The sequence below is a fragment of the Marmota flaviventris genome, chromosome 4 (genome assembly GCF_047511675.1).
Source record: "Marmota flaviventris isolate mMarFla1 chromosome 4, mMarFla1.hap1, whole genome shotgun sequence".
NCBI lineage: Eukaryota > Metazoa > Chordata > Mammalia > Rodentia > Sciuridae > Marmota > Marmota flaviventris.
In genome coordinates this window covers 153,130,588-154,152,316 of record NC_092501.1, presented here as the reverse complement: position 1 = coordinate 154,152,316, position 1,021,729 = coordinate 153,130,588, and the positions used below count along the sequence as shown (strand labels likewise).

General features: G+C 39.1%; 2 protein-coding genes across 2 annotated transcripts; one reads left to right on the top strand and one right to left on the bottom strand.

Moving 5' to 3' along the window:
- The first annotated feature begins 205,165 nt into the window (after positions 1–205,165).
- On the top strand, positions 205,166–206,179 carry Oxgr1 (oxoglutarate receptor 1). The gene has a single exon (XM_027938947.2). The coding sequence runs from the start codon at positions 205,166–205,168 to the stop codon at positions 206,177–206,179; it is 1,014 nt and encodes a 337-aa protein (XP_027794748.2).
- A 117,961-nt stretch (positions 206,180–324,140) lies between these two features.
- Hs6st3 (heparan sulfate 6-O-sulfotransferase 3) lies at positions 324,141–970,776 on the bottom strand. Its single transcript, XM_027938930.2, has 2 exons — positions 970,061–970,776; positions 324,141–324,849 (listed from the first exon to the last, which is right to left on the bottom strand). The coding sequence occupies exons 1-2, from the start codon at positions 970,762–970,764 to the stop codon at positions 324,141–324,143; spliced, it is 1,413 nt and encodes a 470-aa protein (XP_027794731.2). The 5' UTR covers positions 970,765–970,776.
- Positions 970,777–1,021,729: the final 50,953 nt, after the last annotated feature.

Below are 1,021,729 nucleotides of genomic sequence, written 5' to 3'. Positions count from 1 at the left end.
AGAAGGGAAGGGAGAGGTAACCTAAAAGCTGAGAGCGAGGTACAGTTTTGAGATCTTCTCCGCAGTGGGCATACAAAGGTCAGCAAGCTTCCAGGCGAGGGAATCTTTGATGATGTTTAAATGGTGGGGCTTTCCAGAGAAACAAAGTCTCCCTTTGAGTGGAAAAGGAGAGGGATCTCAGAACAGATGGGAGTGTTTGACTTAGCAGAGGAGATGTCTAGGAAGGAGAAGGTTGTTTATAGCAAGGGAGACACGAGACGGGCAGGCAAGATGCAGATGGCCCGATCTGGGACGTTTCAGTCTTAGGGCTCCTTCCTCTCTCAATGTTATATTCTAGCTCATGCCCCCTCCTTAGTCCTTGAGTATAGACTATTTTTTATTTTCAAGTATAAACCAGACTGTAAGCCCCTTGAGGGAAGAGGTCTTTCTGTACCCTAGCTTTGCTAGTTCTGCTGAGTCAATTGTGGTTGATTGATTTCTATTTAGGATGCTGAAGAAAATTTACATACCTTAGAAGAGATTGGTATGTGTTTAATGTGTGGGTTGTTGAAATGCAGCAGGGAATAGAAAATTCGTTTTCTAATTGTCAGAAAAATTTATAAAGTTTTCTGTCAAATTTAAGAGAAGAAATGCTAACAGATTTCTAAATTTTCTCGAATAGTTTCAGGGGCAGAAGACTTTAGGGAAAATTAAGACTAATGTTTTCTGGGTTAAGGAAAGTAGAATGAAGTAAATGACAGAAAGCATGTCCCTGAAGTCATGTCTGAGGAACCCCCTGCCCAGAAGGGGGCACACAGTAGGGCTCAGTGCACATTAGCTTCGACCACCCCTCCTACTGTGGTTGTAGTCCACGTCGCCATTACCCTTGGGTTTTAGAGTCCTAGTGAGATTCCACCGAAGAGGAATTAGTGTGTGTTTGAAAAGAGGTAATGAACCAAGGTAGAGATTTTCTAACTTTCTTAGTTCACAGCTCTCTTGTAATTTTTTCATTGTATTCTCGGGCTAAAAGTAATATCTAACTATTCCCTTTACTAAACACTTCCGTGTTTATGTTTTAACAACTTAGTAGCTATTTGAAAAGCTAATACAAAATATTTTAAAGAAATAATTTAATTTCATCTTTAACCTCAATTAGCCATTAATGGATGGTGCCTGCCTATTGAACACCACATACAAAGCTCGAAGCTAGAAATCTGATTAGAACCACTACTCTCATTTCCTGTTCCATGCTGACTCTTTTTTTTTTTGCATGGTACTTGCTTTTCATCTTAGCAACTGCTGAAATATAGCTTTGCAAAGATACCAAATATCATCAGAAAGAAGGCAATATGATTCTAACACAGAAATTGCAAGTTATCTTGAGCTCGTAGTTTGCACAGTGTCTGATAGATGTCAAGTATTGCCTTATTTCCCTCGAAAATGTAAAATATCCCATGGAAGCCCCGTCAGTTCATTGCAGCTTTCCAGAGTGCCTGATAGCACGATTTGGCAAATGTGGAACTGAGGCAAGAGCCCCTTTGGGTTGGGCAATGTCAGAGCTATGGTTGCATCATGCCTCTTGTCCTCAGGCCCAAGGGCATCTGAAGTTGCAGATCCTCAAATGCTCCAGTGGGTGCAGATAAAAAAGCCAGGCTAGAGGTCACTGGACATGTCAAACCTGAAGCTGAGATCACTTAAAGTCTTACAAGCCTTTGGGATAAGGGTAAAACCTATAGTTCTTCAGAATTGCAAATGCCTGTGAGCCTAAGAAACAGCAAAATCAGGCAAGGAGCACGCTGGTCTTGCCAGCTATTATGGCCAAGGGAACTTGCTAGTGATCATTCACCTTTCAACATGGTGAATTACGATAATAAGTGCAGAAAGGAGGCATCAAGGAGTATGTTTCCTACGCTTCCTCGTCAATAGGACCACATACATATTTCTTTGTAGCTCATCCCTGCTGTACTCTTAGGCTGTTTGAGGATCACCATGAATGGTTGGTTCACTTATTTTTCGGACCCTTGCCCTACGATATAGAATCAGACCTCCATCTCCATCCTCAAATGCTCCAGTGGGTGGAATGATTTCCCTCCTGGTGGATTACTGGAAGGATTGCTCCATCCATAACGTTTTGCTCATCTTCTCAGCAGAGGACCTGCTCAGCAGGGGTCCTGCAGCATCTGGATGGAAAGAGAACCACTCTCCTCGCTCTTCTGTAACACTTCCCAAAATGTGTAATCTACTTGGAACTTGTCTGTTTCCTACATAAGAGTGTAAGCAGCCCACGGGCGGGAATCTTCATGTTTTATTTGTGGGTGCATCACAGTACCAGACACATACACTGGCTATCGTGATTTTTTTTTAAATAAGCAAATCAAATGTGGGAGCACCAAAATATGATGCAGGAGGAGTAGGAGATTGCATTTGAGACACAAGGACAAGAATCAAAGCTGGAGGAACAGTCCCCAAGGGGCTTCCGAGGTTCAATAGAGCCAAGTGTTTGAAAATCAGAAAAGAGTCAAAAAGTCAAACTAGAGGGCAGCTTCGGTGTCACCAAACTGGGTGTTATTTCAGAGTCAGGTTTTTATGTTCCTTTGATGTTGGATGAACAGCCCAGATTCTTCGAAAGTGTCTTTAATAGGATAGGAATAACTTCTCTTCAAAAGGATCAGAAGTGAGTGGGTTGGAGGGGAAAAAAAAAACCTTAGTGAGATTATATATGGGCCCCTGTGGAGGTGAGAATATTGGCTGGAGGAGACCTTGTCATCTTGGAGTGGGAGTGGAGACATGAGAGAGACATAAAATGTGGCATGTGTCATCACAGCTGTGATAGCCAGTTTGCATTTTAAAAAGTGAATGTAGTGTTAGCCTGGCAGATGTGAGACCTTGGGTTTGATCCACAGCACTCCAAAAAAAAAAAGGCAAACACAACTGATTTTGATTTTCTACAATATAATACTCCTTACTGAGCTTTGTCAACACTCTTTTTGTCAATTTATTTTTATTCTAATTTGTTATACATGACAGCAGAATACATTTCAATTCATAGTACACCTAGAGAGCACAAATGTTCATGTCTCTGGTTATACTCAAAGTAGAGTCACACCATTTGTGTCTTCATACATATACTTAGGGTAATGATGACCATCACATTCCACCATCTTTCCTACCCCCCTTCCCCTCCCTCCCCTTTGCCCTATCTAGAGTTCCTCCATTTCTCCAATGCTCCCTCCCCATCCCCATTATGGATCAGCATCCTCAGATCAGAGAAAACATTTAGTATTTGTTTTTTGGGGGGATTGGCTAACTTCACTTAGCATAATATTCTACAACTCTATCCATTTACCTGCAAATGCCATGATTTTATTCTCTTTTAATCTGAGTAATATTCCATTGTGTATGTATATCGCAGTTTCTTTATCCATTCATCTACTGAAGGGCATCTAGGTTGGCTCCACAGTTTAGCTATTATGAATTGTGCTGTGTCCCTGTAGTATGCTGTTTTTAAGTCCTTTGGGTATAGTCTGAGGAGAGGGACAGGGTCAAATGGTGGTTCCATTCCCAGATTTCCAAGGAAACTCTGTACTGTTTTCCATATTGGCTGCACCAGTTTGTAGATCCACCAGCAATGTATGAGCGTACCTTTTTCCCCACATCCTCGCCAACACTTATTGTATTTTGTCTTCATAATAGCTGCCATTCTGACTGGAGTGAGATGATATCTTAAAGTAGTTTTGATTTGCATTTCTTTAATTGCTAGAGATGATGAACATTTTTTTCATATATTTGTTGACTGATTGTATATCCTCCTCTGAGAAGTGTCTGTTCAGTTCCTCGGTCCATTTATTGATTGGGTTCTTTTTTGTTGTTTTTGTCTTCTTTTTTTGGTGTTAAGATTTTTGAGTCCTTCATACACCCTGAAGATCAGTGCTCTATCTGATGTGCATCCTCTGTCAACACCCTTGTTCTCGTTTCCATCTCTTTCTGTTCTTTGAGGACTGCTACCCTAACCTCAACCCACTTGCCTTCGATCAGGATTTGTCCTATGCTCACAATATATTGCTCCCATCTGAGACCATCGAGATGATCTATCAAGGTAAGTGAGACACAGACCTGACCCCACAGAGCTCTTTGTATTACACAATGATCCCTGAAGGAAGATCTATGGGTGCTTGTCTCAAAGTGTTCCTGAAGGAAAGGATCCATGGTAAGTAAGTTCGGAAATTAGAAATAAATTAATGTGTTTTTACTGAAGGACTTCTCAGACCTTTGATCCTAGGAACGAGCATCCTGAATCTCCAGGAGAGGGTGTGTAGCTCATGGTGTTGGAGGATTTACGAGGCCTGAGACTCTTTGGTTCATCTAACTAGTAGGGTGTACTGGTGGATAGTTTGGGGATGCCCTGGTCCAGATACATCATTCTTTTCTCTCTCTTTTTTTTTTCTTTCCTTTTTATTGGGCCACATTCATACTGGCTAACCTCATTCAACTCAACATCTTTCTATTTGACACCATATTTCCTTACTTCACTGTGGTCCTCAGTGTTGACAGGAACTTGTGAGGCAGCTGCCACGACTCAACGTCTCTCTCTTCACTTCTTAGACTCCCAGTCATCCTGGAAGTCGCTGGGGCTCTGGCATATCTTGGCTGGACCAATCTTCCCAGTCCTTCTCAGGCCCATCTTGGAGACCAGTTGCCCAGGCTTTCCTGACCAGCAGAGGGCTCCTGGTGGCTGGATAGTGACCTACACGTGCAATTACCCTGGCAAATCTTAACCCGGCCTAAATCCTGTATTCCAAAGAAAACATCCACTTGTGGAAAATGTGTCCCTCCTCTTCTCCCTCCACCCAATTCTACACATGATGAGTGCTTCCAGGAAGCTCCCCACAGGACTGGGAACAGGGGGAGCAATCTACTCATTAAACATTTGTGGATCACTGTGTGGAGCACGGTATTGTCAGATGCATGGTGCTATTATTATCCTAATTTCACATGCGAGAAAAGTGGTCTGAGTAATGACCTAGCTTTACTCAACGTGGTCAGTGGGGAAGCCAGTTGTCCCAGGCTGGCTGGCTTTGGAGTCCATACTCTTGATATGGACTAGCTCTAACTAGAATAAACAAATTATATGACAAATTAGAAAGGGTGAGGTGTTCAGAAAAAAACAGAAAGAACATGTAGGACACAGGAAGTGACATTAAGTATCCCAAGCAGAGTTGGGAGGGAAGAGGGTGCTTGAATAGAGTGCCCTTCAGCAGAGATTTCCGGGGCCCAGGGCATGCTCTGGGGATCTCTGGAGGAGCATGCTCTAAGCAGAAGACATAAAGCCCAGGAGCAGCCCTGGGAGACACTCCTGTGTGAGTGACCTTGGCCTCTAACTGTGTCACCAAGTGCCACCTCTTGTTCCTTACTGTTGCTGCTGGGTGCTGGCTGTAGTGATGGCAGAATCCATCCTTCAGAGCCATAAGGTGGTGGCTTCTGTCCTTCTTCCTTCACACCCAGGTCTCCTTATGCTGCCTTTTCTCTGCCAGTGACATAAGGTTCCAGATCTTTCTTCTTTACCATCACATATTTTCCTATCTGCCTTCTCACTATATTCAAAAACAGTTAGCTTTTATCAGGTCCATCCATGAAATGATCTCATCCCGATATCCATTTAGATCCTTGCATATATTCTTGACAAATTAGAATTTCAAACTTACACAAAATGTTCTGAATATTCTCCCAAGGACATGTGTTATGTTTTGTAATAAAATTTTTATCTTTGTTTTTAAAATAATTTGTGCAAAGAGAAAGCATCTGGCTCTGTTGTATCTGCTTCAGGAAAAGGGATCGTGTCATGGATATGTTCTTTACCAGAAATGGGCAATTACTGGAGAGAAAAACAGGTTCACCTTAGCAACAGCATCCTGATGCCGATGTCACCACCTTACATCATCTTGGTCTCGTGTCATTGCGTTCTTTCTCTCAAATCTCCAACCACAGCTTTATAGACCTCTGCATCTAAAAGGCTTAACGAAAAGGAAGAAGTAACCATATTTAAATATTCACTGACTCATTTTCATCTTGAGCTCCATTAGCAGGGCCGGGTTCTACAGCAGCACAAAATGGGAATTGTTCTTTTTCTACTTTCTCCAGCGTGTGCTCTAGTTGTGCTTGGGCTCCGTCTCTCCGGAGCTGTTGCCCACACACCCCTGGGATTGGCAGCCCCTCCAACAAGCCTGATCACTTACAAATGCAATGATTTTATTTTGCAGAGTAGTCCAATCCTGAGACGATTACAGGAGAGATTACAATCACGGATCCTAGGGCTGGAAGGAATCTTTCTTTTTTATCTAGTTTCTAGCCCCCCACCCCTTTTATTTGAGGGCGAGGAAAGGGCAACATAATACTTAGCTTTTAGGAAAGACAGAAAAGATTGGGACTCCCTGGAAGTTTGTGGTTCCTGGGGACTTCAGTGAGGACTCTACAGGGTGTCAGATCATGTGCCAATGTCCTGTCCTCCCATTCCCTGCCACTCCTCCTGCCCCCACTTCTGCTTCACCTGCAGCCCAAGACCTCAGAACACTGCAGCCAGAAATCCACCCCACAGCAGGAACTGGGCCACCCCTCCCCCCATGTAGAAGTTTAAAAGTTTTCATATTGGCATTGGCTTGAAAATAAATAACATTTAAACATTCACTGTGTAGAATCATTTTAGTTGTGTTTGTTTATAGTCATAAACATTTGTACCTATTGACTGGAAGATTTTCTATCAATGAATAGGAAAACTACCCACATACATATTACAGTTTGGCAAAATCAGACTCTGGGCTTTCAAGCCACAAGCTACTCTGCAAAGACAATGGCTGCCCTGGGAGTCCTCATTACATGCTCTCCACCAGGCCCCCAAAGTAATTTTAAAAGTTCTCAATTTACTGGATCCCTGTCTAAGAAACACGGATGATATTTTAAATCTATTTAAATCTTAAAAGTTATTTTTAACATAATTAAGCATTTATAACTTTGCTTTCTACATACACGCTTTGAGTTATGTAACATCGCTGAGCTAATACTTTGGACTGTGCTTCAAAAAATTTACTGTAATCGGGATTTCACGTTTAAATATAAGAAAGGTTCCTTTTGGTTAGAAATAAATGAGCTTTTTTTTAAAAAATGTTGAAATTAGCCAATGATAGGATTGCCAAATTTGTAATAAAACCAAACAAAAAAACCCATACATTTGAGCTGAGGTGTAGCTCAGTGGTAAAGTGCTTACCTACTATGTGTAAGGCACTGGGTTCGATTCTCAGCACCACATATAAATAAATAAAATAAAGGTCCATTGACAACTAAAAAAAATTTTTTTAAAAACATGTATTTTAGGAGATGGTCAATTAGTATACTTTTTTCCACGCTGAATCAACTAACAAGTATTTATTGCCTTAATTAGACTAACTGACACCCAAATAAGGATTCTGACACTGTCCTCAAGAGAGACGAAAGGACTGCCTACTTTATCTTTATGTCTGCAATATTGGAAGGATTATTAAGCATTCATTGTGCTCCCTTTTGCAAAGCACTTAATAGTGATTTATCACTTCATTCTCTGTCTGGGAGGCCACTTGCTTTGTCTTCATTGTACAAGTACAGAAACTGAGGCAGCCGAGCAGTCACGGTCCTGGGTCCCCGCAGAACCTAGTGGCTGAAGTGACATGGCCGAATTCTGAAACCTGAGAACCCATCAGACTCGGTTCACAGGCCTGGGCAGGAATCTGGCAAGTGGAATTCTGGGGGACTCCCTTGTTCACATGGAGGAAATAAAAAGAAAGGGGAGGGGTTTTCTTGGACACAGAAATACAGAGAACTTCCCGAAATTGTCTAAGGGAAATAGTCTAAAATTCCTGAAATAGTCTAAAAAAGATTTCCATTATCTAAATCATGTCTTTCAGGGATTTGAATTCATTTCTTGTGTCTTTTTAGGTGGTAGGGTGGTCAGTTTGGCTTTTTGTATTTATTTATTAATAAATAAATTAAATAAATTTATTTATTTATTAATAAATAAATTAAATAAATTTATTTATTTATTAAAATAAATCTGTTTGAAGGAAAAACGAGTTACAGTTTGACCAAGACAATACTTTGTCAGAAGCCATTCTTAGTTTATTCAGTTGCTTGGAGTTGATGTTCAAACCCAGTATGCTATGGCCATGTAGGTTGTGTATCCATATTCCCTGGAAGTTATTGAGGTCCTAGTCAACATCCTTGGAGTGTGTGCATCTCTGGAGTTGGGCAGTACACAACCTGCTCACCTATACATATCTACTTAGTAGTTTCAGATGAGGTTGGGACCAGTAGGTACTCTTAAGTGCTGGTCACAGACTTATCACTCTTGGATATTCTTTGTGTTTCTCCCCTAATTCTTTTCTAATTCTCCCTTTATTTTCTTATATCTTTCACAAGTTCCTGATCTACATGAATCTACTACAGAGACTTCTCAACGCTGCCTGTAATAGGGTAAGAACCAATGACTAGGGTTTCTATGTCCTATGAAATTGATAAATCCATGGATTAGCTTTTATATCTAGTACAAAAACAATCCAGTCCTATTGTACTATCTGGGCCAGGCTGCAGTCCCTCAGAAGGTTCACATTCTCTGCAAAAGGATCTGAAATGAGCTGCTCCACTCTCCAAGTCACAGGAGCCATACTGGGTCATTGAATCCTGCATTCATTAACTGGTACTTCCCAAGTCCAAAACTTCCCCGTAGTTTTTCCTGCTGGATACTGGTCCCATGGGACAATCTGGGGGAGATAATAAAGCATTCCCCTCTGGGTTTGCTTGGGAAATACTGTGTTGTCCACTTGGAGACTTGCAATGCACAGTAGTATATTAAAGGGTCTGAGAAATCCTCCAAGAAATACCTTTCTAATATTATTTATCCCCAAACATTTTTTTTTGGTTACTCCTGTTAATGTGAAAAATGTACCTTCAGAAATGCTGGTCTACAGAAAACCAGGTCAACACACAGCCATTCTCTCAGGAGGTAAGTGCACCCTCTGCCCTCCCTCTGATTGGCAGGTGTTAGGAACCACCTGGAGAACACAGCAAACCCACCGGAGGTTCCACTGTCTCTTCAGCTGTACGATGAGTTGGGTTTGCACGAGGTCTGCACACAGCGGAGGACAGGGGGGTCCAAGGGTCTAGAGAGAAGGCATGGAGCAGAGGGCAAAGGGACACAGCAGAGGGACAGAGGGCCCAAGGAAAGCAGGCCTGCCCCCACTCTTGTTTTATGCAGCCCACTTTACATACGAGGGAACTGAGGCCCGTAGAGTTTCAATAACTTGTTCCAGTCCCACTACCAGTTTGGAGCACAGCTTTAACCCAAACCCATATTACCAACCACAAACCCCACCCTTTCCCCGGCTCCTTCCACTTGATCACACTGTCATTAACGTTACCATTGCCACAGAGCCATCTTTGCACTGGAGTTGAGCAGACTGCAACCCACCCTCATGTTCAAGTCCCATCTCTCCCACGTTAGCATGCAAAGTTGCCCAGGCTCCCAGTCCCTAGAAGCCTTCGTGTCTGTAGTGGAGAAATAGCCATCCCCACAAGATTTTTTTTTTTTTTGATAGAATTAAAGGACCCAGTGTTGAGAAAATAATAAATGCTCAATAAATATTGCCAATTGTTTTTATTACAACAATTTATGGGTTAATTCTCCTATTTTACAAGTTTTACAGGCAAGGCCCTGCTTATTAACTGTCAGGCACTACTAGAGCCAAATGTAAAATATCCATCCCCTCCCTCTCCACTCCCATAGAGCTGAAGGATGGCTCGGGGAACTTCACGTGTGAAACACGAATCACACACTCACCAAGTGGACCCTGACACCCGCAGCAGCTGTGTGGTGAGCACACAGAGAAAGAATCGGGCACAGATGTGGAAAAGAGAAAATTCCCAAGTTTCTTTCTTCACTCTGCTCTGAATATAGAAGCATGCAGACCGTGGATTTTGCTGGGTCAAATGCTTTCTTGCTGATTCACTACTGTGGATACAATTGCTAGAGACAAAGGATGTTTCCTGAGCTCCACGGCCCTTCTCTAGCTACTCATCGGCTTCTATGTTGACTGATTTAATAGCTTTGATTCCTAGTCTCAGAAATAACTTTGTGCCTGTGTTTCATAGGAGTGGACCTATTAGTACTTTCCTGATGAGATTGATTGAATTCTTTACCTGAATTAGAAAACAAAGGAAAGTTAAAGTACAATATTCCCCAAATAGTTCCAATATTTCTCCCTTTGCGTTCTGTCTTTTGTCTTAACAAATTTGATTAAATTTAAAATTAAAATTTAATGATGGTAATGCACTGAATACATCAATATATTTTGATGGCATTACCGCAGCGCGGTGTTGAATTTTGTATTCTATCTGGGTCAGCTATGTAAATCGACAACATTAATGAGCTTTTATTAAATCATCTTAGTAAAAGCTCCACTGTCTTAACTGTTTACTTAATTCTACAGCCAACAAAAAACAGCTGTCACCTTCTGACAGATCTTATTCAGAATGAGAGTCTTCTTCTTACAGGGGGGAAAAATTTGATGTAAGCTGTAATCCAACAGTGATGTCATATTTAGAGTCCACAAAATGGACACTGTTATAAAATTCAGGCCTTATAGATCCCACTTTGCTGTTAGAGAAACAGGAATGAGGGGAAGAAGTTCAAGGGGAATGCTGTGCTTCTGTCATTTGTTTTATATACAGAGCGTTACTCTGCAGAGAGCACGGAATTACTTATAGACATCTGCACTGACTTGGGGGATCTAACCCCTGAGAAAATTTTGAGCCAGACTGACATAGCTAGGCAGCAACCCACTTCCTGCTCCTGAACAAGAAATGTTCCCTAGGTAAGTTGATATATCACTTAATGGCTACATAATTAATACATTTTTCAACATTGTTAAGATAGCATAGGTTTTTTTCCACCCCTAAACAGTAAGTTTAAACAGCATATTCAAATAAAGTCTGGCACACACACACACACACAAAATAAACTCCTGTATTCAAGAAACAAGACCAGGAGTTCCTCGTATCGGTATACTTTGCTAACTGCTTGGTTTATTTATATGCACTTAGCTGAATAAAATTATCTTCTTTTGAAATTACTATGTAAATATTTATTTATTTTATAATGCTTTCTTTTATTGCTTCCTCAATTTTGCAGTGCAGGGATAGAACCAGCTCCTTGCTCATGCTGGGGAAGTGCTCTACCACTGAGCTCTATCCCCACTCTGATTTTGCAAATATTTTAAATGGAGGTTTAAAAAAATATAACAAAATTAACTTAAATAGTTGTTTTAATATTTGAGATAAGCCTTTCCCTAAGCCATTTAATAACTGACCAAGGTACCAAATCCAAGGCTAGACCCTGAAACTCTAAACGCTATGGACAAACTCCGAGGGCCCTGACAAACACCAGCCCTCATCCCACCTGTGTGTCTTTTGTGTGAAAGTGGGACTTACTGCATTGCCAAGGTGACCTTCTGATTGGGGGCTACAGAAGAAGGGCACGTGGCAATTTCTACCATATGGCGTATGCATCATTGTGGCTAACATCTGAGATAAATCAGACCCTTAGCCAGATGGCTAGAACTCAGGAGACAGACCCAGGTGGCCAGGAGAGGGACCGGCCTTGGCAGGTAAGACCCAGCGAGCTGTTTGGGTTACTATAGCTCTGTAGCATGTTTTCAAGTCAGGTGTGGGGACACCTCCAGATTTGTTCTTTTCTCAGAATTTCTTTGGCTTTGGGACATATTTTGTGGTTCCATATGCATTTTATGTTTTTTGTTTCTTTGTTTACTTTTGTGAAGAAGTCCATTGGATGTTTTATAGTGATTGAATTTGTAGATCACTTTGGGTAAAAAAGGAATATTTTAATATTTACTCTTCTAATCTATGAATGAAGAATGTCTTTCCCTTGTTTGGTATCATCTTCAATAGCTTATATCAGAGTTTGATAATTTTAATTGTAGGTATATTTTATCTCCTTGATTAAATTTATCCCTAGATCTTTTGCTTTTTGGAAATTATTATAAATGAGATTTCTATCTTGATTTCTTTTTTGGCTGGTGCATTATTGGTATCTGGAAATGCTACTAATTTTTGTATGTTGATCTTGTAGCCTGCAGCTTTACTGAATCTGTTTATCATTCTAATGGGGTGTTGGTTTTGGCAGAGTATTTATGTTTTTCTACGTATAAGATTGTGTTATCTACAAACAGGAATAATTTGAGTTCTTCCTTTCCAACTTGGATGCTCTTTATTTCTCTCTATTGCCTAGTTGCTCTGGCTAGGACTTCTAGAACTATGTTGAATAAAAGTGGTAAAAGTGTAATTCTTTATCTTGCTCCATATTTTAGAGAAAATGCTTTCAACTTTACCCCATTTCATATGAGGTTGTCTGTGTGTTTGTCATGTATAGTCTTCATGATGATGTACATGTTCTTTCTATACCTAATATTTTAAGAGTGTTTATCAAAAAGGGATATTGAAAAATATGAATGATCTACATCTGGTAATTATAAGTTTTGTACTTTTGCACTTTTTTTTTCATGTGGGTTCCTTCATTCACTCATCCGTCATTCAATCATACAGATATTTATCTAATACCAACTATGTACCAGGCAGTGTTCTGGGCATTGGGGATCTATTAAATAATAAAACAGACACAAATACATATCTTTATGCAGGAGGAGGAGATTGATAATTAACTAAGTGACTAAATAAGATAAATGGTGGTTAAAACATGATGAAAATCAGAAGGCCAGGCACGGTGGTGCATGCCTGTAATCCCAGCAGCTCAGGAGGATCATGGGTTCAAAGCCAACCTCAGCAATTTAACAAGGCGCTAAGCAACTCAGTGAGACCCTGTCTCTAAATAAAATATTTTAAAAAGGGGTGGGGATTGGCTTAGTGGTTAAGCGCCTCTGGGCTCAATCCTTGGCACACACACACACAAAATTAATGTAGAAGAGTAAAGCAGAGAAAAAGGATAATGAATGAAGGGTCAGTTATGGCACCAATCCGTTGTCGGGGGATGATGCTACAAAAAGATTGAATCTACCAAACATGAAGAAGAAGTAAGGAAGCAAGTCTCCAAAGGACCTGAGGGAACAGTTTTTTGGATGGAGGAAATGGCAAGATCTTGAGGTAGAGGAGTTCTTATTCTTACCTGAGCATGAAAGGGTGGAGGTGGAAGTGGTAGGAGAAGAAGTCAGACAAGTAAATGATAGAGATGGCCAGTGGTGTTCCAAGCAGTGCACAGACCCAGGTAGTTTAGACTTTGGTCTCTGTTTCAGGGTTGTTAATCTGTATACATTTAACAACCAGTACGTGAATTAGCAATGCCAGGATCTGTTTCCACATCCATACATTCATCAGTATTTAAAATGGACACTGGAAAAATTCTGAGGAGCCCCCCAAATGTCTTCTGCAAAGCAATGGGTCTCCACCTTTGAATTTGCAAGTGGTGGATACTATGAATCCAGTGTTAGAGCTTCAATTCTGGCTGAAGGCCTACTTTCCTATCTCCAGCATAGCCCTGTAGACAGGTACTTCAGTTCTATCCATCACTCTAACTGCATCACTTAACCATGGAGCAAGGACAAGAAGCTCAGGGGTGGAAGCCAAAGTGCAGAGTCGGAAGAGGAGTCAGAGAGGGTTGGTAGGAGCCATTTCTTTGGCAATGAGTAAAACCTACTGGCTGTGTCAGATGACCCATGGTCCAGCCTGAGTCAGCTCCACTGATGATGCTTGCTTCTCTGCTGAGTGTGGGACACCATGTTGCTTTGATTTGGTAACAGTTTGTCTTTATAATCAACAGCACTCACTGCCTTTCTTTTCCACTCTGCCGTTGAACTCTGACTTCCTCGTTCATGCTGTCTGAAGACTTCAGTGAGCACTCTTTCTAGCTCCAAATCTACAATAATGGCATTCACTTCTTTTACTTATTTAATAATTTTGTCTTCAACATTGCAATAGGAGTGGGGAGGACCAGAATGCCTTAGGGTTGTGGCACCTTTTCAGATGACAATAACAAGTAAATTTGATTACAGAAGTATCAAGGGCTGTTTTGAGGACTTTACATGTATTATTGAATTTAATTTTTACCATGATACAAGGAGGTATTTTACAGCTGTCATATCCATAAAGAGCTAGTAAGTGGCAGATGTGATTCAAATCCCTGACTCAAATCTCATTCACAGCCAGGTGTCTGTAATTCCAGTGGCTCAGGAGGTTGAAGCAGGAGGATCTCAAATTCAAAGCCAGCCTCAGCAACTTAGCAAGGCCCTAAGCAACTTAGTGAGACCCTGTGTCAGAAATAAAAATAAATAAAAGGGTTGGGGATGTGGCTCAGTGGTTAAACGTTTCTGGGTTCAATCCCTGGTACAAAACAAATAAACAACTCACACTTATACCACCACCTAGTTCTCTCCAGTGGCAGTGTTTTTTAAAGTTAACTTTTTGTTATGGAAAATGCTGAATATACAGAAGTAGTAAGAATAGAATAATAAGTTCTTTTCTATGTATCACCCAGTCTCAATAATTTATCACATAAGGCTAGTCCTGCTTCATCTATTTCCCTCCCAGCACAACAGCACTATTTTGAAGTAAATGCAAGATATCAGATCACATCATTTGTAAACATCTCAGTGTGTGTTTCTAAAAGAGAACTTGAACAAAAAATACAATCACAATGTCATTATCTCATCTAAAAGTATTAACAATAATTCATTAAAAGGCTCCAGCGTTGACTATCCAGTCTTAAGTTGTGGTTTAACTACAAGGCCATAATCTTGTAGGCACATATGATTTTTTACAGATGAAAAAATAAATCTAGCAACCCACTAATCACATCATTTGTATTCCAGCGTTACACTTCAATCATGCTCGTTTTGATCAATTGAGACAATTTTGCATGCAAGTTGGCCTTATACTTCTCCATGTGGCATAGTAGGAGTGACAGTGTTCAGAAAGGCCAGGTTCCAGTTTTGGATCCTGTGCTTCAGTGGATCACTCAAACCCTTAACAGCCTTTGGTTTCCTTTATATATGAAGGGGTTTGAATTATCAATAATTTATCATTGAAAATTTTCAAATTCTAGAACTTTCTGAAGATAGCAATTTCAATATCTTCTCCTAAAGCCTAAAGTTATTTTCTTTAATAAGTAAAACTTCTTTAGTGGACAAACCTTTCTAGATTTGTAGAGGTAAAAGTGTGGATTTAAAAAGGAATAAGAGGCAAATGTTTTCAAAACAGCCCCTTCCTCCTGGATGCGTTATCTGTCCATCCTCCAACCCCCAGTCCATTTATCCGTTCACGCATCTGTGTGCCTACCTGTACCTCCGTATCACGATGCAGGTCTAAAGATAAAGAAATGATTATTTCTCACAGAACACACAACAGCCAAGCACGTAAAGCATAACCCTATAAGTATGATTGATTTGCCATGCAATAAGAGGGAAAGAAGAAAAAGAATTAATTGCAAGCTCAGATGAGAATCAGACAGGAGGCCTTGTGTGTGTCTGAAGATAAGATGGTCTTTGAAGTTCCACTTTTCTTCTCGTGTGCAGATGACTGACCCCCAGCCTCATTTCACCAAGAAGAAAGTGGTAGATCATTAAAAGCTCATCACTCAAGGACTTCAAGGAAGAAGGGCTTTCGAGGAAAGGTCTCCCCCACCCCCACTTTCTAGTCCATTAGCCTAATGAGCGAGAGAAGAGAAATAATCTCAGACAGAAGAGTCTGAGGTCATAAGTAGGGAAGAAAGGATAAGGGTGGATGATGGATAATGAACTTTCATAAACAAAGGAGAAGCTTTAAAGGAAATAAGTAAGAACTCAGTACAGCAGGGCTCTGGGTGGAAGGTCAGGCAGCCCAGGATCTCCGAGGAGGTATTTAGTCCACCTCCTTCAGGCGCCTGAATTTGCCTCCAGGAACAGAGGGCAGGGCAACATGCTTCCTGAGCAATTCTGCAGTGCAACTGGCTATTTAGTTGAAAACACTCCACAATAGCGCCATTCATCTTTTGGTGGTGTCTGTGGGTGCTAGGATATTAAATAAGATACTCGAATGCAAGCAATGTTTGAGGGATTAAGTAAATGGCAAGTTTTAAAGAGATACAGCTCTTAGAAATCGTTTGCAGTCAAATCATGAATAAATGTAGCTCAGAATTTTCTGTGGTCTAATGTTGATTGGTATTCTCTACAGAGCAATGAGTTATACAATGCAAATATTATGAGTAGGAATTTTTACAACAGTGGTGTATCAATTTGAGGAAGCTGGTACTATGTCTCACCAGGTTCCTTTTCTTGTACGATTCTAGGTTAGCTGGCCACAAGAGGCATTTGACATGAGGTATGGAACGGACCATCTGTCCTATACTCTGAAGGTCGGTGCAGAGCTCCAGGCACGGTGGCAGATTGTGAGCATCATGGCTGATCTGCTGGCTGGCTCCTTGCTGTGAGTCAGCATTCCAACTCATCTCTCCTCCAGCTCCCACAAGATCTGCTTCTTCAGCTTCTCGAAGGCCCTGCGCAGGTATGTGTGAAACTCTGTGCCCAAAGGTACCAGATTCTGCAGCATACCCCATAGCACTGGGGCTGTAAGTACTGAGAGACGGATGCAGACTCCAGTTTGTCTTTCAGGTTCCAGTTGACCCTGTAGAACCCTTGTTTGTCAATGTAGCTTCCACTTGCCCTTGACTCAGCCACATCCAGCTTTCTTCTCCATTACCCATGTGGCAGACACAAAGTCTCCACACTTCAGGCCCACAGTAGGCACAGAGCCAACAGCCTGCAGAGGTTCCCCTCCCAGCTCCCAGGATTGCATAAACGTCTTACGCCTATGACTCCCTTAGATTATATCAGACAGCAGTTCTGCTTCTTGATCAAGCTTTGATGGAGATAACAATCTTATGACATAGAAAATGTATTCAGAACTGAAATTCATTCAATGCATGAGGGAAAAATATCCTCCAAATTCACATAAATGGTCCCCAAGTTGGCAAATGGTTTGAATACTGAATGTAAAATTGTACTCAAAGTTTGTACTTAAAATTTCTCAGTGCACCAAGATAACTATTAATTTATATTCTTTCCATGAAAAGATCAAGAATAAAATAATTCTAGAGGCTCTTAAGTTTTTTTGACCATTACTGAGCTGGAAGATAAACATAGATTTGGAACTTGGTTGTGTATTTTTATCTTACCAACCATAAATAAAGTTTCAAAATGAAAAGAAACAAAGTCAGGAAGAAATGTACAGAAACCGTTCATTAAGAGTTTAGCCAACAATTCCAGGCACTTGCATTGCCTTGACAACTTGAATTTTTGTAGGCTTCCCCTTGGTGCCATGCCTGAAATCCACATCCGCATTTCCACACGTCTGGTAGATGAATGCCGCTGAATATTCCATCCAAGTCTCAACCACAAGCTCAGCTTTTTAACATTCCCTCACCTTTGAGTAAATATGTCCTTTCCCTTGCTTTTCCAATGTCTGTGAACAGAAGAAATGGTTGTGCATCATTATCTGTGGCCTCTACGCATCAAATACCCTTCTCATGTCTGGAAGTGACATCCCACCTCAGGAGACTTCCCTGGTCTTGCAGCTCTGATGAAGGCTTGACCTAGGTCATTCCCATCAGTTGAACTGGGCAAGATTTCCACTTAGAGGACACTAATGGACCAGAGGAGGTACCGTTCAGAACTCACTTTCTGGCAAATGTGGCAGTTGAATGCTTTCTGCCTACAGGAAGCCATGGTAGAGGTTCTGGCTTCCGCTGCCTGGTTGGGAGGTATGAATTATGTCTCTTCTCCATGGCAACAGATGGGGCCTTGCAGTCGGCTCTGCATTGCTCCTACTACCAAGTCTGCAAACCTGACTCTCTTGGCATTCTGCAGTGTTGATGAGGTAGGTAGATAGAGTTAATAGCTTAATCCAGATAGTAAAGACTCTCGTACTTGTAATTAAAAACATCGACTGACTGAAGGTATGCAGGAAAAATATATTAACATTTTCTTCAATTCTAAGTAATTGCAAGATCTGAGTCCTATTGCACTGCCACATCTATGTGCAAAATGACCCGAGAACTTGTCTTCTTCTTTCTATCCCAGTGTCACTATCATAGGGAGGCTCAGAAAATAGCTGAAAGGGAGCTTTCTATATGTCAGAACAGCCTGAGCTTTTTATATGTAACAGCTAATTTAATCTTGACAGGAACTCTGTGATGGAGGTACCAGTCTTAACTCCAGGCAGCAGATGAGAGGAGTGGGGTCTTGAAGAGATGTCACACAACTTGCTAGATTCTTGCAGACCTGGGGCTGGAGCAGATTTTTTAAATTTTAAATCCAGGGTGGAGCATGTACAGGACTGCTTAACCCTTCCTTCAAACAGACTGATGTTTGTCAAATATTCCCATCCTGTCACCCATGTCACACTCCTGCTTGATACCTTCAATGACTTGTTAGTGCCTTTGGATAAAGACCACACCTGTGGCCACCACTGAAGGTCCTCAAGGGTCTGGCCACACTATCTCCATTTCATCCTTTGCCTTATGTCCCTTCTGTGTGGCCACAAAAGTAAAAAGATCAGGCCATTCTGCCCTTCACAGGGGCATCCCGTGTTTCCCCACCTCTGGGGACTGACTTCCTTGGGTCTCTACACCCACAGGAGCTCCCCAGCTTTTGCTTATTGAACAACATCTACCTTGTGTCAAGTTTGCCTCAGGCGCCAGGCTCCAGGGGAACAGGACACCAACCATCCCCTCCAAGCCACCCGTTAACCCCAGGAAACAGGCCTCCACTCAGGAAAATGGAGTCTCCAACAGGAATTCTGCGTTCAGCGATGGTCTCCTAGGCACAGCTGTCTTCGTTCATTCCACAAATATTTCCTAAGTGTTTTAGTTAACTTTTTCATTGCTGGGACCTAAAGATCTGACAAGAACAATACAGAGGAGGAACAGTTCATTTTGACTCATGGTTTCCGAGGTTCAGTCTGTGGTTGGTCGACTCCATAGCTCTGGGCCCAAGGTAAGGCAGAGCATCATGGCAGAAGGGTGTGGTACAGGGCGGCAGCTCAGGACATGGCCACCAGAAACAGAGAGAGAGAAAGCGAGAGGGGTGGTGGACACACACACACACACACACAGAGGAGGGGATTGAGAGAGGGGGCTGGGAGGGAGCTTGGCTCACCAGGGACAAAATATAAACCCGACAGGCATGTCCCTGGTGACCTGTCTTCTCCATCACACTGTACCTGCCTGCAGTTACCCCCCAGGTCTTTATCAGTGAGTCCAGTGATCAGGTTACAACTCTATGAATGTAATCAGTTTTCCTCCGAGCCTTCCTGCATTGCTCACACGTGAAATTTTGGAGGCCACCTCATATCCAAACTGTAACGCTCAGCAGCGCCTCTGTGCCAGGCGTGGACCTTGACGCTGGAGACTCAGCAAGAAGCACACAGGTGCAGCCTCTGTCCTCAGGGAGGCCACATTCTAGTGGCGGAGGAATCAGAGGGCAGTACAGGCGGCGACATGTGGTGTGGCCAGAGCAGCCGTGGAGGAAACAGATAGTCAGGAACGGCCCCCTTTTCAAAAGGGGGGGGGGTGGGCTTTCTGACAAGGTGGTCCTTGAGTAGAGACATGAAAGAAGTAAGGGGCCTGGTAACTGGGTCTCTGGAGGGTGGGAACCCAGGAAGAGAGAATGGCATATGCCAAGGCCGGCGGCAGAGGAGGCCAGGCTCACCCCAGGCACAGCCAGGAACCAGGGGCCAGAGCACTCGGGCCTGGGGAGGGGAGAAGTGGCTGAGGTCAGAGAGGCGGCAGGCAGACCCCCCGGAGCCCCACCAGCAGCCTGCAAGCTCCCTTCCTGGGAAGCCACTGGAGGCTTGGAAGCAGAAGAATGTCTGACCTGACACTCACCTTAACAGAAGATGGGAAGCAACTGGCAGGTGATTGTAGCAGTGGCCCCAGGACAGGTGACTTGGGCCAGTGGAAGAGCAGGGGAGATGGCAGAAAAAGTGGAGGGTCTGCGTATATTTTGGAGATAGATCCAACAGATCTTTCTGAAGGGTTGTTGTGGGATTGAGAGAAAGAGGGAAGCCAGGGGTGGTTCCCACGATTTGGGCCTGAATACTTGGAAGGACGGAGCTGCCATTTACCGACTTGGGAAGGACCATGGGAGAAGACTAGCAGAGGGGCGCGGACGGGTCAAGTATGAAGGTTAAAATCACCGCAGGGTCTCGGGTGCTGTATTAGGGTTGTCCAGGGAATCAGAACTAACAGGGGGCGTGCGCATGCGAGGGTGTATAGACTGGTTATCAGGCATTGGCTCACATGATTGTGGAGGCTGAGAAGCCCCAAGATCTGCTGTCTGAGCTCTGAGTTGAAGGCCCAGGAGAGCCCATAGTATAGTTCCTGTCTGAATGTCAGCAGACCTGAGACCCAGGAAGAGTTGATGTTTTAGTTCAAGTATGAAGGCAGGAAAAAAAATCAACATTATTGTTTGAAGAGCATCGGTCAGGAGCATTTCCTCTGTCTTGGGTAGGTCAGCCATTTGTTCTATTTGTTCCTTCAACTGATTGGATGAGGCCCACCCACATTATGGAGAGCTATTGGCTCTACTAAGACTTCTGAGTTACATAGTAATCACATCCCGAAAACTCTGCACAGCAATAATTAGAATGAGGATTGCCCAAATATCTGTGCAGTTTATGGTTCAGTCAAGAGGATACATAAAATTAACTATCCCAGGCAACCTAATATGCGTCTGAAGTTCAGCAGAGATACCATTCTGCAAGTCTCCTTTACACTAAAACCTTCCTGATATGAGGATCTGAATTTTCTAAGGACTTGTATCTAACATAGAATTAAGAACTCCATACACAACCACAAAAAGGGTGGGAAAAAACCTAAGGATAAAAATCAGGCAAATGTTTAAGTAGTTAATAGCCTTAACTAGTATAATTGGATCCCAAATATCCAATAATATTATTCTCTAGAGAAACATTACATTACCGAAATCAAAATTAGGGGAGTTGTAAATACTTCAAATAAAGTAGTAGTGCATTTGTAGATCAAAGAACACAAACACACCGTCCATGTGATTTTTATCAAGAGAATTAAATGCTAGAAAGAAAACATAGAAAATGAGCACAACTGGCGGAAAAATTAACTAATGAAAAACCGCTTGAACAAATGGAAAACTCTCTGGGGCAAATTAAAGAAAAACAGTTGTGGCAGAAAACTTTCGAGAGATTATCAATATTGTTCCAGGAAAATGAATAAACATAAAGCCGAACTCGAAACACTAATGGAATAAACATAGAAGCTCAATAACTAGGAAATAGAAATCATCTTTTAACCAGGGATGTGTAATGAATAATCTCACTCTAAAAATAAGAAATATATTGTAGAGATTATGAATTTATTTCTCAGTTTGTTTTGACTTCATGTAGCATATAAGGCAGAGTAATTGTACATGCAAAGAACGATAATAATTTTTGAATAAAAATAGAAATACGATATCAAGACAATTCATCTACCTAAGAAATACAGTATATCTGTTCCTCAAACTAGAGAAAAACCTTTAGCTGAGTTTACAAATAGGAGAGTTAATATGGAAGGCATCTGACCTGCCTCGTCAAGTAGCAGACTGGGTAATCAGTGTCTTTTGAGGTTCTGTGACTCTGCTTTTTAATTTGCAGTATCACAGAAAGCAATTTCCTGGCATTCCACAGTCTAGCTCTAGGGTCAAAGTAATTGGTGACCCTTGGTCTTTGTAAACAATCTGAATAACAAAGATCACAAAAGAGACTTTAGAGGGACGGTCAATTTAAATTGCATCTTTCTAAGCTGCTGATTCTCAAAGATGGGTCTTCAGAACAGTATGATGGCAAAAAGATGTCTTGGAAATGGAGAAGATTTGGGAAAAACTGTGGAGGGGCGTCATGGTCACTGGAACTGTGGCTGTAGGCTGGCTAATGTCCTTTTGTCTCCCCCTCGCCCCTACATTTCTGTGCCCAGTTTGTCCTCTATGGGCTAAATCACCTGGGCAGCCAGGTTTCCTCTTCCTTTTTGAGTCTCATTTCTGGAAGTCACTGTGACCCTCCATAGCTCTAGCTGTCACCATGGGCCTTTCTACCATGATTCCAGTGCAGCTTCATCCCTCCCCTCTTTAGACCTAAAGCTTCCTACTGTGGCTAATTTCTAGGTGCCGAGAGATCTCTTAAAGGTTGGCTTTACCCTGTTTACCCCTCTGTAGTACCTTCCGTAAAGTCTTCAGAACCAGCTCAAGTGGACTCCGCTTCCCTGAGTGACACAAGAGTGTGAAATAATTTTTAAATGGCCGAGAAAAAATTGAAGGGTATGGACTGTGTAGTGTCATCATCCACAGAATACCTTTGATGGTGCTCCAAATGTAGCCCAATCTTAATATCTCTGCACGGAAATTATAGGTTGTGGGTAAAGGTATTGATTTCCTCTATCAGTGAACCCGCCTCTCCCTTGATATAGTAATTCCTCAGTCCCGGAGGTTTTCTTCATGCCCACAGAAGACAGGAGAGGAGCAGGGTTCCAACCTTGCAGGGTGCAAAAAGGTGGTTTGTTATTGTTTTATGCAACAGATACGGAACACGGCAAGGGAAAGATTAAGGTTGAAATTATTTAAAAAACTAATGTTCTCTAGGCCAAAACAGATGCAGCTACTTGTACACATTTATCTTGTTGGGCTCTAGGAGTCCTTGGGGATTATTCTCCAGTTACCTTTTACTGAAGCCATCCAGTATAATGAATGTATGAAAGTACATACACTGACTGTGCCTTAGAGGAAAAAGAACGTGGTGAAAATAGGAAGCTCTCACAGCTGAAATGGACCATCACTAAGCTCCATGTCAACTGGCAATATTAAAATGTCCAAGATTACCAGGAATCAACCATTAGTGAAAATGCACCTAAAACCTTTTAAAGTCACTTATCACATCTAATTATCTGATACCAGGTATAATTATGCTATTATGTATAATTTTAGTACCATGGCTTACATCATACTAATTCACCCTGTATGCCATATTGAATTTCTAGCCTAAAATTATCAACATATTGATTGCAGGAAGACGAAAAAATGAGTAGTCTAAAACCGTTATTGTAACGGTCTTATGGAGAGTTGTATTTATTTATTCATTCATTTGACAAAAATTTCCCAGCACCGATTATGCTCTATATAAGGTGCTAGATTCTGGTGATATAGTGACAAATAATATCTTCTTGAGGCACACAGAGTCCACAGGACAGCAAAATTGGGGAGAGAGAAATAATTTCAAGTAGGGAACCAGGCCATGCTGAAGTTAATATGAGGGTGTATGCAGGTGTGAGCTGGCACCCCCAGGTGGGCTGGGTGCTGGCTGAACTCCAGGATGAGTTAATGCCTAGTTCTCAGGGAGGATGAGCATAGGTGGAATGTTCCAAATAGCAATAATACACCAAGAGAGGATGTTCCATCTAGAGGTTTCCTAGGAATTGATGCAGTCGTAGCACCAGGATTAACCAGACATATGTTGGAGAAGGGACTGAATGGGTGGGCAAAGACATTGTACGTTACCAGATTTGACTAGTGCTGGTTAATCTCTGGAGACTCCTGAAGCTTTCGATAAATTTGATTCATTTGGCCACTTAATAAGGCTTTAAGGAAGCCACCTGTGTACCAGGTACTGTGGCAGGCATTGAGGATATAAGAGTAGAACCGATGGAAGGGCCCCTAGCCTCATGGAAATTAGGTTCCATCTAATGGAAATCCAAGGTGCAACTTTGATTCTGTTGGGGTGGACATTTAAAGTGAAGCCATTTTCATGAATTAAATGAGTGCATGTTGTTATTAGTGCTATGAAGGAGAAATGGTGTTGGCATTGAGAACTGTCAGTCACAGGAATGGAGCTAGGGTGGGATGTTCCGACAACACCTCTCTAAGGAAGTGTCATTAGAAGAAAGACCTGAAGGTCAAGAAAGATTCACTCAAACACAAAGTGGGGTGAAGAATGATCTAGAAGGTTATCCCAAGTAACATTATGTCCTGAAATGAGTGAAGAACTTGACCTGCTCCAGGACAAGGATCAGTGAGGCTGGAGATAGCAAGAAGGAAGAAGAGTGATCTCTGGTGCCTTGGAGCGGTCATAAGGAGTCAGATCGTGGGAGGCTACAAAGTCCGGGATGGAAGGGTTGAGGTTCGTTAAAGTTGCTCTAGGAAGACATGTAAAGGTGTGCTTACAAAGTGAGGTGACATGACATAACCCTGGCATTAGGTAGGAAATGGATTGCAGGTGGGCAGGAATGGAAGCAGAGGGCAGGAAGGAGTCACAGTGGCTGAGACTCTGAGTACTGGAGAAAGGTGGAAAGGAGCAGGTATACTTTGGAGGTCGTAGCATTCTGTGCCCTGAAACCTGGGTGTGGGTTGTGGGGGAAGCATTTAATCTAAGGTGATGCCTAGCGTGGTGGCCTGGGCAACTTGGTTAATCATAAAGACATTTACTCAGATGTGGACAGCTAGGGGTGGAGATGGCACAGGAAATGTCATTCACCTGTAAGAAATAAAATCTTGGCTTGTGATGTGGTGGATTTACTCAGCTTTGAGGATGTGCAGGAGGTGGGGAAGGCCAGGGACCCTTCCAGAGACTGGGAAGGTTTCCATTCTGAGGTGAAGGAGGCTACCATGACACATCCGGGGGGCGGGGGAAAGCCGCAATAGGGCGAACTCAGGTGGGAACTGAGAACCTGGAGTGAAAGCAATGGAGTGGGGAGGGGGGATGGGCGTGAGAAGGTCCCAGACACACTGAGGAGGCTGAGGGCTTGTGGAGTGAAGGAGCCGCTGAACCCATAGAGTGGGCAGCAGAGGGAAAGAGGCCAAGGGCGGAGCGGGCCAGCCCCAGGGTGGCAGGAGCCACACTCACAGCATGTGCGCAGGCCAAGAGCAGGGAGTCAACGGCCAGAGAGCACTCGAGAAGAGGAAGGGCGGATTAACAGAGAAAGGACTGAGAGGACAAGGACAAGCTCCTGAATGCAGCAACAGCCATCATAAGGAGCCTCTACTGGTAACCGTCCCTCACTTCATCCCATTTAATCCCCACCACGAAACACGAGGCAAATGCTATAATTATGTGCATCTTACTGATCAAATAATCGAGGTTCAGTGTTTTGCCTGTGGTCACTCGAGCCAGGAAGTGATAACACCAGAGGCAAGCCCAGTCCAGCTGCGGAGCCCACACGCTTCACCACTCTGTGAAACTTCCACCCACCTCTCAGTTTAACTCCCAGGAGAAGCTGGCAATTCTGCACACACCTGCCACCCAGGGCCCAGCAGCCTTTCCACTGTGGCCGCATCTTGCCCTCAGGCCCCACCAACCTGGAAGACCCAAGTGCAGCTGGAAGAGTGTGTCTTTAGCCCAAGGTCGTGATGCCCAGGAGCAGAATACATAGCCCCCTGAGAGGGTGGTGCAGCTGCTGCCTCCTCACTTGCTGGGATTCTCTTTCCTTCTTTTCCAACCTTCTCCTGGCAATCCACGTCCAGCCCAACCCTCCACACCACATCACGGAATGCCATCTCCCCAGACAGTTGCTGTCCCCCATGAAACCACTCAGCTAGAAGAATGGCAGGACTCTTCAGACCTGGGTGGCAAAATGGGCAGAGCCAAACATTGTGTGCACATACAGATGTCTAACAACCAATCCATCAGTATGTGCAACTATAAGGCACCAATAAAAAATGCGGGAAGAGTAAAAAACAACAACAAAACAAGTACCCACCAAGTTGCTTTTGGTTAAATGGTCTTCAACCAAAGCCTGGCCCTGTAAGTTAGTTTCAGTTCTTCATCTGAAACCTCCTTGACTGGTCCTAACCTTCAGTGAAGGTGTGAGTTCTGCCTGGGCCTCCACGCACCACACTTTGACTTGGCTTCCTCTGCATTGGAACGATTCCTCTGAAGGCTTTGCAGCTGGCCCACCTGTTTGGGGGTGACATCTGGTCCTATGGTTCAATGCACTCTTTTTCAAAGTGTGACCTGCAGGTTGTTTAACCCACTGCACACCAGTTGAGTCAGGATCTCTGCAGGCAAGTCCTTGGCTAGTTCTAACCTTTGGTATGTATAAGGCTTTTTCCAGCTTCTTTGCAGAATCCTGGGCTTCTTGATTGCCAAACCATGGACAGAAAATAGGGCACCCACAAAACTCAGCAGTTCTTGGGCACCCTGCTCATACCAAGAAGCTCAACTGTCCCTCTGCTTTCCAACTGGCCTCTCTAGTGGAGTATTAATAATTTCCTTAAGCTCTGGGGTAGCCCAGCCTTCTGCCTGACTGCATGTGACACCTGCCAGGTGGACTGAGTCTGTTCTTATCTCCTCTAGTGATGGATTAGTTCCAGCCCAAGGTCACATCCATCCTAGTAGCAAAGACAACATTGGAAAGGTGGGGTTGTGGTCAGATCAAAGATAAACAGCCCGTGTGTTTTTGTGAAAGCATGAACAATGAAGACTTTTTTTTTTCTATTTATCCTGATTTTTTTTCTGAATGAATAGCCTTTAATATCATTTCATCCTCACTTTCTGAAGATGATATCTTCTTCAACCATTTTCTTCTAATTGAGGATTTGAATGCTAATCTATAAAGGCCAATCGAGCTGCCATAGGAACAGGGTTGATGATCATCCTGGTTTAGGTTATTTCTGTGTATTAGATCTTATAATTGAAGACTGTTTGTGTCTTAATTCCTATAGCAAGGAATAAAGATTAGGAAATCAGTTGTCCCCTGACCTACAAACACCTGAATTAGGAGTGTCCTACATAAGGGAATGTACCGCTCTGAGCACTGATGCATGGGTGGATTTTTCTTTTCTTTGCAAGTCTGTGGCAGATGCAGGGAAGGTGATCCCTTCTGGTCATGTGCCAACAGAATGGAGCAGCTGCACGGGGGTCTCCCTTCCTCAGCCTCTTCTCATTGGCAGGGTGGCATCTTCACCAGCTGTCCTGAAAATGAGAATGTCTGATTTCGGCATCTTGTGTGACTAAACGTGATTACATTTGCCCATAGGATCAGTGAATTAATAATGGTGCCAGCCCACAAAGATCCTTTTAGTACAAAACACAGCAGAATTATTACCCTTACATTTTTGCCCTCACTGTGATTATGTAGTCATGTGGAGGTTGGCTTAACGAGATAACTGGTTTGTCTGTATAACTTGGCTTATAAACTTCAAATAACCAACCTATAAGTGATTTTTTTGAAACATAACCTTTATGTAAATTGAAAAGCACTCTGCCAGGTGTGCTGGCGACAACTCTTGTATCAGAGTTAATCATTTCCTTTTGCAAACATGACAGCATGGTTTTATTACAGGTGTGGACTTCCAAACAAAACGTTTTTCAATTTCATTTGACTTACTTTTTGATGAAAGTGCCCATCTCTCATTAAAACTTGTGTTATTGTCTCTAATCAAAGCAAAAGGAGCTATTTTAGCTAACAGATGATAAGTTACAATAAAAAATTAAATCAGGTCCTGATGTAGGAGCATGTAACCGGCCTTTGTTTCCATAGGATCTTGGAGCTGAGGTCAAGTTCAGCTCAGGCTGATCCATCCTTGAAGAACAGAAGTTGAGAAGATGATAACCAAACTCCACAGTGGAGACATCCCTTTCAGAGGCCAGCCCTAACTCTTGGTGCTGTAGCAGTGCAAAAGCCTGGCCAGGGGAAGGCAGGTGTTTCCATTTCACCCATGAGAATATGAGGTGCAGAAGGAGTAGAGAACTGTCCAGGGGTTGTCTAGATACACATGGACAGGCTTAAGATCTTTTGCTTCTAAGGCCCTGTTTTTCTACTACACTGCACTTTGGTTTCAGAATGTCTGATCTGTGATAAACCTGGCCTTTCAAGTCTTCTCGGGGATAATTCTGGGAAATTCACTTTATCTCTCCAATCTCATTATCTTCATTTTTCAAAAATACAAAAGCAACAGTATAAACTGTCCTTCATCCTCTGTTGTGAAGGAGAGCGAACTAAATGCTACACGAGAAACGCTGAACACACTGAGAAGTGCCATCCAGAGGGAAGGCCGGGTGACCAGGCTGGCCTTGAGCAAGTGCTTTCATATCATGGCTGGTGGTTGCTTTTTTTTTTTTTTTAACAAATTTATTTACACAGAACAAGGGAACTGGAAAATTTATTCGGAACAATGTCAGCATCAGCAAGGGCATGGGTCGCTTTCAGGAAGGGCTGAGCGTTAGCTCCTGTCACCTACTGTGGCCAGTTGGAGTTTGTTTTCCATCATGCTAACAGAGCACATGGACACTACGCCAGGGACCCGCTGCGGCAGGTGGCCAGAGCCCCATGCATCTTACATGCTGCTGACACCCATGGTTTGCACTCCTTTGCTCAAACACAGACTGAATGATAAAATACATATCAGGTGGAGCAGTCTGGTATTTTTCTCCCTCATCTTGGTAATCAAGCATGATTGAAAAAGCGCTAGGTAGCAGGTGGCCCACACAGCGTCACCAGCTGCACATGCTGGGCATGTGGTTCCGAGAGTAAACATCAATAACCATTGGCTGAAAATTAGTTAAAAGTCCTTATCCGTCCCTTTAAGTTGTGATCATATTAATTTTATTTGTGTATAGCGTGGGTTCTGCAGATAAGCTGATAAAGGAGCCAAGAAGATGAGGAACACGTAGATATGTTTGTATGCACATACAAACATAAATATATACACACGTGTAGTTGTATAGAAACACAACATATACATATATGTATGCATATCCCTACACATATGCAAACATGTGTACGTGGTGCACGCACACATGCACAAACACCATTTAACAAATGCAGACACACACATGCAATATGCACACATTTGTATAGATCTACACACACATGTATATATATGTACATGTGTGCACACACACTCATTTCTTTCCCCACGGAAACAAGGGACTATTTTTGTTCTTCTCCCTCTAAAGCATCAGATTCATCTTAGCAAAGCTAAAATGTACGGCTCCCACCTTTAAACTCCATCCTCCTCCCCTCTCTTCTTTGTGGCAGGCATCTTCTGAGTTCCACCATGTGCCCAGTCCCTGTGGAAGAGTGTGGAAGGCTCTGTCCCTTGCTCCACCAACGAGGGACTCTGGCCACTGAACTCACCTGTAGAGTTCAGCAGACAGGTGTATTGGTGGAAACACCCATAGCCCACCTTGGAGTGACTCTGAATCAGGGGATGAGTGAGTCGTTTAAGGATCATGTGGTGTTAGTGGGGTAGAAGAATCCCAGAGGAAGAGGTGGGTGCATGTGGCCCAAGTGTGGAGGTCAGAGAAAGCATGGCTCTTTCGGAAATTTCAGGTGACTTTGGCTGAGATCAAAGGAGGTGCTGAGACCTGGGTTGGGGGAAAGGAGGAAGGGGACCGGTGGGAAAGGAGCAGAAGGGATGCTGGGGATTGGGCAGGGAGAACACTGGACATCAGGGAGGAGCGTAGACTTGGCGTTTGAGGGAGCATCGGCCCCTTGCCTGCAGGAAGTTGGGTGGCTTAGAGAAAAACCAAGCTTTGCAGATGGGCATGCTCTTTGCCTCTCTAGTCTCTTCTTCGGGCTGGGTTTGCACGTGCGCTGGCATCCTGGGGAAATTAGACGACTGTCAGTCCTGTGCAGATGTTTGATTCACTCAGCTGGTTGATTCAAAAGCTATGAAAAAAAAAAAAAAAAAAAACAAGGGGAGTTCAGGTTACATAATTTCAGAATGTGTGTGGCAGATGTGGGCTCTGTGATCCGAGCAGAAATGCAGGGGGAGAGATATGTGTGTCCCCACCATCCTGAGATGACACTTATGGTTCCAGGAGTCATGGTAATTCCTCATGTCAGTGCACAGCTGTACTATCTAGGGGTGCCCTCATCCCCACGTATAGAGCACGATTGGGGGGAGCATCCTGGGAGGTGTCTTGCAGGGATTACTAGCTCCGCTATGCAGAGGAGGGAGCCGAGGTCTGGTGAGGAGACCCCCCAAGCTCCTGCCTCCCAGGTAATGGCTGCGGCTGAGCCATTTGTCAGCCCAAGTGCCTCCTAAGGATCTTCTCACCTTTTGTAGCTTCATTTTAAGGACAATTACTCTGTGGGTGAATTTAGGGAAAATATTCCCTGTGAAAGTTAAAACAGCCTTGCTCCAAGCATGAATCTGTCGGTGGTGGCGATGAGAAACCAAATGTTCCCCAGAAGAATTTTCTAGTAAATCCAGGGCCACATCAATTCTCCCTGGGCTGAAGTCTCATATCTGGGTCCTCTGTGCATTCAGAAATGATATTGTACTGGTTTCATTTTTTTTTCTTTTAGCTGCAATAGTGAGGGTTCCCAATGGCAGAGGGAAATAGATAGGTTTGGCTTCCTAATTACATTAGGGAGTATTATGTGTGGCCCTAGGCTCTGATTCCTTACATTTGCTGCCACAGAACAAATAGCAAATTGCTTTTCCCATTTTTGAACCTTTTAGCTTCCTTGTTTCTTTTTTTGCCTCCTCTGGCACAAAGCAAAACCTCCTTAACTTACTTGCTACTTAGAAAAAATCATGGAAGAATATAAACCAAATGTAAACAGTGACTAACTCTCAGTGGTGGGCTTAAGATAATATTTGTTGCATATCTTTATTAGCTTATATTTGTCTTTATTTTTATTTTTTTGGTAATGAGAATATGTATTTTGAATAAGAGAAGAAGAGTAAGGCTTGATCCTCTTTGGAAAAATAAAAAGTTGTATACTTTCTAATCTACCCCACTACCCCCAAAGGATCACACTGTGTGTTTTCATACTGTCTGTACTTTCCTAAGAATTCATCTATTGTAAGACTCAAGTGGGAATTCTGAGAGTGTCATCTGGTGTATGACAAAATACACAGGAGAGGAAATCCTCTGGTCACTGCTGTAACGGAGGGTGGGAAGGTCACTGGAAGCCAGTGGGTCTCTGAAAAAAAGGAGTCATTGGGTGTTCACTTGGGGAGCCCCTGGGATCCAATTTCAATATATTACCTCGACCTGGGAAGACCTTTGGAGCACTGGAGGTGACAAGTGTGAAGTGCCACCCCATCTTTCTGGCATATGATCAAAATATTAATGTTACAGAGTGATCATTTCTGATGTTCATCAGAGTCACATGGGAACAGGAACAGCCCCTTTCTGTAACACTAGCCTGATATTAAAAGGATGACTTGCTGGGATCCCCAGAAGAATTTGAAAGTCCCCATGCTTGGAGAGGGAAGAGCCTGTGATTAGATCAATGATGGCTGAGGGCAATTTTTCCAGTTAGGATGAAGAACACCATTACAAGTCTCAGCATTTATGCATTGAATAACACCCTGGCCTCTTTGACAAATCAACAAAACACTTTTTTAAGTACTATATTTACTGGTATATAATATTATATGTAGTTTTTATTGAAAGTGAATGACTTCACAGATCAGCAGAACTAATGTTAAAATGGTCATATTACCAAAAGCAAACGATAGATTCAGGGTGATCAAAATACCAAAGACATTCTCCATAGAACTACAAAAAACAACCGTAAAACTTATACTGCAGCAAAAAAGACCCCCAAATAGCCAAAATAATCCTGAGCAAACCAAGAAAAGCTGGAGTCTAGGGATGCGGCTCAGGGACAGACTACTTGCCTAACATGTTTTCTATCCCCAGAGCTGAAGAACATAAAATAAAAAGAGCCATCCTGGAGGTATCATAATACCAATTTCAAAACATGCTAGAGTTATAGTAACAAAAATAGCACAGTACTGGCATATAAACAAACAGACTAATGGAATAGAACAGAGGACCCAGAGGAAAACCAACGCAGCTATAGCCACTGACTCTTCACAAACTGTCAAAAACACACCGCGGAGAAATGACAGCCTCTCCAACAAACAGTGCTGAAAAAACTGGAGATCCATATGTAGAAGATGGAAACTAGACCCCTGTCTCTCGCCCTGCACAAGAATCAGCTCAAAATGGATCAAAGACCTAAATGTTAGACCTGAAACTTGGAAACAGCTGAAAGAAAACACTGGGGACACTGGGGAGACACTTCAAGACCTAGGTGCAGCTAATGACTTCCTGAATAGGGCTCCACCAGCTCTGGAAATAATAGTGAGAATTGACAAGTGGAATTGCATCAAATTTATTATTATTATTATTATTATTATTATTATTATTATTATTATTTGGCAAAGAAAACAACAGAGTGAAGAGACAGCTTTCAGAATGGGAGAAAATTTTTGCCAGGTCCTCTTCTGAGAGAGGATTAATATCCTGAATATATAAAGAACACAAAGTACTTAACACCAGAAAACAAATAACCCAGTCAATAAATGTGCAAATGAATGGAGCAGATAATTTTCAAAAGAAGTTCAGATGGCCAATGGTTATATGAAAAATGTTCAACATCTCTAGCCATCAGGGAAATGCAAATCAAAGCTACACTGAGATTTCATCTCACCCCAGTCAAAAAGGCAATCATTGTTTCTGTTGGGGTTAGGGTTAGGGTTTATTTTGGATTTCAAACATCACTGTATATGAAGGAATGAACATTCTATTGAATACTCTGCAACAATTAAAGCCACAGAAAATATTCAGGATCTCCAAAAATAACTGAAATAACATATATAAAATATGAAACTAGACCAAAAGGAAATACATCAAATGAATAATGATTATTTTATTAGAAACATGGGAATATGTGCCACACTTTGGTCTGATGCTAATTCCCGAGCATTCTATGTTTTCCTTCTCATATTTTTTGGTGCATTATATTTGTACTTAATGGTGATATTTGTTGTTACAGATTCAAACATACACACAATATTACAATATAATTTGGCCAATATCATTCCCCAGTATTTCCCTTCTCCTTCATCTCCTTCCTCCCCTGGCCCTTTCCTTTACTCCACTGACCTCCCTTGGATTTCAAGCCTTCTATAATTTTTTAAAATAAATGTTTTTAAAAAGTGAGATATCAAAGAAATGTTAAGTGCTGGCTCAGGGAAGAGATGGAGGAACAAGCCATTTGTGCCAAGCACAGGATGGAGATGAAAACCAAGGAGTCCTGGGGTTGGAAATCCAGACCCACCTGTGATTGGCGGTGGAGGAGGTGGAGATTCCCTCCCCTCTCAGATGAGGCAGGAACTCAGGCAAAATGCTGGAGGCCATGGAACAGCAGGAGGAGCGAAGAGGAAACCAGACACCCAGGGAGCCAGGGAGCCAGGTTCTAAGTGCAGTGATTTTTGTTTGTTTGCTTCTTATTATTTTTGTTTGTATTTTTTTTTAAGAGAAGAGAGATTATTTTCAAGTCTTTCCACAACATTAGGCCAATCTGTATTACGTGATCTGGGCTGTTTTGAATACACACTTTAAATTTTCCTAAGATAACACCCTGTATCTTGTAGGAAAGAGAAGCTGGGCCTCACGGTGGCGTGAGCGTGAGAACAGCCCCCTTTCTCCCTAACTGGCTGTGGCAAGGATGCTTCCCTCTGACGCGCCTCCGTCTTCTCATTTTCAAAATGTGTGGTTTGGATCAGAAGGCTTCTAATGATCACTTAAGCAGTAATATTTTATATTCATCTCTGAAACCTCCGGCTCCATTTTAAAAGTCTTAGTTTCACTCTCTCATCAGAATGAGCAGACCAAAGCGTAATGGGGAAGAAAAGAGACTGGGGATTTTGTTGCCTGTCCAAATGTCTCATTCCTCTACAGGCTGAGTAATTAGCGCCCTTGCCTGGAAGCACGTTTCTATGAGCAATTCAACCACTGAGTGGCAATTGGTAATGCTGGAGAGGATAGAACGATGAATTCCTCCTCTTACTGACACAAGAAGGCAGGTAGATGTATACCATCCACCCAGGCAAAGGACTGGACATTACCATTGAGAGAAAAATTAAGGAGAGGAAGTGACTCACTGAGGAATGCACATATTTTTTTCCCTTTGCAGACAGAACTGGCCAGGTGAACCTCTCCTTTCCGGGGCGAACCCAACTGTGGGAGTGAAATTGTCAAACAGTAAAACACAGGTGTTTGCCACTATGTGCTCAGGAGGAAGGTGAGTGGCTATCTGGGCAGAGAGATGATTGTGTGGGATATTTGGCAGAAAGTGATGGCAGATTGGAGAGAGATCAGAGAAGGGAGAGAGAGAGAGAGAGAGAACAGTGGGGAGAGGAGAAGGCATTTGCCAAATTGCATCTCTCAAATAGAAAGACTCCAGTCTTTGACATTATAAAGGGAAGGATTTTTTGGGTATAATGGAAACAGAGGGAATCTTCTCAAGTTCTGTGTAGTTAAGAATAGGGGTAACTAGAGCTTGAGAAATATGGCTGCTGAATTTTGAGTAATTACCATAAGAGATACAATTTGCTGCAGTTCCTGTTAAATTTTATGATAGAAGGACTGAATTAGTTGAGACAAAGAGATCAGTGGTACTGAACAATGGAAATGAAAAACCAAATTGGAGAACTATCCCATAGCCACGTCTTTATAAAATTTCCTCAATTTCTCAATGAAAAGATACCAGAGCCTTCCTCTGTAACATTTGATTGTGACACTTCCTTCATGTTTGCTATAACTACGTAATAACTGCACAGCACACTTCTTTCTACCATAGTGAAATCAGACATTTCTATTGACATTATAAAATCTTAAGCTTATTATCTTCAAATGTAGCCACAGATGTATCTCTACTTGGTATAGCTTACAAGTTACCTTTGTGCTTTCTTTTGGCCAGCTGATGTTCTTCTTTGCAAGATCCATTCAGTTTCCTTGCCAAGACCAAATACAGAATGGAGGAGAGTAATTCCCAAGAACGTCTTGGAAAGGTGGTGGGGTTGTCCAACGGCAACAAGCTCCTGCGTAAAGTTGACCTCTTGGTTGTTGCTTAAATTCCACCACATCTTTATTCCCATCTTGACGGTTCAAAAAATGTCCCAAACTGACTAATACAAGTTATATCTCTGGTCGCATCAAAAGTGGGCTAAGCTTTTCTCTCAAAAGGAAAATAACTCAAAGTCTTGCCAGTTACTCCACCCACCTCCAAGCATCAATTATTGGAGTGATGTCCACTCCTCTTTTCCCATTGTGACCTCCCATCAGTAGTCTTCTATTTATGATCTGAATGAAATAAATGGCCAGGCACAGTGGCACATGCCTGTAATCCCAGTGACTCTGTCAGCTGAGTCAGAAGGACTGCCTCTTCAAAGCCAGCCTCAGCAACTTAGCAAGACCTTAAGCAATTTACTGAGAGCTTGTTTTAAAATAAAAACTAGAAAGGACTGGGGATGTGGCTCAGTGGTTAAGCACCCCTGGTTTCAGTCCCAGGTACAAATAAGTACATAAATGTCACCGATATTCACTATGTCAGAGTGCAAGAAGAGGGAAGAAAGAGAAGGCAAATGAAATCAAACATGTAATATATGCATAGCAAAGGAGGAAAAATGAGTAATAGCTGCAATAATTATTTCTGTAACTTGTCACTAGGTGCTAACTGAGTATTTATGACTTCCTTCTTCCGCCCCTACTTTGATTTCCCTTTGATGGGTTCCATACCAGGCACCTATTTCTAAGTGGATCTATCTGCTTAGAGTGCAGGAGTCACCCAGTGGACTTGGTAGTCTGCCTGGGCTCTATAAACATATCTTCCTTCTAGGTCTGTGAAGCAGCACCCTATTATCCCTTCACAGTCAGGGTCAAGTGCACTAGCCTAAACACGAACCTTTTTTGCTTGATTGTCCAATAGTGTGAAGAGGTGGAACCAACCCCATTATAAGGAACTGTCACTCTCTGGGAACTAGTCTGTATCCTCTGGTTTGTCATGCCCTGGGGTATTACCCCTGCCAACTAGAAAATCTCATCATTTCAAGTGCAGGAAAGAAAATTTTCATGAATAATTCATTGGACGTAATCATGAGATATATCACCTTCATGGTGGGTTTGATACCAGGCTATGGTACAGTCCAATGCTGGTACCTGAGTGAGAAGACCAGGAAAAGTGCTGTCCTTATGAGTGGGTTTTAATCAAGATTGGTATGTCCTAATTTGTAGCTCACCAAATTTATAGTTGGAACATCTCCAGGAATAAAGCTGGATAGATTCTCTATCTATCAGGCTTCAGGAATAAGTTCTCTTCCTAAACTTGTTTTAAAAGGGATCTTTCCTTTAAGGGAAAAAGTACCCCAAACAATTTGAATTTCAGCAGTGCTATAAATCCCATCCTTTCCCTTGGCTTCTCTGTGATGCTTCCCTATCTTTCTGAATTGGATTAGGTCAGCTTAAGGGAAAACAACATGTTGTTAAAATACCTCATTTCTTTTTAAAAACATATGTTCAGTAAACATTTATGGAATTGTGTCTCCAGAAGAATGGTTCCACCAGAGGTGGCTACATTCTAATCAGGGAACTTGTGAAACTATTACCTGACATGGTAAAAGGAACTCCGCAGATAGGTTAGATGAAGGATCTTGGGGTGAGGGATTATCCTGGGTTATCCAGATGGGCCTCATGTAGCCACAAAGATCCTTATAAGAAAGAAGTCAGAAAGTGAAGTGAGGGTCTCATGGGGGGCTGGGGAGTGGTGATGGTAGAAGCAAAAGTCAGAGAGAGAAAGAGAGGTGGGTGAGAGGTCAGAGGGAGGCAGGGAGGGAGGGAAAGTAAATATCTACAAGTTGTGTCTCTATGAGAGAGAGAGAGAGAGAGAGAGAGAGAGAGAGAGAGAGAGAGAGAGAGCTGAGTTCTAGAAGCTGGGTAAAGCAAGAGAACATACCCTCCCTCAGAGCTTCTAGAAGGAATGCAGCTCTGCCAACACCTCCATGTTAGCCAAGTGAAACCCATATTGGATGTCTAACCTCTAGAACTGTTGGGTAACAGATCCACATTTTTTCTTTTTTTTAATTGATTTTTTTTAAATAAATGACAGCAGAATGCATTACAATTCTTGTTACACATATAGAGTACAATTTTTCATATCTCTGATTGTATACAATATGTTCACACCAATTCATGTCTTCATACATGTACTTTGGATAATAATGTCCATCACACTCCACCATCCTTGCTAACCCCCTGCCCCCTCCCTTCCCCTCCTACCCCTCTGTCCTATCTAGAGTTTGTCTACTCCTCACATGCTCCCTACCCACAATGAGTCAATCACCTTATATCAAATAAAACATTCAGCATTTGTTTTGGTTTTTTTTTTTTGGAATTGGCTAACTTCACTTAGCATTATCTTCTCCAATGCCATCTATCTACCTGCAAATGCCATGATTTTATTCTCTTTTATTGCTGAGTAATATTCTATTGTGTATATATACCACATTTTCTTTATGCATTCATCTACTGACGGGCATCTAGGTTGGTTCCACAGTTTAGCTATTGTGAATTGTGCTGCTATAAACATTGATGTGGCTGTGTCCCTGTAGTATGCTGTTTTTAAGTCTTTTGGGTATAGACCAAAGAGAGGGATATCTGGGTCAAGTAGTGGTTCCATTCCCAGTTTTCCAAGGAATCTCCATCCTGCTTTCCATATTGGCTGCACCAATATGCAGTCCCACCAACCATGTATGAATGTGCCTTTTCCCCCACATCCTCTTGGATAGGCAGAATTAATATTATCAAAATGACCATTCTACCAAAAGCACTATACAGATTCAGTGCAATTCCGATCAAAATCCCAATGGCATTCCTCATAGAAATAGAAAAGCAATCCTGAAATTCATCTGGAAACATAAGATCCACATTGTTTTAAGCCACTAACAGATAGATTCTGATAACAAGCAGGGATAGGAAACTTGTGCACCTGTGACCACATCATTTTTATCTATAAACACAGACCATTCTTCTATGCTCCAGAATGGTATATCCAGCTGACTTCTTGAAAGCTGTCACTCAGCTGTCTCTAACACATCTCAAGCTCAAAAACTTGAGACTTCTCCTTCAGGGGTGGTCCTCCAGCAGCACCCAGTTCTCTATGATTGGCACCATCGGCTTCTCAATTATTTAAGTCAGAAACCTGAAGTTCACCTTTTCTGCCTCTCTCACTCATCATCCCTAACCAAGTCATCGCCAAGTTGTATTGACTTCATCCCTAAAGCTCTTGGTTTCAAAAGTATCCTCATTGCTACCGTCACACCTCAATCCAATGGCTGCTACATTTCTCTTGTGCCGTTCTGAGCAGGTTTTTCTCTCATCTTAATATATTCTCTGCAGTGCATTCAAAAGATTTTCATCCTTTATGGAAATTTGATCATAACTCGTCCATACTCCAAACAAACCTGTGATTTCCTACAGGTCTTCAAGGCAAAAATACGTAAGCAGATGAAATTTCAGTCACTCTGGTCTTCTTCTCAGCTGTGTCACGTGGCCCTGGCCCATCTTCCAGTGTCACCTTAAGTCACTGTCCTCCAGCTCTCTCTTCTGTAGCGTCCCTGGACTTCTTTGACTGTCCCCTTGACGGGCCATGCTTCTTTTCTACCCAGGGCCATTGCACATGCTGGTTTTTGTTTGTTTTTTTTTTTTTTTTCTGATTTGGTTTCCCTCCCTCCCCAGGACCAGGAGTAAACCGATTCTCAGTCCCAGGAGTGCTCTCAGGTGATGGGACTGGACAGAAAAAATAAACCAAAGGCCCAGACATTCAGGGCATAGTTCAAGCCAACCTGGTGAGCTTTTCTTAGATGAGAGCAGTTAGGAAAGCAAGCATATCTGGAAGTTAAATCCAAGGGAGAAGAGGAAGTTACTTTGGTAAGGATCAGCTCAGAGCACAGAGGGGAACCTGGATTAGTAAAATGGAATGGGAAGATCCCCTCTCCTGCCACTGAGGAGATGTGTTTGCTATAGCCTGAGCACATTTATATGGCAAATAGAAAAGGCAGAACCTTTGGAGGGGGTGTGAGCAGATGAGAAGGAGTGACAAGACGGGAACAGAAAATTGTGGTCGGCAAACCACAAGGGAAGTCTCCTTAACCTTGTCAATAAGGGAGGAAAATTCACTGGATCTAACAGCAGAGAGTCAGTAACAATGGCAGGTGAATAAATAAGTGGCTAGTGGAAAAGGGAACAATGAGCACTCAACACAGAAGAAGAGCAGGTGGCGTGGTCAAGAGGCCTGTGAAGGCCTGAGGTGGGGTGACTCTACTACAGGCTAAGCTTGTGAGCTGCTCCTTGTTCTCACCTGTTGCACAAGTGATTGGGTCTTCAATTATTTATTTTTAGGAAAGCATTACATGCACTAAATTTCCAAAACTCAAACAGATAAAGATTCGTAAGAATAATTGTCATTCCCTGCTCAGCTGTCCATCTCCAAGACCCACTTCCCAGAAACACATTAAACTTTTTTTTTAAACCTTATTTATTTATTTATTATGTGGTGCTGAGGATCAAACCCAGTTCCTCACACATGCAGGGCAAGTGCTTTACCACTGAGCTAAAACCTTAGCTCCACATTAAACTTTTAAGTGACTTTGATACCTACCATTGAATTTCTGCATAATGTTTATTTTAGACATTTCTATTTACTCCTTACCATGAAAGATGCGGCTGAAGAACTTTTGGAGAATTTCTTTGGTCCCGCACCCATATTTTTCCCTCTATTTCCGCAAAACAGTTGCATCACTATTTTTTACTTAAATAATACTCAGTGTTCACTAATAATTATTATTCATGTTGAACCATAGCATGCACTATTATTGCTTTTTCTTTCTTGTATAGCTTATTTGTTTTTTCATTAAATTTCTCTGTGCTGATCATTAATTATTCCACAAACTCTCCAACAGAATTGAATATTCCTCTCAGTAGCCATCAACACAGAAATAAATCAGTTTCTTTTCACAATCAGTAATGTTGAAGCCTGCGCTTCCACAGGCTTAGGTGAGGATTGCATCCTCTCAGCCCCAAAGAGGTCAGTCCTCAAAAAGGAGTTCAGGCCCCAGGTGGTGAATCTTCTCCAGCAACCGGCTCAGCCTTCTATGACTTCTTCTACCATTTTCTAGGGAGATCCAGGCATATCTGCTTTATAGACCAAGCATATTTGGCAGGGAGTTTGGCCCTGGGCAGAAAATTTAATCCTGTATTCCAAGAAAGAGAACACATGTCTATATGTTCTTACTTATCTCTTTTTATATTCTGGTATCCTCAATTAAATCACCCTCAAAAATCCAATCTCAGGGGCTGGCTCCTCCCAACGAATGCCTGCTAATTCTTTTGGATTCTTTGGTGAGTAATCTCTTCCTTCTCTCATCAGGCCTAGCAGGTCCCCAGTAAGATTATGCTGAGATTTAACTTGAGTTATCTGCCTGGCAGACAGGAAGGAGGGAGGCACTTGCCTTGCTAAGGAAAAGGCTCCATGCATCTTCCAGCATCAGAAGAAATGCTTTCACTGGGAATGGGGAAGCTGACTTAGAATGCTTCAGTATTCAGAGCCAAAATCCTTGGGGGGAATCCATCCAGATTTCAGGTTTCAGGGTTCTGGATTTTCCTAACCAGGACCCTGACCTTGGCATAAGAAACTTTCCTTGGCTCTGTTCTGAGACATCCCTGGAAGTCTGCTCTTTGGCTATTTCCATCCTTCAGTTGCGGCAAGAAAATGGCCTCCGGCTCTCACACTCAGCCTTTGATTGTGTGTTCGCTGCTCTAGTTTCTCAGCATCCCTCTGCGGGTGTCCGTACAAATGAGTAATCACCACTGATGTGAGCATTGTTCTTCTCTCCGTTTTTAACGCCTGATTACCTGGAACCATAGTACCAGCAAAGGGTATTCACTTTCCCCGGAACATTTGGTTACCACCACTGAAATCTTCAGTAACGAGGCCACTACTTCATGCCACCAGCTACCCGTGCTCCATGCTCCATCCTGAGGACTCAGAATGGAGTCCTCTTTGTCGGCCAAGTGGTAAGTGAGCTAATCCCCAAATCTCAATTTAGCACTTATTGTCTCAGATCCCTCTATGCACCACTGGGTCAGCTCAGATCCTCTAAGAAGACCTCGATTCAGGATTGGATGTGTAGGAGGTTCATTGTAGAGACGCCTGTGGAAAATAATGGAAGAGATAGCAAAAGTAGACAGGGACAGCCTTCAGACAGCTGGCAATTCTGACCTGTGACAGGAGGGGGGAAGGAAGGAATTGGGTAGGAGGAGCCCAACATTGCAGAGAAGTTTGGGAAATGTCGTGGCTAGATTGTTGGGAAGATCCTGAGCAAAGTTTGCCTGTTGGAAAAGCCTGTGCTGGGTTTAGTCCCCTGAGACGTTCAGTCATGTAGCCGAGGGACAAGTGGCCTCAGCAGGACTGTGATGTCTGCAGGAGATTCTCCTGAAGGAAACCCAAGGCACACATTCATGGCTGCTACGAGGTGGTGATTTCTCAACTGAAGAACCCTGGGGCTGGAGGTGGAGCTCAGTGGCAGAGCCCCTGCCTAGCAGGCACGAAGATGTGGCCTCAACTCCGAGCTCTGCACCAATAAAAATAAAATGAAATAATGACAGATCCTACAGTCTCTGTCCTAGGACCCAGGTCTGGCTTAGCCTTCTGTGAACTGAGTGGGACAAGGGACTGAGGGTTATCCAAAGGACTTAAAATTAGCATACTGCAGTGATACAGTCACATCAATGTTTATAGCAGCTCAATTCACAATAGCTAAACTATGGGACCAACCTAGGAGCCATTCAATAGATGAATGGATAAAGAAAATATGGTATATATATTCAATGGAATATTACTAAGTTTTAAAAAGAATAAAATTATGGCATTTGCCAGTAAATGGATGGAGTTGGAAAATATCATGCTAAGCGCAATAAACCAATCCCAAAAAACCAAAGGGTGAATGTTATCTCTAATATGTGGATGCTAATTCACAATAAGGGGGGGGGCACTAGGGAAGAATAGAGTTACCTTAGATTAGGTAGAGGGCAGTGAGGGAGGTGAGAGGAGGGGATGTGGAGACAGGAAGGATAGTGGAATGAAATAGACATTATTACCTTATGTACATATATGACTTCATGACAGATGTGATTCTACATCATGTATGATTAGAAAAATGACAAATTATATCCCATCTATGTGTGATATACCAAAGTGCATGAATGCCTTTTACTGTCATGTATAACTAATTAAAACAAATTTAAAAACTTGAAAAAAAAAAAAAAAGAAGGGACTGAGGGTGCCGCTGCCCTGCGAGCACTTCCCAGGATGCCTTGGTTCCAGAGCAGTGCCTCTCTCCCCTGGTCTCCATGTTTGAGTCTAGAACATTCCCAGCTTCGCTTCTAGGAAAAAGAAACCTTCTGATGCTGAGTTAAGGGAGGCCATCCATTGGCTGTGAAGGGGGAAGATGAGATCTCAGAGTCTGCGTTTCCTGCAGCCAACCCTGCTTTCCCCCATCCATAAGCCCACCTTCTGGGGCACCTCTTGCTGCCAGTCCTGCAGTCTGCACTGGGGTCTGCAGCACGAACTGATTTCCTTCTTGTTACATTTTCCTCTGCCTATACCCAGTTTGGGGCCATTGCCTCTGCTAGGTCTAAGTTCATTTATCGATATTTCTTCTGTCTTCCAAGTAAGACTGATATTTCCCACCTGCTCTAGACTTCTTCCCTGTTTTTCTCTGTCCTAGGGAGTCTGTGCCATTTTTGCTATCTTTATTATTATGGGTTTGGGGGACAGAGTCTAAGACAAATAATGTACACAAACCTAGTCAAGAAAAGGGCCAGCTCCTTGATGGACCAGAAAGAAGTTGTGAAGAACTGGGTACAGACACTGATAGGGAGGGGGCTGTGGAGTGGCATTCCCTCCTGAACACCCTCCACCATTTTTCCTTTTGTCACCATCCTCTCACACCCACCTGACACCCACCATGTCATTAAAGAAGCAGATGCCATTAATGATGACATTTTTCACTCTATCTAAAAGAAACCTCTCTTTCTTTGTATTTTCCTTAATAGAGAAAAGCAACTTTAAAAACTACAACTATCTTATATTTGATAAAGGGGCTAAAAGCATGCAATGGAGGAAGGATAGCATCTTCAACAAATGGTGCTGGGAAAACTGGAAATCCATATGCAACAAAATGAAACTGAATCCCTTTCTCTCGCCATGCACAAAAGTTAATTCAAAATGGACCAAGGAGCTTGATATCAAATCAGAGACACGCCGTCTGATAGAAGAAAAAGTTGGCTACGATCTACATACTGTGGGGTCGGGCTCCAAATTCCTCAATAGGACACCCATAGCACAAGAGTTAATAACTAGAATCAACAAATGGGACTTACTCAAACTAAAAAGTTTTTTCTCAGCAAAAGAAACAATAAGAGAGGTAAATAGGGACCCTACATCCTGGGAACAAATCTTTACTCCTCACACTTCAGATAGAGCCCTAATATCCAGAGTATACAAAGAACTCAAAAAATTAGACAATAAGATAACAAATAACCCAATCAACAAATGGGCCAAGGACCTGAACAGACACTTCTCAGAGGAGGACATACAGTCAATCAACAAGTACATGAAAAAATGCTCACCATCTCTAGCAGTCAGAGAAATGCAAATCAAAACCACCCTAAGATACCATCTCACTCCAGTAAGATTGGCAGCCATTACGAAGACAAACAACAACAAGTGCTGGCGAGGATGTGGGGAAAAGGGTACACTTGTACATTGCTGGTGGGACTGCAAATTGGTGCAGCCAATTTGGAAAGCAGTATGGAGATTTCTTGGAAAGCTGGGAATGGAGCCACCATTTGACCCAGCTATTCCCCTTCTCGGTCTATTCCCTAAAGACCTAAAAAGAGCATGCTACAGGGACACTGCTACATCGATGTTCATAGCAGCACAATTCACAATAGCAAGACTGTGGAACCAGCCTAGATGCTCTTCAATAGACGAATGGATAAAAAAAAATGTGGCATTTATACACAATGGAGTATTACTCTGCATTAAAAAATGACAAAATCATAGAATTTGCAGGAAAATGGATGGCATTAGAGCAGATTATGCTAAGTGAAGCTAGCCCATCCCTAAAAAACAAATGCCAAACGTCTTCTTTGATATAAGGAGAGTAACTAAGAACAGAGTAGGGACGAAGAGCATGAGAAGAAGATTAACATTAAACAGGGATGAGAGGTGGGAGGGAAAGGGAGAGAGAAGGGAAATTGCATGGAAATGGAAGGAGACCCTCAGGGTTATACAAAATTACATACAAGAGGAAGTGAGGGGAAAGGGAAAAATAATACAGGGGGGAGAAATGAATGACAGTAGAGGGGGTAGAGAGAGAAGAGGGGAGGGGAGGGGAGGGGGGATAGTAGAGGATAGGAAAGGCAGCAGAATACAACAGACACTAGTATGGCAACATGTAAATGAATGGATGTGTAACTGATGTGATTCTGCAATCTGTATACGGGGTAAAAATGGGAGTTCATAACCCACTTGAATCAAAGTGTGAAATATGATATATCAAGAACTATGTAATGTTTTGAACAACCAACAATAAAAAATTTAAAAAAAAAGAAAAGAAAGAAAAAAATAAAAATAAAAAATGCAATTTATTATAAGCACTATGTATGAGGTGTAAAACAGGGTAGTATTTGCCTATTGCCTTTAAAGAACCTAGAAAATAGTCAGAGAGATTTCAGATAGATTATTTTAATGTAATGTGGTAATCTTAAGGCATAGGAATTCAGCGAATTCTGTGGAAATGCTGAAGAAAGTCCCAGCATCAACCTGGGAACCAGGCAAGATGTTTGGAAGAACTGAGCTCTCAAGCAAGTGCTGCAGGATGCTGCGGTTCCATTAGCCAGGCAAAGTTGGGAGGGGCAGATATTCCAGAAAGAGATGGTAGAATAACCAAGCTCGGGAGGTGAGAAATGTCCTGCTGCCTGGGGGACCAAGAGTCGGGAAAAGGGCAAAGACAGGACCATCAGATCCTCTCTTAGCCCTTAGAGGAAGAAGAGGAGGGGCATGTCTGATTTGGAAAAGAGAAAACTGTCTCAGGCTAAAAGGAGTAAACAGAGGGTAGGGGACACTGTCAAGGGACAATGAGGGCCTGTACCAAGTTGGTGATAGCAGGAGTTGCATAGAATCAAGAGCAGCCACTGAAGCCAAAATCTAGGCTGGAATCACTCCTCTGCTACTGATCGGTAGATAGTTCACTCCACCTCCTTCCTGCTCAGTGGGAACCACAGTCTCTGCCTTTGTTAGTTCCGTGTATTGGAGAGGAAAGTCACCTCCTCTTCATATGCCTGACAGCTCCAGGTACTTAACCATAGTTTCATTCTGTTTCCCTTTCTCCATGTTTCTAAGCAATTTTGAGTTTCCCCAATGTCTTTACCTTTGATTGAGGATTATCTTAGGGAGATTGGACTCATGATTCAACAGTGGACCGTCTTGTCTTAGATTCATATGCACGACCATCATACATCCATCATTCCCTTATTTTATAAAAGCTTGAATGCAAGTGCCCTTGTACACACACACACACACACACACACACACACCTTTACTTCTTTACTTTTCAACCACATTCACCCATTTACCTCACCAACGATCCCAAGGGGTTTGGATGATAGCCAAATACTTAGGACAAATTAAGGATTTCATGAAACTCGTCTATTCATTCAACTTATTTTTTTCCCCAAGGATCTGCTCTATGGCAAGCATCCTTTGAGTATCAGAGAAGAACCACCACCAGCCACCCACTGCCCCCATGGAGCTTTGCAGTAGGTGGAGGAGAAGAACAGCTCCTAGGCACACCCTGACCTTCTCTGTCCTTTGGAGTCCTCCTGTCCTGGGGCCCTTAACTGATTGTGGTGTGCTACCTGAGGGGTGTGAGAGGTTTCCTTTCATTTTTGTCAAAGGAATACTGTGGCCATTCAATTTTTCAATCTTATAGTTATAACTCTGTTTCCAAGTGACAACCAAATCACATTTAACCATGTTGTCTAAATGTACACAAGCCTTTCCTGATGGCTAAAGAGTATGAGCTCCTGAGCCAGCTCCAGTGGAAAATTTGGTTATTTTTTTCTAGGATTAGATGCAGATCCAAGAATCCATCTTTCTAGAGTGGGACAAGACTTGTCACAAATAGCCTGGATTTATGGGTGCTCCTCTGCTGCAGAAATCATTTCACCTTTTGAGGTGACCTTTACAGAATCATAAAATCAATCAATTTTATTCGACATCCAAATCAGAGCTCTTCCCTGAATAGATTGCTACAATTTTACCTCCTCGAGAGGAGATAGAGGTGTGTCTGGGGCTAGGTGGGAGAGGGCCCTGGAACAAGAGCAGGACTATTTAGAGTTTGCACTCTTGAGCAGCATCAGGCAGGGACCTGAGTACTCTGCGCGTTGGGTCACCCCATTTCCCACCCACTCCACTGTCCACGATGCTGGAATATACCCTCCAAATAAACTTTTTGCTCTCACCCTGCACTGGACCAAAGAAAATGAAATGACAGATGGAGAATGAATTGCAAACACATTGGTTCTTTAGATCCTGTTTGATTTGGTGATGGAAATTCAGAGGAAACTCTAGATGTACTCTGTGGGCAGGAGGGATATATTTGGTTTGGTAAGTTTCAAAACAAAAAATGATTCCTATGATGAAGGTACCAAGAAAAATGTTGAAATATGAAAATGTATGTGTGTTTGTGTGTGTGTGTATGTGTGTAGCACACCATATGTACACGTGAATGTAGGTAGTTTCAAAGAAAAATTTTCTAGCTCTGGTGGTTTGGCAAAACTCTCTTCAAAGGTATTGGATAAGCTGAGAAGCCAATGAAACAGGGATGGCCCACAAAGCCTTCGGCACTAGGCTGCCTGATTTCAAATTTCAATTCCATGACTTATAAGCCAGGTGACTTTGAAAAATATCCTTCCACTCTATGCCTCAGTTTCCTCAACTGTACTAACGGCATCTACCTTATTTATGAATAGTAAACTAGACACTTGCTGCCTACACCCCACGCAGACAGCTTAACTAGAGGTGGCTCGAGTGAACTCCCCAAGGCATCAAATAAAACACAGACACAATTCACCTTTAAATCAAGCCCCAGATGGCTCCTCTGCCCCCGGCCTCAAGCTCCCCAAGTGGGAGAGGAGAGCAAGGAATATCACGAGAGGCTGGCGAGAGAGAGAGAGCACGATTCAGGGTGGACTTTTATTGGGGGGACTCTAGATTCTTTAGAAATTTCCATCCAATGAAGGTTAAGGGGAGCAGGGTTACAAGGACAGGTGAGGTAACTCGATCCCTGGGGATGTGGGAAGGCACGCCCATGCACGAAGACACATTTGCGTTTTCTCTACCCTCAAGATCAGGGCTACCGACTTAGGCTACTTAAAAGCAACCCGATATCGGGGTGACCGACAGTGCCTCAGTCGACCAGGAGGGGAAGCAAATGCTGGTCACATGCTATGAAGGCTTCCCACAGATACTGTATAAACACTGACAGTGTCGGGCTCATAGTGACTGCTCTGAATTAACTACTGTTATAATTAAGTTGACACATTTGAACTCTGGAGAAAGTCCTAGGAGTGGAGCGAGAGTCCACGTAAACCTTGGAATCTGCCAATCCTACCTTTGGATCTTAGCACGTCCACTGTGTAATCCTGGGCAAATTACTTGATCTGGGGAATAATTATGTCCCATTACTCTTACCAGGAGTTTTAAATGAAATAGCACGTGTGAAGCACACAGCATAATGACCACTTCATAGATGGTATTCGATAAATGGGAGTGATAATTATCAGTATCATTTACATATTCACATATAAACCACATAAATATCATCATAAACATACAGATAGCTCTTAGCTTTCTCCAGCACATAGGGTGTAGGATGCACTTAGGTAAGTAAGGATATTAGCATCCTAGTCACAGACAAGTATCCCAAATGAAAAGGGTCAGGATAACCATGAGATGTGCACTGTCAGGTTGACCAGAACAACAATTTAAAATTAAGAGAACTTCAGCCTCAACTTTGCAATGCATTAAGGTAGCGGTTGTTAGGTTGTGGTTGCAATGTAAGTAAAGGATGACCAGATTCTGTATTATTACCAGTTGGACTTCTTTTGCAGAATGCATTAAACTGAAGTCAGCTCATTGAAATTAAAGTCATGAAATTGAATGCGCCATTGTGAGTTCCTTGCTCCAATTTCCTGTTGAAATTTCCTGAGTGTGCTGGCATTTACAGGTGATGACTGCTGGGAAGTGATTCCGTTATGAAGGCTCCACCCTTGTAAAATGGCGGCAGGACTTAGCATAGTCCAAATTTGCTTCTCTGTTTTCTGCCATGTGAGAAGGACACATGAGTAGATTCTATCAATGTATATTAAACCTACTGGTGCCTTGAACTTGTACTGCCAGGCTCCATACCTGTAGAAAATACATTTCTGTTCTTCATGAATCTCCAAGTCTCAAGTATTTTGTTATAGTAGCACAAATAGACTGAGATATGCTGAAGGGCCACATCACACAACTGGGCAGTGTTGCATGGAAAAAAATTCTCCCAGAAAACCAGATCATCAGTAGCCAGTAAAATAGGAGTGCTCCTTCTAGGCGTGCATTGCCGCAGTCCGGCTGCAGCAAAAATAACCGGGGGGTGACGAACAACTTGTGTAGATTGATACAGCAGGAGTGGAGCCGTTTATTGTAGGACAACAGAGGTATTTATACATTTCACATAGCTTATCTAATTAACATAAACTCAATACAGCAGTCAACCAATAAGGAATCTCCACACTTAATGGCTCGCTGGTGTTACTTCACAAACCACTCCCCCTGGCAAAATGCCAGGCGCCATCCAGACTTGTTTACAGACTCTAACAATGCATATTAGACAGAGTTTGGAAAAACTGGCCCCAATTTTTGGTATCTCAATGGGCAGGCAGCCAAAGTAGTGTGTTCTTCCTAACTTCACTACCTCATAAATACAATTGCAAACCCCAGAAAGACAATGATCTTTAAATGCAAAAACCAATTACATGATCGTTTTGAATTCATGATACCATTTGGGGATATAAAAAGCTTTCAAAAGACAGTAAAACATTTGGCTTTGGCCAGGTTAAATTTTCCCAGAAAACTACAAAGGCAGAAATCTTGTTTTAAAGAAATTTCCAAGGTGATTTACCTCTGGTTGAAGACAATTGAGACAGAGCCCAAACATCCATAGGTAGAAACGAAAACGTTGTTTTTTCCTTACCTTTCTTTTTCACCATTGTATTCCCAGCATTCAGCAAAGTATGGGGCACACTTCTGTATTATTCTGTTTTTAATCAGCTGTTGGGGATATGAATGAAAGATGAAATAACCTGAAATAATTAGGCTTCTGTTTCATTTTGCAAAGTCATGTCTAACAAGAACACTAAGAACAAGGTATTCAAGCAAATTATCCCAGGTTATGGGGCATCCAGCAACCTCACCTGGATACATTTATGATAAGAAGTTACTGGACCCTGAAATGCCCCTTCTCAGGGATGCCGCATAGAGAGCAGCCTGCGGGAACCTGCAAGGAGGCCGGACCTGAGACGCCCCGTCGCTGAAGGAGAGCAGATACGGGCATCATATTTCTAGTCTCTTCTGTTTACGTAATATCTGTTTCTTCATTGTTCTTCATTTCTTGACAATTCTGGAGAGCCCCAGGGGACCTGGAAGTTAATTTGGGGATTAATTGGGTTTGTTGAGTTTTGAAGCTGGTCTTTTAAAACTTCTGGACCGCATTTTTCTTTTTAAAACTAAACTATATGCCAACTTAAGAAAAAAAATAGAGCTTTCTCTCTCTCTCTCTTTTTTTTTTCCTACCATAATGTCGCTAATGTGAAAAGAAATTAGTCAATTTTAAGTATGACAAATATGTAGGCTAAGGGATAAATAATACAGACCCTTTGTGAGGCATAGTAGAATGCACTCATTCCTCTGACCTCATTTTCTGTTTTCAAAATTGCCTCTACTCAGGGGGCACAGGGAAGCTGAAGGACAGGAAGAGTACTACTGTGCTACCAAGACACTGTCTAGGAGCCATACAGAAGGATGCCCACATAAATACTCAGCTTCATGATTAAATGCAAAATTCAGACATAACCTGTCTATATGTGTGAAAAAGCTGATTTTTTTAAAAAAGAAGATACAGTATAAGAGTCCAATGTTAGGTTAATTCTTCTTTTGGGGGTGGGGCGGGAAATCTAGATTTGGATAAAAAAAGGGAACTCATTCCTATAGAATTTTTTCTTTTTTTTTATTAGTTGCTCAAGACAATACAATGATCTTGACATATCATACATTTGATTCAAATAGGGTATGAATTCTCATTTTTCCACGTGTACAGATTTTAATGCTTTGTCTTCTATACATTTTAGGCTTTCCTATAGGAATTTAACTTTCTGGTTTCTATTCTTCAGATCTATTGTTTTTCTTAAAAAATGCATCATTAGCTGATCCTCCCATGATTGACAATGACAATGGCAATATTGTGGAACATGGAAATGAATTCTCCAATCAAGAACTAATTCTGACGGTGAGTCAACTTACTCTCTCCTTACACTGAAGGTACTTTCCAAAATATGTTCTGTTTGATTTGCTTTGTGATGTTAGTTATTAGGGTTCGGTTCCTGAGGTTTCAAATTGAACATTCTTTGCTATTTTCTTCTATTATTTAGGATTCTTAATATAGACAGGTAGCTGACTGACATTTTAGTATTCATCTATTCATTGTTCAGCAAATACTATTGGGCTCTTATTCCATGTTGGATAACACTGAAGGCAGTTCCTTATTCTCAGCTTTGGTCCTGGGAGCAGAGTCCAGCAGGCAGAATCATTGGAGTCAACCTTGGTGTTGTTGGGTTTTCCCTTCCACGTGTCGCAGATTCAGAATGACCCAGCAGAGGAAAGGACTGCTTTAGCTGACTCAGCAAACATCCTGTGCCTCATCTGCCATCTCATTCACATTGATACTAAGGCAAAGATGACGATGTCAGGGAGCCACTACGTACATGAATATGTTCACAGACTCTCTTAAAAATATTGATTGACTTCATATGATTTGTGGACTATCTGATAATTTGTTTAATTCAGAAGCAAACATCTGAAACAACACATCGCCTGAGTTGAAAAAATGATCACCAGGTTTTCCCTTAACATTGTCTTTAACCAACGTGGAACATCATGTTGCTATTCCAACACTTTGGGATGTTTTTCCATTCCTGCTAGGTCTCTAATAAACATTATGACTTGGTACTTTGTATTTACATAGCAACTATTCCCCACAATCAGAAAGCATGTCTACTGTCTATGGCCAGACCACCCTGAACGCGCCCGATCTCGTCTGATCTTGGAAGCTAAGCAGGGTCCGGCCTGGTTAGTACTTGGATGGGAGAAAGCCTGTCTACTCACTTATCTGAGAACACCAGTAAACAGTAGCTGTAGAGGAAGCAAGTCCAATTTCAGTGGTGGAGAATGTCTCCTCAAAGTAACAGGTACAGCTCCTGGGTTTGGGTATAGACTTCCCAAGAGATGAATTTTATGTGTCATGGCCAGTATGAATTACATACAGAGAAAGTGAGAAGATGAGATAGGATGGGGGTATAGTTGTTTTGTTTTGTTTTGTTTTTAATCACATGCCTCATTTCCATAATACATCACGGTGGTGTTCAAGTTCAAGATTCAGATAAATGGTATTTTTCCTGGGGATTTCTAGGGAGTTGCTGATGTTCAGAAGATACCTTTGTTTTGTATCCCTATCAATAAGGACTTGCTACTCTTTACTTTCTGTAAATCATGTAGTGAAAATTTGATCATCTGTCAATCTGTACCACCGTCCTGGATAGGCTTTTCAAACTACACGTGCTCCAGACCGGTTATAGTTTGGATCTAGAAAGTCCCCAAAGTCTGGTGTTGAAAGCATGAAGTTCAGAGGTGGGGCTTTAAGTAATGATGGGATCACAGGGGCTCTGACTTCATTAGTGGATTAATCCATCCATAGCCCAGTGGACTCTGGGAGCTGGGACCTGGCTGGGGGAAGTATTCCCCTGGGGGTGTGCCCTGGAAGAGCTTGTCCCCCTGCCCCACTCTCTGCTTCCCAGCTGCCAGGAAGTGAGCAGCTTTCCCCTCCGGTGCCTTTCACCAGACACACTGCCTCCTCTGAGCATGGATGGAATCCTTGGAAACTTTGAGCCCCCATTCAATCTTTCCTCCTCTAAGTTGTTCTCGACACAAATTTTGGTCACAGCCACAAGCTAGTACACCTTACAACTGAAATTCTGACCCCCTCTCCCTTCCTCTGAATAATTAATTCAGAATCAAAAGACTCACAAAAGGCACTGGAAAATTATGTCAGGAAGATTTTTTTTTTTTTTTTTTTTTTTAGAAAAAGTAGCTCATCTTGGGTCAGTGGTTTAGATAATAGAGTTTAACTGTGTCACAGATAGAGAAGAAATGTAATAGCAAAGCCCCAATTAAATTAAGGTGACATTTCCCCTTTCAAGGGACTATTATAAAAACATTCATTTCTCCTCATTTCCCTCAGGCTATATTTTTGCATAGACCCTTAAAGTTTATTTTGCAAACAGAGCGTGTTTTCTTTTTCTAAGTGAGGGAACATAATGACAGCTGCCCAATTTTGTCCCCCGGAGGCTTCTACCAGATCTTTTTATTTGGTCAAGGAGACCAGGTCATTGACAGGTACCAGATGAGGGATAAAATCAGAGCTGGGTTTCCCTAGAACTAAGAGATAGTCTTCATCTTCTGGCATTATTTAGAAAGAGGGAACATTAATCCCCAAAATGGTAATATTTCATCTAAATTTAATTCTCTCTAAAAGAAGGAGAATATAGAAATTCATACAGTACATTATTTTTTTTTTGAAAGTTCCTGTTAGGCTACAGCACAATAAGGGTATTTATACTGTGCAGTTTAGAAACCTCCCTTCCCTAACTGAACCCGTAATTTAGCATTTGCAAAATGCTTTTACATGATGATTCTCAATTATTCATTCATCCATGTGCCCATTCTGTATTTATGAAGCTTCCCTGTGTGTCAGATACCATGCTAAGAATCACCAGTTAATATGGCAGAGTAAAAGCACTCACAAAAATCACAAGTTAGATCCCCAGCACCACAAATAAAAAAAGAAAGAAAGAAAGAAAAGAAAAAAAGAGAAAAGAATCACAAGTTAGAAGCTCCCAAAATGCAGAAATCCTAAGGATGCCGATGTGATTAGTACCTTAATAAAACACACCCAAGGGACTGTGGTAAGTTGTTTTGAGAATGGTTGGTGTGTTAGTTTGCTAGGGCTGGCCTAACAAAATGCCACCAAGTGGGTGGCTTAAACAAGAGAAAGTTGTTCTCACAACTTCAGAAGCTAGAAAGGAAGGTACCCGCAGGGCTGAGTTCCCTCTAAAGTCTCTAGAGGGAAATCCTTCCTCGCATAGTCCATCTCTGAGTAGCCTCAGGCATCGCTGGGCTTGTGGGTGAACCACTCAAATTTCCATCTTTGTCATCACCAGGACCTCTTCTCCCTGTGTCTCTGCTTGTGTCCAAATTTCTTCTTAGAAAAATCCACTTCAGATTGGGTGAGGGCCCCGTATCTTCCATCGTAACATCATCTAAAGTTAGATGGATATATCTGCCATTGCTCTATTTGCAGATGAGGTCCCTTCGGAGGCTGTGGGGTGTAGGTCTTCAATAGTTGCTTTCTTTATGAAGAGGGTAATAATATAATGGACACAGGTCACAGAATCTGGCTCCTGTTGGATGTAAGGGAATTGAGATGAGTGTGTGTGTGTGCGCGCGCGCACGTGCATGCACAGTGGAGGTGGTGCTTTCCAGGCTTTCCAGCATTGGGCAGTACCATCAGCAGTTGCTTGCAGTGTCCCTCATTGAGACTAGAGGGCCATCTTAAACCTGAGCCACAAGACATAGCTCTGGTATCTCCCACTTTAGTGTCCCTGCATATCCGGAACTCTGTGGCATCATGGATTTTTGCCCTGGGTCACAGAAGAGACTGTTTACATGTGTGGTGTGACCAGTCAAGCAAATTGAGAATTACCCCAGATGGACAACAGCACCAAACTGGGTCTTCCAGGTCAGAGGGCCTTCCCAGGGCGTGGTGGCTGAGACTGTGCAGGGAGGTTTGTTCTATCGGTGACAATAGAATCCATGATCATCTGGAGTATGCTGTTTTGTGATAAATGTGTATTTTAGACACTTCCAAGGTGATGGATAGAAACATTCATTCCAGCTACAGTAGTGATTTTAAAAAAAGCTCAGATTCGTTTGTACAAATTTTGCCTAAAACTATTTGAGGGTTAATGTAGAAGTCACCAAGAACCTTCCAACATGCTCTAGGAAGTTTAGACCTAAAGCCTGACATTGGCAAGGAGCCTGCTCAAGCTCCTTACTCTCCACAGTGAGGCACAATTTAGCAGCAAAAGGACTTTAGATGATTATGGTGGACACACCCCAAAGCCTCTAGAGGTGAGTGGGCAAAAGAAGATGGTGAGTTCTTAGAAGCCCAAAAGTAAGAAGTTCACCAGGATTAATTTTTCTTATCAATTAGTGCTAAATGCCATTAGAAATTGCATTGGCTTCAGTGAAGGACAATATCCAAATCAATGCCTCTCAAACTTTCCTATGCATATGAGTCTCCTGGAGATTTTGCAGAAGGAAGGAAAGAAGGGAGGGAGGGAGGGAGGCAGGGAAGGATGGACGGACAGATGGACGAGCTTTAGTATGTCTCAGGCAGAGCTTGAGATTCCCCATTCTGCAAGCTCCCAGGTGATCCAGGTGTGCATTCATTGTGCTCCCACCTGCAGACCACAACTTGAGCAGCAGGGATCAACAAACATCTTGAGCAAACCTTGGAAAATCCCTTCCTCAGCCTTAGAGCTTTGCTTGCCCTCATCCACTTCAATTGAAAAACTGAGAACTAACTCTCTCACTTTTGCCTAAATTATGATATTAGAAAAAAAATGGGTTTAAAGAAAACTAAAAGGATCACTTTGGTTGAGTGAAATGAAAGAAATTCCCTTCAGCGGTCTATAAAGCCAGCAGATTCTGACTGCACAGTGCTAAGAAGAACAGGTTTTGAAAGCTGAGATTCCCGATTCTCATTCCAAGGAGTTTATCCTTAGGAATGAAAAGCCAGGCCAATAAATATGGCTAACTCAGCCCTAACAAAGCAGAGGGACAGCCACCCAGGCTGCAGAGAGAGCCGCAGGCTGATGGACGGTGGCCAGCCAGTGCGGCACAGGTTGCCAGCTCCCATTGAGGCATGCCCTGAGAGCAAGCGCCAGAGCACATCCACACTCAGAGGACAAATGGGGCCCGAGAGCATTGTTATGACCTCAAAAAATTCTGTTCTGTGAATATCATGGTCTCAAGGCTGCCTTGCACTCCCTACCTGTGAAGCCAACAAGGTTAAAGCCAGGGATCCAAAGTAAAATTATAAATGCAATGTCTTTAAGTTTCAAACAATGCCTTTAGAGTTGACCATGTGCTTATATGCAAATTTATGGGGCTCACCTGCCTAATTGTGTGTGTGTGTGTGTGTGTGTGTACAGGTGGTATTTAGGTGTATCACAATTAACTATCTTCATTTAGTGCTACTTCATTTTCCACACTTGAGTTTTCAAAGGGTTAAGTGCAAACTAAATGCAGTTAGACAGGAACAAAGGAATTAGGCCGCGTCTGCTCTTGATTCCTAGGAAGCAGGAGGCCTCCTGTTCTGGTAGACCTACATTCATTCTTATCTTGAAGCAATGATTGCTTTCAATGAAAGCATCCTCTGATTTATTAGTAGGGTCTATTCTTGTCTTCTCCAGTGAGTGTGGAAGCAACCCATTCAGCAAGGTGAACTGAATGTCGCCTGGCATAACTCAGCTTAGCTCATACAACTGGGTGGAGAGACAGCCATTTATTTTCAGAAGGCCCAGTCACCCTAAGGTAAAGTTACGACAAACTTTTTTTTTTTTCCCTAATAGCAAAAGTGTCTTTTAAACATAAGAAATTAACTTCTTTACTCCAAAATATGATGACTTTGGAATTAGACAAAGGTGAGAATGAGTGGAACAGGACTTGATGTTAAACAGAAAAATTATTTAAAACCTGGATTTAAAAATACATATCAACCATTGGTAAAGAGAACAACCTGGAATGAGATAATGGAAAATGTGTTTCCAACTCAAATAAAAATAGCTTTAAAAAAAGAAGTCCCAAAGTTCATGTGTGTAATTAATTCTCTGATTCCATGGAATCTAAACTAAGGAAACAAAGGGCTCTAAAATGAGCCTCTTTTTTGGGGTGGGGGAAGCATGACCCCTTGGGAGCCTGGGCTCATCTAGAAATTGTACTTATGGCAGCTGAACAGCCTGTTACTCATGTTCTGGGCTACAGGAGTCACATAGGCAAATCTATCCAAAGGATTCCTCTTTTTGGAATAAAAAAGATTCCTAATACTATTATAACTCTTTCCTCAATACTATTTACACGGTCCCTAAAACTTGTCCTTCTAATTTTTGAAACACTTCCTTTAGTAAAGGCAAATTTCAGTTGAATGAGCTTGCCTTCCTTCCTTCCTTCCTTCCTTCCTTCCTTCCTTCCTTCCTTCCTTCCTTCCTTCCATCTGTCTGTGAACATATAGTTCCAACCTTGTGCCAGGTACTCTGATATGTATGAGAGATAAAAGCAGATCAAGACCCGGTTCTTGTCTATGTCACCATCCCTGTTATACCCAGACAAATTTAATCACTCCCTTTTCTGCCAGTACGGCTGATGCTAACCCACATGCTTAAAAGAATCAACAGGGTAAAAATTGGGTTAAATCCTTTGTAAAAACTAAAACTCTTATTCAAGATTTCTAGAATTAGAAGTCAGTCCATCTCCAGTCTAATATTTTCCCTTTTCTAATTCCCTTTCTGTTTTCCGTTTTTCCCCTATCATGACTCTAAGGTTGTGGAGGAAGAAACTCTGCCTGTTTCACTAAACACATTTCCTGAGTTTCTAGACTCTCTAGATGAATACATGCTGAATGAATGATGTCAAAGAATGGAGAACTCAATGAACGCCACTTATTCCTGAGCATACTGCACTGTCTGGCACAGAGTATTTGTCCTAAAGAAAATCTACTACATTCTACCACATGAAACTAAATTTACAGAATTAAAATGTTGAGGAAGGATAGACTTAGAAATTGATCACTAGAAGGGAGTTTGGCAAGTCTCTCCTTGCCAATATGTCAAAGGGTAAGGGTGAAGTGTGGGAGAAATCTATAGGCATGACTTACCCTGAGGCCAGCACATGGACAAATTGTCCCAATTTTAAGAATCTTATGATAAGGTGGACATTGTCAAGTTGTTGCCTACTATGTTCCCTCCCCTTTGAGAATAGGCACCAGACCATAAGGTAGGGCTTAGGACTTTATGCTTCTGCCACAAGTATAAACTGTCCTCTGTTTCCCTCATTTCAGGGAATATCCAGGCATCCATAGAAATAGCCTTGTGACTTAGTTGGTTTTGTGCTGCTATAACAGAGTCCCTGAGTGTGGGCAGTTCATGAGAAAGAGATTTATTTCTTACAGTCTTGCAGGTTGGGAAGTTGAGAATTTAGGGCTCCCATCTGATGAGAGTGGTCTTGCTGTGTTAGTACATGGCAGATGAGATAAAGAAGGACAAAATGGTGCACACACTTGTGTGCATGAGGTGGGGGCAAATTGGCAAACTCCTTCTTTCATCAGGAACCCACTTGTGGGATAAGCACCCCACACCTTTGATAAGGGTGTTGATCCACTTATGAGGGCAGAGCCCTCAGGACTTCTCAGTACTGCTGCATTGGGGATTATGTTTTTAACACAAGAACTTTAGGGAAAACATTCAAAACATGGCAACTTGTTAAAGGTTTTCTATTTTTTCTCCTAAATATAATATTTTTATTTCTTATTGTATATTTACTTTTAAATCAAAATTATGTATACTCATGATTTGAAATGAACATTAATGTACAAGGTTCATTTAAAATATATCCACAACATATCTATAGCAGCACAATTCACAATAGCTAAACTGTGGAACCAAACTAGATGCCCTTCAATAGATGAATGGATTTAAAAAAGTAGCATATGTACACAATGGAATATTACTCAGCAATAAAAGAGAATAAAACCATGGCATTTGCAGGTAAATGGATGGAGTTAGAGAAGATAATGTTAGGTGAAGTTAGCCAATCCCCAAAAAACAAATGCCAAATGTTTTCTCTGATATAAGGAAGCTGATTTGTAGTGGGGTAGGGAGAGGGAACATGGGAGGAATAGACAAACTCTAGACAAATAGGGCATGGGGTTAGAAATGATGGTGGAATGTGATGGTCATTATTATCCAAAGTACAGGTATGAAGACACAAATGGTGTGAATATACTTTGTATACAACCAGAGATATGAAAAATTGTGTTCAATATGTGTAACAAGAATTGTAACACATTCTGCTGTTGTATATAAATTTTAAAAAAAATGAAAAAAGAATAAAAGGTCAATAAAACAGTTCCAAGAAAAAAAAATAAAATATATCCCAACATCTCTTCTCACCTGCCACCAACTGCTTTAACTTTTTATTATTTCTTTGAATTATAGTTATGCTTCTCTAAATAATTTGCTCATGCTGTTTCTTATTAATTTTCAATTGTTTAGAGAAGACTAGAATCTAAGTCTTATGCGTCTTTCTCTTCATATAACACACACAACCACACACACACACACACACACTCACTATGCACACATATTCCCCACATTTTTCCATGTAGTGAACTATTGTTGCCTTTCCTTTCTATTATTATTATTATTTAATTGTCATTTGCACTGCTGGGAATTGAGCCCAGGGCCTTGCACATGCTAGGCAAATACTCTACATCCCAGCCATCTTATACTACAATTGTATGTCTCTGGAGTGAGTAATCATTTCCTTTTTACAATTAATTTGGAGGGAGGTTGCTTAGTTTTTTTGTGTACTGATTACTAACTAATCCTTAAACTCTTTACTATATATGTACATCTCCTCACAACAAAAATATTCTCTTTTGATCGGCTACTGATTTTTTTTAAAGGTATCCCTTTAGAGCCCTCGCCTTCCTGCTCCAACCTGGAGTTAATATTGTTTAGATTTACTGCTGAGATGTCTTGGAATCTCTCTTCATCATCATCTTGGGGAATTCTCTTGGCTGCTCTTTGTATTTGATTACTTGTTTTCTGGATCCAATTTTTAAAAAATTGATATACTTCCATGCTTTAGGGGCTCTTCTTTTCCCAGTTATTTCCTGAGAATAGGTACAAAGGGGAAAATTTTTGGACCTCAAATGTCCGACAACATCTCTGCAAATCTTCTCAAGTAACTGATGGTGTGATTGGATATAGAATACAGGACTGGGAATCAGATGCCTCTGAGAATTTTGAAGACAAGCATTGATCATTTATCTCTACTTTCTAGTTTGAGGAATCCAATGCTACTCTGAATCTTGATTTTTGATTTTAATTTCTGAAAGATTTATGATGATTTTTGTCTTTGTCCCTAATATTTTGAAATTTAAGAATGATGTTCTTGGATTGGGGTTTTTTCTATCCACTGTGTTAACAAGTTCGTGGTATTTTTAATGTGGAAACTCATGCTCTTCAGTTCTGAAAGTCTTATTTACAGCATTTAGGAGATATTTTTCTCTGCTTTTTAAAATGACATCCCTATCTTTTGAGCTTGAAACATCTGAATTAATACTCTATTTTAAAAGATACTGTTGTCTCACTGATAATTTATTTGTTTTTCTCCATTCTTGAGTGTTTCCTGAACTTTATCTTTTGATTCATATATTGACATTTTTCTTTTGCCTAACTTTTAAAAATTTCCCAAGATTCCTTCCTACTTTGCAAATGTTCCTTTTAAGAAGCTTCCTTTTCTTGTTTCATAAATTTAATAATAGCTCTCGATTTTCTTGTGTTCTTTTCTCTGCATTGCCTTTTATTCAGTTCTAAGTTCCATTTTTTTTCTGTTTTCATTTTTGACTTTCAAGTTGTCAGATTTCCAAAATTTACTGCTCCTCTTTGGATTTTTGTTTACATGGGTTTATAAAGCATCATTAGAAAATATTATGAGGGTGGGCTTGTTGTTGCATAAAATCCACTGTAGAGCCATGATTATTCATGACTATAAATATTTCTAGTTCCCATCTTCTTTCAACCTGTCAGATCTTTCCAAGAAAACCTTCCAATGAAAGGTATTATTATGGCTGCCTAAATATGGGCATCAGATAGAGATGAGGGATAAAGATGGTGGTCGTCTCATGGTTCACTGTGTTAACATCCTCTTAAATTCTCTATTTTCAACATACTGAAAACCTGCTCCCCCCATTCCACAAAAAGCTAATTGTGGGCATCTCTTCCCAACTCCATGAATAGAGATTTCATGTAGTTATCTCAAAATCAACTCTGGTGGGAGTGTTTATACCACTGCAATTGGCAGTGATGACAAGTTAGACCCTCCCCTCCCCTTCTCTGTTCCAAGCTGACTGTTAAACATAACCAGCACACATTCGACACAGGGCATCTGGTGTTTCCCCGTGCCAGGATGCCTTCTTTTTAACCTTCCAAGAAATAAATTTTTAGTCTTCTGCCAGGGTGGGCATAAGGGAATGTGACCCCAAGATTGCGCAGAGTGGGAGAAGGAATCTAGGGTTTGACCAACTCTTAAGCAGACTATCAAGGAAGTCTTCTTTTTTTCAATCCTCTCTTTAGCCCCACTTTGGAAAGATCCTGGTGCCATCATTCCGGTTTTCTGAGGCATGATTCAGGTTGCTTCTTGGCTTCAACTGCTGTTTGTGACCACACTGGACCATCCACTTCCCTACCTGAAAAATCAGGTTTCTATTGCCTCTATAGGAACAGAAGACTTTTTAAAAATTTTTATTGAGGACTATCTTTTTTTTTTTTTTTTAAAACTTTTATAGTCCTTTTAGTGCTTGAGGGAGGAGCAATGTAAACACAAGCTCGCTCTGTCTTTTTTATCCTAAAGTCTAACTGAAGAGTATATTCCATTAAGGGAAACCCCACAGCCAGGGTCGCCTTTCTTGGTCTGCAGTTAATGATTTGCACCTTTGATAGGGCAGGCAAATAAAGAGCCTAGTTATTGATCAAGATTTCCTTGTAGACAGGGTCAGAAAGACGAAAAGTGAGAATGGAGTCATTATGTATTGCTAAGCAGCTGCCTGACTGCATCCACGGCTTGGCCAACAACCACAAACATGGTAACTCTCTGGCTTCCTGAGGATTCGGGCCTATCAGTCTTTGTAAACTACATATATTTTTTTCTCTTGGAAAAGTTTCCAAGTATCGGAGCAACCTGAAGAGATCGTGTGGATTTGAGCCATTGCCTGTAGGTCTATAAATTGGTTAGAATGTATTTGGCAATTGAGAAATAGCTAATCTTTCTCCTACTTCATGCAGCCTCACTGTTCTTACCACTCATCTTGTTAAATTCAGCTTTTCAACTCAAAAGGTAAGGAGTCTTCACAGCATGAGTAACTCCGAAGAACAAATGGCAGACCACTTAACACAAATGTACGCTGGGCAAGTCAAAGCCTCGCTGATTCCTTTCATTCTGGGCCCTGCGTACCTCCTAGCCGAGCGTGTAGGAGGGCTGATTACTGCGGATTGGAAAAGTTCTCCACTTTTGGTTATGAGATTGGCAACAATTTCCAAGATAGAAAAAAAAAAAAAAATTCCCACTGCAGCAGGGAGCCACACAGTTCCAAAGAACAAGAAGGAAAGAGCTCTACGTTTTGGGCCCAGACTCTCAGGTGACTTTGTTCCTGGTGAGCCCATAGGTGACATGGAGGTATACTGCAGGCCATCACTCAACGCATTTCCTACTTTCACCTCTAGGAGAACAGCTATCCTGCAGAGGCAGGAGGGAAAGCCATCCATCCTCTTAGGAAGTCACTTTCAGGTGGGAGCCATGGAGATGAACCGTGTCATTAAGCTACAGTAGTGTCTTTAGGCGTAGAAGAGTGAGCTGTCCCCTTCTGTAAGCATATGGACTGGGAGTGAGACATGCAGGCCTGACTTCTGACACACCAGCTTGTGTTTTGTTTATCTTTGCCCTCTCAGATTCAACTCCTCCCTCTGCAGAATGGAGATGCTGATGAGAACTACTGGAAAAGTCACTGCATGGAGTGGATAAAGAGTGAGGCAGAGCTCTGGGTCCTGGGGTTGATAAGGGAGCTCCTGGAGAGCTTGCGGTGATCGCTGCTCCTGTGGAGGGCCTGTCTGTCTGCAGTCTGCCCAGAGTCACACCAAGGAGGCTCCTGGAGAGGCTGAAGCTCAGGAGGCGGGTTTCCCTTCTGGGGAAGGATCAGGGCTGCTCCCTGAGAAAGCAGAGGACGGCTTAGTGAACCTGCGGCAGATGCAGAGTCGACATTAAATATTTACTAAGCTTGCACAGCGTTCGAGGAAGCAGATGGATTCATCCACAGGAGCACTTCACTTAAGAAGAGGCGGTCGGCATCCATGGGAGCACACACGGGCCTTCAGCCAATCGCCGAGGAGAGGGCGCCTCAGGAGGCAAGAGCGGTGTTCCCATGATGCCTGCCAGGGCGGGATCTTTCCTGTCACTTCCTCTCCCCTCAGTTTCACACCCACACAGCTCCCTGGCAGAGCTCTGCGTCGTCTCCAAGATAAACAGCCACAGTGACAGTGGATCTTGGCTCCAGTGCAGGCCTGTTTCATCAAATCCACACACAGCAAGCATATTGCGTGGAGAGTCCCCAAGTTCAGAGTCGGTTTGGAGCCTTTGCTCCTGTCTAGGCGTTTTTGATTTGTTGTTGAATGGGGAATGTTCTTAGGAGTGTGTCTGTGTGTGTACAAGTGTATGTTAATGCATACACAAGTGCACATGTATTCATTCTAAGAATAGAATTAATTAACCCACTTTTATTTTTAATAATAGTAATTATGACTACAAAACGTCATTTTGCATTCCACCGCATCCCCTGAAGGAAATTCACTAACTCTGTAAGTACAAGGTATACCTCAGCGTGCAATCCCCCAAATTTTCATGGAAATAGTAATTTTCATCCATCTTTGATGCTGCCTCTTCATTTGTATGATCATGATTTGTCTTCTTTCCTTTTAAGTAAGTTTTACCTTTTAGAGCACTTTTAGGATTGCAGCATAATGGAGCCAGAGGCACAGGATTCCCCACAGGCCTCCTGCCCCTCCACACGCACAGCCTCCCCACACCCTCCACCAGGGCGGGATGTTCGTTGCAGCTGATGTAGCTGCATTGCCAGGGCAGCGCCACCCCAGTCTCTAGTTGACGTTAGGCATTGCACTTCCTGTGGGTTTGGACAAATGTGTAATGGCATGTGACCATGGGCTGTTTGAATAGTTCTTTGGGCCCTACAGAATCAAAATAATAGGATACCAGTAGAGGTATGTTTCCTCCCAGGTTCCACATCTTCTCCACTCAGAAACAGAGAGCTAACTCTCTGCTCAGAGTGTTTTCTAGGGATGGAACCAGGCGCCAACTTTCTTTAAAATTTTCTTCTCAGGGTCTCAACTGAACATTGTCAATACATGAATGTATTTTTCAGGAAACAAACCTGCATTGTTATCCTGTTACATAACCAGTTGTTCAGCCTGCTCTTTCTCAACCGTTTACCTTCAATCGGGAGAACTGCTAAGCTCTCCAAAGTCCAGCCTGTGTGTGTAGATGTTTGGGCTGAACAGAGCCATGGTCTGTGCCTGACTCTGCTGTTATTCCTAGTTCCCTCCCTTCACTGCCAGAGCAGGGGTGCTCAGCTCTCCTGGTCCCCTCCCTTCCTGCTCCCACACTACGTTCTTTTTCATTGTTGTTGTTCTTATTGCCTCTTGACTCCTGAAGCCACTCGCTCATCTCTTCATTCACCATCCACATCTCCCTTGTCTTCAAACCATGAATTTCTTCTTTGGTTCTCATGAAAACAAGTCCTGGATGTCCGATGAACCAAGACCTGTATTGCTGATGCTAGCTCCGTGCCATCCTTCCCTGGGTACTGAGACGGAGGGTGGCTGCCACGCCATGCATTTTCTCTCTGCATATCAAGGGCAGAAAATGCTCTTGTTTCCATTGACCCCGTGGAGTTTTTTCAGCACATGAGAAATGGATGTGAAATGGATTATTTCATTTGCAAGATGAAGAATCAGGTAAATATGAGGATTTCTTTATTTAGTTAGTAGGGAATAAAATCATTTGGGGAAAAAAAATATCATTCCAGACTGTCAAAGTGGAACCGTTCCCAGCCATGGTGGACTAGTGCTTTACACCAAGCCAATGCTACAGAGCTGGGCGGGGAGGAACAGTTATGGAAATAGAGTTAGGGACAAGTGCCAACATGAACATGCATTCTATAAGCACAGCTCAAATTATCTTCATACATTCTGAATTTAGAGATTTCACCAATTCGCAGATGGAAAACATTCCTCTCTGCATCTAAGGCCAGGATACCAGAAAGTGAACGGGCAGTGTACTCAGCACCACAGGTAATGTAGGGACTTCCCATGCTTTGTGCAATGTGCCTGCTTCTCCGTAACCAAAGGAGAAAGAGGGCTGACCACAGTAGTTAACTTTTCAAGTTTTCAGCTGTTCTTATCACTGCCTCTGTTTGCATAACCACCATTACATTCTCCTTCTAATACAACCTGGTGTTCAACACTATCTGGCCTGATGTTCTTTACCTTGGCCATACCAAAGTATCCAAAGGAAATAGTGATCTGCCATGGCCTATAGCAAATCAGTAGCCCCACATTCTATTTGCAACCAGACACAGTGGGAGCTGTTTTCCAACTAAGTGACAGTGCGGAATTTTTTGAGAAATAGAGAGAGTCAAGCCAGAAGTAGCCTGCAAGGTGCCATTTCAATCTTGTCCACCTAATCCTCAGATGTCAACAACCCTGTGATCATGGGGTGACTGGCCACGGGCCATTCTGGGCATCCCAGGCAGCTGCTCCTGGCTTTGAGTGGGAAGGAAGATTGGTCATGTATCTTATTACAAAGACAATGATAGAATATGCCTTTGGGTTTGGAACAGGGGAAGGCTTCCAAGAAAAGTCAGAGCTTCAACAATTGTCCTGCCCCAAACTATCATTGAATAATGTGGCTGGATTGTCCTGGGTTTGAGCACCATCCAATGCCCATATCTTTTAAATTTATTTCCAGGTAAAAATAATACTGACTTCAGATATACAGTTTGAGACATAACCCATAGAATGCTAGCTAACAGCTATTTATGAAATAGTTCAAAGTACACAATTAATATCAAGGCTCAGGAACTCACTTCATATGACCAATCGTCACTTCAGATATTCTAAACAACCACACCCCTGATCCTCAGCTCTTTCCCCTTTGATATGTTTTCTTTTCACCACGCTGTGCTTTCTCTTCTCTCTTATATTCCCTTTCGCTTCCTCCTTTTCTCCATATCCTCCTTGACTTCTTTTCCTTTCTTCATCTTTAATTATTTTGCTTTCTTTCTTACCATGATTGATTTCAGCCTCTTCTTGGCTTCTACCTGCTCCTTCAGTATCAGTCCGGCTTTGGCCAAATTACACCGAAATACCATCCCCCAAATCTCAAGTGCTTAAAGCAATAAAGTTTATTTCTCAATCATTTCACATGTCCGTCAATGGTTGCTCATTGTAGTCACTAAGGGATCCAGTTTGATGGAGCAGACATTTTCTCAAACAGAGCAACAAGCCAGAGCAAGAAGAAATTTGGGGAAGCATACATTATTTCTTGAAGCTTCCACCTACACATGAGATATGCATCACTTCCCCCATACTTCATTGTTAAAGCAAGTTACACAGATGCACTTCACGTTGGTGGGGGAAGAACAATTCTACCATGTGCATGTAAGGTCGGAGAGTTCAAACACAGAGTTCTATTGAGCACCACAGTTACTAAGTCAACTCTGCACCTCTATCTCAGAATCCTTCCCAAGATTCTGCTATGAGTTTCCTTTCCCTTCAGCCCTGTCCCTTGCGGTCTTGAGTCCCTTGCTGTCCCTATTTGAGATCTTCTCCATTTCTTCCTCATTCGAAGCCTACCATGGAGTAGCAGGATTAAGAGTAATCATAAGGAATGTCCCTTGATGGCAGAGGCAGGAACTTGGTGAGTTTTAATTCATGATCTCTGGTATAATGTAGTGACAGTCTCTAGGCAGGGAGAAGACAGTGTCAGGACCCTACAGTTATCTGGCCTTAGTTCAGGTGCCTCCTTCACTGAAGGACATGGTCTTGGCAGACACTGCTGTTTCCTGGGTGTTAGTGTGAAGGCCAGGATACGCAGGGCTCACTTCCACACTCCCTGTCCCACTCTGTCAGGGTCCTTATTAATGATGACTTCCACTCTCCTCCCTGATCGCCCTCACTGAGATGCCCCCAAACAAGTCAGGTTATAACAATTCTCACTGTACTTTATAAATGCAGAGTACACAAACAAAGCCAAAATATGAAGGGGGTTACTTAGTTATCAATTATAGTGAGAATAAATCCCAGGAAAATCCTAGGAAATCCCTAGGCTAACACCAAATCTCAGCTAACAATAAAACATGATCTGGGAGTTGAAGAAAGGCGAGTACGTTTATTTGCACACAAATGCTGTTCCTTTCATTTGTACCAGGGACCAGGAAGCCAGAAGCCCATATACCTGCCACACCTGCCTCTTCTCCACTTGGATGAAGACCCAGGTGCACTTTGGCATGGGTGGAATTCAGTGGCACAAGTGGAGTAAGGAATTGGGAGTCCTCGATGGCAGGAAGGTCCTTCAACAAATTCTGTCATATTCGTGTGGTGCTGAGATCCAGATCAGCCAGTGGCTATGTGGTATGACCAGACACACAAGGGTCTAATGTCAGAATTGGGTCTATGTAAATGCTGTTTATATGAGATCATAAAGGACTTGAGAAAACTTCTCAAATGTCTCCCTGGATGCTGACTATATTGACACAATTTGACAACTAGTGAATTGTTTCTTTGGGAACAAGTTTTTTTTTTTTTTTTTTTTTTTTAATTTTCGAGGAGTCTATAAAAAAACTACTATAATATGGGGGGAAGACACAACACTAATTTTTAAGCTATCACAGACTAACACCAAATTTCAGATTTACTGGCAGCATAATTTTGGGCCAGGTAGTTGGGTGGAAAGTAAAGAGTCCCTGATCCTCTTAGGAGGATTGGTGCATCTTTGGGGGAAAAAAAAAAAAAAAAAGACAAGATTTGCTAGCTTTGCATTTTTCTAGAGGAATATTTCTGATTTTTTTCAAGGCAAATTAGAAAAATTCCTATGATGGAGAAAACCAAGTTTTTCAAGCTGCTTGTTGGCCCTGTTCCTTGGGCATCTAGATGGATTCCAGATTTTCCCTTAGGGCAAGTGGACAGGTTACAATTTCCTGGGGAGTGTCCCTAGGAGTCCTCGGTTTGAGATGAAAGACAAGACGCAGAAGGAGAGGCCAGGTCAAGAAGAGATGCTTATGAAAGCTGGGGTGCCGCAGTCTGGCTGGGCACAAATCACGAGCCACTGAAGCAGGAACAAACTTTATTTTTAAACTGCAGGAAAACACTTCACACAGCTCCCGGGGAATCCTCCCGACCGCGCCACGAGGCTTGTCCAGGAACCCCCAGCCGGAAATATATCTCCCGGAAATCCCTCCTCCTGCACTTCCCCAACCAATGGGAACTCTCGGGGAATCCCCGGAAATCCCCACGAGAACTCCAAAATAGTGCGAGAACTCAAAAGTTGCGGCAGAGGCGGACAGGCAGAGGCGCCTGTCAATCAATACTGTTGGCAAAATGCCAGGGGCCATACAGACTCAGCCGTAGCTCTCAGCACTGGGGTACAGAGGAAATGCAGGTAGAGGGTATGTGTGCCTCCTGGTGAGCCAACCACTGACTTCTGGAGACCACTTTCCAGGGGACTTGTGCAGGAAAGTGGGAGTGAGAGCTGAACTTCACAGGGAGGGTGGAGGGAAGTCCAGCTTCCTCAGCTTTTGAGCAAATAAGACCTAAGAACTGTTGAGCCTCTGTAGTAGTTTCCACCACTTTAAAAAATACAACTCGGGTGGGAATTGTTTAGACAAGATCCTTGCACTCAGCATTTTGATGGTTCTATCTATTTACACTGAGAAATCAGGGGTGAATACATTATCTCAATAAGAGAAGATCAGTTCCATTTTTTTTTCCAGGAAATCAAGATTAAGGAGTGAAAAATGCAGTATTACCAATCCTTTATTTTACTAAACTTTCCTATTAAATCCACCACTTTCTACTGTTTTATTTGCAACTGACAATAAATATACACAGTTAGAATACATGTGAATTCTCATTAAATCATAAAGCTAACCTCCCTTGGGTTTTTGCCACTTTCATTTTCCTCCCCTCTATTCATCTTCCACCTAGAATTGCTAGTGGACTTTTTCTCCCTTTGTTTTGCAAATTAACCTCCTTTCTCATTCAATCCTCAGGTAAAAATACTAGTAGGGCTTCATTTTAGGGAGCCCAGAGCTGGAGGCAAGAAGGTGAGGGAGGGCTGGCCAGCTTCCGCTGGAGTCCTCAGCCAAGGTTCCGAAGCAGTCGCCCTCCATCTGCCTCCCCAGCAAACAAACAGCCCTGCGAGATGTAGTAGCTCACAACTCCAGCTCTGCACGGGAGTGACTCGCGTCACAGAGAACGTGAGTCATTCTGTGCTCCAGGGAAGTGTACACTCAGGGCTTAGCAAGATCGTTCCTTTCCCAGACCCTCCCTCTCCCCCTTAGAGCTTTGAAGACTTTGAAAGACATTAAATGATCCTATAGAATGAAAGAAGGTAGTGACAGGTGTATGCAAATTGTAGTGGTCACAGATGCTCCAAACAAATTCTAGCCATAATATATGTACATTTCAAGACAGGAGGGAGAAAATATGGGTGCTACTTCTAAATGAAGAATATTCAGCATGGAAAGCAATAGAAAGAATTCTAACACGTATTATCTTCTCTAAATAAGTCCTACTTCCTCAAAAGAAACTGGCACAGTTGGCTTTGGGGGGCATTTTTGTATTCACATAAAGACGTTTTAAAATTGATTTGCATTTCAGATGGTTTTTTGTTGTTGAATTACTGAACATACGTCACGTCTTATCAAATGCCATCCTTCATTAAGATCCTAGAAGCGCCCTCAGGAGACTCTGCCGCTAGAGCTTGTATCTAAAGGGCAGAGGTAGGGCAGGTGTGAAGGACGATTTGGAGAAGTGTGGACCAGGATGATTATCTTTGGATTCTTCTCCTATAATTGTCTCTTCTCAGCTTGTAGCTTTTCCATTTGCTCAAAATAGAGCATATTATTTTTTTTTTGTAAGAGGCAAAAACCAAGCTTTTATCTTCTAAGGATGTTAAAGTATAACCCATATATATTATTAGAAGCAAATATGTTCTTTTATAAAAGACAATGCAAAATTCTTTCTAGACATTATTTTTGTCACTCTCCCAGAAAGAGAGAGAAAGAGAGTGAAAGAGAGATGGGCACATGGAGTATTTCTCAGAAGCCAAACTAACAAGAAAAATCTTAGGAGAGATAAACATTATGTCATGTTTCTGAAACTTCCTGATTATACTTAAAGCCGACCATCTGTCCCCAATGACAGAGCTCACTGGATGAGACCTTGAGGAATGTAACTCTTTGTAAAATTTCTGAAACATTGAATTTGTTCCCCGGTAGTCCAACTTCATAGCAAATCTGTTACCCAGATGCAAATTTAGCAGCACCAGAGTTCTTGGCTCCCTGAAGGAAGAATTTCAATTTAGAAGAGGCATTATAGACTCCAACAGGAGAAGAATGGCTCAAAACCTAAATTACCCCAAACAAACCCGGATGCAACATAAGGGAAGTAAATGGAGGATTCAGCAATAGGGGAAGGTGAACTGGAGCTGCTTCTGCCACCAGGAGGGACATACAAAATTAAAGCTCACCAACAAGATCCAAGTGCTAAATATACGGTCAGGTGTCGAAGAAATGCATTTTATCAAGCATGTTCCTGAGCATCATTCAGGCCATGAGCAAATTCAAGATGGACATGCCGTTACCAAAGTGGTGTGTGTGTGTGTGTGTGTGTGTGTATAGATGTAGGTATATCATCAGTCCTCTACAAGGAGGCAGGTGGTACTAGGAAAAGAAAGTTGTCAAACAGAGAATGGCAGTAATAAATCATGATAAAATTTTTAAGTATAGTAAAAATGGGATAAGGGAAGGAGAACATCCTATGAGAATTCAACCAGAAAAATTTGACAAAAGGATTGTTAAAATGGTAGACAACGTCAGGAAGGGGAGCAAGCCAGGGGAACTTAAGAGGGGGAAGTTCTGAGGGGCAGAGTCCATGTAACTGTAAGAGTAGCAATAAAATGATGGTAGCCTCGATGTAAGAAAGTAGAAGAATAAGTTTACAGGTGCTTTGAAAAACCAGAAGGATGAGAGGGTCTTAGGAGGGCACAAAAAACAGAGGGGACATTGCATGGTCCCTACCCTTTGTGTCTGCTGCCACTCCTTGATTGGACAGAACTGAATGTCAGCTGTTGAATAGGCTGGATGGCCTTCTGAGTCTTCCCAGTGGAGGCCACTGGTCGTGACTGTCCTCAGGGTCTCAGACAATGTGCCCTCCCTCCATGTCCTTCCAAAGCTGGACCATGCCACACAAGAAGATTCTTCCCATGCCAATATGACGGCCCTCTGAATGCACTTGAACATAGTGGTTTGGGAATCAAAAGGACTGACCAAAATGAATCTGACATATTCACAATATGCCTAACAGCCATTGTACATGTGGCAATTATCCCTAAATAGGTCTTATAAATCACTACATTGCTTTTACGCTGCCAGACCAAGGCTGTAATTTTCCATTTCATTAGCTTTATCATTGTCACGATAGTATGGCATAATGAATGCCATATACACCATTGTCTGGAATTTTAAAATGTTAACATTTTGCCACACATACTTCATTATTTTTTTATGTAGTGTTTAAAGTAGATTTCAGAAGTTGTGACATTTTACTCCTGAAAACTTTAGTAGCATCTCCAAAGACCAACATTCACCTACATAATCAATACACTGAGTATACCTAGCATAATTAGTACCTCTATATGATATGATCCCTGTTAAATATTCAGATTTCCCCAGTTGTCCCCCAGATGTTTTATGACTCATTTCTTCAAAGCAAGATCCAATCAATATGTTCACAAATTGCGTCGCTTGTTCTATTTCGCCCTTCTCTCTTAGCGTTGGTTTGTGTGTTGGTGATAGGCCTTGCACGTACTGTGCGAATGCTCTGCCACTGAGCTATATCTCCAGACCCTGCTCTTTTAATCTCAAACAACCCCTCCACACTTCTTTTTCCTACTTTCTTTGGGGGGAGGTGGGGGGTGGACAGGGTCGGCTAAGTTGCTTAGGACCTAACCAAGTTGCTGAGGTTGACCTCTGTCTCCTGAGTCTCTAGGATTTTAGGTGTGTGCCACTACACCCAGCTCCCCCGCATTTTAATTTTCTTGTTTGGGGCTAGTAGAAGAGACTAGCTAAAACTCAGGCCAAGTCTCTCTCATTTCATTCTGTCTGTGCTTCCTGCCCTCTGTTTCCTGGGGCCAACCCCACCAGCTGAAACCAAAGAACTCTTAGTCTGTTTTCCATGCTTGCCACGAGATTGGTAGAAATGAAGGAGAGCTATAAGTTTTAACAGACTTCTAGTACATAGAGTGTCAAAGGACAGATATATTTAAGAGGAAACTACTTAATGTCAGCTAATCTTTGGTTTGGTGGGAGGGCAGAGGATGCTACAGAACATCTGTGTTCCCCCAAAGTGTAAATCCCCAATATGATGGAATTTAGAGATCAGGACTTTGGGGGATCAAGAGGGCCCCAGAGAGCTCCCTTGCTTCTTCTGTCATATGAAGACACGGAGAAGATGGCTTTAGTGTTCCCACTCTCAGGTACCATTTTTCAGACTCAGAGTGATAGGGAATGGTACCTGAAAGTGAAATTCTGAAATCAGAGCCTGGTGCCCACACACCAGCTCTCTTGTTTTCTGGCTGCACACTCTTGGTTACAGAACTGAGCATCACTGAGTCTTACTTCTTCATCAGTAACTGTGGGCAATCAGGATGTTTCCCTGATATGGCTCCTTGGCAAATCAATGTGTATGAAGTGCTTAGAGAACTTCCGGGAACACAGGGGAAGGCCGATGTGGAGACCAACATGCTATACAGAACTATTCCAGAGTCTTGCAAGCCACCAAGGAATCAATGGCTTGTCCCTGTTTTCTCATGATGTTCTCACAAGAGACTTCTGGAGAAAGCCTGGGGTGAAGGAAACATCGGAGGAGTACTTGTCTGGGGTTAGCAGTATAGTCTAAAGTTACTCCAAATCCCACCTGCCCCACGATGGGTCAGAGAGGAGTGGGCAGAGCAGCTACCATGGACGCTGTGGCTGGGGTCTTCCCAATGCAGAGTTGCCTCTTGCTCTTCTCTGCCACATGGATTCCAGGGGCTTGAAACTCTCCACCTCTAAGCTCCTTGGGGACACTTATGGAATCTGGCAGACCTCAGGGTTTAAAGGGTGGTTTATGGTACAGACTGAAATCAATGCAGCTGATTAATAATCCCAGAAAAGGGCAGAGAGACAGACCTGACCAGCTGCCTGAGAATAGGGCTGCAGCATCTACCACGGGATGGAGCTGTCTGTGATAATCAGCACTAGACACCTTGGTTCACGGGCACCTCTTGAAAATAAATCTACTTTCTTTTTGAGACCTTCATAATACAGTATTTCATTTAGTAATCAAGGCACTCTGTATTCTGCAAAAGGGAAAACCAATGAATTCAACCCCTTCCAATTTTACTCTGATAGAATTACTGTTGAAGGTTTCCCATTTTTATTGAACTTCCCACAAAAGGACTGGAGAAAGTCCTAAATTACTCCAAAAGCACACATTCAAGCACGACGACCTGATAAACATTTCCACTTCAGCTTCAAGATAAATTTCCCAAGTTCCACTTTTAACATCTAGTAAAGCAGGGTCTTGTCAGGACAGCTGTCTTCCCACCGGAGCAGGTTCTGGAGTTTAGGGATCAGCTGGTAAGAGATGGGGACCCTCAACCTAGCGGGTCAGGCACTTACTACCAGCCCGACCTTCATTCCCGGCCTCAGGTGAGTGTCCCCTGGACAGGGGAGGAGCCGGAATCATAAGACATTTCCCGCAATCTCCAACAAGCATGAAGAATGTGCACAGGGCAGGACAGAGAGCTTGAAGGTCATCGCCACGAGAATGGGAAGGCATCTATCTGCGTCTCCTTAACACCTGGACACCACCTGGTCACCTGTTCATGGGGCAGCCCCCATTCCCATTGTTTGTTAACAGGACTGCATGAGACAGATGAGAGCAGGAAGAAAACAAAAACAAAAATCAAAACCAAAACCAGGTCCTCTAATCATGAACGTTAATGAATACAATGGGTATTCACTATGGAAAAAGAGTGCTTCTTATTTTAGTGTTTAATGAAATCATGGTGAGTGGATTATCAATGATTTAAAAACCAATTGCTATCTAGTTTGGTGTCTTTTAGGTCTTCTGCCACCCAACCTCCAGACTCGTTGAAGCCATAGTGCAGCTAGAGTCTGTAGGACCATTTCATTTTCTGATCCCTCTCTATCATCTACACATAGGACCAGACTCACCGAGAGTGCTCTACTCTTTCTTGCTGTGTTAAACAGAAACGGCCATCTATGTGCAATGGCGGACTCTATGATATCCTCTATTAATTGAACATTTACTATGTGCCAGGCACATATATACACACTATTATGTTATTTTGCTGACTTCCCCTCAATAAGGGGCGATTATTATCCTCATTTAAGCATAAGAAATATGACCATCACAGAGATTTCCACAGGTAGAAAGCAACAGGTACAACACTTAAATGTAGATTTGTCTAGCCCCAAAGTCTGAATGTTAATATCATGAAAAGAAAAGGAGAAAGGGAGGAAGAGAGAAAGAAAAGAATTGGGAAAAAACACAAATGTGGCTTTTATGTATGTATAATCTCACTAGAGAATCTGATGTGATTAAATAACCATGTAACACAGAACGCCATGCATTGCCTAAATGGGCTCTCAGGGTCATCAGTAACCACAGGGGAGGCCAAAGCTAGGGACAGTTGATTCTTGTCTGGGTGTGGTCGGGGTCAGAAGGAGTGGGACTTCAGAGATAGCTTGCTTTTTGTGGAGGGTAGGATAACAGGGGCTGTGGTGGGCAGGAGGACAGGAGAAGCACATGGCAGGTATGTGGCAACTGGCCCCACTCAGGGGTACACGCCTGGCTCAGCAGGTGTCCTGCAGCAGTGGGAAGTTACCCTGTGTCAGGGAGGAGGGGTCGCGGGGCATGCCACACAGCTGTAGACCTTAGAGGGAAGGCCAGGTGTGGGAGCCTCAGGCAGGAGTGCAGCGCGTCCCAGCCGAGGCAGAGGGTGGTGAAGGCAGAGCTCCCCGGACACTTTTCAGGTGGGAGTGGGCAGGATGACCCCAGGCGGGCACCTAAAGAGCTTCCTAGCACTTAGGTCCCTAGAGGATTGAAGGAGAGCTAAATGTCCCCTCCTCTTAGCCGTCCCCGGGCGGTATGGGTAGCTAACTCCATGGAGAAGGCACAGACATTTGCCAAGGCTGAGACGAGAGTTAGATATGGGTAAATATTTGCTTTGCCTCAGCTGGAGAAGATAGATTTTTAATAAAGAGGCAGCATGACTCATGTCACAGAGTGTACCAACAATTCAGGAAAAAAGCTACTCCGGAAATTGCCAGAATGGCAGGCAGTAAAGTCTCCTGATGAGCTCCCTGGAAGGACCCCCTTCAACACTGGACATGCACACATGGACTCACAGACAGACACAAACGCACCATCATCTATCCCCATCCATACCATGCGCACCTCTCTCTCTCTCTCTCTCTCTCTCAGTCTCTCTCTCTCTCTCTCTCTCACACACACACACACACACACACACACACACACACAGGCACCAATCGTATATACTCACACACACACATATGCCCTCTCTCTCACACACTTACACATAAACACACACTTTCTCCTCCCACTGTGCCTGCGTCATTCTGGGCTTTGGTGTCGCTGCTGGCTTGACAGGGCCACCTGAGGACACTTCGATCAGCTCCCACAGTCATTCCAGAGCCCTTGCAGACCCGGCTCTCCTGAAAACAGTGCAGTGTTGACCCATTATTAGACAAGACTGAGTACCAACCAGTCTATGCTCTATGACACGCTTACAACGAAACCCATGGTGGCATCTGCATAGGGCAGAATTCTAAGATGTCCCATGATCTCCATCTCCTGTTGTCTTGCCCTGTGTGATTTCCCCTGGGTGGGATGTGGATGTACTTCCAACCCGTAGAATATGGCACAGGTGATGGGTTACCAGTCCTATAACTGTGTCCAGGAATGAATGAATGAACACAACACACACACACACACACACACACGACTACATGGCTAGCTAGCTGACAGATGGAGAGACATCTCTTCTGGCTTTGAAGAAGTCAGATAGAAGTCAGATGCCATGTGAGGAGAGGATCTGTGGAAGGGAAGATGGCATCTACCACGAGTGGCCTCCAGTTCCTGAGTGTAACCCCTAGCCAAAAGTAAGTAAGAAAATGGTGCCATAAAGTGACAGATTTCACCAGCAACCTAAATGAGCTTGAAAGTGAATTCTGAGCTTCCAGACAGGAGCTCAGCCCAGCTGACACCTTGATTTAGTCCTGTGAGACCCTGAGCCAAAGACCCAGCTATCTCCTAACTTCTGACTTGGAGAAGTTATGAGATAATAGATGTCTGTTGTTTTATGCTGCTGAGTTGGTTGTAGTTAGCTGTGCAGTGAGATATGACTAGCACAGCTTCACCTGCCTGACTCCCATAGAAAGCCCAATAAAGCTGAGTTGAAATTTGTGGATCCAGAAACTTCTCCAAAACAAGCTGGAACTGAAGGAGCAGGGGTAGAGCAACTGATGCTGTAGAGTCCAAAGACTGTCACTAATTGACCGTGTTAACTTGGCCAAGTCATTTTCAATCTCCAGGGCCTGACTCTCTCTTCTTTAATTTGCTATAATGAGGTGAGAAGGTCTCTTAAGTTTTCTTCCCACTCTAATAGATTCTGATTTGCAAAATTGGTGGATGAGTAAATTTAATGTTTGTTGAGCATCTACTGATGGGGCATGCAAAATATTACTACCCTAAACTTCATCTAAACTTCAAGTTATCTTGCTCAGGTTTTATTAGATTTGCTTATAATGTTGAACAAACTACCGTTTAGAGAAATTTAATAATTTGCACAAGACCTCATGGAAGAGTAGGGAATCAGATTTAGTATCTTTTTACTGCACTACTGCAGGACAGGAGCTCAGCAAAAAGTCTCTTCAACTGTTTAACTAGAAGCAATCAGGGAAACAGAGACAGAAACCTGAAAAAGGAGTTTGGAGTTGGTATAATCAAGAGGAGGGCCATGTAAGTGGTAATTCAATCTGACAGCCAAGACCGATGAGATTCCCAGCGATGTCTTTGAAAAAGTTAAATTATCAGGAGAGTTCATCAGAGGTCATTTGAGAGTGGAGAAAAGGGGAAAAAATAGGAAATGCAGGAGAATATCTTCTACGAGGCCCTAAACACTGATGGTTTGAAATTGCTTTTTGTGGCTCAGACCTATCCTCTCAGCTCCAGATTCTCTCTGAACCTGTCCTGATAGTCCCAATTTCCAAGGCAATACATCTCCAAACCAGACTCATTGTCCTTGTCCCTAAAGTCACCTTCACCCTGGGTTTCCTATCTTGGAAAATGATTTATCATTCACCTGAAGGGCTTCAAATCCAAGCAACTTCCTTTCTTTATCTCTTATGTCAGTGTTGTCATCTAGATTATGAACTTCATCTCTGTCATTTCTTGGATTAATGTGCACCTCATCACCCTAACTTGTATTTCTGTCTCTTCTCTAGTGGGTGATTTCAGCAGCCTCCTAACTAACCTAATCTCCTAGTTCCCTAGCCAACCCCTCTACCCTTTACCCATACAAGTCTATTTCCCACATTGATTCCAAAGTGAACTTTTAAAACTAAAAGGCTTGCAAGACTCTCCAGCACTAACAGGACACATTTCCAATTCCTCAGGAGGGCAGGGAGGACACTTCCTGTCTGGCTTCTGCTTCCTGTAGACTCATCTCCATTCACACTTCCTCTTGTCCTCTGAGCTCTAGCCTTACTTGTTAGTCACCCTCTGTTTTTATCCTTTTGCCTGGGTTACTCTCTGCAACTTCTTCCCCGTTTTTTTTTTTTTTTTTAACCTACTCCTTGTTTCAAGGCTCAACTCAAGTGTTTCATTCTCTAGGAATTTCTTTTCTCCTCCCAGAGCCACCATGTTGCAAATTCCCAAAGTAGTTCCCACTGTTCCTTAAGGGCTGCCCGTCCCACAGACAATCATGCTTGTGACCCCTCTGGAGGTGTGCAGCAGCGCAGCCATGCACACCATCCTGAGTGAACTTGGTTTCTCCCCCACTATGACTGCAATCTGATAAGATATTTGTCTCCTTCTCTAGACATTGAGGAAAACTCTGAATACAAAAGACGTGGCTTGTTCATCTTTGAATTCTTAATGCCCAACATAGTGTCCCACATATCGTTCAGCTCAGAATTAATCTTTGCTGAATATCTGACTGAATAAAGAATTGGATGAAGTCTTCAGGAGTCTGCCTGTGAAAGGACAAGAACACAAACCACAAAGTACACATTCATAGTCAGAGTCCAGAGTAAGGGACAGGCTTCTTGGGCCACTTCAGTTGAGCCCTTCTGGCTATACATAGCCAAGAGAACAATGCCAGCTGATTGACTGGAACGCCATTAGTCCGATGATATCAGTGAAGAAAAAAAATAACTCAGTTCTTTCCAACTGTTTTTGATATACACACAAAGTATTTTTGTTCTTGGTAAAAATCTCAGTAGGCCTGAATCCAGCTACATAGAATGGAGGTTTAATTTTTTGTCAATTAAGGAGAAACTTGGCTATTTCAGCACAATCTACAACATGTCTGTGGAAGATAAATCAGTGTCTTAGTTGCTTTCTGGAGAAACACAGGTAAAAACTTAGTGGGAGCTAAAATATGCAAGTCTAGGACTATAGGGAAACTTTATTTTATTTATATGCTAAGAAATTAAGCTTCCCATTCAGCAGTACTTCTTTCTGCTGAACAGCTGAGGGCATGGGTTTTAGACTTTAGTAGTGTCTGAGACTCTCTGAGGGAATTTCGGTTTGGCCAAATAACCAGAAGCACAGACATCTAAATATTGGGAATTGATTATAGAATTTATAGCCCTTCCTAGTTATTTATGGATCATTTTGAGGTATGTGTATGTGTGTGTGTGTGTGTGTGTGTGTGTGTGTGTGTGTTTATTCCAAGATCCCAAAAATGGTCCGACCTACAAATTCTATGTTCTCTGGTTCAAAGAAGACCTACTGTCTGGGAAGGATAGCTTCATAGTTGCAGGGTATGTTCAACTTCTTCATTTCAGAACCGTTGACTCCAATAAGACCTCTCCAAGGTCTCATTTCCAGACTCACTAGGATTAGAAATGGAATTCACTGAACAGCTCCAGTCTGGAGCATTGGACTAACCAGGCAATTAATACATGGCCTTTACCCTCAAGGAACATACCCTAAAATATTGGGAAACTATTTTCTTCTAATATATCTAATATATGTTCTAATATATATTTCTTCTGACATATCTCCACTACTCCCAGTTTTCCCAGGATAGAGATTTAGAATCCTCAGCAATAGCCTAAGTTCCAGCCCCATCCATGAGTGTATACCTGAGAAGGACACACCAATCTTGCAGCTTCTGCAGGTAAAAGTTTTCAGGTCAGAAGAATTTCTAGGAAAGGAAATCTCCATAAGGAAAATATTGTCTTACATAATAGGTATGTCCCTTGCCTCAGGACTTAGAAGACAGGATAGTTACATCTTGCTTCAGAAGTCCCAAGATCCCCTTATATCTTTGCAAAAGCTGACAGTGATAATCTAACTGGAGCAGACAGATCATACAGACTTGACATTTGGACCAACCCACTTGGGTTCTTTGGGAGAGATCACAATAATTGTTTTTAAATACAAGCTAAACCCATTTACAGATGTGGCCAGTGGCTTTGGATACATGGTGAAGAGCACTGTATATTGAAACAAATCATTGTTCAAACTTCTGAGAGCCATCAGACTAAAGTAAGACAAATTAGCCTGATAGTTATTATTATCTGAGGAGAAGTTGATAGTTTTTTGGGGGGGTATGTGAGCTGTTATTGAATGCAAAGAGAATCCAAGATGGATATAAAGATAATATTCAAAAGAGGCAAGGTAATTTCCCAATGAAGCAATGATGTCCACATGTGCTGTAGGTATAATGGTGAATGCTGACTGTGCTATCTACGAACAACACCACATTGGGAAATTCCAGTCACTTAAACACATATTAAAAAAGGGCTGAGCTCATAAATTCTTATATGTTGCATAGTCATCAGAAATATGTTCATATACTGGGAGGTGTTTAGGGCTGGAATATGGAAAGAGCCAGACTTTAACCTAGTTCTATCACTAATTAGGTAAGATTATTTGGGCAAGTCATTTAAATTCTCTGGGTCTCATGTGTTCTTACCCATATACCAAAGTTTTTGTGCAGATGTTCTCTGAGATATCAGCTTTAAATTCATCTATTGGCTGATTTTCTTTCTCCATACTCTGTATTCATTAGTGCTTACATCAATAGAGACTGAACATTACTGTTACAAGCCCTGTAAGAGCAGTATGGAAAGGTTAATAGTTGACCCATGTTTAAGGCAAGCTCCTTGAGGGTAAGGTCTGTGTTGTAATTATCTTTTCATTCTGAATTTTCAGCACAGTGCTGTACATGTGGTAGAAGCCTGAAAAATTTAGAACATGGAAAAACAATTTCTACTTAGAATTGTGGTTGGAAGTAGTTGTATAACCAAGGACCATATTTCCTAGCTCCTTTTGCATCTGGGTAGGGCCATAGGACTAGTTTTTCCCCAACTGAATAGGAACTCTAATGACTTGTTTTTTTCCAAAATAAATGGATATACCTTCCCTACCCTCAGAACCATCTATTAAAATGACCCAGTTCCTGGATCTGTGAATGTCCATGTGGAGCAGAACATTCCATTCTTCACTTTAAACAAACTTACAAGAATGAGAGACGAATTTCTACTGTATCAAACTACTGAAGTTTGGTGTTGGTTTATTATGGAAGTTGTTTTACTTTGATGAGTATATGCAGAGAATATCAATTGCCTAAAAGCCAAAGCACATTAGATGTGCAAAAGATACTGGGGGATAGTTTTAATGACAACACAAACTTCATCCAGAAGCCAAGGTTGCTCCCATATTCTGAAGTCTAAGAGAAGTAAATTGGGATGTTTTGAGATTTTTTTAAAAATTCAATTAATTTTAATTGCTACATAAAAACATAAAAATTATGCCTATTAATGGAGTGCTGCTATAATTGGGATCTGAAATATCCCCCAAATGTTCATGTGTTGAAGATTTGGTTCTCAAAGCAGCCATGTTCAGAGATGGGCTTTTGGGAAATGATTGGACCATGAAGGCCCTGCCCTCTTCAATGGGTTAATCCACTTATGAATTCATAAATTAATGGGCTATTGGGAAATGGTGGAACTTCAGGATATGGCCTTGTTGGAGGAAGAGGTTACTGGGGTATGCTCTTGAGGGGTGTATTTGAACCCTGGAAACTTCATCTCCCTCTCTGCTTCCCAGCTACCATGAGATGAGTAGCTTTGCTCTATTACACATTCCCCACCATGATGTCTGTCTCACTACAGGCTCAGAAACTGTGGAGCCAGCTGGCCATGGGCTGAAACCATTGAAACCTTTTACATTGTTTATCTCAGGTAGTTTATCACAGTCATAGCAGAAAATTAACACAGGTACATGATGTTTTGTTACATGTATGTTATGTAATACTTAAATAAGGTTAAACATATTGTTATGGTTTGAATCTGGAATGTCCCCCCAAAGCTAATGGGTTGAAACCATGGCTTCCAATGCAGCAAGGTTCAGAGGTAGGGCTATTTTCAATGAATGACGGCTCTGACCTTATCAATGAATTAATTCATTAAATGGACAGCTAGCTGGACTATCGGAAGGGTCCTGGTTGGAGAAAGTAGGTCACCATAGGAGTTGTCCAGGAAGGGTTGCCTTCTCCCTAGCCCTGTCCTCTCTCTCTGCTTCTTGGCTGCCATGAGTTGAGTAGTTTCCCTCTGCCATGGTGGTCTGCCTCGCCTCAGGCCCAAGGCAGTGTAGCTGTCCAGTCATGGACTGAGACCTCTGAAACTGTGAGACAAAGGAAACCTCTCCTCCTCTAAGTTGTTCCTATCGGGCATTTTGGTCAGAGTGACTCACACACATGTCTATCCAAACATTTGTCATCTCTTTTGGGTGAAAACACTCCCAGCCCTTCCTTCCAGCTGTTTGAAGTATATGGTACATTACTGTTATCTCCAGCTGTCTACTATTCAGTAGCACACAGAACTGATGGAGTATTCAGAAGTTTAAGACTTCCGATTTCTACTGTAATGGCAAGGGAACTGAGCTGGAGAGAAATAATTTATCCCAGAAACAGAACAAATAAGTGGCATTGATGATACCTGAACCCAGTTTGGGTTTAAGCTTGTCTGCATTTCCTTGCTGTGACAAAATGCCTGTGAAATACAACTTAATGGATGAAATACCTATGTTGGCTTATGGTTTCAGAGATTTCAAGCCAGAGTCAGCTATTTTCATTGTTTCCAGGTCTGTGGTGAGGCAGAACATCATGGTGGAAGGGTGTGTGCAAAGCTGCTCATCTCATGGTGTCTGGGAACGCAGAATGAGATGGGGAGCACATGCAAGGGGCAGGGTACAAACCATAGTCTTAAGGGCACTCCCCAAGGACCTGTGTCCTCCAACTAGGTCCTCCTGAAGTATCCATCACCCTCTAATAGTGCTACTAGCTGGTGGATAAGCCTTCAACCTACAAGCCTTTGGGGAACATTCCAGATCCAAGCCATAGCAAGTTGGTCCCTCCCCCATACACAGTGCTTCCTGGCTTCAGTCTCTCTGCAATATAGTAGAATTAGAAACTTTTCACCTGTCAGACCCTTGCCTTCCTCAGCAATGGGGACTCCTTCACACCCATCCACAGCTCCATGTGGAAGAGAAGACCTGTTCACTATGTCCAGAACAGATCTCAAACCTGCCTTCTGCCTCCAGGACACGGGATCTTGTAGATTTCCCACTGGACCCAAAGCCTGCAGGACCCAGGTTAATGCCATGGAAAATACTACCCTCAGCACCTAGGGCCTGTGAGGGTGACCTTCCAGGCCCATTTGAAAACAGGATTTCAGTTAAAACCAGGAAAGTCCCAGGAAAATGAGGACAAGTCAATCACACCACTTTTCCCCCATGGAAAGGCCAGGATAGGTGGAGGGAAGAGCAGAGACCCTGGGGGTTACACAGACAGAAGGGGTCCCTCCTCTGTGGCCAGGGCTTGGAGCTCTTCTTGTTAAGTGTAGAGTTACATAATGGCATGAAGATGGATATGACTCATCGTCCCCATGAGTGGAGGAACACACTCACACCTAAATTTAATTTACAAGTGGCTCTTCTTGGTGGTATTGCACAACGGAATTAGCTTCTTAAAAAAAAAAAAAAGACACCCACTTTAAAGCACAACAGATGATCTGTACTTATGCTCCAAAACATAGAAGTTTGCTCTGGTGGCAGAAATAGCTGAGACAAACAGGACAGAATTTGGATTTAGTTCTGAAAGGATTGCACTTGTCACCGTCCACCGCCCCGGACAATGTCCAAGATCAAAGTCCTGATCCAGCCTCATATGTGAAGAGCTCAGCTTCACATGACCACTTACTGGAAAATGCACTAAGAACACCCAACCCCCCAGCCCCCTCCCACCAACAGAGGATTGATAATAACTAGCAGGATTGGGGGAGTGGGCAGAGTTTGTGAAAGCTTGCATCTGGACAGGGAGAGATCCAACTGTATTTCAGAATGATTGATTCCTCCTGGGAACAGCAGGCTCACAGAGGAGGACTGTAACCATCAAGGGTACTGAAGTTTCAAACACCTCAAACTGGCGACAGGGCCTGGCTCTGTAGGCTCCCGGAGAGCTACCCTGCTGAGTTTATTTTGGAAGTCTGTTTTGAATTTACAGCCTTGCCTCTTTAGGAGGGTATTTTAAGATGCTCTGCCAACCCGCAAGGGCTCCAAGTAGCTTTTGTTTCTGTACTCACACAGATGAGGAGCTAAACTAATTGAGAGAGTGACCCAAATTTGTGAGTATCACAGAGTATCACAATTGGCCTGAATTTCTGCAGCCTTTGCATGGATCTATATTCATGTCCAGTTGGAAGTTGTTCCTGGAATCCTTGCAAACATTTTCCTCACCCATGTAGAAATCGGTCAATAAATTATCAGTTCCCCCTCCAAAGTGGCAATGTCACAAGATCCAATGAAGAAGAATTTCAGGCACTAAATTCTTCCAGGGGCTTTGTTCATATAAACACAGCTTAGTAGAACAAAGCTGAGCAAAACAATTACTGGGTTTTTTTTTTTTTTGAAACAACAGCACAGTGCAGCCTGTGCTGATATCTTCCTTTAATTGAAATAATTTGGGTGTCCTAGCGGTGATCTACCCAAGGTTGTAAGGGAACAACCTTGGAATGTTTTCATTTTTAATTCCTCCAAGAATAGTTTTATAGCCAAGCACTTCAAACCAATGTCAGCATTCATGGAAGAAAATACAAGGGGGAAAAGTCCCTCTGCTCCCCTGCCTCACCCTGTACCCAAGTCAAGGGAAGGGGTGGGGTAGGGGGGCAGAGGCTACGGGGGGACCTGTCAGAGAATCTTCATTTCAAATGGGCATTTTCCATTTAGTATGTAAGTCTCTTTCTCCCTTTCCTATTCCAGCTTTCAATCTCCTTCATGATTAATAGATACGCCAGAAAGCTTCTTATTCTCTCTTTGGGAATTATGTTTATAATAAAGAGTAATTTGTGCAAAAAAAAAAAAAAATCAAGTTGCTGTGAGAGGGTGGGCGATTGACTCTCAGGAGAGTGTGAGGAAGAGCCGGGGAGGCCTGTGGGTGGCCTGCCAAGCAGTAGGTGGTTGGGACAACAGTCTGCAGAGGGATATGCCCAGGTCCAGGCCACCGGGGGCACATTTGCCAGTTCTGTGTCAGACTGTGGGCTGCAGAGTAGCATTTGCCCAGAGTCCCCCTTTGGGTCAACCTGGCTGCTGAACAAACCGTGGTGCTTCACCTAGACCTCTGTGGCTTCTTCTGAGCATAAGTCAAATCAGGGCTCCGGATGGTGTGTGATTACATTACATTGGGGAGTTGGGCACTGAATCAACCACTAAATGGAAACTTGGAAGGAAATGTAAGAAGAAAATAAAAAGAAATAAAGAATATCAAACTTCCTAAAGACTTGCTATTCAAAGCCCCCCCCCCCCGCCCCCGGCCAGCAGCATTGACATCTGCTAGGAGTTACCTAGAAATGTGTGACATCAGGTCTCACTTCATGGGATGAAAAGAAATCTGTACCTTGTCAAGACTCCTAGTGATTCCTACACACCCGAGAAAAGATGAGAAGTGCTGACCTAGGACCACCCAGGGGCTGTTAGATGGACCTCTAGCTATTTCCCAGCGGCAGCGTTTCTGGCCAGCTGGTCTGTGTTTGGGTACAGGCCTCAATACTTCTAAGGGCTCCTCAGAGGGTTGAGTGGGAATCTGGAGCAGTGTTTCTCAAAGTGTGGTCTTCAGGCCAGCAGCATCCTCATTACCTGGGAACCTGCTATAAATGCACCTAGACCTATGGAGTCAAAACTCCAGGGTCAAGAGCTAGAAATCCATATTTTAACAAACTCTCCAGGTACTTGTCCAGGTTGGAGACCTGCTATTATTGAAGGATCCAAAGCAAGTATAAGAACCACAAATACATTCAATTTCTGCTACCCAAATCTCAAAACTTCCAGAAAATATCCATGACTTATGACAAGGAGTGCAGACTTTCCCATGAATCACTTCCAGCAGGACTTTCTCAGCGTGGCTCCTATAATTCCCTAGAACATGCACTGTAAAAATGGATCCATTGGATTCTGGGGTCCCTCCAGCCAGAAAACTTAGGGATTCTGTGCTTCCAAAACTATAACTTGACTCAAACCCACTGTTGTCTTGAGCATAGACATGTAGGTCCTTAAATGTATTTGCATACACAAGTCTCTCTTTCTCCCCACCTTCCCAGGTGAGATGCTGCTCAGACTTCAAGACCAGGTATAAAGGTTATCTTATCCATTAATTTGTTTCCTTGGCCAAAATCCTCTGTCTCTGTATTTCTTGTGTCACTTGCTCAGTGCATTCGCTTCTTTGTTTTCTATTAGTCACTTGCCGGATGCCTTGGCTGTCAGCCATATTTACTATTCCTTGAAGCAGAGCAGTGTTCTCTTCTTCCTCAACTACTCTGCCTCCCAGCATCTAGCACCACCCTCTGCACACAGAAAGTGACACATAAATATTGATTGCATTGAAATGAATGGGGTTGAGGGCTCTCAAGACAATTGGGACAATGAGAGGAATCATGAATGCTTTTCAGTAGAGCAAACAACCACAGAATACCCAACTGGCCAACAAGAGCACAAATATGGTATAATAAGCCAATCATTTTCTCTCCAAATAAGTCTAGGTCACTGTTCAACTGAAATGCATAAAGAGAAATGGTATTAAATTTTACACTGGTTGGTACATATTGGTTACCTAATAATTATATTAAAGGATGAATAGATATTGATAGAAAACTTTCTCAAAAAAAGTTCTAGGGGCTGGGGTTGTGGCTCAGCAGTAGAGTACTTGCCTAACATGTTCAAGGCCTTGGGTTCAATCCTCAGTACCACATAAAAAATAAATACATAAAATAAAGGTATTGTGTCCAACTACAACTGAGAAATAAATATTTTTAAAAAAGAAATATCTAGAAAACTAAAAATGTCTCCATTGTTTTTCACCAGTGCATATTAATGATAACCTTTATTGAATACCAATTTGGTCCAGACTTATTACAAATTTTATCTCATCATCTTTACAACCCTAACAGGGAGGTATTTTTTATTTCCTTTTTTTTCCTACATAAATTCAGGTTCCAAGAGGTTAAATAACTTATTCAAGGGCATCTATCTAGAGGAGAGGCAAAATAAGGGCCCATGATCAGGTCATGCAAATTCTAGAACCTGTGCTTTCTCCAACATAAAAATACATATCATAGATACAGTGTTTCAAGTAGTTAAAATATCTGTTCATCCTGTTACCATGTAGACTACACGTCTGTTCCTCCTTTTTCTATGTATGTCACTAACTGTTTCCTTTTCTATGTATGTCACTAACTGTATACAACTGGGTGGTGGAGCTACCAACAGAATCTCCTGGGAATGGTTACTAATAGGGCTTTTGGGGAAGAGACGAGAGTGGAGAGGGGGAAGGAACCAAGACGTGTCCTAAGTAATAAGTACTGCACGATGCGTTTGCCCTCATGTGTCTGCTGTTCCTCCAAGAATACTGCACACAAGGATTTAAATTGCACCTGGTGACACACAGCACATAGGCAGTCAGCAACCTGCCAGCACACGCCAAGGACAAAATGTGGGAGACTCCAGTGGTCATTGGCAGGGACTGTGGCCAGCAAGTTAAAGAAATCTGCTACCTATGTGATTTTGCCTCCTGTCTTCTTTAACCAACAGCAGCTCCAACTCACACAAAGGGCTGTCTTGGGTCCTAAGGCTCTAGGATCTTTGACTTGAGAACATCTCCCTGAAGAATCCTCTGCTCTTCTGCCTCTGAGTTTTAGACATTTAAATGCTGACCTTCCCGCCCCTTCTCTTTCCTCCCCCTTTGCTTTCTCAAGACTGTCAATTTGTTGTTTGTTGATAGTCATTTGACACTACTGATAAACAGTCCAATGATAAACTGATAAACAGTCCAATGATAAACTGATAAACTGAATGACTGATAAACAGTCCAATCAGAAGGATGCAACTGAAAAAAAATGACAGGTATGATTAAATTTTTAAAAAATGATAATGAGTTTTCAATGGGTTAAATACATAGGATAGTTTCAAAAGATGGACCCTGTGTGTAGACATCTATTGCAAAAGGAGGGTGGATTTCCCTTCTTCCTTATTTAAACCTTGTTTTCCAGGCAAGAAAATTTATGGCCATCACTTGTAGAAGACAGGAGACTCGTGATCTGACTCAGCACTCCAGGACAGGGTAGGGCTTCAAACCATGACTTGAATTCTGATTCTCCCTGGTTGATCCAAGGACAAAATTCAATATGGAAATTGAGTCCAGAGGGGCTGGGATCAAAGTTAAGCACAATTTAAGAACAAGGAGGTTGGAAAGGGAACCAGGAATGTTAGGTCTGACATAGAAAGAAGAGCTCAGTGCCACGCAGGGGAGGTGAGGCCCAGAGATGGAGTCAACACTACCACAAATGGAAGTTGTCATGGAAACCCTCATTGGAAAGCAAGCAACTGGATTTGGGGAGCTGACTGAAGCAAGTCTGGATGGCAACGGAGAGGGAGAAAGGATGAAGCCCTACGATGAAGTCAGACTGAGGGGCATGAAGTCATCACACTGCCACTGTGCCAGCCAGAGTGCACATCATTGTTACAAGACAGAGCACGACAGATCTGAAGGGCCGATCTGTCCAGCCAGCAGGTCTATGAGCAAATGTGCTAGAATCTGCCTTTTGTGGCATTACAGCACTCGTGACTCATCCTGCAGAACAATGTGATAGGTGGGTGGAATCTCTTTTAAAATATTTCCAAGAAGAATAGGTAGTGAGTCCATATCTCATTTTTAGCAGAAATTACTTCTCTGCTCAAATATTAAAAGTAGAGGCAAGCAAAATGATTGCTGCCATGACTTTTCTGCATGAAGTAGGCCATTCCGGATGTGGACATGAAGATTGTGCAGGCACACCAAAGATTGATTTCCCTGTCTTCTGGCTGAAACAGATCCTGAAATTATATGATTACATGGACTTCCAACACTGGCACTCAGAAGGCACATGGATTGGTTTTCCATAAATTACCTCTTAAAGAAGAGCCTGTAGTACTAAATGTACACGTGTGGTCACAAGAATTTTCCAGAGAGAAAAATCAGGGAGAGTGCCAAAGGAAAAAAAGAACTCTTTCAGCATCACAGAGAAACTACGGGGGATGGATATGAAAGCGGGGTGTATGTAGCTGGGGCTCTGAGACACAGAACAGGAGGGTCTCCAGCACAGCATATGTGCTCTGGGAAATATAACATATGACGAAAAAGGAGAACAGGTTACTGTGCTATAGTATGCATGAGAAAGGGGCAGATGACTTCAGGAATTGAAAGATCCGTTATGCATAGTTCTGACCAAAGGGATGCATCTATGTTAAACCATATGACATCTGTGCTTCATGACCCCAGTGACTTCCATTTTTAAACAAGTTATACCCAGAGCGAAGCTCTGGTTGCATGGTCTTGAAGTGAAAGGAAAACTCTTTGCCTGTAAGAAGTTGCTGTGTTATTAGCTCAAAGCTATAACCATTCTGAACTCAACGGGGCTGTGTGTGCTGGGACTTCAAGTTTAGATTAACCTGGAAGGAAAGAGAGCAGGTCATAATCAGATGAGTCAGGATTGAGGACATGGCAGCAAACTTGGTCTATGATTTGCCACCTGAAGACACGGGGCAAGAATTCAATGGTTAACCAACACTGGTTGATAATAAGTAAAGAATGAAAAGTTTCTAGGTAGTAGTGAAAATCAAGGCTGGGTGGCTGTAGCTCTTTGGCAGGTTGTACAATTCATAGCACAACTTCAAAAGGCATAGAGATCAAGAAGCAAGAGTTAAGTTTCCAGTATGACAGGCCAGCAAAATTCATGTAAGATTTCAAGGTCTTGTCCGAGAGGACTGGGATCCATCACAAGGGTTTATTTCTTGCAAAAGCTTCAGAATCCAACTCAGGAACTGAAGGAGAAATGGAGTGCTATAGATTTATACAACCACAGATGGAAGAAAAAGGCTGGATGGCAGTGAGCTCAATGCTGAGGCTTGGCTTAAACTCCTTTCCAAATCATCAGTTACCTGACTTAGTAAAATAGAAATGACTGTGTATGTTTCCAGCAGAAAAATATTTAGTGCAGGGAGTTCAATGCCTAGCCTCCAAAGGTTAGGGAAATAAAGATCAGTCAGAATTGCTTTTAAAATTTAGGAATCCTTGCAATAATGACTTATTGCCTTATAAACAAAAAAATTAAAATTAGGAAAAAGAACTTGGGACTTGACCAGTGATCTCAGTTGCCAGAAGCAGCAATACAGGAAATCTGCTGCAGGCATGCTGAAAGCCACGGTCAGATCACACTCAGGCCTTCTGCAAAAGCCTCTGACCTGCCTATTGCTGCAACAAGAACAATGATGCTGTCTATTTCTACCCGCAACTCTCACTTGAGAGTTTCTCATTGGCAGAATCTAAGCAGGAAATTTCTGGCACGGTTTCTGGGAAGTGTAGTTTTCAGGCTTTGCAGGCCCCGTGATCCAAGGCAGAACACAGAAGGGGGAAAGAAGCAATCTGGCATCAGGCCTAAGTGAGAAAGCACCAACAATATCCTAGTTGCAGGTAGAGCTGGGACTCCAAGTGATTTCCTGAAATGGGTCAGATTGAAACAGGAACTTGGAGGGAAATAGGAGTCTGGGTGGGAAGGATGCTGGGGAAGCAAAGTACACCAGAATGTGTGGAGGCAGCAGAATGCTCTACAGCACTAGGGTAGGATGAAGAGAGTGGGACACGGAGGGAAAGGCTTACCAGGAAGGGTGATAGGGCCGTCCAGTGTCATGACCTCCAAGAGCAACAGGATCCACTTTATGTTTTAGAGCTTGCAGGGGGGTATGGAGTATAAATGGAGGCGAGAAAGCATAATGGATGTGGGCAGGAGGGAAGGCCTACTAGAAAGATTCCATACTAACCCAATCTTTCAACTGAATGGTATTGAAAAGCGTTTAATGAATAAAACATTCTTCCAGACTAGGCAAAATCTAAAATAGCCTTCATTAGGGTAATAGTGTTGAAAGTGGAAAGAAAAAGTTAGAAATATAAAAGGAAATTGGAAAAGAAGTTGATAGGATTTGACAGCTAAAAGACTAGCCGGCGTAGGGAAGAGGACAAACAGGAGTCTTTGATTTGGGGTCTGGGCAACCTCATGAACGGCACTACTCACTAAAATATGGAGCATAGAGTACGGGGTGAACTTGAGTAGTTCTGTTTTGGACATGTCCAGTGTGAAGCCCATTAAGAAGTCTACTTGGAATTAGATTGTTGGCTATCCAACAATCATGAGGATAGGTGGCCTTCCCATTCCCACCAGGTCCCATAGGTCTTATACACAAATGGAAGTAACAATTCTCTACCTGTGTAATTTTGGAAGCACTGAGAAGGACCAACCATCTAACAAAGATGTTCCCAGTCCCTTTTCTAACAAGTTTGATGTCTGAAGTCCAATAATTAGCACTTTACACCATTAGCCCTTGAGTACCTCTCAACAGTGTGGGGGACTGGTATCCCCATTTCTCTCACCCTTAACCTGAAGACAGGTCTAAGCAGTTATACACCTGGTTACTGTTCTCAGAGCTAATGGAATGGCCATGAAGAATTGAAACTCAGAAAACCTTTGGGTTTTACAAAAGGTCAGAGAGATATGGAGGGCTCAGAAACTGGGAGAACTTCCCTGTGACTCTTGTGTCTTCCTGGGCTCCTTTCCTGTTTTATAATTTTTGTTTTATTTCTTTATTAACAGCTTGATTGCTGAAATCCTAGGATATCCTAAGCCTATTTCTTGCATCAAAATGAAAGGAACTTATCAGATGAAATCATGAGTCCATTAAGATGGAATGGTGCATCTCCATTAAGCCATGATTTGCATTGTAAAACAGATTAATAAAAATGGAAACACTCTGTTGGAGAGGAAATATATAAAAGAAATCTTTTAGGGCTATCTGAATTCACATGAAATAACACTGTACCCAGCTCAGAGAGAAAGAGAACCAGAGACGGAGAAAGGTATTGACTGAGAAAGAAGCAGGACTGAGACCTTGCAGCCAGTTAAGTGGTGTGACTCAGCTCCCAGCTTTGGTAGACAGCTGAAGCCAGAGAACATTCAGAGCTATAGACAAACACTTAAATTAGGCATCCTGGTGGAAAAAGGGCTCTCACGGCAACGGCTGGCCCTACAGTGGGAAGAGGACATTATTGGTCTGTTGGTTAATAGAGCGCCTTAGAGTCCCTTCTAGCTGAAAGCATGGATTTACAAATGGTTCCAAGTGGACAAAAATACTGCTCATTTCAACTTTTTTCAGTGAGTTCAAGAAACAATCTCATGTCAAGAATTATGCCATAGAGCCCATAGAATTCCAGATTTGAAGTTGATGCAGTCAGGAGTAAAACCCTAAAGTAATGATTCCTACAGTGCACAGCTCTAGGAGAGTGGGGGACCCCAAATGTTCTGCACTGTCAACCAGTCTGGGGTTGCCTTCAGACACTTCATATAAAGATTAAGGCCTGCCGGGCGCAGTGGTGCCCACCTGTCATCCCAGCGCCTCGGGAGGCTGAGGCAGGAGGATCACGAATTCAAAGCCAGCCTCAGCAACTCAGCAAAGGTCCTGAGCAACTTAACTAGACCCCATTTCAAAATAAAAAATAAAAAGGGCTGACAACGTGGCTCGGTGTTTTAAGCAAACCTGCGTTCAGTTCCTAGTACGGAAAGAAAACATATTAAGACCTTTGGTCCAAAATGAGTTGGGAAACTCCTGACTTAGAGGATTGATATGCCTGATGGAATCAGATGCTAGATGGAAATAAGATGCAGTAGAGAACATAAAAACCAGCATGGGTCATCTTCCCCTGGAGAAGGAGTGACTTCAGTGGCATACTAGAGCAGCTCATACCAGTTCCTAGGAATCAACGGTTCCCATCTCTTCTCAACTCTGCACAGTGACCTTATGTGGATGATCTGAACTTTTCATGGTGACACAAATCAGAGCTTTTCTGATCCTTGTCTTTTTTCTTTTCTTTTTTGTGAGGGGGGTCCTCTAGCGAGACTGTTATTTGGCAAACCTCTGGAGCTTGATCCAACAAAACAGCCAAAGTCCTGTGAAGCTCTGACCAATAGCCGTCTGGGAAGTCAAGTTAGAAACTACAGAAATTTGTGGAGTCTGGAAAGTGGGGAGAAATGCTTGCGAAACACACCTTGGCTATAGACACGGCTCCAGGTGAGATCACTGGAAGTCACAATGCTGAGGACCACGTGGTAGGTGCTACTCAGCTTGTGGGGGCTCTTTGACACCTGACCAGGGCGGCTGAAGGAAGAAGTGGGAAGATCCAAGGAAGGTGGGACGCAGAAGGATCGATTGGGAGGTGTTCTGGCAGCTGTCCACTATTTCCAGTGGAGTCCAGACAAAAGAAAATTGGGCTTTAACAATGCATTGCTTCCGGGCTAGGGGGTGCACGCCTGTAATCCCAGCGGCTTGGGAGGCTGAGGCAGGAGGATCTTGAGTTCAAAGCCAGCTTGGCAATTTAGCAGGGCACTTAGCAACTCAGCAAGACCAAGACCCTGACTCTAAATTAAAACAAAACAAAACAAAAAAGTAAAACAGGCTGGGGATGTGGTTCGATGCCTGGTACCAAACCAAACCAAACCAAACCAAACAAAGACAATGCATTGCTTTGGTGTCACAGAGAACTTTCCCAAAGCAAGGATCCGCAAGCCCTTGCTGAGGTGGGTGACAGAGTGATGTGGGAGAACACAGCTTCCTGAGACCTGCTGGATGGACACCATCTATCTGTGTGTCTGAACCCCTGCCAAAGCAATGACTGAGACATCTCTTCTGCTCCCTTCCTGGGCTCTAGGACTCTTCGGTCAAGACATGTTCTTAACCCTGAAGTGGCTCCTGCCAAGGTAGGAAAGTGTCAGACACAGAATAAGAAGGCCCTGGAAGACTCAGGACAAAAGTTTCATTACACCTTGAGGGAGAAGTTGACTTGTTTGCCTTTGCCCGAGAAGCCTAAGCCCTGTGTGTTGAAGACGTAGGGAATCAGCTCAGGGGGATCAGCACACAGCACCGGGGCGCGGCAGAACGCGCTTCCTATTTTAACCAGCTGCCTGGCAATGGTATGTCATTGTCACGGGCTAGCCAAGCGTGAGAGTGCGGGTGACAGGGCCTGTTCATCTCAATCCTGCAACCCAAGCTCAAAGGGGGCGTCTTCCCAGAGCAGGCTGCGCACAGGCATGTCTTCCTAGAGGGGGGCGGCACGCTGATGGCTTGATCTGGAAGAGTAAATTTACTTCCTCAGGAAACATGGCTTAATTTTTGTCTTTGGGAAAATGTTTGGGGGACACGAGGTGTAAGAGGTGATGTTCAGAACAATTTGCAAAAGTATGGCAGGAGCACAGATCAACCAGAATGCCTCAACCACTCCAGGGCTGGACTGTGGGGAGCCTTGGAGGGTCCTCTAGAGGGGACGTGGGGGCTGACAGCAGGAGCACCCTCTGGGAGCCAGGAGCAGCATCAACCACAAAACCCCACAACATTAACAAGGGGTCAAGCCACACTCATGCCTCCTGGCCCTGGAAACTGGACCTGCAGACCACACAGGTCAAAGCGGGGTCACCCCCAGCCCCGTGTTTTAGCCTATGTTCCTGGTGACCAGTGCCTGACCTTGTGAGCACTGAGCTGATGAAGAGGAGTCAGGATTTCTATTTCTGAAACACACCTTCGATTTCATGGGTTCTTTATTTTCATCTCTGTCTTCATCCTTTCCATTTCTGAAGAGCACCCTTTGATGTCACTGTGGTGACGTCTATTTATTATCTTCCTCAAACCTCCTGTGGCAGGAGCACCTTTGTCACAATACTCGGTGCCCTATGTTTAGCAACTCCCAAGAAGGATCGGAGTCTACATTTAGCCCTGAATAGCTACAAATACCGGAGTGGCAGCAGCATCCCTTCAAAAGTCTTTGGGATGCATTGTGCCAGGGGTGGTGTGTCACGTGAGGAGCCACAGGTGACAACAGCCACGGCGGCATGGGAAGATGAGGTACTGAACGATGACAGAGACCAAGGTGTGTACTCTAGAGCGTTCCCTTCCTTGAGATGGGTTGTAAGGAAACATTTCAGCATGTTTATCCGTCTGCCCAACCCTATTTAGCGAAAAATGATTGCTCTTTGCTTCTTGTTACCATGCTCAAATGATACTATGGCAACCAGGCAGCATAAAAGGGGAGGGGGCAGACGCTGCTTAGCAACTTGAAGATTTTTAAAAGGCAAGTACTCATTTTAACAGCAACAGTTTTTAAAATGCCAGTTTTGAGGAGAGAGAGAGAGAGAGAGAGAGAGAGAGAGAGAGAGAGAATTAGAGGAAGCAAATAGGAATGACAGCGTAGAAGAATTAAAGACGCAAGCACACACACGTCTGTATGACACATCTCAGAGCATTTACGTACGCCCTCACAGGCTCATGGGAGTTTGGCTGGGTCTCTGTCTGCTGGTGGAAAAACCAAGGCCCTCTAGGGGACTTGGGGTAAGTGGTGTTCCCAAGGTTGGACAGCTAGTGGGGGTAAGACTGGACCAGCAAGCAGACAGCCTGATCCCAAATCCTCCCCTATTTTTATGACATCCCACTTTAAAAAAAAAAAATAGTCACCTGGAAAGCTGGAAGAAAATACAACCCCATGGAACTGTCAGCAAAGTGATAAAAGGTGGACATCTGTTATTTAGGTAGAAACTCAATAAGAACAAAAAATTCATTTGAATGTTATTTCCAGAATTAAGTTAAATAAGGAAGCATTCCCTATATTATCCATTCATTAATGTCAAAAAGGTGACATGCAGATAGCACATAGTCCAGAGTCCTTTGCTTAAGCAGGAAGTGCTGTTTCTGGAACACTTGGAACCTGGGGAATTCCTGGGCACTAGAAGGATCCAGTGTAAAGGAGGCATGGGGACAGGGGTGGGCAGAGGGCAGACGAAAGTTCTTGCCCTGACTCAGGAAGAAACTATCCCAGTGGGAAAGTAGATGACCACTTTGTTTCAACCCAGACATTGTAGCCAAAGGCAGCCCAGTTCAACCCCGCTCCTCGCTGGCTGCTATGGCATTTCCCAGCCCCCTGTCCCCGCAGGCCTTCTACCCTTGGAAACTAAAGGGCAGAGAGCTTAAGCAGAGCTCGAAGGTGGACCGGTTGACTGGAATGTCCAGTTACAGGGAACTACGACAACAGAAAGGAATCCTGCTCGCAGTGTTCCCCGAGATGGTACTTGACAGAACAGGCTTCTGTCTATTCTGCACTTTTCTTAACTCCATATTTAAGGGGTGCCATTCAAATCAGACCCGCGGTTTAAGCTAGAGCCAAACCATCCCTAGCTAGCCATGCTTTGCCTGTTGGGGTGCTCTATAGGACAAGTAGGTACACGTAGGTATAAGCACCATGGCTGAGTTTCCTGCTTTTTCGCTTGGTTCACTCCATGAACACAATGAGAGGACCTACTGTGTACTAGACGCTGAGCAGGGCCTCCCACGCCGGCCTCTGTGTTGTCCGGGCTTTATGCTTCCCCTCTGTCTGGTCCTGGTGCCCGCCTCCCAAGAGAGGCCACCAATTCTTTCCTGATAATAACATGGTACTGACAAGACGAGTGCTGTTTTGGGCTCCAGTGGTCACAGCCGAGCTCCTCATACACTCTTCTCATTGTTTCCGCTTGTGGCTAATTGTGTGGATGGAGTGAGAATCAGTAAACAGACTGCCCTCCTCTGGAGTGGCCCCCACTCCAAGGCGCCATGGTGTTGGTGAAGCTCTGAGCTAACCAGTCACCACTTAGCATCAGTCCTGAAGAGCCCGGATTTCAAAGGGTGGGGGCGATGGAGACTCTGGTCTTAATTGTAATACAATAAAATGAATCGAGTCGACTTTGGAGTCCGAGTTCACTGGCCCTCTCCTCTGGCTTTCCACCCTCCCCTGTACGCTCCAACCATGCTGAATGTCTCCCGAGCCTCTGACACATTCCCTGCCTCCATGCATGCCCCTCCTCAGTGTGTATGAAGTGCTCACTGCCTTATGGGGTAGGCACTCCATCCTGGACCCCTGGTGTTGTTGATGGCTACAACTGATGTTTGCATTGTGTTCTAGAATTTTCAAATTCATTCTCTCACTGGATGGAAAAAAAGTCAGCAATCACTGCCCAGCAGGGGTTAGATAATCACATCTCCACTTAAGTAACAGGAATCTGAAAGAAGTGGTGTAGCTGAGCCCTCCAGCTTGGACTCACCTGCTGACCAGTAAGGCGCTGGGATAAGGTCCCACTCCGAATCCTTGGTTCTTTATAGAATATTGTAGAAACTTCCTTCTCGAGGCTTATATTAAACCTACACCTTTCTTTTAGAGCAGAACCAAACAAATACACTTACTCTTCCAAATACTGGTCCTCAGAATATTTGAAAGCAGCTACTGGGAGCCCTCTGTGGCTGTTTCTCACCATGCAAACCACACAGAAACCATCTGGGGGGCTTGTGAAACTGGGGGTTCAGATTCCACAGTTTCTGGGGTACAGTTTTAACACTTCCACTTCCTCCCAAATCAGTTGTTCAGAGGAGGAAAAAAAAATGTGCATTGTCTTTAAAATTAAGGGGAAACCTTCCCGCATCCTCCTTAGCCTCCTGTTGGTCAACATCCACCAAGCATTTAATAAATCATGTTGAATTTGTGTGCGCAGAAGAGAGGCAGAGGGACAATCCAATAAAACACCTCTCCCTTCTTCATCCCAGCCCCAGCCTTGGTTTAGAAAAAGCCTCTGCCTCCTACAGTGACTCATCCTCTGGAGCCTCTGGACATTGGAACAGAAATGAACACTTGAGGGATGAACTGGGGTAACAAACGGAAGGTAAGGATCTGCTCAACCAATGTCGTTATTGCCCCTCAAAACCGAACCAAACAAAGCTAAAAAAAAAAAAAAAAAGTATGTGGGCACACATTAGTTGCCAAAACACCGCGTTCCCACTTAAATGAGACAGGGAAAATGCTTCCAGGGAACAGCACCACGCAGGAAGAGCGACTTGGCCCTTCCCCAAGGGCCCGCGGTGGCTCGCGACTCAGGAGGGCCGCCCGGCGGGCTCTGCTGCCCTCTGGCGGACGGAACGCCCGGCCCGCGCCAGCCGGTCTGGTCTCTCCAGGGACCCGCGGTCCCTGCAGGTTATGCAACATCAGACTGCAAGCAGAACAGGTTTCAGAAAAGGAAATCACCGACTTCACGGCGCTTCCATTAAACCTGCGATGAGAGGAAAGGGAGGCAAGAAAATAGCACGTGCCTTTCCAACGTGGGAGGCGCAGGCAATGCCAATGCGTTTAGTCTGTATGGGAACCCTAAAAACGAAGGGGCCTCAGGCTGTTTTGCTAAGGAAACTGAGGCTCAGGGGAGATTAGGTGAATGACCGAGGGAAAAGAGCTAGTAAGCCACCCAGCCAGGATTTGGATTGGGGCCCTTTGGACTTCAGGTGCCAGGTGTTTATACCTGTTTCGGCCACTCTTCAGCTGTGGGGACTGGACCAAGGTCTTGGTGGGTCTGGGTGTGCTTCACTCGCAGAACCAGAGGTTGACTGAGGCGGACAGTCAAGTTCCTTTCTGCCCTCAAAGTAGAAGTTAAGCCATTTTCACTAAGAGCTGCTGTTGTGTAGAATTAGTAATCACTATTAGTAGCTATTGGGTAATGTCCCTGGGGTGCGACCATGCATATCCCCTCAAGCCCAGCTACCTTGAGGGAGGGTTGAGTGGGGCCAACCCTCCTGTAACCCTCATCTCCACCGTGTAGCCCCTGCTTCCATCTCCTTCAAAATTATGTAAAAGCTTAGGGTTGTGGTCTCTGAACCAAACTTCAAGTTTTAAAAAATCTGACCATTTTTTAAAAAAAAATCTGAGGAACTAGCCTTTCCTGCCAAGAAGCACAGTTTGTTTCAGAGAGAAAAAAAGAAAAAAAAATATATGTATGTATATATACACATACATATATATATATAGAAATATATATATTGAAATTATATATATACATTTTTTTTAACTGAGCACATTCATCCCAAGCCCATCAGGGGTCCAGGAGAGATGTACTTTTTTTTTTTTTTTTTTGGTACCTCCAGGGTAAGTTGAGGAGATCCTAACGAATGAACTGGTGGGACCATTTATTGTTGGTCTTGGGCAAACTTGCTCTCAATCTGAATCAACCCTCGGGGAGTTTTAATTTTGTTCTTTTCTGGAATGAAGAGGGTGGACATTTCACTCTCATCTAGTCTGGATATGGATTTACGTCATTCTTTTAATTCATTGGAATCTTCAGCCCATAAAATATTTTAAGACAACATCCCCCTGTAGGGCTATGGAGCATCTCTGCCTCTCAGATAATTAAACGGGAAATTTCAAAATTCACATGCACCTTAGAGATGATAAGATCTCATTCTCTTATTTTATGGATGATGATCTGGGCTATTTGTCCTAACAAGGATAGATCTCTGGACACAGAAAGAAAATGACTGCGCATCTCTTTCCAGACTTCAGATGGTACCTTTCACTCACTGGCACGAAGCCACGAGGAAAGCTGCATCAGCATAGAACCAGAAAGTTAGGATTCAGCCTGATTCTCTTATTCGCCAGCTAAAAAAAGTCCAGTCTAGGGCCAAAGATACACTAGCACCTTTTCCAGCGCTGTCCCTCTGGATGAGCCTGGTGCTGGAGAGCTAGTGTATGGAAATATAGTCCTCACTTAGCTAAGAAAGCCCAAATGATGTCCATCCCTGAACCGATGACAAAACACCATCAGACCTCCCCGGTCAGGGACAGCAAAGTTGCAGAGACTCTACCTGGCAGAGCTTCCAGACTCCTAGTCTCTGCCAGGCGTAATGGATGGGAGTAGGATAAACAGGATGGACCACTGGCAGGCGGAGCCTTCAAGACCAGGTTTCCCAGCTGTTCTGGAGACAGTGAGGTTCCGGGAGGCCCAGCTGCATGCCCCGAGGCCCTCATGCTGGCTTAGGAAAACTCCTACCCCTCTGTCCTTAAGAATTCATTCATTTATTTATTTTTGTCCTGTCCACTATTTTTCTTATTAACATGAACTTCTAAGGCTCATCTTTTATTTCACACATCCAGGGCAGTGAAGAAGCTAAACAAGAATCGAGTTTGGCCAACCACAGCCATCCTTATTTAGCTGGGGAATGTGCAGCCTCAGGGTGCTTGGAAGTGAGGGGGCAGGGGTGCCAGGAAGTCCCAGGATGAACTTTGCCTGTGTTCTAGGAACATATTTATAACTCGCAGTTTGGGGGGTGGGTGGAAAGGGAAGAGCTGACAACACAAATATTATGGAGTAGCAAGTAAATTCTACATGGATTTTTAAGATAAAGCACAAGACTTTAAATTTTAAGAATTTTTGTTTACATTTTTAAAATTTTTGTCCAATTTTAAACAGGATTCCGTGTGTGCTTCCAGCTCTTGAGCTTTGGGAGCACACATATGACGAATATTATGTATTTCATCCCATACAACTTTTTGCCTTGGAAATATGGTTAGGACTGTTAGTACCACCACTTGTGCTGCTGCTGATTTCCCTGTTACTACTCTGAGTGTTACTATGAGAAAACATGGTCCTGGTTTCTTTTATAAAGGTTGGAGAAAGCCCAAGGCTCCAGGGTGATAGGTCTGCCACTGCAATCTGCAGAGCCTGAAATACAAGCTTCCTTTGACTTTCCACCCAAAGACACGTCTAGTTGAGGACTGACCGTGGCTGAAAATAATAACGAGTCATGAGACTCCAGGCCAAGTCTGCCACCGAGGGGCCACCCGAGCTTGCAGGCTTGTTCAAACCCCCCTTCCTTACCCTGCTGTCGTTTCCATGACACATCAGGGTGAATGGAGCAGGCTGCTCACAGCCAGTGGCCTGGGGCAAGAGAGGTCACCTCCTCTTGCCTCCTCCACCACTCAGAGACTAAAGGAAACCATATCATACCTGTGACCTACCTGTGCCACATCAGGGGCAAGATTTAATGTAGATGATGCTTGGCAGTAAACAATTCTAAGTTTTTCATTCAAAAAACCAGAATCTTCCTCTTTCAGCTCTGTGATCACAGAGGTGAAGGAGGTTTGAATGGGACAGCAGTGATGCGAGTTGTGTTTTTCTCTCCCTCCCTCCCTCCCTCCCTCCCTCTTTCCTTCCTTCCTTCCTTCCTTTCTTTTCTCTCTCTCTCTCTCTCTCTCTCTCTCTCTCTCTCTCTCTCTCTCTCTCTCTCTCTCTCTCTGTGATATTGCTTGCTGCTGTTTCCAGAAGGTCAATGCTCAGTCTGGTCTGACTGCAGACAATGGTTATTCAACAGATCCAGGTGCTGACGCCCTGCCATGTGCCATGGCTCTGCTAGGCACCGGATGCCATGATGAAGAATCATCCCCATATTCTGTCCCCCGGGGAGCTGCCCACGGAGGGGAGGAATCGGGTGCACCAGCAGACGCAGCGCAGCAGAGCTGAAGAAACAGTGGTGTCCAGGCCCTCGGAGCAGACCCCAGGCCAGACCTTGGGGACTGGAAAATTCTCTAAAAGAAAGCGACATGTCCATGGCTGAGAGCTGAGTAGACAGAGAGGCCAGATGGGGAGATGGAGAGGAGGTCGCAGGCAAAGACTGCAGGAGACCACTGGGTGAGTCTGACGGTGAAATCCCAAGGAAGGAGAGGGAAGGGTGGAGGATACCATGGGAGATACCAGGAGACGCTCCCCAGTTCCTGGCACAGCGCTTCTGAAGCCTTGTGATTCCCTGTGTGTTAGGGGTGAGAGGGTTTTCTGTTGTTATTCATAACAGGCACTTTCCACCATCCCTGAGTGAAGGATGAAGAGGTGACTGGTGGCTGGGAGTCCCTAGTGAGCTTCAGGAGGGGCTTGGGGGCTGAGGAACCAACCATGTGATCAGAGAGTTGGAATGTTCAGCCTGACCTCCTGGAGGGGAGGGGAGCTAAGGATTGAGCTAATCACTGATGGCCGATGACTCCATCAGTCGTGCCTGTGTAATGGAACCTCTGTAAAAACCTTAAACACCAAGGAGTCTGGGAGGGTGGTGTGCCCAGAGAGGACATGCAAGCTCTTTGCCCACACCTGGCTTCATGCATGGCTTTCATCGGGTGGCTCCCGAGTTGCATCTTTTTTTACTGAACCAGTGAACACAAGTGTTACTCTTGAGATTTTCGTGAGGTGGTCTAGCAAATTATGGATCGTGAGGAGGAGTTGTGGGATCTTCTGACTTCATTCTTGATTGGTCATTAGTCTGTGTGGGCTGGACCTGCACTTGGTGTTTGCACGGGGCAGGTGGTCTCCTGGGACTAAGCCCTTGGTCCCTGGGTCTGCACTAACTCCAGATGATGAGTGACAGACGGAATCCAATTGCAGGACACACAGATGGTATCTGGAGAGTTGGAAAGTTGATTGGTGTGAGAAAAAACCCCACACATTTGGTGTCAGAAATGTTGTGAATGCAAGCAGCATAGAGCGGGGAACTAGAATCTGCATTCTCAGTGATGTCCCAGGCCAGAGGAGCCAGGCCACCACCTATCAGGGTCGGTCTTCCTTGCTCTGGGCTGGGCAGGTCAGCCCCTGCTCTCCACTGTCACCCAGACACACTCAGCTTCTGGGAGGGAGTCTTTGTGTGAAAACACACAAGGCTGCTGGTACCTGGATGGATACCAGTCACTTTTCCCACCATACTGAGGTGGAAAGGTGAGGCTGGTCTCCCAGCGCTCACCCAGGCTAGGCCACGGGGAGGGAGGCGAGTCTGTCCTCCAAGCTGGGAACACACCACAAGGGAAGAAATGCACATGGGTATAGATAAGTCGCTCCCATTTTTGCTTTCTGAAATGCACGATGATCTTTTTTAAAAAATCATTCTTATTTGTTCTTTTTAGTTATCATGACACTAGAATGTATTTTGACATATCACACATACTTGGAATGTAACTTCCCATTCTTGTGGTTGTACATGGTGTGGTTGTACATGTACTGGTTGTATATTCATATATGAACATAGGAAAAGTCATGTCCAATTCATTCTACTATGCCTGTAATCCCAGCAACTCAGAAGGCTGAGGCAGGAGGATTGCCAGTTCAAAGCCAGCCTCAGCAACTTAGTGAGGTTCTAAGTAACTCAGTGAGACCCTGTCTCTAAATAAAATACAAAAAGGGCTGGGGATGTGACTTAGTGGTTAAGTGTCCCTGTGTTCAATCCCCAGTACCAAAAAACAAACAAGCAAAGAAAATCCCCAAAATGTAGAGAATGTGCTTCTCAAACTATCAAGCAGCAGCACACTGAGCAGGAAAATATGGAGCCCTTGCTGCTAAAGTCAAGAGACATGAGTCCACTCAGCACAGCGAGTTAACAGGGTTCTGGAAGATGCAGCCCATTTGATTAATAGTCGTTATACTCAGCTATCAACTGAAAAGAGGAAAAAGGTATGATTATGTTCAGGAAATTATCCAAGATAAAATGTGGATGCTTTTTTAGACTGGATAGGACAGAGTGCAAAGTGAATGTATACGAAACCCACGTTTTAAGATGCATTTTTTCGCACTGAAGTTATGGCTTAGAGGTAGCACACTCCCCTACCATGTGTGAGGCACTGGGTTCCATCCTCAGAAACACATGAAAATAAAATAAAGACATTGTATCCACTTATAAGTAAAAAATAAAGATTTTTTTAAAAGATGCATTTTTTCACATACATCACCAAGAAGTTAAGATGCGAGGAATAAAATTCTATCCGTAGTGTCAACAAAATCATGATCTATGTAGAAATAATATTATTTCAGAAACATAGAAGACCTATATGAAGATGTGATGGAAAGGCTTATGTGAATGCAGAAGCTGACCATATTTCTGATTGGAAAGATTCAATATTGTAAAGGTTTGAAGAATGTTAACAAAACCCAATTTAAAACCCCAAGAATTTTCTTTTCAATCTATCCAAATAATCCCAGAGTATATGGAAAAATAAGTGATGAAAATAGCTACAAAAAATTGGAAAAGGAATTAATGACCTTAGACTACTTACTCCCCTGCTCTGGCCCCGCCATAAAAGCATACCATGAATTCTAAGTTGACTGTCACCAGTGAAAAATATACAGATAAATGAAGCAGAGCACTAGCTTATAGGTGCATTGTATATAATATATAAATAAAAGACAAAGCAATGGGAAAGGCAATCCTATGCATGCATTGTTAAAGCAGCTGAAATTAGAAAAATTAGTGTCACAAGCCACTTGTGGCACCTCAATGTCTAGTCCCACCTTCCTCCTTAGCAGCAGAGACTCAGTTTAGGTAGGAGTGGTAATGGGCCCAGCTGTGGGATTACAGGCCCAGCCCTCCTAGTCCAGCTGGGGCCAGGAGAGTGACTTCATACAATGACACAGGGCTGGAAAGGCTGTGGGGTGTCGAGGAAGATTGTCACCAAGGGAGCTGCCTGAACCAGGAGTGGACTCTTGTTTTCCTCTTCCTCTTTCCTCCACGGAAATAGGTGAATGAAAGCTGAGCTTTAATATTTATGCAAGCCACAGAGGGCCTTAAAAAATGAACTGCTAACTGCCACACACACATACACACACGGAAAAATTAATTATTATCTAGAATGTACCAAAAAAAACCTCATATGAATCCATGAGAAAAACAATGAGATATAAAATAGGCAAAAAGAATTATCACAGGGAAAACCTAAATATCCAATTAAAATATAAAAAGATTTCAGCCTTTCTAGTAATCATATGGAGGTTAATTAAAACCGTACTGAGCCCTCTTTTCATACACTGGTATGTATCAACATGCTTCTCAATTCCAAGCATGGCGAGGATGGCAGACTGACAGCAGTGTAATGGCACGAGCCATCTGAGACATTTTGGCATTATCTGGACATTTGGAGACATACAGCACATAAAATTCAGCCATTTCCCTGTGACATAGGAGAGGGAAGAAAAGCTCTTAAACTGCATCACGGGGACACATACAAATAGTTGCAGAAGCCTGATTGGCAGTAGGCAACAGCAGCAGAATGAAGAAACATGATATATTCTTACAGTGGAGTATTAAATGGCAGACAAAACCAACTATGGCAACAAGCACCATGTTGTTGTTTTTTTGTTTGTTTATAAAATATAAACAAGAATATGTACAGTACAATCTATTCATATAAAGATTAAAAATAGGCAAACTCAAACAATTTATAATCTATACGTAGGCGGTAATAGTATACAGAGTAGCAAAGTAATTGCATCCTCTTTTGACTTGTTTTGTATTGTTTTTCCTAAAAAGAGCATCATTACTTGTGCCATGGCACCATAGAGGGCTTGGTATTACTTAAGCCCTCTATTCCCAAGGGACACCTTTCCTGCCCCTCGCCCTGGAGTCTGGGCTCCTGACTTCCCCTTACTTTCCCCTTTACTTGAAATTTATTTCTTTGGGCCACCCCCTGAGGCCTGGGGACCTGGGAAGTCTTACTACCTACCTGGGAGGGAATGAGGGCCACAAGGAGTGTGCCGTGATTTGGGGAAAGGCACGGGGCTGGGCAAGTGGGTACATTCCTGGCATAGAATACTAGTATCTGCCGAGGTGGAATTTAGGGGAACATGGAATGCTCTCTGGAGTGCAATATTCGAATTACAAGAGGCTTCATTTAAAATGAAGGGACTGCTGGGCACGGTGGTGCACATCTGGAATCCCAGTGGCTCAGGAGGTGAGGCAGGAAGATCACGAGTTCAAAGCCAGCCTCAGCACTGAGGCCCTAAGCAACTCAGTGAGACACTGTCTCTAAATAAAATATAAAACAGGGCTGGGATGTGGCTCAGTGTTCAATCTGTTACCAAAAAAGAAAGGACTTCTTGATCTTCCAACTGTCCTTTCCATTTTTTTTTTTTTTCTGTTTATGATGATATCAGAGCTTCTTTTGCATGGAAAAGCTTGTCCTGTTGCTTTAGGGGCAGGAACTCTAAGAAGCTTAAGCTAATCTTTCTGTGAATCTCAGCAGTCTGTGTCTTTCCTTACCCTGATACAAATCTGCTTCCCTGTTCTGTAGGTTGCTGGGTTTATATGAAGCTGGAATGCTTCCCCTTCTCTTACATCTTTGATCTTGATATAGTTCTTGAGTGTTATTCAAATATTTAAATAAATTTATTTTTAGTTATTTTAAGTACATCTTAAGGAGTTCCTTCAATGTTGTTTGAAATTTTTATAATGGCTGAGGTTAAAATTGAAGACATTGGCAAATGTTTAGCCAGAGGTTCTCCACTGGGGTGATTTTGCAGCCAGGGGAGATATTTTGGGTGGATGGAGGGCATCTAGTGAGGGGCGGCCAGGGATGCTGCTCCCCATTCTGCAATGCACAAGACAGCCCCCCACGACAAAGACCTATGCAGCCCCAAATGTCGGGAGGGCTAAATAAAATATAAAAAAGGGCTGGGGATGTGGCTTAGGACAACGGGAATCCCTGGCCTACATTTGGAGAGCAGACAAAGCTCATTGGCCAGCCTGCCTCTCTCTCTCTGAGTGCTAAACGTAGACCAGGCACATCACCATCATTACATTCCTTCCTGAGACAACAGCCCTTTTTCAGTATTGCAGCTGCAAATGGGTCAAAGCTATGTATGCTTCTCGGCAGTCCAAGGGCTGCTCTTCCTGGTGGAAAACCTCCTGTGAGAACTTGTACTTTGTCCTACACAACTTCATCCGTTGGCTTAGCTGGTGATTAGCTTTAATTGCATCACTCTTGCGGTGTCACAGAGATAACTGTGTGTCATTTGACATCACCCATGAAATGGAAAGCAAGGACAGAGTCTGTATCCGGGTCACGGCAATGAAGGCTTTCAAGTTTTCCTTCAAAATCTCAACATTTTCGTTTTCTGAAGCAGTCTCGTTGCTAATTTGGGATAATGAATGAAAAAAAACTTCTCATTTAAAATAGTCAAAAACGCATGTCAGTGTTGGTCCTCACACTATGAGGAGCTGATCAAAGACCACAGGGGCTTCAGAGAGAGTGTTGCACTCAACTTAGCCTAAAAACCAGTTTTGTTTGTTTGTTTGTTTGTTGGTACCAGGGATTGAAATCAGGGGCACTTGACCACTGAGCCACATGCTCAGCCCCATTTTGTAGTTTATTTAGAGACAGAGTCTCAACTGAGTTGCTTAGCACCTCACTGTTGCTGAGGCTGTCTTTGAACTCATGATTCTCCAGAGCTGCTGGGATTACAGGAGTGCGCCACCACACCCAGCAAAACCAGTTATCTTAATTAACTATTTCAAGTGGTCCACCAGAACATGTCCAAGAAAGAGCTGAGTCCTGCAGATATGAAAAATAGAAGGTGCTGGGTGGGATGGTGCACACCTGGAATCCCAGTGGCTCGGGAGGCTGAGGCAGGAAGATCAAGAGTTCAAAGCCAGACTCAGCAATTTAGTGAGGCCCTAAGCAACTCAGTGAGACCCTGTCTCTAAATAAAATACAAAAAAAAGGCTGGGGATGTGGCTTAGTGACTAAGTGCCCCTGAGTTCAATTCCCAGTAAAAAAAAAAAGGAAAGAAAAAGAAAAAAAAGAAGGAAATTCATATTCCATCCCACAAAGGGGTTTCCACCTATGACCTCTGACTGAACAATCATAATTTAAAATTATTATGGAAAAGATTTGTTGGACAGCTTTTATGAACAGTGCCAACTCCCAAGCTTTGCCTTTGGAGACTATGATTTGGAGGTCCCTGGTGGAGACCCAGAATATAGAACAGGTACCTCTCATGACCTTATGCAGGTTGAGAAATCCTCATGTGGGACAGCCTGCTTCTACTTCTCAGCAGTAAACTATTAAAGGAATTTCCCTTTCATGCCTGTGCTTTAGTGAAGAGATAAATAACAATGGTGTAAAAGAAGTAACCTTGATGAACCACTGCTGTGCACATGTTTGGCCTCAGCACCATCTCTTTTGCCAAGGCAAAACCCAAATTAGATGTTACCTGTGCAAATGCTTTCTAAATTGTAAAGAGGAAAATAAGCCTGTTTTCATGTACTCAGCCAATAGCTTTTATATTCCTTCTCACAACACACAGCGCCTGGTGGCGTGACTAAGCAGAGAAAAGCTACTGAAAATCAGAATGTGACTTTGCATTGTTTGCTCTCTTTTAAAGCTTAGAAAAACAAAGACAGATCCATAGGCACTGACCCCCAAAGCCCAACAGGATGAAAAGAGCTTCAGTTTCAAAGAAATTTTGTGTCCTGGTGGACTATCAAAGCAGGGAGGATCACAGATGAAGCTCCGCAGCAATACAGAACCCTGCTGGAGTGTGTGGGCAGAAGGGTCCAGGAAGACTCCCACATTTGGATTTAGAATCAGGAAGCTCAGGGGTCTCGGGTGGCTGCTTACCAGCTCAGTTCCACTCAAAACTTCACTGTGTGCCTGACCTTGATGAAGACCCATGAAGACTCCAAAACTATTTCCTCCTTTGTGCAATGAGAACCATTTTCTTTATCTCGGATAATGAAGATTTAGAGGAAGAACATGTGAAAAAGAAATGACTACACAATAGAGCACCTGTTTCCTTCTGCTTGAGCACTGCGAGGTACCTGCTCACCAAATGGGAAAGTGCCCCAGACAGGCCAAGCAGGACCTCTAATCCAATTCATTGTTATACACCAAAGCAGCCAGATGTGGCGGGAGTTTCATGGATGGGTATGGGATATGTGCAGTGCTAAAAGTCTAGATGTGGGTGTTGGGAGTCTTATTTAATCAAGGTGGCCCATCCCTCTGAATTTTCCTGCTCTATGGTTGAACCAAAACATACACATGCCCGCACATGTGTGTGCACACTTGTGTGGGATGGGTGGTTTGTTAGGGAGGGGACAGGGAGAGGCAGCTTCCAGCTCCTTCTCCCAAGCAAGGACAGCTCTGCATTGGCAGTAGCGATCATTCGACCTCTGATGTCCTGATTACATCTTTTGCCATCTTTTAATGTTGTCAGAACTCTGCCTCCTAAAACTTGCTGATAGGAATCTGAGTAGGAGCTGAGCCCGTGGTCAGCGCCCACCCATCCATCAAGTCCTAAGAAAGCACATTCCTTCCAGGGCAGCCAGAAATGTGCTTTATTAGGAGTTGGAACCCACAGGTGTATCTTCCTAAGGGTGTGGTTTCTTGGAGGATGGGAAGAAGTGAAGGAGACACACAGCAGCTAACAGGGCCAAGAGAGAGTCCTACAGAGAGCTGCCTTTGCCAATTAGGATTTATTGTGGGGCTCAATTCTTGCCTAGGACCCCATTGAGTATTCTGCTACATCAAAGATATCCTCTTATTTTTCCAAATGAATTTCATGACTGCTTTTTCTATTTCTATGAAGAATATCAGCTTAACATTAATATGAATTACATTAAATCTGTATAGTGATTTTGGTAGCATGGCCATTTTGACAACATTAACTCTTTTTATCCAAAAACCTGGGAGATCTTTCCATGTTTTAAGGTCTTATTCAATTTGTCTTAGTGTTATGTAGTTTTCATTATAGAGGTCATTAACCTTTTTTGTTAGATTGATTCTCAAATATTTTATTTTCTTTGAGGCTACTGTGAATGGGGTAGTTTTCCTAATTTCTCTTTTAGTTGATTCATTTAGTTGTTAATTTTATATCCTGGCACTTGGCTGAATCCATTTATGAGTTCTAGAAGTTTTCTGGTGGAGTTTATTGGGTCTCCTAAATACAAAATCATGTCATCTGCAAATAGGGATAGTTTGAATTTTTTTTTCCTATTTATATCTCTTTAATTTCCTTCTTCTCTCTAATTGCTCTGGTTAGCATTTCCAGGACTATGTTGAATAGAATTGGTGAAAAAGGGCATCCCTGTCTTATTCCAGTTTTTAGAGGGAAAGCTTCCAATTTTTCTCCATTTAGAATGCATTGGCCTTGGGTTTAGAATAGATAACTTTTACTATGTTCTTACCATCCTTAGTTTTTCTAGTGTTTTGAACATGAATGAATGCCATATTTTGTCAAATGCCTTTTCTGCATCTATTGAGATGATCATGTGATTCTTGTCTTTAAGTCTATTGATGTGATGACTTACATTTATTGATTTCTGTATATTGACCATCCTTGCATCCCTGGAATGAACCCCCACTTGATCATGTAGCATTATCTTTTTAATATGTTTTTGTATGTGATTTGCAAGTATTTTATCAAGAATTTTTGCATCTATGTTCATCAGGGATATTGGTCTGAGGTTTTATGTCCTTGATGTGTATTTTTTTGGTTTTGGTATCAGAGTGATATTAGCCTCATGGAATGAGTTTGGAAGAGTTTCCTGCTTTTCTATGTCATGGAATAATTTGAGGAGTACTGGTGTAAGTTCTTCTTTGAAAGTCTTACAGAACTCAGCTGAGAATCCATCTGGTCCTGGGCTTTTTTTTTTTTTGGTGGTAGGCTTCTAATGGCATCTTCAATTTCATTGCTTAAAATTGATATGTTTAAATTTTCTGTGTCTCTTTGATTAAACTTAGGTAGAGTTTATGACTCTGTGTCTCTTTATGCTGTTGATGTCTTCAAGGTTTTCTATCTTATTGGAGTATAGATTTTCAAGGTCTGTATTTCAGTGGCATCCATGGTGATATTTCCTTTTTCATCACAAATTTTAGTAATTTGGGTTTCCTGTCTTTGTCTTTGCCAGCTTGTCTAAGGGTTTATAAAATTTGCTTATTTTTTCAAAGAACCAACTTTTTGTTTTGTCTATTTTTTGAAAAGTTTTTTCTCAGCTAAGGAAACAATAAGAGAAGTAAATAGAGAGCCTACATCCTGGGAACAAATCTTTACTCCTCACACTTCAGATAGAGCCCTAATATCCAGAGTATACAAAGAACTCCAAAAATTAGACAATAAGATAACAAACAACCCAATCAACAAATGGGCCAAGGACCTGAACAGACACTTCTCAGAGGAGGACATACAATCAATCAACAAGTACATGAAAAAATGCTCACCATCTCTAGCAGTCAGAGAAATGCAAATCAAAACCACCCTAAGATACCATCTCACTCTAGTAAGATTGGCAGCCATTATGAAGTCAAACAACAACAAGTGCTGGCGAGGATGTGGGGAAAAGGGTACACTTGTACATTGCTGGTGGGACTGCAAATTGGTGCAGCCAATTTGGAAAGCAGTATGGAGATTTCTTGGAAAGCTGGGAATGGAGCCACCATTTGACCCAGCTATTCCCCTTCTTGGTCTATTCCCTAAAGACCTAAAAAGACCATGCTACAGGGACACTGCTACATCGATGTTCATAGCAGCTCAATTCACAATTGCAAGACTGTGGAACCAACCCAGATGCCCTTCAATAGACGAATGGATTAAAAAAATGTGGCATTTATACACAATGGAGTATTACTCTGCATTAAAAAATGACAAAATCATAGAATTTGCAGGGAAATGGATGGCACTAGAGCAGATTATGCTAAGTGAAGCTAGCCAATCCCTAAAAAACAAATGCCAAATGTCTTCTTTGATATAAGGAGAGTAACTAAGAACAGAGTAGGGATGAAGAGCATGAGAAGAAGATTAACATTAAACAGAGATGAGAGGTGGGAGGGAAAGGGAGAGAAAAGGGAAATTGCATGGAGATGGAAGGAGACCCTCAGGGTTATACAAAAGAACATACAAGAGGAAATGAGGGGAAAGGGAAAAATAATACAAGGGGGAGAAATGAAGGTCAGTAGAGGGGGTAGAGAGAGAAGAGGGGAGGGGAGGGGAGGGGAGGGGGGATAGTAGAGGATAGGAAAGGTAGCAGAACACGACAGTCACTAGTATGGCAATATGTAAATCAATGGATGTGTAATTGATGTGATTCTGCAATCTGTATATGGGCTAAAAATGGGAGTTCATAACCCACTTGAAGCAAAGTGTGAAAGATGATATATCAAGAACTATGTAATGTTTTGAACAACCAACAATAAAAAAAAAATAAATAAAAAAAAAACAAAAAAAAAGAATTTTTTGTTCTAATTTCATTAATTTCATCTCTGATTTTTATTATTTCTTTTGTGCCTTTGTGTGGGTCTGTTGTGATTTTGTATATTTGGGGTCCTTGTAAGCCTCCTACATTTGAATTTTCATTTCATTCTTTAAGTTTGAGAAATTTTCTGGTATTGTTTCATTGAAAATATTGTGCATTCCTTTGGTTTGTGTCTCTGAGGCGCTTCATCTTGCCCAATAAATCTTAAATTTGGTCTTTTCAGGTTGGAAGTTCTGTTCATGGTCTTTCAACATCTTTTCTCTACAGTCAACTTTTTTTTATATATTATAAAGATTATATATTTTGTCTTCATTGTCTGAAATTCTGGTCTTCCAAGTGATCTAGTTTATCGGTGATGATTTTAATTGAATTTTTAATTTGGTTTATTGGTTCCTTCATTTCAAGGATTTCTGCTTGTTTTTCTTCTGAGTCACTTTATTGATGTGATAGAGACTCATGTATTTTCTCTCATTTCACTTCATATTTTTCTCTCATTTAACTCCTGATACCATCCTTTACTTCACAGATCAGTTTATGTACATTCTAAACTCTTTCTCTGCCATTTCTTTCACTGTGATGTTGATGGATTCTGTTATTGGAGTATCTTGATTTGCTTAGGTTGATATGTTTTCTTGCTTTTTCATGTTGATTGTGTGTCTGCCCATCCAGTATGGATCTGAAAGCAGTAGAGTTTCTACCCTGTAGACTTATAATGTCCCTGAAGATTTCCAGTAATTCACTGTTTTAGAAGGGAGACAAATAAGAACAATGACCAATGCAAACAATATACAGCATTAAACCAAATAATTCCTACTATGATGTCCACAATGTTAATTATCACAATAAACAGAAATGATATGATCAGTTATTACCTACAATAATAATAGCAAGTTTGCAAAAGGGTTTATAATTTCAAATGATGGACAGGGAAAGAACAGAAATGATATAGGATATGATGATTATGAGGAGGAGGAAAGAAGATAGAAGTAAAAATTTAAAGGGAGAGTAAAAAAACAATTGAATTTGGCTGTTAACAGAAGAGAAGAGGGAAAGAGTTGAGAGACATAGGCAAGAGAAAATATATATAAAGTAAAAGTTAAAAAAATAAAAGAATAGAAAACAAAACTAAAATATACTAATCAAATATCCTAATCCTCAAAAAACTGATCCATGAAAAATAAGTGGCTTCAAAAATACTAGAAATGAGGAAAAACCAAATATGAGTATTTATAAATGTCGGTGTACCATTAAGGTCACAATTAAGCTGAGAAAAGAAAAAAAAAATCTTCATGAAAAGTTGAAGAATTCTTTCCATTAGAGTTCAAAAGATTCTCAGTTTCTCCTCTAAGTAGTTTTAGGTGGGGTCATCTAGAGCACAATTCTCCATCTTCCAAGTTGCTAGAATGGGAAATGTAATCCCCTAGGTGGAATTCCTGGAGACAGGGGTTAGGCTGAGGTGGGCTCCAGGCTTTTCAATGAATGCTAATTGCTCTGGAGATTTTAAATCAGTGCACATCCAGGGCCAAGTAAGTGCAAGTCCATGCTGAAAGACTATACCCCAGGGATCTCCCCTGGGTTTTACTTGTGTGGTGCAGAAGCCAATTCTTAGCCTTCTAAGTCACATGTAGACCACGTATTTCCTGTTCTTGGGTTCAGTTTCAGTCTCTCTATCCCCCACCCTTCCAAATTCCTGGGCAGATATATCTCTCCCAGCCAGTCCTGCAAGCAGCTGGATTGGAGGGGCAGATGTAGAGCCAGGTGGGTTTCCACAATTAGTTGTCCCCTCTGTAAACCTCTCTGCACATTTGACTTTCTCCTGATCCTTTAAGCACACTCTATGTCATGTAGTTTGTGTTTACTGGTTTTCCAGGAATCAGCTCCTTTCAGTTGTTGGACCCTGTGCCATAACTGCAAAATGGTTCCTTCCTTTGTCCTCTGCATGCCACCTGGAAAGATGGCGGCTTCTTTCCTACAGTAGGATATTGTGCAACATGCCTTTCAGCTTAGTTGGGTAATGTCCCTGATCTCTAAATGCTCCATACCCAGACACACCTCAGGCCTCCTAAAAATACAAGTTTCTTTAATTCCCTTATCTCTCCACTGTGCTTGTGGCGGGACCACTCAGGTTGGTGCATCCAGCCCAGCTATAGGAACGGCTGTGCCACTGGGGAGTTTTTCCTTATTTTATTATATCCAACCTCCTGAATCCCTGATTAGCTTTGAATGTCCAGTTTTAAATTCCGATGAAGTCCTCTCACACACACCTTGTATTTTGTTCACCCACCTTGCTGAGAAGCTGCCTGTCTGCTCTCTTGGTTTTACACCATAGAGCATCCAGGAAGGCAACCTCCTGTATTCTGCCATCTTGAAAACCTCCCTTGTCCACTCTTTAAAGTGTTGTTTTCTTATTTTTCGTTATTACCAGTACAAATTCTTTATCAGCTATATATTTTTCAATTATTTTCTCCCAGTCTTTAGCTTGCTATAAATTTGCCTCTGAGCACGGCTTTACCTATGACTCAAATATTTTGAAATGTTGTGCTTTCCTTTACTAAGGAAAATTCATCACATTTCTAATTTATGTCAGAACTTTGTCTTTGGATTATTTAAAAATTATATTTTTTGATTCCAAAGTATTTAGGATTATCCAGATATGTTTTCACTACTGATTTATAGGCGTAATTCCTCCTTTTTATTTGTCCTGTTGTTTGGTCTATTGTCACTTTTAAGTTTTACATGTTATAAACTATATAGTATATTGTTACTATTTTTTATTTATATCATCAATTATATTTTAATGTGAAAAAAGAAAAGAATGTCTTTTATAGTTACATTTGATTATAACTTTTCTGGTATTTTTCATGTCTTAACAGATCCCATGTCTTCACCTTTCATTTTTTTAATGTCCCTCTTATCTTTGTCCCAAAGTTCAATCACTTCCAAAACATCTGTGCCACCCAGGAGGATTCCTTCGAGTCTTTTGCTCTGCCATCTGTCTTCTTGTGAGCATCTTGTGGAGGGACATAGAAATGAGACTGCAATTGTGTGTGAATTAGTTAGGCATCTAAGCCACTATTTACCTACCATTGGCCTTTAAAATGTTTAAGTTTAGCTTGCTTCTTATACCCACTTGTCTCCATATCTTCCTCCCAAGCTCTGACAAAGCAAAAATAGATCATGTGTCTCATCTAAACTTAGAGGGTCTTGTCACTCATTGGAACTCAAATTAATTGATTGTTATGCCACCTGAACTCTCTGGTGGGTTTCAAAGCAGTTCTAATTATGCACACTTTAAAATACTTATTATTGGGTTGCAAACAACATTCTTTCACAGTTTTGACATCCTATGAAGGTTTAAAACTATGGTCAGGGTTTTGTACCTCTTTTTCAACCATTCATGGTAGTACCAGCTTCACCCATATCAATCCCCTGATATGACTCTAAATTCCTACTTACAAGCCACATTCACATTCACAGGATTAAGATTTATAATCTGTGAATATACTAAAAGAATGTATCACAGACTCTCAATGTCCTGAAAAGAAACACTGGATGTATTTGTTCATCTAGTTAATTGCTTTGAAATGTAACACTCCTTTGGAAGAGATTTTGATCTGCTTATTTAAAGGAGTCAGTTACATACACTTTCCATTCCCAAAACAATCATAGTAATAGATCTTCAAATGCATAGTCTCTAGAATTTTTTGAGCAGCAAATAGGCATCAAGTATCTTGTAAGGACTGTGTGAGATGAATTCAAGCATTGCAAGGATAGTACAACATAAATTCTTTTTTAAAATTTATTTATTTATTCTAATTATGTATATATGACAGCAGGATGCATTTTGATTTATGTTGTTTGGGCTATTGTTACTTTTTCAGTTTTAGATGTTATAAACTATATGGTATATTGCTACTATTTTTTTTGCTTTATATTATCAATCATATTTTTAAAAAATATTTATTTTTTGGTGTAGATGGACACAACACAATGCCTTTATTTATTTATTTTTTAATATGGTGCTGAGGATCAAACCCGGGTCCCGCCCATGCTAGGCGAGCGCCCTACCGCTGAGCCACAATCCCAGCCCTCAATCATATTTTAATGTGAAAAAAAATTGCACACAATTGTAGCACAGCTTTTCATGTCTCAGGTTGTACTAACTTTTTCATTCCCAGAGAATAAGTCAGTTTAATATCGGATGGTGTTGATCACGAATGTGGATCCAAAAAAATAAGAACAGAGCACTAGATAGTTACGAGTGTCATGCCTGTTATGAGTGCACAGAAATTCCATGAAGGGGAAGAGTGTGCCCTGGAGAGGTAGAGAAGATTCAGGAAGGAGTTGAGATAGGCCTGGAAAGTTGAATTGAATTAATGTCAAAAGGAAAGAGGAGGGAAAGCCACAAAAACATGGAGGAAGAGGCTTGTCCCTTGGCAGCTGTGTGTTTTCACATCAGGGATAGTGAGAAATTAAGACAGGTTTGAGTCAAATTTAGAGCAACTTTTAAGGTGAGGACAGAAATTCAGACATGCAATACCTTAGGGAAGAAGTCATTGCAAATTTGAGAACAGAAGAAACGCCACAATAAAATACACATTTTAGGAAAATTAAATGACACCTGACACCTGGGGACTTGCGGGCAGGAACTAGAAGTCTATTTTAGTAATGTAGGCATGAAATATCTAGAGTAGAATAACACAGATTTTTCTAAGATTCTATATTTCTATATTGATCTCACTTTTGTCAGTTTCTGTAATATTTGTCTCTGCCACTTATTTGTTGGCTATTTACTCCCTGAGTGGTAACCATCCTTTCCTGGCATCTCACTTACTTCTTTTGCTAGATAGCATCCTGGGAGCATGCTGTAATTTATACTTCCTAAAGCACCAAATATCTCCAAAATTGTTTGCCAACATTTATAAAAGGAGTGAGCAAAATTATTTACATTAACTAGATTAGATAATTAACAAGAAAAAGTCATGGGAGAAGCTAGAGATACCAATGGTTTTGCCCAAATTTCAACCTTGGGAGATGAAAATATTAATGGTGTACACAGAGAATCAATTTTCATAGGTCACAGGGAAACTTGATGAGGTACGTTTTAACTGTTAGATTTTAAAATATCCAACTAGAAACATCATATCATAATTTGGAAACGAAGAATACAGGTGAGATATCATTCACTCTATTACCTATCACTTATCCCAGTCTCTTCTTGTGACATTATTCTGTTATGAGATCATTGATTACTGTGTTCCATGCAAATATTTTATCTCTGTAAATGTGGCAAATACAGGATCCATATCTATTCTCTCTTTGATAAATGCTTAGCATAGTGAGTTATATATGGTAGGTTATCAATATACATTTGCTAAACAGAGGGAAGACTGGAAAACATGTGTCAAGCTTTCTCTATCTCAGCAGCACTGACATTTGGACTGAAGAATTCTTTGTTGTGTGGGAAGTCCTGGGTATTGAAGGATGTTCAGCACCATCTCCAGCCTCTACTAACTAGATACTAGTAGTAGTCTCACTCTCTAAGTTGTGACAACTAAAATGTATCCAGAGATTGCCAATTGTCTCTTGGGAGAGACACAAAATCAACCCTGGTTAGAGAGCCATTAATAGATGAAGAATTGGAGATGTCAAGTTAGGAGTTCTGTATTTATTGATTACATATTAAACTTTGTCTCCAAAAGGAAATGAAACATTGAGAAGAAGTAGCTGATGGCCGAGAATAAATTTGAACAACCAGTGTAAAATTTCAAGGTGGGGTGGGAGGACCAACAAGGGGGTTTCCAAACTAGTTCCTAATTTCATAATTCTCTATTCCTTGTACATAGCATCAGCTAAACAATATGTGCTAGAAATCTGTGAACCACAAATGGAACTTTATATTTCCTAGTGGTCACATGAAAAAGTAAAAAGAAATAATATGATATATTATTTAATACCATATGACCCAAATATTACCCTCTGAACATGCATCAATAATCAATATAAATCGTTTATGAGATATTTTTGTTCTTTTTCTGTATGAAGTTCTTGAAATTAGTGTGTACTTCACACTTAGAGCATGTCGCCTTTTGGCCTATTCATTTCAACTAACCATGGCCACATGTGACTATTGGCTATCATATTGGTAGAACAGGACAATTCAGTCAATCGGATTGATTTTTTTTATCCCCTTCTTTTTTGTTTCACTTTATTTATAATTTTATTGGTATATTATAATAATACATAACAGTGGGATTCATTATTACATATTTGTGCATATTCACACTATAACAATATAATTTGGTCAGTTTTGTTCCCCAGTATCTTGTCCCTTTATTTCACATTATAATCCTTTTCATAAAAGGGGCTACAAGGGCTATTGACATGCCTAAATTTTTTTATAAATTTACTTTATGAAAAGCAAAAATAATAGAGTTCTTTGACTTTAATTAATGCATCATTTAACTGCCACCATGATCAGGATGTAGAAAATTCTCCCTCCGCCCAACCCCCCCAAATTCCTTTGTGTTGGTCCTTTGTAGTCAAGCTCTCTCCCACACCTAGCTCCGTTTTTTTTTTTTTTAAATTTTTAAATTTTAGAAGCAGGATTCTCCTGTATACCGAAAATAAAAATAAATTTAATGAGGAAAACATAGATGGAAAACAGAAAGTTAAGGAAGATGCAACCTGACGTTTGGGAACATATTCTTTTCAAAAGCTCATTTGCAATTATAGCTCCGTTTGACATGAAGTCACACAAGCCCACTCAGAGAGGGGACATGTGCTTTCCCTTCCCCCACATTCATCTGTCATTCCTCTGCAGGTTACAAGAATAGGAAGGCCTCTCCCGGAATACTCCACACAACAGATGGTAGAGTTGCACCAGGAGAGACCCAGCAGAGGAACCCAGCAAGGGCGCCACAGGTAGGAGCCTTTCCCCATGCGAGGACCACAGGGGCCGCCATCGGACACGAGGTATTCCTGCACTTCTATCTCTGGACACTCACATGCCTCTTTTTTGGTCCTCTTTTGCTTTGTGAAGGAGGAAACCCTGGAGCAATACCCTTTTACTGCATGTGTAGACCCTGTGGTCAATGGGCCTGGACGGCTGCTCTCTTCAAAGTGCCCATGGCCTGCATTGTGCCAAACACCACGAGAGCAGGTGCCTTTGGGCCAACTGACAGCAGTGGCTCTGGCTTTGTCCTGACTCTCGGCATTTCCATTCTGTTCTGAAGCCCAGGAAGCAGATGGGAAGAAGCATGTGGAAGCTCCTCCCTCACATATATGTCATTTTCGGCACCCAGGTGGAGAAGAGGAAGGTCGCCTGTTCGCTTGATGCTGTTCCAGGAGCACATTCCTACTGTGCTGCCCTTAGAATTAGGTTCTGGAAATAGAGTTTGGCAAGTTGCTCAGACACCCACCACACACAGCCACACACTGCACCCGTGCAAGCTCCTACTCTTTGTTCACCATGTCGAAACCTGACACTACAATTGCAGCAACACAATGGTGCTCCTTAGGATGTCTGTCCTGAGACTTCTGCTGAGTGTCATCCAGGCTTCATATACTTTCCCTAATTTATCTCCTTTTATTCCCACTTTGCTTTACATAAACAAAGCTTTGGAAAACACCAGGAGATTGCGGTAACGTAAAGGAAGACGCTGACTTAGAGACACAGACATTAAATTGGCCAAATACTTTGAGTAACTATGTTGTCAAATTAAAGTAGAAAAGCAGTTATATCAGAGCAAGAAACTTCTCTGAATCTCATTTCTCATTCCTCCCCAAAGCTCCCAACCAACTTTTTATGCTGGATGATCTGGGACCCCCTAAATACCTGCAGGTCTGCCATAGATGACTATGTTTAACAACTAGTTCTCTGGGGAAAAGCATATGCATATACATAAATATATAAGTTCATTATTAATTTTACCCATCTTAAAATATGCAGCATGTGATAGAAATGACAATAAAATATGCAGGATTTTCACTATACATTTTATGTAGCCAATTATTCTCACAGAATACTTTCATTGATTTTTGTTAAACTCTTGAATCCATAGCCAACTTGTTGTTGCAATGCAGCCTTGATTTAACAAAATGAGTGGTATCCTCATCTGCAAACTCCTTTTCCTAACACATTGATTGTCATTAAGTCTGCTATCTGGTCTCCTGTTAAACTATTTCTCACCCTTAAATAAATTATATTAATTAAACTCCACTCCTTTGTCAATTTACAAGAGAAGTTTTTGCTGGGTTGGATAGTCATTTTTGAATACTGATAAAATATTTTCTCAAATTTTTGTGCCAGTCACAAGGTAAGAGCCTTGCAGCGATGCCTATTGTAATGTCTAACTTTTGTCGTTAATGTTTTCTCCATAGGTTCTCAGACTAGATGAGGGCTTGGTAAAGGTTTTCTGTAAAGTGCAAAATATGAAGTATTTTAGGGTTTGGGGTCTCTCTTGCCACTCGTCAGCTGGTTGTAGTTGGCCAAACTTTGCCTAGAAAATCTGCAAGACAACAAATCCAGTCTCAGTCTGTGGGGTTTGCCAACTTGTGTGGTGTAAAAACTCTAATTGTGACCAATTTCGTATTATCCATGCAATGTCACTTAACACAGAGTTAAGACGAAGTGCTCAATAATGAACAAGAATGCACAGCATTATGTAATATTCCCACAATACAGATGCAACAGAAATAACCCAAGAGCCCAGGGAACCAAAATGTGTTGAGAGCCATACACGGGCTGTGTGCGTGAGCTATGCACATTGGAATACATGAGGGGACTGGACGGACATTGCTGCCTGTTTGGGCTGTGCGATGTATGTGTGCCTTTTAGCTCGCTCTACCTGTGATCCCCACACAGCACCTGAGATGGGTGTGACTTTCCAAGATGTCGGTCAAACTGCTGACCAAGGCATCACCAAGCAAGACTTCACCCTCCTAAACCCGACCCCTTGCCTTGTTTGAGTGGAATAGTCTATAAATGGCTTCTACCCAATAAATAGGAGGGTCTCAGGCATGCTCTCTCTTCCACCTGCCTGTCTTGCCTCCTTTGTGGGAGCTGAGGTCAAGGAGCAGTCACTGAACCCCAAAAAAGCTAAATTTTTTTTGTCTCTGTGTGGTCATTTAGTAGCCAGTCTAATTCACCTGGAGTGACCCTGATTCAGTCACGTGTCTTGGCAAAAATGTAATAAGACAATTAGGAAGTGACATCGAGTATTTTTCATCTTAGTTTTTTTAAATGTAATTGAATTGTAAGACTATATAATTTATTTTTAATAATGTCTACATTAAACAAAATGCACACATAATTCATGAAAACTTATTAATCAGGTTTCACAAGACAGTATGAGCTTATCCCAGCACATCACCTAATCCTGGGCAGTTTCTCTTCTCCTTGGATATTACATCAGAGTAGGGGCATAGCTCTTGTTGATTCATTTTCTCCTGAGGCCCATTTAGAGTTGTTGCAGACTAAATAATATTAAATCAGTTATTTTGCTTAAAAGGTGTTTGTCAGTATGTAAAATGCAAAGCATTCATCAGTTCTTTTTTTTTTTTTTTTGGTACTGGGGATTGAACCCAGAGATGCTTTACCACTGAGCCCCATCCCCAGCCATTTTTTATTTGTGAGACAGGGTCTTGCTAAGTTGCTTAGGGCCTTGCTAAGTTGCTGAGGTTGGCCTCAAACTTGTAATCCTCCTGCCTCAGCCTCCTGAATCTCTGGGATTATAGGCATGCACCACCACACCCAGCTGTGCATCAGTGCTCAATCACATGTTCAGAGTTATTGCAGATTCATGGTATATTTTAAAGGGAAACATGCTAAATTTTTTCCCTTAAACATAGTGTGACTTTAACTCATCTTTATTAAAAGTAGGTATGATGTTATAAAGTTGTGAAAAATTCTTATGTGCAGCCTTTTTAAAAATGCTTTTTACATGTCTATCCAAGTTTACATAATTAAAGACTAAAACATAAATATATGGCAGCAAAAGGAATCATTCCACACAAAAAATAATGCCCATGTGTGAAGTGACATGGTTTAATGAAAACAATGCAAACTTTAGAATCAGGTCCAAATCTGTGCTTTGATGGATGCCCACTTACCTATTTGAGTCTCAGTTTCTTATTCTGTGAAAGGGGTGAGAAGGTTGTTATGAGGCTTCAATGAAAAAAATGTGTGAAGTGCTTCTCACAATGTTTAACTCATATGATACATTCATTAAATTAATGATATTTGCTGAGAAATTCACATTACAGCGTTGGGAGTGGTGAGTGGATCTTGGGTCTTAAACTGTCCTGTGACAGATGATGCCTCTCTTGGCAACTCTCGGTGTGAAGGCAGGGATTTGAGACTGTCTGTTGCTATGGTGACACCCTGTTCAATAGGAGGTTCTGTGCCAGCCACTGAGCTATTTGGTTCTTGACGTTGAGGTTCAGACACCAGCTGCTCAGGGGTAGAAATTTATAGGTGCAAGCTGATAATCATAATGCGGCTGCTCATACTCATGACCTTGGTTCTGATGACTTAGAAAAAACTTTCTTACAATAAATCCTTTTGATGTTTATGCCTATATAATAAACATGCTGAGCTTGTTGGGTGACACTACCTTCCTACCAGGGTTGTAGTCAACCACCAAGACCCAGCTTTATCTCTATTTGTGTGTCTGTCTGTCTTTTCTTCATCCCTCACTGCCCGGTCTGGGAACCTGAATTAACTTCTCTGCAGGTCACAGCATTACTGCATTAATATTTAATTTTCTAATCATGATGTTGGTGATTATAGCAGTGATGTAAGCATCAATGATTATTCACCCTGCTAATAGTTTCACACATGGATTGGGGGCCTCGTATTTTGATACCTATGTCCTCTATGTCCTGCCTTGGGTGTCAGTGGCTATACTGAATAAACACAAGGGCTCAGATCATTCATGTTAAATGAGTAGTTACCAGTTGTCCACATGTTAAACTAAACTTCTACATATCTGTCAAATTGATACAAGGAACCAAACATGGCATGCTACCACTATCAAGTAACCCAGTGGCCTATTGTCTTAATGACTTGACCACCTACTGGGCAGATCTCTCCAGGATGGCCTGCCAAAGCTCACTGGCACTCAGTTTCTAGTTGGCTTCACCTCTTCTTGCTCTGTCTCAGTGATGGACATAAATGCTAGTTTGATTTTAATATCTATTGCGCCTTGCACTTCATGAGGGCATCCTACCCCACCTATGCAGAGGCTCAAACTATTCTTTAGGATTGTTTCTCTTATTAACTTCAATATTAAATGAAATAAATGCTGTCACATACATTGGGGAGTTCTAACCTATTACTTCAAGAGCACCTGGGCATATACTGGTCTTACCACACTCTGTCTTTTCCCAGTGATCTCTTTATCTTCTACAGGTCTTAGTGGTGATGGCACAGTCACATTAAAAGTTGATCTGCTGTTGTGTTTTGAGTCTTTCCAAATGCCCATTGAAATGATAAAATATAATTTTTGTTAACATTAAACCGTAACAGACAACCACAGCAATAAATAAAACTCATGTTCCTAACCACTTAAGAGTTGTTCATGACATCAAGCCTAGGCCACAACTGATGAGGAGTAAATCTGATGAAAGTATTTATTTCATCACACTTAGCATGCACAGTTATAAAATGACAATGAGCTGGAGACAGTGGCACATGTTTGTAATCCGTGATTCAGAGGCCAAGGCAGAAGGACTACAAATTTGAGGCCAGCCTCCACATATTAGGGGAGACCATGTCTTAAAAAAATTAAATGAAAAGGGCTGGGGGTGTGGCTCAGTGGTTAAGTGTTTAACTTCTAGTCCCCTGCCTCCACCCAAAGGAGGAACTATGTGCTCTTTGCTTTGATTTGTTCAAATAAACTAAATAAATTAATTAATTTTCAGGCCCAATATTGGTCAGGAAGCTTCCTAAAAGAATGAAATAAGTGACTTTCTTTTTGTTCCTGTTATTTTCTCTTTTCTTTCAAGGAACGTGTACTTAAACGTGGCCTCTATATTTTGATAATCAGATAGCCTACAGCAAGCTACCTTTCTTGAGCTAATAAATTGAATTATGCTCTCTTTATATTTTAACTCTCCAATTTCAAGCACAGAGCAAAGCCCTTAAAATTATAGACCTGACAACAAAATCCCACCACTCTTCCTGCCTCTTGAGAAAGCTCAACACATGGAAGAGATTATGTTGGGCTTCCCAGAGGGGAACAGGAGAGAGGGGAGCACTTGGAGTGAGTGAGAGAGGAGAAGAAAGAAAAACATTCTTTCTGGCAGTGCCCCCCCCCCCCCCCCCCCGTGAGACATTGGCAGGAATGTTCCATGTGAGCAAAACCTGCATCGGAGGTTCACGGGGAGAATTGGGCTTCTTTACCCCAAAGAGCAGGATGACAGGGGCTCAGAGCTGCGGGGGCTCCTAATGAGGACCGGGCAGTGTTGTGACAGACAGGAGATGAAACTCCTCCCCAGGTGGAGAACTCTCTCCTCCACAGCTCTTCCCCTACCTTGTAGGTGGATGAAGTTCTACCTGGGAGAAGGAAGGAAGGAAGGAAGGAAGGAAGGAAGGAAGGAAGGAAGGAAGGAAGGAAGGGAGGGAGGGAGGGAGGAAAGAAGATCGACACAGGTAGACAGACAGACATTTTCCTTCTCTTGTCAGGATAAAAATGGTTAATGTTTAAATCTATTCTCTCTCTTCTCTTTCTCTCTCCCTTCCCTCCCCTCCCGCTCCCAAGATAATTTATTTGAGTTTTTCACATACTATATGCACGCAAGCATCCGGAAGGATAAGAAAAGAAAAATATTATACAAGAAAAAAGAATCCTGTAGTTCAAGCAATGTGGGTGCACCTGAGCCACCAGAGGAAGCCGCTGTGATGACACTGATCATGAGCCACATGGGCTCCAAGAGAAACCTGTCTTTCAAACCAAGTTTATATTCTCCATGGAGTCCATAAGATATTATATAAACGAAAAAGGAACAATTTTGAGCACAGGGAAGATTTCTTTCAGGGAGAAACTGTTATACTAAAAATGACAAATCAAAGGGAAGTCCTAAAGAATAGAATGAACAGTAAATCAAGAAATTAGATAAAACAGCTTGCGCCATCCCCCTGAGCTCAGAGTGAAATAAAATGAGTAATGGCTACAAGAAAAATGTAAAGGGCGAAGAATAGATTCAAGAGATATTAAATAAATAAAATAGGACAGTTCTTTTCATACAGTTTCCCACAGGAAAAAAAAACGGTAACAGAAAACAAGATATTTATATGTAGCTGTGTGTCTACAGTGGGGAGAAGAGGGTTGGCAGGAAATTACGTAAGGCTGACCACTGGAATATCAAGCCATCCCCCAACAAATAGAAAATGAATCCCAAGGTTCTAGTTTATTCCTAGAAATATTGAAAATTTAAATTTTGTTCTCCAACATACCCAAGTTTGTTTATTTAATATCATGGGAGGAAAGGACATATTTCATGGAGCTTTCTGGTACTTGCATTAGTGGCTGAAAAGAGTTAAGAAGATGGGGTAACATTTTTAAAATAGATTATTAAAAGTTCTAAGTAAATAATATATAAATGACCACCTACAAAGCTAAGGAAGCATGAAAGTGACTTTCACCTGGAGGGTTGGCAACTCCAATGTGTTGGAATCTTATAGTTGATGGTCTCCTCTGTGGACAGACAGAAAAGCAGACCCACGGCCCACACAAGGAGGGCAGCCTCAAAGAAACTCTGTGATCCAGCTCCCTGCAGCCCCTTCTCAAAAACTGTAACTCTCAGACTGTAAACAGACACACACTCAAAGGTGAGGGCAAAGTAAAATAGCAAAGCTAAAGGGGAAATTCTTGATGGTTTTAAATTCTTTGGTTACACAGGTACATCAAAGTCTTGGGTCTCATTTAAAATGGTTGTGGAATTATAGGGTCCACAGGTGCCTTAGAGAAGCACAGTTAATTGTTTCTGGAGGGAAGTACCATTACAGAAATTCTCAAGCAGTTTCTGGAAAAAAAACTCACATTCAATGTACCACACAGCCAAAGATAAGAGAACTCCCAAGGAAATTATTATTCACGAGCAAACTCAGCAAAATCAAGTAAAACAAAATACAAGGCTTCAAATATTGGCACCATGAGACAGAAACTGTAAAACAACTGAGTTACTATAAGAAAACTAGTGCTGAACCCTAAAGGTATCTGCAGAGACAGAAAAATTAAAAAAAGCAACATTGCACATTTGAAAAATAACCAGATAAAAGATCTAGAAATTGAAAAAGAAATGAGCCTATTTTTAAAAAACCAGAAAACAAAACAAAACAAAACAAACAAAAAAAAAAAAAAAAAACGTGGCAACCATAGCAAATTAGACGCATCAAGAGAGAGAATTACTCAACTGGAAAATAAATTAGAATAAATTATTGAAGATGCAGCACAAAGAAACAAAACTAGTGATAATGTAGAGAAGACAATAAAAGTCACAGAAGATACAGTGAGAAATTTTAGTATCTATGAAACTAGAATTCAAGGAGAAAAAAGCAAAACAAATAACAGAGCAGTAGGTGTGAAAGAATCATTTCAAAGCAGATTAGACAGAGTGAAGACAGAATTGTAAGTTAACAGTATTTCAATAGAGATACCTACAGTGAAGTCATAAAGAGTTACTATAACAAAGAGATGAAAGAATTGAAATTACATGATGATTGGGGTAATTATAGAGCATTAATGATTGGGGTACGAACAAATATGAAATGTGATAAGAAATGTGTAATCACAGTCATAGGAGGAGAGGACAGAAGAAATTAGACAAAATCAATATTTAAAAACATGAAGCCAACAGTTTCCCAGAGATGATAAATGGGACCAGTATATAGATCTCAGAAACCTAATGAACCCCAAACAGGATATATGAAAAGACATCCACACCTAGAAAAAATTACAAAGAACTGCAGGCAATCAAATTCAGAGAAAATCTTTACTTTTATGTGGTGCTGAGGATCGAACCCAGCGCCCCGCGCATGCCAGGGGAGCGTGCTACCACTTGAGCCACATCCTCAGCCCTAGAGAAAGTCTTAATAACAGACTAAGGATAGATTGTCCTCAAAGAAGCTGTAATTGCCCTGAGAGTTGACTTTTCAACATGGGATCCAGGGGCTTGTGTGTAACTCAGTGACAGAGACCTTGGCTAACATAGGCAAGACCCCTGGTTACATCCCCAGCACTAGAAAAAGAAAATTAAAGAAAGAAAGAAGAAATAACCTAGAGTTCTGTAGAATGATATCTTCAATATACATAAAGAAAATAAATTGCAAACTGGAATTTTGCAAAGTATCTTGTATGACTAAGGTGAAATAAAGAAAACTTTAGTCAAATTAAAATTGAGAGTCTTCACCATTAGCATTGCACTAAAAGAAATTTTAAAACATGTTACTTTAGGTAGACAAAATGATTCCAGATGGGAGATCTGAATTGTAAAAGAGATATAACACAGAGGAAGTGAGAAATATGTGGGTAACTTCAAATGGATTTGACTGTCAAAACAAAAAAGCAATGATTTTGGCTATTTAAAAATGTGTAATTAAAATCTTGAAAAAGCGACAAATGAGGAAGGCAAATTGTTAATATTTTAGCGATCTCTGTGTTGTGCAATATGAGAATAGAAATATTAATATTAGACTTTGATAGGTTAATCTACAGTTCAATTTCAAAGATGAAAGAATAAAAACAGAACATATAATTTCAAAACACATAGAAGAAAAGCATGAAATGCCAAATATAATCAGCCCAAAATAAGTCAAGAAAGGAGAAGGAAAAAGTCCCAAGGAGGCAAGACCATAGAAAACAAAATAAGAGGGTGGATTTGACTGCAAAATATTAATGGTTGTTCATTTACATGGACAATGGATTATTTGATTGACTATTGAAAAGACTAGTTGACTATTTTCAGTGTGGAGTAGAACAAAACAAATGAAAATCCAACCTTTTGTCTGTTTGTCTTTATAAAAGACATGTTTAAACAAAAAAAGTACCAGAAAGATTGAAAGGGATGCTGCAAAAGCATCACTTGGAGAAATTCTTATTCCTGAAATAAATGTCTCAGAAATGAAGAAAACCCTCAAATTCATAACTTAGCATTCATCTCAAAAGTTGTAAAATAAAAGTTGAATAAACCCACAAGGGTGGAGGGAAGTCAATAATACAGTTAGGAGCAGAAATTAATAAAAATAAAAAACAAATGCACAGCAGAAAGGAGTAATGAAACCCACCCCTAAATGCCTAATAACATTGATACATTTGAAAAGGAAAATCCAGAGAAAGCACATCTAAATGACATCACAGCAGATCTCTTGGATGTGATCATGAAAGCATGTGTAAAAAGAACGAATTAAAAAATTAAAAAAAAAAAGAAATAGGAAACCTAAACAGCCCTGTAATCATGGAAGAAATTATATTAGTAAGAACAATTTTATAAAAATAGTCCTCCTGGTTCTGGCGACCACTGTGTCAGGTTAATGCAAATGTACCCACGAGGAAGGCTCCTCCAACCCCCCTTTTTCTGAAGTTTTAAGTGGGAGGCCACATGTTCCAGGGCGGCACAAGATGGAATAAGACAGTCTGGCTCACCTCAGATTTTGAGGCATCAAGACGCGTCTGTTCAAGCCCTTGAGATTCCGTCTGGGGGTCTGTCTGTGGCAGTGGGTCCGGTGTCATCACTCACGCTCAGGTGCGCTGAAAGAAGCCTGAACTCCTGTACCCACAAATAATGACTGAATGATTGGCTGAATGATGGCCTTACGGAGAGATTTTCGTCTTCCTTGATTTTAGCTGTTACATGGGTTTTAAAAACTCCATTTGAATGACTTTGCCTTAAAGTTTTGAGATTAAAATAATATGCATGTTCACCGGTGTTTTAGAATTTTCCTAACCAAATACAAGCAGGAGTCCTACCAGCTTCATAGGGTTCAAATGCTACTTACCGTTAAGTTGAAAGCCAGTGCATCAGAGGGAGCTGCTCTGAGGGCCAAGACCAGCTGAGATGGCTGCAAAGACTCCCACCGAAACTCCAACCAAGTTGCACTCAGATGCCGTCTGAAAGAAGTCAGGAACAACCATCTAATTTCTGTCCCCAGACAAAAGTGTCTCCCACTGTTCTAGTTGGTTAGATGGGCACCAAGAATAGGTTAGGAGCAGGGGTGGAGAGATGGATATCAAGTCTATTCCCATATTCAGGACTTCCTTCTTTAATAACTATTTTTCTTCATCTTGTTTATTTTGGGGATTTTTTATTTGTTTGTTTGTTGTTTGTTTGCAGTGCTGAGGACTGAAACCAGGGTCTCATGCACACCCTCTACGATGACATCCCCAGCCCAGTTTCAAGAGGGCCATCAGGGAAATTCAGTTATGAGAAATTAGCAAGAATGAAAACATGGACTGTTGGCCATATTTTGACTCTTTCAGCAATTCTGCAACTACACAGCCCTCCATTGTGCTTTACAGATTCTCAGGAGAAGCCTCGCCCTTTGCTGACTGAATGAATCCCCACTGCCCCCGAGCTGTGGCCTGAAACGCCCTGAGAAGGAGCTGCCCCTATGAAGCACCATCTCCATGCATGGCTTTGGTTTGAGGCTCCTGTCTGGAGACATTAACTACCATTCCTCTGACTGTCGCATCTCTGAATAGCCTGGACTGGCCTGAGCCAGTATCAATGCTCTGGAGAAGAGCTGTCGGTCTCTCTGAGAAGCTCCACCCCAGCCCCCAAATGCAACAGAGTGAATTTTGAATATGTTTCATGATTTTAAATTAAATCATCCCACTTGTATCTCTGATTTTCACAAAATCTGAGATCAGGAAAAAAAATGCATTTATGGAGATATTTTTCCATTAAACATGTTTCTCCATTAAACATTTTGACAATACTAATAGGAAATTTAGGGTAATTTATGAGTGATAAAATTATATAATAGCTACTTTTAAATTTAAGAGTTTTTGAAATTTGGATTACTTTAGCAATATTAGACAAGATTGAATAAATAAAACAGCAACCTGATTATTTCACAGAAATTTTTCTTTTATTAATACAATTTAATTATGATTACATTTTATATATGTGCCTACACACAAAAATGACTCTGTGCGTGTATATATGCACATGAATCTATACACCTACACATGTGTGTATGTATACATATAAATCTATATCTGTATGTGTGTGTATACACATAAGTCTCTGTACCTACACGTGGGTTTATATATGCATATACGTAGGCATATAAACTCTTATAGCTGTAAGGACCTTAAAAAGTAATCTTCCCTCCTTCACAAAATCTAAAATTATCTATGTGGCCTGTGGTCATTTTTAAACCTACTTATGTTTTAATTTTCATATTAATCAGCTGAATTGCCTGGAATAACAGAGAAGGAAAGAGTCGTTGGATCTTAGAGCCAGAGGAAGCTTAGACCCAATTCAGCCCCCTGCCAGGAAAATGATTAATTTATAATCATGATAAGAGCCGACTAAGGAAATCAAGTCCAATTTTGTTAACAGGTGTCTCCTGGGAGTGATTATGTCTGAGCCAGAAGCCAATTTCAAGATCCCTCTCCTCTAAGTGGTTCCATGTTCAGTCCTGTGCTGTGTTTACACAGTCCTGCAACCAGCCTGGCAACTGAGCCACTTTAGTGAACATGTTAAAAAAATTTCATGTAGTTGGTCAACATAATACTAAACCGGTAAAATTAATAGATCTTTGCCCTAAATTGAGCAGATGTTTTGGTGTCTGTAGGCACAGTCTTTCTTGTTCACCTTCAGCTGTCTTACCCTCCAGAGTATTACCCACGAGAGATTTGAGTCATACACACCTCACTCAAAAATCCCTGAGTCAGTCTGAGTTAGATTGAAGACTGAGTTAACCATGAAAAATAAAACAATTGAGCTTGGGAGAATATTTTCATGATCTTGAAATAGGTTAAGGTTTCTTTACAGGACAAAAAGCCTGCAGAGATAAAGAAAAAGATCAATACATTGAAAACTTCTCTTCATCTAACGATGTCATTTTGAGGCTAAGAAGACAAGTCACAACAAGAAGATAAAGGCAGCATTTTCAATGAAAAGGAAATTATATTAAAAAATATTTAAACCTAACCTACATAGTAATAAGAAATACACAGACAACCCAAACAAAACCTGGCAACAAGATTTGAACACGTACATCACTAACACACACACACACACACACACACACGCGCACGCGCGCGCACAGGAAATCCAAACATATGAAAAGTTATTCATCAGAAAAAAAGGAATTTAAAAGTAAAATTAGCTGGATGTGGTGGCACATGCCTGTAATCCCAGTGGCTCAGGAAGCTAGGCAGGAGGATCAAGAGTTCAGAGCCAGAGAAGGGGCCCAGCAGCCCACCGGCGTGGTAGACAAACCACCCCAATTGGAGGAGGGGCCCAGCTGCCGCCTGCGCCTGCACAGTAGGCAGATCACAAGACCTGGAGAAGGGGTCCAGTGGCCCGCCGGTGTGGTAGACAGACCACCCCAGTTGGAGGAGCCCAGCCTCCCGCCTGCACGGTAGGCAGACCACGTGACCCGGAGAAGGGGCTCAGCGGCCTGCCTGCGAGGTAGACTGACCTCCCCAGTTGGAGGATCCCAGCCTCCCGCCTGTGCGGTAGACAGACCACCCCAACTGGAGGAGGGGCCCTGCCGCCCGCCCGTGCGGTCACCTGACCGAGCTCTTGACAAACATAAGGTTTCCCCAACACCCCCACCTCATCAAACACCTTATGAGAAAAACTGATGGAACTCATCTTGGAAAAATCCCACCAACCCTTAAAACCCACCAACCAGTTGGCGTGGCTACCAGCGCGGTTCTGCCTCGGATCAGGCACCTGGTTTACATCTCAGAGAATAAGAGTAGAGAGGCCACAGGTGGAAGCTCAAGTCCTCTCACACTGACTACCACCACCATCATGAACCCAGAGACTCAAGCTAGGAATAGACAACGCCACCAACTGGAAGAAATGAAAACAGAGTTCTGAGAGACATTTTTTTTTCTTTCTTTTTTTCTCTTCTCTCTCTCTTTTCATCCATTCATCCAGTCTCCTCTACCCTTCCCCTTCTGGTCCTTGCAACCTCAACATATGTGAAACCAAAACTGTGCATGAAAAAGTCTTTAACAACTGAATCACCAGAATAATATACTATAGAGGAATTACATATGCCCCACCTCCCTCCCCCTTTTTATTTCTTTTCTTTTTTCTCTTATTTTCTTTTTCCCACTCTCTTTTTTCTCTTCCTTTCCTTGTTATTTGTTTTCCTCCCTCTTACTCCCTCTATCCCACTTGCAACCCCCTAAATTTTACTATTCATAAGTAGGGTAATCTTATAAATACAGATAGGAATTTGAATCTATACATTCTTCCATAAATTACGCATCTAATGGTTAGAGCTCTCCAAAGTTACTAAGTTAGATTAACCCCATACCCTCACTCCTTTTCCCCTAAACATAACATCCTACACCTGAAATTCAGTTTTCTTCAAGCTACCAGAAATGGTATGCCTTTCATGAAACTAATGACTATATTTGTAAACGATAATCGAAACCAACATTTGTAGACATAGAGTCTAGCTATAAATGTAGTAATAAGGAAAATGTGTGCTTAGATGATGTACTATTGATATTGAGAACTGTTAACATTGTCTTTCTCCACAAAAGGGAGACTTTGCAACTATACAAGAGCAATATAAATATATAGGGGGGAAAATTCAATAGCACAACAGATTCACAAAGCAGAAAGAAATGTGAGAAGTATGAAAAGACAAGGAAAGAAAGGACCACAAGCAATGCAGGTCAACTCAACTTTAGAAGAGGTAATATCTGCAGCAGATGGAATGTCAGATAAAGAATTCAGGATATACATGCTTCAGATGATCTGGTGTCTCAAGGAAGACATTAGACAGCAAAATCAGACAATGAAAGATCACTTTGACAATGAATTACATAAACAAATCCAAGAAGAAAAAGATCAACTATACAGGGAGATAGAGGTTATAAAAAACAAACAAACAGAAATCCTAGAAATGCAAGAAGCAATAAACCAAATTAAAAACTCAAATGAGAGTACTATCAGCAGAATAGAACACTTAGAAGATAGAACATCAGTCAATGAAGACAAAGTATTTCAACTTGAAAAGAACACAGACAGCTCAGCGAGACTGTTAAGAAACCATGAGCAGAACATCCAAGAAATATGGGATAACATCAAGAGACCAAACTTAAGAGTTATTGGGATACAGGAAGGTATAGAGGTTCAAACCAAAGGAATGAGCAATCTGTTCAACGAAATAATACGAGAAAACTTCCCAGACTTGAAGAATGAGACAGAATCCCAAATCTTAGAAGCCTACAGGACGCCAAATGTGCAAAATCATAAGAGATCCACACCTATACACATCATGATGAAGATGCCCAACATACAGAATAAGGAGAGAATTTTAAAAGCTACAAGAGAAAGGAAGCAGATTACATTTAGGGGTAAGCCAATCAGGATAACAGCTGAACTTTCAACACAGACTCTGAAAGCTAGAAGATCCTGGAACAACATATTTCAAACGCTGAAAGAAAATGGGTTCCAACCAAGAATTGTGTATCCAGTGAAATTAAGCTTCAGGATGGGAAATGAAATTAAAACCTTCCACGATAAACAAAAGTTAAAAGAATTTACAGCTAGAAAACCATCTCTTCAAAACATCCTTGGCAAAACATTACAGGAAGAGGAAATGGAGAATAACAATGAAAACCAACAGCAGGAGGTAGTACAGTAAAGGGAAAAAATAATCAAAGAGGAAAAACAAACTATGTTAAGTAACATAAATAAACAAATATGGCTGGAAGTACAATCCATATCTCAATAATAACCCTAAATGTTAATGGCTTAAACTCACCAATCAAGAGACACAGGCTAGTAGAATGGATCAAAAAAAAAAAAGATCCAACAATATGCTGCCTACAGGAGACACATTTGATAGGAAAAGACATACATAGACTGAAGGTGAAAGGTTGGGAAAAATCATCTCTCTCATATGGACCTTGGAAACAAGCAGGAGTGTCCATACTCACATCAAATAAAATAGACTTCAAGCCAAAGTTAATCAAAAGGGATAAAGAAGGACACTACATACTGCTCAAGGGAACCATACACCAACAAGACATAACAATCATAAATATATATGCCCCAAACAATGGTGCAGCTATGTTCATCAAACAAACTCTTCTCAAGTTCAAGAGTCTAATAGTCCACCATACAATAATTATGGGAGACTTCAACACACCTCTCTCACCACTAGACAGATCTTCCAAACAAAAGTTGAATAAGGAAACTATAGAACTCAATAACACAATTAATAACCTAGACTTAATTGACATATATAGAATATACCACCCAACATCAAGCAGTTACACTTTTTTCTCAGCAGCATATGGATCCTTCTCAAAAATAGATCATATATTATGTCACAGGGCAACTCTTAGAAATTATAAAGGAGTAGAGATAATACCATGCATCCTATCTGATCATAATGGAGTGAAACTGGAAATCAACGATAAAAGAAGGAAGGAAAAATCATGCATCACTTGGAGAATGAAAAATAGGTTACTGAATGATCAATGGGTTACAGAAGACATCAAGGAGGAAATTAAAAAATTCTTAGAGATAAATGAAAACACAGACACAACATATCGGAATCTATGGGACACAATGAAAGCAGTTCTAAGAAGAAAATTTATTGCTTGGAATTCATTCCTTAAAAAAAGAAAAAACCAACAAATAAATTATCTCACACTTCATCTCAAAACCCCAGAAAAAGAAGAGCAAAACAACAGCAAAAGTAGTAGAAGGCAAGAAATAATTAAAATCAGAGCTGAAATCAATGAAATCAAAACAAAAGAAACAATTGAAAAAATTGACAAAACTAAAAGTTGGTTCTTTGAAAAATTAAATAAGATCAACAGACCCTTAGCCATGCTAATGAAGAGAAGAAGAGAGAGAACTCAAATTACTAGCATACGGGATGAAAAAGGCAATATCACAACAGACACTTCAGAAATACAGAAGATAATTAGAAATTATTTTGAATCCTTATACTCCAATAAAATAGAAGATAGTGAAGGCATCAATAAATTTCTTAAGTCATATGATCTGCCCAGATTGAGTCAGGAGGATATACACAACCTAAACAGACCAATATCAATTGAGGAAATAGAAGAAGCCATCAAAAGACTACCAACTAAGAAAAGCCCAGGACCGGATGGGTATACAGCAGAGTTTTACAAAACCTTTAAAGAAGAACTAATACCAATACTTTTCAAGCTATTTCAGGAAATAGAAAAAGAGGGAGAACTTCCAAATTCATTCTACGAGGCCAACATCACCCTGATTACTAAACCAGACGAAGACACTTCAAAGAAAGAAAACTACAGACCAATATCTCTAATGAACATAGATGCAAAAATCCTCAATAAAATTCTGGTGAATCGGATACAAAAACATATCAAAAAAATTGTGCACCATGATCAAGTAGGATTCATCCCTGGGATGCAAGGCTGGTTCAATATATGGAAATCAATAAATGTTATTCACCACATCAATAGACTTAAAGATAAGAACCATATGATCATCTCGATAGATGCAGAAAAAGCATTCGACAAAGTACAGCATCCCTTTATGTTCAAAACTCTAGAAAAACTAGGGATAACAGGAACTTACCTCAATATTGTAAAAGCTATCTATGCTAAGCCTCAGGCTAGCATCATTCTGAATGGAGAAAAATTGAAGGCATTCCCTCTAAAATCTGGAAGAAGACAGGGATGCCCTCTCTCACCACTTCTGTTCAACATAGTTCTCGAAACACTGGCCAGAGCAATTAGACAGACGAAAGAAATTAAAGGCATAAAAATAGGAAAAGAAGAACTTAAATTATCACTATTTGCAGATGACATGATTCTATACCTAGAAGACCCAAAAGGGTCTACAAAAAAACTATTAGAGCTAATAAATGGATTCAGCAAAGTGGCAGGATATAAAATGAACATGCATAAATCAAAGGCATTTCTGTATATCAGCGACAAATCTTCTGAAATGGAAATAAGGACAACCACCCCATTCACAATACCCTCAAAAAAAATAAAATACTTGGGAATCAACCTAACAAAAGAGGTGAAAGACTTATACAATGAAAACTACAGAACCCTAAAGAGAGAAATAGAAGAAGATCTTAGAAGATGGAAAAATATACCCTGTTCATGGATAGACAGAACTAACATCATCAAAATGGCAATATTACCAAAAGTTCTCTATAGGTTTAATGCAATGCCAATCAAAATCCCAACGGCATTTCTTGTAGAAATAGAGAAAGCAATCATGAAATTCATATGAAAAAATAAAAGACCCAGAATAGCAAAAACAACTCTAAGCAGGAAAGGTGAATCAGGCGGTATAGCGATACCAGACTTCAAGCTATACTACAGAGCAATAGTAACAAAAACAGCATGGTACTGGTACCAAAACAGGCGGGTGGACCAATGGTACAGAATAGAGGACACAGAGACCAATCCACAAAATTACAACTATCTTATATTTGATAAAGGGGCTAAAAGCATGCAATGGAGGAAGGATAGCATCTTCAACAAATAGTGCTGGGAAAACTGGGAAATCCATATGCAACAAAATGAAACTGAATCCCTTTCTCTTGCCATGCACAAAAGTTAACTCAAAATGGATCAAAGAGCTTGATATCAAATCAGAGACCCTGCGTCTCATAGAAGAAAAAGTTGGCTCCGATCTACATATTGTGGGGTCCGGCTCCAAATTCCTTAATAGGACACCCATAGCACAAGAGTTAATAACTAGAATCAACAAATGGGACTTACTTAAACTAAAAAGTTTTTTTCTCAGCAAGAGAAACAATAAGAGAGGTAAATAGGGAGACTACATCCTGGGAACAAATTTTTACTCCTCACACTTCAGATAGAGCCCTAATATCCAGAGTATATAAAGAACTCAAAAAATTAAACAATAAGAAAACAAATAACCCAATCAACAAATAGGCCAAGGACCTGAACAGACACTTCTCAGAGGAGGACATACAATCAATCAACAAGTACATGAAAAAATGCTCACCATCTCTAGCAGTCAGAGAAATGCAAATCAAAACCACCCTAAGATACCATCTCACTCCAGTAAGAATGGCAGCCATTATGAAGTCAAACAACAACCAGTGCTGGCGAGGATGTGGGGAAAAGGGTACACTTGTACATTGTTGGTGGGACTGCAAATTGGTGCGGCCAATTTGGAAAGCAGTATGGAGATTTCTTGGAAAGCTTGGAATGGAACCACCATTTAACCCAGCTATTCCCCTTCTCGGTCTATTCCCTAAAGACCTAAAAAGAGCATACTACAGGGATACTGCTACATCCATGTTCATAGCAGCACAATTCACAATAGCTAGACTGTGGAACCAACCTAGATGCCCTTCAATAGATGAATGGATAAAAATGTGGCATTTATACACAATGAAGTATTACTCTGCACTAAAAAATGACAAAAATCATGGAATTTGCAGGGAAATGGATGGCATTAGAGCAGATTATGCTAAGTGAAGCTAGCCTATCCCTAAAAAAATGCCAAATGTCTTCTTTGATATAAGGAGAACCACTAAGAACAGAGCAGGGAGGAAGAGCATGAGAAGAAGATTAACATTAAACAGAGACAAGAGGTGGCAGGGGAATGGAGAGAGAAGGGAAATTGCATGGAAATGGAAGGAGACCCTCATTGTTATACAAAATTACATATAAGAGGAAGTGAGGGGAAAGGGGAAAAAACAAGGGGGAGAAGTGAATTACAGTAGTTGGGGTAGAGAGGTAGAGAGAGAAGATGGGAGGGGAGGGGAGGGGAGGGGGTATAGTCAAGGATAGGAAAGGCAGCAGAACACATCAGACACTAGTATGGCAATATGTAAAACACTGGATGTTTAACCGATGTGATTCTGTAATCTGTATACGGGGTAAAAATGGGAGTTCATAACCCACTTGAATCAAATGTATGAAATATGATATGTCAAGAATTACGTAATGTTTTGAACAACCAATAATAAAAATTAAAAAAAAAAAAGAGTTCAGAGCCAGCCTCAGTAACTTAGCTTGTGGCTCAAGTGCCCCTGGGTTCAATCCGCAGCACCAAAAAAAAAAAAAAAGGGAAAATAAGATTCCACTATACACCTAGCAGAACTACAGTTGGATAACCTGCCTGACCTTGCCAATTTTTGTTAAGAATGTGGAGCAATAGTAATTCTTGTTCACTGCCATGGGAGTATAAATTGATATAGTGGTTTTTAGTAGAACCTATAAAAGATAAATATAGGTGTACTCTATGCCTCAGCAATTCTGCTCCTATATATGCTTATGTAAATATAAAAAAGGAAATTTACAGAAGTCTTCATATTAACTGTATTTATAGTCATCCCAAACTATAAACAACTCAAACGTCCACAAGAAATAAAATGAACAGTATATTTTGGATGTAAAGTTTTTTGAGCCCTTTATATATTCCAGATATGAATCCTCTGACAGAAGAGTAGCTGGCAAAGATTTTCTCTCATTCTGTAAGTTCTCTCTTCACATTCCTAATTGTTTCCTTTGCTGTGCAGAAGTTTTTAACTTGATCCCAATCCCATTTAGTAATTCTTGGCATTATTTCCTGAGCTTTAGGGGTCCCATTGAGATAGTCATTGCCTGTGTTTATATGTTGGAGTGTTGACCCTACATTTTCTTCTAGGAATTGTATAGTTTCTCATCTAATTATGAGATCTTTGATCCATTGTGAGTAGATTTTTTTTGGTGCAGGGTGAGAGATAAGGATATAGTTTTATTCTTCCACATATGGATAATCAGTTTTTCCCGCACCATTTGCTAAAAAGAGCTCTTTTTTTATGTTTTTTGGCACCTGTGTCAAGGATCAGATGATTGTAGATGTGTGGGTTTGTCTCTGTGTCTTCTATTCTCTACCACTGGTGTGTGGGTCTGGTTTTATGCCACGACCATGTTGTTTTTGTTATTAAAGCTTTGTAGTGTAATTTGAAGTCAGGTATTGTGATGCCTCCAGAATTGATGTTTTGGCTAAAAATTGCTTTGATATTTTGGGTCTTTTATTTTTCCAAATAAATTTTACGACTCTTCTTTTCTAGTTCTGTGAAGGATGTTACTGGTATTTTGATGGGAATTTCATTGAACCTGTATATTGCTTTGGTGTTATGGCCATTTTAACAATATTAATTCTACCTGTCCATGAATATGGGAAGTCTTTCCATCTTCTGAGGTCTTCTTCAACTTCTTTCTTCAATGTTCTATAGTTTTCATTGTAGAGGTCTTTCACCTCCTTGGTTAGATCTATTCCTTGGTATTTTTTTAAAGGCCATTGTGAATGGAATTGTTTTCCTGATTTCTTTCTCAGCATATTCATTATAGGTATACTGGAAAGCTATTGGTTTTTGTATGTTGATTTTGTAACCTGCTACTTTGCCAAATTTCTGTTTTAGCTCTAGCAGTCTTTTGAAGGAGTCATTTGGATCTCCTAGGTATAGGATCATATCTTTTGCAAACAGTGATAACTTGGCTTCTTTCTTTCCTATTTTTATCCATTTTTTCCTGCTCTTACCTAATTGTTCTGCCTAGAATTTATAGCAGTACATTAAATAAGAGTGGTGAGAGTGGACATCCTTGTCTTTTTCCAGATTTTAAAGGTAATGTTTTTTCAGTTTTTCCCCATTTACTATGAGGTTGGCTTTGGACTTTTTATATATAGCCTTTATGATATTGAGGTAGGTTCCTTATATCCCTCTTTTCTTCAGTGTTTTTATCATAAATGGGTGCTGAATTTTGTCAAAGGCTTTCTCTTCATCTATTGAGATGACTAAGTGACTTTTGTTCTTAATTATGTTTATGTGATGAATTGCATTTATTAATTCGCATGTATTAAACCATCCTTGTATCTCTAGAATAAAACCAATCTGGTCATTGTTTTAGACAGCATTTTTGCTCTTGTGACTAAAATATCTGACCAGAACAATTTTAGGGGAAAAGTTTATTTGGAGACTCATTGTTTCAGAGGTCTTAGTCCACAGAAAGCCAGCTGCATTCCTTGGGGCTCAAGGTGAGGCAGAACATCATGGTGGAAGAGTGCGGGGAGGGAAGCAACTCCTATGATGATCAGGGCAGAGAGACTCCATTTGCCAGATTCAAATATATACTCCGTAGCCATGCCCCCAGTGAGCCAATTCCTCCAGCCACACCCCACCTGCCTCCAGTCACCACTCAGTTAATCCCACCAGGAATCAACCCACTGATTAGGTCAAGGCTGTAGCCAAATCACTTCTCCTTCAAACCTTCTTGCATTGTCTCACATATGAGCTTTTGGGGGACACTTCACATCCAAACCATAACAGTCATGGTGTACAATCTTATTAATATGTGGTTGAACATGATTTGCTAATTCTTCGTTAAGTGATTTTGCATCTAAGTTTATCAGGGATGTTGGCCTGCAGTTCCTTTGCTTGATGTGTCCTTATCTGGTTTTAGTATGAATGTGATCCTGGCTTAGCAGAATGAATTTGGAAGTTGTCCATCCCTTTTTATTTCATGAAAAAACTTGAGGAGAATTGGCATTAGTTATTCTTTAAAAATTTGATAGAATTCAGCTGAGAATCCATCTGGTCTTGAGCTTTTTTTTTTTTTTTTGAGGTTTTTTATTACTGCTTGTATCTCATCATATTATTGGTCTATTTAGATTTTCTATGTCCTCTTAATTCAGTTTTGGCAGATTGTATTTGTCTAGAAATGTATCCATTTCTTCTCAGTTTTCCAATTTATTGAAGTGTAATTTTCTGACATAGTCCCTAATGATCTGTTGGATATTTGAGATGTGTGTGGTGATTTCTTCTTTTTCACCTGTAATTTTATTAGTTTGGGTTTCCTCCCCCTTTTCTTTTGATTTTTTTTGGCTAAGGACTTATCAGTCTTGTTTTACTGTTCAAAGAACCAATTATTTGTTTTGTTGATCCTTTGTATTTTTTTTTTGTTGTTGTTCTCCAGTTTGTTGATTTTGGCTCTGATATTAATTGGGCAAATGAATTACAAGCATTTCTCAAAAGAAGAGACACAAATGGCTAAGACATTAAAAAATGTTCAACATCATTAACAATTAGGAAAATACAAATCAAAATTGCACGGAGATTTCTTCTCATACCAGCCAGAATGGCAGTCAAAAAGAATACAAATAATAATAAACTTTGGAGAGGATATAGAGAAAAAGGAACTTTTACATTGTTGGTGGGATTGTCAATTAGTACAACCACTACGAAAATCAATATGGAGGTTCCTCAAAAGACTAGGCATGGAACCACCATAGTACCCAGCTATGTCACTCTGAGATATTTATCCTGAAGAACTAAAGTCCTCTTACTACAGTGGTCCGTGGATAACTATGTTTACAACAGCCAAACTATGGAACCAGCTTAAGTGTCTGTCAGTGGATGAGTGGATAAAGAAAATGCAGTATAAATACACAATAGAATTTTTTATTTTTTATTTTATTTTATTAGTCTTTTTAGTTATACATAACAGTAGAATACATTTGGATATAATTATACAAGCATGGAATACATCTTACTCTAATTAGGATCTTAGTCTTGTGGATATACACACTGGCGAGATTCACTGGGGTTCATTCACATATCCACCTAGGAAAGTTAAGTCAGATTCAATGCATTCCCTTTCCTTTTCCTCTCAGCCCTCCTTCTGTTCATCCCCCTTTGTCTAATCCACTGAACTTCTATCCGCCCTGCCCTCCTCCCATTGTGCATTAGCTTCCACATATCAGAGAAGACATTCCTTTGTTTTTGGGGGTGGAGATTGGCGTATTTCACTTAGCATGAGAGTCTCCAGATTCATCCATTTACTGGCAAGTGTCATAAAGTCATTCTTTATGGCTGAGTAATGCTTCATACAATGGAATTTTTTCAGTCATAAAGAAAAATAAAATTTTGTCATTTGCAGAAAAATAGATGGAACTAGAAACCATCATGTTAAGCGAAATAGGCCAAACTCAGAAGGTCAAGGCTTGTATGTTTTCTCTCATATGTGGAAGCTAGAGAGAAAAGGGGGAAAGAAATGTGGGGGTGGATCTCCTTAAACATCAAAGGGAGATCAGTAAAGGAAGGGCACCGAGGGGTGAGAGTTGGTGAGGGAGGGGGGAAATGCTGGGGAGTGATATTGGCCACATTATATAGTTCTAGTGTGTGTATGTACAGATAGGTAACAGCAGACCCCATCAGCATGTACAACTATAATGCACCAATTAAAAATGTGGGAAAAATGGACAGGTCAATGTGGTGTGTCCATATGATGGTCCACTAGAAGGCAATGAATGAGTGAACTACCATTGCACCAAGGCCTGAATAAATTTCACAAACACGTTGAGAAACATCAACCAAAACCAAAACCAAATACACTATGGTTCCATTTATATAAAGTCCAAAAATAAGCAAAACTAATCTATGATGATTGAAAACGGATGGGAAGCTTCCCTTTTGGGGCAAGGTTAGTGAGCATGAGAAGCTTCTAGTATGCAAGCTAGTGATGGTCTGTTTCTTGATATTTAGCTGGTTACCTGTGTATGTTCACAATATTAAAAAATCATTGGATTTGTACACCTGTGAGTGGCACATCTATTCCCACATCATACCTGAATAAAAAAACAAAAAAGAAAACATTTGCAAAGGAAATATAACCATGTGAACTATATCTTTGCCACAGTATCAACCACCTATAAGCCTGATTCTCTAAAAATAAATAACTTGCACATAACGTAGATTTATATAACCTATTAATGAGAGAACCAGTGGAAAGATAAAACTGATTCAAACAAATAGTAGAGGAACAGGGGACATAAAATCCATCAGAAAAGACATACTAAAATTATTTTCTGAGCTAAAGACAGAACAATTTAATGTCCTACAGGGCATTAAAAACTAATTTTTGTGATGAACCGTGCTATCAGACTGAAATATGCTTGTGTGACATTGAAAGCCCAGAGCCATCCTTTGTGGGTATCAGTGCTATTAGCATTCAGTTGATCATCTTGAAGGATTCAGCATGTGAGAGGAAGTGGGTTGTAAGGACTAAATAAACAAATATTTAAATACTTGGAACCACTTTAGGTTGTCAATGAGATTCTTACAGTCGAAAACTTGTATGCTTGTCTTCACATTCCAGTTTTCTGTGATTCCTATGGACCTTCTGCCAGGGTTTCTGAACTGATGATTCCTTTAAAAACTAAATAAGTGAGTAGAGAAGAATATTATCTGCAAAAGTACAGTCCCATTGATGTTCAGCATTTTTAGATGAATGACGGAAGCTTAAGCTCAGCATAAGCAACTCTGAAGGTATCGACCTGCTTTCGGGGGTTGTATTGTGGAAACAAACCTGGAGTCCGAAGGCTGAGATTGCTACAAAGCTATGTCGCTGGTAACTAATCCCATCACATAGTTCCCTCACCTCTTCACATCCATGGTCATCTTTGTGAAATGTCTGATCATATTATGTCTTTTAAACTTCTTTAAAATTACAAAAATCACCTCTTTCTATGTGGTCACTAGCCACAGCCCATTTGGTATTGAGCAGACCAGTACAGAGTCCATTCAATGTGGTAGGTGCTGTTTCAGATGCTAGATGACAGGAGTCAATGTGTGGCTATGGAAATGAGGACTGAGAGATGGCAGAGGGCGTAGTCAGTGGAGAAGGGGAGGTGACAGGCAGTTGGGGAGATCATTTATGTTGCATCTCCTAGAACTATTCCAGGACTCAAGTAGTGGGCTAGATATGATCATTTCTACCAAAATGAGGAGGTTGCTGGGTTCCTTGAGCAAGTAGACTTTCTCCAGGCCGAGTACCTGGTGGTGGAGTCCAGGGCTTGCACTTTAAAGGGGAGGATATTCTGAAAGCAGGAGTAAGGTGCCAGAGTCAGGGCCAGGAGGGGTGAGGAGGAGGAAAGTCTCCCCACTGGAGAGGGGGGGCTGTGCTTACCGCAAACGACATCTCCTGTCTATTGAAGGCACTGTGGACTTTGCATCTTGAGTTGCCTATTCAGGAAGCAGAAAGGGATGTAGGTGGTCTGTGTTAGACTCAGGTTAGGGAGCCCTTGGCACCGGAGATGTTTGTTGAAGAAGGACATGGCGGTCTTTGGAAGCCTGTGGTGCTTTAAGCATGATGGGATTCATGCCGAGGCTGAGGACAGAGAGGAGGGCAGGCAAAGAAGGGCCGCGGCTCCTGCTCCTTCCCACCAAGGCAGGCCTGGTGGCTACGGGATCTGGATGGATCGATGGCTTTCGAGAAAGATATTTCCTGAATGCCAAGCTCCTGTCCTCACTGCCTCCAAGAGAAGGAAGAAGAGACCTTTGTGGAAGTGAGTGATAAGAGCTGGGAAATTGGAAGAAGAGATATCTTTAAAAAAAATAAAAAAAAAACCTCCTTCCATCATTATTTTACCACGTTATCACTAACATTTCTAGGTCAGATGGAAGTTTGACCAACAGGAAGCACAAGTCTATGCTGTTACTGATGAGAATGGCTGCTGGGAGGGAAGAGTGGCATGACCCCCCCTTTCTGCAAGGGGCTGTGGCGAGGGTGGGGTTTTAACATTTCCTTCCCTGTGTGCACGAAAAGCTCTGGTTCCTGGCAAATTCTACCCTGGACACTGATGGTTGGTCAAGGGAAGTCCACTGGCAAATGGACACCACCTGTTGGGTGTCCAACTCATCAGGAACCACGTGGAGAGGCAATATCCTGCTTATCTGGGAGCGAGGGAGTTGTTATGGACAACAAAGAGGAAATACGGCCAAGTTCAGATGTTCCCAAGGTGGCGGCGGCGGCGGCTGCTAGAAAAACAGCCCTAATGGAAGGGGAGAATGAAAATGAGCCCAGAATAGAAGACTGCACTTTAAACGGATAATGGATAAGGAAATCCCTGATGTGCTAGGACGCTCCTTTTCAAAAAGTCACCTTTTAAGTGATTTAATTTCACCCCCAAACCGTTTACGGTTAAGATAAGTACTCAATTAGGGCACAGGAAGAGTGGCATTTGAATAGATTAATGCTTCAGGCTTTTAGATCCCAGGCAAGAGAAAAAAAAGAACCAGGAATCTATTTCTTTCACCTGCCAGAAGGATGCTCCCTTCCTTCACCTCACTGCTGCTGGGAGAGTCCGGTCTTGAATTAGTATCCAATCCAGACGGCTTCCTCTAAAAGCTGATCACTTGGAGGCCAGGAAAGGGCAGCTTTGGAGAACAACTGAAATGGCATCAGAGCATTTCCTTACAGAGGTGGCACACTTTGACCCAGAAAACTCAGAGGGTAATTTGTCTGTATCCTCCTTGGCTGGCTGGACATCTTGGTTCTCAAGCCTGAGGTTAGGTTCCCTAGGGCCCTGGCATCTCATCTCTGGGAAGCAAGGTCTGTTTTAATGGGGGAAATTAGTATGAAGGAGAGAGAATGAGCTTCAAGGTGAAGGGCAGTCGCTGTTTAATAGCCACGGTGTTTACATGGCTCTGATTGCTATGTAGCTCTCCCTGCTCATGCTGAAAGTGTGCAGGAAGAAGTTTCATCGTGGGGGGAATCCAAAGGCAGGGCTGCAAGACAAGTGTGGACGTTAAAAATCTCACTCAAACTCTGGACACATCCTCTTCTCCATTGTGCCAGGTGCAGCCACTCTCGGGGAAAACCCGGATGTGGAAGGTCCCAAAGAACCACCAGTTGCAGTGGCTTTCCTAATACTCCACCCTTACCCAGCAGAAAGATCAAAACTGAACACAAGAGAGGCTGTTCCCCACCCACTGGGAGACAGAGGAATGAGCCAGACAATCACCTATTGCCAAAATGAAGGTGGTCCTGAGCAGACAGGTGATTGATTGCTGTGGAAAGCCAAAGGGATCAGGCCACAGGAGATCAGTGGCTAAATGATTTCCTAATGGCCTGAAAGAGTCTCAGGGCCTCCCTCCAGGGTGCCCTTGGAGTAGCCAGACAATCTAGGTCTTTAACCCTAGCTGCATGGTACTTAGGATGAGAGGAAAGAGAGTAGAAGCCAACAGAAAATGCAGAAAGTTCGGGAGTTGTTTTTTTTTTTTTTTTTTTTTTTATTGAAAGGGATGTATCATCAATGTACATTTGTAATTTCTTGATCTGGAACATCTTCTTGGAAGTTTTGGACTTTTACACTCCACAGAATGTGTGAATGTGTGTGTACATGTGCACAGGCGTGCACACACACAAGCAGATTTTATATGCACTGGCAGAGAGTTTGTGTATTCCTAAGGTCTACCCATGAAACCCATTTTAGGAAGTCTTATCCAGTGTAGAATGGGAGGGAAATGCTTCATCTAATAACAAAATCTCCTTTCAAAAATATTTTTATTCAGCCAGGTAGGGGAAGGGTGACCACCGACAGAAAAGGCCCAGTGGCCCGCGGCGGGACAGAGCTTCCAATCACTCCTGCAAGGTAGGTGGGCCTGTGACCCACCGGCAGAAGAGGAGCAGCCGCCTGCTGAGAGGCTGAGCCGCCCCCTCCCCCTGCGCCGGCATAGTAGAGGGAACTGGGACCAAACACAGAGCAGGCCCAGCGGCCTGCTGAGGGGCAGAGCCGCCCCCCACCCCCCTCGCCTGCCAGGTAGGGGAAGGGTGACCACCGACAGAAAAGGCCCAGTGGCCCGCGGCAGGACAGAGCTTCCAATCACTCCTGCAAGGTAGGCGGGCCTGCGACCCACCAGCAGAAGAGGAGCAGCCGCCTGCTGAGAGGCTGAGCCGCCCCCTCCCCCTGCGCCGGCATAGTAGAGGGAACTGGGACCAAACACAGAGCAGGCCCAGCGGCCTGCTGAGGGGCAGAGCCGCCCCCCACCCCCCTCGCCTGCCAGGTAGGGGAAGGGTGACCACCGACAGAAAAGGCCCAGTGGCCCGCGGCGGGACAGAGCTTCCAATCACTCCTGCAAGGTAGGCGGGCCTGCGACCCACCAGCAGAAGAGGAGCAGCCGCCTGCTGAGAGGCTGAGCCGCCCCCTCCCCCTGCGCCGGCATAGTAGAGGGAACTGGGACCAAACACAGAGCAGGCCCAGCGGCCTGCTGAGGGGCAGAGCCGCCCCCACCCCCCGCGCCTCCCAGGTAGGGGAACTGTGACCACCGACAGAAAAGGCCCAGTGGCCCGCGGCGGGACAGAGCTTCCAATCACTCCTGCAAGGTAGGCGGGCCTGCGACCCACCGGCAGAAGAGGAGCAGCGGCCTGCTGAGAGGCAGAGCTGCCCACTCCCCCCCGCGCCTGCAAGGTAGTCGGAACTGAGACCACCATCAGAACAGGTCAGACCTGCAACCGAGAGACAGAACAGGCCCAGTGGCCTGAGGAAGGGTAGAGCCGCCCCCCCCCCCACGCCTGCAAAGTAGGCGGACCTGCGACCCACTGGCACTACAGCCCCAGAGGCCTGCAGAGGGGCAGTGCCGCTGCCTGCGCCTGCAAAGTAGGCAGAACTGCGACCACCGACAGAACAAGCCTAGCGGCCCGCAGAGGGACAGAGCCGCCGCCAGCGCCTGCAAGGTCGGTGGACCTGCTACCGACTGGCAGAGCAGGCCCAGCGGCCTGCCGGCGTGGTAGGCACATTGCCCCAATTGGAGGAGGGGCAGAGCCGCCGCCCGCACCTGCGAGGGAGACTTTGCAACTATACAAGACCAATATAAATATATAGGGGGAAAATTCAATAGCACAACAGTTTCACCAAGAAGAAAGGAACGCGAACAGTATGAAGAGACAAGGAAAGAAAGGACCACAAGCATTGCAGGTCAACTCAACGTTAGAAGAGGTAATAGCTGCAGCTGATGGAATGTCAGATAAAGAATTCAGGATATACATGCTTCAGATGATCTGGAGTCTCAAGGAAGACATCAGACAGCAAAATCAGACAATGAAAGATCACTTCAACAATGAATTACATAAACAAATCCAAGAAGCAAAAGATCAACTATACAGGGAAATAGAGGTTATAAAAAACAAACAAACAGAAATCCTAGAAATGCAGGAAGCAATAAGCCAACTTAAAAACTCAATTGAGAATACTACCAGCAGAGTAGAACACTTAGAAGACAGAACATCAGACAATGAAGATAAAGTATTTCAACTTGAAAAGAACATAGACACCTCAGCAAGACTGTTAAGAAACCATGAGCAGAACATCCAAGAAATATGGGATAACATCAAGAGACCAAATTTAAGAGTCATTGGGATACAGGAAGGAACAGAGTTTCAAACCAAAGGAATGAGCAATCTATTCAATGAAATAATTCGAGAAAACTTCCCAGACTTGAAGAATGAGACAGAACCCCAAATCCTAGAAGCCTACAGGACGCCGAATGTGCAAAATCATAAGAGACCCACACCTAGACACATTATAATGAAGATGCCCAACATACAGAATAAGGAGAGAATTTTAAAAGCTACAAGAGAAAGGAAGCAGATCACATTTAGGGGTAAGCCAATCAGGATAACAGCTGATCTTTCAACACAGACTCTGAAAGCTAGAAGATCCTGGAATAACATATTTCAAACACTGAAAGAAAATGGGTTCCAACCAAGAATTGTGTTTCCAGCGAAATTAAGCTTCAGGATGGAAGATGAAATTAAAACCTTCCATGATAAACAAAAGTTAAAAGAATTTGCAGCTAGAAAACCATCTCTTCAAAACATCCTTGGCAAAACATTACAGGAAGAGGAAATGGAAAATAACAATGAAAACCAACAGTGGGAGGTAGGACACTAAAGGGGGGAAAATAATCAAAGTGGAAAACAAACCATGTTTAGTAACATAAATAAACAAATATGGCTGGAAGAACAACCCATATCTCAATAATAACCCTAAATGTTAATGGCTTAAACTCACCAATCAAGAGACACAGGCTAGTAGAATGGATCACAAAACAAGACCCAACAATATGCTGCCTACAGGAGACGCATTTGATAGGAAAAGACATACATAGGCTGAAGGTGAAAGGTTGGGAAAAATCATATCACTCATATGGACTTCGGAAACAAGCAGGAGTGTCCATACTCATATCAAATAAAATAGATTTCAAGCCAAAGTTAATCAAAAGGGATAAAGAGGGACACTACATACTGCTCAAGGGAACCATACACCAACAAGACATAACAATCATAAATATATATGCCCCAAACAATGGTGCAGCTATGTTCATCAAACAAACTCTTCTCAAGTTCAAGAGTCTAATAGACCACCATACAATAATCATGGGAGACTTCAACACACCTCTATCACCACTGGACAGATCTTCCAAACAAAAGTTGAATAAGGAAACTATAGAACTCAATAACACAATTAATAACCTAGACCTAATTGACATATATAGAATATACCACCCAACATCAAGCAGTTACACTTTTTTCTCAGCAGCACATGGATCCTTCTCAAAAATAGATCATATATTATGTCACAGGGAAACTCTTAGACAATACAAAGGAGTAGAGATAATACCATGCATCCTATCTGATCATAATGGAATGGAACTGAAAATCAACGATAAAAGAAGGAAGGAAAAAGAATACATCACTTGGAGAATGAACAATAGGTTACTGAATGATCAATGGGTTATAGAAGACATCAAGGAGGAAATTAAAAACTTCTTAGAGATTAATGAAAACACAGACACAACATATCGGAATCTATGGGACACATTGAAAGCAGTTCTAAGAGGAAAATTCATTGCTTGGAGTTCATTCCTTAAAAAAAGAAAAAACCAACAAATAAATGATCTCATACTTCATCTCAAAATCCTAGAAAAAGAAGAGCAAAACAACAGCAAAAGAAGTAGAAGGCAAGAAATAATTAAAATCAGAGCTGAAATTAATGAAATCGAAACAAAAGAAACAATTGAAAAAATTGACAAAACTAAAAGTTGGTTCTTTGAAAAAATAAACAAAATCGACAGACCCTTAGCCATGCTAGCGAAGAGAAGAAGAGAGAGAACTCAAATCACTAACATACGGGATGAAAGAGGCAATATCACAACAGACACTTCAGAAATACAGAAGATAATCAAAAATTATTTTGAATCCTTATACTCCAATAAATTAGAAGATAGTGAAGGCATAGATAAATTTCTTAAGTCATATGATCTGCCCAGATTGAGTCAGGAGGATATAGACAACCTAAACAGACCAATATCAATTGAGGAAATAGAAGAAACCATCAAAAGACTACCAACTAAGAAAAGCCCAGGACCGGATGGGTATACAGCAGAGTTTTACAAAACCTTTAAAGAGGAACTAATACCAATACTTTTCAAGCTACTTCGGGAAATAGAAAAAGAGGGAGAACTTCCAAATTCATTCTACGAGGCCAACATCACCCTGATACCTAAACCAGACAAAGACACTTCAAAGAAAGAAAACTACAGACCAATATCTCTAATGAACCTAGATGCAAAAATCCTCAATAAAATTCTGGCGAATCGGATACAAAAACATATCAAAAAAATTGTGCACCATGATCAAGTAGGATTCATCCCTGGGATGCAAGGCTGGTTCAATATACGGAAATCAATAAATGTTATTCACCACATCAATAGACTTAAAAATAAGAACCAAATGATCATCTCGATAGATGCGGAAAAAGCATTCGACAAAGTACAGCATCCCTTTAGGTTCAAAACTCTAGAAAAACTAGGGATAACAGGAACATACCTCAATATTGTAAAAGCAATCTATGCTAAGCCTCAGGCTAGCATCATTCTGAATGGAGAAAAATCGAAGGCATTCCCTCTAAAATCTGGAACAAGACAGGGATGCCCTCTCTCACCACTTCTGTTCAACATAGTTCTCGAAACACTGGCCAGAGCAATTAGACAGACGAAAGAAATTAAAGGCATAAAAATAGGAAAAGAAGAACTTAAATTATCACTATTTGCAGATGATATGATTCTATACCTAGCAGACCCAAAAGGCTCTACAAAGAAACTATTAGAGCTAATAAATGAATTCAGCAAAGTGGCAGGATATAAAATCAACACGCATAAATCAAAGGCATTCCTGTATATCAGCGACAAATCCTCTGAAATGGAAATGAGGACAACCACTCCATTCACAATATCTTCAAAAAAAATAAAATACTTGGGAATCAACCTAACAAAAGAGGTGAAAGACTTATACAATGAAAACTACAGAACCCTAAAGAGAGAAATAGAAGAAGATCTTAGAAGATGGAAAAATATACCCTGTTCATGGATAGGCAGAACTAACATCATCAAAATGGCGATATTACCAAAAGTTCTCTATAGGTTTAATGCAATGCCAATCAAAATCCCAACGGCATTTCTTGTAGAAATAGAGAAAGCAATCATGAAATTCATATGGAAAAATAAAAGACCCAGAATAGCAAAAACAATGCTAAGCAGGAAATGTGAATCAGGCGGTATAGCGATACCAGACTTCAAACTATATTACAGAGCAATAGTAACAAAAACAGCATGGTACTGGTACCAAAACAGGCGGGTGGACCAATGGTACAGAATAGAGGACACAGAAACCAATCCACAAAACTACAACTATCTTATATTTGATAAAGGGTCTAAAAGCATGCAATGGAGGAAGGATAGCATCTTCAACAAATGGTGCTGGGAAAACTGGAAATCCATATGCAACAAAATGAAACTGAATCCCTTTCTCTCGCCATGCACAAAAGTTAATTCAAAATGGATCAAGGAGCTTGATATCAAATCAGAGACACGCCGTCTGATAGAAGAAAAAGTTGGCTACGATCTACATACGGTGGGGTCGGGCTCCAAATTCCTCAATAGGACACCCATAGCACAAAAGTTAATAACTAGAATCAACAAATGGGACTTACTCAAACTAAAAAGTTTTTTCTCAGCAAAAGAGACAATAAGAGAGGTAAATAGGGACCCTACATCCTGGGAACAAATCTTTACTCCTCACACTTCAGATAGAGCCCTAATATCCAGAGTATACAAAGAACTCAAAAAATTAGACAATAAGAGAACAAACAACCCAATCAACAAATGGGCCAAGGACCTGAACAGACACTTCTCAGAGGAGGACATACAATCAATCAACAAGTACATGAAAAAATGCTCACCATCTCTAGCAGTCAGAGAAATGCAAATCAAAACCACCCTAAGATACCATCTCACTCCAGTTAGATTGGCAGCCATTATGAAGTCAAACAACAACAAGTGCTGGCGAGGATGTGGGGAAAAGGGTACACTTGTACATTGCTGGTGGGACTGCAAATTGGTGCAGCCAATTTGGAAAGCAGTATGGACATTTCTTGGAAAGCTGGGAATGGAGCCACCATTTGACCCAGCTATTCCCCTTCTCGGTCTATTCCCTAAAGACCTAAAAAGAGCATGCTACAGGGACACTGCTACATCGATGTTCATAGCAGCACAATTCACAATAGCTAGACTGTGGAACCAACCTAGATGCCCTTCAATGGATGAATGGATAAAAAAAATGTGGCATTTATACACAATGGAGTATTACTCTGCATTAAAAAATGACAAAATCATAGAATTTACAGGGAAATGGATGGCATTAGAGCAGATTATGCTAAGTGAAGCTAGCCAATCCCTAAAAAACAAATGCCAAATGTCTTCTTTGATATAAGGAGAGTAACTAAGAACAGAGTAGGGTCGAAGAGCATGAGAAGAAGATTAACATTAAACAGGGATGAGAGGTGGGAGGGAAAGGGAGAGAGAAGGGAAAAAGCATGGAAACGGAAGGAGACTCTCAGAGTTATACAAAATACATACAAGAGGAAGTGAGGGGAAGGGGAAAAATAATACAAGGGGGACAAATGAATGTCAGTAGAGGGGGCAGAGAGAGAAGAGGGGAGGGGAGGGGAGGGGAGGGGTGATAGTAGAGGATAGGAAAGGCAGCAGAATACAACAGACACTAGTATGGCAATATGTAAATCAATGGATGTGTAACTGATGTGATTCTGCAATCTGTATATGGGGTAAAAATGGGAGCTCATAACCCACTTGAATCAAATTGTGAAATATGATATATCAAGAACTATGTAATGTTTTGAACAGCCAACAATAAAAAATTAAAAAAAAAATATTTTTATTAAGGTGGGCAGGGATTTCTCATTGGAATAATTGTGTAGATATGTTTCCCCCCACCCCTCCTATTAAAGTAAATTCCCGAATGTCTGCCTCTGGATTCTCTTTTAGGCTTCCCTTGTCAATTTGTCACCTACAGAATTAGATATGGGTAAAACTGAGTCATCTATTAACAAAATATGTATTTAGCATTTACAAAGTGCAAACAAATATGCTAACAACCCTGCCAAGAATTCAGAGATAAACAATGCATACTCTAGATGCTCAAAAAGATTCTGAACTCACTGCAAAAACAAGATTCTTGGCAAAAGTAGCTCTCATATGACATAGAATGTGGCATTAGAAAGGAACCAAAGAGGGTCAGAAGAGGAGAGCTCATTTCTGGGTGAAAAAATCTGGAATGGTTTCATGAATGATATGCAATATAAACAGATCCTAAATCAATGTTTTTCTGACTTGTCTATTCCTGTACCCTCAGTGGAAAAATGCATTTTGTGTCACAGTGTAGAGCACATATTCAGATAGATCTGAAATAAAAATTTCACAAAATAGTAATCAAAGCTCCCTTCTCAGCTCTGCTGGTATTCCGGGTGCTTCTTTGGTGATTGACAGGGTTCCATGTCACCCAGAGTCTGATGATTCCCGCCTAAACATTTCCTCTGTAACTACTCCCCTGAGAGACAAACTCACCTCTCCAATTACCAACCAGCATTTCCCTGGGACCATCTCATAGGTGCTCCAATTTCAGCATGTCCAAGAGAGGACTTTTGGGTTTTATTCTTTCCTACTCCAACTCTATGGATATTCATTTTGGTAAATAGCACCAAGCTTCCTTCTGGTCCCAAACCTGAGGATCACCATCAATTTCTCCGAAACCCTCACCTCCTACATCCAACCATAGGAAAAACCACTTTGCCTTGATTTCCAAAAGCATTATCTGCACAGCCATGTGTTTCGCACTGCTGGAATATGCTTCTAGACTTCGACGATCTTCTTCCCACCTCACCTTTGTCCTCCTCCGTGGTATTGTCGGTATATCACCAAGTGATAGAGGAAAAGGAAACCAAGCCCAAATCAGACCATGATGCTCACAGACTTCCTTATGTCCTCCAAATATAGCCAGCTTATTTCTTAGCATTTACACTTTCCTTTACCTGGAAAACACTGAGCTCAATTTTACCGTGACCTTCCCCTTCATATCATTTTCCAATGTTTTCTTCTGTGAGGCCTACCGGATTACACGTTTGAGATCCTCCATCCCATCATTCCCTACCTTTCCTTCCATCTCCCCCTGGTCCTTGGCATTAGCTGAAATGACATTACCTTCATGTACCTGACTACTTTCTCTCCCTGCAGAACACAGGCCAGGAGAACCTAGGTGGTGTTTTGTTTATAGTACGCAAGCCTTGACCTTCAAAAGTGCCTGGTAAGGGGTAAGCACTCAGTGGCCATAAGTCAACTGAATAAACAGCCGTGAGTAAATGACTAACTGTGGGTTATTACAACAAGTGTGTAGAGTGCCGACAGAATACCACACAATCCAAGAAATAAGTGGATGTGGACAGAGCACCTGCACAGAAGAGAATGTGATGGGCCTTACAAATATATAGGGCTGCAAGAGAATGCATCTATTGCTTTCTCTCTCTCTCTCTCTCTCTCTATATATATATATATATATATATATATATATATATATATATATATATATTAAAGATCAATGACATTAGTAGTGACAAAAACACATTAAAATTCTCAAGCAGCATGTCTATTCCCAAGATTGGTTCCAATTAGAAATTACTTACAATCCTCACCATAGAAGGAAATTTGAAAAATGGTCATCATTTTACACTGCTGGGGAAAGTCTTGGTTGCTACTGGAGTAATCTGGTCATAAATATTAATGTGAAGACTGTATACTCTTAGCAATATTCTTAGAGGAAATCTATAATATAGAATTAAAATCACATAGAAAAACCTGTACTGCTGAGTTGCATGTAGAATTCAAAAATATAAATTCTAAGGCCCTTCGATAGTAGAAAGATTTTATGATTTGTCCACAGAATAGCAGAAGAATAAAGAAAATCTGTATATACCATTTGAAGGGATGTCCAATTACCTAATAAGGAAAACTGGAAGTGGAAGACTAAGGCAAATAGTGTGTCCACTTTTTATTTTAAAAAGAGCCAACAAGAAGAATTTGCATGTGTGTACAAGCTTGCAGAAGAGGGTTGAAGCACAATAGATCAGGTTGCTAGCATCACTTCAGGGCAAGTGGAGGGCAGAATGACAGAGGGGCACTGAATTTTTCTTTATGCAAATTGTATTTTTTTGCATGAAGTATAACATAAGCATATTGACTAATCCCTTCATAACATGTTTTATAAAATTTAAGTTGAAATTATTATGAAGGAATAAAAGTGACATGGGCTCTCTGGTTACACAGGAAAATGTGCAAGTAATTAAACTAAGTATTACATTTTTAAATTAAATGGGAATTAGAATAAAACAATGCTACTAGATTTGGAAGTCTGAATCAAATTCTGTTCTATAAAGTATATAAGTTATCACAATGAGAAAAAAAAAACAGAAAACCTGTAAAAATAATAGCTATTTAAAAATGAAAAGTTATCAAAAGAATTACTATTTCAAAGTCCAAGCCCTGATGAGTTTAGCAGTAAATGCCTTTAAACAGTTGATTTTAGTGCTATAAAAAGAGGCAAGGGAAGGAAAAACCTATAAAGCTTTTTTATTCATGCCACTGAAATGGAAATGTGTGTGTGTGTTCATACATAGTCAAGTACCTTCACACACACACACACACACACACACACAACACACACACACACACACACACTCTCTATGGGAAAGAAGGTATCTATTGCTTTACTGGGAAACAAGTGTGAAACTGGAGAACCAGAAACTGAGAAATATTTGGAAGAAAAAGCAGACTGAGTCAGAAGGGTGGAGAAACTAGAGAAAGAAAAATATTGCACCAAGAAAGGAAATGTGCAGACCCAAACCACACTTTTCCCTATTGGAGCTTTGGGCCGCTTAAGTTTGGCAGAGCTCATGCACTTGATTGAGCAGAAGAAATTGCTTCTGAGCTCCAACCTGAAAAATAGAACTGCTTTAATCCTGTGGGCATTGAATCGCATATCTTAATAAACATAAAATAACTTCTAAATGGCAGAAATATAAAGAGAAATTAAAGGATCTGTTATACAGAGGGAAAGTTTTTTACCTCTCAAGCAATTAACTGGTAGACCAGAAAGACAAAAAAAAAAAAAATCAGACAAGATGAACAAGATTTGAAAAACACAAATAGTAAGTGTAATCTAATGACTATTATTAAAAATAGTTGCCGACATATCTGTCAGGCAGGAGTCAAGAAAGGAAAAAGAAACAACTTCAATGAATTCAAACAAGAGATGGGGAGAATTACAGTGTAAGAAATTGGTTCCACGTGTGGAGAAAGCACGGCAAGACAGATGTCTATTGTTGAGACAGGAGCTCAGCAACAGCAGGAAGCCACGCCACCCCAAAGCTGGGATGGGTGATCACGTCCCAGGCAACCTTTTCAAGGAATTTTACCATAAATTAGCCTAAGAGGGACTTGGGGTCAGGTTTTTGTTTTGCTTTTTAAGGGATCTCTTTCCCTGCTCTGGAGGAAGAAGTTCTGAGCCTCCCTTCTCTGCGGCTGGTGGAGGATTGAGGTCCAAGGGGGAGAGACCGGCTTAATAAAGAACACATGGGGACCCAGGGCTGCCTCTTTCCTGACTTAAAAAAAAAAAAAGCACTTAAGTGCATTTTACAAAAATGATTCCCTGAAATAAGTCTGCAGATTGAGGCAGGAATATACTGGGTTCCAAAAACCTGTAATGTAGGAATCCGGACATAGAGACATGGTTCCGTGGTTACCCTCCAAAGATGAAGGAGGCTTTCTTCAGACATCCAGACAGCAATGTCAGATAACTCAAGAAGGGAATGACATCAGCCTAGCCTCCAACATGCCTCTGGTGATACGCAGAGCCCTGAGAGAGCACTGCTGTGTTCTGAAGGAAAGAACCAGGGACATCCTGAGGGTCCAACAAACATCTTCCAATCCAAACCAGCTATGTGAAGAGGAGCCTCTGGTTAAAAATAACTCGAGAATGCCAAGAGAGTTATGTCAGAAGAGTAACCCAAGCACAGGTGCGGTGCAGGTCTCTGTACCTCTGCACAGGTTGCACACTAGCAAAGTTGGCCCAGCACAAGCCTCTTCAGCAAATTACTAGATGATACAAATCCAGAGATGAAGGAAAATAAGGGACTTCAAAGTGTAAACGCCGCCCCGGTGGTGAGCAATACATGGATCTCTATATAAAACGAATGCTAAAGAACAGTGGGAATCCTGGTTACAGAGTCTAAATGAAACAGGAGGAATGAGATTGCTAATGTGTTTATGGAGCCCTGCAGGTAATCAGCTGGCCCTGTCTAAAGCTATATTGTGCGTTTGTTGAGACATAGTGACTCCACATTCTCAATGCTTTCTTTAGTATCTTTCCTTCGCTTTTGAGGGAACTTTTGTTGGAAAATCCCTCATGGCGTGAAGGAACATTTATGTGGAACTTAAATGATCTCACTGATTTTACTGCTGTTTATTTCTCTTCCCTTAAATTCAGACAAATTACATTTAGTACTTTTTATTGAAAAATATATGATTCTGTTTTTATGAAAGACCACATGTTTCTGCACAGGTAATGGAATCTGAGTATTTTGCTTTCATCTTTGCTTTTCTTATATTAATTGGATTCTTTATTAGTGACATGTGTAGTTTTTCCAAAAGCTAAATTTATTTTTATGAAAAAATTTAGTAAAATATTACCCCACCAAGAGGCGCCAGTCTAGAGGACTTTATTGGTGAGGTCTCTTCAACTTCTAGGTACTGAGTTTCTGTTCTGAGAGTGTTTGGAGGAACATAGAGCCAGAAAATTTCTAATTTGTTCTACGTATCACCGATACTCAAACAACACAGTGCATCACAAAAACGATCGTACACTGATCACTTTGAACACAGACATGACAATAGTAAGCAAAGCATTCCCAGCTGGTCAGCCCCCTCTGATCCCACCCTGAGCGAGTGCACAGGTGCAATCAAGGGAGCTGGCACATCAGCAATGACCTCGCCCCTCTAACATGCACAGGAGGGAGGTGTCTCTTCTCACAGTCCAGCACCCTGGAGAGGCTCTTCTGAGTGAGGGGAGTACAGGGACATGGCCACCAGAGGACCAGGGATGGGCAGGAGTAGCTTGGACTTCATGGGTTCAGCCGTGGTCTCCATGATAGGGGAGCAGATGAGGGAAGCCACCAATGTCCTCATGGGCAGCAGAGACTAGAGTATGGGAAAGACAAGAGTCTTCTCTGCAGGGTGGAGTGATGGCCAGGAGAGCCTGAACAGAGCAGGAGCCTGCAGAGGGACCGTTGAGGCCGAATGCTGAGTTCTGCTGTGTAGGAAACCAGGAAAGGTCCAAAGAACCGCTGAGGAGCTTCACGTTGGACAAGTCTGAGAACTCAGAGGATGACAGACTTCGAGCTGCAACCAGCCAGAGTGGAAGACTTGGAGCCCAGCCAGAGTGTCCCACAGATAGGCCAGAGTCCAATATTGGTAGTGAGACCAAGCTATCCTAGTGTAAAGGATTCGCTAAACCCACTGAACAAAACGTAAAATTGACCTCAAAATCATCAAGTGGTCCATGAGTAACTAGGTACCTTCCTAAAGTCCAATATTCTTTGCAGAAAGATAACAAAACCCAGAACAACACCACAAAGAGCACACTGTACAGCACCCAGCACAAGAGGACTTTGTAACCACAGTCCTTCCCACAGAAGGATATCAGAATCGGATGAGTCCAGTTCAATTCTAACAGTCTTTTGTGGAAGAAATCAAACCAATTCTTCACAAATGCTTCAGCAAAAAGCACCCACTTCATGAGGACAGCATATTGTCAGGAAAGCCAAACAACTTCTAAGAAAAGGAAGCCACAGAGCAATTCTTGTGAAAATAGCCACAACACCCTTAGCAAAGCACTAGAAAATAAGAGTGTTAATTTAGCAGTTGTAGTAATGTGTCACTACTACATTAGTGGTAATGTATTAAATTAGCAAGACAAATATGCGTTCATTGTGTGTATCGATATGCACACACATCTACATAAATACACGCATACATACACACCAATATTTATGTGTCAAATTTTTACATATTAATTGAACTGTACATTTAAGATGCATGCCCGTCTTTAAATATGTCCTTTCTCATTTACAATTAGAAAAAAAAATGAATAGAACAAAATCATAGAGAAAAACATTTGCAAAATACCCTGATAAGGATTTGTATCTAGAATAAATAGAATAAATAACTCAGAATAAAAACGACAAACTGATTAAAAATGGCTGAGTGTCCGCACAGCTGTTTCTCCACATGGATATACCAGTGACTAATAAGCACGTGAAAAGAGGCTCAACAGTGGTTATTATTGAAATACAAATCAAAACCATATTAAGATATCATACCAATAAGTTGGAGATGATCAAAAATTTCTAGAATAAGGATGTGGCAAAAGAGAACCCTTACAAACCGCTTGTAGGAGTGTATACTGATGTAGACACTTTGGAAAACAGCCTGCCAGTTCTCCAAAATTAAATGCAAAGTTCTCATTTGACCCACCAACTTCATTCCTGGATATATACCCAAGAAAATGTATGTTCACACAGAATCTTGTACATGAACATTCATAGCAGCTTTACTCATTAAAGCCAAGAAAGTAGAAATGAGCCAACAAGATACCAACTGAAAAATAAATAAATAGAATGTGGCAGAACCAAGACAACGGAACATTATTTGACAGTAAAAAGGATCAAAAGTGCTGCCAACAGGTGACAGACAACGTGGGCAAACCTTGAGAATGTCACGCTGAGTGAAAGATGTCAGTCACAAAAGACCATGTCTACAGAATGTCTAGACTGGGCAAACCCACACAGAGAGGAAGTGGGCTCTGGTGGCCTCGGGGTCACGGGTGGGGAGGTTGGGGATGACAGTTGGAAGGATGTGGACTTTTTGGTGGTGATAATAAAAATGTTTGAAGTTGGTTATGGAGACATCTGCCCAACTATGTGGATAGGCTGAAAAATACTCAATGGTCTTGATCATGTGTATGTGGATTATAAACCAAGAAAGCCATCATAAACAAATACCAAAAACCAAATCGAGTGGCTAAGAACATAGGGGTAAAATTGAAGTTCCAGACACTGTGGATGAGTCTATTAAGGTGCGGCTGTGGTTTGCAGTTTCCTGGTACAGAGTAAAATGAAAAGACACAAACTCTAGACCCAGAAATGCCGTTTTGATGCATGTGATCTTCGGAGTCCGTGCTTGGCCTGCCCCAGAATCTGAGCCCACCCGTCACTTCCTTCCTTGAGGAAGCCTTACTGGGACATGACAGGTGACTCGGCCAATATCATTCCCAGTCTTTCTCCTTTCCCTCCACCCTGCTGCCTCCTGGTCAAATTATGTCATCGTAGTGTGCACACACACAGATACGTAACGAGAAGTCCCACTGTTATGACAACTCTAAGGTCCCAGTAAAATGTGGAAAAAAGAAAAGAAATGTCAGGTGAACCAAAAATCGTGCCCTGTGACATGGCTGACTCTTTCCAGTCGCTGATCTTTTATGTCGCCATGGACTGTAAAAATTTGCAGGTGAACAGCCAGTGTGTGGACCACCCTCCAAGAAGCACAGGTCGAGGACGACTTGATGATGGCAACAAAGAGACATCATAAACCACTGAGGCAGGGTGCCAGGGGGAAAAACTAGAAGCAATCTAACAGCTCATCAATAAGTGCATGAATGAATTATATGATGTAAATTTAATGGAATATCAGATATTGAATAAAAGGAATCATATATGGATTGCAAAATATAATTCTGAATGTAAAAGAGAAAACAATTTTTTTTCTTTACGTTAATAAAATCATACAAATCAATACTCTTTTATGCAAATATATATGTACAATTTCCTTTGACACACATAGAATTCCTGACAAAGGCTACCTCGGTGGAGGGAAGGATAGATTCAGACTGGGAACAGAGAAGGAGAAAGGGTTTCAGCTTTATCCAGAATGTTTCATCGTATTCACTTTCCAAAAACATATTTAAATGAAACGTGGCAAAATGTTAACAACTTTCAATGCTGGGTGGTAAATAGGTTCATGGATATTTGGTGTGTTGTTTGCTCTTGACAGTATTTTTAAATTTCTTAAGAACAACACAATAAGGTGACTGTACTTTTCGTAAAATGTGGCTGCATGATGCCCAGATATCTGCTCCAGCTATATGAGAACCTGGAAGTGTGAAACTCCACCATCTGTTAAAGGAATCTTGACATCCACAGTTAGCACAGAAACACCCAGGGCTGATGTGATGGCCACGTGACCCAGCAAAGCTTCTTGGCAATGTCCCAGGGACTGTCAAGCAACCAGTCCTAGAAACAAAAACCAGATTTTGCTCAAGAGTATGGAGAGCTTCAAGGTGAAGTTCTCAATGGCATTGATTCCTATTTCATGACTTTCCATTGATTTTTCTGCTGTGCGGGAATCAGAAACTTTCTAGCTGAATCAAACTTGTTAAAAGTGCAAGCTGTTCCCAGGAATCCTGGTGTGTATCCCAGGCTGTTTTTACAGGGTGGGGGTGCCTTTGAAAGTGTGGGAGGAGCACCGCTCTTAAAGCATCTCTGCTTCCCAGGCCGTCCCTCCCTGGAACTAAGTGCTCTTCTGACTCATCCTTTGTGGAGACCAAATTTATCGAAAAGCACTTGCTGGCCATGAGGTTCTTCCCTTGCTGACCCTTTGTGCTGCAGACCCACTGAGGACAGACTATGGGGAACATTTCTGAAAGTAGGTCCTCGCCGGGTAAGTACTTTTCTTTGTAAATAATGCCCCAGTTGATAGGTAATTGTGCAATCATGTAGTTATTTTTTCCCCCTCATTAAAAAATCATTGATGGATTTATGCTCCAATTCCAGTCATCCGTTTAAAGGAGACAAATCCACAAACTATATCACAATACTCTTTGATCTACATGAGCTCGTAGACATGAGAACTTTTAGAGAAAATATAGTTTTGAATTTTTATTTTAGTTCAACCAACATTTATTTAGTCTTTACCAAGTGCCAGATACTTCCTAAGGTACTGAAAATATAAAAATAGAAATTTCATTTCCCACCTTTTAGCTGCCTGTCAAACAGCAAGGAAAACAGATAAGTAAAAGATATTTATAGTTCAAGTTGATGTGAAAAGATAATATAACTATGCACAATTGTAAGGTCTATGCAACAGGACCACATTTTCCTTCTTAACAACTATGTCTCAGAAATTAGCCTCATGCCTATAGTATTGGATATTTTGAATAAATATTTAGTTTGTTGTCTCAGCCCATTTGGGCTGCTGTAACAAAACGTGCTAAGTTGCTTTGCTTATAAACAGCAGATGTTTATGTCTGACACTTCTACAAGTGGGTACCAGCAGATGTGGCGTCTGATGAGGGCTCTCTGCTTCAAAGACGGTGCTTTCTCGCGTGTCCTCACAGCTCAGAAAGGTGAACAGACTCCTGCAGACCTCTTTAGGCCTCTAATCCCAGCGTGATAGAAGAGTCCCCCATAACCTACTCATCTCTGAATGTCCCATCTCCGAGTACCCCCATGTTGGGGATTAGGTTTCAAAATATGGGTTTGGCAGGAGAGGCACAAACATTCAGACCACAGAAGGGCGAGGGATTGAAAGTCGGAGCCCTATTTTGAAATCAGCACAGACAACTGGTTGATCAAAAGGTTTGGTTGAAGTGGGTAGTCAAAGAAAAAAACATACAAACGTTGAAACTTTTTTTTTTTAATTTCTGTCAATCCTTAGAGAAAGCATCAATGTTTTTGCATGTCTAAAATCATAGATGCAAAACTAAGATCTCTTTCTTTTATAAATCACAGGTACAAACTCTTTTCTATTTCTTGTTTTAATGTATTTACAAATCAGTGAACCCGAAAGACACTTATAAAGCATCAGCATTTCCTAACCCTCTAGGTCTTACATTGTTTTTCTGAAATTTCAAATCTCTTTTGCCTATTTAGTTTTTGTAGTGTGTGTGTGTGTGTAGACTTAACCTTATTGAGTTTTCTCAAAAGGGCATTTAAATTAGTGTTCAAAGAAATACATCTTTTGCCTGTACACATTTTCCTGCTTTGTGTAAGATTTAATTGAATGGCATGATTACAACAACATAAACCATGGGAACAAGTAGCTTGAAGTGACTCTTAATGAATACACATTGATTTGAAGGGACAGCAGGCATAAAACCGGAGAACATCCTCATGGAAGCTTGCGTGAGATGAGCTGAGGCATTTTATAGAGCAGAGAAGAAGAGGGTCAGGCAGTGACAACTGTTAACAGAGATCATCAAAAGTCATAAGAGCTGATTCAAAACCAAGTTTAAAAGATGGTTAAGATTTGCTAGGTAAGCCGGGCGCGGTAGCACACACCTGTAATTCCAGTAGCTCCTGAGGCTAAGGCAGGAGGATTGCAAGTTCAAGGCCAGACTCAGCAACTTAGCAAGACCCTGTCTCAAAATAAAAACTATAAAGGGTTGGCAATGTGGCTCAGTGGTTAAGTGCCCCTGGGTTCAATCTCTAGTACAAAAATTTTTTTTTTCTTTTGCTCAGTAGATCAGAAAGAATACACCTAGACAAGAGAACAATTCTAACAAAGAGATAAATGTTTGAAGCAGGATTATAATTAGGGTGAAACTGGCTTATTTTGATACATCCTTATAAGAGTTCTTTTAAACAAGTAATTTTGCTTTTTTCCAAGAGAGAAAACAAAACCAGGATTCTCAACCCTGTCATTAAAGTGATTGCATCGGTCAGCTTTGTGTTACTACAAGAAGATACCTGAGACAGCTCGTAGAAAAGAAAAGATTCGTTTAGCTCACAGTTTGGGGGATTCAAAATTCAAGATCAAGTGGTCCTTAGTTTGGCCTGTTGTGAGAAATGCAGGTGGCAATACATCATGCAGGAGCACGTGTAGCAACAAAACAGTCACCTCTGGAACCTGAGTAGAGAAAGAAAGGAATACCAGGTACAGCAATCTGTAAGGACATGCCCCCAATGACCTAAGGACCTTCACTTGGCTTCACCTCCTAAACGTTCCCCCACCACCCCCTAGTGCCACCCTGGGGACCAAGCCTTTAACATGTGGACCCTGGGGAGATACAACCTCTAAACCACAGCAGTGATTAACTGAGACAATCGATACAGCTGCTGTTTCCATGAACTCATCAGTGAACACACTCTCTATAGAGTTAGATTTTGGGTAGGGATAAAAGGAAGGAAGATGAGAAGGGGGAAGGGAAGGAGGGACCATTTATAAATTGATTCCAAGCGAAAGCTTTCTGTAAGAATCGTCCTGACTCCCATCATGTCACCGCCCTGGTAACTTCACCTAGGGATTTTCCACCCCATTAAAATGGAAAACCACAACAATTTTAGAAATTATTTTGCTCATCAATGTATATATTCATCACAGACAGATTTAATCCCTTTTAACACATGACTTTATAACATGAACACTAGGCGAATCACAGTTATCATGGCAATATCATTGATATTGTAAAGAATACAGATTACTGTTATAGTCTAATAATGGACTTAAATTTCTAAAAGCCCCTCCCTAGAAATAAAATGGCATTTGATAAGATGATTCATAGGATTTATAGAATTATTATTATTAAAAAAGATATAAAAGAGTGAAGATTGCCACAAAGCATTTACTTCTTAATAATTGAGAGGCTATAATTTTGCATTCCAAGGGAGGAATGTTCTGGATGTGACTGAAAGCTCACTGTACAGATGGATAATTTTTAAAATAATTTTTCCCAATAAATTCTTCTTTATGATGCTTAAATTCCCCTGGCAGAAAGCTTCCTCGTGTTTCAGACCACCTAACATTTATGGTGGGGTGTAGCAGGCCCATTTAGGACTGCACAGAAATATCTGCTAAAAACTATGGAAACAAACAGAACACCAGACCCTGGAAACAAGTCTTCATAAAGAGTCATTTTTGCTCTCAGAGTTCCTTTACTGCAACCAAAAAGAGGTTTTTCTCAATTACTTGTGGATAAATATTTTAGTATAATTTGTATCAAAGTAAAACACGTTCTTCCTTGCCTATGCGATTTATAAGGGAATAAAAGCCAACATCCTCTGTCCTGTCTGCTTTTATCCCTTACTTTAAAATCGTTTTGCTGTGTTTCAGGTACTTACTTCATGTTTTCATATAAACAGTTCATATGCTAGCTCTTCGTTTTTAAAGTTTAGATATCCATGAATTTCTACTATGATGGAAGAGAGTTTAGTTTTTTTCCATTTTCCCACCTATTTTCCAAAACATGTGTATCACAATTCTTCATTGTCCACATTGTGACTTTGACCATTACTCACAAGTGAGCCACATTGTGTAATTATTATAATCCTTTGCCTAGATGTCTGTTTCCCTGCAGTTAAGAAGTACTTATTTTAATTTTTCTCCACTGAGTCAGCCATGTCTGTCCCATGCTGCATTTTTCTTTAAACATTCCATGAGACTAGGAGAACTCCTCTTGCCAGACACCACTTCTTTTCTTTCTGGGGACAGCCCTTCCAGGGTCATCTACTTTTCTGCTCTCAAGTGGAAGAGTTGCTCTCTACCTGCTGAATTTTGTTCTACCTCTACTCTTGTCTCTTAGGTTGGCTGAGTATGAAATTCAAAGAGGAACAGTTTCCTGTGGAGGTCGGAGTCATGCCCCCCTATTCTCACTTCTGGGCTGATGGGAAGAAGTCAAATGCTATGATGATTCCTCACGTTTCACTTATGACTAACTTTTTTCTTCTCTTTGTTAACTTTTAGATTTAAGAAAACATACAGTTGATGTTCTGAAATTGCCAGTGATGCCCTGTGCGGAGGTTTAGTTCTTTTTATTTCTTTGGGTGCTCAATGACCCTTTCAATGTTCAAATGCCTGTCATTTGAATTTCTTTCTAATGATTTCTCTTCTGTTTTCTCTTTGCCTTTATAATTCTCATTAGTCAGATGTTGGGTAATCAGAATGCATTCACAACTCATGATCTGACATCTATCAACACAAACACACACAAACATCCCTTATTTATATCTACATAACTATTCATATGTGAAGATGAGTTGATCTTTTATACTTACATGTAGATAAATTCATCTGTAAGAAATGTTGATACAAACTTCTGTAATTGTTGATATAAGCTTCTGTAAGAATTGAGTCCATGCTTAAATATAGACTTCACATATTTGAGATAGACATAGTTATATATCTGTAGCTTATCTGTATATAGATATTTCATGGATATAACACTTATGTATTGATATTCTAAAAGGCTACAACAGGTGTCAGTACATTCAAATGATTAACTCTGGGAAGCTATAAAGGTACAATAAAAATTGTTATATTAGGAAATGCTTCAATTCAACATTCTGAAGAATTCTTAGATTAAACACAAACATAAAAGGTGATAAATTTATGAAAAGTAAAGTAGGAAGAGAGGAAGACTGGAAAAACATCTGATACAACTCAGTCAGATACCACTAGAAAGCAGACCCAAACCTCCATACCTGTGTACCAGGTCTCCCTCAGAATGCAGTGACCCTGGGATTCTCCAGTAGCTTATAGGGTAATAGGTAAGCAAGCTTGGGTTGTTATATTGTGCAAATTATTTTTCAAAACAACTGTTGTGAATATATATATATATATATATATATATATATATATATATATATATACACATACATATTCTTTCTGCCAAGTACATTTTCTGTTTTGGATATAGGGTCAAAGTTACCATTACATTCTATGAGAAATCAGGGTAAACCTTTTATGCATGTTGAGTTGCCTTAATTTAAAATCTGACTTTCTTTCTTCAGTTTTTTTGCTGGTCACCAGCATGAGATGAAGATTAGGTTACATCCCCATCTTGTGGCCATGATTTATCCAGCAAAAAGAGTTATCATACAGTCCATACTGGAAATCTACATATTTTCATTGTCTTAACTTCAGATTTGTTATCTAAATTATTCCCTTCCATAGACCCCTCAAACACAAACATAAAAGATGATAAATTTATGAAAAATAGAGAAGGAAGAGAGGAAGACTGGATTACTAATAATACTAATGGATTACTAATAATTACTAATGTCCTCACCTATCATAGCTTTTCCAGTTTTCAGTGGGCTAAAATACATGTTTTAACCAGATTGCAATTTGGAAAGTAAAAGTAAAATGTTACCTTAAGTAATAACTCTTCTTCACAATTGTTTTTACTCACTGCCCCCACAATAAGATATCTTTCTTTTTCTTTTCTTTTTTGAATGCTCAGTATTTAACTAGTCAAATCTTAAGAGTACTTGAAACTTTCACTTTCTCAAAACCCGATACCCTGAATCTGTGAAAGTTTTTGCGTGCGTAAGCATGTGTAATCAAATAAATTTCAATTTCCAACTCTGAACACTTACTAGCTACTGTGCATGTCAGGTACTCCTTGAATGTTCTCCCTCATGAGCCTCCCCATTCCTGACTCCAACCCGGGATGGCGATGGAGGCAGCACAAGTGTCAGGTCTCATGAGGAAGACAAGTAATAAAGTCTGTAGTCAGAATGTGCCATGGCCATTGGTCAGTGTATTAGACAGTAATCCTGGGCAATGAACTATGTCTCTTTAAGAGAGATGTCAGAGATGCAAATCACTCACGGTACCTAAGAATGAACATATGTCTCACTTGGAATCCTCTCTGGTACCTTCTGAGACCAGCAAGTTTGAAGATGTCTGTGCTATTGAAGCCAGAATTTCAATGAGCTTCAACGGGTGATACGCCTTGGGTTGTGCTGGGGTGGGGCAAGTCAAGGGCAGGCAAGGTGATATTCAACACGGTTTCTTTATTTAAAAACAAAATTGGGCTTATTGTTTTGTCACACAAAATATTCAGGATAAAGCTTAAAGAAATTCTCCCTGGATGGTGACTGTGACTGTCTAGGAGAGGAGAACATACCATGATTTTCTGCTTATCAAAATGAGCCAAGGATCACACTATCATGAAACACTTATCAAAACAATGGGGGCCACTATGCCTGCTTTTTAATCCCTGCTTTAAAATCCCCGTTTGGCCATATATCAGAAAGTAGGTTGGTAACAGGTGTAGAGAATAGTGGACAATAAGAACGATCCCTTATCCATATTTCCAACCGTTCAGGAATCATTTAATGTTTTACATCATCTGTTTTGTTATGAATTATGACATTATTTTCAGGTGTAAGGACTCCTTTGTTACTCTAGTTTCATAGGACAGACTCTTACCTTTCTAAAGGCTTTACCTGTTGCAAAAGGTATTTTTAGAAATATTTTCCATTTTTTCACCATGAAGATAATCAATATTTAGTATCAAAATGCAAACATTGACAAAAAGGAAAGTGAGAGGTTTTCTTTAACACAGAGTGCACATTAAAGATTGGAGAAGGATCAGGATCGTGGCTTCGTGATTAAAATGATCTGGAAAAAGGGGTTTTGTCACAGCTCCATCAAAAGCCTGTGTCAAAATACTTGGCTTCTGTGAGAATCACCGAATCTGCCACTAGAGGGCAGACAAACCTAATTTTGTGACTTCAGCCTTCTGGAAATCAAATTGAGGCTTCAAGTGTGTTTTTGCAGACCTGAGAAGGAAAAAAACAAACTCTCAAAGAACAAAAATAACTCCACAACCTTCCTCCTCCATAGTGGGGTTCACTGTTAAATATTCATACATTCACACAATACAATAATATAATTCCATTAATTTATTTCCCCAGAACCTCCCTTTTCCCTTTCTTTATTCATTCATCCATTGATGGTCATCTAGGCTAATTCCACCGTTTGGTTATTGTGAAGTGGGCTGCTATAAACATGGATATGCATGTAGTGCTATAGTGTGATGATTTTAATTCTCTGGGATTATAGAGGAGTTGTATAGGTGGGTCATGGGGTGGTTTCAGGCAATCTCTTAAATAAAAAGAGGGAAGGAAAGAAAAGCAGAAATGTGTGGCTTTGTTCAATTCAATTGAAAATATTGGACAGCTAGACATTTCTATCTGAATGCAGGTGAGCAAACATATTAGAGAAATATTCCCTATCACTTGAAATCCTAGCAGAAAATGAAACAGTAGAAGCACTTTTAAGGACCTCCCAAAGGCCAAGTAATCAAGCAGGTGGGTAGTCAATATAGAAAGATATGTTGCCACTCTCCCATCCATAAATTTAGTAGGCCTGTGCAGACTGAGATGTTTCCATGCATGCATGCAATCCATAGGTATAACAGGACCTTAGCTCTCTCTCCATTCTCATGTAGCCACTCTCTCCTGAGCTTCTGTCTCTCAGTTACATGGGCATCTGACTTAGGCCTTCATGCATAAAGTTGTGCAGATTATATTTAATACAGATTGTATTTAAGTATATAGGTGCTCATTGACTTACAATGTGTTACATCCCAATAAACAAGTATAAATTGCAAACACCATAAATCAAAATGCATTAAATACACCTAATCTACCACATGTCCTAGCTTAGCAACACAGAACACAGTAGAGTATCCACTATTTCCTCCTTGTGATTGAGGGATTGACTGGGGGCTGGGCTTGCTGCCTCTACCCAGTCTTGCTAGAGAGTAACCTGTCACACATCACTAGCTTGAGGAAAGATTAAAATTCAAAATTCAAAGTCTAGTTTTTATTGGATGTGAATTGCTTTTGCATCATTGTAAAATTAAAAAAAAATAACCAGCTGAATCATTGTTAGGATATTTTACTTTAATAGCATTTAACAATTATTTGTTGATCATCTACTCTGTGTGCCAAAAAAGTTCAACATCTATTTGTTAATAGACTATACGGGTCTCTAGGGCTTACAATCAGACAGAATAGAAGGAGTTTTAAAATCATGTATATATATATATATATATATATATATATACATATATACTTACCTTTATATAAATATGTACATCTATAATTCAGGTTAGAACTGTGAACCAAATGAGCAAGATTCTGTGGTAAAGAGTCATAGAAGGAAAGACACATGTAAAGGGCATGCTGGGAAGCAGGGCACGACTGTATGCATGAAGGCCTAAGTCGTAAGGTAAGCTCATGTAACTGAGAGACGGAAGCTCAGAAGAGAGTGGCCACATGAGAATGGAGAGAGAATTGAGGTCCTGTTGGGGAATACCTGGCCATCCACTGTCACCCACAGATGCTGAGATCCTCAGGTATTCCTCTTTCCTGCTACATGGATACCCTTATAAGTGTCAGTAGGCTCCTTTGGGAAAGGACAGGGTGATATTGGTACCCGGGGGCAGGAAGCATCATCATGACCTCTGATAGAGAGAGGACATGTGGGGCTCACAGGCAGCACTCAGTGGGTCCATGGACAATTCCCTCAGTTTCCAGATGTGTAACTGGAGCAGACATAGGTAGGCTGAAAGATAAAGTACAGGAAAAGTTGTGCTGTGCAAAACTAAGGATCTGCAAGCCGGTGTGAGTGAGGATTTCCATGCCAGACCAAGAAATCTACAAGACAAAGCATACTGTGAGAAACGCACAGCAGCATGTCACAGGATGAACATTTAATCAGGCTACACTAACAGACATAAGCTTATATGCCTCAAGAAGAGAGCTTCAAATATATGAAGCAAAAATTGACAAGACTAACAGAAGTGTAGGCAATATATAACAAAAAATTTAAGTGCTAACATCACTTCCTCAGAATTTCACAGAATCAAACAAAGTATCAGTAAGATAATTGAAAAGTGTAAAGGTTTTCCCAAGTTTGCCTTCTGCTCACAGTGACAGAATACTCAATAATTTCAAGAGACATAAATATTCACCAAAATAGCCTATGTTGCTCCATTAAATACACTGATTCATTTCAAAAGATTCCATGATATGTTCTTGCTGAGGGCCATAGCCGCATGGCATTTTTGGTTGAAAGGTGACACCAGCAAGCCATTGAGATGATAATGATTGTGTTAAGATGTGCATTCAATTGGAGATTAGACCCCTGCTGTCCCCCTTGGCCTGCTACTTTGGAGCTCTCCCTGGGACTCCCGGAGAGTTCCCATTGGTTGGGGAAGTGCGGTAGGAGGGAATTCTGGAGGAGGGATTGCCTGTTGGTGTGGTGTGTCCTGGTAGAAGGCCACATGCGTGGCATTTGTGGGAGTTTTGGAAATAAAGTTTGTTCCTGCTTGAGTGGCTCATGATTTTGTGCCCAGCCAGACTGTGGCATGTTCTCTGACCACAATGCAACAAAATAAAATAATAATGATGATGATATATTTTAAAATCCCCAAATATGTGAAATCTATTGTTCAAAGAGGAAATATCAAGAAAAATAGAAAACATTTTAAGCTGAAAAATTTTTAAAAAGCAACATGTAAAAATTTAGGAATATAGCTGAAGCCGTGCTAAGTGGTAAATGCTTACAGTAGGAAAGGGAATCAGTCAAGTACATCTTACAAAGCTAGAAATAGAGGAGCACATTAAACCTAAAGTAAGTGTTAGAAATTAAATAATAAGGGTAAGAGTAGAAATTAAGAAGGCAAAAAAGATAACAGAGAAAATGATTCTTCAAAAAGGTAAAAAGTTAAAAAAGACTTACTGAGCAAAAAGAAAAAAAAATAGATATCAAGATTGAAAGAGCAGATCACTGCAGTGATGAAAAAGAAAATAAGGGAATCATGTAAGTATCGTTATGCCAATAAATTTGAAAACATTGATGAAAAATGAAACCTCCCAAGTCTTGTTCAGAGGAAACAGAAATTTTTGTTAAGGAAATTGAATTTTCTTGCAAGATTGTTCCTACAAGGAAAACTTCAAGTCAAGAAAGAACATTTTCAACTCATTTTATGAGGCCTGAATCATATAGGTAAAAGAAAGAAAGGAGGGGAGGAAAGAAGGAAGGAAGGAAGGGAGGGAGGAAGGAAAGAAGGAAGGAAGGAAGGGAGGGAGGAAAGAAGAAAAGAAGAGGTTAAAAGAAGAAAACTATGTGTTCATAACCCTCAAGAACATACAAGAAAAAAAAATCTTTAACAAAATGTTAACGAGTTGAATCAAGCAGTGTAAAAGAAAATACTACATCACAGGGTTTACCTGAGGAAAGAAAGTTTGGAATAACATCAGAAGATTAATGCAATTTACCACATTAACAGAATAAAAGAAAAATAATATGACTCTGTCTTCAATGATACAGGAGGAAGCCTTTGACAAATGCTGCTACCCATCTGAAAAATCCCATCTTCTTTTAGGCTTCTACTGAGATGGCTGAGGGTATACAGGAGGCACTCATGATATTTTAAAAGAGCTCTTGGTGTAACAATATGCTGAGGCATTTGGATCCTTTTGAGGCAACACTAAAAAGTTCTCCAGTTGAATTCTTGGTTTCCTTTTTAGAGCACTCTTTATATCAGTGAATCTCTTAATTTTAGCATCTTTTGCAATCTGCATCAGCTAAGAATTTCCCAAATCATTGTGTTGGTTTTATTTTGCTTACCAGTTCTTTGCTCAATTTATCTCTTTCCTTTTGCATTTGACTATAAATAGGAAGTAGAAACCAGGTCACATTTTTAGCATTTTTAGATCCCTTCAGCTAACTATGCAAGTTCATCTCTTACAAGTTCTGCTTTCCATGCAACTGTGGGAAAAAAAATTCTACTAAGCTTTCTATCACTCTCTAGGAAGGATCTCTCCTTTCCTCTGGTCTCCTACAACATGATTCTTATGTCCTTTTGAGTTTCCAATAGCATTCATTACTTTTAATGTTCAAGTTTCTATCAGCAATCTGTTCATTATTGGGGATATTTTTTTAAAGATAATATAGGAGCCTCCACACTACTTTCTGGACGCTCACCAGCAGAATTTTTAACATCCAAATCTCTTCTAATAGTCCATTCAAGGCAATCTCATACTTTTTTATACCATTCCGTGCAAAATTATCCCATTTTTCCTCATTATCCATTCTAACATCTTTGGTATTTGTTGAAGCAGTATTCCATTCTAGGTATGAAAATCCATATTTGTTTCCTATTATTGCTATAATAAATTACCACAAACTTTTTGGCTTAAGACAAAACAAACCAATCTAGAAGTCAGAAGTGAAGTCAGTTTCAATGAGTTAAAAATCAAGGAATCAGCAGGGCCATATTCCTTCTTGAGTTTAGGAGAGAATTCATTTTTTCCCTTTTTCAAATTTTATACACTGCAAACATGCAAGCATTCCGTGGTTCATGTCCCACAACACATACTCTTATTTTCTTGACATCAACATTTTTTTAAATTACAGGTCCTGGGGCAGGGGCAGGGAGGATTTACAGCAAGTTCAGAGGGCACACAGAAGTCAGAGAGAAATGGACAGGACCCATGGGGTAATGCCTTCACTGGGACCATAGTGTTGTACAAACAGGTTGTCCACGGGGAGTTTTAATTGATGGCTTGAAAGCAAGCAGGCATGAGTTTTAAAAGGTCACAATTGAATGCCCTGTATCACTTTGAACTCTGCTTCTGTTATCATATCTTCTTGCTCTGACCCAGCATCTCTTTCCTATAACATTGAGTATATTTACATGACACTATTTTTTAAAAAAAAATATAAATAACTTGCATAAAGATTAGTAAAATATAGGGAGGGGAGCGGTTGGGGGGAGAGCTGGGGGTTGGGGGAAGTGCTGGGAACTAAATTAGAGAAAACTGTATTTCATGCTTTTGTGATTATGTCAGAATGTATCCTGATGCTATATCGAACTAAAAAGAATCCATAAAAATTTAATAAAGAACACTTATTATCTCATTGGACTCACCCACATAATCCAGAATTATATCCACTATCTCTGTATTCTTAACCACATCTGCAAAGTCTTTATTGACATTAAAGTGTTTTCTCTAATATGCAGAGACTAATTAATAATAAGGAGGTGGCTAGGGAAAAAAAGAGGTACTTTGGATTAGGCAGAGGGGGGTGAAGGGAGGGGAGGGGGCCTGGGAATCAGAAAGATAGTAGAATGAATTGGACATTATTACCCTATGTACATATATGATTACTCGACCCATGTTCTACATCATGTACAATCAGAAGAATGAGTTTTACTCCATTTATGAATAATGTGTCAAAAAGCATTCTACTGTCATGTATAACTAATTTGCACAAATTTAAAAAGTAATGCATTCACAGATTTCCAGGATTAAGACAGGGACAACTTTGGGGAGGACATTATATCCACTTGCCCCAAATTCTTTTATCAAGAATCATATTTTACCTGCTATAATATTTCTATATTTACTTGATTTAACTAATTTTCTTATACAAATACCTTTATTCATTTATTCTCGTCTTCCCTGTATCATTTTGTCCCAAGTATGTCCTTTGCATATCGGTCTTTTAAAATTATTCTTTTAGAAAATTAATTGGAAATTTCTTTCTCTGAATAGATAAACTTAATAAATTTCCCCAGATTTATTAATTTTTTTAAAGAGAGAGGAGAGAGAATTTTTTTTTAATATTTATTTTTCAGTTTTTGGCGGACACAACATCTTTGTTTGTATGTGGTGCTGAGGATCGAACCCAGGCCGCACGCATGCCAGGCGAGCGCACTACCACTTGAGCCACATCCCCAGCCCAAGATTTATTAATTTTTAAAAGTCACTGTATGGAGACACCCTTTGCTCTTTAGACAGGTTTCTCTATTATCATCTTGATTCTCCTGGGCAGTTTTTCTTTTCTTATGGGGTTCAGGGAAATGTTCAAGGAAGAGAACATTATAATCTGTAAATTTTTTATCCACCTTTTCAAAAAGGATTTCCGGGTTTGATGGTTACCTGGAAATATGACTCATCTTTCAGACATCTGACTGGGTTTTTAGTTGAGTATTAGATCTGTCTTCTTGACTTGAGTTTTGAAGTCTTAGATTTAAAATCCACAAGGATTGTGAAAAACATGCATCTACTGGAACAAGGAGTAAAAGGCTTAAATAAGACAAATCCCAAATAGCAGAGTCACATAACAAGCCATGTGAACTGATGATTTATAACCATAAGGTAATGTCTTATTGCAGCACTGACCGTGGCCAGCTGGAGCAGCCCTGGACAAGTTGATTTCTTGCCTTCAGAAGTTTTTCTTCTCTGGATATAGCAGAAGACACATCTGTAGGACTTCTGCAGCCAAGATTGATCCCATGCTGCTCTGACAGGCTGGACTCTCCTTCTTACCTCCATTATGAGTCTCTGAATTGAGTGGCATGGTACAAAAGCTCTACGTCCCTTTATGTTATTATTGTACCCAATTACATCTTTATACATTATGTGTTCATCAAAACATCTGTGCTTATTAGTTATACCGTTTCCTTCTAAATAAAATAGGAGAAAAGCTTACAAACAAAAATTACACACTTATGCTTCCTTTTGCATTTATTTTTGTAAATTCGTGAGTATTGACTGGCTAATTTTATTTCTCCTGAGTCAGAATAATGGGTGTGATAATTCTAAGCATGATAGATGTTTTTTTGAACTTCATCAATATATTTGCAGTTAGGTAAATAATTAAATCACTGATAAGCAGTGAAGGTGCCATTTGGAAGGATTATGCATTGGCTGATGCTACAAATAGATTGAGTATTGATCAGGTACTGGGTTGAGTATTGGGTACTGGCAGATGTAGTAAGTGATGCATTCTCACCGGAATGTGAGCTGACCCTGTAGGGGAGGAGAAAATCGAGTCATCAGGCAATTTTATGGCAGTGTTTTAAGTGCAATACTTACAGGTCTGTACAGTGTAGCATGGGGACATCTCAGACCCAGCCTTGAGCAATCAGGGAGACTTCCAGGAGTGATTCGAGAAGGAAGGCTGGAAGAGAGAGGAAGTTGACTAGACAAGCAGACTTTTCATTTAAATTTAAGATCACTTTGGCCACAATGTGGGAACTAGTATGCAAAGAGTCCAGCACAGAAGAGGTAAAAGCCAGGTAGGAGGCTGTTAGCACACTGTCCCTGAGAAATGAGAGGGAGAGGTAGGGCGGTGGTGGAGATATAAGTGGACTCTTGAGACACTTAAGAACGTGAAGTAACTGGAGAGGATGATTGTCTGGAAGTGACAGTGGAGGTGGCCGGAAACCAACACCAGTCAGATGCCTGTCTTGGGCAAGGCAAGAGGAGTAGCCTATTGAGAGAACCCAGGAGGAGGAGTAGGTTGAGAGGCTGAGAGCAGCGGTAATGCTGCAGAAGAGGGTTGGAGTTTGAGAAGACCACAAGTGAACTGCTGTGGGGCAACCACATACGGCTATCCAGTAAGGCACACTCCATCAACTTCTCTGTGCCAGACACCGCTGCTGGGCACTGGGAACACTAATGGTGCAATAAGATAAGTATGCCTCTTCTCCCTGTGGAAAGGAGGAAAGCATCTACAATGTAACGTGATAAAGGACAGTAAAATAAAATGACAGCATTAAATTCCAGGAACTTGGGGTGCTCCTGGGCAGTGCTCTGAAAGAAACCGAGTTTTAGGGAAGAATTTCCACAGTAAGCAATGTCTAAATTTCAGTTCAGGTGACGTGTAGGTACAAGGCAGGTGTGTAGGGTATAGACCTGGGGAGGTAGCAGGGTGACCATGGGGGAGTCAGAGGATGCGTCCTTTCAGAGAGGGAAAACAATGAAATAAATGCAAAGGGCTGGAGACACAAAAGATCAAAGGTACTTTTATAAATGCGCCAAGAGTTCCTATTACTGGAAGGAATACTGACTACAAATGGGCAAGAAACAGGAGATGCCATTACAAACGTGATTAGGTGGCAGGAGAGGCATGGAGAGTCTTATAAACCAAATCTGAAGAATGTGAACTTCATCTTGAAGAGAGCAACCAACGATCCTCATTTTCCCGGGACTGAGTTTCCCTGGATGTAGGATTTTCAGAGCTGAATTGGAACATCCTAGGTAAATGGGGACAACCAGTCGCCCTAGAGAGCCATGATGGTTTTAGGTTGGGAAGACCAGCGTGGCTTAGGATTGGAGGAAGAAGTACACCAATGTGATAATGAAGACAAGATACGGTGTGGTCACGCTCGGGGAGGGGGTTTAATAGAAATAGAGAAAACTGGAAGAATTAAATTTTAAGAGATATTACAATTTAACAGATACCCAACTATTTAATGAATGATAGATTTGAAAGGGGAAAAAGGCAAATGAGTGTATATTGGTGCCATATCTTCATTCTGAAGATAAAGAAAATAGCTTGGGAGCCTGAGATAGGAGAATCACAAGTTCAAAGCCAGCCTGAGCAATTTAGCAAGGCCCTAAGCAACCCAGAAAGACTCTGTTTCTAAATAAAATATTTAAAAAGTGGGCAAAAAAGATAGAGGAAATAGTGCAGTAATCTTGTTTGATCAGATGAAAACTTTGCTTTTGGACATGTTATTTATAGGGTTTCCAGAAAAAATATAGGACATCCAGTTAAATTTAAATTTCGAACAATGAATAATTTTCACTTTAGCTATGTTCCAAATAGTATTTTTTGCAATATGCATACTTGTACTAAAATTATTCTTTGTTTATCTGTAATTCAATTTTAAATGGACATTCTGTATTTCTAGTTGATATAGCTGCTAACCTCATGAGTTTAGAATATGTGGAGACATCCAGATGGAACTTTGGATGTTTTTTAAGCACTTGGAATATAAGTTTGAAACTCAGGAGAAATATCTGGCCCAGAGAATGGGGCAGGATAATCACAGCAATTTTTTTTTAATTTACTACAGAATTCCACAAAGCATGGCTATTCACTTTCACAGTGTTTGTGGCCAGGAATTAATGTATCTCATGACATACGGTTTTAGTGTATATTAGTGTCAATTGAAGGGGCCCCTTTGTTCCCTCACAGCATAGAGACTCGTTCTCCAGCTGCCTCCTCACTGCCAACCAATTTGACCAAAAGATAGTCTGCACCATCCAGAAGCAAGACTCCACATCCTGTCCTTCTGCCAAATGAATTTCCAAAATCATAAGACCAAGTCAGAAGAGTATATTGATTGATTTTAGAAAAGTTTTCCATAATGATCCCTGAAACAACTTCAAGTTTAAGTGCACTATATTTCCTGGCAACCCTAGGTAACAGAATTTACCAGTAGATAAGTAAACATTTTAGAGTGGCAGATATTTTAAACTCCAAATAATGGACACGTCTGTAGGCAACATAACAGACGTTCTATCACTTGATCATGGAGGCATTCAGGTAACTGAAGACTTCATCCTAACTTTATTAAAAGCAACCGTATCAATTTTTCAGAGACCTGCCAGTGTTTTAGATCTATTTTCAAGAAGTGGTAGGATACTTGGGATGTGTGGAGGGGGGAATGTGTAGAAATTCCACAGCCCCATTTCTCTGATTTCCCAGAGGCGCTAGCACGTTCCTACTGCCTCCAGGGTGAGCACAGGTCCAGGGCTGTGTCAGGTTCGCTTCACATTCACAGAGTGCAGCAGCAGGGATGCTCCGTGCCTCTGGGGGTCTCGTTCCTACTGCTCTTGGTCCCTTCAGGCTCTGCCAATCCTGCCCCAGCAATTGCTAGAACTTCCTAGACGATGCCTGGCTCACACTGGTAAGCAAGTTCACTACCACCCTGAGGCCACAGCTTTCTCTTTTCTAGCCTTCATGGTCTGGTGAGTCCCGCCGGCCAGGTGGAATGAGAAGGGATCTATGCTGACCCTGGAGCTCTTTTCACATTTCCTCACTTTGCTCTAAGTGCTGCTGCCTCTGGGGTAGAGAGGGGCACTGAGTGGTCCAAAATCCACTGTGTGTTTCTTGTAGAAGTAAGGACACAGGTTATTCCCCCAGCAATGACTTTTCGTATTCATACACATCAAGCGATGTGTGTACCCAATGTCTACAGAGTTCCTAGTAAAATTCCTCTCCTGTCCTCCAGCATCTTTGTACTTCAGCCCACACTAAACCTAATACAGTACTGAGGCAATGGTACCATCTAGCAAAGGGAAGCTCTTTCAGCCAATAATGATTTCCAGAGTATGAAACTCTAGTAAGGTCAAAACCACATTGACTAATAAGACTAGGCCTAATTCCAGAGTGGCAAGAATTGCCTTATTTTTACAGTGTTGCAGTGTATATTATTACTGCTGAATGGATGTTATTTACTATTTGAATAACATATATATGAGATTTTTGACCAAAATAGGTGAGCAGGTCAGGTCAGGGGACCCCCTCGAGGACACCATATTTCTGAGATTTTATTTTATGTTTTTGAAATTCAAAAATACTAGTTCTCCAGTTCTTGTGATATTATGGAGAACAAGTTTCAAACTTTCAAAGTTTCAGAGGCACAAAACAAACCAATGAACAACCAACGTGTTTCACACTCCGCCATGATGGTGTAGCCTGGTTATTAGACAGGCAGATTGTATGGTAAAGATCTAGGTTATAATCTCACCTGTGTCACTTAGCAGTCATAATCCTGGGAAAGCAATAGAGTTTCTCTGTGTTTCAGTTTTCTTACTGAAATAGATAGTAGTACCTACTTAGGGGGTTCTCATGAGGATTAAATGAGCTAAAAATAGAACAGTACTTAGCATGGTGCTTGGCTCAGAGTAAGCACTTTATGGGTGGTGTTACTTATATTTAATTGTTACTTTCATTATTTTATTATATACCCATTATATATGATATATAATATTAATTATATATAATATTTATTATGTATATAGTATGTATATATCTTAGTTGTACAAAGTATATATATATATATATATATATATATATATATATATATATATATTTATCTTAGTTGTAGGTGGACACAATACCTTTATTTAATTTTTATGTGGCTGAGTATAGAACCCAATGCCCCACATGTGCCACGCGAGTGCTCTACCACTGAGCCACAGCCCCAGTGCCTCATTATTTTATTATTATACTGTATTTAAGTATTATTTTTTTATAGTGTTATGAAATGTTTCATATTAATCCTGAAGGATGATCTGGAGAAAGAGAGGGAGAAAAACAAACAAAAAAAAACTTAAAAATACCAGATATTTCATCACTGTCAACTCCATAGCAAAACAAATCTGCCTGGCAACCCTCAAGTTCTACAAACCTCCTTTCTGAATTTAAAAATAGAAAAGATTGCTTTCTTTAAAGCATTATAAATTGTCCTACTTCTACTAGCAATTGAATATATTAGGAAATCCAAAGGAAGAAAATAGAAAGACTTTTTTTTTTTTTTTGCATGAAGATAGAGTCCTTTTAGGATTCCAAATGAATGGTTTTGTTTTACAATTTTAAAATAGCTGTATATTTTCTCCACACTGTGTTCAGCCAGAGGAATGAGAAATTATACTCCACCTATGTATGAGTATCACAGTGCATTCTACAGTCATGTATAGCTAATTGGAACAAATAAAAAAATAGCTCTATGTTTTAAATAGTAAAAGGTATTAAATGTTATATTAGATATAAGCAGATTCTGAAAACCAGTATGTGTTAAATGGAGTCATTTAAATAGCATTAATCGAAACTTCACCAGACACAAACAACCACAAGGATGTTCCTTGATGAGGTGTGTATCTTACCCCTATATTAAGAGATAGAAAGCAATGATGACAACAGTAACCCCCATAATATCAGAATGAAATGCCCTATTGTCGATACAGATTCAGGTTAGATCTTGTTGTTGTTTTGAAAGGGAGATTTGAACTCCATAGACCATTGTGTCAGGTACTGATGCACAAGGCAGCAGAGCTGGACCCTGTCAAGAGCAGGACCCTGTTAGTATTTTTTTTTAATATTTATTTTTTAGTTTTTTAAGTGCACAATATCTTTATTTTACATTTATGTGGTGCTGAGGATCGAACTCGTGCCTTAAGCATGCTAGGTGAGCCCCCTACCACTGAGCTACAACCTCAGCCCCAGCATTTTTTTTTTAATTAGTGACAAAGGGGATTTTTTTTTTTTTTGGTATTCTTAAATTTTGATTAAATCTGTACACTAGAAAAATTAGCAAATTTTAGTTGTCCAAGTGGATAGAGTAAACCAAGTCAAGTTCAGAATCACACTGAAATATGAAATTCGTATCTAAAACTGATAAAATTAGTACATAATTGTTTTCAAATCTGTTTTAGGTGAAAAAGAGGCAGACTTTCAAAAAATGCTTTCCCTGCCAAAAAACTTAAAACATTTGAATATTCCCCAAGCACGTAATACTTGAACGACTGATAAGCTGAAACCAGACCAATTTTTGCCATGCTTTATTTATTTATCTGCTTTACTTTAAATATGAAACAACAGCAATAAATTTGTAAAGAATATCATGGTAAAATACCAAAAAGTGTGTTAATCTGTGGTTTGTTTTTCACTAAACTTATTTTCATATGGGAGAAGACGGAAGGAGATAACTACAGATGGGGGCCCATTTAAGATACAAACATTGCATTGAAATATTTCAGTTCATTACTGTTTCATCTAACAAAAAAATCCCATGAAATTTTTCTGCATATTCAAGGGATAATAAAATTAGAATAATCTGTGAAAACTTTCATAATATAAATATTAATAATATTTTATATAAATTTTATTTTTAATATCAATTATTGATATCAATATTAATTAAACAAAGAAAAAATATCCCTGGCTGAGTTTCCTTGCATATACAGTCCAGCTCTGAAAATGCTAGAAGAGAGATGAAGACTGACAGAAGATCCAAATACTCCAATGCTGTATTAAAAAGAGAGAAATAACAAAAAACTAACAAAGATTCTAAAAGTTTGTGTGTGTGTGTGTTTGTGCATGTGTCATACAACTAAATCACCATACATGAAAACCTAGGTGAAAGAGATACATCTCTAGGGAAATTGATTGAAAAACAATTGAAATGGAAAACACAAATGAACCAAAAGCTATGTGGAAAAATTGGCACTGTAATAACAAGAAGCCCCAGACCAAGAATGAACAGGTGCATTTCACTGTTTTCTACAAATAGAAGGCAAGTGTTCTTAGTACTGTGCCGTGCAGACATCTTTGAATCCCTGCTAGAAATAACAAACAATACAAATTTATAACTCACGTGGAAGGATCATTCCAATTGCCCCACCATTGCTCTCTTAGAGTCTCACACAGCTGGATCTGAGAGCACAACATCAGCTTGGGCTGATGTTTCCCGCTGGACTATGAGTCCTTGGCCATGTCCTGGATTCACCCCTGACCCCATCAAAACAAGCAGGTGAGAATGCAATATTCTGTCCATGCCAGGTTTTATTCAGGTCCAGTTATTGATATGCAAATAGAGATGCTGATAACTTTCTTAGAAGAGGGTTTTAGACAATCCTAAACATTTCAATAAACTTTACTTGGGTGCAGTACCAGCTCAACCTGACTTTCAAGATGTATGGAGGCAGGAGTTGTTTGTCCACCTTGTAGGCTGGGTTCTTGCTAATTCAGAGGTAGATCAATACAGACAATTTTCAAGTGGTCTTTCCTATGAAACATGCTCATTAGTTAAACCTGATTACAGATATATCCCATAAAATATATTCTAAATTGTCTGAATGAGGCAATTATCTTATTATAAAATTGTCCTTGGATCTAATGCATGTAGAGATATGAGATAATACTTGATATTAGTGTCCATTAAGATGCTTTTGAAGTAAGACACATTTACTCATTCACTCCAGCCTTTCCACAGCCAGCTACACATTAGATAGAGCTCAAGATGCCAGGGAGAAATGGTGAACAGTACAGGCAAGGTCCTTTCTCTTATGAAATTCATGTTCTAGTAGAAGAAGGCAAATAAACGCGTAACAGATATTATATTTCCAGAGGATGTATCAAGTGTAGAAGAGAAAGAGGGTGATAAAATAGTGATTTAATGGAGGTAGAAGGGAAAGTCAGAGTGTTGTGGGACTTGTTGGAGGAGGTGACATTTGTGCCAAAACCAAATATTGAGTAGGTGGGAGTTGTGGGAAGAACCAACAGACCTGTACACTCAGAAAAATGAGAAATTATATCCCATCTGATTCAAATATATGATATGTCAAGATCAGTGTACTACCATGTGTAACTAATTAAAACAAATAAAAAAAGAAAATGTTAAAAAAAAAAAAGAACCAAAGAGCAATCAGCAAGCCTACAGGCCCTAACTTTGAAATAACTTTGCTATATTCCAGAAACATCAACAAGGCCAGAGTTCCTGGAGATAGTGAATAAGAAAACAGGCCACAGGAAAAGATTTCAGAGAGGTAGATGTTGATCCAAAGACATAGGGCCCTGGGAGCCCTGGTGAGGAGTACCATGACAGAATGCTATTCTATTTTGTGTCTTAATGCTAAAGTGTCTTACAAAGTTTTATTACTTAAAAATCATTATAAGGAAAAAAATCCTTCTTAGATGTGTTCCTAGTTTTAAAAGAATCTGCAAAGTCCTTTTGTATGCGTTAGTTTCATTAGAAATAGACAAGGAAGGTCAGAAAGAAGGAATTACTATGAGATTGGTAGGTAAAAATCAATCTCCAACAACAAACTTAATTAACCACTTCAGGTGAACAAACATGGTTTTGTATAACAAAACACTCTTACCAATGTGATTTCCTCTGCTAGACATTTTTAGTCTCGATGATACATTTCAATGGTTCCTGGAATTTATAAAAATACTTCCCAAATTGCAAAGGTCAAAGAGCTAGTCTGTGAGTCGAGGAAATTCACTCAATGATGACAAAAGCAAAGATTTCACTATATTTGTGGGTAACTAATATGCTTATACTATTTATATTTTCCTTTTTTAAAATCTAATACAAAGTAATCCTAGTTGAGCTTTTTGTTTTCTCAGACACTCACATTCATATTCTTCCATTATTCCAATATTTCTTACTAAACTCTGAAAGGCGGTCTATAGCTTCTTCTTCAGTTCCATTTTCAGAATTAAAACATGGACAGCATAATTTACTCTTTCCACAGAGGTCTTATTTTATTCTGTGTGCAGTAGAAAGCCTTGTAGTTTTAAAAATGAGAATAGTAGGAGGTAATTCATATTTTAAAAGAAGACTGTTCCTGCTCTCTGGTAACCGGCAGTCTAAGAGAGAAGTAGAGACCTAGTTAGAGGCTTTGGAAGTTTACCACATGACAGATGTGGTGCCTCTGATGCAAGAGAGGAGGGAGATGGGAGAAGCAGTGATAGGTGATCAAATTTGGGAAATTCTTTGGAATTCAAGCCGTCTGGGCTTACTTTTGGAGTAAATGGGAAGTTGGACAGTTGGGTGAAGAGTGGAATCAAGAACGACTTCTAGGTTTGCAGTTTGAGCAGCTGGATGGACACTGGTGTGGCTATATATGAGATGCAGAAGGTTTTGCAAAATAACACTCCTGTTAGGTATCTGTAATGGAAGTGTTCAGTGACACACCATGATGGAGATGATTGAGAGGTAGTTCATTCTATGTGTTTGGTCATTAAGGGAGATTATGGTGGATATATATTGACTTCTAGGAATCAAATGAGACTTTTTTTGGAAGAAAGCATAAAGGAAAAGAAATAAAGATTGAGCCCTGGGTCCTTTCAGCATTTACAGAACAGAATGGCAGAAGGATCCAGAAAAGATTCAGAAGAGGAGAAGCTCATGAGGGTAAAGGGATAGCCAGAAACACCATCCTGGAAATCAAGTGAATAAGCTATTAAGACTGTGGGAGGGGAGGGACTGCCCTGCACATGGGAGTCTGTGTGGATGCATAAGGACAGGCTTCCATATGCTGCTGAAACAAATGGGCCGACAAACATTTATTTTTCCGATATCACACGTACAGCGCAGATGTGCACTGTAGCCTCTGGGCTGGCGGACATCCTGTTTAGATGTATGCTCTCATTCTTTTCAGGACGGGGAAGTGTCCATGGCGTGTCATATACTAGCTCTTAAGGTTCTGCTGAGAATGACACAGGCCACTTCTGTTCCCACTTCATTGGTCAAAGGAAGTAATGACAGGTAACGTCAGAAGAGGCAGCAAGGGCAGCTGAGGGAGATGGAAGGGGAGCCTGTAAACACCAGAGGGATGGTAAGTAGAGAAGATGGTCTCTCCAGCTGGGTGGCCGTGGAGACCAGAGAAAATCTTAAAGAAGCTTCTTTATTCACCTTTTTTTTCCCCTAGGCTTCAAAACTAGCAAAGAAGAACAACTTTCCTCCCCATTATTTCACAATGCCTATAGAAAAGTTGTTTCAATGTTTTCTCCTATCACATAGCTCAGATGCTTAAGCACATCACCAGGCAGACTTATGAATTCCCAGTCCAACATCCATGTGCAGTTGGTCCAGTGTTGCAGGTTTTTAAAGTTTTCTTGCCTAAGATTTAATTAATTTAAAGAAATATCACAAAAAAATACAAAAAGACTATAGGCAGACAATGGATATTGAGATTTATTTTTTTTATATATGACAAGGAAGAAAAATAAGGCATTTTATCTACTACTACAGTTTAATTACAAGACACAGTAGTCAACACTTTCTGAATATTGCCACCCCCCCAAAAAAAAAATCTGTTGGCCTCCCTTACCTTCTTTTGAAATTCTAGGCAATCAATGTCTTGATAGAGAGGATTTAGTGGAAAGAATCATTGGTGACTAAATGACAGGAGAACTTTGAGCATTAACAGGGCCACCTGTTGCAGGGGAAGGGGAAACGGGGCTCATGGAGTCCTTATTGACTGCACTTGGTAAGTCAACAAGGAGCGCACGCACAGGCCATAGAGTGACAACTGTGCCACCTGTTTGGCCAACTGGGCATGTCTCTGATGCTCCGTTTCCTCACGTATAAAACAGGGAGAACAGTTCTATGGTGTCTCATAGAGGAGCTGTGAAAACAAACAAGAGCCTGCCCCCACTTGGCGTGGTTTTGTTCCTGTGGAAAGGAAACGCTTGCTAGGATGTCTCTTCGTACTATAAGTAATTTCAACATGAGTTAAAACCAGAGGAAAAGTTTCCTGACCCTCTGTATTGGTCAGTTTTTCTGTTCCTGTGCCAAAATACTCTCCAAGAACAACTTTGAGGAGGAAAAGTTTATTTGAGGCTCACGGTTTCAGAGTCTCAGGCTATGGACAGCTGACCCCACATGCTCTGGGCCCAAGGTGAGGCAGTGCATCATGGGGAAAGGACGTCACAGAGAACAGCTGCTCAGCTCATAGCAGGGTCAGGAAGCAGAGTGGGGGGGGGCAGGGGAAGAGTCACAGGGAAGATGCACCCTTCCAGGGCAAGCCCCCAATGACCCTCCTACACCCACCTGCCTACCCTCTCAGACCATTAATCTAGGATGGACTGATTAGGTTACAGCTTTCACAGTGCAATCATTTCACCTCTGGACACTTCTGCATGAATACAGGAGTTTGGGGGACACCTTACATCTGAACCATAGCACCCATTGAGGAAATTTATAGTGTGTTCATTCTTCTTTGGGGAAAATAGCAGCATAAATAAATTCTGGCTTTAAAGACCTTGCATCCAGACACGGGAGGGGAAGCAGGTACAAAACACAAACCCATCTAGCTGGAAGACCCCACAGATTTGAATGACCCCACCATCCCACAAAAATCCAAATTCACATAAATCCTTCATTCTTTCAGAATCTTTAGTACCAAATTGAATTTGAGAGCAGAGCATCCAATTTTGAAAGAGTGTTATAAAACAGTGTTATATAACAAGTATCAACAAGGCCAACACCCAAAACACTGGACTACTACCGTTCGGCAAGAACATGTTCTCTACTGCCCCTAACTTTCCTGGGTTGGAATTTTTATTGCCCTCTAGACACACAGCATGTTTCCCACAAAGCTAAGAGTCAGGGGGGAATTTATTTCATTTATGTAGCTAGCCTTTAAGATGAGGAAAAAACAAATTGGGACTCGCTGTAGAAGATGGCCAGAGGAAGTGTGTGCTGGAAATCAACCTTAAGGAGGCTACAGAAATGCAGCCCTACTGCACTTTCTTTAAGGACCCACATCCTCTGGATCCATCAGTTAACCCCAGGGAAAGAAACAGCACGAACATTTTGAGGTCAGCTAAGGGAGTATTGATATCTATCATAGGGCAATTGCTGGGTCCTGATGGTACCTAACCAGGTCTGACCCTCCCAGACATCCATTCCTTCCCTGAACTAGCTACTCTACCGTGTGGTATGGCTATCATGCACCAAGTCCTGAGCCAGGCATAGGGAAAAGAGAGAGAACAAGAGAGACTTACAGGGAGGAGGACAAACCCTGACCCCAATAATATATGACATGGTCCACTGTATCTCGCCGTATTTAGAACTTCCTGAAAACTCAGGCATCCAAGTCATCCAGAGACTGGCCTGCGGTTCCTTATTAGATCCTGAAAGGGCTCATCTTACTCCAGAGTTGTTCTCGGGGAGGCATCACATGGCCTCTCTGACTTGGGCTGGCCACCCTGAGTTCTTTAGCCAAATCCCTGGCTGGATGCCAGATGACAACTCACTCCATGTTTATTAGAAATTCACTGGAGAAAGTGCTCTGAAATTGTCTGATTTTGAGTCACTGCACTTTGATATCTGGTTCTAATATCAAATACAAAGCCTCCAAGAGGAGAGGGAACCATGAAGTAGTCACCTTAGCATAAGGAGAGTGGTACTGAGGGACCATAAGGTGTCTTGAGAGCCTGCCTGCACAAAACAGTCTTCAAAACATTAAATGAAAGCTCATGGAAAAAAAAACTCATAAAGGCATTCAGAGAAAAATACTCCCTTTTCTACTATGAAGAGGAGTCTATGGGGTTTGGGCACTACTCACCAATGTCCTTAGAATATTGTCTTGGTGTTTTGTTGTGCTGAAATGAACACAATATAGTCATCAACAGAGCCAGAAACAGGGGCAGGGATATCAGGATTCTGTTTTAGAAAAAGTCACCAAAGACATAAATGAAGTTTTGTTATATCCTGCTCTTCTTTTTGTGATTTTGCTGTTGCTTGGTATGTTCACATCACTCCTTATTCTCTGAAATAATCAGACCCCAACAGCCAGAAAGACCACTGGATTCTCTTTCATGCAAATACAGCATGGGACCAATATGGCTTCACAGGAGCTATGTAATAACTGGCACCTTTGAGCAAGAAGCATGATGAAAAGGGTTCTTATAAGATATACTAGTGCTTATGTTGTCCGTTGGCAGAACCCGCTGCATGTGGCAAAGCTATTGGCATCTATGGGAGGTGTCAAGGCTTCCTTGAAGATGTCATTTCCACTTGTGTGGAGCCTCCCGTCTTCAGGCTGAAAAACTCTGCATTGTAAACAGGCTGACAGATGCTGAGAACTTGCAGGGCGACACACTAGTTTTAATATGTAGACGATTACTAAGGTTTGTCCTATAGCTAGAATAAGACTCTGAGGCCAAGATACTCAGGTTCCTTGAGAGGATTCCCATGTTGATCTCTTCATAACTAAGCCCACTGGCTTATGATCTATAGTGCACCTTTAGTACCAACAGAAGGAGATGGCAGGGTGTCATATAATTATGAATTTCATATTTTGGATCAGTCACTTTTCTATACCTGTTTGACTTTTGAGAGTTTAAAGGTAAAGCGTTATTTGTCATCCATACATAATATGTAGATATACAATAACATCTTGTCATATGTAGAGTCTTTCTTCCCAACTAGATTGTGAATTTATTTCAGATAAGCATGAAATCTTGGATATTTTCAGTTCACACTGCCTGGCATGGCAGTAGGCACGTGATTGTTACCTCTGATGTTGCAATCGCCCTTGACAGTTTCCCTGATGGCATGTATTACATGTGCAGATTTAAAGTTGTCCAATCTTTCTATGAAACATCAAGGAAGCATTTTTCTTGAGAACGTTCAAGCCTCCAGAATTAAACAACCTAAGTTCATCCCATTAGAAATACCCAGAGCCCAACTCTGCACTATGGTGATTGTCATTTCCAACTGAATGGCTGCCTGCTCATGTCACTGGGCTATTCTTTAGTAGGCTCCCCCTTAATATCTGTGGCACATTTTGATTGATGGGAACAGTAGTCATGGAGAACGTGAGGGGGCTGGGGCGTTCCCCAGAAGGACTAGAGAGACAGTGAGGAGATGGAAATGGTGTTCTTCTACAGACTCAGCCCTGCCGACTAGCTTCAAGTGTGATGTCCTGGGTACCTTGCTATGTGCAGAGCACCAACCACTTGTGTGCAGTCTCTTTGACCTCAAAGAGACTCAGGGCAACAGTAGAGGCAGGTCTAAACTGGCTTTTGTTTATCCTTTTACATGTGCATGGTTGGGGTCAGTGCACAGGGGCAAGGAGGGGAAGGGTGGTCATAGGACTCCCACCTCAGAACCCAGCACACTGAACTCCCGAGTGCAACCTTCTCTCATTCCTTGCTTCAAGGAAAACAGTTGAGGGGCAAGAATTTGTTTCCTAAGCTTTCCAGGGTACACAAGGAGAACGATGTGGCTGGAATGCCACTAACTTGAGAAACATGGGCATATTTCCTCTGATGATTTCTATTGATATGTAACGGGAACATTCTCTGAAGCAGGTTAAAGCAGTAACAAGTCCTTGGCAACTGTTCTGTTAGGTCTGAGGACAGGGTATTTGCAAAGTATTTGTATTTGCAGAGTATTTGTAATATCCTCCTTGTCTCCAGTAATTTAATTTTTACAAAGCTTGTGCATAGAGAAAGCTTTAAAAACATGAAGTACAAACAGATTGCTGGCTATCACAAAGTCCTTCAGGAAGAAAACCATGTCATTGCCTTCTCCTCTCCATCCACCCTTCTCCCAGCCACCCTCACCCCTGCATATTGTACACAATGCAGTGGTTCCTTTGGGGCAAATTTTCAAAGGTCTCCACTGTTACTCTTATGTCTCTTAAGACACAATTACTTACATGTTAACCCCCGATGGATGGAGCGTGATCCCTGCAGAAAGAGCCCACCTGGGATGAAGGCATCTCATAAATCACTTGTGTGCAAGCATCATATCCAAAGGACATCATGAGCTAGAGTGACTCAGAATGAAGAAACTATCTCAGCTTTGCAAGCTGGGAGGGAAGGCATTAATAAGCTTTTGTGGACATGATCACTGAGAGATACGGCGGTACCAGAAGCTAGAGATAATTCGGCTCATTCAGCTTGGAAAAATCACACTGCAGCATGAAACCAGAGGTGATAGAAGCCATCCCCTCCACCTCAATCAAAGATAATCAGGTTTTGATATATTGTATAGTCCACAATCATCAGAAATAACGACTGAAATGCTTTCTGCTAACTGACATTTCTTAAAAAGTTTTTAACTTTGGTAATTTTCCTAGGGTTGCACGGGAGTCCGTCACACAACTGGTTTCCTAACTGAAGGCCAGGGTTGACTGCATGGGCTCACAATAGCCAAGTGTCCCATACTTGAAAGGATTCTTTGGTTTAATGCTGTGCCATCACTTTTTTGAAATCCTTAATGATGCAATCTTTGAACTTCTACATGTAAGCAAAATATCATGGGATAATGAAGCAGGTGTGTGAGCAGACAGGAAAGGTGCAAAATGTACTCCCACTGCCCAGTCCCTACACCCCTGTTTACAAACAGCATTCACAGTGCCCATTGACAAAGAATTCTGGTGGACAAACATGGCATTAGAGTTCAGTGGTACTCTGAGAACCGGTGAGTGTATTCCATCTGTGGCTGGGCCAAAAAGGCTTTGTTTCCTGGTTGAACTAGAACTTGCTTTGAACAATGAAGGCAAGGACCCTATCGCATCCTATCTTGTGTGTTACAGCTGAACACTTGCACTATACTGATGACATAGAGAAGAGGGAAAGATAGGGTGACCCATAGTTCCTTTTGATTTCAGTTTTTCTTCGCTCATCAGTAAACTAGGGATAGTGGTAAGAGAGGATGTAGATATGAGAAAGCAAAAGAATGGCTGAGTTAGTTTTGTGCATCATTTCCTTTGTTCTGGTAAAACCAAAACACACCTGGGTGAATTTTGAAATATGGCTTGTGTAATTTTGAGAATGCTTCATATAAGTTTAAATGCTCCCATATCTGTATTTAAATGTGGCATGGCATCTCATAAAGATAGATAGCCAATTTTAATGTTAATACTTCAGAATTTTAATTTCTCTTTAGAATGATGTCAAATAATAAGTTAAAAACTCTGTGATGGATTGAGAGATTGTAGAAGAAAGAGAAAAGTTTTGTATTTTAATGCCTTTAAAGGAAAATTTCTCTGCTTTTAAAACTACGAGATCTGGATTTTCATTTTGCACAGGGTCCTGTAAATAACATAGCTAGCCCTGCTCAAGCAGTAAGTGAGTGCATGGATTCATGGTGTAGAGACAGTGTCCAGTCCAGGTGTTAATGTCAGGAGAGAATGTGGCCAGACCTCTGCTCTTTCACAGAGACAGTGACTAATGGCACTGGGTACAGAACCTGATAAAAACCCAGGCCCCCTGAGCTGTTCTTTTATCATAATTGGTCTGGAAGGTCAGTTATTCAGAGAACAGACCTGCAACACTCCCTTCCATCCTTACACACTCTCACACTCACGGGTAGCTACCCGCTGGGACTCACTGTGACAACCGCAGAGACCAAAGAAAACCAGGCTTTAAAGGAGTTTTGAGGGAACAGAGTACTGGTATACCTTTTTTCAAATAAATAGATAATAAAACAACCAAATATGGGTATAAAACACTTTGAGATGGCAGTGACCTATTTGCCCCTAGTTAAAAATAAAATAAAACAGAGAGCTAGGATATAAAGACTCAAAAAGTTTCTAAAACCACTGGGCTGGTGATCAGTCTGATTTGACATGGATGAAAGGATCAGGGAGGTTTGCACAGGCCAGGAATAAAGCACCTCTGAAGACGAAGGACCTACAAGGGAGCCACTCTGTTCTCCAAGCGCGGATTAGCCAAACGGAGCGTACACCACGCCTTCCACGATCACTAGACAGTTGTGAGAATTTAACCAAGGTCTGGATACAGTTATACTCACAATTTGGATTAAAGTAGGATTTACAATTTAAAAGGATTTTTTAAAATTCCAGTTTAATGAAATATCAATCTGGTATAATGAGGAAGGGAGGAACAAATAAACAGCTTAACGATTTCAACTAACGATCATATATCAGCATACAAAGCAGAAAAGGGCAGACTCCTGAGGATTGCCTACAAGAAGCTGGGAAAGGAATAAATAGCTAACATAATTAAATTACCAGTGTTTTTATTGTTCCTAAAAGCGAGGGCTCAGGCGAGATGCCTTAAGATTAAACCCGATGCTATCTTTACATTTCGGTTCTATCAAGTTCCATTTCAATCTCCTCTTTTTCACATCAGTTGGTCCACATCCAGACCCCGTCCATCAAAGAGATGAACTTGTCCGGTTTATTGTTCATAAACCCCAGGCTAGTTGAAAACTATTTTGGGTTTCTTACTCAAATCAGATTTCAACTTCGATTTTTCAAAGGTTAATAGGTTAGTACAGTGGACCTGTTGTGTCAACAGAGCCTTAGAAAAAAATTAATCATGAAAACCATACAAAAGGTCAGAAGGAAGAAATTGGAAATGCTACAACAAAGAAATCACAGAGCCTATTATGTGTGTTTCTAAGGCATTTCGATTCAAATGCAGACGCATGACAAAGAAAATATGATATTGCCCAGTTGTGGTTGCTGAAAGGGAAAAGTGACATAAGATATTAGCAGGGAAAAGAGACACCTTTCAGCAGCTCATGATGACACAATGGTCTCTAGAAAAGCTCAAGAAACAGGAGAAGTCCTAATGGAGGAAGGAAAGGGATCTCACAGTGTATTTTTTAATGTTAGGTGACGTTCATATAGTCAGTATTGGCTATTACAGAAAACGCAAACAATCATTATCTCAGAACCGAAGAATTTGAATCTCTGAGCTTCCAAAAGCCTGAGATTAATATTTTGTTCACATGAGGATACAACAAGGTAGGGTTCAGAAGTTGAGGGCATTGCTAGAACAATTTTTTTTTCCTATTCGCTTCTCCCTCAATCACCTTGTGCTGGTCATTAATGATGCCACTTGGGGCTCACAAAAGTCCCAAGCTGCATTATGGACACCTTGGAAAGGGGAAGAACATGGGGGTAGTTTTACATGGTAGGGATCTGCACGCATGTGTGTGTGAAAAGGAGGGTCTTAAAGAGAAAGACAATGTTAGTGTGGCAAACTGGTATCAGTAAAGCTTCCTCACGCTGGTAATTGACTTTGCATTGAATCCTGACTCTCTTTGTCTTCCACTAAGTAAGCAGAGAGCTTTGGGAACCCGTACAATTCTTGTCCGAAGTTCTTATTATTGTTTCGAATGTCCAAACAAAGAGAACAAAGAAACAAAACCTCAACCACAAAAGTAAACACTGGAAGATGAAAACCCGAACAAATGACCCAAATACAATATGTAATTCACGTCACCCCACATATAAATAATAGAAGAAATAAGAAAGATTAATCCTTAAGATAAAACAACAACAAATATTTTCTTTCTGACATTTCCTAAGATCTTCTTGTTTCTTAGTGGAAACTTGCTAATAAAATATCTGAACCAAAAACCTGCCCAACAGAAAACCTAGTGGACAATAAAGTGCTAAACACTTTTGACAGCTTTTATTACACTGGCCTGCTCAAATCCTTCCAATGGGTCCCCAGGGCCTGTGTAATTAGATACTAAGACAAAATCCGTCATAGTTATCTATTTTGTATAACAAATTACCAGCAACCTGGTAGCTTAAAACAACACACATTTATTATCTTCCTGTTTCTGTGAGTCCAAGGTTAGGAGTCCAAGCACAGCTTAGCTACTCCTCTGCTCAGGGTCTCACCAGGCTGCAACCAGGCTGCTGGGCAGGACTGGGTTCCTATCAGAGGCTCATTGTGGAGAGATCTGCTTCAAAACTCCTTCAGGTTGTTGGCAGAAATCATTTCCTTACAGACTGAAGGATTCATGGCAGCCAGGTTCTTGCGGCCAGGATTGGAGAGAGAGCACTTACCCTCTTCACAACAGGCCCCCATTCTATGGTTTAGAATTATCCATCTCTACTATTTTCTCAGACAATTTTTGGGTGGAGGAGCAAACTGGACTTCATGCGATTACCTAAGCATTTCTTTCAATTCTCAGCCTCCTGTTTTGGCATAAGCTGACTCCCCTTCTGAAATTCCTTCTTAACAATGTCTCCATTTTCCTAAAGCCTACCCCAGATCCCGCTCAAACGTATGCTACATTTCTCTTGGAAATGTGGCATTTTGCTAATGTTATATACGTCTCATGAAAAGGGTCAGACCTGCCCATCTATTTTTGTTGTTCATTTCAGAATTTTCATCTTTAGCAAGCACTGGCTACTGCCCAAAGACACATCCCCAAGGATCACTGGTCCACGGATGGACACCCAGACCCCAGGCTGGTTCCTCGCCTCGTTACTCCTCTCCTGCCCTGGGATTTCCCAGGCTTGTCTTCACAGGGCAGCTGCGCGGGCTCCCCTGCTTTGATGCAGACACCTGTCTATGCTGGTCTTCAGGTGACTGATTTTCCAAATACTGTCTCTACTCCAAGTTAGAGCTGCCCTCGCCTGCTATGAATTGCCCTCCTTTGACCCCTCTTCCCTCCGTTGGCACTCTGTCTCACCCTCATGTGGTCCCTTTATTCAGGACACCCTCCAACTGCAGAATATGGAAATCAACTGGAGGAAATTCACAATGTGCAAACCCCTGGGCTTCATTCTTGACATGTGTATCAGTAGCTCTGATGTGGCCCCTTAGCATGCACACTCAAGGACCATAGAAAGTGTGACACAGGCAATCCATGGCCACATCCTGAGAAACAAGAGTCGTACCTATTTAATCTCATCTGCTAATTTCAAACCTTTATCAGTTTTCCCAGGTTTCTTTCTTCTCTGTGATCTCCCTCACTCCCAGCAGATGATTTAGCCCAGTGGTTTTCAAACATTCCTTAATATTACAGTCACCTGGCAGGCTTATGGAAACCCCAATACACAATCCACTTCCCATATACCAATTAAACCAGATCTTTTTTTAGGAGTTAATTAATTTTGAATCAAGATATAATTACATACAGTAAATGCACAAATATAAAATATCCAGTTCAGTGAGTATTAACAAATGTCCTTGAGTCACCAGTACTACTTGTAATCAAGATGTAGGACAGTTACATCACCCCAAAAGTTTTCTCTTGTCCTTTATGGTCACCATGATGCTTAAATTTCTTCTATTCTAAAAAAAACAATACTTTAAAAGCCTTCCTTTAAACATGTCCACCATCAAGCTACATCCTTATTTCTTTTTTCCTATCATTACTAACAAATTGTAGCTTCCCATTTTTACCCTACACCATTTTGCATAAACTAGCTCAACCATATGACCGACGGTTCCAAGGTCATCAATAATTTCTTACCCGATTCAACCTTTCCAGTTTAGTTTTCATTTTGCTAATTTCTTGCCCACACTTTTGCCATATTTCCTTCCAGAAGTTCAACTTACTGGAGAGAGACCAGTGACCTTAGTCTTCACTAGTAACTAAAAAATCTTAAGAACTCAGTATTAATTATCATAAATGAGGAATAAGACTCTTAGTTCTAGTAACTGCCTGATACTGTAGGTAATCATCGTTGCCTTCCATGTGATGTACCTATTTAAGGAGCTGTGTGATACCCAGAGAGGAGAATATGTACAGCTTTCTCTGGAGGTGTGGGCCATTCTGTTCAACATCAAGACTCAAGTCTATAAGACTACTGTAACTTTTTAAAATCATTTAAGAACTTAAAATGAATAAATGAAATATTGTATGGTACAGACAACAAGTAAAGTATGAATTCAGAGGAGAAGCAAGTATTTCTGGGCAAATAGAGTATTTAATAGATCTTAAAGAAATTATCAGATTCAAATCAGGATAATCCAAGCAGGGACTTGCACCAGCAAAGATGAAGACGTCAATTTCTTGAGGAATCCCTCTTCTCTGGCTCCTTTAGACTACTTTTCTATACTGCATTTCCTTCAGTCTTTCCTGCCTCCAGTGGTCATCACTTGTCACCCTCTGGTGGCTCTGAGCAGACAGGCCCTCCCGTCTTTAACTGCTGTCCTCCTGTCGGGCTTTTTATGTGCTTCTGGAAGACCTTAATGCTGTCCCTGAAACCACACTCCAGGTAGATCTCAATAGCCAATCTAACCAACGTCTTCCTCAGTAGCTTCTAAACTGTCCAGAAGAACCCTTTTCAAAGTGTCCACGATGACACATCTTTTTGAAAATATATTTAAAAGCAACAGATGATGGTCACATAAAAGCACAGAAAGTGACTCACACTGGCCCAACATTAAATACTCATTTTTAAAAGAAATAAACAATTCTTGAAGTTTCTCCTAGATTTTTACAACAAAAAAATCCCTTGAATCTGGAATTGCCCTGGCTTTTCCTCAGTGGTCTCAAAGATGCCTGAAAGGGAATTTCCTTTTCCCTCTAATTGAGTTGCTTTCAAAATTAAAATTTGGACCTGACACTTTAGTACCTCTCCTTCCACCGTGCCGTAAGTCTTCCTGGTCATCAAGGAAATATTGTAGGGATCTGGAAAACACTACACTGATTCAAGGTGTGGCCTAGTAGAGTGTAGATCAAAACCTGACTTGATTTCATCAGTCCACCTTCACTGAGAAATCCATCTTAAGGGCATTAGAGACTAAGTTAACCTTTGTTCCAAAACATCAAGGCATCTCATGAAAATGATACCATGAGATTCAATATTATATTCTGATACAAACATATCATATTATAACCAAAAAAAAAAAAGTAGGACAAGGCTATAAAGGGCCAGGAATGGCAAAGTCAGCTGTAGCTAGAACTCTAGAAATGGGCTTCATGATTATCCAAAGTTTGGGTAATGATGACCAAGGGAGAGGGGAACAAAATGGCCCATACTCAGACTATTTGTTCTCTTCTCAATAAAACTCTGAATGAGAGCTAACATCTTATTTCTCCCCTCTTCCCCCTGCCAACCAACTTAATGGCTTTGGGGAGAATGCTAACTGATGTTGCCTTCTGTGCAGTATTTTTTTTTTTTTTTTTTTGCAGGAAACTCTAAGGTGTCAGTGCCTCCTAATTAGAGAGGTTTTGAGTCTATTGATCATCATGAAGATAAGCCCCATCCCTTGCTTCAAAGGCACAATTGCAGCACATGACAGGTGACACCTGTGCTGCTTGAGTAGTTGTGAATTTCAGTGCCAGGATCCCGCTCCATTGGGTGCTCATTTTGAAGAAGAAAGTGCACTTCTGCATCTGGCCAAGAGACCAATTTTACAGTTACATAAGTTCTTCACTTCAAGTTGATGAAGGATAACCTCAAGGTCCCCAATTTGAAGTTTAGTGGATAGTCTAAAAGAGTTACATCACTTTCTAATGCAAGTTGATTTAAAGACATATTTTCTTTCTGTAGAGACTTTAATATCTACATTGGGAGTTACACTCCATATATATTTAATATGTCAAAAAGGAGAAAAAATATATTGGGGAGTATTTTTTTAAATCTGCAATGCCTTACAGCATTGGCAGGGATTTTGAATCATAATAAGCAATGTTTACAAGCAAAATATAAAATATTTAAAAGGCCATTAGTTCTTAGTAATCACGTTGGTGGAGCAATTTAGTGTACTGGATTATGGCAAATTCTGGTCTGATAAATGGTTTCCCTCGAGTGGCCCAGCTACTTCCAGAATGCGGAAGGTAGGGAGAACAGAGGGCTTGGTGCCTTGGCTTTACACAGGCCTGACCTTAGGCTTGTCACTTGGGCTTCTCTTAATTCTCAAAATCTTTTGTAAAGCTAGGACCAGAAGACTGCATTCAGAAAAAACAGCTTTTTAAAAATTGTGGTAAAAAACAACAAACATAAAATTTAATATCTTAATCATGCAATGACATTAAGTATATCCACACTGCTGTGTAAACATCACTACCACTTCCAATCCACAGAACGTTTCATCTTGTAGACCTGAAACTCCATACTATTAACCAATTACTCCCCATAGCCCCTCTTTTCCGGTAGCTGGCAACCTCCACTCTACTTCTATCTCTATGTATCTGACAACTCTGGGAACCTTGTACAAGCAGAATCATGCAGTATGTCTTTTGGGACTGTTATGTTATTTTGTTATGTTATTTTGTTCAGCATCATGTCCTCCAGATTCATTCATGGTCCACCACGTGTCGGAATTGCTTTTCTTTGTTAAGGCTGACTAGTATTTCATTGTCTGTATGCATCACATTTGGTTTATCCATTCATCCATTGATAGATGCTTGTTGCTTCCTCCTTCTGTCTATTGTGAATAATGTTGCCATGAACTTGGGTATGCAAATATCCCTCTGAATCCCTGTTATCAATTCTTTACTTAAAAAGTGGAAGGGCTGGATCATAATTCCATTTTTAATATTTAGAGGAACCACTGTACTATTTCTACAGTATTTGTACCATTTTGCATTTCCAGGAATTGTCATTTAAAAATGTCCCTTCCACATCTAAAATTCCAGGACCCAATACTTGTTTTTAAATAACCTAATTTTTAGGCTATTTCCTCTTTTCCTGAAAATTCTACTCACTATGGAAAAATGTCTAAATGAGGTTTACTCCAGAGAAGCTTTTCTGACCACTCTTTCCTCTACATAAGTTCTGGCCCTTGTCGCATCCTTATTTGCCAGTGTCAAACCTTAATCGCATTTTTAATTTGTTAATTTTTCTCTAGGATATTAGTTTTTGAAAGGAAAAGACTTTGTGTTATTCTTCACTATCCCTTCAATACTTGACATAGTATAATTATGTAGCAATGTCGGATGGATGAATGTATAGAATGGGACAAAATAGGGTCAAAAGTGATGTTCACTTCGAACTATCTGATTAAAAACAGTAAAACTGAGAATAATTTGTCCAAATATGCAAAATATTTCCCAGAGGGGCTGACGCAAAAATAATCATAAGGGTGATAATAATAATAACGATAATATCCAATACAGGATTATGCCAATCATCTCACCTGGGCGATGGGATGCCTGGCTTAGCATCCTTGCTCCTGCTGATGGCTTTATCAGAGGGTGGACTCTTTATTTTAATCTTTAGAGGAGCTGTTCACTGTTTTCCCCTGGCACTTGCACCGTTTTGCATTTCCAAGAATAGATATTTTAAAATATCCCTTCCATATCTAAAATTCTAGGACCTGATACTTGTTTCTAAGTAAGCTGATCTTTAAGACCATTTCCACGTTGCCTGGACTCTTTGAGGCTATTTACTGTCCATCAACAAGGAACCCCAGAAGGTACATTCAACACTCTTCCAGGACGCAGCAGAGAGCCGGTGTTCTCTGCAGGTGGAAGACCTTCGAAGTCACCGGCTTGGGTCCTGTTGTGTTGGATGCTGCAGTTGAGTTTCAGAGAAGGGAAGGTGCTGTCCCCAAGTCACATGGGGACAGCATTACTTCCTAGATCTGGAGAATGCAGACGAAAGAATGGGACAACATAGGGTCAAAAGTGATGTTCACTTTGAACTATTTGATTAAAAACAGTAAAACTGAGAATAATTTGTCCAAAAATAATTTGTCCCACACTGACAGAAAGTATCTGAAACCACCTTGAGCGGTGGAGGGCAGGACTGTAGATGGACGCCCTGAAAGGACAACCCTTAGTAAGTTACTTCCACTAGGTGCTAAATAAGAGGCCCAGAACCGCAACCCTTCTGGGACGAGCACCCTCCTGCCAGGCTGTTTGCACCTCTGCAAACACTTCCTTTGGGCCAGTTTCACGCCAAGTGGGACAGAGGCTGTCCTGAGATCCTAGGAGTGGAAGCTGCCATCCCCAGTGCCCTGGAAAAGCAGCGGGGGAGGATGCTGCCCGCCACTCTGCTGGGTGGGGTCAGAGCGCGCACCTGTTTGCAGGGCCAGGCGTGGTGGGAGGGGCCGGGGCGGCGCGCGGGTCTGCTGGGACGCCTCTGCCCGCCCTGTAGCAGCCAGAGTGCGACCGCCACGCGGGGCATCGGCGGACCCCAGGGTACCAGGTGAGCCCAGCGCTACCGGGAAGAGCTATCTGGGAGCCGGGCGGCAAGCGGAGGGAGCAGGTGCTTGGGGACCCTGCATAGTCCGGAGCTGGCCCGTGCCCGGGTGTCCCGATGCAGGACAGCGGGCTGGGCAGAGCAGCGCCTCCTCCCCACTGTGTCTACTCTTGGAGGCAGCAGGAGCACCCTGGATCCTGGAGGGAGGGAGGGAGAGAGAGAGAGAGAGAGAGAGAGAGAGAGAGAGAGAGAGAGAGAGAGAGAAGGTCCGCATTGTCTAGCACAGTTCGAATTGTTTCAACACGAAGTGTGGGGTCTTTGGGGTTGGCTACTTTGGGGAAGGAGCAGTCTTCATCTTTTGAATTGATCGTGGCCCTTCCGTATGGAGATAAGAGCCTAGGACACCTAGAAGGGGTGAGGAGAGGGGGAATCGTATTCACCCAGTCACAAATTTTCTAGGTTAAGAATTGCTGTTTCCCCCCCTCTGGAATGAAAGTCTCTGCCTGGTGACGCAAAGCGACCTCAGCAGATGAGCTTCCAAGGACTGGAGAAGTGAAGGATGTGCACTCAGTGTGTTCCTCCTAGTCCATTGGCAGCTTGGGATAAGGGGAGAGAGCCAGCTGTGAAGGGCCAGCAGCATGGGAAATGCCCAGGGTGAGAGGGGAGAAGGAGGCGGAGCTCGCAGAGGGGGTGTTGGTTGGATGATGGTTTACTGCAAAGCTGACAGACACCCTAGAACCATCTCATGTCAGTAACTCCACTGAATGGGCAGGCGGACTCTGTGAAGGTGGAGTGGTACATGCCAATCCCCAGGTAGATACCGCTTCTGACTCTGCCTTCTTTACCCAGCACCTGGGATTCTCAGTCTGTGAAGTTCAGGGGTGAGCGGGCATTAAGACAGGGGGTCCCAAACACTGACAGTCTATAGCTAGCCTCAAAGGATCATAACCTCTCCTCAACTTCAATGGAAAAGACACGAGATTTAAATTATATTTTTTTCTTCAAAAAGCCCCAAACCTTTGGTGCTTGCTTTTATTCACAGGGCATAGAGTTTGGTTAACACTCACATATTGGGTAACATGGAAGCTCAGGACATCCATATTTTCAGTATATAAAGAGCCCATTAGTCCGGGGTGGTCTGTAATCTCAAGTCCCAGAACCTCTATTGTGGCAAAAGACAGGGAATTCCCCTGGGGCTTTGGCACATTATTATTTAATGTCCTCAAAGTTTAACTGTTTTGTTTGTGGACTGGGCATTCTGGATCACTGCGCGAATTATGGGACCCTGGAATGAGGGAGAAGAGAAACTGCTTCACCCTACCTTCCCACTGCACAGGCTGGTTTTTGTGTTTTGTTCTTAATATCACACATATTTTGTAAACTCAGACCACACCTTTGGTGAGGTTATGCAAGACAGCTTAAGTTTCTCAGTCAATCCCTTTTGCCTTCCAATTGGTTACTCAGTCTCCATTAAATTCCAAGTTGAACTGTTGCTTTTTAAAACAATAAGGTGGTTCTTTCTACCTACAACCTGCCTTTGCCTGATGTGATTATTGTTAAAAATGTCCTCAGATCAAGGCCAGGGATTTATTTGGCAATGACAAGAGTAGTAATTTTGATCCTTACTCTAAGACGTTATGGAAACAAGCTCTGGTTTTTGTTTTGTCATTGAATTATAGGTACGGCTTCCTTGGCCCTTCAGCACAGAATACCATTTGCTGATGCTACCGACTGTTCTTTAATGCATTCAGTAATATTTATTGAGCCCCTTCTGAGTATCGTCCCCTGGGTAGTATGGGGTGTCTTGTGTTTCTGCTTTCATGGAACTGAAAGCATGCTGGACTGGAGTTCTCGCCCCTTCTCTCCCTCTCACGTCTCCTTAAGCCAAGTTCCAATTAGAATGAGATATTCTGGAAGACTCCTTTGGTTGTTACCAAAACAATCTTTACATCTTTGCTTCAGAAACACAAGTGAGTGAGTGGCCTCTGGACATCCTCAGAACTGACTTTGTGAGATGGGGGCTCCAGGGATTCCTGACTGTGACCCTTTCCTTTCAGGGTTATGTTACTGCCTGTGCTCGGTGCAGGATCCCATGTAAGGGATTTGGCCAAGGGAGAGGCTGTCCCATGTGGGTTCCTGGCCTCAGAGCACCTTGCTGCGCAGGGTCGGGGGGTTGGGGGGTGGGGGTGGGGGTTCTGACTCCTGTCACCTCCAGGGCTGTGAAGGTGCTAGTTCTGTGCATAGTGCTTCCAATTAGAGTAGGTTAACTCAACCAGAAGCCCACCCATTCAGCACTGCATGGTCCCAGAGATCCTCTCCCCTGAGCATCCTAACAGTGACAGAGGCAAGCCCCATATCCCTGACCCATTCTTTCCCCAGTTCATACAGAATAAGAGTAATGACCAGATATGCATTCCATCCTGCACCCTAAGTGAGGTCTGGAGGAGTCTACTGAAGGCCAGTCAATGGGACAGGAAATGGTTTCATCATTTCATCATCAGATGCTCTTTAGTGATGGCCCAGGAGCTGGACTGGGCATTAGAGAGAGGATAGGGGAAAGCCAGAGAGCTGCCCAGGTTCCTAGTGGACCTCTGAATGTGACTTCAGGCTGTACAGTAAATGTGGATGGGCGAGTAGGGGTCCTCCAGTCAAATAGCTTATTTCATGTAGAACAGAAAGACCAGGAGAGGACAGTTCAGAAGGTGGTGGTTAAAAGGCACCATCATGCAGGGAAGTTCATGTTCAGAGCCGACAGCTTGCCTCTTGCCTACCAATTTCAGATTCATTAGTTTGGGCCAGTCTGAACTATGTCTCAATACTACTCTGAGGAAATGCTTGATAGTGTAGATTTAATATCAGATAATAGCAATAATAACAGGAAATACTGAGAGAGCACAAGCCAGGAGCCAGGCACCCTTCTCAACTCCGTGTTTAAATTATTTAAATCATTTAATCTCTCTCAACCCAAAGAAGTAGGTATTATTGGCATTTAGCCCTGGGTCACCGTTGCAGCATGTGATTTATTGAGCTCTCCTGGGACAACATCCAACTCATCTTCATTACCGTGGGGCACTGTTGCCTCCTCACTGTGAGAGGCAGCCTGTCCTGCAGGCAGATGGCTCAGCTGCAGCCAGCACTGGGACCCTGGGCACACTGCCTCTTCACGCCTCTGTAAGATGGGGACAAGCACAGTCCTACCTCATCTGTTGGGAGGATTAGATGAATTTGAATTAGAGGAGTGCTTTCTGCAAAGGAGGCACTGTTATTTTTCTCATTAGTTATTTTTTTCTTTTCCATCTTCATCTCCCAGTGCCCCTTAACAGAGCAGCCATGCTGGCTAGTAAGGTCCCGGACCTCCCTGTCCCTGTCATCTCTTGGTGCCTTTGCACAAGCTGCTGTCCCCTTTGCATAGAATACCTTTCCCATCCTTGATTCCAAAAATCCTTCCTCTTGCTAAATTCAGCTTAAATGTTCCCTCTCAGTGACTTTCCTTTAGTGCTCTTTCTTGTTCTCCAGGTAACTGTGTGTGTGTGTGTGTGTGTGTGTGTGTGTGTGTGTGTGTGTGTGGTCTCAGTATCCTCGGGTCATTTTTCTATCAAATGGCTTAATGATTAACAGCCACCTAACTTTTATTGAGCTTATTATGTGCCTGGGAGTGTGCCAAGTGTTTTTCTTGCTATTTTACAAAATATGTTTACAGCTCCATGAGATAAGGTTATATTTTGTTAAAATAAATTTCTGTGTCTATCTCCCCCAGTACATCTCTGTGGTTATTCATTCGTTATCTCTGGGACCTGGCAGAGTGCCTAATTAATACACAGTGGGGGCCTCACCAGTGTATAAGGGGATGTATTTTACCAACAGCTATTTGAATCCATTATAATTAAGTAACTCTTTTTAAACAGTCTTTGTGCTTTAGTCATTGCAAAAACTCACTGTCAAAATGTTAGAAGAAACTGAGAATCCAGATGAAGGAAGTTAAAACTGCACTTCCTCTAGCCCTAAAATGTATAAGCAACCTGCTCAAGGACCCAGAGCTATTAAATGGCTAAACCAGCATCAAGATCATTCCCCCTGCCCCCACAGCCCAAGCTCCTAACTGCTGCACTGCACAGCTGATCCCACCCTACACACACACACACACACACACACACACACGAATAGATTAGAGCTGCTGTTAAAACAGATTAGAAGAGCGGAAATTTGCAATTGAATCTTTCACACACAGAACGTTGCAATGCATTAAAAATCCAGATTTAAGAAACTCACAGTATTCAGTCTTTTCACGTTTTCACACTTCCTGTTCCCTTAGTTATTGAGGATAATCCTGGCTGTCTTAGTCAGCTTTTTTACTCCTGTGACTAAAAGATCTGACCAGAACAATTTTAGAGGAGGAAAAGTTTTGAGGGCTCATGGTTCAGAGGTCTCAGTCCATAGAAGGCTGGCTTCATTCCTCGGGGCTCAAGGTGGGGCAGAACATCATGGCAGAAGAGTGTGGCAGAGGGAAGCAGCTCACATGAAGAGCAGGAAATAGAGAGAGAGACTCCAATCCCCAGGAACAAAATATATACCCCAAAGGCATGATCCCAATGACCACCTCCTCCAGCCACACCCTACCTGCCTTCAGCTACCACCCAGTTAATCCCATCAGGGGAATTAATTCACTGATTGGGTTAAGACTCTCATAACTCAATTATTTCTCCTTTAAACCATTTTATATTGTTTCACATGTAAGCTCTTGGGGTACATCTCACATCCAAACCATAACACTGTTGAAAAATCAATAAAATATAGATTGAGAGTTCAGAGAGGTAAGTTAGAGAACAGCTTTGAAATCAGAAGAACATGGGGCTGGATCCCTTGCTAAGCCACCAGGTGTGTTACCAGGGACAGGTTGCAAAACCTCTCTTGGTCTTAGTGTCTTCTGTAAAAGAGAGACAATAAGAAACATTTTGCAACATTTCATGAACTTAGACTTAATATGTCAGAGATGTGCCTTGGCCTTGTTGCCGGGTCTCCAATGATGATAGCGATGACTTGCCAAACAGTCACCTTGACAAATTGTTTTCCACCGCCACGTGCGGTTTCTTTCCCAATCCTTCACTTTAATTCTCATGGCAATTTAACTTTTATATTATTATTAGATGCCTTTAGTAACTTGCCTCACAGTCAGTTTCTGAGAAATTCAATCTCTTCTCCACAGGGTCTCTTTTGAGATTAAAGAGAAAAAAAAAAGTGGCAAATTTAGGGTGTTAAGAGCAATTTTCATTTAAAAGTCGATCATTGTTTTCATTCCCTTCTCATTAATGGTTTCTGTTTTCCTTTCCCAGCCAGTTACTCCTTACTTCATTCATGTTGCTAAAGTGAACCCTCTTGTTTCCTTGCAAGATGAAAGGAGACAACCATGAATGAGCCACTGGATGGTTTAGCAAACGCTTCTGATTTCCCCGATTATGCAGCTGCTTTTGGAAATTGCACTGATGAAAAAATCTCCCTCAAGATGCACTACCTCCCTGTTATCTATGGCATCATCTTTCTCGTGGGCTTCCCGGGGAATGCAGTAGCCATCTCCACTTACATTTTCAAAATGCGGCCCTGGAGAAGCAGCACCATCATCATGCTGAACCTGGCCTGCACTGACCTGCTGTACCTAACCAGCCTCCCTTTCCTCATCCACTACTACGCCAGCGGGGAAAACTGGATCTTTGGGGAGTTCATGTGCAAGTTCATCCGCTTCGGCTTCCATTTCAACCTGTACAGCAGCATCCTCTTGCTCACCTGTTTCAGCATCTTCCGCTACATCGTGATCATCCACCCAATGAGCTGCTTTTCCATCCACAAGACTCGGTGGACGGTGGTAGCCTGTGCGGTGGTGTGGATCATTTCGCTGGTGGCGGTCATGCCCATGACCTTCCTGATTACATCAACTAACATGACCAATCGATCCACCTGTCTTGACCTCACCAGTTCAGATGACCTCACCACTATCAAATGGTACAATCTAATTTTGACTGCCACCACCTTCTGCCTCCCCTTGGTGATCGTGACACTTTGCTATACGACGATTATCAGTACCCTAACTCACGGACCTCAGACTCAGAGCTGCCTTAAACAGAAAGCTCGCAGGCTGACCATACTGCTCCTGCTCGTATTTTATATATGTTTTTTACCATTCCATGTCTTGAGGGTCATTCGGATTGAATCCCGCCTGCTTTCCATCAGCTGCTCCATCGAGAATCAGATCCACGAAGCTTACATCGTTTCTAGACCCTTGGCTGCTCTGAACACATTTGGTAACCTGTTACTCTACGTGGTGGTCAGCAACAACTTCCAGCAGGCCATCTGCTCAATAGTGAGGTGCAAAGAAAGCGGGGACCTTGAGCAAGCAAAGAAAGTCAGTTGTTCAAACAACCCTTGAGATACTTCATATACTCAACCAAAAATAAAATCCTATTGATAATTTACTTACACTTCTGAGAAGTCCAGAATATCTCCTTCAATGAATGCCCAGTCGATACTGTGTATTCAGGTAATTATGGCTAAAGTCAAGGGCTGGGCACTAGAGTTCTCTACAATCTGCTTGTTGGGATCTTCCTGTAGGTAGAAATAAGAGATGTATGCTCACCAGTAAAGCAATCAAGCAGAATTATAGATGACTGGTCTGAGAGGCATCTCAGGGAATCTCTCATTCTATCAGCTTGTTAGATATATGTGGGAACTGAAGTTTATATGAGTTTCCTGGATCTTAAATTAGTGCCAAGTTAGGAAAAGAAAACAAACAATCTCTTTGCTCCCAGTTTCATGTCCTTCAAACTTTGCTGTGAGATCATTGAACTGGGTCTGATCACTGGGTTTGGTCAGTTCTATAAATTGAAGCAAGCCAACAAGATTCATTATACAAGATGTCAATGCAAATAGTACCTGCAAGATATTGAGGGTGCTATATCTTTATTGTTGTAGAGCATCATAAAAGTTGTTAACTGAATTTATGAGACTGATTAGCATTTATAATTATCAATATGACCTGGGGAAGGAGGTCACACATTTGAGGAACAGAAGTACTTTCTAACAGCATGCATGCATTGGGTGTTAAGTCAGATCTAATAATGTTTTGATTTCTATGGGGAAACACTCCAGGAAATATTAATTATCTTTAAATATTTTGTTCTTTTGTGACTATAAACAAAATATATCATTGAAACTGCTGAATTTATTCTTTGAATTGTGTCTGTGTGTGCTCGATTATCAGTGAGCGGGAATATTTGAGAAAATATCTGGTGTAGATATTTAAATCCCTAGTAGGTGTGTTGATACAATTAATAAACTTACTTTAATTAATTGTATATCATCTTCTGAGAAGTGTCTGTTCAGGTCCTTGGCCCATTTATCAATTGGGTTATTTGTTTTTTTGGTGCTTAGCTTTTGGGTTCTTTTTATACCCTAGAGATAGTGCTCTATCTGCTGTGTGAGGAGTAAAGATTTGCTCCCAAAATGTAGGCTCTCTGTTCACCTCACAGCTTGTTTCTTTTGCTGAGAAGAAACTTTTTAGTTTGAATCCTTGATTTTAATTCTTGCACCAAAAGAGTCTTATTAAGGAAGTTGGAGCCTAATCCCACATGATGGAGATTAGAGCATGCTTTTTCTTCTATTAGATACAGGATCTCTGGTTTTATTCCTAGGTCCATGATTCAATTTGAGTTGAGTTTTTTGCATGGTGAGAGATAGGGTTTTAATTTCATTTTGATGCATATGGATTTCCGGTTTTCCCAGCACTGTTGGTTGAAGAGGCTATCTTTTCTCCAATGAATGTTTTTGGCACCTTTGTCTAATATAAGATAATTGTAGTTTTGTGGGTTAGTCTTTGTGTCCTCTATTCTGTACCATTGGTCTATCAGTCTGTTTGGGTGCCAATATCATGCTGTTTTGTTACTATTGCTCTATAATATAGTTTAAGGTCTGGTATAGTGAATCCACCTGCTTCACTCCTCCTGCTAAGGATTACTTTAGCTATTCTGGATCTCTTATTTTTCCAGATGGATTTCATGATTGCTTTTTCTATTTCTATGAGGAATATCATTGGTATTTTGATTGGAATTACATTAAATTTGTATAGTGCTTTTGGTAGTATGGTCATTTTGATAATACTAATTCTGCCTATCCAAGAGCAAGGTCTTCTAAGGTCTTCTTTGATTTCTTTTTTTAGGGTTCTGTAATTTTTATTATATAGATCTTTCACCTCTTTTGTTAAGTTTATTCCCAAGTATTTTTTTTGAGGCTATTGTAAATGGGGTAATTACCCTTTCTGAGGATTTGTCATTGATATACAGAAATGTATTTGATTTATGGGTGTTGATTTTATATCCTGCTACATTTCTGTATTCATTTACTAGTTATAAAAGTTTTCTGGTGGAACTTTTTGGGTCTTCTGGATACAGAGTCATATTATCAGCAAATAGTATCAATTTGAGTTCTTCTTTTCCTATGTGTATCCCTTTAATTTCTTTCACCTGTCCAATTGCTCTGACCAGTTTTTCAAGAACTATGTTAAATAGAAGTGGTGAAAGAGGGCATCCCTGTCTCGTTCCAGTTTTTAGAGGGAATGCCTTCAATTTTTCTCCATTTAGAATGATGTTGGGCTGGGCTTAGCATAGATAGCCTTTATGATGTTGAGATATGTTCCTTTTATTCCTAATTTTTCTAGTGTTTGAACATGAAAGGGTGCTGTATTTTGTCAAATGCTTTTTATGCATCTATATGATTCTTATCTTTAAATCTATTGATGTGATGAGTTACATTTATTGATTTCTGTATGTTGGACCAACTTGCATCCCTGGGATGAATCCCACTTGATCAAAGATGATATACAATCAATCAACGAATATAATAAAAAGTGATTCATCATCACTAGCAATTAGAGAAATGAAAAATCCAAACTACTCTAAGATTTCATCTCACTCCAGTCAGAATGCTAGCTATTATGAAGACAAACAACAATAAGTGTTGGCGACAATGTAGGGAAAAAAGGTACACTCATACACTGCTGGTAGGACTGCAAATTGGTGCAATCTAGGCTCAGGGTTAGGATAACACTAGTGGAAAGCAGTATGGAGTTTCCTTGGAAATCTGGGAATGGAACCACCATTTGACCCAGCTATCCCTCTCTTTGGTCTATACCCAAAGGACTTAAAAACAGCATACTACAGGGACACAGCCACATTAATGTTTATAGCAGCACAATTCACAATAGCTAAACTGTGGAACCAACCTAGATGCCCTTCAATAGATGAATGGTTTAAAAAAAAGTGGCATTTATACACAATGGAATATTACTCAGCAATAAAACAGAATAAAATCATAGCATTGGCAAGTAAATGGTGGAGTTAGAGAAGATAATGCTAAGTGAAGTTAGCCAATCCCCCCAAAACAAATGCCAAATGTTTTCTCTGATATAAGGTAACTGACTCATAGTTGGGTAGGGAGGGGGATCATGGGAGGAACAGAGGAACTCTAGATAGGGCAGAGGGGTGGGAGGGTAAGGGAGGGGGGATGGGGTTAGAAATGATGGTGGAATGTGATGGACATTATTATCCAAAGTACATGTATAAAGACATGAATTGGTGTGAATATACTTTGTATACAACCAGAGATATGAAAAATTGTGCTCTAGGTGTGTAATAAGAATTGTAATGCATTCTGCTGTCATATATAAATTTTAAAAATTAATAAAATAAAAAAAGAAAAAATAAATAAACTTACTTTAAAATATAGGCTGCCCATATTTTCTCTGTGTGTGAAAATGCAGCCTTCTCATTATTACATTGACATGACACTTATTTTCTCCATGGTGAGAGAACAAAGATAAGCTTACACATCTGTTGTAGAATGGGCTGTAAAAACATGACTTAAGCAGAGGAGAGGGTAGCATAGGAATGCTCCACGCCCTCCAGGGTTGTTTAGGGTGTTGCCTCTGATTTAGATCTAAGCCAGCTTGTTCACCAGGGACCTTGGCCAGGCAGGCAGTGGGGTGTGGGAGAGAGAGGCAAGCTGATGGCTCTGAACATGAACTTCCCTGCAGGATGGAGCCCTTTAACCACCACCTTCTGAACTGTCCTCTCCTGGTCTTTCTGTACCACATGAAATGAGCTATTTGACTGGAGGACCCCTACTCGCCCATCCACATTTACTGTACAGCCTGAAGTCACATTCAGAGGTCCACTAGGAACCTGGGCAGCTCTCTGGCTTTCCCCTATCCTCTCTCTAATGCCCAGTCCCACTCCTGGGCCATCACTGAAGAGCACCCGATGAGTCTTTATACCATTGGTGTTATTCTAGCCCTGAGCCTAAGCCCTTTCCTTTCTCTCCTTCTCTATTCCTTCGGACTTCAAAAAATCCCTCTCACCAGAGAAATGCTACCTCCGCCTCCTTCATGTCCATCTTACCTTGTCTCTGTAGTTTCTTTTGCTGTTTCTTTTTCTCCCCACCAATGTACAGAAAAATAAATCCCCTCTCTTTCTGAAATGAATTCTTCAGCTGTATCCGTGATCCTTATTTTGCTCTCTTTGGGACCTGGCTTTAATGCTTAATCCCACTTTCTCAAGTTTTTAACATTTTTTATTACCCTGGATCATTGACCTTAGCTTGGGAGCATGCATAATTTCCCATTATCCTCAAAAAACCTTCCCTCAAAGATTCAGCTTTTCTGTCCCGGTGTTACCTGACCTGCTTCCCACAGTTGTGGGTTAGGTGCAGATGACAGCCGGCCCTCCAGGGCTCTGCCGATTGAACTTGACCACCAAGATCTGAGCTAAATTGAATTCAAAGGGTCAATTTTATTTTCCAAAGTAAAGAGATCTGGGCTAATTTTGCTCGAGGTTGCAGTTTGAACTGAGGCCAAAAAAGGGATTGATGACACTTCCCAGGCTTGAATGGGACCCGTGTGACCTTGCCTCACACAAACAGCCAAAAAAGAGAAAGTATGAGAACAAAAGAACAGGGCTCAGACTGACTCAGCCAGAGGGAGCTACGTGGGTGGGTGTGCTGGCAGTTTAAGGACTGGCTCGGGTCAGGCTCCCTGCCCCAGAGTCCAGGAACGCCAGGGAATCCTGTCCCCAGCCTGTGAGGCACAGTAGCACCTCCCGTTTGGTTTGAACATTATACCAGAAATTTTCAGGCACAAAACTAGAGAAAGAAGTAAATTACCTCACACACCTCTGTCTGAATTTCACCATTTAGTCACTATCCTAACATTCTTGCTTTATCCATCTCTTTCCATGTTTGGCGGCTACAATATTTAAAGGCAAGTTCTAGCCAATATAAAGTTTCATCAATAACTGCTTCAATATTGATCTCCTTTGAAACACACCAAACCAAACCAAAGTAAGAATTATTCTTTAATATTATTGAATAGTAATCTGCTTTTCCTTTCTCTTTCTGCCTCAAAAATGTCTTTTTTATATATAGTTTTTGCCCAAAATCAGGATACAAATAAGCCCCATGCCTTGCATTTCATTGATATAACTCCAGCCCTCCTCCTGATCTATCAGAGCGTCTCCTTCCTTTATTGCCATTTCTGTCATGAAGAAACCAAGTGGTTTATCTTGTAGAACTTTCTACATTGTAGGTCTGGCCGTTTTTAATTTCATTTTGTTATTTATTGTGTCTCTCCAAGCCTCAGATCCGCTCATTTCTTTTCCATCTTATGACCCTCTTTCTTTCTGATCTATTTTAAGTTCTCTTTTGTTATCTCCAATTTACCATCAAGCTTATTCAGTGAGTTTTTTATTTCCATTATTTTACTTTTGGAATCTATACTTTCTATTTCTCTTCTCAACTTTCCTCGTTCACTTAGTAAATTATATTTCCTTCAACTCTTTAAACATATTTAAATGGCTGCTTTTTTTCTTCATAATTTTCAAAGCAGATCTAGGGTGGGACTTTCTCTAGGACGTGGCCTTTGCTGCTGTTCTACAGTTTTGTACTGTACTGACCCCTCTAGTCGGGTCAGGACTCTAATGTGTCCCGGTACCACGTGGCCACTGGTATCTCTGTTTGCACAACAACTTCTTTCTGAGGAGACTCAATAATCTCCCTGTACAAACAGCCCTTGACCCAGGGATCTACTCATATGAATCAGCTTTTTTGAAGCTGTAACCAAAATAAATACCTGACAAGAACAACTAGAGAAGGAAAAGGTTTTGGTTTTTGTTTTTTTGGCTCACAGTTCCAGAGGTTTAGACTTTTGTTCTGAGCCCAAGGTGAGACAAAACATCATGGTGGAGGAGTGCTGTCCCATTCATGGTGGCCAGGAAACAGAGAGAGAAAGGGCCTTCATGGAAGATGAACCCTTCCAAGACATTGCCCCAGTGTCCCATCTCCTCTAGCCATGCTCCACCAGCCTGTGGTTAATACCCGTTGGTCCATTCAAACTAGTCGGACTGATGAGGTTGCAGCTCTCACAATTCAATCATTATACTTCTGACTATTCTTACATTAACACAGGAGCCTCAGGGGGCCCCCCTCATACCCAAACCATAACATTCCTTCTGAGTTGACTCCTCCAATGATTCCCTCTGCTTTGGTGTCCAGTTCCAGATACGGAAGACATTTCGGTTATGTCAAAGTTTGACCTCTACCTCCTCAGTTCAAAGGGACTATTGTGTTCTGTGGAACTCCAGTGCACTGCACCATAGCCAGGAAAGAGGCAGGGGCTTGGGGGCGTGTGAGACTCATGCTATCGCTCTGTCTATTGTCCCATGCCTAAAATTTTGGCTTAATACATTTTGTCCACTTTTATTGTTGTTAACAGTGAGAAAACCCCTCTCTTCTATTCCGTACGACCCATCCTAGGTGAGGGAGTGGACCCACACAGAATGCTTCCTGGGCATCCCACTGAAGCTTTTTACTATTTCCCCTCTAAGGTGTTTGTGTTAGCTAGCTTTTCATTGCTGTGACCACAATATCTGACAAGAACAACTTAGAGAGGGGAAAGTCTATTTTGACTCACATTTCAGAGGTTCAATCCATGAACAGGACTCCTCCATTGGTCTGGGCCCTAGGTTAGGAGGTGTATCATATTGGAATGGTATGATGCATGTATTGCTCCACTTACTGTGGCCAGAAAGTGTGGACGTGGGAGGGCTGGCCACAGGGAAGGTAAATATTTCTAGGGCACTCCCCAAGTGACCCACCTCTTCCAATCACATCCCACCTGCCTGAATGCTGTACAGCCTTGTAATTTTCTCCACCAGATTAATTAGTCCACCACCTGAATTAAGTTCAGCCTCTCACAAAGTCTCAGGATATGGGCCAAATGTAGGCAAGTTCTTTGTGAAAACATAATATGACTGGTCTCTAGTCCAATATCCAGGGGAGTACATGTTCGCCTCTGAAACCTTATGAGCACGGTCTTGACTGTCCACATTTATATTGGCATTCTGGTCTTTTCAGCTCCCACCAGAAACATCCATTAAGATCCGAGTACAACATTCTAAGACTTCTCCAACCAAACTTTTGCAAACTGCTCCCCGAAACCAGTTCTAAACTCTTCTGAGTCACACAGATTAGTCACAGACAGAACCACTTCCCAGTACCAACTTTTTATATTAGTAATTTTTTCATCACGGTGACAAAAACAAACAAACAAAATTGACAAGAACAACTTAGAGGATGAAAATAGTTTATTTTGGCCCATGTTTCAGAGGTTCCGTCCATGGAGGACTGGCTGAATTGCTCTAGGTAACAGGAGAGGTGGAGCATCACAGCCAAGGGGCAAGGCAGAGGAGTGCTGCTCATCATGGTGGGCAGGAAGCAGAGAGAGAAAGAAGTGGTCATAGGGAAGGTGAACCCTTTCAGGGCATGATCCCAGGGACACACCTCCTCCAACCACACCTTGCCTTTGAACATTTCTGCATTAACATAGGAACTTTGTGCGGACACCTCATACCCAAACCATAACAGTGTTAGAGTGTCTTCAATTTAAAAACGGTGGCTTAGACATAAGCCTCCTCCCTTAAAATTACATAAAAATAACAATGGGATTAGACCTGTACATATATTTTAATTTTTGGAAACTGAGTGCTTATAAATGAATAATGAAACCAAATGGATCCCAATCTTATAGCAGAGAGAATCAAAGGCAGGTTGCATTCTGCTTAAATCCAAACTACTCAGGAATTAGAGCTGCCAGTTCCCTCTGCAAGAGAATTACAAGAGTTACAAAAGAAAATTTGATTTAAACTTGAATAAGAAACAATTATACATTATACCCCTAGATACTTTCCCTTGTCTTGTGCAAAGCAAAGATTATCCATTTTCTACACCAGGAGAATTCTAGATTTTTCATTCTGGAAAGAATGAAGCAGAAAGACTCTTGACCTGAGGTCAATTTTCTTTTTTTTTTTTTTTTTCATTTTTATTATTGGTTGTTCAAAACATTACGTAGTTCTTGACATATCATATTCATACATTTGATTCAAAGTGGGTTATGAACTCCCATTTTTACCCCGTATACAGATTGCAGAATCACATCGGTTACACATCCACTGTTTTACATATTGCCATACTAGTGTCTGATGTGTTCTGCTGCCCTTTCTCTCGCCATGCACAAAAGTTAACTCAAAATGGATCAAGGAGCTTGATATCAAATCAGAGACTCTGCGTCTGATAGAAGAAAAAGTTGGCTACGATCTACATACTGTGGGGTCGGGCTTCAAATTCCTTAATAGGACACCCATAGCACAAGAGTTAATAACAAGAATCAACAAATGGGACTTACTCAAACTAAAAAGTTTTTTCTCAGCAAGAGAAACAATAAGAGAGGTAAATAGGGAGCCTACATCCTGGGAACAAACCTTACTCCTCACACTTCAGATAGAGCCCTAATATCCAGAGTATACAAAGAACTCAAAAAATTAAACAATAAGAAAACAAATAACCCAATCAACAAATGGGCCAAGGACCTGAACAGACACTTCTCAGAGGAGGACATACAATCAATCAACAAGAACATGAAAAAATGCTCACCATCTCTAGCAGTCAGAGAAATGCAAATCAAAACCACCCTAAGATACCATCTCACTCCATAAGATTGGCAGACATTAGGAAGTCAAACAACAAGTGCTGGCGAGGATGTGGGGAAAAGGGTACACTTGTACATTGCTGGTGGGACGGCAAATTGGTGTGGCCAATTTGGAAAGCAGTATGGAGATTCCTTGGAAAGCTGGGAATGGAACCACCATTTGACCCAGCTATTCCCCTTCTCAGTCTATTCCCTAAAGACCTAAAAAGAGCATACTACAGGGATACTGCTACATCGATGTTCATAGCAGCACAATTCACAATAGCTAGACTGTGGAACCAACCTAGATGCTCTTCAATAGATGAATGGATAAAAAAATGTGGCATTTATACACAATGGAGTATTACTCTGCACTAAAAAATGACAAAATCATGGAATTTGCAGGGAAATGGATGGCATTAGAGCAGATTATGCTAAGTGAAGCTAGCCAATCCCTAAAAAAACAAATGACAAATGTCTTCTTTGATATAAGGAGAGCAACTAAGAACAGAGCAGGAGAAAGAGCATGAGAAGAAGATTAACATTAAACAGGGACGAGAGGTGGGAGGGAAAGGGAGAGAGAAGGGAAATTGCATGGAAATGGAAGGAGACCCTCGTCGTTATACAAAATTACATATAAGAGGAAGTGAGGGGAAAGGGAAAAAAAAACCAAGGGGGAGAAATGAATTACAGTAGATGGGGTAGAGAGAAAAGATGGGAGGGGGGATAGTAGAGGATAGGAAAGGCTGAGGTCAATTTTCATACACTAGTCCCTTTATCCACGGGGATAGGTTCCAAGACTCCAGTTGATACTGGAAACTACAAATAATACAAATCCCATATAAACTATTTTTTCTTTACATGTGTGTTTATTATAATGTTTAGTTTATAAATTAAGCATAGTAAGAGATTGATGATAACTAATAAAATAGAAAAATTATAACAATATACTCTATTAAAATTCCCTGCATCACTACACTTGCACTTTGGGGCCACTGTTAAGTAAAAGAAGGATTACTTGGGCACAAGTGCAGTGATAGAACCATCGATCTCATAACTGAGACAGCTGTTAAGTGACTGATGGGAAGGTGGCATATATGGCTTGGATACACCAGATGATTCGTGTCCTGGGTGGGATAAAGCAGGATGGCATGAGATGTCATCATGCTACTCAGAATGATGTGCAATTTAAAACTTGTGAATTCTGGAATTTTCCATGCAATATTTTGGGACCACAGTTGACCACAAGTAACCAAAACTACACAAAATAAAAATGTACTAAAGCACAGTAAAAGTGAAGTCCCAAATATTGAGTAGAAGTACTGATATCACTGGCAGCTCAGGCTTCCAATTCCCAGCGAAATCTTGGCGAAGTCTCTACAATAATGAAAAATGTAGCATTAATACATGCAACTTGTATAGCATTAGTCATGTGCTGAACTTTGTTTTAACTGCCTGCTTCATGAACACAGGCAGGCTGACTCCAGAGCCAGTGGGTAGAAGAAGCACACCACACGTGTTTCCTTGCACCAAAGGAGAGACCATTCTAGAGCCAACAGGAGAGGAGCTGCTCTAGGTGATCACCCAGTTATGGACTTGCTCACTCACAAGGGGAACTGCCTTAGGGCCTTCCTCTTCAGGATGAGTGGGCAGCCATAAATAACGAGGCAGCTCAAGCAGGCCAGTAATGGGAATTAGAGATTCCAAAATAAAAACAAAGAAAAAAGAAGTCCTCAGAAAACAAACACCGCAGACAGCATAAGAGAAAAAAAAAAAAAAAAAAACTTCAAAAAAGCAGTAATTAATATACTCAGAGACATCCTTGAAACAGAAATGAACGTTTGAAGAACAAAAAGAGCTCTTGGTTACTAAGCTAGGGAGATTAGGGGGTTATTCCAAATGCCCTCCACTAACTGCTAAGATCTGGTATGTGCTTTGTTCCTGGGAGCCCAGGGTAGGGAGGGGGGGGTGGAATCCTGGCATCTTCTCTCCATTGATCCTGTGAGAAGAGAGTCTTAGGGGCCGGTAGTGCGACGGCAGAGTTATTTCCAGATTTGCAGGAAAAGCACTCGGATTCTTGTTATTTTGTATGCATTTTGGAGGTTTTAGAGGAGCAGGCTTTCTAAAACCTGCTCTTTAATCAATAAGTTTCTTAGAGTTGCTCTATTTGCTTATACTTATCCTACCTTGGAGATTACATATTATATGGTATGTGAATATATATTATGGATAACAACATAAAATTTGTTTTCCATGATTTAAAAATATGTCTGTAGCCTAAGCATACTGTTTTTCTTTTGAAAATGCTCATTTACACTATATTAATACTGCTAAATATTTGTTTTTGATTAATCATAATAGCTTCTACAAACATCTAAAAAATAAAGCAAAGAAGCATAAAATATTCTTTATTTATGTCTTGGATTATAAAAGCAAGGACTTATAGAACAGAAGCATGCGTGACTTGCAGGTGTATTTGTTTTAACTGCACTTCAGGTAAGTGAACACCAGCATCTTTTGAGCCCCTACTGTGTGCAAGGTATCATGGCATACCCTAGATTAAAACCTGCATAAGAAAACAGTTTTAATTTCAAAGATAGAACATTCTTGCAAACTAGCCACATTAGTCGTGTGTACCTTTTAGTTTGAGTGATTGGTATGGTGCACTTGCTTATCAAAAGTCAACAAAATATTTACCCAACTCTTTTAGCAACTATAGGGAACCATGATTCTAGCTATATTCTGAGCTCATAAGGGATACATTTTTAAAAAATATCTATCTAAATCCCTCTCACTAATAACCCTAAAGTGTGTCCCAAATACATACAGAGATCCTTGGTTGCTAGTTGTGTATGGTCAAATGCCCTAATTAGCTATTTGAAGCATGCAGGAGAAGAACAAGACAGTTTTTATTGTTACAAACTTGCTATTATCACATCATTGAAGGAAACATTGTAAATATCTGAATCCTACACTGATAAAATGGAGAATAAATCCTACACACTCACCATAAGCAGTGCTCAAGCAACAACTTATCTCCTTTTTATAAAATGTTTTCCAATTCATATAGAACATCTAAAAGGTTAAATAGTGGAGCTGATGTTTTTCCTTTAAATTTAAGGACAGATGGAGACAGTATTCATATTAAAGAACTAAAACAAGGCCATTGTAAACATCTTTATTCAAATCTCAACTATTCATGAAAATAGTGCTAAAATTCAGCTTTTGTGAATCTTTCTCCAACTATCTAGTTCAGAGTAAGTGGCTCCACATCTTTTATTTGTTGGTTTGTTTCTGAAGCATTTGGGGCATTTTCTCCTACAGGACCTGGGCTCCAGTCTTCTGCGTCCCTGTGATTTCTCTCTCCCCAATGCTATCAACTTCTTCAATGCACAGTCACATTTCTGTGTGTTCCTGGCACATAGCAATATCCTAGGAGGTATCATATATAGAACCATGACAAAACTAAGCCTCTTTTAGAAACAGAAATAACCTGCTTTGAATCCTAATTCCTACTTGGCCAATTGCTTGAAGTAGAAGATTCCTGCTTTAATTGAATCTTTGTGTTGCCTTTCACAAGGGACTGACTTCAGTCTTCGCTAACATTCTGGATTCAATCTACTGCATACCCTTCTGGTTGAAAACCATAAAAACAGATAAATAAAATATTTTTATAAATATCTATAAAAGTGCTTGCTGCCAGGTGTGATGGTGCATGCTTGTATCCCTACAGCTCCGGAGGCTGAGGCAGGAAGATCGATGGTTCAAGGCCAGCCTCAGCAAAAACAAGCAATTCAGTGAGACCCTGTCTCTAAATAAAATACCAAAAAAGGCTGGGGATGTGGCTCAGTGATTGAGTGCCTTTCAGTTCAATCCCCAGTAGAATCTTGCCATCACCCAAAAATGTTGAGCTGATAAGAAACTAAAGAATCCCATAAGGGAAAAAGTAAAGTTGGGGACTTAGAAGTTGGCAAATAACAAGAGCAGCAATTTTCTCAACAGTATCTGGAACATCCTGGTAGCTTTTTAGACTAAATTTTGAGATATGTAGGTTGATCATACATCCTGGGTTCTCCAGGATCATACTAGTTAATGCCACTTTCCCCAGTACAATCATTAACAGCACCTACCTTTATTCTTCAAAGTTTCTGGAATGATGTGTGATCAGGCTGAGCATGACAGCTAGGACCTAAGGATGCATCTCCACCAAGGTGTGGATTCTAACAGTAGGGTTCTACAAAAATCTGCCTATCAATGGGCTGCACTCTCCTCATTAAGGTGAAAGACAAATAAACTACAGAGTAGAAAGGGACTATGTAAAATAGCCTTATTGACTTTGACACTGGATAGAGGAAAAATGAATTTGCCCCCGAGAAATCAAAGTCAGCATCCAGCTTACATGTAAATGTGTTGTTTACCTGCATGTTAAAATTTGAAGTTCAAGTGGAGAATTGATTTTAAAGGGATTTCCAGATGGGTAGTACCACCAGGTAATTGTAGCAGCATATGCTAAACCTGTTTAAGGGAACACAAGTTTAACCCCATTCTCCAAAAATTCCCGTTGGCATAGTTTCCAAGGATAATGAGAAACGCATTAAAAAAGAAATCGTAAGAAATGCCAACACAGAGGCTCGGTGTGAAAAATACATTAGGGTTAGAGGGTAGAAGAGTCAGACCCTTGAATGTTTCAAAGGTGGAAATATAAGAAATACATGAGATTAGAAGTTAGAAGGCTCAGACCCTCAAAGATTTCATATCTGAGAAATATCAGATGCTGGTTGTAAAATAGTATGTAGACTGCATTTGAAACAATAAAGGAGACCGTTGGAGAAATAAACAAAGAAAATGAATCTTTGGAAATGAATCAGTAAAGTTGAAAAAAAAAATGACTTCTAGAAAAACAAAAGTAATAAATTGAAATAAAAATGATAGATTAGATACAGCAAGCAGAGAATTATGTACTGGAAGTGAGATCAGGAAAAAAATTAGCTGAAATGCAACCCAAAGAAGCAAGAAAATGAAATTTAGGAACAAACTTGATCTGGACTAGTACAAGAATGTTTGGCATATAACTGAAAAGATTTTCAGAAGAAAATTAAAGAGAAAACAGTGAAGGAAAATAAAACAAACAAACAAAAAACCAAACAAAAGCATTTGAAAAGATTAGGGCTGATAGATTTCTAGAATTATTGAAAACTCCCAGGCTCTCTTGTTGGAAGGCCCCCAAATCAGGAGGGGAAGTGTAAATCAAAACAAATTGATAACTGAACACATCAGATAAAGTACAGACCATCAAAGTCAGCCAGAGAGAAATGATAAATATCTTGCAGAGGAGTGTCTGTAAGACTGAAGACTGACTTTTAACTGCAAAATTATAAGTCACAAGACTATGAAAAGTCTCCAGTATGTCCAAAAAAAAAAAACTATGCATTAATAGAGAATTTTGTATTCAGAAACAGTACCATTTGAGAAGCAAAGCATTTTAAAATGTAACATTACAAGTAAAGAAGAGTTAGAAAGTTTACCATCCACAGACTCACCAAAGAAAATTCCAAGGAATGTCGTTCTGGAAAAAGGACAGACATGTCAACATCTTAGTGACAAAAAGAAATGGTGTGTTCAAGAATGTTTGCAATAGTCTAGGTAAATGTAAATGAGCATTGTCTTATACAACAGTAATGATAGTGCATTATTTGTGGGTCTAAAACACAAGGTGAAACTAAAACATTGAGAACTATTAGTATTTACTTTGGGAGAAGAGATACTGTAAGGAGTGCAAGAAGATATTTGTACTGTTGAGGAGGAAAGTAAATTTGCTGAATGTCTTTAGGGTGTGTTACATTTCAGTGTGAAAACATCAAGGACTTAAAAACCTCTGAAAGAACAAACTTAAAGAATTTAAATATATGATAATTCAGCAGAAAGATAAGGAGAAAGCAAAACAGGAGGAGTAGCAGAGAGCACACCGTGAGTTAGCTGCTGTTGATACTGCTGCTTAGTTGTGTCATTAGATCATGAGTGTTAATTGTAATAAGAAACAAGCCAACAGACAATTAGGCAAAGGAAGACTTTTCATACATCAATGGTGAGCGTCTCTCATGGAACAAAGAGGATTATGATTAATCTAATTCCACCTAAGAATTATAAAGAATTATTTCATATGCTTAAATAAATATCAATTAGACCAAATGAAATCAAGAAGTAAGGGGAGAAAAGAAACAAAAATGGGACAATCAGAAACCATAAAATAAGGTGGAAGCGTAGATGCAAAAAATGACAGTGATCACAATAAACATAAAAGGCTTGAAAATGAGATTCAGACTACATGTCAGAGTAGTTTAATCTGTCTTTTTTTTTAAGAAACAAATGTAGATTTTAGACACTTTTATGGATTTCACTTATGGATTTTAGACACATCAAAAATATAAACCAAGCTTACTAACCTATGAAGAATAAAAAATGGAATAGATCTATAATAATGAAAAAAATAGAATTATGAATTTCAAATAGTCCACTAAAGAAACACCAAGTCCAAATGAACAGGCAAGCAACTTCGATCAAGCATTCAAAAAGCATATTCACAAAATATTATGCCTGGAAAACAGAGAATAGTCTAGCTTGGATTTACAAAGAAAGAAAGAAAAGTGAAAGTATTGTAAAAGAAAGAAAAACAGGGTTTGAACTCACTCGTAGACACAAATGTTAAAAGCCCTCCTGGCGCCTGCTAACAAAAAACAAAACTAGTTTAATAATGTATTTTTTAAAGAAATAATGCAACATAAATGGATGAGTTAATTCCAAGAATGCAACATTGATTTAATATTTTAAAATAGATTTGTATGCAGTCAGTTTTTCCACACTGTGATCAAAAATGCCTGATAAGAACAACTTGGAGGAGGGGAAATCAATTTTAGTTCAGGGTTTGGGAAGTTTGACTCCATAGTTGTGTGTTCCATTGCTCTGGGTCTGAGGTGGAGAAGGGTGTGGTGGAGGAAAGCTGCTCTGCTCCTGCTGCGGAGACAGAGGATTAAACACTTTCAGGGCAGACCCCAGGGACCTAACTCCTCCACCCAGCTCCCACCTCCCTGTAGTCCATCAACTGATTTGATCTACTGCTGAGGTCAGGCTCTCTTGATCTTGCCTAAACTCCACCTCTGAACAGTGCTGCTCTGGGGACCAATTTTCAACACGTGAGCTATCAGATCCAGATCCAAACCATGATTCACTTTATTTAAAGAAGTAAACAGGAAAATAATATGATCTTTTCAATAAATACAGAAACATTCAGTAAATTCAATTCCATTTATGATACAAATTCTTAGCAAACTAAAAATAAAAGCAAACTTTCTTACCCTACCTATCTAATGAGGAACCTATAACAAATATAATAATGGTGAAATGTCCAATGTCTTTCCTAGTAAGGAAAAGCAAATTGATGGTGCCACCATGATGGTTTTCACTCAATGCTGAACTGAATTTCCTAACTCAAGAGTCTACAAACCAACTGCGACCTATTAACCAAATATAGTCTCTGTTTTTGTATGACCCATTGGCTATTTTATTTTTATTTTTCATTTTTAAACAGTTGAAAAAAATCAAAAGAATATTTTTGATGCATGAGAAGTATATGAAATTCAGATTTTAGTGTCATCAATGAAGTCGTCAATGTTTATGTATCATCTGTGGCTGCTTTGAAGTTATCGTGGCTGAGTTGTACACTTAACAACAGAAACTGTATGGACTGTAAGGCCTTTCAGGTCCCTGACAGGAAACACTTGCTGACTTCCGTGTTAGCTGACAGAAAGACAAAATATTAATTAATTAGTTAATTAATGAAATGTATGAGTGTTTTGGTCAGCATTCTTAAGATATAATTCACACACAATAGAATCCATCAAATTTATAGGTAAAATTCATTGCATTTTGAAAAATTTGCACAGTAGTGCAGGACACTTTTATCATGCCAAAAATTTCTCACATATTCCTTGTCTACGTTCTCTTCCCGCACCTCCAAGCTCTAGAGACTTCTGTTGTACTTTACTGATTTTTGAAAATTTCATATCAATAGAATGCACACTCTTACATCTTTTTGTTACTTCTTTCAATTAACATTATACTTTTGAGATTTATCAACATTTGTGCTGAATCACTATTGTTCTTTTTGTTGATAATTGATAGTCGATTTGTGCAGAAGTGCCATAATTTATTTGTTCATTTAACAATATGAAAGACTCTTGAATGATTTCTGGTATTTTTGACTATTGCATAAAAGGTTTCAGTACAAATATGTGTATGTTTTATTTTACATGGGATAAATACCTAGAAGGTGATTTATATGGTAAAGAAGTGTTTAATTTTATTAGGAAATTTTCCAAAGTGGCATTCATTCTAGTTGCTCCATATATTTGCCAGCACTTGTTATGGTAAGTTTTTTTAAAAGTTTAGCCCTTCTAAAGGGTGGGTAGTGGTATCAACCTGTTGTAATGTGCATTTCCCTGATGAATAATAATGTTGCACCTCTTTTAAGTATATATCAGCAACATTTTTAAAAATAAAATATGCCTGTTCTGAATGCTGTATCTGTCTTTTAATATTGAGTTGAAAGTGTTCTTTATATATTCTGGATACAAGTCCCTTCTTAGACATATAGTTTGCAAGTATTTCCTCCCAGTTGGTTTGTAACTTGACCCTTCCTTTGCTTAAAAAGCATTTTTTGAAGAGCAAAATATTTTAATTTTGATTCAGTCCAATTGATAGATATGTTTTCTGCATTCTGCATTCTATAAGATATCTTTGCCTTAATTAATAAAAGATGTTTTCCTTGAGAATGTTTAATGATTCAGCTCAATCATTTAATTGCTTAATTAGCTTTTACATTTAATGATCCCTTTCAAGTTAATTTTTTATATATTGTGTGAGGTCATGGTCAAGTTTCCTTATTTGGCATATGAATATCAAATCGTTACTGAAAAAATTAATGAATACACTGCCTGTTCCTCACTTAGTTATCTAGTCATTTTGTTAAAAATTTTCCATATGGATCTAGTTCTCAAGTGTCTATTCTGTTCCATTGTCTAATAAACAATATTTCATCCCACATCACACTGCCACATTAGAATAGCTTTGAGTCATGAAAGTAGTAAAAGTCTTCCCATTTGGTTCTTCTAAGTATTTTTTTTTTTTTTTTTTTTGAGTCCTGGAGCCCTTGGCTCTCCATGTAAACTTTAGAATGATCTTACTGATTTTTCCAGGATTTTTTGCTAGTATTTTGACTGAGGGTACACTTAATCAATGGATCAGGTGAGCAAGATCAACCCCCTAACAATATTGAGTCTTCTGATCCATAAACATGGTATATATTTCCATGTTTAAATGTTTTTTTAAAGTTATTTCAGAAACTTTTTTGTAATATGCATGTCTGTTACTGTATCCTGGCCAGAAATGGAAGTGACAATGTATAAATTTGAAAAGCAGAAACAGAGCAAAACTTCAAAAGATTGAAATGGCCAGGAGAGGCCTGAAGAACATAACCAGGCGAGGATGGTTAAGCTCTGTGAGTGCAGTGCTCAGTGTTGGTGCAGCGAGAGGAAACACAACACAGAACCCAGTAGAATACCCAGAGGCAGAACCTCACGCAATTCAAAATTTGATTTATTATAGAGCAGTCACTAGAGGTATATGTGGGAAAGACTGATTGAACTGTAACTAGTGCTGGGAAAGTTGAAGAATCGTATGGAAAGATTCTCATGTCACAACTCCTTTTGCAAAATTAATTTTAGGAGGACTGATAACCTAAACTGGTCAACGATTTGGGAACTAGCTTGGTACGACATTACTGTTGAAAATATGAACTCTAAAATGTCATTGTCTCAACACAATAAATACTTCTTATTCATTTAAAAAATCATTGTAGGTGTTCCTGGTCAGAAGTTAGCTTCTATCCACACAGAGATTAAAGAACCCAGACTCCTTTCAACTCCTGCTTCCTCCATTGGGTTTTTGGAGTCTTCTTTTCGGTCACCCTCTTCTTTATCACCTTTCCCCTATTCATTGGAGATTGCTGGTCACTTTTGTCTCAATTGGGTCTAGTTGTAGATGCTCATTATCTGCCTGTTTAGGAACTAAAAGGTGTTATCTGGCTTCAGTTCTCGAACACAATACATAAAGTCAGAGCAGATTAGAGATAAATTCAGTTTAAAATGTGACCAAGTTCAGGAATTTCTGAACCCTGCCAGTAGGCATTATGAACCCTGTGCCTTGGCTGTACAGGAAGTTCATGATTAGACTTGTTTTTTTCTTTAGGAGAAACTTATTTTCCACAGTTGCCTACTTTCTGGTAGGCTCTTACTTTTCTTTCTCCTCTAAGGTAGTAGCTTCGAGCTTTAGCAAACGCCTGGCATCACTGGGAAGGCTTATTTCAATAGATGGCTGAGGCCACCTCTGGCATTTCTGTTCAGTCAATCTGGGTAATTTGCGTTTCTAACAAGTGAGCTGGTTTGGGGACTGCACTTTGAGAGCCCGCTGCCTAAGTGTCCATCCAAAATGGGCCTTGAGGAGTCTGCCTTCCTCGAGGACAAGATTTTCTCCATCATATTCTTGCAAAGCCCCATTTGGAGGGATGAGAGCTATTTTATATCACGAGCTTTTTGAAGTCATATTGCAGTTTAATTAGCAACACAGTTCCCACAGAAACTTGGTGGACTTCTCATCTGTTTGCTTCTGGTAAATTCCAGGTGTGAATAATCTGTCAATTCTTCCCCAGACCTAACTCTCACCTGATTCACATCTTTACTCTCTGCTCCCCACATCCCACTATTGCCTCTCTTGATGTAAGTACCCAGAGGCTATCTCATAAAATAATCCTGACTTGGAAAGAAATAACCTTGCTACCATCTTGGTCTCAGGGCCTTGTACTTCTGTGTAACTCAGAATTCCTAGTGGCCCTTTGTTGCTCTAAGTATTTTTTTCTTTCTAACTTCTTAATCCTGGTTTAGGGTATAGAAATAGGTTTGCTAAACCCCAAACCTCTAAATTTCTGGACTCTCTCTTTTCCTTTCATCTCTGTCTCAAGACAACCACTTCTTGCTTGGACACTGCGCTTGCTCTCTCTCTCTCTCTCTCTCTCTCTCTCTCTCTCTCTCTCTCTCTCTCTCTCTCTCTTGATACCTTGATATAATAAGTGAATAGAAACAGGCACACAACAACAATATTTCTAGTACTTTCCAATTACTTCCTGCAGAGCTACCCTTCTACTAGGTACGTGGTCTGCTTTCAAGACTATAGAAGGCAACATTGGTTCACACTACCGCTCTCCATATTTCTGTCTTGCTGTTTCTCCTTGCTGCCCGTCACATGTCCACCATGTGTGCCATACTATGTTAATGGCACATATTTTAGAATTTGTTCAGGTCGACTCCCACTTCAAGATACCAATTTCCATATTGCCATAGGTGATGAAACAAAATAACCCAAAACTGAAATGGCAACAGCCTTAGAAGACTGTTTGCAGTCACGGTGGGCAGGTGTCTTAGTCCATTCAGGTGGGTTTAACGGCTGTCATAGAGGTAGTGTTCATACAAAGCAGAAATATGCTGTCACAGTCCTGGAGCTGGAAGGCTGAGGTCAGGGTGGCTGCACTGTTGCTTTCTGTGAGGGCCGACTTCCTGGCTCACAAATGGCTATCTTCTGGCTGTACCTTCGTGGGGTCTGCTCTTCAGCCTAATAACCTTTTAAACACCCCTATCTCCAATACCGCTACATGGAGAGTTAAGATTTAATACCTGAATGTGTTACGTTCCATCTGTGCCAGTAGGCGCTTTACCTACCTGTAGTGGTCCCAGCATCTGTGTTCCTTCGACTTGTGGCCCCACTGGCCAAATAAACTCTCATGGGTATCTCTGCCTGGTCTTCAACTTTTCATTTCTCCCTCGCCCATCTTATCCCAACTCTGTTGGAAATGAGAGTGGCACAAGCACTTGGCAGACAGTTGGCCTTCATTAACCACAAAGAGAAAACGTAGTACAATAACAGTTCAGAAGACATAGGAGACTATCCTTAAGAATCCGAGAAGGAAAGTGTCTTTAAAATAAACCTCAATATATAAATAAACAAACTGTGTGTGTGTGTGTGTGTGTGTGTGTGTTAGATTCAGTACATAAAAATATGAAGAATTTGTATTCATCCAAATATACCAGAAAGAGAGCAAAACAGTAAGTTTCATACTGGGAGAAGATGCTTGCAATGTAAACAGCTGACACCACACATCCAGAATATATGAAGATTTCTTACACAAGCAGTTGGGTAGAAACAATAGGTGAAAATAGGTATATGAAAAAAGCTGCTTAAACTCATTAAAATTCAAGGAAATGCAAAACCAACTACAGGGAGCTGCCATTTCACATCTATGAGACGGGTCAATGTTGAAGAGTGATGGTACAGAGTGTTGGTAAAGGGGTGTGTCATGATGAATGCTATGAAGAAAGGTCATTTACAGACAAATCCGGTGTTGCCTTGTAAAGGGAGTGGGTACAGGTATTTGTATTCTTATTATTCTTCGCACACACACACACACACACACACATTCTGTTCCACAATATAACTATTTAAGACAATAATCTTTTGAAAACATGATATAAGAATTGTAGAAAAGCTGATCTTGGGGATCTCCTATACATACACTAGAAACAATTCCTGATGCCTAATGCTGCTCCTCTGTTAAGGTTTGCATATGAGATGTTCTTCAAAAGCTCCTGTGTTAAAGAAGGAATGTTCAGAGTCGAAACAATTCGATTGTGAGAACTGTGAACTAATCAGTGGATTAATCCGTTTGATCTATTAATAATTAGAATGGACTCGCTGGGTGATAACTGTGGGCCTGTGGAGTGTGACTGGAGGAAGTAGGTCATTGTGGGTGTGTGCTTGGGGATTATATATTCTGTCACCAATGTTTCACACACTCTCTGCTTCCTGGCTGCCGTGAGCTGAGAAACTCTTCTCCACCATGATGCTCTTCCTCACCTCAGGCTTCTAACAATGGAGTCAGCTGCCCATGGATTGAACCTCTGAAACTGGGAGCCTCAAATTAACTTTTCCTCTTAAGTTGCTCTGGTTGGGTATTTTGATCACAGCCATGGAGGGTGGACTGATCCATGCCATCCTGCCATCCTTTGTAGCATTGCTTCTTTCTTCTATCACCACATAAGCAATGGATACCATAACTTGGATCAATACGAAGTCGCAGTTCTGAACAAATCCACTTCATCATCTTGCTCTTTTGAGGGTTGCTGACTCAGGCGGTGGGGATGCAGAGCCAGGAGATCTCCTCTACTCCAACCCCCCAAGCCCTCTGGAGGAAGCACACCTTCTGTTTGTGTCAGAGGGGTTAATTAACAGGAGTTGGTGTCAATTCCAATAATTACTAGGAATCACAATTTACAGAAGGCACAACCAGGGCCTGGCAGCTGTATCAAAATAAATCTGTCTCTGACCAAGCAGCTGCAGCTGTTATAACCTCAAAATGTATTTTTCAAAGCTTTTCGCAAATCACCTTGGCTTTCTGGAAGCCTGAGCTTGAGAATCATCTGATTCCTATGAGTTTGTGGGACTTAAAACCTGAAAGAAGGGCTCCACAAAACTGCACTCAGATCTCGCTGCTGGCCCTCCTAACAGCTAAGACTCCTTTTTCATTTCTCTGAGAAGTGCATTTTCAAACCTCGTTTCCTGGGGGGTCAGAATTTAGGGACAAAATAAAGTTTCCACTGTTGACTTTCAGATGAAATAATCAGTTCTTAGAATAAACTATAGAACGCAGGCTGAAGGAATTGAAATTCAAACAGACCTGTGCTGGGGAGCACTATTTTCAAAAAGGCTGTTTTCAAAAATTTTTCATCCATAAAAATCCTTTGTAAAAAGTAGCACAGTGGCTACTTTTAGGCTTCACAATACTGACCCTTTCCTAATTTGCTTTACTTAGAAGAGAGGTTGGAGAAATAAATGAAGCTTTGAACCTGTCTTTGTGGGACACGAGGCGGGGTCATCCCAGAATCCCCCTCCATCCTTAAAGGCTCTCCAGAAATCCCTTCAAATCCTGCAGGAGACCACTACAAGCCTCCCCTTTCTTCCCTTAGGCAAAATTCCCTCCTTAATTGTACATCACCTTGACTCAAATGTCAGAAACTAAACAACCACTAGAGGGCACAGAAAACCTTATTAGTTATAAAACCGCCTCAGAAAAAAACCCATCAGTCCCGGGAAGAATGCAAAGCCTGAAATGTTGTCTTAGCCAAACACAGCTGGGAAAGGCGACAAGATGTCTTTCTATGAAATGCCAATCTCCACCCGGAATCCAAATCAAACTGGCCAAGTTCGTCGATGTACCCTTTGCCCATTGATGTCCACCAATTCCTCGTCCATGCTACATTGGATATTAGTTCACAGGCATCAGGCTGTTTTCAAATTTTTTTCATCCATAAAAATCCTTTGTAAAAAGTAGCACAGTGGCTACTTTTAGGCTTCACAACACTAACTCTTTCCTAATTTGCTTTACTTAGGGAAGATCCAAGGGAGCTCTGAAGCAGAGGAGATGGTGGAGTGGAAAGTGGGGAGATTGCACTTGAGACATGGCATGAATTCTGTTGTGCCCTGGGCTTGTTGGGATATAAGGTGAGCTCGGTGGGACTAGCTAGCTAATCCTTCCACTGGTCACTTGCCTCTGCACCCACACAGGAGTTGCTGTTGATGGTGGTATTCACCTTGGCTCAGTGTGTATCTTTCTCTCCAGGATGAAAGGGAAGCACAACAGCTTTGGGTTCCTGCTTCATGACAAAAAACAAATTGCTAGGTTGTGCTACGACTTTCTTTGCCAACAACTTTCCCTCTGTGTCTGGTGAAGCATGAAATATCTCCATATGACCAGAATCACTGTAAGCTACAAGCTAACTCTAATAAGCATTGATGCATAAGGAAAAAAATAACCTACCCTGAGGCTGCACCTGCCTGGTAAAGATGGAGCAGAGTTTGCAGGCTGGAGAGGAGGTGCTGAGGGACATCCTTGTTTATTCGAACCCACAGTCATTAGTCTCAAATCCACAGGAAGACTGGAAGTCAAAAGAAAAATTGTCAGGAAAGAATAAAAAGTATCTGCGAGTAACTCGATTAAATGGAGTTTGTGGCAAATTAGAAGGGAAAATGAGAAAGAAAAATGAACCAAAGGGGACAGCCCATTAGGGTAGAGTGTGTGTAGAGATAATTTCAACATGGAAATGGCTCTTATCGTTGGTCTCTGGGAACAGGAACATGGATGGAGTCCAAGTGAAAGCCACAAGTACAGTTTCTAGACCAAAAGATCCAGTGACTGTTATCTAAAATTCCCTCGGGTGTCAAAGGAATCCTAAGTGGGCAGAAATCTCAAGGATTAAGTTTGCTGCTAAAAAAAAAAAAAAAAAGGCTGTGTGCTTCCTTCTTTGCTGTGTGCTGCCTTAGAATGACCCACAGTGAAGACAAATATTTTAAATGAGAATTAAGTCAGAGGAGCCATAATACCATAGGGTATGAGGTTGGTGACGCCAATGGTGGTGGTGACTATGACAACAGACTCTTTATGGTGCTTGTTATAAGCATTTTATATCTATCATCTCATTTAATCCTTATGAGGACCCTATGTATTAGAAACTATTATCATGATCCTATTTTTTAGGTGGAACTAAAGCACAGAGGGATTAGGGGACTTGCTCAGGATCACACATGCAAAAAGTGGTGCAATGGAGTTGAGCTCAAGACTTGCTTCAGGGTCTGTTATTTTAATTGCTGGTTGAGCTGCTTTTCTAAACCAACAATATGCTTCGTTAGTGTTTTTCTTGCTCTAGTCCTTTAGCGCTCATTGGTGTATGAATAAAATGTGTTCATTTGGAAATCTCTTTCAGGTGTCCCAGACCTGCTGACATGGATCCCTGCACTGGTGAAGAATACCCCCCATGGAGCCAACCCTTAAAAGATATTGGCTCTTGTTATCAGCACACATCACCCTCCATCTTGAGATATTCAGAAGTACCTCCGATGCTTGAATTTAAGAAAAGAGATTCCATTATAACAGTGTTCTTTTGGGTTCAAAGAAAATCCTTCTTAACAGTGCAGACTCTGATCTCCCAGAAGGAGTCACAAGTGCCACAGTCTGGCTGCAGCAAAATAACCGGGGAGTGACGAGCGACTTGTGTAGATTCATACAGCAGGAGTGGAAGCCGTTTATTGTAGGACAGGAGGGGTATATATACATTCCACACAGCTTATCTTAATTAGCATAAACTAGATACAGCAGTCAACCAATAAGGAATCTCCACACTTAATGGCTCGCTGGCGTTACTTCACAAACCACTCCCTCTGGCAAAATGCCAGGCGCCATCCAGACTTGTTTACACACTCTAACATTTGCCAGGCGCCATCCTGACTTGTTTACAGACTCTAACACATAAGGAGCAAGAAGGGAAGGACAGTTCAGCTGTTGGTGTCACAGCTCCCCCCATCTCCTTTATCATCTCCTCTGTGTTCTCTCCTCTTCCTCTCACTTTTCTAGAACATTCCTCACACTAGATGATTGTCTACAATTTGTTCTCACCAAGAAGTTCAGAAACTTTAGTACGACGGAGGTCATGCTGTGCTGGGTCTTTCTCTGAAGCTACACTCTCCTCCCATTAATCATTTCTAAATAGAGCTTAAATGAAAACTTGACTCAAACCTAAGGAAACTCCCCCACCAGAGGGGGACCCAGGCAGCGCTGTTGACATCCACGTAATTGGCTCTTACTGTTCCCACCTCTAAGATTAAACACTTTAAAACATAGGTTTTAATCACATCATATGCATCCAGGAATTTTGCTTTCCAGGGTTATCTTAGCATCAGCCTGAAACGTTTTAATCATTTCTTTCAAATAATCCTTCAAGCTCTGGCTCTCCACTGTGATCTGCAGGCCTCTGGAAGTCCTTGAGATCCCTTCAGGGGGCCCAGGAGGTCAAAACTATTTTCTTGACTCTACATCTTCTGCCCTTTTCACTACCTTACTGCTGCAAATGTAATGGTGGGCCGAATGGTGTGTGCCTTAGCACAAAACAAGACAGTGGCAACAAACTGTACAGAGAATCCTCCCAATCTTCATCTCCTCCTACTTGCAGGAGAAAGGAAAATTCCAGTCTCATGCAAGACTGTTCTTCATTAAGTAACACAATTTATCATTATTATTACTTTTTTAAAAAACTTAACTCTGAAATGCATATCTTTTTAACATTATGTGGTCAAAATTGGGTGCATAAATAAATTCTGTGTTCTGACCTCCACAGATGTCTTTTGCAGGAGCACATGAGCAGCTGTGTGGGTTGTGATCTGAACTAGCTACGTTGTTTCCTGTGATACCCTTTTTACCTCAAAGAAGAACTGACAGGAAAATCAGGATTATTCAGACTTCAGGATATTACAACCAAGAAATACTTTTTGTTTCTTTCCTATTTAATACCTTCCCTAAATCTCTCCTTGTGGAAAAAATATTCTGGAAAAACATCAATTGAATTCATAGAGTGTTTGTTTTGTCCCAGGCATGGCTGCCTATATTTTATCGGAATTAATTCATTTAATCCCCACAGTTACCCTACGAGTTACAAGCTAAAATATGTAAACATATATATTTTGAAATGTTTAAAATACATAAACATTTTATACGTTTAAAATACATTTGTATTTTTACATATGAATGAGCTGAAACACAAATAATAACTAATAATAACTAATGATCATGCAACAACAAGAGGTATTGAAGGAACCAAGATTTGAACCCAGGCTGGAATTTTATACAGGACCCCACTGGCTCAGTGTGCACCCATGTAATGCAGGAGTGATAGAAAATTGGCTTGATCACCTCAATATCTGCTGATTTTAGAAATCACAACCATTTCCCCTTTCCCTTTGCCTCAGTCTTTGCTGCAAGATAGACAGGTCTGCTGTCACTTCAACGGGTGAACCCAACCCACCCACTGCCGCCTGTCCTCCCAAGTGGCAGCTCTTCTTAACTGGAGTTACTTAAACACAAGCCAATAATTACTGCTGCCAGATAAACAGAAAAACACTTAACATTTTGCTTCCAAATAATTGCACTTTAACCAATTGGTTGGACCAATCATCAATTGTTACCTGACAGCTTATAATGAGTATCTTTAAATTACCAAGTTTGAAGAGAATGGGAAGGTGATATTTTTTGCTTATATCGACATATTTGCATCCAGAGATACTGGAACTGGTTCTTTAATAACATAATTACATAAATGTCCAACACACATTGTGTGTAGACTGAGTAGTAATCTCAAAACATCATAATTTTCAGAACAGATGCTGCAAAACTGCCAAAGGAATCCAAACAAGTCATTGTTGGGTGCCAGGAGAATACTTCTCTTAATTTACTTTTTCTTCTTCTTCTTTTTTTCTGACCCAGGTGTTAAATGACTGTCATTATTTGTGTCATCTCCTGTGCATAATTAAGTTAATTCACATCACCCAGAGTCTTTCTACAATAAGACATAACTTGTATTATTTTCCCCCAGCTCGTGAAAAGCTTAGATTCATAGAATATCAATGCAAAAGGAGCCCTGAGGGACCATTCAGTTAGCCCTCTAATTTTACAGGTGGGGATATTACTGGTAAATGGTTCACAGCAGGAAGTGGAGACAGGAATCTAGGATGAAAGAGAGATGGTATTTCTTTTTCTAAATTTCTTTGTCAACTGACTCTGGTGACCCACTTTCTTTGGAATTCTGTGTCTCCACTCTGTGCTTTCTTTCATTCTGTTGCTTTGTCTCACAAAAATGTGAGACACAGACTTTTCCCCTTCATACCCAAATGTCCCTGCTCCTATGATGCCACCACAAGGGGCCGGCTTTCCCTGTAGATAAGCTGGAGACACAGCAGGGATTGCATATGGCAACCACGCAGGAGATGACTTCACATTAGATGTTAAATTTCTCCTTTAGTGAAAGTTTCCTAAATAACTAATAATAACTAAATAACTAATAATAACTAACAATCATGCAACAACAAGAGGTATGGAACTAAGATTTGAATCCAGGCTGGAATTTTGTACAGGACCCCACTGGCTCAGTGTGCATCCACGTGATGCAGGAGTGATAGAAAATTGGCTTGATCACCTCAATATATGCTCATTTTAGAAATCACAACCATTTCTGGTGGATTCTGGAGACTTCTGCTTTCTGGCGATAGCCACCATGTTCTCTCCAAGTCTTCAGCCCCTTCCCAACCTCTGGCCCTGTTTTCCCCCCAGTGCCACATTGCCCCATACTGACTTTTGGGGGACAGTTCTTTAAGCTTCCTGCTCACCCATCCTTGATTTCTGTTAGCATCAGCTTTCCAGTGTATGTTCCTAAATGAAAACAGTTCTTTCTAACATGAACTCTCATGTCAACAACAAAATAATGCATTTTTTAAAGCCATATTCATGATAATTGAGATACATTTAGTGGGCTTTTGAACAACTAGTGAAAGTGCTTAACTCTCCAGGAGAAGACGTCTTAGTCAGTTTGGGTTGCTATGAGAAAAATACCAGAAGCTGGGTGGTCTAAACACTGTACATTTATTTGGCACGGTTCTGGGGGCTCAGATGTCTAAGATAGAGTCACCGGCTGATCCCCTGTCTGATGAGGGTCACATCCTGGTTTGTACAGGGCTGTTTCCTCACTGTATCCTCATGTGCCCTGGAGACAGATGGATTCTTTCCAGTCTCTTCTCATAAGGAGACTAATCCTTTTCATTGGGACTCCATTTTTATGACCTCAGTCTCTCAAAGCCCCTCTTCCAAACTCCATCACAGTGAGGATTAGGCTTCAACATCCGAATCTGGACAGGTAGGGACCTACAAACAACCAGGCCATAGCAGTCAAGTAAAGCAACATTTTTTTTTTCTGGAAAATAAAGGAGGCTGAGGAGGAAAAATATATCAAGAAACAGAACCATATACAGGGGAACAAGTGGTAAACTGTAGTCGGTAAAGGGCCTAAAGTTCAGGTTCCTACAGCCCATGGCAGAAGATGATTGGCAGGTAAAAATATGGGAGCAGACAGCGGGGGTCCTTTTATATGACAGTCAGTGATTTTGGTGGTTAACACAAGGTACCAGATTTTGTTCTCTTGTTCTTTTTTTTTTTTTTTTTTTTAATCTTTTTTGTTTAGAGAGAGATGGGGGGAGAGAGAGAGAGAGAGAGAGAATTTCAATATTTATTTTTTAGTTTTCGGCAGACACAACATCTTTGTTTGTATGTGGTGCTGAGGATCGAACCCGGGCCACACGCATGCCAGGCGAGCGTGCTACCGCTTGAGCCACATCCCCAGCCCCCGTTCTCTTGTTCTTTAACCCGTATTGTAATCAGACTGACTCTTCATCCACTCGGGTTCTTCCCTAGTTGAGCTATCACATCTTTTCTTTGACTGTTACATTGTTTTAAGGCCCAGAGACAAAGAACAGGATATATCAGGAAAGAAGACTGTTAGATCAAAGTAGTTATTGTAAAAACGTGCGGAATGGTAAGAGATGAGCCGAAGGGATAATCAGGGGCCAAGAGTCTGTCAAAGTTGCATAGCCCTTTGCTTTTGAACTTCAGCTAACTGATGATCTACCCAAATTTATTTATTCAAACTCCAGGAGTGACACATTCACACAATAAAGCCTTTATTCCCACTCCCCTCTGAAAGAAACATGAGCAATTTGTAGTTCCAGCAAATTTCCAGTGCAGCTTGAAGTTTATTACAAAAAATGAATATCAAAATAACAATATTTTATTGATAGAGACCAGAGAAACTGGTGGAGAAGCTCCACATTTACAAAAGCTGGTTGTAATAACATTTAGTTATTCCAGACCATCTGTGCGCACATGGAAATAGTCTCATTATATGTAAACACATAATAATAGTAGTTATTAAAATTTGATTCTCTTTGTACCATACTCAAACAAAGGGGGAAGCAGAGACGCTAAAGTATGTTTTTATGAATGTGGAATCAGAAAAACAATTAGGTGTAAAAAAAGAAACTGTTGAATTTGAAAATTATTTCTGGAATATCTAAAATTTTTATCCAAAAATCCAAGTTGCTCTGGAGATCAACCAAGCCATCGGCCTAACCTTAATCACCCAGCACTGCCTGTGCCCTGCAGGAGGACGTTCAGAGACATTGCAATCAGTGAGCTGGCTTTGCAAGTGCTCTCTGCCACAACTTGCCTCGTCATTGTACTGATTGGATGAGATTGTGTCTGTCAATGTCCCAGAGATCTACTAAACCCTTAATAAATGGTCGTGTCCTGGCCTTGATTGGGTGGATAAAGGGTTCTACCATCACCCTTGTATTTTTCGTTTTGCGAGTTCCGTTTTGATTCTTTCCTGATCTTATTCTAGTCGTATAAAATACTGCAACAGTCTTCTGGGGCCCTACCATCTGCCAGGCACTGTGCACAATACTTGCATCCTGTAAATATATGTGCATATGTTTTCTCAGCAAAGTGGCTGCTACCACCTCCGTTTTACAGGTGAGGACAACCCTCAGCTATCAGGTGAGCATTCAAGACTGTAGAATAATTAAATGGAGCTAGTTCAGGATCTTGGTCTTGCACAGCTAGTCCCTTTCTCCTGGCACCTTTTGTCTCCTCCTGGCATCTGCTTTTCCCCGTGGGAGTTGTGACCAGTCAAAGCCTTTCCTTCAATGTTCATTGCAAAAAGGTAGCAACACTTCAAATATAAATCAGGGCTCCATAGTTGAAGTACATTCACTCCTCGCTTCATTGGCTTTTGAAACTCTTTTGGATATGAATTGTCCTCAGATGTACAGATGTAAAGCGAAACAAGAAAAGTGACTTTAGTAACCAGTGGGAGAGGTTCTGATTGTCCTGTGACCTTTGAATATTTTTGTATAAATACTTAATACTCTTAATGATGGTGGAATGTGATGGACATCATTATCCAAAGTACACGTATGAAGACACGAATTGGCTGAATATACTTTGTATACAACCAGAAAAAAAAAAGTGTCACATGCACAATTTATTTAGAGAAGATAGAATGTGCTGTTTTATAAAATGGGAATATAATCTTAAAAGAGAACGGTTTGTCCAAATGCTACATCTCTTGGGACATTTAAAAAAATACTTAATACTCTATTGTCAGTTGCAAAAATATACAGACATGATGAAGATAGTAAAACTGCCTTGCGTTTAATAGAGAATGATTAAAACATTAAAAACACTGAGAAGGAAAGTGGACAATCAATGAATAACTTTCTTGTCGTCATAGAACTTGCAACCTGGAGCGAGCACCTTTTCTACGCCTTGTTCTACTGTCATGCTCCTTCCTTCTCCTGGGTCAGCGTTCAATCCTGTATCCTTTGAGTCTTCAGGATTGTGCAACGTGTCTCAGAATTCCTATAATGTGAACTTTTTTGTTGTTGTTTTCATTTTTTGCCCACTTTGCCCTCCTCCTTTCTTCTCATTCTCCTCATTCATTTTGGCACATTCGGCTTCACCACGTTCCTCTGACTGGACCCTGTAGGTCTCAGACAGCAGGAGCATCAGCATTCCCCTGGCTGGCTACTGCTTCTTCACCTGCATTTGGTTGAAATTTGAACGTTTGGTTCAAATTTCACATCCAGTTTCCTCAATTTCCATTTCTTGGTTGGACCATGTTGTTGGAACTTGTTTGGCCAGTCCGCTCCTTGATTTCTTATTTTTGTAAAATGTCATGTGGGTTTATCACTGAGAGACATGGAGGAAACACAACCGCTAGCTTTGCTGTCTGGGTGGGAAGTGACCCCTCTGTGGAGCACTGTGAAGGAGGTGGTCAGGTTGGCTATCTGCTATTCACACGATGGCTTATGGAATGAAGAGCTTGCAGCAAAATGTGCGCTTCATGCAATTATTCACAGTTACGATTCCGTGGGGACTGAAATTTAAATAGTTGTTGGGACACTGGTGTTATTTAACTAAACCATGTTGACTAAAACTCGTGTATGTTGGCACCATGCATAGTAACACTAGCTGTCTACACATGATCAGTTTCTTAAGAAAGAGGAATTGGGTTAGTCTCAGATAGACTCCACTATTTTTTTTTTTCATATTGATTACTTTTCTTGGTTATACTCTGACTTCACATGCAGTAGAGGATGATGGTTTTGCTGATCTTGGAGTTGGATTGCCTATGTTTGCAGACTGGTTCTGTGTGATGGCAACATGCCTGCTTTTCCACTGTTCCTTTATTTTCTCATCTAGCAAAATTGTAATACTAAGCATCCCTATCTTATGGAGTTTTGTGAGCATCAAATGAAAGAATCTGTGTAAAGCCCTCAGAGTGTATCAGTCACAGAGTAAGAGCCTGGTAAACCCTTTCTATATTAAAGGCATTATTATTCATGGTAGGGGGTTCTGAGAAGTTATTTATTTGATAAATATTTATTGATTTTCTGCTGTGTGTCAGGTGTAAGAAATAGAAGTGAGAAGTTTTTCCCCAAGAAACATTATATTCTAGTGAGGCATAAAAGATAGAAGCATAATTATGATTTCCCATTTAAAAATTAAAATTAATAGAAAGATAGAAATACAATTATGAAAAGAGAAAAATATAAAACTGACAAAAATAACAATGTCAGATAAATCATGCCAAGTGCCTTTGACAGTGAGGTTGTAAAATTGCTATGTGCAGAAGAGAAAAGGTGAGTTTCCTGGGATACCCTCAGATCAGAGTTCTGCCCCTGCTTTGGATATCTATGGAAAGAGTCCCTTTTAGTCTTTCCTGACACAAATCCATAAATCTGCTCTGTGGAGTATTCTTTATATGATTGTGTATTTGCCCAGTTCTTGAAGTCAAAGAAAAAAAACTGCTTTCACTAATATTTACTCACTGCTGTTAACAGATCTAAATGTTGAACAGCAGTTGGCAACCTCAGCCCCCACTGGGAGCTTTTATCTTCTTTTAGAGTTGAGTTTGTTTGACTATGTTATCCCAGACTTTCTTTATGATAAGGCAAGGTATTTGCTCATATAAATATTTCAGGAAGCAATACAAGGGACCTCACAAAGAACACTTGGAGAGGAGACAGATTTATGTCCACATTCTCCTCCTACAACACTTAAATTTGTTCTTCCTGTTCTTTACGGGGTGGGGAGGGGCAGATTCTAAAAATACTTCATCAATGCAATCTTTCCAGATCAAAAGTGTCTCTTAGAGAGGCCTAACAAGGGCCCAAGCAGGGTTGACAGATAGCTGCCCTCTTTGGATTGGGCTTGGGAGTGTGCCTGTCACTCACCATGCTGCAGGGCCGTGTGGTGATAGAGTGGGGGCGGAAGCACTCAAAACGAATATCTTGGTATTTTGAAGAACCTGAATTATGGTAAAAGTGGTAATTTGATAATTTTTTTTCTTTAACAACACAGAGGAAAGGAAGCTTGGGGCTCCAATGACTTCTTTCCTTGATTACTCTAAAGGTTCTCTGCATGTGGGAAGTGTTCTTGCCCAGCATTCAGGGGGAAGGGGGGGGTTCTGAGCTCCTGGAGGTGGCTCAGCCACAAGGATGTGTGCTAACAAAAGGAACCATGGGATCAAGTCCCACAGTGGTGATTGTTAGGTTTATGCTTTCAAATTCTCCCAAGCTTGGAAGAGATGGAGCATGGAGCCCTGCTGTCTGTCAAACAAATGACAATGGTTCCAGCTGTGTCCTCTCCTTCCCCACCCACTTACTCCTTCAAAGAACCCAGAATAGAAGGAGTCAAATTTCAGATGCAAACCACATTTCCTAGTTGGTGGATCAGGTGGGCATTTTGGCGAGAAGTGGGGTATGTTGCCTTTTGAAATGAAATTCTACTGCAAGCTTGAATTTTTTGTTTGGCAAATGGAAATGAGATCATCTGCAGAGAAGTTACTTTTTAAATAATTCTCTAAAACACTAAAAATAAGAATTTTCAATGTAAAGAGTATCAGTAATGAAGCTATTAGAAGGTTAATGTCAAAACCAGGGATTAATTGAATTGATTCAACATGTATTTAAGGAGAAAATACTCTGTGGCAGGCAGGGTTGCCAGGTATGATGGTACAGTGTCATGACTGCACAAAAGCACTTGGCTTCTCACAAAGAAACTGTGTGGGCTAGAGGAGGCCGTAGGATCTGATGAGACTTTTGTTCTAGGAATAAAATGATGAACAAGCTCGATAGTCCCTCTCCTGGCAGAGGAGCATGTCAGTGGAGGAGGTAGACATGTTGGTAGGCACATGTGCAGCAGTGTGTTGGATGTTCTGGTGTGGAGAGTCCGGGGTGCGGGAAAGAGGACTCTGATCCAGATGGAGTCTTCCTGGAGGGAGAGCACACCACAGCCTCTGTGGGCTGATGCTGGAAGGATGAGCAGCATTTGGTCAGATTCCCAGACAGAAGACGGCCATTGGAATGTTTCAGACAAAGAGAAAGGAACTCAGAAAAGTTCCAAAGTTCTGCTGAGTTTGGTAATTTCAAGTCTGAATGAATTAAATTTCAGCAGGGACATCCAGAGGAAGGGTGGATAGTGGAGAGGAAATGCAGGCAGGGTTTGCCCATGCAGAGCCCAGGTGGCCATGTTTAAGTATTTGGAGCAGTGAGCAGAGGGTTGAGGGGACAGGACCTGCAATCTGGAAAGGCCACTGAAAATGACTTGAAGGGAACAAGAAGCTGGGGAGAGGGGATAACCACGCCACCAAGGCTTTTGCGAAGATAAAAATACTCAGTGCAGATTTTGCTTTGGACCTCGGTGCAGAGTTAATTTAAACAACATTTACATAAATTAAAAAGTAACTGCTTAGAGTCAAAAGTAAAATTAAATGAATGACCATAGCTATATGTTCATTTGGTGACGAAACCACACAGAAAAGAGTTATTCCAAGCATCACACACACACAAAAAAAGAAAACCATAAATGGTCTCTCAACCCTGGTGGGATTTACCCTAAGGAGGGGAAAATCACTGCCAAAAAATAAAAATCTTTAAGAACTATTTCAGTAATCAAACTATTGGGGGAATGTTGATGTAACAATGTCAATATTACATAAAGCCATGAAATAGGAATTGTAATTTCAAAGGCTCCTGTTGTTCTTGTATTACAGATTGTGGAAACTGTAGTAAAAGATTGAATTTTCTTAGACAAACATGTTAATGTAAAAAATTTAATTTTCTTAGATAAATAGGTAAGGCCCAAGGGAAAGGGGAAAATAGGGACAGTCAGAAGTGGGAAAATAGGGACAAAATGAGCAAAAGCACTTTAACATTCAATATTAAAAATTCTCAGTTTTCTCTTAGCAGCTCAACAAAGAAAGAGATTTGAGGAAGGCTAAAGAGAAGAGGCCAAAGGAAGATGGAGGTCATGGGAGAGACAAGCAACATGGCGGCCAGCTGGGGCCTGTGGAAGAAAAACATCCATAGGATCATGCCTCCCACAGGGAGTGGTGGAAAACCAGAGTGCCGTGAGGTAGGGGATCCCATTAGAGGTTGCCCAACATCTACACCATGTTCTCCCGTGTGCACAAATTCATAAGCACACTGTTACGGTTAGGATATGTCGTGTCCCCCAAAAGCTCATGTGTGAGCTTAACAAGAAAGATCAGAGGTGAAATGATTGGGCTATGAGAGCCTTAACCCAATCAGTGCATTAAGCCCCTGATAGGGATTAGCCCCATGGTGACCATAGGCAGGTAGGGCATGACTGGAAGAGGCATATATTTTGTCCCTGGGGAATGGAGCGCTCTCTCTGTTTCCTGCTTGTCATGTCCTGAGCTGCTTTTCTCTTCTGTACCTGTCCTCCATGATGGCTGACTCCCAGAGCAATGGAGTCAGCCACCTGTGGACTAAGAGCTCAGAAACTGAGACCTCAGAAACGGTGAGCCCCAAATAAACTTTTCCTTCTCTACATTGTTCTTGTCATGTCTTTTGGTCTCAGCAACAAAAAAGCTGATAGATACACATGCACTTTCACTGAGCTTCTCTCTTATGCCAAGCACTATTATAAGCATTGACATTATCCTAAAACCGTCACAGAAAGTTTGTGACCTTTATGTGTGCGGAGTCGGTGTTTGGAAGAAGGAGGGGGAGTAAGGCTGTGTGTGCTCACATTTTGGAGCCCAGCATTCCGGAGTCCAGCTGAGTAGGCATGGCAAGCTCGTGACTAGATGGCAGAAGCTGAAAAGGAGCAGCTGGAAACAAGAGTCAAAGAAAGGAAGAGGGGGAAGTGAGAGAGAGGAGAAGGGCTGGAAGACTTGATCTAAAATTAAGCAAAGTGTGGTCTTGGAGAAATGTGGCCATAAGTCACTTTCCCTCTGAGAAGGCAGAGAGTTAGTCTTGGTATTATGTAGTATCAGGTACTCATAATAGCCCTGGAGTCATACCTGTGGATTTAATCCTGACTGTGTTTACTCCCAAAATTGAGAATTGGGCATGTTATCTAATTCCCAGGGTCACTGCAATTTCTTACTCTGTAAACCTCCTTTTATTTTTTTCCCCTTATTTCTCCATGGCACTGGCTGGTCCCATCTGCTCCCAGCCCCCATATGCCCAACAGAGTGACAACATACAACTGCATGCACCCTGAGGTGGCCAGTGCCCTCCACCAGTGGTTTCCAAACAGAGTAGGCAAAAGAGATTGGTGCTGGGAGCCAGGGAGTCAAAGTAGGTCATAAGAATTCTAGTCTCTAAACCCCAGATAGAGCCTCTTTTATTGACCTTCCTTATCCCCAGTAACATGCTGGCACCATTTTGCATGAGATGTGCTATTTGGGGCAGATGGTATTTCTCCAAACCTCTCATTTGCCTGGCCAGCCCAAGGGAATATCCTTGACCTGCTGTCACCTTGTCCTGCTCAGCTGGGTGTTGCCTGGTGGTGACCGCTGCCTGGGCCATTCTTCCACTTCCTATTGACAAGTTCCAGGCAGGGAAGTGGGCTGAATCACAACCCGGAGAGGTGCTCTAAAAATCTGGGGGCACACAGAATTACCAATCAGCTTGAGAATCACTGACCAAATGACCAAGAGTCCTTGGAGAGCCATACAGTCAGTCCCTGAAAACAGGATTAGACCTCAGACTTGAGCAATATAACACATATCCATGGCAGTTCTGTTTTGCAATGCTTAAAAATCCCATTTGGGATGGTATGGGGCTGAGAAAAAAAAGGCCCATTATTTCTTAAAGTAATCGGTCTCATTCACCAATGCAATGCTACCTTTCCCATTATAGATGGAACTACAGCTCTGTTTGGGCTGCTACCCAAAATTTTCTAAGGAACATCCATCACACAAATGAGATTTCCTAATCGTTTAAGCACAAGGATTTTCCAGCATTCTAAAGAAATTGATTCCTCTCAGTTTAAATAAGAAAATGTGTCTTTCTTTTAAAATCTAAACAGTGACAGCTACAGAAGAACTATATCAAACACAGAAGGGAATTTCTTCCATTAAATAATTTCCAGAGAGTGCCATTTTCTTAAAGAGAACCACCACCACAAAAAAAGGCTAATACCAATTTTAGCTGAGTGGAAAAAATCTCAAATTTTGCTAACTTGTCACCATTGTTTTCTTTTCTGTTAAAAATGGCAGCAAAAAAATAAAACGATCAAGCTCTACAAGGTAAAATAAAATCACTGTGGACACTTCCCTGCATTCGATCATTTTTATTTTATTTTTAAATGCAAGTAGAGCAAAATCAACTTGAAGTTACCATGAGATAGTAAGTTCAGATAGGAACAGTTTCTTTGAATTTTATTGTTGACCTTACTTTCTTATAGTAATGCATTTAATAAAGATGTGTTAACAGTAACAGACAAAAATATTCCATGTAAGTTTGGTTGGCAAACTTAAGTAGTGACCCAATTTGTATCCAGAGCTCTACCAGACGTCTCCCATTAGCCTTTGCTCTCTCTGCTTCAGGAGAGAGGGGACTGCTTGCAACTTAAACAGAAAAAGGACATCAACTTGCATTCTCACTGCTCTTAATTAGTGTCTCCTACAAATCAATAAGCAAAAGCAAATAAATAGAAAAATATGTGCAAGGGATGTGAACATGCAGTTCAAAGAAGAGGGAAGCTACATGAAGATATACTCAAGCTTGCTTACGAAGAAAGGAAGATTAAACAGCAATGGGAAGCCATTTCACTCCTGCCCAACAGACCAGCCAGAAATCAGAGGTCTGACCAGCCCAGACTGGATGAGGACTGGAGTTGGGCTCCCCACTCATGGCTTGTGGGATACATCAGGATATGAATTTTGAAGGACAATTTGTCATCATCCTGAAAAGCTGATTTTTTTTCCTGTTTTATACTATGAAATATAGACAGAGAGAAAATATAACAAACATCTGTGTATCTTCTGTCTAGTGTGAAAAATGCACACTGAAAAGCGCCTGTATATCTCTCCTCATTCCCTGTCTCCCTTCCCAGAGGAAACCACTCTCTTGAATTTGATATTTGCCATTCCGATGCTTATTTCGCTATTTATGAACACATCTATACACCGAGTTTTTGACCTTTATGCAAATGGTATTATTATATTGCATATTCCTTCCTGCAACTTGTTTTTTTTTTTCCGCTTTGTTTAAGTTCAACAGTATCTTTTGGGAAATTACTCATATATCCATTAATCTGTATATCCATGATATATGTGGCTGCACCTTGTTAATTTTAACTTTGTATAGTGTTCCTTTGGTAAACACATTAACTTATTTTTCAGTTCCCTATAGATGATCAATTAGTTTTATTCTTCTAGTTTTTTTTTTTTTCCTATTATAAACCTTACTGAAATAAGCATTCTTGGGCAGATATTTCCTGTGAAAATGTGAATGAGATTTTTGGGTTCTACATTGCGTTATAATATCTGCCTTTGAACTTTCTTAAAATGCAGATTCTGATTCAGTAGGTGTGGGGTTGGAATAGAAATTCTTCCCTTCCAACAAGGTCCAAGGTGACACCAACATTGATGGTCCATGGGCCACCTACGGGAGTACAAGACCATACAGCTGTCTTTTTTTGTTGTTGTTGCTGTTTTGTTTTTTTTCTGGGGGTGGGGGCAGCTTCTCAGGACCCTCCATGTCCAGTCATCAGCCTGCCCTGGTGTCCTCATCCACATCACAAATGAAGTTTCCCTGGTTAACTCTTTAATACACGACGCACCACTTATCACCATATATTTTCCCAATCAACCAGACAAATATACCATAGAAGGGCTTTCAAGAGATGCAACAGAGTTTCTTTACAAAGTCCTGAAGCTGCCATAAAACCCACCTGGGATTTTACACAGAGGTCAAGTTACACGTAAGCACTGGCCAGCTGCCGTCTCTGAGCTTCACCAAGCCCTGTGCTGGAGAAAGGGTTTGGAAGGCACCTGCCAAGGAAGCAGAAGGCTATGTTCCTTTTCTTCTACTTTCTTAACTGATTAAGTGAGATTTTGTTTGTTTGGGGATTTTGTTTTATTTTGATATGTGTGTGTTTTAATAAAAATGTAAAATGTTTATGTGGCCAATAGTACTAATAAGAGTGGAAAAGTCACAGCCTTTACCCCTGTACTCTGGCCCCTCTCTTCACGGGTGGCTGCTGTTGTAGGTGTCTTAGGTCCTGTGACAGGACCTGAGGGTGGCCCCATGATTCTCACCTCCTGGTCTCCTGCCCTGGATTTCTCGGCCCCATGAAGCAGGAAGTACCTGCTCCTCGCTTCTGACCAAAAGGATGGGGCAAAGGTGAGGATATAAATGTGACTACCTATACGTGTGACCAAGTCATGGGGAAGACACTAGCTTTAGTCTTTGAGTTTCTTGCTCCCTTGCTGGTTTTAAGGAAGCAGACGGCCATACTAGGAACCCCATGCGACAAGGAATTGCAGGAGTGGGCAGCCTCTTGGAGGTGACAGTGACCTTGCACCCACAGACAGCCATGACAAATTGAAGCCTTTAGTCCTATAACTGCAAAGAGCTGAATTCTGCTAACAGCCATGTGAGCCTGAAAGAAGCTATTCTCCAGTGAAACTTCTAAGGAGGACACAGGTGGCCACCAGCTTAATCAGGGTATTGCAGAGTAGCCGTCAGGACCAGAAACGGTGACATAACGTGTGCTGCCCTAAGCACTAAGTTTGAGGTGGCTTATTACATAGCAATAGAAAAAAAAAATCCAGTACCCTTCCAACAATTATATATATGCACAAAAGATTCTATGTGAATTTTTTGGTTCCAATCTTAGAAATTATTTGACATAGTCATTTGTACATTTGCCCCCTAATTTTTATAGCTGTTTAATATTCCAGTGAATGAGGGTCCAACTTTCATTTAATCAGTCCTCACTTAATGGAGTTTTTAGGTTGCTTTCCTCAACCTTCAAAACTTCCTATTTTGTCATCAGAAAACTATGAAAGTGGCGTCAAATACCTAGGCACTGTGGGGTATTTCTGAACCAGCTTCTGCTTCCGTTCTGCTTAGCTGTTCTCTTTGTCCCCTCTCCTCTTCTTCCAGCTGAAGTTTTAGTGGGTTATTAACCACCCCAGTTTGCCCAGGGCTGGGGGTTTTCTGGGATGCAGGACTTTCAGGGCCAGTCCAGGGGGGGAAATGGCAGAGCTGATCACGGTTTGACCCCTTTAAAAGGTCAAATAAAAGGACAAGAGAAGAAATTCCAACAATTGCAGGTGACTTTCTCAAATCTCGACCACCAGAGAAGAAAGGGCACTTCAGGCCTGCTGGCAGAGGTCTGCTCCTCCTGGCCTGGGGTTCCCTTTGAGGCCTCTGTTAACAGTAAATATACAAGTGTCTTTATCTCATGCAAGAATGAAAGGAAGACTTTGGGGTTTCAGAACATTAATCTACCTCCTATTTCAAAGGGATAAACCACTCCACCTGAAAGAATGGTTATCCACATAGGGCTTGGATTATCACCCCATAAAGCAGCAGGGTTCTTCTATTATCACCTAAAGAAAGCCTCCATCAAGCTGGAACAAACAGGTCAGGCAAAGAGAGTCTCCAAGAAGACAGAGGCTGTGAATTCAAAGGCTTTAGAAACATGCAGAAGAGCAGATGAGGCTGGGGTTTGAGCCAGGCATGCTGGGGACTGTGAGCAAAATACTTCATGTCTCTGAATTTGCTTTCTCACCTGTAGGCAGGGCCATGGTAAGTGTCCCAACCCCTCCTTCTCCTACTGCAGGACATGCTGGATTGACAGAGGGGGATGTGCATTCCAAGAGGGGCAGACAAGCACAATCTAACTTGATGTCTTCCAAAATATTAAGTGCCCTGGGCGAGGGACACTGAGGGTAACCCAGAGGGAGAGTGTGGCCCTGCCTCTGTCTCTCAGAGGAACAATGCTTACTGAACCCATGTTTACTATATCCAGAGACAGTGACCTGGCAAATTTGCTCAGCAGCACATTCGAGTGATTCCTTAAGGAATCATGGTTAGGAGATGCTGTCTGTGCCCAATCGAAAGATCTCCTGCTTCAAGTTTATCACTTCACATTTTATGGTATGCATTAAAAGCTATCATTCTCCTTAGAAGGAGAAAAATACACTTTCACATACTCGAAGACTATAAATTAAAGCACCTTTTAGCCTTCTCCTTCCTGGGCTCAAAAAAACCCCCCAAAAACTCAATTCACGTACCATTTCCTTGGGAACAGCAAATGCATTTGTGTGGCAGCTTTGGGCCCTCCAACCACAGCTGTCATCACACAGTCACGGTGCGCAGAGACTCTTTGAGAAAGCTGTTACCTGTGCTTGCCAGTTCAGTAGGCAGGCTAAGTGGAATGAAGAGGGGCCCCAGGCAGTGGGCACCCTCTGCTCACTTGTGATACTTCTAAATAGAGAGGCAGGTGCCTGTGGTGTTTGCGATCTTCATTTTGAAGTGTCCTGCTAGCAGAAGGACATTTTTCTATAAAGCATATTCTAGAAGGAAAATAAAATAATCAAATGAGAGTAATTAAATGCCATGATGATTACAGAAGGGTGTTATAGAATTTTAGAATCTGTAGGAAGCTGGAGTCTCACCTTTTTCACACCAAAATATATTGCCAGAAAGACAGCAGTGGTTAAGCCACTGTCCCTGAGTCAAGGGGACAAGAAGGGGATCCAGAGCACCTGGCAGGGGTCACAGATGGACTTCCCTGGGAAATCAGACAGTGGAAGGAAACTCAAGGTTGCGGTGGCCCCTTTCAATTCCTTCTGGGCAGCATGTTCTCTAAGTTCCCTCAGTCCTCACTCCCACACACTGCTCTGTGCTCAGACAGCCAGGTCATAGGACTTCTGACCCTCCCAGCCTATAATTTACATAGCCACCTTCGGAAGAAGCCCAGATTGTCTCCCTAAAAATGTCATTCAAGCTTTTTGCAGGGATCATTTTGGTCTCCTTGGTTACCTCAGCCCAGATGAGGTCTGCGTCTTTCACAAGTACATCTGAGAGGGGGCAGTTGAGAACTCCAAGCTTCAGGCAACACGAAGCAGATTACCCACATTTTAGTAATAGCTGGAGAAAAGACAAACTTACACAGTGAGCGATCACTCAATCGTGATGCATGTTCCCTTTCTGAGTTCTTCACTGTCCTGAATAATTTATTCCTTTACCAGATATTTATTCTGCCCCAGCCACCAGCCCCCCTTGTATTCTCACTTTCTTTGCAAATACTTTTAATTCTCTTGCTCCTCTGTACCAAGCTGGCCATCACCAATACTGGATGAAACCAATACCCACTGGTTCCATTCCTGCAGCTGAGCCAAACGTCGGCTTAGCAAAGCACACAACTGTGTGTGTTTGCTTCACGTTAGTGCATGTCATACATTTCAAATGGGCGTGCAACTTTGCTGGCTAATCTTCTTATGGATTCCTAGGAGAGTGGTTGTCTCATTCTCTAAGGTGACTTTTTAACATCTTGCCCTTTCTACTCATACCTCCTATTTCCCCTTCTCCCCCCTCCCTCTCAACAGATAACCATGCCTTAAAGTTCTAAGAACACTTGGAAGCAGCACAAGGGCAATGAATGCCTTCCCCTTCTTCCATGGAATTAACCTATCTGCAGAATATAACCCTGAACTCACTTCCTTCAGGTACAGGAAATGGGCTCTGCCTGCTTCTTTCCACCAAGGAACCATCCTCTCCTTTCTTCTGTTATTATCTAGGGGTTCCTTGTCTCTGTTCAGCAAAGAATTGAACAGGACACAGAGATAGTAAGCAAGAAGTAGGTTAATTGCAAAAGCAGCAAAGATAAAGACTTCTCCAAAGAGAGGGGGCCCCAGAGCTGGGAATCTGGTGGGTGAGTTTTGGCCTGTTCTTTTCATGGTCTCTGGCATTTTCTCCTTTCCTTACTTCCTCCCTTTCCATGTGCTCCTCACTATTATTGATTAGTGCCTCCCCCCCCCCCACCCCCGTTCAAGAGTCTGTTTCAGTTTTTCTATTGGACTTCCGGCTTAGGAGCATGAGTATGAAAGTGTCTGTTTGATTGGGTCCCCTGCTTGTGTCCACAGGTGCATTTGTCAACCAGGAAGTTGATCTCATTTGTCCTGGCCCTGCCTGGGACCTTCTCACTAGCCATCTTGTCCTGGCTGCCTAAGCCCTTCCTCATCTTTCTCACTTCCCAATAAGGTTACTTAGGCAAACATCCCTTCTCTGTCCTGCAGTGTTAGTTTGCTCTAATAAAAACAAAAGTGGGAAACAAAAGTGCCTCCAATATTTAAGACAAGCTAAACCAGAGCCACAAACACCTCTCCTGGTACGTCCCCCTGTAGCTGCCAATCCATTGTTCTGCCTCCGCTTCCCAAGAAACATTGTTGAAAGAGTTGCCCAGAGTTTGTCTTCTCTCCCCCTCCAGCATCCTACTAAACTGCTCATCAAATTCTCAATGACCTTCACTTTGCCAGTTCCTTCTCTACTCTTACCTCACCCGATTTCTCAGCAGTGTTAGATGAAAATGGACATCCCAGCTTCTGCACAGCCTCTCCCCTCCTGGCTTCCATGATATCATGCTCTCCTGGTTTTTCCTCTTACTTCACCGTGGGCACTCCGTATGAGCCACTCATTCTGAGTCTCCTTTATCGAATCTTGCTCTTCGGCTTGACTCTTGAAGAGCCACAGGAGATGCCCTGCAAGTCCTTCCTTTCCCAACCTATTCTCTTTCTAGGTAGTTCTACAGGTACCTTTTAAGTGTCATTTGTAGGATGATAAACCTCGCACTTGGGAATATGGAGTTGTTTTCAATGCCAGGCTCTTAAATCAGTCAGATTAACACCTGTCCCAGTCTTTCCCACTCAGTGGCACTGGAACCCAAGGTCCACAATAAGGTGAAGACCCTCTCAATATATCACTCATGTCTACCATATTAGGAGGTTCAGAGGTGGAGGCCTCTGGAACACATTTGAGTCATTCTCTTTCTCCCCATTTCTAATGCCTCCCCCTACCCCTGAGCCATCATCATTACTTATCCAGATTGTTCCCTTTTTCTACCACTTGTTATTCTGCCCCCTTATTTTACAAACAGAGAAATTCAAACTTGAAGGGCTCAAATGACTTCATTAACTTAAAAATAATTTTGAGCAACAGACTTATCTCCAGATGCTTGCCTAAATTGTACAGTACATAAACAGCAGTGCCAGATCTCTCAGGGACCAGATCCCTGCTCTCAAGTCCCCTGCGTCATAGTACTTTCAGGAATGATCCAGAACATTCCCTCTAGTGTGCTCACTTGTGATACTTCTAAATAGAGATGCAGGCGCCTCCTCTAGTGTGGAGAGGAGTGCATAGATAATAATCCCAGTATAATCTATAAATATATCACATGCTTCTAAAGAACAAAACAAGCTAACAGTCTGACAGTTTGGGGGAGTTTCCTCAAGGGAGACAAACTGATATTTGGAAATCTCTCTCAAGGAGCATCTTTCCTTTGCCTATGTGGCCCCTTACCTGGATACCTCTCAATCACATGACTAGCTAATGGCTACTCAGCTCTGCAAAAGCATCATCTGTCTTGAGTACTTCCTTGTTCTCTCCATGCAATGAACTCTCCCTCTAGGCTCTCCGGTTGTCTGAGCTTACTTTTATAGGGATACCTACTATGCTGTGTTGCAATCATCAAATGTTTTAAAATTATTTGGTACAATTGACAAATCTAGATGTAGATACCATATGAAGAATTCTGGATATGAAGAATTCTCGATGTTTAATTTTCCTTTCCAAAACTTGACACTCATTATCATGTTTTCCTTCACCAGCCTAAACTTCCTAAAAACAAAAGTTATAAATGTTTATTGCAAATATGGTGAATGGAGATGAAGTTACTACGCCATCATGGAAAACAAATACAGTCACTTCCTTTTGATTTTTTTTTTCTAGCTAAGCACTTAAACCTCGTTTATCCTTGTTAGCAAAACACCTGGTGTCTCTTCTACATCTCCTCATGTCCATGTTCTATTGCTAAGAATCTTGGGGGTTGGGGGTTACTCAGTCCAGACAGGACAATAACTGCTTCCAAATGTGAGGAAGAGACAGTCCTGGAAAGTCAATTTTTGAATTCAAATAAATGGCTTTGTGGCCTAGATCCCAATGAGCAACCACAGTAGCAGTGCCCGGGCCTTCATCATGCTGACTGTGTTCTGAGGAATTCCAGAGACAGCTGCCCCATCCCAAAGCCCTGGGGGTGGTGAGATAGGCCCTAGGCTTGATCCTCCTTCCTTTTTGGAGAATTCTTTAAATCCCAGTGAGCAGTGAGTACAGCCTCAGTCCTTTCCCTTCTAGAAAGCCTGAACTCTGTAGGCAAATGGCTCCACCCAATTCCAGATTCACGTTTCTAACGGTGCTCTGAGAGGCAACTTTCGCCACACGGCAGATGTTCTCCTGAAACCTCACACACAACAGCGGGTGCCTGAGTGCGCCTTGCGTTTAACTAAGAAATGCTACGTAGCTGATCCTTCCCATAAAAATAAACATGTGCCTTCAACTGCAGACATAGAAATATCTGGCATAATTTAGAGGGTAACTTTGCCTCCCCTGGCCATCAGAACTGCCTTAGGCCTGGTCAAGAAGGCCCCGAATTCTACATGACACAGAAGTATTCACTGAATGAAAATGTTGTAGTTTCTGCTGTCACTAGAGATCCAGGGCTCAGGGTGAGCATAACCCAAAGCACCCAAATTCAAAACTGCTCAGGGAAGATGCTTGGAGGATTGTGGAGATGTCTGCTGTGTGAGTGCTCAGGAAGGTCCTGGGCTCAGAGGCACATGCACTCTGCAGGGCAGGGAGTCCAGGGGTGAGAAGCACTCCAGACAAAGACAAGTGAATAGACACGCCAATCTTCCTCTCATAGAGCACAAGTGCAGGAAGTTCTGGAATAATGAAGTTCTGGTTTTTTTCTTCACTGGTGCTAAGTGTTCACCTCCTTGAGTCTCTAGGTGTTCCAATTTGTGATTCCACAGATACTCATGAATTCATGAGATATTTCTACAGTTGCACATGGGTGGTTGAAGGACGTTTTGCAGTAGTAATAATTCATATTACTGTTAAATTTGTAGAAATGGGGGCCTAAATGCAATATACATGAAGAGCCATGCTAATTTCATGTATAAATGACTAGAATTGTGAACGCTAGGTTAAATAGTATTTTAAGTTTTTATTTAAAATATAGTGAGACTAATATCAATTTTTAAACTATTTTGAAATTTAAATTTTATTTCAAATTTTTAAATATAAAAATTTGATATTCATTATAATTTTACTTCACCTTTCAGCTTTAGAAGTCATTTTTTAAAATATTTTAAAGAAAAAAATTACTGAAGAGATGAAAAGAAAAGAATTGGCTTTAAACTTTTTATATTTGATTTGTACTTTCAATAGAAATATATTAAAATTTAAAGTAATTTAATGTAATTACATATGTCTCATTTACTTAGAAATTTATTTTCAAAATGGGAATATAGATTATGTGAAAATATTAATTATAATAACACAATTTTGATGAAATAAAGGCAAGAAAAATGAATTTTAGGAAATGTGGATAAACTAAATTATGTGTTCTTTTTGTCTTAAGTTGATTACTGACCTAAATATTGCCAGTACATCCAGAATGTGCACACTTGCATAATAATAATTGAATTCAATTACTTTGATATTTTATTGATTTATATTGATATGATTCAATATAAATCTATTTTGTATCTTACTTACAGAATGGAATATAGGTAGATGATAGGTAGGCAGGTAGATAGGATGACAAAACACGTTTTGCCTAGCAGATTTGGGTATAATGTAATAACTTCTAAAATGGAAGGTTCTAAGTGGCACTTGGGCTCCTCTGGGGCTCTTGCCCAGGCTCCATGACCTGCATGGGTGTGGCCGACACTGCTGAGCAGGTGACAGCGACAGAGAGGAACAGGCCTTCTGGAAAGGGAGCAAGAATGGGCACAGTTCAAGTGCCAGCAGTTACATGTACGAAGGCAAGTGGCGTGACCAAGGGGGACTGTTTCCCAACTAGAATGTGTGAGGACGAACCCTGGGAGGTACGTCCAGAAGGATGACCGGGATCCAAGCTTGTGAGGCTCTCCCAGCTTGGTTGTTCACTTCCACCCGGAGACAGAAGGGACGGTCACCCCCTGAGGGTTTTGGGTTAGTAGAGCCACATTGGCCATCTTATTGATTTAGAAAAATCTCTTGAACCAAAGCTGACTTGGAGCGGATTAAGGCTGGAAGCATGGAGGGTAGTTGGGGCGTTGTTATAATCATTCAGGAGAGAGGAGACTGGAGCATGCTATGACTTGAATGTGTCCCTCAAAATTCAAGTGTTAGAAACAGTCTCCAGATTCATACATTGATAGAATTTGAAGGTGTTGCCTTTGGGGAGAAGTGAAGATTAGATACAATCATGTGGCAGGGCCTCCTATGATGGCCTTAGTGACTTTATAAGAGAGAAGAGAGACCTGGGCTAGCACACTTGCCCTATCTTGCCGTTTAATGCCATCTGCCATGCTATGGTATAGCACAAGGGCCCCAGCAGATGTTCAGCTGGTGTTGGCACCATGCTTTTCAACTTCCTGGCCTCCAGAACCATGAACCAAAAAAACCTCTTATTCTTTATGAATTATCCAGTCTCAGGTATTTTGTTATGGCAATGGAAAATGGGACTAAGAAAGAACCCCAAATAAAGTAAGCAACTCAGCAGAGGCAATGGGGATGGACGGGACAGCAGATTTAGATAGCATTTCTACATAGCTTAGAAATAATTCAGTGACAAGTTCAGACCTTGGTCCTACAGAATCACATTAGAGGGAATATTAATATTCCACTTCTGAAAATTCAGTTTGATCTTAAGCTTTTCCATTACAGCATAGAATTCATTGTGGAAGATGGTGACAGGGCAATATGGTGACATTCTGTGGGGCAAAACAAAAACCTAAAACAAACTTTCCCTCTCCTTTAGGAAATGGAGGCCCTGTAATTAAGTTTCTGAGGACTGATCACTGCAACCTCAAATGAAGTGGAAAGTAAATATTTCGTTTTCATATATATGTGCAATTTTTTATTTCAAATGACAGGTTTAGTTTTAGTGGCTATTGAGACTCTTCAGTCTAGGGTCTTTATCAAAGGGCCATACCTGTGTTCAAGCAAGATTAGCTTTGTAAGTGCTCACGACAGCAGGAGAGACCACACACCCAGAGAATCTACAAGAGGGTGCTAGGAGGACTTCATTATAGAATTTGAGCTTGTGCAAGGTGCTTTTGTGGAGAGTCCAGGACTATGCCCCGGGTGTGACACTATGAAAAAGCAGAGGCAATCTATGATGAGTTTTATCTAGAAGCAAAAAGATATGGAATGAGGTTAGAACTTCAGTTGGTAAAGAAGATGTGGACACTCCAGTTCTCTGGGAGGGAGGATGTTTGTGCAGGTTAGTGGTCTGCAAGGCGTCCCTGTATTTGGTCTGTTCCGACTTGATCACAGTCCAGTGTTAGTTTTATTTCTTCGTCGCCTTGTCTGAAGGTGACTTCTGTGGGATTGTTTATACCCAACTGGAGAACGCTGAGGATGCCTGGGTGCTGCTCCTGATGTTGGCCACTGGGCTGCTTTTCTTTTTCTCTTGGGCCTTTTGTGAGATACGACAGGGGAGACAAGGGTTTTTATATTGGATGAGGGGGGACAGAATGGGAAGGCTAAAGTGAGAAGAGAGGAGAAACTTGCACCACAGGTTCAAGTGTGGTCCCCATGGGGCCACGGCCTGGACAGCTGGAAGGGCCTTGCTCAAGTTCCCAGCAGCTGCTGTAACCGTCCTTGCCAGTGATCACACAGCGGCCACCAATCAGGCACTGAATACAATACACTGAGCAGCCGGCTTTTCAGGGAAGGGAAACAGGCCACCATTGGCCTTTGGTTTGTGCGCCCCAGACTCTGCAGCCAGACTTCCTGGGTTTGAATCCCATGTCTACCACTTACTGGCTACCTTTGCCCATCCACGCTGTTTCCTCCTCTAGCAAAAGTGTATACTTGTAAGATTACCGTAAGGATCAAGGAGTCCAAACCTGGGAAGTCCCTAACTCAGTGCCTGGAACATTGTTACCTGTGTTAGCAGCTTTGCAATTGTTACCTTCTCCACCAACCCCTCCTCCAACCCCAACCACATGCACACTGTCCCAGAATCCCTGGGTTCCCCGCAGGATGGGGAGGAGGGACCCCTCCCATTCTTAAACTTGATTAGGCAAATCCAGTTAGAGCTCCTGGGACAGGGTATGGTGAGCTCCCTAGAGAAGGTTCTGGATCTGGGGCGAGCCATCCAAATTGGTCCTTCCCATTCTCCAGGCACTACATGTGCCCTCCTAGAGAGGGCCACCAGGCCATGTGCAGATAAATATGCTGCTGAGTATGTGGGCCGGAAGTGCCATTTCCCCAAGCCTCTTTCTTTCAAATGAGCACTTTCACACACAATAGATCCCAAATAAAGTCTATAAAAGTACCACAATTTTCCCATTTTAAGAAGGGTCAGCTTCCAATTACTGGGAGGGGCTGCGCACAGTGAGTGTTAATGCTGTAAATCACAGGATGGGCTCCACATGCAGCAAGCCCCTCGCTTAGGAGCGTTTAATGTCTTCCTCCATCCTGCGGAATATGCTATTTGCTCTCTGCCAGAGCTTTAGTTTCTGCCCTTCTACTAGCCATAAAAATAATAGCCGATGTTTGCGCAAAATGACAAATCAGACAAGGCAAATATTATACCTGTGGAGTACAAATCCACCTGAAGTCCTTTTGATCCCTTATCACAAGGTTATTTGGATGTGTCAGAGTAAGAGGATTTAGTTCTGTTTCCTTATCAGGGCAAATCTTACAAGCAAGCAGGAGAAGAGGTAAATACAAAGTTTGATTTCAGGGGAGCAGGGAAGAGTCTCTGTCCAGCCCCTTATCCTCCACAAAATCTCCCTCTCTCATTGGTCTGTGGCATGATTTCAAAGTTGACCCTTTGGGTGCATTTGCATTTTGAGGCATGACAGACATGTAAAGTTGAAGGAACAAATCTCTTGTTGCATAATTTGTTATCAGTTTGTCCGTGATAGAGGTCCAGCCATCCCTCAATATCATAGTGTATTGGTTCCAGGACCCTCTGAGATGTGAAAATCCATGAATTCTCAAGTTCACTATGTGAAATGGTAAAGTATTTGTGAATAAAATACATAATCACCCCATATACTTCAAATTATATCTAGATTTCTTATAATACCTAATAAAATGTAAATAACTACATAAATAGTTTTAAAATTATATTTTTTAGGGAACAAGAGAAAAAAAGTCTGTATATGTTCAATATGAATTTTTTCAAAAAATTTCTCTCTGTGGTTGGTTGACTGCAAGTTTGCAGAACCTGCAGACCTGGACAGCTGACTGTATTTGCTCAGCAGGCAGATGGAGGTCCAAGGGTATTGGGTGACAATTTACTATGCATGTCAAAGTAGGTAAGCACCTACTTGGATCCTACTGATGTTGACATTTCCTTTCATACCATGTGTCCCACCCTGGCCACTATATTCTGCCTTGGCTCAATTGTCTGCTTATGATGCTATAATTATGAGCAAAATATTGCCAACATGGAGCTTGATGAAAAGAACGTAATTAGCTGCTCAATGAAAGGTCACTGATCTAGCATTCCACCTCCGAGGAACGTGTGCTAGTTCCTAGGAGGAAATCAGCAATTTGGCAGAAGCTCTAAGGAGCCTGGAAATGGCTTTTCTAGGACTATATTCTAAGGGAGCCTGTGGGAAAAGAAAGCTTAGATTAATGTTAACTGGTAATCACTGTTCAATCGTCACGGAGACAAGAGAATAGAACAAGGCACAACCTAGAAAAATGGAGTTGAACAGACTTGACTCAAGGTCAGGATATTCTAGAGCTTTCTCTGACATCTGAAATCTACCTTACATAATTTATCTTAAATAATATTTGTGAATGTTGAGTAAAGTACAACTTTAAGTCTACATGCAATTGATAGTTTTGCTCAAGAGTGCATAGTTTGTATTCTGACTGGGATGAGATGAAACCTTAGAGTACTTTAGATTTGCATTTCTCCAATTGTTAAAGATGTTGAACATGTATTTCATATATTTGTTGATCGATTGTATTTCTTCTTCTGCGAACTGTCTGTTCAGTTCCTTAGCCAATTTATTGATTGAGGTTTTTTTTTTTTTTAAGTGTTAAGGTTTTTGAATTCTTTATATATTCTGGAGATTACTGCTCTATCTGAGGTGCATGTGGTAAAGATTTTCTCCCATTCTGTAGGCTCTCTCTTCACATTATTTATTGTTTCCTTTGCTGATAAGAAGCTTTTTAGTTTGAATACATTCCATTTATTGATTCTTGATTTTACTTCTTTGTGTTTTAGGCGTCTTGTTAAGGAAGTCAGATCCTAGTTTGAGATGGTGAAGATTTGGGCCTACTTTTTCTTCTATTAGTGCAGGATTTCTGTTCTAGTGCCTAAGTTGTTGATCTTCTTTGAGTTGAATTTCAGCAAGGATGGGGGTGGGGGAAGAGGTACACTCATTCATTGTGGTGGGAATGCAAACTGGTGCAACCATTATGGAAAGCAATGTGGAAACTTGAAATGGAAACACCATTTGACCCAGCTATCCCTCTCCTTGGTTTGTACCCAAAGGACTTAAAATCAGCATACTACAGTGACACAGCCACATCAATATTTATAGCAGCTCAACTCACAATAGCTAAACCATGGAACCAACCTAGGTGCCCTTCAATTGATGAATGGAGAAAAAAATGTATGATACACACACACACACACACACACACACACATTACTCAGCCTTAAAGAAGAATGAAATTATGGCATTTTCCAGAAATGGATGGAGCTGAAAAATATCATGCTAAACAAAATAAGCCAATCTCACAATAAGAGGGGGCACTAGGAGTACTAGAGTTGCATTAGACTGGGTAGAGGGGAGTGAAGGGAGGGGCGGGGATGGGATACGGGGATAGGAAGGATAGTAGAATGACTTACACATTATTACCCTATGTAATATATGTGTATATTATATATATTACATAGGGTAATAATATACAACCAGTGTGATTCTAAATTATGTACATCCAGAAGAATGAGAAACTACACTCCATCTATATATGATGTATGAAAGTGCATTCTACTGTCATGTATAACTAATTAGAACAATTAATAAGTAAAAAAAAAAAGAGTTCATAGTCGGGAGCAAGTTGGATGGTCTTACACTGGAATGTGACACATTCAGAGGCAGCTGTACATATAACACTGGGAGCCAAATCTCCATCATCCCACACTGTGTTAATTAGTACAGTGAGTGTTAGAAATGGGTTTTTATTGGTGAAAAATATTGATTTGTTGACTAGCATGAGGACTGTTAGAAATGGGATCAATGGTCTTTACTGGTGAAATTCAAGGTTTTCAAGACATGTCCCTGAGCCAAAATATTTTAGAGACACCTTCCCTACCCTTCACATCTTGCACAAGCTGAGTGTTTTATAAACACTCAGCAAGGTCTGCAGCCTACATGCGTATGCATGACACTGAGATCCTTAATGTCACTGGAACCAACCTAGGTTGGTTGTGGTTGTGTGTGTGTGTGTGTGTGTGTGTATCACATTTTTTTTCCTCCATTCATCAAATTGAAGGGCACCTAGGTTGTTTGTCCACCTTTGGGTTGCCTGATGCTGTAGGGTTCAGAATACTGTCTCAGGCTCAAGACAACCTTTCATGCAAAGTAAGGCTGGAATTCTGAAAAGGCCTGAGAGCTGGAGCTTCGTCGAACTTACAGAATACTTTGTTTGAAATATTGCACAATTACCCCTACTAGCTTAATGTTTATTTAATAAATGTCTCGCACGGGGACCAACATTGATGACATAGTCTATCTATCAGATAGTGAGACTCTGGATGAGTAGCTATCCCTTACTGCCTTAATCATTTTTTAGCTACTATTCTCCACCAAACAAATCTGAAAGAGGTCTGTGTGACCATCCTTTTACCTATGGAGGATATAATTTGAAATTGCTTTAGAGAAGTGGCATTGCATTATGTGATATGCTAACACCTTTCCAACTATAAGACTCTGTGGAAACACGTTTCTAGGGCTGTGAGGCAGGCAAAATATTCCTGGATGGGGGAAACAGCGGCTCTGGGGCCTTGAAGTGGAGATGACATTGAAAGTGAAAAGCACTGGAGGGAGGCAGAGAAACCAATTTTTGCCTTGGCTCTGTAACCAAATAACTGTGATTGGGTTTTCCTCTTGGGCTTCATTATTCTCAGCTATAAAGTAAGGGAGATGAATAGCAAAACCTCAAAGTTTCCCTCTTGTTCTCAAGTTCAATGGCTCTCATTTCCAGAGACCCCAAAGGACAGAAGCAAACAGACCTCCCCACTTCTTTGGCATGTCACCAGCAAACCCATTCTGTCCCAACAGAGTCATCCTGTGCCTGAAATTTAGCTAACTGGGTCTACTCTTGGATTAACAACCTCTTTGATACAAAACTGCTGAAGAAGAGTGAAATATTTTCCTCTCCATGTCTTAGTAAGTATAGAGACTTAATTTGTTTAATTTATTTGTAATTAACAAAAATATTGTATGTACTTGTGGATTAAAGGTGATGTTTTCATGCGATATTTGTATACATTGAGGAATATTAAATCAAGCTCATTAACATATTCATTGCCTCACAAGCCTGTTGTTTTTTGGTAATAAAAACTACTGTCCTAGAAATTTTTAAATTCAAAATTTATTCAGTATTATTAACTATAGCAAATGTTGTGCAACTCCTCTCAAAATATTTTCATCCTGTCCAATAATCTGTACCTTTTGACCCACATTTGCCCACTTCCCATGTTTCTCCTTTTACCACTGGTAGCCATCATTCTTTTTTCAACTTCTATGAGTTTGTTCAGATTCCACGTGCGAGTGAGATCATGCACTATTTGTCTTTCTGTAAAACCTGGCTTGCTTCATTTAACATAATGAATACTCTCCAGGTCTTTTGAGGATGGTATACGGGTCTGTTTTTCATTACTATAACAAAACACTTGAAGCTGGATACTTTATGAAGAAAAGCGGTTTATTTGGTTTATAGTTCTGGAGATTCAAGGACAAATCACCAGCGTTGGTTCGCTATGATGAGGACCTCATGGTGACTGGCATCACAATGGCAGAAACACTTGTGGAAAAAAAGATCCCATAACCAAACAGGAAGCCATAGAGTGATTCCAGGGTCAGGCCTGCTCTTATAATAATTTGCCCTTGTGAGAGGTCAGAGGTCTTAATCCCCCTGAAGGCAGCTCCCCCAAGGACCTCCCCCTGTGTCCCACCTCCTAACCCTTCCATGCCTCTCTCATGATCACTTCATGAACCCTAGGGGGACGCACTTAAACCATATCCAGCCCCCAGTAAGGGGAGTCAATCATTCACCGCTTAGTGGGGGTGGGTTGGATTGGGTTTCTTGCTTTATGACAGTGGATGCTAATTCATGAAGAAGATGGTTGTTTTTCTCTGAGGAGTGGGGAGTGAACCCTGCCGAGGGGCACGGGGTGCCTGGGAGTGCGAAAGGGCATGGGTCAAAGTCTGGAATCCAGTATTCAGGAAAGAGGGGGCAGCAGGGCACTGGTGACTGCTTAGAAGATTTTTTAAGGGGTGAGCTGCTTTCCTCAGGCCCAGAGTCATTGCAAAAGCCACTACGGAGGCCTGGCCCTGGACTGCTTAGACTTGGGAGTAGCAGAAAGCCCCACCTAGAAGGAGAGAAGGGGCCCCTGTCCTGTCGGGATCCATTTTCACAAGGAAATATAACCTTTTTTTTTTTTTTTGGCTTTGGTCCTCCTTTTGGGTGTTAAGATCTGAAATTCAGCTGCTGCAGTGTGGGGAGTGCCCAAGCTGTTTCAGCCACAGGAAGTTCAGTATTTAGTACAGAAACTCCAAGTTGGCGCTATCTTCCATTGGGTAGTGGGCAGCAGCAGGTACGTGCCAGAAACAACTGGCTCCTGGGGTCAGGGAGACCGGGAGACAGCATGGACGGAGATGGGCTGGTGTTCTGAGAATTACCAAGATTCAATTAAGAACCCTTCTGGCTCTAGGGACTCCATAGTTACAGAAAAAGTGTTGGGAAGACCCTGGTCTCCCTGACTGCGAGGACTCTTTCTGTGTTTTGAGTCTGTCCAGTGGGAAATCTGGTTTCATCAGGTAAATCATGAAGGAGATGGCTTGACAGTCCTTGAGAATCTCATCCGTTCCTTAATTTTACTCCAGAGAGAGAGACTTATTAATTCCATCCAGACCAAATATTTCCATCAGGATAATAATGTTCAGATCTTATAGCTAGTTTATCACTCTTCTGGGAATTTATTCTAAGGAAATAATTCTAGAAAAGAAAATATAATTTTACCTGTTCTTTGCAGCAAAATTATTTATAATTGCAGGATCATTAAGACCAACCTGAATGCCACCCAAAGGGAAATGGCATATAAACTGTGCTACTTTCTTGATGGATCATTAAAATAATAACTATTAAAACTATGAAAAAGTAAGAAAAGAGATTTATAGTTAAGTACTAGGGAGAAAGCAAGAAGAGAAAATATTACCTGTACGTGATTTTGAATTTTTAAAAAAAAAACATATTTTATTGACCAGGATGAGAAAAGAATGCAAAAACCAAACAACACAAAGCAAACTCTCAGCAGCTTCCAGTGCAAGTTGAGTTGGTCTCTTTTTGTGTTTATTCTTCCTGCTCTGGATACCGTGCCGTCTAATTCTGAAACAGCTGGCCTGCAGGGCTGCACTTGGGAATCCCTATTCTCTGACAATATTTCCTTAGTGTGTTTCATGGTACACTAGTTGGTTCTTGGAGGTGAAGGCATTCCATGAAAACAAAATAGAGCAAAACAGAAAAGGATTTTTGGACCAAATGAATGTTAAATCCATTTGATCTCAAAATCGCCACTGTAGGGTTCCTCGGAGCCCTCTGCATGCTGGTGTAGAATGTGAATCTCTCACAAGGGAAATCAGTTTGCAGCCTTTCAGAGACATCAGGCCACGGAACCACATCTCTAACCCCCTTACCCTACTCAGGGCCCTAAGCCTGGCGTCCTGCCCAGCAAGTGGCAGGTCATCTCTGGTTCTAACTCATGCCGTCACCTTGTTCCGTCAGAACTAAACAAACACTTCTCCAGGGCCCACAGTCAACAAGGTGGCAATTTCTTTTCATCCTTAAGGGTCTCACCAATATGGTATCCTCCGGGAATCTTCCCAGTCCCCGGCGGATCTGATCCTCACTCCCACTCCCTTCTCCCTCCACTCTGGCTTTAGTTAAGGTCACTCTCTGACAATTATTCACGTCTGCCCAAAAGCCAGAGCAGCACTTTCAATCTTCCCTGTGCTTCAGCATCAGAGCTCAAGTACCATACAGATGCCGGCGCCAGCCTCAGAGAGCCAGTCTCATTAGGTCTGGGGCAAGACTGGCACAGCCTGTTTGAGGACCAAGGGGCTAAGTATCCCTTCAAGACCAGGGCTGTATTACCAGTGCCTACCACTAGTGGGCAGGCACAAACTTGTACTAAATGAATGTGCCATAGGTGGAAAAAAAATGTTCCTTTAAAATCATGTTGTCTAATCCCTCTTAGTTGATAGCATATTCGGGCTAGCTAAATTCCCTAATTTGCTATTTTGATCATGGGGAAAAAAAGAGAGCTACCAAACTATTCAAGAGCTGAGGGAGAAAGAAGAACATAAAAGGTCAGCAACCTGTGAGAGGCTGCCAGGAGGAGAGGTCTTCTTGGGCAAGATATCGGTATCCATTGGTAAGCTTTCTCTTTTGCTTCTATACAATCCCTTCCCATTGCAAGTTCCAGGGCACATGGAACTCGTCCATTAATCACTTCAATTCAACTTGTCAAGCCCCAAGTCCTGCTGGCCCTCCAGTGACTGCCCCAAAGGAAGACTGTTCAGAGCACAGACTGACTAGGGAGATGAGCATGGTATTCACCTTGGCACCCAAAACAAACAAACAAACAAAACCCCCCCAAACAAAACAAAACCCTCAGTAATCAAGATAAATAATGCACGATGCAATATTTTAAAAATCAAGATTAAAGGAAAAAAATCATCATCAACAAACATCAACATTTTAAATAAAGACAGGATTAGTCACAGTGGTATGTTCAGCCAAACTGGAGCCTGAGGCAAAAAGGAAAACCAGAAATACTGATTCTGTATTTATTTAAAGTTTTTATTATGTTCATCATGCAAAGATAAAGTTTTATTATGCTCATCATGGATTCTTGCATTTGTTTAGATAGTTTAATATATTGCACTAAATATAATTTATTTTAAAATGTTATTTATTATCTTGATTACTGAGGTGTTCAGCGCTCTGATCAATCCTGCTCCTGAAACATGTGCCTTGTTGTCTGACCCTAGTCCCAACCCTGAGATGGACACTTGGAAACTTCCCTGAAATTGGCCTTCCCACTTTGCAGAGGATGCTCTTTGATAACACCAATAGCCCACGTAGTTCCAAAGAAAGAAGCTGGCCAGCAAATCTTTTCAATCTAACAGTATAAAGCAACATCTGTACACACAGAATTTCCTGCAGAAGATAAAATATTATTTCTGAAAACAAAAAGTTTCAAGCTGATTGGAATTGGATCCCTGGTACACCAGATTGCTTGATACAGACTGCATGCAACCCCCAAACTTGAGATTGTCTTAGAGTGGCAGCAATTAAAGAAGAGGATATTGAAACAAGGCAAGAAATACACCAAGCCTATTCTCTAACATGAGCACATCTCTGAGACAGAAAAGCAAGGGGCCCTTATACTGAGAATCCATGTCTTGGACTTCTCATGCCTCAGTGCAATGAGACTTTTGCCCCAGAGCCCATGAATATTTGTTTGGGTGAGCTACAGTCAGGCCCACCTCCTGGAGAAGTTATTGCAAAGGGTCAAACAGAACCAGAACAAAGGATTCCTGCAACTACTTTATTATGAAACCCTTTGGGAAAAAATGAACCAAGGTGGCATGAGAGATTTATAGGAATTCCTGAAGCATCTTTGCCAGAGAAGTTAAATTAGGATGAGAGTGTCTGGGAGGCAGAATTGGCTGCTTTAAGGAAAGATCCAGAACAGCAGAGTCAGCACCAGAAGTCCAAAGCAGACACAGGAACTGGGAGTTGCCTCTGAGTTGTCAGTGATAGGAGATCCTGTCCCTGACACTGAGGTTCTATGCCACCCTTTATTCCCAGTCAGGATGTTCTCTGCTACAGCCCGAGGCACAGGACCAAAATAGGAGACCTGTAACTAACTGAAAAGTTAATTAATTAATATCTTAATATCTCTCTCCCTCCTTCCCTCCCCTGCTTCTCTCTCTCTCTCTCTCTCTCTCTCTCTCTCTCTCTCTCTCTCTCTCTCCAGAGATTGAACCCAGGGGCACTTAACCCCTGAGAAACATCCCCAGCATTTTTTTTTTGAGACAGGTCTTGCTAATTTGCTTAGGGCCTTGCTAAGTTGCTGAGCCTGGCTTTGAAATTATTATCCTTCTGCCCCAACCACCTGAGCTGCTGGGATGACAGGCATGTGCCACCACATTCGGCTGGAAAATCATTTTCTTGTACTTAGAAACCCAGAATTTGTTTGGAGTAAAAAAAGGTACAGGAGAGTCGGAACATGGCTACTCAGGAATTGGGGATTCAGCAGTGTCCCAGAACTGGCTGGTTAGAAATCTGGGCATAGAAAAAAGTAGCAGAACGCTGAATGAGAAATGCTGCGTGCACAGAGCACCCAAAGTAGGTGCATTGTCCTCCTGCTCTGAATGGGGACGCTGGAAGGAGAGCTTTGTGCACAGGAAGAGCCCACCAGGCTCTGTATGAGGAGTGTTCTTGGCTCTAAGCCCTGCCACCCTAGGGATGCTGAATACCCACCCTTCCTTCACAGAAAACCTACTAGAAACTGCAATGCAGGTTCCCTAAGAAAGAAAGAGAAAATAAGAGCTGTAATGGTAGAAATCCTGCATGGAGGGTGTGAGAAATTCACTTCATAGCTATGCTTTAACGCCCTGCTCGGAGGGACCAAATGTGGATGGTGTGCATGCTTCATTGGTGCATGTGAATCATTTCATCTTGAGGACCAGCTTGAACGATTGTTCAGGTTCCCCAAATGAAGGATGCGTTTCTTTCTTTCTTTTTAAAAAATACACGACAGCAGTGGAAAGCAGTACAATTCTTATTACACATATAGGGCACAATTTTTCGTATCTCTGTATATAAAGTATGTTCACACCAATTTATGCCTTTATACATGTACTTTTTTGCATTAAAATTCTTAATACACATATATACCACAATTTTTCATATCTCTGTTTGTGGATGCATTTCTTTCTTTCCTCCACCCCCACATGTCATTTGGGGTAAAAATTCAAGAGCTAGATGTCCTTTGTAGAGAATGCCAAGTGTTTGCTGAGAAAAGAATACAGCAGGAAAATAACAAGAGCAAAAACAACTAGGGATGATCTATTAGCTGGTGGCAGGATTCCTTCCTACTGAGTTCAGCAATGTTTTTTGGATGGGTCATTTTGTTCCAAATGAGCGAGCACCTAGGTGTGGCCCACTTAGGCAGGGCAAACCAGAGGGAATCACGGTGACACTGTTGAGTTTCAGGAAGTCACCATGATGGATGGGATGGCCGGTTGGAGAATGGAGATGAAAGGGGACACTTGCAGGGAAGGTTGAAGAGGGTGTCAGGACCTTCAGGCCTTGGGGAGCACAATCCGCCAGGCAGAAACTCTGAGGATAGGATGGTCCATACTCTATTAAAGTTATCTGCCATAGTTGGCTAAGTTGTCACTTCCAGCCTCACATTCACTCACATGACCTTCAAGGTAGTCAATGAAAATATCTCTAATCACAAATGACTTTCATGAATTGGGGTTTTGAAGGAAAAAATAAAACAAAGTCAAAAAGGATCAGTACTCTTGTGTTTGGGTCGATAGTCAGGTGAGGTGAAATGAAGAGTCACAAAATGTGAGCTTCGGGGGACATTGAGAATGCAACTGAAATAAAACACAGGAACAAAGCAAGAGGAGGAGGACCCAAAGCCCTTGAAGCTCCCTGGCCCTATGGACGATGCAGGGACGGAGGAATCAGGAGTGGTGTTCTCCAGGCACATGAGAGTGGAACTCCAGGCACCATCCTTCACTGTTACAGTAAAAGGTGACCTCATAAGCAGGCAGAGATGAGGACTTTGAGGTGACTGACATAGAAATGAGGGCTTAAATGCCATCACGTGCCTCATAATGGCAATAATAGAGTTTCTTTTCCCAGAGTAATAATAATGCACTTGAGAAAAGGCTTTTATATGAGTAAAGAGAACATTATTTCTGAATATTTAATGCAAAATTGCCATAGAATAAAATGATCATTAAATATGTAAATGCTATTTACACGTGCTTATTACTCCAATAACTCATCTCTTATATAATACATTCTCCGTGCCCTAATTTGTCACTTGGTCATGAGCTCCACAAATCAAAATCTGGGGCAGCTTCTCATAAAGAAGCAAGTTGATGAAATGCTCACACGAAAAAAAAAAATCTCCTTTCCCTGCTAACAGTAGGTTTCTGCATTTGGCCTCCTAGCTCCTGACAGAGGGAGGGAAATGGAAATTAGCACCCTACCAAGAATGGATGCAATGCCAGGTGGCAAAGGGTCATTTGGATCAAAGATAAGTCCAAAACCTCAGTCTCGATAGAGATTAGTGGTTGCCATAGTCTCCTTTAATGTGGACCTAAGCAAAAGATCAGGAAATTTAAAAAACTCGCCCTTTATTCATCACAAATGAGCCAATTTTCTGCTGTCTCTTGAGGCCTGTTTAGGTGATATTTATTATTTTAAAAAGAAAATAAAATGCAGCTGACAAGAGCTCCCTTCTTGCTCCAATGCTTATTGATGCACCTTTCCCTCCCATTTTCCTTAAAGGGACAAATCCTGCTACTCCAAGTGTGTTCTGGGGATCAGGAACATTGGCACCTCCACAGCTTGTTAGAAATGCAGAAATGCGTACTGTCCAGTCCCAGCCAGAACTGCAGAATCAGATCTGCATTTGAATAGATCTCCAGGAAGATCATATCCACATCTGTGGCTGTTATACAAGCATCAGCCTGGCAAGTTGGAACCACCTTTCCCAGAGCACCCTCCCAATAGGATCCCAAATTAGAAACAGCCAAAAGGAAATTTGCAAGAGCTGTCCAAGGTAGAAGTGAAGCAGCCTCCCTTGTTCTCTAAGGGCCCTCATAGTTTCAGAGACACAAATGCGTGCCCCAGAGTTCCAGCTTTTCCTAGCTCTCTCCCTGACCTATCCAGGACCCAACCCTTGGCTGCAGAAAGTGATGCTGTTGTGGTCCAGGCCAAGGTGGTAGGCCCAGGCCCCACCCCTAGCAGCTGCAATTGGAGAGTCTCTCCCTGAAGCCTGAAGTCCTGGCGACTAGTTATGGGCAGGCACAACCCACCCGGCCACTAGAACGAAACACTTAGGTGCCTACTTCAGGCTCTATCTTACACTTTGAAATTATCTGCACTAGGTTTCTAGAAAGCAACTATAAGAAGACACCATAGTTTCTAAATTTCAACTGCATTAAATGTTCATTGTTGAAATTTTAGCAAGTGTGGGAAAGAATGCTAAAGAAAAAAAAATCACAGTAATCCCACCACCAAGAGAAAATCATTGTAATCATGCAGGTGTAAACTTTTCTGAAGTAATTTTCTAAAGAGTGTTTTCCATATCATTAAATACACTTCTATATGTGCCTTTCAATTCTTATATAGTTTTCCATTGTATCACGCTGCACCACATAACCAGTCCTGTATGGATAGGCCTTTTCATTGTTCCTAAATTATGAACACTGCGTTGAAAATACTTACAGATAAATCTTTGTGATCATGTATAATAGTTTGCACAGGATAAATGCCAAGGAGTGCGCTTGCTGGGTTAAAAGGCATGCACGGTTTCCAGATTTTCAACATATTGCCATCCATAAATGGATCAGTTTATTCTTTCATCGTATGTACATTTTGTTGCTTCCTTAACAATGATTATAAAAAGTCTATTTTATGCTTGCAAATTGGATAAGCAAAAACAGTGTCATTGTTTTCCTTTATTTTATTTTGTGAGAGCACTTATGGGACTACTTATGTGCTTACATCTTTTTTTGTGTGAATTACTTCTTCAGGTCATTTGCCCTTTTTTAAAGCTCTTTTTTTTTGTTCTTTGCATACTGAGGACATTAATCCTTCATAATACATGTTACAAATATTTCCCCAGTTTGTTTAAATTATTTTTTAAATTGAAATTCCTATTTTCCTTAACAGTCTTTTCACTTACTTAATGTTGCCTTCAGCATCATTCTTAAAATACTTCTTTCACTCCACTGAAAGGGAAAAAAATAGATGAAACAACAGAAATTCCAGAGACTCTTCCAGGTATTCTATGCTGCTGGATGGTTAATGATTGACGTTAGTTAGCTGCCAACATGAATTTCAGCGATCATACTGCTGACCCTCCCCATGAAAGCAAATGTGGTAGTAACTTCTGATTTTAAATAATTTCACTTGGATTTTATTTCCCACATGAATTTGTGTCTCTTTGCATTTGGATATCCCATTTCTGTTAATATGTGTGTCTATTCTGGTCTCAGAAACACATTGTATAGTAACTGTTGCTTGGTAGTATATTTTATTTTTAAGCAAGTCCAAGTCATATCTTATTATTTTGATTATTCCAAATTGGACTATTATTTTATCATAATTTTTGGATACTCTGTAGAATAATTGTCAAGCTAAACAAGGCCTTCTGAGATTTTCACTGGAATTGTTGAAATGAATAAGGTAATTTATACAATAAAGTATTTCTCTCCATCCAGTAGAATTCTTGTATCCTGTTTCCCCTTCCCCCTTAAAAGATCACCACCACCTCAACTGAATATGTCTCAAGCTCTTTTTTTTAAATTTTTTTTAATTTTAAAATTTGTTCTAATTAGTTGTACATGACAGTGGAATGCATTTAGACACATTGTACACAAATGGAGCACAATGTCTCCTTCCTCTGGCTGAACATGATGCAGAGTCACACCGGTTTAAAGGAGCTTGGAGCTTTCTATTGAATTTAAAGAAAGCCCTTTCAAACTAGGGAGTCCCTTTCCTTCACATCCAGAAGTCCCAGGCTTGCAGCTGACAATGGTGACATGGAGCCTCTTTCTTCCTCCCAGGGATCTGATCATCTCCTGTGGCATTGCCAAGGCTTTCCACAGAGGTCTGGGGAACTCTCTGTAAAAGTCTTCCTGGCCAAGTTAGATGTGACCTTGGGATTTCCACCCCACCAAGAGTTAGAGAGGAACTGATAGGCCCCCTCCCGCGGTCTTTCTTTTAAAGAAAAGAAGACAATTTGCAGACACAATCCAAGCCCGCTCTTTGAGGAAAGCTGGCCTGAACGGAACTCACAGTGGCAGAACTGGTCATTTTCTCCCACCTCAGAGCGAATTCTCCTAGAGCAGCAGGAAATGAAGTGGTATTCACACTATCAATTACGCCAGCTGTTTGCCTAATGAACTCAGCTGCAGAGACAGTCATGTTCGAGACCAAAAGAATGTAATAAGCCCATGGTAACCCTGCAGTAACAAGCACCTTGGCACACTCGAGGTCTGAATTCGTGCGATTACAGTCTTGCTGCCAGGAAGGTGCCATCCCATTATTGACTTATAATGCCATGTTATTTATTGGGATAATTATGCTGTTCTACCCCTCAGGGGCTCCAAATCAGAGAAAGTAAGCAATGTATTCTTATTCATTCAGCATGTGAGCAAATTTCAAGTCAGAATAGATCTCTCCAAGATCTATTATACTGTGTGGGGGGCACCCTGCAGGTTTTGGTCCCTACCCTCCAAAATTACAGGGGCTTAGAGGGCATTGTATGAGTCAGTGGGAAGCTGGTTCTTCTAAGTTCAGTGAAACAAATTTCCGTTTTGTCGGAGCAGTTAGGCCTGGAACTCTTACTCACTGCCCCCAAATGTGAGCATCTCGCTGCTGCTCACAGACCTTCTTTATAGTATAGTATGCACTAAAATGGGATTTTTCTGTATCATTGTGTGCATTCTATATAACTCTGCAAAGAAGTGATTACTGCAAATGAGGAAATGGAGGCTCAGAGTAGCCAAATGACTCCTTTGGTTAATAGTTCTCTTTTCACTGAAAATCAATAATTCTCTTGTTTACTAATTTAATTTCCTACTGAACTTCTAAATCCACGAAATTTGACACTTTCTAGTGAGATCTTTACTGCTCTGGCCTCTGGTATAGGTCCTGAAATATAATGAGAGTTCAGTGGCTGTCTGCTGGGTATTAGAAAACATTAGACTAAAGTCAGTGATACTGAGATCCAGTCTCATGTCTAACGTAACAAGCCTCGTGAGCTTGGGCCTACCATTCTTCTCAGACCTGAACTTTCCTCTTTTCTAAAATGTAGATAAAAATGACAAATAATATGAAACTTCTCTTTTCTCATAGTTTTTTTTTTAAATAAGGATTAAATGAAATTCAATTTAGGAAAGGGTTTTGAAATCAATTATGAAATATAGAAAAAAATGAAATCCATCTTCTAAAACATGTTAATAGAAACTGACTATATTTAAAAAGACTATTATACAAAAGTCACCCATATCAGAACAGTTGTCTCAAAGCCAGAGAGTCCCGAGTCTACTTTAGTAGTCCCTTCTTTGTGATTGCTCATCTCTGGATTTCGGACCTTTGGCGCGGTGTAGTAGAAAGATCTTTGAATATAGAATCAGAATATCCTCGTTTCACGTTAGCCTCCATCAAGAAACCATGTGCTCGAGCTATATAAATCTTAGTCTTCAGTGTTTCTTTTCTTTTCTAGAAAACAATGATGGCAATAGTGGTTGTGATGGTCTATTCAGAGGGAGGGGTGGGCAAGATCTATTATACTGGGTGGGGGGCACCCTGCAGGTTTTGGTCCCTACCCTCCAAAATTACAGGGGCTTAGAGGGCATTGTATGAGTCAGTGGGAAGCTGGTTCTTCTAAGTTCAGTGAAACAAATTTCCATTTTGTTGGAGCAGTTAGAGTGAGGTGGGGCAAGGACTAGATTATCTCAAAAATTACATTGTAGCTTTATTATTATTTGATTCCAGGTCCACTTATTTTATTCTATATTTTTGTAGTTGTAGATGGATATATCTTTATGTGGTGCTGGGGATGGAACCCAGGGCCTCACACGTACTAGGCAAGCGCTCTACCACTGAGCTACAATCCCAGGCTCCAGGTGCACTTTTGAGGTTGGATCATCAAAATGAAACTAGGGGTTGGAGAGAGTGGTGGGAGTAGGTTGGATGCTAAGAGTTTTAAGATGTCTGTCTAAGCACACTGAGTCACTGGTAAAGAATGAGAATCCAGGAATGAATCTCCCCCTCAAGAAAGCATTATGTGAGTGGCGGTGGTGAGTAAATGAATCCCTGGCAGGCTTGGACGTACTTCCACCAGGGTTGGAGTTGGACTCTATTCTGTCGCTAAGTACCTTCTGATTGCTTGGCTTCCTCTCTAAGGAGCCATTGGACCTTGGACAGCTGACTTCAGCTGTTGACTTCTTCAGGGGGTCAGGAATTCGTGGGAATGTTATCACAGGCATCCCGTGTGACCATCTCAAGCCAGCACAACCCCTTGTCCCTGTCCAGTTCTGACCACTGCTTTTCTCTGTGTCCTTCCTGCAGTCTTCCTGGACATTACTCTGACTTCCATTTCCTGCCCAGAAAATGACTCCTGCTCAGAAGACGCCATCTCCTGCAAAATCTCTGAGAAATGCATCACGCTTTGCATTTTGCAGCACCCTCAGAGGTCAGAATCTAAAATAAAACGGGCTCACCGAGCAGTGAGAAAAATTCAAATTTCATAAATATCCATGTGCTGTTCTCTCTGTGTGTTTCACCTACGTTTTATGAGATTTGCACGAGTCACCATGATTTATCCCAACCAATCCGTGCTTCATGTGGGGGAAAAAATGCACTTTTGCAAGGTTTTCAAAGGAAGCTTCCCTACAACAGCCATGTTACTGCACTTTTTAGGACCAGTTAGTCACAGACCCTGCTGAGGCTTGATTCATATTCATCGTGAGAGAAAACAAGCCTCTTAAGACATCCTTGAACTTAAGGGCAAAGAAAAATGCCTTGCGGAGGTGTTTCAGTGCCAGAGTACAGCTCAGAGCCACCAAATCTGTGAGAAAGCTGATGATGAAAGACAAAAACATATTTTAGTCATGGATTTTATAAGCTAAACCCTGGGGATTAGTTCTTGGTGGTGGAAGGAGACGAGAGGCACACTGGCAAACAGCCCGCTGAATAATTTTAATGACCTTTCCTATGAATAAAATAGTTTTATTGCTTTGTACCTTTGCTAAGGACGAGGGTCTAAGAAAAGGCAGGCAGGGCAGAAAAAGAAAGTTGGCTTTCACGCCAGTGGTGGAAAATAAATTCCCCAAATAATTGTACTTAGGCAATGCACTCTCACTAGAAGGATTCTTAAAAAACAAAACAACAGCAGTAACAACAACAACAACAACAACAACAAACGTGCACACTGTAAATTATTGAGTTCTAAATTCAAATGGGGCCTGAGAACTGCCCAGGTGACTGGGGTCTTCCGTTGTTCAGAATGGCTATTTTCTGTCTTCTTATCTTTGAACACCGCATCCCAACTTCCCCACCTGCTCCCCACAGATGACATCAAGTCCAAGTTCCTGATAAAAATAGCACCATTAGATCAGATCTCCCCTAATGTCTTGTCACTAAAGATGAAAACTTACTTTCATTGGTACTGTATTAGTTTGCTAGGACTGCTATAACAAAATACTGTAACAAAGCACAGTATCGCCTCACTTATTTGGGGGAAGAAACTGCAATAACCATTTCCAAAACTTTTCATCATTTTAGTTGTCTGTGGTCCACCATGTCTGGACATATTAAATGGAAAATTGTAGAAATAAAGAATTCATCAGTTTTAAATTGAAGGCCATTCTAAATATCATCATGAAATATCTAACTCTTCTTTCATTTATCCCAGGACATGAATCATCCCTTTGTCTACACTGTATACACGACCTGCCCATTAGTTATTTAGTAGCCTCTGAGTTATCAGACCCACTGTCCCAGGATCACAGTGCTTATATATAGGGTTCAGTACTCTATGGTTTCAGGCATCTCCTGGGGCTCTTGAAACATATCCCTTGCAGATAAATGTGACTACTGTATTGTGCGGCTTAAACAACACAAATTTGTTGCCTCACAGTGCGAGAAACAGGAGGTTGAGATTAAGATTGGTTCCCTCTCTTGATGGATCTGTTCCGTGTCTCCTAGCTTCTGGTAGTTTGCTGGCAAACTTAGGTGTTCCCTGGCTTCCTCTGCACCACCCTGATCTCTGTCTTTGCCACCTGGTGTTTTCCCTGTGTGCATTTGTAGAAAAATCCCCCTTTCTTAAGGATATCAGACATCCTGGATTAGGGGCTCAATCTGACCTCCAGTATGACCTCATCCTAACATAACTAATTGCATCTGCAATAATCCTGTTTCCATATAAATTCACATCCTGAGGTACTGGAGATTGGGATTTTCATGTGTAAGTTTTAGGGGCCACAATTCAGTCCATAGGGGTATCCATCTTTACCCACGCCTGATCTTTTCGGAAGTACTTTTCCTTTGAGGGTTTTGGAGTCCAACCATTCCTGTGTCCTCAGAAACACTGTTCAGCCACCAACTCTTTTCAGTGAGTACAACTATTCCTATTTTACTGACTCTTCTAATCAGCATTTAAATAAATTCACCCATCTCCCCTTGCAGGCAACAACCACACCAGTAAAAGCTTTCCATGTGCCTCAAGACCCACTTCAGCTTTGGTGGGGCTCCTTTTCCTTTGCACCCCTCCTTGGCTCTGCTCACCTGCTTGCCTCCTACCTGCCGGATGCCCCACAACCCTGGTGAGCACTTCACTGAAGTTGTTCTTGTTAAGAACAGTGGATGACTTGTGTTTTGCTAGATGCAATGGCCTCTGCAGGCTTCTTCTTACCTGAATCTTCATCCCAGTTCATGCTGTTGACCTATCTCCACTTCTGGAAGTACTTGGCTCGTTCATCTCCACGTTCTCCTCCATGTTGTCCTGGTTTTCTTTCTACCTCACTGGCTTCTACATAACAGTCTCCTTGGCTGGCTTCTCTCTCTCTCTCTCTCTCTCTCTCTCTCTCTCTCTCTCTCTCTCTCTCGTCAATCCCTTAATATGTCATTGTTTCTCAATCACTGTGCTCAATCCTCTAGACTCTCTCCCCTGTGACCTCTTTCACCCCAACACTCTGGCTACCACCTGTACACTCTGACCCTCAAATACAGTTAAAACTAGAATGGCTCTCCTGAGCTTCCAGAACTCCATGAATAATTATCAGTGGACAGTGTCAGATAGGTGTCCACAGACAGCTGAAACTCAGCTTGTTCTGACTGAATTTATCACAAGTCACCCAAATCTATGTCTCTGTCTCCACTGGATATCTCAATCAATGGTCCTTCTGTTTTATCCGTATCTCAGCCAGGAAATTTGGATTTTTTTCTTTATTGTTTTCTTCCCCAGAAGCCACATTCAATCACATCTATTCTTTAGATTCTCTTTGTTATTTTCTGAAATTCTCCAATTCTATTTCTGGCAGGAGCTTATTTCAGGCTATTAACATCATTCTTCCAGACTCTTGTGGCAGCCCACTAAGAGGTCTCCTCGTCTCTGATCTTGCTGTACTCTGATGCATTCTCCACACTGCAGAGTGGCCTTTCCCAGTGTAAGACAAGACTCCTGCTTGAAGAGATTGTCAATGGTTCCCACTGCTCTGAAGTTAAGATACAAACTCCATAGCATGGAGTTTCGCAGTCCGTCCTGTGCTTGACTCCTTGGGATCATTGTGTGATATCCTGATGGATGGCTCCAGCCCTTCTGAAGTACTCTTAGGTCCACAATGCATCTTGATTTCCCTCACCCTGTGGCCTTTATGCACATTGCTGCCACCACAAACGCCCATCTTCCCTCCTTCTCTCTATGCCACCAACTCTTCAGCTGGGATACTCACATTTCCAAAGTTGGCACAGAAAGTCCTCCTAAAATTTACCATATGAGCACATTCCCACCAGCTATCCTGATGTTTACCACATTACATATTTTGTGTTTCATGGTTATTAGTGTTTTCCTTGAGGACAAGGAGTTTGTAGTGTAAGGGTAAGAAATGAAGCCCAGGGCAAATTTATGTTGCTTGAAGGAGCACATGAATGGCTGGTCGGCACTGTCTTCAGAGGAAGCCTCTGGACTCTGCCTCAGGATTTTAGCTTAGTGTAATAGAATCGGATGAAGAATATGATTTCCACTTCTTATGTTTCTAGTATTACAAGGTGGTATGGAGCCCTGGCTGAAGAGAGAGAGGGAGGAAAGCTTGTCTAAGGTCTTATAATAACAAATTCTGTCAACTCTGCCATCAGAATACACCCTAATCCCAGCCATTTTCTACTACTTCTTCTGTTCCCCTTTGGCTCGAATCATAATTATTTCTTATCTGAATTATCTCAAGGGCCTTCTAACATCTTTTTGTTGTTTCTTCATTTTTTTTTTCTGTGCTTAACTAAATTGCTCAGGGTATCCTGCTAAAGAAAAAGTAAGAACATTTCATTCCTCTGGAATTTAGAATAAAATCCAAAATGCTTATAATGGGTTTCAAGATGTTGCAAGGTCAGCCTCCCCTGCACCAGACTCTGTCTTTGTCCATCAGTCCTTCCCTCACTCCATTTTCTGCACACTGGCCACTTGGTTGTCCATTAAACACTGAAGGCAAGGATTTTGCCTCAGACCTTCTGCACTTCCTGTTCCCCCAGCCTGGAGCATTACCCTCAAATAGCTTCAGGCTTTACTTATTTGCTTTCTCCAGATCTCTGCTCTAGTTACTTCACTTCTGTGGCATCTTCCCATCCACTCATTTTAAACTGCAATCCCTTCTCACTAACACACATTTACCTTTTCTGCCTTAATTGGCTTCTTAGCACCTGGTTCCCTCTGACATCTCATATATTGACTGTGTTTGTTTCTTTGTCACCTGATTTTTCATGTTAGGAAATCTTTAGGGTTATGATCTGCTATTATTGTTCAATGAAGCATCTTCCATGTTAACACAAATGTTGCATTACCAGTAAGTATGTTTTAAATAAGAATATAAAATCAAATTCAAAGACTTTCACTTACACCCTAATGGTGGAAAAATGACCAGATTAATCTTTCCACTTAAAATATTTTTTAACTTTAAAAGTACTTTTAAAGTTTAAAACTGACAAACCATATGAAAGGAACACTGTTTTCCACACATTGAGCAAGTATAGCACAGCATAGTAATTACTGAGAGAAGGGCAAGAAATAAAGTGCCAAGAGTGTCTCAGGTAAGTGCCCTGAGAAAGTTCACTAGGTGTAATGCAGGAAGGGACTCGGCAGTATCCCTCAGTTGAGAGGACCGTTCGGAGAGTACCAGGTGGCTAGAAGTCTCAGGGAAGAGAAATGGAGTGGAGAGATGAACGCAGAGGGAAAGCTATGGAAAGCTATAGAAAGTTCCTTCTGAATCTATAGCTGGGTACTCATCAGCACGTGCACATGAGGAACCGGCCTTCGACTGAACGCACAGCTGCAAGCTGTTTCATAATTGACATTAACCAATTCGTGAGCACCTCAACAGGTAAAGAATAGCATTTGAGGGGCTGGGGTTGTAGCTCAGTCATAGAGAGCTTGCCTTGCATGCTTGAGGCACTGGGTTTGATCCCCAGCACCACATAAAAATAAATAAATAAAATAAAGATGTTGTGTCCACCAACAACTTAAAAAATTTTTTTTAAAAAGAAGAGCATTTGACAAAATTCAATACCTATGATAATTACAATGAATCAAATGTATGATATGTCAAGATCATTGTATTGTCATGAGCAACTAATAAAAAAAAGAATAGCATTTGACAAAATTCAATACCTATGATAATTACAAGAAAAAATTCTCCCCAAATTAGGTATAGACAAAACTTCCCCCAAATGAAAGAGATCTACAAAACCATAGATACAATAAACTCAGTGAAAACTTGCTGGGTAAAAGGCAAGGGTATCTACTCCCAATGCTTCTATTTAATATTATACTAGTGCTCCTAGTCTGTGTAACACATTGAGACAAAGAAACAAAAACAAGAACACTGAACAAGAATAATCAAAACTATCCTTTTTTTTTTTACAGACAGCATGATGATTGTACGTGTATCTCAAGAAATAAAGAAAATAAGTACTAAATTTGTCTAGTGAATTTAGCAAGAAAGCAGAATACAAAAGTCAATTTTATCTGCATATTTAGATTATATTCTATACCTGTTTGGTACATAATAATCTATTTTTACATAGTAGCAGTGAATAATTGAAAAATGGTACTTAAATAAAATTTATTAAAAATTCAAAAGATGCTTGGGGATAAAATTGACAAAAGATGTATAAAATCTCTGCACTGAAAACTAAAATATTGCAAAGAAAAATTAAAGAATACCTAAAGATATAGAGATGAACCATTCAGATGCATTTGTCAAAACTCAATATATTAAGATGTCAAGTCTTTCCACTTGATTCAATACTATCACAAAGTCCCCACAAACATTGCTGTAGAAATTGACAAGAGGATTCTAAAATATATATGAAAATGCAAACACTGTGCAATATCCAAAACAATTTTGACAAAGAAGAACAAGGTTAGAGGTATACATTACCTCATTTCAAGACTTACTGTAAAGCTACATTAATCAAGACAGCATGGTATTGGCATAAGGATAGAAATAGATTCAATGGAACAGAATAGAGAATAAAGAAATAGATCTACATGCAATCAATTGTTTCACAGCAAATTCATCAAGGTAATTCAATGGAAAAGGGAGAGTCTTTTTAACAGATTTACTTGGATAAGTTATATTACATTTGGAAAAAATAAAAGAGCCTCAATCACTACCTCACAATATTCACAGAGTGAATTTAATATCTGAAGTAAGCCTCAACATATAGAGCTTCTAAGAGAAAATATGGAAGAAAGAAAGACAACAAAGAATTCTCTTTAAAAATCCACAGTTAGATAACAAATCCAGAAAACACTGAACTGTAAAAGAAAAAAATTGATGATTGGAATTTATTAAACAGAAAATTCTGCTCATTAAAAGGCTCAATGAGGAAAACTTTGGCTTCCTGGTTACCAAGTACTGAGCTGCTTTCCTCTGCCTTGTTTGGCCTCATCTTGGGCCTAGAGCTATGGAGTCAGCCCACCGTGGACTGAATTTCTGAAGCCTTGAAACAGAATTAACACTTCCTCCTCTAAATTGTCTTTTCTTTAGGTCTTTTGGTCACAGTGAGCAAAGGCTGCCTCAAAACAGAAGTGGATACTGAGAAGTGGAGTTGTTGCTGTGGTTCAGTAGCTTTTGGAGTAGCTTTTTGAGGGAATGTTTTGAAAGATTTTAGAGATAAGGCTGGAAAACCTTTAGAATGTTTAAGTGGGGTGTAATGAGTGATGCTCTGGGAGAGGCTCCAAAGATCAGATTTCCAATAGGACCAGAGATGGTGAAGACTGGGCTCCTGAGGTGTCAGAGGAGAAGGAGGACTTTATTGGAGGTTGGACCAGAGGCTGTTCATTCTGGCAAAGAAGCCCTCTACATTCTGCCCATGTCCTGAGACTTCCTGTGATGCCGAATTTAAAGGTGGTGGACTAATGAATCTGACAGAGAAAATTTCAAGGCAACACAGCATTTGGGCTGGGGCATGGATATTGCTGGAAACTTTAAGCCAAGTACAGAGGAGCAAAAAGCCAAGCATAAAGATTTGAAAAACTTGCAGTTTGGCCAGAAAGGTGTGAGTACATCTGGAGCAAAGGAAGTTATGGTTGTTAGAGATTATAGCCACTAAAGAAACATTAATCACTTTACCCAGAAACAATAGGAAAGATGGCTTAAGGGCATCTTAGGGACTGGCAAGACCACAGCCATTTCAGATGCAAAGGTGTAAAAGTAAAAATTCCTTTGAGAAGACCTTGTGGTGGCACCCTGCTTACACAAGAGGGCCTAGGGATTCATGTCATGTGCTCAGTCACCCAGATGCTCAGAGATTTCTGTGGCTAGGGACCCAGGACACTTGGCCACAGATTGAGATGGCATCAGACCTTGGCATCAACCATGTGGTGCTGATTCTGCAGGATGCTGAGGGTCCATGGAGATTTCCACTGAGATTTCAAAGGAAGGCCTGGGAGGCCAGGCAAAGAGTAGCAGGGCTGGGATTTCTCCAGGTGACCCCTGAGAGGGTGATGCAAGAAGATGAGAGAAGGAAGCTGAGGTCCAGTGGAGAACCTCAGCATAAGAGATTCCAGCAGTTTGGAATATCTGCTGAGGAAACTGCAGAAATTGAGCAGAGTGGAGCCGAGAGAGTGGACTGCAATCGGCAAGGCCACAGGAGCAGAGCTGCACAAGCCCTATAGAGAGAACCTCATGAGGCCACTGCCCCAGATGCCGGGCATGCAGCCTCAGCCCTTGTTTGCCCAGCTGGATTTTGGCTTTGCTTTGGTCCCATTCCTTCTTTCTATGTCCCTCTTTCTCCCTTTTGGGATGGAAATTTTTACTTTGTGCCATTATGTATTGCCGGTATGTAACTTGGTTGTTTTTTTTTTTTTTTTTTAAGAATATTTTTTAGTTGTCAATGGACCATTTATTTTTTATTTGTATGCAGTGCTAAGAATCCAACCCAGGGCCTCGCACATGCTAGGGAAGCCCTCTACCACTAAGCCCCAACCCCAGCCCCTGCAACTTAGTTTGATCTTGGCTTATAGCTAGGAGTTTGCTTTTGAGTCTCAGATGAAATTTTGGACTTGGACTTTGAGCAATGCTGTAACTGTTAAGACTGGGGAGACTCTTAGGCTAAATGTATTTTGCATTGACAGATGGACATGTGCTTTTGGGGGCCTGGGGTGGAATTTTGTGGTTTAGATATGAGGTTCCCCCCAAAACTAAGTGTGAGACAATATAAGAATGTTTAGAGGTGAAATGATTAGATTTTGAGAGCTTTAATGTAAGCAATGTATTGATCACTGATGTGGTAATGGTAGGCAAGCAGGGTGTGGCTGAAGGAAGGAGATCACTGCCTTTGAGGTTTATTTTTTGTCTCTGGGAGCAGAGGTTGCCAGTCCTTCTGCCATGATGCTCTGCCTTACCTCAGGTCAGAGCGATGGAGTTGGCAAATCATGGACTGAATCTCTGAAACCATGAGCCAAAATAAAGTTTTCCTCCACCCCATTCCCCCAAAAAAATCTTAATGAGGGAAATGAACACATACAAGACATATTTGGAGAATATATTTATGATATAAATATCTGACAAAGGACATTTGTTCGGATTCTATAGGAAGCTCTTACAACTAAATAATAAAGTGACAATAATCCCATTTTGAAAACATGTGCAGAAGACTTGAACAGGGAATTCAAAGGAAAATAGAGAAATGGCCATAAGCAAATGAAAAGGTGCTGAACACTTTAGTCATCAGGGAAATGCAAATTAAAAACAAAATAAAGATTTTATCTCACACTCAGAATGAATCCTCTGTAGTTCTGCAACTCTCTTCTCTCACTCTGCTTTACGCCTCTCCCATCTTGACGTGACTTCTGATCAACAAATTCTTAATTTGAAAGTAGTCCTTGGGCTGGGGTGTAGCTCAGTGGTAGAACATCGACCTGGCATTTGCAAGACCCTGGGTTCCATCCATAGAGTCCTATTTATCAGTCTTTTCTTTATGGTTGGTGCTTTGTATGCTGTTTATGTCCTGATGAAAACATACGACCATAAGATGCCATAAAAAGGAAAAGCCAGAAACAATCCAGAGATCTAACAACAATTCACTTGCTAAACAAATTGTGTTATTTTCACACAACTACTGCTAAGCAATGACCATTAAGTGCTGATACACACAGACAACATAGATTAATTCTCAAAAGCATTGTATTGGGTGAAGAAAACCAGATACAAAAAAAAATTCATATCGTGTGCTTCTCTTCACAAATTACATGGGATATTCAACATTTTATTCTAAAACTATGGTCTCCGGGTTAGAGGGTTTTGCCTAATTGTAGGCTACTCACTGTTAAGTTGTTTCGACCATATTTAAGATAGGGTAGGCTACGACGATGTTCGGTAGGTTAGGTGTATTAAATGCATTTTCGATTTATAATATTTTCATCTTATGATAGGTGATAGTGATGTAATCCCATAGTAAGTTGCAGAGCACCTGTATAGTTTCTGCATCTGGAATCCAACAAAGAACGGCTTGGAACTAAATGGAAATCTACCAAGGGGGGGTTCTGATGAAAAATCAAGTGTGAAACACTAGTTAGTATGGAAAGCTATATTCTGTAGCCTTTTAGCAAAGAGTTAGAGGCTAAATGATTCCATGTACTCTCTCTCCTCTGCCAGGAGAAAGGGGAAGGAGCCCCTAAAGGAAAGTAGAGACAGGGGATTTCAGTGCCCCTTGCAGCCTGACAGCTACATGGTTCCATGATTAGCCTTACACATGTTCAGCCTGAAGAGCAAACAACTGCTCTGGGCACACGTGTTCAGGAGAACTCTGGAGGTTAATGCACTGGCTTTTAGCAATATTTGACACAGCACAGAACAAGGTGCTGTGTTATTAGCTACTTGAGAGTTACAAATAGGTTTACCATACAACAGATCTGATTTAGAAGCTACATTAAATGAAATGATTGGGTACAGGTAAAATGAAGATAGGGACTGAGATGCAGAGCAGAGGAGGTATTGGAACCTCACCTTTGGTGGTCCCTCTGGCTCTCAGCTAGCCTTAAAGCATTCTGTTGCCACAAAGAATTATCTGAAGCTCTGTCTCTGCTTGCAGACATTTTTCTTACTTTTTCTGATATTTGGTAACATTTTTGCAATCCACTGTTCTTAGATACCCATGGAAGATGGCCTCCATCTTTTCAAGTATCAGAATCATCAACGAATGCCTCAGATATGGAAAGCAATACAACATAAGTACTATTTACCTAAAGAGCTCTTGTAAATCAACACTATAACACAAGCAGGGTAGGGAAGCTGAGCAAAGAGCACAGAAACAATTCTAAAAAAAAGAGATACAAATCTCTAATTTACCTTAGATGGGTCCAGGTGTCACTAGCAAGACACTTCAGCAAAAATGAGCTTGGAAAATTTTGCATTATGCATATATATAAGACATAGTCTTGTTGATATTCATAGAACTATAACTGACATTACCTTTTAGAGGAGCAATTTGATAAATGTACTAAGTAACTTATAATATTTTCTGTCCCTTGAATTAATCATTGTTCTCCCAAGACATGGACCAAAGAAAGTAATCACATGTATAGACAAAGGTTCATGGATGGGAACATTTAAGAGTTAGCAAAAATTAGAAATCACATAAGGGTTTAATGAAATTAAAGAGTGTGGTTTAAAAAATGTGGTATGTTATGAAATATTATTTACTCATTTTAAGTAATGTTCATGAAGAATATGAGAAAATATTTAAGATGTAAGGCTAAGTGCAAACATAGGACAAGTGAGTAAAACTATGAATAGATATTTCACAGAAGGAGAAGACACAGGGGTATACAATTTTATGTAAATATGTCAAAAGGCCATAGCAACTAAAAATATGAGTAATAATAATGAGATACTGATTTACAGGCATCACAACAGCAAAACTTAGAAGAAGTTCTAATATAAAGTGTGTATAAGAGTGTAGGTCAGTGGAGATGTGAATAATGCTGGAAAACAATTGGTGGGACTCAAAGAGACTGACGTTCACGACCCAGGAACTCCACTCTTGGGTATGTACCACAGGGACAAAGACACAGATGTTCCTATGGGAACATCTGAGAGACATTTGTCATGATACAGACTGTGGAGGAGAGAAGTCAGAATAACCTACATATTCAACAGTGGAGAAAAGAAGAGATAAAATCTAGCAAATGTACACTGTGAAATGACAAATATTAGATGTATAAATATAAAAAAACTGAACAGCAGCAACAAAAAATAAAGGTAGAATGAGATTTAAAGACAGACACATATCAAGAACACGTGCATGAAGCCATGCAATATACTGCATATATACAAATGGCATATATACAATGCAACATATTACGTATATCAAAGCCATTTGAAATTTCTTCATCAGAGAAAAAAATAGTAGTTTTTATAATTATAATCATAAAAGAATGTGGCCCTTTTAGATTGATGGTCAGTGATGAAATATTCTGCAACCAAAGGCACAATACCTTCAATGCTCTGTGCCTCAGATTTTAAACATCAGCACAGTCCCAACTTTGTATTAAATATACAATTAAACACCAGGAGGAATGAAAAAGATCAACACATTGACAATGAAAATCTCTAAATGGTGATAGATCAATTGCTTTCTTTGTACTTGTGGCTAGGGACCAACCTCTAACCTGTAGGGTGCCCACCCTGGGGATCTCAAGATGTTTGTGTATAGTAGAGAGGTCGAACGGTGTCTATTCAGGCTGCCAAAATAGAAAGAGGCCTTAAACTAGGTCACTTACAAGCAACAGAAATTTATATCTCAGTCTAGAGTCTGGGAAGCTCCAGATCAAGGTGCTAGCAGATCAGTGTCTGGTTCATAGTCCTCAGGTGTTGGAAAGGGCACGGCAGCACTTTGAGATCACATTTGTAAGGGCACTAATCCCATCCAAGAGGGCTCTCCTCCATGACCTAATCACTCCCCAGCTTCTAAGTCCATCACATTGGTAATTAGTTTTATACATGAACTTTGAGGAGACACAAACGTTTAGATTATGAGGCGTAGGTAAGATAAAATTCACTTGGACAAATATTCTTAGGGAAGAAGAAGTCTAGAGCTCAGGCACTAAAGGGACAGCAGATGTATTCTGAAGGTCTATCCTTTGGTCTTGAAGCTCAGACCAAGAAAGTAGAAGCCACAAGGAGAAGACGAGCCATCCTTCTGGAGTGCCTGATTGAGTAGGAAACTAGGGCAGGGCTGGGGAGGTGTCTGCTCCACATTTCTGCATGCCACCTCTCAGAGCTTTAGTGGCACCAGGGCACTTTGGGTACCAGAAGGCCATAGAGCCAATTCCTTCATACAGTGAGCTCTGAGTGGCCATGTAAAGAGGAGCCCAGGGTCCCACATGGACTTTGGAGCCGGCAGACATAGTTCAGAGTGAATAGAGCTGTAGAGAGGGAATAAGTCAAATGTCACAAATAGTGGGCCAAACCATGTTTCCTGGCCCTGTGGATTCACTATACATTTTACTTATTTGTTCATTTCTTTTTCTTTTTCTTTCACTCTCTCTGTATGTGTGTGTGGTGTTGGGGATCAAACCCAAGTCCTCGTGCATGCTGGGCAAGCACACTGTCCCTGAGCTACATCCCCAACCTTCATTTATTTTCTACTTCTCACCCTTCTTTTCCATTCTTCAGTCCAAAGGTAAACTTTACAAGATCCTTGATTTTTTGTCTTTTCTTCTCTGCAGTAGTCTTAGTCAGCTTTTTGTTAGCTCTTTTGTCACTGTGACCAAAATACCTGACAAGGACAGTTTAGAGGAGGCAAAGCTTATTTTGGCTCATGGTTTCAGAGGTGAAGTCCATGGTGGACTGATTTCATTGTCCTCAGCCCACAGTGAGGCAGGACATCATGACACAAAGGGCTGGTGGATGAAAGCTGCTCTGTTCATGGCAGCCAGAAAACAGAGACAGAAAGAGGGGAAGATGAACCCTTCCAGGACACGTCCCCAGGCACCCACCTCCAGCCATTCCTCACCTGCTTGTAGTTAACTTCTAGTTAGGCCATTGGAACCAGGAGGGACTGATTCAGTTATAGTCCAATCACTTCACCTCTGGATATCCCTGCATTAACACGGGAGATCTGGGGGGACACCTCACACACAAAACCTATCAGGGTCTAATATCAGTGTCTTCATAGAGAAGATGCTTAATAAGTAGCGGTTGAAAGGAAGAATGAGTGAAAGAATGGATGGATTTGAGGAAAATAATCTAGGTAAAGGACATTTTCAAGTAGCTCTTAAATAAGAATTAGTAGGTGATCGACTAGTCCATTTGCTTATTCATCACATATTTATAGAATAGCCATTAAACATCAATCACTACCATGGGGAATTCAGTGGTAAATAAAATACAATTCTTGTCCTGGATTTGCTCATGCTCTGGAAGGGCAGAAAGGCCCCCGGAAGTGAAATTGCATGTTCATCACTATAATTCAGTACTTCCAGGGTCGGAGCACAGAGGAAGTATGCTCAATCCGGTTTGGGGGGTTCCATAGAGCTTCCCTTGTCTATCTAGGATGAGACTGAGAAGTAAATAGAAATCCCAAGGCAGTAGGAGGCAGAAGGATTTAAAATACAGGGCTTTGTGGCAGAAGAGAAAGTCGTGCCAAGGCTTGGAGGTGAGAGAGAAGGTAGCCTGCGCTGGGCCGTGGTGCTGGGAGCTCAGGGGATATCATTCACATCGCATTTAAGCGAACAGCTCTCCCAGGCTCTATTATGAAAATAGATGGTGGTAATGATCGCACATATGTGAATGTATTTAATGCTACTGAATTGTACACCAGAAAGATGGCTAAAATGACAACTTTTATGATACATATGTTTTATCACAATAAAAAAGTTTTAGAAAAAGAATGTGGATAGAAAAAAATGTAGGGAAAGGTATTATAGAGATATATCAGGCTGTTAATATAGGAAGGGTATTTTCCAACCCCTGGATTTTGTGATACTTGATTTTTAGCTTTTATAATTTGTAGTGTTTTCTTATTTGGCAAAGTTTCATTTAAGAAACCTGGAGTGGATGTAGCTGAAGAATGGCTCCTGGTAGGCCTCGCTCTGTCTTATTCAACCCTGGAGCATCCCTGGGCTGCTTGTACAAACGTCCTCTCTCATGGGGGAGAAAAGCAAGCTTGCAAGTCAGCACCTGCCCGTGAGCATCCAAGCAGAGGGTCCATCTGGTTCTGAAGCCTGTACTTGATTCCCCGCATGACACCCATCTCTCATCTGAAAACTGCTTCTTAGATTTTAGTGTGGTTCAAGAAAATAAGCACCACACACATCCTGTAGTTGCTTTCTAGGTAAATCTATTTAGATAACTGAAAATTTTAGACTAAAGAGGGTGAACTTAACCTCTGCAGGAAGAAGCTGCCATCTGATGCTGAATTGCCACTAACTAGTTGTGGAGCCCTTTGAAAAGCCATTTAGTTGCTTTGGGCCAGAGTTAAAGCATCTGTAAAAACCAAGTCAATACCATTTATTGAGTGGCCACAAGGCACGAGACCCTGAGGGAGGCTCTAAGGACGCTGAGGCAGAGGCCACAACTTTGCTGTCCATGAAGTCAGGATCTAGTTGAGCAGAATAGAGGCCAGAAAAGGTGGCAGGAGTCAAGAGGACAGAACCTTCGATGGTGTCTGGTGAGGTAAATCTTGATGAGGCATGAGGAGGAGATTGGGAGGCTTTGTATCTGGGGCCTTGGAGGTGAGGGCCTCCAGAAACAGTTGGTGCAATCAGTTTTTCAGGTTATCTGGTTGGGTGGAACCCCTGGTTTGCTGTCTTTACTTCTCACGGTCTGCACTGAACACTCTCAAGTGCCTGCAGGTGGCTGACGCGGGGGGAGAGGTGGGCTCTTTGTTCTCTGAGCTTTGTGCATTACATGGACAACATACACAGGCACACACACGCTGGAGAAGGGGAAGTGCTTTGCCCTCTGTTCTCAGTGGTAGATGGCCACTGCCACCATTTAGAGCCAGGACAAGACAGGTGGCTGACAAGGGAACATCTTCTACACACTTTTCTTCTGTATGTCCAATGGGGCCCCACGGCATGTGGACTTTTCCTTGTTCCTTCGAGTCTCTGGAAGACTCTCTCTTTGCAATCTCATGTGCAAACCCTGCTTTCTTTATCTCGTCTTGTCCCTTGGTGGGTTGGTCTCCACTATTCCCTTGCTGGCCCTTCCTCAGTTTCTTCTTCGTTTAAAAAAACCTTTGAATAGAGCTGGGGTTGTGGCTCAGAGTAGCTCACTTGCCCAGCATGTGTCAGGCACGTGTGTGGACTCCGTCTCAGCACCACATATGGATAAATGAATAAAATAAAGGTCCATCAATATTAAAAAAAAAAAAAAACCTTAGAAGTGGGGTCTGCACACTCTGTTTCCTTCCTCTGTTTCTGCAGTTGGGTTGGTGAAGCTGGTCAGGCAACTTGGAGTCCTAAGGCTGAAACAACCAAGAAGGGCCATGTTTAAAGGTGGAGATTCGAAACAGAAGCCTTTTTGTCTCTTCCTTAGATTTAATTTTACCCTCAAACTTTACTAACTTTACTTGCCTTTACAAATTCTTAACTTCTTAAAAACTCAACCATAGACCAAAGGCCATTTCATCTCAGAGACCAAGAGAGAAGGATGTTTCTGGAAGAGAGATCAGAAGGAGCCAAAGCAGAGAGACTGGAACACTCGCCTCACATTCAAGGCAGGAATCACCTCATCTTTTCAGTGCATAGAGCGCCATCAGATGGTGGTGGTAGGAAATGGATCCTCAGAAGTCAGTTGGGGTCTCTCTCTGTTATGGGTCTTGGGGTCACAATCAGACATGGTGGGTTTCATTTCATAGCACATGGGAAGGGGTCATTTCAAGGTGCGGCTGGATGATGATAAAATCAGGTATTTATCTTGGTTAATTCTGATGATTCTGTTGAATGGATTAAGGGAAAGAGAATGCAGGGTGGAATTTGTTCATTTATTCATCCAGTATTTAGAAGCTGTCTACAATGTTTCTGGCACTATTTCACGTGGTAGAAGTAGATGGTAAGAAAAGTGGGCTCATGGAGCTTATAGGCTGTGATCAGAAGACTATTAGGTTGTTGTGGCCTTGAGTGGGGCAATGACAATCGGCCTGTTTAAGCAATATGTGAAAGAATTTGGTAAATTCAATACCCAAGATGTTCAAACTTGGGGTGTGGACATGGCACACACCTGTAATCCCAGTGACCCAGAAAGCTGAGGCAGGAGGATTGTAATTTGAGGCCAGTCTCAGCCACTTAAATAGAACCTTTCTCAAAATGAAAATTGAAAAGAGCTGAAAAATGCCCCTGAGTTCAATCCCCAAGTATCCCCCCCAAAAGAACTTGGAGTGTGGGAGGAGTTGGTAATATGGCCGATGTCCTGTAACCAAGGTAAGTTTGGAGAATAAAAATGCTGAGTATGGATTTCAGAAAGGTATGTTGTAGATGAACAGATGTGAGTATCCTCTAGGGAACTCGTGTGGAAGGTCTAGAAGGCAGATGTAAACGTGTCTGGAGTTTGGGAGCCCGTTGAAAACTACAGATTGGAGAGGGAACAGAATTCAGGTGACCACTAAAGCCAGCGGGCAGCACAGAGAGCCTGTGCAGGATGATGTACACAGAGGACAAAGCTTGGAACTTGGAGAGGTGTTTCTTCAGGAGCAAAAGTTGAGAAACCAGAGAGGGACTGAAAAAGGTCATCAGAGGAGAGGGAGAGGCAGGAGACGAGGATTCCAACCTCGAGGAGGCGAGTTTTCAGAAGGACCAAGGGAGGCATGTGCTGGGATCTTTGAGGGGAGCAGAGGGCATATGGAAGGGCCAGATTTCTACCAGGAAATGAAGAAGAACTAATAGATGTTCTCAAGCTCTATATTTCTTGAGTCTGGCTACGTTAGAGACATAGCAGAGACATGGTCTATGACTTCCTCATGATAACATCTCTAGAATTTTCCTTGTAAATCCCAAGGCGCGAATTGTGGGGTGTGCAGAAGACTCAAACTTCATCCCGAGGGTCATAGGAGTGTCTGTTACAGAGGACTTTGTCTCAGTGCTCAGCTGATGGCCTCGGATTCCTTCTCCATTGTCCACGGCAAGCACTCAGGGACCACAGTGACTGAGTGCTGTCCCAGTATCTTGGGACATGATGCGAATGTCTCTCTCTTTTATAGTAGTAGAAGGAAGTGTCTTTATTAAAAACAAAATCTCCACCCATGCCTCAGTATGGTCAAGACATCCAAACGTTTTCAGAGCTTTTGAATATCCTATTTAGAATCGAGTTTCCTTGACATCCCAGCATGAGCAGTTCTGAGGCCTCATAAATCAGTAAGTAATCTTCTTTGGATCAGAATAGAGTGAGTGGGCCTCAGTGAGACCTAACTGGACAAGGCCTGCAAGAGATTTAAAGCATTAATAACTCAAGCTTCCTTCAGTCTACATAATGACACAGCTAGACACGGTGGTGGGAGCACCCACCACCCCCATTTGTTTACTGGAGTTAAATTACCCCTTCTTTCCTCCCAGGGTGGTTTTCGGTGGGTTACCTGCCCAGCTCACACTAATTTATTTGTTCGAGTCTGCCCCATCCGGCTTCCCACAGAGGTTACAAAATTAAAAATTGTCAGTTCCCATAACTGTCTGACCTTTTCAATTGGAAAAGTTCAGAAACTGGCCCTTTGGGGCACAACAGTAATTCTGCCAGGAGCAGCTGTGGCCTCAAAGAGTCAATGTAAATATTTCAACAGGTAAATAATCAGCCAGAGTTTGGATCAAAAAAAAAAAAAAAAAACTATAAATGTGGAGCAAGACCCAGGATATCACAGGTGGGGTAAATGTAAGAGGAGAGCTTCAGGAGTGGCACTGCACAAGAATAAAAGCTCATCAGGAAAAGGAGCTTTGAGAGAGAATGATCTAAAGTTCTAATAAATGGCCACTTTTCAAGGTAACTCAAGAACAAATGGAAGAACACATGAGGACCGCCATTTATCCTGGGCTTTGCGCTGTAAGTGCTACATCATCACAATGGCCAATACTTTAAAAAGTATCCAAAACTTTTTTTTAAAAAAGAGAAATGAATAAAATGGAACTTACTATGGCTGAAATATTTATCATGAAAGTTTTATCAAAATGGAAAGGTGCAAGAATGAAGAGTGCAGAAATTAACTTACTTACCCACAGTCAACTATCCTGTCAACAAATGGTCTTGGGACAACTGAATACCCACATGCAAACAAATCCCTACTTCACACCATATGCAAAAATTAATTAAAAGTGGATCAACACCTGCATACAAGAGTTGAACTCATAACATTCTTAGAAGAAAATGGGTAAATCTTTGTGATCTTGAAATTGGCAATCCATTCTAAGATGTGATAGAAAGTCACAAGAAGCAAGAGAAAAATAGATCCAATTGGACTTCATCAAAGTTAATTTTTGCAAAATAAATAACATCATCATAAAAGTGAAGAGGCAACTCAAAGAATGGAAGAAAATATTTGTAAATTATGTATCTGATAAGCACATAATATCCAGAATAGAGAAAGAACTCTTACAATTCACCAACAAGAAGATAGCCAACCCAATTAACAGGTAGGCAAAGAACTTAAAGAGACATTTTTTCAGAGAAGATATGCAATGGTCAAGAAGTCCACGAGAAGATGTTCCCCTTTGTCATTAGAGAAATACAAATCAAAGCTATGATGAGCTACCACTTTACACCCATTAGGATAGCTTTAATGCAAAAAAAAAAAATCAGACAATAATAAGCATTGGAGAGGACGCAGAGGGATTAGAACCTTTGTGTATTGTGAAGGGAACATCAGTGGTGCAACTGCTGTGGATAACAGTCGAAGGGCTGCCCAAAAGGTCAAACACAGAAATACCATATGATCATGTGATTTCCCTTCCAGGGACATACCAAAAAAAGAATTGAAAACAGATACTCAAATAAATGCACGTACATGTGTGTTCATATGAGTGTCATTCACAAATAGCCAGAGGATTGAAGCAACCAAAATGTCCACTGGTGAATGAATGGACAAACTGATATTATTATTATTATTATTATTATTATTATTATTATTATTATATCAGTTAGATTATTATTACATAGATTATTATTCCTCCATGAAAAGGAAGAAAGTGTTGATACAGGCTACAACATGGGTAAACTGTGAAAGCATGATGCTCAGTGAAGGAAACCAAGCACAAGATTCACATATCATATGATGCCATTTATATGAAATATTCAAAATAAATAAATACATAAAAACAGAAATTAGTTTGGAAGTTGCCTGGGGCTTGGCAGAGGGGACATTGAAAAGTAATTATTTAAAGGGCATGGAGTTTCTTTTGGGTGATGAAAATATTTTGAGCCAGATCAGGGTAATGGCTGCACCACACTGTGTTTTCAGTGGCCCTGAATTGTTTACTTTAAAATGGTTCAGGTGGGGCTGGGGACACAGCTTAGTGGTAGAGCACTTACCTAGCATGAGTGAGGCCCTGGGTTCCATCTTACTTTGTGTGACTATCACCTGAAGACTTATTTTTAAACTACAGAGGTGTGGTTTACAAACTCAGGTGTGGTCCCCAATTCTATACAGAGCAATCTGTACTTTCCAGGAAGCATTCAAGCCTTGTCTTAGAAGGAAATGTGTTTCCAAAGGGGTCAGCCCAAATGAAAACGAGCAGCTTTTGGGAACTTTCTAGCTACATTCCGTCCCCAGGGTTGTGGTGGGGTGGGGGAAGTCCCTCTCTGCTCACCCCGTACCAGCAGGTGACCTCAGGCCACCACCCTGAACTCTTAGTTTTGTCCCCTGATGGATCTCACCTACCTTGCCTACTTCCAACTTGGGACTCTGCCAAGTGACAATAGCTAGGGACCAGCTCATCAAATAAAACAGCAAATTCATTGCTGCTGTAGCAATTCACTTCTTCAAGTGGATTTATCAGACTCATTCTTCAAGGCTCAGCTCAACCGTGAACGCCCTCTGAGCAGCCTTCCCAGTGCCCTTGGCAGAATCCCCTTTCCTGAGCGAGTTCTGCTTGTTAATGGCAGGGTTCTCACTTCTCTAGGCTGTCAGCAAAGCTGGGGCCTAGTAGAGTGCCCGGCATATAAGGGACACCCTAGGAGGCACGTAGGTGGAAATGCCCCTCCCAGGTAATAGCCCATCGCACTGTCGCACTCAGTAGCGTGCACTTGATCCTTAGCAATACCCCCATCTGTATGGGGGTGGGGCAGAATATATCTGCCTGGGGAGGGCATTTCATGACTCTTTCAAGTCACCTGGCCACATGACCCTGCATCAGAGCTGTGCATGAATCAGTCCTGCTGATGTGACTCTCTGTGCTCTAAAGAATGCTTTTATCATTCAGAAACCAATTAATTTAAGCTAATTCTGCCTTCACCATAAGCTTTATCTGAGGCCGGCTCCTGAGCTGGAGGGGTGCTGGTGGGAACAGAGGCACAGACAGCCAGTCACTGGGTGCTGGAGGGCTTCAGGGGGGACACAACTGCGGCAGACAAGGGGAGCCTCTTGCCACTCAGCACCCAGTGCCGGTCCTTACCTCCCACAGGCTAACGAGGACCTTGGGAGCCCCTTGGCAGCATCCTTCTGAGAGGGCCAACAGGAAAGGGGAGGGGGTAAGAAAGTAAATGCGACTGGCAGAGCAGTGTCCTTCTCCCCCGTCCAGAGTCAGTCCGGCTCCTCCCTTACAGAAATGATAGAGTCCAAAAATAAAAAACCTGAGAAAAGTCGGATTGTTCTGAAGTGAAGAAGCACCGGTGGATTGTGGCTGTTGCTGGCGGGAATCTAGAGAGTCTAAGAAGTCAGAAGACCCAGGGACCGAGGCTGAGCTGGCTCATGGGAGCCCACACTACGGGCCTCCAGCCACGGAGTCCAGGTGGCTCGGGAGAGGCCATTTCCTTAGGCTGAGATTTCAGCTCTGAAATATCCTCAGGTCCTCGGACATGGCGGCTGCTGCTGCTTACAGCACATTTGGTTCCAAGAACTTCCAGTGGCCTTGTTTTCTAGTAAGCTCCGCCATCGTGTGTGTGTGTGTGTGTGTGTGTGTGTGTGTGTGTGTGTGTTGATAGGCTCTGCGGTCGTCTTTGATGATACTGGAGTTGGCCTTACTGCCCAAACCACTGGAAATCCTGCCCTCCTGTGGCTCCCTCTGATGTCATCTAGTTGACTGTCACCAGGAAAGACACTGTTACAACACTGTCATAAAGTTTGTGATGTTGAGTAAGAAGAGGAGGAACTAGAGTCACTCAGGTTGGGGATACTGGGCAGTCTGAACAGCCAGTGAGTGGGTACATTTTCTATTCACAATTTTAAAGCCATAGTAAAAGCAACATAAAAGCATTCGCTCTATTTTGACTATGCAGTGGCAATGCTAAACCATGTCAGTGTTGAAATCACCCTCCCACTCAGGGTAGATCATGTCTCCCCCGTACCCCTGAAAACCATTGGCTTGAGTATATATTTAGCATGTTCCTGCGCTGCAAATGAAAAAAAAAAAAACTGTTAATGAATAGTTTAACAAATAAGATATTTTTGAATGTACAAACAATTAAGACAATTAAGGTCAAAAAGGAACTCAGATATCATTTAACAATATTTTCCCCATGTTTTCCTTCATTCATGAAACAAAAATCTGAATGGTAACAGCTTGAGATAATGTTGAAAAAGCTATTCTCCCGCTCTTGAGAAGCTTAAAAGTCAGAGAGTGGTCAATGACTTTTTCAAGGTCATTCCAAACCAGAGAGCCTAATTCAGAGCAAAATTAGTGAGATCTGCAAATGACCTTGTTCTGAAACTCAGGAACCACAGTGTTTGAAGAGTGTTAAACAACTCCAAACAATAATTTTAAATGCCTGTTGTTTTTTTATGGAAAATTTGCTCTGGATTTTGCTTTTTTCCCCTTAGTATATGAATATTTCCTGGAGTTTTTCAATGGTTTCTTCTATCCACCACCATTTAGGACAGAGATTTTTCAGTAGCACAATTGCATTTTGAAGTTTGTTCTTCAAAGTCACTACCAGTAATTTCCTCTCCAAGTGCCCAAGCGGAGGCCATTCCCCAAGAGCACCTCAAGGAACTTTTAATTACATTGAGCCCACACAGCCATGACTTGGGCTTTGAACTCCTGTTTTCTGTGTCCAGAGCTCTGTTTGTACCCCATCTAGTCCTCTGGGCTTCTGGACTTGGAGCCTGATTAGAGCAGGATAATACGATGAGGTGGACCCAAACCTTTGCGTGGCTCTCACCTGAGGCAGGCTAATGGATGGCAGGGAAGGAGGACGAGTGGCACTTTCGTCACCAGCTCTGCGCTGACTCCTCCTGGCCAAGCACTTACTCTAAAAGCCACAAGCCACATCCGACTGCCCGGATCTTCTCTTTGCCTGATTGTTGAGGTGCATGTTACTGTTGAGGCAGGTGACAGTAGCTGCCCCACACAAGCCAGAGGCCATCGGTGACTCTGCAGCTCTTTAGGTCCCAGGTGAATGTGGGGGGCTGCATGTAACCTTACAGTCTGCTGGAGGTGTCCATGTTCAAAGGTCCAGGCTCATTTCTCCTCCCATTTTGGATGGAAGCCAGGATTTAAATAAAGGAAAGAATAAGAAATAAAAATCAAATAGAAATTCAACCACTAGAGTCAAGGGCAAGCAAAATTGATTTTAAAGGGCTGGCTTCAAGCCACAGAAACAAGGAAAGCGGAGATGCAAACTGCGCTTGAAGCTCTTGGTAAAAGCACTGCAAGTGCCGAGGGAGGGCTACGGAAAGGGAATGGACCTCGATGCTTCACGTCCAGCATGCCCAGTGCACTGGGGACTACGACGACAGCACGCTCTTTGAAATTAAAGAAAAATTGCTCCAGAGTAGTTCTGCCTGCCCGAATATAAGCAGAGGCACTAAAATCAGAGGAAAATGAGAGGGTGGGAAGGAGGACACAGCTTATATCCTGTAGCTACACTTTTTTTTTTTTAAAGAATTGATGTCTCTAAAGTCATGTAATTTTTGCTGTGTAAATAGGCTGTTCAAATATAGACATTGTAACACCATTTATGTAATGTACCATAAACTATGTAAGATTTATTGGCAGGTAACCTTGCCTTGTGGTTGGGAGAGCTAGTTCTATGGCCAAAATGCGTGAGTTCAAATGTTGGCTTTGCCTATTACAAGCTGTGTGGCCTTAGCCAAGTGAGTTGGTCTCTCTGAGCCTTTGTTTCTTAATTTTTAAAATGGCAATCAAAATAATAGTATATAAGTCACAGTCCATAAAATGAATTAGACATGTAAGATGTCTAGGGCAGGGTTTGCACATAAGTGATATATAAAATGTTTGCTATTTTCATTTTTAAATTTTAATGATATTTTAGCTATAACTTCTATCTACCTATTTAATTTCTCTCAAAAACCCATCCACATAAAATATGCTTGTGGGGAAAATGACTTCAGCCATTTTAATGTTGATACTAAAATTAATTTCAGGTAAATGTTAAATACTAAGTTCCCACAGGATTATGGTAAGAGAAAACAGTTTTTAAACAGACTACACTAAGCACTGATCATAAAAAGACATTGAAATATTGGACAACTTGAAAATGAAGGATTTCTGGTGATGAAGACATGTTAAGAGAAGGAAATGCAGGCTACAGAATGAGGAGGGAAAGCGGCAGGACTAGGAAGGAACCCTACACAGAACCTGAGAACACTCCCCCAACTCAGCAAGAAAATATCAGAGAACACAAAAGAAATTGGACCACATATGGGAAGAGGCCCTTTACAGCAAACAAAACCCAATGCCCAACGCTCAGTGAGAGGCCAATATGGGCCACAGGGAGGGAGGGGGGCAGGGGGAGGGGACCAACCCAGGTCCCATCGTGTAGGAACACGGAACATGGGATCCCACTGTGACGTACAATTCAGTGCACCAATAAGAACTGACCTTACAAAGGTGCTCAACATCAGCTGTCACCAGAGAAATTGAAATATTAACTGCTGAAAATTCTTCATTTGCTAAGAATGGATAAGAATTAAAAGAAAAAAAAAAAGATGCCAAACACGAAGTGTTGATGAGAACCAAGTGTTGATGAGAATGTGGGAGAAATAGGAAGCTCATAGCCACTTGGTGAGGGCATAAAGGGGAACAGCCATTTGCAAAATCGCTGGCAACATGTACCAAAATGGAACCTGTGCATACCAGAAACTCAGCTAGCGTTTCCATTTCTGCTTTGATTTTTCAACAGGCCTACGGCCCCATGGGTGTATGCAAGAACATCCTTATTGCTACTATCATTACCTCCAAATTAGAAAAACCCAAATTCAGAAAGTAGAATAAATGAATAAGTTGTAATGGATTATGATGCATTTCTACAACTAAATATTATGCAGAACAAAAGGAACCAGCTATGGTTACACACAGCAATATACAGAAATCTAAAAAAAAGAAAAAGAAAAAACAGGATTGAAGAAAAGAAGTCAGACACACTAAAAGGAGTACTTGAATGACTCTATTTGCATAAAGTCTAAAAACAGATAAAGTAGTTGATCCTAACAGGAGATACGATGGTGGTTCACTGTGGGGAAAAGAGTTAGTTACTATAGGGGCAAAAAGGAGTCTTGTGGGGGGCTAGCAATGTTTTATTTACTGATATGGGTACAATGATATGCTCTTTTGAAAATTCATTGAGATTTACAATTTGTGCACTTCTTTACAAACCTGTCATGCTTCACTAATGGAATTTTACTTAAAATTATGAAGTTCATGGAAATTAAGAAAAAAGGTGTTGACTAACCAATCTACCCTTTCAAGTACCAGCACTGGTTTATAATCCACTTACATCAAAGCTAAACTGTGTGCGCGGGAAGGTGCACCCAGGTACCTATGGCTTGAAGGTAAGTTCTATGAAGACAGGGATTTCTGAGTTTGATTTGTGACTCCTATCTATGGCCACTTCAACAGTGTCTGATATATAGTAGGCACTCAATAAATATTTGTTGAATGCATAAATGAACAAACGCCTTGCATTTGATGAATTAAAGGAAAGTTAATTTAATACTGTATTTGTGGGCCAGGAAAACAGAATGGGTTCCTTCCCAGGGAGTATAAATATTATGATTGATCTACTTTTATGTTTCCTCCAGCCAGTTTTTCTCAAGCAGGGTTTGTAATTGGAGAGAATGATATACGAGGGACAAGCAACTGTGGGCACCAGCATGCAAGGCCATGAAACGTAAAGGAAATTAATTTCTGAGCCCACCAAGATATCTCAGTATCTATCACTTAACAGAACACACGCATTCCAGCAAAGAAAATTCCAGAGCAAGTTCTTCGGAAAAAAAGAGATCTAATTCCCTATGGGACCTCTCCAAAAAAGTTGAATGGGTGTTCCTTTAGGGGACAATATTATCATAAATACAAAGCATTAATGAGAATAATTAAAGGAAGTACTTCTCTATTGAGCAAAAGATGGCGGTCAGACCTACTAGGTCTCACAGCACCTGGGACAGCTGGGGTAAGCTTTGAGGTCATTTTCATTTCCTTCCCTTTTATTACTTATCTGCATAAGTTTCCCCAAGTTTGGCATTGTCTGCCCAGTCAGGGAATACATTTCTGTGAAATTCTAGCCCCCTGCCTTCTTCTTAGGCTTGGTATTTGCTGTACATAATGAAGCATAGCGGGATAACTTGCTTCACCTCTGTTAGTGATGATGTCAAACTCCAGCTGAAAAATTCCTCAAGTTTGAAGTCTAGCGTTGTGTGAAATGAAATTTTAATTTGGTAAATTCAAAATTTAGGTAAAGCACCCTTAAGTTTCCTAAAGGATGAATGTGTTGAATTTGCCCACATCACATATTCTCCAGCAATCGGGTCCAGGTTGCTAGAGGAACCACACATTCAGGGGTCAGTGACTCAGGGGACAGGGTCAACGAGAACAGTGTGAATCCATGCTCTGCTACTGTGGTTCAGAGGTCATCAGGGGTCTCAGTTTTTGTTTTTGTTTTTGTAAATCAGGGATTGAAACTCCTAGTTTGGCAGACTTCAGGAGCTAGTGTTTATGCACGACACAGAATGGAAGCTCTGTAGATGGTTTCCTCCTTCTCCTCTTCCTCTTCCCCTTCCTCTTCCTCATCACCACCATTTACTTCTAGAAAGTGAGAAAACAGTCCAGCATTGAGCCCCACGACCCAGCAGTCATTGCTGTTACCTACCGTCTGGATGTTAGAGAACTTGAATTTAGCTTATCCTTGGCTGAGCTGGTTTAGCACCCGCCCTGGTGCATTCATCAATTGGAGAAACCAGCCCGGTGGATGCTCTTTCTGGCTCTGTCATTGAAAAGCAGCTCATCACCACCCTTCATCTTTCCATCTGCAAAATGGGGATGAACACCCACAGCAGTTCTTTCAGCAAGGCCCAACTTGGAAACTGGTTTGGCAAGTAAGCACAATCAGCTAGACAGCTGGGCGGCGGGGGGGAGGCCCTAGGGTTGCTGGTTGGAAGCTGAGCGCTGGAAGCAGTTCTCTCTGATCTATTGCCTGGAGAACACCGGGAGCCAGCTGGCCTGAGAAGATAAGAGAATTGTTCTCCAGGCTGGGTGTGCCACACCTGACAAGGAGCTGGGCAAGATGCTTTCACTGGGTGCCAAAGTCTGCATGCATTTCATCTGGATTCCAATTTTTATCCTTTGCCACACTTTAGAAATTACTTTATCTCTTCCCTGGAGGAAATAACCACAATTTCACTAGCTCCTCTCTGACAGTTTGTTCTAAGTGTAAAGGATTAAACATGGGAGTGGAAACAGACATTGCCTTAACCAACTTGGAGGGTTTGCAAAAATGTAATACCTTAAAGAGGGAATTGGATCCCTTTGGAAATAACACTACCTTTGCACGCACAGGCCGCCAGCCTGCTTTCCTCTGTTTGTCTCTGGGCTTGCTCTTCCTACTGAGAAGGGGGAGCAACCGGTCTTTTCCCAAGCAGGATGGCAGCAGGGTAAGAATGGAATTCAGCACTTGAGGGGTAATGGAATGTGTCCACTTGTCTAGGCCACAGTGCACAGATTTTTTAAATCAAACACCAATCCACATATTGCTGTGACATTTTTTTTAAATTTAAGATTTGATGAAGATTCAATCAGTAGACTTCGAGGGAAGCAGATTGCTCTTTCCCTTTTGCTTCACAATGGGTGGGTCTCATCCAATCAGTCGGAGGCCTCAAGAACAGACTGAGGCTTCCATTTTTTCCCACAACCTAGAAACCTTGCCTGGGACTCCAGCCTGTGGCCCTTCAGATCTCAGACTCAAGACAGCAATACCAACTCTTACTGGAGTCTCCGGTGTGCTGGCCTACCCTGTAGATTTCAGGCTGCTGGCCCCACAATCACATGAGCTAATTTCCTTAAATCAATGTCTGTCTCTACACACACACACACACACACACACACACACACACACATATGTGCACCTGCCCATCTTTCTTTCTGTCTCTATCTCTGGGCCCCTTGCATCTCGGGTGTCTATATGGCTGACTCCCTGGCTCCTATTCACCTGGGTAATGTTTTTATTAGTGCATTAGAGTTACACACACTGGTCACGTTCATTTTGAGGCAATCACACCTTCTCCTGTGAACATCTTAGTCTTACAGCACAGAGTCTTGTACTGCAGGGTTTCTTTGCTTGGCAATTATTTTCTCTCTCTCTCTCAGTATTTAATCTTTGGTCCCTTAGCATTGTTTTTATCTTTAACAATAATCACCAAGTGTTCACTTCCTATTCTTTTATTCAGTTCCTTTGGAAGCTGTTGCTCCCCCTTATTCTTTTCTTCTCTTCAGCCCTTTGGAGTCAACTCTGCTCCATTTTGCAGATGTGGTCACTGAGGCTGAGCTTGCTCTGGTGTCAGAGAGCAGACTGCAGCCCATGGCTGAAAGCTGGTATCATTCTGCTCCAGGGGGAGCCCAGAAAGCACAGGCCAAGAAATGCCGCTTGGCCTGAAAGGGACCTGGGCAGGGGTCCTGAGCACAATGGGAACCAAGGTGATATGGGAGCTACTTAAAATGAAGACCAAGGAGTCTTTAATCAGTGAATTTAAATGCGGACATGACATTTACAGCATGAAAACTCAGGAATGCTCACTCATTGCTCTTAATTAGACAGATGCAGTGAATTTCAAAATATAATTAAGCCTCCCAATCCCCCAGCGAGGAGGTGGCATGATGTTCATTTTACAGATGGGTGAGCTGAGGCCAACAGAAGACGAGCCCCTGGAAGTGAACTTGTGAATCTGCGAGGAAGCATTAAGGGAGCCCTGGGTTCTCTGCTCCTCTGGGCCTCTGTGCTTCCCAGCTCAGAGCAGTGGTCTAGAATTTTTAAGGAGTCAAACTTTTCATCCATATTCAGCCATCAAAATAATACCTAAGTAAGTCCGTGAGGCAACAGAATAAAGAGTCGTTCGTATCTGCTTGAAGGCCCCGATGTGTCATCAGGGTTCTCTCAGGCTGCCCAAACTTGCACAGTCGTGAGATTTCCCTGTAGCATTTGTTCATCATCTAGCTTTGCTGGATGATCCCCTGGAGAGTGTGAGTTGGTAGGTCTGAGCTGGGTCCTAGGACTCTGCAGTTTTTACAGGTTTCCAGCTGACTGACGTTTACCACCAGGCCAGGTGGGGAAGACTGGGTTAATTATTCTGCAAGCACTTCTGGAACTTCTTATTTACTTGGCTGGCACTGTGTTAGCTCCTGTCAGATGCACTCACAGCACAGGAAATGGTCTTTGAAGTCCGTTGCTCCCCCTGATTCAATGCAAGGGAGAGTGTGATGGTTTATTGCAGACCTACTCCATCGCGAGCCTTTAGCTCCTTGTCTGGGATGCGGTCACTGAGTCACGAAGATGAAGGTGGTGCAGAGAGCTGAACCATAACTGGAATAACAGAAGTTTACATTAAAGAGAGGTTTCTTCAACATGCTGATAGGGAGGTAAGGGAGCAGGTATCTCCAGTTGAAAGGAAGAGGGAGGGATTGTAGAGCAAGGAGAAAGCTTAATGAGCTGGGCTTTGAGGGATGAATAGGAGTTTCCCATTGAGATCCATTGCAGGGGAAACAGAAAAAATATGAGGAAAGGCTGTGTTTAGTACTTGTACACAGACACATGAGTTTTAATCACAGCTCTTCGGAGGAAGGCAAATGATACAGCGTGTCAAGAGCGTAAGTCTGTGGTGAGCAGGGGGAGGGCCAGTGTCCTTGTACATGTCACTCCTTCATTCAGCATAGAGGAATTGAGCATGTGCTGGCACCACGCCGTGTTTGAGGGTCTGAAGATTTATCAGTTACAAACCAATTTTTAAAAATGCCTTTCTCTGTGAGTTTATATTTTGTGGAGTGAGAAGACCAACAAGACAAATAAAAAATGTGGACTACAGGATGTGATGGATGCCACAGGACAGAGGAGGGGGCGGAGAACACCTGCTGTGGTGGCCACTTGCTGGGCTGGCCTTGCTGAGGTGGTATTTGACCTTTGTCCTCAAGGGGGCCAGGGAGGCAGCATCTGGGGAGAAATGTTCCAGACAGGGGAGGAGCAACTTCAAGGTCCTGAGCAGCAGCATGCCTGGGTGTCTGAGGGACTGTAAGGAGGCTGGTGTGGCTGGAGCGGAGTCAGAGGGCAGGGGGTCCTAGGAGACCAGGCTAAGAGGGCAGGCAAAGGAGAGGGAGCTACGGGGTGGGCCTCCTGGGCCATTTTATGGATTTTTATTATGCATGAAATGGAAAACAACTGGAAGATTTTAAGTAGAGGGGTGACATGATCTGACTTTGTTTAAAAATATTTCAAAACTCTGACTGCTGTAATGAGGACAACCCACAGGGGCCAAGGGTTGATGCGAAATAGAGGAGAGGCTACTGCAATGATCTGGGCAGGAGAGAGTGATGGCCCGAGCCAGGATAGAAGCCATGGAGATGGGACAAAGGGGTAGAATTCTTGACATATTTGGGATTTGTTAAAAGGGTAGGAAATGGGTATGAGAGATCTTGGGCCTCGTTCTAGAAACTGTTGCAGTGGTATTACCTGATCTGTGTTTTGTGCAATCCCTCTGGCTTCAGAGTGGAGAGAGGGCACACGTGAAATTATGGAATAATAAACAGGTCAGGAAAGAGAGAAGCCAGACTGCCCAAGCTGGGTCCGTGAGTTCCAAAGAAACAGTTGAGAAAAGCTTGGGAAGGAAAGCTGTGGAATCTGGTGACTCAGTGATGTGTTTGTTGTGATCCTTGCATCAAGGAAAGAAGAAGACAGTGAGATTCATGTGCAGAGGGGATGAGTTTGGCTTTAGCTTTGGGCTTGAGATGACTATGGCCTTTGGATAAGGAATCATTATAAATGAGCAGTTCAACGGTCATTGGGGAGTAAAACATAGCAGGAAGTTTGGTGACTGTCAGTGATTTTTAGATATTGCACCTTAATTTTAAAATGAGATTTCTAGCTCTTGTTAAGGATAATGATTTCTATAATATATGGTCCTCATATCTCCAAATTTGAGTGCACAGGATGTGGAGACATGCTTGGAGATAAAGCAGTGCAGCAGGAAGGAGCATGGACACCACCGGGGACCTTGGGGAGGAGGAATGTGGGATGTGAGATGTCCTGGCCCTCCCTGCAGTGGCCTTATGCTAGGGACATGCTGCATCAACTGTGATTTTTTCTTTGCCTCAGTAAGTGTGACAAACACATTCATAAATTGTCTTTGCATTTTTAATGCATATTAGAAAAAATCCCCAAATGGGTCTCAAACTCCCTTTCAGAGCCATATGGCATTCCCACCCCACCCCCATGATGCTTACAGGATCAGAGGTCATGAATATGATAAATGCTTTTTTGATGGAGGTAGGCCAAAGTCAATGCTCTTTTTTCTACGTCATGGTTTTGCACTGGAGACAAATAAATAATATATACAAATCCTTTCTTTGAAGTACCTTTGTTTTGAAAGTTTGTCTCCTTAATTTGCATATGGAGATTCACTCCTTGTTTCCCAAATAAATTGGAAGAAACATGCAGTGGAAATTTGCCATGAGCCTTACAGGATTAAAGCCTGGTGAGGTTATTAATAGACTGCATGTGGGCAGCAATCTTTGCCTGGGGAAAGGTTATTAAAAGGATCCGGATGTCCACTCAGCTGGTAGAAAGAATTCCCTATTGTCACTCACAGTGGTGTGATTATTGGCTGGAGGCAAAATCTCTTTGTGTCCACCCTGTCATTTAGCTACCCCAGATCAGCCCAGATCAGTTCAGAATACCCAAGGATGTTGCCATGATTGGAGAGCCGAAAACTATGTCAGATCTGAAAATGGAAACTGCCATCGTGGTGCAATTAGAAGAATCAAAGCCACTCTAGTCCCAAAAGGGCAGTCCCCAAACAACCATCATCAGCTTTGGGGGGAACTTTCACATCTGTGGACCCAAATGATCCTCCCAACAGCCCAGGGCAGAATTGCAGGCAGAACTTGCACGTGTTTGGTGATCTGAGGACACTGGAAGGAGAAATGAGAACCTGAGCTTCCGCTGTGGCTGCCATCAGCAGCCTCGAGCAAAACAGTCTTCCTCAAGTCCATAAAGAACAATGGCCGCTCCGTGTTGCTCACAGTGAAAAGGACCTGATAGGATGTGAAGAAGAAAAATGGAGCCCTTTTGTGTTTACTCAAAGAGGAAAAGGAGGAAGACATTGCTGGTGATCTGGGGGGAAGTAAGACAGGGAGGCAGCAGCCCAGATACAGTCGGGGTAAAAGTGGTAGGCAGCCTTCTAAAATGGCTTCCAACAATCCCCTTCCTGGTCTCCAGGCTCCTGTGCAGGTCATTAGCTGGAGCTGATGACCTATTTCTAATGAGCAGAGTACGGTCAAATGGATGGGATGTCCCTTCTGAATCTAGATTATAAAATACTTCGATTTGGAGGATTTTTCTCCAATGCTCACTCTGTTGAAGCTGCCAGGGTGGAGCGCCTGTGGGGAGGCTCATGTAGCAAGGAACTGGAGATGGCCCTGAGTCCAACAGCCTGTGACAGACAAGCCCACCAACCACCATCAAGTGAGCTTGGAGATTCTGGCCCAGTTGAGCCCAGGATGACTAGAGCTCTCAGAGGATTCCTGGTTGAAGCCTGAAAAATATTCGGGACAGAGACACTCAGCTCAGTCATGCCTAGAAACTGTAAGATAATAAATGCGTGTTGTATGAAGGTGCTATGATTTGGGGTAATTTCTATCACAAAATCCTTTGCTTTTTACCTGCTCCAGTTAACCTGGGATATAGCCAGGGATGGTTTTAGAAGAAACACAGGGTCTTACCTAAGGAACATGGGAAGTCATCAACCATGACATGAAAGATATGGTGGTTGGGGGAGGGAAGCCTCCAATAAGCCCTGGGGTGGAAAATAGAGGGAAATATGAGAATAAACAATGATCAAAGCATATTTATTTGCACTTGCTATAATATGGGAATCAAATGCTGTCTCTGTGTTTGGAAGAGTCTCAAAGATGGAGGGAGTGGAGGGGGAGCTTTACAGACAAAGGAAAAATGGCTTCAGGAATGTCCTGTTGGCCTGGGGAAACGGAAGCCGCTAACTGGAAGTGGGGTGCCCATGCCATTGGCTAGGGAGCATATGTGGCTTCAAGGGTTGGTCCTGAAGTTGGAGTGGTCAGGGGGAGATTAGTGAAGCTATCAATTAGTAATCTAGTCTTGGCCATTTGAGGCTGACTACCACTAGAGATGGTATTTGACCTCTTGGGTTGTTGGTGGAGACAGTGCTCTGACGTCCTCAAGATGGACTTATAGATGGCAGGTTGGATTCCTGGCCTGACTGGGTGGTCTCCAGGGCAGCCTGGTGATGGTGAGAGGTCAGAAATCTGTTTTTATATGTGCTCTGGCCATTGTCTGGCCAGAAGACCATCGGGCCATACATTTCTCCACGGTCTGGAGCCATGTGCAGCCTTTGGGCTACATCAAGTCACCTGTGGTCACATGGTAGCCCCACCTGGCTGTCCTGTGCTGTCCTTGCATCTGAAGCAGTTTTGTGCTGCTGTTTCTGTAACACCCAGTAAAGATTCCCACCTACTTTGCTCGGCCCCCTATCACATCTGTCTCAGACCTCCACAGCCTTTCTCTAGAACAATCCTGGAAGTCTGGTCTCCATGACCCCGAGTCTCAGTGTTTCTTTCTTTCTTTCTTTTTTTTTTACTTGCAGATGGACACAATACAATACCTATAGTTCATTTATTTATTTTTATGTGATGCTGAGGATCAAACCCAATGCCTCACATGTTCCAGGCAAGTACTCAACCACTGGGCTACAGCCCCAAACCCCCAGTGTCGCTTTCTTTACTGAACTCCTTTGCAGACAACCTTCTGCACAGTCAGACTTTGGGGACTTCCTTACCCTTTGCTTTTTACCTGCTGCTTAACTAGAAAAGTCCCCTCCACCTCAGAAGGTAAATGCTATCTCATTCCCTTGCTGGAGTAAAAAATTGTCTTTTCGCTTTGCTCTGTAGGGCAAAGCTCTACCTCGGATCAACACTCCCTGTTAGCAAGTGGTGACTTCAGAAGGGTCCTGCGGCCTGGATAATGACAGCAGGGCTTGTAATCTTCCCTGTGCTAATGAGGGTCGCATCCTACCTGACTTGTGGCCTTCTGCAGAGGGAGTTAAAGCATCTTGGGTTTTAATTAGCAAAGGCTGATGGCGGGAAACCTGCACTTTTAAAAGTAGCCATCCTAGTGGTTTGAACGATGCGGAGAACAATTATTTGCAGGCCCAATGGTAAAGATGGTTAATTAAAATAGTGATGATGCCTATAAGAGGAATGACAGATGGGGGTCCCTGGTTAATGAGAACGGTCGCATTCTCCACTCCTTTCTCCCCTTGCTCATCAGGAAATAGCAGAGCGGGGGCCCCCAGAGAATCCGGCTCAATTAGGCCCTGCAGGCAGCACGGGCTGCCAAAGGGCTATGTGAGGAGAAAATTTAGCCACCTCATTTGAGAGAGAAGGAGGGAGGGCAGGGGCTTTAATGCAGCCTGCCACCAGCACTTACAGGTGCACGAGTGATGGGAAGTGCCATTTCAAAGAGCCCTTAAAACGGCAGGAGTGTGGCTGGCCAGAGACCCGGACTTTGAAGTCACCCAGGGCTGGCATTAGATGTTGCTTGTGATGTTACTCCACCTTCCGGAACCTCTGTTTTCTCATTGAAAAACATAAGAAAAATGACAAGGACCTCATCATGGGCTGTTTGAGATTGTGTGTGTGTGTGTGTGTGTGTGTGTGTGATCACACAGTGTTGCAACTGGCACCCTGCCCCGTGCTCAGCTCCCAACACACCTGCCTGATGGACTTCAGGGCTCTCTGCTTCTCTTCCGGCTGAGAGTCCTCCATACTTTCTCCTTTCTGTACCCTGAAAGGGTTCTGAAGACCATTCTAAGACATTTGGTCTTATTTTTTCTAGGGCAGCCTCCACAGGACAGGACCCATTCTTTCTCTTTATTTGTCCTCTTCCTATCGTGATCCTCAGCAGGTCCCCGGTTGTCTCATATGAGTCAGATGTCACTCTTGCCTCTGCTGTCCATAACAAAGGAGAGTCACTGGGGGACACAGAAGCTGATGAGCCCTAGTTCTTGCTCCTTCACGTTTTCAGAACCCCCCTTGGTGATGATATTTCTATTTGCAAGGCAGAAGCCCGTATTATCTCACTTTTATTCTTTCCAAGGACCCCGTGTGAGGCGGGGCCCAGGCTCCACGGTTTAAATAACTTGGCTAATAACTCACTTCCAGGAAGAGGAAGAGCTAAAAGTCAAGTATTCCAAGGCAAAGCCAAATGTATTTTCCTTTCTTCTGGAATTCGCTCGCGTTTGACTCTGTGTCACTCAGGACAGTGGACTAAAACAGCAAAGCTTTATTTTCTCTTCATGCTGTGTCTCTGTCACAAGTCAGCTGGGGTCGCCCTCACTAAGTCACCACCCTGGGATCGTCTGCACTCTGAGAGCCAGGCTGGTAGAGCAGCCACTCCTCGGCATCACTAGCTGCTGGGGCACAAGAGAGTTGGGCACACTCATCCAGCTTGCTTGATCTTAAAGAATCAGCCTGGAGGTGACACATTTCTCCTGCTCAGGTTTCATCCACCCTACAAGTTCAACAGGGCAGGGAAGGACAACTCCTAATCCTCCCAGAAAAGGGAGCAGGGACATCAGTGAACAGTCCACCATCCATCCCATAGTTCTTGGTCTCAGCTGCTGAGTGCTGTAGTGAGAAGGGGTAGTGAAACCATCAGCATGGCACATGATGGCAAATATCATGGGGCAATGTTGACCCCAAGTCTTGCCCTAGGTTGGAGGCAGAGACAGAGGGATAGAGGAGGCATAGCTGTAAGGTTGTCTGCTCTGGAGGAGACGACTTGGAAGGAGATGTTTATATTTGGATCATGGATGAGATAAAATATTAGCAACAGGAGAAGCGATATGGGCTGCAGTCCCCTGCGTGGCTCCTTCCCCCTGATCAGAGCCACTGTTTCAGGTACGAGCATGGTTCCAGGCCACCTGCAAAGGCTCACAGTTTTGTTTTGTTTTTTAATATTTTTGAGTTGTAGATGGACACAATATCTTTATTTTATTTATTTATTTTTATGTAATGCTGAAGATCGAATCCAGGGTCACATTTGAGGAAAACACTCTACCACGGAGCTACAACCCCAGTCCAAGTCTTACAGTCTTAACAGGACTTTTATGAGTGTTTATACTGGTTTACTGAGAAGCGTGGAGAACCAAATAACTTTATAGTTACAAAGAACCTTATTTTCCCTTAAAGAATAGTATAAAAAATTCTAGGTGTTTGGTATTGATACAACAGATCAATGTCAGAGCTCTCAAATAAAAAGAGCTTACGGCTGAATTCTAGGACTCTCCTTAGGACACGACTTCTCCTTTGTATTTATTTCTATTTACATTGTGCTTTTGCCCTTTCTTCTTATAACACTGGCTTGTTCACCCAGATTGAATAGTATTAGCCCAGGCTCCCCTCCTGGTTTATGCAGCCCAACCCACACACAGGTCAGACGTATTATCTACTTCCTCTTCACACTCCACTACTTCCAGGAGGATTTGAGACAAGTTCTGCTTTACACTTGTGGTGATGCAGGACAGCGAGAGCAGAAACCAGAGCAGAGCCTGCAGCAGAGCAAATAGCTAATGACACGTGCTGAGCCCTGACATGGCTGTGAAGTTTCTGGAAGTTGCAGAAGGAATGTGCTGGCCTCCTTGGAGCGTCCTGCATCTGACAGCCTAGACGATTACACAGGGAGTATCGCTCTGTGGGATGTCCCCTCCTGCTCAATCAGGGCCACCTCTCCAGTACGCAGAGGCCTACAAAGATGGATTTATTGGTAAGAAAGGTTTGCAACAAAATCAGGGGCCGCGCCTGCTTCCCAGCAACCCTCTGCAGTCTGCCCGCCTTCCTCCTGTGTAACTCGTGGGGAAGAGGACCTGCTCTGAGGGCAGCAGAGGGGGCTTTACAGCACCCCCTCATCCAGGAACTTTTGTTCAACTGCATTCTTCTAACATTTCTTTCGCAACTCCTTTTTCAGAGCCTGGAAATGAAGAGATGAAGCAGGTGGGGTCCTGAACATAGGCATTTGTGAACAACCAAAGTTTATCTGATTCGGGAGCCCTTCGGACACCTCCTATGGTTGTCTAAGGAGATGGTCACAACTAGATAACCAGTTACCTTTCCAGAAGGTAATCAGGCAGCCTCCTTCACTAGCTTTGTCTGTGAGGTCGGGGAAGGACACACTTGTGATTCCTACACAGAACTGAGGCCCAGAGAGGCTGAGCACCAATAACAGACCCCCAGAACCAGGCAACCCGGACTCTACCATTTCCCTCTGGTTGTGCGCCTCCCATGGGGAAGGACTCTGTGGGGCCAGGACAGATGTATCTACTGAAGCCTGTGACCCTCTCCACCTTCTGCTCCATGTTCCACATACCCAGGACCCCAGAAAGCGCTGCCTAAAAACAGCTTCCAGGACCTGCACAAACTTCTTCCCAAGACCCCTTTGGGCCTCAGAGGTGCCCATTCAAGCAGGAGTGGTAAAGGTGGGGTTTAACACCAGTTTGCACCATTGGCCTGAGGGTCCTCAAACCATCTCCCATGCAGTACAGGATCTAGTGAGGGGTGCAAAGAAGGGTGGGATGGCCAGGAGGCCAGTTTGCTCTTGGTCCTGAAAACATGGGGATGGCCTCATGAGTGGGCACTGGGGAGGTGACTGTAGGGCTAAAATGATAGCAGAGCCTGAGTCTAGGACAGATTTCTTCTTGCTAACAAGGAGTTAACCCACCACTGTTACCTATTTCTGATTGTTTACGGGAAGATTTGATCATGAGAGGCCAATGAGAGTGTTCAGGAGTCTGATTCTTCTTGTCTATCTAAATTACCATCTCAGGAGGTAAAGCAAACCAATTTACCTTGAGGCTTTCATCAAGGAAATCCATAGACAGTCCAGGAACCACATGCTAACAAGATAGTGAGTCTTAGAGTTGAAAAACAAAATAAAAAGCCAAACTCCAACGAAAATGTTTCCCTTTATAATAAGCTCCCACTTAATTCAGACACCAAACTATCCAAAGGTAGCAGTACCATAAGAGAGACAAGTATTCTAGTAAACCACATATTGGTTTAGGATTACCCATCCTAACAGAATTAAATATGGAAATTTAAAAATTGTACTAAACGTAATCATTACCCTTATTCTTTATAATCAACCTCAGTAATTCAGGCAGATTGCCGTTTTTTACGTAAGTGGGTGATATGTACTTAGGTTCTCTCTCCAAAGGTGGATTAGGAGGGAAAGTGTCACAAAATGTCCCTCCTGGTGAAAACCATAGACAGACACAAGCCCTTCTCATTAGGAAGAGCTGGACATGTCCTCCTACCTCTGTCTATAACTTGTGACTTCATTGTAGTGGTGGCACCTGAACATCAGGTTGCACTTTGTCAGCTAGCATCCTTTCAGACCGTGTGGCTCTTCAAAGAATTCTCTTTCAATATTCCTTCCTTCTCACCACTCTCCTTCTGCCGTGGAGGTAGAACTGCAGTTGCATCCCCAGCCCAAATGGTTATTTTTCTATTGGAGGCCCTTCACCCTGAAGGTTTCCCAGGTCTTTTGGTGTTTTTTGCTTCTTTCCTTATTGTCTGAATCAACTCTGCCCTCTCCTGACAACCCAGTGGGCATATTTCTCCCCAGGCCATTTGGAGGAATTCTCCAGCAATTCCATATCCCTAGAATATAGGACAGATTTTGTGGAGAGTGAGGTGAGGTGGGTTGATGCATCCTAAGTGCCATGTTACAGAATGTTATACTGATCCTAAGATCAACAGTCACCATTAAGAAGGTTACGCAGGAAAGTGACATGATGGAGTCTTTGAATAGGGGGGTTGGACTGAGGAGAGACTTTGGACACTGGGAAAACAATCATTGCAGAATTGAACTTGAGCTTTTGGATGAAGCTGACTTCATATAGTTTCAGTATTTGTCAACTTTATAGCTATTAAGGGGCTATTGGTTACTTTCTCTGATACTCAGTTTCTAATGAGGAAAAAAGTCAAAATGCTTCATAGTATTTCTGTGAAGGTTAAAATAGGTGTAAAATCTCCCTCTGGCAAACAAGGTGAGACAGAATGACTGTCTAAACTGGGTGGTGGTTCTGGGAATGGGGAGTAGGAACAGACTCTGGAAATTGTCACCAGGTTGGAAAGGGTTGCTGTAGGCCCCTAGGGGTTCTACCTTGGGTGACCCTGTGGGTCTGCAGGTCCTGACTTAAGGGAGTTCAGAAGGAAAGACAGATTTGGAGGGCTGGTGGTGAAAAAGCAGGTAATGAATTTCAGTTTGGGTATGTTAAACTGAAAGGTTAAGCAGAAGGTGTTTTGGAACAGGTGTTCATAGTTCACCAAAAAATAGGCATCTAGAGAGCTCAGTCTGTTGGGGACCCATGAGAACATGGGTCGTTGAGGATACTATGGGATTTTTTGTGGCTTGCTTGAGAAGAGTTGGGTTCATTCTCTGTCACTGATGTTTTTGCTCACTAATTCATCCATCAAATATATGTTGAGTATCTACTGTGGATCAGGTTGAGCAAAGGTGAGCAGGCAGAAATTATCCTGACCTTAAGGACCTTCAGTATATAGTAGAGGATCAAAGAGGGAAAGGATGCATATGACCTTCAATGCCAGGCAATTAGGAAGCCAGGCTTATGTTTGAGCTGGATACCAGGATGCTCCGTGGTGTACGGTGGGAGGTAGAGCTGATCTATCCTCTTGGGCCATGGCATAAGGAAGAGGGAAGACTGTTTTGGCCCAAAGTGTCTGAGCATGGAGCAAAGTACAGATCAACACTAGACTGTGTGCAAGAAAGGCAGGAAAGGTGGGGTTTGTAGGCTCAGATGGCTGAGGGTGGTTCCCTGGGGGTTATTCTGGGGTTCATGTCTGGTGAATGTTGAAGGGATCACTGGAAACATTGAAGTGTTTTTGGCTCAGAAGGACCCTAGTCTTTGAACTTTAGCATTTAGTATTTGCCTGGCTCATGGAAGAGGCATAATGAATGTTTTTAGAATGGAAAGAAGCCTACAAAGAAAAGAAGAAAGGAGACAGTGAAGAGACTTGAATTGTCATCATGCTGGTGGTAGATTTAGAAGGTGGTAAAGGTATGGGAGAGTCCCTCCTGACATTCTGAGTCATGGGTCCCACTCTGGTGGATATCTTGGTAATTTGAGTTTGGAGGCTATTAAAAATTAGTGAACATTTGCTCTGATAACTTCTAGGAAAGCTGATGACTAGTAATACCAAGATATGCAGCATCACTGTGTGATGGTGAATGTACTGTATACCTTTTTCAAATTTCATGACCTCACCTAGAGATGGCTGTCTCTCCTAGACAGCAAAGAAAATGAAGATGTTAGCAGAGGGTCCTGGCTGTGGCACCCTCAGTCTTTAGCGGCTAAGCTAATGCATTGAACTTCTGTTGCTGCCTCCACAAGGGGAGCTGCGTGGGGTGGCAGGGATGGGCTGTGACTTGCAGCTGCACATAAGAATGCTAAGCATCAGCAGTGGCTTCTTAGAAGAACAGTAATGTATGTGCTTCTGCTTAAAACTTAACTGGCAGGCTTCCTGGCGGGGCTCCTAGGTGGGGTGCCCTGATTTGCAAGGATTTGATGACTTCTTGTAGCCTAACACCTGTAGGTGTTGAAACGAGCAGGGGAGGGCATAGCACCTGGCTGTGCCTCTGATAAGGTGAGCACCATGGATTTGTGAAGGCACCATCTCTCCTTTCCAGCAAAGAATTTTTTATATTTATTCAATCACTGCTACCTTGATATTAAAATTGCCAGTGCTCTTGCACAGAAATATTTTAAAATTATATTCTTCAATTAAGAAAAAAAATCAAGCCATCTCTATCTGCCACAGAAGGCTTCTTCCTTCCTCCACTCCTTGGAGTCTTTCATGATGGGGTAGCTACTTGCACATTAAACTCAAAGATAGTTGCATTTCTAAAGCTCTGATAAAGTCGTCACTCCTTTATTTGTTTATTTATTTTCTCAACGAGCTACCTATTATTCACAGGAGCTGATGACATCCTGAAAGCAAGCTGTCCCCATGGCCTTCAGACACTAATTTGTGAGGTCCTAATTTCCTCTTTATCTTCATGTCTTCTTATTTCACACACCACAACTGTTTGAATAATTTAAATGATCAGATACATGTGAGCATGACAGCAGAACTGTGAGGACTCTGACTCTGAAAGGGACTCGGAGTTTCCAGATTAGGATGACAGATTTCAGTTGGGTGAATTTTTACTGTCCTACCTCCTTTGTGTATAGATCTGGCGCTAACTATAGTAATAGAGTATCACCAGTGATATGAATGGAGAATCCTAGTTGATCTCAAATCCAGAGTTGTCACTCCAGATAATTAAAACAAAGGACTGGAAGGAAGAAGAAGGGAAGCACATAAATGTGAAGAGCTTCAGATGACATAAAAGAGAGTCAAGTAAATGTGGCTGCATTTCCAACATGGATTTCAAAGAAATCATAGCCTATCATGACAGAAAATAGAAAAGAAGCACAAGTAGAAAAAACAAAGGAAAGGCAATAATCTAGAAATTATGATAATTACCAGTAATTATATAAACAAAGAGAATTCTCAAACTAAAAAAGGCAAAGATGCAGATTATGTGAGAAAAATCAAACTACATGTTCATGGTAAACTTTGAAATGTTTAAAATAATACTTAAATGAGGGCTAGGGATATAGCTTGGTGGCAAAGCATTTGTGTAGCAGGCTCAGGGATCTGGGTTTGAGCCCCCTAACCACAAGATAATAATGATAATCATAATAATAACACAGATAAAATGGGAGACTTTAAAGCAAAAATATTCAATGATTCAAAAAGAGTCATTTAATACTGAGAATGGTAGTCCCATCAATGAAGAATATAGAAGTCATGAGCACAAATAAATGACCAAAATATGTGAGCTAAGAATTGTTATGAATTGTAGAAACACATTATAGACAGATTCTTCTGCACTCTGCTAAATTATGTTTATATATGTGCATATATATAATCATGCATATATGTATGTGTGTATAGTTACACTCACGTATGTAGAAATTAAATGATTCTATATAGGGATATATATGTAGGTAAACTGTTATATGTATGCCATATATATATATGTGTGTATATATATATATATATATATATATATATATTAGATATTTCTATATTTTCTGTATATGTATGTGTGTGTATATATATGCATATATATGTATAATTTAATAAGACAGTACATATTCTTTTCAGGTATTCTTGAAAGTTTTACAAGAATTTAATCATATACAAAGCCTCAAAGGGATCTCAGTATAATTTCAACAAGTAAAAAACTGTGCAGGAGGAATTTTTCGAGACAATATAGTGGCTAAAAATAACAGAAATAAAACAAGTCTGCTTCAAACTAAAGGAAAGAAATGACATGACGACAATGAGAAATGACAGAAAATTGAATGTAGACTGTCAATAAAAATGAAAGGTGGGGCTTAGGACATAGTTGAAATTGACAGGGTTTAAAATAAAAGATTTAAAAACTGGACACCAATACCAAATAATAAGATGAAAACAATCCAACCATAAGTGTAAGATTAAAAATTGAGAACTAAAATTCAATAGAAAGGTAAAATATGTAAAAAAAAAAAAGCATAAAAAAGCAAAGAAAAAGCTTTATTAAAGGAAATGAAGACAAAGGGGAAGGTTTAGGAAAGAGACGAAGGAGGGAAACATCCTCAAGAACAGGAAGGAAGTGAGAGCTAACCAGGGGACTCTAGAGCCTGGAAATGGAGGGAGTGAGGTGGGGCCCCAGATGATAAAAGGCCCCGGAAGCCAGCTCACGGCAGGCTCTTCTCTGCTAACTCCACTGGCCGAGCGAGCACAGATTCCTTTCAGTCATAAACAAGTAGAAAAATTGCCCAAAATATTTTTAAAAATATAGCTGAGCTCAAGACAGGAAGGCAAATCTCCAGGTACTAAGAGGAAACGCTCAGGCTGTGGAGGCTGGCACCTGGGGCTCCAGGTCAGGCCATCTCCCTGGAAAGCAGAGACTTTAGAGCTGGGCATGAGGAACAGCCCTGGCGAAGGGAGGCTGCAGAAGGCAGCCCAGGGAGGAAGGAACTGGGGTGCCCCAGGATGCAGCCCTCAGCTGACCCTACTGGGTGCTTCAGAGCGAAGCCGAAGAGTTGCTGCCAGTCAAAAGGCATGGCCTCTGCCTGCACAGAAGCATTATTAGCTGTTGCTTGGCCCCCAGATCATATCACACTGGGGCAAGGTCTCACAGAGAACAGGGCCTTCAGACTCAGCTGAGGGCAGTCAGCCAGCAGGTGTGCTCCCACTGTCTTAAGAAACGATAATCCAGGGTCAGGTGGAGCGCTTCTAGAAGACCCATATAATTTCCTTTGATTACATGGGTAAATCAATTTTTCTTATTTTTCCACAAATCATTTAACTGCTTCTATGTCATTTTGACAGTATTATTTTTTTCTTTCTGGTTTTTTTTTTGGGGGGGGAAGATGTAACCAAAGCAGCTTACTGTCTTCTCTCCAACAGGTATGCAAAGCCACATAAATGCTACTTACTTACAAAATATAAATCTCAGTGTTATATGAGTGGAAAATTTGAAAAAGAAAAGTTGAGAATGACCAAAACTACGAAAATGCAGAATTACGTGCAGCTATTAAAATCATGTTTTTATAGAATGGTTATTAAGAAGTTAATATACATAGTTCCACTGATAGATATATGATTCCAATTTCTTAAAGCATTTTTCAAAAATTTACCCTAATTGCTAAGGCATAAAAATATGAAAGGAAATAGATCAAAATAATCTCAGGGTTGAATTCTATAATGTATGGATTTTAAGTAACTTATATTTTTCTGAATAAGATCTTGTATTACTTTGTAATCATAAAATATTAACATTGTTTGTAAAGTAAAGAAATAATTGCACTGGCCTATTTTATACAGCATTAATTTGCATATTTATATTTGATATGAGAACTGGCCTGTGAGAATAAAACAGTGTTATGTGGATTGGATATTTTCAATATACTCCACGGTTTTTCAATTTTACTTTTAATACTACAGTAGTCTCCCCTGAGTCGCTGTTCCATTTCCCACACATTCAGTTACTTATGGTAAACTGTGGACAAAATTATTAAATGGAGTATTCTAGAGATAAACACTTCATGTGATTTAAATTGCATTCTGTTTCAAGTATTGTGATGAAACTTGCACCATCCTGTTCCATCTTGCGTGGGAAATGAATCACCCTTTGTGCAGCATATCCATGCTGGGTGTGCTACCTGCCCACTAGTCACTTGGTCATCTTGGCTTCAGATATATTGTTGTCATATTGCAATGCTGAGTTCAGGTCACCCTCATTTTAATTAATAATGGCCCCAAATGTAAGAGTAGTGTTGATAACAATTTGGATATGCCAACGAGAAGCTGGCAAAAGTTCTCAAGGAAAGGAAAGGAAAAATTATAAGCTGAGTATCATGGTTTAGATATGAGGTGTACCCCAAAAGCTCATCTGTGAGACAATTCAAGAACATTTAGAGTGAAATGATTAAATTATGAGTTGTGGCTTAATCTGTAGGTGAACCCACTGACTAAGCAGGTGGTAGCCATGGGGAGGTAGGGTGTGGTTGGAGGAGGCAGGTCTCTGGGAGGGTGCCTTTGGGGTTTATATTTTGTTGCTGGTGAGCTGAGCCCTCGCTCTTCTTCCTGTTGCTAGGTCCTGAGCTGCTTTCCGCCACCACAGTCTTCCACCATAATGTTCTACTTTACCTGGGGCCATAACTATGGAGCCAGCCATCTATAGACTAAGACCTCTGAAACCATCATGAGCCAAATAAACTTGTCCTCCTGTATGTATTCTCATCAGGTCTTTTGGTCATAGTGGTGAAAAGGCTCAGGTTGCTGAGATCTACAGTGAAATGCAGTAGGTGGAGGGTTCTGTGTTATCCATGGTTTGGGGCACACACTAGAAATTTTGGAACATAGCTCCCAGGACAAAGCGGGGACTATTGTATTTTCAAGATGAATGGAGAAAGAAGTTACCCTCAGGATTCCTAGGTCTTTCTCTTATTCCAGGGTTTTCTTGGAAATCAAACCCCAAATTGCTTTCTCTGTCTCTGTCTCTGTGTGTGTATGTGTGTGTGTGTCTAATTTCCATCTTTTGGAGTCTTTCCTATGGATAGTTCCCTTTCTATGATTCCCATTAGATAGAGGGACATAGTCAGATGCCATTTTTTCTATAGTTAAAAATTCTCACCCATAAGCAAGGACCTACAGCTTCCACTTCACAGAACAGAAAAAAAAATTATAAATTGCACCATTCAAGAGAATTTCAAATGAATTTTTTTTCTCTGCTAGAAATTTCTCCTTCTTTGCTTTTATTATGGGAACAAGCTTTTTTTTAAAAAAAAATCTCACATTGAATCCTACACTTGAATCCATGGAGAAACCCTGTTAGAGCTCACTACTGTGGGTTTCTCTCCCTTTCCTCCTCCCCTCCTTCCTTCCTGTTCTCTTTCTTTCTGTTAAATGGAATTCCCTGATTCTTTACTCCAATATGTTTCTCTCCTACCAGTCTTTCTCAAGTCTTTACCTCTCCCTTCATCTCCTGGTGGCTCTTCCACATTTCACAGCCGACTTCAAGGTGCTGAGGTGGGCAGTGTGGGGGTGGGGGTGGGGGCTAGGAGCACCATGCTTTAGAAGCTAATGTGTTTCAGAGCCTCTGGCATCCTCCTTGGCCTCACAGGCTCTAAATTGTTTCAATCCCTATTTCCTTTGTCTCTGATGACTTTTAGAGTTTCCCATCCGATAACCACATTTGTATCCACAGCATGGATTTGCAGAGTTTGACTAAGCTGATCCCGTGGATTCAATTTCCATAAATCCCTTAAAGTGTTTAACTAACTTTTCTCATTTTGCAAAAATGTCTCTGACAAAAACACAGGGGAAAACAATTGTTCTTGACATCACAACAGTTTAATATGTTAACTTATCCATTAAATTGTGCTTCACATCAATGGAAATCCTCAGTTCTACAAACTATCATTTTTAAATAGCAATAAAGGTTGATAATGTCACAATACAATCTCCTAGTAACTGAGTTCATACATATTATTGCACAGAAACAAAAGGAAATATCTCTTAGGAGAAATAATTTACTAGCTATTGAATAACTATCTTTACATCTAAAATGGGGCACCAGATAAAGATCCAGATTTTTCTAACATTGAGTTGATACATGAAAGAAAAATAGTAATGCAAGCAAAACCCAGAAAGTACTCTGGGGGAAAGAAAAGGGGGAGGAAAAGAAAAGATGGCCACATGATTAAAAAAATACAAGGCCAGGAGATGGAAGGCTGGGTGATAATGACTAAGTCACACGAGACTCCGCTCTGCAGAACACGGTTTTCCCCAGCAAGGGCTGAGGCTTTCCAGCAGGGCATCTGGCCCTTTGATGAGTGGCCAGAGTGCAGCAGAACACGGAACCCACAGAGGTCCCACTCAGCGTGCTGAAGCATGGCAGTGACAGTGGTTTCCATAGACAATTTGGAACACGGGCTTGAGAAACATCTGTGTGTCCATGTTCCCAGATCTGGCATCCTGTCAGGTTACCTTGAGTCCTTGCCTGGACGTTGAAGGGCTTTTGTCTTGCTGGTGTTCACAGCTAGGCCAGTCCTCTGGAAATCTCTGCAAGGCAGGTTGGTTCTGTCAATGTACTGTGGAGATGCACGTGGCCACCAAACACACAGGTCTCAGCATCCCCCGCTGGTCCAGAAGGGCTAATTCAAAGCATCGGGGAATGAGTTCAGATGTGTGCAGGAGAACGCGGAGAGAGACGTAGGCATGGGCTCATGTTCAGCAGAGATGGAGGAGCAGGATGACAAGCAATGCCCACAGCACCTGGGAGGAGACCAATGCAGCCCCCTGGATGGCACTGGGTCCCAGCTTGGAAGCTTTCAGAGGAGAGCAGCAGAGGCACCATGACTGGCAAAGGAAAGCCCTAGAGTGACGGTGATGACCGACCAGGGTTTTCCTACCCACATCCAACCCGGCTTTCTCCTTGATTCCACTCCCCAACCCAAACAGCCTCCTGGCTCTAAAGGCAGCGGGTGTTCTGGTCCAGTCTCAAGAGCCCTTCTCTTTCCTGTTCTTTGCTGTGGGTGAAGGAATTGTGGTCCACATGCTACCTCAGCTTGCCCCTGTTCTATATCTTAGAAATAGGAAACTCATTTTTCAGGATTGCCTGGCACATATTTTATTCATCATCTCTCCATCTTTGAAGGGTCTGCCTCCTTTTGATAGCCCCATTTCTTCTGTAGTTACCCTGCTCCCCCTGGCTCCCCTCCCCAATACGTCCTCATCACAGGGACTCTCGTCTCAGCCACAGGTTGTGTCTGGAGGAATTAAAAAAAAAAAAAAATCTTTGAAGATGGTAGCTTGCTGCAGCCTAAAGCATTTCCTCTCTCTAGCGAATGTGCCAAGGAACTCATTTAACACCAGGAAACCCTCTAAGAACTAGCGCAATATTCTGCTGATAAAATTTCAGGGAGCTGGGGAAGGAGAAGTGGAGCAGGGCTTGTATTGATCACCCTTAAGCTTCACTAACAGGCGCTACTGAGTCTGCATACGTCTAATACTGAGCTTCCCCGAGGAGTGGAGCACATCCTCTCCACCTTCATCGTGAGTAGTTCTGGGGTTGAGGAGGGCAGACATCCAGCCAGAGGTGTCTGCACGCCTCCCCCGGGGTCAAGGGCTTCCTCAATACTGCTCATCTCCCAGGCATTTCACCCTCACAGAGGCCCCTGCACTGGAGGCAGAGTGGAGAGTCAACTCGACCTTGGCAGTTTCTAGGTCACTGCAGTTCCACAATGAGGTGAGGGAAGATATAAATCAATAAAGACTTAGATTTCATATTCTTGCAATTCCCAATCCCAAAACGGATGCTGAGCAGCATACAGTAGTGGGAAAGGCTATGCAGTCGGAAGACTGCGGCTCTGAGCAACTTGCTAATGAATTAGAGTCTCTAGGAAATCTCTCAATGTCTCTAAATCTTCATTCCAAACTCTCAAATGGGATAATGAATAGAACTCCCCTTTAGCACACAAGAACGCAATGAAGGCCAGATGAGATATTAGATGTAAAAATGTTTTGAAAAGCATTAAACGCTATACAAAGCGATGAATTTTAATCTCATCCCTTGCAAAACTTATGATGAAATAAATGACATTGAAAAGCACTTGAAGTATTTTTCAATTCCCTATTGTGTCAGAGACTAATAGTTTTTATCAGTATTAATTTTCACATTGTTTCTTTCATAATGGAACCCCCGCACTTATAGAGGTACCTGGCAATGAAGAGTAAAGACATTTTCTCTGCAGTTGGATGTGGCTAATGTCTAAGTCCTAGCCCATAAGATGTGACTGGAAGTGATATGAGCAACTGCTCTTCACTTCCCCTCTAGCATCATAAATGAAAATAAGATAGCAGGAGCTGCAGCAGCCATCTTGGACCATGGGGTGGGTGCCACACATGAAAATGTAAAAGCAGTAAGAGAGGACCTGGGTTTCTGAGAAGGTCACACACCAGAGCTATCAAACCCATTTGTCTTAAGTGAGAGGAAAATAGCGTCAATCTTATTTATTATTTGAATGTCTGGGTTAAAATGGTCAAATGGGATTCCTGCCTACTATGCTTAATCTTAATGTTTTGATGCTCTAGTCTCAGCTCCGTAGTAAGTCTATCTGGTAGACTTTCTTCCCAAATTAGCACTATCTCTACTCAGACTTTTTTTAATTTTTTTTTTTTAGTTGTCAATGAACCTTTATTTTATTTATTTATATGCTGTGCTGAGAATCGAACCCAGGGCCTCATACATGCTAGGCAAGTGCTCCACCACTGAGCCATGACCCCAGCCCGTCCACTCAGACTTTAAATACTTCAAACCTTTGGTCAAACTATGGTGAAGTTACTCTGTTAGATGAAAATGAGCACATCCATGATTTCCTTAACTGTTGTCTAACATTGTTTGTTAAGATCACTGATTATTTCTCCAGTTACCAAGAACAGGCTGCCAAAAAGCCAGAAGGAGACAAAATAAGTGTGTATCTTGGTTCTTAATAAAATGTCTCCCCCTTTCCCCACAGGGAATCTCATATCAATGTGGTCACTAAGGCTTCCATTGCCAAGAGAAGGGAAAGGGTGTCCACCTGGGGACTACAGGGGTTGACAGGACGTGGAGCTCCCCATGTGTGTGTGTGTGTGTGTGAGTGTGTGTTTGTGTGTGTGTGTGTTCTGGAGCTTTGGACACTAATGCCCTGGAGCTGATTTGGGCTGGGACCTTGAGGTCACTGACTGCCCATGGATCCTTGGGCCCAGGTACCTTCCATGGGCATCCTGTCCCTGAGAGCCACTCCGCATGTAGGTGTGCAGCCAATTTCCAGAGAACACACTACTTCTCTAACTCTCCATTTCCATCAACACAGGACCCCGGGGACGTGACAAGTGTGCTGCTTTACAATGAAATGATATGAGGAGGAGGGCCACGTCCGTCTTTTTAATTTGCTCAGTGCTGGCCTCGGGCCAACACACAGAGATGGCTTCTCCTCTGAACATCCTGCTATCTGGTCTCAAGCGGAGCCCCATACATCAAGCCTTCAGCAGAAAGGAGTGGAAAGCCTTTTGATAGAAATCCCAGGTGCCTCGGGAACAGTGTGAAGTGAGCAGGGGCTGCCTCCGCGTCTCAGCGCGGCACAGGTTCCCTGCCAAAAAGTAAAGTGGGTTTAGAAGAAACAATCCAAATGCTTTCCAGCTTGTTTTGATTTTCCACGTAACAAAACACTGGATTGTCGCTGTGTGTGTGTGTGTGTGTGTGTGTGTGTCCGTGTGTCACAGTGCAGAGCGAACGGTAGGGAGAAGGAAAGCTTGCAGCCTTTCTATTCTGGGCGAGACACGAGACTGTAACACCCAAATGTGAAGATGGAGACACAACCCCTCATTAGTCCCTGCAGCAATGTCCCTTCCCTTCCTACTTTAGGAACACATGATTGGAAAGGGGAGACACAAATATTTGATTGGCATTTTTCTACCAACTGACAAGTGCTATCTTCTTGGCCCCTTTTAACTCACTCTTATATATGGCTCATAAAGTGCAGTTGCCCAAGAAGTCATTGATCTCAGCTTGTTGCTGAATCAGTGATGTGGAAGGGACTTACCCAAAAGCAGCCCGGCTCTGGGTCACTGCTAGCTTGGCGCTATCACAGTTGTGCCACCTATGTGGGTCAGGGACAAATATTTCAGGGCAATAACATCTGGCTTCTTGCATGATTGACAGGAGGCTTTAGGAGACCTGAGCCTTATCCCATATGAAGTGCAGGATGGAATAAGTAAAGTGTTTGCACTTTGCGGTCAGCTATGTCTACCTTACAATCCATGGGGAAGCCACCTATGGTCTCTAGGCTTCACTTTTCTCATCTGGGAAACTGGAACCAAGACTATCTACCTTGTTAATGCAGAGTATCCTTAAAGTATAGAAAGGGTCTCCCTTGGTTCATAGCACAAGGGAGCCTGTCCTCAGCTAAGTCAAGGGCAGTGAGAGAAGCATGGGAGCCACTTCTCCAGATCTGTATTGGATGGGGACGTGGGGCTGTCCTCTGTGCAGCAGCTCTCCATGAATGCTGGTGGGTTGATGGACTCTCCACCCCAGAGAGCATTCTGCGGGGTGGCCCATGGAAAGCAGGTTTAAACATCAAACACGTTGGATGTTGATGAAACAGGCTTCTCCATCTGACTTAGGAGGTTTACTCGTCTTTCGACTCCTTGGAAGGACTGATCACATCAATGTGTGTGAAACTTTCTACCCGCTCTGAGCCTCCAGTTGGAGGAGAGACACACTTTTCTCTTCCTTCCTTCCTACTTCCCCCATTGGTCAGTGCACTTTTGGTTACTGTACTTGTGACTGGGAAAAGGTGAAAATAAGCTCTTGGCAATACAGTGGGTTTTGGTTAAGTTTATACCCTCCGACCTGATTTGCTGGGTGTATCGCAATCTAAGAACAGGTGCACACAACATGGGAAGGAACTTTAGGCTACAAAGATTGGGAATGTTGGAATGTAGTGTCTGTATCTACGTCTGGAATGACCATCTGGTGAATGATGTTCGTGTCTCCTGGCCCAAATCAGAGTTATTATTCATGTAGTGACCTCAAATATATTTTGTATACATACCAGCTAAGCTCCTATTCTTTAGGCCAAGTTCTTTTTAAATCTCTTTTCTTCTAGAACAGTAGAATTTCAAACCTGGTAGTACCTTGGCAAAGAAGAGGATTGTCCCCAAAGAGATTAAACTCTGAAATATTCTTTTAAAAACTAAGATTCTGTAGCTGGTTTGGAAATGTTAAACATGTTATTTCTCCTGATTTTTTTTTCTCCCTTAATTGATCATTCATTCCTCACATTGAAGACTACAATTGGTACAGTGTGATGTCCTCAGTAAATAAGCAGTTCCCCTAAAACCCCACCAATGTTCATTTCTCAGCCACAGCCACCCCTGTCCTGTGTCCACTCCCTGTCTCCTAAGGATGAGGAGGAAGCATGGCATAGAGCCGGGATGCCAGGCTTGGTGGGATGCGAGTCTCTAGAGATGGTCAGTGATTTTGTTGAAAAACAACTGCAGCAACAAAACACGTTACTTAGGATGGAAGCTGCATTCAAACAGAGTTCAAAGACGAGAACCGGCAGTCAGGTGAGGGTCGGCGTGCAACCTCATCTAAGGGCAGAAGCCTCCTTCCCTTTCTCTCTCTTTAAAAGACTAATACTTCCATGACAGAGACAGTATGAAACAGACCAGGTTCAGCAGAACATCCAAGCCATAACTTGGCTTTTCATGTGCATCTCTGAGGGTTCCAGCTCCCCAAAGGATCACCTACAAGGCTGCACAGATCACACAGACCCTTTCCTTCGGCCGCTGTTTCTCCTTGACCTTCAAATGTTTTCTATGTAGGATGCATCCCTACCCTACTTCAAGTCACTGGTTGAAAATGTCAAGAAAAAAAAAATGAACAAGGCAGATAACCTCCAGCTGGATAAAAATGAAGACCAAGAGGAAGCAGATGTCCCAATACAGCCACCCGGAGCCAGCGGTCCTCTGGATGGCCCAACGTCTCCAACAGATGGTCAGTGCACCTGCTCACGCCCCCCTCCCGAAAGAGGAGTGGGCAGGGGGTCACCATCTCACCACCTGGCTGTTGTAGTCCTCAGTGACAGTCCCCTCTGCGCCTCCGTCCTCTTTTGGCCACCGGTGGGCCCGGTGCTCGCGCTGCAGCCTCCGCTCCTCCCGCCGCTTTTGGCGGTCCCGCTGGTGCTCTAGCTGCTTGGTGTGGTGGTAGCGCTGCTGGAAGAGGTCTCTCGCGTACTCGTAGAGCTGCATGTCCAAGAAGTTGAGCTCCTCGATGCGCTGCCGGGCGCCCTCGTTGATCTCCACGTTGGAAGCCCGCGTGATGTTGAACTGCGTGAAGGGGGAGATGAACTTGAGGTTGAATGTCCTCTCAAAGAGAAACTGAGTCTTCCGCTGGAACTCGGTGAGCCCGAAGAAGGCCATGTTCTTCAGGTTGCTCTTGGCGCTCTGCAACAGGATGGCGTTCCTCTCGCTCTCGTTCATGGAAGTCAAGTTGTAGCAGCCCACCAGGCTGAGGTCGGCCAGCATGCGCACCTGGCGGTTGTTGGCCAGGTTGTAGCTGCAGTCCATAAACTCCCGCAGGCTGACCCCAGACCAGTCGTCCCCAGGGTAGCAGGTGGGCAGCTCGTCGGGGGTGGGGCTCCTTCCATCACACATATGGAGAGAGGTTTTCCACGTGGCCCCCCTCTGGACGTGTTTCCATTCGCTCAGGTAACGCGACACGGGATCCCGCAACATTGTGATGTAATAGAAATTCCTGGAAGAAATCAGAGGAAGAGTGTCAGTAGCTGACGACTCTAACACTGAAACTGTGAACCTCTGTGGTTTTACAGCCACAGGAGTCCAGGAGCTCTTCTGCCAAATGCTCAAAAGAGATTGTTGGCCTGGATTTGCACCCATCAGGAGGGTGGGTGCACATTTCCATAAAGACGCGCACTGCAGACCCGCTTTCAATACTAAGTGTAATGCGCTTTCTCCCCCCAGTAGAATGTGGAGAGGAGGGGGGTGCTTCCGCTCATTCGCTGATGCAGTACTAATGCCAGCGATGTCTTATACTTAGAGAAACACCATGATTTTAAAATGTATTTCTGTTTTCTACTTTATTTGATCCTTTTGTCAACCTTTTGGAGTAGCTGGGGGTACTGCTTGAGAGGGAAACATGCAAGGACGTGAACTGACTTGTCCAAGGCCATGGAAATAGAAAGCCAAGTCTCCTTCCTGTGTTCTGTGTACACAGCTATTCTGGATTAGGAGCAAGGTGGGGCTGGGGAGGGCATGGGCGACTCGCCCCAGCCCTGTCCCTAGGAGTGTTTGAGCAGAGCCTAGAGGTCTATCTGTCACAGAAGATGTAGAAAGGACCACATGGAGGAGCAGCCTGAACACCAGGCCTCCAAGCTCTCTTCATGCTCTTAAACCCCATTTTGGCCTTTGTGCTTCCACAGAAGCCAGTCTGATCCCGGTTCCTCCACTCTAGTCCATGGCCCATTGAGTTGGGTCCACTGCAGAAATATGGGGTCAATCGTGTTAACCCAGAGATCCCCCAGAGGACAAGGGTGGTCCCGGAATGCCCTATGAAGAGCACCAGGCCTGTCCTGACCCTGTGCTAAGTGCTGCAGAGAATCTAGGAACCAAGGCTGGTGCTGGATCTGACAAGGCTGGTGCTGGTCCCTGGCAAGTGGTCACAGGGGGTGCACAATGTCCTGAGCAGAAAGCATTACTGTGCAGCCGCGGCCTCAGCCTGGTGCCAGAGGGCCAGACCAAGCCAGGCCATTGGTGCTTGACTCATCCTAGCAAGTGTTCTTTGTAGAAACTTGACAGGAAACACACACACACACATTTTGACAGAGAATCTGCCAAAGAATGACTTTGGATTGACCTTGAATCCTGTACTATTTTGTCAAATATCTCTGTTATCAACCAGTTATGGGTATTATTTGCCCAAATCATTCCTATGTGCACTCATGGATAAAGGGTGGGTCTGACTACAGTTAAATCAAAGGCTATCTTACAGGTGCATGAGAAACTGAAGGAACAGTGGGAGGGCTAGGAAGTCACTCTGCCCCTCTGTTCTCACAGCTCATCTCCACACTGAATGCAGTTGGACCCAGGGGTCAGGACTGCTCTGCACCCTCTCCAGAAATCACCCCTGTCGGGGAAGAGTTATCATCGTGGCTTTCAGTGGGATGGTGAAGGGGGAGGAGGAAAAGGAAAACCAGGCCACATTTTCAGGGCACATGTAGCTCATTGGAGAACCTAAAACCAGTGGAAAAGGACAATTTCTTAATTCCAAAGAAGAGAACCTAGAGGTGCTTAATAAGCACATGAAGAAAGAACACGGTGTTGAAGATTACATTTAATTTAAAGGAGATCTTTTGCTCAAGTTGTCTAACAGATCACTCCTGGACCCCTTACAAAAACTGCTTTGAAACAGGTGGGGGCAAACATTTTCTAATCGCAATGATGAACTTTTTTTTTAGATTAAACTCACTGACATGCTTCAATGCCAAATGCTTTCCCCATAGATGAGCACCCAAGATCCATGCTGGGGGCAAACTTGCTGAATGCCAGGTACCGTTCCAAGACCACGGCAATGCTCTGGGGTGGGGCTTTGTTTTCACTTAGTATTGAATAAACTCAGAACTTGAAGAGATGAAATAAGCTTCCCAAGATGACACTGCTAGTTAGTTACAGAATCTGGACTTAATTAGGTCTGGTTCCCTTCAAAACAACTTTTTTTGTTTTTGTTTTTTTTGGTGTTGAGGGGGAATCACAACATCATGAAAAGGAAAACCTCTCATTTTATAGGAAATCTTCACCCTGGTGCTTATTCTATTAAACAGGATGGGGAAAAAAAATCCCAGCAAAAGTAATGAAAAAATAAGTTTAAGGGCAAAAATCTTTAAAATTCTGTTTTTTAAAGGAATTAATAAACTACATTATTGGAAGTTATGCATTTTTCTATATTCTGTTGTTGTGAATGGATAGCCTCATTCCAATAGGAAAGCCAGATAGTTCTGAAATGTGCTAAAGAAACCTCAATATCTTAAGTCACACTAGCGGCCCACTAACTGAGGAGGAGGAAGGCATTGAACCTGCCAAGTACTGTCCAGCCTTTGCCCTCGCTGTGGCCAATCACCATCCCACAGCACTCTGTTCTCTTTCTGGGTGAAGGAATGATGACTCCATCAGTGGAAGAAAATGTCCTAGCAGGTCAGTAGGGAGAGCAGGGAAAGCCTGACCCAGCCTCTGGGTTCCATGAGGGAATGGTGACGGTGAAGTTTGGCTCGGAGTGGATATGACAACTTCTGAACACTAGATGACATTCACCACAGACCCCGTTGTAGTCCTGTGTTGGGACACCTCCTATTTCAGTTCTACCATCAGAAACTGGTTTTCATTTCACACAACAATTTGCATAATAAATATAGAAGTATAGTCATGATGAGACCATAAGTCAGTTAAGGGTGCCAAACACCTCAGGGCAGAAGAACTTAAATTGGAAAGATTGCTGAATCAGGTCAAATTAGACTACAAATGAAAAATTTCCAGCTTTACTGTTAAAACACAAAACACCCCAAACGATGTAAACAGCACCAGTAAAAAATCCAGGGACAATCAAGGAATATGTCTCCATCTTATTTATGGTATCAAATTTAATATGATCCAGGTTTTTAAAGAACCATTAGAGTTGGAAGCTTTTGGAGATGTGAGTTACAAAGGGTGGTGGCGTGAAGATTTAACTGAATTCTGCTGGGATATGACGCAGCTCTGGTCTCACTGGGAAAGCTGGCCCTAGAGCTTCCAGAAGCTTTGTTGCATTAGAGATCCCACTGAAAGCCACGATAACTCTTCCCCGACAGAGGTGATTTCTGGAGAGTGTGCAGAGCAGTCTTCTCCAGCATGGAAGCTGTCCTGACCCCTGGGTCCAACTACATTCAGTGTGGAGATGAGCTGTGAGAACAGAGGGGACAGAGTGACTTCCTAGCCCTCCCGCTGTTCCTTCAGTTTCTCATGCACCTGTAAGATAGCCTTTGATTTAACTGTAGTCAGATGCACCCTTTATCGATGAGTGCACATAGGAATGATTTGGACAAATAATACCCTTAACTGGTTGATAACAGAGATATTTGACAAAATAGCGCATGATCTTAGAGCTGAATGAAGTTGGTTTAGGACTGAAATGGTCTTGGATTCAAGTTAAACTTTATCCATTTAATATTGCCTTCAATCATGCTTAATGAAATCACAGGGTGATGTTTATTAATAAAATAAATCCCCAATGTCTCTGAGCTTTACCGGCCCAAGAAATCAACTTGGAAGTAAAGCTAAATCTGTCACGGAGACATAGAAGTGTACTAGGGGAACATCTATACTAATAAGTATGGAGTTGTCCCATCTCAGGGCCCTGTATCGAGTGGCTAGGAGCGTTTGAGAATTGTTTAGTTAAACAGTTTTTTACTTGTATTTTGTTTTTCCATCCTGCAAAGTCATAAGGATGCAAAATGAGAAAAGTATAAAAATAAACCAAAAGGTTTGAAAGACATGGAAATAATGAAAAAGACAATTGAAAATTTGACTGAATTTACTCATCTCACTTTTTTCCTCTATTTTGATTTGCTTCTTTGCCTTCAGATAGAAAACAAAAACAATCAATGACATGACGGGCATCCTCTGACCTTCACTGGTGACAAGAAATGCTTCCCTTCCATGAATCCCCTCCTGCTGGAACTGGGATCTGATATGGCCCCACAGACCCATCTGTATAGGCTTGGCCTCAGCTGGAGCTACTGGAAGGTGGTAGGAGCTTCAAGAAATGAGGCCCAAGGGCAGGAAGACAGGTTACTGGGGACATGCTCTTTGAAGCTCTCCAGCTTGTACTTCCTGGCCACCACCAGGTAAGCAGCTTTGCTCCCCCGCACAGCACATTCCCCACCAGGGTGTGCCACCTTACCATGAGGGAGCCCAGAAGGAATTGGGCTAAGTGATCATGGACTTCAATCTCTGAAACTGTGAGCCTAAATAAACCTTCTTCCTTACAAGTTGATTATCTCAGGTATTTTGTCACAGGGACAGAAGTCCGCCGATTCACAAAACATCCCACTCCAGAACAACAGAAATTCTTTCTTCTGCTCCCACAATTGCCAATTCAGTTTCTTTTGGAAGTATTTAAAGGATTCTATACCATTGAATTCTGAAACTTGTGATTTAGGCCTCACTTGTTCAACAGTACAATGGAAGGGAAAAATCAGTTTTAAAATGATAAAACAAAGAACAGAGAGGAAGGAAAGCAATACCCAAGGGTATTGGTGGCCAAAACTAACTAACTAACTAAATAAATAAAATAACCTTCATTGACTCCTTTGTTTTTAACTCAATCTCCCAATCCGACATAGGGTATCACTTACTCATACATTTATCATTTTAGTTAGTCTAAACTCTGCCCAGCTATTATAAACATAAATAAGTAAAGTATCATTACTCCATTCGTTTGTAACTCTGCAAATATTTGAGTCCCCTCTATTTACAAACACTGGGGCTAGACATGGGAGACATGGAAATTAATAAGACTTTGTCCCCAAAAAGATCTTGGGCATACAATGATTTTGATAAGTGAGAGATATGCTAACTACCAAGTTATTGGGAAGTTCTGACAATCTCCTTGGACCAGAACAATCCCTGAGACATAACTTTGTTTGCCTTAGTGACAGTATTGTGTCCACAGAGCTTCCCTTTGCCATCTACTTCATTGAAAGCATGGGTGAATTCATTTAAGAAAGTACAAAATGATTGGAGCTCTTTGGAATCATCCATCTGTGGCCATAGGATAATGATGGCAAATTCTTGAATACTCAGATAGATTAGAGAGTGAGGTACTTTTATTACTTAGTAATTATTTTAATTGATCATTACTATGAAGGCCGTCATGGCTTAGTAAAGTTCAAAGAAATGGAGCACACACTTTTCCAGAGGTTGAAGTCCATGATCACTTAGCCCTAAACCTAGTGGTTTAGGACCACTTTTGGCACCCTGCTCTGCTGGAAGGTAAGCACATTGAAGAATTCTAAACACAACCAAGGGCGTAACTCACTTTGTAAAGTCCTTGTCTCCTGTTTTCCTGAGTACCCTGCTCATCTTTCCTGGACCAGCTCAGGATGCATCTCCACCACCTCTGACTTTCCAGCTACAGACTTCCTGCACCATTTATCACACTTAGTCACATCCAAGATTTTAGGTTCCTTTGTGATAATTCTACCTGGGCCCTCATGTCCCACAGCTCCTAGCACAAAGTCCTGCTCACCATTATGTTCAGTGAATCGCTGTGTTAAAAAGTGATAATTACATAAAATAAATGTACTTGAATACCTACAATTAATATGCCTTTCTTATATGCCCCTCCTTTCTCTCTTAAAAATAATCTGATTTTATTTTGTAATGTACAAAATATGAGCAAAGAGTAAAAAGAATCTTCTAATGTATCTGTCATTTGATTGTGATGGTCAATGATACACAGAGACAAAACTTAGGCCAAAATGTCGAACATTTCTCATACAACAGGTAATCAGTAACAATTTATTTATTTTTTAAATATCAAACTTACTGCTTTTCTTCCCAACTGCTTCAAGAATATATTTAACAGTTTATTGTATAATTTTCCCCCTTCTTTAATTAGACTGTGACTTAATCAACACATGCTTATTAAGGGTTTGCAATGTGTAAGGAGCTCCTGTAAGAAATGCGGAGAACATAAGAAAATAAATAAAACACCCTCAAGCATTGTTGGTGCAGGTGAGGTAGGGTAGAAAAAATATCAATTAGCAAGTTAACAGAGGTAAGAAGTGGACAGAGAATTTTTGAGAGAGCTCTCTCACTTAAGGATCAGCAGAGCAGCTGGACTGGGCCAGAAGGTTCATGCTGTGGGTTTCAATCGTTAGCTTAACACACGAATGAAAGGCAGGGGGCTTAAGGTAGCAGAGGAAGTTGAGACCAAATAGTCCTAGGCTCTGAATGCAATTGTGATCTGCTAATAGAGGAAAAGTGTTCATCTAGGGAGATTCAGTTAGCAATAGTTAAAGATAGACTGAAGTAATCAGAAAACAAGACATTCTGAAACTATGGTTAGAGACTAGCAGGGACAAGCCCAGAACTGTGGGTGTGGATGAGAAGGAAGGGGGGGGGGACAGATTCAAGCCGCATCTCACACCCATCTGCCATTGCTCCCTCCTCCCTCCTTATTGTTGGTCTGCTCTATACCTCTTCTCTCGTTCCCTTCCCTCATCTTTCTCCGTCAATATCACAAGAGAATAGAGAGGAGCTAGAGCAAGTATCTCCATCAGGATGGCGGAATAAGGAGTATAAGTCTCAGGAATCACTTTGCCTGTGGTGATTAAAAACACATTCCGTTTTATGAGGCTGTGACTTGCCAATCCAATGAGAACACAAGTGAAAGAATTTTCAAAATGCTAGGCTCTCGGAAGTTTAATGACTATGTTCCTTCCACCACCAGCCTAACCCTTATAAAATCAAGCAGCAAAATTAATATCTCTAGCACTCCACAGTTCTATATATTCATAAAACCCAATCAAGTGGGAACTCCTCCACCTGGCTGTCTCTGACATGCTCAGTGGAAACAATTTCTTCCCTGCTCCTCCAACAAAACCTGAGTCCCTGTGAATTACCTCTATTCTAGCCACCAGGGAATGCTCTCTCATTTGGACAAACTTCACACAATTGGAGAGGGGGAAGTCTACCTTGCTCACCTTTCTTCCCCCAGAACATACTGCACCTGACCTGACACATCATGGTGTCCCGTTGGTCATTGTTTGTGGGGTGAATCAATACATAAATGATATCAGCCACTGTTTCAGGGATTCTTGGATCTTGTGAAATGTATAGGATAGAGTAAATTTCTCAAAATTCCTCTTGCCTTTGAAAAGAGTTTTCTCTGGGTAACCAAGTTTTGTCAAAGCACAGTGACTCTGGAAAGGCACTGTGAGTGATGGTAAGTGGTGGACTTGGGGGTACCTGGAGAGCAGGAGGCTGCTGATGCTCACCTTAGGGCTCCAAGAGTGACAGTCCATTAACATTAGAGGTTGTGTGCATTTTGACAAGTGAAACAGCTCCCCACCTGCTGTCCTGTGGATGGAATCATTTTCCAAATGCTCAGGATAGAATTAATTTCTCGACTCCCTTTACTGCGGCATGCTCATTATGGGCTGCCCATTCTTCATTATCTGGGTGGCGCATTATCGGCCCTGCGCTGTATCTGATAGGGAAGCGCGTCACTGAGCGCCCAGCAATCAGGCTGCCCTGTGACACCGCGATGAAAGGCCTTTTGTTCAAGCCTTGAAAAGAAATTAGGGAACTTAAGAATGATATTCTAAGCAAACAGGAAATTGGAAACCTTGATTGTTAAGTATCATAACAAAGAACTTGAGGGGGGCCGACAATGACAATGGTGTGTGTCAGAGCCACTGGTTCCTAGGACGACCAGTTCTGCGGGGAGAAAATGGGACAAGTGCAGACAGAAGCCCAGCAGCACGGTGTGCAGCAGGCCGCCAAGCTGCCCTGGCCTCCCTCACGGTGACTTCCTTCCCAATAGGCCAGAACCACTTAGCCAAGGCATTTTTATTTTACTTGGTGCCCAGAGATCTCGACTCTTCTCAATTGGTAAGCAACAGGTGAGAGGAACGTCGGGGGACTTCCCTCCGAGGCCGGAGCCTCAGCATCTCCTTCCTTATTGCTGACTCCGGTGACTTTAAAACGTGAGTAGTTTGGATTTAGCTGATTTTGCCTTTTTTTTTTTTTAACTATTATCTCTCCACCACCCCAGTATGAAATGCAATATATTCTCATTGTTGAAAATGGGGGGCATGCAGGACAGTGAAAATGAAGAAAATTAAAATTACCTATAACCACTTCACTCTGATAACTCACAGTTGAACACACACACACACACACACACAGAGTCTATATGCATTTCTTTTTTAAATTTGAGATCACAATGTACAGTATATTTCTAACCTGTGCTTTCTACTTAAAAATACAGAGTGAATTTTTGTTTGTTTTTTACTATTTTTCCATAAGAGTACAATGTTCTTTCTTGAGAGTGTAATATTCTGGTGTGATTTATGGGACTAATCTTCAGTTTTGCACAATCAGGCACGTCCTATTGGGGAGGGTTATAGAAAAATTGTGAAGATCATCCTAAGCTGTAAATATTTGTACAAAGAATAAATTCCTAGAAGTGGAATTCCTCCCATTTCAAGAGAATTGCTTCCATTTCATTGTCAAAATGACTACATTTAGTTTCCACCCATGTATCTAACCTCAGACACAGTGGGAGCAGACAGGCCATTGCATGAGGCCTGGTATCTTTGGGTGCCATGGACATGGATACCTGAAGCCAAAGGAGAGTGGGGAAGACAGGCTCTGCCCACTCCTGGCTGGAGGAGGAAGGTACCCTTTTGGGAACAGGAGTCTGTGAGGGACATTTCAGGACAGTCAGGTTGACATGATGGTAGGGAAACCTTTTTCTAAAAAAAAGATTTGTTTGTTTTTCATGCAATGAACAGCTGGATATCCAATGAAAGACTAAATATTTGTGGATCCAACCCCACTCTTCAGAACGGCAGCTATATTAAAACTGACATCTGGAGCTGAAAGATGGAGGCCCTCACCTGATTACATTCAGTGCCAGTCCTCAAAGAAATGGCCTCTTGAGAGGCAGTTTGTCTGCAGTGTCTAGGTGTTGGCTAACATTAACTATGAGAAGCCACGGATGATGCTGACCGACCGAGCCAGAGCCAGAGACAGGAGGGTCCTGGATGATACAGGTTATTTCTCAATGATGATCAGTCAACACCTCACTTCCCTGGAGGAAGAAGTTGTATTTATCAATAAGGTAAAATTTTAAATCTTGTCACATCACTGCCTTATATTGACAGGGAACCTCTGAGCCTCAGACTTGCTAAAATGCCATGATTTCTGGGCGGTTGTCACATTTGCTTTCACTTTCCCCCAAGTGGCTGCCGCAAGAATAAATTTCAGGGAATGCATGTTCCAGGGGCTTGTTTTGCTATCTTGCTGAGTACAGCTCCTCCCTGCATAGATTCCACTGTGCCAGGGAGGGTCCTGCTCTCATGCATTATTCAGGGACCTCCGTGATTATTTGGTTCAGAGGAGCCCTGCTTCGTGCTGCGTCACTGGGGTTTGGGCACCAGGACATCTCAAGGCGCTCTGCAAAGCAGTGGTTTATGCATGTGTGTATCCACCTGGAGCCTGGAGCCGCCCCGGAGTGAGATAAGGGCCCATTCAGTCTCACTCACAGCTCTAATCCCAGTCCAGCAAAGCAGAACAGCAGATAGTACACTCTGATTGTGTTATCAGGCCCTTCTGTTCACCACGCTCTCTTCTTAGCTAATTTCTCAGGCGCTGCTTCTAGGGAATGTGAGAATTACACACAGTCACACAGTAGAAACGATGAGGTGTTCCTGTGGCAATTGTTTAGCACTGGCCAATTTGGAAAGAAAAAGCAGTAAATCAGGATATTTAAGAGCAAAACAATGTTTAGAGCTACACTGGACAGCTTTGATGAAATTTCCCAAAACATCACAAGAATTTAAAAAACAAAATCATCTCTGTCTAGATTTTGCCATCTTCTTACATTAAGGATTCTTCTGTTTTAGGATTTTGCTATCCGAACTATGCAATCATTTTAGCATATTAAACAAAATTCCTGAGAAATTCCAACCTGATTCCACCCCTTGGGATCCTACAAAGATGAGAATCCCAGAGGCCATCTAGATGATGACTAGGGAGAAAGCTAATTGAAAATAGGGAAAATTCCATGTGAAATGAAAATTGACATCAATAGTAATGGTAATGGTCAACGTTTATTGAGTGCCTACTATGGTCAACATTTATTGAGTGCCTACTATGCCCAAGTTTAGTGCTAGGTGATATTGTCTCGCATTGACCAATTTAGTCATCAAAACAACCCTGTGAGCTTCCTAGGGTTTAGATGACTGTGATTTCACAAGCAAGAGTGTTTGTGACATCTTGTCAAAGTCAGGCTGTCTTGGAGATGCAGATTCTGATTTAATGGCCCCGCCTTTTTTCAACTTAAGCTCCAGAGACCAAATGAGCATCTCAGGGAGAAGAACTTGTGTTTACCTGTGAGTAGGCAGCTGCAGATGACAGAGGGACAGCACACTGCACACACAGAGTGGACGGGAAGCAGGAGGCATAGAGGGCTTCCATCTTACCTCAGCATGAGAGCACATGGCTCCAGAGGGTCCTCAACATATTTATGGCTTAGAAGAAGCCATAGAAGCAATTTCCCTCAACTCGGCACACTCACAAAACATGAAACAAATTTACACAGGAGGAAAGGGTATTGGAGACAAGGGGGAATTGCAGTTGGATTTGCTTTTAATGCTCCCAAGGAATCTAGAAGCAGAATGCTGTAGTAGTCTCAGAACAATAAAAGATGGTTGAAAATAGCTATGCAAGAGAATTCAGATAAAGCCAAAGCTCATGCAATGCTATAATTTTCTTTTTGGCTTTAAAGTCGGTCTTTTTAAATTTTTTTTTTTTTGGTACAAAATGCTATAAAGACTCAGAAAAGTGTTCAAAGAAGCTTGCTGGATCCAGAAGTTGTCTGTTCCAAATCTTTTATTCGGAGAGAGAAAATTCAAGGCAAGTTCAAGTTAAGCTACTCATTTGTACAGAGCATGAGTGCATAATTTCATGCCTATTGGAAACTTCACTTAAGATGCAGTGAAAAGAAAATAGACTTCAAGGCGGAAAGACCTGTGTTCCAATTTTAGGCCCACTTCCTTTCCAGTGTGAACTGGTTAGCTCATACCCCCTCTGGAAGCCTTAGTTTCATCTTATTTATTTGCCAGGGTATAAATGTTAACTTCATAGAGTTGTGGCAAAGATTGAATCAAATAAGGAATGTGAAGAGCCCAGTGGGAGCTGACACCTCAGCATAGGTGCACTGTATGCTCAATATCCCCCCATTCTCCTCCAACACTGGAGCCTCAAAATCTGCCCAAACCCAGTGAACTGGAGATATTAAACAGGCTGTGCTGGTGATAAAAAAAGCCTGTGGTGCTTGGCATTCGTATAATGATCTTACAGCTTTCAGAAATACTTCCCTCGTCCATTATCATTTTATCTCACTATGTGATCCTGTCAGGGGTAGCAATGGAAATCTTTTTCTTCTGGCTTTCCAGATGAGGAAACTGATGCTCAAAGGTATAAAAGGATTTCCCCAAGGGCAACAAGTAAGGAGACACGGAGCAGGACTTCTCTTTTCCTTCTTTGCCTCCTGTGATAGTTTAGTTTGTCTGTTTAAAGATCCTTGCTGAAGAAGCCAGATTCAGAAAGTCAAGGGTCATGTTTTCTCTTATATGTGGAAGCTACAGAGAAAAAAGGAATTAAAAAGGAACCTTATGAGGAAAATAGAAGGGAGATCAGTGGAGTAGAGGACAAAGAGGGTGTGCTGGGAGGGAAAGGGGGTACTAGGAAATGAAACTGAGCAAATTATGTTCTGTGTACATATAGATAGATCACATGAACTCCACTTTTATGTATAACTATACTGTACCAATAAAAAAATCAAGTAAAGTGCTTGTTGATTATGCAATTCATGCCAAGTACTCTATTAGGTTATTGAGATATAATATGCCCAAGACGGTTTGACGTTAAGGAGCTGACCCTGTCATCTGTGACTACCCCTCGTCATCTACTTTTGTTCTAATCTGGTTAAGAGTTTAAAGAAAAAACATGAAATTAGCAGTTTGTTCTTCGAGTTTGGAGGTTTCAATAATATATATGTGTATATAAAATTATATACAGATACAACCCTTGTAGTCTTTTATCCATAATATTTGGATTTTTTTTGTTTTTGTTGTTTTTGGCAGAGCTTGGGAATGAACGCAGGATCTCGTGCATGCTAGGCAAGTACTCTACCACTAAGCTACTTCCTCAGCCCCTTTCATGCATATTCTTAAAAGAATTTGCACGTTTCACAAACTCCATATCAAAAAAGACCAGGATGGATGGTGTCAGAGCTTGAACATGTCTGCAGTTCCTAAGGAAGGAAGCAGTTGCTGCTCAGCGTCTTGTGTTGGCTAGCATTATCTGGGCACCTCAGCTGCCACCATCACGCCCCCCACGCTGTGTAACCGCAGTCTGTGCTGATCACACCTGTGTGTGGATGACAACACAGGCCAGACGCCATCTTTAACGTCCCTGTGTTCTCTCTGGGGCCAAACGTCAGGTGTTTCTCTCTCATTTTCTCTTCTCTTTTTCTTCTTCATTTCTGATCTATGATATTTGTCTCTGTACTAGGAACCACAGGCAGGGCTAGTAATTCATTTGTGACTAGAGGCCAGTGTAACTCCACAAATGAATCTAGGGGAAACCAAATTACCCTGGAAGTAGTACGGAGTCCTAATCAGGTTCTCTCCAAAATCCATTTATTCACGAGAATTAGCATGAGGTGTTCCAGAAGCCCCGCTCACCACATGGACCCTCAATGGGAGCTTTCAGCTGCAGCAGGCTCAAAAGCCCTGTTGTAATTCTGTCTAATTAATAAAGCAATGGCAGAAATCTAAACAAAAAAAAATGCATGATCATTGAAATCTCCCAGCAAAAAAATCAATCGGCTCTGTCTCAGAGTCGCCTTGAGTGCTTCTTTCATCAATTCAAGTGTGGAGCACAGTGACCTTAAGTTGCAAATATTTTTCTTCAGGCATGATTGAAGCATCAGAGAGGTAATAGGTTTCAACATTTGTTTCTTAAAGATTTTAAAACACTCAACTGAGGACACTTACTTTCCCACTGTCCTCTGCTATATGTAAATCTGAGAAAATAATCTGTCAGACTTTTAAGATAAACGTAGCTTGGGGCTTCAAGAAGTGACTTTTACATTTGTGCAATCAATACATGGATTAAAAATAAAGGAGGAATCCCTTAGGAGGCAAAAATAATGTGACTGCAGTTCTCTTGCTTTGTGAATTTCCCTAAAAATGATCCTTTGCATTGATGATTTCTCTAGGTGATAATCAGAAGGGAAAAAAAAGTCACTGGTCCTTTTAAAATTGACACCTGCTACTATCTCTGCATCCTTCATTGAAATGAGGTGTATTATGTTAATGCTTATCTAAACGAAAAACAATTTAAAGGCATAAAGCAAGCAAAAGAATGTAATGAAAAGGGGGGGGGGGTGGTGGTGGTGGATATCAATAAAAAGACAACAAAACGCTTAAAAGCTTTTCACTGGTTTTCCGTTTAGGCAGCTGTAGCCACAAGGGGGCTCTCGAATCTTCCCAAACACAGTTAAGTGCTGAGAGCTATTTTTCTAGTAATTAATTTCCACAAATCGATATTACCCATTAATGTACATTCCAGAGACACGCTACAGACTTCTGACACTTTACACCCAAGTTAAAGAGAGAGTTTCGTATAAAAATTCAAGGGGCTCACAGTGATTGTAAGTCAAAACCAAAATCAGTTGCACCTGTGATTTTCTGTGTCTGCTCTAGCATAAAAATCCCAACGCTGCAGATTTCATCAAAGGTTAAAACTGAATTCGAAGCTCTGTGTATATAATGAAGCACGTTGACCTCCAATGACCTTAAAGGCTTTCCTCCTTCTCTGCCACATCATGGACCCCCACACAGCCATAGAGGGTTACATAGCAGTTAAAAGGCAATGACCCTTTCCTAGGGGGGTGGGAATTTGGAGAGCCATTAGTTCTGGAGGCATTGGACTCCCGCTGAAAGCCTGATGGGGCTGGTGGCGTTACAGTTTGCACCACAAAAGATACTTCAGTGCAAGAGGCTGTTTTAATTTTCTGTTCAAGCCACAAGATTAGGGGCAGAGTCTAGTGCTACACTCGGGCAGAATTGGAGCAAATCAGGAAAGACTGGAAATGCAGGCCCAGTACAAGAGAGAGCACCACTTATGACCCCTGCACAGGGAAAATCTAGGAACAGAAGTGTTCCAAACACATCCTACTAGAGTGGTTAAAATACCAAGTGCAGAAAGATCCTCTGAGCTTTGACTGGAATTTTTTTTTTTTTTTTTGGTGACTTCCATTTGGGTGAAATAGTCCCAAAGAAGAGTCAGCATGGGTAATAGTTCTGCTGCTATGACGTGGGAGTGCTTCTGGGGCATTGGGTACATGAACCTTCTCCTTCTATATGGCTTGCTCTCTTGGAACCGGGACCCACCCAGAGGGTGAAGACGTGAAGGGACAGCGAGTGGGAGCAGCTCAGTTGTCCTTCATGGTCAGGGTCTCCACATGTCATGACCTGATGTGCATTTGTTTCTTGAAATTGAGAATCATCACTGTAGAGCAATCCCTGGTTCAGGAAGGCAGTGTTCCTTCTCAGACTCAGGCCCCCATTGTTTGGCAGGTACCCCCAGAATAAATTAAACTAAGCCTTGATGTAAACTGCACAGATTTTCAGCTAATACTTTTTGGAGTTAGTGGCTCCTCGAGTTGAATTCATGGTTGCAATAGCAGTAGCCTCTCGGTTTACCTATCACTTGTCTTCTGAATTTCAGAAGGTGCCTCCTAGGCTTAGGAGAACCTGCCTGTCATAGTTCTTCCAGGTCTTCCCATATGTCCTTCAAAGCCTTCCTCTTCATCACTCTGAAGGTCACTTTTGTGCTTTCTCATAGCTACGCCAGAATCTGTCATTCACGCACTGATTTTGACTTTCTAAAAGGGTTGCTTGTTAGATCACTCCAGCCACAACCTGGAGATTAAGTCTAGGGCCAGTGTACAGATGAGGACCCTCAATTCTCCTGCCTCAGAGCTCTGCCCCTCCAGAAGGACAGCTGGGACTTGAGAGGGGCCAGCATCCAGCAGGCAGAATCACTCATCACATTTTGCTTTTGGACAAAGCACGTGTAGTCAAATTTCTTTGTTTGAAATGCATTTTGGCCTTAAAAATAACTTAACTATCCTTGATCTCCCATTGAGAGGTGTCATGGGTTGAGTGGTATTCCCCCAGAGTAACTGTGAGTATTTGTAAATTCAACCTTGGTTGGAAGTAACATTTTTTGTGGATAAATCAAGTTAAAATGAGGTCATTAGAGCAAGCCTTAATCTAGTATGACTGGTGTCCTTACAAAGAGAGAAAATTTGGACACAGGCACATAAACACGGAGAGCTATAAGACAAGGTGTGCCTGAGGCTTCCAGAAACTGGGAGGGAGGCAAGGAACAGATTCTCTCTCATGGTCCTCAGAGGGACCAGCCTACTCAGGCTTTGAGTTTGCTCTTCTAGAGTCCAGACTGCGAGAGAATGGGTTTCTATTGTGTAAGTCACCCGGTTTGTGGTCCTTTTTTTGCAGCAGCCTTAGAAAACTATGGCAAGAGAGCTTTTTGTTGGAGAAAAACATAATGGCAGAGAAAATCAGAACTAATTATCCACCTTGAACAGCCTTATCTTTATCTACAAATATGAAGAGATCCATAAAGAGTTACTAAACATTTGGGGGGGAAATTAATAAACAGAATAACTGTATGGAAAAGTAGGTAATTTAAGGAATCAAAGAGAACATTTAAAATATGACTATCAGGAGACATTAATGTATCTATTAAACAAAAATAGGATACTAAGGAAAAGGACAAGAAGGAGTTCTTAGAAATTAATTTACATTCATACGTGCATATATGTAATAAGCCTGAAAAAAAGTCAGTAGATGAGATAAAGGATGGGGTCCAGGCAACCTTACAGATATGAAGAAAGGGTAAGGAGATGGAGAATATTGAGAAATTAATTTAAGGGATGGAGAGATGGATTCTATAGATTTTACTACTCATCTAGAAAAAAAAAAATCCAGATAGAAAATAAAGAGAAAAAATAAACTAAAAAGGAAGAAATAATAAATGTAAAAATAACTACCAAGTAAGCCTGAAAAAACTCTGTGCATTCAAATTGAAAAGGTTTTGGAATTCAAGGAATGTGAATGAAATTTTAGAACCCCAAATGAGAAGATCCAAAATCTTCTAGAGGGAGGGACCTAATGCTAATTCACATTAAGGGGTGGGGGTGGGGGTGGGGGGCGGGGGCACTGAGGAAGAATAATGTTACCTTAGATTAGGTGGAGGGAAGTGATGGGAGGGGAAGGGAGGGGATGTGGGGATAGGAAAGATAGTAGAATGAAACAGACATTATTACTTTAAGTATATATGTGACTGCATGACCAATATGATTCTGCAACATGTACACACAGAAAAAAGAGAAATTATATCCATCTATGTATGATATATCAAATTGCATAAATGCATTCTACTGTCAGGTATAACTAATTAAAACAAATTTAAAGAAATTTAAAAAGCCCAAATGGCCAACTATTTTCTCATCAGAACTCTAAAGTACAGAAACAATCTATCAGTGGCTTCCAACTTTCCAGGGAAAATAATTTTAAATATTGAATTTTATGCTTAGGCAAATTATTGATCAAGAGTACGGGTAAAATAAAAACAATGATGTGCTCAAATATTTCACTTCCTCTACACTTTCTGTGGTAAAAGGTGATTTATTGAAAAAATATCTTAACATAAATTTAAAAAGATATATGGAAATGGTGGGATCTAAGACCCTGGAATTGACCTAGTCGGCAAGGAAAAGATTTTTAAAAATGGCAACTCAGATATCTTTAAGAAAAATACACATGGGAGAAAATTATTTTCCTTTCAACAAACACCAAAATTCACAGGTTGAATATTTTCAACCCGATGTGATTCTGCAATCTGTATTTGGGGTAAAATTGGGAGTTCATAACCAACTTGAATCTAATGTATGAAATATGATATGTCAAGAGCTTTATAATGTTTTGAACAACCAATAAAAAAATAAATTTAAAAAAAAACAATAACAAAAGAGGCAGAGAATCTTTCTCTACATAAGGTAAAAACAAAGACAATTAGCAACTCTAAGGAAAATAAAAAGCTGAAAGAGAAAGTTACAACTAGATGTGAAGCAACCAATAATTAAACATGGTATTCTTTTAAATTTTACGGACTAGATGGGGTACAGGAAAGCAGAGTCCATTGACCTTGCAAGAGTTAAAGGAATCCTTGTACATCCCCCCCCCCTTTTTTTTAGATACCGGGGAATGAATTCAGGAACACTAGACCACTGACCCTGTTTTTATTTAAAAACAGGGTCTCACTGAGTTGCTTAGCGCCTTGCTTTTGTGGAAGCTGGCTTTGAACTCAGGATCCTCCTTCCTCAGCCTCCCGAGCTGCACTACCACACCCAATTTTTACATTCCCTTCTAATCACACTGCTTGTGAATAGTGACATGATCACATTATACGTGTTATTTACTGGATTTTTATTGTTTAATTTTTAGAATCCTCCTAGAGAACAAAATCAGAAATCGTTCTACAATTTTTATGCCTGATCTATGTTGAAGTCCAGATGTACATGTCAGAAAGCCTTAGATTGAAGGTAAGGCCAACACACGTGGAGCTAGAGTGAGCGGAGGGAGAAGCTAGATGCATTTGAACTAACTCCCTTGTTTTTTGCAGTGGAGGATCAAGAGATCTCTGGGTGGTAGGGAAAGAAATGACAAATACTTCTTGGGCCTGCACAGCAGAGGCAGGAGAAGCAGCAGCAGATCAGGAAAGGGCTGTGGCCCAGGGGCCTCGCTCCTTATTGTGCTGTGAGGACACAAGTGCCGGTGCAGGGGTGGATGTAGCCTTCTTGGGAAGGGGAGTGGCATGTCGATGGCTTTTAGCACCCTTCCATTCAGTTTCCATTGCATTTTGTGGCATGGATTCTCTTAAAGTTGGATATAGAGTTCATACCGAACTCTTTTTCTGTGCTTTTAACATTTGCCTTCCTATTTTTGCTTTTATTCCTTTTTGTCAGATCCTAAGATAGCTGTGGGGTTGGTAAACCTGCACTTATGCTACCATCTTTCTGGAAGTAAATTGTAAAATTGATCTTGATACCCAACTGTCTCAGAAGCAAGGGCTTTAAATATAGTTCCTCTGCCAGACCAGAAATAAAATTAGAGAGGAGGCAGAGCTGATCTCCTTGGTAGTGGGTTCAGAGCAGAGCAGCAGAAGGAGGCAGGACCTGTGACCACCCAGTCCCCAGGAACTGTAATGACAGGAACCTAATAACCCCAACCAGGTTCCCTTGAATTTAAACCCGCAAGAATCGCCAGAGACAGGGATCTTTTTAGCAACTCCTACGTTAGATATCAAAGATGAGTCCCCGCTGTCTGAGACAAAGGTAACTCCTTACATCCAGAAGAGGAAAAGATACCATAACTGACAGTTTTATAATGAGCAGAGCTTCACCTAACGATGTCCCAGAGTTTGAAGAATAAAAGGTAACTGTTAGCCAGCTAATGATTGTTAACAGGCAAGCTGCCTTTCCACGCAGACCTGCGTCTTCAGGTGCCATTGAGGAGGAGAACCATGTTGAAAGGTTACCAGAGCCAAGTTCAGAATTCTTTTTAGGAGAAGGTTTCTGCTCAGTAACACATCTACCTTGGTGTGTGTTTTTACACAGAAGCTCTAGCTTAGCACAGAGGGGCTGGGGCCAGATTAAAACGAGGAATCAACTACTTCCTACAGAAGTGAACTTGAATTTGGAGGAAAGGGAAGTACAAAGGAAAGACAACGTTCAAGAAAGAAACAGAGAATGGCAGGCCACACTTAAGAGGGAAGGCATCTGAGGATATATTGGCCGGCAAGAAGATTCTAATGCCAGAAGACTGAGAGATCTGAAGAATAAGGATGACTCATATTAACTTTTCAACTAACTTCTGTGTGATTCTGTCATGTGAGCCCCCTCAGCCACCCCTCACCATCAGTGAAGTCTGCTAGACAAATGTCCTGTCGGGTAGCTATGAAGCCGTGCCAGGGTAAGGATGCCTCTGAACTTGTATCTGAGTCAAGGTGACTGGGAAAAGCTGTGTGCCTCATCCCAGCTAACCCCAGACCCTAACCAGTTATACCACCCAGCCCATCTGGAAGACCCCAGACTCATGCCCCAAACACTCTCCCTTTACCTAAGTCTGTTCTGGGCACATACTTTCCAAGCTAATAGAAATGGGTTGCTAGCCTAGCTGTGACATGGGCTTAAGAGCCAGGTTATTGCTGGTTTTTTTCATGTTTCTACCTTTGATTTCAAGCCTTGATATTCTTCCCGTGTTAAAAAAGAACTTCTTTTAGTACCAAAAGACTAAGTTACAATGGGAGGTACAAACAGTTATTTATTATACATGCCTCACTTTCTAATTTGTTTTTAATGAAGCTTTCTGTTCATGTTTTTTATTCATTAATTCATCCAAAAAATTCTTAAACGCCTACCATGTTGCAGCCACTGTAGGTTCTACTCTATGAAATAATTCCACCTTTTTTGTACTTGGTAATAAATACATTTGCTTCCCAATATAGCAAAACTTGAGTAATATTAAGCTCTTCTTTGATATTCTTTTCACCGATAACTACATTTTTTTCTGTTTACATAGAACTCAAGGCATTCATTGAACATTTTCCAAAGATTTTTTTTTTTTTAACACTCTAGCCAAGTGGATGAAAAAGAATTGTTATTCTGATTCAAAGATGACTGAGGTACAGGGCCCAAATCCTATCAGGAGTCAAAAAGCCCTTTAAAAATAGGACCATTTCTTCCTGGTCCTCCCTGCCTGATGGTGCCTTATCGCTTCCTGGCTAACGCTGAATGGATATTTCCTTTGCAGCCCTGAGGTAAGTAACAAGAATGGCTTTTCATTTCTGCTGTTGCTTTTACACCAGGAAAAATGTTCATTTTACTTCATTAACAAGAAAAGACTCACACCGTCTAGGGGCCTGGTGCTGCTGCCTGCAGAACATTGTTTCCTTGTCTCTCGTCCTGAACAGACCAATGGGGTCGGGAGGTCTCTAGAGAGCTTGCTGTGGGATGACCTTCATTATTAGTGTTAGTGTATTGTTTGCAGCTCATCAGCCTATAATTAAGACCACAGGAAAACTTAAACTATAATTTCTTATTTTTTATTAACACAGGAAGAATTGCTAAGCCTTTGGCTACATCTGTTGGTGTTTGTTGGTTTGTCGTGTTGTGGACAGTGTCCCCTCAGGTAAAGCCATGCAGGTCCCCCTGACCCTTAACACACACCCAAGCTCTAGGTCAGCAGCAGAGGCCCCACACTGGGCGATTCCTTCTTCCCCTCTATGGTCAACTTAACTAGAAATTCATTTGAAACATGGTTTTGAGACTTGCCCATCAGCCAGGAGCCCGGCTTCGACACCACCAACTTGGACGAAAGATTTAACCTTCCTGGAGCTTTACCACCCTTGCCTCTAATTAGAGATCAAAACAGCACCATCCTCCAAGGGTTTCCTGTGAGGATTCCATGAGTCAGGACATGGAAGGGTCAGCACAGAGATCCTGCTGTGAGCCCTTCTATTATTAATTATTAATAGAGCCTTAATAAAGGTCTATTCATTCTCCTCAGTCAGAGTTCTGTGGCCCTAATAACACATGGAAAAGGCCCCCAAATGCCTGTATGGAGCGCCTCCACCTGGTGAGGGGAGGAAATGGGCCTGCTTCCTCCTTCGCTCCTCCTTCCCTTTGCCTCCCTCCCTGACTGAAGGGCGGAGAAGGGATTTCTAATCATGTTGGTTAAATCCCAGAACAAAATGGAGCCGCGTCAGCCTGATAGGAGGGCTACTGGACCTTTAAACAAGCCACCGTTGTGGGACCACCCTGTTTCTTCTGTCATACTGCAGAGCCAGGATGCCTTGCTGTAGCCCCCAGGTATGAACCACATTTTCCAAATCAGCTCTTACCTGGTTCCAATCTTGGAGGGTTTTGGATGCTGACTTTGAGTCTATTTGGCACTTTTACCCTTGGCCAATGTTTTGTCTGCTTTTTCACTACTGTGACTAAAAGACCTGGCAAGGACAGTTATAGAGGAGGAACAGTTTATTTGGGGGCTCGCGGTTTCAGAGGTCTCCGTCCATAGACATCTGGCTTCCTTCCTCAGGGCTGGAGGTAGGGAAGAAGGACATGGTGGAAGAGTGTGGTGGAGGGAAGTGGCTCAATGATGATCAGGAAGCAGAGGCAGACTTCACTCGCCAGATACAAAACATACACGCCAAAGGCATGTCCCCTAGTGACCACCTCTTCCAACTACACCCTACCGGCCTTCAGTCACCACTCAGTTAATCCCATTAGGGGATTAATTCACTGATTGGGTTAAGACTCTCACAACTCAATTATTTCTCCTCTGAACTTTCTTGCATTGTCACACTTGTGTGCGCTTTTGGGAGATGCCTGTGTTAGGTGCAGGACAGGCTGAATAAGCTGTCTGCAGGGCCTGCCAAACAAAGTTAGCTGCAGGATGACCTGGCCACTCAAACCCTCTGTCTGCTTCTTTATCAATTGTTTGCTTCAAGCCCAAATGCCCAAGCCCCCGCTCAAGGCTGAGCGCTTCGCCCCCCTGCTCCAGGCTGAACACTCAACCTGGCACTCAAGGCCGAACACTTAACCCCCTTGTGTGCCAACAAGGCAGCTTGCAGACCCAGAGACCCCATTAGATTTGGGCTATAAAAACTCCCTCCTGCCGGGCCTCTCTCTCTTCTCTCTTGCGCTCTCTGTCTCCTTTGCATGCGTCCTCTCTCCTCTCTCCTCTCTTCTCTCCCCCCCACCCCTCTCTCCTTCTCTTTCTCTCTCTTCTCCTCTGTTTCACTGCTGTAATAAAGATCTCTTGGTTGCTCCGAGTGTTGTGGTCACTTTCCTTTCAGCCTGTCATTCAAACCATAACAGCCAGGAACCCCAATGTGAGCATGCTAGTGTGCTGGTCCTAAGAGTATCAAAATCTACTCCAAATGCCCAGCCCCAGGCACTGTGTCAAAGTCTATGGATTCATAAGGGTGTATAAGCCCTGTAAGCCTGAGGGAGGAAGGTGTCAATATCTTCACCTTTCAAGGGACCAAACAGGTTATGGATCTTGTCACAGAGCTAATATATGGAAATCCAGCTCTCTCCTACTGCAAAGCCAGTGTCCATAAGTCTTATGCAGCACCATCTTAAATGTGGAGGAATTGTGGTAAGTGGCAGCAATCCCCCAACTAATAAAACACAAGCCCTGGCCCCATGGAGCTTGTGGTCAAGATGGGAAACAGCACCAGGTGTGGCCTGTAGATCACCTGAGCAACTTCGTAATGAGTAAGTTCCCAACCCTCTGCTGCACCAGACTTGCTGATTCATGGACCCACAGTTTCTGCGTTTTCAAATGTATCTCCAGATTGCTCTTAAAGAAATTAAAAGTTAAAAACTAGTAGTTTCAAATTTAAAAGTGGAAAACAAGACAGGATATGAAATGGCATATTTTTAGGAAATCCTTTAAAACATTCATCCATAAGAGTGTTCCTTTTGCCAAACTTATCTTTCTAAATTCTTTGCCTGACTCTTTTCTGGGGTTGCTTAAATTCACCAAACATAACTCTCAGTTAGGAGAGTCATGTTAGCATTGGATTACAATAAAGATTTTATTACTAGACTTCACTTTTTAAAAAAGAATACATTATTACAAGGCTAACAAGAACCGTAACTCAGGCATGACAAACGTGCACTCCCAGGTCCAAGAGCCTTTTCCTTGAGTCTAAAATATTAAGCAATAGCTCAAACAGCTAGAGGTGAATCTATAAATTCTCCCCAGATCAGCATGCATTTTGTTGTGTCCTGTTTTGCAGTTTAAAGGAGGGTCGTGCTATCATTTTAGGAGGAACTTTGGCCTCTCTACATTCCATTTGTATGATGGCTCTCTTCATCTGTGTCCCTGTTTTAATTCTCAGAGACCATTTCCTTCATATTAATCATCAAATTGACTTTTCACGTAAATCCTCTATCCAAAACCAACTGGAGTTTCCTGAAAGAGGTCCCCTCAATCTGACAAAGTGAAATTCTCTGCCATCTGGATCCCTCATCTTTTCTTTCTTCTTTCATTTTTTTTTTTTTAAGACTCTGTCTCTTCAAAATTAAGCTTTTTGGAGAACTGGCCCATTGATGATTCTACAGGCCCAACTCTATGCTTCACTTCTGCCTTTTCTCCTGTAAGTGCTGCATCAGTCAGACTAGGCTGGTTTGATGGCACTCACCAAACAATTTCTTACTCTCAGTGACTTAAAACAACAAAGGCTTGTTTTTGTGCCAGTGTTCGTCATAAGTTAGCAGGGAGCTGGCCTCAATTTCATACTCCAGAGTCAACTGATGATGGAGCCATTGAGGACACCATTGGCTGTCAGGCCAGAGGGCAGACAGATCTAGAGACTCATGCTGGCAATTATGACCTTTGACCAGGAAGTACCAATTGTGACCATTGGGGGGGGGGGATCCTTTCAATACTAAACACTGAGCTCAAATAACACTTCTGTTGCTTTTAAAACAGAGCCCAGCTGGATGGCAGTGGTCTCTTTTTCCCTTTGTTCTAAGAATTCTTACTTTCTGTTCCATTTGGCACTGTCAGATTGATACATACTCTAAATTATTATTTCATGTATATGTCTTACATCCCCTGAGAACAGAAATTGTGTCTTTTTGGAAGTCATTCACCTGATCTACCACAGTTAAGAGCTCATAATAGATATTTCACAGTGTATCTAGGCATTGATTACATTTCTAAATTACAGTTAAAATATGACATCTATAACCACTCTTTCATTTTGCACCATTGATATATGCTCACGGCACATTAGATCTTTGAACTCCTTGTGTATTCAGTTAAAGGCTTATGACAATCATTTCAAACGTTATTTCTTTACTTTGTTTTATAAAGCATCACATTTTCTGAAACACTTGTTTTTAGATATTTTTAAAACGTGTTACATGTATCCCAAACACAGGACAGCACCTGACAGATCATAAGCACTGAGTACATATCTGTTGAATGATAAAATCAATCTGTGTTCAAAACAACCCTAAAATAAAGAAAGCTTATTTTACAGATGAAGAAATTGATTGGGGTTTAGGGAAGTCTGGTTTAAAAAAAAAAGTAACATAGTAATCTGACATAAAATAAACTTTTATCAAAACTATTAAAAGAATATCGCTTTGATTTAGGGTAGAATTTATATTTTAAAAGCTTTTAAGCTCTTATTCCAGCTGCGCTTTTCAGGACAACCAAGAGAAGTCAACTCTAGCTAGTTAGGGAGAAAAAGACACTTGTGGGAGCAAGGAGGAGTGGGTAAAGGAGAACTGTAGAACTGGCTAGAGAATTAGGACCAGAAAGGAAATCTGGAGTGAGGAGGCCCGGCCTCGAGGGAGTCCCCTGGCAGGGAGTCTGCTGAGGAAGGCACAGAGCCAGTGCTTTTCCTGCTGGCTCCAGGCTCTGTGGATCCTGGGACCTATGCCTGCCTGACTCTCTGGCCATCTCCTCTGACCTGCACGTCACTGGTCAAGCCTGCTTACATGTTATAGGAGATGGAGTCCTGTGTCTCCCATCTTGGGAACCTCAGGAAGAATACAAGCAGGAAATGAACCAAATGGCAATTTTCAATATAGTTATATATTGTTATATATAGTTATATATAGTTACATCCATGAGCTGGATCGGTACTTCTGCTTCCAAATCAATAAAACATGATCAACCCTTGTATCAGAGCTTAGAGTGTAGAAAGTGCTTCCACACCAATTACCCCTTAGGGCTAGATGTAACTGCTGTTCCCATTCTGTAACAAGGAAACTGAGTCACAGGCAGGTTACCTGATGGGAACAATGACAGAATGTGTTAATGGAGACAGAGCCCAATACCACAGCCTTTCTTTCTCCATTAAAGTGTTTATTTTACCACACTACACTGCATTTCAGTTCGCAGTAGAATTTAGGAAGTGTAGAACAACATACACGAGATGATCAAAATTTCTTTATTTAGAATGCTTGTTATGGTTTAGCTATGAAGTGTACCCCCAAAATTCATGTGTGGGGGCAATATAAGAAAGTTTAGAGATGAAATGATTGGGTTATGCTAGCTTAACCTAATCACTGCACTAATCCCCTGATAGGGATTAACTGGGTGGTAACTATAGGCAGGTAGGGTATGGCTGAGGAGGCGGGTCCCTAGGGGCATGCTTCTGGGGTATATATTTTATCCTTGTTGAGTGGAGAGTGCTCCCCTGACCCCTGTATTTCTCCCCTCTCTGTCCTGATGTGATGTCCTGAGACACTCTCCTCCACCACAATTTTCCACCATGTTGGGCTCTGAGGAATGGAGATGGCCATCCATGGACTGAGACCTCTGAAACTGTGACCCCAAAGCAAATTTTTCCTCCTCTAAAATTGTTCCACCAGGTCTTTGGGTCACGGAAATGAAAAATCTTACTAAAACAATGCTGCTTCCCAACTTCTCATGGGCTGGCACATGTAGAGAGCTTGATTGTGCAGCCTACTGGGCAAATGGATGAGGCCAGCAGGCCTGAGGCTCGAGGTAAACCTGGGCCCATCAGGCTCCAGGGAAGGCTGAGGGCAATGAGATCTCACATCATACTATTTGAGGAGCTCTGGTTTATTAAAGAGCTACATAAAAACCATGATGATAAGAGATAGGGTTTTATTTTCATTTTGCTGCATATAAATTTCCAGTTCTCCCAGCACCATTTGTTGAAGAGGCTCTCTTTTCTCCACTGTATGTTTTTGGTGCCTTTGTCTCCTATGAGATAACTGTATTGATGTGGTTTGGCTCTGTGTCTTCTATTCTGTACCATTGGTCTACATGTCTGTTTTTGGTGCCAATACCATGCCATTTTTTGTTATTATAGCTTTGTAGTATAGTTTAAGGTCTGGTATTGTGATGCATCCTGCTTCACTCTTCTTGCTAAGGATTACTTTGGCTATTCTGGGTCTCTTATTTTTCCAAATGAATTTCATGATTGCTTTTTCTATTTCTATAAGGAATGGCATTTAGATTTTAATTGGAATTGCACTGACTCTGTATAGTGCTTTTGTTAGTATGGCCATTTTGACAATATTAATTTTGCTATCCAAGAGCATGGGAGATCTTTCCATCTTCTAAGGTCTTCTTCAATTTTTTTCTTTAGTGTTCTGTAGTTTTCCTCATAGAGGTTTTTCACCTCTTTTGTTAAGTTGATTCCCAAGTATTTTATTTTATTATTTTAAGGCTATTGAGAGTGGGACAGTTTTCCTAATTTCTCTTTCAGAGGATTCATCATTGATGCATAGAAATGCTTTTGACTTATGGGTTTTGATTTTATATCCTATTACTTTGCTGAATTAATTAATTAATTCTAGATGTTTTCTGGTGGAGTTTTTTGATCCTCTAAGTACAAAACTCAACTCAAAGTGGATCAAGGACCTAGGAATTAGTCCAGAGACCCTTCACCTAATAGAGGAAAAAGTAGGCCCAAATCTTCATCATGTCAGATTAGGTCCTGACTTCCTTAACATAAAAACTCCTAAAGCTCAAGAAATAAAATCAAGAATTAATAAATGAGATGAACTCAAACTAAAAAGCTTCTTCTCAGCAAAAGAAATGATCAATGAGGTGAATAGAAAGCCTACATTTTGGGAGCAAATTTTTACCATACACACGTCAGACAGAGCACTAATCTCCAGGATATATAAAGAATTCAAAAAACTTAACACCAAAAAAACAAACAGCCCAATCAATAAATGGGCTAAGGAGCTGAACAGACACTTCACTTCTCAAAAGAATATATACACTCCATCAACAAATACATGAAAAAATGTTCAACATCTCTAATAATTTGAGAAATGCAAATCAAAACTACTCTAAGATTTCATCTTATGCCAGTCAGAATGGCAGCTATCAATAAGATACACAAAAATAAATGTTGGTGAGGATGTGGGGGAAAAGGCACACTCATTCATTGCTGGTGGGACTACAAATTGGTGCAACCAACCTGGAAAGCAGTATGGAGATTCTGTAGAAAACTTACAATGAAACCGCCATTTGACCCAGCTATCCCACTCCTCTCTGTCTGTACCCTAAAGACTTAAAAACAGCATACTATAGTAATGCAGCCACTTCAACGTTTATAGAAGCAGAAAAATTCACAATTGCTGAACTGTGGAAGCGACCTAGATGTCCTTCAATAGATGAATGAATAAAGAAACTGTGGTACATATACACAATGGAATATTACTCATCATGAAAAGAGAATAAAATTATGGCATTTACAGGTAAATGAATGGAGTTGGAGAAGATAATTCTAAGTGAAGTAAGCCAAAAAAACCAAAAGCTGAATATTCTCTCGGATAAGTGGATGCTGATCCATAACGGGGAGGGGGAAGGCATGGGAAAAATGGAGGAAATTTGGGCAGAGGGGAGGGAGGGCAAGGAGGGGGTGCATGAGGGCAGGAAAGATGGTGGAATGAGAGACATTACTACACTAGGTACATGTATGACTGCACATATGGTGTGATGCTACATCGTGTACAACCATAGAAATGGAAAGTTGTGTTGCAACTGTGTACAATGAATCAAAATGCATTCTGCTATCACATATAACTGATTAAATAAATAAATGATTTTTTAAACAAACATGATGATAGCAAGCACTTTCTAACCAATGTGGCTGTGAGCAGAATATTAACTGCAATAGCCCCATCACCTGGGGTCATCTACCAATTCTGATGTCACAACAGAGAAAGATGCCTCAGCACTCATGAGGAGCCCACAGTTCATAGGAGAGACAAAAAAGGAGCAAGAACCTACAGCACTGTGTGATGCAGCTAGGAGCCAAGGACTGGAGGCAGCCACTGGGACTGGAAGACATGGGTCTCCCCAGAGCGGCAGAGGAACTGTGCTCTGTTTACTCTGGACTTTGGCTGAGCCAGACTGACTTCTTCCCTCCAGTCTGTGAAAAAATAAATGTCTGTTATCAGCCACTAGGCTGTGAAGAGTTTTTTCAACCTGAGCTCTAGTGATTTATTGTCAAAGTGGGAGTGGTGCAAGGCTCAGAGGATTTGGGAGGCAGCAGAATTGCACTGTGGAGGTCGTCAGGGGCTAGAGGCAGAGACAGGCACACAATACAGGCTCCCTCTTACCCACTCTGCTCTGCTGATGGCATGGCAGTGCCTGCAGGCCCACGCTGACTCCGAGCTGGGAATACACAGAGGCAACAAGCCAGGGGGAGTCAGCAGCCTTCCACAGGCCTCTACTCCAACCACCTGCGGGGCCCTTTCTGTCAGATCCTCATGCCTGCCTTCGACAGCTCTTGCAATCTTGATTCTTTCATTCACACCAGGACTAATCGGTAATTTTTCTTTGATTTTATAGTTCTCCTTTTCGGATCTTATGCTCCAAGCTTCTCCCACAATTGTGAAAGTTCTTCCTGCTACCAACTCTTTAATACGCATAGAGGTTTTATTTCCTTGATTGAATATTGACTGATCCAGACCCTGAGCTAAGCTAGGCTTGAGCCTAGTGCAGGGGGGAGAGAGGAAGAACAGGGGCAGAGGTGTGAGATGAGAGAGCCAGGGATGGCTAGGAATGATAGATGGAGGTGCAGAAGGGAATGGAGGGGAGATTTCTGCTTGGGGTTTGGGGCAAGGTGCATTCATTTCCCAGGGCTGCCACCATAAGGTAGCATAACTGGCTGGCTGAACCAACAGACATTTAGGGTCTCACAGTTCTGAAGATCAGAAGTCAAGATCCAGGTGCCAGGAGGGCTCTGAAAGTGGAGAGAAGGATCAGTTTCTGAGCTCCCCCAGCGTCTGGTATTTTCCTGACAATCTTTGGTGTTTCCTGACTTGGGGGCACATCACCCTCATCTCTGCCTCCGGTTCATATTGCACTCTTTCTGTATGCAAGTCTGTGTCAAATCTCCCCTGTGTCGAAGGACACCAATTACATTTGTGTAGGGGCCCACCCTGCTCCACTAGGACATCATCTTAACCAATGACCTACAACAACCCTATTTCCAAAGAAGATGACATTCTGAGGTATTAGAGGTTGGCACTTCCATGTAAGAATAGAGGACACACTTTAACCCACAATGGTGATGGTGATGAAATAGGAATTAAGGAGTCATGTTGTGGAAGGTAGTGTTCAGTTTGGGGTGGAACTTTAGTCAGCGGCTGTCAACTTTTGAGTGTTTGTGCCAGGAATTGTGCTCATGGCTCCACAGGTGATATCTCACTTAGTCTTTACCATTTCCATTTTCCAGGTGCTTAGAAATAAGCCACAGAGAATTTAAACCTCTTGACCAGGTTGACTTGGAACCCCAGGTATCTGATCCAGAACCCTCACTTTACCTTTTATGGTATTGCTCCCATGGGAACCCCATGAAAGAGAGAATCTCACAGGCAGTCGTACTGAGTGAAGATACAGATTTGACAGATATCAGCTTAGAGAAATCTTGAACATTCTAGAATCTAAATATAAGAACATACGAATCTTTCCTGCAATTGAACTATCAACATTAAATTGATTCATAGTTAATTTATATATTTGTCAACCCATTCAGTTACCTAAGATTACATTTTATAAGGTTCTTGCTAGAAATATTGTTTTAGTCAGTTTATTTTCCCTATCTATGACCAAAAGGCTGATAAGAATGATTTTAGAAGAGGAAAAAATTATTTGCAGGCTCAGGGTTTCAGAGGTCACAGTCCATAGACAGTCACCTCCGTTAGGCTCAAGGTGAGATAGAACATCACGGTGGAAGGAAGTGTGTGGTGGAGGAAAGGGCTCAGAACATCACATCGAGAGAGAGAGAGAGAGAGAGAGAGAGAGAGAGAGAGAGAGCAGTTTGTTCTGTCTTCAATTATCACTCAGTTAATCCCCATCAGGGGATTAATTTACTGATTAGATTAAGGCTTTCATAACCCAATTATTTCAACTGTAAACTTTCTTGAGTTGTATCACACATGAGTTTTGGGGAGACACCTCACATCTAAACCATAACAAATATTGAATGTATAGCAGATACTTATTGTTGCTGGGTTTTTTGGTCACTTGAATAAATATAATATTTGCTTTAATATGTTTTTTTCAAATTGATCATTGAGGTCAAAACCAGACTAAATTCTGATATTCTTCCCAATTTGTTCATCAGTGCCACTTCCTCTTCTATAACCTGCTCCCATGAGGAAGTAGAAGCTCTTCCATATGCTCACACTGTCAACACACTCATCCTCTCAAGGTGCTACTACACTTTATTTAAAGCACTTCTTATGTTATCAGTATCTATTTCTGGATCCTATGTTCCATGATAAGAGGGGCTTGGTCCATTTTGTTTCCATTTTGCCTTTAATGTCTGGTACACCTTCAGTGAAATTTTGATGAGTTCATAAATATATAAATTAGTTTAACTGTGATCATCCATTATTCTGAGCCTTGGAAACATTAACATTATTTTAACAGGAATGTCTTGACTTGACCGTGGATATTCTTTGGGTGATATTACAGTGCCTTGTTTGCTTACTAGTTATGTAGGTCTCTTCCTTCATAAGACAGAATCAATCCCAAGTCCAGCCATGGTCTTACCCTTGAGTGATATAGACATCTGCAATTCTATGTATTTGTAAGCGTGGATACATACTTAATATAAGCCCTGAAATAGAATATGTGGAATAATTCTTTTAGGAGACAGAACATCCCAGGCTTCTAGAGACCCTAAAATATACCTAGAGCATTAGAGTCCTGCATACCTGGAACAAAACCCTGTAGCTTTTCACGGAATTTTAAAAACTGAACTTCCCTTGAATAAAAATGCCATGTAACAACATAATTATTTTTCTCATGCTGTCTAACTCAGTTTTACCATGGGGATTTTTTTTATATCTTTATTTTATTTATTTTTACGTGGTGCTGAGGGTCGAACCCTGTGCCTCGCACATGCTAGGTGAGCATTCTAGTGCTGAGCCACAACCCCAGCTCCCATATGGATATTTTTGAGGATGGTGGTCACTATAGTACATGGCACCCCTTGTTAGAGACCCAGGCAGAAACATCAAGTCCTATATTCTATTTCTTTTGAAAAATGTTTATTTTTGTCATATGGTCACATCTGGTTTTCTTGCTTGAAAGATGGGAATAATCAATGTATCCACCTCTTCCCATTTGGGAGAGAATATAATGTGTTAATATCAGCAACAAGCTTACTTAGCCCAGTGATTGGCACAAGGTGTACAATAAATAAATATCAGCTCTTGGTCTGATTATTATTATCACTGTCATTATCGTCATCATCCTTGCCATCTTGATCTTGGCATTTAGGGTTGGAAAGCTCCAAGGCACATTCTTGGTCCCCTTTGCTAAGTAAAATCATTTATGTCCAAAACAACCTTAGACTCATTTTATTTTTCTCTTAAACCAATTTTATTATTTACATATCTCTAAGTGCATGTCTGAGCATACTTTAAGACCCCAGTTTCCAACCTTGGTAGAACAAGGTGAGTTGTTAATACATGCATACATTGGGATATGAGGTTTCAAAAGAGAAGACAGATCACTGAGAGGTGAAATGATTTGTACCTCCCCAAAAGCAAAGGAGGAGTGATACCTGTGTCCTAAATCCTAGCTCATGGCCTTATTTTGGGTGTGCATAGAAGACCACTGAAGCTTCTCTCTTGCTGAATTTCTACACAGTTCCCTCCAAGAGTCTGGTGTGATTTCTACCCCACTCTCTGTGACTTATTGTCGAAATGAAACTGTTCCTCCTTATTTGGCACAGAAATTACATTGAAGGAAGGATGGACCCTGAGAGAACAGATCACAATAGCAGGAAAAATAATAGAGGATCCCTGGAGTGCTATGTACAGCTGAGGTAACCCGAGTATTGCACAGTGAACTGACATAAGTAGAGATTTTAATATTATTTTTAAGGGAAGAAAAAGTCAATTTCTCTTCATTCCCAATAGTGGCTGTGATTAATCTGTGGGGGAGCCACCAGACACAGCCCTTGAGGATTTATGTCTCTGTATGTGTAATAAGCATAAGTTTAGAACTGTGTTTGTCTGTAAGCCCCAGGCTGTGCCTTCCAACTCTTGAGGCACCTTCCTCCTCCCTCTGTACTGCATGGCCTCAGAAGCTACAGCAGGGACATTTGAGTCTTCCACCTGATACACATATCTCTACAGAAATTCACTTATCTGAAAAAGAAACACAATTAATCAGCAAATATATGAAAAATGTTCAACATCTCTAGCAATTAGAAAAATGCAAATCAAAACTACACTAAGATTTCATCTCACTCTAGTCAGAATGACGATTATTAAGAATACAAGCAACCATAAAATATTGGGGAGGATGTGGGGACAAAGGAACACTCATACTGCTGGTAGGACTGCAAATTGGTACAACCATTATGGAAAGCAGTGTGGAGATTCCTCAGAAAATTTGGAATGGAACCACCATTTGACTCAGCTATCCCACTCCTAGGTTTATACCCAAAGGACTTAAAATCAGCATACTACAGTGACACAGCCACATCAATGTTTATAGCAGCTCAACTTACAATGGCTAAACTATGGAACCAACCTAGGTGCCCTTCAACAGAGGAATGGCTAAAGAAACTGAGGAATATATACACAGTAGAATATCACTCAGCCTTAAAGAAGAATGAAATTATGGCATTTGCTGATAAATGGATGGAGCTGGAGAATATCATGCTAAGTGAAATAAGCCAATCCTAAAGATCAAAGGATGCATGTTGTTTTTTTTTTTTCTGATATGCGGATGCTAATTCACAATAAGAGGGGGCAGGCTAGGGAAGAATAGAGGTACTTTTAATTGGACAGAGATAAGTGAAGGGAGGGGAGGGGGTAAGGGGGTAGGAAGAATAATAGAATGAACTGGATATCATTACCCTACATGCATATATGACTACATGACCACTGAAATTCCACATCATGTACAACCAGAAGAAGAAGTTATGCTCCATTTATGTATGATTTGTCAAAGTGCATTCTATTGTCATGTATAACTAATTAGAACAAACAAAAAATGTAGAAAAAAAAAGAAAAGAAAAGAAAGAAATTCACTTTTCTCTGTTGCAGTAAGTTTCATGCTTTCCTACCACTTCCATCCTATTCTCTACTCTGGCCTTACAGAATTGGGTAACTCCACTCCAAACCATTTGCCTTGGAGTGACAGAGAGGAAGGCCCAGGTGGCATGCTGTCACCAGCAACTGCTGCAGTCCAGAAGCTTGTGAGCCACACTTCAGACTGCCCCAGATCCCTGCCCAGACACAACTCAAGACACAGGAGAGATGGGTCCTAAATGTGTTTCTTTCAAATGAGCTGCAAACTGCTGAGGGCAAGAGCACCTCCACAGTCTCTCTGGCTCTGGGGAGCAGGAATTACATTAAAAATGTTGTTTTCGTACGATCCCTCCCTCCCCGACACACACATCATCCGGGGGTATCTTCCAAGTGATTTACTAAGTGATTCCTTAAGCATATCACAGACAAGAGGCACAGAAACGTTTTTCCTTTCCTGCTGTCGGGAGTCCTGCTAGATTCCAGCCCAGCCCAGGCCCCAGCACAGAGCTTCCCCACTCTCAGTACTAAGCCTATGGCTGTCAACAAACACACACATTTTGGCAGGATTTCAAAGTTGAATATAGAGCTGTTTGCCTGGAATACTGAGTTCCAATCTTGGCTTGAACTCTGAGTCTTTCGCTTTTGTTTGTTTTTAAAGGAAACAAAACAAATTTTCTCATCAGTTTGTGCAAAGTCACTCTCACCTGCCCCTCTGGGTACAGTGAGGACTAATGGCTTCTATTTCCTATCCACACCCCATCCCTCCCTGGTAGTAAGTTAGGGATATGAGCCCATTAACTGCAAATGTGGCTCCAGTGGCCTTCAAGGATTGATATACTTCCCAAAGCCCCGAATTTACTGGTATAAATATAGCTCCATGAGTTAGTGGGCTAATTAGTTAATTGTCAACTCTACAAAGATAAGAAGTGTTTTTTCTTTTGTTTTTTTTTTTTTTGTTTTTTGACTTTATTATATTCCAAAATGTAACCATTACAGAGAAAAGATCCTAAGAGGATTTGAAACAGATTGGATGGCTGGGATGGGAATCTGTCATCGACAGACTCTTGTCCAGCCTGCACTGGGGGAAGAAGCTGGAGTTCAGTTTGATGTGGAGATTCCTGTCATAAAGTAAAATGAAGAGTCAGGGCAGTAGAATAATGGCCTGTTCCCGTGTCACTGGGTGAGTGGGGGATTCTGTGCTGATGTGTGAACCTGGGCAAGATTTGATCTGCAGCAAAACTGAATATGGAAAATGGAGAGGTATTAATAGTGAGTGAGGCTTTATTATATCGCCTGAAAATAAGTGTTTTTTTTTTTCCAGAGCCATAGAAAAGAGCAATGGGAACATACTTGAAAATGTGAATATTCTGTATTTAAGAGTGAGGTGAGACCAGGATGGGGACATCTGAGTCACAGACACTATTAGCAAGGGGGAAGTCACTGGAAGATATTCAACTGGTTGGTTGTGATCAGAGATTATAGAGCTCAGACAATTTTTTTCTAAGGAGAAAATTTTAAAATTGTATGAGCCTCTGGATGATTTGGGAATGTGCTCAATCCCTGAGCACACCAGTGCCTTCTGAAGAACTGGAATCCTCCACAGAACAGCCACAGACCAGATGATGGATAGTTAAACATTCTCACTACCACAGGAAGCATGTTTAATTTAAGGCTCTTGCCAACACAGTAGCTAATAAGACTTTTGGAAAAATGTATATATTTATGAAGAAAAGCTAAAGAGCTTTTCTCAAAAGTGAGTTTTTGTTAGAAGAGAAAAAAGCTTCCAAATGGAAAACACACAAACACACACACATGGTCCCAGTAATGGTGCCTGGATTCCTCCTTGAGTGACGGAGGAGACGCTCTTGGTTGTCTCAGCATTAGTCACTTTTCTTTCTTATTGCAGCCTACACTCCAATTTTCTTCCCTTTCCACCTTTTCCAGAATCGGGCAACTCCTGAAATTTCTACGTCACTCGGGATGGGTCTATTGCTGCAACTGATTGGTTCACAGTTGGGTCCATAGTCAGTTTTGTCAATGAGTATATATATATTACACACAATAGAGTTTTACTCAGCTATAATGATGAATGAAATTATGGCATTTTTCCTGGTAAATGGATGGAACTGGTGAACATCTTGCTAAATGAAATAAGCCAGATTCAGAAAGTCTAGGGTCAAACATTTTCTCTCATATGTAGAAGCTAGAGCAAAATAAGGAGGAAGCATGGAATACTACAGGAAAATAGAAGGGAGGTCAGTGGAGTGAAGGAAGGGGATTGAGGGGAAAAGTGGAAGGATGGGATAAGGGAGAAATGAAATCGACCAAATTATGCTATGTACAAATATACCACAATGAATTTCTGTTTTATGTATATCTATAAAGCACAATTAAAAAATTTTAAAAAAACAATTAAAATTAAATTAAAAAACAATAAATAAATGGAAGAAAGACCAGTAGAGTGGAGGAAGGGGACCAGGGGGAAGAGGGAGGGGTGGATAAGAGGAAGCACTGGGGACTATAATGGAGCAAATTCTATCCTATGCATGTGTGATCATGTCAAAACTAACTCCACTCTTATGTATAACCATATTGCAATAATAAAAACATAGAAGAAAGTTTTTCTACTAGGAAAATTTTCCTTCCCCATGAATTTCTTGAGCATAACTCCTTCTTCTTCAATTGCTGGACAAAGTTGTATTTTGGAGTAGCTCTGGTACTACTTCAACAATCTTGCAATTATGGGAGAGACCACTTTTTGATGAAGCCAACACAGAGGACAGAGAGAGCTCAAGTCCTTAATGATATTCTTGAGCAACTGATCTTGCTATTATGTATTTCTGGAGTTCTGTTTATATGACATGCTAAACCCTTTACTGCTTATTCTAGTTGGCCTGAGTTCTCTATTACTAGATGCCAAGAGATCTTTACCAGTGCAAAATAAATGGGCATGACTGCCCTCAATCCCTGTTTTTTCAAGTCATGTTAAATATAAAGTCATATGTTCATTAAGAACACCAGCAATAGGGACAGTCCTGTCTATTGAACTGTACAAACGTGGATAAGCCACTGAAATTGTTCAGACCCCAGGCTTCTCCCTATAAAGGGACAATAACCACTTAAACAACAAGTTGAACATATTCCAATATCTTTCCCTTGTTAGTAGTATCATGACTCAGATGTCCCACACTGGTCTCACCTTACTCTTATTTGTAGAATATTTCATAGTCATAGAGTAGTTTATAAGATTATAATGAGAATGTGTGCTAAATGTGGACTAAAAATAATATTTAAAATACAAACACACATACCATATAAAGACAACTCTGACAGCTGTTTTTAAATAGGAAAACAAATCAAGTGAGAAAATAAACACCATTCACGCAGCAGGATAAACAAACCTTGAAAGCCATATGGTATATTGGACAGCATCTGTGCATAGGACTTAAGCCTACCTTTTTTTTTTTTTTTTAAAAAAATACCTAATCCATAATTAAGTGCAAGAATATCAGTATGCATCTCAGATCTTTTAGGAACTTGGAGTCTGAGAGATACTCAATGTCCCATGTCCTTGAGATTATCAGAGAAGGATCAGTCAAGGAGATGGAAATGGAGCAGCCTGTTAGGTCGGTAGAAAAAGAATAAACTAAATGTGCTTATCCAGAAGCCAAGAGCAGTGTTCACGAAGCCTGGGGTGGACACTGTGCTGAATGCTGAGGAAAGACCAAAGGACACAAGAACCAGGAAGTGACCACATGATATCTGTGGAGGAAGGAGAGGAAAACATAATTGGATTGCTCTGTGTAGTAAATGAGGTTGAGAGTTAGGGAAGTGGTTGTACGTACCCTTATCTTTTACGAGGACAGGATGAAATGAAATAGGGCAATAATTAGAGGTCACCAACGTGTCTTTTTTTCTTTTAAGACATGTCTATGTACTGATGTGAATGGTTCAAGCACAGGGAAAAACCAACGGCTCAGAGAGCACAGAGCACAGGAAGAGGAGGGTTTTTGAGATGGGAGATGGTGATGAGATATTTGGCTTTCAATAGGATCCTGACAACCTTATTCACATGGGAGGGAAGGTGGGTACAGGCAGGTGCAGGTACACGGTGGATTTAGTGATGGGAAGAAAGAAGGATTTCTGTTGGTTGGCTTCTATCCTGGGCACTACAATATACAAGTGAAAAGGGGGAAAAAAAAGTTACCAGGAATGGAAAAGTGTTGCGCATTACCTTTCAAAATCTGACCTTGGGATAAAAGCACAGAATTGTGAGAATGAAGAATAGAATTTGTCTATAATTAGACAACACTCTAATTGTTCAGACACTGAGTCCCTTGGATGAAAAGTTACTTTGGAATAGTTTCAGTGGAAATGCTCTGGGACAGGATGGTCACATATTTAACAAGAAAATTAATTTTTTGATCATTGTTCAAATACTTGGTAGTAGCTTCATGAGATAAAACAATTTGGGGTCAGAGAAAATGAGGCAAGCTCCCAATTTAATAAGCGACACAAGCCACATGGTACTGGATAAGCACTTCATCATCTCTCCATTTCTCTCTCTCTATCTATATATAGAATTATTAAAGTAATAAATTATCTTATAGATTTGATATGAAAATAAAATTATGTGAGAATAACAATAATAATGCCCCTTATAGTAATAAAGGCTATTATTTGTTTTGTGCCTATTTGGGGGCAGGGATTCAAACTTACATTCTTTTTCTACCCCCCCCCCCCCACACACACACACCTCCCCTCTTCTTATCCTAGCTCTACAAACATAGGCATGATTGTCTTCATCTTGAAGATGAGAACACTGAGGCTTGGTGAGTTTAAGTGACTTCCTTAAGGTCAATATGACAGGTAAATGCTTACAAGGGTCTCTAAAAGACCCTTTAAAACTAATTGAAATATTGAAGCCATAGAAACAAAACTTAAGAAGAAAAAGAGAGAGAGATAAGTGTCACAGTAGAATGGGTAGAGAGAAGTGATGGGAGGGGAGGGGAAGGGAGGGGGGATAGGGAAGGCAGCAGAATACAACTGACACCAGGATTGCTGTATGTATACACATGGATGTATAACCAATGTGATCCTGCAATCTGTACACATGGAAAAATAAGAATTCATACCCCATTTGAATCAAATGTATGATGTCAAGATCATTGTATTGTCTTGAGCAACTAATAAAAAAATTAAAGTAGAAAAAAAGAAACAAAACTTAAACTTTTTCCCATAACCACTTTCTTAAATAGATCCCTAGTTAATAGGCTATGATGTCGCAGCTCTTCATTGTGGCTGTTGTTGTTGTTGTTTTCAGAGCTCCAAGACGACTATCTCCTCAAGGTTTATTAGAATTTTTAAACGTCCTTCTTATTACACCTTTTATTGGTCCCTTATTGCAATTCTATCTTTCAAACTCAATTAACCAAATTGTTTATTTTTCCTGCCTTTGTTCTCATTTCAGCTGGGTAACTCCAGGGGACCGCAGCTTGCAGTTTTGCAATGAAGTGATCAGAGGACAACTCTGTGCATGCCCCTGTTCCTGGGACAGTGTTGCCATCAGGTGGTGGGTGCCTGTACCAGTGCAGTCCCGGACCTCGTAGCTTTGCAAGCATCTGGGCTCTCTGCTTTGCCCTGAAGCATTTCATTTAGATTAAAAGTAGAGCCTAAAATCTCCTTTGTGCATTCTTGCCTGGGACTGGGTGACTTCCAGTAGTAGGGTCAATAGATATAATTAAAAGGCTCATCCATCTGGATCTTTCTGAGTATCTTCCCTTGAAAGGCCAACCCTCTCCCTCTTCTAAATGGATTTTTAAACAGGAGGGCTTTGAAAGTTTGCAGATGTCCTCAGCCTATTGATTTGCATAGTCAGATGTCTGGCCAGTTGTAGTCAGAATCCTCAGACAATTAAGGACACACCTTCATATGCAGAGAGCTAACAGATAATGTCCACTGCATTATTGCTTGACCAATAGCCCTACCTAAGAAATCTGGTCCACTCAGCTTTCTTCATAGACAGGTAATAACGCCATGACTCACCAGGAAATAAATGAAAAAAAAAAAAAAAAACACAGAAGGTGTCAGTTTCTTAAATTACCATTTTATAACATTTCTTTGTCTTCTTGCACACCTTAATCCTATTTTTGAACATAAATCTGCAAGGTGCCAATTATTACTTTTTTCTCATTAATAAGGAAACCAAAGCTTGGTTAATTCCAGTAATATAGCAACATCTCAGAATTGCAAGGTGTCTGAGATTATCTCTCCATCACCAAGGCCTATGTCTTTTCAATCTATTAAATTTTCTCTCAGCTAATCATCACATTGCAAAGACATGAGTTTTCTTTAAAAAGTTAACCTCTGAAACTTTGTTAAGTTGAATGGTGCTTCCTTATGTCACCCATCTGAGCTACTGTCCTGCTTTAGAAGTCTAGATGTTCAGTAATCCTTTGAATTATTGGTTTATTGCCATATCATTCAAAATAAATGACAGTATGGTTCGTTTAAAAAATCTCTTTTGCATCTGAGGTTTTGCCAAGATCTGTTTATCTCTGTCATGTGGAAAAGGAAAATATGATGAGGCTTGAAATGTTCTAATGTGAAGTTTCCCTTTTCCCATTCAAATAAGGGCCAGCAACAAATCAAAAGGCAAGATTTCATTTTCAGTGATTGACTTAGACAAACTTAAGGCTGAACAAATGCTGGATAAATTAGTTGTGGTGACTACTGCTTAAAATATGTGAATCTTAATGCTTCCGGAAGGTAACGAAGAGATTGGAAACAGATCTTCTATCAATAATGATTATTATGATAAAGATTATTATGATAGTAATTTACGTTTATTTTCCCTTTTTCCTTCCCAAGATCTTCAAGCCATGAACAGATGTGTCAGGAAACAGGTCACAGCTGGGCATGCACAGTGATCACCTCTGTGCTGGACCACTATGATTTCCCTCCAACAAGCTGCATCCCCTTTAGGAAGTTCAGCTCCTTCCCAGTTGGTGGAGACTGCAAAGGAGAATTCAGAGAGATGCTTGTTGCCATGGGGATAAGAGTAGAGGGGAAAGCTCTTCAATGAAAACTAGTCTCCCAACATAAAACCATTCCTTTTAGATATGATTCTCCTTCTGCTCTCTGGAGACCAGGCTGGATATAATTTGCAAAAAGTCAGAAATTTGAATAAATGCAAACATAACCTTTACACATACCTTTATAGTTACATTTCTATTGAATTTTTGTTTGAAAAATGCAAGGCAGATATTAATGAATGAGTAACAGAATCACCAAGTTAATAGAATTTTGATAGCTTAGCAGTTAAGAGAATGAGGTTGGAATTCAAGAAGAGTCACTTTCAAACCCTGCTTCTTCCACTGATGAGCTTCCTGGCCTTGGGGATGTTACTTAACCTTTTGTATCCAGTCCCCTCATCTACATGTTGAAAGCAGTCACATTTAACTCATAGAGTTAATGGACAAATTAAGAACCACGATGAATACCATGTATGTTTCAAGAGCCTGGCATGAAGACAACATGAACAATAGTAGGCTTTAATATTAATATTGATGATTAATATTTTCACAGTATTGTGATAATCCTACTGGGTCATAATGCCATTGGTCAGTTACAAAGTATGTATTTGCAAAAATAGTAAAGAAAATGAAAAGGAGTAAAGTGTTTGAGAGATGATGAAAGAACTTGTGTTGGGATGACTTTGTATAGATTTGTTGGGGGGTGGAGAATTGTAAAAGAAACTAAGCTGAGTGTTTTTAAAAACCACACAGTAGGGTACTAAGGTGGAAATCACAGTTGAAAATCAATATGATTTGCCAAAAATATAAATAAGAAAACTTGTCAGCTGGAAGAAGCATTGCTACAATGTGCATGTTGCTTCCATCTGGAAGGAAAATGCTAGAAAGACACTTAATATTCATGACTGACACATTTTCTTTGTACTGCCAGTCAGCTGGAACCAAAATACACAGCTGGTTAGAAAGCGCATCTCTACTTCATGTTCCATCTGATGACCTTATACATCAAATCAAGAATCGTGGGCTGAAACAACACTCTTCATCTTGGTTTATTTTTTTTTTTCAGAGGATGGTAAAGTGACCAAAATCTGCCACTGTGTAACTTCTTTCCTTTCTTCACCTTTCAAGTTCTTATCAGAAGTCAACACCAGATTCTAATTCCAATTATCAGCCCCAGAAATAGGGAAGAAAAAAAATGCATGTGGTCCAATATCGTCTTTGCAAGCAAAGTAATTTGTCAAAGAGAAGATTCATTTTTGTTTTCACAGCACTGAAATTATGTAGAGATGTTTTAAAACCTATTTTTAAAAAACTTGGCCATAAATATGCAGAAAATCTAAATGTTGGAAAGAATCTTCATTGTTAAAACATGTCTATTTTATAAAGATTGTAAATTTCTCGAGTCAGAACCTACCATTTATTATAGTTTCCCTGAATTCTAATCTGCAGGAGAAGAGTATTTATCGGATGTGGTTTGCACATGCATAGGACCAACATGCCTAATTATAAGTTCAGAATTTTAGATTTTCACATCAGGAGTTTTATCTGTGACCTGAGATGGAAATACAGGAACTGATGCAGGAAGAATGACACTGTGCTTGAATTCTTCAGAAAAAGAAAATCAGTGGCCCTTGCCATTTGTCTGAGAGTATGAAAGGTGTCATAAATTCACTTCCCCTATCATTCACAATCAGAAACCAAAGTGGTCAGGTCAATGCACACCTCAGTCTTCCATGATGCTTCTAATCCTCCTTGGTGGGTCACCATATTCAATCAGTAAGAAAATATTTGGGTTATGATGACAAACCAAAATTACTATCCTTAAACAATATTTTATGAGGGATATAATTCTTATAACCATATCAATAACCCTATTCCCTCCTGAGGGATTCCTTAAAACTAGCATGCAAGTCCCAGAGCATTGTACTGGAAATAAATCCCTGGCTCTCCAGCCTTCTGAGAACTGATTGCAGATTTATACATCATTGCTTTTTGGTATGTAGCAGACTCTAAAGATCCCAGGAAGACAGACTGTGGTTGTGATCCTGCGGTATGAGAGATTTAATTAGACATCAAATGCGCATTGCCTAATGATGGTTGTTTAAATTATCAAGGCTCACATTGCAATTCTCCGACCCACAAGCTGGAAGGAAGCATGAGGTAAAAATACAGTAAATCCCCTTTTGACATAATGGGATGCAGGGAAATATCATGTCACCATTGGCAGGCTCACAACTCTCCACCTCTCCTGCTCTAATAGTCTGGGCTGTTGTGTATTTCACAGATGATTGGCTTATTCTGTCTCCCAACCACCAAGTCTGTTCCTCATCACATTTATCATTTTAATACCTTGGCTAATTTCACCCCAGAATAATGTTTCTGTTTATAGAAGTCTAGCCTCTGTGGCAAGCAACAAATACCTAGGGGCTTCCAGGAAGCTGGGCTAATGGATGCAGGGTGGTGAGAGGCTTTCCAATCAAAGCCCAGCACCCACTCTGGTTGCCTTGTCAGTCCCAGCCCCAGGAAGCGGTGATTAGAACCCTGCTGGGTGCAGCTGTTCTCAGTACAGCCTGTCATGTGAGCCTGTAGAGAGAGGGCACCTCCTTACCAGGACTCTGAGACTGCAAGGTAAAGGATAACGAAAAAAGAATCCTTCAACTAAAGGTCAGGAAGGATGGGGTGTGTTAGGGAGATAGGTGCTCTCTCACTCTCGGACGTAGCAGTTTGTCTCACTGCGCTCCATCCTTCTAACTTACAAGGCCTGGACCACGCAGGGTGGAGAAGCTGCTCTTGGTCATCTCAACAAATGGCTGCGGTGCCCGGAGGGAGGAAAAGTTGCTGATTAGAGAAGGATTGATGACTGTGAACGTTTCCCAGGTATAAACCATCTGGGCAGGTGTCTTTTAACTAAGATTAATAAACGTATGTCACCATGAGCTTCTCATTACAAGAAGCATGATAATGGAGAGTCAAAATTTCTGAGTCCAACTCAGCCAGGCTGCCACAGAGCACAATTTCTCCAGATAAACAAAACCCTGTGCCAGCTTGGACAGAAAAGCTGCTCTCGCTGCACCTGAACTACTTACACCCAAGGTAAATAGTCCTCCTTCTTTCTGGAAAAGTGGACATGGACCAGAGGCCTCTCTGTTGGGGCCAAAACACAGGTTATAAAATTTCCTCTCAACCAGCAATCTGTACTCATATGGACCCAAATCAGCATCCTGGACTGTAAGCTAATGTCTGAAGCCAAATATGAGACTATTTTAGCAGCTCTTGTCAGAAATTGGTGGCCAGGGACTGGAGAGACCAGCAATTTCCAAGGACAACTACAGAAAAGTTGAGGACTAATGGTGACAAACATCAAAAGTGTTCCAAGGAACACCAGAGGGGACCGCACATGGTCAACTTGAAATTTCATTTCTCCCAGAATATCAAAATGGGCAAAGGCTATGAGCTCCCAAGGAGCCATCTGAGCCATCCTTTGGGTTTCAAATTCAGGAGCAAAATATGTTTCCCTTCTGTAGCTCATGTGTGTAAATCTACCACAGAAAATTAGCTTAAGTCTTGCTGCAAAACCACAGGCCACCTTTTTTTATAATGAGTGCAAGGTATCTAATCTTCTTGTCCACAAAACTAATTTTTAATTTTTCCTTTTGCTTAAACTTATAGTGAAATGACAAATCATTTTTTCATTTTAGAGCTAGAATATATTATATATACACATATATGTATGTGTGAGTGTTTAACACACATGCAATATATTTCTACAGAAGTATATGTACATTTGCACGGACAGATATATGTTCAAATCTATATAATATGTGTTGTATATGGTATAGTGTATGTGTGTATGCTGTTTATATATTAAGATCCATAGACATTGAGAAGTAATAACCATATTAATTTGCTTCATAAAAGCATTATGTTAATGAAAAGTAGACAGGCAAACCTTTAACAAGGACTTATAAGAAGTCAGCATTAATTTAAAAACTGTCAAGAGTAGAATTTCAATGTGAAATTCAAGCAGATAAAATAGAAGGTCAAAGGAAGAGGTGGACAGCATTGTATTGTTAAGGTAAAGATACTCTTTCTTGCTCTTTCTGGTTATGCTCATAAATGTTTCTCATGTGAGAATGAGTATAGGTGTTATTTTCCCAGATTACACACATCATTGCTTCTGATAGCTTGGCATAGTTCATCCCATGTGCCAAATTTGATGGTTGGCATGACTGTAGGACCGCTGTGTTTAGAAGACCTTTGAGGCTGCAGCTGGGCCCAGAGAGGCCAGGGACAACCAACAAATAATATCTGCCATGGCTGCAATTTAGGTAGGTAGTGATTACACATGTATTTGTCATGGCTCACCTCGCACCTAACAGGTGCTTTTTAGTTATTTATTATAGATGATGAAGAATAGAAAATTTACATGCACCCAAAGGCCAAAGGTCAGAAGCCAGAGGACAGTGGGAATCCGCCCAATAAAGAGAAGTTTCCTAATGAAACAGATTCAGCAAGGTTCAATAACCTGAACAAGTTATTGCTGCTGTATGAGGGAGTCATCTCTCAACCCAGGCAGAATCTATTTCACTGTTTCACATTGTGACACTTGAGGGCCTGGTACCAGAAATAGCCACTGAAAGCAAAAGGAAAAAGCAGGTTCCTTGGAACTAGGGAGAGCAGGGAAGGAGAAAAAACCTCTAAAGACATGAGTTCATGATTAACAACGACAGGTTGGGGAGTCAAGGTGCATGTCCTATCTTACACTGCTGCATATATGCATAGGATGGTACATGAGGGAAAGTTAAGTAAACATTAATCCTAATTTTGTGGGGTAATTAATTAATGAAGCCCCAAAGTCAGCCTTGTGAGTCAAGGCTGGGCACCAGGATCACCTGGGAGACAATGACTGATCCCTACCCTGTAACCCTTCATGCAGGTGACCCAAGAGTATATTTTCTTGTGTCCTCAAAAAATTCTTAATCATAAACAGTACTGAAAGCCACTAAAGTTTAACAGAATGTCTTCCTGAGGTTCAGTTTGGATGGGCAAGATAAAACAAATAGATACATAACAAAAAAGTAAACAAATACAATTATGTACGTGCGAATGATTTTCATGGTATTTAGCATGCAGTAATAACTTAAAAAAATGGTTCAATCTGAATCTTAAAGATAGAATATTCTTGGACTTACTTTATACTTTTCAGTTTTTCCCTCATTTCCAACAATATTACAATTATCATATATGCTACTTAATATGCTGCAGGGACTCAAATAAATATTAGCTGAATTTGAATCCTGAATAAGATTTCAAGATTTCCTTAATTTTGATATTAACCTCATTGAGTTAGTTCTTGGTACTTCCTATTTTTTTTATTATTTCCAACAATTATTTTGCATATAGTATACAAGAAATGTGTGTGTGTGTGTTAGAATTGCAAAATGAAGTTATTTTAGAATTTGTATTATGCTGTTAGTTTAGTGTAACGCTACAGGAACCAACAAATCTTAAAAGACAGAAGTACTTGCCTATCAAGAGGTTAGTCTACAGCAGTGTTTATCATGGAAGAAGGACAGGTATCATATTCACTGCTCAGAATGACTCTTTTCTAAAAATAAGACAAATTTATCTGAATAGAAAGAGTTGCAACTCTGAATTCCTAACAAAGATAACTGTTTGCTTGTGTTTTTTTTTTTTTTCTTTTCTTGTTGTTGAGGATTAGAACCAGTAACCTTTCACACTGGTTTCAGAGCTCATTTTGACTTAATCTGATTTGCTGGCTATAGTTTTATTCAGAGTTGCATAAACTTAACACAATTGTAGAAATCTTTCTTGAGGTCCAGTTCTAGTTAAGGTGACTTTAACAGACCCTTCCCATCTCTCTTACTGAATACTACTAAAGAAATCTGACAAAACCCATAGAGTAAATATCTGAAGATTCTGAAAAATAAGTGATAGCATACAGCTTGGGAAGAAAAATGGAACTCATCAAGCCATCAAATCAGAGGGCAGGTGCCCTGTGTAATTTTGCCTGCAGTTTCTCCTGGCTGTCACTCAAGCACCCAGAATTGCACACTGGGTACAAATAGGGAAGTCTCCAACAGGAGCCCTCTTTTTACTGTCTGAGGAGTGGGAGAGATGGTACTTGTGGGACAAAGAGAGTGGAGGAGAATTTTTATTAATTAATTTTTTGTTTTTACTCTCTTCTGCCCGGGACTCCAGGAAATATTATGGTTTGGACCAGAGTCTCAAATATGAGAAGGGAAACCTTCCCTGTGATAAGAGAAATGCTGGTGTTAAGGACCCGGCGTGGGGGGGGGGGTCCCCATAGTTTTTATTTTGCTACTCAGTCCCCAAAGCAGAGGCAGGTACAGAAGCTATGTGATGGAGTATCAAAATCAAGTCCCAAGTTTCTTTTCAGATAGCCTGGGGATGCATTTGGAGCAGGAGTGTATGGGGGAGATCCTAGAGAAGAAGGAACCAAGGAAAAATACCATAAAATTGTGTATGAGCTCCTGGGTTCACCACTGAACCATGCATAGACAGATCTGGATTTTGAAAGCATTCCCAAAGTTTTGAGGACTGAAATATGAGGTAGACAACTGTCCAGGTCCCAGACTAGTCATAAGAAAACCTGTAGATCTGGCAGATTCAAAGGAAACAACAAAGTTTGAAAAATGAACTTACATTACTTTCATAGGTCATAGAAGGTGGGTAGCAAATTTTGGTCTAAACACCAGTTTCCTGCTAATTTTTTTTTAAATTTTTATTTTAAAAACCAACATTCTCCATAGATTCACGTGATATAATATTCAAAATATCTTGTGTCTAAAACCAAATTATTCAACATATAAGGAATCATGAAAATCTCAATATCACTCAAGGAAAAAGGTGATCAAGAGATGCCAACTCTGCATTGAATCAGATATTGGAATTATCAAAGACAACTATTACAACCATGCTCCAGAAAGTAACAGTGAATATTATGAAAATAAATGGAATGATAAAAATTCTTAGGGAAGATCTGATACTTGTCTTGGTAATCAGGATCTGGCTCTCATTCCCCCAGGTGTTGAAGATTAAATACTGAGAAACACCAAGGCAAGTGTAGAAAGCAAGTTTTATTTAAGAAAGGGACAGAGCCAGACTTCTCCAGAGAGAAGTGGGGCCCAGAGCTGGGTGCCCACAGGAGTGGGTATGTCCTGCTCTTTTATAGTCCAGCAGGATCCTCCACCTTCTCTTTCTTCCCTATCAATTGCCTAAGGGCAGGAAGGAGTAGCACAGGGGGTAATCTCTAGCAATTCCTGGGAAATGCAATCCCAGGGGTTAACTTTTAGCAACCCATTGTCTTTTCTTTGATAACCAGCCCCCTCTGGCCCCCCATCATTCTGGCCCTGCACTGCCTGCCACACCTTCTACCCACCCCACCTCAGTTTTTTGAGGACTGTGACATTTCTGGTTCCCTCAGGCCAGGCAGGGCTGCAGACAGATTGCTTTTGGGCAAAGAAAGCATGTGCCCATCAGTACAGTGGGCTCATTTTATAGAATTACTCTTTGAACTCAGAGTTGCCACCATCCTCATCTATTTGTCCCATTACAGACCTAGAAGACATAAGGAATGGCTCAAAAGAATTAACCTCACTGCATAGACTCAAGAGCAGAGTGGGGGTGACAGAAGGAAGTCAGTGAACCTAAAGATGGCTCCATAGAAAGGAGGCAATCTAAAAAAAAGGAGAGAGAAAAGAGTGAAAAATGTGAATAATACCTTGAGGACACATGGGATTATATCAAAGGGTATTTGTGTTATCAGAATCCAAGAGTGAAATGGAGAAGTGTGGTGCAGAAAAATTACTTGAAGTAGTAATGTTAAAATGTTTCCAAATGCGATAGGAAACAAACCTAAGATTTAAGAAGCTCATAAATTCCAAACAAGATAACTTCAAAGACCAGACCCAGACATGTCATAATCACCCCACGGAAAACTAAAGGCAAAGGAAAAGGAGACCTTAAAAACAACCAGAGAAAAGTGTTATATTACACAAAGAAGAAGAATGATGCAAATGACTGTGGGTTTCTCATCAGAGAAGTGGGGCATCAGCCTTGTTTAAATATTGAAAGAAAAGAACTGTCAACCTAGAAGTCTCAACGTAGCAAAAACATACTTCAGGAATCTAAGCGAAATACAGACATTCTCAAAAGAAGGAAAACCAAGAGTATGCATCATGGGCAGACCTGCCATAAAACAATCAGGTTCTCCAAAGGAAAAAGAAGTGCTGTCAGTGGGAAATTTGGAACTTCAGGAACAATGAATCTGGTTAATATATAGGCTCCCCCCACCCATCTAAAAGCAAAATTTGATGGGATTTCAATATATAGTAGTTATAACATATTTGATGAGTAGAACAAAAGAGGCACCAAAGGCCAAAATTTCCTCATTCCACTTAAAGTGATGCGATGTTCATTTTAGGTAGACTATAAAGAGTTAAGTCTATAGAGTGTAACCTCTAGACAAGAACTGAAAGTTAATACAGAGGAAAATATTTTAAAATTTAAAACCACAGAGGCTGATGAAGGAAATCAAAGAAGTAATAACTGAGAGACCATGTTCATAGATTAGATGACTGAAAATAGATAGGATACCGGTTCTCCACAAATTATTCTAGGCATTTAATAAACTAAAACGGACAACCAAAAATATACAAATAATCTATAAGGAGCAAGTATAAGGGGAGTTAAGAATGAAAACCAAAGCGAACAAGCAAATAAGTAAATAAATAAATACTGTAAACCTAAATCCAAGCATGTCAGTAGTTGAACTACATAAAACAGTCTATGTGTAAATTAAAAGAAGTTCTCAGAAGGAAAACCAGAGCATATGCTGTCTGTAAAATGTACTTGAAATATTATAGCATAAATAATTTAAAAGTAGAAGAGCACAAAAGATATCCATGCAGACACTAATCAAAAGAAATCTGGGGTTGTTGCATTAATTTCAGACAATGTAGACTTCCAGACCAAGAATTTTTCCAGGGATAAAAAAAAAATTACTTAAGGAGAAGGCGGTTGATATAGTAAAAGTCCATAATAATTCTAATTGTGATGCATCTCACAGTGGAACTTCAAAAAACATGAAGCATACATTTATAGTTGAAGAAGAAAATAAGCAACCCACAATTCAACACATTGCTATCATTTATCATTACAACAAATAAACAGAGAATAAACAAGGATATGAAAGTGAACACACCCTCAACCACTGGATCTAATTGACATCCACAGAATACTTCATATGGAGAAGCAAAATTGCATCCTGAAAACTGCAAAGGCTGATGAAGGAAATCAAAGAAGTAATAATTGAGAGACCATGTTCATAGATTAGATGACTCAAAATAGTTAGGATACCAGTTCTCCCCAAATTGATCTAGGCATTTAATGTAATTCCAATCAAAATCCCAGGAGGATGTCTCGTAGATACACTTAAGCTGCCACTAAAATTTATATGGAAAGACAAAATGGTATAGCCCAAACAATTTGGAACAAGACTCACATTGGTGAAATTGCACTATGTGATTTTAGTCTTACTGTAAAGCTGGAGAAACCAAGACTGGGTGGCTTTGGCAAAGGAATAGACAATGGAACACAGCACAGATTGATCCACCCAAGTAAGTTCAAAGACAAGTAAGTTCAACCTTCTTTGACAAGTTGAAAAAGCAATTCAATGGAGGAAAGGTAGCATATTCAACAGATGGTGCAGGAAAATTAGGTTATTGGACATGTGCCTTTAACGGAGATATTGGGACCCTGGTTTTTCTCTCCTTCTTTCTCTTTTCTTTCTGTGTCCTGGCTACTATGAGGTACAAGCAGCATCCTCTACCACATTCTCCTGCTGCCAGGATGTCCTGTGTCACCACAGGCCCCAAAGCAACTGGGCAAACCTCAGAAACTGTAGTCAAAATAAATCTTTCCTCTTTTAAGTGTTTTTCTCAGGTATTCTGTCACAGTAACAGAAAGCTGAACAACACACTGAACCCTCAAACAAAAATTAACTAATAATTAATCACTGACCTAAATATAAAATATGAAACTAGAGAACATATAGAAGAAAACCAGTGAAACCTTACTGACTTTGGGTTAGACAGAGTTCTCAGATATGACACTTAAAGCATGACCCATAAGAGAAATATTGAACCACTGGACCTCATGAAAACTGAAAATTTTGCTCTGAGATTGTAACTGTCAAGAGAATGAGCAGCTAAGCTACAAGCTGAAATAAAATATTTGCAAATTATATGTTACTTAAAGAGGTCATTACAAAATGATAAGGAACTTACTCTTAAATGCAATATTAAGGCAAAGAATAAAAAATGGGCAAGATATCTGAATGGATACTTCAGCATAAAGAGATGAAAATGGAAAACAAAAATTAGGGAAATGCAAACTAGATTATAATATACTACTATACGTGTATTATAATGACTAATATAAACAAGTACATGCATGCATCCATAAATGCCTAAATATATACATGAAAGACAATGCCAAGTGCCAATAATAATGGAACTACTGTAATTTCCATACATTGATCAGGTGGGACCCAAACTGGTATAGTCACTCTGAAGAACACTGGTAGTTTCTTCATAAGTTAAACATGCATTTGTCAGTTCTGTGTTATGGAAGGCCTAATGCAGCCATTCTTCTCCTAGGTATTTACTGAAGAGAAATGAAAATATATATTCACAAGGAAACCCATACACAAATGTTCATCACTGCTCAGTCCATAATTGTTAAAAATTGAAAACATCCCAAATGTCCATCAATGATGATACCCATGCAGTGGAATATTACTTATTAGTTAATGAAGAACAATTAATATGCCACAGAATATTGAACACATTTCAAGGAAAATAAGCTAATTGAAAAAAAAAGTTGATCTCCTAAGGATGCATACTGTGTGATTCCTATTTTATGGCATTTTGAAAAGACAAACTAGTGATGGAGAACAGATCAGTAGTTACCTGGGGTTGAAATAAGATGAAGGCTTGATTCTAAAAGGCAGGATGAGGGAGATTTTTGAGTTATGAAACGATTCCATATCCTGGCTTTGAGGGTTGTCAACAAGAATCTCTACATGTGTGAATACAGAATTGTACAGCTTAAGTCAGTCAGTTTCACTGTAGGTAAATTTAAAATTTTAAAAAAATTACATCTTTGTTGATCATATGTAAAATTATCTTATATTTGCCTTGTTAGTTAGCAAACACGCGACTCTGTTTTGTGTTTTGCTTCTGGCTGTAACTCTCCACCTGTCTGCGTCACCAGCTGTAGGAGGACCTTACGGTGCAATGGAAGGGACACAAACATTAGAGGGAAAACTGATTTTAAATTCTTGCCCTAAAACTGTGTTCATTTGTTAGATGAACACCGACTATGTGCCACGTATGAATGAGATTCTGGAGAAAGAAAGGAATTTTTTAAAATCTGGTGTTTTGTCATTAAGGAACATATAATCTTGGAGGAAAAGAAAAGACACAAAGCAGACAAAGACTAGAGAATAGATAAACGAAGATAACTGGAGACTGTGGTTAGTGCTACCAAGAACACAAACAGGCAATCAACTAGAGCGGATGTGGAGTCTGCTGCAGACACCGAGGTCTGGGGAAGGGCGGCAACCGGCAGCTATCCACAAGGCTAAAAAGGGAGACATACCTGTTTCAGGAAGCTGCAAGTCTAAGGACAGAGGGTTCCGTATGTTCTGAGACAAAGAGAGGCCCAGAGGGTGTGACAGAAGGCCAAGGGACCTGGAGTCAAGCGGTCTGATCAGTCAGATGATAGACTTCTAGGATGCATGCCTCGCGCAGAGCCTTTTAGAATACGGCATAAAATTTGGTTGATTTTGAGCAACGGAAATCCACTGGCTTTTTGTTTCTTTAATCTTAAGTGAAGAAGTAGCCATGATCTGGCTTATATTATAACTGTGACTGTGAGATGCTCTTTTAATGTGTGCACATACAGGTGGGGAAATGCTTACAGAACAATGTTTTAGGAGAATTATATACATCGTTGTCTAGAATTACACAAGTTACATGGCAGGTGCTGATTCAAGTATGGGCTTCCATTCCTCCACTGTGTTTCTTTTTGGTGTGTGTGTGTGTGTGATGTGCATGCCTGTCTGTCTTTGCTACTTTCCTATTTGTGTGAGTGCCTCAGTTGTGTCTTTTTTTTTGAATCCTGCCAGCCTATATTTTAGGGCTTCTTTCTGACTTGGAAAGGCAATCTGAGCTGGTCCTGAAAGGCACATATTATTAGAGCCTCTGATTTCGGCTGCCTTGCCCCCATGTGGAAGTGGACTTGGAGGCAAGCAGCTCACATTCTGTTTGGCTGAAACTTGCAAAATGGCTGTTTTTTGGAGATCAAAACTAGGAGAAATAAGCTGAACCAATTTCATGTGGTTCGGCTTTGTAGCACGCCAACTTTGTCATTTGCTAAAGATTACATTATTTGGGGACCCATTCTAGCTCTGCATTTGGTAATTCCAATCAAGCCCATGCCCATCAAAGGTGTGCCTTTTCTTATTAGTACAAGTAAGCATCCAGCTCTCTTGCACACTGCCTCTGTCACCAGCAAAATTCTGGGAGGTGCCTTTTAGAATCATATAACAATTATAAAAAGAGCTTTTTCTGAGGGCTGAATTCTACATTAAAACACTTCATTTTCTATCTTTTTATTAAGAAAAGTTTATGGTTTCGTTGTATGGAACACTGCTGTTTTCTATCATTTCGATGAAGATAGGTTTGATAGAAGGTACAGTGGAATCAGAGTCAAGTCAAACTAATCTAGTCAGTGGATACAGTCGAGTCTGTGGCACCTAATTTATAATTGCTTGTGGATAATATGTAACATCTATGAAATGCATTTTGAACAATATTTTTAGCTGAGTAACTATAAACCCATTCTCTGTTGCTTTGTAAGCAAAGCCAAATCATTTTATCTGTGTAAAAGCAAGAATGATGGCATGATCATGATTTAGCTGAACACCAGCCTAAAACAGTCCCCGTTAGCATTTAGATGGGCGGTGTCATGCTCATGCATGAGACAACCCAAGAAAGTTCAGAGGTGATTTGATTGGGTTATGAGAGCCTTAACCCACTCAGTGCACTTTTCCTCTGATAGAGATTAACTGGGTGGTAACTGTAGGCAGGGAGGTGTGCCTGGAGGAGGTGGGTCGCTGGGGGCATGCCTTTGGGGTTTATATTTTGTCCCTGGTAAGCAGAGCTCTCTCTGCTTTCTGATCACCATATCCTGAGCTGCTTTCCTCCCTTCTTCCAAGATGTTCAACTTTACCTTGGGCCCAGAACAATGGAGTTGGCCATCTATAGAGGAGACCTCTGAAACCATAAGCCAAAAATAAATTTTTTTGTCCTCTACATTGTTATTGTTAGATGTTTTGGTCAGAGAGACTAAAAAAACTGACTAAAACAGCTTTGTGTGTGCAACTACACGTGTGTGTGTGTGTGCCTGTGTGTGATGATACATATTAGCACATGCTATTTTATCTGGCTTTCTGCCGTTGCATTGAAAAAAAAAACCCAGATAAATAAAAATTTAAAGTTACGCATCTCAAAGGCCCAACTCCTGAAGAGTAGGTTGTGATTTCTTCACTTGCCTCTATTGCTACATCTGCTAGCCCCACTTAAAACACCTACTTTCAGCCACCTAGGTCAGTTAGGAAGGTCATATTAATTTCTAAAGGGTTTTCATATCCACCATTGATCTCCCCAGATCCTCATTGGGAGATACGGCAGATATCGATACAAATAAACATGCAATTTGTTTATTCATATCAAAGCCTCTTTCTTCTCAGCAGGAAGTAAACTTCAGCTCAGTCTCCAACCTCCTGGTAGTGATGAATCAAAGCACTACAGCTGGAAGAGCTTAAAAACATTAAAATCAAGAGAGGCCTCCAGGGCCTCCATGTCCTCTGCAATCTCCACTGAGTATTTGTTTCTTCAGGGTATTGTTATTAAACTCGTTGATAAGTGCAGAGCTGCAGCCTGGTGAGAGTTTCTGAAAATCAATGACATGCCAAATATGATGGTTTTAAGGTACCCTCTGCTCAGACTAATCAATAACACTTTTCATGGGATCTTGTAATGCAAATGTTTTACCCACATCACCAGCAGGCTCTGTTAAATCACATCTTCTCATTCGAGAGGTCTCATTGTTGAAAACTATTGCCCATCCTCCAGAGAAATGAATTAGTGTATATTTTCTCAAATTGCTTGACAAAGCTGTATTGGCTCCATCCTGTCCCCAAACTAAGGTACCAATGACCAAGCCCTGGAAGATTCTTTTCCTCCTTGTATAAGACATGAACAAATATCTTTATTTTTCTAATAGCATATATGAGGAGAAGAGATCAGAGCCAACCAGTTGTAGACTCACAATTTCTCAATGGAAAAAGAGAAACTTTTGGAATTTGAAAGTTGGAGACAATAACAGAAACGAAGACAAGGTAGAAAGTCTCAGAGATTGTTTGTAAGGTGTCAAATGCTATACAAGAATGAGAGGTAAGGAAAACAGAGTCCTAACCCAACAGGGGACAGAGTGCAGGAGGCTGAAGACTAGCCAAAGCAGCTAGGAAAGGAAACCACCAACACACCCCTTTCTATTCAGAGAAAGGACTCAGGCACGTCCAGAACTTCCGTTCTTACATGTTAACATCGTATCTGTGAACCTGGCGAAGATGCTGGATTTCTAAGGCTTGTTTCTCCTTTAACAAACAATGTGCAATAGTTTGCTCCTATTTGATCACATGGTTTGAAATAATTTACTCCACTTATTTATAAATTATTTCAGGTCCAGTGCCTCTATCTGTTCTTCTAGATGAGCTTCTGGCCTCTCAGAATTTCTTTGCTGTTCCTGTCTGCTCCCTTTCCTCTGTACCCTTCATAATGCAGACCCAGGATTCCCCCTGAGGTATTTGGAGGGCGTTTCCTCTCACACCTCCAGTGAGTGACATTAAGTGGCTTTGATGTAAGCACGAATACTCCACGCGCCTTCCCTCTCTGCTCCCTGTGTGGCACCTAGCTTTTCCCCATGTAGGCAGCCCATGATGAGCCAGGGACGTCTGTGTGGGTAAAGTCATCCAATGGTGAGGATAGGGGATGAGGAAGCAGGACACACAACACAAGGACAGCAAAGTGCACCACCAAGATCCTAACACAGCATCAAATTCACCAGCTCCCCCTGCCAGCTCCATTTCCCCCAGTCACCCCGCGGCATCGAAATCCTTACTTAACGGAGCCTTCCAGATTCCCAATCTCCCAGTCTTAGAGCTGGCTAGTGGCCACTCGCAGCTAACTGGCCCTCATCCATGCACAAGGAAAGATGCTAAACCTGAACAAGAACAAAGAGAATCTATTCTATTTATATTGATGAGATGCGTTTCTGGCAACCATTTTGGAGAATACGGAGAAAATCGACAATCCTTAATTCCAAGATGATTCTTAACTCCCTTCAATTTCTAAAATAATTCAGCCACCTCCTTTGCTTGAACATCAACATATATAAACAGGGAAATTCAGGGCAGCCTCAGGGCTGAATTGGTAAATTGATTAAGTTCTCTGAAGAAAACCATTGGAGTCTGGGGAAAAAAAAAGAAAACAGGGTAGCTGAGACAAGCTTGAAAGTTCACAATCAATACAGATGCTAATATATCACAAACTACGTCTTCTCACTTCTATTTGTTTTCCTAACAGATCTCTTAAGTCATCTACAACCTTTCCTGCTTCACATGAGAAGTTTGTATTAAGGCTAAGTGGATATTGGACATGAGATAATTATTTGGGAATATATTTATGAAAATAAGATTACTTTTTCAGGGTTTCAGTCCATGATTTTCCCTTCAAGGTTTGACAATGACTAATAATAATGCCAATAAGCACCAACAATAACATATTTGTCATTCTGCTATAATAGCTAAGTGGAAGCAATTCTAGCTAAACATGATCATCTCTTGAAAACAAGATTTGGATTTATAAGAAATGAAAAAAGATTCGCGTTTACCCTAATAATGGGAAAGAGATTATTTCTGAGGCTCAAAGACAACATAAGTTGTTTTGAATTGGGCTTCATCTCATTATTGATATATTTTCATTTGCTGAACTGCCGCAGAGTTATGATCTGCCCTGGTTTCCTGTTGAGAGTTTTATCTATCCATTTTTATAGTACATGCCTTTTCAAAAGAGTAAACTTCCAGAGCAATTTGTTTAAGAAGATACATGAAGTGAATATCAAGATCAGTGAAAAATTGTCATGAACACATGACAGTTTTTCCAGAGAACAAAGCTCTGTGGCTGGCTCTTCAACTCCAAAACCCTTTTGGAGAATTTGGCTCCGGGAAGCTATGTAGAGTTGGGGAGGTTGCTCACTTCACAAGGGCATCTGGCAGCGGAGGTGAGGGGACTGAAATCCAGCCCACTCTCTGCTTGCTGAGCCATGTGCCCTGGCACAGGGTGGCATCCACCTGGAAGAAGGAGTGTCTTCTTACAATTCACACACAGGCACTCTATGGGCTAGTGACAGCCCTGTTTAGTTTGGCAGCAAATACGGAATAGGAAAAATCTGAAATGTTAAGATTAATTTTTGCTCAGTAAAGGGCAGGAAGAGGAGAGTGTCACCAGAGTAAGGTAGGGAACTGGAATAACGGAAGCATGAACTTCTTCATAGACAGACATGGCTCTTAGCCCCTGACCCATCACAATGATCTTCTTCTAGACCTGGTTTCCTCATCAGTAAGTTAAGAGTATTAATGTTAAACAGCAAGGTAAAGAGGATAATATAGTGGCTGGACTTAATAGGCCTGTGACGCTTGTGGCTATTGTCACTGCGGGTACTGCTAATTTTATTGTGCAATGATCTCTTTCTTCCCATACTTCCCGGTAAGAATGCCATTCTGCCAGACTCAGCTCGTCTGCATACACATGTGCAGCTAGGAGTACTCAAGAGGTGAGGACGTCAGCTCAAGTCCACTGTCTGCTGCGGATGTGCAAGAGGAAGGCAGAACGTGACATTTCCCCAAGTGCACCCAGCTTGTGCCACAACACATCTGACTTAAGTCTCATTGCGGAATAGCATTCTCATCCAGATGTCTGAGAGGAGCCTGTGAAGCCCCATGATTATAGGAAATATTTGAGGATGCATGAGTCTTTGCAATTCTCTGAAGATTGAGTCTCTAGCACTCACTCAGTTCTCAGAGTGCCCCACTCAAAGGTTGATGATAGCTCTAGACAAAGGAAAGAGAGAAAAAAAAAAAGGAATCAGGAGGACTTTTTCTCCCTTACCCCTGGAAATGGAGATCTTATCTGGAATGAATGTGCCAAGAACTGCCTTGTACAGCTCTTCACCCCCTATTATCTCTTTTTACAAGACTCCAGCTGTCCACCTAAAGCTGTTGGTTCGTAGCAATGCAGGGAAGTCACTCCTAACTTGAACTGAAGAAAGCACTTGGCATCATATCAAGAGTATTTACTATTGCTTTCTTGGTGTGCTGTCAAGTCTCTGCATGAATCCTTGATCCCTTCTGTCTACTTGTCTTCCCAGTTTCTTAGTCCTGGACACCTGGTTTAATACCTCTTCCTTTTGCTATGGCCATTCTCGCCCAATTCTAACTGCATTAGGAGTTGTGTTCCACGTCTGCCAGTCCTTCATCCAAATCTCCTACTCTACTCAATCAGATAGGATCAAGCCCAGGCTTAAAAAAAAACATTGAGCAGGACTTTCCAATAATAGCATTTTTTGCCTAGGATTGGCCAGTAGATCATAAAGTTTATGACTCATCTTGGTTTCCTTCAAGTCCGTCAACTTGAGTCTAGCTTAGTAAGCTAGACAATGAAGATTCAGATGTCCCTAAAAGAAAACATTATATGGTAAGAACAGTAGTGTTTAAGAATAAAATATATCTTCTTAATCTTGGGACAGGTCCAAAGAAAGATCAAAGAGCCAGGAGTCAACTGAATCACCTATGTTCATAGACCTGACCTCATGTCCACTCTTGTATAGTCTGGGGAAGACTCTGCAAGTCTACATTTTGGTCTCTAATCTCTTTTTAAATCATGAATTTTCAGTGATGATCACATTCATCCTGGCATAAATTTTCTGTTAGCTCCTCTTACTCAAATGCCCCTCAGCCGTCTTCCCCCAAATGACTTCCCAGCTCATATGTATTGTCACGCTGCAGTCAGAAGGATCTTTCTAATATGCAGCTCTCAGGTAGTTGCTGACTACCTCAGAAAGTCTCAACCACACCCCATCCCCACAGGACAAATTTCCATAGAGTGAATTCTATTTCCATTCCCATAGAAGAAATTCTCACGGAATGATTTCCAACTTCTTCCGTCTCATGGCACAAATCCCAAACTTCTTAAATATGGCATCCAATACGATAATCCATATGAGGGGCAAAGACCATGAGGTAGCCAAAACTACAGGCACCAGCAGAAATGTTCTTATCCAATGCTATCTACATATCCATTCACAAACACTGGTATATACCCATATAACTTGGGGGTTTTCTCAACCTCCATTAACCATTGTTCATATAATGCTCCTAGCACCACACTTGGATTATAAAAGATGCTTAATAAACATCAGCTCATTTTCTTATACCTGTGTCCTCAGGATGATTTTTTTAAATACATATCTCCAACAACAGAATCTGTGATTTCTCCCTATTTATACTTATTATAAATATTTTGAGCATTTGATGACCATGGGTTTTCTGTTGCTATTGTTCTGGGGTTCCTATTCTGACTCTAGCCAAGAAACTATCCCTCTTAGCTTTTCTTCCACTGGGCTTTTCTATAGTACAGCAAGGCTCTGGAATCTACAGTCCTTGTTCCTGGGCTGTACTGGAATGAGGCACATCACAAACCTATGAAAATAAGGCAAATCCCCTTGCCTCTAGAAGGTGAATCTCAGACTGGGGATGGGCCAGGACAGAGGCAGAGGGTCCAACAGCAGTGATTCTGAAGGTTCTTGCCAAGTTCAATTCCCATGGGTATCTTGAACTTGGATTTTAAGGGCCTGCACCACCATTTTGGCTTGTAGGTGCTTCTACTAAGAATCTTCTAAGCATCTTTTATAATCCAAGTGTGGTACTAGGAGCATTATATGAACATGCTTCTACTCCCCATGTAAAACCTTGGCCTATGTATGAACCCTCAGCAAAACCCTCACTTTCTTCAGCAAAGCTAAAACACTACAGAATATTTTTTTTAAAAGACTTTAAACATGAAAGAAGACCAAAAATACAACAAAGAAAGTACAGGAAGCATAAACTCAGTCATGATCAACCCAAAGGGGCCTGTGGTACTTCATACTTGGTTTTCTCAGTCTCTGTGCATCGTGGTACGGGGAGGAGGGGTGGCCTCCGTTGCAAATCACACTTTATATGTGCTTGCCTTGGTCCATGCCTGATCTATTCTGGGATTTTTTTCAGTCAGGTCGTGATTATGAGTATCAAAAGCAGTCCTGTCAGGATCCGCTCTGACCGCCTGGGAGGGCACAGAATGCCTGCTGTGTGACAGGACAGAGCTGCCAAGATCTTGAAGGCTTGGCACCTTGGAAGAGGAAACAGCGCGCATTTGTTTATTACAACAGTCCTAAAATGTACATATGCTCTCTCAATTCAGGCCTAGGATCATTAGGGTTTTTTTCCTTCTTTACCCCCTCAGCCATTTTTTGGTCTGTTTATATTATACTTCTCCGAACAGTACAGTGATCCCATCGTGAGATTGGTTATCTAGGTTCCCTGAATTCTTTCAGTAGTTGCCTCTTGGTTTCATACATCGTCTGTCTTATTTGATGATGCAGAAGCTGCTGCACCAACGGATCAACTACCTACTACAGCGACACCCTCCTTTCGGAGGCAATTACTGATTGAACATGTAGGACTTGAGCAGCGGCCCTTGATGGGCATCCCGCAGAGAGGCCCCAGACAGAGTGAGCACTGATCTTGGAGTCCAACTCAAGCTTGATAAAAAATGAGTCTGTCTGTCTCCATCTCTTCTATTGAATTTTCAGGTTACTACCTAATAATTAATCAACCTATGATTCAATATCTACTTATTGAGTGCTCACTATGCCACACGATAGATGAGCTTTTTCCCAATATCTCCTTCTGTTGCATTCCCACTAAGAAAACCAAGCCCTCTTTGTTTTGCATTAATTTTCTATATATTGCTGCAAACAAAATTTCACCTTATAAAGCCACTCTTCATGTCAAGTAAATATAATATCCAATTAAAAATCACTTGGTTCCAAAAGGCAGGCATGTAAGTAAAACATGAAAGTATTAGGTTTAATTTATATTTGTCTAAGTTTCTAGCCATTTAAAAAATGAGAACATGGCAGCATTAAAATTACACTCAAGAGAAATTATTTGAGAATTGGTAAATGGCAAAAAAACATAATCAGGATTCATTTTCAATTAATAAGTTCATCCACAGGAGCTCCAGACTGGCTTCCACAAATAACTAGACTGCATTGGGCAGGAAAGCCAACATTCAGAGCCAATAGCTGTGCACACATAGTTCCGCACAATTTATTATTCTGTACAGTAAATGGCTGGCCCATAATTCACAAGCTGAGAGTTAATGAGAATATCTGTCCCTAATACCCATAAGAAAGATAAGGACTGGTATAATGTGGTTTATCCAGTACTTCTGAGCCTTTCAAGGGCAGAAGTGAAATCTACTGACAGCCAAATGCAGCAAGAAATATTGCACTGACCTACAGACTTCTTGCTCTCTCATCAAACCAATCCATGTGTAGAAGCATTAAGGAACAATTCATTCTGAATAACTGTTCCCAAATAACTAGATCCTTTTTAATTGCTGGCATAATTAACTTAATGATGTAATTGTGTAGCTCCAAATAAGAAAGGATAGAGTGGGGTGGTAATTTACTTCTTCTTCTTTCCATAGCAAAACTAGAGAACACACACACATGCACGCACACATGCACACACATGCATGCACACATGCACACACACACATGCACACATACATGCATGCACACATGCACACACACACACAAGCACTCACACAACACACATGCACGTGTGCACACACATAGGGTTAGGAGTGAGGAACAACCAGAGGCCAAGTCCTCCCAAAGGCTAATTGTTTATCAGTTTATCCATTTTTATTACCAACCTTTAGAAAGTAAATATATGCTGGGGGTTTCATCAGAGCTATAATAAATATTAATAATTACCAATTGATTAGAGGTTTTAAATGGCCCATCTAAAACAACATGTCAGCAAGCCTCTGCTCCTGGTAAGCACAGAATGGATGTCTGCATTAACGGCGTCTCTTTAGTTTGGGGTTTTAAAGACGGGGATGTTCTCAACCGTCTATCCTAATGGCCCTCTAACTCTCTCTGCTATTTCCTCAAAGGCAGGTGAGATGTCCTATAAAGAAGATAAGTGTTACTACCCTACATGGAAATAAACCTACCAAATCTCCTGCGTAAGTGAAAGCAGATTTTGTGTGTGTGTGTGTGTGTGTGGCATAGGTGTATGTGTGTGTGTGTGTTGTTTTAGGTACTTGGTTGTGGGGGGCTCGGCGTGGGCCCTTGAGCCAGGAGCAGTGCTCCTCAGAATAGTGCATGGACCAGCAGTAACCTCAGCATCTCAGCTTGTCGGTTGCCCATCTACTCAGTTCCTGGGGTGGATACCAGGAATCTGGATTTATAACCTTACAGGCGATGTTTTGTGTTCACTGAAGTTTCTAAAATAAGGGTCTATCTAGAGGTTTTTGTTTTGTTTTGTTTTTGGCTACAGAGTACAGTTTAATATTGTGCTGTGAATATAAGCAAGGGGTATAAGCAAGCAGATGTCAGATACTAAATGACATGATTGCTGGCATTTTAGATTTCATATAAATGGCTCATAGGATCCATGACATTGTTTGCATGCTAACTGAAGAGTTTGGATATTGCTTTTTATGAAGGGCATGCTCGTGGGATCTGAAAGAGTAAAGTGGTATAAAGAATCTTTTCCCCCTTCCTGCATTGTGACTTATGTGGCAGGAAAGAACTCATTCTATTCTAAGTTTAATCACACTTCAGTGAGAGTACAAGAAATGGAGTTTGAGTATTCATGTTAAAATTCTACACCCTAACAACTGTGTCTGAGGAGAAACGAAGGAAAAAGCTAGATAAGAATACAAAAGTGACATAGTCGGAGTTTGTGATCATTTGCTTAGAAAGGCTTAGGTATGTACTTAAATGTGCTGCCTGCAAAACTCAGGCCTCAAATCACTGCTAGCAATTACTTTTCTGCATGGTCAACTAGCTGAGGGAGTGACGCTAAGCATACTCCTCTTTGCATATACAGTATTCATTTCCTTCTGCCTCAATCTGTTGCTTCAAAGGCACTTAAAAGTAGTGCCTGCATGCTAAGCAAGGGTGACCTACCTTCCAAGCTCTGGCAAGGTAAACAAAGAGAGGGTGAGGTTGGAGCTAGCAACTGGAAAATTAACAAAAACATTCTTTTCAGGCCTTGGAAACAAAAGCCTGGAGTCTCTGAGATTCTGCCTTATCCACCTGAAGGAGAAGAGAGAAAAAGAAAACATGGTGGTGTGCACCCAGGGAAGTTTCCCTTTCCAGCCAGGGCCTCATTCTTCTTGGCTAAAATAGAAGAGCAAAAATATTATGGCTTCCTGTGGGGGCAGAGGAGCAAGGAAGGCACCTGATTCTAATATTAGCGCCTTTCAAGGACTCCAGGTTCTAAGCTAGGCTGATCATTGGGTACCACTAAAGTTGTCTTGACACTTTTCTATTTCCCTTTTAGCTCAGGGTAGGTACAAATTTTGCCCACTTAATAATTAGCTTTTGGGCTCAGATTTTATACAGGTCAAGGTAAACTTGGCTGGTTTTATGCCACCACTTGCACTCCTCAGATTCCAGCTTCCTTTCTTCATCTGGATCCACCCCACATGGCTCCAGCCACCATTTATCACCAAACAACACCAGATCTCCCATGGGCCCAACTGTCATCGAAATCCACATTTGCTACAACACCTAGATTTACTTCTGGGTTACAAGTTAAGAGTTTATGAAGCCAACATGGAAGTTGTGTACAGGATGTATAACCGGTTACAAATGAGCAGGATTTTTTTTGTTTTAATGTTTGCCATTCTCACCCCCTGCCACACACCAAACCCAGGTCACTATCACACATTTTCCCAAACTAGTGGCAATGAGAATAAGACAGACCTAGCTTCTGCAACAAACAAACAAACAAAAAGACTGAGCCATAGATGATCCCCATCCTTTCAAGTCTAAAGGGTGGGGCGTGTACGTGTGTGACCCTGTGTATGTGCATTTATAAGGGCACAACCCAACAGTGACTAAGGTGGTCACGCTGTGTCTCCCACAGGTGAGATCTGTTCAACATCGACTGGATGAACCATTGGGAATAATATTGGAAGACTTGCTATGTAACTAGCACTGTCCTGTTGTAGTATGAAATGAGAATACAATGGATGGGATTGTGATATGGGGCTAAGGACTCTGGCGCAGTGGGATGGAGTCACTATAGACTCACAGTTGATGATTATTTACTAACTATAACTTAGCAAAGTGTCTAAAATCCTTCAATTAGAAGGTGCCAAAAATATATAGACTAATAATTATGCTGTGAGTAAAAATACACTAAAGTTGAAATGCTTAAGGCAATTTACTCATAGATTAGCTTTGTTCAAGAGCTCTGCCCTTGGAGTGAGCTATGCCTGTTTGTTAAATGTTATCAATTCTTTCAGATCAGCAAGGCCCTAATGGGACAAAGTTAATATATAATTTCTTGCATGCAACCTGAAGAGGTCTCAGATAATCTCGACGAAGGGCAAACCTCCTGGCTGAGGATGGCCTGGTAGCTATAAATTATATTTTGGTGACAAAGGGGAGAGGATTTTCATCAAAAAATAAAAAGACTGAAGTTGGTGCAAGGTTGCCTGAGAAATATTTCTCTGTGGCACCCCAAAGGAAGATTATCCTTAGAGAAAAACGGCAGATCTTTTGATGGATTCCAAGTGAAAGGATTCCCCTTAAAGATGTTAGAGATTTTCCAAGTCCCACAAACAATTAGCTGCAATCATGTAATCAGTCATCTCCAAATGTTATCCCACCTAGGCTCATAAAACTTCTACTTAATGATTTTGTCAGGAAACTCCCCCCTAGGGAATTTCTGCCTGAAGAAAGTAGAGGGAAAACAGACATATGCTAAGAATCTTCCTAGTTAAGGGATTGAAATAACAAGCAGAAGACAGTTAGCACATATAATCAGTGCTTTGGAAATTTGCTGCACTCAGGGTTTCAAATTTTCCCTTTTTAAGATGATTAACACCATACTATCGCATTTACTTTCCAAGGGGTATAAACAGAAATTCCGTATTATGTGTTTATTTTAGTCATTTGTTTTTGTTTGTAAACTAAGGTTTATAAATGTTTCTCACTGGATAATTAATTGCTGCCCTTTCATGTAAGTACTGGGAAAGGAGATGAAAATTCTGGTCTCTAAAAATTTAACCTCTGTTTTTCCTGACTCTTTTTTCTCTTACAACCTTGAGGGATACAAATAGAATGGAGTAAAGACCAACTATGGTTCTGATTGATTAGCATTAGGTTCTCCTGCCAGTTTATGCTCAAATTCTGAACATGGAAATTTAGAAGAATATGTCTCATACAATTAAATAAAAAATCAACTGCTACCCTGATTTCATTCTGTAATAGCATTTATTACAATGTCATTCCTAAATATCAGATAAAGCTTTTATCTCAAAATAGAACGTGTCCTCATCGCTTTCAGAGACCTGTTTCATAGTAAAACACCTGCCAACACTCATAAAAGGAAAAAAAATGCTCTTTAAAACTCTGAGTCTATATTTAGTACACAAAGCTTTTGTTGAATACATTACCATATTCTTTGTCAAGTGCTTGGTTCCAACCTACAAGGTGAATTTAAGAGAGGTGCACTGTGTTGGATGGAGAGAAAGAGAAATGACTTGTCTGCTCACTGAAACTCTCAAGGGCTCAACCCAAGAAAAGTCCCTGGAAAAACCTCAGAATGCTGGTGCATTCTTAGGATCTTACATTCAACTAATCCAATTCTGCTGTAGATATAAAGAGACTAAGGCTCAGAGAAACAATGTAAACCACGGAGTGTATGAAATATGGCCAATGTAACTAAGAGGAGACTGAGTTTATGATTTTAGTTACTCTTGATGATTTCAATAGGCTCCTACCAGACAGTGCAGGGTCCCTTCCTTTATCCTTCTCTTCCTCTGGACTTGAGGATCGGCCACTGGTTTAAATTCAATGGAATTCAGAAGATGAAAGTCGTTTGCAATTCCTGAAATTCCCAAAGCCTTCTGGAAACCAACCCCGAACAGGACAGACATTCCAGAGAAAAGTTATCCCTAAAACAAAGACTCATGAAAAAACCCAAAAGCACGTGGGAGGGCTTAAATTCTTCCATGGGAATTCAAAGTATGAGAAAGTGGCACAAAAGATCAGCCAGGGAACACACCTGTCCTTCTCATCTCCCAACTAGCATCCACTCTGCCTGAACAGGAGCAGCAGGAAGAACACTTGTCTGGATGCAATCACGCACCCAACAAGGGGACCCCTGACAGGATGGCAGGGTTGGGAGGACTTTGGAGATCTTCCTGCCCATGTACTCTCTGCAACGTGTACTGATCAATGCCCAGAGGATGAGTGGGCAGCGAACACTAATCAAGTATATTGGCTTTTTATCACTGTGTTAGCAAGTTTGAGTGTGACCTTGGGAAACACACTTAGCTCACTATCTCACCAGCTTCATCTATTTAAAGAAATGATAATGAGACTTGGTTTCAGGTGCTTTGGGAAGCCTCAGATGAAAGTGTAAGATATAATCATCACTTGTCCCTTTTTTCCTTTTCCATCAGGCCACGCTTTGGCTCTCCAGTTAATAAGACCAATTGCTTTCAAACCACAGTCTAGTTTCTTGTTATAGAATTGTTCTTTGAAAACAGTCCGACTTAACACTTTTTAAAGCTTCTTTGGAAATACAACAATTGGAGCTAAAATTAGTGTTGTTCGTGCACTCCATACAAAAGGCTTTGAAATATTCAATGGAGGAGCAAGAGTATGTGAGGAAGTCCTCAGAATCTAAAGAAGTGAATGTGAGTAAACGCTGAATTAAGAGTACTATGAACTGCTCTTAATTAGACTACAAATGACTGTGATTCTGTCGGGATAATTGCAAGTCATTGTGATTTTTTTTCCATTTCTACTATTTTTCTGCATACTACATTTCCCTTTGAAAATCTGACTTTTTTCCTAGCTTCAGGGCTATTCAAGAATAATTATGTTTGAAATGTGTATTGCTTCAATATGCCTTATATCTTACTTTCTTGTCCAAATTTGTCCCATTTATTTCTTATTTTATGCAGTTCAGAAGCTTTAGATAGTGCTTACTAGACAGACAGCACTGTTCTGAGTACTTTGCAAACATTAACTCATTTAATAAGCAACACTATGAGAAAGGCACCATTAGAATCTCCAGGGTACACAGGAAGAAACTGAAGCTGAAGGAGTTGAGGATCTTGAGTGAGCTGTGGGGTTCCTAACGGTGGAGGAACTCGCCATCAGGATTTAATCTACAGCAGTCCAGGTCTGCCTTAAAGGCTGGATCATGTTACCTGTGTGTGTGTGTGTGTTTTCATGTCAAATTCTAAAATAAGCATTGTAAAATTAACTGGCTTGATAAACTTTTTAGTAGGTCACCTTCCCACCCCACCCCTTTCCCCCTCAGACCTCATCTGCAAAGGGAAACCGGCCCAGGCCACGCGTCTCACCCACGTGAATCTCAGGAAGATCCAGATGCCCCCTTGAACAGGATTATTTGGGAGAGAAAGTTGTTTCCAGCCTCTCTCTTTAATTTGTTCTGTTGTTCCCGAAATTCAAGGGACAGAAATGGAGAGAAGACAGATGGAAAAGAGAAGAGTTGGAAAAGCGAATAAAAGGGAAAGAGGACAGTGGAGGAGACAGGGGAACATGGGAAAGAGCTGTCAGCCTTGCAGGGCCTCTGAGGAGCTCAGCTCCCACAGCATAAATTTAGTAACTGCTGATTATTCAGAGTCAGTGACTTGAGTGGTTAAAGAACAGGTTGGACTCCAAATAAATACACCTTATTCTGCCAAAAAGAAGCCGTCTTGAGAAAGGCCATTGCACCAATGAATAATGCCTTGTTAGTTTCACTCACCGGGCAGCCAGGACAACCTGGAGAGCTCCAGCTGCCCGGAAGAGAAAGATCCATACAACTGGAGAGGTCCCTCCACCTTCCGTAGCCGAGGAAAGGCTGGGAAATGCTGAGAATCTGTGTCCTAACGCTATCAGTATTTAGAACATCTTAAATTAACTTGCCCACTCTGATCTGAGGTATATACCTAAATACCTACAGATCTTAATTGCCAGCAATGTAATTTTTAATTTCATTAGTTTACATACATATTTTTAAAACATACATATAGTAAATACACAGCTATGTGTGTGCATGTGTGTGTGTGTGTGTATGTATGTATATAGCACATTGGTTTCATGTTTTAATTTATTGTTAGGATCAGAGTTCAAGGCAAAAATTGAACACAAAATTTATATCTCTTTCCTCCTAAGATCACAGTGGAATATCTCTTTCCTCCTAAGATCACAGTAGAACGACAGAAGTGAAAGTTTTGTGTGTGTGTGTGTGTGTGTGTGTGTGTGTTCCATCAAAACACACAGATCTCAAAAACACAGGACTCAGTAAAAACAAGCAATTTGAAAAAGTATGTTTTCATTCACAATGTAATATTTATATACATATAGGTTTCCATTCACCATAAGAAATAGAAGTATGAGTGTGGACTAGAAGGATGCACACCTAATACCCATGCATGATTGTCTGGAAAAAAGACAGAAAAAATTGAGAAGGGGCACCTAAGGAGCCTTCAATTTCATCAATTTTAATTTTTTAAAGAAAGTTATTTTGTGAAACAAACTAAAGCAGTTGCTAATTCTGAGTGGTAGAGGCATGGTAATTTATATTTTTTCCTAAATTGAAAAAACATGGAATAAAATTAATGAAGAAAACAGCAGAGGGACATATGCAATCAACAACAGATGAGACCTATCTCAAGCAAGAGAGCCTCCCAAACTCAAGGCAGAAGAGACCTGTCTAACCAAAGGAAGCCCCCAGACCCAATGGAAACGGGAAATTACAAATAAAAAAAAAATTGTAAGTGTGGACAGGGGCAAAAATCATCAAAGTAATTATATAGCCATTTATGAAAAAGTTGGACCCACTGGATCCCAACCACGTTCCTTGGTAAAAAAAAATTTCATAATTCCATATATACAGTGAACATCCCCAAAGTTTCCAGGGAGAGAAAAACTAGGCTGCTTCCAGAGAAAGAGGGGAAGATTAGTATCAGTCTTCTCAGCAGGAGTGTGAGTGCTGAAGGATAAGGTAGCTATGGCCCCCAAGGGCAGAGAGAAAAACACATCTTAGTATGAAATTATCTACTCATCTAACCAAGAAATGGTGAGGACAAAGGGAGAACACATCTTCAGAAACACAAAAACTCAGGAATTTAACTACTGATGGAAGCTTTCAACTTCAGAAAAGAAAAAAAATGTTGACAGTAAAACTTCTTGAGGAAGAATTAAAAAAATAATAAAAATAATTAAGTGATATGGAATTTAAATTAAAATAAATGTGATGTCCCATTAGACTAAGGCATTTGGAAGATTCTCCCTCTAGCAATTTGATGATTTGTAATACACGACTTAATGATTTAAAGGTATATGACTTTATTATCTTCATTATCAGCTCAAACAGTCTCCTGGGTTCTACAGTGAATAAAATTTCCTTACATAAGTCTAACACTGTAAGTGCAGATTTAAACATAACATTTAAATGTCTAAAATCACCCTTTAGATAAAGCATAAAATATTTAACTATTTTTCTATTTTTGCAAATGAGAATGTGAATATAACAAAGCTTGACTATAATGGGATCCTACAACAAAATGAATAGATAGAAATAAAATGGGGAACAGGATGGGAGCAGTTGAGTTCCTCACCTTTCACCACAGGGAGGCATTAAGTCTATGTGAAGTCAATAATTCAAGAGCTGGAAATACAAGTTGGTAATCAAAATCATAATTGTGACTATAAGAAGAGAAGACAGGGGCTGGGGTTGTGGCTCAGTGGTAGAGTGCTTGCCTAGCACATGTGAGGCCCTGGGTTTGATCCTCAGCACCACATAAAAATTAAGATAAATAAATAAATAAATAAATAAATAAATGTATTGTGTCCAACTACAACTAAAAAATAAATATTGGAAAAAAAAAGAATGGGACTGGGGATGTGGCTCAAGTGGTAGTGCGCTCGCCTGGCATGCGCAGGGCGCTGGGTTTGATCCTCAGCACCACATAAAACATAAAGATGTTGTATCCACCGAAAACTGAAAAATAAATATTAAAAAATTCTCTCTCTCTCTCTCCTCTCTCTCTCCCTCTAAAAAAAAAATTATAAAAAAAAGAGAAAACATTCTATAAGTGCCTACATCTGAAATTTGAGGCTTTTATTTTTCACCTTAGGTCTCTACTTCTTTAAAAAAATTTATTTTCTTCATGGTAATGTATTACTTTAGTAAAAAAGAAAAAATTAAAGTTTTACTTTTAAAAGAGCATATACCTGAAGTACACAAGGGTCGATAATGACCTTTCAGAGACACAATGGATTGCTTAACTTGAAGGCCCTGCTATTACATCACAAGTAGAGTGCAGATAAGTCACAGCAAATATAACTTACTAAACCACTGCCACATTTTCAAGAACATGAGGTAAACCCTCAAGTGCTGAACCGTGTCCTAAATCCTGCAGGATGAGCTGAAAATGAACACTGCTTCTTGGGTGGCCCATGGTTCTAAAAATAGGGCTGAGGCCGGGGTGCCCAAGTACACACAAGCCCTGTGCAAGGAAGGATAATTGCTGTTCCCAAGCCTGGTGGCTTCAAAAACAATGTATCCCCTCGGAGTTCTGGAGGCCAGAACTGAGAGCAGTTTTCCCTTCAGAGGTCCTGCCTGAGCTTCTGACCCTCTCCTCTTCGGCTCCTGGTGGCTGTCAACACTCCTGGGCATGGGCTGCCTCACTTCAGTCTCTTCCTCTGTCTCCACCTGCTGCCCTCTGTTTCTCTGGCCCTCTGTCTTTCTCATATAGTGGCAAAACTGGGTGATGTTGGCTCAATGTCTTTAACTTAACTAAATTTGCAAAGACCCAGTTTCCAAAAAAAGGTCCCAGTCACATGCTGGGAGTGGACTTATGTTGAGGAGGTGCATGCACCCCACAACATGCAGCGGCAGACGCATCTAATTATATATATATTTTAAATATTATTTTAAAACCTGACAACATATTCACAACATGTGATAAGGGAGAACAGAGTTTGCATGACACCACAAAAGCAAATACACAGATAAGTAAACCAGGGTTAGGTAGATGTCAGGAAAGGGTATTGGCTAGATCATGATTCTCTCTTTGTGGAAGAAAATCAGTAATCTGGCTGGGGGTGGTGCACAGCTCCAATCCCAGCTACTCGGGGAAACCAAGGCAGGGGAGAATCCCAAGTTTGAGGCCAGCCTGGGCAACCTAGTGGGACCTTGTCTCAAAGTAAAATTAAAAGACTGGGGGGGTATCTCAGTAGTAGAACATTTGCCTAGCTTGTAAGGCCTGGATTTTACTCTTTGTACTAAAAAAAAAAAAAAAAATCGAATTTTACACTTTTTTCTATGTTGTTTATGTGTTTTAATTTTTTATGTTCTTTTGATGCAGAAAAAAATTAAACTCTTTTCATCTTGAAAGTAAAATGCCATTGACTGGTTGATTTTTTACATTTTCAAATCTTCACTCACGTTTCAACTTAGGTTGACAGAATTTTAGAGGGAAGTGAATGCAGCCTCACAGTTTGATATGTCATGGCTGGTCTCCTGACTGTTGGGCACAATTTCCAGAGCTTCTCAAGTGTCTACATGGTTAATTGCTTCTTCTCAACAGGAGGCACAGGGGTCAGACTCACATCTGAGTCTAAGGAACATGGGGCATATGTTCTTTTAATATTTTTTTTTTTTTTTTTTGGTCAAAGGCATACATAGAATTTTAAACAATGATCTCATTAACAATAACACTTCTGTTGTCTAATGACTTAGTGCAAGCCATGCGGCATACCTTCACTTAAAGATAGGCAAGTTGAAGGTGGGATGGGGCTTGTTTAAGCTACCCCATGAAGAAGGGGAGGTGTGGAATTGGCCATGCACACAGCCACCGGTCCCATGTCACTGGATCTTGTGACAGTGGAACACTACATTTCTTATAATCCCTGCTTTCCCTCAAGGCTTGTGCAGACCTAGCTACATATCTCAAGATGACAGTCTTTCCTGGGCCCTGTAACTAGCACTCTATGACCTTTTCCCCAAGTGCCAACTTGGCTATAAATGAGAACTGCTAAGCGTCCCTTCCATGGTACCAGGAAGATTTTAACAAGCAAATGAAGATTTTAAAAACTTTTTTATTATACATTTGTCCTCCTGTTAAATTGATGGTATTTAGTTCTGGGAAAATGCATGTGGGGAATCTCTGTAGTTACTGAAAACTCTTTACAGAAAATGGAACATTTTAAGTGTATTTATGCTCATGCTTGTAGATTAGGGTAACTGATATATCTATTCATTTATTAACAATGAACTATAGTGGATTATGATATCAGGATACTATAAATTAAATGATAAGTACAACAAAATAAAACCAAAGACAACAAAGGTAAACTGATGAAAGATAAAAAGTAGAAATTAATGAAATAAAAAATTAACAGAAAACAGAGCTGAGAAAGTAAATAAAAGCTAAATATACAAATTATTTGGCCAAATTGGTACAAAAGGGAAACACAAATAATAATATTAGAAAAGCAGCATTACTTCAGATACATAAATGATTTTTAAAACTGTAATAGTATAGTATGCATAATGTTATACAAATATGTTTTAAAGTATGCATGGAAGGAACAAGTTTCAATTAAAAACATAGACCAATGAAACTGACTCAAGAAAATTTAAAATACCTCAATGACTGCAGAAAAATAACTAAAATTTAGTTAAAGCTCTATCTCCAATTTAGACAACCAATCCAGATACGTACCTATCTGACTTGAACTATCCAGAGCTTAGGAAAAAAAAAAAAGGTTTCACATGCATTCTATCAGCTTGTGTAACACTGATTCTGATTCCAGAATTGGGCAAGAGGAGCACTCACAAACACACACAATCCAAAACTTAATCTGATTTATGAATTAAATGCAAGTATTGTAAAAAAAAATTAGTAAATAAATCTAGTAGTGAGCCAACAAATTGTATACATGCATCTATATGTGTGTAATTACATACACAATTATTCATAAATAATAAGACACACTGTATATTCTGACATTTTTGCTTAAAATGTGAAAAATATCTTTGACTTTTTAAAACACATAGTATCCCAAAGAAATTAGGACTTGAAGGCAAAATGAGGAAATAATTTACTTGTGACAAACACAGAGCATATCTGTAACAGAATTAGGGGACAAAACCCAAATTCCTGATAGTTGTTCATTTTAGCAAGTTTTAATTAACTCCTCAAATAATTATAGAGTCAACTGTTAATTTTCTATTTAAGTGGAGACTAACATGGCAGAGGGAATAAATGGAGTGGGGGAGTGAAAGCTAAATCTGAGAACTGATGTGCTGGAAGTACTTAAAAATATCTGTGTTATTTATTTCCTAAGCTAAAGGGTGATAGAGGCAACTGGAGTTAGGAGAGATCAGAGAGCTCTAAGAGTGTACCAGGTGCCCAATGAAATGAGAACAATCATAATGGCAAGAATGTGTACTATTACAGAGCATCTAGCACCTAACAGACTCTACATATGACTCTATACAAGAAAGAAAAAGCATGGTGATGATTATTATTATTCATTTCACAAACATATTTTTGTGGTTTTCCTGCAAAGCAAGGCAGAACAGTAGGCAACACACAGTTACTTAATGAAGCTTGAAAATTTATATTATTATAATGGATGACATCAGGCAAAACATTTATGAAAAGAAAGCATACAAAGGGGGTACATGAAGTCTGCATTTTCAAACTGGCTTAGCTCTGAATAGCTATCACCGGATATGTTAGATGGATTGGTCTTGTGCAAAATCAGCCATGGTCAACTAATCAGCAAGGGCCTAAAGCTTCCCTCTGTATTACTTGAGGATTTTTGCATTTGGTTTGTGGTCTTCTTCTCCAACTTATTTAGCAGGTTTTCCCACAATTATCTCCTTACATGACCCCACCAACACATCTGGAGTCACGAGGGCACATAAGCCTGAGGTATGCCTGGTAAAGAGCAGGGGTCCCCATTCCCCCACCTCAGCAACTGGTCCAGGGAGGATACAGGCCCCGGCAGAGACACAGTGGATCTTGCCCTGGGAGTTGTGTGTGGGCTTTGTGAGACACAAGTTTTCTTTATACTCTGCTAAATGAAGAAGTTGGAAATCTGGGGATGCCCGTGGCCATCTTTCATGCCATATGGAGAGCATTTGTTTGCAACAGCAGAGGACAAAGTAAACACAAGAGTGAAAGAGAGACTAAAGTGAGAGATAGATCAACCAAAGTGCCCTACATCACATGTGAAGTGAGATTCACCTTCATCCTTCTCACATCAGGGAATAAATTTGACTTTTTATGTTCATTAAAATCGCTGGCACATCTAATCAAATGCCTCCTGACTACATCTTGTAAAAACCTACCCTACTCCCAAGATACTTCCCTATTAGAATGATTCATGGAATACTCTAGCATTAGTGCTCTTTGATCATGCTCTCTCCCAGTTCCCTTGAGCCCCAGCCACCCCTTCCTATAGGTACAGTCAAACCCTTCTTGTTACTCAGAAATGTCCCACCAGGAACTGCTCCTCCATGACATCCCCATTTCTATTAGTTATAGAGATACACACATTTCTTTGTTGTTGGTTGTGAGAAAACAACAGCAGTAGATGGCATAAATAATTGCTTAAAAAGTTTATTAGTTATAAAATTATGAAGAAAATCATAAATTACACAAATATAAAATTCACATTTGGGGTAGCAATATTGAAAAAAGCACAAGTTCTCCATATAATCTCTAGCTAAGCATATGACATATAAGATAATAGATCTTGTAATGATTTTCTTTGCACCTATTTTAAAACATATGATAATCTTATATATGGATTTATCTTTAACCAAAATAGATGAAAAGGGAAAACCAGGCCATTCCAATCACACTAAAAGTCAAATATAATTGATCATTTTTTCCTCTTAATTTCTTCCATCCTTATGCTGCATTTTTAGGAAGCATATAGAATTAATTGAATCTGATGAGCAACCGAAGTGTTCTGAGATGGCCTTGGGATAATAGAGAGGTAAAGAGCTAGGCCACTGTTAATCATAACATCCCACTTAAAAGCTGGACCGCATCAGCAATCTGCTGTTGCCATATTGATTTCACTTAGCCCTTCTGGATAGAATATCAGGGAGATTTTCCAATGCAGAATCAAGACAGATGGTAGGGAGGTTGGGAAAAAAAATAGTCTCACAGTATAATAGAAGTCAAAGCAAAGCTTTTTGAAAAATATTATTATAATTCCTTGACAAACAACTGACATCAAACCAAAAACATCTATTAGTACCATGACAAGAATCAATGGCATAAGGACCCTCCAGCACCCAGTGATGTTCACTAGCTGTTTACTTTTTATCAATGATATCAGATCTAGCAGAATTACTGATGCAAGTACCACATAGGTATGTCCCTAATATCACTTTATAAATCAAATTTTATAATTTCACTAATGAGATGACAGTTTTAAGAGATATCTTGACCTAAAAATGGAATTTTGAAAATACCATTTAATTATACAGCAAGTGTTTAAATGTTATATCTTTAATTTAAAAATTATTATTCCTATTCATGAATCAAACATTTACAATGATGCTTCATAATTTCATATGGGATCAAAACAGGAGCCAACCTTATGCTATTCTTGAGATGGAGAAAAGATGGAAGCCTAGTCTCAGAGCACCGTCAGCTTTATGTTACCTAAAGCACAGGAAATAACTGGTTTAAACTAGGTAACTCTATATAGATAGTTACTGCATACACTCTGTGTTCCTTGGGTATGTATCTTACCTTATTTTGACCCTGGCTTCAACTTTGGGGAGAAACTCAGGTAATTGCTATTTTATATTCCTATTAAAAGACAGATGTGTAGAATTTTGGGGTTGAGGTTTTTTCAAATTCTATCACATATTATGTCTATGACCCTTGAATAAGTAATATAACCTTTTATAGCCTCCCAATCCTGAATGCAAGATTAGTATCATGCAAAAAAGTTAAAGATTATTAAGAAGAGAGACAAATGCTACATGATCTCTCTCATGTGTAGACTCTGAAAGTTGATCTTCTAGAAGCTGAGAGTGGAATGGTGGTTACCAGATGCTGGGGAGAGTCAGGCATAGGGTAAGACTGGTCAGCAAGGACTAAGTTACAGCTAGACAGGAAAAAATAAGTTGTGGTGATCTGTTGCACAGCAGGTGACTACAGATAATGATAATGTATTGTATATTTGAAAAAAGCAGCAAGGAGTGCTTTTGAGTGTTTTCACTATGAAGAAATGAGAAGTGTTTGAGAAGATAGAGATGTTTGATTTGAAAACTGCACAATGTATAAATACATTGAAATAGTACCCTATAATTATGTACAATTTTATGCACCAAATAAAAAGTTAATTTTTAAAACAAGGGAAAAGGAGATTGGATACATAATTGTAAAAATCTCTGGATTAGTCTCTCTACTTTCCCTTAGTCTTGGGAAGAAAGTACATTCTGCCTCAACGTGGGAGTGGAGGGGGCTGGTTTTCAAATGCGGGTTTTGTACCATCAATGAATCTAATGCTTTTCTTAGGTCTAGTCCTGATATTACTGGGGGATGGACTCCCTGCTAATGGTGGTATTATTATTATTATTATTATTATTATTATTATTATTATTAGTGCTGGGTATCAAACCAAGGGCTTCATGCATGCTTAGCAAGTGCTCCATAGAGCCACACCCCTAGTCCGTGCTTTTGTTTATTTTTAAGCAGATGATTCTTGCCTACGCCAATGACTAATTCTATCAGAAACAGCTGCTACAACATGCTACAGCACGTTTCCTGGGCTTGATCTTTCTGGAGATGAAGATGAAAGTGAGCACCCCAAGGTCAGCTAGAAGGGTTGCAAAAGGAAACTGTTTTCCCATGATGGCAGCAGCCAGCCAGCTACGAGAGTAATGCTGGGGACAAAGCAGAAAGTTTCAGGGGTGCCTGTCAGACCACCTCAACTGAGAAAAGCTAGAGACTTAAATAACTTGATGCATTAAAACGAGTTCAGAGGCATTGAATATTGTTAACTTTAAAGATAGCTGTAACCGACTCATTCGGGAAATTCCTTGTCCTTCACAAAGGTCTGGTCTTGCCTCTTCTCTCATGCCCAAGCCAGCTGGGCCAAGGGCACAGGGATACTCTCAAGGTTACTTTCATCACTTCTGATGCACTACTGAAGGGTGAATGTTCCCAGCTCTGCTTTGACACCTAGTTCCCACAGAGTAGAAAATAGCTATGAAGCCCTGAATATTTCCAAAAAATGAGGTTATCACTTTTGCAATGGGTTGATTGGGCACCATCTTAAGTCCTAGCACATTTTCTCACAATTGTTTTGCACTTTGTTCTGTCTTTTGATTTCCCTCTATTTCCTCCTTTGTGAGGTGGAAAGTAGGATCAGGTCAGCAGTAGATTTTTTAAAAATTGAGGCTATACAACAATTAATGTTGGTGAGGATGTGGGGGAAAAGGTACACTCATATATTGCTGGTGGGACTGCAAATTGGTGCAACCACTATGGAAAGTAGTATTGGAAATTCCTAAGAAAACATGGAAGGAATCACCAGTTGACACAGTCATCCTACTCCTAGGTTTATACCCAAAGGACTTAAAATCAGCATACTACAGTGGTACAGCCATATCAATGTTTATAGCAGCTCAATTCAAAATAGCTATAACTATTGAACCAATCTATATGTTCTTCAACAGATGAATGGATAAAGAAACTGTGGTATATATACATAATGGAATATTACTTAGCCTTAAATAAGAATGAAATAGTGGCATTTGCTGGTAAATGGATGAAGCTGAAGAATGGGATGCTAAGCTAAATAAGCCAATCCTAAAGAACAAAAGGCTGGATATTTTTTCTGATATGCAGATGCTAATTCACAACAAGGAGCAAGGGGAATAATAAAGGTGTTTTGGACTATACAGAGGGGAATGAAGGGAGGAGAGGGAGCAGGGGGTAGGGATGATAGTAGAATGAATTAGACATTATTACCCTGTGTACATATATGATTACATGACTTGTGTAACTCTACATCATGTACAACCAGATGAATGAGAAGTTATACTCCATTTTGATGTCTCAAAATGCATTCTACTGTCATGTATAATTAATTAGAACAAATAAAAATCTATTTTAAAAATTGAGGCTATAATGTTTGAGCTAGAAGAACATTAGAAAATATATTCAAATTTCTTTTTTGGCAAGGCTAAAAAGTCATGTGACTCGCAATGATCACTTGACTAGGGGTAGAAATAGGAGCAGAACTCAGATGTCTAGAGTGAGTTTTATACTTAAGAGCAACATACTTTCTCATGGCTGGGCACTTAGCAGATCTTCCAAAATTATGCTGGGTTAGTAGTTGTTCAACAAGTAATTTCCCAGCGAGACATTTAATCGTAAGAAAGTAGATGCCTCTTGGAAGTTGACATACAGTAGAAAACTGTCTTGATTTATATGTCACCAAGTTTCCTCTGTTTCTTTGGATTTGAGAATTGTGGATCACAGCACAAGTAAGAAGAAAGAGCTTAACTAAAATGTGTTGGCAAATGCATGGGTGACAGATTTGGTTTTGATGGGCAAATGGGGTCCCATTTTCTCCTTTCATCTTGGCCACCTTGCCACCTCCGACACTTCTGCCCTCTGGACAATGGTGCATTTGCTTATGCTAAGTTGATATTAAAAGTCAGCTCCATCAAGAGAGGAAAAAAAGATGATTGTCACAAGGGGAAGGTTTCTCAGAACTGAAGACAAGCTGCTCCTTTCCAACTGAAAATGTCAAACACTTATTCATACGGTTCTTACCAGACTTGATTTATATGAACAACTGCCAATCCTTAACCTCCCCCTTGTGCAAGTGCAAATGGGAAGCCCGTTCGCTCAGCCATTAATATCACGTTAGTTTTGTTTGGTATCTTGAATAGAAAATTATCTTTTCCCTCCATGTGGGAGTTATTGATTTACCCTCTTGTTCCTTTGAAATCTTCTAGTTTCTAAATATCCATGTTGTTTACCTGCAGTGTTGTAAAAAATATGATTATTTTTCTTTATGGTTTTCTAGAAGTTTGGCTTTAAAAAAATAAACATTGATTACAACCTGACTTATAATTTGAATTCATATTTTCCAAGCCCAGCAAAAATTATACTCTTTATGGAAAAGGGAAAAAATATCAAAATAAGATAAAATTTCATTTATAACTTTTTTCCAAGCAATAATGTGGCTTATATATTGAAATCTTTATGAAGGACTCAAATGTTTTAAAGGTTTTACTTTTTGCATTTTACCATATGATATGCGACTAACAGAAATGTTCTTTAAATAAGAATTAACAGGAAAAATGGTACCTACAGGATCAGAGGAGATTAAAACAAGGTTTCCAGTGAAAATTTTTAAAAGGAAGCAAAAGTAAAAAGAGCAAGCATGGCTCTGCAGAATGAGTCACTTATTTTGAAAGAGAAGGGGGAATCAAAGAGCATGATTTATAGTACCATGCTCCAATAAATCATAGCCAGGAAAAAGAGTTGTAAGATACAAAACATTTCCTGTGATATGCTTCTTCAAGCACCAGATTGATAAATCTTCAAAAATTAGATCCTACCCCAAATATAAATTACAACAGAGAGCTATCGTGAACTCTCCCAATTCACGGCCCCTTCACTGTCCAACTAACATGGAAAAGACACAAGTTGCGTTTTAGTTTTACTTCATACAGCACCAGGACTAAGGGCTCCAGAAAAACTATATAAAAGCCTGCCCCCATTTCCTCACTTCACAAAATAATAGAAAGATCAGTTATTCCCCAAGCAGGATTTCCACTATCATTATGGGATCTTATTCATGGTATGCAGTGGTCCTACAAGGGGAGAATAGAGGTTGCTTAATAGCCATGTGCTCCAGGAAAATCTGGGTCATCTTAAAGACTCTCCTTCCCAGGATAAGTACTCCATCCAGAGACTTCCAGTGCGGCCACAGCAAGTCAATAACAGCACTACTGGGATGGCTATCAATATCCTCCACCTCTGTACAGCAAATTTTTGAACATACTTTTTTTCAAACTCATGTTCCCACCTCAAATGACTTTCTTTGAGAAACTCCCGATGAATAACTCAGAAAAAAAGGATGGCTTGAGACAGTGGAAATTAATCCTTGGCTTGACAGTAAGGAAACTCATCACTTACCCTGTATTAATCAAACCAGACTTGGTCCAAGGTGGGCAGTAGAACTTAGAAGGGACTGAGAGTTCCTTCAGAGCTCTTCCTCACCACGTTGACCTCATGGAGAAATGTGCTACCACTTTAAAATATGAGCCATGTCTATCTACAAAGTTTGAAGGACAAATAAGAGTGGACACTATCCATTTCCAAGAAGATTCTCTCTCCATCACAGGCAACCTGCACTAGGTTTTATTAAGGAAGTTGCCGGTTCTCAGCATTCCCTTGATTAAGATGCTACTGGACTAAGATTGCACACTATGATATTCAGGTTCATGAATTATAGCAAAAGCTGGTAGCATGAAACTTGTTTCGTATAAAATGTATCTTCATCAGCAGCATTTAAGTAAGGATATAAAATTAATAATTTCTAATCATAGAACTATGATTCTATTTTTTGAAGGTAAACTTAGAATTTGGCATTTTTTTGGGGAAAAAGAACTTCAGAATTTTTAAAAAGCTTCCATATTCTGCTTAAATATCATGCACCTGAAATAACGGTATTTAATTATATGCTCTTTGTTCCTTTAAAATGTTCACGAGCTGGAAATCTTACAGCCACAGCTTACAGAATGACCTGCCTGCTGTGACCTCGACCACAGTACATTCATTGTTAGCATAGGCCTGGTATATCTTGTTTTCATCCTTTCAATCTTTCTGTGTACTTACGTTTAAGGTGTGTTATTTTATGTGTGTCACTTATAAACAGAATATTGCTGAATTTTTATTTTCTATTCTTTAAAACTACCTACGTAATAAAAGGAGAGTTTGACCTCATATACCTATTGAGAGTATCAATATATTTGACATTATTTCTAATCACCTTTCTTTATCATTCCTATGTGTTCTGTTTTATTGGTGTTACTTTTTCCTCTTTTTATTCACAATTTTGGATTCAGACTTTTAGTTACACTCCCTTTCCTGCCCTCTGCCGCTGGTTTGGCTATGACACACTTTACTTCTAGTCTTTAATATTTTTAGGAGCCTGTTATATTTCTAGGATTTTCTCAAAAGTAAATGAAGCACTCTGTACATTTGACCATCATCATCACTACCATCTTCACATACCGTCTTTCCATGGAATGCTAGTATAACTCCAAAGATGACAAAGTCCAATCTGGTTTACAGATGTGAGATGTTTCGTTAACTTTGGGAAACCAAAGAATCACATTGAAGACAGGACCGGATGAGAGAGGACAGAGAAATGAGCATGACCACCATATTTCCATATTTGGTCTGCACCATTCATCCACCCACCCATCCATCCATCTATCCATCCATCCATCTATCCATCCATATAGTCAATGAACAGATCTTTGCTGAGTGCCTCTCATGCAGTTGGCATACTACTTGTTAATAAAACCAAATTGCTTTATCATCAAGGTGTTTGTCTCCATTGACGACATTTCAAAGGAACTGATAGATTATCTTCCATTTATTTTCCATCCTCTCGCTCTGCCACAGTGAAGTAAATAGTTGTTCTAGAGTGAGGGGGATATAGAAATTGATGAAGAAGCTATAAACAAGTTGTTACATATTAGTTTACAAGGTGGCACAGTGGGCAGTATTACTCTAAAAAAGTTTAGCAGAGGTAATAATAACCATGGTATATTGTTTTATTAGTCTGACTTATTTCATCCTATTAAGTTGAATCAAGAAATCTGACTCTTTCAAAAAATCATTTTTGGTTGCAAAATTCTCAAAATAGACTGGGTTAGGGGAGATGGCAAGGGAGTCTCAGAGAGTGTGAAAATGATGCTCTGTGGCAAGAAAAAGAGAATGTGCATTAAGAGAATTTCAAGACACTAATAACGCCACCTAATGTCAAATGGCAGCCAATTATACACTTTTCTAAAAGAAGATATAGTTATGGAGGCAGTAAATTGTTTTCTAGACAGAAAGTCACTTTTAAAAATAATAAAGAATGGCTTGTTTCACCCGGTGGGTTTATATTTCAGTGGAAGAGAAAATACTTAATGGTAACAAAGTGCCTTTGCTTAGCAACCTCCTAACTGCTGCTTCTGACCTCCCACAATTGCGAGCTGGGTGGTATCTGGCATTAGTTTAATCAAGTATTGATTCTGCCCCAGTCTTGCTGCCAGAGACTGAGTTGGTCCATTTCATAAGCAGGTACCCACCAGCCGGCCTCCATGTCTTCTTAGGTAAGAAGGCAAAAATCTCTTACTTGTGACTCAGTGCTGTTTTAACCTTGATCATAAGAACTTTATTGTCCTGGACACTACTTTCCACAAATTCTTTTTAAAAGTGGGGTAACAGAATGATAAAGAATGAACCAGCAATGGAAGATATCCAATGACACCTTTTCCTTCCAATGACTTACCTTAAGTTATCATCTAGCTAGAGGAGACAGATCCGGAGCAAAGGGCGTGATTGGTGACCTTGAAGGTTTCACATTCTCATTTAAAAATTGTTACTCCATCCCAACCTGCAGTTGACATTAGAGCCTTTACCTAACATTTTAAAACTGTAAACAATCAAGCTGGAATGTTCACATATGCAGGAAGCATAACATTCAAACTCGAAACCATGTGTGAAAAGTAGTTTCCCTCCCTCATTTGTCTCCTAAAACCAAGTCCTCCAAAGAGAAGTCTTTGTTATCATTCACTTGTGCTTCCTTCCAGAACCATGTCATCAACACATAAGGAACTGTTAGTCTTCCAAAAATTGTTACTGAGAGATCTGCATGTGATAGCATTGCATCTGGTACTTGCATCAGTGAACAAGATAGTCAACATCCCATGCCTTCAAGGAGTGTACATTCTGCTGTGGGAAGACAAGCAATAAATAAGATAAATATGCTAATTTTGTAGTCAATTAGAAGATGATTATTACTATGGGGAAAATTCAAATAGGAAAGTAGGGTGGGAGGTCTTATCCAACTGTAGAAACAGGCAGCAAAATTTAAGGGTGGTAAAAAAAACAAAAACAACTTACAGATAAAGTGACAGTTGAGCAGACTTAAAGAGGAGAGTGAGTTCTGTTGCTATTAGAGAAGGGCATCCAAGAAGAGTGGATTTGGAAGCCAAGAGTAGAAATGAGGTCAAAGTCCACAGGGGATCAAGCAGAATGTTATTTTGGAACTTGACTTTTATATGGAAGGAAACAGCCACTAGAAGGATCTGAGAAAGGAATGACATGACGTGACTTCATTTTGGAAGGATGGGCTGGATGTTTTGTTGAGAATCATCTGAAGAGAAACTGGAGCTGGGAGACTACTAAGGAGGGCATGGTGTTCACACAAAGATGACAAGTGGTGAGATGGACAGAGATGGCCCCAGGTGGTCAGATTCTGAATGTAGTTGGAAGGTACAGTCGACAGGAATAGAACATGGCTTGGATATGGGCTGTGAAAGGAATTCCAGAGCCAAGAGTAACTCTAAGGATTGGACCCAGAACAACTGAAAGGATGGAGGAGTCACTGCCTAAGGTAGAAAGATTGAGGGAGGAATCAATTTTTAGGGGGAGGATATGAGAAGTTCAGAGTTAGATATACTAAGATTGAGAGTTTTGCATATATGACATTGAAGATGCTGAGTGGGCAGTTGGATGTATTAGTACGAGATCAGGGAATAGACCTGAGTTGGAGATAAAAATGTGAGAATTGAAGGCAAATAGATAGTATTTAAGCGGTGAGCATGGAAGAGCTCTCCACACCACCACCAGCACACAAACCAGCGTGAACAAAGAAGAGAAAGGAAATGAGGTGGAGCCCGGAGACCTCCCCATGCCCATATCTGGTAGTGAAGGAGATACGGAGAAAAAAGCAAGGAGACTGAAAGAAACTACAGTGGGGCGGAGGAAAACCAGCACATGGTGTCCTGGAGGAAAGCAGTTCCAACAGGAGGCATGGCCACTGTGGCTAACACTGCTAAATGATTTATCAAGATCAAGGGCAATGCTAATATCGATGGGAAGATTTAGTGGGAGAAAAATAAATTAGAATAGATTTAGGAGTATAAAGCACAAAGAAGAACTAGAGAAAGTAAGTATAGATTAACTCCTTTGAGAAGTATTCCTACGAGAGAAAGCCCAGAAAAGAGATAATAACATGAGGGGGCAAGTATGATCAAGAGAGTTGACTTCAGTGGGAGAAATGAAAAGCTGGTTGAACTCTAACAGTCATGATCCAAAGAAGGAAGAAAATGTGTGTGTTTACATAATTTTTTTTTGTGCACTTGTGATGCACAGTTACACATTAAATGCAACTTTTCCCCCACTTAACTATAGTATCTCATCAAATTTAAGTTCTCACTGACCAGAAGACACACCATTAGTTATTTTACCACAAGGAAAGGAAAGCATTTCTGCCATTTTAAACCTAACAGACCATTATTTAAAAGACATCCTGATTTCAGAGATGTTGAAATGCTTAACTTTTGGTTTAAAAAGTACCTCTTGGGCTGGGGTTGTAGCTCAGTGGTAGAATGCTTGCCTTGCATGTGTGAGGCACCAGATTCGATGCTCAGCACCACATAAGAATAAATAAACAAAATATATTTTTAAAAAGAGACTTTAATAAAGTGCCTCTTATGAACAGTTAAAAATGATTCACATCTCAGAGAAGAGCATTGCTCATTAAAGTCTGCAGTTTTTCAGTATTCCACAGCTTCTGTAACCATAGCCTCTGTAACCAGTTCTGCTTAGATGATGATTACTTACTTGGAATTCACTGATGTCACAAAAATGCTGCAGTCAGTATCCTTGTATCTGCAATCATTTGATCCTGTGTAGGTGAATCTGAGAGAGAAACCCCTGGAGTGCAATTGTAATGCTATGAATAATCCAAACATGTGTGCATGGAGCTTCTACCAGCTTCCAGCAATGTCTAAGAATGTTGGATGACCCCCAACACATATAGTGTGATCAAACATGTTACACCAACAATATTATATCATGTAGTACACAATTATACTTTATAAATATTGGTATAATATATAAAATTTATATAATATAAACACATTATGCTAATATATCAATATGTTACATCAATATAAATATTTGATGATACATATGTATGATCAAATGTGTTTGATTATATGGAACGGAAGCAGAATAATGGCCTTCCTAAGAGGCCCACATCCTCATCCAACAAACCTGACTACAGTAGCTTCCCTGGTAGAAAGGACTGTGCGACTGTAAAATTTAAGGATTTTCAAATGAGGAGATTGTACTATTATGCCGGTGGGCCTAATGTAATCACAGCAGTTCTTGTAAGTGAAGCAAGAGAGACCGAGAAGGGGATGTGAAGAGAAGTGATGTCAGAAAAACAAGTTGGAGTGATGTGATCGCCAAGTTCAAATATTTGAGAGGGTTCCAAGCCACACACGAAGACCTCAGGTTCCTGAACAGGCAAGAAAATAGATTGTCCCTTAGAGACGGTCATTTTGTTAAAATCACAGGGACATCTTCCTCTATTTTGCGTATTCCGAAACAGTTTTACCAGCATTGGAGTTAGCTAGAATTGCACTTTGAAATAATCTCTCCTGTAGAAATCAGTCTATGTAGTAGATTTTCTATATTCTGTTTCCTTACAAATTCATCCTTTTCATCCATAGTCTTTATTATTTTGTACAGAGCTAAGAAAAACATTCTCATGATTATTTAAATTTCTACTGCATCTGTAGTTATTAACAATTTTTAAAACTTTATTTTGCTTTTCTCTCTTCTTTTAATTAGGCTAGGAAAGAATTTACTTTCCATTCCTGTTAACCAGCTTTTGGCTCTTCTTTTGATTAGTGTTATAATTTTTATATTGTCCAATTGATGATTTTGTTTTTCTTCATAATTAATTTGCTTTTCTTAGAAATATAAATTATTTGCTTATTAGCAAGTTACTGAGTACTATCATGTCCTTCAAGCATGGCGTACTAGAACAGGTTCTAGTTCTCATCTTTTCATCAACCTCTTCTGATTTGAGGGAATTGGGCTTTGATTTCCTCTTTGTCTATAGAGCTGTATAAAAGAAATTTCTGAAAATTTCCCATGGTGTAGCTTTTGCTGTCATTAAATTGTTATACTTCTCAATTTCTCCTTTCACTGAATTTGAGCAAAAAACTGTTTTGGTGTATTTCAGCTTTGGTGAATGTGCTAAAGTTTTATTTATGGCTAGCATGTTAAATTTTGCAAATGTTCCTAGAGGGGCTAAAAAAAGCTTTCTCTGTTTGGGGGGTAGCAGATCTGATATACGTGTATGAATTAAACCCACCTCATTTATTATGGGATTTAGATTTTTCTATAACCACTATTTATTTTTTGTTCATTTGGTCTGTTGATGACTGTTATGAATAACTTAAAGTATCCACACTTACCGTATGTTTTCTGATGCTTTTTATATTGCATCTTGATGCTCAATTATTCCTGTTATTAGGGCTTCAATTGTAAACTGTACTCTATTTCCTCATAACATGACATTCTTTGTCTAGGTTTGTCCTGGATTCAAATTCATTTGATATCAACCTGGTTGTCTATGCATTGTTTTCATTTGTATTTGCCTGGGAAGTCTTTCCCATTTTTGTAACTTCTCTTTGTTGGTCACCTGTTATTATAAGTCTCTATTTTATACAGCATACATACGGGTGGTTTTATTGTCTGAAAAGGCTTTCTTTTAGTTTAGCCAGTTTATACTTACTTCTATGGTAGATATATTTAGTCTTAGCTCCACTTTTACTGATTTATTCATTTTTCAGTTGCATAGTTTATGGTTGGCAAGAGCACATACTCCCTCCGCTGAGTGCAGAGAACTTGGGGTTCTCAAGATAGGCAGATCCACTCTTAAATGGCAGGAATGACGACCTTGGCCCTCTTCACTGCTCCTCAGAATATGACATTGTTTTCTGACATATATCTCAATATCTTTTCTTGGGTGGAACAATTTTTGCATTTCATGCTCAGTACCCTCCCTTCAATATGTCAATGGCTCTTTATAGGGAATGCTTAGAATGACCACTGGTAGATAACACCTATGGTCAGAGTGACCGACATGTTCCCATCCAGATAACTTTCCAATGTGACTCTTAGCCCACTGAACATGCCTCCTTCCCTTTCCAAATCAACCTCCCACATCAACAACAACAACAACAAAAAAACACCTACTTTTCTCAGATTTTTAAAATAAAATATAATACTTCTCTTAGGGATTTTATGTATTCTTTCACTTTTTTTTCTGTTAATAATTTCCATCATATGTAACCCTAGGCTCTTAAAAAAAAAACCCAAAAACTGTGCAGGTAAGTAGCACATTAGAACCTCTTGGCTAACATCCCCAGCTGAGCCTTGTACAGTGGAGAGCTTGATGACTTTACTTTCTTTGTCAACTTAATATACAACGTGCCTCATTTGAATGAGTATAAATGTCAAAATCTAGCATCCAAAATAGCCCTGCAGCATCTCAACCTTCAGCTCTTGGGGAGAATGCCAGCGCTTATTCTACAAGATGCTTCTTAACGGCTAATGATTAGCACCTTAAAGCTGAAAGGGACTCATGACTCCTCATCTGCAAAAAAAAAAAAAAAAGCCCATTAGCAGAAGCTACACTGGTGAGTGTGAAGGAAGGAAAACAAATTTCTCCAGACACCATGTCCTGGCAAGAGAATCTAATGGTGGGAGTGCTGTCACTTGATCACTGTTAATGCTGCTCTAGGCATTGCTCATTTCAGTTTTGCATTAGCAAATAATCTTATTAAAAAGATGGTCATGATAATGCTGATTGATGGAGAGGAAGCATGCCTGCTTTAAAATACTCATAATTTATAATCAACTGTGCTTTAACAATGTAAAAATGTCATTTAAAATGCTGTGGATATTTAATCTATTTCTGAGGGAGCAATTATATCTATATGAAATTCTAATGATTTGAATGTAATGTTCATCAAAGCATTCTCCATTTTAATTTCAGCTCCCTCCTCTTTAACAAATAGTTACTTTCATCTGTAAGAACGGCATTCTTGAATACTCAATAATTATTAAATGTCAGAGTCTGGATAATGTAGGTGGGACCCATGTAGGTGCAGTCATAGATTCACTATTTCTCACCTCTAGACATCTTTGAGCCATCTATTTTAAAACATTGACCTAGGAAGAAAGTCCATGACTCAGCCGAGAGGAAACAATCTTTCTTTTTCCCTTGCAACAATTGTGTAGAGTGTTTCCTTCATGCAGCAAAAATATCTGTGGCTGCTTGCTGCATGCCAGGCAATGTGGCACCCCCCACCAAGTGTGTGTGGAAATGACAGACCTGGTGGCCGCCCTCATGAGCTCCTGGTCTGAAGGAAGTGTCCAGATCATAAGTAAATAAGAGGTTTGGATTTTATTTCAAATGCTATTAGAAATTCCCGCATATAAGAAGCATCCTGGAGAATAAAGGCAGTGCTGAGGCAGGATCTTATCTGCACGCTTCAAAGGGTAACTCCAACTGCTCTGCAGAGGGTCAGCCAGAGGAGGGCCAAGTGGAAGCAGGAGGATTTCAAGGCCATGGCATGGCCCAGGGGCAGTGCCATAGGTGGCAGTGGGTGGATGTGAGGTGTGTTCTTGAAAAAGCAGCAATTGGAAGAGCTACTGATTGAATGTGGAGGAAAAAGAAAAGGAGTCAACCAAAGGCATCCTAAGTTTCTGCCCTGAGCAAAGGGACAGAGAGAAGTATTTCCTATGATAGAGGAAATGGGACAGGAACAAGTTAGTCAGATTGCGTCAGAAGGTTTTCCTAGCCCCTCATTATCTATGACACTCACAGGACCCCATGCAGCCAAATATATCATACTCATTTTGTTGGGGGGAAAAATCCTAGGAAATGGGTGATGTTATAAAGACCTGATTAAACCTGACTAGTATTAAAGATGCCCTTTAATGTATAGAATATTTTGAATCCTGTTTACTTTTATTATCTATTCAGTGTCTGGAGTAAAATAGAATCTAAACTATAAAAAGACATGCAGAATCCCTAAATTCAGATGGTCTCAAACTTAAGATGGTTTGACTTATAATTTTTCAACTTCTTGGTGATGCAAAGCAATATGCACTCAGGAGAACCAGGATTTCGAATTCTGAACTTTGAACTTTCATGAACTAGCAGTATGGTTCCCTCTGCCATCATGATGGCAGTGACATACAGCCCCCTGTTCACTGCTCAATCCTGAGGGTCAGAAATCTACAGTGTGCTGCACTGCTAAGCTAGAATTTTGGTAGGTTAGGTGTATTAAATGCATGTTGACTTACAATATTTTCAATTTAGGCAATGTAACCCCATCATAAGTTGAGAACACCTGTATGTATAAGGAAAATGACTTAATACTGTTTTTAAAAGTCTGTCACAAAAGATTAATTTTTTGTTGTTGTTGTTGGTTTGGTTTGGGGTTTTTTTTGCTTGTTTTGGTTTGGTTTTGGTTTTGGTAGGAGTAAGAAGAAGCAAACTCAATGAATGGAGCCAACAGTTGAGCTGCTAACCCAATTTAGTTTTCATAATATTTACCTAATGCCTACTATGTGCAAGGCACTCTGCTAGATTCTGAAACACCAACCAAAAATTAGTTTTAAATGTTTGGATTTGAAAACTCCTGGGGAATTGCAAAGAGGTTGGCAAGTCCTTAAAAGATACCAAAGTAAAGGGCAGAATTTCTAGTTGCAAGATGACCAGAAGGGAGCCAGGGGAAGGAATGTCAGGCCTTGTTTGAGTTACCACTTTATTAATGATCTGGAAGAGAACCTAATTAATGGAAATTTCCAGATGATGGTGAAGAGGGAATTGTCAAGCTCAAAAATGAAAACAGAGGATATCATGAGCAAAGACTAATATTAGCAAGAAGTAAAGGTGAGATATAAAGATGAATTGCATGAAATTTCATGTTCAAAAACCATTGTACCTTACATGCTGGGGATGTGGCTCAAGCGGTAGCGCACTCGCCTGGCATGCGTGCGGCCCGGGTTCGATCCTCAGCACCAAATACAAACGAAGATGTTGTGTCCGCCAAAAAATAAAAAATAAATATTACAAAAACTCTCTCTCTCTCTCTCTCTCTCTCTCTCTCTCTCTCTCTTAAAAAAAGGAATAAAGATTCAAAACATAAATAAATGCTAATTGGAATGAGCATGTAACAAAGGTGAGAGGAACCAGTAAAACAACAAAATCCAAAGAACAATGGTGTTACATATACAGAAAATGAAGAGGAAGTAGGAAAACTTGTTAACCAAATGGATTCAAATATTTTACAGTTTTAGAAGAGAAAGTATGAGCTTTTGAAAAGGAATGAAACAGGTCAAAACTAAAAGAGCCCTAAACTAATCTATGCCATGTTTTCTTTAGTTCAGGTTGGGATGATCCATGCCTTCTCTGGGATCTGTTGAAGGCAGAGCCTCTTTTGGTCTCTACATCAAGGCTGAGATGACACCAGGATAACACTACTTTCAGACATCAGTGATGTTCTATGCTCAAACCCCCTCTGGGGGTTGTATTTAATTCCTTGAAGGGAGACACCCTTGCCATACTCTCACTTCAACCATGGGCATGTCATTAACCACACTGTCATATTCTATTTTCTCTTTCACACTCAGAGATATCAAGACAGTTTCTCCTTGGATTAGACAATGAAAGGAGGCCTCAGGACTTGTCCTCAATCATGCCCTGTGAATTCTCACAGGGGGTGACTTGCATCGCTTGGAACGGCACCTATTTACTATCCTGAAGATGAAAACTCACAATTTGCTTTTAAATCAAATTATGGCTCTTTCCCTCTCATTCCCACTTACACCAAATGGAGGAGGAAGATCAGTTCCACCACCACTATCATTCTGTTTTAGAGTTTAGTTAGTAATCAAATGATAGGAAGCACTTCTCTTATAAGACCCAGAAAAAAACTGTGGCTCTATCTTGAAAATGATTATTTTTCATTTGAAATATGAAATACAGAGAAATTGGTGAAATTCATGATGTGGGAAGGTGCCATATCCATTGAGTTCCCACATAATTCTTTTCATATTTGAGCCTGTTATGGTTTAGATATGAGGTTTTCTCCCAAAAGTTCATGTGTGAGACAATGCAAGGAAGTTTAGAGGTGAAATGATTGTATTATGAGAACCTTAGCCCAATCAACCCTTCATAGGGATTAACTAAGCAGTTACTTGGGCAGGGTGTGGCTGGAGGAGGCGGGCCACTGGTGCATGCCTTTGGGGTATATATTGTGTGAGCTGAGTTCCTCTCTCTCTGCTTCCTGGTGTCATGCTCCCAGTTGCTTTCCTCCATCACACCCTTCTCCCATTATGTTCTGTCTCACCTCAAGCCTAGAGGAATGGATTAGGCCATCTATGGACTAGGATATATGAAATTATGAGCCCAAATACACTTTTTCTCAAAATTGTTCTTGTCAGGTCTTTTGGTCACAGCAGGAAAAAAAAAAAAAGCTGACTAAAACAGAGCCTGTCATACTATGAGGATGATAACAAAATAGAAGAGATCATGGACCTTGTAACTTGGGAAAGGACTCACTATTCTATTCATATTTTGTGTAACAGAACATCTAGAAAATTACTCAAGCAGTGAGTGGGTATAAGACAATGTTCAGTAGAAGGCAATGTTAAATGTTTTAAAAGAGAACTTTGAACAATAATACTTAAGTCATTCTCTGAAAAATTCTTACTCTAAATTCTAAAGTATTTTTCCTTTCCATCTTTATTTTGGAGGTCAGAGTGATTCCATGAAAAGCACCTTAATTTAAAAGATCCGAATGCTGAATTGTAGACATGAATTTGACACTAATCAGGTAAATTCACATAATATTAGGCTTCTTTTATTCATGCAGTCAATTTTTATAGAAGAATTCTCTCTCCCCTCTGAACTTCTATGATACTAAAAGTTAATCTCACTTACCTTGCATTTTCAGTATTTATGCACTCATTCTTCTTACTTTGTTTTACTCAGTTATCCAACAAGTATTTATTGAGTGAGAACATTTTGCCAAGCAGCGCTGTAGGTGAGCGTTATCCTTCCCTTCAAGAAGTTTACAGCCAGTAGAGGAGACAGACAAGAAAGCAGAGAATTACAACCAGCCAAACTACAGTCAGGGAGAGAATTTAGCAGGGATGTAGGAAATACATCAAGGGATGCTAAACATGAACATGGGAGGTCAGACAGATTCCTGGGGGAATAACAGCTGAACTGAAATCTGAAAGATGTGTAGGAATTAGTCAGATGAATAATGCAGATAATGCAGGGGTTCCAAGAAGGCACCGCATAGAAAGAGGCTGAGAGGTGAAAGAAGGTATAACTCTTGCCAAAAGGAAAGAAGGATTATCAGGAGTGGAGAGGCACTGGGCAAGCTCGGATGGGATTGAAATGAGAAGCTGCCTAAGCATGAGGTAAGCGGTGAAGTTCAGAAGTTCATTTAGAGTCATTGGTTTGCAGGGAGTGGTTATTAAAGGGTATTAGCTGAAAGTGATATGCTTGCAATTTTTATTTTACAATAAACATTTTAGCTTTGGTGAGGAGAATAGATTGTAGGAGGGAAAAGACTCAAAGCCAATGAAACAACCCAAGTGAAAAGTAATGGTGAGTTTTCCTTGTGTGGCGGAGTTTGGAGTGTGAATGATAATGAAGGTGGTAGTGGCCCTCACAAGAACTAATGCATATTGAGTGTTCCCTGTGTGCCAGGCAGGGACTATGATGTATATGTTCGTGCCTGTATCCTTTATTATTTCCCAAGAAGCTCATAAAACAGTCGTTGTTCTTATCTCCAGTTTACAGAAACCAACACCTCCTCAAGATCTCCTATTTACAAAGCGACAGAGTCAGTGCTTGAAGCCAAGTATATCTGACTCCATTTATAAAGTTCACATTTTTAAATGCTGCTTAAATTTAGGTTCTGAATAAAAAGTGAAGACTAAAACAGATATTATTTTACTTTAAAGATGACTGAAAGATTTTAACCAAATAAGTGATTTAAAAACTTAAGTAAATCATGGTCATACTACATAGAACATTACAGAAACTATAAGATTGCATAAAAAGGATCTAAGAGAAGTTAGGTAACTTGTCTGATATCACACAGAATAGCAAAGAAAGCATTTAAATACAGATGTGTATACTATGTAGCTGTGGACCTAAAACTGTGAAGCAGCAGCAGCGTTTGACATACTGGGTGACATGTGATGCACAGAGGGAAAAGAAAAGGATAGTGACAATTTTCATTGAAACAATAAGAATGAGAAGATAATAGAGCAACAACCTCCAGGTATTGAAAGAAAAAAAAAAACCCTAGCTCTAACTAATAAAAAGATGTTTCAAAAGTAATAATGAAATAACCCATCACCAGCAAAATCTCACTCCAAGAAATATTAAAAGAAGGCATCACTGCACTATAGTAGAGACCAACAGGGTTTCACATACAGGGATGAAAAATTTAAAAATTAAAGACTTTTTAAACTTACAGAATGGCATTATTACCTATGCAGAAAGTCTAATGAATTCTGTGGGGGAAAAAAAAAAGCTACAAGAATAATTGAGTTTAGCAAGGTTACATGATAAAATGTAAATATTCAAGTATTCATTAGCATCTATATATCAGCAATGGACACTATGAATTTGAAATTGAGAAACAAAACCATCTGTAGTATAAAAATATGAAATACTTGGGCATAATTCCAACCAACTGATAACTGAAAAACACTTATGAAAGAAATTAAATGGAAGTTATTCTATGTTTATGGACAGGAAGTCTCAGTCTTGCTACAACTTCAATTAACCTCAAAGCAATCTACATTTTTATTTTTCGTAGTGTCATGGATATGAAAACAAAATTTAGTTCATATAAAACAAAAAAAAATATAAACTTTACTTACCCCAAATTAAAAGATTCTGCTCTTCAAGTCACTGCCAAGAGTATAAAATACAAGCCATATACTGGGGGAAAGTCTTAGCAAATCACATATCTGACAAAAGATTTGTACTCAAACTATACAAAGAAGTCTTAAAATTCAATAATAAGAAAATAAATAATTCACTAAAAATGCCAAAATATCTGAAGAAATACTTTGCCTAAAGAGATAAATAAAAAATAAACATATGAACATATACACAACATTATTAGTCATTAGGGTAAAGCAAATTAAAACCATGGTCAGATACCACTTCAAATCTATTAAATACTTCACATCTCATACCCTGCTGTTTGGAACATAAAATAGTACAGCTGCTTTGGAAGACAACTTTGGCAGTTTCTGAAAATGTTAAATATATGCCTACTGTGTGATCCATGGTTTATTCCTAAATGGTTATTTAAGAAGAATAAAAATGTATGATCATGTAAGGCTTGCAGATCATGTAAGAATACTCAAAATAATAGAGGCTAAGCAAGATGGACTTTTGTTTCTCTCTCACATAAACGTACCCAAGATGAAAACAACCAAATGGTTCACTGGGAGAGTGAATATACAAATTGTGGTATATCTATGATGAAATACTACTCAGCAATAAAAATGAACTATTGATGTGCACAAAATATAGAGAAATTTCAAAATAATTACACCAAGTAAAAGACACCAGATCAAAAAAAAAAAAAAAACCCTCTCAACAGAACAGTATATATTTTGTAATTTCATTAATATAACACTTTGCAAAGTGAAAGCTAATTTATAGTTTAAAAAAACTATAATATTTTTATAGTTTAAAAAAACTATCAGTGCCTGCCCTGATGAAGGGAAGAGGAGGGCCAATAGAAGGAATTACAAAGGGCACAGGAGATTTGGGGTGATGAGTATGTTCATTATCCTAATTGTGGTGATGGCTTCTTGGTGCATATCTGTGTGTCAAAATTTATCAAACTGCATACTTCAAAGACACAGCTGTATGTCAATGTGCAAGATTTTTACACATTTTTGTGTATGTGTGTGGTATGTTACTGTGTGGTGTGTTTTAAGTGCTCATAAATGTTAATACAACATGCATATTACTTTTCTATTGGCTGTAATGTCTCCACAGTGTTGTGAAGGACCTGTGGCCTTCACTTTCAAAACAGAGGAGTGTGCTTGGGAGAAGCTCACAGTGAGCCCAAGAGGAAATAGAGCAATGAAGAGAAAGCGTTTTCTAAATTGGAAGGATACCAAAATTATGGGATGAAGAAATTGGAAGAGAGAAGGCTGAAAGAGAGCTTGGTAAAGTGTTTCATAATACTTTTTCCTATTTCAACAAAAGAGTCCTCTAATCATAAAATACAAATTAAAGGAATTTAAGATGAGATCGTTAAAAAAAAATCTTGAAGTGTCTGCAGGAAATGAAAGAAGGATGAAATAGAAATATCACCCCAAATGCCTTACATAACAAACTGCTGGTTAATCTGAGATCAAGTTGATGGGTGGAGAGAAAGAAGGCACCTGCCAGGAAGGTCCCTGGGCAGAGGTGATCTGCCACTGGGCTGTAGATGCACCATAGGAATTGACCAGTTGGCTCAACCCGGAAGCTCAGAGGAGCTGCACAGGAAGTTTACAACTCATTGTGCAGAGCATGGGAGAGAACCAACATTTATTGAAAACTTTATCAATCAGAGTTAGGTTCAGCTGTAGAAAATCACATAAGGATGATTTTCCTTCAAAATAGTAGAGGCTTAGCACGATGGACTTTTGTTTCTCTCTCACATAAAAAATACCCAGGCTTACACAGGGCAGGACTGGAAGACCTGCCCCACAGAGTGGTCAAGAGCCACCTGTGTCTCTTCTACTCAATTCTCCTCCATCCCAGGGTGAAGCCCCTCATCCTGGTCCAGAGTATCCACTGGAGAAACTCTTGGGGATCCCAGGGTAGAGTAAGAAACAGAGAAGAAAGAATGAAGGTATAAAATGCTCAGAATAAAACTTCTGCTTTCATTAAGCTGCCCATGATACTGTGTCAAGGCCCCACACAGCACCAAGGGGGCCTTGGAACTGTGCCAGGCTGGCTTAGGGTGGGGGAGGAGTGGCCACACACCAGCAAGGAACTAAGGAGAGAAGGCAGGGGGGACCTTTGGCACACAATCTGCTGTCTTTGCCACAATCTCCTTTAGGCTAAGCACTTTTGCATGCATATAGATTTTAAATGTCATATAAACCCTACAAGATAGATTTTAGAGATTGATAAAAATGATGCTCCAAGAGTTCAAGCAAATTACTGAAAGTTGCAACAGGATTAAATTCTAGATCTGTCTGCATCCAAAGCCCATGTCCTTTTCACTATTAAAAGGAAACTTAAGAGTCAGGACCCTGGGAAAAAGTTCCTTCAGAAAAGCATAAATGTGAGTCTGAAATGGATGCAGGAAGCCCAAGCAGAGTGATTTAAGACTAAAAAAAAAAAACAAAACCAAAACAAACAAACAAACAAAAAACAGTGAATTGACAATTTGTGAATCGTTTTGTTTTGTTTTTGATAAGACATTGAGAAGCAAAGATGTCTGGGGAAGAGTGGAACAGTTTGGACTTCTGCTACTGAAAACTTGGGTCTTTAACATCCAGTTTCTAGAGGTTCACAATTCCTTACTTAACATAAAATCCACAACCTCTGAAAACCAATTTTTTTTCCTAAATCATTTATTGGCAAAACCCTGATTTAATTTGAGGTGAGACTCTATTTATTGAGTTGTTTTGTGTAACTATTGTAAATTTTGCTGCAGCAGTATTAATGAGCTGGACCACAGAGACCTTCCATCACCCCTGGGCACTGTGTAATATGTGCAATAGGCACAATGCTATCTTGAAATGTTGGAAGTTTTCTCTTTAAGACCTACATATGGCCCTAATGGTTCATATAAGGTAAAATAATCTCAATAAAAATATTTCTGTTATTGAAAATGAAAAAAGGACACATCTCTGAATGTGTTTGGGGGTAACCAGAGAAACTTAGAGGCTCATTTGTCTTAAGCTCTGTAATTCCATACCTGAGCTGTGCTTTCTTTAGAATGACTCTATAAATATGTCCTGAATATACATTTTTAGGCATTACTATTAGATAAATATTGTGATGTATGCAAGCATTCTAATTAGCTTGGTTTTAATTAGCTTTTAGTCTCTCTCACACATGACATTTTATTTGTTGCAAATCTCTGAAGACTCCCAACTGAAACACAAACCACCTACTCACCAGAGCAGGGGCAAATAGGAGGTCACTATGTAGAGAGATGTAAGACTGCTGTGCCTGGTCCTAAAGTAATGCCACTGAGCACCGCACACTCAGGGGCTATGCACCCTAAAAGCAGAGACACCCTGCTCTTCCATCATAAGGGGATGACCCTTAGCCTCAATAGAGAAGTGGTCAGCCTGGCAGGGGCTCGAAGAACTTAAAACTTTGCTATAGAGTCTGCTTGTGAATCCAATTTCTAGGTCTCTGCTATCTTCTCCCCGTGAGTCTGTTTACAAATGGCGTGATTTTCCTTCAGTTCCTGCAGTGTTCATCATTACGTAGTATTTCATCGAGCTCTTATAAAGATAGGCAATGAAGAGAGCACAGGACGATGTGCTAATGTGAATTGTTCTCTCAATAATACTCTTTAAACATGTGTTAGGAATGACAGGAAACTCGACTTCCTAAGTGAATGGAAAACTTGGTGATACTGCAGGGCACATCTATGTCAGTGTCTTGGGAGCCAGGGCCCTCAAACAGAAGAAAATCTTTACTTCTATATTGCTTTGTGTCGATAGAAGAAATTACCTTTCACAGTATGCATTGTGTCCACTTCCAAGATGGGGATAACAACACAAAAGACAGTAAACTAGCTACAAAACGGTTATCAGTCGCCTGATTGGTGATGATAATCATAGCTAAGCAGATAGGTGAGCTCTGTTAAAAATAAGCCAGATCACAGAAGACCTCTAACATGTCACTGAAAATCACTCTCTTCTTGTTCTTCTTCTTCTTTTTTTTTTCCCCTGATGCTCATAAGCCTCAAAAGCAAAAGTTAGCTACTATCAAACTCAAGGAGAGTAGGAGAATGGACACAGGTCTCTGCGGGTTGCTCCCCTCTTTGGGTGCTTTCAGGGTCAGATTTGGACCAAGAAGAGGCATCCTGTAGGGTTCAGGTTTCTTCTTTCTGCACTTAACTACCACCTACCATAGGCAAGCTGCTATGAGTCACATAAAAAGAAGGAAGATCGCCTTGACCTTGTAGAGCATATAATCTATTTTCCTGAGATAAAAGTGCATGATCAAAAAAAAATTTTTATGAAAGGCAGTACACGACAAATGACAACTGGGTCTCGGAGCCTATAAATACCATGTACATTTAGAGAAGGTAGAGATTCTTTGGGGGCTCATCTTGATGGCCCCAGAGGCAAACAACTTCTTTCACCACTGCCTTTAGCGTCCAGGTGACCTGAGAGGAAAGGAGGAGGGAAGAGGAGCAGAAAAACACAGGAGAGCTGGAACAGATGCTTTGGCACCTGGAGTCCCCCAAAGATACACACCTCCAATTTGTTAGCACCTTGTGGGTGAGGCTGAGAGAGCAGCCCCCAGCTGCGGAAGAGACACGGCACCTTGAAGGTGTGCTTCAAAACATCAGTGCTCTCAAGGCAGCTAAGGGTGTGTGGGTACTGCTGCTCCAGGCTTAACTAAAGAATCTCCAGGACAACTTAGTGGAAGGTAGATTCACAGCCATAGGTAAGGGCATAAGTGCTAAATTATTTAACTACATTTTCTTTAGTCCTGCAAGCAAGGGCTCCATAAACCTGTAGAAAGACTGATTCACAGAAAAAAGCTGAGTGCAGATCACATAATGTAAAACAGTAATTATGCTGGCAATTACTCATTTTAAAGTCTAAGCAAGCTGGCTTTAATAAACCACAAGCCACATATTACCAATGCTCTCCTTTTTATTACAATAAAATAGCACTTTCAATCTTGTAATTGCTTTATAGACCTAGAAATAGAATGTTCATGAGATTATTTCCACAGGGTTCAAATATTTATGAAAATCCTAATAATTTTAAAAGTCAAAACACAAACATAATTTTGAAATTTAAAAAAAAAAAGGGAAGGAAAACAGCTCTCTTTTGCTGCTGTCTTTATACCAAGAATAAACATCAGTCTCACATTTTCTGGCATCTTGAGGTAGGGATTTCTCAGTTGCCACTTCATAGCCAATATTTTGTAAAGAGATTTGGATAGAACATGCCTGGGCTATTTCTAAAGGAACAAGTTTCTTAACAATGCTCTACTTTTACTAAAATATTTTACTAAAAAGCTTCATCATTTAAGGAAAGATGCTATAGGTGGGTGGTAAGAAGGGAAATAAAAGTGGAAAAGAAAGGAGGGAACAAAATAGCTGATGAGAAATTGGAAAATAGTAGCCACATTATAGCAGTCATTATTAAATTATTTTTCAAATTAAATTTTACATCTCACTATATAAAACAGATTAAAGAGGCATTTTATGAAGCAAGATATATGTCACAAGTTCTAGTTTATAATCTTTATTTTATATAGCCGATCACTAAGGAGTTTGGCTATTTTGATGAACCTCCCAAATTGAAATTGGTCGTTACAGAAGTCAGCATCCAATTTATTTTTTGACCTTTTTTTGTTGTCGGTTCTATTATATAGAAAAAATATTTTGATTCATGCTGAAAAGGAGTCACAGTTGGTAACAGTTCCTTACCAGCATGAAAACATGTCTTATAATCTCAGTATGCTCTTCAATTAAAAGGAGATGGAAGGAAAGCTTTGATCTGAGGTCTGCACAAAAAATGATTTAACCTGGCATTTATTTATAGACTTAATAGGTCAGTGCAAGAGATAAAGTGATGAGAAACTCTTTGCTGCCCTCATGGAATTTAAATCTGGTAGGGGAGATAGGCATTAAAATTAATTACACAAATGATTATTTAATCATTGTTGCAGTAAGTGCTATAGAAGGTTCTGCAAGTGTGCGGCTGGACGCTGGCCAAGACTGGAACATTCAGGAAATCTCCAGAGACGTTGGATCCAGAGGGGGGAAGAGGGAGGTGCCATGAACTGAGGGGAGCCAGCCAGAGTCAAGGAGCCTGGGCATGGAGCAGGTTGGTTGCTATTATTTTATTTTGTCAGCTAGGGGTGTCTGGTGTGAAGATTCCTTATCTGTTAGAACTTGGAAAATCATATTCTTTGTATGCTTTATTATATTTTTAATATATAGTTAAATGATATATCAGAAATAAAATTTTCCTATACACAGGAAGCATCTGTATGAGATCCTTATGTTGCTGTCCTGTGACAGGAGCTCTTAGGGACACAATCCAGGACCAAGTCCAAGTTTGACACTTCTAGCTTGAAACCAGCCAAGTTCCATATCATTTCTGAATTTTGGTTTTCTTACTGTCTTGGTTTCACTGTGAAATGTGAGCAATAACTCTCACCTCATAGAGTCATAAGAAATGAATTTCAATTAAATATGAAATGTTATATTTCCATTTCCTTAACTCTTTCTTCTTTGCCCTTTGCAAGGTGGGAATGAGGATACACACTGGCGGGGTGAGTGTGAGTACTGAGGCCCGTTTACTGGGTGAAAGTATGTATTATGTGCTACATTCTCAGAAAGTATCAGGAAGAAAAGAAACAGGGAAACACATAAGAAATATGGCTCTTCACACTTACTTTGGACCAGACACTCTTACTCCCCTCGGAACCTGCTCCCTCTGAGAGAATATTCTATCAATTTCAGAAGAGCCATTTGCCGACCTAAACAGGAGTGCAGTGGACGGAAGTGTAGGAGATTCAACTCATGCATGTGGACAGCACCATCATACGCTCTGCCAAAGCCCTACTCTATAAAACAATGCTTCCTTTCTTTCTTCACTACATCTTTTTCAGATTTATGGGTTCAAAAACTGAGCGATGTACACTACTCACAAATTATTCCTGGATGTTCCCTGCCATCCCAGACACAGACGGCTAGATGTTCTTGTGCTGCTCAGTTGCACCTAATTTCCGCTCTGAGTTCCTCACTTCACATTTCTCATTCGCGGCTGGAGCAGGACATCAGTCTCCTGATGGAGGACATGACACCTGGCATCCTTCCATCGCAGTCGCGGCTAGCTCCCATCTTCTTGGCGAATGCTTACTTTTACACTTGGGCCACATCTCAACACTAATGGAGGAGCCACCAGCATTTGCTATTGGTGCTCATGTTTCTCTTTTTTACTCTACTTTTACTGGATGTCATCTTTTAAAAGTCTGAAAACCACCTGTGTCCCCTTTCCAGAATAAGAATAGAAATTAAATAGCTAGGGATAGATGAGTGTGTATTTAGATAGAGTAGAAATGTGACAGACAGTGTTGTGGGCAGAATTCTAAAGATTCTCCCACCCAACATTCCCCTGCCCCGTTATTCAACCAAGCACTAATCTAGGTGTTGCTGTAAAGGGATTTTGCAGATTCAAGCCTCAGCTGAGCAAGATCTAATCACTGGGAGTCCTTAAAAGCACAAAACTTTCTTGATAGCAAAAGAAAACAAGAGATGTGAAGTTTGAAGATGAGGGGCTTTGTAAAAGGAAGGAAGTGACCTTCCTCTCAAAAGTAACCACTGGGAATAACCCTTGGCTGGCAACTAGCAAGGAAATGAGACCTCATTCCCACAAGCACAAGGAACTGAGTTTTTCTGGAAATGTGAGTGAGCCTGGAGCATTCTTTCTCAGAGCTTCCAGATAAGAGGAGCCCAGCCCAGCTGACACCTTGGTTTCAATCTCTTGAGACCCTAAATGAGTGCAGCCACCTAAACTAATATAGACAGACAGATGGGTGGATAGACAGATAATGGAGACATGATGGAGAGATAGATGATAGGGAAGATGATGATAGATAGATGATGATAAATGGACAGATAGATGGATGATACAGACAAACAGACTTTGTGTCTGCACTTTGCATTAATTAAAATATTTAGGGAATAGAAATTACCTAGTAACATGTTACAAGAAGACTAATGATGAGTCTAGATCAAGTAAACACTCTCAATTATTGCTAGAGACTGAATTGATGTTGCTCCCTTGGTTGACATTTATTCAAGAAAAATTTCAACTTCTTTTTTTTTTAAAAAAAAATATAAGGTTAAGGTTCAAATATTCTTTGTTATTTAGCAATGGTAGGATATGATTTCAAGCAGTTTCTTCTCCTAGGCCTTAGAGGTTGGGGGGCAATTTTAGTGAATTGTTCAGATTAATGTCTACTTTTAAAAAGAGTCTAAGCAATCAGCCCCACAATGGAATGTGACAGTGAAAAGTCTGAGGACATAATAATGGTGAATCATTCAGGAAACTAAGGCAAATAAAATTTCCAGGAAAAGTAAAAAGCAACATATGAAATAAACAAACATGATTTCCTGCTTGTATCTGTTTAAAACCACATTAAATGATCACAATACTATAAATACCCCCTATTGATTTTGATCTTTGAGAGTACCTTAGAGAAAATACAGAAGATTTCATTAAGATGATGGAACAGAACGTAAAGGTTATCAATCGGAACAACGTAAAAGCACAAAAGAAAAAGTCTCAGAAGTGGAAGAGAAGGTACTGCACTCAGGCACCCCAGGTTAGAAAGAAGAGGAACAGGAAATGAAAGTTGTGGTGGGGCGCACTTCTGAACACTTAACCGGAACCAACGTAGGAACTGCACATCTTGATGTAACTATGCTTACACTTGCAGAGGGAAGGCAGAAAGTGGTGTGAGCACAGCGGTCTGTTCATCATGGGGAACAGACAATGTTTTAATCCGAAGATGTCCACCTGCAGGAGTGACAGAGAGGTGACCGCCAGAAGAAATGTGGCTGACTAGCAGTGCTTGGCAGCAGCTACCTCTGGGAAGTGGGGTAAGGAATGGAAGAGAGTTTGGAAGGGGACTACTGTGCTTTGTAAACTTTTAAATTAGAAACACTAGAAATAGGATTCAAAAAAGTCTAAAAAATATCATAAAAAATGTTCAAGTACATCCAATTAATCAAATTTAGAATTTTGTCATGTTTTTTAGTTTTTTTTTAAAAAAAGGAAAATAGTTGAAGAACCCAATGTGTTTCTCTAATCCTCTCTTGATCTGTCTTCTCTTGGTGTAATGATTAACATGAGCCTCGTGTTTCATTCCTTTCAATGTTTGGTTTTGTCCCTAAATTTAGAGGCATAAATTCATAAATACATAAGATGTTTTTTAACTTCAAATGCGTAGGCTGCTAACTTTTCTGTCAACATTACTTCTTTAGATTTACCGTGTTGATAGATATGGATGTCCTCCATTCTGAAGGTTCCTTTCAATTTGCTATTTAGTTTAGTATCTTACAAATACTTTACAAATTCTGTAAAGTACTTGCATTGGTGGACAGTTGGACTGTTTCCAGATGCTCACTATTCTAAACAGACATCAGTGTCCTTCTGTATCTGTTTTTATGCTGATACACATGTCAAGGGTTGTTCTATGCCATGGCTAGCTGAGAGCTGCTGGAGCATGGGGAATGCAAGCCTTCAACTTCCTGCATCTTGCAAGCAAACCTCTGAAGTAGATACCAATTAAAATTCCAGACAGCAACATGAGTGTCCCGGTTGCTTCATAATCTTTCCGACTTTTGACATTCTCAAACTTTAATTTTGCATACTTGATAAGGTGATGTGGGCCCATCTTTTTATAGGTTTCTCAGACATTCGGTTTTCCTCTTTCATGATTATCCTACATCTAGTCCTAAATAAGCCCACTTTTCAGTTGTGTTGCTTGTTTGCTCTTGATGACATAGAGAAGTTATATGATACTGATCTTTTGTCAAATATGCATTATAAGTGTTGCTTTCTAGATTCTTTCCACTTTGTATATGATGTCGTTTTTATAGAGAGGTTTTACATTTTAATATACTAAACTCAAATTTAGCCTTCTTTTAAGGTTTAAGGTTTTATATTTGAAAAACCCTCTCTAGCCTGAGGTCATAAAATATTCTCTAATATTTTCTTCTAATTTTTAAAAAAATTTTCATGTTCCCACTGTTATGATTTGGATGTGAGGTATCCTCCCAAAGCTCCCATTAATGCAAGAATATTTAGAGGGGAAATGATTGGATCATGAGAACTAAATCCACATAAGTCCATCCTGTTTGAATGGATTGACTAGGTAGTAACTATATGTGGGGGGCCATCCTCGCATGTGATTTGAGTTCCCTCCCTGGCTGGGTGAGAGGCGCTTAGGCACAGCTGTGTCAGAGCTATTCCCCATCCTTCTCCAGGTCCGAGGGCTTGTCCGTGCAGAGGCATGCCTGGCCACTGCCCCGAAGACCCAATTGTCCCCCCTGACCTTGGGATGCTGCCCCCCTTAACCTTCACTGGATGGGATTTTCCCTTGAATTTTTTGTTCCCCAGTAAAAGCTCACTCCCTGGCGTGTTCTCCCTCTCTCGCTAGCCTCTTCAGTAAACCTCGCTACCGCATTAGGTGGCTGGAGGCTGGAGCTAGGAGAAGCTGTCTCAGAGCTGGTATTAAAGGCAATAAGAGTCTTGTCTCTTTAAGTTAAAACTCCCTAGCGGTTTCTCACAACTCGAACCTTCTTTCATGAAGCCAGCGCTGGTCACGTAGCAGAACTACAGGCAGGTGGGGCATGGCAGAAGGAGGTGGGTCTCTGGGGGCATGCCCTGGAATGGGAATATACAAAAAGTGGAAATTTCCCTGTGGAAAATACACCTTTCCAGTGAAGAACCTGATTTGCTTCTCTGATCCTCCCTTGCTCTGCCCTCTCTTGGTGTAATGACTAACATGAGGCTGGTTTGGGGCTAAGCAGCCTTTCTCCACTGGGACCTTTCCCCGTAACATTCTGCCTTACCTTTGACCCACAGCCATGCAGTCAGCCATCTATGGACTGAACCCCTGAAACTGTGAGCTGCAGATAAACTTTTCATTCTCTAAGTTGTTCTTGTCTGGTGTTTTGGTCACAATGACAAAATAGTTAATTAAAACACCCACTTAATTCTTCAGCCCAGATGGAAGTTGCTCTGGGCATAGTGTGTCCTGATAGCCAGCATCATTTATTGACTAGCCCCCACTGCTTGACAGGCTACCCTTGTTATACCATGTTTCTGTAAATGGAAGAAGATTGCCAGGCTCTTTGTTCTGTTTCAGTAATTATTTCTTTCTTATCATCAGGTCTTCTGAAAATTGTATTTTAACTATTCATGTATATTTACTTCAATAAATATATATACTGCTAAAACTAGAAACCTAATCATTTTTTACTCTACAGGAAGAGAATTTTTCATTTTTTTCTTCGTAGGCTCTATTTTTTTTTAACGTGTTCTCAGTAAAACCATGGATGGCTGCCTCTACCAGAGCACCACTCAAAGCAAATTACCTTTACAAATCGTCACAAAATTGTGGAATGCATATTCCTTGGAAATATATTTTATTTAAAACATTGAGTAAATTAAATCCACATATCATCATCTTCTCCCTTGGTATAAAATAAAAATCATACATGGGAGGTGTTCAGGATCTATTCTTGGAGAGGAGTTAAAAACAGGCTTTAATGCATCTTTTGGAGCCATTAAGCCTTGCCAGGTAAATAATGTGCGTTTTAAACATCCCTGAATCTATATTTACAGTCATATGATAAATGGTTATGGCTCCAAAGAGAAACGTTAAGGCCTAATGGACATTTTAAACAGCCCCTCGATATATATTTATGCAAGGGATTCAAAGAGACTCAAAAGCAGTTTAGTTCTATTTGATCAATGGCAATCAATGGTTTTGAATGATGAGGATATTTAGGGTCCATATTTAACACTCCTATAACAAGCAGTCCTATAAGCTTATGGTTATAAATGCTTCTTTGTAGCTTGGGACAGATGTGGAGTTTTGAAATTCTCCCATTAACATCACACCAAAAAAAGGCCAAGAAAATTTAGCACAGAAAAAGATGACATTTACAATAGTAAAGTTGTGGTACCAAACAAGGAAGCTGGCACATCCTTTTTATATCCTCAAATGGATTTTCATTTTATGTTCCTCAGTAGGAATCATTTTGAAGACAATTTCTTCTGAAAATACACTTTGAAGCTTTACTGTTTTTAAAAATTCTATTTGATTCAGTTTGCACAGGACTAGGTTTCTATTCCTGGTCTTTTCTCCCTTTAGAATCACTTGCATTTCCATTGTAGTGTTTGAATGAAAGAATCCATCACAGCTACTGAGGCCTTTAACAGCCCCTCCATGTGTGGGGAGGGAGCCATGGAAGCAGAACTTGTATCAGATTTTTGGGAAGTCTTTATTGGCTCAAGAGTGCTAGGGACCTATAGAGATTCATGGAAACTATCCAATAGTTGTCTATCAATATGAAATGAAGTCACCATTGATTTATTGGGATGTTTAGCTGACTCCTTTTTTACTCCAAAATTAAAAGAAAAGAAAGAAAGTGCTACCTACCACTCTCAAAGCTTTAAAGTGCTGTCCTGGGCTAGTTTGTTTTCTTGCTATTTGGGCACACAATGTCACCTCTCAATCCCACCATGTAACTTTATACTTTTGTTTAGATGAGTCTTGTATCTTATTGAGTTCTAATACGGAATTAAAAAAAAAAAAAAGTCTGTCACTGTGAATCTAGAATTCCATAGCTTCAAATCAGTAAGTTATGTCTAACCTAACACATTTGTTCCCTCCTTTATTGGTATTCCACATTGTTATAAACCTTTCTCATCAGGAAGTATCAACAGAGATGCTAATGTCAAAGCAGATGACCCAGAATATCTAACATCAGTTCATGTCATAAAGTTCTGTTGGATTTTCTCTGCATTCACTTCAATTTGAATCACCCATTTCACATAATCCCCAGTTCATTCACTGAAGAAAAATCAAGTGAGGTTCATGCAATAGGTAAGAAGTGAAATCAGACCATACTTGACTTAAAGTATTATTGGGCAAGTATGTCACATCAGAGTGAGGCATCTGTTATCCCAGAAAGCTGGCATTCTACTCAATGCCAAATATATTTCTACTCAATATATTTTATATTCTACTGGGACAATCATAATTAGAAATCCTAACTTCACAGATAGAATACTAACGAATCTACTCAATCTATTGCAATTACATTCAATGTCATTTTTTATATAGAACATACCAGAGGTTAGAAAATAGTTCACAATATGGATGATAAATTCACAATGTAGGAACATAAATAAACATGGTTCCATAAAGAATAACCCACAGAGAGAGTGTGGCACCCAATATACTGGGAAACACATGGAAAATCCAGAATGAGACAGTCATGACATAAATAGAAAGTCTGTGGGAAGACAGCCCCAGAAAAAGTTCCATGGATATGCAGGTGCTTAATTGATGCTTTGGATGGTGGCTTAATAAGGAGACATCCTTAGAAGTGAAGAGAAAAATATACATATGCAGAGTGGAGACTATGTAAGAGGTTCACCGAAGGACACAAAGGAAACGAGGACAGGCAAGGATGAGGACCATCTAGTTGTAATCACTCATATTCTACTTTCACACAGAGAATTAGTTAATGAATTTATAGGTTTCCGCATGGAAAATGATTCATGTAGATGTTAAAATGTTATTTATTTCTTCTTATTATTTTATTACCATAGTATTACTTTATTAATAAATTATGCATATATTTAGGAAGTTATGCATTATGCATTGTTGGAGTGCCTAGTTACATTATTTTCACTGCATAATTATATGAATGCAGGATGTTCTGTCTAGCCGGGATCTGAAAAATCAGAGGCTGGCGGGATAGGGGTCACAGGCAGAGGTGTGGTCAGCCAGAGAGGAGACAGGTCAAGCTAAGGTCACTGTCCAGTGCAGATAAAGGACTAAGAAAGATGTGAAAGCTGAGTAAGAAACATTTGACTCACTTCATTTTGGACCAGGAAGGTTACACTGATGTCAGGTTCAGATATAAGACCAACTTAGGATAAAAGGTAATTTTATATTGGTAAATCCAATCAAGGTTTAGAATCACAGAAAAGTCTGAGAGAAATGTGCTATTCTAACAACAACATGGTCATCCAGGTCCAACTGGCCAAGTGCACTCTGAGAAGCTCCCATTTCTTCCTAAAGAATGGGGATGATTAATGTAGACCTGGTTTTCCAAAGCAGTGGTAGACAGACTTCCCATCCAGAATTCCCCATGACACCTGAACTATTTCTGGTGATGAGTTTTTCTACACAAAAATAACTTCCTGGTCACCAAGCCACGAGCAATAATGTACCTGCATTAGAAGTCCCTCTGCTTGCCCAAGAGAAGTGATGGCTTGGGTTCCCCTGAAGTTCTGTTTATTCAAGAACCACTACAGTGGGATAAGCCTGCTTCTCTGTGAGGCAAGAGGTGGCTGTGGTTGGGACTGTGACTGGAACTTAGGAGGTATTTAATAAACATTTGCTGAATAATCAAATGAAGGAGCTATTTACCTAACCTGTGCACTTACTTGCAGAGGTTCAGGTTCACTTGAGAAAAACCCAAGACCTTACACAGCCCAATTTTATCACTTTAGTCTCTGGGATCTACAGCAGCCAGCTCTGGGTGGGCTGTGCTCATGGAGGGAGCCTTGCTGCTGAGTGGGGGGTTCAGGGTGAGCTAGTGGCAGCTGCCTCCAGGCAGAGATATGCTGAGTCAGGTTCCCAAATGCATATGGCCGCACAGGCTGGGAACCACATTATGTGGTAGTTTCATGTAAAAAATGTATTTTCAGGTAATACTACTTACTACTTCCTCCTATTTTCTTTGTCTATTTTTTGACCATTTTCAAAATCTCAAGTTGAACATTTAGTAGGCTAATTATATACAGCAGGAAAATTAGAATAATAGTCATTACAATAATAATTCCAAAGCCCTACCTCCCAAAGGTCCGACCTCTTAATATCATATTGGAAGTTAAAGTTTAGCATTTGAGGGCCACAGACATTCTCCATAGCAGTTGTTACTGGGAAAGGATCTGGGGATACAAAAGTGAATGAGACACAATTCCTGCACTCAAAGAATTTGTAGTTCTGTGTGTGTGCATGAGTGTGTGTGTGTGTGTGTGTGTGTGTGCATATCAAGTAAGAGAATGTAAGAAGGAGAGAAAGAAAGAGATGGTGTTTAGGAATAGGGTAGGGGTAGGACACCCAAACTTTCTTTTTCTTTTATTCTTTCTTTTATCCTATTAGCAACTGAGCTGCGTCTACTCTGTAACTTCACCTCCCCCCCTTGTTTTTCAATGGGCTTATCGTTTTGTATCATCTCCATAATCTGCCATGCCAGAGAACTTCTCCACAGATGAGCCGAAGAGGATTCTCTCACTCTCCCTGCTCAGTTGGTGGGTCTGGGCAGGACTGGGTCCATCATCACTGGGATATTCTTCCTCTGTGAGTCAGGCTCCAGGCTGTGTATGAGGACTGCTTAGATGTGAAAATGCCTGGCCTGTGCATAGAGAGAGGTAAGGGTTCCTCTCAGGAAGGGAAGGAGAGGATGTAGTACTGGTTATTAGAAAGTAAGTGAAGGAGTATGGGCAAATTGAATAGTATTGATTCCATGCATCAGTATCTTTCTGACCTTCATCTGAGAGACAACTAATCTGACACACATCAGAGAAAGACACGGGGGCATTCTCAGATTTGCACTATCCATGTTTGGAAATCTCCTATGGAAATTTTCATGCACCTTGCTACCTTACTACACATACAAGGTCCAAATTTTCATATGGTCTCATGTTTTTCAAAAACCTAATCTAAATTCATTAGCTGTACTCAGATAATTACGGGAAAAAAGTAAAGTGGCTTGTAAGTGCAATGTTAATTCATATTCCACAAATGTACTATGCAGTTGTGAGCATGTAGGCAGAAGTCCTGGAATGATTTCTACTCGTTGTTTTCTTGAACTCATGACACCAACACTTAGTGCTTTTCTGCAGGATGGTTGAAAGGTTCACAAATCCAATATCCCCAGGAGTTATTTCATTAGATTTCCTCACTCTAAAGCCTATCTGGAATGCCCGCCTTCCTTTGCAACTCTTATTGACTGACGCTGATTATGCTATCAACAAACCTCACTAACTCCAGTTCTTCCTTTAGATCATTAATGGTCAATAGAGGGCCTGAGATGGTTCACTATTAACTTTTCATTCAGAGGACTGGCATTGAATACTTTGCCTTTCTGTTTCATTGGCTTTCTATGGGGAAAAGCAGAGGAGAATGAAACAAATCCTGAATTCTTTCTCGATTGTTTCTATGTATGCATTAGCCTTAAGATAGTCAGGGCATCTTCATATGAGCTGAGCACAGAGATTGTGCTAAGGAGAAAATGTCTGCTGTGTCCAGCTTCCAGGGCACATATGCAGAGGCCAGAAGGGAGCATGGTTAGCATGAACCTCTGCCTCAGCCTCTGCCTCAGTCTTTCTCAGTACAGGTCTGACTGATTACAAGATCATGGAAAGGCCTTAAAATGCAGATTCACAGGCCTTGCCTCCTCAGATACGGGTACAGTAGGTCTGGAGTGAAGCTAAGGAACACATATCTATATAGTTATATATAAATATGCTACAGATCCACATCTACCTATTTTCAAAAGCTACTCAGATGGTCCTAGTGGGAAACTGGGTTTGAGAACTGCTTTAGGGCAAAATTTCAACTTCTCTCCACTGCCCCAAAGTGCCATGGGTAGGAATGAGAAGGAAGACTGTTGGTGCAACCTGAACTGGACTCAGTCACACGAGCTTGCTGAGTGGGTGACTACTTTGTTTCTGTAAATCAACCATCTTTAAATACCCTAAAAAGCATTTATTTGCAGGTGAGGCAGACAGTCACATGGGATCTTGGGGCAGTGGTTGCTCTTCCCTTTCTTATCATCAGAAACCCAGCTTTGGTCCCAAACTCTTAGGCAAAACAAAAATCCTGTAGTAAATGAACCCAAAGTTCAGAGAAGAGATGCATTTGACTATGGCTGCTAGAAAAGCCATCCTCTTGGGATCCTCAGTGCCACCCCAAGTACTTCATCACCTGTACTTCTTATACCACATGGTACTTGCCCTGCACTCGGCCTACTCGTTGGTACTCGTTGGTACCTTGGTAAATATATGAATTTTTTCTTACTGTTAAAATTCCAGTGATGTTTTAGCTTCCACATATTTTTTTCATGCCTTTTTATCTGGAGACCCAAGTTATGAACAGCCCTGGCTGCTCCTCAGCCCACACAGGACCCTAAGAAACAGCGTCCAGGCCCATCAATATCTAATTGCAATGAAGGAACAGGAACAACACTGAGATGCTAGGAGGGAGTCCCCACATCCTTTTGTAGAACCCAGATGTAACTGCTGATTGCCAACATTCCCAGGAAGATCAATATGCTAAAAAGCATAGCCTCCTATGAATGATACTCACCCTGAAAGGTGTTTTAATCTGACTCTTATTATTTTTACCCTTCAAAAACTTACTTTTGTTCACATGCAATTTTAATAGTCCTAGGAGACTGAGAAGGAGGGAGGAATAAGTAGGCAGAGTGCAGAGAATGTTTAATGTAGTGAAAACTGTTCTGCGTGCTGGTGAATACATGTCACCATGTCACCATATATTTGTACAAAACCATAGAATGTACAACACTGAGAGGGAAACCAGATGCCATCTAGGGGCTTGAGACACCAATGAGGCATCGGTGCAAGTTCATCAATTGCAGTAAAAGCACCACTGGTATGGGAGGTCAAGAAGGAGGGAGGCTACACCTGTGTAGGGCGGGGACCATATGAGGTACCTAAACCCTTCTGTTCAGTTTTGCTGTGAACATAAAATTGCTCTAAAAAAAAAATAAAGTTCATTTTGTTAAATGGCTAAATAGAATCTCAGCCAAATAATGTTGTTTCAACAGTTTCTGAAAACAGGTCATAGAGTACCCCCATGGAAACCACAGTCTCTAGAACCCTTAGCACCTTTTTTCCCATCCCTGATGAACACTTCAAAATGGCCTATATGGCCTAGGTGGAGGCTCAGACATTTAGGAACTCGGGAGGATTTTTCCCTCTTCCAGCCATCTGAGTTGGTCCCCTGCTGGGCCAGTGTTCCAGTTGTCACAGTTCTTGTCCTGCTCCCTCACACCTGGCTTGCTCTTTGCTGAGCCCATGAGATCCCTCCGCTTCAGTGGTCCTAGACCTGGTTGCTTACTCAAGTGCTCTTTATCCCTGGTCTCAGGTCTCACCCAACTCAAGAACAATATCTCAGCTCAAATGGAGGATTTCAGACACACTGCTCCTCCAAGGATTCATCAATCTTAACTTCTCATCTTTGCTCCTCATCCAGTTAAGATTTATTAATCTATAATTATCTGCCCACTTGGGGCATCAACATCAACTTGACTGATTTAAATACCCTGATCTAAATGTGCTGAGGGCAGGCTAGCATGGGAATGAGACTTAAAAATTATCCAAACTGATGCACCTTATGTGTGAAAAACCAAATGACTACCAGGTTGTCACTTATTCTGGAAACAGGGGACTACAGGAGTGTCAGGTGCAGAATTCCATCTGATATGCTTAAAATCACCTGACACAGAGGCCACTATCTGCCCATATTATGACCCACTGACCTCTGTTTGCTTTGGGGCAGGTTATAGAATTGCCTTACATATTTGGGATTAAGTAGGAAGTATCCCCACTTTGGAGGCAAGGACAAATACCAACATGTTTAAGCCAAGCCCTTTTTTAAAAGAAGATATCTAGCATTCTTTGTAAAGAGGCCCAGCTGTGAAATAAGTAATCCCAACAAATAGAACATAAAGAGCAATTGTCAGTTAAGTAGTGGTAACACTGATGCCTATGAATTTACTGCATTTTCTTTGTTATTCCCACTTTAGACATATGAAAATATTTGCAGCAATTTTATGCTGAACAAAAAGCAAGCGCTCAATCAGGCTAAGTGCCTCTGATGAGAGCACAACATTATTTTCATTCTTCATTTTTAATTAGGATGCACCAGAAAATTACAGGTTGGTTCCTCTTCTCACAACCTTCTAAATGCAGATGAGCAGAGCTGCTTCTTGTGTTAACACTGACAGTTCTCAGTGTCATTGGTTAAATACAGTTCTTAAGCAAGCTAAGAAAAAGCATCAATGATGGGCAATGCCAATGTCAATAGATCATTTAGAAAAGTTTGTCTCTTCTGGGAGTTATCTCATAGACACACATGGTTTGCCATTTGAAAACCAATACTCTTCCTCATAACAGAACTTCACCTGCCCAGTATTAGGGTTTGATTTTTTTAAAGTTAATGTAAGCAATTCAGGGAGCAACTATGTTCAATATACATAAATATTTTAAACCTAAAAGAGACTGGGCCTTTGAGATCCTTTAGATCCATCATTTTATAAGGCAAAGAAAGAAGTCTGGAGTAGTTGAATAGACTAGCCCAAAGTTACAGAGAAGAAAATGACAATAATAACACCTTATGACTTATTAGTTTTTATAGTTTAAAATCACTTTCATGTGTATCTTTCTTGCTGTGGAAATTGAAGCTTACAGAGTATAATCAACTTTCTCAGGCCACATGCTCCATCCATCAGCCTTCCCTTTGTTCATGTCTGGCTAAAATGGCTTGTGAACTTGAATATTCATGGCATTTCATATGAGATATCTAAAAGCCCCTTAAAGAGGTTTAAATCCAGTGGTCTTAGTTTTATTTCTCTTGGCTGCTTTTGTAAAAATTAAAAGATTATATCCTTCCAAGTTTCTTTTTCATGTAACTACAAACAAGTGATTTATTTTGTAGGTTTGCAATGGGAAAATTGACATCAGATTTCATACAGCTGTGCTGATGACCAAGGGGGTAGCAGGAAGAAAGCAGTGGTTATCTTCTTTGTACCATGGTAGGCTCAACATTGGACTTCAGAAGCATGGTAGACATACATGGTATTGGCTAATAGTATTGATTGGGTTCATCTGCAAACTCACTGACCATTTCCTTTTAAAAGCACCAACTGAACTGCATAGATAGAAATATTGTCCCCAAAGGGCCACTCTGGACATAGATCTGCCAGAATGTTTTCTCTTAAAGGCTTCAGAGACTTCAAAGAAATACATGGAAATCCCTACTGATAAACAGATTCCTTTATCCTTGTCTTACCAAGATAGCCGCAGACTGCTTTTGACTTGAGTAGACTATATCCTCTTTAACAGACTCTTCCATTGATGATTCTTGCCCACAAATACAATGGAACCTGAAACCAATGTTGCCTCTAATTGACTTCACCTGGATATTTAATTTCAAGGATATGAATAGCTAAGCTCACCATTTGTCCCAGCAGTTCCTCTTCATTTTTCTCAGCCCACCTGCCTGTGAACTCCAATTAGTATCTCAATCCAGCCTCTATCCTTATATCCCTTGCATATGCCACACAATGTTTTCTTAAGTATCCTTTTGTTAATAGGTAATTTCTTGCACCTTCTTGTCTCCTCATCAAATTATAAATAACTTGGCCATCGGAGACTCCTTTGTAAGTTCACTAAGTGCCTCATATGCAATAGACTATCTTGAGTATTAAATTTTGACTAACTTTCCTTCCTAGCCCTGTGAACTCTGTAGTGTTGAATTTTATTTTTGTGCCCAGGGGGAAAAAAAAACAAAACCTAAAGCAAGTTAAATATGTATATTTAACCACTTGCAATAGTTATTTAAATCCAGCCTCTTCTAATTTTATTCTTAAATACCATAATTAGGAATTGTCTATACATAATGTAGAATCTCAGTGAGCTACCACATTATTCGATTAGTCATTCTCTACATCTTCAGATCAGTAATTAACATTTCACCTGTCTCAAATTGTGCATCGTGTCTTAGATGAAATGCAAACAAAGTGAAAGGCTGGTTTTAATAATACACTGCGCCAGTTGTCATGATAGAAATGTTGTGACTTTGGTAAGTATAGTACTTCTTTTGTTAGATGGCAATTTTGATTGACAGATCAACCCAACTGTTTTAAATAGCTGATTATTATCCAACATGTTTCTTCTCCCAAACTCAGCTAAAAAAAATTATTCTACTTACGATGATGATCAAAACCACTCTGTGAGTAAATGCTTTACCCTGAAATTGCGACTGTGTTATTCTGTGAGGCTGGTCTCCAGTAGCTGAAATACTGCTTCCGGTGAACAGACTGAGAACCGGATGTCCTGGTGCCCTTGCCTTCTGTGGGTGAGGAGTTTATACCAATTAAGTCATTATCGAGCCTAAGGATTAAATTCAATGAAACAGGAGTGAATCATTCGCTGTGGGGGAAGCGTATCATCTATTCTAGGCCAGAAGGAAACAATTTTACAAATGACCTTTTCTAGTGTGACAAGCAGTCCCTTTGGAACTAGGGGAATTGAAGCTTGTTTCTCCTCACAGGATAATTTTTCCTCCTCCCCAACACAGACCCAGATACCATGAGATGCCAAGCAGAGGATTCAACTTGTTTCCTTTTAGCTCTTCAGACTAACGGATTTATTAGTTTAGGTTTCATATATAAGATAAAAATCAGCATCCACAAAAATGTCAATAACATATCCGATGGGCTGTTCAAATAAAAAGAAGTTAAAAGGAATAATATAAAGCTTTGGACATAACAACAAACAAGCAAATAAGAAATTATGTCCAGGTCCCGAGCAAGGAATACACAAATGAAAAACAGGAGAGGCCTAAACGGTCAATAAGCTCAACAGGATTCAGTGAAACAATTGTCATCTAAAAGGCTAATGCAATTTGTGAGTCCATTGTTCAGTAGAAATGAAGTATTTTTACAAAAGTTATGTGTTGCTCTGCCCTGATTGAGGTATATGCAAATTTTGCATTTGCTTCTGTGTATTACACTTTGAAAAGTGTAAAACATATTACATAAACCTCTGGAAAATATTGTAGAATGATATTAAAACATTGCTAAGACAAGTGAAATAACTAGTCCCTCCACCACCCACAGATAAACGTTAGCTAGTAGAATCTGGTGTGCAAACCCATTTTCCTTGGCATGTTTGGTTTAAAGGTATTGGACGGTGTCTTCAAACCTGCATTGCTGCTCATTGTGCCCTCCTTCAGAGGAGAGCTCTCCCCTGGTGAAAAGTTTCTCCCTCTCTGGAATTTTTGGGGGTATTTTCTGAAACTTGGAGTCCTGAAGTTTCAGAAACTTCAGTCCTGAACTGTCTAGCTTGTGGATATTTTCTTTTCCTCCATTCAATGTTCAGTAGAAATTTTCAATTGAAAAGATTTTGACAAATTTAACTCTAATTTTTTTTTTCTTGGGTTTTCTGTTTTCTATCTTTTTCCTCTTTATTTTCTCCTCTCTTTCAGTGGTACTTTTAATTGCCACATGTTGGAGTGCATAGATTGATTTTAATGCTCTAATATTTACTCATATTTCCCAACTATTAGACTTTTATTATTTAGGAAATATATTTTCCTTTGTTTAGCCATACTTCCCAATTTAAAATTTTTCTGAAATATGCATATATATATATATATATATATATATATATATATAAAGTTCAAGAAAACTTTTCCCTCTATTTCTGTTGTTCCTGGCTTCTTGTTCTTGTTTTATTAATGTATTACCCCCTTAAATCTTTCTGAATTATGAATGCCTCATGCAAGTGACCTTTTGTTTCTTGATTTTTCTGGGTAACCCGTCCTGGAGTACAGTTTCTCTTTTTTAATAATGTACCGTTCCTCAAGCATCTGGAGATTCTGATGGCCTACTTATATTTAAGAGTGAGACACAGTCGCCCTATAGAGTGTCCATATTTGAACTACACTCAAATATATGTTTTATTTGGCCTGAGCAGATCTTGAGTTCCCTGTCAAGCTTAGGGTTTCCTTCTCAAAGCTAGATGAGATTGGCATTGGTCCCATCTGCAGTCCTGAACTATCTAGCTTGTGGATATTTCTTTTCTTCCCAGATGTTAGTTCTGCTTCCTTGGTGAACAATTTTTGTCCCCGCTCCGAGGCATAAGGGTCAGTTGTATGCTGTTGTAAGAACGCAAGGATGAAAGAAAGATGCGAGGCTACTCACAGGCCTTCGTGGAATGTAAATTTTTTCTGCCTCACTTTTCAGACCTGCCTAGAAAATGTCCCTGGTGTTCTTCTAGGCCGGCTAGCCCCCTCCTCTGCTGTGGCCTCATCAGGACATTGTGTATACCTCCTCTTTGATTCACTGAGAACACTCTTCCATCCATTTTCTATCTTTCTGGGTGGCAGTTTAGTGTATCACCTTGGCTAGGTGGTGGTTCCCAGTCGTTCCATCAAACCCCCACCTCACGGTGGTTCTGAAGATGTTTTGTAGATGAGATTAAAGTCCACAATTCATTGGCTTTAACAAAAGCCCACCCTAGACAACCTGGGTGGGCCTGACTCAGTTGAAACGCCCTAGGGCAGAGCTGGGACTTCCAGGGAAACAAAGAGATTCTACCTGTAGGCAGCAGCTCCAGCCCGTGTTCGAGACTCCCACCTGCGCTTGCTGGCAGCCTGGCCTGTGCTTCTGACCTGTCTCGCCTGCCCCCCAGCTCTGCAGTTCAGTTCCTCAAAAGGAATGCATGTCTTCTGTTATTTCTGACTAGACCCTTACTAATGCATCGGGGAATTTATTGACCTCCCTCCCCTTTGTAGTGCTCATCACTGCTATCGATTTATGATACTATATTTTAATGAATTATTATGAAGGAAGACAATGTGAGCACAAAATCTTAGTTCACCACTGAGAGCCCAAAGGCCCTGATTTTTTAACCAACTATTATTTTTAGAATATTAGTTTCCACCCTCCAAATTATTATTATTATTATTACTACTATTATTACTATTATTATTAATGTTGTGTTGAACATCACTTCATATGAACCTTGTACACCTCAATATCACTAAGTTTCTACTAAGAGATTTCTAGGAAAACATAGGATAGATACATTTACAATTTTTTGTTACATATTATGAAATTTTCCTCCAGGAATTGTAGACCCATTCCCACCTACACTGTTGTTGAGAGTTACTATTAAACTTTCTGAGGGATAATGGCAAATGGGATACCTTCAGGGAAGACTGTCTATCACAAAGAATAGAATCAGAAAATACAATTTCAGTTGAAAGATAACCCTGTGACAAGGCTCCAGCCAATTTCCAGGAGAAAGCGCAGGGGATGGGATTGAGACTATGAATGTGAAAGGACTCTGCTGGCCTTGACCTCAGTGAGGGATCAGATGATCCCAGGCCACCTCTGCCTGACCTTCCCCTAGGTTCTGTGTATGGCCAATCAACACCTTGCCATGAGGAGACCTAGCAGAAACAATCTGGTCCACACAGTAACTGCACTGGAACTCTAAAGGACCTGGCCAAGTTAAAAGACAATGGCTGAGCAAAATCATGTCTATTGGACGTGAGAGAAGGCTGTTCTACATTCACAATGAACTTGGGATCCATTTTCATATTTTTATTAAAAACAGGTGGAGCAGGGCAATCAGCTTTCTGATCTATCACCTGTATAGCAGAGAAAGCAGCTGTAACTTTTACCTCATAAAAGTGAGGTAACAGAAAATGGGTGATTTCATCTCAGGAATGAAAATGAAATTGTGAATTGGGATTACTGATGGACTTTAACCATTGGGGGTCATTGAGCCTGAGTAGGAAACTTAAGTGTTCAAATGGGGATCATCATTTGGCCACAAATGGCCTTTTCAAACAAAAATTGCAACATGAGCGTGGTAAAATATAGACTGCACAATGTCCCTCCAATAGCGCATTAGAAAATGCACAATTCTAACAACATATTTTCTCCTACACAGTAATTTTTATAGTAGCAATTGAATTTGCATAATTCTGAATGCTAGGCATAAAATAAATAAAACACAAAAAAATTAATAGGAGGCCAGAATTAGTAAATAAGTGAATGGAAAAATATACATTTTTGTTTACAAATTTGACCAAGAATAGCTAGGCCAGAAAAGGAAATGAAAAATGAACATCTGTTATTGCCTGAATCATTATTAATATTCATATAGAAATAGATGCCGCTGAATCACTCAGTATGGAATCTTAATGTAGTTTAATTATTTTCATCTTCAGGATTTGCACAAGCTCTCTGAAAGCAATCTGTGATTAAAGTTCCCAACAGATTCAGAATATGAAGCCTTCCTATTAGTGGTAAGTGTCCTTGGGTATACCATGAAATCGGCAAGATCCCCAAGGCTACATAATTCTGCAGAAATGAAGAAACTATTTCTTCATTAAAAATGTTTGCTGTTTGAATGGATCTGAACATGTCAGTCTTAGCTAGTGACTGAATGATAAGTCTTCAACAGTCTAAGCATAAACATGAGATAGCTCAGTTATGGCAGCTGGAGTAAAAGTCGATCACATTCATCTTAGGTTCAAGTCTGAATGCTGTTTCTCCCATTTGCACACTGATTGACCTTCAGTTTGTCTTACCAAATTTCCACCACTGTAACACCCACCAAATGGTGATTGATTGGGGTAAGAGTTAAATGAGATGAAACTGCACTTTGATGAAGAGCTTCTACAGAGCCGGAACTCATTGAAGAATTATTCTTTAGGGTATGAATCCACCAGATTTGCTGTTTTTTCTTTAGTATCTTATGTCTGATGATTGAGGGTTAGGTCATTACAATGTTCTAAGATGGAAAGAGGAAAAGAAAGGGAAGAAAAAGATGAAGAAGGAAAGACAGAGAAAACAAAGAAAAGGAAAGAGAGACAAAGAAACCCTGAGGAGAGTGGCCTTAGCTGCCTAATAAGCTCTCAAAACATGCTACAGCAGTTTCTCCTTCTTACAAAGTCACAACACTAAGTCACACTGTTTATTTAAATTCTAACCACTTGTCCCTCCTTCTGTTCCCTTCTGTGTGTGAGTACCAGTGGTAAGAAAAGATACAAAGGGTCTTTTGTCAACTGGTCGACATTTTAGAGACTGGAGCTCCCAGGAGCACAGGCAGGGCCACAAGGAAGTTGGTTGTGGTCTTTGACTTAACACTCCAGTGAAAATCCCGTATCTTCGGTAGCTTGTCACCAAAGCAATCATTTACACATGGCCCTCTGACAACTTATCAATCATGAGGCAGCTGCAATTTAAATATTTTGGCTGAAAACACCCCCTCCTTATGTCAGGACACATTAATTTGAAATAAACATTTTGCTGAGATGTGAAATGAAGCAGATCCATTAGAGGCTACTAGTCATGTGTTTTGATTTATTACTTTCTCATGCAGGGTTTGCTGTCATGTAGACACTGTCATAGTTGACCAGTGTGATGGATTCTCTATGGGACAGGAAGGGAATTGGAAAATACTGAGAGCCTGCTGGGTGCCAAGGACTATGCTAGACACTTGACCTTTCACATTTCTCTATAATGATGTTTAGGTAGGTATTTATTTCCAACTTAGAACATTAAAAATGTTTTAAAAATTATCATAGCTAAGCAGTGACAATAAGAAGGATAAAAGCCACATTCAGATTATTTCTTCGGTCTCTTAGGTGCCATCATCTGAGACCTTCTCATGTGTTTAGAATGAATTTTCTTATTTCCCTGACCCTGGGTAGTTTCCATGCAGAGTAATAGTTGTTGCACAGAGGCACTGTTGAAAAGTGATAAAAAGAAAAATGCATTTCAACAGTTTTAAAAGTCCTTGGCAATGCTCAAAGCACAGTCTCTGCCCATGACAATGCAGGTAAACATTATCAGATCCCAGAGCCTATGCCACTTCCTCAGCACTCCCTTCTTGCTTGGGAGATGACTTTCATTTCAGATGATCCATGCAGTTCCTAGGGCACACCCTAGAGAAGTCTGTGGTGTATTTATAGGATATCCTATTATCTAGTTTCAAATACCAAGTCGGAAGGGAGTCACGCAATAGTGTGTAGAAAAGCTTTTGTTATGAAAACTCAAAATACTAATCTATCAAACAGAGATGATCTGATTGCATTTTGAATAGTAAATCATACACAGGACACTATGTCTGCATATAAATTATAACCTGAGTAATGGAACCAAATGCTTTAGTAGTCTTGTACTTTTGCCTAAGTTTCAGAGCCCTTCAGTTGTTTCCAGTATTTTTAAGTGATGTTTTTTCCTTAATTTTTATTTTTATTATTTTTTTTCCTTTTTTAATTTAATCATACATTAAGCCATGCTTATAAACCTCATATTTATAAGCATGAATGCTCCCTCATAAGGATGAAGGACTGAGTCAGATATCTCAAAACTATGACTTTGCAATGACCAGTCCTTAAGAGGGGACTGCTGTCAACAGCATCCATCACAACTTTTCTTCACTGCAATTCAAAACATGAGAACTTGAAGGTCACCTGAGGCCTTCCTCAAAATGGGCCAAATTTTCCAACATGTATCCCTTTCCTGTGAATTTTCAGATAGGTAGTCAGTCTATGGTATACTAAGGTATCAAATTAACATAACATCAATACTGGACACTGCAGAGAATAATACAAAGGTGGTGACTATGGCCAGTATCATCTGAAGTTAATATTATATTTCTCAACAAACATCCATTGACAAACTAACTTTAGGGTGATGAATAACAAGAGAATACAATAGCCAAGGTACAAGCATCCTGCTCCCTAATTTTCATAACTCTCTCTCTCTAAAGATGAACCAAAGGTTGAACTGCATCTGCTTCATGCTTGCAAAGTAAGTGTTCTTATTTCCACATGTCAATCAGCTACACCAACAATTACAAATAAGTAAATATCCTATAAACACAATTGATGATCCTGATGACCTAACCAACCAATGAACACCTTTTGGGAAACCTTCTTATTACATATAATCTATGGATTTATTCCTGTCCTTATTTCACTGGCAACACAGGTGGGGACATAGGACATTGTTTTAATCAGTTTCTTGTCACCGTGACCAAAATACCTCACAGGAATAACTTAGAGAATGAATAATTTATTTGGGGCTCAAGATTTCAGGGATTCAGTCCCTGGAGACCAGGTCCGTTACTCTGAGACCAAGATGAGGCAGCACCTCATGGGGAGAGGGCCCAGAAGAGGAAAACTGCAGCAAGGAAGCCCAGGGAGGAAGGAAGGGCCTGCAGGGCAGATGCACCCTTCCAGGACACACCCTTAGTGACCCATCTCCTCTAGCCTGCCCCACCCAGTCCTTCAAGCTGGGAAGATCTGACTAGGCTACAGCTTTCACAATCCAATCATTTCACCTCTGAATATTCCTGTATTAACACACAAGCTTTAGGGGAGATTTCATATCTAAGCCCTACCAGAAGCAGTTTATCATAAATGTGAAAACTGCTACAGATCAGTATTTTGATGAAGGTAAGACATGGGAAACAGAGAAGAGTTCAGATTTTATTGTCTCCCAAATTTGAATTTAAACTCCAGTTCCTCTACTTACCAGCTAGGAGGTTAGCAATGCCCACCTCCCAGGGCCCTAGGAGTAGTAATAACCTCCTGGGGGCTGACTATGCACTGTATGCTAACCCTTATAAATGCTGTTTTATGTAATTCTCAGAATACTCCTCTCTGAAGGCTATATTTTGATTATAGTCTCTTTATAGAAGATGAAACTAGAACCCAGAGAAGTTAAATAGCTCTAGGTCACACAATCAGTGAGCAGCAGTTTGACTGAAGTCTGAATCAATACCCACTGTGCTCTACAGCATCTCACCACTGGTCGCCTGGCCAGAGCACCAGGTGCCTACCACAAAACCCAGATCATAGATGCCCAGTACATGTGGCCTCTTTGGACTGGAGAGAGAGAAAAGGCCCCAAGGACAGAATTTCATTTGCATTTGGAAGTATAAGCAGAATTAAGTCACCATTAAGGTCAGGGGCCTGGGTAAATAAGGTTTGGCTAAGCAAGGCTGGTGTACCTCATGCCAACCATAGTGGCTGGATGAAGGATCTATGCCAGGATATGTGCCCCTTTACAGGGTGATGGGCAGCTTATTTAATGAAGATTATAAATATAGTTCATCATGCTAAGTAGGTCACCTTAGAGGATAAGGAGCTCATATACAACTGACAGATTCATAAGTTGAAGAAAAACTCATTAACGAAAACACTCTTAAATTCAGAGGCTGTGAATTTGACAGCCTATGGGGTTAGAATAAACCTCTCTATCAAGTGAGCATCTTTTCTCTATTATTCCTTCAGCAGTATCCTTCATAAGACCCAAAGAGGAGCAGGCAGCAATTGAAAACAGAAGGAAGGAAGCACCCTCAATCTGCCATCCTTGGATCCAAATGAAACTACTCCTACCTCTTCATGCCACCAGCTCCACAAGGTCACATAAATCACAAATAATAAAATCCATTAAAAATTCCAAATGTCTTCATAAAACCACAACCTTCAGTAGAGCTCCCTTGGCCTGCTTTAGTTCCAACAAAGACAGGTTGAAAAGTTGTTGGTCGAAATGTTTGGAGCCAGAGATGCTCAATTCCTTTCACAGATTTGTTATCAAAATGAAGCAAATGAAAACTAAACCAGTGCTCAATGATCCCATTCATTGTTTATTGCTGATTTTTAAGTAAAAAATTATCCTGGATCAGTCACTGGCCCTCACTGACTTGAACTTTTCATTTATTGTCCATATACCAATGTCTATTTCTAGACAGACTGAGGGTCCCAATCCTTGATGACACCCTCCAACCTTTTAGTACTCTCTCCTCAAAGTCACCAACCAGCATTCCTGCCCTATGCATGGGAATATTTAGATACATCTCACCCATGGTGTGCACTCCTTTTGGATTGACATGCACACTACCAGATCATTTTAGAGATGGAAAGTGCTTCTGATTTTTCAGAGATTGGCTAATATGCGAGTTGGAAATATATAATCATTTTTGCCCTTCATTTCCCAGAAATCTAAAACACCAAAGTGAGTGCAACTGTGAGCTTGTTTAGAGACATTTTGCATATTGTAGTTGTTCTTTAAATTCACCCTGTCTAGATGTGTAACAAACATAAGTTGCTCAAATTCAAAGTAATTGACTTTCAGCCAACTGTGACCAAATCTCTCCCTCTCTCTCACACACACAACCTCACCATGTGTTACAGCATGAAAACCCATCCAGACTCAGAAGTCTCCACCCCAAGAAAACTTTTAATGGCTTGTCTTGAAACACAAATATTCTGCTGTGAGTAGAATAATTTATTCACCGGGGGTGGATGGTAAAAATTTGTCTCACTGTACAGATTATTTTTAACAGAATTATTTTGTATATTTATTATTCTGAAAATATGCACAAAATTAATATTTTGCCATTATGTTTGTAAAAAAAAAATTCTTCTTTTTTTTTTTTTTCCAGTACGTATTTGGTATTTGTTAGTGTTTCTTTAATGAAAAGGAGAAAAAGAGGGCCTGAGGAAAGGGAACAGCAAGTATGCATATATTAAGTTGCACTTTTATCACCAGTGAATATTAAATACCCCAAATCACATTTTAATGTATCTAATTATCACATGCATTGGACGAAACAATGGGAAAGAGCATAAAAAGTAGCTATAGACAGCAGATGCCTAGTAAAATGTGTCTGTAGCACATGGCTATGAATCCCATCCCTCATCACTAACATTATGTGGTGTGAGTTTCTATGTCCCCTCCACAGTGTGGAAACTAAGGGACAATGATCAGAGGTCTAGAATAAAATGTGACATTTTAATTTTTCTTGACCACAAGAGTGCTTGCTTTGTCGGTAAGCCTTTCTACTTGATAATTCAGTCACAAGGATCATGAAACTCTTGACAGAAGGGGCTATCTGTGAATTAAGTGCCTTATGAATAGAAATATTATTAGATATACTAAATTAAAACAACAATTAAAAAGACAATCGAGTCCACCTAGGACAAAACGTCAAAGCCACTGAATAGGTTTGGTTTCCTTGCATTCAGTGGAAACTACAATAACTCAGGGCAAGTTTGGGTGGCTTTGGCCACTGAGCATTACTAAGCCCCGTTTGGACACTATTTCCACAGGTAATGAACTATAATTATTAAAGGAGAATAAACATATTTCTGTGAAATAAACCACAGTCAGGTCTTCACATCAATAAAAATATCTTTTCACTTGTGACAGTTATTTTCACGGCTTGAAAGGTCATCATTTGCTAGAATAAATAGGCAAGGAGGAAGCTTTTCAAGCTGTTTGTAAAGGAAAATGAGACCCCAGATTGGAGGAGACGCGAACGGTAATGAGAAAGTGGGATGATGGGTTGTGTGTGACTGCAGGCAAGCGGCTTCCTCCTCGTATGAAAATTTAATGATGGGTTACTTTTCCAAAGGGAAAGTAATAACTTAGGTAAGTAAAGTTGTACACTCCAAAAATGAAATTATTTTCAGTTTTAAAAATATAACCCCCAAGCTATATACCTGCGATTTTTGTCAGTGTCATTAACTGAGCACCAAAAATGCATTTTGAATATCTCATTGTCTGAATTGCTCTCTGGCCCATCCTGTTTGGCAGGGCAGGGAATTTAAGCAGCATGTCATGAATGTGGATCACGTTTCTCAGATCCTTGGAAGTTTCGGGAAATGATTCTGGGTAAATGAGGGAAAATAGGAATCAAATGCAATAGTTGTTATCCTTCCCATTGTTTGTCTATTTAGGAGATGACATTTTATTGACTTGAGGAATTCTTCTTTTCCCATGCAGTCCCTTCCTGGGACATATTCACATGGGTGGGCATGGTGCACATACAGGGATTTCCACTGAAGGGGAAACCCCAACTGCATGATGCTTCAGATTTGTTGATGCCCAATATATAGTAATTGAATTAGTGAATTAATGTCAAAGTTATTCTCTTTGTAGTATGTAATGCAAATAGTACATGCTGGTATCATGCAACTTACCCAACAAGTGACTAATCAGAACCATAAATATGTGCTTGTTGTAAGAATATAACACAATGTGTATTTGAATCCTCCACATTTCCATGCCGGGTATTTAAGGATTATCCCTTCTATTTCTAGATGACAAAAAAGGAGGTAAAATAAGAAATGAACTCTGTTCACATAAATCTCTTCAACTTAAAAAAATAATCATACCTGGTCTGCTTAATGCCAAAATGACTGCTTTAACCTGCATTATCACTTTTCATTGGCTTATTGGTAGAATATTGGAAGAAAGAATAATAGTTAAATGATACTTATCTATTACAAAAATAGAAGATCAACAGATAAAGAGGACCAGCCCCTGCCAAAGAGGTCACTTCTGAATTTTGTGTGCTGAATACTCATTTTATGTATTGATTTTTTTTTTCACCAAGATGTCTTTGCTGCAAGCTAAAACAAAGTCATTAATGTTGAACAAATATGTTTGTGTTGTTCATTTAACACATACATATATGCACATATATATATGTGTGTTCTCTCTTTCTCTACTATCTAATGCATAGACACACACAGGATGTTTCAACTCCCACTGTCCTGGGAAGCCCCTCCTAAGTGCATGTCACAGCTTCTTTCTTAGATGGGTCTTCTGCTAGCATCCTTGCTGTCATATGCCACTGTGAAATGCATTGTAATTAGTTGTACATTTCATGTCATGGAGCTGCGCTACCCAGTGATAACAGGTTAGAGCTGTCAGCTCAAGCATCAAGAGTATGAAAGGATATTAAGTGCAAGCTGACAACTCAATGGGAACATTCTCACCCAGGAGTCATTCAAACTTTGGTCCTCCACCAGGCAACAAGCTGTCTTTGCAAGGGATTCTTTTTCTAGGATCAAGCAACATCCCTTCTTTCCCCTTACCAATATGTGCACACTGAGAGGCTAGTTCATTTGTAGGCTTGAGTTTTTCAGAAGCCTCTAGAATTATCCACACAAGCCCCCAGCCTGGACTCAACTTATGTTTCTGTCTGCAAATGAAGACTTCATTTCAAAAGTATTCAGTGGTATCAAATAAATACCAACATTTAAGGTAGCTATCCAAAGTTCAGAAATTGAACATCGACTGCCTCAGAACAGGGTATTTCTGGATACACAGAAATGTGATTTAAAACACACCACCTTAGGAAGCATTCATGCATAAAAAACAGTAAAAGGTACATTATAGAAAAAAATAAAATACAAAAGAGAAATGAAAAGATAATTATTTTACCCAGATTCCTAAAATACATATGGCAGAAAAATATAGAACATTTTCATTCTGAGCAAAATAGTTATTGGGGCAACATATAAATGTGTAAAATCAGGGTGTAACCTGTGCTACCCAAATCTTCTTTCTCCAAAATTACAAATGCTTAAATATTTTCAGATAAACAAATATTAAGGGACTTGTAGAAAGTGACTTAGCTCACAACTTCCCCTCTCTGATTTCCCAGTATACAAAGATCATTTTAATTAGACGAGGAATGCAGAGTAATTTGGCACAGAAATGCCTATTTCTATTAAAAACAAGCAATACTCTTCAAACCCTTCCTCCCACACTTCAATTGTTTTCGGATTCTAGCTCTGTGGTTTGTAATTTTCTAACCGCAAAGTTTTATAAACTGAAGATAGAAGTAATTGTGTTCTATTATGCTAAGTGATTTAGGATTTGCTTAGTTTTGTTGTTATTATCACTGAAGGCTCCTCCCCCTAACCCTACAGAAAAACACAAGTCTCTTTTCTGTGCAAGGAAGTAGTACATTATGAACATCAATAGAAATCAGACATGTGAAGAGTGACTATTTCCCCAAGACTGATGATGGTTTTACAATAATGTGATGACTTAGCCAAATAAACCAAAACCTATTAGTAGGGACGGCTACAGGTCTTGTTTCCACAATGCTTTGGCTAGGATTTGCTTGGAAAACAATGAGAATAAATGAATTGTGAATGTATCAAACCAAAATGAAATGGCACCCGCTAGCATTCATGCTCTTACAATGTCTTAATGAACACATAATGAAAAGGAGACTCCATCAGATGATTGTGTCCATTGGTAAAAACTCTGCCAAGGCACATCAAGGTCTAATTAAAACATCAAAATATGAGAAGAAACACAATTTGACAGATAAATGTGAATATCATGGCATTGTCATTGAGGTTTTCTAATGAGATTAGATTCCTTCTTTAATTGACATTTCCAACTGAGGCACTGATAAGACAGACTTAATGGGAACAGTTATATATAGCTGGACTCAGGCTGGATGAATGAGCATTTGACATTTAAATATCATAAACGATATATTCTGCACTCCCCTCTCTAGCCTCTGTCAATATATGAAGGAAATGCAGATCCTTTAAATCTGCAAAGCACAGAGAACAGTACACATAATGTAAATCTACCTCACAAGAACACTGTTGCATGCAGTCATTTCCATTCAATGCAGGTAGAGTCTTAGATTAAAAAGGAAAAAGTCTCACATAGAATCCCTACAGGTAATTTAATTTATTGTTTATAAAAATGAATGGAAGGATATAAAGTTGCTTTCGAAAGTGTGTCAATGATTTTTCTTTTCCAAACAACGCTAATAAGGTGCTTTTCTGGAACTATTTTCATTTGGTACTAACAAAAGACATGAGAAAAATCCATCAACTAATGCAAGGTTGCACCATGATCAAGACAAAAGAAATAAACCCATCATTTATTTTAAGATATCAATGCGAGAGCTTCTTTCTTTATTGGCCTTTAATGAGGTTTCCACCATGAATTCACCTAAAGCACTTTAGCTTAATGAACAAAATTTGCTATTATGAAGTCTCTTTTGTATCAGGTGTAAAATCCAGGTACTGCAGCTTCAGGATCTGTGGTATGATCCACTACATTTAATTCCCTAAGAGTCCTCAGTAGCCTCTGGAGTCAAAGCCATTCTCCTCCATTTGCCCAATTTACAGCTGGAGTTCTTCTGATAATGCAGCATGTATCAAAGAATCATTGTATTCCTACAAATCTTTAAACATAACTGCAGAGAAACAAAGGATGGTGGACTAGCATAGACGAGGAATAAAACATTAAGCTCTAGGAGGCAAGATTTTACTGAGCATGGTGAATATAAAGAGAAAAATAAATGATATGAAGATTGTATGCTTTAACATGCTATTATGCTGCCTAAATATTTATGCACAAACACAATTTCAGTGAGTTCAATATATATTTGTGTATATAAAAAGAGCATATACACATTTATAAGTACAAATGTATCTGAACATGGACAGGCATCCTTAATATCTGGACTAAGCCCTAGGTACTATTTTCAGAAAAGAAAAAATAATTAGTAAGTTTATGAATTGTGTAATATTAGCTCCCCAAATATTTAAAATACACCCATTATGGTCCAGACAAAAAATAAATAATACATTTTCGTGGCTTCCAGCAGCTTAGTTTATGGCATAGATAGGAATATACCCACGCAAGCACATTCAACAGACCCCTGACTTTCCCTAGGAGCCCACACAGGATTTGCACTGGGGGTAAAGCTTGAACTGTATGTTAAAGGGTGAGGAGGCATTTTTCACACAGATGGTGTGGAAAAGAAACAAGAAAAGGGGATTTATAAAGGAAGTATGAAAGCATAAGACCACAACAAACGGCCACAGGCTCAGCAAATCCAGACTTCATGGTTTAAAAATTAAGTTTGCTTAGAATCTCTTTGTGCAGGATAAAGGAGGAGGGGGGAGCAATGGAAGGAGCCAGATTACGGCTCTAGACCTCCAACCAGCAGCTCAAACAGAGCAGCTCAGCTTTATGCATTTTTCCATATGCATCTTTAAATTGGATTTCCTTTGAAGAAAATATCTGCTGCTAAGAAAAGTATGTCTAGAAATTATTTCACAAGAAGCTCATGGTCCATGTTTGAATGCACTGGGAGTGGCACTGAAAAGAGTCTGGGTTCACTGAGGACCTGGCATGTCCCTTCAGGGGTGTGGACTTCAATCCAGGACAGCAAGGCCAATGAAGGGTGTGATCATGTAAATGATAGGATCAGTTTTGTTTCTTTAGAGAGTCAATCCAGCAGTAGGGTGGAGAATAGCTTGCAATGGGGGTAGAACAGCAGAAATAGGAGATGGTGAGAGTATGGAACTGAGGACTCTGGGGTGAAGAGAAGGTATTGCCCAATATCTGAGCCTGGGGGATGAGAAGGAGCAATCTACACCCATTTTCCAGACCTAACAAAGGTGAATGGTTGCAAATAGGTGCCACAGTTTTTATTTTAAAAAGAATTCTTGGGGCTGGGGCTGGGGCTTTTCAGTAGAGCGCTCGCCTAGCACATGCAAGGCCCTGGGTTCAAACCTCAGCACCACATAAAAATAAATAAATAAAGATATGTGTCTAACTAAAAAATAAATATTAAAAAAAGAATTCTTATCTTGATCATCAGCAAGCTCATTTATTTTGGTGGCTATTTATTTTTTTTTCTAACATTAGGCCTCTAACCAATACAAACAAAATTTATATGATCAAGTGTTATTCTTATTGGAGTCAAAAGTGTAGAAAACCCTGTAAGCTGAGTCCATTATTCCAATGAGGCAAAGAAGCCCAATATCAATATGGCACATTTTGAGGATCTTAAGGGAAAAAAAACCCTTAATGATGTTAAGTATTTTTCTCCTATTACAGATTTTGAAACTGAGGCCAAGAAAACTTAAATGACTCACCCAATATCATAAAGCTAATCAGTGTGAGGCCTACATCCCAACTGTGCTCGTGTGGCTCCAAAGCAATCATATATTACCTCTATGCTTCCCCACCATGCTCCCAGCTCTTCCCTATAATTTTTTATCATTCCTGGGATTCCACCAATGACTCTTGCAAAATATACACTTCCTTGGAAGTTTAAATATTCAGGAGTGAGGAAAAGAATATGCCCAGGGTTGGAGGAGAGGACCTATATACCAAAATGGAGGATCAGGTACCAGTGCAATTTTACAAGTTGGCGCAGAGTGGCGGATGCAGATATGACCAGGACCTGTGGTCTAACCCCCTTAGAACCTGGTAGTACCAAGATCTCCTCATTTGTGACAGCATATTGTCTACACATTTGCTGAAATATATGTTACTTTATGTTTGTAATGGAAGTATCCACTTTGTCCCAAGATTGGTATGTGCAAAGAATCCCAGCTCAAACTAAAAAAGCTTCTTCTCAGAAAAACAAAAACAAAACCAAAAACAATCAGGTGAATAGAAAGCCTACAGAATGGGAGCCTATCTTTACCACAAGCACATCAGATAGAGCACTAATCTCTAGGATATATATAGCACTCAAAAACCTTAACACCAAAAAGACAAATAACCCAATCAATAAATGGACAAACACTTCTCGGAAGAGGTTGTTATACAATCAATCAACAAACATAAAAAATGTTCAAAATCTCTAGCAATTAGATAAATGCAAATGAAAACTCTAAGATTTCATCTCACTCCTTTGGTATATATACACAATGGAACTTTGGTATATATACACAATGGAACATTATTCAGCATTAAAAGAGAATAAAATCATGGCATTTGCAGGTAAATGGATGAAGTTGGAGAATATAATGCTAAATGAAGCAAGCCAATCCCAAAAAACCAAAGGCTGAATGTTTTCTTTGATATGAGGATGCTGACTCATAATGGCGATTGGGGCGGGGGAGCAAGGGAGGAATGGAGAAACTTTAGATAGGAAAGGAGAGGGAGGGGGAAAGGAGAGGGCAAGGGGGAGGAACAATGGTGGAATGAGTTAGACATCATTACCCTAAGTACATGTATGAGACACGAATGGTGAAAATACTCTGTGTACAATCAGTGTCTTGAAAAATTGTGCTCTATATGTATAATATGAAATGAATTGCATTCTGCCATCATGTATAATAAATCAGAATAAATTTTAAAAATTTAAAAAAGAATCCCAGCTCATCCCCAGGTCCAGGTACATGAGTGCTCTGCCCTCATCCAGCATCTAATAATGCTTACCCTAAACTCACTTGCCCTACCCCTCTCAGGACATCCTGGGAGCTCACAAAGCTCACACACAGGCTGGAGGGTGGCAGGTGACACTTACCCATACTGCAGGTGTGGACTGGAGTACAACATCTTTTTGGTTGTGGGGAAGCATTGTTGACCATGTGGTGAGTAGGTGACAAGGTTCCTAGAGGCCATCAAGGCATGGGTTAGTGGCCAGCTGTGGTGGCCTACCTGAGTCAATTGTCCCTAGGGGAGAGTACCAGGATGGGCCCATGGTCTTTCATGGCAATCTTTCCCCCTCCACCAACTCAGGTATCTTCCTATCCTGCAGGGCCAGGCTGTGATGGCATTTAAAGTCCTTTTTCTCATAGCCCAGAGTCTAATCCCTTTTTCTCCCCCTTTTCCTACCTTCCATTTTTCTATTACCTCTGTCTTTAGGCTTAGAACAGGACCTTTGGGTCCGCAATGCCTCTATTTCTTATTATGCCCAAACTCCCTTCACAGACACTCTCAAGGCCAGGGCCAAGTCTCTCAGACCTTTTGATCCCATTCTTGAATTCCAGTACTTGCCAGATCCTTAAATGCTTGATGAATGAATGTGGGATGTCTACCTCAAAGAAAGCAATGGCAAAGAACAATCTTCTGCGTGCAGCTCTGTTGCCACAGTAACCAGTGGGTGACCTCTGTGTTAAAAAGGTGGCTGAGGGGGCAGAAAGCTAGGAGAGCAGCATTGCAAGTGAGTTCCTCCTACTAATGTGAAAAGGAAGCACACTGGAGCCTGGAGGGCATGGCACATGTCTCTGGCTCTGCCTGGTGGCACTGTGGAGGCTGGGTTGGGTTTAAACGTTGGGATAGGATGGGAAACAGGAAAGTAAATAGAGGGATCCAAATGTGCAAGTGTGGATGTCTCTGTTACTATTTTGCGTAAAGAATCCATGTAGTTGCTGGGGGAAAGGGTAGTCAGGGGTCCCTGTTTCTGTCTCTTTGAGGTGAGATGAACAGGGTACTCCAGTGGGCTTAAAAAGCCTGATCCAGGAGGTGAAGAAAATGCTCATGTTTATAACCACCCATCAATTAGCTGGTCCAGTGAAGGGCCAACTTTTGACTGTTTTATAAGATGCTCAAGGCTAACATCCTATAAATGCCGTGAAGATGCTAGGAACCCACAGATGAGTGCTGATCCCATCCAACAGACTAATGAGAGACCAGGATGGTACCTGGAGATGACTTCACTATGTTCAAGTGAAGTAACAAGCACAGAGGAATTTTGCTGAGGACAGCCAGACAGGTAAGGATGTGGTGACTAAGCAAACAGCTTCCTATAGCAGTGCCTTCTTCCTTCTGTGACCAGCCGAGGAAAGAGATGTAATTTTCCTATCATCCTCATTCTCAGGGTGAGTTGGGATTGACATTTTAATACATTGTTTTACAAATAAGAAAAGCATCTGTCTGCAATTCAACTCTCTTTGTTTCCTGTGGAGATATATCTTCCTTATGCTAGAAGGGCTGAGAAATTAGCTGGACTGATAGGAAAAATAAATAGTGAAGTGCATAGGTAGAAACTAGTAGTTGCACAGTGAGGTGAGTCAAGCCCTAAATCTAAACAACTCTGTTATTGTCAATTCTTCACATTGCTTTTGAGTTGAGGAAGCCAATCTTGGTTTTATTTTGATTTTAAATATTAGCCAAAATGCTATAATAAAATATTGAAGAGAAAAGTGTTAAAAAATATCATAGGATCATGTCCTAAAAATATTTCTCTAAAATAAAAAAACTCAGTATGAAACAATAAATAAGTAAACACTTTGGCCAAGTCCAATATTCACTTAAATGTGAAATAAGATTTACTTGAGTCGGTATAACTTCAATTCTAGAGGAGAGAAAAGAAATGTAATCAAGTGTTTACAATACAATATCATAAGATATATAAGAGAATTGAGTGTAAAGTGATATGGGCACAGACTTGCTAACACTATTCTGAAAATAAATCTTTTTTAAATAAAAAGAATTTGGCTCAAGGAATGAAAATGATATGTAACCTTCTGCTTTACTTTAATTTTCCTTAAACAAAAATGTGTAAGATGTATATTCACACATACACATATACATATAGAGCATATGCATATTTATATATACACACATCTACAATATATATGCACACACAAGTCTAAGTGAAATTTAATATTCAAAGAAATATGTGTGACCATTGTAGAAATACCAGCCTGCCCATGTCCTATTAATAAAAAGGCTTTTGATCCAACCAGATACCACATCTGCTAGCAAAAAGATATATTTGACATAAGTCTTAGTCATTTACCTCCTCTTTTTAAATTATTTTTTTTATTTATATAGCTTTTTTTCATTTTATGTCATCTTTATTGGTAGATAAAACATGTCCTATCAAAATGCAAACCAACCCAAACAACCTAGTTTAATAGAGGAAACTCTGAATCTAAAAAAGCAACATCATATATATTATTGTGTTTTGTCCTCATAGAACATAACCTAAGACCCAAATAATGACATAGTAAGTAATTTTTTTCCTTTAATATGAATACATCCCCAACCATCCAGAGGGCTGATTCTTACTCTACCCCAGAGATGAGTTGCATACATGATAATGTAGGAAGTATTCAAATAAAAACAAATATGAAGGCAACTTTTCTCTACTTACTATGACCTTGACTCTCCTTCTATTTCTAGTTCCCTTGGAGATATATTCTAACTAAGCACTAAACTTGCTGATCACCACACCCAAGGAGAGGGTATGAGAAGGACTGAAATACCTTTTTGAGGAACAAATCACAGCCATCTAAATTACTCCTTTGACAGAGTAATGGATCTTACAGATGAAAGGGAGCAGAAGGTGTCATTTATCTTAGCTTCACAAGACTTGTCAACTTTTCTTGGTCTTTTTTCCTGAAGAACACATTCATAAATAATTTGGAAAATTATGACTCAGACCTCAAAATACTTGAGGTAGACTACCACAAACCAGGAATGGGAACTCCAAAAGGAAGGAAGGAAGGAAGGAAGGAAGGAAGGAAGGAAGGAAGGAAGGAGGGAAGGAAGGAAGGAAGGAAATTAGTTATCTATGTCTCTTGGGGTGGAATGGGAATCATAAAGACATTTATCTGGAAAATACATTGAGCCTGGTTCTACCCACGACTGGGTAATTCAATTTCCTTTAATACTGTAAATACACACGTGCTTACTAGCACTGTGGTGGAGATGAACATCGCACTGGGCCAACGGTGGATGCACCCTGAGAGTCAGCTTCTGCTCCAAGTAGCTCAGGCTACATAGAGTCTGTCAGGAGTTGAATTATGTCGCTCCAAATTCCATATTCTGAAGTCCTTACTGTCAGTACCTCAGAATATGACTTCATTTGCAGCAGGGCCTCGAAAAAGGGAATTAAAATGAAGTCATGAGGGTGAGCACTACTCCAATATGACTGTTGTCATTCCAAGAGGAATTCTAGATACAGACATGTACAGTGAGAACAAGACTTCTGTGGAGAAACAGGGAGAAAGCACCATCAACAAGCCAAAGAGAGAGGTCTCAGAAGAAACCACCCTGCGGACACCTTGACCTCCGGACTGCAAGGGAATAAATATCTGTTGATGAAGCCACCCAGTCTTCGGTGCTTGGTTCAAATTGCCAGCAAACACTGTGCCAAGAAGCAGCTTTAGACTGACTGCTTGTGGTACACAGATGGTATCTACTTGGCCAGAGATGAGTAAGTGACCCACCAGGGTGACCGGGAGCACAGGTGTCTGTCCATTCAGGCAATGATCATGAGGCACCAACCAGACTGGCTTGCAACAGAATTCACAGTGGTAGATATGGTGGATTGACAGCTGAAATTGAAAAATGGGGGCAGATGCACAAAGAAAAAGTGACATCCCAAGGGGAGACCATGTGGCTGTTGGTGACAGTTGGAGAGAGAGGTGAGTCCTTCAAGTTGCTACAGACTGATTTCCACATCTGATTTGGATCCTCATTTAACCTTAAAAGAGTCTCTCCTGCTTCACTCTTTATTATCTTAAGGCATTTGTGGGCAACTTGATATCCAGGGGAGACTGACTCTTACATCATTTTGAACCTGGAAAAACCATTATTCCAAATGGTAGCAGCAGAAGCTTCCAAACTGGAAACTGGATTTGTCTTTGGGAGACATTGTTCTTTAGTTGACAAGAACCCTTTGGTGGAACACTTTGATTCTGCAAATAGAAGAATAGTCCCAGTTATTTCATTCTTGAGGAAACCCTATCCTCTTTGAAATAACTCAAATACCCTTAGTTTTTCAGAATGAGATAGAAAATAAGCATGTTTTCTAATATTAAAAATTGAGTATACATATAGAGTTTTTTTTAATTTAATAAAAATAGTTCCTGATTTTGTCTGCATCTAGGTTTTGATTTAGATTTTAAGAGATCTAAGTTTACAGAAGTACATCTATACTTAAAGTTGCAAAGTGTGTGAGTGTGGTTTTTCATTCTTGTTCAAGCAGTTGCTCCTCAGAGGTCAAGAGTGGACACTGAACTGCGATGAAGGCATGTAGCCATAGCTCTGGATTTCTCTTCGTCTTGCACTAGAAGAAAGCCTGGGCAACGGAAGTGGAATGGAGCTCTTGGGTGCTACACTAAAGTTAAGCATGACGAGTTGAATCCATATATTTATTTCTGCTTTCTCCTGGAACATGACAAAGAAAACAGTAAAGGAAAAAGCAATGGGTACAAACTCACAAGAATCTTTTTCTTAGGAATGGGAGAAGAGACAACAGCAAGGAAGAAATATTGACAACATTTTTTGAAAGGAGAGCTAAAATTTAAGTTTGTGGTGTATGGAGAGGGGGATGGAGGTGGAGCTAGACCAAGAAATGAGCAGCTGAGGATGACCGAACACCATGCCCCAAGACTCAAGAGATTTGAAGGGGCCATGTGTTTCTAAGACTTCCCCCAACAAGAAAAAAAAAAGTTTACTCTCTGCTGAGATTGAATGAGAGCAAAGTGAATTCAGAAACAGGAGTCCATTTGAGAGCCTAGTTGAAGGACAAAGCCGAGAGCCTGCCGGGATGGGGAGAAGCCAGCTCCTCCATGCACTCAGCTCTCTGAGAGCCCACAGCCTGGCTCACACCACAGAAGGAGGCTCCAGGAACTCTGAGAAGCAACACTTGTGTGGAAACATGAAAGAGAAAGAGAATTGGAGAAATTGGCATTTGGAGGTCTCCCTGCCAAAAATCTGACTCACCTTGGGATCACCTTTTAAGTTTTTATCACCTCACTAAATAGTATGAACAATACCCAGACATTTGATGAAGTCTTACCACATGAAAAAGAGAGGTAAAAACAAACACATAAAAAAAAACACATTTTTTTAAAAAAAACAAGTACTTGAAAAGAAGAAATGTCACAGTTAGCTTTTTTTTTTTTTTTTTTTCTAAAAAGCTAATTTAAAAAATCCTCAGAGAAATTATTGTGGTCATGAAATAAGAATTGGATGCTATAAAAATGAAGATCACTATGTTAGATACTAAAATTTTAATATCAGAAATAGAAAATATCAGTAGGAGGGTTGGAAGATATAAGTTGAAGAAATGCTCAAGGAACTAGAACAAAAAGTTCAAGAAACAGAAAACACAGGGAAAAAATATAAGTAAATCCTGTGAATATCTAGGAGGGTCAACAAGAAGAAGAAGAAGAAGGAAGAGGAGGTGACGTAAAGATGGAGCAGAGAGACTTGAGGACGCTGGCCTTGAAGACTGAAGTGACTAGTCACAAGCAGAGATGCTGGCATAATGTTTATTAGGACAAACAAATAGTAGCATGAGCATGGAGGCATGAGGATTCTCTCCTAATGCATCCAAAGAAAGCAAGAGCTGCTGACATCCTAACTGCAGCCCGGTGATACTAACTCCCTCAGAACTGTGAGACAATACATTTCTGCTGTTTTTAAGCCACACAAATTGTTGTAACTTGTTATAAAAACCAGAGGAAAACAATGCATCTCCAAGGGTCAAGAGTCAAAATTAAATCAAGATTCTCATTAAAACACTAGAAGACTATGGAAGCACACCCTTACAATTCTCAGGGGAAATGATTTGCAATCCAGAATTATAAACTAAGTAAATGATTAGCTAAGCACGGGATAAAATAAAGTCATATTCAGATATTTGAAGTTTTAAAAGAGTTTCTATAAAGTCTTTCCTCCTTCAACATGAAGGAGGAAACCAAAAAAGAAGAAAAAAAAAAAAAAACTAGGATCCAAGAAATGGTGGATCCAACATGGAAGAGTAATAAATGGCCCTCCTAAGATGAAAGGGAAAGAAAGCTTCAGGATACTGCTATAAAATAGTCCCAGGGTCCAATCAAAGTGAGGGGTTTGAGGAGAGAGATTGCCAAGGAAACAAGTAGGAGGTAGAGATGACCTAGTATGTTTGACCATACAGATAGGAGTTTGCAACACTGGTAGAATGTTTGAGAAAGATGCATCGGTAACAGGTCCAAAAACTAAGCAAAGAAACAAAGCAATGTTAAGCTCTACATACAATTAAACATAGACCAATGTAAGAAATAGAAGACCTTTGTACATCAACTGTGAACCATACATAACAATAAACACCACACCGACTAAGCATTTGGTAGTAAATCTGTCCTGGGGGTAGGCAGGAAGTTTATATAAGGAAGTATAAGAGCAAAATCCTCATATTCCATATCATAGAGCCAGTGCATAATATTTATTAGGACAAACAAGTAGTAGCATGTGCATGGTATTTAGAAATCTGAAAATAAATGAGAGAAGAAAAATATTTGAAAGCAACTACTACTGTCAGGGAGCAAATATTACAAATGGGGTCAGTGGATCAAGAGAAAGCTGATTTCATGATAAATCATAGAATACTTTTTTTGAAGTTTTTTAAAATAATTTTTCTTATTTATATATGACAGCAGAATGCATTACAATTCTTATTCCACAAATAGAGCACAATTTTTCATATCTCTGGTTGTATACAAAGTATATTCATACCAGTTCATGTCTTTATACATGTTCTTTGGATAATAATGTCCATCACATTCCACCATCATTTCACTTCTAAAAAACTGTTTTCGTGTTTTTAGGTGTTACTTGGATTTTAAAAAATTACAATTGAATAAATCATAACTTGGTGTGACGAACTTAATTATGACCCTTCAGAATCTGTTTGTAGTCCTGACCTGCAATGCCTGAGAATATGACCTTAATTAGAGATACTGTCTTTAAAGAGATGAGAGATTAAATTGGGTTCCTTAGGATGGACCCTAATCCACTGTGACTGGTGACCTCAATAAAGGGCAAATTTGGACACAGTCACACACAGAGAGAAAACACCAGGAATAGGAAGACACGGGGGAGAGAGGCCTGGACAGGTCTTCTCTCATAGCATTCAGAAGGAACCAATCCTGCAGATACCCTGATCTTGAACTTCTGTTCTTCAGGGTTGTGAGAAAATAATTTTCTGCAATTTAAGTCATCTAATCTGTGGTGCTTTGTTACAGCAGCCCTCCCAAACTAATATACATGTCAGTTACATTATGGTAATTGTCCTATTTAGGAGATGGGTCCAGGACATATCCTTGCAGTTACTGGGCATAGTTTTGGTTGAAGGGATTTGCCACAGTCCATCATGTCAGGAAGAGGATAAATCCTGATTTAAGAAATGAGCAGTATACATAGCTGCAAGTACTTCCATGATCCCTAGGTGTCCAGCCCTGCTAAGTACAGAGACTGTTCTTGGCTACATTGGGGTTTGATTCCAGATATCAGAAGAGTTGCCCAAAGAGCAGCCAGAGTGGAGTATCACTGAGGGCCCCAAGGAGGTCGACTGTGTCTGCCTGATAGAAAATACATATTAGATCGTCTGCTGCATGAACAGCAAAACATGTTCCATCTCCATTAATTGGTCATTATCCATTTTGCAGAATGGGTTGCTTAAAGGCCTAAGAAAATATTTGACTTCATGAAATAAAATTTGATTAAAAACATAAAAAACAGTTCAATATTCTATTTGATTAAATCTCTAAACTTCTAACTTTACCCATACACTCTGGCTTGCATTCAATATTAACCACAGGTGAACTCTCTCTGGATGAATCAAGGATCAATACTGTCTTGTATATTGAATCCCATCCCCTCCCTGATACTTCTTTTCTCTCTGGTACCATCATTTTTCTTTACTCCTGAATTATTCTCATGGTCACCCATTCCTGCTGAAATATCTCATACCTTTTTAAAAAAAAATTGGCTCTTGATCTCACGTTCCCCTCTGCTTTTACCGTGTCCTCTGTTCCTCTTTGTATCAAACTCCCTACAAAAGGATGTCTGTATTCACTAGCTCTGCTTTTCATCTGCTGTTCTCTCACGAATCTACCTCAAAGAGACTTTTGTCCCTATTGCACCACTGAAAATGCCTCTGCCAAGGCCACCCAGTAGGTCCCCTTCCTGGACCTCCACCTCTGTGCGCATTCCACTCAGCTAGCCACTCCCATCTCCTTAAAGCATTTCTTTATTTGGTTTCCAGGACACCACATCTCCCCATCCTTCTCTTTCATCTCTAACCTCGCTCACTTCCTCTGAGTCTTCCAAGCCCATCCCTTCCCCCTTTCAGACCTCGAACTGCCCAAGTGTCCCCAGGCTCAGTTCTTTCTATAGTAACCTTCTTTTCTACATTTACTTCTAAGGTGACCTCATCCCATCTCATGGCTTTACAAGTAATCTATAAACTGATGGCTCTCAGTTCTTAATCTCTAGCCTCGATTTATCTCCGGACCTCCACATCAATGTGTTCCCGCCTATGAAACACACTCAATTTCTTGCTCTTCCTCACAAACCCACTTCTCTCTTTTCCCATCTTCCGGAACAGCAGCACAACTATATAAGTCATAACAACTGTGATGACAATTTCCTACTGCTTTTGCTTTAGGACCAAAGGTCTTTATTATGCACCTTTTTTATTAGAGAGTTTTTACTATTTTTAAACACTGTCTCTTTCAGAGCAAGATCCAGGGCAAAATAAGTGTTAGGAATATGAAATTAAAAGAAAAAAGTGCTAAAAAGAAGGGAAAAATATTACTTTTACCCAAGAATAGAAAAGTTGAAGAATCATGAAATGTTACCTGTGCTCCTGTCACCAACTCTTAAGAAATTAAATAAGAAGAGAGGGCTTTTAACTACTGCAGGAGACCCTGGGCGAGGCCCGAGGGAGGCTTCCTCCACGTGTGCTACAATGGAATGGGCCTCTAAGGAAGGTGCAGTGGTGATATTTTCCTTCCAAGCACTTAAGAGGCCTGGGTAGGCAATGATCTGTTCTCGAAGATATCAAGACATGTCCTCCCAGGAGAGAGGAAGAAGGATCCAATTATCTCCCATGGGCCCATACAACTGAGATTTACAGTGCACCATTAGACTACCAGCACACTTTGGCGACACAGTGTGGTAAACAGGCAACATTAAGCCAGGCGCCATCTGGCACCTCTCTTAGCCTAGGCAAACTCAGTAGCCATGCAAGGTTCATACCAAAGAAGATGTTCGTACACACATGTGCCTCCAGCATAGTTTATTTTAATACATGGTACCCTTCAAGTCTCCTTCTAAATCTGCCACAAATAACAGGTTTTAGCACATCAGGTGATATTTTGCTTCCTGAAGCATTTAAATTAATTTTCTATTACCAATGCAAATGTGTACTTTCCAATTTACCCACTGCACAATAAAACCTAATTTAAAGCAATTAATGTTCATTAATGGCCCCATCTGCATGTTTATCGCTTTATCCTTAAATACTTGAGACATGGTATCCATATTTTATAGCTCACTTCTTATCAGCAAGAATTCTTATTCTCAAGGGTAAATGTAAGACTAACATATAAGGATCTCAGATCTTTACAGACTACACTGCTCTTAAAGAAAAAAGAAGGGCTTGATGAAGAGGTTGAATTAGTATAATGATAAATGTACCTAATGCAAAGAAAGGCTCCTATGCGCTCAGCTTCCTTGCTGACTTCCTCTTTCCCTGGAGGAGGTATGGCAGAAGGGACTGAGCACTGGACAGCTTTCCACTCTTCCAGTGGGATTTTGCCAAGAATGGGGTGCCATGCGGTGGCAGCAGCCCAGGGAGGTTTTCCTGCTGTGTCCCACTGCAGAAGGCCTGTTTCAGAGCATTTTGAACAAGTGCTTTGAAATCAGACAGACACTGCTTCACCGCTGTCGTTAATTGCAGGCATTTCTGAACACTGACCACGCATTTGGAGCTTGAGCATCAACTTTCTCACTCTGCCTAATAGTTTTGCTAGGGGCCCCAAAACTTAACATGTTAAAAGACAAAATCACATCATGACCAAGAGGGTAGGCTCCACCAGATCAGATGCCAGGGTTCAAATAGCTGGTGGCTTCACCCTTCACCAGCTCTGCACGGGTGTGATCTTTCAGTCCCTTGTTCTTTACATCTACAATATGGGCATCATACCGAGTATCACATCTAGAAGGTTAATTGTTATGATTAAAATGAGTTAATCAGCACAAATTGCTTACAACATAACTTGGTAAATGGTGACAAGTTGTTTGATATTAGGGAAAAATTGAAACCAGTAGGTACTTGAAAATAACAGATATTTTTATTAAAGCTTCTCTGAGAGTCACAGTCTGGGCTGATTAACGTGCCGTCCTGGCTCAGAGGCAAGAATTCTAGCACAAGGACACATGCGGTGGCTTTTCTCACTACCTCTTCTTCCATCTTAGAGGAAGGACTGTAAGTGCCCTTCTGTGACACTGTTATGCCCAAAGCCTGACACCAATCACACATGTAATTCTTGAAAAACCAAAAAAGAGAGAAGAAAGTCAATGATATGTTTACAGCATTGTAAGATGAAAAGTAAACGCATTGGGATGAGATTTTTAAAATAATGTTGCTGAACAAAGATCAACCCATCTGATTTCTCTATTCCTAAAAGAGAAGGTTAATAAATGTTTCCACACGTGTAATTTCAATGAAATTTACATTTACGAGTCATTATCATTTTGGTGGAAGGCAAAATGATATTCGGCTTGTCACTGGAGGGGCAGATGGAGATAGAGTTTAGGGAGTTGACAAGCTAGCTGACAGAAATGAGTAAAATTTACGTTCCTACCAACCTAATGGCAAGCAATTATCTCTGAACTAGGATAACAAATGTGCTTCTTTATCCTAAAACTTGACATGCCTTATAGAAGTATCCAGAAGGCATATTTTCTGTAAAGAAGTAACTGCTTCTGTATTCAACATTTAGTACAAAAGTTTAATTGGATACTGACCCTTTCAGAAGATATTGTTATAACTGAGATATTAAGAGAATAGAAAATCTACCTGAAGCTGTCTGCTATGTCCTGCTATCTATTTCTCTATTTAAATATTGCCTTACTAGTATAGTTTTACTTCATATTTTATACCATTTACAGATTTTGGCATTAGTAAAATATAAATTACTCAGCCCAATCCATAGTCATACTATTTTTTGAGTATCATAAATAAAACAAATACAAGTGGGACATTTGGTGTTTGTCTTGGTTTGACAGACCATCTTAGCATGAGAAAGACATTTTATGATTCCATGACTAAGTGATAGCCTACCTAATAAAAGAAAAATGGCAGTGTACTGCTGTAGTCCATCATGGATGTCACTAGATAATTAAAATGTGTTAACATAAAACTTTAAGGCAATGTAAGTGACTTATATTGTGAGGTTTGAGCATTTTGACTTATAAATTTATTTCCCATGAAACAGTAACCAAACTAGATGCACTCTGCTATATATAAATTGCTTATCCTGAAACAAAATGCCATAACTATATGAATTATTTTCATGAAATCATAAAATATGATTGTTGTTTGATAGTAAAAGTTTGAAAATTATGTTCCACAGAAAGTCTAGCAATTTACATTCACAACTCTGGAGGCAGAAATAAGTGTGCTTACACAGACCAAATGGCGTTTGTTAGAAATAAGAAATGAAAAGCTCAACATGTTGCTATAAGCTTCTAATTCTGGAATCAAGTAGAAAAGTGGTAGAAAAAAAGTAGAAAGACCTTCTTTAAAAATTAGCCCTAACCCTATAAGTGATAGGCATGTGATAAAAATTTATTGAATATTGCACTGTGTCCATGAAAAAGTAAGTGTAGAATGAAGACGGCAAACATTTTTGTTTGGCTTTGCTTATTAATGAGATATATAACAATATGGTGACATTGAGGAGAAAAGCATATCAGGAAAAATCAGCATGAGTGACATATTTCAATGAATGGATGATGGATTTGTCAGATTAAAAAGAACAGAAAGAGAAAGGAATAGGAAGAAAAACAGTAATACCAAACGCCTACTGTATACGGTGTACCCAAATCACAGTGACATTAGTTTACTCAAAAAGCCTTCATTTAAAATCTAACTTAGCACTTACTACTCTGTATCCAGGGGCAATCCCAGCCCTGTGAGTCTCTGATTCCACATTTAAAACTGCAGGTAATAATAATTAGAGCTATGGCAAGGTCCCAAGGGATAGTGCACATAAAGTGTTAAATTATTCATGCAGTGTAGTAAGACCACATTGTAGGCTTCATCTCCAGGTGGCTTCTATTACTAACGCTCATGATCACACCATGCCCCAGTCAGTGGGAGAGCGGGGACTCAAATTGAGCCTTTTCAACCCCAAACCAAGCTATTCTCATATATTTAGCCTCAAGACATTTGTACATTTTTGTCTCTCTTAATGGGAATTCTTTCCTTCCTCCTCAGCCTTAAATCTCCTGGTGCCTGCTGTACCCTATTCATCCCTCAAAATTCATTTAAAATATAACTTTCTCAGGGAACTATCCCTAGTGTTTCTATTATATGTTCTTTTACCATTCTGATATTTTCCTTTTTTAATTTAGGAATAAATTCAATTGATTAATTTGCTCATTATGTTTAAGCATTTCTTCTCTAGTTACTAGACTATGAGCACCATGAAAACAAGGTCCAGCTCTCTCTGATACCACGATGAATTCGACCTCCAGCAGGGTATCTGCAACAGTGTGGACATGTAATAAAAATCTATTGAATATTGCACTGTACCCATGAAAAAGTAAGTGCTGAATGAAGATGGCAAACATTTTTGTAGGTTTTGCTTATTAATGAGAGAATGTTGGATAAAAGAAAGACATGGACAAATTTAAGATGCAGTGGAGAAATAATAAGAGATGGAGTGAGGTTCCCTGGGGAAGTTGAAGGACTTGATCCAAGGCATGAGAATAAGAATTGCCCAAGAAGGGGAGGAGGAACAATTCTGACACAGTGGAAGATGATAGTGGAAGATGCATAAAGACTGTCAAGGTAGATCTGTGCGTGGATGTTACATTCTCCATAAATTAGGAGGTGGCATTTGCACGTCAGAGTGAGGGAGAGGAAGGAGCTGGGGATTTGAAGAGCTTAGAGAAAGGAACAGGAGAAGGCACTAAGTGAGAGACTCAGAGTTCCCAGGAAACCTCAAGCCTCAAGTAACAGTTGGAGCCTGGGTTTTCACTGTTGGCAATCTATCTACACAGGCATGGGTAGAATTTTCTTCTGCAGAGTGCAACAACTGGGGATTTGGAGATAAAAAGACAATCTATACTCACTATAAATAGGAAGCTGAAGATTATGATGCCGAGGTCAATGCCAAACACTGACTCACTGTTACTCAGAGAATTGTGCACAATTGGTTGCATGAAATGCCTCATTTATTACATGCGTAACCCATTTATTACACACATGTTGTATATATCCCCTTTCTATAGATGAGAACCATGAAACTTATTTCATACAACTCGATTAAACACAATGTACATACTATAGGGTATCCTTACTGCATGTGTAGACCTGATTATAGTTGATAAAATTATAGAGTCTCCAACATTGCCCCATTTCAGTTTTAGACCATTTTGCCACTCTAAAAACATCCCCTTGGACCACGCAGAGTGGCATACACCTGTAATCCCAGCATTTCAGGAGGCTGAGGCAAGAGGATCCTGAGTCTAAAGCCAGCCTCAGCAAAAGTAAGGCTCTAAGCAACTCAGACACCCTGTCTCTAAATAAAATACAAAATAGGGCTGGGGATGTGGATCAGTGGTTGAGTGTCCCTGAATTCAATTCCTGGTAACCCCCCCCACACACACACACACCCCAAAATTCCCTTGAGCCTATTTGGACTCAATCCTGTTCAGACCCCCCAGTCCAGGGAACCACTAATCAACTATGTCTCTTATGTGTCTATAAATTTAGCTTCTGTGTATATCTAACATAAACAGAATTATACAACATAGAGATTTGTTCTTTTTGTGTGGCTTTGTTCACTAAGGATAATTGTGGTTCATGCATTCTGTGGTATATATACATTAGCATTTTGTTCTTTATTCCAATAGAGAACTTAATTATATGGATCTCTACATTTTGAAATTAATGGACATTTGGGTGCTTTCCATTTTAGGACTATTAAATGAATAATGCAATCGTAAACTTTCATGAACAATGCTTTGTGTGAAAATATATTTTTACACTCTCGTGCAGATTACTACAAGTGATTATTTCAGAGTTGTGTGGTAAGGTTTTATTTAACTTATCTGAAAACTACCAATATGTTTTCCAAAGTAAATGTGCTGCTTTATGTTCCTAGTAGAAATATATGAGAGTTTCTCCACATTATTGCTACACACTCTTCTATTTGATGATAGCCATTCTTGTGGACATATCATGGTATTTAACTGTGACCTTAATTTTCATTTCCCTAATGACTAATGATGTTCTGTAACTTATTATACACTTATTAGCCTTTGCACAACTTCTTTGGTGAAATGTCTATTACTCAAATCTGCTGCCTATTTTTAATTAGGATTTTTTTTTGTCTTATTAGGTTGGAAGACTTCTTTTTATATTCACAACACAAATCCATTCTCAGATATACAACTGGCAAATATTTTCTCTCAGTCTGTAACTTGTTTTTCATTTTCTTAATGTGCATTTTGAAATACAAAAGGTTTTTGCTTAACAAAGTCTGTTATTGATTTCTTTCTTTAATTGGTAATGCTTTTGGTGTCATTTCAGACAGTTCTGCCTAACACAAGTTCATAAAGCTGTCAACTATGGTTTTCTCTAGAAACTTTTTAACACTTACATTTAGCTTTAATATCCATCTTGAGTTATTTTTTTGCAGTGTATGAGGGTACAATCTAAGTTCTTTTTCCCTCCATGAATGGATACCGGTTGTCCAGCACCATTATTTATTGAAAAAAATTGTTTCCCCATTGATTTGACTTGACACATTTGTCACAAATCAATGACCATAAATAAGTAGGTTTTATTTAAGGATTCTCACCTTTGCTTCTATATCCCTGTGCTGATGTAAATACCACACTTTTTGATCACTATAAGTTATGGTAAGTTTTAAAAGTAGATTGAGTTCTCCAATTTTGTTATTCATTTTCAAAATTGTCTTTACTTTAGGTCCACTGAATATCTATTAAAAAATTAGAATTCACTTGTCAATTTTTGAAAAAAAAAATTCATCTGGAATTGTGTGTGTGTGTATGTGTGTGTGCGCGCACGCTTTACCACTCATTTACCACTGAGCTACATCCTCAGTTTTGTTATTTTAATTTGAGACAGGATCTCATTAAGTTTCCCAGGCTGGCTTTGAATTGAGATTCTCCTGCCTCAGCCTCCTTAGCTCTGGGATTACAGATGTACAGCACCATACCTGTAGTTGCAAGGTTTTTGAAGATGGAGGAAGTTCCTTTGTATTTATAATATGGTGAACATTCTTATCATAAACATGATTTGTGTTTTTGTCAAATATTTTCTATGTCTATTAGATAGTCATACTTTTCTTGTCCTTTACACTATTCATTTGGTATGTTAGATTGATTTTCAGATGTGAAGTCAACCTTACATTCCTGAGATAAACCTCATACTCTCATGGTATATAATCCTTTCTTTTGTCTGTTACTGAATTTGCTTTGTTAACATTTTGTTAAGGATTTTGTAACCCTTCATGAAGGATATTGGTCTGTAATTTTTGTTTGCTTGTTCTTGTGAAGTTTTATCTGCCTTTGGTATCAGAATAATTTTGGCCTAAAAAATGAAAAGTATTCCCTCCTCATTTATTTTCTGAAAGGGTTTATAATAATTAACATTTCTTTAAATATTTGATAAAATAAACTAATCAAGACATCAGAACTTTGTCTCTTCTTTGTGGAAAGATTTTAAATTATTAATTCAACTTCTTTACTTGTTCTACATCTGGTCTCATTTCCTATTTAAGTCTGTTTTGGTAATATGTAAACACACAATTTTCTGCTCTAATATTTATTATTTCCCTCTTTTTCTTGCTCTGAATTTAATTCACTATTCTTTTTCAGTTTCTTAAGTCGGATCTTGCAAAACTTTTTTCTTTGGTGATATAAGCACACAGGGTTATAAATTTTCTGTTAAGCATTGCTTCACTACATTTTGCAATATTTGTTTTAATTTAGTGTTTATTTAACCCACAATATTTTTTTATTCCCCCCAAAATGATTTTTATTTGTTTTATTCTTTGACCCACAGTTTACTTAGAAAAGTGTGTTAGTACTTAAATATTTGGCATTTTTCCAGATTTCTCTTCATTATACTTATTTTTTGGGGGAGCGGGGGGAGTATACTGGGTTTGAACTCAGGGACACTGACCACTGAGCAACATCCCCAGTTCTATTTTGTATTTTACTTAGAGACAGGGTCTCACTGAGTTGCTTAGCACTTCACTGTTGCTGAGGTTGGCTTTGAACCAGTGATCGTCCTGTCCCAGCCTCCTGAGCAGCAGGTGGCATTCGCCACCGTGCCTGACCTGTTATATATTTTTAATTTAATTTTGTTGTGATAAGAAAACATGCTTTATATTACTTTAATTTTTTAAAAAAAAATTGTTCAGAATTATTGTATGGTATAGTATATTTTCCATTTTGGAGAACATTTCATTGCAAAAAAATATGTCTTCTATTATCATCCTTGAGTGAAATGTACAAAATGCCATTTAAGTAACACTGATAATATTGTCAGGCCTTTTTATGTCCTTGTAGATTTTCTGTCTAGTTGCTTATTAGTTATTGGATGGGATAATGAAATTTCAGACTATTATTTTTGAGTTGTCTATTTCTCCTTTCTTTTTTGTTTCAAATATTTGGGGGGTCTCTATTGGTAGGTGTATGTACATTTATAATTGCTATATCTGTCAAAGTATCAATTTTTAACATTGCAAAATGTTTCTCTTTGTAATATCATCATCTTAAGGTTTATATTGTTCAATACTATTATAATCATTCTAGTTCTTATCATAGCTACTGAATTATTAAACAGAAATAACTGATTGGTCCAATGTCAAAGAGCTTTTTCCTTGTGTTTTCTTCTAGGAGTTTTATGATGTCATATCTTGTGTTTAAGACTTTAAGATTTTGAGTTAATTTTTATATATTCTGTAAAATAGGAGTTCAATTTCACTTTTTACAGTTTTCTCAACATCATTTATTGAAAAGACTATCTTTTCCCAGGTGTATGAAAAAAATATTAGCTAACACTATTTTTCGCTTGTCAATCTTATTATTTATTGAGAAAAAAATGTTTTGTATAGCAATTCACAATTTTCAAAGCACTCATATCCATTAGTGTGATTTAATTTTATAAAAATTCTGGGAGGTAGGTGTTATTATACCCAAATTATAGCCTATAATTATTCTGTACAGTTGATAAGTGGTAGAATCTTGACTAGAATTGAGTTCTTATGATGTTATATTAATGCACTTCACACTACACAAAAGAGGCTCTCTTCATTAAAAATTTAATTGTCTTTTTATTCCTCCAGCTTTTGTGTGAAATAAGGGTGCATAATTACTCAGTGTATTTAATAGAGAAAACAAATTTAATAACTGAGTTTATAAGCCATAGGAGATTAAGTAAATATTAGTGTATCTATAAACTAAATTCTATCTATCCATTAAATGTGGCATTATGTTGAATACTTGCCAAGAAAATATAAGCATAATATAACAAGTGCAAAAAAGCTCCAAAAGTTTAGTTATAAACAGAATAGATACTCTAGAAATAGATTCAAACATTTACAGTTAATTGATTTATAACAAATACACTATTAAAATTCAGCAGGAAAAAATTTATTTTCAATAAATAGTTCTGGGGCAATTTTTTACCTACATGAAAAAAATCCTGCCCCATTATTTCACAGCATACTTGAAAATTAATATTAGGTATGCTATGAATATAAATGTAAAGAAAAATAATAAAACTTTTAGTAGAAAACAGAATAACTTCATACCTTTGGGAAGAAAACTATCTCCTTATTAATATAAAACAACAATATCCACCAAAGAAAAATGATACAGCTCATTAAATTTAGGAAGTAATTTACTAAAAGACACCATGGAGACAAAATGAGAAAAGATATCCACAATACATACATCCAACAAAAAGCTTCAAAGTAAAGTAACTTAAGAATTCCCACATATTAATAGGAAAAAAGTAAATGGACCTATTTCTTAAAAATGGACAAAAGATTTAAATACACATTTTGCCCAAGAAAAAATATACAAATGATAAATCAGCAAAAATAAATGTGGTTAATTATTAGTGAAAATTAAAATTGCCATGAAATACCACTGTATTCCCTATAGGAGAGCTAAATCCAGGACTGACATCACCACTTGCTGGCAAGAATGTGGAGGAGCTTGCTTGAGGGAGGGAAAATAATGCCACAACTCCAGGAAGCTCTGCCATCGCACACTCAAGCTCCAAGTGTGCTCACCCTGAGATCCAGCAATCACACTCTTACACACATACCCAAGGGAAATAAGAGAAATATGCACCAAAAGGCAGGAAAAGAATGTTCACAGAAACCTCAGTCGTGATAGCCAGAAATTGGACACAGGACAAGCATTCATATGTAGTGGAATAGATAAAGTATGGCATATGATGAAATAATAGTCAGCAATAAAAAAACAAACAAACAAACAAAAAAAACAGGTTAATGGTAACTCAATCTAGCAGATACTGTGATGAGAATCCAGACAAAAAAGTACATGAGGTATGATTTCACTTACGTGAACCTCAAGGATAGACAAAATTAACCAATGATGATAAAAGTAGTCATTATCTCTAGGGAAAAGGGGTATAATGGAACTTTCTGGAATGCCAGAAATGTCCTAGATTTCCATGGGAGTTACATGTAATAGCCAAGTCAAGGGTTGCTTCTGCTTTGATGTGCATCCATATGCCAATGCCTCATAGCCATTTTTCAGGGTGAATCCTGCCCCCAGCCTGTAGATTCAATTGTTTGGGTGGTGATTTTGAATACTGAGCTTTCTCTGGCTAAAACAAGTTTTAGAATGGACACTCTTCCTTCCTTCCCTCTCCCTTCACTCCTTTATCCACATCTGCTGCCAAGATAGATCCCAAAAGATCTCACAGAATACTTGTGTTAGCATGCCCATAGCCAAATTGCCTCTTCACAAAAGCTCCTCTGAGAAAGTGGCCTCTCCAAATCTTTAGCCCTCACAGAAAAACCTTTCTCAAACTTGAAAAAAATGTTTATTTGAATCATATACTTGGGCATGTGTGATCCAATCTCATACCTTATAAGCAAATTCTAAGTTGTTAATCTAAAAAAAAAAAAATTTTCTTATTATGGTTCTAATTTGGCTTTGCAAAATATAAAAATAAAGGATATATCTCTTTTTACTTGTGCCAAATAAATGTTAGGGCTGGCTGGGTTTTTCCTTTCATTTCCTGCTTTGTCCTTTGGGATATGCATGCATTCTCTCTCTGTCTCCTCCCCCTTTGCATATGTACTCACACACACACACACACACACACACACACACACATTAAAAGAAGAGTAAACCTTTTGTCTGGGCTTTCAGAACCTGAATCCATTGGAGATAATCCCAAATATACTTTGCAGCATCCATGAGATTGTTTTCTGTATAATTTTACCAAGCCAGTCAGCTTTGCTATGAAATTTAAGGTTTAGAACCTGTCTAAAGTTTGGGGCTCAGAAACATGAACTCTAGTTTTTCAGAATAGAAAAAATGTTGGGAGATCTCACCAGGATCCTCTGACACTGTCTCTGTTGCTCCTTCTTTTTCTGCCAGAAGGGCTCAGCATGAGTACTGGCCAAAAACAGGAACTTGATTTTGGCATCTTCTTAAGTCCAAATTCTCGGCCCTAAACATACCTCTGACGCCATCATCGATTGATTTCATCACTTCTCTAGCTCTCAGGCCTTTATTATAGTCTGAAAACAAGTAGAACTTCCAGAGGAGGTCAAAACTAGTTCCAACAACATATTTCTAATCTTTTTGAACATTAGTTCAGTGTCTAGTAACTTCTAGACCTGAATTTGTGATTAGTGATAGGAATACAATGAGTTTTCTTAATGAGCAAAAGAGCATGTGACCTAATTGGGATCTTATAATGTATCCTAAGAAATCATGGATGGAAAAGCATTATTGAAGAGTAAATCACTACATGGCTGTAGTCTTACTGGTTTGCTCTGCTCAACTCAGCAGATAACTTCAGACCTGGCATCCAAAACCACTACTGCAATTTATTTCTCTTACATTTTAAAATTATCACATTAGTTATTTTTAATAATGTGTTTTCAAAGGTAAACCAAAGATAATCTTCCTAATTCTCAAAGGTAGTGCACAAAAGCACAGCAGTATTAGTCTGAATTGTAAGCTCTCGGAGGGATTATGTGTATTGTTATGTTTTATACATGATCTAATTTCCTCTTGGAAGCCACAGATTCTGAATTATAATTGTGGTCATCATGATTACAGTGAGAACAAGTGAGATCTTTTAGTACCATGAACTACACTCAGCTCTGTTTCTGGGTTCTTGAGATGCATGATCTCCTTCTTTAAAAAAGAAGATGTGGATGCCTCTGAGAAGCCCAGGATTAGTCTGTTAGGAGAAACAGCTCCTGTCTCTGCAGCAGTGTTATGTGGTGTGTGCCTCCTTTCCCAGCCATCCCAACTAAGAACAGCACTTACATCAAAATAGCATGGGAGGGAACCAGATTGGTAGTAGTTTGGTGGAATTTCATTTTTTTTTTTTTTTTATCGAAAGCCTGGTTGTCCTCAGTAATGTTGTTACTCAACAAAAAGTCAGAATTCTCTTCCTGGAGATGGCTCATTGCAGACATAGCAGAGTCTTGAAACAATCTTGTAAATGAAAGAACCCAGGCTTCTAAGAAGATTGCAATTATTTTAGGATTTACACAAATAAAAAGACCTAAACAAAACCCAGCAATCTTCCCTTGGGCAGTTCCATTCACAAGTTTTGAGGAAGTATTAGAAATGTCAATGATGTTTCCTATTCCTTTCACCCTCCTGGAGATGAATGCTAATTTTGAATGCATCCCCACTGAACCAGACTTTGAAGCACATTTTCTGACCCATCTCAAATGTTCCCAGAATTTGCTTCCTTAAGGAAAGTTGATGTCCAGCAGCCAGTGGATCAGTTAGACTGAGAAGTTCCACTGAGCTCAAAAGCAAAAAGTAAGGAACCCAACTGATCATTTTGTGCTCCTCTGACAGATATTAGCAGAGGGAAAACATAAACTTAACAATGTCCTAGGGGCTTGGGTGATCATTTCCCTCCACTTATTTAAAAAAAAAAAAAAAAAACTTAAAAACAAAGAAAATCTCTGGTGAGCCCAACAGGACAGCAGAGAAGTCCCTTCTTCAGCATCTCATAATGTGACCTCTCCAGGGGATAACATAGTACTGCCCCCGTCAAGTTAAATAATCACTTCTCACACATCAACTGCCGGCTCTTCCCTAATAACTAGCTTTAGGCACGGGCACATCTCGTGTGTGTAAGAGAGATACAGATGGGATGTGTGTTTTTAAACTGATGATTAAAAATGAAACAGAGTTTTTACCATAGATTTTGCTTCAATCAGGATATTTATTTTTTGCAAGGGGTGGTTTTAAAAGGAACAAAATTCAGAAGCTTTTACACATTGCCTCATATTCAGCCTGTGTTTCTCTGGCAGAGAGTGGAAGATAAGAGTTTCTAATTCTTGGCAAGCCCCTCTTGGCTCTAGAGGAGCTGAGGAGTGACGTCTTTGTGTCCACCTCAGAAAAGGTTTCAGCAAACATGAAACCTCGAGCAGCAGTGATGTGGGAACCTTTTTTAAATGCACTTTTCTCTTCTTGCAGAGGAAGCATCCCTGCTGATCACAGCTCGATCATCAATTCCTTGATGAGTACTGTGATATGACGCTAATGTGACCCAGTAAGAGAACCCCCTGCCCGTGCTGCTGGCTCCCATGGCACTATATCTAAAGAGCAGCCTGGTACGAGTCGAGGCCAGCCTGGCAGCACCTCTTGAAACCTGCAACCTTAGAGTAATGATGAGTCCTACTGCTGACGGCGGCAGTGTTTCAGAACTCTTTCCCTCAAAAAGGTTCCTGGATACTGGAGGCATCATTCACAACCCAGATACCTAAACACCTGTGTTGCTGAATTCAATCTTCCTTTCAGAGAAACATACGAAACAATTTGTTCTGATGCACTGTACAATCAGGAACAAATAGGGTGACATGTTTTCAAACCAGAAACCTGTATATCAGCAGTTCAGTACAGGGGATGGAGGCTATTTTAACCATCAGCAGCATTCATTGTGTGAACCCAGTACGCCAAAGCACAGTCCTGTCTCGAAGATGAAAAACGAGGGAGCAAGGGACAGGCAGATAAAAGGGAAAGAGAGGGAAGGACATGAGGAAGGAAAGAAGGAATAGAAAAGGGACAAAAGGGAGGGATGAAAGAAGAGGAAGACAGGAAAGAGGAGGAGAAAAAGGGAGAGGAGACAAAAGGAAAGAGGAGAGAAGAGGGACAGAAGGATCTGCATATTAACATAACACAAAAATACACGTGCATACATGTGGACACCCAGGTATATGAAATGCAGAGCTGCATTTCTATATGTATTTATCTAAAAATATTGTATGTTCATATTATACCTAATAGTGGAGAATGAACACGGTCATATATGTCTCTCTCTGTGCATATATGTGTGTGTGTGTGTGTGTGTGTGTGTGTGTGTGTAATATATTCAGGTATACAGTAGAAACGATACAGTACATTTTATACATACATAGATAAAGACAGTTCCCAACTTACCGGGGTTCAACTTACAATTATTTAGGCTTTACAGCGGTGTTCAGTAGAAATTGTACTTCAAGTTTGAATTTGGATCTTTTTCTGGGTCCATTCTACGTGGTTGAGACTCTCTTGTGATGCTGAGCCCCCAGTCAGCCACACTAAGATGAGGGGAAAAAACTGACGCATTCCAGGGTGCTGTGCTGCTAGGCTAGGGAAAGTTAGGTGTATCAAGTTCATTTTCAGCTCATGATGGGTGTGTCGGAATGCAACCCCATTGAAAACTGAGGAGCATCTGTGTGTGTGTGTGTGTGTGTGTGTGTAGAGAGAGAAAGAAGAAAAGAATCTGTATTATACGTAATAGTAGAAGCAATATAAATGTGTGTGTGTGTGTGTGTATATATGCCCAAGACTATATATCCCAACTTATATATAAACTTCTGCCTGTCTGATATGTGTCATGAAAGTAACATATGCAGTCAAATATGAATCCATTCAATGATACTACAAACATTAAATGAAAACTTTGATATTATTAAACAATTGAAACAGGTACTGTGGGGATAGAGAACCAAGGAGATCATGACTTCTGGGATCCCAACAAACTTCAAGTCTCATCAGAAAGGCACATGTACAAGCTAATTAGACATGCACACGTGTGAAGCAGATTCCCTAGTTTAGACGTTACCAGATACAGAGGAGGCTGCAGGGTGAAGAGAGTCTCATGACGTGGTCTAAGTGTGGGAAAGATAGGGAAAGTTTCCCGAAGGAGACACTTTTTAGTGCATTTCAGTGGTTGGAGAAGAAATAAGAATTCTGAATTCCCCCTTGAACAGAGAGCTATTAGCCATGGAGTGAGGCAAGAAGGGTGCAGCATGCTTACGAGGGGCAGGTTGACTCCTGTACCTGGAGAGTATGAAGCAGTAAGGGACCAGGCTGGGATGTGGAAAGAGACAGGCTGTCCATGCCACGGATACCATGCTGAGTCCAGGTCTTGGGATGGGCCATTACTGCAATGATCACATATGATAATGTGGAATAAAAACCTTTTATATAACTCTTGAAAAACAAATTTTGAAAATTATAAGTGGAATAAAAAATTCCAATAAAAAGGGAGGATAATGTTAGGAAAGGGGTACAAGAGAAAAATATAATGTTGATTTAAGGAATGGACTAACATAAAAATATTTGCTAAGTTCCCAGCCCATACTAGGAATGCAATAAATATTTGTTGAATAAATAATGTATCATAGGAAAATAGGGGGAAAAGAATTTTCAAAATGCAGTTGGAGTTAAACTTTGAATTCTAGATTGAATAGTCAGTACTTTTTCATGCTGATAGGCATGAAAGGGAATAATAACAGGATCATGAAAGATGACTCTGGAATTGAGACCAAGATGGATTAGATGGGCCAAAGATGGGCATATAGAAAGAGCAAGCTGTTCCTATGAGTTAGTATCACACGCTAAAGTTAATAAGAATGTAGGTGGTAATAGGAATTCAATGGACAGAATGAATGGATGACACATTAGAAAGACAGAGCCATCTACCTCTGTTACATCGTTTTGCTGACTTATCCACGGGTCCATTGTGTCACTGTTTGGGCTTCACATTGTGCTTTTCCCCTATATCAGGCTAGTACTTTAGTGTTCTGATCCTTTTGGCTAAACTGCCTGTTTCAAGTTTCCAAAAGCCTCTTGGATTCAAAGTTCTAGTGCTGCCATTTGATGTTTGGAACTCATTTTTGTACTTCTTTTCCTAGTTATTTCAGGTAAACACAATCCTCATCCCAGCCTCAGCCCCTGAACCAAAACAGCCAAAGTGACCCACTTGTTCAGAACCTCCCTATTCCTTGAGTCCTTTGGAGGTGAAGCCACCAAGGAAGGACTTTGGTATAGTTGGACATGAAAGAAAAAGTCAAAAATGAATAGCCTTTCAAGGTGGATCACTTATTCAGAGATTCGTGGAGTGCCAGCTATGTACCAGTCACTACTCTTCATTCTTGGTATACATCACAGAACAAAACAGCCAACATGCCTGCTCTCCTACAGCTGAACTGCTAGATGTGGAAAACACACAATAAACAGCAAACATCATAAATGTATAAACAATACAGTATGTTTGAAGATGTTAGATGCTGTGGGGAAAGCAAAGACTTGACAGAGGTGGAGGTAATCAGCCCATTGAGTGTCCAGGTGCTGGAAAACCCTGCAGCACAACAGGAGCATGTTGCGGGAAGTTCTGTGAACAGCAAGAAAGCTAGTGCAGCAACTGAAGAGCAAACAGAGAGGATATGATGGAAATTCAAGTGAGAGATGATGATGGTAACAAGATACAATCATGGAAGTGGTGAGCAGAAAGAGAATCGTGTTATCTTTTGATGATAGAATTATGAGAATTTCTTCTTGGGTATGGAGTGTGAACGAGACAGTACGTCAAGGAAGATTCCAAGGTATTCTTCTGCCTGGACAACTAGAAAGTTGGAATGGCCATAAGTGAGTTAGGGAAGTCTGTGAGTGGGAATATTCAGACTCCAGCTCAATACTTGCAGAACTGGAAATGTCTATCAGATCTCCCAGTGGGGATGTCAAATAGGCCACTGCATGGGGCTGCAGAGAGATCTGAGGACAGAGAAAAGAGGAAGCACTCAGCAAGTAAACTGTGGGTAAAGTTATGAGACAGGATGAAATTAATTGACTGTGGATTTGGTGGAGAAAAGAAGAGACTTAAGGACTGAGTTCAGAGGCTCTCAATGTTAAGAGACTTAGTGGAACAATGGCAATGTCCCTCAGGAAATAAGAGAGCATGTGAATGTGGCGGGAGGTGGATGGTTAGATAAATGAGTTCTGTTTTATGCACACTGTATTTGAGATCTATCTATGAAGTTTAAGTGACAGTCAATGGTGTGCTGGCAAATATCCAATAACTAACTATGGGAAAGGGAGTATGATTGGCATCATTTGCCAATTTCCCTAGTGTAAATACTCCATCATGATCAATTCTTAAGTGTCCAAATTGAAGTCACATGCATTTAGTGGCAGCTGGAAAAAATAAAGATCCACACAAAATTTATGAAATTTATTTAGAGAAATCATCTTTAGGGAAGGATAATCAGAGGATTATCTTCATAGTGTACATGGTGATAAGAAGAGGAAAACCAAAGGAATATTGTGGGTGAATGTCCAAATTAAGGGGCTGGAAAAATTTCCAACTGGTAAAAGAAAAGTAAGAATTTAAATTCCAGAGGAGTTTTTCAAGCTAGGTCCATTTTCCCACAGTCGCATAGTATCTCTTTTTCTATTTCTCCCTTTTTCCCCTGTGATATGATAACATACCAAGTCCAGATAAGGACTTTTCCCTTTAGCCTTTCAGAGAATGGGAACAACAGGTATCTCATCATATCTGTGTAACCAAGTTCAGTCTGAACTTGGTTAAGGACAATTTTATGCACTTTCTGCTTTCCATAAAATAAAGCATCATCATGATATCCACATGTTCTAACACATTCACTGTTTGACTTTCTGAAAGGTCAATGTGGTCTCTTAAACTTGTTTAATTTTTTTTCCTCTTTAAGTCAGTCAACATTAGGCACAAGCCAGAAAGACTGACTGATCAATGCTAAAGAAAGATTCTTAAGAAAGGGTGGGGAAAAGAAAACAAGAAAGAGTGGGTACATTTAGACAATTTGCTTTCTATTTGTAAACTTCACCAATGAATAATAGAATCAAGAATATGGAAAATTCTTAATTATTTATATACAATTCATGTACTGGATATCTAGACAGAAGGTATAACAATCAAACATATGACATCACTTTTTTTAAAAAAAAGCCCTTTTTAGCTTGTGTATACAGCATATTATGATAATCATATTTCTACAATTTTCTAGGATAATCTCATTGTTCTCATAAATGTATTGATAATTATCAAACTGACTATTTTTATTTTTTTCCATTTGAAAAATGTGACCAGTGTTAGAAGATTTGCTTTGGGTGAAATTAAATTTAGATTCCATCCCCAGACAGTGCAATAGACAGTATCCGAGAGTATACACAAGCCCACCTAAAATTTAAGAATTCTGTGGAAAGAGCACTAAAAGTTGAACCTGCGCGTTCACTGGGTCTGTGCTCTTAGCAAAGCGTGGCCAGCCCTAGCCAGCTGTAGTACCAAGCATTTTCTCAAATTGCACTTGAACGTTTGCCCTACATCTTAGGAGAGGCTCTGAATCTAAGGAGCTCTGTGTTCTCAGGATGTTGAAATTACAACTTGAAAAGAGGAGGAAAAAAAGCCAGTTATTAAATTTTTCCCCGATTGAAGATCAAGTTGAAGACAGTGAACCTCTTCCAAAAGGCAAAGCTGTGTCTCACGGTTTGGGGTCCTTGTGCAATCTCCCTCAGGGCCCATATGTGAAACGAGGACAATACGGAGACTTGCGCGTTCCCATAATTGATCCACTTTCATGCACATAAAGGGATGAGAAAGTCTCAAATTATTAACAGTCCAGTGCTTTTACAGCTCCCACCTACCATGCACTTATCGCTTTCAGATTTCCCCTAATTGAATTACTGAGAGCAGACCAAATGACCTTAGTTGTCCAAGCACTATTTATCACATTTTAGTTTAAATGAATTACATTTTTAAAGGAAAATATTCTCTTAATCCATTTCCCATCTCATAGTAATTATATCCTTGGTGCCCTAATGTTTCTGTGACTTTTTATTTTCAAGAAACAATTATTAACTTTAACGTCGTCAGTGACCTTGTTTGGATGACTCTGTCCCCTCAGGTGACCTTGAAGCAAAAATTATAGAAGCATCAATTGGCAAGTTCACCAGCACCTGGAAAAGTATGAAAAGGGTAAGAGCTCTTCATTTCCCAGCACCAGCATTCATCATGGAAAGACACATAAAAAGAAAGGGCAAATTCCAATGACATGCATCCACTAAATTGGAGACTCTTGTCACAGTAAATGCCAATACAGCAGTTCATAATCACAATGCATAACATGACTACATCACTTATTATTTAACCCTCTAAACTGAGGCTTTTATTGTAGGTCCTTCTGTTTCTTCCTATGTATCCTTGAGAATCCTAAGTTTTCTTTACTAAGAGATCTTCTTTCTATTGAATTTCATGTTGGTTATTAGTAGCAAATAATTCCTGTGATAGTTTCCAGTAAAGAATGAAAGATAAAAAAAATATGAAAGAGTTTTTAGTTCAAATAGACCATTGTGCTAACAGAATTAGAAGGGAAATAAACTATCAAACTGTTTATAAACTATTTTCAGCACAACAAACCCAGAACTTCTCTTAGTGATTTGCCTGGTATTCCTTCCCTTTAAGCGTATTCTCTTGCCTGGATCAGAACCAATATTCGAGATAAAATCAATCAAAACCAATATTCGAGATAAAATCAATCAAAACCAATACTCGAGATAAAATATTCCTAAGTTTATTTACAAACTAAAATAGTATAGTCCAATACAAGCAGCATTGGTGTCCCTGCAGTGTCCATATCACATGATATTTGCAACTAGTTGATTACTTTCTGATAGTATAACTCCTATCAGAAGAGTGCATATAATGTCAAACATAGTTATGAAGATTTCCATACACATTCAGTTCTCCTGATTCAATATTACACTTTCCTTGAGTAGAACAGAATATGTGAAGAGGAATAACGTGGAACAGACACTGAACACAAGGAATCAAAGGTGCCAGGTTGAAGACCAGTTCTCTGACTCTCATGAATTTTAGCAGACAGTCATTGAGACTGTCTGAGCCTCATTTATAAAACTCTTTTTGAAGTTATATGATCCTACAGATGGGAATCCCAGTTTAACAGTAGGAACTTACTCTACTGCTTCTTCTAAAAAAGCAAAAAAATAAAAAGAAAAGTAACCAAGGATGCAACTGGCTTTCGTATATACCTCCAATGGTACTGAATTTCCCCTCTTTGCAATGTGAGAATGTTTATCAAAAATGAGAAGCACTATAGGGTCAACCCAAATTCTAATCTTTATTAAATAGTACATTTATTCTAAAAATTAAAAATTAACTAACTTTAGGTCTATAAAGTCTAAAACTTTAGGTCTTCATCTTTTTTGTTGTTTGTTTTCTAGCAGCCAAGCACAAATATTAGAATTTGAATAGTGCTTTTGGTACAGGACTGATGCAGATTGTAAAGCAGGATATTTCCTCCACAGTAAACAAAACTTTCTTTCAGATCACCTATCAAACAATTGCCATTTATGGAAGCATGTTACCTCTGCAGAAAGATCCATAGAGGAAAACCATTTCCAGAGAATTTTTTCTTAAACATAGTTTGTCTACTCATCATACCAATAAGCAGATGACAGAGTTTGACACTTTTGTTTTCTTATTAGACGTTCCTATGACATTTTCTAATCCTAAGGCATAGCCATGGTTTCTGCTATTGATTCTCACCTCCTGTTTGGGGTTTGCTGGCTGCATGTTACAAAGCCAATCTTTACCACATTCCACCAAGAATGTCAGTTTCCTAGGCTGCCTCTACTCTCTGCACTCTTCCTCCCCGAGGCAGTGCCCTAATCACGCCCATGAACCCTGGTGCATCTCCATGCCCACAGGCAATGGTGAATTCTAACCAAGGCCCACTAACAGACTAAGCTCTGTTGCCCATATAATGGTATCTTAGGGATTTCAACAGCTTCTTTGACTTAAAAATATAATTCCACTTTCCATAATGATGCTTCAAGTACCTTCAAGAGAATAAAAATATGTTTTGTCTCAATATGCATTGATCTGTGAGAAGTAATATATGACCCAAAAATCCATATAACCTAACGGATATCAAATCCCTTCTTGAAAAATGACATTAATGGGGAATTCCCATTTACACCTAAAATATGAAAAGTGTGGTAAGAGGAGGTGGAAGATAGAATATTTTTTGCTTTCTTTTTGTTTCATCATTTGTAACATCACAGTGACACAGTTCTTCCCATTGGGTTGTTCAGTTAATTGAGAAAAACAGCAATTTATCAAATCTTTCAATAGCCAGGGATGCATCAGTTAATCATGCTGGTAAGTGTATCCAAAAAGATTCTTCTCCACAAAAACCTAATGAGAATATTGGGTAAAAAGTTGAAATTTTCAGAATCAACTTTCTCATAACTAGAAATTAACCAAAGTTTTATAGCAATTCAGAAAGTGTTTATTAAAAAAATAAAAAATCTAAATTTTATTAAGAAGAGCATGCTTCATGGTGTTTTAATTTTCCCTATTCCCACTAACCTCTCCAGCTCCAAGGTAGCTTTGAAAACTAACAGCTCACAATCACAGGTAAAACTGGCAGCCTGGCAGCCACTGGAGGGGCAGAATGGACTAGCAGCTCCTCCAAAACCCCATTCCTGGAAAATTGGTCACTATTTGCTCTCACTATTCTCTCAAAGGTTCCACCCCCAAATCTGTTTTTATTTGACTTGACTTGAAGCTTACCTAGTGTGAAAGCCTTTTTTAGCACACACAAAAATCAAGCTATGATTTAAATTGCATCTGCTGAAGCCTAGTGAGTGTTAAAGGTGTCCAACAGTAAGACAGGAAGATTTAATAGTTCCAGGTATTTAAGAAAATCTTTCCAATAATTAACTGACAATTAAGGTCATCTAATAGGAACTTCAGTGGCTACATACACACAATACATGCAGATTTTACAAAATACAATTAGAAAGTCACTAAACAAACCAACAATGAATAGTAACAAACTCTGAGAACAGAATCTGATTTCTAGAGTTGCCATCCTATGTTACTTAAAATATTCAGTTTTCAACAACAAAAAAATTTATAAAACGTGCAAAGAAACATGAAAGTATGACATATACACAGCATCCCCTCCAAAAAAAAGCAATCATCAGAAATAATCCCTGAGGAAGCCCAAATATGAGACTTGCTACAAAGACTTTAAATCAAGTGTTTAAAATATATTCAAAGAATTGTAGAAAATTGTTACTTGTTATAAGATTAATAGCTAATGTCTCATCAGAAACCATAGAGATGAAAAGTAGAATAATTGAAATTAAAAAAATTATTATATGGCTCAACAGAGATTATAGGAGGCAGAAGAAAACATCAGTGAGTTTGAAGGTAGATTAATTAAAATTATCATTTAGAGAATAGAAAGAAAAAGAATAAAGGAAATTAAAGAGCCTCAGACACCTGTGGACATCATCAAGAGAACCAATGTGTGCATAATAGGAGTCCCAGAAGGAAAGAGAAAAGCGCAGGGGAAAAGGAGAATAATGCTAATTCAAAGAAGTAATGTCTGCAACTGTCCAAATTTGATAAGAAACATGAATTTATGTATCCAGTAAGCTCTCCAACTTCACATAAAATAAATTAAAAGATCACGCCTAGACATATAATTATCAAATGGTTGAAAGTTAAAGACAAAAGGAGAATATTGAAAGTAGCAAGAGAGAAGCAACTTCTCATATACAAGAGTGCTCTATAAGATTAACAGCTAATGTCTCATCAGAAACTATGGAGGCCAAAAGATAGAGAGATGACATAATTAAAGTACTAATTTAAAAGACTGTTAACCAAGAATTCTACACCAGCAAAAATATCCTTCAAAGAATAAGTGGAATTTAAGATATTTCCATATGAAAACTAGAAAATGTATTTGCTTTTTTACCCTATGTTCTACTAGAAAGTAGTCCTTCAGTTTAAAATGAAAGAACACAAGAATATAACTCAAATCCATATAAAGGAATAAAGTAAATGCAACTCCCTAGGTAAGTATAAAAGTTAGCATATATGTCCTTTCTCATTCTTTGTTTTGAACTCTTTTTTCTCTTATTTGACTTAAAAAACAACTATATGAAGTAATAGACATAAATCTGTATTGAGAGGTACAAAACAAGTAAAATATAACTTCTCTGACAGTCAAAGCACAAAGAAAGGAGAAAGAAATGTAGCTATATAAGAACAAACACTTTTGTAATGCTGAAATTGTGTTGGTATAAAGCCAAACTAGACTGTTATACATTAACATGTTAACTGCAATCCCCAGGGCAAGAACCAAGCAAATGGCTCAAAAAATATGATAAAAGTAATAACAAGGCAATTAAGATTGTGCACTAGAAAATAATCTATTGCAAAAAGTCTATAGTAAGGAAGATATTATGACATTGTGTGCATGTGGGTGTGTGGGTGTGGGTAAATAGCAAAATGACAGATGTAATTCCATTCTTATCAGTAATTACATTAAATATAAATGAATATTTCAATGAATTTGTAGAGATTGGGAGAATGGATGAAAAAAACTGATACAATTATATGCTATAAAAAATACATACACATTGAAAGACACAAGTAAATTAGAAATAAAAGAATGGAAAAAGATATCTCATGCAAACAGTAAACAAAATAGAACTAGAATGGTTATGCAAATATTAGACAAATGGAATTTAAAATAAAAGTTGTTCCTAGAAATATATAAGGACATATTATAATGAAAATAGAATCAATCAAATTTATGAATAAAAGAAGCCATTTTAAACATATATACACCTAACAACAATCTCAAAATACATGTAGCAAAAACAGAATAGTTGACAAATCAGGTATGGTAGCACATGCCTATAATCCCAGCAACTAAGGAGGCTGATGCAGGAGAATCACAAGTTCAAAGCCAGGATCAGCAATGTAGCAAAGCCTAATCAATTTAGTGAGAACCTGCCTAAAAATAAAACATTAAAAAGGATCGGGAGTGTGGCTGAGTGGTTAAGCACTCTGGGTTCAATCCCTGGTACCAAATAAAATAATTGGCAACTTCAATTACCTACTTTCAATAATGGATAAAATCACTAACATATGACCAAAAAGAAAATAGAAATCTTGAATGACTTAAAAATACAGTAGACTTAACAGAAATCTATTGAAGATTCTACTCAACATCAGAAGAATTCATATTCGTCTCAAGGGCATGTAAAACATTTTCCAGAACAGATGTCATAGACCATATGTTATGTCTGAACAAACTTAAATATATATTGCTAAAATGTAAAGCTAGAAAATCTTTTTATTTGTATGCCCTATTTTATTTACTTCTCAAAAGTACCCACAATTATGTCTGATTAGGTATGAGAGGTATGAGTCTCTATAATGATCATCTACTTATTCTAACCCTTAGAGAGGGTTTCATGACTTTCCTGAGATCAAACAATAAGAAACAAAAGGTGCAAGCTAGCCTTAATGACCTTCTTATGTTTGAGGCCTCAGCTTAAATGTTGCCTCATCTGAGATATTTCCCATCCAATATATGCAAGATTCCTACTATAGTTCAGTCTCACAACATAGCATTCTCTTACTTTATCAAATTTTTTTACAAATTGGAATTGTGCCTTTCTGGTGCTCAAAATGGGTAAGTGGGTAAGCTTTGTGGTGTGACCAACTTGTTCCAGTTTGCCTGAGACTTTCCCAGGCTTGACACTGCAAGTACTAAGAATCCCAAGTACTAAGAATCCTCCGCCCTGGGAAAGCCAGGGGTGGGTCACACCATGGCAACAACCAACTACAGGAGCTTCTCCATTGAAGCCCCTGGACTAGGTGCTCTCTCCATAAAGGAGCAAAGCTCCCACCAAGGAGACAAAAACCCTGCAGCCAACTATCTTCTAAACCAGCAGAAAGTCTCTGTGTCCACACATCCCAAGGTACTCTTCTCCAGCACCATGGAAACACCATGTGAAAACAAATGAAGACAGGAATTTCACTCAGCTTCGAATACAACCAGAGAGGCTGTGGGAAAGCACTACCATATGGGGAGGAAGGGACATTACATTATTTTTTGTTGACATGTTTATTCTGCTTCCTCTCAGAAGCTATGCCGTCCATCAAAACAGGGCCCCATGAACATGCAAGTTCTCAGGCTTTGGTCTTAATCACCACCCATCACCTCCCTTGCACATCTCATGCCTCAATACTAATACAAGCTGTCAGTATCAACCACTTGCTATGACCAGGCACAGTGTTCCCAGTGAATCCACAGAATAAGCTTTTGACATTAACTATGCTCATTTCCCAGACAAGGAAACGGAAGATGAGACAGACTGAATAACTTGTCCAAATTCTCAAAGCTAATCTCTGTTCAATATGTGTGTGCTGTATTTTCCCAACTGTATTTATGATCCTGGTGGGAGAAAATAAAATGTCTGCGTCCATATGGTGTGGAGCACAAAATGACCCACAACATTGGGTCAGGTGCTGACCCCAATGCTCCTCAAGTGGACCACTTATCCATGGCCACCACCAACACTGCTAGACACTAATCCAGTAAGCTCAATATTTCTCTTATCTGGCATACAGGCAGCCTCCAACCAATGAATTTTAAATCGACACAGAGTTATATAAGGCTACAGTAGTTACAATAATAACCATTGAATTCATCAATAACTTGCAAAATTTTGAGTTCACAAATAATATAACTGCCTGAAGTTTTCTTCTGATTTTTAGAAGGAAGCCCAGGAAAGCACTTTCATTCCTTACCTTTAATTTTTATTTTATTTTATTTGTCCATAACCATTATAGTTCTAAAAACATCTCCTTTTTTTTCTTTAAAAAAAAAAATCTTCAGGTGTACATGCATGATATTTAAACTAAACTCCCTAAAGCTGAATATGAGTTATCTTCAAACAGCAGAAAGGAAAAGAATAGAGAAGAAATCTTAAAATATATATAAATTCATGGCTAGCTTCCACTGAACTCTTGCCCTCATCAACTCGTTTAGAACACAATTTTCCAAATGCCAGTGCTTTCTGGGATTCAAGGGAGAGGAAGAGGGCGTTTTCATTTCATTAGATTTATGTCAACTCCATTCTGAGTTTCTAGCAGTAGGGACTTCTGGAGAACATGTCCTGCTTCCCTTCTGAGCTGCTCTGCTGTGACTCTGGCACCGCGAAGCATCAAAAGTAAATAAAATGACTCAGGTTGTGCTCTGGATCAGAGGGTGTCTGTGAGAGGATGAGAAATCCAGCAATGTGCCCAGACCTGCCTCAAATGGCAGTCTGCTGGGTTCTCAATAGTCAGAGCGGCCGCTGTGGCCAAATTGCACACACAGAGCCAAATTCTCCGCTCAGCTCTACACAGGCAACTTCATCCAAAGTCTGTAGGTGCGGAGTGTGTGTCTGAAAGTGGGGTTTGGCAACAGCACCATTGAGTTCCCTTATCAGCCGCATACTTAGTGCGCCTTGTGCGCCTTCCCACCAATCTCTGCACACGGGAATGCGTTTGCCATTATGAGATGGCAGCGTGTGCTGTATGGTTTCTTCACTTTTTTAAAGCGTTTTGTGTTTTGCCAGTCAGGAGCACATTTTGCAAGTCCCTGGCAAGCACAAATGTACTTTTTTCTTGGCTTAAACATGTGCGGAAGCCAGATGAAAGAAATGACTCCTAGGGAAAGCTTTGGATTTCATCAAATCGTTGATGAAGTCGCCTGTGCCTCTGTAGTCAAGGTTTTAAGGGATTGTGTTTCCTTAATTGAAGGAGTAAAAGTGCAGAGGAGGGTAAGTGCAGAACAGAGCTGAAGGTTCACCTCATTGCAGTATTTCCAGCTCCTTCCCTGGGCTTTCCTCCCTCGGGCTGAGTGGCACTTCCTGTCCTATGAGCAGCTCATCTCATTCATTCATTCCGGGTGACTCTCACCATGTTTGAAGGTCTCCCCATCCAACATGGCTCCCTGGATCACCAATACAACATTTATCTCTATATTTCTGACATAATGCAAGGGGTCTGGCAGTACAGGTCAGGAAAGATTTGTTGCCTAAATCTGGCACTGCAGCTCCTACCATGGGAAAGATGGGGTTGTATCGTTTCCTCTCATGAGAGGCCTAGATTTTAATGAACATGCTATGTGCAATGTGATTGGAGGTGTCATAGGGCTATGTCCAGGATGCTAAAAGGAACACAGCAGATGGGAACGGGAACGGTAACCTTGGCGGTATAGCCAGGAAGGATGCTGGGAGAAGGCTATGTCAGAACTGAGTCCTAACCCACACAAAAGCATTAAGTGAAGAGCTAGCTGAGAGAGGAAGGGTGCCAGGCAGGGTGAACCGCAGGAGTTAAAGCAGAAGGATATGAAAGAGCCAAGATGGACAGGGATGTCCAAGCAGTTTGTCCTGCCAACTTCAAGGGCCAGGCTAGAAGCGGCAGGTCATTGACTGGAGAGGTGGGCAGTGTCCAGGTAACTGAGGCCTTTTTTATAACTTTCTCCTTTATGAGAAAGATGGACACTGAAAAAATTTAATCCTAAGAGAAATGGGCTTATACCTGATTTATATAGTTTAAACTGGGAGCATAATAAAGAGGATAGATTTTATTTGTGCAATACTGAAACAGGGAACTCAACAGGGAGGCAAGTTTAATAATCTTGGCAAGAGACCAAGGCAGCCACTCTGGGCAGGGGTGTGAGAGTAGGTGCTGCAAGAAATATTGACAAAGCAGAAAAGGAAGGACGTTGTGCTTGGTCAGAGGAGGGCTGTGCTCCTGGAGCCCGTGGATTTCCCTTGAAGAATTTGCTCAGAGAGAAGTAGTAGCTGAGAATCTTGGACAAAAAATTCACCATTTAGGGGTGACCTGAGGGGGAGGTAACTCTGAAGGTCGTGATAAGCCAGCTTACAGACATGCATGTAAAGTAAAGAAAGTGTGAGTTCCTGGAGACTCAGCAGGAAATATTTTCATAGAAAAGGTAGAAAACATTATTAATGCCACATTGTGGAGAGTGAAGCCAATATAGTATGATGTCTAATTGCTTTGGCAGTGAAAAGGTTCTCAAAGACTTTCTGAAGCAGAATTACTCAGATATGTGATTTAATAAGTATATGAGTGAATGAATGAATGAATGAGACCAAGTTTCAGAGCCTCTATTACTTTAGGGTATCAAAATTGAAGCTTCATTTGTTGGATAATGGTTGCATTTCAAAGGAACTCAAATCTCTAGCCTTATAAACCCTTATTTAGTATTGGTGACACAAAACAAGCCATTCTGCCTTTCATTTTTCTCTTATTGGCTTCTCCACACCACCTTGCCCTGCATATCAGCAATGACAGATGAGGTCAGTGCTAAGGTGCAAATGCAGAACCCAGGGATAGGTGCTCCCTGTCACTTGTCACAGTAAGACCCACCGTCCTAATTGGTTTGGACTGCTGTAAGAGAGTAGCCTAAAGTGAGTGGCTTATAAACAATAGGAACTTACTGCTCACCGTTTTGGAAGCTAAAAATTCAAGATAAGGGATCCAGCATGGTTGGGTCAGAATGCAATCCTGTTCATGGGGACTCTGTCCTAATTATCTGCCCAATGTCCTATCTCTAAATACCATCATACTGAGGATTAGACTTTGACATATGAATTTGGGACGGGGCACAAACATTCAGTACATAACATCCACTCCACATTTACATATACATCAGGGTCGCAGTTAGGCATCCAGAACATCACTGCACATTGAAAACATGGAGAACTAGGTTCTGCGAGGTCAGATTCTGTTACCAGCTCTTTCACCATTCCAAGTGCCTAGAGCAAGGTCTAACACATATCTGGGCCTTGGTTTCTTTATCTTTGAATTTAGGTAATAAGCAATGAATTTCTAAGTTCTCCTTAAAGTTTTTCTAGAGCCTTCACTTTCAGTGCACTTAGAGTGTACTGCATTTACTTGATTAGGGCTGTGCAAAGAATTCAGCCCTTAAACCAACCTTTTCTGACAAAAAAAGAATTTTATTCTTCAGCAAACAGAATTGTGTGCTGTTTGTTCCTGAACCAAGCTGAGATTCCTTTTGCTTTCTGCAGTTGCTCTTCATTTCTGCTTTCCCTGTTGTGTTGGTACACATGCCTTCACTTTATATTCCTGCCTCTCTGTGTGGAAGTCTGAGGAACACTCAAGCCTGCTGATGTGCATACCGGCTGGCTGATTCATGGGATGGTGCTGGAATCTGCTCCTCCATATTTTGACTCACTGCAGGAAAGAGGCAGACTGCCAACTTTGCTGCTTCCAGAGTTACAAGAGTGACAGGAAAGCAAGATGAAAGAATACGAAAAGAATTAGAAGAGGTTCTGATTACAAGTGTGGCTTGCAGCACAGTGAGAGGAGAGGCATAAACAAATGGCCGGGCTGATTCACTGTGAACATGCACGTTTCATTCACGTGTTTCCAGATCTTTCCATCTACTAATGTCTTGCTGGGTGGATTCAGATGATGCACCATATGGACAGAGGCAGTGTTTCCCTTGATCCATAGTGTAGTGTACTGCCTGAACTATCAAAGTTCCATCACCAGCATGAATGATATAAAGAAATGGTATTGCCACTTACAGTAACTGTCTTTTAGTGTGGAAGCTGCCCATGGCTGGAATTCAGTTTATGCCATATGCAGTTCTCAGAGCTCTCCAGCAGTGGCTAAATGGCAAAAACCAATGACTCCATCTTCCTTTGCTGATGTCATACTTTTAAGTCCTTAATGGTAGCCTAAATTTATTTTGTTTTTGCAAAGATAATCTTGCAAAGATATATGAAAAGGTTGAATTGCAGAAATCAAAGAGTCCTCTGATATTCAGAAAGTATGTGATATTGGCTGATATTCTGGGGTCCCCGAAACAACTCTCCACTATTGATGTTCTTGAACTAAGAGAGCTCTCCATTAGGTCCTATCTGAGTCTATTCCTGAAATTGTAACAAAATATCTTAGACAAGATAAAGATCAAAAGTCTATTTCTGACACTCTGGAGCTGAATGGTCCCTGAGCAAGGCACAGTACCCAATGTCTGGTGAGATCCATTTGCTGCATCCTCACACTATGGGACAAATGAAAAGGGCAAATAGGATAAATGCTGTGTCCTCATGTGTCAGAAGAGATGGAAGAGCCTAACTCAACACCTCCAGCCCTTTTACAAGACACCAGTCCCACCCATAAGGGTGGAGCTTTCATGGCCCAATCACCTTCTAGTGGTCCTACCACTTAACACTGGTGCATTAGGGATTAATTTTCAACATGAATTTTAGAGGAGACAATCAACATTCAGACCATATTAGCTCCAATTAATGAAAAAGCTCATTCACCCGTGAGCTCTAACTTGCATTGATTTCCAAACATAACTGCATCACACTTGTCCAATGGCAGTTCTTCCCACTCTGCGTTCAGTATCCCTAGCTTTCATTTTTGGGAGGATTTCATGAACACTATAGCACCAGATCGGACATCCTATCGTTAATGGAAATTTTTAAGGAATGTATGACATCCTTACTAATGTGAATTGAAATTAATTGGGTTTTTGAGAATTTTGCAATATTATCTTGCAAAAGCCTTGAGTTGATCTTTAAGAAATATGACATATAGCCAAAGTATATTGAGGTTAATTGCATTAGGGGAATTTTGCAACATGTCTGGGATATCAGTAGATAACTGAGATGGTTCAGACTAGAGCTGAGAGTCAGTCTCTAATGACAACAAAATCTTCAGATTTTGGTATAGAAGGATTGGTATAGAGAACAAGAAAAATGAAATATCTATTTCTTTTTCTATGCAAACTACATTATTTGCCCTTAAAACTTTCTTGTTTACCTAGTTAAATTTAAGATGATTGGACAAACTGTCTTCTATTATAAGGCTTTTGAGAACGATATTTGTAACATTCATGGCTGATATTTCATGATAAAAACATTTATTGTTTCTATGCCCTTTGATATAAATAGAGCCACAAGGCTGCCATTTTTAGAAAGACAAGAATTGAGAGACAATTACCAGGTACAAAGCGGGAACGTCTGTAAGCCAAACTAGAATAAAACTACTCTGAAGGTTTTATTTTAACCCGTTCTGTATATAACAAAACCCTGCCCTTGAAACTAAAGGTACCTGCCTGAAATACCATCACTTACCCAGCTCATTTGATTACTGCCCGTTGTGTAGACCTTTATTTTCTCATAGGAAATTAGTAACAATCCACTCATAGGCATTTGTCCTTTCACACTGAAAATATTTCACACGGCCTCTGTTTTACATTGAAGAGTATTGAACACCATTGATTCCAAATACAAAGGTGAACTATATATTTAAAAAGGATAAAACTCAAAATAATTTTCTTTCCTATCCCTCTTCTAAAAGGCACTATAGAAAAGCCACCTTAGAAAGGACTTCTGGTTTTGAAAAATTTAACGTTCTCAACAACTTTCCCTTTGAAATCTCCCAAAAGAGTGAATGTAATCATTTAAAAAGCATAGATATTTAAAGCTGTCTCAGAACTGCTGGGAAAATAAGGAATTCAAAATGAAGGGAGCCAAATCCCAGTGAGGTAAGCCAGGACCAAAGCCTCATCTGTCCTGAGGGTGTTGGTCCATTGCTTCTCCCCTGTGACCTTGACTCTACTGAGTGGCCTGTCAAGATATCCAAGGTGGGATATAAGAGCCAAGGTCTCTTAAGGAGAGAGCAACTTAATAGAGCCCTGCATTAAGCTGAGACCCCAACTTGGAAGAGTGAATAACAAACAATTTTCACTCCTAGAAAGAATGAGGATCCTTGCCACTAGGTATGAAAAAATAAATTTACTTGAACTACTGATCATGTCAATCATTATGGGAATAAGAAATTTGTTATCCACATTCATACTTTTTCTGTGGATTGGAAAACCTCAATCAGAGAAAACAATTCAATGTGTATCCAGTGCTCCTGGACATCCTCTCTAGAGGAATGCAACGTAAAACTGTAAAGCAAATATATCTCAAGATAATCCTAAATAAAAATGGAAATCACAATTCAAAAACCACAACCAACAGAACAGTACAGCAAAATGAAAGAAGGAGAGATTTAATAACAGCCTACAAACATCTCATAATGAATATTCATTTTAACAATAAAAAATTATATAGTTTTTAATAATTCAGGTTTAAAAACACTTTGGAAGTATTAAAATTTTAAATTAAATTTAAAATTCAGTAGGATAAATTAACAATAAACTCAAAAGTTGAAGGGAGAATTAATGAACTTGAATATAAACTTTAATAAACCTGGAGAGAAAAATATTGAAAATAGGAATGGAAAAGATGAGAGGTAAGACTAAGAAATTGTGAAGTTCATCTAAATGACATTTCAGGGAGAGGAAGATATCATGGAAATCTTGAAAAAGGTAACAATATTTAGAAGGTAATAAGATTTCTAACATGTTTTCAATATGCTACAGCTCAAATCCAAAAAGACTCTGAGCTGACTAAATTTTTAAAAATCCACAACTAGACATGTTATAAACAAAAGTGTAACACTGAAAACACAGAAGAGAAGTTTAAAGAAAACAGAGGGGGAAGAAAGGAATATCAATTACAAAAGAACAATTATGCTGATGCCTGACTTCTCAGTAAACTGTGTTTCTGACTTCTCAGAAAACAGTGTGCAATGCAGAGAAGGCAGCTTCACCCTAGGACACCCTGTCTAACAAAACCCACTTTCCAGAAGGAGGCAAAACGAGGATGTTTTCAGAAAAGCAACCTGTGAGTGCTCATTATATGCTGACTTTCCCTCACTGAAATTCTAAAGGGTATGCTTCAGGAAGAAAAAAAAAAATAGACCAGATGGAAGGTTTGAAATGCAAAATTGAACTCTGAGTAAAGATATTGGCAAATTTACAATACATACAAACAAACATAGATGTTCAAAATGGTTTAATTTGTGAGGGCTAAAAAGAAGACAGAACATAGTGAGTGTGAAATAATCGTCTATAAGTTGTGAGTATGGTGATTAAAATTACAGCACTCTTAGGTTTTTATATCATTTGGGATAAAAGAAAAATGATGCGAACTTAAAGCTGTGCTAATTATGCACATAAAACCATCCACAGTAACCATGAAAAAAATAGGCATAGAGTTAACTTTAAAATAAGTATAGGGTTGGGGTTGTAGCTCAGTGGTAGAGCACCCGCCTCGCTCATGTGAGGCACTGGGTTTGATCCTCAGCACCACATAAAAATGAAGATATTGTGTCCAACTACAACTAAAAAAATGATAAAAAAATAAAGTAAGTACACAGATAAAATTCAAAAGGAAGCAAGAAACAAGGGGAAATTTTAAAACAGGGAAAGACATAAATGAACACAAAAAAAGGGTAAAATAAAATCCCAATGAAATTACCTATCCAGTATTTTAAAAGATCACTAGAGTGAACACACACACTTGCATGTGTACACATTACATTTGTGTGTATGTTTGCATGTGTATACACACAGAGATGTATACAAACTCACAAATATTTTCTGAACTTGGGAGTATGCAAAAAATGAAATCAGTTATGCCAAGTGAATACTAACCACAAATATCACAAAGAGAAAAACAGACTCTAACTGGGGAAAAGGCATGATTAGAGACAAACAAGACCTCTTCACATTGATAAGGAGTTTAACTAACTAGTCAGACAGAATAATTTTAGGCTTATATGAAATGTAGTTTTTAACTTCATATATTAAAATTTACAGGTACACAAGGAGAAATTGACAAATCCACCAAGATATTGGGGGGTTTTAACAAGGTCTGATAAATAAATTGATAGAGGGGGCAAACAATAAACCAGTAAGGAGATACAGATTTGGAGAGTATGAACTTGACTTAGGTGGAGAAGCAAATGCAGGACACACCTTCCTCTTTAGAAATAGGAACTATTTGTGAAAATCACCCACAAGAGGCCATAAAACATGTCTCAGTATGTTTCAAGAGACTGGTATCATGTAAGATTGAATTCTATATGCTCTAAATAATTAAGTTGAAAATATAAAACGAAGAGATATCTAGGACAAGAACTATATAGTTGGATTTTTTTTTAAATTACTCATGAAAAAGCAAATGGATAATAAAGGGGGTGGAAAATTTTAAAATAAATTGTTGAATGATAAGTAACATACTACATATTAAAACCTGTGGGGTTCAGCTAGTAAACACTGAGAGAAATTAATAAACTCATATGCACATATTTAAAAGGCAGAAATCTTTAATGAAGTGAGCCTCATATGAAAAGTTAGAAAAAAGAAAAATGGTATAAACCCAAGCAAAGCATAATGAAAGAATTAATAAAGAGAGTAACAAAGAACTGGAAAACAAATATACAATAGAAAGAATAAAAATGTCAAAAGTCATTTCTTTGAAAATACCTCTAAAATAGGCAAATTGCTGATAATATTAGAAAAAAAGAGATGGTACAAAAACACAATAATTCAGAAGCAGAGAAAAATAAATGATAATGAAGGGACATTATAAACACATTTATACAAATAAACTTGAAATCACAGGTGAAATGGATAAACATTTAGGACATACAACTTTAAAAAATTGGCTCAAGAAAAATTAGAAGGCCTAGGTAGTTGTGTAATTATTCATGCAATTGAATCCTCAATTTGAAATCTTTGTACTAAGAAAATACTAGGCCCAGATAATTTTATGAAGTTTGCTAAACTTTTAAAGAATTAAAAACACAAAGCAAACACAAACTTTTTCAGAGACAAGAAAAATCACTTGTTCCTTAACTCATTTTACGAGACTATTATAACCTTAAAACAAGCAAAGTAGTTAGAGAAGAGCATCAGAGAGTGAAATAGTAAGTAGGCCAATACAATTCATGGATGTAGCCCAAAAATTCACAAATAAAACATTAATAAATAAAATATAGCATTGTATCAAAAATATGCTCATAATAGACAAATTGCTTTCATGCCATGAACACAATATTTTTGGAAAATTGATTAATTTACCACATGAAAAGATTAAAGGAGCTACAGTCACAGATGAATAAAACCATTAGCTAAAATTCAACATGCATGACTACGTCAAAGCAGAAACCATCTGAAGAAAGTATTTATAGTAATAAATATAATTTACTTATTAGAGAGGTTTTATGAAAACATTTATAATAAATATAATATCTCAAAATAATTAACTTGGAAATTAGAAGAAGACAAGGATGGCTTTTGTATCCTTTCTTTTATAAACATGGATAAGAGGTCTCTGCCAATACTGCAAGAAAATACAATAAAAGAAAGAGTGTAGAAAAAATATTAAAGCTATCCTCGTTTTTGAAAGATATGTGTATTCATAGCACCCAGAGCAAACATATAAAGTGTTATGGCTTAGATAGGAGGTATTCCCCAGAAGCTCATGTGTTAGGCAATGCAAGAAAGTTTAGATGAGAAATGATCGGATTATGAGAGCTGAAACTCAATCAGTGAATTGAACCAGTTAAATGGATTAACTGGATGGTAACCAGTAGGGAGTGACTAGAGGTGGCAGGTCACTGGGGCATGCCTTTAAGGTATATATTTTGTCCCTGATATGAAACCTGTCTCTGCTTCCTGATTATCATGTCCTGAGCTGCTTTGCTTTTCTGTCACACCCTTCTACCTTGATGTCCTGCCTTACCTCTGGCCCGGAGCAATGGAGTTTGCCATCTATGCATTGAGACCTCTGAAATCATGAGCCCCAAATAAACGTTTCCTCCTCTAAAATTGTTCTTGTCAGGTTTTTAGGTCACAGTGACAAAAAAGCTGAATAAAATACAAAATATTTTAATCCATAAATGATATTAACAGAATTGTTGGATAGCAAATAAACATTCAGAATTATCTACATCTCCATACTCTGACAACAATAAGAAACCAAATATAATTTTTAATACATACTATTTGGAATAGCATCAAATAATATCAAGTACCAATGAATAAATCTACCAATTATATGCAGTATTTATTTTTAGAAATTACTCATTTTAAACAAAAAATAAAGTATACTGAACAAAAAATTGATAGGATTGTCAATGAATAGAATGGCCCAATATTATGAAAATAACAGTTCTTCCCAACTGTTTCTAAAGACAAATAGATTAGAAAATGTATATGGAATATTGAATAATTAAGAATGGTCAAGATACACACTTGAAGAAGAATGTAAGATGAAATATTTGTCCTATAATATATCATCGTTATTATAATGATATCAGGACTTACTATGCTATAAAACAAGGCAGTAAAGTATTGGTTCAAGTACATTTAAATATATCAATGAAGCAGAAGTTAGAGCTTTAAAACAGATCTATGAATATGTGAAAACTAAGAATTGGCAGAGGTAGTTGCAAAGTGATAAGAGAAAAAATAGGGTTCTCAACAGTGTTGGAGAATGTTAAAATGCCAAGAAAATAATATGTGATTCCCTACCTCACACCATAAATAAAAATCAAATCTAGATATGTTAAAGGACAATATGAAAATATAGTTATAAAACTTTTTCAGAGAAATATTTGTATATAATACACAAAACTAGTAAATACAAAGAAAAACACAGATAAGCTCAACTTTGCTAAAATTAAAAGTTCTCCTCAAAATGAATAATAAAGAGAACTTAAAGACTACCAGAAATTCGAATAAGTTCTTTGCAATTTATATATATACCAAAAATCAAGATTCACAACAAAAAAAGAAATTTAAAAATTAAAAAAGGGCAAATGTCATAAGTAAGCATCTTACAAAATAATAAATACCTAAAACCTTCAAAATGTAAAAAACTAACTTCAATTTTAATAATTAGGGAAATTTGCATTAAAAATGAGATTATTTAACACCTAAAGAGCAAATATTAAATTGGTAAAATGTAAACATTAAATTGTAAGAAAAAAAAAATTAGTGTGAATTGGTAGAAGTTTGGCAAATGTTTTGTTATATCTTGAAAATTTGGACATAAACGTGACTTACAACCCAACAAATTGTACTTCTGGATATATACCCAAAGAAACATCTGGAAATATGCAGCAAGAAAGTGGTTCAAAAAATGTTCACACATACAGGTTTTAATAACCCAAGCTGACAAAAAAAAAAAAATGTAAATTAGAAACAGAATTGACCAAAACTTGTGGTATATTCACTCAAAGTTATGTTTTACATTTGGGTAAATGATTAATATATTAGCTGTGTACATCAGCATGAGTGGATCTTGAGAATAATCTCAAAAATAATAAATAAAATTAAAATAATAAAGAATAATTCTTTTTGAGCAAATAAAAGAAAGAAAAATATTGTCCAATTATACGAAATCAACCATCAGGCAAAATTTAAAAACATATTTGCTTATGGTTACATGTGTATTTGGAGGTATAAAGAGACCTGGTGGGGTATTAATAATATTAAAATCAGAAATGAAATCTCTGAAGGAATTGTGTATACTGTGATCAGAGAGAGAGGTTTTTTGAGGGGATGACACTTATTATTTCTTAAGCTAAGTAATGACACAGATTTTCATTACTTTTTCTGTATACATATACATGTATACAAATATATATATGCTTATACACTTATATACACACCTGTACAATATATTCTCTTATTTTTATATAACTCACTATACAAATTAAAATGTATGTTACCAAAAATAACACATCACAAAAAAAGTCAACATCTGGGTAACATTTCACAAACCTAGCAAAATTTGACCAAAGGTCAATACTTAGCGGAGGTGACATCTTTGTGAGCAAGAAAAACATAACTATGCAATTTCCACAAGCCCATGGAACAAAATAGGCACTAAATAAAGGCTTGTTGTGTTGAAATATGTGTGACACATGGGCCAGCATGTGACACTGGCTGCTCGGACGGTTCACCTTGGCCCTGCATTCTTGCACCAATGCTCCACTCTTGTTTTTGGATTTCCATTCCTCTCCAGGCAACCCTAGATACTGGAGAAGATGACTCCACTCAGCAATCAAGGTGGGCTCTGGTGGTCTGAGACAATCAGTATCTCCCAATCTTTAGCAAAGGAGGGAGAAGAAGTGAGAAAGCAAAAGAGATATAGATAGATATGCAGATAAAGATAGATAAAGACAGGTCTACCTCTGCAGATACAGATAAATCCCTCCTATGGGTTCTGTTTCTCTGGAGGACACTGACTCATACAACTAGGTAACCTAGAAACCTACTTGCTACTTGGAGCTTAGAAATGCCAAGTTAAATATAACGAACCTTTTTTAAGTGAATAGCTGAGTCCATAGAAACTAAGGGAAATCTCCCAGCAGTCAGGCAGTGAGAGCAGAGTCACCACCCCAGAACCTACAGGCTGACCAGTGAGCGGAGGAGAGTCAAACAAAAGGTGAAGAAGGAAATGCAGACCAGAGCAGGAAGGGTCAGCTCAGCCGGCCAGGGACTGACTGGCTGACCAGAGATTCTCTTTGACCAAGAAGTTTGCATTTACATCCTGCGTGGGCAGAGATGTCTTTGGTCTGCAAAAAGTCAGAGAGCCATAGCTAGGCCTATCTGCAATGTTAAGGCCTAAATTTCACTGAAAAATGTTAGATTAAAAAGATGTATCTTCCTCTGTCCCCAGCACAGGCGTACACTGCAATCTGGGAGAAGTGATTTTTTTTTTTCCTGAGAATACATACTCATAGGTACATGCATGAATTCTGGGTCTGAATCTTTACTAAATTTCATTTCGGACTCTACAACCTGAAAATCTACCATTCAATATTCTTGGCCAGGAATACTCCTGAAATTCCTGCCTCCTAACCCAACTCCCATTTAAATTCTCACCCCAGGTCTCAAAGAAAGCCTCAAGAAAAGTTAAGTTTGTAAACAAAAACTACCAAATGAAAATGAGGAAAAAGAAAAAAACAATCAACCATACGAGAATCAGATCAAATGAAAAGAATAGATCTCCATGGATTACGGACAGTAGAACTATGAGATATAGAATAAAAACTTGAGTCTATTTAAAATGACTGAGGACATAAAAGAAGAAATTGAAATTATGTAAAAAGCATGAATGCTATCACGAAGCCCGGCTGTCTTGAAAAATAACCACCTGGAATTCCTAGAAATAAAATAATTGAACTATAAAACCCCAGAGAGAGATTAAACAGCTAGATAAGATCCAGATGAAGACAGAATGAATGAACTGAAAGACTGTGATGATAAAATTATTAAGAAAGCAGGACAGAGGAAAAAATGCATAAAGGAATGAATTTTAAAAGGATACAATATAAAGGCCAGAATTTAATCATTATAAGTTTCAAAAGAAACTATATTTAATATGTGGGCAAAGCAGACAGTAGGGAGAGTCATGGGAAGAGACAGAAATAAAAAAGGTCATGACTTGATCAAACCTTGTCTGAAGCCCTTTCTATTCTTTCCTTGACTGTTGTTAGCGTATACATTTTCCCAGCCATGAATCTAAGTATGTTGAGGACTTTGCTCTTTGCAAACTAAATCTTCCTAACTATTACAGGGTCAGGGAGGTAAGAAATTAAGCATTATAATAAGAAAGTAAAAAAAAAAATGTGCCTGGTCATTCAGTGAGCTGGACCCATAGACACAGACAAAGCCAGCTGAAACATCAAGAGGAAACTGTACCCCTCCCAGGTAGGTCCTGAAGCTGTACAGTGTCCTAACAACCCCCTCCTTGGGTGACTACTGCTCTTGTACTTACTGAGATACTTCTGTTTGCTTAAATCATAAACTATCAAAAACTTTCATTTTTGGAAATTAATGAGTGAAAATGAAATATTCCACTCCTGCCTCAAGGATCCAAGTCCCTTTAACACAAAAAGCAGCTTCAATTTCCAATCGAGGTACAGAGCTTCAAATACGGGGTTTCTGGCTATGACATTCTACATCTATCTTCACTGCACAGTTTCCAGGGAAATTGGACCTTGAATCCACTTCACAGTCCAGACTCAACGTTAAACTCTGCACGCAGCCCTGCTTTGCCTTGAGCCTATCCAAACACTGCCTTATTTAAATTCCACCTAAACTCCTTTATCCCTCAAAATCCTATAATATCCTCTGTCTTTCCCTTTGTTTGGAAAGACACCCTTGGTTTCCCTGGTGCATGATCTCTCTTGGTGCATGGGTGCAGTAACCTGACTCTGCTGAATAATAACTCATTTCTGCTGATTTCAGGCAGATAGGACTGAAGAAAGGAGATAAGGTAACACAAACCAAACAAACCAAAAAAATAAAATTATATTTTTATCATTTGCCTAAAGAGAGTTGTATGGAGAAGGACACAAAAGGAACTTGAAATGTTAACTGGCATCGTTTGGCTGGCATGAAGCAGCATGGTGGTGTTTTGCTTTGGTGGCAGCATCTTGGAGCAGCCGGTCTTGAGGAGAGAGGGAAGGAGTTTCCCTCATGCTCTATTAAGAACACAGAAGGAGCACCACGAGTCTTTAAAGAAAAGATCCCCCCTTGCTCTTGTTTGCAGCTGCACATATACTTCTAAGACAGAGACAGTTCTTTGTTCAATACAGGCAGTCCACAGGGCTCCCAGAAAATTGAGTACAGCCTCAAATGAGTGCCAACGCACACCCGGGGATCCAGCTGCCTCCCAGGTCTCGGGCTGAGCTCCTTGGCTGTATTTTCAGCAGTGAACTGGCAGTCATAAATGTCAAGCCCTGATCAGCGTAATCCCCTTAGTTCTTCCAGCTTAGTTCACAGACACAGGCAAGGTGGCATCAAGAAGATTTCTTACGCTGGGGAAAAAAAGTAAAACAATAATTGCTGGACTTGGATTGGCATCATATCAGCAGTATTAACGTTACCTATGACTTCTCTCCAGCGGGTTGAGGATCGCTTAAGCATTTGTGGGAATTAGACTTCTTTGTAATCAAGATAAATCACAATGGTTCTGTGACATTGCTGATTGCTAAGTCTGCTTATTTCTCAGGTGGGAGAACTAAGAAGAACATATATGGTACAATGCTATAGTAAAAATAAATAAATTAACAAATGAAAAATAACTGAGGATACCCTCAGTTCAAGAGCCTTCCCCTGTCCTCCTGTCTTAGGTTATACAGTTTCAGCCTTGCACATTGAGATTAAGTCAGACATTCAATGCCTAGGTGGGTTCCCCACAGGATCTGGAACTACCAGATACACGCTGAAGAAAACAGCACAAAAACCAAGTGCAAACAGTATTTTTAAATAGATTGAAAACTGCTCTGGTCCTAACTTGCTTCTGAGTTTGCCACAGTTTCCTGGGCTCTGGCAGTCAGACCCTTTGTATGCTTTCTTATGCATCGAAATGATAAGAATATGCCAGTTTTCTTGACTAAACCACACCTAACAGAAAACCATCAAAGTGGGAGAGAGAATGGGGCATTCTAAATCAAATATTAGGAAATTATTTAAGGAGATAACTATTTTTTTTTATCACAACAGTTTTGGATGCCTTGAATGATTCAGATAAATCATGCATGACAAGCCTCCTTCCACCCCTCCATGCATAACATCATCACCCACGTCTACAAACTGCAGAAGAGGCAAAGCACCCCTCACCTGCCAATCTCTACAGGTGTCAGCCTGGCATGAAGACCATGACAACTGGCTTCTCAGAAAAGGGAAAGAATCTGCCAATTCAACTACCTTGTATATTTCACAGACAGGAAATTTTAAAACGTTCCAAGTCCCAAAGTTTGGCTGTTTACAGCGATCCTGCCAATGACATGTTGCTAGGGTCTGCCACCTGCCAACCTTGTCCAACCTGCCCAAAAAGGAAGCTGTAAGGGTGCATGTGCCATTACTGTACAATATGGGATATTAAAATAAAAAATATTCCAGCTCTTTGATTTCCTCTGATTTTGTGGGTAATACAATAACCAGAATGAGATAGCTGAAACCAATAAAATCTGATTTATAGCATTAAAGGCAATCTTTATAGCACTTATTTATGGTACATTACATCTAAAATCCAATTTCACAGGCTGCTGTTTGAAACTTTCTGTTCAATCATAAATACACTACATACACTGCACCTCGGTGCCATAGAGTTAGATTATATAAATGTCTGTATCCCCAGAAGGTATTAAAATTCGGTTACTCTGGTGGTGAGTGAGCTTGACGTAATTTTCCTAACCAACTCTTCAACCAAAAAGATCCAGTCAGTACTTGATAAATACTGAAACACTAACACTACTATCATTTAAAAAAAAACCTCAGATAACTCTACATTCTGGAATAAAATTAATTGAAAAGTAGTCATAGAATAATGGGATAATTGATGATACCGAAGGCACTTGCATTAATGTCATAAGGTGTATTTTCAAGCCAATGAGCAAAAGGACTTCCTTGCATGACACAATGGCATTAACAGGAGACACATGGCTAAGTCTATATAGGCTGCTTTGAAAATATAACCTTAAGTGTCTACATTCATACACTTCAATGGAGAAGACTATATTCTGTTCAATTACTATAATCATTGTCAAAGAGAGGGCAAAGAATACAATTTGACTTTCAGCAAAGAACTGTCATTTGAATCTTAAGCAACCTCACATTGGTTTAAAAAGGTTTTTACCTTTAAAAAAAATTCCAAATCTCTACATGCTTTGGTTGCTAGGTATTAGATTAATGTAAATGGAGAGGCTGGGAAGCTTTTGCCTGGCCTGACAAACCAGCAGACTTGCTTCATCAGAGATTGCACTCCTCAGCACTTAAGTTTTGTTTCCTAAATGCAGCTCAACTACAGAGTCATCCACAGACATGTACCATGCGTCTATCACGTCCTTATGTACTATGGTGCTAAGTTATTGCAGAACACAATTCAGAACATAAACGTAAATGCAAATAAATGCAAAAGCAAAATAACCATCACTTATTAAACAATATAAAATGCCAGGCTTTGTACTGTGCCAGGAATGAATCTGGATTAAGTGAGGCCTGAAGCTAATATAATTGGCGAGTCCTCCTTAAAAAAAAAAAAAACCCACACAAATCAAAATGAGGTTTAAATATATTTAGATAATAAGACCCAATATAAGCGCCTTGGATGAAAATGAAGGCCCCCAATTTAATGTTTATATTGGTTTAAGCCTCCTTTCAGATACGGTGAAGCAACTTCTTTCTTTATCTGTCATTTCTAGTCCTCCAGCCCAGAAAAGTAAGGAATTACTCTGCAGATGAGGAAACTGGCACCCAGGTGGGCTGCCCAGACAGCTGCATTAGGCATCTGATCCCTGGCATGCAAGTTCCAATTTGCTTGAGAGAAACCTATGTGTACTGTTGAGTTGGGCTTTTATACCTGGACTTTCCTGAGATGAAATGTTCTTAGTTGTTTTAACCCCAAAGAATCCCCTACAACAAGAGCAAACCTAAATAAGAGGTGATGAAACTTGAACATGAATTAGAATCAACTGGAGGGCTTGTGAAATCAACAACTGGGCCCCACCTCCAGAGTTTGGCATTCAGTAGATCAGAGTGTGGATCTCAGAGTTTCCAAGGTGATGCTGATGGTCTGGGCCATCCATTCACAGCTACTGACCTAGAGAAACTGAGTTAATTCTAGCATTCTATTCATCCCTGTCTTCCCCCAGCGAAACCACACTGGCTACAGCTCAAGTTCACTTTACCAGCTCAAAATGGTGGAAGCTCAACCCCCAGCCTTCCTAAAAACCTCGGCCTGGATTAGCAGCAGCTGAAATCCAAAAGACACTCATGGGGAATGACCAATAGTGAAAGATTATGTTGGAAGCACAAACTGATTCTTAAAACACAATTCAACCATGATAAACTCAATATGTTTGAGTTAGTTTCACTACTGCACCATTTAAAATTGTTAAGGGATTGTAGTTAATATAAACTTATGAATACCCCAATTTTTCCATAAACTAACAGAAAAATGGAATCAATGAATATGGTGAGAAGCCAAGCAAAAGGATTCTCCACGTAGTGGAATAAACACTAAGAGACTAAGGGCACAAAATGTCATTTGAAATTGAGTTAGTAGGGTTTAATCAAGGTATTTAAATGCATTCTACAATAGAGTACAACTTCCATTCTGTATTTAAGTCTGATTCAATATAATAATGATGGACTTTTATTACAGGATGGCTATTCAGTGATGCCTATGAAATGATTGTAGACAAATTATCTCTATGACATACTACAAAAGTCATATCCATAAATTAGTTTAAGATGCCAGCACTAAGTATATTAAGGTTCGAAAGACTTCAGTTCACTCTGAACTGTTATGTCTCTTGAACACACTCAGGGAAAGAAGAGATGGCCCTTTTGCCACTATTATCTCATGAATTATTCTCTAATAAACATGCTTTGTATCTGTCCTTTGGTTGGGAGCCTCTCATGCTCTTTGTTTATTCAATAAAGACTTGTTGACATCTACTAGGTGGTAAGGAAACCAAAATGACATAGACTTTGCTCCAGCCTCTGAAGGATTACTCAGTTACTCTTTATCTACTCAAAGGACACAGAATTAATGCAATTATCCAATGAGTCATCTCAGAGATATAAAAATGACTTGAGCTTTAGATTTGAGTTCTTCTGCCATTTTTGTGTTATCTATAGAAATGCATAGCCAGTTCCTGATTTTCTCATGTAGTGATTTCTGTATTATAAAATAGTATTTCTAAGAAATATTAGAAATATGATACCTTTTAAAAACACTCTCTGATTCCAGAATTAAGGAGTTTATAGGCAGGGTTTGTAAGTATGGGCATAGGAATGATTTAAAAAGTGGGAACAGATGGCAGTGATGATGATGATAAGAAACTACAAGTACTTTGAAACAGGAATGCGGATTTTTAGGATAAGAAATTCCTGAGGAATTGCTGATACAATGTAGCCCTTAATCCAAAATGAGGTAAAAGAAACTTCTGTATTTCCTTAGAAAATAAACTATCGGTGGTAATAAATCTTAGTTCTGACCTCCAGCCAATTATCTAGTTTATGAATTAGTACCCAAGAAAACAATGAATTCCCAAGAATTCCTATAGTGTACAGGTGCCTCTTTATATGTCATAGATTCCATAAAAAATAAATAGTGCTCTAAAATATCAACACTTGATACCATTTTTGCTTTCTAAAACTGGCTTCTGTAACTTCATTTTTCACTCTACATTTCATAGACGGGTGGTTCAGAAAATATGGCCTAACCCAAAACTAACAAATAAGAAAACTTCCCCTAGCTAGTGTCAACTTTATTTCTATCAATCTATACTATCTGAAAATAATTCTTTTTGATCCTCTCTTTAAATTGTTAGCAGAAAACTTCTATTTCCTATAATAAAGAAAAGCAAACATTCCTAATCAAAGTAAATCACTTAAAGGGAACACATGCCTGACCAAGTCAACTCAGGTTGCATATATCAAAAGGTACAGAATGTAGGTATGAAAGCAGCTGTCAGTGCCTTCCATCTGAAGAGGTGCCCATTTACAGGGTGCCTATGATGACATGTCCAAATGCACTTCATGTCACAAGGTCTTAAAACCTTTATGCTTTACCAAAACCTTCTAACAGATTTTTCTAACGGTAGTGTTTATTCTGCTTCATTTATTTTAGGTTCAAACCAAGTACCAGAACTTTGAACTATAAGGGACCTTAGAGATGATTTAGTCTCTTCTTTACCAGCACATTTTCAGATATGATTTATTGAGACTCAGGCAAGTCTAGTGATATGTACAGGTTGTACACACTGGTGATGGATGGTCCATGATTGATTGAAACTGGTCATATGACCCACTCTCCATCAGGGTTGTTCTTGCTGTGCCACTTGATCCATGATCTTGCACAGGGCTCTGCCATCTTTTGGGGAATTAAATGCTCTCAACAGTGATCTGAACACATGGCATCTGCTTCTTTGAAACTGGGTTAAAAGAGAAGCAAGGACTTATGGTATTCTGAGCTGTCCTTTGTCTAGCTCACAAAACTATTGCTAGGATCAGCTGAAACAAAGTAGGTAAAGCAAACTGGGAACTACAGGCTTTGTAAACTACAAAGTGTGACACAAATATAAAGAATTTTCAAAATCATAAAACCTAAGATGTGTTGTTATATGAAATTTTCTTAAAGACAAACCTAGATCTTGTCAGAGATGTGTAGGAGACTGCAAAATATCATACTAAATGTTACAGATAAACTGATGGGAAGCATTTTACAGACACATTATAAATAAATGTTTAGTATGACCTTACTACAAAAATGTATCTGAGATGGAAACAAACCTAAAATTCAGCAAAAATTTAACCATCATTTGTAGAACTTTGGTTGTTTCTTAAAACTGTACCAAAATGTCAATTCTAAGAGGAAAAAGTTAAATAAAACCACAATTTGACATTTTCATAATTAAAAGGAAACACATTTTAAAGAACATACAAAATGATAGTGCATTCTTTTATTTCCTGACAGTCATTTTTATACATATGCAGTTCTGAGCTTTCAATAGTTGTACTGCAATTTATAGAGCTAGTAAGAAATTGGATTTTCACAAATTAATAGACATTTTCCCCCATGAAACACCAACTAGTAAGAAGACTCACAACATGGGGTTTTCCCATTATTCACGCTTGCTCCCCTGTCTGGAGAGTCTCCTGTCCACCATCGACACCCACACTGCCCACCTCTACTTCCCTCCCATCTGTTTTCCAGTCTTGCAAATACTCACAAGCCTCTTAGGCTACCTAATGTCCTCCCTTCCACCAAGCCTCTCCCGTCACCTCACCCTCCACCCAATCTCCTAAGAGCCTGTGCTCCTGCTGTAATGACTCGTGAACTTATTTGTTTGCTCTTCTGTTCCCTGGACAGTGAGCCCTTACGTGCAGAAATGGAGGAACACCTTCCAGGTCTCTGCGACCAAACTCACATAGTGCTTGGCCCCTGTCATGATCACTATAAGTTTTCCCTGTTGGATTTGCCAGAATTTCTCATCAAATATCATCTGAGTGACTATTTCCCACCGTGCAATTAGAAGGAGGAAATTTTAGAGACATGCCTTCTTTTGATTAATTTGCTAGACTCAGCACATGACCATAAGAAAGCAGTCAAGTATTTAATATTTAGTATTTACTGCTGAGTTTACAATAGCAGTGTTTTAATAAAAAATGAAATCATGCAGGCAGATTTAAAAATCCTGAGAGCTTTAAAAAGAAAGCACTTAAATGACATTCTTAAAATCAATAGTATATGGTGAATGAATGAAAGGCAACTTTGATTCTATCGTTTTACATTTCCTTTTGGTTTTTGAACATGGGAAAAAGATACTGTCCAATTATCTCAAATTAATATATCCAAAGTTTTTGATTCATCACATACAGAGCCAGGCCACATTCTAAGTACCAGAGAAACAGAAGACAGTGAAAATAAGTCCCTGCTTTCAAATAAAACTGACAGTGGTGAAGAGGCCAGACTGTTTAAATTTGAGTCCCAGGTCTACCACAAGGAAGCTGTGTGATCTTAAGTAATTTACGTACCTTCTCTCTGCTTTGATCTCCTGGTCTATAATAGGGGACTAAGACTACCTTGTCATTAGGTGTCATGAATTTTAAGTGATTTAATATTGTAAAGTTCTTGAACCGATGTGCAAGGTGCTTAAATTGCACCAAAAAGAGACAGACGTGAAGTGAACGCCTATGTAACAGATGATGCGATGATACATGTTGTGATGTTAAGAGAGGTTAGGGAGTGGAGGATGGAGGTAATCGCCATTCTATCCAAAATAGCCTCCCTGATAACGTGACTTGTGAGCAGAGACTGAATAAATGAAGGGAGAGCTCTGTGAGTTTCTTTTGGCAGAGTGTCTCAGGAAGAAGGATCAGCAAGTGAAAAGGCTCTGGAGTTGCAGGAGCCAGGAGAGGTTCCAGAGCAGCTGGTGGAAAGCCCGTGAGGCGCGGAGGCCAGGTTGGAGTGGCAGTGGAGGCGTGAGTCACACAGGGCCTGTGAGTCAGAGCAAGGACTGTACACATATTCCAAGGGAGGCAGAGGGACAATCCGCTGGGGAATTTGAAAGGAAATGGCTATGTAATTAGACATCTGTCTTAAAAGGATTACTGCGGCTGTGCAAGAAAGAGGCGTCCAGGATCACTATGGCTTAGATATGGGGTGTTCCCCAAGAAGGGACAATTCCTCTTAATGCAGGGGGGAAATGATTGGATTGTGAGAGCCATAATGGAATCAGTCCATCCAATTTGAATGGATTGACTGTGTAGGCAGGAGGGGCGTGGCTGGAGGAGGAGGGTCACTGGGGGTGTGGCCTGGAAGGGTGCGTCGGCCCTGAGGCCCCTCCCCACCCCTTTGCTTCCTTGTTGCCATAAGGGGAGCAGCTTCCTTCTGCTTGGTCCTTCCGGCAGGATGTGTTGCCTCACCTGGGCCACAGCAATGGAGTCAGCCATCCAGACTGAGACCTCTGAAACCATGAGCCCCAAATAAACTTTCACTCTTCTTGTTGGATATTTTGGTCATAGGAATGAAACATTTAACTAAAACAAGGATGACCAAGGCTCTTTTAACCTTGGAGATGCCTTCAATTGAGATGTGCAGACAAAGGGAAAAGCACATTGGACTTGTTGTGACTTGGTGTGACTTCGGGAGTGAGTGCTTTGAGATGTCTAGTGGATGTCCAGTAAGCAGGTCAATGTATGAGTTTAGGATCTGGGTAGAAATCTTGGGGCTAGAGCTAAATGTTTCATATTTGGAGAAAGCTTAATGAGCCATAAAATTGGTGAATGAGTGGGGACATATAATTAGGAGAATCAGTCACTCAGCACCAACAGGTAGAGATAGGGAAAAGCAGAATCTCCAGATAAAGACCTCAATAAGAAGGAGCCACATAGAGAGCATGAAGAAAGGGCATGATCAAGCAAGCTAGATATCTTGGGTCCACACAGGCTCCCCATCCTGGATCTCCTTTTGCAGTTCATGGCTTCAGTAACATCCGACCAATTGCTCCAATGAGAAGGCATCTTCAACAATGACTCTCCCATTCTTTGCCCACCATACCCACCCTAGAAATCATGCATTCCAATATTTTCCTCATCAAACCCTATATTTTCCTCCTCTAAATCAATCCACAGTGTCTCATACCTGGACTAGTGGTCTCCGGTCTGCCTACCAGCCTCCACAACGTCACTTCTGGAATCCATTTGTACAAAGGAAATCAGTTCCTTTTCCATCACAGTCATTTGCTGCCTTGGAAATCCTCTGCCCTCTGTCCACTGTAAAGTCCAGTCCCCTGCACTTTCTATTCACAGTCCTGGCCTGTTGATTGCCCATTCTTGTCTCCACCTCATCTGTCCATGCCCTTTCTACTCTAGCAACCCTGGTACCCTGTTGGTCCCTAAATCTTCACAATTTGGTGAGTTCTTCATGCTACACCTTCTCCTGGAGTACACACCCTCCTCTCATGTGCCCAAAAAAGTCTCCTGGACCTTTGGGGATGAACACAGAAGCTCAGCTCACTGAGAAACATTTGCCTGCCCTGGCTAAACAGCTCAGCCTTTCCTGGAAGACGACTGTGGGCTTTTCACTATTTTCACCCATATTTCATTTCACCACAAATTATTCTACATAATTGTTCACTGTCCTGTCTCATCAAGTAAACCGGGAGCTCTTTGAAGGTAGAGATCTTATCCTGTTTGTGTCCATCAGTCCATGGCCCCCAGCACACTGCTTGCATTAAATAGACATCATTGAAGTAATAAATTTGTTCCTCTTAACACTTATTTGGTAAGAAAATGGTCATATAATCTGTCCAGATGCTATCTTTAAAAAGTGAATTTTATAATTTTGTTACTTTTATTCCATCAAATAAATGTATTTTTAAAAAATTTTCTTCATTTACAAAATGTTGATAAAATTAGGAAAGAATGGAAAAGAAGAAAAAAAGAGAGAAAGGTAATAATGAACAGGAGAATTGATGTGTCTCTGGTTTTCTGCTTGTTTTTAAGCCTGTTTTTATTTCTTTGGCTGATCATATAGGTAATACCCTTGAGCTTTTCATGATAAGGTTAAAATTTTTTTCTATGATATCCCAGTGTATACTTCTGACAATATGCCTTAAGTTGTTTTTTTTTTTTTTCAATTTTTTTTTTTCAGCACAGCTATAAGCTTCTCTGGGGAATAAGTTATAAAGCAAAGATTTGGTACTATCTGTCTCTTCCACTTCGGAAAACTACAAATTATGTGCTTTGAGACATGAAGAAGTAAAACATTGATTGTATAGAACATTCAGTAGCAAAGAATGTATTCTAATTAACATGATAATCAACACGGGCCTTTCATTGGAACGTATTGCATAATCGAACATTCTTTATGATTTTGACAAATATACTTTACTCTCTGATGGGTTTTAAGCGGCTAGTGCTATTTTTCCTTTCTGGACACCAAGGTATACAACTAACACAAAGGAACAAAGGAAAACCCAATGGTAATTTTTAAATTAGCTATCAATTGATCTCACAGGGGACTCACAGCAGTTCCTTACACTTCTTAGTGCTGATCAGAATAAATCATGTTGGGAGCACTGGAAATCAGCTATGGTCTGAGAAATCCCCTAACACTTCTTACAGTCCCACACAAGCCTCATTTCTCATCCCAAACTTTTGCTTATTTATTAGGAAATAAAGAATTCTAGCTAAGACCAGATTTATAATATAACCGTTACCACTTATTGAGCACAAACACTGCCAGGCAAGGAACTGAGCATTTTAGAAGTAAAACTTTAATTTTCATAATAACCCAGAAAGGTAGCTAATTTTATCTGCTAATGCACAAATTGAAACTTGGAGAGATTAAGTAGCTTTCCCCAACTACAGGAGCCATTAACTGAGAAAGTGGGATTTGAACCTGGGCTATCTTGTGCCAATAAACCATGCCCAGACTCATGCCTTTATGGTTGTACCTATTTTCTGATATTCTCTGATGTGCCTAGGTGCCCCGCCCTGTGTTGTCACGAGGGGCACAGTGGTGGCGAGGGGGAACAGCTGTCAAGCTGAGAATGAAATGGAGAGGCTCCTATCATGTATACCTTCTTGGAGATTTCAGGGGAGACCTGATTGCCCTTCCTCCTTAAATTTCCATGATTCGATTTTATCAGAAATATTTTAAAAGTTTGTATGTTTTAAAATTAAAGAGTGCTTCAATGGGGAGATGGGGTTGTGGCTCAGTGGTAGAGCGCTTGCTTCACACGCATGAGGCCCTGGGTTCGATCCTTAGCACCTCATAAAAAAAAGTAAGTAAACAAAAATAAAGATAATGTGTCCATTAAAAAAAGAGTGCTTTAATGGAATTATTTCCATTAAATTCATAGGTAAAGTTTCAAGGAGCATGATGATTCCTTACCCATGTTTCTTCATAATTAAAGAAAACCTTTCTATGATCTGGAATGTATATTACTCCATCTGAAAGGACCTAGTGATGGGTAAACTGAGACACGATGGCACACAGCGTCCCCTGAGTTCTAGTCTTGGTGTGGCCTTGATTGACACAGTCCTCTTCCATAAGCTGTACATCACATGCATTCCTCAGTTTAGAACAGATTGTTGGTGGCTGCCCATCCTGTGTAGCCCCCTGGAGATACTGGGCAGTGCTACTTCTCTGAACGCAAGTTCCCACAGTCATCCACAGTCTGTTTCAAAACTGAATTTCACAAAAACATGAAACAATGAAAAATAAAAATCCTCCAAGCTGCAGCCACCAGGAAAACCTCCCTTTACAAAGCTGTACTGTCTGTCTGGTCATTTTGATGTTCAAAATCAACCAAACAGGATCCCTGAGTTCTTGTATTGGACTATTTAAGATGTTTGTTGACTTCTTTAATTTTTCTGCATTTCTTTTTGCTTGGTCTTCAAATTTTAAAAGACCTCTATCATGAAAAAATGTGTAATATGTCCTTTATACATGGGTATGGAATCACCCCAATTATACTAGATATCTGGTTATTAATGTGGGAAAAATTGTTTAAAGGAAATCATACAAACAATATGTGGGCACCAAGAGACAGAGGGAAATAAAAGTATATAATGCTTCATAGACAGACCCTAATGAGTAAACAATATGGCTTTAATTCATCTACTCCAATAGGAAGGAGATATAAATGAAACCTGATGGGAATAGAGTGTGTGCTTCTAAGCTGGTTCATCTACTTTAGACCTGATGATTACTGCATGAAGTCATAATTGTTTGAATTTAACCATTCTTTCAAGATAATATTCCTGCAGTACTTTATAACACTGTTACTAATTATTCACCATTCTTTCTGCCCAACACAGCCCTGTCTTTAAAGGGAATAATAAATCTTGACTGATAGGTAAGAATACCCTCAGGTCCCAGAACCGATAAGAACTAGAGTAGAGGCTTTTAAAAATCTGTTGATAAAATATTTAAAACTGACTGGGCTCGAAAACCACCAGGAGAGAAAATAGTTGGTAAATGATGAAAAATGTTAAAAATTGTCAATAGTGGAATATGCTTAATCCCCTTCCCTTTTCTTCACCACCTCTCGCTGCACTCATCAGGTCTCCAAATGCCAGCTTGAACCCTCTGGTCAAATCCTGTTTCTGGGAATCTACTCGTGGAAGTGGCACAGCAGGCATTAAAGATGTCATTAAACCGACATCTGCTCCCGGACACATGAACCTTAAATGGCCTGAAAGCATATAATGTGCCATGCCAACTTAAGAGAAATAAAAAGACAGAGGCAATAAAAAAGGAACAAAGTAAAAATACATTTCAATGAAATTTTAATTAAATATGTGCAGGTGTGTGTGCTCAGACACAAACATATGCTCAACTTGTTATAGATTCATAGCATCAAATTCAGAATTGGAACACCACAAGCTCAATTTTGATAATGACATATGTTTTACAGTACTTTAGAAGAACTTATCCTTACATTCTTTTGCCAAAGTGTTATGTTAATTGTTGGTGGCATTTATACTCTGCAACCTTTGATCACATAGAGAAAGGTTCTCTCTCGTCTTCAAAATAAATACAAATCTACAACGCTGTGAAATAAAGACCTTCATCACTAATATGTATCATTATCCCAAAAAACTGAAATTCATTTCTCAGCACTATGACCCCAAAGATGCTCTCAGCATCTCTGCCTCCAAAATACACTTGAAATTAATGGAAACTTGAATTACACCCACTGCCTCTATTTTTAAAAATATTTTTACAAAGTAGCAAATTGTTTCCACTCAGTAAAAATGATGGATTATTCTATAGTGTGAAAAAAATTAATGAGCAGATGGAATACCAAACCATTATTCATTAAAATATTGCACTGGGTTAATTCAGCAAATAAAAATGGAGAATAGAGCAGATGGCCATTTATAGTTCTCTTGATTTCTTAAACTACTTCTTTGCAGCCAGAACTGCTCCTATATTTAACTTGAAATGCACAGCTCTTACCATATGCACAGTAAGCAAGCATTCATGTGACCTCATAAACTTTTCATATAAAACAACAATGATTTTTATGATTTAGTTAAAGGAACACTATATACTTACAGAGTAAGTTATTCCCATGTCCCCAATATTCTGAGGATAATTTAAATTTCCTAGACTCAGTAGATCCTTGCCATCATTATTGGGTCTGAAGTAGGTTCAAGTGGGCACATGGGTAAAATTTCACAAAAGGAAGTGATCAGCTTTGTTATAAACTCTGAAGTATGCTTAGTATACCTACAACTAGGTGGTATTTCTCTTAATACAACACTTTTCTTTTTTCCCTTTTTTATCATACCCTAATCCTATAAGTTACCACATTTTAAAAAATTCTCTTCTGGTATAGAGCAAATGGAACTCTCACGCAAGTAAATTGAATCAACCACTCTGGAAAACTGCTCTACGGGATCTATTACAGCTGAACACACACATACCAGCAATTTCACTTCTAGGTTTACATCCCACAGAAACACATAGCATACCTACAAAGGGCATGATGTGAATATTCATAGAAGCAATATTTACAAAAACTCAAGCCAGATAGAATCAATAAGGACATTTGGACATATTTATACATCAGTATAATACAGGCAGTGAACTACTGCGAGAAGCAACACAGGTGAATACCACAAATGTAAAGCTGAACAAAAGAAGGAAAAGGCAAGGGCACACACTGCATAATTCCCTTCATGTGAACTGCAAAGGTTGGCCAGTCCACTCTGTGATGCTGAAGGGTGCCATGGTGGTTGTTTTGTGGGAAGTGGGAGAAAAGGGGACAGTGGGGGGTTAGGGTATTTCCTCTGGGTGGTTCTAACTTGAGTACATCCCTCAAATGAATATTTCTCTGAAGCCAGAGATGGTGACAGACATCTAACAATACCCAGGACAGTCTCTCCCCCCAGTCCACAAAACATGATTTTAAACGAAACTGCAGTGAACTGAATACTTATGATTTATGGGCTTCTTAGTAGGCAGGACAGACCATAGTCTTTTTAAAGTTTACTTCAGAAGATAAACAACCCCTATGAAGGAAAAAAAAAAGTGCTCTGTATCAGCGTTAAACAAAGTTCAGAAATTAGGCCATGATTTAGAGCAAGATTATATTGCATCACAGTTAACACAGTAATATAACAAATATACTCTAAATATTTCTTCCATAAAGTTCTCCAACTTCCATGTTCAAATAAAGTCCTTAGTTGCTTCCCTTTGATACAGCTAACATGCTATAGAAGATGTACTCTTCCCTCCACGCATTCCACCATCCTCCTTTGGCCTAAAGGACCCTCAATTTCGTACGTGAAGTTCCCCTCTCCTCTGTGCAGTATGTGCCCAGTGACCTCAACACCAGTTCTACAGGTGAGCCGTGGATGATCCAGCCAGTGTTTCTCTTGGGGAAATGTTCTCACTGGAGAAGGATGAACCTCTGTCTTAGGAGACTGATCCATGCCCTGTAGCATTATTAGCTTCGACAACTATACCCTGTAGAGCTTTTAATTTTTACTGCATATATCATGGAGTTCATGATGGGTCTTTTCAATAAGACTGTGAACACAAGAGACCACATCATGTTCACTGTTATTTCAATCGAGCCTAGTGGTATCTAGGACCTGGTAGATTTTTCAGTAAAGGTTACTTGAATTTGACATGTATTCTGTAAATGTTTATTGAGCATCTCTATGTACCAGGCATGATTCTAAAAATTAGGCATACAGTGATGAATAACACAGACCAAGATTTGCACATAAGTGTCTCTTCTAGTAAGGACAAGAGAAAGCAGATAATAAGAGCAAATGGAGTAACTCCACGTACCCTAAGGGCCACAAATTAGGAAAGGGAATAATGTGATGTATACAGACTAGAAGAGGGACAGCTGCTTCAGGGGTTCTCAACTAGTGACAATTTTGTCCCCAGGGTCACTCAGTGATGTCTAGAGACATTTTTGATTGACATAAAAGAGGACATCTAGTGGGTGGAAGCCAGAGCTGGTGACAGACATCTAACAATACCCAGGACAGTCTCTCCCCCCAGTCCACAAAACATCAATAGTGTCTTGCTTGAGAAATTCTACTTTAGTCAGTGATCAGGGGAGCCCTCTCTGAGGAGGTCCTGTTGGAGTTAAGACTTGAATGACTATAAAGGAGATCAGTGGAGCAGAGTAAGGGGACTGGGGAGGAAGGAGGAGGCACAGGAAAAGGGAGGAATCGTGGAATGAAACTGATCAAATTATGCTACGTACCTATGTGAATACACCATAGTGAACTTCACCTTTATTTATATCTACAAAACAGTAATTCAAAGAACTAAAAATAACTAGAAGAAAGGCCCATAGAATAGAGACACAGGAGCACAGGGAGGGAGGAGAGGAGAGTAAGGAGAAGTCCTGAGGACTGCAGTGGGGTCAATTACATTCCATGCTTATATGACTATGTCAACATGAACCCCAATATTATGTATAACTATAATGCAGTAATAAAAACATTTTTTAAAAAGCCACATGAGCAAAGTTTGGAAAGAACATTTCAAGCACAAAAGGCCTAAGGTGTGAGCTAGCTGACTGGCTGAAAACAATAAAGAGTAAGAGGGCTGAACTTGACCACTATGGGAGAGAATAATGCATACAATATGAAGTTCAGCAGGAGACACAGATCATTTCAAGGCAGAGTAGAGAATCTGAATTTTATTGTAAGTGTAAAGAGAATTCTCTGAAAAGTTTTAAGCAAGGAGGTATCATACTCAGCTTTTTGGAAATTACTCTGCCTGTTGTATGGAGAATGGCTTGACAGAGGACCAAGTGGAATACTGGGTTAGTGAGGTCCCAGAGAAACAGGAAGACCCCAATGCCTGCATGCATAACTGCCAAATAAAACACAGTTCAGTTAAATTTGGATTTCAGATGATCAATGATTAAATTTTTTGAGTAAATACAGCCCATGAAATCTTTGGTATATACTTATGCAAAATAATTGATTGTTCCTCTGAAATCCAAATATAACCGGGCTTTCTGTATTTTTATTTGTAAAACTTGGCAACACTGTATATGCATGAATAGCTGAATATCTGCAATATGCAAGCATGGAATGGCACATATTTGAAAAGTGAGCCAACCTGTTATATTTCCCAAGTTTAAAATATAAAATGTTCTGCATAAATGATATCTATCTGTGGAAGAGGGATGTGTACAAATATATATTGTTTATATAGGCGATCAGTTAAGAACCTAAGCCATGTTGATATTTATATCTCTTTCTCAGTAGTTTTGCAATCACCATCCACCTTCAGGATATCACTCTAGTATTTCCATGAACACTGGAACATAGAAATTAAAGTGGTCTCCATGTCCCGTAAGCCATCAACTTTCTATTTTATGCCCTCATTAACCTGAACCCCAAGTCAAAGCTCTTGGGGTAGGCTTTATGCTCATGAGTTTTATCTTTCTATATGAACTTATCATTTCCAAGTTCTGTCATTTCTCTGGAAATTTCTCTTTAAATTACACCCTCCTTTACAGTTTCCATAGATCCACTTTTGATCTGGTTCCTGCTAACTTCTTGCATGTTTGCCAATTCCCTCTCTTTCATGTCACTCTCAGGCTTAAATCTTCCAATATTCCTTATCAGGGTAGAACTGATAATTCCTAAACTATATCAGGCCAGCAGATACCTTTAATTTACTGAACATATAGTTCAAAAAATTAGTTAATATTTAACATTAAGAGCATTTTCTTTCAAAACTGGGCCTTTGGCTGCACTGGAAAAAAATCTGTCCCCACCAGGTCTGATTTACCAATGGGTACAACAGTTGAAATTAAATAGGAATGTTTCTCTTTAGACAGAACACTGAAGTCCTCACTCATTTAGGTGACTTGGCTGGACTCTGATTGGACTTCACTTACACACTTTGACAGTCAGCACAGAAGACCTCTGTATATTCCTTCTCTGTCCACAGCCTCACTCCAAATTCTCAGGCCCAATAATATCTTGTCCCTGGCTCCCCTTGGCTCAGGCCTTCTTCCCACATCTCCAGTTATCATGAAAGCCTGAAATCATATCATCTCTTCCTTAATACAGATGTTTTTCCACACTTGGGGTTATTTTCTAAAAGGCTGCTCATTACCTCGCTTTGCGTTCTGAGTCAGGATGTCTCTACCCTCTAAGTAGGCTCAGATGTTGGCTTCGCCCCACCAGGACTATGGTGGCAGTGCCCTCTACATCTTCTATCAATTCTGGATATTCAAGTAGCACTCAGAAAAATAGCTGCTGCATGAGATGATTCTGCTGCAATCTAATCAGCATGTAAAGAGAAAAGTGGGCCTGGATGGGGTTCATTTTCCAATATTATACTAGTATGGTTGGAAAAGGTCATTTTTCCTGAAAGCAACTATGCACAAAAAAAAAAAGTTAAGAAACAGAAACTAAACAAGCTCCTTTAAAGTTTCTGTTTAAAGTAATTTGATAAAGCCCCTCTATTAAACCATACTATCTCATTTTATTCCACAGATAAATTTGATTCTATGACCAATATAAACTAAAAATTTCATTCATTTTGCTCTTACTTCTTATGAGATTATTAAAACTCAGAGATCCAATTTTCTATCACTTTAGGAAGACATTATTTAAATGTTAAACAGGCTTGAAGTGAAGAGATAAAGCATTCTACAGATTTGTATTAAAAACATAAGGGAATAGATGAAAAGCCTAAATTCTAAGAAAAATTGTCTAACTACATGAGCAGATACCAACGTCTATTTAAACTAACATGCAGAAGACAGTGAGTGTGAAATAATTTACTTTAGATATAGACCTTCAAGAGGAATCCAATTTAAAGAGAGAGGCCCCCAAACTGATATTTTTCTCAATCAAAAGATTAATTCATATAACAATTACCTTTAAAATTTTTTTAAAGATTCAAAACAAAAAAATATATGATTTAGTAAGAAAGCCATTTGCAGCAAGGATTAGCAAACAATCTGTTCTCCTAAATCAGTTGCTCTTGATGTGTCATCAGGATCATGAGGCATAAAAAATTTTAAATGGGCTTACCACTGAGAACACATCCACAAGGTTCAATCATTTGGAGAAAAATTCAAAGCACTGAATAAAGTTGCAAACATGCATGGTTTACCTGCCTCTATTACAGAGTGGGCTAGTGAAGAAGAAAATGATAATGATGTAGCATATCTTCTAGGAAAGGCTCCTATATCGATGTGCTTGTGAAACTGAATGCCAAGTATATGTTACTTCTTCATAAATTTACATGCAAGTGGCTTGGAATATCCTTACTTATTAAGGATCATGTAAGGAAAAAAAAGGCCCTCAAGTCAAATTGACTCTTTGGAGGCATTTTAGAAGAATTTTGGGGGGAATATTTATATAAAGACAATAGTTTCTGAATATTAGATTAGATCATAAAATATCATGTAATGAATAAAAGTCAAAGAAAATGTGAAAAAAAATCACTAAACAGAGAAAATTAATTATCAACTCAAATGTTAGATAGTAAGTAGCCCTTAATTATCCATGAGAAATTACAGCGTTCATTACCCAGCACAGAATTTACTGATGTCAGATCATTTGCATAGAACATCATGTTAGCACTCAGAAGGGATTATAATGAGTGTCTAAGACCTCTGTCACTCTAGAGATATCACCAGGGGACCCCTAAGCAGTGACTCACTCAAGGTCACCCAACTTGTCAACAGAAGAAAAAGAACTAGAACTTAGGCTTTCTAGCTTAGGGGAAAAAAAAATACTGGTATCTCCTGAATTAGCTGAATTAATATTTCTCCCCAATGGCTTCTTTCTTAGTGTTTTGGTGGTGGTGGTGGTTACTTTCTTCATTTAAATGAAAAGGGTATGGGTCTCTTTTATGTGGCACTATCAAAATACCTGACACTGGGTACTTAATGAGGAAAAGAAGTTTATTCAGCTCACAGATCTGGAGGCCCAGTGGCATGGTGCCCGCATCTGCTTAGCTCTGGGGAGGGCCCCTTGGCTGCATTACAACACGAAAGAGAAATGGACAGAGAAGTAGCCATGTGCACAAAGGATCACAGGGCAACACAGGAAACATGAAAAGAAGCCAAGACAGACAAACTTGCTTCATAAGGATCCACCAAGTGATAATTAATCCATGCCAAGAGACCAGCATTAATCCCTTCCTGAGGGCAGTACCCCTTATTTTCTCTTAGTAGGCCCTATATCTTAGATATTCCATCACCTCAACACCACCATGATTGGGATAAAACTTCCAGCACATGAATCTTTCAGGGCCACACTCAAACCATATTCAAATCATAGCATAAGGCTGAGATAATTACCTACTCTGAGAAAGTTTTGAGAGGTTAAAAACACTTTGGTCAGGGATATAAAAATAACCATATTTATCAAGTGTGGACTGGAAGATATTGAGCAGTGAATAGGATCAAGAAAGTCCATTCGAGGCACTTTTTAACCTCTCTTAACATCAATGAGCAAAATGAGGTTCAGAGAGGTGCTAAGCCTCGCTTGATATTACACAGCCAGTCAGGAGCAGCCGCGGGATTAGAATTCTAAGTAGTTGGGCTGGGGATATAGCTCAGTTGGTAGAGTGCTTGCCTCACAGACACAAGGGCTTGGGTTCAATCTCCAGCACCACCAAATAATAATAATTTTTTTAAAAATCCCATGTAGTCTAGGATTCTTGTGTCCTTGAATTACATCTTCAGGCTCAGTGGTCAAGAGCCCCTGAGTTTAATCCCCGGTACACCCCCCACCAAATAAAAGGGGCAAACACTTTACTCAATAGTTGGATATCGATGATTTGGGGATGATACAACATGTTCATCATTGTTCCTTGCAATTAGAAAACATAAGATGCAGTTTACTGGGAAATTTTTTAAGTATGAATTTGGGAAGTTGGACAATCTTTGCCTTAGAATATTGCCCTTGTGTCTTGAATATACTTGTTCAAATGGGCAGCACCAACTGCTCACAGACTTTAGAGTTAAGACTTATTTCATGCAGATTGGTGCAGCCAATTTGGAAAGCAGTATGGAGATTTCTTGGAAAGCTGGGAATGGAGCCACCATTTGACCCAGCTATTCCCCTTTTTGGTCTATTCCCTAAAGACCTAAAAAGAGCATGCTACAGGGACACTGCTACATCGATGTTCATAGCAGCACAATTCACAATAGCAAGACTGTGGAACCAACCTAGATGCCCTTCAATAGACGAATGGATAAAAAAAAATGTGGCATTTATACACAATGGAGTATTACTCTGCATTAAAAAATGACAAAATCATAGAATTTGCAGGGAAATGGATGGCATTAGAGCAGATTATGCTAAGTGAAGCTAGCCAATCCCTAAAAAACAAATGCCAAATGTCTTCTTTGATATAAGGAGAGTAACTAAGATCAGAGTAGGGACGAAGAGCAGGAGAAGAAGATTAACATTTAACAGGGATGAGAGGTGGGAGGGAAAGGGAGAGAGAAGGGAAATTGCATGGAAATGGAAGGAGACCCTCAGGGTTATACAGTGGAGGGGGTAGAGAGAGAGGAGGGGAGGGGAGGGGAGAGGTGGGGAGGGGGGAGGGTGGAGGATGGGAAAGACAGCGGAGCACAACAGACACTAGTATGGCAATATGTAAATCAACGGATGTGTAACTGATGTGATTCTGCAATCTGTGTATGGGGTGAAGGTGGGAGTTCATAACCCACTTGAATCAAAGTGTGGAATATGGTATGTCAAGAAATTTGTAATGTTTTGAACAACCAACAATAAAAAATTAAAAAAAAAAAGACTTATTTCAAGCACTGGATGAACCAACACACTAAAGATTCATTGATGCAGACTATCTGAGAGGAATAGCATATGAAGCTGGGGAAAGTGGATTGGTTTTTAAAAAGTCTAAAATGAAGTCCTTTCAAAGAAATACATACCAATTATTTTGATGAAAAAGTAAGCACTAAAATGCTGCCAATCATAAGTCCTATAGGGTCTATTTTAATAACTGAATAACTCATCTGTAATTAGCAGACAAATTGTTTATATGCAAATGGTATTGAAAAGCATTCGAAAATATTTTATCACATTGAAAATGCGTGAATCTTATTTAGCTAACTTCAGACTTCACATGGCAAACTTTTCTCTATGGATAGTGGAGAAGTAAGAAGCAGTCTAGTTCTAGTTACATTATCAAAAAAAATTCACTGCGATAAAGCTTTTAATACTGTAAATTGTGATGATAGTAATTCATTTTTATTCCTCATAGAGAATCGGTGAGGATTGTATTGTAAATACTCAATGGATTTTAATGGAGGTTTGGGCACTGAGGACAAAGAAGATGAAGGGACTTGCCTAAGATATAACAGCAATTGAACTCTTCAGCAATTGAACTCTGACTGCTACGAAGCTCCGCTCCTCCGCTCAGCTTAGGGGGATGAGATCTTCAGTTGGTTTATTCCCAGCCTCTGGGTTTCCATGGCTCTTTCTGCACTCTCCTCTCAAACCAAAGGATCACATGACACGTGTGTGCCAGGTTTCAAGGACTCGGGATTTCCCTTCAGTGGACTGTTTCCACAGTTCATGGATATCGCCTGTATTCAGCATCTTAACTAGTTCTTGATATGTGGTAGGCACAAACTTACAAGCTATCTTTGGTTCCTTGGATGCAGTCTCCTAAACATTGGTTTAATTTTTAAAGGAAACCAAGTCAACTACCTGGCAGCCATTCTAGTAGCTAAAGAAAGTGCTTCTAATCCACCACTGACTTACCAATACCTGGACTAATGGATATTCTCTTCCCAGGCAACAATTACTGCAAGCCTAACTTTGGCAAGGATAGCAGAGACTACAAAAGAAGGAATCTTAGAGATTGATTTATAAAATAACAAAACATATGCATGATAAGGAAGTCTTTATGCTGTTTACTTTTTAATAATAAAGAACCTGAAATAGATAAACATACTTATTGTTTTACCACTAAAATCTTTTCACCTTATCCTATCGGTTTGTCAATATTATTACTGACTTTATTTACTTTGCTGCAGATGTGATATGAAACATAGCTCTGTCTGAGTTCATAGGAATGAACTGTAGTTTCTTATCCTTTGTACATGATAGAAGGTTAATCTTTTTCATTTGAGGTGTGTACATACACAGGATGACCCGGCACAGCAGATTAGGTTGAACAAACTAACAACTTAACCAACATGCGTGGAGAGAAGGGAGAACCAGTTTTAAATAATGCTGTGAAAACATAAAGTGAACATTCCTTGTATCTACCAGTCTCTTATTATCTAGATTTTTCTGCCTGATTTCTCATCATGTACATCCTCCACACTAGACCTCCTACATACTCATTTTGCTTCAGCAGTGATTTTCTTACTACTATAAATGATGTTCCCTGGCCCGAAATAGTCCCTTTCTCCCTTTTCTCTTCCACATACAGAATTCCACTCATCTTTGAAGACCAAGCTTATATATCACCTCTTCAGAGAAGCACCAAGTACACACACCCTTATCTGTGTTCAGTAGTACTCTGGTCAAAGCATTTCTGTAGGATTTGTGAGAATGTGCGTAATAACTCGATTAGCTTCCTTATCCATTAGATTGCACTTTCCTCTCTTTGCGTATGTGCTACATTTCTGTGACCCCTGGGTCACTGCACTTTCCTCTCCTACCTTGCCCACATGTTTCCTAGGGCCTTGAACACTGCTGGGCACAGAGTTGGTGCTCTTCAAATGCTTACTGACAAGCAGAGTGGGAGTGGCCAGGAGACTGCAGGATCTAGTGGGTGGTTAGACTGTTGTGCAGTGGAAACCCAGCCAGCTACACATTGACCTAAATCTCAGATCACTGACCTATGATTTAGGCTTCCATCCAGAGAGGGGACAACTTTGCTCATCCTTCTGCTTTGCTCTGCGCTCAGATTTCCACCTCGCATTAATCTGTGAAAGTAACTCTACCAGCATTGTTGAGGAAGGCTCTATTTTAGATCACTGAAAAACCTTCTTGTGGCATAATATTCAGAGGTGTCAGAATACAAATGATATTAAATATTAAGTAGGCAAGGAGGCATGAGTTAAGAAACTACGATATAAAGAAGACTAGGGTCAAAATCAAGGCTGGAATATTTCACAGTCAAATCAGGCTGAGATGGACAAGTGTCAAGGGTTGTGCATGAATCAGAAGGATATAGACCAAACCAGAGCATGTTTATTGCTTAAAAATTCCTGACTCCCTAAAGCACCTATAATTATTCATTATTTATGAACAATACTGGAAGTGTTGTCACTGTGTATTCCTTTAAAATGAAACATAAAATAATAATGCCCCAGTCTTATCCAAATCCTTCAAATTAATGATGCAGTTTTAAAAGGATCAAGCGAAGATTTAGGTGGACAGGCTTTGATAACCACACAGAAACAGGATCTGTTTTAATACCTGTCTCCTTTCCCCATCAAATTCTCCTTTTGACACTTAACCCACACAGAGGCTATGAAGTGGCTGACACAGCACAGAGAGCTGATTTTGATAAGCCACAGACTTGCTGAATGACCCCAAGCAACACTTATTTTTCTTTGGACCCTAAGTTTCTCATTTAAATAAATGGCCTGCAACACGAGATTTTTGTTCTTGTTAACATGAGTATTCAATCATTTCTATTTCTAAGGTTTATTTGACTTATCTTCCCTGTTATTAACTCTCTTTCAGAGGAAAATGTGCATGTTTATGAAAAAGCATTTGCAAATTTTAGCACATTTGTTAGATGCAAAGTGAGTTTAATTAAATTTCTTGTCATATGTGCCTCAAGCAATAGAAAGTTTAACTTCATACCAAGTATTGCCTCATGTAAGAGGACATCCAGAGGGTGCAGGGGTGAGGGTGGGGTCAGGGACGCCAGAAGGAACCCAGGTTCTTCCATCTCTCTGCTGAACACCCTTGGTCAGTGTCCATGCTTCTCCATCCTCTCTTGTCCCCCACTCCCTCCCACCTCTGGTCTCCCCTTCCCCTTCACTAATAGATCCCCTTCTACATTTTTGTTGTTGTTGTTTCCACATGTGAAAGAAATCATTTGATACTTGTCTTTTTGTGTCCAGCTTATTTCACTTAACATGATGTCCTCTGGTCCACTCATTTTCCTGTGGATGAGATGATTTCATTCTTCTTTGTGGCAGAAATAATACTTCACTGGGTATACATAACACATTTTCTTTATCCTTTCATCTAGGCTGATTTCATATATCAGCTCTTGGGAACAGTGTTACAATAAACGTGAGTATGAAGGTATCTCTTTCATATGCTGATTTCACCTCCTCTGGACATACCCAGGAGTAGTATAGATGGAGCACATGGTGGAACTATTTTTATCTTTTTGAGGAAACTTTGTACCATTTTCCATAGTGGCTGTACTAATTTACATTCCCCCTAACAGTGTGTAAGGGTTCTTTCTCTTCACATCCTCATCAGTATTTGTTATTTTTGTTATTACTTTTATTATTATTTTAGAATAGCCATTCACATTGGGGTGAGGTTGAATCTCAATGAAGTTTGGATTTGCATGTCCCTGATGGGTAAAGATATTTTGTAGTTTTTCATATATTTATTGGCCAGATCTGTTTCATCATTTGAGAAGTGTCCATTCAGATCATTTGCCCATTTCTTAAAATTAGCTTCTATTCTATTATATATTTTCGATATTCATCTGTCAGGTGATTACTTGGCAAGTTTTCTCCCATTCTGTAGGCTGTCTCTTCACTCTGTTGATTGTTTCCTTTCTGTGCAGAAGCTTTTTAATTTGATGTAATCCCATTTGTCAGTTCTTGCTTTTGTTCCTGAGTTATTGGTGTCCTGTTCAGGAAATTTTTAGCTGTGCTAATATCATCAAGTGTTTCCCTTATGTTTTCTTATAGTATTTTCCAAGTTTTGTGTCTTAACAATGTTATCTCATTCTTATTTCCAGAACAGAATAAATGTTATAAGTTGTAAACTGCATACTTGAAGATAATTTTTAAAATAAATGCATTTTCACAGGCTGCATTTATTGTATTTTTTAAGAAACTGAAGTTCAGCAATGTGGAATTCATTTCAGATTAAAGTAGGTTGTGATCAAGGGTTATTTGAGATATCCAGAACAAAATTTTCACAAAGGAAAAACATATATAGTATACCATGAAAATATAATAATAGCTGATATAGATTAAAATATATAGTATATGATATGTATAATTCATCTCCAAACCCAGTGTTCTCAAATAGGATCAATGTTTGAAATGGTAAATATTATGGTCTTAAAATGGAGTGTGTGATAGTAATGATATTCAGGCACTTAAATGTAAAAATCCAGAGTCCAATGGTCGTGTTTGTTAAGCACCACAGTCTGAATATATCTCAGAACATCTCACCGTGCCACTGTCTGGTATTTGCAACAGCACCATAGTGAGCATCCGCATATGAGCTGTTATGGTTTGAAGTGAGGTGTCCCCCTAAAGCTCATGTGTGAGACAATGTAAGAAGGTTTAGAGGAGAAACGATTGGGTTGGGAAAACCTTAATCCAATCAGTGAAATGTCTCCCTGATGGGATCAATGGGGTGGTCATTGAAGGGAGACAGGGTGAGGCTGGAGGAGGTGATGATTAGGGGCATGCCATTGGTGAGTGAAGTCTCTGTCTCTCTTTCTGTCTCTCTCTCTCTCTCTCTCCTTTCTGATCATCATGTGAGCCACTTCCCTCTGCCATGCTCTTCCACCATGATGTTTGCCTCACAAGGAGCCCCAAGGAATGGAGCTGCCCTTCTATGGACTGAAACCAGGAGCCTCCAAACAAACTTTTCCTCCTCTAAAATTGTTCTTGTCAGGTCTTTCAGTCGCAGCAGCAAAAAAAAGCTGACCAAAATACAAACCTTCTGAGCATATAAGTGGCAGCTTCCCTGTGTTGGAGATGGGGTACTGGAACTTCTGGATCATAAAATATGCACATTTATGGGGCTGGGGTTGTAGCTCAGCAGTGGAGCGCTCACCTGGCATATGTGAGGTGCTGGGTTCAATCCTCAGCACCACATGAAAACAAATAAATAAAATAAAGGTATTGTGTCCAACTACAACTAAATATATATGTATGCACATTTTCCACTTAAAAAATTGCTGCCAGATTACCTTCCAAACTGGTTGTACTAATTCCTACCAGCTGTATAGTAGAGTCCTTATTGCTCTATATTTTCATAAGCACATGATAAAAGATATTCTAACTTTACCAGTCTGGTAGGCAAGAAATATATTCTCACTTTGGTCTTTGTATGCATACACTTCCCTGATTCCTAATGGGAATAAACTAAAAAATTTGCTTAAATGTGTATTAATCATGATAAACCACTCTACTTCTCAATAATGCCTAAATACTCTTTATGCTCATTTTTCTATTGTGGTATTCTCTAGTTCGTATTGACTTTGTAAGTATCATGTATTATATACATATAATATATATACATATCATATTAAGAATATATTCACGAAACATGTTCCAAATATATGCTCCCAGATTTATGTTTAGTGACTTGTCACATATATGTATTTTTATTTTTTGCTACTGGTCCAACTCAAGGGAGTTTAACCACTGAACTATACCCCCAACTCTCTTTTTTAATTTATTTTGAGATAGGGTCTCACCAACTTGCGTAGAGCCTCACTAAATTGCTGAGGCTGGTTTCAACCTTGCAATCCTCCTCCTATTTTAGTCTCCTAAGTCACCGGAATTATGGGTATGGGCCACCACAACCAGGAGAGGTATTCAATTTTATGAAGTCAAATTCATTAATAATTTTTTTGTATAATTTGTGATTTACTATATGTATTTACTATATGTATTTGAGAGGGTCTGTGGGTGATAAATTTTCTGATCTTCCGATATCTAGAAATATCTTTATTTTGTCCCTACTTGTTACATAATACAGTGGGATGCATACAGAGTCTGTAATCCAAACTTACTTCTGCTCAGATATTTTCCTGTCTAATGAGAAATCTAATATTTTCATGTTGATGAGAAATCTGATACCCATCTGGTCTTCTTCAAAAAATCGGTCTTCTTTTGTTTCCTTTAACTCATATTTTCTCTTTATGTTTCATGCTATAAAATGTTACAATATTGTGGTTCTAAGTGTTTTTTCAAAATATTTGAAATTTAATTTTTGTTTAGCACTTAGTGGAATTTTAAAATTAAGATTTGTAGGTATGGGAGGAAGAGAAGGTGTAGATAAAGGACAAGGGATGAAAGAACAAATAAGAAAGAGAAGCTGAAAGAAAAGAGAAAGGGAATCACTGGTACATTACAGATATACCAGAAAAAGGGTGGATAATGAGGCTAACCATTAATGCGAGAGATGTAGACATGACGAACTCTGTGCACATCTGTTCAGTTGGTCTAAGATGCACATGTATCATACAGTTTGGTTTAAAAACTACATTTAAAAAGTTTGGGGGGGGGGGAACAGCATTCGGTTTGCCTGAGCAGCACAATCCAGAAAATCTATATATCAAAACTATACAGACTCGGCTGGGGTTGTGGCTCAGTGGTAGAGCACTTGCCTAGAATGTGTGAGGGACTGGGTTCAATTCTCAGCACCACATATAAACAAATAAATAAATAAAGGTCCATCAATAACTAATAAAAATATATTTTTTAAAAATATACAGACTCAACAAATGTACAGAGAGTTTAGGGATTCAGCAAAGTAAAATATTACAGGCATATGTTTAATAAGATAATATATTAATTATATGGCATAACAACCAGAATTTTAACATGTCAGTCATATTTTATTTTGTTGAATCTGTAAATCTCTGTGCATTTATTGAATCTTTGTAAGTTTTTGATTATGTAATACGATTGTTTCCGATTGTAAAATTAGAGTGCTCTTTGATGAAAAACTTCTGGGTTTTCCAAAACCCCAAAATTCACAAAGTACAATGGGATTATACATTAGTACTTATTTCTTCTGTTATGTATCCCTATATTTCTAAACTTTAAGCTTATAATGCTATTTTTAACTTACCAAATCTTGACATGTTTGTAGTTGAGTCTTTTTTTAAATTTTTTTTTTTTAGTTTTGGAGGACACAACCTCTTTGTATGTGGTGCTGAGGATCAAACCCGGGCTGCACGCATGCCAGGCGAGCGCACTACTGCTTGAGCTACATCCCCAGCCCTGTAGTTGAGTCTTTAACCCAAATATAATACTATGCTCCACCATCTCCTTAACATGATATAATAACAAATTTGATGTAGGCCAGTGATCAATCTTTACATTATCATGACTCTAAATATTGTACACTTCTGAACCAAATCATTTTGTGTTTTTTATTCAACTTCCCTTCTTACAAGGGCTAATAAATAACCCAGGTATTGGAGTGGGACTTCCCTTTGTCCTTTCTTGTGCTGGATTTCTTTCCTTAGATTACATGTATTCCTCTTTCAGGGATAACTCCCTCATTTTGCTGAAAAGCATCCTTCAATAGCTTTCCTAAAATAGGGTTCATTAAAGTAAAATATTTGAGTCCTGAAAAAATTCTATGTGTACTCTTTCACTTGAAAGAGAGCTTTTCTGGGTGTAGAATTCTAAATTGAAAATAATTTCTTCTTTTTCACACACACACACACACACACACACACACACCCATACCCCTGGGCATTGAATCCAGGGACTCACAAATGCTAAACAAGTGCTCTGCCACTAAGCTGCATTCTCAGGCCAGATAGGGTGTTAATTTCCAGAATACACAAAGAATTCAAGTAACTTAACACCAAAGAAACAAATAATACAATCAATAAATGGCCAAGGAACTAAACAGACACTTCTCCAAAGAAGTGAATGGTCAACAAATATATGAAAAAAAGTTCAATGTTTCTAGCAATTAGAGAAATGCAAATTAAAACTTCACTGAGATTTTATTTCATTCCAGTCAGAATGGCAATAAATGTTAGCAAGGATGTTGGGGAAAAAGTGCACTCATACATTGTTGGTGGGCCGGTGAATTGGTACAATCACTCTGGAAAGCAGTATGGAGATTCCTCAAAAACTAGGAATGGAACCTCCATTTCATTTAGCTATTCCACTCCTCAGTAAATATCCAAAAGAGCTAAAGTCAGCATACTACAGTTGCACAGCCATATCAATGTTTAGAGCAGCTTGATTCACAATGGCTAAGTTATGGAACTACTATATATATATATATATATATATATATATATAACTACTATATATACCACATTTTCTTATCCATTCATCTGAAGGACACCTAGGTTAGTTTTATATATATATATATATATATATATATATATATATATATATATATATATATACACACACACACACACACACACACACACACACACAATGAAGTATTACTCAACAGTTTAAAAAAAGAATGATTTTATAACATTTGCCACTAAACGGATGGATCTGGAGACTATCATGCTCAGCGAAATAAGCCAGTCCCCCAAAACCAAAGGTATAGTGCTTTCACTGACATGTGGAAGCTAAACCATAATAAGCAGGGGAGGGGAAGAATAGAAGTTCAGTAGATTAGAGAAAGAGGAATGAAGGGAAGGGAAGGGAGCTAGGAAAATGAAGGACAGAAGAATAAATCTGACATAACTTTCCTATGTATGTACTTGTATGAATACACCACAGTGAACTCCACCATCATGTACATCCATAAGAATGGGGTCCTAATTAGAATAAGATACATTCATGCTTGCATAATTATATCAAAATGGATTCTACTGTCATGTGTAACTAAAAGGAACCAATATAAAAGAAAATAATTATGTCTTATTGTTCAAGGGTTTCCTGCCTTGTCTTTTCAAAAAACAGGCTCATTCCTTTAGTACTAAAAAAAATCATTGAATTATTTATAAGAACTTTTCCTCCAGTCTGTCTGTTCTTTCTGCAACTCTTCTCAACTGAGTGCTAACCTTCTATACTGATTCTCCAGTATTGTCAGTTTTATTCGATTAGCCCTAGTCTTTTTTTTTTCTGGGAAGTTTCTTTGATTTTATCTTCTATTCTGTTATTTTTTAAATAGCATATATTTAAATCCTAAAAATTCTTTGACTATTCTTTTGATAACATTCAGTTCTTGTTTCATAAACACACCTTTCTAACTTCAGGAGAATGTTTATTATATGTGTGTGTGTAGGCGGGTATTTCATGTTTTGCTCCTTATTTGTTCTCTGTTCCTTTGAAATTATATTTTTTGGTTTGTTTGTTTTCACTATTTCATGGAGAGATTTTTCTCATGTGTCTCATCTTCATCTGTCAGTTCCCATTTAAGGCTGAGGCTTAAGAATGCTTACTGGTGAAGAAAAACAAAAAGCTCGTTCTATAGATTGGAGGTGGCTGCTGAGCTTAGAGGGATTAGGCCACAATCTGGTCTTTTCTTTAAGATACCTACAGATTTCAGAACTTTGGAATCTGCTCTGGAGCCATTGAATTTGCTTCTCTGAAATTCCAATGAAGAGGAAATACACCTAGTTCCTAGTATTCTGGCAGCAAAGACCCTTTCATTCAGATTTTCAAGCTTCATTTATCTCTACTTTTAGGGTCCCATCTCTCCCATGACACTTTATACACTAGTGTCTTTGTTTTAAACTTTTTCAAGAATAAACCACCCCCTTTGTGGAATGGGAGAAGGATTTTTGCATGTCTTCCATAGATGAAAAGGGGTCTGGGATTGCTGCCTGGTCCTCAATTCTACCGGCACGGAGCATGAGGATCCAAGTGCTGGAAATTTCAAAATCTTGGAGCAAACTGGGTCAGTACTCATTAGCACCCCGTTCGGTTACTGTTCATAAATTTAACACCTACTACTAGGCAAAGCTAAGCCCTGCACGTCCACTCAATTTCTTACAAACTTTGTTCAAATCTTATCAGCCGTTGCCTCCTCATCTGTTGTCTTGGTTCTTATAAATTAATGCCCTTTTAACTTCTGTACTTTCTTTTCAGAAGGGTTTTAGACAGGCAGAAAAGACACATGTATGTGGCCAATTCACTATGTCAACAAGACGTCCTGGTGCTCTCCGGTGGAGACCCTCTTCCCTCTGTCACATATGCCTGTGTGGGTACTGTATGTGCAGCTGGAATGTCACCATGGCCTCTGCCCTTGTTCCTCTGTCATTACCCATGGTAGTTAGTGCTTCAAATTTCTTCTCTCCACATACAGACAGATGGAAGAGAATGCTTTTGTTCTGAAAATACTTATGGAAAATAGATATTTTCCCATGGATTTAGAAGGAAATTTAGTTAATATGGGTTCTTTTAACAATTTTGTTTTATGTTTATTCTAGCAGCCATGTTTGAGCACTATCCCAGAGGTCCATTTTGTACACATTTGGGTTCCTAAGGAATACCTTGCTTGTTTCTAGGGATGAGGGACAATTCCGTGTAATGAAGTCGTCTGCCATTCTGTGAGTATAATTAAGAAGCCCTGTATTTTAGATGTGCCTACATCATTTCATAGAGAGAGCACACCCACATGAATTCTCGTGACCTTATGCATTCTTTTTCTTTGTGTTTTCGTGTGTAGATCGCTTTGGCTTTAAAAGAGCCACTCCCAGGCAAATAGGGAGTTTCTTCTGGCTCTGTGACTAAATGATGCTTAAGCAGTATGCCAGTGAGACATTCATTATGCAAGGTGCGAAGGCAAAGCACCCAATGATCTGTGAAGGAAATAGAACTTCATCTTTGGTATTTTAAAAGTACTTTCCAAGACAGATTACAGCAGTTCACCACAAAGAGAGAGGGGAAAAAAACAGTCTCTAGTAATTTTATAAGACAAAAGGATAGCAAGTATGTACTGTCATCACTTAAAAACACATAAACTGCATGCAGAGTTTTTCCCAAGTAAAGAGTTCTTGAATAGGTAGGAGAAAAGTTCTGCAGAATCCATCAGCCAGAAGTATTGTGCTAAATTGCCCAATTACTCATGCTCTGTGGAAACTTTCAAAATGCAGTTCACACCACTTGGTAAACTTGATAGTTCATTTTCAATTGAAAGGAACAAGCAAGTAGTTTATTTTTCCTATTTTGGGGTGATGAAAAATGAGTAAGGTCATAAACTAGATGTGTATTATTATCATTTGTATCTGAAGGGGCTACAACCAATTATATTATTTCCTGTTTTCTTCCAGGCAGAAAAAAAAAAATAGAGGCAGGAGAAGAGTCAGTAGGTATTTGCACACAGGCTGGTCATATGGATAGGACCCAGACCTCTGGCTTGAGGCCAAGGATGGGAGGAGGTTGGGGGTTAAGGGCTCATTAGCTCATTCCTCTTCCAAAAGCTGATGAACCCAGAATGAAACTGGGTCTAAAAGGATGAGTTTGGCATCAAGCTTGTCTCCCTGAAAACAAGGCCATGAGTAGGTCATTTCACATTATAAAAGGCTCTGACCGCATTTCACAGGGACTCCTTGGGAGCTACATGATGGAATCCTTGCAACGTGTACTGTACAGGAAGCAGGCAAGTGGGTTTGTTCAGATCCCTCCTTCCAGCCATACAACGGATCCCCTCTCTGAGCTGGGTGGCAGCTCCTGCTGCAATGTGCTCTAGAGACTGTGGCACAGAGTAACTATAAAGAGGGCCTTGAATCAAATGTATGATATGTCAAGATCACTGTAATGTTTTGAGCAACTAATAAAAAATAAATAAATAAATAAATAATAAGGGCTCAAACCTCCCTTACCTGTAGATGCTGTTTAATGTAAGATACTCTTGAGACCATGGCTCCTCTCCATGGTCCTTATTTCATTAATGAATCGACCTTCAATTAGCTTAAAATATAAGAATATAAAATTTTTTAAAAAAGAGGGCCTTGATTCCAGGCCAACCCGACTCCTCCAATCCACCCGTGATCACTTTGGCCTGGAAGGACTGCCAGTCACGACCAGTTCTTCCTTCTCCTTCTTTTCCCTACACACTTGAGGTTTTCCCTCAAAATTGTAGATCAAAGTGTTTTTCCCCCCTCCATTTCTCAATCATAAAGTAAACACCTGCACAAGGAGTGGTTTTTTCAACTTTTTTTCAGATGAAAGAAGAATGGTGTTCATTCCAAAGGAGCAAAGACCAAAAACATAATTACTTCTAAAGCAGAACAAATGCTGTTACTCTGTTACTATCTTGACCCCTGAGGTTTAATTTCTTTTAAAGTGTTTTTTTTTCCTACTCTTTACTAACATAAGTGTGCTAAGTTCACTGTTTAAACAGGAGTGGGGTCTGGGGCAATGTGATGGAAATCAGCCTTCCCTAAGCCATAGCCAAATGCCTGTGTCATGGGAACTTTTTTATTAAAATCTCTCTATGTAATGACTAGATAGTTGACTTACTAAAAAATTAAACTGAAATAAAAAGAAAATATTTTATTGGTTGAATTGCCAGTTATCTTTCCAACCTTGGGCTTTTAAAATGTTTCTTGTAGCTGGACTCATGGCTCAGTCTAGCCTTCCTTCTGGGGCATAACTGGCTTTTTCTTTTCGTCAGGCCCCTGGAGCCTCATGGTTTCTATCTGGAGCCCCCCTCTTGGCATTTGCTGCTTCCCAGAGTTCATGAGTCACAAAGAAACATTTTTTTTGTAGCTTCCGGAGCCAGCTTCCCTTACATCACTGCCTCCAGCACCCAGGCCTGGGATTTTTTATTTCTGGGTCAAGGACCCTGATCTCCAATCTAACCTCTCTCTTGCAAGTTGTATGCTCATAATGAGACAGAAATGATTCCTTTACTGGAACTCAGTTGCTAGGAATGATATTTTTTTTAATATTATGATGCTGACAAAAAAAGAACCAACTTGCTCTGTTAGAGACCAGTGGCTCCATATTTTAAAACTCTTGAATTGTCAAACACAATGTGATAAGAATAGTATAGAAATGTATGGGACATACATATAAATGTACTGGGTAAGCATTATGTCTGATGGTCAACATATTATTTTTAAAGCATTTGCTTTACCATTTGCTTACCATTTATTGAGCATTTGCTAAGGGTATTTTGTAAAGCATTTGCTTACCATTTATTGAGCATTTGCTAAGGGTTTTGTTTGGGAGGCTTACTTCTTCTCAAGAGATAACACTATTCTCAAAACTAATAGAGTAGCATGGCCTGCACATGGCCATTACCAAGTGCTAACTATGCCTTTGAAGCCAGACAGGCAGACTCAGGATCGCACACCCAGCCCCTACACCAGCACCTTCTAGAGTGACTGGTATACCCAGACCTCTGGTTACACAAGCTTCAGGTGTGTTTCTGACTTGAAACCTGTGGAGGACCCAGGATGAAACCCACAGACCTCGCCTCGAGAATGTGCACAAAGGGATCGTAAATACGTGTGTTTTGACTAGGATGATAATAATTAAAAATGATATTGTAGGAATGATCTTAGGGAATACTGATTAAACCAATTTTATAAAGACCCCCATCGCCACTCCACTAAAAATACATTTTAGCATCTTGATGATTTAATCGAAGATTGCTATATTGCAATTCCCAGCTGCACAAAACCTATTCTCAAGCATGATCATTATAATCTCCTGCTTTATTAAACATCTGAAAGGAATGGCATAATGGTCCTTCAAGGACAGCTCCATTAGGAAAAAAAAAATAGAATAATCGACAGTATAATGTGTTTAAAATGCTTTTTAAAATAGTGTTGTCATTAAGGTGATCAGCACCTGGGTTATTCGCAGTGAAACAGCCTAAGGTCGTGTTGATTAAAGAGACAGCTACACACCCTTTTCCTGGCCCATTAAATGAACCAAAGGTATAATCTACACCTATCCTCCTGTGTTACTAATGTCATTATAACCTTCAGAACCCAGTTAGGTATCAGTGCAATAAACTAGATAGGGAAATAGAGGAAAATGAGGAAGACTGATTTATTGATCCATAAAATACAGTTGACTACATATATTCTTACTTAGGAATTGGTTAAAATCATCCCACATTTCAGCTGGACACTAGAAAATCTGCCTTCTGAAGACAAGACAGATTTTTCTTTTTCAAAAGCATGAGCCCACCATTATTCTTCATCTTTTGTTGCCAATATTACATCAAGTAATTAGAATGAATCTTGCCCAAAAGTTAATTAAGATTTCTCAATCTGTGTTTGAAATTACAGGTGTCTCCCTACTGGCCTGAAAAAATGAATAATAAGGTTAATAAAACTTACATTTCTATTATGACTAAAGATTTACAAGCACCTTTTGAGTCTGATACCATTTAAAATTTTTCACAATCAACAAGGTTATGATACCATTTTTTTTATCAGATGAATAAAATAAAAATCAAATGCGCAGGTGACTAGACAGAGATGACACAGATTCCAAATGGTTCAAAGAGGATTCTAAGACAGATCTTAAAACAGGCTCTGGGCTCTTTGTACTATGCTATTTTTTTAGACTTAAAAGTTTCCCTTTCCTGGCACTTGCAATATTGCCCAAATTCTCCAGAACATTATTACATGCTTTGTAAATGAATCTGTAAATGGTTGGGAAAAAAGAAACTCTCAAGTCTCCACAGGCAGCAGGTAGTGATAACTGTTATCTACCTGCTGTGAGACTTAGGGCAAGTTAGCAAATCTCTCTAAAAGTTAACTTTCTCTTCTCTAATATCAAAATAATAGTACATGCCTGCTTTTGAGAAAAGCAATGAAATACGCATTAAAGGAACTCTCCCAAAACGTGACACTTAGAGCACCCTCGAATTCACCTTATTGAATATGCATCTCAATTTGAACATTATCAGAAGCTAGGTGACAATTGAAACTGTGAATACATATATTTTCCAAAGATGGGATTGCTGGAAGTAAAATAAATGGAGAGTAAATTTGGATGGCATGCTCATTTATAAAGTAGGACATTTTTTAAAAGAGCACTGGGTAGAAGACAGAGATAAGAATAAGATCAAAAAGGTAAAACTAAGGACAATCAAAAAGAAGAATTTAAAGAAGAATAATGATATCTACACATATCCATCTAGCCTCTTGAAGATAATTGAACAACCCAGAGCAGATCAAGCATTTATATACTTATTTGCTCCTTCTACACTAATGATGAGCTAGCTATTATTGTTATTGTCATTATATAGAATAATAAATTGAGTCACAAAGGTGTTAAGCATCCTCCGCAAGGTCATACGGCTGTTCAGTAAGGAGCTGAGATTCAAACCCTGGCATTCTGACTCCAAAATTGGTGCTCTTGTGATTATACTATTCTGCTCCTAGTCTGAGCTGGGAATCAAGAGCAGCAGAGAGGTTGAGTGTGTACTGAGGACACCCAATCACTGAGTTACAAGATCTTTCCCAAAAGCAAAATCCACCTGAGTGCTCTATGGTGTGGGTACCATGGAGCCAGTGCAGCAGGTCACTAAGAGCTTGGGATAGCCACAACATGACAAAGAGATTATTCTCCATGCACTTGCAAAGACTGTTGAGGGATCACTTCAGTTGAGTGGACATAGCCTACAGACACCAAATTTTCTCAGAAACCCAGTCTAAACCGTGAGGATGTGAGATATGGAAAGCTCAAGAGTCTGTGTTTGCCATACTCCCTCAACATCACAGCACCATCCAGGTGTTTTCTTAGGCCATCCTTTGCTGTCCTTACTCATGAGCACCACCATTTCCACTCATCAATCAGTATCTTCATAGACACCTTTTTACCTGTTCTTACCCCACAGACCCGAAAAGTGAACCTTTCAGAACTGGCTCTAGTAGGAAAGGGTTCAGACTTAGTTGTGCCATTGTTTTGTGACCTTGTATGAGATATTTAACCTCCTCCAAAACATCTTCACTTATAAAAACTGGTACAATAGGACCTATCTCATAGGGTACTTGCAAAGGTACAATGAGATTAGACCAGTGAGAACATCTGGCACTCCATAAACATTTGCTGAATCTGGACTTCAGTGATGAACACTACTTATGAACAGAAAAACTGACTATTTCTAGCATCTCAACTTTAAAGATGATCTACAAATTATCTGGATTAAGTAGTTTTAAAAAAAAATCAGATGTGACACTGGATAGAGGGCCATCTCTCTTCAGCATACCCAACCATGGGTCTTGACTGTAGCAGCTGCTGCCAACAAAAACAAGTGCAGCCGAAATATCGTGAGCCACTATTATATATCATTAATGTCACTTTTAGCATTGGAAAACTGCTTTTCTGTCATTTTAAAGTATTTTTTAGTTGTCAATGAACTTTTTTTAAAATTTATTTATATGCAGTGCTGAGAATCAAACCCAGTGCTTCACACATGCTAGGCAAGCACTCTACCACTGAGCCCCAGCCCCAGCCCCCACTTTTCTGTCATTTTTATGAGTAATGACTCACAGAGACACAGTTGCAATTGCTGGCTGTTTTCACACAAGTGGGTGGTTTGGAACACACACACACAAGTTGGACAAAACCTGCTCACCTGTATGTGCACTGGCCTATCCAGCCCCATCCATCGGAATCAGAACACTTTCAATGTTCCAAAGCAAGTAATTTTCTCAGTTAGCCCAAAAGTATACCCAAGCAGGATATTTTTTTAATGGTCAAGGAGTGATTCCAGTTGACAAATTTAGATATAGTAAGTTCTGGCCAAATTTAAGTGACTATGAAAATTTGAACATGTCTATTTCGATAACAGTTTCTAGGAATGGATGTCTAAAAGCAGGTGTAAAAACCTAAATAAAACATGGCTCAAGCTGGAAAGGAACTTCATTTTAAAGTTAAGAAAATAAGGGTCCCAAATTTAATGATCTAACTACACATGTAGTTAGCACATACACACACAAAAAACAACAGATTTAAAACCCAAGTCTCAGGTACAATACCTGGTGGCTTGTGATTATACAGTAGGGAAATTATAAGTAACAGTAATGCATTGCATATATATAATTTCTTTTTTAAAAAAAAAAAAATATATATATATATATATTTTTTTTTTGGGGGGGGGGGTACTGGGAATTGAACTCAGGGGCACTCCACCACTGAGCCACATCCCTGGCCCTTTTTTGTATTTTACTTAGAGACAGAGTCTCATTGAGTTGCTTAGTGCCTTGCTTTTGCTAAGGCTGGCTTTGAACTTGTGATCCTCCTGCCTCAGCTTCCTGAGCTGCTGGGATTACAGACAGGCACCCACCTAGGAAATGATATTAAAGGTAAGAGATATGCTGATTACTCTGATTTGATCTTTATATAATGTTTTCATAAATTGAAACATCATGCCGTACCCCCAAAATAATTACAATTATGAGGTGTCAATCATAAATAAAAATAAAACAAACAAACAAAAAATCCCTAAAGTCGCTTTCCTTTAAGTCCAGTGTTTTTAAGTGTCACAAATATGGGGCATGAAAACTCAAGACTATTCTATTATTTTATGAACAATCAAACCTCTCCTATCCTAATACCAGGGAAAACCCAGCTGTACATCTCTCCAAATTGAAGAGCCTTAGGAAGGACATATGGTCAATAGTGGGTTGATCAAAATTCATTTCCATTGTAAGAAGAATCGTCCAGGCTCAACGAGCTAAGCTTAGGGCTGCCGGGACCTTCGGATCCTTCCTGAAACTTCCCATCCCTCCTTAATTCATTCACACCAGAGATCAAGATATTGTGATCTATGATGTTAACTTAAGGGGCTCAGATTCCGGAGAAATAAATTGTTTGAAGCAATTTTCCCACTGAAAAAAATCCAGATCTTATTGTCTCTGCTTAGTATTTATTGTCACTGACATCTGTGGAGACTCTGAGATGAGAATGTATTGTCTTCCACATCTCGATTCACTTCCGTTCCGTGTACTGTGCTCCGTGCAGCACTTGTTTTTCTTTTAAAGAGCCATCTGTTTAAAGTGACTTTATTAATTCATTTTGGTGTGTTTTTTGACATGTCTACAAATTACAGATCATAAATTTTCTAATAACAAATTGTTCAAGGAGCTCTAGGCGGAACCTAACGTGAGAGTCTAAATATAGAAGTAGTATTTACATCTATGCCCAAGTAATTCATATGTAATATAAACCATGTTTACCAACACCAGGAGCAAGCAGTAGACAGGCCCTGAGGACATAAAATACATTGCTGCTGTAGGTTTCTCATCCTTAGGCCTAGGGAACTCTGCAGGAAAGCTGTAATTTTACTCTCATTAGACATGTCTATCTTATCTTACCATTAAAAAAAAAAAAACTATCATATTTAACTTAAAGTTAAAGGAGCCCATTATTCTCTTACTGTAAACCATTTCACCATTGGTCCTAGAGAATTCACTAATACTGTTTATTTTCTTTTGAGAGACAAAAATTACATACATTTATGGTATACGACATAATATGTATATATAGAAATATATGCATATATATTTTGGAAGAGCCAGATTGAACTAATTACCACGTGCATTGTCTCATCTATTTACCATTTTTTTTTTGTAGTGAGAACACTTAAAGTCTACTCTTAGTGATTTTCAAGAATACAATGCATTATGATTAACTATAATCACCATGCAATACAGTAGATTCCTCGAACTTACTCCTCCTGAGATTCTCTATGTTTTGTGTTTAATACTATTAATTTGCAAATATCCACATAGCATCCCACTTTCCTCCAGATTATACTACTGTTCAATCTGCACACAGCCCAACTGCACTAAATCCCATAGTGCTCAGCTCTTGACAGGAAGTGCCTAAGGGAGGCTGGGACCATGGTGTTGGGCTAAGTGCCTGAGGTGGGCTGCTGAGGACAGAGAGGCACTCCTATACCCAGGAGCTGGTGGGAATGGGCTTCCCTGAAGACATACTGGCTCCTTCTTCCATCCAAGGTCCACATATGGGGTGACTTTGCCCAGACTCTTCACCAGACAATGAAAATTCAAGTTACTTGTTACAGTGAACATCGATTTTATTATAGCAGATACAGGGAACTTTTGTTTATTTTTAGCTATTCATATTCTGAAAACAGATATTAATGAATATATGTGCTTGTTGAGCTATGACACTCCTATTTATCTTAATTGCTGACTTTCGCTGTTCTATCTATAGTCCATTGGAAAATAGTATAGTTAGATAGATATAGGGTTTTTTCTTTCTTTCTTTCTTTCTTTCTTTTTTTTTTTTTACTTCTAATTAAGGAAGAACAAGCTGTGATACCTTCTCCATGAAACTTATCCATTGGCTTGCTGACACATTTCTGGTTCTCATTTATTCTGGATGATCATGCCTCTGTTTCTTTCTCCTGCTCCTTGTTTCCTTCTGTTCATTAAATAAGTATGAAATCCAAAGTTCTGACCTCTTTTCCCTCTGAGTCCTGAACACATACCCTGAGCTGTGACCCCATATTCTAATTACCAGAGCATGTTCACATATATCTTCAGCTAGCTGCCTAATAAGCTTGTATTTGTAGTTCAGTTTTTGCACTCATTTCCTAGCCTAGTCCAGAGCACATGTGTGCGAACGTGCAAGCACATGCATTCCATGACAGGCTCCTCCTCCTGACTTCCTGGAGCTGTTGGTTGTCCCAGCATTCTCTGATTCAAAATGGCAGCCATCTTTGATTCCTTTCAGTCCCTCCTCAAACTGTTACCATCACGGTACTTCGAGAAGTTGTCACAATTGCTGAGGCCTTCTGCCATGGCTTTCTTCAAGTTTCCTTTTAATTCACCCTGGATAAAACTAAGCACCTCTTTCAATGCATTAATCTTATTCATGAAAAATTCAAGAAGATTCTGGGACTACCACATGAAGCTGCAGTAACAGTAGAATTAATCTGACACTTAAATCTCTATTAAATGTGTGTGTGTATCTGCACAAGGTTACCTTTACATTTGCAAGGTTACCTCTTCTGTCTAACCTTTGTCTACTTGTTCTTCTAAATGCCCATAAGGCTAAAGAATGCCTGTATACCTGCTTTATTTGCAGCTTTATCCCCTTCATCCATACCTATGGAAAGTCTGCCTTCTTCCAAGGCTCACTTTTAGTCAGTTTTTTCCCTGTAAAATCTTCCATGAACACTCCTGGGACCCCCTCTGTCCACCCACAACCCACTATGCATTCTGCACCACAACAGAATATCCATTCTGCATATCCACAACACAGCACCTCAACTTGTGCTTATTGTTTCCCTTGTCTTACCTTGCTATCATAACATCAGCCTCTTGGAGATTGGAAACTACTTTATTGAACACTGGAACCTTCCAAGTATTCAGCACAATCTCCTGTACAGGGTATGTGCTCAGTAAGCATAGGCTGAACATTGAATGATGGGCATTTGAGTCCACCAAGAAGGGAAGAGAGGCCTTAAGTCAGGAATAAAGGATCATAATGTAATGCCAAGAGAGGAAATGGAAAATAAACTATACAGGTGGAGAATTACATGAGCCCCTTCAATGATGCTTGGAGTTACTATCTCCAGTAACCCCTGAGGTCTCATGCCCAAGAGGCCCCACTGGTTCCTAGCATCAAACTCGTCCTTTCCAGACCTTATCTCACTCCTCTCCCTGCAGTTGGACAACTCCAGCCCCTTCTGCACTCCAAGGGCATCTACTCAAGTTCTGCCCTAAATCCATATTTCATATCCATATTATAACTGGACCTCTTCTACCATTAAGCACCCCATTTCTAATAGCTGTGTTCTTTTGCTGTATGCTAAGGCTCCACCTTATTCATGTCTCTTGGCCCCCTGTCCCTTAGCTTTGGATTTTAGCTATACTTCTATACTTGAACCTCAGCCAGGTGCCCTCTACCTACTGAAGTAGCCTTTGCTACCAAATGCCTGCCTCCTATAAACCACTGCCAAATTCCAGCCATTTGTCCAAATGTACCTATTCTTCCATCACAGTGAAGTTCTTCCTTGCACTCTTCCTGGCCTAGATGACTAGCTTTGGCAGCCTCACTAGACTTTCTCCAAGAGTGGGCAGTTGGATGCATGTGTTCAATGCCCATAGCCCCCAGGAAGGAAGGGCTGAATTAGGGCCCTGGACCCTTCTCCTCTAACCCTTCTTGTTCTAGTTGACCTGGCTCTGACCACAGATGTGACTGTTGGTAGGAGGCCAACAATAGAGAATACAGAACCCATGTGCCACCTTCAAAGCAGTCAAGCTCAGCTGCTGCCCATGGCTGCTTCTATGCTGAGCTTATAAATCAGGATCCAGGACAATGAGACCTGCCCTTGGGAGATACTATAAAGCCATGGTTAGAGAAACACAAAAAAGCTTCAGAAAAGCAAAACACTTTAAAGAGGAAAGACATTGAAACTATCATCATAGCCCTTTGTGCTTCTGTAATAAGTGTGTAGCATGCATCTAAGTCATAAATATCTGCACCTTCAATTGCTCTAAAACCACTGGAATAAACCAAATTTTATTTTTAATGCATGCAATAAACTTTTTCCCTAGGATATCCGTTAAGATTGCTTTAACTTTTAAAAAATAACAGCTGACTTATTCTGTATTCCTACAGCTCAGAATAAATAGATCAACTAACTTTAAAGTTGGCAGGTTTACAGTTCTCACAGAGAAGAGAAATTAAAGCCAAACTGAAGATAAAAAAGTAAGTATTTTTTTATATTTATGAAGTCTTAAAATTACAGAGCTGAACACACAAGGTCAATACAGAGCTGGCGGAGAGCTGAAGTTAAATATTTCCTACATTAGCTTTATTTCCTCAAGTGAGAAACAGCACTCAGGCAGGTGGTGGTCAAGCTTAGCAGTAGGCGGACAAGGGACTATGGTCTGATGCCCTGGGCAAACTCTGCATACTGAGTCAACCTCTACGGTTAAATCCCCAGCCCGAGGCTCTGGCCAACATGCCTAAAGCCAACCCTCATGGACAATTATTACGTGTCAATCAAAAACAAACTTTAAAAATGTCCAAATGTGAATTATGAAATATCATGCTCTCTGGAGCATTAGCAATTATGATGCCTTCAGTTTTTAATTATTTTGTATTTGTTTTTCCATGATTTGTGTTTCCTATTGCCTCCGCAGTAGGCTCCACAAGACAAGATCCTTGCTTTGCCTGTCAATCATCCCAGTGCTGAGCATGTCTGTCACATGACAGTTTCTCTATGAAAACTGTTGAATGAATGGATACATTTCTATTCATTCTTATTATGACCTTCTCTAAGGAACTCACCAACCATAGCACCTATCTCAATGCTGGGGATGGGGGACCTTGCTTGTTCACTAAATATATAAGGACATTCAAGCACTGTAATTTAAGGTGTCACTTTCAAAGGAAACATATTATTTTATCACTTGGAGAACCTGTCTCCAAAGCATAAGAAAGAATATTAATCTTCCTGATATTTGTCTCTTTGATCACTAAATTTATTAACATTTAATTGTCTTGAATCTGAATTTAGTTTCCAGGAAGCTCCAATGAATTAGCATACTCTGAGTAAATCCTTGTAAGATATTAGTTTTTGATCTCAAAGGATAGTTAATTTAGGTTGTTTACATGACAGATTTGGACAGAGTTAAAGGTTAAGTTCTACCTATGAAGTCTAAATATAACTGAGAGCTGATATTAATAATTTTATAATTACTGAAACTATGATTAGAATTGTCTAAATATTTCATACTAGTAGAAGTGTCATCTGAATTCTACTCTCTGTCCCTAGGAGATGACCTAACTTTTGAATTTTCATTACCCCTAAAATTATCAGCTTCAAAACAGCATTTATGAAGAGAAATTAACATAAACACTTAAATGAGGTTTTCTGAAAAGTTACTTGCTCATATAAAACTGAAATTCAACAATGAAATTGCTTACATTAATCATCCTTTCATTTACTCAACACATAATTATGCTAAGTTTGGGGTATACAAAAAAAAAAAGACACTGTCCCTATCATTAAAGGAATCTAGTGGGGGAATCAGTTTTCATTTGCTGATCTCATAAGCTCCTAAGCACTGTTATCTATGAAGATGACATGACTTGGTTCTCCATTGAACTGGAGTTGGGAGCATGTCTTCACCACTCAGCACTGGGTCTCTGCCTCAGGCACCTAACAGCAATGATATGTACTAATGTGTGATGCCTTCAAAGGCCCTGGCTGCAGAAAGGCACTCATGTCAACAGAAACAACATGCAACGTGACAAGCAAGTGACACAAGAATGCACGTGTTACTCTACTGCTCAGGAGTGCCTAAGCTGGCCCAGGGAAGACCCTTCAGCTCAGAGTCCCCTGAACTGCAGCATGGGTAAGGGTGTCTCCAGGTGCAGGTGCAGTGGGTAATTCAGGGAGACAGGGCAACAGCTGTCACATGCCAAGGCATGCAAGTGGAAGGACATGGCATGCTGCAGCCAGCCCATAGTGTCCTGGTACAGCTGGCAAGGAAATTTGAAAGTGCTGTGGACTCAACTGAGACTTTTCTTGAGCTTTCTCGTGTTACCCAGGTAAAACAATGCATCTGAAAGTAATCTAAGAGAAAAATCACTAATTTTTTTCTTATTAACTAATCTTTTATTTTCTGCACATCACAAAAAATTTTACCAACTGCCAGGTAGACATAAAAATCACTATTAAATTAATGCTGATTATTTACAATTAGTTCGTCAAAGGGCAGAGGACTTTTGACTCTATAATTTACAAAGTATAAGAGTTTTTTTTATCAAATATTAGTATTTTGATTACTTTCAGGAAAACAGTTTAATGATTTCTGTATAAGCCTGGAATCATGTTGGAGCCACAGCTGTTCCTGGACATAATGAGGATTGAATATTCTAATCTTCTGTACTCTGATAAAGCCAGCTCCAAACTTCCAAACCTGATGCCATTCCCTTATCCCCCAGCTGATCCACTATCTCAACTGTGTACTGGAAAACACAAATAAATTAACACATGCACCCAGTAAGCAAGTAAACTGTAGTTCTCAAAAAGTGTGTGTCCACACTCAGTAATGACTGCTACTAAGGCTGTTTCCTTCTCTGGGATGAAACTAAGGGGAAAGGGCTGGAGAGGATTAGGCCCAGCGGAAGCCCCAGGAGAGCCCCAGGAGGTCAATGTGTCAAACTCACCTGTGTGAGGAATGACTAAAGGCCAGGGAGGTTTAGGATGGAGAATGGTATCTCCAGGATAGGGGTGCAACTCAGTGGTAGAATGCATGCTAAACATGCAGGAGGCCCTGGGTTGAATCCCCAGCAATGGCAAAACCAAAAAGAGTTATATCATTAGAGGAAGAATCACAACTGGCTTCAAATGCCTCTAGAGTAACTATGAAAGTTGGTTTTATGTGTCAACTTGACTGGGCCATGGCATGCCCAGAGACTTGATCAAACATGATTCTGGGTATCTCCATGGATTGTTGTTGTTATTGTTGGTTTTAGATGAGATTAAAATTTAAATCAGTAGACTGAGTGATAAAAATAGCCCTTCTTAATGGATGTGGACCCATCCAAATAGCTGAAGGTCCAAATAGAACCAAAGGCTGATCCTCCCTCAAGTAAGGAAGAGGTTCTCCTGCCTGGTCTGATGGCTTCAAACTATCCATCAAACTGGCTCTTCCTGATTTTGCTGCAGGATGCAAAGACGTTGGCAGGATGCAGGACGTTGGCTCTGATGATTTTGGCTGAGTCAATTTCTTGTTTGATAGATAGGTGAATCATATATGCGTATCATATACACATATTTTCTCATCATGTTGAGAAAGGATGAGTTCCTCTGTGTAAACCCAAATTTGAATCAAAAAGCATTAGAAAATATTTTCAGTCAAATAGTAGGTTGGCCCGGGGTGGGAAGGAGGGCAGGGGTATAGTGACATAACTCTTCAAGGGAAAAAAATAGACAAAATCCAAGCAGACTGGATTTGTCCTTCGGTAAACATGCCACTTTTGCAACTTTTACACTTTTCTGCATTTCTCCTAAATACTGCTACAAGTCAAAGAGAATTGTCACGACTTCCTTGGGTGCCTCTGTGACAGCTTCATCTTTCAAGCAAATCTCTGGGATTTCAAGAAAGGATTCTCAGGCCTTAAAATACGCTATGGTACTGTAAGTCTTTAAGGCAAGAACAAACTACACACCAAGCAACACTAAGACCTAAAACTGGAAACTCCTCTGCTGTAGCAGGTAAACACATTACTCATTCACTGGCCAAACCTCAGACAACCTGCACAACAAAGAAAGATGAGGCAAAAACAATCAAGGTGGCAGACAAAGCAATGGGACTATATAAAGAGCAGAATTAATTAAAATGTTCTGCAGAAAGTCTTAAGTTGAATTCTCTCCCTCTGTCCCCGCTTCCTTGGGCCATTTACTTTTTTTTTGACAATAAAAATACCACAATATTAATCTCAAGGAAAATTATTTTGTCATTTTCTTTAAGTTTTAAAAATTCAATAATGTGGGGAGGGGGGAGGGGGGAGGATGGGAAAGGCAGCGGAGCACAACAGACACTAGTATGGCAATATGTAAATCAATGGATGTGTAACTGATGTGATTCTGCAATCTGTGTATGGGGTGAAGGTGGGAGTTCATAACCCACTTGAATCAAAGTGTGGAATATGATATGTCAAGAAATTTGTAATATTTTGAACAACCCACAATAAAAAATTAAAAATAAATAAATAAAAAAAAATAAAAATTCAATAATAAGAAAGGAATACATATCCAATTAATATAGTACCTTGACTTTGACTCTAATCAAAAGTATTTATTGAAAACAGAGCTGCCTCCAGTGATTTTGGGGGAATAAAGAAATACTAGATGGTCGGACTAAATGAGCCTGAGGAAGGGATCTAGAATTGCTAGGAGCTCTCTCTGGCACCAAACTGACCCTGCTGAGGGGAGCTCTTCCCCAGGTCTCTTTCCTCCTGTTCTGTTCAACTCTGATCTTGTGTGCAGCACTTGGCAACAGCAAGCCTTCACCCACTCACCCCCACGAGGGAGCACAATTGTTGCCAAGGGCACGGCGATGTCACAAGACTTTGAGACCTAAAACTCAGATGCTCTACCTTCTTTCTTCTGTAATCTATTGTTTTCTGTCTGGCATAAGGGCTGCTGGTCTACCCAGGGCATCTCTCCTCCTCCTATCATTTGGGGGGAAAAAAAACTACATAAGGGCCACAGAGCTGGAACAAGTGGGGACATGGCTGTCCCTCTAGGAATTTGCCTTACATGGTCCCAGGCTGATGCCGAAATACATATTCTAGGGTAAATGCCCATGGTGACTTGAGAGTTTATTTTAAATTGAATCTTTAATATGCAAATGTGAGATTCACCTGGGGCACCATAAGAATGAAATCTATCCTCCATCCTGACTTGCGCTCTTACATTAAAGGAAAGAAGAGTAATTTTTAACACACCCCTACAATGGTTTTATGCAAATTCTTCAAGCTAGGCAAATTATTTTTGTGTTAAAAATTTTCAACCCCATAAAAACAGGAGTGAATTTATGTGGCATTTTAAAATGATGTTAGGCACATTGTAAAGCTATTTCATCTCATTTATAAAGAAGAGTGAACATAAAAACAGGCCATGGCATAATTAATAGTGAAGTGATTTATAGCAACAACTCCTTCTCCATACATATTTATGTATTTTCTGTAGTCTAGTGCAAGTTCTTCCCCTCCAGACCCTCCATCCTTGCCCTTGCCACAGGAGAGAAATGGTAACCGGCAAAACCCACACAGTGAAGTCTACATCCTTTCTTGCACACACAGACGTATGCACACACTCACACACTCCAGTAACAGTTCTCAAACTTAGCTGCACACCAGAGTTTCTTAGAGAGCCTTTAAGAAATACTGATACCTGCAGTCCATCCCAGAGGTTCAATCCATCTGGGCCAGGGGGCAGCCTGACACACTGAGATTTTTTAAAGTCCTCAGTGAAGCTATATAAGCCTAGACTGAGACCTACTACACTAAATGTATTTTAAACAGATTAGGCAAAGCTATAATACAGAATTTCAATTGCCACTGTTATTAAAATCTTGAAGAATAAACTCAGAGACCTTGTAATAGAATTATTCTATTTCCACTTCATCCTGAAATGTATGATTGATAGCAAAATCAACAGATATCTCTTGAATACTTACCATGTTCCAGGCACAGTGTTAGACCCTAAAAATACAGAGATAAAAAAAAAGACAGGCCTACTCTCTCTGTAAGAGTGTTGAGTGCAGCAGATACATGAGGGCTGCATTTCCTCCTTCCAGTATCCCAGAGAATGTTTTACCTGCTATTATCATCTACAGATTATATCAGGTGCATCTTGAAGTAGGTATTGGATTTTTCCACTTAGAACATCTTTTTAAAAATGTTATTATGAATACAGATGAAAACTACTGAACTCATATTTCTTTATAACAGCAATATGAACAACAGGTAATAAACTGATTTTGAAACTAATTAACATTTCAAAGAATCACCTGAAAGATAAATAGGAAACATTATCTCCTTGTGGAAGCTTGATCCTCTCTTCTAAAGTTTATGCGAGAAATAAAAGTTCAGCACAAACCGTACTTATCACGCTTAAGATAATAATGGGCTGACCTCCATCAGAAGCACTGCCTCACATCATCCTCCTGCCCAGGATGGCTGATGTGGTCTTGAGTATAATTTGAGATAAGCTCTAAAATATTTCCTCAGCTTTTCAAAAGAGTAGTTTTGGCTATAAAGGGAGTGCAGAATAGTAAATATGCCAGCATAGAAGGATGTCATTTAATTTCTCTTGACTATATTCAGCTGAGAAGTCTGCTCACAATGGTTTGATGAGGTAAATTAAAATAATTGATGCATTCTTACAGGGGAGTACAGGAGCACAATGAGCAGAGTTATCAAACTCACAATCTGAATAAGTAGACGAAATTTGAGTGACAATTGACTCAAAAGACAAACACATTTTAGCCCTACCCAGAGTCCACTGCAACTTTCTCATGGCTGACAAAGACTGCATAAATAATGCCGGCAAGATGTAGAGGGCATTATACAGAGACGTCTGCCACTCGTCTCCATTATATATTCAGCGGGCAAGGAGTACATCTTTCCATTTTTGAGTTAACAAAGACCCATTTGATTCATTCTAAAATGCCAGACTTAAAGGGAGTTGCTTTATTTTTATAATATTCAAATATTTCTTCTAGTACGAGCTTCATTTCAGAGAGATTCACTTGTGAATGTCTAAATAGGTTTATTTTTAAATGGCATTAAGAGCCAGATTTTCTCAAGTGGCCATCAGTAAGTGCTGCACCTTCCAGGCTAGCAGGAAACCCCCTGCCATGTCCTATCAGATGTTCACCTGAGTGTCAGCCCTGCAGAAACTGCAAAATCACACACACGGGTGGGCAAGAGGGTAGAAAGACAGGAACCTAAAGCTGAAAAATACTCATATTTTGGATTTTTCCATATTGTGGGCCTCAAAGGAAGACTAGCCTAGTTGTATCAAAGGTCATAAAAATGATCAAAACAAAGATAATTAAGAGTGATTTACATTTTACAGATCTGTTCCAGCTCCCTCTTGGTCTTTTTCAATGGCAAAGTGCTTACCTCTTCCTTAGTTAACTTGGTCAACTTAAAGTTCTAATTAAGAATGCCTGTGATCTGCCCTCAGTTCTCTGGTACCATAGTCCTGTGCATATTTAAAGTAATAAACCTGCATACGCATTCTCTTTCCAGGTTAAATTCCTCAGTTCCAGAAATGGTTTAGGTTCTTCAGGTTTCAGATGCCCTTCTACTGCAGCCAACCTGCTTTGAATGCTCCATCATTTTGAATGGTCCATCATTTTCTCTGCCAGTGAGATGGTCCCCAGGTTAGCCATCAAATTCCAGATTTGAGATATCCAGCTCAGACATCACTGGGAACATGCCCTGCCTTGTTCTGGGCATTGTCTTTTGAAGCTATGCCACGCTGTGGTTGCAGGGTATGTTCCCTTCTCCTCGCGCCCTCAGGGTCTTTTTACATCAACCACTCTCAAGTGGAGCCTGGTCTCCCTAACCTGAACTAGTGGAGATAAGGTCTAGGATTCAGTACTTTATATTTATCCCTGTCATATTTCATATCCATGGTTGAAATACATCATTCCATCCTATTAAGAAAAAAATTTTGATTCTGTCATCTATTCTTGGCCTGTTGAACACTTTTTTTAAATAGCTCATATGAAGACATGTTTCAAAATTTATTTGCCATCCTTCATAGTCTGTGTCATGCACAAAACAGATAAGTATATTTCCTACGTAACTGAAGCACACTTTCCTAGAAAAAGAAGAATGTTACTGAAAGAGCAAAATAGATCCTGCAACTAATTCCCTTCATACAAAGACAAAAGGAGAGAATCCTGGTCAAGAAACTGGCTTTGCCTTAGATTCAAAAGAAAAGAAAATCAATTGCAAAGTTTCTGCTCAATATTTTTGTAGTTAAGAGATGGTCCATATGGAGCAATGGGTCTGGTAATGCTTCCATCTTTTATTTCCCTAAAGATTTCCCTGTAAAGAGCAAATGGTTATAAACCAACAAGATTGGTGAGGTGGTTAAGTGATTTCCTTGCTGTGGGCAGGGGCATCCATGAAGACTCTGCTTCTCTTTCTTACCGTGTCTTTTCCCTGCTCTGGCTGTGTCTGGGAATTGTTCTTGGGGTTGAGTGCCTCTTTGGATTTGGTAATTATCTAGTGGATGACAACCAAGATGAGTAGACGTTTTGCACCTTGCACTGGAAAAGAGACAGGAGGCAACTAAAGTCTCCAAGGCGCTTACTCTCCACTGAGTGACTTAGGTAATGAGCAATGCACTGCTTTAGGCCAGTGTGTCCCTGTGTCTGTGGGGAGGTGGGAATAGCAGTAGACTGCAGCCTGTGAGTACTCTGGTGCCTCCCACTGAAGGGAGCCAAACCATGGATATGTGAGGAATCAAAAAGCACAGCCCTTTTTCTTCCTAGAACTAGTTGTTTTCTGAGAGCAACTTGTTTACTTGATCATTTTAACTGCCTCTTTCTGATCATCAGAATGTGGCTCCCCATTAGAGCACAGACCACCATTGTTGTTTTTTTTTTTTCTCACTGTCCTTGAGTCTAGAATATCACATATAGAGGTTCTCAGCTATCATGTGTGGCCATAAGGACATGTTGAAAGACAGACTAAGATGGAACAGGACTTGAAAGTGGCAGAGAAAGAACCAAAAGAATTTTCTCTGAGAAAATACCTATTAAAAATCGACCTTTTCCCCAATCAAATTGTGAAATATGATATATCAAGAACTATGTAATGTTTTGAACAGCCAACAATAAAAAATTTAAAAAAAAAAAAAAAAAATCGACCTTTATTGCTCCTTTTCGTTTTAGTGCTTCCCTTAAAAAAAAAAAATGTGAGTAGCAGTCTTAGGAGTAGGAGAGGGATAGGGAGGCGGAGGTGAAGGCAGTCACTCACCACACATATCATACTGCAGAAGTTCATGCACAAGAAGATAGAACAAATGCAGGATCTGTGGTTGGGAGGTGAAAAGGTGACCAGGAGAGAAGCAAATGCCCCTAATCACATCAGGAATAGAGACTGAGACTAAGCTCCCCTTTCCCAACATGCCAGAAGAGGTTGACTGTTGAAAGGGGAAGAGGCTGTTATTTTTCTGGATGATGCTTTTATATAACCATTAATGAAAGTACTGATGGGGCTAAAGAAAACCTTCTGGGTAACAGGACTCTAACACTTTATGTAGGGGTGCTTTATCAAGGAACTCCACCCGACCCCATTACCAGACTGACTTTTCCTTATTTACCACAGGCATTTCCATATCGTGGAAGAGCTGCAGGATCTCTTGATTAAATAAAGAGACATGGCGTTGCTGGCTTACATCTTCCCCTTCACTTGCAAGGCTAGTCTTTCTACCCATAAATGTGAGGAACTAACTTTGTCATGTGTTCTTCTTAATGAGTCAGGGACCATGTCTTTCTTGTGTAATGTTCAACTATAATTTGTTAAGTGTTTATTCTAGAGGCTTTTTGCCCCTGGAGATCCGTTGAATCCAATGGTTTCAAATCTACACATATGCATAACTAATCCAGAGGAGGTAAAAATGTTTTGATGCAATAATACCTAGAAAAACAAAACAGGAAAACACTCTCAGAAAACAGACACGATGCCAAACTTTCCTCCTGTAATGTTATGGTTTAATTGACAAAAGTAAAGCAATGGCAAACTGTGGAGCTGCTTCTAAAGCAAATGGAATGATCAACTGCATAGTCTACCAAGAAATCCCTCTCATGAATAATTTAGCAGAGCTGAAGGTAACTTTATGTTTTGGGCTCCTTGGTGGCTATTTTGGATACCACTGTTGCAAGCCATGGCACAGAGGCCAAATATATTCCATGACAACACACAGCACTGGTTGATTTGAGGAGGCATCTCCCATTTGGCTCTGGGCAGACATTATATCATCCCCTTTTCAGAGGCTGCTCTGTAAAGTTATCATTCTCATTACATTCTCCATTTTTACAGCACCTGTAATCAGAGCTCCCGGGTACTATACATTGTTAATTTATTACAGTCATTTCAATTTTGCTAGTTAACTCTCAGATCCCGTTATGCGCTAAGCCCTAAAATCAGCTAGAAGAACTGACGCTCCTAAACACCCGAACCACTCTGCATTCTGAAGAACCACAAGACCTGGGTTCCAATATCAGTTTTCCTACTTAGTGCCTCAGGGACTCCAGCATGTCACATCTTATCTTGGGGACTCAGTCTTCTCCTGGATAAAATGTCAGGCTTAGACTAAATAACTCCTACGATCCTCCCCAGATCTGAGATTTTCCACTTCTGTATATCAGAGTTCCCAGAAATCTATCTGACATACATCTGTGCATAGATAGAGATTAATCTGTTCCTGAGGTCGCTCTTACTCCACACTCTTTCAGTGCCTCATCCATCCTGTGCTGCCAGCTGCCAGCTCCCTGTAGGGGACTCCATGTCAAATCTAATTCCACAAGGTCCTCAGAACCAGAAATAAATAGGAATGCCTAGGGCTAATTTAGATGTCCTGAGCTAAGCAAAGAGAAGTGATTCCTTCATGAGATTTATTTTAGACCAAAACTGGTTTGTACAGTGCAGTGAAGGAACTGGCATTAAGTTACAAAAGCATGTTAGTTAGTAATTAATGGCATGGTTTAAATGTCAGTGTAGGAGATTATCCTCAACCAGGAATCCGTTAACAAATTTAAACTACAATGATCAAGGCTCCTTTGGCTGAGAAGGCTTGGTGTTATTGGGATACATGGTGGGGGGAGATTGAAAGACATCCCTAAATGCTTCCTGAACTTCACAGGCTGATAATTATTTTTTTTTTATACCATGGATTAAACCCAGCAGTGCTTAACCACTGAACCACATCCCCAACCCTTTTTTTCTTTTTATTTTTCTTCTTCTTTTTTTTAATTTTGAGAAAGGGTCTCGCTAAATGGCTTATGGCCTCGTTAAGTTGCCGAGGCTGGCTTTGAACTTGCAATTCTCCTTGCCTCAGCCTCCCAAGCCACTGGATTACAGGCATGTGCCACCACTCCTGGGAACATGCTTACTTAGCAGATAAAATGAATCCACATATAAGTGAAGGGACAAATTAGAAAAGGAAAAGAAAATGTGTTCAAGCTTCAAGCACATGATAAATACATGGAGTTTTAAGATAAGTTTTATGTCCAAGTGCTGTAAAGACATTATAATGGGCTTCAGCTAAAGGTAGAATTTGTTTTGGAAAGAAATAACTACAAAATATACCAGAAAGTACTTGGGAAGAAAGGCAAGGGGGTTGAACTGTTGTGTACCTGACCTGCTGGACAATTTCAGAACTTCACCTGGCCATCCCAAGTAAGTTTCCAACATCATGTTACCACTAAAAGTTCTCTGTAGAGGTGGGGTTTTAGCCCACAGTCTCTGTCCCCTGCCAGGCCTGTCAACGGCCCATTCCTAACACTCCACTCTTGTTATTCATCAGACAAACCCTGAGAGTAGAGGAACAAAGTAGGTTCTCATGTGGAGAATGTCCAGTCCCTGAGCTACAGGAAAATACCAAGCACATTTATCATGTAGGCCACAAGAGAGAAGGCTTGGGTGGGGAACTGGAAATCAGAACAGCAGTAAGGTTTTGGCCAGGGAAGTAAAAGAACAAGTGAATGTGGCAGAGCATAAAGGGAGCCACTGTGCCTCTCTGAACCTAGGCTGCAGTGAGAGAACTCACCCCCTGCTGGCCAACGAGCAGCCAGTCATCTATTACGTTTCTCTTTTCAATTCTACAAATCATTAAAATGGTAAGAAAACAACAAAGAGCTATTTGAAAATAAACAGACTTCCAAATGAGTCCCTAAATGGAGTTGTGCAAAAGCCTCAGTTGGGTTAAATTTTGTAGTTGCTGTCATGCTAGATATGCATTTGAGCTCCAATTTCAGTTTATAGAGAAAACTAGTAAGGAAGTGATGGTTGGGACAGTATATGAACAGATGGGTGCCTTTTCTCAATTCATAATTTCCCTATTTTTCTCTGTGTTCCTATTTCTCAACCATTCTGCCCAAAGTACAAAGGACGTATCCTGTCAATTATTGTTTTTTTTTTTTATTTGTTTTTTTTCTAAATGGATGGAATAAGATCCTCAGTTAAACACCACTTCATTGAAAAACCCTGGAAAGTAAACCACTGGTATTCCCAGATATCTTACAACCCATAGAAATGCTGGAGCAGGAAAAAAAAAAAAATGTTTAGATGATTCAAAAAGACAGAATGAGGAACTTGCCCAAAGAGAAACAATAGTGGAGATACAGAATCTCTGCCCACCCATGACTTCAATTGACTGCTACCATCAAGAAACTGTGGATCTGGTACAAATTCCACTTAAAAAGTCAACCTGGCAAATATTCAGAGACAACATGATTTTTCCTAATTTAAGTCTCTAAATTTCTTTTGTGATCTAAACATTGTCAAAATCAATTTTCATGTCCTCAAATATTTCACTAGGATATTTCCTAATATTTTAAAACAAAGCTACTTTCCTCTCTCAAACTGTTAAGAGATTCATAATGCAAGAGATCTTTATAATTAATATATAAGACAAGAGTAAGTCTCAGTCATCACCTTTTTCCCCTCCAAGTATGATAAGAATTACTTCATAAATTATTCACATATTTAGCTAGAATGGTAAACAGCCTCTCATTCTACATGAATCACATTGTGTATTTGTTGTGTTTAGCAAAGTTCCTTTAGAATGCTGTTTTGATAACACAGAGGACAAGGCGCCTCCTGCCATGATTAGTGTTTGCTTGCCCTGTTTTGAAGTATGTAGTGCATGTGTGGTAGTTACATTTGCTTCATTTGCATCCATTATATGTGAAGCATAACCTTTAAGGCATGCTGGGCTTTGGAAAAACTGTAAGGTTGAAGAGAAGCATTTCTTTACCTCCCGCCCTCCCCCTCTGCTGGTACCCTCTTCCTCTTTTATAAAGCATCACTATCCACCAGCATCTCCCACTACAATGAATCTCTATCTTACCATGTGCTTCTGCAAACAGAGGAAGACTCTCTCCCAACACCATTTATAAAACAGACTCCTGACACCCAATATATCACCAATAATTTATCAGTCTCAGCAATGGTTTATTTAATAGTGTCCTTATTTTTTTTTGAAACAATGTGAATGAAATTAACAGGTCCTGGTTAAGGCGATTTCTTTTCTGTCATGTTATAGTTAGCATTTAACTAGGTGAGTAGCACCCCACTAGTCATTAGGTATGTCAGTGGTTCAAGGATGTATGAAACATGTCCCTGACCTCAGAGGTGTTTACAATTTTTATAAGCTACAGAGAAAGAAACCAATGCTTGTAAGTAATACAGGGAATGGTTTCAAAGGGAGTCGTGGTGGGTGGGGTGTCAGAACAGAGGAAAAATTGCCTAAGAGGGAATTAGCATGGAAGGAGCTGTACTGGGAGTGGCAAATGACTTTCAGTTATAACCCCAGCAACAGGGTCTTGCTTAGGTTTTGGAGGCAAGAGAGAAGTGCTTTAGTCTAACTACCAGAGCAGGAGTGTTGTAAAGGCTGATCACATCTCAACCAGGGCAACAACATTTATTTACCTGATAAATGTTCAAAGAATCACTATGCAAACAGGAAGAGGCTAAAAAGGTATAGGTAGGTGAAGATTCCCTCCTCCAAAAATGGACCATTGGCATCCTTTGAAACCGGGCTACTTTGGTGGCCTCCACACGGGACAGTGTTTGTGCCCAGTATCTCTGGAGAAAGTATTACTCCTCACAGACTCTGAGATCCTTCCGGACCACAGTCCACCAGATCGATTCAGGTTAACCCGACAAGATGTGAAGCGGGTGGGGGCAAATGCCAACCTGGCCCTTCCAGGACATAGTTTTCCACCTTGCACTGTCAACTGAAGTTAGCATCTTGGGCATCACCATGCCTCTCCCCTCCCCAAGCACAGATGGAGACAAGTCACAGTCTCCAACTGTCTAAAAAGAAGCTAAAGCCCCCAGCAAAGAATGCCCTTTTTATTTGATCACTCGGGATCTGTACAGGGTTTTTCTCCAAGCATCTCTGTGTGTGTGATGCATGCAGAGAGAGAGTATCTTGTTTTTATGTTGTCTATAATAAATTATAAGTGTAACAGCGGGAGCTTTTTCAATACTATTTGTAAATGCAGCCAGAGGCTATTAAGTGATTGGTGTATCAAATAAATATAATTAGTAAATAGAAAAATAACATGTTTGTAAACTGCCTTTGGAAATATGTGATTAGACCAAAGACAACGATTTCTGCCAAAGCTTCTAAGTGTTTCCAAGAGATACCAGGAAAATAATTTAACAATTTTCATAACAACTTCAAAAATTTTGTATGTAAATCTGAGAAGAAGGTAGAATATTTATTTAGTCCAAACACCTTTTGAAGGCTTCATGTTGAAAATTTAAGTATGGGGGCATGCTTAAGTATATACCATAATTTTTCCAGGGGAGTTAAAATGTTCTTGATTATTGACTATAAGTTTTTAAATTGGCATTTGATGAGGTTAAAAAGGAGTTATAAATACACCTCCACGTGCAGAGTGCTCTCAGGCTGTAGAGTTATTCTCAATTAGTAACACTTAAAATTATTCCAGCAAGTCAATCAGTTTGGAAGGAGGTGAACTCATCCTGCCCTTCCGTCTTGCTGGCGTCGGGAAAGGAGGCTTGCGCCTTCCCAGCAGTGTGCTCCTTACCCCTCTGGCAACAGAAGCAGACAAGCCCCGCAAGCCCACTGATTCTTCCTCTAAGAGACACTTTCCATTTCCCCCTTATATCTGATTTCTCACACTCCAGCCTCTCAAACCCCAATCTATATTAATTACTCACTTCTATGTGTGATTTCTTGGTAAAGAACCTATGTAATGCACAGATTGAAACCCTACCAGGCATTCAAGACTTAGTTCTACCCATATCTACATAATTGAATCTTTTGCTAACCCCTAATCTTCTCATCCTTCATGTCCCATTCCTGGGCCACATGTCCATTCCACTCCTGTGCATATCTCCACTCTCCAGAGCATTCAGGACTCTCCACCTACAATGGCTCACCCTCCACAGCCTGGATCCATTCCCACTCAGCCAGACTTCTCTACCCACAGCTGAGCAGGCCTACCCTGGAATCCTGTGCTTTCATGGACTATTCTGCATTTCTCTTTATGTTGCTCCACGTGTTCAGCATTGTCTTTATCTTTCTAGACAATGCCAAGATTGGTGCTGAGCAAAGAGCATGTAAACAATGATGACGAAGGAGGAGGAGGAGGAGAAATTGGAGAAGGTGAACAAAAACAAGGTGGCTAACACATCTTGAGTCTTTGTCATGTGGAGGCCCTCTGCTTACCTTGGTTAATAAATTATTGTACTTAAGCCTCTGAAGAAACACATGGGATGGATATGATTAAATACATCCTTTAATTTTTAATAAATAAAAGCTAAATTCCAAATAGGGTCAACATAATTATCCTTCAGACGTTGAACAGTGTGGTCAATGTTTATGTCTGGATTATGTTCAGAAACACAGGGTCTAAATCCTGTGATCAGACCATTTGATTGATTTTCATGAGCATTCATTTACCCATTCACTCAATATACATAAATTGGGCCCTGTCTACATGTCACATGCTTATTTCCAGGTTGTGGGGGGTAAAAATACATACATACATACATACATACATACATGGTCCCTGCCCTCAAACTATTCATAATCTTGCCATTCCCCAAGACTAAATATTTAGTCTTATTTTCCATACTTTGGAGCCTGGGGAAGAAGAAAGTGAGGCTGGAGAAAGAACATTTTAAAAACAATTGAGACCTAATAGTCATTTGGGGGGCTGGATAAGCAAGGCCTGACAGTGGAAAGAATGATGAGAAAGGGAAAATTGTGTGTAAGGGGGAAAAAAATAGATTGGGTAAGTGACTATGAGAGCACTAATGGAAATTTCTGGAAAAGCAAAGACCGAGTAAAGATTTCTGGAAGAATAATCTTTGGCCCCCTGGGGCAGTATGCTAAAGCCCATATTTATCTGTCCACAGCAGAGGTGTGAACGCCTGCAAAGAGCTCAAGGCCAGATCAAATGAGACTGTGCTTCTTCCAGTTTGGGGGCCTCTGGGGATTACTTTAATACTGAGCACTTAGTCATCATGTTTGATGGCTTCGGCGGCCTCATTTATCAAGGATCTATAGTTAAATTTAATTTTCATGTGAGTGGAGGACAGCCATGGCAGCCGGGCTCCTTGTTGCTGATCTGCCCCCGTTGATGTCTTCTGAAGTGGAAATGATGGATGCCACATGTTCTGGCCGTGATTAAATTTGCTTTGACAAAGCAGCATGGAAATCTGATTTTCAATAGACTTCTGTATTTCACCTAGTGCTGAGTAAACAGATACAGAGCATAATGCTCGCACGGCTGTCAGGCCAGTAGCTAATTCATTGTGCCCATCTAATCAGGCTGTCCATTAAATTATTATTTGTCAATAACATGCAGGATCATTTTTGAAACTCTGAGGAATGGGAAGCTTGTTTTTAAGTAAATAAACGTACATGGCTTGACAAACATCTGGGGTTTTTCCAAGGAAGGTCCAAATAACTCATCAGTCTCTAGGTCTCCACTCCCTTGAAGAATCAAAACACCTTTTAAGAAGTTTTTAGTTTCACTTCACTTGGCTCCCATTGCAAACGCAAACAACATCATCCAATTACAAAAGAATGAAGCTACAGACATTGACTCTTGAGCTCCTCAGTTTATCTTTAAAGGAGAATGAAGCAGAAAATCACATTAAGTATGCATCTTATGTTAGCGCTCTTAACCTCCTGCATGCAGACCCCTCCTGGAAAAGGCTTCCACTTTGGGGAAACACTGGGGAGAGCTGTCTCATCAGGTCAGCCAAAGTGCCAGAGTGGGTGACAGGGATTACTTGCTTCCTTTCCCCCCCGTGAGGTCAACCAGTGCCTAAGTAAAACACCTCAGCTGCTTGTGCTGTTAGAAAAGGGCCTCTGTTATCCTGATGCTTTCCCAGGTCACCCAGATCCCAAACCTGGACCACTGTTTTCAGGACTTTTCCATCTCCTGAAGTTCAGAACAGGCATTTCTCACCTTCTGTGAGCACTTCTTAGGACATCTTGGGCTTCTATCAACACTGTCCTTTTGAACCAATCTTTTGCCCACCAGCCCAGAGTCACCGAATAGACTTGCTGATGGAAACCCCAGACCTCAGCTGTTTCATGATTGTTAAAGATCACAAGTGTGCAACACACTCAACAATCCACATTAGCAGCTCTGGAGCAAGTTTCCTAAACTCTCTAAGCCAACATATGTCCCAACATATTACTCATTGGGAAAGACATCTGTATATTAAAGTGAAAAAACAAGGATTAAAAAGAATAAAGTCTATGTGTAAGAAATCATTTTACCTCTTTCTAGATGTCTCTTGTGCCCCTCAATAGGAGCTCCCCTCTCTCAGAGAAATTGGGGAACCATTTTCAGCCTTCTTCCCACAGAAAAGGTTGACCACCTGGGGAAACCAGGCTGGTCTTTGGATGCAGCCTGGGATGGGTCTGACCCCTGCAGGGCACATGAGGGGTTGGGGTGTCTGGGATGGCCACCTGGTACTTATCCAGCTCACTGGCTCGTGGAGATAGGTAGGGAGAGAAGAGATCAGTAATAAAGCTGATATCAGACAGTCGTGCTCATTCCTGAAAAGTGGAGGGACTGAGGAGAAAAGCAGCAGGAACTCTGTGCTACACACATTGTCCCAACAACGATGACTGGTGCCATGTCAGCCACCCAATTTTTACTGGCTTTAAAAATCAAAAAAGTAATTCTTTGAGAAAAGGAAAAGTGGTGATGGTTTCTCTGCTGTGGTCTTATCTCATTTAGCTCTTACAATGCCCCGATAGGAAGGTAGGGAAGTAAAACCTCCATTTCGCCTGAGGAAATGAAGTTTTATAGATATCTGGTGATAGGCTCAAGTTCATAAAACCAGTAGGATCCAGAAGAAGAAGATCCAGGCTTTGCCATGACTGTTAATGCACTTCCAAAGCACAGCGGCAGACTGCTTTCTTACTATAGGTGCTCGTAGAAGGGGTGGGATCTGGGTTCTGAAAGTCTCTTGAATTTCTCAGAATATGCTTTCTGTTCAGCTTCCATGACCTCAGGCCACTTGTGCTACTTTCCTTACTCAAAAGTGTTTTGTTGCCAAAGCACTTGTGCCCTCAAGGAAGCTGGCATTTCCATATTGCTTGCTGTAAAGAGGCCCAGAGGTTGGCCCATAACCCTGTCTTAGACAGAAGGATGGTCCTGGCTGCAGAAGCACTAATGGATCAAGGTCCACCCTGTGCCCTGCTGACCTGCACTGGGAGAGCAATAAATACAAGAAACAGTTCAAGGCTTAATGCAATTATCACGAATTGAAATTTATGCTAACTAAATCAAGCCAACACACAGAAAAAAGAAGATGTTCCCAGAAAACTCTTCTAAACTTTGGGCCTGTAATGATCTTACAGGGACTTCTTGGAAAATAATCAAATTTTCAACATATGTCTGAAAGGCAAAAAAAAAATGGACATCTATAAAATCTGGTTTAATCCAAACAAAATTCCATTTTTCTAAATGTTGAATTTTTCACCAAGCCAGAAGAATTTGAATCTCACAAAACCTAACTGTGAAGACAAGGTAGGAAGAGGGATTTACAAATATTTTCTTTGTTGCCAATAAATTCATTGTTTGTTAAGAAAATGACAAACATAATGATGACAGAGGAAAGAAGAGTGAGTGGAGGGGAAAACTGAGAGACGGTTAGACTAGGGATAAAGACAGTCTCTGGCCAGCCCTGAATTATGCTCTGAAGACGATTAGGCATTTATAAGCAATGAACAATGATCAAATCCTAAGAAGCACTTGCTGGTCATGGTTGTAAAAGTAGAGATTGGTAGCATCAGGTCTATCTCAAGAGAGACATAGAGGACTGATAGTTTAAGGATAAATTACCAATATGGTAAACCACAGCCAAGGCAACCAATTGGGATTTTATTGTACTAGTACAAGTGATTGATGATAAAGGTCAAACTGTTACTGGAAATAGAATAGAGGGAATAGATTTGAAAGACATCAGAAATAAAAGAATGGGCTTGGAGACTGATCAGCTAAAGACCATCCGTAGAAAGGAAGAATTAAAACAAAGTTGGAAGGCTTCTGACTTGGGTCACCTGTCAAACGAGGGGTTGTTCATCTTGGATTCACAGAACCTATCCCATAGCAGCACAGAAAGGTATATGCTCCGTGTGAGTTGAATGAGCACGTCCACTATCTGGTCCATGGGATTTCAAACTGCATTCCATGCCTCCCTGGGATCTGAAGAGGTGCTTCATGAACCATGATGGTGGGAAAGAGGAAGTTAGAAGGCAGTGCTCCAAGTCCTTAATCCAAACTTTATTTGCAAAACAAACAAAGCAACAAATTCATCATATTTCCTTGTCTTTCAAATTTCAAACTGTTTGACTGAAGATCAGGCCCATCTCTAATTTCTGGATTCTTACCCTCCATGTACTTGGGTTCATGTTATTCTTCAAGGTATTGAGACAAAAAGCACTTGGAGACCCTTGGTCTTACTATCAGCAACTTCTGGAATAATAAATGGGAGAAGTGAGCATTTCTTAACATTTGCTCTTAGATAATTAACGATAAGTTTGAGCCCATCTAAATTTATGCTCAGGAAATAGTTCAATAGAAGAAAGCTGTTGGAAATGCAAATATCTCCATGATTTATCTACAATATTAAAAATAAAGTTAACTAATTATTTTATAAGCAAAAATAATAAATTTAATTATGCCATATCTGTTTTATAGAGTAATATGCAAACCTGAAAATGACAGTTATTATGATCAGGCCTTCACATGACAAAGGTTTCTAATTTGAAAAAACAAATATTGATGGACATAAAATGTAAGGTTATTAATGGTTGCAATTATATAATACATACATGCATATGATCAAAAGGTAGAAAGGCATACAGATAAATAAGAATGAGGTAGAATATTAGAGACATCTGAATCATCAGTAAGCTTCGTAGGTTCTACCTTCTAAGTATATTCTACATTCAATTAATGCATACCATAACTAGCACAACTACCCTGAACCAAGATTCCTTCTCTAAATTAGAGCATCCCAATTGGCCTTCACACACCACCTCTTGAAATACATTCTTGTCCTCAGTGGCTATAGCAATATTCTATATAAAAATTAGATTTTATTGTACCCTATGTCTAAATTCTACCTTAACTTCCCATTATTTAGGGTACAACCCAAATTTTTACTGAAGATCAACAGTTCTCAACTGGGCCTAAGGGACTCTTTAAATCCCTAAAACTATTGAAGATCCCAAAGAGCTTTTGTTTATGTAGGTTATACCTACTAAAACCCACACTATTTGAAATTAAAACAGGAATAGTAAGAACATTAACTTATTAACTTGTTTATAAATAGCAATAATAAACTCATTTCATATTAACATAAGTACTATATTTTTATGATAAAAAATCATACTAATTACCCTAAAAAAATCAGCAGAAAGAATGTCACTGCATTATATTTTGCAAATTTCTTTAATGTTTGGCTTAATAGGAGACAGTGAATTATCTTACCTGCTTCTGCACTCAGTCTGTTTGATAGGTTGTTTTGGTTGAAGGATACATAGAAAATCTAGCTCCCACCAATTTAGGGAAAAGGGAAGAATATTTTAATAGCATTTTTTCAGAGAATTGTTGATAGATTTCTTTGGTACTATATGCAAACTTGGAAAGTGGTAGTGTCTTTAAGGTTAGTTATGACCCGAATTTCAGATGTTGTTATGGTAAAATACATTCATCTATTTCACACTTTGATGAATCTTTTACCCAGGAATTATTGATTGATTGATTGGTTGGTTGGTTGATTGTACTAGGGATTGAACCCAGGGATACTTTACCACTGGGCCACATCCCCAACTCTTTTTATTGTTTATTTTGAGACACAGTCTCACTAACTTGCCAAGGCTGGCCTCACTTGTAATCTCCCTGCCTCCAGAGTAGTAGGGATTACATGCGTGTGCCACCACACCCAGTCCAAAAGTGTTTTTTTGACATTATGCATTGGTCACTGGAAATATCAGTGCTCTGAGTTACATAGAATTTGCAAATATGATCCATTTCATTACATGATATCAACAAGTCTTTGATTATACGGCACCTGCCAAGCTCAGGCAGGTTGATCTAGGTTTTCCTAAAACTTAACTTTCTCTTAAGTGTCAAATCTTATCATTAGCAACAAATTATATCCTTTGTTCTCATGGATTAAGATCACTTTTGAAGTAATAGATTAATTTTTGGTAAAATATCTACCAAATACCTGAATCTGAATCATCACAACTTGTAAGAGATTATTTCAAGTCAGAACGGTGCTTGGTGAGAAACACTGCTGGTGAATCTCACAAGTCAAATGTCCATTGCTTTTTCCCCATGACAACCATTCTGTCTGGATAAGCAGCAGGAGTGCTTAATGTATACTTCCCATTTCATTACAAAGAATGGTAAGAAGATGTGTACTCACAGCTCAAGATTTAATGCAGTTAAACACTGCTTCCTCAAGGTCATTCTTAAGTGAAGCAGGCATTGTGGGTAGTGGTCCTGAATGGCAATGAAGAATACAGGGACCAGTAGAGTTTTGTGTCCCCGCCTTGATAGGCACTTGGGCTCTGCCATTGCTTTCCATCATGAGTGCAAATATTAACACAGTAAAATAGTTTTGACCTTGCAGACACCCCTGACAGTTCTCAGGATCCCCAGGGGTCTGTGAACCACACTCTGAGAACAACCCTGCCTTCCTCACCAAGGCATCTCCTCTCCTCTCTGCTCCGCCCCCACAGGCTTTCTTGCTACAGCTTGAACACACTGAGCGAGCTTCTTCCTGCCCTATCTGCACTGTCTCCTGCTGGCTGGTGACACATCTCCCCACCAGATCCAACTGGCTTGCTCCTTCTTTCTCTTCCCAGTGTGTGAAAATGATACCTCCTCCAAGAGGCCCTTCCTGATCCCTTATCCACAAGAAGCTCCAACTTTCCCAGTAGCAGGGAATTCTACCCCCTCCTGCTCCAGTTTCTTCCCAACCCTCATCATAACTAGAATGACATTATATATTTATTTGCTTACTTGTTGTTTATTTCCCTTACTAAAATATAAGCTCCATGAGAGTGAAGACTTTATTTGCCACTACAGCTCTAGTAAAGTACTAGATAAATATTTTTTATCTGACTAAAATTAACTTGTCATTAAAAAAAAATCTCCCAAATGCTCTTTCTACATTATATAATAAAGAAAAATCTTCTAAGTCAGTGTAGTCCAATAAAAATATAATATGAGCCACATATGCAATTTTAAATTTCATGGTAGCCACACAAAAAGATGAAAAAGAAACAAATGATTTAATGAAAGCAATTTAATGATTCCTCAATTTAACCCAACATATCTAAACCATCGATTTTGGTATATAATGAACATAAAAATTATCAGAGTATCTTCTGATTTTTCTTAGTACGTTTGAAATCCAGTTTACATTTTACATTTAAAGAGAATATCCATTCAAATTAACCACATTTAAAGTGCTCAGTAGCCACTTATGAGTAGTAGTGAGTGTCCAGAAGAGCACAATCTAAGGCACTTATGGTAAAACTAGATCACACCACCTGCTTTGCCCACACTTAATGAACTAGTAAAAAGTATGGACAGTAATAATAATAATGATGATGATGATGATAGCAGCAATAATTATGCAGGGCAGCCAAATAAGGGAAAGCTCCAACTTAATGCCACAAGTTTTGCAAAAATGGTGACCATGAATGAAGCAGAAAATGGTGTTATATCCCAGACTTCAAGACTCCCCTGCTCCAACCTTTGGAAATGGTACTGGGGAGAGAGGGTGAGTTACCAGTCTAGAGAGGATTAGAACAAGGAAGACAACCGGCAGCCCAGCCCTAAACTATCACTGTTACATATCAGCAGAAATAAAGTAACTGCTGCACATAACACACTGATGGAGGCATCATTTTAAGTCTCCACACGGAATCCAGAGTGACCTTTCCAAAATGCAATTCTGATCATGCCACTCGCCTACTTCAAATCCTACACTGATGCATCTTATCCTCAGGATAAATCCCAGGCCACACATCACCCAGGTGCCTTGGGGTTGAGCTCTGTGTTCTCCCTAGGTCTTCATCCACGTTCCTCTTCATCTTCTCCGGTGTACCATACAGTTTCACATACCGAACAAAATGTAGTTCCCTAAATTAGGAATCCCTATATCCTTAGCTGAGCGACTCCATCTGCCCAGAATGTACTGTATCTTCCTTTTGCTTGGCTAACTCCAAAGTCATCAAATTTTAGCTCAGCAACTACTGAAAACTTTCCCCCTTCACTGAGTTTGTCTAATGATGTGTCCCTGTGTTTGCACAATGTCCTGGAATGCCTGTAGCTTATGCATCCACAGTGCCCTAACTGTGGCTTTACTTGGATATCTTTTAACTGAAATACAAAATCCTTGCAACCGGGAACACTGTCTTTATGACAATGCAATCTTTGTCACCAGAGCCTAACACAATGCCTGGTTTAAGTGTATACAATCAGAAGTTGTATAATAAGCAAATTAATATGTTTAAACTTGCTGTCATTCACCAGTGCTCCTCACACTCATAAGTAAAATGGACATTATATGAGAAACCTCTTACTAAAACAAAAACATCCTAACTAGCCAGATAGTAATACTTGAAGTTCTTTCAAAGTCACAGATTACATCTGAAATAATTGATAGCAAAACAGATCATTAAAGACCTGAAATTAAACATGTTGTATATGTATGTGTTTAACATTGAAATATCAGGAAGTTGCCCAAAGCTTTTATCTCAAAATATTGTCAGTAGCTGGTTCACCCTGTTGGTTATTTAGATTAAAGCCAATCTTCCTGAGGAAGCTCCAGGGTAGCCACAAAGTTCAGAGTGTGTTGGAAATCATGGGGAGTAGGTAGTAAAACAGAAAATGGAACCCAGAAATGAAATATACCAGTCCCTAACCTCCTATCTCCATCTTAGTAGGTTTAAATGATTAACAGCTCAGAACTCCCCTCTAGATAAAATAAACTAAATAAAACATTTCACTCCCCTTTTTATCAAAAATTAAACAATTTTTGGAAAAGTGGTACTGGTAGAAAGAGGGATTGAGGTCAATTTTCCAATCTCTATTTTTCCTACTTGGGTATTTCTCATCCAAATGCCCTAAATTTAATTAATGTTGGAGGAAACATGATTCAGGTAAGAAAAAGTTTTTTTAAAAAAAATGAATTATTACCCTTTTAGAGGTTGGAAGGAAATATTGCCACCATCAAGTAAGAATAGGGTGTGTTATGGTGTAGATACAAAGTGCTCTCCAAAAGCTGCTGTACTAATGCAGGAACCTTCAGAGGTGAGATGGTTGGATCTGGAGAGCTGTAGCCTGATCAGCCCATCCAAGTGTGAATGGACCAACTGGGAGGTCACTGTAGGCAGAGGGCGTGGGGCTGGAGGAGGTGTGTCACGGGGCCTGCCCTGGGAGGGTTCACTCTTCCTGCAGCCTCTTCCCCACTCCCGCCACTTTCCTCTCTATTCTCTATTTCCTGGCTGCCAGGAACAGAGCAGTGCCCTCCACTGTGCCCCTCTGCCCCTCTGCCCCTCTGCCATGCTGTTCTGCTTCGCCTTGGCTCCGGAGCCACGGAGTCAGCCCACCAGAGACTAACCTCTGCAACCAAGAGCCAAAATAGACTTTCCCTCTTCTACGTTGTTCTTGTTGGGTATTTGGTCACAGCAATGCAAAGCTGACCAACACAGAATGTTATGATAAGGAATCATATGCAAACAGGAAAAAGAACTTAATTACATTTATCATTATAAATATACAATTATCAAGACAAAAATTCAAACAGTTAAGGATAACATTTAGAAGATCCATGTGGAGACAGAAGGAAAGGGCACATAAAACATACGAAAAAAGTTAAGAGGGAAGAGATTCAACCTACGAGAGCCAATATTGACTCAATAGAAGTTCCAGAGGGGGAAGGTTAAAAAAAAATGTAGGGGAAACATAATTAAATAAATAACTGAAGAAGAATTTTAATCGAATCAAACTTAAAAGATACAGGATTTTGGCCCACCCTTTTGCAATTTCAGAACAATCGAGATTAGCAGAAAATCCTAAGAGTGAATACCCAGGAAAAATAAAATACAAAGCTCATCTACAAAGTAATGAATGTTAAACTTCTCCCGATCAACACCAGTGCTAAACGGCAATGGATGATGCGTTCAAAGGACGGAGTGGACAGGCCGTTTTCCTACAGGCCATGCCAGCCGGATTATCTATTAAGTGTGAGGATAGAACATTAATATGCTCGGGGATTCTTGGACTCTCAGGCCCCCTTTCAGAAATTATGACGATGATGGGACCTGTGCAGCTCACCTGATTAAAAACCACAACCCTCAGTAAAAAGATATGAGCTGTCACTGCACAAAAAGACACGGAGGAAGCTTAAATGAGTTTTGCTGAGTGAAAGATGTCAATCTGAAAAGGCTCCGTGCTGTATAATTCCAGCTATGTGGCATTCTCGAACAGACAAAACTGTAGAGACAATAAAAAGATCAGTGGTTGGCAGGCATTCTGAGTGAGAAGAGAGAAATGAGTAGAGGAGCATAGGGATTTTCAGGCAAAGAAACTGACCTGCATGATGCTGTGATGGTGTATAAATGACATAACACATTTGTCAAAATTCATAGAAGGCACACCGTATAAGAATAAACCTTGAATGTGAAGTGTGGATCTTACACACACACACACACACACACACACACACACACACACACACATATAAAATCTCTCTATATACACATATATATGTATAGATATAAAACTAAAAGAGAAACTGGGGGAAAGGTAGTACAGGGGAATGCTGTACTCTCTGCTCAGTTTTTCTATGAACCCAAAATTGCTCTAAAATATGATCTATTATTTTTTTTTAAATCCACAACTGTGCCCCCACCAGCCCTAGTAGTCTCTGTTACTCCAATCTATATTTTGTTTTTTCCCTCTATAGCACTCATCACTATCTACCATGTCTATGTTTTTAATTTTTAAATTTTTTTCCTGACTACAGTGAAAGTTCCATAGAGATAAAGATTTTGTCTGTTTTAAGCATAAGTGCATCATAAGAACCTACAGCAGTGTCTGGTACCGAATAGGCGTCTACAAAATAATCATTGTGTAAATGTAAGAACAAAGCAAAAAAAAAAAAAAAGTTTGGAAAAAGATATAAGTGAAAAATTGCTCCCTAAAAGAAGGTTCCCACAGGCTTGGAGAGAATCATCCACGTTGGGGCAGGCTGTAAGAAGAATGGCTGGACAGAAAGTGAACTCAGGAAAACAGTCATGTTGGAGATATTCTTAACCCTAGTAATATGACAAAGTATATTTAAAAAACATGTTTATGAATAACTCCAAAATAAACAATTTATTCACAGAAGTCATAAGAAGTGAAATAAAATATGGCAAGCTTTTGAACGTTAAAGTCAAATTGAGAGCACACTGGACTTTTAAGTGTGGGAAATAGTCTGTCTCAAGGAGAAAGATAAGAAATATTAGCTTCCACATTTCTATAGGATCAAGCCCTTAATGAACTACATCTGCCCAATGATGAACTTACAGGCTAAGGACTTCTTAAATAATTATAAAACTTTCTTATGAACAAAATATCCATATTATGGTTTTGGAAGATAGTAACTTTATTTTGATAATATGAAAATAATGGTAAAGCTGATAAAATCTGTGAGTTAAAAGAAGAGATAGGGACAAGTCTAATGTGGTATTTCCTTCAGCTTTCATTGTGATGAGTCATAAAACATCACTTCAACTTGATGGAACAGAAATTGAGGTTCAAATAGATTATTAAATGGTAACCAATGGAATTAGTAAACCTAATAATAAAACTATTATCAGTTTGGAGATGCAGACGGAAGACAAGAAAATCAATAATTTATCTCTTTTCATTTTTGAAAGGTCCAAAATAGCATCTAAATGTTCCAAATCAAGACAGAAATTATACCCCTATAATTTAGCATTATTCAGTTACCCACTAGCAGATCAAGACAGTAATTTAGTTGATGTTTAATGACTCACATAGGTGGGATATAACTCATTTGGCCTGATTTTAGAGATTGTGCTTGTACCCCTTACTTCATATCATTTCCTAAGTGACAAAGAAACAAATGGTGCCTCACCAAATAAGTTTAAGCCACACAAGGGCAGAACATTTGTTACTCATCTTTATATTCCCTGCATTGACCAGCTCATTACTGTCTTGATCTGCTAGTGGGTAAATGAATAATGCTAAATTATAGGGATATAATTTCTGTCTTGTTGGAACCCAATAACTGTTCAAGGGTTGAAAGCAAAGCATCTATCCCTTTGATCCTCTGTCCCCCCAGTGGTAGGTTAGCCTCCATGAGAGTTCAGTTTAGATGAAGTCATTCAAAGTACAGAGACAAGACCTAGTCCCCCAAATGTCGGCCACACAATTTGGGGGAAGTGCACAGGTCACTAAGTGAAGCCATAGTCCTCTAGGAGGCACTATGAAATACTGTACAAATCTACTACCAACAATTAGGAAAAGGTCAGAGTTAATGAGAACTGAGACCATCAGCCATTAAGCAAGTGACTCGCACGAACTTAACCTTGTTTTAGACTGGAAGGTTCTCCAGGCTTTTCTCTGCTGCCCCCAAGAACACATGTTCTGAAAGCCAGGGAGAATGAACTCCATTACCTTGTGCTAAGTAAATAGCTTTTAAACAAGTGCTTTGTCATTTTAGACAACTTACCAATAAAAATGGTAAAACAGAAAGCACATATTTGGATCATAAACTCTCTCTCTATTCTAAAGTCTTTTCAGCCCAAATATGAAAATAAATGTTTTCTAAAGGCTTGTACATCGAAAGTATAGGGATAGTGTTCCAGAACACAAAAATCTGTTCTTTATAGAAATAAGTGAAATGATTTTAGCATGAATGCTGCTTCATAAAACATGAGAACTATAAGATGACTTTGAATGAAGAATAGGCATTATAAAACAGGTCTAATAAATAAGAAGTTCAAAAGTGCTTTTAGATAATTCCTTTTTACCAGGTATCTGTTTTTAATAGGAATTATAAAGATAAATACTTAAATTATTGGTGTTTTAATCTGGACCCTCTAATGTTTACAACTAACATATCTATTTTATTACTCATTTAAGATAAGTAGCTACTTATCCCAAGCAAGCAATAAACAAGAAGGTTTGCAAAATTTATTTTTTTCCATCTTAGAAGGGTGGAGAGAAGTGGCAGATCTGTACATGGGTGATATTTTAGTGATAAAGTGATATATGGCAGATTAAATAAATAATACCCATTTTATGATTATCATGCTCTAAGTAACTTAATTAACCAGTACTATTCCAACTATTTCCCATAAAAAATGGAATAAGGATTAGTTTACAGGCATGCCCACTACCTCAGGTAAGCCAAATTTAATTAATATTTGACTGGTCTTAATCAGAGAAAAACTCAGAATGTTCTGGGTCTGACTGTTTTGTTTTTTTTAAAAGAGAGAGAGAGAGAGAGAGAGAATTTTTTAATTTTTTTTTATTTTTTAGTTTTTGGTGGACACAACATCTTTATTTTATTTTTATGTGATGCTGAGGATCGAACCCAGCGTTCCACGCACGCCAGGCAAGTGCGCTACTGCTTGAGCCACATCCCCAGCCCCCTGACTGCTTTTATATTAATAAAATCTGTTTTATTTTAATAAAAAAAATATTTAGGGGATGGTGTCTCCTCCAAGGAAAGGAAGCAAAATGATCAGAGAAAAGAGAAGCTTTATACCAGCTTCCTGGACCAGTAAAGTTACCTACCTTCTATGTCAAGGGAAATTTAAAGGCTCCGATTGCTGTCCCCTTCTCCTGCCCTCCAACCCAGATACAGACTGCCTCAGGAGGACTATATTTCTCTGCCCTTCTGTTGTCAGGATGGTCACATGATTTTTTTTTGCCAGGAAAATGCTAGTCCTGAGCAAGTCTTCTCGCCCTTCTGGAGCTTGCAACCACTGCCATAAAAAGAGCAGGTCCCAGGTATCCTACTGGACCTTAGAAGAGTAATAAATAGGTACAGCAGACCTGAATCTCACTATGGCTATTCCAGAAGACCAGGTGAGCCCAGACCTGATCACTGAGCTCCAGACAACCCATAGGTTCCTGCATGAGAAGCAGTGCTTCTGGTAGCACATGCACTAGATGTGGAGATAGCTTGTTACACGGCATTGTTGTGGCAATAGCTGAGGCTAACATTTAATCATTTTAAAAACTACAACAATCCACCAAAACCAGAGTAAGGGGAATTCTTTCAAAAGTGTTCACTGAGGTAATTCAGACAATGACTCTGAAACAATAGGGTTCTTCTGCTACTGTACCTTTTGCATAGGTAACTGAAAATACAAATTAAAACTTTATTAAAAACCAATGCACATTTAAGAGCATTTAAATTTCAACAAAATGAGTCAGGGATGAAAAATGTTTTGCTATTTGTGACCACTCGATATGTAATCATTTAACAGATTATTATTGCATACCTATGAAGTGCTCAATACTGGGTGGGAAATAGAGATGAGAAGTATAGATGAAGTAAACAGAGCATTGCCAACCAAATAATAAGTGTTAGTGCTATTATTTCCCTCCTCCTCATCATCATCTAGATAAATAATAGCGTGCACTATAATATCCATGCAATACACCACCTGCTAAAACAGAACTCTGTATGGCATTGCAACAGGAGAATACAACACAAAGAGCCCCTATCTGTCTTAGCAACTCTGACCAATGTCTTCAGGAGGTAGCATTGGAGGTGAAAGGAGAAGGATGAGTAAGAGTTTGAAAATACGGGAGCAAAAAAAAAAGACATTTTAGAAATATAAGGGCACAGAACATGATCGCACTCAGCATGGGTAGGAAAGAACAAAGCAGAAGCAACTCTACAGAAAGGTGAACAAGGCTGTCCCTCAAGCCCATTGTTACCAAGGACCACGCTAACTCAGTGCCTCAGATTCTAATCCAATCCACATAACTCAGACTAAGAGAGCTCTCTTACTGGGCTCCATAGTGATCCACAAATCTCTCCCTTCAATTCTTACAAAGAAATCGCAAGAAATTCCATATATTTTAATTTCTATTAGAGATGCATGTTAGCAGTTCACTCAAGTTGTCAAGTACTTGGTATTCGTGAGTGAAGGTTATATTATTCCTAAAGTTAGCAAGGACCCTGGTGAAAGAGTGTAGTGAGGGGCACCAACTGCCAAGCTCCAACCTCCCAGGCAAAGGTGTGCATAAAGATAGATCGAATTCTTGCCAATTTTAGAAAAGAAACTGTTTTTAGTGCATAATCATTGTTGCCTTGAGGTAACTCTGACTTTCGATCGCTATTCTAGGTTTTATTATAAATTACTATTAGTTTGCCTTCGTCAGTATTAGTACTTTTCCCCTGAGCTGTTAGTAGGCAACATCACTTGCATGCCTAACAGAATTTCCAATTTAACTTGTCAAAACTCAAACTCTTTGATTAATAGCTCCTCCTTGAAATAACTAAGTAAATAAATAATAGATGCCTTACTGGTGATTACTGTATCAGTCTGCTCAGGCTGCCATAACAAGTACTACAGACTGGGTGGTTTAACGAATGGAAACATGTTTCTCTGGAGGCTGGAAATTCAAGGTCAAAGTGCCAGCGAGGTAGGTTTCCTTCTGAGGGCTCCCCTCGTCTCTTGGCTTATGGTTGCCATCCATCTCCCTGTGCTCACATGACCCCTATAATGTGCACATGCAGAGAGAGAGAAAGAGAGGGATCTTCCTCTTCCTTTTATCTACAATCCAATCAGAATTGGGCCAACTCCTATGACCTTATCTAAACTTAAATATTTCCTTAAGGCCCTATCTCAAAAACAGCTGCACAGAAGATTGGGGCATTAACACATGACTTGGAGAGGGGGACATAATTCAGAGCATAGAAGCTACCTTTAGTAAGTGGCATCACCATTCAGCCCAAAATTCATACCAAGAAAAATCCCTGAAATTAGACTTCTTTCAAACTTTTAGATCTCAAGTCCTGCTGGCTCTACCTTCAATATAATTAAATCCAGTGAATTCCACTCTGTTCTGTTCCCACAGCTCAGGTTGGAATCAGATTATTACAATTACTTCCCATTGGGCTCCCTGTCCCCATCCCCACCTGCCCTCTGGAGCCTATTGTCTACACAGAAGTCAGAGTGACCCTCTGAATAATAACCATGTCATACCTTTCCACTACTCAGAGCCCCATAGGCATCCTCCCCACAGAGAATAAAGTCCACAGCCGTACCATGCCCCATAGGTTCACGATCAGACCCGGACCACCCTTCTGACCACATCCCCCCCACTCTCCCCTCACTCACCTCTCCAAAACCACACAGTCCTTCCTACTCTTCTCTACACACTTCTGGAACATTCCTGTCTCAGAGACCCAATACTTACTCTCCCTCTGCTTGAAAACATTCCCTCACAGAGTGACATATCTGTTTCTCATTCCATATTAGCAACACAATCTCCCCGAGATGTCCTCCTAAGAGAACCACTTTCTGCATCACCCTATTTAAAATATGTGTTCCCACAGTAGTTTTCATACCTTACATTATACACTTACATGTTTATTTGTTTATTATCTATCCACCTCCACTAGAATGACAGTTTAAAAGGAAAGTTCTCCTCATTCCTCCTCCTCTTCCTTCTTTCCTTCTTATTCTTTTCCTTTTCCTATCTTCTTCTTCTTCTCCTTCTCCTTCTTCCTCCTTCTTCCTTTCCCCCCTTTCTCCTCCTAACACAGTATATTCCCACTGTTAAGAACAGTATCCATACCATACTATCTATTTAATTAATCAATATCAGATAAATGCATGGATTTAGGTTATTACCGTCTATGAGCTAGTCTTACTACTTGTACTTACTACATCATCATTTTAAGCTATAATTTTCCCATAACTGGACTTGACATATCTATGGGTATGTTTCAATTATAAACCACCCAATTCCTTAGTCCAAAATGGTGTTAATCAGTTTCCCATTACTGTAAAAATCCTTATAAGATAATCAACTTATAAAGAGAAAAGGTTTACTCTGGCTCACAGTTTTGGAGGTCCTAGCCCATAACTGGTTGGCCCCCTTGCTTTGGGCGTTTGTTGAGGCAGCACATCATGGAAGGAATGCCTGGTAGAACACAACCACCTACCTCATTGCTGAGAAGAAAAACAGAGGAAGGTGACAGGGTTCCACAGCCTCTTTTGAGGGCATACCCCCATGACCTAAGGAACTCCCACTAAGCCTCTCCTCCCAATTGCACCACCCTGGGGACCAGGCTTTTAACATGTGAACATTTGTGGGACATTTAAGATCCAAATTATAGCCTAAGTATACATGCAAATAGAAACATCCAATCTCCTCATTCCTAAACTGAAAATATAAATCTTACACTCCAATTTGCTCATGTGTTACTACGGTATTGTTGTAGTGATTTTTCCATTAGAAAGTAGAACATACGAATATGAACTTCAGATAAAATGTTTAAGAACCACTGTGTTAGGCTGTGATAGAAAAACTCAGAAAAAAATGCTGGTGAATAATCCTTGGTAGTTACAAATAAATGTGCTCTTTTTTACACAAGTGTGGTTTGTGGAAAACAGGTCACATACTTTATAAATACATCTGCTATACAACACAAAACCCAGACTAAGATGAGGGGTGCAGAGCTCCTCAGACCACACACAGGATGCCTGTGCTGCACAGCCTGGAAGGAAGGGGCAGGGATCCTTGGCCTTGAGAATGACATCTAGGGTGGAGCCGCACAGGAGAGGTGGGTGAAGGTTCCCGAAGTCACAAGGACAGAACACAGTCAGGGAAAGCCTGCTAGAGGAGAAACCATACCACATATCTGTTCCTACTGAACATCCCCAGCTTTCCCTCGGGGAGACCATGACATAGACCATAAAGGGAATGACAGAGACAGACATGCAGGAGCCACAGGACTGTAACAAGTTGTCATGACCTAAAGAGTCGCTCAGAGCCATCGAAACCCCTTCACCTCCTGGTCCGAAAGGAGGATACCAAATGAGATTGATTGAGAAGATGTGTCAGACTGTTCCAGCGCTCGGTCACCCTGCTGCTTCACCAAAGGTTCTCCTTCAGCAAATAGCTGACCCCTCACCACATGAGTCATCCTCTAAAAGGATCCAGGAGCGCCATTATGCATCAAATCTTGAAGAAGCAATAAGCAAAGGCCGCTGGGACATACATTATCAGGCAATATCTAAGGAACAGAAGCAGAGCACAGGTAGTTCTCTTTTGCCTCAGAGAAATTATAAACAGTATGATGGCTCTGAAGAAAAGAGCCCCGAAAGAAGACAAGAGTTCAAAGAATACGTAAGACAATACAAGGCAGTGAAAAGTAAGCTTGCAGAGCTCAGACAGGGAACAGAAAGTAAAGGCACATACAAAGTTACAAAAATTAGAATTGATACATTCTAATATACAAAAATATCACAATAATGGTGAAATTACATGGAGTAAAATGGGAATTGGCAAAGATTTTTAAGTGATTAGGGTAATGAGTACATACAAGAAAAAAGATAGAAATCCCTAAATGTGTATTATTGGTATTCAGGAAGAAGAGAACGGGGTAGGGGGGGGGCGGGGCGGGGAATAAAAGTTCAAAGATATGAAGGGAAAAAAACTTCCCTGAAATAAAGATTCGAATCCTTAGATCTTGATCCAGAAAAAAATGCACAGAAAGATCAAGGCCAAAGTACATTGTGGAAAGTCACTGAACTTCAAGGGTAAGGAGAGGTACAATAGATATCTAATAAAGGAGGGTGAAGAAAGGCATTTAAAAGGAGAATGAAAGAGTTTGATCTCAGACTTATCCAAAGCAATACACCCAAAAGCTTTGCATTAGTGTAACAGTCCACAGGATTCCAAGGGAAAGGAAAGGTTTCCTACAATAATTTTAGAATTATGCAATTAAGAGTATCAGAAAGATATTCTCGAGTTTATAAGAACTATGGGAAGATAACTTCCAATTAAGTTACCTTAAAATCTCTGAACATCACTGTAGCTGCTTCTGTACTGGAAAACCTGTCCATAATGTAAGAAACCACAACATCAACAAAATAACGAGAAGTTAAAGATCAGAAAAAACAGAGCAAACAACCTGTATTATTTATAGATGGTATAATTGTCCACACAGAAAAACCAATAGAATCAGCAGACAAACCACTGGAATTAATAAGAGGGTTCTGTGAGGTTAGCAGCTACAAGATCAACTCATAACAACAGTAGCATTTTTCTACAACCATGAACTAGAAGATACAAATTCAAATTAAGAAATCATTCCCAACAACAATAAGTTTATAAAGCTTATAGAAATTTTAAAATAATTCATAATTCCCTTATGTGAAAAAATTTTATCCCTACTGAAGGACCTCAAAGATATAATAGATGGTGTTGAGGTGGGAATATTTGATATGTAACAAGAAGTAATCAATCATTCCCTGACCAATTTAAAATGCAATACAATCACAATTCACAATACCAGCTAGATGTTTGGATTTTGATAAACTCATCTTAGAACTAATTTTATAATTTTGATAAAAATTCCCAAAACAGCCAGTTCAACATTGCGAAAGAAAAGCAAAGACAGAGTACTCACACTAAGAGATACTTTTAAAACGCTGAAGTCAATGTATTAAATACAATATGGCACTAGGGCAAGACAAACTTTATATGATAAAGTTGGTGCCTTAAGTCAATTGAGAAATATTAATTTATCTAGCAAGTATCATTGGTAAAATCAGTTCACTATATGGATAAAAATAAAACTGTATTCCTATCTAAGACTGCATACAGGGTGGACTTCAAACCAAAATGTGTGCTTTAGGAATAAATTAAATATCAAAATGGGGAAGGAGCACATTATAATAACCTCAGAACAGCGCAGAAGGACTTCTCCCACCTGGGCCTCCTGGCACTGACTGGAAGCAGCTTTGATGGACTTGATTAAACAAAATAAAGTAAGAATTTCTGTTCAATTGAGGTTATTATCTGCAGAGTTGAAACAAACAAACAAATAAAAAAGATAGATTGAGAGATGTTTGTGGTCTATACCAACGACAGAGTCATATCTAGAAAGCCCATGAATCAAAATCAAACAAAAATAAGAAAGCCCAAATGTATTGGTAGTTAGAAAAATTCAAATTAAAATAACATGGAGCCATTATATTAACGTCAGCAGGTTGGTAAAGTGGGAAGGGGTCTGATGTGGCTACTGGAGTGGAGGGCTGTGGAAATCCTGTGTGCTCATGATGGTGCTCATTCAGCTGCAGACACTCTGGAGCACAGACAGGGATTCATAAGGCTCTTTTTAGCCTTGAAAGTGTCCCATTTTGTACAATAAATTACACTGAATACTGTGCACTGGTGAAAGCATCAAACTAGATTATGTACACAGAAACAAGGATAAAACCTAAAAATATCCCATAGAGTAAAAAGCAAGAAATTCAATGAGGTCCCTAGCACATGTCACATAAGGTAAAATGACACTTCATGCTTTACAAGAAAGCCAAGAGATAGCTCCAAACACACCAGAATGATCACCCTTGGATCAGGTTAAGATGAATGACACTGGAGAATAAAAGAGAATTAACAACAACAACAATAATAAAAGAACGATGCTAGTAAGTTTTAAAAAGGGATTGCGTCACATGCACTAAGGAGCAGGAACAATGTATTTTTCTATAAATGAGATTCAAACTGATATAGGGGCTACAGCTTAACAGACCCAGCCGATCTTGGAATAAATCAAAGCAAAAATGAAAATTGGAAACCCCGAAACAGAAAGACTTGAGCACTCTATTAATTTAAATAACCAATAACAATATTGAAATCATGGGGATGAATATTACCCAGAAAAGGGTAAATGTTATAAGCCTTGATCATGTAAAACATAATCATGGAACTAACAGAAATAGCAGGTGGAGACTATCAAGGGGTAAAATTATTCTGACCTCCTCATCTTTCAGAGCAGAAAATCAATAGATAAGTTTAAATTTCAAAAGTGATGGCATAGAAAGCACTGAGATTTCAACCTTTAAATTTCTTCATTAACTTTATTCTTAACTTCGGACACTTGCTCATCCCAACATTTCTTGAGAAAGACTTAGCTGAATTTCAATCCTTTTAAGTTCAGTAAGTCTCTTGTTAACTTCAAGCAAAATTCAAGTAGTTATTCTTAAAATCACATATATGGTGCCATAAATTTTAAAAGTTATTTCAGTGTTATTTTCATTACTCTATCTGCTTAAAGCAACACAGAGGATGACATTTGCCAAACGTTAATGACCACCATATCCAAAAGTGTACGTTCCCTTGCCTCATCTTTTTTTATAATTTTTTTATTAATATATGACAGCAGAATGCATTACAATTCTTATTACACATATAGAGCAAAATTTTTCATATCTCTGGTTGAATACAAAGTATATTCACACCAATGTACTTTGGATAATAATGTCCATCCCTTGCCTCATCTTTTATAAATGATTAGTTTTATGATGCTGGTTATCTTTATACAAAAACAATGAAGTCATTATTACTAATAAAATGAGAGAAAAATATCCAGGACATGGTGACAGTGACTGAGACAGTTCTTATCAGCTATTAGTCCATAAAAGGAAGCAGGGTCCGGTGGAAGGAGAGCCATACCATCTATGCCAAGATCCCCAGGGGTCTTACATTAATTGCAGAAAATTGAAACCAAAATATTATTCTGCTTGAGACACTAGTGCACTAGTTGTAAAACCCTACATCCCCTTCCAGGGCTCAGAGCTATCTGCTTGGGACCTCAGAAAGTGGGAGCTCACCCAGAGTCTGGCCTTACTCCAAGGTTCATTACTGGGAAGGCAAAGCCACCATGGAGAGTGAACAAGAACGATGTCATATTCGTCATTAACCACCAGCCTGTCCTCTTTCTACTCAGGACACACATCATTACATTTTACATTAAAAGGTGAGGCTCACCAAAACAGTGCCCACCACGCACCAAACCGCCGTGCAGAATTCTCAAACAGACTGCAGCAGATCAGGCCTTGATGTCTGTCGTTATTTGAGTTAAATGAAGTCTGACATATTCCCACATGGAAATAGTAAGGAGAAACCTAATTTTTTTCAGTCTATTAAATTTAATTCATTGTGTATGTTTTCCTTCCTTATCAGCAGTTCAAATTAATTTTTTCTCATTGTCAACAGACTGACAGACTCACACATCTTTAAATCCAAGCACACAATATCTGCGAGGACTATCCATACCCACGGGTGTGGAAAACAACATGTTCGTTCCATTAGGTCTTAGCAGGGCTCTAACAATTACACAAAATAATTTATCCCTGGACGATCAGGTACAGCTGTAGCTAACTCCTCCTGTCTATTTCCATTTCAGCGGTAGAAATTGTCATGTTCTCCAGAGAGGAGTGATTGGTTTTCAGTTACACACTGCTACAGGTGGAAGTCATCTGAAAGCCAGGACGCAAGGACAGGGATCACCTGCGAGGCAGTGTGATGCTGTCTGTACACACCTTACGAATGTGTACCCACTACAAGGACCATGGAATCAATTTCACAGGGAGCAGAAATAGCATGGCTCTCTCCATTCAGTGACAGCACTGAGCACTGAATAACAATCACCATCTAAGTGGAAGGGCAGCATTCTTTTGCAGAAGGACTGCAGAAGACGGTCCCTTATCCTGTTTAGAGATGAACGTACAGCAGACACAGCCTTGCGGGGTTGGGGACTCAAGGAAAAAAAAAGTTTCCTCCCTGGTAAACAGCATGTGGTGAAGACAATTTTGCCATTTTGAAACCAGGAGTTCCCTGTTTCAGAAATACTGATTTTGAAAATTAGTACTCATTCCAACATTCCTCTGCTTCAATTATTTTTTAATCTACAAAATGAGAAAGCTGATATTTCTTATTCTTACCTCTTAAGGGTATTTTGAGGACAAATGAAGAAAGAATAATGTAAAAATGGCTAGAGCTTTTGGAAGAAAACTTCTCTGTTAATCCAAGCTGTTACTATTATTATCACTGCCAACTATACAGTGGTTTCAAATCCTAAATCTAAAAGCTTTTTCAGACATCTGTTATTCAAATCTTATGATTAAAAAATCTCTGCATTATTGAGCTCCTTATTCGAAGTGGGTAAACTGAGACCTAAGAAGAATAAAATACTTGCTCAAGGTCACACAATGGCAGAGCAGGTAAAGAAACAGAAATATTGATTTGGTGTGCAACATCTCAGACACACAGGCAAAGTGAAATTCAGAACCATTAATATCAGAGAGAGCCTGAACCAGCAGCTTTTACATTAAAAAAATCCAATTAAAAGTAGCAGTACAGCCAAAGTCTTAAAGAAAAGCCCTTTTCAGTGAGTGTATGCATAAAAGCAGTTTTCCACCATTTCCTTAGTCATATTTCTTGATGTGACACAGATTTTTTATTGAGAATAAACTAGAGATGTATATCTTTTCTCTGTGTGCTTATGAAAGAACTTTTCAAATAGCCACAAAAATTCCTTCATTAAATACCTAGAGGTCTAGCCCCGTGGAGTTGTCTTGATTCGCAGTACAATTTTAGAGTAAATGAAGGCAAGTAAATACATCTTCCTGCAAGTGTATTTCCCTTGATTTATTTAAATTCAAGTGTTTTTGGAGCACTGTGCATGTGTCAGTATTTCTCTAGGTGACAGAAAGAGTATAGGGAGACGTGACTCCAAAAGACACGCTTGCGCTGGACATACCTCTGCCATATACCTGGTCACACTGGCTCCATCCCATGAACATTGCGTCACAGATTGAGACTTCTTCCCAATGCAGAGCAGCCCTGGAAGGGTTCCTCCCAGAGTGTAGGGCACAGCCCTGGGAAGGCGCGTCCCTCTGCTGACCCACTTGTGTTCTCATTAGTGCTTTTGAGTTTTAGTGGAAGCCTGCCTGTTCGTATTTTCTTGCATGTTTTTGATGGATTTAAACTGCAGCCTGCCAATCTTTAGGGAATTCTCCCATGTGATTACACGGAATGTAAAGCAGCAATTACAAAGGAATAAATTTGTTCCACATTAAAGATATTTTCAGCTGCTTTGGGAGATCATTTTGAAAATTTTGGAAATGTTTCCATCTTCCTGAAAAGCCCTTATTTACACCCTCATAGGGAGGGTTTCACCAGAAATCAGCACTTGCATGTGAAATACAGAACTCTGGGTCAGAGTTTTCTCATGGGGGTAATATTTCCCCAAAGTGGCAGGCTGAGAAGCCAGACTTTTCATCATTTATTACTTTTAAATTCTAACCTTACATTTAGCAGTTTCATCTTGAAACTCTGGAATCATTAATAAGAATCATGCAACAGAGCTTTTTACATTGCACACTCTTTGCAAGCTGTCCTATCAGAACTGAACTTTTAAAACTTGTGGTCTGATATCACAAGATAAGATGCCACATTCAAAAAGAAGGGTCTCAAGAAGCGAAGACAAGGTTGTGTTTAATTATGTCAGGAACTGTGGGACTAGCATCATGGAGCAAGGGTGCCACTAAAGAGCCATCCTTCTGTCCCATGGCCACCCTCCCCGTGCTTTCTCTGTACTTATTACTTTTAAATTCTAACCTTACATTTAGCAGTTTCATCTTGAGACTCTGGAATCATTAATAAGAATCATACAACAGAGCTTTTTACATTGCACATACATATTTTCTTTTTTGCCTCCCTATTGCTGACTTTTGTTTCTCTCTGTCAGTGATTGCTTTTCCTGTCTACGCCCCCCCCCCTTACCAGACTCATTGAACCTGGCTAATCCCTGTTTAGAATTCACTTTAAATATCTACAGTCTCTAGGACTTCCCATTGTACACAAGTCACCACAGCCACTGGCCACCAGGGAGGCCAAACAGCACAGTAGTAGTTGTGAATGTGAGGGCTGCAGTGTTTGGAGTCAGGCTTCCTGGGTTCAATAGCATCTCTGTCCCTTCTCAGCTACGTGACCCCCTGGGCAAGCTGCCTAACTCTGCCACTAGTTCATCTTCTGGTGAGCAAGAATAATAGTAGCAACTATTTTGTAAGTGTTGTGGGCTGAATGTTTGTGTACCCCCAAAATTCATTTGTTGAAACTGATCCTCAATGGGATGGTACTTGAAGATGGGGCCATTAGGAAGTAATTAGGACATGAGGGTGCAGTGTGCTTGGTGACCTCATACGAAGAGACAGAAGGGAGCTTTCTCTCTCTCTCTCTCTCTCTCTCTCTCTCTCTCTTCCTTGCCATGTGAAGAAATAAGAAGAAGGCAGCTATCTGAAAACAGGAGAAGGACCTTGACCTTACTCCTGATCTGCCTGCACCTTGATCTTGACTTCCCAGCCTCTGAAACTGGGAGACACAAACGCTTTTCTTAAGCCTCCCAGACCATGGTGTGCTATTACAGCAGCCCAAATAGACTAAGAAAGGTAGTCTGGAGAAGAATTAAATGGGTGCATAGATTTCAACGATTTAGCACATGGCATAGCACATAAGAAGTGCTTAAGAAAAAAAAAAAGTGAGCTTTCAATGAGCTGATAAAATATTAATCCAAATACCCTCCATTTCACTCACTTTTCCCCCCTTGATCTTTTGGAACTCCCCTCCCTATTCCCCTATGATAGCCCTTTACCCCAGCAGGTTGGAAAACCCTCTAATGTTCCTCCTGTATAAATCCTACCCTTCCTGTGAGGCCCACCTCCTCTCAGAGCTGTTCTAGGAGTAAGGCAGGTCACGGTGCTCTTCCCCATACCTCTGGGTCATTTACCCCCTCACATCCTTTCACTGATAATTAAATACTCCGTGTTCTGTTCTTTGTCTTGTGGTCATTCACACCATCTTTGCAGCTAAACACCAGCACAGACACTGCCCTGACCTGGCCTTCTGCAGCAGCCACTGACCAATAGATAGTTTCAATAGGTGTCGGTCAACTCCTTTGCCAACATCTGAGGGAGATTTGCAAGCATTTAACAGAAAGAAAAAGGAGCTTTCCAAATGTCCTTTTTCTTTTTATTTCACCCAGTGTACGCATTTAGAAAACAATCTATAATGCAGGAGGCATGCCAACCTTCACGATGCCACACCCACCCTCTCCAAATACACAAAGACAGCTCACTGAAAGAACACGTAGAATAGAGGGCAGTTTTGTGAGCAGCATACCTGGTGGAGATGATGCCTGTGACTCAGCGAAGTCATGCTCCAGTGGCCATCAGCTGACCCAATCAGGAATTCATGCTCAAGGGATGGTTGCTCACTCCAGTCTGACACCTCGGTGAAGGAAACTGTAATCTGTACCTCAGTCAACAACAGAAGCTTTGCTAATTCATACCGTGAATGCCAGAAATGGTGAGATTTGTGGTCGTCCATCTGCACCAAGGATGTTAGAATGCATTCTCATTGGTGTTGGAGATACATGGTTGGCTGAACTATATTTTAGAGAGTCAGGTTACATTCCCTTCCCAGAGAGAACAAGGTTTAAGGATTGCACCTGGGACCACGCCTATCCCTGCAGGAGGAAGGGGTGGTGCCTGTACATGTTCTTGACATGAGCATCAGAAGGCTGCAGTTGTCAGGGCCATTATAGAAACTTCAATGAATCTTCACTTTGGAACGTCCTATATATCCCTCCAGTGAATCCTTCTCACAAGGTCATGATTGAAACACCTAAAAAAATGCAAGCTGGAGCTCCATCAGGCTGCATGGCCAATTGTGCATCCTGGCTTGCTAATAAACAGGTTCTTTAAATAGCAATAGTAAAATGTGAGAATATGTCAGGAGAGGATCAGTACTTTGAACCACTTCTCTCTCCCTGCCAGAATGTCTGATCTATTCCCATTTAGAGTGCCCGATACTGCCAAACAAAAGAAAAGAATGCGAAAGAGACTTGTGCACACACGCACAAGGTAGGATCTGAAGGCATTTGACTCACCAGAGAGCGGGAGGAATCAAATCAGTCAATCAACTCATATTTACCAAGTGCCTGCTAGGTGCCCAGAATCATGAAACTACAAGATATCAGAAATTGGCGTTTCAGGTATCACCTAAAATAAATCTATCCAGTCAGGAACAGGAAGCCAACTGAATACTGCCATCTATACAGTGCAGTTACAGCACCTGAGAGCTACTAGAACATCGTTATTTGTTATCCCTTCTTTTCTTAAGGGGGAAAAGTTAGATCTGTCATACAGGGCCTTAATTAAGAGTCATGATTTATAGTCCATATTTGATTACAGAACTAAGAATAAAATTGTACCAAAAAAAAAGAAAACTATAAAGAGTAACATGAATTGAGATTCATTTTTCTTAAAATCTTGCTCTGTCCACCATTATAATTGTACGCTAAATAACAAAAGTCTTATGGTATGTGTGTGTCAAAGGTCAGGCCCACTAGTTGCCTCAATCAACAAACTCAATTGGACTTATCTAATGATTTACGGAACTTTTGATTCCCACATTCACCAGGATTTCTTAGCATCAAAAATGTAATAGGTAAATTAGGGAAGTGATCACTGGTGTATAACATGGTTTTGTTTTGGAAAGAGTCAACGTGCAAGGCAGATGAAAAGGATCTAGTCTCTGGCAGAACTTAATTCAAATGTTGTTTCACGAGCACTTGGTAAGGGATGCCTCTGCTCTAAATGCTTTGTCCGGTATTAATTCTCTTAACCATCCTATAAGGGAAGCCTTGCTCAAAGACAAGGACACAGAGCACAGCTCCATTACATAACATGCCCAAGGCAGCAACTGGTAAGGGGCAGGAACCGGACTTTGAACCTAGGGGGATTGGCTCCAGAATCCATTCTCTGAAACACAGCATCCACTCAGAGGATTATTGAAGGTTAATGTGAAAATGTATATTCAATGGGAGGTACTCACTACATTTCACTCCATTTCCCTGCTTTAGAAACCAATTTTATGTACTATGGGTGCTAAAAGAATAGATACCCTTCTGTTAAGCAAACAGACCATTAGGTTCCAAACAGCAGCATAGGCACAATTTACTAATGATCTCATCAGCCAAAGGCATCAGCAATTTGACAGATGTGAGCTGTGATTCATCCTCGTTCTGTCCTCTGTCTCTCTCTCTCTTCCTCTCCCCCACCACAAGGCATTTTATGGTCCGAAGATGTATGGACTGTATTTCTCTTTATTACTACCCCTCTCCTCTCATAATCTCTTCATTCCTTCCATCCAAACTTTCACTCTACCAAAAGAGAGAGGAAAAATTGCCAAGATGCATCCTAAGTTGAAATGCATTAGTGCATTACACTAACTAATGTGGATGTCTACAACTGGTAAAATTCTTTAAATAACATGGCCACAAATGTGCTCTTAACAAGCCAACTACAATTATGTTTTACAATTCTTATATTAGCGGACAGTTGTATTTTAATAGATTTCATGTTGATCCAGTACAGTGTTGTTACATTTATGAATAGAGACTCTCTCTATAAAGTTTATGCCACAGGGTAGTAATCAATCAAACATGGGTCTTTTCACATCATTCCCAGGATGGCAGGTTGATGGTTGAAGTGCTGGAAGGGCACTTTTCTGAATAGAAGGAGAAGACTGTCACAGGGTGTCCACGGCTCAGTTGTGTCCCAGGACTTCTGATTGTCAAAAAAGTTTATCTAGAAGTTACCATCCTCTCTCATCTAAATTACTATAATAATAGCCAACTAACTGGTCCCTGTCCTTCTACCTTTGACTCCTTCAGTCTGGTCTCAACATGACAGACAGCATGTGGTCATTCTGCACACAGGTATACCCAAGAAAATGAAAAACATACTTTGATACAAAATTTGCTGTGCCAGATTTTTGTCATTGTGACCAAAATACCCAACAAGAACAACCTCGAACAGGAAAAGATTATTTTAGCTCACAGTTTCAGAGGTTTGGTCCATGCTGGGCTAACACCATTGCTCTGGACCCAAGGGGAGACAAAACACTATGGCAGAGGGGTGTGGTGGAGGGGCACTGCTCACCTCATGGTGGTCAGGAAGCAGAGAATGAGCATGTGGGGAGAAGCAGGGCGGAGGCTGTAGGGAAGATAAGAAGATGCCCTTCCAGGGCCTTCTCCAAGGAACCACCTCCCCCAGCCATGCCCCACGTGTCTACAGTCACCACCCAGCTGGTCCACTCCACTAGGATGGACTGACCGGGTTGCAGCTCTCATGATCCAGTCACTTCACCTCTGCACATCCATAATCTCTGCATTGACACAAGAGCTGTGGGGGCTTTTACCAGGCACACCACAACACCTAACAGACAGCCTTCAACTCACCATGGTTCAACAAAGGCTTTGTCAACTTCATGATGGTGGAAAGCTATACACCTTTAAGGGAATCTTCATTTAGATTTTGAACTTTAACCTTTCCCCAGGCTATTGATAAGCACTATGAAACTCACAGTGCTGGGCAGCAGCCATGAACCTCAGCTCCAGCCAGCCACTATCCCAAGGGAAACAAGTGACACTCTACAGTGCGCTCTGCTGCTAGGAAAAGTTGCTTCCTAGGTTAAGTATAGTCAATGCATTTTCCACTTAAGTATTTTCACCTTGTAAGAGGTTTCAGGACATAACCACATTGTAAGTCAAGGAGCACCTGCACGTGAACCTGCACAGTAGCATTGGTCAAGGTATCCAAGAGGCAGAAACAACACGTACGTCTATCAGCTGGTGATCAGGTAATCAAACTGTTCTATATCTGTACGATGGACATTTACCTGGCAATAAAAAAGAATGAAGTGCTGATACATGCTAACACATGGATGAACCTTGAGAACATCATCTTTTGTGGGTGAAAGAGGCCACCCACAAAGAAACACACATTGCACAATTCCATTTACACGGAATGTCTACAATAGGCAAGTCCATGGAGACAGATCAGTGTTTGGCAGGCACAGAGGGAAAGGGAGTGCAGACTGTTGACAGGCCCAGGGTTGCTGATGGGGCTGATGAAAATGTTCTGAAATTAGACAGTGATGTTCACAACTGGAATATACTAAAAACCACTGAGTAGGAGCTTTTAAAGCATGGATTTTATGGTATATGAATCATATCTGAATAAAGCTGTAATTTAAAAACAAAAACCAAAGAATGAAGGCCTGCCCTTCCACTCTCGGACCTCATCTCCTACTGCTCTCTGCTTTGCTCCTTCAATGCCAGCCACCTTGGGCTCTGCCCTCCTTGGGCAGGTCGGGTTTTACAAGGGCTACTCATGCTGCCCAGCAGATGATCCTCCCAGAGCCTGCAGGTCTGCACCCCCCTCTTCCATCTTTGCTCAAATGGTATCTTCCCAGAGAAACCTTATCCTGAGTGCCCCACTTAAAACTGATGCCCTTACCTGCCCAGCTTCCTAACTCTACTTTAATTTTCTCCACTGCCCTCATTGCTTTAATTACTAAATTATTTACTTGCCTCTGATGTTTATTATCTTGTCTCTCTCCATGGGAATAAAAGCCCCTAATGAGGTAAGGATTTGTAGATCTTTTGTTCATGTCTGTATCCCATGGCCCAAAACAGTGCCTGACACATGCCACATGCTTATAGCAACTGGAGAAATAAGTGAAGAGTCCTTAAGTTTAATTCTCTCTCACACAAGTGGTCCACACTCCTGAATGATAGAAAATTTCTAAGAATCCAAAAGACAAGAAATCTGACTGAACGCATGCTGTTACACTTGGTCACTGAATCTTTTCTGGGAGCCACTCAATATTCCCAACCTCAAAGGTGTATGATAAAAAGGAGATTTCATTCAGCTCAAACCAAATAAACCAAATAAAATCTGGGGACAGCAGCTAAACAAGCAGCCCATAATCACTGCTCTTATGAAATTCACATTTCAAAGGGATAGTGACATTACAGAGGGTGACTTGAGGTTGCTGCTGGAAGAAATGACAAAGAGACAAATCTGTCCAGATGTTCAGGAAAGAAATTTAACAAACAAAACCACAAACAAGAAAACACCCACGGTGAGAAATGCTATGCAGAGGATCAAAATCGGGTGATGTCATAAGGGCCAAGTGGTGACATCAATTGGGTACATAAGGAAGGCTTCTACAAAGAAGGGTATGGACTGGGATTTTAAAAGACAAGGAATCAAAAGAGATCCTGTCGTCAGACAGTGTGATTAGACAGGTCAGGAGAGCATAACTTTAAGCCATCAAGAGAAGCAACATACGACAGGGCTGGACAGGTGTGCATGGGACAGATTTTAGCTGGCCCTGAAACCTCATTGAAAATCCTATAACATTAATCCAAGGGCAATGGGAAACCCTTGCAGAGGCAGAAGAGGACACATCCAATGTTCTGTGTAAATGACCACTTTGAGCACTTGACAATGAATGAATGGGAGGGTCTATAAGTACAAGCTGGGGGAGTAGCTAGAAGGTTGCTGGAATTGTCTACTCAACACGAAGTGGTTGTGTGGACATTGGTAGGTTATAGCAATGAAGCATAAAAGTGGATCCCTGTGACATACATGTGGGAAATACTGTAACTTAATAATGGACTGATTAGATGAGGGTAAGGGGGTGATCTTTAAAAGGTAATAATTATGCAATAATCGAGAATACCTCACTGTTGGCATCCCACATTTTTCAGGGATGGCCACTACCTGTGGGATTAACCCTCTCAGATCATAATGTAGAACTTATTAAGGCCACAGGAAATATTAGCAATCCTGTGTCCACCTGGCTAAGAGGTCTGAAATTAACCTATGGCTGACCTCAGGCACATGTATACCTACCGACGGCTCCCTTCTGTGCTCTGCTTTTCTTCCATGATTCATTCTATATTTTTCCAGTGGACCAGAGACCTACCCTTGGTATCCTAACTCTTGCTAGTTCTACCAATGACCATTGCTTGCTGTCTTGTCCCACCAAGAACGGGTCAAGTTCACATATTACTCTGAGTCTCTTAAATATCATCCTTGGGCAGTCGGTGACTCCCTTGGGGGAACAGTGCATTTGTGTTCGTTTCCTAAATGGATGTCTGTCCTGGCTTTCTTTCCATGCCCACTAACCAGAACTTCTCAAGTCCTAAGTTTGCTCAAACAATCATTAGGCATAAGCCCCTGTGTCACTTGTCAGTCACTGTGTAATAAATCACCCTAAAGCTCAATGGCTTACACAATAGCAGTATGTTCTTATGATTCTGCAATCTGGGCTGAGCTCCACTGGACTGTATATTTTCCACACCATGTGGTGTCATCTGGGATTAGAATATCTGAGGTGGCTTCTTCGTTTGTAGGCCTGGCATCTTACCTAGGATGGTTGGAAAAGTTGGGTGAAGTGTGGCAGGCATAGATAGCTCTTTCTACACAGCCTCCTTTGTACTCTGACCTCTGTAAACTGAATCCTTCCTCCGTCCTCCTCCCCAAAGTAAAAACCTCACAAAGTCAAAGACAAATAAAAATCAAGGATTAAATGTGGCCCCTGTAGGCAGGGGTGGAACCTTTACAAATGACCTAAGTGGATTCCAGGAGCAACCCGACTGAAGCCCAGGTCTTTGAGCCCTATTTACTGTGGTGAGCGCTCCTTTGTCTGCCCTTTCCACTCACCCTCTTTCCTCTAGTGAAGCTCATAGACCAAAGAGGGCCTCGAGACACTACCCACCTATGAGTCCTTGTGCTTCTGCCCCTTGTCCTTGCAAGGTCCAGTTACCCAGAGGGGCTTGTAGCCAGGAAGACCTAGAGCGGGTGGCTCATGCCTGCCTTGTGTCTGGGCCTCATGCTGAAATTGTCAGAGGAACCACTGTCCTGGAGGTGAGGGTGGTAGGTGTATGAGAAAAATCCAAATCCTAAACATACTGCTCCCTATGTATACATTTTACAAACCTAGAATTAGTGGTGTACAGAAGGATGTATTCAAGGATGCTGAGATCCGGGTCTTAGCAGCACATTTACACAACTAACAATGTGGCCCTATGAAGTCATGTCAATTACACTCCCCCTGCCCCAGGCTGGAATGATACTAGAGTCTTCATTAAATGGCTCTTTAAATAAAGAGGCAATATGCTCTTTTCATTAAGCTCTTAATAATCTTAGCTCGAGCAGGATGGGAGAAATCACTAAAAGAAGCCATCAACAAAACAGGAACACTCTCTGGGCTCATTCAGTGGCTATTTTCCTCATCAACTCTTTTTACCTAACATGGAAAGTGCCAGCTCTCAGCACACAGGCACTGTTAAAATTCTAAGGAAGTAATGGTAAGCTAACGCATTTTCTCCTAGTGAAGTTTATCATAAAATATTGCTGATAGGGAGACTGTTAACCAGCCAAAAGATAAAGATAAAAACAAAAGAGTTGGGATGTGTCTTCCAAGTGGCAGCCACCCTAGAAGCAGACACCTTCATGACATAACGTCCCCTGTGCTCGTTTTGATAGACAGAGATTTTCTTTCTCCATTAACAAATTCTGCACCCATAAATCCTTGAATCCACTTAACAGGAACTGGATGTTATAAATGGGCTGTGTAAAAAAAGGAAGGGAGGAAGGAAGGCAGGCACAGTTCCCTCAGGGTGATTGTGGAAAGGGGAAGAGTGTAGTAACAGTCAGGAGGAGTTAAAGAGATGTCAAGACAGAACAAGGGAAGAAAAACAACAGCACAGCCAGCAGAGGGGAAACAGCAGTGAAAAACACGACAGAGACAGAAGGGTTAAAGCCACGGGGCACAATTCCAAGTGCAGTGAAGCTAGATTTGTAACGAGGGCAAAGATATTCTTGATGATTCTTCAGACTGCTATACTCCTTAAGCATGTATCAGAAGAGGTCGCAATGAAAGATCTCCCAACAGTCCTGGTTATGCTTAAAACAAAGACCATCAGTGGGACCAGTACCAGTACAGCAGTCAGTTTCATCCCATAAACTCTGAATGAATACCCCCATGCAGAGTTTCTCCAGTACAGGAGCTGGGTATGTGGTCAAAAGCATATTTTCCTTTTTTGAAATCATGTCTTGTGTGTGTGTCTGTGTCCGTGTGTGTCCGTGTGCGTTTTGAAACTTGATGTTTCAAATTCTCCATTGGAGAGTCACAGACATACACGTTCCTGGACTGTGGTGGTTACTGTACTACACTGTACTGTTAGTGTAAAAAACCTGAGATGAGCCCACTTAATAAGAAAAAAGGCTTATTTGGGCTTACAGTTTAGAGGTTTCCGTCCAGGAGCAATTGGCCCTGTTGTTTCGGGGCTGTGGTGAGCCATGCCATGGCATGGAGCACATGACAGAGAAGCTGCTCACCTCATGGAATCCAGAAATCGAAAAAAGAGTGGTAGAGACCAGAATTCCACAATCCCCTTCAAGGTCACCCCCAACCCCCTCTTCTTCAAGGTTCCACCACCTTCCAATTGTGCCAAGCTCAGGACCAAACCTTCAACACCTGGGCCTCTGGGGCACTTCCAGATGCTAAGCCATTGCCTATACCCCACCTTTAAGGATTGAGATTTGGTCGATACCTCGTGCTTCTGGTCGTCTCTAACCATAACAAGCTCCAGAGGGAGTTCTTTTGCATCACAGAAGATGAGAATCATTGATGTAGTGGGAGGACTCCAGCAAGAGCAACCACAAGATCTGAGGCAAGTCACTTAACCATTTCACAAAAATTATAATAATACTTGGTTCTGAGATCTCTTTTAAAACGTGCGCTATTGACATTTATTCTTTAATAAATCATAACATTTCTCTCATGAATTTATATCCGTGTCTCCATCATTCCACCACTCTGATCCCCAGCATGTGTCATTTGAAGCTAAAAAGACATAATCATAAAAAGAAAGAGCAAACACCCTTTTCTCTGAAGCTGTTAGCAAAGTGGTATCATAACACACTTACTATTTTGCTATTGAGGAAACATGTAATTCAGTTCATACATCAGGATATCAGTTTCTTCCTTGTCAGATATGAAGGTCAAGAGTGTAACATGGATTTATTTGAACAAATGAATGCCCACACCACTCTGAAGCAAAGGCGGCCCAGGCCAGGCCACATGCTGTCATGAAGAAAAATAACACTCATCTTGCAAAATGGCTTTGAAGGATAAGTGCAATGAGTGACTAAGCCCTGCAAAACATTCAAAAACCTAAATGATCTTTATATATACCAAAGACCTGTGGCTGCTTAGACATCCTATTGAGAGAGGTGTTAGAGAGTCTCTCTGAAATCCTGGAAGAAAATCTTAAAAAGGATGAATACTGAGGCCCCTGGAGTCCTTAAGTTAACCTCCCTCCAAATGATGAACTGTCTGGGAAATGGGTACAGTCAGACCTTTTGCATTTTAAGAACAAAGAGCAAGGAGCTGCCCAACTTCTAGGGATGTATCTCTAGGAGCAGAAAACAAACACTAGATCTGGTTTGGAAAAGACACTAAATGAGCTGAACAGCAAGAACCATGACCTTGGGAAGCCAAGCGAAGGGCAACTTTTTCTGAGCATGGCTCTGAGAAATTAAAGTTGTCCTTGCTCAAAAGTCGACATTGGCAGAGTGCCCTTGGCCAAGGTGGAGATGTGAATTAGCAGCATCTGTCAGAGCGGAGAGCCTGATTTTGTCAACAGCCACCCAACCTGGCAGCCACAAGCAAGCAATAGCATTAGCAAACTGAAGAGAATTCAGTCTCTCTTCTCTTAAAACAGAAATTGGACTGACCTCTCGGCTCCTATTTGGAGTGGATAAGCCCCTCAGGTTTCATGACATTTTAAGAGTGGGAGGATTTCCAAAAGGAAGTTACTGTACTTCATGTCGATATATAAGAAGACTCAAATCAATTTTAATTTCTCTTTAAAAGTCATGCAGGAGTTCAAATTCAGTTAGAAACCCTCATATATGTATTAGGGTCCCAGTAAGGCCATTCATCAAAAAAATAAAACATCCCTGTTTGAAATGGTGACTCGACCTTGAGACCAGTCATCTGTCTGTAGATACTGGTGCTAAATTTCTACACGAGAAAGGGATATAGAGAATGCCCAGACAGGTGAAGTACTCAAGCTTCTTGGGGGAAATATGCACTCTGACATAGGACCAGGTCAAGGCCAGGGAGGAAGATTTACTACAACACAGCACCACACCACAGTCCTAGACCAAGCTCCTGGGGCCACTAGACTATGTCCCATAACAGAACAAATTTTGAAAAAAAAGTGAGATGCCACCCTCTTCAAGGTTGGCTGGAAGATCTGAAAATCTTACCTGTTATGGTAGAATTTAGTGTTCCTGTCTGGAGAATGGGTGTGTGAGTATGTGTGTATGTGTGTATACCCTTGAGAAGAAGGAAGAACAAAGAAGGATGATCACCCATCATCATTAAGGTGATCCCCCTCATAAGGGTAGCCAGGTGACAGACAGCCCACTAAAGTGGGGTAAGGAGTGGAATGTGAGTGCCAGTGACAGAATTTGGATAGAAAGTCATTCTACCCACTTCATTCTAATACCAGCTGGTAGTTTTTCTGTTGGAATAGATGGAGAAAAATGAGAGTTTGGTTATATCTTTCTCTTACCTGGAAGGAGTGAACTACTGCGGATATGATTCCTCCTGAACAATGTGGAGATTAACATGAAAGATCTAACAAGACGGTAGCCATCCTCTCACCATTCCAGGTAGTGAGGCTGACACAAATGCTTGCTAAATATGCATATTTACTAACAATAGGCCATCAAGCTCCTGCAGGCTACATACAAACAACATAGGGGGCAGAAAAGTGGTATAAGTTTCCAGTTGGAATTTTCAGAGTGGTGAGATTTTCAGTGCAGTTGCGATCTTCAGAAAGTGGTGAGATTTTCAGGGCAGAGAAAGAAAATGAATAAGAGACTTTCAATTTAGTTGAACTCAATTAACTTTTACGTGCCAGGCAGAATTATCTATGTGCCAAGTGTTTCCAAAGGAGGCACAGACAAGGAAGAAAGGAAAAGTGAGAGAACAACCTGGGTGAATGCTGAATTATTGGTATAAGTTAAAAAGAGTGTGACCCTAACAAAGTGTGAGATGGAAGATGTTCGAGTTGATTCCATGGGTCAGAAGGATTGTTGGAGGAAGTACCATGGAAAGAATTATTAACATATATTCATTAGAATCCATAATGTACAATGAATTCATTTTCTGGGTAGAAGATAATAAACCAATGACACCGAGGTTGTCTGGAAGATTCTGGAGACACATTTATCACAGAAGTGGCTGGAATTCAGAGATCTGGCCACGAGAGGAAAGTGAACAAGGTGAACCATGCTTCACTGAGGGCTTTAGTACATGACTAAGTCTAGAAAAGGCCATTTGCAGGTGAGCTGGCTGGCAGGAAATTCTGCTAGTAGCTGGGGCATATTTCATCACCGGAACTGGTGCATTGAGGTCCTTGTGCCTATTAGGATACAAGCTGAGCAGGTGGGCCGGTGGAGGCAGGCGAATGTTCCAGTTACCAAAGCTGTCACACACAGGGGCAGACAACTGAGATCTCATGCTCTTCACCATGCTCAGCTGAGAGTCCCATGCATCTGTACTGTTCTGAGGCTTTCTGCACATTAACACTGCAATTATAAAGTTACCAGTGCTTTGTATATTAGAACAATCTCCTTCCTCCCTTTGGAAACAATATATCTCTCCACTTTCCCTGCTCTTTTATTCATGGCAATGTGAAATGTGTCCCTGAGTCCCTCCAACCTGCACAGAATACTGAAACAATGACCATGGGAAGAACTACCAGATGGTATGCTTATGGCTTTGGGAACAACTTTTAGCAATGGTCACTCTTTTCTCTCTCTCTCTCTCTCTTTTTAAAGTGTACAAAATGTGTTTAGTTAGCAAAAAATAATTGGATAATTCCCTCAAATAAATGCAGTTTCCCTTGAATTTAATTAGCTAAAGTATGATATTGAGATGAACATGGGTGTTCTGTGGAACTGGTCCAAGAAGGTAAATTATGTTAAGAACTATATTATACTCTATGGTCCTCCAGCATGAGTACCAAGGAAATAATGATGGTAAGCATTCAGAAGAGCTCACAAGCAGTTGCAATTTAGACACCCATGTCCTAAGTTTATGGTAGCAGTAAAGACCCTTGCATAGTTCCCCGTAGATGGTTCACTCAGACTGTCCAGAAGTGGCTTGATATTGATGGCTGGTTCAGCATATAGCACAATGTGCTCCAAGAGTTGAAGAAGCATAGCCTAACTGTGTTAATACAATAATAGAAACAGTGTGGGGTTATCAACAAGTTTGCCTACTACCCTGAAAATGCTGTGAAAAGACCTATATTTAATGCATTACCACTCTGTAGATATTCTGGGGAGTTCTATCTATAGACTAGATGATACAGGCGTTCTAATAAAATATGCTTCTAAAGTGACATCATAACCATGAAATGCAACTGTTTGCTACTTGGAAAAGAATAATCTGTGACCATGTCATTTAAATATCCCAAGCATTTTCAGTGGTGTAATATACATATTAATATTTCAAATGCATTCCAAGTCTGGTCAATGCAAAACAGTCATCTCATAAATCTTTCAGCATTGGAATACTGTTTTCATTCTAATCATTTTAATTCCCCTCAAATTTGACCTGCATATTTATTTTTATTTGTAACCCTTAAAAAGATATTGGGAATGCTTGTTTACAGTGGAACAGGGAGCCTGGCTTCTGTGACCATTCATGCTTCAGTTCATTCTCTGAGGCTGGGGTTGATGGACTCATGCTCTACCTTCTTCATATGTATTCCACCATTAAAAAACACATGTCAGATGCCCTTATTCTGTTGTATATCCTCAATGCACAATAGTTCCAGAATTAAGGTCCTGAGTCTGACCTAATTATGATTGGTTTCCTATTGAATTATGTTCAACTGCTGCTGAATAAAAAAAAAAAAATAGTTAAAGAAACTAACTCCAAGAACTGGTACCATTGCTTATAATTATTGCCTATATAAGTGAAAGAATCAGTTCTCAGAAATTAAATGTGTTTGTCCCTGTGTGAGGCTGTTTAATGCAACTCTGGGTTTCTTTAATATGGAAAGGAAGCCTGAGAGTTAAGTCTGAGAGAAAGGGTTAGAAAGAGATAATCTGCTCTACAAAAGAGAGTGAACATTATTTTTGCACATAAGAGAAAAAAAATTGGCTGAAGACATTTGAAGAATAGTGTTATCTGATATGCTATGATATCAATGCACTCCTTCCCCCAAATGTCAACAAAATGTGCTCCAAATATATAAGTGTAGGAGTACAAGTGTGTGCACGTGCCTGTGATTTAAGCAAGTTAGTATACAAAAAAGGCTTGCACCAGTACCTAGCACTTAGCAACCTCTTAAAAAGTATTACCTTTAATTATGATTCATATTAATATAATTTGCCACTTGAAACATTGCCTAGAGAAAGAGACACACTATTACAACACAGAGAGGTAGTGCTATTAAAAATGATGAATTTTATAAAACACAGGGCAAAAAGAATTTAACCAAGAACTAGGGTGAGAGCTATTATAGCTGAGCACAAAATTTAATTCTGCTTCCTAGTTGGTAGTCAAAACTAGAAACAAGTATCTTTGCTTTTGTTGCTTTTTGTTTTGTTTTGTTTTTTACTAATTTGAGAAAAATGTGTTTGTATATATAGAAAAATATTCCTGGCACAAAATCCTGTGAGTTTATTGTCTGTCCTGATGAATTAAGAGCCACTAATTAACATGAGGAGCAATTTGCTAACTGTAGTTTATTCTTTAAATACTCATTTGCTATAAAAAGCCTGGGTAAAGGATGAAGATATAACATTAAAGATTAACTTCAAAGGCTGTTCTTTGGGGAAAAGATCTAATAGAAGCTAGAATCTCTATTTCCTCATGTCAATAAAACAAAGACCTATCTTAGAGTTTATAGGAATGGTGTGGCCAACATGCTCACTGTAATATTATTTATTTTTCCTCACAAATATTTCTGAGTGTCACACATATTACTAATCTTGCTCCTCAGTAAATCAGGTACACACCTCTGAGGACCATAGGTATGCACTCCTGAGCAGCCCTATGACATCTGGTCAGTGACACACAGGTAATAGTGAACCTGCAACAGCATACCTTATTTTGGATAAGTACTCTGTGATGTTCATGCAACGATGAAATTGCCTACAGAGGCATTTCTCAGAAATTTTTCTCACCTTTAAATGATGTGTTATTGTAGCATCTTGTGCTTCCTTCTTGAACATTTTTTAAAATTTTTTTTAGTCATACATAGACATAGTATTTTTATTTTGTTGTGTTTTTTTTTTGTGGTTGTTGTTGTTGTTGTTTTGGTGCTGAGGATTGAACCCAGTGCCTCATATGTGTGAGGCAAGTGCTCTGCCACTGAGCCACAACCCCAGCTTGAACATTTTTTATGCCCATTTTCTTTAAGAAGTAAAAAAAAAAAAAAAAAAAAAAGAAAATCTTTTTTTTTTAAGAACCTTGAGATTTTGCACTGAGCCACAGGAAACATACTCACATGTACTTACAGTAAGACTGAATGAATGAACAAATGCAGTAGATGCATTCAAAGTGACCGAGAATATTATTTCAATTACATGTGGATTCCAGTTTAAGAAAAAATAAACCACCATATGGATGATAGCGACTATTCACCATGCAAAAGATGATTTGATTGACAGGAGTTTTCATGGCCCAGTTGTACCCACCAAGTGCATTTTCCTAATCTTTATAAATAACCAACTACTTGATGGAGAAGTTGCTAGATAACAAAAGAAGCTGAGATTTTGAAAACATGAGGCAGCATTGCCAATGAGTATTCAACCAGAAGTTGGAACAAAAGTCAACAGGGAATGATGAATCAATTTACACTTCAACTTTCAGGAACTCATTGCTCTTCCTACAATGTCTTGGTATACAAATAAAAACACATGATTTAAATAACACTATACAGTGTATGTCATCAATAATTTAAAGATTTCATCTTAGAAGCATCCTAAGAGGGATCAGTTTTCAAGTTTAGGAGCAAATTCTCAGCATATTAAATTAGAGCAATGGAACAGATATTGTTTTTAGCCCAGATAGAACTTAGAGCACAGAAAGAATTATAAATAGCAAAATCACTCTTTCTTACCTGTTTCACGGGAGAGAAGCAGCCAAGTTCACAGGGTCCACACGCATCCGAAGAGAGAAAGCCAAAAGAGGAGAAAAGAGAATTGAAGGATCATTTTGGGTGGAACTAAAACGTGGGTAACAATAAAAATGAATCACTTAGCAACAAAAACCATTCTCCTCCTATACGGAAAGGTTCTGATTGTGTGGGTCTGTTCAGATAAATCATATTTTCTGGCAAGTAAACTTGAGTTTAATTTGTCTGTAATGTGGTTGACCACTCACACTAGACACTCTCCAGTGGCACAGACATTTCTGTTTGCGGTGATGGATGCACACAGCCAGGCTCACATTCAGAACATAATTCTACAAAACAGAAAACACTGAGCACGTCTTGCTTTGCCAGTGTGCACACTTTCCGCTATGGGCACCTTGCAATCACGTTCAAACTCACATGGAAAAGGGATTACAAGCCCAATGTGCACAGTGTGGACAGGACCCAGGATCCAATCCTTTGTTCCACTTTGTTTAAATATTGATCGCATTTCTAAAATGTGCTGGCAGCCGATGCCAAAAGCCACGGTGTGCAGATACCAAACATGGCCTTTGTCCTTTAACACTCACTATTCCACATGAATGCAGCATTCACATCAACACAAATGAGTGTAACTGAAAGTAATCAGTGATTTATAAAATTTAGAGTTTCCAAAATCTCTCCTGACACTAGCATACCAATGAAGAGCAATTCCTGTTAAATCTGAGTTTTTAACTTGGTAATGATGTCACAATTCAAAATGAAATTTAATTACAAAGCAATTTCTAAGACTTTCTATCAGTTATCTATATGGCTTCTAATTCAATGGGGTACACCCACAACCCCAAGACAGCATCACCTCAATACATCATGATAGGGGAAATCTGTCCCCCTCAATTTTATCTTTCAAAACAAGCTAGTAGGTCATTGTTTGCTCTTAGTAAGTAACATAGCTCTTTTAGAATTTTCTCATCTTCTTCATCATGTTAATTTATTTTAGCAGAGAGGGGAGCAGAAAACCCACACACACAGAGATACCAAAAAAACATCAGATCTCCCTTTCACAAGTCCACAAGAAACAGACATAATTGCAGTGGGGGAGAAACTATACAACAAAAGATCATAACTGATCACGGTCCAACTTTGTTCTCATTCACCTTAAATGGATTCTTTCCAAATAATGTGTGTCTCTTAGTATTCCCAGCCAGCCTGTCCCTTTATCCAACTTTTAGCAGATTTGGCACTCCTGAAACTGGAAATTCTGTCTACTTATGAAGTCTGACCCAATGGCAGTTTTGCATCTAAACATGACTTCTCATCCCAGCTCCCTGCCTTTGGAGTTGAAGAAGTAATGTGCCAGAGCAAGTCTGTTCTAATTCCAAGCTCCCCAATCACTGATATAAATTATGCTAAACATCCAATATATCTATTTATAATTCAGGAGCTCTGACTATATACAGAATTAACAAGTAAGTGACTATCTAACAATACATGCACCAAATAATGCACAATACATGAAAAAAATTGATAAGCAGGATTTCATTCAAATTAAAATTTCTACTCTGAAAAGGGCACTATAAAGATAACAAAAAGACAAGCCATACAGTGGCAGAAAATATTTACAAAAGACATATCTGATAAAGGGCTGTTATCCAAAACATGTAAAGAACTTTTAAAACTCAACAATAAAAAATGACACAATCCAAAATTGATGGGCCAAAGACCTTAACACACACTTCATCAAAGAACATATTTAACTGATAAACAAAATATATGAAAAGATGTTCCACATCCTATGGCATCAGATAAATGGAAACTAAAAAAAAATCAACATGGAGCTACACCAAAAACCTACTAGAATGGCTAAAATCGAAAACACTCACAACACCAAATGCTGGCAAGAATGTGGAGTAACAGGAATTCTCATTCATTGCCAATGGGAATGAAAAATTGTACAGCTACTTTGGAAGACAGCTTGGTACTTTCTTACAAAACAATCATACTCTTACCCTATGATCCAGCCATTGCACTCCTTGGTATTCACCCTGAAGAGCTGGAAACTCCTCACTTGGAAATCTAGAGTAGCTTTATCATTATTGACAAAACTTGAAAGTGACCCTGATACCTTTCATAGGTGAATGGGTTAACAAACTGGTATACCCAAATAATGAAATATCATTCAACACTAAAAAGAAATGAGGTATCAAGCCCTGGAATGACTTAAAAAAAAACCTGAAACATATTATTAAGTGAAAGAAACCAGTTTGCTGTTTTACATACTGTTTGATTCCAACTATAGGACATCCTGGTCCCAGGAGTTGCGGGTGGGGTGGGATGGGGTGGGAAGGAATGAATAGGTGGAATGCTGAGGATTTTTTAGGGCACTGAAACCATTCTATATGATACTGTGGTGGTGGATATGTATCATGGTACATTTTTCCAAACCTACAGAAAGTACAGCATGAGGAGTGAACCCTAAAGTGAGCTATGGACGTGGGTGTTAATAACATGTCAATACTGGTAGGTTCATCAATTGTGGCAAATACATCACTTTGTGGGGCAAGTTGATGACAATGTGGGGCAGAAGGTGAAAATCTCAGCTCCTACTTCTCAGTTTTACTGTGAACTTAACCCTGCTCTAAAAGTAATTCTATTTTAAAATGCAAACACATACGCACACACATCTATATATGACACAAATTTCTTCTGTCAAGGCAGCCCATCTCTTAAATGAGTCACATTGCCCACAGAGATACACAGGAACATAATGTGCTGGGTAATGTAGTAGTGAACACAAAATATGCACTTCAAATATCAGATTTCTCAATCTTCTAAGTCTGAAAGCACATTTTATTCTTCCTTCACAAAAAAACTAAACATCTCTTTTCAAAGCAAAAATCTGATCAAGTCACAATCCTTATTTAAAATGCTTTAGTCACTCCATGTGACATGAATGGACATGTGGCCTTGAGGATTCTGTTCTGATACCTCTTCCACCTGCTCCCAAGCTGCTGCTCTGGTGTTCTCCAATCTCTGAACACACCACCTCCTTTCAGTTCAACAGAATCCAGCTTCTTCACCTACTGGGTCTTTGCACCTGCTGTCCCCTTCTGGGGGAAGCCTTCCCTAGTAAGCCCCACCTTCATCTGGGAGGCCCCCCAACCACCTTTCACATCTCTAGAATCAACTGCTGACTGTCATACCCTCAAAATTTGATTGTTCCCATGGTTACATGCATTCACAAGCCCTACTCCTTTCCTTCAGTCGATCAGCTTGACTCTATTGTCTTATAAGTGAGGAAGTTCCACAAAGATGAGAATAAGCTGCTTTTGCATCTGAACATCCACCTCAGCCCCCGGTAGCTGGCTGACTGGACCTTTTCCATCAATATCAATTGTTGGTGGATTAAGAACTCCGTATTGTGTATGACATGCTAAAAGTAATACTGGGGAAAGTGGACACCTGTTGAGAAACACTGAAGAAGTCATGAAGAGTAACCAGTAGTGAAAGGCATCGGCATGGCTGTGAATTTTTTTCTATTTAACAATTTTTCCTAGTGTCTGCTTTGAATAGAATATCAACAACAGAAAGTGGAATTGTACCCATGAGGATAAAACTCCCCTTTTAGCTTTACATTTTCCTATAGATTTCTTTTTTACCTGCTTAATTATACTTAATGTTTGGCTGAACTTGAAGTCAGGAAAGAAACTGCTGTATGAAATTGATGGAAAGTCATTTTGGAAGCTGGTTGGCACCTGGATAGATCAAGCTGACTCTGCCCAGAACATGACCTTAATCAAGTCATTTGATTATTATGGCTTCTAATGGCACTTTCAAGAAACCAGACAAAAAAAATGCCTTAGAAGAGACAATGCTATATCCAAGCTGAGACTTACCCCCTCTCCCAGAAAAAATTAAATAAGGCATATGAACACAAAGAGATGGGAAATTATTGTCATATGAAAAGAAAATACATTCCATTTGGCTTCAAGGAGCCAGACTTGAAAGCTAATGATCTCAGTATCATAACGGGTTTCTCAGGCTCCACTGGGAGACATGGCAAAGAAAGTTAGATTGACAGACCAAAATAATGAGCCTGCATTTGCCCCAGGAGAAAGGACCCTGAAGATCAGTGTCATAGGTAACTAGTAAATATCATTGCTGGTGTAGAAACAGGCAACTCCCTGGGTTATTACCAATAAGAATATGTATAGAGTGCCCAGAGTGGATGAGAGGCACTGTGAAGAATGTGCTTAAGGACAAGAGTGGAGAGAGAGAAAAGAGCCCTTTGCTGAAACCTTCAGCAGCAGTAAGGAATTTTCCCCACTTACTCTTTTATTTTTGGAGTTGATGAAGCACAGAGGGTGCAGACCTGAGAGCAAGGAAATGAGCATGTTGTGAAAGGACAGAGGTGAGCAGGATACGGAGAGAACAAAGAAGAGAAGAAAGAAACACAGGTGAGGGGAGTGAGCACCTGGCCAGAGAAAGAGGATTTTGAAAAATAATTGGTTTCCCTTTCGTCTCACCGCGCCTTCTAGTTTCCAAAGCACTTCGCGCACAAGACTCATCCACCTCACATCAAGCCTGTGAGACGGACAGGCAGGATCACACCCCAATCCTTCTGTTTCAGCTGAGTACCCGAAGCTCAGAAAAGCTGCAAGTTGTCCAGAGTCCCAGATCCAGCCAGTGGAGAAGCAGCGTGGATCTGCACACTGTTTCTCATAGCAGATGTTTCAAAGAAACACCAGGTAGGCATGAGCCCCTGGAGCTGCTGGTGTTGCTACCAGTCTTCGGGTTAAGCCTGGCTGCTCTGGAGAAGGAGAAGCCCTCACGGAGACAGCCCTACATTCAGTTTTCCTGCTCTTAACTCATCCTACAAATGTTCGCCACAACCCTACTATGGGCTCACTTGAGCGAAAAATGAACCCTGAATCCTCCCTAAAAGAAACACACCCTTTCCCTCTGTACTTAGGGAGAAAAGCAAGCAACAAAGCTCTTGTTTGTGATTATTTTTTTTTTAATAATCGAACACATTTTAAAAAAATTCTATCATAAACTTTTCTCAACAGTCTTGACAAGAATTTTAGATTGTGTGCTCTTTGATTTCAGATAGTTCATCTTCCTTTGACTCGATTGGTGTCTAAGGCAGAGGAGAGGCGATATACTTGCTGGTTCACTCAGATCCTGAAATTTATGAGGCAGTGGAAATGGAGAAATTCTCATTTCCCATCAAAACCCTAAATCCTGTTTATACAGTAGAAAATAATGGTTTTTGGATAGAGAAGCTATTTTTGCAATTAATCAATCTTATTTGAATTAGTTTGGGATAAATCTAAACACAAGGTGTCCAAATCACTTCATTCTCTTTAGTACCTTTTCCATGGATGTAAATGTTTCTTCAATCCTTGGGGCTGTGCTCAAATGAACCCCCACCTGGTGCAGCTCACACAAGGACTGAGGATTGCAGGCAAGTCACTTTCCAGGACTGTGTTAAACTTCCCCACAAACTGGTTTTAAAGGGAGACCTAATACAAAGTGGCAAAAGGTGGGTAGAAGTGGGGGTCAAGGAGTAGCCAAGTGGACAAAGAGGCACTCTAATAAAAACTGATGTTTGAGCAGCCAAATTCATGAAAGCTGACAGGACAAGAATTTCATGAATTGTCAATCCAAAACACAGAAGTTAAGTCCGCTGAAGCGCACATCACACACATGCGCACCCAAGCATCCACACATATACACATACACAAGTTATTAAATTTTTTAAGTGGAAAACTTAGGTGGTGAACAATACTAGTGTTTTCCAGCATCTGAAAGGTTCCCCATGCCTGAGCACACAGAAAACTGCACTGCTCAGTGTGCCTACCATTGGTGGGCCCATGTGACCAGTTCTGGCCAATGAGATGGGAGCAGAGTCACTACTGGGCTCAGGTGGTGAGAAGCTCCTGCACAATTCCCCAGTCACCCTGTCGCACTGCATGGTGACTGCAGAGGTGTTCTGGTGAGAGGGAGGTAACACAGGTGAATTGACTGTGTGACCAACACGTGGGACAACTGTCCCCAAAATTCGTCTAGACATTGATTGAATTTGATCAACTTATTGATTAAAATTTGTCCACTTATCCATATTTTAAATCACCAAGTTCTCATAATTCCATCTCATCAATATTTCTCAAATCTATCCGCTGCTAACCATTGTCACTATCTCGAGTCAGGTTACCATTCTCTCTCTGGTGGGACATATCTCCCTGACTCTATTCTAATCCATTCTAAACTATTTTCCTGTATAGCCAGAGTCATTATTTTAAAGTTCAAACCTGAGCTTTCATTTCTTACCTAAAATCAAGCAATGATTTCCCACTGCTCCAACCATCAAATGCAAAATCCACCCACGGCCTTCAAAGGCTTCTATAATGGGGCCTCCACTTACCTCTCCATTCCTATGTCTTGACATTGCTCTCTCTATACTTTGGTTCTATAAGTACCTGATTTTCCTAGAACTACCAGTGTTCTGTTTCGTTATTGCCTCTTCCTGTCCACCCTGCCCAATTTCCTCTTGACTAACTACTTAAAAACCTGTTTGGGCAAACACCTCCTTTCCTGACTTGGTAGGGCCTAATTGTGTGTTCCAGGTCAACTTCTGCTCACTCCTTCTAATGGTCACTATTTTAGGACATATAATTGCCTGTCTCATTGACACTCCTGTGCTAAAGAGAGAGCTCCTTGACATAGGGACTGTTTTCTACTTTTCACTCCATCCCCAGGGACTCTCAGTAGACCTTTAACAAGCATTTGCCAGATGGATGGATGGAAGGAAGGAAGGATGGATGGACGGATGTATGCATAAATGCTTACATCTGATGTGCCTTTCCTAGTTTTCCTTCTCAGTTACTCCAAAGAAAGACAACAGAGGGAAAGAGAAAGGCTTAAGAGTCTAATCAATCTGTCTTTAATTCTCCTACTACCACTTGGAAATTGTGTAACTCGGGGCAATTAACCTGATCTTTCTTTCGCCCCTAAAGGGCACAAGTAAAATGGGAGTGATCTCATCTCCCTTATGGAACGGTTGTAAAAACTGGAGTTGTAAACATAAAATCAGCAGAGAGTGAGAAGCCCAAAGCAAATGCTAAATATAAATGATAGTAGAATATTATTCTTGTTATTATTATTGATCGAATAAGAACCAGTCCAACAGCGACAGTGAAAATGCACTTACTTGGAAGTGAGATCAGATTTCATTTCAAGTAGGAATGGAGTAAACAATTAGACTGGAGATGAGTCCAGAGAACTATGAAGATAATGGACATCTTCTCTTCTCCCCTGCCAGCCCTGTCTGTTCTCCTCATCCTTTATATTTCTCTAAATACATTAATTTTTAAGCAACATTTCTTGGTTTTTGCTGCTCAGGACTCTGCATCATTATTTCCTTTCTTCTCCATGTTCTGTTCTCTTGACATCCTTAAAAAACACTTCTCTCTACATTTATCTTTTTATATTTTGGGTCAAAAAAGAAGCAGACAATTAGTGAACACAAATGAAGCTGAGGAATCTACCCTCATTTAAAACACTAAGTCTTAATTCAGGTTCTTAACTGTTCATATCAGTTATTCATCCAACACATATCAATTGAGCACCCACTGCTTCAGGCCTGGGGCACTGCGCTACATACTATTTTTTTCTCTAAGCAAACATTAATTAGTTACAAATTACTGGCCATATCTAATTAGGATAAAATTTCTTGGAGGAAAAGTTAGTTCCCGTTCTTGATACCTCAACCTTCTTTGGCACTCAGGCAGAAAGAGAAGGTTTGAGGGGCTAGAGTTGTGGCTCAGTAGTAAAGTGCTCACCTAGCACGTGTACGACGCTGGGTTCAATCCTCAGCACCACATAAAAATAAATAAATAAAGGTATAAAAAAAGGGTTTTGATTTGTCTTCTTTTGCTGTTTTGTTTGCTTGTTTTGTTTTGTTTTGTTTTTGATTTTTTAATAAACCATGCAGCTAATGGGCAATAAAGTACTTCATTTTTCAGTAATATGAGACTTGATTTTTTTTAGAAATTAATCCCTCCTTGATTAAACCAAAGACAGAAGGCCATGCCTGGGTGTCCATTCTTGCACTCTAGGAACCTGAGCCTATACATAAATGCACTTAGCACTTTCACAGGAAAGTGAAAGTAAAGTCTTCAGGTGTTCACAAAGAGTACAGTGGTTTTTTGCCTTCTCTATTAACAAATGAAGCAACAGTGCAGTGGAATTCCAAAGGCTCTCCTTGTAGCTAGTGCTAGTCAGAATGTGACTGTAGGAGGAGGCAGGGAGTTTGACCTCTGTTAGCTTCTGGATCCTCATAAGGAAAAAGAAAAGAAATGCTACATGGCCAATGTTTTAACAAAAGAAGCTGATTTCCAAAAAAGTAATGCATACAGGAAGTTGAAGAGGAGTAATTAGCCTTTCTCAGGAACTCAGGTCCAATATTAAATAGCTCTGACTTGCCTGAAATTCCTCCTAACCACTTGCTCCAATCCTTCCTCTGTGTGGATTGCTCTGAATTATTTAGAGGAACTCAAGGACACTATCAAATCATGGCGTTGTCATCCTCAGCTCCACTCCACCAGCTTTTGATATCAACTTTTCCTCGGGGATTGGTTTCCCATCATTAACAGCACAAATAGATTTCTCTTTCTATGATTCAAAACACTACGCCACAAATATATCCCATCCAAGTGAACAGCGCTTGGCAACATTCACAAGATCTCATGTCACCACAGGTAGTACACTGTCTCGAGGAATGATTCAAATCTCGGTTCTCCATCTCAGAGAAGTCTCAGCAGCCCATCCACTGCATATGTCTAGGGAGCCCAAGAAGCTGTCAAGAGAAATTAACCTAATTATCTGTGTTCCTGGAGTCTTAAGTCTCCAACCAGGATGAAGATTGCCTCTTTTTATCATGACTATTTCAGATTTATTCCTCACATTTAACAGCTTTCACCAGCTATGAAGATGCACATCGATTCCTTCAGCAAAAGCACAGTTACTTCTCATTTTCATGTTATTGTTACTCTCTGCAAGTACAAATATACGAGCTGCCAAGGTATCTATGCACCTCCACAGGTGAGCTCATGATCTTCTAAAGCAATCTGAAATGAAGACTGAAAAGAGACCAGGGAGGTTGTTTTCTTTCTTCTTTCCTTTCCTCCTTTTAGCTACATAAATATGTTTGGATGGGGCTGAGCTAATTATCATAAGTTTGATTTCCTCGTTTTGGGATGTGACCACAGCTGTTTGGTTTAATTGAGTTAACTTACCTAGTTTACCAGGTGGCAAAGTTATGAGGATTTCAGTTGATATCATTGTTGGATGAGTCAAGTCTCTGATTAGTACATAACATTAACAACAAGAAAGTTGGAACTATTTTGGAGGATTTTCCCATTGTAATTCTGGTTGCTGGGTAATGCAGCTATTTTTCAGGGCTGTATTCTGGCCAAATAGCTTCTGTTGATGTGAGCCTTAACAGACTGCTGATGGTCAAGGGGCAGGCGGAGGTTTCCAGGGAAATAAAAGAAAACTTGTGAAAACTGGCTTGAAGACACATTACATATTTATTATCAAGAAACTAAACTATTTTGCTTGTATTAGCGCCCAAGGCCTTAAGGAAAACGTGCATTTATGCAATCTATTTTAGGAGCTTCTATGAACCTCCTGTCATCCCTGGTTAATGTGCACAGAGCTACATAAGCACAGACTTTCCTGTTACAAGGCATTGCCTGGACCATGAAGCAAGCTTCCGAGTCATTGCCCATCTCCCTGGTCCTAAACAAAAAAAAAAAAAGAAAGAAAATAAATTTAAAATAGCTCAGATAATTGAATCCATTCAGAATCCAAGAATACTCAAATCTCTGTGTTAGGCATTAGACACAGGAATCTCCAAATGCAAAATATACATTGAAAGGCCAATTTTGGAATTTAAAAAATTAGCCTCACTGAGTGGACAGAGTTGCATTTTAGCCTTGAACTTCGCTTTTTCTACTTGGTGAAATCCTTATAACTCTCAGCTACTTTTCCATAAAGTACTATGTGTTATAGTCAATTAACAGACAAAATAACTTTTGGGTTTCTCATCTGAGCATTGTGCTCAGATTCTATTTGACCTTTTGCAATATTTTTTAAAGTTTTAAGTCTTAGTTTCTCACCTGAAAATTAAAAATATGAAAATCAACTAAAGGTTATTTGAAAGTAATAACTAAAACTAATCTAGGTAGAGAAAATACTTTCCAGTTCCTTGTTTTCCCATTGAAACAAGCCTCCCTGGGGCAACCATGTCAGAAGTGTCATACTATCTGAATTTCTGATTTCTCTTCACTATAACCAAATAGTTCTTCCACCTAGTCTGTTGGCTGGAAACAAGAATGCCAAATGATTAACTTACTACATTAAATGTCTATTACTGAATACTAAATACTAATTTTTTTCTTTGCATTCTCACAAAAACACTAGTTCAGGAACTTTGTATAATTCAAAGATTCCTTCTAAATCTCATTGTTTGACCCACACAGATTTGGCATGCTTTCTCTGGGATCCTTTTCTTGCTCTTCATCTATAGAAGACATCCTCACGATTTCTTTTCTACTGTTTTATCCATTTGAAAACAATCCCTCTAGTTGCTAAACTAACCTCTCAATCCTAACCCCATCGCCCCGATCCCTCCTTTCCATGAACCCTCTGGTGTCCAGGGGAAAGAATCCTCCTCCCCTAGCTTTGGCCTCATCTCACTGAGCTCCTCCAATCCTGACGCATCACCACCACTAACGACTCCCTGTCGCTCTCAGCACTGTGCTTAATGCAGAGCAGTAACATTAAGATGTGTCCAACAAGGGAAAGGAATTGAAGGAGGGGGGCACATAAAATGAAGAGGATTCATTGACCAGCAAAAATCAATGAAGCAAAAATGGACCATTTTCCTCCCATTGATTTTCACTGCTCATTGTCTGTTGACAGCCATCTCTGCAACTTTCCACTCCTTTCGTGGTTCCTAAGGAAGCCAAGTGGCAACACAGGCTCACAACCCTTGGTCAGACCCTTTCCATTCCACTAAACTAAAACCACATCCTGGAAAAAAATTCACACGGAACAAACCACTGTAGTTTCTCACTTCAGAGTAAACTGCAGCCGGCACGTTCCCGAGCAACGCCGTGTGCGCTGTTTTCTGATGAAATCTCACTGCGGCTCTCACTCGGTGGCCTCTTGACTTCAGCCAGCTCCCTTCTCAGTATGCCATCCCAGGGGAACCAAGACCTACCCTTTCCTGGACTCAACCTCCCTATTCCAGAGATATCACATTTTACAAAAAGTGCCATCCATCATGTGCAAAAGCCAGGAAGTGTAAGTCCCTGCCAGGAGCAGGGGCAGATATTCTGAGTAATTGCATGCCGCCTCTGTAGACCTAGCTGCCGCTGGAGCAGCTGGAGATGAGGTGAGAGGAGGAGAAACCTTCCCCGGAAGAGGTTGCAGTGGCAGACACTTCAGATTTCATCTCAAAGGCAATCAGGTGTGTGTCAAACTCCTTACCTATTTTTAAACTGCACATGCATTCTAAAACAAGCCCGCATATACTTTTTTAAGAAATTATTTACCGTGATGTGTCATGCAGTCACTTAGGCTCCAGAGAACATTGGCACGGGTGCTCAGATAAAGATAAACTCTTTTTGATACATGTCTGGAATACGGAGGAACTCAGCCCTGGCAATATCCATCACCCTCTGTTTTCCAATAAGAAAAAGACCTAATACCACCTAAGTCCCAATTTCCTTATTAGCATTCCACGAGGGGTACTCAAGGTTGTGCCTTTAACTGCATATCAGTCAATGACAGGGCAAGAGTGCTCCCTGTATAATTAAACCCGCCCATGTTCAGGCAGATACTTCTTGGCAAGGTAGTAGCCATGAAATATTTACAAGGAAGTAGAGAAGGGCACACTGAGCTTTGGAAAGAGATTTGTCGCATGAACACAGTAAATACCTAAATAGAATATTACCAAATATACTTAGCAAATGTACTATATATCTGAATGCTCTAGAAAAAAGAACAATGCCTACAGAAATGATCAAACCATGGCATATTGGCAAAGGTCCTCTATCTCTTAACTATAGCACGAAGATATTCCTAACGTATGCTTACTGGACGAATCTGGTAAATGAAGTTGTCCCACAAGTAATCAACCACCATCTTTTCATTCCATCTTTCTTCCCTCTCTCCCTCCTTCCTTCCTCCTTCTACTTTTTGGTCTTTTCATGATTCTCCTCTCCTTTCCTGAGCATTGATTGTGTGCCTAAGAGTTGGGCACTATGCTGGATACTAAGGACATAAAGTTAGGATATTACCATAGCTCCTGAGGAACTTCCATATGGAGGGAGAGATAGTTAAAGCAAGAATATAGCCCAGGCTTCTTGGCACAAGATGCTTCCAAGAGGAAGTTTTTCCTTGACTTCAGTTTTAAAGGTAGAATATCTAGTCAGCTAGTTAAAGCAGGGGAGGAGACTCAGAAAGAACATCAGGTGAGAAGACACAAAACATGCTATGTTCAACAACAATATAATTTGGTCAGATCCAAACTGTACATACAGAAGGGAAAAGAAAAAATTAAGAAAAATGAGGCTAAAGAGAATAGCCAGAGGCAGTTGCATACCTACCAGTGTAGCATTCCTAAGCTAAAGAATTTGAACTTGACCTTGAAAACTAAAAATTTGCGAAAATCATATAATCAAGTCAGGGCATGTGGTTCTAGTTACCAATTACTATTGCCTCCTGCTGTCATATGACCTGACATAAGAACAGAGAAGATTACATATATATCTTCACCTATTGACATTCAGCTTGGTTTTGTCTCTTGCCATAATAATAGTATGTGGGTGGAGGTGGCCATGGCCACCTCTGAGCCAGGTCTTCAGAAGCAGCCAATGTTTCCACACAGGTTCCTGCCTGAGAAGAGTGAGCCCCAAATAGCTTCTGCCCCTCCAGACCCAATCCTAGTCATACCACAAACCCAAAGAAGATCAGTTAAAATAAATCAAACCTCACTTTATACAGACCCACAACCCAGAAAAACAAATGCACTTTGTTGTAAGTCTGAGACCTGAGGCAGTGTTTATTACACTGTCCCACTGTGGCAACAGCTGAGTGACATAGAACTGAATCTTCTCCCCAACCTTTACCCCTGATTTTTTAACAAAATAATCAGGAGATGGTCAACTCAGACACTACTAAAAGCTCATTTTAGATGAAATTAGCACTTTTAATAGAGACAATATATCCCACTATGTTAATTAGGAAAGTACAGAGGTATGTTGAAGCTACCCTAGATAAAATAACTTTCTTGTAAATGAAGGATATCCATCTTTTGAGAGTTAATCTCTTAAGGAAATGAAAGAATACTGGGAGAGAGTTGCTCAATCATGCACTGGATGTGTAAGGGAAGTAGTCATACGCTGGTGTGTTTGCCCAGCTCATGATCCCCACCCTCTGTAAGCACCACAGAGCACCCTAAAGACAACCAGGGTGCCACCCCAGGAAACATGCTGCTACCTCTTGCTTCTGCTCCCCTGGCATGGAGGACTGGAACCCAGGATGTGTAAAGTGAGAAGAGAGAAAGGGAAGCAGATAAGAGAGCTGGGGCTGCGAGTGCAGCTCAGTGGTAGAGCGTTTGCCCAGCACACGGAGGCCCTGGGTTTATGCGCAGCATTGTGAAGGAGAGAAAAAAAAATCCACCAAAGAAAAGCTGATCCATAGTCGGGAGGAGGTGGGGACAAGGGACAGAAATACAGAAAGAAGCAGAAGCTAGCAGTTGTTTGTCCCCTGAAGGCAAAGTACATCATAGACAAAGTGTCCTGGTTCTTACAGCTGTCTCTTTCTATTCTCTCTAGCAGCACTTTCTGCCTTTTGACCCAAGATGTAACTTGAAATCATAACAATACATTCTCCTTTTGCTTACACTTGAGAAAGGTTCCTTTACCTGAAACAAAAGAAACTTGAGGAAAATGCATGTCCACTGTGTGCCATATACGTGCCAGACTCTAGGGGTACAAAGCAAATAGGACAGATACATAAATAAGCACTTTTAATGGTTCCTAAATTATGGGAAAATACAGATATTATTTCTTTCCTAGACTTGGGTCCAGAAAGTCATCTTGGAATAACTGATTGTTTAGCTAAAATTAAAATGGCAAACTGGAGAGGGCCAGATGAATACTTATCAAGAAGGGTGTAATCAACAAGGTCTAATGCCATCTAGGAGACCAGTAAGAGACCTGAGAAATGGCCTTGCCATTGAGCGATATTGGGCACTGTGTCTATTCAAGGAAACATCAGTGCAGTAGTTAGGACAGCAGCAAGAGTGAAGTGGGATAAAGAAATGTGTGAGAAAAGAGAAAGCAGATAACTCATAGGACATCTCTGAGAAGCAGGACAGTGGAAGAGGTGAGGCTGTAGGTGGAGGGAGGGACACATGGGATGGAATGAAGAAGTTTTATTTGTTTGTTTAAGTGGGAAAGGCTTCACATTCTAAATATGAGGAATAGGTGTCATGGGCTGACATATCTTGAAGAGGATATCTTTTGTGTGAAATGATGAGCAGAAAGAACAGTACAATGAAATTGGGAAATAATGTGTCAAGAAGATAAAGGCAGTCCATTCAGAATGTGCAAATTTAGTCAAACTAAACTGTTCTTATTATAAACCAACTGCTCCGGAGGAAATTATTTTGGGGGAAAAATGCATTGCCATCCTCAAAAGGAATGTCTGAAAACTAATTACTATTCCTAACTTATTCATCCCCAATGCCTCACCAACATGATCCTTTGTAATAGATTCATATTTCAAAGTGTGGAATAAAAAAAATGTGCAACTAACAATGACACAGAGACCATCCTCTCAGGTATAACAGTGAGGGGAAAAGTGAATATGGAAAGATTTTTAACCCCGTTAAATTACAGGGTTGGCTTCCTTTTACAACCCTCATTTCCCAAGGGTATTGAGTGTGTACCAAACAAATAATTGAAAATTTATTTTGCCAGCTTTGAAGAATCGCCTATATGTGTGTAGCGTTATTTGATAAAGATTTAATTTTCCCTATTAAAATTGATTGTGTTTTTAGAGACAGAAAAATGTTAGCATGGAAAGAAAGCTACTTGGTGTGAAATCACCAGAGCATAGAAAACAAACAGTAAGGCTCAAACGACGTTTGCTGGAACCATAATTAGGATGCTTTTAAGCCACTGCCATGACCCTCCCACCTCTGTCATTATCACCACTGCTACCAACGGCACCATGCTCATGACCACCACCGCTGTCCCACCGCCACCCCCCTCATCATCGTCACCACTGTCACCATCTCTATTTCCATCACCCTCAGCACTCCCACTGACACCATTTCGATTTCTATCACTATGGGCGCATCACCATCAACATCATCACTCTCACCATCTCTTCTTCCATCTCTTCTGGTAACCTCTGCAAACACCATTTTCCAACCAGCTAGATTCCTAGCCTAATTTCTGAACCATGAAATTTGACTCAGAAATTGCAAACAAGGCTCTTTCCATTGCAGCCAGGGTCTGGGCTCCTTTTGCTCTGGCAATGCCTTTCCTGCTGTACTTGTGGTTATTAAATACACAAACACAGTAGCTAGGGTAGAAAGTAGAGAATTAAGCCTGAGGGGGAAAAATGGAGAACAGGATACCAAGTAGCCATGCTGCCATAATGACCTGCCTCTCAAACCACATTGGCCTGCTGCAGGAGGGATTTTGTTAGTAACTTCCAAAAATAGCATGTGCAGCCAGGGCTTTATCTTTAATGTCCCAGCATTGATCAAAAAAAGGGGGGGAATTCAACTAAGCCAATGACGGAGAAAACTAATTTCATGGTAAAATAATTCTAAAATGTATTTAAGGTGCACAGGCAAGACCATTTTCAAAGAAATCTGCATTACAAAACATGCACAGGAATTGAAGACTCCTTTCAGACAACCTCCAGCTGCTAAAGAGAAACTGTTCTCCTTTAGCTCTCTCCCACTGTTTCATGTAAACAATTTTATGAGGGAGAAAGAGCCTGCTTACCACATCGGCCCTTGTCAAAAGAAAGGCACAGTGTGGTGTAAATATTTTGTTTTGTTTCTTCCATTAGCAAACGTTTCTTTTCTTTGGTAAAAGACATGAATTAACAAAAAGAAAACAGTGGTGCTGAAATTATTTACTAGCTTCCTTGAAGGAGATCAATATGGAAAAGTCATCTAAAATGATCTTTTTTAGCTCAGTGAAGTCATATCTTTCTGTGAACTGCTGTATTTTATGTTTAATGCCCAAAGATCCAAAATAAAGATTTTACTTCTTAAAAAATGTCCAAAATTCTAAATTACGGTTTCCACAGCCTTTGTGAACAGGGCTTCCTGGTGTATGTACAGTAGATTTTTCTCCTTGTTTATGATGATAAGGCCCTGCCCCAGCAGGTGTGTGCGGGCGGCTTTAGACTTGCAGTGGGAACCGTAAATCAAACACAGCTTTGCATTGCGTGCCTTTGACTTTCAGTTTCCTTGTTTCCCCTGCAGAAAAAGGAGATGGGATTGATAGTGTTGTGATGTGTTTGTGCACACATGTGCGTGTTGCCTGTTAAATTTTCAATAAAATTCAAGTGACCCAAGTAATTAAATTAAATGATGACATAATGAAATAAATGTTCTATCAGTTCACTTTCTATATTCTTATTCAAACTTATATCAATTTAGAGACACCCCATTTCTTCCTTCCTGTGACTTCTTATAATTTATGAGGGAAATGATGTCCATTTGAGGTTTCTAGCCCATCATGCCGTCAGCATTTGTACTCCTGTTCCTAAGCCCAATTGGTCATCCACCGGAATTCAACACTGGAACTTCTCAGTTAGGATTCTGTGCAGCGATTTCTGATATTTTAAAATGCAAACCGCTGCTTGGAAGAGTCAACAACAAGGTATATTTAAAGAAAGTAGAAGCTGTAATCATTAGAAAAACTTGGCCCTTGGATGTCAATGGACAAAAACTTAGGACTGAATTACACTGCCCCAGGACTGGGGCTGAATGAGGTCAGGTTTGAATTCCTGGGTTTCAGCTAGAATCTTGATACTGACTAGACTGTTCTTAGTTCACACTTAGCCCCCACCCTGTTCACTGCTTTATTTCACAGGGAAGTTAACATTAAGTGTGTAGTGGATCCAAACTGTGGGTCAAAGCTTGGGTCAACTGTTGGGCTGCCTGTTTTATTTAATTTTGACTGTTCCATCTAGTAACTATATGACTTAGGGCACATGCATTGACTTCTTTGCCTCAATTTCCTGATCTATAAAATGGGGCCAAATACCATCCATGCAAAACAGTCATCATAAAGATTAGGTGGGTTGATGTGAAGAGTGGTATTCATACAGAAAGTGCAAATGTTGTTACTATCACCACTTACTATTATAATTAATTATAATAATTGGCACCTGTCCCTTTAGATTATAGGCTCGTTGAGTAAAGGGACCAGGCTCTGCATGTTCAGGTAATATGTATAATGCCCTGCACACGATACAAGTTCAATAAATTAAACATGTCTAGTTTCTAGTTTTTATTAGAAACCCTACTGGGGTAAAGAAAAAAAAATGACCAGGGGCACAATTATAAAAGAATAATGAGAATTCCAAAAATATCCCATTTTGCAGCATGATCTTGCTTCTCTTTTCCTATGAGACTAATTAAAGAGAATCAGGACTCAGGACAGACTTAAGCAGAGGACTGTGCCAAGTGCTAATGTGGCATCCCCGCGAGTTGTCCTGCGCTCCCTTTCCTTCTGCTCCTGTTGCATGACCCTGCTTCAGAGGTAGCTGCTTCCTGTTCAAAGGCGAATGGGACACCACAAGAATTGGGAAGTGTAATCCAGTTTTAAAACTTCAGAGAAACCGCAAGGACAGAACCCAGATGCAGGATAGACATACTGAACTCCAGCAGGCGCAGCTGAGGAAGCAATAGCGGGAAGTTGGTGAGGGGTCAGCCTTGCAGTGGGGATGGGGAAGACCAAAGAGATGCAAGCAAAATTGAAATGATTGAAAAAAAGGAAACTGCTTCCTAGTGGTGCTGTGGCTTCCAGAACACTGTTTTTTTTTTTTATGTTTTTCCTAAATTTTTTTACTAATAGCTAGAGAGAAACTGAATTCTCCTTGGGGGGCACCCAGCTTCTTATACTGTGACCAGCAAATTCTCAGGTGTGACACCTATACTCTTCCCGTCATGGAATGTCTGCCATGTAACATGGCGATATGGTGCCTGCCACCTTTCAGTCTCATTAAGGAAAAATTGACAAATAAGTATTGCACATATTTAATGTGTATCACCTGATGTTCTGAGATATGTGTACATTGTGAAATGACCACTGCAAGCAAGCTATTCAGCAACAGCCCTCACCACATTTAGTAGCCATTTCTCTCCTTTCCTCCTTCATCCCCCTCTTCTCCCTCTTTTTCATCCTTTTTTTATTCCTTTCTTCCTTCCTTTCCCTTTTGCCTCTAAAAAAAAAAGAAAAAAGAAAGAAAGAAAATGCTAATGGGCATGGGTGGGGCACGCCTGTAATCCCAGCAGCAGTTCAGGAGGCTGAGGCACGAGGATCACAAGTTCAAAACCAGCCTCAGCAATTTAGCAAGGCCCCGTGTCTCCAAATAAAAAAATTAAAAGTACAGGGATGTGTCTAAGTGGTTAAGAACCCTTGGGTTCAATCCCTGATACCAATGAATAAATGAATGAGAGAAAGAAAGAAAATAAGTACATAAGGAGAATCCTGACATTTGTGACAACATGGTTGAACCTGAAGGACATTGCACTAAGTGAAATAAGCCAGACACAGAAAGTCAAATCTGCACGTTCTCACTTACACGTGGCGCAGAAGCAGAGTAGAACCGTGGATGCCAGGGCAGCAGGCGGAAGGGAAATGAGAAGATGTTGGTCCAAGAGTACAGTTTCAGTTATCAAAGATGCTTAAGCTCTGAGACCTAATGTCCAGGATAGTAACTCTTAACAACAGTACTGCTCACTTGAAATTTGCTAAGAGGGCAGCTCTAAAGTGTTTTCAGAAAAAAGAAGAAGGAGAAGGAGAAGGAGAAGGAGAAGAAATGAAATAAACGTGTCATTTCTTTTAGATTAACATTTTCATTTGAAAAACCTAGAAAACTTCAGGGGAAAAAAATCAAACTTACCTGTCAATCTATGGCTCAGAGAGAGTATCATTAATATTTTTGGTTATTAACTTTTTTTATTTTAGAAGAGTTTACCACCATATAGAGATCACAATGTATACAGAACATCTGAAACTTCTGAGGTGGTATAACCAAGGGAGTACCTTGCCAGCACCACCCAGGCTCCAAGGAAGAAAAGCGTGCCTTGCCCTATAGTGTTTAGGTTGCCTTTCTTCATCATACCCCATCCTTCCACCCCCGGCTGAGCCTAATCTGTTCTGCCTCCTGTGAGTTGCATCCATAATAATTTATTAAAAATTCAATTTTTAGCTGATCATGGTGATGCATGCCTGTAATCCTAGCAGCTAGGGAGACTGAGGCAGGAGGATCATGAGTTTAAAGCCTGCCTCAGTAACTTAGTAAGGCCCTCAGCAACTTAGCAAGACCCTGTCTCAAAAACAAAACCTTTTTATGGTTGGGGATGTGGCTCAGTAAATAAATGTCCCTGGGTTCAATCTCTGGTACCAAAAATACATAAATAAACAATAATAATTTTTAACTTTACATAAATGAATCATGATGCTTTATCAGAGGCTTGCTTCTTTTTAATTCCTCCTGTGTCTGTGTGGGATTTACCCTTATTAGGATCCAAGCTGTATTTCAGTTATTTTCATTAGTATGTACTATTCCATTGTATGAGTAAGCTCATACTTGTTTCTTGATTCTAAATGCTGATGGACACTTAGAGTCTTCCTATGTCATGCTGCTAAGAATGTTCTTACGAATATTTCCTGGTGCAAATATGCAAAAGTTATCCAGGGATTCCACCTACTAAGGGAGTTGCTGGGCTCATGAGGCTTGAATTTATTTGAAACTCCAAAGTGTTTTCTAAGTAATTATACCACTCTCAACTCCCAATATGAGTGGATAAGAGACACATCTCACCCTAAATGTGTTATCCAATCTCCTTACTTTTCCAGTCCGGTGGGTATGAATGTATGTGCTGATAACAACTGAGTCTCTCTTTCCCTCTGTGCACACACACACACACACACACACACACAGAAGGGATATACAGTGTCCTTAGCAATATAGTATATTCATTTTGTTTACTATGGAGACATTTTCAAATTAATCAAAGGATATAAGAAACTTCTACGGACAGCTATGTCTTTGTAGTTTAAAACAATATAGCATGATTAGAAAAGACTGTCGTGGTCAACATCATGTTTGGTCACATAAGTGCCTACATCAGAACCTGGAATCCATTTGACTTATCTCACTCCATTACTCTCCTTAACAACAGTTGATCAAATTCTACTGAGACTGCTCCTTAAATGCAGAGTGACTTCTAGACAACTGGTTCCCTCTCCTGCCATTTTATAAATATATAACCTCTTAAATACCTAGAACCACCTGGGTTGTTTCCACTTGTCAACTATTCCAGACTGATGCTATGAACCTTTCTGCACAGTGATGCATAAGCATTTCCTAGGATGTATACTGAAAAAATGGCATTTGGAGTCATGGGTAATTTCCCTGAAAAATCCCAAAACGGAATAAGGGCTCTCTGCCACTGTTCTCACTTCACAACATTTAGTTGGTTGCTTTGTTGAGTGGATATAAATGTATCTCATTCTGTTTGTAATTTCCCTAATAATATTATTTCACAGCTTGCCATATGTCTTTTATTTCCTTTTAATTTTATCTTCCTTTTTTATTCTATATTCCTTTTTCGTTGTTGGTTTTGTTTTTCTATTTTTCTACTGGATCAACTTTTTCTTAATGATTTGAAGAAGTTCTTTATGTAACCTGGATCTAGTTATTTGCCATCTCTATGTGTTGCCAGTTTGTGACTTTTTTTTTCTGTTTACAGTGTATTTTGATAAATAAAATCCTCATTTTAATATGGTCAAATTAAATCCTTACTAAATGATTGGCATTTCTGAGTCTTACGTTATTTGTGTCTTGTTCAAGAAATCTTTTTCTACCTTATGGTCATAAAAACATAATCCTGTATTTTCTTCTAAACATTCTATAGCTTTTGCTTTCATTTTCAAATTTTAATTACTTTTAATTTACTTTTGGTATGGAGACAGGCACTTAATTTCACTGTTATCGTATGATTGATCATTTTCCTAAGAACTATTTATGTTTCTTTTTGTTCTGCAATGCCATCTCTATAAATTGGTTTTAATATATGCCTGAATCTTGCTCTGCATCGTTTGTGAATCTTCCATCATTTGTGTTTAACTTCTTACATTGTCTAAACTAGGATGTAGGTTTGTAGGTCTGATTGTTTCTTACTTTCTTCTTCATGGGCATCTTGGATATCCCTCATACTTCCTTTTACAAATAAATTTATAAAACAGTGTGTCTAGTTACAAAAATCACACAACTCTGTTGAGCTTTTTATTAAATTAACAATGAACCTATAAAGTTACTTGGGAAAATTAACCTTTTTCTAGCAGAAATATGACAGTTTATGTAGTTTTAGATTTTCTTCAGATTTATTTCAGCAATAAACATGATCTTCACTGTTCACTTGTTCTGTTTGGCTAACCTCACACGCTGTCCAAATAAGAATATAGTATTATGAAACTTTTGCTGGATTTATTTTTAGTTACTTTATATGTGTTGTGCTAGTCACTTCTTCAAGCCAGCAGCATTTAGAAGTGCAGCTTGCTTCTACACATTGATTTTTCTCTAAAGTGACTCACTAATCTGTCTTATGAACCTAGCAATTTATTTATAGGTATTTGGGGATTTCTACATAGATAACCTTTAAGCAGTGACAGTTTTGTATTTTCCTCCAGTTTTTACTTTTGTTTTATCCTATTGCATGGGCTAAAACCTCTAGAACAATGGGACCAAGTGGTGGCTGTGGGCATTCCTAACTTCTTCTTAACCTTAGAAAGGAGTCTTTGAAATCTAACAAAGTGTGCCACGTGCCTACATGAATTCATCACAACGAATTCCACCTTATGCATGATTATAATGTGCCAGTTAAAAAATAAATAACTAGAAGGGAGACTAGAAGTATAAGAAGGAAATAGGGAGAGGGAGAACAGATAGGAAAGGGGAGTACTAGGAAAGAAGTGGAGAAATTATTATGTGCATTTATGAGCATGTCACAGTGAACCCCACTATTATGTATATTATAATGCACTAATTAAAACATTAAAAGTATTCCTTTGAGTATTTCATCACTAGGTATCTCTTTGTTGTGGATTTGGTATAAATGTCCTTTATCAGACAAATAAAGTCTTATTATTCATTGAATTTACTAAGAATTATTCTTTTTTTTAAGTCAAAAAGAGCTGCTGAAGTTTATAGAATTCATTTTTCTTAACCCATTGAGAGGGCAGGGAGGGTACTGGGGATTGAATCCTGGGCACTTAATCACTGAGCTACATCTCCAGCCATTTTTATTTTTTATTTTGAGATGGGGTCTCACAAGTTGCTTAGGGTCTTGCTAAATTGTTGAGGATGGTTTTGAACTCACCATCCTCCTGCTTCAGCCTCCCAAGTGAACATATTGAGGGTTATTTAAATTCTTTAATGTGTTTTGGGCAATATACTACATTAATCTATAGTATTAAATCAACTTTGCACTCCTGACACAACAAAACTTGATCATTAAACACTATCTTTCTTAGAAGCATCTGGATTTTGTATGGTACAAATTTGATGGGATATTTGCATCTGCATTCACGAGGAGAGAGGTCTATACTTTCTGTTTCTCCTGACCCCCATGCCTTTTTGTCCAGTTTCTGTTATCAAGGTCATGCCTGCCTCATGTAATGAGTTTGGGAGTGCTCACTCTTCCTTCAAGAGAAAGAATTCACATGGCATTGCATTACTGCTTCCCCAGCTATCTGGTGGAGCCACTCGGTCCTGATATGAAAGTTCAAGGTCTCCCATATTTGGCGGAAATCTTAGGGTGAAAGCCAGCCTTGGAGCTCATCCACCTTGCAGGATTCCAGCTCTGCTTCAGCTTTGGCCTTTCAGATTCATTTCTTTTGTGTTAGCTCAGCAATGCTCTTAGAAAGATTTTTTGAGTATTTTTTTTGGCAGCTTCTGGTTATTGGAACCAGGTGGTCTATTATCCTGCCAGACTTGGAAATCCCGGGGGCTGTGTTCTCCCGATAACATCTGACCTGCCTTTATTTGTAAGACTGTGTCTCCTCAAGCCCATCATGGTGTCTCAGGTATATAGTAGAGGCTCAGGTAATATTTATGAAATGAATAAATGAATACTATAAATGCATTAAACATATTTTGTTGCTGTCCTTGTAGTAATACATTATAATTTTACTAACATGCTAATCACCTCTGCAGCACTATCAGCTTTTGAAGGATGTGAAGCTGTTTATATCTGTTTATATGTCTTCTCATCCCCAACGTCTAGCACATAAATATAGTGAATAAATGAGTGAATAAATATACAGATAAATCCATCTCTGTAGTTAATTTGAATATATGTAGGTTAAATTTTACCCAGATGCTTTCTCATCTGCTACCAAATCGGTAATTAATGCAATGCAGGGAAACCAAGATGTAAATTATTGAATTCTGCAGCAAAGTAAATTTACTGTCATTTAATTGGGTGTATCTCCCGTTCTGTAGAGTTGCTTATGTAAAGCTCAGATAATTAAAAGCCCACAGTGAGTTGTTCATAGCGCTTAGGGTGCTTTTTTCCTTCCTGCCCCCAGGCAGTTAGTTTTTGGCAATAGCCGTCCAGCTCACATGTGTTATGTGAACAAAGTTATGCTTCTTGACAACATGCTCAGAACTTCACCACTGAAAGAGACAGAGTCAAACAGCCCTGTGCCTGGTGACCACCATGCCACACCTATGTCCTTACCAAAGCTGTCTGCAAATAGAAAAAACTGGAGTCCTATGAGATAATTCTTAAAGCCACTGTTATTTGAAATAATGACTTCCTACAGTGTACTACCAAGAAATTAAGATATCAAAAATCAATACCAATGTACATGTGCTTCTCTGAAGGAAAGCAAATGCATGTGCAATAACTGACGGCATTCAGTATTTCTTTGCAGTACTGGACACTGAAGCCAGGGGCACTTCACATCCCCAATCCCTTTTATTTATTTATTTTGACACAGGGCCTTGCTAAATTGCCCAGGCTGGGCTCGAATTTATAATCTTCCTGCCTTAGCTTCCTGAGTAGCTGGGATTACAGGTCTAGACAGACCACTACACCCCTGCCAGCATTCATTCTTAAAGGATATGGAAAACAGATCAGTGGCTCAGCTGACCCAGGGTGTGTGCTCCTGCTCACAGTGCTGGGGATGCAACCCAAGCTCTCATACCAAGCATTCACTTTACCACTGAGCTACAGCCTCCACTCCCCTTCAGCAGTTTTCCAAGTTTGAAAATATCAAGATGCTTCTTAAACCTGAGAATTTAGAGAAGATAAACTAACAAAATACATATTCACAAAACATTACAGAATCTTGCAGAAAATATGTGATCCCTCAAAAGGAAAAAAAAAAAATTCCAGGATAAAGATTAGTTACCAAATCAAAATCATTATTTTCCTATGTATAAAATCATCAAAGGTAGAAGAACTCCACACAAATAACTTATCATCACAGAGTAAACTCATTTAATTTGCTAAATTTGCAGTAGATGTGCGGTAATCTGAAGCCAGCCTTCTCTGTCCATTGTTGGGTTTGCTTTCGTCTCCCACAGACCACAGACCAACAAGAGCACAGGGGTTGGGTTAAAACACAAGCAGAAGAATGGTTCGATTCTGGGGAAAATATCACTCTTTCACAGAAATTATTTTTTGCTGTTACATCATGTGTAATATCTTGGCTCCATCTTGAGCTCCAAATAAAAGATTCTTATGAAACTCCTGCCTTTAATAACTGCAATAGTGAATTTAGCTACCCGAAAAGTATTTAAAGTAAACGAATTTGCTCATTAATCATTATTACACTTGCAAGAGAATCAAGCAAATAACCTTTCAAAATGTCTCTAAGGTCAAACTTCAAATCGCTCCTACAACTTCCAAATACTGAATTTTGAAAGGTGGTTTACAAATATATGCACACACTGTAGCAAGTTAATTAAAGCAGATTTTAATTACACCATTATTCAATTTATCATTTTAAAGTTACAAAAGCAAATGTGAACGCTGATCTACTTCTATACAAGCTTGAGGGGGCATCAGTCTTAGGAAGGAGCTGGAGCCATTTGTGTGCCTACAGCTAGGAAAGGGACACACTATTCATTCCTACCAAGATTTGTTGGAAAAGGAGAGAAAAATTAGAAGTATCCTTTATCCCAGTGAATATGTAGGAATGAACATACTGCAACACAGCAACTGTGGAAATATCAGAATTCATCTCCATTCCACAACTGCATGCTTAGTCCTCACCAAGGGATATTAACCTTGGACTGAACCTGTATTTTCAGGTATACTCTGTAATTCTATACATTGTTTTACCCTCTACCCTAACATCAGTATGACTTTCACAGTTTGCTTGGATTTTTCCAATACAATGACCAAAATGATATTTATTATAAGAAAATCATGATAGTTTTTTTATGTTTTTATCAGTGCATTTAATTTTACATAATTGTGGGGTTCATTCTGACATATTCATGAAAACGTATAGTATAGTTTGCTTCATTTCAGTCCTCAATACTACCCCTTCCCTCTTCTCTTCCCCTACCCTGACTCCCTATCCTCATTCTGTGGCGCTTCCTTCTATAATTTACTTTTTAAATTGGTGCATTATAGTTATACATAAAAGTGGAATTCGTTGTGATATATTCATACATACACCTAATATAATTTGGTCAATTTTATTCTGCAGTTCCTTCCTCCCTCTTGATCTCCTTCCTCTCCTCCACTGTTCTCCTTTCTATGAGATGCCTTTTTAAAAACAATTGCTTATTTATCTCTAACTGCTGCATATGAGAGAAAACATTTGACCCTTAATTTTCTGAATCTGGTTTATTTCACGTATCATGACATGTCTCCAGTTCCATCTGTTTACCAGCAAATGGCATAATTTCTTTCTTCTTCATGGCTAAGTAAAACTCCACTAGGTATGTATACCACATTTTCTCAATCCATTCATCTGTTGAGGGCACCTAGGCTGGTTCCATAACTGACTATTGTGAACTGTGCTGGTATAAACATAGGAATGCAGGCATCACTGCAATATGCTGATTTTATTATTTTTTGATAGTCCTTTTTTGAGGTGATTCAAACTTAGGGATTTCAGAGTAAGAGAAATTTTCTCCCTTTCTTTGATGGCTGCTATAGAAATGGACATTTTCTTCCTTACTTATGATAAAATTAGTAAAAATCAAATGAGTATGATTAGCAGTCTCAGAGGATCACCCACCACCAGGTCCCAGCATCTCTCTACTAGGACCAATTACAACTGGTGAAAGCTCTCTGGCTCTTGCCACGCCACCTCTTTCTTGCAAACCTCTTCATTTTTATCAGCATTGACTGCAATCCATTTCCCTGATGGCTTTAATAATGTCCCAGCTCCCTTGAAATGCATATAGCAGGAAATGGAAATATGATCCGGGAATTTCAAATCTCAAACTGCAATTCACAGATATCTCTCTCTTTCTCTTTCTCTCTCTTTCCCCCTCCCTCCCTCCCTCCTTCCCTCCCTCCCTCTTTTCTTTCTTTGTCTAGAGCACCTGACAAATATAACAGATTAGGCAAGACAGTCTCCTAGAACCTATTCCAAATGTTAAAAAAAGAAAGTCAGATCAGAGCAGGAGCACCTTGGCTATGAAGTGCTGCAGCTTGCCAAGGTTTTGATCCTCCTCGATTATTTCCTGCCCCTGTGAGTCTGAACTTGATCTTAGCATTCAGAGAAATGGCCCCATGTGAAGACTGAGCAGAAAATACCCAAGGAAAACGTCAACGTCTCTGGGTATTTTGTTACGAGATCGAAGCTTCATAAATCAAATGTAACACAGTCAATTCACGTGAGATATATATATATATATATATATATATATATATATATATATATATATATATATATATATATATTTAAACCAAAACCAGGATAATGTGAATAAGCACTTAAAACAGAAAAACATAATTGTGCTTTTCTAATATCCAACATATTCTTGATTACATGTTATCAACTAGGTACATAGTTACAACTTGAGCAGAGTTACAACTCAATAAATATTACAAGACAATGAAGACAAGACCCCAGTTGGAAAAGGCAGAATAAAAACAAGGATTGTGTCCACCTGAATAATGACAGGAGAAATAAACACTGCCATTCCAGCAGGCAACATGTTTTTGTTTTTGTTTTTAAACCTGTCTTCCCCTAGTTCCTTAAAACTACATGCAATACTACTGTGAAACAAAGTTCTTGGGTAAATCAGTGGTTTTATCTACTACTTACTGAAGTCAGTAGCTAAGACCCATTTGGCATTCTTATTGAGGAAAAATAAATAACTCTAAGAAGTCCTTGACATGTTTTTAAAAAGAAGATAAAGAAAAACAAGTTTTACTGCAAAAAAAAAAAAAATGCCTACATGCAATTTATATCTCAAGTAAAATATTTTAAATCTTCTTACTCAAGAGTATCTAATGATGAGACTTCCAGGCCTAAATTAACAGAGCCACTTCTCCTTGATACAGAAATAGGTTCCTATTGATCAAATTCAGCAGAGGGCAAACTAAGCAGTCTTGTCTGCCCATCTGTATGTGTTTTGCCAGCTCAGAATATCCCTAAAGAGGAGCAGAAGTGCTTGGAATCAATACTGTCCAATCCAATTTTTTTTCATGGCTATCAAAGAGAGTTTGGTAATTAAGAAGCAATTCCATTAAAATGTCTAGTACCTATACTATAATCAACAGGGACTCAGATGATTCTCTGTTTCTGAAATACTATTTATGTATTCACTTTGTATATTACATTTATATAACTGCCACATTGTCACCAAGCAAATAACAATTTTCTTTCTACCGGCTGAGTTGCAAGTTAAGAGAAATTACTTTATATTGTTTGAGATTTGGGATTATTTTAAAGAGGACCACCCTGGGATTATGAGGCTGGTGATGCAATTTAAGTATTTTGAAGATAAATGTCATATTAAGTATTTTAAAGATAAATGTCAATCTGGCCACATTCAAATAACAGAAATTTTCCAGTTAAAGAATAAGTTTCAATTTGATTCCTAAAATATACTGCAGAGCTAAAACAATGTAAAGATCAGGGGTTCTAACCAGTTATAAAGCTAGTCACAATCAGCCTCTGTATGCCTGATATAATTTGAAGTCACTCAGATCAACATTTTTTAACCTATTATTTACTTTATTAAAACATTGCAATAAAATAGAGATAAAAATAATTTGCATATATTGATTGTTATAGTAATAACTCAGAAAGATTAAATCATTTTAAAATATGCATCATAGGCAAATATACAATGGCTACATTTTCAAAAGGAAAACGCTAGACAGCAGCCAAATACTTAATCTGAAAAGAAAAAAAAGATATTTAAAATCATAACTGTACAGTCAAATCTATTACTTATGTCAATAAAACATATGTAAGTATATGTAAATTTTTATAATTTCATATAAATTATCAGACAAAACAGATTAGAAAAGAAAGTTTCCATTTAAATACCATCACCCTGGAGACAAGGGGAGGGGAAACCATTGCAAAAACTCCAAATAATATGTCACTTTTTTAGATAATTTTATAATAAGTTGGAATTGAAACTGTGCTCTAGAAACTTAAGGTGAAAGAATTCCAGGATGATGAAGTTAAGGACATGTATAATAACAGATATTAACAGAATGCATAAATAAGATTAAACATTGTATAAACTCATCACTAAAGAAAACACACTTAATGATAACTTGGGAAAATGCTTTTGCACATCAGTAATTTGTATAATTGTGGGGGATGCTGGACATTCAAATCTCAATAAAGTGGGATCATCTGAAAACTGATTACAAATGGATAATGCATGTCTTGATTAATCTGTTCACTTTTACACAGCAGAAACGATTGACAACACAGGTTGAAATGCTGGCTATATGGCTAGATTGATCCAGTCTTCAACATTACAGAGATGTAATTATAACAAAAGGGTCAAAACACTGGTTATTCAATCATTTTATAATGAGTGGAGTTACTGTATCCATTTTACCACACCCAAATAAAAAGACAGAAAATAAAGTTGTTCTTTTAAAAATTTACCTAGAAGAATTGAGCTTTCATAATTCCACTGAAGCCTCAGAGTGCAACTAAACACATATAACAAAAAGCCTTCAGTAAAAGGGACTCTCCCAAAATTACAGCCTAGCTTCACCACCTCACCAGGACAACTCAAGAGCTTTCAGTGTGAAACTCAAGAGGCCTACATTTAACCAGAAGCTTTTAAAAGACATTCAGACATTTTCCCACAGTAATTCCACTGGCCTGGTTACTTCTGTTTCATAAGAGCATGGGTTTTCTATTTCCATTACAAAGCCAGCATCAAAGAGTTTAAAACTGACCTAAAATCCAATGGATGACCTGGGTATGCATAAATAGTTCATACAGGTTTATGGACAGGGCCAAGTTTTCCATCATAGAACCACTAAACTTTTCTTTCAAAATCAAATTGAAGCTACTAAAAGTACCCAATGATTCAAGTTTAAGACTTAAAAGCACCTAATTTTTTAAAACTTTTTTTAACCTATCAATGAATTCTGCAGATCCAAATGCATGGCCCACACAGTAGACACTCAATAAGGATAGATTGATGTTCAATAATCCCCTTGCAGTAATAAAAATGTTATTCTACAGAACTAGCATTTTTGGGGGATCCACTTACCCTAAGATCCCTTGCTTTATTTTGACACATTCTAACATCATGCAAAATCGATACCTTTTAAAGCAAAGTGGTCTTGGTTAATATACATTGGTAAAATTAGCAGTCATACTGACAAAAAGAGAAAGAAGAGAAAGTTGATTCCTAAACCAGAAAGCAAGAACAATTTATATCACTCACCCTCCTACACAGTTAATTTCTTTCAGTCCAATTTATTTCAGTATATTAAGGATATTCTATACTCCTGTTTGGTGGGCATAAAAGTAGATATCATAGATTTAGGTTTGAATAATATCATTCCCTGATAATAACAGAAGTAGCAAGAATTAACAAACAAGATGCAAGCCAAATAATTAGCTACTGGAGTCAAAATCTTAAAGTACCTGCCTTCCCACTATAGCTAACACCGTTCTCATGATAGGAAGATCTAATGCCCATGGTGACTCACAGTCAAACTGCCTGCAAATGGATCCCTCCATCCATTAAAAATAAATAAATAATGTTTTAAGTTGTAAACAGGAAGCTTTGCTACTTTAGCAGATGTCCAGCCAAGTGAAGACAGAGCGTCACACAGGAACAGATTTTAGTGGTATAATCAATGCAACTTAAAAACACTGATCTAACACATATTCAGTATTATGAATAATCATCGTGCTGCATGGTAATTAGAGATAAATGTGAAGCCATTCACATAAATGACTGCAATTAATGTTAGGTTTACATAGCAAAATCAAATTTTCATAATACTACATTTTTCATTAAATTATCCCCCAAAATCAATCTCTGTGCTCATGTTATGTCTGTGCTTTGGTTTTTGAAAAAGCAAAGGTCCCAAACTTTTCTGACTGGTGGACACTGTCACCCTATTATGATTTCATTAATAGCCAAGACCTAAGGTACATTTGCTTCTTAGACGTGCTCTAATGTCTAGAACCCTGATAGGCAGATTCCAAAGCCGAGCCTGGTACAACAGTTCAAAACTGATAGCATCTGTTGCTGCTCAAAGAGCCAATACTACCAAGACAGTGGAAACTTGGAGGAGATGGGTAGGGACTGAGGAATGGAGGAAAGGAAAGAAAGACCCTTCCTTTTTTTCTCTCAGCCTCCCTCAAGGACCTCAAAAGTCCCTTCCAGTGGCTGGGGTTGTGGCTCTATGGTAGAGCACTTACCTAGCATGCGTGAGGCACTGGGTTTGATCCTCAGCACCACATAAAAATGTCTTAAACATTTTTTAAAGTGTGTTTAAAAAAAATTTCTTTCACTAAAACCCAAGAGGGAGAATAAGATAAAGGGGAAGATGCCTAGAAAGGGAAGTGTCTTAAAGTCATCTATAAGACATTTTTTTTTTCTATTTTAATGCTTTGATTAAACTTGACTCTTATAACTAGAGATGGCAGAAGCTGACAAAGTCATACTTAAATTTTCCCAACTATTCAGAGGTAGGGATAAGAAAGGGTTTTATGGGGTGGAGGTGCTCTGTTGCAAATATAGTCTTCCTGTCCAATTGATGTCCTGGTGTAGGGGGACTTCAAGGTTTCCTGAATGAGAAAAGTAGCCAGGAGCTAATAAGAGGGCTTGTGGCTATAATAAAAATCCTAGAACCAATTTTCTGCTACTCCTAGTGTTTCTGAAAGAACACCCTGGGTTTATCATTGGGAGGAGGGAGGATGGAGGATGGGCCCAGTTATTTGCACTTGACAGTACTGTGAGACAATATTCATGGTGTTTCTGGGCATCTGATATCAGTTTCTGTGCCAGCTTAAATTTTCAAGGTGTTTGTGTGAAGCTATGGTGTGGACATGGTTTGTCCTCCAAAGGCTCATATGCTGGAAGCTTGGCCCCAAGTGTGGGAGTGTTGAGGTGAGGAACTATTTAAGGCAGGGCCCAGTGGAAGGTGATGGGGGCTCCATTCCATGATGGGATGAATGCCTTCCCATGGGAGTGGGTCGGGTCTCATGGGAATGAGTGGATTGTCATAAAGTAAGGCCACCCATCTCTTTGCCTTCCCCTTCCCCTTCTGCATGCAGACATCTTCCTGTCTGCTTATCTGTCATGTTGTGACACAGCCAGGGGACCCTCGCCAGGATGCTGGTACAATGCTATTTGATTATTTCAGCCAAATAAACCTTTTTCCTTGATGGCATGCCTAGCCTCAGGGATGGCAACTCAAAATGGACTAAGACATATGGCAAAAAGTCTTAGAAGACAAAGATAGTGTTTCCCTCCAGGTTTATATCCATTCAACTGTAAATTATCCAGGGTGTCTATCCTCAAGGGTCCTGGGCTATGCCAAAAATCCTTGTGGCACAGCTTATACCTGGGCCCATGGGCTTAGGGGAAGAGGAGTAACTACAAAGCTCATGCCACCTGTCATAACATGAGTAAAGAACACAGGCCTGTTGTCTTTTGCCAGCCTGCATTAAATTAGGGCGGGCAAACTTGTTAGCTTACAAGGGTAAAAATCACATCTTCACAATTCTTTTGGGCAGCAGAGTAGAAATTTGTTATGGAATTTCCAATCTCCTCAGGAAAAAAAAAAAATTATAAAGGAATGTCTTATCCCAGTGCAGGTGGTTCAGGTGCGAGAATAAACAGCCAGGCAGCAAAGAATTCTCCAAGATTTTGGAGGCAGTCATATTTTCCTAAACAACTTAAAAATTCTCTTTAAGTGTACATTAGAAAAACGTGTTTTATTATAAGACAAGACTCCTTTTTAATTCCCGATAGAATAATCAGTAATTCAAATAATGTTAAGACATTCAGGAAATGAACACCTTAAAATTCACGTTTTTAAAAGAGAACAGTGATGATACTAAAAATCAGATTGATTATTGCTCAAATTAATTAGCAGTCTGTCCACAAAATTAAGTTGAATGCTTTTCCTGTCAATGGATTTTTGTCAGTCTTTTGAGAAGAGAAAAGAGAGCTTTACAATCCTTTGGAGTAAGGAAAAATGTCCTTCGGCACTTGGGTTCCCATTGCTCAGCTTCGTCATTTGTTTGGAGCACCGATTCAATAATACTGTTCCCAAACATGGCTCTTTACCCTCAAGTTCTGAACAGGTTTACTGTATAGATTGTGCTGATGGTTATGTTCTCCTTGGGTAATTAACACTCCGCATTTAATTCTGCATTACATAAATACCAGTAAAGAGAGTGAAAAATAAAACTAGATGCAAATTTTATGTTCATTGCAATGTGAAAATTAGGCCATAGAAAAAAATTCCTGGCTGGATTCAGAGTTACCTTGTGCCAGCTAGAGCCTTGAAAAAAAATGTTCAATTATTTTCCACCAATTCAACAGAGGTAAAAACGATCACATAAAACCAGACTAAACAAAAACAAGTCAATGAGGCTGCTACACATGAAGCTTCATACAAATGAAGGACTGTCAAAACATTTCAAAATGTCAGAAATTCATTTAGAAATTTACAGTATCTGATAAAAAAAAAAGAAAACCTTCCCAGCATAAAATTTGTTTTCTGTAAAATTTAGTCCCAACCTCTCATTATCACAAAAAGATCTGTCTTCTCAATTTCTAGAACTATATCTATAATGTTAATTTGCAGAGCATAGCATCTGCCAGTGCTGTGTCCCTAGGTGCCTACTTGATTACAGTGTTTGAAGATGGCCTAGAAGGACAAAACTGTACACAAAAAACAATCAGCTCTGCACAAGACGGCTCTGCAGAATCATTTTTAAACATGCATAAATCAGAGATGCATTTGTGTTAGCTAATCACTACTAATGAGGCTTGAGCAGAGAATTCAAACTTCAATATTTAGCTAAAATTCTGAAGTGTAGCATCTGAATGAAATTAATACCATTGCTTAGAAAGCTAAGAGAAGGCCTTTTACATTTTGCAATTTTCATATAAACACTCAAGGTTAGGTAACATGGTATGGCAACCTTTAGATTAAAACACAAAGAGATGCAAAACCATTCTTGCTGATATTGAAAATCCAAAATAAAAAAAGAACAGCTTATCCTTTTTGAGGATAAAATTATATTACCTATAGCAACATTATTAGGGTTTTTTTTTTTTGAATAGTAGAAAAATGAGTAAGATGATTACCATCCATCCATTCATTTCCTCCCTTTAATATCAGGTGGTGTTTAATATGTTAGAAGAAATAATGATCTATGAAACATGAAAAAGAGCGAGAAATAACATAGCTTAAGTATAGCTGCTGTCACAGAAGACTAAGTCTGCGTCTGTAATGCTGTTTAGTCTTTAGATATGGCAGAAATTGACTACTGATCCCATTGAGACCGCCACATGGAGGTCTGAAGTGTCCCCATTGTGACTCACCAGCCACAGTCAGTGTTTGTCTAGCACCGGTATATTTGATTCCCGCCCAGACTGTTTTGCCAGTATCATAATTTCTCCTCTTTAGCAGAGATGCCAAATGCTCTATGATGGCTACAACTGCACTTTTGGCCACATCTATTTCATAATGAGCAAGGACAGTCACTGCCTTTTCCTTAGCAAAGAAAATAAGGCTACAGCATAATTTCTTATTAGGCTTTATTTCTATGGACAGGTTAGCCAAAAACCTCTTGGGCAATTTGTGTGCTCAAGACGATCATCTCAACTTCTTGTGGAACTGGTAAATATTCGCACTAAAAAATGAAAGAGAGATGGCCAGTCTCCAGGGTATGGGAAAAAAATACTCAATAGTCATTCAAATCCCAGCCAGCAAAAAGAGCTTCATGGTAGGCAAGCAGGGGGTCTCTATTCAATACAAAAATGTTTAAAGCCATCTTTATCTAAAAATAAGCAGATCTCACAATAAGTCTGTGAAAAGTCAAATATGGTGAGATTTCTCACAAACATCAATGTTCTGTTGAGATGAATAGACAAGTTTTTTTTAAAATAACCCTCAAATCATAAAAGTTCCTATGGCAAATACCAGTGGGAAAACAAGAAAGCAACAGTCCATTTTATACTGATAAAAAGCCAGCTTTACACCCCCCCCCCTCCAAAAATGCCTTTATATCTCTCAGAGAGCAAGTTTCCAGATTCACTAAGCTACCACTGAGCAAAATAGTTGTGTGAGGTCATCAGGCAAGTTCCCTATATAACGACTAGTTGGGTCTTTGGGAGCAGAAGGTGTAACTATGGAGAAGGGATAGGAATAAAAATTTCCCTCTCACCTGAGTCTGCTCTTGATGTGATTTTGAAAATCTAGGATATATACTCTATCTGTAGCTTTCCTAAGGCCAATTAGAGTTCTAACAATATAATGACAAGCATAACACTTTCATCATGCAGAAATTTCAACTTTCAAGTTGCATGATTCCTTTTTAGTAGGAGAAGGGCAACAGAAGTCACGCAACACTGCTCAATGTCTTTGGAAACTGTTCCTAAGAAGCAAGACTATTGTGATAAATAGCTAGACAGCATTCTCTTTAATACAGAACATGTGGATTTTTATAGTTTTCTGAAGATTTAAATATACATACCCAGACAGATATGCATAGATATGTACGTATTGTATATACATATGTGGAGACATATATATACAGGGGTATTGTCTATTAAATATAAGTCTGTTTGTTTATTTACCTATTTGTTTGAGATTTATCATGAACCCAGACAATAACGTGTTCAGTAGCATCATTTGGTAACAGTGCAGCCATTGTTCACAAAATAGAGCACAGTAAGGAATTTGGAAACCTGAGTCCAAAAAGAATCCTCCCTTGTAGAAATTCTGCAAGTGTTGAAATCATTCAGATTTGTAGCAGACCCATGAATATTATTTCTCCCTAATTTGCTTTGTGGATATCATAAAGCAAGTGTAAGCATTGTCTTCCTAGGTGGAAAGGAGAGGGAGCATTTTGGACAACAGTTCATACTCAGCATGATCATATAAAGAGCTTCTAGACTATATCTATTCAACTTGATGCTGAGAAAATGGAGAACGGAAACTATTACTCATCCAAAAATAGATGCTCATTCTGTGCGTGCTAAAGTGTTAGGCATGACATGCAAAGATGAACTAAACAAATAACCTTTTAGTCCCATGGAGACAAACTCAATTCAATATAACCTAGGTGCTACGGAAGACCTATAGGAGCAAAGAGGAGGAACACTCAGTTGATAACGCTTAGGTGGGAAGGGTCCCCAGGGAGGCTCTCTGGAGTTGAGTCTGGAAATCGAGTGGATTAGGAGGAAAGAAAACTTTGGGAGCATTGGGTGAAGGGAAACAGCACAGGGACAGAGAACACTATTCGTTAGAAGTCCATGGGGCTTGGGGTAGCTAAGAGCATTTCTGAGTATTTATTTGATGTCCTTCCTGCAGTAGATATTGGAAAAATCCAGAAGACAGCTGTGTGTAGGGAAAAACAAGGACTGAAAGCCAGACCAGAGGCTAACAGAGGAGCAGTGGGTGCCATTCCAATATCGTGGTTTTCAGTTGTAGAAAGAGGAAACTATGATCATACTTGCATTAGAGAGGCATTTTGGTGGTATATATGAGGATGGTGACAATGATTGATTAATAAACAGATACAATTAACTGGGTCTATGTAAGGAAGTACAGAATTTAAGGCAGTAAAATGTATGTGTAATGGGCAGATTTTTTAAGAAAACCCAGAAGCCTTATGCCAAGACAGCAAATATGTTATATAATTCTCAAGGTTTTTGGTGAGAACCAAAGGTAAGAGGATGTGGGAAGGGAAACAGCTCTGGCTTCCACAGCTGCATTTGCTTCACCATAGACAACCAGGCCAAGAGTCTCCACAGTGATAAAAGACGAAGGTGTGTTCAGGGAGGAGAGCTCCACCCCACTCAGTACAGGGAGAGGGGAATGAAGGAAGCACAGGCTCTGGAGGGACAGTACCCAAGGACAGGCCTTCTGGGAGCTGAGGATGAGTCTCAAGGGGAGGAAGGCCTGGCTTTGAATGGTTCTGAGTGGGGAGAATGCCCAGTGAGCTCTGCCTCAGCTGGTAAACCTGTTGAAGGGGTCTAAAGTAGAAATGGCTGTCTTGCTGAGGGTCCCCCTTTAGGAACCAGGGAAAGCCCCCACCACAGATGAGAACGAAAGGAAAGGTGACCAGATTACCATAGCACCACCTGACAAGTGACTACTGGAATAATCTAGATAGTGAGGGCTGTTGCTAAGAAGTGGACAAGCTGGAGATTGTAGAGGAAGAAGAAAAGAGGACCTGGGAACCCCTAGGAGAAGAGGACTTCAGGGTTACTGCCAGATAATGACGTGGATGATGAACTCAGTAACTGAACTAAGGAACAAGGAGCAAGGTCACATGCAGAGGGCAAACTGCTTGCCTTTCTGTATCTCAGTTTCCCTTCCATATCTACAGAATGAAGGGGTTATCCTAGTGGCTCCCAAAGTCCACTCCAGAGTTGGCTGACTCTGCGAATAAGCATTCATTGAGAGTATCGGACATCTCACTTTCATCTAATGAAGCTCACCCACACAGACCTAGATCTCCTGGACCCATCAACTTGCTTGTTCCTTCCCACTGCCAAAGATGTATATGAATCCAGCAAGAAAGAAACCACCAGAAAACTAATAATGAAGCCCAGTGTGAAGCTGTCAGGAGGGCCAGTCCCTTTTAAGAGGGTGATCGCACCACAGACCTTGTCAATTACTTTCCAAAACCATTCTGAGAGGGAAAAATATTACCACTTGTAACCTCTGCATTTGTTCTCTCACATATAAAGAGTTCTTTATTAAATAACAGGGATCATGCAAAAGTATAAATACTCAAAAGTGTTAGCTGCACAAGTCAACATGCATGAGATGCTACTGATTACACTTAGAATGTGATAGACATCATTATCCAAAGTACATGTATGAAGACATGAATAGGTGTCCACATACTTTATATAGAATTCTTTTTCATCAAAGCATATACATTAGGATTTATATTCACTTATATGAATTCCAAAAACAAAAAACTTCTTAAACAATTTAACGTTGTGATTTTTAAATTATTATTACTTTTACCAAAGTGATACAGAGGGAAATCCATAATATGGTATGCTCTTATGGGGCTTGTTGTAAGTCTGTAATAAATATTGCTATGCTACTGAAGGTATTTTGGGTTTACCAAGGTATTCACCATCTATAAGGCTTCATGTTATTTTTTTAAGTATAAATTTTAAAAACAAATAAACAAAACTCATTTGGGTGTCATATACTCTGGTCACCAACACCCATGTCAAGCTTCCCTTGACACAGTTTTTGCCCAACTGATTGTTTTATTTCATAAAAAATGTAAGAGCTTCAGTGTTTTCTTCTTCAGTAAACACTAGGTGATACCTGGTTCAGTGCTTTTCAGCACAAAATTACACCGAAGAAAAGCCAATGTAATAGGTTTGACCTATTATTTTTACCTATTTCTTTCCAATTTCCACAACCCATTGTACCATTGAGCATCTCTAATGTGGGGTAATTCATTTCTGACTCTCTACAATTGACCCCTAAATACGCTGAGGTCGTTCGCTACACTTGATACCCCCATTTTTTAAACAACTTCTCACATTTAGATTATGTTTTATTTAGACAGAGAATAGTATACTCTAAATCTTCCAATCTTCAGAGAATATGTTTACAAGATTCAGGTGCAGTTTGAAATGAAAGAAAAAGGAAAAAAAAAAAAAACTTCTAAAGTGCTGTTTCAGCACACACCATCCATTCTATCTATTTATAAGAAACTACCAGATGAAACCTTTGGTCTCACATCACTATCCTGAGAGATGTCACATATAAATAGCAGAGTAACAATATCTGTTTTATATACCATATAATTGTATACTTTATCATGCTCAAACCTTTTTATTCCTCATAAAAAGGTGAACTCTACTAAACTTATTCCCACATAAGAAACACTATTATTTAGGTATCATACTGAACTCAGAAAGCACAGAATAAAGTGTCATTTATGTACAAACCCGTTTGTGTTCCATTACAAAAATGAAAATTGTAAGATTTTAGCATTAAGAAATAGAGATAGATTACTCAATTATTAGGCTGTATATAATACTCAAATTTGTTCAACATACAGAAGCAAGAATAAGCCCTCACCGTTGAAGTAAATTTTAATTAAACATGTAACATGCATTGGTGGAGAGTGTTATTATGATGAAGACTCTCCTAGAGAGTCTCACAGCTGGGTCAACATACCATGTGTTAAATGCTCTTCCCTGGTCAAGCCCAGGAGGCCATAGGTCTAACTATTCAGGTTGCATAGCGCTTCCCTTCAGAAACCCTGACCCTGGGCACCTATTAGATTAGATAATTAAAATTGTAATTTTGATCCAAGTCCGTGATTTAACAGCACATAGCTCAGAAGGATCTATAATACAAAGAAGAGGCATCTCCTCATCCTTGCCCCCTCTCCACTCCATCAGCTGGTATGGAAATCTGTAAGAAGGGAGTAATAATAGTGCCAGCTGTTCACATGTGAACACCTAGAGCAGTGTTAAAATCACAGCACACGCTATGTACATGTAATTTGTGATGATCATTAATTTATAGTATCAGGACCATCCCAAGTCTAGAGTGGCTCTATTTGGCCCTTACAGGTAGAATTAACTCTTTGCCTGCAGGTTAACTTCAGAAGCTGAACACTAGTAAGGAGAACTTATTTTATTACAGCCATGGGGAAAATGTTCATTTCTCCATTCAAGGAACAAATATTTACCAGGAACCTGCTTCAGGCCAGACATTCCTCCATGCTGGGAGCAGAGCAGTGGACAAGGCCATGTTGGTAATTATATTCTAGCAAGGAAGAAACAACAGGTAAACCAATGAGGGCTCCATTTTAAACAGCCATTGATGTCATGGATCCCTGTTATGCCCTGTGAATTTGGAAGGAAAATGTTCAAAGAATCATTCTGTTGACATCACAGGATTGCTCAAAATTAGCCTACAATTTAGTTTGCTTCATATTTATATGATGCTCTCCTGCACGTTTTTCCTTTCTCCCTTCTTATTGAGAGAATTACACCTTATTTTTAATCTTGTTCTATATATTGTTTGATTTCTTAATCATAATTTGAATTGCAGTAGTTATTCCTATTTGGACCTTGATTCTTGTGAAACTGTTGGTTTTAACTAGCATTTCATTGTTGATTTTCTTATACACCATTTCTTTATGATAGTTTCCAATATCTTTTACTCCGAAATGCACTCTTTATTATAATGAACCCATCATTTCTCAGGAATCCTTCCTCCTGAACTGCTCTCCTCTCCCCTCTGGTCTCCCTAGATGTTCAATAGATACATCATCCTGTGATGTTTCTTACTGCTCCCTGGGATGTATTGGTTTTTGGAAACTTGTTAACTTTTATATTTTAATTCACATCTTCTTTTCCACTGCTGTGCATCTTCAAGTAACTTCTTAGGAATGTGTGTGTATGTGAAAAGGAGCAGTGTTAGGAAGCAGGTGATATAGAGCTTAGAAAACACAGTACAGGCTATGTAAATTTGGGGTTATACAAATATAAGTATTTATATAAGTACTGACATCTGAACTACTTCAACTATTATTACTTGGCCTCCTGACTGATAGTTTTTCAGGATATAGAATTTTTGGCCAAATAATTTTGGAATTATTTGGAAGTCAATGCTCCGTTGCCTTCTAGAATCCAGTATGCTAAAGAGCGGTCAGAAGAAAAGTGGATCTTCTTAGAAAATTTAATTCTATTTAACCTTGTGTTCTAAATTTTTAAAATTATATCGTCACTCACATCAGCCCTCCATCTTTCAGTGTGAAAATTTGTGACAATCTTTAATTCCAGAAAATGTTCTTATATTATTTAAGATGTGTTCCCATCATTTTTTTCTCTTATTCATTATTGGAGTTCCTGTTAGTTGAACATGGAACATTATAAATTGACTTCTACATCTCCTTTCTCTAGTTCCTTGTTTTTTTATGCTGTATTCTTGCATAAAAATTTAACTTCCAAATCTTCTATTGTGTGTTACATACCAGTAATAATATTTTTTATTTTCAGAACTCTTTTTCATTCCCTGATTATTCACTTTTACAGCATTGTGTTCCTGTTTTATGGACACATCTCCCGGAGTACACCAATTATAACTTTTTTTTTCTGTGTTTTCTAAACTCTATATCACTTTCTTCCTTTAAAGTTAGCTTTTTTTTTCCATTTTTTGTAAAGTCTTTCTCTCCAACACTGAGGACTTTCCTTAAGCATTTTGTATTTCTTTGTTGTTCATTCATAATAATAATGAGGTTTCTGTGCTCCTGGGCTCTGTTAACTGGCAAATTCCACTTGAGGTGAACGAATAAGGAGCCACCATTGTGCCAGTGGCTCCCAACCGTTACCACATGGAAAGTTTTGCCCTATGGTACAAATCTTCCTGTTAGTTTTCTTGGTTCTCCTCACCAGCCCCCCACAAAAAGTATGCTTATTTTTTTAAATCCTTATTTTAGTTTGAGTTTCTGTAACAGATTACCATATCCAAGTGGCTTATAAATAACATGTATCTATTTCTTACAGTTCTGGAGGCTGGAAATCTGAGATCAGGGAGTTAGCATGGTTGAACTTTTAGAAAAGGTCCTCTTCCTGGTTTACAGATGGTGGTCTTCTTGATGTATCACATATAGAGGAAGAACAAGCTCACATTCTGGCCCTTTCTTTTAAGGGCATTAATCCCATTTATGAGGGCTTCACCCTCATGACCTGAATACCTACCAAAGTTTCCACCTCCAAATACCAAACCATTGGGATTAGAGCTTCAACATCTGAATTGGAAGGGACACAAACATTCAGCCCTTTTAAGCCCTCTGTCTATATTCTTAAACTCCAAGCAATAAATGCTAGAGAAAAGGTAGGGGACAAAGAGAATAATTATTCCACTTCAGGGTCCCTGTTTTCAGAAGCATTTCTCACTCCCAGCCATTTCTTCTTATATTCTTTGGATCAAACCATTGCAGCCTTTGCTGCTCCAATTAGCTATAAACACTCTTCTATTTTATGTGAGCCAGTAGTTCATATCCCCACCTCCATCTCTTCACTAGTGTTTATGATACCATTTTTATCCCCTCAGTGTTCTGTTAACAAATTCCCTGAAATAAGAGGAAGCAAAACCATGTGTTCAGTCTGCCATCTTAGGCTAAGAATCCCCTCCTCTTTGTTTCTATATGAGGAAAATTAAGTTTAGTCACAAAGGGAGAAAGAAGACACAAATAGGTAACACTAGGATGAAAAATGCTTACTAGTAAGAAAAATGGAGCATATCAATCCAGTGGTCCCTCCTTATCTGTGCAAGATACATTCAAAAATCCCCAGGGGATGCTGAAGCTACAGATAATACTGAACACTATATGTATTGTGTTTTTCCTACATGCCCTACATCAATGCCTAACAGTACTAGCTTTAATCTGTCCTTCCATGTTTTATTCCTTCGTGCCTCTTCCATAGTACTTGTCATGTAATTTGGAACTTTTATAAAGTGAAATAAAGGTCACTTGAACATGAGCATATCCCAACAGTCAATCTAATATCCCAATAGTCAATCTGATAATTGAAATTGCTACTAAGTGGCTAATGGGTGGGTAGTGCATAGAGTGTGGATACACTGGACAAAGGGATGATTCATTTTTTCAGGTGAGATGGGGCAGGATGGCATGAGCATTCATACTGCTACCTAGATTGGCACACAACTTGAAACTTAAGAATTGTTTATTTCTGGAATTTTCCATTTAATATTTTCAGACTAATCTTTTTTATTGATTTTATTATTTTTTAAATACATGACAACAGTGGAATGCCTTACAATCCTTATTACACATATAGAGCACAATTTTTCGTATCTCTGTATATAAAGTATGTTTATACAGACTAATCTTGATCATGAGTAACTGAAACCTTGGAAAGTGAAACAATAGATAAGAGGGTACTACTGTATATCAGCATCAAGACTAGGTTATTTGAAGGTGCAATAATTCACTGTGTCCAGAAGAGATTTCTAACTATTCTATTTTTGTCTGACTCTTGACTACTCATCTAAAGCAAAAGTTGAGCACTGATAGCCCCAAATGATCCAAACTGGCTGAAATAAATTTATCACATAACTGGAGAAGCACCTGATTACATTGTTATAATAGCAGCTCTGACTCTGGGTCACACCACAGACCCTTGTAATGCCTATGCAGGTAACTAATTTAGGGCTAACAGTCACATTATGCCCATTCTGAGCCAGGCATCATTCCACAAATTTAAATACCCTAATTTAATAATCTTCAAACAACCCCACAGATCAAGGTTCACAGGAAACTGAGGCACAGTTAGTTCAAGTAATTTGCCCTGGTCACAGAGCTGCTAAACGCCAGAGGCATGAAGTAAACACAGAATCTAGTTCCAGAATCTGTGCTCTCACTCCATATGCATGCTGTCTCCTCACTGTGATTTACAATTAGTTTTTTTTTTTTTTGAATTGTTTTACAAACCACCAAACATATGTCCCTTTGTAATTATAGTTAGCATTTTCTCCCACATGACAAAAAGAACCATCTTGCTATAATTTAAGAGATTCCCACATCCTGTCTAAAATTAATATCTTGAATTTTTATAGTTTCAGAAGCACTCACACATATTTTTGGATGGATCTTAATAACAGATCTGTATGTGTGTTATTATAGGTTTCTAATGGATAAAATGGACCAAGGTCATGACCTAGAACCATAGCATTCTGGTTCTTATTCCATTGTTCTTTCCACTAAAAGATGTTGCCTATATACAAACACAATTTCATGGAAAGTGCTTAGAGGTCACATATAACCACATTGTTTTAAATCAGGGAAGGCCTCAGAATTCTCAGCCACCCTACCACATTGATGATTTCTCAACACTTTTGAGGTGTTTCCTTAGAATCACCTACAAGCATTATTGGTCTGGAACAATTATGAAGTCTTTGCAATATGTTTTTACTGAAGGGGTCCTCATTGTAAGCATATTAACACTGAAATGTATTAATTACAATAAATCAAACAAGAACCAAAGAGAAGAGAGACAATGATAGGGAAAGTCAGAGAGGAGAGAGAGAGAGAGAGAGAGAGAGAGAGAGAGAGAGAAGAAAGCACAAGACTAGAAGTTAGATCTGAATATGGATTCTGGTTCCACTGTTAGCCAGCTGTGTGACATTGGATAAGCCATTTCACCTTCTTGGACCTTATTTACAAACTAAGAACTTCATCTGAGAATATGCAACATGGGGAAATGCTAAGGCAAAGTCCAAGATTTTTATGAGAATATGATTAAAATTCACACATATACTAAATCCTTAGAAAGCTCTTGCTCCATATACTAAAGGTGGAGCAGAAAGGAAATCAAATTACTACACAATGAATAGAGTATATTAAGACACAGAAAGGAAATCAAATTACTACACAATGAATAGAGTATATTAAGACACAAGAACCAGCGTGAACTGAAAATAGACATCAGTCCCAGGACACAGTAGAGTATATATTGAATGAGTGAACAAGTGGTAAGAAATATGTTTAGAGTAGTGAAACTCTTAAAAGATGAATGTTGCTGACATTTGTAAAGAGTAAGAAGTCATGACATCATAACAGAGTGTCCCCCAGCGAGTTCACTGTTGAAAGTGTTACTCCTCCCTAAGACAGGTTGGAGATTTCCAATAACATTTGTCTGTGCCTCTGACTGTCAAAGGAATTTATTGTGCATTTACACAAGCAAGAAAGAAAAATTAGAAAAGAGACCAATCCTCATACTTTTTAACATGAGGAGTATCCCCAGTAGGGTTTCTGGGAAAACAAAAGTTCCCCTAAAATAATTTAAGCGCCTTTTCATCAGATGTATTGAACCGTCAGTAGCAGTTCCCTTTTCCCTAGCATATTATGTACTGACTAAAGCAAGAAAGAGATGGAACAAGAAAAGACAAAGGTTTAATCTAGAATAATAAATCTATCTTTGCATTTGAATGTCCCCTTTAGTTCTGACAACAGATGTGAATAGCTCCTATCAGCCTTGTTTCTGATCACACGTTTTCACCCCAAATGGTCATGAAGAATCAGGGTTGTCAAGTCCTCTGACTTTAATTCAAGGATTTAAGCACCCCAGTGTGCTCAGGGCTCCAGCAGCCCTTCTAGCATAAAGATGCTGCAGAGATGGTGGGGAGGAGTGTAGAAATGAGAATTGTTCATTCGTAGTTTTTTCTTGCCCTCAGAAAATGTAAATTCTTGCAAGCAAAGAAGACTTAAAGAAGACAAAACACTGAAGAGGCTGAAGGATGAAGTGGAGCTGCTGGTAATGATGTAATCAGTAAGCATCCCAGGGATAGCATGAATGCCACGGGACGGAGGATGGAGAAGAGAGAGCTCACTGCAGGCTGGTGGTCAGGAAGATCTCCAGGAAAGAGAAAGTTCCCAAGGTCATGCACAAAAACAGGCCTGGTGTGGATGTGCACAAAGGGCGGAGGCATCTGGTGCTGGCAGATTCAGCACTCAAAGATCAGCTCTAAGAGGAGCTGGCTAAGGAGAAAGGGAGCACTGGGCGGCTTCGGGTGTTGGAGAAACACTCTGTTGACATCCTTGGCAACTACTCTGGCTTTCGGGAACACTGCCCTGAAGTCAGTTCCAACAACATCTCTGTGAGGAACAAGAAAGGTTAAAAGAGAGCAGAACAGAAAGGACTTTTTCCTCTCTTTAAAATCCTCCACCTAGAACTTCAGCAATAAATACATTTGGAGGTTATTATAGCTACAGAGGTTGTTAGTGAGCGAGGGACTGGGTGACTTCAACAACAGAAATCCACCCTTACTGTTCTGGAGGCCTGGAGTCTGAGACCAAAGTTCTGGCAGCACGGTTCTTGGCTAGATCTCCCCTCCTGGTTTACCGTGGCCATCTTTGGTAAGCATCCTCACAAGCCCTTTGTCTTTGAACATATGCATCTTGTGTCTGTTTATGTGTCCAAATTTGCTCTTCTTATAAGGACACCATAAAATCCAATTAGGACCCTCCCTGATGGTCTTGGTGTAACTCGATCACCTCTTGGAAAGCCTTATCTCCAAATACACTCACGGCTTGAGGTAATGGGGGTCAGGGCTTCCATATGATGTCAGTGGGAAAAAATACTGCATTCAAAAGAAAGGTGTGTATATTTTTTAATCATAAGATAAATGCCAATAGTGGCTGGTACTGGGAAGAAAACATAATAGATAGAATAGAAGGTGAAATTTAACATAAAAAATATGGATGTACACAAAAGACATATAAATACATTCCAATGTAAATTTAGACTGCAAAATCTTGTGAGACAGGGGAATTACAAATTTAGATCAGGAAATGATAATGTCGACCTTCAACTTCCACTCTACAGGACTGATGAAATATCTCAATAGATAAATTTGGTGGTCAGGCTTTTTGTTAAAACAAATGGCTGATTCCTAGAAAAATGTAAGGCTGAGCAATGTAAAAGAAAGAGCCACTGATTAAGGCTTGGGTATTCTAGCTTCTAGTTCCAGGCAGACAAAGAGGTACCCAAAGAGAATGACAAAGACAAAGGGGAGAAGAATCAGGAAAGAGCAAGACCACAGATGCCAGAGGGATCCGTTCCAAGGAGAGTAGAGCCAAGCACCCACAACTGTGAATGATCAGATAAACAGAACCCTAGAAGACTCCATTCTAGATGACGCACTTGGACTTCATGCATGACCTTCAGACAAGCAATGTTAGTCAAGCTGAGATCATTAAAGGCAGATGTAGTGTTTTGAGATTCCATGCTTTTATAATTATGTCAAAATGGATTCTACCATCATGTATAACTAAAGAAAACCAAACAAATTAATAAAAAAAGAAGCGAAAAGGGGAATCAAGTACAGAGAATGGGTGATTTTTTTTAACTCCAACAGAGAAATATAGTGGACAAAAAAAATTTTGTTGTGATTCTCTTTGATGGAAAAGATCAGACTAGAGCTTGTCAACAGGTTAAAGAAAAGGACCTTACCCAGAAATGGAATGTGAAGGAGCAAAGCATTGAGGGAATTCTCATGTAGCCCAGAAGCATGGCGAGAGTCTCCTGGTTCTGTGTTCTCCTCACTTCTGCCCTCCGGGCTGGGAGATTAGTTGGAATGCAGAAAACTGGCCTAACTTATTTGTTTTAATGCTCATATGTCCAAGGGAAGGGCATGCACAGAAAAAAGGAGCCCTAAGTGTCCTCTGAGAGTCTGGAAAGGCCCTGGAAAGGACGGACGTTGGAGCTGAAGTCAGCAGGATGGGCAGTTGATCAGGCCAACAAGACAGAAGAGCAGAAGAGGTTTTTTACACAGAAGAGTCTGCAAAGCCCATGTCAGAAAAAATACAGACAGACTCCTTGAAGAGGTTCTCCTAGAAAACAATGGAGACACTTCTCTAGGAAGTAAAAAAGGAAACAATTAAAAAGATACCGTCAAGATTTGAGAATGAACAGAGGGGAAAGAAGGAGAGTTCATGTCTAGGGCCTCCCCTCTCTCAATCATCTCTGAAACTCCATTGCTACTGGCCAAATTTAATCACTACATTTTGAATTTTCACTTTTAAAACTACCAAAGTGTTTCAAAGGATTGGTCAGCATCAAGTACTGACACCTTCAGAAAAGGAGATAATAAAGGATTGGGGCCGACGCTTGCTAGTAGGATTGAGAATTTACCTAGTAAGAGGAGTAAAAAATTCAAGACAGGCAAACAAAAATAACTTTGTCAATCAAGGCAAACGGTTCCATTTTAGATGCCAACATTAGATCAAGAAAGAAGACATCGACTCTATAATTATTTCAATATATCTTTCTTATAATTTGTGAAGAGAATTAGTCATGGGGATCAATCATCTTACAGGAGAGATAAAACATAAACAAAAATATTAGTATACAAATCAAAATATAGATATACAGAAGATTAAAAAACACTCAATTCCCATAAGCTAATTAAAATAAAGTTAATCCTAACTAGGTACGAGATCATCCATAAAAGCTCAAAAAGAAGGATGGAAAGCTTAGAAGCATGGACCTTGGAGAGCTGGCAAGGTCAAGACCAGGTAAGAGAAGAGCCAGGGGTGCCAGCAATAAGACAGGACTGTGATGTGACACAATCTGTAAGACTTCATGGTGCCCTCCCGAGCCTGTCCTCAAGTTTAGGTGAACCTGACCTTTATTTATCAATTACACAGCTGGAAGGCAAGGGTGCTCAAGGAAGCCACTGGGCTGGACAACTAAGCCCAAGGCTGATGCGGCCACTGCCAAGGTGGAGAGAGCAGAGGCCGTCACTGTGATAACTAGGTTTGATGTGCAACAAAATAAAAAATAAATAAATCTAACCTATGCAGCATATTGGTCTGTTATGGCTTCTGTAACAAAGCACCACAGCTGATCACTAAACCAAGAGCAATGTATTTTCTCACAATTCTGGAGGCTAGAAGTCTGAGTTTTGGAGGGACACAATTCAAACTATAACAGATGGTATTTACAGGACTCTTAAAAATGTACCAGGTAATCAATCTTCTAACTACATTTAGTTTTAGATATATTTGCCTATCTTTGAAAAATGAGCAATATTTGGATGATGTTTTTCTCCATATAAAATGCCACCTGGACCAACTGAGGAGCTAGAACACAGGCATAACCTGGTTATTGACTCTTTTGTATCAGAACTGAGACTCTTATTACATCTCACTTGGTATGGTTTGGATGGTGAATGTTCCCCCAAAGGACCACATGTTAAAGTTTGGGTCTCTGGGCTTCCATTGAAAGGTGATGAAACCTTTAAGAGATAGTCTAGGCTGGGTGCATTGGCACAGACCTGTTATCCCAGCAGCTTGGAGGCTGAGGCAGGAGGATTGTGAGTTCAAAGCCAGCATCAGCAACAGCAAGGCACTAAGCAATGCAGTGAGACCCTGTCTCTAAATAAAATACAAAATAGGGCTGGGGATGTGGCTCAGTGGTCGAGTACCCCTGAATTCAATCTCTGGTACCTAAAAAATAAATAAATAAAAAGACAGTGTCTAGTAGGAGGTATTGAGATCATTGGATGCATGACCTACAAGAGGACTGGGGGCCCTTGCCCACTCCTCACTCTCTTTGCTTACTGACCATGACCTGGGCCTTTTTACTCTACCATGCACTCCTGCCATGATGTACCGCCTCACCACAGGCCCAATGCAAAGGAGTCAACTAACCAAAACTATGAGCCAAAACAAACCTTTTTTCTTCATAAATTCATCATCTCAGGTATTCGTTACAGTGACAGCAAGCTGACCAACACACATTATTATTCCTCAAATAAATACATAGACCACAGAATCAGTGAAAAACACTTTGTTTTAATAGGACAAATTTATTGTGTGGTTTTGGCTAGTTCCCAAGCTTCATTTTTCTTACTATTTATTAGCCAATAGGCCTGCCTAGGATTTAAAGCCAAACACGAGGGGGAAAATTACCGTGTACTCTTCACTTACGATTTTCAATATTTTAAAAAGAGCTTAAAGACCTTTTATTTTATACATTTGCCAGTAATTGTCTTTATAGTTTTATTGGTATTAATTTCATACAACCCATTTAGAATGTCAAGCCACATATGCAACTTGGTAATAAAGTTATTATTACTTCATAGAGATATAATTATAAGTAATTTTGGTTCTCTCATTTTATCCTCTTACTTTCTTCTCATTTCTGCCTACATTTTATAAGAATGAAGATGAGTTTGCTGACCTTTAGCTAAAGAACATTTAGTATGAAGAAGCTGATGATTTCATCCTGGTTGAGCCTAGTGAAACTTTTATTTTCTGGCTCTATTAGCTTTTTCAAAGTAAGTCTGATTAAGTAAGTCTAATATTACTGCATTAAAAATAAACTTCTAAATTCAGAGGAGAACACAAACACTACAAATACGTAAATAATTCAGATGATATGGAGTCCTTTTTAGCCAGTGAACCATGTTTCAATGCAATGGCTTTTTCCTTTATTAGCAATATGCTAGAGAAGATATTATTTAAAAGAAATAACAAAGGGATAAGAGGAAAAATAAAACTTCTCATTATTTGCTAAAGATCTGGTGACATACATCATTAAATACAATACTTTAAAGTTTCTCAGTATTAGGTGAGCAATTTAAAATATGTAGCAAATATAATCTATACACTAAGGTCATCCGCATATATCTGCAGGCTTCATTAGTTCTACTTTGAAGGGCTTTGTGAATTTATTAATTCTTACATAAGACAGAAGCCTAGCTCGCCCTTGTAAAAAAAATGGTGTCATTTTGGTAAATATTTTAATTCCAAATGTAAAAGACAAAAGGAAAAAAGAGGCAAAGGTCCTAGTTCTTGTGTGCCCTGGAGGGGACAGAGTAACACTCCCTCCTGGTTGGAAGATTGGAACCTGCAATCTTAAAACTGGGAAAATCCCCCACTCACCTCAAAGTCCGTGCTGTGGGGGAAGACATTAGAATAAGCAAATAGACAACTGAGTTATGCAAACGCAAAACAAAGAAAATGTATTAGAGTGGAAACTTTGAGAAGGTGGGTTTTAGGGAACTAAGTTGCACTGCAAGAGATGATCTTTAACACAAAGTCTCTAAGTGCAGTCGGAGAAACAGACATCATCATCTACTGCTTGTTCTTGTGGACAAACGTTTTGTTTTTTCCAAGCTGTTTGCAGAGCCTGAGATTACACAGATGGCGGAAGAGCTCTGGACTGGAACTGCACTAGGCTTCACAAAGCTCAGCATAGACTGTCCAGCAAAAAGTTCAGCACATGGCATTGTATACAAATGATATAAAACAGATGATGTTGAAATTAAAGGACGTTTCCTTTGTCTTTGTAATTTACAGGGAGATGAGAAGAAGTTTAGTGACATAGAAACTTCAGGAGAAAAAGATTAAAAGCATTCCTCTGTGAATCTGGAAGGGCAGAATCGGAAGGGATTGGCTATTCCCACTGTCAGTCTCCCTGGAGAGGCCTACATGACACTCGGGGGGTGGGTCTAAACTGGGAAGAGGTGAATTCCTTCCCTTGCTTTCTTCAGCCAGGACCTCCAGGAGCCGGCATTGGGGTAAACATACGTGGTAGAAAATATGTGCCCCTGAAATATGAAGACAAGCAGGGAGGAGAGAAAGACCTGTGTCAAGCAGGACCCCCTTATGTGGCTGGGCAGAGAAGCAGCTTCAGAGTGAAAAGCACAATGGAGCTATGATCTTTTAAAGAGATTGTAGCTGGTGGCTGTTGTGCAGTGGTGGTCACATGAAGACTAGGGCCTCTGAGCGCAAAATGGTGGACAGTGGTGCAGCAGCAGGAGGGCATGCCAGCTCAAGCAGACTCTCCGGCTGGGCTGGAGGCTCTGACCTGGCAACAGTGAACACACCCCCCACACACCCAGGAGGGCCTGAAGGCAGCTCTTTGTAGCAGAACAAGGCCCCAGAGGGTGCTCAGGCTACCTACCATCAGAGGTTCAAAAACACGCCATCATGGGGATCATTCTCACAGTCTTTGACTCTTCTAACTATGAAAGTAGAACAGACTTAACTTCTGTCTTCACAGGAGTTACTTGTATTAACCGCCATGCACACATTCCTCCAGATCTCACCAGCTTGGGGAACACAATGATGCCACATTGAACAGTCAGGTTCAAAGCTTGCTCACTTTGCCAGGCAAAGACTGTGAGATTTCCTCAAACTGAAGGGCAACACCCCAAACCACAACTTAAAGCTCAGCATTCACAGCTATGCCAAGACATTAGCCGCAGGGCTGTCTTAGAGGGTGAACACACAGCTAGCACACTAAATCAAATCGTGAAAGCACAGTGATCAGCCTCAATTTAGATTCCATGAATGAGCCCCTATATTTTACCATGCCTTTCTGTCAGGGTTTATTATTTGTTAAGGGGTTTATATCTACAATAGAAAAAATATTTCTGTGAAATCCAGTAACACACAGCGGTTAACCGTAGCTGAATTTTATAAACTATGATTTGTCAAATAATTCATGCTTCTTCTCAAACACAAGACTTTGCATTATTCTGACATTAAAAAGGGGGGTTTACCATTTTCCCTGTAATTTTCTATTGAACTTCCAGCATGTCTGCTTTGCCTGAATTCTTAAAGGGTTAGGAATTTAAGCCCCAAAAGTACTTTGTGATAGAAAATATAGTCTTACAGCTAAGGACCTAGAAATATCATTTCCCTGGTATTCAAATAATATTACCTATATACCAGTTCAGGTTGAGCAGGGAATGCTGTACTCTTTAGACTCATCTAGGGAATGAAATTATACAGGGGAAAAAGTAACAATCAATCAGACCAACCAATATTGAGTAGCAAGCTCTTTTCTAAATCTGCTAAATTTACATTAGGAAACTTGCTTAAATTATATATAGAAGCTTATTTAGCTCTAAAAAGTAAGTGAAGCTGATGTTATCCTAGGGGTGAAGTTCTTTGTCCAAGGTCATACAGCTGATTAGAAGAGCTGGTGTTTAAAACAGATGTCTCTAACTCAAATGCCAGTGTTTTTTTTACAATATCATGTGTCTTCCATTTGTAGCCTTTCTAGTGTTCAAACAGTGTTTGGGTCAAAAATTTTTTATTCTTTTTAATCTAAGTCTCATTCATTTCCATTTAAGTCTGTTGACTTGAAATCTGTTCTTGTGAGGTTTCAAAACAGCTGGTCACTGTCCTTGGTTTAAGAACTCCCTCACACACAGTACTCAAAGATAATGAAATCCCCCATCAGCAATTTCTTCTTTTGGCTGAATAAGCCCTTTTTCAATGTTTCCTTAAAAAGATTTTTGTACCTTTAAATATCTTGCTGCGTTGCCATATCATGTTGACTTGTACAGCTGGAAGGCTGGCACATGATTTGCTTATAGTCATTTATAGCCACAAGGACCCTTCCCACCCACTCCCCACCATGGTCTTTAACCAACTGTCTTCTGTTTAGTGCCAGAGCAGCTTGGTTCTCCCAGTGAGCATTTGTCCTTGTCGAGCGCCACTGTGACCATTTTCTCCAATTTGCCAAGAAGCTGCTTCTGTCTCTAAGGAGCACTGCAGGTCATTGACCATCCTGGTGACATCCTTTGCTTTGTGTGTCCCTGCTTCAGAGGCCCCTCACATGGACTGAATTGTGTCCTCTCCCCGCAAGTGCTTAGGTTGAAGTCTCAGCGCCCAGTAACTCAGAATGTGCTTTATTGGGAGACAGGGTCCTTACAGAGGTAAGCAAGGTTACATGAGGCCATTGGGGTAGGCCCTGCTCCAGTATGCATCACAGGCACAGAGGGAAATCACGTGAAGACCCCGTGAGAAGATGGTCATGTACAAAGCAAGAGAGGGGCTCCGTCAGGAACCAACCCTGTCGACACCTTGACCACAAACTTCCACCTTGCAAACCTCTGAGAAAATAAGTTTCCCTAAACAACCCAGTCTGCGATATTCTTATAGCAGCCCTAGCAAACCAATGTAGCCCCCTCCAATATATCTCATTTCTCTAATTATATTATTAGTTAAATGAAAACATTCATATGTGCCACCATCATATGCTCCTAATACTGAGAAGGGTCCTTTATTTCTGTGAGTTTTTTTTTTTTCTAAAAAAGCCTAAACTCAATGTAGTTACAAGTAGTCATCAGACAATCCTACAATGAGAAAAAATAACTGATCAGCATTTACAAAGTGTGGCTGAGAAGGGAAGGAAATACCACAAGCTGTCATAGATTGGACGAGATTAAGGATATATGCAAACTAAACAAAGGATCCTGGATCGGACCTTCAATAGAAAAAGGATCTTAGTGAAAAACTAATGACTCCTGAATAAAGCGGGTACTTTAGTTAATAGCATTGTTCCAATGTTGATTTCTTAGTTTTGATACAGGAACTACAGTTATGCATATGTAAACATTAGGGAAGGCTGGGCAAAGGATCCTCTGTTTGGAATAATATTGTAACTCTAAAATTATTTTTCTAAAGTAAAACAATAATAATACTTTATAAATAATTCATCATACGTACTCTAAATGCATATATTATAAAATAATGCATACTCTGAAATATTAAAAATTAAATAATATAATAAATGAGCTAATAAATTGCCAGAGGGGACAACATGTTTCATCACTATAAAGTATCTGCTGAAATAAACTCTGTTTTAGAAGCAGGAGGAGAGAAAGAGGCGCGAACATTCTTTGAGATCTACTGGATGATAGTCCCACGCTGGGCATTTGACAGGTGCTACCTCATTTAATCCTCACCACAGCACTGTCATTTGTAAAATGTGACAACTGATAAAACGGAAGCTCAAAAATATTTAAGTAGCTCATACAAGGTCACATAACAGTGACAGACCAGAATTTCAGACCCAAGTCCATTTAATTCCAGTGCAGCATGTTTGACCTACCAGGTAAGAAATAATTCATGCGTCCCCAGCAACTATGCATTTACCTAATTTTATCCAACTCCATGGATCCTATTCATGGCTGAATATTGGGATCACTTGGGAAGCTTTAAAAATTCCTTTGCCCAGATGCATCCCCAGACCCTTCTGTAATTGTTTTGAAATTTGATCTGCAGGATTTTAAAAATATGCTCAGATATGTCAAGTGTATAAAAAACAACAACTACTATTTCAAGATTAAGGTCACACTAAAGAACTGACACCTCTGTGAAAGACAGGGTAGTCATATATATCATTTATCTGGGGTTAAGCAGGTATCATTGAAATCAATTAAATTCAACTTGTGCAACATATTATTTATGGGAACAACAAGAGAAGGAGAAATTCTTTAAGAGACACACAGATCAGGGCTGCCATCAGCTAATTTCATAGAGTATCAACAACTTAGAGGCAGTTGACACAGAGATAAATCTCAAAACCCTTCCAATGCAGAGAAGTGAGTAGCAATCTTTTGACTACTAGAAGTCAAATGACTAACAGTCTCTGATTTTAATTTCCTCTGGTCCCTTTAAAATGGCAAAGGGAAACTATCAAAGCTATGTAAGGCTTTAATTGAAAATAAACATTTTCCTACTTTTCTGTGGAATTAAAACTGGGAAACACTGAATAGCTTCAAGGTGAGGAATGAAACAGAAAGCAACATCAAGAAAGCTGCAATGAGGGTGTTTGGAAGCCGTTCCGTTTGCTGAATTGTCAGCCAGGCAAGCACTTATAGACAATTACAACCTTAGAAAACAAATAAAAAGTGTGTAAGTAGGCACTTTGATACTTCTTCCTAATTATAGGGTTTATGAGCTGGATTCAAAACACACAAATAGAGGCAATGCGAACAATAGTAACCCCGAAATGAGGTTATGAAGCTTATTAGCTTTACATAATTACACAGCTGGGGCAAGCTGAAGCAACCCCTGCCTTTAGCAGTTGTATTGGGTCTCAAAGCAAGGGTGTCACTCTTTATTTTAGATTTAAAAAAAAATTAGGTGGTATCATATTGCTGTGCAATTTCGTATCTCCAGTTACAATATGAGGCTTCTCTTCATCCTCCTGAAGTTCCCAAGGGCACGGACATTTTTCTCTAGCCTTTGCAACACCCACAGCACCAACCACAGGGGTCAATGACAGAGCATACCTGGTAAGGGTTTTCACCATAAATGAAGGAAACTTGGCTACTGGGGGAGGCTTATTTCCTAATGCTTCACCTGTTGGAAGGACCTGGAAACCACTATGTGTGATAAATGTTCTCCCTTCCTCAAATTTCATTCTGGTAATTAGCCTGGACACCAAATCACACCTGTAATTCAGCTGACAGTCTGGTGTTAGAGAATGGACATATGCTTGCTGTTCTCTCTGATGAGTTTGTGCAGGGCATGGAAAGGAGGTGGGGTGAGAAAACTTTTGCCATATCTAGGCACACACACACACAGGAACAGGTTTGTAATTAACTATTTCACATATCCACAATTCAAAGCTGTCCATTTTTGATTTTTCGTTTTTATATGTAAGAAAGGAAATCCAGGAAAAACAAGGGCAATCCAGAAAAATGACACGAACTAATATTTAGTTGTCTAGATTTTTTAGTAATAAAACCTATGTGTGAACTCCTTTGTCTCATAAACATTTTATCTTTGAAAGGGCAAATGTGGACTCGGCAGATTTTCTCATACCTGAAAAGAACAATTTCTCTGGGAGACTTCATTCAAGAGAACTACAAAGCTCTTAAAATCTTTAGGCAGCAAACTTCAGGATAGAAGAAAAGCTTGCATGTTTACTGCTTGCCTTTAAAAATATTGCCCACAGCAATCTAAGAGGCTGGTATCATGTTTGTGCTTGTTTCACAAAGGAGAAGACAGAGGCTTCAACTGGTCATTTGCCCAATGTCAGACGTCTACAAAGAGCAGACTCTGGGTTCAAACCCAAGTTGTCTCCCTCAAGCCAGTAATCACTCTTACTCTCCTGCCTCAGATAGGTAGGTCATCCAGTTGATTGCATCTTCTTTCCATTTATCCCAATGTTCATCCACAATAATATTTCAAAATTTCATAACCCATTTGTACATTATTTTGATAATTATAGATTTGTAGCACCAATTTTTGAATGACACTCAAAGAAAAGGAAAATAGAGTCGCCAATCTTACGTACAGGCATGAAGCCTAAGTTTCTTTTTTTGTGTGTGATCATTTGCAATGGAATAAATATATATGTCCCCCATTTGTATGTGAAATTCTAATGCCCAGTTTGATGGTATTTGGAGGTTATAAGTTCATGAGGGCAAATTTCTCACCATTGGGAATCAAAGGCCTGAGAAAACCTCCTGTCATTCTGCCATGTAAGGATACGGTGAGAAGGTTCCATCTATAAACCAGGAATGGTCCCCATACCTTTCAGCATCTCCATCTTGGACTACCCAGGCTCCACAACTGAGAGAGAGACTTCTATTGTTTAAAAGCCATCCATTTTATGGCATATTATTATAGCAGCTCAAATGAACTAAATCATTTCAGGGTTCATCACAAGTACATTGATTAAAAAGATGTTTGTCAAAAACATGAAGATGTGCCCATTGAATATGTACCATATTTCTAAATGAAATACTAGCAAACAACATTAGCATTTATAATCCTTTTAATTTGTAGTTGCATTTTTTTGCTTGGAACTGATTAAGTTAAATCATTGTCAGGTACAACCATTAAGTAAGAATCGATTGGACTCAAGTTTTATCAAAATAACAGTGAGTATAAATTGAGGCATATTAATTTTAATTGGAAATATTCTTTTGTTCTGGAATTAATTTGTTTGGTAATGTCACCTGTGGGAAAAGAACTTTTCTCTAATAAATGTGGTCATTGTGATTGGATTTCATCTTCCTGAGCTAGTCAAAGAATGCGGATGCTTCATCAGAAACAAACACTCATAATATGAATATGAATAGTCCCTGGGGTGGTTTTGAATCCAGTCTTCATGAAGTGTAAAATTGGCATAACAGACTTAGATTATTTAATGCACATGGATAATTTGGATTATCGCAGCCAAGATATAATAGCATGTTTGGGGAATGAAATAAGTTTGAAAACCAAAAGCACCTGGAATGCTGCAGTAGCCTCCTAATTGGTTCTCTTAACTCCACGTTAACCCACCCTCTAGTCTCTTCTCAGCCTTGGCAGCCAGACTCATCCATGTTAAGCATGAGTCAGATTAGCAACTCTCCTGAAGTTTGCCATCCCAAAGAGAATAAAAAAATGTCAGCGAGGTGCAGCCTCCTTCTGCTGAAGCATGTTAACCTCATTGTGGTCCTCAAACTTGCCGTGTGGGCTCCTATCCCAGAGCCTCTGCAGAAATGTTCCTCCTGCCCGAAATGCTCTCCCTGAAGATATCCAAGAGACTGGCACTCCGGATTCCTCCAGGTGCTCCAGCATCAGCTCCTCAAGGTGGTGCTTGTCTTCCTAAGTCAGTCAGCAGAACCTCATCCAAACTCAGAAGACCCTCCAGCCAACTGACCCACGTTAGCTTGAGAGCATCTAGTTATTGTTACCTGCCTTCCCTACAAGAAACCAAGTCCACTGAGGAAAGAGATGTTCTTTTGGACCCAGGACCCAGAACTGTGCTAGGCATAAAACAGGAATCCTCTAAAACTTTTTGTAATGAGTGAACAAATAAAAAAAAAATAGTATGAAAGGCTACAACTGAATAGAGACCATTTTGACTTCCAGTGGAATACCAGAATTAGCATGGAGATGGGACCTTTGTCCTTAACAAAAGCAGAGTTGCAGATTCATGGATTCTATCTAACTGGCCATTTTACAAAATCCTAGCAAGCACTAGGGAAAATATGTGAACTCCTGAAAAACTAAGAAAGGGTGATAATTCCTCATTGATTATTTTTGTTTCAATAATATATTTGTTTAATTTGTGCTCTTACTGTTAAGTATTTATGCTTCTTTCAGTATTCAATTTAGAAGTATATTACTTACATGTTATAATAGTATTACATAAGCTACATGCTAGGACTAGATGTTTAAGAAAGCAAGTGAAAACGAGGAAACATGTTTTAAAAGTAACAGATAAATGGGAGAATTTATTTGTTATTATTACCTCTTGCTGTTTTATTAATTTGAACCCCTTCTATTATATGCTTTATTACTTTGCATATAATATCAAGAGCTCATTTAGAGGATAAAGTTGGGGTGGTGCGCATTCTTAGAAATAGCAGCTCTAAAGGGATTAGCTCTAACACTATTCACATGACATGGAGTCAGGAAATCTTTTTCCCCAAAGAGATTCATCACACAATGGCAGTTGCTTCTTCACCCTTTTAAAAATCTCCTGAAATTATGACACAGATTCTGCCATACTTTCTTCCAGATACCACTCATAACTGCTGTACATCTGATGCATGTGTCCTTCGGAATGGTAAGGGACTTCCATCAGTCCCTAATATCCTGTTATATACTATCCTCTATTTTCTAGAACATCCTTTGGAGAACTTTCAAGGCACTATAAAACCCACATTGCAACATCCAAGGGGATACTCCTTCTTGGCAGAAACATTCACCAAAATACAAAATACATAACAAAAGAGTCCAACTCACACCAAACTGCACGTGTTGCAGAACCCACTCAACTCAGAATAGTGCATGGGCTCTTTGGCTGGGAGGGTTGGCAGGGTGGTGTGCTAATGCCGGGTACAGCAACCTACCAAAGCTCTCGCTGGCTGAGTGCATGCCTGAAAGTACAATTAGTGATGTGCTGTAATTTGGTTTTAATTACTAAACTACTTCTAAGATAAATAGTGTTAAAATGAATCAGTGTTATTCAGGGAAGCATGAAACATGCAATATATTCAGAAGGAGGTGATAATTATTTCATGAATGATAAAACAAATTATGTAAAGATATGAAAAGCTGAATTGTATAAAAAATGAACCAAGGCATAAAAACAAGCATTCACTCAATAAACATTTACTAATCTATGTGCCAGTTCCCCAAGTGCATAAACTGGATACATAAAGATAAGAAGATACGATTCTTGACCTCAAGGAACTTGCAGGCTAGCATGGAAAACAGATAGGCAAACAAATAAACAATAGGTTGACTATTTTACCGGAGCCATTTGCAAAACACTATAGGAACATGGAGTAAAAGGCATCTGATTCTACATGGTGAGTCAGAAATATCTTTTCTACTGATTATGAAGAGAGAAGCGATGTTCATTATGCGAATAAGGCACAGGGTGCTTCCAGACAGAAGCAGCACCATGTGACCAGGTGAAAAGGAAAATGGCACATTCAAGTAACTGCATGTCCCTGAGCACTGGGGAGGTCAGATCATAAAAGGCCTGCATACCACTATATATATATACCCTATATTTAAAAAAGGAGGGTGATTTGATCTGATTCACAGTCCAACTTCAGCAGGCTGTAAAGTGTCACTGTCCTTTCCCTTTCCAGAGAATCTGGGGCATGGATAATAACAACAGTTCTGCACAGGAAAGAGAGAAAGTCATGAATGAATGAATGAGCGATTTAATATTTTTAAAAACCTCTCTTCTCTTTTCAAATGTGGTACAAAAGCAGTCCTATTTTTATAGTCACCTATATAAAAAGTATTTTCATGCCACAAATTTTTAAAAACAGTGTTTTAATGATTCAATTTTAATTAACAGTAACATTTTTATTAGCTTTAATATGCAACTTTGATTTCCAATCATAAAAAAAAAACCCTTCTGAGCAGTCAATATACCTGAGGGGCTAGTATTGGTCAGGAAATCTCAATAAATAATTTATTCACAAAGAATAAATTATTTGTGGCTACCTTCTCATAGGAGTGGAGGGAAAACAAATGTGAAAATGCGTGAAAGGTGAAAGTAGAGCAGGAAGGAGGCAAAGCTGGAGCTTAGAAAACCCAGGATCAGAAAACAGTGTCACTCTCTGCCCAAGAGAACCTCAGCCAGTGGTTCATGTTCTGCTCCAGCACTCCTCCCAGGCAAAGTGGGATTATCCCACAATTCTGCAGAAACGTTTCAAAGACCAGGTGAAAAACATGTTTACAACTAAATAGCACAGATGCCCTGGCTCTATGGCATTTCGGATCTAGGGGATGAAGACTTGCTCTTCAGATCAATGAGATGCAAAAAATGCAAAAATGGACAGAATGAGGAGGAAACAGTCATAAATTTGACACTAGTTCACATTTGATCACTGATTATCAACTATTCTTAAATCTTTAAAGATGCTCTAAAGGTAGCTCTTCCCCCCAAATAGTCACCAAACCAACAAAAATAATAAAATTTTCAAATAAAAATTACTTTTACTACAGTGTGTCCAAGTGATATGTTATAGTACATTCAGTAAATGAATTATGTATTTGGAATACAACAGTCATTAATATGGTATTATGTAAAAATGTGGATGAGTAACCGATGTGATTCTACAACATGTATTTGGGGTAAAAAATGGGAGTTCATAACCCACTTGAATCAAATGTATGAAAGATGATATGTCATGAGCTTTGTAATGTTTTGAACAACCAATAAAAAAAATCAAAAAAAAAGGACAACAGAAATAATGAGGAGCAGAGAGAAAATGGAAGATGTACAAAGACCCTCAAAAAGTAGGCATAACACACAGACTTTCCCAGACATAAACATTTGAGCCTTTGTTTTTCCCTCACAAATGCACCATAAACCCAGGTACTCATTAGGTCATGCAAGCACTCCCTTCCCTTGCTCAGGCAGAATGAAGTTGGTTCAACTACCAAGGGCAGATGCCAGTGGTGTATTGTTTGCTCCTGTTCACTGGAGAACTTAAAAAGCTCTAGCAGGAAGAGGAGTCCACAGGCAATCTGTGACCATAAGGTTGTCCCCAAAGTTAAATTCAGAATTTTCACAAACAATAGAATCTATCCTCTGGTATGGGATTAAATCATGCCCAATGATGATAGTTGAAGTCCTAATCCCCAAGACTTGTGAATGTGACCTCTTTTGTAAATGGGGTCTTTGCTGATGAAATAAGTTTAAGATGAGATCACTGGTATGGGCCCGCACCCAACAGAACTGGTGTCCTTGTAAGAAGAGGAAATGCCATGTGAGCACAGGGAGAAGAGATCACAGCTGATGAAGACAGAGACAAAGATGAGAACGAGGCTTCTGAAGCCAAGGGGCACCACGGACTGTTGGCAAAATGCCAGAAGCCAAAAGAGGTAAGGAGAGATACTCCCTTATAGGTTTCAGAGGGGGCAAGGCCCTGTGACATGTTGACCTTGGACTTCTATCCTCCAGAATTGTGGAAAATAAAGAGTTCTTTTAAGCCACCTAGTTTGTGGTACTTTTTAATAGTAGCCCTACAAAACAAATACACTCTGTTAGCCAGCTTTCTGTTACTATAACAAATACCTGAGATAATCAGCTGATAAGGAGAAAAAGGTTATTTGGACTTACAGTTTTGGAGGTTTCAGTTCACGATGGACTGGGTCTTTGGTGAGGTAGCACATCATGGCAGAAGTAGGTGGCAGAGTAAGTCATTTACCTCATGATGAGGAATCTGGTTCCAAGATCCCCTTCAAGGGCAAGTGCCCAGTGATGCAAGACCTCCCACTCGGTCCCATTTCTTAAAGGTTCCCACTTACCAAAAGCACCATATTGAGAGCTAACTAAGCCTTCAACACATGGACCTCTGGGGAACATTCCAGATCCAAATGATGCACATTCTCTTATACAAATCCATCTTCCTTCCCTATTTCACTATCATAAATACCATGCCAAGCAGAGCAAATGCTTTTGCAAAGATTACACCTCATAACTCAGCTTTCCGCTGCCCAAGTCCAATCAAATGCAAAATGGCCTAAGTTGCTTTTGTTTTGCTTCATTTTTTAATTGGCTATTCTATTTTCTCCCTACACTTTTATGCAGCTTCTGTACTGAGGTCTCCCCTCACTACAGACACTTGAAGTATGGCTTCCCATCAAAATAGAAAAAGAACTCATAATTAGTGATTTACATTTGTTGTCTAATTATATTTTAACTGAAAAGCATTCACACTAAATTGTTACAACTGAATATTTTTATGATCTCCTCTTTGTCTCTATAATTACAGAATAAAAGTCTTTTCTCCTCAATAAAGGAATTTCAGGCATCCGCCTATTCAGTTGACACTGGGAAAACACTCTGACTCAAAAATCTGTAAAAAGGCTCCAGACAGCTAATCAATCATGAAGGCAGTTATGGGGCGCTTCATGGCCCTGGTGCTGATCTCTAGGTTTCCAGAGGTGCAGACATGGCTCAGGTGCTCCCGTTTTGAAAGGACAGCTAGTCAGCTGAAAGGGTTTGATCTTGGGACGGGTAGGGCCTCCAGGTTTCTGAAGTGTGGAGCAACTCAGTGAAGCCCAGTTACAGCTGAGAAGCAGGAACCTGGCACAAAACAGGGATCATGGCCCTGCTGCTGCCTGGTGGAGTGCAGACAGCTTGTTTCCTTGTTTTCACACACTGTCTCTGCTTGCCTCCTCTCCTTCAATCATTTCTTCTCCAGTTCGATATTCACTGCATTTGGGTCTGAGCTAGTTTTAACACAAGTGGGTTGATTGAGTCATGGAACCTGTGCATCTCTTAGGGCACCTCCCAGGGTACAGGCAGAGAGAAGGTCTAGATTATAGAGCCCAGTGCATAAGGGGAGAGGGGCTTATCCTGTCTCCCTGCTCAAAGCCTGAAACTCCATTTCCAGGCTTCAGAGTACAATGCATCCAAGCTAAAGCTCAGAACTCACTGGGAAAGACAGACGATGCCACTAATATGTATCCATATACACAGTCAGTCTTTGTTACTCACAGATTCCCTATGTGTAAAACGGTTACTCGATAAAATTATCAATTACACCAAAATCAATACCTAGGGTGCTTTCTCAGTCATTCAGACCATATGCTTAATGTCACAAAAAATTTGGGCTGCCCAATGCACATAATCCCAACTGAGTACAAAAGCCTACTCACTATCTCCTGATTTCATCTTTCATAATGCAACAGGTGTCCTCTCCATGGTCTATTTAGTGCCTTTTTGCATGTTTGTGCTTTTTATTGGTGGTTTTGCTCTTTGCAATGGTGCTAAGCACCATGTTAAAATGCTGTCTGGTATTTCTAAGCACAAGAAGGCTGAGAGGGCTGAGAGAAAACGTGTGTGCGAGCAAGCTTTGCTCAGGCATGAGTTCTAGTGTGGTTCCAATGTTAATGAATCAGCAACACATGTTAAATAAGTCATCTGTAAACACAAGCATACATGAAACAGGCTTACGTCTTGATCAGTTGATGAAAACATTGTGACCAGAGGCATGCAGGAACCTGACCCTGTACCTCCTCTAGGAAATTGTTTTAAAAATTACTGTGCACTAATTCAGTGTTCACAGCAACTTTACAGAATGCAACTACCATGAAAAATAAGAAAAGACTGTGTGTGCATGTGTGTGTGCACGTATGTGTAAAATCAACTGTCTACTTATGTATGTGTATGTAAATATGTTTATATTTGTATACATTTATATTGGTATGTGTCATATAAATGTTATATCAAATTGTGTAATATACTTTTTAACTATGCTGGGCCCCATACAGATGGTGCTAAACATGACAGATATGGTTCCATCCAGGAACTCAAAGTGTAGTCAAGGAGTAAAAGATTAAATGGCAAGCCCTTTTGGGCTAATACAATGAAAAACACATTCTCTAATCAGTTTTTTCACTAGTAAAACTCAAAGTTTTCATCTTCACTCTTTGATTTCTCTCTCATTCCCAATGGGCTGTGAAGTAAGGCAAAGAGAAAGGTTTTGATGAGAATGTAAGCTCATGAGGGATCTTGGTCTATTTTGCTCTTAGCCCCAGCTTGTGGCTCAAGGTCCTTGTATCAAGACACTCAATAAATAAATGAAAGTATTGGTCCACAAAACACACCAACAGCTGGTACCTGAAAGGAGAGAGAGCAGAAGCAAACAGCAAAATAAAACTGCAAAGTGCGTTCATTTATCTGATAATACTTCTTCCAACACCTGCCTCCTGACTAAGAACTGCTGAATGTGTGCTAACAGCAAAAACGTCCCATGCCTCTGCTGATTAGCAAGCAAGCAGGCCCTCCAAGGGACAGTGGAAACCAGTCAAAGAGCTATCAAAAAAAAAAAAAAATTCACTTGACTAGTTCATGATTCTAAAGAAGGATTCTCCTTTGTGACTATCTAATACCTTTATGTTCTCTAATCAATCCTTTTATTGAGTTCAGTTGCTCAATAATTTTGGCTTGTATAACCAGCGAGACAAATTCTTTAAGCACTTCAGAGATGGTCAATAATAGCAAATGCCATTAATTGAAAAGATCATCCATAAGTTGTGTGTGTTATTGTTTTTGTTCCTAATCCTGAACTGATTGACTGCAAAATTTCTATTATCCCAGCTTTTCATGTTGGGCTATATGGGGTATCACCCAATCTAACTTTGCAAATTATTAAAACACTTACACAGAATTTTTTTTTTCAATTGACTGCAAATACACTTCAATGCATGCTTCCCAAGATATTGGCAACACCAACCGGATGAGCAGAGGCAGTTTGGCCAGGTGCCACTTTGCCACTAACTAAAAAAGCTAAGGACTGCTCTGCAAATCTCCTAAATAAAAAAGCAATCTAGTTTCTGGCAAGGAGATCAGCAATGGCCATTTCATATAAATGAATCTGTCATGATTTCATTTGCGCACAAGCTCGATCATCCAAAATAGCAGAAACAGCAGGCTGTGGTGTGGCTTTTCTTTATCTATTTTTGATAGACTGCTTCTCCTTTTCCTGCCCCAAATGATGACTGCCATCGATGAAAAACTGTACTGTGAAATTGCTAGAAAATTATTCTCAATTTTAATAGTCAACTAACTTACCAAAGAGAAATTGCCCCTTTTATTTTGTTAGTGCTTTACAGATTCCCAACACAAGATCAAGTACAAATACGATCCTCCCTGTATGTATCTTCATCAAAATAAGATAAGCGGAGGATGACGAGCTGTAAAGCACACTCTTTGCTTATTGGTATGCCCACCTGTTCCAGATCATTTGAAGGGCTGCCAGTAACAGAAGGAAGTGGCATAAATGAAACATGTCTTTTTTCAGGAAGATTCTCTTGCAAGATCCACAGAGAACGTCGACCATTATTTTGTAAAGCCAATCAAAGGTCTTCCATGCCAATGTGCACATGTAGACAGCTCTGCAAACTGGTCTCATCCCCTGCCCCAACTACAGCTATTCCTCTCACGTGGTCCCTAAGCTGCTTCATTAGGCAGAAGCAGCAGAGACAGCGAGGGTTCTAAAATGCGGTACCCTTCACTCCAAATAAAAGCAGGGCACTTTATTTTTTTTCTTTCCTTCAAAAGGCAATGAAAATTGCTGTAGCTTAGCAAGAGGATAATGGAAGTGCATCACTGGACTGTAAGAGACTTAAGAGTTGTATTATCCTGTGTCCCTTCCATCCACACGAGTCGGGCTCCTCACAGATTCCTGAGCTCTCGCTAGTGAAGGACTAGGACGACTCCGCGCCCTCCCTCTCTTCATCTGCTCCCACCCCATCTGTACCGAACATCATGTTCCAGACAACTTCCCTCAGGAACTGTAATTTTCTGATTAATGTTATACTGTGAGAAGATTCATATGGTTGAGCAAGTCACCCCATTCCCTAAGGAACCAAAATTGTAAGATAGCAATGTCCGAGCCTGAATTTCCTGTTATGTGTAAAATATCCCCATTTTAAAAGTTACTTTTTTGAGTAACTATTTATTATAACTACAGGGGCTATATTAAGAGAAAATAAAACGTCTTGAATCCTCAAAATTCTTCTCATTTTGAAAGGAAGGGGAGTTATAATGTTTAAAGGTTCCAAATATTTTTTCATAAACTTCACCATTATTTAAACACCTGAGCCAATTTTGTGCAAGATGCAAACATGTCCATATTTTTTCAATGATAAGATGCATTTTGCTTAGGAAGAGTACTAGAACATGAATCAAGAAATTTGAGGTGAAGTTGAAATCACAAAACTACTAGCTAATGTTTGCCTTTGTGTAAATATATTTCTTTGAACCTCATATTTTGCCTATCCATTGTCAAAGGTCAGACTCAGTAATACTAAAGTCTCTTCAAACTCTAAACTTTCAAAATACCAACTGGTTAAGGAGAAATATGAATAAAAATCATTTCTTATTTTATTTAACCATTAGTAAACCACCAAGAAATGAATTCTGTCTCCAAAGGACTGAGCTAAATGAAAATTTTGTGTTTTAAAATGTATCTCCTTAGTACACATCAGAATGGTATGTTTATTAAACTTATGACTAAATAAGGTCATTAGTTGGGAATGGTAACAAAGCTGGCAAAGCTCACCATATGGGTTTAAAGAGACACTGAAAGGCTCTTTCCTGTTTTTGCCTTTGCCATCTTGTAAAAGGATCTGGCTACTGTCCAGTTTAATTTATGTAACACTTTGTTGCTTGTGTTTAACATAATTGCAAACATGATATGCATTCATAATTGAAACCAAAGCTCAAATTGTCTATTTTTCATCTCATCAAAAACTAGCTAGAGGAAGAAAGGAATTCCACCATGGATTTTGGTAAGTCAAATGCTAAATAGCATCAGTAATCGAAAGTATTCACAAGACAATTATATTAGGCTTCATTAGCTGGTAAGGTTCTCGACAAATGATGTTTGCAAATCTTAGGAGAGAGATTTAGACCCAAAACATAGATCGTAACGATTAACACATGACATGTATTCAAACCTTAAATATCCACCAAATACATCATTCTCACAATTGTGATTGCAAATTCAAGAAGGCTTTGAGAAGGAAAACAAAAATATACACATAGTGAATATTTGAATACTGTTGAAATTAAATAGTGAAGAATTCTTCTAAAAGTTGTCTTGCTACAACATCCTCTACAAATTCCTAAACTTACTATTCTGTAAGAATTAATGGACAGTTTGAAAATTCCTAAGTGACTTGCATATGAGAACGCGCTGGTTTTCTCTCTTGCATCCCTGATTTCTTTTTTGACCACATACTTACTCAGATAAAGCAATATGTTTTCACTTGTTTTTACACTATTTATATCCATTCATTTTACTTACAAAATGCTGGTATTCACAAATTTATGAAATGATTTGCCTAATTCATGAATAAAATTCTTTGAAAAATAAAACAATATGGTGTCTGAAGCTAGCATCTCAAAATCCAATTAAAAAAAGAATGTCATCTGATAGTGAACTATAGAAAGCATTCCTTTGCAAAGGACCTGCAAGGAGACGTAGGTTCCCATCACACAGCTGTGGTGCATTGAGGGGCATTGCCTTAGAGCCTGAAATGAAGACTGTCTTTTTGATTCTTGAAAGTAGACAGCAAGTAACAGAGGAAGAGGGTGATCGGGGAAAAGGTGAGAAGGAGGGACATCATACAAGAGCCTCTATGTTTTATCCTTTATTTTTTCAATTGTTTATCCAACAAATATTGATTAAATCCTGTGACTACGGCTGCTATACACACACAGATACACTACATATACCAATATATAATGTGAAATAGAAATTTTGTGGATTTGTATGGAACCTTAGAAATTGTCTACTCTCAACTGGAGATGTTTTTATGGAGTGCTCACAAAGTACTGAAAAATCCAAGAGAAATCCTTCCATACTTGTCTCACTCATCTTCTCTGCAGTTTTGACACTCTCTTACTGGTAATTCCTTTCTTACGGCTACTATAATCTCTCTCTCTCTCTCTCTCTCTCTCTCTCTCTCTCTCTCTCTCTCTCTCTCTCTCTCTCTCTCCCCCTCCCTCCCTCCCTCCAAACCCACCTCCAGATTCTCCTCTTAGCTCTCTGACCATTGCACCTAACTATTTCAACCCAAGAATCTTCTTAATACATCATATTCTCTAAATGCCAATGTTTCTCAGAATTACAGTTGACCTTTTGTATCTATGGATTCAACCCACTGGAGATCAAAAATGCAGTGAGAGCCACAGTGACAGCATCTGTACTGAGCTTCCACAGGCTTTCCCCTCATTATTATTTCCTAAATAGTACAGTGTAACAATGTATCAACTCTTTACATAGCATTCTCCTTATCTTCCGAGTCACAGGTACCCTACAGATGGCTTACAGTATCTGGGAGGATGGACACAGGCTATGTGCATATACTACACCATTTTATACAAGGAATTTTGAGCATCCTTGTGTGTTAGTATCTACCAGAGGTCCTAGAACCAGTCCCCTGTGTGCTGAGGGACAACTGTATTCAATCCTTCCCTCTTTTCTCTACAAAACCTCTCCATAGCATGTGCTCTCATTCTCACTCTCAGAATTCTTATCTCTGATCAGTTTCTCCCATGTTTCTTGCTATATTAAGAGCCCTATCATTCTCCTGGTGACCTAACCCCAAAACTTGAAGTCATCATCGATTCTTCCCTCTCATTCATCCCCCCAACTATTCATTTATCATCTACTTCTGTTGTTTTTACCACATCCTTCTTAATTCTGATTTGGATGTATGCAGTATCTAATGCATCTGCCCCACTTTTAACTGGCTTTCCCACTGACCTGTTCTCTAGGTTGGCAATGGAGAGGTCCTTCTAAAGCAATCTCTGTGACACTCCTCTTCTATAAAACCTAAATACTCTCTTGTACCAAGATGAAGTCTTGGTGCAACACAGGAATCAAATCTTGCTCACTTATTAGCCTCATTTCCTACCATTTCTCCTCACCCACCTTTGGCTCCAGCCCCACCAAAATTCTCATTTTCATAGATTTTTCCAACTTGTCTCACCCATCTCAGCCTTTGAAAATACCTTTCCTATGTTTAGGATGCTCTTCTTCACATATCTGCCTATGGAAGTCCCAAAATGTTTCCCATGTAAATTCTTCTGACCTGGGTGTCTGGTCCTGATCTTTATTCTGCACAACCACTTGCTCCCTGACTGGCAGTGGGTATTGAAGCTCATTGCTCCAGATGACCCAGGTGAATCTTTACTGAATGTGGGGGCCCAAAGGGCTGTATTCTAGTCCTCTCCAGATGAAAGCCTTCTATTATTTTCTAAATTTTGTAACAGGTTTAAGTTATCAACACATAAATCATTTTTAAAATAGATTTTATTTTATTGTTTGGGGATAAGTTAAATCTTAGTTGGTCTCACTGGATTATGTTGTTTCACTTTGTTTTTGCCAAAATCTCACCAAAGATGGCTTGTATTTGCTGTGACAGCAAGGTCAAAGAACGTAATCTGGAAATTCAATATCCTCATTCCTTACTGCAAGCTGCACGGTTCACATAAAATTACAAAATGTGTGGCACACATTTTATCATTATTTTTAAGATCTATATTCTCCTAAAATATTTTAACTTTAGGGAATTTGGAAAATACATCTTTCATAAAATAAATTATGTTAGACCACGATGATTAGCATTTAGATGTATTTTCTTTCAATCTTTGTATTTACCTATGTTACTATTTTAACAAAGCAATATTACTCTCTATGTATGTGCTATTTACTTAATATAGTGTTACGGCACTTTCTGTATAATTAAAAATTATATCTAAAATGGTTAACTTGTATTCCTTTGGATGCAACTAGAATGTGACTGACAATAATTATAGTTAACAAAGCAAAATTTAACATTTCCCAGTGGGATAAATTTAATTTTTTTCAGTTTTTCACTCTTATAGCTAGCCCTGAAACAAATACCCAAATACCTCATTAGAGTGGGTTTTTCACAATTTCTTCCCAGCATAAAGTTTTATTTTTAACACTCATCAATTTGATAGATCATATAAGGCAAGTCATTATGGCTTTAGTTTTGATTTCTTTGAGTACCAGTGAGGTTGTACATGTTTTCACATGCTTATTGTCTATTTGCATTTATGTGGAAAATTGCTTGCTTGTTTCCTGCGCCTGTTTTTAGCTACAAAATTTGTATTTTTTGTAAATTTGTAAAACAATTTATTATTGTATGTACATTAAATTATATCATGTATCTCATCTCCTGATGTGTATTTTGTGTTTTTCATAACTTGACATTTGCTTTTCAACTTTATGCTTAGTATTCCTTGATTCCTCTAATTTATAGAACCTGTAAATATTTATGCTATCAAGTCCCCAGTATTTTCATTGTTATTCCTTTCACTGTTTTACATATAGAATATACAAATATTAGGAAATTATATGATGATAATATAAAAATATTAGGAAATTATAAACCTTATTGAATTTCTAGAATTTTTTTAAAAAATTTAACTCTAATCTAGCTGGCATACTGTTTGAGGTAGGAATAGAATTATTTCTCACTGAAATTAGCTTCATTCCTACTTATTGAATAAAGTTTTATTTATGCTCTTGCTTTTAATACCACATCTTCATAGGCTATTTTATTTGTGTAATAGATCTTTGAGGGAGGGGGGGGCTGTTATTGGACTCATTTACAGGTCTTACTGACTTTGTGTCCTTGAAGAAATGAAGTTAGTTCACTGCTTGGTGTATAAAACTATTACTTGCAAAAGAGAAGCAGATCTGTTTGCATATCATTTTAAAGTTTAGAAATGATTCATGTGGCCAGGTGCAATGGCATTCATCTTTAGTAAACCCAGCAACTTAGGAGGCTGAGACATGAGGATCACAAGTTCAAGTTTAAGGACAGTCTTGGCAACTTAGTGAGGCCCACTCTCAGAAAAAAAAAAATAAAAATCCTGGGTATATATCTCAGTAGTAAAACACCCCTAGGTTGAATCTACAGTACTGAGACAGAAAGACAATAAATAAAATTATTCATGTGATTTGCTTGTCACAGACAGGGAAAGTTAGAAATACTAAATAGAATTCTGTCTTTCTTTCTTTCTTTCTCTTCCATCCTTCCTTCCTTCCTTTCTTTCCCTTCCTTCCTTCCTTCCTCTTTCTTTCTTTTTTTTCACTAGGGATTGAACTCAGGGGCACTCAATCACTAAGGCCACATCCACAGCCCTTTTTAAATTTTATTTAGAGACAGGGTCTCATTGAGTTGCTTAGTATCTTGCTTTTGCTGAGGTTGGCTTTGAACTCACGATCACGATTCTCCTGCCTTGGTCTCCTGAGCCGTTGGGATTACAGGCATGTGCCACTGTGCCTGGCTTATTATTTTTAATTGACCTATATATCACCTCGTGACAGAACCACAATGACAAACACATTTTCAAATTTATCATATACCTTGACACATTAACCATGGGAAAGCTCTTGCTAGTTTGTTTGCCACATAAGCCTATCTATTAACACTGCTCCCCACCCAGGAGCCAAAGATCAAACAAATACTTAAGCATCTATGATGTGCCAGGTGGTATGTCCAGGACCACAAGCGAAACAAAACTAAATAAGAAACAGGAGAGTTATACCCACCTTTTTCAATCCCAACGTACTTCTGTCATATACAACACTGATGAAATATTTATTTATTTGCCCAAATACTTACTAGCCCTGCTATGACCAGACTGTGCTAGGGGCTGGGTATCAGCATGCAGCATTTTGATCAGGATTTGCCATAAATCTGACTATGTAAGGTTAACATGGATAGATATGGCACACCAGGGGCATTCACCAAGACAATCTCTTCTATGTCCAGCTCAAATGCCTTCTCCCCCATGAAGCTGGCCCGAGTTTCCCCAGGGGAGGTCATTCTCATTTCCTCAGAATCCTCCTGGTGTTTCTCTGTACCTCTCTTTTCTAAGAACTCAATTCCTAGCAAACCACTGCAGGATCAATAATTAACACACACAATGACGTTCATTTTCCGTCCTCATTTAAAACACTACCTGAGCTGAACAGCTTTACAGTATTGCAGTTTGTGTTTTAGCTACATGTGTACTTGTGCAATGTGTTCCATTTCAGGAAATATTTTTCATTCATTATTGTGTGTCCAACCAGGCCACACTGGTTCTCATGCATTAAACGAATATATTATCTATGCTGAAATATAAAGATTGGGAGAAAGAAATGGAACACGTTTATTTTAAGTATTGAAAATTATGCTAAAAATCCTAAATATTATCAAATATAAAGGAACTTTTGTGAAATAAGCAAATTTTTCCTGAGGCTTGACATCTTATTTAACTTCCAAAATTTTTATTATCTTCACCACTTGCTTAACAATATTTTCATATTCTTTTACCATTTCATTTGTTATTTAAATTGTTAATCTCAGATTGTTCAGACATCCAAGTCCTATTTCCAACATCTACAACAGTGATAGAAGACCCCGTGGACAAGGATGATTCCTTCCTCTGGTTGATATGTCCCAGAGCACCAAGCAGAGTGTCTTGATATTGTTTCAAGTAGCCAGCACCCTATTTGGACATCTATTTAACAAATTACAATACAGTGAATACAGAAGATCTCAGCAGGTGTTTAGAACCGGTTTTGTTTCCATATCCTCAAAGCAGTGACTTATTCAATGAATGAATTTTGAGAACCTAATCTGTACAAGACACCATACCAGTTACAGGATATAAAAAGTAAACATCTATTGACCCTTAATATGTTCCCAACAAGGGCATATCACATGTCCACCTAATAATCACAGATCTATAAGGTGGATATTATTATTATTATTATTATTCCCATTTCACCAGTTAAGGAATCAAGGCTTTAAAAATCTGCCCAGGTTTAAGCAGGTGGTGAATGGCTATGTAAAGAAATTATCTTAATCTCTCCAAAAGACAAACTGAAGGTCTTAAGCATTACACTATACTTATAAAAGAAGCATATATGAATGTAAGAATGGTTGGCCACTGCAGAGATAAATACAGTTTATGTTTTATGAGATGAAATTGAGAGAAACTTCATAAATAGTTCTCCCCTTTTAGCTTAAAATTTTGCAAAGAATACTTTAAGTTTCAACATTGACAGATTTTTATATTATGTTTTGATACTAAAAAATATATTAATTTCAGGGACAATCCTTGTATTTAAAATCAAATACCATAAAGTAATGTAACCTTTTGTAAACCACCACCCTGCAGGATATTCATAAAACTATCCAGAAACTGAATTGCAGATTTATAGAATTGATTTAATTTCTATTTATTTCAAATGTACAGTGTTTTTAAAAAAATTTTTTATTCCAATTTGTTACATATGATAGCATAATGCCTTACAATTCCTATTACATATATAGAGCACAACTTTTCATCTCTCTGCTTGTATACAAAGTATATTCACACCATTCCTGTCATTTTCATACATGTTCTTAGGGTAGTGGTGTCCATCTCATTCCACCATCTTTATTTACCCCCTTGTCCCCTTCCTCCAACTCCTTTCCCTTTGCCCCATCTACAGTTTGTCTTTTTGTTTTGTTTTGTTTTGTTAGTCCTGGGGATTGAACCCATGTATGCTTAACCACTGAGCAACCTCCCCTGAACTTTTTATATTTTATTTAAAGACAGGGTCTTGCTGAGTTGATCAGGGCCTTGCTAAGATGCTGAGGCTGACTTTGAGCTCAAGATTCTCCTGCCTCAGCCTCCTGAGCTGCTGAGATTACAGTCATGCACCACCATGCCTAGTCGTGTAGGTATTTTTGTATCTTAACTACAGAAAATGTTTATTAAATGTTGGCCACAAGTGGAACATGATAAAGAACACCTGAATTTCCCGCGTATTTCCATCTGCCCTCCACAACAACCTGAGAAAACAGTGCAGACAGTGCCAAGTCAAAGCCCTTTATGGAGTAATTTCTAAAAGAAGATTCTAAATACCTGATACATGCCTAACTCAAAACCTGCCTTCTCCCAGCCCCCACTGCATGCACACATGCTATGCTTAAATAAGTTGTCACTGTCACCTTTTAAATTTCACAGTTCTTGTTACCTGAAGAAATGCTAACTGCAGTTTTAAAAATCAAGCCATTCCAAGGAAAATTAAGTATAAATATAAGCAAGTTCCTAACCTTCCTGTTAGACTTGTCTAGGATGAACATCTCCCTGGACGTGAAATACAAATGATAGCTAGAACATCCTGTTAATTCTTAAGTTCCAGTGGAAGATGAATACACACAGCCCTTTAGTGGTCTCATTTGTAGCTAATGGAGAGTTCAGGATATTTTCACAGACATGAAAAAAAACCCTAAGTATTATAATTTTATGAAACTAAGCAAAATGCACAAAAACAAGTAATGGTTCCATTCACTAGTGTCTGAGAACAAAGAAACCAGTACCTTTGAGCCTAGGGATTATGGTACATGCCTTATACTCTTCAGAGTATAAGCTGAAAGTTTTTGTATTGTGTTCAAATTAAGAAGCTGTCATAATTATCTGTATGTGATGCCAGATTAATGTCTGAATAAAAATATAAAACTGATTAGAAAAGGCTGAGACTGTAATTAAACTCACTAATCCAAAATAAACACAACAGTTTAATGCCATTAGTATTCCAGCTCCTCAAATGCATGTGGTACCCAGCATAAAAGGATTACAAAATGCAAGGAAACTACATTAATCACACAGTCTTTCCAAAGATGCTTGCTTTTCCATGCCATAGGTAATCCTTTGGCAAAAGAAAGGAATTTTACGCCAGCAAAGAAAGTGGAAAATGTAGGATGTATTTAGTATTAAAAAAAAAAAAAAAAAAGGTTTGCATTACGGAGTCCTTTCAAGAAAGTCAGTATTAAGAAGCACCCACGTGTGGTATAAAGTTCAGGAATCTGACTCACTCCATCAACTGCTTTTCCTTGTGTACCTGATGGAAGCAAGCTATGGTGCCAGAGTCAGAAGGTACAAAAATGAAGACATATTGACCCTTCCTCCTAGGAGTGCCCCTAGCCCACCGCCAATCACTGCAATGTGTTTTCACACGTAACAGAAACTTCATATCATCCACCCCTCCCTGATACATTTGTTAATGTTACAAATGCTAGCCAAGGAAAACCTTACACAGCTCTCTGTAGGGACTAGGTTTTCAAACTGTACAAATGATGGTGTATGTGGACATAAAAGACGAAACTAGGCCCTGCTTTTAGAAAAACAATATATATACAACACTTGGCCCCTTAGCTGATCTATGCTCTACTCTTGGGTATCTCTGGAATCTGGTACTGAATTTTACTACTTGAGCTCACCCCCAGCATCCTACTATCCTTTGACTCCTGTGGGTCACTTGAGGTTGGTGCAGTTGTTCGGGTCCTAACTGACCTTTGGCTAACTTCTGGGCTCACTGGCCTGCCTTGACAGTCTAGAACTTCCCAACTTTTCCTTCCAAAACTTGCCCTGCTAGATTGCTCCATAAAATATCTTCCCTTCTTCCTCCCTTTCACTAATCATAAAATTTTCCTTCAACCCTTCATCACACTGACAGGTTAGAGCCTTCAACAAAATATATATCGGGGAGCTGGGGATGTGGCTCAAGCGGTAGCGCGCTTGCCTGGCATGCGTGCAGCCTGGGTTCAATCCTCAGCACCACATACAAACAAAGATGTTGTGTCCGCCGAAAACTAGAAAAAATAAATAAATATTAAAATTTCTCTCTCTCTCTCTTTAAAAAAAAATTAAAATATATATATATATATAGGTCACCCCTTTAAAGTGTTAAGTAATCTCTCTCCCTGTTGTCAAATGCAAAGGAATAGTTGCCAGGCCCTTCCCAGGTAGGAGCTTCCACTTGAAATTGACTTAAGCTCTCTTGGAAACTACCATAAAATTTGGGGGTCACACAGTACGACACTAAATTGTGTCCTGGGGACCTACAAGGCACTGAGCATCCTCCAAAGGACTTTATCTTATTCCTAGAGAATAGTTGGTACTTCCCATCCCCCATCAAATAATATGTGATTTAACATGAATTATTTCTAACATAACTTCCCAAGCCCTTTATATGAGATTTGGAAAGAGGTTGAATGTTTAAAGGTATGGACTTTTAGAAATGTTTTAAAACCGCAATTCCTCTCATACAAACAACAGATGCTAAAGGAATCACTGTTCTACAGAAACAGTTCATTTTAAAATAAATCAATTAGAAAATGTTACCGAAGACAAATAAAAATATCAAGACATTTCTCATTTATATTCAAAGCTAAGGATTAGAAGAACAACCCAATTACTCATCCAATCTGCCCATTTAAGCACCTGTCAACTAAAGGGATTAATATGCCTTATGTTTATGGAATTAGGGGCATCTCTGTCACAGTCTTTGCCTGAGAACCATTAACAAACACATTTTCTAAGTATGTATTAACATTTCTTAGCTGTCACTCCTGCAATGACCCTGATACAAGCTAATGAGAGCATTCAAATTTCACAGCTACCTTGCTGTATGGGGAAGGCGAAGCTGTCCCTACCACCCCCAAACAAAGAGCTGCCCCCAAAGAAAAAAAGAGAGAAACAAAAGAAACAGTCGCTTCAAATACCCAATTCATAAAAGCTAATCATTCTCACAGAGATTGTTTTTTCTCCTTGAAGAGACAAATTAAAACAAGTATAGGAAGGAAATGATTAAGTCACAAAAGTGTAAAAATGTAGAGAACCACATAATGTAGACTCTGAGTTACTAGAGATGCCATATGTAGCATCTGCACATGATTATCACTCTCAGATGGTAGCAACACCTGCTTTGGCTCTGGTTTTGGTGTGAAATCCTGAAACAAAGGTACTGATACTTTAGAGAGTCTATTTGAGGATAAGTGAACCATTTTGGCAACGATTTCCTTCCACTGAAAGAAGGAATAAATACATAATAAGAGTGGTGCATACATACAATTAATTTGCTGTATACATACTCAAATCACATAAAAAATGATCAGTAATAAAAACAAACAAACCAATTAAAAATTGGCAAAAAGACTTGAGCAGACACTGCATCAAGAAAGATGGATAAGTGGCCAACAAGCAGATGAAAAGAAGCTCCTGGTCATTAGTTAAGAGGGAAATGGAAATGAAAACTGTAATGAGGTCCTCTTCATGCCCACTAGAAAGCTACAACAGCCAAGACTGGTATTGGACAGCCATGAAACAAGGACTCTCACACATTGCTGGGAAGAATATAAAAATGGTCAAACCATTTGAAAACTGTTTATTTCCTTAGAAGCTATTCTACACCTGTCCTATGAGCCAAGGGTTTCACTCCTAGATGTTATCCAAGTGAAAGGAAAACATGACCACAAAAATATATGTATAAGTATATATACTGGCTGGGCATGGCAGGACATGCCTGTAATCCCAGCAACTCAGGGGGCTAAGGCAGGAAGATCGAAAGTTGGAGGCCATCCTATGCAACTTAGAGAAATCCGGTTTCAAAATAAAATAAAAAGGACTGGGGTATAACTCAGTGGTAGAGCACCCCTGGTTCAATCCTTAGAAACAGGAAAAATATATATGTACATATATATACACATGTATGATATATGTATACAGCAGTTTTATTGACAAGAGTGCCATGGATTGGAAATAACCCAAATGTTCATCAAAAAGAGAATGGATAAGCAAATTGTATATTTTTTAGAAAGAAATACCACTCAGCACTGGAAAAGACTGAACCACTGACACATGAGATAATACAAGCAAACATCAAAAACATTACAGAAAAAAAGCAAGATGTGAAATTATGTGCTCCATGATTCTATTCATCCAAACTAGTATAAGAGGGAAAAATGAATCTTTGATGATAGAAATAAGAAAAGTAGTTTTCTCTGGGGACAGGGGATTGACTGAAAGGGGCACAAGGAACTCTCTGAGGTAATACAAATATTCTGTATCCTGATTGCAGTACGGATTGCATGAAAGTCATTGGAGTGTACACTTAAAATTAAGTTTTACCACAATAAAAAACAGGTTTAAAATTGATCAGCCACCTTAATATTAAGGAATGTTAAGCATTCCAAATCACATAAAAATAACAATCAAGATACCCACGATGTTTACTATGAAACAGGCTCTTCTAAGGAGGTTGTGTATTATCTCACTTGATCCTCATAACAATTTTGTTTGAACTTTATGGTTGTCCCCAGTGAATAAATGAGACTCTGAAAGTGTATAACTCGACACAAGGCCTGACTCATTTCCACATCTTATATAGATAGGTAATAAATGTAAGCATGTCTTCTATCAATATTCCAGTCCCAAGTAGCTTAGTACTGGGGATTTTTAATCCACAAACTACTGATTTGGTAAATGATAAAATTAATGTCATTATAAAGCATTTCTAACGCATGAATGTGGATGCTTGTGACAATTGTAACACTAATAAATACAGCTGTATGAAGCTGAGAAAAGATAGTTTTACCAAGATTCACTGAGCACATTCAACACTTTCAGACTATAGAGCAGGACAGATGGGCATAACTCTGGCAGAGTTATCAGGCTACCCAGGGCCATCCATTTCAGGTCCTGACACAACTGACATTTTGAATGGTGACATGGATGATGAGAAAACAAAGGACACTTATTAAGTCTGTATTGACATCCAACTTGGAGGGCTCAGAGGGTCAGACACAGCTCCAAATGACCCTTGCAAGTTGAAGTTAAAAATAGAATGGTGTTCAATAATAACAAAGATAGGTCTTTTCAATTAGGGAGAAAGGGGGGTTTAAGGTACAAAAGACAAGGAAAATCTTCTACTAAAAGACTCTCAAAAAAGGAGGGGGCCCTCTCTTCAGTACCCTCCTGATCCCCACTCCAATTTAATTTACTTTGATGTCTTTCCTATACTGACAAAAACAAATATTTAATAATCTACATATTTTAAATTGGTGGTAGCTTCATATTCAAATAATTCTGTTTTCATCCCTGGTAGGTAGGTGTACTTTAATAAAAGAAGATTTTTAGATCTTAGCTGTTTACACTATCCATTTCTATTTTCATTATCTTACAAATTAACAGTAAGTCTGGAGAGGAAGCCATCTCTCTCTTAGGAGAAGGAAAGGAAAGTGCCCTGAAATCTCAATGGAATAAAACTCAAGGCTGCAATGGTGACCAGGTAGTAAGAGGGAAATAAATCGTGTGCAAACCACCGTGGGCCTTCCTGTTCTCGATTTGTCAAGAGAATTACTCTAATCTCTTGCCTCAAAACCTGAAGCCCTGCACCAGAGTGGGATTTCCTCGAGCCATTCTGTGTCAATGCCTCCTGTCTTGTCACTCCTTCCCTGTGGACTCATCTTCCTATCAGAATCCCTTTTCTGATATTCTCCTGTCACAATCAATGTCTCAAATTACACCCCTACCAACTCCTGGGTTCCCATCAACTGTAATAAGTTCCTGTTATCACCTCTCCTATTATACCCACTACCCACTTCCTTATCAATGCTAACCCATTAATTAACCAGTTAACAACTGATGCTATCAAGACACATTATTAGATAATTAGATATTATTTGGGACAAAGTTTGGTTTATGATGCTCCTCACTAACTACCTCAGTTCTGGCAACTGTCCGTAATCTTCCATGATGGGCAAGGCCATGATGGGTACAGGTTAATCATGAATATACTTTCTACCTTGGGCTTTTCCTTATAAATAAACAATATAAAGAATATTTATATAAATCAAGGTTGTTGCTGGGCACTATGGTGCACACCTGTAATCTCAGGGCCTCAAGAGGCTGAGGCAGGATGATCACAAGTTCAAGTTCATCCTGAGCAACTTAGCAAGAGCCTGTCTCCAAAAAGCGGGGGAGAGCTGGGCACATAGCTCAGTGGTAGAGCACTTACCTAACATGTGTAAGGCCCTAGGTTCAATCCCTGTGGCTGTAAAAAATATAATGATTAAGGCTGTCTTCACAGCAATCTTATAAAAATCTCAGTGAAAATTTCCTAGTGAACAAAGTCAATGCAGTGTAGTGTAAGTACTGAGAAATGAAGAAATCTTATATTAATCTAAACCTTATTATAGGAAAGTTATATCTATAAAATAAAATGATTAGACTAACTCTAATGTCTCTTTGAGACTAAAAGAGTCTGTTTTGCCTCTATAATCTCACTTACATGCAATAATTAGAAATTATGAAAAGCCACTTACAAAATTAAAACTAGATTTTATTTTGCTTAAATTACAAATAAAATGTCTAATACTAAAGAAGGAAAAATTGGTCAGTTAGATAAGTATTCAGAAATTAGAATTGATATGTGTATTAGTTATCTACTGCTGTGTAACAAATTACCACAAATCTAGTGGCTTAAAACAACACATGCTACCATCTGGTGGCTTCTATGGGTCAGGAATCTGGGCACAGCACCACCTGGTCTCACAGGCTGTGGTCAAGGTGTCAGCCAAGTTGCATTCCTTCCTGGAGCTGGGGATTCTCTTCCATGCACATATGGCTAATGGCAGCATTCAGTTCCTGGGACTCTTGTCTGTTAGCTGGAAGTCCTCCTGAGAGCCACCCTTGGCTCCTAGAGCTGTCCTCACGGTAGTCTCAGGGCTGGCAAGAGATTGTCCCACTCCCATCCTCTAAGACAGTCTTATATGCAATAGCATATCCACAGGAAGAATGTCCCATCTCCTTTTCCACACGAGAGCGAGAAGCAAGACCCAAGTTCTGCTGGTGCTCAGGGGTTGTGGATAAAATGGGCAAGGTTCCTTGGGGGTCACCTTGGAATATGGTCTCACAGGGAGGGACACAAAACAACTGCTGTAACAATAGACACACTTTCTTCAGTCAATTAAAAAAAAAAAAAGTAGAACTAAGAACTAATAATGAGACAGAGAAGGATTCTCTTGGAAAACTTTCTCGTAATAGTAGCCAAGAAAAAACAAGAGCAGAAAGTGCAAATTTGGCACTTCTCATGCACCAGGCATTGTATTCAGAGTGATCCTATGAATGGGGATTTTTAGAAATGTAAGAAAAAAGTCAGAAAAATGAAGCAAGGACAAGTTAAGTGACCTTCCCAAGGCCACAGAACTAAAAAGAAGTAGGTCCTGCTCAGAACCAGAGACTCAGTTTCCTGGTCAGCAGCAAGAAGAATTGCTCGTTTTGTGAATCTGGTGAATAGACTCCTCAGCAAGTCATTATAGCCTTAAGGGCCATTTCTCCCTCTGTAAAACAGATAAGATGCTGTGAGCTGGTCTAGATGCACCACAAGGTTATGTGAGGATAAAATGCGAGAATGTAAAGCACTTGGCAGGACACCTGGCCCCTGGAAGAGCCCAGGCAGGGCACCACTGCCACCCCATGTACGTCTGTGTGAGCTCTAACATGTTACACACACAAAGCACAAGCAAGGACACTGAATTTAATGGCTCTTTATATTTTATTTGTTTTTTTCCTGGCAAGAAATTTTCTGGATTCTTTGGTAATCAGCACACTACTTTTCTCTAGTTAAAGGGCCCTTTAGGCCAGAAAGAAGAATAAATATTCCATTTGTCTTTCTGTAGGAGATGCAATAAAACTCTTGCCTTCCAATAAACCGAAATGTAAAAGACACTTTTTAACAATTCAAATTGGAGGGTCCAAAAAGTGGGCTATTTACATGCTTTATAAGAAGGTTTGACTTAACTTTTGTTAAGATGGAAAGTATTGAGAGAGACAAGAACAGATTACTCAAAGAATGAGTGAATCAAAGGGAAAATAAGATCTTCAGAAATATTTAACAATATGATAAAAACCTTACAAGACATTATGTAAGGTAAATCACACTTAATGCATCTCCAACATTTTTTTAAATTAGATAACTTTGTGCTATAAATTGTCTTGTTAAAAAGGCAACTATTTCTAAGATTAGGGGTGACTATGTTTCTCCTTGAATTATGTAGCTTTATCTCTGCCATTCACTTGGTTTTTATTTTTGTTTCTGGTTGAATCGACCTAGTTACCATTTGCCAGTGCTACATTAACATAAGGGGCTACTAAGCACCTTAACGTCATGGCCCTCACCCAAGGGACAACCACAGCAAACAAGCAGCAGGGATGTGAGCAGTGCCGGGCTGGTAAAGGCCTAAGGGCTGAGCAGGGGCTGCTGGTGGGGAAGGGATATGTTGATCCACTTCCATGGCAGATTCCAGACTATTGATAGGATGTCACTGATCTGCAAGTGGGAAGAGGTGACTCTGGACACCACTTGGCCCAGCTCAAAAGAACAAAAGGAAGCTACCAAGGAAGAATTAAAATTTGGTTTAACAAAGTTTGGCCTATATAATCTACATTCTGGATCTTGGGATTTCTAAACCCATTGGCCAGGATTAATATGGGAAGACTTCTAGGGGAATTATAGGAGTTTTCAAAAGGAAGGTTGGAAGAAAGTAATTAACCCTACCAGATAGTGTATAAATGTTCTCTCGGGTGATCCCTGATGAATCACAGAGACAGTTATCATCTTCCTCATTTTCACAAATATGAAAAGTGAGGCTCAGGCAAATTTCGACAAAGCTGCTAAGTGGCAGAGACTTCCAATCCTCCTTGTTTTACTTTTCCTTCTCTTTTTCCATCTCTCCCTCCCTCTTTCCTTCTGTCATTTATGTCCCTCACTTACTAATTATACATGTAGTGCCTCCTATTACCAAGGTATATAACCAGGTAGATAAAACAAGTAAATAAAACTTGTCTTAAAATCCGTCCTCAAGAAGTCAATATTATTGGACCTGGCAAGGGTCAGAAGTCAAGATATACCAAAAAAAAAAAAAATAGTTCTAATGAATGTAATGACAGAAATGTGAGCGGGAAGATTGGAGTACATGAAGTGGGAGTCACTTCAGCAGCCCCTTGTTTTCAGTGAGTGACAGACACACTCCAACCCTCCAAGAAAGTCCTGAAACCCCAGATTATCCAAATATGGTATATGCTATTTTTCCTATATATACATATCAATGATAAAGTTAATTTATAAATTATGCACAGTGAGCTTAATAGCAATTACTAATAAAACAATACAATTATAACATTATACTGTAATGAAAGTTATGTGAATATGCTCTGTGTCAAAATATCTTCTTATTTTGGGATACTTATCCTTCCTTTTCTTGTGATGATGTGATATGATACAAGACCTACAGAATGAGATGAAGTTGGGTGAATGATCCAGGCATCTGATACAGCATCATCAGGCTACTGCACACAGGTTACTTGAACAGAAGTACTGCAACACCACAACAATCCATCTAATAACTAAGACGATTGGTAAGTAACTAAGGCAGGTCGTATATACAGGGTGGATACGCAAGACAAAGAGATAGAATAGGATGGAGCAAGATTTCCATCACTCTATTCAGAATGGCATGCAATTTAACTTGTGAATTATCTATTTCTGAAATTTTCCAGTCAATATTTTTGGACCCCGGTCACCACAGGTAATTAAAATCATGGAAAGTGAAACCCCAGGTAAGGAGGAGGGGGGACTCCATATCTAAGTTAGTATTCAAAGTCAGTTCTCTGAGTGCTTTTCTTGAATACATTGCTAGGGAGTATTTGACAGACTTACAGAAAACAACCACATGCGACCCAAGAAAGGAGCATGAGAAGAAAGGAAGAACAGATTCATATAATACAGAAGATTTAGCGCTAGAGCTCCTACTTAGAATCAAGAATAGAGGTTAGTCTGCCATTAGGGATCCTTTGACTTAGTTTGATTTAATACAAAATAGGAAAAGCTGCAATTGCTAGAAACTTCATGAGGATGCTGTAACATAAATAAACACCCTCTTTGTCATTCTCTAAAACTATAAGAATTTTATAATATTATTACTATTATACGGATATAATTTATCTTTCAACTCAGGTGCTGGATAAAGGAATAGAGTCTCTCCAACACCCTCTGAAGCTAACAGAAATATTCTAAATAATATAACAGCATTAGCCAAAAGCTTTTCTTTTGAGAGACTACAGAGCAATAAATGAACAAATAAAGGCTTACTAGAAAGATCTTGGTGTAAATAAGGACAGGTGGTAATCACTTAAATAGTCACCTTCATCATTTAACTTTGGTTTTCACATAGTATATAAAACTAAATAATTTTCAGTATTTGCTATTATAATTACCTCACCTTTTAGGAACTTTCTGTTTTTAAGATCCAAACCTTACTTTGTACAAAAATAAGTTTGAATTTGGAGGATTTTTACACTATTCGGTATCACAATTGTAGACAATGGACCATAAAGCAGGGCACAAATTCAAATAATAGGATCACACTCTAAGCTCTTTATTGCAAAGATTATTGGCAAAAAGCTATATGCAAGCCTCTCTTCATGTTCTGCACAATGAGGATTACACAATTTTCTACAAATCTTATTTCTACCAGATATGCACCATATCACTTCTAAAGTTAATTTATCAAATAAGAGGTGTAGCTTTACAAAAATGAAACAAACCATGATTTTTTTTTTAAACTGAGACTACAAAAGATAGAAAGGGCCCTACCCTGACCACAGAGACATAACAAAAGCAGGATGAGAGGGAAGATGGGAAGAGAAGGTTAATCTTTAGCTAGAGACTAAGAGAGTGACCCATGTCCCTCAACCCAGATGTGACAGGGCCTAAACTACTCCTGAATTCTGGAGCACCAGCTGAGGCCATTCCATTGTAGAACAACTTGAAAAAATTGCCAAGGTTGTCTTTGACTAAACACTCCCCTTAGAAGGCACTGAGGTCCCTAAGAGTAGCTGGGCAGGGGTTCAAAAGGCAAAGGGTTCTCAGTTATATAAGGGCATCTGGTTTTCTCTGCTTCCTCAGTACAGGAAAGCAGCAGCAAAGAGAGAACAATGGCCTTAATCCAAGAAGAGAGATGAAGTATATAGGGGAAAAAAATCTGTGTATCTGTATAGGTGGTAGCTTTTCATCACTATGACAAAACACATGAGAAAATCAACTTAGAAGAATAAAAGGTTTATTTTTGCTCATAGTTTCAGAGATTTCAGCCCATGGTCACTCGTCTGTTTTGCTTTGGGCCTGTGACAATGCATCACATCATGCTAGGGAGTGTGTGGTGGAGGAACCAGCTTCAAGGGCACACCCCCAGATGACCTCACTTCATTCTACTGGGCTCCACCTCTTAAAGGTTCCACCAGCTTCCAATAGCACTGCAGGCTGGACCCTAAGTCATTAGTATATGGGCTTGTCGGGGACATATAATAGTCATTTAAAATCACTGCTCAGTCAAAAATTTCATAGCCATATAAATAATATCATTCCTCTCCATAGTCACGTTCATTACTGAACAGTTTTCTGGTATAATAAGCTAGAAATGGTCACCCATCTAAGACATCAAGCCACTGGACTCATCCACAAACAAAAAAATATTGTCTTGCTTTAATTCAGAATTTCTCAGATTCCTTACCTCATCCCTACAACTTCCTTCTTAATGTGCAAGTTCATAAACAACCGTTTATAAGGTATGACAGGAGATTTTATTCTTTCTATCTAAACAAGCCCATCTCGCGTCCTTGTTCCAAGTTCTACAGGCCAAGTTCTGTTTTCAAAAGAGAAACTTTGCACAAATTCATCTCCAACTAATTCTTTGGATCTCAGATCATCAGGACATCACCGTTTGCTTCCAATCAACTCCCCAGGTCTGCAGTTTTGTTACAATCTTTCATGGAGTTTGGTCCTCTTTTTCACCTCCTGCTTGAGTTATTTTTGTGGCTGATTATCCAGGGTTCACTCCAGAGTCTGGAAGCTCTATTAGCGCAGGGTTCTCATTTGCTCCTTGGTCAACATTGGTATTCCATCACTGAGCACCAAGGTTGGTGCAGAATAGAGGCTCAATCGTTATTTAATGAATGGATCAACTAATCAATTACTCTCAAATAGTTTGACTAGGTCAAGGGTAAGATAGCTTTAAAAAATCCCAAGTGGAAATTGGGAAGGAAGTCAGCTTATACGTATGAACAGAACCAAACTGTTAAATATCACATATGAACACTTAGTGAAATATTGCTTCTTTGAGGGTAGTCTTTATTCTCGGCAGAGTGTGAATAAAGACGTCAGAAACAGAAAGAAGGAGGGAGGTGAATGAACAGAGTGGAAAAGGTAGTTGCTACAGCAGATGTAGGCCTTGCTCACTAAGCAATAGTATAAACACGTTGTAAAACATATTTACACAATCATTCAACATTTTTGAGGTTACAGACGTGGTTCATGTCTGTTATTTCACTCTTCGTTCTTTTCTTTCAATCGCCCTATAATGCAAGGAAAGTAGACATGATTCACAGCCGTTTCATAAATGGTAAGAAAGTCTCAAGGAGTGATTTACTCAGGACCTTAGAGCAAGAGCCACGACTAGAACCAAGTCTTCAATGCCTGTCTCCCTTCTCGTTCCACACCTCACGCTAATTCACAAGTATGTCTTGCTATTTAAACTGGGAGTTTGTAAAACAATTATCATCATCTTAGAAAAGAAGTTTCAATAAGTCTCTTCACTGAGATTGTTGGAATGAAATTCTGTCCCCTTGTAAATCACTGCATTTGGGACAGGGCTATGGAAGCATCTCATCTACTCACTCATCCTTCCACCTAGTAGTTGCAATCATTTCCCACCATTTGCAGAAGTTATGTTCTATAGAGTCACCATAAAGACTGAATTAGCATATACTGAACCATTGCTTCTAAGGGAACCCCAGGATTAAGTTCCTATAAACCTGTGTTCAGATTTTCATCAGTCAATCAATACATAACCTTGTTTTATGTGTTTCTGTTTAAAGACATTTAATATCTAAACCTGATTAGTTCACATGGAATTCACAGCCAGTATTACTGTAACTCATGCCTGAATGCAGTTTATCTAACACCTGCGTTTTCTCCATAAAATTTTCTTAGAGTTGGGCACTAGAAAGCATTTCAGCATGAGGCCTAGGCATTTTAAAAAGCAAAATCACCAACAAATAGCCCAGAACTGTGGAAACCTGGCCCCAAATAGACCACACAAAGACCACTGCTTATAATATGAGATGTCAAAGAGAACAACAGAGCACAATCTGGGAACACCACGTGTGTCTGGCAATGCAGGCTTCTTTGCCATCTCATGGATGAGCACAAAAGCACATCAGCATGGATTTGGGGGTTTCAAATTCTCAAATATGGAATCTGTGAATAATGGAACCAACAAAAAATGATAGAAATATACACAGAAAAAAAAAAGAGAAAGGAAGGAAGAAAGAAAACATAACTCCCTAGACATATGTAACCGGAGGATAAAATAACAAGAAAGAATGAATAGAAAGAGTGGACCTAGAAAAACAAGTGCCTTTGAAAATGAAGGAATTCGCTAGACTCTGTGGGACAATTCGAAGAGAAAGTCCAAAAGATCACGTGAGTAGAGATGTGTGATGGCTGAAATGTCAGTTCCCAGGGATCAGACTGGAAGAAAAGGTAGAATTTAGGATCAAGGAAGCAGAGAAGATTCATGTACTCATAATAGATCTATAACTTCAGCCTCTCCATGGCAGGTTTTAAGCTATGGAATGATTGGGAATTTAGAAAAATAACTTGGTGATGTTCAGAAACCTGAATGGTATAGGATTAGGGGAGAAGGAAAAAGACTGGTGTCCAGAGGAGAGACTGTGGCAGAAGTTTACCCAAATTGAGACCACCTCGGGTTAGAGCAGCTGCCCAGAAAAGGATAGGCACATGTTGACATCCACCTGACAGGGAAACGTAACAGGACTTGGTGACAGATCCGAGTGTGAGAGGTTAGAGAAAGGGAAGAGTCTGTTGACGACGGGAAGAAGAATCTTGGACTATTGTATGGTACCTGAATTATTCCATTCAGGCTGCTATAACAAAACACCATATGCTTGTTAGTTTATTTATTTATTTTTTTAATTAACTTCTCACAGATCGGGAGGCTGGGAAGTCCAAGATCAAGGCACTGGCAGATTTGGTGTTTTCAGGGGGCCAACTGCCTGGTTCATAAAAGGCCTTATCTCACTGTATCCTCAAAGGGCAGAAGGAGGCAAGGTGGCCCTCCAGGCCTCTTTTATAAGAGCACTAATGACATTCAATAGGTCTGTGCACTAAAGAGCTCACTACTCTGAAACGCCCTCCCAAGGATGATTAGGTTTTAGCATGAATTTTTAGGAAACACAAATGTTCAGATCACAGTAATATTTTTAATAATCTACCAATATTTTAGTATCCTTGGGCCTTTATGTGCAGATTGAGTGCTTCTCATGGAAGAGGATTGTTCAATTCGCACGTACTAGACTGAATTAAACAGTCTATGCAATATTTTGAATGACACTAAGATTACAGATAATTTCATTTTGCAATGTTTGGGATTAAATGTGGAGCCTCTCATGACAAGTGATTTTAAATAAAAAGAATCAGTTTGTACCGATACTGAAGATTTTCATAAATTTCACCAAAATTGAAATGGCAAGAAAAAAATAGACTATTTCAGACCCATTTTCTCCTGAATTGTGGAAAGATGTGTGCCCTAGGATGTAGGAAAATAGTTCAAAACGTGATTCTGCCACTGTCTTCATTGTGGACAAGTCCCATTCATCACCTAATCCTTAGTTAGCTCATGTATGAAACGCACGGTTTAAGGGAGATGTTGTTGAGGTTCTTTCACTTTCTAGTAGTCTTGTCCTCATTGTGCTAATTGCTTAAGAGCGTCTATCTTACCTACTCACATTATCATAACACAGTGTTTTTTTGTAGAGGAGAGAAGAGTTTATGGAACTGGAATTCACAATCTTTCTAGAACAAAGCCTGAGTTTTTTAAAAAATGCTATGTCTCTATATTGGTGTATTTGATATAAAGGAAAATTTTTCTATTTATACCTATCAGGGAAAGTTTTGTAAATAACAGTTATTTATATCAACTCAATATACATATTTATTTATGACCTGTTTGTTTCTTAGTGAATTTTATTTGATGTTTACAACATGATGTTATGGGATTTCATATATATAGAAAGATAGTAAAATCGTTTCTAAAGTGAAAGAAATTAATATGTCAATCATCTTACATAGTTACTATTTTGACAAGATCAGGTAAAATCTTATTTAACAAAAATCCTTAATCCAAATCAATTATATTAACTACCATAATACCCTCTAACCCACAGAGCATAAGTTTCAAGATGCCCCTGGATGTCTGAAATCACAGAGAGTACTGAACCCCATAATTTATTGTCTTTTCTATTGTAACTAAGCACTAAGGACATATCATACACTGGAGCAGTAATCTTTGTAATTTGAGGTATGACAGCAAAACTAGCACCAATTTCTTTATTCTTTTCCCTATTTTATAGACAGATTTGCTCTTATTGTGGATTTTACTAACCTCAGCATATGATTTTTTTTTCTCTTCCTAATGAAGTCAAGAACTTAAGGAAGCACTTTATAGCTTCTGTCTTGCATATCTGAATTTCCAGCATCACTACTCTGGCACTTTTGGATCACTGCTAAGTAAAATAAGGGTTACTCGAACACAGCACTGTGCTCCTGTGACAGTGCAGTTGATAACCGAGATAGCTGATAAATAACCAATGAGCAGGTAGAGTGCACAGTATGGACACGCTGGACAAAGGGATGACCCATGCCCTGGCCAGGACATAGTGGAACATGCTACTCAGGAAAGTGTACAACTTAAAATTATGAATTGTACGCTTCTGGAATTTTCTATTTTAATATTTCATATTGTGATTGACCAAGGGTACAGAAACACAGAAAAAAAAATCCCTAGATAAGGCAGTCTACCGTATAGTCCTCACGTTGGACTTCAGCTCTCAAGACCCGTTTGTCCTACAGATGTGTTACTTTGTGTCCTTGACCTACATCTCCAAGGCCCCCATGATAACCACCATTTTCTTCTCTACCTCTGCATATCTGACCTCTTTTTTTAAAATGAGCTTACTGAATATTTAACAAACCCTTCAGATTTTCACAAAATTATCCCAACTACATCAGGTTAAGAATGCAACCAAATACAGGCAATTTCAAAAACTAAAAGTATAGAATAAATGCCATTTTTCCTTCTTACTGTCAGAAATTGTAGGTCCAATCATATTTTTCATCAGCTCTACGTCTATTGGCCCTTACTAATTTAAAACATTTTTTATACAACTGGCTATTTGTAGAAATATAAAAAATCATTTTAATTAATTATTCCTATAACCACATCTTGTTCAGTAAATTAATATTGCCTTAGTATATTCATGGAATATATATTTATCAGGCATAAATGTGATGGCAATTTTTCAAAAACTATATGACACACCATCCCTCTGAATGTTAAATTCTCTTAATTATAATCTCATATCCAACTTATTACTTAAATAACTCAATATGGTTATTTTGATTCATTCTTTATATCTATATAGAATTATTTCACACTTGCTCTATGATTAAGCTCTTTAAATGCAAATGTAATACACAGTAATATGGATGTGACCAAAAGTGTAGGTTAAAATAACTCAAGGTTTATTTTTCAGATATCAAACAAGGCAGACCAGAGGACAGTTCACAGTTTAAAGGTCATTAACATCATCCAAAAAGTTCTTTACCTAAGAATAGTAGCAAATCCAGTGCTGAGGCTTCACGAATGGAAGACTGAGAGGTCAGGGCTACCAGCAATCAAGCACAAGGTTGGGGATGGAGCTCGCAGGGCACTTGCCTAGCATGTGTGAGGCCCTGGGCTACATCCCCAGCTCCACATTTAAAAAGAAAGAAAGATAAGAAAAGACAAAAAGAAAATGAGAGAGTGAGATAAAACCCTGGCACATGGCAAATGGCCCCAGAATCACAAAATAGGAGAAAAGACAGGCTGTACAAAACTTCTTATTAGATCATGCCAAGTTTGGGGGCACTGGTTTATCCAAAATAAATAAATGAATGAACAAACAAGCAAACAGCGATGAATGAAATCTTTGATTCCAGATGGGACGATAATATCGGGGGTCTTGGAGTAACTAGAATGAGGTGGTTAGTCCATGATTTTAAATGTTTTTCCCCTAAAGTAGAATAATAAAGTGCAAAGCAAAATCTAAGAACCTTTAATAAAACACTAGTCTCCCACTGAATTCTGCTCAGTCTACTTGGATTTTTGGCTATATTATAATCCTCTGCAATTCTGAGCTATCTTTTTGATTTCTAAGAGAAATGTTGAAGCACTATGTTCAGATGATAAATAGCATCACAGTAAAAACAATACATGTATAGCATAACATGATGGTTCAGCCATCTAATCCTATATGTAGAGAAAATGATTAAATTATTAGTTTTGCAGGTGTAGATTATTTGCTTTGAAGATCATCCATGGTTAATTTAAAAATCAGAATCACTCAACACATTGCTGATTATCTTTCACAGTGTTCAAGTTTGTACTCAGGGAACACAAACTGATCCTAGTCTTAGACAAACATAATAAGGATGTTAGGAAAGGATGATTTTCAAAAGTCATGCAATGCATCCACAGCCATGTATTAGTGTATTTGCTATGCCACAGCTCCTTTTCATTGCACAAAGCTGTGAAAAATTACCTTAATTTAAGGAAAAGTCTTTAAAAACAAAGCTTTACAAGCAGAACCAACTCAACTACTTCTTAAGCCCTTGTGTTTGGTCTAGCACTGTGGTAGATGCTGCAGTGGACAAGATATGACTTCAGAATATAGTTTTATTGACAAAAATTCTCACATTAAAATTGTACTATAATCTCAGGCTGAATATTAATAATTAAAGAAAGCTTACAGTCCTGTGGAAATTCAGGAAACAAAAGATCATTGGAAGCAGACTTAATTAGGGAAGTTTCTTTGGATGCTGTGCATCATGGAACTGCCCAGGAAGGATAATCTTCTGCTTCATGGACCAGATCACCTGGTACAGGGCAAGGATCATGTAATAATTTTCTGAATTTCACTGAATGGAATATAGTGTTTGCAATAACAAAATGGAAGTGATTAAACTGTCAAACCAAGGAAAGAAGAAGTGAGAAAATAACAAATCAATATCATTTATGTAGCATTTTTGATAAAATATTTAACAGACATAATCAGGAGGAAACCATCAAACAAATTCAAATAGAGAGACATTCTACAAAACACTTGACATATACTCTTCAAAAATATCGATGTAGTGAAAGACTAAATATCTTGCAGGGGTGTTCTAAATTAAAGGATACCAAAGAGACAAAACAATCTGTCACAATACATTTCCTTGATTATATCATGGATTGAGGGAAAGCAGCTATAGAGATCATTATTTTTTCAGAAACTGGAGAAGGTGAATATAGATGGCTCCTAAATGATATCACTGCCTCAGTGCAGACCTCTTGGGTTTGACAGTGGCACTGAAGTTGTGTAGGAGAGGTCTCTATTTCTAGGAGATGCAGATGACATATTTAGGGATGATGTATCACATCTGCAAATGGTCTCAAATGGCTCAGAAAAAAAGTGTGTAGACAGACACACCACAAAGAGAGGAAGAGAAGCAACATGGCTTTGGTGTATCACAAACTGTTGTAAGAACAATTATGCGTCAGATGAGACTAAGTTAAGTGGCAGATGGCACTGAGAAATGATGACATTGGAGCTGAGGTGGGTGAAGAGGGAAGGAATGAACAGCTGATGGAGAACTCTGAATCATAAAGTGAGGAACTTGGCCTGGACTTAGAAAAACAACAGAGATGCTGATGTTAGGATAGTCTCTGGCTTATGAGTAAAACAATGACTTCATACACCAGCAGAAAGCACTAGGAAGAGGGATGTTTTAGAGCCCAATTACCAGAGTCTCTCATAATTAACAGAGGGAGCATAATTAAAGCTTGGGCTCCATAGAAGCAGAAGGAACAAAAGGCAGGGATAGATTCAAGAACAGTAGTGAGGACAAGCCACGAAGAAGCCCTTACATGGGTCATGCATTCACTTACGACTGTTTCCCTGCATTGCCGCCCCTAAAACCTCAAGGTAGTCCTCATCATCTCTCCTGATTCCATCACAATTTGGCCACAGCAATTTGACCCCAGTTTCTACCACAAAACCAAAGTTTCTACCACAAATAATCCCCCCCAAAGCAGCAAGATTCAAGAGAATAAGGACTGTGTGGGTCTGGTTCTACATTAATGTTCAGCACCTATATAGAAATCAAGAGGAAACAATAGTAAGCAGTGAGACAGGAGAAAAGGAGGTCAAAAATGTCTGTGATAAACAATCACGCTCACTACAGCATTAATTACAACATCCAAGTTCTACAATCATCTAAATGTTGACAAATACACTTATGGAGAGTGAGAGAGACAGAGACAGAGACAGAGAATTTTTTATAATGGCATTCATTTGTCAACATTTATATGCATATAAGTATTTACATTTTATATCTATATTTATATATTTTAGATGCATATGCATATATTTATATATAACCTCAAAAAAGTGGACAGAATGATAGTTACCAGGGCCTAGAGGGTGGGGGAATTGACAGATGCTGATCAAAGGCTATAAATTTCAGCCATAAGATAAATTCTGGAGAATTTAGCATGGTAACTAAAGTTAATAGTAAACATTTATTTGCCAATTGTTTCTAAATAAATCGGGGGAGGTGCCTGTGAGATTTCCAGCATGGCAGGCTGAGTGACATGGAGGCACCTGGAAAGACACTGGCTTGGAGGAAAAGCACCATTCTCCATGTGATTTCAGAGGTATAGGATGTCAGTGGGAGAAGTCCCAAGTCCTATCAGGAACTGTCTGTCACAACAGTTTTCTCCCCAGATTGCTTTGTTTAATATACAGTAGACACACTTACTCATATAATTACTTTGTCTGACTTCCTGTCAAATCAATATTTATTCACACAAATCAATCTTGTTGCTTTGTCCTTAAAGGCATTTGGTCAATCTGTGTCTCTATGAAGCAACATTCCAGGTTTTTTTCTCCTATGGATCTTTTTTATTTTCTTCCTACATAGTTTTACCTCTTTTTTTATATTATTATTGCATAGTTCCATTTTGTTTTGATTTCAATTTCATATATGCCAATGCAAGTCCAACATGATTTTATTTTTTTTCCAACGTGATTTTACAGCTAATTTATGCTAGAGCTGTATTCTTTTTTTTTTTTTTTGCATGCACTACATGTGTGCAATAAGAGCCCCCTAAAGGACCCAGGTTTGAGTCCTGGATCTGCTACCTACTAAATAAATTACCTGGACAGGTTAATTAACCTCTATAAAATAGGCATAGTAATATACATATAATTAAATATACACCTTAATTAAACAAAATAATTCACACAAATTATAGAACCTGAAAAAAATAGTAAACACTTAAAAATAAATCTTATTGTTACTATATTGTCATTGGTATTAATTTCATTACCATGAAGGCAATCCTGTGACTAATAATAGCATTACTATAAACCTACTGATAAGAGTGCTAAAGAGACAAAGAGTTTTGAAGAATAAATTCTGATGACCATGGTCTAAATCCTCTAATTCTATAAATATATCCATAGAGCTGGAGTAACTTCTCTGTAGTGACACAACTCATGAGTCATCAACATCTAGTCTAGGATCTCCTGGCTTCCAGACAAGGGGTGTTTTATCTACTTTCTCACAGTGTAGTTAGGAGGAAAGGGATGGAATTAACAACAACATCCACTGCAATTTTAACATTTGTACAACCAGTGTTATGTTGCAGTACAAAAAAGTTATAAAACAAGAATGTTAGTTGAGGTCTAGTTTCTGGGGCAAGGATAAACTATTTATCAAAAGACTACAGGGGCAGGGAGCTGGGGTTGTGGCTCAGTGGTAGAGTGCTTACCTGGCACATGTGAGACCCTGGGTTCAATCCTCAGCACCACATAAAAATAAATAAATAAATAAAGGTATTGTGTCCAACTACAACTAAAAAATAAATATTAAAAAAAAGGCTACAGGGACACAGCCACATCAATGTTTATATCAGCACAATTCACAATAGCTGAACTGTGGAACTAACCTTGATGCCCTTCAGTAGATAAATGGATAAAGAAAATGTGGTATATATACACAATGTAATATTACTCAGCAATAAAAGAGAATAAAATCATGGCATTTGCAGGTAAATGGATGGAGCTGGAGAAAATAATGCTAAGTGAAGTTAGCCAATCTCAAAAAACAAAATGCTGAATGTGTTCTCTGATATAAGGAGGCTGATTCCCAATGGGGTTGGGAGGGGGAACATGGGAGGATTAAACGAACTCCAGATATGGCAAAAGGGTGGGAGGAGAAAGGCATGGGGGTAAAAAAGATGGTGGAATGAGATGGATATCATTACACTAAGTACATGTATGAAGACACAAATGGTGTGAATATACTTTGTATACAATCAGAGATATGAAAAATTGTGCTCTGTATGTGTAATATGAATTGTAATGCATTCTGCTGTAATATATAATGAATTAGAATAAAAAATTTAAAATAAATAAATATTGGCATACATTCTTTCTTGGAGCTAGAACTTCTCCATAGAGAAAAAAATTATTTTAATTTTGAAAGAATCCCATTGGACAGCCCTTTCTATTAAATCCAAAACAAGTTTCCAAAACTTTATCTTTGTGGCATAGAACAGGACTTTTTGACTTAACTAGCATTCGAGCTTTGGTTGGTAAGTAAATGGGTTGACTTTGTCCCTCATACATAGCTATTGGTATATAAAAGTTGAAGCTGTTAGAAAGAGTTGTACATGTTGGCATTGGAGGGTTGGAAAGTATTGAGAATACCAAGCCTAAGTTCAATGTTTCTGAACCTTGTTGAGTTTAACCCTGGCTAAGACCAAAATGGACAGGCCCCTGGGATACAACTCACCACAAGCAAGAGAAGTACTTCCAACCAGGTCTAACACCAGGAGAAGGAAGATTCACTCCCACTTACAGCCTCAGCAGTGGCCAGAGCTAACTGAGCAACAACGAAAATCTCACTAGCAAAAGAAGCAACACTCCTGAATATCTTGACTTAGTAGAAGACAAGACTAATGGAAACTAACTTTTCATTTTCAGTAATCTCTGAAGAACACAAATAGTACGTGTAGCATATTTGCACATTTTTTCCTATAAAAGATAAAATACACTTGTATCATAGTTGAGTATGGGGGCATGCTTACTTTTCTTAGCTTCGCCCCTATGATATTATTATCCACCCTTTTTAACTCCATCTGCTCTTGTGACTGAAGTCACACCACCTACTTGGTAGAAGCCTGGATTATGTTGATCATTCGGGATTCCATATGCTTCTGGGCACATAGTTACCATATTGCCTAACTTGCAAAGCTCAGAAAACAGATTATTAAGGGAACTAAATGCCAGGAACTCAAAACACTAGAGACAAAATATGTAAATAAACCCAGGGAGAAATGCTGGCTTAAATTATCATTGAAATATAGCCTTAAAAATATATACACACAGAGAAACTGTTATCTTCCCAGGGCCTCCAGCATCACTAATTACATAAAACAGTAGCATTCATGAAGAAAATCTCCATCAATAACTCTAACTTGTTTAAGTCCGTGGGTTGTATTCTCCACATTAAGTAAATACAAGCATTCAATTTTCATTCAAGGTCAGGCATAGTTAGTATATCACAATTTTCTAGATTTTAGGTGGCACTTGCTAATTGGCTTTAATCTCATGTTGAGATGTATTAATAAGCAATAAGGGCAAGTAATTGAGAACCAAAATTAGTGTCCTGCTATACACACCGACTCTGGCTTGAAGATAAGATTTTCTTAGACAGATTATGATAATTTACTGTGTGTTTTAGTGAAAATAAACAAAAAAATAAAATAATCCGATCAGTTTGGGAGAATAAATTTATCATTCCGTGTTTTTTGTTTGTTTGTTTGCACATCTACCTACGTACTGTTGTAGGCACTAGAATACAGCAGAAATAACTTGCAGATGATTTCTGTCCTCATACTGGGGTGTCAAGTATATGGAAGATAACAAAAAGAAAACAAGGAAGCACGACCGTGACAAGTCATGACAAAGGACATAGAGTGATGGGCAGCAGCTAGCAGCAGGAGGCAAGTGACTGAAGGGACAGGTCCTTAGGGGTGGTCAGGCAATGCCCACTCAGAAGGTGGCATTTTGCTAAGATTTTAATAAGAAGGATCAAGGCAAGAAAAGAGACTGAAGAAAGATATGCCAAGCAGAGGGGAGAGCAAGTGCAAAGATCCTGAAACAAGAGCTCTCCATGTCAAAGCACAGAACGGATGGCTGTGTGATGATGGCATGCAGTAAGGGGGAGTGGCCTGTGTTGATGTCAAGAAAGAGGGCAGAGGCTCATCTCCCAGGGCCTTGTGTGACATGATAAGGGTAAGTAAGAGTTCCTAGTAATGTGTTATATACAATATCACTGCAGTTCATCTGGGCTAGCTAGTGAGATCAAAGACAATGATGACATTAATAAAATTTTAAAATCAGAGAGGAATTTAAGAATCATCTATTCCACCCATTATTTCAGAGATGGCCAGAGAAAGAACAAAGGAGTCAATGAGGAAAAGAATCATAACTCCCTGTTCTCTAATGTCTGGTGACTGTTACACAATGCCTATGGCTTTTGGCTTTTCCCCCTCAAGACCCTCTTGGCTTTTTCCTAGGCATTGTCCCATGGCATATATCTGGTGGCTGAAGAAAGTTACCTGAGCTCTTCTTAGAGGAAGGAAAAGTAAAAGAAAAAGAGAGTGGTACTTCATGCCCATAAGAGGGAGGTCCTGAAGGTTTTCTAGTTTTTCTCTTCTTAGACATACAGAGGGACAGGAGAAAGATATGGCAAATGCTATACGAAGGACAAATTTGATGAAATTATGGAAAAATGGGAACTCCTAAAGGTAAAACAACCTTAAATAGCCTATACTAATAGGTAAAGCTGGAAAAGACTCAAAGTTTTCCAGAGTCATAAAATAAAATTATAAAAATACATTAAAATGGATTACATAGTTTAATACTTTTAAATGTCCAATTATTGATCATAAGTTGAATTCTTTTATTTTTTTTAGAGAGAGAATCTTTTTTTTTTTTTTTTGTAGATGGACACAACACCTGCCTTTATTTTTATGTGGTGCTGAGAATCGAACCTGGGTCACCCCTGTGCTCTACCACTGAGCCACAATCCCAGCCCCATAAGTTGCATTCTTAATGTATTTACCACTCTTTTCAATTATTTTTAACTAACCAATTAGAAATAAACAAAAACCCCCACAGAGATTAGTAATAAGAATAATAGTATATAAAGGCACTTGATTGTATATTTAACTGTGGAACAGACTAACAAGATTTAAGGCAGTACCTCTCTTTCTGGAGAGACAAAGATTGGACTGGCCTAGTCAAAGTGTACATCTGCTTGTGGGCAAGAAGTTGGACCAAATGACTTTGTAATGCTCCTTCGTACAAGACAATCATTTTTATTTTTCCTCTCTGAATACAGAGAATGATTAGCTTGGCCAAAGCTCTAAAAAAGAAAAGTAAAGCAGATTTAAACTAATATCATGACAAAATAAGATAACTGCAACTTAGAAGTTGTGATCATCAAACATAACAGTGCTTTTAATGTCGATAGCATTGTGTGTCAGGCAAACCATGATTTGTATACCCTGGGGATTACACTGGGGAAAAGCCCAGCCACTCATTTCAATCAAATTGATGGAAATAGACATGATTGAAATAAGCAGAGAATGCTTAAGGAAGAATTTGCTTAACAGTCACAGCTTCACATAAAACATCTCCTTAAATCACATATTTGTTAACAACATGAACAAAAATCTAAACAGCCCCATTTTCACATTGGTAAGGAATGCAAGTAATAAGGCACAGAAAATGGAAAGCTTATGCTTCAGAAAGCTTCATCTCAATGTTAGATTTATAAATTATTTAAGCAAGAATCAACACTTATTTTCTTCTTGTTCTTTTTATTTTAGTAAAAATAATACATAGCCAAAATCCTTTTTAACTGTGTGTCTTTAAATGCATTCACACTTGAGTTCAATTTATATGTACGTTTCACTGTCTCTAAATATTAGAATATTTGGAGATCAGATACTTCCATTTCAGGAAGGTGAATGTCTTCAGTGAGTCTGATGGTGGCCCTTCAAATGATATGTCTATGCTCAAACCCCTAGTAACCTATAAATGAGAACCTCTTTGGAAAAGGGGTCTTTCCAGATATAATTAATAATCTCAAGATGAGATCATCTTGGATTATCCAGATGAGCCCTAAATCCAATGACAAGTGTACTAAAAAGAGACACAAATGAAAGATATGAAAAGAAGAGAAGGCCATGTAAATATAAATCAGTGATTGTGTTGTTACAGCAGCCAGAGGCAGATCTTTTCCAGGAGTCAACAGAACCTGGAAGAGATATAGAAGGATTCATCCCTGAAGCCATCAAAGGAAGCATGGTATTATCAATACCTTAAGTCTAGACTTGTGGTCTCCAGAACTCTAAGAGGATAAATTTCTCTTCAATACAATAACAAAAGCAGGTCAATAAAGAGATAAAGTCACTTTTAAAAGATAACCACAGAAAATATGGAGCTGAAGAATATAATGAATGAAATAAAAAATGGAATAAAGTATCAATACAATTTATCAGCAAGAGAAAGAATCTATAAACTCTTCAATAAATGATATTGGGAAGACTGGAGATACATATGTATAAAATGAAAAAAAAGGAAATTGATTCCTTATCTATTTCAAAAAATGAAATTGGATTCTTATACACAAAAATCAACTCAAAATTTAAAGACTTAAATATAAAACCCTGAATCTATAAAATTCCTAGAAGAAACTATAGAGGAAAAGCTCCATGACATTGATCTGGCCAATGTTTTTCCAAATATGACACAAAAAAACACAACAACAACAAAAAATAAACAAATGGGACTACATCAAACAAAAAATTCTCTGCACAGCAAAGGAAAAAAATCAATCAATTTCAAATCAAGACTACAATGAAATATCATTTCATATTTCTAGGATGATTACTATCAAGATGTCAAAAGATAACCAGTATGGATGTGGAGAAAATGGAACCCTTACACACAGTTGACAGAAATATAAATTGGTGCAGCCATTATGTAAAACACCATGGGGAAATAAAATATTAAAACTGGGAGCTACCATATGATCCAGAATACACTTCCAGGTATATATCCACAAGATGCACATCACCATCTCAAGAAGAGTACTTCCATATCCGACACAGCGTCACTCATGATAGCCAAGAGATGGAAGATATAAGTGGGTTCTTTGATCAAAATCTTCTCATTTCCTCCATCCCCGATGCCCTGGAAACCATCATTCTAATCAATCCCTCCCACCCCCATGTGTGTGTGTGTGTGTGTGTGTGTGTGTGTGAGAGAGTGTGTATAAAACACACTACAATTCAGTTTTTTATAAAAGGAAACTCTGAATTCATGAAAATATGGATAAATCTGGAAGACATTTTGCTACATGGAATAAGCCAGACACATAAAAACAAATACTGATCTGACTTATATGTGGAATCTGCAAATGTTGAACTATAAAATCCAAGAGTAGAGTCATGGTTCCCAGAGGCTGGAGGGTGGGAAAAATCGGGAGATGTTGGTCAAAGAGTATAAAACTTATAGCTACAAGATAAATAAATTCTGAAGATTTAATGAATAGTATTTATAACTATGGTTAAAAACAACATATTATGTTCCTTAACTATGCTAAACAAGTTGGTCCTAAGTATTATCTTCACACACACTAAAAGGCAACTATGGAGTGATGATTTGTTAATTAGCTTGACTGTGGTAATTATATGTGTATCAAAACTTCATGTCGTACACACTGAATTATATAATTTTTATTTGTCAATTATCCCTATATAAAACTGAAAAAATATTTTTAAATGATATTTATATTTAATGATCAGCTAAATATAAATAAGGGCACCATGAAGTGCTAATTTATATTAAATTAGCAAAATCTTTAAAAGCTGATAATACAACATATTCACAATATTGTGAAGAATGGAATAACATGTACTCTGATATCCATTAACAAAATGATGACTAACTCAAACTGTTCACACAAATGAAATATTATTAGCAATGAAAATGAATGAAATACAGCTATACACAGCTTGAACAACTTTCAGAAACAATTTCAAGTGAAAAGAAGTAAGTTGTTTAAGGTAAGAAAGTATATTATTTTTGTAGCGCACAAAATCCAGTGAAATAAAATGTTATATTGCACAGAGTAATAATAAATGTTTTTAAAACCAGAATGAAGAAGACAGACTCCCTAACACCAATTGCCTTGGAGGGGTTCTCGGTGCACGTCAGATTTTAGAGGAATGCATTCCCAAGTTCAATAGTAATGATTCTACACAAGTGCTTAATCTGGATACGGTGTTGATGGGTTCCATATTATTGTTATGTTTCATAACTTACATATATGTTACAAAAAATTTTCTCACAGAAATTTTTTTAAAGAAAATTGAGGGTTGTTTTAGACAACTTCTTTGCTGCTGTGTCCAACAGACCTAACAAGATCAATTTTAGAGGAGAAAAAGTTCATTTTGAGGCTCATAATTTCAGAGGTCTCAGTCCCTAGAGAGTCGGTTCCATTCCTTGGGGCTCAAAGTGAGGCTGAACATCATGGCAGAAAAGTGTGGCTGAAGAAAAGCTGTTCAAGTCACCACACCAAGTAGCAGAGAGAGAGAGACAGAGAGAGAGAGAGAGGTCAAATATACACCCTAAAGGCACACCCTCCAGGGACCCACCTTCTGCACCCACACCCTACCTGCCTACAGTTACCACTCAGTTACCCTATCAGTGGATTAGTTTGCTCATTGGGATAAGGCTCTTATAATCTGATCAATCATTTCACCTCTAAACCTTCTTGCATTGCTTCACACAGGAGATTTTGGGGGACTGCTCACATGTAAACCATAGCAAGGATCAACAAAAGAACTGACAAAATTTCATGGTTCTAAAGGAAGAAAGTTGCAGAAAAACAATTACAAAACACTGCTGCTGAAAATAACTTTGGCTATAGACCTCTGATTTCCAACCCTAGCTGTATATCAGAAATACTTGGTAGTGAGGATTTTTTCAGAGAATAATGCCTAGGTCCAACCTCAGACCAAATAAATCAAAATTTATGGGCCTGAAAACCAGTCATCAGCTTATTTATTTTCTTTTGTTTTTGTCTTTACATCACCAGATGGTCCTAATATGCTCCCAAGGTTACAGACCCTTGATGCAGGCCACACTACCTATCTTACATTGAGAAATTGGGGCCGGGGGGAGTGTCTTGTTATATTAGCACAAGATCCAGGTTTCAAATATTCTACAAATTCATCAATATAATTATACTGTCAGGAAATTTTGCCACAATTCTAAAAGTATAAAAAGGGTGTAAAGGATATAAGCTTAAAAAAATCTCTCTCTGAAAACAGTTATCAATAATCAATACCCTGGCATCCTAACCCTTCTGAAATTTTCTCCAGGTGAACATAAAGCTTGTTTTTCTTTTCCTCCTTTTTGTGAATGGGGAGAAACCCAGTCTGCTTTATTCCCTCTACTTCACTCTGTTCCTATTGCTGTGCAGTGAAGCCCAAGAAATAGCCCTAAAGAGGTGTCTTCCCAGACTCATCCTTGTGCTCATCAGTCTTACTGGGTGTCTGCTACCCAGATGACAGAGGCCCGTGAGGTGCTGACAAATGTGCAGGCTCGCTACAAGGAGCACAGATTAAAAACACAACTTGCAACATCTCCTTTCCCAAGGCTTTGCCCTGAAAGACTTCAGTGGCAGCTCAAGCGATGGTGATATGAAGGGATCCCAAATTATACTCACACCGTGTCATCAGACAGCTGTTAACAATACCTAAGGCAACTGGGTATTTTAAGGCATCTGCTTTCTGCTTCGCCAGGCAGAAAACTGGGGAAGGAGGTGGTGATCCTTTGATTCGATAACCAAACACCCTCCACCTGCTCTCCTGCAGTTGTTCCAAAGGGGAATCAACTGGTCCCTGCTCAGTAGTTCTGCTCAATGCACTGCCTGTCCCTCTCTCTTATATGCCGCTAGAGAGTTAACCCCCCTCCTGGAGGATGACTTTCTCTCCAAAAGGAGGGATAAACCTACTAAAATACACGGGGTACGTTCAGTCATCGGGTTATCAGTCATCAGATTGCGTATGCACCCCAAGCCCTGCAACCCCCACCAGCACACAATGTCAGGGAGATACTATTTTTCTCTCATAGGCTATTTTTCTCCTCCTGAGTCCAAACACAGAGTATACTGTGATAGAGTTTCATGTCCCTCCTAGAGCTTAGTGACATTAAATGTTTCCTTGTGACAAAATGTGCCTTTTATACATTTACACCAAGAAATAGGGACTAGGGAGTTTATAACGACTTGGATTGTTTTCATTATAATAAACATTGACTTACAGCAAGAGTTTCTATAGTCCTGTCCTTGAAGCCACAAAATCTTTCCAATATGACAACTAATTTACTTGAATTTAATCTCCTTTCATTTCCCCGGTGAATCAAGAACATTTTGTCTAAACTCAAAAATAAACAAAAAAAAAAGAAGAAGAAGAAGAAGAAGAAAAAGAAAACAGATAAAAGCAATCTCCAACACAAATTCTAAATAATTGATAGTTGACTAAGGAAAGAAAATACATAAATATGACTGACAAAAATCAAATTTTTACTCAGTTTTATTATGTTTCTGCTAAAATGAAGAATTATGCTGTAGATACTGAATTATATCATGTAATTTTAATTGAAGAAGAAAATTATGGTTTTTTAAAAACGCTGAACATCAGGCTTGCTGGCTTAAGTATGGATTAATGTTCATGATGTGAGAAGTCCTTTTTCATTGAATAAGTCTACCAGCTGGACTGAAAATATGTCTTCTTCAAATATAATAAATTTTAATATAATAGGTATTTACACACAGGATTATTTTATACAAAGCAGACTTCCTGAATTTTCTTGTTATTTAAAAACACCCCATCTTCAATTAAAACAGAGAAGTGGGCCTGTAACTGTAGAGCCCTTTATTTTGAAGTGGGTAGTAAGTTTTGGCCTAGAGGTACAGAAGAAGAATCTAGACTTGGTATTATTATGCATAATAAAGGAGAGAGGAACACAGAATGTGTAAGAAAGTGGGTAAAAAATGTATCCAGAAATACTAGGTGCTGTGGGTGTGATGGGCGGGGGGGGGGGGGGGGGGTGGCAACAGAATCATGTGACTTTGGGGAACTTTGAGCAAAATCCTATGGGGAATTCCAGGGCATCTTGGGAATCAAATATTGAGCTCTGTGAATTCTCTCTTTCATTTCATACATTTATATGAAAATTATAAAAATTGTGAAAGGAGTTTTCATTGGATTCTCAGCAGAAACTTGTTGCAAGACTAAGCTCTGCTCAGTCTGGATGGAGAGTCAGAACAGCCATTAGGGAAAGAAAGCTGGGAGTGAGCAGCAGGCAAATGGATCAGGCTGCAAAATACACCGGGTCTCAAACAAGCCCAATGAATCAAGCTGCAGATTACCTGCCCACTCCCTCCACTGCGATTTCAATTTAACTGTGATCCAGAACGTTCTGAGTTGTTTGCATCAGCAACAATAGTGGGTAATATGAGCTTTTCTCCTTTACATTTTGCAAAGAGCTTCAAGGTTATCTCCTTGACACCCCTTTCATTCTCCTCATTGTTAACATGTAAGAAGTAGAACAGTCCTAAGAACAGGAGAGAGGGCCAATGAACATGGAGAAGTAGGATGTTAGGAGTTTCAGAAAATAAGCACAGAATAACTGTACCAGTGTCATCGCCAACCACTATGATTTGAGCACATTGTGGATCATTAGTTAATCACAGATATTAAGCACAGGAAACAAAATGCACAGGTATTAGATTTTCAAGAAGTAGTGTAAAAATAAATTTGAACCTATTATTATGATTTAGATGTGAGGTGTTCCCTAGAAACTCCAGTGTGAGACAATGTAAGAATGCTTGGAGTGGAGATGATTAGATCATGAGAACTGTGACCTCATTGGTGGATTAATCCACTGATACGGGTGAAGTGGTAACTGGGCAGGTGTGACTGGAGGATGCAATGCACCTTTAGAGATTTTACTTTGTCTCTGGTGAGTGCTCACTCTCTTTGCTTCCTGGCTGCCATGGCCTGAGCAGCTTTCCCTGTTACACCCTTGGGTACTGATGTTAGCCTCACCTTGGACCTACAGCTATAGAATCAGCACACCATGCACTGAACCTGTAAGATCATGAGACAAAATAAATTTTTCCTCCCCTAAATGTTCTTTTCAGGTATTTTGGTCAGAAAGATGCCACGCTGACTAGAGAACTTATCATTCTGCAATCAAAAGATTTAAAAATGCAAATCCTCTTTTATCATTTGTTTTCCAATAAATATTGGGTTTTGTAATATCACCATTGTCTAGAAATACAATTTCTGGAATATATGAAGTTTTAACACACACTGCAGTTTATTTCAGCTTTTTTTAACAAAAATGTTTTCTAATGTTGTTTTATACTATAACGAATATCTTCCTTTATACAAGAATACACATAGTAGTTAATTATGGATCAGTTTAATAACCTTTTATTTGGAGCCACATTTATTAAGTGAAGATTCTTGAACCATCCACACCAGAATCACCTTGGATACAGATGTACCTTCAGAATTCTGATATAATTCATGAGTCTGAGATGCAGTCTGGACATGGGGATTTCAAAACTCTCCAGGGGATTCCAATGTGCACCCAAGACTGAGAAAAACTATCCTAAAGTCACTGAAGAAGAATTTCTGGGCACAGAACCTTTAAAAAAAGTACTCAAAAAATTAAAAAAAAATATTATTAACCCTTGGCAATTCTGAATTATACAATGTTTACTACTTACAAGGAAGATCATGAAATAATTTCAACATAATTGAGATAATCTATTCCTTTCTATGGTTCTGATAGAATTTTTTGTAATGTCTGGGACAAGCATCCAATGACTTTAAAGTCTTAAAACATTTTACTTCCAATATTATTTCCCCCTACTTTCTTATTGTGATAAAATTTACAATTTTGCTATTTTAAGTGTACAATAATTCAGTGACATTAAACACATTCGTAATGTTATACAACATCACCACCATCCATTTCCAGAAGTTGTTTGCTAACAGAAACTCAGTTCCATGGAACAATAACTCCCAGATCTCTGTACCTCCCAAACCCTCACAACCTTTATTCTGCTTTTGATCTCTATTAATTTGACTGCTCCCACTAGGCACCTCACAGAGATAGCATTGTATAATACCCATCCTTTTGTGTCCGGCTTGTTTTAATTAGCATGATTCTCTTAAAGAGTTATCCATTTTGTTGCATGTATCAGAATTTCATTCTTTTTTAAGGCTGAATAATATTTCATTGCACATATGTGCAAAATTTTGTTTATCATCCATTTGCCAATGAACATTTGTGCATCTTTCAGCTATTACATACAATGTTGCTACAAATGTGAGTATACATACATCTATGTAAATCTATCAATTAAATAATTTATGCCCAGAGTTGGAATTGTTTGATCAGACAGCAGTTCTAGCTTACATTTTCTGAAGAGTCACCCATGGGCAGTACACAAGTTTCAATTTCTCCACATACTTACCAACACTAATTATTTTCTTCTCTCCCTTTCTTTTTAATAGCAGTCATCCAAATGAGACATAAATTACTTTATGTCTTTGATCATGTAAAGTTAAATTAATCCTTCCCTCATTTAAGTTATCCAAAATTTACCACAATGAAATTTAAAAATCCTTTAAAAAAATTTTTTTTAGTTATAGATGGACACAATACCTTTATTTATTTATTTTTTTATATGGTTCTGAGGATTGAACCCAGTGCCTCACATGTGCTAGGCAAGTGCGCTACCACTGAGCTACAACCCCAGCCCCCCAAAAAGCCTTTTTTTTAATGAGAGGGGATTTTTATTTTCTTACATTTTGCATTTATGTTTTGATTTTTTCTTTTTTAAATTTTTTTTATATCTTTATTTTGTTCATTTATTTTTATGTGGTGCTGAGGATTGAGCCCAGGGTCTCTCACGTGTGAGGCAAGCACTCTACCACTGAGCCACAACCCCAGCCCCATTATGTTTTGATTTTGAGCAATAATCTCAGTGCATAAAGGGAATACCAAAAAAATCTTTTTTCTTTTCTAAAAGTTAATAAATTAATTACAAAATAGTTATTAAGCCCTAAACCTTGCTGAATGGAACAGAAAAATAAAAGGGACTTCACTGTCCTCTCATCCTTTCCTTTTCCTCTCATCAATAACCAGATAAATCATCATGATCAAGAACGCCTTGACCTTTTGACTTCTCCATTCTCTTAGAACCTTACGATGCAGTGGTATCCATGGTGACTCTGCCGCTGTAGCCACCCGCGTGTTTACAGAAGTGTTTACAGCTGATCGGGCTGTAGAAGAAACATAAACATACTAATTTGACTGCTCCCACTAGGCACCTCACAGAGATAGCATTGTATAATACCCATCCTTTTGTGTCAGGCTTGTTTTAATTAGCATGATTCTATTAAAGAGTTATCCATTTTGTTGCATGTATCAGAATTTCATTCTTTCTTAAGGCTGAATAATATTTCATTGCACATATGTGCCAAATTTTGGGGTGCCTGGGGAGTTAGTATCTGGTTTTCCTGGGAAATCAGTGGTTGTGCTGGGGCACACAGGCTATCCATCCCCCTGCCATGGTTGGGGTGTAGTTTGCTTCCCACAGTTTACGCGCTGGAAGCCTGGCTGGTGTAGGGATGTCAAGGTGGTGGAACCTTTAAGATGCGGAGCCTACAGGAGAGGGGTGAGGTCATTGGGGACAATTCCCTTAAAGGGCTTAATAGGATTCCCTCAGCACCTCAGTTAGTTCTCATAAGAGTTGTTACAAAGTGAGACCACAGCACACAAGCCTTGCCCCCTTCCACATGAGACCACTTCCCTTCCTGCTTCTCCACCATACTGTGATGAAGCCAAAGGAACCCTTACCCTGTGCCAAATAGATGGGGTGGCCTGATCCTCAACTTCCAGCCTCAAAAATTGTGAGCCAAATAAAACTCTTTTCTTTATAAAATGCCAAACTTTGAGTATTTTGTTACAGCAATACAAAACGAATAATATATAGTTGAAATATTTTTACCTTTCCAATATTCCCAGAATTCTTGCAGTTATGTGTGGTCACGGAAGTAGTCCCTGTCAATGAAGTCTGAGGTAATGGCGTGTGTCACTTTTGGGCAAGTTTCTTTTCTTAAAACTTTAAATATTTAAATAACTAAATATCCACAATAAGTTGCCAAAAAAGTGTACAGGAAGATTTCATGCATCCTTCAGTTACTCATCCAGGGTGAAATCCTGCATTACTATAACACAACATTAAAATCTAGAAGTTAACATAGAATATATTCAGACTGGGGGGGCATTCATTTTATTACATGCACAACTTTGTGTAACTGCAACTCAATCAAGACACAAAAGTATTTTGTCACCCATTCCACCCTTTACAATCACAACTTCCTGCTCCTCTCCCTAAACCCTGCCAATATCAAATCTGTTCTTCATTTTTTTTTTTCAAACTTCAAGAATGTCTACTAAATTGAATTGGACAGTACACAATTTTTTAGGCCTGAATTTTTTCACCCTCGGCATAATGCTTCTGAGATTCTTTTCCTATGTGTTGCACATACCACTAGTTTATTGGGTTTTACTGCTGAGTGGCATTCCATAGTAAGGCTATACCACAGTTTGTCTAACTCTGTGCCCTGTAAAGGATATCTGGGTTGTGTCCAGTTCTTGGCTATGAGAAACCTCCTGCCCTCTTGTACAGGTTTTTGCATTTCACTGGAATGAACTAAAGACTTCATTGCCTTCCACCAGTGAGATACAAATAAAGGCAAGGCTCTAGGGATGACAGGAAGATGCACAAATGGAAGAATGAGGCTTCTGAACTGCGGCAGGGATGAGCGCCTCCTGTTACCCAGGAGGGTCCAGAGATAAGACAGAAAAACTCTCACTGTGTCTGGGCAACCCATTACAGCAGTCTGTCCTGTCCCATCTCATACCCCTTACAAACTAAACAAAACCCAATTAATACAGCAGGCTCTAACCCAGCAACTAAGTATATTTCCTGTAATCAAATTATAATGTATAAGAATTTAAATGTCCAGAATTGCTTTCATTTTATAAATTCATATAAATCTTTATTTATTCGTTCATTCATTTATTTGTTTGAAAACAAACTCATCTTTAATGTGTTACCACAGTAGTTATATGGATTGTACACATAATTCCTTCTTTAGAGGACCCTCAAAGAGGACGGCTCATTCCCTTTCTTTGTTTTTAGTTTGCCTCCCTCTAATATTTCCATTCCACTGAATTTAATATGCAACTTCTGCTCAGCTCTTCCCTAACACTGTAGTTCTCAACTTGAGCTGCATCCGGATCACCCCAAGGGCTTCTCACAGTCAGATTGCTGGGCCCCCTTCCCAGAATTTCTGATTCTTTTGTGTTTATTACAAGTTTCCCAGGTGATACTGAAGCTGTTGGTCTGGGAACTATGCTCTGAGAACCACTGACTTAGAAAATCAGAAAAATAAACTGATAATGTTTTTCAAACAAGAGCATCAAGACCCTGAAAGTCATCATGAAGACATCCCTAATGAGCCAAAGCAGTGACATGGAAGCGCCCGATCTTGGGTCTCATTTTTCCAAATCAACTTCATGACTGCTTATTCTAATTTTATGAAACACATCATTGGAACTTTAATGGGAACTGCATTAAATGTGTATAGCATTTTTGGTAGTGTGACCATTTTGGCAATATTAATTCTGCCTATCCAAGAACATGGGAGGTCTTGCCATTTTCTAAGGTCTTCTTACTGCATAACTTTAATACACCTCTCATCACTAGATAGATCCTCAAAACAAAAACCAAATAAAGAAGCTATAGAACTAATGAATATAATTAATAATTTAGATTTAACAGCATATATGCATATAATATTTCATCAAACATTGAATATACTTTCTTCTCAGCAGCATATGTATCCTTCTCTAAAATAGATCATATCTTAAGCCACAAAGCATCTCTTAGCAAATACAAAAAAAAAACATAGATAATACCTTACAGTCTATCAAATAATAATGGAATGAAAATAGAAATCAGCAACAAAATAAAAAATAGAAGCTACTCTAACACCTGGAAACTAAATAATACACTATTGAATGATCAATAGATAGTAGAATAAATCATGGATGAAATAAAAAATACTTAGAGGTAAATGAGAACTGTGACACAACTTATCAAAATCTCTGGGACACTGTGAAGACAATTCTAGGAGGAAAGTTCATTACACTGAGTGTAATCTTTTAAAAATAGAAAGTCACCATATAAAATAACTTAACGTTACATCTCAAAGCCCTAGAAAAAGAATAGATCAATAGATAAAAAGCAGTTTAAGGTTGGAAATAATTAAAATCAGATAAAATTGAAATGAAAAAATTCAAAATACTAAGTTGGTTTTTTGAAAAAAATAAATAAAATCAATAAACCTTTAAGCAAGCTAATGAAGAAAAAGAGAGAAAAAACTCAAATCACTAAGATTTGTGATAAAAGGGAAATATCATCATGAATACTGTTGAATACATATTATAATCAAAAAATGTTTTGAAAATCTATATTTAAATAAAATAGAGAATCATGATGACATTGACAAATTTCTAGAGAAATATGACCTACCCAAATTGAACCAGGAAGACAGAAATTTAAACAGATCAATTTCAAGCAATAAATTGAAGATGCCATCAAAAGCCTACCAAGAAAGAAAAACTCAAGACCAGATGGATTCTGAGCCAAGTTCTACAAGACCTTCAAAGAAAACCTTAGACAATACTCTTCAAATTATTCCATGAAATAGAAAAGGAGGAAGCCCTTCCAAACTCATTCTGTGAAGCGAGTATCACCCTGATACCAAAATCAGACAAAGACACATGAAGGATAAAAAACTTTAGATCAGTATCCCTCATGAAGATAGATGCAAAAATTCCTAACAGAATTCTCGAAATCACATACAAAACCATATTAAAAATATAGTGTACCGGGGCTGGGATTGTAGCTCAGTGGTAGAATGCCTGCCTCACACACATGAGGCACTGGGTTCGATCCTCAGCACCACATAAAAATAAATAAATAAAATTGTATCCATCTACAATATATATATATATATATATATATATATATATATATATATATTACCATAATCAAATTGGGTTCATTCCAGGGATACAAGGTTGATTCAACATATGAAAATCAATAAATATATAATTCAACACATCAACCAACTTAAAGACAAGAATCACATGATTATCTCAAGAGACGCAGAAAAAGCATTTGACAGAATTCAGCATCCATTCGTGTTCAAAACAGTAGAAAAACTAGGGACAGTAGGAACATACCTCAACGTTGTAAAAGCTATATATGCTAACCCTAAAGCCAACATCATCCTAAATGGAGAAAAACTGGAAGCATTCCCTCTAAAAACTGGAACAAGACAGAGATGCCCTCTTTGACCACTTCTAGTCAGCACAGTCCTTGAAACCCTAGCTAAAACAATTAGAAAAAAGAAAGAAATACAGTGTATTTCAACAGTGTCTATCTTGAAATGCAAATCAAAACTACTGATTTCATCTCACTCTAGTCAGAATGGCAGTTATCAAGAATACAAGCATCAATAAATATTGGTGAGGATGTGGGGAAAAAAGGCACAGTCATACATTGCTGGTGGGACTTCAAATTGATGAAACCAATCTGGAAAACAGTATGGAGATTCTTTAGAAAACTTGGAATGGAACCACCATTTGACCCACCTATCCCACTCCTCAGTCTATACCCAATGGCCTCAAAACAGCATACTACAGTAACGCAGCCACTTCAATGTTTATAGCAACACAATTCTCAATTGCTAAACTATGGAAGCAACATAGATGCCCTTCAATAGATGAATGGATAAAGAAACTGTAGTACATATACACAATGGAATATTACTCAGCATTAAAAGAGAATAAAATTATAGCATTTGCAGGTAAATAGATCGAGTTGAAGAATATCATGCTAAGTGAAATAAGCCAATCTCAAAAAGCCAGGGGTTGAATGTTTTCTCTGATAAGCGGATGCTAATCCATAAATGGTAGGGGGCATGGGGTAAGTGGAAGAACTTTGGATGAAGCAAAGGGGAGTGGGGGAGGAGGAAAAAGGGTAGGAAAGATGGTGGAATGAGACAGACATCACTACCCTAGGTACATCTATGATTGCACAAATAATGTGACTCTGCTTCATGCACAACCAAAGAAGTGAAAAATTCTGCTCCATTTGTGTAAAATAAATTGAAGAGCTTTCTACTGTCATGTATATCTGATTAGAACTAATAAATAAATTTTTTAAAAAAGAAATAAACTAAAGGAATATGAATAAGAAGAGTTCAAACTATTCCTATTTTCTGACAACATAATTCTATATTTAGAAGACCCCCCAAAAAACTCCACCAAAAAGCTTCTTTAACTCATAAACGAATTCAGCAAAGTAGCAAGATATAAAATTAACACCCATAAATCAATTGTATTCCTATACACCAATGACAAATCAGCTGAAAAAGAAATCAGAAAAACTATTGAATTCACAATAGCCTCAAAAAAGAAAAAAATGCTTGGGAATCAATCTAACAATAGAGGTGAAAGACCTCTACAATGAAAATTACAAAACACCATAGATTAATTTTTCTTAAAGAATGCAGGCCAGCTGTCTGTCAAAATGCCTCTCTCTGAATTTGTCTGATTATTCTCTCTGACATGAACATTACTGAGGTGATATAACATCATATCCGAAGTCTAAAATTCAAGACTATCACTACCAGTGAATCACACAGATAAGGTGACCTCCACGGTAGAGGTTGATTTTTCACTTCATAATAGATAGGAAATCTGTGATAAGGTGCTCTGAGACTGTGCGAATATCCTGTTCCTCACCTTCTTTCTCCCAAAGGTTTAGCATATACTGATGATCCCTGTCTGACTGATTATTGAGCTGGCAATTACAACACTGCACTTTTCTATATTTTAGCTAGCATTCTTCTGTTAAAAAAAAAAAAAAAGATCTCCAAAAAAGTGATCTAAAAATCACTATAGACTCATTCATGCCTTTACTTTTTGTTTGATTTGCTTAATCTATTATTATTGTTGTTGTTGTTAGACGTTCAAATTTTTCAAATTTAGCTAGTTTTATTTACTTCATGCCAATTCCTAGAGATGGACACATTCTCATATTGGTTAGTCTTTGTTTAGTTGCTTAAATTATTCAATGTACGTTCATTTTAAATGAATTTTGACATTTGCTATGAGAAACCACTTTCATAATTTAGGTACTTGGGGAAATTATTTCTCATCTGATGGAGGCTTGAATCCAAACAATCTGGATGATACACTGGGAAACACTGGCATACGGTAAGGCTTTATATTTTGTAGCATGTAATTCTTATTTCAATTTTAATGGGGTTTATTTCAAGGTACTAATTTATATAAAACTACTAATTCTAAGAGAAAACTGGTGCTAGAGATTAAAATTAATCAGATTCTGGCAACCCTTACCTTACCTGTGTTTTCCATTTAAATCACCTCTATGATTTTCGCTTTGTTGCAATATTAATAATACACATATTATTATTTGTTGTTTTCACGCAGTAGCATAATTTAATTTTAAGAGTGATTAGACATGATTTTGAAGATATAGGGACTCTCATGTAACATGAAAGCAAATTCTGCCACAGGTTAAAATTTTAACAGCTAATTTGTATTGTACGATAACATGGATGCATGACAGGAAAAAAGAAAATCGCTGAGCTCACAATGGAATATAATCAAGACTCCCAGTCTCATTCCTCAGAAGAATCTATTCTTCATAGATTCTGTGTTTCCTTTCAGAAATCCTCAAATTCAGAAAACATATATGTTCAAATACTTTGTTAATGTTGTTGTTTTTTAAAAGTGAATTTGTAGTAACCAGTGTTCAGCATCTGACTGATTTTCAAACTGTATATGAATGCTTTCTTTTCATAACAGCACACTTCCATCAGAAAACTCTCACTAATGAATATACACATAAAAGTTCACTGTATGGTTAGAACTTAATCAACTAGCTTCGGATTACTTGGCAGCTTTAATTTATTAGCTTACTTTTTATTGTTTCAAGCAACTATGCAACATTTACTGTATATAAATTTTTGGGCATGGCAAGACTATGCATTCAGAATAACTAGTAGTGGAACTGCTGGGGAGAAAGATCGAGGTATATTTTATTTTGAGAGACATCATTAGTAGTATCTGAGAGACCTCTTCCTCTACACTCTTGGTAACACGATGAAGTAGAAAAATTTTAATCCTATAACTAATATAATCTTTATAGGATATTTATTATCATGTCTGGTAAAGAGTAAATTTTTAATAAATTTTAGTTTTTTTCTTTCTGGAAAGTCTCTAGGATGTCCTCAGATTCTTATGTCTTTACGTGAATTTCTGGATTGATTTGCCAGTTCTCAATCTTAAGAGTGATTAGACCTAATTTTGAGGATATAAGGACTCTCATGTAACATGAAAGCAAATTCTGCCACAGGTTAAAATTTTAACAACTAATTTGTATTGTAAGATAACATGGATGCATGACAGGAAAAAACAAAATCGCTGAGCTCACAATGGAATATAATCAAGACTCCCAGTCTCATTCCTCAGAAGAATCTATTCTTTCTGTGACAGTAGCCTCTAAGATGGTTGCCAATGACCTGTGACTCAAAGAATTCGTGCCCTTGGGTAATCAATCTCCTCTTACACTAAATCAGAGTGAACCATGCAACCAATAGGATATTGCAGAAGTGACAGTATGTGACTTTCAAAGTTTAGTCATAAAAGACATTTCTGCTCCACAACACCCTCCCTCTTGATCACTCGTGCTGGAGGAAGCCAGACACCATGTTGTGAGGACACTGCAGCAGTCCCTGGAGAGGCCACATAGGAGGAAGTGATGCCTCCTGACTCATATTTCCATGCTGAACCATCCTGGAAGCAAATGAATGGTCTAGCACACATGAGGCCTTCAGAGGACAGCCAGCCTCACTGCAACTTTAGGAGAGACTCAAATCCAGAGCCACGCAACTATGTGGCTCCCAAATACCTGACACATGGAAACTGTGTAAAATAATAAAGAACTATTATTCTAAGTCACTAAGTTTGGATTAATTTGTTGTGTACAACATATAACGTATACACCTTCCTATTCGCAATTATTTTCATTGGGAAGGCACTGAATTTACAGACTGAGGACCTCATCACAATATTGGATATTCTCATCCAAGTGAGAACTCCTATCTTACTTGTTAGTTCAAGAATATTTTGACCAGATAATTTAAGTTTTATTCCCTTTAGATCTGGCATATTTCCCTTATTATTATTGTTATTATAATACTTTCCATTATATTCTCAAAAGTATGTTGATGCTATCAATTTGAATGGTATTAATTTTCTATCCAGATATCTCACTGAATTCTGTGATTTTCCTAATAGCTAGATAACTGTTTTGGATGTCTTAAGGTATATAATCATACGATCTGCAAATAATATTTTGTTTCATAATTTCCTCTTTACAGTTGTTTACCCCTTTGTATTTTCATTGGCTGAGATAGATAGTAAATATTAGCCGTAACAACACAGTACCGTAGAAGATATTATAGGCCATCAGTATTTATCAATTTGATTTCTTCCATTATTCTGAAGAGTCATGTAGCTGGAGACTGCCACCTTTCCCATTTTGGTTACAATGGTTAACATTTTTATTTTATAGCATCTCAGTTTAATATAAATATAAATGATTAGTTTTTTAAATTAAACCAAATCAAACCTTGCTGTTCAAGTTCTTTATAAAATGACTAAAAAATGTAAGAGACGACAGCCATTGTTTTCATACTTCATCATCTTTCATTTGTTACACTTAATCCTATTTGGCCTTTAACCAAAAGACTTCATTATCTCCCTAACCCACAGAAAGCACAAATTAGGACTGCACAAATAAATAGAAACATGCTTCTAAATAAAAAGGACTAAAATTGAAAGAGAGCAACATCTTGATATCATGTAGGAAAATATAATCTTCCCATATCATTTTTCCTTTTACTAACTTTCAAAAGTAATAACATTCCTAAAATATTAAAGTTGAGAAATAAATTTTCAAAATGAAACCGGATAAGGAGGAAGCATGGGGTATATTTTTGAGACCCAGGAAAATGAGAAAGCAACACTACAACTGATAAATTGATTTTTAATAATGTTAGGAGCTCAAACCCTCTCTCTCCATTGTGCTGCATTAGGGAATACACCAGCAGGTGTTAGAACACCCTCCATGGATTTTCAATTTCATTATTATATTCGCGGCGAAAGATGGAAAGCCAAAATAACAGCCAGGTAAGTAAAAGATTCATTACCCAGAGTTGTTTGTGTCATTTTTTTCCCTTATCTATGCCCAGCAGAAGAACAACTAGCACTTTATACAGAAGGTAAAATGAGCACCTAAGTTAAGAGTTGGAGATCCCGCATTTTACAGACTCTAATTCTAGAAACGTATCTTGCACACAAATGATAATTCTGCTTGAGAAGACCCTTTTCTATGTTTTACAGGCGAACGTTATGCCAAGACTTTCCAAAGTGACTTATCTCAATGCCAGATTTCTAAGCAGGTTTGATCAACACTAGCAGAATCGTCTCACACCAAACATTACAGGATTTCCACGAGTACAGACCGTGACGAGTACATGGAAGCTGGCTTTTCCTGTGCTTAACTGGAAACCGCAGACGTGTTCAGCTCAAACCTTTTCAAGTCTCAACATCTGTTATGAACATGATGGAAAACAATAGACGTGGGAAATTGGATTTCATTCAATACTAATTTCAGTGGCCTGACTTAATGTGGTTACACAATTCATATGAATAATGGCAGGAACAAGAAACACTGATCCAGACAAGGAAATTTTGTGGTTGTAAGAACTCGGCTGATTTGGAATCCACACTTATTACTCTACAAAGCATTCTGCTCAGAGGCCCAGCTATGCCCTTCAGAAGCACAGGGTAAGATTTGCTGCAGTGTCTCATTCAACAACTAAGGAAAGAGGGCTTCATCTTTACTTCATATACCATCTGCACTGGGCTTACATGATTCCCTTTGAAATAAATACTTTATTAATTTCCTATATTCTCTGTAAGAAATTCATTCAACATTGACACCAACAATATTATTTATTTTTATATGAATAGATTCTCCTTAATCTTTGTTTAACAGATGTATCGAGGTTTTGGCATTAACAATTCAACCATATTTCCTTTGTAAAAATTGTCCCTTCCTCTTTTATTGCTACTGAACTAAAATTAACAGAGTGCCTTAAATTTTTGCCTTATGTTGCAATGAAGTCCGACAACACATGTCTGAAAAGTAAACTTCCTTTAAACGTGACTGGTAAGTTAAGACCATAAATACCCAAGCTATATCATAAATATATTTCTGGAAGTTGGTTGAATCTCAATAATCTCAGTCTTCATGGGGCTGAAATATGATACCTTTTCTAGGAGATAGTTCTAATATTAATGACTTTGGGAGATATTTGTTTGAAAAAGGAAAGAAATAAACTTAAGCAAACAATATGATCCAGAGGATTTGGGGAGTTGCTGGACATGGAACACAGGGCTTAGCACAGGCTAAGGGAACACTCTACATCTGAGCTACCTCCAGTAAGAAAGATACATTTCTAAAACAAACAAACAAAAACACAACACAGTAATTTCCAAAAACACTTTTTTAAGAAGAAAATAATATAGAACAAATAATATGACTCATGAGACTTATTTCAATTTATGGGGGAAAAACTCAAAAACCAAGAACAGATTGTTTAACTTTTCAACTTAGCAGACCAATTTCCGTTAATATCTCATAAAATGGAAATTATACTCAGACTTTTAAGATTACTGAAAATTCAGGAAGGAATCAGAGTCAAACGCTGGATTACAAGTAAAATAAGATCATCAGTATCTGTTCAGGAGGAGTACAACATTGATGGTATCTCTAGGCAGCTGAGAACAGAATCTTCTAGGATATAAATTTACATGAAGTTTTAATTTTGTAAACCCTCAATTTGTTGAATTTCTTTCCCTGTGGGTTGTCCATGCTCAAAACAATCTTGACTTCTGTTGGTGACATCATCAGTAAAACCAGCTCTCTAGGGACAGCTTATCTTCACTTTTATTCCTCTTTGAGCAAAAAGTCCTCCCTCTGAGAGCACTAGATGAAAAGAGACTGGCTTCTCCAGTAAGTGCCTCCACTGTGAAGTCTGCCTTGGAAAATAAGTTGAGACCTTTTGGGAATGAAGTATTCTGATGACCCTGAATGCTGGTTCTCTAGGTGGCAAAGCAGACACCTGCAGTCCTTGTGAAGACAAGTTCAAATCCTTCTGCAAGCGAGCTTTTGCAACACAACATTTAGCAATTTTTTTTCATTCAATCTTTGAGCATATGTGTTGGTTTCAGTAACCTTGACAAATAGATCATCAGGGAAAAAATGCTTTGGAAAGCATATTTGCCATTTATGTCACAACCAGAGTTATGTTTCATCCTACACGGTTAGTCATTGATTAGTAGTTTTAAACACTGAAATACTTTGAGATACATTCCCTTAGACCCTCTAAATATGATACAACCACAGCTCTCAGTGTTACGTGAATAGCCAACACCTCCTGATGCAGAGTAATTGGAACTACAATAATGGGTCTTCAACTAGACTCTAATGGATTTTGAACGTTACACCTCCCTAGATGGCCTTCTCTTTTGCAAAATCTATATCCAACATCCTTCAATTCTCCAGTAGAGTGCTATTATAATATTGCAGAAAAGTAAATGCTAGAGGTTTCCCATGACAGGACTATATCTGGAGCATGCATCTCTTGCATTTTTGCTGACTCCTTGGTAAGAATGCATACTATTGACAGCCATATTTATTTATTTCTTCAACAAGTAGCCTGAAGGCTATTGTAAAATGCCAATAACTAAACAATAACTATACATATTCATGTTCCAGAACAGAAAGTACATAGTGGGGACACCCAGCCTAATCATGGCAGAAGAAGCAAAATGAAGAAAGGAAGTCAGATTAAAGTACTGACAGAGTCATTTAATTGGAACCTGAAGGGTGATGTAGGAAAAACACAATATTAAAAAAAAAAAGAGGAAGAGGACAGGAGTGGAATTTTTCCTATGCACAGAACATGTATAATATGTGCTGTTCCTATGAATCCCATAAACCAAAACAAGATGGTATCACTGCCCAGCATATTTTTTATCATACTATTAATTTCTATTAGTGTTAACTGTGGACTTATCAGAAAGAAGGAACTTATTATTTAGTACAAATAGGAGGTTATCCTGCAGTATAAAATTTTAATATTCCCCCAAACTGTAATGTTGGAATATGTACACAGGAATGCTTTTAGTGCCCTACTGGTTTCATTTATGCAATTAATTTTCTGAACAATGAGTAAGAAAACAATGATAATTTCATCATTTTTGACTCTTAAGAGAGGAAATAAAAGACCAGCAAGAAGCACAAACATAGTCAGGATGTATGGTCAAACCTAATATTCCCTTGTGGGCAACTCTGTCATAAATTTCATGACAAAGTAGAAGCTTTGGCAGATTAAATCCAGAGAAGGAGGCTGTATCCATTATTTATTTCTATGTAACTAATTACCACAAAACTTGGCAGGTCAACAATTCAGGATTATTATCACATAGGTTTTGTGGATCAGAAATGCAGGCACAGCTTAGACAGGTTCTGTACTTCCAGGGCTCCTACTGGCCACAGAGAAGGTGTCATCCAAAATTAAGTCTCCTCTGTAACTCAACTGTGGAAGGACCCACATCAAGCTCATGTCATAATTTGCAGGATCCAGGTTCTTCCTGGTTGCTGGCTGGAAGGCTGCATTCAGATTCTTGCTGCGGGGGCCTTTTCAACCTGACAGCTTACTTCAGCATACAACAAAGAAGGCCATCGTGGCACTGAACAAACAGCAGCCACAATCTCTTGTAACCTCAATTCAAGAGTAACATACTCTACACGTTAGAAGAAAGCTACTTGAGGGTGGGGGATTACACAAGACCATTTATACCAGAACGCTGGGATAACTGGGGGCCATCTGAGAGACTCCATGCCTTACAGATTGATCTATGGTCCATTTTTACTGCACTTCAATCAGTGTTCAATGTCCTAAACTTTTAACATATTTCTGATTCTCTACCAGGAATATATAAACATGGAATTACAGTACCTTTTCTTCTTGACTTTATTATTTTAAGTAATATTTAATATGGTCATTCACATCACTTATTTCCAATGGATAATTTCAATACCTAACTCCCTCAGAATAAGATACAAATGAACAGTAATTTACAATATTGTTCTGTAGTACACATGAAGGCAACTGTAGAAACTGTAAGTAGTAAATATGGGTGTGGCAAAAAAATGAATTCTGCTGGCCAAGTAAAATTCTTTTATACCTAATGGTTTTTTTAATAAAAAAAAACCAATCCATTACCTACATAACATATTCATACTATTTCAATAAATAATATTAGATTTTAGATATATGTAGCTACACTTAAAAATTAATCTATTCACCAAGACAAATATCTTTTATAAAAAGCTGTCTTGTCTGATAACAATGCCCTGAACCTACAAATGAATGGGAATATTTCAGGTAAATTGCTAGAGGCTATATTTTGTTTTCTAAGTAATTGCATTTTTCAAGGATTGATGGCAGCCTTATGAAAAACAAGGCACTATGAGCAGACTTTGAGATTCCTCCTGCAGGCTGTCCAATTCATTGCAGATAAAGCTCAAACACAAAACAAGAGTAAAAGCTTTCAAACACTACTCATTCCAGTGAGTTTCCCAAATGCTGATTTATTGCTGAGGGGTAAGATTACTACTAACCCAAATGTTTCTTCAACACGAAATCTAAAGATGACTCTACTAGAATATATGACTGTGGTTTATTACTTTTTTTCAAATCTGATCCTTGTGCAATTGAAAAAAAAAAACTCCCTATTCTATCATCATTTATATATGGACAAGCAAATAATAAGGGAGAAAACCAAAAGATTATGTCGTAAGATTTCTCATCTATCTATGAGCAAAACAGGCATCCATGTAATACCTCAATCAGCCGGCTCATCACACTGATTCATAGGACGATGTTCTAAAGACCCACATTGTTCATAAGCAGTGACCTTCATTAAATAGACACATCCAATGTGAAAGCAACATCCAAAGAAGGAACTGAAATTTACACCAAACACTTCTTTGTAATAAAGGACAGCTCATCGTCAATGAGTGCCACTAACTACCACAGAAGAGAGAATAAATTCAATAAACCCACCAAAATACAATATGACCACTCACTGTTTTAAAAGTATTGATTGAATTAGAAATCAACAGACAAAGAGAAGCATCAATGCATAACCAACTCTGCAAATATTCATCAAATAAGATGATGTCCCATGATGAAAGACCATGAGCTTTGGTGTCTTTAGTATGTATCAAATCCCAACTATCTGACCTTGGGCAAGTCTTCTAAACCTTGAGATTCAATCTAAACGAAAATAATCATACCTACCTCATTGAGGATACTCAAGTAAGAATATCTTTCCTCCTAATTATGCCTATAAATTTTATTAGTTTCTTTTAATCATAAGTAAAATATGTGAGTATGAAAGGATTATACTGATAGCTGAAGAATCTGTTAGACAAACTACTATTGTCTCTGGGCCTGAAAATGATGTCTATCTTAGGACAACCTTATGAATTTCTTATAAAGACCAAAGTGCTAATACTTTTAAAGAGCTTTTTCTTAGGAAACAGGAGAAACACAAGTTTGAGGCCAGCCTCCATAATTTAGTGAGGCCTTAAGCAACTTAGTGAGACTCTGTCTTTAAATGAAAAGGGCTGGGAATGTAGCTAGATGGTAAAGCACCTCTGGCTTCATTCTCTCTTTGGGTTCAATCTTTATCTGTCACCCCTTACACATATATAACACATATTGTAGAAATATATTAAAATAAATAAAATAGAATCAACAGATGAGTAAAGAATATTGTGACTAAGAGAAGAAATAAGGAAAACAAAAAGATAAATAAAGCATAAGAGTTAGAATGAAAAAGTGAGAGGTGTGGTAAGGAGATTAATAAACTCAATATTCCCACCCTGCAAAAAAGTCAATGTTCTATCTCAGAATCTATGAGTATGTGATATTATGTGGCAAAGGGGACTGAAGGTTGCTAAAATCTGGCCTTGAAATGGGGAGACTGTCCTGGATTATCCTGGTGGTTCACCTAATCACAGAGTCCTTAAAAGTGAAAGAAGGAGGTGTAGGAGAGGTGAGCATGATGTGATGATGTGAGAAAGACACAACTCCCCATAGCTGGTGTTGGAGATGGGAGGGGCCACAAGTCAAGGAATAGAGGTGGTCTCCAGAGGCTGGGAAAGACTAGACCATGGGATTCTCCCCAAGAGCCTCAAGAGTAGAATGCAGCAATGCCAACACCTCCTTTCTAGTCCAGGGAGGCAAGAGTTGGACCTGCACGTAACACATTTGATTTGCTCTAAGCCAGTCAATCTGTGAACTCTGGCACAGTAGCAATTGGAAACCAATACAGGGGAGATAAAGAGGGGCAGGATGGCATATCACTCTGAAAAAAAAAAAGAAGAGACCTGAGAGTCTGGTGTTACTGATGCTGTGGAGTCAGAAACCCCTCCTACCAGGACATTATTCCCTTCTGATGAAAGGAAAGTGTCCAAAGCCTCTGGCCAGGTTGCTTTTATGCCCAGACACTTAAAGAGAAGAGAAAGGCAGTGCAGTATCAAGTAAGGAAAACAGACGTGATGTCAGAGGACAGGGCATTTAGCCCTGGAATACTCAGAAATACATTTTAAGATATATCAGTTATCTCCAAATTAGAGTCACAGATGGAAACATTTCCTTTCAAATAACACAGAGCCCAACAATGGTGAGAAGAGCAAAAATGTGCCTACATAAATGATCTGCACTCGACACAGCGTGGCTTCTCTCTAGATAGGGTGAAATTTTTAGCTGATAATTAAGCACCAAATGAACCATTTGAAAATTTCAGTGCCATGAGCAGAAGAAAATTAAATTAAATCAGAATTAACATATTAGGTCTGGGCTGAGTAAAGACAGATTATTGCTTTGTCTGGATTCTGTCTTGTTAAGGAGAAGCTATTCTTCAAAACATCTGACTCTAAAACACAATTGATAGGATGACATTAAGCAAGTAAACGTGATAATTGAATCATTTAAGTTCAAACAAATGTGCAACAGAATGTTCTGTTGGTTGCAAGGGCAATGCTCCGGGGAACCACATGAACGCATTTGGTATTCTGTTCAACTCAACACGTACCACTGAGCAAGCACAGTGTTAGATACCTGGGCTTAAAAGTGTAGTAGGTGACAGTCCTCAGCCTTCATGAAACTCAGTCTACAGGAAAGAGCCCCGTAGACAAACGGCAAAACTACAACATGCAATAGGAGAAGAAACACAAACTGTTACTGAGCTTCAAATCCTAAAGATCCAAGTACAGAAAGAAACCATATCCCATAGAAGCTTCAATATGCGAATGACAAGACTTTAAGGAATCTTTAAAAAAAAACAGCAGATCTTTGGGCTGGGGCTGTAGCTCAGTGGTAGAGCACTTGCCTAGCATGTGTGAAGCACTGGGTTTGACCTCAGTACCACTTAAATATAAATAGATAAAATATTTATTTAAATACATATTGTGCCATCTATTTAAAAGGGTATTATGCCATCTATGACTACAAATATTTTTAAAAACTTAATATTTTAATGTTATTAAGATCTTAATATTATTTTCACCATTGACTCCTTCATAAGTCTGATGAAAATCATGAACCTTTCAGAGGGAGAAGGGAGATTCAGTGGTAAAGAGAGGAGGACAACCAATGTAAAGGTCCTCATGTGCAGACACATTCAATTTTGAAGCTCACCTGAGACCCTGATTCAGAGCATCTTATATCAACTGAAGGTTTGTACATTAAAAATCACCTCTAAACATATATAGGCATACAGAATTATACTTTACAGTAGAGTTCATTAAAAGTTATAAAAATAAAGCTCATTGACTTTGAGAGCTCTACTATTATTAGAAAAGATATATATTGCTGGGGGGGGGGTGGGTAGGGGCAGTAACCAGGAATTGAACTCAGGGGCACTCAACCATTAAGCCACATCCCCAGCCCTATTTTGTATTTTATTTAGAGACAGGGTCTCCCTGAGTTTTAGTGCCTTTGCATTGCTGAGGCTCACTTTGAACTCTCAGTCCTCCTGCATCAGCCTCTAAGCTACTGTGATTACATGTGTGTGTTACTGTGACTGGCTGGAAGTTGTATTCTTGAAGCCATAAATTTTTATTTTAAAAAATCCATGTGAATTTTTATCAAATTTCATAATATATCATAGAAGTTTTTATCATACAGGTATTTTAATTAATTTCCATTTAAGAAATAATTAAAATATCCCCTCAAACTTCATTTCTCAAACCCATATCTCTCCAAAAATTTTTTTTCAGAGAAGTTGCTACCCCAGGTAGATAAGCCAAGTACCATATTCACCCTAAGGCTTCATGATTTCCCTGGAATATTGCCCCAGAGCAAGAATACCACAGTTTGAAAAGTACAACATGACAAAACTAAGAATGGTACCTTCATGGAAAGAAATTTGTATGTGTTATGATTTACAAAAAAAGTAAAACTTATATGTGGGCTAATGATACACTGAAAACTATACATATATACTATATATTTATAAACTACTTCATTTGTAAGACTTGTGTGGTGCAAGGTTGCCCACACTGGAGAAAAACTGAAAGAGAGGGCCACTCGGTGTCTTTGGCTATTCAAGATCTAAAAACATGGAGGCTTGTTGTGAAAAAGAATTTTAATGCAAGGCAGCTTTTCCAGAAATGTGTTAGATGGAACTGACATGGGTGCCACCCTGCCCTCCAGAATCCCACTACATTATAAGAAAGGGGTACTAAGGTGTAGCCCGACAACCATAACGACAGGGAAAGAGAAAAATCAAACAGAATGGTGTTAATGACATATGAGGAAACTGGCACCTGAGCTGGCAGGAGGTGGCCCTGGATTTGGATATGTCATACCCCAGAACTCTAGGAACTACAGGCACCAGGAATCTCTAAAAGTAGAGAACCCTATGGACAACTGATAGATATCAGTAATGTTTACTGAAAGAAACGTCAAGGTCTCCATATTCTGTCTCATGCTCTGACAGAAGACTGGAAGATTATTCTGGAGAGAGGAAAAGACAAGTACTTTTCGCTCTGGAAATACTGTGTCCTAAAAACCAGAAATAAGTAAAAACCTACAGAAAGAACTGTGAGACTGTGAGCAGCCCCATGTCCCTTTCCCTCGCTCACCCCAGAGGACTGAGCCAAGCGTTGCCTTCTCTGTAGACATCCTCGGGGAAGCACCTATACTTCCTGGCAGGTGCCCAGCCTCCAACAACAGGGCTCACCACTATTTTTAGAATTGTAATTTGCCTTTTGGTATCACACTTTAGCACAGTAATTGCAACCAAGACTACCACACATTTGAAGAATGCCTTTAGAAAACTGAGGCTCGGGGTAAACAAAATGAATCAGATAATCAAGAAACAAAGTCTTTTAAATTCTACTACTATTATCCTCAGATATAAGAAAAGGAATCACATCTATAAAATAGAAAAAGGAGGTTACAAAACATTCAAGAAACAAGTGTTCCCAGTGTTGTAATGTCCTCCACATTAAAGAAGAATTTTTAAAAATTAAAACATGATAGCAAAAATGAAAAAAAAATTAAAGGATTGGAAGATAAAGTTGAGGAAACCTAGAAAGTTGGACAATAGGGAAGAAATTAAAATAAAATTAGGAAATCAATCCAGGAAGTGCTACTTCCACATAACAGTTGCTACAAACTGAAAGAAGAGAAAAATAAGAGAGAAAAGTGTTTTACTTTAATGCTTCTGATTCTAGATATATTTCCAAAATGAGAAAGTGTATTGAATGCTTAGCTAAAAAGATGGAAAAAGTACTTATTCCAATGTCCATCATCATGAAATTCAGAATACTGGGAGCTATAATGTCCCAAGAAAAAAAATAAGGGTGCAGCCTGTACACAGGATCAGAAATGAAAATGGCCTCCATTATCTCTACAACAATATTGGAAACTAGAAACAACTTTAAGTATATAAGAACACTTATTTCCCATGACTCTATCTCAGGAAGATACTGGAGGATGTGTTCCACCAAAATGAGGAAGTAAAGCCAAAAAAAAAAAAGGAGGCCGGGAAATAAGGAATTAAAGATAAATGATAGGTCATGGGAATTCCTGGGATTATAGAAAAGAGATTCTGGGGGATAGCCAATAGCAAAATCTAGAACAAATTTATTCAAAAGAAAATCTGATCAATTATTTTCTGTGCTTTAATGTTGAGAAGAGATTTAACTTACGTCAGAGTTGAGAATGAAGTATAGTCTGGTCATGGAAAACTGAACAGAAAGCAATAACACAATTATTAATTACAGGAAAATGAAAGATTATGTAATCATAGAGTACTCACCTGTAATAGTTTATATAACATTACAACCCCCAATGAATTATTTAATATAATTATAATATTATTATAACTTTGGGTGTTTGTACATGTAAATTAAGGATAGGGATATGAAGGTATAACAAAGTGAAAAATCTTACCTTTCTTTCCTATGAGTATGTTAGATTTCTAGAACTGTCACAGTAAAATTAATGACAGACTGGGAGACTTAAACAACAGAACTTACTCCACACACTTCTGTGGGCTATAAATCCAAGATCAAGGTGTTAACAGGGTTGGTTTCCATTCTTTCACTTGCAGATGGCTGTCTTCTGGTGTTATCCCATTATCTCCCTGTGGGTGCCGGTATCCTCATCTCCTCTTCTCATCAGGACACCAGTGAAACCAGATAAGACTTCACCTTTCTGGCCTCATTTGAGCTTGACCACATCCGTGAAGAACTTTCTCCAAATATATAGTCACATTCTGAGGTTTTGGGAATAGAACCTCAACATATAAATATGGCAGAGGGACATAATTCAGCCCATAACAACCAGAAAGTCAGTGGATAATTAGGTAATATCTAAATCTGAAAAATCATGCTACTAGAAACATAAGGCAAATAGCAAACTAAGTTCAAAGATTTCAAAATAGTTATCTCTGAAGAGTGGGGATGTGGTGAGCAGAGAGTGGACGGGGAATTGCTTTTCTGTTATAAGTCTTATAGAACATGCTTCTTTAAAGCACACTTTAAAATATAATTAAAATGAACAAGATGCTATATTTCAATACAAAATAATTATGAAAATGTGAAAAATAGATGAGTATATATTATTACCAGCTAGTAAAAACTTTCAGTTTATTATCAAATGTTTAAGGGTACAATATTTTATGACATCAAAGAAATAAATAAATGAGAAACAATGATAAATTAAATGGAACTCACAGCATTTTAAAATGTCAAACACTTAAGTTTATTACTTCCCAAGCAATAATAAAGAGGGGCTCATGTACATCAAGACATGAGCCTAATCAAAGAAGAGATTATTCTACCACTGGCACAAGCAAAAAGTGTCTTTCTCTTTGTTTTCTGTGTATCTTTTGAAAAAACAAAATGGTTAATTATGCAAGCCATTAATAATCCATCAAAGAGGACTTGAAGGATGGGGGAAATCAAATCTAAGGAGGAGCACTCCACAACAACCCTCAAGTTTATAAACCTACACTCTGTAGGTGGACGACTTAGACTACCAGGGCCTGTGTACCAGCCAAAACTGCCCCCTCAGAGATTCCTTATTCCAGAAGTTAGAATCGCCATGGAAACACTCACCCCTGCTACAGCTAAAAGAGACAAGTGTGGGCGGCATAGAGACTCCTATTTACAGTGGAGCCCAGGATGGAAAGGGCGGCCAGTTCTATTAGGACCAGCTACTATGCTTCTGGAGACACAATATCACCTGGCTGACCAGGATGGTCAGTTCCAACCACTGAAAGACTATGCCAGTATTTCTGGTAAATGTATCTTCACATGGGGTGCCCACCTTGGTCAAGAATGGTGACTCCAGGGACTTTTCAACCTCTTTCAACCTAAAGGTGTTCCTGGGACACCCTACATAGGATATGGTTTCTATCCTTGCCCTTGGCATGGTCTCCTGCCTATGAAGATGGACTTTAATAGGCACATGAAAACTCCTGTAACAGCCACCCCCGATTAGCAACTATAGACCCCCTCCCCATGTCAATGTGCTCAAGGTGACCATAGCCTCGCATAGGCCAATGTATACAGAGATTTAGAAGGTGATTTCTAAGATCTTTACATTGTGAACACCTGTAATTTCTCAGCACCCACCAACAGATGGCAGACCCAGAAGCATCAACTAAATACATGAAGAATAAATATAGGACTGGGGATGTGGCTCAAGCGGTAGCGCGCTCGCCTGGCATGCGTGCGGCCCGGGTTCGATCCTCAGCACCACATACAAACAAAGATGTTGTGTCCGCCGAAAACTAAAAAATAAATATTAAAAAATTCTCTCTCTGTCTCTCTCTCACTCTCTCTTTAAAAAAAAAGAATAAATATAAAAATATTTATTGTAGTATAGGTATTTGATTTGGTTTGGTTTGAGTTTGGGTTGCTTGTTTGTTTCAGGCTGCCTTGACCCCGTTTTGAGGTTCTTGCTAAAGACAGTCACCTCCCCTTTGTGCACAGTTAATTAAGTCTACACTCCAACCACTCCCCTTATGGGGCTCTCACATCCTGTATCACTATGTATCTACTGTAATCACCCTGGTGTCAGGACCAGAAAACTGGAGATAGTCCCTGTGTCCTGGAGTCTATGGGATCATTTAGATTTGACAATCCACAGGGAACTCTCCAACCCTCACTAAAATCCCACCCTACTTGCTATGTATATAAGCTGGCCCTCATGGCTTCAGCTGACTATTAACCTGTACCTGTCTGTGTGCAGTCACTATTGCCACCCTGTATGATACTGCCTCGCAGCCTTATCTCCTCTGAACTGTAACAGTGTTTTGCCTTTCACTTAGACATATGTCAGTGTGTTGCATCCTGCCATCAAAAGAACCTTTAAATCTTATAAAGCATCTACCCCAAAATCTATATCATGCAAAATCTGCTTATAATGATGCACTGCATTCCTCTACCCACAATATAACCAGAGATTCCACCCCTGTGTATTTCTCCAGCAAATACAAGAACTGCTGCTCCTCCAAAACACTGTCAATAGCTGGAGGAAACTACCCAAATTCCCCATCTCTCTTAATACCACAAATATCTAAAAAGAAAGGACAGACTCAGTGCCCAGACTCTGTCCCTATACCTGGTTACCTCTCCTCTGTCTTGTACTTGCCTTTTACCCCCAAATCCTAACAATAGACAGCTCTAAAGAGTAATCACTTTAGGTTTAATGACCTGCCAGGAAAGGACAAACATTTGTTAGGAATCTCCCTATATCCTTTACCCAGATTTACAAATATGGACTCTTTGTGGAGATTCTCCTTTGCTTTGATTCTGAGCTCAGCTTTCATAATGTGCACTTATGGTGCTAAATATTAGCCCATGACCCAAAATAAGTATATGCAACATGTCTGCATTTCCATTTCCTTTCCTTGAGTATATGTAGTCAAATAAATGTTTAGCAATGTGTCTTAGCCCACTTGGGCTATTATAATAAAATCCCCTTTTATGGTTTGAAGATGAGGTATACCCCAAAAGCTACTATGCCAATGCAGCTATAACGAGCTTATAGACAGGCTGTCATGGGACTTCTCAGCTTCTGTATCATGTGAGCCAATTGCCTAATCAAATAAATCCCCTATCTCACACACACACACACACACACACACACACACACACACACACAACTGGTTCCCTCTGGAAAACCCTGACTGATGCATAAAACAGGCACTACACAAGTCAATGCATATTTTAGGATACTAAGTGATAGTTTGTACACGGTCCAATATCTTCATTTGTTAAGTCACAATGGTGTTCTTCAAGCTTCACAGATACAGTGACACAGTAGTACTTTTTCAAATGAGAAGTCCAAAAAGGCCATCTCGATAAAGGAGACTGAATGCAGTGCAGAGCAATACAAAAAGCCCACCCAAAATAAGAGAATCTTACAAATAGCGCCGCACAGACTGAATTCTTAGGAGAAAAAAAAAACAACACACATCCAAACTTGTCAGGCTCCACAAAGACTTTCAGGAGCCAAATTAAACCGGCTGTTAGGGGTTTACAGATGATGAAAAATAAAATTGAAAAGGCAAAAAGACTTTCTCAAGGCCACTAGCTATTCAGCAAAACTAGAACTGAAAGTCAGATTCAAAATTTACATCAAGTAAAAGAGCCAGATCCACCCAGATCTTCAGTGCTTCATGTATTATACAAAACCGTTGTATATCTTTACATGAAACCACATCTTAAACTATGATGTTAAAATTGACAAAAAGAAAATCAAAACATGAAAGAAAAATCCAAATATGTCAGATATGTCTCAAGCTATGAATTTTCAAAAACAAATTGGATGCTATCCAATATTATTATTTGAGTGTAGCATTCCCACTGTCTTTAGACTATAATCCACTTAGTATAGAGGTTCCCTCCAACTTCATTATCACTATGGAATTTTAAACCACTGATCTCTTTTTAGATCTTTTCTTTCTTACAATAATTTCAAACTAAATTAAGTATTTTAAAAATATAGTTCTTCATGTATATTACCATATCTTAAGATGCATAATGAATACAGGAGGAAAAAGATTTTAACATACAAAACCACTTCTTACTAACATTAAAGTCTCTCAATTTAAAATGAATTTTACAATATCTTAAAAACTTTTTCAACCAATTTAAATGACCAAATTTAGCCCCTCAAAGAATAAACTTTTTTTCCAAACTCCATTTATAGTCCCAATAGTTAGTTAAATGTTCATGGTTATGTAAAAATACTTCCTTGCCTTAGAAAATTTTAAAGTGGTATCATTTATATAAATTGCTTTTCTAAAGCAGTATTTATCAAAATACTTCTAAAAATATAGCATTAAATAGTTAAATATAACCTGCCACTTTAATTGTAAAGTTGGTCCTTTAAATTATGCATTTAGAAAAGTAGAAAAACTTCATTTCTTTTCATTAAATGTCTGAGAATGTTTCAATGTACATCATGATTTCACCAGCAAATGAGTACTAGATGAAAACTTTCTCTAGATAATTAAAATATAAAGCTCTGAGATTTAAATAATTTATCAGTCCTAAAATACTATGCTTGAGCTATGATGTACAGTAATCAAATAAAAATAAGGTGATACTACTCGAACACAGTAGGACAAACAGTTGTTTAAACAACAGAAATATGTTGTCTTACAGTTCTAGATACCAGAAATCTGAGATCAAGGGTCAGCAAGATTGATTCCTGGTAAGAATTCTGAAGGACAATCTCTCCAGAGCTCTCTCTTAGCTTCTAGGAGCCCCAGGAATTCTTTGCCTATATATGGCCATCTCAATGAGTCTTCACAGCTATATGCATATCTGTCTCTCTCTTTACCTCCATCTCCATCTCCATTTATCTCTACAGATATAGATACACAGATGGGTGTGTCCAAATTTCCCCCTTTTCATAAAGATACTAGTCATAATGGATTAGGGCCCACATTAATAACTTAACCTTATTTATAAAGACACTATGTCCAAATTTAAGGTCACATTCACATACACTGGGAGTGAGAATTCCAATGTATGTGTTGGGTGAGGGCCACAGTTTAACCCAGAGCAGGTTCTAACTAAATATCATGAGATCCCATAATCTCTTTGCCTTACCAAAATTAACAGAAAGAGTACCCTTTACCATTATCCTAAAGATATGTAGGAGGCCATCAGTCCTGTTGGTGAAGCTGTTATCTATACAATAAAGCTTTGGAAGATGCTTAAGGAAGGATTTTCTGTATCTCTGTCAGCCTGTTAGTGCAAGCCATCACTGTCAGTTTCCTCTTGGAGCCTAGTTTACTATCCTCGGAGGCTGCATCTTCATGGCTAGCACAGAGGCACAGAGGGTTACTGTAGGATCCAGCTTCTCAGTGTGATTCATTTAAAGGAGACTTGTCATCTCACGTCCTTTGGGGGAGAGCAGTTTATAATAAGAAAGAAGAAGGTTCAATTTCAACCCACATGGTATTCATGGGACATCTACTGATTGAGTGCCTATTGTGCCAGGCATTGTCCATGGCACTGAGGGATTGGACATAAATCTATGCTTTTAGGAAGTATATATTCTGCTGGTAGAGGGGATAGAAAAATAAACAAAATAAGATGTGAAATATGTAACATGTTAGATGGCTATAAATGAGATGCAAAATTTAAAAAGGAAGGAAAATAGAAAGTGCCAGAAGGCAGCAGATTGCAACTTTAAATAGGTTCTTCAGTGGAGATGGTGCTGAGTAGACAGGAAGGAGGCACTGGGGTTGACTCTCCAGGCGGAAGGAATAGGACAGCAAAGGTCCCAAGAAGGATCTGAGCTCCCATAACAGCAGGGTGGCCAACATGGTTGGAGCAGAGCTGAGGGGCCATAGAAGACCTTGAGCAGAAGAATATTATGTGACTTCCTTGTTGAGAATAAAGTACAAAGAAGAGAAGGTGGAAGCATTGAGACCAGATAGGAAGCTATTGATTTAGACTAGTTGATGGTGGTGAGGAGGATAAGAAGTAGCATCTCCTGAAAATTTTAGGATGTTCTTAAACATTGAATCTAAGGTATCCAAGAAAAAGAGGTGTTGAAGATGATTCTAGATCTTTATTCTGAGCAACTGGAACATGGTTTCCATCTACCAAGACAGGCAAGATGGAGGAGAGTGGTGTAGATTTGGTGGGAAGTTCAGAGGGTTGTTTTGGACATATCATGGTGAGATAATCTATTAGATATTAAGTTACTATATATGCAATTAGCTGTACGAGGGGTAATGGAAAGATGTGTAGGCAGGAATTATTGATTTGGAAATATGAAAAAAAGATAATAATTAAAGTCCTGAGCATGAGTGAGACCATTAAGTGGAAGAAACATAGAGGCTATCCAAGGACTAGGTGTTAGGACATTGAAGAGGTGATAGAGAATCAGCAAGGAAGACTGAGAAGAATCAACTGTGAAATAGGAAGGAAACAGCAGAGTCTGGTGTCCTGGAAGTCAAATGTTTCAAAAATGAAATGATGCTGTGCTAAATGCTGCTGGTAGGACAAGCAAGATCAGAGCTCTTCACTGACCACTTGACCTAGCCATATGTAAGTCACCATGAGCAAAACATTTTCAGTGGAGTGGTAGAAAGAAACCACGGTTGTAGTTCATGGAAGATAAGAAGGAGAAGAATGGAGATAGTAAATTCCTTGAGGAGATTTGATGTAAATGGAAAAAGGAAAGAAAATGGAAGCTTGAGAATGATGTTGAGTCAATTGAAGACTTCTTTATTTTAATAGGAGAAAGAAACTACATTTTTAAATGTTGATGAGGATGATCAAATAGAGAGGGAAATTGATTGTGCAGGTCAGGAAGTGGGAAATTCCTGGAGTAATGTTCTTGCACAGGCAAAGCAGTAGAAACTGCTAATTGGGTTAATAGATTGCCTTGATATAGGTGGAAAAACCTTTGCCTCTGGCCACTGTTGTAAAGGCAGAGTATGTGAGCAGATAGATGTGGTGGTGAGAGTCTGGGGTTGTTTCCCAATTTCTTCCATTTTCATTGAAGTAGAACCAAAGTCATCAGGTGAGAATGAAGATCAGAAATCGTTGTTGTTGCTGTTGTTTTGAGAAAAGCTATGGAATAGTCTAGGAAGTGAGGAGTGAATAAACTAGAGAAGCATGGTAAGGCTCATTTAAGACTCATGGTCATGACTTCAAATACAACCTATCAGTATGTTCGTCTATTTTCCCCACCTCTATTCTTCTGCATGGAAGCAGGTGTAGAGTAAGCAGAGAGTTTTAATCTACCCTGGGTAAAACACTGCCAACCAAGTCCAGTGAGGTGACAGAAGAGCAGGGACATTGAGGGAAAGGGCAAGGAAAGGAATAAAATGATTGACTATGAATTCATGCTGATTAAAGAGGCGTTTTAGTTAGCTTTTCATCACTGTGACCAAAGACTTGGCAAGAAGAACTTGGAGGAGGAAAGGTTTATTTGGGCTCAGTGGCAGAGGTTCAGTCCATGATCAGCCAACTCCATTGCTCTGGGCCTGACATGTGACAGAACACCAAGGTGGAAGGGTGTGGCAGAGAAAAGCACCACAAGAAGCAGGACAAGAGTGTCTCTCACCAGGGACAAAATACCAACCCCAAAGGCACACCCTCAGTGAACTACTTCCTCTAGCCACACCCTACCTGCCTATACTTACCACCCAGTTAAATGTTCAAAGGTGAAATGATGAGGTTACAGTTCTCATAACCTCATCACTTCAGCTTCGGACATTTTTGCAATGTCTTACACATGAGATTTTGGAAGACACCTTATATCTAAACCATAACAGAAGGGGAGAAAGGGCATAAGGCGGTGACAAACAGTCAAAAGGTGACAATAATAAGTGGATTACAGTTTCTAGAGAAGTTGAAGAATTGCTGGAATCGTGTTGCAGAAAAAATAAATCAGAAATATAGGAAATGGTGGTCAGAGGATAAGATTCTTGAACTAAGATGTGGAAGCACTGAAATTATTAGTAACAATAAGATCTAAACTGTACCAATTGAGGGAGACTAAAGGAAAAAGTTATCAGAGGAGAAATGGTGATAAAGGAAATGAGAGGCAAAAAGACCAAAAGGATCTTCTTCATAGATACTGAGACCACCAGAAATTATGACAGAAATAGTATTGTAAAGATGGACAGTGAGGTAGGTGCTGAATCTTCAAGGACTTGGAGGAATCTTCTGGGGAAAGGTAGATAACTTCAATCCTAGGTCATTTAGTCAAAGAGCATGAAATTCAAAGCAGACGTATGGAAGAACATTTTTTTCCTTAATATTCTACTGCATTACATAAGAAAGCCAAACAAATATAATCATATAATACTTCTTTTTAAAAAACTGAATTATTTCTCATAATCAGGAAGGGACGAAAGGAAGTCCCTGTGCATTGGGACCCAAGAAATCATCTTTGCTGCATACCTTAGCCCTAGGAAGTGGTCAGAAAGTGAAATTATAATAGTCAAACTAAGTATGACATAAACATTGGTCTGACCTGGACTAATGTCTATACCAAACAAATTCAGTGGTCCTTGCCACAGAAACAGGAGTCTCTGTGAGGAAGAGGGTTCACCAAGACACTGAAGATGGTCCACTGAAGCAAGGCCCCACTCAACGTGGAAACTGGGCTCCCAGCGTCTTCGCACTTGCCTGGCTCTGGGGATGCTGGAGCTCACTCAACACCCTCCACACCAGCTGCCAGGCCATGTTGAGGCTGGCAGCTGCCAACAGTGTCGAATTCAGCTGAAATGCCACACTGAACAATGATAAATAAGACACACTCTAACGTCAGAGGAAAATTAAAGTGGAAAACAGCACTATGGTGAGTCTCCACCCTATCTCCAAGATAAAAAAGGCCCACTTTCAAACCTTCTGTGTTTCTTTGTCAGCTTTCTGTACACATTTATGCTTCAGCAGAGACTATTTCCATAACAACACAGCTAAATACAATCACGAGAAGCAAAGGAAACTTATTAGAACTGAATGTTCTCACATCTCAACAAAAACTTGCAGTAAAACACAACACAGGTCCAGGCACTGAGAAGGTTCAGAATCCCCTCCTCCCTTGGTTCAGCCAAGACACACAAATGTGCTTGGAACTATGAATAAAGAGTGAGAATGATTTCATAATCCTAAGGAAGAACACAGGACCAGCATCTTGCTAAGAAGAATGAGTAAAGGTTCACAGTGTTCATGGATGCATAAGGGTGACTTTTCAGGCCAAAGGAAGGAAGCCATGGGGAAACTCTGTTACTTCTGCAAGATACTAGGGAGTTCTCTGGTGCCATCTCCTCCTGCTCCTTTTTCTCCTCTTCCTCTTTCTTCTTTTCATCTTCTCCTTCCCACCAGTAAACAAAGGAAAAGGTGTGTTTGAGAAGTAACCAAGAAAAACAGTACCTGTGGGGCACTTATGGCTACAGCCTCATCAGAATCTCAAACCCCAGAATCATTTCTGATGTCCTCACACAACAAAGAAAAGCAATTTCTGAAGCAGCAATCCTGTTTTTCCAGTATTCAGAGAGCTCTAATATTGGAAAATTGTTGGCTCCAACAAGGAACTATAAAAAAGCTGTTCTCAAGGCTTTATAATCAAATCCTAAAATACATCTGTACAAGTCATTACAAGTTTGTTAAGTACTGTTGCTGGTATTGACATTGTAATGTTGAGGCAGAGTACAGGCATTTTTAGTCTAGTGTGGCTCAACAACAACAACAAAAAATAAAAACTGAAGACAGAAAGCAATTATATCCTTCATCATCACACACTGCTGGTGGGAATGGAAACTGGTACAGTCACTTTGAGACACAGTCTGTCAGTTTCTCAAAAAGTTAAACATAGAATTACCTATGAACTAGCAGTTCCACTTCTAGGTATATACTCAAAAAATGAAAATGTATGCCTAAACAAACACATAAACATTCATAGCAGTATTATTCAAAATAGCCAAAACACGGAAACAACTCAAATGTCCATCAGCCAATGAATGATTAAATATGGCATATTGATATAAATATTACTTGGCAAAAAATAAAGAACCAATATATTGTAGTCAGTTTTTTCACTGCTGTGACTAAAAGACCTGACCAGAAAAACTGTAGAGGAGGAAAAGCTTACTTGAGGGCTCACAGTTTCAGAGATCTCAGACCACAGATGGCCAGCTCCATTCGTTGGGGCTTGAGGTAAGGCTAGACATCATGGTGGAAGAGGATGGTGGAGGGAAGTGGCTCACATGATGATCAGAAAGCAGAGAGAGAGAGATACAAAATACATATCCCAAAGTCATGCCCCCCAGGGACCCACCTGCTCCAGCCACACCCTACCCACCTTCAGTTACCACTCAGTTAATCCCTATCAGGGGATTAACTCACTGATTGGATTAAGGCTCTGAAAAACTCAGTCATTTCTCCTCTAAACCTCCTTGCACTGTCTCACACATGAGGTTTTGGGGGACACTTCACATCCAAACCATAACACAACATATGCTTCTACATAGATGGACCTTGAAACTTTTATGAAAAATTACAAAGGCCAATTATTAAGGACCACATATTTTTATTCTGTTTATATTAGCGTCCAGAATAGGCAAATCCATAGATACAGAAAATAAATGAGTAGTTTCCAGGGTCTGGGGGAGGTGGGAAGAAATGGGGAATGACTGCTAACCGCATGGAGTTTCTTTCTGGGCTGAAGAAAATGTTCTAAAATTTATTGTAGTGATTGCACAACTCTGTGAATATACTAAAAACCATTGCGATGTACACTTTAAGTGGATGAATTGTATCTCCATATGGCTATTATTTTTAAAAAGCTAACGACAGATATCAAAACAGAATTAACATTTTCCTTTGCGAATATCTACATGCCAAAAAACGATTTTTTTTCTTTTGATGTCATTGGTAGAATTTAAAATTAACAGGTAACCAACATCCAAGAGTCCTTGTGATTTAAGACTTCCTGTCCATTTTTTTCTTTACTGTTTCATATATAACATAGAAAGTAGGAAGGAAAAAGAAGGAGGATAGGCGTGTTTGTTCAAATGAGGAGAAGAAATGTCCAGGAGCCAGAAAAGTAGCATCTGCTCCTGCTGGCTGTGACTAAAATTAAGCTCTAATTTAGCTTTCAGCTAAAATTATCATAATTGAAATAAAACTAACAAACTGGATGTGACTTGCAATTTTCTTATCCTTTAGGGGAGAGGAGGCCAAATGGCAACTTTAGAATTGTAGGCTTTTCTCCTGAAGGGCACCCTTAGGGTTTGAGATGGACAAAGACTTTCCCTACTATCCCCACTCCATTGATAGAGCTACATTTCTTCTTTCCAGAACCTCCAACTCAAGAGTAAATAAATTGTACTTGGAGAAAACCCAAGGAGGCAATGGAATTGGGCATGTCAGGATAGCTTAGAACTTAAGAAATCATGTTTTTCTCTATTTGACTATTCTTTTTTGGTTCTTGCTTAAAGCAAGACCTTCACACACAAACGTCCACTGCACACACATGGGTATGTATATGAATATATGTGTGTGTATGTATATGTAATATCTGTTATATATACCTATATATAAAGTCTTTCCCCTTATAACTATAGTGATCCTGAGCGCTGGTTAACAAAAACAAAAAAAGCACTTAACACAAATGTGTGCTCCAAATATGTGTTCCATGCAAATTGTAAATATTAAGACAATAATGATAATTTTAAAAGTACAATTAGAAGTGAGCACTCCAAGCTTCTGGAAAGAAGCCAAGGGCTAAAGTATATCTGGCTTGCTCCACAATGGTGTCAACCCCTGTTGTTCTTACAAAAGGAAAAAAAAAAAAAAAACATGGTCTTATTATAAAGAAAACCCACTGTCTTCATTCAGAACTGTGAAAAAGTCCCATCTCTCTTGGATATCTATTTTGCCCATTCAAAGGACTGGCACATTGTTATTGAAAATGCAGAGGAAATACCCTCTGCTGAAAGGTACCAGTCTGTGAAAATACATATAATCACATGATTAACACAAACAATCCATTATTTAAAAAAGTGACATTTTCATTTGTTATACTGGCTGACAAGGAGCACAGAGAAAAGAAATTAATGCGTACCAATAGGCAAATTGCTCTCTATATTATATAAAGCTTTAATTTCATCATGAGCTTTGAAATATTTTGCATAGGGAGATTTCTTGATTTCTTTTTTCGTTTTTTCTCTCTGAAAGAGGATACAATATTAATCTAAAAATCTAAATGCAAACTTTAGCAGAATTATTGTTCTGAATATAAAGTGTTTAAAGCATGTCCTTACACTCTGTATAAAAAATCCCTAGCTATCAGATTAAATGATGTGCTATGTTTATTCTTATTTATTCTGCGGCTATTAATAATAACTGGCTATATTTAAACTTTTCTGTTTCCACAGAAATGACAGTCTATTCCTTCAGTTTCTTTGTAACAGCTTGGGTCATAACCAACCAATATCAGTTGTCAGGATCTTAGAGAAATATGTCTGAACCTCCCAAGAATAATTAATCTAAATCCTTTGTGCAGACACTGGGTGTAGTATGTCATGAGTCACTGGTTTTCTCCTCTAGAGTTGATATATATTCAGCAAGAAGAAAGACTTCGTGTTTAGTAACAATTGTGCCTTATTTTTTCCCAAGGTCAAATACATTTAAATAAGATCTGTTTATCCATAGATCTAATAATAGATTAATACTAGATTTTAGAAGTGTAAGAGTTCTGATACATTGTTCTGTCCATATTCATGGGAATGTTTGTTTGTTATGTATATATTGAATTTTGAAATGTAGTGTGTATGTGTGTGTGTACATGAACATACAAAAATGTATAAATGTATATGCATAGTTTAAGGAACAATAATAAAATGAAATATTTGCATCCAACTCCCAGGTCAATAAATAGAATATTCCCATTAATCCTAAAATTATTTGGGGGTTCTTTTATAGGTAACCTTAAACAATACATACTTTAGTTTTACATCTCTTTATACTCTACATAAATGGAATACTGAATATACTCTCTTCTGAGATTTGTTTCACTTCACATCATGTTCTTGTCATTCATGCATGTAGATGAGTATAACTGTTGTTCATGGTGTTGATCTAGTTTTCATACAAAATATCTACCCCTCCAAAGTCCTATAAACTGATTAGCCTCTGGAATAGGATAAGCATGAGATTAATGAGTCCCGTCTGTTCAACCGAACAACGGTGAGTTCATACCCAAAGACTTCCAAGACTTGAAGTAAACAGTTCTCCATTTCTCTCTCTTTCTCTCTCTCTCTCTCGCACGCGCGCGTGCACGCTCTTCTTCTGCACCCTAAACTCACTCCCCAAAGAAGCCATTTCTTGTAGAGCTATTCCAATTTTTCTTATTGTGGACTAAAAGAAGATGTAGTACCAGGAGTCAGAAAGCATACAGAGTCAAAGGAGAAAATGTTGAAAACATTTTTGTTGTATAGTCCTTCTCTCCAGATCAACCACACCACGAGAAACAGATGCAAAACTACAATCCACATGGATTCTAACCTCCTAATGACTACACTGCTAATGGCAGTCTTGCAAGAGAGCATGAGGCAGCCTTGAGCTGCTAGAAGATATTTTTGAGTTAGGGAAGAAGTGGATGAAAACACTATCCTCCTTAAGAGCTGCCCCAGAGTTTCTCTTCAACAGAGATTTGAGTTTATGAAACTACCTTGATAGGAAAGTGTATTATAGACAATAACTGCTTTACACGAATGGGTGTCTTTGCAGAAATTAAGAAAGATAATGAACTGCATGTCTGAGCTGATGTGGGACTGAACAAATAGTGCAAACACAGCATATAAAAATGACTCATAAAAGCTAAACTGTGTAAATAAGAAGTTGAAGACAGATGTGAAGCCAAGTACCATACTAGTTCTCCAGCCTGGAAAAGAACAAACAGCTTGAGGAGAATTGGGAGCAAATACCTCAGTAGGCAATGGAGATTCAACTCAATTGTATATACAATTAAAGACACAAGGATACTCCAATAGGCATCAGGGTGGATTAGAGCAATAATACACTAACCTCTTTCTGGTTTCTACCTGGAGCCATCATAAAATTAGAGGACAAGGCAGAATTATAAACCATAAGGTGCTATTTCAGTGACATAGGCTAAAAAAGTAATAGTAGTTTGGGAATGGCACCCATGAGCAAGGAACAGAATACTTGATGCCAACATGGAGGACAGGAAACTGGTATTAGACTTGGCAAGAATCTATGGCATTTAGGAAGATGGGCAGGAAGAGGGGAGACATTGATAGAGAAGTGGAAAAGACCTGCATGAACTAAGATATTTAAATGAGAACTGTCTAAGACAGAATCAAATCTAGGCTACAAACAAATATAAAAACATGGGGAAATTCAGAGGTAGGGATTAATTCTGTCTGACAGACAAGCTCTCTGAAGAGAGCTTTGGAGTCTTTAAGTCAGATAAGCATTTAAGTGGGCAGAAAATGAAGAATATCTGTTTCTCACAAGACACCAGATGAAATTAACTTTCTAACAATGTTGGATATATTCTTTTAAAAAAAAATCTCTTCTAGTGCACTGCTGACCTTGCAAGACAATACAAAGATAGAAGAAATCCTGAGACGATCATAGAAAGCAAGAATGAGAATCCAAGAAGGTAGCTCTTGGTTCAGCAACCAGTCTGAGGTGCTGGCCAATTCCTGGTACCCTAGACAGAAACACTCTATGGGTGAACACCACCCAAAAAGAAGATGATGTCATTTTTCACATTAATAAATACATTATAGAGCAGTAAGTGTTTGGGGGAGGGGGGGGAAGAGGGCATGCACACAATACCAAAAGATCCAATCCTCTAAGATGTAATAATTGTAAACTTATATTCAGAAAATAACATAAATTCCAAATAAATAAATGTGTGACAGATCTATTAAGAAAGCTTGAAAAATTCATTACAGCACTGGGAGAATTTTAACAAACATCTTTCAGTAACTGGTGACATAGGACAACAACATAGACAAAAATTAAAGATGAAAAAAAGTTAAATATTTTACACACACACACACCGCTACCTGTGGAACATTTATAAATATTTTCCATATATCAGACCATTAAACAAGTATATACATTTTTTTTGAAATATGGATGTCACGAACATTATATCTGCTGACCACAATTTAACCAAGTTAGAAGCCTGTAACAAAGAAAATTGAACAAAATATTATGGTTCATGATTTTCAAACTATATAAATAACTCAAGGATCAAATAATGAGCCATAATAGAAATGGAAAGTAATACATACCAAAACCTGAGAGGTCGAACTAAAATATTACTTACTAAGAGATTTATAGCTTTAAATATTTGAATTAGGAAAGAAGAAGGGATGAATATTTGGGGGTTATGCAGACAACTTAAGGATTTAGAATCTTAACAGAAAACACTCTTAGAGATGCTGGAGGGCCACGCTGGATCATATTATATGGTGCCATTATGCAGCACTATGGAGCTCTATTTTACTCTCCAGTTAATATAGCGTCCATGTGTTTCGGGAAGGGACAGATGTTGTATCAGTTAGGAACCTTCCTGTTGTAGATTACAGATAAAAACAACTCAAAGTAAATTAAACAAAAACAGAACTTACTGGCTTATGAAAATGAAAAAGCTAGCAGAGAGTGATTTAGGGGATCAAACTATGTTCCCAGAACCTACTCTCTCTGTATGGATGGATTCATCCTCAAGTTCTTCTTGGTGGCAAGACAGTTGCCAGGATCCACACCTTCCCCAGATTTACCCAGACTTAGAAAAATTCCACTCTATCTCATATGCCCATCTATGAACCAATTACTTTAACTGAATATTGCAAAATGCTCTCTTTGGACAGGCCTCCATCACCTTAAATATATGATACATGTGGGCAAGACATAATGTGTTTCTCAAAAGAAATCCAGTTTACTTTTTAAAAGCAGGGTATGGATACTTTCCATTTCAACCTACTATATACCCATGTTTCACAAGACAACTCTTCAGATGTATCAAAAAGTGAGTAGAGCTTGGCTTCGACTAACTTCATCTCTTGCTTTTCCATCTTCATTTAAAAATTCCAGAAAGTGCCCCCATCATGGTTTGAACATGAGGAAACCCTCAAAAGTTCCATGTTAATGCAGAAATATTCAGAAGTGAAATGATTGGATTAGATGTGAGGACTGTAACTTAATCAGCCAATCCTAGTTAGAACTGACTAACTGGGTGGTAATTATAGGGAGCTGGGGCATTGTTGGAGGAGGTGGCTCACTGGGGATGTGCCCTGGAAGGGTTCATCTCTCCTGTGGCCCCTTCCCTCCCAGACCCTTCTGCCTCCTATTCACCATGAGGTAAGCAGAACTTCTCTGCCATGTCCTTCCATCACAAAGTGCTGCCAAACCTGGGGCCCAGAGCAATGGAGTCAGTCAACCATGGACTAACCTTGAAACCATGAGTCAAAAACAAACTTTTCCTCTTCTATGTTGTTCTTGTCCAGTATTTTAGACACACCAGGAAAATCTGACTGACATTACCCCCCAAATGCCAAAGCTTAAACTCCATGCATTGAGAGATATGTATACACTGCCATTCCACAGTTATAGAACTACGGCACCTGAAAAGAGAAGACAGAAATGAAAGAACACACAGAATATCTATATAACCAAGGTTCTTCACTAACTGTCACAGTTATAACCTTCCCTGTGGATTCCCTAACAATGGGCTGGAATTTCATTGATGGCTCACATGGCTTTGCAGATACTGGGATTCCTTTCATAAACATGACATGGTTGTATTTTACCTTTTATGCTAACTTTGAAAACTGGTTATCAAATTCATCCATTAGAGTACTTTTCTTTTTAAAAAAAATATTTATTTTTGGGGTGTAGACGGACACAACACAATGCCTTTATTTTTTTTATTGGTTGTTCAAAACATTACAAAGCTCTTGACATATCATATTTCATACATTGATCAAGTGGGTTATGAACTCCCATTTTTACCCTGTGTACAGAGTGCAGAATCACATCGGTTACACATCCACGTTTTTACATATTGCCATACTAGTGTCTGTTGTATTCTGCTATCTTTCCTATCCTCTACTATCCCCCCTCCCTTTCCCTCCCATCTTCTCTCTCTACCCCATCTACTGTAATTCATTTCTCTCCCTTGATTTTTTTCCCTTTCCCCTCACATCCTCTTATATGTAATTTTGTATAACGATGAGGGTCTCCTTCCATTTCCATGCAATTTCCCTTCCCTCTCCCTTTCCCTCCCACCTCTCGTCCCTGTTTAATGTTAATCTTTTTCTCATGCTCTTCCTCCCTGCTCTGTTTTTAGTTGCTCTCCTTATATCAAAGAAGACATTTGGCATTTGTTTTTTAGGGACTGGCTAGCTTCACTTAGCATAATCTGCTCTAATGCCATCCATTTCCCTGCAAATTCCATGATTTTGTCATTTGTTAGTGCAGAGTAATACTCCATTGTGTATAAATGCCACATTTTTTTATCCATTCATCTATTGAAGAGCATCTAGGTTGGTTCCACAGTCTTGCTATTGTGAATTGTGCTGCTATGAACATCGATGTAGCAGTATCCCTGTAGTATGCTCTTTTTAGGTCTTCAGGGAATAGTCCGAGAAGGGCAACAGCTGGGTCAAATGGTGGTTCCATTCCCAGCTTTCCCAGGAATCTCCATACTGCTTTCCAAATTGGCTGCACCAATTTGCAGTCCCACCAGCAATGTACAAGTGTACCCTTTTCCCCACATCCTCGCCAGCACTTGTTGTTGTTTGACTTCATAATGGCTGCCAATCTTACTGGAGTGAGATGGTATCTTAGGGTGGTTTTGATTTGCATTTCTCTGACTGCTAGAGATGGTGAGCATTTTTTCATGTACTTGTTGACTGATTGTATATCCTCCTCTGAGAAGTGTCTGTTCAGGTCCTTGGCCCATTTGTTGATTGGGTTATTTGTTTTCTTATTGCTTGATTTTTTGAGTTCTTTGTATACTCTGGATATTAGGGCTCTATCTGAAGTGTGAGGAGTAAAGATTTGTTCCCAGGATGTAGGCTCCCTATTTACCTCTCTTATTGTTTCTCTTGCTGAGAAAAAACTTTTTAGTTTGAGTAAGTCCCATTTGTTGATTCTTGTTTTTAACTCTTGTGCTATGGGTGGGGTGTCCTATTAAGGAATTTGGAGCCCGACCCCACAATATGTAGATCGGAGCCAACTTTTTCTTCTATCAGACGCAGAGTCTCTGATTTGATATCAAGCTCCTTGATCCATTTTGAGTTAACTTTTGTACAATTCCTTTATTTTTATGTGGTGCTGAGGATCGAACCCGGGTCTCACCTGTGCTAGGCAAGCGCTCTACCACTGAGCCACAATATTTATTCGCTTTCTTGGCCTAATTACTTATCTAGCCTGAGGAAAAATATTTTGATTTCTACTTACCTGAATTATATAATTTTCAGGTATTTTTTTTTGGGGGGAGGGGTGTTGGTTTGATGGAGGGTGGTCAGGAAGACTCACTCAGTGTATGAGGTAGCACAAAGCAACAGATAGTATTTGTTCATAACTCTTCAGCTTCCAACAAAACACAACACATTTTATCAAGAGAGCTATGGTTTAGTAAATATGAAGTTGAGCTCTGTAAGGTAAAAAGAGGAAGAACTCAAAAAAGAATGCTCCATACAATGTTAAAGGGTGTAGAGAGCATGTGGATGCATGTTTGTGTACATACATAGGTATATCTGCATATGGGTGTGAGAAAGAGACAGAGGAAGGAGAGGGAGGCGGCAACCTTAAGTCCCCTTCATTATCCTTGCTAACTGTGTACATAATTTGGCATTTCCCTTTCCCTTCATCACTGGATGGTAGATATAACTTGTTTCCTCCAGTGCATCCATTTTTAGGTTGTATCCAGTTTTCTGCCTGTACCTCAAAAAATTGAGACAACCATTTTACCTGCTACAAACCTAAGACTCTTAAGTGAAGGAAGGACAGATTCCTTCGCCATGGAAACATAGGGTTCCCAAAAGACAATGATAAAATTTGCTTCATTAATGTTTAAATTATTCTAATGTCATTGAAGCAGATTGCTCCCAGTTTGATTACATATACTCATACATATAAATGTGTGAATATGTATATAGATATGTGTGTGGCTATATTTATTTTTAAATGTTTGAAGAAAGATGATCAGCATGACAAAATGTAAAGAACAACTTCTAAGAGAAAAAACTTTTTGAGTAGTAGCTATGACACATAGAGAAAAAAAAAGAAACATTATATATATATAATATATATATAATGTATATATATATACATTTAATATATATATATACATTATATATATACATTTAATATATATATATACATTATAATGTATATATATATACAAATGTATATATATATACATTTGAAGAGCAGATTTTAAAATAGATATTAATAGCAAAAAAAAATTCTGTAAAAGCCACCCAATAATCACTACAGACTATTAGAAAATTTCTTTCATGTATTTACTCTATCCATTTATAAATATTGCATTTATGTGGAATGCATTTAATTACATATTACATACCTACTGTAATTAGCTACTGATTTTCTTTACCAATGTTCCTCTCATTTAAAGGCTCTTGTGATTGTTAAAAATGAGGACATTGATGTGTCTTTTAAATTATAAAACACTAAATATGGTGTTAAATGAAATGTAACTCCTTATTTCATTTTTATCAAAATTTAATTCAAATGATAAGGTTCAGAGAGAACATACAATAAGTGACAAAATCTGAACTTTTCACCAAAACAATTACTCTATAACTCAGTCATTTTAAATCTTGTTTAAGTCACAGACCTCTTCAAAAATCGAATAAAAGCTTTGATCCTCTCTCCAGAAAAACACACAGGCATGCAATATTTTTCAAACTATTTCAAAGAGCTTATATTAATATTAAATCCATCAATGGAGCCCCAGGGGACTAAATAACTTGATTTAAGTACCTCTGGTATATGCAAAAAAAAAAAAATTCTGCTAAATAAACTAACATTACTGCAATCAAAAGTCAATGAAATATTTCTAACCTATTAAAATGTTACATTTAAATCTTTATCAATCAAAACTAGGATCATTTCTATCATCACTGAATTGACTATCATCATTCCATTAGACTATACTTATTGAACACCATCTATGTGCTATGCTCAGCCTGAAACCAAGTAAATGCCCTCCCACCCCTGTCCCCAACAATGTATGGCCAAGTGAGAACAACAAATAATGAAACCCAGAAGGTGGTGAAAACTAAGGAGCAGAAGAAAGTGCTATGAGAACTCAGGGCACAGCCTTGAACAAAACTGGAAGAAACTTTGAGAAAAGTAAATGTTTGCTAACTATGCCAAGCGTGTATTTGATCGCAAAATATGCTTCGAAAGTATTTTGAATTGTTTTTCCACAGTTGAAGACTGTGTAAATATTTTGTACAAATATAGAGGAAACATGCCAAATACAATTTCTCTTTCTTTCCCTCTAGACAAAGGCTAATTTTCCTAATCATCCAGGAAAATTTCTTGATGTCCTCTCAGTTCTCTTCAGTCAACACGGGGTGCCATTTTCCAATGTGACCGGCTATAGCACCCACCCAACTGGACAGCAAGGAGAATACTTATTTATGAAGCCATGAGCTTGAAAAGTGCAAGTTCCTCTTAGCCATGCATGGATGCTGAGGGGAGTTCTTGCTGATCCCATCCGCAGGAGTGGACAGGAGGAAAGGAATAAGAAGGAAAGGGAAAGAAGCAGGAATGAAAACAGTGTCTCAAGAATGACCTCTGCCTCCAACCTTCCAGGGTCATTAACTTGGATTTAAATAAACCTTACACTGCCTTTTACCTAAGTCCACCACCTGATCAGTGTCTACTAATTAGTTACAGAGAAGGGAAACCATCTGGATTATTTAAATGATAATTTATCTTATTTTTAAACTGACCGCAAGTTTCAAAGGTGACTTTTTCACATATTGGGCTGCCTATATTTTCTGTCATCTCTGGCACTGTTCCAGCAATAATTATTTTCTAATTATACTTATTTGTCTAAGAAGAACTAAAATAAATCTCAGTTACTCTTCTAGCGGAATGATGATTACCAAACTTGAAGATCATCACAAATGCTTTCAGTGAAGAAGCATGGAAGGAATCGATGGTGTTCGTCATGTCACGTCCATTGTTGTCAGTTAAGCAAAATGAAAACCATCAGAGGAATAAAAGAATAAGCATTTTCTTAAACACTGAAATGTATCTACGAAGTCTGGCGCTAACATTTTAATAAATGCTTTCTCTCATCTTACTGATCACCATATCAAAGTGGTAGTTAAATGTTATTGCTTTCAGTATTGATACCCTCAACTCTTCATCTTATCTCTCTCTTTAAAATAAATTAGTTCTTCATTTCTCAACAACCGATGGAAGTAATGTAAATCCAAAAAGCAGCAATTATGCAAAAACTGAAGTCAAAACCATTTTCTTTTTTCCCCCTCTCTAACAGCTTGTAAGCATAATTAATCAAATCAAGCTTCCCTCTTGTCGTGGAGAGCTGTAATTTAAAAAACCAAATTACAGCATCTTTGCAGCGGCACATATAAAGTATATTAAGAAAACATGTATATGAAGTAGGAGCTTATTCCTGATGATAAATTAGATTTTATTAAACCGACTCCATATCCTGAACTAATATTCATGTTATGTTTACTGCCCAGGGAAGGGGAAATCTTATTGTTTGAATTTTGAGCGACTCAAAATGTATACAACAAATTAAAATATTTTTCTGTGTCACAATAAGTCAAAAAACCCCAAAATTAATAAACACCCACTGTTCAGGAATAAGCTCAAACAAATCCAATATATTATTTTAATGACTTTACTATAGCCGCTTTTAAACATCCTCATCTCACATAGGTAAATTAAAAGGCAGCGTTAAAAATTAGCATTATTTGTAGTGTTTCAAAATATCACAATTAGGATATTACCAACTTCTAGTGAGAAGACTTTTTTTCCATTTTTCAAAGAATCATTAATAATTACTCCCATCATCTGCAGAAATGGATGGATATTGTTCTATATTATGAAGGTAAGATTATGTCTATGTGTCCCAATAATTGCTCAAGGTTAGGAATGCAGGAAAAATACAAGTATAGAAATATTAATAATGCCAACAGTAAGTAACTTGCCCTCCAAGACAGGCTATTAGAGAGAACACTTGGTTTCATGAAACATATTTGAAATCCCTCCACATAGAGGTTAACCAAAATGCCATAGCTGACTACCACTCTTTCCTTTATGATTATTCCCCTCTGGATTATAATGCCATTCAGCCATCCACTGGGTGTACGAACGTTTTATTTTAACACTGGTAGAAAGCTGTCTGCATCGCCTTTGTGTTGATCTGCATCAAGGTTGCCTGTCTATTTGGCACCCAATCCAGGAACAGTTCCAGATAAGGCACTTCCAGCAGCAGCTTGGTATAAATGATGGGGACAAAAATTATTAGTTGAAGTCAAGATTCCTTATCATCTAGAGTCCAGTTTTATAGGGAGGTAAATATATTTTCTCTTAAAAGTAAAGAGCTAATTTATTTGAGTTAAGCACTTCCTGATAGCAATTCTGGAACACAAAAAGACGCTGTCAACATGCACACAGAAGCGGGAAGGGCATTTATGCAGAGCAAGCAGAGAAACTGACTCACAAGGCTGGCACCTTCACCAGCATCAGCGAGATTCCTCTGGCTCTCACTGAAAGGGCACTTTCACTCAGGGACAGTGTCTGACACCCTCATATGGCTACTTGGAGGAAAAATAATTTGGACTAATTTTAACTAAGGGAGAATAGCAAACCATGAATGGGATAACAATTCACATGAAAGCAACAAACAAATCTTGACAAGATTCTATGTATTTCATGTATAATCGTGTTGGACACATGTGCGTTACAGTTATAAATAACAAATAATTGTTGTTTCGTATAGCCATTTCTTTTTTTTTTTAGTTCCAGGGACTGAACTCAGGGGCACTCGACCACTGAGCCACATCCCCAGCCCTATTTTGTATTTTATTTAGAGACAGGGTCTCACTGAGTTGCTAAGTGCCTCACTGTTGCTGAGGCTGGCTTTTGAACTAGCAGTCCTCCTGCCTCAGCCTCCCAAGCCACTGGGATTTTAGGTGTGCGCCACTGTGCCCAGGGTTTATATAGCCATTTCTGAGGATATTAAACTGTTAGTGAGTGACTTGGTGCTAGATTCTAAAATTACTTACATGTTATTTATATAAATAATGTAAGTAACTTACATTATTTTCATTTTCATGTTAGATATTCTCTATGCAAAATATATGTATTTACACAGTACAATCTGTACAGATCCTGTAGCAGAAATTATATAATTTGTGCAAACACAGAGCTGTCTAAAACTATGAGAAGAATAAGGCAAGTTAGAAAATCCCATAAATGATGTATTTTTTATGTTCTTTGCATTTTGAAAATAATTTGCTTTAAAGTATATTGCCTTTCAGGATTACAAATACTAAAATATTCATGAAATGCCTTAAAACTAAATGTTTACTTAAGGAATAAATATGGACTTTTCAGGGATATTTATAAGTATAGCAAGCAAAAATGAATGATAATATTTGACAACCAAGTTTATCACTGTCAATAGTGTTCCCATGAATAATTTTTCCAAATAAAAAAGTCATTAGATTTTTCCATCCACAGTAAGGCCTAGGAACACAATATCCACAGTGCAGAATTGGGAATTAATTTCAGAGGAATTATTAGATACCTCTGATCTTTTCATAAATAAATACATGTAGAAGGATGTAAACATGGAAAATTCAGAGCAAGAAAATCATTAGAAAACTGTCCAGCAGTGCTTCTCATGGAGGTGAGCTTTGAAACCTTCCAAATTCTATGTGTTGTTTTGTCTCCCTTTCCCATCACAAGTTCACGGTGTCTTCCAGTCATATCCAGCTCCAAAAATAAACACCTCTTTGCATTCCTACCAACATCTATCATTCCTATTAACTAAGACAGATCTCCATTAGATGGTCACTTGATTAAACATTGACACTAATGTGTAACAAATAATTCAATGCTCCCTAGGTCTAGTCACATTTTAGATGAAAAAAAAAAAGGAATTTTAGATAAAATAAATGTTGAATCAAAAAATTGGGGAGAAAATATTTAGAAGCAGAGGAGACTCTGGTGTCCTTTGCTGTTTATTCTAAATGAAAATCTACCCTACCCTCAAAATAAACCACCAAGGAATGTAATTTCTCAAAGACTAACATGGTAACATAAGGGTCCATCAAAATGAAATCTGCATAGGTCAAACACATGAACCAAAGTTAAATACATTTAAAAGCTGCAAGATCCTATTTCAAGTTAAATCTCCTTAGTTCTAGTCATTACAACCCTTAGGTAAAAAAAAAAAAAAATTATCCCAAACAAAGGGAAAATATATGGTCAAAATAAATACAAAACTCCCCACTCAAGCTTTTCACAGATTTATTCATATATTTCATCTTCATCTTATTTCCTCAGATCTCAGATGTCCTTCCTATCCATATATGCCTATGTTCCTCTAATTCTACCCTTGCCCAGAATGTGCATTCTTCTTGGTTAGATTCTTTGTTTGCCTTAAGGACAGGGATTCCTCTTGCCTCCTCTTACAGCTGGCTGCAGAATACCTCACACAATATTTGTTACAGTGATGAAAGCACTTTCAGTTGAATAGTGGGTTAACCACCTAGCAAAAATGGCTATCCCCTTACCTTTCCCACAAAATTAGATTGGAAATAACACTTTGCAGCCCACAAAATCAGGACCCAGAAAAATGACAGTGGGCCCAGGCTTCTAAGGTCCTGATAGGTTTAAGCGTCTCAGTTCTATGAAAGTCAACTTGGATCTTGCTTTCCAAGTCCTGTGAGTATTCTATTCACAAAATCTGTTTAAATAAAGTTCAAATTTCTAGAGAAGGTTAGGTGCTAAAATTTATGTGAAATATTAATTTGAAATCACATTTTCACTGAATTACTATGTTACTTTAAATGCTAAAAATTTCCAATTCATTGTCCTAGATTAGGGGTCAGAAAGCTTTTCCTATAAAGGGCCATATAAACATTGTAGCCTATGCAGTCTCTAGAACAACTATGCCACTCTATCATTGTAGCACAAACATAAACAATATGTAAATGAAGGGCCATAGCTGTATTCCAATAAAATTTCATTTATAAAATCAGATAGCAGGCCAGATTAAGTCTGAGGGTCATGGTTTGCAAATCTTTGTTCTAAAATAAAAGTATAGAAATAAAGACCCTTAGACAAGGAGTGACACTATAAATCATCTAGTTTAGCAAAATTTTCCAAATCATAATAACATGAAACAATTATTATAATTTGGTGAATACATTTAAATGATTAAATTTTTGAAATAAAAGGAAGAAAGAAGAAAGATTTCACAAAACAGAAATAGCTTCTATTAACATTTTAGTGTTTCTAGTAATTAAATAAATTATAATATAAATATTATATATAAACCTATAAATTTCATATCTATTCAACATTGGTCCACATGTTTGACATATAAAGCTCAAATATATAAGCCTCATATATTTTATATTATATATATATAACTTTCTGCCAAGTAACTGCCATACTACATACATGATTTTGTAAAGTATTTATCTATTTTACAGCTTTTTATAAGTATTTACCAATGTCTGTAAATAACCTTCAAGAATATTTTAAGAGGGTATGTAATTTTGTTAACATCAGCTGCATATGTCATAATTTATATAATCAGTTCTTTTTACTAGGCATTTTTTCAGTTGATAAAAAGATCTTAGATAGTCAACATATATTCATCTTTTCTAAATTTGTTTTTTGGAAAAAAAAAAAAAAGAATAATCTCTTCCAGTGATTTTAAACATTCTGGCAATGTTACCTACCTAGTGAGATTTCTTCATCTTATAATCTGAATGTTTTAGTTTTCTGGTCTGTGTTATCCCATTACCACTTTCCTTCCAAACATCAATAGCAGTGATTCTCCTTTGGAGACCTATGGATGCCATTCTGTTAAGTGCTTCACGGGTTTCTGGTAGCCTTCATGCTAAAGTGCAAATCTCTAGCTTGGCTCTAAAGTCCTTTCTTACTCTGGACTTGCTGTTTCTACAACTTACCTGTTTGTGCTCCACCCAACACAAAGACGGCCTGTTCCTTAATTTGACTGTGCTTTTTTCACTCTCTCTCTCTTGTCCTGAATGAATGCCCACCATAATCTGTTCCACTGAGAGCCATTTTCTCTAAGAAAGGTGACTTTACACATCCTTCAAGACTTCGCTCAGGTGCCACCATCCATAGGAAGCCCTTGATCACTGGATCAAATGCCACTTCCTGAAGTTTCTTCTCTATCAAATTCCTTATAACATGACACACATATTTACTCCTGTTTCTGCCATGTGCAAGATATTTTGACACTAAGAAACAGTAAAGAGGACACATGCAATCCTATTTTCATGGAGTTTTATATTGTAAATTCACATTAAATCGTTTTATTTTCATTGCTGCTTTATTTGGATAACTCGGATGACAGATTGTAAATTCCATAGATCCTGAGACTGTTTTGTCTTTAAATTCCCAGTATCTGGATTAAAGCTTGGAACTCAGTAGTTCAACCCACAAGGAGAAATAGTCCAAAGAAACATGACAACACTGCTAGCTTCTTTCCCTAGGGTAAAATATTAAGAAACAATTACTAAAACCAGGTAGTTGGATGAACTAAGAATGCTTAAACTTCTACCTAACTTGAGAAATTAATTATTTCAAAATATATTTTTCTTTGCTATTTGTAAATTTACGGGTTGAAAGGACATATTGTTTTTCCTTGTCTCTAATAGGTGTTAGTAATCTCCACTTTTTTCCCTGCACTATAGAATTTCTTCCACGTCTTTCCTGGTGTTTGGTAGAAATAAAATCTGCTCGACCAAGAAGAGGTACACAGTTTCACTTCTGCTGAGCTGTTACTCCTTGCCCTTAAAATAGGCAGAAGACACAAAGGTCAGACACAATAACCTCATTCCTTGTGATGGGTCAACTAATATCTATAAAGTTGAAATGAAGTTCAGTAATAAAAAATTTTTCCAATTGCTGTAGAACAATTTGGGTGCTGCTTCATCTTGGTTTCAGTAGCAGTCTATCAGAAATGTCTCGGGGTTCAAAGAAGTGCACAGGAAGAGGGCATGGCATTCGGCCTCAGAGGACCTTTGATGAAATAACATACATAAACCCCAGTGTTTGATCTAAGAAGTAGTGTCTTGGTCAGTGAGTCTAGGTGAAAACTGGCCTTATAATATTCTTCTTAGCAGAAAGCCTTTTAGCTACTTGTAATGATAAATTGTTTTGCCTTCTAACCATTTGCCTCTCCCATCTTCCAGTTCCACCATCTCCTTTCTCTTATGATATACTTTGTGTGTTCACATGCAAAACCACGCTCATCTGGATGCACACGTCTCTGCTTACTTCATTTGAAACTCTCTATTTCCTTTCTATTAAAAATCCTAAACTCTTAGCACTTATGCACAGAAACAATGAATCCATAACACAATCACTAGGTAGGTTTAAATCCCTACACTCAAACCTAACAAAGTTGAGCATTTCAGTACAGAGAAACTACTAAAGGTTTTTGAGTAAGAATTCAGAGTTCAGCTTTGGTTCAATAAATTTAGAAGATATAATATTTTTTCCCCTGAGAAAAAAATCACATCTCACCAGCTGTAATAAAAGTTAATCATTTCCCTGTTCTAATCCAGAGTTTTTTTTCATGGAAGAGGCAAAATACCTGGTTTCGCTAAGCAATTTTCATACAAAATAGCGTATGAAAATTGCTTGGAGAAACCAGGTATTTTGGTTTTCAGGAAATGTTTAGGCTTTTATTCATTCAGGCTAAAGTTCTGGTATATTTGGTGTATATTCCCTGCCAGGCATTGCAGGGAACAGAATAAGCTGAATCAGCACTACTTGGTTGCCAGTAGCTCCTCTGCCAGGAGGTGACATCATGAATGCCAAGAGAAATGATGAACCTGGCTATGGGAGTACAAATGAGGACATGAGCCTTGAACACGGAGAGAATCTGAAATACCTTCATCTGGGGCATGACTTTTGCCTGGATGCTCAAAAATGTCTCCAAATGAGGGAGACATTTATTTAGAAGAAAGAGCAGTGGTCAGGGTAGGGAGTTAGCAAGGCAAAGAGGAATTCCCCCACACACACACACACACATCAGCCCCTCAAGGAAGGAACAGGATGAGAGTTAAATCTGGCAATTCAAGCTTGGGCCCCATCATGATGTGCTTGAACACCAAAGAGCTTTTTTACTTTAACCTGCACTTCAGGAAGAAACTACTAAAGGTTTTTGAGTAAGAATTCAGAGTTTAGCTTTGGTTCAATAAATTTAGAAGATATAATATTTTTTCCCCTGAGAAGAGTGGCCAGGAAGGAAGACAGGCAAAATACAGAAAAAATGTAGAAGTAGAAGAGAAGGAAGCTGTGAGAGCCACTTCTATCTTTACAATAAAATAAGAGTCACTGCAGAGAACAAGTGGATAGGGATGAAGCTAGGAACTTATGCAGAAAGGGAAAGGTTCATTCAAAAGACTGGAACATCTATTAGAAATAAATGAAATAATAAAGAAGGTTTAAAAAAAAGTAGTTGGAAATAGTTTAAAAAGTAAATAGGGACCATGATGTGACACAGCAGATGTGACTTAGCAGTTAACAGTATCTAATAATATAATAGCTAAATAATTTAATACAGTGAGCTATGGAAATGCAACTTCAACTGGTTTGAGACATGATCCCACAAGCATGCTGGGAAGGTGACTACAGCAGCAGTACTAGAGGAGGAGAGGAGAGAAACTGGTGACAACCAGAGAGGCTTATAGGCTAATGCAGTAAGCTGAGTCAGAGGAGACTATCCAATGAGCTGTGTTAATAAATCACCACATCAATTCAGAAAATGGGGAAGAGCAAATCTAACAAAATTAGGGGAAATGTTCCCAGTAAAACATGTGAATGAAATTATGTAACTCTAAAAGGGATTTCATATTATAAAAGAGATGTGAGTTGGAAAATTGGAAACTACTCAAATCTATTCACTCACAGTAGGCATAAAGTGAATATCGGGGTAACATAATCATGGTTTCATCCATTTAAAGACATCTTAACAGCCATAGCAATATAAAATCATTTTTGTAAATTTTACAACATACAAAAATAGCCTGGAAAATGTTGGTATTTCCTAAACCCTGGGAACTTTTTGCAGCAGCTTTTCTCTCCATTGTTATACAGTTCACAGTATGCAGACAACCATCAGCTGCCCACAGCCTCCTGGAGAGTTGTCTGGGGGTATCTAAGAAAAAAAAAGCTATTCCAAGAACTCCCAAATCACAAAGATTCAATGTAAAGTCAGAAGTTCTGGGAGTTGATCATTCCTCTAGGGAAAAGTGGATATGATTCCCTTTAATACTATATATTTTAAGAAATCACAAACCCATTGGAAAAATCCTTTTAAGAATATAGAATATAAATAGGACTCTGCAGGACAAGGGCATTCAGAGCAGCACCATCCAGTGGAATCTTCTGCAATCATGGAAAAATTCTGTTTTCATTACCCAAATCAGAAGCCACTAGCCACGTGTGCCTACTGCGTGCACACTTGAAATGTGACTAGCATGATTTTGGAACTTAATTTTGATTTTTATTTAATTTTAATAGCTACATATGGTCAGTGACTCCTGGATTGAGGGCTCTGGACTGGAGTATGGGCACCTGCTGGGAAACCCTATCCCAAACATTTGGTAACAACAGAGTAGTCTATTAACATGCCTCGCTGAAAAGACGAAGACCCTCTGTTAGCCACCCCTTAGAGGAAGCCAAAGGCCTCCTGCCTATGTCACTACACTCCCTCTCCACTGACAATTCGCAAACAAGACTATGATGGCTCCCACGTCCAACTCAGGTCAGCAGCTCATACAAGACATCAAGACATCCTCGTTAGTGTGCACTAATGATTTCTATTTGATACTTACCAGACACTAAAACTGTCCATAGAACAAAAAGTATAAACACAATGTTCAATAAAACCTGGCAGGCTTTTAATAAGACACGCGGGAACATACTAATCCAGATTTCCGTAGGCAGATACTTCATGAAAGGTTAATCAAAGTGCTGGGCAATGTGGGAACATCTGCATCAGGCTCAGCATTTTTTTTTTTTTTTGAGAGAGAGAGCTCAACATCTGTAGAGAGGCCAGGATTGCTCCATGGGGAGAACCCTGAGCCTTAAAACAGAAAGATTTGCAACTGCATCAACTGTGGTTATGTTAACACTGCTTCTCCTCAGCAACGACTTCTAAATCACAATGACAGGGGGAAAGAAAAGGAAAACATCTGCGCTCTGATATTTAATATTTTCCTTTAAAAAGACTTAAGAGATGAGTGTGAACTACTCTATCATAAAGAAATGGTATTGCTATTAATAATGAAAAGGGAAAATGTGATATTACTGACATCAAATTAAAAAGCTTTAAAGGGAAGCATTTTCATTCTATTAGAGATAGCCTATTTAAAAGGTGCAAAATACCTAGCTATAGGCATCTGGTGGAACAGCTGGGAAGTAAAGCCTGTTCATTGATCATCTTCTTGTGATTGTTACCACGACCCTCATTTTAAACCACACACTATTTTAAAAAACTAATCATAAAATTTCAGTGGCTTTGCTTCTTGCTATGACTTCTTTAAAATAACTCTTGCTTCAGTCACACAGGGAAATTTTAAATCATAGAGAATTACAGCAATGCTACTGAGGGTTAGGAAGGTTTCCATCACACGCCTGCATGTTACGCTGTATTTATATGAACACATTCTCCCCATTCAGGAAAAAAGCCCATTTTCATCACCAGCAGCCACATTCTTATTATCTAAAACATACAGCACATAACATCAAGAGTATTTTTAAAGAACCTGAAAAAGTAAAGTCACTCTACAAATTTTCAAAGATTAAAAAAAAAAGTGCTTTATTTTATGTAGGTATGCAAGCTTATAATTGTAGCCTTTTTCACAAAACTGTAATTTGAATACTATTTCCAGCAATTCCTTTACCAATCTATATTGTGCTACTTAATCTATCTCCTCTGGGATAAGAAAATGACTTTTTCTTCTTATAATTTGAGGTATTTCTTGTAAACTAAGAAATAACACTATAATAACTCCGCCATACTGCATTATTCCTTTATACCACACATTACTAATATAAATGTGCAGATGTGTTGCCTGAGATATGAAAAGAGAACCAAAGACACCTATGTAGAAACTCCTCTGAAATTAACCTCCATGTTGTATTAGTAACAAATAGTGATCATAATAAAAGTTCCTTAAATAACATTCACATTCGAGTAATGAATATAAGTAATTTTCTATATGGACTTCTCTCTCTATGGAATCTTGCCTAGAGACAAAAAGGAACAAATGCTAAATACAGCCTTACCAAATCCATCTGAGCTTAAAAACCCAAGAAACACAATGCCATTCCCCTAGACATGGATAGCCCACTATTGGCTCTCTGTGCCACAATGGATCTGTGTATCTGGAACTATAATTTAAAGATACTGCCACCACCATGCAACTCCAAGGTTCCCGAAAATGCAAGGTGAGAACAGAACACTACAACTAACATCCACTCTCACCCCAATATAGTGCTCTCTCTCTCTACCCAAAATAGTCCCTGAAAGGGTGGTCACTGTACATACCAAAGTGTTAGGTCATGAGCCCTATCAATGACCCTCACTCTGAGCTTCCAAAACAGGGTATAAGATCATAGGTCAAATCTAAGAGCCCCAGTAATAGAGCAGAAAACCTTCAGTAGCCAGCTCTGACCTTCAGAAAATGTTAGTAAAACTGATATTATATTCTGAAGGAATACCAAAACATTATTAAAATCTCAAAAACTACATCAGGTGGATAAGCTTCTAACTGAATCTATTTTTAAACAATTTGACAAGTTGTTCTTGCTCTATTTCAGGATAAAATTATCATTTCATAAATATCTATATTATTCTTTTTTTCAACAATAAAACCTTGATTTGAGCGTGGGGGTATCATACCTTCTAAATAGCTCTATAGTCTCTCATTTCCAAAGAGAAACTACAGAAGTCATTATCAATGAAGATCATCATCCATTAACTATAAAATAAGTCTGTGACTCAAAAAATTAGAATCTGACAGTATATAAAAGCAAAGAAAACATGTTCAGCATAAATAATTTCATCTAATAAATGTTTAAAATAATTTAGAATTTTCATAATAAAATTAGAAATCATTTGAAATGAAACAAATGGAAAACTTGTCCTTTTTGTATTGAATAATTTGGAGGAAGGTTAAACTTATTCTAATGATCATGCTACTTATTCAACAAGTTGAAGTGTCTACAGTGGAATAAATTTTGGGGAACAGAGGTCACATCTCTGGGTCCCCAGTGCCCACACAGTGCCTGGCACAGTAGCAAGCTCAATAAACACTTGTCAGACTCCCAGTGGTTTTGTGTTTTCTGTGGGTTTTTTTTTAATTTTTTTTGTTTTGTTCTGTTTTTCAGCTAAAGTACTGTATGTTTTTAACAGAACTTTAGTCAAATAAAATCAATAATTTAAAAACACATCTATTTTTTATATAGATTAAAAATACCCTTAATTAACAAAAATGGTTTGTTTTTAATAAAGTGCTTTTAATTTAAATAGCTATTTTTAATAGCAAAGTTTGGATAAACATGGTACCCCACGTTATTCCACTGCCTAGGGAATTAAAAATTGAAATTGCTTCACTAAAACTTACCTTGTTAAAATAATCAGATTACCATTGTTTTTCAGGTGGAGATTAATACAAAGAGTAAAATTAATTAAATTAATATCAAAGAGTCAAAATCAACTATTACTTTAAAGCATTACAAACCTTCAAATAGAAATATATATACGTATAAATATATGTGTGCATGCCTGTATGTATGTATGTGTGGATACAGGTGGAAATATATATGATCATTGAAGATAATTTATAACTTATTATTTATCTTCAAAAGTCATATACATTTGCACTATATGCCAGTATGTCCTAAATTCATAATCAGAAAATACTATGATAAAAGTGTTCTATGGGACGGGAATTATCACATACTTCAAAAACAACACGCTCCTAGATATTACAACATCAGAAGTCAAGCTTTTCCAAACACATTTCATCACAGAGAATCTTTTGTAGCACAACTCCTAGCGTCTTACAATACAGCATTCCATGGAACACCAATTTGACAAATGAGACGAAAGCATGCACTCAATAAGTACTGGAAGAAATGAACAAGAATGTGCTTTTGCCAAAAAACAATCATTAGCATCTTCCTGGATGGTGAATCAGATCACTGTTTTGTATTGATTTCATTGGAATGGAATCCTGCCTACATGAGCTTTTCAAAATCAATCATGTTTTTGTTTTTATTTTGCTAGCAGCACTTATTTTCCAGTTTTAGTTCAATAAAGGAAGCTTCATCATAGCAAAAAGCAGTATTTCGATAACTCTTCATATAATTAGATAAAAAAGTCTGATCTTCTGAGAATATAATTTTAAATCAATATTTTTATCTTATTCAATTGTCAGAAACATCAATATTTTTATTAATCAAAATCTTATTTTCAAGCAGATTTCAAATAACTCAATATTCCAAGATTTCTCCATCTTCTCCCAACACGTAGTTCATACTCAAAACGACAACAGTTTCTACCCTACCTCAAACCTGGATCAAACCAGGGATATTGAGAACTCGGTGTGCTTCTTTCTAGCTCCTAACACAACTGCCAATGCTGTCAGCAACCATGTCACTATAATACCAAGGCCAGCAGCATCTAGCCCTCATACTTTTTTCATTGGCCTTTTATTTATTTATTTATTGAGCATCTACTATATGGAGATTGTTCTGAGCTCTGGGGATGCAGTAGCAAATGAAACACACTGTGTAAGGGGGAGGCAGAAAATAAAATACATAAGTAAAATATGCAGCATGTTACATTAGAAAGTTCTAAAGGTAAAAGAAAAATAGGTAGGGTAGAAGAATACAAATGTCAGAGTAAGAATTTGGAATCTTCTCAAGAGTGGTCAAAAAGGGCCTCATCAAAAAAAAAAAAAAAGTGACTTCTGAATAAGAAATGAGAAAGAAAACAAACCAAGTGAATTGCCCAGGGAAGAGCGTTATTTAGCACATAATAAGGCCCTGGGGTAAAAAGCCTATAGGAAGACCTGTGATGTGGCAGGTGTGGCTAGAGCTAGGAGGACAAGGTGATTGTGGCAATAGATGAAATCATAGAGGTGACAATCAGCCACCTCAGGTGGAGCTACACAGGTCATTGTAAGGACTGTAGCTTTTCTCTAAGGGAGATGGGAAGCCGTGATGGTTCTGAGTTGAGAAACGAAATGCTCTGGCTTCAGTCTTAATGGAATGACTCTGGCTGCTGTAATGGAAACACAATTCGAGAGCGGAAGGAAAGCTAACTCCCAGGCCATGTCCTTTCTGTCCAGGTAAGAGATGATGGGAGCTCTGACCAAAGCTATGGCAGCAAGATGCATCAAAAATCAGAATAACTCCAAAGGGTGAGACATTCTTGATGACACCCTCTTAGTGTGACAAATGCCTAGAATACTAAATCCACTGAGGAAATCATTCACCCTGCCACAGTGCCCTATTTACGTATTTCTGCTACCCGGTTGGATACAAATCTTCTGTCCTTTCAGGTTTCCTTGCTCATACCTCCTGTCTAGAAAACCCATTATCACCAGGATCCAATCAGTCACCAGCCCTGGATGGGCTGCCTTATCTCTGGGCCCCTACTATGATGGGCTGACAGGCCCATGCTGGGTTTCTGGATCCCAGGTCCCTTCCAGACTTGGAGGAACCCCTCAGTGGGAGACAGGGGAACTGTCTTGGGAAGCAGCAGGAGCACAATCAAATGACACCCTCTGAAAGTTCACTGCCCACAGAGACAGCTAGGCAGAGGAGGTCCCTCTTCCCTCCTCCCAGGACTTCTCAGAGGAGGAGCCATCCTTGCAGCTCTGGGAGGAGCACCACGTGCTAAGCATGCACAGCGGCCAAGCACTTGTGGTGTTCTCCTCTGTCTCCTTCTGAAGCCGTAACACATCATTTCAGCCAGCACCACATCTTACGTCTTCCCTTGCTTCTCTTTCTCCAAACCTCACCCGGGTCTGCACCTCACAGATAAAGCCTTCGCACTTGATCTTTGCCCAGACTCTGCCTTCTTGGAAAATATGAATCCAAAATATCTTTTCAAGCTGTGGCTTGCTTCTTGTCTTCATGGCATCTGCCATACTCGAACTCTTCATTTTTTATATAGCTAAAAGAATTCTCTTCAATCGTGTCTAGATGCCTTGTCTTGATTAGAAAGGTGTCCTAAATCATTATTTTAATATATGAACAAAGAATTTTCCTCTAGAATATTTTTTAATTTAGGATTTTTGCTCACCTGAAATTAATTTTGCATGCATGTGAAGTAGTACTACCCATTTCTTGTGAGTTTTTATTTATTAAATAAATCATCCTTTTCAAATATTTGCTTTACCACACTCCAACTATACTAAGATCTTTTCAGGGACTCACTCTAGGCTACAAGTCTGTTTATCTTTGCTCTGCTCCACACTATGTGATGTTATTGCAGCTGATGTAGAGTATGTTTCCATATCTGGTAAGAAAAATGACTCTTCAATATCCTTCTTCTCCACATTTTAATTTTCTCTCAGATATTCATTTTTCCTAACCTTGGATTTTTTTTCATTCAACTCCAAAAATAACTTGATATTCTAAATGAAATTGCATTGAGTTTATATATCACAAGAATACTAGTACTTTTATTTACTTATATCTTGTTTTATATCCTTCAATGCTATTTTATAATTTTCTTCATCTAAATCCTATGATTCTCTTGTTGAAATTAAACTTAAGCAGTGTACATGTTTTGTCATTCTTGTGACTGAAATGCCTTTCCTACTTCCATCTCTCTGTGTCTATCAATTAAATAACCAGACTCTTTTATAAAGTTCCCTCATCAAATCTACTTGTGTTTATCAGCCTCTCTTGGGGATTCTAGGTACACAGAAATATCTCCAGGAAGAAGTTGACCTTGCCTTTTCTATATTTACATTTCTAGCTATTCTTTTATTTTCTGTTTTTCATTTACTTCAACCTATAAAACAACATTAAATAATAATAGTAACAGAAAGTACCTTTTTCTCTATCCTGATTTCATAGAAATGAATTGAGTATTTTATGATTTAGGGTGATGTTTGTCATTGGTTTTAGCAAATAGTCTTAAACATACTGAAATATTTTCCTTTCATTTCCATTTTACTTAGAATTTTTATTAGGGATAACTACTACATTTATCAAATGCATTTTCAATGAACAATGGATTTTTTCCTTTAATTTATATTAATAGATTTCATGATACCAAGTTCTTTCTTATGTCCTTAGAATTGCTCCTCGGTGGTCATAGTGCATATTTTCAAATATATCACTGCATTTTGAAAAATCTAGTCCAAAATATGTTTTCTTTTTAAAAAATGACTATCTGAATATATTATAGAAAACAGAAACCAATAATTTACAATAAGTAGTTGAGGAAAATTATAATACAAATTACAATAAATTCATATGTGTATATTTATAACAAAGGGAAAAGTTAGCAAGTCTAATTATATCAGTGATTTCTCAAACTCAAACATGGGTCAAAATCATCCTTGAGTTTTTTGTTTGTTCTTTTTTTTTTTTTTTTTTTTTTTTTTTTGGTAACCAGAGATTGAACTCAGGGAGCCCCTGAGCCATATCCCCAGCCCTATTTCGTATTTTATTTAGAGACAGGGTCTCACTGAGTTGCACCTCAATTTTGCTGAGGCTGGCTTTGAACTTGTGATCCTCCTGCCTCAGCCTCCCTAGCCACTGGGATTTCAGGTGTGTGCCACCACACCTGGCCATCCTTCAGACTTTAAAACAGATTTCCAGGCCTCATCACCAAAGCCCCTTATTCAATAAATCTGAGTGAGACCTAAGCATGTGCATTTCTAATGAGCTTCCAAATGGTGTGGGTCTGGTCCAAGGACTAGTTTTGGGTAGCACTACAACGTAGCTCACAACGCTTTTTTTTTAATTGGTTCTTTTTAGTTATATATAACATTAGGACTCATTTTGACATAATCATAAAAGCACGGAATATAATTTGTTCTCATCCAGGCCCCAGTCTTTCCACTTTCCCTGGGTCCTCTCTTCCCCTGTTACCTTCATTCTACTCTGCCGGTCTTTCTGCTATTTTAGGTTTGGGGTGGGGGAAGGTAATTTTTGTTTTGTTTTTGTTTTTTTATAGTTAGTGTCTACACAAAGCTTTTTAACTACTTAAATTTCAAGAAGCAAAATGAACACAGCACCTGCTGACAATTCCATTTTGTGACAATACCTAGCATAGAAAATTAGTAGCAAGAGAAATAAAAATTAACTAGAGAGGAAATATTCATTTCTGCATAAAGTGGGGACTTTAAAAATACTGTAATGAATTTCAACACTGAGCTTTAAATTCCCTGAAAGGAAAAATAAAATAAATAACCAAAGTTCCTTTAAAGTTGGCATGAGGTATTATTCCATTTTTAAATTTTCACTAAATTACTTTCCACGTATAGCTTGATACTAAGTAATGGCATATTGAGCTATATGTGAGTAATGCTCTTTAAAGATCTTAAAATATCTCTAAAGAGATAAAGCTCCCTAAGGATCTTAAAATAGTCAAATATTAAAATCTTTTAAGGTATTATATAAGATTTTCCTGTACATTTTTATGGTTGAGACTACTTGAAATGTGGTAAATCAGATTTATCTCATAGATATTAAACATTTAGAAATAAACCTTAATAAAGAAGATTCATTTAGATCTTTAATTATGGATTGGACAGGGACTTCCAGGATGTTATATGGAAGCTTACCTGATTTACTTTTATGAGAAAACACTGGGGACCAGGGGACAGGGCTGTTGGCACTCACTTTTGTTCTGTTGGCTTGGCAGCAAAGCTGTCGGTCTTTTGAGGACCTCCAGAGAGCAGCTCTGCCCTGGCTGCTGCCATGTACATTAGGAAATTCAGTTTCTCTTCCAGATCACTCCTTCCCTGCTCCACACAGCACAGCCTTAGTAAGCCCCGGCCCCCCAACACATAGGTACACACACACACACACACACACTACCTCTCTCCCTGGGCTAGCAGTTAAAGATAGGTTGTCTGCACCATCCTGACTACAGGATCAGTAGGCCAAAGTTTCCACACCCAAGGTTAGAACCCTTAGTCTTCTTCTCTGCTCAGCTCAGGGTAATGGGGCCTGAGCACACATGAGCTTATCTCCCATTAGGAGAACAAAGGGTCCTTTTGGGGGAATCCAAGCTGCCCAAAGGCAAGCAACCAGGGGGGAAAGAAGAGAGGAGGAAAAAGGGAGACATTGGGGAATGATGTTGGCCAAAAATGCATTGTCACTTGGTGTGCATCTACCAAGACATAACAACAGATTCTACCATTATGAATAATTATAATGCATCAATATGAGAAAAAAAAAAGATTAAAGGATTCTAAGCGCCACCTCCCCACGCCTACACTCAGAGCTTTTGAACATCTTGGGTATACAAAGAAAGAGAAGGGTAGTTGAGGAAGAAGATGGGAGAGCTTTTTAAGGGCTAAAGGGTAAGGGTCAAATAGATACAGAGAGGAGACAGAGAGAGAGGTTAAAAGAAAGGAGAAGAAAAGAATAACTTTGTTAAGCTACACAGAACTCAGCTCTGTTCTTGGAGATTGCATTGGTGAGACAGTGTCAGCCTCAAGCTGACCAATCTGGCCTGTCTTTGGAAAGAATGAATCCAATAAGAAGGAAAATAAAGAAAGAGGGAGAAGGAGAGGAAAACAGAACCCTGGTAACTTAAGTCCTTGGATCCACCCATACCTGAAGCCAGGGCACCATAACAAACTGTCAGTCATGCAAGCACAGAAACTCCTCTTTTGCTTTAAACCAAGGAGATAATTTTCTCTTTTTTGAAAAGGAAAGCTATCTAGTCCTTCAAACTAAACGTCAAATCTTTTATCTCTATTCAGCCTACAAAGAATCTCCACTCCATAGCACACGTACCAAATACGTTGTTATTTAGAACAAAGGTAATGGGTGAAACAATTCATGACTTATTCCTCAGCACACAAATTCCTCTCACTAAGGCCGACAACTATTACAACCTGAGAGCCCGATTCCATATTCTGTACCACTTTATTACATCACATATAACATGTGCCATATTTTCCATTTTCTCAATGGCTTAATGGTGCTTTTAAAAGTGGAACACAATTGTAGTTTTCATAGTTTAGCACTGTGAATTCATAAGTAGAATAAATAGCACTAAGTAACAAATAAGAAAAATTATTGCTACATAATATACTTTGAAGACCATTAGAATTACCCACTGCTCCTTAAACTTCTCTTGCTGGACATGATAAATCACCCACTTGTCAGAGTGGCAGATCTTTCTGCTGAATCCCACTGAAGAGGTGCTGGAAGCTCTAGCACACACCTCCATGCTCTCCTTATAGGTTGATTATCTTATCCTATAAGACCACACAAGAGCCAAAGGTTCAGGAAGTGATGAAGTATAAGACTAACAAATGAAAATATGCTTTCAGTCCTATGATAGTAAGACATGCATAGCCCACACACATTATCATTATGTGAAAATTCCAGTTTTCTAAAAACTGTTGACCAATATCCTCTCTACAGGAATTGTGAAGGGAAAGTACCCAATTAAATGCAGCAACAGGAGGGAACTCAGCTTATTATGACCCTAGTGACTACTCTGAGGTCAAAGGGAGCTAGCCCTGTGATTCTTTTTAATAATCTCCGCCTTTCCATTAAGGTTTTTGGGGAGAAATAAAATTAATGAAAATACATGTTTCCAGGAAGGTAGGACTTCATGAAATAAAGAAACTATTTCATAGGAAACTACCTTCCATTAATTGTGAACAAGGTGTTTCCTCCATAATCTTGCTGGTCACAGCGTGATCCATAAACCATCAGCACAAGCAAAACCTGAGAGCCTGTTAGAAATGCACAGCCTCAGGTCCTGTGATGGACAGCCTGAACCAGACTCCATGTATCAGTAAGCTCCCAAGATGATCTGTGTACACATTAAAGTTTAGAAAGCACCGCTCTGAAATGGGCAAGTCACAGAACTTTCTTACATAATTTTGACAGAAAAAAAGCAAATTGTAGAAAATTACAGTTATCAATACCCATTTTGAGATTATGAAATTAAGTGACTTATGTGATAAAACTATAAATTAAAAGGCAGTTTAGAACACTGGCTACCCCTAGCTATAGGTTCAGAAATGAAGTAGGGCAGGGATGTATTCACAGGTGGTCCCTGTGATTATGATGCTACAACATTTTGTTGACTCAAGTATTACATGACAAACACTTTCAAAAGTGAAGAAACATGATCCATTAGAATACAAATAATATTTTAGGGTCATAAAATAGCTTGGCTCGGCTTTTGCATGGTCCAGATTCATGGAGAACTGAAAAGCAGAATTGATGTCCACCTGGTCAAAAGCTACTGAGCAAGAAGCAGAATTTAATCCGTATGGATAAAAAGAACATTTTATAACTTAGGAGTGGAAAGATGATAAGCAATATATACCTAATGAATAGGCAGACAGATGAAACATTTGTTTGTATTTTTCTTCAAGCAAATAAGCAAACAAAAAATCCACCCTGTACCACCCACGATCACTGACTTCTCTCTGAAAATCGAGAAAAGAGCATGACTGTGAGGCAGAATATGCTTGGAGCACAATGAAGAAGATATCACAAGATTCCCATCCAGGTCACTCACCCAGGACTGTAGAACTGGGGTCAGCTGGCAGCGAGTGGATTTTCCAGTCAACAAAGGTGCTCTCAGAAACCTGGTTTGTATTCCTTTCTTGCAACTTTGTGTTAAATAACAGTTTTTTAAAATTCATGCTCACCACAGTCCTTCGAGTGAACCCTGAATTCTAAAATTCTGTTTCAAGGACAGCAACCTGAGTAAGAACAGATGACATTTCAGGTTTCCATGGTGCATGGCCTACAATGATATTCTTTCACAAACTTCTTCAGAGTCCAGCGCCTCTCCTGACTACAGAAAGTGAATCTTTGATGCCATGTTTTTCATAAGATCTATACATAAGAATTTAAATGAATAACAGACATGAAGTACCCTAATGATTACAATGAGAGGGTAGAAAAGTAACTAAATATTGTATTTAGAAATATGAGAAAATACATATTTTATTGAGATACTGTGATCAAAACAAGTAAGTTTAACTTCTGGCATCCCATTGCATGAGGACGGAACAACTTTGAGTAAGTTGTCTAATTTCACCAACCCTCTTGATTTCCTCCACTAATCCTGATGATTTCCCCACTGCTTCACTAGTTACTCAAAACCCTTGCCCCTTTCTCTGTTTGTGGGCCCCACATTCTACACGCCTTCTGTGTCTCCTGAACGCCCTGTCTGATCGCATCTACTTCAGTATTTCTTGACCTCTTGGGTACTGACCTTCACCTGGTATCAGTTCTTGCTGCTGCTAAATAAAGCACATCCAGCTGGGCTCCTTCCAGCCACAACCTTGACTGGACTTCCTGGCTGCTGACTTCTCTCTCTCCCATTGGATACTGTGTCTCCTGAAGAGTCAGCTTTCTCCTTCCACCTCTGACCCACACCTATGCATGATTGACTGCAGGGGGAGGACTCATGACATGCCCTATTCTGACACTCATTGTGCAGACCAAGGAAGATAGTACTTGTGAAGGCATTGTAAAAAGTTTAGAATAGTAAATGAGAAGAATTAGGAGATGAAAATACAGTTGAGGCTACATGTCCAAGGGGTTCAGTAAGTTCATTAAAATAAATGCTTTTCCCAACTATCATGCAATTCACGTAAGGACAGAACCTTACATAAGTATTTATCATCAGAAGTCCTAAGTCCAGCTCAGTTACCAATTGGACCCACCCATGGAAAGTCTTATTAAAGATCTTAATCTTTTCCTGTAGCACTAACTGCATACACAGATGGTCCTCAACTTAAAATGTTTCAACTTGGGATTTTTTTATTTTACCATGGTAGGAAAGCAACACACATTCAGTGGACACTGTACTTCCAATTTTGAATTGGGGTCTTCTTCCAGGATAGGAACATGCAGCCAATGCTTTCTCTCATGGGTGGGCACCCACTGCGAGCTGTGTGCAGTCACAAGGGGAACAATAGATAACTACAGATGCTGTGCTGTAGGTTAGGTGTATGAAATGCACTTTCAACTTCAGATTGCTTCAGCAGGCAGGATGTGACCTCATTTTAAATAGAGGACCATCTAAAATCTTAATTCCTATGAGGACAAAAGGTGGCCATGCATAATACGATGACCATAGTTACTTACTGCTTCATGACGAAGGCCCCAAAGAACTTACAGCTCCAGGTAACCTGAGAAACTATCCTTATAATTCCCTCATCTTCCATTTTTGGAAATATGCCTATCATGTAACTACTACCAGAACCAGAACTAGAATCCAGGTTTCGCTATAAACTTATTTCCAATAATTTCAAGGTATCTAGTAAATACTTACGAACGTGGGCAATTTACCCACTTCAGGCAACTATTTTTAAAGCTCTCAGCACAAAAATGCCAGTGGCCTTCAAAATTCTATTGTAGAGCTGGAGCTATAATACTGATGGGCTTTCTCCTCAACAGTTCTTTCTCTAAATCATACTTATTGCTACTTATTGCAATTTTACCTATTTTCCTTTTCTTGACCTCAAAAAGAAAGCAGCACAGTTGTTTTTATTCCTCACTGGTACAGAATTACAAGAAATTGGCTGGTTTTCTTTACATATTTCAAGGCAATCATTAGCCACCCTTAAAGACATAAATTCCTATTGCAGCACTGGGGTATGCTAAAGAGGGCTGTACTTAAGAGAAGGAGCATATCAAAATAGCCTCAATTCAGAACAACAGTTCTTATTCCTTTGAATTAAATCATATGTTGAAATTCCATTTGTTTCATAAATATATGGTGTCTTACTATGTGTGTTTTGTCTCTCTGTCACACATACTTCTTATTCTATCACAATATTAATGGTTGCTCCAGAAAATGACTACGGTATTGGGGAACAGCAGCATAAATTTGTGTTGACCTCGAAGCTCTTTTAAGATAGATTCTATCAGACCTATCCTCTAGATTTCTTTCCAGCTGAAAATATATCCAGCAGGTTTTTATGTTATGTGATACAAGATGGACAGAAACATAATTCACTTTATATTGATTACAAAATATATACTCTCTTCAAAGAGTTTGAACTCGGATTGTTCAAACAATTTAGTGAAAACCTATTTTTCTATGTCATTTGTTGTTGAATGGAACACATCCTGAATTTTTCATCTCTTCTTTCTCTACACTGAGCCCCTCGTGTTGAAGGCAATCACTCAATCCATTTACAATATAATGCCTGATAGATTGCAGTTACACATTACTTCACTGATAGGAATAATAAACACAGAATGGAGAAACGGTCAATTTTTTTTAAATGAACAGAAAAACAAAATGTTTCACTGGCAATTTTTTGGCAAATATATCATCAAAAACTAGAACATATGGTGAAGAAAAAATGGTTCACTTCTTGAAGAAACAATATTTCACTGCAGCCATTAACCACCAGGTAAGAGACTTGTCAAAAAAAGAAAATTTCAGTGACACATCACTTCTGCAGAACCATCCAGTAGCTAAAACTGGACACAAAACAAGAGGTGTGTTGACAGACACAAACAACCTTCCAGCGGAATGTGTTGCAACCTCCTGCCCGAAGACACCAAGGCAAGGAACTGAGGAACCCAAAAGCTATGTCCACACACGGTTGAGCCACAGGAGCACACGTTTTTATTGCAGGGAGTTGTGATCCCGTGCCATTCTTTATACAATCTGACCATTTTTTAAATGGATTAGATCCCTTATAAAAAGTAAAATAGTGAATCATCTCAATAAGTAAAGTTAAAATAGCACCAAAATATGGTTTTATGAGGTGACGCCAAGAACCTCTGCACCCAACACAAACACAACTGAGAATTCCCACACATCACACAGTTGCCCCAGGTGCAGATGAAAGACACAGGACTGATGGTGAGATGGACAAGACGAGGACCAGCTAACAGAAGCAGCAGAATTCAGAAGCAGGAATGGCCATGGCCCAGATCTAGATAAACCCTATGCAGCTTTAGTTCTCAATTCGGCAATTAATTTTCCACAACAAAACTTTTCTAGCCTGTCCAGACAAGATTAAATTCTTCTAGTAAGTCCTCTCATAAGAATATTGAACCTTGCCCTTCATATCACTTACAATTTGTGTAATTGTGTGTTTAAGGTTTACATTCTCCCACCACTCAGCCATGAGCTCAGTAACACTGGAGGCCCTGGGTACCTTGGACACAGCAGTATCCACGGTGCCCGGCATATACTCCATGCTCAACCAATGTCAGAATTGACAACTGCATTATATTCATTAAATTAAATAAACAATCTATAATGTCATCCCCTCTTCAGTGTAAGCTGAGAGTTGACCAGTTTCACTATTTGATCCCCACCCAGAGCCACTGTTCTTGCTGTTCCCTCACAGGATATGTCCCTATCTTCCCTTCTGCTGATCTAAATTCTGTCCATCTGTATTAATTAGGATACAGTCAGCTACTCCAACAGGAAGGGCCAAAATTACAATGGCTTAAACAAGAGATGAGTTAATTCTCTTATCAGCTGGCACAACAATTCTGATGACACTGACATTCTATGTTGGCATCCGTCATATGTGCACAACTCCAATATCATAATGTAAGATGGACGCTCCTGCTCCCACACAGTAAGAATGACAAAAGCAGTAAGGAGTGAGCGTACTTCTTGCCTTAATGGCAAGACCTAGAAGCTAAAACATGCTTCTGCTTACATATCATTAGACAGAAGAAGATCCTATAGTCACACTGGCAAGAAAAAGTCTGAGAACTGTAGCCTTCAGCTGGGCATCCAAATTCTATTCTTATCCAAGAAGGAAAGAATAGGATTGGGGGATACACACAGCCTCAACCCACCACCCATCACACAAGTCCCGTACCTTCTCAGGAGCTCAGACTACTCCAGTTTTTCTTTCCTGAAATCACTTTATAATTAATAGGCTACACTGAAAGTCAGTGATTCATGATGGTTCTGTGGATTGTGTGTTCCTCCACTGATACCATAAAGTCTTTAAGGAGCAGAACTACAAGGTAAGCTACTTTGCTCACTGTTCTGCCTGCATGGTGCCTAGTACGGTGTTGGAATTAGAGCAGGTATTATATTTTCACTTGATGGTTAAAATCAGCAGGTATAATACTTGAAGAACAGAAAATTACATTAACATTTCAATAAATGTGTTCTGAAAAGATATTGAAAATGTGATTGCTGATACTCATGAGCAAATTGATAAGTTGTATCTCCTCCAAAATACTGTTCAAATCATTTATAAGGCTTTGAATAAGGTTAGATAACCTATTACTTATATTACTGTAGTTATTTTTTTTTAATTATGGTCAAAATTACAGCTGATTCATTTTATTCACGGCTGATTAATTATAAGACTTGATCAAAATTAAGCAGTCGATGTGAAACTTCAAAAGAAATTATTGATTCTTCTCATGAGAAGCAGCCAATTAAAACAGTATGGGGCAAGACTGCTCTAGTTCTTGGTGTTCTAATTTTGGATTTTTTCTCTTCGTTTTTTTAAACAAAGAACATTATATAAAGACTTCAAATTAGCTCTTGGCTTTTCCTATTCAATATCAACCACTTACCAAGTGCCAATCATTTTGCTGAACCCTTCTTTAAAAAAAGAGTTTTGCCAGTGGCACTGCAAATGAAAAGAGATGATGAGATAATCGTAGCAAAACCTTACTCAGGTGCTCTGCCTTTTCTCCCCTGATGAAAACCCCACAGGATATTGTCATGTGGGAAAAGGACATGATGATTCAGAAATAAGAGACCATTTTTTACCACATAAACAAAATACAAGAGAGCCCCCCCAAAAGAGCTTGTGTGAGAATGTGGAGCAACAACAACAAAAAAGTGAAGGGTACTAATTGTCCTCGGTCTTCAGCTTCAGATAGCCTCCTGGCAGTTCTGCCCTTGGGGGAAAATCACCATATGGAGATTACAGTCCATCTACAGGGCGCCATTCCAAGACGGGTCTCCTAAAACATGCAAGCCATATTTTAAATATCTTGCCTATTAGCTGAGGGGCCACTGTTGTTTAAGCTAAAGGTTAAGCGCATATGGGTATCAGAATTAGTGCATGCAATGAAGGCTCCTGAAGTCCCTGTATAACTCATTTCATTTTCCATTTCCACGAACAGTATTATTTTCCATAGCTAGCAACAGTCCAAACTGTTTCTTGTGGTATGCTTTCCAATTATTATGAAAGCAGTATTATAGTATTAAAAGAAAATAATTCACCCATTAATCTATTGCCCAAATATAACTATTTTCATATTTGTGTTCTCTCCCAGCCTTTATTCATGTTTTCCATAGCTATACTTGTAGTATAAATATGACTTTATGTCCAGTTCTCTTCACTTAAAATAGAATTTGTGACATTTTTCATGTTGATATGCCACCACCACAGTTATGATTTTAACGAATGCATATATTCTATTTAATCAGTACAGTATAACTAACCATCAACCTTTTCCAAGGACATCTGAAAGTTCTATCACCTTTCTGAAGATTTCCATTTTTCAAAACTCTTACCTTGTAGAATAGTGCGCTAATCTTTGCCTTTGAATTCAAATAAGTATTTAAAAAGATGTGTATTTACTGAGCACCTATTAAAGGTTCCACATATAATGAAGAGAAAAATCTAGAAGCATTACACATATCTTTAGTTGTGACAAATTTATACAGCAATTAATATGACTATGTGCATGTATAAATATGCTACAATGAAATCCACTATGTTGTATAATTAATATACACAAATAAAAAAAAAGAATTAAGAGCATTTTTGGTAGGTAAGAAGTACATAGCAAAGAACATTTAAAATAAAGCTATTATTGCTTCAAATAAAATTTAAATTATTAATAAAAATATATATAAAATAAAGAGGATAAAACTGAACCAAGATTTCAGAGGAAAGCTATGTCCCCATAGACTGCACTATTCAAGAAATCCTTCACTAAATAGCTTAGACTCGGGTGGAGTTTGAAATATGAAGAAAGTGTTGGATGAAACAGAGACATAGGAAAGGCATCCCAAAAATGAAACAGCATTATTTTTTAATATGTCAAAACAAGGGCTTTGGGAAGAGTGATGGAACTGTTCCAGGTTAAAGCAGGATTGGATCTGTTAAGTAAATATTCCATTATTTCTAATTATGACATAGAATAGATTTGGAAACAAGTGGGTGGATGAGTAAACCCACTCACTTTCTTGGTACTATTCATCCAATGAGAGCAGAGAAGGAGTTCTAGCCTCCAGAACTGAGAGACAATAAATTTCTGTTATTTAAGCACTGGATTTGTGGAATCTTGTGATAGTAGAAAACTGATATGTGGTACTTTTTAAAAATGCAGATTCATAAACTCCATAGAAGATTGAAAGCCAGTATATGTGGACATGGGACCCAGGAATCTACTTCTGTAAATCACCCCCAGATAATTATGACACATACAGTAGTATACGAACTTTTATATAACCTCAGTGTTAAACTATAACACCAGCATAGAATTTTCAGCAAGATTCACCAATAAAGATTATAGAGATTATTATCAACAGAAATCTAGATGTTTTATCTCCAATGAAATTAAATAATGAACTCTATCCAGTAATGTATGTAGATACTTTCACATGTTTTACTGTATTGAATTCTCAGAATAGCTGTGGAGTAGATAAGATGGATATTTATATTAGTCCCCTTTTCTAAATAAATAAATTAAGGTTCAGAAGGTCTCCAACTTGATGAATATCACACAGCCAGAAAGAAGCTCAGCAAGTACTCCTAGTCAAGTTGGGAATCTGCTCAAAAATGTTTGCTGATTGTTAAGGCCAAAGCAAACAGCAGGAAAGATCAGGTGATGGGATGAGAGAGTGGAATTATGGCTCTGGACAACTGTCCTGTTGGGAGTAGGTGCCAGTCAGGATAATGTTCTAGGCCCAGCTCTGTGGAGCAGGAAATAGGAATAGAGAGAGGAACAAGGCAGGATTCCTGCCTCAGGGGGAAGATGGTAAGCTGCTTAGACAATGTGGGTAGCAAATTCATTTCTGAACCCTAGCAAAACCACATGGACAGGTAAATCTCCCATGTTAGCAACGGAGGGCAATTAGAGGCTATGGATGGGAATGGGAATAGTGGGCAAATCCTCATAGAACCAGGCCAAGCCACTCCTGCCACCGTCCACAACCCTGTACCAGTCTCCTCTGAACAGGCACAGAGAGCATTGAAGACATGATTTCATGTATGTGTTGGAAATTAATTCAGCACCACCACCACAAAAAAAAAAAAGGAGAAAGAAAATCAAAAGAAGGAGAATGTTACTGGCCTTTAGATTATCTAACTTCACAGCCACTGACATTTCAGAAAAGTCATGATTGTCTCCTTGATCCTTACATAAAAAGCTGGAGAAAACAAAGGAACACAACTTGAGAAAACAAACATTTCAGAGAAGAATGCATTTAACCAAAATGATAGCTTATGGAAACGTCTTACTCCTTTCGCAAACTGAATTTTACTCTAGATACATAATCTACTCTTAACATCATGTAGATAAAAGGAGAAAGTATGATGTGATATTTTGACTTCAAGAACATTTCTAACATCGTTAGAAATTTCAGTAGAAATGAGCAAAAAAGGAATACACGAAAATTCTCTAAAACAGAATGAAAATACACTGCCTATTGCTGTATGACTCAAATTCCCCAAATAATTATTGGTAGGGCCCACTGCCATCTAGTTGTATAAACATAATGAGCCTACGATAACACCCAAAGCTCAAAGAGTAATGACAAAGGTGGAAGAGATGGTCTAGTCAGGCATGAAATTGATTTTATAATAACAAATATCTGTTGCCTTCCATGTGCTAAGTAAATAATTCTGAAGCAGGGGGTAAAGATAATAAAAACAAAATCATTAACTGCTTCTACTAAATCAAACACAGAAAGAAACCCATTGTCATGTTGACCCTGAAGCCTGTTTGATGGCTAATTAAAGCAATTATTTTCATCTAGACACAGCCCTTAATCATAGGTACCTTCCTTGGAGCTGTAGGAGAGTTAGGCTGGTAACCTTGCTGGTTTTCTGTTCTACCCCTCAAATTTACATTTGAAAACATGTGAGACTCCATGCTCAGGTGAGGCAGGAGAGGGAGACAGCAGGAGAGAAACTGGTGCCAGAGCCCCTTCACAGACCACAGACCTCGGAACTAACCTTTGGAAGGCAAACTTAAGTTGATGCCATCTAACTTTTTAGTTTGGGTTGCTTTTTTTTTAAGTCTAAGCTAATTGCAGATAATGAAAGTTGATGGTCAGCTTTAAAAAGCCACTTTGAATGTCATTTTATCATTTATGTTCCCATGGCTCGGCTCAGTTGATTGGAATATAATTCTAGTAAGAGCAGCATTTCTGATTTGATGTCTGGGTTGGTCAGTTACCTTTACTTGGGCTCTTGGCCCTACATCTCATTTTTTTTTCCAGCAAGCTATTTCCAAATCCAAGGCTTTGATCCAAAAAGATTCACCAAAGAAAATACTGAAAAGTAATGATTAACTTTTCTCAGTTCCAGAAAGAACTCCTGAAAATGTTCGAGCAAGTATCTTGGTGTCTAGACATATCCATGGACACATGTGGAGTAAATACCTGTTTTCATCTTGCTAGCCCCCCATTCTCCTTCCGGAAGCTGGTCCTTTCCCTGTCCCAGTGTGTTTCCCAGGGAAATGCTCTGGCCCTCTGACTCAAACCTCTGAGCTCCACTGATTGTTTAGAAGGTTGACATCTTTCCAAACCTGAGCCAAATTTTTGCTTGAGAGTTTTGAAATTAAATTCAGACAACATATGTAATTCCAACTTTCTCTGCTGGTAGTGTCAGAATTTTTAGAATTTGGGAGCTGCTGACCATGTTTTATCCCCCTGTGCAAGAGACAGGGACATGGTAAGAAAGAGTGAGGCCAGCACACTCAGAAAAATAGAGACAGAGGTGGAAGAGAAGGGCCTGGCAACATTCAGTTCCCAAGCTTGACTGTTCCGGGGGCGTGGTTCTATTGTGCTCAACATTGTTGTATTTTTTAACTCTTTGTTGAACTTGAAGTGCTGCTAAATTCCTTTGGTTTTGCCTCAACAAACTTGAGCCCTATTTCTGTCATTTGCAACTCAAGGAATAGATAACACTCACTTAAAAGCAATCCAGAAAGAATGTCATCTTCAGTCCCAGCTTGGGCTCCGTATATCACTGAATAGAAGGTTAAGCTGAGCAACAAACAACCCCAACCCTCAGTAGCTTAAAGTAGCAAAGGCTTAGTTCTAAGTGACCACATGTCCCTATTGTCTCAGCCTCCTCTTAAATCTCAAAAGTGCTCTGGTTTGAATAAAAAACTATATGATCACATTATTGATTTCTAGACATCACAAGGGATCTAGGCTGATGGAGCAGTGTTCTCTAGAACATATTCAGTCAATATAGTCAAGGAAAATGGGGTCTAGTACCTCAAACCAGCAATTAAATACTATAGACCAGAAACATCATCTAGAAGCATCATTTATTTTTTAATTATTTTTTTTATTTATATATGACAGTGGAATGCATTACAATTCTTATTACACATATAGAGCATAATTTCTCATATCTCTGGTTGTATACAAAGTATATCATTTCTATCAACAACTCATTAGCCACAACCTGTCACAGCCCCATCTCATCATGAAGCTTCCAGGAAGAGCCAGGCTATGCAGAAGGCAAAGAACCTGAATTGTATGGTGAATAGCACTGATCATTTCCAACCTTCAGCTCTTCATAAGTGTACATCAGCTTTCCCATTTGTAAATCCACAAATCTTACTCATTCTTTCTAATAGAATATTATTAGATTTTGTTTTAAATTTTAGTTTATGCTTCCTTTTCTATCTTTAGCTTTTGGACAAGCTATATTATTTCATTTGACATTCACTGGATGCCTGTATGTTACTGCACCAACTCTTGAAGGAATAACACAGTGAATAAGACATGATCCCCATCCCCAGAAACGTAGAGCTCTCCTTAGTATTCTTTAGGGTATCTTTTGGTTCGCTGTAGCAGTAATTTACTAAGTGATTCCTTTAAGAACTGCCAGAGTTAATATCCCGAAGGTATGGTTCACTCACCTGGTAAGACCTACTAAAGAAAATGTCTATGCAAATTTAATATAGCTTATTCTTCTAATTTAATTTTAACTGCATAGCTTATATTCTTTTTCAATGAAAACTTTAGCCTTAATTAAATAAGCATAATACAGAAAACCCCAATATAAAACACTAGCAATTCATCTTATATATTTCACATAGAATTAACTTTTATATTATAGCCACTAGAACCTCTTCCCATAGTCAGAATTTCTATCTACTACTAGGACACTCAGAACTTAAATCTTCCTGTTATGATTAAAACTAAAACTACATTCAGATGCTTTTATTTCCACTGCATAAAGTCTGTACAGGTATCAGGGAGGACTAATACCTACACTCATTGCCAGAGATTCAAAAGCAAAAACATGGATCTAGCATCGGAATTGGAACTTGAAATGCATATTCTCGTAGACTGTTCTCTAAGGTAGTTGAGTTATGACATTATTAGTGCTATATTTCAGCAACATTGTGAGTGAAGTGGCTTTTTATGGACCAGTCTAGAGACCTCACTGACATTTACATCATTGTTATTAGGCAGAAATACGCTTTAAATTCCAAGCAACTAAGTTACACATTAACTTTCAGAATACTAACTATTTCTTAAGTTAGGCTTATCTGAATGCTACAGGTACTGGGTCAGGATGATTTAGTGAGCTGTCCAAATAAATCCTTTGTTTTAAAGGCCATTGCTCTTCAAAATGGTTGTGCTTCAGACTTCCAACACCTTGGCTTCACATGCAAAGCACCTCCTGCATACAGCAGCCTCAGTGCTGGTGCCAAGTAAGTGAGCAAGATAGGCAGCATGTCTATCACTGACCTGCTCTCATCTCTGCCCCTTTCACGGACACTGTGAAATGCAAAGGGAACCCTGCCAGTAGTCAGAACGCCCTTCCCAGGTGGTGCCAGGTGAGTTACGTAGTGAGAGACATCACGCGGGATCCGGATGACTCTGGAGGCAGTCACAAGCAGACACATGGGCAGAAGGTTAGTTCTGGAGAATCCCTAAGATCAGCAGTGGTGGTTCCCACTGAGATTGGGAAGTCTGCTGAGACAGCTTCTGGGTACATTTCTATACATCAGTTGCTTCCAAGAAACCTGCTTCTGTGACCTTCCAATCCAAGGTGGCATAAGCTTCTATTTCCTTGCATAAAACCCTTCCTAGGGGGAACACCTTGGTGGTTTCTATTACCCCACCCCAAATGTGACTGATAGAACAAGGAAAACACAGCTTACCTTCCAGCTTTGATGAGCTGAGTAACTGATTTCACAGGTAATGCTGTGATTGTCAATGGTGTGCTAGAGCCAGCTCCTACCAGAGTCACTTGCTAAATTTTCAAAAATTTTGGGCAAGCCAGTCATAAAACACAGTCAATACTAAAAATTAAGTTAGATAAGTTTGCATTACACAGAAAATTCAAGTGTTAAGTACTTTAAGTTCACCATTTCCTGTTTTACTGTTTTCTGCACTTGAATCCATATTTATATTTGGTGGGATGCTGTAAAGCTTAGTACTTACTGAGCATCTCCTCCCAACTACAGGGGCAGTAATGTTACCAAAAGTGATGAATACTATAAAACAGGGTGCTTTTCTCCTATAGCCAGCTATTCAACTTTTCCAGAACCAGTTAAACTTTTATTAAAACATCACTGATAAAGCAATAAGTACCATAAATAGAAAGATAATACCGTAGACCACAGACACCCTGTGTAACCCAGAGCTTCAGGGAAACTTCCTGAAGGAACAGTTCCTAGAGTGGTACTGGAAGTCGTTGAGTGAAGGGATTAGAGAAGATGATTCCAGGAGAAGGAAAACAGACATGAGCTCTGCAAGGAAGGAAGCTCTTGGCCTGGCAAGAAAATGAAAGGTTGATGGGACTGAGTGCAAAGCAAGAAGGTGTGCTGTTTAAATCCATTTCGTTCAAGCTTCCTTTTATTTTTTATTTTTTCCCATTCATCTTGTTAAGCCTTGTAGCATTGTTATTTATTCATTTCTCTTCCCTGACACTCAACAGACAATTTTGTTGAGGACACAGCTTCATATATACCCTGAACATATTTCAAAGCAAGTGAGGGAATCCTCAACAGTAAGCTCAGTAAAAAGGAATGGTCCAATCCCCAGAATCAAAGATAACATTTACAATTCAATTCTTAACATAAATTACACTAGATAATAAATTTTTAAGTTAAAAGAGAATATCTGATGTGTATATTCACTAACTGTAAGTTAGAAAAATCAAAACTCGAATAATATCAAAGAATGACACATGTATTAGTATGCTCTGGCTGCCATAACAAAAGCCCATAGACTGAGTGGCTTAAATAACAGACATATTTCTCACAGTTGTAGAGTCTGCACAGCCCAAGATCATATTATCAACAAAGTAGGTTTCTTACTGAGGCCTCTTCTCTGGGTTTATAGGCAGTTTACCTTCCTACCAGGTGCTCCCATGAATGCACATACACATTCAAGCACATAAAAACAGAGTTCTCTGATGGAACTCCCTCTTTTTAAAGACACCAGCCAGATCAGGGCTGATCAGGGCTCCACCCTCATGACCTCATGTAACCTACTTTTATTGTTAACACCTTTTTTTATTATTACAATGATCTTGACATATCATACATTTGATTCAAATAGGGTATGAATTTTCAACACCTTTTATTCAATACCGTCACATGGGAAATTAAAGCTTCTACATATGAATTTGGGAGGTACTGAATTCATTCCACAGCAATATGGATTAACATAAGAATATATATCAGATATTTCCTTCAAGCATATAAACAAACCATTTCTAAACTTTCATCAGTTATCATGAAAACCATTAACTGGTATAGATGTACAATAGTCTCAATTTATACAAATCTAAAAGACACTAACTTGAAATGGTATGTCTTAGTTTCCCATATATAAATATATATAAAACAACATAAAATAACAACTTGAATATTTGAACACACACACACACACACACACACACACACTCACTCACTCTTCACAAACCATCCATGAATCACACCCCTCCAAGGCTGGCAGCTGGGTAGCTGACCATTGCTAGCATCTCTGCCATTTCATAAGGAAGCAGAAATTTAACTGGTAAGCAGAAATACCAGAAATAAAAGTACCCATGAACCACACTTGACTTTATAGCCTGGGAATACTCTTTAATGGTTTTGTAACTGTTGTGCTATTCTTTTAATATTCAAGGCTATTATAATTTATAATTGTTTCGGTATCTCATAACAATACCCCCAAATGCACTGAATGGTAGTACTGTTAAAAGTTCCCCCAAATCAAAAACCATGGAGAGAAATTAGATGTGATAAAAAGCTATGCAAAGGGTCGAGGTTTTTTATAGCCTATTTATTCATGTGTTATTTTTATGTTATTTGATGTACATAAAAAGTATATTTAAAATTAAAATTGCACTACAGTTGTGCTAGATTTATGAAGTCTTGATACATATCCCCTTGCATAGCAATTTATTACTATAGAGAAATTAGTGTTGAATTATGTGAGTTTTGAAAAATGCAAGGTCTTTATGAACCTATTCCTCACATAAAATGCAACTACCCCGTGAATACAACTGAGAAGCGTGGACAGCTTGTTAACACAGACACAGCATGGGGAAGCCACTGCCCTGCTTCACAAGAAACCTTTTCTCCTGCCTCTCCACAAACATACATCTCTGCAACTATTTAAATAGTCCATAATAAGAAATCTGTGTTCATTTTCTTGAATTAGCACCAGGATCAAATTGACATAATAATATCAGGAATACTAGGTCCAGAGGAAAGTTGTCTTTAGCTCTAACTGAACTTTCCACCTCAATTCAGCTTTCACAAAGAGCACATGTTATGAGAGACACACCAACAACCGGAATGGCAAATGTGCTCTCTGGCTGGGAAGTGAGAGGATACGCAATATGATCTGATGTCCTTTGCAGTCTAAGAACTGTGGGTAATCTTGCCAGTTCACAAGATAGCTATGCTAGATTTTATCTTTGCCTTGTGTCCAGCCCCTCTCAGCTCTAATCAACTACCTCAGCCACTTGTAGAATCATCTGCTAAAGCTTGCTGGTCTCCAGATCCCTACAAACAATCTCTTCCTACCAGGAAGACTTATCAGAATGCATTCAAGGTCAACCAAACAGTGTCCTTGGATCAACCATGGGAGCCTAGATCTAAAACTTGGTTATTTTTCCTAATTCTTTTTCCAGATTCCTCTTCCAACTTGTCCCTTCAAAAACCTACTTCCTTGAGCTATTTAATGGCATAAATACTCAAAATCTATTCCATGTCCAATCCTCCCTAAGAGCAAAGTTCTCACAAGTTAAGCCCAAAGGGAATCTCCCAGCAGGGACAATGTACCTCTCCCTGACATACACATGCACACACATACACACACATGCACACACACACACATACACACTCCTTGATTTTTCAGCATAACATAATACAATTTCTTGTCCTAGGCACCAACTGCATTGCAAATGTTGTAAACACAGCACTTACGAAAACAGCCTCACATTTTAAAATTTACAAAATGGTTGATGCCAAATGAGAAAAGATGCAAGTTAATAGTTCACTGTGGAACTTAAAGTAACAACACAGGATTACATGACATGGGGCCTTGAGAAAGCCTAATAATTATTTTAATATGATAAAATATATTTCCCCACTGAGGAAAAGCAGAAAGAACAATTTAAGTTGTAACCAGAAGAAATTTGTTACACAGAAAACAAATCCCGCATACTCTCTCTCTTATGTGGAAGCTAAAACAAAGTCAATCTGAATAGTATAGTGATTCCAAGAGGCTGGAAAGGGTGGCAATGCAGGAGAGGAGGCTGGAGGGCAACAGACAACAGGTATCAAGCACAACAAGAAGTAGTTCTAATGTTCCACAGCCAGTAGCATGATCATGGCTCACAATAACCTATTGTGTATTTTACGAATAAACAGAAGTAATGCAAAGCCTCCTTTTAGTCAGCTTTTTCATGGTTGTGAACCAAAATGCCCAACTAGAACAACTTAGCATAGGAAAAGACTATTTTGGTTCACAGTTTCAGAGGGGGGCACCTCATATTCAAACCATAATAGTCTCTAAACAAAGTAATGATAAGAAGAAAGAAATACTAATTACCCTGATTAGAGCAGTACACATTGTATATGTGTATTAATATATCACACTGCAGAGCATAAATATGTGCAATTAAAATAATAATGATTAATAAAAATTAAAATAATAAAGGTTTAGAAATTGTTATCTATAATTAGGGAAGGAAATTCAAAATTCTTTCCTGTTAATGTATAAGATAAGAGATGCCAAGCTTGCAGGAAAGGTTAGAATGTATCATTCAGTACAGCCAGTCTGAAAACTCTTTTGAGGCAGTTACCATTTATTGAATAGGTAGTCAATAAATATTTATTGAATAAGTGAATGATTAATCAAAATCTAAAGTAAAATATGTTAGAGAATTTTCATCTTAGGTAACTCTGGTAGTCATTGAAAGTGAAAAGGACTTTAAAAATCTGAAGGGAAGAGCTCACAGTCAAATGGAGAATGAGTGCAAACCTAAACGTGGGTCTCCCAGTTCTATACCCTATTAGTTAAACAACTATGAAACTCACCACATTTTTTTTTGAGGAGGGGACATGCAAAATTAAAGTGGAGTGCTACAGTTTATATCTGAAATGTCCCTCTAAGGGCCCATGCGTTGAAGGCTTGGTCCCCAGCTTGTGGTATTGTTGAGAGGTGGTAGAACCTTCAGAACGCAGGGCCTCGGGAAAGAAGTTAGGTCACTGGGATATGGGGGGCCCCAATGCCGTCCAACCCCATGACGTGAACAGGCCTCCTTCACCACATCTCTTGCCATGATGGGCCACCTCAGGCCCCAAAGCAACAGAGCCAACTAGGGACTGAAACCTCTGAAGGCATGAGCCAGAATAAATCTGTCCTCCCTTTAAGTTGATTCTCTCAGAAATTTTGTTGCGATGATGGAATATGGATAAGTATTTAATGTCACATTTAAAAAGTAAATCTTTATTTTCAAATTTTCACATCTACTCTGCCATTTCACATCTACTTCAACCATCAGGTGTGAACAACAAAGAGTAAGTCACTGCTTCCTGTCTATTATGGTCTGGATCTAAAACATCCCCTAAAGGCCCTGTGCTCTATCAGGAGGTGGTGCAACTTTGGCATAAGGAGCCTGCTTGGAGGAAGGTGGGTCACTGGAGGCATGTCTTTTTCCCCTCCCAAACTACCCCCCCCCACCTGTCTCCTTCAGGGCCACCAAGAAGTGAGTATACCTCTGCTCTACTATGTCCTTTCCACCATGATTCTCTGCATCATCAAAGGTCCACAGCAATGGAGCCAGCCAACCATGGACTAGAACCTGAAATTGTAAGCCCAAATAAATCTTTCCTCCTCAAAGTTGGTTTTCTTGGGTATTTTGTTACAACAATAAAAAGCTGACTAAAACACTGTCCTTCTGCCTAGACTTGTGTCCCAGGTGGTTAAATATGCTTTTCACCCAAATTCACATTCGTCTTACAAATGATTCTCCAGTCTCTGTGTGGTGTAACATCTGGACCACACTCTCAGATTCAGGGTCAGGAATGACCACATCTCTTCTCACAGAAGTTTAGTCCCCAAACTGGGAAGCATAGATGACACTCTCCCTTTTAAGGTATGCCCAAGGAAAGAGGATTAATGATTTATATTTCCACAGAACGTCAGATGACTCAACATATTGAGCCCTCTAAGACCCAATCATCATCTGTAGGGTCAGACTTAACTAAAACACCTTTGTCCATACTTGTTAAGCATTGTTACGTGGCCCTTTCACATGGAGTATTGGTCAAACCTCTGAACCACTCTGTGAAGTAGGAATGCTTGTCATTCCCATTTTATAGACAAGTAAAAAGCCACAGAAGAATGAAATAAACTGCCCAATATTCTTCAGTCACAAGGAAATTAAAGCCAGGTATTTTGCTCCTACTTCCAGGGCTCCTTCTGCTACACCTGAAGTAACCATAGAACTCACTGGACACTTAGGTGGAATGACCATCGAGTTTGTTATGCATGTGAGAGAAGAACTGACAATGAAATGACTATGACAACAGGCATGAACAGCTCTGCCTGGGCAAAATGGGAGGACTGTCCCCATGGTCCTGTCCGTGGACCCCTCTCTCCAGCACAGCAAGTGCATAAATTCGCCATAATCCCAAGCCACTCCTTGATAAAGCCTTACTTCTGTTGGATCACCCTAAGTGCCTGTTGTTCTTAAAATTCCTAAATAGGAACTTTCAATTTTCACACTACAAAAATAGCTGGAGTGTTTCAAGGGATGCTAAGTGAATCAGAGTCAATAGTGTTGTGGCATATTAATTAAACTGAGATTGCTTAAAGAAAGTCAATTTCTATTCAAAATTTCTAAAGAAGAGTAAATGCTTTTTCGGTTTAGGGTAATATCAATAGCACTTTGCAGGCAGACTGAGCTGGGTAGAAGAAGTAGGTTCGATGCTAAGACCTCAATTTTCTACACAGTACCACTATGTCATTCTATACTTTCATAATGGCTCTGGGTTGAGGATTAGATATGAGGGGGTTATTAGCTGGAAAACTTCTTAGTGAATGGTAGAAAATGTCAATTCCCACTTATTATTGCTTAATTAGAAATTTTTTAGAGTTATTTTCAAATTTCAGCATTTTGAAATGTCAACTTGTAACACTTGCAAATAATTTTATTAAATCTGTGCAAACCAAGCCTTCTACATTCACCTTTTAGATACAACCTATGGTGACACTGGGCTGCTTTGGAGAACTGCAAAACCTCTCATGTCCCTAGAGTTCATTTCCCAGTACTGTAAAATAAATCTTGGAAAAGGGCTTGAATAGGTTTGAGTTCAGAGTTGACCAGTTTATTTTCTGTTTGCAGTCATCCATGAGGGTCAGGCTCCACTTTATAGACAGGGCATCTTTAAAAAGAGACCAGGTTGTTCATTATTTGGCAGTAACAGAAATAGAAGTAATCTAATTTTCTCTGGTCCATGGACTGTGTGAATCACCTCCCCAGTGTGGACAAGCCAGGGCCAGCCAAAACACTTTCCTAGAACTCTGAGGTCTTTCTGCAGCATGGGAGAGGCTGGCACTTTGTTTTATAGCCTCTGGAGCACCTTTCAGTGAAAGCTATTTGAGAATGGCTCTGCATGAACAGAAAGCACATTTCCTTCTATGAGCTTTATTCTGGGGGTCTCAGCCCTTATCTCACTTCTACACCTCTTCCAGTATGAACACAGACGATCCAGAGAGGCACAGTGATACCTGCATAAATGTAGAAGATGAATTCTTAACATTCTTTGCAATGAGAAACTGTGCTGTCTGAGATTATAACAAAAAATATTTATATTATAACTATTTATTTGTGTTCTAGGAATGGTTTCACTTTACTATACTCAAATGACTATCCAGACGAAGCACTAATTCTTCACATTCTCATACACCTAGGGCGGAGAGGACATGGAGGTGCTGCCCGCACCCCCACTGGCTCCTAGCCCGGTGATGTGGGCCAGGGAGTAGTCCCCAGACCAGGATACCAGGCTCCATCCTGAGATCAGACATATGACTGCCGTGACAGTGAATTCTCCAGCCTCATAATTTGGAGTCCTTTGTCAAATAGTCTGTTTCTCTTTATAGAAATTCATTTATCATACAAAATACTATATGTCGGAGTGAAACATCCAGATCTGGGCCTGGGTCAGCGGCTACTCTGTACTTCTCCAGATCTATCCTTAGTAAGCCAACAATCTATGCTGTGTAATGAATATCTGAACCATGGCTTTTGTCATATACTAAAATCTACACTAAATCTTTGTGACTCATTAAATATTTAAGAACTATGCATCACAGGCACCAAAAATATCCTCATTTTCTAAACGTTTGTTCACAGTTTTTGAATAATTTTCCACCCAATCTCTACCAATGTTCATATATCTTAAGGAGAAAGCTGGTGCTGGAAATATGCTCCAAGAAATCAATATTTTCTATCAGGATCTAGCCTTCTAATTATAATAAACATTACAAAATTCATTTATTTTCCATTTATTATATTAATATGAACCTTTATATCTGTTTTCTCTTCCTCTATGGAAGTTAAGTCAATGATAGAATAGACTGGGAAAAACTTAGGAAAAAAGCTTATGTTCTCAACCTGGGGTCCTTGAACTCTCAAAGGGACTGCAGTAGAACCAGGAAACCTATTAACTTTCATAGGGAAAAAAAATTACATCTTAATTTTCTTTTCCTCCAGTAGAAATTCAATATTTCCTTGAATTATAAAAACAGGACGTATGTCACCAAAGGATTCCCACCTTGTGAGTGTCACCAAAAGAATTCACATAAATTTTCATATCACATTAGGTCATAAAATCTCTCACAATACTAATAATATGCATTGTTACTTCAAAATCATAGTACATAAAATATCTAGTCCATTATAAATTTTTGAAAACAGCACCTTAATATAAATATTTTTCTTTGTAATTATATATTGAATTGTATTCGCTTAAAAAGTTTTACTCTGAGAATTGACCCAAACCTTCTACAGACAAAACAAAGAGGAACAAGGCACAGAATAGGTTCAGAATCACTATTAGGCACTCATAGTTAACACTTTAAGTAAATTCAGGAAGTCATATGCTGTGGTCTAGAAATGAGCTGTCCCCCAAAAGTTCAGGAAGGATCAGAGGAAGAATGGTTATATGATGAGAGCTGTATTCTAATCAGCGGATTAATCCATTTGATGGGTTAATAGTCTGAAAGGACCACTGTACTGGGTGGTACCTGTAGGAAGATGTGGGTGTGACTAGAGGAAGTAGGACGCTGGGGATGTGCCTTGGGGATTACACATTTTGTCCCTGCTCCTCCTGTTCTCTCTTTGCTTCCTGCAACCATGCGGTGTGCAGCTTTCCTCCACCATGCCCTTCTGCCAGGATGCTCTGCCTCTCCTCAGGACAGAGCCATGTATTTGGCTGACCATGCACAGAGTCCTCTGAAACAGTGAGCCCAACAAACGCTTCCTCATCTAAGCTGTTCTTGTCAGATATTTTGGTCCTGGTGGTGAAAACCTGACTGACGCATCATACAATAAAAAGCTCTCTATACTCAAATGCTTACATGATATCTCACAATATGATGTGCCTTATTCTAGTTAACTGCTGGTTTCGATTCTTACTGGTTCTAGTTTTTTAAAGAGGTGTTCTTTCTTGAAAGTTGCAGAGACAGAAACCCTTCCAGTTCTCTCGTAGATGCAATAATAGTCAGGAGGGCTGGATAAGGACTAGAATGTCCCCCAGAGGCCCAGGTGTTACGAATTGGTCTCTTTGGAGAGGGTGGAACCTTCAAGAGGTGGGGCCTAGTTGAAGAAAGTTAGGTCATTTAGGCCTATCCTTGAAGGTGATATTGGGACACCAGGCCCTTCCTTCCTCTTTGCCTTCTAGTCACTATAGGTGAAAGACGTCCTCTGTCACATATTACCACCATGATCCATGATGTACTATGTTACTACAGGCCCAAAGCAGCAGGACCAAACAACCACAGACCAAAAAAAAAAAACTTTGAAAAAAAAGCAAAATAAATATTTCTTCCTTCTAAGTTGATTTTCTGAGGTATTTTGTCAGCTGACTACCACAACTAGTTTCTGCCCTGACAAACCCAGAATAGGTTGATGGGTATATGATGCTGCTACTAATGATTTTTCACAGAGAATCTTACTGATGTATCCTTTGCTTCCTGGTTCTTTATTTCACTAATTCTGGCAACACAAACTGAACAATATACCTAAAATCTAGGTTTTCTTATACTTTTCTTGATTATTCCCCTCCAACTACATGCTATCTTCAGATAATAAGTCACAGAGAACAGAAATAATCACCTGATTCTTCATTGGTTTCAGTCTTACTCATTTAAATATTTCTCTCTTACGATTCTTCCAAAAGGTTCAGGTTAAAACATAAGGTCCCTCTGCTCTAAGTCTTTAGAAGATATAAAATGCTGGCCTTCATTCCTATTTTTCTTTCATTTTTCCCCCTGCCAGTTAATGACAGTCTTTTTTTCTCTCACCGTTATTTATTTAGAGTCAAGGAGCTAAATGCCCCTTCTCAACTTCCTGGGGATGAAGATCCCTAGTTGTGATGTTGCAGACATCTTACTTTTGAACATTCTTGAATGATAGTTGTGATTCACCATTCTGATAACCTTCATTCATCCCAGATAAATTCACCAGGGACAAATCCTCTCTCTGTGATGGTAATGTACATTTCCTTTCTAAGAGCATTCTAGAGTTCCCTCTGCACCTTCATAAAGGCAGTTGATCATTTTCTGTTTCTTCTTTAAGATCCTTGGTTCAGATGAATTGTGTGCTTGACATATATCCCTAATGCACTGACCAGATTGTGCTGAAGTACATTAGTCCAGGATCATAAAATCCTTTACCTTCAGATTTCAATGTAAAAACAAAAGCAAAACCAGGGACCATTTTTCCTATGCAATTGTTATGATTTAGATATTAGGTGTCCCCCAAAAGCTCATGTGTGAGACAATGCAAGAAGGTTTAGAGGAGAAATGATTGGGTTACAAGAGCCTTAACCCAATCAGTGAATTAATCCCCTGCTGGGATTAACTGAGTGGAACCTGAAGGTGTTTAGGTTGTAGTTGGAGGAGGTGGTTCTTGGGGGTGTGCCTTTAGGGTAGGTATTCTGAAGTTCTGCCTTACCTGGAGCCCTGAGAAATGGAGTCAGCTTTGTATGGACTGAAACCATGAACCCCCCAATGAACTATTCCTCCTCTACAATTGTTCTGGTCCGATCTTTTAGTCCCGGCTGAGAAAAACTGTCTAGGGCCAAAGTCCCTACATGTTTCAATCTTCATACTACTTAGCATTGGAGGATAGCATTTGAAAGACCCTACTGCTCAACTATTTTCATCTCCTGACTTTGAAGATAAAAAAGGTAAACAGGTTCAGTGACTCATGCAAATTATTTCACCATCAGAGCTGTTTCCTGTTCTTTTTTCCACTTCATCATGCAGTCCCCTGGCCCTCAACTAGAGAGCCATTGTGTTCTTAAGTTCACACACACTTAATACTGAAAATAGAAATCTATTATCAAGGATATTTACTAACAGTTTAAAAACAGCAGTGCACAATCGATTTTCTCTTTTCATTCACTGCTCCATTTGCCCCTTTTTACTTGATACTCACCTGCATCTTATTTTAGTCCCCAAGCTTTGAAACCTACCATTACTTACAAATATAGACTAAAAAAACTGTACTGCATCAAAGTGTTCATATTATCTTTACAACCACTAAACAAAGAATCAATTCCTGTTATGTTATTAAAACTTATTGGTGTTTCTAATGAATTTATGTGAAAGTAAATATAGAATATTTATGTTACAGTTAAAAGACTTTTTAAAATAATTTGTTTAATTGAACACTCTTCCCCCAAAAAAACATAGTTTGCACAAATGCACGAATTTCTGTTAAATTCTATTTGGCTATTACTATAAAGTCCAGGATGTCACCCTCTGTAAAGGGAACTAAAAGGAGGCATACAGATTAAGAGAATTTACACAATGAAAAGAAAATATTTGACAGGTCATTCAGTCTTGCAAAGTAGTGATCAAGGGATTCAAATAAAGACATCAAAAATATTCACATGAAGTATTCACATTGAATGCTTTGTTTTGTGCTTGGTGGTTTCAATAAAAGAAGATACAATAAGTAAAAGGCTTAGATTCTTTATTAATTTTGCATATCTATAGAACTCTGAAAGAAACAATATAGTCTTCACCCAAACCAGACATCACCAATAAAACAATATTCTATGGAAAATATGACTACATATCCAATCACAGTTTAATGAAGCTACTGGTTGGAACTTCACATTGTAATATGATTTTAATTGGCACTAAGAAAAAAAAATCCACCTCTTCTCTTTGTCTAGGATTATTTTCTGACAAATATGCTAATCAATAGTTACTTTTTAATTTTTCCAGTTAAACTACATGCAGAAGAGGGAGAAGTAAAAATGAAAAGAAAATCCAATGATCAAAGTTAAAGATTCATAAGGGCAGAATCTTAAGAAAGAACCAACAGTATAATTTAAAAGATGACATATTAGAGTTGTAGCTTTCACATATTAAAACACTATCTTTGTAGTCAAGTTAGAAAATCATAAACACAAAATATTGTCTATGGTTGTTAAAAATGAAAGAATCTCTCCTGATACAACTTAAACTGGAATTGGATTCCTCTAGATTTTACATCCATTCAGCCCCATGGTGCAGTCACTCTTGAATACTGAGATCTTTGAAATGGGCCCACTGTTCTTCTCAGAGCCACCATGAACTTCCTCACCTGGAACTTCACGGGCACCATCTATGGCAGCCAGAAGAGCCTAACTCTAGTCCTGTCAATCCTTATGTCATGGTTTAGATGTGAGATGTCCCCAAAAGCTCATGTGTGAGACAAAGCAAGAAGGTTTAGAAGTAGAATGATCCGGTTATGACAGCCTTGATCCAATCAGTGAATTAATCCCCTGATAGGAATTAACTGAGTGGCAAATGAAGTTAAGTGGGATATGGCCAGAGGATCTGGGTCCCTGGGGGTATGCCTTTGGGGTATATGTTTTGTCCTTGTTAAACAGAGCACTCTCGCTCTCTCTCTTGTACCCCCCAACCTTGTTCTCTCTCTTCTCTTCTCTTCTCTTCTCTTCTCTTCTCTTCCTGGGGTGATGTCCTGAGTCGACTTTTATTCACCATACTCTAACACTGTGATGTTCTGCCTCACCTAGAGCCTCCAGGAATGGAACCAGTAATCTATGGACTAAGGCCTTTGTAACTATGAGACCCAAAATCAACTTTTCCTCCTCTGAAATTGTTCTTGTCAGGCCTTTGGTGGACTAAATCACCTGGCTTGAAGTCTGCTAGAGTTTCTATCAGGTGTCTCATCCCATCCTGCAAGGCCTTTTGTGACTTGCCCCTGCCTAATCTTTTAACCTGGGTTCCTCCCCCTGTGCACACATGCAAAAATCATTTGCATGCACGTGCAAGCACAAACACACACACGCACACGCACATGCATGTGCGCGCATGCGCGCGCACGCACGCATGCACACACACACACACTGCTGTCTAGATAAGATGTGATCCATGAAGTTCACAGAACACGTGTTTCCTCCTCCCTAAGTCCCTGAGAGTGTTACTTCCTTACATACAGTGCTGCCGCTCCCCTCCCCTCTTTCTCTGTTGGGTGGAATTAGTTCAAATAATCTGCTGTGAAGTTTTCCCCACTTGGACTGAAGTACAAACAATGCACACACTCACAATGCATGTTTTCTTTCTAGTTAGAACCTTAAAGCAAAAGGATTGTGCTGTTCATCTCTTATTATTTTTAGCATAGTAACTGATATAAAATAGTCACTGATTGATGAATAAACAGATTTAGTTAGATCATTGTCCATTCATTATAGAATCAATATTCATTTAGTAAGTGTTATTGGTATTGGGGATCTATTAATAGAAAGGATGGTTTCTAAGATCAAAAGAAACAGTCTGAGGAATGCCAGATAAAAGGAAAGAAAGAGCCTACACCAAGGGCCCACTAAGTGCAGCTGCTTTGACACATGATTTCACTTTATCCCTGCTCTGAGGGACCAAAAAAACTAAGAAGCTATCAATCCTATGCCATAGAGAGGCTCAGACACTCCAAAAAATTATAGAAGCTCACAGAGTTAATCCCAGAGCCAGAATTTGAATACTATTCTACCTATTTCCAAAGCCCTCGGCCCTTTCTTCTGTCTTTGTGTTTTTCCAAAGTTTAAACTTACTCTTTTTTTCTTGACATCTGACACGAGAACTGGAAACTAGATAATAAGATGACCTTACTTAGATCACTCGGTGGCAGTGTATCTGAGACCATTCTGTGTAGGATTTAGAAGCAGTCATTATCCAATGCTGTGCTGTCAGGTCTATGAATGTTTCTATTTTCCAGTTTCATTCAGAGAACTCAACAACAGACACACTAAATCCACTATAGTCTACCCAGACTTCAATAAAGAGCTATCATTTCAAAACCTCTAGCCAGTGCCTGGACCCCTGTATTTAACTAATACAAAGAATTGCAAAAATCAAATGGAATTTAATACTTTATGTAACGATTAAAATATTGAGGACAACAGTAACAATATTAACAACAGTGAAAACAACTGCAGCAGAATCCCTGGAAAAAATCAATGGCATTAAGAATTAAACAAAGAAAATTTTACCTTTATTTCATGGGTATATTGTATCTAATCAAATACTAGTTCTTCTAGCATAGATTTCCATCATTAAGTCTCCTATGGAGTAATTTCCTACTGTTAGTGTGGCTAATGCCCTGGTCTATGATCATGATTTTTTTTTATTTTTTCCTCTGTAGTCCTGTGAGGATTTCAATGTTAATATCATCAGTTTGTGATTATAGGTAAGAATTTTACTTATACCCTCTCAACAATACTGAGATAGATACTATTATCATCCCTACATTTTTTATTTTATTGACATATAATAATTACACATATTTGTGAGGCACAATGTGGTGTTATAATATATGTATACATTTGGATAATGATCAAATCAGGGAACTTAGTATGTCCATCACCTTAAGACATTTAACATTTCTTGGTTGTAAAATCTTTCAAACTCCTCTCTTCTAGATATTTGAACTATTGTTAGCTCAAGGCTCTGTGAAGTGTAGTGACCCCATTTTATTAGTGAAAAAATTAAAGGGAAAAATTAGGTAACTTGTCAAACATCACCAGATTAAAGAGCAAATCAAGGTTTCAAACCCAGTCTGGAAAGAAGAGACTTTGCTGTAACCACAAAGAGGCTACCTCTCCAATAAATATGATAAACTTTATATGGAACTTGGAGAGTAATGTCAATACAGATCGTTGCAAAACTGCAAATAATCCTTAAACAATTTTTGACTTTGAATCAGACCTAGCATTCCAGGTGCTACTGCAAGACTGTAATTAAGCTCCCATGTGAACACACAGTAGGAAAAGGGTGAAGGCTCTTCTGGGACCAGAGGTGGTAGGATTAGGAAAGGAGAATGCTCTAATCTCTGGATAAACCTATTATCTCAGGATCCTGGCAGCACTGCTTTGTTAAGTAGTCAAGGAACTAAACACTGTCTTCAGAAGGATCCCTAACACTTCTGAGAATGATCATCCCCAGGAATAGTCCACCCAAGCTTAGAAGGTAATTATCACATTAATTCAATAGAAATACAGAACCCTTTGAGAAATGCTCCACCTTAAGTTAAATCAGATCCCAAATCAAGCATGTCAACTACGAATTGGAGGGCCATACATCGTTGTTTGCCTGGGACTTATGCAGATTTTACCTAAGGTCCAGGCATAAATATTTATAGCATATCCTTTCACTCTCAAAAGCATACTTACTGGTTTGGGTGATAAAATATGTTGCACCATGGATAACCAAAGCCTGACTATAGCTCTTAAAACATCCAAGAGAGAGTTCTCTCTGTAGATGAGCATGCACAGTTCATCTAAAATTTAGCATATCTGTTTTATGACTCTTCATCTAAAATTCAGTTCTATTACTAAATCACGTCAAACATCCTAACTGAAGGAAAAATTAACAAATAAAAAATACCAATTACTATGGAACCACTGTGCAAAGCCCTAAAAAGGCAGGCAAGAGTGGTCCCTGCTCTCCAGGAGTGCACCATTAGTCAGGTGAGAAGAGGCCAAGACGCTGAACTGCTGGCCCCCACCACACACCAGGACTCTATACTAAATCCTCTAAGCACATCACTCAGCCCTCACAGCAGCCTTGTGAGGAAGGAATCTATACCCTCTTTTTAGAAAAAATACTCAGAAGTCACTGTCAGATTGATCAAGTAAATTAATAAATCAGACATTAGAATTTTAGCTCTCATGTCTGCTGCCATTTTGAGATGACAAAAAATGTTTAATATTTACTTGAGAAGTTTCATCTCACTCTTGTTTCCATTCATTATACAGTGAAACTCCACTTCCCTTCTTGTACCAATTGCAGAGTGCGAGTATCTCCTGTGCAAAACTATGGACTAATGGCACTATCCTTGTCTGTATAGCCACATTTCTGTAAATATTCAAATATTTAGTTGCTTTTTTTTCTATTCTACTGAATACAGCAGAGTAAGAGAAAATAAAAAATATTAATACCAATACTAATACAATTTAGAAAATGCACGCTATCATTAAGCATGGCAAAAGGAGGACATCGAAAGCTCCTGGAACATGGACAATTGTGAGTTTATCTGTAAAGGAAATATCCATTATTTAATTTAAAATATCAATTATTAATGATTAAACTAAGGTCAAACACCGTGTCTTCAATTGGAGTGTAGGGGTAGAGAAAATGGAGAGAGCTATAAAATTGTAGACTAAGATTCAGAATCAGAAAAGTATTTCAGCAACCCAGATTTAAAGAAAACTCACAAACCACTAGAATTTTGGATATGGACAAAGTTTTGTATTAGTCATCTTTTCATTGCTGGGACCAAAATGCTTGACAAGAACAATTCAGAGAAGGAAAGGTTTATTTGGGCTCACTATTTCAGGAAACTCATTCCATAGTCAGCCAAATCCATGGCTCTGGGCTGAGGAGAGGCAGAGCATCATGGCAGAAGGTGCAGAGGAAGAAACCTGCTAATCTCATGGCAACAGGAAGCACAGAGATCGAGAGAAACCAGGGACAAGATGTCCAAGGGCACACTCCCAGTGACCTACTTCCTTCAGTCATGCCCACTGCCCACAGTTACCACCCAATTAGTACATTCAAATTATGAACCCATCAAATGGCTGGATCCACTCATGAGGTTGTAGCTCTCATAATATAATCATCTCAGCCCTGGACATTCCTACATTGCCTAACGCTTAAGTTTTTCAGGGGACATTAAAGATCCACACCATAACAGTTTTCTACAGATTTATTTACAAGGAAAGGCAAAGGCTAGTTTCCATTACTCTGAGCAAATTTTGTATGGAAGTTGGTGAGTGTCCATAAAAATCATATTTGAATCTGAATCTCCTAAAAGATTACCATCAGAAAAGGCCACCCCAATGTGAAAAATCAAGTTTTATGTTTTCAAAAGTTACATGAAATAAGTTAGCAGACCTTTAAAACTTTAGGTAAGCTTTTAAACATTTTTTTTTTTTTTAATGGTGCTGGGAATTGAATCTGGGACCTCTTACTTGTTAGGCAAAGGCACCACCACTGAGCTGCCCATTTTCGGCCCTGCAAATTCCTTTTAAAATAAATTCATATTGCATGAATTTAATGTTTAATATAGTTTTTAGTATATTACAAATATCATAAAAGTGGTGTGTTAAAAATTAGAAAAATAAGCCCAGGGCCCATATATCATACTTGATGCTATCTTTAGTAATTTTATCATACTTTTATTTCTATGTATATCTGCCCTCATTTCCTTGCTACTATTAACCTAAAAGTCAATATTTCTCAGCTTTTGAACAATTTCCATCCTGGTTTTCAGGAAGACATTGTGTAATACATTACAATAACATAAAACCTGTTTGCTCTCACAGGTAAGGGCAGTCCCTTAGGCCCCTAATCTAGAAGATCAAGTGCCTGTGGATGGAGACCCACTTATCTCTGAGTCTTCCACCCTTACCTTTGTTCCAGCTAGGTGGCAAATATTAATTACTCGTTGGATACATTTTAAAAAGAAAGAATCTAAAAAGTGAGGAATATTTTTAAAATAAAAATAGTGTCTTTTCTAACCTAACTTTCAACACTTATTCTGATTCAGTCTTTTCACTATTGGTTTTTCAACAGCTGAAATCCACTTAGAATTCTTACCAAACAGTGGCTTTCTACTCACTGCTATGGAAAAAGCCACAAGGTCAGGCATCAGCCTAGTCAGCTTTTTTTCCTTTGGACTTTCAAAGCATATACACTTCTCTTTTCTGGAATAACTTGAAGTTCCTTCCTCTAAAACAAAAATTTTCCTTTTAAGCAAAATGTCTCTTTCATTTGGTTCCTCTAAGCTAGATAGCCTCTGAGTTTCTTTATGGTGTCAGTCCTTCCCTGTGACCTTTTCTATATCTTTATACCTTAGGGACCTGAAATGACATCACTTTCTTTAGCTCATTGCAAAGGAGCTATACCAGCAGCAACTGTGAAGACTATCTACAATTGTCTTTTTAAAAGGGCCAGGCTTTGGGGAAGTAATAAGGTAGATTGCTAGGCACAGATAAGGAGGGCTGTCCACCATGTACTTGTAAAAAGAAAGATTATATTATAAACTGATGGGCTCATAAGTTGCAGATATAGAGAAAATAGAACTATTCTAATTAAGAACAGGACTCTGCTCTTTAAAACATTTATACAATGTTTGCAATTTTAACAATGGAGAAACTTCTTAAAATTAAAACAATAAAGAAAAATGCTCAATCTTTTCCAACATGCAATGTATTCTTTCTGCAAAGACCCACCCTAGAGATAAGATGTACAAGAATAAAGTAAAAGTAGCCCCACAAGAGAAGAGTTCATGATCTCAGGGAAATGAACACATACTTACAATTCAACACATAGATACAATTCAGCAATACTGCTCAATTTGATCTGAATGCAAAAGAGCAACTGTATAGCTGTTTAATACCTAGAAGCTCCCCATGACTGCTGTCATATCAACTGTGTGAAAACACATGAAAGTAAAAAAAAAAAAAAAAAGCTCAGTGGCAAAAGTAAATAAATGGCCAATTTCAGAATACTGGAAATTTTTAATTGTGTTGCATCATCACATTTTTAACTCAAGGATAAAAGAAAAACAGAAGTATTTATTCAAAATATAATTACAATACATTTGTTGCTGGATGCACAATATTTAAAAAGAGGTAAAAATTGTGACATCAACAACATAATAAAGGTGGGCAGAGTAAAGGCAGAGCACTTTGTATGTGATGAAAACTAAATTGTTATTAGTTTAAAATAGAGTGTTAAAATGGTATTGCTTTATGTTAGCCCAGTGACAGTCATGGAGAAAACACCTGTGACAGATATATAAGACAAAAAGGAAAAGGAATAAAAGCATATCACTACAAAAACTCAACAAATGACAAGAAAGACAGCAAAAAAGGGACAGTGAAACTATAAAATGATCAGAAAATAATTAATAAAATGACAATAGTAATTCTATACCTATCAATATCACTTTAATTTAAATTAATTAAATTATCCAATAAAAATACATAGAGTGGCTGAATGGATTAAAAAAAAAAAAACAAGATCCCTTGTATACTGACTACAAGAAACTCATTAAGGATACATAGAATAAAATTGAAGGATTCGAAAAAAGATGTTCCATGCAAAATGATAACAAAAAGAGAGCAGGCGTGGCTATATTTACATCGGATAAAATAGACTTTAAGTCAAAAACTGTCACAAAAGACTAAGAGGATCATTATGTAAGGTAGAGGGGTTAATTCATCAAGAGGAAGAAACACAATTACAGGCCATTATCCCTGATGAACATAGATACAAAAGTCCTCAACAAATACTAGAAAACTATATTCAACAGTACATTAGAAGGATCTTATGCCATAAGCAACTGGCATTTATCCTGGGGAAACAAGGATGGTTGAATTTATACAAGCCAATAAACATGATACGCTACAATAAAAGAACAAAGCATATGAAGTATAAAAAGCCTATAATCCTCACAGTACATGCAGAAATATATATTCGACAAAATTCAAATTCTTTTATAAAATATCTCAAGAAATTAGGTATAGGAAGGTTAGACCTCAACACAGTAAAAGCAATATATGAAGAACCCAGAGCTAACACCATACTGAAAAATAAAAATGATGTTAGGATAGCTATATTTAAAAAGATAACAAGTCTTCTCAAGGATGTGAAGAAAAGGAAATCCTATATACTACTGGTGAGAGTGCAAATTGGCATAGCCTTTACAGAAAATATGAAATTCCTCAAGAAATTAAAAACTGAACTACCATTTAATCCAGTAATCCCACTCCTGGAAATATATTGAAAGGAATTGAATCAGGATCGTGCAGAGATATCTACACCCCAATGTTCACTTCAACCATATTTACAATAGTCAAGATATGGGAACAACCTGAATGTCCATGAGCCTATGAAAACCATGAGCCAAAGTAATCTTTCATCCTTCAAATTGTTTATGTCAGATATTTTTGTCATAGTCACAAAGAACTAACTAACACAACATATAATGGAATGTTATTCTGTTTTTAAAAAGAAGGAAATCTTGCCATTTGCAACAACAGGAAAGGACCTAAAAGGTATCATGTACAGGTAAAAAGGGGGTGATGGGGAAGTGGTAGTTAAAAGATGCAATGTTTTAATTATGAAAGATAAATAAATTCTAGAGATCTATTATATACACAGTACCCAGAGCTAACCATACTGTCTTATATACCTAAAAATGCTAAGATGGTAGATCTTACATTAAGTGTTTTTAGCAGGAACTAAAAGGGCAAGATGAAACTTTGGGAGGGGACAGACATGTTTACAACCCTGATGGGGTCCCACACATACGTTTCTCCCCAAATTCATCCTAGTGTCTATTAAATATATACAAGTTTTTATGTATCCATTGTACCTCAATAAAATGGTTTGAAAAAATGACATGAGAAAAAGGCAGTTAGTTTTTGGTAGAAAGTCATTTGTTATGTCTTTTGCCTGCTAACATCCATGAGGTAAATCATGTTACCTCTTAGAGTAGTGGTTCTCAAAATCTAATATGCATAAGAATTACTGAAAGGTGATGAAAATGCACATTCCTAGCGACTCTCCCTAGAGTTTCTGGCTCACTGGGTCTTGGCCAGATGCCAGGAGACTACATTTTAAAAACTAACAGAAGAGATCCTGGTACAGCTGAACCACACTCTCACAAACATTGCCATGGAGCCAGTATATCCAACTTCTTTGGTTTTTGTGGCACACGTATCAGACCTCATAAGGGTGGGAGTCTATTTTTTTTTTTTTTTAATCTAAAAGCTGGCTGAGATGCCTAAGATATTGATGAAATTAGCCGGAAGCCCATCCTCTGTGCACTCAGGAACTGCTACATCTGGCACAAATTTAGTCAGATTTTCCAGAGCAGGGAGATATATTTGTTTTCTAGGGCTTCTGTAACATATTTCCATAAATTCAGTGGCTTAAAACATAAACATATTCCCTTACATTTCTGGAGGCTGGAAGTTCAGATCCAGGAGCCAACAGGACTGTGCTCCTCTGAAGACCCAAAGAAAGGGAATGCTTGCTGGTCTCCCCTGGCTTCTATTGACCCCAGGAAATGCCTTCACATCACTTCTGTCTCTGAGTGTTTCTTCACATGGCCTGCTACTCTGTCTTCTGTCTCCTATGAGAAGCTTGTCACTGGCTATTGGGCCCACGGAGAAATCCTGGGTGAGCTCATCTCAAAATTCTTAATGACATCTATAAAGATCTGTTCCCCAGTAAGGTCCCATTCTCCGTTTCTGGCAGCTGGAGCATAGCCATCTTTGGGGGACACCATTCAACCCACTGCAAGGGTCTACCTCTCTGCTCTAAAACCCACCTCTGCTGAAGTGATTCAGTTCCTGAATCATCTTTTCACCCTACACAAACAATAGGAACCCGGACACGGCCTACAACCTCTTTCCCTATCTCATCATCTAGAATTTTCCAGTTTAGCCATTTTTAAGTGTACAATTCTACTGGCAGATGCTCACTTTGTTGTGCAACTATCCCTGGATTTCTTCAAACTGAAACTCTGTACCCATCAAACATGAACTGTAATCTTCTTTTCCTCATTATAAATTTAACCACTTTAGATGCCTCACATAAGTGAAAACATACAAAATGTATAATTTTTGTATCTGGCTTATTTCATAGCATAATGTTTATCATGTTGGCACATGTATCAGAATTTCACTTATTTTAAGGCTGAATAATGTTCCATTCTGTATTTATACCACATTTTGTTTATATGTTCATCCATCAATGGACATTTGGGTTGTTTATGCCTTTGAGCTACTGTGACTTAATGCTGCCCTCATATCTACATCTTGACATTAAAAAAAAAAAAATCCACCCCAGCAAGCTGTTGTGTATGTAGCAGATTTTACTGAGGAGACAAGGCATTCCTATGCAAAGAATATAAGCAACCTAAACCTGACCATCAAATCACCTTGACCTTACAAAGTCCTTGGCTTTTTCTACCAATGCGGTTTCTACTTCTCCTTAAGTTTTCTAGTCACTTCTCTATCTTCCCTCTCCTTCTCACCATTTCCTTCCAACTTTAAATCTCTGCCCATTATGCACAGGGCTGATTTAGCTTCCTTTTTCAGTCTTTTCTCTAGGGGCCTCCCTGCAGTAGCACACAGCAGGACGCACCCCTAAGCACTGTTATCCCACTACCTCCTGAGAAAGATTTCTGGAGCCCATTGTTAAGACAAGGTATTTCCTCCTTGCTGTGTTGTGTTTGAAGTGGTATGCAGAAAAGCAACTAGTTCAAAGTAGGGGACAGGAAAAGGAGAAAGGAAACAGGGTTCAAAATAGAGTTCAGCTCTCTCTCTGCAGAGATTGATGGCAGAGGAATGAGAATATAAGTCATCTTTGGGGAAGAGAGAAAAGACAAGACTAGAGGACAATGACCATTCCGAAAGCAGGAGAAGAAAATACAGTCAGCAATGGAGAGAACTGTCAAGAAATTCACGAAAGGTTAAAAACCTATTGAGTGATTTTAACAGGTAGACACATCAATTATACAATGTGGCAGACGTGAATATTTGTCATGCAAAAGATTGCATAACTTTACCACCATGGGCTACTATACAATTGTACATGTATGTGCTCAGAACAGAAACACAGGCATACCTCATCTGAATTCAATTTTTTTTTCTGAAAATATATTGCATAGCAATTTCCAGGTGGTAGGAGCCTATCATCTATTATTTTAATTGGGAAAGTTAATATGTTCCCAACCCATCCAAACACCCATGCAATTTCCCCAAATATCAATAAAACACTTGTAAACACCTATATAACAATCTAAATCCAGTGGGGGCTTCTGACTGATATAAATTAAATCATTAGAAATACCAATTACCTAATTATTTAACACACAATCAAGTGTTTCTAGGGTACGAGTATATGTAGTACACAAAGAATCCTTCCTTACAGTATCAGATAGGAAGTTACTCTCCTTTTAGATACACAAGGAACATACAAAGAAGAAATGGCACAATATGTTAGAGATTTTAAAAGCAAAGCTTTCCCCCATTCAAGGATGGGAAAGATCTTCGGGATCATACAAACACATTTTAAAAACCTGAAAAAAGGATTCAATACTGAGAGACCCCAGCCCATGAGAGACCCCAGCCCAATAACTTTAGGCCCAGTTACAAAATCATCAGGGCTTGCTTTTGCACCTGCACAGGCATCAGATGTGTTTTTCAGATAATCAGTTAAGTGTAACCGATTAGGAAAGAACAGGATGGTTGGGAAAGAACCGGCACGGTTGAGCAAACGGAAACATACAGTGAAAAACAAGTGGTTTTCATGTGGTTTCCAGGAACATACAGTGAAAAACAACCTTGCCTTTTAGGTAACCTATATGCTAGGTTCAAAAAGACCAGTAAGAAACCTGTTGCTTACCGCGCGCGCGAAACCTGCTCCTTTACCCTATAAAAGATCTGTGCCCCAAAGCCCGGTGTGCCAGTTCGCCGAAGCCCCGGCTGAGGTCTTGCTGAGCACCCGCAGGCGCCTGTGTATCAATAAATCGCCTCTTGCTTTTGCAGCCAGTGTCTCGTGTGCTTTTCCTTGGACAGGGAGTCGGAGGGTCTTTCAATACTGCAGCCTGTTCACACTATGTCCTCTTGCCTAAACTAACCACAAAAAATGGTTTTGGTGATGTACAAGTGTACATTGACAAGGGTGAGATTTTGATCCAAACAGTGAGTTTAGGGTTAAGGTGTCTAAAGATCCTCAGGACAAGTATTTGAATAATGAGAGTTTACATACATCTACTTTAGAAGGAAAATAGACAATAGGGAATTGGATGATAATTTTAAATATTCTGTTATATTAATTCTGGATTAACTCTGGATTCTGTGTCTAATGGATTACAGTTACAGAATCAATTTATGACTAAGAAGTCAGCTGGAAGGTATATCAAAAATACAACTGACTCCATATAGAACTAACCTTAAGATTATGCAAAACTTAGATATGAAGGATGAAACTGTAGTATACAGTGTGTACATTAAACTTCCAGATTCACACAAAAAGAGCCACATTAAAAATATGAGCTCTGTTATACCATCATGTTGATTTTGCCAGTTTGAAGTCATTTGCAGCAAAAAGGAAGGAAAATAGCTGAGAGGGAGAAAGGGAGAGGGAAGGAGGGAGGAGGACCAGGCTGCATCTTGGCAAGTGTTTTTTTCCTACCAAATAATCCTGTTAAATAGACACTGTCACCAAAAGACAAGGACCCAAGGACCAGAAGTATAGGAGAGTAGGAGAGAGAAAAGTCTTTCTGGAGATTTTGCATCAAAGTCCACATTTTTAATATTATCAGAGGAAGAAGAAATGTCCTATGGACTTCCCAAAACATCATTCTCACTCTCTCAGCCAAGCAGTCATGAAATACAAACTAGTCTCTCTAATATCCATCTAAATCTCTATCCATCCTCAGAAAACCGTGAATACTTTGTCCTTTTTTCCTCCAGGTTGTTTTTGGCAGACACTAAGTAAAATCAATTACCATTCTCAAGAAATAGTTCCACAAAAAAATCATTTTTGAAGCCTGTGACATCTTTTACGCTCTCTGGCCCATAAAGTTCTGAATCCTCTCCCCATGGAAATCCATTCTATTGCAAGGAAGAAGCCGAAGTCCTAGGCAGTCCAATCTTCTCAAGGGATCCAAAGACAACTTTACTCTTTTGTTTTTAAACATCTTGAAAAATCCTTACATTTCCTTGAAAGGGCAGATTGATGTTCCCTCTACATTCACCAAAAAAGGAAACAAACACAATGTATTTCTGGAATTTAGGGAAGCTAGAGGGGCAGTTTCTCTGGTAAATTATTCAATCAAGTCTATATTTGTAAACCCTTTTGAAGTATCTTCCTTAAAAATCATGTAATCTAAAAGTGAGGGTAAAGAAATCAGCTTCAATCAGCGCTGACTCCACAGACTGCCCTGGGCCAGGGTGAAAAGCTAGCTGCCCAACCATTTTTTTCCAATAACCATTGCAAATGTTCTTGATAATGTTTCTCAATGTTTCCACCTATTAGCATCAGAAGTTTGTCCTAATCTTCTTCCATTGCAAAGCAATTTGGGGAGGGGGTGGATAAGCAAAGAGCTTTGAGTCAGGGGACCTGGTTTCATGTGCTGTGTGACTTCATGCTAGTTGTGGGTCTCTGTTTCTTAACTGTTAAATGCTTAGGCTAGATGATCTTTACAGATGTGGTTCTTATCTAGAAGAGGAAAATATATATTCTAAAAAATATATATATATTAAAAATATATGTTTCATTATTATTTTAGATAGTTTTCTTTTACTAAGACTAACCCTATTCTTTTTTACATTTCCAAAAGTCGATTCAGTTTGCTTGTACCTTCAGAAAATAATAATTTCAAATGTTAACCAATGCTGAGTTTTTTCCCCTCTATATTCCCTAATAATCCAGGATATTTCCCTACAATTATCACCTTCTTTCAATCTAGGACACACATAGGTATGTGGGGATTTCTGTTCAGAGAAGAACAAAAGAGGCAATTCTTGACTTTTGCATCTAAAACAGGCGTAATCAATTGACTTATTTGGAAAAATATATGCTGTTGCCCAGCCCATTTCCCAACCCTGCCAGGTGATGACAAGCAATTAAATTCAAGAGAGAACCTGATGGCTGAAGAAGTGGCTCCAAGGGTGACCTTATCATCAGATCACAATTCGGTTGGCAGCAATCTATAGGGACCAACCAACAGGGACCAGAGAAGAACTTGAGTGTATCTTCATGTCTTGACATCTGTAAATTCTCTGAAAATTTGATGGAACCAGTGAGGATGTAGAAACCATGAATTAACTAGGGAAACTGAATTCAGAGCTACGACCTTGAGTTGTCAAAAGAATTGAAATGGAAAAAAAAATTAAGTTATATCAATTGGAGACCTTAAGATGATGGTCCTAATGTAATACCCCTTCCATACTTCTCTGATTCAATTCTCTAAATCCTAAGTTGTAGGATCCAAACTCCATGTGATCACTGCAAGGAAAAAATCTAAATAGATCCAAGATTAACCTCCTTGTCATGTGTGTCAATTCCAAATCAGCCTTGGGAACTTGATTTCAATCATCTGGGATGATTTAGTAATAACACGGAATTAGCCCCTCAGTTGCTGCTCTCATTTTTCCAAGTGGGTTATGAAGCAAAATTTCACTGCTATGGAAAGTGATTAAAATTAATGTTCAGTACATGCTGTGACTTCCAAGCACAGACGTGTGAGTAACATTTAAAGTTAATAGGTATTAGCAGCAACAACAATTTTATTTTCAAACATAGTTATACCTACCTTAGAGGGAGAATACAATATATTCAAATTTCCCTTGAGGGAAACTGACAACAGTTCATTATGTGTATACAGAATAGATCATATTTGGCAGAGTTCTGTTATAGGCCACCCATAGATTCCAATCCCTGGCAGAATACACCTCAATAATTAACACCAGAGGCATCATATTTCAATTCTATTACTTCTGGTAAAAGTTTAAAGCTAGCTTGTATAAACCTCTTCCCAACTGTGAATTACCTAGAAGTAGGTGAGGAACACAGATGTTGTTGATGTTGTTGTTATTGTTGTATTTTCTTTTCACTGGTGTTTTTCTTTTCCTTAGTTGATTAATACCAAAATAGATGGAATGCATAAGAATTCAATTTGCTTTGTATTGTGATGGGATTAAGCATCTCCAATTCATCACACTAACATCTCCCATTCCTTTAAAGCTTTTAGGAAATCAGTTCCATCAGTTAGAAGTAAATTAACATACCTTCCTGATTGCTTTAGTATAGTGGTCACAATTACAGGGGAAAAAAAATGTTCTCCCTTTCACGAAAAAGACCTCCAGTGTATAATTGTGACCAAGGCTTTTTACTACAAAACTGGTTTTAATGTGATAGGTTTATTTTAGCATAAAGTCAAACCGGCTTCCTTTTCAGCACACCTGAGAGGTTTTCTAATCTCACATAGCTGCACTGCAGTTCAAGAATTTGCACTGTTGAATTCACGCCATTGCATTCATGATGGAGGCTAAAGGATGGAGAGAAATCCCTGCTCTGAATAATGACTGTTTTTTTTTTTTTTTTTCATTAAACCGCCATGTAAGGGTGATGTAATTTCCCCAAAGGAATGGTTAAAGGACTTGTACTAAAGTGGAGGCCAGCTTTTAAACAGCTTTCTTATCTTTCCACATTCTTTTTAATTTGAACAAATTAAGATTCTCAAGGGGCCTTTTGTCAGTTTGTTTATACTGAAGGCCACATCTCTCTGCATAAAGCCTATCAGAAGAGACAATAACACTTCCAGAATCCGGGCAAACCCTCTTCATAGCCTTTGGAAAAAAAAAAAACAAGAAGTTTCTAAGGGACAAGTTGGGACAGCTTAGCCAATTTGTCTCCAACCAAGGTTCTCAGTAAGTCAGATGTAAGTGTGATAACATTAACCAACTTGATAAGCACCCCAGGGCAAATTTAAATTCATAATTTTCTTAAAGAGCATTTAGTACCTTTCAAAGAACTATTAATTTGTACGTAAAGATGTTCATACTTAAAATAAAAGCTGTTGTGACTAGAAGGAGCAGAAGACACAACAGTCCCACCCCCAGGATGCGCACAAATTTAAATGACTGTCTAATTACACAAGCAGCAGCTATTAGCAGCCTTGTCAATTATTGAAAACCGTGACAGCTTTGTTGTTCCAAAAAGAGCAATCCCATTCCCAAAGGGCCAGTCAACAGAGCCAGATTATCAAGGTGGCTTACCAAAAGTTTTACTGGTTAAAATAATCAACAAATGTGGTCCATCAAGCTTCTTACTAAGGCTGAGCATTATGCTGAACACCCTAAGAATATTAAAGAAGTTTAAAACATGATTCCTGCCCCGAAGTAGAATACAGTCTGCCGAGAAAACTACTCAAGAAACAAGTAAATAAAAATAGAATTTAGCACTGACATTTGCCATATAGATTCACACTATACAGTGCATTAACTACCAGCTACTGTTTCATTTTACTCTTGGAAGTTTGTCTACTAGAAAATTAAAATTACAGTGCATTAGGTAGGTGCCGCATTTTCTTTACCATTCATCTGTTTCTGGACACTAAAGTTGATTCCATGTCTTAGCTATTGTGAATAATACTGCAATAAACATGGGAGTGCAGATGTCTCTTCAAGATCCTGGCTTCAATTCTTTTGGATGTATACTCAGAAGCTGGATTATAACTTAATTCTATTTTTTAATTTTCTGAGGAATCACCACACTATTTTCTATGGTGGGTACATCATTTTGCAGTCACACAGGAAGGTACAGGATTCCAATTTATCCACATTGTCACAGCACTTTTCATCTATTATAGCCTTAAAAAAACAAGGCTTGCCATGTGCAATAATGTAGATGAAACTAAAGGATATTTGCTAAGTGAAAAAAGCCAGTCACAGAAGGACAAATACTGCATGATTCCACCTACAGGGGGCATCTGAAAGAGTCTCAAGAGACTAGAATTGTGATTGCCAAGGGCTGTTGAGAGGGAGATGGGGAGTTACTGTTTATCAGCAAAAGGTTTAATTATGGAAGAGGACTGGGTTCTAGAGATCTGCTATAAAATATTGTGTCTACAGCTATCAGTACTGTATTATGCATTTAAAAATTATAAACCAGGGTAGGTCTCCTGTTAAATGCTTCTTATCACAATAAAACAAATAAGTAACAAAATAAAATCCCATGTGACTCATGTGTGGTTTACATTCTGTTTTTTTCCTGAACAGTGCTGGTATAGAGTATAAGTACAAGTGGAGTTTGGAAAATCAAGGAGAAAGAGGATAGGTTTTCAAGGATCCAAAGGATGCCAAGTCAAGTTAGGAGATGGAGGTGCTCCAGCCAGGAGCTGAAATGCTGATTCTAGGGTCAAAGAGGAGACTGGTCTGGAAATGTAGCAAGGTGGGTTGGATGGTTTGGGTGAAGCCAGGTGTTAGGGTCCTGCAGAGGGGCACACACTTTTCCAAACATCTCACCTCATTTCCAATGTTCTTCATAAGAAAATTCTGTGTAAGACATAATGCAGAGAAGCACAAGGTAACCTTATAAAACCCAGCAGGAAAGTGAGAAGTTGAAGTTCTATCTGCCATCCCCAATTGGGTACATGATTTATCATCTCTGCCTCAGTGATTTTCATGGCCCCTTAATATTATTCAAATTCTAGTATTTTTCTTAATGTCTGCATTTATCCATTCATCTTAAGAATTTCTTACCAATACATGCTTCAAGACTATCACATACCAACCAGATTGCTATCACTCTCAGGTCACTGTCAGCCACCCTGAAGACTGGTATTTCTGCTATCAGAGGTTGCTCCTGTGCTCCAGCCTTGGGCTCTCTTTAGAAGTCTTTCCCCACCCTTTATGCCTCCAAAACAGTCTAATCTCCAATCCCATCAAGACAACCTGCAAAATTACAGCGAGTCATCCTTTCCTGGCTTCCTTCTCTTGTAACACGGTGGAGAAGAACAACCGACCCTTAACTATGATGCTCTTAGGAATGTAAACTATGTCCTTTTCTTTTCTTTTTTTTAACCCCACTTTCCTTCCCTAAACCAGTAGCCTCACATTTTAAGTCAATATCAAAAAATTACCATACAACTCCATATAGGATCTTACTGGCAAAGAATGCAATTTCCTCCATTTGGGAAATTTCATGATTTAAAAATATCACAGTTACTTCATTCTTTTTAAACATGTCCAATGTTTAAAATATGTGAAATCACCAGTGATTCCATTTCTCTCTTCATCCAGTTAAAAAACACATGAATAAGCATTTCTTTAACACTAGGAAATTTTGCATCATTCTCTTTGAGCTCATAATTCTGTTTTACTTCTTCAACAAAATTTAAACTCAATATATTCTATGCTTGAAAGTCTTTTATTGATCACCTTATCATACATCTTTCTAAAAAAGTTGGTAAATTTAATATATTTAATCTCCTGGGACCATAAGGTTTTAGGTGATAACATTTTTCTCCAGAATTGAGTTCTCATTAAATACAATTGATGAACACAATGTAACTTTTTATATTTTGACAACTATATATTAATTATATAAGCCAGAATTTAGATGAAACTTAATTAAAATGCTTTTGAATTTGTTTTTCAATTATTTCATAGGTCCATGGAGAATATAACAATGAAAGAATGAGATGATGTTTTACATCAAGTTTATTCCTATTTTTCATTTTTTATGTAAGGGCTTAGAAAGCTTTTTATATAAATAAATAGATAGAAATGGAACAAGTTTTATTTTAGCAATGTCATTCAATTTTTTTAAAATCCTGAGTTATGTGCCAGAAAGCAAATACTGATCTAGCATCAAAAAAATATTTTTAATGATCTAACATCTGACAGTTCTATTAAGCATCCCTTTTGTTTAATGGAAAACAAAAGAAAAACAGAAAATACCTGAGTTGCAGAAGGATTTATTGCCCTCTCGTTTTGGCCATTCAATTTCTTGGCATCATTGCTATTACTTCTGTGGGGCCCAGGAAGGCACTATGTTTGTGGTAAGTGAAATAGGATGCAGGCCTGCCTTCTTTTGTGACATCTGTTGGTCCACAGAAAAGACCAATCTACTGTCCTGGGATTCAGAATCACCTACTTGTACACCTATTGGTTATTCTAACTCATAAAACTCCCTGACTTCAGATTCTCGATCCCCTGCCCCTGCTCTTGCCCAAGAAAAAGTTACCACAGTGCCTTGCTAAAGTGCCTCAAAGGCATCCTGACATGTCCCCACGTGGGCCTGCCTGGGGGTGCTTCCTTCCCAGCTCCCGCCACAGAACAACCAAAATAAATATTGAGCAGGCCTGACCCTCCCTGAACCTGCAGCTGCTTTCTAGTGCAGATCAGTGCTTATCTCTGCCCCTCTTCTTAACATTCCAAGCTCTAGATATCCTGCAGACCTTTCCTTTTTCCAAAGGCTCCAGGACCCACAAACATACTCCTTTCTCTATCTCCTTGCGTAATTAACTCCTATTTAAATTAAAGGCTTAGTTGAACTATTATTTCCTCCAGAAAGCCTTCCATGACCCCTATGTTAGGCTAGAACACAACAGAGGAATGTTCCTGTGTTTTATTAATTAAATTTATTTATTTATTCTAATTTGTTATATATGACAGCAGCGTGCAGTAAAAATGCATTCTTATTTATCATGGTCACCATTGTGTGCTCCAGATCGCTAAGGCTTATTCCTCCTGTCGAACCAAAACTTTGTACCCTTTGGTTAGCCTGTCCCTTTCCCCTACACCCCCAAACTATAGTGTCCTTAATCTTTCTGTCATAGTACACATCATGTCATGGGAGTAACCTTTAATGTTTCATGTATGTCACTTTGAGATTTTCAACTTTATGCCAGGACCAGACTTATCTTATTTTTTTATACCAAGTACTAAACCTGAATAATGGTTCAGGTTGAATAGTTAGTGAGTAAAAATATTTTCTTATTATTTCACAAGCCAGATTTTATTATCAGTGTATTCAGCCTTCTCTGATACCACTTGCTTGAAAGATATCATTCTCATTATCACTTGAAGGCAAGTTCAGAGTCCCTTCCCAATGACTACTAAAAGATCAAATATTCCAAAATGACTAAAGATGAAGATCTAAGCACAGAGAGTTTGCTTGTCAATTGTGTTCAGGTGTTGTTCAGGAAAAAGTCAGCTCTTTTGAGAGGACGCTGATTGTAGCTTTTACTAGCGTTCCATTTAGATTGAATCGTGTCAGCCATCTACACGGACCAAAGTCGGAATCTAATTGATTTAAAGGTTTTCCTTTTTCAAATGCTCTAAAGAGGCTTAAAATAGAAGTTATTAATTTCTGACAAATTTCCATATACTATATTCATGTTTGGCTTGCCTCTTATATATCAACTCTTTGTGTGATAACATTCATTATTTTTATCTGCCTGCTCACAGTAATTGACTATTAAGTATTCCAAGTTTCTTTTGTACAGTAAAAATTAGCAAAAACAAATGTATAATTAGCTTTAATAAAACAAATGAGTGCATTGCAAAAAGCATTGTATTTGCTAAGAACAGTTAAATTGTATTCTCTAACAGTGTTTTCCTTATTAAACCACCCATTACAACTGCTTTTATGGAGACCATCTTTCATGTAAAGTAGTGCAATGTGATAAGCCAACTGCTACTAAATGATCGATTTCATTTATGTAGCCAGATGAAGAGATTTCTTTCATATTAACAATCTAAGATGTACAACAATCATCAAGGGAATCCTTTGATAATCAATAAGCATCATTCAAGTAAATAACTGATTTGCATATCAACCACTAGCATGGTATGCATTCAGTACTCACTAGCATGTTCATAGATACTGAGTTGCATAAACTTTTTCGACTTTAATGTCTTTGTAGTTTCTTTTCTGTATTCTTTGCTGAGCAGTTTCATGAATTCTATTTTTGCGTCAGGTTGCCTGAAGATATTCTGTAAGGATAAAGGTCCCCATAAAAGACATAGAATACTGAACTCCCAGTATTCCTTCCTCAATCCCTTCCACTGCTCTATTTTCCCATCCTCACAAAGATATCATCATTTTGTCATTTTTCAAGGTCTGAATCTTGCTGTTTTTTCACTTCCCTATATGGTGCTGCCAACCCTCAACATTTATCCTGTGTCACCCAGCCACATGGTAATCATCTTACAGCCTGGATCATTTTCTCTTTCTCCTTACATTGGCACCAAATAGCATCAATACTTGGCAAATATTCATCTATTCATTTGTTCCACAAATACCTACTGAAAGATTATTATGTATTATGCACAAGCACTGTGCCAGGTAGGTGGTAAAACATGATCAGAGGAGAGAAAACAGCCTTGACTTCGGGGGGCCTTCCAGTCATATGCATAAATCCAAGTCATAAGTGTCTTAGAGAAAACTACAAGGGTGCTGTACTGGAGAATAACAGTGGAGACCTACTTGTATAAAGAGGTTAAAGAAAGCTTCTCTGGTTTAATTTCATTTAATATGAGCCCAAAAGAATGAAATTGCAATAGCAAAAGGAATAGAGGCACAGAATAAGGCTAGAATAATAGATAAAAAAGCCTCAGAGGCCATCATTAGGAGCTCAAAGTTCACCCAAGAGAAGAAATTGGATTTGACTTTTAGAACAAAAACGGTTTTTTGGTCCACAAATGTAGGACAAGTGGGAATACTGGGTTCTGAGAGAGTTAGGAAGCTGTCGTAGCAGTCCACGTAAAGGTGATGTAGCCTGGCTTAGGATGTTGATGATAAAAATGGACAGCAGCAGGAAGCCTGGAGACAGAGCAGGTGAGAGCTTTAGATTTTAGTGACAAAGTAGATCTTATAAAAGGGACCAATTACAAATGAGCCCCAGTGTCCTTTCTTCAGCATCTGGGTAGGTGGCACTAGTCCTTACTAAGAAAGAACACAAAGAGGAACAGGTGGGAAGAAGGATGGAGAAACATTCCATTCTAGACATGTTCAGCTTGATGAGCCTTTAGACAGTTGAAGGTGGATAAAAAGGGCCTACGTTAGCTGTTAGGAACACCAACACCTCAAGGCAGAGTTGTGAAAAATAATCAAGTGAGATGCAAAGAAAACCAGGAGGGTCTGGGGTTAAAGAAGCCAAGTTGAACGTGTTTCAAGAAAGCAGAAGCTGCTCTCATAATGCCTTTTTAAAAAAAAAAATAATAATAATAATTTTTACTGATTGAAAATGTAATATAAGCAATTCAGAAAGGTTAAATGCTGGAAGCCTTCTCATAACTCCTGCTACAGAACAGTTTGTTAAATTTTCTTTTAACTCTTCCTATGCATAAAAACATTAAATACATAAGATTATAAGTAAAAATAAAAAATAAGGGAGTAGTCAACTAGATCTAGTGTTGAGTTAAGTCTGAGAAAAAAAGTACAAATTCAGTGTCCCTGAATTAGGCCACATGAAGGTCACGGTGACCTTGAAAAGAACAGTTTCAACTGGGTGTTGAGGTTAAAAACAAGACTAGAAGTGAAGCATCAGAGTGTGTGTATACAATATTTTAAAGAGGGTGATTATTAAGAAAACAGGAATAAAGCAGATATTGGAGAGAAATATGAGTTTAAGAATTTTAGGTTTGTTTTTATACAGAGGAGGAGGAAGAGGACAAGGAGAAGTGGGGAGAAGGGATGTTTCTCCTACTGTAATAAAAAGAACAATGCAGGTGGGTTTACAGACTTGGTTATGAGAAAACAAATAATTGTCTTTTGGACACCTTCTGCCATCCTAAAAGGCAAGGTCACCAGCTGATGGAGAAGTGGGAGGAAAAGATCCACAAAGACTTGAGAGGACAACATATCAGGAAGTGATAAAGTGAACCTACTGAATCAAGATAGTAAGATAGGAGTTTTGCACCACCAGGCTATTGGAGGTTTGTGATCACAAACTTACAATTAAACCTCTGCAGCCTTCTAGAGTGTTTTGTCTCTAGGAATATTCAGCAGCTTGGTGCCTGCATGGAGACAGTGAGTGAAAGAGTCATAATATCTGTTTTTCTAGAAATAAATGATGGAGGAAGAAAGGTAAAAAGGGCCAAGGGCTTTTTCAAGGGAGTTACTACAGAAGAAAACGTCTAATCTAAGCTGGTTAGGTCAGAAAGTGAAGAAGACAATGGAGGCTGTGGAAGAACATTCTACAGGTAGCAGGGGAGAAGGTATTGGCAAGGTAGGGGTGGGGTGGGGTGAGTGAATGTGTCTAGGTCACTAAATAGTGATAGGTTTACGGACAGGAATAGGATCATGAATCAGGTACCAAATCTTTAATGATTGAATAGGGATGACGAAGAGATCAGTAGATGACAAGGATGTGAAGGTGAAGATGGTTTGTCTATTTAGTGTAAAACCCGAGGGCTTTTGATGAAGGAGACAGGGAGCATTAAAAAGTGATAGAGAATGAAGGGGGAAAACAATTCATCCCCCCACCTCCATTTATTTACTTGTTTGTTTTTTTGTTTGTTTGTTTTACATTTCACTGAAATGTTATTGGCCTTTTGGATAGAAACAGAAATTCATTTTCCAGGGATGTTCTCACTATATTTCTGCTGGAACCAGGACAGGGCTTCCTCTGATCATTCTGTTTGGACCCAAAGTAGCTTGTTCTGGGGTACCCAAGGTACTCAGGTATTCAGGCTATGACAAAGAGCAGTTTCTGCTTGGGGGGGCTGTGGAGAAGTCCAGAAGGAAACATCAGGTAGCCACTGCCTACTCTACAGAGTGCAAATCCTGGTTTTCTGTCTTCTCAAACCACAGGCCTTCCCAAAGGCCTGGTCCCAGATACCCCTATCTTCCATTCCTCTGCTACTAACTATATGTGATGATGAAATACCCAATATCCAGCCACGTATTCAGACACACATTTCTTCTACTATTGAACAAACTACTCAGGGAATTGTTTCTTTTCCACCTAAAGATATTTCATAAAGATTTTCTAATGACATTAAATATTCTTCTATAATGTGACCTTAATAAATTCATCACCTCACATTGGCTAAATCAGCAGAGAGATATTTAAGCAACTTACTATTGTTGTACATCTAGGTTGTTTCCAAAGTATAAATAATACCATAACGAACACCTCAAGCCACATGTCTTTAAAGACATCTCTAATAATTATTATTTACAAAAAATCTCCTGGCATGGGGGTTTTAGTCATAGTAAATAAGTGTTTTTACAGCTTTTGTGATATATCATCCACTTGTCCTCAAAGGAAGTTTGTACAGCAGCATCTAAGAATATTCTTCACTTATTTTTAACAGATGAAAGAGCTGGACGGGGAGTCTTGTTCATCATCAACATCCATTCCAGAACCTGCTACAATGATGTGCCATTGTCTGTCCCATCCTACACACAGTCAGTAACAACATTCTTTCCACACACTTCCTTTAAAATCTCTCTCTCCCACTTCTTTCTGCTCCTGCATCCTGAATGTAAATTATCTTCTCTGCTGTTATTTTGACCAAGTTAACTCTTTACAGAAAAGTCCCCTACAGGCTTCTTGGACCAAATGTAAATTCCTTCACAATTTTTATTTCTTACATACAGACTGGCTCAGACCCCATTGCTAACCTCCTAGAAGCACACCGTTATTAGCCTGTTGCCCAACCTCCCCAAATCCCCCGGGCCTAACAAATTTAATTTCTGGATGAAAGCTTCCAGGTAAACACAAATTGCTATCATTTCATCTTTTTCTATTATATTTCATTATCTCTTTTATTATTTTCCCAATTTCCTTCTGTGTTTTTTCTCTTCCACAAAACTGGTTTTATTTTGATTTATTAGGTATCTTTTTCAGTCCTCATCTCTGTATCTCTTTCCATTTCAGATTTATTTTGCTCCAGCTCTTCAAACTATGGTAATTTCTTAGGTATTTCAAACCCTTTATAATCAAATGAGTGCTTTATATTTGTCAAGTTCAAAATTACATTTCCCACTGGCTTCTGCTTTCAATAAAACAGTAATAGCTACACACAAAACTAAAGGAATAAAAAGAACAAAGGACCAATATTGGAACACTGTAAAATCCTACACATTCTGGTGGACATGACAAGCCCTTTGCATATGGTTTGTTCTATGGTTTCAAGAAAAAAATGGGGCCTTTTCCTGAATGGAATTCTACATTTACTAGCCTGATTGTGGTCCCACTTACAGCAGGAAGTAGAATTTAATTCTACTTCAACTTTTTTTTTCCCCAATTCTAAGGGAAAAGAAGCATATCCACACCACAATTAGAGGAAAACACATTCTCTCAATAAAAGTCAATGGTTTATTAAGGGAAAACAGATGTACCCATCAGGCAACAGATTCTTTTGCATTGTCATTCAAAAAGAATGCTTAACATGCTCAGGAAAGCATGGAATGAAACTGTAATGGTTTCTTGTTTTGTGTGTACAAAATAAACAGACGTCTTCTTTAGTAGACCAAGTCCATGTACAGTCCAAAAGGCCCTGGGCTCACACACCTCAACACTTCAACTCTTGGAAGAGGTTGGCCAATTTCCTTCCAAACAACTTTCTTACCCAAGTCTCAGTCAGAACCTCACAACCAGTCGACAGCACCTCTGCCGTTGCCGCCTGCTGTCATTGTTGAACACTGCCGCAGAGATGATCATCTTTAGGTGCAATCCTTTCTTCTGCTCTCCTCTTTTTACTGCTCTTCCCTTCCTCCTGAATCCACCTGATTCCTCCCACAGCCAATGCTTCTCCAGTCCTTTATCTCTGGGCTCTCTGGAAACATCCCTACCCACTCCTCTTCTTGCCCAATACTCTATCCACATCTTCTCAAGCTCATGTCCAGAATGCTAAGAATTCTCCATTGCCCTGTCTAGATCCTGTCTTTTTAAGAACTGGCTCTGCCCCCTTTTGCCCCTTTTAATGAGACTTCTTATCCCTCACCCCTCTCTTAATTCACTAGGTTGGAGGTGTGACTGAAAATTCTCAGTTTGTCCAAGCTCCCAGGTCCTGAGGTCCTGAGTGACACCGATACCCTAGGTCCATGCACCCAATTTCGAGTAGCAAGCAAGTAGGATGCTTTCTAGTTTATACTCATTGTATGCCCTCACTGTTACTTCTAAGATTATGTGTTTATATGGAAGGTGAGGTTTGAAGAATCTCTCTCTCTCTCTCTCTCTCTCACACACACACACACACACACACACACACTACTGTATAATATTTGCTCTGCCATTTCCAAGCTGTTACTTTCCCACCCCTGCCTGACACATCTTGGAAGTTCATGCCATCTGCCTCTACTATCCCCAACTAGCTCTCTTCCTTGTTATCATGATTCTATGATCATTCTCACATCCAATGAGGGCTTTCACATCTGTCTTTCAATGGTCCTCAAATCCTGCCATTCATCTGAACAATTCCTTCGCAATTCACATTCACAGCCATTGTTGGGCAGTGTCACATATCAAGCTACCTCTCCTGTCATGCTTGGAATACACACTCTGAAGACAATCTCCTGACATTCCATTTCTCTCTCTTAACACCTGAACCTCCTCCCAGTCTACATGCTCTCTTTCCAGATCCAGGTCAGATCAACACAGCTCATCTGCTCTGCTGTACCCCACATCAGTCCAACCACTACGTACATCTCTCTTACAGGTTTGCAAACAGCACTGCCAGAATTAAGCATGTGACCATTCACATCAGTGCCATTTTATTTTCACCTTTAGAGGCAAAATAGTTTTTGCCTCCTATGACTGGTCAGACCAGAGTCCACGGTGGTGTTGAAATGCCCTAATTTTCACATATATTCTATCAGCACTCTTCTTCAAACCCCACCTTCCATATAAACACATGATCTTAGAAGTAATAATGAGTGCATACAATGAGTATAAACTAGAAAGTATCCTACTTGCTTGCTACTCGAAATTGGGTGCATGGACCTATGGTATAGGTGTCACTCAGGACTTGGGAAGTTGTGACAAACTGAGAATTTTCAGACACATCTCCAACCTAATGAATCAAGGGCTGCATGTTCACAAGAACATCAAGTGATCTATAAACACGGTAAAGTTCAAGAAACCCTGCCATGACCCTAACTGCTCTTTTCTCCAATCCTTCTTCATACCTCTTTTTCTATCTCATCCTGACTATGCAGCCTTACACTCATTTACAGATAACACATAGATCTGGGTTGGGGGTCCCTCAGTTTCCTTGGCTCCAGTCCTAAATTTGTAAATCTTCCCAATTATCTCTTTCTGTTCATCTTGAGTTCTCCCATCTGACCTAACTCCTTTAGGACCTTCATGTATAAATCACCTACCTCTTCTTCTTCTGTATCATTTGCTTTTACTCTTCATTGGCTCCATAATCTTAGCCAATGAAAAGGTTCAGACACCGCCCATCTTTGTGTCTACATGGGGGTGCTAGGGGACCTGGGAATTGAATCCTGTGCCTTGCATTTGCTCTACCAATTAAGCTACATCCCCAGTTCTGACACTGCCTGTCTTTCGCAAAGCTTCTCTTGTCCTTGACTTTCATACCAAGCACCACCTTGTCACCTCATTTCACCTAGTTTTCTCAAAAAACACCTACATGCATGCCTCTGCTTCCTCCATTCCCATCCAGCCCTCTAGCTTCTTGGCTGCTTCTCTACGCATCTCTGGATACTTGCCATCAAAGTTCCATCCTTGGACCTCCTCTTCTTACATGACTCCCTGACCCCAAGCTTCCTTAGCTGTAAAGACTTTGACTATAATTTTATGCTGGTTGACTCTCAAATCTGCATCTTTATTCACATACTTTGAGCAGGGGTACAGATAATCATACTTAAAACCTCAAATTCAACATATCCAAAGACTGATTTTGTGATTCCCTGAAATCAATCCAGTGACCCCATCTGGTTGATGAGTAAATCATCTATCTAGCTGTCCAAATGAGAATTTAAAAGTTTTTCTAGACTCTGTCTTCCCCTCCTGCTACCTTCTCCATTCCTAGCCTCACCATCTGTTTTACTTTTCAGTCTCACATGGTCCTGACTTATTTTCCTGCCACAACCTTATACCTACTCTAATCCGTTTTTGGATTAAATGTCCAATCTAGTCATATCATTACTCTGCTCAGGGTCCTTCAACAACTCCTTACCTACAGGATAACGTTCAAATACTTCAGTTATCATATGAAATATCTTTCAAGATCCTAAGTTCTGATACTCCTTTGAACTTTTCCTGCCAACCAACATATTCTTTCTAATCCTGAATCACAGGTTATCATAATTGCCTTTCTTAAACATAACACATACATTCCCAACTCTATACACACTATTGAGAATATTCTTCTCTTCTACCCAGTTAATTCTTTATCATCATTTGAGACACTGCCTAAATGTTGCCCCTTCTATGAATCCTTCCCTTTCCCTACCAGCCCAAGCAGAGTGCTCCTCTAGCAAATTAATTATATATCCTCTTATTTCTGCATGTATCACTTTATTTCTTAAAGCTTAAGTGAGGTTTCCCCTTAAGACACTGATGCCCTAGAAGGTAAAGTTGTGTTCTATAATTTATATTCTCAATACCCCTCTGATATAGACTATTTGTGTCCTAGTCATATGGCAAAGTCATGTGGTGAAGCTCTTCTTTACCACTGTCTGTATCTGTATGGCCACAAAATGAATGTGATGGTAGAGGTAGGGCTTTGGGAGGTAATTAGAATTAGAAGAGACCAAGACAATGGGCTCTCATTCTGGACTAGTGCCCTTCTAAGAAGAGATACTGGAGGCCTGACATTCCTATGAGCTTTCTCTCTCCCTCCCTTTACCCCACAAACCCTGACAGAGTGACAAGGTAGCCATCTGCAAGCCAGGAAGAGAACTGAATCAGTCAGCACCTTGATCTTGGACTTACTTGTCTCCAGAACTATAAGAAATAAATGTCTGTTGTTTAAGCCACCTAGACTATGATATTTTGTTATAGCAGCTATACAGCAGTTTGTCCTAAGACCAGTAAACAGACATGACTAACATGCCATCAAGTTCTTAACTTGTGCAAGGCATTATAAGTGATAACTGAATGAACAGCATTCAGCACAAGAGAGGGCTCACAAATCGAGCATATTTTTAATATTGCCTTTGCATTATTTATGTCTCTACAAAAGAACAAAACCAAATTTTGAAGTATTTAAATTTTGGGTTCCCTTATTATAATCTGAAACTTTCTAAATTTGAAAAGTATCTTCTGCCAGTTCTTGCCAGGACTGCCTGTGCCTCAAGACCTCAGCCTTTCCAGGTTCCTCCCACCACCCTGCTCCCCTCACACCCACACTCCTTGATTATCCCATCTCTCCCTGGTTCTTCTTCTTCCTTCCAGGACTAGTCAGAGAATTCGGGTGGTTTGAGATTTGGAGTGAGCATTTAATTACATTCTGTCTTGTAATATGGATATGCTTTTCCCCATCTGAATGAAAAGTTCCCTGAAGGCAGGGATAATGCTTAATTACCTTGCACAGAGTTTCATGAAATGCTTTAGAGCAGGGTAAAAGCAAACCACAGCCCATGGACCAACACTGACCCACTATCTGTATCTGTACAGCGACAAGTTAATTATGTTTTTATATTTCTAATTGGTTGAAAAAAATAAAGAAAAATAATGTTCTTGACATGTGAAAACTACATGAGATTTCAAATTTTGGTAGTTACAACGTTTTACTGGAACATCACGGTACCTAGTCATGTATGTATTGTTGATGGCTGCTTTCACATCACAACAGCAGAGCTAAATAGCTGTGACAGAGACCATATGGCCTGTAAAGCCTGAAATATTTCCTTGATACTTTTTTCTAACCTCCATGTTAGAAAGTTGAGAAAATGAATTTGGTTCTCAAAGATTATTAAAATATCGTCTCAAAGTACCTCTCCCTAATCAAAACAAATTTTTTTAGTGAGTAAGTAGAAAAAATAAGGGGAATCATAAATCCTCTTTTGGAGTCCTCAATAGTGGAACTGTCCAAGGCCTAATTTGATCCTGTGAGATCACCAAGAAGACAGAAATTCAAAAGAGAAGGTAATGTCCCAATGTCATTTTGCACTAAAAGTCTTTCTAATCATGAAGAAGAAAGCAGTGACAGAATCCTGCACTCTTTACCTAGACAATCTATAATGAAATTAATGTAAGAAGACATAAAAGAGCTTTGTTTCCTGCAGTTTAAACCCTTGTTGTGCAGGAGGAATATGAATCATGGATTGAAAACAATGAGGCTTCTTGTCTAATTAATCATTTTTATGCACTTGTCTCTCACTGCAGGATAGGGATCAGTGAGGGGAAAAAATGACCTGAAAGAGCTGAAATTTCCATAAGTGCTTTGGCCTCCTACAACCTGTGAATAAATGCAAGCTGCAGCTATGGTGCCCCAGCACCGAGATTCTGTGATCAAATGATGGGAGATGCAAAACCTGGAGACTCAAGGAAGTTAATAAAGTGCTGCCTCTACCTCGCTGCGACATCTGTACTTGCCTGGCCATGGCCATCCAGGTGCCAACACCTAACTCAATAGGCTTCGTACCTGAAACCTCAGCTTAATTAGTACCATTTATCAAAATGACACCTGCTTTAGAGGCCAGATCAAATTGACTACTGTTGTTCTGCTGGATCTACACAAATGCTAAGTGCCTATTTTTTGAGCAAAAGATGAATAAATATGTATCCCAAAGTTGTTAGTAAATACAGTCTGTTGATGAGAAGATACATATCTGATAGGTAAAGCATGTCCATATTTAAAAAGTAAAACTGTATTTTTACTTATTACAACACTTTACTTATTACAGAATCATGCAAAACCAACAATCTAGGGCATATTCTTTCCATGAGATTGGCCAAAGAAGTTTTATCTTGTGTCAAGATAAAGTGTCTGATCCATACAACCATGAATTTAATAGACTATAGTATTGAATATAATAAAAATATTTATGTGGCATGCTAGCTAGATAGAGTCATCATGGAATATCAAGAAACCATCATCTGTGTGAAAAATAATCAATTAAGGTGAACAATGTCAGGATTGACTGGCTCTTATCAATAATATCCATTGTTAAAATGCTTCACCTATAATGTACCTGACAAAAATATCCTTTCGTATCTTGGTTTAATATTTCATTTTACTGTATGGATATGCCATAAATGTGCATTCATACTGAGATATCTATACTAGATGAAAGACCCCAAGGAAATAACAATGCCATTAAATTTCTTAAAACAGGAAAATATAACACCATATATAACAGAAATTGAAACTATAGAGTGTATTGTTCCAGTTAAACAGTGAGAAAAAAGTTCATATACTGTGATTAACACAAATGTGAACCATCAAAACAAAAGGTATTGTGATGTTTTGATTTCTTCATTTAAATCCTGAAACTCATCAAAGCATTTCCCCTTTGAAACACACATAAGTCCACTTGTTGCTTTCAAATGTTCTAAATTATTTAAACTAGGACATGAGATCCATTTTGAAGAGGGTCGGGTCCTTTTGAAAATCAATCATCCTAACTAAGTGACACCTCTAGTTTTGTCCTCTCTTAAACCTGAGCATTCCCACTGTCACAGAGGGGCATCAGAAACCCAGAGACACAAGAAATGGTACTTAACAAGATTGGCCAGTCATTGGCAAGACATAAAGCAAGCTTCCTAATACCACTACCCAGGGAGTCTTCACCATAATTGACAACATGCATGTAAGTTACTTCTCCTTGCTCTGTTAGATTTCTCCTACTTTATCCAATTGAAATTTCTATTTTTGACTCATTCTCTAGTATTAAGATACTTAATTATTATCTACTTTAGTAGTGCACAAAGAAAAAAAGAAGAGACATGAAAGTTAAGAAATCTAAGTCAATAGAATTTTTGGATAATCAAATATATATCTAATAAATAACAATAACAATAATGTTATGAAAAATAGCAATGTGTATAAGTTGATCACTTATTGTATTTTTAGCAAAGTGAAGATCTTAAAGTGTTATATCAGTGACATCCTGGTGTAAGTAAGGACAGATGTACAAGAACTTTAAGGTCTGCCACTTTCTTTGCCTTTTCCAATACTACCTCCTCCATTCACTAAAAAAAAAAAAAAAAAAAAAAGAGGTGCACATTCAACATGATTATCTAAAATAATCCTATCTGTGCAGTGAGAAAAATATTAGAAAGTACAGTGCTTGTTTCCAGAAAATATGTAACACTTTGAGAGGAAACATGACTTTCTGAATATTAAAGTCTACTGATTCTTCATTGGCAGGCTTTAGACATTACTCAATGGTTCACCGAAAGGTCTCCAAACAGAATACAGAGTATAACTTGTGTGCACCTCCTAGTGTAGGTGATTTGTAATAACAACATTAGCAACTTCACATACATACCTCCCCCAGATAATTTAATTAGGCCAAACTCGATTTGATTTGCATTTACTACTAAGTGGCTTTGAATATAGGTATACCTGTCAGGTGCGACCAATTAAGTCTACTGTCTACAAAGAATGTCTATGATCAAAATTCACATGTTAAGCTCCCAAAATACTTAGGATGCATGTAGGAAACGTTTTATTCTCAGTGACTCCCTCAATTGGCAACTTACAAGCTAATATATTGCTGTGCATAAACCATGCATTCAACTTCAGAATAATTCAATTACCCTTTGTAAAAATTAAATGAACTCCCAGTAACAATGCAAACATGCTCCACTTAAACAAACATAAAAGTCTGCCCAAATTATTTCAGAATGGCCTAAAAGAAATCTAAGTAATGGATGATGGAGCAGACATTCATTTTTAGAGAATGGAAGATTCTTATCAGAAGAATCCTGTAGAAAGATACTGATACAGGGCATCATGAAACAATCTGGTGGCCCTACAGCCTGGGCCAAGCACTGCCCATCTCTAATCTACATACTTTCACACTAAAACAAAGTATTTGTATTCTGCTTAGAACACAGGACTGTGAGCATACATAAGCAAGGCTGTTTTATTAATTTCAGGAAGGTGCTAAACAGTTAATCTCAAATTAATCAAATTAGAGTTTTGTACAGGCTTCAAGATTTTACTTTACTCTCCCCTGTCCGAACCAGCAGTACTAACAGTGATAGGGCTCTGGGGTCTCCTTTGCAATCATTAGCCTTAAGAACCACAGGATAACTGAAAGCACCGCAGAGGCTAATATCCTGACATAGAAATTAGAACATCTTGAAAACCCACAGGTAACATGTAAAGGAGTTATGTGAGCTGCTAGGATGGACAGCTTGCTGCTACTGGGCTGAGACATGCTCCTCTATATTGTTAATTTATACTTGAGAAAAGAAAGAGATCAGAAGAAAAACAACTAGAATATTCAGTTTCCATCTGAACCAGTTTCCATCTGAAATAAATTGCTCATGACTCAGAGAAAGATTGGAGTCCCTCAACTAGACATCCAATGATAGCATTTTGACCTTTCATGTTAGCAACTAGCAAGGTCAGTTATATAGTTATTGCCAAAAATTGTGATGTGTACATTATTGCAACTTCTAAGCAATCTCATTCCTTCTCCCAATGCTCCCTCGAGTTAGACACAAAGAGTAACTTTTTAAAAATGAGAAACTAAGTGGTTTTTCCTCACATGCATTCCAGATAGAACATTCAAAGACTTATTTTTGTGTCGCCACAAAGTGTAGGTATGCCGTTCTGAAAGTGATTGCTCTGTTCCATCCATGAATGTCAACACTAGAGATGGTTCTTGGGCTCAGGCCCAGACTGGGGCATCGGCAGAAAGATGCTCCATGTATATCAACCCTGCCAGTAGCTGAAACTAGCTGCACGATTCAGGAAGGGGTTGGAGCCTCTCTGGGGTCCATTTGCAAAGAGCAGTGGAACAAGCTGTGCTGTCCCCTAAAGCCTGGGGGGCTGAGTCATCAAAGCCAACAAGCACACCTGTGTGTGTGAGGTCACCCCCCACCAACAGGGCCCTTACTAAATGGCCACTATCACATTTCCTATTGCAGAATAAGGATGATTCATCTTCCTGTCCATCTCTGCCTCACTCATGATTTGTCCCTTTCTTGTCCTGATTGGATTACAAAACCGACAAGCTAATACCAAAAACTGAAACCCAAAACAAGCTCTTTTGTTTGGCTTCCATGAAACAAAGTATCCTAAAACAAGCGTGGCTCACAATAATGAGAGATTATTTAACACACAAACACATCCTATTAATCATGAACAAATACAAAATCACATTACATGGTCTCATTCCATTTATAAACCAAAATACACACTACCTTCAATTTTGCAGTTTCATGATACAAAAAATGCTAAAGAAACTCCTTTTACCAAGTTCATATCCAAAATCCCACTGAAATATAAACACACAGCTACAAGAAGAGTCATCTCCCCTCCACAAAAAGAATTCTATCAGTAAACTGTGTGAGCTAAAGCATGATTACTGATGAATGAAAAGTTAATTTTTTAAAGGAAAGCGATAGAAACACAACATATCAGTGGGATAGAAGTCGCAAATTTTAAACTAATTCTTCATCTAAAATTCACAAACACATAATAATAATTCTTTGTAAATAAGTTAATTTTTATTATAGCATTACTGACTCAGACACGGGGCAATTACTAGTTGTTAGGCCTGAATAATAAACTCCTATTTTAAGGAAATTATTCTACGAGAGAAAACCTCCAGGATACTGATAAAACATCCACCTGGTATTATTTCAGTGGGCTGTTTTCACGGTAGAAAGTTAGGGGGTGCTGTCAGCTTTTACTGATCTTGTGAATTCCTTGACTGGACACTCACCTTGCATTAGCTGTTCTGCCTCCAGTGTTCTCTAAGCTCTCCTGTGTCCTTTCATTTCCTGTGGTATTAGTCTTCAGCCTAGGGAAAATGAAGTTTATGTTGTACCACAAGAAACGCTGCTCATCACCTCTCAACACAGACATCTGTGGCGATTAGAAGGCCAAGAAATTATTAAAGCCCATTTGAAGGCCTTTTTTACTTTGCCTGATGTGGTTTGTGCCTTGTTAAGAAAGGAAATCAATTTATCCCGTTACACATTATAAAATGGCAAGAAGGGGAACCATAGTGACTTTAGCATCTCTAGATTGTCTTATAAAGTTGTAAATAAAAACTGTGATTAATGTTTTATGGATGCCCATGGAAATACAATCTTGATTTTTTTTCCAATCATACTGTCAATTTCATTATCTGTATTTCAGACTCTTAACAATGTGTAAGTCTACATGCTATAGTATATATAGTTCAAGCACCTAAAATCTATTATAAAATTTAAAAATAACAGTATATCATCTTAAAAGAAAATTTAATGTTAGAACTGAAGTTGATTGAATTTTTTTTTCCATTTTATGGAGAAGAAAATAAAATTTTTTTCAGTTTTCCATGCTGGAGTGACAATTTACCTAAGGTATGGAACATGGCTTAGCTCGTATCACAGCACCCAGCATATACAATCTTCCACATTGCTTACATTTTACAATCTGCTGATACACTCTCCACCTGTCCAGAATTCCAGGAGCCTCCTTCCCTCTGATCCAGATTTTTAGAACCATGCCTTAGCTTGCTAGACTCCAAAGGCCACTAGCCCTGACACTCCTTGCTGACCGCCCCATATCTGATGTCACTGTGTGCTGTTTGCCAAAAGGACTTTATTTCGAGAATTCCCATGAGTTTCCTCCCACAAGTCCTATCTACTACACCCTCCTGCAGGTAATCAGATTGCAGGTAATATTCACTTGACGAATATTTATTGGAAGCTCCCATAAGCATTGTTCTCGGTGCCTAGAACACTAAGGTGCTTAAGACCATCAGAATTTCAGCTGGAATTCTGCAGGTGGGAATAAGCCCTAAGTAGTGGAACCAATATGTAAGTGACAATTTCAGGGGGGTGTAACCACATAGCAATGTTCTAGGACCAGCTCTGCATTTCCCTGACCAACAATCTGATGAAAAACAAAGCACTGATGGATGGTTTAGATAATGATCCAATAGACATATATATATATATATATAACTACTGGATAATTATTTCCCCAAAAGGCTCTCCATGACCTAGCTGCTTTCTGATCAAAAGGTAAGAATATCACAAACTACTCATCTACAAAGTGGTACCCATTTTATTTATAAAAATGTTGGGCTTGGTGGGGAGTTAGTTTGTTTTATGGTGGAGGGTAGGCAGGAGAACTATATAGGACAAAGGAAAGGTAAATTTCTTTTTTATTAGAGATTTCTGCCAATTCGCTTCAACCAAAAGTACAACATCTAAGATGTTAAAAATTCTAAATATCTTAATTGAACTTTATTAGGATTGCAGGAAGAAATAGAAGGTATATTCAAACTGAGTAAGGGAGGTTGAATAAAGGAACTTCTTACAAAGATAAAGCAGGGTACAGGGAAGTTGGAAAAAGCACAGGGATAGTGCAGGGTCCTAAGACCAGTCATAGCACGGCTGTCACCACAGGGCCTGCAGGGAAAGACTTGGCTACTGGGACCTGAAGCAGAGAGGGCTGCCTGGGGAGAGCTATGACCTTGAGTCAAGGGGCACAGCCATTTGGTGACACCCTGACTCACTTTCACCCTCCCTCCATCACCTGATGATGTTCCCCACCGGCCAAACTCAATAGTTGGCAAGAGGCTAAAAATGCCTTGAAATAGCCGGTAAAGGTCAGCTTCCCCAGTGTCATGGTTTAAATGCTTGTATCCACCCCAAATTCACATGGTGAAGCCCTTTCCTCCATTGTTATAGTATCTGGAGGGGGGCCTTTGGAAGGAAGTTAGGATTAGATGAGGTCATGAGCATGAAGCTACCTTACGGCATCTGTGTCCTTACAAGAGGAGACACCAGAAGAGTTCGCTCTAGCACTTGTTCTCCCTCTCTCCCCGCCACCCCCCACTTCTGTCTCTCCCATGTAACGTGAGAAAAGGCCATGTGAGGTCACAGCAAGAAGGTGCCTCTCTACAAGTCAGGAAGAGAGTCCTTACCAGAAACCAAACCCAGACAGACCATGGTCTTACATTTCCAGCCTCCAAACTGTGAGAAAATACATTTCCATTGTTTAAGCCACTCAGTCTGTTTTGTTTTATTACAGCAGCCGAGCTGACTAATACACCAGGAGACAAAGCAGGTGGAGACAGGCAGAAATTGTGCCTAGAGAGGCAAACAGACAAAACTTACCACCCACGGATGTGTTCTATAAATTATCAACAGTGTGGCTCAAAGTATGAGCTGGTTGATTGATAATTATTAAATTCAGTCAAATAATACACTGTTGCTAAATATGTTCTTACTGAGTTTATTTGAGCCACCTAAGGATAAAAGGCCTCAATTTTTTTTTTTTTTGGCTATACTGCAAATACCATTAACAGTCCAGTAAAAGCTTTCAAAGTAGTTGACAAAACAAATGTTCATTAGTGCTCCAATATTATCGTTTTAGGAAGTATTTTTTTGATATTTAATTTCTTCATGAAATTACTGTTTTGTAGTTGTAGTGGACTGTTATGGTTTCAGTAACCACACATTCACCCCAAACAGGATGCATCAACCTTGAGGCAGAAAAAATATGGGAAAATCATGACATTGTCAGACTACATTAATTTCAACAATTACAGAATTAAATTCATGAAGCCAGTGGGACAGCCTTAAAAATTCACATCATATGGCTCAGCTATCTAATATGTGAATTTATAGAAGCTCTGGGCCAGATAAAGTGTCATAGATTTATTAGAGGATATAAAACTATTAGCAGTGAAAGAAGTTAAAGATTCTTTACATTTTTTTTAAGATAAGGTATCTATATGAAGCAGACCTCTACAACCAACACAGCTAGCTCAAAGAAGCTGACGGTTTAGAGAAAATGAGAACTGCCATCATTTCTAACTGGAGCTATTTATGTAGCAGAAAAAACAAAGGCGACTTTATGTGTGTGGAATCACTGTTCCACGTTCTACCCTTTAAAAAAAAAAGTTTCTTCTTTTACAACTTAAAAGCCAAAAAGAAAAAAAAATACCAATTTTAAGACTTTAATGATACATGAAAATGCTTTTCAAAAATATTTTTCCTACAGATGATATTTCACAAAAGTCTTTAAAATGTACCTAATATCATATTTACTATGGGAAAGAATGACAAATAATATTTATTAAGCAACTACTATGTGCCAAATTCTGTATTGGTTGCTCTACATATCTCATCTTATCCTAACAGCCCACACTCCAAAGCAGACATTGTTCTCACCTTCTTACAAAGGATGTGTTCCAAGAAGACAAGGATAAGAGCATCTTTGTATATCTCCAATTTGCCAGAGCCTACATAAGTGCTTGGTACCCCAGAGGTACTCCATAAATGCTTTTGAAATAAGTGAATAAGTCAATGAGTGAGTGAGCAAACGATGCTACTACAGCTAAGAAAATTCTACCTGTGGCAATGTGAGCTTGGATCTGTCCACTTTCATCACCCACACTTTTATGAACACATCATGTTGAAAGAATAGAATTCAAAACACAGTCACAGGGAATAACACCACACAGTATTGTTCTCAGTAAACACAGCCTCTATCCCTACAGCAACCTGTTTATATTACTGGGATGATGTTTGGCCTTTAAGATTCCTTAGCAAGAATGACAAACTAAGATTGGAAGGGAAAATGGGCAAACTGAGCAAGTTGAACAGAGGAAGCACCTAAGTTGGGAATATGGGGCAGAAGGTGAAAGGGAATAAAAGAGAAGATTTTAAGCATCCTCACTGCAAATAAATGAGAATTAGGTCAGGTAATGCATATGCCAATTAGCTTGGTTTAGCCATTCACAAGCTACTCATAAACATATATTTTACTTGTCGACTTAACATTAATTATTTTTTTAGAAAAGAAGGTAGAAGAGAATAAGACCACCTGTGATCCAGTAAGCTACCCAAGTTAATATAGTTCTGAAAGCATGTTTGTATGCAAGAGTCTTAATTTAGGCAGACTAATGAGAGAAAGGTGTACAGTCGATCCCAAGGGCACCTTCCTGTGAAAAGATGCAACCCTTTGAGGGAATGGTTTAGGAAGCTATAGGTGCTATTGTGGGCAACAGAAAAAGGCACATCAGGCTCAACCATGGGCCGCAGCTCCAGGCTCCAGAAAAGTTGTGTGGTCTGAAACTACAGGGAAAGACGGACCTGATGATAAGAACTGACCTTGCCAAGAGCAGTCACAGCCTTGAAGATGAAAGGGTGTGTACCTTCAGGCTTGGTTCCCACCAAGCGAGGTCCACCTGTCAAGTGATGGGCAGCAGCAACCAGTATCACATAGCACAGGACACATATGCTCAGAAGCCCCTGAAGCCCTGGCCCATTCACAGACATATTCAGAATTTAACTAGATCAATTCACATTTTTTCCTTGCACTATACATCTCCAGCCAGTTACTGACTTGGGCTTTTAAACACATCCCTGTTTGTCTTGTCCCCTCATGGTTATAGGTGTCGATTCTGATACTTAGTAACTGGCCTGCTCCTAAGGAATTCTGACTTCCTGGAAATAGATAGTAGAGGAAGACAGTGAACAGAGTCATTCTCTGCCAGGTCCCTTGGCCACTCTCTATCTTTCCATTTTCTCCTCCTGCTCGCTGACCTGGAAGCTGATTCACAGGAACCACAGCAGGTGGATCCCATGAGCCCCAGCTTCTCACTAGGGTTGACGGTTGGGAATCCCTGATAAGAGACTGGAGGAAGGAGCAAAGAGAAACACAGCCCCTTTTGGGGGGCCTCTCCAGAGGCTGTGTCCTTACAAGATAGACAGTGGTGCTCTCCTGTGGTTTCAGAAACTCCCCCTCTTATCTCTGTGGACACCGGGATGGTACAAAGCATTGGTCCTTCCAGTCCTCAATCCCTGGATTACCTGTGGATCTTCTAGTCTGTATCTTCAGAGAGAGTCTCTATAAATAAATCCACCTTGAATTATTTTAGTTTGACAGCACCCTCTCTAAACTACCTTTATTTATTTATTCTTTTTGGTCATACATGACAGTAGAATGTATTTTGACATATCATACATACATGGAGTATAACTTCCCATTCCTGTGGTTGTATATGATATAGTTTCACTGGTTATGTATTCATATATGAATATAGGAATGTTATTTCCAATTCATTCTACTGTCTTTCCCATTCCCATCCCCCTTCCCTTCTTCCCATTCCCCCTGTCCAATCTGGTGAAATTCCACTCCTCCTCCCCAACCCCACCTATTGTGTGACAACATCCGCATATCAGAGAGAATATTCAGCCTTTCATTTGGGGGGATTGGCTTATGTCACTTAGCATGAGAGTCTCCAGTTTCATCCATTTACCAGCAAATGTCATAATTTAATTCTTCTTTATAGCTGAGTAATAGTCCATTGTGTATATACATATGTACCACATTTTCTTTTTCCATTTATGTGTTAAAGGGCATATACAATGGTTCAATAGTTTAGCTATTGTGAATTGAGCTGCTATGAATGCTGATGTGGCTACATCACTGTAGTATGCTGATTTTAAGCCCTTTGGGTATATTCTGAGGAGTGACATAACTGGCTCAAATAGTGTTACATACCAAGTTTTCTGAAGAATCTCCATACTGCTTTCCTGAGGGTTGCACCAATTTGCAGTCGCACCAGCAATATATGAGTGTACCTTTTCCCCACATCCTTGCCAACATTTATTGTTGCTTCCATTCTTGATAATTGCCATTCTGGCAGGAGTGAGATGGTATCTCAGTGTAGTTTTAATTTGCATTTCTGTAATTACCAGTGATGTTGAACATTTTTCATAAATTTTTTGACTATTTATATTTTTTCTTCTGTAAAGTGTCTGTTCAGTTCCCAATTTATTGATTAGGTTATTTGGTTTTTGGTGTTAAGTTTTCTGAGTTCTTTATATATCCTGGAGATTAATGCTCTATCTGAGGTGCAAGTGGCAAAGATTTTCTCCCATTCTGTAGGCTCTCTCTTCGCATTTTTGATTATTTCCTTTGCTGTGAGAGGCTTTTTAGTTTAATTCCATCCTATTTGTTGATTTTTGATTATACTTAATGCACTTTAGGAGTCTTGTTAAGGAAGTCAGCTCCCAAGACTACATGATGGAGATTTGGGCTACTTTTTCCTCTAGTAGGTACAGGGTCTCTGGTCTCCAATGTATGTTTATGGCACCTCTGTCTAGCATGAGATAACTGTATTTATGTGGGTTTGTCTCTGTGTCTTCTCTTCTGTACCAATGGTCTTCATATCTGTTTTGTTGCCAATACCATGTTGTTTTTGTTACTATAGCTCTGTAGTGTAATTTAAGTATTGTGATGCATCCTCCTTCTCTTTTCTTGTTCAGGATTGCTATGGCTATTCTGGGTATCTTATTTTTCCAAATGAATTTCATAACTGCTTTTTCTATGAAGAATTTCATTGGAATCTTAATAGGAATTATATTAAATCTGTATAGTGCTTTTGGTAATATGGCTATTTTGACAATATTAATTCTTTCTATTCAAAAGCATGGGAGATCTTACCATCTTCTAAGGTCCTATTCAATTTCTTTCTTTAGTGTTATGTAGTTTTCATTGTAGAAGTCATTAACCTCTTTTGTTAGATTGATTAGCAAATATTTTATTTTCTTTGAGGCTATTGTGAATGGGATAGTTTTCCTAATTTCTATTTCAGCTGACTTCTCACTGATGTATTGGAATGGAATTGATTGTGGGTGTTAATTTTATATTAACACTTAGCTGAATTCAGGCACTTAGCTGAATTCATTTATGAGTCCTAGAAGTTTTCTGGTGGAATTTTTTTTTTTTTTTTTTTTTTGGTTTTCTAAATACAGAATCATGTCATTAGCAAATAGTGATAGTTTGAATTCTTCTTTTCCTATATGTATTCCTTTAATTTGTTTCTTTTGTCTGATTTCTCTGGCTAGAGTTCAAGAACTATGTTAAATAGAAGCAGTGAAAGAGGGCATCCCTGTCTTGTTCCAGTTTTTAAAGGGAATGCTTTCAGTTTTTCTCCATTTGGAATGATGTTGGCCTTGCATTTAGTATATATAGCTTTTACAAATGTTGAGGTATGTTTCACTATTCCTGGTGTTTCTAGTGTTTTGAACATAAAGGGGTGCTGTATTTTTCAAATGCTTTTTTTGAAACTATTGAGATAATCATATGATTCTTCTCTTTAAGTCTATTGAGGTGATGAATTGCATTTATTCATTTCCATATGTTGAAACAATCATGTATCCCTGGGATGAACCCAACTTGATCATGGTGCACTCTCTTTTTAATATTTTTGGTATGCAATTTGCCAGAATTTTGTTAAGAATTTTTGCATCTGTGTTCATCAGGGATGTTGGTCTGAAGTTTTCTTTTCTTGATATGTGTTTGTCTGGGTTTTGTATCAGGTGATAGTAGCTTCATAGAATGAGTTTGGAAGGGTTCCCTCCTTTTCTATTTCATGGAATAATTTGAGGAGGACTGGTTTTCATTCTTTTTTCAGATCTGGTAGAACTTGGCTGAGAATCCATGTGGTCCTGAGCTTTTTTTTCTTGTAGGCTTTTGATGGCATCTTCCATTTCACTGATTGAAATTGATGTTTAAATTTTCTATGTCCGCCTGAATCAATTTGGATAGGTCATTTGTTTCTAAAAATTTGTTGACATCTTCAAGATTTTCTATTTTTTTAGAGTATAAATTTTCAAAATAGTTTCTGTTTATCATCTGTATCTCACTACTGTCCATTGTGATATTTCCTTTTTCATCATGAATTTTAGTAATTTGAGTTCTCTCTTTCTCTTCATTATTTATTTTTTGAAAGATCCAACTTTATGGGCTGGAGTTGGGCTCAGTGGCAGAGCACCTGCTTAGCATGTGTGAGGCACTAGGTTTGATTCTTAGCACTGCATGTAAATAAATTATATAAAGGCCTGTTGACAACTGAAAACAATATTTTAAGAAAAGATCCAACTATCTGTTTGTTGATTTATTTGGATTGTTTCTTTTGTTTCAATTTCATTGATTTCAGCTCTGATTTTAATTATTTCCTGTCTTCTACTTCTTTTGGTGTTGATTTGTTCTTCTTTTTCTAAGACTTTGAGATGTAATGTTGACTATTTATTTGTTGACTTTCTATTCTTTTAATTAATGAGTTCAATGAATGAACTTTCCTCTTAGCACTGCCTTTACAGTGTCCCAGAGATTTTGATATGCTGTATCATTATTTTCATTCACCTCCATGTAATTTTTATTTCATCCCTGATTTCTCTACTATCCATTAATCATTCAATAGCATATTATTTAGTCTCCAGGTGTTAGAGTAGCTTCTATTTTTTATTTTATCATTGATTTTTAATTTCATTCCATCATGATCATGATCTGATAGAATATAGAATGCAAGGTATTATCTTTTTTTTTTTTTTTTTTTGCATTTGCTAAGAGATGCTTTGTCGCCTAAGATATAGCCTGTTTTAGAGAAGGATACATGTGCTGCTGAGAAAAAAGTATATTCAGTTATTGGTGGATGAAATATTCTATATATGTCTGTTATGTCTAAATTACTAATTAAATTTTAGTTCTGATTATTTTTTTGTTTTGTTTTATTAATATTTATTTTTTAGTTGTAGTTTGATATAATACCTTTGTTTTGTTTATTCATTTTTATGTGGTGCTGAGGATTGAACTTAGGGCCTTGCATGTGCTATGCGAGCGCTCTACTGCTGAGCCACAACCCCTGCCCTTGTTTTTTGGTTTTTGGTGGGTACTGGGGATTGAACTCAGGGAAACTTGACCATTGAGCTACATCCTCAGCCCTATTTTGTATTTTATTTAGAGACAGGGTCTCACTGAGCTGCTTAGCACCTCACTTTTGGTGAGGCTAGCTTCAAACTCACAATCCTCCTGCCTCAGCCTCCCAAGCCACTGGGATTACAGGAGTGCACCACCACACCTTGCTAGTTTTTGTCAGGAGGATCTATTCAGTGGTGTGAGAGGTATGTTAAAGTCACCCAGTATTACTGTGTTGTGATCTATTTGTTTCTTGAAATTGAGAAGGGTTTGTTTGATGTATGTAGATGCTCCATTGTTTGGGGCATAAATATTCATAATTGTTACATCTTCTTGATGTATAATTCCCTTAGCAATATGAAATATCTTCTTTGTCCCCTCTGATTACCTTTGGCTTCAAGTCCACTTTATCTGATAAGAGAAACGAAATCCCTGCTTCTTTACATGACCCATGTGAATAATATGGTTTTTCCCATGCTTTTACCTTCAGTCTGTAGATTTCTTTGCCTATGAGATGAGTCTTTTAGAGACAGCATATTGTTAGATCTTGTTTTTTAATCTAATCTGCTAGTCTATGTCTTTTGGTTGATGAGTTTAGGCTATTTATATTCAATGTTATTACTGAAATATGATTTTTATTCCCTGTCACTTTATTTCTGCTTTTTTAATTTGAATTTATTTGTCCATCGATTCACTGTTCTTTTAGTGTAGTTCTTCCCTTTGCTGGTTTTCACATTTATTTCTCATTTCTTCAAGAAGAAGAAATGAGAAATAAATGAGCAATTTTTTGTATTGCGGTCTTTCTAGTTGTACAGTCTTCTAACTTTTGTTTATCATGGAAGGTTTGTATTTCACCTTCACACATGAAGCTTAATTTTGCTGGGTAAAGTACTTGACTGGCATCATTTTCTTTCAGAACTGGATATATAGTATTTCAAGACCTCCTATCTTTGAGGGTCTGTGTTGAGAGATCAGCTGAGATCTAGATTATTTCCCTCTAAATGTTCCCTGTTGTTTTCCCTGGCAGCCTTCAAAATGCTATCCTTATTCTGTAAGGCATTTTCAAAATAATGTGCCTTGGTGTGGGTCTGCTGTAATTTTGTATATATGGGGTCCTTTAAGCCTCCTATATTTGATTTTCCATTTCATTCTTTTTTCCAATATTATTTCATTGAAAAGATTGTGCATTCCTTTTGTTTGTATTGCCAAGCCTCCATCTATCCCAATAAACCTTAAATTTGGCTTTTTCAGGTTATCCCACATCTATTGGAAGTTCTGTTCATGGTCTCTTAACATCTTTTCCCCACGGTCAAGTTTGTTTTCAAGATTATATATTTTGTCTTCATTGCCTGAAACTGTCTTCCAACTGATGTTGGTGGTGCTTTCAATTAAATTTTTAATTTGGTTTTTTGACTTCTTAATTTTGAGGATTTCTGGTTGTTTTTATTTTTCATAATCTGTCTTTCCTGAAGTGATCTTTCACTTCCTGTATTTTTTCACTGATTTCACTCCTTATACTGTCCTTTGTCCATTTAACTATGTACATTCTATACTCCTTCTCTGACATTTCTTTCACTATGTTGTCAATGGAGCCCTTTATTAGAGTATCTTGGTTTGTTGGGGGTAATTTTTTCCCTTGTTTTTTTCATGTTGTGTGTCTACCCATCTAATAGTATGGATCTGAGGCAGTAGATTTTGCCCTGTGAACTTATAGTGTCCCTGCAGTTTTCCAGTACCTCACTGTTTAGGGGGAGACAAATAATAACGATAACCAAAGCAAACAATATACAGCATTAAACTAAATAGTTCCTACTATCACATCTACAATGTGAATCATCACAATAAACAGAAATGATATGATAAGATATTGGCTATAGTAAAAATAGCAAGTTTACAAAAGGGTGCACAATTTCAAATGGTAGACTGAGAGAGAACAGAAGTGATATAGGATGTGATGACTATGAGGGAGGAGGGCAGAAGACAGAAGTAAAAAATTAAAGAAAGAGTGAATAATAGAGATTAGCTGTTAGCAGAAGAAAAGAATCAAGGGATATAGGTAAGAGAAAAAAATATATGTAAAAAGTAGAAATTGTAAGGGGCTGGGACTGTGGCTCAGTGGTAGTTGTAGTGCATACTAGGCCCTGGGTTCGATCCTCAGCATCACATAAAAATAAATAAATAAAATAAAGATATTGTGTCCAACTACAACTAAAAAATAAAAAGGTGGAAATTGTAAAACAATTTTAAAAATAAAAATACAAGAATACAAAACAAAACTAAAATATACTAATCAAACATCCTAGTCCTCAAAAAAAAACTGATCCATGAAAATTAACTGGCTTCAAAAATACTAGAAATGAGGGAATAAAAACAAGGCTAGAGCTGAAGCTCAATTGATAAAGCACTTGCCTAGCACATGTGAGGTACTGGTTCAATCCTCAGCACCACATAGAAATAAAACAAAGGCATAAAAAATGAGAAAAAAGGGGCTGGGGATATGGCTCAAGCGGTAGCATGCTCGCCTGGCATGCACGGGGCGCTGGGTTCGATCCTCAGCACCACATAAAAATAAAATAAAGATGTGTGTCCACCAAAAACTAAAAAATAAATATTAAAAAATTCTCTCTCTCTCTCTCTCTCTCTCTCTCTCTCTCTCTCTCTCTCATATGAGAAAAAAACCAAATATGAATATGTATAAATGACCATGTACTATTAAGGTCACAAATAAACAGAGAGAAAAAAAAATTGATGAAAAGTTAAAGAATCATTTTCATTAGAGTTAAAAAGATTCTCAGCTACTCTTCTCAGCAATTTTAAGTGGGATCCTCTGGAGCATGATGCTCCACCCTCTGGATTGCTGGAGTGAGAGAGGTAATCCCATAAGCAGAATTCCTGGAGGCAGGTTTAGGCTTAGGTGGGCTCCAGGCTCTTTGCTGAATACCAATTGGTCTGGAGATTTTAAATCAGTGCACCTCCAGGGCCCACTAAATGCCAGTCTACGCTGGAAGACTGTACCCCAGGTATCTCCCCTGGGTTACACTAGTGTAGTGGGGGAGCCAATTCTTAGTCCCCTGACATCTGCAGACCCCATGTTTCCTGGTCTTTGGTTCAGTCTCCAAACTCAATCTTTCTCATCCCCGCCCTTTCAAATTCCAGACCAGATGGGTCTCTCCCAGCAGGTCCTGCAAGCAGCTGGATTGGAGGGGGACGGGTAGAACTGGGTGGGTTTCCCTGACCAGTTGTCCCCTGTGTAAACCTCCTTTCACATTTGTTTTGCTCCTGGTCACTTAATCACACTCTGTGTCATGCAGTGTTTACTGAGCCTGTATTTGGGCCAAACTAAGGTATACCAGGAATTGCCCCCCTCAGCTATCAGGCCCAGAACCATAGCTGCAAAATGGTTCCTTCCTTTGTCCTCCTCACACAGCCTGGAGAGATGGCGAATTCTTTTCTGCACAAGGATATTGTGCAGTATGTCTTTCAGGTTTGTTGGGCAATGTCCTTGATCTCTAAATGCTCTGAACTCAGACACACCTCAGGCCACCTAAAAAAGTGGGTTCCTTTAATTCTCTTATCCCCCCACTTTGCTAGCAGAGGGATGGCTCTGATTGGTGCTTCTGGCCCAGCCACAGCAGCCTCTGTGCCGCTGGGGATTTCTTCCTTATTTTAGTATATCCAATCTTCTGAGTCCTCAATCAACTTTGAATTTCTAGTTTTAAATTTCAGTAAAAGTCCCCCCACACACAGTTTTTTGTTTTTGTTTTTGTTTTGTTCACCCATCCTGCTGAGAAGATTCCTATCTGCTTTTTTCACACCATGAAGCAGCCAGGAAAGCAATCTCCTCTATTCTGCCATCTTGAAAACCCCCTCATGGAGATACAGATCCTGTAAATTTATTCATTCATTCATCAAATATTTCTTAGATATCTACTGTGTACCAGACAGTAGTATATGTGCTTAGAATACAGTAGCAAGATTGCCAAAAGTATATATATAATATATATGTACATATATACATATATATATGCTTACACATATGTACATGCACATCATATAAACACATAAAGATATACACACATATACATATGTAGTGACACACATATACACACACGTTTCCCTGTAATAGAACATAGTTATGAATAGTATACACTCTAGAATCAAACTATCTTGTTTCAAATTCCTACCCTACTCTTGACTAACTGAAGATCCTGCCAGAATTTAACCCTTCTATTCCTTAGTTTATTTATTTTCAAAATAAAAGGTGGATGGACCAATGAATGGATGGATAGATGGGTGGATGGTCTGGCAGATTATAGGACCTACTTCATTAGTTTGTTGAGAGCATTGAGATAATACAAGTGCAACACTTAGTGACAGGCACCAAATAAATCTTGAATGAATGCAAATATTTAGTATTACCTTATAAAAGCTTCCATTCCAATGGGGGAAAAAAAAAACAGGGTAAAACCAGCCTTGGTTATACCATGACCATGCCACTGTGACTCTGAACATAGTACTTTTAAGTTTATTAGATTGATTTTTTTCACCTGTTAAATGAGAAAAATTAACCATCTTGCATAGGAAGAATTCATTTAGACTGTACATGGGAAATAGCTAGCACAATTAAGTCTTCTGTCTTTGATTCCTAATTCCGAGCCCTCACTTCTTAAACATGATGTTCAAAATCAGTGAGAAGCTGATTGGACCCCTGGAAAACTGCTCCTCCTTGCCCCTGACATTCCAGGCCTCCACTATGTCAGAAGAGGAACTGTCAACAGAAGCCCGTAAGTAGAGCTCCAGAAACACATCTTTGCATTAACAGCAGGGCCCAGGATGGGGGAAAGGCATGGTGGAGACAGATTTGTTTCAGCAGAGAGGACCAGGAGAGTCAAGGTCCAGGGCAGGACCACAGAGAACAGAGAAAGAAAGGCACATAAGAAAAATAGACTAGCAGAAAAGAGACTGTGCCTCGCATTTCCTTTTCCTTCCCCTGTGTTATCTCTTATCATCTCATACGGGTAGAGATCCTATGTTCTCTATGAGTGTAAACATGACCATAAGATCCTCAAAAAAATTAATAAATAAAGGAAAAGAAAGATTAAATCCAAAGGTTTCTTTAGACAACAAAATAATTTGAAGATGTACAAAGTAATAAAACATTTTAGATTGAAAGAAAAATTTAAATTTATGTTTCAGGGCTTCCCTTTCAGTCTTTTTTAACATTTATTTTTCACTGTAAAAAAGAACATCCATTTTATGTTACCAAGAAATAATTTTGACTGGTAGTGCTTGGGAAAGGCAGTGTTTCCTCATCTGATTGGCTGGATAAACTCACTGCCATCGGCAGCTCCCATCTAGAATTCAATTTAAAGGAATGACCAATGATTTTCTCTCCTAGCTATCCAAGTTGTGTCTCATTACCCATTAACAACCAGGAATTAGTAATCACTGGGTGAGCTGAAAACCATCCGGAGGCACATAACGTATCACAAGAACAGAGTCCCTTCTTCCTCGGAGCACATTGCTGATATGCAGTCTCACAGATTGGACAAAACAGCCCCATATTTTGAAGCTGCTGTTGTGACTCTAGGGAAAAGAAAAGAAAATTCTGAAAAGCAAGCTGCCTTTGCCACTCTCTTCATCCCATTAGGAAACCCTGTTTATCTCTACACATTCCTGCCATCAAACCCCCTCTGTCCACTCCAGTAAACGTGTCTCAAGGTAGAAGCGTAAGGGAAGAGGCAGGGACTGGATACAATCTATCAGACAAAATACACAGAGACTGGCACCAAATTCCTGCCACTCTTCACTCATGTTCTGAAAAACATTATCTTATTCTCAGAATTCAGTTGTATTTGAATAGTTGAAATCTCAAACTTTTACTTTTCCTCTTAACATTATAATGGACATCTTTGTTCACTTTCAAATATCACTGCTTGATTTCCTTCGTAAAAAATTAAAGATGGCTATTTCTACAATTTTTAAGTTTCCTATTTGTGCTGACTGGAGAGAGAATCAGGTTGCAACAGGGTTACCTACTCACAACTTTGGCTTCATTAAATTTCTGCCAGTTCTAGGCCCTCATTATGTTCAGTCCTCCTCCCTTTTCCATCGGGGAAATATCCATGGCCCCCAGTGCCTAAAACCAGTACCGAGCCCTATGTAAACTATGTCCTTTCTTAAATGTACATACCTATAATAAAGTTTAATGTATAAATTAGTCACAGTAAGAGATTAACAATGATAATAATAAAATAAAACAATTATACTACACGCTATCATAAAAGTTATGTGAATGTGGTCTATGTCTCAAAATATATTATTGTACCATTTTCACACGTTTTTAGAAAATGATGTGAGACACACATCTTATGTCATAAGATGTTAGGCTACAACCTCCCCTTCTAATGACATGTTAAAGAAGGCCACCTGCTTTGGGTGATTCTGGATCATGGTGCTATGAAGATTTGGGTGGTTGGGTGTCAAGAGCAGACAAATGTTGATGGTTGGGAATCCTCAATAGTTGAAGGTTATGTGCTAAAAACTTCTACAATAACACTGTAATTGGAAGTTGTTATTGTTTTCTTTTTAACTCCACAAAGTGTTGCTGCGGAGGCTCTAATCTTTCAATGACCATACAAGTGCCTTTAATGCTGCATTCCATCTGAGAACTGTACTCCATTATTTTGTCTTTTCATATCTGTGCAATTTGGTAATGTCCACATTGCTGGTTCTGCTTCAGTTTCTTCTTCTTTCTCTTCCTCTGTTGACAACTCTTCAAGTTCTTCCAATTCCTCATTTGCTAACCCTCCTCAATGGCCTTTGTTATGTTCTTCTACTTCTTCAACAAGCTTATCTTGTATTTTTTATATTTTCCTATCCAAGTCTATTTCTGAATCTATGTAACCAACTCTTAAGAAGTAAATGGCTTGATGCACCCATTTGAAGGGATTCATTCCTTGCTGAAGTCTTCACATAGTCTCAATGCTTTGGGGCATAACATATTGTCAATAATTGGAATGCATTTTCTAATTGTCTTTCACCCACAAATCTTAATTAGGCACTTATCACACACCATGGCCCTAACTTGTAGTTGAGGTAAGACAGCAAAATCAGCACAAATTTCTTTTTCCTTCTTCCCAATTGCATGGACAGATCAATTCTTATCCTAGATATTAGCAACTTAAACCCACAATTTTTTTCTTTCTTTACAATAGTATAAAATATCTACTTTTTCATTTAAAGGAAGGAACTTAAAGCTTCTCTTTGGCATGTGTGAACTGCTAGCATCACTATTTTTGCAGTTGGGTGCAATTATTAAGTAAAATAAGTATTATCTGAACACAAACACTGTGATATCACAACAGTTAATCTGATAATGAAGTAGCTACAAAAATATAAACTACAGAAATGAAGAACAGGAAGTAAAACTCTTGGAGAGTTTCTTAGCCACTTTGGGTTGGTGCATGAGACTTTGAACAAGAAACTAAAAAGATAAAATTGATAAAAATAGATTAAGAATAAAAATTGCACTCAAAAAATGTGAAGAGAAATCACAGATTAGAAAAGAGATCTCCACCATACATATAACAAAGGGTTAGAACCCAGAATACATCAAGCATTCTTACAAACAAATGAGAAAAATATCACCACCAAAAAAAGGCAAAAGCTATGAAAAATAATTTACAAAAGAAAAAAGTTTAATGGCTAATAATCAAATGAAAAGTTGCTTATTAGTTATCAAGAAACTGCAAACTAAATTACAATGAGATAAATATTTTATACACACCAGATTGACAGTTAAAATTTACAAGTCTGACAATACCACCTCTGGTGAGGACATGAAGCAACTACATTCTTACACATTTCTGATGCAATTACCAATCAGAGAATAATTTGTCAATATATAAATAATAATAAAAGGTAAATTCCCAGCAATTTCACTCCTAGGTAGATGCCCTAGAGAAAAATCTCACATGTGTGTACATGGAAATGGGTTCTGCATTACAGATCATACTAGGAAAATCTAAAAGCCCATCAACAAGAGAAAAGATAAATTAAATCTAATAATATCATGTAATGCAAAATTGGAGTGCAATAAAAAACAAATTCTATTTATATGTATTAATGTGATCAATATCCAAATCACAATGTTAAGCTTAAAAGCAGATTGTGCAAGTGCAGCATGCAACATGATGCCTTTTAAATGAAGTTTTTAAATATGCAAAAACAATCCCATTTTTTTGTTTCAAATTACATGCATCTGTAGGAAAACTTTTAAAAATTCAGAAAATGGTTCCACCAAATTCAAGTAAGTGATTGCCTCCAGGAGAAAGAAGTTGTGGAAAGTGGGAGGACCCCCAGGGACACACCAAAGTGCTTTCAGGAATTTTCCTAACTTTCATTCCTTTGGGAGAGGAGCACTGTTTCTCAGCCAAGACAGAAACACATTAGATTCCTCATTCCCTGGTATCAGTGTCCTGCACTAAGTCAAGAGTTGGTTCTAGGCACAGGCCCCTACTGACCCAAGTATGAGTCACTTACCTTGGTCTTCACCTTAGCTGTCACAGCACAGGCAGGAAAAACGAGACCTCACAAAAGTACAATGCAGGATCATAAAGACTGGGCAGAATAATTAAGAATATATCACCAGCAAATTCAGAGAAAAGAGCAAAAGGACACAGGTACCCATAAAAAAATAAATAAAGAGTAATACGTGTGGACACCAAAGTAGCACATTCCAACTCTGAGACATTTCTTTTCACAGCTATATCATGGGGACTATACAATAGTACATATATATGGAGAACAAATCTTTAAGGAAAATCTGTGACGGTATTATGAAAACCCCAATGGGTTAAATTCATTGTAGGCTCTTTTTTTTATGGACAAGTCAATATTTGGATTTGTAAAGTCCAAGATAAGCCAGTACAAAATAGCATAAAAATCCCTTGACCTAACTCACAGTTTATACATTAAGTCAAACCAAAAATAAGTTATCAGCTGCTCTGTCAGTATAAAAAAAATCAATATTTTCCTATCATACCATCTGCTTTAGCTGTACAAGTTAATAAATTTAGCAGGTGAAATTTTCTTCTCTTTGGATTCTGGAGAGAAAAAATATATTTCCAATAGTTAATCTAGTCGCTTACTATATAGAGGAATGAAAAATGAAATACTATTATTTGAGCATGTGAGTTTGCCATGTACGGTAATAGAATTCTTCACCTCTGAAATACCAAACCAGTATGACATCTAAGATTCAGTGTACTCTATCCTCATTCTTACTGCTTCAGAACTTCTTGACCTCTTTACTCGTAGAAAGGGTTCCAGTCAATCAAAAAGATAAAAATGTCCAAACCTCAGAGAGAAACTTAGCATTTGAGATTCATTTTGAAAACTGAATGCATTTTGTTACTCACCAAAAATAGAAAATTTACTATATGTATATACATACCAGATGCACAAAACACTTAAAATTCAAAGGAATTTTCCTAATTTTAACTACCTTTGTAGGAAAACATTGTTATTGAAAGAGATGTTGAAGTTCAGCATACACTGACAATATTCATCTTTTGAAGAAAATGAGTTAAATATATGACTTCATTCTTTAAGTCCAGGCAAATAATCCACAATGGAAATAGGTTTTTGAAGAAATTTTCAATATCAAAATAATGGAATACATTGAAGTACCCCTCATGTGCCTAGTACAGAGGATGATTTCATATATTCTTAAATGTGCTGTTATAATAATGCCCAGTCATTAAAACTGATGCTGGTATTTCAATCCCTCTTTTAAAATATATTGAAAGTTCTACAAAAAGCAAATTTTTTTGCCCTAGAGATATATTTTTTCCATTCATATGCCTGCAATTGGCCAGTTAAATAAAATCTCCTTTGATGTGAGTTTTTGAGTTAGTAGGGTATATCCAAATTGGATGAACCATCCTAAATCAGGAAATGCTCTGGTTTGAGAAATTGTGAAATTAACAGAACTTTCCTCCTACTGGTATTCTCTGGGTTGTCAAGGAAATTGCCTATCCTTTCTGTAACTTTTTTCCGGTTCCCATTTATTTCATCCTCTGGGGTTGTTGAGAGTTAATATCTATAAAAGGTTTTGTGTTTTCTTGACAAAAAGAGGGTAAGTGAGAGGAAAGCAGCAGTATATCATCACAACGTGCAGACACCAGGGTGAGTTCTGTGCAACCTGAATGTAAAATTTTAAGTTTCCCAGAAACACAATATAAAAGACAACCACCCACAGTCCTATACATCCACGAGAAAACAGGATCCTCTTTATTTTCTCTCTCTCTCTCTCTCTCTCTCTCTCTTCCTAGAAAGGAAGAAAATAAAGATCCTTGGAATAAGAAGGTATCTAATAAAATAATAGAAAACAATAATTTAAAAGGTTTGGATAGTTTCACAATCTAAAGGACACTTAGAGGATCCATAATTTTGTTCTCTGAAATTGGAGCAGCTAATTCAGTCCTGTCAAGTACTAACCTGAGTCTCAACAAGCCTAGAACACAGCTATTATGCAAACATAAAAGAGCAAGCTGAACATGTAAACAGGATGCAGTCATTGGAGTGGATGACGGTGATTCATGCTCAGAGGGACAGTGACCATGGTCTGGAATAAGTGGGCAAGGCAAGGCTGGCTGAGGACTGATAGTGGTCAGGTGTTCAGAGGCCTCTGGGCCAGAAATTCATCTCACCAACCAAATCATAACTCTAATGCTAAAAATAGAAGTAATAATGATGGTGATAATGACATATACAAGTAATTTAGTTGGTTTCACAGAAAAAGAATACAGAAAAATACCATTTGTATTTCTTGACCTACAAACACTGTGGATATGTGAGCAGGGGATTTCTGAATAATCCAGCTCACATCTTAGGACATGCCAAAAAAAAAGGCAAAGTTGACTGTGACTCCCCGCTGGCTGGCAGGGAAGAGCACTAACCCCAGAAGGTTATGAGGAAAAATCTCTTCTTCCCCTAGTTATCACTAACTGGGTGAAGGGTATTCAATGTTTGAAATATTAGCCCTTAGACAGCATTTATTCCATGACCTCTGAACTTGCCTACAAAATATAGCCTGGCTGGGTGACAAGAAAACTGGCCTAGAATAGAGAGACCTCATTATAGCATGATTCCTACTCTTGCTAACTCACACTTGCTGTAAATTGCTTAACATCCCACTTTCTCAATTCCCTCACATGTAAGATGAAGGGATTGTATAGATAATCCATCTTTCCAGTTATATTACTATACTGACTTCTGCATACCATCTGTATTGCTATAGTCAAATCCATAACCCAAACTTCTTATTTGCAGTTGAAAAGTCTAGGATAGTATCGTGTCCCAAACCAAGTCAAGAAATCAGAAGTTATCTATTACATAGCTTTGAAGAGTACAAAAACTCATGGGGTTAATAACAGGCTCAACAAAGCAGTAATTTAAAAAACAGTAGTTTCGCTTTCCTAAAAGGTTTCCTGCTAATTTCCCCAAATGTTCTATATTTCCAAGAAGATGTTTGTACATGAAAAAAGTCTGCCTTATTATCTGTAATATAACTATTCCCAAAATAATGGGAGTAAACAAAGACAATAAAAATTCTCAGTTCACCCAGTGCCCTTTTAGCTGAGAATATCAAAGTATGTTATTTACATAATTGCAAATAAAAGGACTGTTACTGTTTGACATGGGCTAATGTTGTATTTTGAGTAAAATATCAAGTGCAAATTGCATATCAGCTTTATACAGTGGTTCCTTCCACACTCAGCCACATTTAAAAAAAGAAACAAAAAACATAGTTACTAATCCTCACAACTAGTAATTCTCTGAGGAATCATTTGAACCCTAGGATATTAGTCAGGATATTAAAATGTTAAATGCACATGTCTGGCAATCCCACTTCTAAAACTTCATCATACAAAGATAATTGCTGGGCCAAGGCTGTATAGCTCAGTTGGTAGAGCTCTTGTCTAGCATGTACAAGGTCCTGGGTTCAATCCCCAGTACCAAAGAGAAAAAAGAAACATTGTTTACATATTTATCAGCAAAGCATTGTTAGTAATGGCAAAAAAAAAAAATCAGACACAGTCTAAAAGTCCACCAGTGGTGAAATGACCTAATAAAGTATGGCATAGACATATAGGATCCTTTGTAGCCATGAAAAGAATGATATATTCTGGAAAATATCTATGATATATTTAATGAAAAATGCAAGGTGAAGACCAATGTAATTTACATAGTAGCGTTAGAAGGCAATAAAAAATGATATGTAGAAGGGGTGGAGTGTTTTAATCTATTACTTTAGAATTACAAAAAGTAATAGATATTTTGCAACAAATAAAACTATAGCAGTGGTTTTGTATGTGTTATCTATTTTTAATGATTTACAGACATGTGCACATTTTAACCAAGATTATATTTTATAACACATACTGATCTCAAATCTGCCTTTAAGCCTTAATACTACCTTTTTAACAGTCACATACTATAGTATTATACATTAGAGTATCAATGTACCAAACTTATTCAACTACACTCCTTTCAATGGATATCTAACTTGTTCCTTCTTTATGTTTATAATCATGTCTAATATTAAGGTATGAGTATAAACACAAGGACTATACAGCAATCTTTTTTTTTTTTTTTTTTTTTTTTTTTTTTTTTTAATTTTTTTTTTTATTGGTTGTTCAAAACATTACACAGCTCATGACATATCATCTTCCATACATTTGATTCAAGTGGGTTATGAACTCCCATTTTTTACCCCAAATACAAGTTGCAGAATCACATCGGTTACACATCCACATTTTTACATAATACCATATTAGTGACTGTTGTATTCTGCTACCTTTCCTATCCCCTACTATCCCCCCTCCCCTTCCCTCTCATCTTCCCTCTCTACCCCATCTGCTGTTGTTTAATTCTCTCCCTTGTTTTTTTTTTTTCCCCCTTTCCCCTCACAAACTCTTATATGTAATTTTGTGTAACAATGAGGGTCTCCTTCCATTTCCATAGTTTCCCTTCTCTCTCCCTTTCTCTCCCCCCACTCGTCTCTGTTTAATGTTAATCTTTTCCTCCTGCTCTTCTTCCCTGTTCTGATCTTAGTTGCTCTCTTTATATTAAGGAAGACATTTGGCATTTGTTTTTTAAGGATTGGCTAGCTTCACTTAGCATAATCTGCTCTAATGCCATCCATTTCCCTGCAAAATCCATGATTTTGTCATTTTTTAGTGCTGCGTAATACTCCATTGTGTATAAATGCCACAGTTTTTTAATCCATTCATCTATTGAAGGGCATCTGGGTTGATTCCAAAGTCTAGTTATTGTGAATTGTGCTGCCATGATCATTGATGTGGCAGTATCCCTATAGTATGCTCTTTTAAGGTCCTCAGGGAATAGACCGAGAAGGGCGATAGCTGGGTCAAATGGTGGTTCCATTCCCAGCTTTCCTAGGAATCTCCATACTGCTTTCCATATTGGCCGCACCAGTTTGCAGTTCCACCAGCAATGTACAAGCGTACCCTTTTCCCCACATCCTCGCCAGCACTTATTGTTGCTTGACTTCATAATGGCTGCCAATCTTACTGGAGTGAGATGGTATCTTAGGGTGGTTTTGATTTGCATTTCTCTGACTGCTAGAGATGGTGAGCATTTTTTCATGTACTTATTGATAGATTGTATGTCCTCCTCTGAGAAGTGTCTGTTCAGGTCCTTCGCCCATTTGTTGATAGGGTTGTTTGTTATCTTGTTGTTTAATTTTTTGAGTTCTTTGTATATTCTGGATATTAGGGCTCTATCTGAAGTGTGAGGAGTAAAGATTTGTTCCCAGGATGTAGGTTCCCTATTTACCTCTCTTATTGTTTCTCTTGCTGAGAGAAAACTTTTTAGTTTGAGTAAGTCCCATTTGTTGATTCTAGTTATTAACTTTTGTGCTATGGGCGTCCTATTAAGGAATTTGGAGCCCGACCCCACAATGTGTAGATTGAAGCCAACTTTTTCTTCTATCAGGTGCAGAGTCTCTGATTTGATATCTAGGTCCTTGATCCATTTTGAATTTACTTTTGTGCATGGCGAGAGAAAGGGGTTCAGCTTCATTTTGTTGCATATGGATTTCCAGTTTTCCCAGCACCATTTGTTGAAGATGCTATCCTTTCTCCATTGCATGCTTTTAGCGCCTTTATCAAATATAAGAAAGTTGTAATTTTGTGGATTGGTCTCTGTGTCCTCTATTCTGTACCATTGATCCACCTTCCTGTTTTGGTACCAGTACCATGCTGTTTTTGTTACTATTGCTCTGTAGTACAGTTTGAAATCTGGTATCGCTATACCTCCCGATTCACACTTCCTGCTTAGAATTGCTTTTGCTATTCTGGGTCTTTTGTTTTTCCATATGAATTTCATGATAGCTTTATCTATTTCTACCAGAAATGCCGTTGGGATTTTGATTGGCATTGCATTGAACCTGTAGAGAACTTTGGGTAATATCGCCATTTTGATGATGTTGGTTCTGCCTATCCATGAACAGGGTACATTTTTCCATCTTCTAAGATCTTCTTCTATCTCTCTCTTTAGGGTTCTGTAGTTTTCATTGTATAAATCTTTCACCTCTTTTGTTAGGTTGATTCCCAAGTATTTTATTTTTTTTGAGGATATTGTGAATGGGGTGGTTTTCCTCATTTCCATTTCAGAAGTTTTGTTACTGATATACAGGAATGCCTTTGATTTATGCGTGTTGATTTTATATCCTGCCACTTTGCTGAATTCATTTATCAGTTCTAGTAGTTTCTTTGTAGACCCTTTTGGGTCTTCTAAGTATAGGATCATATCGTCCGCAAATAGTGATATTTTAAGTTCTTCTTTTCCTATTTTTATGCCTTTAATTTCTCTTGTCTGTCTAATTGCTCTGGCTAGTATTTCAAGGACTAAATTAAATAGAAGAGGTGAGAGAGGGCATCCCTGTCTTGTTCCAGATTTTAGCGGGAATGCCTTCAGTTTTTCTCCATTTAGAATGATGCTAGCCTGAGGCTTAGCATATATAGCTTTTACAATGTTGAGGTAAGTTCCTGTTATCCCCAGTTTTTCTAGTGTTTTGAACATAAAAGGATGCTGTACTTTGTCGAATGCTTTTTCTGCATCTATCGAGACGATCATATGGTTCTTATCTTTAAGTCTATTGATGTGGTGAATAATATTTATTGATTTCCGTATATTGAACCAACCTTGCATCCCAGGGATGAATCCTACTTGATCATGGTGCACAATTTTTTTGATATGCTTTTGTATTCGATTCGCCAGGATTTTATTGAGAATTTTTGCATCTATGTTCATTAGAGATATTGGTCTATAGTTTTCTTTCTTTGAAGTGTCTTTGTCTGGTTTCGGGATCAGGGTGATGTTGGCCTCATAGAATGAATTTGGAAGAGCTCCTTCTTTTTCTATTTCTTGAAATAGCTTGAAAAGTATTGGTATTAATTCTTCTTTGAAGGTTTTGTAAAACTCCGCTGTATACCCATCTGGTCCAGGGCTTTTTTTGGTTGGTAGTCTTTTGATGGCTTCTTCTATTTCTTCCTTTGTTATTGGTCTGTTTAAATTGTGTGTGTCTTCCTGACTCAATCTGGGCAGCTCATATGACTTAAGAAATTTATCGATGTCTTCACTGTCTTCTATTTTATTAGAATATAGGGTTTCAAAATACTTTCTAATTATCTTCTGTATTTCTGTAGTGTCTGTTGTGATATTGCCTTTTTCATCCCGTATGTTAGTGATTTGAGTTTTCTCTCTTCTTCTCTTCGTTAGCATGGCTAAGGGTCTGTCGATCTTATTTATTTTTTCAAAGAACCAACTTTTAGTTTTATCAATTTTTTCAATGGTTTTTTTTGTTTCAATTTCGTTGATTTCCGCTCTGATTTTAATTATTTCTTGTCTTCTGCTATATTTGCTGTTGTTTTGCTCTTCCTTTTCTAGGGTTTTGAGATGTAGTGTGAGTTCGTTTATTTGTTGGTTTTTTCTTTTTTTGAGGAATGAACTCCAGGAAATGAATTTCCCTCTTAAAACTGCTTTCATTGTGTCCCATAGATTCCGGTATGTTGTGTCTGAATTGTCGTTTATCTCTAAGAATTTTTTGATTTCCTCCTTTATGTCTTCTGTAACCCATTGATCATTCAGTAACATATTGTTTATTTTCCATGTGATGCAGGATTTTTCCTTCCTTCTTTTTTCATTGATTTCCAGTTTCATTCCATTATGATCAGATATGGTGCATGGTATTATCTCCACTCCTTTATATTTACTAAGAGTTGCCCTATGGCATAATATATGATCTATCTTTGAGTACGATCCATGTGCTGCTGAGAAGAACGTGTATCCACTTGATGATGGTTGATATATTCTATATATGTCGGTTAAGTCTAGGTTATTGATTGTGTCATTGAGTTCTATAGTTTCTTTATTCAGCTTTTGTCTGGAGGATCTGTCTAATGGCGAGAGCGGTGTGTTGAAGTCACCCATAATTATTGTGTTGTGGTCAATTTGACTCTTGAACTTGAGGAGAGTTTGTTTTATGAATGTTGCTGCACCATTATTTGGTGCATATAAATTGATAATTGTTATGTCTTGTTGGTGAATAGTTCCTTTTAACAGGATATAGTGTCCTTCTTTATCCCTTTTGATTAACTTAGGTTTGAAGTTGAGTTTATTCGATATGAGTATGGCCACTCCTGCTTGCTTCCGAGGGCCATGTGAGTGGTATGATTTTTCCCAACCTTTCACCTTCAGCCTGTGTATGTCTTTTCCTATCATATGAGTCTCCTGAAGGCAGCATATTGTTGGATTTGTTTTTTTGATCCAGGTTACCAGCCTGTGTCTCTTGATTGGTGAGTTTAGTCCATTAACATTTAAGGTTACAATTGAAATATGATTTGTACTTCCAGTCATGTTTATTTATTTATTTATTTATTTTAGTTTGGCTAGTTTTTACTTTTTGGTTGTTTTCCTCCGCCTTTACTGAGATACCTCCCGCTGTTGGTTTTGGGCACTGTTTTTCCATTCCTCTTCTTGTAGAATTTTGCCCAAAATGCTTTGCAGTGCTGGTTTTCTGGCTGTGAAATCTTTTAGCTTTTGTTTATCGTGAAAGATTTTAATTTCATTGTCAAATCTGAAGCTTAATTTTGCTGGATACAGTATTCTTGGTTGGAATCCATTATTTTTCAGCGTTTGAAATACATTGTTCCAGGATCTTCTCGCTTTCAAAGTCTGTGATGAAAAATCAGCCGTTAACCTAATTGGTTTACCCCTGAATGTAATCTGCCTCCTTTCCCTCGTAGCTTTTAATATTCTCTCCTTGTTCTGTATGTTGGCTATCTTCATAATTATATGTCTTGGAGTTGGCCTATTACAGTTTTGGATGTTTGGGGTCCTGTAGGCTTCCAGGATTTGGCAATCCATTCCATCTTTCATCTCTGGGAAGTTTTCTAGGATTATTTCATTCAATAGGTTGTCCATTCCTTTGGCTTGAATCTCTGTGCCTTCTTCTATCCCAATGACTCTCAAATTTGGTTTTTTGATGAAATCCCATATCTCTTGGATAGATTGCTCGTGAGATTTAAGCATCTTTTCAGTATTGACTATATTCTTTTCAAGTTGATAAACTTTGTCTTCATTATCTGATGTTCTGACTTCTACTTGATCTAGTCTATTTGTAATATTCTCGTTAGCATTTTTAATCTGGTTTATGGTTTCTTGCATTTCTAAAATCACTGTTTGGTTTTTTTTTAAGATCTCTATCTCCTGGTAAAGCTCGTTCTTTGCAGTTTGTATTTGTTTGTTTAGTTGGTTTTCAAAATATACTTTCAATTCTTGGATTTGCTGTCTCATGTCTTCTCTAAAATTCCGTTCCATCTGAGTTAGGTATGCCTTGATTTCTTTCCCTGTCCATGTTTCTGATGCTTCTAGGTCCTCCTGTAGATTTAAGTTGTCCTGCATTATCTGTACTCCTTTTTTCCCTGTTTTTTTCATGTTGTTCACGTTACTTTCCAGCTCTATTTGACTGCTTTGTAACTGCCTTCTCCTATACATTTGTTTTGGCTTTGTTTATATCTGTTGTTTCTCCTTTGTGGTGGGAGATTATGCCTATAGATGTTGGGCTTTATTGTACTTTAGAGCTGATTCATTCAATTTATAAAGGGCTTCCGGATTTTGTATGCATATAGTGATTTGTTTTTTGTTCTTAGGACTTTATGTTGGGTGCTATGAAGGTATACGGGTTAGTATGTCTTGGCTACTTTAGAAGATTGCTCTACTGAAGGGGGATGCTAACCGTCAATTGGATCAGGGTGTTGGTAGTAGCTAGGTATTTAGGAGCACTATAGACGGCCTCGAAACATTCACCTGTTTGCATTTAGACAGTTACACGAAATGGAGGACGTAATGCTTGGGATGAAAGTTGGGGGGAAGGGAAAGGAAGGTGCTCTTGAAAAGTAAGAAGGAGGGGGAGTTAGATAGCATAGAGGAGAATGGAAAGAACAATAAAACTTGGAAGGGGAGAGAAAGAGGGAAAAAGGGAGAGAAAAGATAAAATAAAATAAGAAATAAAATTAGGTCTTAGAGATCCATTTTCTTCTCTTCCCGTAGGCAAAGCTGTGCCCTCCAGGCTGAGATTTGCCCTCAATGTGTCAACAGCAATCCCTGTAAGGCGGCTCCTGGGAGTCCCTCAATCCTGTTGGTCCAGAGCCGTTTCACTTCTACGGCCCCTCCTCCCCTTCCTCCTGGCAGCCAGCCAGGTCCTGTGCACCGGAGGAGGTTCTCCAAGGATTTGGTTACACTTTCAGCACCTCTGGGTGCTCTATTTCCCTAATGACTGAGCACTCTCTCTGTCATTCATCTAAGCCCCAGTGCTGTGGAGCTGTGTTCTGGGAGTCAATAGTTTAATTTTTCCTGACCCCTTTGGTGGGCACACCTTCGGAGTCTGGCGGCTAAGACCATTGGTGTCGCCACTGGTGGTAATGGGAGTTGGGGGTCGAGGATCCCATCTGCTTCCCTCAGCCCCTACAATCACGACCACTCCGCTAGCAGTAGGAGGAGTTGGGGGTCTGGAGTGTCCTCTGTTTCCCTCCGCCCCTACTGTCACGCCCTCTCAGTTGGCGGTTGGGGGAGTTGGGGGTGGGGAGTCTTCTCTGCTTCCCTCCGCCCCTACAGTCACGCCCACGTCACTGGCAGTATTGGGAGTTGGGGGTCGGGAGTCCCTTGGCCCTTACAGTCACGCCCACGGAGAGATTTTGAAGTTTCCCGGTTGTTTGTATCTGATGCGGGTGGGAGTCACACACCTGCCAAAGTAGATTCCGCTGGGAAGGAATCTCTTTGGCCGAACTTTGGTGACTTCCCCTCTCTGCAATGGCGGGCCCCTGCCTCCTTGCTGGAGTGTCCGAAGGGAGGGGTGGAACTGGCTTGTCTCTTGTCTGACCCAATCTCTGGTTTTAGTTCCCAGTTCGCTATTTCATAAAGGCTTGGTTAGATTTCCTTCACGCCATCTCAGGGGGGGAGCCGTTTGCCCGGTGGGTGGGGCCGTTCGCAGTGGGGGCGGGGCCGTTAGCAGAGCTTGGAGGGCACAGGCCGTCTGCCGGGCAGGGACCCTTCTCGAAGCGCAGGGCCGCTGGGGGCCGACTGCAGAGCCTGGGGTGGTGGCCGCGGGCGGGGTGCCAGCAGAGCCCGGAGGGCGGGGGCCCCGTTTGCCGGGTGGGCGGGGCGTTAGCAGCGCCGGGAGGGCACAGGCCGTTTGCCAGGCCAAGCAGGGATCCTTCTCGCTGCGCGGGCCGCCGGGGCCGCCTGCAGAGCCGAGCCTGCGCTGGCCGGGGGCGGGGCCGCCAACGGAGTCTGGAGGGCGGGTGGGGGGGGGGCGTTTGCCGGGTGGGCGGGGCCGTTTGCCCGGCCAGGCGGGGACCCTTCTCGGCGCGCCGGCCGACGGGGGCCGCTTGTAGAACCCGGTAGGCAGTGGCCTCGTGGCTAAGAGCCGGGCGGGCGGGGTGGCCGATCACCGAGCGAGCGGGGCCGCCAGGAGAGCCAGGATGGCGGGAGCCGTCTCCTGGGCCAGGCGTGGACCCTTCTCACTGCCCCGGGCCGCCGGTGGCCGCTTGCAGAGCCCGTTGGGCAGTGGCTGCAGGATTGGACCTCTGCGCCCGCGGCCGGCCAAGATTCACTTGTCTGGGGCCAACTGTCACCTCTAATATAACTTACTACTTGCTGGCAGGTCTCCTTTCAGCGGAATTTTGCTAGAAGTTCCTCAGTAGGTAGAATGTAGCTGTTTTAATGGGTGTTTCTGATCCGGTTAATGTGGAGATACTGAAAGTGCTGCTTCCTTGCCGGCCGCCATGTTGGATCCCAGCAATCTTTTTTTAAGATTTCTTTTTTTAGTTGTAGATGGACACAATAACTTTATTTATTTATTTATTCTAATGTGGTGCCGAGGATCAAACCAAGAGCCTCACACATGCTAGGCAAGTGGTCTACCATTGAGCCACAACCCCAGCCTCACAAATAGCAATCTCTATGAGGGTAAAAGAACATACAGAGATTCTGGCTTACTTGATTTCTTTATATAGTACCAAAATGAAGGTGGAATTTTGAGTGCCATTTCTTACTTTCTGTCCTTTTCAGATACTTTAAATTTGAGACCCACTTTGGACTCACCATCACTAGGACAGTGTGAAACATAAAATCCAGCACCTGCAGTTCCCTCTAAGCTTCTTCTCCCAAGGCATTTGGCAAACAGCATCCTTTAATATTGCTTCCAGCATCCTTCCCATGTGAACACTAAGTCAGCCAACAAAAAGGAGTCTAGTAAGAGGGGACGACAAAGCTCTAATTGAGAAAGATACAAAGAAAATGGTAGAAATAAATAAAATTTAAAACAGACTAGATCTAGTCTAGGACAGCTTAACAGTATGAGGTTTGCTAAACTGAATGCTTATGTCCCCTGTATTCATATCTAAACCATAGCTTTCAGTGTGATGGAATTTGGAAGTGGGGTTGTTTAGAAATGACCAGACCTTGAGGGTACAGCCCCCTTGAATGGAGCTAGAGCCTTTAAAAGGAGACCCCAGAAAGTTCCTTGACTGCTACCACCATGTGACGACACAAAAAAGAAGCAGGAATAGGGCCTCATTAGACAATGTGTTTATCAGTGTCTTGATTTTGGACTTCTCAGCCTCCAGAACTGTGAGCAATAAACTCTATTGTTAAAAGCCACCCAGTCTATGGTATTTTGTTATAGTAGATGAAATGGACCTTAGTCCATAGAGTTTACATTTACAAGTACCAAATCCCAAATGCCTGTTTAAGGTAAAATATAGCTGATACTGTTAGAGGCCCATAGTAAAGGAAAAAAATAAATGAGTACATGAATGAGTGAATGCATTGATAAACTGGGTGAATGGAAAGTAGCTTTTATTACTGTCCATCCTCCCGAATCCTTCTCCATTATGAGAACTCCATTTTTCTCCTCAGTTCATTTAGGGGTTTATTATGCACCAGAAGACATCTTTGAAAAGTCAGTTTTACAATAATAAAAATCAGAACTGAGAATTTCCAGAACTAGTTCCAGACTTTCCACTGTGGCAACCTGACTAACTTCTACAATAGACAAGCCAGTCCTAAATCTCCAGCAAATCAAGGCAGAATTCAACTATCTAACCTTTAAGATCGGTTCCTAAAACTTTGAGAGATGAGAGCTGGGGATGTAGTTCACTGGTGAAGTATGTGCTTAGCATGTGCAAGGCTCTGGGTTCAATTCCCTGCACTGAAAAAAGAAATTAAGAGATGAAAACTCCCCCAAGAGGTCCTAGGAGGGGGAGGAGAATGGAGAGAAAGTAACACAGATCCAACTTGTCCTCCTTCCTGGGGGAATCCTGGCCAGGCACAGCTGCAGATGGAGGGAAGTGGCTGTTCCAACTCAGCTTCTTAGGGTTACTTCATAGATACTGAAGTGCAAATTACCACTGGGCAGTGAGCAGGATGTCATAGCATGACGGGATGGAGGATGTGACCTGCAAAATCCTTGAGAGACAGGACAGCAGTGCTGATGGCTCCAGATAATCAGGGCAGGGAACAAGGACTGAGGCTTGTTGATATCAGTGCAGTTACATAAAAAGGAAGTAGACTGAAGAGAGGACGGTAGCTAGAAAGCATTAAAGCCTTTGATCCGGAATTTCAAATGGATGTGAGGGGTACCTGAATAAGGAAAATACATTTCCTCTCCACCCCCTCTAATCATTTCATGGGGCACCAGGCATTAAAATGCAGTTCTCTGCTATGATTCATTATAAAAAGTTTCATTGGTGTCAAATCAATTCGTTTTTTAAAAGACATTTAAAAAAAAGGATTTAGGAGATGAAATAATCTTTTATAGCCACTGCAATGTATCATGGTAGTCAGCAATATGCAGGTGTTAATCTTAAAGTGCTTAAAGCATCTATGTTGAGATGGTTTGGATGTTAAAATTTATTGCAACTTTAATTTTAACTAAACATTTCATTTTGTTTCACAATATGCAAATTCTTAATTTTAAGGTCACAACTCCTTTGATACAAGCATCCATTATTATTTGGCAAAAATAATCTACTTCAGATACACATATATAATGTACAAACACATATTTCATGCATTTACAAGACTGAATAAGTTCAACAAATATATAGATGGAAATCTATTTTATATTGAAAATTGCAATAAAACTGTGTTACTCTTATTACCTAATAAATATTAAATATCCATCCTCATCAATTTCATGAAAAAATATTCATATAATGCTCACATAGTGCTGGCAGAACATTATAAAAGTAAGTGATACAACTCATTATGTAGAATTTTTCAATTCAGGTCTAAAGCTTACTCCCTAAGAAGAGTGCTAACACCAACATATTATATGGTTCCTAGAGCCATGTTATCTTGAGCACTGGAAGGAATCCGGCTCAACAGGAATTAAATTTTAATGTAGTATCATTCATGCAACGGCACCAAAACATACCTTGCCATAAAAAATTATGGATTTTTACTTTCTATATAAAATTTTAAATTTTTGTATTTGGTTAAATTTCTTGTGGATTTCCCAAGGAAAGACCACTATTAGTCACAGAAACCTGGAGTGAAAGATATCATTATTTGAACCAGCCTAATCTAGGGTGGCTTTCTCCACAAAAAGACTTTAAAAATTTGAAATGGAAGCTAATTGGAAAGCAGATCAGCTCTCATCTGAAATTCTGATGATGCCATTCTGTAGGCCAAGCTTCATTTTAGGCGAGGAATTTCACCCTTACATCAGGTCCCAAATCGCTCCATCCATTTAGTCCCCATCATCAGAAATTCTGAGACATGCCAGAGCTCAGAGTGAAACAGGTGCATCTGCACACAGCCGAATGAGGGATGCACACCCAGTCCCATGCACAGCTGGGATGTAGTAATAGATGCTTGGCAGGCTGTCATTTATCAACTGTGTCTCTAATCTCAGAGATAACCAGGCAGAATACCATGGCCACCTGCCATGAATTCATAGCCATAAGTTTTCCAGCCTGGGCTTTGTCCTAAGAGGCCCATGGGTAGCACTGGAACACACCCCCAAAAAGAAAATGGAATGGTAGGATCAGGATAAGGATGAATAGAAGTTACAGTCCAAACAAAGTCAGATCACAGACTGAACAAAAGCTAACTTGTGAGGAATTCCAAAAGAGAGGTATCCTAGATCTGATGTAAGATGTATCCTATAGTTACCTATCCAATTAACACAGCAAGGCACTAGTCTAAGTACTTGAGACATATTATTTAGCAAAACAAATGAGAAAATAATATAAATATGTAAATATATAAATATAAATATTACAAAATGATAAGCAATATGAATGAAGAGGACTAGATATGCAAAAGTGTGGGGGAAAGGAGAAACAATAGCAAACTGCAACTTTATGTAGCATAGTCAAGGTAGGCCACACCAAGAGTGTGACATCTGAGCACAGACTTAGGGAACTAGCAATGTGACTACCCAGGAAAGGAGACTTCCATCTAGACGGCACTTTCAGGGCAAAGTGCTAAGGCAGGGGAATGCCAGACCTGTCAAAACATCAAGTAGGACTATGTGGCTCCAGTCAAGAAATAAGTGGGGAGAGGGACAAAAGATAAAATCCAAAAGGCAAGAGGAGCCACATCATGTGGGCCATGAAAACCACTGGAGGGGTATGGGATTTTACTATGAGGGAAACGGCAGCCATTCCCAACTTAACTGGTAGCGTTCCAATGTTTAATTCCACTTTTGGGTTCCACCTCTAACCACGAGAGATGTTTTGGCTACACTGAGGCACAGAGATGAGCTATTTTTGCAAATCTCAGTTCTAATGCTTTATCTCAAAGGAAGTATATTTTAAGTGGGTGTATAGAATAAGCCTGGTCTGTAGTTCTTGAAGGCATTCTATCTAGGGATTTGAAACACATGGATGTCATTCATTGTCAGTGTGAGAAATATTTTTTACCATTCCTAAAAAGAGCATAGAAGTGAGCTACTAAGGTTGTTAACTACTATGAGAAAGTTTAATTTTAATCTTATTATCATTTGACCTACTGGCAAGCTATTTAACAAATCTTAGGAAACCACAATCTATACATCCCTTAATTATGACACTAGCTAAAAGGTATCCCCAGGTTTATTTCTAGTAAAAAATGAATAAGATTATAAATGGGCTGTTTCTTCATAGGTCAACCTTCCACAATTCAGGTCAAATTTAAAAATAAGGTCTATTATAATTTGCCAGAGCCTCAGTCTTATCTTTGAGCAAGTTATAGAATAACTTTTAAAATTAAAAATGAAATGAAATACATAGAGGTAATACAGAAATAAAAAAACTCCAAATCAATAAATGTTTAATGGTTTTCATTTCTTGGTACCTAATACTCAGTTATTAAAATGAATTTAATGCTGAGTAGGCACTTGGCTACTGCTAATTCCTATCCAGTGAGCTTTTAATCAAATTTTTAAATAATGTAATTAAGATCCCAGGGGAAAATACATAACTATCAAGAAATTCCCAGTAGTTGTTCTTTTTTTAAGTAATCTATGCTATATATATATATATATATATATATATATATATATATATATATATATATATATATATAAAATCTCTCCTCCATAATAATTGTTCAGCAATACTCACAGAGAATACAATTTCATGTTACCAAAGCTTTATTTTAACTCTATAAGGCACATTCATTTATGTACTGTTAGTGTTCAGATGTACTTTAGCCCTAAAAGCTAAGGATAGTTTCTACCATCTACCTATCAAATATTCTTAGATAATCTGTCCTGACACTGAACTAGTCCCCAGTGAACCACACAGATCCATCTGGAGGTTGCTCAGAGAAAGAGAAACAGAGTTACAACATAAGCCTCAGGATGGTGCAGAAACACTGGATGGAAAGTACACTGTAGATCTAAATACTAGGGTCCTGTAACAGAGAAAGAGGGTAAATGGTGACTACATCAAAGCCAAATGGTTCATTGTTGATCTCTGATGCTCCCCAGGACAGTTCTCCCTCCATAGGCACAAGCATGAAGCAGGGTGGGCATGGCATGCCATGTCTTCTTAAGTTCTTGCTCTGAGCTGCACAGTCACCAAAGTCACCAACCATCACGATCATGGTTGTCAAAACCCAGCAAATCATTCATAAGTCCTATGGCCTCAGGAAGTTACTCTTTCTGTGATGTTTTGCATCAACTGCAAAGGAGAATACTAAATACCAACTACAGTTTAGGTCTGTTGTGGGGATTCTAGCCAACACATACCTTTCTCTTTCCTGTTTGATTTACCTTGCAGACAGTCAAGAGCAAAAGACACACTCTGAGGTAGGCAGTTAGGGAGATGCCTGTCAAAAGTCCAATACATGTGGGTCACAGTTCCAATAAGCAAGACCCAGAGACTTACATGGCAAGACACCAAAGTGACAAGGACGGCTGAGACCAGATCAGAGATTTGAATGTGAAGGTGAGATGCAGGTTCCCAGGAATTCTGTGGACCACTAGTGGCAGCTGCCTCCATTTATAGGTATTGCAAGAGGAAGTGGCTAATATGCTGACCCGGCATGACACTCAAACTAAATCACTCTTTCACTCACATCTACGCTCTCAGGAACATACTGGAAAAGTACAAGATTATGTCTTATACTTCAGGAAAAAGTACACAACTAAAAACAGATCTAAAATAGAAAGAAATCATTTGGTCCCTGGAATTGATAAACTCAGGCCTACTATTAAGAGCAGGAAAAAAAATTGGTCTTAAACCAACATTTATCCAGAGCATATTTTTCTATGAAATGGGTGGGCACTGCTCAAGATATGCCAGGCATTTTATTTTATTTACTCTCACAACACCTTTACTTGAAAGATACACTGTGTCCCTGGTTTGGCAAATGAGGTAACTGAGGCACAAAGGGGTCCAAGTTCTGTAGGCCTTCTATGAACATCTGGAGTTACCAGGTGGATGGCAATTTGTTGAAATGGCCAAGCAATGCTTCTCAGGCACTGGCTCCACAACAAATGTCTGAGTGTGTAACGTTGACCACCATGGCAAGGAGCTCACATCCAACCTTAGAGGCTTAAGAGACAAAGTACAGAGTGATCACCTAGGGCCATGTTTTACATGAAGCAACACAGCCCACACACAGTACTGCTTGCTGTTATTCACAAGGAGGCCGTAGCTCCTTCCTGACAGAATTTATGAACATGCATGAAGATATGTGGGGCTATGAAGACGGAGTGAGCATGCTCCTGGGAGTGCACTTATGCACAGAGACAGGAAGATGCTCTGCAAAGGAAAAAATATTTCTGCAAAGTGTTTTTTTTTTTTAATCTTTAGAGCTATACAGTAGTTCCTTTTAGCAAGCAAAAGCTCAAAGATGGCATTAAAGATTTTCTATGTTATTCACTGCTATTTTCAGGAAGCAGGGAAGTCTGCAAAAAAAAAAATGTTCCATCTTCCAATTTGACATCCTCAAATAATATAATTTCCTACGTGGGTCTGTTAATGTTATTTTTGTTTCCCTTTTTAGTTTTGACATTTCGAAAAAGAAAATCCTTGCAACTAGCAGACAAATCTTGAACTACTAACAGTGAAAGCATCCTTTTTCCTCCAACATATTGCTCTCTTGAAAGAAGTAAGGGTTTTATTTCTGAAATCAATAAAATTGCATTTTAAAATAACCATTAAACATAATATTCTCATTAATTCCAAGAGTAGCATATGACCCCAAAATCTAATCAATAGCAAAATGTTAATTAAAGTTTGGAAATGGGACCAATTTACCTAACAGAAATGATAGATACCAGTTATAAGAGAGGCTAAAAGGAATTTAAAAAAAATAAGAGGAATATAATAAGATGAATCTATAGAAGTTGAACTGATAGAGACACAGTAGAAAGGTGATTGCCAGGGGTTAGGGTTTGGAGGAAGTGGAGAGATTTTGGTCAAAAGGGTACAATCTTTCAGTTATAAGATGAATAAGTTCTAGAGATCTAAAGCACAGCATATGACTATAGCTAACATAATGCATTTTATGCTTGAATTTTGCTAAAAGGGTAGATCTTAAATATTCCCACCCCATGCCCACACACAGATGGTAACTCTGAGGTGATGGAGGTGTTAATCAGCTTCTGATGGCAATCACTTAATGATCTATACACTGATCAAAGCATCATGTTGTACATCTTAAATATATACAATTTTTATTTGTCAATCACCTCAAAAAAACTGGAAAACAATCAATAAATCTTTCAAAAATTTTTAAAGATGAATTTTCTAGGTACAATGCTAAGTCTAGAAATGGAGAACTTCATACTTCCCTGGGTTTAAAATTGACAAAATTCATCCAAAAGAATTATGTTAAAAATTCAGAGACTAAGACATACATAACTTCAAATGCTCTTTATTTTCTATATCACTGTTTTGGTTTGGCTTCGTGGCAATCAGATTTCCACAGGAAGAATGCATTCCCTCCAAGCAGATTTTTGGGTCCTTTTCATTCTACAATATTATATACATAATGAGATGACGATGCCAGAGAAACAGCTGTAATTTGGGAAATTGCAACAAATAAGGGAGATGAGGCTGTGGGAACAGGCCGGGGAAGCTCCTACTCATAGGATTGTTGTACAGATTAAAGGAGGATTACTAAAAGCTCTGAGCAAAGTGCCTAGCACATTGTAAATGTCCAATAACTCGTGTCTATTGTTATTACTACTGAAAGGCAACGGAATTATCCCTAGAATGCACATCTTAAAGCTTCATGGGCTCCTCAAGGAATTCCACTTAATGAAGTAGCAGATTACCAAATGTATTAATTAGCTCTGGTGGCCTGAAAGAATTTATTCAATTTCCAAAATAATAAGATGGCAAGAAAAGGGCTTAATGAAATCCCATAAGAAACATCACTGCCCCTCTTTCTAAATGCCCTGTGCATTTATACCATCTACACTCAAATATTACCCAAGCAAATGCCGACTTCCAGACATAGAGCTCTAATTTCTTTCTTAAATCTGGAACATCTTGTCCAGTTTTGGAGAGGGTACCTATAATCAGTTTGACCCTAAATGCTTATGACATATCCACCACACAGCCTCTGTCCTTTTTAAACTGATTGTCATTCTGAGAGCTCAGCACTCAGTCTACCCCATCACCTACTTCACAGCTCTCCTAGACACCTTGCACCAAAGCTCCCTTGACTTTTCCTGCCCTCTGCCTTTAGTCAACCATTTATCCCCTGTGTTTTAGTTATTTACACTACCTTAATGACATCCCCAAGTAATTCAGAATCAAGCATCCTGTGGGAGCTGAAAGTGCTGGTTGAATGGAATTGAACTGTCGAGCACTGTTCCTTCTGATTTCTTTAAGCTTTTCATAGAGGATTCCACTCCAGCAATAAAAACATTAGCCATTTTGTTAGGAATAAGATAGAGGTAGAGGTAGGAAAATCCACTGGGTTTATTGTAATTCCACCCAAAAATTAAGAAGAGAGATCTCTAGACCATGAAACCTTGATTTCTCTCATTTGGATCCAACAGAAAGTTGGAGACAAAGACGTCAAAAGGATCAGGGAAGTGCCAGAAGGAGAGCTGGGGTCCAGGCAGGAATGGACTTGCCATTTCTGCAGTCTGCTGACAGGGAGGTTGAGAGAAAGTCCAGCACCTCTCTGAAGCTTCTTGAGTGCCACAGTGCTTCTGGGAGACCCCAGAGAATCTCAGTCCTGCAACCCATTCTCATACCGTGCCATTCTCCCAACCTGATGTTCATTCTTATTGAATATGTTCCTAAACTGACTACCAATATTGCCTTTTTAAAGTTATCATATCTGGTTGACACTGAAACCCTGATAAAAATATTTATATTTGTATTTTGACACAAATAATAATAAAATAATAGCCCTTGATAAAGAAATCATATTTGTATTTTGGTTCTAGTAATAAAAGTAATATTTGTCAGGCAATTTTCTCGGTGCTTTCATTATCTCATTGAATCCTTGTGTCAGTCTTAAAAAGTGGATACTAGTGATCTTCCCATCAGATAGAAGATAAATAACTTACCCAAGGCTATAATCAGTAAGGCTAGCGCTGGATTTGTACATAGGCCTCTGACTCTGAAGCATGTGCTAGGTAGAGTACTTGGCCCTCGTCATGCAGTGAGTAGTAAGAGTCAAATCATGGTGCTCTGAGGCTCACTATTCCCTCCTCTGCACTGAGCTGATTTGTTCTCTGTCTTGGAGGGATACTCTCTTTTTCTTTCCATTGCCCAACTCTACTTCTAATTCAAGAAACAGCTTATCTCTCTCTCTCTCTCTCTCTCTCTCTCTCTCTCTCTCTCTCTCTCACACACACACACACACACACACACACACACACTTCATTTGTTTCAGCTAACTTATGTAGAGCACCTTTTATCTACAAAGCACTCATTGACCCATAGAGAAAACTATTTCTCCTTGTATCTTTGGCCACTAGAATTCACATATATATTCATTCAATCAATAAATATTCTTCTTTTGTGTGTGTGCGTGGTGCTGGGATCGAACACAGGGCCTTGTGCATGTAAGGCAAGCACTTTACCAATTAAGCTATATCTGCAGCCCTCAAGAGATATTCTTAAGCATTCACTAGTGCCAGACACTGGCTAAGTTCTTGAGATACAAGAGCAAATGAGACAGAGCTCACTCTCTGATGAGGAAGACAGATGAGAAAAATATGGAGTGATGCTTAAATGAGGAGAAATGACACAAAAGGCAAAAAGCATACATAAGAGAGGTAATTAGCCCAGACTGCATTGTTAGGGAAGGAAAACTCTACTTATGTCAGGACTTGGAGGAGGTACTGAAGTTACCCAGGTGTGGGAATGGGGAAGAAACAAGATGCACAGGGACTAAGCATGCCTAGTCAGTGACCATGAAACATTCAGAGAACTACAAGTAAGAAGCACAAAAAAAAAAAAAAAAAAAAGAAGAAGAAGAAGAAGAAGCACAGTAGAACTGCAAGACTGACTCTTGTGTGTATGTGTGATTGGGGGGGCTTAGCAGTGTTTGAACAAGATGACTGGAAACACTGGAGGTATTTACACTGGAGTTGGCTTGATCAAAGTTGCATTTTATAAAGATCACCCTTGCAGGGAGGTGGAGGCCAGGCTGAAATCGGCAAATCTAGAGACAGAAAGACAGAGAGAAGATACCCTGAATGGTGATGGTGTAGACCAGGGAAGCAGGGATGTAGTGAGATGAGTGGAACTTAGAATTCTGTGGAAAACAGAAAAAGAAAGTCATAGAGATTGACTGGATATAGGAATCAGAAATGAAGAGGAATCAAAGATAATGCCTGGACTTGATGGTGGGCCCCATTATTGGCTTCTCATCCTACTTAGACCACATTTACTGCAGCCTTCAAAGCCTATCATGCCTGGAGCAGACACATTTACTGCAGCCTTCAAAGCCTATTATGCCTGGGTCCTGTCCACCACCCCCGCCTAGCTTTGTGTCACTTGCCAAAATGGCCTTCTCTATGTCCTTGAACTCCTCAAGTTTGTTCCCACTTTCTGGTGTTTTCACTAACTGCTTCCTAGACACGAAATTGAGTTTCTAGGATCTTTACATCACTGGTTGCTTCCTGTCTTTCAGGTCCTCATAAAATGCCACCTCCTAAGAGGTCTCCCCTGACCACCCCAATTATTATTTTAACTTAATGTTACAGTATTCTCATTCACTATCTGTACTTAGTATTTTTGCTATTTAGTAACTGTTTTCTGCTGTCTTACCACTTCTGTAGTAAAAGCTTTATGAATTAAGAAGCTTGTTTTATTCATTGCTGAATCTTCAACATCTTAAGTAGCACCTAGCATATAGTAAGTACTTAGTAAATATCAGTTGAATGCATAATTACTCAATAAATCACTAAGTTCAGAAGTGAGTGGGGAACTCATGGGGAGAGTAGGCTTTGGAGATACAGTGAGTTCAATTTTGACATGAGGTACTAGAAGAGTAGAAGCAGACCAAAGTGCAGGTATCCATCTGGAAGATGGTTAACATGCAGCTCAGGACACAGCCTGTGCTGTGAACAGGTTCCATCAGCACCATACAAATGGCAACTGAATTCCCAAATGGAGGAGAATACCTGGACAGAGAGAGCAAGCGTGAAGGCAAGCAAAGAAGCCAGAACCTGCAATAGTCTGGATCACAGTAAATGCTTGGTAGAAATCCATTACACAAATTAACAAATGAATGAATGGATGTGTCACTTGAAAACACATCTGATCCTATAAAACATTTCTATGAATTTCATTTGGACATCCAGTTTGAACCATTTATGTTTTCAACACCTAGAGCCTCTCACATAGTTCAAGAAATGCCAGGTATGGGAATTCATAATATGTTGTAAATGTTTTTCATCTCATTTCTCCCCTAACATCTATCTAACTGCACACCAAAAAAAACTAAGATAATGTGGGCAAGATTACATGATCACTCACAAATAGCCACTTGCTCCTCCTGTAGGATTGACAAGGTGATTTGTTTCAGCAATGGCCTTTGAGCAGACATGATGATGTCACATCATGTCCTGGCTTTAAATTGGATTGTGTAGCCAATGCACTGTGCTAAGATGGGAGCTGTTTCTTTCATTTGGGGTTCCAGACAGATAACACACATAAAATAGACACACAGTCATCCAGCAATCTGGACAAAAGCCACAGCCCAACCACAGCCATAACTAACAGGAACAAGAAGCAAATATTTGCCGGTATAAGCCATTGGGATTTGAGGGTTATTACTGCAGCAAAAGTTGATTGATTCTTGTACCCCCAGATGGCACTGAATGCCTGGGAGATGGGAATAAGGGACTGCAGACCTCAAGACAAGGCCCTTATGGACAAACTCCATGTCAACCCACTCTGTTGAGAAAGAACCTATATCCTCCAAGAAGAAAAGATAAGAGGATGTAATTTTTATTTAATCTAATGGAGTGGGCTGAACTGAAATAATTCAAGAACTTAATCCATTCTTAGAGGGCATTCTATGTGGATCCTCTGTTGCCAACTCACAGGATGCATATGACCTCCATGCCTACTCCTTCGTCTTGTATTTGGCCCCCACCCACCACCTCGGTTTTGAGTGTTTTCATTTCCAAGCCTACAGTCCATAAACTCCCATGCAAGAAAACTCAATAAAACTATAAACACAAAGGAGCATTCAAATTAAACTAATGATAATAAAAACAATCAATTTTCATTTCTTTTACAGTCCTATAATTTCTATAGATTTAATCAAGTCATGAAATTTTATTTATAGAAAATTATAGATGAAGAAAAATGAGCTAAAATGTATTTCTCATTTTTGCTTAATTGAAATGATTCCCTCAAATAAGACAGTATAAACACTTGGATTAAAAATCTTATTGTTCCTAGCTATTCTTTATTATTTTTATGTAATAACATTGACCTTAATACATATAAAAAATTAAGTGAATATGAAATAGTATATTGGGAGAAGCCTTTTATATTACCATTCAAGTAACCCAGACACTTGTATTTGTATCCTTTAGCCAACTCTTTCAATTACGGATAATAAATATCCAGTCATCTGATAACAATCCAACAATTACATATTGATGACTATTATGATAAAGCAAAATGCAAATAAAATGAGTTAAAATTAGTTTGCTATGGGGCTGGGGTTGTGGCTCAGTGGCAGAGCACTCACCTAGTGAGTGCAAGGCCCTAGGTTCGATCCTCAGCACTACATAAAAATAAATAAATAAAATGAAGATATTGTGTCCAACTACAACTAGAAAACAAATATAAAAAGAAAGAAATTATTTAAAAAAATAAAAAATTACTTTGCTATGATTCATACTTTAAGGGGAGAAGATAAATATGATTTTGAGGACCAAATGCTAGGCACCATCCAAATCAATTTCAGTGTGTTTGTGTGCATATGTATATGTATATGTGCATGTGGATAGATAGATATATTCCCTTTCATTAATAATATCTAAATGAGAAAGCATATATATTATCTCTGATGAGAAAAAAATGACTCAAGAAGATTAAGAAATTTTACCAAGGTGTTACTTAATTTTCTAGAAATTTTACTCTGACTTTGAAACAAAAACAATATTAAATATAAGTTATAATGGAGGCTAACATTCAACTTTACCTAAATACTACTGCAAACAACATACTTACTAAACTGTAGCCTATATATCCAGATAATCATACTGTATCACATCTTGCAAGTTTTGTTATGCAAGATGGAACGTTTGGGGAGACAAGAAGATGGCAGATTAGAGAGGTCACTTCCCTGGTAGCTCCATGGTGTGAAACCAAGAAAAGCGGACAGGGAGCTTTTCAACAAGGTGGGTGAATGAGCAAAACTTAAGGGGGGACTTTACGGGAATTTAATACTAGACACTCAAAACAAATCATGGACTCAGGAGATTGAATATTTTTAAAAAATGAGGAAGAAATCCCCAGCACCACAGCCACAGCAATGGCTGGAGTCAAAGCCAGGCAAAGCAAACTCATAAAGCAATAAGGAAAATTAAAGGAACCCAATTCTCTGGAGGACTGAGGCAGTCAAAGCACTGAGAATTTAGAGATCAGAGTCACTGCCCAACTAAAACAGTAAGGTGCACTGCACAATATCCTTATATGGGAAAGAAGCCACCATATCTCCTTGTGGTGTGAGAGGAGGACAGTGGGAGGAATCATTTTGCAGCTGCAGTGTTGGGGCCAGCAGCTGGGGGAGTCAATTTCTGGCAGATCCAAGTCTGGTTCAAAAAACAAGCAGGGCAAACCCATGCTGTGCAACAGAGCACGTGGCTAAATGACCAGGAGAAAATCAAGGGTGGAGAGAGGTTTACACAGGGGTACACTGGTGTAGGAAACCCACTCGGCTTCCCCCTCCGCCTCTGATCTGGCTGCTTGAAGGATCATCCAGGAGAGAAGTACCTGACTAGGAATTTGAAAGGGTAGGGGCAGGAGAGATTGAGTTTGGAGACTGAATCAGAGACCAGGAATCGTGGGGTCCACAGGCAACATAGTGGACTAATAACTGGCTCTTAACAGCAAAGGAGATTCCTGGGGATGCAGTCTTCCAGCAGGACCTACAATTGCTGGGCCAGCCAGGGAGGTGCACTGATTTAAAATCTCCAGACCAACTGGCATTCAGCAAAGAGACTGGAGCATACCTAAGCCTAAACTCCACCTCCAGGAGTTCTGCCTCCAGGATTAACCCTCTCACCTTAGAAACCCTACCCTGAGGGCAGAACAAGCTTCATACTCCAGACAACCCCACCTAATTGCTAACAAAGGAAGCTGAAAAGCTTTTGTACTCCAACCCTAACAATTGTTCAATTTTTCATCGAGTTCTTTTTCGTTTATTTTTCTTTTTTCTCTCACATTTCTACCATTTTTAAACCAATTACTGTTTTTTTAGTTGTAGATGAACACAATACCTTTATTTCATTTATTCATTTTTTTATGTGGTGCTGAGGATTGAAACCAGTGCCTCATGCATGCTAGGCAAGCACTCTACCACTGAGTGACAGCCCCAGCCCGAAACCAATTATTTTTCATGTATCAATTTATGGAGGACTAGGATGTCTGATTAGTATATTTCAGTTTTTTTATATTCCTTTATTTTTACTTTTTTCTTTCTATTTTTTAGTTTTTATTGTGTGTATACATATATTTTTTCCTCACCTGTTTCCATCAATTCTCTTTCTTTTATCCTGCCTACAGCCAACCTCTATTATTCCATCTTTTACTCTTCCTTTAACTTTTTACTTCTCCCTTCTCTCCTCCTTCCTCATAAACATCACATCCTATACTACCTTCTGTTCTCTCTCTGTCTACCTTTGAAACTGTAAACACTTTTGCAAACTTCCTGTTTTTATTGTAGGCAGTGACTGAACATATCATTTCTGTTTATTATAAAAAAACTGAAGACATCTATTGGGTTTAAGGCTGAACATTGTTTGCATTGGTTGCTGTTATTATTTGTATCCTTCTTAATGTCAAGGTACAGGAAACCTTCAAGGACACTATAAGTCTACAGGGTAGAAACTCTACTGCCTCAGATCCACACACAAACAATGTGAAAAAACAAGGGAACAAATTTCCCCAAACAAACCAAGATGCTTCAATAATAGAATCCATCAAACCACAGTGGAAGAAATGTCAGAGAAGGAGCTTAAAATGTACATAGTTAAACTGATCCATGAGATAAAGGACAAAGTAAGGTATGAAATCAGAGAGAAAATTCAGGAGGTAAAATATAACTTCCATAAAGAGATAGAGATTCTGAAAAGAAATGAAGCAGAAATCCTCAAAATGAAGGAATAAATAAACCAAATTAAAAATTCAGTGGAGAGCATGACCAACAGACTAGACGATTTTGAAGACAGAGTTTCAGGCATTGAAGACAAAATATCGTCTTGAAAATAAAGTTGACCAAGGAGAAAAGATGTTAAGAGACCATGAACAGAACTTCCAAGAAGTATGGGATAACAGGAAAAGACCAAATTTAATATTTATAGATGAAACACAGAGATACACCAAAAGGAATGTACAATTCTTTCAGTGAAATAATATCAGAAAATTTCCCAAACCTAAAGAATAAAACGGAAAATAGGAGGCTTACAGGACCCCAAATATACAAAATTACAACAGACCCACATCAAGATACATTATTAGGAAAATGCCTAACATACAGAATAAGGATAGAATTTTAAAGGTCACCAGAGAAAAATGTCAGATTATATTTAGAGGAAAACTAATTCAAATTCAGCTGATTTCTCAACCCAGATCCTTTAAAGCTGGGAAGTGTTGGAATAACATATATCAAATTCTAATAGAAATGGATGCCAACCAAGAATATTATACCCAGAAATATTAATCTTCCAATAGAAGGTGAAATAAAAAAAAAAAAGTTAAAAGAATCCATAGCTAGAAAGACTGCACTAGAGAACATTCTCAGTAAAATACTCCATGAAGATGCAATGGAAAAAAAAAATGAAAATCAGCAAAGGAAGGAACTATGCTAATGGAAAGGTCAATCAAAGGCAAAACTAATCCAAACTAAAAATCAGAAATAAATCAAAATGATGTGGAATACAAATCACATCTCAATAATAATTTTGAATATAAATAGCATAAACTCATCAATCAAAAGACACAGACTGGAGGATTGGATTACAAAACAAGACCCATGGGTTCTGGTTGTGATTCAGTGGTAGAACACTTACCTAGCATGCATGAGGCACTGGGTTTGTTCCCCAGCACCACATTAAAAAAAAAAAACTAAGTAAGCAAAATAAAGGTATTGTATCCATCTACAACTAAAAATCTTTTTTTAAAAAAAGACCAAACAATATTCTATCTCCAAGAGACTCACCTAATAGGCAAAGACATTCACAGATTGAAAATAAAAGGATGGGAAAAAATATATCACTCACATGGATCTCATAAACAAGCCCCTGCTTGTTTATGAGATCCATGTGATATAAAAATAGAAATCCAATAAAATAGAAAACTTTGACATCAAAAAATTTCTATAGACATATCACCTACCCAAACTGAATCAAGCAGGGGCTTCTATCCTTTATATCAGATAAGGTATACTTCAAACCAAAGTTAATCAGAAGGGACAAAAGGACATTTCATACTGCTTAAAGAAATCATACATCGATAAGACATAACAATCGTAAATATTTATGCCCCAAATAATGGAGTATCTACATACATCAAATAAACCCTTCTCAAATTCAAGACTCAAAACACCACAACACAATAATACTGGGTGACTTTAGCACACCTCTTACACCATTGGATAGATCCTCAAAACAAAAACAAATAAAGAAACAGTAGAACTAAAAGATATAATCAATAATTTAGACTTAACAGACATATATAGAATATTTCATCCATTAATGACTGAATACACTTTCTTCTCAGCAGTTACACAGATCCTTCTCTAAAACAGACCATGTCTTAGGCCACAAAGCTTCTCTTAGCAATTACAAAAACATAAAAATAATACCTTGAATTATGTCAGATTATAATGGAATGAAATTAGAAATCAACAACAAAATAAAAATAGAAGCTACTATTACTACATGAATACTAAATAATACATTGCTGAAAGACCAAAGGATAGTAGAAGAAATCAGTGATAAAATAAAAAATGCTTAGAAGTAAATGATAATAGCGATACATCATATCAAAATCTTTGGGACATTATGAAGACAGTGCTAAGAGGGAAGATCATTGCATGGAGCTCATTCACTAAAGAATAAATATCGCCAAATAAATAACTTAACATTACATCTCAAAGTCCTAGAAGAAGAAGAACAAATCAAGACCAAAAGCAGTAGAAGACAGAAAACAATTAAAATCAGAGCTGAAATCAATGAAATTGAAACAAAAAAAAATCCAAACATTGAAAAGAAAGAAAATTTGTTTCTTTGAAAAAAATGAATAAAATTGATAAACCCTTAGCCAAACTAATGAAGAAAAAAGAGAGAAAACTCAAATTACTAAAATTTGTGATGAAAAAGGAAATATCACAAAGGGCACTACTGAAATATAGATGATAGAAACTATTTCGAAATAGTTTAATAAAAATAGAAATCCAATAAAATAGAAAATCTTGACAATATCAACAAATTTTTAGAGACATATCACCTACCCAAACTGAATCAAGAGGACATACACAATTTAAAGAAATCAATTTCAAGCAATGAAATAGAAGACACCATCAAAAGCCTACCAAGAAAGATAAGCCCATGACCAGATGGATTCTCAGCCAAGTTCTACAAGACCTTCAAAGAAGAACTAACACCAATACTCCTTCAACAACTCTATGAAATAGAAAAGGAGGGAATCCTTCCAAAATCATTCTATGAAGCTACTATCACCCTGATAACAAAACCAGACAAACACACATCAAGGAAAGAAAACTTCAGACCAATATCCCTGATGAACACATTGCAAAACTTCTCAATAAAATTCTGGGAAATCACATATAAAAACATATCAAAAGGACAGTGTACCATGATCAAGTGGGGTTCATCCCAGAGATGCAAGGTTGGTTCAACATATGGAAATCAATAAATGTAAGTCATCACATCAATAGACTTACAGAGAAGAATCATGTGATTATCTTAATAGATTCAGAAAATGTGTTGACAAAATACAGCACCCTTCAGGTTCAAAACACTAGAAAAACTAGGGATAGTAGGCACATACCTCAACATTATAAAAGCTATCTATGCTACAACCAAGGCCAACATCATTCTAAAAAATGTAGAAAAATTGAAAGCATTCCCTTCGAAAACTGAAACAAGGCAAGGATGCCCTCCTTCACCACTTCTATTTAACGATGTCTTTGAAACTCTAGTAGAGCAATTAGACAGAAGAAAGAAATTAACAGGATATGAATAAGAAAAGAAGAACTCAAACTATCCCTAATTGCCAATGACATGATTCTATATTTAGAAGACCCAAAAAATTCCACCCAGAAAACATCTAGAACTCATGAACGAATTCAGCTAAGTGCCAGGATATAAAGTTAGCACCCACAAATCAATGCATTCCTATACATTGAGAAAAGAGAAATTAGGAAAACTATCACACTCACAATAGCCTCAAATAAAATGAAATACTTGGAAATAAATCTAACAAAAGAGGTGAAAGTCTTCTACAATGAAAAGTACAGAACACTGAAAAAAGAAATTAAAGAAGACCTTAGAAGATGGAAATGTCTCCCATGCTTTTGGATAGAAAGAATTAATATTGTCAAAATGGCCATACTACCAAAAACATCACACCGATTTAATGCAATTCCTATTAAAATCCCAATGACATTCTTCATAGAAATAGAAAAAGCAGTCATGAAATTCATTTGGAAAAATAAAAGACCCATATTAGCCAAATAAATCCTTAGCAAGAAAAGTGAAACAGGAGTCATCACAATACCAGACTATAAATTACACTGCAGAGCTATAGTAACAAAATGACATGGTATTGGCACCAAAATAAATATGCAGACTAATGGGACAGAACAGAAGACACAGAGACAAACCTGTGTAAATACAGTTATCTCATACTTGACAAAGGCACCAAAAACATACTTTGGAAAAAAGATAGCCTCTACAACAAATGGTGCTGGGAAAACTGGAAATCCATCTGTAGCAAAATTAAATTAAATCCTATCTCTCAACAAAAAATCAACAGAAAGTAGATCAAGGACTTAGACATTAGACCAGAGACCCTGAACTTACTAGAAGAAAAGGTAGGCCCAAATCTCCATTATGTAGGCTTAGGAATTGACTTCCTTAACCAGACTCCTAAAGCACAAGAAGTATAATCAAAAATCAACAAATGGGATGGAATCAAACTAAAAAGCCTCTCACAGCAAAGGAAACAATCAAGAATGTGAAGCGAGAGCCTACAGAATGGGAGAAAATCTTTGCCACGTGAACCTCAGATATAGTGTTAATCTCCAGGATATATAAAGAACTCAAAAAACTTAAAACCAAAAAAATAAATAACCCAGTCAGTAAATGGGCTAAGGAACTGAACAGACACTTCACAGAAGAACAAATATGAATGGTCAACAAATATATGAAAAAATGTTCAAACATCTCTAGTAATTAGAGAAGTGTAAATTAAAACTACACTGAGATTCCATTTCACTCTATTCAGAATGGCAATTATCAAGAATACAAGCAACAATAAATGTTGGCAAGGATGTGGGGGGAAAGATACACTCATACATTCCTGGTGGAATTGCAAATTGCAACCACTCAGGAAAACAGTATGGAGACTACTCAGAATACTTGGAATGGAACCACCATTTGACCTAGTCATCAGAATCAGCAAACTACAGAGAAGCTACATCAATGCTTATAGCAGCTCAATTCAGAATAGTTAAACTATGAAACCCTTCCAAGATAAATGGATAAAGAAAATGTAGTACATATACACAATGAAATATTACTCAGCTATAAAGAAGAATGAAATTATGGCATTTGCCAGTAAATGGATGAAATTGGAGACTATCATGCTAGGTAAAATAAGCCAATCCCAAAAAACCAAAGGCCAAATGTTTTCTCCAATATGCGATGCTAATTCACAATAAGGGTGTGAGGGTATGGAAGAACAGAAGTACTTTAAATTAGACAAAGGGGAATGAAGGGAAGCGAGGGGGAATGGACACAGGAAAGATAGTAGAATGAATCTCCATTCCTATCCTATGTTCATATGTGATGACATGACCAATACACATCATATACAACCAGAAGAATGACAAATTATACTCCATACATGTATAATATGTCAAAATACATTCTACTATCATGTATAACTAATAAGAACAAATAAAAAATATGTTTTTTTTTTAAAAAGAACATTTTATGGTAAGCGTCACTTACACCCCCAGCGATGTGGTTCAGATGCTGGACTCCCATAATTCAATGCTATGGGAAAAGGGAGACACACCAGAAAATAGACATATACCCATTCTTTATACCAATATGCCATAAGTAGTTATGTGTATAACCAGCATCACTCCACAAATAAAATGATTAGAACCTCAATAGCTACAATTTATAGAGATTCCAGAGGAGAATTAATCTGGATATGAATCTCTGCTTGGGGGAATATAAACTCATTTACAGATATTATTTATCAATAGAAATAAACAAATTGTAACTTAATTCTGCTAACTGGGCAGCAATCTGACAGTCACTGGACAGATAAAGAAGTGGCAAGCCACATCAGAAAAGTTAACACCTCCTTCAGCAGGACGGCAGACAGAACACTAATAGGCGCCAATCTTCCAGTGAAAGTGTAGTTAAGGTATCAAGTCCACAGTGCATTAAGGAGGTTTGGATCTGCCATAAATAATACATTTAGAGTTTTAGAAATTGACCATAGAATCACTGAGTCATGCTTCACTAAGAAGAATCATGAGGCCAACAATCACATGCCAGAACCAATTGCATAAGGGAATATGAAGCCATGGGTCACTGTGGCCACATCATGACAAACATGAGTCTTGGAGTCAGAGAGCCCTGGATCCTTAACTGGCTCTACCTTTTACTACCTGGGAAATCTCAGGCAAATAGTTTGATATTCTAGTCTCAGTTTCTTCAACTGTAAAATTAAAAATCTTGCCTTTCTGGGGGAAAAAAAAAGTGAAACAGCAGAGATAAGATACCTGGCACTTAAAAAGTGCTCAGAAGATAACAACTGTTTGTGCTATTAATTATCTAATCCACTTAGAAATAATGTTTTGAGCAGTATATTGACTCTTAATTAGTATAGGGTAGAAATGGGATATCACAAATTTGCTGAAAAGTGAACAGAATTCAGACATTCAGAAAACTTTTGTAAAGGTACACTGATGCACAACCTCAAAAAGTACACCACTGCTGGCAAAATGCTGAGAAGCAGCCACCTCCACCACCAAGCTGTGGGTCAGGTGCTACGGAGCCTCCCTGGTAGCCGCAGTGTTGGATAGATTGTAAGATGAGAGGCTGGGTCCTCGGTAAATCAGCTGGGATCATAGCTAAGAAAGTCCTGTGCTGCATGCCCAGAAATAGTTTTCATGGCAAATTACACCCCAGAAACTGTTAATCACACAGTGGCATCTTCAATCACATCCACCCTCACAGGCTGCAGCATCATCTTCAAACCCGCAGGACAATAAAGCAAAAAAAAAAAAATGCTCCAGTGGTCCATTGTGAATAAAAGGGAAGAAGATGTGCTGAGCGTCATAAGTACTCACACACAGACCTAAAAGCAGGAAAAGATACTTATCTATCAGAGAGCCTGATTAGAAAAAGATATTGAAGGAAAATTCATGGGAAGAAAATCACAGCTTCCCTCTGAAAAGTTTTTATGCATTTGTTCACAGAGTCAAAAATAATAGAAAAAAATAATGACCCCAATGTATACAATTTATTTGGATTTTCAAATATCTCTGTAGATATTGATATTTTAGAGAAGGCTTTAAGTCCTCAGGTGTTTTCTATCCATAAAACAAAGGTCTCCTTAGTGGAAAGACACTCAGACATTACTTTGAACCACATCAAACTTTCAAGACCCATCCACAGAACAAACGTCAAGCGCATAATAATGTAAAGTCAGTCTCAAACTTGTATACATATGCTATATGTCTTAGCAAGAGGAAGGGTACCAGAGGAAGGGCAAAGAAAATTCAGTTGCATATGCTATCCCTTCCAGAATTCCTGCTATAGAAGAGAGAATGGGTAGGGCAAATTCTAATCACATCTCCAGAGCGCCACCTTTCTCAGAATGTGAACCATTGATGACAGAGCAAGTATCCTCTTTGCCCTGAGCCATCTCTCCTTCCTCCTTTCATTTCTCACAAAGGGAAGGCACTTCGAAGGACCTTGTCTGTTCTCATGCATATATGAAAGGTAATGCCTCAAGGAAAATAGCCAGTTTAAACTGGTCATTGTTAGAAGAAAAAAATATGCATGTGGATGTAATTGATGAACACATAGGTATATACATACAAATACATACATGTATGTGCATATGTACACATTAGATACACATTCATGTACTATTTTTAAAAAAAATGTATGTATTTTTAGTTGTTGATAGGCATTTATTTATTTATTTATTATTTATTTATATGCAATGCAGAGAATCGAACCCAGTGCCTCACATATGCTGGGAAAGTGCTCTACCACTGGAGTCACAACCCCAGCCCTCATGTACTATTTACACATGTTAATATGTATATAGACAAAATCTATGCACAAGTATACACATATTCATACATAAACACTTAGATATAGTATATAACTTTATTTAGACCTACTCTACCCAATTTGGGAAGAGCAGATGGGATTTGTACATGTGAATAAATGTTTCCAATTACAACAACACATGGTAAATATTCTCCCATGACCAAAAGCATGTTCAATCAAGGCAAGCAGAAAGAGAGATATATTTAAATTCAGAAAGATGAGATCATGTCAAGCACCCTTATTTCCTCCACCTCTAAATTCAAGCAAAATATACAATTTTGGAATTGAGTGATTACTACTGAAAAAATGAGGTGGAATATGTATGTCTGTGTGTTTTTATACCACCAGGTACTTAATCAATTAACATGTAAGAAAATGGAGCAAATTTATATGAGTAAAACTTACCATGATTAAAAAATATGATGCTAACAGTGTTGGATTTCACAGCAGTTCAGAATGTTTGGATGGGTGTCTGCCCCTGAGCTGTGCTACAGTGAGGAGGCAGCACCGTGCCAGAGATAGGATAAAAGACATGCAGTGGGTGGTCTGCGGCGGCTCAGGTTTGCCATTCACTCACCCTGGGATGCTGGAAATGAGGTTCCTCTTCTATAAAAGTCAGATAATCATACCTACTTCACCAGGTTGCTATGAGGCATAAATAAGAAAACACTTTGTAAATGTTAAAGCACTCTACAAATAAGAAGGAGAAAAACATAGTGTTTATAGTTACTCCAAAGTGGATGCACAAGTATTAACAACTCATCTTCATGGAAAGGAAATGTGGTGTGGTCACACAGCAGACAGAGGCGACTGGTGGACCAAAGGTTGCGCCTCTGAGAGCACGACTTCTCATGTTTATTATTAGCTACTAGGATCACATATTTAAAGACATCTTTGAAACAAATATATAACATCTTCAGATCCGTGGGGGTTTTTTTCAATCATGATTAACGTATTTAAAACATTGAAGGAAATTATTTTAAAATGAGGAAAGTAATACAAATATAGAATTTTGTTCATTTATTTGATAAATTTACTTACTACCTACCATGTTCTCAACCCTGTGCTGGGGCTCTGGGGACATGGCAAAGATGAGGAAATCCCTGGGCTCCAGGAGTTTGTTTTCTCCTGGAGGAGAGAGTCAACAACCAATCAAGCACTCAAGAAAAGGGCACCATATGATAGGTGTGCTGTGGAAAATCAGACGGGATGATTTGGAGAAGAGCTGAGGAGAGGTGAAATGAGGAGAAAAAATATTTTAACAGGTTATGGACCTCTTATATGAGATCTACCGTTTTAGCTTCCACAAATGAGTGTGATATTTCTTTCGGTGCCTGGCTTATTTCCCCTAAAGCAATGTCCTCCAGTTCCCTTCAAATTCCCACAGATGAAAGAATTTCATTCTTTTTATGGATGAATAATATTCCATTTGTATATGTATATGTTTGGGTTTTTTTATCCATTGAGGTTAAGGATAAGAGTGAGGAACAGGTCCAGTGTTTTATAGCACAATAGGGAAACTACAAAGGACAACAATTATATTTCAAAATAATGGGGAAAAGTCCAAAGCCTTCTTACACATACACAAGAATATGGAAAATTACCCTGATTTGATCAATACACATAATAAGCATAGATCAACATATCATATTGTACCCCATAAATATGTACAAATGTTATGTGCCAATTAAAAAGTAAAAACAAATGATGAAAGGCCCTCTTCAAGTCATGACCTTTCAGAAATACCTGAAAAATGGAAAGGTCAGCTTAGTGAACTATAGGAGGAAAGACACTTCAGGCAGAGGGAGGACCAGAAGAAAGGCTGGGAAGGACGTGGCTGGAAAACAATCAGGAAGCCATCACAGATGTCCAGCAAAGTGAGAATGGCATTCTGCTCTAGGACTACCGTGGCAGACTGAGAGGTAGAAAGAGCAAAGAGATATTTGAGGAAGAAACTAACCAAAACTCCTGGATTAGATGTGTTGTATGAAAAAAAATAGGATACAAATTTTGCATTTGAGTTCCTGGGTGAATATTTTACATGTTAGAGTGAGACTATCTAGCTGGAGAGAAAAACCGAGGTACGACAGATGGCACAATAGAAGAAAAGTCATTTAATTGTGGAAAGACTTATCTTACCATTTTCAAGTGTGAAGTTCAGTGCATGAAGCCCATTCACACACCTGTGTGACCATCGCCACCATCTATTCCACAACTCTTCCCCTAGCAGAACTGAAACTGTGCACCCTTTGAAAAGCAACTCCCATTTCCCTCCCCAACCCCAGTTCCTGACTACGCCAATCCACACTCTAGGTACCTCACATAAGTGGAGTCATGGCATATGGGTCTTTTTTTGTGACTGGCTGATTGCATTTAGCATAATGTCCTGGAGGTTCATCCAGGCTGTGTAGCATGGGTCAGAATGGCCTTTATTGCAAAGTCTATCTTGGCCTCAAACTGAAAGGGAGAGAGAAAAGACATGCTCAGCTCTGTTCTTGTTTCAGAGGGAGATGAAGACTAACATAGAACTCAGGTACTGAGAAAGAGACTTAAGACACACCACGGTCCCTGGCACAAGGAGCAAAGTGGCATTATCCATTTCTTTTCCCCTCAGCTCAAGCATCTGAGTCTCTCAGGGTCACTGGCACTGTTGTGGACCCTAGTGAAAGTGAACATATTTCAGTTGGGTCTCTCTCACCAAACATGAAACTGGACCCAAACAATAGCAAAAGGGAAGAAACATCAACTTTCATATGAGATTTCCCTAAGGCTTGAACACGGCACTCTGTAATTTCCGAGCTTATATTTTCAATTCAATCATTTTCCAAGAAAATGGAGGTTATCAAAATGATTGTTATTATCCACAACATTTGGTAAGAGAAAAACAACAGGGCCATGTCCTACACTCATTTCCATCGCCAGTGAGAATCAGCTCTCAGACCATTTCTATCACTTCTTTAATTCACCCAGGAGGAGCCCCCTGACAACAGCTGTCCTCCACAAAATAGAAATCCTTAATCTCCAAATGCTTGAATCAAGAAAGAAATTGCAGAAGACTTTGAAAAGGAAGCTAATAATTTAGATTTGAGTGACTGGGCTGGCGATTTCTCTGATATACTCTTTTACTTCACTCCTAATCTCACAGAGGTCTTTAGTTCAGAAGAGAGCTTTCAGAGATAAGAAGGTGAGACTATGACATTATTTTGCAACTGAGTACTAGCAGGAGGAATTTTGTTAAGGATCTTATTTGCTTACTCACAACAGGTATATTACATGAGACCTGATGTCTGCTACAGATTGCAAAGAATTGTATGCCTTTATTCATAACAGGTACCGAGCAAGAAGAGGCAAAGGAACAAGAGAGTTCTTTATAATCTGCAGTAGGTATATTCTTAAATGTAGCATAATTAAACTAATATAAAATCAACACTCCTCTTCATTAGCATTCCACTTCATAAACTTAAGAATATTACCCGTGAATATCTAATTGCAGTTTTCCTTCATGAAGCTCTATTTTGAAACCTCTGTCAAACTGAAATTGAGCTCCCTGATCACATTAGTGAGCAAAGTTATTTTAGGAATAAAGGATTCTTGTCTTAAATCATTAAGACACTGCCTTTATGGCCCAGCATACTTTTAGCAACTGCTGGAATCATTGTGCCCCAGAAGTCAAAATGAATTGCAGAGTTCGACATCATTTTTCTGAAAGTCAAGGACTGGCAATACAGCAAAGTCTCAGAAACTCAAATTAATGTAAGGGATGAATTCATGGGAAGTGTTATTTTGAGAATGCTTTATATGAGCAGTAGGGTCTAGTCTCAAGAGGCATAGACCAAGAGTCACAATCTCTAAGGCTGATATTCTAATTTCTTTGCCAACTAGTTGTACTATTACATGAGTTCCTTAACTTTTTCGAGGCTATAGTTTCTCATCTAGTAATATTTTTTTCTCCCGTTAGGGTTATGAAGCAGATAAAACAAAATAGGGTCATGATGTGCTTTTAAGATCAAAAATTACCAAATCTGTAAGTTATTAAGTAAAAGTAACTACCAGATAAAAGTCACCAAGTAAAAATCTTATGATAGCCTGAAGTTAAAGAGAGAGATACTCTGAAACAAACCAGGGCAGAGGTGTGGGAATAATCGAGAAAGAGCTTAAGTGGGTGGCAATTCCATCCAGGAGGTCATGCTCAGTCTGAGGATTCCCCAAAAGCTGGTTCAGAGGCAGGGACTGTTTTAGGAGAGTACTGGGTGATCAGAGTTCTTCCATGAAAGCAAACATCTGTCTTAGGATCAGCCTTCCAGAGCCTACCATGGCTCCCATGCAGCTTGAACTCAGTGCGCACCATTACAAGGTTCTGAGAAGCAGAAGTGGGCACCTCAGCCAGGGCATGGCTGTGCAGAGATGGAGGACAGCTAGAAAACCCAAAAACTGTTGGCTACTGAGCTTAAACAAGGCAGAAAAAAATATTTTTTTTCCTAAGGAAAATATTTAGAAGAAAATTTTTCCAGTCATTGTCAACTATGATAATTGCACTTGACATTTTAGGAGCATGGCTCAATAGCTAAAATATGTTCATGTAAAATGAATTGCATTAGGAAACATTTAAATGAGTATACCTTAAAAGACCCATTGCTCCTTTTCTGTGGAAACACACCACCACCATTTCCCATGGTTGTAAGTTTTAAAAAGTTCCTTACTGCACCACAAATCTTGAGCAGGAATCACCTTTCTAATCTAGTAACAAATAATACAATAAGTAAAATTTCTATATTCAATTACTTTGAGTAACTTGTGTAAGATTACAAAGTATTTCTCTACTACATGCAGAGTAAACTTTTAACAACTGTAATTCAGTCAACCTACTGACTCAATAACAAACATATGTGGTGATAAAATATTAATATTATTACCTTAAGTAGAATGTTATTTTATACAATTATGCCTTGATAAATTAATTTGATAGCACCATGCAAATGTAGTTATACATTCTGGTTCCCTATACCTATTTATAAGTTATCTGCATTAAAAAAGTAAAGGAGGGAGAGAAAGAGGAAGTAAGAAAGGTATATGTCACTTTATACAATTGTTGTCTTTAGTTCAAACCTCAGACTCACCATTCTATAGTTATGAACAAATTATTAATGGCTTTAAGTCTCAGAGTCTTAATCTGCCATAAAACAAAAATAAAGGTACCTGTCTCACAGAATTGTTGCAAGGGCTAAATGTTACTCCATTTTAAAAAGACTTGGCTTGGTACCAAGCACATGTAAGTGTTCGATCATTCTTACTGTTTATATGTCAAACATTTGCTATACAACAATTGATCTTGTTTCCGAGATTCTATTGATATCATTAAGAATAGCTGAAAAGTTTAATAAATACTTATTAGCCCTTTCTTTTTTCTTTTGCTGTCTTTCTAGCAGAAATCCCTGAAGTTTAATGAATTAAGCTACTAAGTTTTTCAAAAGTAAAAACTTTTGTAATTGAGGTAGAAATTTTTAATGACAATTCTCAGAATCAGAGAAGGGAAACAGACATAATTCTCACTATCCTGGAGGAACAGCTCACTAGTAGGAAGACAGGCACCAAAGCAGGCTGAGAGAAAAACAGTATACCTCAAGGCTTCTGATCATCTGATTTGGAGCCCTTCACCATTGCAAATGAAGGCAGTCTTGTTAGTTAGCTGGTTTGGAGTTCAGTCTGTCTGTATTGTTAGAAAGTCACAATAGTTGCATCCCAAAACCAAGAAATAGATAACATAAAAATAAAGGTATGGAAAGTAGAAAAGAACTGTTCAAAATCAATGATTCTGGTACCAGTCTAATGGAAGATATATATTCATAACTATAATCCAATACAGATCATGGCGAGTGCTATTTTAGAGACACCTAGTAACATGTGATAATAGTGTGGGAGACTGACTTGTCTGCTGTATGTTTGCCCAAGGAAGAAGAGGTCATGACGACCTATACAAGATTCTGAACACGAGAAATGCAGGAACCACATCTCATTCCTTCAGTGTGCCCAGTACTTAGCACAGAGCTTTACAGACTACAGACACTGATAAATATGTGTTGAGTGAATGACTACATAAATGAAATAGTACCAGGTGATGAGTCCAGTAAGTAATAAGAGACCATTTCCAAAACGTCAATAGGGAAAAAAGATAATGCTGGTTTGCAGCAGGGAGAATGGAAAGGATAAAGAGCTCAGTTATTGTTACAGTGAGTCTGCAGATGTTTTTGCAGAATACAGAGGTAACAAGTGAAGTGTCCATATTAGGGTGGTGACAGAACTCAGATTAAATGAGAATTAGCCTATTAAAAATAGTCTGGATGAAAGGCTGGAGTTATTTCTCAATAGTACAGTACCTGCCTAGCATGTGTGAGACACTATGTTCAATTCTCAGCATTATATGAAAATAAATACATAAAATACAGGTTCATCAACAACTAGAAAAAATATTTTAAAAATATGGTCTGGATGATGGGCTGGGATTGTGGCTCGGTGATAGGGCATTTGCCTAGCATGTTATGAGCCAGTGGGTTGGACTCTCAGCACCACATATAAACAAATAGAAAAATAAAGGACCATCAATAACTAATAAAAAAGGAACTTTGTCCAGGGAATACCCATACTCAATTCTCTATTCCACTACCTACCTTGAGAGAGTTTCATCATTTTGCCTTACCATCTCAACATTTTACTATTTAGTCTAGTTTGTCATTTCCCGATCTAGAAATTTCATTGCTTCTTGATTACCTAAGCAAAATTCTGCAAGTCATTGCATACTTTTATTTTATTTACCTAGTGACTTCATCCACTGGAAGACTTATTTCCTTAATCTAAGTCTAGTTCTCAGTATTTGGCCCATAGCCAATATAGTTTAACTTAGGAAAATATTCTTTTATATAAAATTTGGTCAGTAACTTTTGGTAACCAAAAACGGAAAACCCAGCCTTAGTTATGACTTTATCAGACATGTATTCAATGAAGCAGTACTGTCTTTCCATATAATTCCAACTTTCCTTATTCTCTTTACCTATGAAGAAGCATTCTTAGTCTCCAAAAGAGCAAGGTCAGATCCGTTTCATGAATGTCTCCTGGGAATAATCCTTGGAAACAGAGATTCCAAATCAAGAGATCTCAGGTAGACAGCATTCCAGGTGAGCTGAAGAATGGTAATCAGATTAACTTATCGAAGACCTTTTTCAGAACACTCCCATCCTTGTATAATAAGAACATGTGCTCTAAGAGGAAACAAGAAAGTCACTCTGCAAAAAGAAGGGAGATGGAAATTTCACTCTCTTCCTGATAGAAAAAGCCAGCTAATATGAAGGAAGGAAGGCATCAAGCTGTAGGACAAGAGAGGAACAGGACAGAAGTGGGTGCCCCCCAAATGCAGCTCTGCTTCTTATGGCATTTTAACAAGCAGTGCATATCCCCATACCCTCAAGTGATGTAGACCCTCAAGTGATGTAGACTACCAATATAAAACTTAGAGTCAACCCTCATCTCAGAGAAGAGGTTTTATGACTAAAATGTTCCATTGAATCACCAAAAACACCCATGCTGGCTACCTTCTTTTAACCCAAACTCATTTTTATTCTTTCTTCTTTCATACTTATAATTATAAAAATTCCAAATATATAAAGTTAGAAATGATAGTTTAATGTATGTCTACATACCTAACACCCATTTCAAAAGTATTAATTCATGACCAATCTGGTATCCCACATACCCCAACCTGTTTCTTCAACCCACAGAATTGTTCAGAAATTCCCAGCATGAAAACACTTCATCAGTTAATATTCAAAAGACAAAAGACAAAACCTCCCCTAGCACAATGACTAAGTCCCAGTCCCCCAACATCAACAATTCCTTGATACTATCACTCACTGTCCCTATTTCTTAATTGTCCTATAAATGATCTCTTTTAAAAACACAGTTTGTTTATTGAATTGGGTTCCAAATCAAGGAGCACATGTCAGGAATGGTTGATTAAGTCTCTTAGTTTGTTACATACTATAGATTTCCTTTCCATCTTCATCTTCCCTGCAATTTAAATTTGTTGAAGAAATTGGTTTCTGCTGTAGAATTTCTCTGCCTGTGTTTTGTGGATAGCCTCCCCACAGTGTCACTTGATGTTCCTCTACTGTCCAGATAGGTTTATTGGAAGCATGATCTGATTTGGGTTGAGATTTTTAGTTGTTGGAAAAATAATCTCAAAGGTGTTGCATATATTTCCAACAGAAAATATCTAATGTTGAGTTGCCTCTCTCTCTGAAATTATCAGCCATTGATTATCATTGACTAGAACAAGCCATTCATTAGGATTGCATCAAATGATATTCTCATCATTGTTCTTCATTTATTACCTGAAATACTTCTATAAATATTAGTTTCCTTTCATCAGCTATGTGGTTATCCTGAGGTACTGTTTATAATTAAAACAGTAGGATAAATTCTACAGTCCTTCCTTTCATTCAACATTTTTTAAAGAATCTTTGAGTTTTATTTCTTACAAAGGTCCGTGAGTATGGAGTTCTTCTTATTTGTTTGCGGGGGGGGGGGTATTGTTTTTATTATGAATTCATCAATTTAAACATACATGTTTGAAATCATTGTAACTACCCTTTTTGACATGAAAACTAGCCTATTTTTGTACAGCAGATGCCTATCCAAGTTAGTTACATAATCTTTTTGACATGGTCCTAGCAGTCTTTGATAACTTCCTTGTCCATCTTGTATATTTTCTTACTCCTTACCAGGAATAACTTCTTTCATTTTAGTGAGAGATGGGGTTTAGAGACAACCAACGTGTTTGCTGCTATTGGGGTTGGTCATTGTCTCTTTGTTTTTAAGTGAACAGAGACAGTAATACATACTTGTATGTACATACATACACACCCAGAAAATACTCCACACGTTCATAATGATACTTCCAATACAGAACTTTAACTTTACCTTAGCCTCATTTACTATATATCTCTAACATGACAAAATCCCAGTCCTAAATAACACCAATATAATTGCTAGTTTTTTATGGTATATTACATTAAAAGCCATCTCAGAATACTGATACCAAGAATATCATCAACAATATTATTGCTGAAATACAAGAAATAAAATAGCTCTTGTATCTTTTCATATCATAATGGAATAAAACTAGAAATAAACAAGAAAAACTACATAAACTATACAAATACATGGAGATTGAACAGTATGCTTTTGAATGTGAGTTGGTCACTAAAGATATTAAGCAGGAAATTTAAAATTTTTAGTAACAAAAGGAGATGGAAATATAACATACCAGAATCTCTGGGATATCCTGAAGGTGATTCTAAGAAGAAAATTTATAGTAATGTGGGCCTACCTTAATAAAAGAAGATGTAATGGGTATTCAAACAACCTGATGCATCTTAAGGTGTTAGAAAGGAATGAAGTAATCCTAAAACTAGTAGAAGGAAAGAAATAAAATAAATATTAGAACTGAAATTAACAAAATAGAAACTAAATGAACAGTAGAGAATCAAAGAAACAATGAGTTGGTTCTTTGGAAATATAAACAAGCTTGATAATCCCCTACCCAAACTAACCAAAAGAAAGAGAATAAGATGATTGCATTTTCCCACTGTCCTCTGAATTGGGAACCAATTCATAAGGGAAAGGAGGGAAGAGGAGGGAAGAAGAGGGGAGGAGAGGGAGAGCTTTTTTAAACAGAGAAACTTCCTAGAGCCAATGACACTGGACTCAAAAGACCCTGCTAAGTGTCAAATAGAACAGCAACCTGACCCATCCTTGTGAAATGTCAAATGTGAAACATAAAGAAAATATTTTAAAATCTTCAAAAGAAATGGGAGAAAGCCTATTAACAAAGCAAAAGGTACCAGACAGGAATTAGAGTGCACATAGACATCATCAGATGATGGGCAGAAATGTGCAGCTACCTGGGAAAATTATTTCACGTCTCTGTATTTCACCTACTAAGCCTTTACTTTAAATCGCATATTAAATAAGAAGGCAAAATAAAGACTTTTACGGTAATGTAAGGACATAGGCACGTGTCTTATGAAAAAATTCCACAAAGGACTCCAAAAAAAGAAGTACAGGGATCCAAGAAAGTGAAACTAACTCAGCAACCATGAAAAACATTCTAGGATGACAGGTGTGCAAACCCAAAAATAATGTTACCAAGATGGGAATAGATTCCATTGCATAAAGCATCATTTTTAAACTGGAAGATGTAATGGGGTGGTAAAGAGGGCTTGTGTTCATTGTATCAACAAGCACAAAGCAAACCATTAGCAACCCCAGGAAAAAGAAAGTTGTACCTGGACATCAGGGTTTAAATAGGGAGCAAACTGAAATTTAACTTAATTCTGAGGAATATATTTTTTAATAAAGAGAGATTGAGATAGATCATTTGGACTATAATTGTTACTCATTCTCCTTTGGGAAACAGGAGTTCACTTCTGTGGAACAACTTTCTTCTGTGAAGGTCAAGTCATACAGTGGATTCTATAATGGATAATACTTGCTTGATCACAATATCATATGTGTTTATTGGCTTTGAGCTTCTATTTAAATACAGTTTAAAGAAAAGGTTAATATTTAAATCCTGATGACACAAAATAATTGAACTAAAAGTGTGAAGAGAGAAAATCATACAGAGATATCAATTCATACTAAAGTTAAAAACCCCAACTGAAAATCCAAAAAATAATAGATCTACAATTTTTGCATGAGAGAGAAGGATGTGTGAGATAAATTCCTCTTTCATTAAGATTCAGTAGATATTATCTGAAGTTGATAAATCATATAAGTGTGTGTGTGTGTTTGTGTGTTGTGTATACAGAGAAACTTCCTAGAGCCAATGACACTGGACTCAAAAGACCCTGCTAAGTGTCAAATGATACTGGACTCAAAAGAAAATTTATATATAAAATAAAAGTATAGGTATATATAGAAAAATCCTGAAGAAGTTGCCTCCAGAGAGTGAGACTAGAATTCTGAAGCCATGTATTTTTCATTTAATATCATTCTGTATGCTTACATGTTTTATAAAATTTTAATTAAGAATAAAAAAGCAAATATATAGAATGAAGGTGAGATGGTGTTGGCATGCTTGCATTTACAATTTCTTTCTCAGAGCACTGAGGAACTGAGGACTATTCTTTTCTGCTTAAAACCTTCCAAAGGTTTATTAACAGGTGATAATTTACCCTGATGCCCAAAACACAGTGTGACAAGCAAGATTTACCTAGAGCTAATACATTCCCCTTGGAGCTTGCCCAGCCTCCTCTGTCCATCACTCTCTTGCTATCTTTTCCTTTTCACCTGCCATAATAATGGTACAAATACCTTACTACCCCTTATGTGTTATCCTTATTATATAACCCATATCTATATTCTTTTATAGAAACAGAAATTAAATTGTTTAATTTGTAACATGATTCCAAATAAATTTATTAGTCACCAATAAAAAAAAGCCACTGTCTTTCTTTAAATATCATTGTGCTCTGCATCCCGTTTTGACAGCCTCCAAACTTGCCTCTTTAAAGAAGTCTACTACAGTCGCCAAGTCTCATTTGTTCTCAAGGAAATCATTACGATCTACTATAATACTAATTAATATTAAATACAAGGTGAACAATGCCTTAAGAGAGTAAGACAAAGAACGTTTTATGTTATTCTGACCTCTCTATTTCAATTATAAATGGATCAAATCTCTTACAATGGAAGTAAGGTGCACCTGAGCCACTTATGACTGAACTTCACAGTGACCATTTTAAGAGAGTTTTAAAATGCTTATAATAGTTATCATAAGTAATAATTTATAAATAGAGATAAAAGTTTAACAGTGTTCCTGGTAAAAAGCAATAGCAAAGGGCTGAGGCTGTAGCTCAGTGGCAGAGCACTTGCCTACCATGTGTGAGGCACTGGGTTTGATCTTTAGCACCACATAAAAATAAATAAATAAAATAAAGACATGCTGTCCATCTACAACTAAAAAAAAATTAAAAAAGTAATAGCAAATATTTGTCATAAATTGAAGTAAAGTGTTTTTTGTTATACTATTGAGAGCAATTAAGTAAAAGGAAATATGTGGACCCTCTGCTAAATGGATTGGTTATGAATCAAAGTCCTCAGTGGTTCTTATACTGTGAACTCTAGGGTTCCAGGATGAACTCACAGGGTACCTCAAGTATTTTTAATTCTTGAAGACAACAGAGCACCATCTGACAGACACTTACCAGCTCCAGTGAGTTCACAATTTCAACAGTAGACTGCATTGCATACCTTGGAATGATGTCATAACTGCAAAGCTGAATTTTGGCAGTTGTTGATAAAGACAGTATCACATGTAGGTGAATATGGAATGGAAAACCAGGTGATGATATCCAATCTGATCTCAGAACTGTGAATCTGCATAGTGCTCAAGACTCGCACACATACCATTAGCTGCAGGAATTTATGGATTAAACCAAAAATATTTTTCTTTCAAACTATGTGTATCATTTTCAACCAGCTACAATCGTTAGGTCATACTACTCCTTAAGTTGTCTAAAACTAATATGTAATAAGAACTATTAAATTTGTTTGGTTGATTATATCTATTGGCATCATAGAAAAAAAATTACTGAGAGACGAGGGGCTCCCTGAACTGAGGATGTTTAAGAAGCTCCATGGTATGAGTTACAGAGAAAACACAGTATTACATGTGATATCAGAAAACAAAACTCATAATTTGCCAAGAAGTGTAGTGTGAAGTTGGCCAGAGGCCCACTGAGAAAAGCATGTTCGTCCAAGTAACCAGAGAGGCCTGCACAGCTCCTCAGATGCTGAATCAGAGTGCGAAAGCAAAATCTTTGGGGAAAATATCTCATCCCATAAGAATGGCACTTATATCTCCGGCCAGCCTTCCCTGTGACAAAGGAACACATTTTGAACTGCAAAACCACTCATGCAGATGAAAGGATGAGAAATGCAAAGGGGTAAATGAAGGAAGAGGAAGGAGAGAATGAAACTATCAGGATTTCCATGAATGTGGCTGTCTTTCACCACAGGTTTTATGTTAATAAAACAATATTTACTTTTTACTTTGACATCTGAGCATTTCCTACAGTAGCTTATTCTAAAACTGTGATTTTGTGGTCCTAACCAAAAAAACTATAATTTCAGCATTTCTTCATTAAAAGATAATCAATGTGAGTATACTTACAGTACCCCTTATCAGCACTGAGTTTAAATCTTTCCCGATCATTTTTTTTAAATAAGTTCATTACAATCTCATTGGCCCAGGCATATTATTTAAATAAAATAAATCCCTTGATCTATCATTGCTACTTTTAGAGACTCAATACAGCTTCCCACCAAATTCTAGGCTACATCAAGATCTGTCTTGCTGTCAACTGCCTGATTAATAATTTTGGTTTGCATTTCTACCATTTCCTGTGCCCATCAGTTATGCAATTAAATGGATTTCTATTTCCTCATCCCTACTCTCCTCCATAACACAGTGTTCCCTCTGACAGTTCCAGCAAGGCTTTTATCAATCTGAGACTTAAGCTTTCCCTTACCTCATCGGCTTTTCTCCAGTTGTTAGCTTTTTTTTTTTTTTTTTTTTTTTTTTTTTTTACTTTAAAGTTTTTTTTTTTTTTTTTTTTTTTTTTTTTATTGGTTGTTCAAAACATTACACAGCTCATGACATATCATCTTCCATACATTTGATTCAAGTGGGTTATGAACTCCCATTTTTTACCCCAAATACAAGTTGCAGAATCACATCGGTTACACATCCACATTTTTACATAATACCATATTAGTGACTGTTGTATTCTGCTACCTTTCCTATCCCCTACTATCCCCCCTCCCCTTCCCTCTCATCTTCCCTCTCTACCCCATCTGCTGTTGTTTAATTCTCTCCCTTGTTTTTTTTTTTTTTTCCCCTTTCCCCTCACAAACTCTTATATGTAATTTTGTGTAACAATGAGGGTCTCCTTCCATTTCCATAGTTTCCCTTCTCTCTCCCTTTCTCTCCCCCCACTCGTCTCTGTTTAATGTTAATCTTTTCCTCATGCTCTTCTTCCCTGTTCTGATCTTAGTTGCTCTCTTTATATCAAGGAAGACATTTGGCATTTGTTTTTTAAGGATTGGCTAGCTTCACTTAGCATAATCTGCTCTAATGCCATCCATTTCCCTGCAAAATCCATGATTTTGTCATTTTTTAGTGCTGCGTAATACTCCATTGTGTATAAATGCCACAGTTTTTTAATCCATTCATCTATTGAAGGGCATCTGGGTTGATTCCAAAGTCTAGTTATTGTGAATTGTGCTGCCATGATCATTGATGTGGCAGTATCCCTATAGTATGCTCTTTTAAGGTCCTCAGGGAATAGACCGAGAAGGGCGATAGCTGGGTCAAATGGTGGTTCCATTCCCAGCTTTCCTAGGAATCTCCATACTGCTTTCCATATTGGCCGCACCAGTTTGCAGTTCCACCAGCAATGTACAAGTGTACCCTTTTCCCCACATCCTCGCCAGCACTTATTGTTGCTTGACTTCATAATGGCTGCCAATCTTACTGGAGTGAGATGGTATCTTAGGGTGGTTTTGATTTGCATTTCTCTGACTGCTAGAGATGGTGAGCATTTTTTCATGTACTTATTGATAGATTGTATGTCCTCCTCTGAGAAGTGTCTGTTCAGGTCCTTCGCCCATTTGTTGATAGGGTTGTTTGTTATCTTGTTGTTTAATTTTTTGAGTTCTTTGTATATTCTGGATATTAGGGCTCTATCTGAAGTGTGAGGAGTAAAGATTTGTTCCCAGGATGTAGGATCCCTATTTACCTCTCTTATTGTTTCTCTTGCTGAGAAAAAACTTTTTAGTTTGAGTAAGTCCCATTTGTTGATTCTAGTTATTAACTTTTGTGCTATGGGCGTCCTATTAAGGAATTTGGAGCCCGACCCCACAATGTGTAGATTGAAGTTGTTAGCTTAAAAAAAAAAAAAAAAAATCCACTCTCCCACCATTTTTAAACTTCAGGAGATCTGCAAACTTAAGAAAATTCCTTGGCTGCCTTGGCTGCCCCTGCAGGAAGCACTAGCTAACAGGATCACATGAAATGACTTTATTTTTAGGCAAGAGGAAGAAAATGGAAGTAGGCTGAGCTCCGCTATCAAGTTGCAATTCTCTATTTAAAGTCTTTACCTCCCTTGGAGGTAGTAGCCCAGGTTCAAATCCTAGCACCACCACTACTTATCAACTGTGTCTCTTTCAGATGGACACATCAGAACTTCCCTGATGCCCAGGTCCCATCTGTAAGATGGTGACAATGATACCTTCTTCACCCCAAGGTGCAGACTGGTAGTAGTGCCTGGCAGGTAGGTTACCACACACCTCTTTTATACTGTTCACTCTTGATTCTGTTAATTAACTGCTAATTAGACAACCATTTAAGTTATCAGCATGGATTATGTGATGGTCATGAAAGAAAGAAGTGGAAAGACTAAAATGCAGATTTTAGTCTTTCCACTTCTTTCTTTCATACACCCATACTTCAACAATACAATAGGCAATGATTCTAAGTAGATTGAGTATGTCAAATAAGCAAAACAGGCCTGATTTAGACAAAGATCCCTGCTTCTGAGCCCCCCTCCATATCTGTGTCCCCATGCATTCTGAGGGCCATTACAGAATGATCAGCAGTGAGCAGGTGCAGTATTAAAAGCACACCTGCTGGGGCCTCAAAGCAGCATGGAGGACTATATTCCTGCCCAAGGTTCCTTCCCACTCTGTAATTCCAAACCACTCAGTGATTCTGTGCCTTATAACTCTTATCATGACAACTTCTAAAACTACAGCACTACCAGACAATTTTCCTACAGCAAGGACTTTGTTTTATGTGGAATCAGTGAGATTTTTTTCCCCTCAGTCTAAAAAAGAATGAGAGATCAATGCTACACTGGGCATCAGGAACTCTCAGTTGAAATCCCACCTCTCCGACTCTCTGTCACTTGATCTGAAGAGCAAGGGCTGATCTCAGCAAACTCTTCAATTTCATTTCCACTCTGAAATTCTGATTCCAGGATAAGTTTTCAGTCCTGCTCGGTGCTAGGTTCAACAGCAGGCCACAAAGGAGCACTTGGGGAGCACTGCTTTTTCACAAGTGTCCTATGGCCATGCAACTTTCTACCCCTGTTGACTCTGAGGAAGGGGTGGGACTGGCGAGCAATCATTAAAAAAAAAAAAAAAAACATGTTTCAAAGTTATCAGGACCAACGGGCGCTCTTTGCTCACTCCTAAAATAGGGACTTTAAATATTAAATAACTGGTCAAGAATGTGCCTTTGAGAACCAGAAACATCCAGAGAAAGAATCATGTGTGTCTTAGAGATGATGATTCTCTGTATTGATGATGCTATTTCCTTTGGGAACTCAGAAACAACCCAAACTCGTGGCTGCTGTGGCCCTTTTTCCTTCTAGATAGCATGCACGCTTCCTCTCTGCCTGCTCTGCAGAGGGGCTAATCAGAACTATTATGGGCCCAAAATAAATAGGGACTAGTCCTCACTGTCCAAAGCCCAGACTATTTTAATATTCCAAGAGTAACCAAGGCAACTAGAGTTTAAGAAACACAATATTACTGCCAATAAAGCTTTCTGATTTGTTCAATTTTGTAAGTCATTCTTCTAAAAAAATGGTGTTAAGTTTTAATGACACTTGGAAAAAAATTTTAGTATTAACTTCCAGTTTCATAATCTAAGCCCACACCAAAAAAATCTTAAATCATCATCAAGCAACACACACACACACACACACTAAGTTTATTTATATATTAGAGATATCACGTCTTTGGGCACATATTTATAAATAGATCCAAAGAGGAATTTTCATAGAAATGGTAATGATTTCCATAAAATCCTCACATACTGCATGCCACTTACATATAACATTTTAATTAATTACCTATTCACAAAACACTTGGGTACTTGCACACGCAGCATGATTAAAGCAGCATTAGAGGGAAGACATGGTAAAGACGGTCTCATAAACCTTTCCTCATGATGCTTCATATTTGCAGAGCACCATGGCTCAGTAAATGACCCAGCAGCCTTACAGATAATGTTCTAATCTTTTCTGCACAAGATTCTCTTCTGGCCCTGTTTGATTTAGGCCAGACGAGTCACATGGGAGATCCTCAGGCTATGAGGAAAGATAGAGCCAGAGCATGTGGCACTTTGCAGCCCCCAGAAGCCAGTTCAAAAATAGATTCCTGTCCTTCCTTCCTCTCAAACAAAAGCTGGGATTGTGACTGCTACTGAGAAATAACTCTGGCAGAAGGGAAAGAAACAGAGTTAAGGAAGTTCCTTTCTTAATAATCGTTCGCATTTATTCGTGCCTACCATGTGCTGCATACTCTGCAAGCGTTTCCTGATTCATTCTCCCCGAACCCCTGCAACATGTGCATGAAAAACTCCTCTTTTATCATGAGAAACCTAGAACTCAGCTAGTGACAGTGGTCCGACCCCAGGTCTCTGTAGCTTCAATGACTGCACCTTGCCTCTCCTTTTAAGGAAATAAGTGAGGGAATCTTGTTATCTTAAGAGAGGTTTTCATGTTCCTAACAGATATATCCCCAAGACTTCCTGAACCTCAGTCATCCACTCATCAATTTTGTGCAAAGAGCTTACAGGAGAGAAAGTGTCCTTCACGTGGCTGAACACTTGAAGATCTCTGAGGCTGGGCCAGCGAAACGAGGGGTCAGAGCAGGAAAGTACACTTTCCAGAGAGATCAGGTGGTCAGAGTGATCTGGTGGTTTGGTGTCCATCAAAGGGTCCACAGAAGAGATTGGAAAGAAGAAAGTGAAAAACTGTCTTCACAGGGTAGAATTCTCTTCACAACCTCTCCATCTACCCAGTACCAGGTTGAGGACATCAGTAGTTTTGTGTTCCTTCTGTGTTTCGCTTTGTCTATACAACCTTCTCTTTGGTTGGGCATTAGGGGTTACCTCCAATAAGGTTCAGTCTTGGTGGAACTCACTGCCGTACCTCCCATTACCAAAGCCCAAACTGGAGCTTACTCCCTCCAAAGTACCAGTGGGTGAGGGCACAGCAGGGAGAGTGTCCCTTCCCATTACCTAGAGGCCAAGGCTCTGCAAATCAAGACAGTCCAGCCCAGACAACAACTCTGGAACCAAATTAAAGGGGTAGCCAGCATTTACTCATAGCAGCTACAGAAGTGCTGGTGACAGCCACATCTTTGTCTAATAGTGGAAAAACCCTGACTGTACTATACCTGCCAAACATGGAGGCCTACCTTCCCAGGACCCTGCTCGCTACATATCTGGTTCCTTCAGCTCCCATCAACTCTATGAGCTTCAAATGGTGTTCAAAAGGCTTTTTCTGCTTAAGGCAACCAGTATTCACTTGTGTTGCTCGTAATCAAGCCAATGACTGACATGGCCCCACTTGTGCACACATGCCTGTGCTCACCTGCCCTGTGGTAGACTCTTCTTTTGTTCATATTGATTAAGACAGCCTTACTTGACAAAACTTTAGACATACTTCTTGATTCTAGTCTCTTGAAAATGCTTGCTTTAGAAAACATCATTTTTCATTCTTTATCTGCCCCTTTGAGATATTATAAGTCTTACCCCTGCCTCTTGCCAGTTTTGCCACTCAGAAATGTCTTTCTCATAGTGATGGGAGGGGAGGGGAGGGGAAGGAAGGACAGTAGAATGAAACAGACATTATTATTACTGTGTGTATATACGTGACTGCATGACCAATGTGATTCTGCAACCTGTACACCCAGAAAAATGAGAAAATATTTCCCATCTGATTCAAATGTATGATATGTCAAGGTCACTGTACTGTCATGTGTAACTAATTAAAACAAAAAATTTAAAAAAAAAAAAAGAAAAAACAGAAATGTCTTTTTCAGGACCCAGGAGCCATCTCTTCGAAATCTAACCATCAAGAAAGACAAGGCGGGGCTGGGGATGTGGCTCAAGCGGCAGCGCGCTCGCCTGGCATGTGTGCGGCCCGGGTTTGATCCTCAGCACCACATACAAACAAAGATGTTGTGTCCGCCGAGAATTGGAAAACAGATATTGAAAAATTCTCTCTCTCTCTCTCTCTCTCTCTCTCTCTCTCTCTCTCTCTCCCACTCTTTCTTAAAAAAAAAAAGACAAGGCTCCTGTCTTCCAGTCTCTGAGAGAGGGAAGAAGCCTAATTTAGGTGGATGTTGTGCTATAAATCTTAAGACTACCCTTTGTCATGAAAAAATGAGAAAAGTAACTTTTCCTGTGAATAAGGCCAATTAGCAAACACATATGGCCTATGAGTCCCACTCTAGCTATTAAAAATTCTAGTACCCTTTGTTTCAGCAAAGTTGACTCTAGACCATGTTTTGGACTCTTTCTCTCCTACTGCAATAACCTTGAATAACCTAACCTGTTAGGTCTTTCTAACCTATTTAACTTCTCTGGTACAATTTTTGCTTTGACAGTCTTGACTCTCTCTCCCTAAGGGAAGACCACATTCCTCACCCCAACTAACATCGGGTTTGGTTCGGTAGCTGCTCTGGTCATTGAAAAATGAGCAGAAGGGACCAGGGAAAAGCTCTGGAACCTAGCTAATATTCTAATGAACCTAGCCTATAGCCTGGGACTCAGCCTATAGTCTAACAGCCCCTTTCCTGTAATCTCAGGTCTCTTTCCCAGATAGAAGCTCATCCATCCACCTGGATTCTCAAGCAAAGACAACTGGAGTGAAACCATCACTGACCCATTTCTCTGTAGTAGTAAACTATTAAGATTTTCATATCACTGTCACCACAGCATAACCAGTAACACAGCCTTTCTGGCATCTGGCACTGTGCTACAGTCTGAATCTTAAATGTCTCCCAAAGGCCTGTGATCCCTAGCCTGTGGCCACTGGAAGAGGGTGGAACCTTTAAGATCTGGGGCTAATGAGAGAAAGTTAGGTTACTGGGATATGTCCTTGAAGGTGTACTGGGATGCCATCTCCTTCCTCTCTCTTTTTGCTTCTCAGCCACTGAGGTGAGCATCTTATTCCACCATGTACTCCCTGCCATGACATGCTGCCTCACCACAGGCCCCAAAGTAATGACACCTCCACAACTGTCAGCTAAAAATAAACCTTTTCTCTTTTTCGGCTAATTATCTCAGGTATTTTGTTGCAGTAACTAATATACCTGAAAGGGAAGTTCTGGAATGAAGCCATCGTTTCCTGGCATTGCCTTTCATAAATGAAGGGGTGTCCCAGGGCTTTTTAAGTCTGCCAGAACACGACCCTCCAGAGGAATACAGGACAAACTCTGGGGCTTCAAAAGCAGCATGTGTGCTACATCAAGAAAGGTAAGCCCATAGGAACAAGGGGCCAGCTGACACATCTGGACAACCCCAGGTGATATTTTTAAGGAAGCTTCTTTTCAGTGTTCTGCTCAGGGCTGGGGTTGTGGCTCAGTAGTAGAATGCTCACCTGGCATGTGTGAGGCCCTGGGTTCGATCCTCAGAACCACATAAAAATAAATTCAAAAATACCTTTGTTGTGTCTAAGTACAACTAAAAAATAAATTAAAAATACACTGTTCAAATTCCCCCTACAAGAATGGGGTGGGGGGGATTTTGTGTCTCCTTGTATATTTTTAAATTGCCACCCAACTTTTTCATCATAAATTTAGAACTTATTTTTTTGTTAATAGGAGGTATGAAATATTGAATATTTTATAAGACAAAATAACATGAGGATTGACTTTAGCTGAAATCAATATTTCATGACCTGCTTTGATAAAACAGGTTTTAACTATCTTATTGAAGAACTTCACTGATTCCTAAAAACCACATGAAATATGTATTCGTGGTTTGTCTAATGTATCTTTAAAACGTTGTAGGTCCTGGGAAAAAAATACATGGCTATTATTTTTTGAACAATCAGTACTACTAATCTAACTTTGCAAGACCTGGCTTCATCTTTACCAGAAATACAGGTAAGATCAGAAAGACAGGAAACCCACAGGTTTAAGTCTCCTTGATCAATTATTAAAGGAGCCCTCCTCCAAAATGAATACTTCTAATCATCCTTTCTTTGGTTCAATGGAGGTTCTAATCCTGAGGCAAAGGTGCCAGGTTAACACTTAAGATGGGTAAAGGCTAGTCCATTAGTTGATTCAAAAAAAGAAAAAGAATGGTACGGGTGCTTTCTAGATTTGAAAACAAGCTTGAACAGAAGGCCTAATTCCATTTGAAGTGACTCTCCCCAAGACCAAGAAGACCTGCCTCCTAGAGAAGGCCGAACTACAGCGGCATCAGCAGCAGGGATGTGGAGCCCCAGGAATCATGGCTGGGACATCTCTAAAGATTGAAAACTGTTTCTCAGAACTCAGTCATGTATCTTAGGATGCCAACAAGACCATAAAATGTTTCCCCAGTTTTATACATATTTAAGAACTCATGGGTAATATATTTAAACTCTTCTACTAAAAAGACCCCTGCTAGCAACTACACTTTTGAATAAAGAACTGTCAACACTGGCAGATTCAGAACTTCTGCTGGGAAGAATTTACCACAACAGAATGATCTAAGTACATCATTTCAGGCAGTACTACAGCAATAATGGTATATTTCCAAGATAGAAGGGGGAAAAACTTATTGAGCTGTGGATATGCTAAAAATCATTATAAATATCATTAAAATTAATCCTATAATATTATTTTGATGGCATTTTCTGAACAGGGCACTATAGATGAACATAGCACTGGGGCAGGCACCAAAGAAAATACTGTATGCTGTCCAACTTCTTTTCAGTGTTTCTCAGAGTTACACACCAGAATGTATTGAAATGATACTGAAAAAAAATCATACTTACATGCCCACTTCCCCCCTGAAAGTATTATTCCACACCAAGAACAACTCCATAAAATCAGGAGCTTCCCTCCTTTCTTAACAATTGGTGACTAGGATGATTCCAGCCTCATTAGAAATTTGAGGTTGAATCCAAAAATAAAGTTGTATATATGTTGTCATCAGATTATTTGGAAAACCTCTTATTGCGTAATTAGAAACTATGATGATTTAGTCATACATTATTGGGGAGAAGAAGATTGTAGAAAACAGTAATTTTTAAAAGCACATTGCTAGTTATATGAAAAACATTTATAATAACCAAACACAATGGCTATTTAACATATCACACATAAACTAAACAATATAATCCAAAGATTAAACATGAAAAAGAACTGCTAGATATCATAAAATGTCTCATCTTTCATCTTCAACTATGATAAACTTTTAATGGGATAGACCTATTTGTACCAGTCAACTTTGATTTAATAAAGTTAAGCCACACAGCACAAGAAGTGTATATCAAATAGGATTCTTCACACCATATTTTATGGCATTTTCCATCATTTTGTGCACTTGAGTTCCTTCAAGTATTGCCTTGGTGCCCTTTATCCATAACTCTCCTCTGATCCCGACTTGGTGTTTCTACTGCTGGATAAGAACATCAATACAGATGCTTCTCCAGCATCTCCAAGTCAAAAAGTCCAAAATGAAATTGAAATGCTTCACCCATGACTTTCTGCTTCTTCCTATATTCAGTAGATTCATCACCTACCTATCTACTCTCTTGTGGTACAACATCAATGCTTTCAATTTTATACTCAGCTTATAAACAGTTAATGAGTACTCCAAGTTTCTCACGTATTTGACCCTTTCTTCTATACAAGTTGGGTATCACTAACCTGAAAAGCTTTACTCCAAATAAATTTGAAATGTTTTGAGCTCCATGATACCACAAGTGAAAGATTCCACAACTGACCTCATGTGACAGGTTGCAATCAAACATAAGTGCACTAAAAATATTGTGTAAAAATACCTTCAGTTTCCGTGTAAATGGTGTATGTGAAACAAAAATTAATTTTGTGTTTAGACTTAGGGGTTTCATCCTCAAGATATCTTGTTATGTATATGCAAATATCAAAAAATCTGAAAACAATCTAAATTTTGAAATATTTCTGATCCCAAGCATTTCAGAAAAGGGATACTGTTATGGTTTAGATGTGCAATGTTCCCCAAAAGCTCATGTGTGAGACAATGGAAGAACCTTCAGAGTTAAATGATTAGATTATGAGTTGTGAGTTAATCAGTGGATTAATCCACTAATACAGATTAACTAGGTGGTAACTGAAGCCAGGGAGGGTGTGGTTGGAGGAAGTCATTGGGGCATGCCTTGGGGTTTATATTTTGTCCCTAGTAAGTAGTATGCTTGTGTGTGTGTGTGTGTGTGTGTGTGTGTGTGTGCGTGCGCTCTCTCTCTTTCTCTCTCTCTCCCTTCCTCCCCCCCACTTGTCACATGTCCTAAGCCGCTTTCCTCCACCATGACCTTCTGCCATGACGTTCTATCTCATCTTGGGACCAGAGCAATGGCATTGGCTGACCATGGACTGAACCTCTGAAATTTTGAGCCAAAATAAATTTTTCCTCTAAGTTGTTCTTGTTAGGTCTGTGGTCACAGTGACACAACAGCTGAGTAAACAAATACTCAACCTACATTCCTATTATTCTACTTTTCCTCCCTTTTGTCTTTTCATCTTCTGTCCTTTCATCTTATTAGATGAATGTTGGAACTGCAATGTCCATCCTATGTGTCTCTTAAATTTTCTATGATTTTTCAATGTCTTTATTTAGGGTGATCTTTCAAATAACTGTGTTCTAAGCTACGATATAGCCTATTAGCTATTTTTTTTTTCTATTTTAATAATTTCTGGATTTTTTTCAAAGATCTCCAAGTGGATTCTGCATAACTGTCCACTCTTATTTTGTAAACACTTATTTTTGTTTTATAAGTATGAACACACTTACCACACTGAACATATTAAATACTTTCATTTTGAAGTCTCTTTCAGATTATTCTATTCTCTCTGTTTCCTCAAGAGCAGAGCCCTGTGTGTGTTAAGTAATGGTGATCTCATTTATGCTGCTGACTTCCAATTCTGTGTGAGAAAACTTCCCTGTGCTCATATGTGCTTCTGCTTAACCCCGTTTGCTTTCTTCTTTTAGCAGACATATGAATTTGTTGGTTTTATAATCTTTCCTTTTACATATTTCTCTGAGCTTTGTGTGGGAAGGGAAGATTTCACGATCTGCTTTCTTCATGGATCTTGAACTAGAGGTCTCTCTGTCCATGGCATTTTGGCAATAGCCTCCTAACTCATCTCCTCTTTTTTTGGCTTCTCAAATCACACTGCAATCAATGCTATCCTCAAAGGCTCTCCCAAGACCTAGTCTTGTGCTTTCACCTAAAGAGCAGTCAAACACATTCCTCCAGCCTCTGCTCACAAGAGAAAAAAGAACTCTGTGGCAAAGTGCTAAGCAGAGACAAAAGCTCCCCCTCCTATTCCAACCTATTCCCACTGCATCTCTTCACCAACCCTACCCCCTGGCCATCCCAGCCACTCAGAGAATCTATGCAATTTCACACTTCCTGCCTTCCCTGGAGCAACTCATTTCACTTCCATGTCCCATTCACTTGCCAAGATACAGATAAGATCCTACTATCTCTTCTATGAAACCTTCCATATATTATAGACATTTCCTTAACTGGGCCTCTATAAGATATGTCGAGCATCCCTAATCCAAAAACCCCAAATCTGAAATGCTCCAAAATCTTAATTTTTTTTTCTAAGATGACACCACATGTGAAAAGTTCTACAGCTGACTTCATGTGATAGGTTGTAGTCAAAATGCAGGCACAACTAAAAATATTATATAAAATTGCCTTCAGACTGTATTATAAGATGCATACAAAACATAAATGAAGTTTGTGTTTAGACCTGTATCTCATCCCCAAGATATATCATTATGTATATGCAAATATCCTTAAAAAAATCCAAAACACATCTGTTTTGTGTCTCCCTAGCACTTCAGCTAAGGGAGACACTCAACCTGTACTAGCCATATCCCTATTATTATATGTGCATCTCATTCTGCCTGAATGCATTATAATCCTCAACTAGGTCATAGCATCTTGAAAGCAAAGTTTAGTATTTCTTCCCATATTTCAAGTGGCACCTAGCACAATATCCAGCATATAATCGGCAGTCCACAACATTTTTATTTAGATACCTCTTTCTCCAATGCCTAGAAATGCTATTCAGAAAATATATATTCATAAAACTAAATCCAAGGAGTAAAAATAATTGAACTTCAGGGAAATGTAGACAGTCAAACCAGAATTCAATATTACAGTTTTAGACAGTAAGAGAAACAAATTTCTTCTTGAAATTCTGAACCTGTACCAACTTCAAGTACCACCTCCCTGTCTGAGAGGCCCTTGGTGATGGCCCAGCCCCCTGGGTTCTGTTTCCTACCTGTACATCTCTTCCTTGCATTTACTTCCCTGCCATGTAACTGTGTCTCCATCTGCCCTACTAGATGCCACACCTTCTGGGAGCAGAGAAAAAAATAAAAATATGTTGACTCAATAAATGCTTAAATACCACCACTTCCCTCATTTGTCCTCAGAACTGTCCTGAGCTATAAGGAAAGCTGTTGTTAATTTTTAAAGATTAAGTAAATTTAAGTAAAAAGAACTCATAGTCCAGAAGAAAGTAGCAAAACTGAAATCTTCTTAAAATCAATTGCCACCTCTCTAGACATTCCTGCATAATAGGAAGCTTCTGTGGCCAGCAACAAGGAAATAAGACAACTTGGACCTCTTTATACAAAGGAAATAACCCTCCCTAAAGCATAAGAAATAAAACTAGCCTTTGAACATTCCAGAGTTCTGTTTTGCTCTTTCATTCCATTCAAAGAACTTTCAGAACATAACTAATGTTATCAACAGAGTAACACCAATAAGCACACCATAATGATCTCTAGATGCCTGGGAAAACCATATGAAGCTAACCTCCTCAGAAGGGCTCTAAAAAAGGGCAGATTTAGTGTATGTGAAAGTCTCCCATTTCTAGCATTTGTCATTACCACAATGTCATCATCAAACAAGATGCATATACAAACATAGATTTTAAGTTCGTATTGCCATCGCTATTCATTTTACTGATGATTATTATTGAGTGCTTATTATGTGTCAGGCATGTTGCTAAGAACTACATAAAGTATCTCACTTAATCCTCATAACATACTATGAAGTAGGTACTATCATTACTACATTTTAAAAACGAGACAGTTAGTGCTCATAGTAATAAAGCAACATGTCAAAGGTCATGCAGCAAACTGTGATTTATTCTATGTCCTTTCTGGGCCACAGTTCAGGCTCCTAACCACTCTGGACACTGCACCTCAGGATATGTATACTCATGTGTTTGATGTTATTGCCAAATTCAGCTATATAAAATCCTTGGTTTTTAATATTTATTTTTTAGTTGTAGTTGAACACAATATCTTTATTTTATTTATTTATTTTTATGTGGTGCTGAGGATCGAACTCAGGGCCTCGCATGTGCGAGGCAAGCGCTCTACAGCTAAGCCACAACCCCAGCCCCTAAAATCCGTTTTTAAAGATAAAAAATGGTCAAATGGTTTTGCCTAATAGAATAATCTTTTGATATTAACACATGCAGCTTTTGGAGTCAAAGTATTATTTAATTTCTATTTTGTATATTTGTTAAATGACCGCTGAAGTTATTATTATAAATTATAGTATAATCAGTAAGATGCAAACACTAGTCAGTCCTTTAAGTAGCTACCTAATTCTGGTCTCAGATTTATCTGGATATTGATTACATGAGAAAATCATTGAAAAGATTTGACCAGGAATTCTTTCCCTAAGAAATCTGTTTCCAGATCAGCATATGAGAGAGGTGTGGATGATGCTGTGTTTCTGCAAACCTGCGATGATTTACTACTACAGTATCTCCATTTCTTTTAAAATGCAAACAAAATAACAAAATAATTCCAAGAAAAGAGAATAAATGAAATAATTGCTATTGCTGCTTCCCCTGCAGATGTCCATGCCACCCCCTCTCCTCCTTTTTACCTGCATTGGTCCCTATGTCCTTCCTGCCCAGAAGGAAACTTGTCCTGCTTCTTTAAGAACTAATCCTCCCATTTGTGCTCTTTATCCTAGCCTCTGTTACATCCTCTGGACTCTTCCTCCCGGAGTTTTCCCCTGTCTGCATCCTCAACTGTGCCCTCCTTCCTGGCTTGACTCTCAGCACACAAACACACTCAGGTAGTCTTCTGCATCTGGCGTACGCACGTGCAACACCTTCCTCAAAACTCTATTTCCCTTCTCTCTTCCCTGCCAGAAGGAGAAACAAAGTGGAACTTCCTGTGTACGCTTCCTCACCTTTCCAGGACTGTTGCCAGCCACCTCCTAACAACCTACCCCTCATCTCCTGCTACCTGACCTCCCCTACCTCTGCGTTAGTGTCATCTGTTCCCTCTCCCAGCACTCTGTCTGGGATTGACACTTTCTGATTCTCCTCCTACCTCCATGACTATTCTCCGTGGGCTTCCTTCTTCACCTTTCATCACAACTCACAGAGCCAAGCAATCGTCTATCACACATCCTGAATGGCCCGGGGCTTTCCACCAGTACACAACTGTTTCCTTCCCTCAGTACAGCACTTGGCCTTCAGATTTCTCTCAAGTGTCACATTCTTTGTGAGTCTTTCTCCAATCTTCCTAAAAATACTCATTTCCTCCTCAACGCTCCCAAAGTACTTCATGTACACCAGGAATGCAGCACTTGCCTTCTTGGTACTCATGGTAACATGCAGAGTCCTCTGCCCCTTCATTCCTGCCTCTGTCCTCACTGCTCCTTGGGGGGAAGGACTGTATTGCTCCCGTCTGTGCCCATAGTGAGCAACCAGCTCACCATACACTTCAGAGAAGTCTGTGGCATGGACCTAACCTGTCTATGAGGTGAGGTTTACATGTAATCCTGGCTAGAGGTAAGAGCTTATATGATGTGGTTTTTAAGCCCCTTTTTAACATTAATAATGTGTTCTGTAAGAAAACAAAAAAAATTCAAGAGGTAATTAATATAACACTTTTTTTTCCCCTGAAATAGATGCTTTCACAAAATCTGACCCTTTAAGGTTCTTATCCAGAGAAGGTTACCTGCACTGAACAAATAGAACAGATTCTCTTGAGAACAGTGATCAGCTTTTCAAGTCATCCAAGTGCTTACTGCTCTTTTCTTGACTTCTATTTAAAAGTCCAAAATGACAAATTGTCTCACTGGTGCCTGGGCAACTTCTTCACTGCCCTCTGAAATATCAGTGCCAACGCCTATTCCTATCTAATTTTACCTCATTTTAGATCAATAGAAATAGCTATACCTGCCAGCTTGTACTTGTTTTATAAGACTTTCTACCTTTTCTTGTTTTCCAAGATTTATTTCCTTGGATGAGCTACTCCTCATTTCTAAACCTTAAGGAATTAAAATCTCTATAATTTCACTGTCCTTTTGAATGGCAGGGCGAAGAAATGAACTTTCCAAGGAAGACAGCAATAAAAATGGAGGCTGGAGAAACCACAGTCAAAGTTTTTCCAAAGGTAACATTTACTAAATGGCATCAAATACTAAAGTAATAAGAAAGTAGATTTAGCAATTAAAGACCTTATTAGCTAACTTTAATCCCCATCAAAGCCCTGCAAGTTAAATGTAATTATCCTTGTTGAACAGATTAATAGCAGAGACTCAGAGAGGTTTAGGAATTGCCCCAGGTTACCCAGATAATAAGTGGTAGCCCCCTGCCATTTGCTGGACTGACCTGACAGATTTTCCAAGGAAAAAATGGCCTTTCCTGAAAGTGCTCCTGCAGCTCATTGACATGCTTCCTGGCCAGCATGGTTACACTCACAAGAGGGCATCAGTCCTAGACTCTGCCTGTGTTTATGCTGGGCACTATGGTATGAGTCCATAATACATTTTTTCCTTTAATTATGAATAGGCAGTAGTATTTATCAAGTTATTATGTCATGAATTATGAATGGGGTGGTATTAACCCTACAGATAAGGACCTGAAACAAACCCAAAGTCCCCCAGTTAGTGGAGCTGACAAACCAACCATGCTGCAAACACAAAGCCCACGTCCTCAAAGCCAGCCCTGCTGCCTCCTTTGCTGTCAACTTGGCTGTCGCTTCTCTAAAGCAGCAGGATCTTGCCTAAGAACATCACCAGGAACTCAGCTCTACCATTGATGGTGAAAAGTCACATTCAATCCTGTTGGTCTTCTAGATATTCTAAAACATTCCCCTGCCATGCCCCCTAATTAGAGAACTGGGTATCTTCCACTCTCTGTATTTCTCATAGACTTGCCCACCATCGCCAAACCATGTCTGGGTTTTGAGGGTTCTTGGTGCCACTTCTCTGCACTGAGTGACACTGTAAGAAATAGGAAGGTACAGTGGTAAAGCACCCATGCTCAAAACCAGACTGCTGGGTCCCTGTCCCAGGCCTGCCATTTCCTGAGTCACTTACCCTCTCTGGGTCTCAGTTCACTCACCTATGAAATGGGCCTGGTGGTCCCACTACCTCAAAGGGCTTCTGGGATAATTTAGCAAATTCACACCTTCAAAGCACTTAGAATAGTGTATGCGACATGGCGAAAGTCAGTAAATATAGGCTCAGCATTTTAGAGATTGTTAAATGACCCTACATTGTGAGAAAACAGAAGGAAAATCACAAGTGTAGCTTGGGGGTGGGAAGCATGTTGCCTCAAGGGGGAGAGTGTTTAAAGGATGGAGAAATCAGTTGCCTGATCCAGTCAAAGGTTACTGAAAAGGTGACTTTGAGGTTTGGCTAAAAGGAGGCCTTCCGTGAGCTTTTAAAAAAAGTTTCCACAACTATGACCTACCCAATAATGCAGCATGTTTATGATACTCTCTATTTATTCAGAAAAACATTTTTGGAAGATTAAATGCAATCCTAAATTTCACATATTTTGACAGGAAAATAATATGATAAATTACAGATTGAGATAAAGTAATTTCACTTACGTTGTTGGCCATGGAAACCAGAAGTACCTGGCCTAACTGAAATCATTTTTCTGTTATCAGGTTTCAGTTATTAAAAATCACTGCCATTCTTAGCCTTAAAAAAAATCCTTAACCTTGTTTTAAAGGAAAACTCACCAGAACAGCATGGACATGAATTTTCATTGTATAAATTATCCCAATCAAAATTTGTTTTAACCTCTGACATTTTTGTTGTCCCCTAGTTCTGAACCTGGGGCTAATTAATATCTATTTAAGCATTCAGCTTCTGCCTTGGAGGCCAAGATAAACTTGTCCAAAAGGCAAGAATATATTTGCCCAACAGTAAATCTCAAAAATGAGAAAATCGCTTTTTTTATTATCATTATTTTATTAAAAATTTCATATAACATAAAACTATTGCAAAGAAAATTCACAGACTTATGAAAGGTGAAAACCAAAATACCACCTCTTTTAGGTTGTTACTATTATTATTTGGGTCATTCCTTCAATTTTTTCCATGCATATGTTTATAGGACTTATTTTGCTGCACAAATAATTTTATAGCCTTTTTTCCCTCCATCAATACTATTACCAGCACTTTTCAACTTGCTACATAGATTTACATATATTATAATACACGTGTATTGACAGCACATTGTATAACTGATTGCCTTAGCCACTTCCATGGTCGTGAACATCAATATTGCTTCATAATTTTAAATAACATTGTGATGAACATTTTGCTGCACCTATATTTTTCTATCATTAAATTCTTTTTTAGGTTTAATTTCCAAAAGTAAAATTGAGTCTGCAGGTGTATTTATATAGTTCTTATTCCATATGATCCAACTGCCTCTGGAAGGGCTGAACCAGCTTTACAACCACCAATATTCTAGGCAAGTAATCAATGTCACTAGATCTGGACATTTTGAATCAAAAAGATTTCCTATCAGGATAGGCTAGAAAGCAAAAAGATACTTTGCTGTATTAATCTTTACTTTCCTGGTACAAAGAACATTTTTCTTCCCATGGCTGTTTTCCTTTCCCTCCATGAGTCAGTCATCTATTCATTATCTTTATCTGCTCATCCATTAGAGCCTTGTTTTTTCCAATGATTTGTATGAGGCCAACTCTTTTATAAATAAAGTTGCTTACTCTAAAAGTAAGAATAATAGAAGAATCCTTGATATTTTACTGATGTTGCATCCAAAGTTGAACAGTAAAACCACAGTTGCTAATAGTTGAAAATTAAAATATAATAGGAACCCTTCACCACTGAGTTCTGACATTACTCTAGGGACCATCTGGAGGTTTGAAAGTCTTTTCTTTCCTTGAAACTTAGAGACTTGTTATAATTATAGTTATCTTAGAGATTAAAAGTGTTTCTTTTCAAATTTAGCATGCCAGCCAACTAAAGACAAATTGTCATATCCCTTTTCTTTCTCCTAACCTTTCAATGCATTGTGGAAACAATTCAGCAAATGAAAATAAAAGTGATGATTCTGCCACTCTAAAACTGATGCTATACCAAATATTAAATTATCTGACATTACTATTAACATTATTTAGCACTCCATTCACTGAAACATAACCCTGCACCAGATCGTGTGCCATTTTACATAAATTATCTTATTTTATTCTCACAATAAACCTTTGGGGGCATTTTAGTGTCCCTGCTTTACAACTGAGAAAACAGGTTCAGAGTGGCTAGCCAGAGCGAGCCAGCTAGTGATAAACTCAGGGTCCCTGTCTCCCACCACTGAGCTCAACTTCACATTAATGGAGTTCCTAGCATGACGGTATTATATACTAATATTCCCTAGCATAGCAGTTCTATATACTAATACTGATTAAATTTAGTAGCACACATTTCAGCAAGTGTATCAGTAAATATGTATATGTATGAATAGCAAGTGTGTGTGTGTGTGTGTGTGTGTGTGGTGTGTGTATTTTTTCTGGTTGGAAAGTCCTCAATTGATAACCTCCATTAATAGAGGGTGACATCACTGATTACATTTTTAAAGTTTATCCTATATAACTTACTAAAATTTAAGGTCTAATTTTTCATACTGGTAGTTCTCCATAGCAGAAATATTATAAATTTTTCATGTTAAATACTCTGCTCACTTTTGATGTATTTTGCATACAGAACATTAGGTTGATCCAGATAAACTACATGTCCTGGAAAGTGATCCAATCGCTGCATCTTCTAATCAATTACAGATGAAATACAATCCACCCCCTGTATAACAGGGGAAAAACTGGGAGACTCTCTGAGTGAAAATGGGTGCAATCCCTACACTGCTCCACAGCATCTCCCTGGGGAAAATATCACAGTATCCAATAGATTTAATAGGCTATTATCCACATTTGGTTATCTATACTCTGATTTTTCTTGATTGAACTTGCACTTCTGAACTCCACATCACCCTCTCATGTGCTCTAATTAGTCACAATTTAATGCCTGTAAAGAGTTTTAAGGAAGCATCCTAGGCCACTGTGGAGAATGTAAAGACAGACAAGACATATACTCTCACTTCTAGGGCTTTGCAGTTTAGGGAGTGAAGGTATATCCGTGTGTGTCTACAATGCTCACACTTAACTGGGACGTGAGTAGAGAAAGCTTTATTGTACAATCACCAAAAGCAAAACAGGATGAATGCCTTAAGTCAGATTTCTAAAATACCTGCTGTTCAAATGAAGGTAAGAGAACATCTGAATGAAGGTCTTGGGAAAATTCCTAAGAGAAGACAGTATTTCAGGTGTCACTGTTGAACCATTGATAAATGAACAGAGAAGTACTTTAGTCAGCTTTGCATGGCTACAATGAAATATCTGAGGAAGCTGGGTTCAAAGTCTAAGATCAGGCAGTCCTATGGTTTTGACCTGTGGTGAGGGCTGTGGACAGTGGTGCATCATGGTGGGAACACATGTTGGAGCAAGAAATGACATCTCCAACACAAGCCGGGAGAGAGAAAGAGAGAGAGACTAGGGTTGCACAATCCCCCTGAAGAGACACCTCCAATGACCTAAAGCTCTCTGACCATGCCCCACATCTTAAAGATCCACAGAATCCCCCAGTACCACCAGCCTGGGCACCAAGCCTTTATACATGGACTGTTGGGGAACACACAACATCCAAACTACAGCAGGAGAAAAATCAGGGAAAGTATTTCAATGAGTTAAACTGAGGAGACGGAAAGTGCAGTGCATTTGGGAAGAATCACAGGCAGTTGTGCTAGGCTAGAGGACAGAGATTGTATATGAAAATTGCAAGAACTAAGATAGAGAAAGGAGTGCCAAGTCATCAGTGACCTTTACTGCCAGAGTGGTGAGCTTCGGATATTTTAATTCAGAGAGGGCACTGGAGGTTTTGAGCAAAGGAGCAATAAGATGAGAAATGCACCTTAGAAATGGGATGGATTACATAGGGAATCACATAGAAGTGCTCAGAATAGACTGATGCTAGGCAGTGTAAAAAGAAAAAAAAAAGGAATGAGACAATCAGAAATACACTCCAGCATCTCAGCATGAAACAACAGGAAATCTGAACTGGGGAGGGCAATAATAGCAAAAGAGAGGTTTAAAAAACATTTTATCTCACAAAATCTCAATGATACAGGGCTAACAGAATAGAGGGAGAAGGAAAAGTCAAGTAAATTATACATCTTGATAACTAAAAGACAGAAAAAGAACTATTCAAGAGCAGAATATTTTGAAGATAAATAGATGATTAGATGAATTATGAGTAAGTGATTGCTATGGGTGGAACCGTACCCACCCCCCACCTAAAAATGATGTTGGAGTCCTAACATCCAGTAGCTAAGAATGTGACCTTATTTGGAAATAGGGTCATTTTGCAGATGTAGTTAGTTAAAATGAGATTATACTATATTAGAGCAGGATCTTAGTCCAATATGAGTGGTGTCCTTTTAAGAAGAGAAAAGACACACAGGAAAGGGATGCCATTCGAAGACACAGACATATAGAGGGAAGACAGTATGCATGGTGGAAGCAGAAACTGAAGTACAGCCACAAAAAACTGAGGAATACCAAAGACTTCTGGAAAACACCAGAAGCTGTAAGAGCAAAGAGGGTCCTTCCCTACAGGTTGCAGAAGGAGCATGGCCCTGCCAACATCTTGATTTAGAACTTCTGTTCCAGAATTATGAGACAATAAATTTCTGTTGTGTCAAACAACCCAACTTGTCATACTTTGATACAACAGCCCTAGGAAATTTATATAGTGATTTAAAAAAATAATATTACCATATACTGGATATTTTTTCTGTTGACAAGAGTCATCTATAGTCTCTCCACTTAAGGATAAACACTGTGACAATGGTGTACACCCATCAAGATGTGTGTGTGTGTGTGTGTGTAATTGTGCATATGTATTATTTTAAAAATGAAATTTACATTTTCCATACTATTTTATATCCATGTAGTCTTAATTGAACAGACTGGATCACATGGACGTTCCAATTTAATTGTTTCCTTATTGATGTCCATATTCAATGTCTATGGGGCATCCACTTAGAAATGTGTCCAATCCATTGACTACATTTCAAAAAGAAATAATATCCTGGCTATCTACATTTCCCCACTCAAGTTCTTCTCAAGAACTTGGATATATATAGAGAGAGATAGAGATAGACTAAATCAAACATAGAAATACAAACATATACTTGTAGTTTAGTACATTTATATTTTTTACTTATATCCTTTCTCATAAATTTTCTTTTCATTCAAAACACTACATAGATTCAGAGTACCTAAGAGGATACTTTAAGGGTATCTAGCCTACGGCAGCACAAGAACCAGAAAGTTAGAGTGTCCTGCCCAGAGTCACAGGAGAACCGCTGGGACAGGAACCAGTCTTGTTTCCAATGCTACCACTATTCAATGTACTATTTTTATGACCTAGTAGCTATTTTTTAAATTGATGTGGACCTTTCTGCAAGGCTTCAGATAAATCATAGACCCTTACATTGAAAAACAGGCAGAAAATCTATTTATGTTTAATTAACTTAAAAAACAACTATAAATATTCCATCAAAACTCTAACATTAGGGCTAGAGTTGTGGCTCAGTGGTAAAGCACTTGCCTCATATGTGTGGGTTCAATTCTGGGTTCAATTCTCAGCACCACATATAAATAAATGAATAAAATAAAGGTCAATCAACAACTAAAAAAATTTACAAAAAAAAACACCAACATTAGTAGTTTCACCAATGTTAGTGAAGCTAGTTGACTGCAATCTGTATTTGGGGTAAAATTGGGAGTTCATAACCAACTTGAATCTAATGTATGAAATATGATATGTCAAGAGCTTTGTTAATGTTTTGAACAACCAATAAAAAAAGGAAAAAAATAGCTAGTCTTCAGACAATATCTTATCATCCATTAAATTGAGTCATTCTCAGACATTTTAAGGAAAAAATATTAATTTACAAATACAGGCATTTTTCAGCTACTGATGAATAACTTCTATAGTTTTTTTTTTGGGGGGGGGGAGGTAGTTTTCCAGGTCCTTCAAATCCCTGTTGTTTTAAAATATAATGTTGTGCCTTGTATTCAGTCATGGACTCATAAAAAGTGGCCCTTATGGAAGAGCATTAGGCAATTTTGTTTAACAGCATATATTTTCTTTAGTTGACCCAAATAAAATGTTCACATTTTAAACATAAATATGTCAGGGTCAACATCAGTTCATTTTTTGGTTCACTCTTTTCAGATGCCCTGAGTCACTGGTAGCTTTGGGACACACCAAGTGGCTTCTCTCACTTCAGACAGATCTGGAATTCTTTTTTTAATTATTAATTCTTTTTAATTATATATAATATTAGGTTTCATTTTGACATAATTATAAAAGCATGGATTATAACTTGTTCTAATACAGTCCCCAGTACTTCTCCTTTCCCTTCCCTCTACTCCATTGATCTTTCTGCTAGTTACTTATAGGAGTTGGTTTGGGGTTTTTTTGACTATTGCCTTGTAGACATACATAATGGTGAGACTCACTGTGGTATATTCATATGTGTACATAGGAAAGTTAGGTCATTCCACTATTCTTCCCTTATCCCATCAATCCCCTTCCCTTCAATCTCCTATTTCTATTCCACTGATCTTGCATGTGTTTTCATGCTGTCTTTTTATTTCTTTTCTTTTACCCTTATTTTGGAATATATTTTGCATATCAAAGACATATTTGACTTTTGATTTTCTGTGACTGGCTTATTTCACTTAGCAACACGGTCTCCAGTTCCATCCATCTACCAGCAAATGCCATAATTTCATTATTCTTTATGACTAATACTCAATTGTGTATACATACCAGATTCTCTTTACCCATTCATTTGTTGAAGGGCACCTAGGTTGACTTCATAGCTTGGCTATTGTGAATTGTGCTTCTATAAACCTTGATATGGGTGCATCACTGTAGTTTGCTGATTTTAAATCTTTTGAATATATACCAAGGAGTGGGATAGCTGGGTCATATGGTGGTTCTGTTCCAAGTTTTTAGAGGGATCTCCATAGTGCTTTCCATAGTGGTTACACTAAATTGCAGTCCCACAAATATTGTATGAATGTACCTTTTTCCCCACATGCTAGCCAACCCTTCTTGTTTCATTCTTGATAATTACCATTCTGACTAGAGCGAGATGAAATCTCAATGTAGTCTAAACTTGCATTTCACTAACTGCTAGAGATGTTGAGCATTTTTTCATATATTTGTTGACCATTTGTATTTCTTCTTTTGAGAAATGTCTGTTTAATTTTTTTTTTTTTGCCCATTTATTGATTTGGGTTTTTTGGTTTTTTTTTTTTTTTTTTTTTTTTGGTGTTCAGGTTTTTTTTTTTTTTTTAGATTTTTATATATTTTGGATAGTAAGCCCTATATGAGGAGCAGATGGCAAAGATTTTTCTTCCATTCTGTAGGCTCACTTCACTTGCTGTGAAGAAAATTTTTAGTTTGATGCCATCCCATTTATTGATTTTTTTTATTTTACTTCTTATGCTTTTAGGAGTCTTGTTGAGGAAGTCAGTTCCTAAGCCAACATATTGATAATGTTGGTTCTACATTTTCTTCTAGTAGATGCAGGATTTCTGGTCTAATTCTTAGGTCTTTGATCCACTTTGAATTGAGTTTTGTAAAGGGTGAGAGATAGGGTTTAAATTTCATTCTAGTACATATGGATTTCCAGTTTTCACAGCACCATTTGTTGAAGAGGCTATCTTTTCTCCAATGTATGTTTTTGGCACCTTTGTCTAGTATGAGTATTTATGTGAGTTTGTCTCTGTGTCTTCTATTCTATTCCATTGGTCTTTGTGTCTGTTTTGGTGCCAGTGCTGTGCTGTTTTTTTTAGTATAGCTCTGTAGCATAATTTAAGGTCCAGTACTATGATGTTTCTAACATCAGTCTTTTTGCTCAGTATTGCTTTGGCTATTCTGGGTCTCTTATTTTTCCATGAATTTTAGAACTGCTTTTTTAAATTATTTGAAGAATATCATTGATAGTTTGATAGGAATTTCATTTAATCTGTATATCATTTTTTGGTAGTATGGCCATTTTGACAATATTAATTCTGCCTATCCAAGAACTCCAGAGGTATTTCCATCTTCTAAGGTCTTCTTCAGTTTTTTTATTCAGTGTTCTATAGTTTTCATTGTGCAGTTCCTTTACCCGCTTGATTAAATTAATGCCCAAGTGTTTTGTTTTTTAGGTTATTGTGAATGGAATAGTTTTCCTAATTTATTTTTCAGCAGGTTCATTATTGGAGTATAAGAAAGTTATTCATTTATGTATGTTCAGTTTGTATCCTGCTACTTTACTAATTTGTCTATCCGCTCTTGAGGTCTTCTGGAGGAGATTTTGAGTCTTCTAAATATAAGATTATGTCATTAGCAGACAAAGATAATTTCAGTTCTTATTTTTTCTATTTGTATCCATTTAATTTTCTTCTCCTGCCTGACTGCTCTAACTAGAGTTTCAAACACTATGTTACATAGGAGTAGTGAGGGTAGGCATCCTAATTTTGTTCCTGTTTTTAGAGGAAATGCTTTCGGCTTTTCTTCATTCATATGATGTTGGCCTTGGGTTTGTCACATATAGCCTTTACAATGTTGAGATAAGTTCCTTCTAACCCTAGTTTCTCTTGTGTTTTAAATATGAATGGGTATGAACTTTGTCAAAAGCTTTTTCTACATCTATTGAGATAATCATGTGATTCATATCCTTAACTCTATTTATATGATGAATTAAATTTATTGATTTGCGTTAGAATTCTTATTGTGAATACAAGTCACTTTGATATGAGGTGTTTTTTCCCAGTACAGGAAAATGGTAAGTCACATTACTGTGGCTATAAATAAAGAAGAAAAGAGCTATAAAAATGTAGGTACTTCTTTAAAACGATCATGAACTACTCTCATAATAAAAAATAAATTTCCCTTTGTGTCCTTTGACATAAAGCATTAATGAAGGAGACACTAACAGTTCACAGTGATCTAAAAATCACCAAGAGTAGTTTTTTACTGTAACAAAAGATATTATTTTTAGCACTTTAGAGCCAGAATCATCAATAATTGGCATTCTAATTTGAAAGTCATCAGGACCTGTTTATTTAAATGATCTTTGACTCAATTTCCTGCCAAGTCTACTTTGTTTTCCTGTCCTTCAACCAAATTGTTTTCTAGTCCCTTTTCCAAATTAGAGACTACATTTTATTATGAAGGTGAAATTTTGTAAAATAACTAAATTTACCTTTGTTTTAGTCCAATTCTTCTCTCCTCCCCTTCCCTCTCCCTTTCTCTCTCATGATAAAGAGGATGTTTTCCCAGGCTTCCTCTCATCTTATCCTCCCTACAGGGTTGACTATTTGGGGTGCATTTCACCTCCAGCCACCACATGTTTCCTGACTTAACCTTACATGCCACAATTTATATGCCTTATTCCTGGTTTAATAATCATTTCTAATCCTTACTCTTGGGCATTCCAAATCTGCCACACTACGTAGCTGCCTGGATTTCATCCTATTCTCTTCATCCTTTTGCTTTCTTGTTGTTGTTGTAGATGAACATAATACCTTTATTTTATTTATTTATTTTTTTAATGTGGTGCTGAGGATTGAAACCAGTGCCTCAACTGTGCTGGGAAAGCACTCTACCAATGAGCTACAACCCCAGTCACCATCTTGCTATTATCACAAGAACTGTTGCTTTGAGAAGTTATCTACTGTTCATGAATACTTCCACTTACAGGTCATTTTCTTGTCATTTATTTAAGCTCTCCAAAGATGAATTTCCTGAAGTTCCTTTTCTTTAGATTGTTATTTCTACTTCTTTGGGGGTCTTTGTGTAAATTTTGATCTTTAAGTGGATTTTCTTATCTAACTCAAATGTTCATTAAAGAAAAAACTAGTGCCCAGGTCAAAAGTAAGAAATGCAATCTCACCTCCCCCCACCACCACTTCTTTTTTCTTTTTTCTGTCTCTACTGTTCTCTCTATCCACAGACCCTACCCACATGTATTTCACCTGACCATGATACAGGTAAGTCCTCCTACCTTTATTCTGCTATGCTATAATTCCTTCATTAAACATGTAGTTTTAGCCAATGTTCACTTAAGACAATGGTGAATGAATCTTCAATCTCATTACGACTCCTTATCATGACAGATGAAACCTGGCAACATTTATAAGAGACAGTTAATAAACTGGCTAAAGGGCTGGTTAGCTGTGGTTTGATTAAGTGATTGAGGTCATTTGAAAAAAAATACAGGGTAAAATGAGACAAGCATACAGCTTTAATTTATTAATGAAATTGGATTCATTATGAATGATACTCCCTATAGTGATTAAGAATTAACTTAATCCTTCATTATGTGCTTGGTTGATCATTATTGAGAATGTCAAAGTAGGTTTTTCCCCTTTTTCCATTAAAATATGCATAAGTACAGAAGTTTGAGAAAAACAGAATTTGACTTTAAAAGGTTCCTCAACCATTCAGTCACTCTATTGGCTTTTCTTCACTCCTCTGCATTTCAGTTCCATATCTAGAAACTACAAGCAGCTCTCCCTGTGCTGCTGATGATAGATGGTGCGGTCATTTCCTCAGCAGCTTGAGTCTCCCCATCAACACCACCTTTTGCTTTGTTCATGGCTCAACAGTTTCACAATTCAACACTAGCTAATACAATTGTTTTCTTATTAAAAGTGCTAATCCATGCATTCTCTGAATTTACAAAATAACTTTTAAAAATAAACCACAATGTTCTTGAAAAACTTGTTTTTCCAAAGAGATTAATTCAACTATTCCTGTGCATGAATTCACTAATAAAATTGCTTTCTGTCCTAGGCTAGCACGAAAGTCCTGGGAACCAAGTTCAGACAGTAATAAGAATAGGATATCATTTCTGATCATTTCTGTATCTTGAAGAAATCCAAATATATGTTAGAAGTACCCATTAGAAGTTTCTGTCCAATTTCTTTGAACATCCAGGTTTTCAAATTTTTCCTGATGTTTATTTAATTTAAATACTGCAGTTTTAAAAGAATTTTATTTATGAGTGACTTCAGGATCACATCTTGTCCATAAAGTACACAAATTGAAATCTTTTGATAGTGACCATACCCTGAAGGAAACTGGGATCTGGAAGGTCCTTGCTTTCAAACCTCTCTTCTGGGTCTTTCTGCTGATTCTGATGGGATCGACAACTCCATGTGAACATTTGGTTAGTGCATTCATGCTTTAAAACTTACAGCCACTGATAACTAATTTTTATGGCATACTTAGTAATCTTAATATTAGCAAGGAAAGAGCCTCCAATATTAAACATATTTCTAATAAACTGTTAGACATACTAAGGTAGGAACTATAAATATGACATAAAACAATTTTTAACATAAATTGTTATTAATTTCCATAACAACTCTTCCAAACAGATATCTTATTCTCCAGGAAATGATGAAGAGACAAAGTCTAATAAATCAAACTCTTTTTCACCACAGCTGAGCTGGACTTTGAACTTCTCTATGTCTGATCTCAAAGTTTTCCCTATATCTGACTGCCTTTATTTTCAATTGAGTCTAGGATTCCCTAAGTTAATGAAAGACACATATGCACTATAAATTAAAATCAAAAATACATTGAAAACCTGATTTTACCCAACAGCTTTTGGGAAAATAAGAAAAACACTGACTTGCCTTACTTCTGTCTCTTCCCCTGCTTCCCCTCCAGTGCCCACCCCATAGGATTGCTGGTCAGCAATGGTTTGAACAAGAGTCAAACAGCAGCCAGAGAAGGGAGGGAAACAGGACTTAAAAAATCTGCAGAACAAACTTCTCCCAAACACGCAATGGGAAACTGAATGGTTGGTTTAGTGTAGTTAGAAAGAGAAGACAATTCATTCATAATGATAAAAAATAGTCTTTATTTTTTTTCAATAAATGGTAATCATTTTAAAAATGAAAACCTACCTCAAGTTCTTAAATCATAATAATTATAATTTTTAGATATGTCCTCAATTCAAATAATTTAGAATTTCAATCATAATCATCTACAACAATCTATTTATAAGTATTTAAGATTTTTCTTGAAACTACCTTGTCTACTTATACATATAAAAATATATTTAAGTACATAAATATATGTAATTCTCAAAACTATATTATCTGATATCTATAAATATATATACACACATATTCACATGTATATTTAAGTGGTTTAATATATATTTTTTAAAGCAGAGAAAATACTTTCTTTGAATATATATCAGATCAGAATATATGTCAGATCATTTGCCTAAATATAAACTGTTTAAGGGACATTTACATATTATTATTTTTTATTCCAAGTTTTTATTTTGATCTGTAAATTAAGTTTTTGGAAGTTCACTAAATTTTAAAAGCTCATTATCTTATTTCACACTGATATTAGCTTCATTATGCAATGATAGTGAGGCATTCAATCGCTGCTATCAATAGGATTTGTGTTCATCCACAGAGACATTTCAAATGAAGTGAAAAACATTTGCAGACTACATTATATTATGATAGTGAATGATTTTAAAAGATGTCAAGTTCTGCTTAAGGAGTTTTATATGAAATAGCATTTACATTAGAGAAAGGTTTGGGGAAGTGAAAGATGTAAGTCATCAGAATTTCATTTATTTTTAAATACAATTAAGATCTTGGAAAGCATCAGCACTTTAATGTTGAAATATCTTTTTTTAAAACATTACTGAAATATCATATTACTGCTTTTGATTTTCTATTGCATCCCTTTAATAAGTGGGAGGATTTGTGAAGAAAAACAGACCACAAGCACAAAAGAAGAATAAAATATTTAATTGCACTAATTGTCCTTTCATGATAGGTCATTATCTCTGGCATATAGATTAACCACATTTATAAACTTCTAGAATAATACTGTAATAAGTTCATGTGCATCAGAAGTGCCCGTAGCAACAACCTGCACACCTTTTTGCCACAAAGAAACACAGGCACAATGTATACCCTTCTGATAATGCAAAGTATAGCTCCTTTCCTTGTGACTAGCACACTAATGTGATATTAAATGTGATATCATCCATTCACCTTTAGAGTCACTGACTTGTTACCAGATGATTTTCAATTAGTCTCATTTTGCCTCTGCTAACCCTAGAATTAGGAAGCAATATAATAAATGATTACTTCCTTGGGTAGAGTGTTTCTAGGAAAATGACCTATCCAAAGTGCTACTAAAGCCAGTTAAGAAAAATGAATAATTATCTTCATATATTTTTGTTTTGGTTTGGGGTTTGGTTTTGGGTACCAGGGATTGAACCCAGGGGTGCTTAATGATCGAGCTCCATACACAGCCCTTCTGTATTTTTTATTTTGAGACAGGGTCTTGTTAAGTTGCTAAGTTGCTCAGGCTGGCTTTCAACTTGCAAGCCCCCTGCCTCAGCCTCTTGAGCTGCTGGGATTTCAGGTGTATGCCACTGAGCCTGGCTTTCATATATTTTTTATAGAATATATTCTTTTGTAAATGACCCAAACACTAATTCTAATGGAAATTAACAACTATATTGATCAATGCTGTCATAGTTTTAAATTCCAACAGATAAAAATAAGAATTGAAAATGCTAATTTCAAACTCAAAATAGGTTCTTGGTTTTGTTGTTGTTGTTGATGTTGTTTGGGGGGGGGGGTACCCAGGATTGAACTCAGGGGCACTCGAACACTGAGCCACATCCTCAGCCCTATTTTGTATTTTACTAGAGACAGGGTCTCACTGAGTTGCTTAGTGCCCCTCTTGCTGAGGCTGGCTTTGAACTCACAATTCTCCTGCCTCAACCTCCTGAGCTGCTGGGATTACAGGCATGCACCACCCCACCTGGAAGTACTTGGTTTTAAACACAAGTTCTCATCAAAATAGTGCACTAAACTCCATGCCTTGAGAAGAAATCACTCTCTCCCCTTTCTTGTGTTTTTCAGAGGCCTACTAACATGATAGGCAATTACTACTGGTTAAGTAAAAATAAACATAAATATTTTGTAATCATTGTTTGTGTTGAACATACTGTAAGTCCTATGCAACACTCAAGAAGAAAAATCACTCTTTTCTATGAACATTATTTATAAGAAATTATAATACCCTTCCATGTAACAAATTATTTTAATTTATACGTGGATTTTTTTTTCTGAATCTTTCAGTATTTCAGGAAAAAAAGATTTGATTCCCAACAGGCTATAGGGAAGATCAGCTCATCCTTAATTCATTAAGTACCATTTTTTACCCGCTTACATTTGTCAAATTATAGGATTCATTATAACAGGGATGTAGAGTTATGGCTTTAGTTCTTTTTGTTCTAATCCTTTTTCATGTATTCTTCCTTTTGATTTGTGACCTTCATTACCTAGAGCTCACATAATGCTTTCAGTTCAGTTCCAGGAGGATAAGCAGTCAGATACTGTAGGAATTATTTTACATACATACTTATTAACATGATTACTCAGAAAAATTATATTAATATCCAAGGCACTCGAACACTTCCAGAAAAAAAAATGCTTCTTTATCTCAGTTTTTCCTTTAGCATAGAGGACACGTTCTTAACTATTTACAGGGAAAATCCCTAAGCAAAAACTTCCTCAGCCACATGGAAATACACTATGAAGAGTTCATGATAAACTCAGATTAGCAAGTTCACAGCTTTCTTTAGACTTTTTTTTCCATTACTTGACTTTTCTATTGTAAAATAATGCATTCTGATTATACTAGATCTAGAAAATAGAGGACACTGTAAATTATATAAAACCACCCATAATACTACATACCCAGAAAAAAAACTATCTCATTTCAATGTTTCCTTCATCTTTTTTCTATACATTTTGAAAGGATTTTGTGTATGTGAATTTAAGATCATTCTGGACTTATAATTTTGTATTATTTTCTCACCTAACATTATATTATGAGAATTTCCCATGGAGATAGAAGATGTATTCGTTATTTTGGTTCTGATGAGGGTTTCATAACACCATCATTTGTGAAAATGTATCAAATTTTATAAACTGTAAATATCCCCTGGGCTGGAATTGTGGCTCGGTGGCAGAGCGCTAGCCTCACAAGTAGGAGGCACTGGGTTCGATCCTCAGCACCATAAAAAAAAATAAACAAAATAGAGGCATTGTTTCCATATACAGTTAAAAAAAATTTTAAAAATAAATAAATAAGTAAATATCCCTAGTTATTGTCTAAATCATATGTCAATAAACTTGAAAAAATTAAATTATTTTATAACTTCACAGTAAGTTGGTTACAAAGTTTAGCTATTATAAAGTGGTAACAAATATATTTTACCATTTTATTTTGAAGGTAATGTAACTTTGCACATTTAAAACTTATCAATAGATTTAAATAAAGAGACATTTCAAAACCTATGCAAAACACAACAAATTCTATAAATCACTTGAAAATTGTCCTGAAACTCATTTGCTAAGCAATTTACTAAACTTTCACAGATTTCTAAAGCATCCTACTGCATCCTATTAAGTTTAGGACAAAAAAAAAAGATATATTTGGAGCAAAATTAGATAAACAATCAATTGCTCTAATTAGAATTCTCACATTCATCGAAGATTTTTCCATGAGCAGACACTTGTTAGCATTTTACATTACATATCAATTATCTCCTTGTTTCTTTCAATAGAAATAAGCACAATAAAGTCAAAATATGACAATACTAAGTAATGCAATCAGAAAGAAATTCCCTGAAGAATTATATTCATCATTGTTCCTCTAGGTTTCAAGAAATAAAATCTTCAGTAAGTAAAATGGGTAATTTATGTATTCATGTAATAAAATATAATATAAAATATCAAACTACTGATACCTGTGACAACATGCATGAACTCCCAAACATCAAACTGAGTTAAGAAAGACAAACATTAATGAGTACATGTTGCACAGTTCCATTTATATGAAGTCCAGATACAGGCAAATCTAATCAATGGCTAATCTAACAGGCAAATCTAATCAATGGCTAATCTAACAGGAAAATCTAATCAGAATATGGTTTATCAATGGGGTTGTGGGGGATGAGGGAGAAATCAAAGGCAGGAAGGAATGGCAAGGAAGTGGCTGCACAGGTGTACACAACTGTCAAAACTCACAGTAAATGTTTGAGATTATGCATTTTACTATATATTATTTATAACTCATTGAAGAAAATGAAGATAAAATAAATCTCTGGAAAGATAAAGATTTGGCTCTAAAATGAATCCAATCCAATGCTCACACCTTTTGTTCAGCATGACCTTAATTTCCACCCAATGAATCCAACTGAATATGTGGACAATGACCAATGCTTAATGTTATATGACCAAAATGATGCTGAGGAGAAAGAATTTCTTTTTCACTATCAAAAGAAATAAAAGCAGACGAGAAAACTCATTTTAAATGCAAATATCCTCTTTTAAAATAGGCTAATCAGAGCATTTGGATATGTTAATTTGCTTCACTATAGTAACCATATGTGTGTGTGTGTGTGTGTGTATACATAATGGTTATATATATGTGTGGGTGTGTATACATACATGTATGTGTATCTACATAATGGTTATATATGTGTGTATACACGTATATATACACATACACACATATAACCATTATGTTGTATATCTTAAATATATGCAATAAAAATTATTTTCTAAAATACCCATTTTAAAGCCAGAGGTAAAAATGAGCACAAGGCTAAAGAACCACAAAATCTTCTAACCTCCCTTTAACTCTGGTCCTCTTAGCCACTCTGAAGCAGCAGCCTATTGGTTCAACAGTTTTCATCTTTAAATTTTCTCCATAAACACACCCAAAGCTGGCTCCCTGTAAATTTCACCCAATGCATCTAGTTCTGCCCTAGTTAGCAAACCCTTCTTCCATGACAGCCTTAGGGATATGTGCCAAGAGGAAGCAAATTTCCTTTAAATTCCTTTTATAATTAGACAGACTATTCCCTTAACTCGTCCCATACAGCACGATTTTTATATTACTCCATCGTTCTATTTTTAAAGAATGTGTCCCAGACTTATGATTCCCTATGTGCTCTAACCAAAACAGCAATTGCATTCTACTTTCATTTGTCCATACTTGCATTTGATGTTTAAAAAAAAAAAAAGAAAGAAAGAAAAAGAAGCCCATGTGATTATCAGAGCCCAGGAGTTCCTTGTCATGGGACCATGCAGGAAAAGAAAACCTCATCATAAGAATTTTCCCCTAAACCTGCCAACAGGAGTGGCAAGTCACACTACATACGCAAAGCAGGTCGAGGAGCAGCAGTTTTCAGGAGCATGGTAATAGACTCCTTCCAGAATGGTCTTCTAGAAGTTTCTCATGCAAAACCAGGCCTCAGAGGTAGCTCTCCCCTCTAGCTTTCTCTACCATGCCTCACATGATATTGAGCAACTTTCCTGTCCCAATGCTTGTGTCAAACAGAATGAATGTGGGAACACCTGGCTCCTAATCAATAATTGAATGCTATGGGATGAAAAAAAAAAGGAAAATTTCTAATTCTAATATAAAATATGCCTCTTCCCATAAGGGGAATCATTTTCACTGTCAGACAATAAATGTAATATACAACACTGGAGATATGGTGACTACTTTTCCTGATGAATCAACAAAGCAAGAAAATGGAGAGATATTTTGAAAACCAAAAAAGCAAATGCTAGATACAAGAACATTTAACCTCTGTGACTACTGAGAATAACACCTTCACAATTTCTATAGCCAAAATGTTTATGTGTCTATAATTTTTTAAAATAATAATAATAATAAAATAAATTAAGGAATAGAATACAATGTGAAAATAAGAAATAGATAAATAACACAGAAGAGTTTTGATAGTTACAATACAAAGAACTAATAAGATTAAGACCCATAAAATAGCTAAAACCAAAATACCATAAAGAGAAAAATTATACTATTAAGAATCAGAAAAAAAGAGCAAAACAAAAACTGTTCAAAATCAAAAAGAGGGGAAATAAAGATGAAACTATGACACCATAGAAAAGGGAATAAGAAGTAAAACAAGTGAAAAAGAAAAATTACCATGTATAGTATTAAATTAATTAGGAAAGAGACATTAAAAAAGAGCATAAAACCATAAGCTGAGATATTTAAGGTTATAACCAGAATAAGACCAATGTAAAAAAAATTCAACAATTAAAAGATTAATATGATAAAGAAATAAAAGAATATCAGAAGTAAATAGCAATCAAACACCAAACTACTGCATTAAAAATAGATGCATCGGGGGCTGAGATTGTAGCTCAGTGATACAGCGCTTGCCTAGCATGTGTGAGGCACTGGGTTCAATCCTCAGCACCACATAAAATATATACATAAATATAAAGGTATTGTGTCCATCTACAAAAAAAAAATGTTTTAAATAGAAGCATGAACCACAGTAACAGAAAAGAGACCCCAGAAGGGTCCATGTTTCAACAAATATGCTAAGCATATATAATGGGGAATGGACAGACTCCTCAATAAATAATGGTGGGAAAATTGGATATCCATATGAAGAAGAATTAAATTAGACCTTTATCTCACACTCTATGAAGTGAATAAAAAATGGATTAAAGACTTAAATGTAAGTCCTGAAACATAGGGGAATAGCCTCACTGGGCAATAATTCAGAGGGATATGACCCCAAAAGCATAGCAGAAAAACAAAACTAGACAAATGGATTATATTTTTTAGATGACAGCAATCTAAAAGGCTTCTAAATAGTAAAAGAAATAATCAACAAAATGAAGGAACAGTTTATGGAATGGAAGAAAATATTTGCAAACCATACATATGATAAGGAAAGGGTTAACATCTAAAATACATAAGAGGGCTGGGGATGTGGCTCAAGCGGTAGCGCGCTCGCCTGGCATGCATGCAGTCCGGGCCCGGGTTCGATCCTCAGCACCACATACAAACAAAGATGTTGTGTCCACCGAAAACTAAAAATAAATATTAAAATTCTCTCTCTCTCTCTCTCTCTCTCTCTCTCTCTCTCTCTCTCTCTCTCTCTCTTTAAAAAACCATAAGTCAATAAAATACATAAGAAACTCAAACAACTCAGTATCAAGAGAGCAAACAACCTGATTAACATTAAGCAAAGTATCTGTATATACATTTCTCAAAAGAAGATGTACAAATGTCAACAGGAATATGAGAACAATGCTTAACATCACTAATCATCAAAGAAATGAAAATTAAAACCACAATAAGATATCACCTTATATCTGTTAGAATGGCTACTACCAAAATAAAAGAAAGATAACAAGTGTTGGTGAGAATGTGGGAAAAATGGAAGACCAGTGTACTGCTAGTGAATGTAAACTGGCATGCCCATAATGAAAAACAGTATGGAGTTTCTTTGAAATATTAAAAATAGAGGTATCATGTAACCCAGCAATGCTACTACTGGGTACACATCCAAAGGAAATGAAATCAGTATGTCAAAGAGACATCTGCACTCCCATGTTCTTTGCAGCTTTTTTTTCAGTAGTCAAGAAATGGAATCAACCTAAATCTATAAGTGGATGAATGGACAAAGAAAATGTGATACACACACACACACACACACACACACACACATACACACAGGAATACTATTCAGATTTGAAAAAGGAGAAAGTCTTTTTTATTTGCAACAATATGGATAAACCTGGAGGATGTTATGTTAACATCCACAGAAAGACAACTGCCTCATGATTTCACTCATAGCAAAAATTTAGAAAAGTTAAACTCTGAAGTAAAGAGTAGAATAGTGGTTACCAGGGGCTCAGGGTAGGGGAGAATTAAGGAGATGCTGATCAAAGAACACAGACTTTTAGTCAGGAGGAACTAGTTCAAGAGACTTAACAGAGTGAGTGTAGTTAATGTCAACGTACTAACCAAATTGCTAAGAGAGCAGATTTTAAGTGTGTTCTCTCCACAAGTAAATGATACACATGCAAGATAATGCATATGCCAACTAGCTTGATTTAGCCATTTCACAATGTATTTATAATTCGAAACATTTTATTGCACACCATAAATACAATTTTTTGCCAAGTTAATTAAGTTAAAAAGGGGGATGGTGGCAAGAAGATGTTTAAAGTTAAACCAGGAAAATTTTAAAGGTTTTTTTTTTAAGAAAAAAAAACACCTTAAGCTTTAATTGGATTAATAAACTAAGACAAACACTCTAAAGAAGAACATATACAAATAGTTAAAACGAAAACAAGAGACTCTAGTGGAGTAAAATAGCTTGTCTTAGATGCTGTTAAGGACTTGTTTTGAGTTCAATGCAAAGACAGCAGATGTAAAGATTTGACCTTCCAAGACTTAGAATTCCTGGCAAAGCATTTCAAGACAGTGTAATGGAAAGCTGAGGGCGGTGAGCTGGTGAAAGCCAGGGAAAATCAGAAGCAGCACACCTCCTGTGGCAGATGCTCACCAGCCCTAACACCAGCAGCCCTCAAACTGCCCAGTGGTAGGAAGACAGGGTGTTAACAATGCAGGAAGCTGAGCTGGGCTGCAGAGCCATCTGAGGGTATTTTAGGATTTCACAAAATGAGGAAGGCTTGAACATTTCTAATAACTACACAGAATAAGTCATCAGAGAGGAAGAGGTTGAAAGTCTGAAAGCAGTGATAATTGAAGGAGGAAGTTCCAGACTAGATAGGGTAGGATAAAGAGCTCAGAGAAAGCTGTACCAAAATTCATTAAATGTAAATCCTTTTATAAGCAGTTTTTAATGCAATACTACAGGGCTCACTAAAAAGCTCACAGCTTAACCAACAGGGCCAAAATGAATGCAGATTTGGGGATATAGTTGCTCCTGGAATTACTTCAAGAAAAGGAAGTTAGGGAAAGACAAGTTCACACTGATTATTTAGGTAAGACATTCTTCCCCTGCCCCCCGCCATGGTTGTTCATCCCATGGTCTGGAGACCCTAAAATCTTCCCCAAATAGGATCTTCTATATCATCCCAAATTGCAGCATACACACATAATCACCTTCCTAAGAATGATATTTTGCATATAGGACATTGTAACGGTAGCAAATCCTGACCCATACAGAGTTTAATTAACCCTCAGGCACAGCTCCTTCTTTGATTCACAGGAGTTGCCAATAATATTCCCACTGTCTCTCAGGATTACCATTCCAGGCCACATAAGGTTTGGATGAGGTGGAGAGGGGACAGCAACAAGCCCCCACACACACATATTGTGCCCTTTCAACCAAAGCAAAGCAGCTCTGCTATTGTCTCCTCTGAAATTCCTTTTTAAAAAACAAATGGATGAAGAAATGTATATATACACAATGGAGTTTTACTCAGCCATAAGTAAGAATTAAATTATGTCATTTGCTAATAAATGAATGGAACTGGAGAACATCATGCTAAGTGAAATAAGCCAGACTCAAAGTCAAGGATTGAATGTCTTCTCTTATATGCGGAAGCTAAAGAGAAAAGAAAAAGGATCTCACAAAATCAAAAGGGAGACCAAGAGAGTAGAGGAAGGGGATCAAGAAGGAGAGAGGAGAGGAGGACATTGGGAAGTACTAGGGAACAAAATCTGCCAAATTATGCTATATCCATGTACAAAGATGCCACAATAATTCCTGATTTTATATATAATTATCATGTAGTAATAATAATAACAATAATAATAATAGAAGGGAGATCAGTAGAGAAGAGCAAGCAGATGAGAGAAAGGAAGGAGTAGAGGAAAGTGGAAGGTACTGACTGGGGAATGAGATGGGGTAATTATGCCATGCTCATGTATGGATATGGCACAATGAATCCACTATCATGTATGATTATAATGTACCAATTAAAAAGGGACTCTATGCCACATGAAGTGTGAAAACACTAAGAGAAGTTACTGCGCTTACCAAAATGTTAGTCTCCTTTTCCCCAAAACAATGTATTCTTATTTTTACTGGGAATATCTTTCACATACTTTCTTATTATTTTCCCTTCTTAACCACAGAGCTAGATTATTCAGTTTAGTACTCGGCCTAAGAAATGAGGCACACTGAGTAATGTGCTAGGTAGGGCTGACAAACCCAGAAATGTATTGTCCCACAGTTCTAAAGGCCCTAAACCCAAGGTCAAGTTGGTCGCAGGGTCGGTTCCCTCTGAGGGGTGTAAGGGAAGGACCTCCTGCAGCCCTATCTCCTGGGCTTTTTCCCCTGTATGTCAGTCTATGTCTAAATTTTCCCTTTTTATAAGAATATTAATCAGATTTGACTAGGGCCCAGCCCCTAATAACTTCATTTTAACTTGGTAATGACTCCATCTTCAAATAAGGTCACCTTCTATAGTAATGAATGTTAGGACTGCAACATATGAATTTGGAGGTGTTAACACAATTCAGCCCATCCCAAACGTCATTGTACATATGAGCATTACTATTACTTACTGATCCAGATGAATTTTTAAAGATGGGACTTAGTGTTCCAAATTACTTTCAATTCTTGGTTCCCAGGCACTCTTGTTACCATGCCAATGTATGGACCCCCAGGAAATTGAAATGACTTTATTGTAATATATAAATACAATCAGAACAGACCACGTTTCAATAAACCAAACTCCAATCCCAAATTATGTGAAGCAAAGCTACATCACAGCTTTCATTCTCTGTAACTTATTCCTTAATCCAGTTATCAGACTATCTAGATGCATCCTCGCCAGCTACAGCATCCTCTTTGAGAAGTATAAAATGATCTTCTTGCAGAAATAGAACCATGGCCAAAATAAATGGCTCACAATATTGCCTATATCACCACCAACACTGTCATTTTTAAGAAACAGCTTTGAAAGAGACATCTTAGAAAGTGAGACAGAGAAATTTTATTGCCAGAATTCCTCTTAGGAAAAACACAGGGAGAAAAAAATAACAACTTGATAAATCTCTTGGAATGAAGGGAAAGATCCTAACCACATTCAAATTTTAAAGTGACAGTTATCAAATTCTGTGCATCAAACAAGGAGGGGAATGTGAGTGGCTCTTGGCAGAGAGAGGGAAGGTAGGTGGGTGAGAGGAAAAGAAAGAAGGAAGAAAAGACAGGGAGGGGACGGACTGGGATGTGGAGAGAGGCTGCGGCTTTCAGAAGTAATTTCCACATGGACCTCAAATCTCTGGAAAACTCAGAAGAGGCAGTAGGTACTCTGGGAACTTTAAATATGAGGTTAAAAAAAAAAACTTAGCACCCTCCTGGAGCAGTCAGCTAGGCATAAGTCTCAGCTGACATCTGGGTTACAGGAAATAATTTATTCCATTCAGTTATTATGGGATTTACTTTAAGTCTAACCCATCCTGGACCCACCCTGATACAGCACTGTCCAAAGTCAACACTATGCATATGAAAACATCTATAGGACAGATCATCAGAAAACATCTGCCTCTAAATAATTCTAGGCTACCACACAGCTAGCACCTCAAAAGATAGAACCTAATACTTGGTTAACTCTACTCATCATAAGAACATTCAAAGGGGCTTTCAGAAAAAAAGTTCTGATCTTGCCTATGGATACCCCAGTAACCAGAAAGCTTCCATATGAAGTGGAGAAAACAGATATAAGGATTTTAAATTTCCATTAACAAAAGATTGGTTCCTAACTTAGATAAACAGTGCATCAGAAGTAACTCAGTAAGGCCTTGACAACACAGATTCACAGACCCTACCCCAATTATTTCACTTAGAAATTCAGGGATGTTGTCAGCTAGATATATTTAAGTGACTCTGTTGTAATGGATGTGGGGATCTTTCTTCAAAAACTCCAGGAATATGAGAGCAGTTACTTCCTCCTGCTGTTTATGCTCTAACCCTAATGCAGTTCTAATAACCAGAATGTTACAGGTCTAGTTAGTCTCATTCTACTTCCCAGTCAACAAGCACACAAGGAAGATATGACACCATGAACTGTGTGAGATCTTCCAAGATCTAGAACAAGAGCAAAACTAAGGACATGTCTAGATAACAGGAATATGTGAACAAAAAGGGGAACTTTACAAATATAAAAAGCCAATATAAAGATAGAAGAATCACAAAGCATGATAACTAATAGCTTCAATGAGTTAATCACCTAGAGGAATGCCAAGAATTCCCTGGAATTAACATACTAGATGTCACCAGTGGACTAAGCAAAAGCCATCTCACAAGAGTGGTAGAGGCAGAAATCCAAGTGCAGTCACTAAGGAGAGAAGACACAGGAGATGGTGAAGGCAAGCACAGAAGATTCAATTAGTGGAATAAGATGGAACAGAGAGAGACTTAGACTCAGTTAAGGGTTGTTTTTAATATTTGTGTTTTAAGGAAAGGAGACACTTGATATCCTTTCAAAGAAAGAGATACTGAGGATTCAGAAGAGGCAGCAGTTAATAGAATAGGTACATTAGAGAAGGGAGAAGACTGAAGCTTGGGCATCATGGATGGTTTGGTAATATCTTTGTCTATTCAGGGCACTATAACAAAATACTACAGACTGAGTGGCTTATAAACAATGGAAATTTATTCCCCACAGTTCTGGTGGGGAAGTCCAAGATCAAGGCACCAGGAGATTCAATGTCTGGTGAGAACCCATTTCCTATATGATCATATTCTCACTGTCTTCACATAGTGGAAGAGGGTGAGAGCTCTCCAGTGTCCCTTTTCTAAGGGGACAAATCCCATTCATGAAGACTCTACTCCCATAACCTCATCCCATCCCAATTACCTCCCAATGGCCCAGCTCCTACCACCATCACATTGTGGGGTAGGATTTCAACATATGAAATTGTTAGTGAGAGGGGACACAAACATTCAGTCTGTGATAGGTATGAATCAAGAGCTAGACACTTCTTCTAGCCATCTTTTTAGAGAAAGTGGGGAGAAGTGAAGATCGTCTTGACAGACCCAGTTTTCTTGATGTAGCAGAAAAGAGAGGTGGGGATTAGAGGGAAGAGAGAGAGAAGAGGAGGGAGCCTTAGAGAAGGGAACCAATGTTAACAGGATTCCATGATAATGTCAGGGCAACAGGCTGAACAGTTTTGTGGTTTTTCTCCAGCAACTAAAGACAGAAGAAAAGCAACCAAACTGTAACATGAATGCTGACAGGTTTTGCAGAGAAAGATGTGGCAGAAGATTAAGTGCAGCCTGGTTAAGGATAGTGTGGACGATGAACCACATGACCCAAACCAAGTTAAGGTCAAGAGGGGACTTACTTAAAGTGAGAAAAAGAAGAAGAAGAAGAAGAGGAGGAGGAGGAGGAGGAGGAGGAGGAGGAGGAGGAGGAGGAGGAGGAGAGAGGAGGAGGGGGGGGAAGAGGAGGAGGGGGGGGAAGAGGAGGAGGGGGGGAGGAGGGGGAAGAGGAGGAGGGATTAAGGGCTGACATGAAGTCAACAAGCCGACAGCATGGAAGTGTAGCTAGCTACAAGAGATCCAGATGGGAGGAAGCATGTGATTACAGAACTACCATGGACATTGACTAAAATGTTCCTAACAGAATCTTAATCACTTGCTGTTGACTTGTGAGACTTTATCAGGTGTCAATTGTAAATGAACACATTAAATGATGCTTCATATTTTATAAAACCTGTAACTGAAGACCCTACTCATTGTGTTGCCTTTATTTTGCGTACACAGTGCCTCATGCCATGTAGGATTTGGTTGTCTTAAAAGGATATGAAAACATAGCATGATAGAACACGTTTAAAATAAGAGAGATAAGATTCATAAATAAAACAAAACTGGAAATGAGTTTGGTTTATGAAGCTTAGTGCTCCTTAACTCGAGATCAATGCAATAAATGCCTTAGAATTTGATGCTGGATAAGTTTCCTCCCAGCACATTTCCTGCTATTAAACAAGGAGAGTTGTTTAACTCATTTCTATTTCCATTTGGACTTGACTCCAGGTAAATTGGAAGTAAATATTTCCTCCAATTGTTAATTACTCCCATAACCTGGGTTTTTCTATTTAAATCAATACTTAGCTTCATTATTTATACCTTGCTTTTATCTTTTATTTAATGGAGTTACAGTGGTTTGAAGTGCATGCCAATTCAAACACTGTTGGAGTGTGTGCAACATAAATTAAAAATAAATATTCAGAAATCTCATTCCTAATTGCAGTTCAAATAGCCAGCATTTTACTTAAAATTGCTAGCTCCATACTTAATTTCACACACTAAACATCATTTCCAAAGTCATCCCACTCTAAAATCTTTTTTCTTACTTTCCCACATATGGCAGAATGTCACACAGTGAAATATCCTCCCTGAGTCTGGCTTATCATTATATTTATCAGCCTACATTCAGGAGTGGATATCATTGGTAGCATACTGTATATTAAGCTGGTAATAAATTGTATTGCTTATCAGCACTCTATCCTGCTTTCTGCTACCTATTTGTATCCTGTCATCAAAAGCAAGAATCTTTAAAAGCAGGTAGTAATCCAAGTGTGGTTGGGTAAGAAAGCTGCTTATTTTAACCATCCCTTAATGTGGATGGCCCATTACATCAACAAAATATGTACTTACCTGATTATGGCCTCAGAATTTATTCCATACCTCTCTGGCTCAAGAGTCAAAATCCATGGCTAACTCCAAACACCATCCCAAAAAATTATCCAAACTCACTGTGTTAGGAGTTTACAGGATTTTTAGGTCAAAGTTGCTTGCACATTCTATTACTGAAAGAAAATAAAACAATGTCTACTTTATTCTTCCCTTTATCTTATCTTACATGTATTCCATTAAGCAAGAAGTGAGAAGAGCAGAGAAAGGAGGCAACTGCTGGTGTCTGCTTGGCTAAATGATTTTGTCCACAGGGACCTTTAATGCCTAGAATCAGTTCTCCCATTCAAGTCCCCAGCGATGTCCTTGTCCTAAAGGATAACCCTCTGAGATGGTTAATAACTTCACACCTAAAATCGCTGTTCCTGGCAATTCAGGGTAGAAATTGCCATCAAGAGAGCAATAAGCCCCAGTTTTAAAAACCATTAAGGAAAGATCCTGAATGTTTTACTTCCTTTTCTTTTTAATATCTGAGATGCTTCAGCCCCCATATGAAAAATATGTGAGCTTAAATCCACAATCTTCAACACACTTCAGCTAACGCTGTGCATGAGTCAAACCTCCTAATCGGCCCATACACACAAGAAACTTTCCCATGTGCTCTGCAGTCTCAATTTTCAAAATAAACCAAGTGGGTTTTTTCTATGTTTACAAGAGAAAGGTACAATAGAGATTCCTTAACTATACTATTTTGATTTCTCAATAAACCAACTTTTATGGAAGCGAATTCAAAAGGATTTTTCCAATTTCATTGTGAAAATTAAGGCATAGCTAGGTTATAAAGGCACCTATGAGTGAAACAGGTTTGCCCTTTATAAATCACATGCCAAAACTCCTTTGAGAATAAATTCTATCTCAAAACCCATCTATAAAAGAGATCTTAGGGGCACTCTAGTCATAATCATTGTCAGACTTCCAGGTACTGTTTTCCTTAGTAATACAAACCAGCTCTCTATATGGGTGACAGAGAAGTCCTCAGAAGTTGACATGAACCAGTTCAAAAACAAATCAGGGAGCTGGGGCTGGGGCTCAGTGATACAGCACTCACCTAGTACTTGTGAGGCACTGGGCTAGAGTCTCAGCACGACATAAAAAATTAAAAAATAAAATAAAGGTATTGTGTCCATCTACAACTAAAAATTTTTTAAAAATCAGTATGAAGAGACTAAGAAATGGCTCCAATTCTCCTTTTCCAAAACCTTTTTCTGATATCTTCACCCATTCAAAAGACTACCCAATGCTCACTTGTGTACTGGGTTTGAAATTCCATTCCATATGAATACCAAATAAGAATAAAAATCTGTTGTACTTGACTAATATGTGCTTCCTCCATTATTTAAAAATACTCAATTCTCCTAAGAAAGATAAGCAAAACAAATACTGTAGAATGGATGGAACTCAAGAATTATAAAATGCAGATAATAAGAAAGCTTATGGCTTAAGAGGCAAAATCCACAGGGTTTATTACATAGAGATAACATGTAGCTGGTGAGACCTAGGCACATCATACAGTGTTAAATATAGATAGGAAGGTAGTAACCTGTAAGATACATTAAAGATACAACTTAAACGGAATGTATGCTGGAAAGAACAAGAATATTACTCTGATTGAAAAATTCAGAAAGAACAAGACTTAACGTAAAATCCCATAACCACATCACCAGTTTGGAAGGCTTATGTAGCAAAAATGAGATGTATATGAACATACATGAACAGGATTCGGGTTGTAGGGTTCCTTTCACACTCTTGCACACTATTGGTGTATTAACCTACCTCATCTTTTCTTGATTTAATAAACAATGCAATTGAAGAATCATAATTTTGCCTGTGAGTCTATTCAGTGGTCTCTGGTAGTATACTTGGAGGCTATCATTACATCATTACAATTTATGATGACAATGTAAGTAGGGAATGATATAGGTTAAGGTGAACACATTTTATTTTCAAAATAATTGTGATATTATGTTACTAAAAATATAATACGTTATACTACTGATTTAGAAGAACATGTCTTTGTACATTGTCTTATAACAACTGAAAATGGCAGAATTAAAGACATAGTTGGAAAGAAGCAACTATGTATATCTCAGTGGCCCTGCTTTTGAGTCAGAACACCTGAGAGCAAATCCTGGGTTCTAATACTTTCCATCTTTGTGACCTTGGACAATTACCTCTCCTTGTCTTAATTTCCTCATCTACAAAATTGAGATAATAGCACCTCCCTGAAACTAGCATGTGAATGTCTTACACCAGCCAGCTCACAGGAAACTCTTTTAAAGTTTTTAGCTATTAAAAAAGAGTGAATATTAGAGTATAATCTAAGGGAACAAAGTCTTGTGTGACAGTGGGTTGCACAAACATTACTTTTCATTGCCATCATCATAATGAGACTCTCTTGAAACACTAATGCCAGTATAATGGGGTAAGAACTGCAGCATATACAGCAATAGTAATAATCAATGTGATGTAACATGAAGTCTTATGAGTTCCTCTTCAAGAATAGAATGAGTTTCAGGGAAGCTGGAGTATAGGACAAAGAGAGAACTCAACTGGGTAAGATTTAGTGGATAGTTGATTTAGTGGGATTCAGGGAGTCTAGCAGCTAGAAAACATTGGGGGCCCAAGGCTAGCTAATCCTCTAAATGGAGTGACCACAGCCAATAAAAATAAACCAAGTGCTCATGAATCTGTAACACCCTACCCCTAATCACTGCCACCAGGAAGACACCTTGGACTGAAGCAGAGGTAAGCTCATCCTGGGTGGCTATTATGAACTAGCCTGGGCTATTAGCAATGGAAGCCATCTGCTGCCTCATTTGCTCTCTCCATTCTTCAGAAGCATCAAAGAGATCCTAGCTACCCTAAGAGAAGGAGGATGGCCACAAGGCATCAACATACATTATAACTGAGCAATAAGCATATGTCTTTTCTGCAGACATCACTACTCCACACATCTCAGGTGACACTCACCTGGTGGAATTCTAGCCTCACTCTCCATGTATAAAGTCCCTTAATAAGCCTCTAATTAACTGCATCAAAAAGCCCATAAAACCAACATGTTTGGATATTGCTCAATTCAACTAACTTTAAAACATCTAAATTCTAAGTATTGGTAAATTGGTAACTCTGAAATTGTTGCATTTAAAAGCCCAAAGGGAAATGAAGGCATTTTTAAAACCTTTGGGTGCTTAAGAATACACTTATAAATAACTTAAAATATTCCTCAGATAGGTATGCAAGCATACTTAAATCCTCTGTGACTAGTTCTAGTAGTATCTTATTATGTGATCTGGGATTTGGAAAGTGAAACTCTGGGTGCTCAAGTTTTATTAGTCAATTTTCCTATCCAGCCCAGAACAGAACACCTAGATCTCCATTAGCTTCAGAAACTCTTCAGTTCATCCCAAACCTTATCCAGATTATGAAGACCAACCTGCTATGCTATAATTTATAATTTGTAACTTTCTGATGTTTTTGCAATACATGTCTCTTAGAAAGGCAGCAAAATACAACAGACACTAGTATGGCAGTATGTATAAACGTGGATGTGTAACCGATGTGATTCTGCAATCTGTATACGGGGTAAAAATGGGAGTTCATAACCCACTTGAATCAAATGTATGAAATATGATATGTCAAGAGCTTTGTAATGTTTTGAACAACTAATAAAAAAAAGAAATTAAAAAAAGAAAGTCAGCCTCCCATATTTTATACATTCTGATTCATCAATGCTGGGTCTCTTATGTACCAGAGCTCATAATGGTTCTACCGAGCTCCATGCACTGAAATTTCAAGTGAAAACACGTGCTTATAATTGTGTCTTTTTACTAGGGGAATAATTGACTGAATCACAGAGGATAATACCAAGTAAAACTTAACATTCATAGACTTTTGTCTCCTTAATAAGTTTGAATACTTCAGAAAAGTATGATTAAAGAAATAAGTCTAAAATACCAAAAAAAAAAAAAAAAAAAAACATTTTAACACTATGGTGTATGGAAAACAAATTGGAGGAATGGATATATAGCTAATAGGAGTCACAGCACACTGAATATCTTATAACCTGTTTAGTTATTAATATGTTGTTGTTGGGGTCTGTAAACAAGTCAAGATGGCGCCTGGCATTTTGCCAGAGGGAGTGGTTTGTGAAGTAATGCCAGCGAGCCATTAAGTGTGGAGATTCCTTATTGGTTGACTGCTGTATCTAGTTTATCTTAATTAAGATAAGCTGTGTGGAATGTATATATACCCCTCCTGTCCTACAATAAACGGCTCCCACTCCTGCTATATCAATCTACATAAGTTGCTCGTCACCACCCCCCCCCCCCGGGTTATTTTGCTGCAGCCGGACTGCGGCATGTTGTAAGAACCTTTTTATAGTCTTACAATATTCAAGAATATGTTTTAAATAGCTGCAAACACTACACAGTTCCTTAAGTAGTTTCCCAGAGTTGTCTAGTATTACAAACTTGGTGCCCTAAGACAACAAAATGCATTGTCTCCAGTTCTGGAAACCATGGATCAGAAACCATCGTGTCAACTGGAAGGGAACCCTTCCTTCCTTGTCTCTTCCTTGCCTCTGGTGTTGCCAGGAATCTCTGGCATCAGGCCTCCCATCTCTGCTGTCATTCTACATGCTTCTTCCTATGTGTCTCTTCTCTTCCTACACAGACATCACTTAGATCAGAGTCTCACCCAACTATATTATGTTCTCATTTTCACTAAATTACATCTGCAACACCTTATTTCCAAACAAGGTCATATTGTAAAGTACTAGAGGTTATTACTTCAACATATTTTCAAGAAGAGGGTATACAATTCTATTTTGAACAGTCTCTAATAGTAGAAAATAGTTTCCCTTTTTCTATTATATTTCATGTTGCAAACAGTCTTTGAAAGCAGTTTTCATCATAATCTAATATTTCCAAACTCACTAGCCCTCACAACAATCTCATTCCCATTGTACAGAGTAAAAACTGATGAGTAAAAATATTAAATAACAACTCACGGGCACTCAGAAAATAGATGCAAGCACCACCAAGATCTCATATTCACAGTCTGAGATTGACCATACTCTATAGTAGAAAATAGGATATATTTAATGCAAATTTCACCTAAAGCATCAAAATGATTTATCACGGAGCAATCAGGCATTCTTTGTTTTCTTAATACTGAAGTATTTTAGACCATCTTAAAAATCAACTTTCCCCCAAAATTTGTTTGGAGTTTCTATTTTGGTATCCTAAACACTAATAATAAAACAATATCTGGCAACCCTTACTGTTGTGTTTGTTTTTGCTGTGCTAGGGATTAAACCCAGGGTCTTGCATATGCTAGGCAAGCATGCTACCACTGAGCTACATCCCCAGCCCCAAATATTACTTTATAACTTATAAAGTATATCACTATTATTATATTTAATTCTACTTAAGAAAAAGATGTTACAATTGTCTGCATACTTACTAAGATCATTCTGGAATAAAATATTACTCTCTTTTTCCAAGTTTTTAAAAAATGTCTCCATTATTTTAAATTCCCTCAAATAGCTTTTATATTCTGCTTTAAATTAATTGCAATTATTTAATGCTACTTATACCATTTATAAGGAGATTAATTTTATTGTATTTTATAGATATGTGGAGCATTTGAGACCATAGATTTATATGCTATAATTTTATTGAACTTTTATTACTATAATAGTTTTTAGTTGATTTCTTGGGCTTTTTAAGTTCACAGTCACATAAGTATTTAGACTCATCTTGCCCTTTGAACTTCCTTCACTCATATTCCTGAAGGCAAACACCTCTGATACTGTTAATTAGGGTCACTGATGGAAAGCAGCTCAAAATTTTTCCTATCTCTCCTTTTATAAGTTCTTCTTTTTCAAGTTAGAGGGAGTCTCAAGTCCTTCCTATGGTTTCCATGGTGACCATCTGACCATCCAATCACTTTTTTTTAATGTCTATATTAGTTTACTAGAGCTTCCAGAACAAAGTACCACACAGTTGTAACTTAAACAAAGGAAATTTATTTTCTCACAGCTCTAGAGGCTAGAAGTCCAAGATCAAGGTGTTGGCAAGGTAGATTTCATTCTGAAGCATTCCTCCTTGGCTTCTAGATGGCACCTTCTCTCTTTGTCTTCATGTGGTGTTCCCTCTGTGTGTGTCTCTGTCCTGATCTTCTCTTCTGAGGACATCAGGCATATTGGATTAGAGCTTACACTAAGATCTCATTTAGCTTTATCTCTAATGGCTGTATTAGCCAGCTTTTCCTTACTGTGAAAAGGAAAACAACTTAGAGGAGGAAAGATTTATCTGGGCTCACTGTCTCAGCTGTTTCACTCTATGGTTGGCTGCTTCTATTGCGATGGTCCTGAGGTAAGGCAAAAAGATTATGGCAGGAAAGAGTGGCAGAGGAAAGCTGCACAGTTCAAGGCAGCAGGAAGCAGAGGTGAGGGAAGGGGACAGGGATGAGATATAGGTCCCAAAAGTATAGCCCAAAGACCTACAGTTTCCACCACCTCCCAGTAGTCTGTTCATCTATCCATAGACTATGCCACTGATGAGGTTAAAGCCTTCATGATCAAGTCACTTCCCAAAAGCCCCATCCCCAAACATTCCTGCTCTGGGGACCAAGTAGTCAACACATGAGTCTTTGGAGGACATTTCATATCCCAACCATAGCAAAAGCTCCAGCTCCAAATACATTCACTTTCTGACACAACAGGGGTTAGGATTTTGACACAGGATTTGGAAGGGGACATAATTCAGCCTGTAATAGTGTCCCTATTGCAAACATATAAATATTAATCAATTTTATGTCCTCATGCAATCTCTTGTAAATTTTTAATTCAAGAACACTATAGTTTACAACTGATGTAACTCTTCACTCCAGTGCTCTAAACCTACCCTTCATAGCCTGCCTTGTTTGTTGGTATTTCTGTAGCATTACCAGGTGCTGCAGTAATTCATCATCACTGCATATTTTTATAGATATTGTGCTTTCTTTTCTATCTTCTTATGGATATCATCATTCATCTTATCTCTTTGTGATTCTTGATATTTGCTTTCAGTCTTTACCAGTTACCCTCCAAATACGAACTTCCTTTTTGGTGCTAAAATGTTTTTTTACAATTCAACCTGGTTTTCTTTGTTTTACTTCCATTTATTGTTTTCAAAGTTATTTTCCTTTTGTGATATTTATTATAATTTTTAAATTTATTCTGCTATTTTGATATATTTAGACCATAGGAAGCATCACATATGTTAATTCTGTTGGAATTTTCCTGAAAGCCCTTCTCTTATGAAATATTTAGACCACAAGAGTCTCTCTTATGCTACTGAAATAAAGACTCTCAGGACTCTATTCAAAATAACTCTCAAGGTATTTAAGGAGGTACAAAGCAAGTAGAGAAAAAGGAAAGGGTATTAAGTTACTAATGCCTACTTCATGCTAGAAATTTTATTTCACAATATCATTAAGTTCTTAGTCTAAAAATGAACTCTAGATAGGGCAGAGGGGTTGGAGGGGAAGGGAGGGGGCATGCAGTTATTAATGATGGTGGAATGTGATGATCATTATCATCTAAAGTACAGGCATGAAGACACAAATTGGTGTGAATATACTTTGTATACAACCAGAGATATGAAAAATTGTGCTCTATATGTGTAATAAGAATTATAATGCATTCTACTGTCATATATAAATAAAAAAATTTTAACTGACTTAAATTGTTTTTCTCATTTTACAGATGAGTAAGTTGAGGCTCAGAGAACTTAGTTACTTTCTCAAGTTCAAATATTTAATAAATGAAAAACCTCGGAGTAAAATTTTAATTTGTATATTCCAAAACCCAAGCTTCATATAAACTCCCATCTCTCTTTAAATATATTTTTACCTCCTTCAAGTTTCCCTGAGCCTCTCCGAATGATGATAACACAAGTCAGGTGCCAACATAATCAGGACAGGATGGCGGTTCTGCCACAAGCAACAGCCGTCCTCTTTCATCAACAGTTTAAAATTGTGTTCAGGCATTCATTGGGAAATTTACTGCAATTTAGCACTTGCTATAATGAGCAAACTATCAGAATTTTGTAAGTTTGGCTCAATACGTGTATGTCAAGCACTTTCTGCATGCTAGACACCATGCTGTTTGCTTAGAACACAGACAAATAAGATGCTCATCTGTCATTGAGAAACTTACAGTTTGGGAATTAACTGAGGAGGGGAGACTGTTATACAATAAACGTATATTGGGGTGTTTGCCATGCTGTTTTCCCCTTTTTAAGATCCTGCCTCAGACCCTATCTCTATTGATTAGGAGACATCTGCATTCCACATTACCCCTATATTCTCTCCAGCCACCCAAACCCCGAGTGGTCAGGGCAGTCACCTGACTATAGGCTGAACAGCAATCAGAGGACATCACAAAGATGAAATGGGCCAGATTTCTCAGCCAAAAACATATAATTGGGCCTATAAAAAAATCAAGAAGTATCAGTGTAAAAGAAGACAATAAATGAAGAGAATATATCCCCATGTCAAGGAAGGAGAGCTAGTGTGCCTACATTCTTGCTGCACAGTTGCCCAAAATTGACCCAATCTTTAAACAGTCTTCCTGACACCTGTTGGCCTATTATCTATTTTCCTACGATGTTGCTGTGGTCTGTAATCGTATCCTTAAAAATAAACACGACTTTTAGTATGATCTAATTAGACTTATTTCTGTCACTTAGAACTAGGGGAGTGCCAGTGAATGCAAAATGTACATATCATGTGACAAAAACTATAAAAGACATATCAACAGAGTTCCATAACTGTGATAAGGAAAAGCTTCTGACCCAGCCTGGATAGAACATGCCCTGATGGCCTCCTAAAGAAACATCAGAGAAACAGAGAGGCAAGGGAAGGAGATGAAGTCAAAAGCAGGCACAAGGTCAAGAAGGAACAATTTCTATGGTTACCTAAACTTGGACTAACTATTTACGCAAGTCCTTAAAAAGCCATATGTCCTGGAAATTTAATCAAAACCATGTTGATTACCTACCATGAACCAGCATGTCATAAAAACAAGTAAAACAGAGTCTTTGTATGAAAGAAGTCATGACCCAATGTTGAAGGCTTTGCTGCTTACACAGACTTAGAAATTAAGTCAGTGTCTATTATAAACTAGGCCCCGGGGGATGGCATTTCATGAGAACATGGTTTGCTCATTTGGGGATTTTATACCTATTTAGATGTTATTAACAGCTACATTATATCAATAGATAATACTTACAAAATGCTTTCTACATGCCATGCAGTTTTCTAAATACTTCATAAATACTTATCTCATGTAATCCAAAAACCTCTATATGGTAGACTCTTGGTATACCTATTTCACAGACAAACTAATTGAAGCACAAAAATGGTAACTTTCCCCAGTCACACAGCTAGTAAGTAACATAACTAGGATTTAGCAGAACCCAGTAATCTGAGAATCCATTCTTAGCCACTACTCACACTATTTTCAATAATAATAAAAAATAGAAATAAAACTAAAATGATCTACACTTCCATGATTTTTTTCATTTTGTCATGATCCTTGGTAGGATTCAACCAGATATAATACATAAATGATACCAGATATGATACACAAATATAATGACTGAATAGGTAACACTTTGTGTCTTCTTTAACAGTGTCTCAAACATTTTAAATACAGTGATTTTCATTATAATCATTTTAATGGGGATAATATTCCATCAATTTATCATGCCATAGTTTAGTTATTCCCCTGATATTCAAATCCCTACTTGTTCCCTGGTTTTTCCATGTCTTTTCTACTTCAAATAATGGTTGAATAAATATATTAGTGAATATTTTTTTTCCTTCTCTTGAAGTATTTCTTAGGATAAATTTCCTGGGGTGGGGAGCAAAGTGAGCTTGCTGGTACAAATGTCAATGGGCAGTTTTTAAATTCCTGATATATAGTCAAACTACTTTCCAAAAGCCAATAATGAAAGGTTGCAAATTTGCAAAAGAACCCATTTTACCACAATTTCTGAGAACTGAGTTATTCTATCTATTTTTTAATGTTTACTCATTTAGTAGGTGTAAGGCATGTGTTTTTTTTAATTTATATTTTACTTCCCTTGCTTACTGATGAGGTTAATATTTCTCTAGTTGTTTACTTACTGAGGTTCTTAATGAGAAAATTCTCTGTACCTAAGTTTTGCCCAATTATCTATTGAGAGTGTAATAGTTTTTCTACCAGTTTGAATGCCTTTAAGAAAGTCATTAATCCTTCCCCTACTTTGTGTGCTTTTCCTCAACCTATTTACACAGGAGTGAGCTTTCCATGGTACTGAAAAGCAAGCCTTGGAGACATTGCTCAGAGCCATGTGGGCTCTGAGTCAGCTTTGGCCCTATGGAATTAAGATGTGACCTTGAGGAAGCTGAGTTTGGCTCAAGAACTAAGAGAGAACATTTGTAAATGGCTCCTTAAGTTTAAGTGAATCAATTTTTATGTAATTCATGCCAGCAGGGTGATTTTAGCCCTGAATATAAAGAGGCTGAGACACAGCAAGACTTGAGTTCCTCAAATCTGGAGACAGCACCTCTCTCCCCAAGTGAGCACAGTGCCAGCAGCAGAAGCCGCGACACCCCCACCTCAAAGAAGATCCCAGAATATAAGAGGGCTGCATCTGCTCCTGCTCTATGTGACCTCCTCAATCCAATAAAACCCTGCATCCCCGGCTACATAAATCAGGAACTAATCTAATCTTACAGCGGAGTCTGGTATTGCTGCCAAGGCAAGCCCATGGAAACTCTGCCCTCTTCTTTCCCAATTTCACTTATGTTGTCTTCACTACATGTTTCACATTTTTTATATAGATAAATCTTTCATGGTTTCCTTTGTGTTTTCTTTTATCCCTCCATCCATTGGAAAGGTTTCTTTCCAAGGATCATGAATACACCCAATTTTACATTATCCCAAAATTTGTGTTATTTTTTATGTTCAACTAGTGAATGCATCTGGGACAGTTTGTTATATAATGTTTGATATGGATCTAAAAGAATTTGTGGTGTTTCTTAATATTGTTTGGAAACTGTTTATTGAGTATTTCTTTCCCTATAATTATGTAATAGTTAACTACTATATCACACATTCAATTCATAAATGCAATTGTACCTATTTCTTGTCCTATTTGTATATGCTTCTAGCTATACATCCGTAGATAGTTTTAATTATTGTTTCTAAAATGGTTTTTATCTGGGACTGCCTCTACCTCACCACTTTTCTTCTTTAGTAATACTTCTGATAACCTGTGTTTTTTTTTCCAAAATGTTTTGGAATGGTTTTGTCAAGAAAAGGCCTGGTATATTTTTTATTCTTAGATTTATAAATTAACTTAATAAAAATGTACAATCTTTACAATGTGCATTCCTCCACTCAGGAAACATTTGTCTATTCATTCATGCCTCAATTCTATCTCTAATGAAATGCTGTAGCTTCCTTTATGTTGGTCACAGTCATCCCTAACAAAGATTACTCCTATGTCTCTGTCACTATAGTGAATGAGATTTTTTCATTATATTTTCTAGTTACTTATTGCTTACATGTCAAAATCTCTATTTTATAATAATGATGCGAATAACAACCTTTGAAGAATATTTCAGTATCTTTGGCAAAACTATTATGAAAACATTTTTTCATGATGTCATTCCATGTTCCTTTAAGCAATAAATTCCTTCTAGAGGTCAGAAAAAAAAGAGTATTTTTTTCCCTGAAACAAATTTAAACCAATGATAAAGGTTCTTTCAAGTTTTTTTTCCTTAGAAGTTAAGATTTTTAAAAGCTTAAGTTCAACTTATAAAATTAACAAAATCTAGATGCTTTGCATATACATTTTTCTGTTCCTTTTAATTGGTTTTGGTTTTACCCATATTTTTAATTCTTCTATTTAAGTCTGTAGTCCACTTCAAATTGTCTTTGCAAATATGCAGTTAGCCTAGGAAGGTTATGTACCTTAATGTGCACATTCACAAGTAATTAAGCTGTGTGATAACTGAACAGTATTTTTGTTCATCTGTTCTTAATCACATACACTGAAAGTGGAGTAATCGACCTTTTTCCTCTAGGACACGTTGCAAATCCATCCCCTTCACAACACACTCAGAAAGCATTATGGAACACAAGAGTGATCCCACTTGGTCACCTTGAATCCTCTTTAATCTATTTAAAAAATAATTATTTTTCATAAACTTTCCTACTTCCAATACTGCTAGTAAGAAATCACTTATGACCCAACTTTATCCTGATCAATGTGCAGCAAGCAACATGTCCACCCATATACATCCAGGACACAAATGGTTGAGGAATAGTGAGAAAATGGTTTTGGACAGTTCCTTGACAAGATTTAAGAAATTTGTGCACAGTTGCTGAATTACCCTTTCTGAGGTCTCTACCACACCTTTCTGAAGACATTAACCACTCTTTATTCTGAATTCTGATGACTCTTTACAATTTCACTATTTCCATCTACTCACTTTCTGACATATGATCCTCTGAGTCATCATTTGCTCCAGCCTCATGCTTCATTCCTTGTGAGGTCATCTGTCCACCAGAAAATCTCATGAGTCTGAGAACATTAGGGAGCCCTTGCCAGCTTTGCAGGCTCTTCTCTAGCCCTTTACCACATACCCTTTGTACCTGCATGGTGGCATGTCCCTCACTACACTACAATCATTCAGTTTGGGGGTGGTCAATCCTTGAAAAAGGAATAAAATCTGTTTCATTTTCTTTATCCCCAGGGCCCAGCCCAGTACCCAGCACTTGCAGCCTGCTCATACTGTACCTTAGTTAATTATTCCTATCATTGACTTCCATCAAGAGAGAGACTTCCATCCACCTCTATGTGCTTAGGACATGTCATAATGAACATTAAGTGTACAGACTTAATAAACACTGGTTGTGGTGCACAGTTCACAGTCTGCATCCTCCTAGCCTAGCTAGGTCTTCATCCCTAGGCCTTTCCTTGATCTCTCTGATACCTCAAAGTCACTAGCACCAGTGTAACTTATTTCACTGCCACAACACTTCTCCAGAACAGAACAAAAGGATAAGAGATCCTGAATAAATGTAAGTGCTCTCCAAATGTGTAGAGAATAAAGTTTCAGGCAAAACACTGGCAAGTCTATCCATGAATGAGGTCCCTTCCACATATAAGCAATGTATCACCTTTGGGAAACTACAAAAATTATCCCCAACTTCTCACAGCCCATGTCATCAAAACTGTAAGTGGCTTGAAATAGTGTAATCTTCCTTTATAAATTTGGATTTTTTTCCTCCAGAAACATCTACTTCTCAGGAACCTATCTGCTGATTTCCAACTCACACCAAATAATCAGACTTGCTCCTTATGAGGTCATCCATCTACTGGAAAATCCGAAGTATCTGGCAACACTAGGATAGAACTGGCCCTCACAAGGAAAGCGTTCAGATAATAGAGGCTTGATCTAGGGCTTTAAAATTTAAATATACTTTTAGATTAAAAAGATATCACAAATATTATTTACAAATATTATTGTTTTATTCAGAATGTTGAACAAATTCTGCTGTTTTTTCATTAAATGTGATTAAGTAACACAGATAAAGGCAACAGAACTCATGGGCTTAACCCTTCATGGAATGCACCCTGATCTCCTTACTGTCCTGGAGCTCCTACACCCCTCCTGGGATATTGAAATGGAGAGTCTTTGCACTTCCCTGCAGAATGGTATTCAGGTTCTTCCCTCTCTTTGACTTCCTATCCATATTTCTTCTCTTTTTGTTTTTATCTTTGGCTCTCTTTTCTGCCCTTTATCCCCTTCCTTCCCACAGTTTTACAAAACTGAGCAGCCTAGAGGTCTGACTTTCAGGTGAGTGAGGAGTTATATTTCCATAGTCCTCTGAAGCACAAGGCAGTGTTTGTCACCTTTACCCACAGAGCTGGCACCAGGGACTGCCTAAGCTCCAGCACCAGGTTTGCTGCTTTGTCTCCCAACTCTACTTTTATTACCTTCGCTCTTGACGTTAACAAAACCATAGATAATTCGTACACTGTCTTGTCCCTGCCATTCTTTCACCTTCTAAGCTGCAAAGGTCTTTCTTTGCTCTACCTCAGGTGCCCATTCACCCAAATCATACAAGGAACAACATCCACCCTACCATTTCACCTTCAAACACTGTTCTTTGAGCACTGTCTCCTAGAGACCAGCACACTTAAGCCAGCACTCCAGCACTCCTTGCTACTCCCAACCCCAGAAAGACCTCTAGCCTCAACTCTGACATAGAATAACTGACCCTATAGCTTTTCTTATTATCTATCACACACCCTCGCATCCTTGTTTATGTCCTAAAAGGACTAAATGGCACAGTGTGACACTGTAAATGTTCCTTTGCCACCATCCACAACTCCCTTGCTCCTCACTGGGTAAAACTCCAATCCTGGTTAAAGTCAAGTGTGCACTTAGTCTGTACCTCTACCAAAGCAGTTAAGCATTGCTGAAGAAATCACAAAGCATGTTATGGTTTGATGCGAGGTGTCCCCAAAAGCTCACGTGTGAGACAATGTAAGAAGGTTCAGAGGAGAAATGACTGGATTGTGAGAGTCTTAACCCAATCAGTGATTTAATGCCCTTATAGGGATTAATTGAATTGGTAGGGTGTGGCTGGAGGAGGTGGAAATTAGGTCATGGCTCTGGTGTATATATTTTGTATCTGGAGAGTGGAGTTTCTCTCTGCTTTTCATCACTGTGATGTGAGCTGATTCCCTCTGCCACCCTCTCCCGCCATGTTTAGTCTCACCTGGAGCCCTGAGGAATGGAAGCCACCTGCTATGGACTAAGACCTCTGAAACCGTGAGCCCTCAAATAAACTCTTCCTCCTCTCTATAATTGTGCTGGTTGGGTCCTTTAGCCACAGCAGTGGGAAAAGATGAATAAATCAGAACATTTGATTTCAAATGTATCATCACAGATACCAAGCAGAACTCACTGCTGCCAGACAACATACTTCCCTAGGGAATGTGTTTTCCCAACTTCTGAGATAATATTCACATCTCTGCTCTCCTCAAATTTCCAACATCCTTTCCCTCCCCTCACCACTCTCAGCTAATGACCTTGCCTGGTTTTTCACAGAGAAAACATGTGATCAATCACCTCATCTTTCAATTATCAATCTTACCAAAGATCCTGTATCTGTACTCAAATATCCCACCTGTCTCCATTTCTATTAAAGGGGGAAGAACAGAAGAAATCCTATGCTCTGTGACTAGATTATCTTTAATCTTCTTTAAAATATCACTCCTACAATCACCCCCTTTGCCTTTTCATTTCTGTTAACATTAAAAATCTGGCTTAGAATTTCTCACAAAGCTACAATATCTGAAGACTTGCCTGAGGATGAAGGATCGCCTTCCAACTTTACTCATACTGCTACTGGAAGGGGGTTTCAGTTCCTCACCAGGTAGGCATCTCTCTGACACTGGCCAAAACATGGCTTCCCTCAGAACAGGGGTGAGGGGGCAACAAAGATGGAAACCACAGTCCTTTTATAACCCAACACCAGAAATAGCATCTCATCCCTTCAGTTTTATTCTACTTATTAGAAAAAAGTCATTAAAGCCAATATTGGGGGCAATATTGACTTCACCTTTTGAAAAGAGGAGTCCCTGGGCACATTTTAATAACTAGTACTATTTAAGAATTTTAATTCCAAATTTCTTAGGAAATCAAAAATAATTTCTTCAATTTTCAGAACCCACTATAAAAGCCCCACTTCCAACCCAATATCATCCCATCTCTCAGCTAATTCCAACCCTTTATTACCTGACTTGTTCAATTTTGCAAATACTCACACACCTTTTCTTTTAAGGACACCCTCCTCATCACATTTTTAAACAGTTCTGATTATAGTACCAAGAATCAAATGTTGTGATGTACACATTCACCAGCTATTTTGTCTAAAACGCAACTATAATTTTGCTCCTTGAGAGCTAGGACCAAGTCTCCTGTTCACAGTGCCTAGTATTGGACTATATACAATCAGAAATGAATCAATCAATCAATTCAGCTAGTGAGCTATAAAAATACTTTAAAATAAGACACTATTGTAACTCTCTTGTCAACAATCCCATGATTTTATAGTATTGTTTAAATTATAGGGAATTGGCTGTGTCCGATTTTGCTTGGTGTCACAGTTCTTAGACTCTCTCTCTCCTTTTCCTGCTTCCTGTTAGGAGCATGTCTTCTTATAGCTTAGAACACATGGCTTGGAGATTCAGTCCCACTCCATTCTCAAACCAACCCAGAATCCTGATTGTGGATGTGAGGGCATTATGTAGTCTAATCCTAGATCTGGTCTCAGCTTGTCTTTGCACTTGTACTCTAACCACTGGCTTCTGCACTGTTTTGAAACCCACTTGTTGCCACCTTTTGCCTGTGTTTAACTAGATTCTTTGCTCAGTGCTTGAGTTCCATTTTTGATAACTGCTTAAGAGTACTCAGGATTTGTCTTAAGATAAGACAAATCTTAAGATTTTTTATTTTAAATAAAATATCTTAAGATATTTTATTTTTTATTTTTATATTTGTAAGATAAGCAGACACAGATATGACTGTCATGAAGGAAGCAGTTTTTATGCTCACAGATCCCTGGAAGTAAAAGGTAGAGCATGCCATGCATGGCCAAAAAGGGAAGCACCAGGGTTGGTCTGAGGGCAGAGGGAAAGGGGGAACATGGACAAGATCCTTTATCAAGGTTTCCATAGAAATAAAGGCGTGAGACAAGGTAAGTATGTTAGACTTGTTTAAGTCATTTTAACAGGGTCTAGGGCATAGAAGCTGCCTCTCACTGCCTGAAATCTGGTCTGGGGTGTTTAGGGCAGCCAGTTATAGTCGCCTAGAAGAGCCCATTAAGGGAAGTGGTTATAGGTAAGGACTCTGGATTGGTTGGTTTACATTTGAAAGATATGATGTGACAGAAGGTAAATCATTTATTTTCTCTAGAAATTTGCTAGCCCTGGGATGGGTAGCCCTTCCAGGGACAGCAAGGCCCTAATGTCAAAGCATGAAACATCACACTGTGAATTCTATGGTTTTCCATCAGTTTAATGATCTTCTTCCAACACTCATCTGATCCTAGGAGTTATGTTTACTTGTAGATCTTGACTCAAGCAAATCTGTCATATCCTAGAAATGATCAGGACCATGCCTCACATATGAAAACCAGCTCATAATAAGAAAAACTATTGGCTAATAGATCTTTATTATTCTACCAAGTCTAGAGTCTAGAAATTTTTATTTTCTGTTCTAAAATAACATCTTCCTTTCTATGTAATTACTTGCAAAACCAAGTAGGTACAGATTTCCACATCCTAAAGTATGTAACAGATTCCCACATCCTAAACCAGCCCCAATGAAGAACACTTACATTCTCAGCTCACTTTCAAGACATATTAAGACAGAGTTATAATTTATATCTTCATGAAAAGATAAAAGTCTTGAGCAAAAAAATTAAATATGAATGAATTTTAGGATACTTTCCTTAAAATGGCAAAGCACCAATGGAGAAAAAAACGAATAAGGAAAAGAACCTCTGAACTTTGAACTGGGCAATCCCTGAACAAAAGTTTTCCTGATGGGGTCTAAGGGAAAAAATGTATGGATTCAGATAAGTCTTTTGTGACATATTATTTCATGTTTTAAAAGAAGCTGGTCATTACTCTAACAAGTTGTTGAGCTGAATGTGTTTTGTACATTTTCAACTTCATCTCTGTCATTCTTGATTTTTTAAACATTCTATAAAAGCTGAATAATATATTCATTGCATTTCCAAAATCTAACTTGCCTTCCTTTTTCATTTTATATCAAAAGACCTCTCACTATCAATGTAAATTTAAATTTGTATAGCAGTTTAGACTTTAAAAAGTGCCTCCATACTCATTTCTTAACCCACAGCAACTCTAAAAATGGGGAGGAAGTGCATATTCTCATTCAAATTGTCTAATAAATTAGTAAATGCTTTCTTTTTTTTGGGGGGTGGTATTCAGCCAGCATTTATTTGACAGCCATTATGTACCAGGCACTATTCTAGGTGCTGAAGATGCAGAGGGAAATAAAATTAAATCACCATCTTCAGGTAACGCTGGCAAGAAAGGACATAATGAAGAAGTAAACAAGTAAATGAGAAAGCTCCAATTCAAACCCCAGTTCTCTCATTACGAACTTAGAGCTCCGTGCAGGTTACTCCTCTTCCTCCCTAAACTATCCAATGCAAAAGTCCTCTTTGACATGAATTTTTGCAGTTTGAATTCTCTGATTCCTATCTCTTTGAATTTCCAAAAGGTCTCAGATTTCTCCCACTCTCAAAATTGATTCAGTTGTCTACTGTCAAAACATCATTCAATAACCATCCTGCTCAGAACAATATTGTAGATAATTATGAAGAACTCTCTCTACTTCTCCTACCCCCAAAACAAGATAAAAGAAGTCAACTTGAATGTAAAATAGTAATTACTAGAGGTTAGGAGGGGAAGAGAGAAGGCAAATAAAGAGAGGTTGGATTTGATCCACGCACTCCATGTGTGTGTATTTAAATATCACTCCAAACCCCATTAATAAGCACTATTAACATATGTTAATCAAAAATAAAATAAAAAGGGGCTGGGGTTGTGGCTCAGTGGTAGCATGCTTGCCTGGCATGTGTGACGCACTGGGTTGGATTCTCAGCACCACATACAAATAAATAAAATAAAGGTCCATCAATAACTAAAAAAAAAAAAATTTAAATAATAATAAAATAAAAAATACATTCACACTTGGAAAAATACATACCCTAAAACTTTAAAGTACAAATTAATAACCTTCAAGAGCATACACATTTAATTATTGGCAGTTCTCTGCCTACAGACTTTCTGTAGGAGAGCATTTCAAATTACTCCCCTTTGCCTGTTTTCCATCTCACAGCACTCACTAGTAAGTTAACTTGTTCCATGTATCATTAGTAATTCATGACTTGCTTGTGAAAGTGCAGGGACAGCACTACTACAGACCTAATACAATGAATATCTTATTAGGAAGAAATTAACAAATGAATTGTTACTGATCAATAGGTGTTGAAGAGAAAATTACAATGATAGTAAAACCTAAATAATTTATACACAGTATTGATTTTTTCATTACATTAATTATTCTTTATAGCACACATAAGGAACTTGGAGAATAAAACTGTCAAAGCAAAGAAATTTATCCGTATTAGTGTTTTAGGCTCAAGTCTGAATTTAAAAGACAAAGAACAGGCCATGATCACAAATATTTTTAGAATGTACCCAATAATAAATTTGATGTTTCCAGTGTACCTGAGTTTCTCCATGGTGTCAGAGGTTTTCATTCACAAGTGTTTTTTACATTTATCAATGAGAATATAAAACTCTTCTAATACAAATATTAGAAATAGAAATAACTATTAATTCACCTCTTTCATCATATTCATAGAAGGCATAATAAGGAACCTGATGAAGCTGTGAGGGAAAGAAAATCTTCCCTGACACCTTCTCCAGATTTTTTAAGTTAATAGGACTTAAGTCCAGTTCAATGAAGTACAAATTCTCTACAACTAATAATTTTCATAGCCATCACAAGACAATTCCTGAGGCAAATTTACTGTGATAAGTAACTCTTCCCATAAAAACAAGGGTCCAAAGATGACCCCCTTTCTTATTATGTCATTGCTGCCTATAGCCATGGCATATAATGGGATACTAAGGAAAAACCAAAGAGAGAGAACTGTGTATAAAGGTGGACCAAGAAAAAGACAGCATAAGGTATTATATTCTACAGGGATGGCCCTATTCCCAGAAACTCAAAATCTGTTAAAACAGATTTAACATCCACAGCCATCCCAATAGATGTGATACATACAGATATTCCATTGAATATTGTTTTGTTATCTATCAATATGTATATAAATGAGCTTTTTTCGTGGCATTTGACTCTCAGGATTAAAGCATAATTCCTTCTTGGGTCTAGTTTCATCAGATATCAATTTTAATTATTTTCCATTATCTAATAATAATAAAGTTATACATTCTGCAGAGAAACATGCAAAATGCACACTTTTCATACATATCACATCTCCCCCAAAATAAAAACAAAAATAGTATTTCAAAGTCCTTTAAAATTGAACCTAAATATATTAGAATAATTTCATATGTGACATAATTTTTTTCTTCCCTCACATTTTCCTTTTGAGAGACTTAAAGCTCATAAATGTTACTCTGAAGAATCTTAATGCTCTTGGAAGAAAATCTAAGCAACAGAAAGCATCTCATTTCATAAATATGTTTTTGCAAACTATACCCAGTTTTGCACACTACTTGTCATGCCTAAACTAATATTATTATGTAACTCCAAATTTATAAACTGCCATAGATGTAACATAAAATGTATTGTCTACAGTGCATCTTTTTTTTAAGAGAGAGAGAGAGAGAGAGAATTTTTTAATATTTATTTTTTAGTTTTCGGCGGACACAACATCTTTGTTTGTATGTGGTGCTGAGGATTGAACCCGGGCCGCACGCATGCCAGGCGAGCGCGCTACCACTTGAGCCACATCCCCAGCCCTACAGTGCATCTTGATACAAATTTAACTGCCCAAATCTGTCACTTTACCAGCTGATTCTTATGTGCTAAGGTGACAAATACCTAAGTTTAGCATTATTTTTAATACTCAGCAAAAAGTCTCTTGCCTATGGTGGCTGTTCTTTTGAAAGTGTTTTTTTTTTTTTTGTTGTTGTTGTTGTTGTTGTTATTATTGATTTTTCTGTATTCACTATTCTTTAGGTAGAAACTCTGATCCATGAAGAGGACACTTGGTACAGGAACTAAAATACAGTATCGGTTCTTGTCTCATTTGTTGAACAAAACCAAGGCATCCATAAAATTAATTAGAAGAAACTTCAAACTATTTAAGACACTGTGAAAGTTGTTCTCTGGTTTCATTCCTCCCAATCCCAGCAACTCCAAATCCATTTCCATCTTTCTCTGCCTTGCCACAGGCCAAGGAACAAACACATCAACTAGCTCTTGTGCTGATAGCCTCCAGGTAGATTCACTCAGTGGAAGACAATGGAAAAGATGGACAGGTGGGAAGAGAAAGTGGTCCAGGCATATCCTCCCCACACTTCATTTCTCCTCAGGCCTATAGTTATGGCAGTTGTTTCTTTCCACAAACCTCTTCTTAGGTTTCCGCCACAGAGACTGTATCTTCTGCTAGCCCCCAGAAGACAACAGATATGATAAAGCCTTTCTCTCCATTTGCTACTTCACAGACTCAGTTGCCCCCTTGTTACTAGTTACAAGGTACCTTGAGGTCCAATACTGGTTCCATTACCTCTGTTCATAATTATGTAGCAAGTTCCTTCAAAATCCCAAAAGGGGCTTCTGTTTGCCAAGATTCTGGCTAATAAAGCTGGTAATGGTGTAAAACAGCATCATGATACAGAAGAAGAAGGTATAAGTAAATAAATGTACAGCAGCAGCATTTAAATATACTCACACTTCAAATCAGATGGTCTCCTGGATAGTTGATTACTTTCCACAAATGCACTAATGAGGCAAACCACTGCACACAAGACGAATTTCTGTCTTCTACATTCAATGTTCCCTTCTTTCTGCTTTGGTTCTTTTAGCCCTTCTTCACCTTGACTGTTTTTGCCTTCTCTCCTTCCTCTGTGGCACCCTTCTAATTTATACTCCAGATGACCACTGTCTGCTCTCTTCCTTGGCTTGTCACCTTATTCTTTACTGTATTATAGGGATCTTCAGACTATACTCACACATTAAGTTAGTACGTGTCTTTCTAGGTCTAGGTTTTCACTTTTGAAGTAAACCCATAAAAGTTTACAGGTTTCTAATTAGAGTCCACAAAATACAGATGTCATCATACAAGTAAGTGTACAGATACATATTCAGAGCCTTGAACACTTTGGAAGAAATATTCTGTAGATCTAATACATAAATATTAAGGATATCAATGTGATCAGCCTTTATACCATCTTGGATTTATAAAGAAACTAGAATGTAGGGGCAAACACATACAGCATAAAATGCCAAGGTTCTGGAAAAAATAACACTGTAGTTATCAATAAAAAATGGCAAGATATTCATAATAGTAATGAACTACAAATATTATGTGCTCACAGGCAACTAATTCCATTTCACTGCAGGACTGTTTCATGTATGAATTTCAATGTATGTGTTAAACATTTTTATTTCTGTTTCATTAATTTACCATAAAAAAATAAAACAATAAGCTGGGTAAAGAGCTGCAAGTTTCCATTCAGCAGTAGTCACTGAGTGCCCATGGAGTATCCATGGAGTCCTAAGAATTAACATTTAATTTTTATCTTTTATAGTTTTTCTTTGCATTGTAACTTGAAAGTTCATTTTTGCATTATTTATAATGAAAATTTCCAGATTCAAAAAGGATAATACAAGCTTACTTATAATTTTATCATTACACAAAACAACATGTATGTATAAGACAAATCCCATAAAAAAATAGCTAACACATAAGATTTCCTGTGTTCCAAGAGAACCACATGGATTATTAATGCTCACAGCAAAATTTTACTCTAACTACTCCCATTTTCCTTTTTTTTTAATTTATTTTTTAGTTGTACACAATACCTTTGTTTATTTTTTTTAATGTGGTGCTAAGGATCAAACCCAGGGCCTCACGAATGCTAGGCGTGCGCTGTACCTTTGAGCCACAACCCCAGCCCTAACTAATCCCACTTTCTAGAGAAGGAAATGGCAGAGAAGAACAGATAACTGACTCAATCCAAGGTCACATGGCAGTGAGTGATTGAGCCAGATGAAAATCCAGGAGGTTTGATTTAGGAGTCCACGCTCTTAAACATCACTCTAATTGAATTCAAAAATCAGACAGCAACACGGTTTTCAGTAATTTTCAGTGGCTGATATTTGTTATTGGTTTCCTCTAACTTCTCTTAAGAACTATTTTCTAATTCAAAATCTCTTCCTGCTGCCCTTCAAATCATGACCTCCGACTGCCAACAACTCAACCATCTAGCTTAGAACAGTAGTAATCCCTAGTCTGTATATACCAGAGGTTATATACACTTCTCTCATCCTTTCATCCTAGATCAGAGTCCCCATCCTCTCAATTTAGGCTGATTTTTCTTCTAAAGTAAAAATGAATGATGGAATTAACTTTTCTAAAAGGCATCTGTTTGTCCCCAAATGAACTTCTGATTTGCGGCACACTGTCTGATAGGAGAAACTTCCTAACATTGCCCAGTAAACCCTGGCCTCCATACTTACTTTAACTCCTCTTTTAGAGAATGAGGGGAGTTGATACCTTAACTAATTATGAAAGTCAACCAATAAAAATTAGAATTTTCACCTGAGATAACAGTCTTTGACACAAAGCATATTAACTCCATTTTCTAAAGGACCACAATCTTGTCAAGTTACATTGATATTTTTAAAAGGTAATCTAAAAGCTAACATTTACTGAGCATCTTCTATGGGTTAATCTCTGTACTAGGTACTCTACATGTATTTACCAGCAAGTGTATTTACCAGAGGAAGACAAAAACAAATAATACTCCCTAAGTTAATAAATAGCACATTTTCTGACATTTAGGTAAATGCTTAGTTATAATTTAAACAATGTTAAATTAGCTAATCAAAATCAATTGTAAAGGTATATAACACAAATTCAAAAACAAGATAAGAGATTACTACAAAATATTAACACAGGCTCCCCCATTTAATTGTTTTCATACTGAACCAATTTCTAGGCCCAATAATTTATTTTGTGACTCTTAAAATCACATTAGAATTTGCCTGTCTCAATTAAACTGTTTAATTCATTATTGAGCATAAATAACTTTCAAATGACATAAGCTTCTGATTGTCTTTAGTCAAAATGAGATGAAAATAATTAGCTTTGGGAAATAACAACGTAAGAGTCTAAGATTAAGCAAAACCACATCATCAGTGGCTAAATTTTCCTAGCTTCTAATTATTACATGAAAATTTCTATTTCTCTAAAATCAACCCAATCAAATATCTCAAGGTGACTAGCAAGAAAAAGGCAAAAGAATAAATCATCTATTACCATTTACTACTTCCAATTTATATCCTTGCCGCTCACAAAAACTGAATGAGTTTAATTTAACCTCTTTCTGATTTATAGCAAATATTGGTAGCTTGAAGCAGAAGCAATACTTTAAGAGACCCTGTAATGAACAAATAAGTGGATATGGCATACAGACAATCTCTTATCTCTTAGTTTTACACTGCCACACAAACCTTATGGTAAAAATTAACCTTCTTGGCAGTTCAACATTTCTAATTAGAAGAGACATCAAACAGATTATGCTTTAGAAAGCAGCACAGGCTATAACATTCTGGAATATTTGAAACAGAGCCCTACAGATGCTGTATATATTTTAGTCTGGTGTCTAAAGAAAAAGCAATAACCAGAAGATGTTTCAAAGTGGTTCTGGTATTTTTGTGGAGAGTTGTGTTATATTTTCTCATCTCATATTTTTTGTACTCATTATTAAGAAGCAGGCAGTTTAGTACACAGGGTTCATTTATTGCTTTTGGCCCTGAATGTGTAAAATAGTCACCATCAGATTGTGCTTTACCAAAAGTTTCCTAGATAGAAATATTTACAAATTCTGGAGGATGGACTACTCTTCTCTTGTCTATGCATGAGGTAGGAAAGGGGAGACAAAAGATACCCTGCACTCATCTTAGATCCATAAAATAGAAGGCCACTCAGGTTAAGCCCTCCCCAAAGACTTCCTCCTACCACATCAGTAGCTCCCCAGCCACTTCGAAGGTTTTCGCTACTGGGGGACACGCCACGCACCTTCACACAACAGCTCACGCTCATTTTAGACAGTTAAAATCTTATAAATTCTTACTCTGAGTTGAAATTCCATTGCTTCTTAACCTAATTCTATTCTTTAGAGTGATACAGAACAACTCTCCTCTACCTTCTATATAATCCTCTGAATATTTGAAGACAAGCTTTATGTCTTTCTATATTTTTTCCATCTCCATATTAAACATTACCAATTCCTTCAATAAAATCTCACATGAACATGGTTTCCAGATGTTGCTGATAAATTTGAGTTGCAGTTTGACTCTAAAATTTCCCTAATTTGAATACAAAGAAGAGATCTGAAGATTCATTTATTTCTAATTTATTTGCATCTTTAGTCAACAAATTGGAGGGACTGTCCAGAACTCCATAGGCCCCTTGGCTCAGGAGCTGTATTCTTTCTGATAACTGATGTCCCCACTCCCAATGCACACACATACAAGCAGGCTTTCTCCCTTTCTCCCTTTTTCTTCCCCTCCTTCCTGTCTTACCACCACCACCACAGATACACACACATCCCAGTCATAGAGATAGTTCTGTGATACAAGAACAGTCAAAGAACACTGTCTCTCCAGCCACAATGACTGGCTGAAAGAACACACAAGCTGAAATTTGTCAGTTATTCTCCAAGACTTCTCAGAAAAGAAACTCTCAAGGAACTCAGAGAAGGCCTGCTTTCCTCTTGGCTTGCTGAGCTATTAGATGTGAAGGTCATTCATCCACCTCATGGGATGAGCACAATTTAGTAGAAGGAGATCACTCACTATGCAAAAGAGTGTGGGGACAGAGATCCTAGTTCCAGTCAGTCCTGAAACCACCTCTACTCTTTCCTGGGGAGTAGTTACATAAGTAACTCCCCTCTGGCTGGATTAAGTTTGAGTTAGGTTTGTATCGCTTATAACATAGAGATAGGTCTAATATAATATCCAGATGGCTCCTATTGAAACAAGACCAATGGCATACAGGTCATAAAGCAGAAAGATTGCCACCCAACCTATAAGAGGATGTGATAGGATATCTTCCAGCATTATTTAAGAATTGGCATTATACTCACCTAACAAAATCTGTCTTCTCTAACTGCCTAGGCTCCATGGGACTGACACTGCTCAAAATTCTAAGACCATCATCATGCCTGGCACATAGTAAATAGGTACTTAAAATACCTTCTCCTACAGAGACAAACTGATGATGAAGTAGGCAAAACACTGAATTTAAATTATGAAAACAAAGTATGAATTCCCTGGAGAAACCCTAAGCATATCATTTCACCTTTTTAGAGTTAGATTACTCATGAAAACTGTGGGACTAGATTATCTCTTTGGTCTTTTTTTAGCCATAAAATGGTATGTTTCTATCCATACTCAGTAACCAAGGATCAGTTCATGCATATTAAGAGGAAAAACATTCAGTAAAAAAGAAGGAAGTATAAGATAGAGTGAAACAATAACATACCAAGTAACAATTGGGAGTAAAAAAAAAAATGCAACACAAAACTAACAGGAAGAAGTTATCTGTAATATGAGAAAAGAGGTCATTCAGATGTGCCATCTGCCTATTAGCTTCCTGTCTTATTCTAAGCAATTTGTGATTAGAAATTACTTCTGTGCTGGATCCACACTGCTAACCCAGAGGCTTGCTCCTTCATGAGCAAGTGTAATTTCCATGATGGATCCTTCAACCCTTTCAGACATCCCTTTTCAGAGTAGCACTCTTGCTTGTGCCTTTCTCCCAGATTTTCCTACCTCCTCTCTCACCATTTCAAATAGTTTTTCTTGTCATAAATAGAATGCCTATTATATTGTGTGTCCCCCATCCCCTGCTCCTTATCCTGCCCCCTGCAATGATTAATGTCCAAATGCCCGTAATTTCCAATTTATTGCTTAAATTTAGAACTTAGGATTCTCAGTACAAAAAAAATCATAAAATGGCATCTCTATAAGTAAGTCAAGGTAACCCATTTATACCCAAGCTGCTCTAAGGAACTGACCTCAGATCCTTTTGGGAAAAAAAGGCCTTTATTAGGCAAAATATTATTAAAATTAGCAACTAATATCACAGTACTACTATATATCACATATTAAGTTTTAAGTGCTGTATACCAGCAGTTTATACTGTGCATATAAACTATGCTAAGCATTTTACATATATTAGCTCATTTTGTTCTCATAATATCTCTATAAGGGACATTCTAATTATTCTAATTATTTAAAGGTGAAGAATCTGAGGCTCAGAAAGAGTAACTTACTGGTTACATGGCTGGTTAATACAAGAACCACATCCATCTGACTCCAGATTCCTAGCTGTTACCCATTACTTGATCCATAAGGGCACTGATCTTTGAGAGAAATGAGGAGGAGGTACCAAGGGAGGATCAAAAGCAGAGAGCCTAGGCAAATAAAATCAGCAGGATCTACTTCTCAGTTTTGCTTAGAGCCAGCCCTATTTGAAATAGAACCTTGTTCCCATTATGTAGCAATAGATTATCTGCCATTTTGCATTGTGAAAATGTACCCTCCATTATCCAGGCTAATCTGGTTGACTGTAGAATGCTGTACACAAACATTACAATGACAGACAACTAATTCAGTCTTCTCTGCTAGGAAGATGCTAAGGTTAACATCTTTTCAACTTTATTCCTATAGCTTTGGATGCAGGGTGCTTCACTTATGTCACAACGATTCCTTCCTACAGTATCTAGAGAAGAAAAGCAATTGAGAATTGCTGGGAATAAGAGAGGATGGTATTTTTTAAAAAGAGGATTATAAAAAGTGATACAAACAAAATACTACCATAAGAATTTTTTGAAGAAAATTGGGGCTGGGGTTGTGGCTCAGCAGTAGAGCGCTCACCTAGCACGTGCAAGGCCCTGGGTTGGATCCTCAGTACCACATAAAAATAAATAAATAAAAATATTGTGTCCAACTAAAAAAATAAATATTAAAAAAAGAAAAACAGTATAAGTGAATTGAGTATTTGATAACTTGTGATTTGGAGAGAAATTAATATTTATGATCCATCACTAAATAAAGGAAATAATTACACTGTGCCATATAAATCATATGTTTAAATGGTCAAGCTGAAATTTTCCTATATTATGAAATAAAGATATTCAGTATTTCCTACAGAAGTAACACCTTACTGTTTGTGAGCTATGCAGGGCTTCATTTAATGGCAGCATCATTTCATCACTCAGCAAAAAGCCAATTATTTTTAGATTCTGGGCCCTCCTCTAACTTCTAAATCTTCATCTATTCACTAAGACATTGGTTTAAAAAAATGAATCCCTACTAAACAGTCATTAGGTGTTTCTGTGTGAAAATAAAAGTCTCAGTTTTGGTGAAATAATAGCTAGGAAGCACACTAGCAAACTCTGATGTCAAACAGGAATATATAATATCTAAATAAAAAGAATACAGCATAGGATGAAATATAACAGACAAACTCACTTAAGTGAGCATGCTTATGTTAAAAAGTTTGGAAGTAACACTTGGCTGTTTTAGGACTAAATGAAGTGGCAGAATCTAAAATAATATACCATTAAAATTTTTAAAAAAGAAGGTCCCAAAGTATCCTACTGAGAGACTCTAATGCCCTCATTCCAAGCCCAGTCAGTTTCTTATTCTAATCAATTTCCATGAAACAGGGAAAGGAGCAGGGAGGAGAGAGAGTATTTGAAAAACTGCCAGAGTTTAAAAAAAAAAAAAAAAAAACCCTATAATGAAATTTTGCTCATACTTGGAGAAATGAAGTAGAATTAGATGCTTCAGTGGCGGCGAATTCCAGAATCTGGGTAGTTTCCAGTAAATGAAGCTTTTCCATAATGTCAAATGCAAAAGCTATCTGATACCAACATTACTGAGCCGAGTGTTTAAATTCCTATTTCCTTACACCAAATTGTTTGAAACCTTTGAGATAAAAACTTCAATAAACTAGTGTTCCAAGCTTTTAATATTTTAGTCCCTTCAGCAAGCATGTCAGATTAATCTTCAGATTGCAGTGGGCATAAAGAACATTCAACCAAATTCTTAAACCCATGCCTCTCTCAAAGGATGTTAATAGCATAAGCAGTTTCATTGACTATTAGATTTCAAACTTTCCTAATCTTCAACTGCATTACCACTTTCTAAAAGGGGGAGCGGAGCGGGGGGGAGGAGCCATTCCCTCGTTAAAGCAAAGTATGTTACTTTATGTGATCTTTGTACCTACCCACTCAGTTGGTAGCACACTGCCAGGCACACAGTAGGCATTTAACAAATATTTTTGAAAAAATTTGATAGAATAGCCTGAGAGAGAGTGGAAATCTTGCTGAGAACAGCATGAGCCCAAATCCTGGCACTGCTGGGTAACAAAGACCATCTCCAGAATTAGGGTTATCGATGTAAAGCAGGAATTTGCCGGTGGATCTTCAAAGAGCCATCAGGAGGATTGTTTTCTGAGCTGGTGAGCAGTCACCCAAGAGTCACCCAAGAGCCACTTATGAAGAGATTATACTCCTCTCCTCTGTTTCATGCCTGGAAAACTCCTGCCCTCCACCACCACCACCTCTCCCGGCCTTTTCCTGGGTTTGGGGTTCCGCCACAGAACTTAAGTATAAGATTCCAGCCTCTGGTCTAACCAGCCCCCGACCCCCTAGCCATTCCACGGTGTTCATTGAGCAAGCAGGATACACAGCACACGACAGCTCCCTACACCTTTGAAGGTGAAAGCAGGAGGTGGGGGGGGGGGGTGGGGGTGGGTGGCGGGAAGCAGGGGGAACTAAAGAACTGGTGAGTTCAAGATCCCGGCGCTAGCCAGAGATTTCTCATCCCTCACCCAAAGCCTCTGCCCCAACCGCTACAAAAGGCTGACAAGCTCAGGGAACTCGGGGCCGCCTGGGCCGGGACTTGGGGGAGAGGGGCAGGACTTGGGGCAGCAAGGTAGCAGGAAGCTAGACGGGACAGGGGACAGTACCTGGTGTGGCTGTGGTTGCGGGGGCAGTCCTTCTTCTCCATGATGGCCGGCACGCAGTTGGTGAGCTCAGTCCAGTCCGCATGCAGCCCGCAGCTCCAGCCGGTGGAGAAGCGGGAGAAGAGCCACGTCTCCTTCTTGCCGGGCCGGTGGCAGGTGCACTTCTTCTGGCCAGCTTTGCAGCTACAGGGCTGCTCCAGCCGGATGTTCTTCACCAGGTGCCGGCCGAACGTAGTGCCCCCGGTCTTCTGGATGTGCAGGAACACGATCACGTCGCGCCCTTTAATGTTGAAATCCACGAAGCGAGTCAGGTCCTTCAGGGTGAAGTTGAAGCGCGGCACGAAACGGGGTAGGGACCCGTTTTCGGGGGCCTCGGGGTCCGGCTCCTCTTCCTCTTCCTCCTCCTCCTCCTCTGGATCCCCCGGCTCCTCCTCTTCGTCCTCCGGCGCCGAGACCCCCTGCATCCCTTCGGGCGGCCCCCGGGGCGGCGGCGGCAGCTGGGGCCGCCGCTCCCACTCCTCCGGAGGCGCCTGTGCGCGGCGGGCGGGACTCGGGGCGGCTGGCGGGCGGGCCTCCCCCGCGCGGGGCTGCTCCCCGAAGTTGGTGCAGGAGCTGGTGCAAGAAGGGGACACGTACTGGTACATGATGACCACGAAGAGGAGAGTGAGCACCGGCGTCAGCAGCCACTTGTTGAACCTTTCATCCATGGTCCCACTCTCAGGCCGGCAGGTGAAGCGGCGGCGGCGGCGGCGGCGGCGGCGATGGCTGCAGCGGCGCGGACCGGCGCCTGCTCGGAAGTTTCGGGGACTCCGGGGCGCGGCTCGGAGCCCGCCGCTCCTCCATGCCCCTGACGCCGAGGCGTGTGGCTGGCTGGCGGCCCCGCAGCACTCGGGGGCTAACGAAGCCGGGGCCTGTGAGCCGAGCAGGAAAGGCGGGCGCCGGCGCGCGCGGCTGCGGCTGCGGCGTGGAGCGCCCTACACTCCCGGGGGCGCCGGGCTCGGCCGGCTCCCCCGCTCCCACCCGGGCGCGGCGCGGCGCTCTCAGGCGACACAGAGCATCCCGCCGCCGGCTCGCAGACGCTCAGGCGCTGGGAAGCGGGGATCGGGTCCTGGACCTGCCCGGGGCAGCCGGGCAGCTGGGCTGCTGTGGCCGCGAGCGCAGGGGCTGCATGCGGCTCGCCAGGGCGCCCGCCAAGGGCGAAGGCGCGGCCCGGCCCCGCCGCCCCAGGCGACCGTGGCACCGCGCCCCTCACGAGTACCCAGCACCTTTGCCCGTAGGTCGCCAGGCGCGGGATCTTCGAGGGCGGACGGCGCCCGCCGCAAGTTTGCAGAGCAGCCCCCTCAGCGGCAGCGGGCGACGCGCCTCTGTGGAGCCGCCTCTCCTGGATAGTCGCACTGCTGCTTCGGGTTGGTCAGCCCAGGAGCAGGGACGTAGACACTCTCTCACACACAGGCTGGCACAGCCACAACCCGCCAGCCGGTGTGACAGGAGCCCTGCTACCCGCAGCAAAAACCTGCCCTAGGTACGGAGCATGCGCCAAAGCCTTCCCCAGCCCCGGAGGAGTTTCCAGGGGAGGAGTCCGGGGCTCCGAGGGGCTCGGGGGCGGCAACTGGGGGTGGGTATCCCTTCAGCCTGGAGCGAAGAAAGATTTGGCAGGAAGGCTAAGGTGCAGCGAGAAACAGCCCCGAGGAGGGCGTCTCTGGTGCTGATCTGACACCCCTACACTGGCAGCTTTCTCAGTTTGAGAGTGGACAGAAACCTGGGCGGCCTTCTTTACAGAAATAACGTCTCAAACCGCTGAAGGAACCACCTAAACTAAACACGGATTCGCTGGTTCCTCCTGGGCAGGGGAAATTGCTCCCCAAGACATCCTTAACTGGTGCTCAAAATTTATTTCGGTCCTTTCTCAACTACGAACTTACCTATGCCCAACTCCACTCTGTTTATTCAACCAGCATCCATTAGATGCCTTTTGTATATGAGACTCTGTGTTCAATGCACATTTCATTTCTTCCAGCTCCGGACTGTCCAGGCCACAACCATGCAGAACATACTAGTTAGTGATCACCTTCTAAATTCATTCTACTAATATGCACTGGGTTTCTTAATGTTCAAAGCTGACTCCTTTGCACCTACTTTTACATATATTTCTTTTTTTTTTTTTTTTTTTTTTTTTTTTGAGAGAGAGAGAGAGTTTTTTTAATATCTATTTTTTAGTTTTTTCGGTGGACACAACATCTTTGTTTGTATGTGGTGCTGAGGATCGAACCCGGGCTGCACGCATGCCAGGCGAGCGCACTACCGCTTGAGCCACATCCCCAGCCCCATATATTTCTTTTTTAAAAAAAAAAAAAAAATTTTAGGTTTTGACGGATATTTATTTATTTATTTTTATATGCAGTGTTGAGAATCGAACCCAGTGCCAAACACATGGTGGGCAAGCGATCTACCACTGAGCTATAATCCCAGCCCCCTTGGGTGGCTGTATTTCATAAGTTAAGCCCTTCTTTTCCTGCAGATGTTTTTGAAAACTTTATTTCTCAAGTATTTAGATTTTGTATTTAATCCCAAATATTTTCTTAAAATCAACCTCTATTTTTTAGATAATGAATGGATTTACCATCAAATTAGAGTAACTGCCCCACCACAATCCCTAGACCTGCTTGGCCTGCTTTCTGAGTGAAGAATAGCAGTGTATTGAAGTTGGAGTCAATGCAGTGTGACTTCCTGGTCCAGGCCAAACTGCTTCTCCTGGCTATCCTGCCAGCACAGTCCTGGGCATTCCACACCTCCATAGTAGCCCACCTGCCCAAGTGGCCTCTTTGTAATCTATGCAGTAAGTACTTCCTGAGACACTGTTGATCTCCTTATCATGTCCCCTTTGCAGCCATTCAGATCTCTTTAAGGTACGCTAAAGTTTGCCCATAGGAAATTTATTTTTATTATTCTTTTTAAAAAATATTATTTTTGGGATTCTTCTCAATAAAGTTTTCTTCCTTTGTTTCCTTTCCTGTTTGTGACTCTATAAACATCCACAAACTGTGCCCTTACTGAGGGAGCCTATATTTGTTAGAAAGGTGTTGGGTTAGATAAATCAGCTTCTCTAAAGTTCATTTGATTCTATTTATTTTGCTCTCACTTAGGTTTAAAATACCATTAATGGCATCACACTACACTTCAAAGCAAGAAATCGTGAGAGAATAAGAACCCAATAGAATCCAGCAATTTAAAAAAAATTTTTTTTCAGTTATAGATGGACACAATACCCTTTATTTTATTTTATTTTTATGAGATGCTGAGGATTGAACCCTGTGCATCATACATGCTGGGCATGCACTTTACCACTGAGCTACAACTCCAGCAATTATTTCTTGAATACATCTAGCTGATGGTGTTGCTTATTTATATATGTATATATACCTCCAAATATATATATATATATATATATATATATATATATAAAACCTTTGCTTTAATCAAGTAATAAAATCATTATACTTTTTCATATAACCTTATTTGAGAAGGTTCTTATTTTCTATACATTTACTTGATATCACACAGAAAAATAAAACCTTTTTAGTCACCTAAATTGTTAACTGGAGCACTAGTGGTAATTTCCATAGTGGAAAGCTCTTTCCTAGCCATTGTGCCCTTTGTACCTCAGAACAAAATCCTTAAGTAGATGAATAAAGTATAATATCCCATTTCAAAGATGAGGAAACTGAACCAAAGAAAGGTAGGTGAAAGCAAAGTCAGTTTTAGAAACTAGTAACTTCCCTGGAGTATATTCAAATCATCACTGAAGAAATCCAATGAACATCAACAACAGAGCTCATAATTTCCTCTCTCCCCTCTTGGGACTCTTTGAGTCAGGAAGCAGGAAGAGACAACAGAATAATTAAATTATTTTCCCTTTCCCCTGGCTTTATGAGCAAAGCTGAGCAATTCTGCATCCTACAGTACTTTGGAACCTAGTCTGTGAGTTTCCAGATAAACAGGGGAAAGATAATAACAACCATGAAATTATTATACCATTATTAAAATAAGTTATTTAGAAGAATTTCAAAAGAGAATATTGTAACAAATATAACAGCTATGTTGCTAATACAACTTGTGTGTCCATAAGAATGTCCTTAACAAACATTATCCCAGAAGTTCTCTTTCTGGTTCCAGTAAAATACCTAATGGAGTGCCACCATTTCTTTTAGGTAATCACATGGAAAACAACACATAGAGTCAAGGCAATTACATAGATAATTCAGGCATGTACCAGGTATTCGTTTTTAATGACAGGTAACGTTGGTTGGGTAAACATGGTCTGTCCTAAATTTGGTCTTGGTATGACCTAATCAATGCTCTTAAATCATGCAATAAACAGGCTTTCTTATCTACAAGGGCAGACCTCACATTCGGGCAAAAATGAATAGAAACTTTCTAAAATTGAATGTTCTCCAGGTAAAAAGGAAAAACATGTTTGCATTCAGCCTACTATAGTTACTCCACGATGACACCAGCTGGCAATTGTTTTCTGGCTAACAGATTGCAGCTACTATGATTCCTACACAAATTATTAAAATAATAAAAATAATGTTTTCAAAGAGCTTTCTTCGACTTCCTTTGCCAGTCTAGCAATGAGCTTAACACTATCTGTGAGGCAATTTGTTCACCTAATTTTATGCCTTAATAAGCTTTACTACAATTATTTTCTTGCCTGATTATTTCTCTGCCTTAACTTTAGTACTCTTCTTCCTTTTTCTTCTCAGATATACTCAAACCTGTTAACAACATTGCACTCCCCCAGGATTCAAACTTTTGATTAGAACAGTCTCCATTTAATCAAGTTCAATTGGGAGATAAAATTGCATCTCAACTTCTTCGTTTTCCCTTTGGTGCAAGAAACTGCCTTGAGAATGTTGAGGAAACCCTGGAGAGATTAACAATCCAAACAATAACAGAAAATGGTTTTGGATCCCTACATTAGCACACAGAAATATATAGATATGAATGCCTTTCAATGGTGATGAAAAACAAAATAGATTATGTCAGTCTATGGCAGCGTGAATCTATCTTTCAAAAATAGAAAATGCTCTTATACACTGAAATGACTTCTTTCTCATTTTTTGTAAACAACCCCCCCAACCCCCTAGGGTAAGCAGTTTGCAAATAACAGCAAAGTGGTAGGGTTTTGTGGTGTTTTTTTTTTTTCCTTAGGAAATTAAATGTAAGACTTTGTATAGTCAGGGCAAACTGCAAAAAGAATTGTGATATATACTAAATGCATTCCAGTTCACTACATGATTGTAACTTGGGGGCAACTGTGACCCTACATTCTGCTTCCAATAGCTTTCTATTTTTATAAACAGCTCATGTTTTGCTTTATTGTACAACCTCTTTATTCACCATAGATGGCAATCTGAGTGAACAGTGGAAACTATGTTAACTGTATGCATAATGTATTAATTCAATATAATGTAAGTAGATGCACTCATTTTTTTCACAGTAGATATGTATTTATTTCTTCAACAAGAACTGGTTAAGCGTTTATTGTATACTGGCTATTGTTCTGAGTGTTTTAGACACACCATGAAACAAGAACAATAAGAACCCTGCCCACATGTATCTTACATTCCAACAGTGGAAAAATGAATGATGAAGAAATAAGTGAAATTCATGCATTTAATTAAAAGATGTATGTTGACACCCTGACATGTGTCAGACAGATACTTTTAGGTACTTGGGATACACTAGTGAACAATAAAGGTGATAATTTTTGTCCTAAAAAGCTCAAAAGCCAATAGTACAGAACAGTATAGAAAGAGTTAGATAATGGGAGATGGGTCATGTCAGGACTTGTGAGACATTGTAAGAATTTCACTCTTAGAGAAATAGGAAATCAGTGCAGGATATGAACAGTTTCTAAAGGGTCATTTTGACCGTTGATAAGAAACTATAAGAGGACAAAAATAGAAACAGGAAAGCCTGTTAAGTAGCTGTTCTTAACCAGGTAAAAGGTGATGGTGGTTCAGACCCAAACAAGGAGACAAGGTGGTAGCAGAAGAGTTGGTGGGAAGTAGTGAGATTGCCTGTAGTTTCAGGACAGAACCATTGATGTTCCCTGGTAGATTGAATGTGGAAAATAAAGGAAAGAGTCAAGGACGATGCCAAGATGTGGGGCCTAAGCAACTGGAAAGAAGGAATTGTCATCAACTGAATGTCAACTAAGATTATTACAATTGGTAGGAAGGAAATAAAAAGTGTTATGTGACAAAGAGTAAATGGCAGGGGTGGAGAGAGTGGACCAGTCCTTCTCATTTTGCAGTCATCAGAGACTGTTGTCACAGGGACACAAAGAGGCTGCATCCCAAAGGATTAGCATGAACTAGCCATGCCAAACACCCTGGAGATACGCTTTCTAAACAGACAATGATTGCAAAGTTCTGGAGTTGGAAAGAACTTAGGGGCTCAAGGTAGAAAAGGGACATTAGAGGAGAGGTTGGGGCTATATCATTCAGAGCATGATAGTAGTTACAAAGAAGCCATTGGAGACTTGTAAGCAAGGAACTGACACAACTAATGGATATTGAGAGCTCACTAGGCTCCATGAAGAATGGATTGGGAAGGATTAGAGAGAAAGCAGGGAAACCAGATAAAAGGCAAGTGCAATTGTCCAAGCAAGAGATGGTGGGACTTGCAATAGGATGGCAGCAGTGGAGAAAATAATTTTCAAAGTCATGAGTCCAAAGACTTGCTCTGGAAAGGTGTAACTTCCTTCATTTGTCAATAAAAAGACAAAAACTGTCTGTAAGATTCCATTGCTAGAAACAGAAGGAAATGAAAAGAATCCAATTTAAGTTAATTTAGTCACTTCTTAGTTAACCTCTTTCTCTTTAGGGTGAGTGGTCAAGGTCATGTTTTTCACCCCTCTTCCCCTAGAGTGATCTAAGTTAGGGAGTTTATATAGCATCTTTGTGCTGACAGACAAGTGTGGTCCATAGGAAATTACCTTTTCCTCCCTTTTAGTCCTACCTGGACTCAGACACATATCTTAATTTCTGACGGGTCTTCTGTTATTCTCTTATAGTCTCAGCTACCATCTTCCTATGATTGGCATCTTCTGCTAGTGAACTGTGAGACCCTTCCTATTTGCCAATCTCCTCAGCTCTTTGATGTCCTTTTCTCAGTGACCCATTACTATCAAAACCAGTGATCTTTTAATCCCATCAGACCCATCTCATTTTTACTGAACAAATATTCTGAAATGATTCCTTTAATAATCTCAAATTAAGCATCATACTTAACAGAACCTACCTACATACATAATCTCAAAATTAACATGATAGAATGATTGCAACATAAAGAAAATGAAAAGATGATTAATAAAATACTGAGTATTTCAATATGTAAATGCTCAGACCGGACTACAGAAGACAACATAAAGAAGTCCTCTACCTGTTGTGTCTCTTAAATATCTCAGTTTAGGATATAAGAGAAGGCCATTTCTTTCAAGAAGAAAATAAAAGATGTTAGTGGACACCAGAATTAAAAATAGCAGTAGGATAAGTAAGAATAGATCTGACTTAAATAGACATACCATAAGGAAAAAAAAGGAATAACTTTAATTGAAGCAGAGATCATACACCAAGACAAATTATATATTTTGGAATAAAGAAAATGAGGAAGTTTGATGTTCTCCCAAATGAGCTAGGCTTCTTTTTAAATGCAAAAGCAAAATAATTTTCTATAATATAAAATATCTCAAAAACCCACTCCTTTCATTTTAAAACCCTACTATCATGAAGGTATAATTCAATTTCTGAATGTAGGGAAATACTTAAAAGTCACATAGATGCAGGACAATGCCCCCACCAAATAAATGCCAATAGATATCCCATTGCATGAGCTATATACCAAATCCACCTGAGCCCACATACTGCAAACTCTCCCTACATTCCCTTTAAGAATCTTTCTCCTGGGAAAGTAAATAAATAAATACAAAGATAGATAGATAGATAGATAGATAGATAGATAGATAGATAGATAGACAGATAGATAGATAATAGATAGATAAAATAAATCCAGTTGGGGAGATTAAAAGGTCAAGTCGGCACACATTTTTCCTCCTTTTCCTTAGACTTTGACTCTTGATAGGCAAAGCCACATTTTAAAATTTTTAAATTATACCTATTTTGTTATCTAAAAGGGTCTAGTTTTGCATTTGAAGTTATGATCATGTACTTGGTAAGTGACACTACTTGGATTTGAACCAGGTAGTCTGATTCCAAGGATGAAAAGAAATGACTATATACAAGATAGATGGTGGAAATGAAATCAGTAGATTTCTGAAAAATTGGATAAGGGGGAATGAGCAAGGGATGAATCAAAAATGATGCTGAGATTTGTCCTCTGAACTCCGAGGAATTCCCCTTACTGAAAAGGAGAAATAAGAGAAAGACAAATTGAGAGGTCTTGGAGATGATGTGGTGTGGGCAGAGAGGGTAAGTCTGAGTTCTGCTTTGGATTTGTTGGATTTAAAGTACTAATGAGATAGCCAAATGGAGATATCAAACAAATAGCTGGCAATAGGACCAGGAGAGCAGTTATGAGTTCTGGACAGGAGATTAAAAGTATGTTTTTTATAACAGAGATAACACATAGCAGTGAGTGCTCTATAAATATTTGTTGACAGAATCTGTGAAACACTAAGTAAGCAGTTGCTATGGTCCAAGAGAGAAACAAGATTTCAAACAAAAGAAATAGTAGCAATAGAGCCAAAGAATAGAAATTTGAGAAATATCCCAGAGGTAGGACCAATAGGATTTAGTGACTCATTATGAAGGAGTAAGAGAGGAGGAGACTAAGGATATCGCTCCTAGCTTGGAATGCCTCACATATAATAATGTCATTAATATGGGCAGCAAAAGACACAGGATTAGGTGCAAAAACCAATGTAGACAATTATTAGTTCTTTTAGAAAATTAAAATGTTTGCATTTTTCAAATGGATTTGAGCTTCAAAACATTTACATTTCATTTTAGGAAAGCAAGCTTAAAAATACACTTTAATTTTTCTGCAGCAAGACAGATAACCTTGGTTTAATTATTAGCTCTGGAGAGAAGAGTCTAGGTAGAAGTACATTTTATAAAGACTATTTTCTCTTTCCTAACATTTCATATGATAAATCAGGATAGAATGCTCCTTGTTTCTATATTGGCAATGAATTTCACTTATTCTCTTTCCTTCCCTTTCTCTCTCCCTCACCCTCCTTCTCTTCATATATGCAGACATACATTTTTAATCATAAGAAGTCAGATATCTACAGCAGACTCTAAGAGGTGTTTTAGGCGAGTGTTCTTTGCTGTATTAGGGTGACATTTTTCCATAGCACCAAAAGACAGTCTGAAACCTTCCGAAGGGTAGACTTTAAGTAGGACTCTTATTTTGTCAAAGCACTTAGCACACAGTTCCCTGTACTTGGTAGGTATTCTGGCTTGGATCTAGAATGTCCCCCCAAAAGCTTATGTGTTGAAAGCATGGTTCCCAAGGCAGCAAGGTTCAGAGATAGGGCTTTTAGGCAATGATTGGATCATGAGGGCTATGACCTCATCAGTGGAATTAGACATTTAATGGATTAATCTATTGATAATTAAATGGACTACTGGGAGGTTGGGCCTAGTTGGAGGAAGTAGGCCACTGAGGGCATGCCCTGGAACAATTTATCTTTTCCCTAACCCCATTCTCTCTGCTCCCCAACTACTGGGAGCTGAAAAGTTTTCTTCTGCCATGTACTCTCACCATGATGTTTCTGTAATGGAGTAGGCTGACCATGGACTGAGTCCTCTGACACTGAGCCAAAATAAATCTTTCTTTCTCTAAGTTGTTCCTTTCAGATGTTTCAGTCATAGCAACAAAAAGCTGACTAACACAGTAGGCATCTGAATAAATGTTCTCTGAATATATTAAGAAATAAATATGCTCTTCTTTTAAATTGCCAAATGATTTTCCACAGATTCCCTTCCTAATGGGTGCCTAGCTTCAAAACTCTGACAGTTCTCGCTTACGTTTTATCTAAGGTGAAGTGAGCTCAACTTCCTTGGCAAATCATTCAATGTGTTCCTACTGCTGATAACAGCCTTTTTAGTGTGACCTTTTGCTACCATTTAATCCGATGTTCCTAGCGAAATGTCTGATGAATTATACCACACAAAAGCAAAATTCTATTACATATATATGAATATCTGTATTCATTTATCAAAAAGACGGGTCACCTTGTCATAGAAGCATATTAGCTATCTGACAAAATTATTCTTTGCTACCTTATAATGGTTATTATACAGAATATTCTTATTTTTAAAACTTTTATAATTATTTCTCTTTTTCCCCCTAAGGAATCAGGTAGTAAAAACTTATTTTACCCAGAGCCTTCCTAATGCCTTGAGATCTGCTCACTATTTTTCTAGCAGTCTATTTTATTTAAAATATATATTCTAAATGTAAAAAAAAAATCAGTAGTTTAACGTAGCATAAACCTACCCATCCAAACCCAAATCAATGTCCTACATATAAGTTCTGCAAGCATAACCATTGTTATTCAATTAATTAAGGTAACTGTTTTTTAAGTCATGCTGTGAGGCTCATGGTTTTTTTATCCAATTAATTCTTAATTATACTCCAGACACCCAAATTCAATATGCTTTTTTTCACAAAAAAAAGGCATTTCAAAACAGTTGCTCTTTCATTTTTCCTCTATCTATGTGTGTAGATTCCTATAGATCATTCTTTCCTGTGAATTGCTTTTAAGCATTTAATGTTAGTTCTTACCAACTATTGTTAGTTAAATGTTATTCTTGTGATTTTATAAGGCAATGGTATATCATTTAAGTGTCTCACTCTAAGGTGCTATCCTGATGTAGCAAATGCAAAAGCATCTCATTCTTCTGAAAAAAGGAAATTGAAACATCTGTCTTTGTGGGTTTTTGTTGTGAAAGGTTCTATTTGCTACAAGCACAAAACAGCAGAGCCAGATGAGATGATCACATACTTCAGGAGATGGTTACTTATCCAAATCAAGTAAACCACCTACTGAGGAGTGTTTGCTTGTGAAGAGAAAAAACACTATCACTTGTTCTATTGCTCTTCCTTCCTTTGGTCTGTTTTACCAGCTCCTGTTCCATCACTTATTTCTGTATGTTACCTTACTAAACAGCATCAGCTCCATCTTCTCACTCTACTGCACTTTTATGTCAAAGAGCCTTCTTCCACCATACGTGCACGTGCATACACACACACACACACACACACACTCACACACACACACACACATTCTATGCTGGCAGGCTTTCATCATAAAAGAGCTCTTCTCCGTATTCTCCACCTGATGACTCAAAGTGCCCTTCCACACTCCACTAAAATATTTCCTCTTCTAATAAAGAGTTTTGGACACTCATCATCCCTCTATTCCACTCCAGTAAAGTTCATCATTCCCTCCACTGTTGCATCTTACTACAATTATGTAGCTCTATTGCCATACTACATGCTAAATTATTTCTGTATGACTGACTCCTTCAAGAGATTGTGAGCTCTCTCTGTGGGGAGGCACTCCTGATTATTGGTATCTCTATTGATTCAGCCGAGATAGGCATAATTCCAAGATAACTCCCCTAAAACCTTACCCTTGTATAATTTCATCCCATGGAGTGCAGGCAGAAGTTCTGACAATGGTATGGCATAGTATGGTATGGTATGGTGCGGCAGGGCATGGTATGGTATAAGTCAAAGGAAAATTATCCTGGTTAGACATGACTTAAATCAGATGAGTCCCTTAAAAGTAGAAAGGTTTCTCCAGCTGATTTCAGAAGAATAAATTTGAAAGACATACTCCTGCTGTCCTGGAAGGGGAACTGCCTATAGGGGCCATCTAACAAGCAAATGCAGGCAGGTTCCAGGACCTGAGAGAAGTCCCTGACATCCAGCAAGAAGTCCCTGACATCCAGCAATTAAACTGGGACCTCAACCTCACTGCTTCAAGGAACTAAATTCTGCCTGCCCCTGAGTAAGCTTGGAAGTAGATTCTTTCTTAACAGCTTCACACAGGAAATCAGTTCAGCTAATTCCTTGATTTTTCCATTGTGAGACTCTGAGTAGAGCCCAGTCCTGGCATGCCCAGAATTATGCCCTACAGAACTGTGAACTAATAAACAATTGTCATTTTAAACCATTGTTTCTGGTAATTTGTTATGTTACAGTGGAAAACTATATACTAGCCTAGTGCCTGGCACATAACAAAATATTGGCTGGTTAGTTGAGGGTTGGTTTGAATTAATAAATAGAAGGAGGGAAGGAGAACGAAAGAGAAGAAGGTGAAAGAAATATACTATTTAGAAAAACGGTTTATATCGTGACCCATTCGAGTACAAATGAATCTTCGGAGAACGAGCAGATGCCTTCTTGGAATGATTGATGGGCCTTTCTGTGTTGAAGAAGTGTGGCAGACATATTATGCCTGCTTAAATTAGTTTTTTTCTCTTCATGTTTCCTAACTTCCATCCCATCCCTCATCCCTAATCTTTCCTTGACCCTTTTGTCATCTCCACCCTTACTCCAACTTGTCTGATGAAAAAGAAAAACACAGCTCTGACAACTGTCAGCTGGTAGCTGGACTAGTTGCAGCCAGCTAGGCCATAGTGTTTTCCTGTTGAATATAAACAACCTCACATTATTTCAACATCAGGTGAGCACTGGCCACGATTATGAATAAGATAAAAAAAAGGCCACTCCATAAATATGTCTGTACAGAGATCAAAACAAAGACATTGTACCACCACAAAATGACCAAATATCTCCTCCAAAAAAAAAAAAAATAGGAATGACAACCACTTTTTTCCAATAACATCTCTAGTTTTGCTTCATTCCTCCTGTTTCCTAAATAAAAAGCATTAAGATATTCTTCACCTAATTGTTCTGCATACTCTTATCCCTGCTTCTCTAAATTCTCCCCCAAATCTTTTAATACAAGCTCTTAAAATAAGCTACTCCTAACTTCCTCTTTTCAAGGCAATCCATAGCTCCCCATGGTGGGAGGTCTCCTAAATAAACTCATCTTTATCTTATTACAGGCGTGTTCCTGTAGTCTCTGGCTTGATCCTTTACAAGAGTGAGAATGTTTCTTAGATACAATGCTGTAAATATTTAATTATTCATTGTTGGGGCATATCAAAGTCAAAATAGTTGAATCTAAAAGTTTGCATCAATTAATCAAATGCCCTCTTCTCCAAAACTGAAAGCATTAGAAAATTATCTTGAGATACAAGCTTTCAGGATCTGGTTTCCCCTACCCAATCACAGAGATGACTCAGGATCAAGTCAAGACTGCTATTAATCAGATCATGAGTCACTACCCAAATTCTGATTCCCTTCCCCATTTCTAAGCCCCCCCAAACTCTCTGCCCCCAAAAGTTTTATAACATAAACCTTGCTTCGGCTCTGCTCAGCTCCCTATACCTATGTGGTAAGAGAGACAGAAATTCCTTGAGTAAACTACAGAGTTCATAAAGTATATAGGTTTGGTTTGAGGCCAACGGCAGGAATGTAATTGCTGTTATTTTTATTTAAAATGAAACATTGTAATTATAGGCTTTGCTAAAAATTAAAATTTATAATAGAATCAGACAAACAAAATATGATAAATAAGATAAAGTAAGGGAGTCAAGCTCAGATTTGATTGGAAATCAAAGATGTGTTCCAGGTAAATACACAGCGAAAACACTGGTAGGAATAAGTAAGGGTGAGTCCTGGGTGTTGATTGCTCTAGACCAGAGGTTCTCACTCTTGGATGAACAATAGTGCAACTTGGGAAGTCTAAAAAGAAATTCTAATATCCAGACAGCATTCCTGACCAATTAAATCAGAAACTGAGATCCAGGCACTATATTTTTTTTAACTCTTCCTATAATTTCAATATTAAGCCAAAGTTGAAGGCCATTGCTCTAAACAAAAGATAGTAATGTTTTCTCCATTTGGACTTGTACCTGGATGGTTCTTTCTGCACTAAAAGGCCCAATCTTCTCCATATAGGTATCAGTTGATTGCCAAACTCACTGTTGACTCCTCAAAGAGCCATAGGATGGCCTTGTTCAAGATGGATAACAGCACTCTGTTTGGGGAATCTAAGGATCAATTAGGAAGGAGTGGTTGTCTGAGTGTGGGAAATGGATTTCTCCATGCCCCCCCCCTTTTTTTTTATCAAATCGAAGAGCTACAGCCTGAAATCTTGATACACCCATTGGATTGTGAGCTACTCATTGGCAGGGTCTATACTGTCCTCTTCTTTGGATGGGTATTAGTGTCTGGTTTCATGACTGACTCAGTAGGGGTTATTTTACATATATAATTGAAGGAATGAATGGTTTCTGCTGAATATTTCTCATTTTCCTATGCCCCACTCTTCACTAGGACTAGAAAGCTAGGTTACATGTACAATTGCCATAGGTGACTTGAGCTCTATGACCAGTCCCTTTCATTGATTTGAGTTCCCAAATGCTCAGTCCTAGGCACTCCTCTCTTTTTACTCTAAGCCTCCTCTACCCAAAGTCTCACCTATGCCTCAGCACTAGTTAATCTACCACTTATATACAGCAATTCCCAGATCTCCCTGTCCCTAGTCACACTTATCCCCTCAACTACACCTGCAAGTAACCTACCCCTTTCTCATCTCTATTTGCTTGTTTTATTAATCTGTCCAACCCCAAAAGTCCATTACCAAATGTGTGATCTTCCCCTGATTTGCACTCCAAGTTAATGGCAATAACTTCTTTAGCCAGAAACCTGCAAGTCATTTCTGACCATTCTTCCTCTTCACTCCTCATCTATAATCCATTTACAAGTCCTATAGATTTCACTTTCTAAATACTTCTCAGAACTTAGCATGATAAACTGAGGTACCATTACCTACTGCTTTGGCTCACAATTCACCTACCAGGTCCCTCTGCCTCTGCATCTTTCAGTCTATTCTACACGTTGAAATCATAGTATCCTTTGTGTGTAGCTTATCATGCCAGTCCCCTGTTTACAATGCTTTAGTACTTTCTCATTGCTTTTAAGACAATAACCTAAGTCCTCAATATGGCTTTCAAGGCCCTTTCTCATGCCAACCTTGCCTCCCTCATTCTCGGCACTATATTCACACTAGTTCTGTCTTATTTTCTAAAATGGAAAATGCATATTCAATTCTGTCTGTGGACATTGACCTTCAGACCCTCACTTTCTCTCCTGAAACACAACTATTGCCTTCTTCAACAAATAATTTGTCCCCATTCTAGAAGTTTTGTCTCAAATGTCGCTTGTTCAGAGACGTTTTCCTTAATAAATTCTATTGTTAAGTCAAATCCCTTCTCTTATATAGCACCTTCTCTTAGTACCATGAACCATAGCATTTTAGTTATCTTCAGTTATACACCCCTTTGTATGTTACTTGATTAATATGCATCTTCTTTACTAGACATGTGTTCCAAAGGGTGGTGACAATGCTTTTACTTATCACCGTAACCCCAGGCTAATATGGTACCTGGCTTATAGTGGGCACTCAGTGAATGTTTGCTGAATGAGTGAACCTAGACTTTCTGAACATCCTTACCCTTTCATCTTGCAAGACAACTTTTACTCTGTCTTGATGTGCATGTATTACTGTCATTCCTTTTTTTGGACAAGAGACAAATTGTGAAAAAGGAAAGTTTTAAAAGCCTTCCTGAATTTTAAAGATGCCTGTTTGTTGTACCCTAAAGTTCCCCTTTCCCTCTTCAATGGCCTCTTGTATTGGGTATATTATCTGTTCCTACAAACTCTAGAGTCCCTCACTCACTCTCAAAATGGCTTAGTATAGAATGAGAGAACATTTTATTACTGTGTTCCCAATAACCTCTAGGGGGCACCAAGAACAATAACTACTTCAGCAAAGACTCTAAAGGAATTTGCTCAAGATTTTATAAAAAAAAAAAAACAGCCAAAAGGAAACATATTTATATGCTACCATATACTACAAGGTTATTTTTATAAATACCCCTTTGCTGTGTTCTGAGACCAAGCAGGATTTCACTCTCCACAGTAGCTCTGCCTAAACCTCTTTCCTCCACTCCTTGGAGTTTCCCAAACTCTTTCCCTGAACCACACATTACTGTAAAAGACAATGAATGAGCACCCTCAAGTGGGGTCAAGCTTAAAATTGCTCACTGCAAATAGCAACTTTCTTGGTAAGATTTGTATTTTATCTTAAAAACTTCATGTTGATCCTCTATTTTGTTTCCATATAATATTCCAATATGCTTTAATTTTTAGATGTTTTGCCCACAGTGCAGATTTAAAATGCTACCCCAGAGAGGTGTGTTTATCTTGTAACTTTGTGTTACCTTTGACACAACTCCCTGCCACACAACTATCTAAATGACAGTTTTATACGGAGGCTGTAAAGTCACAGTACATCCTCATTGTTCAATATTAATTATATCATATATGCAAAAGTGTATATAACACATAAGTATAATGTTAAAAATCCAACACCCAGTTAAAGAAATAAAATATTATCTGTGCCTTTGGAGTTCTTTATGTACCCTCTTAGTTCCTTCTTAACTTTCCTTTCCTTCTGTCCCTTCCTTTATATCCCTAAGAGTTGCAGAGTTCACCTCGTGAACTTGGTGTTAACATTCTATTTTCTTTATAGTTTTAATACTATAACATATCTTTCACCAATGTATTGTTTTCCTTTATCTACTTTTTAACTTTACACAAGTTGAAGGCAATTTATTCTATGTATGTTCTTCTACAACTTGCCTTTTCACTAATCCATGTGTTTTTGAGATTAATCTATGAGGGTATATGTAGCAATTGTTCATTCATTTTCGTTGAGATCTAATTATTTCTTCCAAGCAATGTCTCAAATCTAAATGTCTCATTTTTTTTCTTTTTGCCAGAGGACACAGGGACAATATGAAAGCTGAGAGATATGTATGACCATAAATATCCATTCTCTCTGAAAAGGAGGTATGTAAACTACCTCTAATTACCACCTTGGGTTTCATTTATTTCCTACTTCTTGAATAGTTTGCACTTGACATTTTTTTTTATTTAAGAAATAGATAACAGCATGGCTACCTTTTCATTCATATAAAAATCTTTAGAATATCATTTTTTTCTGTTTTTCACTCTTACACACAGCTTTATTTTATAAATACATTTCACAAATGGATGAGATCCTATTGTAATATAGCTATTGAACTTTTAAAAAAAAGTATTCCCAAAAAGAGTTCTGAATTACTTTCCTATCTTGGTTGTTTTAGAACTATCTTAACTGTTGAAATGTGTCATTATCAAGTTTACCCTTCAAGATTGTACTATGGGAAGGAAATTTTACCTACAAAGGAGCTTTAAAATAAAACCACACATGAATTAGAAGATGCACGTAAAAAACTACCTTTGATTTTGCATAGATATTTACTGACCATCTGCTATGTGTGAGGCACTGATCAGCATCTGAGTGGGACATAGGATGAATAGAATAGGATCCCTGCCTAAGGGCTCATATACTCACTATGGAGAGAAACCACCCATGTGCCAGTAATACAAGGCAGTGGGTGAGGAGGGACTTGAAAGAGTGACAAAGTATAGGAATAGGAATTAAAAAGAAAGAAGTTTCCAACCAGGAGTCAGAGATGACCTTAAGGGAAAGGTGGTGTTTAAGCTTTGGAAGATGAATAAGATTTTGAGAGTCAGGTAGAATGGAAGTGATATAAGATGTTAAAACAGAGAGAATGCCAAGGTATAAAGTTAAGAAAGGGCAAAAAGAAGTTCATTGTACCCTAGTGAATAATTTAGAGGGCAATAAAGAAAGTGATATCATTTTTAAATTTTTTTTTCCAATCTGTCTCTCTCCTTTGGTTGTCTCTAGATCAGCTCGGCCTTTAAATAATGGCCAACCACATGTGCTTGGGCATTATTTAAAAGCAGACACAAACAGAAACAATCTGTGTTATTCAATAGTTTGATTGAAATTATAGATAATAAAATAGAGGATAATGAAGGCATCGATAAATTCCTTAAGGCCTATGAGCTACCCAGATTGAGTCAGGATGATATAAACAACCTACACAGACCAATAGCAAGTGAGGAAATAGAAGAAGCCATCAAAAGATTACCAACCAAGAAAAGCCCAGGACCGGACAGATATACAGCAGAGTTTTATAAGAACTTTAAAGAAGAACTAATACCAATTCTCTATAATCTATTTCAGGAGATAGAAAAAGAGGGAGTACTTCCAAATTCATTCTATGAGGCCAACATCACTCTGATTCCTAAACCAGATAAAGACACTTCAAAGAAAGAAAACTTTAGACCAATATCCCTAATGAATTTAGATGCAAAAATCCTCAATAAAATTCTGGCAAATCGGATACAAAAACATAACAAAAAGATCGTGCACCATGACCAAGTGGGATTCATCCCTGGGATGCAAGGCTGGTTCAATATAAGGAAATCAATAAATGTAATTCACCACATCAATAGACTTAAAGATAAGAACCATATGATCATCTCGATAGATGCTGAAAAAGCATTTGAAAAATACAGCATCCCTTTATGTTCAAAACTCTAGAAAAATTAGGGATAACAGGAAATTACCTCAAAATGGTAAAAGCTATATACGCTAAGCCTCAGGCAAGCATCATTCTAAATGGAGAAAAATTGAATGCATTCCCTTTAAAATCTGGAACAAGACAGGGATGCCCTCTCTCACCACTTCTATTCAACATAGTTCTTGAAACACTAGCCAGAGCAATTAGACAGACGAAAGAAATTAAAGGCAGAAATATAGGAAAAGAAGAACTTAAATTAGCACTATTTGCTGATAACATGATCCTATACCTAGCAGACCCAAAAAATTCAACCAAGAAACTTCTAGAACTAGTAAATGAATTCAGCAAAGTGGCAGGATATAAAATTAATACTAATAAATCAAAGGCATTCCTGTATATCAGTAACAAATTCTCTGAAATGGAAATGAGGACAACTACTCCATTCACAATATCCTCAAAAAAAAAAAAAAAACTGGGAATCAACTTAACAAAAGAGGTAAAAGAGCTATACAATGAAAACTACAGAACCCTGAAGAAAGAAATAGAAGAAGACCTTAGAAGATGGAAGGATTTACCTTGCTCATGGATTGGTAGAATTAATATTATTAAGATGGCCATATTACCAAAAGCACTTTACAGATTCAATGCAATTCCCATCAAAATCCCAATGACATTCCTTGCAGAAATAGAAAAAGCAATCATGAAATTCATCTGGAAAAACAAGAGACCCAGAATAGCTAAAGTAATTCTAAGCAGGAAGAGTGAAATTGATGGTATCGCGATACCAGATTTTAAACAATACTATAGAGCAATAGTAACAAAACCAGCATGGTACTGGCACCAAAACAGGCTGGTAGACCAATGGTACAGAATACAGGACACAGAGACAAATCCACAAAATTACAACTACCTACAAAGGTGCTAAAACCATGCAATGGAGAAAGGATACCATCTTCAACAAATGGTGCTGGGAGAACTGGAAATCCATATGCAACAAAATGAAATTGAATCCCTTTCTCTCACCATGCACAAAACTCAACTCAAAATGGATCAAGGAGCTAGGAATCAGACCAGAGACTCTGCATCTAATAGAAGATAAAGTTGGCCCTAATCTTCATCACGTGGGGGCAGGCCCCAAATTTCTTAATAAGACACCTATAGCACAAGCGTTAAAACCAAGAATCAACAAATGGGATGAATTCAAACTAAAAAGTTTTTTCTCAGCAAGAGAAATAATATGTGAGGTGAATAGGGAGCCTACATCCTGGGAACAAATTTTTACCCCTCAAACATCAGATAGAGCTCTAATCTCTAGAGTATACAAAGAACTCAAAAAGTTAAACAACAAAAAAGTAAATAACCCAATCAACAAATGGGCCAAGGACTTGAATAGAAACTTCTCAGAAAAGGATATACAATCAATCAACAAATACATGAAAAAATGCTTACCATCTCTAGCAGTCAGAGAAATGCAAATTAAAACCACTCTAAGATACCATCTCACTCCAATAAGAATGGCAGCTATAACGAAGTCAAACAACAATAAGTGCTGGTGAGGATGGAGGGGGGGGAAGGTACACTCATACATTGCTGGTGGGACTGCAAATTGGTGCAGCCAATTTGGAAAGCAGTATGGAGATTTCTTGGAAAACTGGGAATGGAACCACCATTTGACCTAGCTATTCCCCTTCTCGGACCCAAAAGACCTAAAAAGAGCATACTACAGGGACACAGCCACATCAATGTTTATAGCAGCACAATTCACAATAGCTAGAATATGGAACGATGCCCTTCAATAGATGAATGGATTAAAAATGTGGCATTTATACACAATGGAATATTACTCAGCACTAAAAAATAACAAGATCATGGCATTTGCAGGCAAATGGATGGCATTAGAGCAGATTATGCTAAGTGAAGTTGGCCAATCCCTAAAAAACAAATGCCGAATGTCTTCTCTGATATAAGGGGGGTGACTCAAAATGGGATAGGGAGGAAGAGCATGAGAAGAAGACTACCACTAAATAGGGAAGAGAGGTGGGAGGGAATGGGAGGGAGAAGGGGAGTTGCACGGAAGATGGAAGGAGAACCTCATTGTTATACAGAATACTTATATGATGTTGTAATGAGGAAAAGAAAAAAAAGTGTGTCACATTAAATTGGATAGAGAGAAAGGATGGGAGAGGAGGGGAGGAGTAGGGGGGATAGGAAGGGCAGCAGAATAGAATAGACAATATGATTGATGTATGTACATTCCATGTATGTATTATATGTCAAAATACATTCTGCTGTCATGTATGACTAAAAAAAATAAAAATTAAAAATCCAATTTTGGAAAGATAAAAAAAAGCAGACACAAACAGAAACAATCTGTGTTATAGTTTGATTGAAATTATAGATAAGGGATTGACATCATGCATCTCTGTTATAGTTTGAATTTAGAATGTCCCCGCAAAGAGCTCATGTGTTGAAGGCTTGGTCCCCAGTGCAACAATGTTCAGAAGGGTGGCTTTTGGGAAGTGATTGGATCGTGAGGACTCTGACCTTATCAATGGATTAATCCATTGATAGCTCAATAGACTTCTGGAAGGTGGTAGAAACTGTAGGCAGGTGGGGCATGGTTGGAGGAAGTCAATCACTGGAAGCATGCCATTGGAGACAATATCTTGTCCCTGGAACTCTCTCTCCCTCCTTCCCAGCTGCCATGACCTGAGCAGCTTGTTCCACCATGTCCTTCCACCATGGTGTTCTGCCTCAGCTCAGGTCTGAAGCAATGGAAGTAGCTGACTATGGACTGAAACTATGAGCCAAAATAAATCTTCCCTCTTCCAAGTCATCTGTGTCAGTTATTTGGCTGATGGCAATGAAAAGCTGAGTAACACAATCTCACACAACATTTCCTCAAAATCCTTACACATCTCTTTTCTTCCAGAAGTCCTAAGTACCATTTCTCTCCATTGCTTTGCAGAACCTCCCCACAACCTGAACTTACCATTCACTTCCCTGACCCATCCCCTACTGGTACTGCCTCTCTAACCACCTAACTCTCTACCAACCTTTTCCTTCTGAATTTCTCCTTTCTTTTTCTACCATGAAGAGCCAGCTGGCTTTCAGTTTCTTTACTTTTCTCCCACAAAGCCCTAGTAGCTTCAGGAAAAGAGAAGGAAGATAAGGAGGAAGTGGAGAAGGAAAAGAAAAGAAAGGAAAGGGGAGGGAAAAAGGAAACTCCTTCCCTAGAAACATTCTAGAGGAAAGATACAAAAATATATACTTTCATTTTTCTCTGAACCAGGCACAAAACTTACTTTAACCTCGGCCACACCAGCCAGCACATCGAGACAATATAGGGGAATTAGAGGTCATTAGGATCCTGAAAGTATCAAACCACATTCATTTATATCCTGACTTCAACACTTGTATCAGGTCTTTACTTTTTAAAATCCTCCACTAATTATCTCTACCATCATTTTGTGTTTTTTATCGCTGTATCGCTACCACTCCATTTCCAATAGCCTTTGCTCTCCATTACTTTCTACCATCGCTTCTTGTTGATTTTTCCCATGGGCAGCATAGTGAGGCAGACTATGTTTTGAATATTCATGACTCAACCTGTGCAGTGAAAACATAGAACAAGTAAAACAGCTGTCAACAACTCTACGAAATTCTGTTTCTTGGATTAAGACCATAGGATGCACCTGCAGATAAATGTTATTACATCTTTTTTTCCTTTGCACACACCTATTAAGCAAAGAGATATTGTAGTCATTGATTCCTACAAACTCTGTTAATAACCAAGAGCATCAGGTGCATGCAAGTAGAAGGTAGTTAAGCACAACCTGCTACTGCCAAGAACAGTCCCCAGAGCCTCTCCTACTTAATCGTTTACTTTTACAAATACACAAGAAAGAAAGTCAGTGCAGAACTAATGTAAAACCCAGGGGGCAGAAAGTAATAGGAAACTCAACTACTTAAGCTGCCTGGATCTCTGGAGAAAATCACTTCTAAACAATTTCAGTACATTTTGTTAGCATCATCTCCTCCAAGCCAAGAAACATAATAGCTTTTGATTAATAAGCAAAAGAGAAATGAGAAATAGTAAAATTAAAATAGCAAAGTTTGCATTATACAGTGGTCTATTCCTTTTTTCCTAAGATCAGCTTTCTAAAGAATCTTCACTTTCATTTGGAAATGTGGATTTTCCAAATTCAAAGAAAGTGCTTTACATCACATCAAATTATAGACAGCTTCAATGGAAACCTTATCATTATTGGTTATCAGCATTGCTTAAAAATATTCCTCATCCTATTGCTGTTTCTAAAAAAAAGGCATTCATTGGCAGAAGCTCACTTATTAAGAATATCAAATGTACCTAGGAAATCTGGGAATCACCAATTAGCAGACTGCTATCACTTTTATGATTCATATGGAGAAAAGAGTTCTTAGTGTTGCAAGATCTGAAGACAACAGGATCTTTATGGAAATCGTTGAGCAAAAAAATCACTTATCCTATGAATAAATGTTCTTTTAGAGTGAAATACTGGATCATGTACTAGAAAAAGCACCTTGTTTCGAATTAGAAACAGTCCCTAGGCTGGGCACAATGATGCTCACCTGTAATCCAGTAACTCAGGAGGCTGAAGCAGTAGGATTGCAACTTTGTGACCAGCCTCAGCAAATTGGTGAGGCCCTAATCAACTTATCTATGGAGACCCTATCTCAAAACAAAAAGGCTTAGAGTTGTGGCTTAGTATTTAAACCCCCCTGGGTTCAATCTTCAGTACCTAAAAACAAACAAGCAAACAAAGAACCAGTTCCTGCCACTAGCAGAGTGAATAAACATGTTTTGCTCCTTTAGAATGGATATTCTAATGGATAGTCTCCTCCCTATGTAACAGTGAGGTTGAAAGGAATAAAACTGACCTATGAAAAATATGCCCTCTCTTCCCCTGTCTTATCTATCCTTGGTCAGTGAACATGTTCCAAATATTTGCATTTTCTTGGTACAGAGTGAAAAACGTGGGATTAATCTCTATAGAATGTGGGATGATGGTCAAAGAAACAGGAGATTTTTATGTGTTTGCTTTTGCTTACTTATTTGTTTGGTGTGGGGGCAAAAGAGGGTATTACTTTTACTCTGCCAAAAGAAAGCTAGAAGACCCTTCATCTTCCCATTTCCTCATTCAACAACAAACTTAGTTCAAATATTCAATTGTACTTAATCATTCAGTGAAAAGGGCAAAGAATGTGACAATACTGGAGGTTTCTTTTGTACTGAGTCCTCCATCAAAAGAATAGGACTGGAGCGAAGAATACAGAGGCTAGAGAAGTTAAGATTTTGCTAGAGCTTGACCCCATATTTGACATAAATACTGTAGAGTTGAATTCTGTGCATTCTTTTGGGCAAAGTTGTGAAAAGCCAAAAAGTACTGATCATTTTCCTCTTACATCTTTTATGATTTAATTTCCCTCATTGATATCATGCATATTTCCAAAGTATTGGATTCAGTAAGACATGACTCTGTATTTGAGCCATTCTATAAGGATCATAAAGATTAGATTATCCTAAATTTTTGTCCCATTCCCTAGTGGACCATTTCAGCAAAACATTCATATTGAAATAAGAAAACCTCTGTAGGGACAAGTTCTTCACTGGTCCAACATATTATGTCCCGTGTAAAATACGAGGCCTTTAGCAGAGATCTTTTTTTCAGATTCAACCTTAAATACTCACACATAAATCCCATGATATAACCTTTTGTATTTCAAATAATTAACTTTTTTGCCAACTCATAATAAGCTGAGTGTTTTTATTAATTTTAATTATTTTTAATTTTGGCAAAATGTACATAATATAAAATTGGTGTGACCTTTTCTACTTCTAAGATCTCGTTATTAAAATTCCAAACTCTGATGAGTACACCCTAAATTTTTACATAGAGATAAGGGCTAATCAGGAATTCAGCTGATTCTTCACTTCTATAGGCCATATAGAACTAGTCTTTAGAGTTACAAAAATCCTCAGACTCGCTTTAGGTGGACATACTAAGTCTGTAGAGACAACAGGCTGCGGCTTAGTTAATTTTCCCATCACTACAAAATGCAGGCTATCAGCATTTCTCCCAGATATGGAGGGAACTCTCATGCCTCTTTCACCACCTCTTCACTGTGACCAGTTCCCCATGTCCTTCATTTTCTGTGAGATTCTTGTTTGTACAGCCCTACTCTGGCTTCCAACTTATACTAATATTTGGGTTGCAGGGAACATAGAGCTAGTTCATTCCATGTTACCCGGAAATAAGGAGAATTTGAAGGTCAGCCATGTGGGAATCCAGGAAAAATCAGACAACCAATCCTCACAAGAGAATACTGGGGCAGAGCTGACTCACAGAAATGCTATTTGTTTCTGAGTGTACTTAACTAAGTAGCACAAACTGTTTTTTTAAAACGATTGAAATTTGTCTCATGGTTCTGAAGGCAGGACATCAGAAATCAAGATGTCAACAGAGCCATGCTCCCTCCTGAAACCTGTAAAGAATAACTCTGCCTCATCCTTATAACTGGCCATTTGCTGGAAATTTTTAGTGTTCCTCAGCTTGCAGCTAGGGCATTACCATCTCTGTCTCCAGCACCATATGTTTTTCTCTGGTGGGTCTGTGTCTTCCCCCTTCATTTAAAGATACTAATCTTGTTAGATAAAGGCCTATCCTAATGATGTCACTTTAACTTGATAACTTCTGCAAAGACCTTATTTCCAAATAAGGTCACCATCATAGGTACCACAGGTTAGGGTTTCAATTCATCTTTGGGGGGGAATATAAGTTCACCCATAACAGGGACTGACCAAAACAGTGTTTGACACCAGCCCTGGTAACTTGTTTTCCTAGCTACTAGCTCAGAAAACAAGATTTTTATGGATCCCTTTTGCAATGACCCCCTATTAACATGCTGCAGCATCTTTATTTTCATCTTTTAAAAAATTCTGTTCCATGTACCAAATTCTCAGCTTTCTCTGAATCTCACATTCATAATCACTGCATATGATTATTTTGAGTTACCAACTCTTCCCTTGTACAAAGCTCTCAACGCTAATCACCATATAGGCCCTTGACAAGTCTGTACACTGGGGAAATTTGGGCAGGGTGCCCACCTACCCCTTATCTTGCTATGACCAAGAAAAGAATATCATGAGATACTGTAGCCACTTACACTCATGCAATCATTTAGGACTACTTTGCTTATATGGGGACCCTATGCAGGGAAAGATCAGCCTGCCCACTATACAAAGTCCTTGAATACAGAATAAAATTATTAAACATATAAATCTATGCCTAATAACTAAGAATATATGTTGTGAAATTTGAACAATTCAGACACATACCATAAGTTCATGTTGCCAGAGATATATTGTAATGCAAATTTAACATATAACGCAGTGATTGATAATTGTGTATTAATGTTGCTTAGGGAATCATAACTTTAATTGCCTGAATTTTACACATTTAAATCTGCATATATATTATTCCATTAGTTCAGCTTTAAAAACTATATATGTAATATATATATATATGAAATGTGATAATATGTATGTGTGTAATTATAATTGAACTCAAGGGATCCCCATAATGATTTAATAAAAGGAAGGAAAAAAATCAAAGCCAAAAGTAATGAATCTATTTTAATTATGTGAGATAGTTTGTGGCTGCATTTTTTCATACATACCCATTCATGTGTGCCTTTTATGTTTTACATTGATTTTAAAGCTGTTTCTTCAATGTTTTATAATTATGACCCCACCTAAACTGAAAATGTTACATATTCCGATTATTGGAAAAGATATGATGTTCATTTGCATTACTGAAAAGTAATTTTCACCAGTTATGCTAAATATAAGTGATTACATGGGCTCAATGAGTAAATGCCTATGTATTAAATGCTCTGTTTAAAGTCATGAAAATAATATGCTGTCATACAGACTCAAGGTTTTTAAGAAGAAAGTATTTAGTTTATAATATTCTTTAGTTTACCAGTTTGAAAGCAATAATCAGAGTGTGATTTATTGTATTTCTCAAAGCATGATATTTGATTTCCCAATCAAATATTTTGATTGTCTGATAATGTTTGATTTTTAATGTATTAGTGAGTTTGGGGGTTTTATGTTACTGCATTTGAAATACATGAGGATTTAATTTTAATAGGGGTAGGAGCCTCAATCCTAATTTGGTTAAATCTGAATATAATACTAAAACTTAGGCAATGTGTCTTCCCTAGACTCTGGAAATTCTGCTTCCAGAAATTGCAGTGGTGCATTAAGCAGCAGCAAACAGAGTGATGTTACCATTGTTTTTGCTTGAGTCTCGTGTAAGCTCCATTTATACACGGCATGAGAGAGCCATCTACAGAAAGTTAAGAAAAGAACTGTCTCCTACAATAAGGACAGAAAGTCTGAGAGCGTCTGTTAAGAGAGATGGTGATAGGTTAAACATTCTACAGTAGCACATTGGACACAGGTTTGAGTCCAAACAATATAAGGCAACTCTTGGTGGGTCTTAAGACCACCTCGTCATAGTAATATACACCAACATTGGCCCAGGTCTAGGGATCCAGAAAGATCTGATGTCAGGGTCAGCAAGCAGGCATCAAGAGTATGTATTCATAATCAGGAAGCAAGCCTCAGTTGGACACAGGAAGCCCTGGGGCAGCATGGGAAGAAGGGCTGTTTAAGACTAGAGGCAGTGCCTTCCAAAATCACTGTGAAGGTTAACTAACTTTATATGTCAGCTTGACTGAGTGAAAGAATGCCCAAATAGCTAGTGAAACATTTCTAGATGTTCCTATGAGTGTGTTTCTGGAAGAAAATGGCATCTGAATCAGCAGATTGAGCATATAAGATCTACCTTCACCCGTGGGTAAATATCATCCAGTCTATTGAGGGCCTACCTGGCTAGAACAAAAAGGCAGATGAAGGCTAAAAATTTGATCTCTTCTTGAGCTGGTATATCCACCTTCTTCTGCCCTTGACCATTGGAGTTCCTCTGCTACTTGGCCATTTGGAAAGACTTGCACCAGCAGACAGTTAGGTTCTCAAGCCTTTGGCTTTGCTTCAAGGCATACCCCCAGCTTTCTTGGCTCTCTAGCTAGCACATGTGCAGATCACAGGACTTCTCGTTCTTGATAACTATGTGAGTCTGTGAGTCAATTCCTATATAATAATTCTCTTCTTTTTTATGTGTATAAATCCTACCGGTTCTATTTCTCTGTAAAGCCCTTACTAAGACAATCACAAAGCCCAGGGTTTGAAAAAGGTGCTTCTTGTTTTACTGGACATGTGAATGCATGTCCTCGACAATCTGGTAGCTTCCCTCTAGGCCTGCATCAGCAGTTCTCTTGGCTTCCTAACATTTGTTAGGAGGGTCCTTGCACAGTGGCTCTGCAAGCACATTTGTATCATCAGTTATGTGACTTTCTTTCTTTCTTTTTTTTTTTTGGTACAGGGAATTGAACTCAAGGGCACTCAACTCAACCACTGAGCCACATCCCCAGCCCTATTCTGTATTTTATTGAGAGACAGGGTCTTAATGAGTTGTTAAGCATGTCACCATTGCTGAGACTGGCTTTGAAATCATGATCCTCCTGCTTCAACCTCCCAAATCACTGGGATTACAGGCATGTGCCACCGTGCTCGGCTCAGTTACATACTTTCATCATGGCTTTTATCTTTCACTCCAACTGGTCTGTGTCCCTTCAAGTTGGGGATTTTTGCTTTTGTTATTTATTTGGTTTGGGTACGTTGGTTGCTTGGTTGATTTATCATTGAATCCCAAGGAGCTTGCTTAGGACTTGCAGCAGGAGTTCAGTAAGTGTTACGTGAGTTAAGTCCTTGCAGCACATAGTGGAGGTGACTCCCTATTATTCCTTAATCTAGAGTAATCCATAACGTGGAAAACTTGACAGGGTAGTATGATAGCATTGCTAAATATTGTCCAACTAATAGCTAAATACAAACAGCACCTACTATGTACACGCATCATCAGTTTCCTAGTTCTTCTTCCAACCAGATCACTATCCCTCTGTGCATCCTATATAGAAAGTTTAGAGCCACCATTGGGGCAGAAAAAATGAGAATGAGAATGATGCTATTTAACATAAATGATGTGAGATTTGCAGAGGGCTATGTGCTTGAGGTAAGGGCTATTATTTTTCCTATTCAACAGACTCATTCAAACCAAAGAATATTATTTGCACACTCTCTATGGACAAGGTGGTGTTCTAGGCTCCATGGATGCAGTAGTGAACAGAACAAAGTTCCTGCTTATAGAATTTAAAAACTAAGACAAGAGAACTTACTCTAAAACCCTCATATTCAGTCATTATGTTATGGTGTGCTTATAATATATAAAGAAAATTAAGTATGCCTAAGCAGGAAAATTAAATTGTGCAAGTATAATTTTGCTATGGTAGGAGTTTTGTTTCCTTTGTAAACATTATGAGACAGAAGTGGTACCAAAATGCTTTTTAAGATTAAATACAATTTTAAGCTCTCTTCTAGCTTTTTAACATTTTATTTTGAAAATTTTCTGTTATTTAAAAACCCTTGGAAGAATAATACAATAAATTCCCTTAAAATATCCACTTAATTCCAACAACTTAAACATTTCCAAATTATATACATTTTGTATAACATTTTTGTTGAGTCATTTGAAAGTGTATCATAGACTGTTTGGAACTTCATATATCTTCTAAACATAGTGTCTTCTACATAACCATAGTACTCTTTGTTACAGCAAAATAAATGAATAATTCTACAACTAAATATCTAGTTTATATTCAAATTTCCTCCAAAATGTCCTTACTAGGTATTTTGTTTTTCAAATAAAGATTCTCAAAGTTCACATATTGCATTTTGTGATTATATCTCTCAAATCTCTTTTAATCTAGAACAGCCCTACCGTTATTTCCCTCTAAGCCATTAATCTACAGAAGGTCAAGGCTATTTTATTGTAGAATGCACCCCATAATCTACAATAAAAATTAAAAATTGTGTTTTGAATGGTTTTCATGTTATATAACTTCTTCCTCTCTTCCCTATATTTCCTTAAACTGGAAGTCGAATTTTCAGTTTTGAAGAGATTCAGGTTTAACATTCTGGCCAAAAATACTTCATAAGCAATGTGTGTACATCTGATTATGTTTCGTCAGAAGGCACATGACAGCATCACATTGCCTCACTTTGTGTGGTGCTAAATTTGATCACTTAGTCAAGGGAATGTCTACCAGATCACTCTATTGTAAAAACACAATTATCGGGGCTGGGATTGTGGCTCAGCGGTAGAGCGCTCGCCTAGCATGGGTTCGATCCTCAGCACCACATAAAAATAAAGGCATTGTGTTGTGTTCATCTACACCCAAAAAACAAATATTAAAAAATAAAATATAAAATAAAAACACAATTATCCTTTTATAATTAAGAAGCCTATGGGGTGATCCTTTGGTACTGTTCAAATATCACATTCCTCCAAAAACATTTTATCTAATGGATTTAGCATCTATTCATGACTGAATCAAGTATTATCATCAGGGTTTCGAACTAAGATTCTGATATCATTTCCCCCACATCTATTATCTTTCCTTCTCTTACTACCCCCACTTCCATTCTTTCCTGCCTGATAATTTACAACTTATCCTTCAATTCTTCGTTATAAGGACTCTGAAATAAGATATATACGTATCCTTGGTATCCCAATACCCAGCACAATTCCTGGTGAATATGTATTCTGACTGGTTGATTGAATCAGTGATCTCTCTTGTCCAGTTTATCATTTGTCTTCAAGTTTGTTTCCCTTCCCTCCTACCTTGCCCTGAATTCCATACCTCAATACCTACCAATTACTTATCCAACTAAAAGTGCTTTTTTGTACCATGATTGATAGTAAACAATTTTAAAGAATAAATTAACATTCCTTTCTTACAGAAATGAATTGCCTCACAGTTAAAACTTAGGTGACTAATTTCTGATGAATACGGGCTGAAATGATTTCTGAGACTGGCATGCTGCCATTGTCATCAGCGACAAAATGCTGATGTCTTCTTTTACCTCCACAAAACCACAAATGCTGTTTCTCTTCCAGCAATTAATCACGGACTCATTGGATATCACTATCACGGCCTTTTTAAAGTGTGCCAACAAAAAGAATAGCTGATAATCTGTGGAACACTTTATACATTTCCAAGTGCTTTTAAATATCTTATTTTATCCTCTCAACAAAATACATGTTTTGATCTCAGACTCATCTATCTAGCTATCCATAATCTTCTCTATGTGGATTCTTCACAAGTGCCTCAAACTCAGTATATCCAAAATTCATCAGTTTCCTTAGCTCAGTGAATGGCTACAATAGTCACCAACTTTCCCAAGCCAGAGTCCAGAGGACCTTCACTCATACCTTTATTCCCCTCCCCCAGCTAGACAGTCAACAAAGATTTTGTACTCTGACTTCCTAATATCTCGCATTTTACCCTTCTCCTTGCCACGTTGCATCTTAAAGTGAATGTATCCAACACTGAACTCATCTCTTTCCCCCTAAAATATGTGCTATCCACTTGATGATGAAAACATATCCATCCAGTTGGCAAAATAAGAGATCTGTAAGGCAATCCAAGTCCCTCATCCTCCACACAAACAAGTTTGTTCCCTCTTTCCCAGACCTACTGCCACTCTCTCTCACCTACACTATTTTTATCATCTCTTACCTGTTCATTGGGTATCAAGTTTGTTCTTTGCATTGCTGCATAATGATCTTCCTTATCACATGTGTATGGTAATACATTCCTACTTTCAGCCATTCTCAAAAATAGCACAGAATTATGGCTTAAAAAAAAATAAAGAAGAGCTGCAGTTGTAGTTTAGTGGCAGAGTGCTTGCCTAGCATGTGTGAGGCACTGGGTTTGATCCTTAGCACCACATAAAAATAAACAGATGAAATAAAGGCATTCTGAACATCTACAACTACAAATTTTTTAAAAAATTAAATTTTAAAAAAGATAAAGTTAATTTATTTGGTAAGAATTCAGTTAGTGGTTAGCTTTGCCAAGAGAGGTATGGTAATGACTGTTAGTAGGCAAAAGAGGTTCTGCCAATATGCACTATTTGTTGATCTGTGTAGAGGCTACATGCATGAAAGTTGTGAAAAATTTATTGCTCTGTACAAATACAATGTGGGCACTTTTCTGTATATGTTTTTTATTGAACTAAAAGTTAATTAAATTTTAAAAATTGATTAGCCAGTTATTCTTCATATCAGGATTGAGCAGCAAATTTTTCTAAGCATCTTCATCATGGTGAGTTTTGTTTTTAATTATGTTTAGAACCAAAACCTGTTCTGTTCTCAACAGTTAATCATCAACCAGCAGCAGAAAGTCACATACTCATTCTTATTTATTATTGATAGTTGGGGTCTATTGACTTGTTTCATGTCACTGTGATAATACACAAACTCACTGTGAAACATTTTTCTCTTCCAGTGGGCAACTGTTCATCCACTCTGGGCTGATTACTGTCAGCTCTCTTTTGTCACTATACTTGTTTAATGCCTATGTGAGGCAGTTTAGTAAAACAGGGAAACATTTTGGTGTCACTAACATCAATATGCTGATGCAGGAACATCAGTATGCTGATACAGACTCAACTCTATGCCAGCTGGTATTACTATTCAACTCTACCAGCCTGGCTGAATTAGAGATAAAAATGAAAGCCAAATACTTAAATATAAATCCAGACAAAACAGCAGAGAAAGTGGTAGGCAAAGAGATACCTTCTGAATCAACAGCAGAAATTATTCTGACATTTTGAATTATAGGAATTTAGAACATAAATTTTAGGTGAAGAAATGACTTATCATTCTCAGCAGGATTTAATACAAAATCCACACCAGTGTTCCCATCAGTTTGGGAAATTTATGAACAGAGAACTCTGCTACATGGACATTAAAGATCTAATAATATGAAACAAAGATAATCTTATGAATCTCCTATTAATTAATTAACTTATAAAAACATCGATTATTAGTAGTTGTCATAAAAATAGAAATTATGATGTCATATGATAGATACAGAATGTGATAATATAGTAAATTATATATTTGCAATTTTTAGTGCCTACATGCACTAGGCATGCATAAAGCATTTTATAAAATTAATTTGTTTAATGCAATTTTGTCTCTACTACTTGTGATACATTACAGTAAACTTAAAAATGAAATTCATCTAAATTGGTATGATTGTTCTAGGAATTTATTTTCTCTGGTTTTGTAGTTAGTTCTCTAATTAATTCTTATGTATCCATGAAGTACCTGCATTGACCATTTTAATTTCATTACAGTCATATATGTTAAAATGTTAAAGTAATGCACTAAAATAGTCCTGAATCCAGTCCCCCAGTAGCCAACTCTCAGGACATTTTGTTCTCTGTTTAGTCAAAATGCAGACTCTGATTCCTCTTTGCCCACTGCCTCTCCACCTCTGGGATATTGTGAGAAGACATCTCCCCTTAGAAGTCTCAGATGTTATGGATGCCAAGTGATTCAAAATGAAAAGTTTCTGGGGGATGAGACAAAAAGGCAAGTTTAGAGGGTGATGGGGGCTTGGAGGAAGAAGCAGGACAACTGAGCTAAAGGTGCTGATATGTGCAGAGAAGCCTGACTGGCAGGGATCAGAGTATCGAAGACAAGCATGTATAAAACAGAATTCTGTTGTGTCTGTTGAGAGGCAGAATAACCTGTGCTCTCTTAGGTCATGCTCCAGGACCACTTTTCTCCAGGTGTAGCTGCAATGTGGAGGAAAAGTGATCTTTGAATAGATAACACAACTCTTCCAAATAGCACTCTAGTTTCTGAAATGCATTCACACTATATCAAAATTGGATGATATCAGAATAACAGCAGAAGATGAAATGAGAAGAGAGAACAAAGATATATATCCCCAAAGGAGGATGGAAACAAAAATGAAAAGATTTACCAAGTCTGCTAACATTATAAAACCTCTCACCTCTTCTCCATTTCTTTGCCCCACCCAATACACACAATATACAAAAAATTCCTCATTTGAAGTAGTACTTAAACTACCTCTCAGCTTCTTTATTTTCCAGAATCCCATCCTACTCTCTTTATTCTATTTATTTACTCAGCAGCACATGAGAAGGCAAATGGGAAGAATGAATATCTTTCGTCTTTCTTTAGCTAGCCAAGAATAATCAAACTTTGGCCTTTGAAGTGAAAAAATTGTTATTTGATTATATTAAGATCAGTTGATGGGTGAGGAGAATTTTTGAATCGAAATTACATGACTGACATACATTTTCTTGGCTCATGATACTTGATACAACTAATTTTCAACAAAGTGATTTTTTAACACTTCCAGCTGCAAATATAAAAATTCAAGATAAAAATTTAACAATAATTTTTGACATTTTATTGCTTTTTAATTACAGCATTATTTTTTAAAAAGGCACTATTTAATTCACTGCAATTTGATTTTAAAGTGATTAGCATTTACTTTCTTCAACCAATTAAACCCACATTATGGTACTTATTTTAGAATAGAAGATATTTATTTATGGCCGACAATTCTTTCTTGATGCTGTCCTACAAATAGTCCTCTGGCTTCTGGAATCTTACCCCATCTTCACTTTCCAAGCCAACTCATTACCTCAAAATGAGACACTTCAGAATGGAAAGAATACATAGGTTTAGCCAACACAGTCATGGATACTACTGTACATTTAACTCCCTGATTCCTTAGTAACAGAATCCCAATTTTGTTGGAGGACACTAGCTCTTAAATTATACTTCCCAACCTCTCATGCAAGGAGTAGTCACAGGGTAGAGAATGGTTTATAAACAGTCATTTGATGGTACTTCAGGGGAAGTTTATTAAATGTAGCTAACTCTGTTGGCAGCCAGGTTTTGTCTTTTGTCCTTGTTCTTTCCTCCTCCTGTTGCCAGGAATATATTAATATATTAATGATGCCTGGAGACCAAGAGTCATCTGTGATAATGCATTTCAGACAAAAAGACACAAAAGATTGAACACTTGTAAGCTGCCACAGCAACCCTAGATTGCTTATTTTCAGCTCAAAGGTTTTTTTTAAATCATCTTTTAATAGTTTAAGCTACTCTTTAGAAGGTGTCAATACTGTCTACTCAAGTCAACTTTTTACATGAGATAGTTAAACTGAGTGAAGAGGGACAAAGGAGGTTGTCTTCTTCCTATACAGTATGGAATTATTCTCTTGAGTAGCTAATAAATTAGCTCTAAAAATAGTTCTAAAACCTATATTTCAAAACTACTTTGACCAATTAGGGAGATGCAAGTCAAAACCACAGTGTGGTATGATTTCACTCCCATTAGGATGGTTACTATTAAAAATAAATAAAAAGTAAGTATTGATGAGTGTTGTGATTCAAATCTGAAATGTCCCCAAAATGCTCAAGCATTGAAGGCTTGGTCCCTGATGCAGCAATGGGGTTCAGAAGTGGGGTTTTTCATGTACCAACAAATCTCACCATTATGTAAAACTATAATGTGTCAATAAAAATATGGGGAATAAAAGAAATGAGACGCTTCAGAAGTGATTGGATCACAAGGACTCTGACTTCACCATAGGATTAGTTCCTTGATGGATTTGTAGCTGATGGCATTATTAGGAGGTGATGGAAATGGTAGGAGGTGGGACTTAGTTGAATGGAGTGGGTCTTTGGAGCATGCTATTAGGGACAATCTCTTGTACTATCCCTTTTCTTTCCCTTCCTACTCCCCCGCTTCACCTTCCCCCTTTCCTGGCTGTCACAAGGTAAGCATCTTTCCTTCACCATGACCTTCCACTATGATATTTCTGCTTCAACACAGGCCTGACAGCAATAGCTGGTCATAGTCTGAGATCTCTTACACCATGAGCCAAAATAAATCTTTACTTCTTTAAATTGATTTTATCAGGCATTTTGTCACAGCCATAGAAAGCTAACTAACACAGTGAAGATATGGAGAAATTCAAACCCTCGTGTACTCATTATTGGCATAAATGTAAAATGGTGGAGCTACTATGGAAAACAGTATGGAAGTTCCTCAAAAAACTAAAAACAGAATTACCATATCATCCAGAAATTACACTGAGGGAAGATACCCCAAAGAGTAGGCTCTTGTTCACTTGTGCTTATAGCAATGTTATTCATAATGGCTATAATGTGGAAGAAATTTAAATGTCCATGGACACAAGAATAAACAAAATGTGGTATATACATATAATAGAATATTATTCAGCCTTTAAAAGGAAAGCAATTCTGACATATGCTACAACATGGATGAACCTTTAGAACATTACACTAAAATGAAACAGTCACAAAAAAGACAAATACGGTATGATTCTATTTGTAGGAGTACCCAGATTAGTTGAATTCACAGAAACAGAAAGTAGAATGAGGGGCTGTGCAGAGGAGAGGATAACGGGCATCATTTAATGTGTAAAGAGTTTCAGATTTGCAAGATGAAAAGTTCTAGAGATTGAAAAACAATGTGAGTGTACTTAACATTTTAAAATGAACTATACATTTAAAAATAGTTAAAATGGTAAGTTTTAAGTTATTTGTATTCTACTATCATTAAAAAATACTTTCACCATATAACCATGCATGTAAATATAGAAAACAGTTGCTAGGGGCTGGGGTTGTGGCTTAGCGTAGAGTGTTTCCCTAGCACATGTGAGGTGCTGGGTTCAATCCTCAGCATAACATAAAAATAAATAAGTAAATTAATAAAATAAAGGTATTGTGTCCAACTACAACTAAAAAATATTTAGAAAAAAACAGTTGCTAAATAATTTCACATTCTTATATTGTCCAAAATGTTTAGTTTAAAAATTATTATATATGTCACATCCTTCATTTGATATTTAAATTCACTATGTTACAATGCACTACAAAATCTTTGAAGTTAGGCATTTGTTAGGAATTTGTAAACTATTTAAAATATGAGAATTTATAAAAATCAAACTTGCTAACCCTTAAATTTAAAAAAAAAATTACTGATTTGATTATGATTTCATATAATCTTGCCTAGCAAGCAGAAGTTTAACAAACTACCTAAGTTTACAAATTTGTGGAATGAAGAATAGGACATTGTTGTATATTTAATATCTTCAAATAAAAAATGAAAATTGGATTTTTTTCCTTCCAAGGATTGAGCCTGGGGTAGAAAATTTTGCAGGGTCTCACTAGGTTGCTTACAGCCTAATTTGCTGAGGCTGGCTTCGAAACTGCAATCCTCCTGTCTAAGCGTCCCAAGCCTCTGGAATTATAGGCATGGGCCACCATGCCCTGAGAGTTATTCTTGGTTTGTTTCTTTCCCTTTTTAATTGTTTTAGTTATACATGATAGTAGAATCCATTTTGACATAATTATAAAAACATGAAAAATATCTTGTACTAATTCAGTCCCTACTACCTCTCCTTCCCCTCCTTTCCCCCTGCTCCTGATTCCATCCCTCTACTCTACTGATCTTTTTGCCATTTACCCTCTGGTTTTTTAAATTAATTTCTTATGGATGCCATGATGGTAAGATTCATTGCATATTCATATATGTACATAGGAAAGTTAAAGTCAGATTCGTTCCACTGCCTTTGCTTTTCCTATTCCCCTTCTTTCATTTCATTCCCTTTTGTCTACTCCACTGAACTTCTATTCTTTTTTATCCCCTCCGTTGTGTATTATGTGTTAGCTTCCACCTATCAAACGTTCAACCTTCAACCTTTGGTTTTTCGGGATTTGCTTATTTAATGTAGCATGATAATCTCCAGATAGATCCATTTACAAGCAAATGAAATAAAGTCGTTGTTCTTTACACCTCAGTAATACCCCATTGTGTGTACATATACCACATTTTCTTTATCCATTCATCTGTTGAAAGGCACCTAGTTTGGCTCCATAGCTTCGCTATATGAATGGTGCTGCTATAAACATTGATGTGGCTCTGTCACTGTAATATGATGATTTAAAATCCTTTGGATATATATCAAGAAGTGAAATAGTTGGGTCATATGGTAGTTCCATTCCTAGTTTTTAAAAGAATATCCATACTACTTTCCAGAGTGTTTGCAATAATTTTCAGTGCTACCAACAATGTATGAGTATACCCTTTTCCCTGCCTGCTCACCAGCATATACTGTCATTTGTATTCTTTTTTAAAAAATTTATTCTAATTTGTTATATAAGTCAGCAGAATACATTTCAATTCATATTACACATATCCAGCACAATTTTTCATATCTCTGGTTGTATGCAACAGAGTCACACCATTCGTGTCTTCATATATGTACTTAATAATAATTTTGCACTGAAAATTATTGCAAACACTCTGGAAAGTAGTATGGATATTCTTTAAAAAACTAGGAATGGAACTACCATATGACCAACTATTTCACTTCTTGATATATATCCAAAGGATTTAAAATCATCATATTACAGTGACAGAGCCACATCAATGTTTATAGCATCTTTCTTACCCCCATGCCCCCTCCCTTACCCTCCCTTACCTTTGCCCTATCTAGAGTTCATCTATCCCTCCCAATTCCCCCCAGATCCCCATTATGAACCAGCATCCTTACATCCTTACAGAGAAAACATTTGGCATTTGGTTTTTTGGGATTGGCTTACTTAGCACTATATTCTCCAACTCCATCCATTTACCTGTAAATGCCATGGTTTTATTCTCTATTAATGCTGACTAATACTCAATTCGTATTTATACCACATTTTCTTTATTCATTCATCTACTGAAGGGCATCTATATTGGTTCCACAGTTTAGCTATTGTGAATTGCTCTGTTATAAACATTTGATGTAGCTGTGTCCCTGTAGTATGCTGATTTTTAAGTCCTTTAGGTATAAACTGAGGAGTGGGATAGCTGGGACAAATGGTGGTTTCATTCCTAGTTTTCCAAGGAATCTCTACACTGCTTGCCATATTGGTTGTACCAATTTCAGTCCCACCAGCAATGTTATGAGTTTGCTCTTTTCCCCACATCCTATTGAGATGATCATATAATTCTTATCTTTAAGTGTCATTCATATTCTGAATAATTGCCATTCTAACTAGAGTGATATGAAATCTCAGTGTAGTTTTAATTTGCATTTCTCTAATTTCTAGAGATGCTGAACTTTTTTTATAGATTTGATGTCCATTCACATTTTTTCTTTTGAGAAGTGTCTGTTTAGTTCCTTTGTCAATTAATTGGGTTATTTTTGAGTTCTTTGTATAAATTGGATATTAATGCCCTATTTGAGGAGAAGGTGGAAAAAAATTTCTCCCATTCTTTTGTTTTTTTTCTCTTCAAGCTTTTATTTATTTCTTTTGCAGTAAAGAAGCTTTTTAATTTGATGCCATTCCATTTATTGATTTTTTATTATATTTCTTGCACTTTAGGAGTCATGTTAAAAGAGTCAGTTCCTGGGGATGGGGTGGTGGCTCAGTGGTAGAGAGCTTGCCTAGCAAGTGTGAAGCACTGGGCTCAGTTATCAGCACCACATATAAACAAATAAATAAATAAAGGTCAATCAATAACTAATAAAAACTTTTTAAAAAGAGAGAGTCAGTTCCTGAGCCAATATGCTGGATTGTTGAGTCTACATTTTCTTTTAGCAGGTGCAATGTCTCTGGTCCAGTCCCTAGGTCTTTGATCCACTTTGAGTTTTGTGCAAGGTGAGAGATCAAGGATAGATTTCATTCTACTACATATGGATTTCAAGTTTTCCCAGTACCATTTGTCTCCAATGTATGCTTTTGGCACCTTTGTCAAGTATGATAAAACTATATTTTTGTGGGTTTGCTTCTTTGTCTTCTATTCTATTTCATTAGTCTTCAGGCCTACTTTAGTGCCAGTACCATGTTGTTTTTGTTATAGCTGTGTAGTATAATTTAATGTCTGGAATTATAATACCTCCTGTTTTACTTTTCTCACTAAGGGTTTCTTTGGCTATCCTAGGTCTCTTATTTTTCCAAATAACTTTTATAACTGCTTTTTCCATTTCTATTAAGAACATCATTGGAATTTTGATGGGAATTACATTGAATCTGTATAGCACTTTTTGAAGTATGACCATTTTGACAATATTAACTTTGCCTATCTAAAAACATGGAGGCCTTTCCATCTTCTAAGGTCTTTCTTATTCAAAAATTTAATTCTTTAGTGTTCTGAAGTTTTCATTGCAGAGGTTCTTTACCACTTTTGTTAGATTGATTCCCATGGTTTTTTGTTTTATTTTGTTTTTGAGGCTATTGTGAATGGGATAGTTTTCCTAATTTCTTTTTCAGCAGATTCATCATTGGAGTTTAGGAACATAATGGATTTATGGGTATAGATCTTGTATCCTGCTACTTTGCTCAATTCATTTATAAGCTCTTCAAGTCTTCTGGTGGAGTCTTTGGGGTCTTCTAAATATAGAATCATGTTGCTGGCAAACATAATTTGAGCTGTTATTTTCCTATTTGTTTCCACTTAATTCCTGTCTCTGGCATAACTGCTATGGTTAGAATTTCAAGGAGTATGTTGAATAGGAGTGGTGAAAATAGGTATCCTTGTTTTGTTCTTTTGCTTTTGGTTTTTCTACATTCAGAATAATGTTGGCTTAGGTTTATCATCTATAGCCTTTAAAATGTTGAGGTATGTTCCTTTTATTCCTTATTTTTCTAGTGTTTTAAACATGAATGGATGCTATAGTTGGTCAAATGCTTTTTTTGCATCTATTGAAATAATTGGGTGGTTCTTGTCTTTAAGTCTATTTATGTGGTGAATTACATTATTGATTTCTGTATGGTGAATCATCCTTGCATCCCTCAGATGATACCCACTTGATCATGGTGCACTATCTTTCCAATGTGTTTTGGATTTTACTAGAGTTTTTGTATGTGTGTTCCTCAAGAATATCGGTCTAAAATTTTCTTTCCTTGATATGTCTTTGAATGGCTTTGGCATCAGGGTAATACTGGCTTCATAGGGGTTTGGCGCAGTGTTCCCTGCTTTTCTATCCCATGGATAATTTGAGGAGGATTGGTATTAGTTTTCCTTAAAGGACTGGTATAACTTGGGTAAGGACCCATCCAGTCCTGGGATTTTCTTTCTTGATAGGTTTTTGATGGCTGCTTTGATTTCATTACTTGAAACTGAGCTGTTTAAGTTTTCTACATCCTCCTCATTTAATTTGCGTAGGTCATATATCTCTAGAAATTTGTTGATATCTTCAAGATCGTCTAGCTTATTGGAGTATAAATTTTCAAAATATTGTTTATAATCCTATAGGTATCATTAGTGTCTAAGTTGATATTTGCTTTTTCATCTTATATTTAAATAACTTGAATTTTTCCTCTTTCTTTGGGTGAATCTGGCTAAGAGTTTATCAATTTTGTTTATTCTTTGGAAAAAAAAACTTTTTGCTTCATTGATCCTTTTATTTTTTTACCTCAATTTCATTGATTTTTGGCTCTGCTTTTAATAATTTCCTGTTATCTATTGATTTTGGTGTTGTTTGCTCTTCTTTCTCTAGGGTCTTCAGATGTAATGTTAGATTATTTGGTATCTTTCTATTCTTTTAATGTATGAATTCAATGCTATGAACTTTCCTCTTACAACTGCCTTTACAGTGTCCTAGAGATTTTGATATGTTGTATCACTATTCTTACTTACTTCTAAATTTTTTTTATTTCTCTCATGATTTCTTCTAGTATCCATTCATCATTCAAAAGTGTATTATTTAATATCTAGGTGTTAGAATAGTTTCTGTTTTTATCTTATTGTGGATTTCTAATTTCATTCCATTATGATCTGATAGAATGCAATATTATCTCTCTCTTTTTTTTTTTTGTATTTTGTAAGAGTTGCTTTTGTGGCCTAAAACATTGTCTGTTTTAGAAAATGTTCTACTTGTTGCTCTGAAGAAAATTAATTCAGTCATTGATGGATGAAATATTCCATAGATGTTTGATAAGTTCAAATTATTAATTGTATTTTTTTAGTTCTGTAGTATCTTTATTTAGTTTTTGTTTGGATGATTTATCCAGCGAGAGAGGCATGTTTGTCACCCAGTATTACTGTGGTGTTGTCCAATTCTTAACATTGAGAAGGGTTTGTCGGATGAATGTAGATGTTCCGTAATGTTTGGGGCATAATATTTACGATCATTATTGTTGTTGTAAGATTCCATTAAGAAGTATGAAATGTCCTTCATTATCTCTTCTGATTAATTTGGCTTGAAGTCCACTTTATGTGATAAGAGAACAGGAACCCCTGCTTGTATACAAGACATATGTGAATGGTATGTGTTTTCCTATACTTCTACTTTGAGCCTGTGTATGTCTTTGCCCATGAGGTGAGTCTCTTTCCTCATATTGTTGGGTGTTGGGTATAGTTTTTTAATCCAGTCTCCCAAACTGTCCTTTGATTGGTTTAGACCATTTATGTTCAATATTATTGAGTGATAATTTTTAATTCCTGACATCTTATTTCCAGTGTTAAATTGAATTAAATCCTTCTTTGTCTATTCTTCTAGTGTAATTCCTCTTCTGTTGATTTTCATTTTTACATCTCATTTCTTCTTTATGAAATATTTTATTAAGTATGTTTTTTAGTGCAGGCTTTATAGTTATGAATTCCTTTATATTTTGTTTATGATGGAAGATTTTTATTTCATCTTCAATTGTGAGGCTTAATTTTGCTGGGTATAATATTCTTGATTGGCATTCATTTTCTTTCAGTGCTTCGTATATATTATTCCAAGATCTCCTAGTTTTTAGGGTCTAGGTTGAGGAAACAGTTAAAAATCTGGATTGTTTTACCTCTTAATGTAACCAGTCATTTTTCCCTTGCAGCTTTTAAAATTCTATCCTTATTCTGTATGTTAGGCATTTTCATACTGTATCTTAAAATGTATCTGTTGTTATTTCCTATATTTGGAGTCCTATATGCTGTCTGTATTTGAATTTCCACTTCATTCTAATGAAATATTATTCCACTGAAAATACTGTGCATTCCTTTACTTTGTATTTCAGAGCCTTCGTTTATCCCAATGAAACTTAAATTTGGTCTTTTAATGTTATCCCAGATTTCGTGAATATTCTGTTCTTGTCTCTTAACATCATTTCTTTTTTTTAATATTTATTTTTTAGTTGTAGTTGAATACAATACTCTTATGTAACTTATTTGTATGTGGTGCTGAGAATTGAACCCAGGGCCTCACATGTGCCAGGCAAGCACTCTACCGCTGAGCCACAACCCAAGCTCTCTTAACATCTTTTCTTTATGGTTGCCTTTATTTGCAAGATTAAATACTTTGTCATTGAGGCCTGAAAATCTGTCTTCGAAGTGTTCTAGTCTATTGGTGATGCTTTCCATTGAACTTTCATTTGGTTTATTGATTCCTTCATTTTGAGAATTTCTTTTTTTAATTTTTTTTTATTATTAGTTGTTCAAAACATTACAAAGCTCTTGACATATCATATTTCATACATTTGATTTAAGCGGATTATGAACTCCCATTTTTACCCCGTACATATTGCAGATTCACATCGGTTACACATCCACTTTTTTACATACTGCCATATTAGTGTATGTTGTATTCTGCTGCCTTTCCTATCCTCTACTATCCCCCCTCCCCTCCCCTCCCCTCCCCTCCCATCTTCTCTCTCTACCCCATCTACTGTAATTCATTTCTCTCTCTTGTTTTTTCCCCTTTCCCCTTACTTCCTCTTATATGTAATTTTGTATAACAATGAGGGTCTCCTTCCTTTACCATGCAATTTCCCTTCTCTCTCCCTTTCCCTCCCTGCTCTCGTCCCTGTTTAATGGTGATCTTCTTCTCATGCTCTTCCTCCCTGCTCTGTTCTTAGTTGCTCTCCTTATATCAAAGATGACATTTGGCATTTGTTTTTTAGGGATTGGCTAGCTTCACTTAACATAATCTGCTCTAGTGTCATCCATTTCCCTGCAAATGCCATGATTTTGTCATTTTTTAGTGCTGAGTAGTACTCGATTGTGTATAAATGCCATATTTTTTTCATCCATTCATCTATTGAAGGGCATCTAAGTTGGTTCCACAGTCTAGCTATTGTGAATTGTGCTGCTATGAACATCGTTGTAGCAGTATCCCTATGGTACGCTCTTTTGAGGTCTTTAGGGAATAGTCCAAGAAGGGAAATAGCTGGGTCAAATGGTGGTTCCATCCCCAGCTTTCCAAGAAATCTCCATACTGCTTTCCAAATTGGCCACACCAATTTGCAGTCCCACCAGCAATGTACAAGTGTACCCTTTTCCCCACATCCTCGCCAGCACTTGTTGTTGTTTGACATCATAATGGCTGCCAATCTTACTGGAGTGAGATGGTATCTTAGGGTGGTTTTGATTTGCATTTCTCTGACTGCTAGAGATGGTGAGCATTTTTTCATGTACTTGTTGACTGATTGTATGTCCTCCTCTGAGAAGTGTCTGTTCAGGTCCTTGGCCCATTTGTTGATTGGGTTATTTGTTATCTTATTGTTTAATTTTTTGAGTTCTTTGTATACTCTGGATATTAGGGCTCTATCTGAAGTGTGAGGAGTAAAAATTTGTTCCCAGGATGTAGGCTCCCTATTTACCTCTCTTATTGTTTCTCTTGCTGAGAAAAAACTTTTTAGTTTAAGTAAGTCCCATTTGTTGATTCTTGTTATTAACTCTTGTGCTATGGGTGTCCTATTAAGGAATTTGGAGCGCGACCCCACAATATGTAGATCGGAGCCAACTTTTTCTTCTATCAGAAGCAGAGTCTCTGATTTGATATCAAGCTCCTTGATCCATTTTGAGTTAACTTTTGTGCATGGCGAGAGAAGGGGATTCAGTTTCATTTTGTTGCATATGGATTTCCAGTTTTCCCAGCACCATTTGTTGAAGATGCTATCCTTCCTCCATTGCATGCTTTTAGCCCCTTTATCAAATATAAGATAGTTGTAACTTTGTGGATTAGTCTCTGTGTCCTCTATTCTGTACCATTGGTCCACCTGCCTGTTTTGGTACCAGTACCATGCTGTTTTTGTTACTATTGCTCTGTAGTATAGTTTGAAATCTGGTATCGCTATACAGCCTGATTCATACTTCCTGCTTACAGTTGCTTTTGCTATTCTGGGTCTTTTATTTTTCCATATGAATTTCATGATTGCTTTCTCTATTTCTACAGGAAATGCCATTGGGATTTTGATTGGCATTGCATTAAACCTATAGAGAACTTTTGGTAATATCGCCATTTTGATGATGTTAGTTCTGCCTATCCATGAACAGGGTATATTTTTCCATCTTCTAAGATCTTCTTCTATTTCTCTCTTTAGGGTTCTGTAGTTTTCATTGTATAAATCTTTTACCTCTTTTGTTAGGCTGCTTCCCAAGTATTTTATTTTATTTTTTGAGGATATTGTGAATGGGGTGTTTTTCCTCATTTCTATTTCAGAAGATTTGTAGCTGATATACAGGAATGCCTTTGATTTATGCGTGTTGATTTTATATCGTGCCACATTGCTGAATTCATTTACTAGCTCTAGTAGTTTCTTTGTAGACCCTTTTGGGTCTTCTAGGTATAGGATCATATCAACTGCAAATAGTGATAATTTAAGTTCTTCTTTTCCTATTTTTATGCCTTTAATTTCTTTCAACTGTCTAATGCTCTGGCCAGTATTTAGAGAACTATATTGAATAGAAGTGGTGATAGAGGGCATCCCTGTCTTGTTCCAGATTTTAGAGGGAATGCCTTCAATTTTTCTCCAATCAGAATGATGCTAGCCTGAGGCTTGGCATAGATAGCTTTTACAATGTTGACGTAAGTTCCTGTTATCCCTGGTTTTTCTAGTGTTTTGAACATAAAGGGATGCTGTACTTTGTAATGCTTTTTCTGCATTTATCGAGATGATCATATGGTTCTTAATCTTTAAGTCTATTGATGTGGTGAATAACATTTATTGATTTCCATATGTTGAACCATCCTTGCATCCCAGGGATGAATCCTACTTGATCATGGTGCACAATTTTTTTGATGTGTTTTTGTATCCGATTCGCCAGAATTTTATTGAGGATTTTTGCATCTAGGTTCATTAGAGATATTGGTCTGTAGTTTTCTTTCTTTGAGGTGTCTTTGTCTGGTTTCAGAATCAGGGTGCTGTTGGCCTCATAGAATGAATTTGAAAGAGCTCCCTCTTTTTCTATTTCCTGAAATAACTTGTAAAGTATTGGTATTAATTCTTCTTTAAAGGTTTTGTAAAACTCCGCTGTATACCTATCCGGTCCTGGGCTTTTCTTGGTTGGTAGTCTTTTGATGGCTTCTTCTAATTCATCCATTGATATTAGTCTGTTCAAACTGTGTGTATCCTCCTGACTCAGTCTGGGCAAATCATATGACTTAAGAAATTTATCGATGTCTTCACTATCTTCTATTTTATTGTAATATAGGGTTTCAAAATAATTTATAATTGTCTTCTATATATCTGTAGCATCTGTTGTGATATTGCCTTTTTCATCCCGTATGTTAGTAATTTGAGTTCTCTCTCTTCTTCTCTTCATTAGCATGGCTAAGGGTCTGTCGATCTTATTTATTTTTTCGAAGAACCAACTTTTAGTTTTGTCAATTTTTTCAATAGTTTCTTTTGTTTCAATTTCATTGATTTCCGCTCTGATTTTAATTATTTCTTGACTTCTGCTACATTTGCTGTTGTTTTGCTCTTCCTTTTCTAGGGTTTTGAGATGAAGTGTGAGCTCATTTATTTGTTGGTTTTTTCTTTTTTTGAGGAATGACCTCCAGGCAATGAATTTCCCTCTTAAAACTACTTTCATTGTGTCCCATAGATTCCGATATGTTGTGTCTGTATTTTCATTTATCTCTAAGAATTTTTTTATTTCCTCTTTTATGTCTTCTGTAACCCATTGATCATTCAGTAACATATTGTTCATTTTCCATGTGAAGTAGGATTTTTCCTTCCTTCTTTTATCATTGATTTCCAGTTTCAGTCCATTATGATCAGATAAAATGCATGGTATTATTCCACCCCTTTATATTTACTGAGGGTTGCCCTATGGCATAATATATAGTCTATTTTTGAGAAAGATCCATGTGCTACTGAGAAAAAAGTATATCCACTTGATGATGGTTGTTATATTCTATATATGTCAGTTAAGTCTAGGTTATTGATTGTGATATTGAGTTCTATAGTTTCTTTATTCAACTTTTGTTTGGAGGATTTGTCCAATGGTGAGAGAGGTGTGTTGAAGTCACCCATAATTATTGTGTTGTGGTCTATTTGATTCTTGAACTTGAGGAGAGTTTTTTTTATGAACGTCGCAGCACCATTATTTGGTGGATAAATATTGATAATTGTTATGTCTTGTTGGTGCATGGTTCCTTTTAACAGTATATAATGTCCTTCCTTATCCCTTTTGATTAACTTAGTCTTAAAGTCGATTTTATTCGATATGAGGATGGCCACCCTGCTTGCTTACGAGGACCGTGTGCGTGGTATGTTTTTTCCTAACGTTTCACCTTCAGCCTGTGTATGTCTTTTCCAATCAGATGTGTCTCCTGGAGGCAGCAAATTGTTGGATATGGTTTTTTAATCCATGTTACCAGCCTATGTCGCTTTATTGGAGAGTTTAAGCCATTAACGTTTAGAGTTACTATTGATATATGGTTTGTACTTCCAGCCATGTTTGATTATTTATCTTTTTTTTTTTAATTTGGTTTGTTTCTCCATGATTAGCTTTCCCCCCGCCCTCTCGCTTTACTGAGATACTTCCCACTGTTGGTTTTGGTTATTGTTTTTCATTTCTTCCTCGTGTAGTGTTTTGCTCAAGATGCTTTGCAATGCTGGTTTTCTGGCTGCAAATTCTTTTAACTTTTTTTTATCATGAAAGATTTTTATTTCGTTGTCGTACCTGAAGCTTAATTTTGCTGGATACAAAATTCTTGGTTGTCATCCATTGTCTTTCAGTGTTTGAAATACGTTGTTCCAGGATCTTCTCGCTTTTGGCGTCTGTGATGAAAAATCCGTTGTTAACCTTATTGGTTTACCCCTGAATGTAATCTGCCTCCTTTCTCTTGTAGCTTTTAATATTTTCTCTTTGTTCTGTATATTGGATATCTTCATAACAATGTGTCTTGGGGTTGGCCTACTGTGATTTTGTATGCTCGGTGTCCTGTATGCATCTACAATTTGCACATCCGTTTCCTTTTTTTATATCTGGAAAATTTTCTATAATTGTTTCATTCAACAGATTGCTCATTCCCTTGGTTTGAACCTCTATACCTTCCTCTATCCCAATGACTCTTAAATTTGGTTTTTTTTATGTTATCCCATATCTCTTGGATGTTTTTCTCGTGATTTTTTACCAGCCTTTCTGAGTTAGCTAGACTCTTTTCAAGATGATACATTTTGTCTTCATTATCTGACGTTCTGGCTTCTACTTGCTCCACTCTGTTAGTGATACTCTCATTTGAGTTTTTAATTTGGTTTATAGTTTCCTTCATTTCTAGAATTATTGTTTGATTTTTTTTATAATCTCTATCTCCTGATAAAGATGCTTAACTTCTTCTTTTATCTGTTTATGTAATTCATTTTCAATGTGTTCTTTCATTGTTTGAATTTGCTGTCTCATGTCCTCTTTAAGATTCCATTCCATCTGTCTAAGGTATTCCTTGAGTTCTTTATTTGACCATTTTTCTGATGCCTCTAGGTCCTCCTGTATATTTAGGCTGTCCTGCATTGTTTGTACTCATTTTCTTCCTTGATTTTTCATGCTGCTCATGTTACTTCTTGTTCTGTTTGACTGCTGAGTTACTGTTTACTCCTATAAATTTTTTTTGGTTTTGTGTGTCTCTGGGGTGTCTCTTTTGTGATGGGAGACTATGACCAGAGATGATGAGTTTTGTTGCACTTTAATGCAGATTCATTCATTTCCTAAACTGTGTATGGATTCTGATGGCATATAGCGGTCTGCGATTTGGTCTTGGGATTTATATTTAGGTCGAATGATGTGATGGTATTGATGTTGGTATCTCTTGGCAACCTTAGAAGGTTGCTCTACTGACGAGGGATATTAACAGGAGAATGGTCTGGAGTATTTGGGGGTAGCTAGGGACTTGGTAGCACTATATAACGCCTTGGAACATTTACCTATACATATTTAGAAAATTACACATAAACAGCGTCGTGATGCTTGGGAGGAAAGGTATTAGAAGGGGAAGGAAGAAGTCACTAAAGAGAATGATAGTAAACAGGTAGAATTCAAGGAAAGGGGAATAAGGAAATTGAAAAGAAATGAAAAGACAAAAGAAAAAAATAGAAAATAAAAAAAATTTAAAAAAATAAAATAAAATAAAAATAAACAAATAATAATAAAAAAACATTTTAAAAATGCAGTCTTAGAGTTCGATTAACTTCTCTTCCAGTAGGTGGAGCTGTGCCCACTGGGCCAAGCTTCTCCTCTCAATACGCGGGAACCAATCACTGTGAAGCAGCTCCTCCTCCCCGACTGGGCGGGTCTCCAATCCTGAGTGCCTAGGTCCTTTTCTTATGTCTAGTCTCTTCCCCACTTTTCCTCCAGCCAGGCCCCGCTCACCGGTGACGCTCACCACAATACTGGCTACACGCCAGGTCTGTTGCTCCCGGGAGCCCTGTTTTCTTGAATGACTGGGCACACTCTCCCTGCTTGCCATTCCCTCAGACCCTAAGGTTGTGGAGCGTGGGGCTGAGAACCTCCGGTAGCCATGCCCCCAGGAGCTGGTGCAAGAGACCTCAGTTGTCAGCGCTGGTGGGCATGGTAGCCGGGGTCCCGCGCCGCTCCTGATTCCCTGGGTCTGACTATCGCGCTCACGGGAGAGCTGGGAGGGGCCCTTGAGGTTTCCTCGCTGTGTGGAGAGGAAGGGCTAGGGGGTTACACACCTGCCGCCACCAGTTTCAATGAAGTTATCTCCTCCGCCACATTCTGGTGAGTCAGTTCTCTGCCATGGTGATATCCCATGTGAAAGGCGACAGTTTGTTCCCTTTGCCCGGTGTCCGATGCAACGGGTGGGTTCTGACCGGCTCTCCCAAGCCCCGTCTCAATCCTGTGGCCACTGCCTATGAAGGCTCGGTTGGTATTAACCTCTGCAGATTCTGGAGTAACCGACAAGTTGATTCAGCGGGAGCGTTTAGCGTTGAGTCACAGCGGTTTGTCTGGGAGACGCAAGTGAACGGCCATTTTGAGAATTTCTGATTGGTGCTTTTCAGAGCCTCTATCTTCTTATTAAAGTGATTTTGCACTTCTTGTATTTTCTCTATGATTTCATCCTTACATCTTCTTTTAGTTCATAGAACACTTCAACTATGAACTTTCTAAAATCCTTCTCTGACATTTTATCCATTCTAATTTCAGTGAAGTCTGTTTTTGAGGCATTTGAGGTTGTCTGAATGGTTTGTTCCCTTTTTAAAAATACAGTTTCTATGTCAACCCATCAATCAGTACAGTTCTGACTTCTTTTAAGTGAAGGACTACTTTGTGAGCTGCTTTTTTATTAAGAGCTATGTGTTGGGTGAATGTCCAGATAATGATATTTTAATTAACTGTGTGATCTCTGCTGATCCCAATATCAGCTGCATTTTAAGGGATGCCACTGAGACCTATTTACTATAGTCACTTCAGAGCCAGGTCTTGTTCTAGTCAATCTTATAAGAACAAAAATTTGTTGCAGTTGATATCTGCCATTCTTCAAATTCAGTTATATACCTATAATGAAGTTTTGAAACAGGTAAGAAAAATAGTAGTTAAATTTAGTAAATTTACTAGGCCCTTAAGTGAGGATATAAAGGTGGAAGGAATAAGATTGGGCAAATAGGAGAGGCAGAGAGAAAGAAAGAAAGAGAGGGAAGAAGGGAGAGAGGGAGGGAGGGAGAGAGAGAAAGAGAGAGGAAGAAGCTATAAAAGGGTAATTTATATCAAGGTAGAAAAGAGACAGAGATGAATAGGTGGTATTTAAGGTTGTAGCAGATGGTGCCAGGCCATAAGCAGGAGATAAGAGAAGTAGGTATAAACTAGAGGTGGGAAAGAAAAGATAGGAAGACTGATTCCAATTAAACTGTAAACCATTAAATACATTAGATGTATTAGATGAAATACATTCAAATGAGTTAAAATACAAAGTTGCTAAACTGGGTTAACAATTATCATTCAAATTAAGGAGTTATTTATATGATCAAAGTTGATGTTAGAATTGTTTATAGTATACCATGTCCAGGTAAAAAAAAAAATTCTTGTTGAATCTTGATTTGTATTACATTGGGGTTTGGACATTTAGCAGATGTCCATCAGTTTTAGGCCATGGGTCTCTCCTGAGTTCCTGGTGGATAGGGGCCAATATCCTAGTTGCTAGGATTGCCCTACCAGCAACTTATTTATCAGCTCAAGGGCCTGTAGCTGACTACTTTGTTGGTGCAGTGTTTCTATTGTGTCTAGTAGTTCAGGATGTAAGCTCTGGAGTATTCCTATGATAGCCATGTTACTGTGTATTTGATCCCTGCTATTGGTTCTTTCTTGCAGTAGTAAAGGTCCTGGTGGCTGGCTGTGGGCACAGGAACTCTAGTGATATGTGGTGCAGAAATATTCCCCTGGCCAACACAGTTCTGAGGTACAGGTAGTAAAGGGACTGTAGTGGTTCATCTGGACTCTACTTTCCATTGTCCCAGGTTGTGAATGGCATGCATTGATTCCTGATATAAGGACCACACAAATATCCCAAACAATGCCCTGTCAAATGTCAGTTATGATGTGCTGGTATCAGTCGTATCTTCTGCTTAGCCTCAGGCAATTTCTCACTGGGTCTCCATGCCTCTGGATATTCAAGGCAACTTCTCTCAGGTAGGCTTTGTGATCCCAGCCCTGCAATCTGGATCCTGGGAGTATGTCCCTAGTTTTCCTGCAGTGATCCCCAGAGTAAGTAGTTAGGGGCCTCATGAAACTGCCTTCATTTGTTCAGTGCCAAAGC

Bases quoted from the DNA above. Each gene is read 5' to 3' on its own strand.
- Oxgr1 (XM_027938947.2), top strand. From the start codon at position 205,166: ATGAATGAGCCACTGGATGGTTTAGCAAACGCTTCTGATTTCCCCGAT.
- Hs6st3 (XM_027938930.2), bottom strand. From the start codon at position 970,764: ATGGATGAAAGGTTCAACAAGTGGCTGCTGACGCCGGTGCTCACTCTC. The intron at 324,850-970,060 runs GTACTGTCCCCT...GATTTCTTCCAG, and splicing joins CGCAACCACAGCCACACCAG to GAATTTCTATTACATCACAA.